The sequence below is a fragment of the Penicillium manginii genome (assembly GCF_028828005.1).
Source record: "Penicillium manginii strain IBT 31320 chromosome Unknown utg000001l:1.0-3466041.0:1.0-3467806.0, whole genome shotgun sequence".
Lineage (NCBI taxonomy): Eukaryota > Fungi > Ascomycota > Eurotiomycetes > Eurotiales > Aspergillaceae > Penicillium > Penicillium manginii.
Window position 1 is genome coordinate 449,861 of NW_026643102.1, and position 1,056,415 is coordinate 1,506,275.

Genomic DNA, 1,056,415 nt, shown 5'->3' on the forward strand with positions numbered 1-1,056,415 from the left:
GCCCGTGGCAGTCTTGACATTCAAGAAGTTTGAACAGGACACAACTCAAGTCACAGCTCTCCTTCAGCACATATTATATCCCAAATGGTATCCTCCGGACCAAGAAGCTACTGCTGCCATGAATGCCGGCGGCGAAAAGTGAAAGTGAGTACATCAGTCACACCGCTCCTTGCTGGTTCTGACTTGTGCATCGCAGTGCGATGGCCTTAAGCCAGCCTGTCAGCGCTGTACCAAGCGTGGTAAAACATGCACTGGGTTTCCCAGTATGTTCAGGTTCTTGGATAACCAAATCCCCAGAGAACAGCAAATTCCTTCGCCTGAACGAACAACCACAAATCCTGTGACGCAGACAAGGACCAAGGTCTGCAGCAAAAAGGAATGTGGCTCGCCGCAGGACCCCAAAATTCCAACAAAACATCAAGAAACAGGGCTTTCGCGTTTCAAACTTCGAAGTTTTCTATCTGCCATGGATGTCTCCCCAACCGACGGCATACAACGCCAACTTGAGAACAACCCGGCTATACAGGAAGTTGCATCCTCAAGTTCAACTGACAACCCCCAACAATGCTTGATTGGGGTACCCCAATTCGTATCCCAGTTCGGATCCGCCAAGAAAACCGATCTATCATGTGTGTCAGCGTTGGAATCCACATACTTTCATCACGAACCCAACACCACCCACGGGGGCACCACATCGTCACCGCACGAATGGTTGACAAGTCCAACTCCCGAGCCCCCAAGTAACGATTCATACATAGCCTCACCTGGCTACACAGACGATAATCTAGCTGGCATGGTCTTGGCGAATGACATGATACCCGCGAACGAACTGCCCCCACAATGCACACCAAATACCATACAGCTGGGCTCCAGTCCTAATTTCCTAGCCAACGAAGAGCTTGAAGCATACAGGGAGACGCTCACTTCGGAATACGTGACTTCGTGCCAAACAAACTTGGATGTCGCAGTTGGGAATTCGGATTCCTTTTCCGAGTATAGGACATGCGCCGCAGATGCAAGTAAGAGGTTAGGTAGTCTTCAAGCAGTGAACCAGAGCCTAGATCCTGATCATGCTCCGGAAGGGTTATCTTGCGAGAGCTTGAATCCAAAATCTTTGTCCCCGAAGGAGCTTTATCTCTGCAGTTTCTTCCTTTGATGAATAGTCATGTAATGGAGTTGTTGAGGTTCAATTGAGAATGTATTCCGGATGCCTGCTTGGTATAGTTGCCCAGGTGGGTATAGCAAATCTCTATTGACGATTTCGAGTATTCCAAGGTTTTTCACTCTTCCAAGAGCTTGTATGTGACTTGTACGTTGAAATCACCGTCCACGGACGGTACATAGGGCTCCCCCTTCTCGTCTGTCCATTCGATGCAAGCATTTATCAAGCTTTCTTCTTTATACCCGAGAAAACGAGAAATGTCCTGTGTCACCGGGCTTGTGTTGGTCGTGAGAACAAAGCCTGCACCCCTCTCTCGCGCGACCTTCAGCACTTCATCCTCAATAAAATACATACACTTGACTCGCTCAGCAGGTTCAGGTAGGTGTTTCCTGTCAATGGCCGTTATAACATTTTCCAGAAACAGACCCGTGTAACCTTTTTGTTGAAGGTGGTTTATCACGGGTTCTTCAACTTCCCCCAGGAACTGCAGAAACTTGTTTACAATGCCGTCACCGAGGAGACCTTCCGGACCACTATCAGACAAAATGTTGATGCAGACACCTATGAGCAAATTTTCGGAGTCAAACACCCCGAATGTGATAAACGGCGTGCGCAGCGTAAAAGGTTCCAAGGCTTTTGTGATCTGTATCATTTCATCGTGACAGTCTTTCCTTCCCTTGGCATCATCCCACATGAAACATACCGGCGGAGTGTTAACCATGTTCGATGCCACCACCTCCCATGCGTCACTTATAATGCTTTGGTCTAGAGGCTTGACCGTCCAATCGGGGGCCGGATAGGATGGTGGAAGACTGGTTTGATGCCCAACAACCGAGTCAAACACCTGCCAAAGCGATTTGGCAGCAAAAAGGTCAGCGGTACTGATATCCATACCACTTCTCCGAAGTTGCACAACACAGGACATCAGATTCAGAGATGTACCCCCGACGGTAAAGAAATTCGCCGCTAGCAGAGTCTGAAGCGACTCTGATCTGATTCCCTCACGCCCAAGAATGGCCACAAAATCTTGCAGTTGTCGTAAAATCGAAGAATCCAAGTGATTCATATCAGCCCAATCATATACAGGCTCCTTGTCCCTGCATATTTCCTCTTCGAATCGAGCAAGCATGGCTTTCTTATCAATTTTTCCAGAGGTTGGAAGGAATGTGAATTCCTTCACGGGCGCGAAGATCGGTATTGCGGGATTAGGCAGCCTCTCCCTCAAAGCCGCGGATAGATCCTCCACGTTGATATTCCTCTCCGGGCGATAGAACAATATAAGTTTCGACAGAGCACTGGAGTGAATGATTACCGGAGGGAGTGTGAAAACGCCAACTTCACGAACAACTCTCCCCACATGTCCGACGTCAACTTTATTGCCAGCAATTTTGACCATGTCATCACGTCGTCCACAAAAGAAGACTTGGCCATTTTGCATTTTGACCAGGTCTCCTGTACGAAACCACATTTGGTCCTCGTGGGATTGTACATGTTGCAAGTTGAATTCTTTGGTCGTTGCGAATGGGCCAATAGCGGTCGATTGTTCGCCTGAGCTCCTCAGGTAACCTACCGAGAGACCCGCACCAGCACAGAACAGCTCGCCAACTCCTTCTTCATCACAGTGGTGGAGTGATAACTCCATATTATCAATTGCGTTACCGATGGAAATGCGGCCTTCAAGGCTAGCTGCCCGGGCATCCTCAACGGTATGTAATCGAAGTGCTGTCACGTCACCCATAACCTCAGTTGAACCATAATAATTATGAAGCTGGCAGTGCGACAGACACGAGAAGAACTCCTCGCAGATATCCAAAAGTAGCTCCTCCCCCGAAGAAACCACGACTTTCAAAGAGAGGTTATACAAGGCTGGTCGTTCCTTCAATGGGGCCAATATCGTCCTCAGAAATGAGGGGACAACAGAAATCCTAGTGACGCGGAATGATTCCAGAGTTTGAAGCATAGCTGTGCTGTCGTATAAGAACGAGCCTGGAATAGTAACCATAGGAATCCCTCGCAATAGTGGGGCCAGAAGTTCGGCTATGGAGTCTACGAATCCAATGCCAGTCTTCAAAGCCACGATGTCGTCTGCGGCGAACGGTTGCGTCCTCCATTGCCAAGAGAGGCGATTGAAGACAGCCGAATAAGGGATTTTAACTCCTTTCGGACGGCTGGTTGAGCCAGATGTGTACAATATACACATGATCGGTTGATTAAACGGTCGAAAATGTGGCTCTTGGGAAGCAGTACTAGCAATATCTTCAATGGCCAAGGTTTCGACGTTGAAAGCCTTCTGTTCTGGCCAATATGAAGTCGAATGTAGAAGCACTGAAGCCTCGGTTTCTGAAAGCATCAGTTCCTGTTGTTGCCGAGGAATCCGGGGGTCGATGGCAAGATACGGTCTGCCGAGTTGAATGGCACTGAGAATCGCTACTATGTAAGATGGCGACGGCTCAAAGTATAGCGCAATAACTCCTGAGGAGGAACATATTCGGTTCGCGACAGCAACGCTTTGCTGGGCCAAGTCGGCGAAGGTCCAAGCCTGATCCGACCTTGCGTCCCAGGCGGCAATATTGAGAGGAGCGCGGGAGAGAGACTTCTCTAACTCTGAGAGTATGTCTGCGTTGAATGTACCAGCTGGCTCGCTCTTAATTGAGGACAAGGGCATGCCATCGGGAGCAGCAGTGTTTTTACTGAGGATGCATTTGGATGGCGGGGCTTGAGACAAAGTCATCTTCGATAACACCTGGTGAGCGGTATCAGTTTTCAAGTGATAGAAATTGCGTTGGGAAGAATAACGATAAATTCCAAGAGGCCACACGTAGCGGAAAAATTGTGGTTCCTCTGGTAAGGGGGCCGAAAAGGCGATCTTGAATACGAAGAGGACTCCACGATGCGGTAAGATTCAGGGGACGAACGGTGGGGCATATGGCGGAGATTTCGATCAAAGAAGATTACAATGACTGGTTGGTTGGTAGTTTTGCAAATACTATCTTTAGTACTTCGATGTTTGTCAACCTTGGAACACACAACTAGAGGATCGGTATAAAAGTCGACAGTGAATTGGAGATACGGTTTACCACACCCAGGTACATAATGGATTTCAGAAGTCTTAAGATACGAGAAACAAAAAATTCCCTCTCCTTTCCCTCTTCTATTTTCCCAAAGGAGTTTATTTTTTGGGATGTTTGTTTTGTTTTTCTCAGGGCTAAACCCTGCGGCCCGGGCCTTCAAGTTGAGGCAACGAGGCACCAACATAGAGTCATTGGCCCACGGCTTCAAGTTCAAGTTCGACTTTAATTCTTCCAAGAGGGGATATAAGAGCAAAGTAGCAGCAGCAACCATTAATTTCTTCTCCCTTGACAATTATACTTTTCAGTTACCCTCAAATCCAAACGGAATCCACGAACTGTTAAAATAACCCTGCCAAACAGTTTCCGTGTAGCTCATATCATCCACACAGTATCCACCACCATTGGGACCAATATGAGCACAATGGACATCAGGCCGATACTGCACCATATGCTCATGAACCTCCCGACAAAGCAGCGTATTCCTCCCAAGCTCATAACTCTTCCCAAACCGAACCCCCCCAGTCAAAAACTCATAACAAGCCTTCGAATCCGAATATTGCTCATTCGCCCCGGTACAATACTCCTCATGCGTAGCGCAGATAGTCTTAGCCAACAGATCCGAAACATACCCAACCGCCTGTTCTGAAGAAGTAGCATTGATCTTAGTCGCGACACTCCCAATCAAATAGTCAACCAGGTACTCGAATCGGCGGAACACAGCGTCATATTGCGTGATCTTGCCCTCTGCGTCCCACATGATCCACGTATCAATCGTGACAGGGACAAGCATGCCGAAAGTTGTAGCGTTGAAGGTGACAATCGTTGTTGCGGACGCGAGGTTGTCGTTCGCGCTGAACTGCGTGATATTATATGCGATCGGAACGCCCACGAGACTGACATGTGCCGGGTCCGAAAAGAGGCCGAAGATATATTCGCGGTTTAACTCGTCGCCGTCAAAGGTGCGGGTGATGTCGACGCGGCCTTGGACCTATTCATGCATTTCGGTGTTAGTATCTGCGGTCAGTGGGCATATTGGCTGAAAGACCCGGGGTCGGCGTACATCTGTGGCGAAGACTGATGAGGCGTTTCCTTCTGTTTGTTTCACGTTGGCTGGGTAGAGGAATGAATCCCAGAAGGACTTTTCGAGTTCCCAGAGTTGATCAAATGTATAATTTGGTTTCGCGAGGGTTTTGAGAGGATCCCTTGCGCATTCGACCGAGGAAATGAGGACAGCAAAGGCGATCAAGAGTAAAGAGCTCCATGAAGCCCTTTGGAAACTCATATCCATTTTTGAAGTGTAGGAGCTTCAGCTATACGCGATAACGAGAGGCAGGAGTGTGTAGGAAGTTCGAGATTTTGCGAGCAGGGATCCACTGGCATGGATACATGTTAAAATTCCTTGTGTTGTGAAGCATACCGGAGGTGTTTTGCTAAGAATTCCACAGCTGAACATCCGCTTCCCGCCATAAACACGAAGGGATGAATGTAATAACTTCAATGATACTACACAAGTAAACTCACAACAAAATCAAAAGATCAAGTTTCTAACAGATTTGGGCATATGATGTAGTAACTACCAGTGGCTTTTGATAGTTCTCAACTTGGAGATAAATCTGTGTTGTGGTAGTAATCTAGAGACTTTCGCTTTCCGGGTAGTAATCTAGGAAGAATACAAGGCGGCGCCTAGGCTTCACCGATAATTGTTTTCGCTGTCGATAGATCTATTTCGCGCTATTTGAACGATTCAGTTCAAGTTGTATCTAATCGTTATATTCTCTGCTCTCGTGGAACCTATTGAGTTGCCTGTCGGGAGTCGATGCTCCGGCTTCTTTCTCCTGTTGGGATTGAACTTTAATTTCACACCCATGGGCATCTCTTTGATCGGAAATTTAGCGGGATTCCTCTAAGATCTTGACTTGGAATTCTAGAGTCTAGTGCCACGTTCGATACGAAGACCTGAGATTCCCAAGAGTTCTCCGAGTCGATTACCGCGGGTACATGCCCAGCCGCCGTGAAAAGGTACGACTCCAGGATATATTGAAAACAAGAAGTCGTGCGCCAGCCTTCATTCAGGACAACCTTGGAGCCAGAGTTTTTCTCGTCGGAATCGAAAGTTATCTAGTCCCAGTTACTTCATGTCTTCGGAGATGTCTTTGGATGGCTTTCTGATGCGGCTTGTTGAGAAGCTGAACCTTCGTCCCCTTCTTCGGGATGGGTGAGTGGGGCACTTTGTAAGAAGAGCTCGGTTGATGAATCAGTCGACGAATCAAGTGTGAGTTTGTTCATACCCATGAATGTCGCTGGCAAAGAGAGTGCATGGATACAGACATACTGAAACTTCCTCCGTATGTGCATCAGCAGGTGTCCACAGATCCGAGAGATTGCAGGAACTTGAAAGGATGAAGACGTTGAGCCATATCAAATTTTCTGATAGTGGTATTCCGATTGCAAAAAGCAAGAGCGTCTCGGAGATCACTTTAGGATTAGTTCCCTGGAGTCAATATCAGAATGGATCTGAATGAGGCACTGGCAGATGTGATAACAAACCTAGAGAGCTTTGGGTTGTCCCCCTTAGACCTCCACTCCACTGTGAGCAAGGGTGGAATTCAAGGGTCAATTTTAGCAGGTTTCCAGACCGGTTTTCAGCACTCGTTGATCCCGTCAGTTGGCGAGGCCATACTCGAAGAGAGGCATTGACTTCACTGCATCATTGCCACTCAATTTTCATTCTAACCGCATATCCAGAATTTCCGCTTTGATGATGCTCCACGTAGGTCAAGTCTCATCGTTTCTTTCCCTTTGAAATTCGTAGGCTTGCCCGAGAGGAAATCATTCCTGTTGCATGATATCCGGCTATCCAATATTCATGTGTAGGGTTGTCGATTCCCGAGGCGCCTTACTCTGGGAGTTGGGCATAAGAAGAGGGCCGGTCTGTTGAAGACGAACAGAGGGCGATGTTGATGATCCCTGCACGACTTCCGAGTAATTGTACTCGCTGGTGGGGAAGGTAGGGAACTTTGGAACGATGGGGAATATTGATTCGTTCAGTCGTGTCAAGTCGAGTAGCAGATTAACCTTCAGAAAGGTGATTAACCTTCAGAAAGGTCATATATAGAACCATATCAACAGAGGTCACCGGATTGTCCTTGCAGCAGAGTGCGCGCTCCAAGGCTGGTGATGGGCAACAAGCCTGAGGGAACAAGAGAATGAACTTGAACCATAATGAGAGAAGAAGAAGAAGAAGAAGACATGGCATGCGGTCACCCGGATGCCCATGTGCCCAGGTGGTATTATGTAATACTGGATCGTTCTGCCTGGTCAAGTGCCTGCCTTGTAACTATACCTACCTAGGTAGGTATCCATACCGTGCCCTTACTACATATATAACTAGTATAGGCGAGTACTACGCCTGGGCATGCAATATTCTACTATTTACTAGACAGCGACTGCTATAACTATATACTAATTATTGATTAGCTAGGTATCTTCTATATAGTCAATACTAATAGAAATAGACCCGGGTGAAGGAGTCTGCCGATTTAGACCCCGGTAAATATTCTTCAGGCTGCAGCCTGCAAGATCTGGACAAGTGCCGAATTAGGCCCACCAATCGAATTCGGTAAATGTATTAGTCAGCCTGTCACTAGCACCACCAGATATACGAGAACGGAGAAGACAATTCTATTATTCTATTAATCTATTATTACACATGTAGCAGAAAGATATAGAGTATCGGCCGTACCAGACGTCTGCTCCTTCCAGGTTGTTACTTGTTATTTTGCTGGTACTACTAGCAGTCTTGGTACTTGGTAACTAACTACTTGGTTCGGCCGTATGCTCGGGCCGAGTGTACCCTGCTACTAGTATAGATGGGCCACTGTACATTCCAGTATACTATATAGTATAGGTACTCTGTAGTACTACTCTGTAGCATAGTATAGTACGGAGTATTATACTATACTATACCATAGTCATATACTACACTGTACACATCGAGTACTTCGTACTCGATGTTGTATGTGTAGACCCTTGCAGGATCGCCCCACTGCAATCTGCCAATCTCACGCAATCCGCCAAGCGCCAAAGTCAATACAGTGCCCACTTCTCAGGGGTTGAGACATTCGAGAAGAGTCTGGTAGTACGATAGGAGTATACCTATATTGCAGAGTACGAGTACGGAGCATAAGTACAAATACTTTGCACTTTGTACTTTACTCCGTATATACTATCCCAGTACTGTTATTTGTTTACTGTGGTATAGTATACTCATGATATTCTCTATAGTAGAACTGTCTGTGCTGCCAAGGCCCACTTCGGGTGATTGTCCCGCTCCACCCTCAATTCTCATTTCGTTCTGATTTGATTGGATTTCAGTGGGATTTTCTCTTTGATTAAGTCCAGGTGTTTTCAGTTCCCATGGTGCTGTGGTGCTAGCCTAGCAGTGGTACTAGTGGCTCACGGGGTCTTCCGCTGGAACTTCCCAACTTCCTCAAGGTTTCTCTTTTTTTCCTTCACCCACCTCCCCCCCCTCCACCACCACACACCAGTCCGTCTGGCCACGGCATGCCATGAGGCTCGCAATTCGTGTCGGTTCTGCCGCCGTGCTCATCTTCTTCGTCCTGGTCCTCCTCAACAAGCGCTATCACCCCTCGACCAGTCCCGCCTCCTTCTGGCATTTTGACACCACTTCATTCCGCTCCGCCTTGCGCCCACACACTCAGACCTCCACCGCCGCTCGTCGCAAATGGGGAATTGGCACTGATCGCACCAATGGCGTGACCTACCAAAGCACTCCTATCGAGGTCCCCAATGAGGGTATCATCGTAATGGGCAAGCTGCGCGACGAGGACACCGCCTGGGTGTCCGCCGAATTGGCCGAGTAAGTGAATCCGTCAACAATCACCCTTCAACTCCTGAATTGTTTCATCCCGACGAATTGAATCAATTCCCAGCCCCTTCTGGGGCTGCTGGGGGCTTCCCCCTTCCCACCTGCACTGCACTGCTAACCAGCCTAATTAGATGGCGCAACTTCATCTATACCGTCGACGACGTCAACGCCCCCATCCACACTCGCTCCAACAAAGGCCGCGAAGCCCAGCCCTACCTCCAATATATCGTCGACCATTACAACGACCTCCCACCCATCATGGTCTTCCTTCACCCGCACCGCGACGGCTGGCCCGCCGCCTGGCACACCGACACCATGGATTACAGCAACGTGGACTCGGTGCGGGCGCTACAACGCGAATGGGTTCTGTCCGAGGGATACGTCAGTCTGCGCTGCCAACTTTCCCCCGGATGCCCAGCTGAAATGCAACCTTTCCGCCAACCGGCGAAGCCCGGTAATACAGGCGAGAAACACTACGCCGCCGCCTGGAAGGAACTGTTCGGCAACAGCAATGTCCCGAAGCAAATCGGCGCGCCCTGCTGTTCGCAGTTTGCAGTTTCCCGCGACCAGGTGCTGCAGCGTTCTCGCAGCGATTACAAGCGCATGCTGGACTGGGTGTTGAATAACGACTTGCCCGATGAGGTGACTTCCAACATTATGGAGTATTCTTGGCACATTATTTTCGGCAAGGAGCCTATTTTGTGAGTTGCCCTTCTCTCGAGGCCTCCCCTCCTGTCTTTTCCCGTGAATCTCTTGCTAATCTGCTCTTCAGCTGCCCCGACACCTTCGAGTGCTACAAAGACGTCTATGGCGAAGAAGTCATCATGGCCCCTTAGCCGTGGTTATAGACTGAGACTCAGCTGAGACCGGGCTGAGACCGATGAGACCGACGAGACCTCGCCCGAGTCTATTCCGCGCCGCAGCGTCACCCACCCCCGCCCTTTTTGTATTCACTACTTTGTATTCAACCATTTTCCTTCTTCTCGCGGGAGGTGGCCGCGACCGTCACGATCACCGCATGACTATTCTCTTCGATTCTTCCCGAGTGGAGTCTGTCAGTTCGATTCGATTCGTCTCGTCTCGTCTCGTCTCGACCGACTCGACGCGATGTGACTATTTTATCCTTTGCTATATTTGTTTGTACATGGAGTTGGTGGGCCATAGCTCGCATATTGAGGGTGTTGCTGTAAATGAATTGATGTTTGGGTTCGTGATGTATCATCGCTAACGTAGTCCAAGTGCAGTGCAATGCAATGCCAATGCCAATGCCAGCTAGCTAACTAGTAGTCAAATAGTAGCGGAGTACTCCGTACTTAGACAATGTCTCAGCCACCTCGTGCAGCTAAACCAGAGACATAAAACGGTCCAACCACTAATTAATCTTAGAATATCCACTCTACACCTCCCCTTCAAGTTTACCCTTCAAGTCTCTCTCCCTCTCACCCTTCACCTCAACCATCTCCCTCCGAATCTCATCCCACCTCCAAACCCCCCGATCCCCAACATTATAATGATAATAATTATCCGTCCCAGCAGGCACAACCGCCCTCCGAAACGTAACATTAATCCTCCCCCCAGGTCCCACTCCACCCCTCCCAGTTCGCTTAGGAACACCATGCAACCAATTCGCCTGCGTAGACCCACGCATAAGAACCATATCCCCCGACCCCAGCGCTAATTTAATCACACCCCCACTTCCACTACCGCCAGGCTTACCCGAGGGCGAGGGCGAGGGCGAGGGTTTATGCTTAAGACAAAATTCCCTCTGCGCCCCAAGCGACAAAGACGCAATAGCCGGCTCAAAGCCAAGAAAACGCTCATCGTCAGAGTGGAAGGCAATACTATCTTCGCCGGAAGCGTAGTAATTGACCAAAACGAAGTTGTAGGACTGATTGGTTGCGGTCTCGACGGCGGTTTTTAGGGTGTGTAGTAGGGTTGGGATTGGGCGGGGTGGGCGGGTGTAGTTGGGGATTGTTGTTGATGGGTTTGTCACTGTGGACTTTTTGCGCAGGGTGAGGGGAGAGGTTTTGTATTCTTGATTCTCTCCCACTTTCATGTTGGAGATGGTGGTGTTTCCTGGTGTCTCTGCGGGTGTATCCAACTTATTGATATCCTCGAAAAAACACCCCTCGTCGACGCCGAAAACAGTCGTAAATCGGGGCGTTTTGATTTCAACGTCTGTACCGCCTCTCTTGGCGAAATATACGACCCGGTAGAAGGGTAATTCGGCTCTCAGGATGCGGAATATTTCATCGGCCGTTCGGCGTGGGAGGAAGGGTTGGAAATATATGCAGTCTAGGTCGGGCTGGTTGTTCATGGGTTTGCCTTTGAGTTGGTCTTTTGTCTCCGGGTTGGGTTTAGATGCGGTGCCGGTTTCTTGGATGGCTTTTTCGAGGTGTGCTGGTAATTTGGAGATTGGGTGAGGGTAGGTTGGGTGTGTGTCTGGTGATTGGGGGGTGGTGTTTTCGAGGTCATCGTTGGTGTCGGGTTTGGTTCGTTTGGGGGGGTGGTTTGAAGAAGGCGTCTAGGGTTCTTTTGGACATGGTGAGTTAAAGTTGGATTGGGTGTTGGCTTTGGAGTAGAGGAGGTTAGAGAGGTTGTCGCGAAAACGCGTCGCGTGGGATATAAAAAACGAGCTTCGCATTGGGTGATGTCATGCCGATCGAGGAGTCCCGATTTGGATCTGCGATCTCATCTGACATCTGAAATGCAGAAGGATCGTCGGATGTCGATTGAGTACCGATGTTCTCAGCGGTCAGAAAAATTGAGTTACGTAGGCTGTCATATTGGTCATTAAAATGAGTAGAGTAGAGCAGAGTAGAGAGTGGTCTATTCATGAAGGTTGTGCATAGGTGTGGTTATACTTCCGAGTTGTTGTGGAGAAAGCTATTGGTTATGATAACCACCCCTTGCGATAGTGGCGAAAGAGAGAGATGCACTGGAAACTTCAAGAGGAAATACTAGTATATGACTTGGGAATCTGGAGGCATGGCTATATTGCTATTCTCATTGATCAATCCAATGGCTATGGAGAACAGGATGGACATGTCAATCCGAACAGTTCCAAGGCATACTCCATTCCTCTTCAAATGATATCCCCCACAATCTGGATTTGATCAATAACCTCCAAGCTGGTATCAACGGTCTTCGCACGGCGCTTTTCCATATGCATCGATATTAACATCCTGCGCCTGCACAGAAGTCGAATGTTCTAAATCCCTTGCACCAGTGTTGGCTTGTTGGAAAATAGTCTCATTGAACTGCTTCGTGATGCTCTCGAAAGACATGATAATTCCCCGAGGGACATGGGCCATCTGACACATATTTTCAAGATGTTGCGAAGCTCTTGCCGATATGACCAAGGCAAGAGACTCAAATGCACCTCGGGACTCGGGAGGGAGAAGGGACGCTGAGTTAAGGACGTTTATGAACCGGGCCTAGAGTGCGATGGTTCATCACATTCATGCCAGTGTAAGGAAGCTAGCTAGTGAAAGTGCAAACTTTGAACTTACCATCTGAGCGGTGATCTCAGCGCATGTGACGAAAGTTTCGCTCATGGCGAGAAGGTACTGTTCAGATATGTGCGCCCATGTGCTATTTGGTGGCGAGGTCGGCGATGGAGTGTGTGAAAGGCAAGTTTGGTTCCAAGGTTTGTTGGACAAAGGCTACTTATATTTCCAAACGGTACTATTTCATTCACATGTCCAGGTGAGCAATCGTGCTTCAATGGGAATTTTTCTTTGTGGGCTAAGATAGTACCCTATAACCTCACACGCTCAACTGTAGCGCGATGGAACTTCCGGAGAGGGTACAATTAGTCAAAAACAAGATGGTAATTTTCGGCTTGAGGGGAAATGCCATACACTTCAATGCAGGCTGTCGAATTCAGCGCATCGCTGAGTCTATGAAGCTTGTCAGTCCTATCGCCGAAACTAGACTCTGCTAAGTTCCTAGTACGTGCCTAAAGCGAAGCACCTTTAAAAAAATGAAGACGCAAATATGAAGTTTGAACTAGCTTTCCTAGATGAAGAAAATCAGAGCTGAATCGTGCTGCCAACTCCAGGATCCTTCTTCATATACTCGTTATCTTGCCGAAAAATCCCTGCTCCGATAACTGATAGTAGATATCCCATTGTCTGACTTGGCTGCACCATGGTTCTTTGCCGGGGATTACTCTCATGCTAGACTTGACCAGCCCGAGATGTGTCCGTGTAATACGAGAATAGGAAAGGAGGGGACAAATAGCACGCCTGGAGTTGCGTTATCGTAAAAGCAAAATAAAAGCGGCGGTCATCGCTCTGTAGGAGATGATGGTACTGGGCGACCCAGTAGACCACGAATCACTTTTTCCGCCTCCAGATATCACCCTTGACAATCAGTGCCACACACTGGAGCGTCCCCTTCTGGAGGTCGAGATCGCTCTGGATTTCTCAACCCAATTGGCTGGACCGTGGGCCTGTTCAATCACGTCAAGGGTTTACTACATCTTGACCTGTTGCGTTGTAGACCTCTTTCAGGATCGTTTCTCAGATTCCATGATCCGTAACTGACGGCTGATCGAATGATAGTTGCTGGAACGGATGGTTGATTGTCACTGAGGTTTTGTTGGCGATTACTGGAGGATTGAGAGGGGTGGACGGGAGTAGAGAAGAAAGGTTCAACGGGAGTGCCACTATATTTGCAAAATAGATCCAAACTGGTACATGAGGATGGAAATGGAGAATCAAAGAAGAGACCACTGATTGCTAACCCCGCTTAAATGCCAGAAAAGCAAAATGAAAAGAAAAGTAAGAGGAGAAGAAAGATCAAAAAGAAAAAGGATAAAGATGAGTACGAAAACGGCAGCAAGAAAAAAACGGGCAAAATCAGAAGTCTATTGGCACTAACCGTGCTAACTTCGAGACCAGTTCATGTATCGCCATCCCGGTTGTGATTCATCTGCAAGGTTTAGAAGACGGGCCTTATTTTTCCCTAATGATATCACCTAGCTGTCGGATGATGGCGAGGAGAAACACGACTTGAGCCTCAAGCCTCGCCAAAAAAGTCCAGCTTGTCATTTGCAACACGCTCGAAGAGTTGCAGGTCCTGAAACCACTCCTGTTGTTCCTGATTGGTGACTGCGACGTCTTCACCCATATCCTGCATGGATTGGATCTAAATAGCTTATTAGGGACTGTCCCAGTGGCCCACAAAATGAGCTAGAGGCATGTATGGTGTGACTTACAAAATCAATTGATCTTTCCATGGCCCCTCTCGCAATGCCCGTGATACAACGATCGTAAAAAGTCATCTGCGAATCGCGCAGACGACCGTGGTCTGACAACGTGCTGGAGGAACTCATCGCGGCTCTGTTGCGAATGGATACGATATGGTGGATATCTTTCGGTAGACGAACAGATGCTGGATGGAAAGTCGTCGGGAGGAAGGGATAACTGGAAGGAAACCTTGCCAGCTTTGGAACTTGTCCTGGGCAGATTCGATGAGAGTTCAAGTTCAAGTTCCACGGTTGTGTTTGTAAAGTAGACCTCTTCTCCTGGAGGAAGGTGCATCTGGGCGGTTGCCTGAAATTTCTGGTGTGAGTTGGATATTGGAAAGAGTAACTTGTAGCCAATCCCTAGGCAAGGGCAACCCGCTCGGCCGTAGCTCCACCATGGCAATCCACCTCTTTGATATTGGAAGCTCTTCAAGACTGTTTCGAAAGTTGGACGATGTGCAAATGGAATGGCATCTGTAAATGGAAACAAAAACCATCCCCGTCAAACCTCACACTATGGGGAAGCCTAAAAATGTAGATCTGTAACCAGGAAAAGGTCCGTCCCCCGCTGTCAAGGGAATTTATGTCCCGTTGCCCAGATGCCTCGTGTACCTATGTGGCATATCTATTAGACTTGAGAAAATTAGCTTTGAAATTGGACGTGCTTCGCTGCCACCAATACGTGACCTCGCTCGTGGGGAAAACAGACCTCCGAAGCTTGACAGGGCGTTGGATATTGCTGTGAAATTCTCCCCGGACAGTCGGATCGCGTTCCGGGGCTTTCATGTCCGTGTCCAGCTCCTCCAGCATTGCAATACCCTCCATCGCGAGTATATTAGCCTTTTTCTAGATTCGGGCGAGAAGAGCATCAACGTGCTCCAGTTCCTTGGTCAGCAGATTATCACCTGTTGACTTGAAATTCTGTTAGCTCTATGTAGGCAGCGGTAGTGAGTCGCATCAAAGTGGATCAGTAACTCACCATTTCTCTGGCTATTTCCGCGTAAGCAGCACGATCCATCCTTCAAACTAGATCTGGATTTGATGATATCGTTTGACGTTGATTGTAATGAAGTAAAGAAGGAACTCCGGGGTCTCTGGTCTAGCAATAGTATGAGTGTAGTCATGAAAATATGAAGGCACATCAATTCCCTACCATAATGCTATTGGTGCGGAGGGTACACGGAAAGAAGCAGCATAGCCGTCTAGGCCAAAGTCAGCATTGGCCGCGAAAGAAACTTAAAGACGATGAAAATGATTATGCACTGCCGCAATTCTCCATCCAGACACATCTGCACAATGACCTCTAGTCTCTCAATCAACATCTACATCTCTTCTTGGGACACGTTTTGGTCTTGGGACATCTCTGACGAGTCTATGGTAGCCGACGCCATGGAGAGCGCTTCAGCCAGCTTTCGGTCCTTGGCGAGGGCATGTCTTGACAAGATGAAGAGGACTTGTCCATCGACGTCTTGAATTTTCCGAGACTAACCCTCCCGACCTTTGTTATTTTCGATCCTGACACGATTTCATGATGGTCTTCAAGGCATTGATCGATTCCTCTGTTTCCTCCTGGCACTCCTCGATAATCGGGGAGGTATCTTCGTCGGCGGCAGCGGCAAGTTTCTCTGCGAGCTGGACAGCCTTCTTCAGTGCTTTCTTCGCCACAATCTCAATATCCTCGAGGTTGGCATTGTCGGATCGGAGTTCGATTGACAGGCATTTGACCATGGCACGCTGCATAAAAACTTAGTCTTCCATGGCGTGAGGAATGGAAACGGGTGCTCTGAGTATGACGGGGAGGGCGATGTTCACTTACCGCCAGAAGGCGAGGGAGAAAGTGAATTAGCTATTTGCATGCCATGGAGGAGAAGAGATACTCGGAGGAGATGCAAGCATAGCAACCTGATCGGCTGTTAGATTGATCTTTTCCGATCTTCAGGGTCCGAGAATGAAGCAGTGAAATGTGTGGTCTTTGAGAAGTAAAGGAGAAGTGGGAGTATGGGCAGAGAAGGATGGGATAGACAGGATGCATATCGTGCCATTCGCATTCACCCATAGAGTGATAAAGCCCGGGTGGCTAAGGCCGAGGGTAGATCAGGCACCGAGGTGGCAACACTTACAAGTTGTGCGGTGGCCTTCTTGTGGCGGTCAAACGACATGATTAGGCGGAAGGCAAACGGAATCCAGATTCTGGGGAATCTGTGAGGTCGAAGGTCTTGACAATTCGGGGGATTCGGGTGGACTTGGGGGAAAAAGAAGGAAAGAAAGTCGAGTCTGGGGAAGTCGCTTGAGTCGTTCATTCACTCAAAACACACCTTCCCAATAGGGCATTGACTACATTTATGTCCGCAGTTGGTATTTATACTTTTATATTACTACTACTAATAACTTTTGACTTTGGAATAGAGAAGTACTACCGATACCAACCCCCTGGAGGTCACATTTAACTCATTTGTTTAGATAAACAAGGATTAGAAACAACCTTGGAAGGGAACATAATCGATTCTAGTTATGTACTAGTATTGGACGTAAATTACATATCTTCTCGGAAATAAAAGTATATAAGGAAATTGATTTTCATACCGCCATAACCTAATCTATCTCGATGGACATCTGGTATCATCGGGGCGTTCCAAAGTTGGTATATATCTACTGCTGCACAAATTGAACATTGTGCTCCTTGTACAGCGTGCTCGAATCCAAAACAGCGCCGGTAGAAGAGCTGATGAAATCAACCTTCAAGTTCTGCTCATCGACAAAGGTGATGGAAGCATAGCTGTAAGCATCCGCATAGGCAAACTCGGTGTAAGACGGCTTAGTTCCAACGCTGCTCAGACCCTCAATATTTCCAGCACCACCAGCGACAATGTACATGGGAGCCTTGGGGTTCTTCATTCCGTTCGGATCCGCGGTTCCGTTGACGACCGGGAGGAAGCGCTGGGAATTGTGAACGTGACCGAAGACACCCAAGTCAACGCCATACTGGTAGAAGATACTCTCGAATGCCTCCTGGCATGAATCGCATGTGTTTCCAGAGCCGGTGGAGTACCACGGGCGGTGTCCTGCGACGACGACCCATGGGGTAACGGTGCGATCGACGCTGGCGAGATCAGCCTTCAGGAATTCAAGCTGCTGTCCGGACTTCCCGAAGGGGCCACTGTCGAGCTTTGCCGAACCATCAGTCCCGTCGGGAGCGTTGGGGAAGTCGGTTTCAGTATCAATCATAACAACGTGCGCAGATCCATAATCGAAGGAGTACCAGAATGGGGGGGTTCGATAGACTCTGCGCCTTGGACGCCAATTGCTGGGCTGTTGTGTTGGATGAGGACGAGGCGAAAGCTACGGGCATCGTATTTTCGAAACGGTGCATGAAGTCTGTGAAGTTCTTCTGGCCCTCGGGGCAAAGCTCCAAAAGGTATGGGATCTCCGAACAGTCGGCTTCGTGGTTTCCGGGACTAGCCATGTACAGCTTGCGACCAGCAATGGGTGCGAGTTGGTCGTAGAACTGCTCCAGGATTGCCTGGTATGCTTCCTTACCTTGCAGGATATTCTTGAACTTCAGATACCAGTCGTCCGAGTAGCCAAAATCACCGGGGTGAATGACAATCTCGTAGTCGTCAACAGTCTGTGCCAGACGGCCGATCGTGGTGTGGTTAAGTTCAGGTAGAACGACGGGGATTGTGTCCTTCTTCTTGCTGACGGTGAATCCATCTTTGCCGTAGACACCCAAGTCAATAACCACGTTCATGGTGAAAGCTGTCTTATCGCCAGGTGTGCGCGGGCTGAGGAAGTGATCGACGGTGGAGTTAGTAGATACAATCTTGTAATAGTACGTCGTTGCCGGCGTTAGGCCACTGAGGATCGCGGCATTGGACCAAGTCCTCGATGTCGTGTAAGTCGTCGACTTCGTCGAGCACGACTTTTGAGACAAATTGTCCGCGGATGTGCCATAGAGCACGCAGCTCTGATTCAGCTGCTCGTATGTATTCCATCCGACAGAGACAGCTAGACGGCCGTTAGACTTCATTCCACTTGTAACTCCCGGGTACTTTGGGGAGCACTCACAATTGGGACCATACACAGCAAGACGTTGCTGAACAGGGGTGGTGAGATCCGCAGGAATGGGGGGGATAGGTAACGCTGGCAAGGGTGCCGGCTGCCACGAGGGGCAATGCCTTGACAATCGTAGCAAACCCAACCATGTTTGCGAGTAATCACGACAACAGGATTGGTCGACAAATTTTGTTCCTGACAGAAGACATGACAGGCATGCCGATCGGAGGATTTATATTCTTGGGCGCGTCTTCTCAGCTTCCCGCGTAGGCGCCGATCACCCAGCCCAATCATGCCGAATAGGAAACCCACGCCGTTCGCGAGAATTTAGCAGCATGCCGATCGACGCGCACTGAGCTCGGGATATGCAACATTATACACTGGCAAAGCGGGTGACCCGATCTTTTTGGGACGAACCCCACTGCGTGATCTGCTAGCCCCCTCGCTAATGCGATAAGATTTCGGACGTCGGACGATTTTCCCACCGTGTCTTCCACGTGCGAGAATCTCCTATCCGAGTGGTTCGTAGCTGTAAATTAAAGTGGCATTTCACTATACACAGATGAATAATGGCATCGTTCCGATTGATCCATAGTTGTATTTCCCGGAGACATTTCCCCAATTCTGCTTCCTGCCGAACATTTTCATTTATTTTGATTTCCTATTTCGTTTTCTTCAAGTTCTTGTTTATTTATTTATATTGATTTTCCTTCAAACTAACCTGCAGAAGCTTAGTTCCAACGGTCAATCCGTTCCTGCAGTCAGACTATTGCCATCTGACGCATTTCCGACGGTGTTCCGCCGAACTCAAATGTCAACACTCCATACAACTCTCTACAGACCCGGCGTGTCGGCGATACGGACTACGTATTTGACTGCAGAAGCTTTTCCCTCCCGCAAGTCTCCCAATGCGCCTTCGAGACCAGTCAAGCCACCGGGTCGGACCTCGTAGGGATGCCCCGTAAACCATCCCTGTCCCAAGCCTCTTCCGAAAAGAGCGAAAAATGCAGCACCGAACTCGATGTCTCCCACTGTCTGCCCTGACGCTGCAGACTGGTGAACCGATCCAACATTTGTGGTTATGACCTCGACTCCCTTTGGAATATCACTATAGTCTTTACCGGGTAAAACGACCGTGATCTTTGCCGGCACTGTGAGTGCGTCGCCCAGGTTCTGATATGACCCCTTCTCGGAGACCGCATCGAAGGCATGATGGATTGGCAGACCACCGGCAGAACTTCGGATTTTCTCCCGAACGGCGCTGTCACCTTCCCGGTAATCGATGATGGTGTCTCCCTTGGACCTGTCGATGAGAGTTTCCACGAATGGTGCGCCTTTGCCGGCCACAGCGATGATCGGATGGATATTTGAGAGACGAGCCAGTTTAATTGCAAAGGCCCCAACTGCCGAGGCACCTCCATACACAACCAGGGGCAGTGGCTCAGTCGCGGGGTGCCACGGAACAGGCAAACTCAATCTTTGAAACAATCCCAGGGCGGATGTCATTGCAGCAAGGGGGATAGACGCAGCCTCTGTTTATGTTAATTATCATCCAGGTACGATCATTCAAGAAGTTCATACCTTCAAAGCTGGTTTTCTCCGGGATATGGAAGGTTGTGTGCTCCCAAGCGATCGCATATTCTGCATAGCTTCCGGCGGGGGTCATCATCTCATGGAAAGCGGCCACTCTGTCTCCTTTTTTGAACTTGGAGACGCCCTCTCCGACAGCCTCAACAAAGCCGGCAATATCATCTCCCTGGTTGGCAGCCGGAGAGTCCGATAGCCAGACTGGTAATTTCCAATCCTTCGGATTGGTTCCCGAAACGATCACCTTGATCAAGACCTGGTCGGGCTTGGGAACAGGGATGTCAACATCGCGAATTGTCACCCCGGTGTTTTTGTCGATCACGGCTTCCTTCATGGTGCTGAATTGAGATGGTCTGTTTGTGGGGATGGTGAAATGAAGCTTCCACCGCTTCTTTATCCCAAAAGCTCCCCACTTTGATTTGTAAGAGCGACGATCTGCTGGAATTATCCATGACGTTATTGAGTTTTATGCAAGGCACAAAAGTTCAGAATCGAAGTCTTCATGAAGAGATACCCTGTCCAATTCCATCGTAGTATGTATTACGCCATCGCTCGTCGGTGGTCCGGTTTATACTGTCCTCGATAGTACTTTGTACTTGACGCCCAACACGATAGCTAGGCCTAATGCCGCACTCCGCCTTATAATCACCCCTACCCGGGGAGTAGCTAGGCTTTTAAGTTCTGTTTGCTACTTGGGTAGATTTAGTAAACGGAATCGGGTGGGTTTTGTTGCCCATGATGAATCGTTCAAAATATTTCGTCAACATGCCATACTCGCACGAAATTCCATCATTTCCACCCCGTCCAAATGACATGGCGCGCACATCGGGCAATAATGATTTCGCTCCTGGGCTCAACGTATTGCTTCTCACAGCCAATGAATAATAATGCCAGGGAGTGTGACAGAAATAAAAATTCGGACTGCATTGGCAGCAGCTTCGTGGGGGTCGGATGCCGGCCAACAAAGCTGCAGATCGTTGCATTGTGGGGGACCGCAGGGGCTGGTTTCTTCAGGTGGGGGCCATACGACACAGCCTCATCAGTCTCGCCAATCCAATCGCAATTCACCCATGAGGCTTAAGCCGCCCCAGGGCTTCTGATCTACGGTAGGCGTACCCCTCAGACACCTGAGCATGCAAATAGAACTGTCTGGGCAGATTCATTTTAGCATCTTCATATTTAAAGATCTCCGGCCCACAAAGATGGCAATCTTCTGCCCATAAAGAAAACAATTTGAGCACCTCTTTCGACGAAACATACTACATTTGGAGGCGGTGCTCCATTCCACGCTGACTGATCAGCCAAGCCTCTTTCCCCCGCGTTGGGCGTTGCTCTTCAACAATGAAAGACCCTCGCGAGTCATGATTCAACCCAATCCGATGTCCCGACAGCGTGCGAGCAGACCAAAAGTGCGTTCTGGCTGCCTTACGTGCAAGTCCGTCATTCCTTCCAACATAACACCCAACTTGCCGCTGAATCTTCCGCAGGGCTCGTCACGTTAAATGTGACGAGGAGAAGCCCGTGTGCGCCCGGTATGGCCCTCTTCTCTCCTGACAGTGAAGGTCGAGTCTAGACTAGACGGCCTGGTATTGCCTGTTCCATTCGCTTCTTCCATGGGCCAAAATTAGAATCTCCCCGGCTGATGGACATAGATGCCTGCTCGGCGGGCGGACCTGCGCGTATGGTACGCCTAAATCATGCTCTGTCGTCATTGTACCGCTACCACGCACCCTTGCCCCATCTCCAGAGGTCGATTCAACCACTGCGAAAGCCTTGGAGCTATTCTTTCTGCGAACGGCTCCACAGCTTGCCGGCAACTTTCAACAAACCTTCTTCCAGGGTAGTGTTCTGCAACTCAGTCTCAGCGAGCCTGCCATTCGTCAAGCAATCGCGGCCCTCGGCTGTCTCCATGAACATTCCACGGCAGATAATCTCCAATCTTCACGTCGAAATGCCTTAATACCGGGGCTGCCAATCAAATTATATAATAAGGCCATCCGGTCGCTGATAGAAAAGCTCGCGACAGATCCTCATAATGCCCAAATAGTTGCGATCGTGAATATACTCTTCATATGCTTCGAATACTTCCAGGGGAACCTCGAAGCCGCTGCAGCGCATATCAGAAGCGGGATCAACCTTTTAAACTGCTGGCGTCAAAATAGTCGCAAACAATTAAGCCGGCCATGGGGCCAGCAATACGATTCAAAAGAGGCCAACTTCATGGAAACGGAGATTGGGCCACTCCTTTCACTCTTCAACATCAATTCTTTACAATGGGACGCAGACACACACACCACCTTATTTCTAAACCCAGTCGACGACGAGGGAAACATTATTCTACCCGAAAAGTTCTACTCGATCGAGGAAGCCAGGGCCACTCTTCTTGACTTAATTGCGTCTGCAACCTTGCATTTCCAACAATACGATTTATTTTCAAAGCAGCACGGCCCCTCCGACACGCAACTATCTATCCTCCACGAGCTTGTGGCATATGATAGGGAGCAGTGGAACTCCAAATTCGACGATTTTGTTCGCTGCAAGGAGCACACATGGAACGAAAGCGAGCAGCGAGCAGCCGACACCGTAAGAATTATGTCCTTCGGCTTTGACTGCCAGATCGGCACCTATCAACAACAACGAGAAACCGTCGCCATGGACTGGGACATCAACCGCTCTGAGTACGAATCAGCTGTGATGACACGACTATCTCATTTATCGTCCGATGCCACCCAATCTACCGATGATTTGTCGAAAGCCTTCAGTTTAGATTTCGGAATGGCCTTCCCCTTGCATTCCATCGCTTGGAGGTCGACCTGGTCACATACTGATCGCCATGGACTCGATCTGCGAACTCGTATTGCTCAACCCGAGTTACTTCAATGTACAAAACCTTACAACTCAATCTCATCTCGGATGAAAGAGCTCGAAGAATTGTATCAGGATTGGTCTCCGGAGACGGCTCTTGCGGAGGGTCACCCACCTCCGAGGCGAGTTTGCATTCACGATTTCAGTGTGGCCGGCGCTTCTCAAGTGCAGCAGGGACAATCTCCTTCATTTTCCGTAACCTTCTGGAGCAAGCCGGATGGACCGCGGGGACCTTGGTACTGCTTGACGGAGGTTATGCAATTAGGACCTGGGATGCTCACAGAAAGTCTTGCAGCGTCCTGAGCTTGTCTCCGGGCGACAATATTCCATACCACAAAAGCGAGCTGCTAGGTGCGACCGTGCTCTAGTGATTGATGTTCTAGCATGACCTCTATAAAACGATCTGTCATTTACGCAGATACTAATTTCTATATTCCCCAATTGAAAATAGACTTCACGATTCTTACGCAAAGATTATTATATTTAGGTGGCTATTTGAACATGGCAATGACCCTTTGAAATCGGGACTACGGCCTACCAGTAGAATATTGACATTGAACAACGTTTCTCAAAAGTTGTCGCACTAGAATAGGTCTATGCAGCCGTTAGAGCATGATGTTAAAAGTTAAAAAGATTAAAACTTTCAAGTTGAAGCCTGAGGCTTCCGTGAAAGTTTTCTGCACTAGCCCTTGGGGACTGCTCAGAATCTGCTATGTTGTATGCGAATGTATATTCCAATATTAATCATCTACCACCTGTAGTGGTTTATTGATTATGTGAATGTATTGCTACGCCCAAAGCGGCAGCGGGGAGTATATGACGTCGACACATGGTCGCGTCCCCACAATGTCTGAGGCAGCAATTATAGACCGCCATGGCAGGCGAAAAGTTAGAAATTCAAGTGCCTGGAATCAAGCGAAACCTTCAAAATCATCACTTGGTATTTCTACCGCACTGGCAAGATACTCACTATCATGCAGATCTCCAGATGAACACCAGCAGCCCCTTATTCGTGGCCCAAGAGGCCGTGTGCTTCTACCCAATCAGCACTATCTATGATTCATGTCCGCGGTATCTATTCTACGCCCTTCTCGCGGTCTCGATCGTCACGCGATGGACTGGATGGCTTAGCGATGTATTTTTGGGAGCCGCGGCGACATACGCAGGAACTGCCTCTATCCAAGCATTCATTCTGGTGTCGACCCCGCAAAGGTTTCAAGAGCTTTCCGACGTGGCAATTCCATATGTCGCACAAAACACGACGCTTGAAAACAGCTTTCCTCAGCTAGTGACTGACACGAACATTTTGTCGATATCCCCGGGCGCAATTGAGCTTGATGGCGATGCGGTTCTTGCTATCGTTGTTACGGGCTACCTCGTCTTCTTGCCTCTGATGTGTTGGTCACGATATTTTTCAGGCCATGAAAGAGCCCGCACTCTCCTGTTTTGCCTATGGAATCTTCTCATGCTGGCGGGTGGCATTTGCGCACTGGTGTATTCGAAACAAAAGTCCAAAACTCCCACCCAATACATGTTTTGCTATCCCGATCTTCCGCCATTCGATGAAACCTCTAGCGATGGTTGGCAGGCATCCTGGCGAACTTCATCTTGGAATGAGAGCGTATGGGAAACCTTCTCGAACATATCTCGATGGAATGAGCTCGGAGACCTCTGCTTCAATCCCTGTTTCAACTCGAGTCAGATTTTGCGGCAACCTACCAGTTTGCAGTCTTGGGTCGCGACTAGAGATTCAGAGCTCGACCATCCGGCCAAATTTATTAACAGGGTCATCTATTCAAAACGATACATCTACAGCTTAGTCGGCCTATCCGTTATCCTCAACTTTGTTCATCTCTTGTTCAAATTCCTACCATATCGCTCGAATATCCCGTCTGCTCAGATTATTGTCATCTGGCGCGAACGCAAGACAATATGGAGCAGTTTCAAGGGCGACATTCGAGATGCACTGTCAAAATCAAGGAGTGAACTGTCCCTTGAGAAAGGAATGGAGGCCTCAGCTGTGAAAGCACCTTCAATCTGGACGAAAGTAAGGCCGACCTTAACTATTCGCGTCATGAAAGCTTCATCCCGCGTCCTCTTTGACGGTCTGATTCTCTTCGGGTTGGTGTTCAGCATGATAATCAGTCCCCTTACGACCGTTGCCTTCATTGTCTGGATAGAGTGGTGGATTAGTAACGATGGACCGCAAGGGTCAAACCAAGAATCGGCGCAGCAGGTTGGGCAGTGGTCGTACCTGGTCGGCATCGCCTTGCTCATGATCTCGGCCGGAATACTGGCCTTGAAATATCGAATTGCATCGGCCAGTGAGCTAGAGGAAGAGATAAGCAATAGCAGAAAACATTTGGCTAAGTTGGAAAGGATGAGAGAGGCACGATCCATGGTGGAGATCGCGCCATTGGCACAGGATGAAGCTCATCACTGAACGGCCAGCACCGGCTACTAGTACCGAGCATGTGCCGGCGATGGAAATAAAAGGTAGCAGAGTATTACATATAGCCCATCAAACTCAGTTCTAAAATAAGAATATGCTCCTTTAAATGACAAATGTCGATTTAGTATAGTATGCAGGTGGTTGATCAGCTGACGTTGGACATTATAGCAATAATATGCAGTGCCGCCTCCCAAACCGCAGATACATCCTATTTCTGACAAACCCCCGCAAACCTGACATTTGCCATATTTTAGGGCGTATCTAACACGTATCAGGGCCTGTGAACTCACTTGGCAGAAGTGCGGGGAAGCCCATCCCAAACCCTGATTGGCGGCGTCGGCAGCAGAGCTCCCCAGAGCGAATAAATCAGCAGCTTATTCTTCATACATGATTCTTCTTGGCAGAGTATATTTTCTCCCGTCCGAGAGCTCGCTTAGAAAGTTACTTGCATCATGTCCAAGCTCATGCAACGCCAACAAAAGAGATGGTGCCGCGGTGCGTTTCTCACCCCTCCTTCAAGCTGTCTGTGCGGGCGGAATTCGATTATAATTCAAGTCCGGATCGCCGCTACATTGTCTTCAACTTATCCCGTATGATCAAATAATCATGCAAGAGCCCACAGATAAGAAACCCGAGGAGTTTATCGAAGATGTATCTTCTTCCGATACCAACACATCTGGTCAGGGATACGTCCCGCTGTGGCACTCCCTGAAGAAATGGCCCAAGGTGGTAGGATACAATCTGGCTCTGAGCTCTGCGATCCTGCTTTACGGATATGACTTGGTTATTGTGGCGAATGTTTCTTCCATGCCAGCCTTTCAGTACGTTCCCTGCCATCCCAAAGTTCCTGTGTATACCTAGGTACTGATGATTCTTACTAGGCATCGTTTCGGTGTCGAGCTGAACGGCAAGTATATTATTCCCTCCGAATGGCTTTCACTCTGGAACGCAGCAAGTCCGATTGGAATGATGGTCGGGGCAATTATCGGAGGGTACTATCAGGATAGAGGTGGGCGCAGACTATCGCTAGCAACAGGATCTTTCCTCTCAGCTGTTGCGGGAATTGTGATTTACCTTTGTGATCTCCACCCGGCCATCAACTCTCGAAGAGGTCTTTTCCTCACCGGAAAGTTACTGCAAGGAGTCACCATCGGGATGCTGCTATGCATGATTCAGACATACATGTCGGAAGTTCTCCCTGTCGTACTCCGGGGACCAATCATCGCCTTTCTACCCATCTTCACCCTTCTGGGCCAGCTGATAGGATCAATCGTGGTGTATACCTCGCTTAAACATTCCGGGGCAGAGTCATACAGAATATGCTTCGCATCACAGTGGCCATTTTCAGCGGTGCCTTTCATTCTCTCTTGGGTACTGCCTGAAAGTCCGACGTGGCTCATAAGACGAGGACAATTCGAGAAAGCATTGAAAATGCAATGCAAGCTTGATACCGGCAATATGGATTCAGCGAAGACATTCGCAGATCTGCAAGCCTCAATCAAAGCAGAAGAGGAGGAACGCGAAACACAAAAATACTCCGACTGCTTCAAGGGAGCAGTCAATCGCCGCCGGACCTTCGTCGTATGTTTCGCAAGCGCTTTACCACAATTTTTCGGATTGCAACTACTTGCGAGTGCCTCATACTTCATGCAAATGGTTGGAATGAGTGCAACAAACAGCTTGATCTTTCTCATCTTGGGAATTGGGTTGGGTTTGATTGCGAACGGTGTCAGTCTTTTCACATTGAACGCACTCGGCAGACGCTTTCTCATTCTATGGACGCTGGGTGCAGCCTTTGTTTTGTGGCTTGCCCTAGGAATTGCTGGATGTTTTACTGGGGTGGTAACTATTTGGTATGTCTCATCGAAATCAATTTTTCTTCCATCTAACCAGATATCAGGTACACCGCTGTGACGATGATGGTCATAACCATGGTCTGCGGTCTAGGCATTTGGCCAGCCTCGCACGTTGTTGCCGCTGAAACCTCAGAGCTCACACTGCGATCCAAGTCCCAAGGAGTGGGTTGGTTTGTCAGTGGTGTGGCTACTGGTGTGTTTTCCATCATTCTCCCCTACATCTACAATCCGGATTCTGGGAACCTGCGAGGAAAGACCGGCTTCGTCATGGCAGCATTTGCAGCCATTGGCTACATCATAACCTGGTTCACCATCCCTGAAATGAAAGACAGGTCGCCTATGGAAATTGACCGGATGTTTGCGCTCAATCTACCTACCCGAGACTTCAAAGCCTGGAAGAGCGATGTCGTGATGGACAGAGGGCCTAATGTTTTGAAGCAGGAAACGGAGGCTTGAAAGAAATCAATTCCGGTCTGCTAGTACGCAGCGACATGTACTAGTAGTTTGAATTGAAGGTTGAACATCGAGGCTTAAGTAACGAGTGTATTGAGGCGTTTAAGTAATAGGAGTAATAATACCGTCTGATGGCGGTCAATTAGAAGGGAAACCAGCCACCCTAACATTCCATCGCATCTAAATCTAACCCAAGAGCCATGTGACCTGAGCTCTACCATATCGTACCATTGAACTGATCATCCATATACCATGATCATCTATTCAGCATTGTCAAGCGTCAAGACAAATCAAGATCTAGACAATCCCAAAAGTCCTTCTTGAATTTAAGCATCGGTGGGCTTGGGAGGGGGAGCAGTGCCGGCGGGGGGAGGAGGCGGAGCAGATCCAGAAGGGGGAGGAGGGACATCAGTACCCTTGGGCTCCTCATCACGCTTCTCGCGTCCATCCTCGGTAGGCTTAGGAGGAGGAGCACTGCCAGAAGGAGGAGGGGGAGGAGCAGATCCGGAAGGAGGAGGAGGGGGAATATCAGTACCCTTTGGTTGCTCGTCACGCTTCTCATTTCCATCCTCGGTAGGCTTAGGAGGGGGAGGAACATCCGAGCTTGGTGGAGGAGGTGGAATCTCCGTGCCGGTGGGACGCTCGTCCCGCTTCTCATTGCCATCAGATGTGGGCTTGGGAGGAGGAGGTCCGTCCGAGTTTAGGGGTGGCAGTCCTGTACCACTGGGTGGTGGCGGAGGAATCTCGGTGCCAGTGGGACGCTCATCACGCTTGTCCTTGCCGTCCTTGGGTGGAGGAGGCAGTTCAGTACCGCTAGGAGGAGGCGGGGGCAGCTCTGTGCCGGTAGGTAGCTGGTCACGCTTCTGACCATCATCTGTGCCCTTGGGAGGCGGGATCTCAGTGCCAGTGGGGGGTGGAGGTGGTGGGAGAGACGAGAGATCGGAGGGGACTGATAAACGTGTTAGAAGTTATAGCTCGGCGGTCGATGATCAAAGGAGTATGAAGTTACCTGGGGCAGGAGGAGCGCCAGCAACCAGGCCGGCGGCCATCAAGGTAGTTAGGACTGCGGAAACCTTCATTGTGATGGTGGAATTGTAATGTTATTGAGATATTGGAATGAATGATTGATTGTGAGTTGGGTATAAGTGAAGCCGACTGTTTTTCCAGCCTTTATATACCCTTGATGTGTTCTCAGGTGGTACCCTTCAAGAAGTCGGACAGAACAAACTTGAAGCAGATCTCTTGTCACGTCATGGCCTCTCGCAATGGTGACCCATGGCAATTCATAGAAGCGGGAGAGGCTGTCGTCAGCCAGCTTCCCTTCAAGGAAAGCATCTACAAACCGAATTAGAATGTAGTTGAAATGATCGACAACAGTTGACCCGAGGGCTCTAGACTGGAGTTCATCTGAAACGAATTGATCTGTGGCGACTTACGAAGCTGGTGGATCTTGAGTTCCCGAATGTACAACTCTGTGATTGTTGTGATTCTATGATTGTGTCGAGATTGATGTTGCCTGGCGCTAAACGAAGATCTTTCAAGATACGAGGCGACCCAATAAGACGAAAGGGTGGTAATGGAGGACGGACCAAAGCACAACCGAACAAGGCATTTTTGAAATGTATGTCTTTGAGCAGGCGCCGGTAGTAATGATTGCGCGTATGTTGGTGAACTGATTGGATGCAGTGAAAGAAGTCTGATGCAATTACGGTGGAGTGTGTGCGATCGACCGTTTCTCGACCTGGGGCCGGAACTGGGCATGCTCGCTCGAGACACGCGGCGCGAAGATCCCATGTGGGTCTCTCCACAAGATGACGAAGAGGCAATTCAGAGTTGAGCGATCGCAAGTGTTTATTTTTCCTTATTCAGTAGGGCTGATCTTGAGGTTAACATGGTCTTGTTACAATTTTATTTGAGACAAAAATCCAATTGTGCAATTTGGAATATCACCATCGTCTAGTAATGAGCAGCGTATACTTCAAACCTAGAGACTATCGCAACGGCTGGGGGCGAGATGGTCTGGGGCCGCACACTAAACCCGAACGGAGCTTAGTTCGGCTTATTTGTGGCTCAGTGAGTTAAAAAGTTCATCTCAGGTCAGGTACGGGAATGGTTGGGACTACTGCATCCCGGGTGATCAGATGCTTCTCTGTGGATGCTAAGGGGGTCTTTCCAAGGGTCTAGTATTCCGACAGCGGTACGCAGTAGATGACCTGATAAAGGATCATGTATGTTGAATATTGCGTGTGCATTATCATGGATGTTGCGCGTTCTTTTGCCGTACTGAAATCAATACATCAGTAGATCCACAGATGATGACATGAAGAGATTAACCCATTCTAAGACATCTCATGCCATTGGTGGATTTGATGACATACTACCAAGTGCAATGGGGATTCTCGCTCTGCAACAAGCAGAGATCCTGTTACGTGGTACCTCAGCAATAAGGTGTCCACTCTGGTGGTGAGATATGTAGCGCGCGCAGTTCTAGTTTTGAGAATTAACCAATATTTTCCTATTCATGAATCAACCCCTGCTTCGTACAATGACCGCTATCTGATCCACTGAGAGATGAAGCTTCATTAGTATAGTACTGGGAACAAGCTTATCTGCCTGGCCAATACAACTCGTTAATCAGTCCAAGCACCCTACGGGTGTAGTGGTTTTGTTTCCTGCGATAGACTCGTCTGCTCACGCAGACAGCCAGCGTGCGATTCCCATCTTTCAATACATAGTAAGATCTCTAATGAGTTATTTCAAAATACGTTTCCTAGCCTGAGAGACGACTATCAATACGCTAAGTCGTGGTTCGTTGGTTCCAGGCCTGAATCTATGCGGAGTACATAAGTAGAGAGTTCCACTTGGGCACGTAAAGGGTCCTCGGGAGTTTAGGCAAAGGAACGAATGGATCAGCTTCCAAGGTTGGTGAGCTTTAGATGAAGATACGTACAGTACGTCCCGAAACTGGTGCCACCACTTCTACTCTTACACTGTTTCTCGGGGTTGAATTCCTAAGCTTAGCTAGTCCCAATTGGGAATTTTTCCGAGTATCGTTGGAACTGAGACCTGTATTGTTTCATACACACAATACCTACCGCCATGGTGGGGTTGTCGCTTTTACTTTATTACAGCTGACACCTTTTCACCACTGACGAGATGATGAGGTCCCTGCAAACACAAGCTACATCGGGAGGCGGTGTACAGATACCTTCGCCTCATTATGGGGCCACCCCTCCTTCCTATTACGTCTTCGGTATCTTCTCTGAGGTCCCTAGATTTATACAACCCCAGTCTTGTCTAGACCTTATAAATCTTTCAAATGGACGGAATTTCCTGTGCATCCAGCGTTATCGCGGTTATTCAACTTACAGGGAGTATTGCGAAGATCTGTGGATGCTATATTCATGAGATCAAAGACGCACGAGATGATATTATTACCTTGCAACGGACGGTCGCAGGCCTTGAAGGCATCCTTGAGGAACTTGCAAGACTTCTCCAAGGACCTGGGGGCATGAAACTATCTACCTCATCCTCACTAGTCAATAATATTAGTGATTGCCTTTCGCACCTCAAGGCCTTGGAACAGAAAATTGATCTAGGGCGAGGGAAGCGCATGATGAAGAGACTTGGTATTCGAGCCTTAAAATGGCCACTCGAACGCACAGAAGTGGGCAGGATTCTCAACGATCTAGAGAGGTACAAGTCATCCTTCACTTTATCCTTGCAGGTGGACCAGACGTAAGACAGTCGATCAAAGTGCTTTAGTTACTGTGCGACTAGCTTATACCTATACAGTGTTCTCTTAACCAGTGTCGCTCAGAATATAGACCAGATCGACCAATATTTGATTCTTGACAAGCTGCCGATCGCGTGTGGAGCCGAGTTTGACTCATATATGGATCAGCACGAGGATGTATGTCTCCCAGGCACCAGAACTGAGCTCCTTCACCGAATCACGGAATGGGCCGGGTCGCCGCAGGACAAATGCATATTTTGGCTAAATGGCAAGGCTGGGACAGGGAAATCGACTATCTGTCGAACAGTGGCGAAATATTTCAGAGAGGCCTCGCTCCTAGGAGCAAGCTACTTCTTCAAGAGGGGAGAAGGTGACAGGGGAAATGCCACGAAGTTCTTCCCGACAATTGCACAGCAGTTGATGATTCGCATACCTGAGTTAAAACCAGGCGGTCTGAAAGCACTCAAGGATGAACCTGATCTCGGAGGCAAATCGCTAAAAGAGCAGTTTGATAGACTACTCCTTCAGCCCCTTCTGAGCTTAGACTCAACCAAGGGACAAGTGATAACTACGGTAATAGTGATTGATGCATTGGACGAATGTGAGAATGACAAAGACGTCCGAGTTATACTTCAGTTACTACCACAGCTACGCGTATCGACTGCTATACGTGTTCTGATCTTCTTGACAAGCAGGGACGAAATGCCGATCACACTAGGATTCTTGGGGGCTGGAGATCATCGTGAGGTTTTTGCTCTCCATGAGATTCCTGAGGCAGTGACAGAACACGACATATCTCTATTTTTGGAGGACCGATTTTCAAAGATCAGAGAAACGAGAAACGTCTCCAAAGACTGGCCTGGCGATGATAAAATCCAGACATTGGTTATGATGTCAGTTCCATTGTTCATTTCTGCCGCCACTGTTTGCCGATTCCTTGAAGATCCGAAGTGGGACCCAGAACAGCGCCTTGCAGAACTACTCAAGGACCAAGCCAAGTATGCGACTAAAATGGAGAAGACTTATCTACCAGTCCTCAGGCGACTCCTTGAGCATCAAGATAATGACGAGTCAGAGCAGCTGTTGCAACAGTTTCAGGACATAGTCGGCATCACAATTCTCCTTGCTGTTCCTCTTTCAGTCAATGCACTCTCCCAGCTTCTCCGTACCAGACGAGGGGTTATCAGCAACCTATTGAGTTCTTTCCAGTCTGTACTCAACATACCTGAGAACCAAAACATGCCCGTCAGGCTCCTGCATTCATCATTTCGAGATTTCCTCGTTAATTCTAGGAGCAAGTTCCGTCTGGATGAGCAACATACGCACAAGATTATCACCCAATATTGCCTTACGACCATGCGAGGTGGACTGAAAAGGAATATTTGTGGCCTATCAAGCTACAGCACTCAGAGGAGGGAGATCGATGCCCAGTCAATCCAGAGTCACTTACCAGAAGAATTGCAATACGCTTGTCGTTATTGGGTACATCATCTAGCACAATGCAAAAACCCCTGTTCTGAAATGGATGATGCTCTTACCTTTCTCCAGAAACATTTCCTGCACTGGATAGAAGCAATATGCGTTCTGGGGCTTGCTTCTGAAGTTGTGGGGATCATTAATCTACTGCAGTCAGCATTGAACGTAAGTGTTTATGAAGTGTTTAAATATAATCTACGCTAATTGATACAGAGGGATGAAAATCACAAACTATCAGAGTTCCTACATGATGCAAAGCGGTTTTTTTCTTAAAAATCGGCGAATCACCGATGACGTTCCTGTTCAGATTTATTACGCAGGACTTGTATTTGCGCCTAAACAGGCAATGGTTCGGAAGCAATTCGAAGCAGAACTTCCAGATTGTATATGTACATTGCCAGAAGTTCAAGAAACATGGAGCGCAGAACTACAGACTCTCGAAGGCCATGCAGGTTATGTTTTTTCTGTGATTTTCTCCCCCTTGGCCGATTCCTAGCATCCGGCTCGAGTGATAAGGCAGTGAGGATCTGGGATGCCACCACGGGCACGCTGCAACAGACTCTCGAGGCCCATTCAGGTACAGTTTACTCTTTAGCATTCTCCCTGACGGACGGATACTGGCTTCTGGCTCGAGTGATAGGACAATAAGGCTTTGGAACACCGACACAGGCACTTTGCAGCAGACACTCGACGGCGATTCGGATTGGGCTTTCTCAGGTCCGATTTCTTCTGTGACTTTCTCTCCAGACGGCAGACTACTAGCTTGCGCCTTGAGTGAGATAGTCATGCTCTGGAACCCTGGCACAGGTGTACTACAACGAAGTCTCAAGGGTCATACACGTTATGTTTCTTCTGTAGCTTTCTCCCCGACGGCCGAATGCTAGCTTCTGCCTCAGAGGATGGGACAGTTGTGATCTGGAATACTACCACAGGCGCGCTACTGAAAAGCCTCAAGGGTCATTCATGTTACGTTTCCTCTGTGGCTTTCTCCCCCAGCGGAGAATTGCTGGCGACCGCATCGGGTGAGACAGTTAGGCTCTGGGATTCCATCACGGGCGCGCTACAACAGACCATTAGAGGCTATTCGGGGTCGGTTTTCTCTGTGGCTTTCTCTCCAAACAGTCGCTTCCTGGCGTCTGGCTCGGGGGTGAAAGTCAGGCTGTGGGACACCGGCACGGGTGCACTGCAGCAGACTTTTGAGGGCCATGCAAGTACAGTGTTGTCTGTGGCCTTCTCCCCTGACGGTCGAATTCTGGCGTCCAGCTCGTATGCCGAGGCTGTCAGGCTCTGGGATACTTGCACTGGTTCGCTGCAACAGACTCCCAAGCGTCATTCAGGCTGGGTTCAATCAGTGGTTTTCTCGCCTGATGGCAAGCTGCTGGCGTCTGGGTCACGTGATAAGACAATTGGGCTTTGGGATACGGGCACGGGCACGCTGCAGCGGATTCTCAAGGGCCATTCAGGCTCCCTTTCTTTTATGAATTTTTCCCCTGACGGTCGATTACTGGCTTCCGGCTCGGATGATGACACAATTAGGCTCTGGGATACCAGCACAGGCGTCCTGCTGCAGACTTCCACGGATAAAACTAAAGGAAAAGTCGTTGACCTGGAATTTTCTGAATTTAGTAGAGTTTCGAGCTCCAACCCGAGATCGGTTGAAATAGAATCCTGGTGTAAGAATCATCCTTCTGGTTCATCTCAGGCGGATTCGGACACGGACATATCTATACTGGAGGGTCAGTGGGTAACCTTTCACGGTGAAAAGGTACTGTGGCTTCCTCCTGAATATCGACCCCTCTGCTCAGCGACTAAAAATAATGTTCTTGCAATGGGGCACTCATCGGGACGGGTTTCTTTTATAGGGTTCTGTGTATAATATGTACATAATATTTTCTACGTCCAATACAGATGTAGTCAATCAAACACAGCCGTTCATGTCCACGGCCAGACTGCCTTGGGCATCTATCCCACTTCAGTAAATAGTTTACGAAGATTACTTATTACCTAGGTATGCTTAGAGTGTAGACATCGCGTAACCCCTGATTGCGTTCTCGGGTATTGAGTCGGACAGTACTTTTGAACCAGCCTTTAGACGCAAGAGCGCGGCTGATACTCGATGTTGTTGCTTGGATAGCGAATTTATCTAGAGAAAGATCGCCATCTCGAAGAAAAAAGGTTAGTCTCTTACTCAGGCGATCGTATAGAGAGCTCCGAGTATAACTGGAGTGACACTTCGTGGTGGCCGCCCTTATTAGGCGGGGCTTTGAGTCTGTGACATTTCCGAAGATTCTTATATTAGAGACAGAAGAGATCTCCGATTGCAATCAGCAGCCTATGCCATCTGTGATACAGATAGCTCTCCACTGTGGATCATGTCAGAGATAAGCTCAAGCTTTCAAGGGGCTGAGTTTGGTGCCATCCGGTGTGTGTGGCCACTCAGAATGATGGTTCATCTCTTCGTGTTACTAGAGATCACGGGACTCCGGCTATGTAGAGTTACTGATTATGGGTCGAATCGGCCCGCACCGCGAACCAGATTTTGTGTTGTCCCACGCTACTGGCCAACTCGTCAACTTCCCAGATTGATGGCAACACAGAGACCATCATGGTACCTCAATTAGCACCACCCCCCCCCAGCTTGAAACGATGCGTGGTATCAGCAGCAGATCGCTAATTACATCCCAAATGACCAGAGCGGCTGGGTGCAACAGGGGTGGTAAAGGCAAGTTTAACTAGCTAGGTTCCAGAACAGTCTCGGGCTCAAGTATTTGATCTGTTTGCGTGGCATAGAAGCTTCCAGTTGCTGACAGACCGCTGATACAGTAACAAAACTAAAGTACCATATTTTAATCTGAATATAATCTGTATGATGTTATTCTTGAAAAATACAGGAAGATCAATAATCCGAAGCGGTTCCTAACGTAGACTAGTGTTTTTAACTAATTGAGTTCAAGAAACAGTTTAAGAGTGAAAGCGGTGGCACCAGTTTCGGGACACACTGTAGCATCTCCTGGCCGATTGCGGCTAATTATTCCCACCGTGAGACCTCACTGGTGCAAGCCAAAAAAGACGCGTACCACTATCGAACTGGCCCTGGAAGCTCGGCATATTTATGTTTCTAGTGAATGCACGGTGTATATCACCAAATTCATCAAACAGGTGATTTTGAATTCCATGTCATATGAGCTGGTAAGCCAGACCTCCGAGAACCAATGACTCTATTTCCCAATTTTTGCATCTTACCGCTGACATGACGAGATACCTCCAGGGCTCTTGTCGAACAACTCCTTTCTTATTGTCTATTTTTCTCTCCATCATGACTCGGTTCTTGCGTGGGTTGTTGAGTTTACTAAATTCTCAAATTTGATCTCTCTCATAATCCACAACAGCACTCACGCCAGAAAGCCTCGTTGATACATCCTCTACAAACTGGAAATCACTTGCACCCGAACTAAAGCTAGTTGAGGAACATAATATGTGTGTTCTACGATACGGACAGTGGATTGGGCCCTGCATGTGAAACCGCCAGAGCCTGGAAACCGATGACCATCTAGGACAACCGGGACTGCGAGTTCTCCAGCACAACAAAATACAACTACAACACCTTGCAAAGGAGAGGGAGGACCGGGATTCGATCATTTGCCATTTGAATTTGATCTATTCATGTTCCATATTGACACATATTGACCAAGCTTCATGACCAGCTCTCTGTGGTGAAGGTGCTCAGAGATACTCTGGGTCAATCTGCATAAGCGCCCCCATTCCATTCTTCTCCAAAGCATCAGTATCGACAACCATACTAGCGAGTACAACTGCGTCTTCAGTCGTGCTTGCATTGTCGCTGATCCTATGGTGGCATCCGGGAGCCTCGTACCAAGCCCCGCCAGTTTCGATAACCTTCATCGGCTCGTCGTTCATTTTGTTCAATATTGTGCCCGACACCACGTATCCCGTGACGGCACAACCGCCATGTCGGTGAGGAGGGGTTGCAGCACCAGGGCCATACGATATGCGCACGGTCACGATTGTCTTTCCAGAGATTCCAGGGGCCTTCAATTCGTATTGAGAGACGAGATCGATGGCCGGCATCGGCTTGCTAGAACATCCGTAAGTTCATGTTGAGATTCATTTGTGCGAATCAAAGTTGGCGCTTACCTGGAATCATAAATTGGTTCTTGCAATGTCATATTGTCGAGATTTCGTTTTAATTCCAAGGTGGATCGGGGACTTCGTGAAGTTTAGAAGATAGAGCCTGAAATTTCAAGGGCTGCAGATAGCTTTGAAGGTTTTGGGTTCAAGTTCGATATTGTTTTCGGGTGTTTGGGAGCTTGACTCTAATCAATAGCTAGCAACTAACACTGATCAAGAGTGCCAGATGGGCGCAGATTTCGAGAGAATATATACCTGGACTGCAAGAACCTTCCAACCTTGGAACCTTGCAACTCCCAGGCTATACGGAGTAATTTTGACGTAGCTGGCTGCTTCAAAATTGTGATCTATCGTCTAACGCTCAGGCTTACCAGGCCACTGGTATAATCGGTTTCCACATACAGACAAGGATACTTTGGCACCCCTGTACATAGAGGTGGGCCTACCGCCCACCCCCTTACAATACAATACAATTTACCAATCCCCGCTCCGCGACTCCCCTTATCGATAGAATATTGCCATCTTGACCATGCTTAATGACTCTCGCGATCGACGCCTCATTATACGCACCTTTCGTAACAACGGTGCTTCATTATCTGCGATTCAGTAAAAGAATGGCTGCTTCCCATCCCAGGTACGCTAAACATATCTCGATAAATGATGGTTAATCCCTCAAAAAAGCAAATCCGGTCGTATCCCTAAAAGCTTTCCCCCAAAATCGTTAATCAGATCCTCAAAGCAATCCAATTTTCAGACCAACGACGTGTGTTGATATACTGATGATCAGTCTTTATGTAGCTGAAATTGCGTGTATATGGAAAACCCTTGCACACATTGTTAAGAAAAGAGAAAGAGTTGTGTATCCAGCAGGCCAAAAATCCCTAAATACTGCTACATATCGTAAACGATAACTTATTTAGACATAGAAAAAGATTGAATAGTATCCCCAGAAGTAGAAATGGGTTATATTTTCCGATAAAGATTAGTTTAAGCTCGGCTAGTATCGTATAACTATCCTATATCTATCGATTTTCGGACGAGATATACCGTAAAATTGTACCTAGGTACTCTGTAGTTATCTCTCAAACCAAACAATCATCCCGTATTATAGTCTAGATCTACCTTGGTGGCCCAAATAAAGGTCTAGTGGCTCTCTGGAATTATGAAAATTAGAGAAATATGTGCGTGTAGTTATATTGTGAGTCTACTGTTTCTTAAAATTGATATTTTTCAATCTTTGTTGTAGCATAAGTCTAGGATTGGTACAATGTTACTACAGAATATAGCCTCTTCCCATAAATTCTGATTTACAACTAGGTAGTTGTATGCATTATATACTGCGTGATATACCTTTGACAGCGTGGAATAGTATACCGGACCCCTTTTTGAATTTATTATGGCGCAGTATCCCAAATATGACGGCAGATATTAATGCAATGGGGGATGCTGCTACACATTACTAGAATTTGAAGATTTTGTTTCCACATGGAGGTTGGGATGTAATATAACTGTATTAAAACCAAAATTATTGGCAAAATCATGTAGCGGTGTGTTGAAACATGCTTGTCCGCCCTGCAAACAGTTAAAATTGGGCGCTAAATGGTGCCACGATGACTGTCGTGCGCTGTCTGGGTGGGGAAGGAATGTTGCACGGCATGTTGCACGGCATGTTGCACAATATGTTGGAGTTAATCGATAAGGTTGGAAAGGCTATCCGAAATCCCGCTGCCACCAGGCAATCCCATAACACCGCTTGTCTATATGATACCCTTGGAATTCGAATTAGATGGACACGTGCCATAATTAGGAATAATGAATCGTGGGGGAAAACCTTATCTACTAGTTTCAGATCCGAGTCGGTATTCCAGCGCTGAAGGAAGCACGGGTATTGATCCTCCGGGGCTCGCACTGCAAATTTTGGATGAGCCGGGGAATATACCCGACACCCGAATTGCCATCTAGTTTAATCGTCATCGGTTTGAAAAAAAAAAAACATAGAAGTTGCCACCGTAGCTACCGAGATATAAAATTTTGTTACAAAATCTGCAGCTGGAAGGATATAGAAACTTGAATGCATAATTGAAATTCCATGCAGGCGCTCGATCAAAAAATCCACTATATTTCACAGCAAACCAGTGGCCATGGCTCAAATCAAGACGCAGTCAGCGCTGATCATAACTGGCCCGGGCGCAGCCGAAGTGATGCATGACCTAACAATTCCATCCCCTGACTATCGCCAAGTTCTTGTGAAAACACACGCCGTGGGACTGAATACGCCAGATGTCCTAGCCCTTGATCATTTGGGGCGGTCCGGCGCGGGCTTCGGGTTTGACTTTGCTGGAGAAGTCGTGGAGTTAGGCGAAGCTCTTTCAGAAAGCTGCAATATTGGCGATCGAGTAGCAGGATTCGTGCATGGCTGTATGTAAGAGAATCTCGCCGGATCAAAGTCTCATGCTGATCATTTACGCTTTAGGCCATGCAGCCAACTACAGTGCTGGTGCATTTCGCGAATTCATCTTGGCTGATGCCGATCTATTGATTCGGATACCCGATAGATTGAAATATGTCAATGCCTCAGCCTTGGGAATGGGCGTGAGCACAGCGGCGCAGGCACTATACCAATCTTTGCATTTGCCTCTCCCAACAAATACGCCAATCGCAGGGCTTAAAAGGCCCCTGGGGACATCCGACGCGTCTCAGATATTGATTTACGGAGCCAGCACAGCAACCGGGGCTATTGCTGTGCAGCTGGCCAGATTGTAAGAGCCCCACAGACTGCGACCGCGAGATTCAGGTTTGAGTTAGGCGCTGAACAATTCCGCAGATCAGGACTGAGAGTAATTGCGACATGCTCTCAAGATAATATCCCATGGATTAAATCCCTCGGGGCTGATGAGGTCGTTGATTACAGAGATCCACAAGGCACACAAAAGATACGTGCATTGGGTCGCCAAGATGGAATATCGAATGTTCTGGATTGTGTCGCGAAACCCCAGACGGCACAATTCTGCTACCAGTGCTTTACCGAGGCGGAAAATCTCACAAGGCAGCCCGTGCAGTACATCTATGCAGCCCTGATGCCGATGGAAGACTCGGACTTACCAGGGCCACCGAAACAAATTTCGCCATCGGCAAGACTCATAAATAGGTGGAACATGGTATACACATGCTTTGGACGCAGATTCACGATAATTAACGAACAAGTCAAAATCAAGCGGACGTGGGAGCCATCGAAGACCGACCGAGAGTTCATGGCTTCTTTTTATAAATTGATTGAAAAACATCTTCAAAGTGGAAAGCTGCAACCCATCCCAGTCGAAGTTAGGGAAGGAGGGTTGGCAAGTATTTTGGATGGTGTCGCGGCACTTCGACAAGGTCGTGTTCATGGGAAGAAGCTGGTTTATACGCTTTGATATCAATGGAAGATGAAGTTTGCCATCCCTCCGATACAAGGAAAACACGGAAATGGTTGGAGTAGATATTGGCATACTATGCTCTACAGAATCTAAATGAATTCAAGCAAGCTAGTAGGAGACCGAACTTGAAGCTATACAAATATTCAACCCCAACCCTGGAAGTGAAACGGTCAAATGATGATTTCCTTAGTTACATGCAAAATCATTGAATGCCACAGGCATCGTGCCTTGACAACTTGGATGTTTGCAGAAGTGGTATTGGCTCTGATTTGAGATTATCCTCCACTTATAATACTATGATGTCTATCATCCAGTATCTGGAATGATTTCATTGTATTTTACTAGCAGAGATAGAGTCTTTGAAGCACCACGGAGCGACTAATGATTGTCAAAGTATATGAGTGCACCGTGACCCAGTTTCAAAACATTGAGAACGTGAAGAAAATGAGGACGTTCCATCGGCTAATTCCACTGCGAGGCCAATCCCACCCACAGAGCAACTTCATCGAGATGCCCGTCCTCGTCTTCTCGATTTTTGCGAAATTCCCTTCCCATGCGCTGGCCATATCGGTTCACTCTATGACCACTCTCTTCCCCGTCATTCTTCTTCGTAGCCAGCCTTTTGGCAACCTCATTAGCCTCGAAAAGAGTCACGAGTCTTCTTTTCTGAACGACCTGCTGTGTTCGCTTCCTGCAAACATCAATCATAACCTCTACTCTGGTCCTCTGGTCATCGTTCTTGATAAAATGCTCCGGTCCACGCGACGTGATGTTTGGCCACTGGTTCTGCCGATTCGACGTGACGGAACTCTGGGGAACTTCGCGAGTCGTCGCATTAACCCAGGCGTCCACGGCCATTTCGAGTGGCGTGCTTCCTGTGGCATTTTCTCGGTAGAGGAGATCAAGTCGCTGGTCCAAAATTGGTTCCAGAACTTGCGGGTATGCTCGCTTCACACAGTCATGGACCGGTGTGTTCCCCGTACCATCCAGCAATTCCAGGAACTTTTGATTGGTAGATTGCCCCAGGTCCAAGAAGAAGTGTGTCATCGAGCGAGAATCGTCCTTCTCACGGGCGTCGGCGAAAAAGTCAGAGCTAGACTTGCTGAGCCAGCGTGCGAAGGGGGTTTGTGAGCTTTCACCTGCACGTTGCGTAAGCATGGCAGAAACGAGCTCTTTGTCCATCAAGTCGACCAATTTACGAATCTCATCCGGTACTCTTGTCACGGCGTCTGACATAGAGCAAACCGCCAAATGGAGGAGATTGCGTCCTTGGTTATCACGAGTGGCTTGGTTAGCGCCAGCTTTGGTCAGAATCCGCGCAAAGTTGACCTTCTGAAGTGATATCGCCAGTGCAAGCGGCGTGTGGCCCTCCGATGATCGTACTTCCAAGCATTCGGGGTGTTGATCAACAAGATACTGAACCAGTCGCTCTGATTCTTCACAGGTTCGGGCCATCACTGCGCAGTGAAGGACAAGGTTATCTATTACTGAAGTTAGTATAATCCATCTTCTGGCATGGGATTGTTAACAAACTCACTTCGACCTTGGAGCCATTTCAGAACAGTTGCGTCAAGCCCCAGTGTAGACTGGGCAACTCTCTTAATATTATCGTTTTCTGAGTGCGCATGAACGTATTCCAGATAGTAACGACTGGGCGCTGTGCCGAGAAACCACTCGGTACTAGGCAAGCTTCCTTGCAATGCCGAGAGAAGGAGAGGCGGGCGACTGGGACTCTCGGTTTTGCTGGAATTATCTGGTCGGCCAGAATCCGCCCAGTCTTTGCGTTTCTGGCCTCGGATTGACAAGCCCTGGTAATACTCGGGCTCCTCGCTGGCAGCAATCCCGGATTCCTCGCTCAGTTTCATGAGCGGCAGGCCAACAGCAGTACTTTTGATGATGGTAGCAAGACATTCCGTGTGGCCGAGCGAAATTGCAAGCTGAAGTTCACTTTGGTCAAGAGTAAATGGGGTCTTGTTGGAAGGATCACTCCTGACGGACTCGTGTCCGGCATTCAAAAGCCACTCCAACAGACGAACGTCGTTCTTGAAAATTGCATATTTAAAAAGGTTGTTCACCAGGAGGTAAGGAGACCCGCTCCAATGATTCATACCGACAAGGCGGAATGTTGCCTGGGGGGGAAGTTCTTCGTCCAGAAATAATTGAACGGGGCAATATCGCTCCAACGCTTGAAGTGGTGAGACTTCGCTTTCGACTTGGCTCGTCACTTCTCCGACTTTTTCATATGTAAATTGTTCATCCACGGCATGACCGACAATGTTGAGGCCCTCGGTATCGGAAGATTCGTTATCTGAGTCAATGTCCATCTCAAAGTGTTGATGAGTGACATCATCCTTCACCTTGTACTGGGTCCGGAGTATCTGCAAAATGGCCTTTGCAATGCGAAGGTGGCCTCGCAAGATACAAATTTGAAGACAGTTGAGTCCTAAAGAATCTGTTTTGGAAATACTGAGAGGTACTTGATCCTTGTCTTCTCCCCACATGCCTAGGGCGAGAGATTTGATGGTTTCCAGATCTCCACCCCATGCAGCCTCGAAGCTATTCTCATATGTTAGTAGTGGGATCAAATATTTCTAAAGAATATGATCTCAGGGACATACAGTTTGACATATCCTTCATTGGCAATATCAGAGAGACCCGAGAGCGAACTGAAGAACTCGATCTTGAATGGCTTTGCGGAAGGTTTCTTCATGTGGTTTGTCCTGTTTCGATAACCTTCGGGCTCCGGCCCCTGTGTTTCTCCCGGGTGGAGCTCATCCCAAGTCTTTGCGTCTCGGGATAACAATTCCGCTTTGAGCAACTCGTATTTCTCAATCATCTCCGTGATTGCCTCTCTCCTTTCGGCTTCGCCCGGCTTGTCTTCAGATGACTTTGCAATTTCTGCTTCTTTCTCTTCGACCTTCTTGTTGTTTTCCTTTGCCTCCTTCAGCTGAGCTCTTGCAGAGAATATTTTGTAAGTACCCTCTTTAAATTCGGTGAAGTATGAAGAATCGTCCTGCTCGAAGATGACGGGATCTGGAAGACCATATGTGGGGTACCATGAAGGAGCTTCTTTTTTCAGACAGTTTCGCAACTCTCGCAAATATCGATTTGTTGAATCTAAAAGTGTTTCATCACGATCGTGTCTTCGTTGGTGCATTGTGTTGGGGTCGGCACCGCGTTGCAGCAGATCAATAGCGGCGATTGGTAGATCATTTTCGATGGCGTAGACAATAGGCTGCTTGTGGTGTGTTTTCGCGAACCTCTCCTCCCTACCATATAGCAATGCATCAGGAAACTGAGATTTCACTGCCTTCAACCAATCCGCCAAATCATGACTAGGCTTAGCACCTAGCTCGAGAAGCTTCTTGGCTCCGACCTGATTTTTGGCACACAACGCATTGACCAAAGCCGAGGCGAAATCGAAACTGGAAGAATACCAAGCGGCTCCCATGGCAGTCAAATGGTTTATTGCTCGTTGCATTCCCGGTCCGTCATGCTCTTGGTAGATGTCGAGAAGCTCGTTATAGTCGGACTGTGCGATGTACTGGAGTGCTGTCTGGTGAGACATGTCCGCCTGGGCTGGGGAAGCACCGAGCCTCAACAGCGTTTTCGACATCTCTCTGGCCTTCTCCAACGGGAGAGAGAGCACCAACACCAAAGTCATGATTGCGCCTTTTGGTCGCTTATCATAATCGTTCGTGATCTTGATTGGCAACAAAACATCGGCTCCAAATGATGTAACGAGCTCTTCGACAGTCTCCACATGTCCATGAAGGATTGCGAGATGGAGCGGCGATGCTAAATTATCCCAAGCTGGTACGTTGATATCGTAGATGTCTGGGTCTAGCTCATTCTCTTCGATTGTATCGTAGGTTGGGCCTACTTCGTCCGTGTCCTCCTTGTCCACCTTGACATACGATGCAGATGTCTGAGAGCAAACATCATTTTCAATGCAATCGTCAGCATCCTGACCGTCGACTTCCATGGGTTCGCCTTTCGTGGTGGCAGCTTTCCGATCTTCTTCTTCCTCGTTTTGGTTGCTCTTAATCAGTAGAATGCGAACGATCTCAGTCGCACCTCTCGCAGCAGCTAGATGCAATGCGGTTTGTCCATCTGCCATCCGAGCGATAAGTCTCGCGCCGTGATCAACAAGACATTGAACAATCTCCGGAGTAGAGATCATGCAGGCCAATTGTAGAGGAGTGCGTCCAGTGTAATCTCGGCGGTCTGGATCTGAATCTTCCTGGTCGAGGAAATTCTTCACTGATTGCAAGTCATGCGAGACAATTGCCTGGCAGAGCAGCTCGGTACGACCAATGTACGCCATTTCTGTGTCTTGCTGTCAGTATTTCGTTATACTCAAAACACGAATATATGGGCCATACCTGTCCAGTCCGTCTCAGTAATTGGATTGAAACTGCCAATTTCTTGACGACCGGGGTTATCTTTGATGAAGGTGATATTGCCGGAGATGTAGATCTTGCTCTCCTCTTCAGCCACCTTGCGTTCTTCATCAGTCACTGGCTTGGGGCAAGATCCACAGCAGTCTCCAATGACATGTTCGGCTTCACCGAAGAAAGCAGGGTGGCGATGAAGATAAACTCCACGATCCTTCTTCTGATTCCACTGCGCATTGAGGAGTAGATCCTTGGTGTAGAGAAGCTTCTCAATCTTCCGTGCATTGAATCTCCGACCGTAAGGGATGGTCTATAGGAGTGTTAGATTACCTTTCAAGGAACAGACAGGGCTCGAGACTTACAAACGTATGGTAGTCCGAGATTTGGTCCTCTTCCTGCCATTCCGGGACTTCATCTTCCCAGTCGTCTTTTATATTGCCTCGCAATTCCTTGCCCTGACGACGCTGTAGATACAAACTGAGAGCAGGTCTTCCTCGCTCTTCGCGTCTCTTTGTCAGATAGTCTTCACGGTCGCCTGGCTTTGGCAGCTGCTCTAGAACCAAGAGACGTGCGAGTCCCTCAGTTCGCCTGAAACTTCTTTCGAATATAGTCTAGTTCCAAAGGTCAGCACCATCAGCCATCAATATCTTTGCTTCGTGTGTCATATTTTCATACCGGGTCGACCTTTGACCGGTCAAGTTGAGTCCAAAACACTTCAAAACCGCGATGCGAGTACTTGGACAAGCGATTTTCATAGGAAGGAGATCGGCGCGTCAGATCTACTTGATTAGTCTGCGTGATGTACGCCGCAATAGCTCGAGGAGATGCGTAAACTTGGTGGCCGTCATAGGCTGTGCATGAACAATCGACATCGAACCCGGTGAGGATTTCAGCGATCGAGCGATAGATGCGAAGGACGATCTGGACATGCCGGGTGGGATATTGGGATGCAATCGTAATGGTATTTTTCGTGCGGATGGTTGTTGTTTCATACAAGATCGTGTTACGGATCTTGTCTTCAATGTGTTTGATCTTATCAATGGCTTGCTCCTCGGTCAAGCCATACAAGAACAAATCGACATCCGATGCGGGTGCAAATTCATCGTGGTAGTATTGGCGGAGGCCCCTTTTGGAATTGCGATATTGCTCTGGCACAGGTAAAAGGGATGTCACAACAGCACTGCCAGCAGCGATCACATTGCTCCAGTCGAGCTCGCTCAATGCACCTTCAGTAAAGAGGGCGAAATTGTTTTGAAACTCATCGAGCGTAGGGACAACAGCAGGCGAGCCATCATCTCTGCGCTTGTCGGTGGAGAGAGGTAAGATGTATTTCTCCTTTTGTTCAGGTGTTTCTGAACTGAGATCTCGCGCGCGAACACGAATATCTGTGGAGCCAGTCGCAGCATCATAAAGAGGCACAATGTTGGCATGATTGTCTTTCAGCAAAGTGTGAGCTGGCTCTTGGGCATAAATCTTCCGTGCCAAAGCATCGTATTCATTGTAGGGCTTCAGAAGTTCCTCAATTGGTGTCTTCTGGTGTGACTGGACATGTTGGATGAAATTCTTGTGCTTTACTGGCACCGAAGGTAACTGGGAAGTCATGGTGGGTGGTATAGATCAGAAAATTGGGGATATCTTTAGTGGCAATGATGAACCGAATGCTGTATATCCCATCGAGAAGAATAACAGAGGGTTTTATAGCATAAAGCTTGGAGAAGTGACCTAGTCTGCTTTAGATCTAGTGCATAAAGGGTCCAGGCAGCTATAGGCGACAGGACACGATCCACTCGCTCGGCAACCAATCAACAATATGCAACTCATCAGGCCAATACTCTCCGTCTCGCTTGCACACTCAACGCAATTTGAGATTAGGCAGTAAAGCTAAGGGTGATGGCCTGGTACTTGGTCGCGTCTTAGACTTATTTGAATAAAAAAGCGAATTCATCACAACTTACTTGAGGTGAAAAAGCCCAGGCGAACGCGTCAATAATGAGCCTAGAAACCGGAAAACACCATCCAGCCCCATGAAGTCGTCTTCATGAATTCTGAGATTTCGTGAAATGGGCTTTTTTCTTGGCCTTGCACAAATGCTCCAGCCGAGCTAATAAGTATATCGAGTCGAGTGTCTCGGACTTCTCGGCCTCGCCTTCCGGTGCAGATCAAAAGACGGGGACATCACCGCGAACAGTCCGACCGGTGGCGGTCGATAGCCACACAATCGAAGATAATTTTAAAACCGGAGCCTCCTCGTGGAATGAGATATCGATGTTTGACACCAAGATCTCCCAATTAATCATGGGGTAAGGTCTGGGCGAATCACCGACTGCACACCTGGGCAGTTAAGGGGCTGCGTCGGCCGAAGGTTTTCCGTTGGGCTTGGACTTCCTTCTGATGCCTGAGGCACCCACGTCCCTAATCCACCAACACGGCCGTCTTCGGGAATCATGAAAGCAATCATTTAATACTTCCATGATGGGCGATCATAGTCTCTTGTAGTCAACTTAAACTTGAGATTCATTTGATACTAGTACTTTTGCCAAGATTTCTTTTCAATTCAAGAGTCTATCTCAGGCTAAGATACCCAGATGAATCATTCCAAGGTTGAATTTGACGTTGACAATTCACCTGCCCAGGTGGGCAGATCAAAATCTTGGAGTATAGTATAAGACCAGGGCTCGGGAGTGACCTATTACCGGTACCATTCAAGCTCAAGTTGTCCGTCTTCCAAGGTTCTAACTTCAAGTTCAAGTTCCAAGGTTTCTATGTCCCAATAACTATACATCGATGGATGCTACTACTAGTAGTACTAGTACTAGTAGATTGGCTCTACTTCCACTGTCAAGATTGGCTATTGCGTGTAGAGGAGGCTCGGATATAGTTAGACCCATATTTCATGTTCTACTTCTGTCTCTTGCGCTTTACCCAGACAGCCACATCCTTCTCTTCCAGGCACACCCTTGGGCGGGGGGGCTTTCTTAGAGATTCCCCAGTTCTCAATTCTCGGCCGCATCGTGCAGTAAATTCAGCGTCCGGGGTATGTTGACTCTTCCTCGCCTCTCCGGATAATATGAAAAGGTTTCGGGTAGTCATGGTTGAATACCTTAACGAAGTATATCCTGTATTTCTATCAAGTTACAAGACGTAGTCAAGTTCAATAAAATATCTCAATTAGGCGGCTGACTTGTCAATGAAACACGTTAAACAATATAATTAGATTGTTCATTGAATTTTTGCTGCCTGAACCGGGTGGGCAAGTCAACCTCCAGGGCTCTCAATCTATAAAGTCGCTGCCCTCTCAGCAACTTCTTCCTCTTCCATCTCAACACTCCCACGCAATCAACTCCGAGTCACGGTCTTTCCCACAACCCACCGCTCTTCATTTCCTTTTCAGCTTCAAGTGCGAGTTGAAATATCCTCTACATCCTTTATCCGTGTCACTCTGCCACCATGTCACCCGACAACGAACCCATGGTACGTACTTCTCCTGCACAGCCCACTCCTTTCTGAAGGCGACCCAGAATTTCAGACCAATCAATGGCTGCAATCGTTTCTGGCTCTTGAAAAGCAAAGAACAAGCTCACAAATACCAACAGTTCCCCGTCATCGAACAATGCTCCCTTGAGGACATGTTCCGCGATGAAGAAGGAAGGGTCTTTCGCGAGGCCCTCAAGTCCCCCCTGGCCAAAAAGATCAAGCAGGAGCTCAATACCGTCAGCCAGCCCTTCTTTATGACCGGGACCGCTGATCAGATGCGACTTGCCCGATTCGATAAAGACGGATTGACATGGGAGCGAGACGCCCGCCTGGACAAGAATGGGAATCTTGTTCTTACTCCAGTCGTTGACTTGGAGGTAAGGCTTCACTTTATCACGGAGGAAGCTTGAACGAGCTATATCATGACTTTAAACCTACAGATACTGATGCGGTCTATCTAGGTCCCTTCTGCCGGCGCGGGCTCTACCAAGAAGACCCAGGAACCCAAGAAGGATCCCAAGGAGAAGGCGACTGACAGCAAGGTATCTAAGGAGGCTGAGCTACATCTTGCCCCAGTCCCTGCACAGGATTCATCATGCCTGTAAGGGATACATGGCTGACACTCGTTCTGATCGACGAGGACAAGTGACGGACGGGGTGTGGACATCGTGATGGCCAAGTCAGTTTAGGAGAGGAACAAGCGGGATCTGCAGGGAGTTTCCAATATTGCCGATACGTGTTTTATTTTACTTCGTGCCCCATTTGTTATCTTTCACGGAGTTCTGTGTTACGTATTGGGAGCAATTTATCTTTGGCCCCGTACAGGCATATGCCGGTGGCAATCTTTATCTCAATTCCATCTTCTAGATTCTTGCAACATGTAGAAGGGCTCTCTTGAATCGAATGCTATCACAAAGTCCTCACTACTATTCTGATGTATTATCTGCTTCCTGCTTCCTCCAGCCCTCCATGTTGATCATCTCAACATTTCCCAAGCATACGGGAGTTCCTGTGATCAAGCTGGCTCCAGCGAATCCTTCATAGAAGTCACCATAGACAGTCGCATCATTGTTTTTTGCCGTCGACTGGGCATAACTGTTTCTCATAATACCTTGGCATTAGCTGAATGATTCACGATCGCACTTTTCGGGAATCGTAGCTACCAATCGCATACAAGTTTGGCTGCCCCCTCCTTCACATCCATTATCATAGCGAATCCTCTTTTTTCCCACATTGATCGAACGTGTAAAAGCCCTGCACAGCATTCATGATATCTGTTGACATCATCCATCTCATTCTGGTGGGGAGCCATCCAATTTGGACGGTGTCTTCGTGTCATTGTGGGCTCCAAAGATCGGCGTTGGCAAAGTATCGGTGACGATCTACAGGGGTACTATTGAGATGATTGAGGGGTCGAGACAAAAGTGAGTTATTGCGAGCACTGCTCAAAGAGCCCTTTATCAATGCAAGACTATAAACTTGTCAGTTTTCGACACTCGACGTGGTGGAGGGAATTGGGGAGGCGTAGCATTGATAAGGTAAGGATATGTTCCACATACCCCAGGTTGGTTCAAAGAATGGTAGTAATTCAGAGTTGATGGAATCTTTGGTAGAGTCTTTATTCTTAGTTGAGTGTACTGGAGGTGTGGAAGACGGAGTAGTGGCAAGGAAGGCAGCGGTGAATACAAAAGCAGCACCCGCCTCAATTCGGAATCCGGTATCATAGACAGTACTACAGTATAAAATATCATTTCTCGAGAGTTTGGTTTGAAGGCGAAGTTTTATAAGGAACCTGGCAAACGGCCCATACTGGTATTTAATGCAAGGTCAATTGATATGCAGAGCAACTATAGAGTGCTAGTAGTATTAATACAATCTCACCGGGCTTGGGCCAACAAGTTGGAACGTACTAAGGATGTATCAAACGCCAGAATCGTACTGGTTCACATCATCCGCATGCACGTATTTGTCCCAAGCTTTACAAGTCGAATTCAACGATGTCATATCATATCCAATTTCCGATTCACGTTCGAGAAGCTGTACTGCGAAGCCTTCGGAGGTATGCCAAGCGATATGGCAATGCATGAGCCAGACCTTCAAACCTCAAAGTCAGCAGGGTAAAGAGGATAACAGTATGTCAAGAGCAAACTTACTCCGGGGTTATTCGTCTTCAAAGCAATAACAATGTACCCACTTGCCGGTAGCATAACAACATCACGACGCGGGGCGTTGACCAAGGTCAAGCTGTCAACCATGCTGCTATCAAAATTACCATACCCGGCCTGTAGAAGCCAGAAGTCGTGTCCATGAAGATGCATGGGATGGTCTTGAGCGAATGGACTATGAATGACGAAGTAAACCCACTTGTTAGCGGCGGGTAGTTCAATGAGGCGCTGACGTGCTAGCCAGGTGTCATTGCCCTGAGCCACCTGAAGGAGAGTCGGATACTCCCACTGCGTATGCAAAGAGGTGCCATTCATGAGCCAAAGCATGGCATTGTCGGTGACTTGCACCTCCACATTCTCGCCCGTCTTGTATGTGTATGTCTCGGAAGCATCGACTTTCAAATAAGGAATGAGGTTGGACGGGTCTTCGTCGGCGCAAGAGTCGGTATAACTATAGGCAGATGTAGTGGGGTCCGCAGTGGATGAGTTGTCATAGCGAATGATACCCTTCACTTTATCAGTGGCGTCAGTCTCGGAGCATGCAGACTGTGGGATAGCGCGCATCCAAAAGTTGCCTGATTGAAGTTGCTTTCCAGTGACAATGACATCGTAGCGCTGGCCCATTCCCATACTCAACTGTGTTGCGTTGAAGGGATGAATTGGCACGAAATCGTTGGCGATCACCTCCATGGTATGGTTGTCGATCATGAACCGGAAGTGCTGGTCTGCGGCGGCATTGACCAGGCGGAGTCGGTACCGTTTACCTTCTTCGAAGACTGTCTCGAATCGCGATCCCTCGTCGTTCCAGGTGTTTGTGCCGTTAATTAGCCCGTTGGGAGCCGTTGGTGGGCCGCCCGTAGCGGCTTGGAGAACCAGTCGATCGGCCGTGGTCTGCCCAGTTGGTGTTGTGATCAGCTTGATGCCCTTCGGAGGTAGATTTCATGTCTCATAGGCACTCACATGATACCAGTCATTTAAGAAGACATGGCCAAGATCGACATCGTAGTTAGCGGTCGCAGGTCCATTGATCTGGATTCTAATCGGGAAAATTGATCAGCACCTCCTTCTGGGTCCTTCTTGCTTTCGCCGATTTCAAGACTCACCCCCCGAAGACACCATTCCAGGCCTGGACGTAGAAGTGGGAGTGGTACCAGCCAGTACCATATTCGGTCGCACGCCATTTATAAGTGAAAGAGTCGCCGGGAGCCACCGGGCATTGGGTAATACTGGCAACACCATCCATGTGGCTTGTCCAGTTCTGGCGAATGCCGTGGAAGTGAAGACTCGTTCCGTTGGCCTGGAGCGAGTTTGTCACATGGACAACTAGTGTGCGGCGTTAGCATAATTCCTGACCGTGATGGAATGTTTTCTGAATGCACGCACCAACTTCGTCACCCCAGTCTGCAATGATGGTTGGGCCGGGCAGGGATCCGTTGATGAGCTGCACGGGAATCTCGACACCATCGGGGGCAGCAGTAGTGTTCTCGATGTTGAACCAATATTCACGCGTGACACCGGTGTCGGGGACGTTCTCATAATAGTTTGTGGTGATATCGAATCCCTCACTCCAGCATTTCCGATTATTGGGACTGTTCACACAGCTGGTGTCGCGTGAATGTTTCGACGGCCCCGAGAGACTGAACGCGGTTGAGAGCGAAACGAGCGACGAGATGAAAAGGAGTGGAAAACGCATCGTGGGCTGATCCGCCAGGTAGTGGCTCCAGGTGCGAGGAAAATCAATGTGCAAATGACGAGATGAAACGAAAGAATGAAGTGAAGCAAAGAGAGAGGTTAGTTCCCAGGAAGCCCCTCCGGCTATATCTTATAGGTCGATTTGAGCAATACAGCACGCAAGTCTAGAACTACCCTAGCTGCTACTTGATTCCACTAGAGGTCTGACAGCTAACTAATGTCAAAGTACCCACCAAGGTTGTGTTCGTCGAAAATTCCCATTTCGTTCAACCACGGTCGAAACAGAGATTTCAATCCACTTATCATTACCAGACCAGAGGATGCATTTCTGGCTTCCTGTTCCACTTCCCAGGATTTGCTTCAAGCTAATAGCATATACAACGCACCAATCGTGCCTTGAGATTTTTTCAACTTCGAATGCTATGAGTTATGAAAGCCGAAAACACCCTTGGACAGCACCATCCTATGCATCTACATAATCACCTTCTGTAATCGGTATATCTGAAAGATTGGTATTCTTGAAAAGGGGAAACGATCTACATATCACATCACCCAGACCTTGTTATTCAGCGGACAAAGTCTTCCGACGGACGAATTTCACCCAACAGGGCACTAAATCGACCATAGATACCTCTTTCCGATAAATATCGGGATCTTCCTACTAGCTCACCAACAAGCTCGGTTTGTATCCGATCCACAAGGCATAATCCCGTTAAAAAGGCTATTGTGCCACGTCGGTGCTTGTTATTTCTGCAAGGCTGACTCTAATTGAGCCTTTTCGACTGGGACCTGATCCAATGAAGCAACAGATAATGCAAACCTAAATTTAAAATATCTGAGATATTGCGCCACGGCTGACGGAAGAATGGTACGAATGCCTGCTCAGAAAGGATGCGATCCACGATATCCCATTAGGGTACGGGACTGGCGGAGCACGGTGGGGCGGCAGATCTCCCGCTAGCCACTCTTCATGCGGCTGTTAAAATATTACCCATTCCCAACCATATCACGAAAAGTCTTTGATCGTTTGATCGGCACGGATCACGTACGCCTGCTAAATAGAGTACAGAGCTTATTATAGCTCCGATAGATAGCGGGTCGTGTGCCAGGTTGGCGGGAACCATCCCGCCTTGATTCCGGTGAGTCTAGCCTTTTCTGGCCCGAATATGTCGGAGAAACTGGAAGACTGCTGCGCGGTGCTTCTTCACACCGAATCAGGAGTCGGTTTCTAGGCTATTATTTACTACTTGTTCTCTGGTCTCGTTTCATTCCGTCGTTTCTCCGAGTTGACTGCACCAATTCCCGAGCTTTCGTTTTCACACGACATATTATATACCTAGGTACCTAGGTATTCAAAATTAGTGCAAACTCGCACGAAGAAAGCTTGGAAGTTGCAACGACGAAGCTATGCGTTTCCTTTCCATTTCTTTGGCTTTTCTCATGCCAGTTGCGCTTGCATCTGGTATTCCTCACCAACACGCCAAGCGAGGCGCCGAAACCAACGCAACGCTCTACGCGTACGGAACAAACGCCTCTTCCTGGCCCGTTGCATATGGTCAGAGCGATGGTATGACAATTCTTTTTCCGAAACAGAGATCCCCTGAATGAATTGTGAGGCCAAGTTGTCTAATCTGCATCGTTTTCAGGTCTCCTCTACATCACACAAGATCCCACCGCAACCGCAGGACTCATCCCTTTAACCTGGGACCTGGCATCGATCACCGGGGAATGCTGGATCGCAAACGCTACATTCGTCAACGGGACGAAAGCCGGGTCTATGTACATCATGGAGCAGAAGGACTATGCTGTCGGTATTCTGCCACAGACCCGGGTAGCTTATTTGAACGGCACTGTGTCCGGGTTCGCATTGTTCGCGACACAGCTCGTGTATAACAATAACACGCTGCTTGAGGCACAGTTCTGGGCTTCGGCGACCAACACGAGCGGTATCTACGGCTTGAAATGGACTCTTGATGACAGTACGCCAAATGGTGAGTTTCCTGTGGTCATCAAGGCCTCGGAAGATTCCTGAGGGGCAATATTATTGCCGCATCTCTCGCTTGATGGATTATTAGCCATGGTAATTCTAGGCATATCCCCAAGAGGCAAATCATTTGAAGTGCAAGTCCACTCCAGTTGCTCCGATCTCCTCGTGGCGATAGTGAGATCAATAAAAATCTTGTGATAGATCATGTAGATAAGGCACAGGATGAGTAATAGTTTAGACGGATGTAATCGTCCCCTGTTTCTCCATTTAGCACAGGTCAATATGAAGATTTTTCAAAACCAGTTTGGCTCCTAGCCCTGGAAGGTGAGATCAAAATTCGAGTCGGCAAGCCTGGGCTCTAGGGCTCAGTCTTGTGCAATAGTGGGCAGTACCTAGATATATACTAGTAGTAGTATTTCCCATACCGCTGTGATAATTGTTCGAGCATCGTGATCAATTCACGGATTGAACCCGAAACTGAGAGGCAGATTGTCCTTTTTTTCTTTCCTTAGATCCATGAAAAAGCCGACTCAATGGCCTCGCAACATTGGCATCCAAGAAGAATGGAGATGGCAAGGACATGAAGAAAAGCCGGAGGAAAAGAACGAACCGCAAAAGGCAAAGGAAACAAGGATGCAAATCAAAACCAGACTACCGACGAAAATGGAGATTCGAGTCGAGTCATCGATGCTAACCAGACGGAAGATCCGATGGGTCATACTGATGACCCAAGCAACTCGAGTTTTTCAAGCATGACCACTTTCTCTCTCGAAAGGCTAGGGTTGAATACCAGAGGATGTGCGAATCGCTCTTCTGCAGTGCCCGGAGCCACGGTTAGCGACATGCGGGTTGATACGGTGGAAAAGGCGCGGGTGTCAAGATTGACCGCCATGATGCTGGCCGAGACGCTTGAAGCTCGGACTTTGGTAAGTGATCACTCCTTATTAGTGCGAGATATCCTCTATGCGGCCCCGGTTACTGACTTTGATATCTCACAATAGAATGGTCGTCCGAGCAAGTAATGAAAGGGAAAAGGAAATGATTCAACATGCACACAGAACCTTAGAATCAACGGGGTGCTCGCCTGAATCAGTGTAGGATCGAAAGATGGGCCAGTCAAGAATGTAAGGTTCAAAAATCAGAGAAATGAAACAAAAAGGAAAGAAAGTGAGGGGGTTGACCAGGGGCAACCATCGATTTGGGGGGGTCTCTTCTTGTACCCTAAAAATCTCCGTCTTTGATGCCTGAGAATTATTCGGATGTAGTTTGATTCAAAGTCGCTGAATCACTACTCCTTTTCACGTCCTTCGCAAATACTTAGACATCGAAAATATGATTTTTATGCCATCGGGCTATTCAAATTGTGGTGCCAAACATAAGTAGCAAATGCTACAGAGAAGTAATACCCAGAGTCCGCTAACGCGTATTTCCATCAAGCGAAAGGAATAGAGATACGAAAAGGTTATCAGACGGAAGAGATAGCGAGCTAAGGTGAAACCATTCAGAGAAGGGTGTCATGGATGCTTGAGGAGGTGGGTGCTAGGCACACATCCTCAACATCCTTCACAAACTCGTTATTTTCCTTGTCCATTAATACAACCCGGCTGATACGCATCTTTTCCTGATTACAGCTAGGATCTGTACACCCAGCTACACCAATTGGAAGGTGAGTTGCGCCGAGAGTTGAAGCGAGAAAAACGCCCATTGACAATCTTGGCTGCATTCTCCGCCTAGTCATCTTTTTTCTTTTTTTCTCTCAAGATATCACAGTCCACCTGCTGTCAAATAAAGTTGAGTGAATGCCAAGGGTGTTGCATTTTTGTGGAAATCATTGATAGCTAGACTGTAAGTCGAATTCTAGAAAGTAAATCCGCCCTGAGGCCAGCCCTAGCGCAACCCTTCGCCCCCGAACGATCCATGTATCAGTCCGCGCTTCAGGAGGGAGGAATAATACTCGTTTGCCTTTCAATGTGATCCATTCGGCCTCAATAGAGAATTCTAAGTTCTGGTTCGGACGAGCGGAACTGGCATGAGACTCAGATTCAATGTCGAGGGAGCCAAAATCCGTCGCGATGGATGTATCATCTGGTGAAAATTCTATGAATCTCACCAACTGGTTGACAGTCCAGCTCTGCCGCAAGGTGTCGGTTCCAAGATCCCAGAGCCGAACTGTGTTATCAGTCAACCATGCCAGCATCCGGCCATTATGTGACATCGCCTTTTCGTCTCCAAATCCACATTTTCCATCAATAGTGTATTTCAAAGCTCCGGATCCAACATCCCATAGCTGAATCTTGTTTCCACTGGAGCTGGAGGCCACAATATCGCTACTGGGCGAGAAGGCTAAAGACCCTCGAAACTTCGAATGATATTTGATGATGGATTTGAGGGCCCCTGTCGTAGTATCCCAAAGTCGCAATGTTTTGTCATCAGAGGTAGAACCTAGAGTCTGGCCATTGGGTGAGAATGCCACTGACAGAACTCTTTGCGAATGGCCCTCCAGAGTGAGATGTAGAGCCCCATTCGCGGTATACGAGAGCACGATCGTGGTTGTGCTTGTACAGTAGGCGAATGTCAGGCTATCAGGCGAAAATGCCATAGCATTATCTGTGTTGAAATGGCGATTAAGAGTAGTTTGCAGGATACCTGTACCTGTTCTGAGATCCCAGAGCTCTATTGTCTCATCACACATGGAAGATGCTAGCATCTGACTGTTAGGTGAGAAAATCAGTTCACCAGCCGAACTTTGGATTCCAATTCTACTGTAAGTCCACCTGAGGTCACCTGTTGTAGGGTCCCAGAGCTGGATTGTTCTTCGACCCGAGGGAGACATCCATCCAGATGCGAATATCTGGCCATCAGGGGAAAATCCAAGAAAGCCGAACATGACAATACTCTCAAAATGATCTGGCTGTAAGCGTTCAGCTCTTGAAGTCTCCCAGATTTGCACATCACTATGTGAGCGAGATGCTAACATCCGACTGTCGGGCGAGAAGACCACTGATTGAACACCGTGTAAATCACCCCTTAGGGTATATTCGAGACTACACTGCACAGTGTCCCAGAGATTCACTTCTGTCCCACTGAAACTAGATGCCAACGTTTGGCCATCGGCCGAAAAGGACAATCCATCTACCTCAAAAGAATGGCAAAGCTTCGATATGAATGTACCGTGAACGGTGTCCCAGAGACGTACTGTCTTATCGGCACCCCCAGAAGCTAAAAGCATGCCATCAGGCGAGAACGCAACTGATTCAACCGCCTCTAAATGGCCCTCGAGAGTATGCTTCAGTGTGACTGTTTTCTTGGTAGTGTCACGGTCCCAGAGCCGCACTGTCTTGTCGGTGGAAGCAGAAGCCAGCATACTATGGCAAGCGTCAGGTGAGAAGGCCACTTGACTGATTATATCGGAATGGGCGTCAATAATGTCCTGTATATTTCCCGTCGCAGTATCCCAGATTATAATTCTTCCATCGCTCATGCCAGCAACCAGTATTCGGTTGTCGGCGAAAGCAAGTGAGTTAACTGAACTCACCCAACCCTCACGACACGGTCCCTGGAGAGTTTGTTGCAAAATACCCGATTTGATCTCCCAGATATGTATTTGCACTGCACGATCGCACCCAGACACTAGTAAAAGCCCATTGGGCGAGAATGCGACCGACTGTAGTGTGCGTTGGCTGTTCAGAATCTGTCTCAAAGTTCCTGTCAAAGTGTCCCACAGCCTGACTGTCCCGTCAAAAGAGGCTGATGCTAGAATCAACCCGTCGGGTGAAAAGGCGACTGCTCGAACACCTCTTGAATGGCCATTGAGAGTCTGCAACACTGCACTCCAGTCATCCTGGACTCTAGGCAGCTGAGTCATCCAAATAGGCAATTCTCTTTCGAAAGATCTTCGGACAACCGATGACTTTGGTGCAAATATTAAGCCCGAGTAATATAGCTGGAGGGGTGCATGGTCGGCCATCTGGCGATTTTGAAGAATAAACCGCTTTGCGTCATACAAAAACTCGGAAATTACAGACTTTCGACTCCCCTGTGCACGTCAGCTACCATGCAAATAAATCTGCGATCAGACAAGCGACTTACATTGAATAGAACCTGTAACTCACCAATAAGTTTGATGCCCTCTGAGATTTCCTCCAACAGAATCAAAGCCTCAAGCCAATGGAGTAGGTGATTCTGAAGAAACCGGAGTACTTGTCCCTCATCGTTTACTGTACTAGGTTGGCTCCTCCTGAGGTGATGTACCCAGTAAAGAACTGCATATCGAGCCTCTTTTGGCAGTTTTTCTTCAATAACCTGTTGGTCAAGAGTGGCACGTGCCTTAGCCGCTTCTCCTAGCCCACAAATGTCCCTTTTTAAGACTCCACCGTCGCCGAGCAGCGTAATACATTTCCGTGCAAGCATCTTATGCGTGGCCGTCACATCAACCTGGAACTTTGCGCCAGCCTCCGAGTCAGGGTGAACTAGGAAGTCACGGAAAGATTCATGAAATATCCTCACAGGACTATCAGCGTCGGGTGGAATGTCGAGAACGGAATGAAGGAAATATAGTCTATCCTCAATACAGTCAGTGCTAAAACTTAGGAGCTTCGCCAGAGGTCCAACTCCCAGAGGATCTGCAAGGGTGATGATCGAGCCAACAATCAGGTTGAATTCCTTCAGTGCCGTTCGAGTCGCAGAGTCCGAAAGTCCAGAAATCATATGATTTAAAATAGGCAGGTATATTTGATCAAGTTGCCCTTGGTATTCATTTTGCAAGATTTTCTGAAGGCGACCCTGCGGTCCACCACCTTGTTGACGTTCCTCAATGAAGCGGCAGGCAGTGGCAGCAAAAATGAATAGCGGAACCGATCTCTTCAGCAGCCTTTGAAACTGTGGCTGGCCTGGCCAAGTGGATGTCATATTGAACTCTTTCCGGATATCACCCAATCGAGATGTCAGAAAGGCTGCGATGTCCCGCTCAACAATCGGCGGTGGAATGTCGTGAACAAGAAATTCGGTGACTCGGCTTTGGATTCCCTGGTGATCTGAGAGAACTGGGAACTTATATCGACTAGTGATAAAGAATTTCAGGGGAGCTACCGTCGGAAGTTCAGTCTGTAGAAGCAACTTTATGATTGTCATTGCGTCATTGGGTCTGTCACATTCGTCGAGCGCATCAATCACGACTGTCATGGTTCTGTAAGTGCGAGCCTGAATAGACTTTATCATCGGCTTCACGATCAGTTCTCTGAATTGTGCTTGAAATGCCATGTTGGCTATCTCAGGATCAGTTTCGATGGCGTGTCGCATGTGCTCGGCAGTGGCGGGCAGTCTTCGTGCCAGCTGGGCAACAATGGTTGAGAAGAGATAGCCAGCATTAGCACGGCCAGATTCATTCCTTTTGAAGAAAAAGCTGGCTCCAAGAATACCACACCCGTCAAGCTTACAAGCCACGGTCCGGGCAATTGTTGACTTTCCAGTTCCAGCCTTTCCTTGGAGCCAGTATATATGCTGGCCTGTTATTGGGCCATCAGTCCACTCATGGATCTCTTGAAGCAGTTCGCGACGCGTTTCACCATGACAGGTCGGGTCGTGCTGATTTGCACTAGAGTTGAATGGAGCTTCTTCGACCTTTCGGAGTTTGTTTATGACGAAGGTCTGATTGCCGTTGAGTGTCGGGGTGGCATTCCTTTCTCGGTTAGGCTTCGAACCTTGCAGCATAGCTGGATCATGATGACATACTTGTTCAGTTTAATCAACCTGTTTTGAAGTTGAACATATAATTCGTCGCTGGTACTTCTGCACTTATTCAGTCCTGAGTGGTCTGTGTCGATAGATACAGGTTCAGCGCCATGACAGCCTCGGGCTGAGGCCACGGACACAAGCTAAAGGATGTCAGCATCTCAACATTCAACAGATGAATACTAGAACTTTCCATTCCGACCGATATCCCAGCAAAATATGTCGATCTCTGTTCGCAGAAGGCTATGATCTCAGTCTTCTGTGTTCGCTGCTCTTTCTCTTTCATACAACGATGAAAGTTTGCATCCAAATCGTCGAGCTCCGGTCGAGAACTCATGAGGGAGACGAGCAGCCCGGTCTGGGAACCCAAGGCCCCGGTCACCCAGGCTAGGATAGCCCCGGGAGTTGACACAAGCGATCCTTGATGAGGGGTCCCAAGAAAGATGATGCCGGAAGTACTGTCGACTATTTCTCTCGCAGTATCACCAGACTGACATAAGGCCTGTCGAAGGGATTAGATCTGTGAAGGCGGGAATGGTGTGCTGGCGTACCTCTTTTATGATGATGCCCCCAAAGCTGTGGCCGATGAATATAATGGGAACACGCTACGGTATATGTCAGATTCGTCGTGTTCATGAGATTGAGCAGTTCTCACTCGATATTTCGACCGATAGTTTGCCAACTCAACGAGCATCCGGTGGCCAATTTGATGCGCTGTTGTGACCGGGGCGTCGATCAACCAGTCAGAATTGTGAGCGAATGCCAATATTCTTGCGCTGGGGAAGTCATGTTTGAGGAGGTCTCTGAGCAAGTGAATACGCCTCCTATCTTTACTATCCGGGTCAGGCGACTCCACAGCGGCAGCCGTCCATGTATGTTCAGAATCCGCGCCCAGGCCATGTACAGCGACAATTCTAAGGGCGTTAGCGCACGCAAGAGCGATAATTTTAACAGGAACTTTGGGCCCTCACTCGAAAGTGACATCGTCAGCATTCACGGGCTCAGAAATAATGACAAGGCCGTGAGGACGTTTCGACTTTCGACGACGGCTTATCCGGGCAATGATAGGACGGATGTGGAGGAGATAGACAGGGAGGACAACCACGGTAGCCGTAGCCGTAGCCGTAACCCAAAACCTTAAACGGCTGTAGCCAGCCATCCCGTCCATGGTACTGGGGACGGTATTCCAAAATTTGATGCTCTGATATTCAAAACCACCAGACTTTGACAAGGGTGGGATTCTGAGGATGGAGGTGTTTTTCTACCGGGGGGTTTCCCTCATGACAGCGTGTTTCAACTAGCCGCCCGCCCCAGCCGCCAGGTTCAGCATTGCCGAAATCTCATCGCCATGCAGGATGCACGTGATGATACTAAAGTACGCGATGCAAACATCCTTTCCCCTGATGAAGGAACAAGGAACAGGAGGCAAGGAAGCTGATTCATGGATTGTGAATATACTCCGTATCCACCCCCGAGATGAACAACTCGATCAATATGTTGGATCCCAATCAAAATCAAGACGGGGTTGACAGGGAGGAACAACAGAAGCAAGTTTGTTTGCCTTTCCCTGCCCATCCATTGTCATGATCATGACACATGGCATAGCACAGGGGCTCGAACATTATGACCTAATGAATTTACGCAGATATGCCCTTTTCTTGTCCACCTCTTGGAGCATGATCACCATAGCAAAACTGATGAACGTTCACTCCACCTGCTCTTTCCTGCGTCATACCGTACCACGGGGAATGATTTGACTGCCTCTATCACAAACACTATGGCCTGTATTCAGAGCGAACTTGACTTGAAAAGACTGCATGAGATCTCTCCATGGCTGTGGATTGCCGGTCGCCCGGTGCCGCCACGCCCGCTGCACCACCAGCTCGTCCTTTCACGGGATATATTTATCACGGAGCGAATGGATATGCATCTCGTCTGGACCATCGGTCGCATATTTATCAAGCCAATACCAAGATTCCTCCTCAGCCCTGATATTTGGGTTGAATACTTATCATGTCCGGCGCGAGGCACTCGCGTGCAACTCGAACCCAACAGCTTGGCTCAATACTATACATCCCAGGACGATATTGCCCCACGCGCCCATCATGAGAGGCTGTGGGGGTCAGCACTTGGGTTTCTCTATTCATATGCTGCCTTGATCTCACACGAGAGTGACTTTTTGATCGCCAAGGATAAGAAGTTGATCCCCCCAGAGGTGACCTGGTCAGATTGGATGACCCTTGTTCAGGAAATTCTCGCTACAAATAATTTACACCAGAAGATCGACGATCGCTTCAATTACGGCGAACTTCGTTTGAGTCGGCTGAACAAGATTTATAATATCCGCCAGGCATCAATTCTACGAGGTTATGTGTCACACTGGCAATGGACTCGATATGGCGATTTCTTCCAAGAAAACCTCGCCTGGCTCACTGCTGTCACGGTGTACATCGCCGTCGTATTGGCAGCTATGCAAGTTGGCCTGGCGACGGACGCCCTGGTTGTAAACCGCACGTTCCAGTTGGCATCGTACGGGTTCACCGTTTTCTCTATTCTTGGACCCCTGATTGGGCTCAGCATTATCGGCGTTGTATTCTGCTATATGTTTCTCAATAATTGGATCAGTGCCGTGGTGTTCAAAAGGAAAAGATTAGATGCTATCCATTCAGGGCAGGGAGCATAGGGTGACTGTCGGAATCTAAAATACCACCATTCAGCTCCATTCTCGTGGAGCTCGGAGACCTTGGAACATTTTGTGGAAAGTTTTTGCGTACTAGTAGTAACGATTTCTTTTCTTCTACTAGTGTATTTAAGTTTCGCCGCGTTTTTATTACGGCAGGGGCTTAACGCCTCGGGAGAGAAAGCGTCCACGTTTCTCATACTACCTAGTAAAGTAGGGCAGTGGGATATTACTCCCGAGGTCATGAGCTGGTTACTTTAGAGTATAGGAGCCATATGCAGAGAGGAGACAGAGATTATGAAGAGGAAGGCGTCTAGGTACTCCAGGGCTCTTAATATTATAGTACTAGTAAACAGGTAGTATATTACATATCCACCTGGGCAGGTCATATAACCCCGCTTGAAACTACTACTAGTAGTAGTACCAAAGTAATATTTCGCTTTATATTTATCTGTAGCCACGCCCCCACTACACTAATACCTAGATAACACAAGCCCTGGAGCCGGAAACCTTGGAAGATGCCACTACCTAGGTACTACTAACTTGAACTTACTACACAGCCTCGTAGTTCAATTTGGCACCTCGAAATACCACTGTATATAACTAAGTATAGCTGAAAGGTTTAGCCTACCAGTAGTAGAGCCTGAATGTGGACGTAGTAGGTAGTAGTACGCACCTGGGCAAAACCCATGTCACTACTAGTGCTACTACTAAAAAGCTATAAGACTACCGTTACTGGAATACCGAAGTATGGAATCAGGGATATCGGATCCAAGAGACTTTATAAATCAGCAAAGAATACATTATGCATAAAACTAGAGATCGTTTCCGATTGAACAAACTCGCTGCTTGTGTCCACATTTCAGAGGCAACCAGTTACATACTGACAGGCAATAGATTAAAGGCAGATCCAGGACTGAGAAATGTGTACGCAAGCACCGAATGATTGATAATATCAGGGCATGGGGTTCAAGAAGACGTGTCCTCGCGGTAAAGGTCGGAGATCATTGCTGAAAGATAAAGGCTCAGCGGGTACCGCTATTGATTTGGTGCAAAATTAAAGCGGCATGTTCGTAGTCAGCGTCCAAAGTTATCGAGTCGCAATGGAGGAGCCACTTCGATCGATTACATCACAATACAACATGAGTTTTGTGCTCTGGATTGCTGATAAAAGCCTTTCGACGAGGCGCTCAAGTCTTCGGATCTTTTCAGTAGTTGGTCGAGAGTCTCACCTCGAGCGAGAACAGACTCGATCTATAAAATGTGAGTATGGGAAGACAATATCTACCGGCTCAGCAGGGAGGGGAACGGTACAGTTTTGTGCAGAACGATCTTGGTACTGTCCAGCTCCTGTTGGATTTTCATGATACTATCGGCATTTTCGGGATTGTCGTATTTCTTAATCCATTCCTCGAGTGGCGAGGGAAATGGGCATGAGTTCTCGGTTGGAGAAGGGTCGGTGGCAGCACGAGGGTACTTTGTTAGAAACTCGTCCATAATCTTGGAGAGAAGCTGGTGAGCAACAAGGGAAGGATATTCATCATCGGTGACAATAACACTGGCTAAGCCCTGCGTCCGGCTGTAAGCGTGGAAAACGAATTTCTGATGCTCTAGGTTCTGGCGTTGGCCGGGCTTGGTCGTCTCGGCGATGCCGTGAACATTGAACATCATGAGCGGCTCAACCCTAGCGACAGTTTGTTAATGGTTGCTTCGTACGAAATTTGGCAGGGCGGTATCTGCATACCTTGATCGCTGGGCCCAGTTGAAGCTGTTTATGGTTAGCGCTTGGCCTATGACATGATACGGTGTGAGGATATATTCACGTCTTTTCGAGATCCTTTGCGCCACAGAGCACCACGGTATCTGATTTTTTATCGCCTTGCTGACGATTCGGGTTAAGACCGTTCCGCAACACCTGGAGAAAGATCAAAAGTCAGCGCATGATGACACCATGGAGAAAAGAGCTGCCACTGTCTTGGAAACGCACTCCGATATAGAGGATCTTCATGACGGCGACAGGCGATAGATGAGGTGATTCGGAAAGGTAAGACGCGATATAGAATCAGAAAAATCGTCGGACGGGGATGGAAATTAGGAGCAGCTGTGCTGTAGTCACTCAAAGTCAGCGAGGGGCAAAATCGAAGGCAGAGGCGAAGTGAGGTGAGTTGGTCTCCTGAGGAGATCACCGCACGGGAGAGACTCCGCAGCTCCGCCTAATTCGTCGGGCATACCACTCACCGCCATCCTATTGAGATCTCACCGCCATGGTGGTTTCACCGCCTTGGGACCGGCCGAGGCTCTGCAGCCAACGATGACTACAACTACAACACATTCATTACATATTGACATATTTCCACTCTCACAATTTCACACTCTTGATCTGTTCTCTGCTTCAACTACTGAATCATGGATACTGCCTTATCTGCCACAGATCAATGGCTATCCCAACTGGCCGCCATGCGCCAGGCCATCGCTGATCTGAAACTCCCAAAAGACCTGCCCCGCGATTCAATCAGCTATGGAAGTGATATTGATCTGGACCTTGACGATGACTATTCCTCCCCGAGAACTGTTGACGATGTTTGGGATGTCATTAGCTCCGATGAAGAAACAACCGACGATCTCGACGACTTGAACGACCTGAACGATATTTCCCTCTCCCACCCTCCCCATTCGTCCTCTTACAATCGGTCATGGCTAGAAAGCAAATGTCAGGAGTTGGCAGCACGTAACTCGACCATGGATTCTGTAGAGCTCTCCCAGCAGATTGTGGCGACTCTGGCGGCAGATAGTGATGATGCGGAACTACAGATGTCTCTCGCTGAGATTGTGGGCTTCGACGACCTGGACCTGGTCATTGAGCTCATCGCCAACCGCGCAGAGATCTTGTCGGACAAACCACACCGCGTGGAATCACAAACAGATGGATTAGCCAAGGGGAGGCTGCTCACGCGGGCTGAGAGGGAGGAAGCTGTTTGGCAGAGGGATTACGATCATAAGAATGCTCCTCTCATGGCCGCCCAAACCCGCTCGGAGCCAACATATCCCCATGTCTTCAAGTCCAGCACCTCAGGAAACACTCTTTCTGCAAATGGACGAAAGTTTGGTCTCCCAGTCGGCAGCAAGCAGCACGAGGAGCCTAAGTACACCGAATTTGAGATTCCCGCCAGCAGGGTTGGATCGTTGGCCAAGAACCAGAAGTTGGTCCAAATATCCGATCTGGATGGCCTTTGTCGCGGGACCTTTAAGGGTTACAAAACACTCAATCGCATGCAAAGTCTTCTCTACGATGTCGCATATAAAACCAGCGAGAATATGCTCATTTGTGCCCCAACCGGTGCTGGTAAAACCGACGCTGCGATGTTGACTGTCCTGAACGCGATCGGAAAGAACACTGCACCTCACCCATTAGAAGAGCCGGATGCGACCGAATACACGGTGCAGGTCGACGACTTCAAGATCGTCTATGTGGCCCCTATGAAAGCCCTCGCGGCAGAAATCACAGAGAAGCTCGGTAAACGCCTCGCTTGGCTGGGAGTTCATGTCCGTGAATTGACTGGTGACATGCAACTAACTAAGCGCGAAATTGTCGATACTCAGATCATCGTCACCACCCCTGAGAAATGGGATGTGGTAACCCGGAAGAGTACTGGTGACACTGAGCTGGTTCAAAAGGTGCGGCTGCTCATTATTGACGAGGTCCACATGCTGCATGATGAACGTGGTGCTGTCATCGAATCCTTGGTTGCGAGAACACAACGTCAGGTTGAAAGCACCCAATCCCTAATTCGCATTGTGGGTCTGTCCGCCACCCTGCCTAATTACATCGACGTCGCCGATTTCTTGAAGGTCAACAAGATGGCTGGCCTCTTTTTTTTCGATGCATCTTTTCGACCTGTCCCTCTCGAGCAGCATTTCATCGGTGTCAAGGGAAAGCCTGGCAGCAAGCAATCTAGAGAGAATATCGATACCGTCTCTTATGAAAAGGTCCGCGACATGCTCGAGCGAGGTCATCAAGTGATGGTATTCGTTCACTCACGTAAAGATACCGTGATGACTGCTCGCATGCTGAAGCAGCTCGCGGCGGAAGAAGGTTGCGAGGACCTGTTCAGCTGCCATGACCACGAGAATTATTCCAACGCATTACGAGATATGAAGCACGCGCGTGCACGCGAGCTGCGTGACCTTTTCGCCGGTGGATTCGGAGCCCATCATGCTGGTATGAGTCGAAGCGATCGCAATTTGATGGAACGCATGTTCTCCGAGGGCTTGATCAAGGTTCTCTGCTGTACTGCGACCCTTGCATGGGGTGTCAACCTTCCGGCGGCCGCGGTCGTCATCAAGGGAACCCAACTGTACAACGCCCAAGAGGGTAAATTTGTCGATCTGAGCATTCTTGATGTCCTGCAGATCTTTGGTCGTGCGGGTCGTCCTCAATTCCAGGACACCGGTATTGGCTTCATCTGCACTACCCAAGATAAACTCACTCATTATCTGTCGGCGGTCACAGCCCAGCAACCCATCGAGTCTCGTTTCTCAAGTCGACTTGTTGATAACTTGAATGCTGAAATCTCACTCGGAACTGTCACCTCCGTCCCCGAAGCCGTGCAATGGCTCGGCTATTCCTACTTGTTTGTTCGCATGAAGCGCGAGCCCCGCAACTATGGCATCGAGTTCGCAGAGCTTCGTGATGATCCCATGCTCGTACAACGACGACGGCAGCTAATTATCCAAGCTGCACAGACGCTGCAGAAGAGTCAAATGATCATCTTCAACGAGAAGACCGAGGACCTGAAAGCGAAGGATGTCGGTCGCATCGCCAGCCAGTACTACGTTCTGCAGAGCAGTGTGGAAATATTCAATACGATGATGCGTGCTCGCGCTGGCGAGGCAGATGTTCTCAAGATGATCAGTATGAGCGGGGAATTCGACAATATTCAGTCCCGTGACTCCGAATCGAAAGAACTGCAACGGCTTCGTGACGATGTTGCCCAGACTGAGGTCGAAGGCGGCAATGACTCTCCCCATGCGAAGACAAATCTGCTCCTCCAAGCTCACATCTCTCGCGCCAAGCTTGAAGACTTTGCACTAGTATCTGACATGGGATATGTCGCTCAAAACTCCGCCCGTATCTGCCGAGCCCTTTTCATGATCGCATTGAACCGTCGATGGGGCTACCAATGCCAAGTCCTTCTCTCCCTGTGCAAGTCGATCGAGAAGCAAATATGGCCCTTCGATCACCCATTCCGCCAATTCGACCTTCCGCAGCCTATCCTCCGAAACTTGGAGGATCGCCTCCCAACATCATCGATAGAGTCGATGAAGGAGATGGATACTGCCGAGATTGGCCAGCTGGTCCACAACCAGAAAATGGGAAAGACCATCAGCAAACTCCTGGACAACTTCCCCACTCTCAGTGTGGAAACTGAGATTGCCCCGCTAAACCGAGATGTGCTTCGCATCCGCCTTTCCATTTATCCCGAATTTTCGTGGAACGATCGTCATCATGGAACTTCCGAGTCATTCTGGGTTTGGGTTGAAAACTCGGAGACCTCCGAGATCTACCATCATGAGTACTTCATCCTGAGCCGCAAGAAGCTATACGATGATCACGAATTAAACTTCACCATTCCACTGTCCGATCCCCTGCCCAGTCAGATCTATGTTCGCCTCATTTCCGATCGCTGGCTTGGCGCGGAAACCGTCAGCCCGGTCTCGTTCCAGCATCTCATCCGTCCCGATACGGAGAGTGTATACACAGACTTGTTGAATCTCCAACCTCTACCGGTATCCGCTCTTCGCAATCCGATCCTTGAGGAGCTGTATGCTCAACGATTTCACTTCTTCAATCCTATGCAGACGCAGATCTTCCACCTGCTTTACCACACCCCTGCCAATGTTCTGCTAGGATCTCCAACTGGTAGTGGAAAGACTGTGGCAGCCGAACTGGCAATGTGGTGGGCATTCCGCGAGAAGCCAGGGTCGAAGGTTGTTTACATCGCACCAATGAAAGCGCTTGTTCGTGAGCGTGTACAAGACTGGCGCAAACGCCTCACTGGTCCGATGGGGCTGAAGCTGGTTGAGTTGACCGGTGATAACACCCCCGACACCCGGACCATTCGCGATGCAGACATCATTATTACCACTCCTGAAAAATGGGACGGTATCTCACGTAGCTGGCAGACTCGTGATTACGTCCGAAAGGTCAGTCTCGTTATCATTGATGAGATCCATCTATTAGGTGGTGATCGTGGCCCAATTCTCGAGATCATTGTGTCCCGTATGAACTATATCGCGTCGCAATCCAAGGGCTCTGTCCGTCTCATGGGCATGTCTACTGCTTGCGCCAATGCCAGTGATCTCGCAAATTGGCTCGGTGTAAAGGAAGGTCTCTACAACTTCCGCCACTCTGTCCGACCTGTTCCCCTTGAGATCTTCATCGACGGATTCCCTGAGCAGCGTGGCTTCTGCCCACTCATGCAGTCCATGAATCGCCCTACCTTCCTTGCGATCAAGAATCACTCCCCCGAGAAGCCGGTCATTGTCTTCGTTGCATCTCGTCGACAGACCCGTCTCACTGCAAAAGACCTGATCAATTACTGTGGTATGGAGGATAATCCTCGTCGCTTTGTGCGGATGTCCGAGGACGACTTGGACCTCAATCTTGCACGTGTCAAGGATGATGCCCTGAGGGAAGCACTCGGTTTTGGTATCGGCCTGCATCATGCTGGTCTAGTCGAGTCTGATCGACAGTTGGCCGAAGAACTCTTCGCCAATAACAAGATACAAGTTCTGGTCGCTACCAGTACTCTTGCCTGGGGTGTCAACTTGCCCGCCCATCTGGTTGTCGTCAAAGGAACTCAATTCTTCGATGCCAAAATCGAAGGATATCGTGACATGGACCTGACCGATGTCCTGCAAATGCTTGGCCGTGCTGGTCGTCCTCAATTCGATAATTCCGGTATTGCACGTATCTTCACCCAGGACTCTAAGAAGGCATTCTACAAACACTTCCTCCATACTGGTTTCCCCGTCGAGTCGACCCTGCACAAGGTCTTGGATAACCACTTGGGCGCTGAGGTATCTGCCGGTACGATCGGAACTAAGCAGGATGCTCTCGATTACCTTACTTGGACATTCTTCTTCCGCCGACTGCACAAGAACCCCTCATATTATGGTCTCGAGATTTCTGCCGAGGAGCAAAACACCATGGCCGCCCAGGCTGTTGCGCAAGACTTCATGATTGAACTCGTCGACAAGTCCCTCGATGATCTTGCCGAATCTTCTTGCGTTCTGGTCGACTCTGCGACCGGCGAAGTCAACTCCACGCCATTCGGCAAGATCATGAGTTACTACTACCTCTCGCATAAGACGGTCCGCTACTTGATGTCCCACGCCAAGCGTGACCCGACCTTCCAAGATGTTCTCAGCTGGATGTGCTCTGCCACTGAATTCGACGAACTCCCCGTCCGACACAATGAGGATCTCATCAACGCTGAGCTGGCCCAGAACCTTCCCCTCTCCATCGAAGCGATGGGCGACGTGCCAATGTGGGACCCTCATGTCAAGGCCTTCCTGTTGCTACAGGCATACATGTCTCGAATCGACCTGCCCATCTCGGATTACGTAGGTGATCAAACATCCGTGCTAGACCAGGGAATCCGTATTATCCAAGCATCCATCGATGTCATGGCTGAGCTAGGATACATTCCAGCCTGCCAGATGCTGGTCACTCTGCTTCAATGCATCAAGTCTGCCCGCTGGCCCGAGGATCACCCTCTGTCCATCCTACCAGGCATCGCTGTCGAGAAACCACCCCAAGGCCTACCAGCTTCCTTGGTCGCACTCTCTTCGCAGCCTTCGTCCTCCGTCTACGGCATGGTTAAGAGACTCAACCTCCCACCGCAATTTTCCAAAGCTACCTCGCATCTGCCCCACGTTTCCATTTCCATTGCTGGCATTTCCCCCAAGGGCATGAGTGTCAATCTGACCCGCCACAACACCCCCACACACTCCGAGTTCCGCATTTACGCACCTCGATTCCCGAAGCCTCAAACCGAGGGTTACTTCCTGGTTGTGTGTAATGCCCGCCCCGACGGAACTGATGGCGAGCTTCTAGGTCTGAAGCGAGTCTCCTGGCCATCAAAGCAATATTCCGGAAAGGGCCGCGCAGGTGCAGGCTCCAGCCGAGGAGCACAGGGGCCGAGCAAGGATAAGAGCAACGGGTCGATCAGTGTGCGCTCGCTAGTCAAATTCCCCAGCGCTGCTCTCGCCGAATCCTCCTCCGTTACGACGGCCGGCACGGCTCGCGTGAATGTGAAGCTGTTCAGTGATTCATACATTGGCATGCAATGGTCCTTATCAAATGTGGAAGTTGATGTGGACAACGGTGCGACGCAGGCAGTGGAAGCACCAAGTGCTCCTAGCAAAGCGTAAAGAAGGCCACGCACACCAAAATACACAATAGATATAAATTCTATTCCATTTCAATACAAAACTTGAACTCATTCATGTGCCCACTAGTTCCCTTCGATCTCAGACATCTTCTCAACAACAGCAGAAGCAATCTCTCTAACATCAGCCGAAACTTCATTACTCAATGCCCCGGCCCTCTTCTTCCAAAACGCCCACCGCTTCATATTAAACCCGCTCTCTCCATCAAACAGCGAACCCCCCTTCGTAATCCTCGGGTTCTCAACAAGAGACTCCTCAACACTAAGGCCGTAGATAACCTCCCCAGCATGGAAAATCCACTGCGCAGCGACAAGGGCGTGGATATCGTTTTCCGCCACGCTACGGAAGGGCTCTTCGAGTGCTTCCCGCAGGGCCCAGATTGGAAAGGTTTCCCAGTTCACGATCTTTGCACCGATTAGTCGGGCTGTGAATGCGTTTATGTTGATCCATTCTTTTGCGCCAGGCATTTCATGGTATGGGTTGTTGAAGGAGGGGGTTGCTGGGATGGTTAGTATTAGTATTCATACTCTTCGGCTTTTGGATTTTTTCCTTTTTCTCTTTCTCGCTTTTTCTTATTTTCATGTCTACTCACCTGCCCAGTTCCATTTCTCTCGCACGCAGGGTCCTAGTAAAGGTAGGTCGGACCAAACTTGTAGTGCAGATTGCTGGATTGGATTAGTTGCTGATCATCTATTTCTAGATTCAATTTTGGGGAACATACCCCCCAAATTGCGTAAGATCCCTGAGTCCTTTTGGTCAAGGATTGCATCGTAATGACGAGTCGGTCTTGGCCGGGGTGGTTGTAAGGTGTATATTCCACAACAGAGGTCAATAGCGACCAGAAAGAACCCAGGAAATCCCCGACAACTTCAGTATCTTCTTCCCTTTCCCCGGATCGATTCGGGTGGCTACGAAGATACTCATTGATCTGTTCTGCAGCTGCGTCTGGCGTTATCGCATCGCCGGGCTGGACAACATCGTGCAGAACCTTGAATAGTTTCTGTTCTTGGCTTGATAAATTGGAGGTATTGTCTCCGTGATTGGTCACGGATGTCAGATCCAATCTCTCATCTGCGTTGATATTCATATTTGTGATTATATTGAATGATTATATGGAAGAGAATAAGTTGGGAACCCCGCGGTGCAGAGCGACTTTATGTCTATCAGCCCCGCCGAATGTTGGTCAAGGGACTATCAAATCCAGCCTATCAGATCATCCATTCTTCTCACGCGGTAAGGTTACATTCGGAGATTTGTATTCTTCAGGCACCTGCAATCTGGTCTAAACTGCCCTGTATAAACAAATTAACTCAAAAATCTTGGAAAATGCATACCATAAGATACCCCTAATCAAGCCGAGAAATACCAAACCATTTCTTCAACCCGCTGACCCGCTCTTCTTCTGTTTTAAACTCATCAATCACCCTCGTCCTGCCGCCAAAATTCACCTTCACCACATCATTAACAAACATGATTTTCCCCACCACGTAGACATCCTCCGGTCTCTCATTCAACGCTTCGCCCTCAAGCACAGGAAGACCGGCAGTCTCCCCATTGCGCAGAAACTTGACAACCCAAAAATTACCCCTTTCCCGCGCCTCCCAGCTAGTATACCGGTTAATCACCTCAAAATCATCCTGGAAGAATTCAAACTCGGCAAAACTGTAAAAAGTATTCCACTCCTTCTCCGCACCATTCCGATACTGATACATCCAAACCTTCTGCTCCGGCCGCTGCTGTTTTGGCATATTACCATAAACAAGCCGCACCTCCTGCGCACCAAGGTTCGGCCACACTTTGCCCGAAATCAACGGCAGAGGTCTGGTCGGTCCGTCTCCACCGAACGCAGCATCGGTGTGATACTCCTTTCCATCGGGAAGTCGAACTATATTCACAATATGTGTCCTGCGACCGGGTTAGCGGGCTGATTCAAATGACTCACAACATTTTCATTCGTACCATCCCTTGAATTCCCCCTGCGGAATCCCATCAATGCGAGCCCGATTCCTCACGCCGGTGAGGTAAACCGAAAATCCCAGTCCAAGTAAAACGTGATGAAAGAAGATACTGCATTCAAGACAATAACCCCCGCGACGCGTGGCTTGGTCACCCTGTGGCCCCAGAAACTTGGCGTAAATGCTCTGCGGCTCGATGTTTGCGAGATTGGTCGCGGAATAGTGCACTGAGAGATTGTCGTATGGAAATCTGGTTATTTGGCAGCGGAATAGGGCTGTCAGGGCTTCGTTGGTTTTTGGGAATGAGGAGGGGTTTGAGATGTATTTTTCGTAAGGGGTTGGTAAGGCGATGTAGATCAGGTACTTGGATAATTGGTCTTGGGAATATGCGGAGATCATTTTGGAACAGCAATTGAGATCGCTGTACTGATTCCTGGATTTCTTGATGGTTCTTAGGTTTGTTATTGTGTTCATTTTCCAAGGTTGTTTTGTCTTTGCTGACGTGCTATGCTACCGGAATGACTCATTGCGTTTTGACTCAATTGATATCGGACTCGGGATTTGATCCGCTAATTACCTGCTACACATATGAGAAAGCCGAGTAGAATATCGACCGCAGATTCCAGAGTCTAATCTCCTCCTGGTAGGACTGTACCTACTAGTAGTAGTAGGTGGTTGTTGGTGGCAGGTGGGACTTTCCAAGGTTGTTTTCTACCGCCTAATCTCAGATTATATAATAGTACTTAGTGCGACCACCTGGGCAGAGGTACCTACTATACTTGATTGCTGGATGTCCCCATTCTCTCAGGCATTTATGGCTGTCACTGGCTATCTTATTGATGAAGATTAGAACTATTGTAAGGTTCTTCTCGGCTTTAAGCACCAGCCTGGATCACATACAGAGGCCTATCTCAGTAAAACTATTCTACACATCTTCAAGAAGCACCAGATTACCAATCGAGTACTCTTAATCATAACCGATAATGCATCCAATAATATAAAGATGATCCAAGCTGTTCAAGAGCTAGCTGGGCCTCTGACGCTTAGTGATACTCCGATATTCCGTATTCCCTGTATCGTGCGTATTATATAGCTAAGCCTACACAATCTTCTTGGGAAAATCAGAGCTAATCCAAAGAATAGTGAAGCAGAATCAGAGTGGCCAGAATTAAGAACAAAATCAATCCAGTCTTTCTCAGAACAATCATCAGGTAATATCACAAATACGTTAAAGAAAGTATATTCATTCCTAGTATATACTACTATATCCTAGTAACTAATCCTTAATCTAGATCTGAGAGCTTACTGTGTTTATTAATGCTAGTCCTCAACAACATAATGCTTTCCAGGCTCTTCAAACAACACCTATCAGGCTTCTGCTAATCCAGGATGTACGTACACGCTAGAATTCAAAATTTCTGATGCTTAATTGTGCTAAGTAACTACAGTAAGTATTTGATCTATACTGTACTATATATCACTATTCCTAGTTCAAGCTCTCTGAGGAAGAATAGCGTCAAATGGACTATCTTCTCCTTATTATAAAGCTGTTCTTTGATATGATATATGTTCTATCAAAGACCTGTGATGTAACAGTTTATTCTGTGTTCAGTATCTGTAATAAACTGTTTAATTATCTTAATATAGCTGAAGAAAAGCTTAAGCGAAAGGGTGTTCTCTGGAAGATTAGGATGCTCCAGGCACTATGTACAGCTAAAGCTAAGCTTAGGAAGTATTATACAGCGACTGATACTGAGCTATATAGAGCAGTCTATACAATTGCTACTATCCTCTGCCTATCTAAGAAGCTCCGCTACTTTGATAATGACGACTGGCGAGGGACTCATGCAAATAGTAAGCAGGCTGACTTTATAAAGATCTATCAGGATAAATTACAAGCCGAATTTAAACACTACAAACAGCGTATTCTCCCCCAGATCAATACAACAGAACCCAAAGCCTCTCAGGACAATCCTAATAATGATCTTGCTTTCATCATGGATTTACAAACAGCTCTGCAACCCGAGGTAGATCAGTCAGTGGATAAGATTACCCAATATCTCTCAAAAGGTTTATATCTCTGTAGTAATCCCTAGATCTTGGCTTACAATACTACAGGCCTTATAAAAGGAAACCTTTGTCTCTTCTGGAAGAAGCATGAGCAGGAATACCCAGTGCTTGCAGTACTAGTCCGGGATATTCTCTCTACTCCTGCAAGCGGTGCTAGTGTTGAACAGCTCTTTAATTATGCCCGCAATATCTGCCACTATCACCGAGACAGGATAATCGATAATGAAAAACTATCGTTATCGGCAGTTGGATACGATCGATCGATAACTATCGTACGACAATGCGGATAGTGACGCATATATGTATGGAGTCAAATATTCTTTTTTATACAAATACACTAGCCAAATTTTATACAATAATTGTATTTTAGTTAATACAGTACCACATGAGACTCGTGGAAATCGCCATATCACATCGGGGTGTATTGTGAAATCGTAATAATACTACGTTACACCTTGTCTCCTACAACCTCCACATGCTTCGCATCCCCCAAGTCCTCCTTCACCATACCCATCTCCGCCATCTCGCGCACGATATTCTCCTCGGCACCCGCTCGTTTCACCAGCTCAAAGTGACTACCGAGTCTCTCCTGCCCGCACGCCGTGATGACCGCCACCAAGCCAAAGACAATGCACAGGGTGATCGTCATGACCTGGCCATAGTTTGGTCTCCCATCCTTGATCCACGCGGTGGCAGCATGGGTCTGGATCTCTGCTGCCGGGGCGGAGATCATGTTTCCGATCTGATAAACGGTTCCCGGAAAAGCGCCGCGGAATTGCGGCGGCGCGTATTCGTTCAGCAGCACCGGCATCACGCCCCATGCGCCATTGACGGCCGATTGCAGGAAGAAGTTACCCGCAGCCAATGGGCCCCAGGCCGTGGGCAGCGACCAGAGAGGGATGATCGCCAGTCCAAAGCAGCAGGCCAGCACCACCGTTAGTCGACGGCCTAAAAACTGCGAGTAGTATCCGCAGATGGTGCCGCCGACTACGGCGCCGACTTGGCCGACGATCGTTGCGCGAGAGGCGTCTATCATGGTCATGGTTAGTACCAAAGGATTAGACAAGAGGTTATAAGAGCAAGAGACATACCTGTGTTGTTAAACCCCTTGCCCAACTTCATATACGTGCTGTACATATCCTGGGCACCATGGGACATCCAATTGAAGGCAGTACACAGCAAGATGCAATACAAGAACATGCGCCAGTACTGCTTACACACCAACCTCAGATCCTTGACGAACATTCTAATCCGCACAGCCTGAGACACCCTTGGCTCATCGCCCCCGTCGACAAAGATATTTGACTCGGGCACAAAGATCTGAATCAACCCCACGAGGGCAGAAAACCCCGCCCCGACGTGGAAAATGGCCTTGTATCCCTCGCTGGTATTCGGAACGGCAGTGATATTCACGACCGCTGCCAAGAGATATCCGATGGAGTATCCCTGCTGGAGGATCCCAGAGAACAAGCCGCGAGCCTCGGTGGGCATGTTCTCCATGGCCATGGCGGCGGCCAGACCCCAAACCCCACCCATGGCGATGCCAAAGAGCGCGCGCACGCCGATGAAGGCAGCGTAGGTGTTTGCGTAGGCGGTGCCGATTTGCAGCACGGCGAGAATCCACATGTTGATGGCCAGCGGCCACTTGCGTCCCCACATGTCCGAGGCCATGCCCAGTAGCATGGCGCCCAGCGGACGGAAGAGCAGCGTTAGCGTGATGGAGAGGGTGATTTGGGGCAGCGATGCGCCGTATTTGGCGGACAGCTGCGTCGTGACGAGATTCACCGAGTTGAAGTCGTATCCATCGGCTGTCCAGGCAGCTCTAGTCGAAGGAGTCAGACGCCTATAACAGGACAAACACGAAGAGAGAGGCAGAGACTTACATTCCCATGAAAAAGTATCCATACGACTTAGCCGAGAGCAAACGAAGAATCCTCCAGGGATTCGGCGGCATGCGTCGAGGCACTTTGGTGGTGACCTTCTCGCCATACTCGTTGATCTGGGTGACATTGTTCTCCCACAGGCGCAAGTTCTGCAGCACACCCATGATGGCGAATTTCTCGAGTTTTCTTCGAGTTGGTAGAGTACGCAATGGACCAGAGATGGCAATACTAGGGATGGACCGGCTTTAAGGTGCATCTTCCGCATGGCCTCCCCACATACTATGATTTCCGGAGAAGGTGGGGAAATTAGGGTTAAGCGGCTAAGCAAGTCAATCCCGGGGCCCCGTGGGGAGTGACAAGGTTTGCGGTGTTAAGACGGGGAATGACACGGCTAAATGGTGAAATTGAATTGAATCCTGCCGGTGTATGCCCTAAGGTATGTTTCTGAATCATGTATACGGAGTAGTAGTGCATACCAGTGAAGACTACAAATTATACCCCTTCAACCACTTAGCTGTCCTCCTTGCCCCCTCAAGCACGTAGTCCTGATCACTCCCACACATAATAAACCTCCCAATACCATCCGCCATACCAATAAACCGATCAATCAGATCCTGACGCGCATACAACCCCCCCGATACCCAGAGCACGTCCATGCTTCCGACAGGCAGCAATGACCCTGGCATAAGCTTCCGTAATTCGGGGATCGTCATGTTCGCCCGGTACACCCAGACAGGCCGACAAGTCATTGGTGCCGATGAGTAACACGTCCACGTAGGGGACGGCGGCGATCTCGTCAACGGCTTCCAACGCCTCAAGGGTCTCGATCATGATGATACACATGACGCGCTGGTTGACCGCCCTGTTGGCCACGATGGTCGGAAACACGCCGTAACTCAACGCCGCCAATCCCCCAATCGCTGATCGATTTCCATCCGGGAAGAATTTGGCTGCGCTGGCGGATTCCTGCGCGTCCTGTGCCGTCTTCACGTGTGGGATGATGATGGCTTGTGCGCCGCCGTCTAGCACTCGGCCTACTACCGAGCCGGCTAGCGATGGTACGCGCACAATGGATGTGATGCCATGGGCTAGCGATGCTAGGGTGAATTGGGCGCATTGGTCGAGATCGATGGAGCTGAGTTTATTATTAGGTCATGTACAAGGGAGGTTCGGCAAGGAAATGAATGTATACCTATGTTCCAAATCGATCAGAACCCCATTCATGCCCGCGGCTTTGGCATATCCCACGATCTCAATGCCTCTTGAATACCGGATGGACATGGCACTGACGACTTCGCCGGCTTGCAGTCGCTCCTGCATGCGGTTGGGATGCGCCAATTCCGCGGCGTCGGCGTGGAGGTCGGTCATGTTTGGAGATTTTGGTCGTGTTTCCGAATTAATCTTGATCAAGTGATCGTGATGGAACCATATGCTATAGGTGAATTGCTTTTCCATCCATTTATCATCTCCATAAATTGGCCCGGTTTGTTTGCGGCGGCGCCGGTCGGCCGGTCTAACTCCGCAGGCGAATCTCCATCCAGTCTTTGTAGAACAAGGCGATACGATATTATTTATTATGGCACAGATTCAAAGAGAATGCAACCCACTTCCACTCTTCTCAACGCCACCGTAACCAATCCTCACTCGCAACCATGTTGTTCACTCCCACCCTCCGCGACCCCTCCCTCTTCATCACCAAGGGCTACATCAACGGCGAATGGCTGAGCATATCTAGCACCCAAGAGACCTTCGACGTAATCAACCCAGCCAATGGCACTGTAATCGCCAAAATCCCCGAGATGGGGGCACGCGACGTCTCCTCCGCGTCACAATCAGCCGAAAGCGCCTTCAACTCCTGGCGCGACATATCGCCCAAGCAGCGCGGAAAGATCGTTCGGAAATGGGCGGATCTGATGCTCGCCAACACCGGTGATCTGGGGATGATCCTGACGCTGGAGAACGGGAAACCCTACGCGGAAGCCAAGGGCGAGATCGCATTCGCCGCTGGCTACCTCGAGTTCTACGCTGGTGAAGCCGAACGCCAGTACGGCGACATCATCCCCGCGGCTAACACGCGAAATCGCCAGTTCGCTATCAAGCAGCCCATCGGCCCTGTGGCCTGCCTTGTGCCCTGGAACTTCCCTGCGGCTATGATCACGCGCAAGGCCGGGGCTGCCATCGCCGCCGGGTGCACGGTGGTATTGAAGCCGGCGGGGGAGACGCCCTTGACGGCGCTGGCGCTGGCGTATCTGGGCGAGCAGGCGGGGATTCCCAAGGGGGTGTTGAACGTGGTGACGAGTCTAAGACGATTGCAGGAGGTTGGGCTGGCGCTGTGCGAGGATCCCATTCTGCGAAAATTGTCCTTCACAGGTTCGACGAGCGTGGGGAAACTTCTGATGCAACAGTGCGCGAACTCGTTGAAGAAGCTGTCGATGGAGCTGGGGGGGGAACTCGCCGTTTATTATTTTCGACGACTGCGACGTGGATGCGGCCGTCGAGGCGTTGATAGGGGCCAAAGTACGCAATTCCGGACAGACATGCGTGTGCGCGAATCGCATCTACGTGCAGCGCGGGATCGGCGAGAAGGTGGCGCAAGCTCTCGTGGCAAAATTCCAGGCGTTGAAAACGGGGGATGGGTTTGGGGAGGGCGTTGTGGTTGGACCTCTGACAATTGCAAGGGGAGTGACGAAGGCGCAGGCACATGTGGAAGATGCTCTCAGTAAAGGAGCGAAACTGTTGCATGGCGGGAAACCCATCGAGGGATCAGGCAACTTCTTCGAACCGACAGTGTTGACGGACATGACCGAGCAGATGTTGTCGCACGACGAGGAGATCTTTGCGCCGGTCGCGGCGCTGTATCCATTCGACACCGAAGCTGAAGTTATTGCGCTGGCGAACAAGTCGGACGTGGGTTTGGGCAGTTATATTTGCACGCGGGACAGCGCTCGCATATGGCGAGTGGCCGAGAAACTGGACACGGGCATGGTGGGCGTCAATACAGGCGTCATTGCTGGAGGCGAATTGCCCTTTGGTGGAGTCAAGCACAGTGGGTTTGGTACTGAGGGGGGAAGATGGGGGGTTGAGGAGTTTACCGTCACTAAGGCTATTATAGTGGCGGTGCCAGATGCTTAGACTAGATGTGTAATGATTGATATCCGGTAGTTCTCTACTTCTCTCGCTGAGAATATATATGAGATTCATTTGACCGAACGTATTTCTTTTATAGTAAATAGGAATAGGAAAGGAAAGAAAGAGAAAGAAGTATAATAAATATATAATGACCGAAGATACTGTACTCTTCTAGCAATAGCAATATAGGAAAGAAAATACAGGAGAGAGAGAGAGAGAGGGGGGGGAGGGAAGGAGAGAAAGAGAGAGAGAGGGAGCAAAGTATGATATATATATAGACCGATCGAATATCTTCTCATTTATCGCAATTCATCTATGGAAATACAATGTCCAACTAGATGCTTCGTCCTCCATCCACACTATGATCCATTCCCGTAATAAACGAACTCTCATCACTAGCAAACCACAGCACCGTGTTTGCCACGTCGTCTGTGGTCGTCAATCTTCCCAATGGAATCTGGAAGAGCTCGGCCGCCTTCTTGCGACCCTCCTCCGTGTTCTCGAAGGTTGGCACGAAGTTGTTGGCCAGCTGCGTGGGGACCAAGACGGGACACACGGCGTTGCAGCGAATACCCTGAGGACCGAACTCGTGGGCCAACGCCTTGGTGGCATTAGAGACGGCCGCCTTAGAGGAGTTGTACCAGACCAGTTTGCCTCGGGGGCGCAAAGCAGCAATGGAAGAAATGTTGATCACCGAACCGCCCTTGCCGTCAATCAAAATGGGGAAGATGGTCTGCACGGAATGGAAGATGGATTTGACGTTGACGTTGTAGACTTTGTCAAAAGCCGATTCGGACACCGTCAGCGACGACTCGGCGGTATATGCGACACCGGCGTTGTTGACGAGGATATCCAGACCGCCAAAATGCGAGGCAACGGCTTCGGCGATGCGTTCCCAGTCCGACCGCTTCGTCACGTCGGCGGTGACGAATTCGGCTTTGGTCCCAGCGGTGCGAAGACTTTCGATAACGCGTGCGCCTTCCTGGGCGTTGAGATCGGCAATGAGGATGGACGCTCCTTCCCCGGCCAGTTTGCGTGAGATGGCCTCGCCAATCCCCATTGAGCCGCCGGTCACGAGGGCACGCTTGCCCTGGAGGCGTCCAGATCCGTTGGCGACAGTCATGGTGATGGGTAAAAGATTCAAGGTTGTTGATGATGATGATATTGATGATATTGATGACCACTCAGATCATACTGATGATATGTGATGCATTTATTATATCCCATTCGAGTATCGGCCGCCGATGCATGGTCCATCCCCCGCACAACGCCGCTCTGCGCCGTCTTAACACCGCAAGATGGCGGACGGTAATGGCATCGTATCCAGCCCCATTGGAGTCCGTGTCCAAAGCACTTCGGATGGGGGGAAACTTCGTCCGCCGCCTTTTCGCCAGAACGTGGAGATGGCGGAGTTAGTCTGGGTTAAATGGCGAGGCAATCAGAACGAGTCACAAAGACACGATCGATAAGCCAACGGAACTACGACCACTTTTTTCATCATGTACTCTCTCTCGCGCCAACTTTGCCGGAGAATTTCCTGCCGCGGCCTTGCTACTGCGTCTTCGACTCTCCCCAAAGCCACGCCTCTGGGTGCTGTCAATGGCACATTTGGCGCAGAAGTCTCCAACGTCGATTTGACCAAACCGTTGTCGCCTCCCGTGATCGCGCAGCTGATCAAGTTGCAAAATCAATATGGCGTGCTTGCTTTCCGGTCCACGGGCCTCGACGACGATATGCATGTGCGATACTCCAAGAGTTTCGGTGCGCTGGAGAGCATCCATGGCGTGAACAAGCCTCGTCGAGCATCGTCGCCGCACTTGTACGATGCGGGAAACCTCGACGCCGAGGGAAACATCATCTCCAAGCACAGCCGGGCGTGGTGGCATAGCAAGGGAAATGGTGAGAAGCGCCCCGTAAGCAAGTGTCCCCCGTCATGATCGAACTGACTCATTTTCATAGGACTCTGGCATACCGACTCTTCCTTTAACCAACACCGATCCTGCTACAGCGCCCTGCGAGCCGTGGAAATCCCTTCCTCGGGCGGCGCGACCCTCTACGCCGACATGCGAGCCGCCTACGACGACCTCCCTGCCGACGTCAAGCAAGACCTCGAGGGCAAGATCGGAGAACACTGGATCTGGCATTCACGCAAGCTGGCCGCTCCCGAAGAATTCGACAAACCAACCGACCAGGAGAAGATCACTATCCCGCCGGCATATCACACCGTCGTCCAGACGGCCCCCGACACATCCCGCAAGACACTTTACATCGCCAGCCATCTGCGCCGCATCATCGGCATGTCTAACAAGGAGTCGACGCAGTTAATTCGATACTTGCTCAACCACGCCCAGCAACCAAAGTACCAGCTGAAGGTGCAGTGGAAGAACATCGGCGACTTGGTCCAGTGGGATAACCGATGCACGATGCATCGCGCCACTGCCTTTGAGGATCAAGCGAATCGCAGAGACATGCGACGGACGACGGTATATGACAACGGTCCCTACGTGTTTGGCGCCAAGTTGCACCTGGATGCTGAGGATGTCGACGTGCTGGCGGGAGGGACGGTGGATATCGCTGCCCAGCCAACGCCAGAAACGCAGACACGGGAGGAAGTGGAGGCGTTGTAGGTGGCGTTGGGAGGGGATGTAGGTTCATTATATACAAGCGTTAAAAATTTGAATGTTGTGTTCCTCATGCTTCATTTCGCCGTGGAAGGATCTGCGCCCAAATAGGTGCTGTACTGAGGACTGTTGGACCCCGTTAACCACGCAGGCCAGTTTTGAATGTCCAGATCGAAAATATTCGCATTGTAATTGTCGTAGAGCAACTCGATGCCGTCATCCAGTCCAACAGCCGCTGGATTTAGCGCTGGCTCGTTCGCGTCATTGGGAGCCGGCGGCACGTTGAAATCGCCTAGCAGAGGGTTCTCGGGCAAGGGGGGCTAATTGATGGGGAGGCGTCATGCTGTGAGAATGGTCATCCGGTTGCGATGAGGATGGTCCGAGGAGGAGATTATACGACGAATCCTTGACGTCCTTGGGAATAGTACGGCGCCAGCTCCGTTGCTCCCCTGCCATTTCCTTTTTCATGACGACGTCCAGTCGGCCGAGCGCTCGCCAACAGGCTGAGATACTCGGGTTCTGGTCTTGCACACGACGAAAGATTCTCAAGCACGAGATCCATGACGCCAGTGCCTTGTCGCGGTAGCCCGAATCGCGACCCTCCATGCGAATGGCGATAAAACAGATGAGAGCGCCATGGAAGGCCCGGAACCAGTGTAAGAATGCCACGCGCGCCATCTTGGGGAAGTTATCCTGCAAGGCCTTCCAACCGTCGGCGATGCTGAACGCAGCCTCGTAACAGGGCCGACGAACCTCCCAGTCCCCTTTAGCGAGGAGAGATTTGCGAAACAAGACCAAAATGTTGTGGTTGACAATGATGTGTAAAAGGACCGCTTGCACGGATCGCTTGCGGTTCTCCAGATTAGAACACTCTTGCAGATCACGACTCGTCGACGGGGTGAACTTGAACTCGACCGGCACCGTCTCATGCCAATGTCGGATGCGCGATTCGGTGAGCTTCAAACGATTGACGTCGGCCGGTCCACGCTGCCGAAACGCATCGTCCATGATCTCCCGCGTCATCTCCCCCAGTTCCCATGTCAGTCGGTTATATGAAATTTCGGTGTAGGTGGGCTCCCGAGGAACTGTGCTGGAAGGGTTGAAGAGTTCGTCATCGCGGACATTCTGTGGCATCTGACAGTCGGCGAACCCGATCCCGTATGGACGACCAAACATCAAGCTCAGCGCCGTCTCCTGCGCCGCGATGACCCAGAAGAGACGTCGGCGGATTTCCCATTCCTCGGGCGGTAGCAAAGGGATCGTGCTGGGATCGCGGTGGAGAGCGAGGGATTGCGCCAGCCGAATGACCAGCCCGAGCAGTGGCCAGTATTCACTCAGCTTGCCTTGATGTTGCATGTATACCGCGATGTAACAGAAGCTGTGCAACGTATCGAGGGTTGGCACGGCGAGCATGTTGGAGATGCGAAGCAGTTGCATCGAAGCGGATAACAGGAAGCTGGACCGTTCGTTATCCGAGACCAAATTACCCAAGGCGAGCACCGCAAAGACGAGGGCAGCCTCCTGGGCTTGTGGCAGGGTTTCCCGATCCCAACAGCGCTCATAACGCTGCATCAACCAGGGCGTAGGCACGTAGTGGTGGAGCGGATCGACCAGTTCGTAGTAACTGTCGAGCAGAGAATCCGCCCGAACTCGGCCGATATCGTCCAGGATTGCAAGCATGTGTTCGACACCGCAGGCGGCCGGAAAGGTCGGGAAAAGATATGGTGCGTCGTTCAGCATCGGCTGGAGATTGTTCGACGACCCCGAGAAGGCGAAGAGCATGTCCGTCTGGTTATCTGGCAACAGCAACATCATTTGCTGCAGCAGATCCGGTGCAGCTGGGCCGCCGAGATAATACGAGCGACCGTAGTAAACTCCTTGTTCGTCTTTGTGTCCCGTCGACGACGATTGTGCCGGAGACGAGGCGGCCTTTCTCTGTTCTTGAGCCAGCAGGTTCTTCGTCTGCCGCAATTGCTCGCGAAAAACATTGGCAGCAGCCTCGAGATCGTGGAGGCGAGAACGCAGAGTGGCATTTTCGGCAGCGAGGTCGATATCACTCGATTCCAGCAGCTCCAAGTCGCTGGCGGCGATGGCTTCATAGACGCAGCTACCGGTTGTATGTCGTCGAAGACATTGCGAGCACGGCTTCTTGCGATTGCACTTTCGTTTCGCTCGATGACAAGGAAGACAGGTCTGAATGATGCGTCGGCGGGCGTGCGGTCGTCTGGATTCTCCACGCTCCGAAGCCATGTCGTTGGGAGTTGGAGGAGTTCGCAGTGGAGAAGAGGAGGGGAAACTCTCGTATGTAAGCGCGGAGAATGACCGAGTCACGAGCGTTGATCTGGGGTTTCCCCTCCTCTTCTATCAGTGGACAAGTAGCCGCGGCAACTTATGAACTAGTGGACCCCATATCTCAAAGTACGATAGTACTCGGCCTTTACACGCCATTCATGAGCTTTATAACAGCTAGGTGCTGCTTGCAAGCATAGTCGTGGAGTGTGTATTAACGGGGAAGTATTTGACAAGCTCAAATTATCTTCGAGATTCTCACTCCTTGATCCTTTCTTTCCTTGTTAGCTACTTTCAATAATTTCTTCATGTTCCACGAAAGGACTATTTCAGCAGTCAGATACAAGTTAGTGGAATTTAGATTGATTCGGCCCTCAAGAAAAGCATTGGATGAAGAGTTCCGTTGTATTGAGTAAAATAAACCACTAGACCGACAAAAGCCTCTAGGGACTTGACTTAATCTTGTAAAATCACCATATATGCGGGGCTGTTCCCGTACAAATGTTTGTTCTACAGAAGAATGTAGTTTTAGATTCCTGGATAGTCATGTCTGAATTAGTCCTGATCTCATTCTCACCCGTGGCCCCTTACCCTCTGGAATTTAAAGGAAAGTTCTATCCTTTATTTGATACCGAAGATAAGATATTAGCAATCTGTTTCTAGGAAGCACAGTAACATTAAAGTTTGCGGTATTTTCAAGCCCATTATAGTTTACTGAAAGTAGTATAAAGATAGTATCCAGCTCCGTATATCAACTATTTCGGAGAGTCTATTCCTATCAGGTACCAAAATTTGTGTACCATTTTAACAGTATTTGAAAGTGAGCGACAGACGCAATACATTTCTCGGTCGAATCCTGCGATCTGCTACAGAGGTTCTTTAGTGATATAGATCATGCCAAAAGCCTCTTCGAGCAATCAAAAGCAGTTATAGTCGCTGAGCCTATTATACAAGAAAGACTCGCTATCTATCTTCCTTCATCTAGATAACATATCATAATTGATTTCCTTTTCTGATATAGATTAGTTATTAATCTCAGAGAAGGAATTGGATCGGCTGGTTGGGTTCCATAGAAGAGATCCTTTCATACTCAAGTATAGTCGTCAGATGCCGAACAGCATTTGGGCAGCTTTTTTTAGTGGCCCGTCAACCTCCAAAATCTTATTGTATCTCCTTGGAGCAACTTAAGAAAAATTGGTTTCTTGCGGTATGTATTACTTTAGATGGAGAAAAACAGTCCCAGGATTGGATTTTTGCAAATAATAATCAGCTAAATTTGGACTCGTTATATCTTTGTGCTGATCTGGTTATAAGCCTTTGCCCCTTGCTGAATAAGCTGCTTATAGGTAGGTATCTAATAAAATAAGATTGTGTAATTACCGTAAATAGTATGTTCTGAGCCTGTAGCCTGGTCATTACTTATGCTTAGTAGTCTTTGAGTATTACTTTGATCATCAGTATTTTAACTAGTAAATATAATTACTGATATATCTTTGTATTGACAGAGATACAGATATTTATGTATATATTGATGTATAATGTACTCTTAACTAAGATAGCTTTAAGTAATATATTGTAGCAGGATCAATTACCTTATATATAAAGTAAAATACTAAACCAGTGCTATACAAGGCAGCCCAACAGTAAATAGGATAAACAGAAGCCCGGACTTACACTTTCCTTAAGAACTAATTAAAGTTGTCCGGCCATATATATTCAACCTCATTAACTCTTGGTAGCCCCATAAATATATAAATTAATTCTTTCCCTCTTATCTTGACAGTCTTAGTTGTTATTGGGCGATTTCACTAAGCAGCTTACAGAAATCCTTTTCTGACTTTTCAGCCGTAGCGCTTACCATTCTCATCAGTACATTTCTTGAAGATAAATTCCGTTTTCTTATGTTTAGGAGCCGTATCTTCTATAGAATCTGCTCCTAATTCTACTTTTTTAGTCTCTATATTATGCTTCTGTAACAGCAATTTAGTCGTAAGTTATAATAGTGCCTTTATCTCCGGTGTTATCTCAGATGATGTACCTCGTATCATAGAATTAAGATAGTTTATTATTATTTCTAAATATTGGCGTATGTTTAGGATTAGCTCTTTGCTGACTGATTATTTCTCTGAAGATAGGATAGGACTTTTTCCTTGTTTCTTGCTTACAGATTGATTATCTTTAAAAGCTCCCTAAAGAGAGTATAAAACTCTTATCCTTTTTCTACTTCTGAATATATAAAGAAGAGAAACTTCTATAACTATTAAATAGTTAAAAGACTTAACTATTCTCCGGTTAAATATCTTAACTGGAAGGCTTATTGAGTATAACTATTATCGTTAAGCTTAACTAAAAGCCTGACTATCTGATACTAAAATATCAAAATATATTTCGGATGCTTGGAGTTCTGCCAAAGGCCCAAATAGGCTTAGCCTATTTTGTCACACCGCTGATGAACAATATTCTGCCTAAGGCCTAATCAGGCCTAGTCTACTATGGCTTACCGCCCAAGAGATTTAACATAAAAAGGGCCTGCACCCCCCCCAGCAAACCTATCTTTATCATCATTCTTATTGATCTCTTTCATCTCATCTTCTGATTACTAAGCTCAAGACCAATATTCTAATACAACTTCCTCTTTTGGCAATCGGTGAAGATATTCAAACATCCCCTGATGCTTGTAGGACTTTCTGTCTCACACTACTCTTCTATAGCAAAGATTTTATATAATTAATCACTCTCTTATACCCTATTTCCCAAGGCTTAATTATATTGTTTTCCGCTAGGATACACTCCGGTATCCCTATTTCTTCCATATAGGCTACTAAGGTGGTAACTAAGGTAGCTATAGAATTAGAATCTAAATGTTCTAAGCCACTACTACTTTTGTTGATTTTTTCTTAAATAGATAGATATATAGTAGTATCAAGATTAAAAATTATATAATACCTAGGACCTACTTTAACAGACAAATTAGCAAGAGTCACATAGATCAATAAAATAAAAGCTATCAATATTCTCACTTTTACTCTCTACTGAAACTATACTAATTGATTTATACTGCTCTAAACACTTTAAAGGATAATATTTATTTAATTTTTAAATACCTTATAGAAGATACATAGTAATTATAAATCAAAAGACCGAATAAAATCAGATATAGTAGTGCAGCACTAGTAGGGAGAGATTTTAATTTAAACTTTAGGGAGGGACAATTGTTACACACTTTGCTAACTGGTTATAGTGAGTGGTTAGATCTGGGTGATAACTTACTAGTTGTTGTCTGTGTTGTTGGTTGTTCGTGATATCTATTACTTGTACTCCTTAAGTTCTACTTGCAATCGTACTGTTGCTGTGCTAAGCCTTATACGGGCTCGGATTCTGTAGAGTAACTTTAAAGGAGGTACTAGGTAGTGTACTAAGTAAGTTAGTCTGAAGAGCTCCTCTACTTGTAGTATGTTTGTTATAAGACTGAAACTAAATAAAGAGTAATCCTAAAAGGTATACTGTAGTAACTTAGATTAATTAATTATAAAGAACTAAATATATATATATAATAAGCGTCCTATATATCCTAGTCCTTCCTATCCTATAGTTAGGATTCCTATCCTAGTAATAGGATAGGATTCTATTATATTGTTGGGAAGTTATATAGGTTTTTTCCTAGTACTTACATTTTAGGCGTAATATAGGTAATAGTAGAATAAATACCTGTTTATATATTATACTAGCTATGTTGTGGTTAAGTGTAGTATAGTTTATATTAGTGAATTAGAGGCTGATTCTGGCTGTTTATTATATGATCTGTAATTATTCTTAATCCTTAGTCCTAGGGATGCCTTAGGTATCTATTATTATATATATGATTTCTAGAGCTAATATATATTCCTTTGGTTTGGTTGGCTCTTGGTAGTCTATTAGTAAGTTGTAGTCCCTTATCGTAAAGTCTGTAATATTATCTTTCTCTCTTCTTAATTCTTATCCTTAAGAATCCTTTATAATTACTTACCCTTCTTAAGTAAGTATTGGTTTCTTTATTTTCTGTCTTATTTTTTTAATATATACTAATTATACTTTCCTTAGGTATCTCTAGGTGTAAACTTTACTAGTTGATTAAGTGTAAGGGCTTTAAGTTCTTTATTCCTTATCTTTGTTGTATTACTTAGAATAAAATATATATCCAGTCTGACTGTTTCTATTATTGTACTAGTTATAACTATACTAGTGGTACTGTAAAGTATAAGATATCTAAAGAGTTATTTACTGATACTGAGTAGTATTAACTGCTAGTTTTCTAAACTTTATTAGAGGATAAGGAGGAAAAGATTTTCTTTATCTAATAAGAAATACTAACTAAACTAGTATATCTATAAAAATAAAAGAGGTTATTGAAAAAATGTACTAGTAATTTTATTGTTTATAAATATTAAGAAATTACTAAGTTAGAAAAGTTTAAGTATTATAAGGTTAAGGAGTTATAATACCTTAAGGATAAGTGTGTTAAGTCTAAGTAAAAAGAGTATAAGGCTAAGTCTTTTTGTACTACTGTTGAGAGAATTAATTATACTTTAGTAGGGAACTATTAGGTCTTTATAGTAATATCTAAAGATTCTACTCTAATATAGATAATTGTATTAGTTAGTCCTTTATCTAATACTAACTTTAATACTTTCTTTATTTCTTTCTCTATAGTATCTATTTTACTTTTTAGTAATACTATTAAACTAGTTAGTAATAGTCTCTTAAGTTCTTAATAGATTTCTATATATTTTCTGAGGTAGAGTATTCTTTCTATTTTATAAAAATCTATTACTAATTTCTATACTATCTATTTTATAGGATCTTCTTGACTTTATATTTTTCTTTATTAGTTTTATTGATTTTAATATTAGTAGTATCTAGTATATTTTCTAGTATAAATTCTAGTAATAAAATATAGAATATTAGATATATTTTCTTTATACTTTCTAGTAGCTTTAAGTAATAATTAACTAGTTCTATTTTTTCTTTAATTCTAAAAAATCCTAGTTTTAGATAGTTAAGCTTTAAGCTTAGTTATTTAGTTTTAATATTCTGATGTAGGAGGTATACTTTTTCTCTCTTTTTTAGGTCTAGTCTTTTTTAGTAGCTTTAATTATAGTAGTATTTTATTTATAGATTAAAGAACTTAATATTCTTTACTAATTAGAGGTATAGCTATTTAAGTTCTAAGACTAGAAGTCTTAATAATTCTATCTCTACTTATTTTCTAATAGTTTCTCTAATAATTAAGAAATTATACCTATAGTTTATAAAGAATAGGGTCTCTTTTGTGGTTATATATATAGTATTATTATATATAAATTATACTAATAGTAATAGTTCTATCTAGTTATCCTATTGGTAGTTTATATAGTATCTTAGGTACTATTCTAAGGTTTAGTTTATTTATTCTATTTAGCTATTTATTTAAGGATAATAGATAGTAGAGAGTCTATACTTAATACTTATAATATCTATAAATAATTTCTATATCTTGTTTATAAAGAGTTTGTCTCTATCTAATATTATTTTCTTAGGTATTCTATAGTTAGTAACTATATATCTAAACAATAGGGATATTATAGTTTTGGTATTGATTATTTCTGTTATTAGGATTATATATAAGTATTTCGTTAATTAGTCTATAACTACTATAATTATATTATATCCTTCTAATTTTAGTAGTTTAGTAATAAAATTCAGTATAATCTATTCCTATAGTTATATTAGTACTTCTAAGTTCTATAATTCTCTATATAGGATATATTATAATAGTTTATTCTATTAATAAGTATTATATTACCTAATATAATTCCTAACCTTTCTATATATACTTAGAATATAGTAGTTTCTTAATAGGATCTCTACTATTTTCTCTACTCCTATATATCTATATATAAGGTTGTTATAGTATTATTATATTATTTCTTGTTAAAGCTTCTATAGTATATAGATTAATCTATAGATATAGATTAATCTATCTTTATTAGTGATCCTTTTAGTAGATCCTATTTTATAGATTAGATTATTAATTAGACTTTCTTTTAGTCTATTAATCTACTTATTATTCCTGATTTTACTAGTAGTAGCTAAATTCTAGTAATTATATACTAGATAGCTATTATTATCTAATCTAAGTATTACTATTATAGCTTCCTTAACCCCTATTATATAGTCAGATCTTCTACTAAGTATATCTATTTAACTATTAGCTATACCTAGATAGTATTTGATCCTATAATTATATCTTACTAGGGTTTCTATCTATCTTACTTATTATTTTATTAATTCTTTTATACTTATAAAGAATATAAAGTTCTTATAGTCTGATTTGATAAGAATTTAATACTCTACTCTCTCTAAGTATACTCTCTAGACTTTAAGTACTAATACTATAGCTAGTAGTTCTTTATTATAGATATTATAGTTAAGTTTAGTAACTATTATTTTCCTAGACTAGAATACTACTAATCTTAGTTTACTATTATTTTTTGGTTAGGTAAGCCTTACTTTAAGTATATAGTCTAATATATTAGTTTCTACTGTATATAGTTTACTTAGGTTGACTAATATAAGTATTATTTATTTAATAAATATTTTTTTAAAGTTATTAAATAATTTTTCTAATTAGCTATCCTAGATCTATTTTTATTTTTTCTTAAATAGTTTATTAAAGTTAACTATAATTTTACTAAATTTATCAATTAATTATTAGTAGTAATTATACAATTCTATAAACTATTAAACTTTCTTTATATTTTTAAGTATTAGTTAGTCTAGAATATTCCTAACTTTATCTTCTTATATACTAAATCTATTCTTACTAATTATATATCCTAGAAAATCTGTTTCCTAAATATAGAATTTATATTTCTTAAGTTTAAGTATAATCTTAGTTTCTCTAAGTTACTATAGTACCTTTTTATTATACTTAATATATTCTTCTATAGTTTTAGAAAATACTAGGATATTATTAAGATATACTATTACGAAGATATTAAGATATTTTTCTAATACCTTAAAGATAAATTATTAGAATATTATAGATATATTTATAAGTCTAAACAGTATAACTATATACTTAAAGTATCTATATCTTATCCTAAATACTATTTTCTATTTATTACTAAGTTTAATTCTAAGATAGTTATATATATTAGTAATATTATACTTAGTAAAATAGATACTTCTTTAGATATAATTCTATATCTCCTAAATTAGAGATAATAGATATTAATCTTTAATAGTAATATTGTTTAATTACTAATAGTCTATATAGAGTTAAAGTTTATTTCTTTTCTTTAGTATAAAGATAATTAGATATCTAGCTAATAACAATAAGTACTAGATATATTCCTTTTTAAGGTTTTTATTAATATATTCCCTTAAGATTTTTATCTTAATTAGTAATAGTTAATAGATTAGTCTAAAGATTAGTTCTGTACCTTTCTTAAGTCTAATCTTATAGTTAAATAGACTATACTTTAGAAATATACTATCCTTTAGTAGCTTAAATATATCCTAGTACTCTTAATACTTTTTAGATATCTATATTTCTTTCTCTATTATATAGAGGGTTTATTGTAATTTATAGTATATTATAATATAGTCCTTAAGTTTATTATTTAATATATCCGGTTACTATTCTATTATTGTAATAATATTAATATCTATAATCCTACTTAATATCCTATCTCTAGGCTACTTACTCTACTTAGGGTTAATCTTATATAGACTATAATAGGTATCTACTATCCTAGAGTTAGACCCTTTAATATTTAGTAGTTTTTCTCTAGTCTATTTAGTTATTATTTATATACAATTATAGTATTTAAAGTAGATCTTATTTCTTTACTAATTAATTCTTAGACTATACTAGTATAGCTAAGAAATACTAAAAATTATTTTATATCCTCCTAGATCTATAATATTAAAGTATATCGACTTTATATAGTTCCTAATAACTATATTAATCTATTTAGTATACTAAGTAATTTCTTTACTTAATTTTTCTCTATTAAGTCTGATAAGTAGAGTAACTTAATCTTTTCTAATAGTTAGTACCCTACTAATTAAGATATATCTTAGATCTATAAAGTTTTCTATAGCTTCTAAGTTAATTATAATTTATATACTAATCTTATTTCTACTATAGAACGTTATTAGTATTTCTACCTTTATATATTTCCCCTATACTATTACTATAAGTTACTATTTCTACTCTAGATATTATATTTATAATAATAGTTTAGATTTAATTCCTCTATAGTCTAGTTTACCTTATATATATATCTTATAGTTATAGTTATAATATCTAATTATAGCTCTTAGATTGTGATTAGGGTATTATATATATCTAATATAAGTACAATCTTCTCTATAGTATAGGTATATTCCTTCTACACTAGTAATATATAGTACTAGTTTATTATTATCTAAATTATTAAAGAGGAACTTATAAGGGTCTTTAGAGACTATACCACCTACTTTATAGAGCTATTATAGTTCTTACTCTTCTTTATAGCTTATCTAGTATCCCTCTAGTAATGTAATGGTTACTAAGTTGTCAGGCTAGAGATCTGTGACTAGGCAAGAATATCAGACAGTAGAGATCAGATTGGATAGTTGATACACAGACTGATTCTTGACAAGATTAAGAATCCTGAATACTTATAGGATCTTAAATATATTAGGGTTCGGGTAGGCCTCGATATACAGGTAGCTCAAAGGGGATTCGAGTACAGATCGACATCGAACGTCTAGGGTACTGTATACTTCGAATCCTGTGATAATTTATCCTCCCTTTTTATAGATAGTCGGCTTGACCATCGACAAAGGTATAAATTAGATCAAACAATTTAAATGTAATAGCGTCACCCTCGGTCAAAGACCTTAAAGCCTATCCTAATTGGGTATATTTGCGTGCAGATACAAACAAAGTAATATACTCTCTTTAATACCTTACGATAAAAGTTTCCCTCTTATAACTCTCTCTTTCCTTACTTCTCTTATCCTTATCTCTCCGATTATCCTTATCTCAATATCTTTTTATTATATCAATTACTGCTCTAGCTTCTACTACTACTCCTTTGGCTCCTACTGCTACTCCTTTGACTCTTGCTACTACTGGTCTCTCTAGTGGTACTAGAGGTACTATAAGTCGGGGAAGTTATCGGAAAGGTAAAAGTCGTGTTAGAGACAGAACTAGGAGTGGTAATAGAGATAGAGATAGAGGATCTAGCCCTAGGAGTATTATAAGTACTAATCTCAGTCCTTATTCTCTTTATAATCGAATCCCCTATCCTTCCTTTATATTCTATGTAAAGTATATTACAGAAGCAGCTCTTTGTACTCCTATGGATACTATTCCTTTAATTAAGTATAATTGGGATTGTGTGAATTCGATTACTTATACTCTCTATAAGGAGGAAAGTAAGACTTATTTCTAAGTATAATACCTTTCTGATTTGTATTCGATTTAATACTAATCTGCTTTAGCTACCCTATAGAATCTATAGTGATTTATATTAACTTTAGTTAATCTTTGTCTAGGCTTATAAAGTTAAAGCTGGTAGTACTACTATTATAGCTCCTAGAGGTACTATACCTATATAGGGTATAGTAAGTAAGGAAGTAACTGTGTTAAAATCTCTCTGTCTTCTAATATCGTTTTGTAAGATAATCTTAGTTTATTTTTCTGTATACAATCTGTACTTTAATACAAGGAATACTAATTAGGCTATAGCTGATTATATGGGGTTTATTGCTAAATATTAGAAGGAATTGAATACTAAGGCTAACTTATCTCTAGCTTATCCCCCTAGGTACCCTAGTAATCTTCTATAATTTTAGATTAGTAATACTAGTTATAACCTTTAGTAGAGTACTATTTAAGTCTTCTTCTTAGAGATTACTATAGGATATTAATATAATATGGCTTCGGATAGGGTTAGTTTAACTTCTGCTATTATAGCTGTAGTTACTAATATTGAAGTACTTACAGATTAATACTTACTTCTATAGTAGTCTCTTTTCTTTGTCTTGCCTATCCTTCCCTTTTGTAGCTAAGTGTTCTTGCTTAGTGGGAGTTAGATAGGGTGGTTTTCTCTTTCTTTTCTTTATTAATTTAGGTATAGTTCGAAGAAGTTCTAGTAACTTTTTATTATTATTAGGAAATAATTTTTCGGGTTTATTTCTTTCTAAATAAAGATATTACGTTCTTTATATTTTCTAGATACTCTGTAGATTCCTATTGATTATATTCTGAGGGCTATCTAGTCTATTTAATATAGTAATATAAAATTCCGTTAAATATTCTTTTATCTTGAATCTCTTCAATCTCCTATTCCTCTTTATCTTTAAGTTTAGATATTGGTATTAGTAAGTTGTCTTTATTTTAGCTATTCTATAGCTTAAGAAGAGAGATAGAGAAGATATTATATAATCTTAAGTACTTTTCTAGTAGTGTAATATAATATACCTATACGTTAATCTTTATAAGGATTTAGAAGGGTCTAATTTGTTAAGGAGATAGTTTCTTTTCTTTAGCTTTAAAGTAGATATTCTTTGTTAAAAGAGATATAAGGGTTCTAATATTAAAGTCTTTTGGTTTATGGTTTTTGTTGTATAACTTCTGTTGTATTTTCTGTACGATTTAAAGCTTTCTTAAAGTCTCTTCTTGGATATTTTGAAGATAAGTTATCTGTTCTTTGGTACTTAGGACTTTCTTCTTAAGTACTTTCTCTGGAGCTTAGATTTAGAAGTTAGGATTATATCTTAGTAGTATATAGAAGAGGGTTTTATTAGTGGATATATTAATAGTATTATTGTATATAAATTAAGCTATTTTAAGAAGTTAAGTCTAATTTGATTACTCTCTGTTAATGAAATATCTAAGGTAATCTTCTAGGACTTAGTTAAGTCTTTCTGTTTGGCTATTAGTTTGAGGGTAGAATACTGTAGAGAATTATAGTTTGATTTTTAAGTAGTAGTAGAGTTATAACTAGAATCTATTTGTAAAGATAGGGCCTTGATTGGATATAATTCCCTCTAGGTTTCTGTATTTAAGTTTAATTTAATTAAAGAAGAGTTTGGTAAGGTCTTCTATAGATATTACTATTGATATAGGGAGGAATCGAGAGAATTTCGTAAGTTAGTAGATAATTACTAGAATTATATTATATTTTTGTCCTTTGAAGATTATAATTAGTAGTCCTATTATAAAGTCTATACTTAGTTTTGTAAATAGTTAATAGGGAATTAGAAGGGGTTGAAGTTTGCTATAAGGTCGATATCTTAGAGCTTTAACTCCTTAGTATATTAGGTATGTTTTGATGTATTCTTGTATGTCCTTAGATAGGTATTCCTAGACTTCGGCACGACCCACGGGTACCCATGGGTACCCATACCCAACCCATCGATGGGTTAGGTTTTGGGTCCAAATCTCCGACCCATGATGGGTTATGGGTCGGAGCTCAAAACCCATAACCCATCATGGGTACCCATATGGGTACCCATATTGCTGTAAACAGGGCAAACTACGAAAAATCTCGTGATTGCATAATTAATGCAAATTTAGCTGTAATTTTAGGTATTCTAGTCACATGTAAAAGAACCTACATGATGATGATAATTGATTCAAATTAATTCTATTATTCAAATTCTAGTACTGCTCAAAATTATTGTCCTCTCTGTGTTTACGCTTCCTTGTAGACATCCGTAGCTGAGTCCCATTCTCTGGTAATAGAGGCTGCTGAGGATCTTGACCCTCAACACCAAGATCTATTAATTCAGTAGTAGAAGCTACAACAATATCCTCCTCCTCCTCCTCCTCCTCCTCCTCCTCCTCCTCATTATCACTAATCGAAACTATCTCAACATCCTGGAGATTCTCATCATTCTGTTCCTTTGACATCTCAATCTCATCCAACGTAAAATACTTCTCAAGCTGCTTCATCTCTGCCTCCTGGAGATCGAATCTTGATGCACACAGGAATAGCATGATTTCTTCAATAGTCTCAGACTTTAAACGGCCGCGTCGGTAATGGCAGACATCACGCGCGGTGTTAAAAAGCCGCTCAACACCAGCACCAGTTGCAGGGATTGAAAGAAAATCTCGAGCAAGCAATGCAGTTGCGGGAAACCGAGACTGGTTCTCACGCCAAAAATGAAGTGGTTCATCTTCGACTGGGTCTAGAAATAAATTAGTATAGAATATTAAAGATAAAGACTCTTTATGAAAGAGTTAAAGAACAAGACTGACCACTATCAAGATACTGAGCAGCCTCATCTCCAACAGGTTTTGCTATAGTCTTGCTCCCACTGAGCATCTTGTTGAGTTTTGATGTAGGTCTTGATGATGCCTGGGGTGTAGGTGAGGCTTGATCTCTGGCAAGACGTTGCTGATATGGAAGCAGTGCTGACTGGAATGATTTGCGATATGCAACACGCCACTGTTGCTCCCAGTCATCAGTTTGAAAGAACTGGAATTTGCTATCTGGTGCAACCATAGTACAAATCGCAAAGATATGTCCTTTCACACCATCTGTTTGCGAATAGTAGCCACCAAGCCTCTGTCGGCCAGCTTCAAGTGATTGGAGCATCTGCTTTTTCCATGGAATCCGCTTCTTCTTTAGCTGACCTATTGACTTCTCAAGATGCTCAAAGAGTGCATTGTAGAGCTTGAAAACCAGATGTGTAGTAACCTCCTTTGTCTTTGACAGCTCAGTAGTGTAGTCAAAGAAAGGCTCTGTAATACAGAGAAGATAATCAATCTGACGCCACTCCTCATTATTAAGCAACATCTCTTTACAATCATACTGCTCACAGAATGATATAAAGTAGCTGCGTAGTCGTTTGGCACGTCGAAGCATCAAAAAGGTTGAGTTCCATCGATTTCGGACATCTTGAATAGGCACTAGCCTAGGTTCTTTAGGCTGAAGCTGGAGAAAGGTCTCTCGCCGTTGAGGACTGGCATGGATGTAAATTGCAAGATAGCGGACCTTGTTCAATGTGCCTGAAATCTCATGTTTCTGTTGTTTTGCATTTGCCTTTGCTGCAGACGATTGCCGATCGGTCCATTTTGTCTCAGCGGCATCATTTTGGGGTACAGCTTTAAGACGATCAAGAAGCTGATTCAGACAGAGCTGGATGACATGGGCAAGACAAGGGATTCGGATAACAGTGGTCTCACTAGAGAGTGCTTGCTGAATTGTATCCACCAAAGTTTTGTTGTTTGTCGCATTGTCTGTTGTAATTCCAAAGACTCGATTTTGGATGTTGTGATGGGTCAAGGTCTCAAGGAGAACTGCGCTTAGATTTGCACCAGTATGTGAGCCATATAATGGCTTAAATCCAAGAAGAACCTCTTGATATACCCAGTTGGCATTAACAAAATAACCAGTGATTGCCATAAAAGCCTGGTTATAGGGAGAAGTCCAACAATCTAGTGCAATCGATATTTTTGACTCAGGAGGAAGGGTTTTGAGAGTAGAGCGTTGTTTATCTTGGATAATATCTCGTAATCGTCGCCGAATCGTTGTTGCAGAAGGTATCATCGGAGGAGAAGGTGCTAAGCGTGCAGATCGGATAAGGGTGTGGAAGGTTGGATGTTCAATAAGATGGAATGGTAGGCGATTTAAGGTGAGAAACTGCAATAGCTGTGTCTCCCATGTAGTTTGTGAGAATGACTGAGTAGCTGTTTGGCCCTAAAATAGTTAATATAAGATAAATAATAGTAAATAGAGAACATACTTCTGATATTAGGAACTGAGAGATATCCTCTTTTCTGTTGGCCTTGACCTTTTGGCAAGCTGCTGTTTTGAGATGCTTTAACAGAGTTGATGTACCATATAGACTTCTGCCATTTGGTAAAATTGATGCAGGATGCTCTAAGATCCGGGCACAGTTTTTACACATAACCTTTGGTGCCCCATCTTTACAAGCGGCAACCTGATCAAAGTGACTCCAGATATCTGAATTGCGATTTGTATCCCATTTGAGATTGCTTTTCTGTCCAAAGTCTGTCTGGAGCCACCAATCAACCCAATCTGTGTGAGTCATGCTGTTGTAAAGTACAAATGCCTTTCTCCGATCGGGGCCAACACGAGTAAATAAGTCAGGGGGAGGAAGATTGCTCGGTCGGAGAAAATCAGGCTCACTACCTTCAATTGGACAAGAACCAAGAATACTGTTTGTCGGCGTAATAAGAGGATTTGAAGGAGTAAAATCAGTTAACTGACCTGTGTCCCCCTCATAAAGAGAGGGCAGAAAGTCAGACTCCTGGCTTTGGCCTTGGGACATATTGACACCAACTGAAAAATAGCTGTAGAGAAAGCGAGACATATTAGGAGAGAACATACCTTTAGCAAAGAGATTGACTGAACAGACAGATTCTTCTAAATCCAGCTGGAAAAGGGGATAAGTAAAAGCAATATAGGGAAATGATATTTTATTGGCTATGGGCACAGATCTGATCCACTGAAACCCATCACCAACCCATCAAGCCCATGTGATATATCGAAAGCCCATCAAAAACCCATCGGAAACCCATAATACCCATCAGAAACCCATTTAATACCCATTCCCAACCCATTTCCCACTTTTTGGGTCAAAAAAGATTTTGACCATGGGCAGTTTTTGGGCGAAAAACCATCCCACCTATAAGATAGACTCTTTGTCTCTAAAAGCTCTCTATTACCTGGGTATCTATAGTAAAAATGAATAAATAAATACTAGTAGACTTTATTCTCTATGAGTATTTATTAGTGCTCTAGATTTTGGTAGTTCTTGAAGTGAAAAGCATTTTTGATCCCTGTTATATTGGAGTATGTATTACCTTCCTAGAGATATATATCTCCATGTTCTTCCAAGGTTAAGCGTCAAAACAGCCAAAACATTACATACTACAAAAATAGAACCACTGCTACCTAAATTTAACAATTTGATCTGAAAAAAATAAATAATTTGATTCAAAGATTCTTCTGCTGATTTTAAAAAATGTATTTTGAGAAGAGACTGTAACTATACAGCCATGAAGTCATGAATATCAAAATTACAATGATCAGTCAGCTGAATTATCCATGCCAAGCCTCAAATTTATGCACAATATGGGTTTTTTGTACCCATATGGGTACCCATGAAAAACCCATGGGTACCCATCGGGATGGGTGCACCATTTTGAAAAAACCCATAACCCATCATGGGTTGGGTATGGGTCCAAAAGTTGGACCCATTTGGACCCATTGCCGAAGTCTAATCATAGCTAAATTATTTATAAAAGTATAGTAGTTCACTATTAGTACAAAACTATCTAGAGAGAAAAGTAAAGAAGAGCAGAGATTAATAAGTATAACCATATTAGCCTATAGAAGTCTATCACAATCCCTCTCTCTAACTATAAATAACTCAGTCAGTAACCCAAAGTTAGAACCAAACTAGGTTTAAAACAACACTACCACCCCTATAGATCAGAAGAATCTAGAGAAGACTATAGATAAGTCTAGCAAAGTTAATTATTCAGATCCGAGAGATAATAAAGAAATTTTCCCAAATCAGAACTATAATATAACCAAGTTTCTCCCAAATTAGGACTATAATATAATATATTACAAAGTTTTAAATCACTCTTAATTTATACCCCCTTAAATAGTATTTACTATAGCTAGACTTCGGCAATGGGTCCAAATGGGTCCAACTTTTGGACCCATACCCAACCCATGATGGGTTATGGGTTTTTTCAAAATGGTGCACCCATCCCGATGGGTACCCATGGGTTTTTCATGGGTACCCATATGGGTACAAAAAACCCATATTGTGCATAAATTTGAGGCTTGGCATGGATAATTCAGCTGACTGATCATTGTAATTTTGATATTCATGACTTCATGGCTGTATAGTTACAGTCTCTTCTCAAAATACATTTTTTAAAATCAGCAGAAGAATCTTTGAATCAAATTATTTATTTTTTTCAGATCAAATTGTTAAATTTAGGTAGCAGTGGTTCTATTTTTGTAGTATGTAATGTTTTGGCTGTTTTGACGCTTAACCTTGGAAGAACATGGAGATATATATCTCTAGGAAGGTAATACATACTCCAATATAACAGGGATCAAAAATGCTTTTCACTTCAAGAACTACCAAAATCTAGAGCACTAATAAATACTCATAGAGAATAAAGTCTACTAGTATTTATTTATTCATTTTTACTATAGATACCCAGGTAATAGAGAGCTTTTAGAGACAAAGAGTCTATCTTATAGGTGGGATGGTTTTTCGCCCAAAAACTGCCCATGGTCAAAATCTTTTTCGACCCAAAAAGTGGGAAATGGGTTGGGAATGGGTATTAAATGGGTTTCTGATGGGTATTATGGGTTTCCGATGGGTTTTTGATGGGCTTTCGATATATCACATGGGCTTGATGGGTTGGTGATGGGTTTCAGTGGATCAGATCTGTGCCCATAGCCAATAAAATATCATTTCCCTATATTGCTTTTACTTATCCCCTTTTCCAGCTGGATTTAGAAGAATCTGTCTGTTCAGTCAATCTCTTTGCTAAAGGTATGTTCTCTCCTAATATGTCTCGCTTTCTCTACAGCTATTTTTCAGTTGGTGTCAATATGTCCCAAGGCCAAAGCCAGGAGTCTGACTTTCTGCCCTCTCTTTATGAGGGGGACACAGGTCAGTTAACTGATTTTACTCCTTCAAATCCTCTTATTACGCCGACAAACAGTATTCTTGGTTCTTGTCCAATTGAAGGTAGTGAGCCTGATTTTCTCCGACCGAGCAATCTTCCTCCCCCTGACTTATTTACTCGTGTTGGCCCCGATCGGAGAAAGGCATTTGTACTTTACAACAGCATGACTCACACAGATTGGGTTGATTGGTGGCTCCAGACAGACTTTGGACAGAAAAGCAATCTCAAATGGGATACAAATCGCAATTCAGATATCTGGAGTCACTTTGATCAGGTTGCCGCTTGTAAAGATGGGGCACCAAAGGTTATGTGTAAAAACTGTGCCCGGATCTTAGAGCATCCTGCATCAATTTTACCAAATGGCAGAAGTCTATATGGTACATCAACTCTGTTAAAGCATCTCAAAACAGCAGCTTGCCAAAAGGTCAAGGCCAACAGAAAAGAGGATATCTCTCAGTTCCTAATATCAGAAGTATGTTCTCTATTTACTATTATTTATCTTATATTAACTATTTTAGGGCCAAACAGCTACTCAGTCATTCTCACAAACTACATGGGAGACACAGCTATTGCAGTTTCTCACCTTAAATCGCCTACCATTCCATCTTATTGAACATCCAACCTTCCACACCCTTATCCGATCTGCACGCTTAGCACCTTCTCCTCCGATGATACCTTCTGCAACAACGATTCGGCGACGATTACGAGATATTATCCAAGATAAACAACGCTCTACTCTCAAAACCCTTCCTCCTGAGTCAAAAATATCGATTGCACTAGATTGTTGGACTTCTCCCTATAACCAGGCTTTTATGGCAATCACTGGTTATTTTGTTAATGCCAACTGGGTATATCAAGAGGTTCTTCTTGGATTTAAGCCATTATATGGCTCACATACTGGTGCAAATCTAAGCGCAGTTCTCCTTGAGACCTTGACCCATCACAACATCCAAAATCGAGTCTTTGGAATTACAACAGACAATGCGACAAACAACAAAACTTTGGTGGATACAATTCAGCAAGCACTCTCTAGTGAGACCACTGTTATCCGAATCCCTTGTCTTGCCCATGTCATCCAGCTCTGTCTGAATCAGCTTCTTGATCGTCTTAAAGCTGTACCCCAAAATGATGCCGCTGAGACAAAATGGACCGATCGGCAATCGTCTGCAGCAAAGGCAAATGCAAAACAACAGAAACATGAGATTTCAGGCACATTGAACAAGGTCCGCTATCTTGCAATTTACATCCATGCCAGTCCTCAACGGCGAGAGACCTTTCTCCAGCTTCAGCCTAAAGAACCTAGGCTAGTGCCTATTCAAGATGTCCGAACTCGATGGAACTCAACCTTTTTGATGCTTCGACGTGCCAAACGACTACGCAGCTACTTTATATCATTCTGTGAGCAGTATGATTGTAAAGAGATGTTGCTTAATAATGAGGAGTGGCGTCAGATTGATTATCTTCTCTGTATTACAGAGCCTTTCTTTGACTACACTACTGAGCTGTCAAAGACAAAGGAGGTTACTACACATCTGGTTTTCAAGCTCTACAATGCACTCTTTGAGCATCTTGAGAAGTCAATAGGTCAGCTAAAGAAGAAGCGGATTCCATGGAAAAAGCAGATGCTCCAATCACTTGAAGCTGGCCGACAGAAGCTTGGTGGCTACTATTCGCAAACAGATGGTGTGAAAGGACATATCTTTGCGATTTGTACTATGGTTGCACCAGATAGCAAATTCCAGTTCTTTCAAACTGATGACTGGGAGCAACAGTGGCGTGTTGCATATCGCAAATCATTCCAGTCAGCACTGCTTCCATATCAGCAACGTCTTGCCAGAGATCAAGCCTCACCTACACCCCAGGCATCATCAAGACCTACATCAAAACTCAACAAGATGCTCAGTGGGAGCAAGACTATAGCAAAACCTGTTGGAGATGAGGCTGCTCAGTATCTTGATAGTGGTCAGTCTTGTTCTTTAACTCTTTCATAAAGAGTCTTTATCTTTAATATTCTATACTAATTTATTTCTAGACCCAGTCGAAGATGAACCACTTCATTTTTGGCGTGAGAACCAGTCTCGGTTTCCCGCAACTGCATTGCTTGCTCGAGATTTTCTTTCAATCCCTGCAACTGGTGCTGGTGTTGAGCGGCTTTTTAACACCGCGCGTGATGTCTGCCATTACCGACGCGGCCGTTTAAAGTCTGAGACTATTGAAGAAATCATGCTATTCCTGTGTGCATCAAGATTCGATCTCCAGGAGGCAGAGATGAAGCAGCTTGAGAAGTATTTTACGTTGGATGAGATTGAGATGTCAAAGGAACAGAATGATGAGAATCTCCAGGATGTTGAGATAGTTTCGATTAGTGATAATGAGGAGGAGGAGGAGGAGGAGGAGGAGGAGGAGGAGGAGGATATTGTTGTAGCTTCTACTACTGAATTAATAGATCTTGGTGTTGAGGGTCAAGATCCTCAGCAGCCTCTATTACCAGAGAATGGGACTCAGCTACGGATGTCTACAAGGAAGCGTAAACACAGAGAGGACAATAATTTTGAGCAGTACTAGAATTTGAATAATAGAATTAATTTGAATCAATTATCATCATCATGTAGGTTCTTTTACATGTGACTAGAATACCTAAAATTACAGCTAAATTTGCATTAATTATGCAATCACGAGATTTTTCGTAGTTTGCCCTGTTTACAGCAATATGGGTACCCATATGGGTACCCATGATGGGTTATGGGTTTTGAGCTCCGACCCATAACCCATCATGGGTCGGAGATTTGGACCCAAAACCTAACCCATCGATGGGTTGGGTATGGGTACCCATGGGTACCCGTGGGTCGTGCCGAAGTCTAGCTATGATTCTCTTACGAATTAGCTCTAATATCTTCTCTGTAGGTAGAGTTTTCTCTTCCTCTAGGGTATAAGATAATCTATCTGTAGGATTTGTCTTGTCTGAGTAGTAATATATTATAAAATTAAAAGGGATAAGGAAGAGATACTAATATACTTATTTTCTATTAATCTTCAGTTGATTTATAAAGAGTTTTAAATTATAGTAATTAGTTAGAACCTTAACCTAATACTAGCTTTCTTTAAGGTATTAACACTAATATTTGAATAAATAAATAATTATAAATAGTTCTTAATCCGGTATTATATAGTTTCGTTCTATAGGTAAGAACTTTTTAGACTAAAATATAATAGAGTACTATATTCTTTAGTTATCTAGTTATAAGAGGATTCTAGCTATTCCGAAACCTAATGTATTAGTTTTAAGTTAAATAAATCTTTCTAGGTTAAAGTAATGGAGGAGGGATACTGTTGAGAAGGTATTAAGAAGGTCTTGAAATATCTTTAATTCTCTGTTGTTTAGCTTAATACTTCTTGGTTTTCTTCCGTCTTTACTTTCTTTAAGGAGCTCTATAAGTAGTAATATGATTAATAAGTATTTTTTGATAAATTTTCGGTAGAAGTTATAGAATCTGAGAAAGATCTAAATATCTCTATAGAATGTTGGCTATTCCTATTCTTAAATAACTTAAATTCGTTCTAGGTCTATTAAGATTCCGTTTCAACCAACGATAAAGTTAAGGAACTTAACTTAGGACTTATAGAAGCTATATTTTGATACTTTAATAAATAGTTATACCTTCTGTAGTCTTTTGAGTATAAGACTTAGGTATTCTGTATATTCTTTATATATCTTTGAGAAGATAAGAATATTATTGAGGTATATAATATAAATAGTGTTGAGGAGGCTATAGAGTGTAGTATAGATATAACTTTGGAACGTTATAGGTATATTAGTGAGTCTAAAAGGTATTACTATATATTCAAAATGGCTATATCTTGTTTGGAATATAGTCTTCTATTTTTCTCCTTTTTGAATATAAATCTGATAGTATATATTTTGTATATCGATCTTACTAAGGACCTTAGTACTAGAAAGGTGGTTAAGGATCTCTGAGATAAGGGATAGAGGGTACTAATTTTTAATAGAGACTTTATTTAACCTTTGATAGTTGATATAGAGGTATAGGCCTCTATCCTTTTTTAGTATAAATAGAATAGAAGTATCTATAGGGCTCTTAGAAGGTCGGATTTAACTATTTGCTAGATTTTTATTAAGATACTTCTATAGTTCTATAAGTTCTACTTATAAGAGAGGGTAGATCGGGCTATATAGGGGTAATATATCTTTTTTAAGTTTAATTAAGTAATTAGTCTTCTTTTATAGTAGTATAATCTTAGAATTTTAAGCTTTAAATATATCCTGAAACACTATTAATTTGGGGGGGGGATTTACTTTTAATCCTTAGCCGATTCCTCTTTGTCTTCTAGAGGAAGCTAAATTTCTTTAGGTACTTTAATAACTATAAAGATATAGGCTTAGTTTCTGTATATTTTTATAAACTGGTGAGGTTTTAACTATTCTATTACCTTCTTTTTATATTTGAACCACTATTGTCTTTACTATAGTACTAATACAATTTATATCTCTTAGATAGTTGTATTTGATAATAGTATTAGGGATTTAGAGAGATAAGGGTCTCTATTAATTGTAATATAGGGACGTAAAAACTCTTATCTTATTTCTCTAGAGTTGTATATAGTAATTAGAATAGTCTATACACTATAGGTAGGGGTATCTTATTGGCCTATTACTTCTAAAAGGAAAACACTATATTTAGCTTGATTGAAGTGATATTTCTAAATAAATTTATAACTGATAAGGTCTATCTCTGTATAGGTATTGATATCCGTATATGTTTCGATATTATTTTGAATGTAGATCGGAATATAGAAGTAGGTAACTGTTCTTACTTAAGGCCAAGAGTTAGAACCTATAGGAGCTAGTTTGACTCCTATCCTTTTTCTAAGTTCTTTAATTAAGTATTATTATAATAATACTAGGGTTTTGAGTGGGCTTCCTAGATCCTAGCTTCTAGGGCTTTTAGTGGTGAATGATATTTGCTTATCTAGTAACCTAGCTTACTATAGTTAAAATAAGGTTTAGAAAGTATTTTATTAAAGGAACTAGATGGACTGGTCCTAGTAATAGGAGTATAATTAGGATTACCTTTATTCTGTAGGGGAAATGGATGAGGTCTGTTTCCGAAATGAGGGAGATTCAGATTTAAATTGAAGTTGTTTTGATTTGGATTTAAATTAAAGTTGTTTTGATTTGGGTTTGAATTAAAGTTGTTTTGATTCGGGTTTGAATTGAAGTTATTTTGATTCGGATTTGATCTAGGACCATAAAAGTTTCTTGAGCGTAAGTACTTAGGACTTCTTTAATCTTATTCTTTGCTATTAGACCGGTTTGGGAACGAGTTATTAGGTTGTAGGTATTTTAAGCTTAAATTTGAATCACTGTTGAATAGATTGTACTTTTATGCTTTCGCTTTATTAAATTCCTATATACTTTATACTTCTTCTACCTATTCTGTTTAAGTAGTAGGTATATCTTTAGTGTATTATTAGATATATAGAGTTAACTACTGTTGTAGCTTTGATATATAACAGTAAGCTTGTTTGTCTTAGGATACCTAGGGTAGATAATACTCTAGATCTACGAGGTAATAGTAAAAAGCCTTTAGTTCCTCGTTGATTTGCTGGTGATAGTACTCTATCTTATTACTGACTTCTCTAGTAAAGGTATTTTTGTTATATATTAGGGTAAGAGTCTACTCTTTAAAGTACTCCTAGCTACTAAGACGTTTATTATTATTGTCCTTAAGATATCTTTCTTCTGTAGTCTAGTTATTTTTACAATTAGACTTAAGATACTTAACTTCCGTAAGGATCTTTATTTTTTTTATCCTTGTAGACCCTAGAGTTACCTTAGAAGATATAACTAAGTTGAGAGAGTTAATTTCCTTACTTCTGAATACTAAATAATCTCTTAAATTTATCGACCTCGAAACTCTCTACTTTCTTATATTTCTTAGCTTTAATTTATCTGTAATTTATAGGTAGGCTATTTAAGAAGTCTCCTATATGAATTTTGGAGACTTAAGCGGTAAGTTTTTTAAGATGTGTATAAACTGCTAGGAACTCCTTAAGATACTTAATTTTACGCTTCTTCTTCTTGAGGCCCTCTCGATTAAGTTCTGTAATACTTCCAGTTATTGGTTTGCTCGTGATTCCCTGGATCTATATCCTATGTAGGGGAGGGGATAGCGATATCTTAACAATACATTCAGCAGCCTTGTAGGTAGGTATCTAGTCCGGTTTAGGTTCGATAGGGATTCCAGGTTGATCCGGGATCGATTTAATCTCGGGCTGTTGGATAGCCAGAGGCGTGGCGGGTTCGGAACGAGTGCTATCATAGGAGGATACAGGGTTCCGATGTATAGAGGGCACCATCTTCAATCCTTAGGTAGTCAATGAAGAAGAATCAGAATTGTAATAGTTACTAAGTTGTTAGGCTAGAGACCTATGACTAGGCAAGGATATCAGACAGTAGAGATCAGATTGGACAGTTGATACACAGACTGATTCTTGACAAGATCAAGAATCCTGAATACTTATGGGATCTTAAATACATTAGGGTTCGGGTGGGCCTCGATATGCAGGTGGCTCGAAGGGGATTCGAGTGCGGATCGACATCGAACGTCTGGGGTGCTGTATACTTCGAATCCCGTGACAGTTGCGGCCCCTCGTCGCAAGGTCCGTAACAACAATATTAAACTACTGATACATTATATTTAAAGGAGAAAACTAAAATATTCAGTATTCATAATTAAGGACACCGAGGTAAATACCTATATTAAATATAGCTTCTGAAGCATAGTTTTTTTGTAGGCCCTCAATATAATTACAAGGCTTATTATGTTCTTTTCGCTCCTAGGATCTGTGATCTGTATCTATAGAGAAATAGAAGAAGAAAGTAAACGTAATAATCAAAATTTAAGCTCCTAGGAGTAGCAAAGTACTATAGCCTTTTTGCCTACTCATTGGCCGCTGTAAGAAATCTTACCCTATCTCGGCTCAGGAGAGTTATAGGATTAATTTTCCTACGAGACTATCTTCATCAATAGTATTCAGCCACAAGGAGACTATTACAGTACTATAAGCTACTTCTCTATTGACTGGTTTGAACATATATAGATCTAATTAGAAGTTGGAAAATTAGCTCTCTAGCTCTCTGGCTATTGACTTCTGCAGGAAGCAGCATACTAAGAAAACTTGACGAATTATTCCCAGGAGCTTGCAGACTGTAGCCAGAATTTCATTCATAGGATAATAAGGTGAACTACTCAGTACGTTTGCTCCTAGGAGCTAATCTTACTACACAAGTTTGCGGCTGTTCATGATGCGTAGACCTGGCTACGACCCTCCGCATGGGTCCCTACCCCAGAACCTCGAACCTCCCCTCTTGAGGGGAGGTTCCAACCTTCCGACCCTCAACCTACCCTGAGGATCGTTGAGGTTCAGTATGCGGACCCTCGGCGACCCTCAACGACCCGCATTTGCATAAATTTTCGACGCCTTACCTCTTTCGGTTGCATAAAATTGATGATTCATCTATGTTTTTTATAGCTGTTCCGTCAATTTGTAGATATTTTACTGAATACTCCATCAATATAGCGAATTATAAATAAATATTCATGTAAAAGTAAACCGTAGACATGGTCACCCACAGATTACAAGTAATATTTGATGATATCGATATAGGGGGTGGTCAGTGGCGGTTGTCGACAAAAATGCATGTAAAGTTGTAAATATATATATTGCAGATAGTGTAACCTATGTGTATCTTCATTTGTAGAACCACTGTTTTTTAAGAAAGCTATAAAAACGTGGTTCAAATAACCTCATTTTTACATCATTTGAGCTGTTATATCTTCTTCTATTACTTTTTCTTCAAGAATTCAGGACAAATAATCTAAATATGTTGTAAATCCGGTTCAAAGATTGCAATTATTGGACTTGGTCGTTCTGATCAAGACTTTTTCTCAACTTGAGGGTCTCTTTTGAGGGTCGATGCGGGTAGTGAGGGTCCCCTTGAGGGTCGCTGCGGGTAAGCGAGGGTCTATTTGAGGGTCGCTGCGGGTAAGCGAGGGTCTATTTGAGGTTCATTGAGGTTCGTTTATTATGCTAGCCAATCAGATCTAGCTATGTGGAAACAAAAGATGATAGATCAATTCTAGCATATAGAACAGGGATGAACGGATGCCCCAAGAATCTTGCGTATCTTTTTCTACAAATTAAACAGTAAGTTCCTCACTCTCTTCTTCCTCAGTCATAGTACTATCTTCTAGTTACTAAATCTGTCATGTCGCAGCTCTCCGATGTCTACGCATCATCTAGCTTCGATGGGGTGCAATTAGACACGCTACAATACCTTGTTCCTAACGATTCCCTATCCCAACGCGAAAGCCAGAGTCAACTACTATCCGAAAGTCAGTTTGGATCAGTTCCAGACCTTCCAGACCTTCCAACCCATCGATCGCGCGTGGCACCTCAGGCCCCAGACACTCTTACACGAATCAAACCAGACCGTATCAACGAGTACGTTGTCTTTACAACTACAATGACCGCAGAATTTATTCAGTGGTGGCTTGAAACCGACTTTGGTAAGAAGAAGCGGATCAACTGGGATGTGAACCGTCGTGCAGAGTGCTGGAAAGGGTTTCAACAAGTTGCAAATACCAAAGATGGGAAGCCAGGCGTTATATGCAAACGGTGCCGTACAATTCTTGAGCACCCAACTACCAACCATACTGGAACCTCATTGATGCAGAAACATCTCGATGGGCTAAGGTGCCGACAGCGAATACCGAAGAAGGGTAATATCCAGCAACTACTTAGTGACGCGGTATATTTGAACCAGCCTATATTTAATATTAATACTAATACTATTTTCACTATTATTTAGGCTGAGAGAAGACCAGCGCCTACCTTTACCCAGCAAATATGGGAGCAGAAGATCCTAAACCTGATCACTGTATCGCATTTACCCTTCCTATTTGTCGAACATCAAGAATTCCACGACCTCCTTTCCTACACACGGCTAGCACCCACACTACCAAGTGTTCCATCAAGAAAGGTGATTCGTGAGCGCCTTCAGGATTTTGTTATAGAACATCAACAGGAGACACTACAACGGCTTCCATCTAGTGTAAGAATGTCGATTGCGCTTGACTGTTAGACTTCTCCATTCCAGCAAGCATTCATGGCTATCACAGGATACTTCCTAGACCAGGAATGGGAGTATCGCGAGGTTCTCCTTGGGTTTGAGCCAATATCTGGATCTCATACTGGAGTGAACCTCGGTAGGGTTGTTCTCCAGATCCTAGAGAAGCACCAGATCGCTGACCGTATACTGGCGGTGACAACTGATAATGCGTCTAATAATAAGACACTTATCGCAGCGGTAAATAATTCGACTAAGACGCTACAGCAAGAGACAGATTCTACAATTGTCCAAGTGCCCTACCTTACACATATTATTCAATTGAGTCTAACTGATTTACTTGGTAAAATTAAGGCCGCCCCGAAGAATAACAACACCGAGACGGAATGGTCTGAAGATCGTGTACATTCACTTCGTGCACGCCAGCAGAAACATAAGATCGCCGATACTCTAAATAAGGTAAGCTTAAAGCTTCTATTTACGAATCATAATCCAATAACGATAATAATCCTTATAGGTTCGCGGCCTTACAGTTTATATCAACGGAAGCCCTCAACGCAAAGAAGCCTTCTTAAATCTTCAATCTAATAATACTAGGATAAGGCTTCTCCCAATCCAGGATGTCCGTACACGATGGAATTCGACATTTCTGATACTTCGGCGGGCGAAAAGACTTCATAACATATTCAACAAGTACTACAAGGACTACACCCAAACCCATTTTACATTGAGTATTAAGGGGTGGCGGCAGATTGACTATCTACTTTATATTCTCCAGCCCTTTTTTACGCTTACTACACTAGTTTGTCGTACTAAAGACTCAAGTATCCACCTTATCTTTAGGATTTATAACAAGCTTTTTGATCATCTTGAAAGATCAATTCGTCAGCTTCGTCGAAAGAAAGTTCACTAGAAACAGCTGATGCTTTCCTCCCTTAAGGCTGCAAAGGAGAAACTAAAGAAATACTACGGCGAGACAGATAATATCGAAGGTAATCTTTATGCAATTGGGACGATCTTAGCGCCATCAAGTAAGATAGAGTTCTTTTCAACAGGTGATTGGGACCTAGATCCTGAGATAGGAAAGGACTATAGAAAAGAATACCGCAAGAGTCTTCAGTCTCTTTTCGAGAGATATAGCCAACGTATACCATCAGATATGATACAGCCTAATAGCCAGTTATTAATAACTGAATCGGAGCTAGAGAGGGCCCTTGACGGTGATTCTTCACCACGATCAATTGCTCCACAGTACGACGAGCTTACCAAATATCTCCAGAGTGGTAAGTAAATAAGCCTATGTAATGAATCATATAACTAACCTCACCTGATTAGATACTATTAAAGGATCTGTTCGGATCTTCTGGAAAGATCATCAGAGAGAGTTCCCTGTTCTTGCAAGCATTGCCCGTGATATCATGTCAATTCCAGCAACTGGTGCCGGAGTTGAGCGTCTGTTTAACTCTGCTCGGGATGTATGCCACTACCGCCGGGGGTCGTTGAATCCAGAGACTATTCGTGATATTATGTTGTACATGTGTACAACAAAATTTGATATTGAGGAGGAGCAGCGGCTAATTCTCCAAGAGTATCTCTTAGACCATGAGATAGCAGCTTCGGCAGAAGCACTTGATGTCCAGACACATACCTTCGAGGCTATCAGTGATGACGAGGAGGAGGATATTGAGTTGCGTCTTGATACACCGGCTGCTGTATCAATTATGCAAACAACCCCAAACGTACCGCCACTCTCAGCGGTTGCCGCTGGAAAGCGGCCTGCGGTCACTTCTGGTGATGAGGAAGATTCTGATGCCGATGGATTTGTGAACCCGGAGGAGAACCTATTATTATCCTTCCCTAATACGCAGCATCGTGTATCAGGTAGGATACAGAAGAAGTCGAGACTACTGGATGGGTATATAGTTTGACTCTTGGCTTGTTAGAACTATGACTAGACACTATGCTATAGATGTAATGTAAACCATTCAAAAATTAAACCCCTATTCGAGGATGAACCTATGGATGCAATAAGGAGTGTATCCTCCTGTAAGGCTATACAATGATGAAGTTTTTAGTTTACAATTACAATGAAATACAGCTTGTTTCTACATAATTTATGCAATTGACGCCCAGTCACGTCTTTTACCTGTTTGTTATGTTTGACGACCCTCAGGGTCCCCGCGGGTAACCCTCATGAGGGTCGGCCTGGGTACGACCCTCCCCGCGGGTCCAGGTCTCGGACCCTGACCCTCCGCATGGGGAGGTGAGGGTCAGGGTCGTGGAGGGTACCCGCGGGTTCTAGCCAGGTCTAATGATGCGTACCTTCTTTTGATAGCCTATTTAAGATATTCTAAAAATAGTGAGAGACTTTTGTAAGGGGTAGCGCGTTGTGTTTTATTGAGGTGCTTTTAGTCAGACCGCTGGCTCTCATATAAGCAATGCTCAGAGAGTAAATCAGAGTGCTCAGATCAGACTCACTGAGCAGATCAGAGGGATCAGAGAGCAGCTCAGAGTAGTCACGTGATGATCACTGATCCGCTCAGCACGCTCTGAGACGTGCTCAGATCTACTCAGTGAGCAAAAGCGGCGCTCACTGAGCACTAAAACGGAAGGGGAAAGCGAAGACTTTGGATGGAAAATCCGGTACGTAGGTACATACCGGTACGAACTAGTGCCTCCGACTCGGAGTCCAGGGCTTCCAAGGTTCAAGCTTGATTTCACGCGACGCGTAGTCATTCAAATAATCCAACTTGAAGGTAGTTTCATTTTCATCACGATGTATCATTTAGCCATCATTTCCGAATAAATGACGTTGCAGCTCTTCGAAATCGGCAATATCCCCTCCCGTTAAAGTAAAATCTTCCGGATGATATAATGAATACATTGCTTGGGGATCATCTGGAAATTCAATAGGCAAGGAGCCTACAGTACAGCCTTCCATGCCTGCATTGCCCATGAAATCGAAGGTTTGGGTAACTTGGCTCTCGTCGGTGCTATTTCCCACCGAGTATATCGGACCTGATAGAGTTTGTGCAGATAGTCTCATTTGGAGAGATCCATCATTAGAGGTAGGCCCCTCCGAGAAGCGTGATTGACTCATGAGCGACGGAATGCGGTCGTATAATTTTTGAATCTGGTCTCGTCGCTGGATAGCAGCTTGATTGTTGAAGCTTCCAAGGTAATCTAGTAATTGGATTGCTTCGGATATTCCTGGACTAGGTCTAAATAGAGGAATTTGTTGGTCTTCGTTATTTGCCGATTCGATAATTGCGGCCAGCAGCATGATAAAGCCAGCGGAGAAGATTGTGTCGAGATCGAAGAAACCGAATTTTGCTTTTTTTCCCAAAGTCAGCTTTGTTCGCATCAGCTGAGTGTGAACGAACCCATCATGTCTTCTTTACGTGAAACTATCATAAGCTCGAGGCTTCTCCGGGCTGCCTCTATGCACGTGCATGATAGTTGTTGGAAGTCCTTTGTTGTTTGCGCGAAGGTCGTTTCACCATTGAGAATCGATTTTGTGAGATGAAGCATGACTGGCCGTAAGGTAAGCATTATGGTCTGGCGATTCAAATTAGCACGTGAGTTATTCTTCTTTCAAATATACATACAGTGTAGAGAACAGTATAAAGCGATATGCTGGTCCGTTGCTCTCTCCTCGATGACTGGTGACCAAGAACGGAAGCTCCGAGTGAAGATGTATGGGAGATTTGATGCGCCAATCGAGTTAGGGCAGAAATGATTTCCTGGACATCTGCAAGAAATATTTCCTTTGCGCGTGACTCGTTGCTGTAGATCACTGAGTAAATCCTGCCCTGTATTTGGGCGATTTGGATGTTTATCTGCATTGAAGAAGGGCTTGGAAACCCCGGTGAGTCGCTTGGAGGCAATGCATCACTGAATGTGTCATCCAAAATTACCGGGGATCCGGTCGCAATCATCAGTCGTTTCTCGAGCATCTGAATCGTCCACCACAGACGATTCGCGTTCGTAGCTTCTGATCGTCGGAGTCTCTGCGTGGTTTGCTTCCGATGAAGGCCATGCATAATAGCTAGTCGAAATGCAAGTCCAACCTGACGATCATTAATAAGAATCAACAAATGTAACGAAACGTCTCACATAGATAGAGGCATCGTCTTTTTGATCGATGTTTTGCAGGTAAATGACCATCAATACCAGGACCTCTATACCCGCCAATCCTTGTCTCCGTAGTTCACTCGGGCTTGGAAGGTTCCGTTCAACGAAATTGAAGAATGACGAGCCCGGTGGTTTTCCCGCAACATCTGACTCCCCTCTTAACAATCTTCCCACCGCGAAGACCAGGCAAGTCTGTAGTGTCCATATATTTGGCGTTTGAAGCTGCTCCTGTTCATTCTCACACAGCCCCGAAATGCGATCGGACACATCCCGTGCATCAAATAAATGCTGGGGCTCATAAAAATAAAGCATGATCGCCTCGAGCAATTCGAATGCTTGCTCTTCCGAAGGAAGCACCGGAGAGTTCTCATCGTTCACAAATACCTTGCGGAGGCTGATCGGCGGCCTTTTTTCTGGGAACAATGCTGCACGTGGAGACTTGGTGGATGGTGGCCGGTTTTCGGTGGACTGTAGAGATCGTCGCTCGAAAAGACTTTGCACACGATCTCCAAAGTCCTGACTTGATCCAATGTCACGTTCAGCAGTAATACCTGAAGTGCGCGTCAGCATGTGTTTGGAATACTGGTATCTTTTGTAAACACCCACGTTGAGCTGATAGCAATGCTTCGGGTTGTGGGACAGAGCTGAGAGGAGTAGATGAAGCAGCAGTGCCCCTGAGACCAGAGGGACTGGATAGAGAGGAGCCATCGAATACACTCGGAGACTCATGTAGGGCCAGTCGAGCTTCTAGCTCCTGGATTCTTCTATGACTAGCATTGGCTGATGCCGCCAAGGACAAAATGGTATTGTAGAAGACTTACGCCGCAGAATATAACCGATGTTGCTCCGATGCTGGAAAGCTGCAAACCAGATCACGCTTCGCACATCTTTCGCATGGGTAGTTTCCGCTACATTTGACCTTTTTCGTCTTGCAGTTCGTGCATCTGTGGACATATTAGCGAGCCCAAGTTATTAAGCTCAACACCACTTCAAGTTGGCGTTGGATCTGCTCACGCGGAAATAACTTTATTCAAGTCCCTCCGACTGGCCGGTGATGATCTCGGCTCTGTCCGAACAGGCGGCATGCTGACTATTATTGCGTGGGAAATAAAGAATCTTGGACGTTTGTTGCCTTCCGTGAAGCCCGGAAGGCTCCGAGGATCGGGCCGACTTTCATCCGACTCTATAGAATTCATCGAGCCCAAGATCAGTTATATAAAGATTATTTTCCAAAATTTGAACACATCAAGTTGACATTCTTAATGATAGAAGAGTAACTTATTCTCACACACTTTTTGCATCTCAACCCTTCTTCGTCTTATAAATGTCCAACAATAACCTCAAAGTATCATTACAATCCTGCATGTCCATCATAACCTCCACCATTCTCAACCCCTTCCCAGAATGAAACTTCGGATCATCCAAAATCCCATCAAGTTCGCCCCAAGTTTTGACCTTTGCCTTGAAAATCGGATACAAACTCGTATCCTCGCCCCCAAAAAACGAAGGAGCTTCAAGATAATTCCACGAAGCAACATCATTGTAGTGCTCCTCGGGCCCATGAATAAGTCGTTCGATAGTGTATCCGTCATTATTAATCAAGAAGATAATGACATCAAGCCGGTTACGAATAATGGTACTCAATTCCTGGGCGGTCATTTGGAAACTTCCATCTCCTTGGAAAAGAATCGTTCGACCATGAGCAACTGGATGCCGTGACTCGGACTCGGACGCAGTGATATGGCGCTGGGCTAAAGAAGCCCCTTGTGTAGCTGGTAACATGAATCCGATGGACAGCCAGACGGCGGAATTAATGATCGTTGTATTTTGGGGAAGAACGAAATCACGCCCGCCCATACTTGGAGTGCCGGTCTCTGTGAGGATGATATCGCCCGATCGCAAGAAGCGCGACATGCGGCGCCAGAAATTGGTCTGCGCGAACGTTTCGCTAGGGTCGTTCTTCGCGGACAAGGTTGCGAGGGTCTGTTGCATATTTGGTAGGGAAGGGTAGGATTCCACCTTGGGGACTCCTTCGCTCTTTAATTTTGAAATGACCTGGTCAAGGGCGGATGCTGGAGAGATCTTCCAAATGCGCTCGCCGATCTGGATTGAGTCCCGTTCGATGGAAATTGTCACCGTCTTGTCGGGTACGGTGGCAAAGTAGTAGGTATTGACATTGCTGTGAACAGGCCCGATGTTGATAATCAGATCACAGCCATTGACATATGAAGCATAATCATGATCGCCGACAGTTGCATAGATTCCATGGAAATTAGGCAGAGTCTCATCCACAATACCCTTCCCAAACGGAGTCGTCATAGTCGGGAAATTGGTCACTTTGACCAAAGCGTCTGTCAATTTCGAAAGTCCATACCGCGATGTACCACCATCAACCAGAATCGAAGGCTGCTTTGCACTCATAATCCGCTGAACAATGATATCGCAAACACCCGACTGCAGCGCAACATCATTCACCACAGGCATCAGATCCAACTCCCGCTCCAGTAAAGAGACCGGAACTCTCGCATCCACCAAATCCATCGGCAACTGAATATAAACAGGCCTAGACTGAAGAACACACTCCCGAATAACCCGATCAATCTGACCCGGCGCATCCTCAACATGAACAAGTTCCGCCTGCGCAACAGTAACCTTGGCATAAATCTCAGCAAAAAGCTCATAATCGCGCTTCAGCCCGGAACAAAACGAATGATGGAGCTTAACACCCTTCTCCTGCAACGCGCGAATCGGCGTACCGACGATATGCACAACAGGTGCCATTTCCGCATACGAGCCCGCAATGGCGTTTATTGCGGATAATTCGCCCACGCCGAAGGTTGTGACGATTGCGCCGATGCCTTTGATTCGGGCGTAGCCGTCGGCGGCGTAGGCTGCGTTGAGTTCATTGCAGTTTCCTATCCACTCTAGTCCTGAGGGGACGACGTGGTCGAGGAGTGTGAGGTTGTAGTCGCCAGGAACGCCGTGGACGGCGCGGAGGCCGGTGGAGCGAAGTCTCCGGAAGAGGTATTCTGTGAGTGAAATTTCACTAGACATTGTGGAGGAAGAAATTGGAAGTGCACACGATGTGTTGAGTAGAAGAAGTGGTTTGGAGGAGATGCGGTTGGTCTTTATTCAAATGATACTCGCCTCGGACTCTTCCGGGGATTTCGGGGCTTCCGAGTGTTTTGAATGTCGTCGGTCTTTGAGGTCTTTGTTGATTGGCGCCCGCTTGTACTTCGGGGGGGTTCCGAGAGATCCACCTCGAACAACTTTGAACGCGGGGCACTCGAAGATATTCTACAATACGCTACATCTAATCTATAGGTGGCTTGGGAGACGACAAATGAATATGATTGAAGAGTATGTGCAAGAATAATTAAGAATAACCTATAAACCGCCCCGAATGCAAGACCACCGCTCCGAGATGAAAAATGAACAAGAAGATAAAAGAATGTAGAATGAACGATGATGACGCAGAGTCTAGCCTCACAACGACTCAATTAGAAGTTGTTGAGATTTCGCAGGCCGGTGTCCAGAGGTAACCTCCGTGATCCTTGGCGTTAAAGTCTTTCTCTCCACGAGCCGCTCATTTGAATCGAAATGATCAGCCCGTGATCCGATGGGTACGAGAACTTGCCTTCTCCCTTTGGAAACGGAAACTGACCGGGCTGTCGAGACCTCGATGGTTGGAGTTTTGCCGCTCACTGATTTTACCATTTTACCCCCGTTCGACAAAGGTATACGTGCAGGTTGGGGAAACTGTCGCGGAGAGACTGCTGACATTGGACCAGATGAGAGTGGAGACGGAGACATTGTGATAGTAGGCTGGTCCGTAATCAATTTGGGGATTGGCTGGCCGGCAAGTGGGATTGATGAAGAACGGACGGGGAGATCTTTCGTCGGGGGTTGTGGGAGTGGTGTTGACACAGTTTTGATCGTCAGGGTTGGTCGGTTAACTCGAGGACTCTCTTGCTGTAATGATCTTTCATTCTTGAGCGGCGAGGACCTTTGTCTTGGGATCTGTTGAGCCCTTGGTACCGGGGCTGGGGCTGGTGCCGGGGATTGAGATTGAGATTGAGGTTTCGACGGCCTGGCAACAGGACTCTGCGTCATGATCTGTCTTACTTTTGCCCCTGTGGTCTCTTCCGATGAAGGTTCAGTCTCGGGCTCGGGCTTGATAGCAGGCAGTGGTTTGTCGTCGAAGCGAGAAGATGCGGTAGATGAGCGCGGGGTGTGTGAACGCTGAAAGACATTGGCGATAGGCAGGGATTCAAACGATGAAACACTGTTATTATTAGGGATTGCTCGTGGGGGTTCCATCGGCGATTCTTGGGATGGGCTCTCCGCAGGGAGTGTGTTGGATCGAAGCAAAGGGCTCGGGCCACGAGAGAAGTTCTGGGATCCCAGGACTTGGGCAGCCTTTGACGGTTGTGAGGTGGGAAACAGTGTAAAGCTCGAACGTGCTGGTGATGTTGCTCGGCGTTGAGGAATCGGTGGTACTTTGGCAGCGAGGAAGTCCTGATGTGACGATTAATAAAGGTTCTGTTAATAGATCACATACCGAAAATGCGACTACTTACCGAGTTCTGAGGAACCTGGAGGTTGTCAAGTGTTTTGCTCCTCCTGGCCAGCAGGGAGGGTCTCTGGTTCTTATTCATCACATGGCTGAACATCACGCTGTATCTTTCCATTTGGACGTCGGGAATATCAATTTCCAATCGGGGCCCGAGATCTCCACTGCTTTCTTTGGGTGACTTCTTATTGGAAAGCGAAAACTTGCGAGTCCGCGACGGTGTAGAAGTATTTCTAGTCGTTAAAGATTTGGGATCTGACTCAATGCGCGGCCATTCCTCAGTCCCGATTTTCTGGACTGTCTGTTTATCCATCGAGTTGCCATGACCTGGCAATGTCATTGGATATGGTCGTGGCCGGGTCGGAGATGCAAGAGCACTCTTAGCCCTGAATAAACCTCCAATCTTCTTCCATTTGCTTGCCTTTCGAAGCGGCTGTGGCAGCTGCGGCTGTTCTTTTTCCTTGTCCGTGAAGATCGCCGTATTGAAACGTGGTGGGGGTAAATTGTCTGTCGAATCGAGCATGCCTGGACTGCCCAGTGCAATTCCAACCCCGATAGGACTGCGGTCCATCATGGCGTGAGAAGGAACCACTTCATCTGGGGGCGAAGTTACTCGAAAATCAAAGCTCGCAACGGTGCCGGGAGGAGGCTTTTTTCTTGATCGTCCATCTCCAGAGGTAGGTCGAGAGAATTCGAACTGGGCGAGACTTTGTTGATTCTGTTCGCGCTTGGTTCTTTCGTCGATATCGCAAAGGTCGGATCGTGGCGCGGCATCGCTGTATGTCAAAACCGGGAATGAAATGGCCTCTTCGGTAGGCACAGTGCGAGATTTGACCATAGTCATAGCTCCAGGCATATTGTCTCGTTGATAATGTGGATCCAGCCAAGATATGCAGATATGCAGAGGTGAAGATGTCGAGAGAAGTCGAGAATGAAAGAAAGGTGAAAAGTTCGAGTCGAAAAAGATCACAGATCGAAAGGAAAGGACGGCCTTCCAGAAGGCCTCGGTGCCAAACAGAACCAAAATCCAGATGGGAGAGGGGCCAGCCTCTTTTTAATACATTTTAATAGATTAATTGAATGAAGTGAACTAGGACCAGAAGGAGTGGCACCAGACAAAGACCTTAGTCTCGAAGGTGGAGTCTCCATTACGCCAAGGTCTGTACATGAGACACCGTGTGGTCCGCAACCAATTATTCCCCTCCAACTGAAGCAAAGCTAACCAACGATAATCAGAGAACGTGTGTCAAATATGCTGCGCAAAGAATTCAGGCCGGGCCGACGGCCAATGCGAAACGGGCCATTCAGCCATTGAAAGAAATAAAAAGGGGGGTGGGCAGCAGAGAAAAATGGCAACACGCCGTGGGACAGGACCAAAGCAGGACCTTAGCGCCGCTACGGTCGGGTTTCGGGGGCCAATTTCATCTAGTTAAACGGATCCAGTTAAGATTGAATTCACCGCTTGACAGGCGTACAGACTAAAGATGGGCAAAAGGGACCAGACTCAGGCATAAGGGGCCGCAACGCCAACGCCACGGGGCCAGACCAATGCACGACCGGGCAAAATATGGCCCAAAAAATCAACACGAGGATCGGGGCGCGCGATGCTTATTTGAATCAGAGCGAATGAACGTGTGAGTTGCGGATTGATTAGCTTCATTCCACGTTCCGAGGACCAGTAGGACGCCGCCCGCCCAGGGGGGCGTGTTTCAGCCCGAAACTGAGACCCCCCAAAGATTTGTCTCGAAAGGGCAGGGGTCGATGCGGCAAGGCGGCTTGGATTCGTATTGGCTAGGCCGATAGCCGGTGTGATTTTGCTAGAGACGCTCAGGGAGTGTGCACAGACAGATCTCGCTGAGGGTTGTTGTGCATAGCTGAGCGTCGGCTGTTTGGGGCTGTTGATTCGCTGCGGATGTTTGGATCGGTCGTGTGATGCTAAGGTCACTCCGTTCCAATCGCGTATTCTCTTTGATACGAGTTGCCATACTGACCTTAAAATGCCGAGGGTGTCTTGGTGGAGGCTTCGTGTGCTGAGCCAGCTGAATTATCTTCAATCAGGATCAATTAACCCACGAATAAGATGGGGTTGTTTGTTTAGCAATCAATGAGTGCCGGTGCAACGCTAGCATGCTGATTTGATTAATGAATCGCCACATTTTGATTAAGACATTTGAATCCACCATGCAATCTATCTAACAAATTAACGCCCGAGCCTATTAAGTCCTTCGCTTCGCCACTCGGCAGATGCCGCCCTCAGATCTTCTCTCACGTCATTTATGAGACTCAAACCCAACGGCGTGCCAAACTAGGAGTCCGATTTTGCAGGCATAAAAGTTAGTCCAGGTGGAGTTTAAGATACGCCAAAGCGCCGGACATAGCAAGAGAGGAAATGCTACTTCTGGAATGGCGATAAATCAATCCTTCTGATCAACAACCGAGGTAATCTCAATGAGAATTGAAGTTCAATTAGTGTTAAGATGCGCTGCTCCAACTTGGAATAACCGAGGCTCCCGTGGCGCAGAAGAAATGTTGAATTTCTTCATATAACTAACTCACGAATAAATTCCCAGCTAGCAAGACAATGCCCATCAACGAAACCCTGGAAGATTCCGCAGCAGAATTGCAGGCAATGACATATCCCAAGTCCCTCGTATGTAGGATTCGCCTAGTAGTAATAGAAGATCGGGCGGCTCTGCCCAACCCGGCTGCCTTGCATCCTTACTACGCAGCGGAGACGAAACATTTCCTATCACAAGCACAATTTAGGCAACATACCTAGGTAGTACTAGTAGTATACGTTTGCATAATTTTCCCGACGTCACCAACCAAGTCTTCTACTAGTAGTACTCCAGGCTAGTATGCCACGATGAGGCTGAATCCTACAGTCGACAGTTGGAATACGAGCCCTTCAACCGCTAGGAGCCCCGCCAAGATATACTAAGCCACATCACGGAAATAAGCACGACTCCGAGTCGGACCATCATCACTGCCATTTCATCCCAGCTTGTTGAACTTGAACCTTGGAACCTTGAATAACACTACCCAGCTTCCACGAGCTTAACAAATGGCCCTCTCGCTGAAATCGCGCGCTCTCGGAGCTATATGGGGAACCTGTGTCGCCGATGCACTGGGCGGACCGGTACAATTCAAAGAGAAGGGTACGTTCAAACCGATCAAGGATCTCGACTATGTGTACCCATTCAATCAGCCAGCGGGGTAAGTCAAGTCAACCAACCTTGAAACAAGGAAACCATTCATCCGTTCTTCACGGGCAATCCATGCAAAAAGATCCGCATGACCCAACACCAAAGCACGCATATCAATGACCAGTAATACTCCCACTAATACTACCACAGCTCCTACTCCGACGACGGAGCAATGACCCTCGCCCTAGCCCAATCAATCATCGACTCAAACGGCAAATACGACCATGATCTAAGCATAAAGTACTACGTCCAATGGATGCGAAAGGGCCGATTCAGCACAACGGATTATCCCTGGGACATGGGAATATCAACCCGACAAGCACTCAGCACATGGAAAGACTCATCAGAAGAAACTGCCAGAACGCAGCGCAGAGTCAACGACTTACTCGACCACGACGAGAAATCGGGTAATGGCAGTTTAATGCGCATCGCTCCGATCGGGGTCGCGCTGTGGAAAGATGCCCACTTCGCGAGAAAGGTTTCCAGGGCCCAGAGTCAGATTACGCATCCTGCTATTGCTTGTTTGGAGGCTTGTGATGCTTTTACCGAGGTGATTTGTCGTGCTATGAGGGGTGAGTTTAACTTGCAAGGTTCCAAGCAAGTAGCTTTGCTCGGGTTGCGGGCGTCACCGCTACTTTTATCCACATTTTGTGACTCACATTGGATCGCTTTGAACTAACCAACCCATATCGACGCAGGACAATCGAAAGAACAGCTCTGCGAAGCATTTGCCAGTTTCAAATTTGCGTCTGCGCTTCGAGCCCGAATGGTGCCGTATAAGAGGCTTTCGGACTGGAAGGCGAAAGAGAGCGCGGACATGAAAAGTAGCGGGTGGGTCGTTGACACGCTGGAGGTCGCGCTCTGGGGATTTTTCAGGTTTAACAGCTGGGAAAAGGGAGCTCTTGCGGTTGTGAATCTTGGTGGGGATTCAGATACCGCGGGAGCGATTTATGGTGCGCTGGCTGGGGTGTTTTATGGTGCTGATGCGATTCCGCGGCGGTGGGTGGATGGGATGCAGAATTCGGGGCAGATTTTTGATATTGGGCGGAAGTTTGCTGATCTTGTTGTGTTGGAGGCTGTGAAGGAGTCACAGTCACACCTGCACTAGTTGAAACCGAAATAAGTGAAGAAGAGTGGTAATAGTAGTAGTAGCCCTGGAGTGTAATAGGCTGAATATACGGTCTGGGTGTATATTGCTGGTTGATTGTTGATCTTCTGCCTAGTTTCCACTTCTAGCAACGCAGGATTAAACTGTTTCGGAATAAATGCCGGCATAGAATTTGTGTCAAAGAAGATAGAGTATGACTAGTAGGTATTCTGGCCAGTGAGAGGGCGGAATAAACAGGAACAGCTCCTGTCAGGGACATGCATGTGCAGAGAGTATAGTGTTACAGGATAGTACTTGTATACCTACACTGGCAGAGTAATTAGGGCAAGGCAGAACAAGGTCAAGACAACATCAAATAATCCGAATAAATTCCATAAAATAGAATAAAATCCTCCCATCCATTTCCGACATTTAAATAACCAATCCAGCAATATCCCACTGAATCTCCCCCCACCTCCTTTTTCACCGTTTCACAGCGGGGCTTGTTTACCGCCAACAGGCTTACCCTAGTGCTAGTAGTAGTTAACTATTCCCCCCACTTTCACTTCACCAACTTGACCTTCTTCAACTCCCCTTCCCTTCACCACATTTTCACCATGGGCGCTCACTCTGCTATCTGGCAAGGTATGTCTACTCTGCTTGACTCTATTCCGATAAACATCCTGATTCTAACGCACTCTTCCAGGCTACGTCGACTCCAGGTACATTACACATACCATTCCTCCATTCCATTCCATCATACCTCAGCCCCTCCTTTCCCCCCACGAATTTATCCGATGCCACACACATGATTGATTTGACTTCACCCCGCTAATTCCATCCAGCCTCATGGGCTCGGGTCAATTCGACAAGGCCGGTATTCTTGCCGCCGACTTCTCCGGCCTGGAGGCTGGTTCCCCCGGGTTCGAGGTACGTGAGATTCCGGAGCTCACTCAGCTGAGCTAAGTGAGCTACAGCTGTAGCTTCAACAGCAACCAAAGACAATCTTTCTAACCCACCACCTCCCACAGCTCTCCCAGGAAGACATCAACACCCTGGCCGCGGCCTTCACCTCCTCCGACAACGCCTTCGCCAACGGCTTCTCCATCGGTGGCGAGAAGTTCGTCACCATCAAGGCCGACGAGCGCAGCCTATACGGCAAGAAGGTACGCCCAGCCGGACCCTACCATCCACACAGATCCCATCCGATGGGATCCCATCTATCCATCCCCGCGACGCAGAAAAACAAAGCGCACCGAACCGAATAAGCTAACACACCCCAGGGCAAGACCGGCGCCATCGTCGTCCGCGCTTCCGCCTGCACCATGATCGCCCACCACGGCGAGGGATCCCAGACAACCAACGCCGCGACCGTCGTCGAGAACCTGGTCGACTACATCAACAACCCGCAATAAATGACTGCATGAATGGAGGGAGAACCGCTGCTTGGCGCGGCTGTAGATATGGGTTTGGTGTTTGCAGGCGATAGGATATATCCGTCTGATATGATTGTGATGGGTTGCTTTGCGCTGAGCTCGATGCGCGGCGTGCTGTCCGAGTCGTCATATCGCATCGCATTGCACTGCGTCGCTGTTTGGTTGTGATGTGATGTGATGGGGTGGGATGGGACCTGTGAGAATAGGAACTTAACTTGAAATAAAGGAGCATGATTTCGTTTTCTTTCGCTTTGCTTTGGGGTATGATGGCCATCTGGGCACTCACTGGTACCGGCACAGGCACTGGTACTGCAGGTATCGCATCGCATTCTGCTTTTATGATGCGCCGCTAGGTTCTGCCACTACTTCGCCGAAGATGCCGGTTCTGGTTGAATACTAGTAACCTAGGAATGTACATGCAGACCGTACAAAACCAATACAGTCAGGCCAACCATACCTGACCAGTTGCACTCCTCTCCACTACTCTGCGTAGAAATTCAATTCATGAGGAGTTCTATTACTCTATAACTATTAGGTATGTATAAGGCAATCCGACGCGAATAAGAATTCCGAATCCGAATCCGATTCGCCGGATCGAGGGTCATTAGTAAATTACATCAAAGCGCCCGTATCATCGTTTCGGAAGGGAAGGAAGCAAGCAGAGCCAGCGCAGAGCCAGCGCAGAGCCAGCGCAGCACAGCAGAGCAGAACAGAACAGAACTTCTCACAGTGCGAACTGTAAAGCAGCTCATCCATCTAGCAAGCTAGCTTCCATCCATCCCTCCCTCCTTCCACCCAATCAAACAGGCAACTCCTGATTACTCCTCCCACCAGCAAGAACCTCCAGTCCGCGCTGGATATAAGGCCCGATAACGGGGATGTTACCCGCGAATTGACCAATAGTAACGAGGAAGTCGCCAAACAGGATGAAGAGGCCGTACAGCTCGATCAGGAAGCCTGTCAACGGCCAGCGGAGTAGGATGAGGACGATGCCGACGGTGAAGGCGGCGGTGCCTTTTAGTTTTGCCGGGCGCGAGAAGAAGGCGATTGTTTTTTGGACGCCGATTATTAGGGTTAGGCCGATTAGGAAGAGGATCTGTGGGGTGTTAGTGGTGGTGGTGGTGGTGGTGGTGGTGGTGGTGGTGATAAGGGTATGGTACGCACGTTGCCCATTGCGAGACTGGAAAGAGGGATAGGTTAGTATTTCATTCTTTTCTTTGCTTTCGCAAGGTATTTGTATTCTTGTCCTGGGAGATTGGACGTACAGTGATCGGTCAAAGAACATGAGGACGCCGCCGAAGAGGAATAGGCCACCTATACTCGATGCGATGGTTAGGTCTCTGGTATGTGTTGTTGCACGGCTTTCACCGTCGTCGCGAGAGTATTTCATTCACGAACCTGCAGAGCAGAAGACCACTCCGATCTCTGTGAAGTGTTAGCGCATTTGTAAAGGCTGTCTGTTTATAGGGCTCGATGCGTGTGATCGGAGATAGTAAACATACTCTGATTCTCGGATAACCACATGCTAGGCATTGTGAAAGAAATCAACAGTGAGGAATGTCAGTGCAAGAAAGAGAAGAGAAGCGCGAAGAACGTGTTTGTGTTGAGAGAGAATTAAATCAAGCAGGGCAAGTCGAAAGTCCGCGTCTTTCTGTTTTTGGCCGATTCTGCCCGGATTGGCGGGCGGTGAGGGATGCCCCGTTTAAGGCACTTCCGCTTCTTTTTTTCTTTTCTCTTCATCTCTTCGGTTACTCTTGAATCTACAAGGATATTTCTGGGACTTCGTGGTCTTGTTCATCAGAACCAGCGCTGGCGCTGGCAATGGAATTATTTTGAATTACCAGCTTAATGTGATGCTGCCTCGATACAATTCATGTCCATATCCATGTTCATGTTCATCCATGCCCGCCGTGCTGTCCACAACTCCGTCCTTCCTGCCAATTCATGAGAGCAAGAGCATACAGCCATTGAACACTAGCTCATGGCTTCACCTCCACCCCTAGATAGTCACGCCGCGACGACAGCCTCCCAGAAAGTTGCTGTAACTGACACCCCCTCCCCTGGGGCGTCGGTACTAGTCGAGTGCATCCTGGCACAAGGCGGAGAAAAGAAACGGTCACGAATAAGCCGGAGCGCTTTCTTGAGCCTGTCCTGAGAGGGGCAGGTGGGATGGAAAGGGCTTGACTGTGTTGGTCGGACATGCAACTGTCATCAGCTACAGACAATACTGTACTGTACTTCAGTTGGTTAGAATATAGTCAATACCATCGACAGGTCCAATTGGATCAACTGAACTCAAGAAAACACACCTTGCAAATTATCATATGTACTTTCGTAGAGAGCGAACAGCAATGGCATTCGTTTCCACTGCTCTGCTCTGCTCCGCTCCACTCCGCTGCTCTCATTTATTTCAACACCGTATGAGCCCCCCCTAGCCTCAAGATAACTCTCGGGAACCCCCTGCGCCAGCGACCGAATAACCCCAAAAAGCTCCTTATCATGATACCGCAACCTGGTCTTCGGATCCGTATACGGACCCGGCAATCCCGTCAAATCACAATAGTGACGCTGGTGCGCCGCACTCAGGGACGGCGCTGACTCGATATTCGTGTATGTGACAGACGGACCCGTCGCAAAGGCGCGGGCATTCTTCTCCAGCACCATTGTGGAGAGATTCTGCGAAGCTTGCGCGAGATTGGGCGCTTTGTTGCCCGATGGTGCTGGCCCTGCGTCGGCGGGAGTCTGGGAGCCGTCGGTGGCGGTTGTGAAGGGGGTTGTTGCGCCGGAGTTGGCTTGGGTCGCGAGGACGGATGCTTCTTTGCGTGAGTTCTCGGAGATGATTTGCTTTATGTTCTTGTTGCGGCGTTGGGAGGGTTTCCAGTGGGCGTTGCGGAAGGGTTTGGGGATGATGCCGATGTCTAGTTCGTTGAGGAGGGCTTGGTGGGCTTCGTCGTCGGCGGGTTTGGTTGGGGGTGGCATTTTGGTGGTGAGGTAGCTCGGAGTGCTGGAGGAATTAATAAGTGGAGGTGTAGAAGTAGATGAAGTTGGAGTTGAAGCTGTCAATTGTAAATTGAAGCAGGAATGAATGGGCTGCCCTTGTATAGCGTCATGTGACCCGGGGAAACGCGAGTCGCCCGGTTCAACAACATTTCCATTTCCATTTACAACTTTCGGCTTTCGTTACCCACCTTTGCACATCTCCAGTAACAGTCACTCCAGAATGGTGAGTATTTTTGCAGCATACCTCATTCCCCCTCGTCCAAGCTGACCTTCTCCAGGAAAGTCCCCACGAGCACCAGCAGTCGGTGCTGTTGTCGCGCATCATTACCAATGTGGTTTGTCTGCCCGATATAGACTGGATGAGCTTGGTTGAATTAAGTAAAGCTAACATCGATACAGGAGAAATTGAACGAAGCTGTCATGGTGATGAACAAGGGTTTGCAGGTTTGTTTCGCTAGACTCGTGTATTGTATATGTCTGTTAACATCCACTAGGAGGTCAATATCCAAAATATGAATGTCGAACTGGTTGCCCAAATGTTCAAAAACTACCAGTCGAACGTGCTGTTCCATCTCGAGGGTATGTTTTTACCTCTACGACTTTGATCTTGCACTTGTATCCTAATCCCACCTCTTTAGCCACGGAAAACCTGAAGAACCCAACCTAGACTGCCGTCCATCCGAACTTGTTATGAGAAATGAAATGATAATGAATAGCCCTACTTCATTCGAGTACACTGCAATAATGATATAGTATTGGTAATAATCCAAGTAGTCAATAGTATAATATATTTAACCACTTCAATCCCCTACTCCCCTATATTCTTCAATATCTCCCTCCTCTTCTCTGCTGTTGCTCTCCTCCGCCTTGGCGCTCTCGCCGCAAACCGCAGCCGCAACCTCCAATTCCAACCTCCGCCCTTTCATCTCTCCGTCCTTCCATTCCACACCTCAACACCCCCCTCCTCCTCTGCCAACCTGGCCATGACCTTTCTCTAACCGTCAATCCGTCAGAACCACCCCAATCTTCAGCCTCTGGTCTTCACCCGCGCAACCCAGCGCATCCTAGCGCGCCACAATGACCATCACCTCGGTGCAGACCGTTCTGCCCTCGCGTTTTGCCGCCAATTCCTCTCAAAAGCGCGAGGAAAAACCTCCACCACAGATACATAGTGTCCCAGACTTCCCCTTCAAGGGTTACCAAGCTCCACAGCCCGAAGGCTTCGCGCAAAGCCAGGCCAACCCCAATAGCGCTATCGTCATTGACAATGGTGAGCGAGCTTCGAATGAACCCTGACTTTAACTGCATCATTATACCTAACAGTGGACTCTCCAGGCTCTCACCTCGTCAAGGCCGGCTGGTCCTTCGATAAGACTCCCCGCTTCGTCCTCCCCCCCGTCATGAGCCGATACCGTGATCGCAAGCTCGCCCGCCAATGTCAATTCATCGGATACGACGCCTACCTGGATGCGACGACTCGCGGCCAGCTGAAAGGCGCCTTTGATCCGGGCTCCAACGTCGTCAGCAATTGGGACGTGATGGAGGGAGTCCTGGACTACATATTCCTCAAGATGGGCGTAGACGGCTCGAACGGCGGCGTCGACCGTCCAATTCTCATGACAGAGCCAATTGCCAACCTCGGATACCCCAGAAAGAGTATGCCATTTCCCCTAGCATCTCAGGGCCCCGTCTGTCCCGTACACTCAAGCTAACAAATAACCCAGTGATGAACGAGATACTCTTCGAATGCTACAACGCCCCCTCCGTCTCCTACGGCATTGACTCACTCTTCGCCTACCGCTACAACAAGGGGACAGACGGTCTAGTCATTTCCTCCTCTCACACCTCAACTCACGTCATCCCCGTGCTGAACTCGAAACCCCTCCTCAACAACTGCACCCGTCTGAACTGGGGCGGTCTCAATAACGCAGAGTACCTCGCCAAGCTACTGAAGCTCAAGTACCCAACCTTCCCCGCCAAAGTATCAGACCACCAGATGGAAGACATGGTCCGCAAGCACTGCTACATCTCCGAAGACTTCGACCGCGAGCTCGGCGGGTATCTCGATTGGACCGGACTAGAAGCCCGCGACCATGTCATCCAGTACCCATTCACAGAACACATCGTGGTCGAGAAGTCGGAAGAAGAACTCGCGAGGATCGCAGAGCGCAAGAAAGAAAGCGGTCGCCGTCTCCAAGAACAAGCAGCGAAAATGCGCCTGGAGAAACTTGTCAAGAAGGAGCAGGAATTGGAGTACTGGAAGAGTATCCAGGAGCGTCTAGCCTCCGAGACAAAGAAGGAGATCCGCCGCATTCTCGAGTCGGAAGACGTCAAGGACGAAGTCCAACTTGAGCGAATGATTCGCGAGCTCGAGAAGTCTATCAAGCGGTCCCGTAATCGCGATCTCGGTATCGAGGAGGAAGAACAACAGCCCGAGGAAATGACCTTCCCTCTTCTGGACACACCCGATGAGGAACTAGATGAGGCGGGTCTAAAGGAAAAACGACACCAGCGCCTGATGAAGTCCAACGTGGACGCCCGCGCCCGCGCAAAGGCAGAGAAGGAGAGAGAAAAGGCGCGCGTCGAAGAAGAAGAGCGTCTAGACCGCGAGAAGCGAGAGAATGACTTTGAAAACTGGATCGCTGAGCGACGAACAAACCGACAGGTAATCAACCCCCTCCCCCATCTCCAAGAAGTGTCATATCATTCCCATCCAAGCAGTATCTCTAACACCCCCAACCGCACAGATAATCCTCCAAAAAATCAAAGACCGCGACCGCATGAAAGCAGACCTCGGCAACCGCAAATCTCTCGCCAGCCAACAACGCATGAAAACCCTCGCAAACCTCGCCTCCGACGGCCCCAAGAAACGCCGCCGCGGCAACGAAGACGACGACTTCGGCGCCAACGACGACGACTGGGGCGTCTACCGCACCGTCGCAAAGGACGAACAATCCGACGACGAAGAAGAAGAAGACCTAGGCGCCGTCCTAAACGGCCTCGAAACAGAACTCCTAACCTACGACCCCGAATTCACCGAAAACCACACCCTAGCTGCCCAAACCGACTGGACGAAATCGCTCGTCCACGCTTTCCTCCGTGGCCCCTGGCCCTTTGACCCGGAGTCTCAGCGTGAAGCGCACCAGATGCATCTGAACGTCGAACGCATCCGGGTCCCCGAAGTCGTCTTCAAGCCGTCAATCGCAGGCGTCGACCAATCCGGTCTCGTCGAGATCGCGGCCGATATCGTTAATCAGCGATTCTCGGACGTGCAGGATCAAACGCGGTTGTTGCGGGATGTATTTCTTACGGGTGGGAATACGCTTTTCCAGGGCTTTGATGAGAGATTGCGGAATGAGTTGCGGGGTGTTGTTCCGCTTGAGGCGGAGTTGAGGGTGCGTAGGGCTAAGGATCCTGTTCTTGATGCTTGGAAGGGGGCGGCGCAGTGGGCTGGGGAGGCGGAGGGTTTTGGAAAATCTTCTGTTTCTAGGCAGGAGTATTTGGAGAAGGGGAGCGAGTATATCAAGGTGAGTTACTCTACTCTGCTTCCAGCAATGCGATGTGATGATGTGATGATGTGGTGGCTAATTATTTTACTACAGGAACACGATCTGGGGAACGTTACGTGGTGAACTTGAGTTGACTTTATTGTCGATTTGAATATGAATGTGTAGATTGGATTGGATTGGACTGGACTGGACTACGATGCTGCATTATAGTGCTTCGTCTTCGCAACAGAGCAGAGGGAGCAGATCAGGCGCTATGGAGTCTGTTGCACGGAATTAAGATTTAACGGGCAGGCATTTATTTTCCATTTACTTGGCTTGTTTTGAAATGAATTAGCCGATTAATAAGGTTAAATACATTAAAATTGTTTCCCCCCTTCTCATGCTAGTAGGCTACTCTGGAACTTGAAGTGGAATTGAAGGGTCGAAATTGTGTGTATCTCGAAACTCCCTTGCATATTGGTCTCAGCCTCATTTACACTGAAGCTGGGGATCTAAGACATCCATCGATCGTTTAAGTTCTTGATTCAGCCCTGGGAGCTTGTTTACTTCTGTCTATGGGGTACCTAGTTTTGGATGACGGTCATTCAGGATGGAAGAGGGAGCAAATGGCTTGCTTTGGCATTCTATTACTCATGCCTACAGCGTAACTAACTACATAGCACAAAACCAACCGAACTAGTACGAGGTAGCCGGTATAAATACCTATGAAACCCAGGAGGCTCTCCTTTTAGCAGTAAAATAAACTCACGAGGAAAGTCCCAAGTTGATGCCCTGGAAAATTATGTTATAGTTATTTAATAGTAAGAGTTTGCCTGACGTCTCGATTCTGCGTGGACTGTCCACGGGTATTACTTACTGCACAATATCATACACTTGGGCGCTGGTATACAAGACCATATGGCTTTTCAAGACTACTCCGCATGCGAGAGGATAAAAATTATGTTCCTTTAACATTGATGTTGTTTGTCTTCAGGCTAGTCCATTTCCCCGGGTCTATTACGTGCAGAAGCGTTAACATACTAGGTACTTGTAAGCCCACCAGGGTAGACCAGCAAGGGATAGAATATACGGATTACTTATAAACAACTTGGGCCAGAGCGCAGTTCGTGATGTACTTTGGTTCGATTGGCCCATTGACGCCACTGTCGATCCCAAAATTTGTTTTGTGTTTCTTTTTCTGCAGGGAGGACCCTGCTATTGAATAACTCTGCAGAACTAATCAACTCACTCATGTTTTTGTCCTCGGTGACCTTTCACCACTAATCTCAAGACACTGGCATGATACATGCATTCCGAGTCCAGCGAGCGTGGTGTGATCTTTGCTGGCTGCAAGAACATGATTGGCCATAAGTACCGTTGGTCTTCCCATCATATCAATCGGCCTCTTCATCCGAGGTTGAGTGGGGTATCCTATACCTACTCACTCCTGATAGTCAGTAGTGAAATGCTTCCATAATCCTTGTGAGGTGTATAAGTTGAACGTGACGCTTTGCCATTCATGTTGAGATTTATGTGAATGACCTCTTTCGCACGAGGACATGACATGCCACTTTCGGGATACACGGGTAATTGCTTTTTCACTCTGCTGTCATTGAGCGATAGATACATCGAATCGCAGAATCACACTTTGCTCGATCGAACCACCAAAGTCGGTTTCTGGTAAGTGATCCCCAAATGCAAAATGCCATTGATGTACTTCGTACTACGTCCTCCCCGCGTCAGTTCCTATCCCCCCTAGTTCCTAGCAATTAGTTGAAGAATGTAGCCATGCAGTACTCCGTACTCCGCATAAAAAGCAAGGAACAAAATCAACAACTGAAAGTCATGCCTCGCTCCGAATGCAGATGCCAAACCCGTCTGCCCCTCTACCCTTGCACCACATGATTTGCCTAAACTGACTTCATGCAGAGGCCATCATTATGCATCTGGGGAAGCAGCCCAATTACTCAACAACGAACTAGCACCAAATCCTCCATCCCTACTTGGCCTGGACTAGCCCTGGCGTGGGGATTCGGCCATTTTGACTCGGCGCTAGTGATGTTTGTGTCTCATGGTGAACTGTCGACGGCTTGCTCTAGTTTATTTTGCTTTTCATCGGCTGAGCCGGGTTATGCTGGTCACTGAAAAGTGATATAAAGTGGCTTCCTGCTGTGCTCGTGCCCGGCTGATTCTTCATCATCCTGTCTTTCGCTTGTATTTCGATCTCCTATCCTAGGCTAATCGTGCCTTCGCTCATTCCTATCACTCTATATCTCGAATCTCGATTAAAACAGCCGCCATGATCTTCTCAACAGCTATTGCCCGCCCCGTCCAGCTGGCAACCCGGACGCTGCAGTGGTCCAGCGCAGTAATCGTTTTGGCCCTGACCTCATTCTTCATCAGCCGCGGCCCACACGGACAACACCTTCTCTACCAAGAAGTCATCGTGAGAAATCCCAGAGGATCTACCCATCCTTGATTAAAATTTTTCTAATTACCTCCAGGCCGTCCTTTCGGTTGTCTTCTTCATCCCAGCATTCATCTCCCCATTCCTCCCGACAGCACTCAGCAAATTCGTCCTCTTAATCGACGTCATCTTCTCCTATCTGTACGCTCTCCATCCTCTTCTACCTATGCACAACCACCGTCATTGAAAACACAACTAACAAACACAAACCAGCTGGCTAACCGCCTTCATCTTCGCCGCCCAAGACTACAGCCAGCACTCGTGCAACTTCAGCTCTCCATTCGGTGTAACCTGCGGCCGGAAGAAGGCCAATGAGTCTTTTATTTTCCTTGTCTTGTACGTACCACACGAGAACCGCCACTCCCTCTCTGCAGATACCCCATCTCATAGATCCATTGCCCCACACAGCCCAAACCCAATATCTTCCCCATTCCGCAGATGCAGAAGCCATCCCAAAAGAGAATCTGCAGCTAACCTACCCCAGCATCTTCACTTTCTTCGGCATGTTCCTCGAAGTCGCCGCCCTCTGGGCCTACCGCAAAGAAAACACCCCCGCCCCAGCCGTCCAGGAGAAGGACAACGGCACCCGCGCTCCGCTGGATGCCCCAGTAGGTCCTGCGCCTGGAGCAGCTGTTTAAATGGGTCACCGAAGCCCCGTGGGATATTTCGCAGACCTGGATCGTAATGTCGTCTGGCTCGAGGTATTTGGGTAATTTTTTGTTGTTGGGGTATTGCCTTTTTACCCATTTAGTGGATTGTTTCTTTAGGAGGATCTTTTGATCTTTTCTTCTGAGTTTTCAAGTTTGATTTGGTGTGGTGGGGTGTAGTATGATGTTGATGTTGATGTCTTCCTTTCTGATGCACATAATGTTTTATGAGATGGCATTAATTAATCGGTCGATTTGTGCCGGTGGTGGGTGGATTGGATTTCCAGGGAGGCCTCATTTCTCTCTCTTTTCTTTTGTCAAATCTTTTGTTTGATACTATTCTTATGAATTCTAATTCAACTGTCTGATTGTGAATTCCGGTACTGGATTTCACGTATTATACTTGATTGAGAGCAACTCCAAGCTTGAATTATTCGCTCATTGGCGGGTTTTCGAGTACACGCGAAACACTAGTGTACTAAATACCCCATGTGGGAGTAGAACAACCACCGTACTATCTAAGATACCAGGTAGAATTTTCCTTTAGTTTTTTATGTCTGCAGTTTATTTTTTTTGGATTTTCTTTTTGGCGTCGATTGCTGTTCAAGTTGTTGTTTCCAAGGTTTAGAGCGCGGGTGCCTGTTTCAAACCTTGAAGTGTTGGGAGTGTCTCCCTGATCTTAGGCGATTCTCGATCGCAAAGAATGCGAATATAGACATGATTAGTTCCACCAAATTCGGCATATTTTACTAGGATGACATGGGAGGATCATCCTCGGAATGAAATGGCCAAAATTGCGCGTAAATCAAGGGGATGGTGCCTATTAGGTACTAGCAGTTGATGGTATATACTACTACCAGTAGTTCTAGATGTCGTTTCAAAGGTTCCAACTTGAAGATTTCCAGCACCTGGGGACCGGCCCCCGGGTTTCATCAGAACTTCGTATCGACAGCCCTGGAGCCCTGGAGATTGGAGACTGGACCTGCCATTTCAGGAAAATGCGAGAAACCAGACAATAGAATGGTAAATCATAGCTCTAATTTCGATTCCGAAGTACATCAGTGTTTCTGTAGCATGTATCGCCCATTCACCTCGGAATATCGCAGTCGAACATCTTCGCTTTCCGCCGTTGTTTCCATGACACTAGAAGTTTGAAACTCATATCCCTCAAACTCCTCTAGTCCATAATAGAAAGGTGCCAATGCTGATGACTTCCATAGAGGCATCTTGGCTTTTCTAATATCACAACACGTCAAAATCCATCTATACAATGCTAAGAACCAGCACATATACGCAAAAAAAGATCATTTTTGGAGGATCCTGCAAGCTCATACCATGATATTCGAAATCAGATTTACCTCGATATTCTCTCTTGTTATCTCACAGCCACCCTTATTTACATATCGGGTTAAGCTCCCTTTAAACAATGTAGCCTTGATGAGTCATGATAAATTACCGTAATTACAAGTCTCGCATGTGCTTCTTTCTCATCGGTCTCAAAGCCGCCAGTTCCTTGGTCTTGTTTTAGCTAGACAGCAATTATCTCTAGTGCCTTTTTGTTCTTTTGTCCTCAAAACCCCAAAAATTTCCTTTCCCTAATTCCTCACTCTTTCCTCGTGAAATGCCTACACCAGCTTGATTTTACCCTTTCCCAGCACGACTAGTAGTCACCCAACACAGTGATGTCTTCCACGAGGGCGCTATTCGTTGTTGATATCCAGAACGAACTTATAGCCGATCCTGACACCCGTATTCCTAATTCTGAGCAGATTATCAAGGCAACGGAAGAAATCCTTAAGGTTTCTAGATCGATCCTTGACTCCTATGAAGGCAGTAACAGCCTATTACCCTGGCTTATTGTTTTCGTCCAGCATGAGGAGTCTCCGTCCGAGGGAACTATGTTGAGGGGCAGTAAGTCTTGGGAGCTGTTTTTCCCTCCTCGATCAAACCGGCAGGACGAGATAGTAGTGGCGAAGAGCACGGGTATGTATATCCTGAAATACATAACGAAAATTATGTTAGCTAAGCAGATATTGTAGGAGATACTTTCAAGTCAAATAGCGATCTCGCGCAGAAGCTCCGTGACAGAAATATCACCGAGATTGTCATGTTCGGTCTCCAGAGTGAGGGCTGCGTGGAGGCGACGTGCACGGGGGGCGCTAGCCGCTGGATTTGGGGTGACCGTGCTCTCCGGCGCGCATTCGACCTATGATAGCGATGGGAAAACGGCTGTGCAAATTGAGCGTGAGGTTGAGCACCGTCTGTCTACACGCGGCGCTCGCGTTGTTCCCTGGGAAAAGGAAATCTCCACATGGGGGAGCGCTGAGCATAGCACGGTTAGCAACCATGGATCGCTACTACGATAATCATACAGGACCTACATTATGTATGCATCGCTGTATAGGCAGTTCTCTCTTTTGAGCAGGCCGGTCCTGGGCGGATGGGGGAAAGCACGTGTGAGACACTCCTGTTAGTTACGGTAATTTATCATGACTCATCAAGGCTACATTGTTTAAAGGGAGCTTAACCCGATATGTAAATAAGGGTGGCTGTGAGATAACAAGAGAGAATACCGAGGTACTGATTTCGAATATCATGGTATGAGCTTGCAGGATCCTCCAAAAATAATCTGTTTTTGCGCATATGTGCTGGTTCTTGGCATTGTATAGATGGATTTTGACTGTTGTGATATTGATTTTTGTAAAGTTTCAGCGCCTACAGTAACAGCTTCCTTGACGTCCATGTATAATGTTCTATCAAAGGCGCTCTGCCAAGTAATTCGCTTATAGCCTGAGGCAGGTGGTGGTCGGCAGAATTTCCGGACTGCATCAAGACACTTGAGGAAGGAGCTTCGTTGGAACTCTGTATCTAGTGTAAAGGCATGGTCCCGATTTTCTATTGAAAGGTCGTCTCACACTCGGTCAGCCCAAGGCAGCATGGTATTCACTCATTGCGGTCACAAGATAGGAAGTAACTCTCGTGCATAGGTAGCAGCAGCAAGTAACACATATTTATGCCAGCCACCATTCTTATGAGAGTCACAATAATGGCTAATTCCCCTGATAAATAAACATAAGGTGTTGTTCATCAGACCTGCGGCTATCATCTCAAACCACAATATATTTAGCCCTGAGTCATTTAATTATTTATCCTGCTCGCAAGCGTCCCCGAGAATAAAGTTTCCTGACGCAACCCAGGTGGTTACGTAGTGGATACAAAGTTCACGATGTTGGGCGATCTACCGGTGACTGAGAATTACATTGGTCGCAGTTATCCCCGCTCATATGTAGGTAATCTACCGCAAAGAGATGGTCAAGCTTCAGTTTTTAATAGGTTTCCATATCATTAAGGACAAAATTAGTGTAATTTGATTTATCTAGCCTATAACCCGTATCTTTTGAAATCAAGCTATATTTTTCTCTTTCCTTGAAGTGAAAAACGAGAAGTATGTCATCTTTCCACTATCGATAATTCCGATCGCCAAGCCTATCCGAGTCTCTTTCTTCACAATCCCCTATCCGAGATATAACTTAAGCATAGTTTGAGTGGGAGTGTGATGTTGTACGGCAAGACTTTGCAGACCTTCTTTTTGATGAGGTATGTCATACTAGTATATGTTATATATGTATTGTATAACCTAATTTTACTATCTCTATAGTCTGAAAGTGAGCCCGAAGATTAATTTGTTGATACTTCTGAATATCTTGACATATCTCATTGACGATCATGATCAATCTGATCGGGGTGGACGATCAGATAGTGGTTCTGATCAAGATACAGATAATGATCCTCAAATTTATCCATGTAGTCTAGGACTTCACGGAGATGATCTAAATAGTCCGTATGGAGCTTTATTTAGTTAAAACGGTCGTTCACACATCTTCGTAACATCTGAGGAGGATCATTTAACAATACAAAAAAAAGAGTGCCGCATAGAGTGACAATTAAAACTAGGGCTACGCTTCAGAACCAATAGAAGCTCGTGAACTAGACCCACCATGGGTAGAGATTGCGGAATAATAATTGGAATTGGCCTCAGGTGGCTCAAAAGTCACGTTACCTTTCTACCCACCTGGGCACGCTTGGCTGAATCCCGCCACCCAAACTCATCAGACTTTAGCTGTGCCACTGCAGTTCGCAAGATCGCCCACAAGCTTCCTCATTCCCGTCAGCCACATTTCCCCCTTCCCCCTCATTTTTGTCCGCCGGCCATAATACAGCTGCGCTTATGCTATGAACAGCCAAACCGGGTAGAAAAAGAAATATATAGTATTAATTTTAATAAATTTCACCTCTACTCCACTTCTCATTCGTTACCAGTTTCAAACCTAATCTAGTTCTCTTAACACGCTAATATCGGGTTATCCATTTCCCTTACCCCTCCCCTCCTTTTCCGAATCCCACTTTCTCGTCTTTACAACTTTTTTCCTAACTCTACCATCTTACAACCATCTCCCACCTTCCTAAAATGTCCTCCAAGCTTTTTGTTGGGTGAGTTCCTTCTTCAGTTCCTTACTTCTTGAGCTCTGTGCGCTGCAATATCCGTTGTTCTTTTGCTAACTCACTACCAGCGGTCTCGCCTGGGCCACCACTGATGACAGCCTCCGCGGTGCCTTTTCCGAATTCGGCAATGTGACTGATGCTGTTCGGCTCCCTCCTCTTCTGTGCCACCTCTCTTCATGAATACTAATTATCGGTAGATTGTCTTGAAGGACCGTGAGACCGGCCGCAGCCGTGGCTTCGGCTTCGTCACCTTGTCGTCTCCCGATGAGGCAAACGCCGCTGTCGATGCTATGAACGAGCAGGAGTAAGTCCCAAAGAATCTCCCTCATCCCTCAGCTCTGAAACTTGAATTTAATCATTCCTTTATTCTTAGACTCGATGGCCGCCGCATCCGTGTCCAGGTCGCTACCGAGCGCCGGGGCTTCTAAGGGCCTTGCCCTCCACCCTCTTCATAATTAGCACTTCCGATGTCTTTCCCGTATATAAGTGACCGACTCGCCAGTCTTTGGTTTCTTGATTTTTGATGGCGATTTCCCCGGCGGACAAAAACACTCGCGGAATTCGACATGTAGGAGGGACTTTTTGCTGAAATAAGCGACCACGGCAGGTCTTTTTCGAATTTTACCATTGTCATGAATGAACGATTTTCGAATGACCACCAAACCTAATCCTTTATAGGAGATTTACTTCTGTCGATCATGTAGATGCTCAGCTCGTTGTATACTGTAGAATTTACGGTCTAGACATGTCCTCTAGGCCGATTTTGGGTTTATGTTTTCCTGGGATCTAGAATTCTGCACGACTCAAAAAGAACAGTATTTAGTATTGTATCGCGCTGGCGTTGTGCAGCTGCCAAGAAGACAGACATTTCAGTTGGTAGATCAACCAATGAGGTACACTCCACTTCAGCTGAGGGGTAATTGATTAAATCACCCCAAATGCCTGAGCATTGTAACCCCTGGAGGTTATTGAACCAAGTAGTGATGAATTTCTTTCCCAAAATGCAACGAGAATGAACTGGTGATATCCCAGTTCGAATGCTATGGTGTTAGGCCGTTTTCGGCTGGGTTCGACCCGCTCGAGTTGACCTCCGCCAGTCACCGCCGTGGCGGACATTTCATTCTATGTATCTGACTCAATCCATTCTCATCTCCTATTCAAAGGTTCGAACTGAGTACACGTTGCTAGTGTGTGACTGGTGGTACCGTATTTCCATTATTGAAGTTTTTAATATCTTGATCTACTCCGCTTCCCTTCGTTAACCCTGCTACTTCACACCTCCTCGTCTAAATCGAAAGAAAAGAAATGCCTGACAAGCAAGGATCCCTAGGCGGGCAGTTGTGTCCCCATCCCACACCCGAGCGATACAAAGTCTTCACACCAGAGTTTGACACAGTATCCCACGATCCTTTGGACATTCCCAAGCGATACCACACAGGGATCTTTGTTGAAACAGACCCGGAGAGCCAACGAGGAGAGCTATTCAACGTTACCGGCGACATCATCGCCAATAGTGGCATGCGATTCGAAGTGAAAGAAAGCTATGTTCCTGGAGCGGACAGGTATTTTCATAGAACCACACAGATTGGATGGATTCATAAGACCGATTATCCGATTGTGAAGGAGATTCTGGAAGCCTTGCCTAGACCGACCAAACAGCAGGGACTTGACTTTTGGAGCAAGGATCCAGCTCAGCGGAATAAGATGACTTGGACAAAACAGAATGGGGATATCTACGCACCGGATGAGCCACGACGGCCAATCGTGAAGTGTAATGAATGGACGCATCAGCTTGCGATTCCGAAGTTACAAGATGAAGGAATTTTACATCAATAGAATCGAGGTATCGCCTTATCAAAGTGGAGACTATGTTTACTAGTATCGTCCGTTATGCGCCTTATTCATTTCCCCTTCTAATTTCTTTTATCATACTATAGAGTCCCTTCCTTAAAAAATCGGTACTTTACTGGCCGTAAATCCACACTAGAGAAGCTCAAACAGAAGCTTTTCATCCAAGCTAATACTGAAAAATTAGCCTTGTTCGGACTAGGTGGTATCGGCAAACCCCAAGTTGCGCTCCAGCTTGCCCGTTGGGTGAAAACGTACATATCAGACTGCTCAACTTTTGGGGCTCCTGCTCTCAGCTTTGAGAGTTTTAAGCAGGTTTATTGGCAAATTACGAACAAGCTCCAAATCCATCAAAACGCAAATCTTGGAAGGATTAAACTGTTATGGAATCGGTCCAGGGATATCTCAACTCGATAAGCTGGATAGGTATAGCCGCGATAGATGGTCTACAATCTAGGTATCTACCTGGGTAGGTAATAATGGCCTTAAACGGACCGCCGTCAAATGCCTGGTCTGATATGTATAGCAGGGCTGCTACTTTTAGGATCAGAGTATTATACAGTCAAGATCTAGGAACCAGCACTCGGGCGCTATATATTGATGCTCGAAGGCCACCATGATCTGGTGATCTCCAAGTCTGTGGCCTGGATGTGTAGTGGCAGGCGATTAGCGTTAGGTTCTGATGACAGAATAGTCAAAATCTGGGATTCAGAAACTGGACGCTGTACATCGACGCTTAAAGGCCCCTATAAACGGACGACGAACGATCACCCTGCCTGCTCGGTACTTGGATCGGTCGCTTCAACTTTAGGCTTACCGACCCTGCCCTTCATAACGAGAAGGACCTGCCAATCACACTTAGAAGCTTGTCCTCAAAGCCTCTCAACGGGTTTGAAGTGAGGTGGACTACTGTGGACGGACCACAAAACCCCGATGTATTTTTTTGCTTAGTTTTGACCAGCGATCTAGTTTAAATTGTCCGTCTATACATCTTTAGCGTTGTGGTTCTCTAGTTACGAAATATGGCTTTCCTTAGTTCTTTTCAATGTACCTGTCATCTGGAATCAATTTATCATAACTTGTTTGTCACTATTCGAATATTCCCTTCGTAGATTTCTTGTTTCAGATTCCTGAATCTCATCCCTCCCATGCTCACAGCGTTCGACGCTATGTCGCTGTGGCGTGTAAGCAATCAGCTCGTTCTGAGAGCTGACTACTATAAGTCTCACCAAATGTTTCATCTTCCCCTACACAAATCCTGTAACTAATTTTGGCATATTCCTCTGCGTGAACCTTCAGGCCAGGCGCAACTTCACCGAACGCGCGACTGAGAATCATCCAGCATCCAACTACACCATCGGTCATCAACCCCCACTTGATGACCTTTATTTGGGTATCTGTCCTACTTCCACCCTCAATCATAAAGCCAAGTGACTCCAGACATCTCAGTCCGAATTTGATAGCCTTTTCAAATTGATAGGATGTGAGAGAAATGGCAGCGAGAGACAGATAACCTGACCAAAGTGCGAGATGAGGGACTTCGGACGGTGGCAGAGAGTATGTTTGTTCGAGACTGGCAAGGGTACTCTCAATTTTGGCATGTTTCAATTTTTTGGAATTGAACAGTTTTTCTAGTTCAGCGGAAAGTCTTTTTCGGGTGGATAGTACGGTCTTACTCAGACCTCGAATGCTGTCGCAAATTGCACAATCGCATTTGAAACCCCAATTCTGGAGGTCTGGCAGTTCTTGATCTTGATTTCCGATGGGGGACTGGTACCAGAAAGTAATCTCCGTGTCTTTGGCGATATCCCTGCTCGCGCGGATAATCATCATATCCCCGATGAATGAGCGGCGACTGTTGCTCAGACATGAGTGATTAATGTATGATGCCATGCACCACATACCAGATGAGTCAAACTTATTGTTTCCAGCTTTCGTTATATCCTCCGAAATCCTTGATTTTATATGGCTTTGACGCGACAGAAGGGGACAGCCAAAACAATTGAGTTTGATTGTCTTTTGAATAAGAAATCTATATAAGTCAGCAAATGTAGCGTAATTTATACAGGCAGAATACACTCATACATGTCGATGACGGCTTGACCATCAACGCGGATATCAGAGGAATCATGGGTGCCATGGTGTAGGTCAATGAACCTGGATAACATGGAAGGATTTCTGTAAAGCTTTTGCGCAATCATCCCAATGAGTTGGACTTGAGTGCCAAGTATCATCTTATTGGTGTCAGGACTCATGAGCAATGTCAGGTCACCCGACCCCTTCTCGTCATGAAAGGCATGAGCGAATGCCTTTTCGCAGAGTAAAAGATCCCCAGCTTTCACTGCTTCTGTTGTAAAAAGTCCCCGTCCATGAGACTCGGTGGGCTTGATTGTAACCGGACCAAAATATGTACCACGCTCGAGATGTGGTGGGCGGCGTTTCTTAGCTTCCAGAATCATTCTCTTGAATTCATATTCCCCAGTATCTTCTTCAGCGAGACGGGCAGATGCACGTTGATATTCGTGCTGAGCTATCAAGTTTTCTGGATAGTTCCTGTCCAGCACCTTGTGTGTTTCACAGGATTCTCGAAACTTCCGAAGGCAGTATAATGCTTGAGCTTTTCGGAAAAGTGCCTTTTCAGATATCTCGGATCTCTGTAGCACCGCATCTGCATCGAGAAGGGCTTCATCAAATTGACGTGCTCTGAGGCCACAGAGGGCACGGTTGAGCTGAGTCGCGATCGCGAGATCAGGCGGGGGAGGGGGGTCGCATTCTAGAGCCTTAGTATAGCTAAACCATAGTGAGTCATGAACTGCTATAGAAATGAAGATTTGAACATTACCACTGAATCGCAAAATGATAACGGCTTTGCTCAAAGAATTCATTCCCTCGTTCCTTCCAGAAAGCAGGCAAGTCTTCTTCGACGGATATAATCCGGGCTCTCCAGGAGAGTGGAATACGCTCATCGAAGCCAGGAATAAGGATAATGTTTGAAATATGATCGACACGAATCCCAAAATCTCCGTCTGCCATAACCTTCACATAAGGTTCTTTTACCACTAGCACAACCCCCTCGGGGAGATCCAGAAACTTCGAAAATTCTTCCCCTTGATTGTAGATCTGTATCATAAAGACTCTTCCATCCTCATCCTCGACAATCGCCATCACAGCAGTCATCACGTCAGTTGGGGTGACTGTTCTAACAAGGATGTATTGTCCTCGATGGTGGGTTTCCAGACAAAGATCTCGAAACATGATCTTACTCAACCGAGTGAGAGGAATAGTCGATGGTGCATAAGCAGATGGTAGGAACGACGATCGAATGTTCGTCTCGTCTCGCCGACTTAGTCCACTATTAATCATTCTTCGAAGCGTAAACTGAGCAATGATTTCGTTCCTTGACTTGCTGGGTGTTGCTTTCTGGCCTTTCAAACCTTGGGCTCTTTGGAGATTGGCCTTTTGCTCTTTCAGTATTGCCATGTACTGTGGGACGTTAGAAACATCGTCGATATCCATTTTGATGGGAATATGATGGGAAGCAGAGGTCAATAGGAATGATAATAATGCTGTTCACTGTGGGAATTTCAACTGCAAGAGTTATTCGGGCTTGAAGACGGAATTTGATAATATCATCAGGAGGAATGAGGGAGGAGGTGATACCTGGAAGACAAGTAGCTGATGAGTTGGCATTCGGGGGGCGGGGTCAATCAAGCGACAGGGGTGGTTGAACAAACCATGCATCAGCCAACATTCGAGTGTGATAAAATGTCAGGGACACATGGTCCAGCAGTATTTAGTGGCCACCTTCACGACAATGACTCCAAGATTAATACATAGCATGGTACCATTCCGCCAACCTGTCGGCTGAGTGTCTTCTTGATTAACCTCTCATCTTTAAAATGGTCTTAATATCCAGACAGCAAAGAAGAAATGGGCTCCATAATCCTAGCAGTCTCTTTCAGTGACTAGGTATCGTAAAAAAATGATTTGACAGTCGTTAGAGTGTAATCCCAAGATTCAACGGTTGAGATATATATGACCAGGTATATTGTCGTGAAGCCGGCAGCTAAACAGGCCGATGACCTCGTTCAAGCAAAGGTGGTGCAAGGGATGGAGTATAAAGATCAAATAAGAAAGCGATTCAGTGAGGCTAGTTAAAGAAATGTGTTTCTATCGTACAGTTATACTATGGCGCTTTATAAAGAGCCATATTAGAGAAATTGAAACTCAATTATTCCAAGGGCGGGTGAGAGCTGAAGTCACGTGGTATCAATGAGCCGTCACTGAGTTACAAGTCGGTGGATGATGTTCGTTGCCACGTGATTAGCCTGTCTCCTCTTGGTAAAATCAAGGAAGGGGCAAATCAGTCCTTATGTGGCTGTGTGCAGATACATATGTACGAAGAGAATCATTATCACAGAAGGATCATAGAAAGCCAAGCAGCAGCTCCGCTGAGAGGGTCAATGCAGTGCGCCGGGCGACAGCGGGTGATTCTCACCTTGTCTATTACAGTGCGTCCCGAAACTGGTGCAACCGCCTACACACTTTGAGTGTTTCTCCAGCCCCACCGCGAAGACAGACCAGTCTAGAGTTATTTAGAGCTTCTCCAGAGTACCAGTGTAAGTTGGACGTGTATTGCTTCATACCGTAGATTACATATTACTGTTAAGGATATATTTGCTTACCAATTCGATACATCCGACACTGAAAAAATAATATGTGGCCCCACCAGGAGGCAATGAGCTTTTAGTCTTATTGGCCCTTCGGAGACTCAATTCCATCGATGAGTTTGAAACATAAAAGTCATTTGAGCCTTAACCAGCCTAGAACCACGGAAAGGCGAAGCGTCTTTCTTGCATCCCAATGTCAATGCCGTGTATGACGCCAAGATGAGCCACAATCTCAACTCACCCCATCGCTTCACAGGTTTGCTGAGATACAATCATGTTGTCGTAAACGCAGAGACATCAGAATGATGTCAAGAAACCAAGACGCCTGGCTGCCCAGTAAAACAAATATATATCCCTCCTTTATGCGATCTGAATGCGAAGGCGTTCGGTCGAAGACCATTTCAATCAAAGCAAAAGTAACTAATTACAATTATCAAATCGATTCGAGCTGAAACTCTCCGTGGACATACGCAATGTCTACCTCGATCACCACAGACGTCAGCAACTACGAGGCTCATGGATATGGTGACCCAAGCCATAGGATGAAAGCCTTGACCTGGCAAGGGAAGAATTCGGTTAAAGTTGGTCAGTCATTCTGCCCACCACGACCTTCGTTTCAATCTCTCGAGATAATTATCTTTTCTTGCTCATACACTTCGTTATAGTGGAAACGGCTTGCCCAACGATCATCGATACAGGCGATGTCATACTTCGAGTGACGGGCAGCACCATTTGTGGGAGTGACTTACACCTATTGCACGGTATGTCGTTTTTTTGTAGCAGTTAATGCGGATTTGTCTCATGCGGTATCTGTTATCGATGTTTAGGGGCTATCCCAGATCTCCAGCCAGGTGATATCCTCGGCCACGAGTTCTGCGGTGTTATCGCAAGCGTGGGACCGGCTGTTAAGAAGGTCAAAGTGGGTGATCGCGTTGTGGCATCCTTTCAAATTGCCTGTGGGGAGTGTTATTATTGCAAGAAGAAGCTATCCTCGATGTGTGAGCGGACGAACTCGAGCGAGGCAGCCTATAAACTATATGGGCGTCGAACAGCTGGTATGTTTCCTCTTTAAATACTTATGCCGATATTAGTTAGGCTATCATACTAATCCCTGTCCTAGGTATGTTTGGATACTCCCACTTCACAGGGGGATTTGCTGGTGGGCAAGCAGAATATGTTCGCGTCCCTTACGGTGATGTGAATCTCCTTCTGCTGCCTGACGACGTCCCCGATGAAAAAGGTCTCTATCTTTCCGATGTTCTGGCAACATCTTGGAACGCTGTTGTTGACACTGGGGTTGAGGAGGGCGACACCGTAGCCATCTGGGGAGCTGGCCCTGTTGGGCAAATGGCCGCCGAGTTTAGCTTTTTTAATGGTGCTAAAAGGGTTATCCTTATTGACGGCGGCCATGGAAAATGGCGACTAGACTTTGTCAAGAAAATTTTACCCAAGCTCGAGACAGTCGAGTATACGAATCTCGCAAAGGGCGAGTCTGTCACCTCGACCCTGAAAAAAATGTGCGACGGCCGTGGGCCTGATGTGGCGATTGAGTGCGCTGCTGGTGAGTATGCAAAAGGATGGGCTCATTACTTTGAGAGGCTGCTAGGGATGGAAACGGACACGCCTGAGCTTGTTAACGAGATGATTACCTCTGTACGAGGGTTCGGACGCTGTGGAATCACAGGCGTATATGCCGGTTATGTATATGGCACCTTTCCTATGGCAATACGACTCTCCTAACGTGGTAATGCAGTGTGATCACTTCAATATCGGTTCTTTGATGGAGACCGGGATCCGTCTTATTGGCAATGGACAAGCCCCTGTGCAAAAGTACTGGAAAGACCTATTGAATTATATTCAGCAGGAGAAGATCCATCCCCTGCATATGGTCACCCACCGGTACAAGCTCGAGGACATGGAGAAGGTCTACGATTTATTCAATAAGCGTGACCCGGGAATGCAGAAGGTTTTTGTCCAGACAAAGTTTTCCGACCCTCCAGCACCAGGGGCGCCTGCCCTAACAGAACTCTGAGCTTAATTACATTGGATAATGTTATATCGACACAAGGTTAAATTGAAAAGTTCGGATGTTTTATGTGGATTTCATATCTTTTCCATTACGGACTGGGCGCTCAAAAAGCAAATTCTCAAAAAAGGATTTTTTGAAATCATGCTGCAGTGAAATATGAGGGCAGTTTTTGGAAATTCTCACCTGGAATGACGAGCATGCTACATATCTTTGCTATTCTGTTTTTATAAAAAAAAAAGCACAGACAAGAAATATCCAAGATTCTTGTTGACAGTACAAGATTTCCTCAGAAAAATTCTTATAGCTCACCCGCTGAGTAGATATAGCTTTTATACTGAGTAGACAAGCTAAAAAAACGTTCCCTTTCTATACTATTCATAGTGCAGCCGAACGCCCCCTTTACGCGATTGTTTTTCAGTCTGACGGTCTAGAAATTTGTATGTATGAGGGTACCAGCCTTGTACTACTTCTACCTACCATCTACACATCTCAGCTCCAAGAACAAATTCGCTGTTTCGTTTATTTTGATCTGTTAATTCGTCTGCCAAGGCTCTATAATTCTCCCTCTTGTTCCGCCTTATCATACCAACATGCGATCAATCCGCTACACTAGGTATTAAGAGAAAGACAATGAATTTCTTGCCATATCAGAAGCAATACGATGATACGAATGCAATCGCATAGACATGACTCGAGGAACTTTTATAAATCTGAAACTGTATAATTGACAAGACTTAACAGACCCAACATGGTTTTTGGATTTCAGCCTCCGCGGTTTGAGTGATACACCCTTGCACATAATTTCTAAGTCTCATGCAGAGACAAAGTCAAGTCCTGATCAACGACCTTTCCGCCTGCCAATTGCACCTTTTCGATAGGTTGAAACACGAAAAAGACACGTAAAACGCCAGAATTGTCTGTTTTTGCAGTCAAATTCCGCCAAGCATGAGCTGTTCCTCGTTGGACAAATACATCACCCTTTTTCAGTATTTTTTTCTCACCAGAATCAAGGACTAATTCTGTAGCGCCGTCGATTATGACACCATAGTCGAGGGTCGCTGTTCGGTGCATCGGAACCGCTGAACCTGGAGGTACCTCAATAATTGTGCAGGAGGTGCCGTTTGGCGGGTTCAAAGGCGATGGATCCGAGAGCTGGGAGTGATAGTGCTTAATGTCAAGATTGGCCTTGGACTCTGGGGTTGCAGAAGTTGGGGGGGGAAAGCCCCTGCACAGGAAATGTATTTGTATTGAAGGCCAGAGCATAGTCTGACGTTGTGGGCTTGCCTGGGGGAACTGGGAACCCAGTAAATGACACCTGTTCCCCAACCGCGTCACTAAAGATAGCTCGGCCGCTTGTAGGATCATGGGTTGTTATGATCCGACGAAGTGGCTCGGGCTGTCTTTGTTCGACTGACATGTTAAGATCAATATCAAGATGGAAGAAGACGAATACTTTAAGTATCATTCAACGCTTGATACCTTAAGTTGAGAGACATTGGAAATTTGATGTCAGCAACACTCCCTACTTATATTATTAGCCGTATGAAATATATGACTCAAATGTAGATCATCGTAAAGTCTAGAATCAAAAATGGACCAATATTGATAAGCGACAGCTCAAAACACACCAAGAAACGAGATCACACGTCAATCCGACGAAGTAGTACGGTAATTAGGATGTGATGAAAGATGATGAGATGATGATTGATTGGAAAAGTCTACCGAACCTTGGGAGGCTACTAGCTGCCGTATATCCATGCCCGTAGGCGGCGTGGGTATTCTAGTGAACCAGTCCCGTAATCTCTCCGGTTCCCCAATTATGCTGATTCCAAGCGTCCCGCTCCGTCAATGTCTCTTCATAGTGTGAAAAGAGATCGTTGTAACTATTTAATTTTTCACTGACCACTTTAACAAGGTCTGGGAACCGACAATATGCTTTTCTGCGCATGATAGGCATATTCATATTCAAAAGATCATCTTAAGATCGTCGCGACATCCTTCGAACCATTAATAGCGAACACATCATCGAATAAGACCCCTCAGATCACTACTTGTGGAGCGGAAGGAAAGTGACAGGTCGTCAGATTACCGAGGGACTCCCAAACTTTAGTGTTTGACTTGTTTGCATTTCTACATAAAATTCTATACCTTGGATCGCCAATACAGTTATGAGACGAGCCACTGTATTTTAATGAAAGCAAATCACGGTATTGAGACTACAACAGGGATATCGATATTCCGGATTTATTTTTATTATGGTCTAGCGTTTCTTGCCAGCGGGGCTAAAGAATCACTCAAAGAGTGTAGGCGGTTGCACCAGTTTCGGGACGCACTGTACGCACTGACTCCTTGTCACCCTGGTCGCGCGACACTAAAGCAGCGCTCACCTATTCTCCCGGCTTAACAAGCTACCCATCCAGTACAAATCTCCCACAGAAAAAGTACTACGGGACAAGCTGTACGAGACACCTTTCACCACGTAGTTCTCTGGAGAAGCTGTCTTTCATACTGAGCCATTCTATTTTTAGTTGTCGAACGATGTTAATACCCCAAGGCTGGCGGCCGAGGAGAACAAGAAGAAGACCACCAAGGACTCATAGTTAGTCTTAAAGAACATAGGATCTCAAGTAAACGAAGATCTTCGATAGATCTGGATTTCTTTTTGGAGAAGGAAAAAGAAAACAAAACAAAAGATACATATCTGATTCCCTAGCAGGGATTTACACGTCGTGTCATGTGGGTTCAAGGAGCAATTTTTACTTTACAAAATCGAACCCTGCAAAGCACATTCGTTTCTTATTGTAATACAAGAGCAAAGTTAAGCCATGGCATTCAGAGCATAGGAAATTTTTGTTTCTTCCCCTTAATTTGAGAGCCCTATAGAAGCAACCTCTTCCAAGCAAATAGCTGTCCCTTTCGGCTCTTGGACATCCTAGTTAACTATCATCCACACTCAACCCCCAAATGGCAACAAGACAGATTCGGCGCTGATAAGGATCATTCTGATGGTCCATAGTATCATATTGATGATCAAATGAAAAGCGATCAACAAGAAAGCTTTTACTTTTTCCATTTAGTTCAAAGCCACGAGATTTCGATCAACATCCGCATTTCAGAGTGCAGTGTCCAGCACCGAGCGCCCCCGCTAAACTATTTGTACGTTGAGGATCAAGACAACAACCACAATCACGACCACAACATCCCCCTCTAGACTTGCAGTATTCAATAAGAATTGGATGCATATACCATAGATGATTAGATCTCCATAACTCAAACGCCCGTTGTAAGGGCCCAGAATTACCAATAATCCAACCACAGGTATACCACCAGTATCGTGTCCTCATCCAATTTTCTCGGTGAAGTCTACTTATTTTTTTCTCGAAGCTTGGGACATCGGAGGCCCAGTATTCTGGATTATCTTTCAGCTTTTGCCGTAAAGAAATCTCTTCTTGACAATTTCTTCGTAACTCCTCCTCATAGTAGAGTAGGTCAGCAAAGGCATCAACATGGTGGACCTTTGACTCCTTTTGAAAGAGATTATATCGAAAGACTTGGAGAGTCCTAACATATCCTTCTCGCTCTAGACGGGTCTCTTCTGGTGTTCTGTCTCCTGGCAAAGATAGCATCTTGGGGTCCGATAGCTTCAAGCCGTCGCTATTTTCGGAGCTGGAGGGATTATACATGCGGTCGCAACACGACACAGTATCGCGAACACGTTGAAGTTCAAGATAAAGATATTTTATTTAGCGATAAATTTGCTCTCCAATCGAGGAGCAAAGATTTTAAGGATTTCATGATAGCTGAAAAGGTGAGGTGGGATGTGTGTTGTGGCAACCAACAACCAACTCAAAGAAGACCTCATGATGACGCCACGCAATCAAAGAAGCCACCCAGGTACGATAATAGCGCATAAGATTTTGGCAATACAAGTTTCACTGGCTGATATGCGTTCTGGAAGTGTAGGACCCAATGATATCCAAGATAGTACTGTAAAAAGAACCTACTAGGTACCAAGGAAGATTTGAAAATTGAATCGATATGCCAATGATATTTATATCACAGAACCTTCCATGGTTTGCTTTGATTCGGTTAGTACTAGTATAAGTACTGCTGAGCTAGTCGTCGCAATAAGCCGCTGTAGACTCGGATGTTAGTATGGCTTTCCATCGTCAAAAAGCCGATGTTATTCAGGCCGACCTGACTCCAAGTCGAACATTCAGGGTGCCATGCTTTTTAGGTATCGGTGGCCCTGGGAGCTTCCATTTGTCTTCTACTTCACCACCATCTATCCGCTGCAGATTTCATACATCTCCCGGAGTCCATCTCCAAGTGGAGCGTCACATTAGACTCTCCAACAGATCTTCCTATTCCGAGTAGAGTAATAGACCACCAACTTGAAAGAGACGAGAAGAAATTGTTCACATGTGACGGCAATCATGCAACGTCAACATTGATTATTACCTAGGTATTTTATGTAAAATATATACATCCCATTTCCAGGTGACGCAGGTGTCTTTTGAAAAAAACAGAAGGGAAGCAAAAACTAAGATTAAGATATACAAATTAAATATATAGAGGCTTTTGGTCAGCATCATCTCAAAACCAAGACACACACAAACAATCAATCCTTCATACCCTAGAAAAGTGAATGTCAGCAACATTCGGTCATCATTTGGAGACCTTCAAGCAAGCATAAAAGGGGCGAAACTAAGAAATCCCCTATCTGGGCAGTACAGAGGGTAGGAACATAAGAACCTCGAAGCATCTATCAACCCTTCTCAAGGATTTCGATCAAACAGTCGAAGAGCAGTCTACGATTACGACTTACATCTAGCCCTTCTTCTCTTTGTCCCTGTCCTTCCCCTTTGGCTGGCTCGTGGCTGCGCCCTTGGCGCCTCTGCCGCGCCGCAAATTGGTTGCTGGTGGCCCGGGGGGCAGCACTGGCGACATCTCCTCTTCAGAGGAGGTGGAGGGTCCAGGAGGACCAATGAGGCGTTGGGAGGGCGCGAATTGAGAGATGGAGGGGACGGGACTGGGAGTCCGAACGGGGCTGTGAGCCCGCGAGACGGGGAGACATGTGGCGCGGGCGGCCTCCAGGTCCAATTGTATGTCTGCCAGGGCCCTATATCACAATTTAGTATTTGTATTAGCCATATAGCAGTTTATGAGGCTCTGTAATGATGTGTTGCATAAATCACAGCCTATATGGGGTCTGGACGTAGCGTGTATATTACCGGGCGCGGGAGATATCAAACTTAAGTTTGATGTAACATTGGACGGCGCGGTGCACGCCAGCGGCAACAATCATGATGATGAGGAAGAGGATCGAGTGCCACCGGCCCCAATACTTGAAGAGGTGGGCCAGACTGTTGACATCCCCGGCGGAGGGTAACTCGTCGTCGCTGGGGTGCTCGGCAGGCGGTGGCTTATACATTATACTAGCCACGTCCAGATAGCAATTGATGCGGTAATTCCCAAGTAACATTACCGGCATCGTGAGAGTAGGAAGCAAGACGAATTAATTGAGTGGGATGGTGTCGAATTTTTGTTAAGCCTGACGTTCGAGGTTTGACTTGACTCCCAAATACTACTACAATAGGCAGGTACGACTGACAGCTCCTACCTCTTACCTCTCTCTCTCTCTCTTACTCTACCTATTGCTTCGAAATAGGTAGGTCACAGTGTTTCCATTATCTTACTATATATATAGCTTTGAATAGCAGCAGCAGCAGCAGTAGTAGTGTAACAGGTCAGGCCCTCTTGTTACTATATGGCCTTGCCCTAACTATGGCCTTCCCCGCATACTCTTGTTGTGCCACCGCTCTGCTAGCCCCTGACAGCGAGATATCCACAATGTTTGACGACCTGGAATCGGTCATTATTGGGAAATGTAGTATTGTATAGAAAATGGTATTAGTCTGCTCAATTTAGAATAAAACCCCGCTCGATTAGTTAATACTGAAACTCACTTGAACTCGATGATAGGAAGGGTATGTTACTATGATAAGCCTTCCCTTTGCAATTTTAATGCAGTAAAGAAGAAATCGCTAAATGGTTGATTATAGCTGTTCGCAGGGAAGCAGCCGCTTGGTGATGATACTTGGAGGAATCTAAACGTGGCAGATGAGAGAGCTGAACGGGCTGGGATCAATGAAATACGAATGGTACGCGAAGTCTCCTTCAATCATTTACTTGTGTGCTAACTTCATTTGTTAAATTCAGGTTATATCTGTGTTCGAGTACTTGAACCAGCAGCTTGTTAACCGTCACCTTGTTGACACATATGGCGCGGCTAATTACGAATTGCGTGTGTTCCAAAAAGCAGTCAACAGTGTGTTCGGGCAAAGAGACTTCAGTGCGCCTAATCTGTTCAGAACTTTCATGACAAATTTCATGTCACGAATGGCTCAGTGGGCCTCCAATTGGCTTAATTCGCGTATTGATGAGCTACTTGTCACATGGCGAGCGGTGCAAAATGCAGCTACCCCGGGATCGCATGCAAATCAGGTCGCAACAAACTACACAGGTGATCTGATGGAGCTCAGAGAGTTGGTTCGACTAAGAGTGATTTTTGACGAATCAATCTTCGTTTATATGCAGGCACCAGGTAGCTAGTTGCTTCAAGTTGGCTTTTAGCTGACAAATAGGAGGGAAGTGGAGTATTTTCCAATGATATGACTAGTCTCCCCAATCCCACCTTGGCTGTTTGTCTTCATATCTGCAGATCCTAGGAATTCAGTGTTTTGCCTCTGTCTTCCGGCTCATTAATACCCCATCGGCTCTTTCAAGGCTGGACTCGGGACCGTTCTCTAAACAGTAGCACCGATGATATAAAGGAGACCATCCCAAAGTATTTTCGACTGCTAATGAAGAAAGAATCATTGATAATTCTAAGCTTCTAAGGTTGAACCTCTGAGATAAACTGCAGATAGTATGTCGTAGTGTGAACTGCGTATATAATACGTCCCGTGCGGGTTGTGTAAAGATTCATGTAAATTACCCTCCTGTGTATTTTTCGGAAACCTTGGCGTTTCCGCAAAAACGCCCGTGGACCCTGTGAGACCTGCGTTTGTCGCGTATTCCAAGGTTGTACTAGGGCCAATAGCTTGAAAACCATGCATGGGTATAAAGACCGGTCGCATCCGCATATATTCCACGCTTTGGTTTCATAGGATCAACCTCGATATCCAGCCGTGGACGTGTACAACAACATTGGAGACGTTGGCAAAGCTATCCCTTTCCGCCCACCATGGCCAAAACACTAGAAGAATTTGCTCAATTAGAGCCTCTCTGGGACAAAGCAATCCAGCATCCAGCGGATATTTCGCCTGATGAAAAACACCAGCTGATGCAATGGCCGCCTTTAGAAGAGATGCAGGCCAACTCAACCAAATACTTGGGTATGTCACTTGAAAACTTGCTTCAAAAGGCAGCTACGGACCGTCAATCCCTCACATACGCGGAATGTCGTCTGATTCGCGATCATTTCCGCATTACGCCAACTCTTGACAAGTGTGATCGATTCGCATGGCCGCAGATGCGTCCTGATCTTTACGATAAGCTGAAACAGGCACAAGAAGCAGCTCTTCCACCAATAGAGCTTCAGGCCGTTCAAGCTGTGAATGAGGTATATTCTCAGAAACAGTACGATGACTTGGAGGCAAGGCATGAAAAGCGAAAACAGGAACCATTCCCAGATCTGCAAGACTGGGTGCGAAGGATTGTCGTTCGAGAAGATGATAAGAGCTGGGGCTATGTCTTTTATCATCAGAAAGAAATGGCCAGACTGGATGAGTTCAAGGCGCTATTTACCGAGGTCCTTGAGATGTCTTTCTTTTTTAAGGGATATGAAGAGATACACGATCACAAATTTGCTCAATTTGTCCCATTCGAGGCCGATGAGAGTGACATCGGCCATTTACAGCAGTGAGTTTTCCTATATAATATCAAAGACATTGCTAAAAATTAGCCAGAGACTTTCGTGATCGCCGCGAGAGGGGTGACTTAAAGCCCGGAGTTCTCAAAAATGTGTTTTTCTTGTTGACAGACGAGGCTCATTCAGCTTGTGGCACATATGGCCCAGATATGTACTATGGATGGATGTGGGCAATTGATCCGGACTGGCCTCTGTCGGGGCCAGATGAGGATTGCTATGATGGCCGCCTCAAAATCAGCATCACCCAGATCTTTTACCGTTTCTACGAATTCATGTCTGATGGTTTCTCACTCAAAGAAATTTGGCAGGATTTCCATTACGTCAATGCTAACAAATTGTACCCAAGCTCTTGGCGGGAGCCAACTTCCTGGGCTATTACCCGACTTGAGAAATCCAAATGGCCATACAATTGATTTGATGCATGTGTGGCCTTGATGATTGTTATGTACATAGTACTAGATAGTGAGTATCATATAAACATTGAAAATGTGTGATGATCCGTACAAAATGTATTCTTCCTTCCGCCCATCTTTTCAGAGAAAAAGACGCGTGGGGTGATATCCCATGTTGAAGGCCTGAGGCACCAAGGCCTCCCATATCGCAACCCTTTCTGACTGGAGTGCGCAACAGTGGCAGATCGAATTGGCAGTTATTCGGCGGTGTCGAAATGTATGGTGGGGAAGTCGGGCAATAAGCCATGGGTGAAGAAAACTTAGTTGTGTACGATGCCCCAGTTCTAGTAATGTTTCTTGGGGCAACAAATTTCTATTGATGGTAAGTACGAGTAGCGGGTCCACTTAGAAGAACAGGCCACCTACATCATTCATTGCAAACTTCTCCATGAGGTGGCTGTGTAGATTAGCGATGGAGTGTCTGCTCTCAGGGCACTCAGTGAAAACACACGACAGCTTGAAAACAATTTGAACAACACCATATATCCAGAGCGCATACCCCAAAACAAGACCAACAGGACCTCGAACAAAACACACTCTCATCATGTTCCAGTGGATCAGGGACTTTTTTGCTGGCAACGCATCTACAAACTGGAGACGCAAACGCGCTAGCAGGGGATACCACAAAAAAGTACGGGCTCGTGAGCGCAAATTGCAACGGACGTACAATAACGAGGATGTCGCGAGCCGATATTTCTACTTCGCTCCAATGGGAAGCGAACAGCAACCGACGAGGGAAGAGATCAGAAAAATTCGCGGAAAGCGCTGAAGAAAAGGGTCGATCGTAACTGTTATAATTGACTCGGCTATTGGCAATAAATGATGTTGTCTGGTGCTCGCTTCTGGTGTCCATGACACGAAACTCTTCGAGTTCTGTCAAGCTCCCGTAGCCAAATGGCTCTGGAAGCACAGGTCTCCATCAGAAGATCAGCTATAACAAACGGACTGGTCAAAATCATGGCTTGATTTTCAAGGCTCATGGGAACATTTTTAGTAAGCGGTGATTTATGCATTCAACCTGGTTGATTCAAAGTATTGACTATCAATAGAATTACCGGAGTTCTCACCAGCTACTCACTGAAAACTGCCGAAAACTTGGAGCCGACTCTTGTTCGCTCTTTAACTCTCAACGCTTGAGACCTCTCATCTTCTGCTGCCAGGATTCTGACGGACCAAATACCCCTGACCTTTTACAACTCAATGTGATTTCTAATTTGTGCATAGCACACGAAAAGAGACCGGCGCAAGTTATGCCTGGAGAAAAAGGCGCGAGAGTATAGCAAAATGTACGGTGCGGATGTCTGCTTGGGCATACACATTCGAGAGTCTCTTGGATACTTCGATCATTGCAGAGATTTATTCTGTTCTAGCTAATTCACCTGGTAGACAGTTCGAAAAATCATTTAGATGCCTCAAAAAGTCTGTTTTCGAAGTTCCTTCGCACTCTGTAACAATATGGCTGTTTATATGGGCTCCTGAAATATCACGTGATATTGCTGTCTACAGGGAGGTGTCTATGGATGATACATACCAACTTTCGCTCAACTTCCGTTTTTAGGTCATCGAACACTTCCCGATACCAGATTTCAGGAGAACGATTCCAAGGGAGAATAGGCAAGGAATCGACGCGTTCAGGTAAGGTTTCGGAAGACTCTTAGACATAGATGCCAGGTCGATTTCCTGGGTTCCAACACTGCGTCGGATTAATGGGCTGTCGAAGTCAGCTGTCATATCCAATGACCGCAGGAAAAAAAATATTGGATTTTCTCCAGTAATTCATCATCCGCTCTGTGGTATGCAGCTGCATCACCGACAAAGCCAATTTCAGCCCTAGCCGGGATCGGTGATCTTGACGAAAGGCTTTATCACGCAGAATGTGGGCCAAAGACAAGGTATCGATGCTTCTGAAGTTCGGTAGCCCTTGCTTGTGATATACCTAAGTATAGCCCTGGTACGATGCTGTCGGCCTCTCTTGCTTTTGATAAATCCTAACCCATTCCGTGATGGTGTTGGAGCCGTAATTGTTGCGCATTTATCGGAGATGTCTTTATAGTCGGATATTGGTGTGGAGGATGGTTCGACAACAAATTTCACTCGGGTATGACGCCCAATGTGCTGACACAGGTCGGTTTCTGCGGTCTCTTAAGGCTCTATTTCAATTTGCCGCCAGTTAAATGATGAGGAAAATGCAGTATCGGAAATGAATATAGCGTGTAGCATGTAATTGCAACTGGGTGATGTAGGAAATCTGTCCTGAAGGGTCTCGTACAGATCAATCGCATGAGAATAGATCCGCGTATAGCGTTTGGTGCTTCTGCACGAGACGCGACGCGTAATGACGGCCTTCCGTATACTTATCTGTAAACACCTGCCGTGTCTAGATAGCTTTGTTCTCTTCTTTCTCTTCATATCAAAACCACTTTTGGCCTCTTTATTCTTTCATAATCTCCTAGCAGTCACGCTTGCGAAGTGAGAGGGAGGTGATTGGTTGGGCAAACTTGTCAAGATTGGGGCAGAGAAAGGGCCCGTCGTTATGGACCAGATTAGTTGAGCCGTCATGAAGTTCGTGATAATTTACAACCTCATTGAAATTGCTGCTAAAAAAAGTCGATAAGCTGGTCCACCTGTTCGCCGGATAGCTTGTCTGGGTGCTTCTCTGCGGCCGATGCACCACCAGCTCGAACAGTGACCCCAATCCTGGAAGCCGGCCTCGGAAGGTCCTCTCAGGCATCCTCTCACCGTTCGCGATCACAGAGGACGATTCATCGGTATGGGCACCTGAAAGAAGCTCAGAATGTAAGGATAATCTCCCGAGGGCGTCTTGATACGATAAGGATACGAGTGAAGACTGTGAGATATCCCTGAAATTGGTATGATGGTGTTCAAACTAATCGCTGGACCTCCTAAGAGGACCCAGCTCTTCCTTTTGAGGGGATGCCTGCGTGCGTATGCAGGCAGGTACGCGAGGTTATGTATCAACTCTGGTGGTGCATAGACACCTTCTCCACATTCCCTATCTCTTTGTATAGTTGGCGTAATACAAAACCGTGAAAGTGGTAGATATGCGAATGGCTACTACGTAGAGAACTAGGTACTAACTAGTATGTCACGAATCAAAAAAAGAAAAAATAGATCCGACCAAAAAAAAAGGCGGAAACATGCAACAGCTAGGATTCGCATGGGGTCACCTACCATACTCTAAATTACAATCACCTTGCTCAGTTCACCCTCTCCGCATTCGGCGATGTAGAAAACTTACAACCTTGAAGGAGCTTTCGAGCGAGGACTAGTATTTGATGGGACTTCGAATTTCTTTCATTGGGAGAAAAGCTCACTACGTGTGCTAGATCTCCAATCGCTTTACTGTATTCATAAACACGTGGGGGGCTATATACGGATGCCAAGAGACCGGCCGTTTCAAGGGGAAGCTTTTGCCCAATGATATTTAAAGCCAACTCAGCTGAAAAGGGTCAGTGCAGTGGTCGCTCTACAGGGTATGATTCTCACCGCACTCACCCTAATCACCCTAGTCGCGCGACACTAAAGCAGCGCTCACCTATTCTCCTAGCTTGATATTAAAACAGAGTATATAAGTCTTCTTTGTTGCGTTTCTCGTACATACGACCATAGGGTGTGGAGAACAGGGCTTCCCGTCCGCTCAGCCGTACTTAAGCCACACGCCGGCAGGTTAGTAGTATGGTGGGTGACCACATGCGAATCCCTGCTGTTGTATGTTTTGTTTTTGCCCTTTCTTCCACATCACACACAGTATCAATCAAATCTCCATCTTCATATACTTTCTGCGTCGTTGAGAGAATAAATCCACACCAATGTGTGCCCAGCGCTATGATACCCCTCTCTAGCATCGTATTTCACCAGCCCGTTAGATCCCGGCTAAGTGATCCACCGGCTATGTTAACATGCACAAGTAGGCATAGCCTTGTGCATTCTCTTGGGGCCTCAGCCGAGACTATACCTGATTTGTGAAGATAAACGGATAAAATCATGGACTCCCGGCAGATAAAGGGGGTTGAAAATCTGAACACACTGTATATTAGTGTCACACGAACGCCCACGACTGGAACATTGTATTTCTTTTTGTTTCTTATGCTATGGCCGCATCTGCCAAAGACTTGAATCAATTCAAGGTCCTTATCGCCGGTGGGAGCCTCGTGGGCCTTGGCCTAGCCCTTGCATTTGAGCGTGCTGGAATCGATTACGAATTGTTCGAGAAAGGGGAATTCGCGCCTCAGCTGGGAGCATCTATTGGAATTCACCCGCACACGATAAGGATCCTAGAACAGTTAGGGGTGTGGTCGGACATCGAGAAGCAGGTTGTACCTTTGCAGAATCGAAATCATTACGATGAAAATGGTCGCTGCTTTGAGGAATCCCATGTGCTGGAGCACATTCAGAAGATGTATGTTTTCCATGAACACTTCTGTCGGATGGGAAAATAACTTGCGAACGTAGTCTCCGCCGACCGATCATTTTCATGGAGCGATGCAAAGCACTGGAAATTCTTCATGAGCATGTTCAAGACAAATCAAAGCTGCATCCTCATAGAGCGGTTGTCGCATACGAGGAAACTGCCGAGGGGGTTATCGTCAAGACAGACGACGGTGTGCAGCACCATGGGCATATACTGATTGGGGCAGATGGAATACATAGCAAAGTCAGGAAACTGATGGCCGACAAAATCAGCCAAACGAACGAATTGCTCGCGGAGGAAATAAATCAAGGTTTTTGGTCTTCAAACACCCGCTGAATCATTTTCTTGCTAATCATATGTCGGAGCAGCCTTTTCAAGCGAGTATAACTGTATCTTCGCTGTCTCTCGGAACGGTCCCGATAAGCAGCTCCTTCCAGATGCGATGGTTCACAATGTTTATTACCATAAGCATTCTGTAGTTTCTGCAGCCGGTGTCCATGGGCTCGTATTTTGGTTCCTTTTCATCAAAGCGGCCGAGCTCACCAGAACTCCCAATTGTCCGAAATTTACAGAAGAAGATGCGGAAGCATGCATCGCAAAATATGGCGATTCACTTGTCGGCCCAGGATACACCGTCAAAGATCTTTGGGATGCACGAGTCAAAGCTACGATGGTGCCCCTGGAAGAAGGCGTCATCAAATACTGGAGCCACAACCGGGTGGTTTTAATGGGGGATGCAGTGCACAAAGTACGTGGTACCCATTCAATAATTGCACCTTTGCTAATTGCTTGCTCCAATAGGCTACAGTGAACCCTGGACTGGGCGGCAATCTGGCATATGAAGGTATCGCTCGCTTGACAAATGGCCTGATAGGATTATTGAAAGAATATCCAACTCCGTCGCTCGAGCAATTGAATCAGGTCTTTGACAGCTATATCGCTGGCCAGAAACCCAGAGCAGAAGCTGTCGTCAATCTTTCGGGCCAGATTACTCGCTACGAAGCGCAGGATACTTGGATTCTGAAATTCGCAGCCAAAAACATTGTGCCCTGGGTCAGCGACAATCTCAAAGCGCAACTATATGCCAGTTTCTCGCGAGGCGGTCCCTGGTTGGAGTATCTCCCACTGCCTGCGGGGGATCGAGATTTGATGAACGCGACTCAGGAGACTTCTCGACTCATTCCTTCGCTGATAACTGCAGGATTGGCTTTAGCGGCAGCTGCGGCTCTGCTTTGCCAGAGGTGGAACTGAGGAGCGACACGACATAGTTATGCAAATACTTGATTGGAGAAAGGGAAGCAATCTAGGTTGCTCGGAATATGAATATGAAAACATCCATGAAATGAGGACAGAAAGCTGCTCCCGCAGTCATCTTTTGGATCAATTCATGGAATCTTACTAATTAGTAATGTCCATTGCTTTGTCTAACATCATGATTTCGGCGGCACTCTCTTTTTTCCATTTCATAACATTTTACTCGTCAATGTTGAGATACCTTCACTCTTAGGATCGGCGTCGGGTTTTGCTGTGCGCAACATCGAATGTCTTCTTAAGCTTCAGGTATCACAGGAAGCAGAAGGTAGTTATCATGCCCATCAAAATGGATGTTGTTAGTTCCGGAGAACTTCGCAGCAGGTCTACAAAACAATACGTATTAGTAAGGTCCATACAAATCTGGCAGAGTATAAACGTACCGGTCAACTGGAGAGTTGTGCTTGAAGAGGCCAACTCCGGGATCGGTATCCTCCGATGCTACTTGGAGAACCAAATAGCCTCCTTTTTCAACAACAACATTTGTTGGCCACATCTCAACATCGACCTCATAAACTGTTCCATTCTGCACAGGCTGAACATCAATAGACCGATACTCCCGTCGAGGAAGATAAGGCCTGTGGTAGGGACTGTCGGAATTGACCTTGCGCAGACTTGTTCGCAGCCAGCCTTTTGTGACTGGTACCGCATCCCCTGAAGATCCCGTGTAAGGAATCTCCGTGCCTGCAGCAGTAAAATGACGAAGGGTCAAAAATAGGTCTAGCTCCAGATTATCCGGAGGCGGGGAAATCTTGCTGTCGACCGACACAGCTAGATGTGCGACGAGATTGCCCGTCACTTCAAGTTCAGAGAGACTGGGTCGCATTTTGAATTCAAGCACCTTCGTCCCCTTGATCGAGGAATCACCCGCATCATAGGATAGCTTGGATACCTTTGTCATTCTAACACTCTGAGGGGTATTTCCCATGACCAGGTCAGGAGTCAGAAAGTATTTCGTATACTCTGTTCTCGCAATAGGCCACTCTAACTCATCCCGTCGAGGAAATGTAAGCTCTCCTTCGGGGTTATTGAAGCCAACATCGCCCTTTCTCAGACAAACACTAACGGGGGGCATCTTGCCACTCTTCCAACCCGCATAATCGTCGTCCTTCAAGAATGCATCCATAAAGCTGCGGTGCACCTCAACCTCCTCATCATAATAGAACGGCAAATCATGACGCCCAACGATGAAGCGCAGGAATTTCTGCTTCGAGCCTGCCCAGGTGTACCCCTCCACATTACCGCGCAGATGCAATGTTATTCCACCCCAATTTGCGACGCTCAGTAGTGGAACTTCAATATCTTCGAGACGAAAGGTCCTCGCGTCGTGATACTCGTCGTCAAGGAAGGGGTTGTCGACATTGTCAACGTTCTGGTCTCGACAGTTCTCTGCTAATTCAGCCTCATCCAGATCTCCCTCGATTGTGTCTTCGCCCCAACGGGACTTGGAGCGACCGGGTCGACCATATTGATTTGTGATGACCTGTCGATTCCACCAGAAGTTGATGAAGTTGTTGGATAAAATGCCGCCGTGGCGACAGCGGTCGCGGTAATAGTCCGACATGCCCTCGTGAGGAACAATGGCAGCAAGGCCCTGAGGCCGCTTTGCTGCAACGCGCCACTGGCTTCCTAGATGATGACGCATATCGGAGTCAGAATTGGACTTTTCTCGAGGAGTGGGAGAAGGGGCTAGGTGCGAATCGACTTACCAGCAAAGTAGCTCACACCGAGCAGACCGACTTTGCCACTGCACCAATCTTGCACGGCAGTCCACTCGATGAGATCAAAGAAGCTGTTTGCAGTGCTGGCAGACATGGTGTCCAAGAGGCCAGGTGATTGGCCCAGACCCTGCTCATCTGCACGAACAATAACATAACCGCGTTTGGTCCAGTAAACAGGGTCCGGGGTCTCCCAGGCGGAGTACTTGGACTTATGGACAGGATTGACCTCGGAGAACGACTTTGTGTGGAAGCTGCAGTGAAGGAAAATAAAATTCAGCCATAGACTATGAGATCGGACAGTACTTCTTGCTCGTGGATAAATACTCACTCTCCATAGTAGATGTCTTTCCCATAAGGGCCATAAGTGACAAGACTAGGGTATTTTCCCTCGGCCTTTGGCCGGTAGACATTGATACGAAGAACACCTCCATTCCATTTGAGAGGAACAGAGACGTTCTTTTCGAAGATTAAATGATGTTCCTCATCCACGAAGGTTTCGCTGATATCCCGGATTTGGTTCGGCATTACGACGGTCGGCGCAGTATTAAGATGTACTGAAATTCTTGATATTGAGATTATTTTACAAGGGACATGCTGCTTAGTTCATATTTGAAACAAACCGAATCGCCTTCGTTCCTGCATCAACCATCCGATGACGAATGTCAATGTTCTGGCTATCCGGAGGGACTCCGGTGGAGGATCCCCCCCACGTTATCCGGCAGCGTCACGACCGGGCGGAGACCTTGTCTTAAATCCGAGTCCAAACTACAACTTCGGAGAAATTTGGGGGGTATAAGGTTTGATTTTTGCTTGCTGGATAGTAATACCACGTCGGCTATAATATTCACTGTTCACATATGGCTCTACCACTCGCCACCAATACGATATCTGGTCAAGCTGGGATAGAATTTCCCCAAAGTACTTTCATAGCTAGTGACGAACAGCTAGATGCAGCATTTTTTGTAAGCAAAGATCAGAAGACGTGATGAATTCAAGATATTTTACTTACAGAGTTGAGTCGTACTCCGTTGAGCATGACGTTGACAAAAATGTATTCGCCGGTGCTTGCTCCGTTCGGTCGCTCGGCTGGGTCCAAATGTTTGTTGACAGGCCTATGCGACGGGACCCTTCTGTAGTTGGTAGGCCAGGTGGGGGGGATTATTGCTTGCGGCTCGATGGCGAGTTATCTGTATAGGTAGGGCGTCACCGCTGCCAGTAAGGTGAATATGGTAGTCATCTAGCGAGGACGCAATCGTGCTGGTAGAGGTTTGGATTGCCATGGTTGATTTGAAGTAAAGTCTGACAAGAGAACGTAACAAGAAGATTAGACTTGCTGATAATTCTAGGATAAAGCTTTCACCCTTTCAACGGAGCTCCCTTATATGGGAGTAGTCTGCAATCTCAAGGGGGCGTGTGAACAGCTTCCGGTGGGGGGCGTCAGGAGACGCGGAGTTTCGGAATTTCGCGAGCATCGGGCAACACCCCGGGTTTTGACTCTGCTACTCGGGACCAGATAAAAAAGCATTTTTCTCCGTGCGAAGACTTGGAATCCTGTAGCTGTAGCTGAGCGGTTTAACAATCAAGATGTGGTCCTCAGGTTCCCACTTGAAGCGCGTGTGTGCTGCAGCAACCGACGGTCGAACCTCGAATGTTCGCTTTATACAAAGTCAGCTTAAGGCGCTTCACCAAAGTATCCTGGAAACTCGTGTCGAGATCGTTGAGACCATTTCTTCCGATCAATTCACCACCGAGGTAGAGGCGAAATTAGAATTTGCGTTGGCGATAGGCGCGGTGAAACAGCACTACGATACGATCGACTTTGACCACGCCATCGCGAAAGAGTACCGTATTGCGAGGGGCGAGAACAACATCGAACGCCGGGTGGGCCACGGTGTGGTTCTGATCAAACCGACTACCCATACACGTTTTTATTCGATTATTTCCGCCGTGGCATGCGCCATCGCGGCAGGAAATACTTTCGTGGTTGAGGTACGAGGTGGAGACGCCCAAAGATTGGTGAAAATAATGAGGTTGACTAAAATAATTACAGTGTGACGATATTCCAATTGATGCCTTGCTGTATATATTGTTTCAATCTATGGACTGGGAGCTATATGGCCTTGTTCAGGGTTCCGTGACCAGTCATGAGATTCTCTCCACAGCCCTGGTCATCGATCAGACCGGCGCAGCGATGAATCTCAATTGTGTCAAGTCCATCCCCACCCTTCCCTCGATTGCTGTGGTTGAACGCACAGCGGACGTGATAAAAGCGGCCAAAGAAATCCTCTCAGCGAATCTTGCATTTTCCGGCCAGTCACCACATGCCCCAAATTTGGTGATCGTGAATGAGTGGATCAAAAAGGAATTCATAGATACAGTTCTCCGCGAGGATCGCAATATTGACCGCGAGTTGAATTTCCCTCATAACAGAGATCCGGAATGGAAGAAGAGTCTCGCAGAGGCCCAAGCTAAGGGGGAGGCAACACTTGTCGAGTCTCATTCTGTCTTCATCGTTGACGTTAAGGAAAGGTTAAATATACACTCAATCCGCAACGACGAGCCTGATTTCTAACGCATCAGTATTTTAGCTCATCGCCTCTAATCGCTCAGCGAGGCAGTGGCAGATGTTTGACTCTGCTTACCGTCGCTAGTTTAGCGGATGCTGTTCTTGCACTTTCCTTCATGTCTGTTCACTCTGATAATGAAAATTGGTCTGCTGGCTAACACTAGATAGACCCAAATATCTCACCGCGTACCATTTCGCAAAACCGGATGCTGGCAAGTTCCTGAGCCAACATATCGACAGCCACTTCTCGTTCATCAATCACATCCCAGTGGAGATCCTCGGTAAGAGATCCAAGAAAAATTGAGGAATATCTCCCGACGGAGTGCCAACTGACGTTTTTCGCTTGTCACCTATAGTCGGTCCAGCTCTGCCTCTCAAGCAATCTTCATTTTCACATAGCCTACGCTACACAACCGAAATGCTTTCCCGACCACGACCTGAGATTATCCAACCAATTGAGAATTCCAACATCAATCTCGAAGATCTGGCTAACCTGGGATCCTCCAAATTACGACTTCTTGAGCAAAAAGCAGCAAATCCACTGAAAGGGACTGGTCAAGGTCCTGGAACAGCCATTGGATTCTTCGAGCAAGGCATTGTGGTGGGTGCCTTGTTCATTGTATTACCAGTTATATCAGCTGTAGGATATTCTACTTGGGTGTTTACACAGAAATTCATCCTGCCGAATGCTCCTGGTATCTCGTGGGCATTCTGACCACGGCTGGATCGTTTTTCAAGGTTGTTTAGGAAGTTTCTAACCTGAGAGGGAAATAGAATGAAAGGAACCCTGGAACTGAGATAATTTATCCTTTGCGTGGCCTGCAAAATGTTTACTTCGCATGGTATGCCAGGACAGGAAATATCGGGAATAGTAATGGTGATATGGGTACTACTGGTTATGCTGACACCGAATATTGGAAGGCAGGACAGCAGGCTATTGGTTCTATAGTTACTGATAACAAGAACTCTCGTGGAGCTGACAATTTGATCGTACCCTTGACGCCGGTAGTTATAGAATTCAAGTTCAAGTAGGAGTGCAAAATACACTTCACGCCAAGGTTTGGCTGTAGAGGCGCTTATTTAAGGGAGTGTTAACTAGATGATATCATTCCTAGTATAGAGAAAGATATTCTGTTCACTGGGCCTTCTTCAAAGACGTTACCAGATTTGGTTGACAAAGTTTTCTATACATTTCCAGCAATTTCTAAGAGCAACAAAGAAGTAGAAGTAAACACGCCAGCCGGGTAAAAGATCACGTCTTTATATTTTGCCTCTTTGTCTTAATTCTCCTCCATTGAGTTCATTCTAACTAAAAGGCCTTTCCTAACCGGTGGTGTTTGTCTTTCTGTTACTAGCTGACGGGTAGGATGGTCGGCTTGCTCCGCACCTCCAGGGCTGGTAGTACTGTGAATACAATGTCTAGTGAATGAGGGAAGACATTGGAGTATCAATTGAATGACAAACCTCATTTTCTTTCAATATAGACCAAATCCTAACTGACATTTCCTTTGATCACCATTCATTCTCTGACCCGCATAGATTATCTCAAGATGATAGATGAGAGAACTACTCGTCAACGGCCCAGCGTTGAGTGAATTTTCTAAAGGCCTTTCCAAAGAAGTAAACCACAAAACCGATGGCCGTGAGAACACCGATTACAATGGCGCAGATATCCAGTGCACCATCATAGCCAGACATCCGCACAAATGCTGTAGTTCCATATGAGATACCGAAGGAAATGAAACCTCGTCCTAAAGGAAATGATCAGCTGTGACCCAGGCCAACACAAGGGAAAGGAAGAGAATACCAGCACATAGAGCAACCATTGCGACATGGCCACGTTGTGGATAACAGTCCATTGTATAGACGAATCCAAGGACCACAACACTGACAAAGCTGTAGAAGAGTGCGTTCATCGTAATGACAACACCTGTCCAAGCCCAGTCCTCGGGAAACTGACAGGAGCGACCGTAAATTATACATGAGACGATTCCAACTGCCGCCGGGATCAGGCCAGGGATAAGTCTGTACTCGGGCTTCAAAATCGTAAGCTGATTTGAATATTAATCGGGAAGAAGGAGACAAAAACCTCGCTGATGCCATTGTTTCTTTTTGTGAGTGCTTTCAGGATGATATCGCTACCATAACCTGCAATGGGCTGCACCACAAATGCAACGACAGCTTGACCACCCATCACAAAACCCAAGTAGTTCGGGTTGAAGCTGTATGGGGGGGCTACCAAAACCTCGGCGAACACAGCCGACATCAGGATGTAGGTTCCCAGTAGCGCGCCGCTGCACAGAACTAGCCAGAATACAGAAGGGAAAAGAATGAGTTGTCCCAGGTGATACCAGAACTTTGGAACTTCTTTCCATCGAGGCTTGACAGCTCCCCATGGCTTAATATCCGTCCAGAATGATCTCCGCTTGAAATTTACAAAGTCCAGATTGCGTCTCTGGGAGGCAATCACCTTCCCATCCGGGGATTCATCATTTCCGCCGACTATAACAATGCGAAACATTCATGATTAGTAGATGATAACGAGCAAAATATTTGGATGATCGTACAAAAGCTGTCCAAGTCTCTGTCGTACTTTGTCTCCGGAACGAATAGAATGGAAACGAAAAAGGTGAAGCCGGTGATAATGGCGAAGATACCATACCACCATCTCCATCCTATCTCATTGCTGATGTATGAAGAGGCGATGATGAAGAGTGCTGTTCCCAGGGTTTGCAGAGAGCAGAACCATGCGATTCGATTTCCGCGTTGGTGCAGGAAGAAGGTTTCCTGTTTCATCAGCGGTGATCAAGTCATTCAGAACGGAGCTGGACTGGGCCTACCTCTGCAATCAGGACACAAAGTGCTTCACTTTGACCGGCTGCCAACGCCATAAAGTCACGACCTCCGATATGCGACCCCAAACTGTCCGAGTAAGAGCACCAAATGGCACCGGCAATCATGATCAGGTTTGAAATCAGGTAGACAGGACGACGGCCGACTGCGTCCGCGATCGGCATGGCAATGAGATTTCCCACTCCCATGTAGAAGGCTGGCCAAGTCACTAGATCAGATACCCGGGGATCGTTGTTGTACACTTTGTTGAGCTGAGGAACCAAGACACCGATTCCGCTAGCGAGCAGATTGCCGGTCATGGCATCTAGAAATGGCGGGTAATTAGATCATCATAAGGGGGAATGAGGTAATGACAAGATATCAACACATACATAGTGCGACGATGACCAGTATAAGCCATTTGTGCCATTCCGGGAGATTTAGAGGGTCTGTATTCATTCCATTAGACCACGTTCCACTTCATCCTCAAATTCCTGAAACGGGCAGCATACCTTGAGGATCAGCCGTCGGTCGGGGGATCAGAATTATTTCTCCATCCTCAATCAGATTGACAGTCCCAGTGATACGAGGCTCAGGCTTGAGATTCGTTTTTGAATCCATGAACTCCGAGAAGCTCTCGCGCGGTTTGTCTGCGGCGATGTTCATAATTGAACCGCAACGGTAAAGTATCAATAAATTCGAGTGTCGTCAGTCAGCTTTCTCCTTGGCATGTCGTACACCCCTTGGTGGAAGGCCGACACTGATATAATCTTCCATACATACGAGGTGGAAGGAGAGGAGGTGTCAGGGTTGGCCAACCGGAAGTTAGCGTCGGGAGGAACTTCTTGAAGAGGATCCTTAGCGGGACATGTGGGGGATAAACCTTTTTTTCTTTCTTTTCCCCAGACTTCCGCGGGGCGACCTCGAGTTAGATAACCTCCCGCCACCGAGTACAGGAACGTTGGGATCGCTAAATTTTTGTCTTCCTTTCATCGTATGCCACGGCAGATGAATAATGACTAGTCCTCATATTCCTACGCGGAGGATACCACGAAGCTGCACGGAATGTGCGCGCAGAAAGATCAAATGCGATCACGGATATCCGTGTGGTGCCTGTACACGACGCGGAAGGGCTGGAGCATGCATACCCCCGGAATCTAGCCCCCAGTCAATATCCCAGTAAGTTGGATCCGACGCCATCTTCCATCCGGGGCCCCAATCTAACCAGAATCCGTAGGCCCGATCACGTTGACTCTGACAAATTGACACTCCAGCATCGGATCGCCATGCTTGAAGCTCGCTTAGGTGAATCTAGCTCGACGATCCAATCAGGCGACGCAAATTCCAATCCGGAGGGTCTGCTGGTCATGCTTGAGTCCCTTTCTCATGGGAAATCCCCTACCCCCACCTACCTCCCCGAGAAGACTTCCATTGCTCCGCTCTATCAACCCGGAAAGCCCGTTTACTTGCTGCTTTTGCCCGATCGGGCGTCCAGCCAGCAGATCATCGAATTCTCTCTAGAGAATTTGACTTGGATTCACTGTGCCGTGAGAACAAAGATTTTTTTACAAGAGCATGCTAGCTTTTGGGAATGCATTGAAAACGGAAACAATACAGCCACTCCACAGGAACACGGATGGATATCCATATATTTTAGTCTGCTGACGGTGAGTATGCACCGCCCAGATGAAATATACTGTAGTATTCTTTCAAGCTCCGTAATGGCTGAAATTTCATAGGTTGGGCTATTATACATGGACCCAGAAGAACGGCCAATCTTGCCGCGACTCAAGAGCTTTGAAGAAAATGCGAGTCGGTCGAACATAGATAGCGAGAGGGGCAGGCATATCGCCCGAATGTGGTATGAAGCTGCGATCAAAGAGCTCGAGGCTTCGAATCCAATGACCAATGCAGACTTGAAGACAGTGCAGACTGTAGCCATCTTGACCTTGGCGCATAGTCATTTCGGTCAGATGGAGCAGGAGTACTTACTTTTAGGCCTGGCAACGAATACCGCACGCGTGCTTGACATGCATCTATTAGCTTCGGAAGACCGGTTTTCGCGACGATTGGCGTCCCAGCCGAACTGGTCCACGCCCGAGAATCGCCAGTTAGGGCGTCGTCTCTGGTGGACTCTTGTCATTTGTGACTGGTAAGCCGAATAATAGCACCTGTGAATGCCTGCGCTCTTCCTTTGATTTCTTAACAAAATACCAGGCTCGGGCTGTTTACCCGCCCTTCTTCCATTTCACCCTCCAGCTTCAACACAACATTGACGCCGCAGCGTTGCGATAACAATGATCTCCTACTGGAAAATGAGACACTTGACCAACAAATACCTGCACTCAGGTACCATCTCACCATGTCGCAACTAGCTAGTGTCATTTATATTAATGTCAAGGCACCACGCGATCCGAACACTGACCGTTTCACCATGGTTCTCAACCAGGTTGAAAGAATTGAAAGATCAGTGGCCCGTCGATCGGTGTCAATATCCGACAGTACACCCGGATGGGCCGTAGCACAAGAATACATGATTGGCCACACAGTTCAACTGCTTTCAGTCACGATAGCCCGAGCGTCCCTAGTTATGTGGCTGACGGGCCGACCGAACACCGAGCTGATAATCGAAAGAGGATTCCAAAGTGCATTGAAGATCGTCCGTATGCGCCAACAGCCGGTGCCACGCCTATACCAGTGTCATTGGTAAGTCGGTGAGGCCACACCTACCGTAATACGTCATTGAAATAAACGTTTTCACAGGATCATCCCGGCGGCCACTTTAGCTGCGGGTGTTTATTTAGCAATTCACCTCATCTGCTTCAAAGACGCAACGGTTTCGACACAGGTCACCGAGCGCCGGCGATTGATTCGTTACTGCATTGGCGCCATTCAACATCCAAATCCAAGCACTCCCTTGGCTATCCAGGGGTCACAAATGCTCGAAATTCTATTGCAAATAGAAATGCACAGCCCCAGTGTTGCTGCAACGGACAAGGCAACGGTGGTCAACTTATTGAAGATGACATTCCAAGATCAGGGACCCTCGTTCGACCCCATCAATGAGTATGGAGCCATAATGCCCACAGACTTGAACCCGTCAGGAGATGAGCTTAGTCTCCTTTGGCCACCAATGATAGGTGATTTTAACTTGGATGTTCTGCTTCCAGATTTGGACTGGGGTCAAATGGATGCCGAGTGGCACATTTGAGGGCCGATGGGTATGTCATCACAGAGCTGGCGATTTCACGGCCTGTATATTACTACTCAAAGTCTCACTGCTAGAAAAACCAAAATGACCTCGGAAATAGAGAAAGTTCGAACCAAATAGACGCAATATACATTTATTCTCTTCTCAGTATACCTAGCAATATCCCTCGGATAGTCTCACAACGGACATAAATCAACGCGTTCATAAAAGAAAGTTGTATAACAATTTTCGGGAACATCCTGTTATTGCAGATTGCTTCCACTAATAAGGCTTGACACCAGCAAGTTGGAGCAGGCGATCAGTCAAGACGGGCTTCTCGAGAGGGTTGTCTCTTTCCAAGGGGTCAACCTTGCCGTCAACCATCGCCTTCCCATGTCCATGAATATTGCAGTGGGGCCAGTGAGTGGTGGTCTCCCAGCGGTGGAATATCTCCGCCTTTTTCTTCAGATCCTCAGGAGTAGCATGAGAAGCGGGCGTGTAACAAGCGTAGATGATGGTGCGAATCTCATCACTCTCCGGGAACTTCGCATAGTGCATAGAGCGAGAATCCCAAAGAATCAAATCTCCTGGCTCGGCACAGACCTTAATAAGATTACATCCTTGCTCTTCATACCACTTGACGTGGTGCTCTTTGAAGGGGTAAAAGTCGTAGTGCTTGGCTCCGATACCCTGGGTGCGGTCGGGAGGGTTGAGACTGAAGAAACGGTCGAAAAGCTTAGACGAGCCCTGCATGAGCATCAGACCGCCATCCTTGGGACCGGCCTCGCTCAAGTTGATGATTCCTTGAACGCAAGAAAGGCCTTTGCGTTCGGGCGCCTGATCAACATGGGGCCACGGTGACCACTCAACGTCAGTGCGGCCTGGCAGAGTCACATTGATAGTGTCGAAAGACACTAGCAACTCCTCAGTTCCCCAAATTTTGGCGAAAGCGGCAATGACCTCTGGTTCCCTTTTGCAAATTTTAGCGTCTGGAAATGGATATTAAATATTTTGAGGATCTTTAAGCTTACATTCGTGCGTCCCAGACGTATTTTTCATGCGCGGCGCAGTAGTTCAAGTACATTCCAGCCTTGAAACTCTGGGGCAAGTTTTCGGAAGTCCAGGTGCTGCGATCATTGATATCGAAAGCAGTGTCAAATGACTGCAGCCAATCAAGAGCTTTGTTGCGATATTTGAGTGCTTTCTCACGGGATATAACGCCCTTCAACACAGCATATCCTTTGCTGTAGAAGTCATCGCGCCAATCGCCGTAGGAGGTATTCGCGTTTTGATCGAGAACACCGGGTGCCATGATTGCGTGAGAATAAATTGGATAAAGAATTTAAATCAGTTGATATTCTGTTTCTCTTGATGAGATGAAGATTGCAGACTTGAGTGGTAGAGGTCGTGAATCGCAATACTCAGTCTTAAATAGGTGTGCTCGATCAAAGTATCAACAGGCTGTGAAGTATCGTCGCCACATCTCGGCCGCAATACCCGAGCATACCCGTTAAACTACAGAAGCCGAACCCCGGACTACCCCAGACGCAGATTTCGGAAATGTCAGTTGGCAGTGCTAAGCGACGCGGATCGATTGACTGAGGCCGATATCCCCGCAAAGCACGTCCCCCAGTCGGAGCTTCCGGTGGGGGAGGCGCGCATGTGGAGTCGGCAACGGAGCAACCCCGAGGAGTCGAACGTACTCGGCGGCCAAGAAAAGAGTATATCAACATCAATTGCAGTCAAATTTGGTGAAGTTAAAATCACATTTCTTTCGTCTTTGTCAGGCGACTGTGTCAACATCACTTCATTCAATATCTCACATCCTCGAAATGCCACCTCCCGCGCAAGTCGCCAATCTTGATATCAAGGCGCCTACAGTCGGTCATAATGGCTACCAGGGCTTCAATCCCCGCACTGAAACTCTTCCGAAGGGCTGGAATGGCTTCAATTCCCGTGCATTAAGTGAGGACTTGATTGTGCAGCATGATGTTGCAATTTGCGTTCGCGACGGTTGCACGCTTTATTGCGACATCTATCGGCCTGTGACCGAAGAGAAAGTTCCAGCAATTGTTGCATGGAGTCCGTTTGGAAAGAAGCACAATGGAATCAACATGATGAAGAAAGTCCGCTGGGGAGTTGGTGTTCCCGATGGCTGTCTGAGTGGCCTGGAACGCTTTGAGGGCCCCGATCCAGCCGAATACTGCCCTCAAGGATTCGCAGTTGTCAATGTTGATGCTCGCGGTGCCGGCGATTCCGAAGGTTCAATCGTGATCATGGGTTCTCAGGAAGGAGAAGATGGTCACGATGTGATTGAAGCCCTTGCCAAAATGTCTTGGTGCAATGGCAACCTGGGGCTGGCTGGTAATTCCCATTTGGGAATTGTGCAGTGGTTTATCGCCGCCACTCAACCTCCATCCTTGAAAGCCATAGCACCCTGGGAAGCATGTGGCGATCTTTACCGTGAGCAATTTGTTCGCGGTGGCGCATGGGATAATGGACTCTTCGATCTGATCACCCGCGAAACCATTCGTGGTAAACACGGCCTGGAGGATTTCAAGGAAATGTTCCGCCGCAGTCAGACTATCAACCCGTACTGGGCGGATAAGCGTGCCAAAATTAGCAAAATTCAGATCCCTACCTATGTCGTCGCCTCCTATTCCAGCTTTGTCCACACTATGGGCTCCGTTCGTGGGTGGCTGGAACTTGACACACCCGACAAATGGTTGCGATGGGATCCTTATCAAGAGTGGTATGATTTATGGGTTGAAAAGGAATCGCGAGACGAACTGGCATCTTTCTTCTCCAAGTACCTCAGAGGGGAAGATAATGGATGGGAGAAGACCCCTCGGGTTCGCATGGCCTCATTGAATTACGGTAATACCGCACCCGAGTATCCCATCGTGGTCGACAATTTCCCTCTGCCTAATACCGAGTACCGTGAACTCTTCTTCACACAGGACCGCAGCCTCGCTTCTCAAGTACCTGTGAAGCAAACCACCTTGTCTTATAACTCCGAAAGCAAGAGTGACCCCGTTGAAAACGTTGGCTTTACCTATACCTTTTCACACAAGGCTCGGCTCATGGGACTTCCTAAAGCGATGCTTCATATGTCTTGTGATGATCTAGACGACATGATTATCTATGTTCTCATCCGGAAACTTGATAAGCAAGGAAAAGAGATGATTAACGTCAACATCCCCCTCTCAGCCGCACCATACTCGAAAGTGGAAGATATTCCTCAAGACGAGTATAGCAACCTCACCATTTACTACGGCCCAACTGGAATTCTTCGTGCTTCGCATCGCCAGGTTGATCAGTCGAAATCTATCCATCCTCAGTATCCCTTCCATACACACTCCGAGGTGCAAAAGGTTCCTCCTGGCACGATCGTGGAGCTCGAGATTGGACTTTGGGCCATGGGTATCGATTTCGAAGCGGGTGAATCCCTTCGTGTGCAAGTCAGTGGAGAATACCCCTTGATTCAGGAAAGCAAGTATGCCAAAGTCGAGCTAGAGGCTCGTAATAAGGGTACTCACAAACTTCATCTTGGTGGCAAGTACCCATCTCGGATCATTTTGCCCTTCGTGTGAGGGATTTTTGTTCGTATATGAATTTCGTTGGTTGTGTATATTTCAATTTTTAGACTAGGAAGATAGACTTTTTGGCTGTCGTATCAATTTCTGAAAAGTAAAACTCACCCGGGGCATTTATTATAAAGTCCTGATTCATCAACTTGAAGTCTTGTTCATTTAGTTGACGTGTTTCATGACCGCCTAGGCGAGCGGGCCACCCCAAAACACATACTAGTAGTAAATAGGATAAATTATAATTCTATATCTCAACAATCTTTTCTATCCCAGAAAAAAATTAAGATAAGATGCTCTAAACAATATTTTTACCTAAGCTGATCTGTAAAATGCAGGTTTTAGATCTGAAACATATTTTTTAACAGAGATATATAATAGTACTGATGGGAATGTCAGGTTAATGTGAATAAACTACAAGGTGATCAATCAAGTTTTTTATATAATTATCTAAAATAATTTTTTTAGATTCCAAGTACACAGATATGTGATTATATTATTCTCTATAGTGATCAAAAATCTAATATCAATTACAATCAAAAGTCAATGGATATCACTTTGTTGTTCAGATATGCAAAGTTATAATTCGTTTTGGTACTGCATTATCTAGGCTTGGGTTTCAGTACAATATATGGCACTAGGGCCTGGTAGTATGCACAGATAAGTAACTAGTCAATAACTAGTCATTAATAGTCTTTTCCAACATAGGAATCATGCTTTCTTGATAGTCTAAAGCGGTATCGACACAATTGATGAACCCCGGAATTCGTAGTGATGTGTCGGCTTCTGCAGCAAGGGACGTCATAGATTGCCAAGTTGAAGAGTCCTGCTGGCGCCAATTCACGATTATAGGTACTGGTAAACCCCAGAGCTACCGGTCGCAAGGACGCTGAGTTCACGATTTATTCCAATGAGATCCCGAGGTCGACTCCCGTTTACGGATACACTTGAAGCCAACCTTGGAACTTTTCGCGCTGGGCTCGGAACTTTGGAACTTGAAGGTATTCTAATATAATAACACACTGGCAGATCTCGCTCCACTAATTAGCAGCTACGGCCCATTTCCCGAACGTAAATTGAGTATTGCACATGTTAGTTAGCTCCCAATCCTCTGCTCCAATTTCGACCGGAGTTCCCTCATCCTCCACGTCTCCAACAAGCCCAGCAACGAACATTGCGCTCATGATATGATCGTCAGTAGCATGGGCTTCCCGATACTTTGGAATTTTCATCAGCATAGTGAGACTCCTCCTCAGAAGCGGCCCAGAAGCTTTAGTCATGGCATCTTCGACTTCCTGCCTGAAATCCAAGGCCCAGTCCCCTGGAGGCGTGGGCATCGCAAAGTTGTCCGCATAGCGGAGCAGCGGCCACCACACATTGCGGTACAGATTGTGTACTGTACCACCGGACCCAATAAACAAGACTTTTTCTCGACGAAGTGGTCTTAAGGCCGCCCCAACTCGCAAATGATAATGTGGGTCGAAACGTGCGTTCATGCTGATTACTGTTGTGGGAGGGCAGCCCTGGGGAAATGTGCGTATCAAGATAAGGTATACGTCGTGAATCCAGTCGAATTTTGGATTTGCCGATGCGTTGAAGCCAGCATTTCGAAGGGCTGAAATAACTCGCTCACACATTGGAAGATCAGGAACCAATTTGTAGTCGACATATTTGCTAGGGTGAACGCCGCCAATTGGTGCTTTTTGGGGGTTCGGGCTGGTGGCGACTTGAATTTCGTCCCCAGTAGCAGCCCAATGCGCGCCCTTGTAATTCGAAATAGTAAGATCACAATTCAGAATCACGATATAGAACTCCCATATTCACGTACCATGATCACGACATGTTCAATACCATTCCGACGCGCCGCATCGCCACATTCCTTCCAATAATCGGCGGAATCGGACTGTTCGCCGAGCATGGCCGTTGTATCCATGGGAAAAGAAATGAACGGGAGCCAGGCCGTTCTCCATGGCAGTCGAGTTCTTCAAATGTATGATGCTGTGAGTAGTAATTGACGATTGCCGTGATTCAAATACTTCACCGGAAGAGGTGGGGGATGGCGCCAAGCTCGGCCCGGGTTTCTGGGGAAGCCCATAGATTTTCTCCAAAAGACCCCCGGTATATTTGCTAAACATACCCTCCACTTGGCTCCGCGGACTTCTCATACGAGCCTGGCTGCCCCCCCTCTACATTCCGCCCGACTTCTCCATGGCTTCGCCGGATGCTGACGCGGGGAACGCGCCGCCCAATCCGAAACGCGTAAAGGCTGGGAAAGATTCTAACGCGGGATATTGGTGTGAGAAGTGCAACAAATCCTTTGAGCGTTCGGATCACTATGCTCGACATGTGCATTCTCGTTAGCGCTTCACTTTCCTGTAATTCTCAAGTGCTCCGTACTAACTCACGCCGCAGACGAAGACTTGCGGCCGTATCGCTGCCCTATTTGTCCAAAGGCTTTCAATAGGGGGTAGGGGCAAGCCATATGCATGACTTCCTGCGCTATTGTTAAAGCAGATGCTGATGGTTAGCCACAGGGATCTTCTCTATCGGCACAAACAGACTCATCCACGCAAAGAGGGAGCCCCTCGGTCAACACGGGCCAGTCGAGCATGCCAAGCATGTGTCCGGAGCAAGTCCAAATGCACTGACCAAAAACCGTGTCAGCGTTGCTTAAGCCGAGGAGAGCCATGCTTGCCATCTAAGAAGGATCGTGATATTCAAAGTGATTCCCATTTGAGTCTTGTCCCTGAGGTTGACCAGCCCAACCTTCTGCCATCCCATTCCAACGAACTTGATGATGGAGGCTTTGGTATCGCGTCTCCAACAGCCACAGTGGACCCGTTGCAGCCACTTGAACTGCAACAACTTGTAGAGCCAATAATGGACGAGACGACAACATATCCAGCTACGGCTCTACATTTCGCAACTCCCATTGATTACTTGTCATCTCCTTATGCACATGGCTTTTCTTTCACCGATGGTTTCTTGCTTTCACCTGCGCCAGGTAATCTTGATGGTGGGTGTTTCGAGCTGGATCTGGAGACCCTCCAAGCTTTGATGCAACCGGTTCCGAATGAGATGCAAGGATCGGTCGAGACAGACACGAGCGGACTAACGCATGCTAGCCCGGCGTCATCGAGATTCGAATTCTTCAAGCGGTCGCCATGGCTGTGGACACCAGTGCATGTTGACAATGCATACGCCGGCCAGGAGAGCCTCCGTGTCAATGAGAAGGCTGTTGACTCCATGTTTCGGAGAACCCAACAGTATTCTATCAGGGGGAAGTTTACTTCGACCGTCGTTGATTCTAGTTGTCGCGACCGAATACTTTTTATGATTCACAATGCCCCCCCATTCTACTGCTCCCATGCAGGCGTTTCCCTCGGAGTCGTATCTAGACCGCATGGTTCAGATTTATTTTGGGTGGCAAAGCTTGGAACCTTCTAGTTGGATTCACGGTCCATCATTCTCAGTAACAGACTGTCATACCGAGCTTCTCGCCACTGTCATTGGCGCCGGTGCTTCATCAATATCAATCGACAGTGTTTGCAGAATGGGATATGCCCTTCTGGAGCGATCACGTCTATCCCTCTCGGCATCAGTATGTGAAAGCATCCCTTTTGAATATGCCTGTGGACCCGTATTAACCGTCATCCAAGATTGAGAAAGACAATAGTCGCGTTCGAGATCTGCAAACTATTCAGACATACCTGCTTTGGACTTCGGTTAGCCTGTGGAGTGGATTCAAACGCAACATGGAAGTTGCTGAAACTTTCTTATCGGCTCCTGTGACGGTATGAGCTAGTGAATCCTGAAAGAGTCGATTTACTAACCGGGTGTTATATAGATGCTTCGTCGATACGGATGCTTCTCACGAACGATATATGTGAAATCAATATATCCTCTTCCAGAAGATGATGCCTTTACTACAGAGGCGAAGTGGAATGCATGGGTGAAGCAGGAGTCACTGAAAAGGTTCGTTTTTAATTCGAATCGTCGAACATTCAAATCAGAACTGCTGCTTATTTTGTCACCAAATTCAGAACAGCCATATTTGCCGTGCTCACCGATCTTCGTTGCTCGATGGCGTACCTCAAGCCGCCTAATTGCTCTGTAACTGAACTTTCATGTCCACTGCCCCTTGCGCGGGAGATATGGCTAGCACCGACGGCAGCTGCTTGGAAAGACGCGTTACTTTCCTGTGCGATATCATTTGATGAAGACCCTTCCTGGTTAGCGATTGCACAAAATCCATCCATGCTTGACAACTTGCCATCTCACTATGATAAACCTCTCATTGCCTTGGTAGCAATGCATGGCTTTTGGTCTCAAGTCTGGGCATACCAAGAAGGACAACGATTCTTTCGGGCCAGCGGGCAACTATCCGTCCAAGCTACAACAATACTTTGGCTGTCCTGCCAGCATGAAGATCTCATGAAACGCATTGGAAATTCCCAACAAGCGCTCTCAAATCAAGGACCCGATGCCTTCCATATTCAAATAGTTGCAGAGTTCTGCTTGATGGCACTCAATGTGTCCCCTCGAGAACTACAACAGTTTGCAGGAAGACTCGGGGAAGAAGAGGCTGCCACTACTCATCACCTTTTACGCGACTGGATGGCAGGACCTGAATTTAAAACAGCCGTGTGGCATGCGGGCCAGATTTTACGCATTGCAAGATCGGCTCCCACAGCTCAATTACGGGAATATTCGGCCGTCGCTGTCTACCAAGCGAGCTTGACTTTATGGGCGTACGGCCTATTTTCCATAAGCATGAGCAGAATGATATCTTCAGATATGTTCCAAACAATGACATATGGAAACGAGGATTGCCTGGTCTTATTAGATGGCCCTAATACCCCCGATACGACTGGCTTTGTAATGTTTGGAAAAGGAAAACCGGGAATATCGGTTGGGTCAGAGAAATTATTCTGTCCGTTGACCGACATCCGAGCCATCATGGCAGCGGCATGCAATGTCTATCGAGACAATTTTAATCCCGAGACGGAGACCTTCCCTCCTTTGCTGGAAAGCATGATGAACTTGATGACTGATTTGGGGAATATTGACACGGCTTCTTTCTGATATATCTTTTTTCTTGAGAAACAGCCCTTCTAAGATTGTTGTAGATCAACAAAATGTATAATTAAGATACGAAAAAGCATTTACTTAGAAACCACATTCTGGTAGTATCGGTCTTTAAAGTAATTTCGCTATTGTCCATCGAGCTATCGGATACTAGTAGAAGAAAAAACAACAACATCAAACCCCTTTTCACTTCGCGAGACGCCAGTGCATTTGATACGCAATCGCGGTAGGTACACCCTTTGTGAATATGGCCCACCACTTCGCGCTGCGGACACCACTCTCTTCTTCCATCGGACATAACTCTCGACGGAATCTTCTCTACGTCCGAAAACGTACTATGGGAGGGGAGAAAAACGTCCCCCCCACACGAATACTCCCCAAGGCTCATGAGCCAATGAAATTTGGATTTCCGCAAATCAATATTGACAGCACCCGGAAATGTCACTATCCCCCACCGGATTATTCCTCGGGTGCCTCACTCCTCGGCAATCTCGGCCGTTACCCCCTTGATTTATGTTATTAGATGGCTGGGTTCATTTATTTCTAATACACCTTCACAACTCGAAGCTCGCTGTTATCCGGTTACCAGACATCAGGATGGTTGGATCCCGTGAAGCAGAACGCCTACACATTCTTATTGCAGGGGCTGGCATCGGCGGTCTCTCGGCAGCAATTGCGCTTCGACAAGCTGGCCATGTAGTGGATGTATGTTTGTAATTTTGACACTATTGATTTGAGTGATGACTGACTTGCCTCACATCTAGGTCTTTGAATCTTCTCGGTTCGCAGTGGAGCTCGGTGCCGCAATTCACCTTCCTCCAAATGTGAACGGGCTGCTGCGCCGAATCGGTGTTCAGCCAGACGACTTCCAGTGCAACGACGCAGAGTTTGTAAGGAAATTCTATCTCTATCGGCCATGCCTGGAGAGTTCCACAAGCTCAATTTCATAGGTTTCGGTTTTCGACTCCCAAGGTAACCTTATTAGCTCCAAGGATGTCCGAAATCTGCGCGAGATCTACCCATTTGTACGTGACGTCCTTGCGCTTGTTTTATGATTCCAAGCTGATCAGTTATTGCTCAACTAGCCCTGGCAACTTGCTCATAGAATTGATCTACATGATGCATTAAAAGACAAGGCGACCTCACTGAAAGGCACTGGAGTTCCCGTCAAAATTCATCTGCGCAGCAAGGTTGTCGACTGCCATCCCGCCAGCCCTTCGCTAACCCTGATTGATGGGACCGAGGTCAAAGGAGATCTTCTCATTGGCGCGGATGGTGTTCATGTAAGTAAATTAGCAGAAGTCCTTCCTCAACAGAAACAATTTTGACGATTGACTTTTCCGCCTAGTCATCCCTTCGAACCAAAATCGCTCGAGAGGATATTGCAGCAGAGCCATCTGGTGGAAGTGCTTTCCGCTTTCTTGTTCCGATGTCCAAGGTCAAAGCCAATCCAGTCACCGCATCCCTTGTTCAGAAGGCAGGAGAACTTCAATTTTGGGATGGCCAGTATCGTCGGCTGGTGATCTATCCTTGTCGGTAAGTCGCGTTGTCAGTTCTATCCCTTGTGGTTCGCACCGCTCACATTTACTTACCTCTCAGAAACAATACCGAGCTAAATTTTGTTTGTTTACACCCAGACACTGAAAGCGATGGGTCAAATGAAGGTAGTTTGATCATCTTTCATCGTCACGATTAATTACTCACAAAACATAAATATTAGGTTGGAACGTTGCCGGTTCGCAAGACAACCTGCTTAGGGTCTTTGACGAATTTTCAACTCCCATGAAATCGCTCCTTGCAATGGCAGACCCCGATTCGATCAAGCTCTGGAGGCTTCTCGATCGCAAGGCTCTTGGCACCTGGATTAATGGCAATAGCTGTCTCATTGGAGACGCAGCCCATCCATTTCTCCCGCGTGAGTGGTCACATAATCCTCGGTTAGCTATTTCTTTCGTCGAACAAGGTACTGACATTTCGCGAAGATCAGGGACAAGGTGGTGCTCAAGCAATTGAAGATGTAAGACCATATGGCCATACCAGGGCATATGACTCCTGTGCTGATTTCGTATAGGGAATCGCGCTTGGCGCTTTGTTTCCCCTGGGCACCCCTCGGGCGGAGATCCCTGAACGTCTGGAGTTATATATGGAATGTCGTTATGACAGAGCAACCATGATCCAGAATTTCTCTCGACAAGCAGCTTTCAAAATTAGCGCGAAGGATGATGTTGGGGGTACATCTACCGATCGTTTGTCTCCCATTCAGCCCCCGGAGTGTCTCTGCGCTTGGATTTTAATGTCATGCTCTAGCTCTGGAATTTATGCGGACCAATTTCGGGCACGATGCATGCGACTTCGCCGCAAATGTGCTGCGTAAACATATGGGTATGGAATAATTGTGGAAAAAATAAACGTGACAAACCAATGCTCACCCTTTCATAGTCAGTCGGATCCCAAAGGATGACACATTGTCTACTGCCTTCGGCCTCGCAGGACCATTCGTCCTAGGATTCCTTGGGCCCGACGGCATTCTCGGATCTCCCTCTCAGCGATCGCTCGAAATCGAATTCCGCGCCCGTCGGAACTACCTCGAAACATTTCTGCCAACTGTGAAATCACGCATCACCTCTCCCGGTGGCTGGGCCAAAGCTTCCTGGATCACCCGGCGGCTCCAGTCAACCGAGTGGAAGGGAGAAAGTGAAGTCACCCTTGTGGGTCTGAACATTCCAAACGCCCTTCTTTCGCACGATGGGGAGGGTTCCGGGAATTTTACTCCCATTGTTTTCTGTGAAAATGCCGAGTTTGTGATTTCTGCGCGCGAGGAGCTCAGCCTGCCCATTTTGCTTGCTGATATCACGGAGAGTATCATGGGCTCTGGTTATCGGATAAGTGTCGGAGCTTCGGGTAAGGTTTTTATGAGTCTTCACGCAACTCTTTATGCCCAATGTTCTGGATGCTGAAAGAGGAAGCATATGGCTTGGAAGTGCCAAGATTTTCATGACGACAATTGAGCCAAACGTGCTTGATGCAGTGTTCCCTGGCTTAGCGAATGTGATCATGCGTCTACAAGGCCTTGATATTAAGAGTCCAGTTATCACCCACTCTGATACGCAGATTAACTGACGCATAAGACTTGACAACACCCGATAAATGGTCAAGTTCGTTATCTATTCAATTCTATTCATCTCTAAGTGGTTCAGGCTGTTTGAGTCCAGTTCAAATTTTTCTTCTAGCATTTTTACGGTTGTATTAGGTCGTATTTTTCTTTCTATTTCTGTCAGATAAGATTATCAATTCGAGCGTGAAGCAACATTGGAAGGTTGCATCTGTCATGACAAATTGGGGGTTCACATCGATTCTTAAATGTGACGAAAGGCGCTTGAAACGGCATTGCCATTGGGCTTGAAGTATTGAACGGAAAATCAATCAATCCAAATACCAAATCAAAGCCCGAAGCCACTTAAGTATCTACTTACGAGGTTAAAAAGGCAACTCGAAAGAAAAAGAATGTGAGGTGATCTAGCATTGCGCTCCAGGCCTCTGGTTACACTGCTCAACCTGCGAAGTCATGCACAGCTAATTCCGCATGGTGCTGTTTGCTGTTTGCGTGTTTTTTATCTCAACCCCACCCACTGGCAGAAAGGCATAGACTTTATTAGTGAGGTGTGCGATCGTCATAGTCGATATAATCGGCCTTCACCACGTTATCAACTTTACATCCATAGGCCTGTCCAATATCCAATGCTATGCCCTGGGCAAAGCGCGCCATTTCTATACTACCCCCATGTCTCACGATTCCCCTCGTGTGCCACATTGCCTGCTGTGGAGATCCGGAGCAGATCAATGCCGCCGTGGTGCACATCTGAGTTTCCACCGCGTTCAATATGGTATCCTCACTCAACCACTGCTCATATATAGCCTCCAGATTCAGCAGATCTTTGCCCTTGGATTAGCAAGCTTGCTATTAGGCTTCCCTGGAAAGAGGAAGACTCACATAGGTCTGGTTGGTATTTGAAATTCTTGTCTCGGTTTGACTGTGCTGCTGCAGGTGTCCAGAGAGTGTCAAAATGGCGCCGACCACGTTCACGTCGCTCCGCGCTTGTCTCCCCATTCTTCAAAGCCTCCGTCCTGAGATGAAACATGGTTAATATTTGGCGTTCCATAAGATCATCAACGAGCACGAACCTGGGACCGTAGTGATCAATCTGCTCCTCTTTCAGAGTCGCGAAAAGAGGCAGGAGAGCCTGCAAAGAACGAGGAACTCCATACAAAATACTTGTTTTCAAAACTGCCTCTTTGAGTCTCCTCTGTACGTGCTTCTCGTCAGGGAGACTCATTCCCTTTGTCACCATTTGGTACAGTTCAGCCACGTCGGGACCAGCGCCTGCAGCCGCCATTGCAACAGCCTATACAGTACATTTCTGTCATTTCATGTCCTTTCAATGGATCTCGGATGATATTGGCTTCTTAGACTTACTGCAATCATGTACCATTGGTCTTTTGCATCAACACTCCCCTCTGAGCGAACCTGGATTTCCTGCAAAAGTTTTAAGGGCGCCATTATCCTCAATCTCGCAGATATCACTGATCCAACAATCCCCGGACTTGCTATTAATTGTGCAACCTTTCGAAATAATAAATGAATTCATCAATTCCGACCCTCGACCCTCCCCCACCGGACCTTCGGCTCAAGTACTCCGGTGTGCACCCCCACTGAATGAATCGAGACTATTTATTGACTTGCTCGAGCGTGATCAATATCCCATAAATCACGCTTGTTACAACAAGTCCGGCTTTCCTACCCCCAGCCTCTTTCATCAAACGCCTTTGAACATCATGAGTGCCCAGCCTCTTCCAACTGTTCGCCGGCTCGTCACCGGTCACAACGGCGAGGGAAAAGCAATTGTCTGGAAGGACGATGAAATCAGTGGATCCCAGGCGGAACACGGACCTTTCCTGACACGCCTGTGGTCGTCATCCGAACTGCCACCTGATGTCAATACCTCTCAGGACCTTGGACTAGTCGATACAGGGCTGGCAAACAATGGCACAATATGCCGAGTCGTCGACTTTCCACCAAAATCTGTTGGCATGGTCCACCGATCAATCACTCTCGACTACATCTACGTTCTTGAAGGAGAAGTCACTTTAACTCTCGACGATGGCTCCCGGACAAAAGTGAAAAAGGGCGAAATAGTGGTACAACAGGGTACAATGCATGGATGGGATAACGAGACTACAGAATGGTCGCGGCTGTTATGTATTCTGATTGCGGCGAAACCTCCAGTCGTGTCAGGTCGGGAACTGCAGGCCGAAGTTCCTTTCCAGGTGTAGAGGTATTCCTCATATTGCACCTCAACTAGAAATTGTTTTTCTTTTTGCCATCTTGTCCACTCGTGTAGCAAGACATCCTTCCTCCATAGATTGAAGCGTTTCTCTCCTTTCAGTAGTAGATGAATAGGAACTTTCAAGTTTGCAAAAGTTAGAGCCAAAATAGTTCATATAGAGAGGATTGTGCAGATTTCTACATTGAGGAAAAAGAGAATTAGCTCCTAAGTTTCCCTTAAAATACAAATGATACCAGGCTTGTTAGATCTCATTCAAGTTGATCGAGGGACCCAACTTGAATCTTTCCTGGTTGCCCAAGTGGGCATTCTGTGCCCACCCAACAGCTCGAATGTTCTGCTCGGGGCAACTGAGATATATCTCTTACCTCCAAGCCCGGAGGTTCCCCAGACTGCCCAGGTGGCGAGTCAATTGATGAGTACAAAAGTAGAAAGCCACTGGCAACACCGTGACTCACCTGGGCATGGATCGTTCTGGTAAATTCGAGATAAATGCAGGAATAGCCACAACGCGTAGACAGTAAACTGGTGAGTTATCGTCTTCCGGCTTCTGCTTCGCGTGCTTCGCGTTTCCGGGTCCCCCACCGGAAGCGATGCGGGGAAATTGTGGGGATACAATCGAAGCCGACGGAGTCCATCCTTTTTGATTCCGATCCAATGTATCGAAATAATGCTATATAGCGGTATTAGAAGAAGCGGAATCTTCACCTCCGTGAAACATACCCTATAGAAAAAGATCGATCGTGAAAGTTCAAAAAACAGAATGTCTCATCAAATTGGCGGTATTGATGTCGTCTTTACGGCGTCGAACCCAAATTACCACAACTACTGGACCGATTTCCGACCTTCCAGTAAGGTCATCCTCCCTAAAGGATGGCAACGGGAACCGGGATTTCGTGCGTTGAGCGAACCGATTATTTGGGAGAAGGATGTTCCCATCGCGATGCGAGACGGAGTCGTTCTCCGGGGAGACATTTTCCGCCCGTTCTCCAAGGACAGCGCTCCATTGCCTGCACTTCTCCCATGGAGCCCATACGGAAAGACCGGAAGTGGTGAGTATTTCTAGTGATTTTGAATTGAATCAAAACTGACATTTTTCCAACTTGAAGGCCATCATCAAACAACCAGCTTTACCTGGCTGGGCGTACCAAAGGCCTCCTTGAGCGGTCTTGAAAAGTTCGAGGCGCCTGATCCAGCCGAGTGGTGCCCACGTGGGTATGCCATCGTAAATGTTGACGCGCGAGGATGCTTTGACTCCGAAGGCGACATTTTCATTTTCGGTACTCAGGAGGGCCGCGATGGACACGATACGATTGAGTGGATCGCAAAACAATCTTGGTGTGATGGAAATGTTGCTCTTGTTGGAAACTCGTGGCTATCAATCACCCAGTGGTCAGTGAATTAAGTCTATGATGGATGCTTGCGCCAACTTATCAATTCATAGGTTGATCGCAGCCGAGAAGCCCCCGCATCTGAAGGCAATCGCCCCATGGGAAGGACTGGGCGATTACTATCGTGAGAGCATCTGCCGCGGTGGAATTCCTAACCCTATGTTCTGGGATCTTCTGATGAGGGAGTTCAACGGAAAGACACAACGCGAAGACGTTGCAGCCATGATTGAGAAGTATCCCCTTATGAATTCATACTGGGAAGATAAACGACCGAGGCTCCAAGATATCAACATTCCCATGTACATCTTGGCGAGCTATTCGACCGGGCTACACACCGAAGGATCTCTACGTGCGTGGAAATATGCTGGGTCGGACCAAAAATGGTGAGATTTCCCCACTGCCGTGAATTCTACGTATTAAAGAATCGACTAACGGTTTCACTATCAGGCTTCGGATCCATCCCACTCAAGAATGGTTTGATATTTATCAACCCCTGGCCAATGATGATCTCCAGCGCTTCCTCGATCATTTCCTACTCGGTCGCAACAACGGATGGGAGCTCACACCCAAGGTTCGCCTCTCCTTATTGAGATACAACAAGGCTCCTATCAGCTTTCGTGCGGAGGACAGCTACCCTCCTTCTCGTGTGGAGTATAAGACCTTCTATCTTGACGCTACTAAAGAGACCAAAAGTGTTGCTGGCTCCTTGCAGATTGAAGCTCCAACCGAAATGGTCAGCGCCTCATACCAGTCTGATTCGTGGGAAGATGACGGTTCTTTTTTTACCCTTACATTCAAGGAGCCTACTGAGTTGATTGGAAGTTCTCTGGTAAGTTCATTGCACTTATGTGGTTCTCGGATAGAACCTTTCACTAATCGTGATATTTTTAAAGCTCAAAGTATTCATTTCATGTGATGACATGGATGATATGGATGTGTATGTCATTCTCCGAAAGCTCAATCGCTCCGGTGAGCCTCTGCTCAATTATAATATCCCGTGGGAGCATCAAAAGCCCGGTACGACTGCGGATATGATTCCAGATGAAAATATCTACAAATATGTCGGGCCAAGTGGACGCCTTCGCGCTTCCAAGCGAGCTTGCACTACCGAAGAACCCGACATGCTCGAGAGTCGGAAGAAGAACCAGGAGCCCACAGAGCTATTCTTCCCACATGAAAAGTCAGAGAAGGTCCCGGCTGGACAAGTAGTTGAGCTCAAGATTCCCATCTGGGCTGGAGGTATTTGCTTCGACGAAGGAGAGTCGCTGAGGTTGGAGATTAAGGGCCATGATCCGATTCTCCCGGAATACCCAGCGTTACGGAAGGGTCCTAAAAATTTGAATAAAGGACGGCATGTGATTTATACGGGAGGGAAGTTTTCATCCTCTTTGACTATTCCATTGACTAGGGTGTAAGGATATGGAACGCGCAAGAAAACAGACAATGTCAAGGGAAGAAGGCTAACAATGTGTCGCGGTGATGACGACCGTAAGACGTGCTATAACTTTTTTCATTTTGTGGTGAACACTGCCCATTGCTTCCAACGTTTAAGTCTATTGTGCAAACATGTAAGCACCAGAAAAAGAATTTAACAGAATAGATACTAGGACATCCATTGGTAAACTTGAGTAATGATTAGATTGTGATAAGGATAAAGCAGAGACAGTCGATATACTGTCTTAAACGATAGAAGATTCGTATGCAGCATCAGGTAAAGAAGAGAAAAAAACGTATTACCCCACCATAACGCGTCCAGCTGCGCAATCTCGGCGAACGCGATGGTCGCCGTGATGACAATTCGCGAGAAATTTCAGGGAATGCTGCTCAAGAGAATTTCGGGCAGAACTAAGAGTTGATTGGTAGTCCCCTCAACGAAAGTCTTTTCCTTTGATAGATGTCAAGAAGAGGAGAACTTGGAGGTCCCAGGTGTGCGGGATGGCCTCGGGTGACCAGGAGGATCGAATGATCGGAAATTTAGCTGCGGCTTCCTTAGCTATTGATTAGTCGACCCCGGGGTCTTGGATGAATCATCCCCTCCCTTCTTAAAGGTCGTGCCTAAAATCAATCCAGCAATCTATGGTGACTCATGCGGGTAGCAAATATGGTCTTGAAGACTACCTTTCCATCAAAACAATCATCACCGGGGACATCGATACATTGACACGGCTGTGATGGATCTAGATTTTATTATATGGCAGAATAGACTGAACCAAAGCCTCAATTGAGGACCGGCAACAAAACAAAGTTCTCTTTACTATCGTCAATTACACTGCTCAGACTATCGACTATAAAATTACTTCCCACCACCACCAAGAACACCCTTCACCCCCTTCACACCACCAGAAAGACCACTCCCAATAGACCCAATCAATCCATCACCTTTCTCAGCACCCATCCCCTCACCCAAAAACTGCCCCCTCTCATCCTTCCCATTCCGCTCAGCCCGATTAATCCCCTCCTTTGAAACAAACTGACCAACCGGACTCAAAAGACCCTTATCCCCAATCTGATTCGCAACCAGATTCGACGTATCATCTTGAGCCTGATCAACCTGATCGATACCCGTGATTTTGGTCTTGGAAAGCGAGTCTATCGATACCGGCCTCGGTTAGCAACTATGGGCCGAAGAGAATTTTCAAGCTTCGCAAAAAAAAACATACCCTTCGTCGCATAGGAAGCCTTATTATCGCCCTTCCCGAACCACCTCAGATATTGGTCTTCTATCCAAGGCATCCAGGACTCGTATTGGGAGTTGTACGCATTTTGAGCCCAGGCTTTGTAGGATTGTTTCTCTTCTTTATCGGCACTCGGCTGATTTATTCCCTTCGAGCTCCCGGTTCCCTGCTCGGATTGGAGATGTTGCTTCACGCTTTCCGGTACGTTCATGGTGATCGGTTCGAATTTGAAGTTGTTCGACCTTCGAGTTCGAGTCAAGTTGATTTTGTGCGGTCACGATCCGATTTCAACAGTATTTTGACACGGCAACTTCAAGTAGGCCCTGAATTTTCCAAAATGTGCCAGTTGTTTGGAAAATACTCGTATTCTTCGAAATAATTGTTCAGCTTCAGCTTTATTTTATTTAGTTATCTACATTTCCCTCCAAGTCTCTTCTTATAAGTTCCATAAACAGGAATTACGCAATGTGGTTCAATTTGAGTTTGTTTATATTAAATCGCATATTATGACGTCAATGGCCATCAAATCGCGAGTCGAGACGGTAGAAATGATCAAGGTGTGAGTGTGGAAACTGTCCAGTGACAAGCGCACGGGCAAGAAGATTCGCGGATTGCATATAATTGGCTAGGACTTGTATCCGTGTGCTGAGTCGGACTTGGCGGTTTATCGATCGCAGCCAACTAGTAGTGATAGTTGGTCCGATGGGGGTTGCGATAACTAGCTAGATGGAGTTTCATCATGTGGCGCAGTACTCCGAATCCACGACTACGACCTAATACTAATTATAACTTAGCTAAGTGAATAAGTCTCATAAGATATCTACAATTCATTCCCTCTATCACTCTATGAAAAAGGAAAAGCAAATCTAAATCCATATCTCACCAAGTCAACCCAAACCCACATTCCATCCTACAACTCTCAAATGCTAGCCCGTCTAGGCGCCATAGTCCTCTGCAACTTCCTCTTCTCCTCCGTCTCCTCATGAATAGGCAACGAACCCTCATTTCTAAGCCGATCCAAAAACTCCTTCCCATACGCATACCCCAACTGATAGATCTCATCGAATTTGCCAAAGTCAAGGGTGCCATAAGGATCGATCGGCGGCCGCATATAAAGACAGCCAGAGGTATTCTTCGCGCGCTCGAGATTCTCGATACTAGAGACATACGCCAGTCGGGCCTGGATCTCGGATAATGTCGGCGGATTCGGACAGCCTGAAAACGGATTCCAGCGATTGAGGATCGACCAGAATCCGCTCAGGGAGTCGCCGTAGCCTTGGGGTGTGTTGTCGTCTATAGACCCGACATCCACGGCGAAAATTACGTCCGCGCCGAGGGATTTCATGTGGGCGACTGTGAGATTGTCGATGTACCCACCGTCTAGCAACATGCTTCCCTCGTCGCAGATTGGAGGGATGAGGCCGGCTAAGGACATGGAGGCCCGGACGTAGCGCCAGACATAGCCTGAGGAATGGTATTCGGGTCTTGAGCGGGAGATATTCGTAGTGTTGCAGTAGAATTCGAGCCAGAAATCTTCTATCTGGCTATCGCCGAATGTCTTGAAGATTCCCCGGTTGAATTCGTGGCCTGTTGTGTATGATACGGTCGGGTATGTGAGATCCAATGCGAATCGCCACATACTGCCCATTCGGCCGGAGAATTTCTTCGCACGGCCGTACATTGGGACGACATCTGCGTCGCGGGCGTAGAGGGCGCCGATAAATGAACCGATTGACGTGCCTCCGATGATGTCGACCGGGATTCCGGCTTCTTCGAGGGCTTTGATGACGCCGACTTGGGATATTCCGCGGGCTCCACCGCCGCCGAGGACTAGGCCGACAGATTTGCCGCAGAGACGACGAGCGAGGCGGTGGAAGTCACCTTTGAATGGGGTTTGGGGCGAGTAATGCGGTGTTTGGTTGATGCGGCGTGACGTGTACTTTTGGATCTCTGCCTGCAGGATCTGAACGCGCTGCTTGAGGACGGTGCCGAATTTCTTGGTTTGGGGGTGAGAGGGCTCGCTGGAGAGTCGGAAGGCCATTTGAATATGATGGTGCCCGCCATTAATCCAGACTCGATTCTTGAGCCAGCGTCGGGTTAGTCCAGGAGGGCAGTAGCGCTCTGCGTGGAGGAGGACCAGCTCCTTCCGGGCAGTGGTCTTCATGCCGAGCAAAAATCGCTCATATTCGCCAATTCTGGGCGAAGACTCGGCGAGACCAACCAAGAGGATGGAATCTGCTTGGGAAATACAAGTCTGTGTCCATGGGGAATTGACATTGGTATCAGCGATGTATAGCACCAGTCCATACTTCTCCTCCAAGTCAGCTAGGTATTGCGATAACTTAAGTTTTCCCATCTTGCTGAAGGCGTGCCGACCGAGATGGTTCAGAATAGCAGCTTGATTCAACGAGGTGACGCCTCGGGTCACACCAATCTGTTGCAGTGCCTGAAGCAGACGTTGTCCAAACTCGACAACTGGAGTACCCACGGTAACTGGGACAATCGCGACCGTGCGGAGGTTCATGGTGGAGGTAGCTGTCTGCACACCGCTGGCTTGGCCTTGTTCAAGACCCTTCTCAGACAAGGGGTGCTCGACCAAGTCACGCATGCGCTGGGCAATGAGTTTTGAAACTTGGATGGTGATTCCGGGATGCTCTTGCGCCAGACTGTTGAACAGAGAACGGGGGAATTTGGCCAGCTCCGTCTCTCGGATTGCATGAAGAGTGGCAGGACGAGTAGATTCAGTCATGACTTCCAGCTCGCCAACACTTTCACCCTGGCCATACTCCCCGATGACAGTCATCTTTCCATTCTGGCCCTCGAGGACGGATCGAAGTCGGCCATTTAGGACAAGGTAAATGGCATCACTCTCGTCACCTTGGTGATAAATGACTTGTCCAGCGCCAACTTGCACCCACTCAAGTGCGAAGTCGATATGAAGAAGCAGACGGGGCAGTAGGCTGGTAATCCGCTTAGCCAGGGTCAACAGAGCAATGGGATAGCGGTCTGCAATCCGCTCAAGAGACGCCCGCGGAAGAAATCCAACATAGACGTCAGTTTTGGCAACGACATCGGTATAGGAGCGGTAGGAGGCGAGAGCACCGACATAGCCATGCATACCGCCTGGCTTGATCAAGTATAGGGATTTGCGGGATTGGCCCTTGCGACGCGATTCACTAGTCCCCGTTGCACCAGAGGTGCGTGAAGAACCAGTAGTAGTACGCCTCAGCTTCGGGAATAGTTCTTCTTGGGCCGACGAGACTGAAGGACGAGAAGAACCGACCAGATCATCGCCTCGTTCATTCACTGGAATGCCCACATCGAGGAAGCCGTCAATCACGTAGTATAATCCCGGGGGCCGCTCACCCTGCTCAACCAAGACAGAACCCTGGGGGAAGTATACCACTTCAATATCATGGCGTAGATCTTCACGCAGGTTAACAACAGGTGATGTCCCGCCTGCACTCGTCACCGACATTGACATCATAGACTCGGTCTCGCCATCTCCGGATCCCTCATAAGGATCAATAAACCCGAAGGCGTTGGAGAAGACGGCCTTCTGTCGGCGAGAGTCATAAGACAGTAGCTTGGGAGAAGCGTCCCCCGAGACATGGCTACCTTTCCGTAAGGAATCACTTGTAGTTTCCGTCAACCCAATACCCTTCATCATGCAGTCGAGAATCGATTCACGGAAAATGGTATCCTCGTCAACAGACTCCTTCCGCTGGAACGGGGAAGGTCTGACATCAATCCCGGCGGGTCGGAATGGCGCACGTTCCCGCTCTGCCACAGGAGATCCGAAGCGCGGGCCCATGAGCTCATGGCGAGGACCAAATCGAGAGAGTTGAATGGTTGATAGTAAGTCGCCAGGACTGACGCCCGTACTATCTCCGTTATACATTGTTGGCAGGCGGCTCGGCATGACAGGTCGTTGATCACTGGTCATACGCGCTTGTAGGACAGCATCCTTCCTAAGCGAGCTGCTTGAGCGCCGTCTACGTCCAGCGAAAGGATTATGGAGAGCAATGCCTTTTACCACTTCCTCTGGGCCAAGGCGGTCCCTTTCGCGCATGAACTTGTCTTTCAGTCGGTCGAGAGCGCCACCTCGTAGATCATTCGGGAGATCCCAGGTCGTGTACTTTGATATTTGGCGTTCGACGCCGAGCACTTCGGTAGTCAGCCCCAGATACGAGTGGGCGGTAGCAAATGTGACTCGCTGGAGGCGCGTAAGAATGACTTGTACAATATGTGCAGTGGCGCGTGGGTAGACGCGAGTCAGACGGCGGAAGGCGCTAGCTGGTATGATAGCGATGGTGGTGTCTACGGTAGCTCTGGCGACGATATCTGGGTGAACTGATTTGCGGCGTCGCTTTGGGGGTGGTTGCGGTGTGCGGTTGGAGGTATCATGTCTATCATCCAAATTCAATGGCGGCACCGGGGAGAAAGGCTCTGGGTGGCCATCCATGATGGTCGTGTCGCTTTGGTCATCTCTTACGGTGGATTGTGGGCTATCCATCATTCCGACGCGCGGACTGACCGGCATGGAATCGGGGGCGCGATTATTTCCATGGCCACTGACGCTTGACACGCTGGAGCTGGAGCTGCGGGACTTATGCAGCTGGATATCCTCCGTGAAGAGTTGCAAGATCGAGAAGAGGGAGGACATGGAGGCGCCATTCTTCACTTCTGTGAGCAGTTGGTAGCCTTGTCGGCCTTCCGTGTTGTTCTCCTCATCGTCGGAGCTGTCGTCGTTCAAATGCAAGGTTTCCTCAGAGCTGTGTTTGCTGTCGCGGGTGGACTTGACGAAGATTTGCACGAGGCCGTCCACCACCAAACAAAAGCCCTTTTCCTCCTCCAACATGAGTGTTTCGCCAGCGATCAACTTCCTTGTCTGCATTGTCCGAGTCAATTCGTGAAAGACGGGTCGTTCGAGGTAACCGAACACCTTGATGGCGCTGAGGAATTCATCGAGGTAGTTGGCGAGACCGGGTTTGGAGTCGCCTTCTTGAATATCGGGGAAAAGGTCGATCTGGGCTTCTTTGCGTTGCGGTTCGGGGGGTAAACGGCTGTACATATTAAGGAAGCGGTATCGGATAAACCAGCTCACGGTGGAGACGATGGCCAGGAAGATCAGCATGAGGGTGGTGAAATTCATGGTGAAGGTCAGGCTCATGGAGAAGAGGGTGAAGAGCCATGTGGGCAGGGTGAGGGTGGTGAAGGTGATCAACCAGTACAGGCCGCGGGGGACGACCTGAAAGGTGAATGTGAAGAACCAACCGAGCCACCCGGCCATTGTGGAAGGCGATGGAGGGGGGGAAAGGGGTGGTGGGGGTTGAAGAGACCGAAGTGGTGGTGGTGGTGGTGGTGCTGGCGGAAGTTAGGCTGAAGGCCAGCGACGGGGCTAGCCCGGTCAAGGACAGCGTCATGGCGGTTCCCTGTTAGTTTCAGTGCCCCAGTTCCAAGTCCTGTTCCAGTTCCAGGGTGGGCCCCGCTCCTAGTCCAGGGCCGAAGTCAAAGTTAACGGTGTCATCGGAAACGTGCGGGCCCTGACAGCGATGGGTGGAGGAACGATGAGGAGAAGAGGAGTTGTCGTCGCAGGTCAGTGCAGATGCAGCGTAGATCGGTCAGCTGACATAGTATACTAGAGTAGTAGTATACGGGTATATTATAGTATTCATGGATTAACCAATCCATGTTTCTAGAGTTGTAATTATTAATGTTAGTAAATATTTAAATAACTGCCAACCTTAGAACTACCGAGGTCCAATCTGCAAGGCTGTTACCATTACTAGTAGTACCTAATTACAATTCCTGCACAACCGTTGGTTACTCTCCGGGGGGGGCCCGACCCGCATGGAGCTAAGACCTACTATGTACTTACTAGGAGGTATATTGATAGCCCTGTACTGCTTTTAGAGCAGGAGAAAATTAGAATAACTCAAGCCTCCTGCTGAACCTTGTAAAGCTTCAAATTCCAGCTGGAAGCCCTGGATCCCGTGGTAGAAGTTTGGAAGAACTTGAAGTTTATAATCAATAATATATACGTCTTAAGGCCGCTGTTTGTGGTCTGCGACTCCACCTTAAACTTCAATTGAAGCCAATTGGGCAGTTACCACTGACCCAATCACTTTATTTTTCGTCTGAACGGAGTGTGGATTCACCCTCTAAAAATAAAAAAACCAATTATCTCCAATTGAAACACCTGAAAGAAGAGGGACTATACTCATTATAGACTGCGACAGAACCGCGGTTAGCGCGGAGATCTGGAACCGCAACCGAACAAGTGGCTGTAGTCTGTATATCATTCTAATAATTTACTCGTGGTGAGTATAAATCTGTATCGTGATTCGATGTAATAAGTGCAGGCTACTCTATGCTTATTAGCTACTTTTTACTCAATTGGTACGGCGTTAAGATAATTTCCCCGAGGCCCGCATCGACAATCGAGACTCACAGGCGAATTATTCCTATCTGACATTAGTTTGAACTTCCACTCAAGATCCAAAAAGGGGTTGGAAGTTCTTATTCGGTAATAAAATAATAATTAAATGACTTGATGATTCTAGGGGGATCTCCGCGTCATCATGGCTAGACTGACAGCGACGCGGGGTAGGGTGGGCCCGGCATTATCCCAACGCCGTTCCCACTGTTGTCGCACCACGGCAGCCAGTAAGAACAAAAGTAAGATCTGAGGATCATCAAGGCCCCCCCAGAACGCTACATTGACAGATATCAGACCAAAGACTCATTTCGCACGTCGGTCATGACTATCTGGAGCCGAAATCCCGTCTGACGGCCAGAAACTGGAACGGAGCATTGGGTAATCATGGATTCAATTCAGAGACATATGACAAAGTGATGAAGTCTAGCCATCAAGTTGAGGAATAAGAGAGCCGAGAATATTTAAAGACGAGCTAAGTCCTGTGTCTGAGTTTGATGCAATATTAAAAACTCACATTCCAAGAGACTTTCTATCCACCGAACAACAACAAATATGCTCATCTTGATTGCTGGAATTACAGGCATGGTAGGCCAGCCTTGTGCTGAGGCTACTATCAGCCAAGGCCACCAGGTCAGAGGTATAGGTCACGATCCCGAAAAGCTGCCAGTGCACATTCGTCAAAACCTGGAAGACTTTGTTCTTTCGAAAGGATTATACGACATCCCTGCTTTAGACAGAGCTGTCGCGGGCGTGGATGCAGTAATCTGCGCGTACGGCTTCCTCCCGGAAGTTTTAGTCGAGGGCCAACTCATGTTGCTCAGAGCTGCCGAGCGAGCTGGAGTGAAGGTATGTACATTCTAACGGAAATGCCCATATTGGCTCTAATGGGGGAATCTAAAAATATTTAGATCTTTCACGCCACTTCCTGGAACTATGACTGGACGTTGGGATATCTTGGCCAGCACGAGGCCTATGATCCATAGCTCGCTTTCCATACCCAAGTCCGCATCAGCTCACGCATTAAGCCTTTGTACATGCTCACTGGCATAATCGCCGAATGGCTTTTCTTGAACCGGCGGGATAAGATTTGGGACCGGGAGACCCAAACGCTCCCCTGTTTCGGTGATGGTAAAAAAGAGTGGATTTGCACTACGGCAAGTGACATCGCGGCATACACGCTCGAGGCGATCTGTGCCCCTGGTGCAGATGAAGGCGGGTTTATTCGGGTCGAGAGTTTCAGATTCACGCCGACTCAGTTTGTGGAGGCTTATGAGCGTGCGCGATCGGGAAAGGTCTCTGCTCATTTGAAAAATCAGGGCTCTGTTGATGATGTCGTTGAAATGTTGAAGAGAGCTCGCGAGACCATTCATCCCGTGATCCTAGAGGAGTATATTGGTTAAGCATATACTGAGCACATGCTGAAAGGAACCTGGGACTACGAGCCTGTGGACTGCAGCCGTTTTCCAAATGTGAAGCAGGGTACTCTTGAAGAGTACTTTAAGCAGCATACCGAACTCTGATGCTCTTATCTTACTACTATTTTGTTTTATGGGATAAAATCACCAATAACAAGGGTGGGTCTTGATTGGTATCTGCTCGAGATTAGCATATGAGCTTGAGCTGGATAAGATTGACGAGGATACTGACTCGGATGTTACCGCTCCTCAGATGGACTTTCCGGCCCATAAGAATTGGACTAGACAAGAAGAGCGGCGTCGATTATGGTGGTCTATTTGGGAACTCGACAGCTTTGCTGCTGCTGTCGCATGTCGTCGACCAACTGTCGATAAACGGAACATGCAGGTCATGATTCCCGTTTCCGATGAAAATTGGTTCTCCGATACTCCGGTAGAGTCCGATATCCTTGACCCGTCTTCATCCAAGTCATGGCGGACTCTGGAAAAACGTGAAAACCAAGATCCTCGCGCATGGTACCTTGTCGCCAATTTTATCCTACTATCCGCACATGATTTGGCACAATCAAAGAATTCCTCTCAGGAGGAAGCTAGGGCACTTGAAACGGCCGTCGCGTGTTTCTTTCTCATCTTTCCGTCTGATTTCAATATTTCCTCTGCATCTCTTTCGTTCACGAAGGAGAGATACCAACGAAGCAACTGGATAATCTCGATCAACATCATGCTCCAAGGGTATGAGAAAAATCGAAATCCCGTTCTACTTCATCGACTAACAGTTTCTAACCATGCATCAGCATATTCGTATTTCTTCGCTTGGTTAATGAAAACTCTGCAGCGAGTTCGTTTCAGAATTCCAAGAATCACTTCCTGGCTCCTCTGGCTTCAGGTACGCATTTCAAAATATGCACAGATAATTATCATGTGCATGCCAAACAGATTTTTACCACTATTCGACTTTGAAATCTTGCATATATTGCACTTCAAACCCCTTTAATTGTCTGTTTGATTATAGGTCCTGCTGCTGTGAATTTACGCACGGCTATTGAATTCAAGAGGAATCCAAAAGGGAATCGCCAGTTGACGGGCTTGGAGCTTGAACTTATCTCTTTGGTCTTGCAGAATGTTGCAAGATATTGGAAAGTTGGCTCGATTCTAACTGGTACGGAGCTATTGTATCAAGAAATATGCCGGCATCTATTACTGACGATTCACTAGATATTGTTCAGAATGTTGGTTCATGAGACACAGGAATCGCTTATTCAGAGTACGACGTCAACTCTCGACTTATTAAAAAGAGGCGGGGCTTGAGAGGTTGTGATACACTGACAACCACAAGCTGGAACTGTTTCTAAGACCCAGCCTCGGGATCATCACCATACACTGACATTCTTGAAAGGAAATCTGGCAAGATGGAGCTGCGTGATCGACACCTCAACCCGGCGTATACAGACTCATCAACGTTTCGGATTGAGAGTAGAAACCTTTAAACCGATAAATCAGACAGCCGAGTCATGTGGAATCTCACGGAAAGCTGTTGCAAATAAGCCAGTGATTAAATGTGTCCCATGTTTTATTCATTTCCCCTTGTTATTTGTTTGCGCCCATTAATTTCACACATGAATTCCATCCCTTCTAAGTAGACAAATCCTTTCAAAAATGAGCCTCGATTAACTTCCTCCGGAGGTTTGGAGGTTTCCCAAATCGTGGAGACTTTCGTGAAGGCGGGAGACGACATCAATACCAAACCCGCCAAAAAAAGCCCAGCCATTCGTAGTAACCATCAACCACCTGCCGAACCTGCCGAACCAGGAAGCGGCAAACCAGCACCATATCCACCATTCGCGGAGCGTCTTTGTTTCTCTCTCAAAGCAAGCGCAGCCATCAGAATCATCAGCACGAAACTCTCTCCAAGATCGACATAAAGAAGCAATGCACCATTTGGCTTCAGTCTAGTACCACCAGGAAAGAAACATGCTATGACGTTGTTCTCTTCATCGACCAGCTTAAGGCTTTGAAAAGGCCCAAAACTATCAATCATCTCGGAGCTTTTCCACGTGAAAGTCCGCTTCTGATGACTGATTTCCGTCTCAAAGACATGACGCGTTGTTATCAATCCCTTTTTGCTCAATCTAGCCGAGGTAGATGTTTTATCGAGACTGTTGCTTTCTAGTGTAATTTGGATATCAGATGAAAAACGGACCGATTTTGCCGAGCCCACGATTGGACCGTTAGCGCCGTTGCCGGCGAAGAAGGTGAGCTGAGGTTTATCTGGCGTGGGACTTTCGTTTTTGACGTGGTATAGCGTGGTACTGTCCAACACTACCTGGTATTCAGCGTTCCAGGAGCCGCCGGTGACAGTATACTCGGTATGCTCTGTTTGACTTTGTATCTTGTTTTCGAACTCCATTGTGATCCTCTCGCCCCGATTGAAAATCGATTTTCTACCACGTAGTGTACGCTTAATAGCGTGGAATCAGTGTATTCAGCGCTATGAAAGAGAGAGAGAGAGGTGTGAAAGAAAGTCAGAAACCAAGCTATGGATGGCCGCCTGACTTCTATACGAGATTACGTCATCGGCACTAAACCAAATCCAATCGGGCAAAGCAAACGCTCAGAATTAAAAGTCACCATGGGCGGCATGCGGAGATGTTTTAGGCGTAGAGCATTCGAATGCCGCCTACGGTGAATTTTATTACGGAGCGGACGAAGGGCTGATTGTTCATTTGGGTAGCGGGGGGAGAAGCGGAGGAATTGATTGATTGCCGGGGGCAGGACCCCAACCAATATATATATCTCAGATGGGCATATACTTTTTGGTCAAAAGCCTTGCTGAGTGAATGAACAGGTTCCGTACCTGTTGGGTGCCATCGAGTGGATTCAGAAGACACGCGAGGACTAACAATCAGTGAAAAGAAGACAATATGGGGCGCACGAGCATATGTCGATAGTAAAAAGGTAAATGAATTCCATTAACCGTTTCACGGAAGATTTCTTACTAGTAAATTTACCGAACCTTTTGATCTTGTCGATTTTGAGGCTGTGTATTTACTACTACCAGCCACGGACCTTGTATATGCTAATCAACTACACACAAGAGATACGTTTGAATGTGGATGTTAAATTCTAGAGGTCCATGTGAACAGACAACCGTTCGGAACGCCACGACCATTTTGCAATTGAAGCTTGACTGCGTATCCCAAATTACCAGCCCGAGGTCATTCAGCTGTGCTGCATCAACTTGATTCTGCTGTGCCAAACGTGCCTAGGAACCCTGAAGAGGACAATAGTTTAGTTAGTCATCAGTAGAGGTAACCCCAAGGAGGGACTCTTCACCATCCGATGAAATGTGCCCATATTTTTGAAGCAATTCTGTGATTTCCACTTTCTCAGAAGTAAAGGCCTTGTCCTCACTACTGAAGTAAGTAGGGGTCGGTCCGAGAACTAAATCCATGGCTGTATGGCCATCGGCATTTTTGATATGCGGATCGGCTCCATGCTCGAGAAGAAGCTTAACATTCTTCACCAATCGACATTTTGCTGCGAGGTGTAGGGGAGTGGCCCCTATCTTGAAATTTTGACTCAGCGATAGGTCGGTTGACTTAGACAAGTCAGATCGATGATCATCACGATTGAAGCCAGAGAGTAAATCATTGTCGGGCATGAGGGCGCTGTCATCATCTTCACTGCCTGCTTCTGAACCTTCATCCTCACTACACCCGCCGGTGCCTCTTCCACCATCGCAATCAGAGCCGTTCCGTGATACCGTGCGCTTTGTGCTTGAACTTCTTCGCCCATCGATGCTCGATTGGTCTATGGTTGGGTCATCATCTTTCACTAGAATATTGCTCGGTGATTTCCGAAGCTGGAAGTTGACATTAGCAGTTTCCGAGCCAAGGAGTACCGCTAAAATCGACGGGTCATCTTCCATGGCTGCACAGTGGAGGACTGTCGTCGCTACTGGGCCATCTTCATCCTTCATCTCGAAACAAACATTTGCCCCGGAGCGAAGCAGCAGGGGGAGAATCCCTGTCTCTTTTAGTCCATGCTCGGCACTGCACATCTTGAATGCCGTGAATAGCGGCGTTAGGGAACTTTCATGGGGGGGGGAAGTTTATCTCAGCTCCACGTTTGATGAGATATTTGACCATTTCGAGATCCTCGCCAAATATAGCCATGACCAGAGGGGAACCTGCAAACAGCCTGCATTCAACTTCGCTCCCTGAGTCGGCGAGCTCGACATACCAGGGCTCCTCCCATCCGTGCGCATTGATGTCTGCGTTGGCATCTAAAAGAAGGTCCACGGCTCTTTTAGATTTCGGCACAGACCGCGCAAGGGGCGTTGCTCCATGGCCATCAGGCTCGTTTGGGTCCTCCCCACTTTCGAGAAGAGAAGCAAGCACATTCGAAAAGTTAAATTCAGCGGCAATATTAAGGCTTGTCATTGTCCAAGGAAGACGTTTTTCGCCCAATCGTAGGTAAATCGTGTACCATGTCCTGAATGCCGGTTGATCCACGCTGCAAAGGGACATCATAGACGGCACCCATCTTGAATCTTTATCAAGTTCGGCTTTCTCGGCGTGTTCCGTCCAATTCATCGCTGCATATTCTAGGAATGGGTTATTCCTGACATATTCAGTAACGACCTTTTGAGGTTCACTATCGTCTTCGTCGATTTTGAGTGGGGTTTCGGAAAAATAAGTGAAAGAAAGCAGAGTAATGCAGATTTTTGCGAGTAATATTTCCGAATCTAGCGGACTGAAACTGTGTTTCCAAGTCTCACTGTTTTGAGTCGCATCGCCGTCGTTAATCAAAAATTCCTTGGCTGTTTGGTGGATGAGAAATACAGAGCCGTCGTCAATGGTCACCATAAGCCCGCAAGCATTTTTGATTCTCATTTCGAAGACATCTGACCGTTCGATCCCAATTTCGTCATATGAGCGATATTCAAAGTCACTTGCAAGAGCGGTGGTTATTTTCATGTCATCGACTGTTAAAGGCTCGTGGGCTGCCAGGATGATATGCAAGAGCTGTCTTGCAAGGTCTGGGTGGCGGCATCTCTTTAGGATTCCGTCGTAAGCATCAATCAGACTTCGCGGCAAGCCCGAGATGATCTTTCGCAGTTCTCGCTTGTTGGCCGGTCGCTGACTGAGGCGAATCTCCTCCATAATCAGGCTCAGCCACAGATACGTTCTGTTGTCGACTGTGTGCAACTCCTCAAGAAGGTACTTTGTCGCCTCTTCGTCAAAACCCCTTTCGCCAGCCAGCTTTGGAATATCGACGTCAATGACCAGATCGATTTCATCTTTGATCTTCTCGGATTCATGATCCCCTGACAAGTGGATTGTAGGAGTCTCTTTCATGAGATCATGGAACTGCGAATGGATATCCGAATAAGGACGGCTAGTTAGGAGAAACTTCAACTTAGGGTGATTGCCATTGCTTGTAGGATTCTTGGCTTTGTGGTAAAGATTGGTGATAGCTTCAATCAGAGAGAATCGATCATCGGGACTGCATTCGTCGAGAGCATCCAGTACGCACACGATTTGTCCGACGGAGGGATCCGTAGCTGCTTGGCAGAGGATACCAAACATGTCGTCAAACAAGTGGAGTAGTTCCTTTCCATTGAGATCATAAGGCATGAGAGCATGTTTCACCAAAGATGGGAACGCGGAGAAAAGTTGGTGCAAGATCGCAGATAAGGCGCTGAGTGCACTTCTTTGGTACGGAGAGATATCTTTGAAGAAGAAATAACAGGCCGCAGACTGGTTCTGGTGACTCAAGGTGCTTAGGCCCTCGTCGATTATCGTCTTTGCTAAAACAGATTTGCCCGAACCGGGCTTAGCAGACAACCAAAGAAGATCGGGTCCTTCATTCACTCGCCAATCGAGAAACTTATCATTCTCCAGGAACCATTTCCCCGTTTCCAGTACTCTTTTGGGCGTTCTGTTCTTCTGATTCTCGTACGGGTTCGATTGTCGGAACAGTTGTATACACTTGCGCTCCTCGTCGGTCTGACGCCAAGCAGATTGCATCCTAGTCTGCTGCTCAATGCCACGCATCATTTTCTTCAACTCTTGCTGGACCTCCTGCAGACCGCGTTGCATGCTGTGCTCACTGACTTGCAGAGCTCTCTCAATCCGCTCCCGACTCAAATCCTGAGCGATCTCGGTGCACCTTACCTCAAGACTCCTGATCCGACTGGTCAGATTCGTCCAGTCATCGGCTTTGAAAACATCTCGTCCGTAGCGTTTTGCCCAATTATCTGAATACTGCCTCAATAGTCGGGTCTGGAATTCGAGGATTGTCTTATACAGCTCGACAGCTGTATCTTCAAAGCTTTTGACCACCTCCAGGCTATCTGATTGATAGCTACTCCTAGTCAACCCAGAGTTTCCTGGTCTGATGAGTCTCTCCATGACCCTCAGCCTGCGCACAGCAAAGGGGACAGCCTCAAGGCCATTATAGGCAGCAGACTTCTGCTCTGAAGGATTCAAAAGAAGCTAAGTATACAGTATTAGATGTTATCACCACTGATTTATCATTCTTTGGAATATACCGGCAAGAAAATGCACACTCCAGCCCAGGCCAATGCGGCATGAGGCTCTGCACTGACAGCGGACGATACAAAGTCCTTGGCTGCAACCACAATCTTGACAGCTTTGTCAAACTGACCGCTGACATCCACAGAGTGGCTACCAATCTTGAGTTGCCATTGCGCTAGATCGATTTCTTCAACCTTGCTCTTCACTATTTGCCGTAGTTGCTCCTCGCGTTGATATGAACCAACGGGCGCTAAATCACCACCGCGTCAGCCATCAGAGTCCACGGTAGGATGATTTTGGACTTACGTAGATGATTCTGGGTTGGTTCGCCATTTCTTTCCTCTTGAGTCAACAAGATCTCTTCGTATCTATCCTTCAATTTCGGGCGTTCCCTGCTGAAAATAGTGTAGGCTTCATCCCACAAGTCCCCAGGCGTGCTGTACTCGGTAGTAAGACTCGCATCAGAGCTCTGGTCACCCGGTTGTAGAGCATGACTGCTGAGCACTGTTGTTATGCTATCATTTTTGTCTGTGCCCGCTGTGGATGGCGACGGCGATGGCGAGGTTGAAATTCCTTTTTTATCTGAGAGAAGCAGGCCCTTGAAGCGTGTTTTTAAGCCCATCGGAGAGCAATGTCGGCCGTAGTTGGGCCTGTTCAAGTTCCCCAATCCTCAACAATGTATTCGTACAAGCTTGAGGGGCATTTGGCGGGGTCCCTGGGCGTCAGCCTGTTCTTCCTTCCGACATCGCTAGTTTAGTGGTCTTGGCGCAATACTTCATTGGCCCTTTGGCCGCCATAGTTATATCAGAGACCTTGCAGGAATGAATAGCAAACATAAACTCACGATCATTCAAAATATCTAAACGCCTGGCGGAATTTTATTTATAAAGCCCTTTACCACACGGAATATTCCACTATGCCACTACACTAGATATTTGATAACATTGTTGTCAGAGGATCGAGGATGGAAACCAGGAATGGTACATGCATGCGGTATCTAGGAGAGAGAGAGAGAGGCTCGCAAGGCAAGATGTCACTGCCTGATGTAATGCCTGAGGCTTACGCCTCCACAATTGTCATGTCCACTATTTGAAATCTGCCAGGCTCCTAGTAGCTAGCATTCGCATCCCCAGGTGGATCCACCACTATCATGGTTTTGAACTTCTCTCACAAAATCAAACACTCTTCTTCAAAAATAGAGTTTGGACATTGCAAAAGCCCTTCAAACCATTAAGACCCCACTCAGTCCCAACACCGCTTTCCTTATGACCACCAAAAGGAGCAGTGGGACTCAGACTGAAATGATCATTAGTCCACACAGTACCAGCTTGGATTTGACGTGCAACTCGCGCAGCACGCTCCAAATCAGCTGTCCAAATTGAAGCGCCGAGTCCCATCGAGGTGTCATTAGCCCGTTCGATTACTTCAGCCTCTTCATCCCACGACATAAGCGGTACAATCGGACCTGTAGTAAGTAAGCACAGGATCGTATTTAAATAACTCGTTGACATTTTTACTCACCAAACGGCTCCTCGACGACGATCCGTGAATTATCAGGCGGCCGGTCGATGATGGTCGGAGTCACCATGTACCCCGTTGAGGGCATAATCCGACCACCTGTGGCAACCTTCCAGCCCTGCTTCTCGATGTCATCGAAGAATGTTTTGACGCGCGAGTATTGCATGTCGTTCTGGAGAGGGCCGTGGCTGACTCCGGCTTTGGACCCGTCGCCAACAGTGTAGCCATTTACCTGGCGAACCAAGGCATCGCGGAACTCATCGAAGATAGAGCTGTGGACGTAGATCCGCTTCAGATTGAGGCATATTTGACCAGAGTTCAGAAATGCGAAGAATGCGACCTGACATATTAGCTTCTCCCGCTAATTTTCTTGATAATGGGAAAATTTCGCATGCCTACCTTTTCAGCCACCTTTTCGATGTCAACGTCTGGGAATACGATGGCAGGGTCGTTACCACCTCTAATCATTCTGTCAGTCAAATCATCTTGCATAATCCCTGAATTAACATACAGCTCAAGGGTCACGCGTTTCAATGTGCGACTAGCACTCTGCAGTACCCTTTTTCCAGTAGCCGTCGAGCCAGTAAAGCTGATCTTATCAATGGCAGGGTGGCTTGTAATCCAGGGTCCCAAATTGTCATCACCGCTCAAAGACTGCACAACACCCGGGGGGGAAGAATTTCTGGGCCAACTCAACCAGTTTCAAGCCGCCGTAAGGGGTAAAGGGCCTGCGGTGTTCCTGTTAGGTGATTCAATCTCAGAGTCAGAATTATAGAGGGAAAAATACGAGGGCTTCACGATAATGACGTTGCCGGTCAACAGAGCGGGTGCAATCTTCCCAGTGGCGAGCATCAAGGGAAAGTTCCAAGGGATAATAGCCCCGACAACACCGAGAGGGACATATCTGGTGACCACAGTCCTGGTCTCATCATCCTCAATCACGTCCTCGAGATTCGGAAGGCTAGCCATGCCTCTCATCCATATGATAGCATTATCAGTCTCGAGGGTTGCCTGGAAGATCTGATTGAAATTGAATTAGCAATGTGGAGAATATTCCGCGTGAGATATGAAAGACATACCGGTTTTCCTTGCTCTGTAATCAGAAGATCGCGGAACTCATCCCGGTATGCTTCGATAGCATCGGCATAGGCTAATACTGCCTTTTTCCGATCCTCAAATGGCGTCGCAGACCAGATCTTAAAAGCAGCTTTTGCGGCATCAGCGGCCTTGTCAAGATCCTCCGGTGTTGCAACTGGAACATTTGGTAGAGCCTCCAACGTAGCCGGGTTCAACCCATGGCGAGTCGCCTCTGTTGGCGAGCTTTGACCATTAATAATTTGAACATAATTTGATCGTATATCAAAGGTGGCTGTCATTTTGAAGCGTTCTAAAGTTGCAGGATGATGAAGACAAACAAACACGATTATTTTCCCAGGTTGAACCCCGCAACCCCTCTTTTGATTCAGTTGAGATCACAAGTACATGCATGGTCAGCATGACTATAATCGGCTATACCGTTTCGCGTCAGTTTGCCACAACTCCTGTTCCCCTCCTAATTCAATCGAACCGCGGCCCCATATTTGAGGGATTCTCTGTACTACACCTAAATGCGTCATTTTGAAGAGAGTGAGTATTTCATGTGATGTAGAATCAAGGGAAATAGTGTAAAATCGTCACGGAGCGGACGACCTCGGAAGGGGCTGTTTGCGAATCTGCGTGGTAGGCTGGAGAAGTGGAGAGGGAGAATAGTTGCCAGTAGATCTCGATGGGGTTATTCTTCAGGTCTAGATCGCTCCAAAAAGAAACGTAGTTTGATCAGAGTAGCCGTTGGCTTAACAATAGGAAGTAACTACAGTTAGATAGTAACTAGCATGCAGAGATTACACAACTGGAGAGTGTTTCTCCATGACTATAGTCCGAATAGATAGCCGCAGAATGTAAGAAACGAATATAGACAAATAATTTCTCTACTGATATCCGGACAAGAGAGAGCTAACACATGTAAGATTTGAACAGCTCTACGATACTACATAGAGAGCAGATAATAATCCAGTATAATCTAAGCGTATTGTGAACCAGCTCGACCAAAACATAATAGCCGACATCTCGCAGCATATGGCTAATATTGTCCGCTCAGCTCCTCGATTCCCTCGTCTATTATCCGCTTCGGCGCCCAAACAATCTATTCAAAATCTTCAGTAGACGCAGCCTCCGGACCATAATCATACACCATGGTGTTCTTGAAAGGAAGCCTGGCAGGATCGAGTGATGTGGTTGGTACTTCGCCCCGAAATATACGAATCATAAACGTTTTGATCGAAGTAAGAACGGAATAGCATCCGGGGAGGTAGTCGTCACATGGGATGCAGATATAGCCACGCGTGGGGGTGCCTCAGGCCCCGTGCGATCTCTTGCCAATCGAACATTTTCCTTCCTCACGAATTCCAAAACTTTACCCAAACTCCTCCACCAAGTCAATATATGACTTCTCTCTTCAAAGAGGATCGGTGCCCGGACCGACTTCTCCACTTGACACTCCAACGTATCGGCGGAAGACGCCTCGTAGAAACTGTCCCCAACGCAGATAAGATGAGAGTCTTGATCGTACCATGTGAGGGAGTCGGGCGTGTGTCCTGGTGTATGAATTATTGTGATCCCAGTAGATATTGCAAAAGATGGACTGGTAGAGTAAACAATGTCCTGGAAATCGGATGCCCACATTCCAATTGAATAATATGGGCACTCTGCGGCGCCAAATCCCTTGGCGAGCGAGTGGCAACAAATACGGTTCCAATCCTGAAGATGATCAATGCTATGTGCAGAGGAAAGAACTGTAGTTTGAGGACCTTTTCTCTGGTCGACATTCAGATGTTCCGGGCCTGAGTCGGTAGGTGGTAGCAAACCAAGACCCAGGATATGGTCGAAATGGCAATGGGTGGTAATAACAAGATAGGGAAGCTGGCCCCTGGGTTGATTGTATGTTTGAGTGTTGTATAGATATTCCAGTACATGAGTGTTTCGGGGTCGCTAGAGACACCATACTCGGGATTCTTGACAGATGTTGCGCAACCAGCATCACCAAGGACTATGACCGAGGTTTCGGATCTGCCATCTTCATTAGCTTCACTTTCTCCATTGTCTTTTCGACTTCGAAAGACATAGCTCACCCATCACTATTCGGAGATGAGCATATTTTTGCAAAAATGTTTGGAATTTGGCCGTAGCTGTCGTCTTCTCGGAAAAAATAGATCGATTCATTCAAACGGCGCACATGGAATGGGCACGATACGGGAACATCAAGATTAAATTCCGGCATGGCGAGAATCAAGAACCTTGAAAGCAAATTGCTATATGTGGGATACAAAGATCTGTTGTGGTGGCGAGACTAAGAGAGGGGTCGAAAATGGAGGCTATCAATTAGATGCCTAACAATTTTAATTATACTAGTAAATCTGGTGATGATCGGATTCGGGACCGGTATGGGAATGCAGATACTGCTCACAGCTGTCTAGTCAGCCTTTCCTGCTGAGTAGTATGAATGCCTAGCGTATAATAGGAACCTAGGAACTATCAACTAAGTACAACAAATGAACACTGCTAGTACAGACACAGCGGCAGATTCAAGTTATGGAGGCTGAGTTGGAATAATATTCACAACATTGATATAGCTATTTTTCGAATGGAGAGTATAACTAGAAAACTGCTCAATATAAATATTACAAAGGGAAATATATCCAAAACACCTTGAATACAAGACTTACGTATACGTACACTGACACACTTGCGTATGTGTTGGGCAGGTGACTTCCTCTCCGCCTCCGCTCCGCTCCACCGCGGCATTTCATTTCAGGTACAACTTACTCAACCCATCACCCTCAACCTTTCAAACCACAACTGCTGTCCAGGTGATCTCCGGTGGCCTTGGAGATCTGTCGCGGCGATGTTTCAGGTCCGTTGGCCCTTCAACCCTCCCATTTAACCCCACCAAACCCACCGGCAGCCGTTGCCACGGCGCAAACAACACCAGCATAAGCTAACGAAACCAGCGCCTCCGCGACGCCATCGACTCTCGGATCGCCGAAGAGCAAGCTCGCCAAAAGACCGCTCAAGATAACCTCGCCCGCTCTGCCTCCACCCGTCGCGCCAATCCAAACAACCTCTCTGCCGGCCAACGATCCCGCCCAAGACGACACTCTGGCACTCCCGTCCGCGGTCCCGACCCCAAAGAATTCGAGGGTGAATTTACCATCGGCGATGATGAATCTTCTACTCGCTCAGCCACCCCACGTCTAGATACTCCTGATGGCACCTCCGAAGTAGCCACGCCCGTCGACAACGACGGCACTGGTAGCCGCGCTGAGGAAGCGGGTTCCGCTGCTGATCCGGAAGCAGAAGCCGGAGCTGAGGCTAAGGATGGCGATGCAAAGGTAGACAACAAAGCGACAACCGAAACATCAGCCAAAGATGCCCTCGCTGAGTCAGAAAAGGAGGCATCGACCGAACTGCCAGCCGAAGTTAAGGGCAAGCTACGGAGACTCGATAAGTTGGAATCTCGATATCATGGTACGTTCGCCACATGTGCAGATTGCATTCATACCCATGCGCAAATACAACGAAAATCAAGCTTGCATGCATAATCTAACCACTTCTCAATCTACTATACAGAACTCCTCAAAGCCTACCGAACCGCCCACTCGCGCGTCCTCTCAATCGAACCCTTCGAAGCCGCCCTCCGCGAAAACACCCCCCTCACCTCGATCGGCGAGCCCAAGGCTCTGACCGAGTATCTAAACACCATGTCACTCAAGAGCGACATGGTCCTGGAAGAACTCAAGCGCGTGACAGAGGACCGGGAAGACTACAAGAAAAAGCTCGAGGAAGCGCAGAAATCGGCCAAGGATGCATGGGATGAGGTTGCGGGGCTGAAGAAGGAGAACGAGACAAAGACCGCCAAAGACGAAAAGAAGAAGGAGAAGCAGGTCACCCCCGACGAAGACAAAGAGACCAGCGAGGAGTTCTTCTCATTCGACAATGAGGTTCCCCGTCTCGAGGGAGAGCTCAAAGAGCGGGAGGAGGAGATTGAGACCCTTAAGACCGAGGTTGAATCGTTGAAAAAGGACCTTTCTGTTACGCGCGAGTCAACTGAAGGCATGGTTCAAAATCTAGAGACTTCTGCGCGGGAATTAGTGGAGCTGCGCGATACAAAGGATAGGTTGGATGCGGAGATTCAGGACTTGAAGACTTCGAAGGTGAAGGACGTCGATGAGTTAAAAGAGAAATTGGCGTCCGCGGAGACAGCGATTGAAAAGGCCACTTCTGAAGCTGAGCAGCTCAAGACCGATCTCAAGGAGAAGAGCGATCAGATCGACAAGCTACAGGCCCAGGTTGCCGAAGCTGGAAACTCGAAGAACTCCGAAGCCGACGCTGAAATCACCTCGCAACTCGAACAGGCGAAGGAGGACAAGGACGCCAGTGAGAAGAAGCTCAATGTTGTCCAGGGACTGGTGGAGAACCTTCGGTCGCAGTTGAAGGACACCGAGTCAAGTGTTGCGAATCTGAAGAAGGAAGTCACCGAGAGATCTGAGACCTCTGCTCAACTCCAAAAGGTTGTCACTTTCGTCGATGACAATCTGAGCGGAAACACTGCCTGGAAGACTGCTAAGGAGAATGTCTCTGCTGGTCGCAAGGCTGACTTTGAGGAGATTCGGAAGAGCCTCGCTCCAGCGGCGAAAGCGCCGGAGCCTAGTGTCAGTACCCCTGCCGAGGAGGAGACTCAGGCTGCTCCGGCAGCCGCAGCAGCTGGAGGCGGCGGAGGAAAGAAGAAGAATAAAAAGAAGAAGAAGGGCGGCAAGGCGAACGAGGAACCGGCGAAGCCTGCTGATGGCACCCCCAAGGAGGAGCCGGCTCAAACAGAGACAGCTCCAGCACAGGCAGTTCCCTCTGCTGAGTTGGACGAGTTGAAGCAGAAAATTGAGTCGTTGACGCATCTTCTTGAGGAGAAGGAGGCGGCCATTGATCGCTTGAGTTCGAAGCTGAAGGGCGAGGAGGATCTTAAGGAAGAGATCGAGAGCCTTCGTGATGACCTGGTCAACCTTGGCCAGGAGCACGTCGAGTCTAAGGACAAGATCAAGGAGCTCACTGCCGAGAAAAACGCATTGGAGGAAACCATTGCCAAATTGGAAAAAGAGTTGGTGGAACTCCGCACCAGTAACGAGTCCAGCACAGCCGACTCTCACAAGATGCACACAAGCCTGAAGGAGGAATTCGAAACTCTCAAGGTTCGCTCCGCATCCCTGGAAACCGATCTTTCGGCCGCCCAGCAATTGGCAGCAACCCGTTTCAAGGATCTTACCGATCTGCGTGAAACCATCCAGAAGATCCAGCCCGAATTGCGTGACTTGCGCGCGGAATCTTTGGAGCTGAAGAACCTGAAAGAAACCCTTTCCAACAAGAATACCGAGTTAATTGCTCTCGAAGCTAAGCACGAGGACCTGCGTGCGGAGCTGCGTAACTCGAAGACCAAGATGACGGAGCGCGACAACGAAGTCAAGACTTTGAACAAGAAGATCCGACAGGAGACAGATAGTCGTCTGAAGGCCGAAGAAAATCTCACCGTTGCTCAGTCAGACCTACGCTCGGCCGAAAGCAAGAAGACCGAGGCCATCAAAGCCAAGGAGAAGACCACCGGAGAACTCACCAAGTCCCAGGATGGCCTCAAGAGCTCTCGCACTAAAATACGCGAGCTAGACGAACAGCTGGGACAAGTGACGAAGGAACTAGAAGGGCTGCGCGAAGAGATTTCTCTCAAGACAGCCCAGCACTCCAGCGCACAATCCTTAATGAACAGCATGCGCGACCAAACAACCGAAATGGCAATGCAAATGAAAGAAGCACGCGAGAAGTGCGACAGTCTCGAAGAAGAGCTAGCAGACGCCCACCGCCTCCTCAACGAGCGAACCCGTGAAGGCGAGACAATGCGGCGCCTCCTCAGCGAAATCGAAGGCCGATCCGAATCCAAGGTTAGAGACTTCAAAGAGCGAATGGAGGCTGCCGTTGAAGAGCGCGATCGTGCCGAAGACGAAGCCAGTACCCAAGGACGTCGCCGGGCGCGCGAGATGGAAGATCTCAAGGCCAAGGTGCGCGATGCCGAGCGCGCTCTTCGCACGGCGGAACAAGATAGAGAGGAACTGGAACAGTCGCAGAAGGACTGGCGACGACGACGCGACGAGCTAGAACTTCTTTCCGAACAATCGACGCAAGAGGTGGAAGAAGTTCGCGCAGCGATGTCCGGGTTACGCGAACAGCTTGACGGGAGTGAGAAGCAAGTGCGCGATCTGGAGAAAGAGAAGACCGAACTCCGTCGCTCGGTCGAAGAGGCAAATAACAGACTGGAGAAATTGCGCCGCTCACACAAGACTCTTGGTGAGGATGTTCGTCTGCGCGGGTCGCCGTCGGGAAGACAGTCTTCGCGATCCTCGATGGATTCCGGTTCCAGGCGTGGACTTGCATCACCGTCAGGCCAGCAGGAGCGAAGTGCTTCGATTCACCGAAGCGAGACACCTACGGGTACCGGAAATTCCAATGCCAATGCGAATGCCGCGATTGACTATATGTATTTGAAGAACGTCCTGCTGCAATTTATGGAGCAGAAAGACAAGAACTACCAAAAGCAGCTTGTTCCTGTTTTGGGCATGCTGCTGCATTTTGACCGGTGAGCATACCCTTTCCTTCCCTTCCGGTCATCCTCATTGGAACGATATACTAACAAGATATACTAGAACGGACGAGCAAAAGTGGATGTCGGCTATCATGTCCAAATGATCGATGTTCCAGATGTATCCAATGAACCACCCAGCACATTGTCCCTGTATAATATCGTGGCTTTATCATCTTTGTGTAGAGTTAATACCATACCCTTTCTGCACTGCTTCCAACGACTCTACGTCTCACTATCTACTTGATTCTGTACTGAGGAACCCGTCGCCGGCTGCCGGCTCCAGGTTTGCCGATGTCCGCGCCCTTTGCTTGACATCGGCCCGAAAAAGCCGACTCGGACCCCCCGAAAAGTGGAGCCTTTCTCGGAGGCCGCCGAGAAGTGCTACAACAAACTATTTTATAGGACGGAAAAAAACATCTTTACTGATTCATCTTGTTTCATTTTGTTAGTAAAGCAAGTCACAAAAACTACCCCCAACATCACCTTCACAGATTGAGTTTCAAAACCCAATCTCCATCCAATCCCACCTTAACCCTTCCCGTGGGTCCATCCGATCCCCACCCCCGCCTTTCGCTGTCAAAAAGAAAGAACCGCCAAATTTCACCCTCCGCAGACCTCCGCAAATTTCTCCTCACGACATACCACACCCCAAACCACCACTACTACTCCTTCACAATGGCCGAAGCAACAATCCGCCTCGCCACGGCCGAGGGTACGAATTCTTCCAGGTCCTCCATACGCATAAAACTAACAACATCCACCCCAGACGTACCCAAAATCCTCCAATTCATCCAAGAACTTGCCATCTACGAAAAAGCCCTCCACGAAGTCGAAGCCACAATCGAAAGCTTAACAAATACCCTCTCCTTCGCCGGCGAAGCCCCCAAACGCGGCTCAGTCTACACAGCCCTAATCACCCCTCCCGCCACACCTTCCAACGCCAACCCGCAACCCGTCGGCATGGCCCTGTACTTCTACAACTACAGCACCTGGCGCAGCGCACCGGGTATTTATCTTGAGGATCTTTACGTGCAGCCTGAGGCTCGGGGCAATGGGTACGGATTCAAGTTGCTCAAGTACCTTGCGCGCCAGGTTGTTGAGATCAAGGGGCGGAGATTGGAGTGGAGTGTTCTTAAGTGGAATGAGCCTAGTATCAAGTTCTATGAGCAGGTTGGTGCTAAGGGGATGGAGGAGTGGATGAAGATGATGGTCGAGGGGGAGGCTTTGGGGAAGCTTGCTGAGGGGGTTTAAGGGATCGAGGAACAAGGTTAAAGAACCGAAGGTCTGACAAAGGAACCAAATGGTTGAAAGGAGAAAAAAATGCATGATGGAAGTTGATAGTTCGGACGAGTAAAATAGCATATTCCATCGCGTCCATGGACTTTTCTTTCTTACATCTTTGTCCGCGTTCAAAATCGCATTTCTCGTAGTTGATAACGAGGTCCAGGTCGCGCCTGTGCCTCTATCTGGCTGGTTGAGGAGTATATCGACTACGAAAAAATATTATTTTGTCAATTTTTTCCCGATGTAATTCTTCTAAGGTATCTGAAACGTGCTTTCATTGACTTGACATTAGCATTGCTCAGGCTGGCTATCACAGCCAAATATAAAGGCCGTAACCACAAAGGAGTGATGGTCACGAGGACGAGGTATTCTTTGATCCAAAATCCGAGAAGATTGTATCTCAAAGACATGTATAAATACAATTCATCCGGCTCTGGGTTCGGGAACCACATATGTGAATAATGGAAGAGGCTCAAAGAGGCCACACTCACATCTCGTTGGCCGAGCCATAATGATCAAAGACGTGAAAAACTAGAAAGGCAGCGCAATCTTCTAATATGTACAGCATCTTCGAGTTCTATTTTTAAATCTCTTTCTTTTCTACCTTATGATATGATATGCAGGCCATGGGAGCTAAATACTCGTCCCTTGTCCCGTCGCTCACTCCTTCAACAAAATCTTCAACTGTTACTTTCAAAGTTCTAAATTTTCATAAATCCTCGTTCTTTTTTTCTTTTGGTATTATACTATATAATATTATACTAAATTTCATTTGTTACCGAACCATCCCGTTTGACACCATATCTCGTGCGTCGAAGCGTAGATCCGACGAGCCGCAGGAGATGAGGGAGAGGCAGTCTCCCGAACTCGAGGGCCCCGAGTGGGAAATCAGAAGAGTCGTATCTGATCCTATGGAACTTCTGCCGGTAAGATCTTATGTACGCTTTCGACCTTAGGACCCTCCTATTACGAATTGCAGAATGGTGCCAGACCGCGGCGGTTGTAAATCCCATGCCAGCTGGACTGGACTAGGCTGTTATCTCTCGAAGAAAGGATCCCCAGGATATCCAGCACTTTCTCGAGACTAATAAGGATGGCGACGAACACCATCAGCTTGTGAATGTCAAAGTTCTTATTGTGGCGTATAGAAATAAAACGCTTCATTGGGATGAACAAGTTACGTATCTCTCTGATGGGAAGCCTCTTTCAAGAGGAATTTCTTCCTGGGACGATTTTCATAGATACCATGAAATGTGTGATGGGGAATCATTTTGGTTCGAAGGGGTCAGTTCAATTTCTTTCGTTTCAATCTGCCCCCTTGGACATTTTCGGGCAGTAGTGGCGGCCAGGGATCAAATCTATCATCTCACATGTCGAGCAGTAGTAGCGACCGGGGATCTGACTCAGAAGCTCCCGGCTCGAGCAGTGATGGTGGTCAGGGATCACATTCAGCAGCTTCTAGCTTGAGCAGTGTTGGTGGCCAGGTATCAGTCCCAGCAGCTCCCAGGCCGGGCAGTGGTAGTGGCCGGGGATCATCTTCGGGCTCACACGGTCCACCAAATCGAGACCCACCATCCCAAGCAATTTCCGTCCAGGAAACACCGATTATAACACCAGTGGGTCTTTCTGCACGCACTGGCAGGGTACTTGATGAAGATGCCAGGCTAGATGATCTTGGTGACGATGAAGATGTGGAAATGACAGATTCTCCACCTAGGCGCCGGCATAGGAAGATCCTATTATTTTAGTTATTTTGGGAGTGGCTCTTCATCTTCAGCTTGTTGAAGTTCGTGTAAGAATTGTTTTGGCTTGCTGAGATTTTTTTTAGCTTGCTGTAGTCAGCACTAGTACCGGGTATTATCCTTCAGTTGTTCCTTCGAATAATTTGCATTGTTCAGGTTTTGAATATGTAGGTGTTCACTCAGGCCCCAGGCCTGCAAACCTGAAAACTTCATTCAGTGCCCGGAGAAATGATGCATGTCTGCGTAGTAACCTTTGCCAAGAAAATCATCCAAAGCTCACAGCATCGGAACTATAAACTCGTCAGATTAGGGCATGTGTCACCATGTGGCAGTGCTGACATCAGCAGCACTAATAATGTTTGGCTTTGAAGGATTGGCTTTGTGGAACGTTGATGGGTTGCACGGGATATCTGAGTAGTTGCTCTTCGCAGCCCTGAGCCCTGGGAGGTACAGAAACATACAACGATGCAGTCATCAGTCAAAGATAGATAGTAACTGAAGCTGATATATGCAAAGTCCCAGGTACCACGGCACCTTGAGGCAGGAGCGAGCGAAATGACATCAATGCAGATAAGACTGATAGCGGAGGAATGATTCTCCGGGCTGAAAGCGGCACGCGTCGCACGGTCAGGTGACTGGAACGAGCGCGTCGAAGTCAAGTTCAAGTTCAAATTGTCCAGTTCCAATTCCACCTCAAAGAAGTTTGAGAATCAAAAGCGTAGAAACATAAACCAGAGTAGTTAACATACCCGAAATATAATAATGAGTGATTATTACCGAAAGACGTAACATATCCAGCATGCGAAATGAATGCCATTCTGGGTACTGCCAGTCCCCACCGCCCTATCTTAGATAACTCGCAACTTCTGCTTACAGCATCACCCACCCAACTGCTTACCTCATTACAGCTTCAACTTCTCAAGATCCCCTCTAGATTGCCTTCCCTCGACCTTAATTAGTGAAATTGGTCATCATATCGCCTGATTTCTTATTCTTCTTCTATCTCGCCTTTTTCCGCCCCTTTTTCATGCAACCTGCGCTGGCTCCAGCGCCGCATCCCAGTATGCAGTCTGCTCAGGTAAGCAACCACTATTCGACGCGTTTGTCATCAGTCGTCTCCCGCGCCAAGTACATCTATGCTCAATGGAAGACGCAAGATGATCGCGATACTCCTGGATGCCCACTTCGTCGTCGCTCCGACGCGTGGTCGGGTTCCGGGCAGAGTCCCGCCCCCTCCGCCGTGTTCATTGCCCCTCTCCCTGATGTGTCCCACTAACAATCGCGATATAGGACCATGATGACCAGGGTATGTGATCCACATCGCTCTCACAGGGCCATTCTCGTGCTCTGCCACCACATCAGACTGTTGATCTGCCTTGCCCTTTCATCCCGGACATTTCCGGTTCGGAGCGGGTTGGCGGCATCTCATGGCAACGCTGGCAATGACGCGACCCCATCAAATAGAAAACTAACTTGATATCGCGCCAGTCCTTCACGACCAGCTCCTTGCTGTCCAGCATAACCTGGGCCAACGTCCCCAGCCCCAACCTGGACAGCAACAGCATCATTTGCAGCCTAATCCGGCTGGGTCGCGGGATCAAACCAACATCGATCCGGCCATCTCGGGGGGGCGCCATGATGGCCGCCCCGCAGACTCCCACTCAGCCGCACCAAGGATCTCCAGATGACACGCCCAAGGGATTCGGCAAGCGTGAGCTATCAACCTCCAAGCGTGCCGCCCAGAATCGCGCCGCCCAGGTAAATCATCCCCATATCAAGTGAAACGCCTTGGCATCTATAAGTGTCCCCACTCACCCCTCATAGCGCGCATTCCGCCAACGGAAGGAGACCTACATCCGCAAGCTTGAGGATGAGGTCAAGAACATTGAAGCGAAGAACGAGCAGCTCAAGCAGCTCGCTAACGAGAACTACGCTCTGCGAGACTACGTCATTACTCTGCAGTCACGCCTGATGGACTTGCAAGCCGATGTCCCCGAGCTTCCACCCAACATCGATCTCAACCAACCGCGCCCAGATCTCTCCCTCGCCAGCAGTCTCGGTGGGCCCTCGGGCTCAATGGTCGCTCCCACCGGCTCTCACCAAGGACAACACCCTGGTAACCCTAACGACGACATGAACTCGCTGAACCGCATCGCATCGGCTGGGCTCATGCGCAAGCCCCACGAGGAGACCAACTTCATGAGCAACAACTTCCAGCCCCAATCCCAGCAGAAGCAACGCATGCGTGGAGATGAGAACCAAGATGATGGCTCCGTGCAGAAGCAGGAAACTCATGGCCTCCCGCTCGGACCATGAATTACCTCTCCGTGACCTAACCCGAATCCTCACTTTCCTCCGTCCATGTGCAATTCTGCTGGTCACACGATATCCTTTTTTCGTTTTAATTCCATATTATCCTTATCTTTGTTTCTCATCTCGTCCTTCGCTCTTCAGTACCGGTGCGCGGCGCGATCGGTGACGTCATGTCTTTGGCTTGACATGGTGGTGTTTTCTTTTCCTCCTTTATATCTCTTTTACTCTCATGTGTCTGGGCTCTAAATTCCTGTGCTGACTATCGGTGCTTATTATACCAAATGAGTCCAAGAAAGTGCACGCATATTATTTATACTCCCCCTTCATATCTCGGCTCACAGCTAGCTACGCATAAGAGTGGCTCGGTCCACACGCTCCCAAACCACATATCAATAAAGGACTTTTCTCTGAAACCTTCCAATATTACTGCTCCAATCCATATTCCCTAATCAAAACATCTGCACACGTCGCACCAGTAACATACGCCGTGGCCTGGGTACGGTTATTGGTTAGAACAGGCACAACACTCATATCAGCCACGCGGAGACCCTCAAGGCCCATGACATGGAACCCACTATCAACCGCAGCGTCATCATCTCCAACTTTACCCATCTTGACCGTACCCATAATGTGCCATGAAGAAGACACACTCTCCTTCCAAAATTGCAAAATATCCTCATCGGACTCGGACTTCGGTCCCAAAACCGTGGCCAACGTATCCTTTGCGAAGGAAGGATGTTTCGAGATCTCCAGCAGATGACCATACATATCAATCAGAGCGCACTGGTCAAATGGGTGCGATAGAATCTTCGGGTCGAAGAGAAGTGGGTCATCCGGGTTCGACGATTGAAGTCGGACTTCGCCGACCGATTGTACATTCATCAGGAAGACAGCTAAACAGGTGTAGCTATAATCTGACAACATGCCCGGGAAAAGGAGATGGATCGGGAATCCCGCGACAATCTCGTAGTGAGGGATGGATTTACGGCTCATGAATTCTTGTCTGGATTTCGGCAGTGCTTTAAATTCAGCGCTTGAAGTTATCGTGTCAGATTTGAACCAACCGATTGTGAGCTCGCATCCATATTTGCTCCAGGGGCCAGTCCCATCATCTTCCCACTGGTTTATGGCCTCGGCCATAGCTGCTTCATTCTTGAAGAAGGTTCTCCGGTCGTTTGTCTCTGGGTTTCGTGAGAGCAAGAGCGGCGCGAGGAAGTGGTCTTTCAGTCCCATCGTGGATGATTGGGATGTTGAATTTGTTTAATTCAGATGCTGGGCCAATGCCTGAATGCATGAGTATTTGGGGGGGGGGGGTCAAGCGATCCGACGCATATAATGACTTCTTTCGAGGCAAAGACTGTCATTGAATGGTATCAGCACGATGTCCCACTGTCAACTCATATCTAATTCTCGTCAACAATGTATACTCACATTTTATTCCTCTCGTCTGAATGCCCACAGCCCTTTTCCCCTCAAACAGAATCCGTTGAACAGGAGTATCTTTAACAACAACCAAATTGTTCGGTGCATCAACCAGTAGATCCTTCGCTGTGCTTCTCACCCCATCCCCAGCAGAATGAACATACAACGCCATACCAAGCGGATCCCCAGAATTATGATCCAAATTCCTCTTCAACCCCGCCTCCTCGAAAGAATCCATCAAAGGCACTAAATCCATCTCCCACTTTTTCGCAAATCCAACCTTCAACGCACCTTCATCACCATGATCGCCAACAACAGGATTCCCATACCTCTTCCCCTCTTCGCTACAACAAGCCCCCAACCCAAACGTCTCAAGATTCTTGAATCGCTTCTTCATCTCCTCCCACCCAAACCCCTCATCCCCCACAATCTCCGGCCAAGACTCATGATCATCCCTCGCCCCGCTAGTATTTATGCCAAAATTAATCGAAGAACCACCGCCTAGTCCCTTGCCGCGCGAATAGTCTAGGATACGTCCATCACACCCATCCTGGGGAGCAGTCCCGTACCCCCAATTCATTGACTCTTCTTGGAACGTCATCCATCGCTTACAGATCACGCGATGCGATTTTTCTTCATTTTTACCGCCTGCTTCGAGGAGGAGGACTCACGATTTGGCATTTGTTCGGGAGAGCGCCGAGGCGAGTGTGCATCCTGCTGGTCCGGCTAATTGTCGGGTGAGATGAAATGAGTATTCAAGTTGGAATGAAAATAACGATTGCAATTGTGAAGTACTAGTAAGTGTGGAATTTTGCGCTCCGGAAAATAACTTACCACCGACGATGATGAAATCAACCATCTCTGCAGCCATGATGAATAAATAGGTACAATTGACCAGATTGGATTTCGTGTAAGGTTGTACAGAATGACCATACACCCCGCTTTGTCAGAGAAAGAGGCCAGAGAAAGAAGAAAGTGGCATAATGATTTAGAACCTAAGCCAGCCTCGTCAAGAGCCGAAAGGGCTAGCTTAGCTTCGCATCGCGCGATATAGAAGGGCCCGACATCAGTTTCCATGCTACGAACATGGAGATGTTCTTTCAAACCCTAATCACACGATACTGATAAATAGCATGTTCTGCATATACCAGTAATAATACCCACTCTTTTTTTCAGGCTGTAACCCCGATACAAAAGCCTAAAATTAGAAGCCTGGAGTTTCTAGAGGATTCTTTACAAATGTAACAAAACATCGCAAATAGAGCAACATCTGAATATGCAAGGTGTCAACTTCTCCCTTCTGCATCTTGTTGTTGCTGCTGCTGCGCTTCATGCTTCCTGGAGGTCCGTCTGGGGTCGACGTGATAGGCAAGACTCAACAGTAAGGTTTAGTTTCAAGATTTCCACCATTGCTTATGATCACGCAGCAATTTCAAATCTTATTTGATACCAGGAATTACAACAGTAGCTATCGCCTTACAGCCCTCGTTATGTCACACCACTCGGCAGATATCCACGATGCCTATCAAACCCAGATTCTCAACCGCTAGGACGGAAATTCAGATTATGCGTCCACGCCTGGTAATTTCGCTCACACGCCCGCCACCGTCTACTCTCCTAGCCCTGCCCCAGATTGTGCCACGGAGCACCTACAGCACAATTATCTTGACTTTCCCCCGCTGGTTGAATGGGAAGAAAGAGGTGAATATGAACAACTGCCACCGAGATATGTCTCGTACACAATTGCACGAAGGCTCATACTCAACCGTAAAACGGTAGGCAAAGTAATTGAGGAAGATCTGGTTATAGCTGCTGGCAATTACAAGGGAAGTCACTTGCAATTGAGGAGGCGTACAAAGCTGATTTTCATAACATTTGCCATGTGATCTTGGAGAATCATCTAGATCTTGAACTGATTCTCGAGGATCCAGACTCTGACTTCTTCGTTTAGCGCGGGATTCGAATTGGGACTGCTCGATTCCTACATGACATAGAACAATCGGCCACTGCGAAGAAATCAAACGAATCACTTGACCAGACTGCTGAATCATCTCTCGTCGCTGCCCAAATGATTCAATGGCTATGATTCCTTTGTCCTACCCTGAGTTTTTGTCATATTTCTGCGAGGCGAGCGGCATTCTTTTGTACATTAACTTTGAGCCTATGTATTACTGTTTTCTCGCATTATTGGGTTTCTAGATTCTTTGCCACGTAGGTCATTCGGTCAGTAGAGTGATGTTTGAGCTCAGTTACAAACTGTAGTCAACGCCCGCCTTGTCTCATTTTTTGACTCACCCCGCTACTTTTTTTTCAAAAAGATCCCTTACTTTGCCTGACATGCACATGAGACCTAGCTCCTACTGCAGTACCCACATAATAGTACTTTTGGTGCTAAAGCCAGTCGAAATTGCTAAGTGGCGAAGCGTAACGGCGGAATGTAACTATATCTATCCGGAGAGATAGACTAGATTTCCCCTGTCGCCCTAGCCCCGCACTTATCAGAGCGGAAGGGTGGCGAATGCTGATGTCACAGGAGCTCCCCAAACGGATATAGAACAACACAAAGAAGCAGAAAGAAGCCATAGCTGGAGTCTACGCGGTCAGAACAAAAAAATTTCCCAATTACCGCTATAGTTGAATAGGTAGCACCTTGTCCATTTTAACTCGTGCCCTTTGCAGTAGGTCTCCTCCAGTCTTTGAAATCACGTTATGCTCAATCGTTTGCCCATCCCTCGCTTGCCGAATCGACACGTATCTCGTAAGCTACGCCGCGTCTCTCGTGCCTGCGATGAGTGTCGGTCACAGAAGAGGAAATGCGATGGCTCTATGCCGACATGCGGCCAGTGTGCTCGTGCGAAGCTGGCAGTATGTGTTTATTCTAAGTCAAAGAGAGATCAAGAGCGAAGTGAATTGGAGTTGGCAAAGGAGAAAACCGATCTTTATGAGAGGCTACTTCGAGAAGCATCTCACGAAGTTGAGCTCCCTCTGGCGAAAGAAATCGAGAAAGCATTGGTTTGTTCAATTGACTTCGTGTACTCCGATTAGGCTGACTGGTCGAATAGCAATCTTCAGTGCAGAGATCAGTATCTCGGGAAGATGGAAGCATGTCCTCAAATGCCTCCTCGCCATCTTCGGTTGGCTCTCTGGATGCCCTCGATGTTCTCGATGAAGACGTCAACAGGAGCAAAGACAGTAGAGCAACAGGTTATCTCGGCAAGAGCTCAGAGGTTTCCTGGATGCGTACTTTAGATGCTGAAGCCAATGATCCGTATCGCAGCGAGAAGGAAATTGAAAATAGCAGCAAATTTCCGCATAAGAGGACTGCACCTACGGTATCGATGAACTACCATATCGAGCCCGCCGAGTATCCGGGTTCAGAGATCGACAACCCATACGCATTACCTGCAAAATCGTCGGCAGAACGACTACTGAGATTATTCATGGATAGTGTCCAGCCGTCTCTTCCCGTCATTCGCCAAGACCTTTTCACAGAACAATTCCACTCGTTTTATTCAGGAATGTCAAAACATCCGGGAAGAAAATGGTTGGCCTTGTTAAACTTGGTCTTCGCCATTAGCAACAAATTATGTCAGCTTTGCGGGCAAGAGTTCCAAGATAAAGAACACAGGTTTTTCTCACGAGCGCAGACCTTGAATATATCCGAAAGCTTAGTGGAAGACCATGAAGATTTGCAGCAAGTGCAGATCGAAACACTCGCAGCATTCTATCTGTTGATTTCATCACATATAAATAGGTGTGTCGCACATATAAACTTTCCAGACCATCAAGAATGGCCAAGTGACTCTCCACAGGGCGTGGAAGATGATTGGCACAGCGACTCGCTCCAGCATCTCCTTGGGTCTGCATCTCCGAGCCACGCACAACAAATTGAATGCTTCAGCTCTCGGAGCTCGACATAAGCTTTGGTGGTCAATTTTCATCTTAGAAAATTTACTCTCTGTTATGACTGGACGAGCCTCTGGCTTAGCGAATAGCTTCCTTTCGGCACCTCCACCTCTCGCCTCGAAGGATCTTGATCCCTTCACTAATGGCGCTCCAAACGACCCTTTAGAGCGGCTATCTGAGAATCCACCTATGGAATGGACAATGAACCAACAATATCAGCACCTTCAAGCCCAGCGGGCTTTAACAAAAGGAATGGGCGCGACCAATGAACTATACTTTTTTTGTCTCACTGACCTGATCGTTATCTCACACACTGCATCCACCCGGGTGTATAGCACCGATTCCGTGAAGCAAGGATGGGATGAGATTCGGAGCCGCATTGAATTTTACAATGGAAAGATGGTTGAATGGCGCTCTAGTTTACCGGATAGCATAAGGTTTGAGGTAACAGATATCGGGCCAAATTTCCCAGCCAAGGACGCCTATAGAGTTTCTCTGGCGATGCATTATCACAGCTCTCGAATCGTCCTCAACAGACCATGTCTCACTCGAAAGAAAAAGGACGGGAAGGGGGAGGTCAAAAACCCCTTCTCTCATGCGAGAAAAAGTATAGAGACAGCCTGCCTTGACTCGGCTCTGGCAATGCTTTCTATCTTCCCAGAAGAACCAGGGGCAGACTGGCTTCGATCTGTACCTTGGTGGAATGCTCTTCATTTTCTGGTTCAAGCTACCACCATATTACTCATAAAGGTTTCTTTGGAAAGCTCATCACAAAAGCAGAAAGGCCCAATGTCCACCGGTCAATCGAGTAACGACCAATCTCTGGACCGCTCTACAGTTCTCGATTCGGCAGCGCTTCGTGCCGCAGCCAATAAAGGGTTACTGTGGCTATGTCACCTCGGTAAAAACGACGATTCTGCGCGTCGGGCTTTTGAACTCTGCAACAGCTGCGTTCATCGTATAGAACCGAGGTGCTTCGTTGCAGAAGACACCGAGGGCGTAAGCAATGCACTCACCGCGTCTCATCTAGAAGTACCTACAGATCAGAAACATCAGCAACATCGAAGCAGGCTCGACGTGTCGTACTCTCAATTTGCTGGTATGAGAGGCTTTGGCTACGACCACAATCTCAGTGGCGCTACTATACCCTTGGGTTTGGAGGATACAGAAGATATTGGGTTTTTTGAACCCTCCGTTGGCACCTTAGGAGTGGATATCGACATGTCCGACTACATTCCTGACCTACAAAACGTGAACTTGGATGAAGTTCTGCAATCTCTCGCATAAGCAGACAGGAATTCTTTCTATCCTTTGAAATAAAACTACACCTTTTCTTTTTGATAGGGTGCGGTATTGCAACGCTTTCGAAAGTGTAGAGGGCTACTGGTTGATCATTTGGGCTTCTATCTGCGCCATCTCCGCCCCAGAAAGTTATATAAGATTTTTCGCTCGCAGTGATTTCTTCAGGCTGTCACGGTTGATTATTCAGTAAATCGCTAATGTTCGTTTGCGTTAGCACGTTGTATTACTGGCATTTATCCTAGCTGGAGTGGCTGTACCTAGCCAGATATAGGCTAAGGAAAGATAGTGGGGGTTGTCCTGACCGAACTTATTTCAGTGCGATATGAGTGACTGTCTACGAAAGAAGATCTGTGTGTATGTCTGGGTTTAATGTGTTTTCAAATCCGCTATATAATAGAAAGGTATAGAAAGAGGGTCAGACATAGGATATTGTTGATTTAAGCACCTCTGGAACAAAGCAAAAGGTGCCAAGTTGAATAACGAGGGGCAATGATATGTGAGCTGATTGGCTTATGCTATTTATTGCATGAGCCTTGCTTCCTAGAACAGCGGTTAACTCATATCTTCTCTATCGTTAAACCTGCATGGCGGAATTTGCCTTCGGCACTCTGCTGTCTTACACCGACATCATGGACGCACTGCTGAAGGAAGGCGTAGAACCCTTAGTCGGGATTCTTTTCAAACTTTAGCCAAGCTGTAAGGGTTACTAAGGTATCAGCTAGCACTGATTGGTCAGGTAAGAACTGAGGGAATAAGCCTAAGATTCGATGGTAAAACAGAGACTGATTCTTGAAGAACCTTCAAAGAATCAAGGGTGTTACAGTTAGTTATAACATATCAAAGGTCCCCGATTTATAAGGGAGTTGTATATAAATCGGATATAAGTCTGATCTAATACTACTCTAGTATATCCCTATCTGTCTTTCATAGTGTTCTATACTGTTAGTTATCTATATTATTACTTTATCCTAATAGAGGGAGGTTTAGTATTAAATTAGTTCCTAGTCTAATATTATATAGTGTAGTGGAGATTCCTGATCTCAACATCAGAATCATGTGATCAAAGCCTTGGCAATAAGGTGTCGCTTATGGGAGATATTTAGTTCGCGCTATAGCATTCTAGGAATACACACACCTGTCAAGTGTCACGATTCGGTCTTTTTCTTTCCTGCGGCGGTAGCGGTATCTGTGTACTGTTCATGAAGGCTCGGATGCCTTAGGAGGTTTTATCTCAGTGGTCATCGCCTTGCCTGCTCGCCTCACACTACGTGTGGTGGTTTTGTCTCTCTGCGATCGACCCGTCTGCTTGACAGACTGCCAGCGAGCATTCCCATCTTTCGATAAGTAGATCAATTAATTATAGGAAATAAAACTACTATACCCATAGGATACTTAAACTAATCAATAAGTAGTATTAGCTAGGTAGATAAGCTTATTCCTAGTACTAGACTAAAAAAGCTTATCTCTGAGTAGATCAGAAATCAGTTATCATACAAAGTAAGGGTCGATTCATAAATAGGACAGATTGGTTAATTCTCAAAACTAGAACTGCACGCGCTACATATCTCACTACAAGAGTGGATACCTTGTTACTGAAACACCACGTCACGGGATCTCTGCCTATTGAAGAGCGAGAATCCCCATTACACTAGTTAGTGGCAATTGCCTACGCGTACCTACTAGTTAGGTAGTTTCTAGTAGCTACCTAGTCATCATCTCTTCGTATATAAGAGTAGTACTTAGTGACCATTAGCCGATCAATATTTTGCATGAAAAAGGTAGGACCAGGATTCTGCCCAGCCAGAATGATTCCATCCCCCCTGACCGCTAACTTATCGGCTGCCATGGCTTGGTTTCTTCAAAATTTCCACGGACCGCTAAACTACAAAACCCAAAATAGACACTCGAATCGCGCTCGTTTTTCTCTACAAAAGAATTACTAGCTCGGCATTTCAAGATTGTCTGACTATGTTGTATTATTCGGGGCTGCCACGGTACAATTAGATCATACCTCCCTAACGCTATCCACATGCTTTGCATCTAGATCTCTAATACGTGTATCCTGACCTTGGTTGTGCTTCTCCTCGCGCACTGTCAGGAGAACAATTCCCGTCGTCCAGATAGCCAAAGCAATACAGCACCCAATCATAGCCCACATCCCCTTGGTGAATCGCGGTGCAAAGTCAGCCGAGTAAAAGAGCAAGATCCACCAGGCATTGACTGCATTGCTACCCATATTCATACTTGCGATGACCACAGATCGGAAGCGATCATTCTGATAGCGCATGGCATCATTGCACCACGCAAAAAATGTAGCCTGGCACGCATAGACAGACCCAGCCCAATAGTATGCGGCAAAGACAACCGCGGTATCATCAAAACGGGTCAAGATCAAAGCAGAGGTGACAATTCCCGTCATGGCAATGAAATATCCGACCAGGTAGCGCTTACCGCCCATGAAGTCGGTCAAGGTCGCCCAGAAGAGTGTCGATATAATACCAACAGCTGGAATGCCGGTTGGGTAGTTGTTCAGTTGCGCCACAGTATAGTGGTTGGTCGGGTGAGCCTTCATGTAAAGCGCGAGAAGGGCGTTGGTAGAAAATGATTCTGTTTCTCCGGCGATAACCCACAACATGACGAATGCGTACCAATACCAAGAGGTGAACAGGCGTTTGGCGAAGGCAAGGTTCAAAGGGACCTTTTCGGCGGCAGATTCTGGAATACGCGCAATTGCCATCGCGCGCTCTTCTGAGCTCAGATAAGGTGCCTTTGTTGTTGTCGGGGTATCTGGGAAGAGCATGAACCCGTAAAGCGCGATCGGTATGGTGATCAAGCCATCGATCTGGTATTTGTTAGTTTTGGAGTAACTTTTCAGCTTCAGAATGAGGATTCATACGATAAATAGCCATCGCCATCCCGATAGGCCGTGTCTGCCATCAAGTGATGATTGGATGCCGGTTTGAATAAAGCCTCCGAACATCGTTCCGGCTAGGCCCGACGCGGTGAAGATACCACTTCGTTTTCCAAGCTCTTTCTCTGTGTACCAGGAGCCTAGAATATAATGTGTTCCGACAAAGGTACTCGACTCAGCCAATCCTAGGAAGAAACGGATGGCCATGATTCCCTGTGGGTTGTGCACTGCAGCGGTGACCATGGTCAAAGCACCCCATATCACCATCATAGCTGGGAAGAAAAGGTGCGGTCGCCAATAGGTCACTGCAAGGTTGGAGGGCAATTGCCCAACAATATACCCAACAGTGAAAACAGTATTGATCTGATTAAGTTCATTTCCTTTGAAGTTCAGCTCTTCCTTCCTGCGAATAATATCGTCAGTCTATTTCCGAACGTAGAGCGATTCCCCGCTGAATCTCATGACTCACATTCCTGAGACATAGGCATTGTTAAGGTTGCTGCGATCCAGGTAATTCGCGAAGTAGCACAGACAGCAGAATGACAAAATAAACGTGTCGATTTTGCGCAGTAGCTTAGTCTCACCAGGCACACTCTCATGGCCCTTCAGATAGGATTTGAATTGGCCGAGTAGGCCCATTGTAGTTGATATTCGTACTCCCCTGATGTGGGGAAAATACAATGGCAAAATTTGACGTCGAGTGGATCGGGGGAAGGGCTACTTATCTATCCGTGGTTATCTGTCTAAGTCCACACCCAAAAAGGCCGCCGCAACACAGTGGCCAACCGTTATCTTTCCAGATCTCGGTTTGATATACCGTATTGCCCAAATTATGAGAAGAATCCTCTGCTATCAAGGAAATCAAACTGCTATCTCGATCAGATCCTTGACTTTTGCCCGAGGCTCACTGCAAAAAGTGCGGGGATGGCTCCACTTTTCAGATTAGCGCTCACTTGCAAGCTTGGCAGAAATACATAGCCTGCCGGACTAGGAAACTAATCTACACATCTTATCTGTCTTCAGATGAGGGGGATCGCAACGGCCAATTGCTACTAGTACCAGTAGATGTGCAGTTGAATCACCTGGATGTCTCCATGAGGCTTGACCTGCCTAAAGAAGGTGAGAGATTCGATTAGAAGAACGCCAGTACGAAAAATACGGCGAAGCCAAAACGTTCCCACTCGCTATTCTGCCCGTAACCGCGTATTTAATGTCCTGCCAGTGACAACAATTTACGCGATACCCTAGAAGGTCAGACAACAACGCGACGATTGTCAACGCTAAGATGGATAGCACGGCACATTTTCCGGAAACCAAAAAAGACCCCGCATGATGAGATACAAATGAAGAGCCCTTCCTAGGCTGTCCTCCTGGACGGCTTACTCCCATATTCTCTGTTTTGTTTCTATTGCTGAGAAACTAGCCTCAACCATGTCTTGGGAAACTATTGCGGCTCAAAAGCGCGACGCTCTTAAAGCGTCCATTCCGACAGAATGGGTGATTCCAGCAGATATTCTACCTCCTGAAACACAGGCAGATGTGACAGGGTTTCCCAGAAAGTCTGGCTGGTTCACTGAGCGCGAGTTAGAGATAACATCAACTCCCGCACCTCAAAGTCTCCTCAATATAGCAACCGGCTCCTGGACATCAGAAGAAGTCACTCGTGTCTTTTGCAAAGCCGCAGCCGCAGCTCATCAATTAGTACATTCTTCCAATTAACTCTTCCTCCGCATAATCATACGCGACAAAGCTAACTTGATTGAACAGACCAACTGTCTGTCCGAAATCCTCTTCGACAAAGCCATCGCTCGTGCACAAGAGCTTGACGAATATCACCGAACAACAGGCAGAACCAAAGGCCCATTCCACGGCCTCCCAATTTCAATTAAAGACAATTTCAATCTCATCGGCTGTGATTCAACTGTGGGATTTGCCTCTCTCGTCAACGATCCGGCGACTTACAACAGCACTCTGACCGACCTCCTCCTTGAGGCTGGCGCCGTCCTCTACGTCAAAACAAATGTTCCAACAGCCATGATGATCGCCGAGTCTGTTAACAATGTCTTCGGCCGTACTGTGAATCCTCGTAATCGAAACCTCACCTCTGGTGGATCCTCTGGTGGAGAGTCAGCTTTAATCGCCTTCGGTGGGAGTCGCCTTGGAGTTGGAACCGACATCGGTAAGTGATCTCAACGCAAATCAATATGGGACCAGTCCTAATTTCTCTTCGCCTACAGGGGGATCACTCCGAATCCCAGCCGCATGCACAGGAATCTTCACTATCCGTCCATCCTCCGGCCGATTCCCCAACTTTCAGACCCGCTCTGGTCTCGCAGGCCAAGAAGCCGTCAACAGCGTCAACGGTCCCATGGCTCGATCTCTGCAAGAAATAATCCTTTGGGCGAAGACCATCGTTGATCAGAAACCTTGGATCAACGATCCAAAGTGCTTGCCAATTCCTTGGCGCGATGTGACTCCCAAGCGAACTCTCAAACTCGCCGTCCTCTGGCAGGACGAGCAAGTCACACCAACACCGCCAGTCAGCCGAGCGCTGAAGGAGACGGTCGCAAAACTGCGACAGGCTGGCCACGAAGTTGTTGACTGGGATCCGAAATGGCACTCGAAGCTAGTCTCTATCCTCGGTCGCATGTTCGTCGCTGATGGTGGGAAATCAGTCCGCAAGTTGCTTGATGCATCAGAGGAGCCTTTCCGGCCGGAGATGGAAGCGTACTCTCAAGCCACAGAGATGGGCGTGTATGACATGTGGCAGCTGCAACTTGAGCGGAACGGGATTTGTAAGGCATACCTGGATCAATGGAATGCGAGCGGCATTGATGCTATTCTTTGTGAGTTTGTCCCCGGAAATTCGACCTGCGGTTTTTAATTGGAATGCTTTTAGGCCCCACAACTCCATACAGCGGCGTTGAGAACGGAAAGTTTGATTATATCGGATATACTGGCGTTTTCAATGTTCTCGACTATCCTGCTGTTTCTTTCCCCTGTGGCGTGTCGGCCGATAAGATCATTGATGCAGTATACCCTAACAGCGATTCGTTGGGTAAGGTCGATACGCAGATTCGGAATGATTGTAAGTGGCTTTTCCTCCGTTCCCCTATGTTCTAGCTAACTGATTCGCTAGATAATGCGGACTCGGTTCATGGAATGCCTGTCAATCTGCAACTTGTTGGACAGCGGCTCGAGGATGAAAGTGCATTAATGATGACAGAAGTGATTCTGCAGGCGCTGAGTTGATATGAAATAGTCAGTGAGATGTTAAAGAAAATGTTAGAGCTTCTGCAGATTCTTGAAATTTATGAATATAGACGATTTAAATTGGCTGCTTGTAACAGTCCCGTCTTACTGCACAATCGGTTTTTTTGAAGGACAAATTCCTCGAATGGAAAATGTTGGACGCGGACCTTAAGAACGTGAGCCTCTACCGATTGACTGCATCTACATGTCCTCGCCACCTCCGTACCAAACGCGGTTTCTCCTCATCGTCAAGCCCCTTTCCTCTCCCACGATAAATTCACCACCCTCGCGGATAGTACCATCAGCTTGAGGCCAATATTCAGACACAAGTATCTCGTTGATTTCATCAATCTTGTCAATCAAACGCTTCACGCGCGCATGGTCAACTTGACCCTTTTCCCCCTTCCTCGACGAGAAACCCATCCTGATTGATAAATCGGGCGATGGTGAGATGTGCCGATGGAACGATGTAACGAGAAGCCACCGGGAGGTTTGCCTGTCGCGTCATTTCGAAAATGTCGCGGCGAAAATGGTGGTAGCTGTAATCATCATTCGAACCCCTTGATTGGCCCCTTGCAGGCTCGCCGGCAGCCGGAACAAAGCTCAGGGCCAGTGCGGCGGAGTCGAAGCTAACGATGGGCTTGATGAGACGTGTCTTATGACTCATTGGATACTCAGATATTTGATTCGGGGTCACTTCTGTCGAGGATTTCAGAGTTTGGACGAGTCCTTCAATCTGGTCCTTGGTCAAGGAATGCGCGACTTCAAGTACCGTAATGTGTAGGTTCTGCGGAGGCATTGTCCAGAGCGCTATTAAGAACAAATTTGGTTAGAATAGGACAGGTTGCGTCACCATCTGAGATTAAACAGGTCGATGGAACTCACAAGGTGCAACGGCTTTCAGCTCATCTTGCACGTACACGATCAGGTCGCGGACTGGAGAAGACGGGCGCCCCCAAAAGACCAGACAGTTGCGGGGATCGATATAGTCATCTTCCTTGCGTGGCCCATCCAGTCGCATGAGAATTTCGTCTAATTTCCAGCCTGGAAATTCATCTGCGAGGATAATTTCTTTCTGCTGAGCGTTGCGATTGATTCGATGGTTTTCGTATGCGGATTGCAATTTTGCCTATTTCGATTAGGCTTGTAACGATAAAACGGAGTCGAGTGAGACTTTTCTCCTTACTGGATCGTCATGTGTTTCTGTGATCAGCTTCTGAAACGGGTTGTCCGTCGAGATGGCGATTGAAGTCATGCTGAGGATCGCGGTTCCAAGGTCCAGGCCTTGACGTGACAATGTTCACCGGATGATGCCGTTTCGTACTTGCAGAAGAGGGCGTTGTGATGTTATGCCCAGGTGCTTCCTTTCCGTGTAGACTGATATGTATATTTCTTGTGAAGCAAATTTCACTGGCATGACTCAGGGACCGGACATATCGGAGTTCCTGAAGATGAAACAGCCGCGTAAGCGAGTTTCGGAAATTAATACCCCGAATTTACCCCACAATGGCTGTCGCGGAGTGGCAATCCAAAAATAAACTCAGGAAAAATGTCACAAAACTTCTTTCATTCGCTTCAATAACCAGGGCTTGTAATGGAGCTCAAAATCAAGATTGGTAATAATTGCAAGGTCGATGGTCAGAAACTGCGAATTTGAAGTTGGAAACTGAAAATGGCTTGCCAGAAATTTGGGAGTCGGCTGCAGGTTCCGATATATATTATTACTACTTAGGTAGGTAGATAGGTACCAAGAGCCCTGGAGCGTTCTAGGCCTGGAGGTCCGTCAACCTTTAACTTGAAGTTCAAGTTCAAACTTGGAGTGGAAACTTGAGTTCTGATGAACAGTAGACCCCAGGATTTGAAAATAGTATTCATGCATTTTATTGAATAAATTATACTAATAGTATTAAAGAGTGAAGTTTCGTGGACTTTGAAAGTTCAACTTCAAGTTATGCCCTCCAAGGTTGCTATATTCGAGCAGTGCTCATGCCCGTCGCAAATCTACCACTGGATTTTCATGGTTTAGGTGATTAAATGGTAGTACTAATTTAGGTCATGATGAGGGAAGAACTCAACTTTAACGATTTGGGCAAAACTTTGAAACAAGAGCGCGCGCTTCCAGTTTTGAGGCAGATGCCCGACAATATTGGAATCAGTTTACTACTATGAGCAAACTTGCCTCTTAGCTTGATTGCCTGACCGGTACTACACTCATGAAGTCGTCTGCTCCACACAGTATTGGGCTGCGAAATCCTAATCTAAGGACTGACAACTTATCTTTATTAAAAGATTATAGAGAAACGAAATTTTATGTCAACATTGCGCAAATAAAGGCTACCTTGTATAGACATGAACATTAATTGCGTAGGCAACTGATAGAATCGAGAGGCATATATCATGGAATTATGATTGCTGTTGGAATTGAGGCCGATTGAGCCTATTAAGAACAGAAGTAAAATAAGGACTATGTCCAACTTTGAAAGGAAACGTGATCGTCGACAAGAAAATTGAAGACAAAAGGCAGAGATGCCAAATGTCACCGACAGAATCTACTCGCATCACCGACTAATCCACCTCAGATCCCCATTTAGATCATGGCAAAGGCGCAGAGAGCACCGAAGACGACGGCAACACCAGAGAAGGTGGTACGTCCAGCCGCGTTGAAGGCGGGGGTGGGGGTGGCCGAGGGAGCACCACCGTTGGTGCCGGGGACACCGCTGGAAGCGGAGGCAATGGGGGGCAGGGGCAGTGGGGATCACACGCATAGAGGTGGTCTTGGACCAGCCACTGGGGCCAGCGGAGATGGGGCAGACAGTCTGGTAACGGGTAGAGGTGACGGTGACCACGGGCTTAGGGCCGGAGGGGGAGCCGGAAGACTGGACAGGGGAGACACCGGAGGGAGATCCGGGGTAGCCAGAGGAGGCAGGGCCAGTGGGAGCAGGGCCAGCAGGGCCGGAAGGACCAGAGCCAGAGGCACCGGGAATAACGGTGGAGCTGACAATGGCGCTGGTCTCAGTGTCACAGGGGGTGGTGGTAGGGGCGGCAGGAGAAGAGCCAGTGCCGGAGGCACCGGGGATGACAGTGGAGTGCACAATCTCGCTGGTCTCAGTGTCACAGGGAGTAGTGGTGGCAGGGACAGAGGCCTCGGTGGTAGAGGCACCGGGGATGACGGTAGAGTGCACGATCTCACTGGTCTCAGTGTCGCAGGGAGTGGTGGTGGCAGCGGGGGTGCTGGATCCATCCTTGCAGTCAACCTCGCCGAGAACAGCAAGGCACAGGTTGATGGGGATGTTGATCAGACCGCCGTTGTCATTGGAGCTCTGCTGGCAGTGAGCCTCGCCGAGAACAGCCAGGCAGACATTGATCGGGACGTTGATCAGAGAGCCGTGGTTGCCAGTGGAGGTCGAGGCCTGGTCACACTTGGCCTTACCAAGAGCAGCAACGCAACCGTTAACGGGGACGTTGATCAGGCCGTTGGAGGTGGAGGTCTGCTTGCACTCGACATCACCGAGGATAGCAGCACAGAGACCAACGGGGACGCTGATGAGCTCCTCAGTGGCCATAACGCCCTATAAACGAATTCATTAGCTACAAGGATCTATATGCATGATATTGCAGATCAACAGGACATATACTCACGGAGCAGGAGGCAGCCAGGGCCACGAGGGAAGGGATAATAGTCTGCTTCATCTTGTCGAAAAGAACGTAGATTTGCGTAAAGAATTGAAAGACGTGATTGGTATCTTGTTGGAAAAGAATGGACGCTGAGAACAGCAAAAAAGAGTGACGATGGGACAAGGCCTAAAGGAACGAAGCAGTTGCAGAGAAGAAGAAAAGGAAATCAGTCAGGTAATGTAGGTTGAGGAAGTATTGCCAAAGCGTCCGGACCTCCACGCTTGCACTGTCGGAAAAGGGGAGACGATGTCGATCCTCATGGAAAGATGACTGCCAAGCAAGCAAGAGAGGGTACCGGTATACGACGAGGCCCGGTCTATTCGCTCGACGAGAGCTTTCTGATTGGTGTGCCCCTGTTACTCATCAGCTTTGTTGACAAGTTCGGCTGTGTCTCGAACTAGCATGGGATAATAAAAACTCTATATGCAATGCAAGACCCACCCCCCGAGCCACTAGCGGATGTAGTGCATTCTGTGATTGATCCCACTCGCAGACCACAGTCCTCGGCCTGCTAGTGTGGTTTACTGGCCCCATCTCTTGTTTTTGCGCTCGTGACAGCTCGCTGCCTTGTTCAGGGGTTATGTTAACCTGTTTGATGGCACAAAGTTACTAGACAATGGTTCGGAGGCATATTGAATGGAGTCGATAAAACGCCTCTCAAATACTCCGTATCCCGCCTGCCCCCCCCCAAACTGGTACTTGTTCGATAAACCACTCTACAAATCAATACTTAGTGGTCCCACGTCCGATATCTCAGCCTGTGACCCCCGCGATTTGTGCCCAGACGCGACAGGGATACCAAGCAGACCGCTTATTACGCCTCCCGAAAAGCCTCCTCCCTTTCACCTCGGTGGTTCCTTGCATTTAGTGGCGGTCGGCCTGAGCATGCGGAAATGTAATCAGGGAAAATCCGGGGGCCACTATCATATGCATCAAATGCAGAGTAGGATTAAATTAGCCATGCGGCACACATGGACCACGGCCAGGCCCCCCCAATTGTCGCCTACCCCTTTCCCCAATGCATGAAAAAAAAGATGCCCAGAGCTGCAGGCCAGCATCCGATCACATCTGCAAGAACTGGCGCATTATTGTAGATACATCAAATTAAAAACAAACTATGCCCTGGGCTGAGCTATGGTGCAAGCCACCAAACCAGACCCTGCGAACGTGTGGACCTCGGCTTTTCAGGGGCGAACACCGTGCTGAAGATATGAACTCCACTGTCATTTCGATCCTGCCGTGGCCCACATTGGCAGTTCCCACTCGGTGATAAGCGGGGATGGATATGGATCCCACTCGGAGAACTTTCTGCAATACGGTCGCAACACAGCCAGCGCGCGGTGTGGCCCGCCTCTCAATTCTCAACTCCATCCCATCCCGTGCCCGTGGGTCAGCTTGACAAATGGCGAAGACCCTGAAAATATCAAGAAAGTGGACTCCATTAAGAATGGAGTTTCTTTGCCGAAAGTCTCAGATTGGCCCACACACGTAATCCATTTCTATCAAACTTTTATTTGTGGATGCCACTCCGAAGGATGGAATATGGAGTACGGAGTAAAGTGTCGCTCGATCCCCGAAATATGATCTATCCCGTCTATGATCTGCTCGGATCGAGGTGCGTATCGTGGAAGTGTGTGCTAGGTGCATCACTATGCCCTACCAAAAAGCTAATTCAGGGACTCGGAATTCGGCTATCGAAGAATTAAGACCAAAGCGCTCTCGTTGAAGTTAGTTCTTTCACTATTTTGGGGAATATTCTCCCAATACATGCTTGGAGTGGACTAGTCCTTTTCCACATTGGAAAGAAAGGTTCGATGGTGTTATCTTGTACCAATGAACTATGCATTCTGATTAAAGAAAGGCCAGAAGCCGTTATGTGGTTCTGGCCCCTTGATCAATTGGTGGCTTAGCTCCAAAAAGGGTGTGTTTGTCAAGATTAGAGTCGCACATCCCCACGCGTGTTGCGCATGGAGGCCGAATGAGAGCCGCCGGCAGAGCAAAATGAGTTGTTTGATTTGATGCACCGGAAACCGGCGGCAAGCCCTATCTCTCTATGTACTTCGTACAGCCAGCTTTTGTGTCTGCCTTGCCTCCTCGCGTCGGAACTTCTCTCCGATACCTTTCGCTTCTTCATACTTTGTCCAGGTCCCCTTTCTCGCGCTGGAGGAGCAAACCCCATCAATGTGACCACTGGTCTGTACTCGCAGTTCATGCAAATTTGGCGATATTAATGGCTTCCTCACAGAGACAAAAGCCTTCAAACTTGGTGCCTTATAGTGATACGTATGATAGCGCCCTTGCTTTCCTCACACTGCACACAGGATTTTTTCTTCGATATTATTGGAGGTGGTGGGCCAGTTGAAGGCATTGGCTTACTGCCGGTGGCGGGTGGTCTAGTCCATTCACGAACTTGAATTACATGAGTTCAGCTCGGTGAAAGCAAACACGGGTATTGAGCTTACCAGGCTATTTCTACGAAGGTGAAGCCCTCCCCGAGTGTGCCATGTATGTCATCAATTCATATCCGTGGCACTCCACAAAGCTCGGTATTTCCCATGCTACTGATAAATTGCAATAACTGGTCTATCTTGGTACATAATCTGATAGCTGTCATAAACTTGCACATACTAAAGCTCATGCACATCATGAGCTGACTCGTCAGCCGGCCGAGTGGGATAAAACCGAGGATGAAAATGGCTGGCAAGCAGACAACATTGGTCTCAAATTGGAACTTGCAAAGTACCATCCGATCATGTTTCCTTCCACCGAACTGATGTACATGTTTGAAGCCGGCGAAAAGTTCCGTTACTGGTATTTCATTCGTCTCACTGTCTTCAAAATCACCTTTCCAACGAACATGGATAACATGGACGACAAATACCAGGATATAAAGGCAAAAGAGGATGCCCTGAAAGTCCCACAAAAGATCATTGAAAGAATTGGAAGCATGTCTGCCTTCGGAGGTCCTGTTTCCGGTTGTTCCTCCCCTAATTATCCTAGTATACAGAATGCTATCAAGAGTGTGACCGACTAAACACTTCGCAAAAGTGCGTAAGATATCAGGGAGCTCCGAGAATTTAGGAGAAGCACATTCAAAATTCTAGCACCGAAACCCACTCATTCAAACCCATCTCCTTCTCCACCCCAAAATGCCACAACAATGGAGGTCACCCAGAAGCCCACCCAATCTTAAACGAGCGCTGTTGGCATCGCCCTGTATTTCCAGTAACTGTATGCTGCTCTCGAGTGTCTCAACGCGATTGAGGAAGCTCTCTATGATATTCAGAAATCGGCCTAAAATGCTCGTAGGGCACCAGAACGCCATTGAACTGGAAGGGAAATGGCTAAAATTGCGGGAAATAGCAAACGCCCGGGCGTCTTATTCAAGTTCCAAGGTTGCAAACGAGAGATATATATTAGTATAGGATGAGTTTCAGGGTCATTAAGGCTACTACTCGTGCTTGGTGGGCCTCAAATTTCAAGGCGTGCTGTGTTCAAGTATATTTCCAAGGTTTCAAGGTTGACCACCAACTTTGAAAGACAATTTGAATGATTGAATGACGTACCTAGGTAGCAAAATGGTGACTGCACACATTTCCATAAAGGATATTCGCATTACTGTGAATAATTCCAGGATTCGGCGTATTGGTGAGAAACCTTCATATGGACAAGAGACATTCACGGTCCCACTCTACGCAATAGCGTGCCGAAGGCAGCATACCTAGGTATATAAAAAAAACCCTGGGCGGTGATTTTGGAACTAGAGAAGCCGATTCGTACCGAGATCGCCAGTTTTCGATTGAATCTCTTGGAGAAATTTGGAGAGTACATTCTCTAACCCGCCTAGATTCCTCATGGGTTTCGAGCCCATGCTTAACAGCGTGGTCATGGTGTTGTTGAATAAAGGGCTGGGATCACGGTTCATTGGATTGACCATACACACATTTAATTGTTAATATGCGGATCATTCGCAGATCATGTCCACCAGCATTCGGGATTTATTTCCTTCGAGTTGGGAATTTTTCGTCGGCATTCGTGCCACATCCCACTTCGCTGAGTTGAGAGAAGTTGGAAATCCTTCCACTTGGCTCCAGGGTTACTTCCAACTTGAACCTTGGAAGGCTGTAATAATAGGAAGGACAGGCAGCATCCAGTTCGAATCTTCCCAAGCAACGTGATTTTCTTCCGCCCTAGCAACTTGAACTTGCGGACGTGATTAATCTGTCAATGCTCCATTGGGCAGTAGAATAAATCACCCTTTGCTCCTGATGGAACCCATCCTCATCATGGATATATCTTCGCGCCGTTAGGTCACTTTCAGATGGTTCACTGAGCGATTTCAAACTTGAAGATTGATGGGCCTGAAAGGCTCAGGCCGCAGACAGACATACAAACTAGATACCTAGGTACGCACGTATGTGAATTGTTATTTTCCACGACAATTAAAGTACACATTCATTATCAAGTCCCCCTTCTTACGGCCGTTTTTCGAGTTGCATTTACCCCTGTTTCACAATGCTATTCTGCAAGTCGTGATTGGTCAAGGTTCCACCGAGAAATGCTCCCGCACAGCCCAGTGCGTCATCCCTCCAATAAGAAAAGCCCACAAGGTTGCAAGCTCCGAGTCGAAAGAAAATCATTGCGATATGCAGGAACTGGACCCCTAATTCGGGACCCTGAGAAAAATAATCTAATTATTACCGTGCTTCATAGAACCTATCAGTGTCCCTTTACGGAAACTGCTGTCCCGCCGACAATCAGCCCCATGAGTAAGCATTGTCTTCAGCTTACCCTTTGTAGAAATTGCTTATGGTAGGAATAGTGCAATGGCTTGTTTGAGCTCTCTCCAGATCCTTCAGGTTTCAATATGGACCTTGAAAATGGCAGGAAGTTGCGAGGTGCCAGTGCCAGTGGCTGCTCAGGTGATTGGTGGCAATCGAAGGTCTTTGATCTTGACTCTGGTATATAACTCAACTCCAGGACTGTTATCAATCCATCCATACTCGAACTCACAAGCTCATTTCAATCGAACCCCTGCTTCTAGTACTTTAATATACACCATGGCGATTTTCAAGACCGCAACTCTCATCGCCTTGTTAGCCGCACTGGCAAATGCCGGTCATTCTGCGGACCCTGGCGTTGGCTCAAACCCAAAGGCCGAGGGTGCAACCGACAAAGTCACTTCCAAAACTGGACCCAACGGGTACGGACTATTCGAATGGTTGTATTATTGCGCAATTCATTCGGCTTGTTGACTTTATTCATAGATCCGAAGATTGGCTCAACACTGGTATCACCGGAGGTGGCTGGAAGCCGCCTTACCTCGCCCTCGAAGACATCTACCACATTTCGCTAGATACCTTCTACGACGGCATCGGATCACCCTGCAAGAAATATGACAATTACTTCCAAAGTGCTGGGTCGAAGTACAGCATCGATCCCGTCATCCTAGCTGTCCTCGCGATGCAGGAATCCTCTTGCAATGCCGATGCCGGCGGCCCAACCCCCGGATTGATGCAGGTTTCTTGCGAGAACTATCCCAACGGGAAGTGCACCGACTCGATTCAGGACAACGTCAATGCGGGAGCCAACTATTTCCACGGGCAGCTCAAGGAGACTGGAGGCAATGCGATCCAAGCCTTTGGCAGGTACAATGGATGGTTCGTGGCTGGTAGCGGGTTGAACCAAAACAAGGGACTTACTGAGGATTATCCCTGCTCCTCAGAGGGACGGTCCAATGGCGAGCCCCAGAACCTGGATTATGTTCATCAAGTGCTTAATGGTTGGTTGCTGGGACTGGATGTATATGGCGACGACAACTGGATTGGTACTTACAAGTGCGACCAGAAATGCGGTGATGGTAGCAAGTGTTAAGTACTAGATCTCAAGGCTGGGGACGTATTGGTTTCCCTATTGAGATTACCTAAGTAGTACATAGATCCACGGTTATTTGGGAATTTATCAGGTCCGCCACAATCATGAAGACAGACTTACCGAAGTGAATATGTCTAAATCCCATGTTGCCTTTCCGTTGTTGCGTCTCTGAGATGGACAAACAAAAACACACGCTTTCACTGTCTCGCTGTCTCATGACCATCTCGCTATCTCCCTCAAACCCCCACCTCAAAGCTACTTAGCCTGGAAGAAGATTGTGCACTAGCTGACCGGTGACAAGCCGTTGGCTCCGCTGGATGCAACGGTTGCTGGTGCGGTTGGACTGTCGGCAGGCGACGAGTCCCTAAAGCTGTAAGTGTAGACAGAACGGCAGCGCTGGATAAACCCCTAGACGGGTCTTAAGATGTACACAGGAGGTCCTTTCGGGTCGTTCAAACAACCAAACGTCCCTGGGTGCCCACCAAGTCTCGAAGTGAACATCCGGGCGTAAGGAGAAGCAAAGCCCGGCACTGTGACCTATCTTCGAACAATGCGTTTTGGAGAGAAGTCACGTCAAATTCTTCCCACCACATGTTGATATCCTTGGCCGAATATTCAAGTCAAGAACGGTATGAATAGTGTCTTCGCTTGTATAGAAGAACAGAAACTCGCTTGGAGTCTCATATACCAGAAACAGTGGCTTTTGGGGTGGGTGATGTTGTTGCACAAATTGGGATATACTGGAAAATGTGCATGTGCATCGAAATAAATGTCGTGACCTTTCCGAATCGGTCTTGTGGCTGCTCAATTGGTATGCCGTCCGTTTTGGCTTTCTTGCTCATTCGGAGGTCGAGTGCTGTTTCTGGGTAAGCCGTCGGCAGCAGCGTTGTAAGACATTGTGGTAGCGTGTGGTTTTTTCAGTCTTTAAAATCTCGTCAGCTTATCAAATTGCATTTTGTGGGCTGGTGGAATGTGTTCGTTATCTCACAACAAGCTTTCTTCTGCCTCAACCCGTGTTTCTCCGCGTGCAGGATGCGTTGATAGTCTGCGATGGGGTGTTGCATGGAAAGAGGGTCTTGCACTAAATATTTGGTCTAAAATCGGCGTGGTCAAAAATTTCTCGCTAAATTCACTCCCACGCCTGACGCCTCACGTCGCTTACGCGAGTGAAATCCAGACCGAAGATAAGCCACTTGGGTGGTAGATCCCAACTAGCTAAACGGCATTGAATATGACTGGCGGGAGTGAATGAAGAAGATGAAAACGTTGATGAAACCAGAAAAGAAGTGAGAAGAGATGCAGAAGTGAGTGAATCTAGTATCTAGAGAGGAAAGGCACGCCTTAGCGACCTGGATGCCTTAGGCCGCAGCTACCTAGGGACAACAGCAGCATTGAACCTTGCAATATGGCAATTCATACTACCTTTAATATAGAAAATAGCTTCTACATTATAATTGTAGTGCTTGAAAACCATCAACCTAGTAGTCTTCATCGTTTTCATTTATTATGATCGTAGTATTGAGTCAGCATTTCACCTGTCTTTGAGGTAGTCTATTTGCAAGGTTTCAAGCTACAATGATATTTCTTCGTGGCATATTCCCTTCGAGTTTGATCTAAAGACATCTTCGTTTTTAGATAAAGGCACACGTTGCTTGCTCTCTAATTAAGCTCTTCCTTTTGCTGACCTTTGAGCATCTTTTGTGGTACATATTGACGTTTTGCCCTGCTGTATTGAATACAAACCACGGATAACTCCGGATCAACAGCTACAAACGGGAACTAGAGGGAAGATGTTGCGAAACAATAGTTTTTGAACTGAGTACAGCTGTGGTTTCCATGCGCCAATTTGCCATCCATAATTATGCTTCATACAATTTGTGGCCACAGGGACCTCTGATATAGGGCTTGTATCAAATATGCTGCCTCGCCTTGACAGGTAGAGCCACGACGTCATTGCCCTTTCTATCCTCATATGACACATCCACCTCCGTGGTCCGATGAATGGCGTTTGACTCGTAGATCTCATCCTTCAAAATGTGTCCTGTATCAAGATCGTCGATCCCTGATGATGGCTCTTTGTACATGACGTTGCTGTTAACCTTCCCGTGCACCGTAGTAGTCGTCTACGATTCCAGCGCAAAGTCACGATGCGTGCCCTTCCCTGCGTTGAGATTTTTGAGCGGAATATGGGCTGACATGGTTGTATTGGGAGGCGTCATTCGAGGAGTTGTTGCCCCGTATGGATCGGTAAAAGGGACGTAAAGTAGGTATGCTGACACAGATCATCGTGAGGGTAATTTCGGAGTTTGTCCAGATACATGATTCTGTCACAGCATCTGTACTTCTGTTAGGACATTGAAAAAGCACAGGGAGGCGGGGAGAGCTGTCAAATTACAGAGGTAGTCATCTAAGACAGCTAATGCATTGAGATCGGTTGTTCGTATAATTCCACAAATACCGGCGCTGCTTCGGAGTTAGTATTGCACGATGAAACAGCCCGAGGATTTAGAGAAAATTGCGAGGGAGAGAGGGATGAGCGTTAGAAGGGTAACGCACATAATTCCGAGACTTAGTGATAAACAGATATTGACTTTTTCTTTGAACTTCATGTTCAATCCTCAAAGGGCAAACTATGATTAAATGGCAAGAAAAAAGTTCCATGACGGCAGACCAACCTGTAAGTGATTAGCGACAAAACACTTGGTCAGAGGGAGGATGTCTATGAGGAGTATTCTGTCTGCTCAGCTTTCTCCTCTCCATCTGCGCATTTTTCAACCTACCACACCTACTACTAGCTGGTTACCCGGCAACTCTAAGTACACACTGCATGATCCAATCACAAATCCTCTCGGGGATCCCATGAGCTAGGAAGCACCCCCGGTGGAATACCTACTGGTCGTTGTTGCGCCATATCCTGCGCTTCTGGTGCATGCTGCCTTTTAACCGCAAATGATGAGAGAACTGAAGAGCAGGATCAACACAGAACAATCTCCAGACATGGTACTTTTGTAATATGATTTGATGATCACAGACCAATGGGGCATGTCAGGTGGAGACAGCCTTCTAGCTGGACTTGCTAACGAATCCCTCGCTCTTCCCCACAGCGGCTGGGCTTGAACGCAGGATTCAGACCCAACCCCGGTGCCAGACAAGGCTGCGCTGCCAGTCATTCCACGTTTTACATACCACGTTTTTCATACATCGTTTTTTTCGATCCACGGTAGATTATAATTTAAAACATCAGGAACGCCAATAATGCCGATCGTGGCTTAAGGGAAAGCCGTTGTCCTGTCGGCCAATGTACCCGACAATTTCCTTCAATTGAAACAACCGAAACGCAAGAATGGATAATCTAGCAGCGCCCATATTCCCGCTCCTGAAGGGTAAAGTCGCAATTATCACTGGGGGTTCCCAGGGCATGGGGAAAGCTACTGCAGCTGTTTTCTTGAAAGCAGGCGCAAAAGTCGTAATTGCAGATATCAAGTCCGAACAAGGCGAAGGGGTGGCGAAGAGCTCTCTGCCATTGGGGATATTCATTTTGTGAAACTGATATCTCAAGGTCTGATGAGGTCCAAAATCTGATTGCGCAAACCATTCACGAGTATGGGCGGTTGGATGTTGCGATCAACAATGCGGCTCATTACCCCGATAACACTCCTCTTTTGGAATTCGATGAAAAAATTTGGAGAAGGCTGATGGATGTTACTTTGACTGGAAATCTGCCAATGGCGGGCTGTCATTTAGTTCGTATTTGAACAATACATGTCGAACTGAAAATACTCAAGGTGCATTATATCCTGTCGCCTCGAATATTCCGCCACTTACCTTCGAAAGAGTGACTAGCAAATACGTCTACTTGACGTGACCACCTAAGCGATTTCTCAACCGAATCATTCCCGTCGGTGTAATCACCAATATGGCCATCCATTATTTTATTCTCAAAGTCCACAGGATATGAGTCAAAATTGGCGAGTAATTGCGCCGGGTCGCAGGGAGATGACGGGCTGCATCGGTAAACTCATCGAGGGTTTAGTATCTGGCAGTGCGACCGGGCTCGTTCCACTGTTGGCATTACCCGTGAGTGTGCATAGGTTAGTGAGCCACATGCTCTGCTTAATTCATTTGAGCCGAACTTGAAATTGTCACTAACCTTTTGAATAAGTCACGAGGACCTAGATGTTCTTCCGGGCGAAAACGTCGAAGATGAAGAAGGCGACATATCTTGTACGAAACGGTCGCGGAAAACCGCACTACCACAAAATCATTCCAGCAAAGCTGCCCGAATCGACCATCACGATATGCACGAAGTTATCCATCTGGGAGATTCCTCTCGTGTCAGATCGTTGTCTAACATGCCATCCGAAATCCATTCTAGGATATTCGCGTGCTTAGACGACGTGATGGATGTCCTGCACTTTAGCCTTAGCAGTCGATATTTCTGGGCCGTCGGGCTCCTGCGTATTGAGGAGCATGTTGTTTGCTCCCTTGCTCCCTGGGCCGGTGAGCCTATCATCTGCATAGACGATCGCTGCGACCCAAGCAATTATCCTTCTGGGTTGCTCACTCCGGAACAAGCGACCGAGGTAAGAGAGTTGAACCAGGTCTTCGACTTGAATTCGTTCTCGATAAAGAATTCATACAAAAGGGTCGGAGGACTATCACTATCGCAGAAATTGCAAGAGGCGTTTCTCGAATACGAGTCGCATTATCCCATGCCCGAGCTTGACCGTGTCGAGATCACGATGGGACTGAAGCGCGAGATTCTCGAATTTTACCCCCGCGACCAGACGTGGATTTTACGCAACCTCACAACAAAGGAATTTGTGAGAGGCGAGGCAATTGCACTCCGAAAGGAATTCATTCATGGGCCTCAAATCGACGTGCTGGGGTTTGCGGAAATTCTGATTTCGAGGATTTCGTGGTCGGATGAGGTTGAGAAGATTGGTCGATTTGATATTACATCTTTATCACAAATTGGTTGCGAGAAAAAGTTTGACTCGTGGAAGGATGTAAGTAATGAAATATTGAGAGAGCTTGATTTGATGATCAGTGAGGAAACTGGGGACGATTGGCGTGACCAGCTTGCAGAGCAACATCAGAAGTCGGCGACTTCAGCCTTTTCTAGGTATCTTTGAATTTAATTTGTTAGGTTGGTATCTTCCTTCTCGGAATTTGAAAGTCGTTTCCAGCTGAATGCATTGTTTTGTCTGACACTAACCCATTTGATGAAGTGGGCGTTGAATCTAGGATATTAAGGCACCAAGGCACTAAGACAGCAAGGCGTCACTAACTATGCGGCTCTGTGGGGGAAGTTAGGCCGCCCCTCTCCTTCTCTCCACTTCACTCCACCATCACTCTTTCCACTGCACTCCTCATTCAGTCTACTCTCGCCAATCGCTTGATTCATTAATTGCATCCAAAATGGGAGAGAAACTCTCAATCTTGTGCTTCGGCAACTCTCTGACCGCTGGCTACTACAATTTTGGTGAACATTACCACCCGTATGCCGGAAAGCTCAAAGAAATCATCCAGCCAGTGATACCTACTACAGAGATCACTACAGATATCGCCGGACTTCCTGGAGATCTAGTCTGCTTTCCGGGCTCATTCATCTCCCGCATAGCAGAGCAGACAGTCAGGAAGAAATACGACTGGGTCATCTTTCTCGGCGGAACAAAGTAAGACTTATCCCTTCATCCAGTCCCAATATGGTTCCACTTGTTGGCAGTGCTGATTGACACCCACTCACAGCGATATTGGCCACGGAAAACCGACCGATGATATAGTTACCGGTCTCCAGAAGGCTTGGTCAATGGCGCTCGACTCGGGGGCCAAGGTCCTCGGTTTGACTATCCCGGAGTGCGCTGCGAAGATTACACGCATAGATGACAAGCGTAATGAGGTCAACCGCCGGATCCTCGCTCACAAGGCAGACGGATTGTGAATTGAATTCAATTAACTAGAACCGCGTCAAGCCCGCTAACAATCATCTAGTTTCGCCTTCGACCTACACGCTGCAATCCCCTACCATTCCGCTTCGAAGGAGTTCCAGAATAAGGTTTTCGATGATGGACTTCACTTAACCCCACATGGATACGACCTGATGGGTCAAGCAATTGGAGAACATTTAGCTGGGCTACTCCGGTCTTCTGGAGCTCAGTAAAGCCTCCCGGTCCGAGATGGCAACCTGTCGAGAAATGTTGCCCTGAGTTTCGGCGTGCGAGATCGATTCAGTTTACCTGCAATTTTCATACCCTCGCTGCATATTTGAATATGGTTCTTTCCAGCGACCTAGATAAGTATCTCCACTCTTGACAAGGCGACCTGTCGTCTTTTGGTTCTAGGTTCGGATGGAGTTACAATAGGACATCTTTCAGACAATCATCATTTCCTCAAATTCGAGTACTCGCATCGACATCTTAAGTACAAAAATTGATCAATAGTTACTGGGGATCGGATGATAGGCTTGAGATATTGAAACCTCAGATCAGGTGGTGTTTGTGGTTGTCATAGAGGAGACCACAATCGGATTGCACCACATTTTCCATCAATGGCATCTCAACTAAACAATCGGGAGTGTCAACAAAATTGATGAGACCGGGGGACCCTAGATAATATCTTCAGCAACCACATCTTAATAGACATGAATAATAAAACCCACCTATTCCCGCGTAACGGTAATATTAGCAGCAAGTGATCTGTGCTCAGTAACCTGAAGCGAATCCCACTGAGCAGGCTGGTACAGATACTGTTGCGACCCATTATAAATGAGAGAGAAGAGTGTACCATCACCGGCACCCTCGAACTTGAATCTCTCCCAACTATTCAGGTCACTCGCATCACACGAGATATCCCCGTTCTTGTTCACGCCCAAGAGCTTGCCGGTACTAGCGTTGCGGAATCCAAAGCCGTCGTTGTTTGCCTCTGCGCGCCAGAGCTGGTTGCGGGCTTTTTCCCAGATGCGCATGTGGACTTCGTGGTCGTTGTATTTGCCGGGGACAACGCTTAGAGCGCCGGAGCCGGAGACTTTGATGGAGTAGGTGGCTCCGTTGACGAAGCTGGTTGAGGAGATTGAGACTTCGGTTTCAGACATTTTGGAGTTGGAAGAGGGTGAAGTTCTTGGAAGAAATGAGGTTGATATTGATGGACTTGATTGAAGTGGAATGAGTTGATTGTTGATGGAAAAAGAAGAAATGGTCGATGGTGGGCATTTATACTATTCTCGAAGATCGATTGAAAAATTGTATCTTCGCCTGCTCGCCTGCTTTTCCGGTTTTCGTCCTCAGCTCGTGCCCGACGAAGTAGGCACCCCGATGGCTGAATTCGCCAAGATTGAGATCACGATGTTGCCCAGCGAAGGCTTCTAGAAAGGCAGGTTACAATGTAGACTCACATCTCGAGATGACTGTGTCTTCTGGGTCGCGTTGCCCTTAATTGGCGAGGTGATCTGGTCGCCGACCTCGGGATTCGACTCGATATGGATCCAGGCTCATTATATTCGATGCCAATATATTTCCCGACGGTGGGCAATGGAGCGCTGGGCAACCGTAAGAATGCTTGAAGGACAAGCCACATGAAGTCTGAACTGGATTTGCTTGGGCGCTCATGAAACTTGGCTTAGAATTGCATGGGATTGAAATCTTGACGGTTATCTTCGTCTCCGCTGATTCGTTCCGAGTTCGTGTTCAGTCAATGTGGGCCAACTGGACAGCTTCATTCTTTCTAGGAAATAATTCACAGCCATGGAACTGGAAAGAAATTTTTGAATATCAATTAGTCTACAAATTAGTCCTCCATGTCGCGTGTCGATTCATTTTTCGATTCAAGAAATAATCAAGGCGCCAAGAAATCGCCGGCTGACAGGCTGCGGCAACAATTTCCAAGGCGGCTGACAGGCGGGCCTAGGTCTTTTCGGGATTTCGGACATACCCGTAGACGGATTGTTCAGCTCCAAGAAATCGGCTTGCGGTGCTTGTGTGATCTTAATGTGTCTTTGTGGCTTGGAAGTGGTCATCATGCGGGGCAACTTGAAGGTCACTTGCGAGCCAAGACCTCCTAGTTTCGTATTGTGCAGTCTACGATATACCGGAGGGGTTATGAAATAAGCAGGTTGTATTCGTTGAGACTTCTTATTAGGAACTCGAATCATTCAGAGGATCTAGGCTGACCGTGAACGTAGTACTACTAGTTAGTAGTTGCAATGTACCTAATTGCACTAAACTTTTAACTTACTCCATCCCTACCTTGGAGATTGCTACTACTAGTACTAGTACGATCTAGTAGGTACAGGAATCAAACTCACTATCATGCTAAAGTAGATATATGCCCGTCCGTGTGAAGCAATAATGATGCGGAAGTTGAAGCTTTCAAACACTGGAAACCGACGCTCTGCCGGTAGGATTGATAATTTCTATCCAAGATGAGCTGTATTTCTGACTCAGAGATATGCCTTCTCTCCTCGTAGACTTATTCTTTCGCACATGATTTGCTGTTGGAGGTTGACTTTAAGTCTTTCGAATCCGGTGTGCTTCTCGAATCTGCGTGATGGCACTACTTTCCCGCAGTTGGCAAAACGCATTCAAATCACAGTAGCCTATTATCCATACCTAATAGTGAAACTGGAGTTCGAGGAATGCATATTGGTGGCCTAAGCAACGGGTAGTCTATAGTAGGGTCTATAAATGCCATAATCTATGCTAGTACTAAGAGTAATTTAGCAGTTTACTTGTAGTGCATAGTATTCTATAGAAGGCAACTGCAAACAGGGCAGGCAGGACCGGACTGTCACCACCACCAAACCACTTCAAGTTGGCAATTCTCCTCTCTCACTGACCATCACCACAACAACGCCGCTCCCTCCTCTTCTGCTTTCCTGCTCTTTGCTCCCTCTCTTTCACGTTACTCTAACTATTACTCCGATCTTGCCCGTTTTCCCTCCGATATTAAGTGGGCCCCGTCTCCTGCACTACGCGACAGGAAGCTACTTCAAGGTATGTTCTCCGAGCCCCCAAGCCGAAAATACTTGCGATATCATTCTGACCTTCTGCAGCCAGCAGCGATCCGAGGAGGGTCGCTTCATAACGCAACCAACCAAATTTGCCTTCTCTTGCTATGGCAGAGAACACATTAAATAACCACTTGCCCGGGTTGTGAGAACGGGTGGCGGGAGCTGCGGGTCTTTCCAGGAGGATATGATCGTCTCGACACCCTGGTAGTAGGGGAAGACTGACATAAGGCAAGCTGCCTCACGGGTCTGGGAAGGTTCCTTCACCCCATTTGAGCGCAACAATGCGACTCAAGTGCTATTGGAGCTCCAGGCTCTGGAGGTTTGGCAACGGCATTTCCACTTGGTCATCTGCAGTCATTGTGAATACTGTGCCGGACTGGGAAGCTTGGCAAGCTGGAATTTCGGGTACTGTGAAGGACTTTTTGCGCCAGATTGTAGTTTTGGAGTGCTCGATACACTCGAGGCGTGTACATCGCAGAACAGCTACTCGGAGTCGGCGGTGTAGGTCTACTACTATGATCTCGCACTAAATCGAGTTAGCTATATCCTAAAAGCTGGCTTGGATAGACTTATTTGGCTCTAGAAAAAAAGTATTTAGGTATTTGCAAATATCATCACAGGACTTGAGAGGTCCTGCTTGCCCTTGGGCTTTTCTTTCTTTGGCCGCCTCTTTCAATATATCTCTGGCAGGTATAATTGCCTCGCCTAGAGAAAGAAAGTCAAGCAGTGCATGGTGTCTCGGAAGAGGAATCTAGCGTCCCAGTGGTGTACTGGAACTTTGATTTGGAGTACGTTTGTAAGGGCCGAGTGTAATGTCGTACCATCGCTTTCCTCGCATTTCGAAGCCATCTTCGGACAGCCAGCCACTGAACAACAAAAGGATATGAGTCTTTGGCATCCAAGTTCGTTAGATTTGCACTTACATATTCATGGCACGCCTGACCACTTCAGCATTGCCTCGACATCTGCGAATGTCTTTTGGAGACAGCCCACCTCCAATGAAGACAGTGAACTTTTGGCGAAGCTGCATCTCTTTCCCTGCTCTTCCCAGTCATCACCGTGACATTTTCGGACCAGATCGCACATCCTGATGCACGCGAAGAAGAGTCCATGCTTGGAGATACGATTCTGACACCACGAATCGCCCACATGCTTCGTTCCAGCAAACTGGATAAAAAGAGCCTCCATAATCGCAGTCTTCTGTCCAATGCGTTCATCAAATCCCTCCCCGGGTTTTCCTTTCACGAAGCCCGGGCTCTCTGGGCAGATTTCGCCGCTTCGGTCTATGTAGAAGGGACTTTGGATCCTTGGACTTCCTCTGTCCCCTTCTCCGATCTCAATGCCTTCCTCCACTCTTTGATTTCAACCTTTAGTATTGCTGTGGCCTTTTAATTTGTTCATAGGTGGCAATCCTTCTCAGGTTGAGCACGTAGCTCCCGGCCAAAGCTATATCTCCGTTCTTGGCCTTCCAGTGGCAATTACCACATGCGGGATGGAGGTCAAACATTGTATTGCATGATCGAAAAAGGAACCCTCCGCCGATGAAGTGGAAACAGTTGGGCTCCCACGTACCGGATCATGATACTGTCTTGGTATTCTTCTGATCGAGGAGTCGGACGCATTGATACCCAGACTGGGCCTCACGAAGAGCAAGCTCTCTGCGTATCGTATGATGGATCTTCTGGGTAAATCCAAGAGGAAGATAAATATGAGCCACTTTTTTCCAGCGGGAAGGAGCAAATCAATTGTTTACTTTGCCAAAAGGGAAGGCGTGGCCAGGTCGTGGTTGCCCTTCCATCCGCCTCTCGCACTTCCTCAACTTCGCAATTGCAGCTCTGTAGAGCTTCTTCTCTCGTATTATCCCATTCATCAATTCCCTAGGATCTCACAGACCCTTAAAAGCTCCCAGGAACAAAGGCTGCGCGGGACCAGGCTGAGATTTGCTCATCACATGAGCTTGTGCCTAGAATAAATGAGGCTCACGTCCATTTATTTCTCATGGGGAGACTAGATTAGGATAGCACTCTACTATAAATACTGTATCTTGGCCATATCTTGAAAGATAGAGGATGTCGCTAGTTGTGATTGGTGGATTGGATGGAAGCCACTTAGTTGGACCGATTCGGGCCGATTCAACTTATCCCTTTCTTCACTTCAATTTTCAAAAAAACAATATTCGAAGAGAATAAGATATTCAAATCATTAATAGTCACTGTGATGTGACAATGAGATAGAGTGGGATGACCAATTTCCGGCAAAGAAAGTCATTCAAAGGGTAGCAAAGCTTTAATGCTGACTGAAGAAAATGACTTGTATGCATCATGGTATGCCTAGGTGGTTGCGAGTAAAAATACGATTTCAAAAGCAGATTATATCACTTTCAGAGTCAGTTACAGCTCCTAATTTCATACTTTGCCGGACTTGGTTCAAGAGGGTTCCTTGCGCATGGCCAAGAAAGCATTAGACAGCTCATTGGTCGTATTGGGTATTGAGACGGGTCAGTGAGCAGAAAGACCTCGATAAATCCCAACTAGCCAAACATTTGCCAACCTTGCTGGAAAAGGGAGGAAGGTTCAACACCATCGAATTGCGCAACACCAGCCTCTGTGAAAGAAAAGCTATACCAATCGTAGTCCTGGGGTATATCTATCGTCACTGGATCGCTTGCTCCCAACTCACTAGGTGGTTCAAGGTCATTGCTATTAGTATCCGCCAGATGGAAGCTGTGTTGGACTTCTGAGCCTTCGCTTCCTGTAGACCTGTTCATCGTGAATGGTTGCAGTTGCTCATTTGATACATCCATTGGCGTTTCGAAGCCGTCGCAGTGACGAGTTTGTGCTGCCAGATCGTCTGAGCGCATATTAAGTTGACCATGGGTAAGACGTGCTGAACCATGTGGTTGTAAATACTTTGGTAAGTGCGTTCGCAACGCGGAATTCAATATCTCCCACTTTAAGGCCGTCAAAATATGATAACTTATACGCGGGGCAAACTGAACTTACCGGACGTTGTAGAGCCCTGGAATATACACGAAGACGATCCAATAGATGCAAAATTGACGTAACAGAGCTTAATCTGGAACGACTCTCGCTCATTTCGGTGGGGAATCCATTCATCGTACCGCTCGCGCAAGATCTGTCTATGACCAGAAGGACGATACCCACAACAAATGCGCCATAACCGACAAGAGATGGCACAAATGAAGCATGACGCTGACCAGAAAAATAAGGCTCTAATAGAAGTCGAAATATACTTGCGTGTTTTGCTACTGCTGCTGCACCTTTTCTCTGCGTAGCAAGGTCGATTTTGGGGTCATCTTTGATACCCGAGAAAACAGGCACGACCATCGAATGTATGCTTATCTTGCATTGATAATAAAGGGCATCATGCACTAGCCACATGACTTGGTTTTCGGATGTCCAATTTTTGTCATTGGCAGAGCTTCTGAGAGACTCAGCCTCGTCAAAAAATGAAGTTGCCAATTGGGATAATTTCTCTCCAGTATCGATATTATGAGAAACCTCAGAAGCAATACTATCTTTGCACAGAAGCTGAACTTTTGCCCTAAATATTTCGTCAAATCTTGTTTTCCGCAGATTCAAATTCGAAGTTAGCGCGTGCACTTACCAGACGCCCACCATTTTCATCAAGAGTGCTGGGGCTCCGGAGGGATCAGCAATTTTCGTTCCATTCGTCAAAACGCTGGAATGCCAGTCCTCGTCCATAATCTCGCCAATAGTTATTTTGTATCCTGATGAAGTGCTGTGAAAGATACCCGGCAGCGGCAACATGGCTACTTCCTGCCAGCACGCTTTGATATATGGTTCTGGCTCCATGACAATACATGTAGATGTCCAGCAAGCCCAGAAGCATCGACGACCAAGCTCCAACTCGAGCGACACGTCCCAGTCATTCATCTCATTGTGTATCTTCTTGTTATATCCAAGCAGATGGCAGGCACGATAGGCCAACGCTAAAGATTTGTTAATATAAAATCTCCTATGATGTGGGTTACAAGAAGCCACGAGCATGGAAACTTACCAAGACATAGGCTGCCTTGGTAGGGCTCGCCAATGCCAAACCAATATAGTTGAAGGGACTCCAGCGCTTGAATTATCATAAGAGATGGTTTTTCCACGGCCAATACCATGGCCTCCTTGAATGCAGCTGTCGCCCACGGGAGACCAGAAGAGTGGTACATGCTCAGGACTTTCAATTCCACATGGCAATAAGTGGCGTCAGCTTCGTCGTTCGACACACTTGGTTGAAGATATCTCAAGGTAGCGTGTTAGCTGAGTTGTCCGTGGAAACAACAGTGATGAGCCTCGACGTACAGGGTTGCCAACGAAAACAAAGCTCTGAGAAGAACGACATGGACTTCACCGTGAAGGTATTGCTGAAAAAGAACAGACTTATAAAAAAGTAAAGGTGCGTTATAAACGCGCGTAAAGTATAGTTCTAACAACGAAAGACCAAGTGCAGTTGGTGGTAATGGTGGCTGGTCCGAGATGCCTGCTGGTTTTGTTAAGATTGGGCTCATCGTTCGTAGCTGGTTCGGGTATGACTATTCAATAATCAGCAAATCAAGACAAATACTCTCTGACATCGATGCGCCTGTGCATTGGGCCTTACATCGGACAGCATAGGACCACCTGCAGCAAGCCCCGCAGGTGCATCATTTACTTCAGGGTCGCAGTGGGCAGATGGAGCCCCAGATAATGGAGTCTCCAGGCGCGAGTCTGCAAGCATAACATTAGAGGCAACATGTTCCGGCATTGAAACTCGCGGGATGCTGTTTGGCCTCTGCGACTCGGTGATTGGCGTCTGCTGCGACGAAGATTCGTCATAGAGTCGTACCATGGCAGTTCGCGAAGAACGAGCGCGTTGTCGACCGTGTCTTACTGCCCTATCAGGAACTCGAGGACCACGTGGAGTCCGCGGTCCGCGACGGTTTGGAGGCAATGGATAAGAGCATGTGGTGTCGAGTCGCTGGCATCGCGAACATACGGGACGTTCACGACCACACTTGAGCTAGAAGCGGGTGGTTCATTTTCAGCACATGTCGCATATCCGGCCTTCGGGTCGATGTAGTCACCTTCTGTTCGCGACACCGTAAACATGCAGTCACAGATGTGCGCGTTTCGGAGCCTTCACCCGCTTGGCCACATCCTGAAGCTTCAGAAGTATTCATAATCCGTCGCTGCAAGAACTGGTCGCACGGAACTAGTTATTCGGCACTATTCAAGTTGCAAGTATTCGGGCCGAATCGTCATTTCCTCACCGCTGTGCATCATAGTTTTGGCCTCAGGCATTATGAAGCGTGCCTGTTTTCGCCCAGGTACTCTAACCCCACTTTAGATGATTCTGAGCTCTTGCCAGTCGCATTCTCGTCGACTATTGTATACGAAATTTTGACCCAGTCCGCCGTCCGATAAGTATATGACAGATCATGCCACCGGTAGGAAGCCGAGGCACGAAATTCGTGATCAGATGAAAGAGGGAGAAAGAGCTAAGGGCGAAGCTATAGAGACAGGGGCGGCCTGGGATCTCTGAGGCGCGATTAGCCCTCAACAGTTTACCATGGACTTCCAAATCAGGATTCCTATTTTAGGTTGCTCGGGTGGGACTTCGCTAGACTACTAGATCGTCCCTCCCAATATTTTTCACCTAGGTACCAGCTACTAGTACCAATGACCTCAGGATTCCGTGGAAGATTCCATAAGTACCGCATCTATATTTTCAGATGGACCGGAAACACCTAGCTAAATTGCGAATGGACGGGCGTGGCGAACATGATGCAAATACTACATTCAGTCCGACTCGACGGTCAACAGAGCTCTACGTGTCCATTGCGCGGGTGACATTATGCCTCGGAAGTAATTCTGCAGCTAGCTGGCTAACATGCGAGGTTACCAAAATCGAATCCTGCCCAGGTGGTCTTCCTATTCATCTTCATCTCCATCTTCATCCGAGCCTTCACCAGCCCCCTCGAGGGCAGCAATGCGACTCAGGTGCCATTGGAGGACGATCGAGAGGAAAGTGAACAGCCACATAGGCTTTAAGATGGACGCCTGCCCCAGCCCACATGCATCGGTGCCCTTGGTTTTCCCACCTACAAGAAGTGCAGCATCTGAGGCCAGCAAGGCGATGATGATGTCTTTCATGTCGTCGAGCTCATCGAATACCGAACGGTCTTTTATAGAATATCTTCTCGAATTTACACTACCTAGTAATAAGATTAAAGTTCCAAGGCTGGAAACCGCACCACTGCTGTCGTTGGCCGTGGGCTTTTATGCTCGAATTATTGCGAGGTTAATTTCATTTCTCGATGAGGTGCTCAGTCGAAATGTATTGCAAGGATGTCGAGGCCAGGGTGTTGCCCAGGTGCTTGGGGTTTATGACCCGTAGACTGGGCAATTCATGCAATGCGGTGATACATTTGTGAATGCTACAGTAAAGGAGGATATAACAAGACAATTAATAGCTTTAACAATTTCTACCAGTCAGATTACTTGAAAGTGTGTTACCTATGGATTTCTTTCGCTCTATAAATTTGAAGCCAGCCAAGTATACATGCATCTCCTGTGTTTATCTACCCGTAGCGCTCAAATTAAGCAATTGAAGACAGCTCCAAGTAAATCAAATCAAGTGATAGGCAATTTTCCTCCACCTTTTGTTTTCTTGACAAAATACAACGGAGCAAGTAATGATTCAAGGATACGAGTCCATCCCCAAGTACCGTCCTGCAACCGTGAAATTTTTGGCAGGTGAAGATACTTCGAACTGGTCATATATGGTTGCCACTCGTCACCATCGATCACCAAGAAAACTGGATAAACAGCACTCGCTTGAGCATCAGTGACAAATCAGGTGCCGAATCCATTTATCTAGATTAAGTTTGCGCTTGAAACGATCTGTACTTTCCAAAATCGGCCGCCGCTGACGTGATACCCCAGATTGGGCAGTTGTACTAAGATGCCAAGCCCGCATCAATCCCCGATCTAAGCCTCAACAACCGATCAAACAACAAATACCCAATCGGCGGCTTCGCCGGTTTCATTTTCGGTAATTTGCCAGAAATCCTGCATGGAGTACTTTCCAAATAGATTTTCACAAGTACTCCTTTGAGTGTAGTGTGCCTGCCAGATGTCCGTGTCAGGAATGACTACATCTCCAATTCCCAGTGGTTTACGAGGCTGTGCTTACATTTGTGAATTCCACATGGCCTTGATGTTCAGTGTCTTGCTTTTCTAACTACAGGATGTCATTGTCTATGCGTGTATAAAGTAGACATTTACCGCCGAAGATGAGTCTTACTTTCCACATTCCACTTTACCTATCTCTTCGCGGTTGAATAGCGTGAGAACCTAAAGTCGTGGCCCGTCATGATGTTTCACCAGACAGCGGTGATTACAACACTGCTCACCCTCGCAACCGGTGTTGTATCATCTCGCAGCCAAGCTTGCACTGCCAGAAGTTTCGCATCCCTCAATCTCAAAGGAATTCACATCAAATCTCTTAATGTTACAGCCGCGCATGAGCTTTCGACTAGCGGCCGCAATGCTACTGGAGGTGTCGGCATTATACCTGACGTTCCTGGTACCCCAGTAGCCACGGTGAATGCCTGCTTGATCCAAGTGACGTACACTCACCCTGGCCAGCATGACGAAGTGAACGCTTATATCGGTCTTCCTTTCAACCGACAGGATTGGAATTCTCGTTTTGTCATGGACGGTGGTGGTGGCTGGTCCGCCGGCGGCGAGAGTACAATTCTTTCGCCACTCTTGGAGGGATACGCAACATCTTCAACAGACGGTGGACACGACAACAATGCATTGACTGCGGAATGGGGTCTCACCAAGCAAGGCAAGACCAACTGGCCGGCGCTGATTGACTTTTCTAGCCTGGCTATTGCTGAAGCAGCCAAGCTCGGAAAATTGGCAACCAAGATCTACTACGGAAGAGACCCACACTACTCATACTGGCATGGATGCTCGACTGGTGGAAGACAGGGACATGCAATGGCACAAGAATACCCCGAGCTCTTTGATGGAATCGTCGGTGGTGCCCCGGCAGTGAGTTGGGACAAATTCGCTCCGGCTGGCTGGTGGGCTCCCTTCATGGCTCAGCTGCTTGGTAAGTTCAAGATGTTGTGTACTCTTCTCATTTAGATCAACGTTGCTAATCAAAATTTCGGCTCGCAGATACCCGTCCACCAACTTGTGTTCTTGATGCCTTTACGGCTGCGGCCACTGCGGCATGCGATGAGCTCGACGGCGTGAAAGACGGCATCATCGCCTTGCCAGGACAGTGCCACTTCAAAGCCTCTTCTCTCGTCGGTCAAAGGATCAACTGCACCGAGCCTGCCGGAGAAATCACTATCACCAAGAAGATGGCCAAGCTAGTTGAGGCTATCTGGGAGGGACCTCGATCCAAAGATGGTCGATTCGAATGGTATGGCTTCCACTACGACTCCAGCCTCACCTCAATGCTCGGGACAACTTGCACATCTGTCGACAACTGCACGGTCATTCCATTCCCAGTTGCCGACGACTGGGTCAAGGTTTTCTTGGCCAGGGATCCTTCCTTCACTCCCGAGGGTCTTAACCGCGATGATTACGACCACCTTTTCCGCCAGTCAATTGAGCAATATTCATCCGTTATTGGAACTTCGAGCCCAGACCTTTCCAAGATGAAGCACGTCGGTACCAAGCTACTCGCATGGCACGGAATGGCCGACCAGCTGGTCCCAACGAACGGAACAGTCGACTACTATACGCGCGCCACTGCATTCGATCCTCATGTTTCGGACTACTACCGTTTCTTCCTGGCACCTGGAGTCACCCATTGTGGATACGGTATTGGATTCGATCCCAGCCAGACTGTCTTCGGCGCTATGCGGGCCTGGGTTGAGAACGGCACTATCCCTGATCGCCTGGAGGCTGTGGCTTCTGCCGTGGGAACTTCGGACGCCACTGCAAAGCGTACAGGCTATCTTTGCCCATACCCCCAAGTTTTCACCTACAAGGGAGGTGACCCCTAACGCCGCTTCATCATTCACTTGTGTTTAGTGAGGCCTGAGTCCGTTCCGAGGTTGTTTCAATCGAAGACCGAAGCTTCAAGGTCGATCGCCGGCGGCTCATAAATCAATGTTCAAGTTCATAATTATGTTGGACATAGATTCTGCTACCCCAGTTTCCATTCACTCAAGTTCAAGTTTAAACCACCCATAGACAATTCGAAAGTTCAAATTCAAGTTTCCACTCGCAAGTTGTTGAAATTTGTATTTTATTTTATATATTCATGTTGTCATCCAATTATCATGCATCAGAGGGCTTCACGTCGTATTCGACATCCGTCCTGATAATATATTTAGCACCTTTCCTCACCCCCGTACCCTCATGTAAAAGGGCACCATTTGCCTCGCCATGAGGGAAGATAGCGACGGATCCCATGACAGGTCGAACTGGGTAGGCATTCAGGGTTCCCTCCCGAGCAGCCGGCAGGAAGAATGTAGTCTCGCCACCCTCAAACTCATCATTGAGATATAGCAAAAATGTGTACATGGAGCTTTGCCTGTTATCCTCGGGCGATGAGTCGTACACGTAAGTGTCATCGGGAAGGATACCAGACGGAGGCCAGGCACCATCGATGTGACAGCGGTATTCGGCGCCGGGGACATAACGGTATACGCGGAATCGTCGATTAATACCGCGAACAAGGCGGCCGTTGATGGAGGGTGGTACGTAGGAGGAGATTCGGGCCCAGAGCATATCGTGGAATGTGGTATCGATGACCCAGTAGAAGTTGTGGGCTAGAATGCTCACGTCTCCATCTTCGCGGAGCGGCGCATCGGGAAGGAAATTGACTGATTCGCCTGCCGCAATGATCGCTTTGCACTCCTCCTCGGATAGCACATTCATGGCGACACCGAGGCCTGGCACCGCAGGATGTGGGTGGTATGTTATAGTCGGGCCGACGGGGGCTAGAGGGACGGCATTAGGGGCGGTGGTATAGAGGATCGCGGGGTGGTGGTTCGGAGGTTTGCGCTGGGGACCGGGGGTTTCTTCGATGATGCGGAGCGCGGTGTGGGATTTGGGAGCGTGGGCGAGAATCGATTTATCGAGCACGGAAGCGTATATTTCGAGGGAAGGGCTAGAGGGTCGAAGGTCCCAGATTGACTGGAAGGCGATGGGAGAGGTGGAAGGGAGAGCCTTGGGGCTGTTATCGGTTGGAGCACTGACGCGGAGGATGGCATCCAACACAGCGAGGAGTTCCAAATCCTTCGGAGTCCGTTCCACAGGGTCCTTGTCGAGTGTATCTGGGTGTGTTGAAAGGCCACTGACGACATCCAAGTCTCGTACCCAGCGACACAAAGATCCAATCTTAGGTTGTTCGCCCTTGATTCTCATCTCAGCAAGGAGGATTCTGGCATCAACATATTTTTGATCGGCTAGGGCACCGGTTATACGCGCTGTGAGATTTGCGCCCTCTGTCATGGTGTTAGCCACAGCTAGATGGTGCAGTCATTGCAATCCGATCATAAGAGATACGTACCAGCAGCATTGGCTCCTGTCGTGCATGCCTGGCGGAAGTCATAGACGGCAACCCGGAGGTCCTTGCATGCCTTTGACTTTGTGAGATTGGGATATTGCGCAAGAGTCGTAAGCGTCTCAATCGTAATGTCAAGTTCTTCGTCTGAAACGACCGTGTTGAGGTGTTTTGGGTCGAGTGATGTGCCATCGGGCGGCGGTGTCAAGGTGACAGGTGCGGCTTTTTGAATCTTCTGGGGAATATCGGCTTGCGCATTGCGCTTCCGCTTAGCTGCTTTGGACTTTGCCATTATATAGTTTGATCTGAAGATTGACAATTCACAGACAATCCGATAAAGAGACGATAGAGGTGGGGATTCTAGGTTTTTTGTGGATGCGTCGTAGGGCGGAAAATTGAATTGCCGATTGGCCCACAGGGTGGCGAGGGTTTTGAAAATGATGCTCTATCACATTCCAAGGAAAACTTCACTATACATAGAATGCGTCCATGGGGAAATGGTAAGAATCGAAGGCGAGACCATAGTCGAGAATTGCCCTTTGATGATGATGAGTGGATGGCGATTGGTCATCGTTTGAACTCGAAATGTGTATTTTTTCGAAGGGGAGATCAATCATCCAAGGCGACTGAGATCCAAGTCCTTTGATCGCGGGTAAGTCAAGATATTTATCGCCTTTTGAGTATTTCAAATTATTGCTCAAGATAAAATTTGTGGTCCAAAGTGATTCTGAATTTTCAATCTATCTTCTAGCCTCCTGGCATCAAGCCCTGGAGTTCAACATACGGTGCCACTTCCGCGTCGGTTCCTCCAAGGTTGTTGACTTCGTTCTCCTATGATTGTCCAAGAACCATTCCATTTATGTCAGGTGGTCAATTCTGATTTAGCCAGCGAGGGAGTCTCACTTCTCGAGGACTATCAAGGATCCTCACCAATTAAAATGAAAATCATCTGTGGACACATGTCTGAGGCTTTTTCTGAAGCATTCGGGCACATTATCAACAGCTTTGTCTCTCCTTCAAGGAGGCTACTTTTTACATAAATCTGGCGTTGGCTCCAGCTGGTAGACTACTGGTACTTGCATAAGTGACTACCCTAGGTCGTTATCCTGCCGTTTGTTCACCCCGTTGCGCACGATCTATCTGGACTGTATTCAAATCGGCCTGGGCTGATCTCAGGGTCGCATTGCATCTCGGTGCGGGAAACTGCGAATGCCAGTGGATATTACAGCTTCAGCGGCCCGTGCCGGTATTTTTGCCCTACAACACGTCGTGGTCACGATTTCAACCGATCGAATGCTGTCAGAATGGTTAGCTTCAAGGCCGGTGTTTCATACTACAGACTAAACAGTGCCCACCCATGCAGGAACTACGCTAGAGCAGCCACAACATGGACCACATATTTTAATATTCATTAATATATTTGATTGCGACGCTGTGACATTTCGCCTATCTGTGGCGGTACTTTTGACTCAGTCAGTACGCGCATCCCGGGCCGCGGCGAAGCCCGTGCCAACATTCTCAGGGGCTGAAAGTTCACCCGAAAGTTCACCAACACGAAACATTGATGTATGCTGTAGGGGGTAGATAGGCTTTATTCAATTATTATGCAGAAGGCAAAATAAGATTTGAACTATCAATTTGGATTAATTATTTACCTAAACTTTTGGTAGAAACTAAGATTATTTAACAAGACGACAGGTCTGCTAGTCGTATAAATACCAGAGCGCAGATGCAGAAACCTTGGAATATATCATATATCGTTGGACATGGATCGTTCATCATGAATCGAAGATAGGCCCATAGGCCGGAATCCCCTGGGATTCAAACTCGTAAATAACCTTTTTGGTCATAGCAGGGTTACTGATCACAAAGACGGCCTCAGCGCCGAATTCAGTCACCTGCTGGCGTACAGTCGGAAGCATGTCAACACGACCATCACGACTGGTATCGAAAATAATGGGATCAGGTCCCATTTGATGCACAAGGTCCATGACACCCTGCCCGTAGGTCTTGACTGGGGTTCGGGTTTGCCAAATGACCTTGATTAGAGGCCGATTCTCATCACCCAGGAAGCCGAGACAGGGTCCAATTCCAGACCCAGTGGTAACAATGATAATGCGGTTAAAGACGCGCATACCATAACCAACACCACGCATCAGCACAGCACGCTTCCAGAGGTAAGCTGGCGGGTTTTGGATAGTGTCTGCGGTCCAGTCACCGGCCTTGGATACCACAATTGACCAACTCCTACGATGACCATGGCCGTGGGGCTTCACAATCTTCTTAGGCTGCTCGGGTTCTTCAAGCTGGGGAAGGTCTTGAGGCTCCTGAGGCTTTTCAGGGTCCTGAGATTTCTCAGATTGTGTCACATTTTCTGAAGATGCTGGATCAGGGAAGCCAGCAAAACTGTGCCAGTCACGAAGAGGATGCTTCGTGACTTGAATGCCCTTGGCAAAAGCAATTGGGGTGTGATCAAAGTGAACACGCGTAGCATGAGTAGAAAGTGGCTCAGTCTGCACCTTGACTTTTCGCAACAGAATCCATGGATGAGCCACAGCAACGATGGCTGCAAGCAATAGCCAGAAGGCGGGAAGGGTGATCAAGAAGTGGCCGAAGGAGTCCAGCTCAGCTCTGCTAACTTCGTGGACAAAGATCATCACAAGAACGACGAAAAGAGCCAGGATAAGCCATGAGGCAAACCGATGAGTGAGCTCAAAATAGTCGTGCATCTTCATACGGAAGGTGGGGTATGCCACAATGACCATGACTGCCAATAAAGCAAGGATGATATATGAGACAGCGATCGGCGCAGCCGAAAATCCGTGATCTGAAGCGGGACTGATGGGTGAAGAGGTCCAGTAGGTTTTTGACACAACCGCAACGAATCCAATGTACCATACTAAAGATGCAGTTCCGCAGCCGCTGTGAACACCTCCGTAGTGGGCAGCATTTGCAGCTCTGCGGCGGATCCAAAGAGGCCAAGATCTAGGAACAGAACACACAATTCTATAGATGGCATTGACGACCATTGGGTGTCGTGCCAGACCGCAGGCCACCAGATTCACAGCCGTCGCATCAACAAGTGCCAGTAGCTGGCGGTTTGAGATCATCACCCAAAGGAACACAGCCAGATTGGTGAAGAAGACAACACCGAACAGACGTCGATAGACCGTCAGGACATTGTATCTCAAATGCGAGAAGGCCTTGCGCTTCGGCTGAGGAGTCTGGGCCTCGAGATCATCTTCCAGAACAGCCGTCTTCTCATTTTGAGCTTGGGGCTTTTTAGAGAAGTAGAGCTCGAAAATGGTATTGTCAGAGTTAAATCGATTGTGGGCCACCCTTGCAGGGCGTTTCGGGAGGCCCAGTTCTTTCCTTTCCGCGTCCGACATGGCCGATAGGAGGTGAATGTAGGGAGAAGAATAGGATCAAGCGGATCACGTCCCAAAGGCAGAAACAAATAGTTTATCTTGCGGGGGACCAGAAGAGGGCAAGCACTCTGCGTGAGGCTGGCTGGTAGAGGGAAAAAGTCTACGGAGTACGGAAAAGGGATTTCATGGAAAGTCACTCACGAATGCCCCATAGTTCCCGGTTTACCCATTGCGAGTGGGGATCTGAAAGATGGTGGCAGCACCATTGTGGTAGTGATATGCATCACCACAGGCAGATGATTTCCAATACAGATTGGAGCAGCGCCAATGAAGCACCTTGCTGATCCAAACCCCGACACCATTGCCCCGGGACATTCGACCAAGGTCCAGCCGGAGATCGTCACTGCGTAGCGGGTCCCTCATGTGGAAATCAGGGCCACTTGGACTGTCCACTTAGGTCACCCAAGCTCTCTTTAGGGTTCTGTGGGAGTGAATCCACGTTCGGAGAGCTTCGGCCGCCCCGCGGTGGGACAAGCTGGGTCAAAAGAAAACATGAATGTCTTGCTGATGGTTAGTGTACTCCGTAGCATAACCCACATACGTACATGAACTCATGGTCTTGCTTATGGCCGATTAGGTTATAGTAGCGGTGAAGACTCGAAGAAAAGAGAAGAAAAGAGTCGATAGTTAGCGGGAATAGTCGGAAAACCCACTAGTTCAAACGGAGAATCAACAAGGCCCGATAGGTCGCTTAAAGCATCCTCACATTCCCGATTCAGATTGGCAAAAAAGCCTTGCTTCAAGCTCTCACGTTTCTGCCATGCATGCATGCGGAGTCCGGCTGCTCTGAAAAGCCGCTGGTGTTACTTCCATATGCTCATGCGATGTTTACAGGGGACCAAAGTACGAAACGTGGGACGCATGTCGTACTCCGTACGGAGTACCGCATCTCATCTCTTTACCGATTTGGAGTCGAGGGATTCTGATGAGACTTGGCCAATGCTAGCTTGCTCCGCAGCGGACTGTCACCTCGGCACAAAAAGTTTTGTCACCATGTTGATCTGATCGCCTAGATCGAAGTCTCGTCGATCTTGGTCCCATCTTCACGGCGCAGAAACCTTTCTCTGCAAGCTGCGGGGACCCGCCTGCAACGCAAACCCCCTTGATGGGGTGGATCCATGGGCAAAAGGAGATCTTTCCGTGACAGCACTTCCTCCCAGCACATGACTGCCGCTTAGTGCCTCGTGCGAAGGATTTCAAGTTACTGCATCACTCCAGCTAGCCATGCAGCTAAGGGAAATGATCCCAAATCCTTCATACACATAAGTGAGGGGACAAGGACCTGGGAGACAGGGGAAGGGACGGGTGGTGTCCGAGACCCACCGGCGCCACCGTGTTGGCTGGCGATAGGCGCTCGATTAAGTGGAGCTTCTTGTATTCGCGACTATACCTTGTTGAAAGTATCGAAACATTTCGAGACACGGTATTGTAAGTAAAATACACTCTAGAGTTCCCCTACTGTAAGGAATTCACCATGCCTCGTGGTGTTACAGAAGATTAGTCGAACGGGATAAATTGTTATGACTGTACACGATACTCTTAAATTAAAAGAGAAAAATATGAAACAACCTTGAATAAACACCGGTATATGTCTATAGAGCGCACGCAACAAAAATATTCAGCCGAGTCAAAGTGACAGAGGGTATGCAGTGGTCTCCACATCCCAACATCGCTTACCCCGAACAAGACCGACAACCTCAAAATAACGCCATGCCCGAATTCTGATTCATGCATACCTAGCTTGAAGCTGGTACGAAAGAGCTAGCAGCAGCGATCTTCTTCGCTAGGGCCTTGGTGGGTTGGGAACCAAGGAACTCGAAAGAAGTCAGCTCGGCGCCCAACTCGCGGGAGACCCAATTTTGAACCGCGGTGGCTTTGAGAGAATCAACTAGAGACAATTGTCAGCATTATAACCCATAGAAACGATCGAACCAAGAGCGAATATCTTACCTCCCAATGCGGATAACGGCAGGTCCATATCGATAGCATCGGCAGTTGTAGCCATTTCGTTTGCCAGGTATTCACTCAAGACGTCTGTGACAATCTGAGTGGCGGTCTCGGGAGTATCAGCCTGTTTTAGCAGGCTAGCAGTAGTAACGGCGGACTCGTCCTCCTCCTCCACGGCAAGAGACAGGCGGTGATCGAATTTACGATCAAAGAGCCAGTCTGCCGGAGGAGTCTTGCGAGACAGATTATCAGTCATACCAGCAACAATCTGAGATGGCAGTGGAATCTTGCTGTTAATCACGACCTTGAGCAAGGTCTGGAGCTCTTGAGTCATGATCTCAGTTCCTTCCAGGTGCTTGTATCGGCGGCGACGTTGTTCCTGATCTTCAGCAACATCACTGAGACCACTGGCATCTGGAACAAGACCGATGTTGATGGATACGCCAGAAAGCCCGTTGGCACGACGCCACTCCATGAGACCGTCAATGAACCCGTTTCCAGCAGAGTAATTAGTCTGACCCATATTACCAATGACACTTGCCACAGAGGACAAACCGACAAAGAAGGACAAATCATCCTCGGAGAAGAGATTATGTAAATTTAGAGTGCCACGGATCTTTGGGTCAGTGGACTTTTTCCAGTCATCAAAAGTCATGTTCTCAAACATCGCATCCTGGGAAGTAGATGTCAGCTAGCTAATCGTAGAAGCTGGATATAATAGATAAATCTTACCTTGAGAACTGTTGTGCATTGTATAACACCTGCCACATTCCACTTCATGCTGCGAATTTTGAAGACGAGATGCTCGATATCTTCGGCTCTAGAAATATCACATTTCACTATGTCGACACGGCAGCCCTGATTACGGAGTAGATCGAGGGATAGTTGTTGGCCGCGTTGCGCGACGCCGGATCGTCCGAGAAATACCAGGTGCCGAGCCCCAGATTCAACTAGAGTCTCAGCAAAAGCTAATCCTAGATTACCCAGACCACCGGCCAGAATATAGGTGTTTTGAGCAGGTAATCTGGTAAGATCGGGCAGTGGGAGGACGATTGGAACCTTTCCAGGTGCCTGCAGATCAAGTATAGCACGAGTGTGGTTAACTTGGCAGTGCTTGAGAGAATTCTGGAGATCGGATACAGGGAACGAATTGTAGGGCTCAACTCTATCCAGCAGTCGATGCTTCTTCATGAAGTCGATGACATGACGAAGGGAGGAATGGAGGTTTCCAGGCTTCTCCGAGAAGATCTTTTGTAGCTGGGGCGAAGAAAAGGTACAGCCACTCTCGATAAAACTTTCTGGCAGCGCGCTGAGCTTCATATCGCTGGACAAGTTGATGTATTGCCCACCAGAAACAAGGCATCTTGCTGCAACTCGGCCAGGATAGCCACCCATGAAGCACACACTGGCATCGACTCCACTTCCGTTGGTTAGTCTGCTAACACTGGTCTCTAGACTGCTGTGAACGCTAAGAACACGGTCTTTGAGAGTCGGGTAGCGCGAAGCCAGAATATCGATTGTGTCCTGGGAGTCGGTAGCAACGATGACTTGCATATCCAAGGCAAGGGAGTAGTCAATCATTGATCGCAGAGTTTGGCTGATGGGGCCGACAAGCAAGATGGAATCGTTCGATCCGAGACGCCCGACCTTGGTGATTATTTGGTGCGCGTTTAGATATGCGATTGGGGTCGAAATGACCTTTTCCGGGCTCATATTGGCGTGGATCCTAACGGTCTCACTTTCAGGCAGGCGCATTGTTGTCGCAAGTGGCGATCCTTGCGAAGCCAAGGTCAACACTTTGTCGCCGACATCAAGATCCCGCACGCTGGAGCCAATGCGAGTGACTTTGCCGATTATCTCGAACATTGGCAGGCCAGTATCTGGGGTCTTCCCAGATTCACCATTCAAGTTGGACAACGAAGCCATCTCAACCTTGATTTCAGCTTGGTCCTGAGAAAGCTCCGCAGAGAAATCTGGCTGCTCCTCCCAATGGAAGGTATCCGCATCTTGGTATTTCAATTGGAGATGTCTGGGATCAAGCGCGAGCTCAGAGGGAACTGGCCTAGGGCCATGCATCAAGGTCTGCATCGCCTCGTCCACAGCGGGTGTTTCGATAACTCGTGGAATAAGTAGCTTGCCGTTAGAAAGTCTGAATTCCAAGTCCGATCGGCGAGTGGACTTTTGAGTGGTCAGTTGCAGAACATGGAGGACTGTGGAGGCTAGGCAGGTGCTCTTCTTCAAATCATGCTCATCGACGAGGAGCTGGGGAATAGTGGTGTTCCAGTGTTCATTGCGCAGTGTTCGCAAAAGACCGCTCATAGCACCGTTTCCAGCATTCTCTATAGGTCCTTGGCCCCAGAAGGGTGAGACCCATAGAAGGTTCTGGGCTTTAATAAGGCCCTGGAGGCTCTGCAGATCACTTTCTTTCCAGTCAGAAACCCAGGAGCTTTCTAGATCAAGCAACGAAATGACGGTTTTGCCTGCTAGAGAGGCAGCTTCATCTAATCCAATTCGTACCAGTCGAGCGCCACGAGTGGTGAAGACCTTAGCGAGAGAATCGAAGATGGGCTGCGATTTTGACATTTCCTTTCCACCCAGAACAAATATCTCAGGGTCAGTGGTCCAGGCCTCCGGTGTCTTGCGAGCTATGATAAAGCCACGGTCTGCAGTCAAGTCGTAAATTTCAAGGCTGACAAAGCGTTGAAGAGTCTCGATGGCAAGATCGAAGTTCTTGTCAGAGACCCTGATTGCTGCAAAGCCACCTTGGTCCAGAATTGTGGGCAAAGAGGACACAACAGCATTCATGGTTTTGCTGCCCCAGATGCTTGGCTCATCAAGAACAATCAAGTCATAAGCCGCCTCGGAGAACGATGTTGGAAGATCGTTAATAGCCGAGAGAGAGATGACTTGAGTTCCAACATTCTCCCCAGAGATTTTGTCCTTCAGCTCATCATCACCGCCGCACAGGGCGATGGTCGCTTTACTCCAGCAAGGTCTAAATCCTCGGCCCGGGGCGAGAGCTTGGAAAGCTTGAATCCAAGGACTAGATGCGGTGGAAGTGGCAATCAGTGCTCTAGCGTCTCCATTGGTATGACACAAGCGCTTCATCCAGTCACTTGGCTGCAGCAGACCATTTTCGACGGATGTTCCCTTCTTATTCTCTGCGTCCGCTGAGGCAGTGGCGTGTGGGGATTCGAGATGCTCTTCCCAAACGATGGACGAGTAGCGGCTCTCTGAGTTGAGATCCTGCTGCTTTTGAGAGTTGGGGTTGAAAGGAAGTCGTCCAAGACGAACACCTTCGAAGGTAACCCAAGGCTGCGACAAAGAAATATCTGACGCAATACACTGCGATCGCGACTTGCCATCCTTATACTGACTTTCCGTGTGGATCACAAATTTCTCACCGGCTTGAGGTTGGAATCCTACAGAGATATAGACATGGTCCACTCCGACGGGGATGTTGGCGTTGTTATTCGAGAGGGATTCGGAGCATGATAGGAGGGCACTCTGGAAGAGAGAATCAAGAGTGGTGGGGTGAATGAAACTTGCAGATTCTTTCTCAGAGGGCATGCCTGACTTTGTATCTGTCACCGAACCGGATACCCAAATACGAGGTGCGGATTCGCAGAATGAAACATCGGTCATAGCTTGGAAAGCAGGTCCAACTGTGAGACCTCCAGTCTGCGAGAGCCATTGATATGCCTGGCTCATGTCGCCCGCTTGAGCGACATTCTGGGTATCTTTGATGCGAGCAACGGCAGCAGCCCAGTTGTCAGCACATTGGATACTGTCACGATTTTCATATCGCGTCGCAAAGGCGCCCTTTGAATGTTGGATCCAACCACCACCCGATGGCAGGGAGAAAATTCCAAATTCATACCAGCCTGGCATTCCTGAGTGGGGCGAGACTTGGAGAACAGTTTCGAGACCTCTATCATCATCTGGAATCACCACACCACGCATAAAGTGAACATCTTGGAACTCAATTCCTTTGATGTTGGCTTGGTTCTCCGCCATTTGTCTTGCGGCCTCTGTGACCATTACAAGCATTCCAGCGGCCGGGAACATGATAGACCCAGCCACAATATGGTCAGACATCCATGGGTTCTCCGAGAGGCGAAGGAAATTTCTCCATCGAGGCTCGAGGGCATTTTGGTAGTCAAGAGGAGCTCCCAGGATATCGTGGCGCGGGTGCTTGCGCTGTCTTAGTTGGGCAGTCTCGAGAGGCTCGTGCCAAAATGACGTCTGGTGATTCCAGGGATAGGAGGGTAGATCAGAGACCATTGCCGGAGGGGTGGAGTCGACACAGCTATTCACTGCGGCGAGGTCTAGTGTATGTCCTGTACTCCATAGAATACCAGCAACTTCAAACGAAGTCTGCAGAGAGTTCTGGTTGCGTGATACCAGTGAATGGTATGGCAGCGATGCCATGCTTGGACTGACAGCTTGCAGAATTTGAGAAACAGGTCCCTTCATGACAGAGTGTGGACCAATTTCCAGCAAAGCTGTCCATTTGATCGGGACCGGGCGTCGACGACCCTTGATAGACTCGCTCAACTTTGAGAGCTCCGTCACGGCAGCAGTGAACTCAACTGAGCTGATCATGTTTCTTACCCAGTATGGCCCACCCAACTCTGCAGGGTAAACACGCTCTTTCGTGACAGACGAGAGCATGGGAATCGATCCATTGAATCGATCTTCTGGCTCGATACAGGCAATTGCATTTCCGACCACCTCAATCAGATCCTCCATGTGAGGTGAGTGATAGGCGGTGTCGATTCGGAGCTTGCGAGCAAAAACACCATCTGCTTGGATCTTGGCCTCAAGCTTGTCAATCTGGTCCACATCACCAGAGAGTGTTACGCTGACGGGACTGTTGACACAAGCAACGACAACTGAGCGAGGAGGCAGCTCGTCGAGATACTTCTTAGCGCCTTCTGCTGAGAGTCCAGCTGCCAGCATACCGCCGCGTCGATCACTCTCGGCAGCCTGCTGCGAGAAGAAGCCACGGAACCAGGCCACCCGCATGGCGTCCTCGTGGGAAAGATAGCCAGCTGCATATGCACCAGCGATCTCGCCGCTGGAGTGACCAACCACAGCCTGAGGTCGAACGGACCAGCTCGTCAAGAGATCGACCAATCCAATCTGCAGCGCACATGTAATGGGTTGACTGCGATCAGGCCGGTTCATCTGACTGTCCTTTCCATCCAAACGAATTTCTTGGACGATGTCGAAAGGACAGCCCATTGATGTGAGAATTTCTTGTGACCGAGCTATGCTCTGCTTAAAAACCGGGACCCTCAACAGTTCTTTACCCATACCAGGCCACTGGCCACCCTGGCCGGTAAAAACCCAGGCAAGTTTAGTTTGGGCTTTACGGCTCGCGCGGGCAAATTTTGGCAATCCTTTCTCAAGGCTGATCTGCAGCTGATCGAGGGAGTTGGCGACGGCAAAGCTGCGGAAGCCCAATTGCGAACGGCGTGTCAACATAGTATGAGCGAGGTCTTTTAACGGCATGTCTTGCTCGGACTTTTGTTGACGTAGAAGATATTTGCTCCAGTTTTCGCCAAGTCGCTCGATACCAGATTGATCAAAGGTCGAGAACACCACGATACGAGGAAGGGGGTCTTTGTCCTCACCGTCTCCCTTGAAGAACTCCTTGGTGCTTTCCAAGATAAGATGGGCGTTTGAGCCACCAAATCCGAATGAGTTAATACTTGCCCGTTGCGGCAGATGATCGGGCCAAGGCATCGTTTTGTCACTAAGGCGTAATCTCCATTCATCTAGGCGGATTTTGGGGTTGATGTTTTTGAAACCGGCATTCGGTACCAGCGTACCCTTCTCCAGGCATAGAATGACCTTAATTAAACTGGCGACACCAGCGGCACCTTCAGTATGGCCAAGATTGGTCTTCACGGAGCCCACGTATATCGGCTCATCGGTCGGAGTTCGAGCCTGGCCAAGGGTCATTCCAACAGCAGATAGTTCAATCGGATCCTGTTGATTTGTGTTAGCAGATCGCATTCTGCATTTGTTTGTGGTTTCAAAAATCTGTTCCCACTCACACCGACAGGAGTACCAGTTCCATGCGCTTCAAAATAAGCTGTATCCCGCATTGAAAGGCCATGCCGTTCATAGGTAGACCGAATCAAGTTCGCTTGAGATGTTGGACTTGGCAATGTAATTCCAGGGGTGCGACCGTCCTGATTAATTCCAGTGCCTCGAATGATGGCTCGAATGTTGTCGCCATCGGCCATTGCTGCCGACAGAGGCTTCAAAAGCACAGCACCAAAACCTTCTCCTCGACCATATCCATTTGCGGACTCGTCAAATGAGTGGCTTAGGCCATCAGGGCTCATCATGTGCATATATGAAAGCCTTTGTGTAAAATTAGGGTGTAAAATGAGACTAGCTCCTGTCACAAGGGCCTGTAATCACGATATTTAGTACACGTTAAACAATGATACAGCTGATATGTTGGGACCTACCATTCCGCACTCGCCAGAGCGCAAGGCCTGTGTTGCAAGGTGAACTGCAGTAAGACTTGATGAACAGGCGGTATCCATCATAATACTCGGGCCTTGCAGATCAAAGAACCATGATAACCGGTTGGCCAACATAGTTCTGCCATTTCCAGTGGCTGAGTTATGGGGCATATCATAAATGTCCCTGGTTGACAATAATTCATAATCATTGGTCATTGAGCCGGAATATACAGCCGTATCACTCCCAGGAAGTGTGTCAATGGGAATTCCGCCTGTGGTTTTTGATTAGCTGAAAATGCAATTTTTCCTCTTGATTGAATCTCATGCCCAGGTGGACTCACCATTTTCAAAGGCTTCATAGGCTACCTCGAGCAAAAGTCGCTGTGCAGGGTCCATTCCCGCCGCCTCCTTAGCGGTGATCGAGAAGAACGGCGCGTCAAAGCGCGCCGGGTCTTCTTGCAAGAAGAAACCACTATCATGATTAATCTGATTGTCGAGCGCGTCAGTCCAATGAAATAAATGCACGTGTCAATTGGGAACTTCGTACCGCTCCTTTTCGTTCATGTGTCGGGTGATGAAAGGCGGAGGCTTCGTAACGACTGGAGGGAATCTTTCCGTGTCCAGTTCGCCCCTCGCATAACATCTGCCAGAATTCCTCCACTGACGTTGCACCTCCTGAAAATCGACACCCGATTCCAATCACCGCGATTGCCTCCATCTCTGGGTCAGTGACCTTCGCGGTCGGTATTCCAGGCATCTTGGAATTATTATTATTAAAGGGGTTGAGAATAAGTTGCTTTGCAAAGGTCAAAAGAAAAGGTCCAAGAGACGGGCTGCTGTGGGGTATTAATTATACTCGGCGAGTGACTTCCGGGATCGGGAAGTCCCCATCGCCCTGGCAGACTAATAACATGGAGATGTGGATCTTGTAAGCTCGGTGTCAAGGTATGAGAAGCCTGGCTATCACACGCGTCGTTCACTGGCCATCCATCGTCTTGGGAAAGCCTGGTGGAGCACCGAAGATGAGTGAAATGGGCTAGATATCCGGTAGGTTCACGCTACATCTCCTGTAGAGGGCCGTCTAGCTCTGGTAGTGTAATATTAAAAAAATAATTGCCCTTGCCGATCGACCATCTACTGACCCCTAATTTGGCAGAAGTTCTAACCTCTTGGAGAAGAACGTGCATGCATCCTTCATTAGACAGATCTGAGGAAGAGTTTACTACGGAGTACAAAGTACACAACCTTGATTCACGGAATGTGTAGCTGAGGCCGCCCCCCATAGCAGATCATGGAAGAAGTTCCTTTGAGCGGAGCCCGAGATCCACGAACCAGATCGTCATTCCCGCCAACATCTTCAAAACGCGAGAAGTGAGGGGCAATTTGATATCACGAGCATACATGAGATGCACTTTCGCGTGCCACCCCAACAGCTGTCTGCATCGTGACCCACACGCATTTTTATCTCCCATGCATTTGTGCTTACCTTTTGGAGGGGGGATCTCGCGAAGACAGGGTGAAACCTCAATACCGGACTTTGTTTTTGTATTACAGCGTCTTCATTACACATGCAGGAAACGATCTTCGGTGCATACTCCACCGGCCCGCAGGAGGGCTTATGCGCAATTGTTAACCTAAAGTCCACTCGACCGTCTTGGCAGTCCACGCGCGCCAAACATCCGCGAGATGTGATCGTGGGTGAGAAGATCCCGAACTTGCGTTCCCGCAGTGGAGAAAAGTACCCTGGCCTCGCTTGCCTCTTCCCTCCGGCCCCCCCCGGTTCAACAATTTCTGGCCTGCACAAGGTGGCGGCAAGACAAGACTCCATCGTAAATGGGTGAAATTAATATCACTCACTGAAACAGCTTGTTCCTTCGGAAATACATCTCGTCCATTTGACACTAGTACGTACTATCAGCTTTTCCCATCGCTAAATTGTGATCCTTCCGCAGATGAGCATTGAAGCCACATTCCCTGTTTATTTGGGGTTTCTGGATCCTGAGACTACGAATGTCTATCCGCAGTGTGCTTTTTATTCCTCACGATGCGAGCTCAGGGGCTGCCCCTCGCCCCCACATCCCCGATGTCCACCCCTTTTTCTCCACTCCCACAGTCTAACTGGAGTCAGAGCTTACGCTAGGTAAATAGTATTTGATAGTTTCTTGTGATTTGACGTATAAGCTCCTTAATGGAACTTTCTGCCTCCACCAGGCATTTAGCAGGATTTCATGACGCTAAAATGTCCAACTCACCTCACAGCCATTCTCGAACCAAATCGCAGCTTTCCCCAGCTGGAATTTGCTATCGACAAAACTTACCTCGGCGGGGAGCTTCCGAGTTACGATTTCCTGTCCTTCCTTGACCGTCTTTCCTTCCCCACATCACGTCGCCATTTCGAAAATGACTACCCAGAGTGCAATCGTTGTCCAAGAGCCAGGTCGGGCTGCTCTTTGTCAGGACGTCGCTATTCCTGAGCTGCCGGAAGACTATATTCTTGTCAAAACTAAAGCAGGTATGTCGAGTTGTCACATTCAACTCTCTTGTCCCTTACGTCATGTGCGGACTAATTGACTAAGATATGGCCTAGTGGCTCTGAACCCCACGGATTGGCGTCACATCGATTATGTTTCCTGCAATGGAGCTACCGTGGGCTGTGACTACGCTGGCGTGGTTGAATCAGTCGGTTCCCAAGTTAAGAAGCCATTCAAAAGAGGCGACCGAGTGGCAGGGTTTGTGCATGGCAGCAATGCAGTTCGTCCCAATGGTGGTGCATTTGCTCAATATTTAATTGCCAAGGGAGACCTTCAAATCCGCATACCCGATAGCATGAGCTTCGAGGCTGCGGCTACATTCGGTGTTGGTCTGACAACTGTCGGTCAAAATCTTTACCAAAGCATGGAGTTGCCCTACCCGGGCGAGGAAAGCGAGGAGGATGAAATGAATATCCTCATCTATGGAGGCGCAACCGCCACCGGCACTCTTGCAATCCAGCTAGCCAGGTTATCCGGGCTTCGAGTGGTCACGACATGCTCCGAAGCAAACCGCAGTTTGATGTTCGAACTCGGCGCACACGCGGTCTTTGATTACCATGATCCACAAGTTGGCGAGCAGATCAAGGAGGATACCGATGACGCTCTTGAATTTGTTCTAGACACAATCTCCACGCCCCAGTCGGCAGCAATTTGCAGTGCTGCTATCTCATCTGCAGGAGGGTCATACAACGCTCTTCTTGATGTCAAATCTTCTCGAGATGATGTTGATTCCCATGTCTCAATGGCATATGATGTCTTGGGTGACCCCTACCGCATGAGTGCGCAGGAAATCACGCCCGATAGCAGTAACCCTGAATTTGGAATTAAGTGGTGGAACATTGTGCAGAGACTCCTTGAGGATCGCAGGATCCAGCCCCACCCATATCAGGTCAAGCCCGGCGGCTTGGAAGGGGCCTTGGCCGGGCTTCAACTGCTGCGAGAAGGCAAGATCCGAGCTAGCAAACTGGTCTACCAAGTTGAGTCTTCTTGATCAGTGGGAAAATAGCATTATTTTCGAGTCGTTCAAGGCCTGTGTCACAATCTTTGATTAGAGTGACGCTCGATCCATAATTAGTATTATCAATATATTATATCATGAACTGACGACGAATAAGAAATGCGGCCGCGATTGTCGCAGCCCCGGCCTGGGATCGTAAATATCCTATTCCATACATGCTTACATACTAGTACCACACAACCTTGAAACCATCAAGTAGGAATTTCATGTACGGTAGCAGTAGTGGATGACTCGGAGTCGGAATCTCCAGGTCTAGACCCAGGGCTCATTATTGCCCAGGTGTCGTAGCGGAAAACCCTCGCAGGCCCGAGTCTACGGTCGTAAGCCGCCGGGGAAGTACCTAGTACTAGTAGGTAATAACTTAACCATGAAAATCCAACTTGGATTCATTGGTACTGCTAGTAGTAGGTACCTAGTAACTGGTTAACTAGTAGCTAGTACTGGAGGCACAGGATAGGGATACTCGCAGAGAGACTGAAGATGTTGGTGACATGAAGATGCTATGGAGAGAAGTTATCTACATGGCAGGCACACGGTGGGCACCAGCTGATTCAGAAACATGAGGCCTGAGCCCTTAGGCCTCAGTAGCTAACTAGTAACGTGTTTCACAACAGAGCGGGCCGCTCAGGCTAGCGTGCCACCCCAAAAACACATAATAAATAGGGTAAATTCCAACTCTTTATCTTAACAACCTTTTCTATCTACCTAGGTATGAGACTAAACTAAGATAAGATACTATGAACAATATTTGTAGCCAATCTGCAGAATTTTTAATCTCAAACCTTGGAACTTGAACTGAAAATATCTTTTAGAAGACTCGGAGACATATCTTGACGTCTAGGATCCATAAATTAAATATGACCTAGTATTGCTCAACTTGAACTTCAAGATTTTTCAAGTCATACTAGTAGTAACTTTATAAAAGTATTATTGGAATTAAAAAATCTCTGATTGTATCATTCTCCAGCATAAGTAAAAGTTATACTATAAATGACAATAAAAGATATCACCTTTTAGTTCAGATATTCAAAATTGTAATTTGTTATATTTACTGCATTTCATGAGGTGGCCCGCTCGGTCATGAAAAACCTGGGTACGTTAACTATCTAGGTATCACCGTAAAAACGTGGAATCTTGGAAGTGTGGGCACCATTATATATTTTTGGAGACTGAGAACCTCGAGCCTTCAAGTTGGAGTTTAATCTCCACTGGCAGAGCTTGGAGCGCTGAAAACCTCCAGGGCTTGGAACGTTGGAATTAAAACCCCGGGCTCTATTCCACCAACCTACTAGGGTAGGCACGTTCCAACTTCAAGTTGAAGGTCGATGCACCCGGCTGTAGGTACTCCAGGGCTAGACTAGTACTACTTAGGGACTACCATCACTAACTTACTTCAAGTTGGACTGCAACTTGAGTATCGACAGAACTAACTGCAGACTCGGCCAGCATACGTTGCTCAGCGCAATGTTTAACCACTCGGTGCATTCCTTCATTCGGTGCCGTGAGCACTATCGATGATAAGAAGCGTTCAACTTGATGAATCATGTGGATATCGCATTCTCCTGATGCCATTCGTGGATTAATTACTAACTGTTTCGAAAGCATCTCGGTCGCCACAACGAGATAGTGAAGAAGAATTCTATGAAAGTTAGTCAGGTCGTTGGCATATTGGCATAGAAACATGGGCTAAGCGAGTTTTGAATTCAACCTACCCGATCATAGATGGATTAGTATGCCCGGGCATATATTTGATGAGTTTGATCGATGCCCTGGCTGCATTCCGACAAAGAATCCCAGAAAAGTGAGCGATATCTTCGGATAAAAGTCCGGAGCTGTATGATTGAGCAAGCTCCATATAAATACTCGAACCGCGAGAATTGATCGCGCGATGAACTGATAACAAACAGTTGAAATAAGAGAAGTGGAGACTGAGAAGGAGGATGGAAGCATTTGATGTGGGAAACGAAACCGTATCGTGAACGTCAGGACGGAATGTTTTAGGTACACTCGCCTTCCAGCCTCGAAGTCTTTCGTCCAACACAGCCACTGAGTCGGCAAGACCACATGTTGGCTGTTCAGAGGTTTTCGATGAGCATAGGAGTTTAAAAACCTGGCCTTTTATCACCGAAAGCTCGCAATAAGATTTGAAAACGTCGAAGTCAATTGGTTCCTGATCGGATGGTATGGTACAAAGATGCGATGATAGGCCTGGTGAGAACTCAATGTCGATATACTCGTCGGTCTGTCCTAGAGAAGTGCCAAAACGCAAGGAAATACTAGAATAGTCAGAAAAAGATATTATCAGCCCTCTATGAGAATGCATACTCTTGATCTAGGCAATACGCGATCCAGAAGACCATTCGGCAGTGTTGGAGATTATCTTCGCAGCCAGAGGGCGTGTCTTTATCGTCATCCAATCTTAAAAGGTCGTGAGTGATCCGAAGTGCTGATGTGACAAAAAGGTCGCATGGCTTGTCATTCAACGTTCCAAGTAGGAAGAGAGCCTGGAACAAACATTAGATTGCTCAATATGAGGGTTGGGAAGCATTTACCATTCCAAGAAGGGCTTGCGCCGCCCAGAGGGTCGGAGGGCCATTACACAAACTGCTCGCCACTTGCAAAGCGTTTTTCATGAACATCCAACTCATTTGATGGTTCGACTGCGCGATATCGGACTCTCTTGAGCGCATAGTATGTGCCAATGCCAGAACAACATTTATGCACGCCCAGAGATCTGCTTGGTCGGGATTTATGCTGTTGTCCTCGTCATAGACAGATAGTAGCAAAACCGGTTGAAACAGTGGACAGAGCGAGTTGAAATTTTCGAGGAACTCGAGGAAGAGTACCATGGTATCAGCAATACCTGGGAGAGGATAGAATGTCTTTGGGGTAGATGTCCCGTCAAATGTTTCATCTTGATCTGGGACTGAAAGGGAAGACATCAAGGTGAAGTTGTGTAGGTCATGATTCCTTAAATTGTCCATGACATGGTGCTGACTCGCTCCATGGCCAGATTCTCTATTGACACTCTTGTCCTTTGTGAGGCTTGGAAGGATACTTGGACATGCCAAGTTTTGTAAAAAGACATTGCAGTCGATTTGCGCCACTGAAGTAGCCCTGCTATTAGGCAAGCTAGTGGGCGCGTGCATGGATGAATCATGTGTAGGAAGGTTTGAATGATCCGATCCTGAATCGCTCATCGTATCCCATATTGCATCCAATCTATCCTGTGCTTGGACTTCGGACATGTCCCAGGAATAAGGAGACTGATCAAATGACGTGGTCGTTCCAGGCGGGTCATTAAGCGGTCGCATCAAACCTAACCTTTCAAAAACATTTTCCATTCGCTCAATATTTGATTCAAGTTCATCAATCTTGCTTCGCCTAATATTTGTTTGTAAGAGATCATCAAGAAATGCAATGGAATGCTAACTTCTCTTTATTGCGACGACGACGGTATTCATTGACCGAGCAGGGAACATCGAGCCTTTCACAGGAAGTACATCTGTTCTTCGTAGTCATGTCACATTTTATCTTTCTGCGATGACACTCAAGGCAGGCCTTTAAAAGGTTAGCTAATAAACGCGATGGGGCTCTGCAAATATACCCACTTTTCTTGTCCAGCCACGTTTACCCACACGATCTGATAATGTAGGCATCGTGGCCGTTGCGCCGCGGGGGGTTCTCAATCCTCATTTTCGAAGCTGTTTCGTCAAAGTTCCAGTCGTGAGGGACCCTTGATCATGACCCGCCATGGGCAATAGCTAATTGAGACGAAGGCCCAAGCCCACAAGGGAAAACTCAGATATCTCAGAACTAGACCGAGTAAATGGCGATTGGAGAGAGAGGCTCGCCGGGATATCTTGAGATGGAAGGGAATATCAGGATACCTTCCAGTAGAGTCAAAAAGAATGGGCGACAAAGAACGGGAAAGTCAGAGAAAATCGAGTCAGGGACTGCTTTCCCCGCAATATGGCATGACAGGCTCGAATTTTGACCTAGGACTAAACGCTTAAAAGATAGAGCAATGGCAAGTGGACAGCAGAACCAAGCCCTGACATTCACTTTACAGGATCTAACTAAGATAGTCATCGGTCCATTCAATCCTCCAGTCATGTTGAGTCTCGGATGCCCGGAGGTTCTTTTAGCCAAGCCGGATGTGTATTGATACGGTAAGACATCCATCCGAGAGCGTTGGTATCGGTAGAGAGCAACGCCGGGTTCCTCACGACCACCTGGGCGTCACAAGATTTGACCGACAAATAGGGGGGAATTCGTAGGTTCATAAAGTATTCTTCCAAGGTTTGGCGAGATGAATCCCAAGCACGAACTTATCGGGATGACTAAGCCTACTTTGATTACTGTTATGTGCATAAATAATGTAATTGAAGTGCACAATATATCCTATTAGTAGTACTAGCTAATAGCGAATCAATAAGCTCCTACGCAATATACCTAACAAGTTCCGATTTTCGCGCGGAATCCGGGGGTTTTCTTAGATATGGCACAGCCCTATCTCATCCGATTACGCCGAAGTTTAATGATCGGTCCGCCGGAGGTTCTTGATGTACCAAAAAATATCCGGTTCTGATATATGCCAACCAACATACACAGTGAGCCACATCCGTCACCCACGATATTTTTATTTATTTATTTCTTGCATTTATTTGCCATCTATTGATGCCTAAAGCTGAAACTTTTGATCCGAGCCGAGTCGGATGGCGGAGCCTTACTTGAATTTATACTTTTTCCGCCCATTGTTCTTTCTATATCTTTCTTTGTCTGTCCACATTTTCTTTTTGTTTCTTACGCAACCCCTATGTCCCGTGAGAGGGTTTGTGTTGCAAGATGTCTCTCTTAGGGACGATTAATCCCAACATGACCCGATCTCAATCCGTTGTGAGCCACAATGTGCCCCATACTCCATCTCCAGGGGAAGAGGAAGGAGATGGGCCGTATATTCACCACGAGTATGAGGAATCTGAAAAGAGCAACAGTGGTGCTACACTTCGGGGGAGAGGAGAAGATTGAAGAGCAAGTAGGCTCGCTTGTTCGGCAACTGACCAGGCACTCGACTCGATACTCTGTGACCGGCAATCTTGAGAACCCTTTCACCAGCGACAATGCCGACTCAGCTGTCAACCCCAACAGTCCCAAATTCAATGTGCGCAATTGGATGAAGAATCTCTTGGCTATTCGCTCCCGCGATCCTGATCTATATCCCAACCGAACCGCGGGTGTATCTTTCAGGAATCTCAGCGTGCACGGATTTGGATCGCCCACTGATTACCAGAAGGATGTTTTGAACAGTCTAATGGAGATCGGAACTATGATTCGACGTCTACTCGGTTCAAAGTTGCAGAAGATTCAAATCCTCCGCGAGTTCGACGGCCTTGTGAAAAGTGGAGAGATGCTCGTCGTGCTGGGAAAGCCTGGCTCTGGATGTTCCACTCTTCTCAAAACAATCGCTGGTGAAATGAGTGGTATCTCGATGTCCGAGGAATCGGTGATGAACTATCAAGGTCCATAATTCAAATCCATACATCTATACTATGTACTGACTTCTCGAATTCTCAAGGAATCTCGGCGAAGCGAATGCAGAATAACTTCAAAGGCGAAGCGATATACTCTGCCGAAGTTGAGAGCCATTTTCCGAATCTTAGCGTTGGGTAAGGAAAACTCTACCATCAATTCATAACACCTCGGATCTAATGGAATGATTCGATTTTGCAGAGACACCCTCATGTTCGCTGCCCTGGCTCGAGCCCCTCGCAACCGCTTCGATGGAATCAGTACCCAACAATACGCTGAACATATGCGAGATGTCGTGATGGCAATGCTCGGCCTGTCTCACACAGTCAACACTCGTGTCGGAAATGACTTTATTCGCGGCGTCAGTGGTGGTGAAAGAAAACGCGTCAGTATTGCGGAGATCACATTGAGTCAAAGTCCATTACAGTGCTGGGACAATAGCACGCGTGGCCTTGATAGCGCGAACGCCCTTGAATTTTGCAAAAATCTGGCTTTGATGAGCAAATACTCGGGTACGGCTGCATGTGTCGCGATTTACCAAGCCTCTCAAAGCGCCTACGACGTGTTTGACAAAGTTACTTTGCTCTATGAGGGTCGCCAAATCTATTTCGGGCTTGCAACAGAAGCAAAACAATATTTCGTGGATATGGGATTTGAATGTCCTAGTCGCCAAACAACCGCCGACTTTCTCACATCAATCACAAGCCCGTCAGAGAGACGGATTCGTCCAGGTTTTGAAGGTCGTGTCCCTCGGACCCCGGACGAACTTGCGGCGGCCTGGAAATCGAGTCCTTCTCGTGCGAAGCTTCTGAAAGAGATCGAAGAATATGAGGGTGAACATCCGATCGGTGGCGACTCTTACGGTAAATTTGTCCACGCCCACCGAACTATCCAGGCAAAACATCAGCGCTCTGGGTCTCCATACACCATCTCGCTTTTCAATCAAATTAAGATTTGTACCATACGTGGTTTTCAACGTCTTCGGGGTGATTTCAGCCTAACCATCACAGCTCTTGTCGGCAATTTTATCATGGCCCTCATCATTGGGTCAGTTTTTTACAGGTTACCTAACAACACGAGCAGCTTTTATAGCCGCGGCGCTTTACTGTTTTTCGCAGTTCTCCTGAATGCATTTTCCAGCGCCTTGGAGATTCTCACGCTCTATGCTCAACGACCGATCGTCGAAAAGCAGTCGAGATTCGCATTTTATCACCCCCTTGCCGAAGCTGTCGCATCGATGATTTGCGACGTGCCCTACAAGCTCATCAACTCCGTCACCTTCAATATACCTCTATACTTCATGACCAACCTTCGGCAAGAGCCGGGTGCGTTCTTCATATTTTGGATCTTTAGTGTCGTGACGACATTTACAATGTCTATGATCTTTCGCACTATCGCATCGGCATCGAGATCATTATCACAGGCCCTTGTCCCCGCTGCAATTCTGATCCTCGGTATGGTTATCTACACTGGATTTACCATTCCGACTCGCAACATGCTTGGCTGGTCGAGATGGATGAATTATATCAATCCGATCGCGTATGCTTTTGAAAGTTTTATGGTCAATGAGTTTCACAATCGGACATTTCCATGCGCAGCAATCGTGCCTTCTGGTGGTGTGTATGACAGTATCTCGATGGAAAATCGTATCTGCTCTACCGTTGGTGCCGAGTCTGGCTCGACACTCGTCTCTGGCACGCTCTACGTTGAGTTGAGTTTTGACTATCTCAAGGGACATATTGGTAGAAACATGGGTATCTTGATTGCATTTCTGGTGTTCTTTTGCGGGGTGCATTTACTGGCAACGGAGTTTATTTCTGAACAGAAATCCAAGGGCGAAGTTCTTCTCTTTCGCCAAGGAAATCAACCAAAGTACGTTGGTGGCGAGTCCGATGCGGAATCAGCTCCCTTGCCCAACACGAATGAAAAGACCGACGAAACAAATCCGGAGTCCACATCCATCCAACGCCAGACAGCCATTTTTCAATGGCAGGATGTTTGTTATGATATTAAAATCAAAGGCGAACCCCGGCGGATCTTGGACAACGTTGACGGATGGGTGAAGCCGGGAACATGCACCGCTTTAATGGGAGTGTCTGGAGCTGGCAAAACCACGCTGCTCGATGTTCTTGCTACCAGAGTCACCATGGGAGTTGTGACAGGCCAAATGCTTGTGGACGGTCAGCCTCGTGATCAATCATTTCAACGAAAAACTGGATATGTACAACAGCAAGATCTCCATCTACCTACATCGACAGTTCGTGAGGCATTGGAATTTAGCGCTATCTTACGCCAACCAGCATCAGTCAGCCGCGAGGACAAAGTCGCTTACGTCAATGAAGTGATCACCTTATTGGGCATGGAAGCATATCAAGATGCAGTGGTCGGAGTCCCTGGAGAAGGACTCAACGTGGAACAGCGCAAACGTCTGACAATTGGCGTTGAGCTTGCAGCAAAGCCTCAATTGTTACTTTTCCTGGATGAACCCACGAGTGGATTGGATTCCCAAACGTCATGGTCGATATTGGATCTCATCGATACGTTGACCAAGCACGGCCAAGCTATTCTCTGCACTATTCATCAACCTTCGGCAATGCTCTTTCAACGCTTCGATCGATTGCTCTTTTTGGCGAGAGGCGGTAAGACGATCTATTTCGGCGAAATTGGTGAGAATTCAAAGACATTGTCCAATTATTTCGAACGGAATGGCGCGCATCATTTATCGCCTGGCGAAAATCCTGCAGAGTGGATGCTAGAAGTTATTGGGGCAGCACCGGGAACCCACAGCGAGATCGAATGGCCAAAAGTCTGGCGAGAGAGCCCTGAGTATGGAAAGGTCAAGGAACATCTGGGTCAGCTAAAAGAGACACTTTCCGCCAAGCCTCAAGAAGCTGGATCCTCGGGCGCATATACGGAGTTTGCAGCCCCATTCTACACGCAACTTTACGAATGTTTGGTTCGCGTCTTTGCTCAATATTACCGGAGTCCGATCTATATCTGGTCAAAAGCGGCACTCTGTATTTTCACCTCGTTGTATATCGGCTTTTCATTTTTCCATGCTCCAAACTCGATTCAGGGACTGCAAAACCAGATGTTTTCTGTGTTCATGCTGATGACAATTTTTGGAAATCTTGTTCAACAGATCATGCCAAATTTTGTCACACAGCGGTCGCTGTATGAGGTCCGTGAGAGGCCCTCAAAAGCCTACTCGTGGCAGGCGTTCATGACGGCGAATATTATCGTTGAGCTCCCTTGGAATACATTAATGGCAGTTTTGATCTTCGTCTGTTGGTATTATCCGATTGGTTTATATAACAATGCCAGTGAGACAGGTTCGGTGAGCGAGAAGGGGGCTCTCATGTTTTTACTCATTTGGACCTTTCTCCTTTTTACATCAACATTTGCACACATGGTAATAGCTGGCATTGAGCTTGCGGAAACAGGCGGAAACATCGCAACGATGCTCTTCTCGCTCTGTCTCATTTTCTGTGGTGTTCTCGCGACAAAGGATGCCCTACCGGGATTCTGGGTTTTCATGTATCGCGTTTCCCCGTTCACCTATCTTGTGTCAGCTATGCTGTCTACAGGGCTGTCAGGAGCCGATGCCCGATGCGACGCATTGGAATACTTGACCCTTTCCCCGCCATCCAATCAGACCTGTGCAGAGTATTTGGATCCCTACATTTCTGCCGTTGGCTCAGGCTATCTCCTCAGTCCCGAAGCAACATCCGACTGTGCACTGTGTACGGTCAGCAAGACTGACACCTTTCTCGCACAAATTGGCAGTTCTTATTCCACGGCTTGGAGGGACTGGGGCCTTATGTGGGTATACATTGCCTTCAACATCTTTGGTGCAGTGTTCATTTACTGGTTGGCGCGAGTACCCAAAGGAAACAAGACCTCCGGCACCACCTAGAGAAAGGTAGCCATCCAAGGACGTATCTCCTTAAATGTGGAGAATCCTACATTTTATTCGACAATCCCTTCTCTTCAATCTGTCTTTCACTTCAAGTTTCTCTCTCATTTTTCTCTTCTGTTCGCTTTTCCCTAACCGTGTTTTGCCCGTCTCATTCGTTTCTCTCTCATATGTATTCACATATCTCCATTTTGACCCCATAATTACCTTTAGTCTGTCTGTAATTAGAAAAAAGAAAATTTGCATATTTCCGCTTCTCAATTCTCGGAATGCCTTCCTCAAAGAACAGTCCCAGGAACCTTGGAGTTGACCGGGCGCTCCCTAGCGACAACCTTTGCTTGAAATTACTAACTATTCCTCAGCCGGTTGCCGCCATGAAGCACCGTAGAGCATCCCGGTCGTGAAAAGCTCTAGTTTTCAAGTCAATGAAAATTTCATTCAAGTTGTCATGTTTGATTTCATTGAGTAAAGAGTGGCAGTGGTGAAGGCCTAGATACGGATATGTACTAAACTAATTCCTCTCGTACGTATTGGCGATCTCATAAATTAAGAACCGAAAAATCCATCTTCAATACCCGCCGACACTATTCACGATGGACCCAGCATTATCGTGCAAATTCATATCCTGTGCCGTTTTGGAATTTCATTAACGTAATCGAGTTTTGCCCATCGAGAAAAGCTTAGCTCCAGGTGTGATCAGCCAAATCGTGACGAGCACGATCACAGTTCACCTTTCCAGTGTGGGTGTAGCAAAGACCAGCAACACCAGCCCCCCACATTGCGCCGCACTCCCACATAATGATAGCGAGGTCCCACAGCTCCATGATTTTCTGCCCATGGGGGTAGGCCAAGTCAGCTGCGAGGACATGTCCGACAAATTCACTCTCAGTGGGTAGACTATCGGCTCCCTTAACGTAGGCTAGGACCGGGTCAACCAGTTGCTCAAGAACGGCGCGAGTCTGTGGCAACATCTCGCTGGAAACAAGGTCCTTGAGACGTGCTTCAGCACTGGAAAGAGGTCCGCTGCCACGCTCGACTCTGGTACCGTTGGCTCGGAAGTGCTCCAGCTCTGGTCGTCCTTCCGGCATGATAGGGGCGATGGCCGCATTGACATCAAGGTCAGTTCGACCGAGAAGAGTGATAGGGCGGTGGCGGCAGTTAGAGAGTTGCCACCAGTGAGTGAATAGAAGGCAGAGAGCCGCTGGGTTGTAGGGGTCGTTGTTTCGGTACCAGATCATTGCGCCGAGTAAGCGTGCATAAACTTCGGACAGAGGCCCTTCCTCCAGGGAGCCACGGGTCAACGAGGGAATGATGTTACTGACTTCACCGCACATCATATCAGGCCCAAGATCAATCCAGTCATGAGCAACGCAGCCGAGACCAGCGATAGCAGCCATCTGCTCACCACCGCCAGAGTCATAGTAGACGTGGCAGAACACAGCATCAGCGACCTTGTAACGGGCGAGACGATCAAGATCATTCCAGACAACCATGCACGGAGCGGAGTCGATGGGGTCATTATCCTCAATGATGGTTTTCTGCCTCAAACAACTATAATTTGTCCCTTTAATGATACGTATATCGTCGATATGGGGGCCGGCAGAAGCAGATGCTTCAGCAGCAGCAGTTACTTCCGCGAAAGCAAATGAAAGTCTGTCCGCAACTGCAGAGTTGTGAACACCAATGGAGTAATCAAGAACAAAGGCAGTGTCCATGATAGCCCACAGGCCAGAGATAGATCCTCCATATACACCCTAGAATGATTACAAGTTAGAAATGATTTGTACACGGATTGGAAAAGGAAAGACTCACCCGATTGAACCCAGAGGATAGCGCAAATATGGAGTTATTTATCAGCGGACCTTCGCAAAGCTCTGCCGAAAAAAGGTCATCGCTAACCTGATCTGGAGAGTCTGCTACGCCACTCAGCTTCGGAGGCAGGGGTTTGCGAGCAGTGGCCCATGTTGGCATCTCAACCTTGCGAACCTCGGCAAAGTCAAGGCGTTCGGTTTTGCCAGTGGTGACAACTTTGTCACGAGCTTGCAAAAGAACACTTGAATCGGCTAGTAGTCCAACTGCGCAATCAACGCTGTCTGCGACGCGCGCGTTTCTCAACCAAGATATGCTTGAGGCGGCACCAATCACTCCTTGAGTGAGCTCGGTATCAGCACGACGGGCCAGGTTGACAGTGGTCGTCAAAAGATCCGTCTCTGAATCATAGTTTTGTGAAAACTTTGGCGCTCCGGGCTCAATGGGGCTGATCCCGTGGGTCTTGAGTGCCCAGCAGGCAGATCCATGGGGGGGATTCTCGAACAAGGCCCTCCCCACGCACATGCACGGTACTCCAGGTGGAAGTAAGAGAAACAGTGGCATTGGGATCCTCGGCAGAGAACTCGTCAGTGCGATCACCCCAGTGAGAGACAACCGGAATGCAATCGAAAGCTGGCGAGCGACTAAGGCCACCGCTGACGACTAAACCGGGGAGCAAGTCGGAGATTGGCTGAGCAGCGCCCCGGATTGAAAATGGACGGTTAAGCTCATTGGTGCGAGCGAGAATCTTATAGAGCCGAGACTTGTTATCGATGGAGTGTCGAGCAGCAGCCTTCTTGTCACGCAGCTCCAGAGGCGAGACTTCCGCGGTGTTGGAGATGAAGTCCGTCACGTCGCGACAGGAGATTCGCTTGTTGAAAGAATGCTGGTGATCAGCACGAGGATCAACGAGCCCACCCCTTTGAGCAATTTCGGGGAGCTCATCTAGCCGAGCAATGTAAGGCATGGCGCAAGCACAGGGAAGTCGAGATTTAGTTTTCGGGTATCAAGGAAATACGATCGGTGGATCACTTTGTTGATGTTCTTCTTTTCAAGTTCCTGCTCGAAAGCAGCCTATTTATATATTTTTTGATCTCTCTAGGATGCACTGATCCGATGATTGCTACTGGGAGTGACAATCGTTTGTCTTCGGGAGCAACTCAGCTATACTCCGGAAGAGAATGCTGATTGGGCGGCATATTTTCATTTTCGCGCTTTGTCGATGAAGTCGATGGTAGCACATTTGACTGTACCATTACACAACATTTGAATCGAGTGCATTGCTGCTGCATCTTATGCAGCAACAGAATGAATACTAAATTCTAGTTCGTGAATCCGGTAGATCTCTCTACTTCGGATGATAGGTTGTGTACCTGAGCACAGAACTTTTAGATAGATCGGAATTGTAGTTTCTGTGGAGTGCTTATTGTGTAACGCGGCATATATTTGTGTAACTTCGATCCTCCAGGGCTTGCACGTGTGAATATTTTGTACGTCCGAGCCCTGGTCGATCTTGTGTAACCTCAATCCGATTCCTCTGAGTAATCTCCGATTTGAGATTACTGAGATTAAGTTCAGGCCCACGATTCTGGCCACACCGCTAAAAACGACTGAAGCTTGATTGAGGTTGGCGTGGAGGCTAAACATTCAACTGCACCAACGAGAAACTATGGTCAGGTTTTTAGCCTCCAATCATTGAACTCATGAGGTTCTCGCAAGTTTTATCGGTCCATAGAGCTCAGTTTTCTGCTAACTCTGCGCGATATCTGGTGTCACCTCAGGATGGTGTTTGGATGCATATGGGTCCGCATGAGCCACTCGCCTCATATCCTGCATGAAACTATTGAAAAAGCCCAGGAAAGCGAGAATCACTTCAACTATGTATTCCAGATGTCCGAGTTGCATTACGTGGCTTACTTGCACCAGCCTTCCCTTATTCATATCAAGTGGACGTGGGAGAAGAAACAGAGCCTACCTACTCCGCACCCTACCATCTACTCTCTGCATTCTAGATATGTCTACCCTCCAGTGATTACATTGGATATCAAATACCTCCTCTCAACCGTTTCTTCGGCTCTAAATTCTCAATTTTGCCACCCACGAGAGAAAAATTATACAATTCTATAGAAATACACTACTCTTGCTAGGTCTGCGAAAGTCCCACTTATTTCACAAACTGATGATCGTTCATGACGTGATTTTATGCACAAGCGCTTCTAATTCCAAACAATTTCTTATTTGCGGCAATCGATCGAGTGTTTCTGCTAAGGTCCAAATATCAAGGGTCTTCCAACTCTCGGTGGAGGCTATTCTTTATATACAACCTTTGATATTTCTCCAAGTTGACTCTACATGTTCGGGGTAATGATTGAATAGTATTGGGAAGATGCCAGATCGTATAATTTTCAAGCTATTGACAACCTAAAAGTGAGGTGTGTCCAAATTTATACAGGGTGTATCAGTGATACTGGGACGCTTCCACGTAGTCATAGACACTGGGTCGGTGTGGTTATGAACCGCGGTACCTCTTCCTAAATGAGCTCAAGACAGAGCGATGTCCAGTATCATTGCGGTTATTTCACGTTGATGTAGCTCCGGAGCCCCAATTTGACTGGCACGTTCTTGGGCCGGGTCATCATAATCAGCGAAGGGCATATTCTCCTGCGGTTGGAGTTTGAACTAGGAATATGCTTTCATTCCCGGCTCAACCTGGGGACCCTATCGGATTTTCCTAGCTCTAGACTAGCACTAAGCCCTTTCATGCTGCTTCTGGCTTTGTGACGACCAAGAAGCTACCTCGCCTATCTCTTAAGTTCTCCATTCCGTGGGCAGGGGTGTACCGGAGTTCAATCCAAATCGGGAGTGATAAGTAACGGTCGTGGCGTGGGAGAACTTGCTGCCATTACCGACGATTGCGTATATAATCCACCGTCGCGGAGCAAGTATCTACCGTTGGTGTTGACTCCCATTTTCGTGGCCCTGATTGGTGTGCGTGGATGATTTGCGCAGATGACGTGGCTATTCAAGTTATGCTCCTGGGCTCCGCTCTCTGGTGGGGTCTCTATTCTTGAAAGGCAGCATGGGCAATTGACCCTGCTCGCCGGGGAATGTTGAGTTTATCAGAGTCAGAATCGATGGTATTGGAGCCGTTTGGTCGTAGCTCATGGCCTCTTGGTTCCATACCAGAGCATCAAAAGGTGAAAATCCCATTTGCCATCTGCCGTTGGCATCCCCCGCTAGCATCTCCCCGTTTCAATGATCGTCACGGAGGGCTCCCGCTTGGTCAGGCACGCCGCCTTGATTCTCGGGAACTTTGACCTGCTGGCTGAGGTAGTCGGCCTTTTCACGAAAGATCTCGACCTCCTGGGCGAGAGGCTGGATCGTCCCCTCGTGATTGAGCGCATCCGCGTCTTTGTTATAAGGCCACTTCATACTTCCAAGTCGAGCAGCTCGCCAAAAATATCACTAGTCTTTCCGAATATATTGGCACAGCATTCCAGCTCTGATCTCTTTGCGAGCTCGCAGAAGCGGCAAGTTGACTTGTTCTTGGAACCATGAAAATCTTCACACGCATCAAGGGCTTTTTCGAACTTGATTTTGACTCGGTTATCGCAGTCATGTGTGCAAAGGACTTCGATCTAGCATTTTATTAATGCTGTTCTAGGGGCTTCATATCATTCGCCGCAGCCAGTTGATCTCTCAGCGCTGCGACCTGTTTGTTCTGCCTCCAGGCATAGTATTCGAGACCAGGTTTGGCAACCAGGAAAACCGACAGATAGAGCAATAATGACATGGGGATGAAAAGGGCCCAAAACAAGCGCCAGAGCATAAAGATCACTCCCCCGATGCTCATGTTGACCGCAGCAGAAGCTGAGACAGGGTGGAGATTTGGGTCACCTATACAGTTAGAACTGGGTTCCAGGAGGGATGACCTTGTGTGTTCTTCTTTCATGATCATCTTCAGGAGCTTCTGCCTCACCGACGTACTACAGCTCCGCTTCCCGGTCGGAAATTCTGCATTCTCTTGGAGGTATTTGAACCTGTGGCGTTCTCTGATTAGCTCGGTGAAATGGCTCGGACCGTTGGATTGGGGCTGTCACTCACCTAAACACCCGCCAGATGAATACCGGTGGTGGTTGGGCACATTCAGAGCACTGTTCGGTCTCACGGGCGCTTTGCCAAAAGTTGGCAACTTGAACACATGTCGGGTCCAAATGAAGATATTGCCGAGGTGAAAGCAGAAAACGATCGAGGTTCAAGAGAGGAGAGGTGATTTATCCCTCCTGGGCTGTTCGCGGTGGGGTCTCCCATGCATCTTTCAACTTGAAGGCCGCACTATTACATCCGAATTCCTCCTCAAACATTCGTGTGCTTGCGTGGCCATGGGTTTCATGAAAATCTCTGGTCCTTTCCGAGAAGAAGGTGGCTGGGGAGGGTGGCTGGGTGTAAAGAAGGAGGATGACGAGGAGGAATTGTAATTGTTTGTGTTTTGCTCTGTTCAGATAGAGAGGGCCTGGTTAACACGACAAGCTCCTAGGAAGGAATCGCAAACTTACTCACAAGCGCCAAGGCGAGGTTTCACCTGGTGAAGCTTTCCAAGGTTCATTCAAATGATCTATATGTTAACAATTGCAATTACGACCAGTTTCAAAGACGAGATGAAAGAATCGGGCAAGGTGCCCAGGTGAAAAACAAAAAGCGAGGAAGAAGTCAAGGATATGCTCCGGCGACTCGGTGATCATTCCATTCATTGAAGGCGCCGTCGATTCGTGAACAAGGTTCGTATATAAATGTATATCAACGATTCCCGATTCAGTTAGGGCATGGCAAAGGCGGGAAGGGAGCTGCGCCTCAAAGTGTCGACTGGTTGGAAAATTGCACAGTGTCTTGAGAAAGCCCATCACTCCAGGCAAGATGTGTCAAGGCTGACGTGGTGCCAATAGCGCGGCGAGGTTCTCCGGAATGGGAGATGAGGCCTATACGTGCCAAACAGAAGGGAGACTGGTCAGCCATCACTCCGGTATAAAGAAGCCAAGAAGTAGCCAGGAAGTTCAATGAGGTCAAACCCGCGATGATCGAAACACATACTGAGCCAGAAACGTCGACAAAGGGCCCCATGACAGTAGAGACCGTGTTGATTGGAGAGGGAAGGGCCTTTGCAGAAGACGCGGGGGATGAGAAGAGGAAGAGGAGGAAGAGGAAGAAGAGGAAGTCTACAAGGCAATTACCTATGGTACTATCTTCGGAAGGTGCGCACACCAGCACCTTCCCCCTTCAACTGCAGCTTCACGTGCCTTCCTCGTTAGCGTAGTTATAGTCATGTGTCATCGTGGTGCGTATTTCCCTCGTGGAATCCTGTCTTCTTCACCAGCGTTTACCATCCATTCTCTCTAGAGGGATGCATCAAAAATTCTTGTGCTGCTTGGTAAGTAAATTGACACTTGGACCTGGAGCACAGGTTCGGATAGGGATAAGGCTGGCTTGACGATTCTCGATTTCAGCTGAGAAATTGCAGCAGGGAAAGAATGGCTGAAGCGGTGAAGAGCACTGCGAGGCGCAGCTTGACTCCTACTGCACGTGTAGCAAAATCTAGCGGAGGAGACGTGGACTTGGCCAAGGCATCTTCCTAGGTTCAGAAGTTTATAGAGGCCCTGGAGTAACCAGAATGTTTACCGAAGGTGCAACTGTGAGAACACTTGGGCAAATGGCAGTCAAAATGGCGCAGATGCTTGGGCGCAGATGCTTGGGAACTGATGAGGTAGAGCACCAGGATTCGATCCACATGAAAGACATGGGCTAATCGGAATTCAGACAGCAATCCACCTGCAGAGATAAATGCTGCCGCGTGTGCGTGTGGGATCGAATTTGCCGGACAAGGTCCCCTAGGCCAAAGAAGGGGAAGAACAGAAACCAAGTCGAGAGAACATTGTATTGATTAACACTACAAATTAGTGGGAATGCTCCTGCATTGTCGTTACGGGAACTTGTGGATCTTGGTTATGGTTCAGAGCAACTATATGGGGTGATTGGCACCGTAACAATAGTCCCATATCAATCTTTAAGGATTTTCTAGAAGGAAAGGCTAGTTTCGCAAGTAGCTAGATAGTAACTCAACTGTCTCAAATACGGATGTTTCCTCCAGTCTCCAGTCGAATGATCTAACATAGACTTGTTTGAACAAGCTAGGTATGTGATTTCGCAGACCCCCAATGTGTGTGCTAAAGAATGGTCGCGACCAAGGTGATGAACCAATCCGCTTCTTTAACCTATGTATAGACCCTGAGGTCGCCTTGAAATACAAAGTTGAGGAGATAAGACTTTATGAAGGATTGAATTCTCACTCGATATCTCCCACTTTCCAATATTCCTTCAGCGAAGGCGTCTACAATAATGAAGTAAGCATCCAAAAAAGAGCAATAGTAAGGCTCCTCCAGCACCAGCAGCGATACCAATTATTATTGATAGATGGTTTCGCGCCCATGATGATGGATTCCCGTTTCCTTGAATTTCTCCGGTGTTCGTGTCCCCATTGCTCGTGCCCCCATCATCTCCAGTATTTGACTGGTTGCACCCATCTGCTTGCTTATACTGGCATGTTACCGAGTCGCAACATTGGGCCTCCAGCTCACCACAAGCATCATTTCCGCAATCGCATGACTCGCCAGATTCAACAATTCCATTCCCACACTGTTCAGTACTATTGCCCGTCGGTGCCTCCACCAAACAGGACCCGTCGACCTGGCCAGATCCCAGTTGGGAGCAAACACTTCCAATCGTGCAGGGTGAGAATCGTGTCATAGACGATTCAGATACAGGGTTCATGATGTACTGTCCCCCGGTATCGCAGGTATTCGATGACAGTGGACAACACTGTGACCGCTGGGATTGACATGTATCTGCAGTGCAATCATGCATCGCTCCAAAAATATGACCGGACTCGTGGCTATACTCTAGTCAGTTGATGCTTCTTCTCGGCCGAACGACAAAAGCTTACGCAAATACCTGCCACTGAGTCTGGGTTCGAGCGACGACATTGGCACTGGATCCCCCGTTGTTATAGCCACCCCCCGAGTTGCACAAGGCACCAACCCATGATACTCCGATTTCGCCCACAGAAACGGAACACCCACTTAACAAAGTCCAGTAAGCATTGCGATCGTCAAGGGAGCTCCTCCATTGAGAGAAAGTCTGAAGACGCGTGTTCAGATTCCCTTGCGAGCATGGAGCGTTCCACGCATTTATCCTTGAGCCACTGGTAGGACATTCAGTGTCACTGATAGTCAAATTTCGTATGCCCAGAGATATATTGAAGCTGCTCTCAAAGACCACCGATGCGGTATTAACCATGTTCAAGATGTATCGGTGAGTGGAATCAGTGGAGTCGAAGCTTGTAGTGAAAGTACAATCAGTGACTATCCCAATGTAAGCTATCCGTCTCGTGCTCGGACAGCCGTTCGTGCTACCAATGTTGGCTATCAAATTACTGTTGTCCCATTGATTTGAAGATTGTCTTTTGTGGGAGAGGTATTCCGGCGAAGTTTTGCATCGATTGTCGAGGCTGTGTGCCGGTCGTTTTGAGGATATCATCATTGTAGAGCCGTTATTGGTTATCTTAGGCTCAACGGTGTACTGATCTTTCATTATGGTAAATGTCCCACGAAAGGAAGGGTTTGCCACATCCCAGATCAATTCTAGTCTTGCCCATCCGACCTCTTCGCTTGTCTGTGGTGTTCTTCCCATGCGAACCGATCCTCTGGCAAATTGAAGAGCACGATGGAATGATTCAAGATCCTCCTTCTCATTTCCATCGCTGCTCAAATGTCGAATAGAGATATCATGTGCGATAAGATCATCGTTTCTTTCTAGGATGAAGTGCAACCTTTGATTATAACTTCTAATATCGGTGGTTATATTGAAGATTCGAGAATCATATAATGAGTAAGAGACGTGTTGATTGATCAGGTCAAATGAATCTAGGTCAACTAGCAAACCGGTCAGAGTCACAGTGTACTTGAAGAACAATATCTTACTTACAGCCGGCGGCGGACAATTGCAGAAACTGTAAAGCTAGTATTTTTGAGACCACCAGAATCCAAGGCAACTTGATTCCACGCATGTCGAATACAGAAATTGACTTGCAAACCTTGGAACACTTCTCTGATTTTATCTTGAAATTTTTGAAATTTATCAAAAAACGGCATATGGCACATTATATCCATTCAAAGATCCGACTTTAGATACTCTAATTTTGTCAGCTTTTCCTCCACATATCATAGGCTGACTTTTCCCTGTGATTGAATCCTAGCCAAGAAATAACAGCAAGTGAATTATGTTGCTGTGGCATATCGATCAAACCAATAACGCTGGGTAAGACTTTCTAAGCCTCCCTCCCCGGCGGCATTGCAAAAAAAAAAAGCCACTGCCAAGTCAAGTAGTGGAGTGCGAAATCATGGCTGAACGCGCGTCTAAGATCAGAGAAATCCAAGATCCGTGAAGCAATGGCAGTTGCCTGGGATTTAGAAAGTAAGGAATTGCAATCTTCTGGGAATTTTCATGTTTGTCAAATGGTTAGGTAAGACATTTAAGGGTCTTCAGTCCATTCTTGCTTGGACGACCCACATTGATGACACGCTAAGGGTGGGTTTAAATCTACCCCGATTGCTGACAGGCTTGGCACGGAATTAAGAACTCCCTATCGAAATTGCTGACAGCTAACTATAATAAGATTCATGAAAACTGTATCCTTGGAATAGCCGTCCCAACCCTCCACGGATACGAAAAGCGGACTTGTAATGCCGAATTTGCGAAATTCAAACGAAGTACTAACTGACGTTTCTTAAATTTTGACTCACGGTGTTAAAAACCATGAGCCGTGACTTTAGCCTCTGCGAAGTTCATAGGTTCTAAGACCCCTTTTCTTCCCGACTTCAGATACAGTTGAACAATTCAAATGATTCGGTTTTCTCAAATGGAAGACACACTCTTTCCCTCCGCTCGTTCTTGTGCGATAGATCAACAAATCAGCATCCTTGATGTTTTTGAACTTAGCTTCGCATTTTCTAGCATCCGAATAGAGATCAAGAGGTCATAATGGTGACTAACGAAGGCAGCAGAGTTTCAGTACATGCAAACTGCTTATCGATGCGAGGACGATTCCCATCACGTCAGCGAGCCACAATACCATGCAGAGGTCAAGAATGCGTGGTTTTATGTGGATACCTTCGCCAAGCCTATTTCTTCTAGAGCGGGCTTCATCGCAAACGCGGAATGTGGCACTTTGTTGCTAGACACGCGTTAGCTTGCTCTTGGCGGTAGTGTTTGTTCCCGGGTGCCTAAATAGGATTGCTCGAACACCTTGCCAAGGTAGGTCAATTGATCGACATAGCAATCGTTAGTTGTGAATTTTGTCCTCGTTACCTCTGGACGGTGACGTTGACAGCCGATTCCAGGGATGGTACCAAGGGAACAGACGGTATCGCACGGCAGTTGTGGGTGGCAATTTAAGATCCAGTTATCTAGTACCTGGGTATACCATCAAATATAAAAGCCACGAGATGCTGTCTCGGTAGAGGGTCATGAAACAAAGGGTGACGGCTTCTTTCAAAGGGGCCACAATTATGTAGAAGACACAATTACAGGCAGCATACCGATATGCTAGTGGGGTGATCTGAGACAAGTATGGGAATTTGAGGAGATAACACATAATATCCACTCCTTGACGACTCTTTTCTTCTAAGAAAATGCCCTTCTGTACTTGTATTGGTTTATCTAGCACGCAGACAGAGGGAACCAACTTCGGGAATTGCACCCTTGAAATCAATTATTGACTTTGACTTGGCACCTTTGCAGTGATTCGTCCACTTCCTGTCGATTCCAGCTTTAAAAATATTTCTTGGACGATCCCTATTCCGGACTGGGTCCATGCAACTCACTTACGCCAATCATTCTAGAATATTAGTATGCACCCAGGTACAATATTCAACCCAGAGAGGATAACGTGGGATAGCCAATGAAAAATGTAACCATGTCTGGATTTTGTTGAGACCCGCCCCGATTGCTGACAAGCTTGATACGGGATTAAGCACCGTCTATCGGAGTTGCTGACAATGTTGTGGCCATTATGTATGGCCTCCCAGTCAACGAACACCTTTTTGCCAATATGATTACACTAATATGTAGGGAAAAGGTTAAACTGTGTCGATTGAACTGTTAGTGGCTGGAATCTGGTAAACAGAGATTTTCTTGGAGGATTAATTTCTCGATAAACAAGCATTGTCCTGTCATGCCGCCATTTGAAAATTCAGTGGATTGAATGTTACGCAATCGTCTAATCTATTTGTGCACTTAGCTTCACACTACTTCTTATTGAGGTGCTCTTAAGCTAGAATACGGACTCCATATAATGAATTCCTGGGAAGGAAGGCCCCATTCTGCACAGATACAAAAACAACCATTTCAAGCATTCGCTCCCCCATCAACGGCCCAAGTCACCCCCGTGACATAACTAGCTTCATCACTCAAAAGAAATGCGACAACATTTGCAACCTCTGGTGCTTCTCCTAGCCGCCCCAGCGGTACAGCAGGATCAGTTCCTTCGGCGCCACTCTCTTCGTTTGCACGAAGCATGGGTGTGTCAATGGGGCCGCTAATAAATGAAATCAGTTTCAGTTGTAGAGGGTAAAATGGCATGTACTTACGGCATCACAACATTGACTCTGATCCCCCTTTTGCCAGCCTCGAGCGCGGCGCTCTTAGCCATACCCACACCCGCATGCTTGCTAGTACTGTAAACCGACCCTTTTGAAAAGCCCCGTTCGGCGAACATGCTCGCCACGTGGACAATGCTTCCCGGCTCTTGCAGAATCCCTGGCTTCAATGCCTCGCTGAGGACGTTGAAGACACCTCTAACGTTGGCAGCCATGATGAAATCATATTCTTCGTCGTCAATCTCCCATATTTCATGGTGTCCAAGTTTATGGCCCGCGGTTCCAGCAAGATTTGCAATCCCATCAATTTTGCCGAATTTTTCCTTCGTCAAGCACAGGAATGATGCAACAGATGAACGACTCGTAATATCGACAGTTAGGGTGATAACCCTGGCTTTCTGCTCTTCACTGAGCTTGGTAGTGAACTTTGAAAGACCGTCTTGGCTCAGATCACATAGTCCCAAGAGTGCGCCGCGGGCTAGCAAAGTTTTTGCTGTGGCTAAGCCCATTCCAGAAGCACTCCCCATGATAACAAAAACCTTGCCAGCGATAGACGCCATGTTGGTGCTGTGAGCCAAATATGAATCACTGAACTGCCAAGAAAATTGTATTATCTCTGGCTCATAAGTGTTCAAGGGAGCGATCCAAAATATAGATATATGATATCCTAGATGGAGGTTGGCTCAAGGCTGATGGGATGACGACCTTTTATCCTGACATCATCTGGCTCGGCATTTGCGATTGGCTACTATATACCACTACTCACAGAGCATTGTGCTGTACTCCGCCCTCCATACCTGGAAGGCGGCCCATGTCAACACTAAGCACTTTTGGCCTTAATACTCGGATAGATCCACCCCATTGATTACTGATGGTTTCTCGGATGGGAAATATTTTGCTAGTAAACATCGAAACCCAATCTCTAGTCGAGTGTGCCGATTTTTGCGCCAAAGCGTCATCTTTGGCCGCTATCTTGCCGTCATTCGCTGAAAATTAATGCATATTGCTTACTCGATCCACATCATAGGGTGGGCAAAAACTTAGTCACCGCCAAAATGGGGTCCGGGATCTCTTTTTCTTGCTCTGTAAATTGGTAGAGGAATGGCCGTTGACTGACGCGAACTAAGCCATTTTAGACTTGGAGAGCGGATGAGCGAGGTACCGCTATACTATTGTGAACGAAAAGCATGTCTGGAATGTATAATCAATGCAACAACTTGAATGGTTTAAATGGTGCTTTAGGTGACAGTACTCCGTGAAACCGTCCTCATTTCGTGCTCGCGCTAGCCCTCAAATGGGTAAGTGGAGTGTTATCTCCGTAGTGCAAGGAATGCCCAAAGTCATGTCATCGGCGAAGATTGATCCCTGGGCCCACATTTCCCTGCACTACTAATGCAAAGTGCTTATGCCAAGACATTTTTTATACCAGTAGTGGCGCTTTTCCGATCAGAGTGTTGGGTAGATGAAGTACCACTAGTAGTAGGAATAACGAAATATTTTTGACTAGCCTATTAGCAGCGAAAGTACTACAGATAATACTCATATGACACCTAACGCACATGACGGTTTCGATAACAATAATTTTATCTCTTCTTATATAATTGAGGTTACCGTAGTTTAGCCGGCCGCCTTTGTTTATATGACCACATTTGATATCATTTCCTCTGAAAACGTATTTCACAGGCTTTCATCCAGGTGAACATCAACCTGAGGTTTTATGCCAATAAAATTCATGCTACGATGTCTTCCCCTTTGGCAGTAACTCTACCAACTGGTGCAACATTATGGGTATGTCGACGCAGTAACCTTCACCTAATAAATTGGATGCTCATTTTATTCCCAGCTCTTGAATTTAGGGACTGTCGACCTAGACGCGGCAAATTTGTTGGCCGGGGAGAACCAATTCCCTGTGGACCTTCCACCACAGCTACATCAGCGACGGGATTTAATTATGGTGGCGGCATTGATCTCTCACCCCGACGTAGGTCTTACTCTTTTTGACACTGGCTCAAGAGCTGGGGCGGTCAAGCGTTAGAATGCGGCCCCAGAGCTTGGGAAAAATCAGTGCACGGCCTACCCGAAGCTATCAAAGCTACTAGAGCTGGGAAAATTGCAGATGTGAAGGCTGTGGTGCTGAGTCATTTACATTGGGACCATACCGGAGGCTTGGAGCACTTCTTTGGTACAGGCTGGTTTTCTAAATCTTTAGAAAGGAGTGAATCTTAGGCCTATTCTGACTTTGTTCCACAAAGCAGACTGGACATTTGGTGTCACGAGGATGAATTTAAGAATGCTTTCTGGACGTGTGCTACGGGGGTAGAACAAGGAACCTATTTGAAAAACTACCTAGTCATCGATCGTTTAAATTGGAGAATCTTCTCTGGACAAACTTTCGACATATACCAAGGAGTGACATTGCATTATTGCCCTGGACACACTCCTGGGTAAATTTCGATGGAGCTCAATCTTGAGAAGACAGGCTTCGTGGTGCTTACAAGAGACGCATTTCATGTCAAGGAGAGTTATGAGCAGGGTATCCACCCAGGCACATTAACGAGCTATTTCAATGACTGGCACTGCAGTCGAACCTATCTGCGCAGCCTGTTGCAAAGAACGCGAGCTAAGGTAGTGCTGGGACACGAGCCCTCCTATTTTAATACTTTGAACGCTAATCCTCGGTATACAGATTAATTGGGATTAGGATCTATCGTGTGTAGGATGGAACGAGATAACTAATTGATGCCGCTAGCTGCGGTAGAAATGATACTTGCCAACAGACGATCACGTGCCGCGCTACCCGTCTCAAGCTAAAATCTCGGTTCGAATGAGTTGTTACAATTCAGATTCCTATTTTTATCAGCATGTTATATCACCGAAAAAAAGTAACCTGCGCTTTCATCGATTCCATTCCTCATCCCCTCCTGTTAGTAAACTTCTCAATGCGTAATGGGATACTAATTCTGTTATTAGATTCTATGTTAGTAACAATATCTCCGTGTTGGTAGTTCTCATCAGCTCTAGATCAAACTGATTGCCGCAGTTCATGCAGAAGACCAAAGGCTTAATTAATCTGTTTGATTTCGTGAGGCTTAATGGCCTGGTCGATGGACAGTTCGACACTCACTCGCAACTGGGTTGTTTTAATAGTTGATAAAGGTTTCTAGAACGCTTTGTCAACATTCAAAGACTCGGTTTTGCCTTTTTGCTTTCCAACATGCTTTTGGCTTCAATGTGAGCGATGGAAGTCCGACAGCTGCATGTACATGATGTACAGTGAGGTTCCGAGTGATGCCAGTGCTTTGGCTATATAATGCACGAACCTTCACATCGTTGTTTAGACTGGCGGGTACGTTGGCTGGGAAGTTCTCATAACTGTCGGGATAAATGCTCGCAATTTCGGGGGGCTTCAAACGGTCATTAGCGTCAGCGCCTGTAATTGCCTCCTAGTCAGGATCGCCTGATACAGTATCTGGTCGCTGACATGATTTATGAGCAGAGCTTCTCTTGTGCCTCTCGTCTGGGCCAGGCCATTTACTAATATATGAACGATGACACCACCGGTGGGAAGGAACCTTGGAAGTTAGGGAAATGTATCTTTACTACTAGTGCTATTGGTAGGAGTACTAATACTAGTAATACCACATTTATCCAATCGCTGTCAGTCATTACCAAGTATACTAGTAGTACTATCAGACACAGGTCTTTCCAATTACTACTACTACCTAGGCATTGGAAGAGCTCTCGGGCAAGCTGCCATGGGAAAATCGTAGATCTGCATCTGGATTCATATCGTGTCCTGTAGCCAGAACTTTCAATTGCTCCTCTGAAAGAATCCCTTCGAGGACGCATCCTTAGAAGAAGTTAGTGGGCACAAATGGGGTTGTTTTAAGAGACTGGTAAAAGGAAGCCCTACACAATCTCTCTTTTCAGTCATTTCTCCAACCCATGAATCGATTCCCCAAAACCTCGAAATTAAGGAGCTCCTCGGGGCTTTCGGCGTAATAGTGTATCTGGGCATCAATTAAAGCTAGATGATGTACCATGTCTGACGTGTGGGTGTACTTTTCGAGCCAGGCCGTCTGTATGACTTGATCAATGCCTTGATTCCCCGATTTCAATTCAGGCAAAGCCGGTATCCCATTTTCAACTGACAGTTGAGGGGTGACTCCGTGCTCCAGGTGAAACATGAGCGAAGCCAGTGCAAATATGCCAGATGCCTCGGACAAGAGTGGCGAAGGGCCATTGACCGGAAGTGGGAGATCTGGAAAGACCGGGTTTGGTTGGCCGCAAGGATTGTCAGCGCTGAAATCACAAAGAATTGCCGAAAATCGATCGTCAACAAGCACATTATCAACTCTCACATCTGCGTGCGATACCAAGGCTATGGAGGTGGCGCAGAGCATTGGCAATATCGCGGTATAACGTGATCCGACGAGCCTGTGCTGATTTCACTTCTAGAGGTAGTTGTCGATATTTGCGGAGATATAGTCCCTCTGGCTGATTGGTATGTTTGGCTTGTATGATGTGGGGGTGCGGTCTATTTTGCAGCTGTTGCAAGACGGTCCGTTCATCCTTCAATAGACTAAAATGAAATAGTGTGTCCGAAGCATAATGCCAAAGGTCGCTTCAATATGCATCGCTTCTAGGTGGTGCAGAAATCTGACAAGTCTTCAGAACAATCTGGTCGCTGACATTGTAGACTTGACCAGCAGCTCCAAAACCCACGACATCCAGGTTATGCTGAGGTTGTAAGCGCACAGTGTAGGTTTCGCATGTTAAAACGCGTTCTGAAGACATGTCGAAGGTGTCCTTGATTGGAGAAAGGGAGGGGCACCAGTGAAAGGGGCGCCAACAACATTCATGTCGCGGTGCTGCACGATAGCCAGGTGGGGTTAAGGAAAATGCAGTACATTAGCGGCCTTGACAAGTCATCCAGCAAAAAGGAGACGAATCGAAAACTACGCAGTAGCGCCTGACTTGCTAAGAAAGTATTCAGGTACTTAAATTGTATTTCTCTCTTCGAGAACCTCGTTCATTCCAGGCACTATATAGCTACTCACACACAGAACACGTAATACCCTCTTGGTCTCAAGACTTATAGTCAATACGAGTAACTAAAAGGTATCTACTTCTTTCCATCTATCTTTCAGCTTACCAAAATCCCTTCCCTTGTTGACTTCTGAGTTTAGAAACTTGGCACAGGACTTGTTTTGTACGAAAGTCAGGACTTCCTGTCGTTGAAAAATAAGATGATACTAAGCGAAATAGATGTGTGACAATGTCCGAGGAATTTTCGGGAGATGCGGTCACGAGGCAGTGGTGTATATCGCAAGATGTCGAGTTGCTATTCAGAATCAGAGTACTTGTCCTCCTGGTCAGCGTGAGGATGTATACGACTGGCAAGAGGACCAGGATGACGAGTATTGCCCCGCTTGCAAGGGGGAAACCACGCCAGAAACACCTTGAAAGGCAAATGAGGGGCTCGGTGCCCGTATTGTTCAACGAAAACCACCTGGGCATCCACCCCCTTTCGCATATTTTCAAAAATCACTTGCTCCTGTCGTCCGCCCCTAATTCATGTTGATGCCCGCTTCTTTGCACTTTCAACCCACTGGTTACGAGGAATGAAATCTCTGTCTTATTAGTGAGGCTCATTGTTCTAGTATGCTGACAGTGATCATCTTGCCAATTGGTCACCTCGTTTAGTAGCAAGGAAAACCTGATGAGGAAGTTTACAAACGCCCTCTTTGTCGAGGGCCTGTGTAACATTCAAATCGAGTATAGACCATCTCCTTACAGGCTCAGGTAAGTCAATATCAGCTGGGATTTGAATATGATAGTAGAGTGCTGGATTCAGAGTAACATGAAATTCACGGTCGGTATATTTGCAGAATTGTTCGCCGATCTGGTTATGCCGTGTTTGGGGGGGGGCATCTATATCGGTCACGGTGACATAGATAACTACTCTAGTAGGATCGGAACCCATAATGAGAGGTGAAAGCAAGTTAAGCTATTTTGCAAGACGTAAAAGTGTAGCGAATGATGATTGATTGGGTTGTCGTGTGGGATCAGTTGGGATTAGTTGGGATCGGTTGGAGGGGGTGTGTCAGCCTTATGCTTAAGGCATCTAATCATGCCTAAGGTGACTATTATCTGGAGTATGCTGGCTGTTGTGTCCCAGTTTTCAGTCTTTTCAAGGAGCGTCTTCTCATAGTCCGGTTCACTGCCTATTCTAAACCAAGAACAGCTGACCCGGTGGAGAATCAAGCTTCGAGATATCAGATGAGAAAGTGAGCGGCTTCGTTCAAGATTTGGATCGACCTTCACCAGTTTTTATTAAAAGTAGAAAATTCGTACTACGGCGCCCCTTCAAGGTTTGTATACAATTTAAAAGGATGCTAATTCTACAATGTGTTGAATCTACTTACCTTCAAGTTGATGCACTGAATCGACATTCCATATATGGTGACGTCATGGGGTCATTCGTAGAGACTTTTCCTCATGAAACAATTCTCTCTAAGAAAGTTCGCGTTCCAGTATATATTATCTACAACAATTCGATTCCTCGTATCCATTTCTTCACATTCATTCCAGGTAATATATCCCGATGATCATCGATCTCGGCGAATCGGTGGAGATTCTCAGGAAAATCCTCGGACAGTTCCCGAGCATTTGATTCGACCACAAACTCCATCTTGGCAGGCACTTTCACATTAAACATCTTAGTGGCAATATCTCCGCATTCGGAGAGGGGCGCTAAGACTTTAGTCTCTATATCTGCCCGAGGAAGCTCCCCGTTCACCCCCGAGTGCTAAGAGCAAAATGTCCGAGGATATCGCGACTAAAAGCCGCAGTGTGCATATCGAATTCTACTATAAGAGAACGACTCCGCATATTTGAATTGATCATCTGAAGTTCGCCAACAGCCAAGATCAAGATGAAGTCGAGTATCATTCTAGGAGCGGCACTTACTGTCGCCCCGGTGTGGGGACAGGGACATACCCTCACATCTGAGACGATTGAGAAAATGGGCAACAACAGTCTCTTCGATCGTTGGAGGCCAACATCTCATTTCCTTGCGCCAGCAGGATGGATGAATGTAGGTTGTTCTTTCCAAATGGATACTGTTGTTGAATGATGCTAATTCAGTAGGATCCGTGTGGCCCGATGTACGATCCTGTTCGGGGACTTTACCACTTACATTATCAATTTCACCCAAACCATATCAGCTGGGGTAGGAAATGGCCATTGCAACTCATTCGATCTATAAGCTAACTCCCATAGGCAACGTCTCCTGGGGACATGCTACATCCCCCGATCTCATCACTTGGACAGATGTCGACCACCAGCCCGACAACGACATTCCAGCGTGGAAAGACACAGAAGCCCAATCCATCGGAACAACCAACTCGACAGGCAGTGGCAAGCATAATCCCGCGCCTATACAACCACCTCGCCATTTTCTCCGGTGGTGCTCAACCCGTCAGTCTATCCGGTGAAGTCGACGGTACAATCCTACTCTTCTACACCGGCGCCTCCAGCCTGCCCACGGCATGGAACACGCCCTACGCTCGTGGAACAGAAAGTCAGGCCCTCGCCTACTCTACAGATGGTGGAATTACGTGGGAACATTATGAGAATAACCCAGTCATCAGCGAGCCCCCAGGGAACTGGAACATCACCGGCTGGCGTGATCCATACTTTGTCTCGTGGCCAGAGCTGGACAAAGTGCTCAATGCGACCGAGCCTCACTTCTACGCCGTATTTGGCTCTGGCATCCGTGAAGTCGGTCCTCGTATGCCTCTTTACAAAGCCCCTGCGTCAAATCTCACCGACTGGACCTTTATGGGTGCGCTGTGGGAACCGAAGAAGAACACTTCTCTGGGTAGTATCGAGGAAACAGGATCCTATGGGTTCAACTTCGAACTGTCCAATTTCTTCTCTATTGGCGATCGCTACTTCGTCAGCATGGGTGCAGAGGGAGGCAACGTGAGCTTCCACCAGAACAAGTGGTCACTCTGGAACGAGGGTACAATTTCCGTCCGCTCGAATGGAAGCATTGCCTTTGAGCCGGTGTCCGGTGGTGCCAGCGATTGGGGCTTGTTATACGCGGTAAGCATTGCCAGGATGGAAGTTGCCATAGAAAATGTTCAATATTCTAACTCTTTCAGATCTCATCATTCAACGACACAAAGAACGACCGTCGTATACAATGGGGTTGGGCTCAGGAAGATCTCAACGACTTTGCCGCCGTGCAACAAGGATATCAAGGCGCATTCGCTTTACCCCGAGAAATCTTCATCCAAGATACTCCAAATGTGATCCGGACCTCCTCTTCCAAAGAAGACACCCTCGGCAACGCACGCTTCTTCAAAAACGCCAATGGAACATGGACAGCCAGCACACTCGGCGTCCGCCCAGCCCCAGATGTCGTAACTGGTCTCCAGCACAGCGCAAATCATACGAGATATCCCTGCAACGCTCGAAGCTGCAAGACAAACAACATCAAACTACCAAGCCACCCCTCCAACTCCTACCAGCTTAGTCTAAGCATCAAGCGCACCACCGGCGTGGCTGGTATCACCATCGCCGCATCGCCGAATCGAGAAGAGTATACGAACATCTACTTCGACCCATCGAATAACACAATTGGCGTCGACCGCGCGCATTCATCTCTTATCAAAGAATTCACAAACTACACCCATGCGGGATATTTCAAGCCGTATCAGATTGCTCAGGGCAAGAACTCTTCTTCTACCGAGACCATCGATCTAACTATTTTCGTGGATGGCTCTCTAATCGAAGTCTACGCCAACGACCGCTTTGCCCTGACGAGTCGGATTTATCCCAGTCGCGAGGATAGTACGGGTATTTCCTTGTTTGCGGGAGAGGGTGTTAATGTTGAGTACTCCAGGATCGAGATTTGGGATGGATTGCTCAATGTTTGGCCTGAGCGGCCGGGGAATAGTAGCTCATTGTTGGTTTTTGATACACCTGTTGAGACGGGGAATTATACTTGGTGGACTGGGAATTAAGAGTGCATGCATTGGCAAGTGACTCCAGGGCTGGAAGTTGGCGATTTATAGTGGGAGTCAGTGGTGCATTCCAATAGTTACTAGTAATATATTGCATCTTTTTCGCATCATAAGTGGATAGCATTTCTTTTATTCCAGCAATTTCTATACAACGAACCTTGGACTTCATTCTTCGATTCTATCTGCCCGGATGCTGGACCAGCTCGGCGCACCACAATAATGATACTCTTCGTTGTACAAAATCAAATAGAAGAAAACCATTTATCATTCCGGGTATATGTATATCGAATGCCAAAATCAAATCAAACAAAGCCTCCCCGATTCGTTCCGAGAGACTGGTAAATCACATCGCCCATCTAAGACAGAGAAATCTTCGGCCTCTTATTATTCAACCCCGGCTTGAACCCCGGCGCAGGTCTCGAGCGCTTCCGCTCATTAGCCTCCATCTCAGCCTTCATAATCCTCTCCTGCTCAGACATCTTCTTCGGCACCGCCAGAACAGACCCCTTCTTCCCAGCCAAGGGATTCTTCTTCGCGCCAGAAGCAAACACATTCTTCGGCTTCTGCGCTCCAAAGGACATCGAGATCTTCGGCGCAGGTGGATCGGCGGGAGAATCTGTCGTCGCAGACGTAGTGGTAGCCGTAGCGCTGGTGGTATCTTCGACCGGAGCATCAACGGAAGCATCGCCAACAACTTGACCCTCAGTCTTCTCCGCCGGCCCAGCCGGCTTTCCTCCAAATCCAAAATCAAGCTTAACTTTCTCCCCATCATGCTGCAACATCTTCTCCGCAGATTGAGCCTCCTTCTCTTCTGCCTCTAACCTCTCCCTCGCCTGTTTCTGCGCCCGCTCAACCTGCTGCCGAATAGCCTTCTGCTCTCGCTCCTCATCACCCTTATCCTGCCTCTCCTTCTTAAGCAACGCCTCGCGCTTCCGCAACGTCTCGGGCGAATTATCAATCCAGGCAATATGCAACCCCTTCTCCGTATCGTCGACTTTGCAAATTCCCTCTTTACCCAGGTACGCGACGTACTGCGTGAGAGACTTCCACTTCGTAGCGTTAAGATGGATATGCGATTTGTCGCGAATAATTTCTACACAGTGTTAGCCTTGTATTGTTCTTGTCTGTCCTCCCGAAACGACTGACCTTGATAAAAATGATTAGCATGAACACTCTTCGTCCCATGCGCAGTCCTCAACGTCTCGATGAAATTCTTCGAGAAATCCCGACTAAAGCCCTCGATGTGTGATTTCGAGTCTTCGCCGATGAGCATCATTTGGCGGACGTGGGATTCGCTTTGGACGTGGCATTTGAAGCCGTTTTCGTCTGGGCATTGCTTTTCGCAGGCTTGGCAGTACCATCTGTGGACCGGGAGTTAGTTACTGCTTGACCTTACTTTTGACGAGGAAAGTTGCGGGGAGGGAGAAGGTGCAAAGGTGCGGAGCGGCGCGCTGGTTGGTGGACGTACCGTAGGCGGCCGAGGCCTTTTCGCCTGCTGGCGTTTGCGATGGCTTTCGTTGAGCCGGCTTCTGCTTTGGGCATTTTTGGTGATTGGGAGGTGAGTGAGGAAGTAAGGTGAAGGTCGAAGGTTGGTTCAAAGTTGAGGCCGCAATGACCGATGCTTATCCGGTGGCGATAAGAGTCGGCACGTGATTGATAGGCAGTGGACAGCCCGTTCCTCTTGTATGGCTACAGGTAAGCATAGGAATAGCCCCAATGATGACTACAGTAATGCTCAGTCTACAGGAAAGCAGTCAGGTAGATAATGATATTGCTAAAATGTAAGCGTATCTACCATCGAGCCAGGCCGTGTTCGTTTCAGCCCAGGTATTACCAAAAGCAGGAGAACGGCGGGCTATTCTCCGTCCGGGAACATCCACTTGCCCAGTGGCCCCATCATATATGATAGTAAAACAGAAATCAGGTCGCGTCACAAAGGGAATCTCCGATCTAAAAGAAAAGGAATCTCTAGTGAAAGGGACCGAAAAAAAAAGTGGAGAAAAATTACAAAACAAAGAAGAAAACCGGACAAAACCAAAGGGTAGGTCTGTCAACGCCATGCGCCAGAAGGGATCTTTTTTCGACAAGAGGTTATGAGAAATGGTAGTAGATGATGGTTGTACTCGAAATCAAATCGAAATCGAATCGAAATCGGCGGAGAGAAGAAAGAGAACATCGAAAAAGGATGGAAAAAGAGATCGCTGAGTCGTCAATCATGCGCCGGAAAACAAACGCCCTGCCCTTTTCATGCACCCTAAGTGCATGCCGCCGCCGCCGCTCAAACGAAGCAGAAGTCGGTCATGCCCTCCGGGCCGAAGTCGTTGTACTCCGATCGGGACATGAAGGACTTGGTCTGGCCTTGGTCGATCCCGAAGAAGACCTTAGCACAGACCTGTGCACCCAGGAAGGCTGCTTCCTCGGAGCCGTGTCCGCCCCGAGAGGTACTGCCGGGGCCGGAGCTGGCACCGGGAGTGTTGCTGTTCGGGCGACCTTTGAAGTCCGAGTTGTACTCGGGAAACTTCGTCGCCTTGATAACGGTGGGCCCCTGGAAGTGACCAGCTCGGTGCTGCGAGCCCTGGTCCATGCCAGGGGTACCGGGAACAGTGGGCATCCCGGGGTTGTTGTGCGTGGCGGCGACCAGAAGGGGATTCACGCCATGGGCAGCAGGATGGTGCTGCGGGCCGGGTTGGCCTTGGCCCATCTGGGCGGGCGTGTTGGTTCCGCCGGTGGGGATAGGTGTGGAGAAGGTGGATGGAATCTCCGAGGTGAAAATGGAGGCAGAGGGAGAGTTCATGAACTTCTGCGTGATCACTCCGAGAAGAGCCTGATTGAAACCTGGGGGGGGGGTGGTTAGCTAGGGTCAATAAAGAAGAATTCGAACTGGGGAAACTTACCACGGACTCGACTGCCGGCTCCCACGATCATGAGGTTGCTCCAAAGCTCGTTACGCTTGTCGTTGGGGCAGGAGTTGATCGCGTACTGAACCTGGGAGGCAATATCATCCAGAATTCCATTGCTCAGGAGAGGGCCGGCATTCTGACGCGGCGTTGCTGCGAGGAAACGCTCCACGCCAACAGTGATCTCCCGGACGTTGCGCTTGTAGCGCTTGGAGCCACCAGCTTGGGCATCGTTCTCCATCTCGACGAACTCTTCGAACTGGAACGAAGCCCGCTCTTTCTGAGCGTTGGGCTGCTTGGGATCGACCTTCTTGCCGGTCGATTTGTCCTTCTCCATGTTCGCGAGGTACTCGGACGTGTCACCGCTGACGATAGCCGCGACATCCAGAACGCCCTCGTCTCCTCCATTGCCCTCGGAGGTACCCTCGGTGGAGGCAAAGTTAGGGCCAGCTGGCTCACCAGGACGGGTGTTGCTCTGGTGAGCGGTGGCCGCAGCGCCGGGAAGGGGAGTTCCAGGTGGGAGGATCTCAGCAATATCACTCCGCTTGAGCTGCTCGCACATCTCGCGGGTGAACCCCTTCGGTCCGAGAAGCTCGAGAAGGCGATCAGTCATGGCATCACCGCCACATCCGGAGAGCGCGATACCTCGACCGATCTTTTGGGGAACGGAGCCGACGATCGCGGTGACATCGGTCTTGGTCTTGCCAACGTCGATGACAAGCCCATTGAGAACCCCGAAGCCCCAAGAGGTAGCAAAGGCGGCATCCACATATGCAAACCCCGGGATGCTGAAGTTCTCGAAGACGAAGCGGGTGATCTCCTCCCGGTCAGTCTGGGTCCAGCCGGGCTCGGCCACCATGAGAATGGGGGTGTGGAGAGGAGGGCTGAGCAGGTTGTAAACGTGCTGGAGGAGGGCGAAGAACGCGTTTCGGTTCACGATGCGGCCGTCTCGAATGGGATAGACGGCGCCCTCGTCGGACATCACGTCTTCCTCGTAAAGGACCTCTTGGGCAGGCTCAGTCTCGGCCTTTTCAGCGCCCTCGGCGGTTCCCTCGCGAGGAGCCGAAGCTCCTGCATCCTTCATTACGACATCCTCCTTGAGGGGCTGTCCAGATGCGCCGGGAATGGTGGTAGGAGTGGTGTTAGAGGTAGAACTCTTGGTGATCTTCCGAATCCGATGAGGTTCGTACTCGCCAGCTTTCTCAGCTGGGAACATGCGCGTCGCGATGCGAACCTTTGCGGGGCTGTATGGCTCCGGCAGGCCGAGTTGCGCGAGGGTCAATTCAGAACCGGGCGCGATGAGCTTGAAACAGTCAGTGAGGAATTCCATAGCAGGTAGTTAAAAAACACTCACCGCGATGTGTTCATCTTTGAACGGCGCCATTGGATGGGCTTCGCGACCAGGAAAAGACGGATCGTCTGGTGTTAGAGGAAGGTTTCTGCGTGGGTGAAGTCGCAGGCCTCTAGGGATTCTACGAGAAAGACGCTGAACGGGGGTTTCAGATTCAACGCGCGACTCGCTGGGTCGAGCTTGGGACCGAGTGTGGTATCGAGCATTGCGAAGCTCGTTTGAGTACGGTTAAGTGGCATTTTGGGTAGGCGGTGGGTCTGGGCGGTGAGATGGGTTGGAGGTGCGTGTAAATTGTGGGGGTGCGTGTCAAGGGTGAGTTGTGGGCGTGACCATGGGCATATGTGGGTCTGCTGCGTTTGCTTCCACGCGCCAATGGGTTCACTTCCTGATTCGTCCAGTACACAGCTCAGTAGTAGTCTATGCCCTAAACCCTGGACTAGGAAATTTGCTGGCAGATTCAAATTCAAATTTTCCTAATTCAAGCTCCTGCAAATGTATTTCTATTCTTGATTCTCGATAAAGTTTTCTGCGGATACGTTCTTTGTCATAGTATCTACAATAGCACTATTCCTCTCCTAGGATGGAGCTCGAATAGTAGTATAATGGCATCATGATATTTCATTGCTACTATTTCTAGATGATCGAGGACCTTCGGAAGCTGTTTGGAATCACGTTAGATCTACTCTTTATCCTATTCATGCAATCCCTATTTATTGAAAGTATCCCAATTCCTCGTGCCCATCAAACTGGATCAATGTTCAGCATGCAATCTAAACAGAGAATAGTGATCGAGGCTGGTGTTACAATCAGATCCAGTTTCGGCTTGCATAAATGCTCTAAATACTCTTAGCAAAGCTGCTAGATCATTTGCGCAAATTAAGAGGTATCCGAAATTGTGCCAGGTAGCGAGAAGTCGATAATACTCGAGTGCTCAGTGTTCAAAAACAATTTAGCAGTAGGAGTATGGCTCAGTATCCTGATGATTAAATACCGGGCTAATCAAGCTTCACATTCCTAATTCATCTCAACTGGCATGCATCTTATATCTGTGTATCCCGTCATTGCAAAATCTCCGGTGTGGTACTCGTCGGTGTAGCAGTTGTGGATATTGATGCTTTCCGGAATGGTAACGACGGCTGCCACGGCTCGTGAACAACCCCTGACACGGCGCCATCGGCAATTAGGACGTCAAGAATTCGTCAGTGTCATCCTTTAGCCACTTCCCGGCCTGAATAACAGATCCATCTGTGTCGAAGCATACCGCATTCCGAGCAAGCTATGCCGGTGTATCGGACGAGATAGATGGCGATGGCCCGACCTTGATAGTCGTTACCACTATGCCGGTGCTGGAGTGTAGAAATTCGGGTGCATGAAGTGGTGGCAAGAAGGGTGGGAAAGAGGAGTGACAAAGCACAGATATCTACCTAGGTAGACAAAGGGCATAGCTTATCCGCCTGAGGCATGCCGCCTTCAACATAGGCCTTCCTTAGACATAATAGTAGCTAGTGAATAGCACTACCTCTGCCTCCGGCTACCTTTTCTTTTCTATTGATCTACGATGACGGCTCAATGCAACCATGGAAGATGAGAATCACCATATGAGGGATATGGGGGTGCCAACTTCAACAACAACGACTTTTTACAATGAACGCCCTGGGGGTAGACTCAATCAATATTTGGCATACAATCCAACCCTTGGAAATAAGGAAAATTGTACTGTTCAACCCCTTAAAATAATTACACTGACCCAGTAGGAGCTCTATCATCTACTCCAATTGTGCTGTAGTCTTTCTTGCACTAGCACGACTCATTTCGGTCTCTGTATCGCCCAATACTAATACCAACTCATGCTGACCTGGTCTGGATAGAGTGATCTCAATAGTCCCATCGGTAATCTTGAAGTAGAGTGCCACGGAAAATGGCATTTAGAAATATCCCCGACCTCGGGAGTCGATATGGTTTGCACCCTCGTCCCATCCGCAGTACAATGAAGTTTCGTAAAAAGAAATCGAGAATCGAGAATCAAGAATCAAAAGTGAAAAGTGAAAAGTGTATAAATCGGCATCCGCATCAAGACGTAGATATAATAAATTGACCGCCCATAAACAAACCCAAGACTCCCATCAACCAACCCAACCGAATATAAACCAACGTAAATCCATCAAACAAAACGCCCATCCGTTTTCTCTATGACCAGCATAAATTCATCCATGGCGTGTGTTCCACCTACTCCGGTCCCTGATTATACTTCTCCGTCGCAGACCGGAACAACTCCTGCTGCTGTCGGAGCAACTCCTCCTCAGAAAGTCCACTCTGCTCCATCTTGCTCTGTTTCTTCTCGCGGGACTGCAGGGCACAAAATAGTCAGCATTTCCATTCAGTGCTCCGATCTGATCTCATCCCCGTTGTCCCGACATACCTTCAACTGCTCCTTATGATCTTCCGCAACGGCGAGAATGTCCGGGACGTAATCGGCAAACCCGAGTTCTTTCAGGGCCTTCTCGACGTGTTCGCAGGCGATGGTCTTCTTCGCCTCCTTCTCGCTTATCTCGTTTGCTTCGGAGGAAATCAGCGTGATGAATTCAACACAGCACTCCATCAGCAGGTCGCGCGCGTCCTTGGAGAAGGTTTGGCCCGATGAGGGGGGCAGGATCTCGGTGATGATTTTCTGGACCGTCGCTGTGATCAGGGGTTAGCTAGGAGTTCCGCTGTTGAATACGCTGACTCGAGTAACTCGGTACGAACCTTTGGGAAGCGACAAGTCATCGTTGGCTGAAGTGAAGAAGTTAGTAAACGCGACAAAAACACCACGACAGAACAATATGCGAGCTGCGGGAGGAAAGCATAGGATTATGGTCCGGACTAACAGTTAAATTCTCGATCCGACATGGCGACGATGCCCAGAACCAAAAAATGCGAGACCTTCAAGAACAGAGCCGAACCTGGTGGGGAGTGGAGAGGGCTGACTATTTCGCTGGGCCATCACTTCCACGGCAGAAAAACTGGTTACTCACCGCTTTGCGGATTACTTCAAGGATTTTTTTTCCTGCTCAACTTCTTCTCTTCTACACAACTCAATCTCATTCAACTCTTCCTCGAGTGAATTGAATCCTCTTAATGTTGAGCGATTGATTCCCTCGAGGATACTTCATTAATGGTAAGCTTCCTTTGCTCTCTCTCCCCTCTCCTTTCTCCCCTGACTGCATTGCATTCCGTGCAATCGCATCTACATGATGAACTTTTGTTGTCGCCCCTATCATACAAAACCGTGGTGATTTACCTGTCCTAGCCAAACGGACTAGCTGAAAAGAAAATTCAAATCTCAATTGATTTTCACTCAAGTGTGGAGTTTCTCTCGCTAACTTGTACAAAAGATTTAGGGCTATCACAGCATCGCATCGCATCGCCAGTACCATCCAGCCACTCAGTTGGACAATCGACATCTTTAATACATCTGATTTTTCTTTTGTTTTGTTTCTGCTTCTATAGGTATGCGAGACCCAATACAATTACACTCTTCTCCTACCCTCTTTGTATGATGAACCTCCTACATTCCATGCTAAGTATGAAGGTGTTTCACCACCTGATGCTTATAAAATGTAAATGCTTTTCATCTTTCGGCTGATTACAACCCACGCCATTACACATTGTTCACACTCATTGCTTTGGCCGCATCATACTAATTGATGTACAGAACCTAGTCTTAGTCCGGACCTTCAGAGTGTATCCATCGGGTCACTCGATATAGCATAATACCTTCATAATCAATGCAAATGCAATTAAATCAAAGTCTACCTTCCCAGAGTCCATCCAATCTGTCTACTTGAAGTTCATATATCATTCCTGAAATGCACCCAACTCCTGATCATTCCACCTGCAAAGAAAAGTCAGCACAAGCTCCACATCCACTTTCAAGCTCTTCAAGCCCAAGCTCAACCCTCGGAAGCTCAAGCTCAGCTCCACCACCCAAAGAAAGAACCACTCACGAAAGAAACTTCCCACTCAAACCAACCGGCGCATCAAGCACAAGTTTCCCCATAACATGCCCAGGCTGTTCAACCCTCAACAACTTGCCATCCTTATGCACCCCCGTAAACTTAGCATGCATCTCCGCGTCCAAACTAGTAGCATGATCCTCCCGGAGCTCGCGCTGCATATTTGTATCGACCATTCCGGGCCGAATGGAGACGGAGACGACGTCGGGTTCTTCGGCCGCGAGGCTGATGGCGAGATGGTTCATTGCGGCCTTTGTCGCGCCGTAGAGGGCCCAGCCTCGGTATCCGGTTACGGAGGCGCCGGAGGAGGTGAAGATTATTTTGCCGTTGGTGGTGCGGAGGTGTGGGAGGGCTGCTTTTGTCTGTCGGGTTGGTAGAGGTTAGCTTTCAAGTTGTTCTTTCCTGGTTTTTATGGGCTGGTGGTCATGGTGAGGGCCCGGTGATAGCCTGAGTTTGACCCCAGTCAAGTTCAGATGAGATATTGTATATATCATGTTGGAATGCGCCTTGACTAGTGGGGGTCGGGCATGGGCGCGGACTCGAATGAAACGTACAAAAGCAACCAAACTGATAAAGTTCACATCAAAGCCAGCCTTCCACTCATCCGTATTAGCGACATCTATTTTACCAACCTGGCCAAGAACACCATGGTTCAGAGACCATTCCGTCCAGACGGCCGAAAAGTAGACACGGCGACGTCGACGGCCTTTTGCGCGAGGCTAAAGTCCGCCAGGTCGCCGTTGACGACTTCAACTTGCTTTGGGTATTTTTCTTTGAGAGCTTGGAGCGGGGCGAGGGTTCGGGCGACGACTACGACGTTGTGTTGTTGCGGGGTTGTGAGGAGGTATTCGGTGATGCAGAGGCCGATGCCTGTGGCATTGCGATTGCGATTGCGATTAGCTGGGAGTGAAACCGGGGATGGTGGGCTGGGAGAGGGGGTGGTATACCTCGGGAGGCACCGGTGACGATAATTGTCTTCGACATTGGGTCTTTTGGCGAGTGAAGGTTGCGGAGGGGAAGTTGTCGAGGCAAGCTCCAAGAGGAGGCCGAGGAAGTGCGGGGCTTAATAATCTCCGCGGCGGTACTTGGTCTGCCTCGAGGTGTGCGGGCTTGACTGCGCGGATTGATAGCAGTACAGAGGATGCACTGGCAGGAATTAGATACATGCGTAATGTTTTAATTAATGTCAATTCAAAAAGGTTTCTTAATGTTTTTCTAGCTGTACCTATTGATTCCGTAGTATTCCGTAATAGTACCACATATATTACTCCCAGCTGCGATTCATATCTCCCTTCCCTAGAGTAAATCGAGCATTTCGTGATATATCAATAATCGTATCGATTGAATTTTATCTCAACCTGATTGTCCTCTTCTTTTCTTCCACTATAAAAGCCACGGCTATGGCGATGGCTATGCAATGTAGCAATATACTAGTACTCTACTTTATACTCCTCGGGGAAGGGAGAACAATTTCTCCCCGGACGCTGAGTCATCCGTGGAGCTGTCCAGAAACTTCAGGCATTCGCGATATCAAAGCACCTCCCATCTCATCGCCATCGCCACCTCCACCTGCGCTCAACCCAACCCCCTCCGAGTCCCTGCGCTATCCTCTGATCTCCAGCTCTCACCTCTCCTCTCCACTTCCACCTCCACCATCAACCGCCGCCATGGCCAACTACCTCGCCTCCATCTTCGGAACCGAGCAAGACAAGGTCAACTGCTCTTTCTACTACAAAATCGGCGCCTGCCGTCACGGCGACCGCTGCTCCCGCAAACATGTCAAGCCCTCATACTCGCAAACCGTCCTCATGCCCAACATGTACCAGAACCCCGCCTACGACCCCAAGAGCAAGATGAACCCATCCCAGCTGCAGAACCACTTCGACGCCTTCTACGAGGATGTCTGGTGCGAGATGTGCAAATACGGCGAACTGGAGGAACTAGTGATCTGTGATAATAACAACGACCGTAAGTCTTTCTTCTGCCCCCGTCCCTCCCCCCAAATCAAACCTACACCTGCCTCGGCCTCGGCCTCCTCCTCTGCAAGATCCCAGCTAATCAATTCCAATTCCAATACCTCAGACCTAATCGGCAACGTCTACGCCCGCTTCAAATACGAAGAAGACGCCCAAGTAGCCTGCGACACGCTGAATTCCCGTTGGTACGCCGCGCGACCGATCTACTGCGAATTATCGCCCGTGACGGACTTCCGCGAAGCCTGTTGTCGACTGAATAGTGGCGAGGGCTGCGTGCGCGGCGGGTTCTGCAATTTCATTCATCGCAAGGATCCCGGCCCTGAACTCGATCGCGAATTACGGAATAGTACGAAGAAGTGGCTCCGCGAGCGTGGTCGTGATGCGAGAAGTGTGTCCAGGAGTCCTAGCCCTGAACCTACCCGGCGGCGATTCTGAGTTGCGAAATGAAGCGGAGCAGTGCAGGGCAGTGCAGTGCAGATAGGCTGGTGCAGAGTAGTGCGGTGATCTGGTAGTGCTGTTTCTGTTGCTGCATGGTTGGAGTTGTGTTTTCGTTTTGAATCTTGGACAAAATTCCGCATGGGTCGTTTTTTTCTTCTTTCTTTTTGGCGTTGTGGTGATCTTGATAATTGGATATCCGAGTTTCCCTTATAACTTTTACTAGTACCTCTCCAAGGTCTAAGGCTGGCTTCGGCATTTTGCTGCTTTGTATTCTATATGATATGATATCAACTGCATTTCAAGTTTCTTCGGGAATATAAGATCTTTCAATCAATTGATAAGTACTAGAGTTCTATTAGTAGTACTAGTTGATACCACCTGGGTAGCAGCTTTGCCGAATTTCTGGTCCAAGTTGTTGAACGTCGAGAACTTGAACTCGCCAAGGTGAACTTACTTCATGTGGACCTCGGGATACAATATTCCCTTCTGTTTCTAATACTAGTAGGTGAGTAAGACAACCTCGAAACTCGGGGAGTTTGAATCTATAGTAGGCCCGAGATGTGACTTGCGCGAGGTTATTCCAGGTTCAAGTTTACCTAGGTTGATTCGGAGAATTGGTGCGCTGTAGGCCTGAAGTATGGAGCACCTAGGCACTATATATCCTACGCAACCCACCAGTTGAAGTATACCGTGACGCGAACTTGAACTTGAACTCCCTCTAGGGCTTGAAAGCGCCCTGTAAGCCAAACACTGGCATTTAAAAACCTTGAAATAAACCAAACTATCTCTAGAGATACTCCTATTTGAAAAATATCCCACCCAATTCTCTCTATTTCTAATAAATAAAGGATTGAGTCTGCAACTCGAAGGCTTGGCACGCGACGCGCCGCGCGTGCCACTTTCAACACCCACTTTAGCTTCAACACCACTTCACTTGACCACTTTCTTTCCCACCAGCTCCGAGTCCACCTTCACGATGGACACTGATGGCTACAATGACGCGAATCGCGCCTTTCTACAGGCCTTCATGGGCCGCTCCTCCATGACCCTCGAAGACGCCCAACCAATCCTCGCAGCCATCCTCTCCACCCATGGTATACACACCCCACCTGCAATAATTGAAGCTTGGAGATGACCTACGGACAGCAATACTAACCACAAAATCCCACCTCTAGAGCGCCGAACCGTCGACCCCGAAGACATAACCCAAGAACACTTCACATCCTACATCTCCGCCGCCAACACCGCCATATCTCCCTTCGACCTCGAAATAAGAAGCACCCTCCGTCAAACCCAACCAGATCCCTCCACCACCAATGGCAATACTACAGAAACTACCCCAGACCGAGTCTACGCCCTAGTAAACACAACCAGCGACCCAATAACCCAACTATCAACAACCTACACAGCCGACGAAATCGCCTTCGTAAAACGCATCCTAGACTTCATGTTCGACACAAACAACACACGCCTTTGCGAAGGAATGGCCATATCCTCGATCCAAGCAATCCAACAAGCGAAAGTCTCCGCCCTGGACAGACGCCACTCGGAGAACCCAGCAACACAAGCAACCCAAGGCGGCGCAGCGCAAAGTCTCAGCATGACGCAAGCAGAAAGCATGATGCGCAATCTCGTGGACGAGGGTTGGCTAGAGAAGAGCCAGGCAGGAATTTTCAGTCTAACGCCGCGCGCGCTGATGGAGCTGAGAAGCTGGTTGATTTCGACGTATAATGATGATGATGGGAACTCGCGGCGCGCGGGGAGGATTAAGTTTTGCGCCGCTTGTAAGGATATTGTTACGGTGGTGAGTTTCAAACTTCGTTTCGCGCGCGGTTGGGGTTGAGTCGAGCTGACGTTTATAGGGTCAACGGTGTGGCGAACGGGATTGTAAGGGCAGACTGCATGATCACTGTGTTCGCAATTTCTTTCGCGTGCAGCAGGCAGAGAAATGCCCTGTTTGCAAGCAGGATTGGCCGGGCGATAAATTTGTTGGGGAGAGGGCTATTGCGGCGTCGAATCGGCGGCAGAGTCGAAATGTGAATTCGCATTCGAATGCGAGTGCGAGTGCGGATGTGTCGCGGGAGAGTGCGTCGCAGTCGAGTCCTGTACTCGGAGGCGTGGATGGGGCTGATGATGACGATAATGATGAGGAAGAAGAGGAGGATGGATCGGACGAGGAGTGATTTTGATCAGTGCCTAGGATTTATTCGTTTTGCCTTGCCCTGCCTCGTGCTTGGGCGGGCTGTGCGGATGGGTACTTCCATTGCGCATGACGCAATTTCGCATTCGAAATTCTGGCCGAGGTGATGGAATTGGACTTTGAAGTTTTCAAGAGGTCCCAATATACTCGACAGTCGCAGTCTTGCCGATGTCATCAACGGACTTGATGGCACCCGGCGCCCCATGCCAGCGGGCTTTCGCCCCTCTTCTGTGCTCAGCATGGAATGTCGAGGAATATCATGCCTATTGGAATAGGACTACGCGAAGCTATTAGCAAGGACGGAGTGGATATCAAGCTCGACACAAGAGACCAGACAATATAGATGCTGGCCATGTCGTGCAAACCACGAACTACTCACACCCCATAACAGAGCCGGACAAAGATCTACAGAGGGAAAGTTGAGATGATAGAGCCATCTTCCAATAAAATGAAGTGATTTCCATAGCCATATTCTCCCGGTAGACCCATTGAGGGAATGACTCCATCTTCATCTCCATCTTGTAGGAAAATAAGCGGCTATGGTCCCCACTCTCATCGGATATCGCCTACTGGGCCCGCTTCCCCAGATTCAACTCCGCGTTCAACATCATCTCGACCGCGAACCCCAACCCCAACCCCAACTCATTTACGACCTTGAAACTGAGCTAGGGGACAATCGCCATGCCAAAATCAAGTAGAGGCCGCCCAGGTATGTCGTGATATGCTCTGTAGAAGAGGTCCATTCTGACCTCACCACACCAGGTTGTTTAATATGCAAAGCTCGGAAGGTATTTGAGTGCAGTTCTCCAGCTAGCTATGACAACAAGGAAACCTTCCTAATTAAATCATTGACAGGTAAAATGCGACAACCCAATCGAAAATTGCACACCATGCAGTAAAATGCGCCTATCTTGTCCAGGATCCAGAGCCAGCACCAGCCCGAACACCAACCCCTCAACCGAGCACGAGCTGTCAGAAATAGTAAACGAAGCTTTCAAAAAGGCCGGCCGGAAACGCCGACACGTCGGGGCTTGTCAAGCGTGTCAGGTTTCTAAGAGCCGTTGTTCGCGGGACAGGCCGTGTCTAAGGTGTGAGGATAAAGGGCTTAGTTGTGTTTATTTGGTAGGGAGACTTGGAGCGGAGAATACAATGAGTAGTAGCATCCAGAGGAGAATAGGTCGGGGTGAACGCAGAAATGAACGTGAGAGTCAAGAGGAAGGGGAATATGAAGAGCAAGACCAGGAAGAGGAACAGGAGCAAGGACGAGGAAAAATCCCCACACAGGGACTTGAAACACTTCCACAACGTATAGAACATGATACCCGCGTGAGAGCCCTCTGCGAGATATTCTTCGTCCATGTCCATCCGCTACGATGTTTGAGTTTTATCCACAAGCCCTCTTTCATGCAGTCTTTGGATCTGGGACGGGTTTTGGTCGATTTCGGAGAGGCGCTTGTTTTCATTGTTTGTGCTTTTGGGGAAAGGTCAGTTGTTGAAGTGCTAGATGAGGATACGGATTATACTGACTCATTTTGTGTTTGTTCAGATTCTCGGCGATATTTTCGACAGGGCCACGACTTCAGCCTTCCACTCCCTGGACGAATTGGGCAGAGAGGGCGCAGGAACTTGCATTGTCGAACCTAGGGAAACCGAGTGTTTCTAATTTGATGGTTGGTATACTTCTTCTTGAGATTCTATGAGAGCAATACTAACACTAAATTGTGCCGTACCGACAGGCCTTGGTTCTCCTATGCGAATGGCACATCCGCTTTGGCCAAGAAAGTGCAGCATTCATGATGTCCGGAATCGCATCACGGCTTGCGCAGTTACTACGTCTTGACGCTGAACCAGCAAAGGAAAGTCTAGACGGTATACCGAGTTCGCTCATCGCGGCTGAGAAAGAATCAAGACGGAGACTGGTCTGGTCGTGCTATGTCTTAGACGTGACGATTAGTTCCGGGGTAGACTTGATTTCGAATTGGCCATCTGTACCGAGGACTCGGCTTCCCTGTTCAGCTAGAGAGTTCATACTGCAGCTTCAATGCGAGACGGGAACGCTTTGCGCGGAGGCTGGGGCTGTGGATGGCGATAAGAAGTATAACATTTGTCTGGAAGCGTACTTTGTGCGAATCATTTACCTACGCAAGCAGGTACTGCGGTAAGTTAACTACCAGTAGCTACTGGATCAGCTGGCTGTACCAGCCCACTCCTCTCCTGGAACGAAAAAGCTTCAGATTTATCAGAAAGGGGAGTAGGATGAGAAGCATTCTGCAAAAGCTGACATTCTCGAAACATTCAGTCTGATTCGACAAGACAATCCAACCACTCTATCCGAATTCAATCAGCTGGTTTTATCCCTTGAAGAATGCGGCTCAGGTTTCCCAAGACACCTCCAACTAAACGAGACGAACGCCTACATACATGAAGAGAATCACCAGCTGGCAGCTTTCTACGCCCTCCACCTCTTATATAACCAGTGCTTTTGCGATCTTTACCGCGTTACACTCCCCGGCTACCGATTTCCGTTATCCGATGCCATTGCACGAGAAGAACCCGAGAGAGTGGGTAGTCTCCGTGATCAGTGCGTTGAGCGAGCGCAAGTGCTTACAGATATAATCCGTGGTGCACTAAGTCGGGGGTCAAAGGGGTTTACGGATTCGATTTGCTCGATCTGTGCATACGAGTCTACTAAGATTCAAATCATCTACGCGCGGACATGTACGGGAGAAGGAAGTGCAGGCCTGAACTTAAAGAGAAATATTCAGACGAATCTGCAAGCGCTGAATATCATGTTTGAGTGGGATAAGAAGAGGGATGCTTTGGTGAGTGCCAAAATTCGAGCTACTACAGCCCCTGAGTCGGTGCAAAGGCAGCTTTGAGTTTTTCATATGCTAATTTAATTAAAGTTATCGTCATTGTCGAAGTTACTTCAAGAATTTGGATTCTCGGATTTGGCGACAAATTGGCTGGATCGAAATGGTACTAGGTGAGAGACTGCCCAACATCAAGTCTGGGTGACATTCAATCTTAACTATTTCCTAGCTTCCCTAGTAATAAAGAAGATGGGACACCTGAATCATATCATCTTCATCCGCTGTCTTTGTATCGAATGGCGTGGAAGGAAATCTCATGGCCTCGAAAACCGGACACGAATGTTAGGGTGCAAGTGCCCCAGTTCAACTCAACAAAGAGTATGAACATCGACTCAGAAGTGCGAAATGATATTGCTGGAGGGGATAATTTTGCGGACATGACCGATCCTGCAGCTGGAAGCTCCTTCAACCTTGACGAGCTACCAACCGCTGAGACAATGATGGATATCGATTCATACCTGCAGATTGCGGATGACTTCTCGAACTATTTGACTTGGGATCCTTGGGACTTTGGATATGCCTAACCTTGGAAATATTGCTGTCATTGTGACAGAGGCCTGCTATTAAGGTAATACGTGCATTCGATGTATTAGTTTACTATATAAAGAGTTATCTTCCACTACAATTAGCCGGTGCTTTATGGCCGGTCTGGGAAGTGGCATCTTCCCGAACAAGCCCTGAATAACCATGGGATCATCCTGCTCCACTTTCGCCTTGGAGTTGGTCCTCCATGACCAACATCACCCCTTTTCTCATTTCTAGTTCCATCTGGCTGGTGACGAAATCAATGGCCAAAGCAGGCGGGAGTCGCCAGACCGCGAGTCCACTGTAAGCTCCCGATCTCAACGACGAGCGCACAGAAGGCGATGGCGACACTCACACCACCGTATAAATATGCATGGCGCCTGCGAAGATTCGAGAGTTCCAATACCCATGTACTGACCGTCGTGAGACACCCGCAGAATCCGTCCATGACACCCTGTAGCACCTGACAGCCAACGATGCTGCCTCCGCCAAGACTAGATGCACCGATCGAAGCATGTTGGATTGAATACGCCATTCCCAGAACCATTGTACCACAGACATTGACGGTAAACGTTCCGAGGGGAAAAGATCGTATACGGCCGTTCAGTTTGAGGGAAATGAAAAATCGGACCAGACAGCCGACCGGAGCGAACACCAAAGAAAAGATAACTGGTCTTCTCCACAATTCCGGGCTCCATAGAGTATCCTCTTGCAGACGTCCCGGCAGTAGAATTACTAGGCAAATAACCGCGACCCATGAGAGGCACGCGAGGACGACCGCCGTGGGGTCTATGATTTTGCGCAGCCAGTGTTGGGGAAGACTCGGCGTCCAAGGAGATACGCAGATTGCGAGGTGGGCACCGAGAAAAAGGCCAGCCAGCGATAGACCGATCTCTGTAAACAGCACAGCAACCAAGGCCATGAAACTGAACCCTCCATTTGGAGCTCTGGCCGTCGCTGGGGCCGGAGCAAATAAGGATATATCCGCGTATGGACCAATCGGTACAGGAAGCTTGTTGGCCAGTGCCAGATACAAATCTCGAAGAAAGGTGGAAAAGGACGTCAGGCTCCCGCAAAGCCCCGTCGTCAGTCCAATGTAGAGTGGGATTGTTTTCTTGTGCGCCTTCAAATGTGCCGTCCTTCGGGCATCGTCTTGTCTCACCTCCGCCGGAATTTTGGCGTCCACGTCTTCGGACCGGAAGAATTCTTGATCCTCGCTTAGAAAGCCCATAATGAAACTGCCTCCAACGTTGGCCCAGAGAACGCTGGTGTTCACCGGTGACCCGGGGTAGAATGTCAAAGATTCAATAGTGATGCGGAGGAGCGTGCCAACAATTGAAAAAAAGATGAGGTAGCCTACGATACACGTAGTCCGTACTATCTTGGATAGCCGATCACCGATCGAATTGTCAGTCCTGGTTCCCAAAATGGCACCGGACGCGTAAAAGTCAGCATTATCGGCCTGGGCAGGCTCGGGTTTCACTGCTGTAGGTGCATTCGGTAGGTGCATTTGGCGCAGGTGCCGAGTAGAGCTGGGATTGTCGACCATGACTGTTCGAAGCTGGGATATGCCCGGGTGGAAAAGAAGAATACATCTCGCTGTAAGTGTATTTCTATATATTAGTACTTTACCGGCTCGGGCGGTCCGGTCGAAGTGACATTGATGGGATAATGAATATCCACTGATGACTGCTCACTGATTGATTGAATGAAGTCGTCGCTTTCATCTCACCCCGGCTCGATTGAAATTCATAGTCCAGTGAAATAATGATGACTCGGAAGGATGAATGATCAGAATGATAGATGGATGACTATCGGAGGAATGACCTGAGGTTATCACAAAACGGTTGGCACGGCAGGCCTTAGCAGCCACTAGAGCCTGATCCTTCAGGCCTGTAATCACGTACTTACTCTGCTTTGTTTAATTCCGATTTCATGAATCCATGAGCTGCTTTCTGCAGCGGCGTATAGATTCTGGAATTTATGTCATATTATCTTTTAACCTACACTCAGCTGTATATCCTGTACACCCTGAACTAACCCTAATAGGCCAATGAATGCTTGTACGGGTTGCAGAAAAGAAAAGAAAGGCCAATTTCAATGTCATGATGACAGAATCCGGCTGATTTACTCCGTACCGCTCTATCCGTTCCGGGTGATCCGTTGGAGAGAGGATGCTCCAGCCTCGGAGTATTAACTGATGATTGACCCACCCGCCCTCCGGAGTTCAAGACGCCCCTCAAGATGAAGCGCCAACGTGTCGGAGTTGCCTGTGACAAATGCCGGGAGTTGAAAGCTAAGGTGTGATTTTTTGCCCCCATTTCCTCCCTATCTTTCGCGCGACAGCCTGACCAGTCTTGTGGAATTGGGCATAGTGTGATGGGCGACAGCCCGTTTGTTCCAGATGCGAGGGCTACAGCTTCAACTGCACCTGGTCCACAAGGAAGCCTCGAGCATTACGGACTAGTGCAGCAAGCACATCCGATGAGCTCACTGATGGCCGGCAGTGCCGGTCCCCGCTCTCCCCTTTGCCTTTGCAAGATAATGTGCCGGCGTACTCAAGAGCGATCATGTCATACGAAACACTGATCGAAGAAATCCGGACCAGGTTGGATAGCTCCCACCAGGCCGCACTGGATTTAAGCCTCCAAGATATCCGGAGGCTTGTGCCCAAGAGCCCGGCAGAGAATAAGCAGGTGCCTGATGGTGCAAATGCTATCACACGCGTGGGACTTGCAACGGCTTCCTCGCCGACATATGTAGGCAAGGCAAGCGACATTCATTTTATTCAAAGCATACGTCAATGTGTTCATGGGCCCGGGGCCGAAGAAGAGGTGTCTGCTCAGAACTATAGCCAGACTTACGTCTCGGAGAGCTTGAGCGTTTTGACACATCCGTTGTTATTCCCGTCGCAGACGGAGGCGGATCAGTACCTTGATGTGTATTTATCGACGATACATATTGCCTATCCGTTTATATCTAAGCCAATTCTGATGGACGCATTTAAGCGGTTTCAGAATGGAGAAGTACATGAGCCAGAATTTCGCCCGTGGCTCGCAATCTTTAGTAAGGCCCCCAGGTCTTCAGTTTCATCCCCCCGCGGAGCCTTCTTCTCATGTGTTTCTTTTCTCTTGGCTTCTTGTCGGAGAGTGACTTGTACTAGTAACTTTCTAATTGACTCCTTTTCTAGATTTCATATTCGCCATCGGATCGTATTATATGTCTTTTCCACATGGGAAGCATGCCTGCGTGCAACATCACCAGCGATACTATGAACAAGGTCTCTACTATTCCCGAGAGCTGAGCGCGGAATGTTCCTTGCTCAGTGTCTGGGTATTGCTAGTGCAGTGCTTTTTTCTGCTGGCTGTTTGCCATACTGACCGGTAAGAACGATCGGCCATCCATTTTCTCTTTTAGTAGATATTTGGGAGTGCTGAGCGCAAATCTAGTTGCTGGAATACGTTGGGTTTTGCGATTCGAATGGGACAAAGCATCGGTCTCCATGTGGAATCCCCTTCTACCGTCAGCTCTCGTCAGTCGTGGATGACGGATCGCGACCACAAGCGCCGAACATGGTATTCCATGTACGTCTTGGATCGACTGCTAGCTCTTCAATTAGGCAGACCGATGGCAATCCATGAAGCCGAATTTCAGGTGGAACTGCCCTCCGTGAACGACCAGTCGCCATTCATCTCCTCTTCGCATGAAGATTCCGGTTCAGGTAGCGCCGCTGAGCATGGATGCACCATGGCATATTTCCTCCAAGTGATTCAGTTCTCGCACATCGTCGGATTAGTCATCCATAATATATATCGACCAACTCAGGTTGACTTGTCTCCAGACCAAATGCTGCAGAGTGCTTCCACTCTTGATCAAAGCTTATTGGATTGGAAGATGAAGCTGCCACGGCATCTTCGATTTGACTTGGGACACACTTTTGAAAAATCACTATCATACAAGCGCCAGGTAAGTGTCTTTCCTTTTGCTCATGATTTGTCCACTTGTTTTTCAATGCCATCAGGAATGCTGAGTGTAGCTAGCGTAACATGCTTGCAGTAAAACACCATCATCTGCGTGCACTCATACACCGGCCTTTCCTCTGCCTCCCATTGCTTCGGATGAACAACCAGCCCTTCATGAATCTGCTTCTGCGTAATAAAGAACGAATTGCCGAGGCAGAGTGGAACTGCGTGCATGAAGCCCAGCAGACTGCGCATCTGCTGCACCACGTCGTGGACGAGGAAAGCTTGGTCCATGATTTCCCTTGGTGGCAGATGATATCTTGCCTGATCTGCGCGAGCTCCATATTATTTGTCGCAGAAAGTTATTGTCACCACAGCAACGGTACGAATGGGAGATCCTCATCGCAAAACCTGAGAGAAGATGCAGAGACCTGTTTGAAGGTATTTGAAGCTCTCAGCGTCAACTCGGCTGCGGCGCAGAAGGCCGCGGACATCTTAGTGGGGCTTTCGCGGATACGTCGATCTACGGAGGAAGGTGGGTTCTATCAACTCTGTTGCGAGGCCGATTTGGAATGAGACTTTCACTGACTATGATCAATATCCAGCGGAATCTGATAATACTGCCTCCGTTTTTCCATCTACCAATTATGCTTCCACCGAATCTGCACAACAGGATTCTCTTCCCCATGATCCAGATCACCCTCCCTATCCCCCTCGCCACAGTCACCTATCGACATATCGGCCTTGTGTGACTGGCCAAGTGAGATATCCAATGCTATGGAATGGTCGGTCAGGTTTTTTGATTATCCTCACTTTCAACCATCCTGAGCCTTCTGTTTCGGGCTCACACTAGTCAGGGTTTTTGGTTGTTTCCAGCCCTGACTTGTACTATCTTTCTCAGTGTAATGCATGCTGGGGCTTTTTAGCGACCGGCAGTCGGAATCTTTGTTTTTTCTCTTCGTGGGTCAATATTCGGGTGCCAAATTTAACACGCGAGTCCGAGAATCTTTGACTCGGAACAGATTGAATGGATTTCCACGTTCATCAAAAAGCTGTATATGGCGTAGTAAATGATTTTTTCCAGTTCGAAGCCGCCATATACAGCATGTTTTCCCCCTTTTAAGACGGCTAGAAAAAAACCAATGACATAGGTCCTGTACCATCAGGCTCTCCACGCCGTAGCGAGGCCCAGGAGTGCCATACACTGGAAGGTGATCGGAATCAAAAAGCAACCCAGAAGGCCGTACTAGAACTTACCTGGGTAAGCAGAAGATGGATTCTGAATCCGGGCTAATTAGGTTACTCCTTTCGCTGGTCATGATAAAGCAAAGCAAAGAATATTGTAATAGGGGTATCATTTTATCAGATGACGTACTATGAGCAGGCCTTTAGGGCTCCACTGCGTAAGCATTGGTAGTGTATAAGCCCCGGCACGCGCGGGCCGACTATGAAGTCAAGAGCGATGACAACCTGCCGTAACTCCCGATGTCACTGATCTTCAGGACGCTTATCTGAACAAGTCAATACTATATGTCAATTGAGGAAGAATCAAGTAACCGGGTATCTGAACTAGCTTCGTCTGTTTCCTCTCAGTCTGAATTCTTACAGCAATCTGTCTGAAGGGTGTCAGGAAAAGGCATGTAAATAAATCTAGTCATAACTATCATACAATCATTCGAGGACCTGTACCGAATCAACAATTCTACGCTTTTTATTGCTGTCTGAGAATCACCGGGGAGGCTTCTGTTTAGCCATTCCTTCTGTTCCTATACCAAGCCTTCAAGATTCTGAACATGCCTCGCATGGCGTCGCTCCCAAGTCGTTCGCCCATTCTCTCGTAATGTGGTCGATCACTCGGGGCAGTGCTGCTTCCCCGCGGCCGACGAAGATGATAAAACTTCTCGTTGCAGAGCGGACATCTTGTGTCACTGCCACAAATCCAATCATCTATACAAGGTTGGTGAAAAAGATGTTCACATGGCAGTTGTCGCAAGAGAAAGCCCGGTTGCATTTCCTCTAAGCATATGATACAAACATCTGGCACTGAGTACCGGCCTTCTTATATGCAAATCAATATCAATGATTCATAGAGAGGCATACCTCTCTCGGCTGCTCACATACCAGGAAGTGATGTTGGGTTATCTTCAACGAGAGGCATCTGCGCCAAGTCCACCTCATATTTGGCGGAGTAGGCAGTTTGCATGGTGGGTTAGGAGTGCTTCAGAATGCTTCAAGAGTTCGATATGCCTGGCAAGTGACAATAATGAATTTTTTGTGGATCAATAGTATGGACTATGGGGCAGTCATACCACTAGATATATTGAATGCCCAGATGGTGTAAAAATTCAAGTTCCACATACTAGTAGGTCATTACTCAGCCACTTGGGCATTTGATTCTCACTTAATGAGGACCTTCTGAGTCCGCAGGGGTAAAAGCCAACTCACAACCTTTGAAAGAGGGCAGGTCTATTAAGCACTGGCAAGCGATACGAGAAGGGCGCAATATAATTTACATGACACATCATCGGAGGAACTGATAATTTGACAGGCTGCCGGTTTTTTTCGTTTCTCTTGTAAATTTGAGTTCATCGAACAGGGGTGTTGTTTATTTTGCAGATAACCGCACCCCCTTTTTTCACTGACGAACCGGGTAGGACGGGAATCGCGGAAGAGATAATTAATTATAAAGAACCTTAACCAAGGGAAGAGCCATGACTTGGCTTTCTTTGGATTACAAAAAAGAATTCATCTATGATGACTGGCTTCTACATAAATATGCCATCCCCCATGGAACGGGGAGGGTTGACGGCAGAGGAGCTCGTGTACGCTCATATGCCATGTTATTTTGGAAATCAAGATTGCACAACTAGTAAGTATTCTAGGATTGTATTAGGAATCCCACTAACACCTCTCGTTTGCTTGTGCGAGGTAGTCCCAAGATTTCTTCCAGATAGCTGTACTTTATGCTGGAACACTCTTGGAATCGAATCCTCTTGCCGCCAGCTTCCATGTGGTCATACTTTCCACCTAGCTTGTATTGACCATTGGATTCGATCCCAAGATGCCAGTTGCCCTTACTGTCATCGCACATTCTACTGCTTCAGGCGGCCACTTTCAGAAACAGATAAATCCCTCAATCATGGGCCCTCCGTGCTGACGGTTTTGAGAAAAATGAGATTATGGATCGCCAAGAAACTAATTGTAGACTAATGAAATTTGGTGGACTATGGCCTATACTAGTACCTTATCAAGTAATCATTGGTTGAGTCAGTTCAAGTAGCTGAGCCCGTTATTGATTAAATGTCACAACAACAGGCACATTATACGTGGGTAGTCATCTGCCCAACTGATCTCACACGGTTGAATAACTCCTGGGGCAATAAAATCGCATTAAGTTTTGGAATATGTAGCCATAAGGACATATGTGCTGTTCCTGGCCACTGAAGCTCCACGACTTTGGCTGTGGCTCATCTCGTCTTTGACATGCATCCGGCACAATTCACTATAAATAAAGCAGTGATATCAACCCACGAGCCTTGAGTCGGCAAAATCTAAATTATCATCTTGTACTAAGAGAAAAGACATTATAAGGCTCTAGTTTTCTATCCCTACTATACCCCAAAAGAATAACAGATAATATTCTTGAAAGTTACTTTGGCAATTAGTTCTACGATATGGCGAGGGAATGAGTGATCAGTTACTGTTTGCTTGATTACATCGACATGTTCTACAATGACGTTCCTTGGATAAATTCTCGGTTGACAAAAGGAGGATACCGGAAATCCCATAATTAAGTAAATTTTTAGACACCGCTCCCACTTTACTCAGGTCCTCAAGTAAATAACCGGATGGGAATTTCATTCCGTTTCATCAGAACCTCCGTGCTATCCGCCTTTTCCGACTTCAACCAATTTGCCCACCCCTCGGATGTATGCTAGGCCTAAAATGATTTACGTAACAAACATGCGTTTGTTTCCCGAGTCGAGTCAGATAAGATGTCACTTTTTCAGGAAATTCAGTCATAACATTAAAATTACAACATGTTTATTGCGGTTGTTGAAACATTTACTCCCTCCAAGTATTCTAATTTAACCTTCCGTCCAATCCGGAATTCGACCAACTGACCTCATGAATTCTTGGGTGTTTTTTAAGTGGTTATATGATTACACATAGCTTCAAGTTGATACGTCATTATATAATGACCATCATAGCCTCCTATTTATTTAAGTTTATCAATCGAACACTAAGGGCACAGTTCTCGAAGCAATTGTTTCAAATTATCTCCTGCTCATTAAACAACACATTACTCCAGAATGATTAGATCTATTCACGCCGCGCAGAGGCTTGATTCGAGAGGATGTCCTACTGTTCAAGTTGAGCTCACAACTGAGAAAGGTGAGAAGCTCCTAAGCTATCTGTCGCAAATGGACTTGCCTCACACAAAAACAGGAACTTTTCGCGCGTTAGTTCCTTCTGGTGCCTCGACGGGTGCAAATGAAGCCGTCGAACTGAGAGATGGAGATGAGTGTGCCTATGGCGGTCGAGGCGTACAGGGAGCTATTTCAAACATCCAAAACGTCATCGGTCCCAACCTGCTTGAGAGCGACTTCAGGGTGGATACCGATCAGAAGAAGATTGATCAGTTCCTTAAGAACTTGGACGGGACGAAAAACAAAGAAAGGCTTGGAGCAAATGCTATCCTGGGCGTGAGTATGGCATGTGCCAGAGCCGGCGCAGCACATTCGGTAAGTGGGCGCTTCGAGTTCACCAGCCCCATGGCTGATCATCACCCCCTCTCACCATTTATAGGGGATCCCTTTATACGAATTTCTCAGACGTGAGGCCGGAGCGAAGAAACCATTTGTCATGCCGGTTCCATTCTTCAATGTTCTCAATGGTGGGGTACATTCAGGAAACGAAATGGCATTTCAGGAAACCATGATTGCCCCGGTCGGTGCCTCTTCAATTACAGAAGCCGTAAGAATGGGCAGTGAAGTCTATCAGCATCTGAAAAAGGTCATTACTGAGAAGTTTGGATCTTCTGGTCAGCCAATCTCAAAGTATCTACGAAGTTCGCAAGCGCAAAAGCTAACATTCAAAAAACAAGCCATTGGCATTGGAGATGAAGGAGGCTTTGCTCCGCCAATTTCGGAGCCTCACGAGGCATTAGACCTCTTAGTACAGGCTGTGTCGAACTCAGGACTCAGCGGCAAGATCAAGTTTGCCATTGACCCCGCGTCCAGTGAGTTCTTCCGAGAGGGCAAATACGACATCGGATTTAAAAGCACTACGAATTTGAAAACAGCGAAGGAAATGATTGGCTTGTATCAATCTTTACTGGAAGAGTACCCCATCGTTCTACTCGAGGACCCTTTCGCCGAGAATGACTGGGATAGTTGGTCGGAGTTCAACAAAGCGTGCCCAGTTGAACTGGTTGGTGATGATCTACTCGTCACTAATCCGGAATATGTGCAAATAGCAAGACAAAAAGACGCCTGCAATGCTATGCTGTTGAAGATAAACCAAATTGGGACTATTTCGGAAGCAATTGAAGCGTGAGTATTTTTTTCCTTTTTTTCTTTTTGAAAGGTTGGCGGTATGGAAACACTGCGATGCTGACTGTTAACAGAGCAAACCTCGCTTACAGCTACAACTGGAGTGTATTTGTTTCTCATCGCTCTGGCGAAACGACTGATGACTTTATTGCAGATCTGGCGGTAGGATTGGGGACAGGTCATCTAAAGTCTGGCGCGCCCTGTCGCGGGGAACGAGTTGTTAAATACAATCGGCTCATGGACATCGAAGCTGAGATTTTGGCAGATGGTGAGAAATGCCTATTTGCTGGCTCCAAATTCAAGAACGCAAGCAGATTTTAGAGTTGTATTTCCAATAAAAGTCGACTGGCCACACTATCGCTCTACACTCTACTCTTCAATACACAGAAAATTGAACAGACCCCGCTCTGAAGTTTGGGAAAATTGTTTTCTTTCCCCACTCGTATATTATCAGTTGCTCTAGAAAGCGTGGCAGGGTAATTATTCCCAATCGGTTTACCTATCAACACGCATGAAAATTCAAGCTCGAAAACATGGAAAAGATTGTTGCAAAAATTCAATCCTTCAAGGATTCCTTTTGCTCGTACCCTGGAATGCTTCTAAAAGTTTTCTGGAATTGATTTTTGCTTGGGTGATATTTCACCAAACCTTAGGCGACTGTGAGTATAAAATTTCATATACACCAAATGTGTCCCCACTTCCTTAACGGGGAACCTTATCTGCAATTTCAGCTGGCACGTCCTTCTTCCCAATGAATCTGATCCAACGGCCAGTATCCTCAAATTCGTCCTTGACACCTTCCAGCAGGTGCCCGTTCTTCCACTGCCCTGCCAATCCAACCACGCCAACTTCACTGGCGTAGACACTCCATAATTTGAGCATCTCGCGGAAGACTTCGGGCATTGCCTCACTCATATCCTTGACTTCTCCGGGGTCCTCAATTACATCGAACAACTCCCACCTCTGCGGACCTCGAGGAAGTGGTACATAGGTGATCTTATAGCGACCTCGCCTCAGTGCACCACTGCCAGCGATCTCCCACCCGAACTCCTTCTCCTCCCCATGAATTGCCATCACCCCAGGAGAATCAGGAGATGTATCCAACTTCTCTGCAGCCATAGCATCCAAAAAGGATTTCCAGCTTGCCCCTCGCACCGGAGCAATCTGCCTCCCCTTGTACTCGGTTCCAGGATGAGTCAACCCAGCATAGTCAAGAATCGTAGGCACAATATCCATAACCGTACAAAACGAATCCACAATCCTGCCCCCCTCCCTCGAATTCTTCACTGGCTTCACAACAAGCGGAACCCGACAGCCGCCCTCCGTCGAAAACATCTTATACAACCTCGACGGCGCCGTAGCCGCCTGCGCCCACCTCGACCCATACCAAACAAACGAATCCGACCTCCCGATATTATCCAAAGAATTATCATAATACTTCCGTATATGCTCAACAACACTCTCCCCAACCAATGGCTGTGCCTCATAACTCGCCCCCTCGGCCCCATTATCCGACATAAAGTAGATAATAGTATCATCATACTCACCACTCCCTTTCAAATACTCCAAAACCCGCCCAATATTCTCATCCATCCGATCCACCATTCCAGCGAAAGCCTCCATAGACCGTGCAGACTTCGCCCGCTCTTCAGCATTCATATCCTCCCACTCGCCCTGTTCCCCGTCAACCGTAACAACCTCATGAGGAACAACATCCGGCTTCACCATACCAAGTTCTCTCAATCTCGCCAGTCGTCGCTGTCTCAATGCCTCGGGTCCATCATCATAGACACCGCGGTACTTATCCATCGAAGACTTAGGCGCCTGAAGCGGCCAATGCGGCGCAGAGAAAGGCAGATACGCAAAGAAAGGTTTTTTGCGATCCTCCTCGCTGCGCTCATCAAAGAAGTCGAGTAATTTCGTCGCATAGTGATCTGACGAGTAAAAGTCACTCGGCAATTCGTTTAGATATTCACCGTCCTGCATGTGCAAGGCCGTAACAGCCGTTTCAAAGAAACGCGGCGGTTCATTCAAAACATCTTCGTATTGGGGTTCATAGCCTGAGGTGAAAATTAGCCAAGTCTTTAAAATGATAGTAATAGAATAAAGCCCAAACAAAGCTCAACTCACCATAATGATTCGCACAACCCGGTAACAAAGCAAAAGACCTCTTAAACCCACGAGCTTGCGGCCCAAATTCCTTCTTCAGCCCAAGATGCCATTTCCCTGCCATAGCGGTGAAGTAGCCGCCCTCATTGAGGAGTTCTGGGATAGCAACGACGTTCTGCGTAAGATAGCCCTCATGACCGGGTGCGCCCTGGTGAGCCGGAGAATTGCGGATTATCTCGGACAGTTGGCCTAGACCTGTTAGGTGGTGGTCTGTGCCTGTCATTAGCATTGCTCGCGTTGGTGAACATGCTGCTGCGACGTGGAATGAGGTATAGCGTAGGCCGCCGGGGGCGTGGGCTAAGGAGTCGATGTTTGGGGTATTTATTTCGGAGCCGAAGGTGCTGCAGTCGCTGAAGCCGAGGTCGTCAGCGACTATGATGAGGATGTTTGGTGGCATTAGGGATGTTCAAGTTGGGGATTTGATGGTAGGTGGAAGATGAGGGGTGTACTGAGCTTACTGTATCTGTAGTTACTCTGTACTACCAATGCTTGTTGCGTCGGGTCTCGGCTGGGTCTCGCTCGGCTTTCGGGCCGGGTATTTGTTGGGTAATGTTTTATCCCATCTCATCCTATACTAGTAGCAAGCTAGTAGCATAATCGCTCTGTGACTAGTATGATACCCGAGTAGGAGACTGAGAATGAAAGAATGTAGCTATTAAGTTGGTACCACTGTAAACTACTAGTAGTGCAGCTATGTCGGATAACGCCCTGGCGGAAGAAGTATTCAAGTTCAAAAGAATCATCATTCATTCATTACATCATAAAATAACAAAACACCAACTTGAAAGACAGCTAAATCTTGCTCTTGTTATCATCCTCAACCTTCAGCAAGTTCCAATCGGGCAGGCCGCTGCACAAGGGATATAGGCCTTTGGGGAGAGAGTCGTTGGCCTGAGGGGGCTCTATCCGGTATTAGCACTAGTAACTGTCGATTAATTATCATGAGCTGAATTTGCTTACCGGTGATTTCGGCCCCCGAGGGAGCCTCCTGCTGCTTCTTCCTCGCCGCCTTGCGGAGGCGGTACTTGCGTTTCTTTTCTCTCCTCTTCTGTCTCCGAGCTTCGATCATCATCTTCGCCACATTCTGCACTGGGGCGGCGCGTGTCTGCTCGGCATTGGAACAAGGTCGCGCGTACGGCCATAGAAGTGATGACAGCCAGAGTATTCAGCTGACGGCATGCAACTGTGGCATGGCTATAATTGTGTCCATGGATAGTACAGAAGTGTGACGTGTTTTAACTTCGACGTACGTGATATGAAAAAATCCATTCGACTAATGAACTTACCTGTCGAGGCATGCTTGCTTGGGAAAGCAGCAACGAAAAGAAATGGAGTATCGGTATTGAAGTTATTCGGAGAAAGAAACGAGTGCTAGCTTCAAGTTGGATGGTGGTGGTGAAAGTAAAGAGGTGAAGATGGGGGACGAGGCAGGAACAAGGGTGGAACGACTAAGCTTTGCTAATCCTATAATTACGGCAGACACTGTAGTCCTAAAGATACGGTATAAATATCTTAAAACTTGGTACCTCATTCAGTTATATAGTCAGTACCATTAATTGTGAGGATCAAGCACTGGCAATCAATTCAGATAGTTCCAAATTTATATGCGGAAATACCAGGGACCCCGGGACATCACTAGAAACAATGGATCCATTACCATGATGTTTTGTGGGAAGGGCAAATCAAATAATAAAGCTTGCAAGAGAGGTGGTCACAGAGGAATACTAGTATGTGTGTGGATGAGAAACTATCTGAATCAAAAGGACCTAGATATAGGAGCGCGGATTGACAGAGCCTATGCAATGGGACAAATGTTCTAATTGTGCACCAGCAGGCTAGGCACTCTGCTGTGAATCAGACCGGGTGCTGTGATGTGCTTATAAAGCTCCGGCAGGACTTAAGAAAGGTGTTGTAGCCTTGCTTCCCTCCCTCCTGTGAAGCCTCTGTGCCTTCACATTAATGATTCTTGGAAACAGATTCGTATATTCCTGAGAGGCAGCGTCCTCGAGGAGAATAAAGTCGTTGGATTGAACTTCGTGGTTTTTGTCTAACCATTTTACTCATTGAAAGATTCCTCCCGGGTGTAAATGATAATAAGTAGGAGTATATGCTGTGTGTTCTCTTATTTATAGTTCAAGGTCTGTTTATGCCTCAGGTACTAAGGCACTAAGGCACTAAGGCACTCAACACTCCACATCCTCCTCTTCTCTTCAACCACTCTACCCTCCCCTTCCCATGATCCTACCTCAAGTTCAATTCAATTCTGGTCAATCCAATCCACTTTATTTCATCTCCACCCATTCTTGCTTTCCAGAGTGGAGCGGTCTCGAGTCTCCTCAGATCCCCGCAGAATGCCCGATAATCGTCCGCTGCGGGCCAGCCTCCCCACACTGTGGCTTGGCCCACGCCAAACCCCAACGCTCGGGGAAATCGATGACGATAGTGCCGGTTCGCCAACTCGGAATGCCGTGATGTGAGCCTGAGGTCTCCCACGGTATCTCGCGGTCTGCTCCTTTCATCAACTCCGGAGTATGGTTCCCTGCTTCCCTGCTTCCCTGCTTCCCCGCTGCCGGCTGTTCCGAAGCCACTACGAAAGCCACCCAGCCGCAGACGCCATTACATCGACTTAGGTTTGCCTTGACTAAAGGCTTCTTGGCTGCACTCCTCCTTCTCCACCATTCAGGCATCAGCTCGTGGACGACCTGCCTCAAGCGGCCATTCTGCAAGACTGCGACGCCATCCTCTCGTAAGCTTTGACTTTTCGATTTCCCCACAAAAACGCCCCAGAAGGAAGGACGGGCGGAACTGGGCCCGAGCGAGCCTTTCTCTCTGCCAGGTGCCTGGCGTGAACTGAATTCGATCGGCACTTCATTTCCTGGCAGGCGATTTATATATCTCGGCTCCGTCATCCACTTCGGTCGTGGCTGCTCTTTGTCCTGTTTTCTCCCACCGGTTCTGATCATCGGCAATAGAGATCCACCAAGCACTTCTTCTGCGCAAGCTATCGCGTTCAGTTGATCTGATCTGATCTGATCTGACCTGAGCTTATATCCTCGAACTGCCCTACAGGGTGCGAGCGCGACACGATGCAGCTCAAAGTCAGTCCTCCCGCCCAACCCGAATGAAATAAACTGACGCCAGTCCAGACCCTTACTCTTGCACGGGCTTTGCCTCTGCTTCTCAATCTCACTAATCTGGTGGATGGAGCGTCTCCCAAGAGCCGCATTGCAAAGAACCTGAAGAGGTACGGCGGCCCGAAACTGGCGACCAACTTCAGCAGCAATGTCTATCCAACCGATTTCGACGGCGTCACCTGGGATCAAGATAACTGGCTCCTCTCCACTACAAACCTGGAGCAAGGCCAGTTCCAGTCTCGTGGATCCGTCGCCAATGGCTACATTGGTATTAGCGTTGCCAGCGTTGGCCCATTCTTTGAAATGGATGGCGAAGACGACGGGGATGAAGGAACCAGCGGATGGCCTTTATTCTCTAAACGTCAAGCCTTCGCGACCGTTAGTGGCTTTTTCGACTCCCAGGCAAATACCAACTCTTCCAATTTCGGTTGGCTGTCGCAGTATGGATACGACAGTGTGATCAGCGGTATTCCGCACTGGAGTGGCCTTATTCTTGACCTCGGCGACGATACATACCTGGACGCAACGGTGGATAACAACACAATCTCCAACTTCAGCTCTACCTACGATTTCAAGGCGGGTCTTCTCACCTGGTCGTATACCTGGACCCCGGATGGCGACAAAGGGTCTTTCAAAGTCAACTATCGTCTTTTCACCAACAAGCTCTACGTCAACCAGGCCGTGGTAGACCTGGAAGTAGTTGCTTCCAAGGACGTGAATGGAACGGTCGTGAATGTCATTGATGGCACTGCTGCTGTTCGCTCAGACTTTGTCGAGTCGGACCAAGACGATGGTGCAATTTTCTCATCCGTGCGACCAAATGGAATCAACAATGTCACTGCCTACGTCTACGCCAATGTGACCGGAAACGCTGGTGTTGACCTGTCAACACTCCAGGTGGTCACTGATGCGTCATATCTCAGTAACAATGACTCATCTATAGCACAGTCCGTTGATGTGAAGTTTACCGCTGGGCAATCCGTGAGAGTGACCAAGTTCGTCGGCGCCGCATCGACCGATGCATTTGCGGACCCGAAGAAGGTGGCCAAGGAAGCTTGTTCTACTGCGATGAAGAATGGATGGGCCAAGTCACTTCGCGCGCATGTCACCGAATGGGCAAGCGTAATGCCAGATGACTCTGTCGATCACTATACTCTCCCTGGAAATGGATCCCTCCCCGCAGACAGCATCATCATCGACACCGCCATTATTGCCGTTGCCAACACATACTATCTGCTACAAAACACTGTCGGCAAAAATGCCATCAAGCAAGCGAACAGCACTGCGCTCAACCGAGATAGCATTTCAGTTGGTGGATTGACCTCCGACTCGTACGCTGGACAGGTTTTCTGGGACGCCGATGTCTGGATGCAGCCGGGTCTCACGACATCGCATCCCGAAGCTGCTCAGCGTATTACCAACTACCGTCTGGATAGGTATGCACAGGCGCAGGAGAACATCAAGACAGCATATGCGGGTTCCCAGAACAAGACCAGCTTTTCCCCCTCTGCTGCCGCGTATCCCTGGACAAGTGGGCGGTTTGGTAACTGCACAGCTACTGGCCCTTGCTGGGACTATCAGTATCACCTGAACGGAGATATTGGCATCTCCATGGTCAATGAGTGGGTAACTAGCGGCGACACCAAATTCTTCAAAGAGAACCATTTCCCTATTTATGACTCTGTGGCTACTCTCTTCACCGATCTCCTGGTACGGAATGGGTCTTATTGGACGCTGACCAACATGACGGATCCGGTATGTTTCGCTTGTACATTCTCATTGCTGAAACTTCGAACCAAACTGACATCTACCAGGACGAGTATGCGAATCATGTCGATGCAGGTGGCTTCACTATGCCACTTATCGCAGAGACTCTTCGCCATGCCAATTCCTTCCGCCAGCAATTTGGACTCGAAGAAAACTCCACCTGGGACGATATAGCTGATAACGTCTTGATTCTCCGCGAAAGTGGAGTGACGCTTGAATTCACGACTATGAATGGTAGTGCCGCGGTGAAGCAGGCTGACGTGGTTCTAAACACCTTCCCTCTGGATTATACTGCGAACTACACTGCCCAAGATTCGCTAAATGACCTCGACTACGTGAGTTCGCCCCCAACGCACATGAAATAGCACTGATGCTGACTATCACAGTATGCCAATAAGCAATCTCCCGATGGGCCGGCTATGACTTGGGCCATTTTCTCTGCTGTTGCGAATGAGATGTCACCCTCGGGCTGCTCGGCTTACACATACGGATTGTATTCGTTCAAACCCTATACTCGAGCACCCTTCTACCAAATGTCCGAACAACTAATCGACGATTCAACTATCAACGGCGGCACCCACCCTGCTTTCCCTTTCCTGACAGGACACGGTGGTGCCAATCAGGTCGCCATCTTCGGATATCTGGGTCTTCGTTTGCTCCCTGAGGACTTCCTGCGAGTTGATCCCAATCTGCCACCGCAGATTCCTTACTTGAAGTATCGCACATTTTACTGGCGTGGATGGCCCATCTCCGCTTGGTCCAACCACACGCACACCACAATCAGCCGATCTAACTCGACGCCTCTGGAAACTGCAGACCTACGCTTCGCCAACAAGACCATTCCCATCCATGCGGGTCCCGACGATGACATCACCGTTCACAACCTGCAGCCCAAGGGCTCAGTCACTCTGCAAAACCGCCAGATTGACCTCAAGAAGACCGTGGATGGAAATCTCGTGCAATGCCAATCTGTTCAGTCCGAGAGCGCCTACGAGCCTGGCCAATTCCCAATCTCGGTCAACGACGGTGCTACTTCGACAAAGTGGCAGCCTTCGTGGGCGGATAATGTGAGCGCGATCACAGTGTCCTTTGGCAAAGAAGCAGGATCTCTGGTCTCAGGCTTCTACTTTGATTGGGCACAAGCACCTCCCGTCAATGCGACTGTCGTCTTCCACAACAAAACCCTCGGCAGTGCAGATATCACAATGGGGAGCCAAGAATCAGACTACCAGGTGATTTCTACACTGAGCAATGTCAATCTCTCGGACCCATACGATGCAAACAAGACCAATCTGGACGCTATCGCCATGCCCGTCGGAAACACTACTAATGTCACCCTGCCTTCCGCAATTCCCGCCGCTAGGTACGCGTCTCTGCTTATCGTGGGCAACCAGGCCCTGGACTCTGCCGATATTGAAGCGAGGAATGGCACCGGTGCCACCGTGGCTGAATGGGCAATCCTTGGTCAAACGCAAGGTACCGGTAATTCCTCCAGCGTGGGGACTGCTAAGCGGATGAAGCTGCGGACGGCAGGACTGTCGGACTCGGGCTCCTTTATGCGTCGTCGTCGCGAGCTTTTCGTTTAAAGGTAGACTAGACGTCCTCGTCTACGCACCCAGGCTACAATCCCATCATGCTGCTTGTATATAAAAACTTTCCATTTCTCGTTCAATACAATTGGTTATTTCAAAAACTGTGCTCAAACCACAGCAACATCAACTATACATAGCATCCCCAAGTCATTTAAATTCACATCACGCATCCAAGGCAAACCGATCCAAAAACTTAAAGATCCTCAAGCCCTCCTCAATATTCTTAACAAACTGATCCCCAACAGCCTTCGCCACATAAACACCCTCCCTGTCTGTCGAAACCTGCGCAGCCCTGAGCGCACCAACACCCTTCCCAATCGCACCAACCGGTTTCCCAAACCGGAAAGCATCAATGAGGATATCTAACGGCCGCCCCGCAGGATAAAGCGAAGAAGCCTTGCTCTGCTTCTCCGTAAACGACCTCGCACTGAACAAACCCTCCGCACCCCCAGCAACAACAACAGCATCGAACTGCACAGCGTCCGAACCAGAATAAGTCTGATCAACACCATCACCAAGCCTCTCCGCAACAACAACAACATCAACACCAACACCCTTAAGACTCTTCGCCAACTCAGTCCCAACGCCCAGACTCGAGCTATTCTGCACAGAAGCCAAAACCCCAACCTTGAGCCCCTCCAGCTTAAGCAATTTCTGCCCAAAGGCACCAATATTCGCCGTCGTGTTGTCGTGGTAGAAGCTTGGGTCCGGAGCAGGTGCTTCAACGCCAATTGCCTCCGCAACGCGCTTGGCGAGATCGTTGCTTATCCGGTTAAGTTGGATAATAACATTCTCCCTAACGACCTGCGAGACAACATTCGAATTTTCAAACCGCATCGCATCAACGACGAACTGTTTCTCCGCCTTGACAAGACTATTCCAGAATAAACGCGGTTGAGACCAGACGTCTTCGAACGTGGAGCTGCGCGTGCGCTGCAATTTACCATTTCCGGTGCGGGAGGGCGTGGTGAAGAAGCCATTTCCAACTGTTTGGTTTGCCTGTTTGGGCGAGCCTTTGTTGAGCGTGTTGGGGGTGTAGGCGTCTTTGTTTAAGGGGATGAACATCTGGCCCGCGCCGTCGCGGTTGTTGTTGTGGATCGGGACTCGGGGTTGGTTTATGGGGAGTTGTTCGAAATTCGGTCCGCTGTGGCGGTTTAGTTGGGTGTCGAGGTAGGAGAATAGGCGGCCTTGGAGGAGGGGGTCGTCACTGAAGTCGATTCCTCGGACAATGTGGCCGGGTTGGAACTGGGGGGATTGTTAGCTGGAATACAAAGGAGGTATGTGGGTTTGTGAGGAGTGCTGGGGATATGACTTACCATGACTTGCTCGGTTTCCGCAAAGTAGTTCTTTGGATTGCGGTTTAGGGTCATTTTGCCTAGTCTTGTGACGGGGACGTATTCCTCTGGGACGATCTTTGTTGGATCGAGGACGTCGAAGCCGAAGCGGAGTTGGTCGTCTTCGTCCATTATTTGCACGCCCAGCTGTTGAGATGAGATGTTAGCTCTGCGAAAATAATGTTCGAAATGATGCAAGCCTAAAGGTTCAAGCTGCTAATATCGATCAAACTCACCTCCCATTCAGGGAAGCGTTCAGCTTCAATCGCATCCCACAAATCCTGACGCAGGAAATCAGGATTCTTGCCGGAAATCTGCTGAGCCTCCTCCCACACCAAACTGGCTTTACCCTGCAGGCCCTTCCAGTGAAACTTGACAAGCTTCGACTTCCCGCTGTCAGTAACGAAACGGAAAGTGTGCACGCCGAAACCGTCGACATTGCGGAAAGATCGGGGCAGTCCGTGGCCAGCCATTGCCCAGACAAGAGTGTGCAAGGAACTAGGCTGTTGGCTGAAAAAAGTCCCACGCCGAGTCGTGGGCTGTTGCAGCTTGGGGGATCTCGTTATCACCGCTCGGCTTGACGGCGTGGATCAAGTCAGGGAATTGGATTGCGTCCTGGATGAAGAAGACTGGAATGTTGTTTCCGACGATGTCTGTGTCATTGCTAATAGTTAGTGGGCATATCATATTGATTGATTTCCGTACTGCGTACCAAAGTTGCCCTCATCGGTGTAGAAGCGTGTCGCGAATCCGTGCACATCGCGCGCTGTATCGGCACTGCCTCGACTACCAGCAACGGTCGAAAAGCGCACAAACATGGGCGTTTCTTTATCTTTTTTCGAGAGGAAAGATGCGGCTGTGATGTTCGACCAATCGGCATACGAGGTGAAAACTCCATGGGCGCCAGCACCGCGGGCGTGAACAGCACGTTCAGGGACCTATCGCGGGAAGATATAATTAGCGCAGGAATTAAAGACTGCAGTTATCTCGACATACACGCTCATGGTCAAAGTGTTGGATCTTCTGGCGGAAAATGAAGTCCTCCAACAGAGTCGGGCCACGCTCTCCTGCACTGAGACTATTCTGATCCTCAATTGGACCGCCAACATCCGAAGTCAGGAAGGAATCCTTATCATCGAGATAATATTGCGACAAGAATTCCTCGGTATCGCCAGCAGCACTGTTGTCTGCCCGACGGCGAAGCTCATGTGGATTATATTCGCCAGCTTCACCCGTCATATAAGGACAAGCCGCATTGGCAATTCCGACAAGGCCGGTGGCCAGAGCAAGCAAATGCATCGCGTCGGCTGGGATACAAGCTTGATATTTAGGGGGTAATCAGGTCAACGGGTGGGGGAAAAAAAAATGCAAAACGGCGACGACGACAATCACGTCGTATTTATATGCAGGGCAGACGAGAGAACTTGTATGCCCAGGTGTCTCTGTAATTCGCGGGGCCGATTGCAGAGCAGACCAATCATGTTTCCAGTCTGAACAAAAACCAGACTGAGCAAGCACATGGTCGAGGTGCAGCTCGCCAACCAAAAGCGAATTGATTATTCTAGCACGGCAGGCTAGAACCAACATCCATGCCGACTGTGGAACACAACTGGTTTAACCCCATGCCCGGTGGAGAAAATGGTTCGGCAGAGGACCCTCTTCATCGTGCAAGGCCAGTGTGGTACCATATGCTCGTTGCCGGTGGACCGTTGGCCCTGTTCCTAGTCCCTAGCGTCGCTGGGTGCATGATAGTCAATTAGCGATTGGCTAGTTGCGACAGGGTAGCTATGTCTGCGGCCGAGTGGACATCCAGAGTGCCCAGGCTGCAGAGCAGACGCATCTGACGACGGTCACAGGTTGAACTTCCGGTCAATTGGGCTGGACTGGGCTGGGACTGGGTGGAGCATGATCGCGGAGTGGTTGTGATGCACCGTGTAGCTTGGCGGATTGGCTCTACTTCGGAGAAAATCCCAGGAAAGGAACCAAGGCTGCCGATTCTGTCGGCAGGAAAGTGAGATACGCGTGGACTGTTTACCTGGTGCCCTTGGCAATTATTCAGCGGGGCTGGTCTTTCAGTTATTCTGATTGCCAAGCTGGAAGGCCGAGCCAAAGGTGCTTGGTAATGAGCTGGTCTGGAGCAATGATGCGCACCCGTGCCTAGCGTGCCCTAGTCCAGCCCCTCCAGGGATAGTATCCACTCAGAATGATGGCTTTGTAACTCCCCCACGACGGTGGGACTTGGCATTGCAAGAGGCTTGTGAGGAAGTACAGCGTGGGAAATTGATGCCACGCCCATGACGTGGAAAAAGTCTTGGTGTTTGCTTTGCAAATCTTGTCCCGGTACTTTGTGCTCTGTAGTTTGTGATTACTGGTGGATCTAGGGGTCGTTGCAGACAGATAGCCACCGCTTGTGCAGACGCAGATCTTTCGGATCCATCGATGTTGAAACAGCAGAATTGTCTCAGGCCGATCTGTTGTTTACTTGTTACAGCGTCGAGGTGAGGAGGAATCGCCTTGCACGCCTTAATATGCCCAGGTGTCTTCAATGCTGAGCCCTAGAACGTGAGGACTGAGCCTGAGATGAAAGTGAAAGATCGTCCTGAACTGCTGCAACATACCCCTGCTAGCCCTGCCCATCTTCACCATTCTTGGTCTGTACTTTCTCTCCGCAGTTTTACCGACTGTGGATCTACCATCACGGTCGCAAGATCCTAGGCGTGCTCTGAGTGGTCCCTCAGATGTGATAGCCAAGATAGACTTATTTCTCCTTTTGCCTCTGGGGAGGGAGCGAGGTAATTTTAGCTGATGGCGGTCTTGTCGTGCATATTTCCCCTCAGTGTATGCCGTTCCTGACTGCTGCTAATTTTGGACAACGCGGAGATGGCATGGTGGGCGCAAAATGCCTAGGAGATGGGCATGGGGCACTGACGAAGTAGAGAAATAATCACTTTATAAGTCCTTGCTAATTTGCACAATGGTCGGGAAGTATGTAGGTAGCTATGCGACCGAGATTCTTTCTTATCTTCCTAAAAACCAGACGTCTTTAAATTGGAGAAGCTAGTCCCGCTAAGAGACAATAGTCCCACCTGTGGAAGAACTAGTAGAGAACGAATACTAGTATTAATAGGACTATGTGGATATAGATACGGAGTACAGAGTATGCATTCTAAAATTTATGTACAACAGCGCTTTTTGCCCAGGTGCATGAGAGCTCACTCGAATAAGCAGACTGAGTAACCTATTGCAGGCTCAGAGTTCAACCCATCTCCTTCATCTCATCTATTTACTACTCAATTGAGATTTATCAGATCATCTTCTCATAGTACAATAATTCTATCAGGGGTCCTTCTTGAAACGACCCATTGCAGCAATATTGCCCTGATCAGGTAAACTGCGATCAACAAAGCCAAATCTTTCATACAACGGCGCACCCGTCTTGCTTGCATCAACGTATGCAGACACCCCATCCTTATCAGCCAAATCGCAGCCCCATTTGACTAGCATCGAGCCAGCCCCACGCTTCTGGAAATCAGGGTGGGTGCAGAGCATATCCAGATCTGGATCGGACCCCAGTTAGCCTCATCTTGCGCCCTGGATATCAGATCTCAAAGAACCCCGATTTACTAAACTCACAATAATGCTTCAAATCTCCCATAACACGACTCCGATTCCCATTCAGAAAGTCAAACACACCCGTAGCTTCGTCCCCGGGGGTTTCCTCCGCCCAAGGTGGAAATCGACGACCGCGCACTTCTATCGAGGCGGTGTCCCACTTCGCATAGGCGAGTATTTGTGCTTGACCTCGCTCGTCCGTGATCTCGGGATCCACTACCTTGACATAGTACTGGTATGGCTTGGTCTCGAGATCAAGGGTAATGTATCCCGCCGTCCATTCTCGCATGCCCGGTGTATCGGGGAATAGTTGCATCATGTCCTTGTCTTTTGAGAAGGCTTTGAACCAGATGTCGACGCATGTTGGGATGTCTTCTTTGGTAACTGGTAGCAGCAGGAGGGGAGATTGAACCGAGCCCATTTTGGCAGTGCAATTGTTCAATGATCAACTTTGGAGTGAGAGGATTGTTTTCGATACTTTTTTTTGATCGAGGGGCAATGCGCCTAATGTAACTTCGCTCGCATATGTGGGGGCTGCTGAAGCGGGGCGATCTCACGCACCAGATCAACCAAATCTACAGTTGGCGGTCCCTTCACCGCAAAGGTTGTTTGAGGTTGCATTGAACAAGCTTATCCGGGGGAAATTAAAAAAAATTGCACGAGTAAGGAGGCACCGGGAGGGTATCGTTCGGGCCGCGGAGAACAAACTAGACATCTATTAGTTCGATATTCGAGGCTCTGCCTCTAAAAAGTGACTGTACTGGCATGTGCACCTCGAATTTGGAATACATATTCCTAGATGGGGAATTGCATAATAAATTAGGTTGTGCGGGGTGGCTGGTAAATTCTGCCTAATACGAATGATGACTGCAGCTTCGCTGCTGATGATTGGTCCAACAGATACGAGGAAGATTCTAGCGACCGCTGAGAATAGCTTCAAGAATTTTGCAAATGCGTAAGCAACACGGTGGAATTCGAAACTGATACGTCACAAGGCGAGGCGCATGTTCCGCTGCCTTCCGTCCGAGTGGTGACGAAAAATCTATTATATCAAATATGAAATCTAGTACTCCGTACATGCAGTCCAATGGGTATAATTAATACTTGGGGAAAGAAGTGAAATTCCACTCCTGTCCACCGCTTATCAACTGCTGATCAAGACTGTTGTTGCCGCTGGCGACGAAAAGTACCTTGGCGAAGGCGGTCTCAGTGTAGTAGGTGAAAGGTACCTGCGCAGGGATGAAAGCCACGTCACCTGTCAGGAGAGTTGCCAATGGAAAATCGCCGATTTGAATAGACAGAGCACCCTCCACAACCTCAAATGCAGCTGCACCATCCAGGGTATACAAAGGAGGGCTATCCTTGGTCTGGCGACTGAGCGAAAGGGTCGAAATGGTGTAGTTGAGATCTTCGGCCTGCTTCGGCTGGACGAGTGGCTGGATGACCTGGTATCCGTGCTCAGAGCTCAGATACTTGGGGCCATATCCACTGGCCAGGAAGTAGGGCTTTCCAGGCTTGCCGAGATCGTTATTGCCGGTGTGCCAGACACTGTTGTGGGAAGGCGCAGATCCATTGACGAGATCACGGCGAGCCTTGAAGCTCAGCTCGGGGTAGACGTCGTATTTCTTCAACGAAGACATGATCGAGCCACTTGGAGTACCGGCGTCACTAGAGGCCTTGGGTACAAATGGAGTATCTGTGCCGGAGGTATAGTTGGTGCCGAGGGCGTAGAAGAGATCCCTGTTGATATGTCAATTGAATGTCCACGGGGCCAATATGAACGCAACTTACTCGAATCCACCAGGAACGATAACACCAACCATCTCAGTATCAGGGTCCAGCATTTGGAATGTGTGAGTGGTGTTGCGAGGAACCGAGCCAAAGTCACCCGATGTAAGAAGACGGCCCTGTTGTTCGCTGTCGCCCTTTTGAGCCCACAGCTGGAACCGGCCCTTGAAGGAGAAGAAGTTCTCATAATGCCGGCGATGAATATGAGGCAGCACACCTAAACTCCCACTGGCTGGGGCATTGGTGCTCATGAGGGTGAATGCATAACCCGACGACGGACCGGTAACGGTGAACCGGTAGAGCTGGGAACCAATCGTCACAGAGTGCGAGTTGGCATAGTGAGGGATGACGTAGGGACGGGGAGAAGAGGGCGCATTTTCGACAAACAAATCATCAAGAGTAGGCTGCTGTGCCTGGACAAGACCGGCGCCGAGGGAGGCAAGTAGAACGAGTGGCGAGGTCAACATCTTTTCTGTGATCTGATAAATTCCTCCAATTTGAAGTCGATCGATGGTGCCGGGCCAAGTTGATTATATTCATCTTCAGGAGCAGCCGGGATTTCCGGTCCAATTTCGATTAAGAAACATCAACTGGGAGGGAATTGGGCGGCGTGGGGCCTCTGAACGGGAAGATTCTCCGCAATGATGAACCTCGCGCGAGAGAGGTTGTTTAAATGGGGTGAAGAAGTGGGCATACATCGGGAAACCCGGATCGGCAGAGTCAGGTACAGTATTCAGGTACAGGTTTTCGACAGCCCGGACGGTCCGGTGTTTAAACCTGCGAAATGGTTGCGAATTTCATGTTCCACTATGGACGATCGTCATCAAAATTTGCCCAATGCAGATCCTAGTCCCCCTTCGGCTGCCAACGGCCCCACTGGCCGGAGTTTCAAAGTCGGCATAGGGGCAGGAAGAAGATTCAAAGCCGATACTCCGAGTTGTGCAGAATAAGGGATATCCGGAATATCTACTCCGTGAGGATCCAACGATCTTGTGCGGTGGTGATGATGATATTTGGGTTGTTGTGGTCGGCAATTCTTTTGATTGAAGATCCGAATGAAAAAAGTTACCTTGGTCATAGGATGTTTTTTGAACACATACGGAATAGTGACGAATGCCTCTCCGCTCTAAATTATTCAATTATTCTTGGAAGTGAAGGTAAAAACGAGGCGGTATTAAATCATTCGAAAGGAGATTGCCATCCTACGTTGCCCGAGGATCACGGTAATAACTTGAACCGGACAGTCGTCCGTTCGAGTTGATTGAGGATATTCTGGGAAGTGGGCTCCACTCTGTGAAATCGAGGAGGAGTGGAGATGAAATGGAGGTGACAGGAGAGAAAGGGCCTTCTTTCAAGCCCTGCAGGAGGAGTGCGCGTAGTATGGCCATTCCCCTGACCTAATATGTCACCATTTTATGGTCTATACAAACCTAGGAACTGTGATTCTAGACGCTCCAAGGCCAGAACGTCCGGGGGAATGGCTGTAGGTATGCTAGTCATTAGTAATCTTAGGTTAGTAACCTTGGAACTTGGTATCTACTACAGTGTTTCCAGCTTTGGTTACATAGTACTAGGTCACTAAGATTGCACTAGCACACACTCAGGTAACTACTAGTACTATCCACGGTGAATGAGTACCTAGCTAGAGATGGACGAATTAATATGGCCCCAGCAACTAAGATTCGATTCAAGCCTGAATAGTACTATTTGGCTAAAAAATACCATATTTAGTGCTCACAAAGGGAAAAATCACCCTCTTCATACTCCTTATTAGCCGTCACTGACCTGATTCCGCGTTCCTCCATAAGTTCTAGCCTGAATTTCTTGGCTTCTTCCATAGTCATGGACGAACCTAGATTCTCACCAACCATGCTTTGCAGCTCTGCAGGCAATTGTGATAAGGCTTGGTTGACGAGGCCCTGTTTGTCTTGAGCCCATTTCTCGTTTTGCGGGGGCACATTGGCCGAGGAAATGACTCGACGATGAGGATCCACCAGAAAGAGTGCCAGAATCTTTCTATGGCCCGGCTTAGACGGATCTGCCAGTGAGAATGACGACACACGATGCTGAAGGGTATTGGGAAAAGTGAGAAGTCGCCCTTCTTTGCAAAGTACGCCTCCGAGGTGCTGAGTGGTGTTGCGTCCTCCAAAGCCATCCACGTCGTCTCCAAATCCAAAAACAGCCTGCAAGAATTCATGACGGCTTTGTCCGTATCTGATTTCCTCATCAATCACCGCACGTTTCCGAAAGTCCAGAGTATTCTCGGTAATGTTTTCATTGTCGTAGTAGTAGAGCGCAGTAGCGCAAATACGTTCGTTCTGGAAAAGCGAAGACTCAGTACTTTGATCAAATCAGAGCCAACTGAAACATCAGTTATTCTTACCAACTGTCCCTCGATGTGCCAAGAGCCCCCATCATAGTTTGGCTTTTCAGGTGTTAATTCAATGTTTGCCAGCTTGACGATAACTTGAAGATTTGTGTCCGGAAAATGCTGTCGTATGTTCAGTTTTCCAGCTTCCTTCGGAATCACGAAATCGCCGGGTTCGGGAAGAATAATAGGCTCAGTTTCTCGCCACTGCTGATGCCGATCCCAGAACTCTTCCTCGTCGAAATCCTCTTCATCTGATAGTGACTCTGGCTCAGGGTCTGGATGCTCAGCATATTCAACCTCGCAATAATCGATTCTGGGATTGGGAAGCTTGGACAAAGTCTTCTCCCAAAGTGGCAATGTCCGAGAGATGACCTTCTCAACAACTTCATACAAGGCTTTGTGCTGCACAGGATGCGCATTGTTGATGTATGACACAATTTGACAATCCCCCCCCTCCAGAAGTTTCACCTCACAAGGGAGCCATTGGAATTTAGGACTATATAGTCTTTCCGAGCGGTAGTCAGTGGGCATGTAAAAGCTGAAGCTAGATGGGTCGGGCATCGGTGGGCCGAGATCTTCCTTCGGGGGAATTGGTACCGGGGATCCCAGCCCCATATGATATAGACAGTTGCCAAGGCCAATACTACTTCTTGCCAGGATGCGAGTCTTGCCATACACGACCGGGAAGAGAGACGGGTGCACAAGATCGACAACTAGGTCATCCGAGCCCGGGTGGTAATCCTTTTGGTCCTTTGGCACGTCTTCGAGTGGCTTCACTGCATCTTTCAGTGCTCGTTGCACTTCTTCGGGGATTGCAGTATCAGACTTGACAACGCCGGCATCCATTACTGTGACAAATCCTGTATCTTTGAGTATTTTTGCCTTCCACTCAACCTCCTTCAGTATCCAGTCGATCATTTTGGGTGAAACGTCCTGGCCACTCTGGGCGATTTCGTTCCGCCATTTCGCTGTGATTTCCCCATCAAAGACCTACCAGGTGTTAGATATTGAGTACTAGCACTCCTATCACTTTTAGATATTAGAAGATACCTTTCGATTCCACTCGGGCTTTTCCATGATCGTGTTCATGAATCTCATCATTACGATTTCTCGTTGTGTGATCGCATTGTAGCTAGATATCATCGTCAAATAAGAATAAAACCAGCACATTGATAAAGACAACATACTTTGATCCTCCTGTAGGCTCCAGGGCCAACGGAAACCCTTGCACAAACTGGTCCAACACATTTTTCTAGCTCGTTAGAACGTGGGCACAATTGGTAAAGCTTCGCGGGTTACCTTTGGCCGCTTATTCAAGGGTATATTGAATCCTGGCATCAGTGAAACTGGCTGCTTTTTAGAAATGAAATCAAACATTGCAAGTTTGCTTCTCGCTGAAGACGGCGATAGGATTACTTTCCAGACAGCATGGAACCGCGACCCTTAAATTACCCTCGCGATCACCCCAGGGGGCCAGGCAGAAGGTACTAGTTTCAGGCAGAACGGCACAAAAAGTGACGCTAAGACCCTTTTGGTTACACTAGCCTACAGTGGCAAGCGATGATAACTCATCCATCTCTACGGAGTACTTTCTCGCCGTCAGGTAGCTACCTGAATATGTATTGGTGCCTTCTCAGTGACCTACAATCGGTCTGTAACATAAAATCTGGAATAGGCATCAAATGGGGCTTATCTTACCGGCAGAACATTATGTAGTTATGGATATGGGCGAGTTATTGTGGCCCCACGCTGTAGAAACTCGGATCGCTGGATTTGTCATTGATTCGCTTTAGGTTGGGGGCCAATTCTTTCAAGGTTTCAGATTTCACCTATTTTATTATGAGAGAATGATCTCGCTATCGATTTATGGAGTTGGGTCCGGCCGCATGGCCGCCCCATGATGCGTATGTGCAGGTAAACCCAACAATCACCAGCAATATTGGGCCCAAGTGTATACAGGGAGAAATAAATAAGAGGTAGAAGAGAATAAAGGAGTGAAAGAGATCCAGGACTATTCCAGCCGTCGCGTCGTTATTTGATTGGCAAAAGGAAAGCGCCAACGCTGCGAGAGAGTTAGTTTGATACTAGCGGGTTGATATTAGGCAGCAACTCACGATATAGCAGTAAAGCACGCGCACAAGATGGCACCCTCCAAATAATTGGTCTTTCCTTTCAGAATAATGAAAGAGACCAGCACGGAAGATCCCACTAGAGTGACCATTCCAAAGCTATCAAAGTGCAAGCTCATTGGCTTATCCATAGCCCATCCAACAAGAACAATCATCGGAGCAACCAGGAGGCCAATTTGAATAGCCGATCCAAGTGCAACGCTAATAGCAAGATCCATCTGGTTCTTAGCTGCCACAACAACAGCGGTGACATTCTCTGCCACGTTACCGGCAATAGGAATGATGATAAGTCCGACGAATGACTCTCCCAGAACGCCGCGGTCATTGAGAACATCGAAACTTGATGCGAAGAATTCGGCGCACATGGCGATCAAGATCGTCGCAAGAGTGAGGACGAATAATGACATGCCGCGGTTTGCCAACACGGTATTGCGGCAATAGTGGGAATCTTCACCTGCTTGAGAAAAGTGGCTTTTTGTGCGTTTGTGGCCATAAGAAGTAGCATCCCTCCTTTCCTCCGTATTGATGTGAGCCAAGGGAAGACCCGCCTCGCTTTCGAGGTCTGTGGGCTCCGAAGCTGGACCAGCCGGAGACGAGACTTCTCGCATTTCAGGGAAGGCTTGACGGTCGCCCTTTGCGCTGTCTTCGGAGTTTCGTCGTGACTCGATATCTGTGAAAACGGGGTCGTAGGATGTGCGATAGATGTTTTGATCAACAGTTTCATCTTCAACCGGAAATGCTAATGAGCGGGATCGAAAGATATGCGGGTGGCTTCTGAATTGGAAAAAGAGGTAAAGAAAGTAGATTATGAGAAGAATGATCGAGACGCCTCTGCTGAATTCCAGGGCCATATGATCGGCAGTTTTCATGCTTTTCACGCTTCCGTAGAAAGCACTCTGTATAGATGTTAGTGTGAATTTTTGAAGTAATCTTGCAATCACTAACTGGAATCATAAGACAAGAGACTGTCAGGTTCAGTAACCCAACGAATGAATGAGTGACATCGTTGTTGTAGGTTTGATCTGGGCTGATCACGCCCCCAGCGATGATCGCAGATCCAAGAACGAGCAGCAGGTTCACAAGGACTGATCCCAGAAGGGACGCTTGAACAACTCGGATGTTGTTCTTCAATAGGGCGGTGCTAGTTCGACAATTAGTACCAAATTCCAGGATTATCGGGAATTAAGATGATCGGTCTCACATACTGTACTTATGTTAGTATAATCTCGAAAACTGCAGACAGTCAGAGGACGAATTCACTCACAAGATGATTAACTCGGCAAGATTGCCTAGTGAAATATTAAGCAGTGCTCCGGCAGTTTCACCCAGATCTTGAGCCAACCTCTCGGTCGCAAAAGTGAGCGTTATCGACAACGGGACGATGGCGATCAAATTCCAGATGAAAACAACCAATGCCGGCATCTCGAGAGCAGAAAAAATAATGGCGACCAGCGCGAAAACGAGCGATGTAGAATTTTTGAACGATAGTAGGACCCTGAGCTGGCTCTTGATGGCTATAATGGGACTTTCGCAAGCAGCACACCCCGGGGTTCTCTACTCCTAAAATCCGCCGAGGCCTGGCTCTTGTGGAATATTCTCTTGATCTGATGGGGGGGCCTCATCTTTACGGTGCGCGGCTGGATCTTGATCTTCATGGATTTCAATAAAAAAGTATTAGCATTACTAGATCGGAAGCATGAGTGGTTTAGAAATGACCCCCGATTCGAAGACCATTTCTTGAATCGATGCTCACTTCCAAAACTGCGCTCAGAGGCACAATCTGCCATTAAACCCGATTCTTCCTCTAGGGAAGATGCTCCAAGGCCAACATTGTGATGATGATTCCCGTCTCGTGCTGCATTGCCATTCGTGACCATAATGGAGAAAGATGTCGTCAATTTCAGAGTTTCGGGGTTTCGAGTGACAGGTTATGGAGGTCTCAATTTCGGATCCAGGAATTATTTCGTATTCGGTTTTATGAGTGACTGGGGTCGGAATCTTAAATAAACGAGTGTCGTGAAGGGATCGCGTGGTTGTCGCGTGGGGGGTTGAGCGATTTGTTTGGCAAGCGACCCAATCGAAAAATCTTGCGGAGAGGGGATCTTTGGCAGTTCAGAGCCACTTGACATTTTAAACCAGCGGGCACTCCTTTCTTCCCCCCTTATGACTGCCAATTTCACGAATCACGTGTAGGGAGTGAGATGATCGATCGTGGCATCGTTAGTGGCTTGGTAAAGGCTAGCCGAAGTTGGTTTGTGGGCAATACAATTCCCTCAGGGGGGTCAAGGCCAAGCCAAATGACCTTTGCCAAGAAGATAAGCGTGTGTCGTATTCGGATGACTGGTTGGGCGTTATGGAGAGCGGAGTTTTAGTGAATTAGTGAACCAATTGTTTGGTTTCAGGGGCCTTGAGGCATTTAATCCGCCTACACCCGCCCCTGAAATGCCAGACCCTTGTCCATCACCGTTGAACCATTGATCATGGGGATAGATAAGATGGCTGAAATACAAGCACAAGACTAGAACATTGAATGTGACAGGATATCCAACTTTTCCAACCCGAGCCTTGTATGAAAAAAAAGCCATGATTGTCTGTCAGAGCTCCCCCGCTTGTGGCCATCCAGCATTTTGCTCCGCTGATCATCTTCCCAGAGCAGAATTTTTGGGGTTCAATTTTTTCGGGACGTCAATCATTTCCCTTGCCTCCGGGGTGATTTTCATTACAGGGTCTGGCAGATGAATCGGCCTTACAATGAAATCAGCCTTACAGGGAGAGAAGCGGGCCTTAAAATTTCAGAAATTTATTTTTCTTAGAAATACGAAATTCCTCACGGGCCATCTAGAGCATGGGAATAGCCACAAGAATTACATTGTCTACCTATTAATCTCGGAAGGACATTGGAGATCAATTGATAGAATTAAAGCGACCGTATTCGCTCCAACCAATCCGTACTGTGTGGGGAAAGTGTCAGTGAGAGATACTCCGTACTAGTGCCCTGTTTCGTACTTCGTACTCGTTTCAGACAGAATAGATTCAATTGCGCGATTCTTTGACGGATTGGCGTTTTCCCGTGCCAGTGGCTCATATATTGGACATTCGGGGTTGTACAAAAAGGTGAAGGGTTTTTGACGGCTCTGCCCAGGTGTCAACGATTGCAAAGTTTCTGCAGGGCCGGGGGTGATCATTTGGGCACCTGAACAGTCAATTGCCCCTGGGTACTCCGTAGTATACTAATATTTCCAAGATTTGATTTCCAGATCACCCGTCGAAGCACTCCAGGGCTGATGATTCGACCCGTGGACGAGAACCCCGGCCCCGGGCCTTGGAACCTGCCAAAATTGGAAGTTTACCTTGATAAACTCTTAACAGTTTTGTCCAGTATCCTAGCGAACGATAACTTAACGGGAGCAAAAAGCAAAAAGCAAAAAGTTTTCATACAGCTATCAAAGGCTGCGATAAAAAAATCATTGAAAAATAAAGTGAGGCGGTGCAAGACTAGCAATTTCCATCGACGCACCCCGCGCAGACACCTCCCTTCTTCTTCTTGAACTTTCTACCCCTGAATATTCAACAATATCCGCCAACAAGCCTACAATGAGAGAAAGGACGATGAAAATTGGAGATCTTTCATTCGATTATTTAATTATAGGCGGTGGGACCGCAGGGCTGGCAGTTGCTGCACGACTTAGCGAAGACCCTGGAGTCCAAGTGGGGGTCATCGAGGCTGGTCCGTCGGCCTTAAACGGCGAAGATGGCGGGGCTATCACTGTGCCCGGTCGCTACGGGGAAACTATCGGTTCGAAATACGATTGGAAATTCGAAACGACACCCCAGCCTGAGCTGGCGGGTCGATCTCTTCCAATGCCTCGTGGACGCGTTCTTGGTGGTACAAGTGCCTTGAACTTTATGGCTTGGAACAGAGCTCACCGTCACGATTATGATGCTTGGGCGAATCTAGGAAACGCCGGCTGGGGATGGGATGATTTGCTGTGTGTGATGAAACTGGATACGTTCTGATAATGAAAAAATAGCATCTGACATGTTGGCAGTCCTTATTTCCTCCGCAGCGAGACATTCCACCAGCCTAGTTCTACCCATCAGAAAGACTACAATTCAAGTTATCAAGCCGAGTTCAACGGTACTAAGGGTCCGATCCAGACAACACATACCAAGGAATATGGCCCAACGCACCAATACTGGCATGGTACAATGAATGCCCTGGGCATTCCTTCTAGTGATGATAGTCTCGCAGGGGCCAACTACGGTGCTTGGAATATGGTTTGCAGCATTGATCCTAGCCAGCAAATACGGAGTTACGCTGCTTCGGCTTACTACGCACCGATCACATCTAGGGAAAATTTGCATGTCTTTACAGACACGACTGGGCTGAAAGTTCTATTGGAGAAATGTGACTCGGGTCTGAAAGCGACCGGCGCAAGTGTACGCCATGACGGGCACATCTACGAGATAAAAGCAAGAAGAGAAATTATCCTGAGCGCAGGTAGCTTACAATCGCCACAGATCTTAGAAATGTCGGGCATTGGCGCACGGGAGGTTCTAGAGGCTGCGAGAATCGAAGTGAAATTTGAAAATAAAAACGTGGGAGAGAATTTGAAAGATCATATGAGTAGGCAGGAACACCACCGGTCCATAGGCTCTCCCAAACTAGGCTAAGCTGACATTCCTGGATATCTCTAGTGTTTGCGAGTATATACGAGGTGCTTCCGACCCTCTCATCGGGGAACGACATCATCAGCAACCCAGCTCTACGGGCCGCTGCCGACCATGCATATCAGACCACGCGAACTGGCCCGTGGACTGTACTTCCGTGTTCGGTTGCTTATTGTTCAGTGTCGGACATCACGTCAGAGAAACAACGTTGCGATTTGATCTCGTACTCGAAAATCCTCGAACATCAATTCGAAGGAGAGGCTATGAAAGAAAAATTACGACAACACGTAAGAGAGACCTTGCTGCCTAAGTCTCAAGGTCAAATTGAATATATCTTTGATCTGGGGAACTGGTGTCCATTTTTCAAGGCAGATCCGAATAAGAAATACGCAACCATGCTTCAGATACTACAGTATCCATTATCGCAGGGCTCTGTACACATCCGAGCTCGATCAAATGATGCCGATGTTGTCAGTACTGAAGAATTGCCCATCCTGGACCCGAAATACTACATGGGCATGGGTCATTTCGATAAGAAGATAATGGGCCTGGCGCGAGAGTTCTCAGATAAGATTTGTCAAACAGAGCCATTAGCAGGAATTATCAAAGGTCGTGCATTTCCTCCATTGTCGAATGGTTTAAACGTGGGAGACAAAGTGTCTGATTTGGAGACGGAGAAAAACGAACGACTGGACGACGCGATGATGGAAAAGTACACCATCACTGACTGGCACCGTACGTCCAAAAACATCCTTGCAGATTTCGTCACAAGCTAACACGATATGTAGCCATCGGTACCTGTGCAATGGGTGGTTCAGGAGGCGCACGCGACGGAGTTGTCGATACTCGTTTACGAGTCTATGGCGTAGATGGATTGAGAGTAATTGATGCCAGTATCATGCCTCTGCAGATCGGGGCTCATCCCCAAGCAACTGTGTACGCGATCGCCGAAAAGGGAGCAGCCATGATCATAGAAGACTGGGAATGCATCTGAAGATTGAATATTTAGCTGATGTCTGCTTTGAAATCTACAAGAATAACATAAAGTTTAGTCAAAACGCCCGGATGCTCGGACCGATCTCCAGGGAATGTTTAGTGGCTGGACAAGCACGGCTAATCTTCGGCTTATGCAGAGTCATTCGTATACCTAGGTAGACATCCCAGTCAAAGCTTTCTTGGTCATCTGCCTCTCGTATCTATTTTGCTCACAACTATGCCTTGTACGTGGCTTTATTTCTATCGCCGAGAAGCTAAAAACGCTGCAAATTGACCTATTTTCGCTCGATTTGACACGGAATCTTGCTTCCGCTTCCAGGATGGGGTGAGACAGCGTGGACTCTAAAGCATACGATCTCCTACAAATTTTGTTGGAAATCTAAAGCAATGACTTAATCCCACTCAAGTGATTCAAAGCTACCACTTCTGAAACCATGACTGACGGTCTTCTCTGGCGACCGGCTGGGTTGGGCCGTTGGGAGCGCGACATCGACGAAGTGGAACAGTTCTACACAACGTTTGCAAGAAGATTTATCGGAACAGGGCGTGCATCTTTCGCCATGACTGCCCACGTGTCATTATACATCGTCCGTGATGGCGATACGCTAGAGTCGCGTGTGATCGACGCGTTGCGGAAAGCTTGGGTATGCCTGCGATATGACCACCCAACTATCGCGTCCTGGGTGGAATACAACCGAGAAGCCAGAAGATGCAAAAAGATATATGAAGAATTTTTGAAAAGAGAAAATATGCCTGATATGACATCCTGGCTCAATGCAACATTCAGGCTAGTGACGCACAGCCAGTCCGGCGAGGAATGGTGCAATTCAGATCCACCTGTTCCCAAACTTCCCACGCTATTCATTGTCAAGCGAAAAGATGCGCCAGACCATTCATTGATTCTGGATCTAGTACTCAGGTCGCAGCATAATATTATTGATGGGCTTGGCGCGCTTCAGTTACTGGGTAATCTCATCCGCTACGCCGCACGAGCGTTTAACGAGCCAAACACCTTTGTGATCCCAGATTTTGGCGATGAATGGAAGCATTTAAGTCCCCCCTTAAAAGTTGCAGCCAGTATTCCCAATATTCTACCACCGGAGAAACAAGCGAGGTTTCGCCAAATCGTGGAATTGAACACGGCTATGCGTAAGGAGGCCGAGGCCTCAACAATCCCGTTTCGGTTTGGCCGCTCTATACCGGGCCATCACCAGCGTGTCGCCTTGAATGTATCTCCACAAGTTTCTTCTCGGATTTTGCTCGCATGCAAGAAGATCAAGGCTAGTCTCACTCACGTCTACCATGCCTCAATCGCCATGACTATGCGGGACCTCCAGGAGCCGCGGTGCAAAAAGCGATTGGTTCGATATATCAGCTATGCCCTGCTAAACGAGCGTGGACACTGTCAAGAGCCATTCAATGCGACTCTTCACGCTGCAGCAGTTTATCACTCAATTTCAGGACAAAGCATGGCGATTGATTTAGAAGTTCCGGACACATCCACCAGTCCGCCCAGCGAAAGCAAAATCCGAGATGAGATGCGAAGGGTCGTTGAGGAGGTCAAAAAATATTATCTGACTATTAAAAATGACCAGGACCACTTATCAATAACCCCCTCGTATTGGCAGCTCGCAACGCCCGGATATCCGATTGGCAAAGAGGATCCACCCGTCCCAGCGCCCAATCCAATGCCCTCGGCCTCTATCTCCAGTCTCGGCGTTATCGACAATCTTATCCCTCCACAGCTGGGCCCATTTGAAGTTGAAAACCCTTGGGTAACAGGAGAGGAATTGGGCACAGGATTGGGGTTATTCGTGGGAACATTCCGCGGTCGCATGTCCCTGAGTGCCGCATATAATGATGCGTGGCACGATAAGGCGGAGGTGATGAATTTTGTGGAAAAATGCCACACGCTAGTCCTAACTTGCCTCGAGGTATATCGCGGCTAGCGAGTTAGTTCCGATAATTTTCATGCATGATATCAGGCTGAGAACTTGAACACGGGGAAGCCAACAACCAGTTCTGCACGTCCTACGTAACCAGACCCAACATTGCCAAATAGGCAAACCAAAACCAAACTAAACGGCGAACGACCATTAGCGTAAGCACAATAATAGAGTTTCTACCCCACACCGGCTTCTTATCAGCGCGCGGCCCCCCTTCCAAGTTAAACCTTTTGTGCCTCGTGGTTTCGATCCGCGTGGCCTCTTCGTCCCTTTTCACCCCCAATCCCTCCAGGATGCCAACAGATCGACAGCCTAGAGCAACGCGTATAGTCCGCGTTCGCACGGGCTGTTGGACATGCAGGCGTCGCAAGAAGAAGTGCGACGAGATTCGTCCGATTTGCGGCGGCTGTTCACGGAATGAACTTGGCTGCTCGTGGCCAACGATAATCCCCGGGAGAAGGAATTCCAGGCCCGAGAATGAGCTGTCAAAAGAAAATGCGGATTTGAGGCGATTCAGTCTCGCTGAAACGATTGACGAACACGAGGCGATGAGATTATCGACAAGTCCAGCGTCAAGGCGGCATTCCTCCTCAATTTCGTCGATCGGGTCGCCATCAGTTACTGCTAGTGACGATGCAGATGAGCCTATGGCACAGAACTCGCCAGCAGATCACCGACGAAACTCATCAACTGGAAGTACCAGTAACAGTGACATCTCTCTGATGCACAGGGCCCACGTTGGAAATGTGGTGCCAAGAACAATGTCCATGCTACCAGGCTACGATCCAGAATCATATCAACTTCTCAGTCATTATTTGAGTACCACCGCAGACTGCATGGCGAACGGATCAACTCCGATCAATCCATTTCTGGTCCAAATTGTACCCCTTGCATTTAGCAGCGATCTTTTACTCCAACTTGTCATCACTCAAAGTGCGGCCCATCGTGCCTTTCGCCGGCGTGATGAGACAGATGCTGTCGCCCACTCCCATTATTCCAAAGCTATCAAATTATTCAGACACGGGGTGACAGAATTTATCGAAGGAAAAGAGCCAAACCCACTCATGTTACTCGTTGGCGCCCTTTTGATGTGTTTCACCGAGGTAAGACGACATTGCACTACCAAACTACTCGGGGTATACTCATACTAACTCGAAGTCAGACGGCAAAAGGCGACATGACAGGCACAATATTCGACCATCTATCGGCGGCAAATACACTGCTCGTGAAACTTCTTGCGCAGAGTGACGCCGCCGTACCCGGGAGTTGAAAGATTTCGTTATTGAATATTATTCCTACACAGCGACCGTGAGCATGATCTCAATAGACGCCCGACTCAGCGGACAGCTTTTTTTAAATTTCGAGCTTGAGCAACGAGCACGAGAACTTCTACAAACGCAATATGTCGGAAACCTCTGCGGCTGCTGGCTTGAATTACTTCTCCTGATCCCTTGCATCTTCGATCTTGGCCGCCAGTGGATGATGGATGATGGTCCCGCGACGATACCCACGGCAGACGATATGGCAATGTTTGCGTCTATTCAAGCGCAGATTCTGCGATGGTCACCTTATCCATTTGTGGTTTCGGAGGTCTATCTTGCTGGGTTGATCTTTCAGCAAGCCATGCTCATTTATCTGTACACATCTCTCGGCGGCTATGAGCACACATCGGATGGGATCTACAATGGCCTCATTCAGACGGCCGTTACAGAAGCAATGACATACCTGGCGGAGTTATCCCCCGAAGCACGCATCAATTCCGGCTTATGCTGGCCCATCGCCGTGGTCGGTTCTTGCCTGAGTAAAACTGAGCAGCAGGACTGTCTCAGAACACGCCTAGTCGCGATGGCGACGCATTTTGGCTTGGGAAATATGCAGAGAACACTCCTACTTCTTGAAGTGATGTGGCAGCTACCTCAATCCGAGGCCGGACCTTGGAACATCTGTCGGACAATGCAGCAGAATCAAATTTGGATTTCATTTGCTTGAGCTCGGATCTCGCAATTGGATTTTCTGGTATCTCCTCGCCATGGCCGACGTAAACTAAAGCAAAAGTCAACCCACTTATGGCCCGGCCAAGTTCTTCGGCGCCTCTGTGGCTGGTCCCTCAGGCGTTACATGCGCCTTCGTCATGCCTCCATCAGCGACAAAGTCAGTTGCATTGACAAAACTACTCTCATCACTGGCCAAAAAGATAACAGCATGCGCTTGCTCAATCGCCTCGCCGAACCGACCGCTGGGAAAATGCACCTCGCGACGGGACCGCTTCGCCTTATCATCACCAAACCAACCCTGAAGAAGGGGTGTATTCAAAAGCGCAGGGCAAAGCGAATTATACCGGAAACCTATCCCAACCAAGCATTATTAGCGAGTGTCGTACCGACACAGAACCGATTTGGAACATTTCAACTCACCCTCTCGCGCATGAACAATGCCCAATTCCCTGGTCATCGCCAGCACAGCGCCCTTGCTAGCAGTATACGCCAACTGGGCCGTCGCAGCCCCAACCAGACCAACCACAATAGCAGTATTAATCACACTACTAACCTTCTTCCCATGTCTCCGGAATCCAAGCACAGAATGTTTAGATCCAAACCAAAGACCCTGACATTAATGTCCATCGTGCGATCCCAGATATCCTCCGGATACTCGATCGAGTCTCCATCGTGTGGATGCATGATTCAGCATTATTAAAAATGACATCAATCCCGTCCCAGAAATCTAGATGTGACACTGCGGCTTCGAATTGGGATTCGTCTGATACGTCGACGGTCTTTGTTTCGACTTTTCCGGCTCGGAGACTCGGGGGTATGGCGATGTTTACTTTTTGAAGGGCTGCTGTGAGGCCTGTGGTGCTCATGTCTGTCATGAGGACGGATGCGCCTTCGCGGAGCATGAGGACTGTGGTCTCGAGGCCGATGCCGCTGTTGGTACATCATCAGTATGGTCGTTGGTTCAAGTCCTTTTTTGTGCCTGCCTGGGAAATCCGCGAGGCCGGGCTTACCCAGCAGCACCGGTGACGGTGGCATTTTTCCTTCGAGTCGTCCGACAATTATGTTGTATTTTAGTGATGAATGATGGGATAAATGTAAATATCTAGCAAGATTTGCAAATTTGGAGTGATGAAAAAGAAAAATCAATTAGAGAATTGTAGATTTGATATCCAGTATTAGTGAATGACTGTAAATGGAGTCCCTTAGGTACTACCTTTAGGTCCAGTATATCAACATTTTCAACAAAAGTCCACATCACCAAACGCCGTTCAGAGGCGCACTGAATGCTCAAGCTCTGCGTAAAAACAGTTCCCTAGAGCGCTGCACGGGGGGTTCGTAATCGCGCTCCTCTTACGGTCTTGTTGGCAGACGCTGTACCATGGTCAACTATCACCTTGGAACGCGGGGTAAAAAGCCACCGAATACGAGTTTCGATAAGCATATTGAATTCGTTCACGTGGAGCTGCGACCTGAAGTCTTTAACCGCGCTTCAAAAGTGAGCGCGGTCCCGGACCGCGGTGTGGGTCTGCGAGCGCCACTCGGTGGAATGTCGACGAATGTCAAGGGAAGAGAGGGGAGTGGAAAGGAAGTTGGAATACGTGGTGGATGATGTAATTAGCCAGATCATGATATGTAGCTTGAGGATTACAGGGTATTGATTGGTTTACTAGGAGAGTAAATTGATTTATGGGCATCGATTCATTTTCTTGCATTCATTATGTACATATCGTATTTGACCGAAATAATTCTAGTTACCTGATTCACGAAACAGGTATGAAAACAGTTTTGCTTAGGCATTCTTAATATGGTAGCTCTTCAGCTTGGTGAAACCATCGTAGGCTCGGGGTCCAAGGGTGCATCCCAGACCAGAAGACTTCCAGCCGGTCCATGCCAGGTCCTAGAGAATGTATTAGCTACTGCTTAAGACACGAGAAGCATGATGGATCGCAGCACTTACCGGAGCGGGATAGTCGCAGCGGTTGAGGAATACTGTGCCAGCCTCAACCTGGTCAATGATTTCCTCACCCTTGGCAAGATCCTTGGTCCAGACACTGGCAGTCAGACCGTAATCGGTGTCGTTCATCAGAGCAATGGCCTCCTCGTCGCTGGAGACCTTCATGATCGGCATGACAGGTCCAAAGGTCTCTTCCTTCATGGTAATCATGTCGTGGTTGACATTGGTCAGGACAATGGGAGCAAGGTAGTTGCCCTTGAGGGCAGTGTTGGCCAGATCAAAGCTAGCATTCTCGGGGGTCGAATTAACAGCTCCCTTGCTGAGAGCGTCATCGATGTGAGATTGGATCTTGACCTTGGCCGGGGCGGAGATAACGGGGCCAGTAGTGGTGGTCTCATCTTGAGGGTCACCGAGTTTGTAGCTAAGAAGAGTGGTTAGTATCGATATCCTCGACTGGGAAAGGCAGGGCTTACTTCTTCAGCTCCTCCTGCACGAGGCGAACGAATTCATCGTAGATCTTCTCGTGCACATACACGCGCTCAACAGAGCAGCAGCTTTGTCCGGAGTTGAACACGGCGCCATCAACCAGGTTCTCGGCAACATTCTTGACATCGACGTCAGGGCGCACGTAAGCAGGATCGTTACCACCGAGCTCAAGGTTGACAGGCTTGACCTGGCGCGCGGTTGCCTCGCGCAATCTAATTCCGCCGGCAGTGGAGCCAGTGAAGGAGATAGATTGAACGGCGGGAAGTTGGGCGACCTGGTCGAGAACATCCAAGCTTCCAATGTGTAGGACCTGCAGCACATTCTTGGGCAAACCGGCCTCGGTGAAGATCTCTAGCAGTCTGTCGCCGAAGAGAGGGGTCTGAGGGGAGGGACGAAGGAGGACACTGTTGCCAGCAATCAGAGCAGGAACCAATGCGTTAACGGTAGTCAGGTAGGGGTACTATGAAACAGGAACGATTGGTTAGTGAGATATTCAACCATGCAGTGTACAGGAAGGGAGCTCTTACATTCCAGGCGCCGACAATCAGCACGGGTCCCAGAGGAACTCGCTTGACAGAGCGGTTGAAGCCTTCTTGGGGTTGACCGGGAAGATCTGATAGGCTCTCCTCCGCGATGTCCATCATATGCTCTGCACGAAGACGCATGGTCTTGATTTCTCCGGCGCAGTACCGAATGGGACGACCCATCTGGGTAGTGAGCTCCTTTGCCAGCTCATCGATGCGGGTGTCGACGATATCGAGAGCGCGCTTCACAATCTCCTTTCTCTGGCTCAATGTAGTGGTGCGATAAGCTTCGAATGCTTGCTTGGAAGAGGCGGCGATCTGAGTAGCGTCCGCGAGAGAAGCGCCAGGCTGGTCAAAGATGACCTCATGGGTGGAGGGGGAGATAGTTCGGATTTGGTTCGACATGGCGATTTGCGGTGTATGTGAAGGGGTATAGTCGGAGTCGTAATTAAGATATGTGTTGAATTGAAAGTCCAATGCACCCGACGGAGCTGGAATTTATAGGAAGCGCGGTGAAATGGCAAATGGCTCCGCTTATCGCGGTCTTGGAGGGGGGCATTGCGAGGGAAGCTTTCAATTGGAGGTTGAAAGTTGGAAATTCCCCACGACCCCCCCTCCATCAGGTGACCGATGTTGCCCTTAGTCAGCGTTGTAGACTTGCATCTTTATACCCGGAGATTATAATCATTTATCTTTGAATAGAAGGATAATTCGAAGCGGATTGATGTTCAAGTCGTCCAATTGCCTCGCTATCTGCTATTTTCGGGTCCATTAAATTGCGGGTTTAAACGATGCCAACCTATGTTTGCTGTACTACACCCGAGTACGTGTTTAAGGTATATAGTCAGTAGTCGAATATTGTTTCACAAAGTTTTATGTGATTACTACTTAAATTATTTCAATCGTCTCATACTGATAGGTGCTAGTTTGGACATCCAGGTCACTTTGCGCAGGACTCCGTAATGAATTTTACAATTTCTCTTCCCAGATTTTCCCCATCAGTCTTCTTTCCTGCTCTGGACTTTCCATCCGTATACTGTTCATCGTTGAAAACCCCAGTCTCATGTCGGACCTTCAACACAGAGGACATGATAAATTCGGTAAATTCAGGATGAGCCTGGATGCTCCATATGCGTGCGGGCATATAAAGACCCTGAACCGCGCAGCGAGGACTGTATCCCAAATTGACGCAGCCCTCTGGCACTTCATGCACTACATCGCGGTGCATTTGTTGCAGATACTACAAGATGGTAGTTAGCCCGAATATTAACTGTATGAAAATATTGACATACCAGTTTATCTTGCCCGAAAATATCTTTACCAGCATCCGTCAGAGTGATCTCTTCCACAGAGATTTCCCAACCATCATCACTCCGTCCAACCCGAGCGCCTAACGCGCGCGCTATGATTTGATGGCCGAAGCATATACCAACGACGGGCTTTTTATGTTTCTGCACAATACCATATACGTATTGAGTCAGGCTCACGATCCATGTCTCATCAGAATGGGCATCATGTTCTGCTAAAGCTTAGTTGTTGCTATCAAAGGATATCCGTATGAGCAAGGTGGTCACTTACTGCTTCCACTGAGCAGAAAAGCATCAATATCGTTCGGATTGGGATAGACTGGATTCTCCACGACATTCCATTTGCTGATTTCAAAATCCACGTCGCAGTTGGCCGCCACTAAACCCTTCTTCAACAGCGCTTCAAAGATGACTCCATAGTTGCCGACCTTCTCGACAACAGGCGCGACTGGCGTATCGCATTCAAGAATCGCAATGCGGAGTGTTCTTGTCATTTCGGAAGATGGATTTCGGATAGTGTCTGCCTTTTGCAAACTTCCGGTTAGGTATCATACCTTTATGAGGGCTTTCATCCAAACTTTTGGTAAGCGCGCTAAGACCCACTGCGCGGTCCGAGGAGCATTCCCCGTCGTGATGCTTCCCGACGGGCGCGAGAAGCTCTGGCCAATCATTATGCCTTCCGCGCTGTCTCATAGATTGTACGTCGATGCGACGGGAGGTATCTAAATTATTTGGGCTCATCTATCGCCACTATTTAAGAGATTCAAACTGCCATATAAAGTATACTGGTTTACGACCGATCCTGGGTAGGCGGGGACAACCAAGCCGACAAGATTTACCTCGATAGAACTATAAGTTTCTGCTGTTCAAATGTCAAACTCGCGATCCTACAGAAAACCTCCAGAAGATAGTAATTGTATCCCATGCATTCCATACAGCTGACCGATCTGAATTTCGCACCCACAATCAGACCCACATGGGAGGGCCAGGGGCTTGGATATATGTACAAACGATCTGCTTTGTACAGCACCAAGCTAATTGAATTCCATGTTCCGACAGAACTAGAAACATCTAGTAAATAAAATAAAATCCACAAGCCGGATCGCTCTCCGATTGAATGGATGTACGCACATTGCCCCGCGGGAGGTTTCCGGCCTGCCGATTCACCGATCGAGTTGCGGGGCTACAACCTTCCAAGGAAAGCTTTTATATACTACTGTCCTTGAAGTTAGCAGAACATCTCAAGGCTTTTGATTAAGGAAACCACCTGGGGACTAATAATCAATTCAGGAAATGAATCTTAGCTTTGAATGAATCCTTCAAGCACATTTTGAACATCCCCGTGAGATAAGGCTGAGCACCCAGAATGGTTAGATCAAGAGGGGCCAAAATGATCTCCACCAACAGATGCTCAGTCTCAGATCGAACTAAATGCTTACATTTATCCTGATTCTTTACCCCTCATTTTCTTCTTCTGCGTCTTACCCACGCACATCGTCAATATGGGAGCTGTGCGGCCTGCTTTGATAGACTTCCAAGTCATCCCAGCAACCGAAGATGATTGCTTAACGCTCGCGCAAGTGGAGGCTATCGCCTTCGATAATTCAAAGAAAGAGCCTCCTGGGTCCAATACTTTCCAGATAATGTTTGGCTCATACAGCGACGTAGGTAATGAATTCCGACGAGGCAACTTTCTCGAGAAAATGCAGACCGACCCGACAGCCCGCTTCTGGAAAGCTGTGATCAAGGACGAGAATGGACAGGAAAAGATCATTGGCTGGGCTCGTTGGCACTATTTCACAGAGCCTAAGATCATAGAGCCCTTGAAAAAGGATATTCCTTGGCCAGCTTCGGCGAATCCCGATGCTTGCAACGAATTTATTGGGGCCGTTGAGCTGGCGAAGAAGAAGCATATGGATGGAAAGAGATTCGGATGTAGGATATTCATGGAAATCCTCTCATTTTTTATCTTGTCAACGCTAATACAACATAGTTCTTCAAGTCCTTGCGACACTGCCAGAGTATTGTGGAAAGGGTGTTGGGTCAGCTTTGATGCGACAAGGCCTCTCAGTTGGCAAGGAGCTGGGCTTGAATGACTATTGGGTTGACGCATCTGCTGATGGTCATGATCTTTATGAGAAATTTGGATTTGTTGATACAGAACCTGTTCGATTGGACGTCGAGAAATATGGCGGGGTCGGCACCATTTGTATCATGGGAATGAGAAAGACAGAGTGAATCAGAGAGTGGAAAGCTTGTCTATAATCTTGCTTTCTGGCCTTTCTTCAAAGTAAACTTTATCCTACGAAAGGACTTAGTCGTCATAATTGCCACTCCTTGCTACTGAAGACAAAACTAAAGATCACAATCTATTCAACTCTCGTGTTTCATTCATAATATGCATAGAAGATCTCTGTTTTTCATTTTTGGGCAGCATAACGGCGATTGACGAGTCATCGATCGTGATAGCAATAAGCCCGAGTGTGCCAGGGAGACAGATTTTTTAGGAGGTGGCTCAGCTAATGGTCGTGATATGGTTCACGCTCCATAAGGGAGCAAAGTAGTACGTCTCCCAGTTGTTTACGAGGCGTTCGAAAACTGAATACTTCCCAGTGACTCGGCCAGAAAAACGGCTCTTCCGTGCTTCTATCACCGGGAAAAAGACTTAATGCGTCCCGTGTTTGTCAATGCGAGCAACCAATCAGCGTATTTCGATCTCACAAGTTTGTGTGTGAGTTTGTTCCTGGGGCTGTGTATAAAGCAAACGAACGCGGAGTCTTTGCGCTTGCTCGCGGGGGGGATTGCAAAAATGAAAGTCGTTATCATGTTTGAGAAGCCAAGGTCTCGCAGTAATAATGATGGGGTGAATATCGTATGGGTCACAGCTCTGTCAGAAACAAACGGGAAAGGCACGAACAAATAGTGATTGCTGGTGATAGAAGACAAGAGAGCGAAGCTATTTCCTGCAAGCGCCGGTGGTGTCCGTATCTCAACATGCTCAGCAGTCTCTCTAACACTAGTCACAATCAAAATATTCTCTCATTTCACCTCCCGAGCAGCCGCTAAAAATCTTTTATAATCCGTGATCCTATCATGAGTTCAAAGTTTCAAAATATTTGATGGAACGTTCAAAACGCTGAATGGGAATTACACTACCCCTTTTGTCATGAATTCATCCAATGTCTCTTTGGTAAGATCAAAATAGGTTGATTCTACTGAGTGACTCGTGTTTCCAGGAGCAAATCATCAAACATCTGGTGTGCATTAGCCGTTCGCGCGGTGTGGGCTCTTCTCCCACCCTACTGCCGAGCCCCGAGGAACCCCTGCATTTTTCAACAACAGGGGCCATTTGGGCACGCATGCATACGGGATTTGACTAGTAGATACGGGATTTGACTAGTAGGCTCCCTATTTCTCGATCCCCTCTGTATAAGGATGCCTTGTTGAGTTGAGGGTCAATCACCTTTCTTTCAACAACGGAATCCGAGCCAACTTTGAGGTATTATGACGTCTCTAGGGCAGATCTGCTCCAACTGGGCACCGGGAAGCACCGATTGCAAAAAGGTCGGCAAGTACGGTTGCAAGAACTGTCAACTAGTGACTGTAAGTATTCTCAACTCGCCACCCTTCAGAAATATCAGCCTCATTGTATCGGAACGGAAACTAATAGTATCCATATCCTAGTACTGTGACAAGTCGTGCCAGAAAGCGGACTGGCCCATTCACAAGGTAGCATGCAAGTCACCCTTGGGTAAAGATACATGGCAGCCGGATTGGATTATCGAAAACCGAACCCCAGAATTTATGGGCGGAGAGCCCATTGCCACGGTTTTCGGCAAGAAGAAATATCTCTGGGGGAATGTCCCTGCTTTCGATCTACTTCGGCTGGATAAAAACGAAGGAAGTGAATACGGTGGCGAAATACGTATTTTATGTGCCGGTATGACTTCCAAGCCTTTGCTTACCTTTGCGTGATTAGAAGGTTTCAGTTATACTAAACATGTTGCCTCTTGCAGCTTCGGGGGATATCCGACATCTCGTCAAGACCATCGCCCAATTACCGAGCACTTATAACGGCAAGATCGAGATGACCTTGAACGATCGAGATCTTGATATTGTGGCACGTAATATCATTCTGCTTCTCATCGCTATGGTGGTAGAAGATATCGATACGGCGTCAGATTGCATGATTTCTCTCTGGTACTCAGCCCTCATCCGCGAGTCGGATCTCAAAATCCTACAGCAGCAAATTAAGCCCCTAATCAGCGATATCTGTGATAAGATTGCAGAAAAGCCGCCCGGTGGTCTCTTTGGTAAGACATGGACGTTTGGGAAACGCTCGGTCAGGGTCGTCCTTGAAAAGTCGGCATGGATCCGTCTTCTGTCGTTCCTTGACGTACCGACAGGCTTAGATGTCCATCAAGCACAGAAGATCCGCACTGACAATACTCTCGCGGAATCAAGAAAGGATTATCGAGATCGATACCTTTGTTTAATTTCTAATCTTCACCGAGTCGCATTCAACCGATTCCGCGAAGACGGTCTTCTTCTCCCATTTGGGTTCCCCAGACATGACTTTCGAGTGCCGAATCCGTGAGTTAAGGGCAGACCAAAAGAAATACATAACAATAACATTACCCAGTACCTTTTTTCAGGATGAAACCACGTGGCCGATGCAAGACAGCGCAGATCCTAGGCACGGGTGGCCTGCAGAGGATGTCGAAAGGACACCCTGTGGCCCAGCCAGCGCGGACATATATGGGAAGTTGTATTTCTATCTTCGAAGAATCCTACCTTCTTTTTTGAGTGGTCTTCGTGGCCTTGAAATGGCCTCCTTCAAGCTTTTTCAAGCCGATGTGACTTCTCTCTCTGACCTTCTCGAACCAGATTCCTTCGCTCGGATCGAGGTTTCCAATATATCGGACTCCGGATGGTTAGGAATTCACCGTACACTGGCCTACATGATGCCTCTGCTCCAGAAAAGGAATGTCAATCCCCACGCGACGTTAATTACTCTCTTCATGAATGCAGTGGAGGAAACCCTGACAGACGAAGACAAGATGCGGGATATGACACCAAGCAGTGCATCATCGCGAAGACTCATGCGGTATATTCCGCACAAGGGAAGCCGGGTTACTAGATATGACCCAGTCCTTGTCAAACTTTACATGGGGCGTGATCTGGTAACGGGATATGACTTTGCTTTCGACAGGTATGCGAAAACATGGTTGCTATTTCCAGTAAATGGTGTTTCTTGGAAGCCATTCTGATTATTAATTTAGGTATTGCCGTCAACTGGAGCCCCAGAAGATAGAACAGCTTCTGAATGCTGTCATGAAGGAAAACCATACGATCATCGACAAATGGCCGTATAGGTTGAAGTTGAGGCCCAGCCAGGCTGGTGCTCAGGAGGAATTTGATCGGTCTCTGAGTAGTGGGTTGACAAGTAAGGAGCGATATGTAGAGTGGAAGAGGACTGGGTAGAATGATTCCGGTGAAGAGAGTAAACCGCCCGAGCACTTTTGACTATTTCTTTCCTGAGTTTCACCTAGTGCATGCTCATCTTTATTGAGCTTTTCGTTGATTAAATCCTCGAAGACTGTGATTTGAATCAAAAATTTCCTAACCCGCTATATATTGCATCCCAAGGCGCGTATATTGCCGCCTGTTGGCTTGCCTGCCTAGGTGCCTCAGCTTTACCGTTTTTCAGCGGAGATAAGCAGGAAATATGGTCGATGTCTTTCATCTGCCCACTCCGGATGCTCCGATACAGCTTCTTTCGAAGGTACCCAGTCTTTCAATCCAGTCAACTTGAAGCCGTTCTCTAAAAGAAGAGTCACGTATGTTTCCACCGTCCGATGGTACTTTTTGACACCCGATACACCCAACCAACTTGTGTAGCGCCAGCCCTCCTCGCTGTAAGAATTCAGTGGCCAGACTTTCTTCTCCTGGCCCCCTTCTTGGACAGAGGTCCAATCTGGACCCGGGATTGTTGGAGCTGAGCAAATGGGGTGTTCCACCGAGAATACCAATTTACCCCCTTGCTTCAACGAAGCGAAAGTCTCGCGATAAAGTCGAGAGAGATCCTCAACGTAGTGGAATGTCAAGGAGCTGTAAACGAGATCGTATCTGCCCTCCTCCGAGCTATCCCTGAAGGTGATTTTATCGAGATCGCCTGTTTCGAAGACAATTTCACATAGCCTATTCTCGGCTGCATCATCGAACTCCTTGGCCCGGTTGATCATTTTCTCAGAGAGATCAACCCCTCTGATGTGCGAGGCGCCGCTTTCGCGTGCCCACCTGGAAAACCAGCCATAACCACAGCCAAGATCAAGGACTTTCTTCCCGTCCAATTCTTTCTCATCGGAGTTCAGTTGCTGAGTACTACCTTGTAGCACCATTCTCCGTAGAACTGGCCATTCCGGAGCGGAGGATAGCCCTCCCTGTGAGCGTGGAAGCGTACTGTAGGCCGAGAAGAACTCAGGAAGGTCGTAGATGTTTTGTGCTTCGGACGACATGGTATGATCATAAAATCAAAAAGCAATAGCTTCCAACTAGATGCGAAGAGAATTGAAATTATTTGGAGGAATTTTAAGAGAAGAATGCGGACGCTCCCGACCTCCGTTTTCCGAATGTGGTCCCCGACTTATGATGTTGTCATTTATAGTGACAAGCACAACTTTTGCCAGAGTTGCTGAATATTTTTGGCTATATCCCATGCCAAAATAGCCCACAATTGAATACTACAGGTCCCTGTCCTGCAAACCCTCTCTCTCTAAACGCCTACTTATTTTTATGGAAGTTGATTCTCGAAATTTCTTGATGTGTACGCAATCACGGGAATAACTTACGCGCCGATAATGGATCTCACACACAAACCTTAGCATGAAGATCGATCTCACGATTACCAACTAGCGATAGCCGTGGATCAATAATAGCAGTACTCGTAGTATGATGTTGTCAAATATGGAAATATGAGACTGAATGCATATGGTAGCTTACGGCATTTTATCACAGACAGTCACCAATCATAAAAAGGCAGTCAACATTAAAATCGTCGGTGCGCGATTGCAGTATAGTCAAAATTCATATTGGCCAATTACAAGCCTGCAAAAAAGTGCTGCAAATTATGACTGTCCATTTCCATTCTCATCCCCTTCATCCCCATCTTCCACAAATGCCTTGTGACTACCGTTTTCCTCCTTCGATTGAGCAGTCGATTCAGTCTCAGTAGCAGCACCATCGTCATCATCATCATCCATGTGATCAGTGATATCTGTCGCAGTACGCTGCGACTCTGGCTCGGGCTCGGGCTCAGGCTTTTCCTCTTGCACAGCCTTACCCTTGTTCCTCACAGGTAAGGAAAATCCCACCTCACTCTTCCCTTCAGCCCCAGATTCATCCGGGGCCTGTGATGACTTGGAGCTTCGAGCCTTGCGGGCGCGCGCGTGTGCCCGACGAATCAATCGATTGTGATAATCCTCTTGCTCCAGTTCGGTATCTTCATGAAGGATGCGGCGGGCTGCATCTCGACCAACAACAGGAAGACGATCGATTCCATGGGGATTATTGGGTGCGAGCTTTGGGTCGAGAAGTCCGACTTGAACGAGCACACTTGCCTGGTCCCAATAGACATGTTCCGAGTAAAGACGTCCTCCCCGCAAGCTAACAATGCTCACTAACATTATTTCAACGTTCTTGTTGGTCGGTGCTACGCCGGGAAGCATCCATGGAATTTCGTTTGTGTGTTCGAAGGAAATGTAGAGTTCGTCGACAATGCGGTCGGCTCCGGTTGTTCGCGATACAAGACTGATATGCATCGAGGGAGGTAGCTTGCCCAGAAAGAACTGTCCGTAGAAACGGCGCAGGGCTTGATTTCCAATTCCGCCGGATAAAGTCGAGGTATATGTCACGGAAGGCACTTTGCTCTGGACGTATCCCTCCAACGTTTTGGACAAATTTGATCTGAAGAATTTCGCTGCGTCCGGTCAGTTTCGGTTCATCATCTGTGTCAATTTTGGAATCTAATGTACCTTCCTGATGGTCGTCCCAGCGCCTTTCGAGATCCACGTCTCGAGAAAACCCCTTTCTCAAAACCTTGACACTCCGAGTCCAGGCAATATTCGCTGCGAGATTGTTATACTCCTCCATGTCATGTTCGGCAAACCCAGGCTCCGCATATTCGTAAGTGAATGCTGGATAGGCAAGTCTCATGCGCTCCCCAGTACCTAGTCCAGGTTGAATTGGTCTCGTCTTGCGGCGCCTCTTCCCTTGTAATCCCAATGCTTGTGGTTGTGCGAGGACATCGATCGTTTTGCCCGCCAGGTGGACCAAAACAGGCAGAGAGAGGGCGAAGCTCGTTCGAGTATCAGGGATAACGGTCGGGTAGTATGCGATTAGACCACAAAGCCGGCTACAGTTGAATGACTTGCTGTAGTATTCCAGACAGTAGCTGGCTGCTTCTCCAAATGCTGTTCCATAATTGTTTAGCTGGGGGACCATAACGAATCAACACTGGAACGTCATACCAATCACTGCGTAATTCTCTCCTACGCCCAGTCCCTCCTTCACAGTCTTCAGTTGGCTTTCGTACTCCTTCCCTCCACCATTCAAAGGTAAATAGACGACGTCGAACCCTTCCTCCTGCCAATCTTGGATAGTTTGGTTGTCGAATTCGTTGGTCTCAGAGGTGATGCAAACGCGCGCATTATTGTTGCCATTATTATAAAGCAGTCCATTGCTTAATCCGGGGGCACTGATAGAAACAGTCGCCATGTTGGAAAATGCGACCGGTGGATGTGTTGGTGAGTTTCTGTGCGGATTCCCCGCGTGGGTGGATTTTGAAGAATATGCCGACCGATGATTATTCCGTGGGATGTATTTTGACCTAGGATGCAAGAATAGTCTAGAATTATTTAGAAATGAAGCTCAACGTAGAAAAGAAGAGGCCTCTGTGCTCGTCGCATGACAGCTAACGGGTCTACGTCATTGGCGCTGTCAGGTTAGCCTCGACGTCATTTGTGTCGCCTTCCATGGAAAATGACCAGGGAAAATAGATTAATTGGCCATTTGGGGTGAGGATTCGATGGAACAGGGGTTATCCGTCACTCAGTTGCCCATTGAATAGATGCCTTTAGTGTCTTCCTCTTAAGAAAAGATAGGAACCAGATTTCTAACTAGAGAGTACGATGTCGATCGGCGGATCGCTCTCGACTGAAATCCACTAGTTCTGGAAGATGTCTATACCGGGAATAGCTACAGCTAAACGCTTCAAAACGAATTGCTGGTCCCACCTGGGTGAATTAATATATCTCTGGGACCGAAAATAGCCCTGTAAATGTATTCATTTTCTTCGACCTTGGAAGTCTCATAGTATCTGAAGGGTCCAATGCGGAGGAGAAACTTGAAACTTCAGTGTTTAACTCTGGATATCCTCGGAACGTTGCCTCAATAAAGATGGAAAGTCAGAACCATGAAAATATTGATGTCTTGAAATGATTACAGACATCTAAGAGGCCTCGAGGTAGCAAGCGAAGCATTTCGTGCATGTTTTTGGGATCTACCGGCTAACTTGAACACCATGGAGGAAACGTGTTAAGGGCGCATTTTGCAAAAGTATAACTGAATGGTCATTCGCAGGCCAGTGCAACTTGATCCCGAAATCAGGAGTCCGGTCTAGTTTCATAGCTGGCCCCAAGAGAGCTGCCTCTGTGGCAAGCATCACCTCGAAAGGGTATCTGAGCTTCTCCTTCAGCACCGAGAAGCTGGTAATGGATATTAAGCCTCAATCTGCGTAAGCCTTTCATAGTTGTGATAGTTTTCACATATTATGAGAACCAGGAAAAATACGGTCCCCTACTTTATCCCATCGCCAGCCATAGTAAGATTTATAGAGGGAGTTTCCTAGGTCGATTGGGGTATCTCAATCCCTAATAACAGCGAACCTCTGCGGAAGCAGCACATATTGGAGGTCAGATAGTATTCAGAAGACTGGCTTTATCCCATCCTCCAACTGAAAGGTATTTCCTGAGTATAAAATAGGAATAGCCTCGGACTAACTGCAATTTACGTTAGAGGTATTAGCTGCCCAGGTGAGGAGGGGAAAATATATCGACTTAATCTACATCTTGCGGCATGTTACGAGCAATGCCAGTCTGTTCTCGACCATCCACGTAGCACGAATTCTTGACCAACAACATTCTCGTATCCCTAGGGTTTCCCCACCAAGTATTTCATAGTAAATCTTGTCTCGAATCTCCCGCGGGGGCATATCGAAGAATAGACATTGTTGTTTTTGAGTGTCGGGGCTATCTCGCTTGCATCGGCGAAGAAATGCTCCATCAGACGGAAAACTGAGAGCTTGCTGGCGAGGGAGAGGAGATTTTGATTTCTCTTCTGGTAAGGAAATATTCAGGTAGCCGCGTTGTTCAAGTTGTGGATTCCTCACGCAAGAGCCCCAATCGGCCGAAGAACGGGAGAAGAAAAAGCTGGCACACGCAAAGTGTACAAACCATACAGTGAAAAATAATAATGAAGACTGGTTTGATCCATGATGTTTTCTTCTTCGAGGTGATAGGACCCATTTCCTATTAATTGAAGAGCAGTATCGGTAAACCCCGGTTGCTTTATTTGGTCAATTACGAGGGGGGTTATGGCATGCTGAGTTTCCAGTTCCAAGGTTTCCTAATTTGCTTTTGTCTTTCAACCTCGGCCCCCAATCGTGATGAAATCAGTAGAGCCACATGTGTGTCAAGACATAACTAATAGGAGATATTGCTACGACTAGCAGTTATAACAACCGGTCTTTCAATTCCTATAAAACAAGCGGTCTGCGACGTTATCTAAATTCACATACATTGTAACTTCAAGATGATTGATCCTTGATCTATATATGACCAATTATCGGTCGCGAAACCACGTAGAACAGAATCTGACACGATGGCCTGAAATAGGTAAACAATTGAGATTATTACATAGTTGAAGGAAAGCGACAGGTGCCCACTAGGCAGGTGGGTTATATAATAGGTCTCCTTTCAAGGCTGGAACCTCAAGTTGAGGGAATACTAGTACTATATCGTACAAAGAAAGACAGGATAAGGTTTAGATCCTTGGGGGAGGTGGGACTTGGTGGAAGAGATGAGCGGGAAACCACCTAATGTGAAAAAAAGTCAATTTATTTGCTTACCTTGCTAACACCTCTACCCAGAGAGCAGTGAAAAGATTCTGACCAACAAGTCTGGGGGATGCTAGATACTAGGAAATGTACCTAACGTGGCCATGCTGGCGTTCCTAGGGGCTTTTCGGCCCCTCTCAAAGCTGCGGCCCTCGAAAGAAGGTGATCAAAAGACTGGTGCATTACGGTCGTTTTTGAAATCACTTTGATCGATACACTCACACACTCTCTCTTCTATCACACCGCCAAGGCCTTGGTGTAGTGAAGCGGCTTAAAATAAACGCCAAGCCATTGAAAATACCTGAGCGCAGGGTTGTGAGAGCCCGGGTGCAGGACTACTGGACCCTGGGCGCAGGACTATTGGATTGGATTGAAAAATTTTCATGGTTCTGAACACATCCATGCAAGTCTGCGCCCAGTACGGAGTAACTAAATGCCGCTAAATATGCACCTACGCCAGCCCCTCGTGTTTGGCAATTACGAGGAGTTGCCGTTCTGCGAGCGGGCGAATAAAGAGTCTGAGGTAGAAGTAGGCTGAGTGGATAAATTCAAATTAACCCCAAGTTTCGATGTATTCGTTATAATTGCCCTGGGCTTCGATTTTGCAAGCAGAATAAGCATTAAGCATTTCCTGGCGCGAAGATCCAAGGAGGTCGTGATAGCCAGACTTGCCGATACCGTTATGCCTCAGTCGATCGATCATCGTGTCAAATACACCTCTATGCGGACTGTTTCATTGACAGACCAGCCCGACCCAGACACTTTGACCGAGAGATCAGTATCACCCAACCGTACAACACTCACTTCTGAGCCGACCCCTAAGGAAGACCATTCCCCTGCGGTATGGGGATTGGGATGGCGGTCTCCAACCCTGATGGTTGTGCTCTATTTATGTGGCCTGGCATTATCGGTAGGCCATCATCTATACTACAACAGCCTCGACAATACACTTGTTAAATCAGCTGAGCAACAAACCTGGGCAATTCGGATCGGAACTGGTTTCGCATTCGTCGTCAAAACACTACTTGTAGCCGCCATCGGAATTGCGGCGGTGCAACAGATTTGGGCTACTCTCCGCAGAAAAAGTGTGAATCTTCGCGGCATCGATGCCATGTTCAGTGTTTTGAGCGATCCGCTGACCTTTTTTGTCCCTGATATGTGGATGTGTGCTAAAACACTGACTCTGCTGGCAATTGTCTCCTGGTAAGTAGTGTGTACTAGAGTCGATTCAAGAGTATGGGATTATTAACCCTGTATCTAGGCTGATTCCCTTAACTGCTCTAATCACACCTGCTACTCTATCGGTAAATTTAAAGACAACGTCGACAATCACTCGAATGAGTGTTCCAACTGTGAACTTTACGGAACATTTCTGGACTGACTGGGCGTTAACTGAAGGGGCGGGTTGGATTTATGGTCCATCCTTTATCATCAGCCGTCTATTCACAACAACCTCCTCATCAGCTGCCATCATTCCCCTTACGCCGCCATTGCCTAACTCATCCTATACCCTTGAATTTTGGGGACCTTCCTACAAATGCCAGAACCTGAGTGAGGTTATCGCTGAGACGAAGGGTATCACCTACCTTGATGGGTTAGATAACTATACCTCCTTTCAGGATGTGTGGCATAAATTTGCAAGTAACTCAAGCGGCGATAACAATGTATACTCGGGCAGTACACCTTCGTTTTGAACAACACGCTTTTGATTGCTGCAAAGGAGTACCGGGACTCTCTGACAGACAAGTCAACCGAAACATCCCTTGTTTGCCGGCTCTGGAACACTTCCTATGTGCTAGATGTATCCTTCAACAACACCATTCAGGCCCTCATCCCTATCTCGACCGAGTTAGTCGCTCCTTGTAACTGGAGTTCATCGACTGGAACATCCGCATTTACAGACTTGTATCCTAACAGACCGGAGAGCCTTGGGGGCTATTATATAACCCACCTGCTCTTCTCATCTCTCATCGAGGGTACTCTCTCCATAGGTTCCACAGGAGCCCTCATAGGCGAAGCAACCCGCCTTATGCAGTCTAGTATCTTTGAATGTCCAGAGCTTTTGAGTAGCTCTAAGTATACCGTGGCCAGCCGGGTGGCCAATCCGATCTGTCGCAATAGGACATTGGCCCGAGCTCTGGAAGACCTCTCGCGGAACTTTACCTACAACCTTCTCAGCTTGAATGCAGCCAGCACCAATGTACCTGTTTCTGTCAACTCACCCCAGAACTTCTACAGTTATAATTGGAAGAACCTATTTGCGGCTTATTTAACCGCTCTAGTGGTCACTCTTGTGTGTATTACTATCGGGTTGTTTGCTCTGTGGGGCAATGGCGTTCCTCAGAATACTTCATTTTCCAACCTGCTGAGAACAACACGAAATCCAGACCTGGATAAATCAACAACTGGATATTGCTTGGGCTCCGACCATTTACCCGATAAGCTTAAGAAGGTTAGGTTGCGCTTCGGGGAGATTGAGACACCTAGGCCGTTCAAGCACGCGTCATTTGGATTTGAAGAGTCAGTCATTGATCTAGTGAAGGGTGAAAAATATTACTAGATGGTATTTGAGCCATACAGATGCAGAAAGCCTGACGAAATAGGAAAAACTGAAATACGAGAGAGTAATATGATACCCGCAAAAACAATTTCTTCTAGTCCCTCAAAAGGAGAGAACGTCACAGTACCCCATTCATGTTCGAAGTTGACAAAATGATACTTGTATTTATTGTGCGGGTGTGTCCGCATAGTATTTTTAGCATCGAACAAAGTTGAAATAAAACATGTTAGCCGACTCTACGATACTCGTTGACTGCATGGGTAGACCAAGTGGAAGAAAAATGGATAATACGAATGGAAAACTTGAAGTCTGCAGCGACTTTACAGGGGGAATCATATCCCACTGTAACCTACGCCACGACTGTTCTCTCTGGGGTTTCATATTACTAGATATAACCCAGGAGTATTCCAACCCAATTCCAACACATAATAAGATCACCAAAATGAAAGTCCATTGTAGTTGTCTACGTCTCTATTTTCCCGTCTTTGTGGTAGTGGAGTTTTTCAATTCGCCTACTTACATGAGTAAATGGGTAGTGATGCCACTAGATGTTAACTTCCAAAAGCAGCACACGTTTTCCAGATGCTCAAACGATAAATCATCAAAACCTGCAGAAAATGGAGGATGAAGCCTGCGTCATTAGCTACTTTTTCATTTTAGACCAAAAAGATTTGATCACGATGACAAAAGGTCCACCATAACTTGAAGATATACCATTTTCAAGCAGCAGATGAAACAACGATCGGCAACAAAGATCGGCAACTCCGGAGAATCATCCCCTCCTTTCTCCTTCCCTGGACATTCCCCACGTGGGGCCAGTTGACCTACAGATTTAGCTCTGTCCAGCCTGACCTTCTTATCTGGATGCCTAGGTTTTAACCGCTGTCAAAGCACACTTAAACCCCTTTATTGGTCTATCTTAATCGGCTGTATGCCTGCAGCAACCTGCATGGCCAGATCGTGAGTGCTGTATACCGAGTGGTGAGGTCATTCTGCATACAACGAAAAGGTATTACAACTCGCACACGAGTCACCCCGCCACGTTCGTACGATCCAAGCACAGGAAAAGGTCGCCTGTGGTAGCGAGCTCTCAGGATGGATAAGGTTGTCTCACAACGCACGGTTGGCCCTGTATAGCAACTGACGGCCGAACACCACGAAATGTGCTTCGTATAAAATTCGTGGCTGAAGTTTAAGATACGCATGACTTCCCGGCTAGACAATAAGGTCGATAGATCATCCGAGGCTCAACCTCCCTTCTACTCAATATAGGAACGAGATGGAAGAAGACGGAGTAAATCGGGAAGCTGGCTAGTTTTGACCTACAATGAAAATTGGGGGCGGGGCCTAGATCGCCATCGTATGGCGAACATCGGTGGCAATGCGAGATAAGGACAGTGCGAGATTTTCTTTTACAATTTAGGAAGTCATCCTTTATCACTTTGTAACTAACCCATGTAAACAAGCATTGAATCTTCTACAGCGTAGAGTTTGCTTTTCCATATATCCGGGCAGAAATACCCTCCCAAATCAACAACTCCAGGTGAAATCCGTAACAAAGAACAAGTAAATTGACAAAGACAAAAAAAAAAGACAAAAAGCAGAGACAGATGTACCAAGAACTCCACCCCACTTCCGACAAAATCAACCAAAAGGAATCCTCCGCATCTAACCACCCGTGTCACATTGCCAAGCAGCACCAAGAGCCGCCAAGCAGCTTTCCCCCGCATTCAAACGCATCAGAAATCCCCAGATCATCATGCACCAGCCGCCACAGTGGCTACCTCCCCCGTGCGACGTGTTTGACTCGCCCCAGCCCACGAAATGTGGGGTTTCCCCCTCCTGCACCAAGTCCCGGTGGCCAGTTTCTGTTTCTCTTTGATCGTTCTCTACAGTGTATTTCCTGCGACAGACCGAGGCATCTTTCACATCTCGTCGGCTAATATTGATTCAGACCGTCGTTCAGGAGTTAACAAAGCTCACTAGCTGACTATTCAAGGCTGGGCACTCTGGGCAACATTATGGTCGTCACCTGGTACTGGTTTAATTATTACTGGTAGCAAAGCCGCCAACCAATAGTTTCTCGGGAAATCCGAGTCATTCCCCAGCTGCTGAGCGTGAAACTCAATCAGGTATCTGGCCCGAAGGGGAGAAACTCTCGATTCCGACCCCATGGGGTAGTGTCGCAAGTTGGTCTCCGCACGTTCCTAGTCCCCTATTGTGGGACGGGAATGATAAAAGCATGCTGAGATCCTTGTGTCGCTCTATTTTCAAAGCTCTATTTTTGTGCATGACTATTGCTGTCACTATTCCTGGCATAATCTTTCCTACACCCATAAGGTCACGAAATAAGATTTACCATCCAATATTCTAGCAAATCCTTTCACCGAATTCACCATGGGCTCCACGCCCGATGAGAAGGTCATGTACGATGATCGTATCGAAGATATCGCACAGAAGACGCCCAGTAGCGGGGAAGAGGAGGAGGAGTTCACAGAGGAAGAACAGCGAAAGATCATTCGACGCATTGATCTTCGGCTTGTGACTATGACCGGACTGGCATACTGCATTTCGTTGATGGATAGGACTAATCTAAGCGCAGCAGCTATTGCGGGGTGAGCATAGCAGTTCAGCCTTTCACATTGTTGTTTGCGGTCACTAACAAGTCGCGAAGATTGAAAACAGAGTTGCAGCTCGGTGTCGGAAATCGCTATGTATGTGCCTCCAGCTTGCCCGTGGTGATGAATATGCCCGATTAACGAACCAATAGTCAATTGTTGTGCTCATGTTCTTTGTGCCTTACGTTCTCTTCCAACCACCCATGACCGTTCTCATTCGCAAGATCGGACCAACTATATTCTTGGGCACAATTGTCATGACATGGGCGGTTATTATGATTGTACGCCAACTTGAAACTCATCTCGGGTCTCCTTGGAGATATCCATGTAGACATGGATGGATGCTAACGCGATAAATTCTACTAGGGGACGGGATTTGTTAAAAATTGGGGACAACTAGTCGGGCTACGCGTTCTACTCGGTGTCTTGGAGGCGGGTTATTTTCCGGGTTGTGTCTACCTGCTTTCCTGCTGGTATACCCGATGTAAGTTGCCATGAATGGTATCGCTCGAGTTGTCAAAACCATTGACTCAAGCGTTGCAGATGACGTTCAAAAGCGATTCTCGGTCTTTTATCTCATCGGCTGCGTTGCCTCCGCATTGTCTGGTATTCTGGCATTTGGCCTGATGCAATTGTCAGGTACTCATGGCCTGAGTGGATGGCGCTGGATTTTTATCCTTGAGGGAGTGGTATGTTTATCAGCCGTCGCCATTTCTTCCCCTTCCGCTGATACTAACGGGTGAAGATCACCGGGTTCATCGGCATGCTCTGCTTCGCCTTCTTAGTCGACTTCCCCGATCGTGCCTCCAACTCCTGGAGATTCCTCAACAAGAAGGAGAGCGACTGGGTCGTCCGCCGGATCAACAATGATCGCAAGGACGGCAATCTCGAGGCATTCTCCTTGAAGAAGTTCCTCAAGCCAGGACTCGATCCTAAGATTTGGGGCTTCGCTCTGATCTTCTTGTACGTGTGGTCTACAGAACTCACTAGGAAAGATACATGCTAATACTAACACTTCACAGCTGCCTGACTACCGTTACCTACGCAATCGCTTATTTCCTGCCGATCATCCTGATGGAAGGTATGAAGTTCGACGTTGGCCGAGCACAATGCCTCGTGGCACCACCATACGTTTTCGCCGGTATGGTCATGTACAGCACAGCCTGGATCGGCGACAAATACAAAGTTCGCGCCCCAATTCTCATCGGAAACTGCCTGCTCTGCATCATCGGACTACCCATGATGGGATTCGCCAAGGGAAACGCGGTGCGTTACGCAGGTGTCTTTTTCACGGTCGCAGGAGCAAATGCGAATATCCCAGCCTGTATGGCATATCAGGCGAACAATGTGCGTGGTCAGTGGACTCGCGCATTCAGCAGTGCGACGCTGGTTGGATTTGGCGGTATTGGTGGAATTGCCAGTAGTTTGGTTTTTCGCGATCAGGATGCGCCGGAGTACCGGCCAGGCATGTACGCTGCAATTGCGTAAGTTTGACCCATCACGAATATTCTCCCTGACTCTTTTCATGTACACTGATATCTCCGGCGAAACAGGTGCAATATTACGATCATTGTGGTGGTGTGCTGTCTGAGTGTGTGGTTCTGGTTCTGCAACAAGCAGGCGGAGAAGGGCGAACGCGAGATCGAGGGGGAGCCCACTTTCCGGTATACCATTTAGGTGTAGGTGTGAGGTTTCAGTGGATAAAGGGTATGAATCACGACGAATTGAACTGAATTATTTTATAACAAAAATTCTGGAATATGGAGAGCAGTGTACGGAGTATGTAGTTGGGGAGAGGAGCTCTGCTTTCCCCGGACTCGCTGTAAATCACATGACTGCGATAACGGAGCATCACATGACCCTATCTCCCCGCAATTTCTCTTTCCCGGCACTGCGGCGCTAATTGTGTAGTGTTGACGGGACGAATGGAAGACGGGATTGAGTGCCATACTTGTAGCAATTGAATGAGTTTATCGGAATATGATTAAGATTAGGACAAAGCAGTGAGAACAGAGCAACAGCAATCGAGTCATCCTGGTGACTGCAATCACCTGATGTGATAAAAATCACATGACTCCATCGCTATCTTTCCGCAACTTCACTTTTCCCTCGGAAAACGCTCAACCGCCGAGTGCCACCGCCAACTTCATTGGATTTCGACCCACATTCTCCTTGCAGAGCACCACCATTGGTGCGATAGGAGTTGCAATGGAACTCGGATCCACTCCCGACCCCGTTATCGCAGTTTTCCGTCGCGTTGCCCGTCGGTCGGCGACTCTAGGGTTCACGCTTCCTACGGCCCTGAACCACCGGGAAAAACGAGGCCGATGCGGATCTTAAATATTATTTCTCTGTGATCCTGTTTAACTTCTTTCTTCATTCTCCTCACTCTACCTCCTCATCCCTGTCTTCTACCTCAATTGTGTCGTGTGTTGAGGTGTCTCTCCCCCCACCCTCCCTACGTCACTCCCCGGTAGCTCTTCATGGCGGCATCGTTGTTTGCCCTGCGTGGCGGCCGCCAGCTCGCTCTGCGTTCGCGTGTGCGAGCTGGTCCCTCTCCGGTGGCCCTTCGCTCCGTGACTCTCTCGCCCTTCAATGGAAGTCGTGGCGTACACACCAAGCAAGAAACTCCCGCTGCTCGCCGCGGAGTATACACTAGCTCCGTCTATGCTCATGGCGACCCTCACCCACCTGATGTCTTCCAACCCCTCGATACTTTCCCCCGCAGACACATTGGCCCTTCACCCGATGCGGCCCAAGAGATGCTGGCGGTCCTGGATCCTCCCGCCGCATCCCTCGATGAATTCGTCAAGCAGGTCCTTCCCGCGGACATTCTCTCCAAGAAGGACCTAAAGGTCTCCGAGCCCCACGCTGACATCAACCTCTACCGCTCAGCTGTGCAGGGTGGACTTGGTGAGACCGATATGCTCAAGCTCTTGGACACCTACCGCAAGAACATTGATGTGTCCGGAAAGACCTACATTGGAACTGGCTACTACCCTACCATTGTCCCCCCCGGTTGTCCTCCGCAATGTTCTTGAGAACCCCGCTTGGTACACCAGCTACACTCCCTACCAGCCCGAGATCAGCCAGGGCCGTCTTGAGTCCCTTCTTAACTTCCAGACCCTGTCCGCCGACCTGACTGGCCTGCCCTTCGCCAATGCCTCCGTTCTCGACGAGGCCACTGCCGCCGCCGAGGCTATGACCATGTCCTTCGCCACTATGCCTACCTCGAAGCAAAAGAAGGCCGAGAAGTCCTTTGTTGTCTCCCACCTCTGCCACCCCCAGACTATCGCCGTTATGCAGTCCCGCGCCGAGGGATTCGGAATCAACCTCGTCATTGGTGATGTGATGGCTGATAACTTCAAGTTGGTCAAGGATCAAGGTGACCACCTGATCGGTGTTCTGGCTCAGTACCCCGATACCGAGGGTGGTGTCTACGACTTCCAGTCTCTCGGTGACTCTATCCACGGTCAAGGCGGTACCTTCAGTGTTGCCACCGATCTCCTGGCCCTGACCGTTCTCAAAGCCCCTGGCGAGTTTGGCGCTGATATCGCTTTCGGTAACGCCCAACGATTGGGTGTCCCCATGGGCTTCGGTGGTCCCCACGCCGCTTTCTTTGCCTGTGCCGACAAGTACAAGCGTAAGGTTCCTGGTCGTGTCGTCGGTGTCTCCAAGGACCGCACTGGCAACCGTGCTCTCCGTCTGGCTCTCCAGACCCGCGAGCAGCACATTCGTCGTGAGAAGGCCACCAGCAACATTTGCACTGCCCAGGCCCTCCTTGCCAACATGACTGCCATGTACGCTGTTTACCACGGCCCTGTCGGTCTCAAGTCCATTGCTCAGCGCATTGTCTCCATGACTGCTCTCCTTCGCCAGAAGCTGGTCGGCCTCGGCTACAATGTTCCTGTCCGCTCTAACACCGAGGGCGAGGCTGTCTTCGACACTCTTGCCATTGAGCTTGAGAACGCCTTCGAGGCCGATGACGTTATTGCTGCCGCTCGTGAGAAGAATGTCTTCCTGCGCCGCTTCGGTGACAGCAAGGTCGGTATCTCTCTTGACGAGACCGTCGGCCGTGACGAGGTCAAGGGTATCCTGGATATCTTTGCCGCTCACAAGAAGGCTTCTCCTGTCGAGGTCGATGGAACTCTGTCTGTCAGCCCCATCCCCGCCAGCCTGGAGCGTACTTCCTCTTTCATGACCCACCCCGTTTTCAACACCCACCACTCTGAGACTGAGATGCTCCGCTACATCAAGCACCTCGAGTCCAAGGATCTATCCCTGGCCCACTCCATGATCCCCCTGGGATCTTGCACCATGAAGCTCAACGCTACCACGGAAATGATCCCCGTATCCTGGCCCGAGTTCTCTCAGATGCACCCCTTCATGCCCGCTGACAAGGCCAAGGGCTACATCCAGATGATCGATGATCTGGAGCAGCAGCTTGCCGACATCACCGGCATGGCTGAGGTCACCGTGCAGCCCAACTCCGGCGCTCAGGGTGAGTTCGCTGGTCTGCGTGTAATCAAGAAGTTCCAGGAGGCTAGCGGCGAGGCCAAGCGCAACATCTGCCTGATCCCCGTCTCTGCCCACGGAACCAACCCTGCCTCTGCCGCCATGGCAGGTATGCGTGTTGTCACCATCAAGTGCGACACCAAGACCGGTAACCTGGATCTGGCTGATCTTAAGTCCAAGTGTGAGAAGCACGCGGACGAGCTCGCCGCTTTCATGATCACCTACCCCAGCACATTCGGTGTTTACGAGCCTGGTGCCAAGGAGGCCATCCGCCTGGTCCACGAGCACGGTGGCCAGGTCTACATGGACGGTGCTAACATGAACGCCCAGATCGGTCTATGCTCTCCTGGCGAGATCGGCGCTGATGTGTGCCACTTGAACCTGCACAAGACCTTCTGCATTCCTCACGGTGGTGGTGGTCCCGGTGTTGGCCCCATTGGTGTCGCCGAGCATCTGCGCCCCTACCTGCCCGGCCACCCGGCCAACGAGTACCTCCAGTCCAAGCGCGGCGATACCGCTTCTCCCCCGATCTCTGCCGCTCCCTGGGGCAGCGCCAGCATTCTCCCCATCACATTCAACTACATCAACATGATGGGAGACCGAGGCCTGACCCACGCCACCAAGATCACCCTGCTGAACGCCAACTACATCCTCGCCCGCCTCAAGCCCCACTACCCTATCCTCTACACCAACGAGAACGGTCGCTGCGCTCACGAGTTCATCCTCGACCTGCGCGGCTTCAAGGAGACCGCCGGCGTTGAGGCCATCGATGTCGCCAAGCGTCTGCAAGATTACGGCTTCCACGCCCCCACCATGTCCTGGCCCGTCTCGAACACTCTGATGATCGAGCCCACCGAGTCCGAGAACAAGGCCGAGCTGGACCGATTCTGTGACGCCCTGATCTCTATCCGTCAGGAGATCGCCGACGTCGAGGCCGGCAAGCAGCCCCGCGAGGGCAACGTTCTCAAGAACTCCCCTCACACCCAGCGCGATCTGCTCTCCAGCGAGTGGGACCGTTCTTACTCCCGTGAGACGGCCGCATACCCCCAGCCCTACCTGCTGGAGAAGAAGTTCTGGCCCAGTGTCACCCGTGTTGATGACGGTAAGCTTTTCTCCCGCCCCTATCATTATGTCACAGCATTTACTAATTTTCTATGCAGCATTCGGTGACCAGAACCTCTTCTGCACCTGTGGCCCGGTCGAGGACACTGAATAGATTATGATACCCATGTGATGGTTTGGTTTAGTTTGGCTTGCTCTGCATTTTGTGATCGTGACCCATTGCTACCTAGCCTAGACTAGAACTTGTTAGATTGAGTTCTAGAGCTAGAGTGCTTGCTTGGTCTGACTTTCAATTTTTTTCCTTCTGATGTATACATTCAACATTTCCCCCTTTTCTTTCTGTTTTCATGATCACGACTCATGTTTCAAAAGTGAAGACTATTTCAACATTAAATAGCTTTCTTCCTGTGGTTTTGACTGTTGGGTACTGTAAATAAATTAATTGATCATTGATACTGTTACTATTGTTTCTTCTTCTCTGTGCCCACAAGGTTGTCGTAAATGCAAACTCGAACATTCGGAAGGTTTCCCGAGCCGCAATTCTTAGAATGCTTGGACTTTTTTCTCCAAGTATATTTCAACATCTTTTGAACATTTTAATAATCCGAAAAGTCATTCACCCATGACTGTCAGTGGTGAGGTGCCAGCTTCGTGTTCTTGCACTGCAAAGTGGGGCAACACCTCGGGGCTCAAGGACTCGGAGCTGATCGTCTCCTGGGCTTGTAGAGCTACCATCTCCCCTTTTGACAGATATAATTTCCGCAGTCAGATGTCTGTTACGATAAAATGCCTAGTGCTATGGTTAAGCATGGTCCATCGTTCCTTGAGGTCAGTTGCACAGCAAAAAGCGGATGACAAACACCACTCACCCGCAATAGAAGTCCGTCTTTGCCCGCAATTTCTTATCAGCGGTGAAATGACAATACAATACACAATTTCCATCCCACTTACACCGATATGCCACCAAAACAACATCGCAATATCCGTATTGAATGTAAGAATACGTAACAATAGTCGGAAACTGCCGATCCCCGCCACGAACTCTGCCCTGTTGATCGCTCACGACTACGACCTTGAAACAATTTTGCTAGAAGGCTTCGATGCAAGGGCACTGCGGAGAAGACTGTCGAATGCAGAAGGAATAACCTTGATAGATTTACCCCAGAGCTGTAACTGATCTCGGCGTTCGGAAGCGTGTTTTATCAGGCGACGTTACCGCCACCTTCTTTAAGCTTTGACCCTTGACAGAGGATATATCAGGCCCGCGTTCGCTCGGTGGAATATTTTTGAATCTGTGGACTTGCTGTTGAGTTTTGAGACGTACATCTACTAGATTTAGATCTTGCATTCTTGAAGGCTTCAAGTCGATCCCCCACTGGCACCTCCATCGCATCGCATCGCATTACCAGTGACCAATTGACACAAACCGATTGTGAACTTGAAGCTGCAATATCCTGTCCCTTTCTTCGAAAAAGAGAAATATCCTTCATTATGAGACGAGAATACGAATTCAGCGTTTACCGGGGGACCTTCATCCAGCTTGGTCGGCTGCCCCAGTCAGACCTGGTTCCATCACCAGCCAAACCAGAGCTGCAGCGCACTCAGGGTATCCTATGGGTGTCCGCCGAGAGCGGTAGAATCAAGGGATATGATTGGAAAATCCACGATGATGAAGCATTTACTGGGTTCATGAGCAAAAATGGCTGGGTTGATGTTGATGGAAAGACGAATGGCAACCTAGGCGGCGCGACCAAGGTGAAGATTGTCGAGGCACGCGAAGATAAGAACGAATTCTTCTTCCCTGGATTTATTGGTGAGAATGAATACTTTCCATTATTTTCTAGGCCTGGTGAACGCCATTTTTGACACTCGCAGATACTCACATCCATGCGCCTCAATACCCAAATGCAGGCCTGTTCGGGTCTTCAACTCTGCTGGACTGGCTAGAGACCTATACATTTCCAGTGGAATCAGGTTTTGGCACACAATCAACCGTCAAAGGCCAAAGCCAGGCACAGAAGCCAGAAGAAGCACCGGAAAAGGCACTACACATCTACGACCAGGTCGTTTCACGCACGCTCGCTCACGGCACAACCTGCGCTTCATATTTCGCGACAATCCACGTTCCAGCAACTAATGCCCTGGCAGCAATTTGCCAAACACGAGGCCAGCGAGCCTTCATCGGCCGAGTGTGCATGGATGAGCCAGCCTTCTGCCCTGAGTACTACAAAGATCTTTCCGCCGAGGATTCTCTATCCGCGACAAAGGATACAATTCACTATATTCACACTCTGGACCCAAAGGGCACTCTAGTAAAACCCATCGTCACGCCTCGTTTCGCACCAACATGCTCTCGGCCTTCTCTCACTGCGCTCGGTCAATTGGCAGCTAGCTACAACCCTCCACTGCACATCCAGACACACATCGCAGAGAACAAGAACGAAGTGGCACTGGTGAAAGACCTCTTCCCCGAAGCGGAGAGCTACGCTGCAGTTTACGATCAGCACAATCTGCTGACACCACGAACCATCCTCGCGCACGCGGTCCACCTTTCAAAGGAAGAGCGAACACTCGTCAAAGCGCGCGATGCGAAGATCTCCCACTGTCCTGCCTCGAACTCAGCCCTCGGCTCTGGAATTGCCCCAGTGCGAGACTATCTGAACGAGGGCATCACCGTTGGTTTGGGAACGGACGTCAGCGGTGGCTACAGTCCTTCCATCCTCGAAGCTGCTAGACAAGCTTGCCTTTCATCGCGACTACTCGGCCACACGAAAGACTTTGTCGATTATCATTCCCATGACGGCTGTGAGAGCAAATCTGTCGGATTGGAAAAGCTCTCCGTTGCCGAGAGTTTGTACTTGGCTACCCGTGGCGGAGCCGCTGTCGTCAATATGGAAGACGATATCGGTGGTTTTGAGATCGGGATGATCATGGATGCGCAGTTGATCCAGTTAGGCTCTGTGAGGATGAATGGCGTATCTCCGCTATCCGCTACTGCAAATATGAATGGGGGACCTTGTACCAGTCTGATTCAGTCGGGACCTGTTGGTAATGTGGATATATTTGGAACGGAGTCTTGGGAGGAGAAGATTCAGAAGTGGGTTTGGAGTGGAGATGATCGGAATGTTAAGGCTGTTTGGGTTGGGGGCAGGATGGTTCATTGGAGAGTTTAGATCTTGCTGCTGTATTGAACTTGCTTCGGGACTATTTAGTATGAGTACAAGGCGTCCAATCTGCACATATTCGATTTGAGAACTCCTATCCGGTTTTTGAAGATCTATCTCGGAATACAATCTCGGTTTCGGTTTTGAGAGGGAATGCGATGCAGTAGCTCGATAGGATACCTACTAGTCCAATTGTACTTGGAAGCGACGGTCGCGATTTTCAATCGCTTGACTAATCACACTCCAGGGCTAGCACTAAGTTTGAAATCTGCTACATGGGGGCCAAATTTATGTCGCCGACTCGGATGCCGTTACGTCGATCGGCCCGATCCACCTAGTGCCCCGGGGGCCAACCCCACTAAAATGTGTCTCAAAACTGTTGCTGCCCATTCAGATTTCTCCTGGCGATAAAATGGCCCCGAGACTTTTCACCATTTGCAAGCTATTATGACAAATCTTGCCCACCGGGGAGAAGCATTGGAGTTTGCGAAGATAGAGGAATACTCCGAGCAATCACGCAACGTGTCCGACTATTTGAAGATGATCGACCTTGTCAATTATTTAAGGCGCGGCCACTCCGTCATCCGAACAGCATCAATATTCCCAATCTATTCCATATTGAATTACACGCACCCCGATTCAAAGCAAACATGTCCCAACCAACTCTCCTGATCATTCCGGGCTCCTTTTCGCCCCCAGCCCTTTACAAAAACCTCGTTGACAATCTCCGATCGCTCGGTTTCGAAACAATCGTCGAACCCCTCCAATCTGCCATTCGAAAGGAGTCTCCGCCATCGTCTTCAATGTACGACGACGCATCCCACTTTCGCAACGTGATCACCAACCTAGCTGATCAGGGAAAAGACATCGTTCTTATCCCCCATTCATACGGCGGAATCGTCGCCAACGAAAGCGCAAAAGGACTTCTTAAGTCCGATCGATCGAAAGCCGGAAAGACAGGAGGAATCGTGGAAATAATCAACATCAGCACTCTCACTCCCGCAGTGGGCCAATCTGGTCTCGACGTTGCGGGAAAACTCGGTCTTGACCAATTCCCCGTCGAGGTAAGAAATCACCAAAGAACTAGCAGGGTTGATCGCAGTCTGACTCAAATAGGGCGAATACATGGTCCTCGAAGACGAGGGATGCGCGAAGGCGAACTACAATGATGTTCCCTGGGAGCAGGCGTTGGAAATGGCGAAAGGACATAGCGATCATTCAGCTAGGAGCTTTAGAGACAAGCTTACTTATGCGGCTTATTTGGATATTCCATCATCGTGGGTGTTTTGCGAACAGGATGTATTACTTCCGCCTGCTTTTCAAAGGGAGACGATTGATTTGATTGAGCAGCGGAGTGGGAAGAAGGTTCGCGTTTTTGGAATTGATGCTGGTCATTGTGTTACTTCGACTCGGCCGAAGGAACTGGCGGCCTTGATTCAGAAGATCTTGAGCAATTGATTTGATCAAGTTTACGAATGCATGTGTTGCTTACGATCTTAGCCTAGCTGGTAGAATTGAGGAATTGTCGTTCTAAATAATTGGCTACGGCTTCCACAGCGAATAGTTATTGATAACTTCTGGACAATTTGGCCTTAAGTGCATATTTATTCTCTGCTAAAGGTGTAGCTAGTCAAATATGCAATTCTCACTGGAACAACTCAACGCAGTCGAAAATCTAATGAAATTGGGGTCAGTTCGTGCAGGCTCAGATAGAGAAAGATCAATGAAAGTTACTCACAAAGTTGGGGCTCAGATAAGTATCACCCGAGCTTCCGGAAACAACATTAATGGTAATCTGCAAGATGTCAATTATCTTCATTAATAAGTCTGTATCCATGATCAACTTACGGTGTTAGTTCCAGCAACAATCGTGCCACTGGGAATAGTAACATCATAAACTTCACCCAGACCACGGTAAGCGCCGCGAGTAACGCCGCGCGAGTCAAGGTTGGTGGGCGCGGACGGAGTACTGCCGGTGTAGCTGTTGATCTGGAAGTTTATGTTAGTAATTTGTATATCAGATGAACTCAGAGCAGAGTCATACCGTAGCTTGGGGCCGACCTCCGGCAAATGAAAGGGTAGTACCGATTCTCAGGGTAGCGGCACCAGTCTGAGAGGACGTCGCAGTGAACTTGATTGTAATTGGCGAATTCACTGATTTGAAGATTGCCATCGGGAACTGGGACGTAGTAGAGCTACCGACAGTGTAGGTACCGGGGCTCCAGGATGACATGCGGCTGTCGGAGGGGTGCATACGAAGTTGATTGGCGGCGTTGAGGAACCCGGTCGGTCTATATTGTCAGCATCGACGTATGACTTCGTTAATGGAATCTACTTACTGTCCATCCCAGTCTCCGATCTTGAAAATCGTTGTACCGGTCGTCACCTTTCCAGAGATGCTCTTGGAGGTGGTTGATCCGGCGGTAACAGTCACCGAGGAGGTTGCGACGGCAAATTCTCCCTGGTAGTAGACCATGGTATAGGTACCAGGCTTCATAGCGGGAGAGGTAAATGACCCGCTAGAAGCAGTGTAGGTCCAATATTGTGCAGCATCGTTGTACCAGTGGATGACCCAGTCGAATGAAGAACTGGCACCGGAGGCTGTTCCGGACACATAGCCTCGTCCAGAGGTTGCGACATAGCCCTTGATACCAAGGTCGGCGAAGAAAGAAGTGTCGATGTTGGTGCTGGGGGTACCGCTGCGACTGAAGTACATCATGTAGGGGCCATGGAGACCTTGACGGTAGCTTTCGGTCTGGACGTGGCCGGAGTTCTATTTTTGTCAGCTTATGAAGTCAAACATTGTCGGTTTAAACCATACCATGTACCAGTAGAGCCCAGTGTAAGAGCCGACATTGTTTGTGTTTATATCGCTAAAGATGTCAGTGAGACTTTTTCCGAGCTTGTGATGATAATATGCTTACCGGTGGAATGGTCCACCAGCCGATGTCTCGTATTGCGGAATAATCATGCAGACACGGTGGGCGCTGCCGGAAACACCTGAAGTTCTGTTAGAGTGTTTCTTTGGGCCCATCGAAAAAAAACACTTACAATGTCTTTGATCATCGATAAAACGCTCGCTAGAGTAGAACTTGCTTCGGGTTTCGCCATCAACGAGATACTGCAATTAGTTAGCCTCGCACGGCTCTAGTTGGACCGGTTTACCCACCACATCCGAGCCTTCGATGGCAGTTCCATCGGCGATGTTCGACACGTCACCGAAGGGTTCTTCGTTGGGGAGTAGGTCCGCATTCAGTCGGGCGATGTATCGCAACTCGCCGACGGATGGTTCTGGAAGAAGTCAGCTTAGCTAAGGGAATTTCTCTAGCCCGGTGTAATTCACCAGCAGTCGTATAAGTGGCCATATAGATGATTGGATCGCCGCTGTGAACAACATAGTAGTGAGTGAGGGTATCCGTTGCGCAAGTGACCGTGATGTAATCGCCTATAATGGTCAGATTCTCTTGTCAACCCATCTGGAGTTATAAGTGAACTTACCACTTTGTGTCGCACTGACAGTGGCAGTTCCTAGACCCGATCCGATGTGCGAACCAGTCGACTGGTACTGCAGCTCAGATCCGTAGAAACTGATCGACGAGATGTCACAACTGGTGCGGGATACGGTAAACTTTAGTGGGTTAGTCGATCCAGCATCCACAACATAGGTGCCAGAGTTAGTTGTGAGTCCAAATGCAGCATTGGCTACTTTGGCCCAGAGGGCCAATGCGACAACACCCAAAGCCCGAGAGAACATTGCGATGTGAGGAGTTGATCAAAGACAAGCACTCGCAGACAATCCGGTGGACTTTAATGTTTTCTCCCATCTGCCGTTTATATACTGGCTCCAAGTGCCATGCCAACCCTTCACTTGAAACCCTCTATCCTGAACGGTGGAGATTTACCGTTAGCTCAGCTCCGTCCCTGCAAAGTATTCGGGGATTATGCTACATTGGATTTTGGTTCCACCAATCTAGGTATTTCATCCAGGCTCACATTAAGGGGTTCGAAGCATTCGGTGCCCCTTTTCGTCACGGCAACTAGTCACAACCCTCCTTGCACGGCATGATTTGTGGAGCAGACTAAAATAATCTAATGCATCCTAGTGCACTGAAAGAACCTCATATCATCATCATACACGTTCAGCGATGAAATCATCCGAGAGGCTTGCCAAGAACCCCTGCAATTCCATGTGGGGTGCATGGGATGTTTCAAGAGAGCGGCGGCTAGTGGTGGGTAAAACATCAAGACAGATGGGAGTTATCCGTACTTGGCGAAGCGTACGAGCACGTTTACAACTATCTATGCCGTACTGAGAATAGGATCTGCATCTTCAATAAATTTTTCACCCCGCCCGGAGTTCAATTTTCAATACTCGGCTCGCTTTACCACGAGAAACCGAGCGGAATCATGCAGTTCGTCTATACGCCTCCTCATGTTGTGCCAAGGCCTCTGCGGGGTACATAAGCCCTAGCTTGTTTGACTGGTGGATGATTCCTAAGAGGTCAGAACTTCGCCATAGTATGTCCGATGAGAGTCCGTGGCTGTCATGGGTTCCAGGAAAGGAATTCTTCATGCAACATTGCTTGCTGATTGGTCTGGCTTTTGAATCCAAAGCATGACACTGGGCCCAGTGAGCTAAATGCCCACTATCTACGGGGACAGACACTCTAGTGACCTGCCTAGCATAATAACTAGCCAAGACAAAAGCATTCTCGCAACATATTGTCGAGTATACCCCCTTTAGAGGAGTTGCCCGTAATCCAGCCCCCCCTTTGGACCCGGAGTTGTCACTTCTCACATTACCTCACAAACTTCATAGTTTGGATCTCCGAGTCCCGACTCGGAGGTCTCAAGACACAAAATGTATGCACAGCCAACCGAGTGCATTTCTAAAGATCTCTGGAACTCAAAACTCTTTTGGTGTGAATTTGCGAAGTGAAGAGGAAAATCAAATTTTCTCCCCAGGGCACGTCGTTTATTTCCAACTTCGCATGAAGAAGTCCTTCCGCGAGACAAGGTGACGTTTTTAGGTTTTAAGAGCACGGTTCGTTCTTCCAGCATTTGGTGAGTGGATGAAAAAGACAAAATATGGTCATTTGAAGTGATAACAAAGAGAAGAATGCGAAGCTATGTAAAATCCGCATGGTAGCATGGCAGCCTTGGTGCCTGAGGCCGCGATACGCCCGCCTCAACCGATTCAAAACAGACTTCTCTTCTTCTGTTTCACCGCCCACTCAGCGATTTTAATTGAATCAACATTGGATCGTTGTAACGTCGCTAGGTTAAAATCAGTTCACCGCGTGGAATAAAATCTTGGTCGTCCCGGCACGATCATCTACGGGGTATACCGAGAAGTCATCGCCATGCCGCTTCGAAGACCTCATCAGAAATCCCGCAACGGCTGTACTGAGTGCAAGAGACGCCGAGTGAAAGTATGCAGCCCGCGCCCTATCATCAAATTTGCTCTTTTCACTACCGAGCTCACCACTTGTCCCTTAGTGCAATGAACAGCAACCTTGTCACAATTGCATTAAGTACCAGAGTCAATGCATCTATCAGACAGATCTGGGACAACACAGACGAAGCCCAGTTAAGTCAGGGGTATCATTTCCTACTGTAGATGAGATTGATTCAAATTCAATCATCCGCGCTATAGAATCATCCGCCGCTACACTTCAACATAATTTGGCTAGAAGCGCAGACTTCGAAGCAGCAGATCTTGAGCTCATGCATCACTTCAGCACGTCAGTTGCTAAAAAGTTATCTAATCGCAACGAAATCCAAGAAGTCTGGGCGGTCGCACTTCCCAAAGAAGCATACTCATGTGACTACCTCATTCACGGGTTACTTGCTCTTTCGGCTATTCATTTGAGCTCTTTCGACCGAGAGCATAGACATGATTATATGGGCCTGTCTATCTATCATCTCAACAAGTCTCTTGCTGACTTTAGGAAGTGCCTTGTCGACATATCAACAGATAACTGCGTACCATTATTTGCCGCTTCATCTGTTATGGTCATCCATGTGTGTGCGCAGTCTGCCCTGGAGAGAAATCCAAAGGCAACCCAAGGTAATCTCCAGTCGCAAATTGAAATGCTCATGAAGCTTTTCAACATGTGCAGAGGGGTTGAGACCATACTTGCTCCGTATAGTGAAGATATCCGTGGGAGCTCTTTGAGATCTTTACTGCATGAGGACTACTCTCTAGTTTCTTCTCTATCAAGGTATCGTCAAGACGAGCTGCAGATAATCTTGTAACGATCCAAAATGAGGACTAACGCGTACCGAAGTGATCGGAATACCTGTCTAGCAAATGAACCTCGACTCTCGGACCTGAAAAACCTCGTCTTAAATCAGATTTCCGAGCCGGAGGAACAAGTCAAGTACCTAGATGCTGTGGACAAACTTGGCACCGCATTTCGTTTCATGAGTGTCGCAAAACAACCACTCGAGCCGGGTGCAGCTTTCGTGTGGCCAATTTTGCTACAGCGAGACACCATCCATCTCTTCATGCAAAGGTCTCCGATTTCACTCTTACTGCTGGCACACTATTGTGTAATCTTGCATCATCTGGATGGCTACTGGTTCTTACACGGGTGGTACAAAGCACTACTGCTTGAAATCACCGAGATCATGCCTTCTGAATTGCAGCCTTGGGTTCTTTGGCCGAAAAATGTCTGCGGCTTGGTTGATCTTTTATAACATCGTGGACCCCAATATATTAGGAATTTCGACCACCCATGGAAATATTTTTCGAATTTTGATACAGTGTGCGACTGTCGATGCCTCATAAATGATCAAATTCCTGGATCGAATCAAATACCTGATGAACGGTCTATCTAAGAATTTAATGTTATACCAGAATCCACATCCAAAATAATGACTGCCCCTACATGAGGAGCTTGAATTTGAAAATTCTCAATGTTAGCTCTCATCACCTATTACATATCTTTCACTGCCCCCCCCCCCCCTCAGCAATTCTGGGAATGTGCCGTCCAAGTCCCCGCTGCCCCCTCACATAGATCTCAAAGCTTCGAGTGAGTGGCGGCCCCCCCCTTGTCACCCTGGGACAATATCACAGAAGGGTGAAATACGTTGATCGCCACCATTGCAAAGAACATCAGCGTCGAGTCAAAGACGTACATGAAAGCCTCATGGCTTATCAGATAGCCGTCGTTCCCCTGCGCATATTCGATGAGCCGAAAGACTGATCGTATCAAAATCAAAATGCTCGAAAGATATAATCCCCAAAGAACAGATTCCCAACTGCGCATGACATGGAGGCCTTGGACTTCTCTCGCGTCTATTGTTTGCCGGGTGGGTTGCAAGCGTATACGTTTGTGAAAGACAACCGAGGTGATCAGGAAGAAAGAGAAGAAAACAAGTTGCACACAAAGGCCTCCGATCGTTATATGCTCCCCAGTCTTCATCGCAGTTATGGTTCCACTTGCCATAATACCACCTCCTATAAGAGAGTTTATGAGTATCCTGAAGCATACAATGGACGAAGGTCGATCTCGTAAAAGCCTTTTTCACATACCTGCTGCCTGCATTACGAACGCAATCACATCACCCGTCACGAAAATCCCTGTCATCCATTTCAACGGCACGATACTGAAGCTTTCGGCGCGAAGGTAGAGGATCAATCTTCCGAGGACCATATAAATCGACGCAGCGTAGAGAGGGGGGTGCAAGTAGAATGAGGATCGTTTGAATGGAGTAAATCGGTACACTTTGGGTGTTCGAATGTGAAATTGCCCGTGCAATGTAGCCGATTATCTGAACTACCAGCTCCCAAAGTTAGCAGGTCGGTTTACAGATGCCGGGCTCAGAGATGATAGAAAACTCACAGATTCCCCCGAGGACAAAGGCACTGAAATACCAGGCGCGGCATTTGATGAGTTGATAGAGATGGAAGGCAGTCGTCAATAGAAACAGAACGATGAATATCACAGCCGCCGCCACCGAGGGGGTGTAGCGGTAAAGTTGAAAGTCAATGTGTCCCTCAGAGTCGCCCATGATGGAAGGGGCAGTTTTGTCACGGAGTGGTGATGATAACCTGATGCTGAAAGTGAATTTGAAAGGAAATGAAGCGAAAGTTGGGCGGAAACTTAGAATTTTGAAGCGAATGAAGGAGATATTTTTATAGGAAACCACAGCCAAGATATGGAGCTCACTGCCTTCTAAATTGTCATCTTCGAGTACAGAATTCTCTTGGGTGGATGTTAGGTGGAACCCGTCGTATACTACGAAGCCAGCCTCGTCCATTTTAGGCTTAGTGTACGAGCATACGAGAACCAATCATCTTCAAATTGGTCTTCTTGGATTCCTTTTCCACAATTTCTGAGTTTCTGTCAAGTTGAAGAACACTTTTTGGCATTGAAAATAGTCCCGATCGTGGTCATTTTCCGATTTACCCGTTCAACAACGTGAGTGATCCCACTATACCCTTGGAGAGTGAGCTTTGAGGGTAAACATGCGGCTATCTAAAGAGTCAAAATCTACAAACGCAGAAAAACCCCGAATGTACTAGTATATTCAAGTTGACTGCCGGGGCTTTGATCAAGTTGACCCAAGGCCTTTGGCCAATTCAAAAATTCATTCATTGCAAAGGCCTGGTGAAGAACGATACTCAAGCCTAGTGCCTGGTATACATTCTAGAGCTATCCACTTAATTAGACGTTCAGCACCAACATGGTTGGTAAAAAAGCAGATCAGAGCTCCTGAAATCATGAATTCAAGTTCAAGCTTTAAACTCCTTTCCCAATGCTACTAGCTAGTACTAGTACAGTGCTTGCAATGTTACAGTCAGGGAATGAACCTGAAGACATGGCCCACACGAGCAAGGCCGCGGCCCAGATACTCTCACCTATCGATACTTTACGCCGGAGATTTATACTAGACATGATACCAATACAGAAGAAGCAAACTTTTTGTTATACTCTAGTACAGAAACACGGCAATGAGATTGATTTGGCGGACTTTATCCCTTCCATCATGTACTGCCCCACAGTCCGGCGGTTCACATGCTGATCCCCCGGGTGCATCCCGGCTGATTCCTTCAACAACCGGGTGCATTCCGGACTTAGAAAGTACCAATTACCACCACGCGGGGATTTTCACAAGGTGATGACCAAATGAATTGCCCCAGATTTTCCCGTTTTTCGGTCAGGGCCAGAACCAGAGCCGCGGTCACAGTCCGCGGGTATGTATTCCGGGGACCCCGGAGAAAGCCAGAAGAATGATGGGATGATCTCACAGTATCCACTTTTATCCCAGAGTTCAACACTGTTGGTGGGATGACGGTAATCAGCGTGCCGATCGGGCACATCCGATGGTGTGCCTTTCACCTAGCGATGACTTGCGAGAGTGGCTCATCCATTCACGCTCTTTGATCGAGCCTTAGACCCAGTCTAGTGGCTGCGATCTGCAATGTCTTGCACACGTGCAGCTGAGCCGAGGATGTTTGTTGCTCTTTGAAGGCATGTCAAATAAGATCAACTTGATTTCTTTTTATCTACCCTCTCCCCATTTCAAAGGCTGCAATTGGAGACTCGATCTCTCGCGGAGAACAGGATAGATCTCGTGTCACCATTGTCATCTACAGTTACACACCACACCACACCACACCACACCACACGTTGTACGGATATCTCCCGGTCGGAGTCAATATGCTCCTCAGCCCCACCGTCCAACTGGCCGGGGTCCTGTCTGTGCTCTTCCTGGTCGTCCGATACATCGCCAACGCACACCACCACTACAGACAAGCGAAGGCACTGCACTGCGAGAAACCTGCAAGTGGAGCTTCTAGATTCTTTGGAATCCCTGCCTTCCTACGTCTCAGCAAAGCCGTGCGTGAGAAGCGATGGATCGACTACCTGACCGATCAATTCGATATCAACGGCACAACATTCAGCCAGCGTTTCCTCTCACGCAGGCTAATCACCACCATCGAACCGGAGAACATCAAAGCGATCCTAGCGACACAATTCAAGGACTTCTGTCTAGGAACAAGGCACGAACAATTCGACCCGCTACTCGGTGATGGTATTTTCACACTCGATGGAGCGGGCTGGTCGCATGCACGCGGCATGTTGCGACCGCAATTCGCCAGGGATCAGGTACTTCATGACCCTGCTATATTCAATCTGACTTCCTTAATAATCGATTCACCCAGGTCGCCGATCTATCCATGCTAGACGACCACATCTCACACTTAATCGACCTCATCCCGAAAGACCGCACCGCATTCGACATCCAGCGCCTCTTCTTCCTTCTAACCCTAGACTCCGCAACACACTTCCTTTTCGGCGAATCAGTCGGCTGCATGCTCCCCCCATCAGAAACAACCGGCGTCCTCGAGAAATCCGCCGTTGGCAACGCGCAAGGCTTCGCCGACGCCTTCACAACAGCGCAAGACTACCTCGCCGCCCGATCGCGCGCACAGGGCCTCTACTGGCTCGTCAATCCCAAAGAATTCCGCGAAGCGAATCGTCGCGTCCACGAAGTCGTCGACCACTACGTAAACGTCGCTCTGGAGAGAAAGCGTAATCCCGATCCCAAGCAGGGTGATGGTCGGTATATCTTTCTCGAAGCACTGGCCGCCGAAACCGATGATCCGAAAATGCTGCGCGATAATATGTTGAATATCCTTCTCGCTGGTCGTGATACAACAGCCAGTCTGCTGAGTTCGACGTTCTTCTATCTCTCGCAGTATCCGAATGTGTGGAGCCGACTGCGCCGGGAAATCGTCAACGAATTCGGCGATGTTAGGAAGCCTAATGGGGAAATTACACAAGCTAGATTGAAAGATCTGAAATATCTGCGCTATGTCCTGAATGAAGTTCTCAGACTGCAGCCTCCTGTTCCGGTCAATTTCCGCGTGGCTACGAAGGACACGTCCCTGCCTGTTGGTGGGGGCCCGGACAAGCGCTCTCCTGTTTATGTGCAAAAGGGACAAATGGTGGCATACAATGTGTTCGCCATGCACCGTCGAACGGACTACTGGGGCAAAGATGCGAGAATTTTCCGACCGGAGCGGTGGGAGGAGAATGCGAAGCATGGTTGGGAGTATCTTCCTTTTAACGGTGGTCCTCGGATTTGCCTTGGTCGTGAGTTTTCCGCAATAGCATAGCACGAGATCCGATGCTAACTTGATTCGTAGAACAATATGCTCTTACTGAAGCCAGTTACACTGTTGTCCGACTCATGCAGAATTTCGATACGGTCGAGAATGCGGATCCGAATCCCCGCCAGGAGCCGATTAAGAATTCTAACTTGACTATGATGCATGATCGTGGTGTTCCGGTTAAGCTGTATGCGTCGGAGAAGATCTGAGTATGACAGTACTACTAGTAGTAGATTTATGTCGTCACGAATCACATTGAGGTTTCTTCATTTTATTCTAGCTGAACACACCAAGCAATATAGCGAAACTGAGGGAGTCTCGAGACCATAAGTGGTTGTTGTAAAGAATAGACAGCACAGCCACGCGAGACATTATCCCCTGGGCACAGTCACAAAGCAATTCTCCTTCGCCAGGCCTAGTATACTAGTACATACATACTATAGACCTACACACAAAATAGAATAGTTTCTGTCCAAGTTCGAATAGGAGAAGCTTGTGCTCTAAAACGCCCCCATCTATCGAACTTGAACTCATGAAGGACGCTGTGAACAAGGTTCCAAGGTTCTCAATAGTGTCACGCCAAATTTCGGTGGAATACTGGTAGTAGAGAGGATAACTGGCAATCTCACGCCCGAAAGAACGACTCGGAGGAGCAGCGGGTAGGTCAGGTGAAGTAGGCGCAGGAGGCGCAGGAGGAGCAAGTGAACTTGGAATGAGCCCTGGAGGCGTAGGTAGTTGTTCTATGCCTATTTACTATTTACCTACCAAGGTAGATCCGAACATGTTTTCGCTGATCGTACCTATCTACTGCTAGTAGTACGTAGATGAATATTGATAATATCAACCAGATGATCTCCGGATGCGGTGGTTGAAGGAAATCACCTGGGCATGCAGGTGCGCTGATTGCTTTTTCTAGAAAATATTGACAGAACGTCGATACATATATAGCCAAAAAAGAATATCCAAGAGAGAGGAAAGGAAGAATAAAGTAGAGAGAAGAGAAATAGAGAGATAAAGAAAACTGATCTAAAGTGATACACCCACTCCGTGTATCCCTCTCAGCAGGAAGAAAGAGAAGGAAGGAAGAGATGAAAGAAAGAGAACAGTGAGATAAAAGAGAAACACCCACATTAACAGTGGGTGAGTGACATTGAATGCTCATTTTGGAATTAATAAAGAATAATAAGAGCAAAGTGGAACAGACTCATAGTCTATGGGAACACATAACATGCATGATCGGGAATAGTAAGGTGGTACGGCATTAACTTAAACGGCACTTCACGGAGCGGAGATTCGGGATGAGCAAGTCCAGCATCAAGAATCAAGAGTATCTTCAACTCATTCGGTTATCAAACGATTGCGAAAATTCGGGGGTTCAGGGACAGCCGGGCGAGGATCAGAAGGGCAGCGCCGAGGAGGAGGGTGGACCCGGAGAACATGGCGATAGAGAGCCAGCCATGCTTCGAGACGAGCTCTCCGCTGATGGGAATGTTGGCCATCGCGCTGTAGAACAGTCAGTAAGGTTTGGTACAGCCACACAAGCGAGGGGATGATACGTACGAAAGGGCAGTTGATCCCACGACGGTGCCAATGGCAAGGCCCATGGTGTGTCGGCTGGCAACCTGTGCGGCGCAGGCCTGCTGGAGCGAAAGAATTCCCTGTGCGGTCATGAGCGAATGCTAAGAAGGAAAAGAGGAGAGTGACTTACACCAGAGGCAAAGCCGTAAGCAGCGCACCAGATGACCAGGCCCGCGACGGATGTCACCTTGGTCCAACACATGGCGATGATCCCGGCCAGGAGGTTGGAGAGGATGATCAAGTTGAATTTACCGTATTTATCGGCCAGCACGCCGGGAATCACTCGGCCAAAGAACGAGGCACCGTTCACAATGGAGATCGTGTAGAAGGCAAGGGTGGAAGAGAATCCCTTCTGGATCGCATACGTAGTGATGTAGAAGAACGGGCCAAACATTCCGAAGTAGGTGAAGAACAGAGCCAGGCAAAGGAGCAACATCGCCGGCTTCTTGAACAGCTTCTTGCGTTCCTCCTTGAGGTCAACGTTTTCTTCTGTGACTGCGGCCTGCTTTTCGGAAGCCTCTTTAGCATGGTCCACGCGGTTCTCTCTTCCAGACACCTCCGTTTCGGAATCACTAGTTGCGATGGGGCGTTTTGGGGCCGGGACTGGGGGAGCAGACGGTGCACTGGCAACTGCGCAGGGCAGAATGAAGAGGGGAATCATAATGAATGCACAAATGCGCATGGTCCAGGGGAAGCCGAGACTGTGGTTCTTCATCATCTGGTCGATGGCAATGGGCCACACAATTCCACCAAGAGAGGAGCCACCGAGGACAATACCCATGGATGCGGCTCGGTTCTTCGCGGTCACATTCTTAGCGACGAGGGCCAGCATTGGCCAGGAGACCAGGGACATGGAAATGCCGAGCAGAACACCTTGGCAGAGGAGGAACTGCCAGAATTGTTTGCAGAGGGAGATCATCATAATACTGAAGACCATGCCAATGGCACCGGTGCAGGTGAGGAGCTGGAAGTAGGAAGGAGCCCGGAAGTCAGCTTCTATGCGATTATATATATAATGAAGTCTTGAAGTGGAATAGCGAGACTCACCTTTGGACCAAAAATGTCCATGAGAACACCAGCAATGGGGGAAATGCCAAAGAAAAACAGAACTGCAATGGCACCCAGCCATGCGATAGTCGATAGATTGCCATTTGCAACATTAAGGCCACCATGAGCCTTGTCGACGCCGTAGATTTCTTCAAAGACACCGAACGAGTTCATGAAGCCAACGGTGCAGAACAGACTGGTCGATGCACCGGTGATGATCAGCCAGGCGCGGGCACTATAGAAAACATGTTAACGAGAACTGGGTCAGAATTGGGGACAAGCATACTTGGACTGGGATGGGGGATCGGTAGTGTTGGCCATGGCGGGTAAATGGGGGGGGTGAGTAGATGAAGTTGAGTGGAATTGGAAGTAGAAGGGGAAGATGGGATTGAAATAGAAGAAGGGAGTTGTAGAGGAAAAGACCGAGAGAGGAAGTAGGTGACCTTGAGGAGCAACCAAGACCAAGACTAAGTACTCATCGTTCCTGCTGAGACTTTTGGTATACATCGGAGCCTCCGCGGAGTGGGTCACATGTTTGGGCCTGATCAGATAAGGGTAGTATGGAGAATACCATTAATACTGTATCACGCGCGCCCACGCGTGATAGCCTGCACTGGTTTTGGCCTAGCTCTGTACTATCTCGTACCACCACAATTCACAACGGATATCAGCACGGAGTCTCCGGTCTTCGGTCTTCGGTCTTTTGTCTTTTCTCTTCTTCTCCGACTCCGATAATTCCCCCGAACGACAACATCACCCTGAGACAAACATTAACTGCAATTGACCCCTTCGCCTTCTTTCTCCACCCCGCTGACGACCCGGTCACTTTTCTATGCTCAGCAATACTCAGCCTTCAGCCCTGCTTCTGGTCCGTCTTTATACCATTCGGCCCCACTGCCAAGATGAAGCGTAAACCCTCCCCCGGAATGCATCCAACCACTGGCACTGGCACTGGCACTGGCGCCACCAGAAAACAGCCCCGACAAGACCCTGTCTCATGCGAATCATGTCGCAAAAAGAAACTCAAATGCGATCGAAACCAGCCATGCAGTAGTTGTTCTGCCCGGAAACTCATCTGTAGCTATGGAAGCTATGGCCATGGAGCCTCCAGCCCCGGAGTGAAACCAGACAGCCAGTCGGAGGAGAGGCCCACCCATTCCAATGCCAATACCGATGCCGATCCCAGAGCTATCTTTCCGCTGGCATCCTCATCCGTACAAGGACAGCCCCAAGAAGGTCGACCACACTCAAGACATGACCGGAATGAGCCCCTCGTCACGGCCGACTGGCTGGAGACTATTGTCATGGCGCATCGAGTCCCTTCCGCCGCCCCAATCCCCATACGAGGTGGATTGACCCATCACCAACGACCTGAATTTCCCCAGCCATGTCCAAGCACCATATCCGGCAACCTTCTCACTCTCGTCCGCGGCGGTCGCATCGCTTCAAATGAAAACCCCGCCAACATCCATCTTCCCGCCTTGTTGCCCTCCGAGACCGAAGCTCTGGGCCTGTTGGCATTTTATTTCAACCACCTCGACTACCAGTATCATTTGATAGTCGCTAGTCGCACGAAGCGAGACATCCATGCCATCTATGAAAGTGCAGCTAGAAATGAACCGGTCAATTTGAACCATCTTGCTTTACTGTTTAGTATCATCGCCTCCGCCCTCTTCTACCAGCTTCTCCCCACCGAATCCGCAGAGTTTGCCGAGATATGTAGTTCAGAGATCGCATTCCTCGCCGGTGCCGCTCTGATCCAGGCTAATTACATCGCATATCCCACCATCGAGGGCCTCCAGGCGACCATGATAATCGCTCATCATCTCTCCAGTAATACCCTCAGCCCGTCTGTGAGCTCCTTCTTCGTCCATGGCGCGCTGGTTAGTCAAGCCAAAGCCCTGGGACTCCACGCGATGGACAACGCATCGCATTTAGAGGAACGAAAGCGAAACGGCTACGATAGAACGGAAGTCGAGTTAAAGCGAAGGCTATGGTGGGACCTGGCCTCGTACGACTGGTAAGTCAGCATCCTTTTCGATCACCGCTCTACGCTGTCGATTTCCATCCCATATGCTAACCCATTGTCACAGGTTAATCGGATTCCTCAGCGGCCCGCAACAATGGACATACACAATCCACCCCAACAACATGCACGTTCGCAGACCACTGAACATCGAAGACGAAGACCTCGACTCCAACGAAACAGGACACCCACTATCAACCCCAACATGCATGTCATACACCCACTCCCGCCTACGCCTAGCGGAAGTATGCCGCGAAATCGTCGAAAAAGCCGGACCCGAACATCTCGACGGAGTAGAAGTCGCCTACGAAAAGATCCTCGAACTAGACAGGAAGCTACACGACGCGCACGCCGAACTCCCCGCCTACTTCCGCTACGATCAGACCGCGCGCCGGGAATACAGCGATCTCTACCGCGATCGACCGGCAATCGCCTGGCAACGCGCCTTCATCCAGCAAGGCTTTCACTCCCGTCTTTGCCGTCTGCACCGTCAGTATTTTGTTCGCGGGGCCAGAGATCCGCGATACTCGTACTCGCACGTCGTTTCCTTACAGTCTGCGCGGAAGGTGTTGGAGGTAAAGCGGATAATGGACGAAGAAGAACCATTCTTCTCGCCGAATAGCTCTTTCTTCTGGGCGGTTATGCATCACGTCTTCATGGCGGCGGTCATACTCCTCATCGACGTCTGTTTCAACTGGGACGATATCCTCGCCGAAAAGAGGAAGGAAGAGGTACTGAGTGCATGCCGGATGCTCAGCCGCGCACAGCAGTCGTCATCCGTCGCGCGAGAAGGCATCAATGCCATGATGGGTATTCTCCGAAAACACTGGAAACAGGAAAAGCGACTCGCTGCACAGACTGAGTTGTCGGGGAGTGGGTCCGATGGAGCATGCTCCTTCAACACGCAGCCCCAGCCCCAGCCCCAGCCCCAGTTCCAGTCCCAAGTCATGATGCCGACGTCGACCATGCATGGAGTTGGAGCCAGGGCCAGCTACCTCTCCCCATCCCAGCCCTTCCCCCTTCCTACGCAGAATTACGAGGCAGTGAACCCAGCTGCCTACATTCCACTGGAGGACTTGTGGACGGAGATGCTGGATGGAAGTGCCCAGGCTGGCCTAGATACACCCGAGTGGATCGAGATGCTAGCAGAGCTGAATAATACAACAGGGCCCTGCGAGTGAAGCGGGCACGGCAGTCTGTAGCTGCCACTTTGCAGTAAGTACCTACTTCCCTACTGGCTATCGCCGTCTATAACATCACTCTTATCTCTACTCTGTAATATAGACAAAGTTGCGCGGCCTACAGGTTAGGCTTCATTAATGCCAATGAAATAGAATAATTAACTTTCTAATGAATATCATTTTTGTGGTGATTGAATGGGACCTTTTGTATGGTAATGGTATGCTGGACGGTGTAAAAGTAACTAAGGAAGGAGCACGCAGTCTTCGTGTACATTTGGACACTCCTGTAAATCGTACTCAGGATGAGTATTTCTGGCAGTGCCCTTATTGAGTAAGACCCCATCCATCCAACCCAGCTAAACCACACGGACTAACACTAACCCTACCGCACCTAGACACGAGTCCTGACGGGTCAGCCATCTCTAATGAAAAAAAATTGATGCCGCATCTTCTACTGAACCGATGGTCGCCCATACGGTTATTTGAGTGGTGTTGCAGGACAAAAGGAATGCAGAAGCGCTGAATGTTGAAACCAACCAATGTAGAAAAAATCATCTCTCATCGATCATCGCGGTCGCTCTATCTGGAACTGGATGGTTGCTTGTATTGTTATGGTGTTTGCGCATCATCTGTGCTTAATTCCGTCTGTCTCTTCTTGCTCTTCTCCTCAATTTCTTTTCTTTTCTTGTCTGCTACCACACATCACCTGCTCTTTGTATCTTGCTCTGCGAGTGGCTTTTGAGTAATGGGATTCACTTGTTTCTCTACTGCGGGCCTGTGGGGCAGGCTTATCCTCATCCCAAAAACGAGGTTTCATTTCCATGTCAGCCTCATCACATGATGTCTTGTTTACTTTCAGAATTGACCCCACCACGCTGACAGCTTCACCTTACCATTTCACTCGTTCAAATGTCCAATCCAATGTCTTCCCCTCAGCCAAACCCAACAATCCAATCCCTCGCCACCCGCATCAAAACCGGCCAAATAACCCGCATAGTCGTCCTAACAGGCGCAGGAATCAGCACATCAGCCGGAATCCCCGACTTCCGATCCCCAACAACAGGCCTATACGACAAACTAGCACCACTCAACCTACCATACCCAGAAGCCCTCTTCCACATAAGCTACTTCTCGCACTCACCAGAACCATTCTACGCCATCGCCCGCGCACGCCACCCGGCAAACCTCAAACCAACTCTCTCCCACGCATTCCTAGCCCTACTGGCCAAAAAGAATATACTCCACTTCCTCTTCACGCAGAATGTCGACAACCTGGAAGAAAAAGCCGGTATTCCGGCTGAGAAAGTTCTCGCTGTCCATGGGAGTTGGAAAAGTCAGCATTGTTGGACGTGCAAGGCTTCATACCCGGATGAACTTATGGAGAAAGCCATCAATGCCGGCGAAGTCCCGTACTGTCTGGAAGCAGGCTGCGGTGGGGCGATAAAGCCAGACGTGGTGTTCTTCGGCGAGAATTTACCGTCTGCATTCGATGAGAAGATTCACCTTATATCCGAGGCGGAGTGCATGCTTGTTTTGGGGACTAGTTTGCGGGTAGCGCCTTGCTCGACGATACCGAGACAGATAGCAGCTGGTGTGCCCAGGGTGTTGATTAATATGGAGAAGGCGGGGGATTTGGGCTCCAGGGAGGATGATGTGCTTCTTTTAGGGTCTTGTGATGAGGGGGGTTTGTCAGTTTGCGGATGCGCTTGGGTGGAGGGATGAACTGGAGGATCTTTGGCGGGAGGTTGGTGGTGCTGAGACTAAGCCGGAGTCAATGGATGGTCCTGATTTGGATGCTTGTATTGCGAAGGCTGCGGAGCAGATGGATGCGAGGTTGGGAATCTCACAGGGTCATAAGAGGATGTTGGAGGGTCATCTTTCTGATAAGTTTGCCAAGATGATGGCTGATCGGGCGGAGTGATGTACGGCATCGGCTGGATGTACAGAATGAGAACATACAGAATAGCCGCCTCCCAATATTTTCTATTTTATAGGAATCGCAACGACCACTCCGGACTCAGAGGTCTTTACGGACTCGGAACTAACACCTTTTTATATTCTCAATGATGCAATCATGATGGGATGACAGCCGCGGGTTGCAATCCATCCGAGTCCATCTACAAGCCTATCCCGCTCGTCCAGTCTGAGGTTGTCCCCAAGCTTCAAGCTTCAGGCTTCGGACCCCTCTCCAGACCTTTCTTACAAGAACAAAAAACTACCAACTCCCACCTCCTCCACCAAAATGGTCTGCCATCCAGAAAATCCCCTCCCACACATCCACCGCTACATAACAACCCACAGCACAGACGGCGAAGCCGTCTTCGTCTCCCACGCCCAAGTACCAGACTACATGCCCAGCACACCAGCAGGCACAGACGGAGAAATCGCCCTGTTATACTCAACAACCTCCACACCAGCAAATACATCCGACGAAAGCGACATTGCAATGTACGACGAATTCCTGCACCAGCCTCCGGGTATAACGGTTGAGAACGGGACTGTGTTTCGGATGATTGATTTACGGCCTGGCAAGGTGACGCCGATGCATCGGACCGTTAGTCTTGATTATGGGATTGTGGTTGAGGGGTGTGTTGATCTTGTGCTGGATTCGGGGGAGACGAGGAGACTGGGCCGGGGAGATGTTTGTGTTCAGCGGGGGACGGCGCATTCGTTTCGGAATGTTGATCGGGAGAGGTGGTCTAGGATGTTGTTTGTTTTTTTGCCGATGCGTAGGGTTGTTGTTAAGGGGAGGGAGTTGGAGGCGGAGGTTTATGATGAGGGGTTTGACAAGGACGATGGAGATGGGGAGGGGAAGGGGGATGAGGGGGGTGGTGGCGATGCTGATAGATATGGAGATGGAGGTTGAGGTTGAGAGGGATTGTGTTATGTTCTGCTGGTGGATTTGGATAGATATGTGCGATTCTGGGATGATATCTACACTTTGCAGGAAGATCATGATACTTCTTGATGCTCCGTATGTAATACTAGTAACCTCGTGTATTTCTCTCCTCCGAGTCTTCAGATCTACCCTACTACACAAGGGCTCGGAGTATGCCACTTCAACTCATTTTACCGTGATTTCAATCTTGGATTTGTCTTTTTCAAAGCTGGTCAGTCCTCAATCACTGGCAGATTTCACTGCTGGGAATACATACAGAAAGCAATGTGATCCTTGATGTTCTTCGCCTTTTCGTACGGCTCTGCATAGTACCACGCTGCATCTTCGACACTTGTATCTATATGTCTCTGTCAATATGTGATCTCCAACCAACTTGATATTGATACCCAATCAAGTTCGGGTATTTCTCACCTGCCGTATTGATGCGGTAGTAGTTTGCAGTTCCTTTCCATGGACAAAAGGTCGTGCTATCTGTCTTGACGAAGACGGCGTTATCCTGGATAGAAGAGCGTGGGAACTGAGTTTGTCAATACTGATAGTCCCATAGTATCTCTAGCTGCCTGAGTTGGAATCTGGGCTGGAATGGATCATATCATACGTAGATGTTCCCTTCGACTTCTTCCCAGCTGGAGGCCGAGGCCAGAACGAGATCGCCTAGCTTAGCTTCGGCGGTGGTCATTTTTGCGCTTTTGACTGTACTTCTTCTAGTTGGTGTTCTTCAAGTTCGTCGTTGGCTATCGGTGTGATGTTTGAGGTGTTGTTGAGAGATAGCGTCACTGCGGGGAAGTGCCGATCCCTGTCTTCCGAGTCGGTCATCATTCGGGTTAATGATACATTCGGTGAGCTTATGACTTGATGATGCTTGCTCATATTGAAAGATTCATAATAAACCTTTTACTTCAATATTGCAATCCGAACGTCCAAGGTTGTGTATCGATTTGATAGAGCGAGTGTTGGTACCTTGATGCCCTGGTGCCTCAGGCCACAATGTAGATTACCTCATGCTACAGATAGAGAATCCGCCAATTAATTTCCGCGTTTCAGAAGGAAATCCTTCATCCTTCGTGGATTCCATTTCCTAAGAACTTCGCACATTCGGCATTTATCCAATTTAACACCGAGCCTTACACCTGGCAGCCCCAGTTTTCCTCAATTTGTCAGCCAGGGGTAGGGGCCGCCAAGCACGCAAGGCTGCAAGGCCACACTAAACAAGCAAAGTCCGACATTCAGCCCCAATATTGATCAGCAAAAAACAGTCCATTTGGGTAAGTATCTGTTATGATCCATTCTATCGCCCCATGATGATAAATGGAAGATTATCAATCAATTTAGAGCTACACGGCTTCGGAGGACTATAAAAGCCACGGACAATGTATTCATTGAAAAAGTACACAGGAAAATCAAAACACTTCAAACAAGTTTCCAATCCTCCAGCCATTTCCGTTTCCAAAATGGACACCCCAATCCGCCGCATAATCGCCGAACACGACAAGAAAGGCAAAGCCTCCTTCGTGACCGATGAATACCTTACCCCCTACGACCCCAAAACCGCACCAGCCTTCACAACCCCAGACTCCAACTCGGGCTTCGGCGTGATCCAAATCCACCGCTCCCGCAGCTTTCCCGCAGATAATATGCTCCAGCTCCCCGATCCACACAAGACTCTCGTCCCACTGGCCGATACAAAGGGGCCCTCTTGTCGAATTATCGATCTCCCACCTGCTGAAGCGGGGTGGATGCATCGGACCCTGAGCCTGGACTATTTTGTCATCTTGACCGGCACGGTGGGGTTGATTACGGATGGGGGTGTGGAGAAGATTCTGCAGCCGCATGATGTTGTTGTTTGTCGGGGACGAATCATGAATGGGTTAATCGGGGAAAGGAAGTTGCTAGGATTTTTGGCGTTGTTGTGCCCAGTCAGGAGGTTGTTACAGAGGATGGGGTGAGGTTGGAGAAGACGCCTGCTGGGCCGATTTATGATCCTGAGGAGGAGTGAGATGGATCTGGTGGATGTGCTTGGAATGTCCATATGGGAATTGTTCAGTTTCATTTGCTCCGGCGTGGCGCTCCATAGAGGCAAGGGGATATACTGGAAATTCGAGGGTAATGGATGATGGGGGTCTTAGAGGTCATTTGTACCTGTAGAATTCCGGTTCATAGTTTTAGCAGACAATAAACTAGTATGATCGATCTTCAGAACATACCCGATAATATAGTTACATCATGCTTCTACCATTCCGCTTCGCTCCCCGAGGTCCGACTTGCAAAAAGTGACCCTACACCCGCCGATTCTGCCCTGTTGGCATTTCCATTGTGTATTCCAGCCCATAATCCACTCCATTATACCAATTACCCTCGCTGCTACCCCGGAAACAAATTTTACAAGTCACCTGCCTCAGGCATCAGCTAACCGCACCTTCCTCGTTTACATTACAACTTCATCCCAAAGTGGAAGATCGTTTCTTTGTACACAATGGGTTCACGTGCTCAAGTAGACACCTTCTTCCACTCGGCACCTTCTTTCCTTCAAAACGGCGAGGCTGACTTCAATGTCGCGTTGGGCATAATCAGTGCGTTTGTTGTCCAGAAACCACCAACATCGCGTGGATATCAACGTTAAAGCTAATTCTCCTTCCAAATTCTAGCAACCTGTGGTAGGCACCTACTGCTACCTCTTTCTTCAGAATTTGTCCTTCGATTCCCCCAGAATGTGTCTGGGGACATTTTGGATAGTTATACGAAAGGTGCGGTTAACAATTCCAATGTGTTTCCCGCCAGTGAGATCGAGAAGTTAGGCAAACCCGCGACAACAGAATGGAGCGTTACAAATTCCACGAGTTGCGTTGTAACGCGTACGACCTCACGCCAGTTCCTAATGTGGGCTGTTCCGGGCTGATCGCCTTGGGCAAATAATGGAAAATCTTGTCAGGCTACGAGACAGGCTCTAAACACTTCATCTAAAGCTTTAGGCTGTGGAAATAATTTCTCCTCCCTAGCAAAGCAGGGTGCAGGCTGGCTGGTGGCGTTACGGTACACTAGTGAGGTGAGCGGCTTCAGCCTCAACCCCGCTCAGGAGTTAGGCTAGGTAAGCAGCGCAGTCCCACCATCCGCAGTTGCCTCATCCTGAATTTTGTCTATTTTGACACCACCTCGTTCTTAATGTTACGGGTTTGTATAATCCTTCGCTCTACGTTGGCTCTCTTCTGTAACTACGCCATTTAACACCGTATGGAATAACTGAACCTGAACACAATATGGAACAACCCGAGGCCTCGAGAGCCGTCTTTCATAAATACCTGCGCGCCTTCTATCCTTTTCATTCCACAGAATATGTCTCTCCACCGACGATCACCCTTCCATTAGATCAGGGCAATATCATCATGGTTCACTCCGTTCACACCAATGACTGGGCCGACGGAACCTCGTTAGATTCTGGGAATCGAGGCTGGTTCCCTACCAATTATTGCGAAGAATATGATCAACTCCCTATGCGCCCCTTGTTGAAGGCACTGAAAGTCTTTTGGGACACTATCCTAGATGGATGTGGCTCATCAACAAAGGATTTCGGTAATCAAGACCTGATGCGAGGCCTCATTTCTGGTGTTCGTTTCCTTCTGGAAAAGTCTGAGTGCTTAACTAGAGAAGCACTCCTCGTCAAGAACCATGATGGGCTTCGCCGAATCCGCAAGGCCTTGCTTTCTGATCTTTCATCGCTCGTCAAGACCGCCAGAAGGTTTCAAGATGTTGCTAATGACGCGCCGGCGGAGGATGAGGTTGAGGGTATTCTGGATGAGATGCTCCTCAAAGCTTTCAAGATTGTCACCCGTGGTGTTCGCTTCCTCGATGTCTGGGACCAGGAGGTTGGTCTAAGTAGGACAGTTGCAGAGATGGAGGCGGCAGGTACCCAATACGATCTGCCCCCAACGCCAGCATCCGCGACATTCTCCTTGGCTGACCCTGCCCCGACTTCCGATACTTGCACCGGACGAAATGAGTCTCGGCAGATGAGCCCCAGTCGTATGGACTTCAGCGGCACGTCGATGCGAACCGAGACACTGGATCAGCAGTCTCGTCTCATGTCTATGTCGACAAAGAATGTCCCGGTATCCCACCAGGTCTCGCTTTCTGGTCCCTCGTCAGCCGTTCGTGCGCAGAATCTTGTGTCGGAGCGTCTGGGGACCTCGTATGATGCTTTTCTAGGTGTGTTGGGAAGTTTCATTGGCCTTCACATGCAGTCACACTCGTCAACTGAGCTGGCAATAACCACCCAGCAGGCCGTGCAGTCTTGCTGGACTTTTCTGAATGCGATCGAGGCCATCTGTGGGCATGATGCCCAGCGAAGTGCGCTCCTGAATGAGGCACGTAAGTCGATGAATGAGAATCTCATAGAGCTGGTCCACGCCGCGGGAGACGTGTTCCGGCCTGCCAAATCTCACGACGATGACCTGGTCTTCATGCCAGATGAGGGGAAGCGAATGGTTGTCGCTGCAACGGATTGCGTCCGCGCCGCTGGTAATTGCCTGGCCAAGGCTCGCCTGGTGCTGGAGCAAATCGGCGACATCGAATTAGACCCTGTCCAGGAGGAAACCACCACCGACCAGGACGTGCTAGGCATTGTCACCTCGCAAGCGTCCCCTGACACGCCGACTGACCAGGAGAAACCGCAAGAGCTCCCACGTAGTCTTTTCCCTCCGCCTCTCACGATTCCAAGCTTGCCCAACTCGCCATCCATACCTGGCCTCACGGAACAAATTAGCGACATCGAATTAGACCCACAAAGCCTAGAAAGTCCCATATCACTGAATCAATCAGATGCCGTGGACTTTTCCTTGACTAAACCACTCAGTGTGGACCAAAATTTCTCTGCCACAATAGGGTCGGTGTCTCAATATGCGTCCGAGCGAGTATTTTCTGCAGGTCAACCTTCCACTCTAGACAGTCAAAATGCCTTAACAGCCCCGACAGCTGCCACGACACCAACATCTTCAGAATTGGAGTTGGAGACAGAAGATCTTCGAACAATATATTCCGATACCTTGACCGTGGATGCCTCGATCAAAGATAGTTATGTTAATGAGCTCGCTCATGAGCTTTTCAGAGTCATATCTACCTTCCGATTAGACTCTGCATCCATCAAGCGCGTCGCTGATGCCATGCCTGGCTGCCTAAAAGCCTTTTCATTGAGACTAGGGTGTACTAGCTCATCGCAACAGGTCCAGCGAGACGTGACTGTGTTCATTCACAAATACAGATAGTAAGTTCTTGGATATCGCTTTCGGGCGGGGTCTTAGTATGATATTTCTGGCTGACAATCTTTGTAAAGTGAAATAGTCAATGCATTGAATAATTCACTGGACAGTCCATCCACAGAAACAGAGTCCATTGTGCATGACAATATGCCACTGGATGAGAAGTTGCAACTCTGGTTGAGACATGAGGCGGACTTTGCAAGTGATGATGAGGCTGATCCTTTCGAACCCCTTGAGCTTCTCCTCCCACTAATCGAAATAGGCGAGGAATCCAATCCCGATGCTGACCCTGTCATGCCAGAGCTACAGAAATATCGCGAGTGTGTTCTCGAGACCCCAGCGTATGAATGGCTCCTTGGCGATATTCAGAGACGTTGTCTTCTCGAACCATCAAATCCAGATATAATGGCAAACATTGCCAGTGCAATCTTGCAAGCTCTACCGTCCCAGCTCTGCCTTAGCAGACGAGAATCTGTGCCGTCTTATAGAATCACATATACTTTGGACTGGGACTTGCTTTCCTTCCTGGAGGATCAGGAATACAGCGAGGGCAATGCTGAAGCGCTCCCTCTAGTCATCACACTCACTGGCTCACGCGAAGCAGCCCAGGCGCTGACTTGCGCACAATATCTTCATCAGACGTGGCCATCTTCTGCAGGAAAAATGCTTCAGTTACTGCAGGCTTTGTTAAGAATCAGACCAGGGGAAACGGCCGCGGGTAAACCATCATATCGAAGGGGGCATTTATCTTCTTGTTTACTAATTGGCATTTAGGCAACCTGCCTGATGGTACAAATCTTGTCGCTTGGTTCCATCCTCCCGAGGCGTCAAAGAGTCCCAAGACCGTGTTTCAAGTCGTGGGCTCCGCCTATTCAATTGCCGAGGTAGGGGAGCAGCTCTCCTGGCTAGGATCAGCTCTTCGTTCTTCATGCCAGCCTGATCAAGTCGTATATTGTCAACCTCAAGTTAGCAATATGACAACAATTCCTAATCAAAGTCAGGGTGGCAAGAAGCAGAACGCTACCGAGTTCAGCGCAGATATATTGTTTGCAATGAAGCATGTGGAACCTTTTTCCAAAGTCAACGGAGAGTGCTGGCACGATCTTTTTCGAAGCGGTGTGGTCGTTGAAGGCTTCCCAATATCCCGACGACCTGAAGTAGGGACAGTGAAAGGTCTTGATATTCTACTTCCTATGATGGCTCGCCTTGCACAAGCAAATTATGTGAACACCTTTCTGGGGAGTGTGGTCATCAAAGGATTTTCTTCCATGCTTATCCCAACTGAGAATCATAAAGAGATGATTGTGTGGCATTTGGTTCACAACAGAAACGGCGATCGAATATCATACCTCGACAGCACAGCGCTTCCTGTTCAAGAATTGTCACCCTCTCTGCTATCACAGGCCCGTCACATTCTAGGCTGGTGTACAAGTGTAAAACATCTTGCAGGTATGATTTGTCGAAATCTCTATGCTTCTTCTACTAACACGCATAACTTTTTAGGCACACGAGATGCAGCGTATGGCATATCAGGCTCCCATCTTCCAAGGCTACGTGATGATGGACTTCTCAGCCAGGCGTTCATTTATAATGGACAGATGATAAAAAGCGGTGCAGCCTTCTTAGTGGGGTACAAAGATACCCCACTTCATGTTTCTAGAGGTGGTTACCTTCGGAAACTGAGATGGTTCGTCCAAAAGTCCGTTGTCCTCTGGGACGAAGAAGCAAAGCGAGGGTGGTTACTGAATGGAGCGAGCGCCCTCCTGCATCTCGTGCGTTCCTCGATCCTGCATGATATCAAGGGACCCTTCAGTTCAGAGTGTCATTTCAAGTGGGAAAATTTTGAAGAGGGAACGGTTGATCCAAAAAACGCGTCCGAGTTTGCTATTGCGGTTCTTTTGAACCACAAGAATCGGGCCCTCACGATCTATGAAGGCAAAGACGATCACGTCAAGTTTGAAGATCGAGTTACACATTTCTTGAATATTTTTGAGCAGATATTCGATTACCAGGTACATGCTGCCGGGCCAGATGGTAGTGGATACCGTACGAAGGCTATTTCCAGAGCCCATTTCGAAGGCTGGGACTTTCACGATCTCGCCACAGAACTAGACCCGCTCCATCCACGACGAGCGACCTTTGAGTCCAAGGGAAAGGCATGGGTTGATTTCACACGGTCAATTCACGCAATCAATCTTCTAGGCCGCAATTTTGGTGAGATTCTGGCACCGTCGGACATATCCTGTTCACACTGGGCTTCACTTCCCAAGGATCAGTACTATCTGGCCGTCGGGATATCAGATCTAAGGATGGTTCTTGAATATACGGGAGACCTCACGACAAATCCCATACGTCTGAGTGAGAATCTCGTATGGCACAACTCAGATACGGTCTTTGAACCATGTGGCTGCGCTGGTACCACCGCAGATCACGCCGATATAGTACAGGTGATATTTCCAGACACGCTATCAGCTAATCTAGAGACCTGTTCTCATACTGCCAACTTATCACACCATGGAGCAGTTGTCTTTGGATGTAATCGTAACTTCCAGTGGCGATGGGGTGATACCGGAAATCCTGAAAGGGACGAAATCACGAACTATCAAAGAACCCCGCTTGCCCGAACCATTGAGATCAAAAGCACGAACGCTAGCTCACTTTCGATGGGCTCTGGCAGTGATGTCCTTGACCTATCCAGCTCCCAAATCGATTCAACGTCCACAGAAATCTCTATCGACAGTGCAGCCGTGGAGAATGAGCCAGTGTGCCCAAAGCCCCTTGTCCGATCTTATACCAGGTGGCGATTGGAGTCACTCAAACCCGAGGACTATGCTGTTGGTATTGTGTGTGCGCTACCCTTAGAGCTCTTGGCGGTTCGCGCTTTATTCGATCAAACCCACCCCGATCTCCCTTTGTCTCCTGCGGATTCAAATCATTACGCTCTAGGCAGCATGGAAGGACACAAGGTTGTTGCTGCCTGTCTTCCAGACGGAGAGTATGGCACGAATTCTGCGGCGGATGTTGCAGCCAATTTGAGAAGAAGCTTTCTCTCGGTAAAGTTCTGCCTATTGGTGGGCATTGGTGGTGGTGTTCCATCGTCAAGGAACGATATCCGCCTCGGCGATGTCGTTGTTAGCAAGCCGAATAGCATGGGCCCCGGTGTGATTCAGTACGACATGGGCAAAGCCCTCGAATACGGCGAGTTTCAGCGAAGTGGATTTCTCCAGCCACCTCCTCGACTGTTAATGACTGCACTCAGCAGTATGAAATCTGATCCCGAGATATCGCAAGTTCCTCTGCAGGGCTACATTCAAGAAATCGCAGCTCGCAGGCGGGAGTACCGCTACCCTGGCCCAGAACACGATCGTCTATTCCCCAGCCATTATGTGCATGATGCCAAGCACGCCACTTGCGATTTTTGCAACGCAACATATGTCATCAAACGTCCCAGTCGATCAGACTATCGCCCGCAAATTCACTATGGCCTCATCGCATCAGGCAATCGAGTCATGAAAGACGCAAAACTTCGCGACAGGTGGAGTATGGAGAGAGATGTGCTTTGCTTCGAGATGGAAGCAGCGGGTATCATGAATACTTTACCTTGTCTTGTTATCAGGGGCATATGTGATTACTCGGATAGTCACAAGAACAAGCGCTTTCAGGGATATGCGGCGGCAACGGCTGCATCGTATGCGAAACTCTTGTTGTCCTATATGAAAGATAGCAGTGACTTATACGGGGCGGTGCTCCGGTCAACGAAGGAGGATAAAAGTCTTTTGGGTGTTTTTCGTAAGATTTTGTCATGAAAAGAGCGAGAATTTCCTAGGTTTGTCCGATTGGTTTTGGTTTAACTTGGTCGATTTAAGATTGCGGTAAAGAAGATAGAATCTCATTCGTATGTGCTACTTTGGCCCATAGCCGCTCCGACATATAAATAAATTAGTGAGACAACTCCCTCTGATCCTATCTCGGACTGTGCAGACTACTGGCTCGTTACTGCGTATCCCCTATCTATCGCTCAAATGACAAATCTAATTATATCAGTTATGACAATTGCACAACAACCGCTCAGACAAACGGAATTTCTGTTTCCGACTTGAAGACTTGGAAACCTTCTCTGAAGTCAACTTGCAGTGGACTTAACTCGGATACTTACATATGCGTTGGAGTACCCAGCAACGATACTTGCTCATCGACAATCGCTGGAACCACCACCGATGGGTCGTGTCAATCCAGCACCTCCCTGCCACAGCAACTGCGACAACCACCTCTACTAGCATAGCCACTCCATCGCCCATTCAGTAAACTTCAATGGGATATTGTAAGCCCGCACAGTACTAACACAAAAAAAGACTGGAATGACAAGTGGCTATATAAGATTCTACAAGGTTGAGACAGACAATGACTGTTATGAAATCGCACAAGATGCGGGTGTAACACTCAAAGACTTGTATAGCTGGAACCCTGCCTTGAATGGAGGTTTTTCGGGTCTTCAAGCAAAGAATACGTTTGTATTGGGGAGACTGGCTATGCAACAACCATCACCACTGGCTCACCGGTCCCTGTCACGCCAACTCCTACCCAGGTAGGATTTAACGCACAAAACTTCATTCAAAGACAAGTTTCACACTAACTTATATCAGACTGGAATGGTGGACGGTTGCCTGGGGTTCTACGATGTCCAGAAGGACGAGGGGTGTGGCGATATAGCCTCCCGAGCAGGTATTGCTACATCGTAAGTTTCTTACTAGGCATATCCTGACTCATTTCCCTAGCTAACCTCATCATCACAGTGAATTTTATAGCTGGAATCCAGCTGTAAACACGGACTGTGCAGGTCTGCAAGCATCTGTCTTCGTTTGCATTGGAACTAGAGGACCTATCACCACAATCACCAGTGGAACTCCAGCGCCGGCGACAACTACCAACTAGATAGTACTTGATTTTTATTTCAATTTTTGTCTCTCCAGCATCAGACTTGTAATATATGTATGAGCTCATGAAATAAAGGGCCCTTACTGCTAGATTCATGTCTCATGCTTAAAGCCTACTGAATATCTCATGTACATTCAGTGAAGGTTAATCTATGATACCATTCCGTGTGCTTAAGCTCCCATATACTCTGAGCCTCGGCTCTCGGCTTTATTGCAAGTTGCCAATCAAAGGGCACGCATAATTGCAAGAACTTCCACTCTCGGCCCGTGGCGAGACGATCCCAAGGTCCCATTATCTCATTCAATTTCTCCTCGGTCATAGCATCCTTCGCTCTTTTCCAATTGAGGAAGTGAATTGTCAGTCGAAGCGACTGCACGGAGGAAAATTCATTCTCAAGAAGCCTGAAGAGAGCAGGGTAAACTGTTTCCCAGGCCTGTGCGTGTTGGCTACTACCAAGCCAAGAGTGAAATCCAATTGTAATATCCAGGGACTTAATAAGTCGCATGCAAATGGGTGACAACATTCTTGACAAGATGAATGGTGAGTCGATCCCTTCTCGTGGGACGAAAACATTTGTTCCATAAAGAACTTGCAGCGCTTCTTCGTACCTGATTTCAATGTAGTCAGTACAATAAACTTGAATTGCCAAGCCCAGCCCGACCAAGACAACATACCCAATTTGACAGCACCTCAGCCACTCAACACCCTCGAATTTTGTCCCGGGCGTTGGTCTCACTGACACCCCCTTCTGCCTCGCATTCCACCTCTCGTCGCCGCGGTCGGGACACGATTCAAGGTAAGTATCTTGAACAAAAGAGTCATTCTCCTGACAAACACTATGCCACCAGTCCCAGCGTTTGCCTCCCCGTTTCGTTGGCGGTTCAAAGGGAGACTGCAGCATCCACGCATATTCGATATGTACGCGTCGATTCCCCATCAATTCAATGTATATTCTCCTTCTCACTTCGGGGGGGTAGTCCAAAGAATCCACTCGCATGTTGGTCAGCGCGTGTCTGTTTACATGATATCAAGGACCTTTCTCCCGGAGCTGGAATTGGTAGTTTCCATCCATTAAATCGGTCTCCCTTGATTTCACACGTTAAGTCTGAAATTCCTATTGCTGTAGGCCAACTTGCCGACGGTCGATCGCGGTCATTTCTCTTTTTCTCTCGTTTGAAGAATCTTTCGAAAATTTTGGGCGCCATACTAAACAATCCTAATGTCGCACCGTTGGGAGATCGAGGGACCTTTATATAAGTGGGGGACGTGGCGTGTGGGGCTCGGTGCGTGGAGGTTTACCCTTCAAAGTTCCCAGCAATTTGCTACACCAAAAAAAAAAAAGAAAAACTTCCATTTTTAAGTGATACAAAATTATAGAAGATGCGCACATACTGACAGGTAAACAATTAATGATGATAAACTTTCTTTACATTTAATGCCCCTATTTATAATTTCATTTAATTAAGAATTGGTAAAAATCTTGAAGTTGGAGCCACCCGTGGATGTCTCCATCACCATGGAGAATGTCCTCAGGAAGAGGATTACTAGTACCTTCGATTATATAATTCAACACCTGACAATCAACACCAAAGCGCTACTAGTACATTCAAAATACTATCTTTCATAATTTTAGAAACGAATTCAAGTTTGGCCAGATTCTTCTAATTCAACATTGGAAGCTCTCAGGCTATTTGTAGACTTATGCTCAATCAGCAATTTATTTACATACTAGTATTTCCGAGTCGTCCACAATATTCATACATTTAATGATCACACAAGCGTAACCAAAGAAACCTAGGTCCAAGGCCAACTTCAGATACTTAAATGCACCTGCCAGCACATACGTCACCTGGCATACCGTGGCGTCTCGACACGTTGATGAGCTAAGGCTCACAGCTTCTTTTTTTTCATCGAATATCTCCCAGAATAATAGGAAATTGCTGGTTAAAGGTTAATATATCATATCATGCAAGAAAATACAAACTTGCGGGATTACATGAACGAAAAACCTATTCAAGAGTTTCGTGGCAGATATCCCTTAGATGCCACTCGTATCCTACTCCCTATCAGTCCCTAGGGTTTATGGTGTACCCAAAACTATTTCCACGGCCTGGAGGCCCGGCCTTGGCCGATATTCCACCTAAAACATGATTATTATTCGAGCCTACAGTCGATTGCCTTCTAAGACGATTCGAAGACCTCCTGGTGGGGGCACAACTTACTATTTGGTTAGTTTTCTGCTGCGCGCCCTGGAGGTAAATTATTAAAGTGCTATTGATAGTCTATTTATTCCAGTTATCCTGATTATCCGTAATTCCAGTTCAATTCAGTCTGGGCTGCTAAAATAAACTACCTAAATTTTCCACCACTGGCTTCTGTTTTGTCCCGTCATCCTGCTCATGATTGTGAAAGGACGAATGTAATGTCTTAATTGGTAGTTCAGTGCCCAACCCTCACTCCCAACGCGACATTGAGCGATAAGGGGACATTTATTCATTATCTACCCGTTGAACGAGAGCTGATAGTCTCAAGGTCCAAGGTTGGCTATTCTAGTTTCTTTGCCAGGTGGCTGAGGCACGGACCCACGGACCCATCCGAGATAGCTCTCTAGACGGCACAGCTGGCGATCTAACCCAATTACCGGCTTCCACAGTAGGTGAGAAAGTCAAGCCGGTGCTTCGGTTAGCGCCATCCAGATGTAGAAGGCCCCGGCTCGAGTCGGCCAAACCTTTCCGACCTCGGGATTCAATGCTAGTACTACTACTAGTAATCTATGTATATATGGTGCTACCAGTAATGGTACAGTGTGAACTAAACCGTGTGCATAAATAGAAGAGTCCAAACCTCTTGTACATACTACTTCGTCGCAACTACCAGCCGAGAGAAACTCGAAGATTACTAGTACTATAGGAACCGTTATCAGATTCACCACAGCAATGGCTTCCAACCCCCCTGGCAAATGCTGCTTCAAAGGAGTGAAACACGAGGGCTCTTCAAGCGGCAAGATCATCAAAATTGGCGAGATAGAGGCTTATGTTCAGTACCCCGACAACTCATCCACAGAACGCGGAATTCTTCTGTAAACTCTCAACCCACCTTTGGCCAATTGAGTATAATGACAATGGACTAACTTTGATGACAATAATCCAGGCTGACCGACGTTTTTGGCCACCGCTTCATCAACTCCCAGTTGATCGTCGACCAGCTAGCAGCCAACGGGTATTTCGTGGTTATGCCCGACCTTTTCGCGGGCGATTCTGTTGCACTTGACGAAGCGGATACCGTTGATTTCTCTAAATGGATGACCGGCGGTTACTCGGACAACAAAAGAGCTCACTTGCCAGCCGCGATAGACCCAATAGTCGAAACTTGCATACATGAAATGCGGACAAATTATCACGTCAAGGTGAAAACATGATCTCCCAGTGAATAGCCGCCCCAAGGCCAAAGCAGAGGAATGTCAGCTGAAACTGTGCTCGCCAGAATCTGGGTGCAATTGGATACTGCTTCGGATCCAAATACGCGATCCGTTTCCTCAAAGCGGCCGAGACTCGAGTTGACGCTGCGTTTATCGCCCACCCTAGTTTCATCGACAGCAACGAGCTCGAGGATATTGCAGGCCCGCTTGCCATTGCGGCCGCGGAAAAAGACGAGATTTTCCCGTACTCGAAGCGGCGCGAGTCCGAAAAGATCCTTGAGCGGGTGGGTATGCCTTATGAGATTACCGTCTATGGCGGGGTTGAACACGGGTGAGTTTGAGTCTCCAAGCTATTCTATCTAGCATCTACCCATAGATGTTGTGTCTGAATTATTTTCTGATTGAAATGAAAATGAAAGGTTCGCTGTTCGGGGAGCGGTCGATGATCGTAAGGTGCTGTTTGCGAAGGAGGGCGCATTTAACCAGGCTGTGCGGTGGTTTGGAGAGTATCTTGGATAAATTCTTGTCTACCATAAGATATCGCTAGGTCTTTGTTTAATTCAACATCCGCTCGGTCATTTAATATTCCGCAGGTGTAGCGTGAGCAGTAAGCCTCATGTAAGCGATGGGCCAGCCACCCCATCAATTCTCGTTCCACGTGGCCTTGCAAGACGACATCCCACAAATCATCTGCCAGACTTTGCATTGGTTGGACACTTGAGCGCGGTTGCAGGATTAAAGAATTCGTGTCGATTGTGATGCTGGAACGGCGGGGCTTTCGCTCACACGGCGAAGATGCATCCATTGACTCTAGGGGGGAGCACCCCGCATCGCCGTCGAGCGCGCACTCAAAAGGCGTGTGATATGTGCCATGAGATGAAAACCAAATGCGATGGTGCGATTCCATGCGACCACTGCAAGCAGTCTTTTCTTGGTTTGAATGCCCGGTCCTTCTGGTGTCCTGCTGACGTGTGTGCTAATGGGTGAAACAAAAAGAATGTGTGTATTCAGAGTCACGGCCGAAGAGGCGTCGAAATTCTCCACAACCTGAAAAGGAGCAACGGCAACGACCGAGGACCTTGGCTGATGAAGAAACCCGTCGCCATCATGTGGCTGCAAGCATTTCAATGGACTATGCGTTTGAACCAGCACAGGCTGTGGATGAGGTTGTGTGGATACCCGGAGATTCCAAAGTCCCTACTACAGATTCGACTCCGGCGTTAAAAGCCATCAGCGGGGAGGCCAGGTTCGTGTTGTCATCTGCAGATAGGGCATTTATTGAACGACTGCGAGCAGAACTAGGTGAATGGCCAGGGTCGGATATTGAAAAGAGATTCACTAAATTGGAACGACCGACCCCGCGCTTCTTTTCGTGCAACCGTGCACCGCGTGCAGCTGTTCCACTGCCCCCACTCCAGAAAGCGAGGCACCTGGTCAATTTAGCCCTGGATGCCCATATATTGTACCAGGTGGTTCAAAGAGACCTCTTCGATCATACTTTCCAACTCTTGTTCTTGCTTGAAGAAGGGAATTACGGTGAAGAGGAAACAAGGCATCTACCACTGGTATATGTGTTGCTGGCGTTGGGGATTATTTTTGAGAAACAGAGTGACTGTTCAAAAAGTACAGCGGACGAGAGACTCGCGGAAGGGTAAGTCGTGATCTACTAGTACGGAGAGGCAATGCAACAGATTTCTGACCGAATCGACAGACTGGCCTATTTCGACACTTGCCGTGATCTTATAGATTTGGAAGACTCCTCCCTTCTGACGACATTGCAAGCACTGTTCTATATGAATATGTTCCTCCTGGCGACCTCGAGTCTAAATTCTTGTTACACATCCCTTGTCCACGTGCAAACGCTGGTGTTGCGTATGAGCCTCCACCAGCTTGACAGCAAGAATCAGGATGCTGTCAATACTGAGTTGAAAGCAAGGCTTTGCTGGTCAATTAGACAGCTTCTGGTTATCGTCAGCACATCAACAGGTCTTCCGAGCCCCATAAGCGGAGATAGTTTCCACATAGATCTGCCAGCGGGGTTTCAGAACAGTAGCGCGTCTAGGCAGGCCGACTCGGGAGCCAATCTGCTACCAAGTAGGCCACTATTGGATAGCCCTGGCTTTCTTCACTTCATCAATCTGCACAACATACTTGATCGTGTGATTCAAAAATTGTATCCACCAATGCCAGTAAAGACTACACGAGGTTCCTTCTCAAGTCATTCCGTGAGCCTTGAAACCGTTACGGACTTTGAGAATCAATTGAAGAACTGGTCAGACAATCTCCCTGAGAGCTGTAAGCACAGTCAAGACGTCGCACATTTTGAAAGGTAATCACCGATCGCTTCCAAACCTCAACACAGCTAACATTTGGTTTAGGGCAAATTATGAGCTTCTCATGGCATATTGCCACGTCCAAATGTATCTCTACCGACCGTTCCTTCACTATCTGACCGGAGCATCAGTCAACAAATCTGATGCTTCATCACGAGAATACTTTCAAAAATACGCGTTCGCGTGTATTGAGGCCAGCCGCAATATCATATACATGGGGGAGGATATGAAGAGGAACGGGCTCCTGTTTGGTTCGGAATGGCGGATTGCTCACATGCTTCTCACTGCGGCCCTGACCCTTCTCTATGTTCCTCTTGGTGATAATAATTCGATTCTTGCGGCTTTTGTCGTGACAGACTTGACGATCGCCAAATCGCTCTTAAATGCACTTTGTCCGTATTGTGTCAGAGCTCAACGAGCCCATCTTGTGCTTACGGTCTGTTTCTACCCACTCGACGTATATTGTGCCGTGGCATATTGCGGTGGCTAATTCACTCCCCCAGGTACTCACAGCAGCATTCACCCCTCCTTGTGAGGAGCCGTTTCCGCAAAGTCAGAAACAACATAGAATGTGGTCCAGGCAGCCATTACCAGACGGACCGGACCCGGGATACACCGCGGCGTTAAGAATGAGGCTCATCCAGACTCCTTTAGTACCAGACCAAGGTCACAATAGCCACTGGGTCACCGCTACATCCCCCCCCTTTGCAATTTTCACCCACCCAACTTGCTCGAGATGTACTCCCTCTGCGCTCATCGTCACAGAATGAAATTCATCCCCTCACGGAGATGAGCCAGTTTAATTCGAGGGAGGAAAGTGCCAATGCACCCACAACGATGACTTCACCGGTGGGGATGCATAGTATACCATCTCCTCTACAAAGCCCAGCACTGGAAGCCATTCTTGACAAATCAGGCTTAAACCCCGCGACCGCATTCGATAACCATACTCCGTATGATTTCGAAGCTGCACCATGGGACATTTTCAAAGATATTGCATTCGATGACGAACCGTTCAATCAACTGTTTAGAGATGGCGCTACAGCAGGTATAGATGGGACTTCCGAGAGTTTTGTTTCCCGTTTTGGAAGCTCTTCCTGACTGGCCACAGCTGGGTTCTTTTGTCCACCAATGATGTCAATATTTCTTCTTTCCATCGTCTAATTTCCACTATTTCCTACGTAATCCAAATGACTCGAGCGACTAGGAGCTAGCATTGTGCCGGATTCTGGGCTTATAGATTAAATCGGCCTGCTGTCGCTTACATTTCCGCACGCTAACCTCCATCTCGGCTCGGCAAATCCGGCTGTGGACGGCCGCTCTATGGAATGTCAGCGTAGAATAATGTTCTGTCGCTCACATCGATGGCATTTATAAACATTGTCAAAACAAGGTTCTCAAAGACCCACCATGTGACCGAAGAGGAATTTAGCAAACCCTTGGAACCGTTCTCGCTCATCTCGCTGTTTCATCGGCCAACCAAGCCAAACTTTCCAATATGCCGAAAACCAAACAAGAACTAGAATCAGTATGTTGATGACTTTATTTCTTCCCAGCCTGATTGTAAGCTTACTGTGTAGAGGGGCAATTTTTCGGACGATGAAGATCACCCATTGATGGATCTGGATAATGGCATTGTAGGCTGGGAAAGCCAGCACGACCCGGAGAACCCCAGGTAAGCAAGCAGCCGAGCCAGAGTGGGAGGTCAATGGTCACGGTGATTGGAAAACTCAAAAAGACATACTTATCCATCATAGGAATTATTCTCTAACTCGAAAGTGGTTTCTCTTGAGCCTCGTCAGCAGCATCACATTGGTCAGGTATGCCTCTGTCTCTGTCCTCTGGCAGATTTAAATGTTTAGTTAGTGCCAGAGACCGAGTTGACTGATTGATAGCCCATTCTCTTCCTCTGTCTTCGCACCGGCCGTTGGCCGCACGCAGCAGGAGCTCGGAGATACTTCTTCAATCCTGGGTTCGCTTGCTGTGACGAGTTATTTATTCGGGTACGGCGTAAGTTACATGCCACTGGCAGATGCACGCACTCGCAGAAAACGGAAACCATCTGATCAACCCATCATCTTAACAGACCGGTCCTTTCCTCTTCTCCCCCCTGAGTGAGATATACGGTCGCAGATTCGTCCTCAGTGCGGCCAATGTGATATTTGTGCTCTTTCAAGTGGCCTGCGCGCTTGCGCCGAATATGCCTGCCCTTATCGCGTTCCGGACTATGGCTGGAATCGGCGGCTCGGCGGGGTTAACTACTGGCGGCGGAGTAGTCGCTGATCTGTTCACGACGGAGCAGCGAGGGCTTGCCATGTCGGTTTTCACGTTTGGTCCATTGTTTGGACCTGTTCTGGGGCCCATTTGCGGCGGGTTTATTGCAGAAAGGGCTGGCTGGCGTTGGGTATGTTTTATTTGCTCGGTCTTAAGAAGACTTCCTGCCCTGTAATTATAAGGGTCCTTGACTAATCACAAGTGCAAAATAGGTATTCTGGATTCTTGCCATCTCTGGCGGGTTACTGACCTTGTTGGTCATGGTGTTTAATAGAGAAACGAACCCGATCGTTCTGATCGAGAGGAAGACAGAGCGCCTACGCGAGGAACTACAGAATGCAGACCTCAAAAGTTGCTACAAGACGGCCAATTCGGAATCAAAAAGAAACTACCATCACAACTTACTTGCTCCATTCCGCCTACTCCTCTCCCCCGTCGTCTTCCTCATATCAGCATACATTGCAACCATTTACGGATGTCTCTACCTTCTCTTCACAACCGTCACCCACGTTTTCCAGGATGTCTACGGATGGAGCACCGAGCTCAGCGGCCTATCTTACATCGGCCTCGGCCTCGGGTTTCTAACAGGCCAAGCAGCCTTCGGCCTCCTCGGCGACCGCATAATCGGGCACCTGAAGCGTCGCAACGAGGACGGGCACTTTGAGCCCGAAATGCGCCTTGCCATCAGCATCCTTTTTGCGCCATTTATCCCAATCTCCTTCTTCTGGTATGGCTGGTCTGTCCAGTCGCACACACACTGGATCATTCCCATCGTCGGACTGTTTCCCTTCGCCATCGGGGCCGTCGGGATCTTCTCCAGTCTGCAGACATACATTGTTGACTCATATACGCGGCACGCAGCCTCGGGTATTGCGGCGATTACCGTTTTTAGGTCGTTTGCTGGGGCATTACTTCCGCTTGCTGGGCCGCCGATGTATGCGGCGCTGGGATATGGGTGGGGGAACTCGCTGCTGGGGTTTCTTACGCTAGTGATGATACCCGTGCCTGTGGGCTTTTACCTGTTTGGATGGAGGCTGAGGAGGAAGTTTTCGATTTAGTTCATGGATAATTTTGGGTGATCCAGAGGGGGATGCTAGTATCTGTGTGAATGTATTCAGCTTGAAATTATAGATGAGAAGATAGACGACGTTTCGTAGTACTCTTTTGAACTTGGGTTGCAAGGTGCCAGTTGTATGGACTAGTAGCTATCTTCAGTCAGAGCATGTAGATTAGCTTCGGTACATACGTTCCAGGGGCTACATACAGCCTGTGGCTGGGAAAAGCCTGAGGAGTTAATCAATTGATCTATCGATCAAACCGGCACAGTACCTGATAAGAACCAATGCCCAGTTTATAGTAAAGGTAAACCCGCTGCGGGTTACCCGTGGATGCGTAAAGATATTGAAATCCAACCCAAACCCACGCTTAGCGAGGGCTGGAAGGTATGCAGCGATGGGCCGCGTTAATCCCCAGTACATAGGTAGGCAACAGGGTCATTGGCCTACCAACTCGGCTGTCTATGTCATGTTCTTCAAAGTATGAGGTTGTTCTCTGTCTCGGGTAGTACTAGTAGTATATCATCCCGAAGTCGCCGTCGGCGTTTCGAAAGAACTTGAGCAGTACTAGTACTACAAGTCCTACTAGTAACTAGTTACTGCTAGTGGTGGTATTAAGTTGAAATATAATGTCACACAACCATGACATATATAGCTGCCGAGCTGCGATATGTCCGTCCAATTTACTACTACTAGGCTTCACGTTTCACACGGCCCGCGGCGGAAACTGCATCAAATGATCTCCCCGGAGTGCTTAAATGTGTTCTATGGCTATCGGGATGATCATTCGCCGCCTCTGATGACAAAAATAATCCAAATTATTCACTGGCAAATACCTTACAAGGAGGCTGGTGGATTATGCTCAGGTGACTAAGCGCCAAGCACAAGCTGACTTGTTTGATTGGCTCGGCATTTTGTAGATTCCTGCCGCTTTCTTGTAAACATACATATGCGGCTATACAGATCAGATAATGTCTGGGGCTTGGCTTTCCTTTCTCAGCTGCCGCCGTTTCTATGAAGGCGCTCAGACTCAGGCCCAGTGATCAAGTTGTGATCGCTCTGTGACCAATCAGGACTGCTCAGTGGTAATTCAAGGCTGCGCAGTCATCATGCGAAGCTTAGTTAGCCGATTGTGAGCCATGTCCAATCAACGTTTGTTTTCTAGGATATTCCCAAATTGGTATGGCCTAACAGGCACAACTGGCGCGCTCATGCTTGTAAGCTGAATGTATCCGTTTAAGAAAAAGAGGCCTGCGCTATTTCTACCCACCGCATCAAAAATGGAAATGAAAGTACCCTTCTTGTTCATTAATAGTGGCGATCTCTCTCGTGTCTAGCGTAAGGTTGTAATTTCTTAAGTATAAAAAGCGGCCCAGAGTCCTTTTGCACATTCCATCAAATGCACATTCCGCCTCAACTTGTCTCTGCCAAAATCTAATTCCCATCAAAAGGTATGACTCCTAGAGCCCGAATCAGAGAATATGAGCCGAAAGACCCTTCCCAGGCGTGGTGATGGAGCATGAAGCCAAAGAAAAGCGCCGTCTCCAACTGCAGAAGAATGGCTATCTTACCGGTCCGCACGAAGAAGACGAAGTTCTAAACAAAGATAAGAAACTTTCGGAGACCAAAGAAAAACACAAAGAAGCTCTTGATCTTTACAGAAAATTATAGACGAAGAAATGCTGACTTCTGCTTAGCTTTACGGCAGACCCGGAAAATGGTATTCAAGATTACGAAACGGTTGAAGGTTGTTCGTCTCCACGCAATGTAATGGTGAAGAGGTTTATCTGCTGGTATGTCGCCTCTACTGTTGGTCGACAAGGTAACAGGATGAATGGAATCCATCTATCTATACTGTAATGTAATGAAGAGGCTACCATCTATAGCTATCTGAAAATAAAGCTTCCACGTTCCGACTGGCTTCCAACCGTCAGGCATCCTTTGTACTGCCCGATATTGAAGGTCAAAATATCTTCAGATAGAGTACGATCTTCAAGTTTTTATAATTATCCAACTGCGGAGGCTAGCCTCCATCTGTTTCTTCCAAATAGGCTCCAACTCCATCCTTTCTATATCAATTCTCGCCTCTTCATCTGGCCTCGAACTCTCAGCCATGCTCATCCTAGGGAACTTGGCTAAGTTTGCTCCTTCGGCCCTCAGGTTTCTTTCCAAAATAGGCAGGTTGCGTGGATCATCTTCAAAAATCTTCACACTTGTCTGGTCGCTCGATGTCGCGGGTCAGAATATACTGAAGTAAAGTAAGACTCCTGACTGATACTAATTCTGTACAGGCAGAGACTTACTTTTTATCCATTTCTTCCGAGTAACCTCCATCTCATTCCTATCTGCTTCCTACTTCGCTTTTTCATCTTGCTCTGAGAGTTGTTTAAGTTTCTCCGAAACCCAGCTGTCCGGCATTGAAGGGACCATTGTTGCCATGTCAGTTTGTATCTCCTTGATTCTGGTCTCTACCCAGGGATCCTCTTTGCCAGGAGGTAGATGACCACGCATTTCCTCCAATGCTTCGATTTGCTTGCGAAGAAGTTCCTACCAGAAAGTAAGGCCTCTGTCTGATTATCACTCAATTGCGTAAACTTACCAGCCACTCTTTCTTGAATTGAGGCTCTAACGCTTTTCTTGCTGCGTCGCGCTTTATTTTTTCAGCTGCTTTCTTCGCCTCGTCTGCTTCTATCCAGGCAAGTCGAACAGCAAGTCCCTTCGGGCTCAACCCCCCGCCTGCATTTATATTAGACTAAGGAATTCAGGTCAAGATCGAATAATCCTTACCAGATGAGAAAACCACGCCATCCTCATTCATGAGGTCATGTAGCGTTACGGTTCGCCAGACTGGGCCGTTAGGGCCCTGGCCGTGCGCGGTCAGGTCCAACTTTCCATTCTTCATGACAACCTTGGGATGAGGGGATACGAGATTAGAAGACAAGGTATCATCTCGGTAGCTAGGAATAACAAGATAGTCCATGCCACCTGGTCAAAATCAGCGTTAAATTCTTTTCAAGAAATGATAGTGGATGCTTACCTTTGGCGGCCTTGATATTTTCATCGAGATAAAACCTGCTTTTATTCCAATTGCCCTTCAAATTTCGAGCATCACATTCAAGGTATGTTTTGCGCTTTGACAAGTCGTTCCAATATTCAGTGACGCAGCGATAGTTTGCGCAGCTGTCGGGCAGAGACTTCCAAGTGGGCCGAAAGGGGGCTGTAGCTTTACGAATTGACGACATGATAGGGATACGTGTAGATATTGTATGAAGGATTTGGATAGGATGGAAAAGGTCTTAGTGTAATGGGGAGGAATATGTAGACACAGGATTTTCACGAAATATTTATACCTAGTCGGCAAGTTCAGGATCGCAGGTTAACCCACCAGAAGTAGAGCTGAGAACAGATAGTTTTGTAGATCAGATGTGGATCTGCGGGGCGGTGCCTATCAATTCAGCAAAAACATGTAACATGACGGCGCTTTTGAAAGATGCTGAACCCATGAAAGCTTATATTCTAGCTCAAGGAAGTCAAATATGTCACTATCTTCTATCTCCAGTCATATTATATACAAGGAGGGGCAAAAGCGAGTGGGTGGCAACGCAAGGATGTCTTAAGTCGTAGTGAAAACCTAAAGGGTGTGGCTGGCTGAACTGTGGGGCGACTTTTCAGTTTCCAAGACAATAATATGCCCGATGACAACAAATGTTCAAGATTTGCAGAGGGTCGAGTAGATCTTGTAGCTACATAGTCAGATCTGTACTCCGTCGATGCAGGAAACTAGTTCAAGAATGCAGAATTACGATCTCGATGTTGGCCTGTGCGTGAATGGAGAGAGGAAATTCCGCAGTCAAAATCCCGAAACGAAAAAGATTTCACGGAGCACTACGCGCGAACAATGGCGTTCTCTAGTTTTCCAGTCCTCAAGTCAATAGTATTGTTTCTCTTTGACCGATTCCTAGCGGGACGAGAATGTATCAGTCAACCCTCCTCATGTTCGCACGAACATGCGAAACCCACAAGTTGACCCATCGTCCCAGAATATCGGGTGGGATAGTGCTGCCAGTGCGTGTTCACAAGTGGGGAATGGAAATAGGAGCCTATAGGGATCTCGGGGACACGGAAAAGGCATAATGGTGGCTGGAGATGCCTGGCCGATCTTTTCTTGGACTGGGGCCTTTGCTACAGGGTAAAAGTCGGTATGCCATATACCTCAGGTCAGGACGTGCTTAATTCTAATCAGAGAGTAAAAGCGGCGAGGGGGTGAGCACTAGAACGGAAAGGGGAAGCCAAGAATTGCCAGACATTATCCGGTAGATATGCAGGCATAACTATTGAATACCCATGGATACAAGTATATGGCTCTATTTCTGTGCTGAATCCGGCATGCATACGTCGTATCGGCGAGAGCTTGAGATCACTTCTTAGGCTTGCCGTCCTGCACCGACGAAAAAATCCGTTTTGCCTGGAATTGAAGGCACCACACCCAATCGGGACATGGTCTCATGCATGATGAGATGTTCAGCCCGCGGGGTCTCATCAACCCAACCCGAGCCGCTGAACACACTGCAAAGTGTTCAAATATCCTCAATGATCAATACGGAGTAAACCCGAGACCTTTGCATTCTGCGCCTAAAATTTTGCAAAGCTCCTGCGAAGCACCCCCGCCATCAAACATGCTGCACAAGCTGCGGGCAAAGCTCCGTCGTGGTCGAGGAGACCATAGCGAGGAGAAGGCCCCCACTGAGCGCCCTGAAGACCATTCAACCCAGAAAATTGAGCCGGCTGGGCAGGAAACTGCGAAAGATGATCAGGTTGCTTTCCCCAGTTCCGCGCTATCTGCCAGTGCCCCGGAAGATCTATGAAAAGTGGCGTTTGACAGTCTCAGACCGCAAGCGATGGTTACCGACGGAGAAAAGTCGCTCGTCTCTCGAGGTCACTAAGGAAGTCATCACAGAGAAGGAAGGAAAATATACCGAGAATCGCAAGAAAGGACTCTCCATTCGAAAGCAAGATGGAAACGAGGTCAAAGTCTGTGACATGGCGCAAAACATCCTCACTGCGGCGTTGAATGTGAAGGAAGTCATCACGACAATTGTTTCTTTCGATCCAACTGGTCATGGTAAGTTTTATTGACTAAATTTATCTCTGACTTCGTGGTTCATGGAAACTCATGGAATGAGAATATAAAGCGTCGTGTGCCTAGGCGGTAGTCTCGTTGGGGTTGACAATACATTTATGCTTCTCCTTCCAGAGATCGAGACCCCTTCAAGCCGATCGGAATTGTTAAATTAGATGACCCAAAATGACATACAGGTCCGAGATGCAATCTCCACGTCTGCCGAGTATTTGGCTGAAAATCTTGCCTATTTCTCTATTATCGAGAAAGATTGTCGATATCAAGGGAATCAAAACAGTCCACACTTGGAAAATGCTTTGGTGGCTGCCTACAAAGCTATACTTGAGTACTCCGCTGAGGTTAGAAAGAGAAACAGTGAGAGTAAGGCAGGTAAGGATTGAATGCTCGTGAAAATAAAAGTGGACAGAACGAATTGACTAACTTTGTTCCAGCTCGGATCGGACACACACTCATTCCACTTACCCAGCAGTCATTTCAACGGCTCAAAGCTGCGGTGGATTGAAAAAGAGTCACTGTTGATACACTTGCCGATATCATTCATCGACTCCGTAACTACATCCAATGGTGGTGGCGGTTGTGTTGCCGTCACTAACGTATAGCAGATACGTAGAATCAAGCCGCCGAGATTATTTCCAACATTGATCAACAAACAGAGAAAATTCAGGAAATTCATTCAAGGATTCTGAGTAAGTTTTGTTTGATTAATTGGTGAATGTAATGATTCAGCTGTAATATCTAACCATCGGACCGATATAGGTGCTGATGAGTATCGGATTCTTGAATGGCTGTATCAGTCCCCTTATTCAACCGCCCAAAACAGCGCTCAGGATCACCGGGGTCAAGGTACAGGTGATAAGATCATAGATCTACAGGAATATAAGGAGTGGAAGGTTTCTCCCGGCGGTATATACTGGCTGTACGGCATTGGTGAGTATATAATATCTGGCTTGAACATAAAGCCATGCTAATGCCTCGTCAAGCGGGTTGCGGAAAATCGGTCATGTGGTAAGAAAGCACAAAGACAAAAACGGACGATACCGATCGCTAACAAGGTTCAGTTCAACTATCAGTGAAGATATCAGCGAGCTTTGTCAAGGAGACCCAGATAAGCGATTTGCTTACTGATACTTCCGATTCAGTACTGTCGAATCACAACGGGTTGATATCATGGTCAGATGTATAATCCGCCAACTCCATCCAACTCCCCTTTCAGACCAGATCAAAGAACTTTGGTCGCATCATGGTACCAAGGGAAGTCAGCCGAGCCTTAAGGTTCTCAAAGAGGTACTTCACCGTGTTATTGATGCCTTTCAAGGCAGCATTTTCCATTGGATGAATGTTCCGAGTCGGCTGGGAGTCGAGAAAGATCCCAGTCACTGTCTCTTCTTGAAGGAGTCAACAGGAGACACGGGAGCAAAACTCATATCCTGGTGACAAGCCGACCGGAAACGGATATCAAAGCAAGACTTGGAGGACACTCGGCGTTGAATCTTGAAGACAGGCTAGAGGAACACGTTGCGACATTCGCCAGGCTTGAATTCCTTGAGTTGGATTCTAGGATCTTTGGCCCTGCTATTAGGAACCGAATCATTGGCGAATTACTTGATTTGAGAAGATGTACGGTTTCCATTCAATTAGGCGGAAAGCGGTTGCTGACGTGAAAAAAAATCGTTACTTGAAGCTCCATCCCCAAAAATCATGCCAACGTATCCTTAATCTGCCCAACAAAATCAACAACAGTCTCCTTAAAGCTGCGATAGTTCACCCCCAACTCATCCGCCACCGTCTGCCCATCAACACCATACGGGAAACTTGGCTTCGTACCCGAAACATAATTCTCCGTAACAACACCCCTCGCCCACTCGAACTCGCCCTTAATGATATCTGCCGCATACTCATAGGAAAACGGGTCGAAAGCAGCAGGCAAGAATCGCTTGCCGCCCGCCTCGGGTCTCAGCAGGGCTTGTACGTGCGCTTCAGCAAGATCGCGCGCATCGATCCACGCAGGGACACGAGCGCCGGGTAGCGGGTCCGCGCCAGCTGCCACGCTCCAAAGACCAGCATTTGACTCATTGAGTGAAGCGATATTAGCCACAGGGTGGACGACGGGTCCAAAGACCATGGGCGGGCAGAGGGTGACCAGGTCGAAGAGTGGCTTTTCGGTCTTGATGAAGTCCCACGCTGCTAGTTCAGCATATTTCTTGGACGCGCGGTAGGCTATGACCGATGTGGCGGTTGGGGCTGCGGCTTCTTCATAGGTGAGTGGGTTCCAGTGCTGGGCAGTGTAGGTAAAGTCGGGAGTTGGGTTACTGTTGACATCGAGGATTGAGGCGAAGGATGATGTTAGGACTATGCGCTTGACATTTGTGCCGGGCTTGGCTGAGGCTGTGAGGATGGATTTCACGCCGTTGATGGCGGGGAGGATTAGTTCTTCTTCGTTGTTTGTTGTGTTGTAGAAGAAGGGCTGTATGGATTAGTTGGTCAGTATGGTATTTTATGGGCTAGAGGGTGTAGAGGGAGGGTAGACCCACGCTGGCGACGTGGATCACGGCATCAATGCCCTCCATTGCGGAGTCGAAAACGCCAATCTTGGTGAAGTCTTCCACGACGACGAAGTCGAGCTTGTCGGCGTATTGGGGCCGTGCGGCCTTCATTTCTTCGCCTTTATTAATTGACCGCGTTGAGCCTCGAACTTTCAAGCCCTTGGCTAGCAGATTGTCGACGACATGGGCGCCAATGAAGCCAGTTGCTCCTGTCACAAGGACGTAGCTGTGTCCAAGTGGATATATGTTAACGCGAGACAAGGGGTGATTGGACGGGGGTCAGGGGGCATACGATGGATTTTGCACGGTCATCTTGTACCTGTTGTAGGAGTGAATTGGATGTAAGCGATGAATGTGAAAATAGTGGGAAACGGTAGGAAGTTGAAGTAGTCCCTGCATATAATGACACACGGGAAATGGTTTACCCCTGGTACCCCCATACCCCGCGTGGGATGTGCGGGTACGAAGCCCCAGCTACCCTAACTGTCTCGAAAGTTGGTGATTTATGACCAAGCCAAGATCAGGCTTCTACTACATCAAATAACCCAAGATAAGAATGATCCACGAGAAGAATATTAATCAATAACTGGCAAATTTCTTGGATAAATCTGACCTCTCATTATGAATGATCAATGATGAAAATAAATGGAATGGAGAGTGCTTGGGGGATGTGGGGCCCCGCCAAAGTCATATGACTTGATGGAGTGGGGGAAGAAGTTATGGATCCTCCGGCATCGGGGATACTTGTTTGCCTTGTCCTCTAAGTCCAATCTACATCTATTACTGCAAGTCCAGGATGTCTGTGAAGCTACCCTTGTTCGACCTATACAACCCATTATCGAAAGCAATAGTCTCTGACCTCAAAGCAGCCCTTTATCAATTTGGAGCTTTCCGCCTGGTAGTCCCTGAAACAACACGTCACCGTCACGACGCTATCATCGAAAATGCAAGCTTAGTTCACTTGCCAGTAATAGTGTTCGTGACTAACTGAATATTCAAGGCTCGGGAATTTTTCAAACAGCCCATGGCAGGTAAAGCAAACATCACAGACTACTCTCCCCTTCGATCGGAGCGTGTTCGCGGCCGGACTGAGATACCCAAAGAAAGTATCTATTTTTTTCACCATAGCGCCGAATTGAAGTACCCCAATGGACCCTGTTCCACCTTATATTCCTCAGTCAAATTATTCAATGGGGTATCTCCAGTTCCCCCTCTCCAATATTGAATCTGTACTAACCCTTACTTCGAAGGAATGGACCCCTGTAAGGCTGCATCTGCTGGAGACGGTGTCACAAGTACTGAATGCGAACATCCCTCTAAGGGGCACTACGCTCCTTGACTCTGTCACGGTCGGAATTCACCATTATGATTCTCGCAACCTTTCTGACCACAGCGCTCATTTCAATCCTCCCCATATGGATAGCGGAACATTCACAATTTTATTCCGTTCTCATCATGAGAACGACGGCCTGGAAATCGCTGATCTCGAAACGACAAAAAGGAAAGACAGCGAGGGGGTGGGGGCAGAGGCATCCTTTATACCTGTTCCTACTGCAGGTGACGGAATACCCGAAGTGGTCGTCTTCGCAGGCACTAGGCTCCAGCGTATACTTGGGCGGGACCAAGTTCGGGCTTGCGTCCACAGAGTGCGTGGTCCAGGTCTAGTGTGCTGTAGACGCCCTGGGGTACAGCGCATCAGTATGGCAATGTTTTGTGCTCCGGCTCCCCGAAGCTCCGAATGATGGGGGAGTGTAAACCTGGACTGTCTATCTGTCGTCACATTTGTCTCTATAGATATTACTAGTTTACATTTCTCCTTGTACCACACACGATACCCCTGTTTTGAGTACTGACATTTCTTCACTCTGGGCTCAAAACTGTCATTTTCACATTTTCGGCAAATAAAGTACATGTCGTCATCGACACAATATTTCAACTAGTACACACGATGCACCAGAATAAGTTTTGCTGTGTCCGACTTTCGGCCACTCCCCTACACGTTATATGCTGAGGCCAATCTCCTATTACCATTTGTTTCCAAGTTTTTGAGGGTTTCCTGATAATTTTGAAGGATATCGCTACCATTGCCTTCTGCAGAAACCGCTGCCATTTCGCGTTCCTTCAAGATGGATATTTCATCGTGTTTGTGGGTGATCTTAGGCTCTTCCTGGCCCGGCCCCAGCTGCTGTTGGGCAGTGGATAAAATATAATCCCAGTGACAAGATGTAGTTTGGAATTCCTGAGTCTCGGCGACCAGAGCAGCAAGCAGGGAGAACCTTCTGAAATGTTAGCAGTTCCATATTGCAAGTAATTCCGGGGGAAATACTAGCATATATCTCGGTACCCCGTCACAACTGAAGTCATGTCATTTTAGGTTCACGCCTAGGTGGTATCCTACTCGAATGTATATTGAAGCTTACCGAGCAACCCATATAAGACCAATCCGAGGGTCCTCACAGACCGCCTGCAAGATAGTTGATCGCAATGTTGGATCCATTTCTTCTTCGCCTGCGCGTCTCAGCTTGTTCTCTTGGAGAGACATCCTGATCCTCTTCCCTTCTCCCACGAAGCTAAAGGGGACAAAGCCCTGAGCCGTAGGAACATTTAGCTCCCAGGAATCTGCAACTTGCACGAAATCAATCAGGAAATTCCTACTGATATCGGCATGCGAGAGACTCTCTTGTTTGTTCAGGGCCAGGTAGGTGATTGTCATGATAGACTGGATGCTGGTAATTTATGTAGTGGAGAGAATATTTTATTTCGTCTCGACAGAAAAAGGAGGAGTCTGTGTGCTTATTATACCAATAATTTCGCAATTAAGTACAACTGCCAAATGTTTAGATGCTGGGAATGGGGCCGCTGCAACGTACAGATAAGCTAGGTTGAATCTGGCCAGCATTGATACATTGCACCAAACAGGCCTTTTTAGGGACTAGTGTGAACCTAAATTAAAATCAAGTCCCGTGACATCGCGTCTGTTTACACCGACTTAAGTTGTCTGCTTCATACATTATCTAAACCTGGGACTGGTTCTAGAGCCTCGACCCAATGTCGTCCAAGGAAAAAAATGGCGAGGGTGTACACTCCCACGCCGACACTGTGCTGGGTACTTCAGTCAGCGCGGAGAGCGTATTTGACTTACTGAAGTTGAACTCTACTTCTATCTCTACGAGACAGTGGAAGCGGATTGTCGCCTACTCTTTGGTTCAACTGTATCCACGGAATACACCTATTTTGCCTTTCATAGCTCAATTGAAAGCTCAGCTAGGAGCCATCGATATTCTACCGGATCAACTTTACTCTGTCCGCAGAATCGGGCATCGATGGCAGGCCATTGTGTCCTGGGCTTCACGTGACTGCGACCAGCCCCTTACAGGGATCCTTGTTGTTCTAGACGGCTCATCCCGGTAAGGGTCGAACTCGCCTTTCACGGCCTTCTGCTAATCTAATTTCCAGCTGGGAACGTCCTACCGATAGTATATGGCAAGCTGCCTTTGATGCACTTCCTAATAAGTTGGAAATAGTGCGCAGGGCGCAAAGTAAGAACAGAGAAATTGATCATACAATCAAGAAGCTGAAAAGTGAAATTTATACCAATACCTTGAAGCGCTAAGCTTTGCTTACGGTTTCACAGACTTATTTACTTTCGTCAACCACCCATCTCATACTGAAGTAAATGAGGTAGTTCCAAGTCAAGGTAACACATCTGGAGCTGTTACCATTGCAGTGAGCCCAGATTTGATGGCCACTGACTCTGTTGATGCCGAGCCTCTTATCATACTTCTATCTTTTTTTGCCAACCAGGAGGTTTCGGTCGATCTTCTATGCCGTGGAACTTCCCCTCGAAAACGATGGACTGATGATGGGGAAATCAGCTATGTAGACCCGGCCACTCTAGGCCTTTCGGATGTTCTGATTCAGACATGCTCCGCCGAGATCTTGACTAAAACTTTATTCAAAATCGACTCTGCTATCACCTGGAAATCGGCTACCACTTTCAGCCTGACCAAAGAACAAAGAGATAGGACGCTCAAGCTGGTTCCTTCTAGCCTCTATCCTTTCTGGAGTCTCCAGGCTCTTATCCTGGCCTGTCGTTCAGTGCCTTGGAAATATCTGGAGTACAATCAACACTTCGATGCCTGTTTTGCCGCTGGTCACTGAAATGCGTACAGGTTCTGTGACGCAAGTCTCTTTTTAACGCACATTCGATATACCCTGGAAGAAGCTCGACGTTATTTTGAATTTGAGGACATGGCACCTGTGGTCAGGGTTGAGATCGCTCTCAATCTTTTGGAATCATCTCGCTTTTCTCTCATCGAGTGGAAGCAGTTCGCGGTCGACCAGGCAAAACAACTCACGAATGGTCTCGACAATAGCTATACAAGCTCCTACCTTGCGCAGAGGCAATGTCTTCTCCACCGGCTCTCCGGTAAGACAGATCTTGCTTTTAGTGCTCTAATGAATAGCTTCCCTCATCAATCCAACCGAAGGTTACACGCTTCATATGGCCACACCATCATTCAACGCGCTTTAAATCACATCCAGCTTGATCAATTAGACAAAGCAATCGCCACACTAGCAACATGGCGTCCAGGTTCTACGCCATTGTCGGCAATGGAGCAAGTTGTTCTCTTTCGACAACAACTAATTATGGGAAAAATTCTACGTTATCAAGGTCACTTCACCGCGTCATTGCAATCTCTACAAATCTCCCAGGGAATTGCTAAAACAAGTCAAGATACTATTTTCCGCGAAGATGCAAGTGATTTGGTATGTAACTTAGCTGATACATTCCTCGAGTTGGATGACCCTCCTGAAGCTGAGAGTCGTCTTCGAGATGCGATCGAACGTCGACTGCCTAGTCAAGGCGCGCTAATAATTGCTCTGGCCGAATGTATTTTCGCGCAGAGAAGGTTTGTGGAGGTAGACAACACGCTCCAACCCGTGTTCGAATCCGATATCAAGCTTACGAAAGTGGACGAGTTACGTCTCACTATCCTCCAGGCTAAGCTTTCGCACGTTCAATCTCAATTTCCAGAGGCTTTCAGGTATTGGACACAAGCCTTGGGTATCTTGCGGCGCTTATACGTATCCAGCGGTCGTACAACACGCATAATTCTTCTCTCGCAATGTCATGTTCTACATCACCAAGGACTGTTTGAGGTTGAAAACCGAACCCGAAGTCATCTTGATGCACTTGATGAATGCGCTGAGAGAAATGGAGCTATCTGCTGGATCTCTGGCTTGCGTCATTGGCAACACTATTTGGAATACAATTAGTTATGATCGAGGGCCATCCTACTTGGTGCAGCAAGTATCGCGAAATAAATAATGTCACAAATCTAAGCAAGCTGTCTTTTCCGAAATTCACGTGAGAAACGCGCAATTTGATTTTTGTTGTTGACAATTTATACAAAGTCTTGGCACTGGTAGTGCAGGCAGCCCCAACGTGGAAGGCACGACTGCTTCCCCCGAATCAGGCAGCTGCTCACCTTCGCCTTTTCATCACACAAACCTTCGCTTGTTCTCTTCTTCTACTCTCCACTCGAGTTGCTCCATATTCAACGCGTGCAATCATCGGTTCACTTCATCGTCAGTTCTGCTATATCGGGTTAGTTTTTGCATCTCAATTTCTCCATTGACTGACAATTGACCACTTGTTTCACAGCCCCACGACAATTGAGCCGTTATTCCTGACCATATGGTATTGCCAGTTGAAGAACATGGCTCTCTTGTACAGCAGTTGAGCCTGGATTGAAGCTGTGAAATCAACTGATCGATGGGAATTCATATCGTGAATGTTTGTGGAATAGCTGCTGCTTCGAAAAACAGCTCTTTTACTCTTTCTAAATATACGATGATTCTAATGATTGCCCTTCTCTCGTTGCTTTCCGCTTGACCTACCTAGGTGGAAAATTGGAGTTCTCATTTTTATCCACTAAGCTTGCTCATACATAAGGTTCCAGTCAGTACGACCCTCCTTAGAAGTAGTCGACTGTTATCCCTCCTCGTAGCTAACTAGTGTAAATCAGGTTTGCAATCACTCGGCTGAGATCTGCCTACTAGCACTACACTCATGCAGGCTGCAATTCTAACGGGTGCAGCGTGGTGGGCTCAAGTTTCCAGAGTTTTGTGGTCCTACACAGGCAGTCACGTTCGACTCACCTCATATCTTCTCTCTTTTAATGGTTTTAGAAAAAGGAGCAATATTTGGAAGTTACTTTTTGGTCACAATGTTCTACACAATTTTAGCTATACAACCTGATCGGAGCCCGTGGACCCCCGCGGTTCCGCGACTGCGACATCGGGAGAAATGCTATATTCTAGCGTGGTGCGAACTAAATTGCGATAAAATACCGGTGGTAATGGCATGACTATATTTGGCAGTTACTAGTTGAGATAGGCAAAGCGGCGAGATGAACGTTCCTAACGCAGCGGTTCCACGCGCGGCTCCGCTTGACAAATAACATCATCCACGCGGCTTTCAAAGGTCTACTTGATTATACTGTCGCCTGGCTGGAGTTAGTGGACCAATTTATTACCCTCAAAATTAGCTCCCACCTAGTTGCGTTATCTTCGAGTCCGGTTTGCGCCATTTGAACAATCTGGACTGTGATTTTACCTAGGTACCAATATCACCAACTGAGGTCGACCATCATGCCTGATCGAACTATGGAAAGAATGGATTCAAGGGCGAAAAAACGAACCAAAAAAACGATGAGCCTTGTCTTGAATCTTGTTCCAATATGATCGTTGTCTCGAATCCCTACATCGAATCTGGGTCCTCGGCCGACAAAATGAGCATATCGAGATTCCCGCAGGAGCTGTCGATCCTACTCAGCGGGGCAGACATTCGCATTAAGCTACCGGGGAAGAGACATCTTGCCAACCCAGAAGAGTTGATAAAAATCAACTTCCATCATCCCCTGCTTTCCTCCAACTACTATGAGCGATACGATATCTCGAAGTCCTTGGAGGCCTCCGATCTGGAAAAGGAGCTCGAAAAAAAGAATATTCCAAACAGAGAAGCAGCACCATATGCCGATGAATCAAAAGTAACTATCGGAACTGATTGTATGGAGTTCCTGAATGGTGTTCGGACCACACCCGATGAGCATGAATTCTTACAATTTATGTTAAAGTCGCCTCCTGTTTCTGAAGAGACGATAGCCCTCTCAGCTAAGCACAGCTCCATTCTGGAGACTCGCTCTGACTAGCTACTGTATTGAGAGTATAATCGATTTATGCTGAATCATTGTACATCGAGATATAAATTTTCCTTTGGCCTTCAGATATGCCGTCGTCCTTTTATTGAGTTCAAGTTTCCAATATCTTCGAGCTTTCGTTCCTCGGGTCTGCATGACCTTTCTTTTACAATTATGCTTTGAATTTTAAAGATGGAAACATCGTTGACGGAACTTGAATCATCCACGCCATTTTAAGTTTAGATTCTTTTAGTGGGTTGAATAAGATTGTCAGAGGCTTGCTGCTGATGAACATAATAGAGGACCAGGAGTTGGAAAAAGGTCATGCAACCCACCAGGGGGTGCCCTACAGACAGGGTTACGCACGACCGTCTAGCGGAAATACACTTTTCCTATGGCCAGCAAGTTTCCTTGAGGTTCTCTTTTGCGCAGGAGTGTCACCTTCACTTCACAGGATACATTTTTTCAATTGAACTTGGTTCCCATGAGGACTCGGACCTAAGGTGCGAGGAATAAGGAATATGAAGGATCATATATGCACAAGGTATGAAGCATGAGCAACAGCCGTGTTTTATGACAAACAGCAGGAGATCCTTCGCATTTTCAATTCATCTAAAATACCTGGTCATGACGCAGCTGTTGATACAAACCCGCAAGGGGTTGGAGCTTCTCTAGAGGAGCTTCTTGAGCCACTCCTTCAGTTTCATCCCTTGTTCTGTCTCCGTCTTAGACCCGACATATAGATTGAACACGGGAGCAACATGGGCCTCTCGCTCCCCAAAGAATAACTCCACTGATGGGAATCCGAGCTTGAATTTTCGCAGTCAGTTCCGTTAGGTTATTGATATGATAGGAGATGAGACAGGTGCGTTACCTTGACTTTTTGCACGAAATGCTCAATCATAGGCCTCATAATCTCATTACCTCCTCCTAGCACAAGTATATTCGTTGTCAGGGCATTTTCAAACCAAGTCGACGGGGCTGTGGAGGCATCAGTGTAGTAGTCTCTGTCGTTGTCGCCGAGATATCCACTTGACCACGGACCAGCAACTTGCGTCGTGATCAAATCCCCGATGTTGTTGGACGACCCGGTAGGAATTAGCTCCAGAGATGTCCAGGGGGAAAGCAGTACTACTCCCGCGAGTGGCTGATCCAATTTCAGATTAGGGATTGCAGGATGGCAATGAGACAGGTGCGACAACACGCCGACTGCCAAATTTCCTCCAGCTGAATCTCCGCCAACCAGCACGTCCCCTGGACCGCGGTGTGTTTCCGTCACTATATACTGCAGCGCCTCGATCGCTTGAACCAGTTGTCGTGGGTATTGTGCGTGGGGGACCAGGGTGTAGGAGAGGACGAAAACCGCGAGATCATGACCAGCGGTGCGAGTGGACACGATTAGCTGTTCGAAGAAGTTGAAATAGGCCATGCTAGCCGGTAGGCAGAAGCCTCCTCCTGGATTCATGGACTTGTCAGTGTTAGGAAAGGGTGAGCTAGATTCAAAAGGCTCGATAGATACCGTGATACCAAATCAACACCTTCTTCGCGTTCCGATCTCCGAGCCAGTGACCCTTGGCACCGCCACCTAAATCCACTGTCTGGGGAGGAAGCCGTGCAGACCGAACATATTGTAAGTACGTGGCCTCCGTCGACGGCGAGACTAATCTGTCTCATTTTAGCACCGAGTGAAACGATTCGGGTAGGAGGGCACTTGCTGTAGCTGAAGTGGGGACAGGCGCGTTGTCGCCCTCCGCAAGACGGCATAGGCGATGTGGAGGTGGAGGCTCGGTGCCCCTTTCTTGCCTCGGAAGATACCCGTAAAAAGGGAGAGAAAGCCCACGGTCAGGATTGAGATTAGCGCTGGGAGCAGATCGAGCCTCTGTAGAAAGGACAGCGTTGTCACGGAGGAAGCAGTATTTGCTAGCTTGGACAACGTTGTCTTTTGCTCTTTCATCAAACGTAATTGTACAGAGTGATGGAATGAAGCCATATGAATATGGCGATAGGGTGTATGGAGAGATGATGCAAGGCGAGGAAGAAGCTGTAACTATGGCAGCCTAATAGTAACCCTTGGAGCTGAAAAAGAAAATCACTTTTCCACCCTAAGAGTGAAGCAAGCGCAGGTTTACGGTAAGCTGACTGATCAGAGCTCTGTGATGGAAAGCCATTTTTGGCATCTGCACACTGCCCTTAAAGATGAGCAATTAACTTCCAAGGTTGCAAATTTACACGTGGGTATATTTCGTGGGACCTTTGTGCGGAATCCAAAGCCGAGCACATCGGTTGTATAAGCTGAACACGGCTCCGCCAGCGGTTCCGCTCCCAATCCCGGACTGGAATTAGTAGCCCATTTTCATCGATTGGAGCCTAATTCCTTTGTATCAGCCCTTTGAGGATCACAAATATCGGCTCCCAGGCAACGAATCGATTCGTAGTGAGTAACTGCGGACATTTCGGCCACTGTTCTCCCCAATCGAATATGAATGGATGTTTTTTAAGCATTGGTGTGATCTAGGCCTTGGCGAAGCCTATTGGAAACCTAGTTAGAGTCGCCGCGGCTCCGGAGGATGGACCCGGGTGACTGGCTCGAGTGCGGGGAAAGTGCGGGGAAAGTGGGGACACGAAATACGCAAGCGTCTCAGAACGAAGCTTAACTCTCTAGCTGCAGAGAGGAGTCTGATGTATTATGATACGTATAGCTGCCTGCTATACATGCCCTGCTCGATCTAAAACAGCGAGATCCCGATTTCCTTCGTTTCTACCCTCATCGACCACGTTTTCGTGTGCACCATGTCATACCACCATGAAAAGATGCAGGACCTGGAAGGCCGGTCAGAGGTAGAATTGCAGTCCCCAGAGGTCGCCTCCACGGAGCTCATGTTTCCAGATGGTAGCTACCAAGCCTGGCTCACTGTGGCTGCTGGGCTGCTGGCACAAATCTCAAGTATCGGATTTTTGAGTGCGTTTTCTGTCTTCCAAAGCTACTATAGCGAGGTGACACTACCTAAATCGAGTGCCAGTGATATATCCTGGATCGGAAGTCTGCAAGCCTTTGGCTGCTTTTTCCTGGGAATATGGGCCGGTATCCTGTCCGACAAACGAGGGCCCAAATGGCCCTTTGCTCTGGGGACATTTTTCATGGTTTTCGGAACAATGATGGCATCAATTTCATCTTCCTACTACCAGTTCGTCCTCTCACAAGGAATTTGTAGTGGCATCGGATTCGGGTTAGTTTTCACCCCAGCCCTTGCCATTCAATCACAATGGTTTTTGAAGAAACGTGGATTCGTCGTTGGCTTGGTTATGTCAGGCCAAAACATCGGCGGTAAGTGAAATTTCCTGGCCCCGGTCATGTTGGGGTCGCCAAATAGAATCCGCTGCTAACTTGTTCCGCCGTTCGGACAGGTGTCATCTGGCCAATCCTCGTGGATCGCCTCATTACCACTTACGGGTTGTCACTCGGGTGGACGCTCCGCACCATTAGCTTCATGCAGTTGTTCCTTATGGTCGCCGCCACATTGATGGTTCATCCACGCTTCTCTGACATTCCTCGGGAGCCGATCCCTGTGAAGCAATTCCTGACCGATAAACGGACCTGCTTATTCACGTTATCTTCATTCTTATTTTTCTTTGCGATCTACATTCCTTATGTCTGTACCCGGATCCGCGATCAAATTCTTCGCAGTACTAACATGTTTCTCTCATCAAGTTCTACATCACCCCCTACGCCATGCAATGGGGCACTTCCCTCAACATGGCGTTCTACATGTCGTCAATTCTGAACACTGGCGCTTTCTTCGGTTGTTACATTTTCGGCGTGGCATCCGATCACGGTCTTGGCCAATTTAATGCACTTACATTGGTGGCCTTCGGCTGCGCTGTGACGGCTTTTGGCTGGATTGGAACTAAGGACAATGCGGGTATTGTCGTATGGAGTATTATTTACGGGTTCCTCTCCGGCGCCCTCCAAGCGCTTGTGTCGCCGTGCATCTCCCACTTGGCACCCAAGCCAGAACTGATCGGTACATGGAACGGTAAATCTACAAAGCTTTCATTGTCGTTTGTAAAGATGTTGAACTAGACCCTAACCTCGTGCTAATAGGGCTCTGTATAAGTGTAATTTCGCTTGCTGTTCTTGGCATGGGACCGATTGCCGGAAAGTTGCTTGATAACACGGGCGGCACTAACTATCTCCCCATGCAATTGTTTACGGCGGTACTTTTGATGGCGGCTAGTTCTTTATATATCATTTCACGCCTTCTCGTTTCTCGGAAGGCGATTGTCTGATTGAGTTAGAAAATTGATCACATCCCGTTCAATCCTACTCCTACGTCAAATATTTCAAAGGCTATGATATGCCAAAGAGTCCTGTTCAGAACGGCTCTGCCTTAGCTATCAGGAGAAATTTGCATGTCGTTCCCTAGGGCTCATACCTCCCACGTCTCACCATAGTGTATGCTAATACTAGTCAAGGTAAAGAAAGAGAAACGAGATAGGTGAAGTGTCAGTTGCGTTCCAGATTACATAGTATTCATGCCACTCCTATCTTGAAAATGTGCGCCAACTCGTACTAGTGTAATATCCAGCACCAAATGCTTGGGACTCCAGCAGCTGTATATAGTACTGTAGATGAATATGTCGTGATCAGGGTTCCATGGCTTATTTTAAAGCCCGGGGCAACCTATGTCAAAACCTCGTCACGGCGTTGACTATCTAGAACTCAAAGCCGGAAGGTATATTTACTAGGGTTACCTATGGGAATCCGACAACACTATTAGAGGTTTTGCTAGTTTTGAAATTTCTAGGGCGATTGGTACTATGGAGCTTAATCAAAGAATGTCATTGTTTAAAGACACGGCTACTCGCAGTCAAAAGAGACTCTGTGCGGGAAATAGTGATTGTAGATAATTGTGTCGCCAAACTGCATCGTCTATCTCCATTCAAATGCGGAACCCAGGTGTAATTTCTTCGAATATCGCAATCTAACTACAGGCGCGAGCTGTGCTCCGTTGGATCCTCAAGCAGATGAGCGAGTTCGCTGTACGGCACACCAATACGGCCGAGAGCCTTATAGAAAGCTTGGGGCTGAACCCAATCTTCGGGAGCGAAAACACCGGCAAGCTTCGAATCGTCCTCCATTGCCAGAACCATGAAGGCGGCACAAGCACCTCCGGTGATGGCAGCCATATTCTTGAAAAGAACAGCGCCTTCACCAGCCAGGCCTGTGCGTTTCATCTGAACGACCGGCATGCCATTGCGAGTACCGGTGACTCGAACAGTCAGGCCACCGCAGTACGGCCCAATCTTGCCACGAGCAGAGTCGAAGAGGAAGCTGAGCACTTCTCCAGTGGTGCATTCACCAGTCTTGATCTGTTCAAGCATCCCATACATAGCGTGCCGCCACGGTCCACCGGCAGCGTTGGAAATAATCTGCCAGAGCTCGTTGAGTGTGACGTCGCCGCCACGTAGGTACGCGCTGGCCCCACCCAGAGCACCCTGCCATCCTTCAGCCGGATTAGGATTGTTGATCAAATTCAGAATAAATTCAACGGCCTCGTCAACGCTGATCTGTTGCCGCCTCACGGCGTTACCGAGTCCACGGGAAATGCCATTAAATGGTGCCGGGTGCAGTGCACCAAGGCAGCGGATCCGAGTGGCACTAGGGAAGAGCCGTGGGAGCGTCACAGGCTCCGGGTGGGCAGTTTCGTGCAGGAGTGTCTCTCCGTGATCACCATACATTGGCGCATAGCCGGTTTCAACCCACGATTCGTTGACAGTGGCCTTTCCATTGGCCCATGTCAAACAGGGACCGGCGGCGATATGCATCAGGTGCTCCAGAACAGCCTTGCCAATTCCAGGTCGTTCATCACCAACTAGCCAACAGACATCGATCGAATCCACCTTCTCAATTCCTTTGGCAGCATCGATAGCCATGACATTCGTGACACCAGGAGACGCGCCGCAGCCGATGAAGAACGGCACACCGGCAGCCTTTGCCTTCTCGTGCAAGGCGAGTGCTGCAGTAGTACTTTCCACATCGTCGTCAAAGTCGAGGTAGGGAACCTTATTCTCAAGGCAGGCTGAAATAACGGGCTCGCTGGTCTTAGAATAAGGTCCGGCGCCGAGGACAACGAGGGACGCGCCCTTCGTGGCGGCAAGCAGGGCGGAACGATCATAGAGATCCAGCTTCAGGGTAGTTGCCCGTCCAGTAGGAAGTTGAGCTGCGAGAACATCAATGGGACCGACATTAATGTCGGTGAGAACGAGCGAAATATCCTTGGCTGCTGCAAAGCGCTCGATGGCAATGCGACACATCGCACCGGCAGCGCCGATGAAGACAACCCTCTTGGGGCTAGAGAAGAGGGTAGCCATAGCAAAATATGATAGTTCCGACGATCGGGTTTTGACCTAGGATATTTGGGGAAGGAAGAGGTGCTTGGGTATGACCGTCAGACAAGAAAACTGTATTGGTGCTTTTATATCCCATCGCGGTCTCGATGAGTTAGTAAACGAGAAAGTTTTCCCCACCGTTACGAACTAAGTTGGCCGATCGCTCCTCCCACTCGCATCCTAGATAGAACCTTGGCGCGATGTGGAAGCTTCCTGGGGCAGGCAAGACGCCGCGGCTTCAGTTCGGTGGCTCCGCTTTTCACAAGGCGACACACAAGAGCCGATTTTGCGGGTCCGAAAATCAATAATGCGAGCGATAAGAAGATCAAAAATACGAGGATGTCTTGAAATGCATAGTGTTTATGGTCATAATTTGATTGGAAGTCACTAACCCTACCAGTCTATTCCCGAGCTTGATATTGAGGTAGATAGCTCCCTAATTCTGATTTGTATACAATTCTCGGAATCTAAAAGACTGTATGAAAATTATCAGAGCTTCAAGGGCATCCGCAGGGGTATATAACAGCCCCACGACTGCATTACCAGAATGGAGAGATAGTAGGAAATTTGAACCATTCAGTGATATTATCTGTAAACCTATTGTATCCATGTTGGTGCGGATTGTATAACAATAGCTGTTCAACTCCGAGTCTACCTAGGTTACCACCTGGGCAAGGTATGAAAGAACTTCGCGAGAAACTTCGACCATTTGCCCGGGGTGAGCCCCCACATCGGTATAACGAAGCTCGGGGCATGGCGGAGTTCCACAGCGGAGTCAAATTGACGGGCAAGTCACTACATCTAGCCTATCAGAAGTTCGCAAGCAAGGCAATTATGCGGCAAAACTGTAGATCGCCCTTCGGAGCCGCCGGAGCCGTAGAGGTCGCGGAACCCCCCAGATCTTCCAACCTGAAGGTCCCAACCCTGCAATTGTCTCGGGAGTTAGACTGTTGCCTAATAACTAGCAACGAGTAGGATCACTACTACCCACTGTCGACCGGGCTCCGCGGAACTGGACTACCTCCAGGGCTACCTAGTATCAGTGCTAGTATTAGCCTTGTATAGCTAGCTATGGAGAACGTCAGAAATAGTATCGAGCGCCAGGGCAAGGGTATATATAGCACCTATATATACTCAATGAGCAGTAGTATTGGAGGATCAACCCTGAAATCAAAATCTTGGTTGCTGAAGTTCAAAGTTTCAAGTTGTTAAGCTCGACGTTAAATCGATATATTATGAGTCCTTATCGCAGCGAGAAATTCCAAAATATCACAGGGCTTTTTATACAGCAGAACCGATAAAACATGACGGATACATTCGATGTGGTAATGGTTGGGGCAGGCATGGCCGGAATCATGGCAGCCCGCGACCTCAGCAAAGAGGGATATTCGGTCATCCTTCTTGAGGCTCGAGACAGAGTCGGCGGGCGAACTTACACCAAAAGGGCCTTTGGTCGGGAGGTGAAGCTCGGAGGGGCATACGTGCATTGGTCACACACAAACGTATGGCATGAAATGCAACGACATGGAATATCGGTGAAGGCTCCCATCGGCTCTGAGAAAGTCTACTGGCTGGCGAACGGCACCATGCATTCAGGAAAGTAGAGTGACCACGACGTCGCTGTGGAGCCTGTCATCACCCGTCTCGTTGACGACGTTTGCCGTCGCTTCCCGACACCTTTTGAGCCTGGTGCGGTGGACAACAGCGAAATAGAAAAAGAGACCCTTGAGGACCGCATCAACTCTTTCAATATCCCCACATACGAGCGCGAAGTCCTCGATGGAATTTTGTCGGGCATGGTTCACGCTTACAACCCGCATGGTGTCTCCTAACTCCTCCTCTGAGTGGCTGCGAATTTCGGTAGCTACAAAGCCTTCTTCGAAACAGGTAGCTACTGGGCTATTGATGGCGGTACAAAACGTCTGATCAATGCCATTATGGCGGAGTCGTCCGTTGAGCTGCGTATCTCGACACCTGTCAGCTCTATCACTGACAACGGATCACAAGTCACTGTTACGACGCGTACCGGCCACAAGATTCATTCGCGCTCGGTCATCGTTGCACTCAATACCATTGGAGACATTAAGATCACACCAGATATTCCTCCGCGCGTGCGGCAGATGATTGACCAAAAGAACCCAGTCATGGGTGGGAAGATATGGGCGCGGGTCAAAGGTGAAATTCAGCCCTTTTCTGGCTTCGCCTCAGTCAGCAAAAGCCCTATCAACGTAGCCAGAGTTGAAAGTCGCTACAATGGAGATACCCTAATTTTATGCATGTGCTCCGATGTGAGAACAATTTGTGCCGATGACCGCGAGGCAGTGCAAGCCGCTTTGCGAGAGTTTGTCCCTGACATCCAAGTGATCGATACGGCTAGCCACAACTGGGTCACCGACGAGTTCTCTAAAGGCGCCTGGATGATGCACCGGCCTGGACATTTGACGCAAGGCGCACTCCAGATGCGCCAGCCTCATGGTCGTGTTCACTTTGCCGGTGGAGACATTGCTCTACCTGTGGTCACTTCAATCGACGGCGCTATGGGGACCGGTGCAGCTGCAGCGCGCGATGTTGCCTCTGGGTTGGCCAGTGGTAAGTATTAATTGGCGTCTCGTAAGATCATATATCAGATATACTAGTAGAATTTGAATTGTGTTTTGTCCGAATGTTTTAGGTCGTTTAGAAAATCAATTTACCCCCGGCGCTCCACTCCGTCTTCAGCACATCGTGAAATCAACCATGATACCTCGATATTGACAACCTTGGAACCTCCAAATTTCAAAAACATACTAGTATCGAGTTGTTACCACCGTGACACGGGCACTCCATTGCCTACTCCTAGTAGGTACTAGTAACTTGAACTTGAACTTCCAACTTGAAGCTTCCTGATGTCACCACATTGCACGGATAGTACTACTAGTAGTATAGTCTACCTAGGCAACCGAATTGACCGAACCAACTCACCGCCAGTGCCCCAGTCCGAGTCTACTAAGTTCCAACTCCATGCGGCATTCGATTTTTCTTCTAATTTGCAAAAATAGATTCGTTGCAATGGTTTGGCTTGTTTTGATGAAGTATAAATTTACGCGCCGTCAAAGTGTGCGTTTTAACTACCCCAGTAATGCTCGGCTAGTTGTCAGGTTATTTTGCTGCTGCCACCTTGTCAATTCCAATAGGTGGTACTAGTAGGTTTTCAAGAGATACCAAATCCGCAGATCTCTGACTGGCTTAATTTATATGATACAGCATAAGGAATCAACTGGGAATTTATTTGCAAGTCAAGGTTTTCTTTAAGTTCAAGCTGGCTTCAGGCAGCATCCAACTCGTTCGGAGCCCGCGGGATCCGGCGGTTCCGCGGCTCCGAAGTGGGCGGAAACTTTGACCTGCATTGTGGCGCGAGCTGCGTCGAGATCACTTGCTGGCGATAATGTCACGGCTGGAAGAACGTAAAAGAGCGGGGTGGAGTTCGGATTGGATCGCCATTCCTCGAAGTTAAGAAACTAACTAGTCTATGATGTGCCCCTCCTAGTGAATGTGAAAATCTGTGAAGACGCACGTACACGAGAGATACATAGGATGAACTGAATTACAACATAATGATATGTAATCAGTGTATCATTACATACCGCTGGTATCGATCTACCGGCAGCTCCCATTCGAGTGAAGCATATTGCCTCCTTCCCCGCATGAACCCCAGATCTCCAGATTTACGCCTTTCGGTCTTCTGGTTGAGCCACTTACTCCCTCCTCGCCCCCCAAACCCTAAACACCCCGCACACACATGACAGCATTCAGTTAAAGAGGATCTGTTGAGCATCCCTTTTTCTAATTTTCACATTGCCATCTTGTGAAAAATTGGTCCATAAGTGCAAATGCCATGTCGCAAGCACATTTGAAAAACAGCCCACGAGGCGAAGCTCAAGTATCCGAGTCCAGTATCCTCCTATCAACGTCAGCAGCCGAACCGCCTATGCAGCTGCTCGATAGTGTGAGCTTCGATGGCATGTTCACAAATGAATCCATGGCGGCAGACACTTTCGCGAACTACATTGCGTTCCTGTCATCAAATCAGACTGGCTTGCAAGATGAGCGAAGCCATGAACTTCAGAATTGGAGCATGATGACTGATCCTGCTCAGCAGCAGTATTGCGCTTCACTCATACCCGGCATCGACGAGCAATCTGAAGTCATCCAATTTCCAAATATCAGAACCAAAAGCGCCGAACCTAGAGACACCATCGGTGGGCCTCTTGATTCAACCAGCCCTGCCACTGCGACCAGTGATATGGGGGATATTACAGGCAACGAACGCCCGACAGCAGAAAGCCCCCAAGTTCGAAAACAGCGGAGACAAAATCATTCGTGTGATCAATGCCGGTCATCAAAGAAGGCCTGCGACTTGCCGTTGACGGTTCGAATCAGCCATAAGAGTCCTTCGACCAGTTGTTCAACATGCGATAACCGTGGAATGAGATGCACAGTGACTTGGCTGGCAGGCAGGAAGTCGAAAAGAGAGGCCAAAAAGCGGGCGAATATGGTTTCTAACGTGGCTGAAGCAGGCGACATAAATGCCGAAGAGCAACCTGCATATCGCTTGCGGCCTCCTATCCCGGAGGGCATATCAGCAGTGGAAACAAATCTCTCCAGGCAGCTCGATTCACGCAAGCTAGGTCTCCAATATTTCAATCTTTATGTCGATGTGTGTGATGTGCCCATCTCTGAATGTCTCCTGCAGGGTAGCATGCCGCCCCAGTACAATATGGGTATTGCGGCTTTGGCACCGTTGAGTGGAAGTCGGAATTTGGCGATTCATTTGAAAATAGCGAAAGAGTGGATAAATAGTTGTTGGGAAACGGTGTCTGACGAAGATCTTTGGTCTTCTAGCGGGGCATCACCCCATGCATTTCGCACAGTCGCTCTATTGGACGCCATATTCCATTGCAAAATCTACAATGAAGTCCCGCACGCGGTCGCGTCACTGCGTGACGCATCGATCAATGATACATACAAATGGGTTGCCATTGCCACTGCATCGCAATTCACCATCGAAGGAAATCATTCGTCAAGTTATAGCCGTGACCTTGCCACCGCTGCTTGGCGCAAAGCCAGAGAGATGATATTTGAAAATATGGCGGCCACCGACTCATTCCGACACTCCTTGTCGATGGCATTGTTTGGGCTAATTATCTGGCCGAAAATAAGCCCCGAGGAAGACTATTTCTCTGAAAGAGATTCTGTATACGTACTATGCGAAGGGATTCGTCGCCTTGACTCGCTCTGTGCCGAGGCAACCAGACATCTTGAAGATGTCGAGGACAACTCCCTATATTCAGCGGGAGAAAGGTCTTGCAAATTGGCGCCGGATGAGAAAGAAAAGATTGTCGAGTTAATCGGTGCAATTCAATGGCTGGCCAATTTCACAAACGATGCGGTGATTGCCACTTCACACGGAGCGATTTGCCCAATGCCTATTAAAGCCATTATTGATATCAATCCTAAAGGCACTCGGAGAACTATGCGGTCTCTTCAAGCGCCGGATCTAGCGACTTCAGTCAATGCACAAAAAGATCAGGACATAGAAAATTCAATTTTTTCCCGGGCTATGACACAGCGGCAGACCCTGATGGCCCTCGAATGCAGCAGCAGAAGTTTTCATACAGTGAAAGATGCCGTGAGAAATTCAGCTCTGTTGCTTATTCTACTCTGGAGGGCCGTGGCATCTTTTATGCTGGTTGCTAAGAGTGTTCGTACTGGAAAGGCCGACTACAAAATCATCGCATCGCGCTACGAGGCAACAATGAACCTCGTGGTACTGTGGAGATCAAGTTTCGGTATATTTGACGGCAAATCGATCGAATCTCTTCAACAGTCTTCATCCGAAATTCGACGTATATTTGCATTTTGCGTGAACGATGGTGATCTAGGTGTTCTTCTATTCCACGAAACTATGCAGAATCTCGAGAAGGACCTTGCAGGGAGGCCCCTGACATCAGAGAAGACTAGTCTCTGCGATATTCTTGATTCCACTCGATCTTGTCTTCAAAGCCAAAGATCCATGAGTGCAGTCCAAATTTCGACACTTGCCGCCATATGCGGGAGAGTATCGAGCGCTGGGATTCAAGGTAATGGTGGGGCAAAGTTCAATGTTCAGGATATTGGAGCACGTCCCGTGAGTTCGAATCCCTTGAATTATATATTCACTTTTCTCGAATGGCTGACATGGTTGACAAGAACCCGGTAATGGTTGTGCAAGCACAAACACTTTCTGCAAGGGCCTTTGCCGATGACGTGTCTGGTCGAGTCCGCGAAATGGATATGAGAGGGGCGTCAAAAACGGCGAGTAGATTGGAGACGTGCCTTGGAACTTTGCAAGACCTTCATAAATCTCTTACCACCTTTCCCAACATTTCAGTTGCGGCATGATTGATGCGCTTAGGCGCTTAGTCTCCAAAGCTTCATTTAAGTAACTGGGGGTGGGAAAGTGGCCAATCGAAGTTTGATGGAAGCCTCGCACCACATTATAGTAAGAAAGTAAAATGGTCAGCCATTATCCTCGGCATGTTCAATAACATCCTAGTATGAGGTTGTTCAACGTGATTAACGTGTTTCACTACCGAGCTGGCCGCCCTACATTATTCTTGAACATGACTTACAAGGTCTCAATCTGCTTATATAGTAGGTCTCCTCTTTAATGGTGATATAGAGAGTAATGTACGATTTTGAAAATTGTTCTAGATCATTATTTGAAAGGTTCACGAAACATGCTTATACTTTTCTGGACAAGGGATCAGTATTTATATCTCTGCTGCAGAATTCGTTTTTCAATTTTATACCGTGAAAATTCGTTAATAATGCCATTTTGATTACTAGATCTTCAAGTAAGCTCTCAAATAGCAGTAGCCACTGCGTTTTGAAGTTCTAATTTATCATATTTACTATTGTGTTTTGAGGCAGCCAGCTCGGTAGAGTTGCGGAAGCCCGGCGTTTTGGGACCGAGGCGTACCGTGACCGTGACGGTAACATTACTAGTATGTTACAAAATATCGTATCTTTGCAACCCTTCGGTTACCACTCTCGTAAATTCACTATCGATGCGGGTCAACGGTTCGGTCTTTTCGTGATATTCTATGGCATAGCCTAGGTCTTGCGGGAATCCAGGGCGATCGGTGCTTGAACCATCTTTATCTCGGCTCTGCAATTCCTGTCCCGCTACCTGTATTTAAAGGGTTGAGATGGAAGGAGGGAAACGTAACCTAGCGCTGGGCATCATCTACCAACACGCAACCCAAATTTCAATTTTCTGGTCTTTATGACTCTTTTCCATTGAGACAAATCACATGGAATCATGGAATTCATGACTTATCAACCGGCCATCTTGGTCGAAGCCGAGAGTTTCGAAAATTCTGGCGGTAGGGTGATGGAATTCCAGTTCGATCTAGAAAAGGGCTCACCCTATCTCCTAGCTCACGGCAACGGGCTGCCCGTCGCAGATGCAACAACCTCCGTTGATACTTCACCTGGTTCATATCATGTGTGGGTGCGCGCCAAGGACTGGGATCCAGGTCATCATCCTGGGAGGTTTACTCTGATGATCAACTGCAAAACACATGAACCTGAGTTCGGTGCAAACGACAAGGACTGGTCATGGGAATACGGCGGTACGATTCCACTCGAAGGCAGAACAAGACTCACATTGCACGCATTAACAGGCTTTTGCGCACGCTATGACGCTATCTTTCTAAGTCAGGAAGCTGAGGCTCCCCCACCCGAGGCTGGACGGGCGTGGAGGCAGGTCCTTCGTGGACTACCGCAAACCCCAGTCAATATTGGGTACTTTGATGTAGTTGTCGTTGGGGGTGGTATCGTTGGATCTGCCGCTGCACTAGCAGCTGCGCGCTTGGGGGACCGGGTGGAGCTTCTCCATAATCGACCAGTACTCGGCGGGAATGGGAGTGTCGAGATCGGCCTTCTACCCCGTGGTAATTCACACGCAACATCTTTTCTAAATACACAGGATAGGGTGTTCAGATAGCCAAATGGGGTGTCCACTGAGTAGTGCCCGTTCATCACGGGACTGTTGCCTACCCTCATCCTAATCGGGTAGCTACTACCATTTCCCCTTCCATTCACTTCTTTTCTTCCTCCTCTTTATCTCTTCCACTTCAACCTCTCTTCACATGCCTTGTTCCACTCTCCCCTTCTTCACTTTTCAACTTTCTGCTTCTCTTACGTCCGGTGAGTTTTCTTCCCATCAACCTCCATTGGAGCGAGCTCAACTAACAACTCACTTGGCTGTTCTGGTGCGAGGGGAGTGACGGTCTGGCCGATCGAACAGAAACAAGCTCTTCTCCAGCTCCTGCTTAAGAAGAAAGCAAAATGCGCCGTCTAACACGCAGCCGAGGTCGAGGCCCGACCAGATGAGACCATCCCATAGCCTATCCAGCTAAGCCCTTCAAGTGCGCACCCTGGACGCTCACGCGAAGGCAAAGAGGCCGATCGAAAGATGCCCTTTGCAAAAACCGACAACCCGAATTCTTCCGAAGCCGCCAATGAGTTACGGATCGTCGCATAGAGATTGCCGGAAGGCGCCCGCCTCACTGATACCGGTGTTTACCTCGCGGCCAAATCGATCAATGGAGCCGAACGTCTTAAACGACATCCGTACGATGTTATCCACGCGAGATCAGTCATATCCGCTTGGCGCGTCCCCTCTGGCAAACCAGTCATCCTTTGGGGTCACGGCCTTCCTTGGATTGCTGTGTCACGGCACGGTTATATTTTGTGGGGCGAAAAGCTCGCATCCCGTATGGGTTGGCTACTTGATATCGGTTCGAAAAAGGCGGGTTTCTCGGAGGATGCAGGCTTCTTGGCTGGCATTGTGCTGGCCCCTTGTGATATGTTGCCACTCGAACCTGGCACGTTCCAAGTGGAGCTCTTGAAGCACGTTAATAACACAGTCGATGTCGACCCTCTCCTGAAACAGAAGTGTCTGTGGAAAGCTCAAACTCACGTCTGCACCCACTGGGAAGATCTCGTCATCGAGCCGACCGAAGGCGGTCCTCGACTTCGGCGCATGCATCGTGGCGCTTTCTTCAAACGCTCATGTGCTACATTTTCAAAAGTTCTATTCCTAATTTGTGCGCAACACAATGTTCTAGTAAGTTTGCAGGAAATGGATCAGCCGCCGAGTCGCCATTTGGAGGTATGAAGGAGTCTGGATATGGAAAGGGGAGTGGCAAGGATGTTGCAGTCAACGAGTATCTGGTGACCAAGACTGGAGCCCTGACGATCGAGGGACAGTACTGAGCAATCATTTTGAATATTCGAGAGTACATATAGTTAAACAAATCAAATTGGAAATTAGAAATGAGTATGACAGTGTCTTCGCGACCAGTATTACTAGATATTGCCAGCTTGCACCCTGGATGGTGACCTACTGTCGCGTGTTATATGCGGTGCAACAGATGCTGTAGTATTCGAAGACTTCTTAGCTCTCTTTCTAATCTACATGGTACTCAAGCACTCGCACCTGAATGGTGAGAATGCGGCATTATCATTCCTTGACGGTATAAACGGCCCGCTCGAACTCAGCCAGAAGGTCGACAGCTCTTTGGTCACCGGTAGGCAAAAGTTGGGACAAGTACACACCAGCAATTCCCTTTTTCATGTCGACCCACTATCTTGATGTCAGCTACAAGTTCATAGATGGGATACATAAAGACAATGACAATGCTTACCCAGTAGCAATTGGGGAGTCCGGACCAAGACAGTGAATACTGACTGCGGCCGCCGGGCACATCGATCGTGTTGAGCAGGCCGCTAAGCCCGTAGTCAGCAGGGATATTGCTAGGAACGGCGTTATAAATTGCGTTGCGATTTGCCAGAGCATGGTCTTCTTGGTTATCCAAGCCCTTGCGGCTCTCAAGGTTTGGCTTGAACATCAGCTCCAGAGTCTCGGGCCGGAGCAGTCTGTTCTGCAATACTCCGAGGTAGATCTTGAGAAGATCAGGCACAGTTGTGTATATTCCACCACCTCCAATGTCGTCTGCGACAGGGTCAGGCATCCAGAAGTCAGTGACCTCTCTGAGTTGGCGATCATCTCGTTCCCACAGCTTCACCTTTCGAGTGCGGAGATCCTCTCTCTCATCCAGGTGAAAGGTAACGTCCCTGGCTCCAACTGGTTCAAACATGTTCTTCTCCATATATTTTCCCAGTTTGAGGCCCGTCACTTGCTCGACCTGGTTGTTGTTCTGTCAGCTAATTGTCTCTGTGGATTCTCCAACGTTCTCTGTACGGCTGGATACTCACCATCAGCCCAGCCCATTCAAGTCCAGGACTATACATCCACTGTTCTCCGGGCTCAAACACCAGAAACTTATGGAAAGACTCTCGCTATTCTGTTTAGTAGAGTGCGCCAAGTCTCGGCAGTGAATGGACATACAATGGTCTGCAGGAACAGAGGTCGGTCGCCTTCCAGCTCTTGGTAGCGCGTCGAAAGCGGATGCATAAAGGTATAGGCCATTCCAGATGAGTGGGTCAAGAGGAGTCTTGAAAAGACTCTGTGAGAAGGATGTATGCAACATTATTGATTTGAAGTGCAACATACCGAAGAGTAAGAGGGCGTTTTGCTGGTCTGAATTGAGGTTCGTTCTTCTCACTGAATCCGGTCAAAATTTTGGGGTCTTTCCACTCAGGTAGGATGGCAGAAATGTCTGCGTCCAAGTTTAAAAGCCCCTTTTCGACGCATTGCATGACCGCGATGCTTGTGATAAATTTGGTTGCGGACGCAATCCAGTGCACATCGTCAGCTCTGCGAATTTCTCCCTGGTCACCACCGAAAGTCTTCGCGTAGTGGAGGGTTCCTGGGAATTGTTATTGATGTGGTAGACAATTGTTCTGTTCAATTATGGAACTAACCATCTCGATTCACGGCACCAAGGGTGATGCGAGGCAGGGGTTCTCCATCCTGATGGAGAAAGGATTGGACAGCTTCGTCAATGAACTCCATTGCTACGATATACCCGTATGGTCTTCAGATTGTTTGCCTTGAGAGAATAGGTTTCTATTTTCAATGGAAAGGGCATTGTATTTAAATCGTCAAATGCCTTGCCTTCACACTTTGTGATTTTAGTGCCCCCCTTTGCTTTTTAGTAATGATATTAAATTCTCTTCTGGTTTTCTATGGTAAATATAATTGGAGCGGCCGTGTAACTGACCGTTTCAGTGATACCGTTAGTTCTGCAATTCGATAAATTAAGCTCAGACGTCGCAAAACGGCTGAAAGAGGCAAAGACGTGGGGAAGTCTGTCACGATGAGCTACCTGCATCAGTAGTACCCAGTATTTTTTCCTTTTCCACCCGGTGAGGATGTTCAAGTTGTGGATAAGCGGTACCGTCGAGTCATCGGTCTCAACATCTGCGAAGTCAAACTCCCCGAATCATGAAGAAGCCAATTGGCGGAGTCGGATGAACCCTCGCTATCTGTCCTAAAACGGAAAATATTTAGTGGGGCGGGCGGTTTAAGGTCCACGGCGGGTTGTGGAGCAGAGTACGGATGCCTTAAGTTCAAGTTCAAGTCCAAGTTTTTAGTCATAAATGACTGATGTCACTGCCATCAAGTTCCAAGTACAAGTCTAGATCATCAATGTCTAACATCATGACTTGATAAAACAGATTTATCTTCGATTTATTCCCCCGCCAACGCAGCCAAACCAATTTTTCACCCGGTCGTGGACCAAAAATCTTCCTGATTAAACATGATCGAGGGTGAGACGTCTGTCCAGGATTGCTTGCGGCATCGCATGCCGAGCCTGTCGATATATACTGGAGGCAGGAATTATCAGGATTGTCTCGATCGATATAACAATGCACTGGGCGAGCAACCGCTAGTTTGCACGCGGCCAAGGACCGAGCAAGAGGTCTCCCAGCTAGTTCAATTCTGTACCGAAGAATCGATTCCCTTTGCTGTTCGCTCGGGTGGTCATGACTTCTTCGGTCGCTCCCTGGTTCACGAGGGAATTCTCATCGACATGCGCGCGATGGACTCAGTCATCGTCGAGCCGGACCGAACCAGCGTGCACGTTGGTGGCGGGGTGATTTCCGGCGCCCTGCAGGAAGCACTTAATTCCGACGGATTATTCACCCCTACTGGACAGGCAAAATCCGTGGGATATGTATCGTGGGCCTGTGGTGGAGGGTATGGCTTCTACGTTGGCACGTACGGGTTTGGGGTTGATCAGATCCTTGCGGCCCGGGTTGTTTTGGCCGGGGGGAAAGTTGTTGATACCGACGAAGATCCCGAATTGCTGTGGGCACTCCGCGGCGCTGGGGCTGGCACATTTGGCATCATCACGGAGCTTCGTGTGAAGGCGTACCCAGTACCTAAACTATATGCCGGCTTTCTAGCCTTCCCCTTGACCGAGGCCGCATCTGTCATGGATAGGATCGAAAAGCTCCTACAGGATGACTTTCCTGATGAATTTAGCGGAGATGCTGTTGCAGTGAATCCAGAAATGTCACCGATGCCGGTGGTCGAGCCCTGTTTCATTTTTCTTTGGTGTTGGACTTCGGTCGACGGAAACCTTGCGCTTGCGAAAAGCTTTCTTGAGCAGATGATGCAGGCTGGCAGGGTACTGGGAAACACGGTCACGGAGAGTAAGCTCCAGGCTTCTATTACGCAGTATATAAATTCCAGCTAACCTGACCTGGTATTCAGCTACACCAGCAGCTTACGGCCTGGGTGATTCGTCATCAGGAACCTTCTTGCGCAGTCGAAGTATTGACGGTATACATCGGAAGGTTGGTGCCATCCTCGAACGATGCCCTCCACCACATCCGCTGTCCGCTGTGATCTTTCATTATAACCATGGTAGGGGCGTTCGACATGGAGTCGCAGATAATGTCGGGGCGGCGTTTCCGAATCGGCACCAGCATGTCATTCTCGGGCTCCATGGTGGAACTAGATCAGGCCAGGCTAATACACAAGAGCTTGCGGATGCAGCCAAATGGGTCACAGGGTTGGAGGAGGCAATTGATCAGAACGGTCTCTCGTTGGAAGGAGGTTTCCCTGCATTTTGGCCCCCTGATCAGGTGGATGTAGAACGATTCTTTGGGGAACAGGGAGCCGCAAGACTGCGGCGATTGAAAGCACAACTGGACCCGAATGATGTATTTCGCCATGCGATGCCCTGTCTCAAAGCAGGCTGAATGTGCTTGAATATAGAAATTCTGTGTAGAAAAACAATTGTGGCCTTAGGCTCCCGTTTGGTGGATGATTAGTTAATTTACACGTGATGTGGCCATCCCGCGTTTTCGACAGCCACAGCCAGTTACCAATCTGATCCAATTTCTAGTGTCCAGGGTCTTTACCAGTATTGAATGCAAGAGGAAGTACAGGTGGCCATCAACCCATCTGACTGGATATGTCTTTTCCCGGCTTTCGTTTCAAGCAAGTGAGAATTTGCTCGTCCTCAAACGCGAGCGCGAGCACGCAGCAGGAGCACGAACCCCTAGCGGGACCACGGCGGAACAAAAGCAAATTGGGCTGTCGAGAATGCAAGGCAAAGCGCGTCAAATGTGACGAGGCCTATCCGATATGCAAGCGGTGCCAGCGCCAAGGACTTGTCTGTTCGTCAGCCCCACGATCATCACAGTGGCAAGTTGAGACGCCGTGGCTCTCACTGCAACCTAGCACACTTGTTAATCGAAGACTACTGCAATATTGGCTGGAGAAAGTCAGCCAGACATTGGTCATAGATCCTGAAAATAACCCATTTCCATTTCTAACTTTGGAATACATCACCCAATCACCCGCACTCCTCCATGCTATCCAATCGGTCAGTGCCAACCACGAGCAGTATTACTCGGCCATCGCCCCCATCATCGCCCTTGAGGAACATGGCAAAGCCATAGCCTGCCTTCGAAGAGAGATAAACCGAAGTCAACACGCGCCTACAGCACACTTCTTGACTATTTTGTTACTGGCTCTGGCGCAAGGTGCTGATTCTGACATGACAGATTATGGCAAGCAGCATTTATTTGGTGCCCGTGCCTTAATAAAGAGTATGCTCCAGGACACATCTATGTCGACGACTAATTACCATGCTTTCAGGCTCTGCTTGGGGATGTATCTCTACTGGGACGCATGCAGTTCGTTCCTGGTAGATCCGTGTGAGCCAGACGGACTCAATTTATTGAATATGTCCGATACAGTGCATAGGATAGGAGACTGGCACCATCCAATGTATGGAACATGTAGCAAACTACTGTTTATGATAGGAAATGTCGGACGGTACTGCCGACATATCCTTGACTCGCCACAAAACCGCGATCTCTTGCAAGAAGCCATCTTGGAGGGCCAACTGACTACCTGGAAGGCAAGCCCCCCAAATCCCGGGCTGGGCCACTTATATGAAGCATTCCGCAAGCACGGGCTCATCTTCCTTTATCGAGCCCGTGCGCATGCAAAAAGTAGTTGTCTCGCGGATCCAGGCCCGTCTGAAACGCAAGAATATTTGATTCAACAATACGCCGAAGAAACAGTCCGCCATCTGATGCAAATTCCTGCAACCTCAAACTACCTTAATTTCCAAGCTCTCCCTCTTGTCACAGCTGGCTCCGAATTGTCGGGATCAAATCACTTTCTGCGCGATCAAGTGCGTCACAGGCTTCGAGCCATCTATTCATTGAATCGCCTTCCTACAAATTTACTGGCCCTTCAAGGTCTTGAAGAAATATGGGATGGCCGAGACAGCGGGAACCAATCGTTCTGGCTACTGCACATGCTTCAGAACGACCGGCGGTTACTTCTAGGATGAAGCTATGTATCGTTAAATATATGCGACTAGTTCCTAGGATAGAAAATGATGTACAGTTTAGATGTCTGCGTTGGTGGGTGGGTCCTGCGAGAGAGAATGCTTGGTGAAGAACATCCTGATCGACTAGCATCTCAGCACGAACTCGCACGTGCCTATCAATCCAACTGGTAGATCAAGCAGCCTGTACAGCTACTTGAGCATATGGTCGCAGTGAAAGAGAGAACGCTTCGTGAAGATCATCCTGATCGACTGGCGTCTAAGCGCGCATTCATTTTGAAACACGAGCCAAATATCGATAAGCGGGACAGGTGCGAACGAACTCCTCTTCACTGGGCTGCTGGGTACGGTTCACTTGCAGCTGTGAAAATTTGTTAGACCAAGTCGAGAGCATCAATGTCTTTGACGTCAAAAATACTACTTCATTGTCGTACCTAGTATTGCAAGTGATCCAAGTCTCGACAGTATGACAGCAACTGAGGCTTTTCTGAGGAAAGGTGGGGGCCAAGATGGAGTGAAGCAGGGGTGTTCCAAGGAGGCTTGGGTTTGGTACTTGACTTATTCTCGACTGCTAGTTATGTTCGCCCGAATGTGTGAGCACATTACAGAAAGACAGCTACATACAGTAACACCTTTCTATCTGGCTAGAGTGCTAATCAAAGTAAACTTGTGTTCAAGTTCCGCAGACGTCTATCTTCAAGCCTGAGTGTCGAAAGTAGCCTCTAGCACTCTCTTTCTTTGCACCGACCGTGTCAATACATCATGCAAGAAAAAAAAATTAAACCTTTGATCGGGATCCACTTTGTAGTGACTCCAGTTAGGTTTGATAAAGCTTTTCAACTCAGCAAAAAACTCCTCGATTGGATTTAAGTCCGGCGAGTAGGGTACCTTGTAAGGGCCCAGATATGATACACGCGTAGGCGATGTAGTAGCGTCAGCGACATTGATTGAATTGAGGAGAGAAAGAAGAAGAGAGAGAAGCGACAGAAGGAAGAAACTACATAGTATGTACATGGCGTGGATGCCTACCTAGGTAAGTAGATGACTAAGGTGTCCACGCAGGAAGTACTACTACTAGTAAAAACCTCAGTTCGTTCCATACCTGCATTGTTCGCTTTTTCCTAACAATCCAGGGTACCAGGTATCTGACCACCTGCGCAGGTAGGGTACCAAGTTGGATTCCCTCAGATACTAGTATTAATGGTAAAATCAAAAAGAAAAACTGAAAGAATGTCCTCCAATCTGTACTCTGGGATTTTATCATATTTTACCAGAAGGAATTCCATGACCCCATCCATTCCAAAACCAAAACAATCCCCTAGGGCTGAGCATCTGGGTATTCAATACTGCTCAGAAAGTTTCAGACATAATTCTCTACCTCCGGTGGCCACCGATGTGCCACGCAGACTGTATTTTTCAAATATAGAAATTCAATGTCATTCATACATTATCATCATCTAGTAGCAAGTCCCATCTCCAATAAATTTACGCTCAAACAGTATCCTCCGAAGAAGCTTCATAATCTTCATCGCTAATAGCAAATTGATCCGAAGTAGCCGACCTATCGGACTCATTCTCATCCGAGTCCTCGCTTTCATCCATGAGGTCCCCATCCCCTGTCTCACACAACGAAGCAAAATCAAGCAGGGTTGTCAGTCCCGTCTGTCGACAAAACAGCATATCCTCAAAAAGACCCGGGCTAGTAACCTCGATATCACACTCGTCAAGCACCAAAATAGCCTCCTGAGCTCCCTGAAGAAGGACCATCTGCTCTTCATAGCTCAACTCCTCAAAGATATCACTGACCACCTCGCCATCCCTCTTCTCCAAGACGATCATATATCCCTCCGGGAAAATACTCGAGCACATAATTTGACCGGTGAAAAAACACCTTGCGAAGCAGTCTGGCACGTCAACCCCATTATTCTTTCGCCGCTCGATAGTCTCGTACATTCTTGATTCGATCGCGTACCTGATTCCGTTAGTTGCGTTGCCAGTGGGGTTTTGTCAGGTTATACGTACTTATCGAATCCGTCCAGTCCCCAGCATCTGGCAATGCATGTTGCCCCATTGTAGATGACTTCGAAGATCGCCTTGGATGCAAGCCTATGTCCGGAAATTTCGCCAATACACTCAACAGCCACCGTTGGGATTTCCCCGTCGCCGGCGATGATCGTGTTTCGTGTGATAGGGCAGCTTACGAAACCATCGTTCGTATCAACATATTCCCGTGGAGAGGGCGTTGTAAGATCCGGAAGGGAGTCCTCGTCTTCATACTTCATTATGCTCGCTCCGTGGGGGGAGAGGCAGCCGGGATATAGAGTCCAGTCTCCGGTGACAGCGTGTAAGGGAGACTCTTGGGCGCTGAAGTGGAACATTTTTGTAGAAAGTGGTGATTTGTATATTTAGAGTGCTTGCGGGTGCTAGTATTCAATGATAAAGGTATTTAGTTGAGATGAGAAAGATTCTAGCACCCCGGGGGTTTTTATAAAGTCGTGCCTGCCAGTATACATCGACCTTCTAGTCCTATTTGGGAAGTATGCGATCTATGGTTCAGGTACCTTCTTTGGGGATATTTACTACTATGAGCTGTGTACTTTTCCTACTAGGACTAGTACGACAGGAGCCACCCTCTTACAAATTCGACAGCGCCGACACCGAACATGGAAGCTGACGAGCTATATGAAAATCGTGGAAAGATCACTATGAGATCATCGAAATTTCATTTGCAAATCATTAGCATAGCTTGCAACACTCAATAGTGAGATGAAATGATCTATATTCTATCCCAAAAATAGTATGCTAGTATTAACTTTGCGAACTGATTGAAGCGCCTGAGGCTATCTCTACCCCATCCGTATCCATGAATACCGTGAATCTTAAGTGTCCGAAATAGATGTAGTACTCAAAGCATCTCCCGGCCCTGCTTGGCAGTCTTGATCAGGTCAACGTGATTGCGTCTACGCGTAACAGAAATCTCCGTTGCAATGCGGATAGTGACGTGAGGAGAGAGAACTCAACGATGAGGAAAGGTCTTTGAAGGGGCTTGAGAAAAGATTGGAGGATCTGAAAACTGCCATATATCAGAATGAAGAACGTCTACACACGGCAGAGTTTCTAGTCCCGGAGGATCCTTTCAGGAAGATTTACCACAATCTCGGAGAGGGTCCTAGGTGATTTCTATGTTTGGAACTAATTAGGGATAGCATAGCAAGGGGCGGATGTTGTGGCAGAGAATGCAGGTGCTGTGAACGTCACTATGTATCTCGTCCGATAACGGGAGCGTGGATGCCCGGTATTGGTCACTGCAGAAGTGAATGCTCTTGCTGCTAAGGAAGTTAGGGTATGATTGGAGTAAGGAGCAGGAGGTGCGGGCTGTAGATGGCGTGATCGATAGCGTTTCTCAGACCGGTCCAGCGTATCTCCAGGGACTACACGATCCGTACTTTATACACGGGAAACTACCCTGGTATGAGGAGGCTATTTTACACCAGATTGAAAAGCAGGGAGATGAACTCATACAAATGGGCACTTAGGGTGCTCTGAAAAGCTCGGGGGCATGGAACTTATGACTAGTTCCGGTCATCAGACCTGGGAACAATTCACATTCCATCTTGGCTAAATCACGCTATCGATCGGTGAGATGTCTGGTATTTAAGCTTTCTCGCGTTGTCTACTTTTATTTTTGCTTGGTTGTGCTGAGGCTAACTAGTATACACTGCCTCAGGCATCTAGGATGCTGCTTGCTCGCTGCCTTTGTCTTCTATTAGTATTAGTTTCGCTCGCTTCTTGCTCTCTACACAATACACAGCTTTCCTCATCTCCTAGCTTTATCAGGTTGACTTAGAATATTTGCTTCACATCAACAGGTCACGTATCTACTAGTCAGACTATTGTCAATTTCAGAATTTATTACGTTCACAATATGCGAAAAAGCAGCCTAACAATGAAATTTTTTCAATATGATAAACACTCCCCACGGTTCTGGTCTGCGGGTCCAGGTGACCTATAAAAGGTATATCTATAGCCCTCGGCTATGCCCCTCAACGCCTGATGCTATGTATCCGTAGTTGGCTTTCAGGCCTGCATGTATATAGGTATGAATCGAGCAATCGCATTAGATGAACTTATCTACCCTCCAGCATGCGACTCGTGAAGAAAAAGCGGACGAGTTTGGAATACTCTTTCTAGTAAAAACCTGTATCTCGTAGATATTTGACCTCTACCCCAGGGATTGTGCCAAAACGGCCCTCTCGGCATGTTCCCTCAATGCAGATATAGACCCCGTCACAGGTTTTAAATCACTCGCTCTCCCAAGAGCACTGTCTCGTCGGAGGAAAAGACGACCTGTGGCCGTTTCGGCCAGTTCCAAAAGGCAGAGATCGCGTCTCGCACTCTCAGCATCGGGTTTCTCAGGCAGATTCAGGTTGCAGAATACCGTTATCACAGCAGACATCAGGTAGAAGGGGAGGCTCCTAAATATAGTTGTCAGACGCAAAGATGCTCTAAAATGCTATCTTTGGGACAGACGTACCAGAAGCTTGCGGCACTCATTCGGGGCTCTGAGTCGTCAAGAAAAAGTAACAGAGAACGACTTGCCTCCACGGATAGTGATAGGCTGGATTGCAGGCCATTTGACATTTCTGTCAACGGCGAGGGGCCTGAGCGCCAAGCACTACATCGGCTACAGGCAAGGTGGATGAGGTTGACGCAGCAATAGTAGTTCATATGTGTTAGGACCAGGTATGTGTTTTTGGGCTTCGTTTGTTTTGGCGCAAAGGAGAGCTGCGGTCGGTGACTCTCCGGTAATGACATTCTCCAACACTCGAGATCTTCATCTAGTTCGCGGATTGAGCGGAGAATGTCGATATCAGACTTTTGAAAAGCCTTGTGGGAGTAGAGGGCTACGTATGTTCGTGACTTGATTTTGCTGAGACGCAGGTTGCATGGGAAAATAGGGCCGCCGGCTTTTGTGTCAGTGCTTGCTGGGGAGTAGTCTAGACACAAGTGGAAGTTCTCTTCATACAATGAAGGGATACTGGTGATGCAATCCTCGTCCCTAAGGCAATGCGGTTGGCCGGTTCGGAGAGCCAGATCTTTGTCGAGGGAATAGCAAAACCAGAACAGAGCGCGAAGATGTTGCCTAACGGTTGGTTGTGAAGTACCGTTCCAATCAATATTATCCGACATTGTGTGCGCTCCGACCGCCATTAAAAGGCGGGAAGCAATGGAAGTATGATTAACTGCAGTTTGTATCTCACCGGCGAGGGTACTGATTATTGCCTGGATAATAAAGGTTAGTTATAAGGGATGGACAAGGAAGCTTCGAGGCAAATATGAAGCAGTGGAAGCTAACCAGTAAGATAGCGGTCTGTAACGCATCCAAGTTGAGAGATTCTTGGACAATAGCTGGAAGAAATGCGGTCGCATGTGCAATATAAGTATCGCGGGGAATAGGAGGAAGTTCAGCGCCATGGTAGCCTGGGTCGAAATGGTAGAGAGAGGAAAACATAGCCATAAAAGCTAGTATGCATGCCTGCGCGCTATACTTTTCAGCAGGTGAGATGCGATCCGAATACGCCGTTTGGATGGTCTGAGAGAAGAGAGCCGGGTCGATCACTGGAAAGATCCGGCGCATAGGAGAGCATATATACACGTTGAGGAATCTGTTCAGCAGCGATTCTTTTGGTAGGTCCAATGGCGTTTTGTTGAAGTCTGGTAGTATCGAGGTCTTTGGCTCTTCACCGGATCCATGCTGCGGGGTTGGGAAAGGAACAAGAAGCCCGGTTCGAGACCAGATCCATTGAAGATTCTTGGGTAACAGATTCGGCACTCCAGACTGAAGATTTCCAAATTCCCAGCCTGCAAAATGGAAGGGCTTTTGTGGCGGAGTAAGCGGAGTGGACTGAGGGCACTCAATGGCATTTCTAACTTTAGAGTTGGTAAGTGAGCGGACAAAAGAAGAACAAACATGGGGCAGCACCGACCATGATGGACAGTGTTTGCCCTGCGCTCATCGAGGCGCCTGATACGCTCTACCAGACCAACCCGCTTAACCGTATTTTTCCTCCGCCTCCGTGGGCTTGTCCTGGTATATGTGCACTCTGACTGTTGGTGGAGGCACTCATTGCATGGACGCTCACTGTCACACTTGATCTGAAGGGAGTTAGATTTTAAATCATTGATAGTTGGAAGACAAAGCGGTACCTTCCGTCGATAGCAGGTATCACAAGCTGTGAACTTTGGCCCAGGATGAGACATACGGAGGGCAGTGACGAATGATGAAACAATATAAAAAAATGAAAATGGAAGGAAAGAAAGGCGGAGGGGCAAAGGATGTCTGCCAGTGTAATTCTGGCTTACATTTTGACCCACTGTGACCCACCCAGTCCCAGGGAAGGGGGGCCTACACATACAGGTACGAAATTCCGTTAACTAACGGACGGTCATTGAAGCTGCTTTTTCTATCTATCTATGATTCACTTGCCACAAGCTGCGCTGCTTCCCTCACAGGATCCGATATCCACGCAAATGCGAACATGTCTTTGGGTAGCTCCGCGCTGGGAACATATCGATGCAGTTCATGCAGCATTTCCGCCCGTCGCTCGTCGTTTGTTCGCGACATCATCATCACTGTTACCGCATGCGAATATCGAATTTTGTTATACATATCGAGCCGGTGGGACAATTGTTCTGGAGTTATGTTTGTCGTCAACACCCCCGCGAGAGCGGCGGCATCTTCAAAAGCTTGCGCGGCGCCTTGACCCTGATGCGGGAGCATCGGATGAGCTGCATCCCCAATTAAAGCGAGCTTACCCTTCACAAACGTCGGCGCCGGGTCGCGAGAAGCCAGACTCCAAAGTTTGACATCCTCGGCCATTCCGCACATCTCGAGCAGATCCTCCCCGAAACCGCGAAAGGTGTTGACCAACTGACTCACGCTTCCTGCGTTATGCCATGAAGCATCCCCTCCAATCTCTTCTGCTGAACTAGGCGGATATATTCCGGCGCAATTGAGTAATCGCTTATCGCGACAAGGGTATACAATCAGCCGGCGGTCCAGGGTGGTGAACACGTGAACGCCGTTGAGTCCGATTCTTTCGAGCAGGCTTTGCGTAAGTGGATTATCTCGCATTTTTTCGACGGGGATCAGGAATCGGAAGCAGCTTTGGCCAGTGTTTATAATGGCTCTGTTTTCTCCCATGATGGCTCGAACGGAGTGGGACTGTCTCTGTTAATTTCGTCTCTGTCAATGGTCATCTGGGCAATACTTACGTGAACACCATCGGCACCGACAACTAGGTCACCAACATACTTGCTTCCATCTCCGAGCATGACCTCTCCCTTTTCTGCATCCTTCGAGCCCACTTGATCAGTCACTGTGCCTGAGAAGATAGAACGAACTCTACTTACAACGGATATTACCGGCGAGGAGAGCCGTACATCGATCTTCCGCCCGTCAATGTCCTTGGCAGCAATAGAGCGCAGCGCGTTGTGCAAGTCCACCCGATGAGTCAGTACCCATTCATCATACACATTCAAATTCTTCCGATGGTCGTCCGTGATCTACCGCTGTCAGTTTGGGCTTTGGAGGTCAATGGGAAGCGGAATTACAATTGTAGTACACGGGATCTTTCCACTAGCATCCCAGATCTGCATCTTTTCGCAGTGGACGGGATCTAGCGAGTCTAGGTTACAACCCCATTGTTTCAAGATGCGAGTCGCATTCGGCGGTACGTGGATGGCAGCTCCGACCTCATTCAGAAAACCGGACTTTTCAAAGACCTGATGGGTTTCATATTAGATAGACGTTTACTCCATCGCACAAAATGACTGACCGTGATATTGTGCCCTTGACGACTAAGTGCTATGGCAGCACCCAGGCCACCCAGGCCTGCGCCGACAACGATAACATTCAATGGCATCCTCAGCCTCCGCGATCTTTCACAGAAAAATGACCTTGAGATGAAGAGCGAATATCGATAGTATGAAAATGTATTACAACACCAAGAACGGGGCACCTGCAGAGCTTTATAATTTCTCAAGTGTGGACATCCATGGATTCACAGTACGATTTGATCTGTTTCACTACTTCCAGATCCCGCTTAGTTACTACACATTGCGTCCCACAGTACTGGCCATTTTGCAGCATAAATACTTGAAACGGCCAAGGTCCGAAATCAAAGCAACAAGAATCAGCCTTTATCCGACGCGGACCCCGCAGATGTGCAGCGCTAAGCTCTTCTACATATTTATCTAGTTTCGAATAACTTCCGCTTACCTCATCGGACCCTGTGCTTGCAGTAATTCAAATTCCGTAGGTCTTGGACCATTAGATGATCAACAATTCAATTCGACAGTCATCATCATGACTTTCAGGTTGCTTCAAGCTTGAATGCGCATAATTATCTTTGAATTTTGAGTATGTAGTCTGAGTACCGACAATATGTCATCTTTTTTGAAATATTTCCCCACCTGGGCGGTCATGGTTATGGTAATTCATAAAAATACGGCCCCACCTCGCCAAGGGTCCAATTAATATTGTAGAAATTTGATGTGGGGCCGGTTAGTCCCGGAGTTGTTCAAATGTGGTTTACCACGGTGCGTAACTCAGAGGCCCAGATGGGTGACACTTCTTCATCTTCCGTGGGCCGCGCTCTTCAACTTGAAGCCACCGGATTAGATCGGCGTAAAAGCTAGATGTCTCCCAAAGAAGCAAACATGGCTCGCGGTTTTCGACTTTTTATACATCTAGTATTGCTGAAGTCCGACAGCGACCATGGAAATAACCTTGCAATGTTCAACCCTCATGAGACTGCGCTGAATCCAGGTACCGGGCCTCCCGGTTCTTGATCTGCGGTTTTTTTTCCAGACGAGAATCATGTCTCTGAAACCATCCTTCTCTGCTATTGTCGGCGCAGCAGTGACGATAAAACTTCTAATCCTCGCCAATATTGAGCTACCTCTACTGCTCTGCTTACTACGAAGGCTCACGGCAAATTTCAAGGAAAGCTTTTGTACGTTGACTATCACCAAGGCTCAGTAGGACAGTCTGTGGGGATCGCATATCACGCACTGAAAGGCCCCTCATTCCCAAATCTCATTCAAGAATTCCAGCAAAATTACCTGACACAACGACACATCGGGAAAGCCGTCTGTCATGATGAATACTGGGGCGCCATCTAATAGGCTCTTTCTTCACCAGAAACCACAGGATAATACTACAACTCCCATACACTAGGGTACATATGGAGCAGCAGCCGCTATCCCCCCCCTACGCAGAGGGTGTCTTTCTGGATTTATCCTGGATCACACAAAATGCAGCGGCCATATGTAAACAGACAAACGGCACAGACTTCCTTCCCTGGCTAGATACTACTGGCGACTCGATCCCGCAAACAATCCTCGACCTGATCGGCGCACTTTCAATGGACTTTCACCCAATGCCCCAAGACGTCCGCTTCTAATATAACAATGTCTCCATGGTCGTCATGTCTATCATCATGCGATTCTTCTTCATACGGCGCTTACCGGAATCACCTTGCAAAACTAGGTAACCTCTTCATTAGGCTCTCACCGAAAGGGATAACCTCCTTCGCGTTTCCATATCGGTGGTTTATACATTTATATCGTCACTGATCATGGCTGGGCACATTTAACCCTTCCGCGTAGACTGGCACGTCACGGGGGGGGGCCAGTTCGCTTTGACATGGATGGCCATCTGGCTGGCTCACCATGCAAATTCATTTTTCGATAATAGACTACGCAGCAGCGATCATACATATACCTTTTATCCTATATTCTATCCTGACCTGGATTATCATGAGTGTGAGATGTACCACCGTTGGAACAGTCCCTATAAGCGGGCGGGCATTTAACTGATATTGAAAAATTTAGCCTAAATTTGTTGAATAATGTTCCAGTGTATTCTACTTACTACCTATTCTATACTGAATACCTACACTTGGTTTGTTACTGTTATATCTAAATTAACAAATAGGTCTCAATCTAGACAATAACGGGGCGCCTTGAGCCGTCATGACGTAGAGATCTTGGCAATTATGCAGAAAAGAGACCGCCTGTATTACCCGCGTTAAAATTTAATAGAGTTCCCTGCGTAACTTCAAAGAGGGCTCCATATTCTACTATATGTCCTGGTACCGCAGTCATCGCCGTCCGGGATTAGTCGAAGCTAGTGCATGGAGAGCTATGTGTTGGTATTCCACTTCGGTGTTATATACTGCTCGGACGGCTCCTTATTAGTACGGCCCGTGTGGCGCAATGGTAGCGCATCAGACTTCTATATGGAGTAATCTGGGGGTTGCGAGTTCGAGACTCGCCATGGGCTGGATTTTTTTTTTGAGGAATTCGAAATATTCTTCTCTGCTGCTCGTGTTAAATAACGCGGAGGAACGAGAAAGAGAAACACAAATCTTGAGAGATGATCAGCCAAATTTGCGGACAAAACTAAGCTCTCACTAGCGCGACCTTATACTAAACCTTCCTTCACAATTTATTATTTTTCCGGTCGAAAAACCGAGACCTGATCAATCGATTTTCTATTTGTATATTAGATTTTATTCCTGTCTTACTTCTAAGAATCATATATTACCAGTAATGTTATCTCCCAGGGACAAAGTGAACTATCTTGCTAATTGGTACCAATGCACTTGGTGTAGTATCTCTCTTTCATGAAAATTATTTACTCCCCTGCGTCAACACACGATTTTGGCTTAGTGGCTGGCGGGCTTTCTTTACCGCAGCCATAGTACCTAAGCTAGAAAGTTAAAGATTTAAACTGTTGCTTTCTCTCACTCATGGATCTTGCTGGCATGCTTCTCGAGATTATTCCGACACTGTTCCTGCTTAAATATTCTTTTTATCATATTCTCTATTTGAATATTCTTCCAGAATGAGAGATAGAATTCAAACAATCAAGAAACCGTGCTAATTATCTCTGACCTATTCATAAATTCGGTTTCTTGGTATCTTTATTGTCTTGTTGGATGAAAGGAATATCACCGCCGATCGGATATTAAATCATGTCACTTAAACGGGACCCGTATCAGTCAAAATGAACATTCGGTATTTAAAAGATTTAGTCGCTCACCCAATTTCCATCAAAGAGCTGATCAAAGCGTTATCTTACCAACTTCAAAGGTCTTCCTTTTATCGTAATCCCCATGAGCTTGTCACAAAACAACATTCTCCTTAAATTACATGCAACCGTACCGGTTAGGTGCTCAGTTGAATCGACCTTCCCGCCAGCGAGCGTGATGCCAAAGAGTGCCCCTTTCTTTACTAATGGGTTTAATTAAGGCCACGAAATTCCTGGAAGGCCTGACAGAACAGATGGTGCTTGTCATTGTCTTTTCACCCGGCTAACCTATTGAAACTTGATGTATTCTGGTTATATTTAGCTGCGGGAGATAAGCAAGGTATCTACATATGCCGCCCTATCTAGCGCTAGTACAGTCCGAGTCCTGCACCCGAAGATCTGAAAACCACTGGCAGATACTCCAGAAGTCACATGCAGAAACCGTGACAGAGAAAAGTGTTCCGTTGCTATTTCTGATCATTCTTGCTTAGAGACACTGCGAATAGTACGCATTTTGCACCTGGCAAGTATACGGGCTGGCACACACTGTAGCCCCCGTCCAGCTAGCGCCGCCACACTGCGCCCAATGGGATGCCGTTGCAGTCGCAGTGGATCCTGTACTAGTGGTTGTTTTGGTCGTGGTTGTGGTTCTGACTGTAGTGGTAGCTGTCGATGTAGAGCTTGTGGTAGTGGAAGTGGTTGTAGAGCCGCCAGAACTGCCTGAGTTAGAGGGAAAGTAGGCAGACAAGAGATTAAGGTAGTAAGTATAGGCGGTTCCGGAGGGCGGCTCAATGGAGAAGATATAGGTACTCCACCATGGCCCCGCGGCCCACCATGATGCTCCGAGCCAGACATCACTGTTGTCTTGCATGTAGCTCAACATTCCGGTCACGGCGCTCTGACAGACTGAGTTAGCACCGCCGGCAAACTCACCCAGGAAGCCAAGTTTTCCATTGCTTTGCAGCCATTCTGTCGCCGACTGTACACGCTCCTGACCAATTGTTGAGCTGACACATGTGTCGGATGTACCAGAGCCGTCCGAGTCGAGATACTGGTGCATCTCGTAGACAATTTTTTTCTGGGGGTCCGTCAAGTTGACCATATTACTATTGACTGTTGTCCACGTCCAGGCACCACTCCACGAGTTTCCTTCCACAAAAATGTACTGTGAGGTGGCCCCAGCAGCCCGAATGGCATTGATGGCCGCTTGATTGAGATCCAGCACTAGTGTTTGATCCTCGGTGTTGAATTCGTTGTCTGGAAATTTCAGTAAGAGGAGGAGAGGAAGTGAGGAAGCAAAATGGCAAATACTTACTCGTATCAAAGATAACCTTGTCATTCGAGACAAACTCCGCTGCCACTGTCGTCCAGAACGCAGCAAAATCACTCGTAGAGGTGATAATGTTGCCATAGCTAGTTCACCAGTGAGGAAAGTTTCTCATTCAAAAGATATGAATGTCAACTTACTATCGCCCAAAGTTGTGTGGGTCAACAATAGCGTAGGCACCGGTAGAAGTGATGTACTCCACGGTCTGGCAATAGATAAGTATGGGTCGAATTCGAGATAAGGACAACGTACACTTTTCAGGCTTTGCAAATAGACCGCATTCGGACTTGAGGTCAATGTAGTGGGAACCAATCTCTCCATCAAGAACGGCACTCGAAAAATATTCATACCCGCATCGCGGAGCGTTTGAATGGCCGATGTGTCCGGCCAGATGTAGTCAGTTCCCAATACACCCGGAATGTTCCCATTGCCGAACTCCGCTCCAGACTCACTCGTGCCAAACCCTATGGAAAATTATCAGTTTCGGCTCGGCCTTAATAACCCCTATACATACAAACAAAGGACGATGCCCGCTTGGAATGACTCTGAGGCACTGCCAGAGCAAGGACGGCGCTGGCTAAGAGCGGCAAAATGTATCTCATGATGTCGGATGTTGATTTTGGATGTTTGATAGTTCGATCGAAGGAGTGTCCCAAGGCAATTTATATGGAGTGGAAGCAGAACCCATATTTCCGGAGCTGTCAAAAATGCCCTGTTCCTCCGCGGTGATGCAGCCGTATCCGTCCGTTACCCCTGAAGAAAGTTCTTCAACATCAGCAGTACTGCAGGGGTCCTGGCCAGAACTAGGTTTTTGGATCTTTCACGCAGGTTGGCTAACTCATTTTGAAAAGGCCATCTGGAGATGGATTCCCGCGCTAAGACGAATTAGGTCCTGCAGATTGGCAATGGCTAGATTGGGCACGGTATTAGGCACGGCATATGGGAATCTGTAACACCTGACATCGGAGATGACGAGGGAATCGTAGGACTTTCCGCGTAAATTGGAAATCGAGTTCAGACGTTGAAAACGGGGAATATGGAGATTTCTCCGGGGCGAAACTGGCAAGGTAGCTTGAGTGGAAACCTTATTACTGAATTCATCGAGAAAACAAGGATTAATTCTGTTGCGGGATTAGCGGGGAAAAGTTGTCACCTCACTACCCCCTATACATGCGGGGAAACCAGGTCGAAGCCAGGAGCGATGGGTATCTTGATCGGGCAAGACTACTGGAGCTGACATGCTGTGAATAATTTGACTATAGGTCAGGATAGATTCTACATCTCAAAATGACTTCGGAGTTGAGTATTATCGCAGTTATGTTCGTCACACTTCTGCAACATGCAGGGCAGCGCCAGGCGAGAAGCCCTGTGCGCCTTTCCAGTTTGTTTGCTCCTTGTGGATTTCAACCACCACAGACTAGTCGTAGCGTGCCGTAACACTCACGGCACAAAGTAATCGACTCCGTGTGGACCGTATTCAAAACCAAATACTAGTCGCAGCTACGGGAAAGTACCTTTTGTATGCAGATGCCACGCATACAGTACATGACTTCCAAATTGATAGGTCAAGGTTTTCGGAGTAATTAGTAGTAACGCATTGGCTTTTTATTCAGAAAGATAGATCAAAACGATATAGGAATATCATGAATTTTGTTGAACGATAAATGCAGTTATTGATCAAAGTATAGCTAGTCTATTCCAGGCCACATGAAATCGGATGCTTGTCTCGATTATGGACTGTTGCACTTCGAACAACGCCCAAAGTCTGATAGAAAATTATCGGGGAATAGGTTGGCAGCAGGCTTTCTTTCAGGAATCACCATTTTCTACTCATATAATTTATCTATTTGGAAGGCTGTGCCTGTACCACCCCAAAGTGAATCCTATCTGCTCAGGCTCGCCTGAGGAAAGCAATTGAAGAAGGCCTTGTTCGTTTAGATCTTCACATATCTCTTTTTCCGATATAAGTTCCCCATCCAAGGTGACGTGCTCCACTTTGCCATGCCTTTCATCGTTTTGTTTAGTGTTAATTAGCTCGGTGAACCCTGGCTGTGCAACGGATGCCGCATCTCCCCTTTCACTCTTTCTCTCGCCGTCGGCATCGGTCACTTTGATTTTTTCACTCAAGAGCAGTTGCGCTTGAATCGCTAACTGTGAGACCGTGGTATATTCATTATGCCAGCACTTGTGGACAATATCGTCGATAAGGGGGTCCCCATTCAACGCCGGGAACTCCATACTCTGTAACTTCTCCACATCCATAGGACCGTGCTCATGAGGATCTTCGGCTAGGCATCGGTCTCCATAGACTTCGAAACTGTAATTGATCAAATAGTACAATGAGCCAAGGGCGAATGTTTCTGTCCGAGGACCAAGAAAACCAGACGTTCCACCTTCTCCGAGTCCTTGATCGGATTCTTGGGCATCGAGTAGTCTTCCATAGGGAGCCATGCAAGCTTCGTAGACTGTCCCAATCTTCGCAGTACAATCAAAGTCGGGGATTTTCAGTCGGTCGCGATCAAGTAATATGTTCTCAGGCCGTAAGTCACCGTGAGCCAGGCCAAGAGACTCTAAGAAGGCAACAGCTAAAGCGAGATCCTTCATCCACGTTGTTCGTAAGTACAGAGGTTTTAACGTTTCTACGGATGTAACGATCATTGTCTCCTGGTTTCGAGTATGATTTCTTTGTATCCTGGATGAAAGAGACATATCTATATTTCTGTTTAGTTGAAATTCATCAACAGTTAATAGACGCCGTACCTCTCATATACTCAAGGAAGATACCTCTATCAGAGATGAGATAACATTGTATGATAGATGAACAAGACGAATTCTGGGAGAAGATGCGATATATCTCAAGCTCTTTGGCGAATTGCTTTCTTTCAAACTCACCAGACTTCGGAACTTTGACGACGATCCGAGGGTGAACTTCGTAAACAAAAGAAATCCCACCACCCCAGATCCAGTGGACATTGGTAAATCGATGTTTGGCATCCATCGAGCAGAGGAAAAGTGATGGCAGATGAGAAAAAGATCAAATCATGTAATCGGGAACTTGAGAGCTAAGGAAAGTCTGGAAGAGACTGCGAGAGAAGGAGAAAGGGGTGAGCTGACATAATATTATGTTATCATTGGTTTGGCCTTGTACTTAGCTGACTCTTTCAGCGACAGACGGCCCTAGTCAAAAAGAAATAGGAAAAATAGGAAGACGGTTATAATCGTGGAGTAAATTATTGTAGAGCCGGGGCAGCCGAGTCAAGAACTGGAAAGGACCACCCGCCGGATTTCAAGTTTATATGCGCATATTCTCCTTCAATAGTATGTGATATTCCACTCTTACCTACATCTCCTTACCATTATAGGCACCGGTATTTGGTCGCTTCGATTGCGATACCTTGTTATTCCAAAAGTCTCGACCACCGTTATCGCTTATTAAAACGCCTAGGCCCAATGCAGGACTCCCATGCCGGAGCCTATACCCATCTGCCGACTCGAGAGTATTCTGACCCATACCGGGACTCAAAAACAAAGGATCACCCGTGCTACCGGCAGTTTCAGCTGGCTTTGGGACTATCTGGAACAAGTTCGCGTTCCATTCAATCCCGTCCCCTTTCGGTAGAGTTGAGTTTGCAGTTCCCACCCAAATATTGTTCGAAATATTTGTACTTGGCGGGACTGCAATTTCGAAATCTTTCTGTGGACAGTAGACAACATTGTTGTAAAAGTCCAGATGCACGTTATCACCATTGCTGTACATTCGACAGTCATTCTGGAACACATTGTATCGAACAATCTGTCGTGCACCACCGGGAGTTCCGCAGCCGTCGCAATTCAGGAATATCCCCCCCCCGCGTTGTCATGGCTGTAGTTATATTCGACCGTACATGTCCCCTCGTTACCCCAGTCACAGTCAAATGCCTCGCTGTCTATATCTGACATGAGAGAATCGTGAACGACATTGTATCGCATGACAGCGTCTTGACAGCCCAGTACCCAGATGCCAGCGAAATTTCCCCCAGTCCATGGGTATTTGCCGTGACCAAGAAACCCAGCCTTGTTTTGTTCGATCATAGGTGACTCGCCATAGGAGACAACAACGCCGTCACCACCGACGTACGATATTTCGTTGCCCCAAATTTGTGTGCCTTTGCCACGGTTGTCCATTTGACCAACGCGAACTTTGATACCTCCACCACCGCAATCGTAAATAGTATTGTTGTAGATTTTCACGTCATCATACCGACTGGCATTCTCGGTTCCATTCACTAGGATTCCACCGGAAGCAATAAACGCGGCGGACTGGGTTGCTTTGTTTGTCTCCCCGGCAACGTTGTAGACAGTAATGTCGTGGATATAGAGGCCGTGGTGGACCGTCCCATCACTTGAAGTCCCTACGATACCACGCCTCCAACCGACGGAGGATGCAGGGTTGATGATGGCAATATTTGAGATATCCCAATAATCCTGATTTGTCAGACTAACTGCTTCAGCAGCCCCGGAGCCGTTGATGATGGGAATTGGCCCGCCTCCGTAGCTTGTCAAGGTAATAGGACGGCTATGGGTGCCACTACCCTTTGGGGACAGTGTTCCAGTACAAACAGTTCCCGACTTGACTTGAAGTGAGTCTCCTGGGCTTAAAACAGCGTTGTTGGCTCTGCTGAGGGTCGAAAAGGGACGCGATCTGCTTCCATCGCCCGATGTAGCCGACCCACAGTCGAGATAAATGTCTTTGGCGAGCAGTGGTTGCGCCAAAGCGGCGAACAGGGCAATGCCGCGAACAAATCGAAGGGTGTTTGATGTCATGCTTGAAGTTGTCTTGATGGTAAGCTAGGCCTTTCGCGCCGTCGATGTTAGCGAAATTCTCGGCAGTAATCAAATATTAAATAAGGATGTTCTTCGTAAGTGAGGGTCATGTCGCTCTGGAGAGTTGCATCTTGTTCATGTCGCATCTCTGCTGGGTGGACCTGCCGAGGCAATCGAACGTTGGAAGAGGGAAGATCATCTCGGCGCGATCCTTCGTCCGGGGAGTGTTGATCGGGCTATTTCTTCACCCGCGACTCCGCACCCAAACACCAACCATTTACATGAAACGTTAACAATTTACATCACCTTCGCGTATGAATCTGCCCAAAGGATATTTATTTATTGCCCAGAAAAATTCCAGGTCATCGCGTAGTCCTTATTCTAGTCACTCACGGCAGCCACTTGAGATAGCCTAGTACATTCTTCAATCTATCATGCTGTTCCAAAATACTTTGCTCTCCAGTATTATCCCCCTTCTGGGGTTCTCACTATCCTGTTATGGCGAAACATCGGCAACAGTCACTGCCTCAGCCCCTTCGAAGTGGGTGCACCCAGGGGCGATGATCAGTCAATCTCAACTGGACTTCATTCGCGAGAAAGTGAAGAATGGTCAACAACCTTGGAAAGATGCCTACGCGGCTCTTCTTACTGATAAAGGGGTCGCAAATCCGACAGATCCATCACCGCATGTTATTGTTGAGTGTGGTTCATACTCAAATCCCGACGTCGGTTGTACCGTGGAACGTAGTGATTCGATCGCCGCGTATGGAAACGCGTTGGCTTGGGCAATCAGTGGCTCCACTGCATACGCTCAGCAGGCTATCAAAATTATGGATGCGTATTCATCGACGATCCAAGGCCACAATAACTCCAATGCCCCGTTGCAGTCTGGATGGGTTGGCTCGGTGTGGGCGAGGACAGCTGAGCTTGTTCGCTACACAGATGCAGGATGGTCATCCGCCAGCATCAGCCAGTTCGAGAAAATGCTTCGTGATGTCTATATGCCGCTCACGGTGAATGGAACGGACCACAATGTCGCCAACTGGGAACTTGGTAAGCCACATCCCTCTTGGGATAGCAAGAAGCAAAGACTAATATTTTATTCTCTAGTCATGACAGAAGCTGCAATACTGATGTCAGTCTTCCTAGAAGACGCTGAATCGTATAACACTGCAATGGGGTGGTTTCTGAAAAGAGTCCCAGCAACAGTCTACATGACAAGCGATGGTGAATATCCCGTCGCAGCTAGAGGACAAAGCTCCTCTCCCGACGCGATTATTGCTTGGTGGTTCAACGAGACCACTTTCCAGCAGAACGGCCAAGCGCAGGAGACATGCCGTGATCTTGAGCACACAGGCTACTCATTTGCATCCATGGCACACGTCGCCGAGACTTCCAAAATTCAAGGAACGGATCTTTACAAGACAGATCTAGGGACGCGACTTCGTTATGGCCTCGAGTTCCAGTCGCAATTCGTTAACGGAGAGTCAGTACCTTCCTGGCTTTGCGGAGGGAAGCTGAGTCTTACCCTGGGCCCTATCACTGAAGTTGGATATAATGCTCTCGCATTCAGAATGGGTATCGATATGCCTCAGACTGGAAACCTCACGTTCAAACAGAGACCGGCTAAGGAGAATGGGCTTTTTACGGCGTATGAGACACTCACACATGGAAATAACAGAGCCTAGACAGTGTGCTGGAAGAGAAGAATATCAAATCATTTCTCGGGTTCAATGCAATATCCAGTATTACTTATTCGACGGGATTCAATTGTTACCCAGGGGCGATGCTCCGCTGATTTCTTAAGACTTAAATTAACTTGTTTCGATTTCGGATTAATCGCATGGTTCAATTCATTGTTCAATGATAATTCCTGCTCAAACGAGACCCATGTCTAGAAATCTATTGCCCAGCTCCAGAAAATAGTAATCCGCGTAGACCAATCCATGATCCCAAGTGCGATCTGCATGATCCTGGTTAAAGTTCGCCGTCGACCTCTCCAAGATCCCATCAAACGACTCTCCGTCGACACTCTCTCTTGCAATTATCTGTATATTCTGTGTTTCCTGGTCAAAGCTTATTCCCATCTCACACTTATTATACGAGAGAGCAGCCGTGTCCTTGGCAATGAGAATGGAATAATCCAAGTACCGCCTCGCCAGCTCATACCTCCCAGCTCCTTGGAGTAGACTGTAGAGAATTACCATTCCATTTGCAGCAATCATTCCAGCAGAAACATCTCTCAATGGAGCCTCGGAGCCTTCGACAATTGTGTGCGTTATTGGGGCATCAAAGTCCCACAAAGGAACATATCGCCCAACACCATTCTCATCGACAACGTTTGGAGATGATTCCAAACGGTAGATAAAATAGTCTGCGAGGCCCAATGCAGCCTCCAGAAACCTTGGATCCCTTGTCCAAGCAAAGGTTTGAGCGTAGCCCAGAATCGCCCATGCTTGTCCGCGTGCCCATGTTGAATTGTCGGCATAGCCTTGCGCTGTGAGCTTCCTCTTAACTTTCCCATTATCCTTCGGAGAGAGATTCGCGGCGTGGTATGTTGAAAACATTGTTTTTCCGGGTACGACGGACTCGGTTCGAAGGTGCGTAGATAGGAGGGTTTCGGCGTGTTTGGATGCGATTTCAATCAGACGAGGGGATCTGTTGTAATTCCCAGCGTAGAATAAAAGGTCGAGATCTAGCCTATCAGCTTTGTGAAACAAGAAGGCAAAAGGTCAAATCTTACTGCAAAGACTATCAATAATGACCAGGAAATCATCTTCCATGCTGGTGATGCTGTGGTGCGCATTCTTGAAGCTGTCCCAGCTGCGAATCGCCCCAACGCGCTCATCGTATCGGCTGGAAAGACTTTCTGCTGCAGTGAGCAGCGAAATCAGGCTTTCCTTGTTGCCAAACAGCTCCCAATCTCGTCGGAGGGCAGGCTGGACGATGAATCCGAGATCATGAGTGTCCGTTCGTTTCGACATAGCGTGTAGAGGAGCAGACCACTTCTGGCATAGATCTGTGACGTGCTCAATCAGGCTGAGTGGGAAATTCCGTGAAACGTCCCCTTTCTGGCATGCTTTTGACACGCTTGATCCAGGATATTTTCGAAGCCTTTCCAAGACGCAGTATAAATTCCCAGGAAAAAAGCCGCATGTCCAGAATTCAGCATCCCGGCACTGGTATTTTCCCTTTTGTGAGCCGGTTTGGGGTACTGTCTCCGGGAAGCACGAGGGGGGATCCTGCGTGATGTGTCAGTGCTAGCGTGAAGAAGCAAATTCATTCGTCTGCACTCACATTCTGAACCAAGTATCTTTCTGCCGTACTCATGATCTTAGCCAAATTGTTTTCTTTGTAAAGGGGAGCCAGAATTGTGGCGAAATCATCGGCGCTGGTAGCTTTGCCAAAGACCGGCTTTCGGGAAGAGAGAATTGAAGTGGCGCCCGTTTGCATGTCTTTACTCCGGGGAGGAGAGTTGATAATTGCCGGTGCCATGCCTAGACAGAGTGAACGAGCAGATGTGTTTGTTTGCTGATAGCGACTTTGCAAACTGTTATTTAAATCCGGGCGGGCTGGAATGTCGCAACCCTTTTAGTTGACCGTTTTGGTTTACAGCATCTCGGGTGGATAACTCCCCCCGAGACCCGAGTGTGTAGCAAGGCTGGGCTGCGGCGCTCCATAGCGGCGCTCGACCCAGTGTTTTTGCCCTTATCAAGGATATTCCAGCCCTCGGTAGAAGCTAACTAGGTACTATATGTATGCAAGTTGGCTCACCCTCGATACCTGCCCAGGTGGTGAGTATATCTCTCAGTAGGATACCGGGAAGATACCGAGTCATAAATATAATGTTCACCGACTCTAATACTACCAGCATCAACCAGGTAATCGACTGTAGGATGCAAGGGCCGGCGGGCACTGGCACTGACTGACTCACCTATGGAAAAAATGGCATAGTTATTCGTCCTTTAGACTTGAGGACACTCTCTTTCCTCTTGTTCTCCTTGTCCCCCACCTTGCTTATTTTTAAGGTATTCCTAGTACTAAATAATAATTCGACGTAGTATTATTTCCATTCAATTCTGTGCAAAAGCGATGATTAATTTACAAATGAGTCATGGAAGCTAATGATACGATCCATGTCAATATATTGAGGATCCGAAAGGAAGGTATAAAGTGGTGCGAACCCATCAACGCCATCTGCCAATTGCGGCATTTGACGGTGCGCAGGAAAGATATCGCCAAGTTCCATATCGGCCCTTGTCTGAGGTGTTCTCGTATATGAAAATGCTGGGTTGGTCTGAATTTGGCTCTGGTCTGTTGGTCTCTCGCTTTGAAATGACCTTGACATTGGCGTTTGTGTGCTATCAAGATGGCGTTAGCAAGGAAGTGCGATGTTTTCATGAAGTGCACGTACCTGGAGCCTAGCGAACTGCTGTCATAGCTAGAGCCTCCAATTGTTCGGTTATTGCTGATGTAGTGTGACCGATTCCCGGTGACTGGAATGATACTGTGACGTTGTTGGGCCCGACGCTCCTCTATCCATTGACTGTTATCGGGGCTGCGTGCGGGAAGCTCAACACCTAGAGCACGATTCACCTCGGTGATATAATCGAATGATAGGGGCCCTGATATTTCCTGAGACACTTGCAGCTGATCGAGTAGGCCTCCGGCAAAGTTTCTAATGTTGTCGTCCATTTTGAGTTCGGGATTCATAGAAGTCCAGCGGTCGGACATTTGTTGTAGGCTTGTCAATAGGACGCCGTATGTATCCGGGAGCTTCGTTTTGTGGATATTCGAATGCACTGCAGTTAAGGTGTTAAAAGGTTCCTGTCCCGTGGATTGAAAAGCCCACCTAGTATGACATGAGCACTGATGAATGTGCAGAACGAGAATTGAGGGCTGACAAGGCCCACAAACGGTGTATATTGCAGATACTTTTGTACAATATTAGCTGTCTCGAGAGCTGCCAGCTGACAAGTCTCAGCACTTGCCGTGCTAGCCAGCTGAAGCTTCTCCAGAATGTGCGCTCGTGGATAGGCAATGCTCTGGTGGAGGAGAATCATGGATGTGTTGTGGGTGATATGTGCGAGAGTCAGGTTTGGATCCATGTGAACAAAGGCCGGTTCTCTTGATATATTAGAGTCCTTCCATCTCCGAGGGAGAAACATTTTCCAGCTGTAGATATGTTAGCTTCGCTGGAACTTTGTTTTGTCTCTGCATGGGAGGGTGTGGTACTGACTGAATCAATTGAAGATCCAATTCTTTGAAGCGTGTCAACCAAGCACTGAATTCATGTCTATCTTGGAGATCAACTGGTCGCTGAAGGAAGAATTTAACCACTCTGTTCAGGGACTCGGTCGCTTCTATGCAATATGCAAAGGATCCGATTGTCGAAACATCGACAGTTCTAGCTTCGGGTGCTTGCACAGCAGGCGACACTCGCTCTGAATTTGGAGCTGTTGGTGGAGTCTCCTTTTCTTTATCGGCTAGAGAGGCAAAGTGACCGGGAAGAAAAGACACGGACTTAACCAGCCTTGCCATAGAAGAGTCCCAGATGTTGAAAAATGGGGTGGTCACAGGCTCTTCCTTTACCCAGTATAGCCCATCGCTCGGCAATCGGACCTGAACATCATCGCTTGATAGGTTCATGTTCCACCTGCAGATAATTGAGGTCAGGCTCAAAGCTAAAAGAATTATTCCGATATGATGCCTTACCCAGTCGTAATGGAGCATAACCTGGCAAGATGTTAGAGGGAGCCAAGATAGCAATGCTGGTAAACCTTACCGATCTAGCAAAAACACGTTCCAGAATACCCTTCGTCGTTCTTCTGCTTCAGTCCAAACCCTTGCAGGTGGTAAGCACTGCAGTGGCTTGAGACACGCTTCTCCGGGTTTTGTTTCATCAGGCTCGCGGTTCAGACCCAAGAGCACAACCGCCCTGCTCAGAGTGCCAATAGCTGGCCAGGCCTTGTTCGCATTTCCATCCCCAACATGTACAAAGGCGATTATTATCAGGGCCTGTATATTTTCCACGGTGATATTATCCATGATTGACAAGAGAACACACTCCCGTGATCTCTGGAGAGCATCAGGATGTTGCGTAATCCATTCCTTTGCCAATCTCTCGTTGGCGATATAGCGAAGAGCACACACCATCATAGCATGCAATACAACGACCAATTTGGGTCGCTCGGCAGGGTCACGCAGGCGTGACCGGAAGAGCATTTCATGAATAATTGGAATGAACGGATGTACAGCTGAGAAATATGCATCAAGCACCGCATTAACCAAGTTGTCAGAGGGCAGATATGCCGATTGTCCACTGGGCTCTCTGTCTTCCGGTGATTCTTGACGCCTTCTCTTGTGAGACGTTGTTTGATCTGGGGCCGTCGTAGGTGTTCTTGATTGAGACGCTTCATCGACTTGGGCAATTTCCATTGGACTGCGCAAACGGGCATCATTCTGGCGAGAATTGTTGCTCCACCACTCTTCCATAAGGGATGATACCACGCCACGGATTGTGTTCACGTCATGTCCAGCGTACTCTGTGCTTCCGGTCACGTTGAAATTTGCTTGTCGAGATCTGACGGCATCCAGCTCTGCTTCCAGCGATTCTAAAACAAAGCTATTCAGTATCTACACACAATAGCCGATGGGTAGATCGTACCAACTCTCTGGGTCAACGTCTGGATAATGCCGATCTTCACACCCGGTTTGTTCCTATGATAGTCGTACACGCATTCCACGCCTTTCAGAGGTTAGTGTCAAGATCAGTCATCGCTGTGGGGCAAAATCTCACCAAGACGGGCACAGCGAGAGCAAGCTGGCAGCTCTCTCGTACAACGTAGCTTCCGGCTTCGACATGTCTGGCAAGCGGGTGTCTCTGCATCGGTTCCCTGCTGCATAGGGGCATCCCGGGCATCGGAGGATTCCATATTGTGGTTGTGTAAGTCGCGGAGGAAGGGAATCTCCCTCGGACTAAAGCTCCCGGGCGCATGGGCCTTTGTCGAATGGAGCTTGTCCGAGCTTGGGAAAAGTGTGGGGTTTAACGCCGGGGAAATGCCGAGGTGGTTGGATGTCACGTTGCCGTCGGAGTAAAGAACGCTCCGCTCGCTTGAACCAACTTCCCCTTCACAGCAACGGACTAACCAGTCTCGAGGGGTTGAGCAGTCCTCCCAGTTCGCAAGGACGTACCAATTTAGGACTACCGTCATCATGCTACTCTTTCACCACCGATTCACAACACCAGTGGCCCTCCAGACTATGAGCGGTCTTTCTGAACATCACCCACGCCTCGACGATTGAATACCAAAGCGACCCAAGAAATGCCGCCCCTCTCAGGATTTTCCGACAATCCGTTTTGCGATCGAAAGGATGTCTTGGTCGCAACTCAAGCTCTCGTTGCCGCGTTGAGGCCATACTTTTCCCCAGGGAAGGCTCGTGTCCAGCTACCTGTTTACTCCGGTGCTCACTTTGACGAAGCCGCGGCACAGCTCGAAGGCTTCGCACGACCAATATGGGCCATAGCTGCAGCCGTTGCAAATCCCGCCAACAAAATTACTGCAGAAATTGCCGACTATTGTGATCGATTGGTGACTGGCCTTGCAAACGGAGTCAACCCCGAACATCCTGAATACTGGGGTGCAGCAGGAGATTGGGACCAGCGCATGGTTGAGGCGGAGCCAATTTCATTTGCGCTTCTGATCGCTCCAAAGACATTCTACGAGCCTTTGTCGCCAACCAGCCGGCGGCATCTATCGGATTGGCTCTCTGGCCTGAACGGCAAGGTCATGCCCGTGAACAACTGGAGGTGGTTTCGGGTATTTTCAAACCTTGCCTTGTGCCGAGTGTGCGGCGTGTCTTTTGAAGATGTCAGAGACTACATAAATACCGATTTTGCAGTACTTGATCGATTTGAGATTGGTGATGGCTGGTCCGCTGATGGCGTATGGAGAGTGGACGATTCTCCGGAACAGGAAGCCTACAGCAGACAAGCGGACTATTATTCAGGAAGTTTTGCAATTCAGTTCAGCCAGCTACTATATTGCATAATAGCCGCAGAAACAGATCATGATCGCGTCCTTCGTTATCGTCAACAAGCAAAAGACTTTGCTCAGCAATTTTGGCGCTTTTTCGATCAAGACGGCGCTGCGATTCCGTTCGGTCGCTCTCTGACTTATCGATTTGCAATGGGTGCCTTTTATTCGACATTTGCCCTGGCAAAATGCTGCGACTCAGACACATACACTTCCTTGGGCTTTGTCAAGGGGATGCTTTTTCGTCATTTAAGATGGTGGGCAAGACACTCGAGTGATATTTTTGCCACGGATGGGACCTTGAATATTGGCTACACTTATCCGAACATGTTCATGTGCGAAGACTACAATTCACCCCAGTCACCTTACTGGGCTATGAAATCATTCGTGATACTGGCACTACAAGACGACGATAAATTTTGGACAGAGCCTGAAACTTCTCATCCAATGACTGCTTCGAATACTGGCTCACCTACTGCTGGTGTTGAATTGGTCTATCCACCACGTCAAATACTTTGCAATCACCCAAACGGTCAACACCATTTTATGCTTTCTGGCGGTCAATCCTGTCACTGGCCTCTGAAAGCGACAAAAGCAAAGTACTCCAAGTTTGCATATTCATCCGCCTTTGGCTTCAGTGTTCCGACTGGAGAACTGTTGACCCAGATCGCTCCGGATAGTACTCTCGCTCTTAGTCGAGATGCAGGAGAATCATGGACTACGCGATGGGCGACAATTGGCAGTCCTTGGGTCATCACTCTATTCTTTGGCGGTGCCGAGATTCAATGTCTTCAAAGTGTATGGAGACCGTGGAAAGGTGGTGATATCGAGATTCAAACGACTCTTATTCCCCCGTCTGATTGCCATCCAGACTGGCACATCAGAATTCATCGTATTAGGAATGTTAACACAGAATCCACGGACCCGGACCCCATCAAGTTGAAGATTGTTGAAGGAGGATTTTCAGTACAGGGAAAGCGACCGAGGCAGATGTCGCAGTTAGCGGAAGACTGGGGGAACGCTTCTCGGCATGGAGGAGTGTCGGAAGGCACTGTCAGCTCCCTCGTCTTCAGTGATGCCGGCATCTGTGGCGTGAAGAATCTTTTCCGGGAAGGCGCTGGCACTTCCGAGGGCAAGATCTTGAAGTTGGATCCGAATACAAATCTGATGGAGCCAAGGACATTGTTACCAACAGTTCAACATGATACCGATATTCCTCCAGGGTTTAAGGTCACCATTGCTTCAGGGGTCTTTGCGATCTCGAAGGGTGCGAAAGGCTTGGCCCGGGAAGAGCTTCGCGAAAGATGGTTACGACACCCTACTATTGAATCGGAGCTAGGGCGATTAATTGAGCAGAATAATTGAAATAATCCATTCTTGTTGAAATCTGCTCAAGGCGCTGTTCGTATAGACCGAAAGCACACAATATCCTCTCGGGCTCTCAAAACTGCTTATTTTAATCGTACCCTTGCCTAGATATTTTGGACTCTTAGGGTTGTACATGGCTAGGTATCTGCCTAGTTACTGAGAGAGTTAGCACTGGTACATAGTTACTCAGTTACCTACCTGGCGGTGAGAAAGTAGAATTATGGCCTCCTACTGTAAACCACTCATAGTAGTACATATACAGCATCTTTTCTAAATAGGCAGGATGGGGGGGTTCAAATCGTGAGGGGGTTGTCCACTTAGTAGTGCTGATAATTCGAACCAGCCACCTGGGCAAGACGCGCCCAACCCTGGAATGTAGGCGGTACACCTCCAAGCCTCGGACGATTCCTTCGCCCGAGCGACGGGCCTTTCCCCGCCCGACGTGGCGCCAGAGCTAACCATTTGGATACAACCCATAGTGACAGTGGGTCCAATCTAACAAGACAGCACTGCCGCTTGGTGGCATGAACTCCCCCCAGATTACCGGCTGATTAGATTAGACGGCATACATATTCCACTCTTGCTGCCATGTCACCAGAGGAATCCGCGCCGAAGATCACTCAATATCCATTTCAATCCGAATTCGCATCACAATGGGCTCCTCACAGGAGGAAGATAGACACAGCGCAAAGGTTCCTTTAGAGAAAACGACAAGCCATGATGAGGGCATGCCAAGTCGCGAAGCTTTGCTTGAAGCTCTTCGATCCGAAAAGCCATCGCCATGGTCACCGAATCTGAGAAAGTTATACACTTTTTGCTTGATTGCTTTCCTCTGTTCGACAATGAATGGTATGTACCAGATCATCTTGACAGCTATCCGGAAATTCGTTGCTCATATCGTGGTATGCAGGATATGATGGATCCATCTTTGGATCACTTCCTGCATTGGACTCCTTCCGGGAACAATTCGGAGTTGAGAAGAACGGTTCGAAAATCGGATACATCTCCGCCATGTACACCGTTGGTGCAATCTGCTCTCTTCCATTCAGCGGTCCAGCCTGTGATTTCCGAGGAAGAAAATGGGGCACATTTATCGGGTGTATCATTGTGGTTGCTAGCACCTTCGTCTCCGCCCTTTCCCGCGGCGTGCCTCAATTTGTCGCAGGTCGATTCTTCCTCGGATTCGGAGTCAACATCATTCGATCAACGAGTTCCATCTGGTGTGCTGAGGTCTGCCCTCCTGCCTATCGTGGTATCATCATGGCCTTTTACAACTGCACATATGCAGTCGGCTCGCTCATTGCCGCTGGCGTTACGCGAGGGTCAGCAGGATATGGCGGCAAACTGTCCTGGCAGATCCCGTTATGGTGTCAAATGATCTGTCCGGGCATCGTGCTCCTTACCGTCCTATTCTTCCCTGAGTCCCCGCGTTGGCTTTTCTCGCACGGCAAAGAAGAACAAGCACTAGAATTCCTGGCCTTCTACCACGGCGAAGGAAACCCCGACCATCCACTCGTGCAACTCCAACTGCAAGAATATCGAGAATTCATCTCGCTTTCCGGATCCGATAAGCGCTGGTGGGACTTCAGCGACTTTTACAAGAACAAAGCAGGAAGATGGCGATTTATCAACGCTCTCATTACTGGCATCTGGGGTCAATGTTCCGGTAACGCTGTCGTCACGTACTATCTTCCGGCAATGCTTCTGACAACCGGTATCACGGATTCGGAACAAGTCTTGAACGTCAATCTGGGATATACCGTCGTTTCGACTGTGGCATCATACCTCGGCGCAAGCCAGATCGAAAGAATGGGCCGTCGACCCACAATTATATGGACGGCCGTCGCATGCTCAGTCTGCTTTGCCTGTATCACGATCGGATCTGGGCTCTTCGCACATACCCACGCTAGCTCCGCCGCGTCGGCCGGGATCGCCTTCATCTTTATCTTTGGTTTCTGCTACAATTTCGGAATGACACCGTTGCAGGCGCTGTACCCAGTTGAAGCCCTTTCCTACGAGACACGAGGGAAGGGCGTCGGATTGACCTTCTCGATTGCCCACGGCTTTACCCTTCTGAATCAGTTTTGTTTCCCGGTGGCTTTGCAGAAGATTGGATGGTATACATACATTGTGTTTATTGTTTGGGATCTTTTCGAAGCGACTGTCAGTTACTTTGTTTCGGTTGAGACGAAGAATCATACTCTGGAGGAATTATCGGAGATTTTTGAAAGTCCGAATCCTGTCAAGGCTTCGTTACAGAAACCTCTGGCTGGAGGTCCTTGAGCTCACCAGTCATTCGGCTGTACCGAAAAGTTCTATTTAGGGTTGATGAATCTTTTTTTACGACAGTGATTTGGGTGCATGATTATTTTGAACATTCGGAAATATTATCGAAATGAATATATTGCCATGGGTTATTGAAAACTCTGAGTTCCCTTCGGTATGGTCTGTGGCTGCAATTCGTATCCCACGTAAACTTCGTCCACGCGCCTGATGTGAAGGTCGTCCTGATCACCGAGGATATTTTCCTCACTAATAGTCTTGAACGGTGAAGCCTGTCGGCTGTTCTTCTCAACGCCGGCTTTGGGGTATAACCTTCCCTGGCTAATCGAGTTAGACCGATATTTTTGGTCACTCAATGTTGTCAATCTTAATTTAACGAGGATGAAGTCGAGGACGGGTTTCAAGGTTGGCATGCACGCTGCGATGACGACGATATTGGCCTCCACACTAATTTCATCGTCAATACTGTCTCAGTATATCTCGGCGAGAGGATCGCTTACCTCGTCCAAATGACTAGGGGAACAGTAGAGTCTACACTTCATTAGTTGATGCAAAAAAGTCAACTCCTGGAGGCAGGTAAACTCACGGGTGAGGTCAGCTTGGTTGCGGAGACCTCCAATCTGGGCACATTTGACCATAGCTATAGCGCTCGCACTAATTTCTGTCTTAATATCCGCGGTTTGGGTGAAAGGGTCATTCAAGAGAGTCTTCAAATGCGTACATTGATCCAAGGCCCATGGCAGCACTCAGTGCGATCTTCTTTCGCAGAGACATTTGGAGGTGAAATAGAATGAAGGCAGGGTATGTGGCGAGATATAAGTCGACGAACGCAGAGAAAGCTGTCAAAAGTGTCATCAGTTGGCTATACAGGCTAGATCAAGTTGGCCAATGTCTACTAACCGCCGTTAAATGTCGCAAAGCCAACCAAGACATCGACAGGTCTACATTTTGCCACCCCTTCTAAAACCAAGGTTGACTTCCAAAGTCCCTGCGGTGGACTGCACGTCGTAACGTATATCAAAATGTTGATTATTGCAATGACAGCGACCATGGAAACGAGAGTCCACAGTATGATGCGATGGACTCGTATTGGATTGAGGATTCGCTGAAGTAAAGCAGCGACGGCGATTTTCGGAAGAGCAAAAGAGATAATGCCGAAAATAAAGGAAATCATGTTCCATAGAAGGGCTTGCTCAGCAGCGGGTGTGGAAAGATTGGCCGTGTGTTTACCAAATCCCTTGGCCACAGATACCGCCGCAGTAGCCGAGAAAAGAATACCGAATAACTACGATACCCAATTTCTCGCCGTCAGTTTCTTTCAAAATAAGGAGCCAGTGGGCAATATTTGAAAAGAAAGAATACGAGGAAGCCCGTGGAGCTCACCATGGAGAACGCAATCAACCAGTCGTCCAGTCCAAAATTGCGGATTATTCGCTGCCGAACACATAGGCGGGCGACAACCAACACCAGAGCCAGTACAGTCAGCGACCACATCACGGCCAATATTGTGGGGCCTTGGTCCTCCATGTTTCTCAAGGAAGATCCAGAAGTGAGAAGGTGGCCTGGAAATCGGCAACAGCACACATTGCAAATGAATATGATATAGTCGAATCGATCAAGTTTGAAAATGCTCGCCTGGGAGCAGGGGAAGGATCTTGGAAATTTTGGCCCCAATCGGACAATCAAATAGTTTGGCCCCAAGGTGGTATGAGGTCTTTAGTTCAAAGTCAGTCTCGGAGGACCGGCCCGCCCGATGCCGTTAGTCTTTTCGGCTTGGCGAATTTCCTGATATTGCTCGTTCAGGCGACAATATAAACAACTAGACTGATTTGTGGAAACTGACAACATTAACCCACAATTCCCCATCCTTCATCTCCACTCGATGCAGCAGCCATCGGCGCCGTCGCACGTCCGGCTCAGGGATCCGCCCGAGCGTACCTTGATTCGACCCACCATTGTGTAGAGATGGTTCCACCTAACAATTGAGTACTACTACGGAGTAAGAGTAAATAACGAAACAATGTACCTAAGTATGTGCTAATTGCCTTGAAGGATCCTAGTGATATCCACCATTTAACCCCTGCAACAAAGGTCCATATGTCCAGGTGTGTGCATTTGGACGGGGTGCCCCTGAGCTTTAATCTGCCCCAATCCACCATGGAGATCCTTTGTATCGTCATTCACTTCTTCCATCGCCGAGCTCTATCAGTACATCGATCTTGCTACAATGACACGAATTGATCTTAAGGAAAATGGGCAGGAGATCGATCCTAAGGTCGCTGTCTCTCCTACAGCTCCGCATCAACTTGCAGATCTGCTGCACGAAATCCAATCACATGCCAATGCATTCACAAACGGAGATTCTCTAGCCCGACTGGAGCTCGTGGATTCAGCTCGAGCTCTTGTGCGAGCTATGGAAACTCCACAAGAGGCAATGCTGCGTGCTTGCTGGGCAGAGGTGCGTATATCCATCAACAAGTCCTGATAATGGGAGGGCGGCTTTTCGAAAAAAGACCTTGAAGCTAATTCAGGATACATCGAGCAAATCCAGCCTTCTTACTTCGCCGTTATCGAAACATGTATCGACTTAGGAATATTTCGCCTGATCGCCCATACCAACGAGCCGAAATCAGTGGCGGACCTGGCGGTGGCAACAGGTGCAAGTGAGGAATTGCTCGGTATATTCTCCTGCACGAGGGTACTGAGGTCTATCGATGGCTGATATCTTCCATTAGAACGTCTTCTGAAGCATCTCGCTACCATGGGTGCATTGGTTGAGACTGGGCTGAACGAATACACCCACAACGGGCTTACCAAGACTTTGTCCCTTGAAAGATACAGCGACGCATGGCCTGCCATGTGAGTCAAATACTTCCCCGGTCAATAATTCTAACATGACCCGAGGCCGAGTCATAAGTGAATCGGCTTCGCTAACTTTGCTTCCTTCGACGCAGCAATGGCTCCACCATGGGTCCAGTTTACGCATTGCCAAAGTGGCTCAAGGAGAACAACTATAAGAGCCCGACTGAGGGCAAAGACTGTCCTTTTACCCTGGGAAACAAAACCGAGTACCCCTTTTTCGAATACCTCAACGGTAAAAGTACCGATTATCCAAAGCTTGGATCTCAATTCAACAATCTCATGTCCGCATATCATCAAGGCCGACCCAGTTGGATGGATGAAGGATTCTACCCGGTGGAAGAGAAGTTAATCAGTGGGGCCAAAACTGGCCCAGAAGAAGTTTTTATTGTCGACGTAGGTGGCAATAAGGGTCACGATCTGGAAGAGTTCAAATCAAAATGGCCCAATTCGCCCGGTCGATTAATCCTGCAGGATCAGCCTCATGTTTTGAAGGAAATCACCACATTGAACCGGGCGGTCGAGCCTATGGTTCATGACTTCTATACCCCGCAGCCAATTAAAGGTATGTTTTATGTATTTTTATTTGAGCAGAGACAAATCTGCCAGATCCGTGCGCTAACATGCAGTCCATATTTCAGGTGCTCGGGCATACTTTCTGCATTCCATCCTCCATGACTGGAACGACGCGATCTGCCAGGACATTCTCTCAAAAATTGTATCAGCGATGGCTCCTGGATACAGCAAGATTCTGATCAACGAGAATGTTGTTCCAGACCGTGGAGCACACTGGCAGGCCACTTCTCTTGATTTCATCATGATGGTCGATTTGGCAGCTAAAGAACGCACGGAGAAGCAATGGCATAGCTTGATTGAAAGCGTTGGCCTAAAAGTAACCAAAATATGGACTCGCATTGATAGCGCGGAGAGTTTGATTGAGTGCGATTTGGCATAAGACTTTCGGCCCGAAATAGCTCAAATTTTTGAAATTTTACCTATGTATGTGACTTCAACTAAATAATGTTCCCCAAGGTTCAAGCCTGGAAGTTCAACGAATTCTACGGAGTGTGCCCTTTGAGTTCGCAAACTATTCACTGAATCTTGGCTCACCACTGCGCCATGCAGAAGCTTCGCGATCGTCTCAGGCGAAAAAAGGCAATTTCTTCTGAGACTGAATACTAACAACCCGTTGCAGAGGCTCGTGTACTACCACCCATTATTACTCACAACGGGGATTTGCGCTAATCTAGATCTATTTAGACCTGTACTACATGCCCAGGGATCTTGAGTAGATCCCAGGACGAATATCGCTTCATTCTGTATCACAGAGTAGCCATTGAGAGCAAGCCGCTGCAGGTTTATCACTCAGGACTAATTTTCAGCCCAAAAGAAAGTATCACAAAAAGCCAGTTCGAATTGCAAGAGCTGAAAATATCCGAGTCCTCAGGAATTGAAGAAAATGGAGCGAATGCCTACAGACCCTGGAAGACCATGACGATATAGTCAATTCGGTGGTCTTCTCCCATGATTTCAGGCAGCTCGCCTCCGCTTCTATGGATTGTACTGTCAGAATCCGGGATTATAACAGTGGGCGATGCCTGCAGACACTGAAAAGCCATACCTCTGGCGTCAATTCAGTTGTATTTTCCAACGATTCCAAGCTGCTTGCTTCAGGTTCGATGGACCAAACAATCAAAATATGGGATAGTGGTAGTGGGTAATGTCTTCAGACTTTGAAGAGTCATGGTCAATCCATACTATCATTCGGACTTTACAACAAATCTCAGGTGTTTATCTCCAGCTCATCTCATGGATGTATTGAAATTTTTGGATGCCACCAAGAAGCAATGTCTGCGTACGTTCCAATGCCACACTGGCTCGATGAATGTTAGCAACTTCTCCCATAAATCTCGGCAAATCATATCTGCTTCAAGTGATTATACTATTACAATCTGGGATTTCTACAGTGGAAATTGTTCGCACGCCCTTTATACGGATTAGGGGCCGCCCAGCTCTGTCAAATTCCCCTACCCAGCCTTCTCTCATGATTCTAGCCAACTAGCCTATGCCTCACGAAATTCCATCAAGATCTGGGATACGAATACCGGACAGTGTGTGGATAAATTGGGAGACGCTTCACATTCTACATCACATTCTGTCTAACTTTTTCTCATGATTCCAATTTACTCGCCCACTGTTCAGGCGATGATGTGAGGATCATGGATATCAATTCCAGGCAACGACTACAGCTATTTGAAGGCCATAGTAACGAAATTCATGCCGTTGCATTGTCTCATGATTCAAAGTTTCTTGCCTCTGCTTCACATGACGACACTATCAGGATCTGGGACATCAGCAGTGGCATCAGTCAATGCCTACAGACACTCAAAAGCTATTTCATTGCCATCAGATTTAACTCGACCGACTCATGTCTTGTGACCAGTAAAGGCGCCATTCAATCATCATTTTCTGAGCCAGAGCCACAGGTACCGCTGTTTCAAGGTAATGGCATAAGTCTTGACGATACTTGCATTACTTGAAATTCCGCAGATATACTGTGGCTACCAACAGGATACCGCCCTCACTCTCTGTTGCGTTGTTCCGCTTTGTCCCGTTCAAGTGCTTGCATTATTGGCGTATCTGGAAAAATCCTTGTACTCACCTGGGCAGATTTAACTCTCGGAACCCGTTGAAACTTGTTGATGGTAGTATGCCTCAGGCTATTGGGGCCGTTGCTCTTGCTTAAATGGCTTTTTCTTTGTCTACTTCCACACACAGACACACCACGTCACAATACCATCATCTTCTATGCATCGTCTCCTTCCTCTCCTCGTTAGACCTTGCGGATTGCTTTTAGCTGGAGCTGGAGATTTTGTTAAGACCAGTATTTCCCAGGCTGCCGTGCATGGCCTCTTGCAAATAGCCTACCTTTCTTCTTCATCTATCACCACTCTTTCTTGCTTCTATTTCTCTTACTGGGTCTCTCAATAGACAACAGAGGCGATTTACATTTAGCATCGCTTCCTCTAAGCGAACTTCATTCTCGTTGAATAATTACCTTGCTTGACTCTTAGTCTCAAAACCAAGTTAACCAGCCGGTAAAGACTAGGCATATGGGCCCACGACTTGTGTAAGTTTCCATGCACAGTGAAGATCATGCAGGGTCAACCCCACGAATCCGCGCTCGCAATAGAAAATGCCAAGGTCTTATCTCCGTGAAGATCCGCGCTCTGACTAAAGGTTATCATATCTCAACGACAAATTCGGTCTGAAACCTGGGGGCCTTACATTGTCACCTGATTTTGTTTCTGCAATGTAACCTTGGCCTGAAAGCGAACCAATTCAAGAATGTCTACGGGTGGATTCAAGTTCTCCGGAGCTTATCATCGACGGTGTAAATAGTACTGATTAGTACCGATGTAGCGCCATCCTAGAATATTTAAAGGCAGACATCCGCCAGCTTCCAAGGTTGTTTAAGACCGTTCTCCAGGAATCAATTTCTATCTTCACAATTCTTTACATTTCCATCACTCTCCTCCAATCAATTCCTCCAACATGAAGGTTTACATGTCCCTTCTTCTCGCACTAGCCGCTTTCTCAATGGCCGAGGCAAGCCCAAATCTGCAAGAAAGAGCCGGATGCTCCCAGAAGGGCCAATACTGCAACGGCGGCACATTCCTCTGCTGTCCAGGCCAGGGAAGCTGCTCTGGCAATGTGGTAAGTTTGACACTGCACTCAATTAAAAGGGTTCATTCCGATGCTTTGCGATCGATGGCTAATAAAGCTCCATGCAGTGCAAATAAAGCGATTGCGGCCTCGCCTCTCAGGACTGAGATCACAAATCACAAATTACAAAATTGGCTATTATTGAAATGAAAATTTGGTCTTTTGGTATTTTGGAATTTTGGCGCTGATGTTTTCGGTATTGAGAGAAATTTAAATTGTGCATGGTCCTACTGGTCTCATGTATCTATACCAACGTGGATGGTGATTAAGGAACTTTAATCCACCGGCTCTTTCTTTCCATGAATCATAGTGATGAACTTCCCAAGCTTGGAGACTCTAATCTTGCAACCCCTGGGAGCCTTCTCCGAAATCAGGATCAAACGAACATGATGATGAAAATGGATGCCATGCGCGCACCCATGTGGCTACCGTAGTCGTTGCCGGAAATCCCCTGGTATATTCAACTGTATACTCAACTGTATCTGTTGCCTCCTGGGTATGACTGGGTAGATGAGACAAATTCAATTCATGAAAGGCTTTCACACTGCGACGAGTAGTAGCAGCCATCTACGGGTCAGTCGAGACACGAGTCCAAATCGCATAGAACGGATGTGAGTCTGTCAGCATTCTCCGCGTGTCGTGGGTGACTTTCCAGGGCTTGAATTTTCTTTCCATGGCTTCTTCGTCTTTGTCTTCTGTATATTGATCGCGACCACTAGCACTCAGTGACAATCTTCCGACAGCAACAGCATACATTCCATGACTCGTGGAGCTCAGGTCGCTTTGCTTTGCCGAGTTGTCTGTCTCATGCGACATTGACATTGCATCTGCCCAGATGTCTATAAATGGCGAAGCTTGGAGACTGTGCTTTGCAGACGGGGGTTCCCAGGTCCAACTTGAACAATAGAAGTGGCAGTAGTTTCTAGCATCTAGTACCTACCTACCTAGGTAGATAGGCCCGATGGGGTATCTTGAAATATATCTGCGACCGCCCGCGACCACAACCACCATGCCCAAGTATATCACACATCTGAGTTACAAGGATCAGCAGATTCAGGTTCCCACAGCATAGCTGGCACTTCCAACCCAGGAACCACCTCACCCATCGCACTGGCAACAGCACGGAACCCCAGTCCCTCATACAGAGCCAGACCCTGCCGACTAGCCTCCAGACCAACCGGGATCCGCTCCTCGTTCGCCCGATCCAGACCCCACCGCACTAAACTCCGACCGAACCCGCGACGCTGATGCCGAGGATCCACCGCCACAGTCGCCAGGAACCAGAGCTCGGGCAGGGCGGCAAAATCATAGCCCGTCGCACAGGCCTGCAGATATCGGTCTAAGCGGACAGGGTCCAAGCTGCGATCAGGGGATACGAGAGCATAATAGCGGTCTTCAATGGCGAGGAGAGTGCGTTCAAGGGCTGGGTGGTCATTGAATTAGTCTGGGGATCTCAATTAGCGCCCGTTCATTGGAAACTAGGTCCTTACCGTTCCACCAGCTACTCCCATTTTCATTCTGCCATTGTGTGGCGGCTGGACTATCCCCGCGTCTGCTCCACACTGCGTAACCACGCACGCGCTCGCCCCTGAGGTCCCCGTTGTGCTCCGACTCCGAGCCCGACTCGACGGCGACTAGCATTACATATCCCGGGGTATGTAGGCGCATTCTCAGGCGACGGAGGAAGGCACTGCGGAAGTCCGCATAGTAGGTGTGGCGGTGGGGACAGAGGTGGATGAAGAGTTCATCGTGAAGCATTGCCTGGGCGGCGATGTCTGCGAGGGAGGGGAGGTCATTGGGGGTGGCTCTGCGTATACACATATCCAGCTTAGTATAGTGCATAGAGTACTCCGTAGAGTACTCGGTAGAGTGAGAAGACGAGAGAAGAGCAAAGAGTCGAGTGGATGTGGCTGAAGTTGAGTGGCAAATGCAAAAATGAAATGCAAATTTGCGCGGCTCGGCAACCGTCGGCTTCTTCTTTCCTTCACACTTCAACTTGACTTCTTCTTACTCACTCACACTTACCCTTGCTTCTTTCTTCTTTCCTCTGTCTACTCAGTATCCTCAGTATACACTGACAATTCCTGTTCTCTAATCATAGAGAATCCTCACGGAGCAGAGACACTCGCGTGATTGCTGATCGCAGTCCCACTCGCCCCTCTTCCCCAGTCTTCTCCAGTTTCACTCCTCCACACTTCATTTTTCACCGGGTTCTCTTTTCATAATTGGACGATATTAACTCCTGTCCCAATTGATCTGCCCCTCTCTCATTTCCTCTCAGTTTCTCTCATTTTCGGCTTGTCTTCCCCCTGCATCCCTCTTTAAACACCCTTTTCTCGAGTCTCCCAATCCCGACATCGGACTCGATTTCTGCTTCTGCTTCTGCTTCTCCTCGCAACTTGCAACTTGCGCCTCAACTCAATTCCTGGATCTCGCTTGACTTACGACTCTCCATGCACCAGTCATAGCCCGATAATGGCTGCGTACAGCGACAACACTCTCAGTTCACCGTTCCCTTCAAGGCCTCGCCCTTGCCCGGCCTTTTTCTACCCACCCATCTCATAACAGAGATTGTCGTGGACACTGCAGATACAACGCAGTTGACACCCTTGTCGCAAATATACCCAGCTCCCTGTACATAATTGCCACAGCTGCCGTATATACACCATGACATCCGCCCTCGACGAGCCACCTGATGGCCTCATCGGTGGCTACAAAGGCGGCAACTTCGTCGTGCGCATCCTAATGATCGTCTTCTCCTCCATCGCCCTCTACAACGCCATCGAACTCTTTATCCTCCTCTTTCTCACCTTCCAACACTACCGCGGCCTCTACTTTTGGACCCTACTCCTCTCCGTCACCCTCGGCGTCATCCCCCACACCGTCGGATATATCCTCGAATTTTTCGCCCTCGCTCCCCTATGGTTCTCTCTCGTTCTTTCCACCATCGGCTTCTACGTCATGGTCCCAGGCCAATCATTTGTCCTGTACTCGCGCCTCCATCTAGTCGTTCAAAACCAAACAGTCCTCCGCTTCGTCCTCTGGCTCATAATAATCGACTCAATCATCCTCCTCGTGCCTACAACAGTCCTAACCTTCGCCACCGCCTACGTCCAAACAACCCCCTTCATCCGCGGGTACAACGTCATGGAAAGAATGCAACTAGCCTGGTTCTGCGCGCAAGAATTCGTAATATCAGGCATCTACATATCCGAAACAGTCAAACTGCTCAGCCTCATGCCAGAAAAAGACCACCGCAGATCAAAAATCATGTACGAGCTCCTAGCCATAAATTTCGTCATCATCCTGCTGGACGTCGGCCTGCTCGTCGTCGAGTACATCGGCTACTACTCGCTCCAAACGACGCTGAAACCAATGGTTTACAGCATCAAGCTGAAGCTGGAATTCGGCGTATTGGGGAAACTTGTTTCGCTCGTGCAAACGAACCGATCGCAGCCTACGTCTCTTGAGCATGAGGAGTATCCGGGATTCGTGGATCCGACACAAATTACCTCTGATGTGACGCATGCGGCGCCGGTCCAGTCGACTCGTCGCGCTTCGAGGGGGTTTCACTGGGGGATGAATATGAATAATCTCTCTTTGGAGAGTTTGCCCATGTCGGAACGAAGGATAAGGCCCTCGACGAGGGATACGGATAGTTCTGGTCCGAGTCCGGGCCCGAGTCCTAGTCCGCGTTTATGATGTTTCACGATTGTATATTGACATGTATTACTGTATAGCTATTGAATAATGAGCATTGTATATTTACTTTATCTACTTTATCACTATAATATTCAGATCTGCACCCGTATCCCGCTGCCTGTCTTCTTCAAACAGACTCCCCCATCTCATCAAAACACCCATGAATAATCGCATTCCACTCCGGCAAAAACGGAATATCTGTCGCGAAGCCGGAAAACGCATTGAAATCCCCATCCCCGATATTGGGCATACTATCAAATTCCCCAAAATCCACCTCCATGGAACCGGCATCCATATTGGCATGAACCTTCGCTTTCACACTGCTATTCCGAGTCCCACCCGCATCATCCAATGCACCCCCCGGCCTCAACAACAAAGCCTGCTGCCTCAATCTCAGCAAACACTTCCAGATACTCCCCTGCTGCTCCACATCCGAGCCCCCACCAACACCCACACCAGAGGACATGGACATGGACATATCAGGAAAGACATCATCAACCAAGACCCACGCCCGATCAATATCAGCGGCGTCAACTCCAGCCGGCACATTGCATAAACACCGCAGCACATAAGCAAGCGCATACCACTGCGTATAAGTCGTAAACAACCAGCGAAACCCACGCGAGAAGTCGGATCGAAGGAGTCTTCGATTGGAACCGATTGCATCGCACGCTAGTGTGAAAGAATGCGGCCTTGACTTGGACTCGGATTCGGACTCAATTTCCGATGCAACATTCGATTGCATTCGTGATATCGATATCGATACCTCCTCCCTAACCCTCAAGATAAACCCCATCTTCAACTCCACCGTCGTAAAATGCTGCCTCGCAAGTCGACAAAGAATACCCTCCTCATCATCATCCCCATCCCGATTCTCACATGCAGAACCTTGAGCTGGATCCCGAATCCCATATTTCCGAAAAACCTCCCCCTTCCTCCTTCCAATAAGCCCCCTCTTCTCCGCAATCCCACAAATACCAGCCCCGGGCCCTGGCCCAAGCACCGGCCTCAAAAGCAAACAAGACTCAACCTGCACCAAAAAGAAAGCCATCTCACTCCACCCCACCCTCTCAGGGGGGAAATCCCTCATCCCGGGCCAAATCTCATCATCATTAACATTAAGCGGCAAGCGTAATGTCTCTCTACAAACATCAACGCTAATTTCAAAGCCCTGGTCTTCCGGGGCCCGCGAGTCGAGAACGCAGAGATGCCACCATAGGCGGAGGCGGAGTTCTGTTTCGAAGGGTGGGAGGTGCAGGGTTGTGCTTCGGTGGAGGCCGAGGGATTGGGAGAGGCGGATGCTTAGGCCTGTTAGGACCCAGACTATTCGGGTTGGGGAGTGAGTGCGCAGGGTTGTCTGTCGTCACGATTAGTTCACGTTGGTGCCTCGGTAGCTAAGTGTGGGGGGAGGGGGCGTACGGCGTATATGGCTAGTGCTTGTAGAGAAGTTAGATCTGGGGTGTTCATTAGATCTGTTGAGAGGAGGATCGAGTCTAGAGCGAATTTGTAGGTTTTTAGGAGAGTTGTTTGGTCTTCTTTTGTTTCGGCTGAGGGGACTCGGATTTCGCTGGGGCTGGAGCTTGAGCTTGGGGTCGTGTGGTATAGTGCTGTGATGGCTGCGTAGTATATTGCGTATGTTAGGGCTAGCATTGAGCGGGTGGCGGATGCTGGGTCGAGGATTGTGGCTAGGACTGCGGATTGGGTCGTTGGGATGTGGAGGATTTTTAGGACTGGGTCGACTGCTTTGGTATATGTTGACCAGAGGTGGAGGGCTAGTTCGGGGGCTGGGTAGGATGTTAGGATTGGGGTTTCTTGGGGTTGGCGTTGGGTTTGGTTTTGAAGCTGGTGTGCTGGTGTTGTTGGCAGTGGGGTTGGAATGTGGTTCAAGTTTCTTTGGAGATTCGGTGAATTGTAATTTGAGGGTGATGGGGTTGCTCTCATTTTGTCTTCCTGCTTTTTGTATTAGGTTTCAAGGTTTGAGACTTTTGGGGGAGCAGTTTCATGTTTCGACTGATACCAGGCTGTTGAAAAGGAGACTCACGTCCTGAAGAAGATCTTTGATATTGGCATTATTCACATATTGAACCACATGTCCATCGTTTAGGAGGACTTCCCAGGACATGTTATTCGACTGGGAAGATTGTACTTGATTCAATTTCATGCCGAGATCTCGTTGGGTATCACGTTCTCTGTTCTTTGCATCTTCAGGTTTCTCATTGCATTCGTCGTCGATTGCCGATGGTAGACTGCTTCCAGAGAACTGTGCTTCGCAGAACCTGGCCAGCATCGACTCCACCCGCTCCAGCCGGTCAGAAACATTTTGAAGAGATGCAGTTCTCCTCTCGGGGGTTTCTTTAGGATAGACGCAGGTGAATTCGCACCGGGTGCAGTTCGTGCAAGGGACTCCTCGGTCGCATCGGACTTTGCGTCGGTGACAGGCGATGCATGAGCGGGCGGCAACTTTATAACCCCGTTGTGACACCCGGGAGGGCTTTTCTTCAGATATTTTTGTTATTCGTTGCATGGTTAGGGATGTGAATTTGGTTGAGTGTGGAAGAGAGCTCTCGATGTGTCGTTGGATGAGGTCGGAGTTTCGGTGCCGACGGGGCCGAAGGATAATCGGCTGTTTCGCCTTTGATTGCTTTGTGGTGGGCCAGTCATGTTTAGCTTGGATGGTAGTAGTCCTATGGAGCCAGTAGTAGATATCTCGGCCAGTAAGCTCCGGATCGCCGAAAATTGGTGGTAGAAAGTGTTATAAAGATGTGCTTCAGTAACGTGGGATCTACAGTACTGCCTCACATACTCGATCTTATCTGATCAGATAATCTGACCGGATACCACCTGTGCCTGCTTCGACTAAAATGGGCAACCCACCGGCAATCACAACACCACATTCAAAGATGTCAGAGTCCCCATTTCAGTCCAAATTCAGAGAAGGTGGCTACGGTTGGGTCTGTGTTGCTTCTACATTCTTCATGAATGCCCACACTTGGGGCATCAACGCCGTGCGTCTAACCATTCACCCTGTGTCCACCCCATTGCATAAGCTAACGAACTCTCATTCCAGGCGTACGGCGTCTTCCTCTCATACTACCTCTCAACCGATATCTTTCCCGGAACATCAAGTCTCGAATATGCCTTCGTCGGTGGCTTAAGCATATCCTGCGCAATGCTCATCGCCCCACTGGCAACTTACCTCGATAAACGCATATCCACCCGCTTTGTCCTGAACCTCGGCACCATTCTCGAATCCGCATCATTTATAGCCTCATCCTTCGTGAGGCAGAGCTGGCAACTCTTCCTCGCACAGGGCGCATGCTTCGGCTTCGGAATGGGCCTGTGCTTTTGCGGTTCTGTAGGAATCACATCGCACTGGTTCGAGAAGAAACGCAGCTTGGTCAATGGGATTGCATCCGCCGGATCGGGCATTGGTGGATTGATCTATTCACTCGCAGTTGGCAAAATGATCCCAGAACTCGGTTTACCCTGGTCAATGCGCACGCTGGGAATCATTTGCTTCGTGGTAAACATAACCTGCGCCAACCTGTTGCGCATTCCATCCGAAACACGAGCGGCTGCAAAATCAACAAAGTCGAAATCTCCCTTATCGCTCTTTAAAAGACTTGATTTCGCTCTCCTGCTTGCTTGGGCTTTTCTCAGCGCTCTTGCCTACGTCACTCTCCTCTTCAGTTTGTCTAGTTTCTCCGTTGCCATTGGATTAACCCAGCAGCAGGGCAGTCTCGCGAGTGCACTGCTCAGTCTGGGTCAAGCATTCGGTCGTCCGGCAGTTGGCTTATTGAGCGATCATTTCGGTCGAATCTTCGTTTCACTGGTTGCTTCGTTTCTGGCCGGCTTGCTCACGCTGGTTGTTTGGGTTTTTGCGAACTCGGCTGGACTGACGTACTTCTTTGCCATCGTTGTCGGCTTGTTCGCTGGTACTTTGTGGGCATCCGCTGCCCCTCTTGCGGCTGAGGTTGTCGGGATTCAGCATCTCGGGGCTGCGCTGGGCGTTATCTGGTTCGTGCTTATGCCTCCGACGGCGGTCGCCGAAGCCATTGCATTGCAGCTGAGGAATGAGGTGGGCTCATCAAAACCGTATCTTCGGGTTCAGCTGTTTGCGGGATTCGTTTATATTGGTTCTGCGGCCTGTTTGGCTTGGTTGTTGATTGAGGTTAGGAGGAAAAGAAGAGTGGCTCGTCTCGAGACGGATAAAATTTGATCTATTGATATGTGGTGGTTAGGAAATGGTATTTCAATTATAGAGGAAAAGAAGTAGAATGGATTCAAAATTGACCGTAGTTTAAACCCCAGTACCGAAAGATAAGTTAAGTCAAAAAGACTAGCACTACCTTCATCCACTGGCATACGTTAACATGACGGCAGCGCCAGATCTTCGGAGCTGACTCGAACCTTTATTCTAAGGGTGCAACGAACCTCCAAAGTTGGCATGTTCCTCGACAAATTGCAAAGAAAATTGGAATCAGCAACCTCGATCCACCACGGTCCCTACGAAACAATTCCACCAACCGCATCCCCAGGTCTACTATTCCTAAAATCCTTCCTCCCAGCAGTCGACACCCTCGACCCAACAATCCACCCACTATCACCATTATTCACCCCAAATGCTCCAATCCTCATCTGCATCAACCTACCCAGCACAGCGAGTGCCACATTCCCCCTGCTCAAAGTACGAAGTCGGCATCTATCCCATTTCCTCTACCACGTGCATATAGTCTGGGACATCAATCTCTCGCAAAAGGACGCCGCCACCACAAACGAGACAGAAAATAATTCCAAACACGGGATGTCTGATAAAACGACGCTCTACGCGCCATTACCGGGCCTGATGCATCTTAAGCGAACCGCCATGTTTGAAGCGATGAGTAGTACGAATTTCAGGAATGATCCGGACGAGTTCGTTGTTAAGGTTCGCGAGTTTAATATTCTCGATTTGGGGGGAAGGGAACTGGATGATTTGTAGGTTGTTGAGATGAGGGTTTTCATGGATGGGAAGCCTGTTCAGGCGCGGGCGCAGCACTTGAATGCTGGATTTGCTTTTGGTGAGGGGACTAGGGAGGCAGAGCCTTCCTGATGGCCTTGGGATTAGATCAAATGGAGCTCGAAGGGAATTGCTGCGGGGTTCAAGCTCCAAGGATTATGACGGAACAGCATGGGATACCTAGGTATTGAATCATCTTTCGATTTGGTATCGAGTTTCACCTTTTAACTTGGAGTCGATATACTTGACTATTTCCTGCAGGCTTCAAGCTGGCAGCAGTGGCTCGCTGGATCTAGTTCATGCAAGATGAGCACCGAACCAGTACTGTTTTGACGCGCCAGTCCTACTATGGATTCCTTCCGTGATATGAGCTATCGTTTGGTATAATGCTATATCCATCCAAAATGAGCCAGATATCAGTTTTATCCTCAACCTGACCTCGGCTATCGTCTCGACACCCGCTGTTTATTCAGGCACCTGGCAATCAACGAAGAAGCACAGCCAATCGACATGGGTACGCACTATATATCAAAAAAGTATTCGAAATATTCGACATCAGTGGACACCAATCTAACAAAGTTGACACAAATCTATCTTCCAACTCTACGCCTGCTGGTGCTATGACCTCCACATCTCCAGACCCTCGCGGCTATTCCCGCCACCACCCGCCAACACACCCCCCAAACAAGCCCGAACAACCGACCCAACCCCTAGAACGAACTCAAATCCTATAAAACACAAAATCTGCCGAACATCTCATCCGACAATGGAGAAACCCCACATCCCCAGACCGGCTGCATGACCGGGAAGAAATCCGGGGTCTGAACGTGGAGACTGTGCATCAGTCCGGGGCAATTAGATCCAGAAACACGCAACATGTGTCTTCCCCGCAAGTACCAAGCCGGGGAAATAGAGAATCCATTACCCAGAGAAATTCAGTTACTGCAACCCCATTGGCGGTGCTGTATTAAGCTTGCTTGCGTTTTTCTATTTCCCCCGATGTGGCGTCTTAGCTTCTGGTGCTCCCCACCGCGGAAAACTACCGGGTCCAACCATATTGGTAGGTTCATGCGATCCCCGTCACAATTTCGGAGCTGGGAGGGAAGTTGACACCGATCTTCGAAGTGATGCTGCAAATGAGCTATGGAATTGCCGCTCTTGTTTCCGCACATTGTGGGATTAAAATAGGGGTTGTGGGTAGGATTTGTCTTGGATTTTCTCGATATCCTTCTTTCTTGAATTTCATTTTTGCTGGTTTCATTGCATTGACTTCGGCAAGATGTCGGATGAACGTGATCTGAAACATGATATTGAGCCCGCTCGTCATGATGTCGATATCGGGCAGATGCTTGCTGTTCAGGCTACACCGGAGGAGGAGAGGACGGTTTTGCGAAAGCTAGATTGCTAGTGAGTGGTTCTCTCAAATGATGCTCATTTACTCTGCTCACAATACTACAGTCTGATGCCTCTGATGGGGTGTGCCTACTTTCTTCAATTTCTGGACAAGCTGGCTCTAAGCCAGGCGACGCTTTTCAATTTACGAGAAGACTTGGTAGGTTCCATACAGCTCGTTTCTCTTCATATCTGATTCCTCTAGAATCTCCAAGGCTCCAACTATTCCTGGACATCGGCTGTGTTCTACTTTGGCTACTTTTTCTGGAGTTGGCCGAGCTCTTATGTGATCGTGCGTCTGCCGATTGGGAAGTACTTGGCATGTTCAGTGTAACTACTCCTGTCCCTTGATATCCCGAAACAATCGCTAAGCTATCCTAGTTTTATCTGGGGTGGTATTTTGATGTGCCATGCCGCAACGAAGAATTTCGCCGGCCTAATGTGCGCCCGTTTCTTCCTCGGCGTCGGAGAGGCGGCCATTGCCCCCGGCTTCACACTGCTAACAGGCATGTTCTATAAGCGAGAGGAGCAGCCAATGCGGTATGTACCAAGCCAAAATCACGATACGGTCGTCCTTTCCGGTTCCCACTCTAACCCCCTCACAGGCAATCCGCATGGTTCTTCGGAAATTGCATCGCCGTCCTCGTCGGCGGCCTCATCGCCTACGGAGTCGGCAACATAAACACAACAGCAATCGAGCACTGGAAATTACTGTTCCTCATCCTCGGTGCCGTAACCTCATGCTACGCAGTCGTTCTATTCTTCTTCCTACCAGACTCCGTCGACAAAGCCGTCTTTCTAACAGAGAACGAACGCGCCATCGCCGTCCAACGCACAATCACAAACAAGACCGGCATCCTGGACAATAACAAATTCAAATGGTCCCAAGCTGTCCAAGCTCTCAAAGATCCACAGGCATGGTGCCTAATTCTAAACTCACTTACTTCAAATTTGTGCAATGGGGGCATCACAACCGTAAGCCAGAACCAACTTGAATCCTCAACCCTCCCATCCCAACCTGCCAGCGGAGTGCTAATTAACCACAATCTCACAGTTCACATCAATAATAACAGCCGGCTTCGGTTTCACAGATCTAAAAGCCCTCCTGATGCAAATGCCTCAAGGTGCCGCGCAAATCGTCTTTTTAGTACTTACCTCCCTGGCGGTAACATACATCCCACACTCGCGCGTGCTAGCCCAAATCTTCAACACAATCGTCTCCGTCATCGGAATGCTACTAATCTGGAAACTCAATCCGGAAGAACAAGTAGGCCGAATGGTCGGGCTAAGTATCGGCATCGTGTACGCGATCAATTTGCCCATCTCGTTGAGTATCGTTACTTCCAATGTGGCTGGATTCTCGAAGAAGAGCGTTGTATCTTCTTTGCTTTTTATTTCGTATTGCGTTGGCAATGTTATTGGGCCTCAATTCTTTTTGGCGAAGGAGGAGCCTTCTTATCCGGTTAGTTTGGAATTCCAAGGATCCCATTGTCATGAAGTTCATGCGCGTTGTGGATGAGGCTAACCCTTTTCAACCTTTTTTTGTTTCAGACTGGTATCAAGGCTGCTATGTCGGGGCTTGTGTTGAGTATTTTCTTCCTGGTTGTTCTTTACTTTTATTATATTTATGAGAATCGGCGGAGGGATCGATTGTATGGTCGGCCTGAGGATATGACTGTTGGGGCAGAGTTACAGGATGAGCTGTCTAACAAGACGGATACGGAGATTGAGAGCTTTCGGTATATTCTTTAGCCTTCCAAGGTTGGGTATTAATGGACAGCCGTGGAAGCCCTGGAGAGGAGTAAAATTCGGAGGTCGGGAAAGATGAGATTGTAGTTGTGCATTTGTGGATATTCCAAGCTACTGCTACTAATACCTACTAGCCCTGAGTCGTAGTGATCCATGGATATCAGCCGTGCATTCACTCGGCCCCATCCCATTTCAGAACCCGTATGATACAATATAAGAGAAATGCAAAAAGAATGCAGAAAAATCCCGGAACCTATAGTCGGATATCATATGTAAAACGCGAAAGGTAATATTCCAAGGAACACGAAGAACAGAGCATCCAATGAAGTATAGCCCACAACTTGATATTCACTCCTCAAACTTTGAGCTCGGAACCATGTCCAACCAGAAAGTGAAAAAAAAAAGATGAAATGAACTTGAACTTGAATGGAATGAAATCAAAAAAAGAAAGGAAAAATAACTGTAAAAATGAGAAACGGGTATCGTATATTTCTTCCAAGCTCCTAAACATCACCACAGAATATAAAGAGAAAGAACGCCGAAATGAAAATGGAACCCAGCGCCGTTATTCGTGTACACGGCATGTATTATGCAGAGCATTGCCAAAATAAAGATGAAGATGGAGATGAATGTAAGTGAGAAAAAAAAATCGTCGAATCCGTCATATGCTGTGATGTGGACTGGGTGCCACGTTTTTTCGCGAATGAAATGCAGTGAATCGGTGAAAATGGTATTTTAGGTTGGTGGTTGAGAATTTTGTCATGGCGTAGGGTGTTGTGCAGCAGTATGGACTCAATCATGGCAATCGATGATTCAGCTACGATCAAACCAGCCTCCATTCTCCCATTCACCCGGGGTATAAGTCGCGCCCTTCCTGGCATCAAGATCGACAAGGCCGCTCAGAAGAACATTCAGTCTGGCGAAATTAATTGGTTTCATGACCCAGCCATCAAACCCGACATCAATGTACTTCTGGCATTCCGACTCGAGCAGCGAGGCAGATACCGCGAAGATGGGGACTCGGGCGTTTAGCTTGGCTTTTTCGGAGAAAGCTTCGGGGGTGACGTTTACTTCGTATTCGCGGATCATTCGAGTGGCTGCGTATCCATCTGCGATGGGCATCTGTTTCCGCGTTAGTATGTGCTCGATAATGAGGAATGAAATTCGTGACGTACCTGTATATCCATCATGATAACATCAAAGCCCTTGCTATTCGAACAGAAGGCATTCGCACAGGCCTCGCCGTTGCCAGTCAATTCGACCGTGTGGCCCAACTTCGTGAGGCGCTTGTGGATGATCCTGGAATTGATGGGGTCGTCCTCCGCGACGAGGACGCGCAATATTCCGGTGTTGGCCGGTACGATCGAGGTCGGAGTGGTGGAAGATGGGATGTTGGATGATATGGTTTGGGCGGTGCCGACTTCCGGAATTGGCATGCGGGGGAAGTAGGATTGTTCCTCTTTCTGCTGCAAGGCTTGTTTCAAGACACGTTCGGAAACGCGAACAGCGCCCATCGGAACTCCTGAATCTTGGATATTCGCTGTGCCTGGAGTGGGAGGGGTCTTCAAGGCTTGCAATGTCATTGGAGGGGTATGTGTGACAATACCCAGGCTCGCGAGCGGATTCTGTGAGTTCGACAACCGCGGCTCACTAAGCGAAGAGGACGACATGGGTGGCGATATATGGCTGCTAATTGCAGGACTGGTTGGCTGAAACCTCACATGCTTACTGTCCATACTCTCGCTTCGAGATTTGGTGAACGGGGTCTCCTTCATAGCGCTGATCAGTCGGTCGGCCTGACTCTTCTGACTCTTCCCACTGCGAGAGCTATTTCCGCTTCGCAGACTCTCGGTGCTTCGTCGGCGAACATCACGGCTCTCAGCAACACCCCCGACAAGAGTGAACTCTCGGTCTGATATTATAGGCGTAGCTGGGACAGTAACGGGTTGTGTTGAGATGTTTGGTGCACTGGGATGTGTCGGCTCGGCTCCCTCTGGCAACTTGAACTGCAACATGATCTTGAAACGGCTTCCCTTACCCTCTTCGGATTTCACGCCCAGTTGACCCTGCATGTTGTGAACAATCCTCGCTACCAGCGCAAGGCCTAGACCAAGAACCTGTCGAGATCCGCTCTGTGGGGTCTCGGGCGTCTCCTCCGTTTCATGTTCCTCATCGCAGTAATCTGCATCAGTCGAGACCTGCTCGAGCTCTTGGAACATAGCTTCCAGCTTCTCCTTAGACATACCTGCCCCGGTATCAATTACCATCATTTCAATGGCGCAATGGTCTTCCAGATTCTGGGTCGCAGAAGGCCACAATTCCACGGTAACCGCTCCAGAGACAGTCTGTTGGATCGCGTTCGATATGAGGTTGGAAAACACCTGGCGCAAGCGTCGCTGGTCGCCGATCAATAGTGGAGGGATGCCCGGCTGGACAGAAACGGAATATGAGATGTTTTTCCTCTTTGCCTCACCAGCAAGCATATCGCTCGACTCTCGAAAAGTCGCCTCAAGGTCGAATTTTTCGGTCTTGATGAGCTCCTGGCCCTTTTCCATATTCGTCAGATCCAGGAGATCATTGATAACGTAAATCAGTGACTTAGACGCCGAGTGCGATTTCGTCAAACTGTCACGGGTCTCGGCATCGAGAGTTCCTTCCAGCGCAATCTCGAGGTAATTGATGATGGCGTTCAGAGGTGTGCGAACCTCGTGGGCAGAATTGGCAAGGAGGAGCTTGGTGAGTTGAGAATTGTGCATGGCAGCCTCTTTCTGTCGCCAGACCTTGATGAACTTCCCGTAAACAAGGCACAAGACTGCAGCTGTCTCGACATCGGATTCAGACCACTCCCGCGATTGACTCAGGACGGTTTCCCGCCACGCTGCGAAACTGTTGCGAGGCTCCAGATACCCTGCCGTGGCTTTCTTTTTGGCAATATCGTAGGGATTTCCTGCCCACTTGATTTCTGTGAGCTGGCCCTTGCGGAAGAAAACTATGAAGTCATTTCCGCCAGTCGAAAGCGGCACATAGAGCATTCCAGAGATTGCCTTAAGGCCCGGTGGGTAATACAAATCAGGGAAGTCTTTGATAATGTCGTGTGACGCCATCACCGAACTGATTTGTCGCATTCGAATAAATTCCAGCAGGGCAAGAACTTCTTGCGAGTGTTCATTATCACCCAGGACTTTGGTTTCGTCCCGGATCGAGAGAGCACCATAGTCTGCGCCGAATAGTTGCAGCAAGTCATCAGACGAGGCAATGATATAACCAGAGGGATTAGCTTCGGTGGGAACCGTGTTAATCAACTTCCGAGCTTGAAGTCGAGATGCGTACGAAAGCCGCTCGATGTTTTGAGAAACAGTATCTCCAAGAAGACGACACATTTTCCGAACCGGAAACGAGACGCGCATACCCTGACTACCATAGGAGTGGCATGATATAAGCCCCCATAGATCGTTGAAGGCACTCACACTGATGGACATTGATGATCGCACTTGCATGTGACGCAGGTATTTGATATGGATAGGAGACATGGCTCGCAGGTACGCATGTGTCATGTCCAGAGGAGTCTCCAGATCCTCCATCGTCCGACAAACCAGGCGCGAAGTCTCGTGGTCGCAGTCGTATAAGAGACGAACCTTATTTATCTTGTATAGCTCGCGGGCTTGGGCGGGGATATCGGATGCAGGGAAGTGAAGTCCTTTGTAAAGATCAATTGAGGCTTTCGGATCGGCCAGCTCAGCCACGACAAGTCCATTCCAGCTGCTATCAAACTGATAGATCAAAACTCGGTGAAATCCAGTTAGCTCTTTGACTAGACCAGTAGCAACGTTGAGCAATTGGTCTAAGTCGGTGGTCCGGCCAAGCTGTTCTTGGATCTGGGTCAACATGCTGAACACATCCATTGCCGCTGCTTCACCCCTTCGCCTTCTGGCGTGGCGGAGAACGCGAAGTGGCTGGCTGATGTTAATGGTGCTAGCAGCAAACTGTTCTGCGGTTGGCATGCCCTTCAATGTGTCGATTGGAACGGCTGGGGTTGAAAGTCCAGCCACGTTCAATGGATTGACCTCATCGTCTTCCATTTCAAATTCACATATAATCATATCCTTCTGAGACTGGCTGACATGGGCGGCACACCAAAATCGACGTTGACCTCCAGAAGGAAGAGGTATTGACAAGATGAAGACCTCGGGGCCATCGATAATTGGGTCGTAGGCGTCGTCTCGAACGAAGTCGATGTGATCTAGCAAGGCGTCTGCCTGGTCGTCGCTCAAGACGTCGCAGAAATTCTGAAGCTCGAAAAGCTGTTTTGGTGTGTAACCCATGATTTGGGTGGAATTTTCACTGACAATGCGAACGACAAGTTGATTTGCCGACTCCTCTCTCATCACAATCATCAGACCAAAACACTGCACAGCGCCCGGGAATCGGATCGGCTCGTCTTCGCAATACTGAAATGCCTCCCCGTCCCTTCCGGTGATAACTGCGTGTCCCCCTTCAGTCTCTATATGCTTGAAGCGTGCAGTGACATGCCCATACTGCTCATCTTGTGAATGAGGTGACGGTGCTTGTGGCTCTGCTTTTGGCTGATTTTGCTGCTGTTCCGAATGTCTTGCAGAACCAACCCCCGAGTGAGTTCCACTTTTCACCCTAGCAAATATTTCCGGATGTTGAGCCACCTCGGATGCCATGGAGTGTGTGCCCAACTCAACATTATCATTTGTGGCATAGGTCTCGTGGCGGGGAACGTCGGCAGGGATTGTAGGCTCTAGATTCGTTTCAACGGAGGGGTATAACGGCGGTGGTGACTGGCATTGTGACTGCGGTTGGGATTGAATTTGCGGGGGAGTGTTAGATTGCAACTCGTTCCAGGCTTGGGCGGAGATGATCGGGTATTGGCGAGCCCCCTCTCGAACAGGCGAGATCGGACCCCGTGGCTGTGTAGCTGTTGGATCAACTGAGACGACCGATCGGATGGGGAAAACTCGATCGATGCTATCGAACCCTGTGTCGGAAGCTTTTGCGTGTTGTCCGTCGTCGTGTGAGACCGATTGCGACCGCTCCCTGATGTCTGGCCGGCTTGAGGAGATGTCGATCGAAAGCGGTCGGTTCGAGGGCGCTTCGCTACCGGAACGTTGTCGCGCGGTCCCCGGTCGACTGCCTCCTGGACTGGCTGGACTAGAGGACATCTTTGCGCTGGAGCCCGAGGCGGGAACAAGACGATGTATGAGACCCGAGGAAGGGACGATCTGAAATGAGGTTCGGATGTAGCGATTGCGGGTTGTATAGGGGTCGATCGGTGCGTGTGCGAGCAAAGCAAACGAAGAGTTACACCATCGGCGAGTTTAGTCTGCCACTGTTTTATAAAGACTTGAGCGGTAGGTCTCGCAACCCACACAGCTCACGCAATTATTATTATCGATGCTCCCGCGGGTGAAACACCACAGGAATCCGAACAAAGGTGGGGTGGATCTCCGCTGTTGAGTTCATCAGGGAGTGTTATCGACCGGGAGGCGTGTCGATCGGACTGCAAGAGATGTGTGTACCTGGGAGAATGGAATCCGAGAGAATGGAAACCGGACGACGATCTGGAGAAGCCAGAAGAAGTGGAGAGGAGGGAAAAAAATCCCTATGGAGGGGCAAGCGGAGAGTGGCCAGCCAGCATGTGGGCAAAAAAGGAAAAAGGGAAGTGATGTGCAATCCGCTGTCAACCGACCAAACTTTGGAGTGTGTCAGGCGCGATTGGATGTTAGGCGCGCAAGATGGAGTAGATGGAGCAGATCGATCCACTGTGTAAGGGCTCCATGGGGAGCATTCATCCGACAGATTGGAACAGTGCGGGATTGGCTTGCATGAAATGGGACTGGATTGGGGGGGTCAGTCAAGAGAAATTACGGGCCGACCATTTTGATGAAGGGATTCCTGGGATTCCCTTGGGCCAACTGTGGCTCAGCGGGGGGCGTATTCGGTACCAGAAAAAACTTAAGGAATACCAGGATTGAGTAGGTACCTGGTACTCTGGACACCTGAGGTGGCTCACTTGTGGTGTTCTGAGTGGGACCCAGCATCATCATGACCATGTCATATCAAGGTGTGCCCATGCGTTAAATCCTCATGACATCATCAGGGGAGGATCGATTCAATGCTGTCGCAGCATGGCTCGACGATGAGGCTTGCAGGCACCATGCAGGATGACGAAATCTCAGACTATCTTTGGATAATCGGCACGGCCTCGCATTCCAACGGTTCCTGGCCCCATTGTGTTTACCCAAAATGGTGTGGTGTGAAGAGGCTTTGCGCGGTCGGCCGAAGGGTCGGCGACAGGGTCATAATGAGCCACCACGGTGAATGGTTTGCCACCGATGCGGCTACTCCGTACCAAGGGCAGTGATGAGTCGAACGCGATGGAAGCAATTGAAGCGGCAAATGCAAATGGAAATGTCAGAGGTCGATGTTTTTGGTGGAGGTGAGTGGCGGAAGTTGAAGTTGACGTTGATGGATATTCATAGGAGGAAGTCACGGGTTGTTTGGACAGAATGGGAGATTAAATTGTATCCCTCGACTTCATCATCTTTGCCAGTGGTAATAAGAACAACAATTGACTATTGGTTTTTAAACGAATTGAAGAAGAAAAGGTGAAAATTCTGACAACAAACAAGCTGGACTGTGCGGTGGCGATATATTTAACACTAGTCAGGAATGGTGGTATACCTAGGTACAACTTGAAGCAGGACTACCAGTGCACAAGAACTTGAACTTGAACGAGGTGAAAGAGTACCGAGTTAGGTACCTAATAGGTATTAATTTTGGAACAATATATAAAATATTCAATCCACCAGAAAAACGATTAACACCGCCCGGAAACAAAAGGCCACACTGGGATGCACGCGGTAAGTTGCAATGAGTATAGAACATTAGCAGAAATGTATGCACTTGCGAAATGACAGACAGCCGACCAAGTATAGGGATATTGAAGTAAAAAATCTAGCCAACTCAAGATGCAGAGAAGAGGAAAGAAAGGAAGAAGGAAAGGAAGGTAGTAGAAGGGAAGAAAAGGCGGGAGACGACGAGAAAACAACCCATTCCAAATCGATTCTGGCAAGGCCCTATTTCGGCGCCACCAGCAATTCTGCCTCAATAGTCGACCTGGTCTCAGAAGACCCAGTCCTGCCACGGGTATTGCCGCCGGTCGAAAACCTGTGCTCGGAACGAGGTGATCCAGGAGAAGTGAACGAGACCACAGTCGGTGCAGGCGAGGCGGGCAGATTCATATTCTCGATCGAGGTTTGACGAATGACCTCATGGAAATCGGGCGTGCTGCCCATCAGGGAATCTCGCTGTCTCTTTCTCCTGGACTCGGAGTTCGCCATGGAACTCTGGAAACAACTCGCGAATGGGTCTGACTCGAAGGTATGGAGCGCATCCAGTGTCGGTGTTGGCATGCTTGGTACAAGCTCGTACGATGGCCAGTTGTGTGAATTTAGCATGGCGTGGACATTCAGTTGACTGGATCGGCGTCGATAATCCGTTGATTGGGCATCCTCGAGGTCTCGTCCGTTTCTGGGCCCATTCCCACCTCTATGGAAAACGCAAGGCGTGCGTGAGGAAAGGAAAGAGCGTAAGTTTTTGAGGATAGCATATTCGAGTTTCAGTTTGAGGCCATATAGAACTGTTCTCGACGGATCTGCAAGAGTGGGCACTGTGACCGTGGTCACGATATCAACGCCGCTCAGAAAAATAAGGATCATGTTGATGATGATGAGATGTGTGATCACATTTCTTCCTTCCTTCCCCCGAATCGCGATGATAGGCCCCAGCGCACGACGCACCTCGCGGATGTAAATTGTGCAGATTATCAACTCTGGCACTTGGAGCATGAAAACTTGGGTTCGCGTGAAGATGGGGATTGCAAAGCGGAAATTGTCATTGCCAAGACCAGAGCCGAAAGTCAGCGTCACCATTGTGACAAAGACCGCGACTCCGTTGATAATTATCACCCAAATGATCCAGCGAAAACGGGTGATATCTGGTAAAATGAGATGCAAACGCGAGTAAAGGACGAAATGTTGAGCGTTGACCATACAGCCCCAGCCGATGGCGGCGGTGATCGTTAAACCGAGCTTGGTTTGAGGTGCAGCAACAACAAACAACACCAAGGACGGGATGGCATCTAGCACGACCCCCCAGGAGGCAATTTGCATGCTCACAAAGTAGAGACCGCGGTGGCGTTTGAATAGATCGAGAGAGGAGATCCCAACCTCAAGCCCACTGTATGCTCCTATGGTATATAAGATAATCACTCCAACGATGATCTTGTTTTCAGTTTCTGAAAGGATCTTCGCAACCTCTGGGGGGAATTGGAACATGCCGACGAAATCAATCGCCATGGTGCATCGGTCTGCATAGAGGCTGCTGCCAATTCCGGAGGTGTTGAAAAAATAGCAAACCAGAGCAAGATCGAGAGGACTCGGTCATGTCCAGGGTTAGAAGAAACACAGACCAGGAGATCGACGGATGCAGCCACGGAGATCTCTCATAATGGGTGGATATATGCATCTAGGACAGGGGGGCTAGGCGGCTATTCCCGCGGAATCGAGGCGTTCGGGCTTTACAGGGCTTGACAACGAGGTCCCCGGGTCAAATCTGATAAGGTTAGAGAGTGGACGGATATGACAGGGGTCGAAAGAATCATGAACCTCTATAATCAGTGTGCTGGGCTAAGCTCGAACTGGTCAATGCACCGGTAGGCTACCTGATTCGGGATTCCCAATTGACTGTGCCTGATAGATGACAGGAAATGGATCCTTCAAGCGGGACGTGGGCCCGATGTGATCGATCGAGCGGATCGAAGCAATGACCATGTGAGCTTGCCAACATGGAGGGATGCCATAGTGAAGCATAAGGATTATGAAGAACAGTTCCTCAACCCTGAGATGGACTGTGGGTATTCATGATATTCCTTGGAAAAGAGCTCGCAAAGACCTCTGTGATCCAAGGATCAGTTTTCGTTTTCAGGGACAAAAGGGCAGTGGTGACGATGAGCTGGCCACGATGAATCGAAGCGAGGATCGTACGAAGCTATTGTCACGCCAGACAGGGATGGAGCGCGGCAAACAAAGAATGTCCAGGGAGAACTCATGCACCTGTCGATCCTTGGCCGTTGGTGGCGCTTATGAGATCGGCCCATGCGGGACAAAATTCAGTGCAAATTTTGATTTGGAATATTTACATCCCCGGTTGATCATTTGACGGATTTCATCCGGCCAATGGTGGTTGGTGGTAGTGGCATTTCTTTGTTCGAAGATGGACAGATCTAGGCTTTGGAGTGGAGCTTGATAGCGAGGAGAATTGACAGAGTATCCGTGATGAGCAATGACCAGAGCTTAGTTAGCTAGGTAGAATGGTAGGGCCAGGGCTCGGCAAATAATCCCAGCAAGTGAAGTATTCCGTAGACGAAGTAGGGTAGAAGTAGAAATGAAGTGAAGTGGAAGCGGAATGAAGTCGATAGTTCCTGCTAGTTATTGGATGGCACGTGCCCTTTGCTACTTCCGCCTCCGCCGCAGTTGACCCGCTTGGAGCTGTCAACGATGGTCTCCCTTTGGCCCTGGAGGGTGAGTCTCCTTTTTGAAGAGCTGGTTATGCATCTGATTCCTCTTGCTGACATTGACAGGGCGAGGATAACTCCCCAGCAAACTTTGAAAAAACCCTGTCCACTCTATCCACCAAGATCGCAGAGGCCACCACTCGTCTTGACCAGCACCGCTCCTCTGCTCGCCGCTTCAAAGCTCTCTGGACTCTCTATTCAACCTTTGCATATCTCTTCTACAGCATCATTCTTGCTCTGGTGCTAGGATGGGAGAGCTGGGGCGTCAAGGAGTACGCCGCCATTGCTGGCGGGCCCGTCCTGTAAGCTTCTCCGCAGCTCCAGCTTGAGCTGCAGTTTCAGTTTCAGCTATCGCAATACTCAGGCACTCACTAACCCATCATGTTCTTGCAGAATTTACGTGGTTCGCACACTTGGGTCCCGCATCTTTGAATACCGCATCACCAGGATCCAGCGCCGCCTGGACGACTACAACAAACAACGCGACGCGACGATCGAGAAGCTCAAGGTCGCCACCAAGTACAACTCTACCCAACAGCTTCTAGAAAAATACGGCGGCGAATCTCCCAAACAATTCCCATCGCCGAACAACAACGCAGGACCCGGATCAACCGAGAAACGCAACCCGTCTACTCCGTCGCAACCTGTAGCCAGAACAGGTCTACCCCCACCACCCACAGCCAATATCCGACGTGCTCCTCCCCCGGGTCAACAGCCACCCCTTACCGGACCCCCCGGTACATCCCCATCCCCACCGCCAGGCTTCGGCCAGGAATCGGGCGAGCAGCAGTTCCCACCGAACACGCCTTCCCCCGCCCCTCCGTCTCCTATCCCCCAGCCCGACGAACCTGGCTTCGCGCCGAACGCCTTCCCCAGCAGTTCCGGTCAATACATTGAACAGCCACACTGGTATGACCGACTCCTCGACGTCCTCCTCGGCGAGGATGAGATGCAGCCGCGAAATCGAATGGCTATGATCTGCGAGTCTTGTCGGTTGGTTAACGGCCAGGCTCCACCGGGGATCAAGACACCGGAAGAGCTGGGTCGATGGAGATGTGGCAGTTGTGGGGCTTGGAATGGAGTTGAGAGCGAGACTACCAAGATGCTCTCCAGCTTGAGGCAGCGGGCGCCTGGTCAGGGATCTTGGGATGCCGGACGGGAGGACGTCCCGGGGCAAATTGAAGAAGAAGACGCAGTCTTTGTGCAGAATAGCGAGGGGGCTGCCGAGTCGGCCAAGGAGGAATCTGAGGAGGAGGAAGTCGACCAGGAAGAAGAAGAGAAGAGCGAGCCCGAGCCAGTGAGACGATCCAAAAGGAAGGGCGGGAAGAAGTAGTGGATAGCTCTGTTTTACTGTTCATCACCGATTGCAATAAATATCTTCTGCTGGGGTACTGCCACTTTTCTGTGTCAACACTCATGCGCATCTACTCGTATTAGTTAGCTGGCAGCTTGCGGGCAGACAGCACAAGATATACTACCCAAGCTACAACAACACATTGTGCATGAGAAGTCTCTTCGGGACATATCTAGATACCTCGCGTAATCGACTCGGAGGCCTATTAAATGGCTTCTCTATATCATGATTCTATATAATAGTAGCTAGGTACCATTGTAGCTTATCGTGGAACATATCGTCAGAATCTAAATCTTCAATCTAGTACCTACTAGGTACCTACTAGTAGTACATTACTATTACCTTCAAGTTCAAGTTGTTATCAACTTTTTGAAACTCCGCAATAGGTTCATCATCGATCGTTCGTACAAGTTTTAAAGGCCATCAACAAAATAGTATACCTCGGATCCAATATGAACCTTCGCGTTTCCAACCACCTACGATCTAGGTATATCATTAACAGTGGAAAACATAGGTATCATTGAAAATAAAACGAGGCTCTTTCTCTTCCTCATGAAAGCTAAACGGTAGACATCGCCAAATCGCTTAATGCAGATTGAAACACAGAGAGAAATATTGCGCATCCAATGGTAGCGACATCCTTCGCCTGAGAGAAAACCGTGCCGAACATTTTGACCCCTTTCAAAGGCGAGTTTGTGAGGCAGCAGTCCATTCTGAACTGCACGAGAAGCTCCTTATATGTAATCCCAGGAATTTCAACCTCTCAAACAACGAAGTTCTCGCCACCGAGGGATGAGTGTTAGGTGGTACCATCGCTTTCCATGCATTTTGAAGCGACCTTCCGACAGACAGGAATCATGCCGAACGTCGCTGCATTTCTGGGGGTCAAACAAGAGGAAGATAGATCTATTCTCGTCTCCATGTGTTCACGCCTCAGTCTCTTCCTTCTTGTAAAGGCAGCCGAAGGCCGTACCGCAGTTAGGCAATAGTTCGTAGTTGCCATTGATATCACACTCCAGATCCATTCCCACCAGCCACTGAACAACAAAAGGATATTAGTCTTTGGTATCCAAGTTCGTTAGAGTCGTACTTACACATTCATGGCATGTCTGACTATTTGAGTTGTCGCTCATACCGAACGTTATATTCTTTTGTATCAGTATGCCATTCCAATAGCACCATCGACAAACGCCAGTGGTAGGCAGAACCTGGGGAATATGTTAATAACCAGCGATTTGATTGTTGGTTGCAGTTCAAGTGGTTAACCCGGCAACCCAGGTGTACTGCGCGAGCTCTCTTGCGATTTAGTACTCCAAGTCCTGCTTCAGACTTTTCTGAGGGCAATGAGTGACATCTGTCAGAGTCGCAGTACTAGCAGGAGCTAGACGAGGAGGAGATGATGGGAGAGAGATGGTGATATGGACGAGAGAGAGAGAGAAGCTATCTAGACATGGCAAAGGCTAGGCACCCGTCCTCAACGACATCGAGGCTGCTTTGCTCATCAGGCGGACCAGACCCAGTATCTGTTGGTATTTGCTTCCACCAATATGAGATGTCTTGCATGGCCAGAAACCGTTAAAATCAGGCCAACGTAGATCTGAGCGTACAAGGGGGTCACAGTGCGAGCTTTGGCATTAATCGTCTGTAACCATCCTTGGAAGCTAGCATGCAGCAACAGCAACAGCAACAACACACCAGGTTGAGTTACTGAGTTTCCATCGGATCACTCTGCCCCAGTTCATCCCCCTTGCCCATCGCCAGCTCCGCCTCCCTCTTCTTCTTTCTCTTAAGCTTCTTCTGCTCTCCGCGATGCAAACCCCTCTCAAGACGGGTCTTCTCATCCTTCTCTGCATTCGCCGCCTCCCTAGCAAATAGTATAGGGATAGCCAGATAAGAAGCCCTAACCTCCGCCTCCTCGCGGAAAGCCACACCCTCAACAACCTGTATTGCCTCGAGCGGGCCCTGCTTAGGCCCGTACCGCGCGGTGCAGGTGTAATTTTTCAGCACGCCGGTGATCTTGAATTCAACCATTCGCTCTTCCTTGAGGATACCCTGTGCTTTATTGCGTGGGTGCTGCACGTCGACGCCATCTTGGATGAATCGGCGGAGAATGGGCAGGATACCGACTCGTTCTGCGAAGGATGTACATGCTTCCAAGTCACCGCGTGAGTCAACGAATATAGCCCCGATAGTAGACTCGACGATGTCGCAGAAGAACTTGTCCGCGTGCATTTGCGCCAGGGGTAGCCAGGGGTACTGGTCACTGGATTGGAGGGCGGTGGTTGTCTCCTCGCGGTACGTGTTGTAGCGAGCTATACTCGCTTTGCGGGCCTTGTCTGTGATATCACCGTTGTAGCGCAGAAAGTCGTACAGGTGGATTCTCTTGGGTGGATGAATCGGGTCGGAGGAAGGGTCTTGATCTTCTATGTAGAGGCCCATACATAGGAACGCGAGTAGATTGGCGTTTGTGAGTGCGTGCTTGAGGAGTGTCATTTGGCCCTGGGGAATCTTCTGGGGAAGGATGGCGAGACTCGAGACGACTATCATGTCCAGGACTGCGTCGCCGAGATATTCGAGGCGGTTGTAGCTTTGGCTGCCGTCGTGGCTACCGGAGGCGTGAGTTAGGGCTTCACTCAGCAGCGACGGATCGTTGAAGGTGTAGCCCAGTAACACCCCCAGGGATGTTGGGTAATCGCATCCAGGACCTCTGTCGGTCCCAACGCCCAGGGAAGATGCTGAGTGATGATATCCAGGTCCCTTCCCTGCCATCGGACGGTTGCAATGAGAGGGAAGGCCGTCCTGCAGAATGTCTACTTCTGGCAAGAAGCGATACAGACATGTCTGCGCTTTTTCCATGCCACCGTCCATGTACGCAGCTCCAATCAATGCCTCCACAACGTCTGCAATGACTTTGTTGGCAAGCTGGCGCTTTGGAATTTCCCTCGAAAGCTTTTCTTCCATCGAAGGCGCTGACCAGCTTGTCGGCGTGAACCGGTCCGCCAGGATGTATGCGTCGAGACCAGCTAGCAAGGCCGAGCGAGTGAGATTCGCATTGCTAATGAACTTATCTCTTTCTACCGAGAGGCGCGCTTCCTGCCATGTTGGATTGGCGTAGTAGAGCTGGCAAGCCACAGTGTACTTCAGCACAGAGTCTCCGAAGAACTCATACAGCTGATAGTCAGTCCGGGCTTGGGCAATGGGCATGGTGATTGCCGTCAAGACATGGCCGATGTCGTTGAAGCCGACCCCCTTCAGGATCGTGCTGGCTAACTCCTGTGCAACTAGTGTTGCCTCGAATCTGTCGAGAATAGCGGAGAAAAAGCGCCCAACGATGCCCGTCTGGGCAGGGACTTTGCTAACTGTGCATCCAGTTGCCGGAAAGACTTGTACCTTTGGCGGGAGAGCTGGAGAACCGCCCATCTTGGACCCTTGATACATCGTGGCTGGGTTCAGGAGGTTTCGACGCTGGGGCAGGGATTGGCATTCCATGCTCACGGTCTGCTTTGTCTGGTCGACGACCCAGTTGATGAAGATACGCGCTTCGGCGTAAATGGATGTGTCTCGGATAAAACCCATTGGAGCCCCGGCAGGGTCACGCTCAAAGGATTCCATTACCAGCTCCGTTCCATCATTGTCTTTCAGCCAATCTTCGAACTGCTCTGGCGGGATATTTGGAACAAAAGGAACAACGTAGTCTTCCTTCTTAGGATTGCCTCGAGAAGAAGGTGCCTTGAGGAGTAGGGCGGTGATCTGCTGCATCGTCGAGATGTGCTCCGGTGCCATACCAGTCAGAAGCTTCGGAGACGAGAACTGTACCAGGAGCTGCCTTTCCAGGGACCAGTAGAGGGTGATTGGCGCGGGCATGGCCACCGGCATGGGCAATACTATCGACGTGGTTAGGTTCTCATCGACGATACCGTCGATCGAGAAGGTTAGTTCCGTCTGATAGTACCGCCCAGGCGATGTCCATGCACACGCCAGACACACGTATGGGTCATACTGCCCTGCAATCCAGACACTGCTAGACTGGGTGGGTGCTGTCATCGCGTTGGACATTTCTAGTTCCGTTTTCTGAGTCGCTGGTAGAAGGTTATCATTCACGAGCCCGTATCGCCAGAGGGCCTCGTAAGCCAGAAAGGAAGCTTCTTTTGTTGCAGCACGTTCTGTACGCCACCAGCTTTGTCCTTGGGCTCGACGGACAGCAGGGTGAACCGAGGATGGAAGTAGAACACTTGCCTGCACCAAACCAGTGCTGTCTTCTTCGAATGTGAAGATGGGACGATTGTCGTTGTCTTTTGACTTTGGTAACACTGAACAAAAATGATGCAGGTGTTGGACAGATTCATCAGCAGACAGACAAGCACTATTAAACAAAGATTAGACTAGATGGCAAGACATCGGGATGTAAACAGTAATACCTGGTGGAAGGAACAAACAAAAGCCCTTCGACTATTTCGGAATATCGTTCCAGGTCCTGCATTTCCTTCTGCCGTCTTCTATCATCCAAATAGGTATCCACCATAACTCTCTCTAGCTGTTGCCATTTTGCCACATCAATCTTGTCATCCTCTATAGATGCCATGATAGTGTATATTGACGCTTGTCGACGTGCTCTGCCTCTTCTCTGGACAAATGACTTCAAGTTTGCTGGTTTGTCAAAGCAAATCACCAAACTGCACGAGCTAATATCAAGACCCTCTTCCAGGACATCAGTTGCCACGAGGAGGTTCTTTCTACCGGCTCTGAATTCCGATAGAGTATCTCCTTGCATGTCCTTGCTCACAAGATCACCCAGACAATCGCCATTTTGATATGATGACCATCCCACATATGGAGCGCTTTGAAACATTCCCTTTGTTCTGGGGTGCAGCGAAATTAACTGTGCTAGCACGCCAACAACCGCCCGTCTTTGGGCGAAGACAATTGCAGAGAAGTCGGCTTGATCCATTTGTTTCAGGTATTCAAACAGTGTCGCTAGCTTGTGTGAAATATGGAAACTCTCTGATTCGTTTTCTGGCACAGACATACCCATAAGAAGTTCCAAGAGATACACCCGTTCCTTGCGTTTGATGCCCGTCATCTCCTTGTCATTCTCGACCGAAAGCCGGAATTGCTCGATTGATGCCTTGATGAAGAAGTCCGTGGCCCAGCCCCCGAGCTCCTTGTACATGTGCACGCTGCGTTCCACGAACTTGACAAGTTGTTCCTTGCAAAAGGTCTTACCCGAAACGAGAAACTCATGCGCCTCTGCCAGGTGATCTGGGTCCTGTCGCATGAGTTCGATGTATGGGTCGTCTTGGACATTATATTTTTGGATACAACGTCCGAGTGGATGCAAAAGTCGACTGTGGGGATTTTTATCCGGTGCAGTTGGTGTGTAGCTGAGGCGTTCGAGATGGGGTCGATGGACACATTCAAGCAGCTCGGTACGGTTTACCCGGGGCGTCTTGCATACAGCATTGAGATTTGCTTCTATTGCTTGCAATTCCTCCTTATTAGATCGAACGATTGGACTGGCCGTTAGTCCCAGGATACTCGGCACCGCATGTGCTCCATGGCTTTTCCGCAGCGGGTGGTAGTGCAATTCCATGATTCTATTCGCTGGGTGTCGGCGCCTACAGTGGTGTGCTGGAGGATTAAAATTAGCCTCGACACATGCAGATCAGTCCGCACACGTATGAGCCAGCCTACCTTCGTCGAATACAATCAGAGCCAAGTGCGACATCCGGACGAAGCCATGATTCAAGGCATCCGCCAGCACAGCGTGGGTGGATACAACTATACGGATATCTTGCAGCGCCTTGTCCCAAACGGACTGTTCTGTCCAGCGATCAACGTTGTCCAGGCCAGTCAACAAGCAAATTTGCACGTTCGGAATTTGTGTTTTCAGAACTTCATGCTGCTGGAAGCAAAGGGCCACAGTTGGTGCCAAGAACCAGATCAATTTGTGCGATGCACAGATTTCGAGCTCGGCCTTGATGCGCAACACGGCTCTATTTTGATCAGTCTACTGCTTAATTCATTTTCAAAATCAACTTACATATGAGTCTTCCCACTACCGGTATCCATCTGCAGCTCGATGATCAGCGTGGCCGTCAAAAGGGTGGTAATTGGTAATTGGACATACCGCTACAATGATGTTCTGCTTCATGCTCGCGTCCAGCATTTCCAGCTGATACCCCCGAGGCCTGAAGGTTACCACCTGCTCTGGGGTCAGAAGTAACGATGATTTGAACGCTTTTTCCATCATATCGACGTTGACTGTGATAATGCCTGCGTATATCGATTCAGGAGCAGGAAAAACCGTGCGGGTTCGAATTTACAGCGAAAACATTCGATAAAAGAGGAAAGAATAGAACAACTGCGGATTTCGCAGATGGTCAGTGGCCCCGACAACATGAAAGAAAGTCGCTGGGCGCGAGTCAGGTCAAAGAAGGAAATAGCGGGCGCTAATCTGTGTTTACGACGTGGGGCAGCAACTGGGCAATTTAGTCGGCCACCCACGGAACCCCACCGCCGCTGGCCGACGCCTGATTGGGCTGGACCAATGAGTAGAGATGGTGAGATACAGGGGTCACCTGGATGTTGAAGTGACGTACGAGTAGTACAAACATAAAAGAACCCACTAGGTACCTAGTAACTACTAACTAAGGTGTTTCACCACCGAGTTGGCAACACCACTGAGTCGGCAGCCCGAAGATACAGTAAATATGATAAATTACAACTTTGTATACCTAGGTATCTCAACAACTAAAGAATACTTTCAATTGCAATTGATAGTATACCTAGGTAGGTTCTTCCTACTAGAGGAAACACATTAGTAGAATTTTTTTGGGATTTTTCTAAACATTCGAATAAGATGACAAAAAATACCTACTTAGGTAGATACCTAGCAAATTATATATTTCAAGGAGATGTATGACTATTTCTTCCAAGGTTTGATTAAATACTTTAAAATATACTAGTTATTAATGTTATTTAGAATACTTTACTTTAAAAGAACCTTCTAAATAGAAATAGCTGTTTAGTTATAAAGTTGTAATTTATCATATTTACTATCTGTTTTGGAGCTGCCCACTCGCTGGGGCTGCCGACTCGGTGGTGAAACACGTTATTACGAGGTAGTTAGTAGGTGCTGGGTGAAAAAAACTATTGTTATTTAGTTACTTAGGTACTAAGTGGGTACCTGCGATGCAATTTCGACCTTGAAAGTGAAGCCCGACCCCGGGGGACATTCAATTTAAATGCGTGCAATACTGGAAAATCACAATCCGCAAGAGAAATATATGTATAGAATCATTCGCAGGGTATCATATAGTAGGTGCTATAGTACTAGTATACATCCATGGATTCAACAGCGTCGGGTTTGCCAATCTATATCCGTTCGGAGGGCAAAACGCATCCGTCATGCTCGGAAGGTGAAGGTTCATGATGGGCTTCGCCATTCTCATAAGTCAAACTAATATCAGTGGTCTTTATAATCGCACCATCTTCCATGGCGAGTATATTTTCCTCACTTTCCTTGGCCCTAGACAGTGCGGGTGACATATGACGCACACGAGGGGCGCTCTTGGACCCTTGCGAGAAGGAGTGCAACTCTTGCGACCTGCCATTTCCGTTCGTTTGGGCTGATCTTGATTTGGTAGAAGTTGTGACTTTGCGGAACAATGAGATGAAAAGGGGCCGGATTGGTGGTATACAAGCGACAATAATAACGGCCCATTTTTCGGTTTCGTTCCAGATGATTAGACGGGCAAGATTGTCTTAAATATGATTAGCGTGTTGAGACGGCGAAAACCGGAATATAAGTGAATTCCAGCTTACAGGTCAAATCCTCTCCATTTCCCAGGGCTGTCAGTCCCAACGTCGTCTTTAGGATTGAGCATACACAGGCACTGGGGTGGTTAGTTCAAAAATAATTCAGATAGGTAGTCAAGGACATACATCACACCCACTCCCATCAAGACACAAAGACCGATTTTGACTCGCATTTCAAGTTTCACAGTCCATAGAAAGACGATGGGGTATAGAGCCAGAAGTAGATCACAGAGGGCAGACCAGCCTGGGTGGATCGGGTTACATCAGCAAATGATTTCTAACAGGTACAATGAGGTTACTCACTTCCTTGAAAATACGCGATGTGTTCATTGCGATCTAGCCCATCACAAGCACCCGGCACAGAAAAGTCCCATAGCTTCTCTAGGGGTGTACACTGTGTTAAAACCATGCCGACCGTGATAGCATTAACGACTAGATTGCTAATAGCGAGGAACCACAGCACAATGACCCGTTCGCGATGTTCCGGGCCATGGATCTGCTGTAGAAAGGCGACGATCGCCATTTTTCCGAAGGAAGTTGCGAAAAGGCCGAGCAATTGGTTTATCCAACCCCATTTGAGAGCTTGAATGATATCGTTCTCGGAGAGAACATTGTCATGGGTGCCGATTCCGTAGATGACGCTCACTGTAACGAGGATGACACCGGCAATGGCGAAGACCTATCGTAGATAATGATTAGTTGACTGTCAAAAGACAGCATCTCTTCAGCACAGCCAACGGGTTCCATACAAAAGTAAGCAAAATCAAATATAAATCTAGCCGGACATGCCGCGTGATCTTCCAAGTGGTGTATATGCGGGCGAATAGCAGAAATAAGGCGATAACACATTCAGTCCAGCTCACGGCCAAGAGTGTGACGCCATAAATTTGAATCGGCATGCTTTTCGACGCCAGAAATGCCGTATGAAAAGTGTTTCTGGATGCGAGGCTGAAAAAGTCGCCATGCGGGGATGGAACGGGGAAATTTGTATTATAAAGTGGCCAAGCAGATGCTTAAGAGGTGGCCAAATTAGTTTGTGTGAGCCAGTGTGGCCTTTTCCACGGATACTCTCCTAACCTTGAGTCGTCTAACTTTTCGATCCTTGTACCTTACAGGGATTCTGTTGGGTGCGAGTCCCGCTCGTAAAAGTAGTCACGGCCGAAGACAACATCCCACCCATGAATTCGTGGGCATCGCCTGGACAGAAACCTAGATTCATGGTCGCCTGCTGCCCTCTGTTAAGCAATGATCACCAATTCGGACTGCGATTTCAGTGGAACCAACCGCCATAGACAAGCACACGAGTTAAAGAGCCGCCCGGGGAGCTCCCAGCGTTGCATCGCCTTTGCCTCCGCACGCATCGAGCCACGCACGGAATGCGATCAGGCGCGTGGGGAAGCGCGAACTTTCGTCTCCACCTGAGTTTCTTCCAATGACCGGAGAATGGAGATCACCGATGGGACTCTGATAGGTCTTCGGGAGCACAAGGACCAACGTTTGCGAGGTCGGTGTACGTGGTTCGACTTCTGATTGGTACAAGAGCGCGAGAATAGCCATAGAGTCGGAGTTGAACCATCGAACATGCACGAGTAAGGGCTTCGGATTAGTTCATATCGATAAGATCAAGTTGGCCCCCCAGTGGCGCCGCCCACATTCCCCCCCCCCACGGTATGAATCCCTTCGGCCGGTCTTATCCTGTTGTTGTTTCTGCATACTCAAATAGCTGGCCTTAACGGTGGGCAGGCCCTTGACCCCTAAACTTGCTCTTCATCTCGGATTCTAGGGATCTACTAGGGCCAAGAGACGGCTCAAAAATTGTGTACCTTGGCCAGCGAGTCCATTGGCTTATACCCTGGTTCGTAAAAGGACGCCGCAAACTTAATCTCGAAGATATTAGAGGTTAACCCTGTCATATCCCGACACGACTAAAATGTTCAGTGGCGATAGGCTCAAGGTTGGTCCCATATTACCCCGAGCGCGGGGAAGTGTGCACCCCCGCATGATCGGCCGAATAGGATGATTTCAATTGATGTTGGATCCACTAGTCGCCAAGCTATCCAAGCAACTTTCTTGATTTTCTCAAATCTACGGATCGGTCGGCACCAGAACCGAGTTCAGAGCCTGCAGATCAGGGCAATACGGTAGTTCTGGATGCTATCATAGTTGGTGCCGGGTTTGCTGGGCTTGATGCGGCTATCGCACTGGCAAAAAACAATCACAAGGTCACGATTTAGGAACAGGCACAACATCTCGCTGAGGTATGTGCATGGTGACAGTTACGAGTCATATCAGGGGGTCTACGGGGCTAATGAAGGAACATGGGCAGGTTGGAGCGGGTATTCAGATTCCCCCAAATTCTACGCGGCTTCTCCTGAAACTGGGGCTCGGTCCTTATTTGGAGAAACATGTCACGGAACCTGATAGCGTATTGATGCGACGATGGGAAGATGGCAATATTATTGGTCGTACACGATTGTTCCCCGAATTTCGAGAACAATTTGATGCTCCATACTGGGTGGTCCACAGAGCACACCTTCATGAAGTCATGCATGAATTAGCAGTAGATATAGGGGTTTCCATCCAACTCGCATCGAGGGTGACCTCTTACGATGTCCACAGCCCAAGTATCACCCTCCCAAATGGCCTGATTATTCCGGCTGACATAGTCATCGCTGCCGATGTGAGTTGCCCGGGGGATCTCCTTTTTGCTTTACTTAATGTGGTTTATGCAGGCGTAAATTCAGCTACTCGAAGTATTGTCCTTTGGGGCAATGGATCTCCTCCATAAAGCGCGGGACTTTCTGCGTATCGTGCAGTGGTATACATTGAACGCATTCAGAACGACCCGGAGGTCTCATGGCTATTGGAGAAGCCTTCGTTCAATATTTGGTTGATCTTTCTTCTTTCGATAATTCTTGGCCATTAATGAAGGAAAATTCACGATTTAGAATGGGAGATAACAGGCATGTGATGACATACTTTATTGGTGCTGGCAAATCCTTCAACGTGGTGCTTAATCATGAGGATCTCTCCGATCCTGCAGAGTGGAGCCAAGAAAAGGAATCACTTTTGATTAATACGAGAAAGGAATTCGAAGGTTGGGACCCAGTGTAGGTTTCTATACAGTGGTTTCGCTATTTCTGCTCATACACTGCTGATATAAGAACAGACTTTTGAAGATCATAGGAATGATCGGAAATACTATGAAGTGGCCTCTTTATAGCAGTTCCATTATGCGCCGCTCGGTTTCGGGCAAGCTCGTTGTCCTCGGTGATGCGGCCCATGCAATGGTCCCATACATGTCGCAAGGTAAATTCTATAGAACGACAAGCTACTTGAATAGTAGGTACCTCGGATATTACTCTGGTGTTTGATTTCTCAATTAAATTTCGTTCAGGGGCCGCGATTGCAGTCGAGGATGGTGTAGCCATTGCTCGTAGTCTCCAGAAAGTCAAGACCAAGGACGAAATACCTCTTGCGCTATCTATTTTTGAAGCAGCGCGAATTCGTCGCGCATCTAAGATGCAAGAAGCAGGTTTGCTAAACAGCAAACTTTGGCACTTCTCTGACGGACGAATACAACGCGCTCGAGACGAGGCGATGCGGCCTGAAGTGTAATGGCGTCCGTTTTCTCACAGCCCCAACCAATGAAGTGACCCAGCGACGCAGTTGTGGTGCTACGGGTAAGATTTCTCTTCGCAAAAGGAGATTAATTATAACACTAGCTGATGATACATTTAGATAGGAAACTGAAGCAGAAATCGACCAAGCCTGGGAGAAGCGATATAATAATGCTAGTTGATCGAGAATCATAAATGAATGGCATCCACCGAGGGCTGGCATATCATTGATAAAGCTGGCAGAAACACTGGGTCAATTACCGCTCCTATTATAGAGCGTCGTAACCAGCGAACTGGTGTTTGAAAGCTTTCTATTATTATATTTCAGGCCTACTGATCTACACAGTCCGCATTCGCATTAAAAAGCGTCAAGGTTTATTTCCAAACTTGATTCAATTGGCAACATTTTTGCAATCCCCCGGGTATGAGTCCATGTTCTCCATAATGATCCAACCGAGACCAATCAATTAACAAATATTATAATCACCGCCTAGAATACGTAGCGGAAGTTGATGTTTTCCTGGTCTGTCTTGTCCTCAAAGGCATGGATCAGATTTGGGTCGGAAGCAGACAGTCCCTGGGCAGCAAGAGCATCATCCTTCTTCTTGTTCTGCCTGATAAGGTAGAAGCGCAGGAAAATGACCGCGGTAGTCATGCAAGCATAGCAGGCCAGGTGAACACTCCAGGCAATGTGGTACCGCGGGGCATCCCAATCAAGGAAGACCTGAGGGCCAATTGCATTTCCAGCGGCCCAAGAGATAAATGTCATAGCAACCACGGTAGCCTTCTTTGTCTGACCGGCAATATTTCGAGAGACCATAGACAAAGTGAGAGTCTGCGCGGACCAGAAGGAAAGCGTGATATAGTAGCTGAAGAGCAAGCCAGCCTTGGTTGCCAGGGTCGTGTTTGGGACTGTCATGAGGACGATGGTTCCTATATAAGACGGAATGACAAAGCCCAGCATCACGAGAAGATTCTGCTTATACTTCTTAACAAGCCAGGCAGAGGTCAACAGGATAACAATGATGTAAAAGCCCAGAACCATGGCGAGCAATTGGCTCTGAAGGGTTGTGAAATTGAAGCTGGTCATGATGATACCGGCAAATGCACCAAGACCGCTGGTTGGAAGGGTGGTGAAAAGCTGCACACTGCAGTAGCACCATGTCTGCGGGTCCTTAAAGGCTTCCCACATCTGGTAGGATCGGAACGTCTTGTTCTGAAGACCGGTCTGATTGGAGCGAATTCGCTCGACCATGAGGTGCTTATCTTCTTCGGTGAAGCACTTTGCTCTCATAGGTGAGTCAGGCATCCACCAAATAACAAAGAGGCCCCAAAGTACGGAAATACATCCATAAGTGAGGAAGATTGCTTGCCATGACTTGATCACTTTGTCGCCTCCGATGAGAGTGAAGCAATAAGCGAGAAGACCGCCAACAATCTGTTGGGCACCGTTCATCATATACCTAGTCGTCGATATATTAGTACGACATCAGCCAAAACACACGGTGCATCCATAAAACATACCAGTAAGTGACGGTGGCCGCTTGCTCTTCACGCTTGTACCACATTGAAGAGAGAAGAACGAAGGTGGGCTGACAGCATGCCTCGAAAATACCCAGCAATGTACGAACAACAACCAGTCCAGCGAAGTTGTGGCAGGCAGCATGCATGGCTAGAATTGCACCCCAGATGCAAATGTTGATTCCAAGGTATTTGGCAATAGGAACACGCTGGATGATCCAATTTGTGGGGTACTCGACAACCAGGACGGCGATGTAGATACAGGTTGTTAGCCAGGAATACTAAGAAGACTGTGTCAGTAATGTTCAATCCGAATGAAGTCTCCAATGCACAAACCTTTTGACCATTTTCAAGACCTGCATCGGTCTTGATTCCCATGATCGAGGCGAAAGACATGGTTCCTTTATCCAGTGCTTGAAGGAAATAAGTCAAGATCATGATCACCAGTACGCGGCGATCAATCAACTTCTTCAGGCGTGCGTTGGTGGCTTCATCGATCTCGACTGCGCCTCGGCCAACATACATCTGAATTTCCTTGTCGACACGATCAAAATCCATATCTTCCTTCCTCAGATCATCATCATCGGTGGGTGATAGAATCCGTTCGACATGCGAAATGTCCTCTTTGGCCTTGACATCTTTCTTGTCCTTCTGCTGAAGTTCAATCGAGGTTTGCTGAACATCCGCCACCTCAATCCCATCATTTCCACCCTGTGATGAAGGCCTGCTTTGACCCATTTTTGCAAGCAGAAGCCAGTTGAAAATGGTAACAAAAGTGCTATGAATGTTCACAAGGAGGGGAGAGGAGTGGAATCCTGGGGGTCACCGATTATCCTTATAAAAAAGGAAACATTGCCAAGCTTCAAGCACACCGAAGACCACATAATTCTCCCCCAATTTAACCGTGATGAGACTCAAAATCAGCCAGCATGTGCCAGTGCGTGCATTCCTTCCAAGCCATCAGACAGCCATCCTCCGCGGTCAACCAATCACCCCAACGCTGGCACTATATCCCATCCCGGAGCTCTTGGCAGCGGAAAGAGTTCCCCAGCTACCCTTCGGTTATGCTGGATGGGGCGACCGTCGGGATTGGATGCCAAAGGTCACCCCACGCTGGGGTAGAGTCCGGGGAAGCAATCAACCGAGCATTTTCACGCAACAGGACTCGCTTAGTACAACTTTCAACTAACTTGCGTTAGTGAGAAGGTCCCAACACCGGTTCACACGAGTAAGATTGGGTCCGGGCGAGCTAGTGAAGTCTTTCGGCGTCCTCTATCCCGAGCCCGCCTTGGCTCGCGCGGGGATTGTGGAGGCGCGTGATGGCAATTCTTCCGCAAATCATGGCGGGGCAAATACTTATTGCAAGGAGTCACACTTGAAATTTGTCGCGTCTTGTCAAATCACTTGTCGAACATTACTTGTTCAATTCAATTTCTTGTGACACAGCCTCGCCCAACATGGCAACATCAAAAGCCCCCGCCACCGAAATTCATCGGGTTGTCAATCTGGTTATCAACAATCTCGTCAACATCAAAGATGAGTCCGGAAAATTCCTCATGCCCCTTGCGGACGGTCGCATTATCGACACAAAGTCCTGGCATGGATGGGAGTGGACTCACGGTATCGGTCTATATGGTGTCTGGAAATACTATGAAATGACTGGCGATGAGAATCTGTTGAAGATCATCGAGGATTGGTTTGCCGGGCGCTTCGCCGAAGGCACAACGAAGAATATCAATACCATGTCCCCATTTCTTACTCTTGCTTATGTCTACGAGAGAAGACTGGAAATGCCACATATCTCCCTTGGCTCGAGTCATGGGCTGAATGGGCCATGTACGATCTACCGCGCACCAAATACGGCGGCATGCAGCATGTCACCTATCTCGCCGATCACAATCAGCAGCTTTGGGATGATACTCTTATGATGACCGTTATGCCTCTTGCGAAGATCGGCAAACTTTTGAACCGACCGCACTATGTTGCTGAAGCGAAGAAGCAATTCCTCACCCATATCAAATATCTTTTCGACACAAAGACGGGACTTTGGTTCCATGGATGGACATTTGAGGATGGTGGACATAATTTTGCGGATGCGCGATGGGCCCGTGGTAATAGCTGGATTACCATCGTTATTCCAGAGATTATCGAGCTCCTCGATCTCGAACCAACCGATCCAATCCGCCTTCACCTGATTGAAACGCTGGATGCTCAAGTTGAGGCTCTCGCGCGCGTTCAGGCCGAGTCAGGCGGCTTCCACACTCTGCTCGACCACCCCGATTCATACCTGGAGGCATCTGCGACCGCAGGGTTTGCCTACGGTATCCTGAAAGCCGTCAGGAAGCGCTATATAAGCTCCAAGTACACACCTGTTGCGGAGAAGGCCATCCAGGCTGTGTTGAAGGATATCGACCCGAGTGGTGAGCTACTAAACACTAGCTTCGGCACGGGCATGGGCCCCAACTTGCAGTTCTACAAGGATATTCCCCTCACATCGATGCCGTACGGTCAAGCAATGGCCATCATGGCTCTGGGTGAATATCTGCGAACATACCTGTAGTCTTATGAGGATTTGTACGCATTGATGGCATTAAATAGACTTGGCATGGGATAGACATGACCGGAGGAAATAGAAAATGACAATTTTTACTGCATAAATGCTCTATAATACCTAGGTTTTTGCAACTTCATATTCGGGCATCGGCGATATAGATTTCAGGTTTCTATTTTACTTATCTTGAAATCCGCACTCGTCCGCATCTCTTATCAAAATTCCCCATCTTGCCTCCTCCATGGTATGTGGGTTTTGGTGGGGGTCGCCGGTTTCCGTCAATAAAACCCCCAGATGTGAAAAGGAGGGGTCAATAATGCGGGATGGAGCTTAACGGCCCTAGCCACGTTTTCCTAAATGCACGGTCGATCAGATAGCAGCGAATTGTGGTATTAAACGTCCTGTCAGAACCCCTGACTTGAGAGCACCATCCGACCTGGATAAATTTCAAGACCCACTTGTTTCGTTCAACTCATTGGCAACCCCAGCTCACCATGCTCTACACGCATGCCACTATCATAACGGTTGATGGCACCCGTCGCATCATTGATGACGGTGCTATCTACGTGAAAAATGATATCATCGCGGATATCGGCAAGACTGCCGTGCTGAAGGAGCGCTACCCGAACGATGAAGAACTCGACCTTTCGGGTCGTATCATTATCCCCGGTTTGATCTCGACACATATGCATACTGCGCAGACTTTGCTCCGCGGCACTGCCGATGATCTCGAGCTTGTTTCATGGCTTTGCGAGCGCATCTGGGTGCTTCAGGGCAATTTCACCGAGGCGGATGGATATGCGGCTGCTAGACTGAGTATTGGCGAGATGCTGAAGTCTGGAACCACTTGTTTCCTAGAGAGCATGGTGAGTATATAGTACCACTAGTATCCGGCTTTCATTGTATTTGCTAGAGCTGATTTCGTCTCTAGTTCGCTGATCGGTATGGCTTTGAAGGCCTTGCGCGTGCGGTTGACGAATCCGGTATTCGTGGCTGCTTGGGCAAGATTGTCATGGATATTGCCAAGTACGCCAAAGATGATGCCTGGGCAATGCACCCTGGTCTAGTGGAAAACCGTGAGACCTCACTCCTGGGTACGCTGAAGATGTGGGAGAAATGGAATGGTGCTGCGAATGACCGTATCCGAGTTTGGTTCGGAGCTAGAACCCCCGGAGGGTACGATTTACTTTTTAAGCGTTACAAACTTGAACGACCCTGCTTACTTATTCACTAGTGTTTCCGATGGCCTGTACAAGGAAATGACGGCTCTTTCTCGAGAGAAAGGAATCCCTGTCACCATGCACTGTGCCGAGGTCAAAGCCGACCGAGAGTTCTTCTCTTCCGTGTCACACACGCCGATGTCCTACTGCGATTCGGTCGGTCTGCTTAGTCCGAGCACTGTTCTTGTGCACATGGTTCATTTGGATGATTCCGATATCAAGCTACTCTCCGGCTCGGGAACTCATGTCGCCCATTGCCCGACTTCCAATGCCAAACTGGCTTCGGGAATTTGCCGCGTCCCCGATCTACAGAAGGCCGGTGTGAATATTGGTCTCGGAACTGATGGTGCGCCGTGCAACAATACTTGTGATCTACTGCAGGAGATGAAGCTGGCTGCCATAATTCACAAGAGCATATCGTATGATCCGACTGCTGTGCCTGCTGAATCAGTTTTGGAGATGGCGACCATCAATGGCGCTAAAGCTCTGGGACTTGATGACAAGATTGGCAGTCTCGAGGTCGGAAAGAAGGCTGATTTTGTCGCAATTGATGTTCGCGGTATTCACAATCAGCCCTGGCACAATGCTGCTAGTGCTGTGGTATACACTGCTACCGGGCGCGATGTTGATGTTGTAGTAGTTGATGGTAAAATACTTGTCCAGAACGGCGATTTGATTACCATGGACGAAGATGAGATTGTGGAAGAGGCAAAGAAACGCAGCCGCGAGGTGGTTGAAAGGGCTGGTTTGTCTCGCAACATGAAAGGCCGCTGGCCGGTCGAATAGTTTTGATGACTTGACGCTTTGATGATGTGATGATATGTACCAAAAAAAAGGGTAGTTAGGACTGCCGTAGTGTATAATAAGACAGTTATGATTCCTGTCTCTAATTATTTCTGTTTCTCAAATCGTAGCATCACCTAGCCACTTATGATGATGTACTAGTAAACTGCCAACAATCACATTTCTAGAGCTGCCGGTAGAAGATCCCGTGTCAGCTTACATGCCGATTTATGGATCCGAATAGAACTGAGTTTCTGGAGTTTGAAGTCTGTTTTTGCGCAAGTCTCCTTCTCCCCGCACTGATCGGCTCTCCACGGTCCACATTATTCAATGCACAATAATTGAGATTTTGCGAAGATCAAATTCTACGAATCCCATCGCGGACCCTTCCGATGCTATTCAAATTAATCTTGGTCCGGGGGGGGGGGCTTTCTATCCAATCAAAGATTCATTATTTCACGATCTGCAATCAAGGGATCTAACATCGGCAGAGAGAGAGCTGACTGTGAGTTAGACTCGGAGCTCCGAGTCTTTCTGGCATGGCATGACTTGGCCAATACAAGACTACCGGGGCATACGACTCTTTGGGTGGTGGCCTAATCCACTTATAAATTGCCCCCTCTCTTCTTCGTCTCTTCTTTTCTTTCTCATCATCCTGTTTCTCTCCCGATCAAATTCTCATACAATTTGTCAAGATGGCCTCCAACGCGAAACCACTGGAATTCACTGTAAGCTTGCTTCCACTCGCGTCAACTGTATGCAAGCTCAGTGTGCTTGGACTAACAACTTAAATTTTAGACATTCCAAAATGTGATTAACAATCAGCTCACCTCCACCGCTACAACTCGGCATAGCATTAACCCCGCAACGTCTCGGCCCAATCCCGAGGTCCCCGTCTCCACACAGGAAGATCTTGACAAAGCTGTCAAAGCAGCCAGAGATGCTTTCAAGACATGGTCCAAAACTTCCTTCGAGGAGCGTCGCAAAGCTCTGCATGCATATGCAGACGCCATTGATGCTAATGCAGATGGCTTTGCCAAGACTCTGACAATGGAGCAAGGCAAGCCCCTGTCTCAGTCTACTGTGGAGGTCGGCATGGCAGGTGTGTGGATTCGTGGACTCACTGCCCTCGAGATCCCCACCAACACCATTGAGGAAACCGAGGATCGCAAGATCATTCAGCGTTATACTCCCCTTGGTGTCTGTGGTGGTATTGTTCCCTGGAACTTCCCCATCCTTCTTGCCATAGGAAAGATCGCCCCGGCTCTGTACACCGGAAACACCATTATAGTGAAGCCCTCGCCCTTCACTCCTTATTGTGACCTCAAGCTCGTTGAACTAGCGACTCAGTTCTTCCCACCTGGTGTGGTGCAGGTTCTCAGTGGTGATGATAGCCTTGGCCCAATGATCACAGAGCATGCCGGCATTGACAAGATCTCGTTCACCGGATCGATTGCCACTGGTAAGCGGGTTATGGCCAGTTGTGCTAAGACTCTCAAGCGAGTCACCCTTGAGCTGGGTGGAAATGATCCTTGCATTATTTGCGAGGATGTTGATATCGACGCCATCATCCCCAAGGTAAGCACTCTGCCTCAACAATGATCGAACATCTTCAAAGGCTAAAACTTGTCAGATCGGAGTCCTATCCTACCTCTGCAGCTCTCAAATTTGCATGATGATCAAGCGCCTTTATGTCCATGAGAAGATTTATGATCAGTTCCTCGAGAAACTTGTCGCCTTTGTCAAGACGCTCAAGGTCGGCGACGGCACCGAGGCGGATACCTTCTTCGGCCCGGTTCAAAATTCAATGCAATTCGAAAAGGCCAAGGATCTCTTCAGCTCTATCTCAGCCGACAATCTGAAGGCTGTGCTGGGCGGTTCCATCGAGGATTCAAAGGGATACTTTATCCACCCAACCATCATCGACAACCCGCCCGAGTCTTCGCGTGTGGTCCAGGAAGAGCCGTTCGCACCTATTCTGCCCGTCATGAAGTGGTCCGATGAGGATGACGTTATTGCGAAGGCTAATGCCCTCGAAACTGGTCTCGGCTCCTCGGTTTGGAGTAAGGACTTTGAACGTGGCACCCGTATTGCGGATCAGTTGGAGTCTGGGGTAGTTTGGGTCAACTCTCACTTCGATGTTCAACCCAATGTGCCTTTCGGTGGACACAAGCAGAGTGGTCTTGGTGTCGAGTGGGGTTTGACTGGGCTGCTTGGGTACTGCAACTCGCAGACCCAGTGGCTGAAGAAGAGTTTCTAAGTATAGCGCATTCACAGTCGCTATTATCAATTATTCCACGAACTTTTAGTTAACTATATTTCACCTATTCTTAACCTACTGTTAACGATATTCTCAACGATACTCTACCGAAACTACTTAGTTTTTCTCAGTCGCATCTTCTACCCGTTTTGTTGATTTGAACGTTTCTTGAACAATGGGATCTAAAGGTCACGGGGCGGGTGCAATCAGTTTTCCTTGACATCATTGCTAGGATGCTCGTCTTTCAAACAAAACTTGTACAACCCCTGTCGAGATGACGAGTGTAGCGTAATTTCAACTCTTTAAGAGACAACAAATACCGGGATAGCTTTGAGCTTGTCGGTCAGAAGATTGCAATGACATCACCTCCACTCGACATGTCCGCCCTATCAAGCGCCTTATCAACAATAATATATCAGTGACTGAGCCACTGCAAGGCATGACGATCTCAGGTGCATGCCAGATACCTATGTAGGTATCAATGCGAATGCTAATAGGGTAGCTTCATATTGCTGTCACTCTGTTGAGGCAACTTAGCGCCGATCCTCCCACGGATGACGTGCCGGTCTTAGCGCCACCAAATTCAGGGCCTGTCATCTTCATTCTAGAAGATGATACGCCACTTGGCATACGTTGTGATGCCATCAGGTTGGCCAAGTTAGGTCGCAATACCTCTGTGAATTTGGGTATAAAGTGAGATTGCATTCCACTCGAAAGTCCCACTATCCAGAATATCAAACTTGAATATCCATACCAAGCCATTGCGATCGCTATCTATACAAAGCAATTCCAGTCTCAAATACCTCTATTATTACCAATCATCCTTCACAATGTTCCACCGTCGTCGCCCAGCTACAACTACCACCCGTAGCTCCAAGCCGAGTCTTATGACTCGCCTCCGCGGCCCTAATGCGAAAAGCAAGACCGTGAAAACAAAGACGACAACAACTCGCCATGGCCCTTCTACTCATCACGGTCCCTCCGCTCATAACACCACCGGTCGTCGCTGGGGTGCTTCCAGGCCTCAGCATCATCATCGCCGGAAGGTGACACTCGGCGACAAGGTTTCCGGTGCGATGTTGAAATTGAAGGGCAGCTTGACCCATCGCCCTGGCGTTAAGGTATGTTTGTGACAAGTCACTTCTAAAACCAGCCCATCCAGCCCATTCGAGTCTCTAATCATCTTCCGTATTTCTAGGCCGCTGGTACCCGACGTATGCATGGTACTGATGGACGTGGAAGTCATCACCATGTCTACTAGATCTCTATTTCTAAGCGACTTGATGAGCTACGAAATTCTGTATTATTATTTGTATTTTATATTATTGTTAGACATGTTTAACTGGGATGTAACGACTTGAATCTACCAACTTCACTTCAAAGCATGTATTAGAACCTTGGAATCATGATAGTAACAAAACCAACTACTGCCACATCAAGAACACGAAATGATGGCGGTGAAGTCTTCATTCCCCCCGAGGACTTTCTTAGCGAGGGGTCCAATGATTGCGTCAACCGACTCCATTGTGGCTTGACAAACGAGGTTAAGATCGCCCGCGTGCGACCGACAACAGTTGTCGACTGCAAGCGCGGCGATCGGCCACTGCAAGGATTGCGTAACGGCATCACTGCTCTGTATAGGCTTGAAGCTCAAGCTGCTCTGTGCAACCTATTTACTCGTTTGGAATGTGATGTGAGCGACCGGTGGTGGATTATGACGACCCGGCCCCTGACCGTGCTGGACATCCTCACGGCAGATTATTGGGATGCCAAAGATGGCGATGACAAAGTCCTCTTTCGCAAAGAGGGTACTGGCGAAGTAAGTTATTACCATGTAACTATCAATAATTTCCTTTCTTCTCATGTCCACAGTTATGGCACTTTGTTGAGGAAACGCCCCTCACAGTCGAATTCAACTGGCGAATGCTAGACCCGGCATGTCTCGACGAGAAGACAACCAAAGGGAGCAAGCTAGTATCAAAGCTCACGATTGCGATCAACATTAAATACCATGATGAACTTCAGATTGGAGAATCCGCATCGTCAGATCACAGTTCCGATCGGATCTTGAACCAGCGTCAGCTTCATGATGTAGCGTTTGCTCCAAAGACCTTCACTGTTCATCTTGAAAAAGCCATCTCAAAGAAGAGATGCAACGGCGGTCACAGTTTATACACCTATCGCGTCCTTTTCGATAGATCGCCCTATCCGCCTGCGAGCGAATGGAAAAAGCCCGGGCTCGGACGGCAATGTTGGACGAAGCGCGAGTTCTTTAGCATCAAGGTCAAGCCTGGGTATTCCGGGACATGGATAGGCATTAAACATCACCTCAGGTAAGTCTTTCCAGAATACAAATCTCTTCAGATCTTCGACGTTGGAGGCCAGGCAGGAGACGAAGATGGCTCGGCTGTTCCTCGGAATCCTTGCTCCTTGCATAAAGAAAGGTTCACCCCTGCCTGTGCTTTCAGGCGACCAACCGGACGCGAATTTAGCGGACAAGGCTGAGCGAAATACTTCCCTCCTGCCCAAATTTAGGTCGCATATTTGCACGTATATCATGTCTGTATTTATGGTGCTGTTGGTCATTGCCGGTGTCGTTGCAGGAGTTCTCACTTCTTCGCACTCGCTTCCCAAGTCGGCTATTATTGACCTGGGGTACGCGCGCTACCAAGGGAGCTCATTGTACAATGACGTGGATCAGTATCTGGGCATGCGATTCGCAAAGCCGCCCCCTAGATGACCTTCGTTTTAGAGCGCCAGAAGACCCGGAAGAGTCTTCCGATGTGGAAGATGTATCCAAAGTAAAATATTCACTTTCTATCCCTTCCTTTTTGTCCCTCGTCCTTGTTGATGCACATGTTTGCTAACTGAGGGATAGTTTGGCCCCATTTGTGTCGGTGTAGGGCAGTCGGTCAGCGATTCAAAAGCCGAAGACTGCTTGTTCATCAACGTCTTCAAACCCAAACATGCGTCGTCAAATTCCAGTCTGCCCGTGTGGTTCTTCATCCAGGGAGGTGGATATGCCGACAATTCCAACGAAAATTACAACGGGAGTAAGGTCGTGGAGAACTCTGGGCAAGACATCGTCTTTGTGAACTTCAATTACCGCGTCGGGGTCCTCGGGTTTCTTGCCAGTGAAGAGGTTCGTCAGAATGGCGATCTCAACGCCGGCCTGCTCGACCAGCGAAAGGCACTTCTCTGGGTTCAGAAGTATATTCATCTTTTCGGTGGAAACCCCGATCATGTGGTTATCCATGGCGCGTCCGCCGGTGCTGGGTCAGTCGCGCTTCATCTAGCTGCGTACGGTGGTGAGAATAAGAATCTGTTCATTGGCGCAGTGGCCGAATCCACCTTCTGGCCAACGCAGCGAACGGTCGCAGATATGGAATTTCAGTATAAGCGCTTTGCGAAACAGCTCGACTGTGACAGTTCGGATGATGTCCTTTCTTGCCTCCGATCGGCCGATATCGACAGCATCCAGAAATACGACGTCGTATCGCCATTTCCTAATGGAGGCGATACCCCGGCACCACTATGGTATTTCCTGCCTGTTTACGATGGCGGCATTGTCAGTGATTACCTCTATAGCTCTTTCAAGCAGGGCAAAATTATCCATGTTCCACTGATCGTTACGGATGAAACCAACGAAGGCACATACTTTGGGTACAATGCGACCAGTGCAGACGAAGTGTCGCAGTTCATGAAGAACAATTATCCGAAGCTCAATGACACTCAACTGAATGCCATCAACAAAGCCTACCCATTGATGGATCCTCTTCCCAAGCATGCGGCATATTTTCCCTCTGCCGCTGCTGCATATGGCGATTCGACATTCACCTGCCCCGGGAACATGATGACAGCTAGCATGTCGAAGCATTTCTCATTTGAGAAGGTCTGGAACTATCGTTTCAATGTGCAAGATCAAACGGAGATCAGTGAAGGCAAAGGTGTTCCTCATGTCTTCGATCTAGCTGCCATCTTTGGCCTGGGACAAACCAATGCGCCTTCATTATCTTTCGCAAACACCAACTCACAAATTGTCCCCATCACCATGGACTACTACCTCAGCTTCATCAAGACGCTGAATCCAAACACTTTGCGAAACCAAGATGCGCCCGAGTGGGATAATTGGGGAAATGGCACCGGACAAAGGTTGAAGCTCCAGACCAACAAAACTGAGATGGAAATGGTTCCCCAGTTACAAATTGAAAGATGTGCGATGTGGAAGAGTTTTTCAGATATCCTGGAGCACTGAAAGTGTGACATGTCAATTTCGGGGTTCACAGCCAGTTTTGTGTCACCTTGGTGGTCTTGAACCCAATGCTCTATAGCAAGCAGGTCTTTTAAGAACAGCTGTAATTATCCATTGCCATTGCCATTACCATTGCCATAATCATTATCATTAAAATTCATTTTCAAGGCACCTCAGCTACCCCAGATATATCCATGCAGAGCAGTAGCATCCTGTTTCCTAAGTTCTGCCCTCATCACCTACATGCTATAGGTCCAACCCCTCTCCACCTGACCCCGACAACCCATCATCGCCCGCTGATTTGATTCCGGACGCCTCCGCAGGGCTTCTCCGCGAAAACAAGTGACAAAGTGAGGGGTAGTGACGGCAAATCTTCTTCGATTCAAATCTGGGGAAGCTCCACAGCTCCACTTTCATCATGACTTGAACTCACGTTTTTTCAACCCATGCTATGAAGCTCTTTTTGTCGCATACATACCTTCAGAATAAGATCTACCTTGACTTTTGGGTAGACCTTTTGTGAATATGAAACCAAATAATCTACCTCTCTTCCCCACCCTAGCTGTTGAACTTGTTGAACTCATCGCCGATCACGCAGAAAGTCAGAGCTTACTCGCCCTCCGCCTTGTCTGTCGCGACCTCCAAAAGAAGACATTCCATCACTTCGCACGCAGGTTCTTCTCGTCAATAAAAACCGACTTATCAGAAGAAAGTCTCGTTCGGATCAACGCGCTTTCACAAAATGCAGCTTTACGACCATACATTCATGGCCTGGCATTCATGCTTCAGAATGGTGTCGGTCGCGGCCTTGTTTGGGATCGCCATCCTTGGGGTCCACTGTCCGCTCCGTTAGAAGTTGATGAAATACGCCATCTGCGAGATAACTTGGTCAAGTACCTCACCAACTGTCGCTCGTTCTACATTTTCTGTCGATATCCCGAGGGTCACCCAGACATGAGCCACGTCACTGTCACAGATGCAGTCGCAGTGTTCTTCGCGCTGGTCGTGGATGCCCGACTGCCTGTCTCATCATTTCACCTCATCTACGCAAATAAGCATTCACGGACATTGATTATGGATATGCGGCGAATACCGAAGATGCTCTACAGACAGCCGCAGTTCAAAATTGTCTGGTCAAATTTGCAAAAACTATCGCTGGAACAATATCTTACCCTGGACAACTTTGGATTTTTACTTGAACTGGTACTCAGCGCTCCAAACCTCACGACTCTCCTATTAAATTTAGGGTCTCAGGATCTGGCGTGTGAGTTCATGCATGAACTTGCCGAAACAGCCGCATTCCCTAAGTTGCAAGAACTGGCTCTATTCAGGACTTCCATCAGAGCACCAGATCTGATGAGAATTCTCGGCGGGTTGCGAGGGAATCTTACGGCGCTTACCTTATACCATGTGTCCCTGCCGGACAATAACTGGACTGCCGTTCTGAAACAACTAAGTCAAGGCTTTACTACGCTGAAGACAATCTCGCTTTACTATCTATGGGCGACCGATCCGACAAAGGAACTTCTTGCATTCCCAGATATCCATAAATCACCTGCTTTGTCCGATATGCCAGGTCGAAGCTTACACACGTTTTACTCGGAGGATCTGAAAAGCCCTTCTGTTCTTGGAATCGAATATTCCGGGACGAAGATGTCCCAAATCTTAAGCTTGCTGCAGAACACAACTCTTCCCACCTGATTTTGTTACGATATTAACGACTGCCATTGTATGACTCGCGTTGTATTGCACTGGATTGAGTTCATAGGGGTTGGTTGGGAATTCAATTCGATACTCTAACCCTATTCCAGCCCCTTTTTTACGCTGTTTATTAATGAACATGACTTTGCAACAGACTAATGAATTAATTAAAATTAATGCATTTTTCCCCGTATTCTATTTTGCTTGCTATTTTGCTCGGCAGTCTACATGATTCGAATTTGACAAAAGTACATCGGGTAAAAGAGACATTTCGGGAAGGAATTTTCGTGTTTTGATCTTGCCATGGTCCGACTCTTCGCGCGAATTCTACCACTCCTCTACGTAGCTCTATTTGAATCCCTGTTAGGGTGCTGTCACTTACCCGAATAATACACTGTCCCGCATCATGGGTGGAGCATAGTAGCATGACTAGAACTTTGATCCGCTGCCTGTGAACTTCCGGCCAATAAGCTGTTGTGAGTCTCCGAGCTAGTCCTCGAGCTAGATCCTTAGGTCTTTGTTCCAACAAATGTCAAACAATTGACCCAGCCTAGTCTGGACATTTTCGGATGCTCCCAGCCGAGCCTAGTTGTAGTTTCAGGGGGGGCCCCGTCCGGCCGCTCTTCCGTCCCACACTTTGCTATTTGTTTCCTCCCACTCCCACTCGGACGCAATTCCATTAACCTTCAAAATGGAAGATGATATTGCTGTTGTATGTGGTCATCTATAATTACCATTTTAGAGCCGAATCTCACACTGCCAGGACCCCGATTACTATATTTTAAATGAAGATCATAGTCCAGAAGATTTCAATTCGTGGGTTTCAACCAGAATTTTGGTTGACACGTCGCACTAACATTCAATCAGTGAGACCACTTCTCTTGCTTCGGAAATTTCCAAAGGCCGGATTGAGAATGGCCGGAGGTTGGTTTTAGCATTCACATCGTCTAGAAGCTTCTATATTGAGACGGTAGCAGATATCAATCCATGAAGGAGAATGACTATTGGTAAGTACTACGTCGATACTCCTCGGGAGATTTGACAAATAATTATTCACCTTATGACAGGAGCCCTGCCGATGAACAACAATTTGAGTCCTTGGAAAATGGGTAAATCAAACACTCATCCGTCCCAGCTCACATTTATTCTTTATTGACAAGTTCAGGCATATACTGTGCCTAGTTCTAGATCACCACCAGAAGAATCCGCTGCACCGAGCACCCATCAGCAGTAGTCCTAAGGTCATCCTAATCATGCATCTCTTATTGCATATAAACTGACTCGGTCAACAGCATATTCTCGATATCGGCACAGGTAGAGGATCATGGGTAATGTAGGTCAAACATCATATATCGCATGACCAATGGGACAAATCTAACCATATCTTCAACAGTGACATGGCAGATAGCTATCCGTCAGGTAATTATTCATTTTTTCCTGGAGAATTGAATGCCCAAATCTAACGGATATAGCAACCGTTCGCGGCGTCGATATCTTTCCTCCGCCTGTCTCCTGGATGCCCCCAAACTGCGTCTTTGAGGTCGACGACATTCTCCGCGAATGGACATGGAGAAAACCATTTGATTACATTCATATTCGTATCCTTTTGGGTGCATTTGACGATGCTGGTTGGTCCCTGGCATATGATCGCTGCTACAAGTAAACCCTATCTCCATTCCGCCCTCATAATAACTAGTACAATATGTACTAACATCATCCCAGGGGCCTTGAGCCTGGCGGTTGGATTGAGCAAGTGGAGTTCGACATCAATTTGCACAGCGAAGACGGATCTCTGAAACCAGAACATCATCTCTCCAGCTGGGGGAAGAACATGATTGCGTGCGGTCAGCGGGCTGGCCGCCCTCTCACAACGCAGAGTACCATGAAAGCTGCCATCGAAAAGGCAGGTTTTGTTGATGTGCACGAGCACGTTTACAAAGTACCCCTGGGCCCGTGGGCTAAAAATGATCTCCTTAAGGAAGCGGGGCGAGTCAATTATTTGGTTTGGACATCTGGTTTGGAAGGTTATGCCATGTGGCTTCTCACTAAATTTGGAGCCCCGGAGCCGTGGACTAAGGAGGAGGTTCATGTGTTTCTTGCTAGTGTCCGGAAGGAATTGTCGGATCCGAGTATCCATGCATATCAATATGTGTATGTTTGGATTTCCCTCTTATACATTCTAGTGCTAACAGGATACAGTCGACGGGTGTGGGCACGCAAACCGACAGAGGAGGATTCGAAAGCGAAGGGAGAAACGAAGACACCGGAAGTGGATATTAAGGTTGAAAAATAGCCAGATTGGCCATTGCTGTGAGCTTAAATGGTACTCGCGAATTCAGGTTTCCAGCCATTTTTATTTAGAACATGTGGAAAGAGAGAGAGAGAGAGAGAGAGGGAGAGAGGGAGAGAGAGAGAGAGAAAGTGTGTGTGTGTGTGTGTGTGTGTGTGTGTGTGTGTGTGAAAGAGAAAGCTCTGAAGTTAGCGAGATCTGATGAATTCATTTTAATATAGCGTTTGTACGGATTACTCATAGTACAGTGTTGCTTGTTGTTGATAGCCTCTAAATTACAAAAGTCACCTCAAATTGACACCCTCGCACTAAAAAAAACATAAGGACAAATGATTACCCATAGAAATGATGGCTACTGCATTTCATTGTCCTTATAGCTTCGGTCGTGGACTTGACGCAGCTGAGGCAATTTGTTCGATAGCAATTGCCAACTGTTTTCTCTCGGATTCGAGTCGAGGAAAATCGTGGCCCGCAGTATGCTCAAATATGACTCTCTCTCGTGGCTCACAGAAAGATCCAGCCAGGAATGCACATCTTTTTAGCACATCTGAATCATCAACTGCGCGAACATGCAGGGTCGGAATACGCAAGCGCGCTTCATACCATTCCGGTCGCAATCCACATGGGATTTCCAGAGGTTCGCGATCTAAAAACCACTTGCGCGAGTGCCTATTTACTTTTTCCATTTCGTCCAGAACACCCACAATCGCCGACATCGTGGTACGAGCTGGGTCTGGAAGAAGGTCGATTTGATCGTCCTTTGAGGAGCGGAGTCTACTCTGGTTCTCCGGAGAAAGGTCACCAAAGACGAATTGACAATATGCGCTAGTTGTTGCAAGAGGTGGGACTGGCGAACAGAATACCGCGAACTGGATTGGTAGAGGTTTACTCGGAGACTTGGCAATCTGTTCCAGGAGGTAGGCTAGCAAAACGGAGGCACCTTGGCTGAAGCCCAGAACTCCATCGAATGGGCCTTGCTCGTTGAAGGTTTTGTGGACTAGATCATGTGCTAGCTTCATGCTAGAAGCTTTGAAATCCCTCGAGTAGCAAAAATATGGACCCGGGTATTTTGATGAGCCTGATTTATGTGTTAGCGGCTTCTACTTTATGCTTAATCTGATAGGCATCGTAAGTTCAATATTTACCTGGTGCCGGAGGACATATCTCGTTTCCCTGCAAATAGTATAATTCCCAGCTGAGATCAGAACGTTGCAGAATTTGCGATATCTTGTGCTTCATTATCTCCGAGTTATTCCCAAGTCCATGAAGGCAGAGAATTCGCATCTTTTCGGGATTTTCGTTTTGTTTATATCGTGCGGTTCGATCAACATAAGAATAAAACCTACTTCGATCAGGGCTCCTCGAATAATTAGAGCAAAACGCACATCTCATAGGGAAAAAATAAATACTCAACCCGTGTATTTTGCTGTCTGAGGCTATGATGCGCCATGTTTGCCATGCGGCCTCTGTGAAACCCACCCGGCATGAACTGTGGGAATTGAAGCCCACGCAAGAAAGGTACGTGTCAGTTTTCGGGCGCCAAGAAACCGCGGTTATTGGGTCAAAGTACATCAACATGCATGTTGCTACATATCGTCACATCAGAACCAAGCATTATTGCCGAAGTCGAGTCATGCATTCATTTGGTCCAAAACTATGCGTTCAAATTATTTGCAAAGCAAAAAAGAAAGCACCTGAGCATCACCTATTTCCGAGGCCTAGTGTTCAGAATAAATGCAAGATAGTATAATATATAAGCGAAATTCTTCCATCGATTACTCGATCATTTGCCCCTGAGGGTTTGTTTCTCGACATTTCGTCCCGAAAGCTCCAATTTCCACAAGTGGAAATCGCCTTGGAATTGAAGAGCAAGGCTGATCGTCTCATGCGGCCACAAGGTGATGTAATTGTCAGACCAGATGATCGGGGCGATCTCTTTGCCATTGGTGTCGACCGCATTCAAGTGCATGAATACCGCGGGGACTTTAGACTTGTTCTCCAGTTCGATCACCCTATGAGTCCATCCGTTCTGACCCTTGACTTTGGAGCTCTTGACGTTCATCTTGACGGTGGCGGGTGCCAATGATTCCAGCTTGGTGAGGTCTGCATATTCAGTCACAGGGGTGTGATACCATGTCGAGTTTGACCAATCCAATACATCAGGCTTATGCGAAAGCCAGTATACGTTGCGACTAAGCTCGTGCTTTCCTTTGGCATCTTTCAGAACAAGCCTCAAGAATGCCACGCCCTTGATCTTGCCAATACCACTCACCGGGTGAAGTTGTTTGGAAGTGGTAGGCAACGTAAGGGGTTTCAACTTGGTGCTGGAAATCTTTTTCCCATCCGCATCAATCAAATCGACGAAAACCTGACGATCGCCTTCGTCCTTGATCGAGTGGTTGATGAGCCAAACGCTTTCGGTCTCATAGTCGTATGCAACATGTTCCATGCGAGATCCGACCTTTGTCCCATAATATGATCCCATTGGATTCAGGTAGTAATCAAAGAGCTGCCAGTGCAAGTTAGGCCATGCACTATTCAACATCCAGTAAATTGCACCGGTCGCAGGGCGTGAAGCATTTTGGTGAGCAGAGTAGGCTTCAAATTGGGCACGAGTGGCTTCGTAGTCTGCCATTTGGCACTTCAAGACGTAGTCCTCTAGGCTTTTTGGCCTGCCATAGCGACTGTAAATTCCTCGGTTGTATATTTTTCGAGTGTAAAAAGACGAAATCTTGCTTGACATATGGTATAATCCCTCATCGGGTTCGGTCCAAAGAGTATTCAGTTCGTCGTTCGTCATGAATCTTTTCAGGGTTCCCATCTCAGGTGTACCGACTCCCGCACCCAGCTCAGAGCCAAAACCAAAGCCAGCCCCTAATTTGTCTGCATACCAGTAATTCGGGGGAACCCAGTCGTAGGGGCCATCCATTTTCATTCCTGATGGGCCGAGATCATCTGGGTATCCACGTTTGCTCGCTGATGCAATAACGGGATTGCGCCAGTCCATCTGCGACAAAGCATCATTGTATACTTTTGTTGCTCGGTCATTGGGCCAAAAATCTGAGCCTACCAAAAATCCAAGCATAGAGGGATGTGGTTGCATCATCTCAGCTTCGTGAAGCATTGCTGCTCCAGCGATTTTATAGTCAGTGTCTTCCCACTTGAATCCAGTGCCATCGTCGTTGTACTAAATTAAGATTAGTAAATGAAATTCTAGTTCGTCAAGATGTAAACTCACCTCCCAGCCTTCCCATTTGGTACAGCATTCCCAGCCCGCCAGGATCATCATTCCCATCCGGTCAGCTAACTCATAAAGCTCCGGATGCTCCTGTTTTCCTTCCAGGCGTACGGTGTTTAGGCCCATGTCAAGCATATACTGAAAAAAGGTCCGGATCCGGTTTTCATCGTACCGCAAGAAAATATCAGGCCCGTAGCCTGCTCCTAGAACCTCGAATGGATGCCCATTCACAGTGAATGCGGTATCATTGTGTGAATTGACAGATGAGTCGGTGCTTCTGATTCCAAATTTGACAGAACGAGAGCGATCTGAAATATTTTGGCTATCGTCATCGATGAACATGGTAGCGTGGGCTGAGTACAGAGGCTGTGAGCCCCAACTTGCAGGCCACCAGATATGAGGGTTTCTAACGCCGACCCTAATAGATGCCTTCAATTTCTTACCAGGCATTAGACGGAAGTTTCGAACAAATTGGATTGGTTCGCCGCTGTTCGGCGGTTCTATGGTGCCCTCGAGAGTAACACGAACGATTCTCGACTCTCGATTAATTAAGTCAGTCGTCAATGTAATGTTCACCTGTTCCTTTTCACTTGTATTCATGGGATCCTTGAAATCCGTATTAACTCGAAATGGAGACATGGAGACTGCGCCAGTTTGAGAGATCTCGACATTACGCCAAACGCCCGTGCCATTATCTGCAGGCCGGGGATTCCAGTCTTCGAAGCTCTGTGCAAAGTCCCGATCATAGTTCGTGGGGTATGCACGGATGAGAAGACAGTTGTTCCCTTCCCGAATATGGGCTGTTATGTTGTAATTATGTCCACCATATGAACCTTGCTGCTCCTCTTTGGATGCGACGGGTGCACCGTTCATGTAGATATCAGCTTTCGAGGTGATTCCGTGAGTGATCAAATCGAAATATTGATTTTCAGATGGGTTTACTGTAAACTCTTCTCGGTACAGCCATGGTTGTCGGAAGATCTCTCTGACTCCGACATTCTCCATATTGTTGGAAAAGAACAAATGCGTGTCGTTATACATGCCATTCTCGACGAGGCCGGCCATGACTGTTCCACGCGATGTGACGCGATACCAATGAGTGGTGTTGAGTCCTGGCTTTGATAGCATGGCCATGTCATCCGGGACACGCATGACTGACTGGAGATGCCATCCTGGAATAATTGCCGTGTCGCCCGCCTTCGAAACCAGAGGATCCGCCACTGCCACTGCATTTAGGCTGCATAGAGTCGCGACAAAGGCTGCAAGCCCCTGTTTGAGTGACAAACGCATCTTTTCTTTCAGATTTGGTCGACTCAGACGCTCACTTTCCACTCTTTCCTAAGCATGCAGTTTGAACTCATAAATATTGTCGCCGTTGAGTCCCTCTGTGGGGTAAAGGAAACTCTCGAAGTTGCACTGCATTGCGATCGGACGGGGGTATTCACAACCGTGGTAGATTAACAGGGTATATCGTGGTTTATGCTCAGGTGGTTGCACAATCTCGCCCATATTAGGTTAGAAATGTCTGTTTTGTTGTCGGCGATTCCGGGAAAGTTGGAGGTTTCCCCGGTTGAGCTTGTGATGAACCACGAATTTCCTATTCGAGACAGTGGGTAAGCTCTTGGCAGGTACTTTCGATAGGGTGCAGTTTGAGTGTCGAGTGGTATTCATGACATACAGTAAAAACCATTATTAGTCGCTCAATCCAACTATAGCCAGTCGAAGAAGATTACCTCGGCAACTTCAAGTTTGTAAGATACTCACGGGTCATTGGCTCTGTATTTTTTTCCCCTTCTTGTTCACGACTGATGAGTGGTGAATTTAATATTTCCTTTTAGATGGTAAAACCATCGCTCGGACTAAATTCAATTAAACTGGTGGGAAACTCGGAATTTAAGGGTACAAACTAGTAGCAGATCAAACACGTCGCTTTAGATCGGTTTGCACACTGAATGGAGTGAATCAATTCTGACGACTCATAATATTGAATATCATATGATGATAAGGATTGGGAGTTACTAGTAGTTGTGTACTGGACAAATGGTCATACCCATCCTTCTATAAAATACTAACTACCGCTCCCCAGTTTTGACTTCTCTCCACCAACATCAACGTCAACATCATCCGTCAAATCTCATCCCCCTTAAGCATATCTCACCCCAACTTCCCAAACAAATCACCTACATCCTTACAATTGTCTTGTTCCTTCTCCCCTTCAAAGACAGCCCCTGGAAGTCTGAAAGGGTTGGAAGAGAGCAAGGGCCCTGGCCTGACCATTCTCTCCCTTCCGGAAAGGGATGGTCGTTACAACATCGGAATGCGTCGACTGTGCATCGTCGGTTTCGGCCAGGAACCACCTGGCCACAGTGGACCTGAGCGATAAATCGCCCCATTAATCACTCTTATCGACTCCATCGAATGCTTGCGCGCGATTCCTGACAGGCCCGCCCGCATTCCCTGTCGACCCTCATCGTGGAGACCGCCCGGCCAGAACCATGGGAGCCACGATACAATGACAGTCCCGATGTTGCAATTCATGAGAGTCCTTCACCTGGTTTCGGTGAGCGCAATACTCTTGCTCTATGTCAGACGCTTCATGCGGCCGAGCGTGGTGCTCCAAGTACCCTACCTCCCTACCAGGGAGCCGTCGTGATTCGAGGGATGCCCGCCTTGTTTCCATACCAGCTCCTAGTGTTGTTGGAATGCGGCCACTCGATCCGCGCGGCCCTATTGCTGTCTAGTCCATTCCCTCCGTGCTTTCTCTCAACTCGCTTTTCCCGCTGGATGTTTCTGCCAGCTGAATAGCATCATCTTCAGTTGTTACGGGATGTGAGATAAAGGAGTGACTACACAGCGACTCATCAATCACAGAATAATCGCTTTTATACTCGATAAATTTCACTTGTTACAATATACGGATGGCGGGCCATACCACTCAGCTCTCATGGTCGGGCCTTCTTGCCTTGGGCTTGGCCGGCTTCTCATCGGTCCAAGCTCTGGACCTGGATGCGAGTAATGATCGTAAGTCAATCAATTAGCTTGCTACTCTATCTTTCTTCGTCATCCGCAACTAACACTTCGAAGAGTCCGTCAAGAAAGCAGCAAAGATTGTCGCGACCGATATGATGAGCTACTACACCGGTTATCGACCCGGCGACAACCCCGGCAACTTGCCCGATCCTTACTACTGGTGGGAAGCTGGTGCGATGTTCAACGCCATCATCGATTACTGGTTTGTGACCGGCGACGACCAATGGAACGAGTGGACCACCCAGGGTCTTTTATGGCAGGCTGGCGACAATGCTGCGTTTATGCCGAACAACCAAACTAAGACTGAAGGAAACGATGATCAGGCTTTCTGGGGATTCACAGCCATGTCTGCCGCGGAACGAAACTTTCCAAATCCTCCGGATGACCAGCCGGGCTGGCTGGAAATGGCTCAAGCAACTTTCAACACGCAGGCTCCACGGTGGGACGACTCTTCTTGCGGCGGAGGATTGCGATGGCAGATATTCACATGGAATAACGGATACAACTACAAGAATACTATTTCGACCGGTGGATTCTTCAACCTTGCTGCCCGTCTTGCGAGATATACCGGCAACCAAACTTACGCCGATTGGGCTGAAAGGGCATGGGATTGGACTTACAATGTCGGCTTCATGACGCACGAGTATCACTTCTGGGACGGCGCAAGTGATTTGAGCAACTGCACCGATATGAACAAGATTGAGTGGACCTATAACGCTGGTGTCTTTCTGCTGGGTGCAGCCAACATGTATAACCTGGTGAGTCTTAATCCCAATCAGTCTAAGACTGGAAGAATAAATCTGACAAGCTCCGCAGACAGAGGACCAGAAATGGAAGGAAAGAACGCAAAAGGTTCTCGATGCGACCGATGTCTTCTTTCAAAAGGACATTATGTATGAACGCGCTTGCGAAACAGTGAATACATGCATGGTGGACCAACGTTCATTCAAAGGCTATCTTGCCCGGTGGATGGCAGCTACTACTCAAATGGCTCCATTTACCTTCGATCAAATCATGCCCAAACTCAAGGCCACTGCAGAAGCAGCAGCTAAGACATGTACTGGCGGACCTAAGGGAAGTTCATGTGGAATGAAGTGGACTGAAAAGAAGTGGGACAACACGAGAGATTTCGGCCAACAGATGGCAGCTCTGGAGGTCATCCAGGCTAATCTCGTTACACGCGTCGCTGCTCCAGTTACAGACCACGATGGCGGTACCAGTAAAGGTGATCCTAGTGCTGGTGGTAAGCCAGAACAACCGAAGCCTGGCTCTTTGATGCGTGATATCACGACGGCAGACCGTGCCGGTGCCGGCATTTTGACAGCCATGATGATGGTCGCCATCGGCGGCTCGGCTGGATGGTTATGCTGGGATTAGGATGTCGTGCCTCTTCTCCTTTCTCTCATGCTCTGGTTTTCTGTTCTATTCTTTCCGGCGTTGACTATTATTTTCCATTGGGTCGGCGTACATGGCGTTTTGTGAATATCTTTTCTTCTCAGCATACGTCTCAGTCAACTAGTTTTGCAATCCATCTTTGATTGATAGAATGACGTCTGTGGTGCAATTCTGCAGTCTTCAAGAGCCGTACCAATCGGCGAAACTCTGGAAACTATTTCAATCCAGCTAGCTCACCCACGCCCTTCTGCCCCTCTTAACCACGATACCCTCGGTTGTGAGCTTTAACCATTGGCTCCCCACATCCTCGATGCGGGGAAAACTGGGGCCTTCGTGAGTATAGTTCTTGGCTAGGAACGGGATATGCTACCAAAGAGTGTAACGGACCGCTGGAGCTGCCGATCCACCCCTAAATCTGATTGCAACTTCCCTGACTATATCATTACGCACTCCACATCGTAATAAAATTGAGTTCGGCACCACGTCGGAAGCTCTTCAACCCGCGACCCTGCCTGCCTCGACAGGCCGACAATTGCCCGACGAAATTCGTGATGTGTGGGGGTAACGCACCCGGAAGTCCCGAAGAAAAGATATTAATATAAGGAGCTCTGTCGATGCGAGTCCTGTAGAAATTGATTGTTCCACTAGCAACCATGTGGGCCACATTCCTGGGAATCGCGGGGCTTGCAGCGGCCGTTGAGGCCCAAGAGGTCTTTCATACAACGAAGGGTCACTCAGCTCGACCTCAATGCGCGCATGCTACTACTTCGCCGAGCTATTACTTCCAGCCATTTTCGTTCACTCTCAATGAGACTGTTCGGTGAGTACTCCAGTCTAGGCCGACGATGACGCGAGCTTACAACTTCAAGATATGCAACATCTATGCCTTCGCCTACCACGACCAAGACATATGCGCCAGCTTACACAGATGCAGTCAAGCATTTTACTTCCCTGTCAACAACCACCTGGGGCAATTGGTTACCTGGGCAGACTGTCATCAGTGCAACTGATACGGATGATCCTTTTGGACAGGCTGCATGGTCATCCATGTGGCAGGAAGCTGATCTGAAAAATTACGTGAGTCCGTGGATTCTGTGCTCTCAGCTTAACCCAACTAACATCGCCGTTTAGACAGCGACTGGCATGTACTCAACGACTGTCAGCCCCACGCCTGTTCCAACCAGCGAGCTTGTCCTCCCCCCAAGTGACTACTTCGGACCTACCGATTGCTATAGCTTTCCCGATGACTTTGTATTTGGCGTTGCTGGCAGCGCTGCCCAGATTGAAGGCGCTATTAGTCTTGAAGGGCGGTCTCCTAGTCTACTGGAGAAGTTAATCTCGGATGACAGACCCAAGGACTACGTCACGAACGAAAACTATTATCTTTACAAGCAGGATATTCAGCGACTGGCAGCCATGGGCGTGGAATACTACAGCTTCACAATTCCCTGGACTCGCATTTTGCCCTTTGTGCATGCTGGTACTCCCGTCAATCAGCAGGCGATTGACCACTATGACGACCTGATCAATACTGTTTTGGATGCTGGTATGCAGCCCGTGATTACCATGCTTCACTTTGACAGTCCTCTCATGTTCGTCGCGAGTGACAACATCAGTAAGTCTATGTAGTCATCTACTTTAACCTTGACTGGTCCTGACTCTTTCTTTTTCTCAGCGAGACGGCCCGAAATTGGGTACAACAATGCCGGATATCAAAACGAGACCTTCGTCGACGCCTTCGTCAATTACGGCAAGGTTCTTCTCACGCATTATGCCGACCGAGTTCCAATCTGGGTGACTTTCAATGAGCCATTACTCTACGCTTTCAACTTCCAAGGAGTTGACAATGTTGTCCACGCACATGCCCAAGTCTACAAATTCTACCATGATCAACTAAAAGCAAAGGGTAGAATTGGAATCAAGTTCAATGATAATTTCGGAGTTCCGAAGAACCCTGGAAATGCCAGCCATGTCAGCGCTGCTAATCGATTCAACGAGATGCAACTTGGCTTCTTTGGTAATCCAATATTTCGCGGAGAGCAATATCCCAAGTCTATCCTGGACACCATGCCAGGTGCCCGGGCCTTGAATCATTCCGAGCTCGCATACATCAACGGCACTTCCGATTTCTTTGGAATTGATCCGTACACGGCGACTGTGGTTTCGCCGGCTGATGAGGGAATTGATGCTTGTGCGAAGAACACCTCGACTTCAAACTCGCTTTTCCCATATTGCGTTAATCAGGAGACGGAGAACATCTACGGATGGAATATTGGTTATCGCTCAGGTTCGTTTTATTACATTTTTGCCAATTACTGTAACTGCATAAAGACTAACATGATTATTAGAATCCTATGTTTACATCACGCCGACCTACTTCCGGGAATACCTACTCTATCTATGGAACACATTCCGACACCCCGTGTTTGTGTCCGAGTTTGGCTTCCCTGTTTATGGCGAGGCTGACAAAGATCTTCCTGATCAACTGTATGTTTCTTCTACTGGCATTTATTTTCTCTCTTCGCCATCAGTATGTCCATGACCGTTATGATCATGATGCTAATCTATGCCTAGCTTCGACTCTCCCCGGAGTGTTTACTATCTCTCCTTTATGTCTGAGATCCTCAAATCAATCTACGAAGACGGTGTACATGTTATGGGAGCTCTCGCTTGGAGCTTCGTCGATAATTGGGAATTCGGCGACTATTCTGCGCAGTTTGGCATCCAAGTGGTCAATCGGACCACTCAACAACGTCACTACAAGAAGAGTTTCTTCGATCTGGTAGACTTTGTGAAGACCCGACAGGGAAAGAAGGAGTAGTATTAGACCTCATATAGAAGATATGAATCAATATCATTAGCTCTTCTATAGATATTCCCCAAATGTTACGATTGTTGTAGCTGTTGATGTTTTTATACTTCGGACTCGCCAGTTGACCCGGTCCGAGCCTGCACGTGATGGTGCCTTCCCTTCGACGGGCCTCGTCGCGACTTCACAACTTCATAACTCTCCCACGCCCACGCCAAATCCAATCCCGGTCGCATTCGAGCGGCAAATGGACTGCGACAACCGCCAGAATGGCTGATTCATTTACTCTCCCTTTGCGACCAAACCTCGAGAAATCCGACCGTCCAGATACCCTTCCCGTCGAGATCGCCCAGATTAACGAGCAGTGGGGTGGTTTCCGTGATGTCAACGAAGAAGTCTTACTAGCGAAGATCGCTGAAGAAGAGGAACGAGGTGGACCTGTGGAATCCGATGAAGATGGCGACAAGAAAGACATGGACACCACCGAGCGCCGGGAGGAGCTATACAAGCGGCGTGCGGAGATCACCCAATTTGCGATGTATGTCAATATACCAATGAGAGCTACGGCGTAGATTGAAACAGAAGCTAACTATACACTGTTAGGGCCTCCCATATGGAAACTATGTTCGCACTCGACTTCGTATCGTTGTTACTATCCAAGCATGCTCCCCGCCAGGCCGAAACCTCCATGTCCGCATTCCTTAAACAAGTCGCTCCCGTTGGTTCGCTCAATTCCGAAGTCGTCCACCCTCCTCCCAAGCCAGATTCCGTGAATAAAGATATCTCGACGGTCTCGAGGGGCTGGAGGATCCAGAACTTCAACTCCGCCGCCAATAAACTACTTGGCGCGGCCTCCCGGCTTGAAAAGGAAGTCGAGGCAGAGACGAAATACTGGAGCTCGGTCCTAGCGATTAAGGATAAGGGATGGAAGGTCTGCAGACTCCCTCGGGAGAGACAATCTCTGGGCGTGCAATATGGATTTATGGAAGGTAAGATAAGACCTACTCGACGTCTTGGCTCGTCCACCGGCTCTCTCTAACTGAGATATATAGCTACACCAGCTTTCCGCGACCGTGGACTTGCTTCTTTGCGACGTGCTAAAGATGGCAGCTTGGTATTGGACCAGGGGCTGGTTCCCTCAGGCTCACGCTTCGTTCGGGTTCGCGTGAAACGAGGGTCTAGAATTACCGGCTGCACGAAGCCACCCGGAGCTAGCTCCAACGATGCGGATTCTATTGAACAACGTATCCTACAAGCGCGTGATTCCGTCTTCGAGGACGAATTGTTCCATGAGCTCGTTCGCGAAGCCAGGGCTATGGCTAGCTGTGGTGTGACGACGCGACAAAATCTCATTCAGATCCCGGTCGCGGATGACCTTGAAATTTTACTTGATCTGGTAGATGTTAATGATGAGAGCCTCCACGCGGAACAAGACTCATCTCAGGACGACGTTGTTCTTGCAGGCGGTGTTGCTCACTCCATTCGCATACTACTTTCCTTTGCTCATCGTCAAAACCTACACCGACGAACGCAAGTCCCACTGCCCTTGACGCCGAAGAGACGCCCCAATCCTGAATATCATCTTTTGCGCCCTGCGCTCGCATATCTTCAGCATACTTCAGAAGCTCGCTATCTAGAATCATTCATTCGCGATATTGTCAGTACTTTGCGATCCTCGGGCTTCCAAGTTCCCGAATTCACAGCCCAGATGTTTTCCAACTGGAAACTACCTCATCCACGCCCATCGCCAAACGCGCTTGAAGGTCTCATTTCAAGCTCTTTAAAACCAATTGAGTCGGTCTTTCAGGGAAAGCTCCTCACGCCGAATAGTTCCTTTACCGTGAGAATGCGCACCAATATGTCATTCCCTCCTTTTGGCACGCACTACGATGTCTCTTTCAATCTACCATCTGTTCCAGACCTCAAGTCCCCAGGCAATCTAAGTCTGAGAGAGGAGGTTGAAGCTGCCGTGGCCCACCTTCTGTTACTCGATGTTGTCATGAATATCTCATCTGCGCAAGTGGAGGAGAAACCGACAGAACCGGATACCCCAGCCAAACGATGGTGGGATCCTATCTATCCTCATATGGGCGAACTGCTTATTGCCTACGACCATCCCGAAAAGCACAAGAAGATGCGAATTGTCTTATCCCGCGACCAGCTTTCCCTGGAAACTTACCTAGTGCGCTGTATTGACGGGATTGGGATTGGCACAGCGGAAGGACGATCACAACATACAGAAACAAAGACCTGGAATCTCCAACAATCTCTCGGCAGCCCAAACCAACAATCCTCCGCGATGGACTTTGTGATAGCCGAGGCATCGACCTAGCCGATTCAAGATCGGGCCGAAAACTCGCCACCCGAACCTGAGTCCGTTTTCCGCCGACCCACCATAACAACTGGGCTTGTGGTTTAGTGGTATAATACTCCCTTAGCATGGGAGTGGTCCGGGGTTCGATTCCCCGCGAGTCCATTTTTTGCTCTTGCAGCTTCTTCTTTGCTGTCGTGAAGCTTTTTTTTTTGCTCCTGGAGCAATGGGAGGCAGTCCCCGACGAAGGGTAGGAGTGGGGCCACAAATTTATCGAAAAAAAAATTTCCAATGCGAAAAAGCCTTGCATTTACAATCCAGACAAAATCTGGAAGCCATCGATCTCAAGTCATCTCTGATCTAGCAACCTGTGTTCAACGACGAGGCTCCGTCGTTGCAATTCACACATTTGCCCTTAGAAGTGGTCAGGATCTTGTGTCGCCATGTACAAATTTATCTTCAATGAATAACCAAGTACAGCATTTGTCAGAAGCCATGAGTTTCATTTAATAATTTCACATCCTACAGCTTAGCCTAACCAGCCATAAATGCTTTCCTAGGGTTGAAGTCGGTCCTTCTATGTTGGGTCCTGGGATATTCTGGTAGACCTACCTTTGAATTTCGCTATAAAGAAAGTGACCGCAATTTAAACTCGGCCGGCGCTTCCTCTACACCTGTTTGTGGGCAAGATCTATAGCTTTGCAGTCAGCGCCTTAACAGATTCCGGCGCAGTCAAAACACTCCCCAGTCTCTTCTCATCCAATCCATATGCACCAGGAAGCCAGTCGACACGTTCTCCCAAAGCCATCAAAGCCAATGCCTCTCCACTCAACAGGCAATTCGCCATCCCATATCCATTAAACGCAGCCGCAATCCATTCCCTTCCACCACTCCGCCCAGAAATGGAAGAAGGCAAACGTCCAACCAGAGGCAATCCATCAGACGAAAAGCCCATAATTCCACTCCAAGAACTAACAAGCTTCCAAGCAGTAGATTTATTCTCCCCAAAAAACCGCGGCAAGACATCCCGCAAGTGCGAAACAGAATTCTCTCCAACAAAGCTATCATCAGCTGAAATAGTATCATCGACTCGAGCATTCTCGCCTCCGAAATAGAAATATCCCGTCTTCGCGCTCTGGCCGAGATAATATAGCCCAAATCCCGATCTTCCGGTCTCGGGGTCGTGAGTCGGTGGATAATGGAATCCCCAGGAAACAGACTTGCCCTGGTTTGGGACCAAGGTACCGGGATCTTGAACTGTCATGGTGCCCTTGAATGGATGAATACTTCCTCGCAGACTGGGCAGGAGATGTCCTGTATATCCATTCGTGGCATAAATGACATTCCCAGCGCGAAGTGGACCACGGGACGTGCGCAGCGTGTAGGGGAATGGCGTCGTGGACTTCGGGTCATGTCCCACATCCAAGACCGGGGTGTTCGTTTCTATCGTGAATCGATCTGAATACTTCTTCAGCAGATCTGCAAAAATCTTTGTCACCAGACTGTATGGCCAGACTGTGCCAGCCGGGATCAGTGCTCCGCCAGCTGCACCATGAATACCAAAGTCCTGCGCAGACAACTAGCGTTAGATAAAATCATCGCGAACTCAGGGCAGCCAAGTGCATAAGCAAATGGAATTATATACCTTCAGCACAGTCTGTTCATCAAGAATAGTATAAAGTCCCCTCAGCGAAGGATGATCCCCCTCCATCCGCTTAATACTCTCCTTAAATTCCGAAAACTTCCCAGCCGTCAAGAAAACCCTCAACTTGTGCAACCGCTGCATCTCACTAACACCAACCGCATCATACTCCTCAATCAAATCCTGCATCCTCTCCAAATTCCTCAGCGTGAACTTTGCAATTCGCCCCGCCATCTCTGGTCCGTGCATCGCGGCCAAATGCATATACTCCTCACCCGCATTAGCGGCCATTTGTCCGCCATTCCGGCCCGTGGCACCAGAGCACAGCGTTCGCGCTTCTAAAATTGTTACCCTTGCAGCGGGGCTTTTTTCTAGAATTGTTTTTGCGATGGAGAGTCCTGTTATTCCTGATCCGATGATCGCGTAGTTCGCCTCTATAGGCAGAGTTGGAGACTGGGTGTTGGCAAGTGGGTGGGGGATGTGTTGCCAATAGGACTCTGTTGGGTTTGATCTGGGTAGACCTGGGTCTGCATTGACGAGTTTGGTAACTGTCATACGTCAATATCACGGTAAAATGTCACTAAAACAACTATGCATTGAAGCACTTGGGCTAGCTCTTACCATGTTCCTCATTCGGTGCCATTACGATAGATGGGATGGGTCACGGCAGAATCGGATAGTATAAAGAATTCAAATTGCACACAGCTCAAGATAGCCAATATTAAGAAGCGAGCTTTGTAGATTCTAAAAAAACTCCATCTGGTGGATGATATAGTGCTCTTGTGCGGGGTTTATCTTATCAGGACTTGGACGGGGCGCATATAACTGCCTGGTTGGGAAAGGCTTGCGATAGATTCATCCTCACGTTGGATTTAGCTCCAGGGCTGCTATTGGCCAAGGTGAGGATTAAGTGCTAATAATCAAACAATATATTCCTCCTCTGTATGGCTATTTGACGGCTGGATAATGCTTCCGAGTTCTCTTATCCTTTTGTCTCATAGTGAGTCTGATTGCATATCCATGCACCACATATAAAGCTCTGCAGAAATAACCAAGAAAGAATAGTTTAAACGCTCTTGCACCTTGAACAACAAAATAATACACAGTAACACCGCATGATGCTCATACCCGGGACTCTTTCACTAATATTCAACACTAAATGCAATACGTCATGCCAGTGGGCACGTGTATATATAAAATAACAGACTTCCAGGTGACATTGTGGGCCCTTCTAGATCCTCAGCATCCTGGAATTGTGTGCCGATTACCGATGATCAAATGATTTTCAAGACCAAAGCTTCAATTTGTTTTGTTGGGGTTGTTCAAAATCCCTCGCAGCCCGGGGTATGCTGCCGCGGCTCTGGGAGGCGAAATATGCAGCATGGCGTAACCGCATACCAGACTACATTCCATGAAAAAAAACATGCAAACCAAGCTTTTCAAGCCGATGGGATTGTGAAAGATTTCTTCTTTTTCTTTTTCGGGGGCTATTGGTATATAAGAGGAAACAATTTCCCCCTGACACCATCGCTCCACCTTCTGACATCTTCAAATTACCTCCAAGATGAAGTTCTCATCGGTCTTGCTCACAGTATTTGCACTTGCCGCCAGTGGCTTGGCGGACAAGACATGCACACCCAGCTTTGACTATTGCTCGGATGTCCTGATCAAGTCTCACGGTAGGTTTTGAATGTCTCGAGCTTCATTGTAATAAATCATGATATCTAATAGTTCGATAGGTTTCACTGAAGCTGATCTTAAGGAGGCCCTCGAAGGCAGCGACTATGAGAAGGAGGATCTCAAGAATATTCTGTTCCACTGCAAGAACCCCGGTATTGTTGGACATCCCAAGCTTTGCTCGAGCGGTTGCAAGGATTCGGAGCAGGAGGGCAGCCACCACTGCGAGGGGTAAGTGATCATTACGTTTTCATTTAACTCACGGAGCCTAATATTTGCACAGTTAAATGTACTTCTCTTGGGGGTTCAAGATCTACGCATTACGTGCTGTATCTTCACGACCAAATAGTTGCAATTCACACTCAAATATTAATCTGTAAATTCATTATTCGCCTTTTGGTATAAAAATATTTGTAGGATCTCAAGCAGGGTTCCTCTGTCTCAAGATCTACCACTCAATTTCTTTCCCTTGGTAGGCATTGTTTCCATTCGCATTCACCCAGCCCGGGACATGGATATTGACGAATTTTCCATTTTGATGAGGTCCAGTCTTCAGCACGATGTCGATCGCTTTCTCGGCACCTGTCTCGACGGATAAATCTGCTCGTGAGCCCCCCTAGATCAGTTTTCAGCCACTGGAAAGGTTAAAATTAGTACGAATTCCTATATCAGCAGGTATTAAGGTATAACTTACTCCGGGACTAATAAGCAAGAAGGTAAAGCCTTCAGAGGCATATTGCTGCGCATATTGGACACTCAGCATATTCAACGCAGCCTTGGTGATTTTGTAAGCAGGCGTCGGCGCTTGTGCGTAAAGATGAGCTTTGGCAATGGATCCCATAGTCGTCGAACTAAGTCCTATCAGTACCACGTCCGAGAATCATTTAGCGTCAATCACTCACATGTTGATAACAGACTTCTTCTCGCCACGACGCAGCAGCGGCAAGAAAGCTCGTGTGACCTCGTGAACACCAGTGACGTTCAGGTTGAACATTTCATTAAGATTTTCCCTGAGTAATACGTATTAGATACGTCCTTGCGACTTATGGAGAGCAGAGCAAACTTACATCCCCTCCACCCCGGCGGGATTCCAGTCTACCGCGCCAGCATTGTTGATCAGATAGTCAAGTCCCTTGCCTTGTAACTTATGTTCAACCAAGCTAGTTGCTTCTTGTATACTTTTCTTGTCGGTCACGTCTAAGCCGACAAATTCAATGCGACCGGAAGATGCATTTATGAGCTCCCTGAGTTGTGTCGAATTGTCTTGACGAGCGGTTGCGAAGATGGTTCCCACTTGGCCGCTAGGTAGAGACGCAAGTCGGGTTGCCAGTGCAAGGCCCAGGCCACGCGACGAGCCTGTAATAAGGAATGATGCCATTGTGTGAGGTGAAAGGGTAAGTTGTTTGTGAAGTTCAACGTGTTGAAGAGGTGCGCTTTAACGTGGGGTCGGTACTCTACCTAATCTCCGTTAAAGCCGACTAGGGCGATTAATCCATGCGTCCCAGCGTCATTACTGAGCGATCTGCAGGGCTTGATTGATAATCAAGAAGCTTACACTATACACAGGTATTAGATATCTGTACCCATTACTAGTTTCTCAGTTTCAGGTTGTTCCTGATTGGAGATTTTTGCAAATTATTGAGTTCGATTATTATTATTGAGTCAGGATAAATGGTAACTCTCAAGGAATGGTCCAGTCCAGCCTTGCGAGATGGAGGTTGCTGTGTCCAGTTTTCAGGGCCTTGCTGTGAAAATTGGACACAGCAACCTCCATCTCGCCTAAGTAAGTACTGTAATAACCTACATAATTCCTAATTGTTGGCGAAGTCATGCTATTTTGAGAGTTGGGCGTAGGGAAGCTTCGCCTAGCTTTCGGGCGGTGGGGAACTGAGTAGGAACTCCTCAAACAGATTTCCAAATGGAAGTGGGAATGGAAATGTCGCACTCAAGCTGTCTTGCAGGACCGAGCTGCTATTTGCCTCAATATTTCCAGCGTCGTCCTCTTCGACAGGTAGACCGGGCATGCCGTCTGGACGATGCCCCATTTTCGACACCCCCGGTGCAGCCTTGTCATACGCAGGAACATCCACGGAATATCGTTTCAGTAGAGCTTCGTAAATGGGGTAGAAAGATGCTACCACCGGAAATCGGTCAAGCAACTTCTCGAGTATTACCATACAGAAGCGCGCTCTGTTTTCGGAGATCATTTTGACTCCGGCATCCCCTCGGTGGATATTGACAATATGGATGGAAAGAATTGACAGAACAGGCGCGACGCTAAACGGGCAAAAGTCAGTATCTTGGACAAACTGACTATATCACCAGTGTAGGACAACTTACATGCTGGCGGCTGCTGGGTATATGAGATCATTGGCGACGATGAGTTCTAGTATGTAAAACATCTGCGTGCATATCTCGAATGTTGGAGTGCCTGGTCCGGTGTTATGCGAGAATCTAGGATTGCTTCGGTGCAACAGAAGTTGGTATTCCCTAATACCCTCTTAGCGGAAATACTTAGAGAATTATTACTTGGGGAGGCACTGACTGGTACAAAAGATTCGTAATCATAGCCCAGGGACTGCTGTTCATCGACAAATTTCGCAGTTCTGCTGGGAGTGACGAGGGCCATCGTGAAATCTGCTCCAGACAAACATCTTGAGATTGTGCATTTGTTTCATCAAACTTGATTGTATAGAATTGATCCACTAGAAGCGCTCTTAGCAAACAGAGAGTCTTGGGGTGGAAACCAAGAGGCTGTTACCTATCTGAGCCAGTTGAACAGCATGTATCGTGAAGTTATTTGCCGCGTTGAAGGTTTCACCCAGATTTTCTTGATCGGCAGATTGTGTTGGTCCTTCAAAATCATCCTCCGATAGAGGTCTCACATTGCAGAGCCTCCCCTGCACACGCGGAGGGCGGTCCAACAGCATGGACAAATTGACGTCCATGGCCTATTCCCGTGTTAGCAGACCAAAAAGGAGAAAAAACGCTATTGCGGTAGACTGACATAAACCATCCACCATATTCTCCGCCATGCTTTCCGGTCTGTCTCGCCCAGGCGCATGTATGACTTCCTATAGGAACTTTAGCAATATTCCGTAACTTGTAACAGGGTCGTCCCACTCTTGGTGCATGCCCATAGCTTGCGCCATTCCCACCGAGATTCCAAGCCAATACCACGTATCTTTAGGCTCTAAGATCCCACTCCACCAATAGCACATGAGGAATGTCGCTTGAATAGTCGCAACCGCATCGTTTTCGTAGCCGGCATCATAAAGGGATTTCGCTCTGCGGTAGAATGTTAGGCTAGCGACATATCGAGACACAAACCCAGCATCAGCTATAGTTTCGTCTGAACAATAGATAGTAGAAGCAAGGTAGATAGCGTTCAAAAGCAAGTTTGAAGCTGTGCCCTGGTAAATAGATTCAAGCAATCGTGGTCTGTCAATGACGGGTAACGACGCAAGCGAGTGAAAGAAGTAGGCGTCGAGAAGCTTCTCGCTGATCTCCGGTGGAGGTAGATCAAAAGCTCCCTCTTCCTGAAGTCTCTCGGTAGTAGATGATTGAACTCTTCTAATCTCTTGTTCTGTCGGCTTTCCCAACCGGGCCAGCATTGCCCCTTGCAAGCTGTCCTCAAGTGGCCGAATATCTGTCGTACCGCGGAAGGGATTCCCAAATTGTTGGACCAGGTAGTTCAAGTTAGAGCTATCTCCAATATATGGCGTTTTTCCATTGGGGCCCAGAGCTGGGAAACACGGTTCCTGCTGTTGTTCTCGGAGCGGGTTGCTGTTAGGTGGGCCCGAGGCATAATTTCCGGGGGGGGAGGTTCATTTCGGGCATTATCCTGGTTCCAGCGGCCGGTTACACTCTTAGTATGTATCAAAGGTAGTTTGCGTGGTCTCAATTCATATTAGTATTTTGTATAATTCTCAAGGGTAAGGTATATGCATACCGTCCACGTCGTGAGATGATCGGCTCACAATGACGTCCGGCAATTCGACACTTGGTGCACGGGATGCCATCACTTCGATCACATTTAACACGCTTATCATGGCAGTATATACATGCCACTTTGATATATGACCGAACTTCGGGCATTTTATCATCTGGCATGGCGATCCCTAGTGTTGTCAAAGGGTAAATTCGGTGTTCATTAAATTCGGGAATATCGGCCATTTTCGGACCCACCAATCCGCCGAATTTTTATTCTTTTGATTGGTCATTCCATGGGTTTACTAACCTTGATTGGCTATTGTTAGTAGTAGGCAGAGCAGGAATGACTGACTATACTTTCTCCAAGAACTTCATCACTCCTACTCCTTCACTGTCTCCATCGCACTCTCCTTTCCTGTCTTTATCTTTCATTTTCACACCCAACTTTCGATTTCATTCATTAAAAAATGGCACTCTTTGCCCCTCTTCAAAGCGTCTTGCGTCGTTCGATCATCACCAAGCCGTTCTCGCCATGCCTACTCTTCCCTAGAGCGTTACCAGTGAGGTTTCACAGCAAGTTGTCCAACCCGAAGTCCCCTTCAAACTATCCTCTGCCATCGAACGATACAATGGACGGTTCTTCTGGTTATGTCCTGTGAGTTTTATATCTAAGTCCTCTCGAATGAGCATCCCATTTCCCATTTCCCATTTCCCAATTCCCTCATTTCTAACTTTCTTTCCAACGATAGTACAAAGGCGGATGATTTGATCGGCTGGATCAGAAGTGGCTCCCTTTGGCCCCTGTCCTTTGGCCTCGCCTGCTGCGGTATCGAGATGATGGGCGCGTCGATGCCACGATACGACCAAGACCGACTGGGCATCATTTTCCGCGCCTCACCCCGACAGGCCGACTGCATGATCATTGCAGGAACCGTAACTAACAAGATGGCCGCACCCTTACGACTTCTCTATGACCAGATGCCGGATCCCAAATGGGTCATTAGCATGGGCAGTTGCGCGAATGGAGGAGGATACTACCACTACAGTTACAACGTCGTGCGTGGAGTGGATCGACTCGTCCCTGTCGATATCTATGTCCCTGGCTGTCCCCCGACCCCGGAAGCGCTTTTGTATGGCATCAATCTTCTCCAAAAGAAGATCAGAAACCAAAAGGTGACGCGGACGTGGTATCGCCGGTGATCGAATCTCTCCTGCTTGTTTCTGCCTCTCCCTTTGCCTTTGCCTCTGTCCTCTTACAGCCTTTCTTTATGGAAGGTGCAATATGCATCATAATTCCAAGTTCGTTGTCCTGTTTGCTTCAGAGAAAATATTCATGGCTATGTCGCTGCAGTAGCTAGGTCAAATACAGCCAAAGCTGTACATTCATGACGGAATTCACAGTTACACTGTTAGAACCAAGTACTAAACAATGAAATACACCTCCACTCCATCTCTCATTGATCTCTTTGATTACATTTGCTTTCATTTCTCTTTTCATAGTTCATGGCAATCAGTCTCAGGGGGTGCATGTAGATACTGATATGCAATAGAGAAGGAGAAAAGGATCTAACAACCCATAGCGGGAAATGGTTCACGCAAATAGACGAGGTACAATAGATGCCGAATATTTCTATTGAGATAGAATTACAGCCCATGAGTATATTAATTTTTGCTTACTGTATTGGAAAAGAAAAATTAGATTGACTTAACTATGCTTGACTGTTTATTTGAGATTCCGAATTTAATACCAATGCAATTATACATATTTATTATGTATGGCGTTAATACCTCTATGCGAAGTGGGCAATATGGAGAAAGGGCGCTGCTTGTGAAGCGATCTATGGGCCCGGTAAAAGGATTCGCCCATCGTTTCTTATACTCTTTCAACCGGACTATGCGCCGGTTGTTCCTGCATGGGAATATGCTCGGCCTCACGCTCCACGTAGCTATTATCGCGAACGTTTGATTCCGCGTATATGCCGTTGTGACCAGCCTGCTCAGCTTTAGGGGCATAAGACCAACTATCCGTGCCCAAAGAGCTAGGGAATCCTATGCCTCGGATGAAAGCTCGACGGCGTGCCCGCGGCCCCCAAGCCCAGCCAGCTCCACGCTGGATAGGGAGGTGGTACATGCGGAACCCAATGTAGGCAAAGAAAATTCCCAGCGCAGAGCCAAATAGCACATCGAAGCCGTGGTGTCGGCAATTAGCCCAGCGCGATGCTGCGATGAATGTAGCGGTTGCGGTGGGTACAAGTGCGAATATCATCATCAGAACTGGCGGTGCGGCACCGCGAGTTCGTACAGATGTGCGGTCATCGGAATGGGTTTCGCCTTCGGTAGGGAAGTATGACAAGTATGGGAAGCCGACGGAGAATTTGGCGCAGAACCATAGCGTTAGGTAGGCCAGTCCAGAGAACGCAACTAAATAATGACCCGTTAGCACGTAACTCTCCGGTGATGGTTCAGTTTGCTCGTTGGGTTATTTTAAGACTCACAGGAGGCATGACCAGACGGGAAAGAGGAAAATCCATCTACCTTGAGGAAATCGGATTGATCTTGACAGATCTTCCAGGAGACGATGATGGGAGCTCCGGCAACACCAAGTCCACCAACAAGATTCTCCTCAATGGCGTTGAGATCCGGGTTGCAGCGTGCAAGCATATCCGGGCGTGGTTTTCCAAGTAGACTCTTCAATCCTTGTGTAGCCATGAATGCGCCTGCCAGCGACACGGCCAAGCCCATCCATCCTGCGTTCCATTCCCAGACCTTGCGCCGTAGGATCTGCGACTTGGAAGGCCGCGCACCACCTTCGGCTGCTGTTCCGGGGACAATGAATAGTGCACCGGCAAATACTATCACAGCGGGGGCCAACAGTCCAGCAAGGATCAGAGCGGCAGTCGATACGGTCTCTTTTTCTTTGTAGGGGAAGGCGATGGTCGGGTCGGTTAGGGAGAAGGGGTGTTGGCTAGGGTCGACTTTGGAGAATCCATATCCAATTAGAGCAATTCCACTGCAGTCGTTTGTCAGGTCATGCTCTTCAGCACCGGGTGGGCGTGTGATTGTAGTGAGCTTACATGATGAAGACCCAGTCAATCACGTAGGATAGCACGACAAGCTTAGAGATGCGCGCCAGCACATCTTTTAGAGGCATTTCGACGTCTCCGGGGTATATAACTCCCAGTCACCCAATTAAGCGCGCTACAGCGAGGACCAAAGGTCGAATCTCGTGTTGATGAAGGGGGAGGACGTTCCAGCGTGTTGGCGCGTGCGTAATGGTGATCGGGCGCTAAACAATGATCCCTTGATGCAGTGGGTCGTGCACAGTGTCCGACTTCAGCACCCAAAGGAAGGGACAGCAGGTGCAGCCACGAAGTTATTGGAGAGCAATCGTTGAAGGATAGAACAAAAATTGAAAGAAATCATTAAGAGAGGGGTGATTTCACCCATGTTCCTAATATTGAAGAATGTATGATTACGGAGAACGAAAGCCGGAGATCGGCGGGGGCAAAGCGCTAAAATCAGTGGCTGAGCATGTTCCTGATGGAGTCTAGACTCCTAATGCAGTAAGAGGACAATATAGTCGCTCTTTTTTAGGGTTTTTGTACCGCTGTTATCTTGGCTGCCTAAAATTATCTTACTGTAAAGATTTTCAATTAGATATCCTCTTCCACGTGCGCAGTTACAGCATGGTGCTCTATCTTATGTGGTAGGGACTGGCTTAAGGCCGTCAGAAAAGGGGACCCCCAAAAGTATGAGTTTTGAGGATATCTGCGGAGTAGTACGGAGTAGATATGGCTGGTATTAGTATGAAGAGCACTGAGTCCCTATGCTGTACTCTGCTGGCCCATTTTCCTCTTTGTTCGTGGACCCCTGTTTTGAATGCTTATCCTCTCCCCCGTCTCATTACTACTGCTTCTACCGCCCAAAGTCCCAAATCCACGAACAGCAATAATAACGTCTTACATAAACTACCGGCAGCTTTCGATTGATGGGTTGGAAAACCTGGGGAAACTCTCTGCAGATTTACTGACAGCTTCGCGTAGGGTCATGGAGATCAGGTATGTAAGGGCAGATCCAAAGGTAATACAAAGGTCTCCAACCAGATAAGATCGACATAATAATCAATCATCTCATTATTTTTTTCTTCGCTCTATTGGTATCCTGCATTTCCACAGCTTACTCCGTACATAGCTTGACTTCTGTACTCCGTAAATGGAAATGCAGGTGGATTCGGGTCCTATATGCATGCATAATTTCAGCTTAGAGTAGCGGTGAATGTAGAAAAAAGAGATTGTGCGTACCGAGAACGAGTACAGAGTATCACAGTGATCTACGTGCATCACGACCTGCTTGCTGCATTTTTTACGCCCCTTACTAGCTCCTGGGCTATATATAACAATAAATCCTTCCTCTGAGTACTGATCTGTCTTCGTACTCATTTCCCAAATTCAATATGAAATTCACGCTCCCTTTCTGTCTTGCTCTGGTTACGTACATCACGCCTGCCTTTGCTGGTGGTGTGGAAGCAAAGGTACATGAATAGATAGTACCATATTGCCGTGCATCATCAGCGCTGATAAAATTTTATAGGTGAATATCGAATATGCGGATGGAAAGAGTGATTCAATTACTACACATCCCCACACTGGCTGTCATGACACTGGAGAACCGTATGCCTTATAGTCCTGGTACATGTAGCTGTTGCTAATAAACACAATAGCAAGACAAAGGTGAATAAGATCGATGTCATCCAATCAGGCGATGCGCGCCCGAAGTGCATCTTTTACAAGTATGTTACTACTTACCAACTAATATAGGGAAAATTGTGGCTAATAGGCTTAGGGATCCGGGCTGCAAAGGAGACAAGTGGACTATCGAAGTCCCCAAGTCCGCCGAGGACGGGAAGAAGACGCAGAAGTTCAGCAGGCCATTCTATGTAGCTAGTTTGGAGTGTGTTAAAGCCGAATAGAGGGGTTCAAGTTACTAGTAATAACATGAGTCTATAGACGATGGAGGATGTTATTTGGTACTAGTAATATACATGCTTATCAATACTTCTCTCTTTGCCCGCTTCCTGCGAGACTTCCACCTCGGTATTTTTCTCAACCTTGAAATGCACGCCGCATCTCTTTGCCTGCAGTTCCGGAGTATTTCCTCAATCATAGGGTTCATGTTCCAAACTTACTGCCAGAATCGAGCAATTTTGACAGTATACTACAGGTAATCTTTCTCACTCCAACCAAGCAGAAAATTCAGGGTTATACTCTCTCATAAAGAGGGGCTGATACACCTGGGCCTTGCGTGTTATTAGCAATATAAAGCAAAGATTGTCGTATAAATATACAGTATTAAAGCTTCTATGTGCAAGAGTTCCAAGGCTGTTGAGGCTTGTATGCCTCAGGCCATTCATGATGTCTTTGCTTTTCCTTTCAAATGGCGTCTTCTTTGTCTTATCCCGCAGACGAATTTCCTCATCTTCTCATCCATCATCTCCTCCTCTATCCTAATGAAAAGTATCAATACCTCATGCTAGGCCCTGATTAAATATTTTCAGTTGCCGCATTATCTTCCATCATGTCCAGCCCCCAGCTCACTCTCATTGAGGCATCAGAGGATGACGCACTCGGATTGCAGATGCCCACATGGCAGCGTTCAGAACGAAACTGATGCTTCTCGACCAGTTTCCGATGCCTGCCATCCGTAAACAGCTAAGAGCTACTCTACGGGAGAAGGCAATTGGCGATGTTCGAGACCCACATTGGGCTGTCCTCGTGGTTTGTGATAATACCGGAGAGATCATCAGCCTTGCCAAATGGAGACGTCCTATTCCTGATTCCGAATGGGATAGATATGTCGAGGTGCCATGGAAGTGGCCAGATTCGATGTTTTGGAGGCATGGACGTTGAAGGTGGAAGAAGCGCGGGAGAGATTGCTAGGAAAGACACCATGTCATTGTAAGCTATTCATCGATATCGACGGGAGAGCGCGTTAACTAATAGTGATCAAGCATTGAGCTATATCGGGACTGATCCAAATTACGAACGGCTTGGAGCAGCTTCTATTCTAGTAAATTGGGGTCTAGAGCATGCCAAACGTGAAAATATACCAGTCCTATAGAGCACCAACAATGAATGGCCATTTTATGAGAAACTAGGCTTGAGGGGTGAGCAATTGATCCCAATGACTATGAAGGGGGTTGGGGATAGCTATGCATCAATTCTATACGAAAGGATGTGCTTTCTGTTCATGCCGCACAGTTAGCTCATTCGAACTAGGTAGCACGGCTCTGCAGGAAGATTCTTGTCCACCGAAATCCATTGGCTCATTCCTCCATTTCTCGCTAGTGGAACCGTCATCAGGTACGCAGCCTCTTTGACGTACGTATCCACGGAAAGGGCATCTTTCCAGGCGTCAGCGGTCATTTCCCATATTGCTATATTTTCGCGATCTGTAGGATGTGCGAGGTAGAGTGATGGGGATCGTGCGTCCGGTAGGGATGAATATTTTATAGATCTCATGTTGTTCCACGTTCAATGTTTATTCCCACCCGTCAAACGTGATGATAACAGAAGACTTGGACGAAGCTGCTAACTTGGAACGAGCATAGGTGCCCAACGACCTTTTCAGCCCCCTGTTCCGAATTGCGCAACTTTAACCTGGGGGGTTTGGCTGAGTTAAGACCAAAAAATGTGCTCCCGAGTAGTAACTAGTGATTCCCACTGATTGATTGAAATGTTCCTTCCTGGATCTAGGTACACGGACCGATGCATTGATCCTGCCCAGGTAGTGGAGCGGATCCAGCGACAGAATCAGCCTCACTACCCAGCTTCAGAGTCAATCAGGTCTCTAGGGTGTACAATTTCAAACCTGAATTGAGCGGTCGACCCGTTAGGAAATTATTACTGGGCAGAAGTTCCAGTGTGGATGGACAGCCCTGGATAGCTCTTCGTTGAGAGACTCGAAGGATTACCCCGCAGTCTATTGTGGAATCGAGGCTACGCCTCGACCGTGAGCCTCACTGTGAAAAATTAACGCCGACATTCCAGGGACTAGTAGGTAGAACTCCAAGCACGCCCAGGTGGGCAGCTATTAGTACGGAAACTCACGATTTTGGATGGGGCAGCGCGTTTTCCGTAAAAACCATGGCTTGGTATATATATTTCGCGAGAGGCTCCGGTAATGCTACCGAATCATCAACTTAAATCTTGAAACCTCCAGGGCTTCAAGCGGAACCTTGGAAGGAAATATATGGTTCCCATGGGCTAAAAGATAGACAAGTAGTAGTCTAAGTAACCAATCAGTATCATTTAGCCCTCCAGGGCTTATATACTGCCTGTCGTATTTTGTAAAATGATAAGACCCCAAATGCAATTGGGTACTAGTGGATCTTCTTTCAAAAGTTTTAATTCATGTAGCCACAAATCGCCCCTCTGTCATACAACTGGGCTTGTGGTTTAGTGGTATAATACTCCCTTAGCATGGGAGTGGTCCGGGGTTCGATTCCCCGCGAGTCCATTTTTTGCTTCATTCAGTGTTAATCATTGGTATCCGCTCTGAATTGAACACCTGGAATGGAGACGAATCTTTTTTACACAATTGGTGACCAATTTCACGCCAAAATCCCTTTGCGTCACTGAGAAATTGAAAATTGTACAACTGCCAGCGGGAAAACGATACAGGCATATCAACTATCAAATTATTCCTCCCAATCAAAATTCACCACAATGCGCCCAGCAACTTGTCCCTTGCGCAGCTTCTCGACACCTTCTGGCAAGCGATTGATAGGATAAACCTCACAAATCTGATGCAACATACCCCGTTTCGCATAGTCCAACGCCGCAGCCGTATCACTCCGGCTACCCACCAAGGTCCCCTTGATACTAAGATTCTTAAAAATAAATTCACAAGGATCCGTACCTAAAATCATCGTTCCCGCCGGCGGCAGCCCGATACACATTATCATGGAACCAACCCGATTCCCAATGAAGGAAACGGCAGTTTTATACGCTGCAGGTGCAGTGACGAAGACACCGTGAGCTCCAACCCCATCAGCAATCTCAATGACTGCTTTTGCAGAGTCGCTAGTCTCAATAAAGTCCACGAAAGCCTCGGCCCCCATTTTAAGTGATAGTTCGCGCTTCGAGGCTCCGGTATCTACAACGATAGGTCGCATTCCCATTGCCTTGGCGAGTTGTACACCCTGGATTCCCACGCCACCACCACCTCCTGGAAACACCACCCAGGATCCGGCGCGAAGGTTGGATTCAACGAGCGAACGATAGATTGTACTTGCGCTACACATGATCGGTGCGGCAATTTCGTCCGGAATCCCATCTGGGATGGGCGATGCATATCGGGCAGGTGAAACTAGGTATTGCTGGTATGTGCCTAGATGAGTGAGTACAAGAATTTATCACTATGAGTGCCTTCGCTAGCCACTGACCAGCTGTCATAAGGCCACTGTGAATGGCGGCCTTGCAATATGTCTCCTTGTCGACCAAGCACATAGAACATGTTCCGCAAGTATCAACGATCGGTTTGACTCCAGCCCGATCACCCAGCTTGAAGTTCTTGACATTCGCGCCAATCTTTACTACGATTCCGGCACCTTCGTGGCCCGGAGATCGCACTCCAAATGTTGACATGGGCGGCATACCAAGATCGCCCTGCATGAGATGGATATCCGATGAACAAAGACCGGTGAAGTTGAGTCGGATAAGTATATCATCGGGCCCTGAATGATTATTTCTCAGCATACATTTCCCCCTCTATAACTGAGAGATAATATTCCCGCTAACACATACCAGGCTCAGGCACCGGCACCATTTGCACCTCGACCCGAAAGTCAGGCCCCTCATTAACTACAACCCCGGCTTTGCAAAGCTCGGGGATTTGGAATGTCGGAATTTCGGTTAGAGAGCCCATGGTGGATGATCGGTGCAAGTGCAAGTAAGGTAGAAGTTGAGTTGACAACTTCAGCTTCAACTGTCTTTTGCAACGTTATAAGCACCAAAATGTATAGCTTTTCCAGTACCGAGGCAACTAACGGTGAATGTTACCGAGACGATGTGACCCCTCTTTTGAAATGTATGGTTCTATGTTGCTGCATTGCTGGCGGTCGGCATTCCCCTCTTCTTGGAGATGTGGGGAAGCACGTACTTCCATATCTATGTCCGATCGAGGCCGATCTAACTATCACCATCGGATCCGCATTGGATATTCACTTTACCCATAGAAAGTATTCGACATGTCGAATGCACCTATACCCTCTAACAAGAAGTGATTATCAGATGGTGCTTACCGGAGATGTATTTGTATGCATCGGTGTAGTTTGTCTAAATCCTGTAAGGACATTGGCATTGAGGCGTGTTACATTTTAATCAAGATATACACTCTTGTATAAGATGAATCAGATCCAAGAGATACTAAAAATGAGTTGCATTACATTTCCATGAGGGCGGAAGTCATCGGATTCAGTGCGTTGCCAAGTTTCACATACGAAAAGTGAGTAGCTTCTTTGAATCGAATGTATGCAAGAGAGCCCGATCTCTTCCAAAATTTTGCATCGTCTCAAACTATTTCAAGCAAGATAGGCCCAAAATGCACAGAAGTATATAGACACGCTTGCTGTATCGAATGATGCTCGCTCTTCTCTCCACTTATCACACGTCAACCATAAAAAAATGCCAAGACTAGTCATCTTAGATGAACGCCAAAAATCAATATAGAATGAGCTTATATTAAACACCCAGCAAGCCTCTAGAAATACAAAGCCTTGAATAAATTTATCTTTGGCAGTGCTAAAATACAAATTATGCAGGGATGTATGTATAACAAGACAGGGGCAACGATGTGGGGCACCAAGCCCACTAAAAAGCGGAGAAATGCCGTTTCAACATGAAGCAGCGACAGGTTTCAAGACGCAATAGCCAATTAAGTCAGAGCAAAAGATCACCTGAACCAGAATGAAACAGATTCATTCTGCAACACGGAGAAGGGATTGAATCAATTCTCCGCTTAAAACTCGGCAGAGTGGATGAAATCAATGTACACCATTACTCTTTTGTCCATCTCCGTCTCGCGGCTCTATCCCCATCCGGACAAAGATTCAGGGACCCGGGCACAGAACTTAGAAATCGGATGAATTGAAGACTGCGAATCCTTGAATCTAGCCTATTCAGCGGACTATAGCCACAAAATGTGCATAGCGTAAACCGTGGTGAATGCAGATCTCCTGCGCCGCCAATAGGAGTCATTTATCCGCCGGTAAAACATCGCTGTTTTGGCTGAAGAGGTGGCGCTTTACTCAGTGGGCTAGTCTGTCAAAATGGCGCTATCCCTAAAGACCCGGCCCCAGATGTGGATCTGGGATATAAAGGTGATACTGTCTCGATTCTGACAGCTAGAACAGCACAATATTTTCAACCAACTTCATACCAAAATGCCGTCTTTGACTTCCCTGCTCTCGTTCTTTACTCTAGCTGCTGGAGCCTTCAGCGCTAGTTCCGAGCTTTCCAAGAGAGAGACCTACACAGCCAGCTCGACTGGAACCAGCAATGGCTACTACTACTCGTTCTGGACGGACGGCTCAGGCGATGTCACCTATTCCAACGGCGCCGCTGGTGAATACAGCGTGACCTGGACTGGAAACAACGGAAACTTCGTCGGTGGAAAGGGATGGAACCCTGGTGGCAGCCGGTAGGATTGATTACCGTACGGTATATTCTTGAATTTAACCAGAGGCTAACCTACCACTTTAGTTCCGTGAGCTTCTCCGGCTCCTACAACCCCAGCGGTACGTCTTTTTCTAGCCAGGAGTCTTGAATCCTGTCCATTAAGCTAACAATTCCAACAGGAAACAGCTACCTTTCGGTCTACGGCTGGACCACAGACCCCCTGATCGAATTCTACATTGTCGAAGACTTTGGAACCTACAATCCATCTTCTGGCGCAACAAAGAAGGGCACGGTTACTAGCGACGGCAGCACTTACGATATCTACACCAGCGAGCGAGTCAACCAGCCTTCCATTGAAGGTACTGCTACGTTCACCCAGTACTGGTCTGTTCGCCAGAGCAAGCGCTCCCAGGGAACCGTCACTACTGGAAACCACTTCACTGCTTGGGAGAACCTGGGTATGGACCTGGGGTCGTTCAACTACATGATTGTTGCTACTGAGGGATACTACAGCAGTGGTTCTTCTGATATTACCGTTAGCTAAATGGTATAAACCAAACTGAGTTCAGGCAATTTGATTGAAACTTTGGGAGCAGGGATTTGAAATTTGGAATCTTGAGAGAAGAGTCTTTCGGATGAGGTGCTTCAGAAGATAACATAGTTCGGAATATGCAAACCAGGGTGGTTGACCTTTTTGCGTTTCCATCTTCCCTCCCTAATAGAGTAATTTCGAGGATTCTCGGTCAATCGATTTGCATTTCATGGAAAAATGAAGCAAAAAACCATAACCCAAAGCGATCAAGGCGAACAATAGTTAGCGTCCAACCGGTCACATCAACATTTTGCTTTAAGTCTATGGCACTCTATGTTCGCAATCTAGCCAGTGTTTCAGCGCTTCAAAATTAGTGATGTTCTAGATGCAATTGGGAGATAGGCCATTGTATGTTGTATATACCTTGAGAATTTCTATGGTTAGTACTAGAAAGAACATAGTTGGCGTTACTAGTACTAATATGCCAGTGTCAGTGTTATAGATAGCAGCGCGAAGACGTAAACATTATACTACTGGTATTGTACCTAGTATGCTAAACCAGTTATACACTCCGTACCAGGATCTTTTCGAATCAGGTTGAACCCAGATTGAATACACTGACGCGGTTGTGAGAAGCAAAAATTGATATGGCTGATTGGACGTTATCGTCACGATGACAGCACTAGCCAAAGAATTTCGGATTTAAATAAACGGTCTACGAAGATCCACGAAGATAAATCCGCGATCGACTAGGAGAGGCCAAATATGAGCCATGGATCTAAATTGTTTCTCTTAAAGCCGAGCTGAACTCTATGACGCCAGCGATTGACGGGGCGACTGCTGCATTCTCCACGGCGCAGCTCAAAAACACCACAAGGAGCAAACCCATTGGTCGCCGTGAGAATCACCCCGCAATTCAGCACCACATTCTGAGATCCAGTCCGAAGATCCGAGATGCAGCTTGACCTACTTTTTCCGGTAGATATCTGATTTTTGGGATATTGTTTTTACAAAGTGTCAAATGAAGCTTTTCGTAGGAACCGGATGATGTAACTGTACTTATACATAGAGGAGGGGGGTTTTCAGCTATTACTTACGCAGGAACCTTAAGTCGCAGGGCAGGGTATAAAGAGCTGAAATCACTTCGTAATGAATGATTCTTTCGATTTGCAGAAATCTCAATTCTCGGACCCCTACTTGTCTTCTCCCCGGAATCATTTTATTTCATATCCCCTCACCATGGCATTGGACGGGAAAGTCGCACTGATCACTGGAGGTGTCAAGAACCTCGGAGCCGAGTCAGCGAGAGAACTAGCTGGTATCGGAGCAAGGCTGGCTCTACACTATAACTCTGAAAGTAGCAAAGCCAGCGCCACATCGCTGGAAGCTGAGTTGCGAGAGAAGTACCCCGACCGCAAGGTCGCTTTTTACCAGGGCGACTTGACTAGCGCGAAAACGTTGACAAGTTATTCCAGTCGGTACTCAACGACTTTGGCAAGATTGATATCGTTGTCAATACGGTGGGCAAAGTGCTAAAGAAGCCGATCACCGACATTTCTGAAGAGGATTATGACTCGATGTTTGCGTGAGTTTCTCTACCTTGAATATCTGATGAGTAGAATAACTGACAAGAATCATCTGACAGAATTAACTCCAAGGCCGCTTTCTTCATCCTGAAGGCTGCGGCTACCCACGTCTCTGACGACGGCAAAATCATCACCATTGTGACCGCTCTTTTAGGCGCCTTCACTGGATTCTACACCTCATATGCAGGATCCAACCTTGGAAAGCACCAGTGGAGCACTTTACGCGTGGTGTGTGCAAGGAGCTGCAGGCACGACGCGTGAGCGTGAACAATGTGGCTCCAGGCCCGAAGGACACTCGTAAGTGGTTCCGCTTCTTGATGATAACCGAGGTGATGGCTAATCATTGATATATATATAGCCTTCTTCTACCCACAAGAATCACCAGAGGCAGTGTAGTTCCACAAAGCCAACGGCATGGGGAATCGGTTGACGATGGTGCAGGACATTGCGCCAATCATTCGCTTCCTCTGCACAGCAGGGACTTGGATCGCCGGCCAGACAATCTTTGCGAACGGAGGATACACAACTCGTTAATCGAGGAGGGTGGAATGGTAGAAACTGGCTCCATACAGATAAACGGTAATGGAACCAGACGATAATGACCAGTGAACGAAGAAGAACCTAGAGAAATGACTGAAGCCCAACAGCCCTGATAAATAGCCCTACTTCCTCTTTCGGACATGGCAGCAGGCATGATGCCTACCACGTGACTTCATCGACGACCAAGTCACATGACCTTCACCTGACAAGCTCCCCGCACTAACCCGAACTGGGACCGATGATGTCAGCAGTTTTGCGACGATCGCCCAGTTTTTGGGTGGTTGCACCTCTAAACAACTTCGACTTCATTCATAACCAGACAAAGAACTGGGTTCAGCTGTTTCAAACTAGTCAATCTGGTTTAGTCTGCTTGCATTCGGTGAAAGATACCAAAAAATTCATTCAAAACACCCTCTGGAGTCCGCCTCTGATCTCATCTCGAGTCAAACGGCCGCAGTGACGCAGTGACGAAATAAACTCCCCACTTCTTATTTGTCTCACCGGAATTGGCTTCGACCCCTCCACTAAGTTCTTTGAGTCTTTGAGATTGACGAACGTTGTGCTCAAATACTCAAGTTCACCCATTTTTCTCTCCTTAATTCACCTCTCCAGTGGTTGCTACTCGACCGGTCGTGGTCGATACCAATTTATCACACCATGGAGCCCGTTAAGATCTCCGACTCGACTAAGAAGCGTCGCATCGGCGTGCTCACCTCCGGAGGTGATGCCCCCGGTATGAACGGCGCAGTGCGGGCCGTCGTCCGAATGGCCATCCACAGCGACTGCGAGGCCTATGCCGTTTTCGAAGGATACGAGGGTCTGGTCAATGGCGGCAATATGATCCGCCAGCTGCACTGGGAGGATGTTCGTGGCTGGTTGTCCCGCGGTGGTACTCTGATCGGTTCAGCCCGTTGTATGGCTTTCCGTGAGCGTGCTGGCCGTCTGCGTGCCGCGAAGAACATGGTGCTGCGCGGTATCGATGCTCTCGTCGTCTGTGGTGGTGATGGCAGTTTGACCGGTGCCGATGTCTTCCGTGCCGAGTGGCCCGGTCTGTTGGAGGAGTTGATCAAGGTCGGCGAATTGACCTCGGAACAGGTCGAGCCTTACAAACAGTTGAACATCGTTGGCCTGGTTGGATCGATCGATAACGATATGTCCGGTACTGACGCGACAATCGGTTGCTACTCCTCGCTGACCCGCATTTGTGACGCCATTGACGATGTTTTCGATACCGCCTTCTCACACCAGCGTGGATTCGTTGTCGAGGTCATGGGTCGTCACTGTGGATGGCTCGCCCTGATGTCCGCCATTAGTACCGGCGCTGACTGGCTTTTCATCCCCGAGATGCCCCCCAAGGACGGATGGGAGGATGAGATGTGCAACGTCATTACCAAGGTGAGTAGAGTCCAATCGGATTTGAAGGGAGGGAGGTTATCTAGTATCTAATTCTTTATTTTTTGAACAATAGAACCGCAAGGAGCGAGGCAAGCGCCGTACGATCGTCATTGTCGCCGAGGGAGCGCAGGACCGCCAACTCAACAAGATCTCGAGCTCGACCATTAAGGACATCCTTACCCAGCGTCTGGGCTTGGATACCCGAACCACCGTTCTGGGTCACACCCAGCGTGGTGGTGCAGCCTGCGCCTATGACCGCTGGCTTTCCACCCTGCAGGGTGTTGAGGCCGTTCGCGCCGTGCTGGAAATGACCGCCGACTCGCCCTCGCCCGTTATCACTATTCGTGAGAACAAGATCATGCGCACTCCCCTCATGGATGCTGTGAAGGAAACTCAAGAGGTCACCCAGAAGATTCATGACAGGGACTTCGCCGGCGCCATGATTCGCCGTGACGCTGAATTCAAGGAGTACTACCACGCATACCTGAACACATCTACCCCAGACCACCCGAAGTTGCATCTTCCTGAGGGCAAGGTAAAAAAGCTCCGGATATCCTTGATGGAGTGACAATTTTGCTAACAAATCACAGAGACTGCGAATTGCCATTATTCACGTCGGTGCCCCCGCTGGTGGTATGAACCCGGCCACTCGAGCCGCTGTGGCATACTGTCTGACCCGTGGACACACCCCAATTGCGATTCACAACGGTTTCCCCGGTCTCTGCCGCCACCACGCCGACAAGCCAGTCAGCTCCGTTCGTGAGGTTAAGTGGCTGGAGTCCGATGCCTGGGTCAACGAAGGTGGTTCGGACATCGGTACTAACCGTAGTCTCCCCTCCGAAGATATGGAAGGCACCGCCAAGTGCTTCGAGATGTACAAGTTCGACGCTCTTTTCGTGGTTGGTGGCTTCGAGGCTTTCACTGCCGTCAGTGAGCTGCGCCAGGCCCGCGAGAAGTACGACGCCTTCAAGATCCCTATGGTCGTTCTCCCAGCCACCATCTCGAACAATGTTCCCGGTACCGAGTACTCCCTCGGAAGCGACACTTGCCTGAACACCTTGATCGACTTCTGTGATGCCATCCGCCAATCCGCCTCTTCCTCCCGTCGTCGTGTCTTCGTCATTGAGACCCAGGGTGGTAAGTCCGGCTACATCGCGACTACTGCTGGTCTGGCCGTTGGAGCTGTGGCTGTGTACATCCCCGAAGAGGGCATTGACATCAAGATGCTGTCGCGCGATATCGACTTCCTGCGCGACAACTTCATTCGCGACAAGGGTGCCAACCGCGCTGGAAAGATCATTCTCCGCAACGAATGCGCCTCTAGCACCTACACCACTCAATTTGTCGCAGATATGATTAAGGAGGAAGCCAAGGGCAAGTTCGAGTCCCGCGCTGCTGTCCCCGGTCACTTCCAACAGGGTGGTAAGCCCTCGCCAATGGACCGTGTGCGCGCACTGCGCATGGCCATCAGGTGCGTGCAGCACATTGAGTCATTCACTGGAAAGGACCGCGATACGATCGCTGCCGACCATCTCTCCACCTCCGTCATCGGTGTCAAGGGATCTCAGGTCCTGTTCTCACCAATGGGTGGAGAAGATGGCCTTGAAGCGACCGAGACTGACTGGAAGCGCCGTCGCCCTAAGTCCGAGTTCTGGCTCGAACTGCAGGACGTCGTGAACGTTCTGTCCGGCCGTTCCGCGTCGCGTACCCAAGAAGGCTGGTTCTGCTACGAGAGTACGTAATTCGTCGAGACAACACGATTCATACCCCCCCCTGGATTTTCCGTTTCCGTTTCTTCCATTCTGTGTCACTGCCGCTGGCTGGCTGGCTACACGACTGCCCGCCATCCACACCCTTTCGACCCCCATTCTTCCGTGGTTTTTTGCTCTTCTATTTCCTAGGTTCCGGATGTTAACATTTCGCTTCTTCTCGCTCTCCAGGACCCTCCACCGTCCAATCTATCCCGTCTATCCCTTCGTCTCCGTGAAGGAATTACTCGGCACCCCATTCCATTCCACCTCACCCCAACATCCAGAACATCCCCCCGTTCTCCAATGGCTTCCAATGAATGATCAGAAGAGATGGCCCATATCATCAAGACGAGGCTGTTATTCTACTCCTGTTGATCTGATCTGATCTGTCCTACACCGCTGAGTTCGAGTTCGAGTGACAGCCGACACCCCTCATGTTTGTATGATGCTACGCAACGCAACGCAGGCCCGACATGCCATAAGGGCAAAACATCAACTTGCGAGTCGGGAAGCTTTCTTATTCCCCTTTTCTTTTTCCTTCAGTTACCTATGATACAATGCTATGTGCTAGATAGTAGATAGATCTGTTAATCGAACTTTAGCCGCCCAATGTTTCTTAAATTGAACGTAGATGCACTATTAACTTAAGTAAAAACGCGAGAATGATAATGCTAACATGTTACCGAGATGTGTAATCACCAGAAACGAGATGAGCTCCTTTCGATGTAATGGGCGATACTGTCCAGCTGTGTTTTCCAACAGGCAATCCCCATGAGCATATCCAATAAATTCCTAAGTGACTGAATTTATCATAAAGAGCGAGAAGCACTTCTAGTTGACCGCAACAGCAGCCTCCAGCTCATCAAGTAGATCGACAGTTTCTGCGGGACTGGCGATCCACGCCGTGGTTGAAGCAAGACGAGCCTAGAAAAGCGAAAAATACGTTAGAATCAACCTTGGAAGTTGGGGGTAAATTTCTCTTTTCCGTGGGGAACGTTGGAATCTGACCTTGAAATCATTTGCACCAGCAGACAAGAATTGATCACCGATATGCAGTGTCTTGCCCGGATCAATGCCGTTAAAGTATTGTTGACAAGCACGCACACCCCAAGATTTATCACCAATGTCCACGAATACATCGTTTCCGCCTATAGAAAGGACACTTAGAGTCGATCGACATGGAACGAGATATTCCTAGAACAAAGAAAGAGAGAGAAAGGGGAAATAACACACCGTTAAAAGCACAGAAAGGCAACCTAGCCCCAACAGCCGACCTCTCAACAGTATTCTGCACAACAAGAACAGTCTCTTCCAAAAGCTCACGATTAATCCTCACCCCATTAACTGGATAAACACCAACAGCCCGATCCTTCCTCAGCACGGCAGCAGGTAAATTCAGCGTATCTTTACAAGTACGCAAAGCGTTCTCGGCCAGATCAAGTAATTCTTTGATATCATCCTCTTTCCACGCATTCATTTCATCCAGTAGCCACTCTTCACGAGGGACGTAGGATAGCTTACAATCCTGAGTCCTATCATACCGGAAGAGGAAATTGCTCTCACCACCCATGACGATAATTCCTTCTTTCTGGGCCTCTGTGAGATCAGCGCTGCTGTGCACCGCATCGAGAAGTCCATATAAGCGTTCATAATACTTTGGTGCCTCCTCATACCCGGCAGCCGTGACGATGCCGACTTTCCGGTCTTGAGCGAGGAGGCGTAGAATGCGTGAGATGACTGGGTTGGACGGTGTTAGATTTTTCCCGTCGTCGTAGAGAGTGACGTCTCCATCGAAGGTGACGAGTTCGACGGTGCTGGATCGGACTAGACCCAGCAATTGGGCTGAATTGAGGGTCAAACGGATGTCGTTGAAGGAGGGGGCGACGAAGCGTCTACGACTTATGAAGCGCCGCTCGTCTTGGTAGTTGAAGGCTTCTTGGAGATGTAGTGCCGTGAAGAATGTTCCTACGGTTGGCACGAGGAGTTTCAATTTCGACTTTCCGGGGAGTGCGGCCGCTTCGTGTTGGACTTGTTTTATTTGCGTTAGTATTGCGGTATTTCATGTCTCTTGAGATTGTATTCGTTGGACGTGGATCCTACTGTGGTCGGAGATCAAATTCTCCACATCCAGCATGATCTCTGCATAGCGCTGGTGTGTGTCGGCTGCGACGGTCTTGAGAATCTCGCTATGATTCTGGTAAATGACGGTGGGCTGGGAGTGCAGGACAAAAGGCACAGCCAGGAGACCCTATTACGGTACGACTCTTAGCATTGCGGAATGGAATTTGTTCGGAGTTTCCCCCAGGCAGGAATATAGAAGCCTACTTTGATCCATTCGATCTATGGCGTGTTAGTGTTGCATTGGACATGGGTTGAGTTCTGGGAACCTGCTTACCAGTTGATCACGGCGATGCGTCTACGTGCGGAGTCAATGTTAATGAGGGGCAAACAAGGGCATCGTATCACATCTACAGATAGGGGGTAAGGTTGGGTACCTTAAGCGCATCTGGATACGATCAGCAAGGCTCTAGGAATCAAGGCAGAAGGATTTCGTTGGCTTGCTTACACTCGACGCGATATCGGGTAGTCATGTTGATGGAGGGCTATAATACGTATGAATTTCCAGGTCGATGAGTGGTGAAGATGACAGCAACTCCGAACTCCGCGTGCACGTCCCTCGTAGTCTTTGTGTTATTTCTTGTGACTCATGCTGTGCAATCAAGGGAGGGGTTACCGATTCGGATTGGAAATCCATCCTGATTGGTCCGGCCCTCGGACTAAATCGTGAAGCATGACTTACTTTCTTTCGTTTATTCATTTGCTTTCTCCTCAATCTGCCTAAGGCTGCACTCCGCCGACCGCCCAGATTTCCTAGTGCTAAGTGCTTATTGGCTATCGTTGATGTTCGGCGTGGCTATGGGCGGTGACGTGGAAATTGGGGCTTGAGGCTTATCCTTAAGAAGTAATTGATTTGTTCGTATTATGGAACCCTTGGGGTCTAGATCGACTGTAAACCAGGCTTGATTGAGCTTAGATGAACGTTTAAGAAGATTCGGTCGCATTTTTACCCTTGTGAGACAGGATGACTCTAAGGCAGCACTGCCACTCGGACCCAACTCGTAAACGCCGTATGATAAGATGAAATTATTGGTAGAGAGATGTGACGTGATGACAGGAGCAGGTGATGCTCAACTCTCAAGTACTTCTGCGGCTCTTCATGCCGGAGTTTATATTCGGGCAAAATCCCATTGAAACTTGGGTATCTGCATCAACAAAGACTTCAAATTTTCTCTCTTTAAAACAGAAAGGACAAAGATTTCATTGCTTAACCCTTTACTATATGATCGCTCAACTACCGACGATTTTCGAAACATCAAAAATGGAACATAGTCGCTGGCCAGAGGCCTTACCGCCATATGAACCCTCTCCGGACTATAGCCCAACAGACGAAAAGAAAGACCAGTTCCTTGTCGAACCCGAGTCTTCCGAGCCCGGCTTCGCCAATTCATCAACTCTCAGTCGTGGCCTACAAGTACCTTCCCGTACCACAGCCACAAGTTCCGGCTTCGCCTACCCAGAAGAGTTATCCAGACACGAGATCTCCCAAGAAAAATGGATAGAATTCACATCAGCGATCTCTGAAGAAGCCAAGCTTTCCCGCCAACAATGGACCACGGTCGTTGGCAAAGGTCTAGGCACACTCGCACTAGGAGGCGTGATGATCGGGATTCTGGGTGCTATACCCGCAGTCCTGGTCGCGAAGAACGCCAGAAGACGACAAGAACAGAGGAATTTAATCGCTTCGATGGCCGGTGCTCGTGGAGAAAAATTGTCAAGGCATCTGGCACATTGGAATGAGACATTTTTCCGACCTAGAGGCGTGATCATTCGCGTGGATCTACCGGATGAGTACCTGGATGATATGGATATCATGGATCTTCACCGCGGTGGATCGAAAAAGAGTGACAATCGTGCCCGGGAGGATGCAGCCCTTAAAGCGCGAGTTGTTATCATTCCCTTGGACAGATCGTCTTCTGGGAGATCAAGTAGTGACGAGTCGCGATGAGCTTCAAATCATGGGAAAAGAGCCAATAACTCATGGTGCGATCTTTTCATGGGCTGATTTGAACAAAAATTGTTGGCAAGGCGTTGAATACTGGTTCATCAAAGGGTAGAATCAATTCAGGATTTTGGAAATTTTTGAAATTTGGCAAATATCTAATATATCTCATATTCATAATTCAAATTGGTTTTTAGTCGTTGATTAAGCTCGTTTTGCGAAGTGGCATGGAGATGTTGACTTTAGTTGGTTTGCCTTAGTTTTGAGAAATTTGGAAATCTTCAAGTTGTTCATTTCGTAACTTTCACAGCCCTGGAGAATATAACTGCGAGATAAACAATTTGAACTTGAAGCAGCATAATACCTAAGCCCCCTTTGACGTTTTATTTGGCCCCAGTTACTATTCTGAAATGGCCCCAGTCACCAACCTGTAGAGGCCCCAATCAATTACCAAACTTGAAAGGGGTTGGAACGTTCTTCGAAGAGCACTTTTGGAGTTCAGTGCTTGAAAATACCTGTTTCTATTCAATATGAGCAACAGTTCTTTTCACAAAGAGAAATTGCCAAGGGGAAAAACCCTGACGATCTGGAAGTGATCGAATCCAAAAAGATGGGATCGACATAGCTGTCAGCTGTGGGGCATCTACTTTTGGCCCCTAAAATTTTCAGCCGTTCGTTAGCCCGGTAAATAGTTACGATCGATCGCACTTAAAGGGGTTGGCTAGAATCATGAATCAGTGAGAAAAAGGAATCCCCTGATCAAACTCGACAAAGGTTTCTACCCCCTGAGACAAAAATGGGGAGCATCCCGAGTTTCTTCCCACAACCCCAGCGCAGGAGGTTACTCTTCCTCCTGCTTGGGGCCGGTATTGCATTCTACCTGCTGCGATTGAGTTACTCAGCTCCCCGGCCATTTGATCGCCATCCAGGGTCTTACTTGGACACACAAACTACTGTTCCCAACATTCCTTCGACCTCTATTGCACCCGCCACTCCAGCTACAGCAATCACGGTCGCGAACGCTCCTGCATCCTCTCGTGCGAAGAGTCCATACTGCGTCGCTATATTTCTTGGTGCATATCGTGATTATCAATATGGCGACGATGATGATGACGACGACTCATATTTTGTCGGGGCACGAACATTAGTCTATCAGCTTCTCCACGCGCCCGCGACCAGATTTACGCATGCCATTGACACAGACCCAATCCCAGTGATATTCCTGGTGACAAAGGATGTCAGCGAAAGCAAGCGCAGGCGACTTGAAGCAGATGGAGCGAGTGTGATCGAGATCGAGCCAATAGAAGCATCTTGGGCAAATGGACGTTACAAACAGGTGCTCACGAAACTGCGCCTATTTGATCCCGAGATTCTGCCGTACGAAAAGGTCTTTGTAATGGACACAGATATGGTGATTACGCGGCCAATCGATGCGATCTTCCAGGATGAGGGCTCTCACTTCAGCTCTCCTGACTATAATCGCACAGGGGCCGACACGGAAATTGCCCCCCTTCCTCCGAAATACATGTTCGCTGCCTCGCCAGAATCTCACGATTTAGATCATCCATACCCGTTCTTGAACCTGGATCCCGAAAACCAAGACTTCAATGTCGGGTGCATGTTATTCTCGCCATCGAAGGAGATTTATAAATATTATCTAGAAATTCTGAAACATCCTAATCTGTTCAGGCATGAATTTCCCGAGCAAGATCTTTTGAACTATGTTCATCGACTGGATGGACCGATGCCATGGAGCAGTTTGCATTACTCGTGGCATATCAGTTGTCCGAACGAGAACGATATCAAAGGGAAGATGGCTATCATTCATGCCAAATTTTGGTTTGCCGGAGAAAAAGCCATGGCTAGACAACTGGCAATCAGCTGCATGTCCGAAATGAAGAAATATTGGATTGGAAAAGAAGGGGCTCCAAATACCCAAAGCAATCAATGAGCTTTACTGAAATTTAGACTCTTTCCAACGAGAAGTATTATACTCAAATGTGATTGAATGCGGATTATTTTCTGATATCTATGAAGCCAGTCGACGGGGAAGGAGGTTGAAATTGATTTCCAAGGGATTCTCTCGATCTTCGTCCTCCTCGATCACATCATATACTTCGACTTCAGCAATGCATGTTTTCGCCGGGATTGTAACCGCAATCGGGAATCCTCCATAGTCCGGCTTATCATTGGGCCTGATCAGGAACTTTCCAATTCTCGTCTCATCGCCATTGAGTATTCTCAAAGTTTGCAATTTCCCATTATCATCAACTTCTTTTTCCATTGCGTGAAGAATTCCACAGAAGGTAGCCTCTTTACGCGTAGGCTTGAACCTGATTTGGAAACCTCGCCCTACAGCAAGGAACTTAATGGCTCGAATATATCGAATGGAACGTGCCCACTTTTGATCACTGAAATTGCGCATCCTCGACACCGCGGCAAAGTCACCACCATATACAACACTCTTTGGTACGTGGGCAGTATTCTTGCAACATGGTTATATTTTGGAACACTATAGCATCAAGTTGGAAGTATCCAGTGGGTATTACCCACTGCTTTTCAATGCCTTATGACAGGTGTTCAGCTTCTTGCCATTTGGTTCGTCCCTGAAAGCCCAAGATGGCTTATCAGCAACGATAGGAGCGAAGAGGCTCGCAAAATTTTGATCAAATTCCACGGGAATAATAATCTGGACGATGAGTTTGTTCGAGGGGAGTTCTCTGAAATTGTAAACCCATTAAAGTTGGAAAATGAGTCTTCTGGGAGTGGTTGGCTAGACATGGTAAGGACGAAGGGAAACCGGAAACGATGTGCCTTGGTTATTGCAACCGCGATTTTTTCTCAATGCAGCGACAACGGCCTTGTATCTTACTACGTAAGACCTGCTTAGCATCATTTAAGGATAAGAGAGAGAAAATGTGAATCCTAACTTCTTCCACAGCTCGCCGCCATCCTTAAGACCGTTGGAATTACCGAGTAAGTCGTATCTCTCGATTCCCTTGAAACGTTTTTACTTGATTTAGTAGCTCAATTACACAATCTTATATTAACGGCGCTCTGACAATATGGTGCTGGGTCGTATCATTGGGAGCCTCTTTTCTCGTTGATCGAGCCGGGCGCCGAGTGCTCTTCCTCTTTGCTGGGGTTGGGATGCTGATAACCTTTACTATTCGGACGGCTTGCAGTGTGGTTTACGCTAAGACGTAGTCGACTGCTTCGGAACTGCCGTTACTGCGATGATATTCCTCTTCTATGGTGTTGTAGGAGCAGCATGGCCTGGACTTACTGTGTCATACACCATTGAGATCGTACCATATCATATTCGCGCCAAAGGCCTCACCCTATGCTTTTTCTTCACTGCTATAAATGGGGTTTTCAATCAGTGGGTAAATCCTCTTGGTCTTGAAAATCTACAGTGGAGATTTTACTCTATTTATATCGTTGTGTGAATCTCGATCCAGTCTTTGCTTTTTCTCACCTTGACACTGACAATCTCCTTCCCTAGTCTCGTCTTGGAGTGTTTAATCATATTCTTCTTCTTTCCTGAAACCAAAGGACCGACTCTAGAAGAAATTGCAGTAATATTTGATGGTGAGCAATCCGCGGCTGGCATCGCGCAGGCCAGGGCATTGGAAAAGAGTTGTCACACATCGGGATGTCAAGCAGGATGCACGATCTACTAGCATCATGATGTCTTTGTAGGCAGAAAATCTCAATCCTAGATTCCTTAAATTTGGTCGAATATTCAAAGTAGTTTCTCCCGTGATAAATTGCTAGCGAAGAGTCTATTTACAAGGGGTATTGCCGACAAGAGTGCGCTCGTCGCACGATCGGAGAAAATGAAAATAGCGGGAGTTGTCGAAATATCAACTCGGCATCACATAAAAGAATGATTGGTCGCTCTCCACCGATCAAGAAATGAAGCTCTGTAGCTTGACCTTGTCTAGGATCTGTCCCTCAATCAAGCGCCCAGTTTCGACGACCTCTCCGTTGACGCGTTGATAGCGGACGAGCGCTGGGACATTGTTGACATTCCACAGCGAACGATAAACATTCTTTGGCTCCTTCCACCTAGAAGAGAACGAACGAGTTAGTCCACGGTTTTCAGATAACCACGAAGATGGTACATTAGTTTCAAGTTTTGAATTTGACTGGGCACTTACTCAGGCTTCTGCCCCACTGAGACCATGGCTACCGTCGGGGCATCGGGCGCTGCAAACGCTGCATCGATGTGAGGGAGTGCGGCGCGTACATCAGGACACCACGGTTGCTTGGTGATAGCGTCATCGCCTGAGATAAAGGCTAGGAAGAGCTTGGAAGTGGATGCCTCGGGCACTTCGAGCAGCTTCGCGGAAGCAGGCAGGCTGAAACTCCTGACGACAGGCATGGTGGTAGTAGTGGTGATGTCGGGTAGTTCAAAGGAGTGGAATGGATGCTTCGCAGGTAATCAAGATGATCGGAACTCTTTGTCGGAGCGTAAAGAAAATCTCCGGTGGGTTTGAGGTGATATTGAGGTGTGGTGGTGGTGAATCGCCGATTGAGAGGTTTTTGCAGAAATTCTGCGTCCCCGCGTTTGCTGAGGCCCACTTCGCCCCACGAAGCCATGAAATACTTCACTTTTCCGTATTTTGATTGTTTCAGAATGGAGTTCTTGCAGGTTAATAACTGAAATAAAAAATTTACATCTAGTTTAGACAACTACCTCTGTGAAAAGTCTATTCGCGAACACATTATTCAATTGTGGTCACTTTAAGCGCCCACTGGACTGCTATATTACACTGACAATAACATTATTTACCTGCAGACAGCCAGTCATAACTCGAAGAAATACCCCATTCTTCACCCAAGTCTCTGACACGGTATTCAGTAGCCAAGCCAAGAGACTCCTCGATTCGACGCAAACGATCCACGACATGCCGTCTTTCCTCCGAGGACACACATCGTCCAGCGATGTAGAGTGGTTGGAGCATATACTTTTGCACCGTCACCCCGGTCATCCCACTCGCTATAGAGAGAATCTGACCTGAATGATGAGTCAAACCGCGTTGGAGTGCATTGTAGGTACTGAGTAGGTCACGCGGCTTATAAGACGCTACCGGATCGCACTTTTGGGGCTCATTGATCAGTTGAAGGATTCGTGCCATGTGATAGAATGCCATAGCGATGGCACAGGTATCCGAGCCAAACCACGTCTCCGGTGGCTCTTGCGACTCTTGTGCTATCGTTGAGAGGGGTTGTGTGATCGGGCAAAGAAATTCCGGTGGTAGGGCCTTATACCACTGGTTTAGATCTGTATCGACGCTGTCCCAACTTGAAGGTGTGCTGTTCCTGTTGACCTTATTCACTATCTTGCATAGGATGTAAACGAGCATGCTGAAATATATTGTTTCTACCGGCGCCTCGTTGATAAGATTCAGTGCTAGCTCTCCATGTTGTCCGAGGGGCAGACCCATTCCTTGCCAAAGAGAGATATTCTCGACGTTAATACGACATTCCTGATGCAGAGTCACTGTTGCAAATGAGTGAGAAGTTTTATCCTCAACAGGTATTCCATGAGGTACTCACAGCTATTCAGCATATCATTTAAAGCAAAATACCAGAACGATGCCTTCAACGCCCGTAGCGATTGAGGTACTCGATAAAAGTTATCTAGATCAACCGCGAGCTCCAAGTGTGGGCGGAATAATTTGCTGATGCCATCCAGATGGCTTGTCCAAGCCCGCATTGTTGCATTAAGCTCCTCGTAGGAGCTCAGAATACACGCTGCGACGATTCGAAATGCAGATGATGTCGTTTCATGATCGTCAAGGTGATTACTATCGCTTCCAGGGGAGCAGTAGATCTCACCGGGTGACAAGTGATTTTCGACGATGGAATGGTCATGTGAAATTTGACGGGCCATCAGTAAAATCGCCTTCTCGTAATACTTCGCTCCATACCACTCAAAATCGATGCTCGACCGGAGCATACTAGATGCGGAAATGCTGGATCGACGGGTCACCTCTGTCGCTTGATTCAAGTCTTTCATCTGACCAAGTTGTTTCGCAGCCATAGCGCAGGCAGAGTAGCGGATGAGAGGGCTCTGGCTTGACAGCTGGATGATGTATTGACTAAAATAGGACCGCTGTCCAGTACAAATGTCCATCCATTGCCCGCCGAGATCTGCAAAGTGACGGAGGAAAAATGCAACCTCGACGCGATCATGATGGGTTTCCTCTGCTATAGGAGCGACAATGGCAGGATTTGGCCGAGGAGTGTTTTCGACTACCGTTGAATAGTCCTGCGTCACGGCTGGACTGGCAGTGATAGGCAAGTTTGGAGAGTGCAAAGATGAAACTGGGGGCGTATCAACGGTGACATGGAGTGTACCTGGCGGTGAAAAATGCTCCAGTAAGCCTCCAATTGGAACCAATCCCTTTTCCCTTGCCAGCGAGGCCGTCGATACGTGATCGTGAGCTGTTGCTGGTGTTGTGGGACGGTCCTGGCTTCGATTGACCTCTGCGCATGGAGTTGCTGAAAAGCCGAAAATTAGCGATTTCGCTACAGAAAAAAAGGAAAAAGGAAAGCTGCAATTCCCGAGACGCACCAAAGGTCGGAGAATAATTATCTTCCTGCGTCGGCCTTGGAGACCTTTGCAGACGGGATGGCGACTTGGTTGTTGTTGGAATCGAAAGGGAATGCGGCCGGAAGAGTCCGTCGATGATGCGACAGCTACGCCCACTTTTGAGGCATTGCTTGCACTTGGGCCGAGTTTCGTCACATTTTATTTTGCGTTCTCGGCATTCCGGACTGCATGGTTTTAGCAATTATAGTGCTGTGCCGATCTCAGGCTCGGTCACTTACCACCCCTTGCGCGACCGCGCTGGACTCTTTCTCGGACGGGACTCGGGCATGACAGTGCGTCCACTTCAAGTTGGGCTTTCACGGAGGCATGTGGCCCCTGTGAATTTTAGCAAGCTCGCAAGGTGTCAATCCGTTAATGTTGACTACTGTAAGTGGGGGACTTAAAGGTGGGGAGAAGAAGGACGCATAATTTAACAAAAGCGGAGAATTAGCCGACCTTCATCTCTCCGCACGACTCTCACCCCAGTCGTTTCTTTCGTTCTCCACTTTTTATGTCTATGCAATCATGGAGGGGCAGCAAAGGAGCCACCGTGACGAGGCTCAAGTGTCTCTGAATATTAATGATCTAACTCTGCCCCTCATCCAGGTTCTCAAAAAAATAGTTTTTTCAACATGCCTCTTTACAAACCAGCCAATGTTAACGCCCCGGTGCTGTCCCAGTTCTCACTGGAAGGCAAAATCGTCGCCGTGACAGGCGGCGCACGTGGAATCGGCCTTGAAGTTGTGCGTGGAATGGCCGAAGCTGGCGCCGATGTCGCCCTTTTATACACAACCAGCACCGTTGCCTCCGAGTCCGCAGCAAAGATCGCCGCCGAAACTGGTCGGCGTATCCAAGCTTTCCAGTCGGACGTGACCAGTCGCAGTGAGATAGACGCCACTCTGAATAAGGTCGCGAATGAGTTTGGAAATGGTCGCCTAGATGTGGTCATCGCAAATGCAGGAACTTGCACTAATCGGCCAAGTCTGGAGTATGATGAGGAAAGTTGGGCTCGTGATAATCGTGTCAACTACGATGGCGTGATGTGGACTGCTCAAGCAGCGGGCAAGATCTTCAAGCGACAGGGCAAAGGTAACCTTATTATCACGGCCTCGGTCAGCGCTATTCTCGTCAACATCCCTCAGACGCAGTGCGCGTACAATGCCTCGAAGGCAGCGGCCGTTCATTTGGCCAAGAGTTTGGCTGTTGAGTGGACGGAATTTGCGAGAGTCAACTGTGTCTCGCCTGGGTTTATCATGACGGAGAGTAGGTTCTCCAGCCAGCTCTATGTGATGCCAATATGCTAAGAGAAACTGCAGTGCTTACCCAGCAGCCCAAGGAGCTCTTTGATAAGTGGCTATCCATGGTGCCTGGAGGTCGTATTTGTGACCCAGCTGAATTGAAATCGGTCGGTCTTCTTCCATCGTGCTGCCTTTTCCCGTATACTGACCAGTCCAGGCCTACGTTTTTCTTGCTAGCGATGCCTGCTGTTACATGACCGGCGCAAACATGGTCATCGATGGTGGCTACACGCTGCCCTGATGAGGACTCTTCAAGAATATAATTTGGTGATATAGAAGAATATGATCTACAATAGCAATTTCGGGTGAAGTACTACCTAGGTATTGGAAACCAAGATATGGCCCCTCGGGTGAAAGACCCACCAGATACGGTGCATAACCCCTCCTGCTTGTGAGCATCGTTATAATTAGGTTTGATATCATCGGCTTCACTCCCGACGCACCGGGTCGATCCCCGTAGCTCACCCGAGGCTGGTCTTATTAAATTTGGATTCAGACCATCCATGCCAGGCACTAGTTCATTTTAGGGTATTCTTACCGCTATCTAATATATCCCTTATCTTGCTAGTGCCTTTAAGCTAAAATCTTTTCCACGATCAGCATTTCCTCATCGGAATAGTTCGCGCAACCCCGCACAAATCAGGCTGCTCCAGTAGTATAAGAGCAAACTAAGCACTCCACATTTGAACTGTCGCGAGGAGGACCCTACAGCACTTTGAATTCAAGAAAGCCAAAATTCAGCTCCCTTGTCAAATCAAAGCATTCTTACGAAGAACAATATCGACCTTTACAATGCAGGAACCAACAGCCTACAACATCATCCCTACAAAACTAATACCCAACTCTCCCAAGCCACTCCTCCATTACAAGAACGCCTTCGTCCAAGATGGAAAGCTTGACATAGGACTCGCATACGATACCTTTGTGAAAAACGGGTGGGAAATACAATGGGTCACACAATACGCCCGGTGTCAACGGTCGCACTACCACCCCGAAACCCACGAAGCGATGGTAGTCGTATCTGGGCCTGGTCAGATCCGCTGGGGCGTCGCAGACCTTGACGAGGATGAAGAAAAACATACCTACGGGGATGCGCGTGAAGAGGGTGGACTCCTGCTGGATGTTAATGTCGGCGATCTATTTGTTATCCCAGCTGGTGTGGCCCATAAGAATTATGACCCCTTTACGACAAGTCCACGTGTTAATTGTCTAACTGGAAACGCGCGTGGAATCCAGTCCGATGATCCTCGGGCCATGGTGCAGGGGTTGGAGATGAAAGGGTTTATGATGATGGGTGCTTATCCGCGTGGGGAAATTTGGAGTTGGGGAGATGGTGGGGATTCCCCGGATTTCCACGCTATTTGGAACGTGGAAAATCCTGAGTTGGATCCTTTTGTTGGGAGTGAGGGAGGAATTGGCAAGTACTGGAAGTGATCTTTAATGATGGGGAATGCATTATTTTCAGTGTAGTTATGATCTCATTTTGAAACCTTGGAATGCAGTCGAATTTACTGTGTATTTCCTTCCCAGGTCTTCTTTCCCCTTTCCTTAAATCATTCCTGCTTTTAAACTACTTTCTACATCCTTCAATCAATGAGCTTAGAAATCAGTCTTGGGGACTTAGAAAATGTCGGTTATAATCGGCTAAATTCGCTGAGATTTATGCAGGATACTCCAGGGCAAAAATGGGTGCTAAATGCAAGCAGCTACAGAGTGTCGACATGAGCCCACACTGGGAATATACAAGAGAACCTGAAACTAATTTGTAACTGACTAGTTATATGTTGATCACAGGCGTGAGAGGCAAAGTCCATTCCAGATACTAGTATTATTCAATTGCCAGCGTGCGGGGGGGTATTACCTGACTCCCGCCTGTATGAAATCGCGAGCCTGAGCCTGCACAGGTGTTTCCAATGCCCCAACTTTTCGAGTGAAACCTTTGATGGTCTCAACCCCGACACAAAAATGCTGTCAAAAACCGATGCAGGGATTCAATAATATGAGTGTTTCTTGTGAGTCCTCCCAGGAGAAAACCATATTTAATCTTTCGGCTAAACTCCTACTATCATTACCCAAACTACTCTTAATAACAGCTTGATCTATTTAGATTTCACTCATCTGTCTACTTTCCAACAATTCTGTTTCCGATCCGCATAAAAAAGCCGATGTGACATAATTGCATTCTTAGTAGTTTTTCGCTCTGCCAGTAGTTGATGCCGATAGAACATTCTGATCCTGGAAGAAATTGCCAGATCACTGAATCACCCTAAAGCCTTGCGCTCAATTTGCTAATCATTACGATTTCGATCCCACCAACGTCAGCCATCTCTCAAAATCACGGTTCCAAAAGCAGGCTTCCAACTCAAGCCAATGGGTTCTCTAGGACCGTAGTCAAAAGGCAAGGCTGGTCAGCTGCTAGGCCTAGCCCTTGAGGCACTCGACATCCCAAGTTCACAATTGGCTGTTAGGAAGTTTCATGCACTCGTAAACCGGATTTCTCCTGCCAGGTGGGGCCAAACCTCCAGGATGGGGCTCAAGCCCAGGCTGGACAATGTCTGATCACCCCCAGGGCTATAGCGCTTGGACGAAAAATGAAAGCAGTCCTTGTGCGAGAACTATTCGTTAGTACTGAGAAGGCTGATATATCCCCACATGCTCCATACATGCGGTAGTGCTGCTTCTAGGCCCCAATTTAGCCACAGGGAGCTGTCCGATGTCTCTGATGTCTGCAGCCCCGCCTAAACCCCACTCGATTCGGCTTTGTTGGGAGATTAACGGGGCGCTGTCCCACCCCCGCTTCCCACCCTCCTAAACTCAATCGTCGAGATGCCTACCGTAGCCCCCTAAATTTCCTTTCGTGGTAGTGGAGAATTCACCCAGGGTATGTGGGTGGCTCGGGATAGTTACTGGAAACTAGACAGGCTTGTCTACTTGAGAAATGCAAGACACTCAGAATAACGACGGTTGAAACCCATTTGAAGCAAAGAATCCTAAGGATAGACCCAGATGTTGAACAGATAATGCCGATTAATTTAATCGCAGCAGTTTTCATCTTTTCTCGGTGCTTACTGTTGTTCAGTCTTGATTGAAAGGCATCGCCAGTCGTCCAAATACCACACTAATCTGAGAGGTCGATATTCGTCACACCGGCGGACAGACTGTTGTGAATAAAAGTATTCATGTAATAAGAATTAGCTTGCAGCAATATGGATCGACCGATATACGTAGGTCATATGTGACCCACGTCTACTGCATAAAATAGCACCCCGGCGCACAGGGACTAACGCACCTGCACCTGCACGCCAGAAGCAACGTCTTAGGTCGGAAGACACTCATCCGACTTTCATGTGCTTCGCCACCGCTGACGCACCGGGTTATTGACCCCGCACTGTGGGTAACAAGGGGAAATCGTGTTCTAGACTGACCCCCTTCGAATCTAGTTCCTGCGTAAAAGGATACTATCTTTATCTTCTTCCTGTCGGGACACTCGGACCGAAGCTGTCTAATCGATAAGCATTCCACCATGACTAAGTAGATCTTTAATAGTTCATCTGCATTCATCTTCATTCTTGCGCCAAAAGATTATGCCATGGGTATTCTCAGATATTAAAACGAGAGAATTATTAGCTTTGGTAATGCTTTCATAATTACCGCTAAAGAGATACATGCCAACCAAATGGCCACGTTCAAAGGGGTATAGCTTACTTTTCGATACCTGCTTCTATTGATCAATATCAAAGCTAGAGGGGCGCGTGGAACCTTTACGACACCACGGTAGGTGATTGACGAAAGCGGGGGTCTACGCGAGGCGCGTGGAAACACGCTAGGACACGGAAACCGGTGGGACCCTCGACATCTCCATGCATAGAAGTGAACCTAAGTATACAGGCCAAGAGAAGTTGGCTGGCTCCATATTCTCTAGAATCAGCTAATCAAAGCGAAGCCTAGGTTATTTATACCATGTCTTACAATACCACTGGCACCTCAGGGCTTTGATCGTGTCTGTCTGACTGGATGTGATGAATTCAAGCAGAGCAACTGGTTATCGAAGAAAATTCTAGGATTTCGGAGAAATTCATAATTGTGGGAGATAGAAGCTATCTAATTGTATAAGGAAAAGTCTCCATACATAGTAATCATTCTACCATGGTATTAACTGGCATATGGGCAGTATTAAACCATCTTGGAATGTCGTGGAACATCTCGGGATCTTAATCCACCGACATCATCGATCGTCGAAACATCATCCCATTGGGACTATTTCTCTCTAAACCCCGCATCTTGTGGTATCACGCCATACTCGATATGAATTTAAGAGGTAATTGCATTATATAAGGGCTGCAATTGTTATAAGAACGCCGAATCCTCGCCCGTGGGATCAAGTCAGAGCCAAACCCAACTCAACTCCGCAGAGCATCGAATCTTTTCTCCTACGCATTCCTCTAATACAAGAAAGTCTTCGAAGATTTCAAAACTCAAGACTTGAACAACAAACAACCTTCTTTCACAATGTCTGCCTCCGTGCCACCCACTCAGCTTTACCTTCACCAGGCTCGCGATAGCCCAAGCTCCAAGGAGTGCATGGATATCTATGACAAATGGGCTGCAACATACAATGCCGAAGTTGGAGACTCTGCTCAGTCATACGTCGCTCCTGTCCTTGCTGCTCAGGCTGCTATCAAATACAAGGCTGCTAAATCACCTGCTGATAGTGTGATCCTTGACGCGGGATGTGGAACCGGCCTTGTTGGTCAAGCTCTTGCCATCTCAGGAGCACGAGCAATCGATGGCATTGATCTATCCCAACCTATGCTAGACATTGCCCGTGATACTGGTGCCTACAGAGATCTTGCCCAGGCTGATATGAACAAACCAATCGCACAGAAAGACGACACTTACGATATTGTATCATGTGTTGGTACTTTCACTCTTGGTCATGTTGGACCCGACCCTGCCCTTAGGGAGCTCGTCCGCGTTACCAAGCCAAAGGGCATTGTTGTGGCCACGATTCTTCAGCAGATTTGGGCTCCCGGTGGGTTCGAGGCAGAAGTTGAGAAGTTGAGGGATGAAGGTGTGGTGGAAGTTCTTTCCACAGACTTGATAGATTATGTAAAGGGACACGGCGACAAAGCAGTGCTGCTTATCATTCAAAAATCCCATCGCGCCTGAACGAAAGAACCGCCAAACACCTCCCTGCCCAGCCAAGAAATAATGATGATCCAAGCAAAGCTCTTTTCAACAAACCCCTGTTTGGATCCGACCCAACGCGACAGGTTTCAACATACCTTCCCTTAACCATCACCGAATGCAACATATTAACGATAAACCACCGGCCGGCTGCGTGAAAGCGACTTTATGACCCTTAGAAATACCCATACTAAATGAAATACCATGGAAACCTACCACGTAAACGAGCGCAAATAGTTAGAATTTCTCACTAACCACAACGAACAATTAGATCGTATTAGTATTCAGAAATGAGTTACATTCACTATAGTTGATGAGCTTCTAACTCTCTCGCTTCTTACGCCCAAGATATTAAATTCGTTCGTCGAAACATTTTTTCCTTTTTTTTTTTTCCGTTATTTCCACCAGGAATTAAGTTTTCAGAACAGGTTCTCGAATGCACTTTCCGAAGAAAAAGTTCAAGACCTCCGACTTTTCTTCCACTCTACCACCTTAGAGCTCTTCGAGATATTCTAGACTTATGATGTTTTTAAAACTAAACACATTCATGTCAGAAACCTTTCTGTGACTTGGTCACCGGGATCATTACCTAGCGTGGCAAACCAAGCATAAAATAGTTAGTTAGTACCTAGGCATGCGGATAATTTTATAATCCCAATGATATTTCATTTTCCAGATTTCAAGGTTCCAGAAAAACGGCCAAGAAAACAATAGTGATTTATTTCGAAGATGTTGTATCCAAAGTCTTGAAGGACTCCCGGGTTTTATTTATTAATAGTTCAGGAAATATGCCAACAATTGGTAGACCCCACCGCTGGTACTTTGTTCAAAATTCAGTGAGAAATGCTTCAAATTTCCAGAAAGCCAATAATAATCGTAATTGCGGAGGAAATTTTGCAGTGCATCAATTGATACCAACTCCAAGGCCAACACCCAAATCCTCCGCATCTTCATTGCGCTTGTCAATGACAACTCCAAGGCCGACACCCAAATCCTCCGCATCTTCATTGCGCTTGTCAATGACAACTCCAAGGCCGACACCCAAATCCTCCGCATCTTCATTGCGCTTGTCAATGACAACTCCAAGGCCGACACCCAAATCCTCCGCATCTTCGTTGCGCTTCATCACCGGAGCAGAAATAGCTGCAACGGCCAAGGAGGTGGTCAATGCTATCAGAGACAGACGCATTGTGCCAGGAGCTTCTGGATAGAAAATTAGAACATGCTTATCCAGGCTGTAGCATAACAATACCTGTTTTTATTCTTAGAAAATAAATAAATCCAAGAGGGATTAGAAAGACTTCTTATACCATTCCAGATTATATTGGCGTGGTTGAAGATGAACAAGATAAGTATAAAGACGACGGAAATGACCTTGACTTTATACTGTAAATTGGTGCGATATTGTCTGAACGTTTATTTTGAACCTGGAATAAAGCATCATTACAATATTTATGTGGGTCTGTTAGACCACGGTCCTCGCATGGGTTTGTGTGGGGAGGCCTCATGATCGGGGTATTTCCACGGTTATGTTTCCCATGGGAAGTCTTGAGCTCATATCTCGCCACTCCGCCAAACAAGTGAAACTACCACCAATACTTTATTAAGTCCTGCTTGATAATATGAGATTATTGGAGTGATGTTAAATTGATGAAAGCGCTTTTGCATGAAGATATCGCCATTTATTCGAGGTCTTGCGAATTTGGCCTGGGTGATGGGGTCCTCGATGAACGGAAATGGAAATTGATTGAGGTCAAAACTTAGTTTTAACGGGATTGTCCCACGCGGCTTAATGCGCCACTTCCACCTCCCGGAAGGTAACTAGCAAAGCTTCTCATGATAATACCCCACAGTTCATGGTTATCCTGCTAGCTCTGGTGAGGAATTTCCGCAAACGTCGAGTCTGTAGCTTAGTACCAGGCAGTTGGTATAAATTTTCTCTGTTTTCAGCAAGTTGAAGTTTGGCGGCCACGCGATTAAGTTTGTATTTGAAGAACCCTGGTTTTTTGCTAGTTTGTTTGCAGATTTTCAAACACTCACTTTGGTTGGACACAATGTCCTACTGATGAACAGAACTGGTAGCCCGAATTCTACAACAGAGTTCATTATGTTTTTTCAAATGAGCGCACCCAGATACTTCAATAAATGACGTTTATATTAGTACAAATGCTCGAATGGATGTCAAGGATCTCGCGATCGCTGTTTCGAAAACTTGTTTTGCGAGGAGTTAGAATTCTGGCTTCAGTTCAATGAATTTTAGCTCGTCTCAACCATCTCTCTCAACGACGAAAATTGTAAATTACCTTTCTTCTTAGTTATAGAATATGCAAAAAATCCCAACTAAATTCTCAAAGAGTTTCTGAAATAGCGGTCTTTTTTACACCCTACACATTCATGGCTGAATAAGCACGACGCACGTATAGTTGTGTTTATCCATAAGTTTGAGACTGCCTCCTATGTTATTCAATTCACTAAGCGAGGATGACCTTGCCATGTTCCATGTTGTCCACCTGGGCACCTGGACATTCACATCTGTGTCTATACTTAATTGGATTGAACTTCAAGGTTAGAAATGACTCGGACCGTTATACTAGTAACTTCCTCAATTGTCCTTCTGAGACTCCTTTTCGCATTAAACTTTCATATAACTCTCAATGTTAAAAAATCTAGGTCCTTTCAACCTCAACTAGTAGACCCTAAGCACGAAGCTCGACCTGCGTCGTGATTGCCTTCTCGCTATCCCCACCCACGTTCCCTACGTTATCCGCAACAAGCTGATTAACCTTCTCTGTTGCAACGGCTCCGCCAAGAATCGCTCGATCTCCATCGAACTTCTTCACAATTTCTTCCAGTGGAATCTCCTTTGTCTCGATGTAGTACTTCCAGACGACAAAGATCTCAAAGACCAGGAAGACACAGTAAACAATATAGTACTTCCACTCAATGCTCTCCAAGGCGATAGGGTTCACGTATTGGTTGAACCAAAGACTCAAATCGACACAGAAGAACATGATTGTCAGGCCCTTGGCACGAAGGCGATAAGGCAGAATCTCAGACGAGTAGGAAACCAGCATACCGCTGAATCCGATGTTGTAGGCAATGTAGTAAAGGAAAATAAAGACGAGCACGGTACGCGCAGAAGCATCGTTACTCTCGATGGAGAACCTTGCAAGCGCGATGGTCATTGCGACGTAGCATAGCAACATGCTGACACTGGATGTGAGGAAAAGTTTGCGTCGTCCGAAGTAATCGACCCAGAAGCAGATACCGGTCGCGGAAACAACATTAACTGCGCTGAGAATGAGGTTGATAGTGAGGACTGTATTGCTGTTGGTGATCCCGATGAGTTTCAAGACCTATCGTTGTTAGAATTCCTTAACTAGTAAATCATGTTCGGCTTGGATGGATGTACCTGAGGTAGGAAGTATGAGACAATTCCATTGCCAGACCACTGGGAGAAAAAGCCGATCGAAATGAGAATAATCGAACGATGGCGATTGCCCGGTGTTGACCAAAACTCGGCCCAACTGTTACCCTCGAACTGTTTCTCCAGTTGAATAGTCTGTTGAATCTCATCAAACTCCACATTGACAAGAGCATCATCCTCGTCACCTTGCGCGTGGACATATGCCAGAACTTTCTTGGCCTGTTCGAGTCTTCCTTTGGAAATCAGCCATCTAGGAGATTCGGGGACAGTCCTAAAGTCCGACCAGCATGTTAGACAATATTTTATGCATCGCCTTCTTTTCCTTTCTTACCAGATGAAAACCAGTTGACAGATAGAAGGGATTCCTTGTAGAAGGCATGGAACACGCCACGACCAGGCACTCCCGTGGATATGATTTGTGCCTTGACAAATGTAAGCTAAATTTTATATGAAACAGAAAATGATAAAAAGACATACCCAATGCAACGCATGCACCAATCAAACTACCCACATACCAAAGCGAGTTGTAAATAGTACTGTAGATAGCTCGGTGCTGGGGATGCACCAGCTCAGTGACCAGGAGAGGTGAGCATTCCTATATTTCAAGTCAGTTCTCTGTGATCGGATATGTAGTGGAACATAGAACCCTCACCTGGGCAATACCAAGACCGAATCCAAGAATTATGCGACCGACCACAAATAAGGCAATTTTGTAGCCAATGGAAACCATCGCAACGCCAAAAAGCATGATGATACAGCCAACCACAACACCGGCTCGACGGCCCATGATATCTGCGACATAGGGCACAACGGGGATTGAAAGCATTGAGCCAATCGACATAGAAGCGGCAAGAAGACCAAGAGTCGATCCAGTTGGGTGATTGTAGGCTGAATTTGTTGTTAGCTATCAAATGTGCATAGTCAGAAGTATCGAGTATCGCCTAACATTCATTCCAGGAATCCATAGCTTCTAGACCATTCATAAGAGAGCCATCGTATCCTAGAAGTACTCTGTCAGTGAGGTTAAAACACGAATATCGAAGGCAGACAGACCATTGGTTGCAGACGTGATCATTGCGGCCCACAAAGTAAGGTAAACAAAGCGCATGCCCTTCATTTTCCACCAGGTCACTTTGGGCCATTGCTGACCGCCCAGCTCGAAGGTATCTTTCCCCATAGTGTTTCCGCCTTGTAGCTGGATCTATCAAAATTGAAATGTGTTCCGGTGTAGGGTTGAAAGATGTACGCGAGATCCACAGCTACCAACCTTGCCGGCAAAGGGAAAGTATTTAAGAATCAAGGGTCTCTCGATCGATGGTCAGCCAATTCTGTCTATCACCCCGCGGCAAAATAGGATAAAGACGGTCCGGTTCATTCTATGCCATCCCGGTCGCGTGGTTTCTTGAAGCGGGGGATCAGCCGAGGTGTATAAGCAAATCAGACCCAGAGTAAGATTGTGCTATTTTCGATCTTGCCATTGCCTCGTCCAACAGCCAGGTCATTGCGCCTAATATCCAGTGGCAAAATAGGATCAACCCCAGTTATTGCCTTCTCAGAATCCCGTTCGCGAGGTTGGGCTTTGGGCAATGGAAGATAAGCCAAAGAAGGCTTCACTAAGCTTTCACTCCCTCGCCAAAAGCAGACCTGTAGAAACGGACACGGGCTCCGAAGATAAAATCGGGAATGCTTTAGGCTAAATGGAACGGCCATATCTTCCACAAGAAGGCATTCCGAGGGTCGCTTTGGTGTTCGTGGGGTCGAGCCTCCTGAAGGCGAAAGGAGGATCTCACAGAATTGACCAAGATTCCAGGATTCAGGTGGGCATTTGAAGCGATTGGCTTTGAGCCGGAGAATAGTCCTTGGCCAGACGGGAAGATGGCCCTAACCCCGGTCGGCGCAAGTTGCCAGCCTCACTATTGGTTTAAAACATCAAGCTTGCAAATGGCACCTCGTACCACTTTGACGCTAGTGACTAGTTGCCCCACAAGAAGTTAGGCTTCCCCAGATTCTCCACGACTCAGGGGAGCCGGTGACAGCTAGGGCTTTTTATCTAAGGATACATTCTTGGCTGCGACAGGGATGGCAAAAATCCTGGCTTGGAGGTACAAAAATCCAATTTTTCAGTTTCCTAACCCTAAGCGTTTTGCCAATGCTTTTTTGAAATCAGCCTATTTTAGCTGCTCCGTGAATTAAATCTAAAATGAAGCGACTTCCTTTGAGCTTTGGTTTCTTCAAAGGGAGAATTCATTGGTAGAGCTAGGATCTCACATAAGTTGGCGCCCCTTTCGCTTTTGGATCCCTTTTCTTCGGGGCTGGGGGACACCTACGATCGGATGATCGGCTACCAACCACCCCGCAGTCCAAACTTGACTGAATCAAGTACTACTATCTTTACCTGTATGGAGTATGGAGGTCCCTCATTCTTCTCCCTTGCCTATGATAAGTGAGACATCCATGGATTTTTCCAGAGACATTTCTTCCGGTCAAGATCATGGGAAAGAAGGACGAATGCTCTAGGTAGAGGCGAGAGAATGCGGTAATTGGTACTGAGAATGAACTTGTCCAACGAAAATGACCTTGAAGCTGCCGGTGGATATTTGATATTCTGAATTTATACCTATATACTGTCCATTCCCCTCATGCCCGCACCCTGGGGCAGCCCTCCGATACTAGCACCTGGGCAGTTGACTTCCACTACGGAGTATGGGCTCGATCGAATTGCTTGCCTAGTAGGAGCTTTGACATCACATGGCCAAAGACAAGACCCCTTACTATTCTACATCAAGGGTTACTCAGAATCGGCAAAATGCAATGGAAAACATGGCAAGACAGATTTATCTCCTGCTGTCATTGTCATGTGGGATCTTTGCAGAGTTTTGGCTGCTGCACGCGCTCGATGCAAGCCTTCCACGATGTAGGCGATTAAAAGTCACTTCGCTTAGCCCATCCCATGCGATGAGACCACTTCTTATTGGGCCCGTTTCAAACATGAGGTAATAAGAACAACACATTGGTTATTTTCCCGCCCGTAGGAATTATGATCAGTGCCCCTTGCAGGTTGTGGATCGACACTAACGTACAGTCGATCCAGTACTACCTCAATCTCACCGCCCTCTTCCTATCGGGGTTTGATGTAGTGGACGATAAAAAGAAAAAGCTGACTTGCAGTGATCCAGTTTGAGGTAATTAAGTACAGTCAAGCGGTCATAGCCTGTGTATTCAGATCTTTCGTCACGGTCAATCCGTGCAGTATCCAAACATTGGCAATCCTATTGCGGCATATACTTTCCCATATTTAAAAACCTTTGAGGGTTGAAACCGAAATATGACGAGGGATTGCACGAGTCATGTTGGCTCTTGTTTTATTCACAAAACATCATACTTAGTAGCAAAATCATTCCCGTCTTGTATCCATGGAGTTCAATGTCAATATCCATAAAGCACTGTATCATGATGCAGGATGATCTAAGAGTCCTGATGGTGATTGTCAGATACTCTTGGGTAGACGAATGATTTCAAGCAAGGAGAAACTAGACCTCAGAAATCCCTTGCCATGGCACGCATCAAGTCTATGTCATCGGCAGCTGGCAGCTGAGCAAGAAAGCTACCTGTTTTTCATCGCGCTCAAGAAATATAAATATGGAGCCCTGGAGGTCCTCTAAATTGAAAGGTATTGCAAAAATTATCCGTTTACTGACCATCAATCTTCAACACATCTCGCCAGTATGCAGTTCTTCATGAAATGTCTTGCTCTTCTCCCTCTCTTGACCGTTGCGGTTTCCGGTGCCTCCAAGTTTGCAGACACTTGTCAAAATATCGAAGGGCGGGGAACCCAAATTCGTGCGGACTGCCGTGAAAATGAGCATGGTCAATACCGGACTAGTACACTCGATCTAAACCGTTGTCTCAAGAACGGTAAAGGAGATCTCAAGTGCGGAAAGAAGTGAGTTCAAAACGAGGGAAATTGGGCATGCAAAAAACTAATATGGGAACAAGTGGTGACTTTACCGCCTCTTGTATCAACTGTAGTCTTCGAGGGCACACTGAGTTGGAATGCATGTGCCGCAATGTTAAGGAGGGTCACCCATACGCTCCGGCCCACATTGATTTGAGTAAGTCTTTTCTTATGCAATATGAGCTATCATGACTCTTTGGCTGACTATCAAAAGACAAATGCATCAGCAACAACCATGGCGAGCTTGGCTGCTAGGAGCCAATATAATCTACGGGATTGGAATACGAAGGAGAACAAAGCTCATCTAGAAGCAGGGAAGAGGTGAGGGAATGACAGCTAGTATTGAACTTTATGTGAACACGCTCTTTTACGAATATATCATTTTATCCACTTATGGAAGAATTTTACAACGTTTTAACGATTAGTATTTAAGAAATTTCGAAAATCTTTCGCATTTCGCCAACAAGCCCTATGCCTGTCTTTTCCTCTAAATGGGAGAATTTATGTAGAAGTTAGCATAGACTTTTCAAAAGCTATGAAATTAGACATTAAATTTGGTTGTATCTTCATCTAGACTAGTGGTTATGGATTCGAACTTGCGAAATATTTCTTTCGACTCAAGCAAAACATCTTGTCTCTCTTGAGACGTCAATAAATGGTCGGCTTTGAGTATGCGGTCGCGGAGCTTGGCTCTCACAGCCATATTATCATCTATATTCCAAAATGATAAAGGGGATGGTGTTCGCTCAGAGGCAAAATCTGCTACTGACAAACCCCAGAATTCCGGCCCGGCTTTCAACAGTTGAGTACAAATTTCGCGTCCACCGAAGAGAATAGCCGAGTACAGCACCCAGATATAAGCAACAAGGATGTGCGGCTTTCCCATAATTCGTTGATATAAATCATTTCTTATTTCGCCCCCAAGGTGTTGTGATTGAATCAACAGTTGATCGCAGAGACCCGCTGATCGTAACAGGCAAAGATCGGCCTCGAGGGGCCTTGTTCGGGGCAATTCCGGAATGTAAAGGAGGCGTAGGAGGTCTCGGACTCGTTCCTTGTCACTGAGAATCGAGGGGTCTTGAGGGACTTCCTCCGACCACTCGCAGATCCAATCCGCAGGATCGCCAATGCACGAGAGCCATGCTTCTTCTAGACCCAGATATAACTCCGCGTAGCGTGAAATTCCAAGGGTATATAGCGAAGGATCGCTCGCTCGGGGAGGCAGGCAGAATGCAATTCGAGATAGGTTTAATCGGTGTATAGCTGCGTGGGGTTCTCTAACATCCAGTCAGAATGCACGATGTGGGCATGGGTGGGTGCATTTACTTGATCACCTGGCGGAGCGTCGCCAGAAGGTCATCTGCAGTCATGTTTTAGCTCTGACTGCTTTTCGTCAACTAGCCTATCTGGCCCGACTGATTCTGTGGCGATTCATGGGTATCCCCATAAAATAAGGGGCAAAAATTGCTCGAAAAAAAAGCAATTTCGAACAAGCAGGTTTTCGGCTCCCGAGGTCCGCGTTTTTGTTAGTCCGAAGCCACAGCCCGAGCACGAAGCCGAGAACGACAAGGAATGCTGTCAGTGAAAATTTTATATTCAAACTGACTAAATCAATCACTCGATATATTCTCTTTGCCTAGCTGGTTTCAATTGTACCAGTTGTTCGTTGCGGGCAAAAATATGTGATCATGCGACCGCTACTACTACCTATTAGATATCGGAATCCACACTCAGACCCTGGTAACTTGAAGTCTCGGACCTCGAGATATATGCCTACTACTATACTCGGTATTTCAACTTGAACTTCTAGCATAATCTGGCATTTATTTACTGAAATCTGAGCAAAAATCGATTTGGTCACCTCGGATATTCACAGCACAATTACTAGCCAAACAATCACCATTCTAGTTACTAGATTAAATCTCGCCATTTGATTTAAAAATATTGTTATGGTATATTCGTAATCATGATTGTATTAATTTGATAGATTGTCAGAATGTAGCAGATGAGTCGTCAATTGGAGGATTGTGGTCTCTACTAGGAGATACCAAGAAACATTGACACGGCGATGAACGTCATAATCATCCGGTCACCCGTTTTGACTGGCATACAAGGTACCAAATATGATCTACCTCGATGACAGTAGATGTGAATGGGAGGCTGGTAATCAGTGATTTGGACATGGCTAAAATTTCATTGAATCGGGGCTATCTACTACGTCCCAATATGCAGTAGATGCAAAAGAAGTAGGGTAGGGAAACTCGGAACTGTAGGTACCTAGGTACATAGTTAAATGTGACCTCTAATTTCAAGCTCCAACCTTTTTTATACGCACGAAAACTTCACGAATGCATCACGAAGCATCCTGAGGTGGTTCAACTACTCAAACATCTTCCAAAACCGAGATCATAGCTCTCGCACACATGCAATTATCTCCAGGTGAATGCAACCTTAATTTATTCACTCAAAATGGAGCCCATCAATTTGCCCATCATAGTATTGGTTGATGCGCCCGTTCGGCGTTTGATTACGTTAGTAGGTGATAAGCCACTTTCCTATCAGCCTGGGGTATCCCCGCATCTCGGAGGACGCCGTTACTGTGGATTTTGACGAAGTCCCCTCACTTATGTTCTAGACCGGATATAGAAAACCCATAACTCACAATCCTTGGTCTTTTTTGGGACGGAAAGCAGAATGAGATCCCCCACTGGCCCGCGAATGCCGAAATCTCCGACCAGGCGACCGCGCCCTTCCTATTCGTGTACAGAATGCACTAGGAGAAAGCTACGATGCTCGAAAAATATCCCTTGCTTTTCTTGTATTGAGAGAGGAATTGAATCAAAATGTCGACTTCGCCAACGTGTTAGTGATAGACGCAGGGGAAATGGTGATTCAATAAACCAACCAGAGAATTTAACCTCAGAGACGCAGCCTGTCTCGAGCGAGGGGCACACGCCTAGTGAAATTGATTATCCACGCTATGGTGATGCTTCCAACATTTCACGGCCAGTCCCACTATCGGTGACACCCGAAGCCTCTACAGAGAGTAAACGCCATCCCACGTGTTCTCAGAAGCGACACAAGATATTGGATACGGTCTCTCAAGATGTTGCTGTTACGCTAGAATTTCTGGCATTTAGCCGTCAGCAAGTTCTGGATACAGCAGATTTTGGTAATTCAAAACCGGAAAGCAAGGGCATATATGCATCCCAAGAGATTGATCTGCTGTTTACAGAAGCACAAGTTCAAAAGTTGATGACTTATCATGAAGAGTATATCGCTTGGATTCACAATGTCGTTCACATGCCTACGTTTCGTGCGCAGTGCAAGGAGATATTTGATGTTTCCAACACGTCGGATAGGGGATCGTGGCTTTCTCTATATTATTCTATGCTCTCCGTGCGTCTTCAATGTTTTTTTGATAGCCAAGCAGCCTTATTAACAAAGTAACAGGTCACTCTGTATCACACTCATCCTTCAAAACTTCAAGACTTCGAAATCTCCTCCGGCGGTAAGTCAATAATCTGGATCAAGTAGCGAGAAAACAGTCCGTTAAAATTCTCTTTAGTTGAGCTATCGCTGCTATGCTACCAAAAGACTATAGATAGTCTCAATTCTGTGGATTTCATGAAAAATCATAGTATATACAGCGTCCAGGCCATCTGCCTCCTCATTTACATTGGGCACAATTCTGGCCAGTCTGATAGAATGTCCGTTTTACTTGCGAGCGCCAGTCGAATTGCACAATGCCTCGGTATTCATCGTCTCGGGTCCGAAACTCCCTCCCATATTTTCAAATGCGATGACTCGGATATCAGAGAGAAGCTTTTAATTGATCGTGAAGTCTCTAAGAGAGCTTGGTGGTTTTTAGTGCGACAAGACTGGCTACAAATTCCATTTAACAACACCTATAACATCCACCCTTCACAATTCGACACCGAGATGCCCAGGAATTTCGATAAGGATGTTTTCAAACTGGGGTTGGCAACAGAAATTGTTGAACAGAGCGAAGAAAACTATACACAAGGGAGCTATACGTCTGTTCTCAACAAAGGTATTGTCAAAAAAGGTATTTCTGAGCACATGGCTAATATCTTTTGCTCTTTAGGGTCGGTGATAATTTGGAAACTACAAGACAGAATTTGCCAGCGAACAAAGTCAGGGAGTGGTCATAATATCGATGTTCTACGAAATCTTTACTCGGAAGTTCTCCAGGCTGACCGAGAGCTTAAACAACTAGTTGGTGGAATGCCGGACTTTTACAGACTCAAAGAAGATCATGATGGTGAAACCACGACAAACATCATGATCGTTCAGCAAAAGTGTGTACTATCTATCTCGATCGCACACAAGGTATATCAATGATATCAAATTCCAATTGATTATAGTCAGATGCTGAATGCGGACTTCTAGTTCTATTGTATTCATCGCCATTTTCAAATATTGAGCTTGAAAGACCCATGGTTTGCATATACTAAAGTATGTCAAGATAAATTCAATATCGCATTCAATCTAACACGAAACTCTCGAATTCAGGTTTCTTGCCTCCCACTCATGCGTCGCTGCCTTATGGACTTTCTGTCGCTGCCCGAAACCCCCGACAAATATACTGTTAGCAATCTGTGGACTGTTAATGCACAGGTCTTGACGGCAGCGGTTTGGCTGTTATTTGAGCTGATATTCTCAAAGGACGAGCATGGGCAAATTTTTGAAACGCATGAAATTCGAGATTTGGCTTTGCGGAGCTTGCAATTTTTGCAAGTCAACCAAAGCAAAAGCACCATTGCGAAAAGAGGCGTCGGGCTCATTGAAAGTTTACTGGATACTGAGCAAGCCATCAAGGCAGGTACTCGGAAACAGTTCTCATTGAAAGATATTATATCTCGAGTAGAAGATCATGATCAGGACTCGGAGCCCAATGTGGCTATAGAATTTTCAGCTGATCCATATCTTTCGCAGATGTCAGACCTTCTCCTGGGAGATAACATGGCATGGGAGGACATCTTCAGTGTATTTGACATGTGAAAAAAAAAGGAATTCTTTCGTCTTCCTATTGAAAATAACTCATTTCGGTTCAGAGTAGAATAGAAATGATCTACAATTGTCTCAGCCGCTCATTTCGTATGATCACCATCCCCACATAGAGGCACTCCATTAAACTCTATTGGCATCTATTCCAGCAACAACATCTTGCCGGAGGTCTCCGAATGCCTCGTCCTTCGAGGATCCGTAGGTATCCGCAAAGCGTCCGCTCATCCAGTCATGCACCATGACCGGGGGGTATTTGCCTCCCATCTGTGGATCGACGCAACTAGGCAAACACTCGACCGTATAGTTCGGGTTCCCGGAGAAGAAGAATGGAACACTAAAGCGTTCATCACCCCCCCTTGTTAATCACCCGGTGCAAGTTTGACAAATAGCGATCATTTGTCCAGCGCATCATCATATTTCCCAAATTCACTACGTAAGCCCCGGGAATCGGAGTCACGTCCACCCACTCCGAGGAAAGGTTATTCCAAACCTGCAGACCACCTGTCTGATCTTGAAGAAGTATTGTTATGGCGCCAAAGTCCGTGTGAGCGCCAATGCCTATAGATTGAATTAGCCAAAATCAAAAATTTGGAAGGTTTCAAGCATGGTGACATGCCCTTCTCTACCTCGGTTGCGGCTGGGTCTTGCGGCGGGTAGTGCAAAAGCCGAAGAGCGGCCACCGGATGCTCGCAGAAATCATCAAAAAAGTTCGTGTTTAGGTTCAACGTGCATGCCAAGACCTGGAGAAGATTTACTGCTAGTGCAGTCATCATTTCGTGATATCTCTCCATCACACGCTGGAACTCCTTCGGGTCGCGGAGTTCCGCGGGATATTTGTTGGGCCCCTGGCCGAATCGTTTTTCAATTACATATTGATCGTCGAGAGGAAGATTCTTCCCCATGTAAAATCCCTCTTTCAGATCTCCCTTTCCTTTTTTCTCAAAATTTTGGGATCGTAGGCATTCATATCCTCTATTGTACCCTCCAACGTCTTTTGGAATTTTGTAAATTAGAACTTAAAAATGGGCTTTGAGAATGGATAATTCAAGACTTTACCTTTCCCGTACTTTTCCTTTATTTCTAGAGGTAGCTCAAAAAGCTCTTTGCTTTGTTTGATCACTTGTTGTTGAAGAGTCGACGGGACCTCATGGTTGATCAGCTGAAAGAACCCGAAGCGTTCGCAAGCTTCTCGAATTTTCTCTACAAGCGCCGCTTTTTTTGAATCATCGGAACCATAGAATGCTGCCCATTCCATTCATTGTTAGTGTGTATTCATATAAATAAGGAAGATAGATTATCCGCCTAGACTTACGGCTGAAGTCAATAATTGGCGGTTCTTCAGATGGCATATTGTAACAAGGCTGTTTACCTTACTTTGCAGATACCAAAGGATTTTTGTTATGTTAATGATTAGAACATCAGTTTAAACTATGCCAATTATATAGTTGAGATACATAACTCTTTCTTGATTTCTCGGCCGCGGATCTATAGCCTCAGATATCTTAAGGGTGGTTTTCTTTCCGGCCCGCGGCCGAGGCTTGACACGCATTTTGAAGTGGATCTTAAAATCCAGCTGTGTCAACGCATTATCTAATTATCATGTCCGTCGATAACCAGACCCACCGTGGCACTTCGCCCCATGAGATAGATAGGAAGCAACGGCAATTACGATATTTGATTGGGAAAATAGTACATAAAAGAATTAAGTATCCAAAATAGATCTCTGTTGGGTATTGTATGCTCCTAGATCTTTCGCAATGCGTCCTATGTACAGTTCATTCACTACTTCTCAGTGTGCAGTCTCGGTCTAGCCCGGCTTGTTCCCGAGTGGCCTGTGCCCTGGGAATGTGCCATTGCCGAATAACCTTTGGTTAAATCCATAACCATCCAATATCCAAAAACAAATGAAAAAGTCACTCATAGTGAGTGTTCGAACCCAGTTCGATCAAAATATCATATCTCGTAGCTTATGCCTTGAGCTCAGGCTTGGCTTCATCTTCATTAGAGCTACCATTTTCGCCGCTCTCAGAACCAATGGCCTCGGTGGTCTGCATTCTAAGCATGCGACGGGCGACACGCGGGGGGTCAAAGATGCTATTTGACTGCGCGAAGATCTCATCGATCTCCTCGAGGGAGCGACCCTTGGTCTCGGGGAAGAAAAAGTAGACAGAGGGCACAATTGCCGCGTTAAAAACGGCGAACACAATGTAGTAACGGCTTCCGATGGTAGCAAAACCGACCGGGGTAACTTCTGCCAGCAGGAAGTTGAAGACCCAGACGGTGGCAGTCGCCACAGCACTGACGGTCGCGCGAATCTGAAGAGGTGCCATCTCGGCGGCGTAGAGGAAGGTCAAACCGGAGTAGCCGACGGTGAAAATAAACTGGAAGCAATATAGAGCAATGACAGCCACAACGAGGGCACCAGTGTTGTTCTTCGCACCATCCGAGGTGCAGCCAGCCAGAAGAGCCATGCAGACGGACATGGCACCAGCACTGTAGAGCATCAGTGGTCGGCGGCCAAGGCGATCGATGGTAAAGTATGCAAGGTAACCACCGAAAGGCTGCATCAAACCCATAGCAGCAGCGAGGATACGAGCACGGACGGGGTCCATGCTGAGATATTGTTGGAAAATGGTGGTAGCGTAGTAGGTGATCAGATTAACACCGCACATCTGCTGGAACATTTGACCGGTCGCGGCAAGATAGGTTCGGTGGAAAAGACGCTGCTTGCCATTTGTAAACATGTCCTTCCAAGAAGAGGAGCCGCAGACAAGGAGAGCTGTCTCGATAGAATTAATGCTCTCTTCGACAGCGGGCGCATCTTCGTCAAGATCCATCAAGGCCGCAAGAACCTGGCGGGCTTCGTCACGGCGGCCAACCTTAAGGAGCCAACGAGGTGATTCGGGGAGGAAGACGATGCTGACCATAGCCATAGTAGATAGAACAATCTGGAAGGCAAATGGGAACCGCCATGAGACAGAGCTGTCTTCAACGAAGAAAAGGCCGAAGTCGATCCACAAGGCAAGCGTCACACCGGCACCAACAAAGATACCATCTGTTACGACATTCGAGCCTCGTTTGTGTGCAGGGGAAATTTCGGATTGCCAGACAGGAACGGTCGCAACATAGCCACCGATACCCAGGCCGAGAATGAGTCGAGCAACGATGAAATGAGCGAATTGGAAGGCCGATGCCATAAGAACCGCGCCGATGATGGTGATAAAATTAGTGAAGAAGATGACCTTTCGTCGTCCAAGAAGATCGCCCAGATAAACGCAAGAAAGTGCGCCGAAGATACCACCGACAGTGTAGAGTGCAATAACCGTGCCTAGTAAACATGATCTGTTAGGGATGATCACCATTTAAATTATATGATGTCATGTATAGAGCTGTTCACGAACCTTGAATAGTCGAATTTTCCTGTTGAGTAGCGCCCGTAGTGTTGATTGTGTCCATCTGTGGGAATTGGCGATTGAACGCGTCCAGTGTCAAGAGACCACCAGCCACACTCATATTATAACCGTAGCAAGTAAATGTCGGGAATACAACAAGCCACACTGCGGCTCTGAGGAGGCCATTGCCCCGGAAGCCCATGAATGGTTTCCCCATGATGGCGATGAAATGCGGCAAGCGGATCGATTGGAGATGTGAAGATGGTGTGAGTGTGGGGGATGGATGATTCGAAATAGATCACAGTTGCCGAACACTTCTGTTATATCATATGGATATGATGATATAGAAGGCTGGATCGTGCTATAGAAAGCGCTAGAGTGCTGCGCGAACTCAACACTAAGTACGAGGGTTGCAGTTTCGGTGCTCGCCGGTCCCCGGTGATCGACGACAGTGCCGACTTGGTGCATTTTTCCCCACAATTCCAATTGTGGAGGCGGCGGGATGCGACCGACCTCGGTAGAATGTTACAAGAATGCCTTTACAATGCCCCCGGGTCGCCCCATCCCGGCCTCAAAAGAGGTTGGTATACGGGGTATAGTCCGGGGTAGTGGCTTCTTGTGCTGCTCGTGTTGCTCTGTAATTTCCGGAATAGGTGTTGGGGTGCATTAGGGGCTTGGTCTATGGTCCCGATGGGTCTACGCCGAGACTTTTGAGTAAGAGATCGGATGGAGAAGGGAGGAGAATGGGAAAAAGTGGAAGACGAATGAAATCCGGGGTCAGAAGATCGATTGTCTTTTTTTGTACGAAGCACATGGGTGGAAACGATGATCACGCATGTAGTATGTATGCTTTAGTAGTTATCAACTCCACGCGGTCCCTATTTGATGTCATGGCCTCCGCTGCACGAGCCTGTAAAAACTCCCGTCTTACCGTTTCAGTTCCGGTCGCAGTCCCGGATCCCCTTTAGCGTGTTCAGCCGCTCTTCTTGCCATAATAAATTGAGAATGCATCTCGATTCTCGTTGGCAATACCACTCTTACCTAACGAGAAGTGTCGTTAAGGCGGCAGTTGTCAAACTAGGTTTTCCTATAGTTCTTGGAAAGGTCATATCCCTGCCGCCATCCACGTGTTTAGTGCAAAGTATCACAAGTGCCGGAGGTTTGCGAGTAGCGGTATCGGCGGTAGGGGGCGTTGGCCGAGCCTCAGGAGCTAGAATCGAGTCACATCTCAACGATTCTCCTCAACTCGTGAGATATTAACTTCCCTAGTCTGCTGCAGAAGAGAAAATTTAGGTATAATTCTCAGAATCTTTGTCTTGGATGACCCCTATGTATTTACGGAGTACGGAGTTCGGAGGGACGAATCATTGAATGCCGAGAAGCTAGCGGTCAATGTGACAGACAGTATTGGGGCCGTGCCATTTTGAGTTGCGATCGCAACTTTGTCTCGATCACAGATATATTTGGACCTCAGATCTCAGATCCCGCCTAGTGAGATTCTATGGGAGTTTTTCCCTTTTTTCCATTCCACAGTCCATCTCATTGTGGCAAAGAGACTCATGTCACAATTCGCCACCGAAAGTCAAGAAGAGAAACAGATTGTGGGGCCCCAGATCCCAATTCGTACAAAGGGAAGGCAACTGTCTCAGTGGGGTCTGAAATAATTCATTCATTTATGATTGATCTCGACAGCATCTTTCAAATAGCCGCTGTTTGTGTCAATTTGCACATGCATGTATCATTCTCGAGTCCGTCCCCCATAACGACCGCGCTTGAGCCTCGCCTCGACTCGCACGGTCGCAGTCGATTAGCGCAATTCGACTCAAACTCAAGGTTCAGCGTGGCGGCTGCAACCTTACAAAGTCCCACTTTCAGAGCCGGTCAAATGTTAAACCTCTTCCATGCCTTTTTGTATGAGCTTGGCTACTCGACATCAATGTCCTTGGCCAATGCTACTTTGTTCCGAGCCTTATACAAATCTGTTTACGTAGGCCTCGCGTGTTAAGACCAGAATTCCATCTCCGAATTCCCCCGCTTTCTGGTGACCCACGGGAAGACGGTGGAGCACCTCTTCCAAGCGAACTGCAACGAAGCGTAGCACCAGCCCGTGCTCCGGCCTCGGGCGTTGTACCCCGTAACGCCGACCGGGCTGGCTTTAGTTCCGGGATCGCCGAATTCGTATGATTAGGAGGAACTCTGAAGCGCTGCGTCTATTCAAATAAGCTCAGTCGTTGAACTTAAGGACTAGCATTCTACTTTTAAGGTGAATTCTAGGTTCAGTATCCACTGCTTCCTTTGCAGACATGCGCCTCGCAACTGGATATTTTCGCCCATACGAGATCTAAGCTCTTACAAGACCTAGAATTAGCTAGAATTAGGGTTCCGATCATCGCAATTGTGATATTGTAATTATTATGGAGCATCATCACCCTTCTGTCATTCTAGTCTAACACGGAAACGCCTCAAGATGAGAAAGCCGAGGTAATCTTTCTTGTAGCTCTTGTCGCTGATATTCCTATTCGTGACCCAAGAGAAATAAGAGAAGACGGTATTCCACAGCCTTGTATCTTCTTTCCAAGTCACACCCCATCGGACTTTGCTCTAGCCCCTCCCAATGTCAACTACTCCTTCCCCATGAGTCCATTCTCCCCATTCGCAAGCATCTCTTCAGAAATCGGTGAACCATAGATTGCTCAGTTGTGTTCCGTCATCGTACCAGTATCCACTTCGAACATATCCGCTGTAGAAGCAACGCGGAATCTGGCCGTTGTTCGTCGTGACGGTCACATCAACCTCATCGTTACCATTGAGATAACAATCGATTAGAGAGGTATAGTAAGCCTTGAGTTATATTAGCGAATTTCTTGGAAACGGAATAGCTGCCTATATACCTTCATATCGAAGCCATATGTGTCTGTCAGTTTGGTATAGACACTGCTATCCATCTGATTGTTGGCTCCACCGTATGGGGTTTGCCAGGCGTCGGAGACACACTTAATATCGATGGATGTTCAGTTAGCTCTCCGTTTTTGAGACGAAATAGGGAAGAAGATGTCAGGTGCGAAACATACCGTGGAGGGGTTTCCATCGTTGCAATTATGATCATTCGCTGGTCTGGACAGATAAAAGCAACGGTATTCACCATCTTTTGCTTCAAGCCAGTATGCTCCGGTCATAGTGCAGCCACTTTCGTTTGTGTTCTCTTCTCCTACCAAAACATACCAAGCCGTCTTCATCGCGACATCGACGAGCTTTTTCTCCTTTTGTCCAAAAGTCAGCTTTTATCTAGGGTGCAAGGTGGTCAAAACGTACGATATTGTCCGCAAAGTTATCGTAGGCTGCGACGAAGGATGAATTGTCCTTGTTCTCATCGACTAAAATCGTACTGTCTGCAAAGAAGCGGGCAGTGCCGTGCTCATACGTAGTCGTCGTATAGATGGGAAGCGCCGTAGAGTCGCCATTTCCAGTCGCGTTCTGCAGGATACTGGAGACATAGTTACCCGCAGCACCAACGATGTTCTTCAGCGTATTCTCCACTGAAGTCGCATCAACACTGTCACCTCCGGTGTTTGTCATACTCACGTCAGTCAATCCAGCAGCAGCGAATCCAACCATTCCACGAAGAGGCTTGCTCAGGTCAATACCGGTCGCAATTCCACCTGCCATACTAAAAGCTGCGGAAATCCACTTCGCCCACGTCTGATCGGGAGACACAGATGAAAAGTCCTTGGAAATCTGATCAATCGACAACCCAGCTAGCCAGCCAGTCCAAAGAAGCTTGTCGTGGACAACATTGACTTTGCTATGCAGCATGCCAACCGATCGAAAGACCCAGTATGCCATTTCAGAGGAATATGCTGAGCACATGGAGGATGGATCACAATCACTACCAATGTCTCCGCACCCAGTCAAGGGAGAGGTGCCCTCGCCAGGAAAAACAACTTCCCAGAGAGAGTCAACCCAGTCGCTTTCACCATTTGACAGGCTACCGAGCATGATATCTAGCCAGTCAATAGCACCGCTAGAATCAAGAATTGCCTGCACTCCATCGGTGGTAGAGCTGTCGCCAGCAGAGCAAGTAGTAGTGCTTCGTGCATTCACATGGGCTGCAGGAGCATTCTGGGGATGTGCTGCACTTGTTGCTGCAAGAGCGCCCAAGATGAGTATACCGAGCTTCAACATCGTATCGAGTTATTGATCAGGATATTGTGAGAGTGAACTGAGAGTAAATGGAAGAAGTGAAACTGAGCTGTGTTGTGTTTGACTCTGTCCAAAGTTGATGGTCGTGAGAGTATTTATACATGAATGAGTTCAAGTTTTTGTTGCCTGGGTCTATATCATACTCGGCAATTGCATCGCCATCGGCAAGACTCTTACGCAAAGCTAGTTGCAAAGAATATTTCAAATCCTGGATCATGTCAGCTTATAGACGTAATGAGTATTGTTAGTACACAACTCTCGCGGTTTTTTTCTGTTATTTTGGGGGCTTCTTGTGACATTAGGGCCAAGTCAATGAATTCTCTCTGTAAATTACATATTGGGGGCGATATAATGACAAAAAGGACGCACGCCAGGATTTTGGATAAGCGCTTATATTTCCCTTTTAGTCCACATGAGAAAGACTGTCTATTTCTCACAAGATTTTACAATTGGACAGTTCGTGTCTATTAGTTCAAAACGGCGATCGGCAGCACATATTTTATCATGTCAGCACTAATATGGCAGCAGGGCAATGGTCCACTTGGCTAATTAGGCTTATCGCCCCCAATGAGTTCAATCACCTATCATATCTCGTATTTCAGCCACATGGTCCCTTTTCGACCAGGTATGCTTGTTAGAAAATGAGAAGCGAAGCCTCGCCAAATTAAAGATCATCAAGTGGAGTATGATTTGAAATAAGCACTAATGCAAGGGGCTGAAGAACTTTGAAGATCTTCCAAATAACAGCATTGTCATTGCTCTCTGGCCAATTGATAATATTCATTTTTCCCTTGGGGCAATTTTAGAAAGTCCTGACCAGCTGGGAATTCAAACGTTGCCCGGTTGCCACACGCATGATCGGTAACTTGAAAAAAAAAAAAATTCAAATTTTGAGTCTTTCGAGGTTCTTGGGTGACCGCATTGGCATATCCGGCTCCTCTGTGTCCAAATACTTGTAGCAATCCACGATAGTACTGCTAGTAGGCTTTGCTGTAGCCAGTACTAGGCAGTACAACTTAGGGCTGCCAAAACTTGGAATACCACCCGAGCACGGTCGCTTATGCAAATTCCGAGCCGGTATTTGGCGATATCATTAGATCTTACGGGTCAAAAGTTTCTCCTTTTTACCAATGATGTCGAGCATTCAAATTTATATGAAATTTTCATATATTTTTCGAACATAGGCCCCGAATTTGTGGGATACCAGTCGCAAATAACCATTAGGTAGTCACTTGATGTGAATGAAAGTTTATGTAACCAGCATTTAAATTCGAAACAAAATCGAAGCCACTTGCAATATATTACGTGACAGGTTGCTCTGTTCAGAAGGATTGGAAGCTGTCAAAAAACACAAACGATCAAACAAATTTGTAGAACGATTCATCAACAATTGATATGTAAGAGTTCCCGAATGAGTATGTAGTCCACCAATATCACCCTAAAATTGGCCCTTCGAGGCGTAAGGCACGGTTCCAAAATCCTTCTCCTCGTCGGCAGACTCCACCGAGAGGCATTCCTTGCTTTCGAAAATTCGGGCGACCTCTTCCAGTGTTCTGTCTTGGGTTTCTGGGAATAAGAAGTATACAGTTGCCATGAAGAAAGCGAGGCAACCTAGGTACAGAGAAAAGTACCTCCAGTGAAGAACGGAGAATGCCACAGGGTTGACGTATTGATTGAAGAAGCAGGCCAGCGAGTCGGTTGTGAGAGTGATGGCGAGTCCTTTTGCTCTGAGCTGAAACGGGAGGATTTCCGCGGGGTATGCGATGAAAAGGGGCATGTAGGCAAAGTCGTATGATGCACAGAAAAGGAAAAGCATCGGAACTACCGCGATTCCAGCTTCGATAATATGGAGCTCCGCGAAAAGACCTGTCATCAGGGTTATTGTTGCCAGGAAAATCATCATTAATGTTGTCGAGCTCAGCCACAGCACTCGTCGGCCATAGCGATCAGAGGTGCTTGCACCACCAACTGCAAAAATCAAGTTCCAGACTTGCAAGCTCAGATTGACGGCCGACTGGTGGACGGAGTCTTTGATTCCGACGGAGGATAAGATTGGTGCAAGGTAATAGGAGATGATGCCTAGATGAGCTGGTCAGAAAGTGAATTACTGATGCATGAATAGGAACTCATTCTTACCGTTTCCAGTCCATTCTTGCATGAATCCCAAAAGAATACAAATTGCCAGTCGGTGTGCGTCACCCTTTGTTCTCAGAAATGCGCTCCATTGGGAAGCTGACTTCAAATCCTCCTCTGCACTGATGCTGCTGCAGATCTGATCATACTGCTCCTGTACCACCACATCTTCCCGATTCCCATTCCCATGGTATCTTGTGAGCATTGCCAGTGCTTGTCCTTTCCGACCTTTTGAAACCAACCATCTTGGACTTTCTGGGATGACACAAACAGCCACCAGTTGTAAAGCTGGATAGAGAATCTGCATTAGGCATGGAATGCGCCATGACCAGCTATTTTGAATAGATAAGGTGGAGAAAGCAATTCCAGCAGCTGTAATTGAACCACAGAACCAAACGGCGTTGTATAAGCCCGTGAGCTTTCTTCGCTGCCGTGGATGGGCTGACTCGGCAATCAAAAGTGGCGCAGCAGTCTGCGAAATACCAACTCCCATGCCGGTAACTACTCGAGCACCGAAGAAGGCCCATGGGTGGGTCACAGCGGTTTGAACTATTGCTGCGATCATGACTAGCAGAGCCCCAATACTGACACATGCTCGGCGTCCCATGCGATCGGCAATATATGAGGCGGGGATGAAGGTAAGGAAAGATCCCAGCGAAACGGAGGCGATGATGAGACCTTTGGCACTAGCGTTGAGACCACTCAAAAAGAACGCGACTTCTCATGGTTAGTATGTGAATAGGAGACTGCTTTCAAGGGGAACTCTCACATTCAGGCAGGACAAGCAAGCTGTTGATTTGGCTCGCATTATAACCGGCGGTAGCTGATGCCGACAACATCAGAGTGATGCCGACATTCAGCTGTCGCAATCCCTTGTTGGTCGAAGTGAACGCCATCTTTTCGATGATGATGGCCGCCTGAGTGTTGAGCTCTAGCAACTAGCTTTATGGTCTACCTTTTTGTTTTATAAGCTGGCGGACATTTTATCGGACAATTTTAGACATCTACATTCCTCGCCATTGCTCTCGCCGATCCTGCCGGTTAAGGTCACGGTGATGCAGTGCAGGATCTGGAATGTAGGGAGAAATCCCTCCCAACGAATCACGAGAATCATTTCGAAGAGCTTGTACCAAAATGTCAGAAACTTAGGAGCTTCGGGATGACGATATGCAAGGACTTTGTTAGCTAAATACAGGGAATTCGTGAAAGCTATAGCAGAGGAATTACCACGCGGCCCTTTGGATTTCGATTGTACTTTTCTACCAATGGGCTAGGACATTATGTAGCTATTGATCATCCGGCTCAGTGATATCCTTTCCCTCGGGTTCCGGAAGATGTAATTATGTTCCGCGGTGGCCGCCACGAGCTCCAACATAAAATATCGTCTCTTCACGTGTCCTGTTGTCGGAGTCACAACCAAATATTTTACGGACAAAAGTCCAACTCACAAAAAAAGGAGGGGATAAAAGCACCGAAAATATAGTTTCAACCAAAAGAAGCAAAAAATAAAATTAAAACATACAACAGCAGGGATTCGCATGTGGTCACCCACCATACTACTAACCTGCCGGCGTGTGGCTTAAGTACGGCTGAGCGGACGGGAAGCCCTGTTCTCCACACCCTATGGTCGTATGTACCAGATCTAGAACAATCAGGAATATAGTGGATTTGGCGGTATCAGACCCAGAAATAATGTTAAATTTAACGATCAATCCATGAGCCTACCGAGAGAAAAATAAAACAGGGGGTGCTTATTGTATCATTATGATGATTTATTTGGCACGGTCCTCGCCCCTTGCCAATTAGAGCGGAGTTGCTACCCTAGGGATAAGCATTATGTAAGCCTAATCATGATATCTACCTACCAAGCTAGCATCATATGTAAAGGGTGCCTGGCACCGTACTTATGATCCATGTAGCATTGGACAATGTCAGGAAAATTCCACGGTTGACTCATGACTTAGGCGGGGCTCCAGGGCTTTCTCTGCCAACTTCCAAGGTTCCAAAGCTAGGTCCCCAGGGGTCTTCAAGATCGGATCCATCCATCTCCAGAGCTGCCCAGTTGGTGCTAAAACTTTGGATTGGGTCACAGTGTCGGTTGCCCTCCAAGCACCAGTATATATTAGTATAGTACTAACATAGTACTACTAGTATCTATTAGCTTGGAGACTGATGAAATAGACGACTACGGGTGCTAGGAAGCAGCCTTGCATTCTCACTTATGTTCCCGAGGCCTGGATGATCATGATCAATTTCAGGTTGCGTGATGTTCAAGTTGATACATAGTATTCATTTCGTGTTTGCGTACTAATATATAGTCACCTACCCACCTGGGCAGGTATGCAGCGATAGCCGGACGGCGGGCGTCAATCCCATCGACTCCAGCGCTCGAGATTTCAAAACACTAACTTCGAGGTTGACAAGCTTAGAAGCTTGACATTGGGCCATTCATTTGAAAAATACGAACAAATTAATATCAAGAAATCAACAATTTTAAATTGCAGAAAACGCGAAACGGTTGATACTAGTACATAGTAAAATTCACGCAACTTCAAGTTCATGGATCGGTCGGAATACCACAGCATCACAGAAACTTGAAGAAAGAGCCAGCTCTCAAGTAACAAAAATTCAAAATAAAAATCATTCCCCACGTTCATCATTCGAGAGATTCCCCGGTTTATCGTGTCACATAAGATCCGAATGCTGGATCTCTTATTGCAGGCCCTTTGCGCAATGCATGCTAGATTTTGCGAGGCTACCCAGTATTCTATCGATTGTCTCGGGTGGAGCCTCTGGCATGGCTTTGTGAGCCATCGTTGCTGCACCTGGTCGCTTTCCCTGTTCTGATTCTGCAGGTTCATCGAAGGATAATTGCATGATTTTCTTATCCATGACCCGTTTCAACTTGCCCATGTCGTCAGGACTCAATTGATATTCGTTGTTCATATTGTCCAACTCCTTGTTCATGCAATTCATAAGCATGTCGTGTTTCGAGACAGGCGCTGCGGTTATTTCGACAACACACAGGAAGCCTAGGAGGGAGAGTTTGCAAAATTGCATGTTGGAAACTGATAGAAGGATATTGAGCTTGAGTTCTAAACTTTGAAGGTTCCAAGGATTTTTTGATATCTTGGATTTTTGTTCTTATAAAATTATCGCGGACTCGGACACGAACATTGTTATATACAAGTACTCTCAAAATGTATACTTGCTACAATGTCCTAAGTCCCCGCCCTACATAAATGTGTTTCATCATATTCCATACGATCTGCAGGATTATGAGGTCAATTGTATCATCATTAGCGTCAAAATGGATTCCAGGTGAAATTGAAAACCTGGGGAATTTTTCTTAGCCATGCGATTTGCTTAGTGCTCTGCCTTTTAAAATCGTACCCGCGCGAGGAATTAAAGTTCAATTGGCATGAAGACAATGGCCATTTCTCTTTACATGGATGTAACCATAAACCCTTGGTCAATCTTTTAGATCTGCTGCGGATTCATCTCCGGCTAGCCGACGATGCGGAGTTTGTATTACACATTTCTATCTACCTAAGATTTTACCGCCGATTGTAACTCACCGCAGGGGTAGAACTACAAAGATCTCCACTCAACCTAACTCCCTGCAGTTAAAGCTAGCTCTGTGTATGAATGCCGTATGCCAAGACCCAAAGAATGTCTTCCACATTCCGCCCAGCCTTGTGGATGATACCTCGATCAAGCTTACTGCCTTGACAAAATGAAGACAATTATTTGGGCTCATGGGAACCCCCATTCGGAATAGATTTCCGGGTAGATTCCTCCAATAGACTCTAGTCGAATAATTCGCCCCTGTGGGGGCGACTACAAGAATGAGCATCCTCAATCAAACCCACGCTCCTCACCTAATTTCCCCTCAATTAAATCAAAGAACCTAAATTCTTAGTAGCCGAAGCGATGCACTTCATAAGACATTATTCCAGATGGCCTAAATTAATTGTCATTATGATTTTATAACACGACGATCAGTGACTTGGGATATTTTCATCCATCGATAGCCGATATAATTTGTCCATCCCCAGTATATCTCCAACGGTTGACATATAGGTTTCCACCATCGGGACATTTTGATGCAGATCCTGCACCATTGCAAGTAGCATAAGTACCGATTAAACTTCCAACAAATGTACCACTACCGCCACTAACGAGCTGGGCAGAAGCAATTCCAATCTTCATGGCAGCACCGGGGATAGATAAGGGCATGGCGGAAAACTCGTAATGAGTCTCGTTCAGCGTCTTGACCTGGAGCCTGATCTTGCCTCCAATCCAGGAATGTGGGACAGGAACAGTCTTAGGCGGTGGAGGGTTCCCCGGAATGACCGGAATATTATCCATAGTACTAGCTTCAGTTCTGAAACGAAAATAGAGCCGAGGTGACTGGTGATTCTTAGACGATGAATCTGAATTGAGAAGCACAATGCCGAGATCAATGTGGTTCATCTGGGTCAGAAAAACAGTTACTCCGGCTTCTTGGTCCACCGAAATTGGATTGAAATCGAGATCGACGGAATATGTGAAAAGTGTGTCAGTCTGACGACGTCCAATGAAACCAAGCCCATTCTGTCCACTCAGGAGAGAATTCCCAGGGATGCCTGTCAGATTGCTCCTGCTTGGAACAATACGGAGCCCTTTTGGCGTCACCGAAAAACTGTCTTTTGCAGGAACTCTGAAGTGGACAAGATTCCTTGGAATTTGAGAACCAAGTCGGAAGTCATAGACATCAGGGTCGGAATTGAAAGGCCCCTGACCTGGAATATTTCGAGTACGTGACGGCAAGGGCCATCCTGACATTTGACCTCTGACCCGTTCAAGAATCGGCCACTGACCCCTTTCCCAAGTAACAGGGAAAAGAACTGTCTCTCGACCCATTGGATAGAATTTCCAAGAGGGGCCTCCTCGGGTTGCCAAGGATATTCCCCACCACCTTCCATCACCATCCTGAAAAAGATCGGCATGCCCAACGGTTTGAAAATATTCGTCGGTACCCCGGTTTGTCAGAATAGGGTTATTTTCATATGATTCATAGGGCCCCTGAATCTTGGTTGATCTGGCGATGCTGACTGAATGATTCAACTCTGTTCCCCCTTCGGCAATGAGAAGATAGTAGAATCCGTCTTTTTTGTAGAGATGAGGACCTTCAGGATAAACAGCACCGGTGCCATTCCAAATGTTGACGGGCTCACTCAGATCTCCAGTCTTGAGATTGATTTCTTGAAGAGTTATGCCTGACAGGACACTATAAACCTTACCATCATCATCCCAAAATAGATCGGGGTCGATTGAAGATGCATTGAAAGTAACGGCATCGCTCCAGGCAGACTCATCATAAGGATTCTTCGAGGTGTAAAGAACGCCAGTCTCGGCCGGCGCACCGAGATAAACGCATATAACGTAGAAAACACCATCGTGATGACGGATGGTCGCTGCATAGTGCCCCAACTGCTGGCCGGTAGTTCCCGCACTGTATCCGGGCAGCTGGCTCTCGCGATTCCATGTATGACTTACAAGCTTCCAATCGAGAAGATCCTTAGAAGCATATATTGGAAGACCTGGAAAGACATCGAAGGTCGAGGTCACACAAAAAAAGGTATCACCGACCCTAGTGCATGACGGGTCTGAGTGCCAACCTGGTAAGACCGGGTTCTGGTAGCTGGAATTTTGCATGGCTATGCAAGGGGTAATCAGGTAAATCAAAAATGACACCCATAAACCCATTGACCGGTGCATGACTGTGGGGTTTGTCCCAAAATGTGGTGAATCTTTTTTTGTGGATTCATTGAAACCTTGTGGGATTTTGATTTTGGGAGAACTGGCGTTTTAATAGCATTTGCCGCTGTCTTATGAATTCTTTCTCCTCTAAAGGTGCTGATGTCATGTTGAAGTCCTGAACTCCAGACCCCGCTTCCCGGATAAACTGGCACATTCCTCTTGACGATATTACCAAATTGCTCTTGACCTCAGATGTATTCCGGTGGGCTATGTAAGAGAACATAGGAATCAAATGAATGTGAGCCGATCCTTCCGGACGGGGGAGGGGCGACTCAAGACTCAAACATGCTGTGCTTCTTTTTTTGGGCTATCCAATTGGTCGAATCGATGTCTCATTCTTCTTGGGGAATCTTCAAGGTAGATCAATTAAAATAGCGCGAGGGGTTACCTGTCAAGCTACCCCGCTTTAACTCAGCCTAAAGTGCTGCATGCATCTTCTCGGTATCTTGTGCAGAGAATGAACAATTTTTCCTTCCAATGTTTTCCAGGCTAAATTTCATGGGTCTGCCCAAGTACATCAAGGGTAAATGTGATACCGACCGCCCTGCACTCACATACTATGTAATTTAAGCATCCTCAGGACGCATCTATTAATTCTAGAGGTAGCCCATCGCTTGCTTTTACATTCTATTTATATTTTCTGGCCATTTTGACAGCGCGGCTAGCGCTTTTACCATTTTAATGATAACCTAAAAGGCCCGGACATACTTTCAGCATGTAGTCAAATTGCGGTTATGTAGATAGTCCTTGCTGTGGAGGTGTTTATGCCTCAGGCATCGAGATCGCCACCATCTTTCAAACTAAAATTGAATACGGGTTGTCTAGTGCTCAGTGCGTATGTAATGAGTTATGGGTGGGTGGATATTTCCTTATTCAGGTCCAATTTTTTATATGAGTAAATATCCATTTTTCAATCTCATTCTAGCTCCGATATTTGTGTCCGAACAACCACAGAAGTCAAAATGTGATGACATAATCTAGCCAATAACTAATAATGTGCTACAAGGGGCTCACTAGCGCCAAGGTGACTGCTTTCAATTTCCAGAGAACTCTTGCCCGAAGGAGTTTCTCCATTTTCGGGTAGTTGTACTGATTCCTTCTAATCTTTGAATGAATGACTTCAATAGTTACACAATTCCGGTACTTTTTTGTATGATTAACCGCCTGGAAATCCAATGTCATTCCGATGCGTAACTGAAGAAGACCGCCCGGGCACGCTACGAAGAGTTGCTGTCAGATCACATGCCCACTGGCAGGTGAATGACTATGTTCATGGGTTCCATTCACTCCCACATGAGAGCCAGAACTTGTAGGAATCTAGATACACGAGTCCAGTCAAATTCTCCGGTTCTCATAATTCTAGACCACGCGATCGACCTCAATGTTGTAGCGGCTTTGATTTCTACCCAACAACAGATTTTCCGGGGACTCCCTTCGTGGGAAAGTGGGCCACACAAGGGGATCCATATTGTAAACTAGTCTCACTAGATAGGATAACATAGCCGTCGCCAGAACCCAGAAATTCTCAGCGGAATGGACTCGGTGAGATCAAAAATGGTATAGAACAGCGGGTCTTGGATAGGAAATATGGATCTCTCAAGGACTTTTCAAAGGGATTCATGTGGACTACCCGATCGGGTATCCACAGCGTTGCGAGTTCACAAGCAGCCGAGCATTGAAGATTCTGGTGAGGGCGGGGCAGTTGTGAGTCGCCAAGAAAATGCGGGATTTCGGATCACAATTCATTTGAATAGGGCTGCAGTTTTAAAGATGAGAGCAAACTCAGATGTCCAGTGCATCACGTTGCGATGGCAAAGCCATCAATGTCATCGCAATTTCCCTCTTCAATTTTCCCTCTTGGTATACAGCATTGTTTACCATAGATCCTATTTCACATGTAATTTGCCTTTGTCCCTGCGGATGGTGTCCAGGAAAGACAAGCGAGCCCAGGCACAAGACATCCTCCCACGGATCGATTGTAGGAATTTGAAAATGAGAATTGAAAATGCAAGGAGCTGATTGGTGCATATCACATCCTGCCCTGCCAAGATCCCGAACTGTTGTCTGATTCGTCAAAAGCACTGATATTACACCACCGCAATTCAAATATACCCCACAGTGTCTCCATATTTACTAAGCAGACATCCAATCGCGCTGCTTTTATCTTGCCCTGGACCACAGGTCAATACACCGTGGCGCATGCAAACTCAATACAAATTTAGCCAGAAAACACACAATCCTTCCTGGGCGAGAGGAGACCCCAAGAGGAGTCTAGAGTACATTCGACAACATTGGCATTGCACATGAAGTCACACCCATGACAATCTTGTCTCATCTGGAGAGGGAAAAGCACCTAGATAGGGATGAAGGAACAGTCCGAGCCCTCTGAGAATTGGGCCTCAGGTCTAGCCCATGTCACAAGCCGCTAGTGTTCGGGCAGACGACCGGATCGTCACCGAACTCCTCTGCCGGCCAAGAGGCCCACCACACTCGACTTGAAGCTGATCGCCCGTTTAGCCAGTAGAGACTCGTCCACGCCGTGAAAACTTTGATAGAATCCACTCTGCAGCATGCGTCTTATTGCTGACGAGACCTAGCGAAAATTCCACCTAGGTACTTCGTACGTGGCTTGGTTCTCTTTTGAATTAGGACGATAGAATTTCGCCTTATGCCGCTTTCTAAGCACGTCAAATCGCCTTTGGGAGTCGGTCTTGGTCGTTCCAAAGAAGACACGACAAGGGTTCAACCACATGCAATAAAGATGTCCCAAGACCAGACGCTTTGTCCAGACTCAACCCAAGGGCCACGCCGGGTACCCCTTACTATCCACTTTTGCAACGCCCTTGGTCAATCCACTTGTTCCAACAAACGCAATTCACTAGAAAACTGGGGGCTCTACGAATGATGAACTCCATAAGGCTTTCAACGCCTCCATCTACCTCCGGGACCACACGTACACCAATGACGGTTGTCACCGTTGGAATTCGCTCGTCAACCAGTGGATATAAGGTTCACCTCCGATGCTAGCGCCAATCGCCAGACTCATTGAAAGCCACGCTCCACTCAGAATGACCCAGAATGGCCTGGCCACACGTCAATCCCACGGCGTCGGCCCTTCTGGAACCAACGCCTTTCAATTCTATTCGCACACTGACGTACGTACAACCCTGGCGTCACTCCCCATGGTTGATTGTTCAGGTACCAGGCACCGTGGATTGTGACTGGATTATGGGTCTTTTTTGTGACGGCGGAGGCGAGCGTGGCGGCGCACCACAAAGCCCTTTTGCGTCTCAGAAATAATATTTATACCTGCGTTTCGTCCCTCGATGAATGATTCTGTTTCACACCACACTCTCTTTTTGCAAAACGAACTACACTCTTTTAGTTCCATCAACCAGGAAGTTTCACACTTCTGTCATTCTTTTATACAGTTGTCCTTGAAACTCTTCCCAGACACACTCTTTATATTTCACAACTTTCTCAGTTGTTTTACAATCTCTACCATCAAAATGCAGTTCACCAAGTCTATTCTGCTGCTGGCAGCTCTCACCACCGGCTCTCTCGCTCGCCCTCTCGAGGGCCACGCCCGCCGCCAGACTGCCACTGCCACCTCATCCAGTGCCTCTTCCGACTGGACCAACACCCCGTCAAGCGGTTCCTACTCGACTTCGGGCTTTGGTGCAGTCACCACTGCCTCCGGTAACGGCATTACTTACTCCGGTAACGTCGGCAGCCCATACGGCAGCAACATCATCGAGGTCGACTCCTCGGACGCCAGCCAGTACCAATACGTCGTTCAATTCACCGGCTCCAACACCGATGACTGGACCGTCGCCATCTGGAACAAGTATGGCTCCGACGGCTCCATGGACGGCTGGTACGGTAACGCGGTGAAGACCTTCACCCTCGCCGCCGGCGCCACAAAGTACATCGCCTTCGACCAGGACTCTCAGGGTGGCTGGGCCGCCGCTGAGGGATCGACCATCCCCACTGACTCCAACGGTGGCTACGCCTCCACCTGGGGTGAGTTCGACTTCGGTTCTTCCGGCAACTCGGCCTGGTCCGGCTTTGACGTGTCCGCCATCGCCGCCCAGAACGCCAACCTGTCTGTCCAGGGTATGCAGATCTGCGACGCTCTTGGCTCGACTTGCTCGTCCATCACTGCCGACGCTGCCACCGTCAGCAACGCCTACACTACCGCCGAGACCGATATTGGCGGCATCGGTGGCAACCTGTCTGGTGGCGCTGTCCGTCTGGCTGCTACCATCGACTACAGCAGCTAAACGGGCTGTGAATGGTGTGAGATGCAGATTTTGTGATTTTGTTTGCTTTGCAGTTTTAAATAGACTTTAGAACGCCTTTTGTTTCAGCGCGCGCTGGGGTCGCGGCCGTGGACGAGATGATGACCTTGATCTATACCCAGTTGGTATTTTCTTTTCCTTTCTTTGTGGATATAGAGACTAAGGCAGGCCCTTTTTTGTTACGTCTTTGTTTCTTATCATGACCAACCAACATACCAGACTGGCTCTTTGAAAAGTTTCCAAACATCCTTGTAGATTAAATTAGAATAGCTCTTTCTTTCATTATTGACTCTCGAAGCTGTATAGATTAGAATAGGGCTATAATGCCGTTGTGTTGTGGCGTATGACCACATCATTGCATACGCGGCCGAGCAGGGGTCCACTTACCCGTTTAGGCGATAGTGCGGCGAACTCGTCACTTTTGGATCAGCGGCAAGACCGGGCTTAGAATGTGTTAAATCTCGTCTATGATTTTATTACATTGGTTATTATTCCCCGTGTCTCATGTAGGTTTCGAATCGGTGGGTGGCCGCTTATCTCGAATTGATGTTTGCCTAGAGCAGCATCCGAAAAATTGCCGATCCTGGATGAGGAAGAAGAAGCGAATAGAAATGCGGACTTTGACAGACACCAGATGTATTATTTTTGTGATAGAACCATAGGCTGCACAATCAACGATTAGGAACTAGAATTACTGGATATCGAAGTGCTAGTATACTATTCTTGTTCTATCTCCTAGATCATAGATCAGGGGGTAAGAGTCAAGTAGATCGCTCAGAGCTCTACGTAAATTGGAGGACCTTTCAAGCTAATTCTTGTATGATTCGCAATATGGGTATGTTTTAATGTACAACTAATTCACAAAAAGAATCCCCTCAAACCGGCGTGGTCCACCACTGCCGGCTAAAAACAGGCATACACTTCACCTGGGGCGGAGGGGCCTTCTGCCATTTCACCATCTCCTCATCTTTACTATATTGAGTATGACCGACAATCTTATCAACATAGCCGCGCTTATCCTTCGCATCACGGGCGCGGTCATACTCATACGCGACATTCACAGAAGGCACAGTGAGAACCTTGCCCAAACCGAGACCCCACAGGTCCTTGGCGAGAGTCATCGGCTCACCCATGTAGCACTCGTCCTTCTCCGAGCTGCGGAATTTTACCTTGCCCTGGATAAATGGCTGCGCGTCTAGAGTGACCATTCCACCCCAGCAGGAATACACCTGTATGGGAAGAGAATGGCCCCAGCGAGTTGCGCTGTCGGGGTGGTCGAAGAACATATCATCGGCCAGCCAGTGCTGGCTATCGTGAGTGACCTCAAAGAAAAGGTTTCCCGACATGGAGCGCGAGACCCAAGAATCGTAAAATGAGCCCCCGTTCGCATTCCAGTCAAAAGCGCATGTCATTATCGCAGACTGGCGAACGCGCTGATGCAATAACTCGAGAATATCTTCCGGGCAAAGCACGACATCATTGATAAAGAGGATCGTCGGATTCGGAGCGAGAATTCCTTGCTTGTTGTTCCCCTCCTCGATTAGCGGTTGAAGCGCTTGGTTGCGGAGGTGCGATAATGCGGTGATTCGATTTTCGCCCGAGGCTTTGGGGTCTAGGGAATTTCGAGTAAGGAAGTAGGGCACGCCCATGGCGTTAAGTTCGGCCTTTAAACCGGCGAGAATCGCATAAGTTCCGTCCGTCGAACGACCCTCCACAATAGATAGAGCGCAATACTCTGGTCCCAGAAAACGCATTGTTTCGATGATAGTCCCCATAAGTGGGAGGATAATGTGCATTGCTTGGTATAGGTCCAGCGCGAAGTAGTATTGGATCTGGGGGGAGGCGGAGGGAGATGGTCGGAGATGGTTGTAGCGAGAGTCAATGGATGCAGCGCAGTCCAGTTTCGCTGTGAGGTTCATATCGTGATGCATGATGCTGCAGACGAACTCGGAAATGTCGGCGTTGTTGTAGGTATTCTTTTCGAGCTTTATGGCTGAATTCAACTTTTCAGCAATGGGCGCTGGGTCGAAGTCGATGCATTGCGATTGATTACGTGTTTGGGTCGCTAGGTCCATTATTGACGGAGAGGAGAGGGAGGAGGAGGACGACGACGACGAAGATGATGATGCTGGCAGGATGTTGAGATAGAGCCATACTGTTATAAGAAGACCACCCGTGGCAATGACAAGCTGCAGGAGTTGTCGTTGAGAAGGCCTCCAGCTTATTTTGGATCCAACTAGGCGTACGGCGGATTCCATCGCTTGGTATTTAGACCCTTGAGCCCCGGGGCCCAGCATGTTAGGAGATCCTTTGTAGTGGCGTGCTGATCAATGTATAGGTGGGGAGGGTACGAATCCGGGGTTCGAAGATCAAAGAAACCATAGGGCTGAGAACGAGCGACAGAGAAACCAGAGATCCTGAAGGAACACGAGGGTATCGAAGATCTGGGAGGAGTGGAAATTTAAATCGGGAGGACCGGAATTGAATGATCGACCCATGTTAAGAGTCCCCATTATTGCTTCGCCTTAACGCAGCACATTAGGCTCCGCCATTAGTCGATGAACATTCATTCGGGATCGCATAAAGCGAGCCTCTAATTGGACCCAAATCCAAATTTAGACCCGCATCCAGGCTTATCCCACCTTATCTCTTTCACCTTTGAGCTTTCGGAGCCTCGCCAAAATACGCCAAATCACGCCCTAAACCCAGTTGGAACTCGAATGGGCGCCTTATTGCACCCACACTGCTTACCAAAAAGGTTAATTCATTTACAGAACGCGTGCTCTGAGCCACGACATGGCACACGTGGCCCTGGAGTCTCACAGTCTGTAAGACATCCCATTCCATCCCATCTCGGTACTCCGCCGGGGTCCCTTCATGACACAAACGGATGATGGAACGGCCCGTGGAATTTCCCCACGGCACACATTGCGAGATAGAGGACTTGTTAGTGTTGATTTCTTTTACATCTCAGGCGGCACCTCAGTCAATAGTCGCACTTTTAAGCTGCACTGGTTGCGGGGCCACATCTCGAGCCGAAAAAAATCCCGATCGCGATCGCCACCTCTATCGCCTCTTTGGTACTAGATAGCATGTCGTTCTTTTTAACTAGCGCGTGCAATTCCTCCTCGTGGGTCTGCACTGTCGGCAATGTTTGCAGACTGGGAAGTAGCGAAGATTTTTTTAATCTCCGAAGGTAGAGAACGTGGTTAAGGCTATGCGAAATGGAAAATGTGAGTGGCGGGAGAGAGAGAGAGAGAGAGAGCGAGTGCAAGATTACCAGAAACCCAAGACGGGAAGAATGGACGAGTAACTGCCTGAGGCAACAATCCACTCAACGAACTCCAACCAGCTTCTGGAAGAAGGAAATGCCAGTGACAATAAGCATTCCGATCGGGATTTTCCTTATTCATAGCCCTAATCGGTCACAAGATTATTCTTCGAAGGTGATTTCACCTGTAGCGTAATGAACAGCGACAATGAAGCAAGCTCTAAAATCATCCATTTTAAGATGCTTGCTTGGCTGTGCCTACCTCTATAGTCTCAATTCAATAAAGCCATCGTCTGCCTATTCGTTGATCTTATTACGGAAAATTGTCTGGGGGTATTATTGCAAACGCGATCACCAAATGAAAACCTCTATACGGCCCTTTTCTGGCTATTTTTGTGCCATTGAGCGGGAGGAAACGAGAGAGCATCTTCCAAGGTTGTTGAATATATTCCTTTACTCTGCTAGATCTGATACATACGACCATAGGGTGTGGAGAACAGGGCTTCCCGTCCGCTCAGCCGTACTTAAGCCACACGCCGGCAGGTTAGTAGTATGGTGGGTGACCACATGCGAATCCCTGCTGTTGTATGTTTTTCTTTTTGCTTCTTTTGATCTTTGATATGCTGGGTTTTATTGCCCTTGCCGCTTTACCTTTCAGCCCTTGGCTGAACGCCCTGAACAGTGGCCCATCGGCTAAACTTCCCCTCCCACCCTTCTTTCCGCTTGTGTCCAGTCCCAGTTTTTGGTGGCCTGAACTAAACCTGATCGGAGCTAACCACCACATAAGATAAATTCACCGTGGCTTATACAACTGTCTATCCAGTCTTAGTTATGTTATCCCCAAGGGACGCTGTGAGTAATCTAACCATAGAAGATCTGCAAGATTCAAGTGCTCATTCCTATGTTATCTACTAAAATTAAAGATGCTCTTGTGGCCTAATACATAGGTTTCTTCACTAGTTAGAACTGAATTGAACTGGTATTTTTTTTTTTAAAAAAATAACCCGTGTGTTAAGGGCCTGGGGGTTCTTTAATAGGACAAAGGTCAACTTTCTTAGGTCTATTAAGTCTTAGGTTCTTATGTTGTTTCCTACACGGCTCAAATTGGTTGATGCTTGTCCAGCTATATATGGCTATATCCAATCTAAAAGAATGCTTATGATTGCTTTATTTCTATAGAAGAACAAGATATGATTAGATCAGTTTTTTTTACAATTAGTAGACTTGTTTATAGGTAGAGGAGTGGTCTTTATAATAGTATTTAATTATTACGTAAAGAGAGAGAGTGTGTGTAATTAAGTCTTAGCTTAGCTATAGATTTTAGCTAAGATGATTTTCTGTCTATATAGGATTCTGATGTAAATTGCCCCAATAGAGCTTGATATATTTAATATTTTTATTATCCACTGGATATCTATTAGGATCTATAATCCGTAAGTTGCGGAGTGGATTGATTATAGTATGTCCAAGGATCCTGCCCTAGCCTAATTCGTAAAGTGGGTGTTCGTATTTAGCCCTGGTTAGCAGATTGCTAACTAAGACCTAAATATATAATTAGGTGGTAGCAAAATGCCAAATAAAACCATGAATTTTGATCTTGGTTAAGTAGGTTAACTATGGTCTTATTTGATCGGTACTGTAGTCTATCTAGGTCTTAGGTTTGGCTTCCTCGATGATAACCCGCCTATGGATTTGCTAACTAAGACCCAATCTAACCTACGGAATAAGTTTTCGTAGGCGGGTTTTGGTGAGATCTAATTCGAGCCAATAAAATTGTGACTCCTCAAGAATTTATAATATTATATATCTATAATGTAACCCTTTCGAAGAAATGTGAGGGAAGGTATGGAAGCTTACTTGATAAAAAAGCTCAGTATTTGCCACTACGGTATGTTTGCTTTGATAACCCATCTTTAAGGCTCTTTCTAGTATCTTGTACAGTTTTTAGGGCAAAAAAAATAGGTCTCAGTCTGAAGGCGATAAGACTAGCTTCTAAATAGGTGGACTGAATGACTAGCGCGCAACGTGCTGTATCAGCCACCTAGCTATAGGCTATACACTTGGAACAGAATATATCCTCTTCGAATCAACATAAGAATCTGATGATATGAGTGGCTAAGGCACAGACTGGCATGTATCCATGTATACGCAGTCAGCAGTGTATAAGGTAAGGCGTGCCTAGGGCTTCCTCTTGTTCTCCCTTATCACCTACCACGTTTCACTCACTATAATAGCCAGTTAATTATTATAGATATATTTTCTATGCTTCATTTCCCTTTGGTCCTACCTTTACTCCGATCAAGATTACTTATGCTCTATCTATTTCCAACATGCCCACAAAGATCCCTATCACTGTAAAGGTTAGGGCTGACATCAAAGTATTTATTGATGGTCTTAGAGACAGCAAATTGACTGCCTTACCTGAGTACGGGGGCTATCTTAATATAGGATATTCAACAAACTATCGATTAGATCGCTAGTGGGTAAGGGGTCAAAGCTTATTCTATATATATATACAGGAAGCTAATATTAAATTCTCTTTATAGCTTACCGATAAAGAAACCTCAGTAACACAACTTACAGATTCACGTCAATAATTAAGCAAAAAAACCTATACCAGCTAAGGGGCTCTAGGGTAGGACTGTATCAATAGTACTCGTGCCTATAGATGGTTCGTGGACAGCACAGAAGATTCGAGATGTGCTTAAAGCAGATATTGTTGAAAGTGCTTGAGGATGTATTATAAGTAAACTTCGATGTGCTGTCGTTCGTGAACACACGTATACACTATAACATCGAAATCTTAGGACAGGATAGGACGGGTACTAGTCAGACAAACATTTGAACGACCCAGATTTGGAGTATTAGTTATTAATCCTTATTTGAGTTTATGCTTTGAATTAAGTTGGTTTCATGGATGAATTAGGGATACAAAAACTCCTCAAATAAGATAGAGACCTTTGTATGTAGGGTCATATACCCCTCTGATGATGAATCATAAATTTCTTTTGTATTCTATTTTGTATTTAGCGAGATATTTCTATGATTGTATTAAGATTTTCTGTGTTAATACGTTCTGCTCACAAGGCCTGTTATATTGATAGCTCAGCAACCTAATTCCGCACGTAAACTATTGGGATTTTTGTTACCAGAAGCTACCTTTTCAATCTACTCCTAAATTCTAGGACACCAAAGTATATTATCCACATACTATATAGCAGCTCCGTAGTCCCTTTTAAGACCACTTACATCAAATAGATCTGCCTACCCTAAGTCCAGACTACATATCTCCGCCATAAAGATATCTCACAGAATTATTGTTTCATACTTATCCAAGTGCTCCCAGTAAGCAGTTCCAGGGGCAGGATTACCTATATCGTAGTCTTCGATATTAGGTTTTATATAACGTGGTGTTCCGTATAAAAATCTAGGATGATAGTAAGTCTTCTATAATGGCATCACTGAAATATACTCCCAATCCAATATACCTATTAGGTCTCCTTTGTCATCAAGTAAAATATTGTACTGAAAGAGGTCATTAAAGAAGATCGTATTGGGCTCAGCAACTTTGCTATCAGTAGGGAAAATAAGATAGAAAATACTCTCTAGGTCCTTAATTATCTTAAGAATATCCTCTGCTATTTCTATTTCTTCTTTTATATCACTATCGAGATCTTTACATCTGGTATATTTATCTAGAACTTGTTAGTAGTCATCTCTAGAAATGGCAAGATAAGTATCTATCCAGTCTTTAGTATATAAAAATAGCTCTTGGAGGATATTCTAGTGACTATGGGAGCCCCAGAGAAAATCAAGGGACACAATTTGACCTATCTAAGTTCCTTTAATTTCAAGTCCTTTCCTAGTCTTACTAGGTACAGACTACTCAGTCAAGGCCGATTTCTTATCTGTCATTGCTGATAAGTAGATATTGCCGATACCCTTGAGTTAGTTCCTCTGAAGGAAAACAGAAAAATCTACGAATTTTCTAGTCAGCTTCAACTTAGTAGTAATATCTAGTTACCTCTAATGATCGGCTAGGGGATTCCCATGAATTTCCGTTATGAGTATCCACTCAAATCTAATTCCAGTCTCCCGAGTGGTATCATAAGCGATAATCCTGGATGTGGGGATCTCTATTACCCTTTAGACCTATTTCATAGTAGCCACTTCACTTTGTGTTTTTTGAATGGGGTCGACGGGGAGAGAAACGGGCATAATTAGGAATTTATTGTTAAGCTTGATATGATAGATCTTGTTGAAGGTACCCTCGGTGAGGTAGCTAACTTGAATTGTATTTGACGGATAGAGCGACTGGATTGTTTGCTCTATGGTGCTGATTTTGGGCTCATACGACTATCGAGGTTTTGGGCTAAAGAGCTTATCAGCCTATATCAAGCTGTGGTAGGGATCTGAAGTCATTACTAGGAGACCTGAAATATTGGATAGGTTGAAAAGATGGCAGATGTGATAGTACAGGGCTTTTGGTGCTGGTGTCACGTGTGTAAGTGTAACTCTGTCGGAAACGGTGAGACTGTATATTAGTCATCCCAAAAGTGGTTGAAATCTGATATATTACTATAGCCTATCCCTGACAATTTGTTTGTAAGCTTACATAACTGTACCTAAATCTTCCTGGGTGGTTATTCCGGAAGGAATGCTGTATCCTCCTTATGTAAGGCTCAATTTGTTCTGATAGTTACTTAGTAAGCCTGACTCTGACTGCCCTCGTTAAAGCGGCGTATCTAGGAAAGGAAAGCCCCACCGGGCAGAGGAAATATGATTCTATAGTGACAAGTAGACTGCGGCAGACCCGCAGGTAGTGCGGGGAGGTACTCCAACCCGCAAATAGAGGGTTGAGGGTAGCACTTTGATACCCCTACCCATTTTGGTAACTCGCGGGTCTAGGAGGGTACCCATATACCCTCTTGATTATATTATTATATGATTAGACTAAAATTACCTATTCAAGATACTTCATACTATCTATTATATGCTATTTCTATAACTATCCCTATTATATTGAGAGAACGGTCCTGTGGTGCCGCTCGGCATTGAGCGATGACGTAAGCTTGCACCGCAGCCACATAGGCTGGCTAGCATACTATCTTAATGAAGACACCTTCTTCACTCTCGAATCTCACTTTTATACAGGAATATAAAACAGAGTACGAGATAGATATTCAACTGGAGGATACCACAAAGCATACACTACAGGAGATTATAGAGATTAGCATACCGGACAGGGTAATAGGTAAGTATACAAAGTTCTAATACCACCTAGACCTACGATCATAAACAAGCTAATACTGACACACGACTTCGAGCCTAACTAATCTGGTAAAAATTCTAGGCATCTGAGTAAATAACACAGTGATAGGGAAATAAGCTTAAAATCTTTACTTTTACCTTGCTAATAAGACAAATTAACGTAAGACTTAGTGAAAGATTGGTATTAATCCTTAGATATAGAAAGATAGTGTCTTAAATTGATAATAGTTTATACTACCTATCTAGGTAGTTATAATACTATAGAGCTTTTATAATCTTTACTATAGAAAATAAAGTCCTAGTCAGGAGATTATACCTATATAGAAATATCTATCGCTGGACAGATAGCTTGAGCTTTGTAGGATCAGTAGAGTTCTTCTGTAGTCTGATATTTGTAAGCTACTGTGATTATGATAGAGAGTAGGGTTTCTAAAAAGACGATAAACAACAAAATGAGACGATATATTATCAGGAACAACGACGACATGACTTTTGCAAGTATTGACGGGGTGTTATATAGATCCACAGATGTATTGTAGGACTGTTTATCAACGGTTGGGATTACATAAGCCGAGAGTCATTCTGTTTGGTATATTTGCTTTATCATGTTTCTATCATAACCCCAACTAAATAGTGGACTCTTGTTAGAAACGCGGTCACTAGCCGGCGGCATAATCAGGTCCGAAGTGCTTTTTCGGCAATACCATGCATACTGACAAGACAAGTAATTATAGATTAGATCGTACCTGTGATACTGGAAGCCCAGCTGCGGCGCTATATGACTTCCCGCCACACTTTCTTGGTACTAGGCGATACCTTGAGAGCTGGCGAGAAATCCAAGACATAATCTGAACCAAATAGATCAGTGGCGGTGGAGTAAGCTCAAATATCCAGTTTCGACGGTCAGTGGTTATTATCTAATGGTCGAATCTCCAGCATACTGGGATTAGTATCAGTACGACAGGCCTAGTGTGGGTCTATACTGTCTCCTACATAGGTAGGCGGAGAGTACAAAATACTGCGTGAAAACCCTAGTCGATTAGTAATTTGCTAGTACCCTTATAATATATGTTCTGGTCAAAACACTAACTCAGACTTGTTTTTTATCTCCTTTGGTTGATACTATCACAGTCCACAAAGCTCTCTAATAATTAGTAATTACTATTTTCGGAAGCAAGACATGTGATTCAATTCAATTCAATTCAAGATTCTATTAACCTAATGCAGCCTGGCTAGTGAGCGCCGTGGCTATGTAGGTGTTCCCCCCATCGGGAACCAGAACCATCCTAACGCCACGCCCGCAGTAACAACAGACAAAGGAGATACGGCGTATTGCCATAGAAAAACAAATAATAACCCCCACAATGACGGTAACGAAACGCTCATAATGACCGTAATCGGCTACTGCCAGCTCACACAGCGCCTATGGCCACTCCCAGTGACCTCCCCTGTATTCTCCCCATCCCCGCCACTACCGCCATAACCTCAGTTACGCCCTGGTTCCTCCTGCAGTTGTTCCTTATGGGGTAGTAGCTCCTCCGCCTGTACGACCTCTCGTAGTCGCCAGTTGATAGTATACTTCCTTATACGTATCGTCTTCACCCCCTAGTGCCCGCTCCCTTCGAGCGTTTCAACGTTGACGTCGACATCCTCGTATTCCACGTCGCGGAATTGACCAAGGAGTCCAGTTCGGTGCATGAATTCGGCCACGTAGCGGATGGCCTGCGAGTCCGATACAATCGTGTTGTAATCGGTTGTGCGCCCTAGGTCGGTCTTGTACCAGATCTTGTTCAACATGGTTTGCCGTAGAAGCAAGACATGTGACAGGACTCGATCTCGTCTTTAGTAAACGCCCTAGTCTTGCTTTATTCCTATTTACCAAGTCCTCTGTAGGGACAAAGTTGGGAAGATTTTAAATCGAACAACCAAGTTAGAAAACTTTTGATCGTAGTCCAAGCCGCCCACTATACGCGACAATGCGATCCAAATTTCAGCAGATATAGTTATACGCTTTGAAGGAATGACGTGTCAACCCACTAGGTAAAAATCGAGCCCCCAACTGGAATATGATCGAACCGCTCCTCGAAAGTGTCAAGAACTACTTCTAAAAGACCAATGACCTCCCAACATTTTAGAAGGAAGAGAATTAAGAGAAGAGATTCAATCTACTATATATCCTCTTGTGTGATGTGTCATGCAAGTCCGTCCTTATAGGTTCGAATAGATCTATTTTTGGGATGATTGGGGGCACGGGCTATAATAGAGAGAGGGAGGAGGTCACCTGTCTATTTAAGTCTATGGAATAGGGTCAGGCTAGCTACTAACATAGATCCAATTCTGCTGTGTGTGAGGCATTATACATCCTAGGTAGACTAATTTTCTACAAATAAGAGTTTCCTCGGCTCATCCTCCATCAAAACCTTCGTCTTCTTTGCGATCCGCCCTAGCTCATCTACATTCCGTATTGGGTGCATATCATGTTCTGGGCGTGGCTGAACATGACTGATAAGCAACGGCAGCACCGAGGACTTCCACAATACCACACCCGGCCCCCGACTCACTATCACCGTGGCAGCGAGCAAGACGATCGACAAAGTCACAATAGTTGCTGTAAAGATAATCCACATCCATCGAACGTGGATAAAAGTCTCCGTGCGTAGCGCCTGCCCCTCCACCATGACAGCCTTCTTGCCCCTGCGCATCACATCCGTCATACTGTCCGCCATGGCTGTGATAGATTCGGAGATATTATCCTGGGTATAGAGGATGGTGGAGATGTCCAGATCGCTAGGATGTTCATCCGCGGCGATTGTCGTATTCAAAAGATTCTCTAGCGCTTTTACCAAGGCCGCAAACGTCAACTCGTTAAATACGTAGGCTGCATCCGAGGATAACGGTTTGGTTTCCTTCGGCGGTGTGAGGTCCCGCAGGAGCTGCTGCGTTCGACTCGGTTGAATCGAATGTCCCGGGATAAAGGTATTCGGCGTATACTCTTTCTCGCAGAAATAGACCGTACACTCCGTCATGGCCGGTTTGGTCTCAGGACGGGTATAGTTATCGAGGGTCCAGAGGGATGCGCCGGGGTACTTTGCGCCAAAGAAAGAGAGAATGGGGTTCTGGATCCCCCAGATGCGCGCGCCGTCGGCCCTAGTTCGCGATGTCCAGGGGTTTTGGACCGCCGTGTAGCCATCATCATCGATACCGAAATGTTTGGGGGTTGCGGCAAAGGTGAAGTTATTGGGTGAGGTGTAGTTGCACATGTCGGGGACTAGGGACCATTCGTGTCCGAACCAGGAGCCTGAGCCGGATGCTGAACATTTTTGGGTCGTTTGCTGGGTTACGTCGAAGCAGTCGCTGCAGATGCCTAGGGAAACGAAGTCGGGGTACCTGCATCTTCCTGTGGTACAGACCGGGTCGAGGGGTTTGTTTTGTAGGGAGAGGCCGCTGAGGATGGCGACTAGTAAGGGTGCGTCGAGGTTGTAGCTTAGGGTTTGGGTTACAAGAATATTGTTAATATTGACAGTATCGGAGCCGTTCAACGCCCAGGGGGGTGAGTATTCATGCGTTTTTTGAATCAATGCAGTTTCGTTCTTCCCGGCTGCCACGTTGCGCGAGGGAAAGGCCAGGATCTGCTGCGAGAAGGGGTCGATGGCGACGGAGAGGATCATGAGGATCGCGCCGGCTGTTGCAAGGCCCGGAGTCACTGTCCAGAGCACCTCGCATGCACCCCAGGGCCCGCGGCTGGCTTGGTCCAGCACTTGCATATGGTACAGCGGGGTGTGGGTGTGGGAACGGTATTGATTCCACTTGATTTGGCCGAGACAAGACGAGACGGGGATGATCATTGCGGCCTTGGCTGCTGTTGCGATGACGGATACCACCGCGTTAGGGGAGATGTGGTACTGCCAGTCCTCGTAGGAAGCGCCGTTGATATAGGCGAGGAAGCCCATCAGTAATGCGATGCAGATCACGCTGGACGTGGCACTTGCTATCTCCCAGACCCAGGAGCCGGTCCAGTCGAAGCGTTCCTTTTTTTTCGGTTTTTTCGATGGCAGGCCCTCATTCTCCCGTCCGGTGGTATCAGATAATGGTTGGCTCTCGGGGAAGAAGTATGGGGGCTGCTTTGGTCGGATTGGGGATTGAGGCTTTCAGTTCCGGCCTGCTCGATTGGACTAGATATCCGTGGAGGACTGAGTGAGGTGTATGCAGTATGCGTCGCCATGCTGTTATCGGAGATACGATCCCAGTCACAATGTCTTCAGGAGGTCGGGAGTAAGATAGACTATAGACTGTTGGAAAGGGATAGAGGCGGTGGAGTACTCACCATTGATGGTGTCAGGCAGCCTTACTATCAGCCTTGTCTGAAGTAAGGCTGAGTTTTGAATTGGCCTGTGCTGAGTGATATATCCCTTACTTACAACCAGGGACACATTTTAACGACACAATCGCATTCTATAGAAAACCTACTTACTGGGTGGATCAGGGCATTAAACCCCAGTATACCCCTAAATATGATAATTAGAATACTATAGTAGTTTGTGTTTACGCATGGGCTAATTGTAAGAAGTCCTGTATTAGGGCCCCAGGCACCACGGGTGTTGATTAGTCAACCACAGCGATGACACGTGACTACTTGCCACATCGATTTGTGGGGTCATTAGGCTGCTTTCTCCCCACCCTGGGCCGTTGATTAACCCCACGGAGTAACAGTCTCTATCTGCTTCAACGATTGTGCTTGGTGATTCCTCGGAGCCAACTGTACCTTGGCCGCTAAATGACCGCGAAACAGAACAGACTCAATGTGGGATGACGGATGCGTAATCGATAGATCACGTGATAGAAACATTGGCCAAGTTTGGAGCACCAAAAAATCGGAATGTCGCCAGTGAAGAGCCTCCCTTAAAGAGAGCGAGTACTTATAGCATGACGGGCCTCCTCTCACTCCAGTAAGTTCTAAGCCAGTGAAATCCTTTCTCGGGAATTTAATCATCTTCTCGAATCCAGAGTGTTCCAAATCGCGACCCTCATTAATTGAGGTGGGACAGGAACGTACCCGATTATGGGTGCATTTGGCTATTCTAGAGCGCTTTCCAACTCTGTGAATGTTGGAGTTCGACGCTTCGCCAAACCTTCAAGATGAACGATGTCTGCTTCTAGAACACCTCGACCCAGATATCTTTGGTTGGTGTTGCGAGTATGTCTACACAGGGAATTACACATTCATTTTTCCACCAGGCCAGGAGTCGACACAAAAACAATCAATTCGTCTGCAAGACTTCGGATTTGATGGTCCATTTGCTGTCGTGGTCCCTCATATCAGATCGAAAGGCTTCATCGCTCTGACTTGGCCAACCTTATTGACCATTCTCGAATCCATTCCTTTGCAAGCAAGTACCAGTGGGAGCAGTTGCGTCTGCTTTCTGTCAAGAAACTCCGGGATTCTATTTCAAACCTACGTCTCCCCAATCGTCCTACCGATGAACCACTCCGGTATTTTATGGAAAAGGCTAGATCACACGTTCCTCTGGGAGAGACACCCTCTTGATATTAAGATAATGGAATGTGCTGCAATCCGCACACGTGGGGTGTTGTAGAGATTTTGACGAGAGCAATGCCGGGGGTGGTGATGGGGGTGGGGTGACCTAGTAGATGACTCCGGCGAATCTGCGTGCATACGATGCATTTTGCTATAACGGTCCGACGATCTTCCCGACCTCTCTTCAGTATGATGCCAGTTCCGAAAGGGCGCAAGCCACTTGAGTCGTTTGATGGCTTCCTATACGGGGGGGAAGGGGGAGGGGGAGGAAATAAAGAATACCTTCGCTGCTTGTCTGCATTCTATGGATCCTGCGAGGTCTGTTTTACTTGGCTTATTAGCTTACTATACTTGTCTTTACAATACTCAAAGGTACCGGGGTAGAGAGGAAGAATTACGGGTAATTATCGAAGTTCGATTAAGTCTTTCATAACCGTTGTAGATAATCTTGGCTGAGATGAGCCGAAGCAAACAAAAAGCCGATGAGATAACCTGTGCGTACAACCCGACAAGTGCCGCCATGCATTCTAGCAAGTGGCAGTGTGGACACGTAATAGCAATAGTCTACTATTATAGACCATTTCATCATCTGTGTGGCGTAGAGCTAAATATAGACACAGATTAGGGGCCCTACGAAAGCTACTACAGTATACAAAGGACACCTGGATGTTGTCACGCGGCTACTCGTAGGAATTAATTTTTGCTATCTTTTTTTTTCAATTTAGAGCTCATATTTCTTGAGACTCTACTGCGATATAACAAAGATAATGAAGCTTTTCATAGACGTGCAGGTGTTATGTCTGGCTAGTGGGAAAGCTGGGACGGTTTGTAGATATCTCGAATAGATGATCGAGCAAAGCCTGAGCGTTCTGTTGACAGAAACCTTGGAATGAATATTGGCGTTACCACAAATAAGTACCAATCATCAAATTCTCGAAAACATTGTTCAAAGGCATGGCACGGGTAGTATAATCACACTTGCGTCATGCCAGAAGCGCTCAATTATATTGATGCCTATCGTGCTCTCGCTACCTATCATACTAAGCAGTTTTTGGAATCAAATAGACTACTTAGACCATATGCAAAATAATGAAGCTGAAACAAGAAAGCGGGAAGGAGCCATGGATTGGAATAGGGGCATCGAACCAGGAAAGAACAGAGGTATTGGGCCAAGTAGGGTACAGAAGGAAGGAGCAATCCCATGGAGTGCTTCTCTTGGCAAACTTGGTGCCAAATCGCCATTTTCATCCTTCATCTCCTTCCCATTGACCAACTGATTGACATTATTTCGATTATATGGCACTTCAACTTCTGATCTCTCTTTACCGATATCTGCTCGATGGTCAAATTGGCAGACAACTGGCCTGCCTCAGACACTTTCATGAAATAAACAGGGGCAACGAGATGAGAACTTCCATCCTAGCCTGATTGATCGTGACAAAACCGTTGTAGAGTTAAAGTCCACATAACAGAGAACATAAAGTGGAATAAGAGGTCACTTTTTCCTGCTGATCATCCGATGACTTCCAAGTCAACTATCTCAAACTTCCGATCAGGCAGAAAGACAAGCTGGAATGACAGATTGAATAGAAGCTAACTATATGGCAATAGAGGAGTGAAGATATCCCGAGCTGAGCAAGCCCAGGAAGCTCGCCGCCCAACTAGGATGTTCAAACGGACCGTTACAATCAACAAATTCAGCCCTGCCGTTACACCTTTTATCAAACAGATAATAAAAGCATGCCCATCCTTCCCGATGGGCAACAAGAATGAAAAATATCCTCAAGCGGAGAATGGACTGGGCGATGGCAAAGAATACAAAGGGCGAAGCATGGCGCTTCGCTTCTTTCGGGGATAGAAAAACGTCGTTGTCAATTTCACAACCCCGAGTTGCGCATTTTTATCGTGACGCCTCGATCAAAGCTCTACCATACTACATCCAGGACCATTAGCTACCTGTTACTTGGACCAATATCTGCCCCAAATCCCAGAGGCGCTATACCATTCGGATCGGACTGTGCCCAGCTCGGGATCTACGGACCTTGTGAGCAAGGAACTACGAACGTCGATCATTGGGACGGACAGGGCTCACGGACACGCGAAAACTCAAAGGTGTATTCCAAGCTGGCGAATTTTCGCGTCCACTACCAGAATGCCCACTCGAATTGTTACAAATTCCGCGCCAGGAAGCTACCTACGACCCTTCAAGCAGAACGTGACAGCGGGTTGGCATGGCTCGTGCTCAAAACTTGAAGTAAAAGTTGCTCCGTCTCTCGGAGAAATCCCCAAAATCTTGCTGCGTTGGTCCGGAGTAGCTCGGATTTGGTAACTCCGAGACAGTGCTTCTATCATCTAGTATTAGTGTCCGGTAAAACACTAGATTTGATTTCGGAGAATTTACAGCCCGGGGGTCATTCAAAGTTTAAATACCCAGAAGTGAGCTCGAAAGTTTGTTCATGTTTTTTCGAAGCTATTCAAAGTTATCATGTACAATACTAGTATGGCGGATGATAATCCAACGGAACATATGGTTCAAATTGTCACCTTGGTGTTCAGGCATCCGCCCAGGGACCCGTTCTGTATCTAGTTGTTGCTCCAACCTCTCCCTTCCTGAATGCTTGGTATTTTTGTCGAATGCTACCTAGATGTTGCCTGGTCCATTTCGCCCGCGCTCTAAGGCAAACCTGTCATTAGGAACCTTAAAAGCTACCAATAAACGTACTCAGCTAGGTACCAGGGGATATATGAAAAGCGAATTGATATTCCTATGAAATCTGTATTGCGATAATACCTTAGGCCATAAAACATGTGCCTAAGTTCGGTAAATACTACCGAGCTGGTTGCCGCTATGGGGGGGGGGGGGGCGTCGTTATGGTAGACTAAGGCACTATTTAGACGCAACGGGCCCAGTGGAAAAAACCGCCCGTAACCCCTATGTCCCAAAATCAGAAGAATTTCCCATACAAATTTAGGCCAGCCGGATATTCTGAGCTTCTTGACATTGCAATTTCGCCGCCCTGCAGCCCCCTTCAATGTTGCTATTCCGCCTCGATAAATTGCTCAATCTCATGAACTCAGGGCGTTGAAAATGCAAATGGATGGCACGTGATGCTTATTTACATTTCTTTCTAACCAGCTCCCACACGTCTATCTCCAGTACTGGTCATCTACACTGCCTCTGAAACCGATACTGATACCCTGCCCTGCTCTGAAGCTACAGGGCTCTTCACACGATCAAATGGGACCCCCGATCCCGCTAGACCCACATCGCCAAGAGATGACTGACCTCATTCGGCATGGATCTACCACCAACGAGGTTCGACGTGTTTTGCTCGATAGACACAACGTGTCTGTAAGTGCCGCCACAATCAAGCGATACATCACTACTTGTGGCGATATTCGGCTTGAAAATCCATGCGCAGAGGACCTTGATCAGCTCGTTTCCGAGCTCTCCTGTCAACTGAACTCAAAAGAAATCCTGAGGGTTCTCGAGAGAGGGTATGGAATCAAAATTTCGACTCGAATTCTTTGCTCAATTCGCAAACGCCTTAGTATTCGACTCCGTATGAATGACCCAGTTGAACGTTTGCAACGGAGCATCGAGCTCAATTCCATATTGGCGGTTGAAAACGAGATAGGGCATATTGCGGGCTTTGGGGACCGCTTGGTTTATACCCATCTCAAAAATAAAGGGCACCATTATACACGTGCTCAGGTTGCTAAGGCTATTTGTGAAATCAATCCTGAAGGTGTTGAATGTTGGAGGAATATTTTCAAGGAAAGCAACAAAGAGACTAGTAATACAAATAATATACTGGATTTAATGATACTTGCCTCGGCCAATATAAATTGTAGGTATTAAGGGACCTGACCTGAATCCCTTCGCTCAACCACATAAAAAATTGGAACTTGAAGTCCTCAAAAGTCGTCATACCCGTGATAGCCATGTTGAGGCGGGGGTAGTGGTCAATTCTCGGAAGCTGCAGTTTCAACGGTCAAAATCATACCGGGCGATCCGGTGAATTGTGGAGATGTCAATGGTGGTTTCGCTTCATCCCGGCTGAACTTGGCGTCCTATGGGCACTTAGTCTACCTAGTAGATTTGCCAAAGCCAAGCCAAAGCGAACAGTGATTTCTTTTGTCTGTCTTGTAGTATTGAAGATATGGCGGCGGGTCTGAAAATATTCACTGGAATTGACAATACCTCTTTGTATCTCTTTCTATTTGTACTGTTTTCTTCTCGAAATTTGGCACCCTAAATTTGATTGCGATGACTACACTCCTCCCTTTTGTATTTTCTTAAAATTGAGCACTTATATTTTGCTTAACCTATTTCACCAACGTCTTAGGCAGGCTAAAAGATCAAAATGCTGATTAAAATTTGAGCCGGGTATTAGAAAACGGACAAAGTAACTATAACGATTTGAGACTTCTGATGAACTAGCAAATATGAAAGAGTAAATGGGACATGAATAATTCATTCTTGATCCGCTGACTAGCAGGCACTGCTCACTCATTGCCACTATTTGAGCATGAGGTCCCCTATACTGGTACACATTCCAAAATAGAGTTATACCGAGCGGAGTATGTGTGTATACCCACAATCTTGAGACCTGCCTTTTCCATGAGGGTGTGCCATTGTTCAGTAGTACGTTCTAATGATGCAAGAGAAGACATCATAGTCATATCGACCTGGGTTGCATGCCAATGGACCCCAGAATTCGGCAAAACCATGTCGTCGATAAGAATTGACGAGTCCGGTCCCAGTGCGGAAATGGTATTCTTCAGTATTATCAGTGCTTTCTCATCGTCCCAATCGTGCATAATACTACGGAAGTAGTAGAATCGAGCTCCTATTCATTTTTGATTAGTATCCAAGTTCGGGATCTCACAGAAAGCCTCATGGCAGGAAATTTGAGTCCGCTTACCTTTCACCACTTGAGGTTGGAAAAAGTCAAAAGCGATAGTCTTCACACCTTCGCATGGTATGGCACTTGCGAGAACAATCTCCAAATCCTCAACAATTATGTCGTTCTGGATTTCGGGCAGTCGCGCTTTCAGTGCCACACTTTGGTGACCGATGTTTCCACCAACATCCACAAATAAGGCTTGATCTGGGTTCAAATTCTTGGACTTTTCTTCGATCGGGAATACATCGAACCATCGACGCATTCCACGCTGTTCCGCTTCCATGAACTTGTTGAAGTGGAGAATCAGCTCCGGCTGTGTCTGCGCCCAAACGAATGCTGGTTGGTCGGTGTTAAAGGCCTTTTGCAAAGGCGTGTTGACGGAACTCGTAATGTCTTGATATTTGTTTTCCGCCAAAAAGTTTGGAAGCGCAAAGATTGGAGGAGCAATAATGTTTACACTAATAAAATCAATAACTAGGCCACAGAAAAACCTGAAATTCGAGTCCAAGGAGCTTTGTGAAATGAGAACTTACTTGTGGTATATGGCACTAGCGATACCTTCATCACTCAGAGACCTAGTGATATTGTTATCAGTGAATTCGTTGTCTCCAGTCTCCTTTATTGTGCCGACCGATGCGAGATAGCGGAGAACACGGGCTATAATCTCAAGATTAGCAATATGCTTCAAATTCTGCGCCACTGTTCATTAAGATCGCTTGGTTGGTGAATAAAAGTCTCACATAAAAGATTTGGTGCTGCATTTGTCTGGACGGCCAGGTCATCTGAAGTGAGCGGATGATCACTTTCGGCGAGGATTTTGAAGATGTTTAAGTCTAGTCCGACTCGAACGAGGGCAGGTTGAAGATGCTGTGTTCACAGGTCAGGAATGTATCTTAAGAGCCACCTTTCTACATACCAGATATGAAATCCTTTGCATCGTATCCTGGGGCGTTTCGAGAGACAAGGCTAGATCGCGAAGCCCATCAAGAATCTTCCTTCGACTAGCTTCGTCTGCATCTTGAGCTAGCGATTTGATCTGAGTGATTATACTATCCATGTTTGATGTATCCGATGAACTAGTATCGTGAAATGAGAAGTTTGATTTTAAAAAGGTTACGAAGGAACTTGAACTTGAACTTGCAAGAAATACCGAAATTCTGAGTGGGGTGGATACTGTGTATTTATACTTGATGAGACAGGAGTGATTATACGAGCATGACCAGCCTTGGAACTTGTCGGAGAATCTAAGATTACTAGATAGGTACTAGCTTCATCTCGGTAAAAGATCTGACGCCCAGTAAATCGTAATTATTAAGGAACAAGTCATCCGCGTTGAAGCTCATTGGATACCTAAGTAGGTAGTAATCAGCTTGGTAAATCTGACCATTCTCCTATTTTGAGGTTCTCTGACAGTCTATTTGCCTTCGAGCCTTTCCCGGAGAGAATAGTAAGCACTAAACTTGGAATGAATTGACACCAATTTTTGATAGTGCAGGTCTTGCTGACATTCACCTCAGCCGTAGCATTAGACTTCTAAATGGATTCAAGCCAAGTGCCCGAACCTAAATTTCGCAAAGCGGGGAATTGAGTGCGTATGTGGAGCTTTGGCATAGCTATGCACTGGGGGATTATTGCCGCATGGTCCCAGAGTTGCGTTTGTGCTAACGGTGAGATTTGTGGCGCATCGGATGAGCGAGAAGGCGTCGCCACAACATCACGGAGGTGATTGGTGGGCGATGGCTCTGCGGTAACTTTTACCGAGGAGCTGGCCGAGGAAATGAACGTATAGAATTTGCGAAGGCGGAAATTTATTTCTTTCTTTTCGACTAAATGTAGTTATATCTACGCGATTTTGTACCAAAATCTTCAAGTTCGAGGTAGTAAATTTTGGCAGATTCCAACGAGCCACCAATCTTTAGTGTCGTGCGAGAGACGTACACTGAGCAGCACCTTACACGAGCGGGGTCTGCCTTGGAAAGGGACCAACCGCGAAAGCAGGATAATCATTTGTCCATTCTCCCCCAAAGGAAGGAGTTATGCATCCTGACACCTATGCCGGCTTTCGACTAGAACCCAAAGGGCCCCACCGGCGAGTGGGCTATGGCGACAAAGGAACGAGCGGACATCCGCGCAGTTACGGCAGCTCTACAATTCCGACGCTGGCCATGGGTGGAAGACTGCATCAGCCTAGTTATCGCAACGAATTCACAGTACGTGATTGATGGAATCACAACCCGGGTGGTCGGCTGTTTGAAGAACGAATGGACGAACGACATGGGTGACACAGTTGAGAACCAGGACCTATGGAAGCATCTACTCAAATAACTGGAGGGTGCCTGGATTGCCAACGGGATGCGTTTTAAGCTCTGGTGCACATCACCAGAGCGAAATTATAATATAGCGAATAGTGCTACGAAAGATGCACTGAGTGCTGACTCTGCCCGCCGCTCCTACTGTGTGTAGATAGTCTCGCTTCCTCCCATAGTTATCCATCCATGTCGATCCGATCCACCATGCTTGAGTAGAGAACTAGAAGGGAGTGGTGATTTGGTCATGATCATACTGTCTGCTCATCTTTATTAGAGGCTTCAATAATTCTGGAATGTGCAAAATATCCAATGTCTTCATAATGGCGTATCTTTCGTACTCCGATGGATGAAGTGCGGTTTCTCCAATCTATTTACACCTCTAACCCATATTGCAGGACCTACGGGTCGATGTAATTCCAAGTCTGACGGCGGATAGCCGGAGCCAGATGCCTGCCTACTCGACACTCATCACAATCTCAAGATACCGTGCTCAATGATGATGTGGAACAGCAAAAGCCACAAGGCTACGAGGATATGCGCGCCGTGGTTATGGTCGATAATTGGGTTTTTTACCTCTACAGTACTGTTCTGAAATTTGTCATAGCAACTCGCTTTGAAAACATCACAACAGCAGTCGAAGAGATCAAACCCCTATAGGTGGCTGCAAGCAGCTTGTCGGAATCTCTGTAGCGATGTTTCCAAAACATATAATGATACAATGATCATACGACATGCTTCACGCATACGCGATTCGATGCGGCAAGATCGAGTCCTGCAGGCATGAAGCATTTCCTCAACCTGGACACCGGCCTTTGCAAAGGGCACGCATGGTTCCCTCGTTATTGACGTTAATCAGACTAACACAGCGACCGATAGATTTGGCTTTGTCCAGTATTACAGTTTCGAATGGCTGTTTCAGAGTTCATTCTCGATTCCCCAGTCGATTTTCATCCACCCAATCTTGATGCGTTTCATGACCGCGCATAATGAATGATCTTTTCAGAATAAGATACCTCTGCTCTGGGCTTCCTTCGCTTCATGGAAGTATTCGGATCCATGGCATAATAATATCTGCCACACAGTCAGAATGGGATTCTGTTCTATCGGCAACCAGAACGGTTTGAAGTTGCAATGTACACCATGCCGGTATCGAAAATCGCCAGTTTACATTAGCACAATATCATCAAATTACCATCTTTATTTTAGTACTAGCAAAATAAAATGTTTCATTAAATTAATTGTACCACCACAGTAAATTTGTCAGAAGAGGGCAAAGCATGTATTTACGCATAAATGCATGCTAGGTACGTGTCTCAACCAAGAATCCTAAATCTTAGGTATATCACTCTTTATGGAACGTTCTAGAAAGGGCCTACGAGAAAGAAACTAAAGACAAGTTATTAGGAAAAAAAACTCCCCATAAATTATACAGTATCGAATATTTCGTAGATCTTGAGCAGCACCCACGGCTTGCTGAACTTGTAAACTATCGAGCAAGAATATCAACAGCAGAATTTAGACAGCTTGACTCTGACTTCGGATCTCTTTCACTTTCTCGTCCTCTTCAGCTCCATCTAAGGCAGCCAATTGGTAGTCTTTAAATTTCCTTACGGGGACTCCCTCATGGAAAAGTCGATCCACCTCCTCAAGGGATTTTCCTTGGCAGTCCGGCACACATAGGTACGTAAAGACACACGCGCATACTGCAATACTTCCAAAGATAAATCCAACCTTGGAATGCAGACCTGCATAACTGTCGTCTAGTAGATAGGGTATCGAGAATGTCACCGCGAAATTGATCCCGATGTTTGTCAAAGAAGACACACGCTGAGAGTGATCACGAAGCGACAAAGCTGGTAGCTCCGTGATTACCACATATGTGAGAGGTCCCCAGCCCAGACCGAACCCAGCTCCAAAGATGGCCATCATAGCTGCTATCGCGGTGCTTTCAGACAAGGTGACCGGACTTGCTACTCCCAGGCCGCCCATTGTAAATAGCGCCACGGCTTGGATGCCTGCACCTGCGATGAAAAGCTTTCGCCGACCGATTTTGTCACTCAAGAGGTTCGAAATGAGACATGCTGCCGTGGTAATACAGCTTGTGATGATTGCGAAGTTGTAAGGGTTGACTGTGCCGAGCGATTTGACGAATATCGCACCGTACTGACTTGAAAAGGCCTGGCCGGTGGCTTGCTGGAAGAAGCTAATAGCGATAACAATCAGGGTACGCTTTAAGTTTGTCTTGTCGAACAACTCCTTAAAATGACCCTGTTCCGGCTCGATGGCAAGTCCAATCTTCAACGAGGCCAATTCATCTGCGATTGCTTCGTTTGTCATCGTTCCCTGGCGGAGGCGTTTCAGGGACTTCTCAGCTTCATCAGGGCGATTTTGGAGGAGGAGCCAGCGAGGGGACTTGGAAATAGCTATTAGTATTGCATCTCCATTTTAGTTCGGGGGGAAGTTACCTCTGGGATTAACCAAACCAAAGACAGAATCACGCAAGGGATGACGTAGAAGAGACCGAATGGTATTCTCCAGGATTTGTTACCCTCCAAGGTACTAGTTCCTCTGCAAATGCTGTTGATAACAATTCCTCCCAGCTATTGATCAATTAATTTCGGCTTCCCGGTTCACATTATGTTTGATACTCACGCCGATGGCCAGTTGATAGGTTCCAACTACAAATCCGCGGACTGGAGCTGGTACAACTTCCGACTGGTAGACAGGTACAACTGATAGCTCCATTCCGACATAAACGTCTAGATTTTAATTAGAAATATACCGAAGGATCATATTAGGCCGAAGGCATACATACAGTTCAAGATTCGTGCCGCGAGAATCTGACCCTTGGTCTGAGAGGTCACTGTAATTGTGGCCGTAACAAGAGCATAGCAGCTCATAGAAAATATGCAAAGGCGACGCCCATATCGCCGACTGAGAAAGCTTCCGACTAACAAGCCTGTGAATATCCGTCAGCTTCTTTCCAATTACCTCGAAGTTCATATCATTCACCCACCAAACGCAAAGCCGATATAGTTCAGACTATTCAGCAGCGACAGATAATAAGCCGGGATGGCATATTTTCCTGTTTTGGAGTTGTAGTCACCGAATTGTTTCGTGAAAGCAGTCATGGACTGCGTCGTTGCGAAAGCCTGATTATCGAATCCATAGTTCAGCTGGGAGATGGCAACCAACGTGCACGACAACGCCAACGTTCGATTAAAATGCTTCGTAATCGCCAATACCGACATGATGATTTCAAAAGGCCGCATGCTTTGTTGACTCATTGTAGATCGGGGCGACCCCTGGCTTTTGAGAGCAACATTTCATCGTCGTTTCGTGAAGCTGGTCCTGGTGACTCCATCTCCTCAAGCGGAGTCTATATGGCGAATGACCGACTACCGTAGCCACAGTACGGCTATCGGTGACCGAGAGCCGTCTATCCTCCTAGTAGGATTTTTTAGTGTCAAGTCGACGCGAAAACGCGGGGAACCGTGTCGACAAGAACCTCATGTGTTGTGGAGACATCGTTTGTGTGGGGCCAATAAGCGGTACTTGGGATTCCGTCATAAATCAGGACCATGTTCTCATCAGTCTGGCCATAATCCTTCAGCAGAGGGGTTTGGGCATATTCTTGGATTGTTGGAATGATGGTGATAACTCGCGACAAAATGGTAGAGGATGCGGTGAAGAAGCAAACTTGTTTGCAGTGTAGAAAGCGGAAGGTAATGTCCAATGGTGCACTCCAATATTAACAATTGCCAACGTCTGTTTCAGGTCCGCTGTGACGGAAACGCATCAGGTTGTTCTAATTGTAACAGACTCAACTTTGCTTGTACATTTGTGGCTTCGCAGGATATACCAAGCAATACTTCCAATCACACCGCGCAAGGCGCAAATGAACACCCCCCTGTAGGAACGGCAACGGCAACGACAACGGCACCAAGCTCGCGAAATAAATACACGATTGGTGGAATGGAAAGGCGTCGTGGACTCAAAGCTTGTCGATCATGTCGCACCTCAAAATCGCGTTGTAGTGGCGGCTGGCCGAAATGTCGCCATTGTGAGCAACGAGGCTTAGAGTGTCAGTATCTACCAAGCAAACGAAGAAGATGCGTGATAGACTCGGGACAAGTGCAGCCATTCTACCCAGCCAAAGTTCCTCCGCGACATATGCCCTCAGATAGCTGCTTACCAACAGTTGGATATGTCCCTGACATACCTCAGCTCGTTGAAGATCAAAATGGACAGCCACGACCAATCAGGCATTTGGCAAAAGCAAATCCGAACTTGAATTTGAGCTTGGATATGAGTCTGGACCTACCAGGAAACAAAATCTTCCTCGAATCCCACGTCAACGCCTACCTCGAATATATCAACCCCAACCCGGCGTACAGCTTCGTTCACAAACCTTCCTTCCTCCGAAACTTCCATCGCAATAAGCTCGATTCACTGTTACTTCGTTGTGTCTGCGGAATTGCCTCGCGGTTCCTCCAAAGAAGCAACCCGCGCCATGAGTATGTGTCTGAATGGTTGAAGGAGGTCGAGGGGCAGATGTGGCCGAGGATGGCGGAAATGAAAATAGAGAATCTTCAAATTCTCTTGCTTCTCATTTGCTGGTACTCACTGGACCGGAAGATTTCAAGTATGTGGACATCTTCATCCATGGCTGCACGGATCGCCTACGGAATGCGTTTAAACCGCGAGACTACCGACCCAATGCCTTTCATCTCAAAAGAGGTTCGACGTCGCATTATGTGGTCTATTTTCATGCTGGACAAATTCTACGCCGGGGGTTTTGCAGAATTCACCCTTTGCCACGCGAGCACAATGCATCTCAATTTACCATGCGAGGAAAGAAATTTCGAACTAGACATTCCCACCGCGACTTCAATCTTGACGCCAGCTTCTCCCTCGGAGACTTATGAGTCAGGGATAGGATTGATGGGTCATATGTCTAGACTTGTCAAGATAAGACACGAAGTTCTGGAGTGAGTTAACACAACCAGATCGGCATGTTTGCGAGCTAATGATCGAGTACTTCTATAGGGTCACAAAGCAAATTATCGCTGCCAAAGCAAGTCCATACGCAGCGAAAAGCGGTATCCAAGCCCTCGACACGAACCTACTTGATTTCATCAACTCCCTACCCACCCATCTCGAAAATAACAAACGCAACCTACTATCCCGAGCCTACACGAGTGAGCTAACGGGCTACATAACCTTACATTCCCTCTGGATCCAATGTCACTGCGACTTATACAGGATGATGATTCCGGGGATTCGTGAGTCGGTGCCAGAGCTCATTCAGCATGATGTTCCCTTCGACTATGCAGACGAGTGCAGGGAACGGTGCCTACGATATGCAATCGATATGTGCAGATTTTGGTCCGAGACATTGCACGAGTGCGATATTTCCAGGATCACAGACCAGTCACTCGGTATCTATGCCTACCAATGTGCAAATATACTCGTCAGATTGTGGGATTTGGATACAGATAGTTCCTACGGGACCATCTGATGATTCTTTCAAAATTCTTGGAGAGGCTGACCGAGATTTATCAAGTTGTTGCGGAAATTGTATGCCCCCCCTCTCTTCAAAATCTTGCACGCCATATCTTGCTGCATTACTAAATGCAATCCTAGCAACTCGAGATAAATGGCTTTATAGAGAGCCTTGATGTTGTGATGAATTTCCACGCGACACGAAGCAACGAAATTTTCTCTCAGTCGCTTACTGAAACTTGGAGGTCATCTCTCAAGCAGCAAAGTAACCAGGAAGGACAGACGACGTCCAAGTTTTCACTATTGGAGTTCTTGCAGAACCAGAACAGGTCTGGCGGGCTGGAGGAACACCCCGATACAGTCGGGCCTTCGGACGGAGATACGGCCAATCCAGATATTCGAGTGGATGAGGGCCTCCGCTTGGATGCCGACATACCTCCGGTTGAACAAAGCGAACAGCTGAGCAACGATTTCTGGTCGACATCTCTCAACATGGATTTCGATAGCTATGATACACGTGTGGATCCTTTCTGTCGGATCTTCGATGACTGGGCCTTAGTTGGGCCATAGATAGGCACGGCAAACGATAGAGACACTAAGTCGACGCCTTATGTTCAAATGTTCACCTCTGGGTGGTTTTTATTCAGGACTCTGGACACAATAGTCTTATACAAACTTGTAATATCCATTTTTCCATTATCACTAGTATGAGCGCGAGCCTGAACTCAAAATTGCAGCGTAGGAATTTTAAAACCCAGTAAAACACTGGCAGCCGCATCCCCTGCTGAGGCTTGGAAATGCATATCAGAGCGTTTGTCCCATTTCACAGGCTTTTTTAGCCTACGCTCCTATATCTAGGTACTTTTAGCTGAGATAATTTCTCATCCAGATCCACGCACAACTGGGCACATTTCTTCTGTGGTCACCTCTCTTGTTGCCTTCAAATTGATTCAGGGAAATGCGATTCCAAAGGATTCCAAATCAGTTTCGCTAACTCCTTCAATCCCGGTGGAACTGTCATTGTACATCATATTTCGTATTTTATATATGGCAGTGTCAGTTAGTCGTCGTCGTAGAACTTGTGATTGTTGTTGCCTCAAGCACGAAATTGTCCACCGTTTGTAGATAGATTGACCATCTACCCTCAACCAATATCACAACTTTCCCCCAGTCATCATATTCTCACAGAACTGAGATCAATCGAATAACTCCTCCAACTTCATCTTCTCAAGCCGACCGACTCATTGATTGCAAGCCAAGTTTACGTCTACAAAAGCAAGATGGGCCTCTTCCACTCTATTCTTGATTGGGGCTTTGGCAGATTGGAGAAGAAGCCAACTCCTTCTACTTCCTCCCGGTCCGCTGAATCTATTGTTACCGGAATCCTGAACGCCAGGAATCGTACTCTGCTTAACGAGAAGCAGATCAAGGAAATCGCCACCAATTGCTGGTCCGAAGCCATCGCCAAGGGGCTATTCTTCGCGGTCTAGAGAACGCAATCAGAACCGGTGCGGAGATGGCGCAAGTTGCGGCTGATACCGCCGCCCAAATCAGAGATGCTGCTGCTGACTTTGCAACTGAGCATCTTGTTGATGCTACACTCACTGCATTGGGTATTCTGGCACTGTTGACTCCATGTGCGCTTGAAATAATCGGACTCGGGGATTTGGGTCCAATTGAGGGCTCATTTGCGGCGGCTTGGCAGAGACAATATGCCGGTTACGTTCCGAAGAAGGCTTTGTTCGGTTATTTTCAAAGGCTGGGAATGAAATGGCACTGGAGTATTTGAATGAGAATCAGTGGCACGGTGCTAATATTGCTATTCATCTAGGTAGAGAGGTGCTTTCTGAAATAACTTGGAACTTGAACTTGAACGTAAAGACTTGCTACTAAGGAATAAGGGTTACCTCAGCCGTTTTCAACTTTGGAAGGTGGTGCTTGAGTGGCAGCCTTTGCCTCGTAAACCTCGTTCTCCGTCAATCTAATGGCGACTACTCTGTCTACTCACTGTTTCCAAGTCACAATGCTCTCCAATCAGGGAGCAATCGCTGTGCGTTCGCACCAGTCGCAAGTACTGCTGTGATCTCTTCTGTTGAATATGTCTCAGGCGATACCCGTTGACGTTACAGATACGGTGAACTAATACTTGTGACCGAAGGGGGTCCCCTCATAGGTGAAATTAATCAAGGACGTGATTGTGCCACAAACGAATTGTAACCTAGTTCAATAAATCTGTTTAACCCGAATCTCATTGCCATACACCTTCTCGTTCACCTTTGACAAAAAGCAAAACATTATAAAGACCATATCAATGCATGATAACCATATCTTTATTTTCAAGGCATCCCTTGGCACACCTGCTCCAATTCCTGAATGAATTTTTCCGGAATGCAATGGAGAAATAAGTATTCTTCTCCCGTAGAGGCATAGTTGGCATACGGTGGAATCGCTTCGTTAGCCAGATTCAACCATACCATCACGCTCTTGCGAAATGCCGTGGTAGCTTTGCGTCTGCGTCGTCGTCCGTCATGATATTGGTATGGAATCGAAATTTGGTACACACGAACATTGGTATGTCCCGCCGCTACTCGCCGCCGGGCTTCATTGTAAACCCACTCTTTGTTCCTCGAAGTTGAAATGAATGGCGACGGAAAGCAGCACTTCCAGTCCAGATGCCTTAACAACGACTCCCTGATGATCATCTCGTCTCTCTCGGTTCGAGGATTCATAGGGACCCATGTCTGCGACTCTGCTACTATCCCTTGCGTATTCTCAAAGCGTGCTCGTGATTCATCATCTTCACAGCGATAGTAGCGATGAAATCGTTCAGCTCGCCGAGGCATCCTTGAATATCGATAGAAAGAGTGAGAAAATGTTCTATTAACTCAAACAAAGATGGATGTATGCCGCACAGAAAGTCCTGCGGAGATAACTGAGAAAGAGAACTTGCTGACCCGCACAAAGGATACAAGGCATATATATGTAAAATATGGGCAAAATGACAAACTGGAAAGGAACACTGCCACGTCTAAGCCAACAGGACGCGGCGTGCACTATATTTGCTATACACGAAAAAGGCGCGTGGTCACGGGGCAACAGCGCGCAGGAAACGCCCAGCTGTGTATGGGTAACAGAGCTTTGAGTGGACCACGTATCCCCGCTGCAGGTAGTGCATACAACCAGCCAATTTTGCAGCCAATAGGTGCTGCGACAGTTGTGAACCCGCCCATCATGTGCCCATTATTTCCTTATAAGGTAATATTTCTCTTCATGCATTGTGCCTATCTGGGTATGGTAAGAGCAGAGATACTTACAGTGTTCAGCCACCCAACGATCATGGACGTGATCTCCCCGGGCTGTTAGGAATAGCGACTTGTGTGGGAACCCGCCCGTGACTCGACCGAACACAATAGATAAGTACCTATTAAGAGACCACACGCAGTAAGTTGTTTCTTTGTATAAAAGGGAATCCCCATAGACACAGAAATATCCAGGGGGTATTTCAACCTAACTGGCCGCTTACAAAATATTTTACAGTTCGCGAGCGTCTATCACCCAGTTGATACGGTCCGCCCAAACGATATCTGATCACCCAACTACCTACTTTCAATCCAATTTAGACCGCCAAAGGGTACGACTTCGAAGTTGATTAATAAATTTAAATATGGTCATTTGATTGGATGATACAGAAAGTCATACTAATTCTTGATGAAATAGCTCTTCTTCCTACAAACCCTCTTCAACTCCGGCAAGACCTCCCGCTTGAAATATGGCCACAAGCACAAGAGAGCCTTCAAATCATCACGTCCTCAAAAATTCGCTTCATGCGTTCAACAGGGCTAGAGTGGACTATCCAGGTCAATTTGGAGACCATTTGTGAGCGATTATCGCGAGCGTATCAAATCTTCAGTAGGCAAATTGAGTTCCCGATATTCTGTTCGAGCTGATCGACGAGATGGGGCGAATTCGGTCGCAGCATTTGCTATTTTTTAAGCAGACGAAAAGAGGGTAATTGCTGCATACGAATTGATATTATAATTTCGCCGCTGTTCTAACCGCTTCATACTATCAGCAGTTTTTAGTGTACCAAGATCTGATGATTCTTGGCCACTGGTTGATGACGACGGCCTTGCTCCAGTCTTGACCCAGCCCTTTAGGGTAAGGGCCTTCCACATGATTATCCAAGGATATTATAGATCACTTACATAGATCTAGCTATCGGATAAAATGATCCAAAAGATCCGATCAAGAAATATCAAGATTTTGGGTACTAAGGGGGGGGAAGTAACGTATCAACTCGTCCCCCACCCCCCGTGCCAAGTCTTTTTTATCATGGTGCCCGGGGAATAGCCATAATTACCCTGTCTTCAAATGACGCTCGCTATTTTGATTCGTCACCCAACGACCAATCATACGTCGTCCAGCCCTTAAAGTATGATTCATTACTATTGGTATAATCAATTCGAATTCCAAATAAGCAGATTACAATTATTGTAGAAAAAGCTCCAGGTGTGTGTCCTCTCCAACCTAATTACATTTCCAACCACCATGGAGCAAGTCACTGCTGGAGCGTCTGAACTTGAAATAGCCTGCCCTGCTCTTCATGCCTATGCCGAGGCTTTCGACGACATTGTCTCCTATATCCATCAAATTCGCATAGAACCGCTTTCCGGTACCGAAATCGATGTTACGAAATCCTTCGCTGGTCCTTTTACCAGTGGCGGCTTGCTGGTAATTCTACTGGAGCCGCTCCACGGACATCGCTGGCATGACGGGTCCCACGTTGTCATATCAAATTGTCCATCACTAAGCGCGTTGGATGAGGGACTTCGAGTCATTTCAAATGGCACATTGAGCATATTGCACTGTGTTTCGCTCCTTGATCTGAGACCGTTCATATGCCTGTCGCAAAACAGTCGCCTTACAGACCGCGAGCGTGAGAAGTTATACTATTTGGTCATAAACGCGATTGAGGCGAAGAAGCCAGACGTTATCTTATGCATGGGTAAGGTGAGCATTGCAGCATAGTTAGTGCGGATGGTAACATCAGCTTATAATACCGAAGGAACCCAAAAGTACACTATTGGAACGTGGGGCCCAGTTCTCGGATGAATTTAAGAAACACGCCGAGTGGGTCTATGCGATGCATCCAAGCCACTCAGTTAATTACAACTCGGGTGATATCATCTTGCGCACGCAGCTCCTCAATTCTATCGCTGAATCCTGTTACAAGTTACACGCGAAGAACCCCAAACTGGTCCCCGCCCCTACAGGCTGTAGTGATCCTTATGGGCACTTGAGACTGATGCCATTCAGCGAGAGCCCGCGGAATACGCGATGGGTCGAAATCCTTCTCCAAAGCCTTATCGTTCTCTGTCTCCGTCCACGTCACCAACTTCCGGCCGCGACTCTCGATAAGAATGCCTACTACAAACTCTTAAGCTGGCACGAAGACTATTTTGTACACATACTTGAAAATCGAGACGTCAAAGACGACCAAGCAACGAAGATTGCAGCCCATCTAATTCCTTTATTCAGGCGCTTGAACACGAGCGTGAGAACGACATCCTGGTATCTACAGACCTATGATGCAAATTGGGGGAATATCGCAGACGTCCTTAGCGACGGCCTTGCAATCCTTGAAGATGTCTGTGGTTTGCTTGATAATAACCACTTTCATGGAACCTATGGGAATGATGAAAACGCGGAGTCACTCGCTACGGACCGCAGCAGCGATATACTTTCACGCGGTAAGTGCATTACTATTCGCATCGCAGCCTTGGTTGATGGTTCCCCGCGACTTGAGAGAAACATGCGATGGATAAAAATTGCCAGTCGGGGGGTGGAAGCATGAACAATGGGGTCGGAAGGATCCATAAACCTTGAGGGGTTTAACCGCTTGTGGTGGAAATATTAGCTGCGCCTTACATCGGAACTGGATGCACTCGTGAGGGTCCATGAATCGGAACTGGCTGTGGCAACGAAATAAGGCTGGAATTTACGGCTGTATCCGTCTTCTGGTCATCTGGTCAGGGCATACTGGGGTTTAATAGACTGAGACTCGTCCTAATCTTTCCCACCGCGAGAACACATATCCGAAAGTGCACTCAAAGCCACCGATCGAAATTCCAATCTTCTCAAACAACAAGTTAATCTTTTGAAATCTGGTCTTGTCGATCCTGCGTGGTTACACGTATCGGACACTCAGGTGTCTTCATTCCCGACAGCCGATCCATCTTCGCTCCAATGTGAACATTGCACAGAATTTTCGAGTGCTAGGCTGCTCAAGTATATTTCACTCTCTTAAAATTAAATCTGTTCCTTCTTGAAACCCTCTTGACCACGGAAAAAACAAGCACATCGAAACAAATACACGTCCCATAAGGTGTCCCATGAATGGGTGGGATGATACACAAACACCTGAAGCGAAAAAGGATTCATCGTCTAGTGGATTTATGAGTACTGTCCTTGTGAATTGTGTGAACATTCTGCAACAAGGGCATGATTGCCTTTGCAACAGGATATATACAGCGTCATATCAGAATCAAGCACCGACTAGAAGAGTCTGGACTTCAATCCCCGGGAGCATTCAAATTTTGATTGGACGTGTCTGTATATGTGAAGCTTTAGATCGGATATTTGATATAGGATTATTCCACTACTCAGTACGGAGTAAAACTACTCTGTAGTTTTTTGACCGCTTTGGTGCTTTAAAATTACAACTTTTGAACGTGGCACTGGCCAGGTGGAACGAGTGAGACAGTGATCGATTGGTAAAAAAAAACCTACCTGTTGTGATCCGACAATCAGGCACCTGGCACCCATACGCACACAAATAGTCACTGTGTGACTACGTAGAAACTATCAGAACAAAGTTAAGTGGGTCGGTCTCGAGACATTCGTATAACAATTTACTATAGACATATTTCATTACCGACATTCATGAATCGCTAACTAACCCTGGGAACCCGAAGAGACCTACAGGTCTGCAATCTCGCAAAATCCTCAAAGCAAAGATCATTTGGTATAAACATCCATCATCCATCATCAGCCGGGGCCTCCGCCTTACTTCTTGCGGGGGCTCATAAGCAGGTTAAACTCCAAGGGCTTGACACTGAAAGCACCATTCGAAGTCAACTTGTAGTTCTTATCCGCAAACTCAAACGAGCACTCCTTGATAATGCTAGCCAGAGTGAAGAAAGACCACTGCCAGGCCCAGGTCTTGCCGTAGCATTCACGCTTTCCGTTACCGAATCCCTTCTTCGCAGCCGCGGGGAGGTTATCCCACTTCTCGCCGAGAACGCGCTCGGGCTTGAACTCCTCTGCATCCTCGCCAAAGACAGCCGGGTCGCGGTTGACAGCGTTCAGGATCGCAATCATAGGCTGGTTGTGCGGGATTTGGTACTCGCCGCCGGCGAGCATGATGGGAGCCTTGCTTTCTGAAGGGATGGGCTCGATGTTGAAACCGGGTGCGGTAGCGGATAGACGGATTGATTCGCGCAGACAGGCCTCGACGTAGTGGAGCTGCTTTAGTTGGTCGAGTTGGATTTCGCTGCTGTCACCGACAATGCTGTCGATCTCCTCGCAGGCCTTCTTGTTGGCCTCGGGGTTCTTGATCAAGTAGTACAGTGCGTAGGAGAGGAGGTTGGCGGCGGTTGCGGCACCGATGTACATGGAGATGATCTCGTCGATCACCTGGGAGTCCTTGAGCTTCTCGCCGGATTCGGGATCAGTGTTGTTGAGCATGGCATCCAGCAAATCCTTGCGGACCTGGTCGGGGTTATCGTGGCGGCTCTTCATGATCTCCGCGCAGTATGAGCGCATGTGCTTGATCTGGCCGGAGTACTTGCTCTGGTAGAGGAGGTTGAGGAGCTTGGGGCGAGTGGGACGCTTCATCGCCTCCATAGTAGCGCCCTCGAAGGCATCAACCATACCGAGGGTCTTCTTTGCGTCCTTATCCATGGCATAGTAGCGCTGGTTGAAGAAGCATTTGTTGCAAGATGCCACCAGGATCGCATCCAGATCCCGAGATGCGAGGACCTTCTGCTTCTGGCTGGAAGACCACTTCTTGGTCAGGTCTGGAACAACCTCCATCATATCCTTGTAAACCTGGTCTGTGGCTTGTTGGGTGACGTAGGGCGCCATGATGCGATGGGCGATTCCCCAGCTCGACTCTTCATCGTAGGCAGTAAACAGACTGTCATGCACCGCATCCCGAATAGCGACGACAGGACCGGTCACGCACTTGCGGAAGCGCTTCTGGTCGCAAATTTCCTCGAGAAGAGCGACGCTACCGACGAAAACGATTTGGTGGCCGAGGGCATTGATCTTGAAGATGGGGCCTATGGATGGGATAGATTGGTTAGCTTTGGACCACCCTAGGTAAGCTCGATTGCTAAGGGTAGAGCTCCGCGCTCTCTCAGTCACTCACCATATTGCTTGGACAGCTTGATCAGCGAGTTCCAGGTCTCGTTAGGGTTGACATCAAAGATATTACCCAGCAGCGGCACACCGGGGGGGTCCAGGAATCTCGGTCGACATGACGGGTAGTTGGATATCACAATAGTATACAGTTAAAACACAACAGGAAAGCGAAGAAAATGCAAGAAAATCGAGAGCTCTGCACGGGAGGGGCGGGGGAACCTGTTCTAAAGCCAAACAGAGTCCTCAGCTTTCACACCAATCTCCAGCTGGGACTCCGATCGACAGATCTCACGGGTGGCCGTCATTGGACGCCCGCGGGGATGGCGCCTGTCGAGACTCCATCGTTCACGACAATTTTGGACTAGCTGACAAGATCGGCACGATCGCGATGTAATAGCGCAGATTGGCGGTCGCTGATCGCACTGGGATTGGCAATTCATCAGGCTTTCTGGAGCAAATCTGGCGGAGACCCAGCGCACTACAGCCCGTAGTGCAACCACCGGGAAGCAATGGGGTTTATCCCAATTGTCAGCGTGTGATGCAGACAAACTCTGCATCGGCTCCACGTAGCTTGACCGCTCGTCTTGCTCCCTGCGTCATGCTGGTTAGCGTTTTTTTGTTGTTACGCAGAGTGGCAGACCGGGAAGCAAATCGGAATGAGCAACTCCTCAACGAATAAGTACCTGGAAGCTCTGACGTGAGTAATCCAGCATCTTCAGCCGTCTTGATTGGCACGGACTCATCAACTTGGTGGCTGTCATAGCGGGTCTGTGGTTGATGGGGCTTGACATCATCTTGATGGCCCACAAGAGGGCCTTCAGGGGGGGTCCCAGCCCCAGCCTCCTTCAGGGCCATACCGTGCGCAATCCAATCCTGCAGGGATCGCAAAGAATCTCAAGATCATCTCGATCATGACCAATGCGTACCCTTATCCGCCGATCCCCGCCGACTGTGTGGATAGCTTCAAACCGGGTCTTCCCTGCCTCGATTGTTCAACCTGGTAGCCAGTCACCCTCCCCTACCGTACCCTGCTCTGCCCAGTGATAGCTACAGGGGAGTAAGGGGAGATTTGGAGGCAAGGTAATCGTAGCGTATTGACGTTTCGTCCCAAAATTCTCTAGGAACATATTCAGACAAGTTGGGTCCACGAGATGTCGCCGCTGCCAGAGGTCTTCGCGAGACTCACGTCGATCCCGATAATGAACGCCTGTTGCGCACGCATCATCGCTCGCTCGCAGCATGTGCGTTTGTATACCAGGCCACCAAGGGTAAGAGCAACCAAATATATGTGGTGAGCGTTGGACCCAATGTCCCCCATATATGACACTCACGCGGCCGGTCGCGCGATCCACATCCACCCCGAGTTTCTGCTTCCCGAACTGTCGCACGCATCGAGTGGGACTCGTAAAGATCCCCTGCACCGATGTGTCAATCCGCGGCGGTTTTTACCAGCGTCGGAGCTGGAGTTGCTGCGCCGGTTCTTTCCTGCTGCGATTGAAGCACGCGTGCTCATTTCGGGCTTTCTCATCGTGTTATTTCGTAATCGGAAGGATATCGATGCATCTTGGCTAGAAGGGTCTGTTCGTTCGTTCGGTCTGCTGCGCTTGGGACATGATGTCGCGATTCATTATCCCACCGAGACGGTCCCCGAGAGTCGAAATGCCGTCGCAGATGCGCAGAATGGCTCGGCCACGCCTTTGGGCCTCAAGCTGAAGTTTCTCGATGACTCGGAGGGTATCACTGTGCCAACTCATGCTTTTGTTGACATTGAGACACTACAGGAGAATATTGCACGTAAAGAAGCCAGCTGCTGAGCCAAAACTAGGGTGGTTTTGTCGAAATCCACTGTGATGAAATTCAAAGGATATTACAAGAGGGGGCCGAGAGTGACATCTCCACTGGGGAAAAGTGTCTGGTTAGTGGAAGAACCAAAGGAGGTAAACTCACCTGTCTGCCCAGGTGGTGATGCAATTGGTCGTTGGGTGGTTGAGCAAACAAAGTTGACTCGGCAAGTAGAAAGTTGGAAATATCTCAACCACCTTCGACCACCATGTAGTTCCCTCCTCAACTTTCCCCTCAAACCATCAACCATGACACTTCCATCGTGACTGGAGATCAACTACCTCGAGTCTTGAATCCCCCACGGGCCCCCAGAATAGTCGGCTGGGCGAATATCGCGATGCGCTAGATGGCCACTCTGCTTTCGCCATGGTACTCAATACTCTCCCCAGTAAGTCAGATGGCAGGGATAAGGAAGAACAAGAACAAGAGGCCGAGATTCGACGAGACCTCTTCGGCACAATGCAGAAAGTCGTCGTCGAAGGCGTCGAGTATCTATGGAATCGCAAGTCTCGCACACAGCCCGCTGTCCTACTTTGACGCGCGATGCACGATGGAACCGAGATGGAAGGCTTGTCAGGATCAGTCTTGTGTCTGGAATAGCCGAAAGATCCAGTCTGCCGTGCCGTACTAGTCAAGCATTTTGAAATACACATATGTCCTCAACATTTCGAGCCTCGGACCAGGTGTCAGCAGTGGCGATATTGCTTGGGGGAGTATCAAGGGTGGATTTCTACTGCCACCGGAGCTCCGAGCTGCTGAGATCATTTGCGAAGGGAATGAATCGACTGCGATTCCTGAGGACGCGCAGACTTGGGACGTTGAGTTTGTATGAGGAAGCTTTTCGCCATAACATGAGTATAAAGAAGAGATCTTGTATCAATTAATAGAGACTACAGCCTTTTGGGGAAGCTGTTTGCCCACTGGCAGTGGATATCCATTACTTGGACTTTCCGACCTTCAAATACCAAGCCCTGGTAATCTAGAAAAATCGTAAGATATTATCCATCTCACCAGATGGCTGTCTATCCTACTCACTACTCCCTACCCCTTTCTCACCTCATCCATTAGTATGTTTGTTGGCCCGTTTAGATCGAGCCGTATTAGTAATATTGAGAGCCCTGGAGCTTAACCAGGATGCAGCTTTTTAATAAATGCAGGATTTCTAAACTCGTATGCAATTCATTTGCTCCTGCTCTAAAGTGACGGAGTTCCGGGGATACCCTCGATTTGGCAAATCTCCCTTTTCTATGTCATTTCTTTGAACCTTTGCTGATCTAGTTGACACAAAACTCTACTTTTCCCCCAGGCGGACACACAGTAAATAATACACAATGAGCGTGCATAGTGCAGACAATATCTCTTAGGTCCACAACTGAGGTGCCCAGTGGAGACATGCACTCACTGTTGTAGAAATAATTATATTTTTTACCTCGGCCCAGCTATTCAGCTCCACTAAGACAATCGTTTGCATAAAGCTATCATTCAAGTGGGGCTCTCAGCCAACAGACTTTCTAAGGCCCGGCATTCATTCCACTTTATTCCCTATTGCTTTCTCCTGAGGCTGTTGTCAAATTTTGTTGAGATCGGGCCGAATCGGGGTTTCAGGGGGGATCCCGAAATTGATGGTAAGCAAAGACTCTGATTTGTCTACCGAGCTAGAGAGCTCCACTAAAATAAATCAAAACAAGGAACACCATTCAATGCATTTCTAGAACAAACCCACTTGCCCAAGCAGAAAAAAAAAACCTCGGCTCTTCCCTAATCCAGCCTCAATCTAGAAACAAAAAACTTCATCGCTCATCTTCGTCACCGAACCAGGCTTCTGGAAACCCAGCGCAGCCAAATTCTTCTTGGTCGCACTCACCATCCCCGGGGGTCCACATAGCATGATTTTCGTATCAGGCGAAGCCGCGGGCAATCGCTCTGCCAGAACAGCCTGATCCACATATCCACTCCCGTACGCCCATTGCTCGGGTGGCGCATCAAGCATGTACCACAGCTTGAAGTTCTTAGGATAGCGACGCGCGAAAGTCTCCAATTCCTCGCGAAGAAGGATATCGGCCTCGGAGCGGTTCGCGTAAACCAAACTGACCTCCGTCGTGTCGGTGTCGTTCTCGCAAATCGCCCGGATCAGCTGGAACATGGGTGTAATTCCAGTGCCACCAGCCACCATGCCGATATTGTTGCAAAGGTCTTTGGTATACTTCATTGCGCCCTTGGGGCCGCGGAACTCGACTTCATCGCCGATCGAGAGGCCGGCGAGGTATTTGCCGCTGAGAAGACCGTCGGGGTAGCATTTGACGACGAGCTCGAGACGGCCACGGTCAAGGTTGTTGGAGGTAGGAGTGTACGAGCGAGTCACTGTCTTGCCATCCACTTCGGCTCTGATCGCGACGTGCTGGCCAATAGGCAAGCCCAAAACGCCCTTCTCGTTGGGCAGAGCAAAGACAAAGCGGTAGACGTTGGATGATAGCTGGTCCTTCTGCACAAGGGGCAGACGCTGGTATTGTTGCGGCTCGAGGAACCCGCGTGTCAAGTGAGGATCAACGCGAATCACCTTCTTTGCCTTGATGCGCGGTGGGTATCGCATGAAGCCAGACTCGATCTTGGTGAATCGGCTAGCTTGTTTAGCCACCATGACACCGATGGAGCCACAGATCACACTTGCAGCCAGGAATCCATTCACGAAGCCGCCTCTCGGCAGACGAAGGCCCTTTACTTGGCTGGGAAGTAGGTGCGAAACATGAGGGAGGTGCACAGCTCCCGGCTTGCAGAAAAAGAGCGCTGGAATGATTGCCAAAGCTCCACTTGCAACTGCGATGGTCCGTAATGAAATAGACGACGACTTCTTCTCCTCTGGGGCTTTTTGAGAGACAACGCGAACAGCCTTAGGCCGCACGAATTGTTGAGCATCCTTCAGGGTACCGACCAGGTAGGGTTGCATGATTTCGCGCGCATCTTCAGAGTGACCAACATCTTCATACTCTGCAGTAGCATCTTTGCCGCCGACTTCAAAAAGTACCTCTGCACCACCGGGATGATCTTGACAGTACTCTGTGATATCGAAAACTGGAAATAGTCAGTAGAGCTCCGATCAAAATGGATAAGTTCAATCAAACCTTGTCCGTGGATAACGATCCATGTATCTTTCTTAGTATTATGCGCCGCAACATCCTTTAATGTGTACTCTGGCAACTCGACTTCCGCCTGCCATTGAGCCTTGGGCTCCTTAATATCTGAAGCAGCCATCTCGTTTGTGAGAAGGAGAATTTAAGACAGTAATCGAAAGAAAGCACAGTATGAGTCGAGGTATTAAAGTGGAACAGCAACTCGACAGACCTATGTACTACAATCAAATACTCGGCCAACCGAAACTCTCCAATTAAAATTATCTTTGCATAAATCTTTGGAGCCGTTTTTTCCGTTTATCGTTTGTACCTCGGGACAAAAAAGCCTCAAAATTCTAGACTACACGGCTCGGACAGCGCCCGCAAACGGCACGGCGTACCGATGCCGATTTCACCGCGAACCCGAAGAACAGACCCATCGGTTCCCGTTGGGGGAAAGCGGGAAGGTATTTGATTCAGTCCAGTGGGTTGATGCCGAGATAACCTTGGATAGAGTGGGGCGAGGCGTGGATGGCTTTTTCCCTTTTTAAGAGCTTGAAAGCTTCTACTAGTATAAAGAGCATAGTTGATCAGATAGTACCTCTAAAGATACTGGTATGTTTTGGTGAATAATCAAATACAAGTTTTACATCTAATATTGATCGCCAATAGGTTTTCCAAACGTCTTTGGCGTCAAAAAAAACCCTGCGTTGGTAGGCCGAACTTCCTAATCTCGTTAATGACAGCGCCGATCGTCACTCCATTCGATAGTGGAGTCAGTCGAAAATACTGAAACTGCCGAGGCAGGCAACGAGGCTAGCAGGATTTCCAATCCAAACTCTAAGGCTCGAGCTACCTTTATGAAAATGTCGCAAATTATGCGTTAGAAATCTCTTCGCGATAAGACGTAGGCCGGTGGAGTCATCGGAGTCAACATGTTTGGCCCGAGTCTGGTGGGTGATGCAATTTCGATATAAATCGGGTGTCTCCGTACGTAGATTTAATTGATCTTCTGGTTCAAACTATTAGTCTCTACTTCAATTTATTGGAAAGATCAACTTGAACATGCCTGGAAAATCTTTCCATCTTCTAGGCGAGCCTAGCTCCTCGTCTCAGTATGTCGAGCTGGAATCGACATTAGATTTTCAAGGACTGCAACACTTGATTGCAGGTCAATTTGCCATTGTTGAGCCTAATGGTACGTTTTTTCCGTTTACTCCCAGGAATACCCGAAATGCCCACTAACATCCTTCTACAGGCATCGGATTCCAAGCCCAAGACTCAACACTCACCACTGTGACCGAGGTCCTCGCGAACGAGGAGCCCATCGCCATCAGCATCGACGGCGAGCCAGTCCGCGAGATCCCAGGACCAAAGGGTCTCCCCTTCGTGGGCAATTTCTTTGAAATCTACCCTGACCATTTGGGAAACCATCAACGCCTCTTCGACCAGTATGGCCCAATCTTCCAAACAACCAACATGGGCCGCACGATATACCACACCAACGACCCCCAATTATCTGCCATCGCCTTTTCTGAATCCGACTTCTTTACCAAGAAAATCAACGAATCTCACCCTCTCTATCCAATCAAGAACCAAGAGGCTGGTGTATTCCTCGGTGACACTGATACGCCAGAATGGCGCGCTGCGCACAAGTTCCTTCCCCCGGCGCTGGGCCCCAAGGCTGTCCGTCACTACGCACCGACCATGCAGGAGACCGTCGAGGACGCGTTTAGCGTTTTTGACGAGCTGGATGAGCAAGGCGAGGCTTGGAATGTTTATCAGTATATGCTGAAGCTGGGATCTCAGGCTGTTGGAAAGCTTGTCCTGGGCATCGATTTCAAGCATTTCACTTCTCCTAACGCCCCACCCCATGAGCTGGTCTACCGCATTGCAGAATCATTAACTTTAAACAAGAAGGTTGCTGCGTGGGGTAACTGGTATGCGAAGATGCCCTTTGGAGACCCCAAGAAGCTACGTGATGCCAGATGGCGTATTATCGAGATGGTTGATGAGTCGATTCAAAATGCCTCCCGCGGTGGTGTTGAGGATCTCCCTCTTCAAGATGCTGCTTTGAAAGCAACCAACATGGTTGGTAAGTATATTCACTCAATCCTCCAAGTTTAATTCTCATTGAATTTCGAAACTAATCATTTCTCTTCAGACTACGCCATCCGTGCCACAGACAACAAGGGTGAAAAGCTCCCAAAAACAAGTCTCATGTCCGCCCTCGTTGTAGCAACAGGCGCCGGCTTCACAACAACCTCCTCCCTCCTCTCATGGCTCATCTACTCCGTAGTAAACTACGAAGGAATGCAAGAGCGTCTCTTACAAGAACTGATCGACAACGACATCGACGCCGATACCCAAATAACAGCAGACCTCACCGACAAACTCACCTTCATGGACCACTTCATCAAAGAGACCCAACGCCGTCACAACCCCTCCTACCAACCAGGCCGCACCGCAAAGGTCGACATGATCCTGCCCGGTGGCTACAAGCTTCCCGCAGAGTCAATCGTGATTCCAGCCCTACACCACGTCCACAATAACCCCGCTGTCTGGGACAATCCCGCGCGCTTTGATCCTGATCGCTGGGATACGGAGGCCGTGAAGAATCGCCACAAGGCGGCTTATATCCCCTTTGCTGCGGGACCGCGGATGTGCATTGGTTTTAACTTTGCTCTGCAGGAGGTCAAGGTCTTTTTGCCGAAGCTGTTGTATCGGTATAAGTTTACCCAGGAACAGTTCGGAACTATCGAGTATGATCCTATGTTCCAGCTGATTCGGCCTAATAATTTGTACGTGCGTGCTGAGCGTCGGGTCAAGTGGCCGCCTAAGTCGGAGTAGATGGTTCTTCGTCGAGGTGGTGGTGATGAAAAGAATATGTACAATCTTCTAAATATCCAATGCATGTTATCTCTATTTTAATTCCATCTTTTTCCCATATTCATTTGGTCTCCCTCGCAAAGTTCCGGTAATGGAAGGAATCCCCGTCGGCTCGAGGCAAGGAGAGACGAAAATAATCATATAAGGCACCTACCCTCCAACCTGCACCTGACGGAATTCCTCCGCCCATGGAAAATTCTCATATCTCGATCCATCTTCTGCGAGCCGCACAGTCGAGGGCGCATACACTCCATTTAACATCCAAGGCGTATCATCCTGTCTAAGCGGAGCCTTGCGCATCCGCATGGGACAAAACGAATAAGTAGCCACAGTAAGCCGACCAGTCGAGCGATACAGTTTCATAGCATCGGAAATAAAGCCTCGAAACTGCATATACCACCACTCGTTGGATAGATACTCCTGCCACTGTTCAAGGGGCCATGGGTTCTGCATGGCGGCGCTGATAATCTCGTAATTCTTCGTCGAGGGCGTGAATCCGTACTTGGCGCAGAATTTTGAAGAGACTGTGTCGTTCATGTGTTTCTTCCAGTGCCAGACCATTGTGAATTCTGTTGCGAGGAATGTTTGTTCGGGGCGGAGGCGGGCTAGACAATATTCTAGCATGCTTTGGTGGCCGGCGAATGTCATCATGTGTGGGTGTATATCAACGCCATCGAGCTCTGGGGTGACAGCAATAAAGTGCAGGAATCGTTCGATTGCCGGAGTGCGTTTGAATGGGAGGTCTAGTCTGTTGAGTGCTCCCATATACAAGCGTGTCATTATTGCATAGTCATGTTTTTGGCGGAATTCAATGACATTCCGCGCCATTGTTTCGTAAAAGTTGTTAAGTCGCTCATCTTCCTGGCCCAACTTTGCCTCAATGAATGGTTCGTTTCCGATGACTAGAATATTGACTTTGCCCAGGACGAGAGGGAGCAGCTGAGCCAAAACTTTCAATTCAGCAGCTAATTCTGCGCTGCCTGGAGCGGGGAAATCAAGATTCGTGTAGTTCCATTTCAGGCTCAGAATAGTATTGAAGCCCGCATCTATTGCCCGAAATAGAGCTTTGATGTTGGGGTCTTGGTCTGGGTGGTGGCTATCAATCAGATGCATGTCGATGAAGCCGCGGATCCACTTGGCGTTGACGCGTCTCAGCTCGGCATGCTTGATCCAAACGAGTTTCTCGTTGTAATTGGCCCCGAGGGTCCCGTAGGAACGTGCTGTTGCCATGCTCGCATTGATTCTCAGGACAGGCTGTTGAAGTGAAAATGCAACACCCCCGCAAAGATCGGCTTGTTGGTTTCCTTCTGGTGGGTTCGTGGATTGAATGGCCCAATCATATAAAGGGTGGGTACGCGGCGCATGAACGTGGGGCTTTTGTTAACATACATAGAAGGATCGAAGGATTCTGAGGCAGCATAGAAACTTACATCGGGCTGGATTCCTTCTAAGGTTAGCATTGCGGATATGGTTGCTTTTGATCTAAAATGCAATTTTGCCGACTCTGGTTGTACCTGAGAAAAATATTACTCGACATTCTAGTCAAGTGCATGTCATGGTTTTATTCAATCTAAAATAACATACAACTTCAAGGTTGAGCACACTCAAAGTGCGGCTCCCTATACTCTAGTTTGAGGCCTCCTGAAAAAGAAATCGAAAAATAGATTCATGTCGTACACTGGCAAATGTTCACACGGCATAGCAACGAAGAATTGCGTCACTTTCTGTCTAGAAGCATGTTCGAGAGAATGAATTTGATACGGAGCCCAAATGCACTATTTTAAGCACAACTTGAAGGATTTGATGCGGGGGAATTCTGAGGTTGCATGAGGCAACAGAATTTCGCCTTCTGTTTCTTTTTCTCCCGTTTTGCCAGCTATTTTTGACGGCGAGAAGCTAATGAAACAGAATTTGAAGCTTCAAGGCACCCCGGCCTCGAATATGTAGTTCCTCTTTCTACTCCTTTTCCGCTTCTCAAAAGGGGATTTGTTAGCCGTAAGCTCACCCAATCTTATTTTCGAATCTTATGCTTATTCCTAAAGTGGTAAGTCTATCTCACCTTCAGCTTCAGCCTTGCGCTAGTAAGTGGACCCTGTGGCGGTAAATCAAACCCCCCTCCAAAGCAGTACAATTTTGGCGAGCATTGCCAAAATGATAAATGGTCAAAGACCCCAGGCTAAAACCTTTCTCGCTTTTCTGGATTCGTGTTCTAGTTCCGAGTCTGTGGTTGTAGTTCCGAGCCCAACTTGGCCCCCTGGCGGATTCAACTAGGCACCCGCATTAACAACCACTCACAACCCACGATACCAACCCTCCCTTCAGGCAAACAAATAATACAAAGGCTACCCTGTTCGATCGGCAAAGGCTATGACAATCAAGCTTCATGTTCTTTCTTGGCGTTTCACGACACTATACCCCAGTCTCTGACAGTGTAACCTTGCGGGGCTATTCTCACCGTCATCACCACCACATGGACATAAGCAATATCGGCAACGCCGCCCACATCAGCTTCACCACATGAATTTTCCCTTAGTGAGGGCTCATATCCGAAAATGCCGATACATTCGATTCCGGAAGATGAAGCCCTTTTATCGATGGATCAGATGGATCTAGAGGATCCGGTCCGTACCCAGAAACCTCGATCATGCAGGTCTTGGTCTTCTCGGTCGAAGACGAGATCGAAGATGACCAGCTGTGACATGCAGGCGTTTCTACAGATGAAGACTCTCTGGAGATTGTCTATGCGGCTATTCTGGGCGATCGTGATGGTTCTGTACGTCTCTTCTCCATGAGCCAAAGCTCTGCAACTACCTAAAACCCCATACCGACTCATCAGCGCCAACATAATCGCAATACCGACTCGGAAATTCCTCGCAAGGAAATACAACGAAATACGATGTGTACTAATACCTTGACAGTGGCCTCACCACCCTATTCACCCTCGCATACGACAACATCGCTTTCTTCGTCTCATCCCACGAAGACACCCTCAACAATCCCAAACACAGACCATCTCTTTTCACAAATTACTTCACCCACGGCGTCACGCCAGTACCATGCCACTCACACAATGACTACTGGCGACGAGTACCTCTCTTCTCTGCCCTCAGAGCTGGCTGCACCAGCGTTGAAGCCGATATCTGGCTAGAAAACGATATCCTCCGCGTCGGCCATACTCCACACACAATCCTCCGCGGACAAACACTAAACAGCCTCTATCTAAATCCGCTACTGGAAACGCTACAACAGCATAACCCACACTTAAACGGATCAGTCCCGGTATCCACATCGGCACCGGCTTCGGCATCAGAATCGAGCCCAGCAGTGTCTCCAGCATCAGATCAACCCTCAGATCTAACCACAACCTACACCAACGCTCACACTCATACCCACTCCCCAAAAGAAATAATCGGCATATTCCCCACAAACCCAACCCAGACCCTCGTCCTCCTAATCGACTTCAAAAGCGGCGAACACCAATGGGAATACCTCATGGAAGCCCTCCGCCCATTGCGCGAAAGCGGCTACCTCAGCTACACCAGCACCAGCACCAGCACCAGCAAAAACGCCAATTCCAGCTCTAGCACTACAGAAGAAACCGAGATAATAACCCGCCCTATCACAATCGTAGCAACAGGCTCGGCACCCTACCACCGCATCCTCTCCAATCCCCACAGAGATACATTCTACGACGCACCGCTAGACGACCTAGACAGTACACCCCAGTCCTCAATCCACGAAGCCTACTCTTGGAAAAACAGCTACTATGCCTCTGTCAACTTCCACCGCTCAATCGGGTCATTGCCGTTAGCGAGACTTTCGCAGGGCCAGCTGGCGAAAGCCCGGAGTCAGATACAGGCTGCGCATGAACGGGGGTTGAAGGTTAGATATTGGGGGACGCCTGGGTGGCCGGTGGGGTTGAGGAATTATGTTTGGCGGGTTCTTGTTCGGGAGGGGGTCGATGTGCTCAATGTTGATGATTTGAGGGCTGCGACGAGGGTTGATTGGGGGAGGGATAGTTGGTGGTGATTAGCGAGGAAGATTATTAATGAACTAGCGAATGAGCGAATTATTTCTGGTAGAATTGAATGACATTTCTTCCCAGCAACCTCGAAAAACGAGGTCTCTGCTGATTCTTTGATTGGATGGGTGTGCAGTATATCCCGAGCTAATCAGCAAAAGAGTCTTCTACTCGAGTAATATCAAACAAAAGCAATGGCTGAATATCAAAAATGCTCTACAAGTAGTACTTGAATGTTTTTCTTTTCTCGGGCTTGAGGTTTGATTTCAGATGAAGCAAATGTTTGATGGATATCCTCGTACAAAACAATTAAAACAATAGCATACATAAATCGTGCAAGAGGGACTTCCTCCGGGCGCAATTAAAATAGGATACTTCGCAGTTCGCGCCTCGTATGGAGAACCCTGGGTGGAAGGAATTTCAGATAGAATATTATTATTACATATAACAAAACAAAACTTAAGATTTATCGCCATATTTGTGTACTTCTTGCATCCTTACCGCATCCGTGTACCTCTTGCTAACCACCGCCAAAGCTTCCCGAATTAACCCCCGAAAATTCAAGAGTTCGGTCCAGGGGTATAATTATCTGCAAAGTCCGAACTCTCATCATACTCCGATCGAGGTAGTTCCCTAACCGACAGTAATGATTACAAATGTTTGTGTCTTACTACAGGGCTTGTCGGTGGCTCTACCCAAGGACAGTTCTGTGCATGATGCGGAATAATCAAGGCTGACATGGTGCGGCATTGGGTTAGGGTTATTTATCCTGGCTGTGTTCATTGAGTTGATTCATTTGATTTTATATTATCTTAAAACATTGCTGGTAGTATTATTGCTTTTTTTGGAAATTTCAAAACTTGCAAGCTAAGCAGAAGTCAGACAGGCTTTGGTTTAAATCACTCACTCGGCTTACAGTCATTAAGTAAATCGTTCTTACTGAGCTTATGGGCCTTACAAAATTGAGATCAGTTACTGCCAATAGCGATAGATACAATAGGAGTCAAAAGTTTACGCTACCGTCCTACACCTACTTACGAGGTTTGGCTGATGGCTTCCTCATCCTCCCGATTGTTGTTTCAATGTTTTTCCCAGCAAATACGCTAGCTTCATGTAAAACTCCAGTAGACACTGCAATTTTGCACCGATTCGAGTCGAGTTTAGTACGCAACACACTGCTAAATTCTCCGGATCGTCATAATATTTCATGAATTCAAGTTATTATAAGACATATTTCCCACTCCGCCGGTGCCTCCATCCTTAATCACCTGGGCACCTGGGGAATTGAAGAGCTCGTTTGAAAAGTGCGTATCCTCATGTACTTGACTCATTTATAGAACGAGCTTAAACTCCGGGTTCCGATCATCCGCATATCCAGCGTACTGATCATACTTTCCGTTCCGCTTATCACGATTCACCTTGGCGCAATAGAGAACATTGAAAAGAATCCTAAAAAGGGGACAGGGTCAGCATTTGATGAGTCCATAACGGGTGATCGACGCTTGTCCAAACTGGTATCGGGAATGAAGGAACTTACATAAACCACGCAAAGACCAGCAGGCCAAGAATAATAGTGTGACCACGGTGATACAGAGGCTTGTCTTTGGCGGGATAATTGAATGCTAGGTGAAACTGTTAGAAAATAGAGCCGCATAAAAAACCTCCGAAGTTGTGGTACTCACTAGCAACGAATCCACCACAATTGGCAATGGCCAACTGCAGCGCAGACGTCGTGGCCCGCTTATAGTGACCGGCCGAGTTATTCGACATCCAGACCAAAATGCACGGCACGCTAGCGTACATGCCAGTCGCCATCATGAAAGTCATACCATACTGGACTTTGGGGTTGCTGGTATTAGCGATGACGGCGTATCCGATTATAGCGATGGGGAGGGAGAAAAGCATGATGACACCACGGAGTTTGAGGCGGTCGGAGATGAATGCGACAAAGACTGGAAAGAATCAAATGGATGAGTACATAGACATAGATAATGTATAATTGAGAAGAAGAATACCTACCTGTCAAAACCGCAGCCACTGCGTAGGGAATAACCGACCACAGCTGCACTTCGTTGGGGGTTTTGGCAAAGTTCATACTTTGGATAATGGTGGGTAACTAGGGGCATTGGAAGTTAGTATCCGCGGGTACTTACTCCAACTCCAATGGGAAGAGGGAAGGGGTGTCATACAAACAAGCCAAAGGAGTAAAGTCCAGACAAAATCGCGAAATATGCCGATGCCGAGAGCCACAGCTGCGGCTCCAGGATACCGCGGCGCACCTCGGACCATCTAAAGCTGTCATTCTCGGCGGAGATTGTTCTGCGGGCTTCGTATTAGCAGTATCCCAGTCTACCCTGGCCTTGTAAAAGGACCAGGGATTGGACAAGTCGAGCCAAAACTTACCCATCTGCCTTTGGGGGGGCATCCAAGAGCAAGCGCTCTCGTCCGAACTCCCTCTCCTCCTCGGTCAAGAAAGAAGCTGTCTCGATACTATTGGGGAGAACCACGTAGCTCAGCAAGCCACCGCAGAAGGTCTTGCAGGAGAGTTAGCCGCTCTATTTCATCGGAGAATGTGACGCTGTCGGGAACTTACCAGAAGTCCCTCAATGATCATAATCCATCGCCAACCCTCCAGTCCGCCTCGAGGACCAATTTCCGATAGACCCCGAGCAAGAAGACCTAAGAAAATAACAAGTTTAGTATACCAGTCCCAAAGGCCATCGTACAGTGGACGAAGCGTACCTCCAAAGGCCCCTGACAAAGAAGCCGCGGTATAGAAAAGGCCAATGCGCAAAGCCAAATCCCCGCGCCTGTAAAAGCTTGACAGGTAAAGAACCTGTACGATGTCAGACTCTGTCTTGAACGGAATAAATCCCCGGGGTTAAATTAAAGTCATACCATTCCTGGAAGCAAACCGCCCTCCGCGATTCCAAGCAAGGCCCGAACCGCCGTAAATTGGGCGAAATTCTGTACAAAACCCAGACACATGGTGATAATGCCCCATAATGCGGTCAAGAATGGCAACCAGATTTTCGGCGAGGCTTTCTTGAGTACAAGATTACTCGGCAATTCACTAGGGCCCCCCCCAAGGTGTCCAAGTCAGTAAGGCGCTCAGCGAGACCCAGCTTGGGGTCAAGAATATACGAGAGAATCTTAGGCACTTACCTGCACACATAAGTGAGATAAAACACGGTCAACCCAATATCGTACTGTTTATCAGTAATATTGATATCCTTCTCCAGACCATAAATCTTCGCATTTCCCACATTGGTTCGATCTAGAAATGAGCATAGAAAGAGCAGGGCCAGCATTGGGAGGATCCTAGTTGGTTCCATAGGTCCTGGTCAGCACGGTCGCAAATAAAAGGGGCGGGGATTAGAGATGGGACTAGCTGACATACCGCGTATCCAACTTCACCAGAATCGCGCGGGTCAATTTGGACTGGTGGGCATCGTCTCCAAAACGATTGAGCGGGCTCTGGCTGCCCTTGGCCTCTTCCAGCATTGAGCTCACTGGTTTGACCTCCATCGTCTTGTGTGGTGTGTGGTTCGATCCTCTGATCTAGGTCGGGGAGTAGGAGTTGCAGAATGCAGAATCAGTAGTATGACAGGGGGGGTGTGGTAGAAGCAGAGGGGAAGAAGCGCAGGTGAGACGGAGGAAAGATAAAGACCCTGAAGAGAAGATACAGCTCGGGATTCAATTCTAGAGCCGAATTAAATGACAGAGTTCAGCCCCAACTTTTCCATTTGTTGAGCCAAGCCTGATTCCCCGCACTTTTTTCCCCAGATTTTATTTTCTTGGTATGAGCTTGACTCCGGTGAACTGCATTACTAATGTTACCCGTTGCGGATAGGTGTAATTTTGGTATCTCTGGTATTTTTGGTCACACTGTTACCCGTGATCGGAGTGCACTTCTACAGCCGAGGCTCCTCTCTTCCGCTTCTTCTCTTCTCTTCTTCAACCACCTCATTTCTCAAGGCTTTGTCCTCTACCACCACCACCATATCTTCACCATGTCGAAACTCTCAGTCGGTCTCAAGGCCCTCATAAATAGCCCAGCAGCCCGCCCTCACACCGTCCCCGCGCCTAAGAATATCACCGCCATCTACCAGGACATTCAGCAATCCGCCAAGGCAAACAATGTGTCGCAGCCGTCGTGGTTGGCTCTGTCGGTGCGCATACCCCTGCCCCTAACCAATTGCAATCGCATTCCCTATCCAATGCCAAGTCCAATGCTAATATTCACCAGACAGCAGCAACAATGACCATGAACTCCCCCCCGAATCCCTCGCCGCCCTCTTCACCCTCGCAACAACCTCGGCCCCAACTTCCACCACCACACCCACAGACCTCGAGATCGCCGAACTAATGCGCGAAGTCGGGCTCAAATGCATAAGTTTCAATGGTATCCCACGAACAATAAACAGCCTAAACGCCTTCAAAACAGCCCTCCCCGACACAATCGCCGACAACCTCTCCAAAACCCCCACCCGCACACCCACACCTGAAAACATCTCCTCCATCAAAGATCGCGGCCACGCCCTCTGGGACTCAATCTATCGCCCCTTTGAGAAAAAGCTCTACAACCGCCTCGCAGACTCGCACCCCGATTTGCCCGTCATTATTCTGAATAGCCACTACGGCGCATTACTCTCGGACCCCGCGGGGCGGGAGCGCAGTGCCAACGCTGCAGCGGGTCGTGTTCTCACTTCTATCGTGGCAATTGCGTGCTTGCGCGCGCAGTCTGGCGTAGCGCCGCAGGTTTTATCGCATGTTTTCGGTCTGCGGAAGGCGCTTGAGGATGGGTCTTGGGCGAGTGATGTTGAGAGTGAGAGTGGGGCGCGGTGGTTGGCGAGTGATGAGGGGAATGAGTGGATATTGAATAGCGTGGATAAGATTGTGAAGGCTATTGGGCAGGGGCAGGGGTCTAACTTTGCTCCTATGGCGAAGTTGTAGGTTATTATGGTGCTGTGTTTTGTTGTAAGGGCTGTAGATATTTATAGATGTCCCGCTGTAGTGAGTCTTGTATATAGCAACTACTACTTCCGTCTTCTATTTTCAGCTCCACGTTGGTTCCAAGGTTGCTAAGGAAGTTTACTAAGGTTACTTGTTTCCTGTCTTAGTCAACTTGATTGAATGACTCGGAATTGATGAGATGGATTCTGCCGTATAACCTATGCGGGGTTAGTACGCGGTGGATTCAAGATAACCGATCACAAACACCAGTGTAACTAATGACGTTGTTACATCGCACAATTATAAGAAGAAGATACTCTCACGACTATCTCTCCTGAGGTCGGGGCTTTATTCAATCCAATCCGCAGTCCACCAAAATTGTCCATGAAACAATACGCCTACCCAGGCTTCGGCGAAGCTCACCAAAAAAGTCACCGGTTTTCCTCCGCCGTCCGAACCGGCGATTTTATCCACTGTGCAGGTCAAGGTGGGTCAACATTGCATCCCATTTAGTGAAGACATGGCAATTGGCCTTGTCTTACAACAAGCCGATAGGCGGCTTCCATGACTCCGAAGGCAACCAACCTTCCGACCTCACCAATGTAGGCCAAGTAGACCAAGTGTTCAAAAATGTCGATACGGCCTTAAGACACGCCGGCGGTGCAGGATGGACCCAGGTCTATCGAGTGAATTCGTTCCATATATCGCTCGACGATGATGCACTTGAGGCAATGGTTCGGAATTTCAAAGAGTGGATGCCTGATAACTATCCCGCTTGGACTTGTGTGCAGGTTTGTCGGCTGGGTGATCCGGGGATGAGGGTTGAGATCGAGGTTTCGGCGTTTGATCCTGTGGGGGCGAGGGTCGAGGGGACCAGCAGTAGCAGCAATAATCTATTGTCAAATGATGGGTAGTAGTTGGATGGGTTGTGCCTCAAGGATTGCTAATTAATGCCACTGGAATACCTTTGGTTTTCCATAACAGAAGACAATAACTCTATTCTGTCTGCAAATATCTGAAAGACCAAGAAGTCATCACTCGCTGCTCAATCGGATACTTGAAAAAGCGAGATGGCGCTACTAGTGAGATTTCGCTGTCAGACCAAGACTTTTTATTGGTATCTATCCATATGGTAGCCATCTGGTGGAGAAATAAGACACACTAAATCATATCATATCAGCTCTTTCAAAAATAAACTCGGAGCCTCCCGGCTTTTGAAAAACACGAATGCTTACAAGGTTATGTAATTCACAATGTGCTTCCGACTGTTTAGGGAATGCGTGCAAAGTATTATTAGAATCCTTGATGAAAATTGGAACACCTCAACATATCATTGATAAATATTCTCTTGGTTGGAACGCATGACTTCATACTCAAGTATTAAATAGCAATGTATAAAGTAACCACGGAATATGGAGCTCTTTAAGCTATCTACCTTTGACTACATGCGGAAAAGTTAAAGTTTGTCCACCACGAACCTTGGACGCATCGCGTTGGGAAAAGGTTTATCTCAAAATATAATCCAATCAATTAAATCAGAAAATAATTGTTCTCGGCGGATCTTCCTTCCAATAATTTATTTTAGAAACAATAGAGAATGAACCCTGGGCCTTAGCGTCGCCCAAGAACTGGGTGGCAAATTCCCGCCAACCTTTCGCCAAGCGTATGAAGCCAAGAGATCTAAAACGATACACAGACTTGATTTCTTGCGCCTTGGTTTACTTTCAAGATTATCTACGGGGCTTAAAACTCTACCCTTTTTTAATCTAGGTACTTTTTTTCCTGCAAACTTGAATGATCCGACACTCACAAGTTATAAAATCACTATTATTATAATTTTCAGGTAAGATCAATAAAATCAAGTAAATTAAAGAGATTAGTAGTTAGTTTTCAAGATCAGCAGAGATCATTTTCTCTCCCACTGCATTAATTGAAATAGACCCAGACAATTTCAGCTCGCGTAACAATAGCCCTCAAAAAAAATAAGGAATGTCGGAATAGATCAGGACTATGTCAATAGGCTCTTCCAGCTAAGAAGAAAGCCCTATTCTCCGATATTTCGGAGACCTGTTCAAGGGCATTCTCCTACGTGGACCTCTGTGATAACAAAGAGAAAAGATTAGAACTCATCCCAGTACTTAAAAGACTTAAAAAAGAGGATTGCTTACCGCAGCGATACGGCTTGTTGTCCTCCTTGACCCACCAACCCTTCGAATTCTTGTACCAATTCCTAAAAAGGAAGATTTAGTAAACCATAGCGTATACATTCAAGAACATAAGAAGCACATACTGGTACTTGCAGACGGGTGCAAAGGTGTCGCCGACATTGGACTTGCCAACTGTGCCACTTTCATCACAAGGATACTTGTGATACCAATAGGTCTTCTTCACCTTGCACCAATCCTGGGGGCGCTGATGATCACCTCCCCAGTTCTTGCCTCCGCCGTTCCAGTTGCCTCCTCCTCCGCCTCGTTCTTCCAGAGAAGAGTCAGCGTCGGCAATTGGATTGGCCAAGGCTACCTGCGTAGCCAAGGGAAGAAGAGCAGTGAGGATGAAGACGGGGGACTTCATAATGAGACAATTGAAGGCAGTGTTTGAATTATTGAGTATCTGATGTTTTGAATTGATCTGATCGATGAAGAATGAAAAGAAAACTGTACATGTTGAATTCGAGAGGCTTTAAGTATTAGTGTGTGGATACCTTTTCTTCTCATCTTCCGATTTAAGAAACAATACTTCAATGGATGTAAGTGTCATCAATCAAAATATTATGTTTCTGCAATATCGACAAGAAAACATGAATGATTCAATTATCCCATGGTCGTTGATGGCAACATGGTATAATTTCCGCGGTGGGTGATCTAGCCGCTTGAAGACTCGTTCCCGATCTGGGAGCTCAGAGCTGCCACAACATAAGGTTTCATCCAATAGTATGAGTGTAGCTCTAGGCCAAGGAAATTATACACTATGGGCTCTTTGTGGCGGAGCCCCGGGACTCCATATATCATAGCAGGTGATAGTTTGGATTCGTTGGATTTCGCCCGGGGGAGGAAAAGCAGGAGAGAGCGAGAGCGAGAGCGAATTTGAGGAACCACAAGATTGGATTGGATATTGCAACTGGAGCTGTGTAGTCGACAAAACATGGACGCTATTTGCGTTCGTATCTAACGAGTGTGTTCCGCTGGCCATGGCAGGCTTGGCATACATCCGGGCTTGGCAGACGTAAGAGACCGCCAGAGTCAACTGATCAGCTTGCCATACGGGTTTATCAACCTAAGATTGATTTCCGGTTCCATTGTTGCATTTTATTAATCCGTGGTATGGATATGGGTGAAATCCTGTAAGCTTGTTTGAGTTTGAGACATGATCGGCTCTAGACCCTTGTTTACAAAAATGCCGATTCGGGAATACTCAGCCTCCTCATTAGATGACAAGGTTGAGAAATAACGAGCCTCTGTAGGGTATGTGGTGACGCCAATTCCTGGAATCTTGTAACTCGTAATAATCGCAGGTAAGGGATGAAGAAAGTCAAAAGAAATCATTTGCTCAAGGGCCGCATGAGCCCGAAACAGACCCTGGAATGTCTTTTCATCCGTAGCTAGTACTGTGATGGGACGGGTTTCCACTGTCCTGTCGCTTAATTGAGCCTGAGCTAGTAGTCTAAATGCCCAACATCATGCCTGCCATCCTATCATTTGGAAAGGCACTCTTCTACCTGACTATACAGGAAATATTTAGTCTTGCTTCAACCTCTCTTCGATATCCAACTCCACCCATTACAAGTACATACTAGACACTAGCAACAATCACACAAGAACAAAACATAATCGTATTCTACACCTAGGTAGTACTAGTAGTACATAATCATTTCTCACTGAGAACTTGAAAAATCAAGATATTATGCCAGAAATACCAATAAAAAGAGCCTAAGCACAGCCCAAATCAAACCCCAGTCAACTTCCTCGCAATCCTCCCCCCAAATGCCCTTCTTCTTACCATCCCCATCCCCATCCCTCTCCAGCCGCGAATGAATCGGCCCATCACTATAATCACCCTCCGCACTCTCATTCTGAAACTGTAGTCCTTGGGCTTGCTCTTGGTCTTGCTTCCGCCCCTCCGCATCCAGATGCATCTGCCCTTTCTGCGTCCGTGGCACACCATCCCCAACTCCACTTTCGAAATCCGTTCTATTTTCATTTCCAACCCCCATTTTCTCCTCTTGCTCACGGCGCTCGCGCGCTTGTCGCTCCAAACCCCTCCGCCCGGCGGCATCGATACTCCGCTCGCCGAGCATACTTGTTCCCGCGGGTCCGGGGGCTAGCATTGTTTTATCGATCATGGTGGTGGAAGTGTGGCGGGGATGTTTGGAAAATCCAGGTTTAATTATGCGGATAGATGGATGGATGCTTGGTTCTCGTAGACCTTTGAAGGAAGGGGTTATTTCCCTTCTCTCGGAGCCTTGGAAGATCTGTTTGATAGATACGAGTATGTTCAGATTGATTTAAGGAATATATACAGTTCAAGATAAATTGAAGTTCAGTTGACTTCAATGGGAAACGCAGCCGGGATCGTCGGCCTGAATTGGGGGCGATGACGTCTCTAGACAAGACAAGGCTGAGTCGAGTCTTGTGAACGCAAAAAGAGCGGTTCATCTCCACCGCCGCAACAACCAATCACGCATCGCATCGCATTGCATCGCATACAGTATACTCTGCATAGCAGCGAGCATGCCAATCCCAATTCCATGCCATGCAATGCAGCAAACTAAAACGAGAATTCCGCATTCGCAAAATCCGGCCAATCCCAACTAAGCATATCATCAAAGGGGACGTCAGGAATCGAAGCGCCAAACGCACTCCCGCCCGCCCGGTTAACCGCGTCAATAATCTGGTCATCCGACATGGCCGAGAACTGAAGCGGTTCTGTCCAGAGATCTGCCGGGGGTAATGAAGGTGTTGGCTGTGCCGGGATAGCGGGGAGAGACGATGGTGGGCCATGGCTTTGACTCTGGTTCCGGCCCTGAGCATCAGCATCAGCATCAACATTCGCAGAGCCATGGCCATGGCCATGGCCATCAAGACCTCTATTCAACGGTAATACCGCGTGCATATCCACGCGGTGCTCGATACCCGCTTGCGCCTGCGCCTGCGAAAGCGAAGGTGCGCGTCTAATAAGTTCTCTCAGAAAACGCCCGTATAAAACCGAGGCCCCGTTTCTGTGATTCGGCGTTGCGCCAATGCGTTCGAGGACACCAGCCGTTTCTTCAATCAGTGTTCGAACACTAGGCGCGAGGCTGGATCGACTATCGCCCGGCGTGACGCTCAGACTGAGCGCCGAACAAGCCGCGAAGGAAATCATGATGACGGTGTTATTTGGCATGGATTTGAGTCGGGATTCGCCCTGTATTGCGGCTCGGAGGACGTTTAGTGCGGAGGATAGGCCTGCTGCGCGGAAAAATCGCTTTACTGCTGTTGGGGCTGTTGGGTGGTTGATTACGCCGCCGTAGGTTGAGAGTTGGGTGTGTGTGACTAGAATTTCGACGTAGGGGGGGCAGAGAGCGGGCTGTTTTATTCTTAGTTAGTTCTGCCTGCAGTGTTGGGGAAGAGTTTCATACCTCCGTCTTCACTGATCGCTACAGCCCAAGTCGTGAACCATTGGTCGTAGAAGTTTTCAATGGTCGTTTTTATTCTACGGGATTAGCAGTGTCACAATATTGCGGATTGCACATGGTACATACGCGTGAGCAGCTTCGGAACCGGTATCCCCGACGCGATAACTATCGCAACTTGATTTGACCTTCCGTAATAACTCATCCTGTGAAATTAGCCAGCTGAGCGCGTCGCATTGCAGTGAAGTAAAGCAAAACTCACCAAATCCCGACGCAATATAGCCATAGAATTCATCGGGCCATCGCGTCGATCCGCAATATCAGACCGATGCCACATATCGCAGTTCTCAATCAATGCCGTCGGCGGAACAGTATAGCTTCTCCCTCTAGCAAGACAAACACTGCACGCAGTATCGCATTAGTACCGGTACTAACAAACGCAGTATTCTTTTTTTTTCACTGCGAAAATGACACTCCATCGCATACATACCCCCTCTCAACAACAAAAAGCGCAATCCAAGTCCTCTCCCTCCTCCTTAAAAGTCGTCTCCCCCACTCCGACCCCGGCTCAACATCATCAAACCCATCCATAAGCAGCGCACGCTTGGCATCAATGCAATCCGCCCTCGCGAGCCGAAAGGTAAGATCAGCCCCGAAACTACTCGACGGCGTGACGATCTTATTAAGCGACAGATCCAGCGCAACAGTCAGTGCCATCGCGATATACGCGCACGTGTCGTCGTCGCCGAGGCGGTCTCCGGGTGCCATCCAGGGTACGTTTACCATGAAAGCCAGGACGATTTCGACGGAGCGGTACCGGTGGATCATCACGCGGTTGGCGAGCCATTTGACGTGGCGGGAGAGTCTTTTTGATAGAGCGCTTGCTGATGGTAGGAATAGGGCTGCGTTGGCCATTATTGATGTAAACAGGAAGGACGATTGGGTGCGGACGAAATGTGCCGTGTGGACTAGGGGGGTCTAAGCCCCATCTTGTGTGTGCGAGATGTTGGTAGAAACTGGGGGGGGGAGTTAGGTGGGTTGGGTTGGACTGGGAGCAGAAAGAAAGAAATACATACAAGGAAAACAACGACTCCGACTCGTCAAACGTAACAAGACCCAACTCCACCGGATCCAAATCAGCCCCAACATCCAGATTCGCTCGCGCAGGGATAAAAAACGATTTAGCACTCTGCTCTCGCCGATCCAGCTCCGCATCAAAATCCCGGCCCCTATCGTGGCCCCTATCACCCGGGTCCGCGACAAGGCCTTCCTGCGGCAGAGATGAAGATGGGGGAGCTGATATCAAAGGCATAGGCGACGATTTAGGCAAATGTCTTACCCCGAGAGGCGATAGTTGTAAATCTGAAGCTCGCGCCAGCAGCTGTAGCGGATTCTCTGCATCATCAAGGGCAAGATTTTCCTCTGGAGCATCACGGGGTGAAGGAGAGACCATGTGTTGATGGTGAGGATCTCGTTCCAGATCTGATGAGAATGCTTCGGATTCTCCCCTAGCTTGGGCCCCGAGTCCTCCGTCTGGTGAACGACTCAACTGGCCCTGGAAGCGTGAGAGAAGCTCCTGAAGTCCGGAGATAGCTCGTTGGGCTTCATCTGTTGAGCCAGCGGAAGGATCAAGTTTTGGGCGTTTTATCGCCTGCTCGATTTGATGGATTGCTTTTTCCAGGCCTTTTCGTTTGCTGTAGCGTTTATTAGCGAATGTTCTTGTTCCCTGTCATTTATGACTATGCTCATATCCATGTCCATGTCCATGCTTGAATATTCATATTCTCTATTCCGTTTTACTGGAACGAAAAAAACAAAGAATACCTAATCAACACCAATCCACTCACTTCTTAACACCCTTCTGGCGACCTAAATGATGATTCGGCACAACACACTCAACATCAGCCTGGCGACATTTCTCGCAGCGGGCATGGTTGGCGGGCCGATTGCAGCGGATTTTGCTGCGGCGACAGTTGAGACAGGCCGGCTGTTTGGCGTGGGAGGCCGACTCATCCATATTGCCGTGCCCGGGGTTGGTTGCCGAGGGCGGCTCGGTAGATGAGGATGAAATGAGGATGAGATGAGATGTGGGGATAGTTCGAGTGCATACCAGGTAGTACCACACAAGGATTTCTTTCATGTAACCATAGTTGGCACCGTCCTTCAACAGCCCTGCCGGGCTAGCTCAATCGGTAGAGCGTGAGACTCTTAATCTCAAGGTTGGGGGTTCGACCCCCCCCGTTTGGCTATTCCTACAAAAATCACCTGAGATATCTTTTTGCTTCTCTCTAGAAATGCACGGCACCATAAAAGGCGGTCGGGAGGCACCGCTTACACACTCTTTTTTGGGCTTTTTTGTAGAATTATTACTAGGTAGTTCATTGGTGGGTGGTTCAGAACTAATCTATCTACCTAGGTATGCTTCTGTATTCCTCGAGATAATATACCGTCTGGTATCTACTTCAACTTAAAGTTAGTAAACCAAACACCTGGGCAGTCTGAACTTGAAGGTATCTTGTGTCAAAAATATAGCAGATAGTTACATATTTGAGTTACGAACTACCTAAAATGTAGCATTAAATATTACTACCTTCAACCTTGGAAGTTCTGGCAAATTTGGAGAAGCTCATTAGTAACTTGAATAGACAATCTAGATAATTCACCTCCAAGGGGGCCTACGGAGTAAAATACCTACGTAGGTAAATAGGTAGGTAGATAGTTTCTACGACCACACGTGATTAAAGAGTCGTGCGAATACGAGGTAACTAACTACCTGCCAGAGTAAATCTCTCGTCATGTTCAGGTTGACAGCTTCACATATAAATGGAACATATACCTACTTGACGTCTCTGTTTCTATCTAGTCACTTCTTCCGAGTCTTTACAGTGCTCGGTGGTGAATTTATCATTGCGCGACCTTTCGACCTTCAAGTTGAGCCCCTGATCGGCCGCAGTTCTCGGAGTCAAAAATGAACACTTTTGTGCCAAGTTTGACGACTCTACCCTGGACATCATCATAGAACTATGTCGACATCTCAAGAGCCCCCAGGACCGATTGAATCTTGCCTGCTGTTCGCGACAATTCCATAAAATCCTCCTGCCACTGCTCTATCAAAAACTATGGACCGGGGGCGACCTCCTCCGCCCAATTGTCCAGCTCAGCGAGACTCTCGCCAAGAACCCATCTCTCGCAGCGCATGTGAAGGCCGTACATCTATCCGCCTGGGAAACAGAACAAGGGACCCACGAAGCAGACTTCGAGCAAGCGCTGAGACAACACAAAGAATATGTCCAACTTTCCAGCGAAGACGATCCGTACGACTGGTCGCTAGATTGGAGCATCCGCCTAGACCGCATTGACTATAGCCCTTTCTACGAACAGGCACAACGCCTGACTCGCTCTGCCGACGAAGCAGACTTCTGGCTGGATGCCTTGCAGATCGGAAGTGGGGACGCATGGATCGCACTACTGCTTACCTTCTTGCCTAACCTGCGACGACTCGAGGCTGAGTTCCCCTTCGGTTCGCTGTGGCTTCATTTTGCGATGAGATGGGCTGCAACACGGGACGTGAGCTCCGAGTCTCTTCCGGCGGCGTCTTTCCCGCCAATCTCTGAGGTTTATGTGGACTGGAGCTCTCACGATACTTGTATATGTGCGGAACACGTTATGCCTTTCTTCTTGTTGCCGTCAATGCGCCGGTTTTATGCGAGCGATTTGGATGGTAGTGTCGCGGGGGGTGATGATGAGTTATCGAGCTCGACACCGATGGATGGGATCTCGTCTGTTACTCATATTGAGATCAATGGGTGTAATGGAAAATGGGACCTGCTCAAGGTGATAGGATCCTGCAAAAGTCTCCAGAGTTTCAAATATAATCACCGGGGCTGTGTTGGCTATAACCCGGCGGAGTTATATGGTGCTCTTTTTCCAATGAGGGAGACACTTGACACAATATGGCTGGATATTAAGGCGGGGGACGATCAGAATGATGGTGATGAGTATGAAGACGAAGATATTGGAGACGATGAGCATGACGACGACGAGAATGAAGACGACGAGAATGAAGACGACGAGAACGAAGACGACGAGAGCGAAGACGACGAGAACGAAGACGACGAGAACGAAGACGGTGGGAACGAAGATGGTGGGAACGAAGACAGTGAGCACGAGGCCGATGAGCATAATGACGATCACCACTGCGACGATGCACTTCCTTCATTCCGAGACTTTAGTGTTCTAAAAACCCTCCATCTCAGACTAGGAAATTTACCAATTTCGAAGGACAGAGGATCCAACATGTCCCTTGCTCATGCCCTTCCACCTTCAATCGAGACTTTGCAAATTGCGGATACAGGAAACGTCGAAGATCTCCAAGTCTTTGCCCAAAAATTGCAAGATCATATTGACAATGGCTTGGAGTCCACTCCCGCATTGACACAGATTGATTTTAGCCCTAAGTCCGATTCTGCAGAGGTATCAGCATTGGTGGAGAGGATGACTACAATCTGCGCCAAAGTGGACATGAACTTCCGATTATGCGGTATTCTCGGTAGTCGGACTGATTGGGGTTCTGCTGGGTTTGCACCACGTCCGAGTCCACCACGACCTGTCTCCAAGTCCATGGAAGGAGAACCTGAGGGCTCCGTATATAGTGACTGACTACGATGTATCTACTAGCCTTGCAGACTAAGTTTTAACGCCAAACAAGAAAGACCTCCAAGCTGAAATCTATCATGTATTCAAGGTAGATCTTATCCAAACCTTGGAACCTCCATTCATTACAAGTAATATTAGACAGCTCTTGTCGAGCTATAAATCATATAAACATCAGACTTCCGCCCTCCAACATCCACACCTATTAACGAGAACTAGCCCGTCCAATCTCCCCTTCACCCCCACCCTCGTGCAGCGCACCAGACGCCTCAGGCACAACAGCCCTAGGCAAAGGCTGCACAGCCGGAGCCTGAGCCTGAGCCTGCTGGCCCTGAACCGGACCCTGTGCCTGTCCCTGTGCCTGTGCCTGAGCCCGAGCCTGAGCCTGAACCTGCCCCATCTCCGGCCCCCTCACAGGACCCCCAACACTCTGTAAACTCCCCCCTCACACTATCCTCGGCCCCCAACAACGGCGCCGGATGCACCCCATCAGCATTCCCATACCCATATCCACCCCACGCATAACCCGGACGTTTCGAAACCCTAACCTTCGGCGGCGGCGGCCCCAAAACAGTCGGATACTTGTACCGAAAGCCCCAAACCCAAAACAGACAAAACTTCCTCCAAAAGCCCATCTTCTCCCACCTCTCTTTCAAGATAGCCGCATCGTCGACACTACGCGCGCGGTAGCCCTTTCGAAATCCCCAGAGACAGCACAGCGAGAGCGGGAGAATTGTAAACGCCCAGCATACCGGTAGTCCACGGCGCGTCTGCCATCCCAGCATTAGTCTGCGGAATCGGATCCATGCTTCCAAAATGCCGGCGAGGAACCATAGGCCTATCCAGCCGAGGACGCTGATTAGGATGACTGCGAGGAGACTGATGCCACCATAGTATTTGCCGTTCCATTCGTCGTAGTTGTCCCAGTAGTAGTAGTTATTGTAGTAGCCACTGTTGGGGTCAGCGTTGGAATTGGAATTGGAATTGGAGGTGGGCCCGGAGCTTAGGCCCGTGTTGGGGTCGTACTTGGATGAACTGTCCGTGCCGTCGGAGTAGGTGTAGTGGTAGTAGCAGTTTGAGCCCGCGCCGTAAAGGGTGGATGGCGGGGAGTTTACGTTTCGCAGGGAGGCGAGAGTGGCCCTTGGGACTTGGGTGGGGTCTACCCAGATCTGATCGTATGTGTATGTCGTTGGTTGAAAGGCGATGCTCGTGTCAACAGATAAGGAGACAGATGTCCTGGTTCGTGGGAGGAGGGCGGAGAGAGTTGTAGGCAAGGCGCGGAGCGTTGCGGCTGTAGTTGTTGTCCATGTTGAGGAGCAGCCTGTTGGTGCGGTATAGGTTAGGTCGACGACGAAGACGGTTGTGTGGTAGGCGTTGGAACTGTAGTAGTCTTCGTAGTAACCGGCGTTGAGGTCGATGGCTGTGCCGACGCCGGAGGGGTATAGTTTTTCGACGGCGGTGATGGTGTAGCCGTATCCGGTGTTTGTTTGGGTGATTGTTGACAGGGCTTCCGGGAGGGATGTTACTGTTGGAATGATTGCTTCGACGGAGGTGGTTGTTTTTGTGACGAGGTTATCGTCCAGGTCATAGCTGACTATTGTTGTGGGGACAGCTTGGTTTGCTTCAGTGATTATCCAGGGTGCGGCGTGAACGAGTGGAGAGCAGCCGAGGAGAGCAAGGCTGGTTAAAACGAGTGACTTGAACGAGTGTGTGGATATCATCTTTGCGGTTTACTCGATTGCTCAGCTTGAGCCTCGAGATGAGTGATTCTTCCCCTGCAGAGAGGAAGTGTGGCTGCCGCCATGGTTTTATGTGGTCGGTGGCGTGCAGGGTAATTTTTTCATAGTCCTATTCCTATTTTAGTATGCATGTTCATGCTAGTCCGGCGCTTGTCGACCCTTTCGACCCTTTTTCCCCGTCTAGAGCAGGGTCCAGGAGGCTCTAGTCATGGGGCTAATCGAATTGGGAGAAATCTAAGACAAAACTAGCATGGATGGGGAATTGTGGAGATTGCGATTGGGGGCGAAGAGTTGCTGATTGGGGGGGATTCTAAGGTTCGCTGGAGATAAGTTTCGGCGAAGTGCAATAGATTAGAGGAGAGTACTCTCGTCCTCCGTAGAGAGTAAGTAGAGAAGTCAGAAGAGAGAAGACAAAAGAGTCAGCGTGTTGATGGATATTAGGGTAGAGCACAGCACATGATCTCACATGATGGTATCCTTGGTATAACTACATTGTATACTCTCATAGAGTGTAGAAACCAACACTCTCGTTTTAAGGACTCAATAATGGGCAAAACAGCCGAGCAAAGTCAATGCCAAGCAAAAATAAAGACGGAATAAGCCCGGGCAAACCCCATCGGTTTTCCCATGTGGTGGCCATCCGATTTATCTCTCTTTAAAGCAACAATGCGCGAGTGTGGCCCCTTTGCCTCCGAGTTTGCCCCCGAGTCGGCAACAGCCTGAGTAGTATTATCTTGTGTATCAATGTGGCTATGAACAGATTCCCATGCATACAGACAAAGGGCCCTTACTCCGCACAACTACACTTCGGTAGATGACCGAGTATGCTCTACTACCAGTATATGATACTCTGATACTCCAACACCCAACCGCCTAGAGAACCTCGGAAGAATAGAAAACTAGTCCATACCCTATAAACCTACAAGACAGCACAACACAACAACATGAAAATTAAACCCGCAAGAAATCCCATACAGGGCATAAGCGTAACTTCGTAAAGACAACCCACCATCTTCAAGTTCAAGTTATAATCACAACAACACCACCACTAATTCGCAGCCCTCAAAGCCCTCAACCTCGCCCCAAGCCCATCCTCAACCTCCGCATCCCCCTTAACCGGCTGAACCGCCTCCTTCTTCTTAACCTCCTGCGGCACATTCGTATCCTGCTCCAAGGCAATACGCATATCAACACCCGCCTCATCAGCAAGCTGCTCCATCATCCGATCAACCTCATGCTGCCCCTCAGCCCCATACTCCTGCAAACTCACCCCCTGCGCAACATCCTCAATCGCACTACTCGCAATCTTAAAGTCCTCACTCCGCGCCAAAAAGTTATTCGCATGCGAAACCAGATGTTCCAGATTCACGCTCTTGCTCGCGGCGTCCAGGCCCCGCGAGGCCAGGGCAGTGTGCGCGACGTGTCGCGGGTTGACTGGGCGGCTTTGAGTTCGTTGATTATTACGTCTGCGCGTGCGGCTTCGGATTTCAGCGTTACTTGGCGGCGCTTTTCGCGGACGGCGGAGGAGGCGTGGATGCGGGCGATTTGGAATTCGCGGTTTTTCATGGCGCGGTCTGCTTTGGCTTTTTCGGATTTGTAGGTTGCTTCGGCGCGGGCGGATTCTTTTTTTAGGCGGTTGGAGTGGAGCTGGGGGGGGTTTTTGTTAGTATTGAATAGTATAGGGGTGGCTTTGGTGAGGGCAGAGTATGGGGGGGAGAGATGTGATGCCTGATCTGCGGTGCGGCGGGGGCGGGGAGGGGAAGAAGAGGGGAGAGGAGGGGGGTACCTTGACATTGGTGCGGGCTTCGAAGATGGGATCTTTGCGGACCATGATGGCGGAGAGGAGGGAGTGAGGGTGATAGGGTGTAGATTAGGGAGTAGGGAGAAGAGTAGAGAGGAGTGTAGAGTGTTGATGTCTTATGTTGGTAGTGCGGAGGCTGAGTTCGGGAGTGGCAACGTCACTGACCGCATTCGTTAGCGTAGGCTGATATTCTACTTTCTACTTTTATTCTACTTTTTTTCTACTTTTCTGCTATTGTTATGGTTATAATTATAATTATAGTATAATAGTACTGTGCCTGCCTACCCTTTTAGTTGTTTTGTTTCCCTTCCCCCTCGGTCGTTGGGCATACCCAGAGCCTTTGACTAAGTACTCTACAGATCTACTCCATACTGGAGATGCCTCCTTCCCGGACCAGTGCACCTGGAAAACTGGCGTTGGATATTCATGAGTAGAGGTGGCTGAGGAATATTATGAAACCGGGCAAAGGGGACATTACATTTACAACTCTACTAGAGACAGAATTCGTTGATGAAAATTGCTGATTGCAAAGCCATAGCCAGCTAATAGTATACATTTAACCCAATTGCTTGCCCACTCTCGATAAAGGCTCAAGAGAACGCCAAGAACTCCGTGTCCGTACCTTTCCATGTCCATTGCGTCGTCGCCGTCCGGAACTCTTACTCTCACGTCGCTGACCACTCAGTCTATCAATAGCCCAGATCATAGTCAACAACGACTCCCACCGCGGTCGGCCCTCCGGGGCGTTAACATCATCAGCCAACCGGGCTGTCTTCGAAGAAATCTGCTCGCTAACCGCTAGCTGCAATGCTCTGCCCGTCGCATCTCGAAGTGGACGCGCCAAGGCTGGGCTGCACGCTAGCAGGCGGGCAAGCAGATTCATCCGAAAGACCGGCCGGGTGGTCGACGAGGCTGACGTCAAGGGAGCCGACAGGCTCGGAGTCGAAATCAACCAGTGAATCAAAGGGGAAAGAACTGAGATCTGTTGCGTCGAGAGCGCCAAAGGCGAACCCGTCTTCAGGGAATGAAGGATTAGACTCAGCGGCGCCGTCACCGTGGAATAGGCGGCGGAAGTCATCGTCAGAAAGAGGAGCTGCAACATCGTGAGGCTCGTGAGTGAGGTCGAAGAGAGGGAGCGCGGCTCCACTGCCTTCGAGGCTACCGACGGACACGGCAGGTCGCACAACATCGCGGCAGGATGTTGTGTCGCGTCGGAAGCCTCAGCCAGCGTGGAGGGTTGGAGGGTGGGGGAGTATTCGAGAGTGGAGGTGGCGGGGGTTGGGAAGGGGATGCGTTCCATTTGGATATCCTCGCCTTCTTGTTTGAAGAGGGTTGGTGTGAGTGTTGGGGATTCGGTGATGGCGGGGGGAGGGGAGGTGGCTTTGTTGGAGATGGGTGTTGAGCTGCGAGATCCTCGGACTTCGGCGGACAGCTGGGCTACTTGTTGGGCCAGTCGGCTGTTCTCAACCTCCATCTGAGTTAACCTTTGAAGAAGGAACTGGTTCTGTTCTTCCATTCGGATCTTCTCGGTCTCTAGCTTCTCCATTTCGAGACGCTTGCGCTCGCGGGATGTTTGGGCCGCGGCGCGATTCCTGAGTACGCGCTCGATGCGGCGTTGCTCTTTTTCGTCATCTGTCTTGGCTCGTTTCCTGGGGATGTCAGTGAGTGGTGGTGGGGGTGATGATGGGATGACAGCAGGGTTAAGCATACCTTGGGGGGGAGGTTGGTCTTGGGAGTCGGGAGTTCCTGACCCCATGACTTCCTCTTCTTTGTGGGCTTCTTATCATCTTCCTCCTTAATTTCGATATCATCATCACCCTCGCACTCGGGCTCGGGCGAGTCGTCGAAGGTGTCTGCGGGGGAGACAGTCAAGGGGAAGTCCGCTGGAGAACCAGGGAGGTCCATCGGGTTTATCGTGTCCGTCATAATGTGTGTATTTGTGTGTATAGAGTAGGTGGATGTATAGAGTGGATGGCGTATAGGGTGGGTGATGTGGTGGTGATGTGGGTGGTGATGGTGGCCGGTGCCGTGTGTGGAGGACAAGATCAGAACCGACAGGACGAGGGCGATCAAATCAAGTCAAATCAGATCAGATAGAGTCAGGCCACGTCTACACGGTCGGCCCCATATGAGTCAGCGAGAGAAAAGGACAGATTGTTCATGTGGTTGTGTGTTGACGAAGGCGGATGCGGCAGTGTTTAAGTAGAGGCCACTTGTCATCCTCCGGGTCCCGTGACTTCCTGATGTCCTCTCGCCTTCCACTCTCACTTCCCCCTGTCGTGTCTCCCCCTTTGACCCCCTGGAACATCCCCCATTCGCCAAGTGGACCCCAGTTTCAGCCAATTCGGCCCTCAGCCTCGCTATGAATAGCACTTGGCCCCGGCCCCAGGCCCCCAAGCAGATCACCATCAGCACTAATGGCAGTTTGCCAGCACTTTACTGCAAGGCCTCCTAGCTATGGAGTATGGAGTACTCGTACACATGCTCACAACCTACTCTGCCATCACTGCCATCACTTGACTCTCCTTTCTACTTCGTACTCCGTACGGAGCACAGAATGTGGTTCACACGCAATGGCGCACTCGTACCCCCCCCGCCCAGACCAAGTGGGCCGGGCCTGCGTTGCGCATCTCTCGGAAGAATGTCTCCCGTCGCCACACGCCCCTCCTGCACATTAAGGAGTCGAGTCTGGAATCTGGAATGCCTGGCTTACATCCCATTGGCCCTGTATACACTGCATTTGCCTCGCCCGGCTGCCAGCGGAGAACTCACTCGCACTCAACTGCGTTGTTCAGTCCAGGCCCCCAATCCATCCCCAATTCCCCCCGTCGATCTAACGTCACTTCAGCTGACTCCTTCACTCACCCCACTGGATGCTGCAGGCATCAGTAGAATATGCACATGCACCATCGCACTTCATCGGCAGACTCGTAGACTCGATCAATCCCATCATCCCCTGGCCCCTCTCCCAAACTCCCTCCAAGGCAGACCACCATTCTGTCACTATTGGCCGCTACCCCGACTCCACAGGGGCCGCGTCGGAGTCCGTGTCCGTGTTACGACCCTTGACTGGTCGCACAGATAGATTCTCGACTTCCGTGGATCATCCTAGAAAGGCTTAGAATACTCCGTTCTCCGTACGGAGCACCCCTCCACCCCTCCACCCCCCGTCCCCCTGGTCCTCACTCCTGCAGGCACGGAGTCGACGGAGTATCTAATTAGAGTAAGTCGTTTATTAGTGGCATTATTAGCGGCTTCTAGAAACGAAACAGGGGGCCGGGTCTACATATTACGGAGATAATTAACTCCCGAGTTCACAGTGAACTTGAACTCCCACGAACCGATACGTTTCACCATGTCGCCATGTTTGATCGTCATGTAGTATTCTATTCCTCCCCTGAAGATCGGTACTTTTGTTTTGTCGTCCGCACTACACTATTGCATTGTTGGCATGCGAAAGTGGGGCCCGGAGAAATTTGAATGACTTTTGTGATTCGTGATTGTTTGATGGATTGACGAGGTCGAGTTGCGTACTCCATAGTCGAGTCAATATTATGTATGGTGTGCTTGGTTCCTGCAGTAGCTAGTCTACACCTGGGCATGTATTGATGTAGACTAGACTAGTCTCATGAAGTGCCGCCACCGCGGGCGCGGAAATTATGGGGTCGAAGAGATTACTTAGACAAGTAATATATTTCGTACTTCATATCCGTGCCCCCACAAAAATTAGCCTGGAGACAATGTGATTCTAATTAAACGACATCGTACGAAGTAAACCTTGGAAGGGGGCGGTAGGTACAAAGTACTAGTTATGGCACCATATTGAATTCCCTTCTCCTATATGGCACGCAGCGCAGTACCCCCATAACCCATGAAATAAGGATTTCAAGTTTGTACGGCAATTACACTAAGCATGTAGCCAGCCCTGGAGTTGCGAACCCTGTAATTTTATTGAATATATCCAAGCTGTACTGGTAAAATCAATTTGTCCATGACACAATGGCGTGTTCTAGAATACTAGACTTCGAATATAAATGCCCCTACCCTACCTAGGTACTATCACCGATAGATAACGACGGCGTTAGGCTTCCCGTGGGAATCTTGGACTCAAAGACTCATTGAAAAGGCCAGGAAAGTGTTCGCATTTACCTCCAAGTTCCTGCTGTGGGTATCCATAGGTGTGGATCGCTTCGAGTTTCATAATGGTGAGCAACTTGAAGTCACGGTGGTGTACATCCGAGTTGTATACTAGTACCCGCAATTTGGATCGTTCACTACTACTAAATGCTCTGCATAACCGCCACTGTAGTATTTATTACTTAGGTTTTGGCATATGATATGCTGATCAATGATGAGCCACTGTCTATACTAATAGATAATCAATCTCACGTTGTCTTTATCTAATAAATTGGAAATAAATAGAATAACATTACGAAGAGGGCCCGGGATGTGAAACGCAACTGGATGTAAGCAGTGGTCCAGCATCAAGAACACACAAATCTCTCATGTTATCGAGCTACTAGATCTCCCAGATCTGTACAGGTTTTCTCGGGCGTCGGGGTGGAAGTGGAAGTGGAAGTGGAGTTAAAAGTGGTGAGATAGATAAAGGTTCTTCGCATGACGAAAATTCTTCATGAGAGATCCTATGCCGCCGAAGTTGACATTCTCTTCCCACGGGCATGGTTCTTCCCGAAAAAAAATTTGTTCGAGATCGACGACAACCACTTTCCCCTCACTGAGCATGAAATTGTCTAGCTTCTGACCCCAGTACTCGTCACCGTGGTCCTACAATGTTTTCAGTGCGGTCGCAAGTAATGCCCTCAACTCTTCAGCTGAAGGTATGGAGTCGTCACTTTGAGCAATTTGGTGCAGAGTGGATCCACCGACATCCGAAAGAATGAGTGCTGGATGCCCGTTAAATTGGCACTCTCCGAGAAATCGCGGGATGATGTCCCCTGAAGACTATCTAATCTCCGATATGCCTCCTTTTCTGCTTCAAACCCAATGGCCCATCCATCATTTTGTTGCTTAATTATTTAAGTCGTGAATTTGGAATATATTTTAAGTGTGACTCGGTGCACTGTGGGCCGTTCGTGATGTAGTTGCTCGACGTTTCTTATATTCATTTCCTGGCCCTCTACGCATACGTGGGTAGTCTTATATCAAGTCAGTATTCAGATCATATCGGCTGGATAGCGCACCGACGCTCATCTCTGAAAGTTCCATTTTCTGTGTCAACACGATATGTATGACAGAGGATAGAAACTAGGAAAATGGTGCATGCATGCGCTATCTACTCCGTACTAGTAGGAGAGCGATAGATAGAGTGATGCTCGGAATGTGATATGTCGCTGCCTGGTGTGGTGCCTGAGGCCTACACCCCAACAGTGTAGAGTGAAAACTTGGAAAGGTGCGAATGAAAGGATGTAAACACTCCGTACAGATCAGCAGATTAATCATGAATTTTTAAGAGTGTGCTGGGATCGCAATCTGGGTTATGAGTTCCGGTGTGTTACTTACCCCTTGCGTGATCCTCTCGATGAAAAGCAATATGACTGCATCGTAAGCAACTTGAAGTTCAATACGGAGTAATCCGTACAGAATTGATCACACATATGAGCGCTTGGGTCTGAAATCATTTCTTGGGTGGCGGGGGGAGGCGCAGCTGCAAAAACTCGATTCAGTTTGCTCTGTGGTACATATATGTCTCGTTTGTTAGGTTTGAACAAAACATGTAGTTGAAAAGGGTACTTTTGTGCACATACCCATTGAAAGAAACACTGTTCAATATAGGAAACAGCCAAATATGGTCAATATATCAAGGAAAGCGAAAGGTCGAGCAAATGGCATAGAGCAAAGCGCCATGAGAACCTTGGAAACAAAATACAATTCAACTTGCAAAAGAACCAGGTTTTGATGCTAGTAGTCACCTTAGACGGCGCTTACGGTGTTCTGTCATTGGCGACTAGGTTAGTACCCCGCCTTTCTATCTCTGCCTGATCTGCGAGCCTCAGCTGAGGGCGATTGGGCATGAAAACTTTGCGATACTTGGATCGAGCGACAGTCACTGTCGCAACCTCATCTTGCCGCCGCAGAATTCATTCGAAATCTATCTCGGGTGCTTATATAGCTGCAAGTGAAGAAAGCAAAAGCAGACCGCCGAAATAGACGGCCGAGATCAACTGGCTTCCAACAATGCAGCATCATAGCGAAGCCAGTACAGATGAGAACCAGACAGCCACCCAGGAACAAACCACAACTTTTGGTACCGGCAACCTAGGGCTTCAGGTTACACAAAACAACGGCAATATCACTGCGAACTTCAACCACCAGCCTGGTAAGCTCGGTGAAGTTGTAGCCTTGATTACGTGCTAAAAGTACTCTCAGATCAGATCGAGGTATCACAGAATCGGGAATGCCTGCAGACCTTATGCGAGACAAATCCTCAGCGAGACAAAGATCGAATCGAGAGACACAAAGGTGGCTTGCTTGAGGACGCGTACAACTGGGTCTTTGAAAATGCAGAGTTCAAAAGATGGCGATTCGAGGAGAAAGAACAACTGCTTTGGATCAAGGGTGACCCCGGAAAAGGCAAAACCATGCTTTTGTGTGGGATCATAAACGAATTGATCAACTCTACCGTCGCTTCTGAGAACACGATCATCTATTTCTTTTGCCAGGCAACCGACGAAAAATTGAATAATGCCGCTGGCGTTCTTCGTGGATTGATATACATGCTAGTCGATCAGCACCCATATCTTATCTCCCATCTGCGATGGGAATATGACAAGGATAAAAGAATCTTTGAAGATCGTCGAAATTCCTGGGAGACGCTCTCAAGGATCTTTATCAAAATCCTTGAAGATCCAACTTTGCAGAAGATTCAAATACATGTCATGGTTGACGCCCTAGATGAATGCACGACTGACCTGAGCCTTCTTCTCGAATTTATCGTCCATATTCAATCTTCAAATACGAACGGCAAATGGATTGTCACAAGTCGCAACGAGACATCGATTGAAGAGATTCTCGATACCCATGAGATCACATCCAAAAAAGGAAATTTGTCGCTTGAGCTCAACGAACATTCTGTGTCCAGGGCCGTTGAATATTTCATCAATTTCAGGGTTCAGACATTATCGAAAAGAAAGAGATACTCTCCAGGTACTCGGGATGCCGTTGTCCAACATTTGCTATCGAATGCGCATGGAACGTTTCTGTGGGTGGCCTTAGTCTGTGACGAACTTCTCAATCCTAGGCTTTCGAACCTGCAAGTTCCGAAAAGGTTGAAACAATTCCCTGCTGGTCTAGACAGACTCTACGGACGGATGCTAGAACAGATAGAAGACGATTCTGGCTCTGAAATCTGCAAGTATATACTTAGTATCACTGCCACAGTGTATCGGCCTATTACGTTGGAAGAGCTAAGCTGCTACATCGAATTTTCCGAGGAAGATGATATCTCATATCTATCGCAACTGATCGGTCTCTGTGGCTCTTTTCTTACCCTTCGAGGATCTACAATTTCCTTGTTACATCAGTCTGCGAAAGACTTCATACATCAGAAGGCCGTCGACAAAATCTTCCCCTATGGACCAGCCAAAGTTCATCATGACATTTTCTCCAAGTCATTGAAAGCTATCAACACAACGCTGCGACGTGACATTTATGGTCTCATACGCCCTGGGTATATGATAGAGAAAGTTGAACAGCCAAACTCGGACCCACTAGCGGCAGTAGGATACTCGTGCATCCACTGGGTCGATCATCTTAAGGCCTGCTCTCAGTTTCGTGCGGAATTTCCAGATGATTTTGCTGAAGGCGGAACAGTCGATGAGTTCTTCCGCAAGAACTACCTTAATTGGCTGGAAGCTATTTCCCTACTGAGAAGTGTATCGAAGGGGATAACATCAATCCTCAAGCTCGAGGACATGATCGAGGTATGTATATAGGCTCTCGATCACATATTAGGACTCGCTAACATACAATTCTTCCAATATTCAGCCAGAGACACACAATGCGGATCTGATTGATAGAGTGAAAGATGCCTCTCGATTTGTGCTATATCATCAAGTGCCAATTAGACGTTGGCCACTTCAAGTGTATGCATCTGCACTGATATTCAGTCCGGTGAATAGCAGGACGAGGATCCAATATGAAGACCAACAGCCCTCGTGGATTCTTCAAAAGCCGGATATGGAGTATCAATGGAGTCCATGCCTGCAAACATTGGAAGAACACCGAGAATCGGTATATTCGGTATCTTTCTCTCATGATTCCAAGCTCCTTGCTTCAGCATCCCACGATAGTACCGTCAAAATATGGGACACCGAAAGTGGAGCATGTCTGACTACTTTTGAACACAGTGACATCGTACATGGTATGGTTATATCTCGCGATTTCAAGCTCCTCATCACTGTATCGACGTCTATTCATGGAAAATTGCGATCTACTTTCAATTTGTGGGATATGGAGAAAAACAATTGCATCATCAGTATCGAGGAGAGTGATGGCAAATTGAGTTCTGTCGCCTTCCACGAACCAGATTGCATTGTTTGTGGGTTAGACAATGGCAATATAAAGTTTTGGGATATCCGAACCAGAAAGTGCTCCAGGGTTATAAAAGGAAATGGAGCTATAGTTTCAGCTGTTACAATATCCCAGACCTTGGGGCTTCTTGCATCAACTTCACATGGCGAAGCTATCAAAATCTGGGATCTTCTCAGTGGAAAATGCGTTCAAACTCTGGAAGATAAACCGACCGAGGCGGTTGCCTTCTCGCCCGATTCTCTGCTTCTAGCATCGGGGTTGGCGAATAATAGCATCAAGCTGTGGGACACTGGCAATTGGGATTGCATCCACACTCTTGCCCAAGATGCCACTCCCGAAATAGATTATTGGACTACTACGCGCATGGGTTATTGGAGTACTGGGATACGATCATTGGTGTTCTCTCATGATTCTAGGCTACTTGCCACAAACTCAAGCTCAAGAAGTGAAGCTATCAATATATGGGACATTCGCACCGAGCTGCTTCTTCAGACCTTCAAAGGTCACCGACTCTCTGTTCATTCGGTTGCCTTCTCTCATAACTCACAACTTCTCGCCTCGGCCTCAGAGGATAGAAGCATTCGGGTATGGGACGCCACCAGCAGACAGCGTCCAAATGATTTTGATACCCATAACTCATGGTCTGAGCCTTGCTTTTCCCATGATTGCAGACTTCTTGCCACTATCGAGAGCTATGAACCCTATGATATCAAGATATGGGATGTTCATAACGGAAATTGTCTTCGAATTATCAATGGCTGGAGTGGCGGCAGGGTTTATGAATTGATGTTCTCGCGTGACCTGAGACATCTAGCATCATCATCAGAAGATAAAAAGGCGCGAGTCTGGGATGTCAGTAATGGGAAATGTCTGCACATCATCGAGCTTTACCACCTTGAAAGTTTGAAAAGCTTCTTTTTGGATAATACAGATCTTGAAACTACTATTCATCTGTCTTCACATTTTGCTGAAGGTCCAAGTTTCATTGAACATGGAGCAACTTCTAATTCTGAAGGTCTGGGAATGAGTGAAGATGGAAAATGCGTCACGTGGGACAATGAGTGCTTGCTCTGGCTGCCACTGGAGTACCGACCAAACACCCTGTCGAATGTTTGGGAAGACGGAGCCGTCGTAGGGTCGAGATTATGTATTGCATGTGCTTCAGGGCGAATGATTTTCTTCAATTTTGATTCCTATGCGGTGTCAAAACTCCTTGAGACTTCCAGGGCCAAAGAACTGGCGTATCCTGATGCTTTACCGAGAACACACAGCCTGGAATTGCGACCGCCAGCCTGGTTTTCAAGATGAGAATTGAACCCGTGCAGCCCAGTAAGGGTTGTTTTCGGGTAGATAGGTTGATACGGGTTGATGTCGCAGTGAAACTTCTGCAAGTGCCTGCAAGAGGGCCCGAACGGGTACCTTCAAGTTTTTATTCGCATGGAAACAAGGAGCAATCTTACCGGATAAATATTTCTTTCGATCTGCCAGTGGCCTCCAACCGGACTCGTAATTCGAGGCGCTCTTGGCGTAGAGACAAGGTATAGCATGTCTGGGATAACCAAATAACCAAACGGCTCATAACATGATCGAGAATATCATCTCTAATTCTTAATTCTGTACCATAGGGCAAAAATGGGGCTGTGAGTCACCTCGGCTTTTCAATGACGCCCTCATCAGTATGAAAATTTGAGGATTGCATTCGCTGAACCGCTAACGATCCTCTGTGAGAACTGATAAGCGGGAATTTGATGGCTTACCCACGCATCGAAGACTGCAATTACTCTTCCCCAAGTTGACGTGGAAGGCGAGGGTGGCCATGGAATTTCGAGATCTCAACCCAGTAGAGCTTGCTGTACCCGGGTATTCCGAGAGTGTTGTCCAAAACCACGCCCTTCCCAATTTTTTCCGTGCAAAGAGCGGGCCCACCAAGAAACAAGAACGAGAATTAAACTGTTCATTCATAGCACACGACTTTGAGTATTGCTATGGAATATTTGCGGATTAAAAAGAGCCTCTTGGGAGCTCGTTGTATAAACTGCATGGCGCGACAGCACGTGCTCACCCCGTGACACTGCCAACCCTAAAACTTGTTTTGACGACCAGATCCCGGATCACAGCGATGAGAGTCAAATCCATGGATTTGGGATAGAAACATGCTCGGTCACTGGATATTCAAGTCCTAGTGCACGTGTAAATACGGTAGGAACGATTATCGTGGTAAGTGGAGCTTCTCATGCAGGGATCTTGGTGTAGTTTGCCGCAGACAAAATCGTGGGTCTAGTGTTGAATGGGTATTCAGAGGCGTGAATTTTCTTGGCAAAGACAAGACTGCAGAGTGGTATTGTTCCTGGAAGTTATCTTTTGTGAAAACGTCCATCTTGGAGAGACAATGTGAAGAGAATTGGGGGGGACCTACGCTTAGCAAAGCGCTTGACCGCGGTCAGTGCATACACTGGACTCCCTCAACTCTACCTTGGGGGTTTCAAGGCATCAAGTACTGAAAATGTGAAACTACAAAGATTTTGGCGCTTAAAAGACTCACAGTTAATTCTGTTGTATGTAGCAGTAGAGTATTTCAAGTATTAATCATCTTCAAATCCCCAATTTAACTCTTTTCATGGTCAATTTGGTAACCTAAATCAACTGTATAAGTATCTTTATGGAATGCCTATTCTCTCAAATACAGCCATGATACAATATCGATGTCAGTCCCCATTCACTTCCAGGTTGACAAGACAAAGGGGGTTATTAGGCGGACGCTCTTGCCCTACTTAGGCAGGGTATTCTCAACCTTCCCTCGCACTCATTCGCTCCTGCCGGAAAGGTTTCAGCTACTTTCAACACGTCGCGCTATTTCTTTTGTTGTGATTTTATCTTCTCTTCTTTCTCTTCTTTCTCTTCCTTTCTGCAACCACTTCTCTACCCTGACCTCTTCTACTCTCACCTGCACGATGGCTGACAACGGTGACACCCCGAAGAAGACCCCTCGGAAGCGCGCCAAGAAGGATTCTACCCTCACCCCTGCCAAAATGGCGGACTCTTCAATGGAGAGTCCTACAAAGCGATCCAAGATCGCTCCAACTCCCCTACTTCCCCAGGGACTCGACTTGAGCGACGCCGATATGAAGGTGCTCATTCTCGCGCTGTCATGCAGTGAAGCATTGAAGGTATGTCCTCATCTCCATTTATCCCTCCCCATCCCCACCCCCAGCATCCAAAGCGTAAATATTGTGGAGCACAGTACTTGAGAATCATCTCGATCTATCTTACACCTCTCCCCCATCCCAAAAACCACTCGTTTTGTCCTTGAAACCTCCATCCCATTCCATGCCAATGCCCCAAACCAAGCATCCCGAACACGCAAACCATGCAGCACAACTCTCAAACATCAGTTCAAGCTTTCCTCTCTTTCTCTCCCAATCCAAAAATTCTTCACTTTCACCCCAGAACAACGGAAAGGCACACTTCACTGATACCCGCCACAGCCCGATTACGACCTTCTCGCCCAGCGCGGTGGATACACCAAAGCTTCCGCCAAAGTCATTTTCGGCAAGGCGAAGCGAAAGCTGGCTGCTCACTTCGCAAAGGAGGAAAACGGCCAGAATCTCGAAAGCGCAGGTCTCGCGCACCCTGAAGTCGCGGAGAATACGGGTACTGTCCACCCTAAAGAGGCTCAGTACCCGCTCGACCAAGAAGTCTAAGGGGATACTCAATTCTCTCCTCCGGATTGAAAACTCGCAATCCAGATGGGAAAGGGCCTGGCATGAGAGGTGCTTCAGGCCGAGGAATAGTTTATGGAGATTGAACTGTTTTTTCATCTTTCTTTTTCACAATCAGGGCTAAAATCCCACATATCTGGTCTGCCTTTGACCGTTGCGATTTTTCAAGGTCATTTCCTTTTTCTACCGATATCTCTCTGGAAATCTTTTCACTTTATTGCTTTTTCTTTTATTTGTTCATTCTTTAGCCGTCGAGGCTTAACCAACATTCAATCCAGAACGGAGATAAGAAAGTTGAACCTCTAGAAGTACATTATCCTGCATAGCGTAGCTCACTTGAGTTCTTCGTAGGTGAAGAAATAACGGCTCCATCATTCGTTAACTCTGTGAACATCCCCGTAAGATAGTTTCCGGATATTGTGTAGTTGGGCCGGGGCCTGGACCTTCAATTGAAACGAGTTAAATACCTGGCTGGCTATTTGGGAATGGGTTCTCCAGGTCAACCTTGGAAGACTGAATCGAACCGGTGAGTCAAAAGCAGTAAATGATGGTGGAAGTATTGGCAATGAGCTTCAAGCCTTGAAACGCCAAGTCAAGCGCAACTCCGATGATCGAGAACTTGAATGTACAATGAGCGTCTATATTAGTCTATCATTTACTACGTCGAATAGAAACCAGAAAGTAAGGCGAAAACAACAATCTTCGGATACCAGAGATAGTTGAGTAAATTTGGAACCCAGAAACAAATCTAAACAAAATTACAGATGGCTGCCATATCTCACAGATAGTCCTCTCGAATGTATCCTTAGCCTCCTTTGTTCAGAGCGGAAATCTAGAAAGACAATTACAGAAACATAGATAAATGTCCAATGCTTTTAGTCCACAGAGGCTGTGGGATCTATCGACTCCACTAGTTCCGACACCAGGGGAATTATATGCACAAAGAGAAAGAGAAAGAAGAAAAAGTAAAGCAAGAACGCCATTCCATCAATACGTGCTCATGACCAGGTCGTAGGTGGTATATGCAGAGAGGGGTAAGGGGGAGATAAAGTTTTGGGGAAAGAAACCGCATCGTCAGCGTCTTTACATAGTCACATCCATCGTATCATCACCAGCGTCGATAGCATTCTGCGCCTCAGGATCAGGCATGACAACACCACGACCACGACCCGCGAGCAATTCACGACGGACCTCGGGGCCAATATCCTTGTGTCCGCGGACCAGAAGCAGATCCAGCAAAGCCTCACGCTGATCCTCGGTGATATCGTTGCGGTAACGCTGGGCAAAGACCAGCAGAGACTGGTGCCACAGGACGGGGAGCTTGTAGGCCTTGGCGCTGCCGGGACCATCGCCCATGCTGGTGTCGTTGTCGGTGCGGAAACGCATGAAGTGGAAGACCAGGGCGTCGATGACCTTGTATGGGAGAGCGTACTTCTTCTCCAGGAAGACTCGGATGAAGGTGTTCACGGCACCGGTGGCTTCCAGGGAGCGCATGGATTGTTCGGCGGCCAGGTCGCACATGCGGAGAAGGGCCGCGGCGGAGTGCAGGACGGGAATGGAGACACGTGCAATGACGGAGGAGACGATGTGGGCTTCGCGGAGGGAGCAGGTGCCGCTCTGGACGAGGGGGAAGAGCAGACCCTTGAAGAAACAGGCGGGCTTGTAGAGGGCCTTGCGCAGGGCGTTGTAGGTGTGGACGTTCAGTTTCTTGGTCTCGTGGATCTCTTCGCGGACTCGCTCCAGGAGGACGGTGGAAATGAACTCTTGCGCCACGTGGGGCTTGGAAGAGATGAAGATGCGGGTTCCGGCGTAGATGGCGTTGCCGGTCCAGTTCTCGGGGTGGGTGATATCGAGAAGAGTCGGCCAGTTTGGCACGGAGGGGAGAATCTTGAATGGCTTGGGGAGGGGTCCGGACTTGTAGCGAGAGAGAATCATGCCGACCCTAGTGGGGTGTTAGCTAGAATGTTCACAAAGAAGGATATATGCTCTCGTTCCGTGACATACTTCTCGTAAACTTCCACGGCCTTGGCCGGGATCTGAACAGCATCCTCAGCCAGACCACCACCTTGGATCTTGGGGCCGCCAGTCTCGATTCCGGCCTGTCTAGCTTCGTGCTCGGCAATCTTCTCCAGAATCAAATCGGCAAGGTTGGTAGTCTCGCCAGCAGCACTGGGGTCTCGGGGGTGAAAGATGGGGTCGTCTTCATGGTCGCCTGGCATGAACTTGTTGAACAAGTCGAGATCATTGGGGTCAACCTCCTACAATAAACATTAGCGTCTGCCGCATATCCAAATCGTTTGCATGAGTGATCTTCCTTACAGCGTTCTGCACATCCTCATCAAGCCACTCATCATTCTCATAATTGACATTCTCATCATCGGAAAGAGCCTCGTCCTGCTCGTCAAGTCGGGCATCGAAATCAAAGGCAGGGTTAGGCATAGTCTCGCCCGCACCCATGGCACGCTTCGTCTCGGCCTCATCCTCGTCCGCCAATTCCTGACCAATCTGCAAGATCTTGCGGGACATCTTAGCATCGATAAAGCGTTGTCCATTCTCGCCCTCCTCCTCATCATTCTGCGATCGACTCTTGCCCTTCTTGTTAGACTGGGTCCGGACTTGCCCCGCGGACGTAATATCTTCCGCCAAAGGGTTGTGGCGGCGGGCCGCGGCGGCGCGCGAGCTGGTGGCCTTGGGCATATTGCAGAATTCCGTCGACTGGAGGAATCTGGGGGAAATAAATGAAAGCGTCGAGCTTGTATGGCGGTTTGCAATGCGTTGCTTGATTGCTTGTGGGTAAATTTCTCGGTCACGTGGGTCTAATCAGTAATTTTTTTCTTTGCTATCACGACCGCTTTCCTAGATTAGACTCACCGCCTGTCGGTCACTTTTCTGCCTTTCCACGGGCGGTGAGGGGCCTGTTTTTCGGGCAGAAGAAGCTCTTTTGCTTTGCTCTCCTCGCGTTGAACGGAAAGAGAGACGACATCTAATCCAATCCGGTCAGTCTTGCTGGTCTCGTCGACTTTGGTCTTCGACCATCATCACCAAAATCTGACACTTATAGGTTAAGGATAGCTCAGGCAAGGAAGCTCCCCCTTCAACTATACCAGCGGTAGTCTCCGCCATGGCCTCCGCTCAAGCTCCGGGTTCATCTGCGCCTTCATCCAATATAAACTCCCCCATTATACCGCCCAGCAATGGCCCCCTTCTCAACGGCGCACTATCCGATCTGAACTCGCGCTCCTCTCCCGCTCCAGGAAGCAATGCCTCGGTACAAGGCGATGCGCGAGCAAAGCGGAATAAGCGCGACAGTCGCAAGAAACGAGAAGCAAAAGGCCTAGATACTGAAAGCGCACCACCACCCAAGAAACGCGCCGCTGCAGCCAGCCTCGCCATCTCCAGCTCCAATCTATCTATCCTCCGTCCCCTCTTACTCGCCGAGCCGCGCTCTTCAGACAGATACCCGCCACAACCACGCCAACTCAGCTACGTCACCAAAAAGTCCTCCGCTGTGCTTGGTCAAAGCTGGGACTTTTACGAAGTCGTCGATAAGCTCACGAATAAGAACGGCTTCCGTTATTCCTACGCCATCGCCGACCCAGGCTTCCCCCATATCAAATATCGCCAAACAGACGTCCGCCCCTACCACGCTCGATTTAGTTTCGAGGACTCCCCAGCCGCCATATCCTTCTCCCAAGACGCGACGGCGGTAACAACTAGTGACGCGTGGCATACGGCGCGCGCAAATGTTTGCGCGCGAGAGGGAACATACTACTACGAGGCGCGGGTGATAAGCGGCGTTGTCAACGATCCACAAAACGCCGCCCGACCCGGCGGTCCAGCATCTTCGTCTCGCGGCCACGTCCGGCTAGGATTCGCGCGACGCGAAGCAGATCTCGACGTCAATGTCGGAGTCGACTGCTACGGGTACGGAATCCGCGACGTCAACGGCGAAGTAGTGAATCGAATGCGCTGCGAATTTTTCTTCCCAAAAGGCGAGGCCATCAATGAAGGCGACGTAATCGGCATGCTCATCACACTGCCCCCACTAGCGCTACACAAAAAGATCGTCGAGGGAACATATGATCCCGCCGTGGATGGAGTCGGAGACGGCACCGATCCAGATCCCGATCCCGCTCTACCTTCGCCGCAGACCGGATCTGCGGCCAATATAATCCGAGACCGCATTCCTTTCCACTGGAAGTCTGACTTCTGCTGGCAGCAGTCAAACGTCTTTTCAACCAAACATCTCCGCGACTACGCATTCAACTTGAAAGAAACGCCCACCTTTGGCCATCCCTCTCCGCTGAACAGCGAAGATGCCTCGCTGCGTACACTCCCGGGGTCCAGCATCACGATCTTCAAAAATGGCGTTAAGATGGGATCGCCGTTTAAGGATCTTTATGCTTTTCTTCCGCCGGCTAGTCGTCTCGCGAACGGTACGAATAACCTTGGCATCGGCGAGCGCGAAAATGCAGACGACGGTATGATCGGCTATTACCCTGCTGTCAGCTGCTATGGCGGCGGTGCAGTTGAGTGTCGATTCGAAGGGCCGTGGTGGGTGGGACCGCCTGAGAAGACCGAGACAGGCGAACCCATTCTTCCCATCGGCGACCGATTCAATGATCAAATTGCTGAAGATGTCGTTGCTGATATTGTGGACGAGCTCGAGGCTATGTTTACATGGGGCGGCGTGGATGGGGATGTCATTGGCAATAACAATACGCCGGATGGAACTGCCTCTGGCGCTGTTGGTGGCTCGGAGGTTCTGCAAGGTGGTGTTGGGGCAGCGCTTGATTCTGCGATTCTTGCGCCGGAGTCGGGCTCGGTGCCTGGTGCTGCAGCTGCTTCTGATTCCGCGGCGAATAGTAATCAGGCTACACCGACTGCGATTGCTGATGTCTCTGCGACTCCTGTTGGAAATGGAAATGGAAATGGAAATGGAAATGGAAATGGAAATGGGGTGAGCAATGAGGCTGTTAGAACGCCGACTTCTGCCGTGGAGATTCCCGTTGCTAAACAGGATTCCGATGTCGAGATGACATGAGATGAGGAGAAATATTTTTTTAAACTACGAGTCTAATTGACTAGGCGAGGCGTTTGGGGTTTATAGTCGTATATTCCAAGATATGATACCATCGAATTGAGATATTGGAATAATTACTACATGGCCATGAGCTTGAAGCATTCAAATCTGGACACCAGTGAATCTTAGCCTTCTTTAGATCAAAATATCCAATTTGGATAAAAATTGTACAATATGGTATCATTATAGTAATACAAGTATATCAAGCACCGCCAGTCCACTGTGGCCTTCTGTCATCCGCAGTATTCCACAATTATTGCTCACTAAGTCGACTGCCAGCAAGCAACTCCCCAACACTCATCACCAGCTCATCATCACCATACTGGCCCACAACCTGAATACCAGCCAGTCCATCAGTACCCGCATCAACACCAGAGTCCCGTCCAGGCTCTGCCACCGTCACAGGCACAGAAATAGCGGGGAGACCTGCCAAGCTAGCCGGCACGGTAAACACATCATTAACATAAGCATCCAAAGGCGACTTAGACCCGCTAGATAAATCCGACGCCCGCGGCGGAGACGAAGGCGCAGTAGGACAGACAATGACATCAACCTCAGCTTCAGCGGCAGCCTCGTCGGAGCGACCCCGCGCATCGAACAGAGGATGTTGAGCCGAGAACACAGCATTGAAATCCCGCTGAACAAGCCTCCGCACCCGCTGCGCCTGAATAAAGTAATTATCCATCGAGTCTGCGCTTAAACTGAACGTGCCGAGAAGAATGCGGCGCTGAACCTCCGCCCCGAATCCAGTTCCGCGCGTATTGGAGTAGAGAACGCCCTCTGGCTGGCCGTTACCGTCGGGTCCGTCGCCGCGCGTGCCGTAGCGAACGCCGTCGTATTTTGCGAGGTTTGAAGAGGCTTCTGCTGGTGCGAGGACGTAGTATGCGGATAGGGCGTGCTTAGTTGTTGGTAATGAGACCGGGTGGATGGTGTGTCCTTGTTTTTGCAGATGGGCGAGAGATAAGAGCCAGGAGGTTCGGACTGAGGGGGGTTAGTTCGGAGATGTTATATTCGAGTGGGACGCCGATTCGGAGGGGCTTGGATATCAGGCGTGTAGAGAGGGGGGAGGTTTGGAGTTGGGAGAGAATGCGTGAGCGTGAGGATTTGGAGAGACTTGTTGGGTCGCGGGGGTCGTGGTGGTTGAGGATTGCTGTTGGATACGTTTGTTAGCTGGTCTGGTTTTGACATGTCGTGGAAAGGATGCAATCATACCGAAGATGTCTCGAACGCTGGAAGTGTTTGTTCCCAAGATCCCAACCGTGTCTAGTGAATTTGCGTATGCCACGACGCCCCATCGCGAGATCAGTCCGTATGATGGCTTGAAGCCCACTGTCCCTGTGTATGCAGCGGGCAATCTGACCGAGCCGCCGGTGTCTGTTCCAAGTGCACTGCGCGAGACGAACCGTATCAGCAGCCATTCTGACAATTCCAAGGTATAAAACAACTCACGCATAGCATTGCTCTGCAGCAACGGCCACTGCACTCCCGCCAGAGCTCCCACCAGCCGAGATCTCATGTCCCGCGGAGTCTCGCCGGATATTTTTCACAGGTCCAAATCGCGAATGGACTGAGTGTGACCCCATTCCGAATTCATCCAGATTGGTCTTTCCAGCAATCACAGCTCCAGCCCCTTCCAATTGCTCCACCACCGTCGCATTGAACGGGCTGGTGAATTTATCGAGAATGCCCGAGCCGCATGTCGTCGGTAGTTGGCGCGTACAGATATTGTCCTTGATCGAGATCAAGCGGCCGTCGACTGCAGATTTGGGAGTTCCTGTCACGGTTGAACCCTTAGTTAGCTTATGGCAACACTTGGGGAAGAGTTGATTTGGATCATGCGGTCCGGCGCGGTACCTTTCTCGCTGCGCTGGTCTGCTTCCTTCACGCGGTCCAGCCACTGTCCAGAGCGTGACAGTGGGGTGATGAATGCATTCAGATTATGCGCATGTTGGTTAGCGAGGCATCTTTCTGCTTCGCGTAGTAGGGACATTTAGGCTGGAAGTGTGAAGAGGAGAGAAGAGGAAATGCGGCGTTGCGGCGGAATTGAAGATCGCCGGTGGTCCGTGCGAGCTGGTTGTATACATCAGTAATTGGTTACTAGTAGATAGTAGATATCAGTGTAAACATGGGAATTGAGGGGATATAGACTTGTTTATGAGAATGAAAGATATTATTGGAGTTTAGAAAGGTCACTTAAATCTGATCATTGATATTCCTGCCCACAAAAGTTGCTCAATTCCAATTATATGACCCCCGCAAACTCCTGGTACTAGTATATCTACAACATAGTTATTCCAAACTACTATTATACTGGTATCATGCAAGTTATTGAACGTCGGTTTTTTCAATTCTGATTTATACCTTATGATGAGATGTTTCGACAGAAAAAACTAGGTTTCGTCCACATTCCGTAGATATGAATCACAGCATCAGACTCGACCAACTTTAACAGCGAGGAGCAAATGAAAGACAGAGAACCAAGACAGAAACAAGGGTAATCCCTGAGCTCTCTTCCATAAATAAACTCGTACCCCCCGAGTATTTGCTCAACCATTCAGCAGCTGACTTTGAATGCTCCCATGTCGCGACTCAGCTCATGCTTCTTCCAATCTCTATCAGCAATGCCGATCTGGTTGCTGCATTTGCTGTCGCTGTAGATGCGGATGGTACAGCCACGAGAAGTCCAGTCAAAGTTCGTGCCCTTCTTGGCGGCGGCTTTGGTACAGCCCTTGCTCTTGGTGCCATCCCACTGGCCGTTATTGGTGGTAAAGATCCAGGCGTTGGTCATGGGGAGAATAGTGACGAGGGCAAGGATGGCGCTGGCGGAGATCTTCATTTTGAAGGATATAGCAAGAAGAGGCTTGGAAGATAGTTTGGTAAAGGTCTTTTTGCTTTGGAGGACTTTCGAGCCAAGATGAACTTATGGATGAACCTTAGAATGATTCAAAAGTTTGTTCTCGGGGAGAAATTCGAAGGTATTTATAATTTTGCCCATACCTGATTTAACAAGACGAGCTGAGAAGAAAGTTGCTAAAACTGACTCCGAATCCAAATTAAATCCCAATCTGGAAAAGTACTTCTTGGAATACCACGTCCTCGTATTTTCAGCTCTCTTTGCTCGTAGTTTGAAACCCGAAAGGGTTATCCTAGAGTACAGTCTCCAGGAGCAAACACAACGCTGCATCGCCGAGAACACAGAGTGGAACACAGAGTGGAGTATCAAGACACACTGATTGGGCGAGTGGACTCAGCTTAGAAAATTGTCGGATGAAACATGAACTGCCAATATGTTTGCCCATCTCCTTTGCGATCTAAGTACAGGGTGTGGAATGAGACTAATGCGTTTGTCTGTCTTAGAGCAAGGAATATCGACAGACTAGGAGTCATTGCCCGAGATTCTCCGCGAAAATATCAGGGTCCAGGTACTTGGCAGCCTCAATAATGAGACCGACTCTAAATCAACCTTGCAGATGCAGGTTGATCTGCGGCTTGTTTGGAAGTGACTGGACCAAATTCGAAAGTGGAGTGTCGCGGAATCCTATCCCCACAATCCTATGCACGTAAGATGCATATCCTTCTGGTTGAATAACCTCCACGGCTGACTTGGATCCTGCAGCTCGTATTGCGGGGAGAGCCACAATGTTGCTGCAGGGTTTCACTGCAGTAGTCCGTGACCCACTTGGAGGATTTTTGGTATCATCAAGTGTCTTACATAATTTACCTCCTTCTGAGGGTTGTCCTACAGGCTACGCGGGTGAGTACTTTGGGTGGTTTAGTACAGAGTATATACTAGACCACTCAAAATCTACTAGTAAATAGTGCCCTCAGGCTCTTTTTTAATGATTGGAAGGTACTAATTGGTGAAAAAGCTCAATGTATTTCAGTAATAATCAAGAGTTTAGCAAATGCGTTTCAGATAAGGAACCTTGGAGTGATAGTCTAATATGAAAAGCGCAACACACAATACAAATCTCAAAATAAATAAACTTACAGCGTCATCTTGTCAGTACTGGAATCACGATCCGCCCAATTGTGCTCTGGCACTGAAGGCACGAACAGCCATCAACATATTCAATATGAATATTGCCCCAAAATACCCAGAGTCTGGCGAAATCACCATCGGGGTCATTCTCTTTCGACAGATGCACGACAGGCATCGGACCTTGGTTTCTACCTAAAATAAAACCACCCCACTGTGATTCCACCAGTCTCTTTTCCGTGGCGATGGAATAAGTATCGCTCTCATCATAACCTCGCAGAGTAAGTCGTCCAATCTGCCACTTGACAATATTGAATACCTGGGAAATGAAGAAAAAGGAACCAACCTCGAGATCTTTGGTGCTACCCTCGAGATAGTTATCAACCTGATGCAATACAAACTGCAATGAACTCCTAATCTTTTGGACCTTTTGATGAAAGCAATCGCCGATTTCATGGCCATGCAAGTCATTCCACTCATTCAAGATCGACATTAGCTGCCTGATATCATGGATGATTGAGTCTGTCTCCTTTTGGCTCAACCGATCGACCCAGCTTGTAATCTGAAGGGCAATTCGCTTACGTTCAGTCATGAATTCTTCGCAAGCAGCCTGGTTGGGCTGGATGGAAGCTGGAGGAGGCATGATGGATATATTAGAATGGGTGATCTAAATCTGTAATAAAGCCGATGCTAAAGTATCTTGGCCCGATGGAGTTCAGGAGATGATGGTGAGATGAGATGATGAGATGTGACGATAAGATGATATTCAGAACAGGTCAAACTTAGGGCTTTTATAGCCGGAGATTCCGCAGCAAAAGATTAAACTATGTCTTTGTTTTCGCCGGACAATAAACCCGAGGGCTGCCGAAATGCATTGCAATTAGGTGAAGGCCAACATTGTCACTGTATCTAATACTGCTTCTGTCATGGAACGATCGACAAAGGACAACAAAGCTGGCTTTCTCTCTTATAAATGTCTTATATTTCCCTATTTTGAATTAAAACCGAAGATGCAGCCATTCTACTCTCCAGGGGCGGAAGTGGCGTAGATTCGAACTTACTTCGAGGATAGCTGCTTACGAGTCGAACTACTTTCCAATTAACATCTATGCGTTTAATGTGTGGTTAGGTATAATGGAGCTTTCGATATCAATTTTTTCACTTTTTATTCAGCCCTTCAGAAATATCAAAAATTGCGAAGATTCTCGCCGAGACTGGGCCGCAAACTGATGAAACCAGCATAGTGGTCAAGACTGCGGGGCAGACATCATAGGATTGAACAAATTTGCGCCATATTTATGTACATTGAAAATAGTACTAACTTATCTTGCTATTCTGCCGATACCTCTTCTTATTTTCTTATTCCAATTCGCATGATATAGTAAATGTCCGACCCCGGGACGTTGTTGTTCGATTGTACCATGATTGATTAACGGCCCGAAAAAAACAATCTGCAATATTCCTTCATCATTAATCATGAAGCTCGCTTATTATAACCCGCCTTTCTATGATCATCATGCCAAGTAAACATCTGAGTCATTTCTCTTTCGTATCGCGGCTAAGCACGGATATACAAGCTTAGAGCTATCCGATATCGGCTTACCGGTCCTCCGTCGGCTCTTTGTACATCTTAAATTGATTCTCTTAGAAACGCCATTCCGCCCTGTTTTTAGATATTACACATGCACGAATCCACAATGTTGCCAGCCGTGGAAATCTCCGATCTAAATGATAACCCCTCCTCCAACCGCATATTTATCATCGGAGGCGGTATAGTCGGCGCTTCCCTTGCTTACTTTCTCTCCAGAGAAGACAATGACCGCCAAGTGATTCTTGTCGATAAATATCTTGATAAACTATCGGGATCAACAGGTTATGCACCAGGCTTTGTAGGCCAGTACAACGAGTCGCCTGTTCTCACCAGCCTTGCGAAAGATACGGTATCCGAGTACATCAAAGTCCCTGATGGATTTCAGGTTGTCGGCGGGCTCGAGCTCTCGTCAACTTCCGAGGGTGTCGAGAATCTGCATCGTCGAAAAGAAGCCGCTCAGTCTTCAGGTCTCCCCGCTGAAATAATCTCACCGGAAGTCGCTGCGTCATTGGCTCCGGATTTCATCGATGCTGACAGTGTGAAAGCCGGGCTGCGTTTTTCGTCGGATGGGACGGCAAATGCTCGCCAGATTGCCTCTTATTATATTCGCGAGGCCCAGGCCAAAGGTGTTCAGCTTGTCGAAGCTGAAGTCACCGGTTTCGCAACTGAAGGTCATCAAATGACCACCATCAATTCCCGCAGTGGGGATATCACATTGAATGGCAGTATTGTCATCCTCGCCACGGGTATATGGACTTCCCCTTTAACCAATGATATCATTCAATTTCCAGTGCCTATCATTCCAGTTGCACACCCTTATACATTTACCCCTTCCCGACCTGCTCGATCTGGAACACCGTATCCATTTATCCGCTGGCTAGACCACCACGTCTACGCCAGAGATCACGGCGATCGTGATGGCTTAGGAAGCTATGATCACCCACCAATGCAGGCAGATCCAACACAGTCAGCAATGGGACTATGGCCTCCCAGTTTTGAGCACGTTCTTTCAGAGGCTACTTCGCATTTGAAAAACCGCGACCAATTTTTGGTCAAAGGGCCTAGCGACGATCCGGACGAGAAGCGCCCCTTCAATGGAATTTTTGCAGTTACTCCAGATAATCTCCCTCTCGCAGGAAGAGTCCCCGGTGTATCCAACATGTGGCTTTGTGCTGCAATTTGGGTTACCACTGCTGCTGGGACGGCAAAGCTGATCTCGAGACAGATCCTCGGGGGAGATGAACAAAGGAGTTCTGGGGATGAGGCTTTGCTGAAGGCCTTGGACCCTGCTCGCTTTCAGGATATTGAAGAGGATGTTCTTGTGAAGCAAGCGCTGGCCAAGTACAATGATATTTATAATAGAGATCCAAACTGAGTCCTAGGTCAAGTCGACAAACAGAGGATATACACTATTCAAAATCAATATGTTTCCGTGCGTACTAGCATCATGGATCTTGAATTTTAGGTCGAATTTCTATTGTCCGGGATAATCTGCATTTTGGAGTTCTTCTACATCTACTAGTATGGCACCCGCAGCTGAGAGGCCCCCCTGTCAAAAGGTTGATACCTGGATATTCTCGCAGGGAAAAGGTGTAGAATATTTCGAAGTAGACTTTGAGTATGTTCAAGTTAATAGACGTTATACATACGCTGATATCTTCCACCAGCAATTGTTACCCATTGAAATCGACAGTCTTGCCAACAAAGAGGCATAGTACAAAGAAACATAAATAGAACTTTCACCACTGATAATATTCTGGTTACGAATGACTGAGAAATTTGGCTCGGGCTTTTAAGCGATCCAGTTCACATCCGAGTCTCTTTGTCTCAGACTGTCTTTCACTGACTACTAGTCATATCAGGGTGCAGGCAAGAATGCTGCACTTAAAGAATATCTTACTCCTATTTTCCCTTATTATCACTGAATTCGACGTTAAATCTAGCAATATGCAATCTATACTCAATCTCCCAGTCGAAATCCTTCTCTTTGTGTTTGAGTCACTTGATGATATTGACGATTCCTTGCATCTTGCGAGATGCTGCAAGTATATTTACTGGGTTTTCAACGACGAGCACAACAGATTGACAATATTCAGATCCATTGTTGTATGTATACACTTTGATTGAATTTGCTCTGACGGTACACACCATGCTAACAATATGGACAGGCACAGGCTCCACATCACGAAAACGACATTGAACTGAGTCGACGCGGCAATCTGTATGGAAAATTTTCCAACGATTTCTATGAGACAATGTCGCTGCCTATTTCGCAAAATTTAGCCCATCGCGAGTCACTAGTGTCTGAGTTTTGGGCCCCTTGAAATGCAGCGATGTAATTCCTGCTGGTATTGTCTGGGATGTGGTCTGTAGGTGGCAAGGGATGCGTGTTCTATACGACCTATATTGCAACTCTGCAATCAACGAAGCCTATTCCACTGTCACTTCCCCCTTTTTCTTAGGCGAGGAAGCTACTAGGAGTTTTCCGAGTGATGAGGTGATGACTAGAGATCCTGCCCTCCAGCCCCCATCTGGTCCCACCCACGCCATTGCCGAAGAAATGAGCCCAAAGCAAAGAAACCAATCCTATCAAAGATTTTACAAGGCTTTGACGATACATTGGATCTCTGCGGAAATCTTTTGGCTCCTCAGAGCTCGGCCTGTGCAAAGTCCTCCAGAATTTCTTAATGTGCATTCTCGCCTGCAGAAAGACTGGTCTGATAATGAGACGAGATCCCTGCCAGACAAACTCGACATTGTCGAAGTCACAGAGTTCGTGTGGGGGTTTCTCGGACGGAAACCATTTCACGTATCCAGCGTTCCAGTCTGGCCAGAGGGCCTAGACGAAGACGTATTAGAGGAATTTATTCCAGCCGAAGACGAAATGATAGTGAAAACGAGTTCCCGATGCCCGAAGCGTCGGAAGCTGAGAACTGGTATCATTTCGTCAGGACCGTTCTTCCATTCTTGCGACCACCACAAATTGTAGAGCTACTTCTGTGGATGTGGGACCCTTCGAGAAGAAATCTGAATCGGCCGATGTTTTTGCAACGGTTAGGCATGTTTGATTATATCGTCGCGTCAGTCCAATTTGGCCCTCACTTTGCTACCTTCCACAGAGACTACATAGACATGCCAGAGTGTTTCTCTCTATATCTCAAGGAGAATTATGTCGAAAGTTCGATTGCAAAGGTGCAGGAGCAAGATGGAGTGGATTTGACCGCTCAATGGAAAGGATACAGACGTAATCGATGGTCACTGGAAGCGAGAGGTCGACTCTTCTTTCAAGACCCAACCGCGAAAGAACTCTTTTTGCAAATGCTTTTGAGCCAGATGAAGATTTAGCTTTGTGTTATTTGAGACTTTTTAGAGTATGCGCACAATGCGATTCCATGTCTTGTTGCACCTTCAACTGATATTCTGAGAGGCGATATTTGTATCAACTTAAATCGAAACACACCCTCTAGACATAAATCCCGTCCATATTTGGAAACAAAGAGATGTTATCACGAACCCTAATCATATGACATACTAACCCATATTGATCTAGTACCGAATGCTCATTCGGTATATATATATCACATCAATACCTACTAATACTTATCTGTATGGCATAAAAATGCGTCGAAAGGCTTGGAGAGCTTCAAGTTCTGATTCGTTTGGTCTATTTACTAAATTATTATGCAATAGCTAACAGAAAGAATCATCAGAATGACGATAGGAGACAAGGTCTTCCACCAAATACAAAGTATTACCGAAGAAAAGTCACATTTTCTCTTGGAAAACAATTGAATGTCGGAAATGGCCTTTCTCGTAATAACTTCATATACGCACCGCTGAAAAAGGCATACGCCCTTGGCCAGGACTCTCTTCTTATGCTGTTTATCAATATCTACCAGTAGTCCTTTTATCACACCCCGATTCATCCAAGGGACGGATTATTACGCCAACGAGAAGCCTTATAATGCTGCTTTTGCTTAAATTCAAAATGATACCTTTGAGCTTAGATCCTACAGAATGAAGACATAGGAAGTTATACCTAGAGGCTCTCAAAGTCTCTCCGGTAGAATGTCGAGTAGCCGATATGACCAGTTCTCACAACCGAGTACACCTGCTGAAAATTCATAAATGATTATGTTAAACAATTGGATCTTTTTGAGCAGACGCAGCCTAGCTACTGGAGACCTCACCCAAGTAATCGGCATTCTCAAGTTACTGTGTAGCACAATGAAGTGGGTGTGGTTGAGGCGGTTACGTGCCTTTTACTTCTCCGTCGGCCCGAGCGAATTCCCCGACGTCATCTCCTTCCGCCTCTCCGCTTCTTTTCTTTTTCTCTCCTCCTCCTCCTCCAACATCCCTTCTTCACCTACACACAAAATGCTATCGCGCAGCTCCCTCCGAGCTGCCACCCAAGGCACTCGAAATGCTGCCCTCACTCGATCTGCCGCCTTCCCCGCCATCAAAGCTCAATGCGCCAACCCCAGTATCTCCGCATTGCCCTCGGGCCGCAGACACGTCTCGATGTACGGCTACACGCAAGCCAAGGCACTGATGTACTCGAAATACGGCGAGCCAAAGGATGTCCTTAGGTATTTCCTACCCTAAATTATCACACCACCTCCAACACCCAGTCAAACTAAACAACCCCCCAGCCTGCACAAACACTCCATCTCCGCCCCCCACGGCTCCCAAGTAAACCTCCGCCTCCTCGCCGCGCCCATGAACCCAGCAGACATAAACCAAATCCAAGGCGTCTACCCCAGCAAGCCAGCCTTCCAAACCAACCTCGGCACGCCCATCCCCTCCGCCGTCGGCGGCAACGAAGGCGCCTTCGAAGTTCTCTCAACCGGCGCAAACGTGAAATCCCTCACAAAAGGCGACTGGGTGATAATGAAAAAAACCAACCAAGGAACCTGGCGCACACACGCCCAACTCGACGAGTCCCAACTCATCCGCATCGAAGACAAGACCAACCTAACCCCGATCCAAATTGGCACCGTCTCCGTAAACCCCGTCACAGCCTACCGCATGATCCGCGACTACTGCGCCTGGGACTGGATGCGCGCCGGCGAAGAGTGGCTCATTCAGAACGGTGCGAATTCCGGCGTCGGGCGCGCGGCTATTCAGCTTAGTCGTGAATGGGGTATTAAGACGCTGAACGTTATTCGGCAACGGCCCACGGCGGAAGAAACGGATGCGCTGAAGGCGGAACTCAAGGCTCTAGGCGCGACGGTCGTGATTACCGAGGAGGAAATGCTAGGCGGGAATTTCAGGGATATGGTGCATCAGTTTACCAGGCAGGGGAAGGAGCCTATTCGGCTTGCGCTGAATTGCGTGGGTGGGAAGAATGCTACTGCGCTGGCGAAGACGTTGGCGCCGGACTCGAGGATGGTTACGTATGGGGCTATGTCGAAGCAGCCTGTTGCGTTGCCGAGTGGGTTGTTGATTTTCAAGAATCTTTCTTTTGATGGTTTTTGGGTTAGTCGGTGGGGAGATAAGAATCCTCAGTTGAAAGAGAATACTATTAAGGATGTTCTTGAGCTGACGCGCTCGGGGAAGTTCCGCGATATTCCTGTTGAGAATGTTGCTTGGGGGTGGGAGAGTGAGGGTCCTGCGTTGGCGGAGAGTGTTCAGGGGACTTTGGGCGGATATCGTTCCGGTAAGGGGGTGTTTACTTTTACTGGGGGCGATTAAGGGTGGCTTTGCAGAGATGGGATGAGGCAGTGTAACATAATATCCAATTTGATGTAGATGAGCCTGAACGAACTTGAGGGAAGAATGGATGCTTCAGTGTATCAAATAGTAATGCCTCCAGGGCTGGTATGGATGCTGAAATATCACGCCCAGACTAGTCTTCATTCATGCTCAAATCTATTCTTCGTAACTTATCAAGACAAGCGTAATCACTCAATTTAGTTGTCAGTGCATGGCCAGTTCTTCCCCACCCATTCCAAGACCAAATCAGTCAGCGTCGAGCCTGGCATATAGCTCTTGCTCTCCTTAGCAAAGTCAACATCCAGCTGGGCAAACTTGGCAGCCAGCGTGAGATATGACTGGAGGAATTCAATGTACACCAAGTCTACCGTCTCAGGCTTAGTCGTTGTATTCGCGGACAGTGTCGCCTGGAAGACATTCGGTACACGGTAAAAAGGAATAGGGGAGTGGATGGTGTCATCTCCGTCATCGCCGTCATCATCTTCGGTGGTGTACCCAGGAACAACTGCACCAGATGGGCCCTCAGCTGATAGAGGAATTTGCCCCGTGCCGGCCATATCTTGACCAGACCATTCGATCGCCGGCTCTGAGCTCGCCATCGCACCGTCGAAATGTTTGACTTGAGCCGGGGGGGCCAAGGGAATCAAGGCCATCGAACGTCTCCTCCAATGACATTGACATAACCTGTGGTTGCTTGTTGAGAACTTCCATGATCAGTTGCACTTTATCGTACGGAACATCTTTCACGTATCGAAATTCGTTGGTAAATGGTGAGATGATCCACATGGTGTCCTGAGTAAATGGTCCCTTGAAAATATCGAAGCGGATAGCGCCTGTATTTAAAATTGCCACTGCAGGACGGTCTTCACCTCCACGAGGGTCATTCTTCAATGTCTCGGGCAAAACCTTTTTCTCCAGCCAAGTATAGATGCTTTCCTCATGTGGGTACGGAGCTCGTGACATCCAAAGGTCACGCGGGTTACACCCATGGGTCTTGTCCAGCTGGAGGGCACTCCGCGACTCCGTAATGAGTTGGGATACATTAAGGCCCTTGTCCGTATGGAAAGAGCTTTCGTCAAGACCTGTATGATGGTAGTAGGAGTAGAGGTTGTTATCAATGTATCGCCGCTTAAAGATGGGACTAGTGGAGGAAAGACCATCGATTGACATGAACCCGATGGTCTCCATGAATCGACCGCTGGCGAGAGCAACGGCCTTGTCATCGTACTTGGCATAGTCCCGGATATGCTGATGTCCGCCAAAGAACTGGATCGGTGTGTCCTCGTGGCCCGGAGTGGCCCGAATCGCGGTGAAGATGGCGCGATACTCTGGCGAATGAGCGGGGACGTGTCCGGCGACAAGGAAGAGATCGACTTCTTCGTCGCTAACAGCCTCTTGAAACCAGTCTTCTTTAATGGTGTCTTCCACGCGCTGCATGACGGTATTATTATAGTTGCCGGTGAAGTCAAACAGGAAGCCGAAAGCTACGATACGAATCCCCTGTTGTTTGGTAGTAAATTTCTTAAACCGGGAGGCCAGCGGGACCAGCTCTTGGGTCTCCGGGTGAATAATATCGATGTTTGAAGCGAGATAGCTACCTCGGAAATTGGGGACGGTGACTTGGAGCTCGGCTTCGGAGGTATTGTGTTTGTATAGTTCGTGGTTCCCAGAGGTCATCACATCGATATGTTGGTGACGGAGGATCTCCGAGAGGTAGACCCCTTGTGGTTGGGAGGAATCATAAAGGCCATTGCCCTCAACTCGATCCCCGGTATCGATGACTAGTAGATCCCGACCTTGAGCCTCAATCTTTTCCCGCATACGCTCGGCGAAGGAGATATAGTCGCCCCAGTCGGCCGAAAAAGAGGGCCTGTTCGAAGGGTATTAGTTTGGGTTACAAAGGAGAACCTCCGACGGGCCTACTCCTGTAGATGACCGGCCAGCCAGCCATGAGTATCGGTGGTATGGAGGAAGTTGAGTTGTCCGAGATGGAGATCGCGCAACGGAGCACGGATGGGGGCGGGCGCGGCAGGTTGAGCGGCGAGCGCCGACGGGAAAAGCAAGGGCAACGCCGGCCAGATTGCGGACCACATCGCGGGGGTGGTGTAGTGTAGATGTAGGGAGGTGTAGAGGGAGGTGAAGAGGTGAGTGAAGAGTAGAGGAAAGAGCGGGAGTACCGTGACTCTCTCGTGACTCTACTCGTGACTCTACTCGTGACCGTGACTCTTAAGGTACTCAAGGAAGGAGCTATCCTCTATACTCCGCTATAGGTAGTAGCTGTCCCTCACGGAAAGAGCGCCCGGTGTGTTGGTGTCCCTGCTGAGTCAGCGCCCAACATCTTCGGATTTGCTGCCATCGACAAAGTTTCTCCGGCGCGGCTTCTCATCCTTCCCCAACCAACTTACCTTTTTTGGTCTCACCTCCCTCCACGATTTGGTGCTTTCGACTTTAGCGGACTTTTCAATTGTCCCTTGTGCACCTTCAACTCCTTCGATTTCTACCCTTCCTCCACCTCCACCTTCGTCATGGTCGCTCCCCGAGTTTTCCGCCCTGCGGCCCGTCTGCTTTCTTCGCGCCTCTCCACCCCTCTGCGCCCGGCTTTCACCCAGACCGCTTGCGCTCCCTCAATTCTGCGCTCTCGTGGATATGCCTCCGAGTCCGCCGGAGGTGTCAAGGAGGTCACTGTCCGTGATGCCCTGAACGAGGCTCTCGCCGAGGAGCTCGAGGCCAACCAGAAGACTTTCATCCTGGGTGAGGAGGTCGCACAGTACAACGGAGCGTAAGGGCCCTTTTTGTGGGATGCGGAGACAAGAACATTGAAGATTGCTCCGTTTGGATTTGAATTGTCCGCTGACATTGATCTTTCCCGCAGCTACAAGGTGACGCGAGGTCTTCTGGACCGCTTCGGCCCCAAGCGGGTCATTGATACCCCCATCACTGAGGCTGGTTTCTGTGGTATCGCCGTTGGTGCTGCCCTGGCTGGTCTGCACCCCATTGTGAGTTGAACAACAATCCCGGAGAAATGCAATTGCGATCCACCCCCGATGAGTGGATCGCCGAAGATAACGGGGCAACACGGGCAACACGGGCAAGGCTAACATATCGACTCCTCTAGTGCGAGTTCATGACCTTCAATTTCGCCATGCAGGCCATCGATCAGATTATCAACTCCGCCGCCAAGACCCACTACATGTCCGGTGGTATCCAGCCTTGCAACATCACTTTCCGTGGTCCCAACGGTTTCGCCGCCGGTGTCGCCGCTCAGCACTCCCAGGATTACTCTGCCTGGTACGGCAGCATCCCCGGTCTGAAGGTTGTCTCCCCCTGGAGCTCCGAGGATGCCAAGGGTCTCCTGAAGGCCGCTATCCGCGACCCCAACCCTGTTGTTGTCCTTGAGAACGAGTAAGTTGAGTCCAATCCCGAAAAAGAAAAACATTTCCCGAAGATCGGCGGCCAGCGCACGGCGCACGGATAGCATCGGGAACACCCCGAACAACATGAGAACCAATAATTAACCTCTTCCTACTAGGCTTATGTACGGTCAGGCTTTCCCCATGAGTGAGGCCGCCCAGAAGAGCGACTTCGTCCTGCCCATCGGTAAGGCCAAGATCGAGCGCCCCGGAAAGGACCTCACCATCGTCTCCGTCTCCCGCTGCGTCGGCCAGTCCCTCACTGCCGCCACCGAGCTGAAGCAGAAGTACGGCGTCGACGCCGAGGTCATCAACCTGCGCTCCATCAAGCCCCTGGACGTCGAGACCATCATCGCCTCCCTGAAGAAGACCGGCCGCCTCATGATCGTCGAGTCCGGCTACCCCATGTACGGTGTCGCCTCTGAGATCATGGCTCTGTCCATGGAGTACGGCTTCGACTACCTGACCGCGCCCGCTGCCCGTGTCACCGGTGCTGAGGTCCCCACCCCTTACGCCCAGGGTCTGGAGGAGATGGCTTTCCCCCAGATTGACACTATCGTCAACCAGGCTGCCAAGATCCTGCGTTTGTAAGTGGAGCGTGCTGGAGAGCGAGCAATAATAAAACCATGTGCCTAGTACCCATTTTTCATCTGTCCCATTTTCCCTATATCGTTGTTTCCATCATGTCGTTATTTTTATTCTCGCCTTAGGCAGATTCTTGGAAAGCTATGTATCATTACAACCTTTCGAGGTCTGCGTCTTTTCTTTTTACCAGCGTAAATTGCGGGGTCGGATGATCTGGCCTAGTGATTGTTAGATTGATAGACATTGGAATTCAGTCGTGATATCATTGAGGTAGCTCCTTGGGTGCGTGGTAAATCAGTGGAACCCAGCCTGTATAGATCCTAACGCCGGAACAATGCGGATAAATGTATAAACACAATGAGAATAATTTGATCCCGATCATTATCGTGATTGCAGCTAGCTCCCACAGATCACTGGAAATAATGTCACCGATTTTGGCATCAGGCCAAGTATCTCCGAGATCTTCCTAACTTGCAAGCCTTCATCCTGTCCCGCCCAGTACGGTAGGTCACCGAATAATCGTCTCATCGTGATGTGAAAGATGCCAGGATCTTGGATCTGTTTCGATGCCCTCAGAAGCGATGTGGGCTAAGTCGAGCTTTCTCAACATCTTGTCGGACAGGGTGCTGGAGAGCTGGAGATAGACAAAACACTCGATCCGATGCCTGCTTTGTGCGCAGAGGATATGGCAGTGATGTGTGGCAGAGCATTCGCCAGAACTCGCCAGTAGGCGGATGGCATGGCCGCCATAGTTGTCGAATGTGACTTTCAGTCGTCTATCCACCGAATCTGACTAGTCAACCGATAACAAGATCCGAGCCAGCTTCGGCCACGTCCATTTGCGCAGAACCAGCGCCTCTGCTTTGCCTCGCCTGTAACCATAACCAGACACACGATAGGAACAGCGTGAATCAACAAGTCCACTATTCATCCAACAAACTCTCAAGAAAGACCCTTAACCTCCTTCAACCCGGCACATCCATCAAAGCACCCACTCGGCCTCCTAGGATCATAATACCCACCATCCCCCTCCAAATCCCGCGCATACTCCTCATCCGTATCAGACTCGCCATCAACAAGTCGAGACCCCGCAGCCGTAGCCGCAGTCACAGCCCCAGCCTCAGCCTCCACCAGCTCCTCCCTCCCCTCCCCAATCCCATCCTCCTCTTCCTCCCCAAGAACATTCCTCTTAACCGGCCCAACAACCCCCTTGACCGACGCAAACGAACTCTTAAACCCACCTTTCTTAAACCCGCCCGCCTTCGGCGCAAAAGAAACAGCCTCCGCGACAGCAGGCGTCCCACTGTCGATAACCCTCAGCCCAGCGTCAGCATCAGCTTTGCGCTCTGCGCGCCGCGCTTTTTCGGCGGCGTTGGGGTCGCGGGAGAGTTGTTTTAGGTCTTGGAGGCGTTTGCGGTGTTGGTGGTCGTAGGAGCCGATGTGGGCTTCATATTCTGGGTGCCGGGAGTAGGACTTTGCGCAGAGGGTGCAAGTGAAGGAGCTTAGTGCTGAGCGGGCGGATTCGGTCTTGTGAAAGGGTTAGTGGTGGTGGTGCGGTGGTGGTGGAGGGTGTATACCTTGGGTGCGGGATTGGTGAAAGCTCGCTGGGATACTGTTAGAGGGGGTTGAATTATTATCAGGGAGCTTGAAGTACCGGTGGCATTTTGGAAATTTGGTCTTTTTTTTTGTCTTTTTGCTTTTGCTGGGGTATAGTGAGAAGTTGGGTTGAGTTGGAGAGGAAATGAAGTGAAGTCAGCTCGGCCTATCAGAGAAAGCGGGTTGCCCGTGACTTCCCCAGCTTTTTGCTTTTTCGTTTGTTTCTTCACTTCCATTCTGCTTCATTTCGACCTCTACTTCTACTTCTACTCAACAATGCCCTTATAACGATTCTCCTTGTTTCTTTTATTCTTTCGTCAACATAGAAAACAGACCTTTAATCTATCCCCATCATGACTTCCCTCACCTCCAAACCAATGGATAGCGACGCCAAATCCATCATCTCCATGCAAGAGCTAGACCCTTCACCCGTGGACGACTCAACCTCCGACCTAGACACTCTCGAAAGCGGCGAATACACTCCCAAACCCATTGAAGAACCAAAACACCGCACCTGCGGTCTTTCTTCGACATTGGGCCTACGACCCCATCGCTGGGATGCCTTGTGTACGTCCAGCCCAAACGAAGAAGCCCAGAACTACAAAACTACAAATAAAGATGCAATATTCTAACACACACCAGTATCCGGTATCCAACGATACTCCACATACCCGCCAACAGCCTTCTTCATCCTCCATTTCGCAAACACATCCCTAATCCCCCTCCTCACCCAATCCATCCCCGCCAGCGAACCCTACCTCCTCCTCACGCGACCAGTCTACCAAGCCCCGGGTCTGGAACACCTCGTCCTCACCCTCCCCGTCCTCGCGCACATCGCCTCAGGAATCGCCCTACGCAACATCCGCGCAACCCGCCGAGCCCGTCTCTATGGCGCAGAAACCCGTTCCCAGCGTGATCTTCTCCGCTGGTGGCCGCGGACCTCCCTCCAAGCCAAGACAGGCTTCCTCCTCACGCCACTAATCGGTCTTCATGCGCTCGTCAACCGCGCCACGCCCGTCATGGTCGAGGGCGGGAGTTCCGGCGTCGGACTGGGATACGTCGCGCATGGTATTGCGCGCAGTCCGATCTTCTGGAATATCTTCTACCTGGTCTTTGTCGCGGCGAGTGTGTGGCATTTTGTTGGTGGGTGGGCGACTTGGCTTGGGTGGAGGGTGACTACTGTGCGTAAGGAGCGCGGGTCTAAGGGCTCACTTGAGGGGTATTTGGGGTATCCGGAGAATGCGGATCGGGTGAGGAGGCAGCGGAAGATTTGGTGGGTTGTTAATGGGGTGGCGGCTGTTGGTGCTGCTCTTTGGTTGGCGGGTGCGTTGGGGATTGTTGGGCGTGCGGGTGAGGGTGCTGGGTGGGAGGCGCAGGGGTGGAATGAGCTTTATACTCGGGTTCCGGTGATTGGGCAGTGGTTGTAGTATATACTAGTAGGTTGCAGGGCTGTATCATATCTATTTATCTAGACTAATTCTATAATACTTGACTATATTCATTTAAATATAAATACAAATGTAAATACTACTAGTATGTTAGTGCTATACAACTATCTCGTCCTCACGTGGTCCGTGCGGAATCTTTTTTCGCCGACGCCGCCAACTTCTTTTTGTATTCATTCATGACGCGCTTATACCAGTCGCTCTTCGCTGCAGTCCCAAGATGCCAATTTACTACTAGAATTCGCTTTAAACACCTCTACTCATATTCACACGCCATCTTTCACCGTGCTGCACTCAGCCACTCCGCCAAAGCCATGGAGCCCTCAACCGCACCCACCACCACCACCCCGCAAAGCAAGCTCGTCGAATTCCGCGGCGCTGAGTACAATGTCATCAAGGAGGGTCTGGCCCATATTCTAAATCCTCCTTCCCAAGAGGCCGCGTCCAAGGCTACCAGAAGGGACCTCAAGACCGAAGACGAGTCGCAATCCGTCTTTTACAACCCCATCCAGCAATTCAATCGTGACCTCAGTGTTCTGGCCATTCGCGCTTTCAGCGAGCATATCATTGATCTGAAGAAGCAGAAACATGACCTGAGATCAAAGAAGCGCACTCCTGGTGGCGGTGCAAAGGGCCAGAAGCGAAAACGTGAGGATGAGGGGGAGCAGACCTCGAATAAAAAGGGAGAAGTTGCTGAAAAGTCGGAGACAGAGAATGCGAATGAGCAGATAGAAGTCGAGGTCGAGGTCTCTTCAGCTCCTGATGCGCCTGCCGCCGCCGCCGCCAATGGAAAGCAAGAAGACTCATCCACGCCATCCCACCAATTCACCATCCTAGACGCTCTCTCTGCAACAGGTCTTCGCGCCCTACGCTATGCCGCCGAAATCCCCCATGCAACCAAGATTGTCGGCAACGACCTCCTCCCCGCGGCAATCCAGTCCATGAAGACAAACATCGACTACAACGGGCTCGGAGACCGCATTCGACCAAATCTAGGCGACGCCCGCGCCTACATGTACACCCTCGGCCCAACAGAAAGATTCGACGTGATCGACCTAGACCCCTATGGCACTGCATCTCCATTCATGGACGCCGCGGTCCAGGGCGTCAAAGACGGCGGTCTGCTGTGTGTCACCTGTACCGACGCGGGAGTCTGGGCATCGACGGGATACGCGGAGAAAGCCTTCTCGCTATACGGCGGTGTGCCTATCAAGGGCTCGCACAGTCACGAAGGTGGTCTCCGTTTAATTCTCAACGGTCTCGCCATGTCTGCTGCCAAGTATGGGCTAGCTATTGAGCCCCTGCTTTCACTGAGCATCGACTTCTACGCCCGGACTTTCGTCCGTGTCTCCCGCTCCCCGGCACAAGTCAAGTTCGTCGCTGGCAACACGCTACTGCATTATAACTGTGACTCCGGCTGCGGAGCCTGGAGCAACCAATACCTCGCCTCAACAAAGCACAAGCTCGACAAAAAGGGTAACCCCATGAGCTACCATTCCCTAGCCCAAGGGCCAACCGCAGGCCCGCACTGCGAACACTGCGGCTTCAAAACACACCTCGCAGGCCCAATGTGGGGAGGCCGTCTTCACAACCCGCAATTCATCCAGCGCATCCTCTCCATCCTGCCAACCCTCGACAAAAACGTCTACCAAACCGTCCCCCGAATCGAAGGCATGCTCACCACAGCCCTGGAAGAAGATCTAGACCTCACCCCATCATCCATCAAACCCGCCGTCGCCGCCGCCGCAAACACAGCCGAAACCCAACCCCAATCAACCGAATACCCCGCCATAATCCCAAAAATGGACCCCTCCCTCCGCGACCCCTACCCCTTCTACTTCATCTTAGGCGCCCTCTCCAAAGCCCTTCACTGCCAAACACCCCCCATCGACGAATTCCGCGGCGCAATCCACTCAATCGGCTACCGCTCCACCCGTTCCCACTGCAAACCAAACTCAATCCGCACAGACGCCCCTTGGCCGGTCGTCTGGGAAATCATGCGCGAGTGGGCACGCCAGCACGCGCCTATCAAAGAAGGTTCCATCAAACCCGGCACCCCGGGCGCCGGCCTCATGAAAATGGACCGCACAAAACTGGCCGCTGGCACTGGCACTGGCGAAGCCGAAGTCGAAGCCGGCGATGCCTGGCTCGCCCGTCTAAAAACAGACCTCCTTTCCGACATCGAGGCTGGCCGCGACGTCTCTGATCTCGTTACTAGAGTCGAAGCTTCGCTCTATCGATCCGGTCCTGAGACACGCGCAGCGGAGCGAGAAGCCGAGTCAGGATCAGAGCCAAAAGCAGCCGAATGCGCCAAAGCCCAGTGCGAATGCGAGTGCGCCACATCCCAGCACGCTGGATATCCGCTTCGACGCACAGTTAGGTCGTGACTCGTCGGTTTCACATACGAATAAGCGACTGGTGCGGTATCAGATTAATCCGCGCGCGAATTGGGGCCCGTTGAATCGGGCTTCTTGATTAGATCAGGGGGTATATGTGTTGTGATGGGGTGTTTGTTTTTTCTCTAAATGTGGTGTGATTTATTTCATTGTATTTGTCTGGCCTTGTATGTATGAAAAGAACTTGAATTGAACTCTTTGATAAGGAATGTATATTGTTTACCTTGACTGTCGGTGTTGGTTATTAAGTCACGTGCTTGTACTTGACCTAACTTGAGCCTGAGATAGCTAGAGAGGCCTTGGAAAAAATTGGCTCGACCTTCCACCGGTTCATTTTGGTAAGTTCAAGTTGGCACCTAGTAATTTACAAAGCTTTTGAATTGATGGGTACTTCAATCGCGGGACGTTTTCATTTTTGACACGGAGGATGTGTTCGCTTTGAGATCCACGTCGAACGCAAAGTTCGTCCTATGTCGGGAAGTTTCGGCTCGAATCTGGAGGGAGTGAGTAAAGTAGTAAGTACTAGTAGTAGCAGCCAGCCCACGACTCGGGGATTTACGAGCTGGACCGACGTGGGATTCTGGCTCTGGCTGCACTAGGTAAGACTAAATTCAAAAAGAAGTTTACAATAAAGCCCCAGCTCCACACGGGCAATACTACAATACTACAATACAGATACGAGAGGACCAAAAAATATTGAAGAATTAATATCATTCATTACTCCCAATATAAACACCAACAAACCGACCCAGGAGACGAAACTGGCCCGGAAAAGTCGAATCTAGAAACACAAAAAGGGAAAACATGAAACGGAAAAGACAAACATAAGTCACAAGTCATCACGTCTCGAAAAGTAAGATATGGGGAAAAATTGATGCAGGCAGGCATAGGCACAGACACCGGGACAGACACAGGCACGCCTTCCTTGACAAGCATCATCTATATGCGGGGGGGGGGAGGTATAAGACCAAACTAAAACTTCGAAACAGCAACAGCAACAGCCTGGGTCTCACTGTGACTGATGCTAACATTGACAGACTTGACACCGGCAGCCTTGGCAGCAGCAGCAGCCGCACCGAGCAGATTGACAACGGGGGCACCGGTGGCATCGACGCCGATCTCAATGTCCTTCAGCGCGGCACCGGCGCCTTGGCTGGAGACGCCGAGGGACTTGAAAACAGCCTCCTTCGCGGACCAGCGTCCTGCGAACGAGGACTGCGGCGACGCAGCCTTGCGACAATAGTCTTGCTCGGCGGTGGTGAAGTTCCGCTCGACGAAAGTCTCGTTCTCGATATTCACTGCGTCGATGTTCTCGACGTCGACGCCGACCTTGGAGTTCTCGGTTGCGTGGGCCTTGGCGAGGGACTCGACCATCTGGGCTGTTGAGGGGGAGTCTTCGGTCTTGGGGGCGGCGGAGTACTTCAGTTCAGAAGTCTTTTTGTCGGCGCTGACGCGGTAGTCTGGGTTCAGGAAGATCTTGCTCTGCTGGTCGTCTTCGTAGGGGGCCTTGGACTTGGCGACGAAGATGGAGTTGTTGATCAGGCCGTTATGGAAGTAGCGGTAGGCCTTCTTTTGGCGCGCTTCGACCTTGGTCTTGTAGGCGGCGTATTGGGATGCGTCGAGGGTTGCGTACAGGTACTTGGGGTGGATACCGATGACCTGGGCGCCCTTTTGGCCGAAACCGAAGGATGTGACGCTGAACGCCTTGACGCCGTCTGTCTGGATGCTGCGGCTGGGGTAGACGATGTAGTCGAATTTCTCCATCACTTTGTCCACGTTGTCGGCATTGCGGTTACCGGGGACGAGACCCGATTCCAGGACTTGGAGACAGCCGTTGAACATCCAGGCGCCGGCCGCACCCTTGGGGTGACCGGTGAGGTACTTCTGGAAGATACCCATGACGGCGTTACCCTTGCTGCGGCCGAGGTGCTTGAGTTGTTGGCAGATGACGTCGGACTCGTTCTTGTCGTTGGCGACGGTGGAAGTACCATGGAAAGAGGCAACATCGATGTCGTCGACGGTCAGGCCCCAGGTAGCGAGGGCACCGCGGAGAGGAGCGATGCGCGAATCCTGCTTCCAGAAGTTGTTGCCCAGGCTGAACTGAGCGTCCTTCTCTTGGCGGATGGCCTCGCGCTCGATATGCTGGGCGCGCTCCTGCAGGTATGCGGATTCGTTGAAGGTGTCGTCGGACTGGGCCTTCATGGCCTCGGCCTCCTCGCGGAGGTAGAGCAGCTCAGACTCCTGCCACTCCTTGATCTGCTTCTTGCGCAGATCCATCTGGCGGCGGCGGTACTTGATGTCCAGTAGAGGCGAGGGGAACTTGCCGGGGTTCTCACGGGCAGTGGTGAGAACACCCTGGCCGGGAGCGGGGACGGACCGACCGATCTTGTCAGTGGCGGTGGTGGTCAGGGCAATGATACCGTGGATGGGGACACCCATATCCAGAGCGAGCTGGGCGCTCATGATCAGTTGCATACCGCAACCCTGGGACTCCATGAAGCCGGCACGGGTGGTGGTAGTAGGACGCGACATCTCCTGGGGAGTACGGCCGTGAGCGAACTCATCCTCGGCGTTGCTGGTAGCCTTCATGTTGGCGAACTCGTAAGAGCCCTCCTCCTGGAAGTCATCGAAACCACCAACGAAGCAGACACGGGCCTTGCCCTCGACAATGGTCTCGTAACCAATGTCAACGGACTCGACAGCAGTGGCGCAGGCACCGACGGGGGTCTTGATGGGACCAGTGGAGGACAGCAGCAACATGTTCACCCAGGCGCTCATGGTGTTGATGAAAGACTCCTGCAGGATATCCTTCTGCAGAGGCTTGTCCAGGTAACGATCCTTGTACATACCGCGCAGAGCGTGGGTACCACCGATACCGGAACCAATGCAGTTACCAACCTCCGACAGGTGGACGTACTTGTAGAACTCGTACGGGTCGGTGATACCAGCGGACAGCATGGACTCGGCGGTACACACCAGGACGAACAGGGTGACGGGGTCGACCTGCTCGATGATGTCGTCGGGAATACCGTAACGGCTGGCATCCCAGCCAGTGGGGACCTGACCAGCGACCAGGCGGTCAAACTGCAGAGCCTTGGGGATGAGCAGGTTGGCACCCTTGCGGAGACGGACGGTGTATTCGCCAGAGTCGGGGATCTCGAAGATCTCGACCTTATCGCCGTGCTCGCGCTTGAACTCCTCAGCAGTCTCCTTGGAGGCCTCGAAGGGCTCAAGGTCCTCCTGGATGACGATCTCCTGGAGCAGCTGCTTCTTCTTGGGGTCGTAGCCCTTGAATAGCTCCGGCTCGATCAGACGGATACCGGTGTGCTCGAGAATGTACTTCTCGTACTTGGGCTTGATTTCCTTGTCGTCGACGGGGTCGCCGGTCTTGGCGTCAACCCAGCCGGAGTAGGCCTTGCCCTTGAGAGGACCGTTGTGGTGCTTAATCAGACCCATGATCCAGGCCATCTCAACGCAGCCCTCCAGAGAGAACTTGCCGTTGGACTCCATCTCCCAACGGGTACGGGAGTTACCCCAGGGACCGACCTCGGCGAAACCAGTGACGACAACAACCTTGTCCAAGTTGACCATGCCCTTGAGAGACTCGTTGATGGGCTTGACCTCCTCCCACTCGGGAAGCTTGGGGAACTCGAACTTGATGTTGGCACGGGGCTCAGCAACGACCTTCTTGTACAGGGCGCCGCTGTCCTCGCCGTTGACAACCTTGTGCTCAATGGCGGTCTCCTTGATGACAGCCTGGCGGACATCGCTGGTCTCCATGATGTCGGTACGCAGCTTGGTCATCAATCCCTTAAGATCGGGGATGAACTGCAGACCACCGTTCAGATCGGCCCATACGGGGTCGAGCTGGCAGAGGTTGACGACGGCAGGAGACATCAGACCCAGAAGGTTGAAAGCCATCTCCTGCTGAGAGAAGGTGCGGACACCAAGCTTCTCAACACCCTCGGCGACCATGTTGTTACCGCTCATCAGACCGGTACCACGGGTCCAGCCAATGACCGCACCGCAAATGGTGAGGTAGCTGCCCCAGTTCTCCGAGTACCAACGGTTAAAGAGGGTCTCCAGAGCCAGCTTGGACTCGGAGTACAGACCGTCGTTACCAAAGGTACCGTGGTTGGGGGACAGAGGCAGGACGACCTGAGCAGGACGAGTCTCGAAGCCGTGAGCCTGCTTCTGGGTCTTGACGGAACCCAGCATGCGGAGCAGGTTGGTCAACATGATACGGTGAGCCAACTCAGACTTGGAATCGATGTTATCGATCTCGCGACCGTTCTCGGGGATGGCAGCGAAGGGAACAACGAAGTCAAGATCCCAGCCAAGACCCTTCTTGGTGTCGTAAATGTAGTCGACGAGGGCCTCGACATCCTGCTTGCTACCCTGGTTGAAGGGCACAACGACAAGCTGGGAGCCGCGGGCACCGTAGCGGGCGTACATGGCCTGGTAGTACTCGGTGACCTCACGAGAGAATCGGCTAGTGGTAACGACAACCTTGGCGCCACCACTGATGAGACCCTGCAGGACCTCCGCACCAATGGAACCGGCACCGGCACCAGTCATGAGGACATTCTTGCCCTGGAAGGTGAGACCTCCAGAGGCAGCGGTCTCAAGAACGTTTAAGTAGATACCGGTGAGCTTCTTGTTGTAGTCCCAGTTGTCTCCGCTCTTCTTCTTAAGGTGCAGGAAAGGGATGGTCTCGACCTTGCCGGGGCGGGGAGCACGCTTGATGCCCGACTTCTTGCCACCCTCCTGGGGCATGATCTGGTTCTCGTTCATGTCCAAGGCGTGCAGGACGTCCTTGTACAGCGCATCGAACTGGAGCTGAGAAGACTTAGAGAGACGATGTTGCTTGCGGATAAGCTTGTAGACGTTCTTCAGGTCGTTCTGCACCTTGTTGCGGTTGCTGTACTCGGAAATGGGACCACCTTCGGCCATTTGCTTGACGTAGTGCTCCAGCTTGCGGGCACTAGACCGAGGCACCTCCTTGTAGCCGATGGTACCCTTGGAGTCGATAGTGGTCTCGGGGCCGGTGGGGACATTGACGTCCTTGTAGACGGGGGCCACATCCATGACCTCCTTGCAGTTCTCAATGAGTTGCTGGCCAAGCTCCTTGGCCAATTGGTAGGTTTCGCCGCGCTCGGTAGGGCAGTTGTCAATGTGGTACTGCATGAAGTCGAGGAGAAGAGGGTTGGAGCGGTTCATGATGCGAATGCAACGGCTGACAATTTCGCGATCCACCACTTGGAGGCGGCCGAAAATGATATCGTAGTACATGCTGAGGGCATCCTGGCGAGCCCAGTTCCAAGAGGAGTCGTAGACACGAGCCTTGAGGGGGTCGAAGGAGGGCTCAATACCGGAGGCGTAGAAGTCACCGTGCTCGGCCTGCCACAGATCGATTTGTGATTGCAGGGCCTTTTGGGTTTCTTGGGAGGTAATGAAAGCCTTGTCACCGGCACGAAGATCCATCTTGAGGTAACGGGCGATCACCTCGAGCTGCTGCTTGAATAGAGCCCGCTGATCCTTGGTCAGAGCATCAATGGCAGCAGGGTCCATCATCATACCACCGCCGCCACCACCGGCGTCACCACCGGCAGTAGGAGCGGACAGGTTGATACCAGCACTGGCAGCGTATTTGTTGGTGACATCGTCGAGGAAGGCCTTGGCATCAGCCTCCGAGCCAAGACGGGAGGCCGGCTCCATTGTAATGGCAAGCAGGAGCACACCGTCCTGACGACCGGAGCCCAGACCCCAGCGAGTTTCCAAGTATTTGCGCACAGCTGTGATGTTGAAGCCACCGGGCATCTTTGAGGAGACGGTTCGGGCAATGAGGGAGGAGGATTGCTTGCCCAATTGGCCGTTGAAAGTGGCCTGCATGGCAGCACCAAGCTCGTCGAGGGGAGTATCTTCGGGCTTTTCGGGAGTTGAGCCGAATTCCTTGCCCAGGTCACCCAGGATTTCATTTTGTAATGTAGATTTACCTAGAGCGGGAGATCGACGTTAGCTTGGGTCCATGTGGTGTCCATTGGCGTTTATGGCTTAAACCAATGCATGTAATGTACTCACCTCCAACGAGATCTTTAATAGCTTTTGTCAATGGCACATCGGCCAGACCCTTCTTCAGCTTCTGAGCCACGAGGGATCGCAGAATGTCGACAGCAGTGACGGGAGCATCTTCGACAGCGGCGGCGGGACCGGCACTGGGGGCGGAGGCAGCAGCAGCCACTGGAGCAGCGGCGGGAGCTGGACCAGCGGAGGTCGGGGCCTCAGCAGCGGGAGTTGGCTCGGGCTCGTCCTCTACGGGATCGACATCGTAGTAGATCTCCTTGGCGTCTTTGTTGTAGCAGAGGATTTGACGTTGCACGGAGGTAGCGGCATCGTAAGCCTCGTACTTGGAGGCGAGTGTGCGGCGGGCCATTCCACCGAGGGTATCTGCGGGACCAATCTCAACAATGCGCTCAGTGCGCTGCTCGGCGAGGATGACATCTTGGGTTTCAATCCATCGGACGGGGGAGGCGAATTGGTAGGCGAGCAGCTCCACCAACAAGGTGTGTGCCAGCTCCTGCTCGATCTCGGGACGCATGATGGGTGGGATAGATAGGGTATCGTTGAGAGAGAGGGAGGGTGAGTGAGAGAGGAAATATATTAAGTTGTAAGAGTAGGACCAGCGTCCTGGGATGGCGCGACGGAGGAGGTGGTGTCGCAGTCGAGGACAATTGGGGGTGTTTAATAGAAGAAACCCCAAAAAGAGAAGAGAATAGGGAAAATTAAAAAGGTGACAAGTAACGACAATGAGGAGAAGAGGAGAGGGGAGGAGAGGTGGAGGAGGAGGAGGAGTGGTCAAGGACTGGAGGTGACCCGATGGGGAGGGAAGCAAAAAAAAAAGGTGGGAGTTGATATCGGTAATACCAATACAGTTACGATGGGTCGTGGTGGGTGACGGTTGCCTCAAGGTGGTGGGTGGTGGGCGGTAAGTACTGGAGATACTGGGCGGTGATGGAGTTGAGTAATCAAATCAACAGTTACTGGTGGTAACAGCGGTAACGGATGGTAATTTGGTACTACTCCATGGTAAGTTCATGGTATCTATGAGAACTCCGGCATTCGGCCGGATGTTGAGTAGATCAGACCGAGTGTACTGTGCCTGATTCTACAGTATTAGTAGGGTAATAATAGGGTGTGATTGTAGCACGAGTACACTCCACTCTCTTGCATGGCCATAATACATACTGAAATACTAAAAGTATATGTAATAATTTCCCAACGCCCCAGCGTCCCACTAAAAAACGAAGATTACCGACAACTCGTTGAATTCGGCGGGGCCACGCTAGTCCCATTTGGGTCGTTCAACTAATCTTTTTTTTGTTGCTTCGAACGTCCGCTGCTTCTTGCCCTGCCGACTTTGACTACTTCCTGTCCTTCTCCTCCACTTCACCTCCTCCATCTCCTCCCCTTGTCCTCTTCCTCTTCCCTTCAGTTCTTGCTTTTTACTTTACTTAATCTTATTTCGTGTCAATTGAGTTATCTAGAGGTATCTACTCATTCCTTTCCTCTACTACCTCCACCGCCACCTCCACCACCATCACACGACAGCTGCTAACCTCCACAGTCAATTGACCACGACTCCCGATAGAGATAGAGGGGACTTACGACTGAACATATACATACACCTACACCTCCTTCAACTCCCTTTCTCCTCCTCACTCCCACCACCACCATGTACGGCACATCCACCGGCCCCCAGACCGGTATCAATACCCCCCCGCTCCTCCCAGTCACTGCGCCCCCTCATCCTGTCGCATGGCTCTCTCGAATTCTCTTTCCTCGTTCCTACTTCCCTTCACTTCCATGCCTCCCAGTTGAAGGATGGCTTCGCCACATCATTACCCGAGCCCACAGATGAATTGGCCCAGGACGATGAGCCTTCTTCCGTCGCCGAGCTGGTCGCCCGCTACATTGGTCATGTCGCCCGCGAAGTCGAAGCCGGAGAGGATGATACTCAGGGCAGCTATGATGAGGTCCTCAAGCTGGTCCTGAATGAGTTCGAGCGTGCTTTTATGCGCGGCAACGACGTTCACGCCGTGGCCGCTGCTCTGCCCGGTATCGTGGAGAAGAAAAACCAGGTCGTCGAGGCCTATTACGCCGGACGTGCCGCCGCCGGCCGGCCCACAAAGCCCTACGATTCAGCTCTCTTCCGTGCTGCCTCCGACGAGGCCGCCGGTATCTACACCGTCTTCGGTGGTCAGGGTAACATTGAGGAGTACTTTGACGAGCTGCGCGCGGTTTATACTACTTATCCTTCTTTCGTCGAGGAGCTCATTGTCTCCTCTGCAGAGCTCCTGCAAACGCTCTCTCGGGATCCCGAAGCTAGCAAGCAGTACCCTAAGGGTCTGGATATTATCCGCTGGCTCCAGGACCGCGATGCTCAACCCGATACCGACTACCTGGTTTCCGCCCCCGTCAGTCTTCCTCTGATCGGTTTGGTCCAGCTGGCTCACTACACTGTCACTTGCAAGGTTCTGGGCCGCCAGCCCGGCGATCTGCTGGAGCGCATCCGGGGAACCACTGGTCACTCGCAAGGTGTTGTGACTGCGGCCGCTATTGCTACGGCCACCAGCTGGGAGTCCTTCGCCCAGGCTTCCCGCAATGCCCTGACTATGCTCTTCTGGATTGGTCTGCGCAGTCAACAGGCCTACCCCCGTACATCTATTGCCCCCTCTGTCCTGCAGGACTCGATTGAGAATGGCGAGGGCACCCCCACCCCCATGCTTTCCATCCGTGACCTGTCCCGCGCCCAGGTCCAGGAGCACATTGATGCCACCAACCAGCATTTGCCCGAGGACCGCCACATCGCCATCTCCCTGGTCAACAGTGCTCGCAACTTCGTTGTCACCGGTCCTCCCATCTCTCTCTACGGTCTGAACCTCCGTCTGCGCAAGGTCAAGGCCCCCACTGGCCTCGACCAGAACCGTGTTCCCTTCACTGAGCGCAAGGTTCGCTTCGTCAACCGTTTCCTCCCCATCACCGCTCCCTTCCACAGCCAGTACCTCACCTCCGCCTATGAGCGTATCCTGGAGGATCTCGAGGATGTCGATATTCCCGCCAAGTCCCTTGTCATCCCTGTTTTCCACACCAAGACTGGCGATGACCTGCGCAAGCTGGGCGATGAGAGCGCCGTCCCCGCTCTGGTTCGCATGATCACTCACGATCCTGTCAACTGGGAGCAGGCCACCGTCTTCCCCAGTGCCACTCACATCGTTGACTTCGGCCCTGGTGGCATCTCCGGTCTCGGTGTTCTGACCAACCGCAACAAGGATGGTACCGGTGTCCGTGTCATTCTCGCTGGTGAGATGGATGGTACCAACGCCGAGGTTGGCTACAAGCCTGAGCTGTTCGATCGTGATGAGCACTCCGTCAAGTATGCCACTGACTGGGTGAAGGAGCATGGTCCTCGCCTCGTGCAGACTTCCACCGGCCAGACCTACGTCGACACCAAGATGAGTCGCCTGCTCGGTATCCCCCCTGTCATGGTTGCTGGTATGACCCCCACCACTGTCGCCTGGGACTTCGTGGCTGCTACTATGAACGCTGGTTACCACATTGAGCTGGGTGGTGGTGGTTACTACAACGCCAAGACGATGACTGCTGCTGTCAACAAGATCGAGAAGGTCATCCCCCCTGGCCGTGGTATCACCATCAACTTGATCTATGTCAACCCCCGTGCCATGGCTTGGCAGATCCCTCTTATCGGTCGCCTGCGTGCTGACGGTGTCCCCATTGAGGGTCTAACCATCGGTGCCGGTGTGCCCTCCATTGAGGTTGCCAACGAGTACATCGAGACTCTGGGTATCAAGCACATCGCTTTCAAGCCTGGTTCCGTCGATGCTATCCAGCAGGTCATCAACATCGCCAAGGCCAACCCTAAGTTCCCCATTCTCCTCCAGTGGACTGGTGGTCGTGGCGGTGGTCACCACTCCTTCGAGGATTTCCACCAGCCCATCCTCCAGATGTACGGCCGTATCCGCAAGCAAGACAACATTGTTCTGGTTGCTGGCAGTGGCTTCGGTGGCTCTGAGGACACCTACCCTTACCTCTCCGGTACCTGGTCCGGCAAGTTCGGCTACCCTGCCATGCCCTTCGACGGTTGTCTCTTCGGTTCCCGTGTGATGGTCGCCAAGGAGGCCCACACTTCCAAGAACGCTAAGAAGGCCATCGTCGATGCCCCCGGTGTTGACGATGAGGAGTGGGAGAAGACCTACAAGGGCGCTACCGGTGGTGTCATCACCGTTCTGTCCGAGATGGGCGAGCCTATTCACAAGCTCGCCACTCGTGGTGTTCTGTTCTGGCAGGAGATGGACCAGAAGATCTTCAAGCTGGACAAGGCCAAGCGTGTTCCCGAGCTGAAGAAGCAGCGCAACTACATCATCAAGAAGCTCAACGATGACTTCCACAAGGTGTGGTTCGGCCGCAACGCTGCCAATGAGACCGTCGATCTGGAGGATATGACCTACGCTGAGGTTGTCCACCGTATGGTCGAGCTCATGTACGTTAAGCATGAGTCTCGCTGGATCGACGACTCGCTGAAGCGTCTCACTGGTGACTTCCTCCGCCGTGTCGAGGAGCGTTTCACCACCGCCAACGGCCAAGCTTCGCTTCTGCAGAACTACTCCGAGCTGGACACCCCCTACCCCGCTGTTGACAACATTCTGGCCGCCTACCCCGAGGCTGCTTCTCAGCTGATCAACGCTCAGGATGTCCAGCACTTCCTTCTCCTGTGCCAGCGCCGTGGTCAGAAGCCCGTTCCCTTCGTCCCTGTTCTGGATGAGAGCTTTGAGTACTTCTTCAAGAAGGACTCTCTGTGGCAGAGCGAGGATCTCGAGGCTGTTGTTGACCAGGATGTCGGTCGTACCTGTATTCTGCAGGGTCCTATGGCCGTTCGCTTCTCCAAGATCATGGATGAGCCTGTCAAGGACATCCTCGATGGCGTTCACAACGGTCACATCGCTGGCCTGCTCCGTGATGTCTACGGTGGCGACAAGTCTAAGATCCCCATGATCGAGTACTTTGGTGGCAGACTGTCCAACGCTGAGGATGAGCCCGAGCTGGATGGCCTCACTGTCTCCGAGGAGCCCAACAAGATCAGCTTCCGCCTGTCCGCTTCCCCCTCTGCCGTCCTCCCCGATGATGACCAGTGGCTGCGTCTCCTCGCCGGCGATTCCTACTCCTGGCGTCACGCCCTCTTCCAGGCCGATGTCTACGTTCAGGGTCACCGTTTCCAGACCAACCCCATGAAGCGCATCGTTGCCCCCAGTGGCGGCCTCTACGTTGAGATCACCAACCCCAACACCCCTGCCAAGACTGTCATCACCGTCCGTGAGCCTTACCAGTCTGGCAAGCTCGTCAAGACCGTCGAGGCCAAGGTGAACGAGCACGGCCAGGTCAGCCTGACCCTGTTCGAGGGCCGCACCGCCGAGAATGGCGTTGTTCCCCTGAACTTCCTCTTCACTTACCACCCGGAGACCGGTTACGCCCCCATCCGTGAGGTTATGGGTGACCGCAACGACCGCATCAAGGAGTTCTACTACCGTATCTGGTTCGGCAACAAGGATGTCCCCTTCGACACCCCCACCACTGCCACTTTCAACGGTGGAACCGAGACCATCACCTCGCAGGCTGTTGCTGACTTCGTCCACGCCGTTGGCAACACCGGCGAGGCCTTCGTCGACCGCCCCGGCAAGGAAGTCTACGCTCCTATGGACTTTGCCATTGTTGCTGGCTGGAAGGCCATCACCAAGCCCATCTTCCCCCGTACCATCGACGGTGATCTGCTCAAGCTGGTCCACCTGTCTAACGGTTTCAAGATGGTTCCTGGTGCCGAGCCCCTGAAGGTCGGCGATGTTCTCGACACCACCGCCCAGATCAACGCTGTCATCAACAACGAGTCTGGCAAGATGGTCGAGGTCTGCGGTACCATCAAGCGCGAGGGCCAGGCTATCATGCACGTCACTAGCCAGTTCTTGTACCGCGGTGCCTACACCGACTTTGAGAACACCTTCCAGCGCAAGGAGGAGGTTCCCATGCAGGTCCACCTGGCTACCAGCCGCGACGTCGCCATCCTCCGCTCTAAGGAGTGGTTCCGCGTGGATGAGAGCGACATCGAGCTGCTCGGCCAGACCCTCACTTTCCGTCTGCAGTCTCTGATCCGCTTCAAGAACACCACTGTCTTCAGCAATGTTCAGACCATCGGTCAGGTCCTCGTGGAGCTCCCGACCAAGGAGGTTGTTCAGGTCGCTTCCGTGGAGTACGAGGCCGGTGCCTCCCACGGTAACCCTGTCATCGACTACCTCCAGCGTAACGGTAACTCCATCGAGCAGCCTATGCACTTCGAGAACCCCATCCCTCTCAGTGGCAAGACCGCTCTGGAGCTGCGTGCCCCGGCCTCCAACGAGACCTACGCTCGTGTCTCTGGCGATTACAACCCCATTCACGTGTCGCGTGTCTTCTCCAGCTATGCCAACCTGCCCGGTACTATCACCCACGGCATGTACAGCAGTGCCGCCGTGCGCAGCTTGGTTGAGACCTGGGCTGCCGAGAACAACATCGGCCGGGTCCGTGGCTTCCACGTCTCCCTGGTCGGCATGGTTCTGCCCAATGACATGATCACCGTCAAGCTTCAGCACGTCGGTATGATCGCTGGTCGCAAGCTCATCAAGGTCGAGGCCTTCAACAAGGAGACCGAGGAGAAGGTTCTGGACGGCGAGGCCGAGGTCGAGCAGCCCATCACCTCCTACGTCTTCACTGGTCAAGGTTCCCAGGAGCAGGGCATGGGTATGGAGCTCTATGCCAGCAGCCCCGTTGCCAAGGAGGTCTGGGACCGTGCTGATCGTCACTTCATCGAGAACTACGGTCTCTCCATCATCGACATCGTCAAGAACAACCCCAAGGAGCTCACTGTCTACTTCGGTGGTCCCCGTGGTAAGGCCATCCGCCAGAACTACATCTCGATGACCTTCGAGTCCGTCAACGCCGACGGCTCCATCAAGTCGGAGAAGATCTTCAAGGAGGTCGACGAGACCACCGCCTCTTACACCTACCGCTCTCCCACCGGTCTGCTTTCCGCTACCCAGTTCACCCAGCCCGCTCTCACCCTCATGGAGAAGGCCTCCTTCGAGGACATGCGCTCCAAGGGTCTGGTCCAGCGCGACAGCAGCTTCGCCGGTCACTCTCTCGGTGAATACTCTGCTCTTGCCGCCCTGGCCGATGTCATGCCCATCGAGTCCCTCGTCTCCGTCGTCTTCTACCGTGGTCTGACCATGCAAGTCGCCGTCGAGCGTGACGCCCAAGGCCGCTCCAACTACTCCATGTGCGCCGTCAACCCCAGCCGTATCTCCAAGACCTTCAACGAGCAAGCCCTGCAATACGTCGTGGAGAACATCTCCGAGACAACCGGCTGGCTGCTGGAGATCGTCAACTACAACGTCGCCAACATGCAATACGTCGCAGCCGGTGACCTCCGCGCCCTTGACTGCCTTACCAACCTGCTCAACTTCCTCAAGGCGCAGAACATCGACATCCCCGCCCTGATGGAGAGCATGTCCATCGAAGACGTCAAGGACCACCTCGTCAGCATCATCCGAGAATGCGTCAAGCAAACCGAGGCCAAGCCCCGCCCCATCAACCTGGAGCGTGGCTTCGCTACCATCCCGCTCAAGGGCATCGACGTCCCCTTCCACAGTACCTTCCTGCGCTCCGGCGTCAAGCCTTTCCGCTCCTTCTTGCTGAAGAAGATCAACAAGACCACTATTGATCCTAGCAAGTTGGTCGGCAAGTACATCCCCAACGTCACGGCCCGACCATTCGAGATCACTAAGGAGTACTTCGAGGATGTCTATCGCCTGACTAACTCTCCCCGCATCGCCGCTATTCTCGCGAACTGGGAGAAGTATGAGGAGGGTGATGCTGCTGCTCGTGCTTAGATGGGGTTGAGGATGAATTACTTAATGTGTGTGTGTGAAGTTTTCTTTTTTTTTGTTCCCATAGAAAGACCGTCGGGTCGTGATGTGACATGATGTCTTTTGTCTTTGTGATATTGGCGTTTTTGCATGTATATTTCAATGTTAGGTTTTATTCAAGTTATTTTCTACTTCAATTCAGTTATATGTATTAGTAGCCTTAGGTAGGTCATGATGTATAGTCTACTCCGTATAGCCCAAGGGATCATGATACCTACTACTACCACCTCAGCTATTCAATTTCAATCTTAACTTGAAGGTCTCCGACCCCAATGCCAAGATAAAAACACCCACTCACATCAACCTAAATTGGACCACGCCATCCAAGTTATTACCAGCCCCATTACTTCCACTTCCCCAATTCCTCCTTTACAGGTCCATCAACTCGAAACCAAGTAATGGGCTCATGGTCCTACTACTGCGCAATATGCGGCTCCACCTTCCACGGTCCCGACCTCATATCCCGCAAACAACGCACCCCCCGCTTCCTCTTTCGCCAACAACGCGACGCCGCCTTTAACAAACTAACATCCACCTCCCCAACCAACAAAATCGATTTCAGAACCTTCAACGCCGAAACAGCCGCAGGAGAAAACAATCTCGACGCAGAGTCCCTCCCCAGCGAAGACGAAGACAATACCTATGACCCCTGCATTATATCCAAAGAAGACGCAGCCTGGTCCGAAGATCTCCAATGTCTCGGTGTGAATTTTGAGCATCGCCCTCGGAGGGCTTTTCTTTCTGATATTGGGTGTGAGGGGGGGTTATGGGGCTGTTTATGCGGGGCCGGGAAGTGCTGAGAGTGCACCGGAGAGTTTGGATGAGTATGCGGCGTATGATCAGTGTGAGGAGAATCCGCTTTTTCCTTTTCATCCTAGGTGCTTTGAGTTGCTGAGAAAAGCTGTTGCGTTTCGGGCTGGAAATTCCAATACCAGTGGTGATTTGGATCTGGATTTGGATGTTTTGTGGGGTGTTTTCCGCCATTTGCAGGATTACGCACAGCTTGATATTGACTATGGACGACCTGGTCCACCGCAAGATCAACACTGGCTTGTAAATTCCGGCGAAGAACTCTTTATCGCGGATCCTGGGAAGCGAGTCCATATCCACGACAATGTGAATCATATGTGGGATGAGATGGTATCGTCTGTAGAGGTCTCGAACTCGAACTCGAACTCGCATACTATGGAGAACTCGTCGGATCCATTTGTTCTCCTGCTTGAAGTACTACCGCTTCTCACATCTCAACTTTATCCTGAGTCATTATTAAATCTTATTTCGGCCTCGCCGTCTTTACGCCGTGGTCTGGGTGGAAATTTCGCATACTGGCGCCGCCGATTCGAGACAGATATGCCGTGGTTCTTTGAAGTTCACTCTTTCTTAGACTCGCTCGGTACTGTGGCTGTTGGAGTTCCGAAAATCTCGTTTTCGCATCTCTTTGCTTGGGCGTATCATACTACTACGCCGAGGGTAGGGATAAAGGGTCCTTTTATGGGTGTTGCTAATCGGAGGCGGATTTGGGGGGTATGTGATCAACTTGTTGGTCCGTATCTGGATCTGGTTGGTACTCAGTATAGACTCGAGTCTGAGTCTGAGTCTGAGTCGGAAGTGGAAGTGGAAGAAGCTCAGTCGCAGTGATATTGGAGTAGATATTTCGGTACTAGTACTTGCCAATAGTACTAGTACCTAGTTATACATAGTACTAATCGGGATTGGCAAGGACTATAGTCTAAATATCGAGGTCATTACCTACCTAAGTAGGTATACGTAACATATTTCCTACTAGCCAATGTAGGGCTTTCCTAAACTAGGTGCTGCTACTTTAATGAGGGTGCTTAGAATCAGACTAAGTGATAGTCTATGATTGTACAGGTCTTTAGAAGCCCAAGTTCTGGAACTTGAAAGAATAAGAAAAGTGTATGACCAACAGCTTTCAAGTTATGGTTGAATGCAGATTGGCTTTATAACCCCGAAGGCTTCAAGTGGGGCCAACAGTTGTATCCTAGGATGCATCCGTGGTGGGGGCTAGGCGCTTAATTATCATGATTGCTTGAGGGCTGGAGAAATCAATACGGAAAGTCAACAGATAATCCTCATCTAGGGACTTTGTTATAATTTGAGAGAAGTCTCTAAAATGCAGGTCTGGATAGAGAAACCAGTGAGGTTGGCGCAGCTGGATGTCGTTTCGGTACGTTCTGATGTCGGCCTTGGTATGTTCATTATTTCTACTACTAAATGGGGTATATTTAGAGACAACATGGGAATTTGAATCTTTCAAATCAGATCTAGTCTCTTAAGGCAATCTCGGTGATGATCTCAGGTTGATCCAATAATTTATTGGCTTTGCTCTGTCTGAGCTGGCGCTGACCCTGTATGAACAATCATATCTGTGTGTTTAGCGTGGGCGCTAAATGAAACCCAGTTGGCGAACAATAGCATTTCAGCCTCCATTTCCCCTTTTCATTTATAAAACTTTCACTCGCAGTATATTCTATCTAGATGTTCATCTCTGCATCTCTGCGCGGAAGTGATAATGTACCTTCGGCATGTCTGCCGCATTCACTCCTACAATAACTTCAGCTCTGGCGACTCCGACTCATCCTCCTTGTCCAAGCAAATATTCCATCGTTACCAGCAGAACGTATCTCATAGAAGATGTTTCCTCCCAGATAGTGGGATTGTGCTGCCCGACGTATGCTATACTGATTTTATGATGTACAACCCCAGTGCTAATCAAAGTGGCTTTCTAGAGGCTACAATGCTGAACCTTCTGTATACTTACACGGTTCCTCAACGATAACCACAACATTATGCGGATCAAAATTGCCGATGACCACTATATATACACCTGGGACCAGTTCAAGTCATACGGGGATTACAGAAAACCTAAAAGCGAATGCCAGTTACGTGTATAGCGATTATGTGTCGGTGACATGGAGCTTGAGTGATCGGTCTACCACTTCATCAGCCTCTAGCACAAATCATTCAGTTCTGTCAACAAGTACACAAGCTGGTATTGTAGTAGGAGCTACCATGGGGGGGTTTACTGTTGTTCGTAATTGCTTTTGGGTTATTTTTTTCTTCGACCACGACAAAGAAAACACCCCAAGACAGACCTTTCTCAGAGGGAGAAGCGTCTCAGCAATGAGGAGTATGGGCCCACAACGATATCTAACCCTATTCAAGCCTCAAGCTGGACGTCCTGGAGATCAATGACTCTCGACACATGGTTCTACGAGACGATTGCGATCTGCTTCAGTCTCATATGCTTTATCGCGATCTTTCTCATCCTACAGGTATGTGACTTCAGAGGCTAGCTAGTACGAAAGCCTTTATACAATACTAAAGCTTCACAGATCTATAATCAACAGCCGAAACCAACACTTTCGTATGGACTTACCTTGAATGCAATAATCGCAGCAGTCTCAATAGCATCAAAATCATCATTGCTATATGTTGTGGGCGAGTGCATATCCCAGTTGAGATGGATCTCTTTTCAAAATATCCCAAGGCCATTATCTCACGTCCAAATATACGACAGCGCTAGCCGAGGACCATGGGGCGCTATTCAAATAATGTTTCATGACAAATTCCGCTCACTAGTGACCATCGGTGCTTCAATAACTCTTTTAGCACTCGCATTTGAGCCTTTCGTTCAACAAATTATCGCATATCATATCAAGGAGGTTGAACATCCCTCAAATGCGACCAAGATCAAGCAATCGCGCTTCTTTATACCCAACTATGAGAGTCTTGACTACGTATCGGCTTTTCAAAATGCATTTTGGACCAGTGATTTCGGTTATGATCTACCTTGCCCGTCAGGTAACTGCAGATGGCCAACATTCCAATCGGTTGAGCTATGTAACAAATGCGAAGATGTTACCAATAGCGCGCAGCTCCACGGATGCGATACCTCTTCAATTAATCTTCAAGTTGACGTTGAATACACTCAATTTAAGGCAAGTTATTCCCCGTGTAATGTTTCATTACCGGATGGACCATGGTCGCAGACACCAGTGGAGGTCGACATCGTAGGTAGGTCCAATGGCCTGAAGCAGGTCTATTTCGGCTATCCCCAGGATGTCTGGCTTCTTGACCATCAGGATCTCTTGTCTGGCCCAGGTGGAAAGTATCGTTTGTCCAACAAAACATATTTAGGCGTGCAAAACCCTATAGTTGTATATGGACATTCCCAAATCACCCTCGAGAGCAATTGGGCCAATGCAACCTTCCAACACCCCGTACTGACTCCTCGTATCGAGAAAGCCACTGAGTGTCTCTTGTCCCTCTGCCTAAAAACCTATAATGTGTCAGTCAACGACGGAATTTCATCAGTTACGCAATCAGAGCCCAACTTTGGCTCATTCTGGGTCCAAAGAGAGAAGGATTTGCCAACCACCTTTGGTCTAGATCCCACCACCATATGTTGGAAACCAAATTCAGAGCCCTTGACAGACCTGACCACGATTGTTTACAGAAATGATACTGTGGAGGTCATGAACTCTGCTCAACATGAATTTTGCGACTACGATGTCTCTGGTCAATGGTGGTCAATGTACCTCCATCAAAACCTGGATATGTCAGGCTATACCCAGGCGAGGTGGACCTTTGAAAACAACTCGCAGCCATTGAGCAGAGCAAATTCGGGGGTTTCCAATGCTCCACTGCCATCAAAAGAACTTCGCAAGATCGTTGAGTCAGGCCTAGAGCAAGTGATGAAAAATCTAGCGGCATCGCTTTCAAAATATGCCCGCAACCTCAGCAACGCAACAATCAGTGGAACTTCGTCAAGCCCGGAGTATTATGTTGTTGTCAACTGGGCTTGGCTAACGCTTCCGGGTGTACTTATCTTACTTGGGATCATTCTTCTTGTCTCAACTGCACTCACAAACACACATCAGAAGATGGGTCTCTGGAAGTCATCTGTCCTTCCGTTTTTGTACCATGGACTTGAAGACTCTTTAATCGAGAGGGATCAAATTGAGTCTCTGAGCAGAATGGGACAAGCTGCCGATGAAGTCAAAGTTAGGTTGGCTTATTCAGATATGGAGGGAAGATCAATTCTTCGGTGGGATCCCAAGATATCTAATCCTATTTAATGGCATATCATAGTCAATCGTTGTGTTTTCCTTGATAGAACAAAAAGTAAATTCTTTTCCAAGGTTTCATCTCGAATATTATAATATAGTATAGTAGTATATGTATCGATGTCAGTTTACGAAACTGTGGGAGTTACAGGGTAGGGTGGCGTAGTATTAGAGCATCACCCAGGCACCCCTCGTGATACTACGAAGGGATTAATTGATTATACTCAAAAAAAAAGTCAGGATTTGGTCTAGCAGGCAATATATGAGACTCCAGGTTTGTTAGGATTCAACTTAAAGCTTAAAGAATGACCTACGGAGAAGCAATTTGTAGCCACCTGACAGTTAGCCTACGAGGATTCGATCTTCGAGCATGCCGTACTAATAGTGATAGCAGACGAGTTAATATACTGTCTGTCTAAGGGAAATTACAAGGTTGAATCGGTTACTCATTATTTACGGTAGCTACATCAGTCCCTAGTAGTAGTGATATGCCATGGTATGAAGACTCTACGATATGAGATAATAATCCGGGAAGTTGGATATGATGTATCTTACTACCTCTGGTGTAAAATGGGGCTAGCTATAGCCCGTGGGTACCTTGGACAGATTACACAGGGGGGGTACATCTCGCTCAGGGCTGGGGTTAGGGTTGCTTCGGGGACTAAGGCTAGGCTCTGGATTCGGAGTCTAAATTTAATCAAATCAAACACCTGGAAAGTCTGTCCAAATCAAATTCATTTGCGTTTATATTGAGCCCTGTGGCTCAGCTCAACTTTGGCTCAGTTTAGTTAAGATGGCCCCTAGAAGCATTTTTATTATCATACAAGCTTATATTCCTTGAATGAACACAAACATGAACAGAACTCCATTCTATCTTAGTCCAGTCCAGTCCAGTCCAGTCCAGCTCGAATCACCCTTCACCTAGATACGCCCATCTCCTCTCTGTTCCGTTCTGCTTGCTGTACTTTCTGTGAATCCCTTCTCCTCTCCTCTCCTCACTCCTTCCAAGGACCAGGCTGCAACAACCTCGTCTCCTTAATGTAGACACTAACATCCTTGACAATAGCAATGAATCTCCTATGATTCTCCTTACTATCGCCAATGCGAGGCCGGAACTTCCGCAACAGATCACTACTCTGAATACCCGTTGCCGGGATGGCGGCGTGGATTTCCGCAGGCGTGGGGAAGGGTTGATTTCCTGCCGGAACAGGTGTTGATCGACCTGTATTTCCCAGTTAGCAACGCATACAATACTTGCTGTTTCTGCTTCTGCTTACCTCTCGCACCCTCGGGACTACTAGCCCGACTTCCCGAGAAACTCCTTCCACCAGCAATAGGACTACCAGCCCTCGACCCAACCGGCGTTCCAGTCCTGGACCCGAGACTCAACTTGAGTTTCTTCGGCTTACCCTCGCTCATTTCCGCGCCCGAACCAGCCATATCGACATCACTGCCAGAGCCCGAGCCAAGCGGGAAATTGCGAACGCGCTTCTTGCCCTGCGCAGATGGCGAAAGTGGTCGCGATGTGGGCTGCGGTGTGGGGGCGTGCTTGTTCTTGGCCTTCTTACGCGAAGTGTCTGTTCCGCTTGCGTCGGAGCCGTTGGGGGATCCGAGGCGTTTGCGCGATGGGCCGGATTTCTTGAGCGGGTCGGTGTGCTTTGGGCGGCCGGAGGGGGTGTTGTTGCCTTTTGACGAGGCGGAGTCTTTTTGAGCGTTCTTTTCTTCTTCGGCTTTTTTCTTTTCTTCTTCTTTTTGGCGTTCGGTTTCGCTGTCGTCGGAGCTCTGTGAGGTGTTAGATACGGGTGACTTCACTCTGGAATATGGAAACCAAGCCCCGTGTGTAGAGGCAAGGTATGGCAGGGCAGGATATTCTCACCTCCTCATCCGTGTAAGGATTAAAATCCGAGCCAGAACTATAGTCATAATTCTTCTCACGCTTCTTCAACGCCTTCCGCACCTTCTTACCCTGAACGTGTCTCGCCTCCTTCTCCCACTTTTCACGCTTCTCCTCCTCCTCATAATCTTTCTCATTCTTCAGATCAAACACATTAGCCTTGAGCTGATCCTCCTTAATCCTCTTCTCCGCAGCCTTAGCATCCTCATCCTGCTCATTAAACAAATCATCCCCATGCTCCTCATCATCCGCAAACCGATCCTCCTCAAAATCCATCTCCCCAGCCTCAAGCCCCTCCCGCCCATTCTGCGTCCCCTGCTTCCCAAAAAACACCTTCCGCGACTTAGCATACTGATCAAGCTGACTCTTCTCCAAAATCTCAGCCTGCTTCTCCATAAACCACCTCGGATCCTTGATCCGCTTCGCCATATGCTTCTCCGCCTCTTCAATAGTAAGCGCCTTAAACTGACTCTTCGCACTAAACTTGTACCACTTCTCCGCAGGGATCATGCGCACTTTCCCACCCTCAAACATGAAAACGGCATGCGTTTCCGAAAGCGCAGCCTCGTAATTCCCCACCCAGATATTGCGATTATCAAAGTCCTCCAAATGCCACGGGAGAGCTTCTTCGTACCGCACCCGCGCGCGAGCCAGTTCTTCCGCCGTCATGTCGCTCTTGAAGACCTGCTGCGTCTTTTGCTTCGGCGCATTGGGTCGCTTGCTTGAGCCTGCTGCCGGGGCGATCTGGGCTTGGTTCTCGGCGCGCTCTTTGTCGCGGAGGGCGCGCTTTGCGTCCATGGCTTCTTTGTCGGCTTCGCTCATTTGTTCGCCGCCTGGTCCGAGGCGCTCGTGTTCTTGGGTTCTGGTTCGTGGGTCACGGCGGTGCAGGCGGACTGGACGCGTGAATTGAGATTCGTCGCGTGGGTCGACGGGTCGTTTTGCGGCGAAGCGCGCTATGTGGTGTTTCATTCCTTCTAGGAGGGCGCGCTTGGTTGTTACGACCGGGTAGTCGGTGTAGGATGTTGAGAGGAGGGGTCCGCTGAAGCCGTTTACGGAGTGGTCGGCGGGTGCGTTGGCGTTGGGTGGGATTTGGGCTGGGGTGAGGGTTTCTGGGGTGGAGGTTTGGTTTGGTTGGGGGCGTGTTGGGAGGGTTTTGATTGATGTTGCGGGGATTTGACGGAGGGTTCCTGGTCGAGAGGGCGGGGCGAGACCGCCTGGTGCACTTGTTGCGGCCCTTTGTGCTCCTTTTCGCTTTGGACGGACGAGGGGGTCTGCTTGTCTGGGGCGACGCATTCGCATTGGCGGAGCTCCGTTTGGCCCGGTTGGCGTTCGGCCGTTTGAGGGGTTTGTTGGCGTCGACATGGTGTGTGATAGAGAATGGTTTGGTCAAGTTTGTCGGGTCTCTCGATCAAACAGGGGAGCGCATCGGAGAGATGGCGCTGTTGATGGGGAGGAGGTGAGTGAGAGGTGAGGTGAAGTGAGGTCAGTGACGGTGACTTAGTCAGCGGGCTTGGCATTGGGGCTGAACAAAGAGATTATCAGATGAACAAGGAAGAACAGCATGAGACATTTTCTTTCCCTTTAGTTGGATCAAATTAATACAAAGAAAGACTTAGAGATACTAAAGTTTATTCTACAATATTGTCTCCATCATGCTCCATCAACTAACAGTTCGTAGCATCATTCATTCAGTATACAGTACACTATTATATACCCGGCTCGTATACAAACGACTTCTCCGAGTCATCCAGGTCATCCAGGTCATCAACCATGCTCATGATCATGATACTTCCCTCTCCAAGGCCAAGCCAAGCCAAGGCAATGCCATTAAAGTCCAAACTTCTCCCCAGGCTCCAACCGCTTATAAGGACAAGCAACCCAATCACACCCCTGTTTATAAATCTCCGTCCCCCACCACTTAAACCCATCAACCCAACCGGGATAAATAAATGCAAAAAAGACCACAATAACCGCAAAAGCCAGACCCGAATCCAACGCCGCCGAAAGCGTCATAGCATACTTCTCCCACCAAGCCGTCCTCCGCCTCCGAATCACATAATTAAACACAAAACAGACAAGCGCCCAGATCGAAAAATTCAAACCTGTCGCCGGCGGAATCCAACTCAGACTCCCGAAGAGTATGGGGAAATTGACCTTGCGCCAGAAGCTCTTGCGGCTGCGTCGGCCAAGCAGCCACGCTGCCAACGGTGCGAGCGCGCCGATTAGGAATGCCCACACGAGCGGGCGGTAGAGGCCGTCGGGCCCGAAGAAGCGCTGCGGTCCGACGACGCCCCAGAGTATACTGCCGTTGAAGTGGACGCGGGCGATTGGGCAGTTGAAGCCGTTCATTGCTTCGGGCGTGCAGAGAAGGGGGATGTGGGTGAACATCCAGTTTAGGACGCCGATTTGAGTCAGGCTTGAGACTAGAGTTGCCATCATTTGGACGCCGAAGAGGATGCGTGGTGGGATTTTCATGTAGTGGCCTAATTTGAGGTCGGAGGAGAATTTTATCCCTTGCGCGGAGCTGATGTAGGAGTATGTCACGAAGATCATGTTTGCGACGGGGCGACCGGGGAAAACGATGCCGCAGATTAGTTGGCAGATTAGGTAGAGGCTGCTGTGTTGGTTTGTGACGGCCATGATGATGCCGACGGGGATGAAGAAGATGCAGGTTATGCCTAGGGCGAGGAATAGTCCGTACCAGGGTAGGTGTACGGGGTAGCTGAAGAAGAAGTTAGAATTTCTCAGCTGAAAGCCCGAGGGAAAGGCAATGTAACATACTGCTCCACGGTAAAAGTTGCTGTGGCTAACATTGTGACAAGCACAATGAGATACCATGTGATAGGGGCATCCTTGTAGCGCCTCATAAGACGGCAATGGACATCTTCCATGCCCAAAGGCATCTCCCGGTTAGCATCTTGAGAGGCATCTCCCGAGGAATCAAAGTTCCGACGCCCCGGAGGAGGAACTTGCTCCGTTCGCAGAGGTTCGTAGGTCTCCATTCCGGGTAATTCTCGGCGCTCCTCGAATGCTTTGCGTGTTTGTTGCCATATATCCTTTCCATACCAGCAGATAGTGTGGGTGACCAGGGAGGTTAGGGCGGCGAATTGAACACCGTAAGACAAGACGTATGTGATAGGTAGATACACAGGTGAGTAGTCCTCGTAGGCCTTTTGGTCGAAGAGAAAGTCCGGAGTCAAAATCCGGCTCACATTATATGGGTGCCCGGTGTTGTCGAATACCGCCGCGGAGAGAATGGGCATATAGGACGAAAAGAGCACGTTTTTGTAGTCTGGTAGACCAGTCAGCAAACAAATGAAAGGAGAAACACCCCCACCCCTGAGCACACGGCATCCATCACTTACACAAAATCGGGGCAATGGCCCAAATAACAATGACCAACCCGGTCACAATGTTCGCAGCAGCCCACCAAGGCGTCAGCAGCGGAGATCCAATATAGGCAATTTGAGCCCAGTCAAACGTCAACGGAAACATTCCCAAGCCAGATGCAACTCCAAACAGATTAGATACCACCACATTTTTCGGAGCAAACCAAGTGATCACGTTAAAGTAGCTCAGCGCAGGCATGAGTAAACCCGGGACGAAATACCAGAGAAAGGCACCCGTCCAAACGACGACGAAGAACTTATACCGAGAGATACTCCACCCATTAGCCTTCTTATTGGCATTCTTATGCATGGTCGAAAACATCGCAGTCGACATGAGAGTACCCGGCCAAATCATGGCAGAAGGTCGGACGAGGAATCGCCTTGTGAGGCCGGCGAATGCATATCCAAGAACTTGCGTGGAGATGATGAGCAGCAATTGGTATAGGATTGGAACTTCCTGCTGGTAGAATTTGTGTTGTTCCACGATGACCTGTTCAGTATTAGAATGAGACAAGAATTGGTTCCACGTGTATGGAAATATGGACCGAGGGGATCAAAATGCGCGAGCTGGCTGAGGGAGTCTCACATCTGTCGCAAAAGCAAATCCAAACGAAACATTACTGCTGATATAGACGCAAGCATGTTCCTTCTCATTCCATCGACCCTGCGCCAACCAAATCCGCATCCTGGACAACCAACTGATCTCCGGCGCATCAACCTCGCCAGAGAGTAATTCACGATGATGCAAAGTCCCATTCTCAAAGACCTCAAGCGGATCACCCGTCTTCTTAAGAGCCGCGTCCCAGAATTTCCCCAGCGGATGAACGAGCACAAGCGCAATAATCGGCGTAATAGCAACGCTAGGATACCGCAGCGAGAAAAAGAGGTTGGCCGCCGAACCCGTCAGCGAGAAAAGCAGGGAAAGAATCCACATGCGCGGAGTATTGATTGACAGAGTAATATCATCCGTAGCCGGGACCGTAGCTCGAACTTGGGCGTATGGCGAGTTATCCGGAGGATCTTCGTCGGTTGATTTGGTATCGTCGCCATCTAAATCCAAGGAGTCTTCCTCGTCACTTGTAATGTATGGTGATGAAGCTGGCGTTTCCTGCACGGCGTGATTACCAGGAACGGCTAGGCCTGTCGCGAAGGAGAATTTGGAATCGGCGCCCAATCCTATGTCCGAGGTTGCGGAGGAAGGTCGTCGATTCCTCCTGTACCAGCCACTGCTTTTTCGTCGACCGGATGAATGTGATCGGCGGGCTTTTGACCGGTGTGTCTCATTTGAGGGCCCGCCGGTGCAGCTATCGGAGCTGGTCCGCGAATCGTGAGTCCAATTACCTCTCTGTCTCTCTGACTGGGGCGAAGTTTCGGGGTCATCGGAGTCCTCTTGCGGCATGCGCACGGCTCCGTACGACGACGAGCCCAGCGCGGGCGAGGTGCGGATAAGAGGGGCGCGCGACATGAAGCTCCCACTATGGGTGAAGGAGCCGGGGGAGCCGGGGGAGGAGGGAGGGGAGTTTATGGAGTGATGTGAGTCGTCACATCCATCGTCGAGGGAACCAGGGAGATCAGGTAGAGTGTCGTTGGTGTTTTGGTTTGGGTTTGGGTTTTGATTTTGATTTTGGGTATTGCTGTAGTTGTGGTTGTGGTTGACTCGATCCGATTCGGCGGGAAGCGTCTCGCCCCTCGGCGGCGGGGGACAAGACTGCTTCCGCGTCTGCAGCGGAATGGCAGCCGTAATGGGTGGCTGCGGGGGGGAGATCGCTGGAATTGATTCCCCAGAGCTGTGTGAAGGAAAGAGGGTTTGTTATTCCAGCTGAAAATGGAGAGAAATCCGGAGGTGTGGGAGTGGAAGTGGGAGTGGGAGAGAAGAGAAGATATCGAGAGGTGAGGCTGGCCCCACACCGCCGAGTAACTATACGACGTACCTGGTACCTAGGCTTTTATATTCATATTTACATTCATGATTACTGGCGATATTACCGAGTCAATTGAATGTATCTTTCATTCTATGGATATCTATTCGTCTTCTCTTTATACACTTCTAATTCCTTTGTTCCGAGGAAACTAGAATAGCTCCGTCACCTCATTATCGTCATCGACGCGCGGCGCTTCAATCTGCGCTTGTCCAGTCTGCTCCAACTCATCCTTACCCTCACCCTCCTCATCACGCATAAGAACTTGAACCAATCGATCACAGGCCTCCTGTACATTCTCATCATCCACATTCATATGACATTCCCGAATCACCGGGTACACCTTCACCTGGCGCATCAGGTCCCGACCTTCCCGAGTAGTAGTCAGAAGCATGAGGGTCTCCACATGGGTAGCGATGATAGTAGGGTCACTATCACGCTTCTTATCCGGAGGCAAAAGCTGCAGATCAGGTAACATGGCCAACATATCCTCATCAGAGTACTCCTCCGGCCCGGTAATCGGCAGCAGTAGATATGGAAGAAGATTGGCCGCATCCTCGTCGAAAAGCATGGGGTGCGAGTCGATATCGAAGGCGACATTCTTGATGGTGGAGGCGACTCCCTTGCGGCGGATATCGCTCTTGTGTTCCGTGAAGACGGTCAGCTTGGTGATGGGTACCACGCCGTCGTACTCTTGGCGGGTGGTAAAGTATTTCCGTCCTTCCTCGGTTTGGGAGAGATCGGCGAAGAAGTAGGAGAGGTAGTCGAAGTTGGCATTTTTGTTGAGACCGCCCTCGGCGCCTTTGACGAAACAGTCCATCAATTGGTCGATGGCGTTTGCTGAGGTTGAGACGTTCTCGGGGACGCGGCGCTTCACGGCGAATAGTTTTTGTAGGGCTGAGGATTTGGCCATGTTGGCGAGCAGAGTTGCAAATTCGTCTGCGTTGGGCTCTTTGATGCTCTGTGTTCCCAAATTAGTGATCCGTTTGGTTGGTGCGCTGGTGCGTTATGCTGGTATGAGGTATGAGGTATGGACGGACCGTCAATTTGAAGAGCAAGCTCTCGATGAATTCATCATCTTCGGCGAGAACCTTCAGGACTTCCTCGTCACTGGACAGGTTGATCAGGATTGTCAAGGCATTTTTCGCAATGGGCTAGTAGAAGGCGCATTAGTGGCTGGACGGGGGAAGATGGGGGGAGGCACGCACGGAATAGTCCTTGGCCAGGAGCTTCAAGTCCCGGACGGGAAGTAATTGGTGACGCTTGAAGAGACTCGGCTGAGCAGTAGAGAATCCGACCAGGTTCTCAGTGGCTAGACGGTGTCAGTGTGGTTCCTATGGGCCATCCAGGGTCAGGCTTACCAATCTGGCGAATCTGGGTGTTACCGTGGTGGAGGAATTCCACCAGCTAGCAGAGTCAGTTCTGATTCAATCAAGGTAAGGCTTCAATACGCACATCTTCAAGTTCTGTAGGCATGTTGGGGGATGTGAGTGTGTAGAAGTGAAGAGAAGCGCAAAGTTCCCAAGACAATCTTTTTTTTCTGCCAAAGTGGGGGGGGACTCCGACGTCACCGCGGGGTGAGTTGATTTGGTTGTATTTACTATTGACTATATTGACATTGACAATATTCAATCATTCTAATTGATAGACAGTATTGCATTAACCCAATTAGCTTAATATTCTCACCCAAATACTCATAGTTACACTATTAACGGCCAATTCTAGTCATCTCTTTCTCCGAGTCACCTCCGGGCGGTAAACACTACTAGACTAGACTAGACTAGATAGACTAACTACTTTACTCCCCAACTTCACCTCCCCGGATTTCTATCTCCTTTACCAGACCACCTCCTCAACATGGCTACCCCCAATCTAAATGAAATCCACGACACCCTAATTGATCTAGCCTTCAAGGCCGGAGAAATCATAAACAATGCCCTCCCAGACACCGGTCCAGACTCCAAGAAGAACAGTACCACACCCACGCCCACCACAACATCAACATCAACACCAACAAGACCAAACTAACACCCCCAGGCGCTGACCTAGTAACCCAATACGACCGCGCAGTCGAAACAATGATCTCCACAGCCCTAAAAGAGAAATACCCAGACTACGCGTACCCACCCCTCCCCCCCTACTCACCCCAATCCAATCAATCTAACATATCATCCAGCTTCCACGGCGAAGAAACCTACACCCCAACAACTCCCCCTAACAACAGCCCCAACATTCATAATCGACCCCATAGACGGAACAATAAATTTCATCCACAACTTCCCACACGCCTGCGTCTCCCTCGGCTTCGCAATCAACAAGATCCCCACCGTCGGCGTTGTCTACAACCCCTCAACACAAACCCTCTACAGCGCGATAAAAGGCCAAGGCGCGTTCAAAAACCGCACCACACGTCTTCCCCTATCCGGTCCTACCCCGGCCCCGCTGACAGGTCTATCAAATGCGCTTGTTGCGATTGAGTGGGGCTCTGATCGGGGCGGGGCGAATTGGGGCGTCAAGACGCGGACGTTTGAGAGGCTCGGCGCTGATAAGAGTCAAGGTGGTGCGATGGTGCGGTCTTTTCGGAGTTTGGGGAGTGCGGCGTTGAATATTTGTGCTGTTGCTGAGGGGGTGGTGGATGTTTATTGGGAGGGCGGGTGTTGGGAGTGGGATGTTTGTGCTGGTTGGGTTATTCTGGGTGAGGCGGGGGGTGTGATTGTTGATGGGAATCCCGGTGGGTGGGAGGTCGCTGTTGATGGAAGGAGATATCTGGCTGTTAGGGGGGCGGAGAAGGGGCAGAGGGAGATTGTTGAGGAATTTTGGAGTTATATTCAGGGGAGGTTGACTTATGGTAACTAATCATCCTAGGGTCAGGAAGTCTAGATATTTGTAGTAGATTAGAGATCTATGGTAGTATTTATTCCACTATTTACTATCTACTATACTGTACTGTACTGTGCTGTAGTTAGTGTAGCATGGCAGTCTCTCGGGTATCATTATATACAATCTCTATTACCAAAATCCCCTACCCAGGACTACTCCTCAAAGCCGGAGACCAGCGATAACCCGCATCATCATCATCATCCAAACCAGACTCACAACCATTATCCTCATCGACCTGCCGATCCGTCCACCGCGCCGAGTCCTGCCGCGAAACATCCGTATGCGAACGTGCATGCGTGCTGGCTGTTTTATGAGACTCGCCATCGAAGGTCTCAGGGAAGGCCTCGCATCGTTCGCACGTTGGGGTGAGATCGTCCTTGTTCTTGCAGCCTTGGGTTGTCTCTGTCTCGGCGCGAGGCGTATCTGCACCCGTACCCGCACCTGCACCTGCATCTGCACCTGCAGTTGTACCTGCATGACACCTTTCAGACCCATCGCACTGCCCTTCAACCTCATCCCCCGAACTCGTTGGCCCCACATTCGGCGACTTAGCCCGATCAGAGTCCCGATTGAGCGTATCGTCTTCGGAAATAGAATCCGGACCAAAGTGCGTGTCAACGAGGTGTTTCACAACAGGCCACCCATAAGCATTAGTGAACATGCGCCGCACAATGATATTATTATGCGCGTCCGGTTCCAGTCGAACGAGGACCTTGCGCCAGGTGAGATCGCGGTGATAAGCGCGCGCGATCTTCTCTTCAACTTTGAGACCGCTTTCGCCTAGGTTCTGATTCTGGCTCTGTCCCGCGCCTAGACTCGTTGACGAGGGCACTGTTTTCGAACTAGATCCCGTTTTGCTGTGTTGCAAGGATCCGAAGGCTGTCGTTCGTCGCTTCGGGATCGGAGGCGGGATATCGTCCGGGTGGTAGATTCTATCGTGGAAAATAGTTCTGGACCGCGCGGCCGGATCAAGGATGAATTCGCTCGGTGGCAGTGGCGGCATGAGCAAATCGCCCGCTGATTCGAAGAATGTTGTTTTGGGCGGCGTGTAGACTCCGGCGTCTTCTTCGTAGAGGGAGTTACCTCTCACGGCTGAGGGGGATTCTTCCGTGTCGAAGGATCCGAGGGTCTGGCTTCGTTTGTAGATCTTTGCATGCTTGCCGCGAGGGGTGCTGTGTTTGGGATTCGGGGTTGGTTTACTCTCTTTTCGAAATAGAGATAGAAAACTGCTCAAGGGCCCGGTATTCTCGTGCGTAGATTCGTGCATGCTGCTGTGGCGTGAAGGGGGTCTGTGTTGAACGAGGAATTGCTCCGCGTTTGGCGTTGAATTCGAGCTATTCACTCCGATGGCGACTTCGCCTTGCAGTGCAGACGCAGATGCAGCAGAAGCCCGATCCCCATCACCTAGCTCGGGTATATCAGATCGAGCCAATTTAGGCGAAGATTTGGAATTCGCGCCCGTCAATTCAGCCCAGCCCCATTCAGCCATCGTGCCGACAATCCCATTCCCCCTCCTCGCCTTCTCGACACGATCAAGACCGCGCCAATCGAGGAAAAGAAGACAGGACGTCCGCAGCGGAACAATCCCATCATTAACAACATTCGAATAGAGCGTCCGATGATGGAATTTCTTCAAAACCTCATGCGCAGGCCCACAAGGCAAGATCCGCAATAGCGGTTTTGCCCCCGGGTCAGAGGGCTGACTTGCATCTTTCCCCGAGTCCGAGCCTCGACCGCCGATGATTGCGCCCCATCCACTTCGGACTTTGGGCGCTGTCCAGCTGAGGCCGAGGTCTTGTCCTGTTCGGCCTACGAGGCCTAGATCCAATGCGAAGCGAACGTACATCGGGTTCTCATTACTCAGGCCTAGAAACGGCGTTGCGAGCGCGATGAAGTTGATCGGTTGGATTCGCGTGAAGAATTCCGGACTGTGTTTTTGGATGTAGGCGATTGCGTATGTTTGGATTAGGCCGCCGAGCGAGTGTCCCACGAAACTTATACTGGTGATTTGGTAGGGGTGGTCTTCTTCTGAAGATCCTTCTCGGGTTTCGGGGACGGAGTGTGGTTCTAGGGAGGGCTTTGCTTGTGCTTGTGTCTGTGTCTGTTCCTTGCGAGTGTGGAAAAACGGCTTCGTCTTTGTTCCCTTTAGTGGGAAGTAGGGTTGGTCCGGGTATGTCATTAGCAAGATGTATTTTGCTAGGCGTTTTCCGAGATATTGGATTCCGCGCTCGGTGCGGACGGCGTTGCCGGAGAATCCACGGACAATGACTTGTTCGGCGTCTTCGTCGACGCCTGTTTCTTTTTGCTTCTGCTTTTGCGTCTTGTTCATGGCGGCGTCGATGCTTTCCTTTAGATAGAGCATGTCCGCGCCGAGATTGCTGTGCAAGCCATGTGTCAGTACGACCAGGTGGATCTTCTTTTTCGGCGGCTTGGAGGAGGGCTTTGAAGCCGGTGTTTCTGTTTCTGTTTCTGTTTCCGTTTCGGGGGCAGTCATCTCGAGCTGCTGCAAGTTAGACGTGATATCACCGACTTCATCCGTCTCTGTCTTGGTAGGCTGTGACGGTACCGAGGGCAGCGGCGGACTATTCCACAAACTAGCCGTATCATCAACACGAAGCGTAACAGCCTGTGAAAAGATCCCATTTGAAGGAGATACTTGCTGACCCCGCGATCCCGGTCCCCAAAGCTCATTGAATTTCCCCGGAGGACCGAGACTCGCCGTCGACGACCCGCCGCTAGAAAAGAATTCCATGGACTTTGCATCTCGGCCGACCAATAGCTCAAAGTGGACTACGGCGCTGTTGGAGAAAATGACCTGCGACACGATCTCGATGATCCAAGTTACACTGTCATCCTGTCCAGGCGCAGTCCGGCCTGCGGAGAGAGCATGTGAATCTCCGAAATAGGTCGGGATCTTAATCGTTGCGTCCCAGTTTCCCCCGGCTTTCAGGTATGGCTCGAATTGCGGGGCCCCCTCGGAGTCTTGCTCGGTGTACTTGGCATTGGGGTCGAATTTGGATGGGTAGCAGGCGGCGTAGAGGGTGTATGGGCCATGGAGATATGCGGCTCGTAGGGGGATTGCGGAGGTGTTTTTGACCCGGACGTAGAGTTCGGAGGGAAGGGGGAGGATTGGGTCTGATCCTGGTGTATATGTGAAGGTGTATCTGGGAATGAATGAATGCGATGGTCAGCTTTCGCTCCTGGAGTCAGGTCTGTTTAGAGTGGCTTGGCTGGCTTAGCGCGAGGGGGAGGAGATGTCGCGGGGACGTCGCGGGACGTCGCGGGACGAGAGCATCGGGGTCCAACATACCTGGCGATTTCTCCGACACGCACACTACCAGTCTGATGGGCTAACAGCATCTCGGAACCCGAGATAGACTCCGTGGGAATCTGGCGCCAACCCGCGAGTGTATGGTAGCGGGAAGCGCTTTCAGCGCGGCTGGTCGCTCCTTGGGGGATTTGCGAAGCTGAGTAAGTTCGAGGGGTGATCAGCATTGAAGGGTGCTTCCATGGTCTGATATGAAGAAGAAGGACCGGATTGGTCTGGAGGGAGGGAGGGATGTGAGGTTCGGAAGTGCCGGGGATAACGGAGTAGAGTAGTAGAGGGAGTAGGCGTGCCCTCGTGATGCGGCCATCCCGCAGTGGATCGACGATATACACTGCCCCTTTCCTAAAGGTTACTTACTTTAGCTTTCACCCGCCGATTTTGCTAAGTAAAATTGAGCACAGCCTCCAGGGCTTCCAAGGTTGGCTATGTGAAATACTGTTCCAAGGTAAATCTTGTTAATTTTGTGGTGATATTGCCGGCATACTGACACAGATCACCACTGTGTAGCTTTCGATGAATGACCAGTATGCAACTAGCACTAGTACATAATAATATGTCGTCATATATCAGCAAACATGATCATCTTGATCTCCCGCCTTAAATTGAGAGAATATCTCATACAGGTTGCGTTGGTTGTATAGGAAAATGTCACCACTGACTTGAGGCGAATGATGCTTACAATGGTGATGCTGAAATCGACCAAAATCTGTCAGTCTAATGGAGGTAATCGTGCCAAAATAGTAGAGCATCTCGATAATCCAGTTGGACTAGAGATAGTTGTGAGTTCTCGTAACAGGTGTTAGATTCTACATAACTACTAGTAGACAGACCTTCAGGATAAGGGTGATTTTTGAAAAAAGATATTGTCCAGATATCTCGTACGTAACCGGCATCAACCACTTGATTAGAAAAGTTAGTACCTTGGAGGAAGTAATATACATCGACAACTGCGAAATAACTACTCACTAAAAATTCCAGTATACGCATCCCCACACTGGAAAGGTACAAAAGTCAACAGAAGCCATCATGATTTGCGGATGAGTTCTTACTAGTCCAAATATCACAAAGATTTCTTCTAGACCAAAATTCTTCCCGGAACTCCAGACTTCGAATCAAGGTTGCAACAAATTCCTAACCACCCAAATACCGAATTTGTGATGGTGATAACATTGGCCTTGTTGCGGATTGGACTATGGCTCAAGTACTCGTAGCATTTGCTGTCGCTTAGTTGATAGCTCGGCAAAGTTGATCACGCTTTCCTTTCCCGATCTTCAAATGAGCTGTGGCCTACTTAGAATATCCTTAATGATGCAGGTCATTTGCACACAAGCTGTCAACTTGGCTTGCAGCGAGGTGTCTGTGCGGATACAAGTGGTATTGGTCAAAGTGCAAGGAGAAGCTTCGTTTCCAATAGCCATGCACTCTATCCAAAGTAGAATACTAGCACGATTCAAAGCCAGGGACCAAAATTTGTCTCACTGCGCAGGATGGCATATTTGATGCATTATCTATTGCTGCCAAAAGCAGCGCGATGGGCATGACGGTCCCCTTTCGTGGCATCGCATGTTCATTGTCGCTAGATGAAGTAGTCATCTTCACAAGGAAGAGAAGAGGAATCTGTCCACTATCCGCAATGACAACATCCAAAAGACCCAAGAGTGACGCCAGAATCATGTAGTAAATAATCTAAACTGGCGGTTCAGGTCTTTGGGTTTTCTGGTCTTTTGGCCCCATTTTAGCCTGACCGGGGTATGGTTGGCCCTTGTGAGAATTCATCGAAATAAACGGCAAAAATGGCGCCTTTCATACACCCAAAATTTGACAAGGAACATTCGTTTGAATCCAAATCGTATCATCTATATTTACGAGTGTGTCGGCCCAGTACATAGGTTGATGATTCATACGAATCTCACAGAATGACTGGCACAACAGTATCAGAAGGCTCGCCACTCAAGACACTAGCCCCCCCACTAAGTAGGAGCCGACTTAACTTAGCGCCTCTAGCCTCTCAATACAAGCGAACCGGTTAAATTAATGCAAAAAAACGCGTTACCCCAGCATAAACGGTGTGTTTCAGGGGTCAGACTTTTAATCTCCCTGCGCTTGACTCGAGTCAAACTTGAACCTGACATGGATTGAAAACTCTCTCTCTCTCCTACAGTCTACAGTCTATTATCTAACAATTTCTTTTAATTAACAATGGGAAATTTCGAACTATTCGACCGGAAACTAACACTCTACGATTTGTTGTATAGTCTCGGCATTTTGCTTGCTACCTATTGGACCGGCTGGATTGTTTACACGCGGGTATTCCACCCACTCGCACGATTTCCAGGTCCATTCTGGGCCTCTGTATCACGAGCCTGGATCGTGCGGTCTGTAATTCGTGGCAATCCGCACGAAACCCAGAGATTGCTGCATGCACGGTATGGTACGATAAATATTCTCCACCCAGTGCCAGCATGTGCTCTTTCAAGCGTTGACCTGGGCAGGCCACATTGTGAGAATTGCCCCGAATGAGCTTTCAATAAGTGACCCCGAGGCCATCAAAATCATTTATGGAGTAAATTCGGGCTTTATCAAGGTCAGCGAATAACTTAATGAAGACGAAAGAGGGGAGGAAAATACCGTTGTCTTCGATGAAGGAAACTGACTCGGCCTTTTCAGAGCGATTTCTATCTGGCTTTTCGCGCACCGTATAGTGAGATACTATTTCTTCGGGTGGATGAGCATTGTTGACCAGAACTAAAATGATTTGTCTCGACAGCCCGATATCCAGATCATTTTACATCAACAGATGAAAAGGTCCATGCTCAGCGGCGCCGCATCGTGAACGGCGTGTATACTATGCAGAGTATTCTTCAGTCAGAGCCCTACGTCAATAAATGCACAGAAGTTCTACTACAGCAACTTGAAGATGTTGCAGACGCAAAAGCTTCCATTGATCTACTCGAGTGGACACGAATGTGAGCAAAAGTACCTAGGTATTCATTTCAACTCATTCTTATCGATATCTAACAGTAGAATAGGTACGCTTACGATGTTATTGGCGAGCTTTACTTTAGCAAAATGTTCGGTTTGATGAAAGCAAGAGGCGACCATCTTGGGATAATGAAGTCCACTGATACGCTGATCCCGGCCATGGCCATTTCTGCTGTCATGCCATCATACCTTCGATCTTTCTTCATGTTTATTGGGGTGTTGTTTGCCGAGACCCGCAAGGCCTTGTCTGCCTTGGATGACCTAGCGACTGCAGCGGACTCTGCTGTTCAGAGTCATGTTCAAGCGTCGAGCTCTGATGACAGTGTGATTCGCCGTACTGATATTATATCCAAAGTATTCAACATTCATCGAGATCAAGGCGAGAAGCTTGATTTCCAGATCGATGATGTGAAACTCGAGGCCTTCGGGGGATAGTAAGTTCGATTGATACCCGGTAAGAATCGAGAGAACTTGAACTGAGAACCTTTTAGTTTTGCTGGAAGTGATACAACAGCAATTCACCTGTCCACGACTTTATACTACATCTTGAAGAACCCGGGAGTTTACGCAGCACTCAACAACGAGATTGTTCAGGCCACACGGCGTGGGGAGTTGAGCTTTCCTATATCGTACCACGAAGCGAGCAAGCTGCCGTATCTGAGCGCGTGTATTAAGGAAGGCGCTCGCTTGCATCCTAGTGTGGCACTTACAATGCCTCGAAAAGTACCATCAGATGGTCGCAGCATTTCGGGGCAGTGGATTCCCGGCGGAGTTCGTGTGGGAATTAACCCGACTGTCGTGCAGCTCGATAAAACTGTCTTTGGAGACGATGCGAAGGAATATAATCCGGATCGATGGCTGAAGCCAGATGCTGATAAGATGAATAAATATATTCTCCAGGCAAGTTAATCTAACTGAAGCTTAGAATGTGTGTTAACTGTCTTACAGTTTGGAGCTGGGTCAAGAATGTGTATGGGAAAGAATGTAAGTGCAATCACTCTGGCATAAATTCTAGGTTCTAAAGTAGGCTGACCGTTGATCAGATATCGCTGTGCGAACTATATAAGGTCATCCCAGAGCTGCTGCGCTCGTACCGCCTTGAATTGTCAAGCCCAGAGAAAGATCTAGAGACCAGCGGGTTTTGGTTCTACAAGCCAGCACCCATGCACATCCGCGTCTATCGAAAGTAGTAGACAATCCGGGGGACTTGGTCTGCATTTTATATTTGAGACATCACAATACAAGGATCAGCGTACTTTATCACAGAATACTGTAGACAGGGCCATACCGATTTTGGAGTAACTAGAGCCATACTAGGGAACAAGCTGATTGTATGTAGAGCATCAAGGAGTGACTAGATATTGAATGATCACCAAGCCTAGGCCTGAGCGCTTTCACTGCCCCTCAAGCTCAACCTTGGAAGTTTACATCATGCACATTAGGAACTAAACAAATCACGGTTTGATAACATTCAACAACCTCCTCCCCTCCAAACAAATCTCCATCCACCCATCTTTCCCAACAGCAACAATCTTCCCATCAACACAAACCCTCCTCCACCTCTCCACATCCTCATAAAACTCAATCCTCACCCTCTCAACCTCCTCATACAAGACCCCCTCCTCCCCCACATGCCCCCCACCCTGATAAGCCAACCCCATAAGCCGCATAACCTCATCCGCCCCTTTTCCCCCAACCCGCAAAAAATGCATCTTCCCCCCAAGAGCCTCCGAACCAGGCGATATAACAAAATCCCTCTCCAACCTCGGCACAAGCGTCGCGAGCACATACGTATGCTCGTCCTCCGGAACCTGCCACGATCTAGCAGCAGTCGTGAGCGTAATCCGCCCCCGAAACAAATGACTCCCAGACCCATCCGCCGGCCACAAAAGTTCCTGCGCTGCCATTTTGAACCGCTCGGATCCGAATTTTCGATACGCGGTTGTGTCGCTGTCTGCTACGAGTGCGGCGTGAAGACCCCAACTCGCGACGACGGCGCCATACATGGCAGCGCCAGCATCGCCAGCAGCGCCGGAGTTGATATTAACCCTCCCACCCCCCTCATCCGTAACAAGCATACTCCCAGCGGAAAAGCTAGTCCTAAAAACCGGCAACGGCACCGGGTTTCCAAAAAGTAGGGTCTTTAGATTAATCGCCGAGGCAGAGCCATCGCGTAGTCCGATTGAATTGGCCAGTGCATTTCCTGTTCCGCAGGGTATGAGGGCGATGTTTGGCGGAGGGGGGACATTCTTTCCTGCTGCGGCTGCTTTGTAAAAGACATCTAGGATATCGATTAGACCGCCATCGCCGGAGAGGAGGATGATTGTTTGAGATTGTTCGGCTTCAGCGGATAGGAATGTCTCTGATAGCGAGATGATAGATGTTGCGGAAGTTGTTTTGTGGGTGGTGTAGGTTAGACCTAGGCCGTTTAGAAAGGGGCGGAGTATGTGATCGAAGATGGACTGGGCGATGCCGGTGCCGGAGCGGGTTGATATTATTATTTGTAGGGTGGTTTTTAGGTGCGGTGGGATAGTCGCTAGGAACGGGGTTAGAGGTTGGGGGGGGGGAGTGTTGATGTTTAGGTCGAGGTGGGATAGGTGCATGTCGTCATGTTGATTTTCATCTTTGCGGAGGAATAGGATTCGATGGCCTTGGTTGGGGGTGGATTTGGAGACGATGCAGATGATTTGGTCCAGTTCTATCTGGCCTTGACTTTCGCTGGATGTCCATTTTAGGATGTTGTCTTCCACGGAGATGGTTGTAGCGGTGGAGTCCATGGTATGGTCGGGTCCCTTTGAGGGGCTTTCTTTGCTCAGGATTGATGGGATTGTACCTAGGTAATTTAGGGGATTGTAGGATTGGGTAAAGGTTGAAGTCGGTGATTTAAATGGGATTCCGTGATCTCCGCGGTTGATAAGCGGGGCAAGTTAGGCTTCCCATGTGGATCTAGTGGGGGGAGTATTTCTAATAACTACCTCAAGGTAGTTTAATTTTCCTCTTTACTTATTTCTATTTTCATTTCTATAATTATTTGGCTTGGAAGTTAAGAGAAACTGAAATCATTACAGACACCTACACCTCTAGCAAAGCCCCCCCCCATTCCGAAACTCGAACTTGAAAGTAGAAATACACAAATCCAACCACCCGAGTAAAGAACCAGAAACTTGAACTGAACGGTAAATATACAAGTGGTGATACAGAGGTCTGGCCTAGTCCTGTAACATCTGGAAACCTATGTCCAATGTAGAGAAAGAAGAAACGTACAATTCATTCCTCCGATTCGTCGAGTGCGATCATGCGCTATTCTCCTCTTCATCAGCCTGTGGAGCAATATGCTTGTCACTGAGATTGACCGCAATGAACGACTTGGGAAGTTTGACTCTGTTGAGGATGTTAGCATTGGAAGAGGAATCTTTCTTATTCTGTGGGTGGAAACTTACGTGTCGAACTTCGCCTTCAGCGTCTCAATCACCTCCGTCCAGTCTTGATGAGTTGTCAGACTGCGTCTTGGAGCACAACCAATAGCATGCCGAGAGTCCAATTGCACATCAAGCGGGTCAAAAGCGTGGCAACCAGGACTAATAGAGATTCGAATGGAGTAAGAATTGAGATCCGACTCGCTGTCGCGTGCTTCATAGAGCTCAAAGCAAATTTGGGAAAGGTAGTCGAGTTCGGGAATGGCGCTGCGGGCAATCTTCGTCTGAATACCGCCTTCCAGGATGCAGTTCATAAGCGTGTAGATGTGGGACTCCTTGGTGAAGTAGAAGAAAGACTTGGCGTCTGGAGAGGCTTGGACTTCTTCCAGATCGCGAACAATCTCTTGTAAGAGTGGGAGGGACGTGAGGAGGCCAATCTCTAGCTTTTCGCTGTCTGTGATCCCGTATTCTTGCGGTGTCACGTAGTCGAATAACACCTTGGCTAGCTTGTATAACTCCCGCAGCTTGGACAGACGTTCGTCCATTTTGCATTTGTTTGAGCTTGAGCCCGGAAAAAGCTTGAAGTAATGATCGTAGGAATCGTCAAGTGCGCGAAGATGCGGCAGTGACTCCGGGACATGAAGTCGCTTCTTCAATCCGAGTCGGTGGGCAAATGTGTGGCTCTCAGAGCGCGAATCCTCACTTGTCTCCCTTTCCTTTTCGTTGGAGTCGGATCCGGCCTTTCCATTTCCATCAGAAGTCGAGTCGGATTTGGAAGAGCTTTTGCCTTTGACGCTGCACCGGTCATCATCGTCACGGTCATTGTCAGGCGGCATGAATACCCATTCCAGGAACTGTCGATTGTGGAGAGCATCAAATTTCATGCTATCGTAAAGTTCAGATAGCTTGCTCGGGTCAACCTTCTCCGTGTCGCAGAATTCAGCAAAGAGTTTCTCCCATCGCTCTTTGAAAAGTCGGGGGTCCTCTCCTGCACACCAACGGCCTTGGATATTAGAAATCTCGGGGCTTTCAGCGCTCAGATCCTTTTGGCTCGGTTTGTCAGCGCTGGGGGAAGCAGAGGTAGAAGATTTAGCTGCGTCAGACTCAAGCTTGCTGAAATTGTGACGCATGACGCTTCGGTGGAATTTCATCAATTCCACAACCGTAGCCAGCACAACAGATGGCTCAGGGACATTGCTATCCTTGGGCCATGCAAATTGTGAAGGCGCAGATCCTTCTCTCAAGAGAAGCTTGAGCTTCTTCTTAACCTTGTCCATGACATCCTTCGCAGCATTCGAATCATCAAGCAGATCCTTTCGAACCTGCAAGAAGTCCTCTGGTAGCTCTTTCTGATCGAGGAATGAACAGGCCCAGATTTGTGCTATCGACAATTATCAGCATTGGCTTTCTACCCGGCCAGAATTAAAACATACCGCTCGTGCTCACTCTCCTTTCCGAGCTTGTGAAAAGGCGGACATTGTTAAGGGCTTCCTTGTTCATCAGCTTGAGATCATCTCGCATATTCAGCCCAAGGTCCTGCGACTGATAGCGAGCAGCATGCGTTGGCTCTCCTCCCCACTTGATGACAAGCTGGAGCTTATCCAGAATGAGATCGTTTTCTACTGCAGAAAATCGGGAAAAGGTAGGGCCTGAAATAGAATCACTGCGTGTCTGCGACATCCGCAGTGCCTCAGCTTCCGGTGTCTCTCCGGGAATAGGCGACATGGGCTCCTCGGGTTCCGCTTCGAGCGGTGGCGGTGCTGTTGCTGTGGGTGTCGGCGTTGCTGAGTCTTGCTCACGCATTTCTTCTGGTCGGCGCTTGCGGAACATGGGCTTGATCTGGACTTTGGTCCCAGGCCAGCCACCCTTCTTTTCCAAGGAGGTACGAAGAAGTTTCAACTTCTCAATGTCCTCTAGTCCTTGTTCCATGGCGGTCTTCACGGCATCCGAGACACTAGACAACGCGGCAGCACCCTTAATGACCACCTCTTCCTGGTGTCCCTTGAGTAGATCCACAAATGGCTGACTGTGGAAAGTGAACTTGAACTTCTGCTTCGGGGTACGGTCGGCATGTCGAACAACGGCGACCATTCCCTTGAGTTTCCATGAGTGCTTAGAGGCAGGTGGTGGGGGAGGAGCTTCTTCATTGGTTTGGTGAACCGATATGGCAGGAGATTTCGTGTTGGAAGGGCTGTAACCGCGAGAGTCAGGGTGACTGTCACGAGGGGGCAGAGCGCCGAGGTTGGGAACGGGATCGACAGCCTCTAGGCCAGACGACGATGCGAGCGAAGGTGTGGCCGTCGATGTATCCGAGGGGGTTGCTTCCTGCGATCTGGAAAGTCTGGATGTACTCGGGGACTTGAGAAGAGTCTTCAATGCTTGTCGGTGAGATCCCGCGGTGCTTTTCCTGGAGGGGCCCATATCCGGCGATGGCGGCTCCAATGACTCCATTGATCCAAACCGCTTCATTCGATCCACCATGAAAGTATCGCGGAGAATTTTGGCACACTTGTCATAATAGTCATTGTTATCCTTGACAAAACTCCAGCCATTCACGTCAATGACATAGCTACTGTCTCCCACGCGCAGCATATCAAAACCGCAGATTCGTTGGCCGAACCCGTTCGAGATTTTGGATGCAATCGCTGCTTCGTCCTTGGTCAATTGGGTGATATACCGGATTTCCTTGCCGTGGGTATTGCGTCGGACCAATCCATCCACCACTGGCGACTTGCGTGTTTCGGCGTGGCAAAAGTCAGGGCCAACGGTGTAGGCTTTGACGTCCTCGGCATTGTCGACTCGCAGGAATTGCTCGTACAGGTAACTCGTCTCCGTCTCGGTGACTGATCTCGGCACGGAAAGCTCTGGGTCATACTCGGAGCTCTTATTTCCAACCTTGCGGAAGAGCCTACGTCCACCTCCGCCATATTGTTGGTCATTGGGGAAGTAGATGTGAATGTTGTGGTCTTCACCATTCACCGGCTTTTCCACAAAAGGTTTGCGGAAGACTTTGCCATCAACTACCAGTGCCTCGCCGTCCTCGGACATGGACACTTTCTGTGTTCTGGGCGCACCACCTCCTGTTCCATCCTCAGGACCATCCAGCTTCACTCCGGTCAATTTGTAGATATGTTGGGCGAGTTCGGCCGATTCGAGAACGGGACCACCATCACGGTTAACCTCGAGCCTCTTTGGAGTAGGGACTCCCATCTGGTCCAGGATCATGAGGCATAGTCGGCGATCCCACAGAACCTGCTGCATGGGTAGATCATTGACGCAGAATGGCTTGCGGAGCTTGGCGTATGCGATCGCCTTATCTAGGGGGGAAGCCGTCGGAGAAGAAGGCGATCAAAAAATCACAGACTGGCCAGTTTTCGACAGCTTCGTCGAGGATGACTTTGTCGCCGAATACAATGACCTCGAATTCCCCTTTGCTTTGGAGGCGAGTCAAAATATTTTGACTCGGCTTGCTCCGAGCTTTCACATCCAAGGCACAGACACCAATCCTCCACTTAGGGGGGACCAGCATCGACCTCACTGATAGAGCTGGCGGCGGTGCTTGCAGCAGTACTTCCACTGAATCTTCGAGGGGCGCGACTGGATGACCGGGTCGAGTTGCCGATTAGAGTTGCCGAGCGGGATTCGGAGGAGGCAGCATCGGGCTTGTTGGGCTTTGTCTGGGCGGAAGGATTTTGCTGTTTCGGTGATGTGTCTATGGCAGATGAATCTTTGGGATCTAGATCGATGGGAGGGAGCGATCGGAGGTTGTCCAATGGCGCCTTGGCCGTCGCATCGGTGGAGGTGCCATTGTTGAGGTCATCGGTATCCATGTCGGTGAGGATCGATTGCGGCGCGGAGGGGCAAGGTGGGGGGAATGTCAAAGGCGAAGGATAGGACGAAAGGCGGAAATGGAGAGGAAAAAGAATGACTCTAGACTGGACCAATTACCCTTGGGGTGGAGGGATACTGGAGAAGTAGAGACATGTGGAGAAAGGGAAGAGTGGAAGAGAGGAAGAGGAAGATGGAGAGAGGCGAATGTCATCACCCGCATTCGATTCTGCGGGATCGCCCTTTCCGGAAGGTGCAATCATCACACTTGCCTAGCACTTGCCACTTTGATATTGAGTTATTAGCATTGCTTATATTGAATTAAAGTGTTTAGTATACTACTAATATAATAAGTAGACTCAGTATACTAATATAGTCAGTCCTTGTTTAGTTTCATCCAATTATACCCATGCGGGAATGATCTGGTAATAAACATGATGGTCCCTGGTAGACAATTAAGTGATAGATGACTTTTAGATACAGGGGTTATATTTTGAGTATCTTGAGTCTATGCCTAGGTATATATCTAGATATACTCTCTAACAAATATAGAATATCTGCTAGAAACAGGATGCTAGCTTAACACTAACCCTCAGGAAGGTTCACTATCCGCCCCGATATGGACAAAGGCGGTCTGGAGCTCTCCGCCGCGGAGGTAGACGATAATAGAGTAGAGTACCTAATTAGAGTACCTATGTAAGGAACTTTGGCTTATATATATCTATATCTATATCTATATATACCTAGGTGTATATAACTAAATTAGCATCCTGACTACTAGCTGTCACTCTAATTCATACTTATTTATGTATAACACTCTATCTCATTGCATTGACCAATTGAATGCTTTCCCCGTCCTTCCTCTGCGGCAGTACGGAGACCCACTTATTTTTCTTCTAATTTTCCCCGTTGATATCTGCGGTGATCTCCAACTCCCAACTTCTCCCTCATATCGCATCTTCGTCCGCAACAATGCCGGCCGTAGCGAATGAGCAACATGAACAGCCCATCGCAAAGAGGCAAAAGAGAGCCCCAGATGCCCAACTCCGCTCCAAAGCGCGCGGGGGCTCCAAAATCTTCGCCCCGTTCCGGGTATGTCGAAGGAATCCCCTTCCCTTTCAGCCTATATTTTACTCCTCACTAACCTTTGGAGAAGACTCTAGGACTCGTCTCGCCGACCCCGGTCCCCTTCACCAGCGTGCGCTTGGGAAAATCCACCTACCAGATCACCACCTCGGTGGGCCACTCGCTGCAAACTTACGACTTGCGCAAAGGCTTGAACCTCGTCTTCCTCACTCGTCCGGAAACACCAGAGATCATCACGGCCACATTTGCCTGGCAGGATAAAACTTTCGCCGCATGGGGTCATCTGCGACCCCGGTCTTCGGGCGGTATTTGGGTCTTCAAGCGTGGTAAGCGCGTTGCTGCTCTTGACAGTCCTGCTCTTGACGCGCCCATCGAACGATTGATGGTGTTTGGTTCGTGGGTCGTTGGTTGCTGGACTGGTGGGTTGGAGGTCTGGAAGACTGGCACGTACGAACATTATGCTAGCTTGCGGCCGAGATCTGCGCCGGATGCTTCGTCCGCTGAATCGGTTTATACGGGTGCCATGTGCAATATGCCTACCTACCTGAACAAGATCTTTGTCGGCCGCACTGATGGTGGGATTGATATCTGGAATCTTCGCAGCGGGAAGTTGGTTTACACTCTGCCCGCGCCGTCTGCAGATGCTGGTCCCGTGACTGCCATGCAGTCGACCCCGGCTCTGTCACTTCTCGCCGTGGCTCACAAGAGCGGTGCTTTGTCGATTTTGAGTGTTGACTCTGGTCAACTGGTTCTCAGCCTGAGGACGGCCTCTTCCCGTACCCCCGCGGTAACGTCGATTAGTTTCCGCAGTGACGGCCTCGGAGCCGGCCATGATGGTCGCAAGGCAGGTTCGATGGCGACGGCAGCTAGTGGGAGCGGCGATATCACAATGTGGGACTTGAACGAGGGTGGTCGTGTGGCTGGTATCTTGCGTGGCGCGCATCGAGTCTCGAGGAGCGAGTCCAGCATGGGTGTCAACCGTGTCGAGTTCCTCGACAACCAGCCCGTTCTAGTCTCGACTGGAGATGACAATGCGCTGAAGACTTGGATTTTCGACGAAACTCCTTTCTCGCCTACTCCCCGACCTCTTCATTCTCGCGGTGGCCACTCTGGCGCCGTCAGTGCTCTCGACTTCCTGCCTGCAGCCTCAGATGGCTCCGACTCCGGTGGCAAGTGGTTGCTCAGCGCTAGCAAGGACTGCAGTCTCTGGGGTCTCAGTTTGCGGAAGGATAGCCAACATACAGAGATTTCCCAGGGTAACTTGGAAAGCAAGGCGAAGAAGCTTGGTCCGTCGGGGTCGAGCGCTGTTATGGTGGATGAATTAAAGGCGCCAGAGGTTACCTGCGTGGCCTGCTCGCTGAATCGTGATGGGGGCATGGGAACCAAGTCCTCCGGTCCTATCTGGTCCAACCCGAAAGGGTGGAAATGCCGATGCAACTAGCTTGACCGGTTGGGAAAGTGTTGTCACTGGTCACCGAGGGGACAAGTTCGCCCGGACCTGGTTCTGGGGTAAGAAGAAGGCTGGACGCTGGGCTTTTGCTACAAGCGATGGAACTGAAGTCAAGGTATGTGTACTTCAAATTCTGCTCGAATAGAGCCTCGGTATCGCTAACTTGAGAAAACAGAGCGTCGCAATGTCACAGTGCGGTACTTTCGCCGTTGTTGGTTCCGCAGGAGGTGCTGTTGATATGTTCAACATGCAGTCCGGTATGCATCGCCAGAGCTTCCCATCTCGCTTGCCAAAGTCGGGCTTGGCGAAGCGAAACACAGTCACTCTGTCGTCTTTGAGTGCACAAGATGCCAAGCACACCAAGGCTGTCACAGGTTTGATGATTGATAACCTCAATCGAACCGTGGTCAGCTGTGGTCTGGATGGTAAAGTCAAGGTACGAGTTTATCATCCCTGTATATGATCCCACCGTACTAACTCATGTCCTCATCATTACAGTTCTGGGATCTACTATCAGGTTCATTAATCGATCAACTGGATTGGCACCCAATGGCTGCCGTCACGGGACTCCGCTACAGCAAAACAAGCGAATTGGTCGCCTTCAGCTGTGACGATCTGTCAATCCGCGTCGTCGATCTCGAGACCCGGAAGCTTGTCCGTGAATTCTGGGGATGCGTCGGCCAAGTGAATGACTTCATCTTCTCCAATGATGGCCGCTGGGTCATCGCTGCCTCCATGGACTCCGTGGTTCGAGTATGGGACCTGCCAACCGGGCATCTCATTGACATCTTCCGCGTGTCCAGTACCTGCACTTCTCTCGCCATGCCCTCCACCGGAGAATTCCTCGCAACCGCGCATGCAGGAAGCATCGGCGTCAGTCTCTGGAGTAACCGCAGTCAATTCATGTCCATACCTACCAAGAATCTCGACGAAGACGTCATCGAGGACGTTGGCGTGCCGACTACCTCTGGTGAAAGTGGCGCGGGACTTGTTGAGGCTGCTTTCGTGGACGAGACCGAACAGGACGATACCGAAGGACCTGTGCTTGTAACCGACCAACTGCGCAAGGACATGATGACACTCAGTCTGGTTCCTCGAAGCAGATGGCAGGGCCTCCTGCACCTTGATTCTATCAAGGTATGTGATAATACACCCCATCGCTGTCCCCGTCTAATATGGAATCATTGCTAACCAACCGATCTAGGAACGCAATCGTCCCAAGGAAGCTCCCAAGGCCCCCGAAAAGGCCCCTTTCTTCCTGCCCTCCCTTCACGGCAAGGACGCCACCACCTCGCCCAACCCAGCCGCAACCGCCGACACCGCCGAACTAGACTCACTAATGCAAACCGCCGGTGCCGAGCGCTCCAGAGTCTCAAAGATGCAATCCGGCTTCCTCACATCATCTGACTCCCCAATCACAAAGTTCCTCGAGTCAGGAAATGATTCCGGCAACTACGACCCCATGATCGAGCATCTGAAATCTCTCTCTCCAGCCCGCGCCGACCTAGAAATCCGCTCCCTCAACCCGCGCGTGCAGAACGGGTTCTCGGAGCTAGCCAGCTTCATCGATGCGCTGACCCTGCGCTTGAAGTCGAGAAGGGACTTTGAGCTGGTTAATGCCTGGATGGCGGTGTTCTTGAAGATTCATTCCGATACGGTTGGGCTTTGCGCTGGCCAGGATGAACTTGAGTACCGTCTGCTGCGGAAGGCATTGGCTGCGTGGTCGAAGGAGCAGGAGCAGGAAGGGAAGCGGTTGGCTGGTCTGGTTGGGTATTGTCGTGGTGTGGTGGGCTTCCTTCGGTCTGCGCGCTGAGTGGGGATGAGTGATGTCAAAAGCGAGTTTATAGGGTTTGTCTTCGTGGCGTAAATAGAGAGATCTTCTGTTGTATTATTGGAATGGAATGGATTTATATTACATATCAGCGTTCTCGAATAAATTCACTGTCGCGGACGGTGCCTCAGGCATGCAAGGCTCCTGCCGTCTTCTGATAGCTTAGTGCCTAGCTTCTTCATCCCATCACCATCTCTCTCTCTCTCTCAGTGTCTGGCTTTCCTAGTAGCACATCTCCGACAATAACTACTATCTACATCTCATACGCTGTCCATCTCTATCTCTTGCAAGAAAACGGCGAAGAAGAAACAGATCATTCCGATTGGGATGATCGATATGGATAACCCATTCACGGACTAAGGACCTTAGGATATTCAACCTATTCATGTGGATAGGGAAATATGAAAAGAGGTAGAAGACTAGACATCCGCTTATCTCTCCCAACCCTACCTTACAGCTCAACTAGCCCGCTCTAACACACTCCACAGCCTGGACCTCTCTATCGCATCTCCTTCCGTTCTCTCTGTTCCGGTTACTAGATTACTACTGATCATGAGGACGAGAGCTCCTATGTTTCTCTGCTCTCTCAGCCTTATCTCGATGCTGAAACTCCAGCTTCCTAGGATCCCATTGATGTACTCCGTTGACGACTTCTTGCGGATTATGACAAGGTCACAGACGGTGAACTCGAGCCTAAGTCTAAGCCTCAGGCTCACCGAGCGATGTTCGACTAAGTGTCTGTTTCTTTTTCGTTCGGTCACTAAACCCTAGGTTCGACCACAACCTCCTCGATGACTGAGCATTCGCGCTTAATCGAATCATGAAGGTGTTCTGGCGTTTCTTGCGACTCTGCGGAGTCCTGCTCACTAGAAATAGTTCCTTCAATCAATGAATATGTTTAGTGTCTTTGTTTCCCTTTCGTAGGAATAACGTCAGCGAGAGGTGCTTCAAATGTCCGTTCAGCTGCGTCGGCGTCCCGACTGCTTCGAACATCTTCCACTCAATCATCGGATTACCAGCGAGAATCTGAATAGGAAAGTCTCTAATACCATCATCCCAATGGGGGTCATCTTCTCAACCCTCACCCGATGGGCCTTTATCCTTAACTGGATGATCTGTTTAGTGACGACCCCAACCTTTACCGGTGTCAAGCCTCGACCTTTTTTCTCATCTTCACCACCTCTCATCTCCACGATTTCATCATTCATCACTATCTCTCGCATCTCACATCTCAAATCTCATATCTCACATCCAAATCTACCATTTCCCGTGATACCTTCACGCTGTTGGCCCACAATATAAACTCCCCTCAGGCCGATCTATGTAACTCGCTCCTGATTGGTCACTTCCTCCTATACCAGCCTGACTAATCCATCAATTTTCGTTTCAGCGCCAAACACCCCTCTACATCTCACTTCCCTCGCGTCAATTCCCTGAATATGGGAATTTCATATCTCACCAGGCATCTACTGCCATACGCCGAGACCGTATCATTCGGATCAAACAATAATACCTCGCTCCCAGGCCCCTACCAGCAAAACGTCGTAATTGATGGTCCAAGCCTCGTGTACGATGTCTACCATCGCCTCCTCGCAAATATGCACCCGGGCTGCGACATCCTGGACGTCCAGCCAACATGTAATGAGGTAAGCCGCGGCTTCGTGGCTTTCCTGTGTAAATTGGATAAATTGGGCGTTGAAGTGTATGCCCTCCCCCACAAACTGAAAAGTTGGCTACGGGTCCGGTCAATCCAAGTCTAACTATAACAGAAAAGGAATCTGCTTCGACGGCGCTCTGCCCGTTTCAAAGCGGTCTACAAGACTCTCTCGCGTCGAAAAGTCCAGGAAAAAACTGGAGTTGTGTCGGAGGCAGGTTTTGAGCACAAAGACCCGGACTGAATGTCGAAGGGAAATGTCCTCGGATGTTATCTTTGCACAGATATGGAATTCTGCTCGTAGTCTCCCTGCGCGGTGGAAAAATCTGCCGGAGAATCCGTTTATGGTCTCGGCTGTTTTTGAAGATCTTTTGAATCGGTGGAGTAGGGAGGAGGTCTTAAGGGAATTTGGAGTCCGGCTTGACGCTCGTCTTCCGGATGAATATCCCTGGGCGAATGTCACGGTCATGGTTGCTGGGGAGGCGGATATTGAGTGTGCGCGCGTGGCGAGGAGTACCAACTCGGCTATTTTAACGAGTGATTCAGACCTTTTGGTTCATGATCTTGGAGTGGCGGGTTCGGTTGTGTTTCTCAATTCGTTGCAGTTGACCGAAAGTACGGAGGGATCAAACCAAGCATCAAATTTGAGTCTTTGTGGGCAGGGTATTACTCCTCACGATTTATGCCGCCATCTCGGAATGCCTAATATTCAACGCTTTGCCTATGAGCTTCTGACAGACCCGCACGCCCCGTTTTCGAAACTTCTGCGTCTGGCGAAAGAATATAAATACGGGGACGATGAGAAACGATCCGTCGAATATTGCGATTTTCTTCGTGAGTATGAGTGTGGCTCTGGCCCTACGTTTAATGCAGCGAGCAAAGGAGAGGATGAAAAGCTTTTCACTCAGGGGATGGATCCCAGGGTCTCGGAATTGTTCTGGCAATTCGTTTCGCCAGAGACATATACCCAAGCTTCTCAATTCCATGTCTATCTTGGGGTTCTCCACGAGGACTCCTCTCGGCGCTGCGCTTGGGAACAATCTCGATTCTATCGCTCACTTGGCTATGCTATTCTCAATCTCAGTCGCCGTGCAATAGCAGCGCACGAGTCCGAACCCCAGGCTCAGACCGTGTACGAATTTGTCCGGCGGGGAACGAGAATTGTCGCGGAGCAGATCACTCTCGCGGGCGAGAAGACTGTTTTTTCCGACCTAGATTGTCTCCAAAGACGTCTGGATCTAGCTCGGAGTACGTTTACTTTTGACGATGCTTCAAATTCAAATTCTTCGTCAACTTTTTGGTTCTTGTTTGCGCTCGCGGAGGTTTATCATGAATTATCGAATACAGCGACCCCGCCGACTGCCAAGCACTTGCAAGGGTTTCTGAGCAAGGGCTTTATGGGAAAGGCCACGGATTGGGGGGGATATTCACCTTCTAGCTCAGATTCAGGCTGTTCTTTATTCTCTTCGAATGTTGCAGCAACTTCTTCAAATCGCTGCGAAGACTTATGATTTGGGGGTATACCGGGATATCTTGAAAGACCTGCCTCCCTTATATCTTCTTATGAAGTCACGGCATGATATGGTCCAGGGATTTTCTCAAGAAAACTGCCGGAAAGTGGTTCATCAGATGATTAAGACCTATGGGTGACCTTGCATATTAAAGTTTGCCATATATACCATACCGTACAATTCGAATCTACCGGATGGGTTTATAGATGACGACGTTTTGGTTTTATTCTCTGTAATCTTTTCAAGACGCGACTCGTATCCATTGGGCACATGAATTATGACCCCATTGTGACTCGCTTGATAGGAAACTATTGAGCTATGTACAAGAATCGGTGCACGGGAAATAACCCCAGGTTGGCGCGCCGCCTGCCCAGGTGCCACCGAAAGATATGAATTCCAGCAATGAGCCGGTTGGTGCTTTTATCGCAGCAGCCATATCGCCAGGACCGCGCGGTATGAATCGTAACGCAAATTGTGACCAGCACAGATATTATGTACGCAGTAGCCCACACCACTTGTTGCACGGACCCGGGGGCCAGTGGTATGCCCGAATCGAATTGAATCGGCTCAGCCGGAGCAAATCCAAGGTTGGAGATTATCTTGAGTCCAGTTTTGCAGGGCGGAGCGGGAGCAACGCAGGTCGGGCGGAGATTTGGGAAGAGACTTTTTATCACTTTTCGGGGGCATCGGGGAGACGCTCGATAACGTATTTTCCTCTTGCGACGCTCATGATGGGTGCACCGGGGATTTTTCTAAGGGGATTAGATTAGATTTGTATAGCACGAGCAAGGGGCTGGCTTGAACTTACCGGATTCGTCGCTTGAGATCACGATCGTTTGTCGCCACGATGTAGACTCGGTGCTTGATGATTCGATCAACGAGGCAGTCATCGGCATAGGTACCTTTGTGATCGCACTTGATTCTCTCGAAGCGAGGGTCCTTAGCGACGCGCAGTGCCAGTCGGTACTTCTGGCCCAGCTTCTCCAACTCGGCGATCACGCAGTCCGTGATGACGGGCGTGCATTTGGCGTAGAGACAATCCATCATAGTGGGGATGATTTCCAACTTGTGCTGGATGGTATGGGAGATAAAGTTGGTATCGACGAGGACGGAGTATGGGGGTGTCAGGGCGGTGTTATATTGGAAGAAAAGAGACGAAGGAGCCTGGGGTCTGCATAGAGAAAGAGACTGATGTCAGTAAATCGCCCACCGAGCAGTGCGGGGAAAATATAGAGGTCCAAACGCACGCTTCGCGGACCAAATCATCGGATTTGGGCTTCTTCTCCTCCTTGTTCGTGGGCTCCTTTCTGTATAGCTTTGTGTCAGTCTTCATGGGTGGGCGAGGGAGGCGCGGAACACAAAGAAATCCGAGGAATCAACGAACAGGCGGTTATCGCGGAGAGAGATGGCTCTCTTCGCTTGTGCGAACTTGCGCGACTTCTTGTGAACACCCATCGTAGCGGAGGTCGATAGTTGAAAGTGAGTACAGCTATTTCGCGGACTGTCCAAAGCGGTGCAAGTCCAAAAGATTCAAAGATTTTTGTTATCGCCCTATCAGTGCTGACTCAGCGGTATTGGCGGGCCAATCACCGCCCAAGGTTGATGGTTCCCATACCATCCCGTTGGGACTCCATAGCCATGGAAAGGACTTATCAAGATTGGAATAATAAATAGGTCGCTCAGTGGCAAAGTACCTTTGTGCTTGGAGCTCCCACAGGGAATGTAATCTTCATGGAATTTGCCGAGGCATAATTCTCTTACCTTCCAGGCTTTGCGTGCTCCTTTCCGCCTTACACGTAGTCACAATTCCTAACAATAATGCACATTGTAAATGGGGTTTCAGTGGATTGTATTGGAAAAGAACAACAACATTATTCTCAGCACAATCCTGTCGAGACTCGATTGTGAAGACATCAAAGCTGATGCTATATGAATGTAACCTTCATGTTCTTATCTAATAATTGTCTCTGTGTGTTTTACTCTTTTTTGTGGCTCCCCTCACTCATCCGGGAATACGAAGCGCGAAAGGGAGAGAAGGAGTGGGGAAATGGAACGGCAACTACTTCGCTCTTTTCATATATATTTCTCGCAATCTTCGGCATATGACATGAAAGAAACCCCCCCCCTCCCTTCTTTCTGTACCTCTACCTCCGTCTTCTTACTATTTACTCAACAATTATTTCACACCTCGTTTCCCGATCTTGTCTCGCTTATTTCCTTTTCTCGTCTTGCCAACAAGTGGAAGTGGCTTGGCTTGGCTAGGCTAGGCCTCTTACACACGGGGCCGGGACATGTCGTCGGGCTGCCTCGAGCTCTCCCCGTCTCTCTTTTCCTTAAACTGGATTGATATTACAACTCCATGGTCAAAATTCTTACAAATTCCCGTGGTCTATGACTAATCCACCCCTTTTGTCTTGCCCTATTACCATTGAGATAAATTTCATATGCTTAAAATATCACGGATGAGCTGCACGTTGTTCAATCTTGAAACAGGCCTGAGTCCGGTCGTCGAGTTGAACTTTGGTCTTTTCTTCAATTTAAAAATGAAATATTCCTCTTGCTACTTGCGCCTAGAAATTCTTAACTTTCTGTATAATTGGACATAGATGACTTTTATAAATAGATAAAAATATCGTAAACCTGGCCCATATGTAATAACTATGCCAAGGCCCGATATACATCCCATGTATTAGTTATGTGCCTATTTCACAGTCGAGAAGTGTAACGTTGAAGCTCTCTCTAGCGATCACCCTAGCTGTAAGCTAGAATCTACTCTTGGTGAGCATCTCACTTATAGCCACCACTTCACTCCCTATCCCCAATTACCATTTTCGCCCCTTCGGCCACAACAAAGCCATGCATGGTAAGAAACTATCAATACTGGGCCTTTCAGAACAAGACTAGAAAAAATGTCCAAAAATTAGAAAATGATGGCGATATTTACTACTAGAGATGTGTGGGAGAATGAAGTGTGTTTTATGAAGAACTAAGCGAGAGCCACTACTACTAATACTGAGGTGACAAAAGGCGAGCATGCAGCAACCTAGGATGCCTGAGGCGGCTGCTTACCAGCCTCAACAGAGAATATTTGGAGGGTATAAAACATATCTTCGAATTATCAAATACGCTTCATCGCAGAAAACGATGATACGATTTGACATAAGTAATTGGACATGGTTGCTCCCGAGCTTTTCCTCGGATTGTGCATAAAGTTCAAGCATGTACTGGCCCAAAAAAGTACTATTGGGGCCTAAGTTTTACCGGTTATGGCTATTTCGGATCGCTTAATCAGTTTTTGCATGAAGCATCTTCTTGAATGTCTTCTAGACAGAATTGAAAAGTTGCGTACTACTTGATGATATAAAAATTATCTAAAAATGCTACATAGTGGACCATCGCCTTCAACGACTTTTTTAATATTTGATTTTTCTGTCCTAACTTGATCCAAGCTCAGTCTGAAGTTATACGCATCCCCCGCCATTGGATGCTCCTCGAGCACTTCATGCGATGTTTCTCAGTTCAGGCAAATCATAAACCACGTCTGGTAGTTCAAGAGCTTTCGGGGCAGTCAGTATCCCAAATTCGTAAGTGTAACCGGAACGTGGTTCGCTGTGTCCGTAGAAGCCAACGATGACCTCGTTATCTTCTGGCATTAGAGTAACAACCCCAGTGTTATCTCCATTCAATCCCTCCTCCTCCGTATCCTCCTCTTCCTCTTCATCTTCATTATCCTCAGTCTCGCTATCACTGTCACCACTGTCTTCGTTATTGTTCAGATAACCCCAGCGATCTCCGTTGCTCAAAAACATGCGGATGCCAGCCAAGCTTCCCCAGCCTCTGCTATGCCTGCAAACTAGAACTTTTGTGATAGTCTCGCCGGCAGGCAAATCGTGGGACTCGGATGCGTGCCCACCAAAGTGGTGATCTCCGTCACTACCATTCTCGCGTGTAGGACCACAATTTTCTTCTTGCCCATCAGCATAATTCACCACAGCTCCATCCATTGTGCACCCGACCCGGAGATCAATCGAAGTCGCTCGATGGAGCTTGCCATCTTTGCCGCGATGATTAAGAAGCATGGCCCAGCTGGTATAGTCCACGCCTTCACAGAATTCGTCCGATTTGACAGATTTCTTGCGAAGCACCACGCTGCTTCCGGGAATTAAGACGTATGGTCTCTGCTGCAGCAAGATCCATGCGTCCTTTACCACACGCTGCTTGCCATTCATTCCCAGTGCAATCATTTCCAATGGTTTGGTACGGTCAACCTTGTGTTGTGTCAAATTGATAGACACAGCCGGGCAATCTCCTCTCCAAGTGTCATCCATGAACATTGTTTGAGGTTCCTCCGACCCACTCTTAATTTTGATTTGAGCGATGCCGGCTGCACAAGATATCTTGAGAATATCTTCATGAAGTGCCGAATCTTTCAATGTTCCCTCACTCTCAACAAAATTTTCAAGATCCACCTCAATGTTCACCGAAGCATTCTTGAAATTCTTATCCACGGGGCGATCACCTGGCAATGCAAAGTGTGGGAGCATCTTGAACTGGAGTACATCGCGCAGGTCCCATTTGGAATCATTGAAGACCTTGTCATTGGTTCTATGGTCAACGAAATTCATTGCCCAAGACTTGCTATATCCTCTTGCCATGATACCAGTTGTATGGTCGGCACCGAATGCATGACCAACCTCATGCAAGAATGCCCCTTGTCCCACGAAGCATGCCCCGCGCATAGTATCGCATTCACCGTTGTCATTCCCGACAGTATCCCCAGTGAGGGTCATATCAGTGAGGCAAGCAGGGACCTCCTCAAGGAAGCGGGGCCAAGAGTAGGTCAAATGGCTGCCGAATATTCCCAGAGAAATACCGTCAGGCTTGTGACAGCCCAGCGCTGCATGTCCCAAAATCATGGACTTTTCAGCAGAGTAATGCGCATCCAAGATCAATCCCGCCACAACAGGGCGACATTTTGACTCAAACGGACCACCTGTTTTTCGTAGAGCGGCTTCAAAGTACTGATGCAGAGCATCACGGTTCCGACCATTGGAGTTCTGCTGCGCAACATCTGCATTCCTTATCTCTGCGACTGATTTCTCCGACCGAATGATATGGATCTTTGCCGCAGCGCGCATAAGGGTAGAGTCGCCAGGGGTTTGTTGGTGGGCCATTCGCATCGTGGTGTTGGTCATCCACTCCTCATCCAGGCGAAATGATCGTCTTCCCAGTCCTTTCTGGCGAAAGTCTTCAGCGGTCGCAGCCTGCCACATGTATGCTGACATGCGCAGCTTCGAGATTGCGGCATCAATACTACTATGGGCAGTTGAAATGCCGCCGTACTTTGCTGGCGGGCAATCAATTAAAAGGGGCGAGTCCTTGGCCACCAGGATGGCCAAATGGAGAGGTGGTAGTTGCAAAAGAGGAACATAATTCACAGTCATTTGAGTCGAATCAGAGACACCCCCACAATGGTGGAGGGTGAAAACAATGGTATTGAAGCCCGGAGAAAGCATCACAAGACTCTTCCAGTGTCCTTCATTCAATGGCCAATGGTGAACCGGCTGTGATTGACCAAGGATGTCGGTTGTCGCAACAGAGACATAACTTGTGTCGCCGGGATAATCGAAATCTTGACATTCACCGTGAACCTGAATACATGTTTGGTGAATTATTTCACCTTCGACCAAGTTCGTGACTGTAAATGGCTTCTTTTCGATAGGAATGGTGTGGACATATTGTTTTGTCGTGTCGGAGGCAGTGCCAAAAGAAAGTCTTGCCATTGTGGAAGTCGGAGGTAAAAATTGATATCTCAATTTTTTCCAAAAGGAAATTATTTTGATTTGAACCCTCAAATAGCAAGAGGCGTCTGGATGGGTTTTATGCTCACAAGTCAAGCACGAGGCTGCTCAGGCAGCCGCAGGCTGGTGCCTACCTCGAGGGCTAGAGCAGAGTCCAAGAGGCTCTAGTTATGGGGCTAATTGAATTGGGAGAAATCTAAGACAAGACTAGGATAAAATGGGGAATTGTGGAGATTGCGAATGGGGGCGAAGAGTTGCTGATTGGAGGATATAGGGATTCGCTTCAAGTTACGCTCCGTAGTTTAAGCGCTAATACTGGGTAGAGTAATACCGTAGCCGATAATTAGCGATTACTGGGCGTGATCTGCTCAACGCAACTCAACGTACAGGAGGGGCGTTGCAAAAGTTTGAAACCCCCATTTTACTGTCTTTTCTATCGCCAACCGAATCAAGCCTACCGCTCACCAAGTTAAGTACAAGCCCCTGATTCAACTATATGCTATTCGCTGGAATAGAGGTTTTAGGGGATCAAATCCCCCTTTTTCTGCCAGGGGTTTCAAACTTTTGCGACACCACTGTAGTCTAGTGTTTCTGAACGATACAGAATTGAATGCAACTGCGGGAGAGATTACTTAAATCCTATTGGCTTAGCTTTGTTTGAATCCGGGTACTATCACTTTTATAACTACTCTAACTACCATGTGTAGCAATTATAGATGTACATCACGAACTGCAAAGATTGCGTAAACACGACATTGCCTGATAGAGACCCGGCTATAAAATAGCAACACACTCGATTTCCACATCAGTATTCAACGGCAGCGTTTTCACAGCCACACATCTTTTCGAAATGGTCAGTGCGATTTGAATTAGGAGATTGCTTGGATTTGCAGCTTACGTCCTGGCAGGCTTCACATCGCCCCAATAAAGTGTGTAGACCGAATTCATGTCCGCAAAATCGTCCATGTTAGATATGAAAACATTGACCTTGACAACCTTCAAGATGTCCGACCCAGCAGCTTCCAGAATATGCGATATATTTTTGATGCATTGATGCTGTTTATGAGATAGCGTCAGTGTTGTTCTGTGACTGAGGGTAAAAAAGACCTACAGTGTGCGCTTTGATATCTCCGTCAATCAGTTTACCTGTTGATGCGTCCATGGGTACGCAACCAGAGCAGTAAACGAATCCATTGGCGACTACTGCTTGTGAGTAGATCCCCAGAAGGGGAGCTGGTGCATTTTTGGTGAGGATAGCTTGTTTTCCTGACATATTAGAGGAGTGTTTTGAAAGACTAGGCTTGTCGTATGGCATAGTAATTGAGACATTCAACGTTTATATATTGTAATCATAGGATCTAGTCTAAGCTAAGTGACTCAAAATAAGGTAGCCTCTTTTGATCCGATGCTACCTATCCCGAGGGTTGCTTGTACCCACCCACCATTCATCCCACTTAAGTCGTGGGGTGCAGGGGTGGGATGATTGTAGCTGGAAGAAACATTATTGGTCCATGCACCACCAGAAAAGATTATAATTGCACGACTTAATCATGTTCATCCAGAGCTTTTGAAATCAGAATTCTCCCACACGCCGTGCTGATACAAACAATAACTGAGCCGTCATGTCTGTTGAAGTTTCGATCCAGCCACCCTACCCCATCCACGAGTCCGTTAAGGATAAATTGAGCCCCGAATATGTGGCTTTCTACAACCAATACATCATAAATAACCAGCAAGTCCACTACCAGCCTGTGGAAGCTTCACGAACAAGTGGAACGCTGATCCCGGGAGGCGGCCCACTGCTCACTGTTGGCAAAACCGAGGACATCCCTATTCCAAGACGGACAAGTTATGGGGAAGACGTCCAGATTCGCTGCTTTACCCCAGCTGGAGGAAAACCGCACGACGGTTGGCCGGTTCTGTTGTATTTCCACGGAGGTGGATGGGTTCTCGGGACAGTTGATACCGAAAACACCGTCTGTACAAATATTTGTGTGCGCGCAAACTGCGTCGTCATTACTGTTGATTATCGGTTCGTCTAAGCCTTCAGGTCTGCATAGTCTTTAGAGAAAATACTAAATGATGAATCCTATCTACACAGTCTCGCACCAGAGCATCCCTGGCCAGCCGCAGTCCACGATAGCTGGGAGGCATTTCAATGGCTCGTTTCCGATGGAATTTCCAGGCTCGGCATCAACACATCCAAGATGGCTATAGGCGGGTCGTCGGCCGGTGGTAATCTCGCAGCTGTCGTGTCTCAGAAAGCCCTCGCCTTATCGCCACCCGTTCATTTCATGTCCCAAGTGCTCTCGGTTCCTGTGACCGACAACACAGCCCTGGTCACCAACAACAAATCCTACGCTCTGTACGAACAGACGGCCGCGCTTCCGGCAGAAAAGATGCTCTGGTATCGAAAACACTACCTTCCGGATGAATCGAACTGGGCGCATCCGGAGGCGAGCCCTCTGTTCTACCAAGGTGACTGGTCGCAACTCCCGGCAGCGTTGATTCTAGTCGCGGAGTTGGATGTTCTTCGTGCGGAGGGGGAAGAGTATGGGGACAAGTTACGCGCTGCTGGTGTGCCGGTGAATCTACATGTTATGGCGGGAATGCCTCATCCTTTCCTCGCAATGGATGGCGTTCTGGGGGAGGGCAAGAGGGCTATTAGTTTGATGTGTGACACACTGCGTGAAGTATTTTGGAAAGATTCATCTGGAACCAAGGGCTTTGTGTATTAGATTGCATGGATGATAGCCTTCAGAAGTTTATTTGACAAAACTTGCTTTCTATCGTACACTCTATACCACCTGGATCGTAGAAGATATTTTGGAAGATTTCATTTGTGTTGTAGCAAAAGATATCTCGGCTTGGACCCTGGGAGTCCCCCATGAATACACATTAAGCCCAAAAGAAGGAGGTGAAGCATGGTCTCTTCCAGATATCATGTTCTCTTCTCCGAAGTGATAGACGAAACTCATTTTGAAATAGCATTCATTACGGTGGACAATAGTAGAAGTGAATATTGCGGAAATTGATATTCAAAATCTCATGTCTACGTAGCTATCCTGCGAACTCAAACTTCGCATACCCTTTGGCGTGCTGAGGATGATATTTGAACATATGGCCGCCCTCATCGTTGGGATCTGGATTGGGAGTACGATCCTTTCCACTTGCCATGAAGATAATATCATGGTTCACTCCGCCCCATGTGGTGCAGGCCGGGTTCTTGGCCGTCACCACAACATCTTTCAAATGTTTTCCTTCGGGACTAAAGACCATAATTCGATGAGATGCAAACACAGCTATCCAGAGATTCCCCTCAGTGCTATCAAGTATTAGCAAATGTATTTTTTCGCACATGACTTGAAGTGAAATGGGAAACTAAATCACTTACTCGACCACCATACCATCCGGCTCTCCATAAGACGATCGCCTGTCAATAAGAAGTCGCTTGTTTGAGATGTTGCCTGTCTCCAAGTCAAAGTCAAATGCAAACACCATCATTGCGACCGAGTCATTGAAGTACACTGCTGTTGTTAGCGAGTTCTGCTAGAACCGAAGCAGCAGGCACCTACTAATCGTGTTGTCTGGGCTCCATGCAAGCCCATTCCCGCAAACCACCCCCTCGGGAATCATCAGATGTAAGCTGCCATCCGGATCATATCTCCATAGTCGGCCTTTGGGTGTTCCATAGGAGTCTGGAAGTTGGTTGGGCCCGAATGCCATTGCCCGCTTATCGATCTCAGCCAGCCAGAACCGGCCATGTGCGTCAATGCCACCATCATTGAAGCGGAGCTCATCTCGCTGGTCTGTGGGGATTATTTCCTTCACGACCTCGAACTTGCCCGTGGCCTCATCTAGGAAACATACACCTTGATAGTACGCGGCGATGTAACTGCCAGGTCGGTCTTTGCAGAAGAATGCCACCGTCACGCTATCGTCAAGAGGAAGCACACGAGCATCTCCAATGGCATCGCCAGTGTGGGGGTCTACCTTGAGGATGTATAGTCTTGAGGGCTCCGAGAGACAGTCCACCCAGTGTAGAGTTGAGTCACTGGCTCGATATATTGGGGCTTCGCCAAGGACCATAGGGTCAGGGCAGTAATACCAGGGTTTTCCGCCATCGATTGATTCGAGGGGTTCAGTCATTTTGTCTGTTTTTGGGGGGTTTTTAGAGGGAAATATGATAGAAGAGTGACATATCTAGAATAATTTTTGTATCTATTTTATGCTAGTGGTCAAAACAGTCTTCCCTGTAGCTACATGAATGAAGTGTGGGGAATGTTTGGGTTGTTGCCCGCATATCCCACCTATCCCACTTATCCCACACTTTTCACGGAAGAGCGATTATTGTCAGGATAGTTCTTGTAAGATAATCAACCCCGCTCACTTATCTCGGCAAATAGATGAACTAGTTCCTTTTCAGTGAGGGGTAGATCACCCCCGCGGGCATCAGCATTCACTAGGCACTAAGCAATCTATTGTCGAAGTCGAACGCCATCACCCCGCTGCAGATACCACAAAAAATCCCAGTCGCGATAAGATGATATTATCTTTCTCAAATTTCATCTCAGTCAAATTATCATACCAAACAAATTAAAACAGCCTCATGTCAAAAGTCTTCTTCATCACAGGCGCGGGGAGCGGCATCGGCCGAGTCATAGCACGCGAGCTTCTACTCAAGGGCCATCGGGTCTTCCTCACCGATTACAATGACGCCTTTCTAGAAGACACTTGCTCGTCACACCTCCCTTCTGTTATTCCCAGCGACAAGCATGAGAATTTCAAGTGGGCGCAAATGAACGTTTGCGATGAACAGCAAGTCACCAAGGCAATTGCGCTGTGTGTTGAAGCATTCGAGGCCATCGATGTCCTAGTAAATAGTATGGCTCTTTTTTGTCTTATTCTCTCTTGACGGGAACCCCAAGGAGATCATTGATGAAAACATCAATTAACCTCTTTTGCGGTGAATATAGATGCAGGAATCAACGTATGTCTTTGAGAATCTCACTCGCCTTCATCCCGAAAGAGTCGCTAAGTGAGGTCTAGAGCCAATATATGCGAGCAGGCATCAGAATGGATAAAGTCCCCACTTCTGATTTCGAAAAAATTATCTCCGTGAATCTAGTCGGCACATACCGTGTCTCCCAGATGGCCATTCCCCATCTCGAAAAGTCTCTGGGCGGAGGCGTCATCATCAACATGTCCAGCTGCCGAGCGAGCCAGCAGAGCAAGAACGGCGAAGCCTATGCGGCCTCCAAGACCGGAATCGAAGGCCTCAGTATGGCTATGGCCGTGAGTTTAGGACCGAAAATTCGAGTACATGTGGTGAGCCCGGGGATGGTCGATGTTCGGTGCGAGCGGAATGAGAACTTGTTGCCAGATATTGAGACCCTTCGGGGTGACCTGGACCGGGATTTCCAAAGTGAGTATGCCCCAGCTTGGGGGGGCAGGTAAAAGTGATTCTCTGAGCGAGGCGCATCCTGTAGGCAGGATTGGGAGAGGAGAAGACATTGCGCGGTATGTGTAATTCCCACCTTGCACACCTTGCATGGGTCGACATGAAAAATGATCAGCTAATTTTGGTGAACTTTTTGTGATAATATAGGTGGGTAGAATTCTTAGGTGTTTTGGAGAGTGGTTTTACAACCGGCGGGGTACGAAAAATCTTATTCATTCACATACCATCATTGTACTGACTGGAAATAGACATACTTAGTAGACGGAGGTTATTCAAAAGTGCTCTCTTACCCCAGCTAGTTAGTGGTCTATAGTGTCGCTTTATGAAAACAGCAGGCTAGGAACTATTATTTGATGAATCTCAGAGATCTTGGCCAGTTATAAGAACATACCTAGGTATTTCATGCAAATTCTGTGAATATTATGGGGTTGCGTGGGAGGGCCCGTGGGATGCATTCGAATCATGCTAGCCTGTAAAATATATGGACTGCCGATACTCCAAAACTTTCTCACTTTCTTCTCAACCCACCTGGGCATCAACTACAATATACCGATAAAATTTACGATATACTGAATAAAATGTCAAATATCAAAGTTATTATGTTAGGTACAAGTCACCCTCATATCTTTCATCGATACAGATATTTGCAACGATCTCCCAACATCACACCCCTCGGCTACTACGATAGCGATGCCGAAGTCGCTCAACGCATGCAAGGCCACGCTGGATGCACACGCTACGAAAACCTCGATAGTCTTCTCGCCCTTCCATACGATGTAGCCCTCATTCATGGCCGCGATCATGAAAATGCAGATTATATCCGGTTGGCCCTAGACACTGGGGCGAAGGGCATTTTCGTCGAAAAGCCTGGCGTTGCACAGCCACCAGAATTCTACCCGTTGGCAGAAGAGATTCGCCTAAGAAAAAGTACTCTTGTGTTCGAAGTCGGTTGGGAACTGCATTATCTCGAAAGCGTGGCCTTCGCACGGCGAATTCTCCACGAGTCGCTGCTGGGGAACATCACAATGGCTCGGTTCCATGGCGGGTGTCCAGGCGGTGCGGGGGCGGAACCCTGGCAATCGGATCCACTCAATATCGGTGGTTTCTTTTATAGTCTTGGAGGTCATGTTGTAGAGATCGTAATTGATCTCTTTGGCTTGCCAGTTCAAGTTGTGAGTTCTATCCGCAAGCTACCAGCCCAGCAGCCTCATCAGGGTTTCTCGTGGGTGCCGAACCTTTTCGATGGGCGGGAAGTGAATCCGTGGCACGCTATCGGAACGCTCGTGCACGAGGATATTGCATCGGCGATCCTGGAGTATGAAAATTTCAATGTACATTTGGACTTTACGGCGTGGGAGGGGAGTCGCTACCTGAGGGACTGGAGCATGGAAATCTACGGGACTGGGGGGTCCATGCGGTTAAATGTCGACGGTCCAGGGAGCTGTATCCTGTTGAAAGAGAAGAAGGACAAGTGGAAATGCGGGCGAAATGAGCTATTTGAAACGGAGGTGAGCTTGGATGCTGCTTTCGAGAAGCAAATGGAAAATTTCTTTCGGAGAGTAGACGGTGTGGGAATTGGCCAGGAATGTTGTGATGAAAACATAGTCGAAAATTTGCTGAAGCTTTACAGTGCTTTGTATGAGTCTGCTCGGACTCGAAAATGGGTATTTTTGCAGATATAACGCGGAGAAGGACCCTGGTATTGTAATAGTTGCAGCGAAACTAGTAACTACTGCCTAGAAGTATACTTCCGAATTTTCAAGCCAATAAGGATCCTCCACATTTTCTCCTTTCCAGCAATCCACCGTGCACAATGAATACCAAGACTTGAGCGAGGTATTGAAGCTCTCAAGGGTAGTATCACTCTCTGCAAGGGCTAGCAGAATAGTAGCTTCTGTGGTCAGCTCTGATAGACGAACAGCAACATTGTATATACCGCTATTGGTCATTTCAGAACACCCACTATATGCATCACAGGGATTCGTGTTGACAAGCTCGAGATATGCATTTGATGGCTGTAGTATCGTGAGCTGCATCGTAACATCGCCCTGTATTAATGTTGCAGTTCGATTGTTCGTGCCTAGAGTTATATCCGCAGTCGTATGCCAACTAGCAGCAATGTCCACTGCATTGGGTGCAATGATCTCATCTCGAACTAGAAGTTGCGAGTTATTGAGAACTGCCACTCCGCGAAGAACACTGGTTGTTACATTGGAATATGCCTCTGTGAGGTTTGCGATGCCAAAACGGCTAGATGAATCAAAACTACCTGCCCAAAGCAGAGAGTTATTCGCGGAAGGAATTTGATTTGCAAAATGTAGTGCAGTCTGAGCCGTGTCCGATATGCTCAGAGTATTCGCACCCTCAGAGCGACAACGGTAGTATGTCCAGCGTTTTGGCGCCGCAAAGTAGCTGTTAAGACTGTAACTGTCGGACCCCAAAAGCTCGGCCCACCGGTAGCCCTTGTAGTCTACGACAAAGGAGCCTGCATCCAAATGACCGTGGGAGCGTCCGTTAAATCCGCCCATGAAACCGTAGAACCAACCATTTGAGTTGGCCCACGAGGTGCGGTAAGTCACCCCCGCGACGCCCTCAAATTGATTATAGCGAGGCATGTCTGACAATAAATTGGTAGAGTTCAATGTTGAGTTGTAGAAAAGGTACGCTTGGAAGGTTGCTGCTTGAGAAGCTGTGAATCTCGACAGCATTCCCTGCAACCATTCAGCCTGGTTAAATCGTGTCGCCCAGTACCCGACGCTCCAGAGACTGTTCGCATTCGAAAATGACCATGCCCCATCGGCCCAACTGAATCCCCCTGTTTGTCCAAATCCATGTGTCAGCCATGCACCCAGGTTACTCATTCCTGGAAGGCTCGAGATGCCAAGATCATTTCCGAGCGCGCTGTCGAGCGATCCCATCATCAGACCCAGGAATATGCCTGCATATGTTCCATATGAGTAGCCTTCAATCCAGCCCCCATCTGGGGCGTACTGTTGCAAGGAAGTGTTTAATTTCGGAAGGGAGAAATCTATGATTTGGTTTGCAAGTGTTGTGTTGACATCTCCTATAGCTAGAGTGCCAATGATCAAGCAACCATGCGTCACCTGTGCCCAGTTATTGGTATGCTCACTCCACGAGTTAGTCGAAGAGTTGAGAGCCGGTAAAAACGCCTTTTCAGCAATCGCTGTCTCAATAGCCTCACGCTGGGACTCAGTCAATTGATCATATACCCAGTCGTAGCCAAGAGAGACCGTCATGGTAATATCTGCCGTATTTAAGAAATTTGATGGATCCCAGTCAGAGAGATTGGTTATCGTCAAAATAGTCTCAGTAACCCAATCGGAATAGGCACTGTTTTTTGTCAACCGGTACATGCCTGCCACGGCACCGACATTCATTCGAATGGTACTAGACCAAGAGGTTGATACTGATAGCGACAGGGAAGTTGCGATAGCAGTATTTGCAGTCTGCTGCAGATATCCCAGCACATCTCTATAGTAAGAGTCTGTATCGTTTATTGAAAGCACTGCTTGAACCCGATCATCTGTGAACATCAATCGCGGGTGAGATGGGAGACTCGAGAAGTCGATTGAGGCAACCGTGATTGAGGCAAGTGCCAGTATCATGCAATAAAGAAACAGCATCCTGTCAAGCCTCGGCTATGTAAAATAGTATTTCAGTGATTTAACACAGTGCTGAAAGACCACTTTGCTGAAGCATGGAGACTTGCATTCGCCTATCTATGTACCAGCTTAATCTGCATCGAAGTTATCCACCATCCCGCATAACCCAAACCCCTCATTAAAATCATTGGTCTGTGAACCCCCAGATACCGTGCAGGGGAAATTTTTAGTTTCCTTATCAGATAGCCTTTTTCTACCCCGTAAGTTACGCGGGATATTGCTGTCCAAGCGTCCCTACCGGGGCCGAGGCACATTAGTATATAGAGACTGAGGGTGGGGCATGGGGTCCCTGCATTCCAACGACAACAATCACTAAATCCCAATAGGATTCAATTTAATATGGATCATCAAACATCAAAAGCAACCAACCCCCACACCAGCGTCGAGGAGGAGCAGGAAGTAGCTGGTAGCAATAATGGTTCGAACAATATCTGCTACACTCGGTACAATTCGCCTTTCTGGCAAATTATCATCGTCAGTTTCGTCGCATTTGGGTAAGACTTTTGGGACTTTCAATCCACGTATTACACTAAATAAAAATTTAAACAGATGCCCTGGAATGTATAATGCTCTCTCTGGAATTGGAGGTGGTGGTCAACTTGATACCACCACGTCAGCGAAGGGTCACATCGCCCTCGCCGCTGTGAGTGCGGTGGGAAACATATTCGTTGCCCCCATTGTCACAAATATCTTGGGCCCAAAATGGACTATCTTCATTGGCGGGGTACCATACGTCCTATATGCCGGTTCTCTGTTGGCCTATAACCATACCGCAAGCCAGGGCTTCGTCATCGGTGCCAGTGCTATATTGGGTATTGGGGCTTCATTGCTGTGGATCGCACAAGGCTCTATCATGACCGGATATCCCTTGCCACAGCAGCATGGGAGAATGATTGGGGTTTTTTGGATTATATTTAAGTGAGTCTCAAATACAATATAACGAGTGGCTCAAGATGTTAATCTAGGCTATGCAGTTCGGGCGGGTTTCTCGGCTCAATGATATCTTTTGGGTTGAACTTCAGCTCCAAAAGCGGCACGGTTTCCGATGCAACATACATTGCTTTTATGTGCATCATGGCTGCTGGCTGTATTTGTGCACTTGCCTTACTGAACCCTTACAATGTTATTCGAGAGGATAATTCGCGTGCCGCCGTTTCGAAAAAGCCGGGCGTTTGGGAGGAGTTTGTGGGATTGCTGAAAGTCCTACGAGACTGGAGAGTGATGTCCCTTATCCCTTTCTGGATGGCTGCCAACTGTAGGTCCTCCCTTCTCTTTGCTTCATTTCCCCTTCCTTTTTATTCAATTCTCATCCATCGCATAGATGCCTACAACTACCAGCAAAACACTTATAACGCGAAGCTTTTCACCCTTCGCACACGCAGCTTTAACGGCGCGATGTACTGGCTGGCTCAAATGGTATCCAGCTACATATTCGGCCTCTTTCTCGATAACCAGTACATGAACCGCCGCCAGCGTGGATTATGGGGCTTTACCATCAATGCTCTCATCTCTATGGTCGTGTGGGGCGGCGGACTGGCCGCCCAGCTCAAGCGCGGCCCCAGCAGCGATTACTACGCCCTCAACGAGATGGACCTGATCACATCCGGAGGTAAGTATGCGGGTCCGTTTATGTTGTACTTCTTCTATGGTAGCTTCGACGCTATCTGGCAGACATTGGTCTACTGGACAATCGGCTATCTGTCACACGAGTCCCCGGAGCAGGCGGCGCGGTATGTGGGGGCGTTCAAGTGCGCCGAGGCAGTGGGCAGCGCGATTGCCTCCAAGGTCAATTCTACAAAGACAAACTACAATGTGGAGTTCGCGGTAGATTGGGCATTTATTGTATTTGCTTTGGTCTGGGTGATCCCATTTGTGTGGTCGATTGAGGATGCGCCTGCGCACGCGGGACAGGAGACCGTTTACGTCGAGGGTGATGAAGGAAAGATTGGAACACACAGCGACTTAAATGCCTAAAAAGGTAGAATTATGGTGGATCGGTGAGATTGGTTTGATAAGGGAGATTGTTATTCCCAAGTGCAAGGTCCCATAGCTTCAAATCCTTCTAGTGTTGCCCGTTCATTGGTGGGAATACCCCTCGCCGATAACACTATTGAAAGGTCTTTTATGGTCCTCAAATCGAAAGCATAAACATCGCTTAGAATCGCTCTAGACTTCCTATTCGATGCCAGCCACATTAGCCGAGATCGTTAAGTACTGTAGCGCGGTGAGTAAAAGAGGGGAACCGCCCCCCGCAATCTCGAGCTACTCACTTTTGGCCCGTTACAGCAAATTACATTATTCTCCATGGAATACTCATAGTGGGGTTCAAATTTCAGCATGGAGAGTCCAAGGATGCGAACCCGGCGCTCCTTCAACTGTAAGGAGCCAGGATGTGGGCGGTCGTTTATCCGCCAGGAGCATCTTCAACGGCACCGTCTCAATCGTAAGAGATCTCAAAGGCGAAACTGCATTCGAGATACAACACTAATGATGCATGTAGACCAGCCAGCGGAAATATTTTCATGTGATATCTGTCCTAAATCATTTGTTCGGCAAGACCTCTATCGCCGACATAAGTCACGCCATGCAAAGGGCATGTTTTTCAGAAATACTGGGGGAATTGTTCATCCGCCATCCTCCTCCACCTTATCTTCATCAAATGAGAAAACAGGCATATCTGAACCGCTTCAGGATCACCACATCTCTGGAATTCAGATACAGAATGCAGGGAGTATGCCCGAAGAAGAGACACTTACTTCAGAAAAGAACGTGCTATTCGCGACTAAAGATAGCAGCCTGGATTCTTTCTGGGCAGAATGCGCTCAAGTTCCCACCGTTCAAGATGGCTTAGATTGGTTTTTTGAACCTCTGCAGGATATTAGCGACTTGATTGACCCTCCTTTGGTCGAATTCGAAACCGACTTATCTACGGCACGCGATGCAGATAATCAAGTAGCGAGAAATGATACAGATGGAGAGACCTTGAATCTTCCTATGAATATTAACAACGAGCAAGATAATGACTGGAATTTTGCACGATCCAACATCCTTAACTCTCTCAATCAGCTCGATATTCGAGTCTTGACCTCGTCATTTTTTGAGGTTGACAACCTCAAGACATTTTTTCGATCTCTATTTCAAAAACTACCACCCGCATTTTCCCATAATTCACCAAGCAACATTCTCGGTAATTACTTGCCATCCGCTCCTTCTGATTTCAATCCTAAATCTAGGTTCTGCGATGGCGATGGATGAGACGCTTTTTTATCTCGGGCAGCAGGTTCACCATTCTTTGCGGCTGATCATTCTCAACGTACGCTACCGATCCAACTCCCCTTGCACATCCTGTTCTTGAATTAAGACTTGCTTGCAGAGCGGATTATTTGAGCCCCCCCATCCCTCTCTGGTGCCTCCAAGCTCTCCTCCTAGTACAAGCTTATGGAAAAATGATCTCTTCACGGAAAAACTATGAGATGGCACATATATTTCACGGAACAATCCTCACTGTGGGTCCCTCATCTGATCTACACGCCCTCTCTCCACATACCATTCAGGCTAACGAAGCTTGACTTTTGCGGGGCAGATGATGAAAAGAGGGAGTATATATCTCAAAGCCTCAACTTCACAGCCAGCAGAGCCAAATGAGCTCCTCCAGACAAGCTGGCGCCGCTGGATAAACGAAGAATCTTGGCGCCGGACCGCGTTTTTCGCGTTTGTCATGGATGCCCAGCATGCCTGTGTATTCGGACACTCCCCCGTACTCTCGGTGATTGATATGCGAATCGCGCTTCCTTGCCTTGAGTCGACGTGGGAGTCTCTCTCGGCAGAGACATGGCAAGCGCTGAATCGACCAGAAATGACCGCATCACTCTTTTTGCCGACTCTCAAGTCCCTGCTCCGGGAGAATGAGGTCCCGCCACACTGCAGTGAATATGCGAGGTTCGTGCTTTTGCATGGGCTTATGAGTCTGCAGACCCATCTTCAGGCTGGTTCACGTTTAACGCTTGGGATCGAGATGGGAAAGCTGCACGCCCATGTGACGACCCAGAATTCCCACCACCCCAACTGTCTAGGTAGTATCAGTAACAGCAGTAACAGCACCCCCGTCTGGGCAAATACTGTTGACACGGCTCTGAACACCTGGTCCACATCTCTCTTCTCCCTGCAGCCATCGCTGTGCCTCGAAGCGGCCCGCCCCTTGCACCGTGTTGCACAAATCACACTACATGTCAGTGTCCTTGACATTCACACTGTCGCCATGGACCCGTATTTGCTGGCTGGCCCTTCGCATCTGAATACTGATTCTGGGGCCTCCCTCATTAACACAAACACAACCAAGGCCCTGGCACGTCTGCAGCTCTGGGCCCATACTGGATCCTCACGCAGCGCTTGTCGGTATGCACTTCTCCTAGTGCAGGAAACTATGTTCAGCGGGAAGCGCTACTTAGCCCGTGAAGATAACGTTGCGCCGCGGCCTTGGTGCTTATACATTGCAGTTTTAGCACTTTGGGTCTACGGCCTGGTCACGGAGGGTCCTTCCTCGGACGGTGGATCTACTGTTGGAGCCGAGGAATACATGATTCGAATGACACGCGCGATGAAGCAGGATAATTCGGCGAGCCCAGTCATTCGCGGGACAAACCATATCGCCGGTTTGATGAGGGCTGTAAGGGATGCGTTAATTGGGTGTCGGTGGGAGTTGTTGCAAGAAGCTCATCTAGTGCTTCGGCGATTGGGGGGAGAAACTATGCTTGACCCTGGCGGTGATGGGAAGACTTTAATTTAATCTAAACCCACCAATCAAAGTTGTGATGTTCTATCTTCGAATTGGGTATATAGCTCTATTTACCAAACATCAGATTGGTGCATTACACACTACACAAAAACAACAATCAATGAATTAAATTTCGATTGCTTTAAACCTCTGATAAACCAGGCCTCCCAATACCTTCGCCCGTAAATTGAGCATGTCCTAAACATACCCGCGGGCTTTCCGCAGTCTATTACCACCTCTTGAAAAGAGAAACAAACTTATCCTAAGATAAATTGATCAATTGATTGATTATGATTTGTTACAGAATTTTAGAGTCTTGTTTCAATTCAGAAAAGCAGAGCAAAAAAACAAAAACATACAACAGCAGGGATTCGCATGTGGTCACCCACCATACTACTAACCTGCCGGCGTGTGGCTTAAGTACGGCTGAGCGGACGGGAAGCCCTGTTCTCCACACCCTATGGTCGTATGTACCAGACGTTGCTTAGAATAGATTCATATAGCAGATAGAAGGGGTGAGAGCCACTTTACTGAAGCCCTACTCGATTGATTGGAGTGAGTGCGCAGTATACAGGGTGAGCCAGGTTCCAGTTGATCGCGGGCGTGGCCGAAAAAGTAATGTGACCAACCCGTATGGATGGATCAACTAGATATAATTCAAAACAGTGAGGCTGTCAAGTTATTTTTCAGCCACGATCAACCGCCAGTGTATGTATCCCCCTATCGACGTTGCCTGGGGCAGCGCCTTCATGCAGTGAACTGCTGATGGTATTCCCTGTGAATCTATCAAGCGAGGTTAATTTTAGGACGCTACTATATAGCGAGATAAAATTCCAAAAGGATATCTTCCAATCCAACACCTTTGTTCTGCGTTCTTCTCGTCATTTCTACAGATACCAACAGCAAGACGTGCTACTACGGAACTCACCATAGTGAGCCCAGCTTCAATGCAGCAGGTTAGCCCTCTCTTCTTGACGACCTGTAACGCACTTGGTGGAAGCTTATATCTATCCCCATGTGTTAATAGACACCTGAGTGCCATTTTCTATCTTGGGGAATGACTTAAACTCCTTTCAACGATGATGGCAGGGTTTAGAATTTCGGTCATGCGATAGCTGAGAGCCGGAATTTTGTGAAGTGATTCATGAAACTCCACTTGAAGACGATGTTTCTGATAAGAGAATCACCCGCAGCTCTATTATCCAGCACAGACACCAACAAATACAAAATATTTTCAGTAGATACTTTCCAAAGGCAAGCATATGGATGCCTTGACTAGTGCCTTGACTAGTGTATCCAGTGGGGCGCGGCCCAAAATAAAATGGAACCCGCGACCCCGATCGGCAAAATATTATTATACATCTCCAATATGGATTTTCTGTCCCTTCCACTCGAGATACAAGCTATGGTTATTCCCCGCGTATCATTAATTGGTGATCTGGCCGCTCTATCGCAGTCATGTCGGTCAATACATCGGCTGTGCGATATGAAAACACGCGAGCGGTACTACCAGATCCGTGTTCACCCGAAAGATCACAGCATCAACAAGACTTTTGACCTCATGATGGAGATTCTCAAGAACCCTAAGCTGGGAAACTATGTACGGGAGATCGTTCAGACTAGACAGCCCAGTATGGATCACAGCTACGTCCAGACTGCAGAGCAACGCACCCTCAGTGCGTGTGACAGAAATCTCCTCCACGCGGCTGTGCGGAAGGCGGGATTTGCTGGCCCCCAAGAAACAGCGGTGCTCAACATGCTTATGCAAAACACCACGAGGCCTCCAGGTGAAAACAATGAGTCTCTCATGTTCTCAAATTCCGCTTATGGATACAAGTAAGAAAGCCTCCTCCTGGTTGATTGCTTGGCTGAGCACTTACAAGACGAACAGCGAAGGTCAGATTCATGGCACCTTCATTGCGCAGGCATTGGCCGCGATTCTCATCTCGGTGTCACCCAATCTGGAGTCTCTAGTGATGACACAGCCATTCAGTGTATTCTCTGGATTCTGCAGGGGTGGCGAGAGGCTCCTGGACGAGGATGACCATTTCCCCCTCCATCGATTTCTCCGTCAGGCCAATGCGAAACCGACTAGTGCTCCGTATCTTCAAAATCTACGCAAGGTGTACATGATAGTCGACGATAAGGACTCGGATGACCGATACTACATGGCCATCGACTTCTTGGAATGCGCAACGCTTTTCGACAACCTCCCGTCTATTGAATCCATTAGCACCGATGCCCTCTGTGACGACGAAAATTGCGAGGCACGCGTAGTGCTAGAGCCCAGATCGTCCAATATTAGCAGGATCCGTATTGCCCACTCTTCCTTGCCTTCAAAATTCCTTGTCTCTCTTATTCAGTCCTGCAAAGTACTGCGAGAATTTCAGTACACCATCGGTGGTCGGTGCGTGTTAGGAGGTTGGTATTCACCGTTCGATGCCAAGACTTTCATCAAATCAATTTACCCGCACAAAGACACACTGGAAATCCTGGATATCGACGCCGAGCGCAATATGCACTATTTCCACCCCGATTATTTCGAGCAGGATCAAGTTGACCAGAGAATTGACGAAAGATCGCTCGAAACCGATGATGACGATGATGATGAACGCCAAATGCTCCGGTCCTCCTCAAGTACCAGCAAGTCACTGAAGGAGTTCCGGACCTTAAAGCGATTGAGTGTTGGCATCGGCTTTTTAGTATATTTTGCCATGGGTATCAGAGAAAATAACGGGCCAAGAAAACCATTTTTGTTGCCAGAGGTCCTCCCCGAGAGTCTGGAGTACCTTTGCATTCGGGGGTATGAGAAAGGGAAGTGCAAGAAGTGGGATGTGCATATTGATGCCTTGGTCGTGTCATTTGTCTCGGGCTTGTCGGGACTCAAGGAAATCACAGGCATTGAGGAAATAATTCCTAATTCCGAGGATGTGGATGATCCAGATGATAACGAAGATCTTTTGTGGAGTCCTATATATAATGTTGACGAGTAGGACTAGATCAATGTCTATTCTGACTCGGAGAGTTCTCCAAACATGTTTTGATTACAATATTTGTCTAAAGACTACCCCTGACCACATATTCTTGCTCCCCATCTTTTTTAAGGATTGAGGCTCTTTGAGTCTATTGTTAGCAGCGATAGGCAGAGTGCCCAGGTGTACCTAGGTATGGAAGAAAATGAAAACTACTAGTCCGGGAATAATACATTTCATGGCCAAGTGTGTCTAATAATTCAAGTAGGATTATGAGATTTTAAAAATAGAAAAATAATAAGACACTTTTTATCTTAACTTATGTATAACTATAGACTAAAAAGTAAGATAGACTTATTTGAGATAGATAAGTTTACTAAGTCATTTAACCTATGTGATGGATATCTAGTTAACTAAGATTAAATATATTTTTGAGACATAATTCTAGTACTTTTAAGAATAATACTATAAAGATTCTAAAAGAAATTAAATATCTAGACTTAGAATATTGATATGAATAGAGTTAAAAAGAAAAAGAACAAAAATAACTTAATAATACTAGAAGATTATAGATTATTTTATAGATTAGACTATTTATCTTCTATCTAATGAAAAAGGATTTTTCTAGCTAAATGTCTTAAAATATTTATTAGCAAAAAGATAAAGAATTAAATCTATTATATTAATAATTTATTATAATTAAATAATTATTTTTCTAGTATCTAAAATAGAATAAGTATACTATTTCTATAGTAAACTTAGGTAATATTTACTAGTAAATATATATTATTTTATAAAGGGTATATTTAAAATCTAAAAAGAATAGGTAAGTATAGTATAAGATTAGTATAATTTTAAGAAAACTTTCTAAATAAGTTAAAAATAAAAATATAAAAAAGATATAAAAATCTTACTAGAATCCTAAAAGAAAAAATTAATTTTTTATCTATAGAAAAACAATAATAAATATGATAAGAATAGAGATTCTAGAAGATTATATAGAAAAAAAATTATTTTATAAGATAATTAGGACTCTTATAGAAACTAAGACTAATTAAACTCTAATTTAATATAAAAACTAAGAAAAATCTTCTTATAAAATATTTTTTTAAATATTACTTGACTAATTACTAGAAAACTAACTATTTTTAATTTAGAAAAATAAAATAAAATTTTAAGAAATAAAATAAAATTTTAAGAGATAAAATTAAAGAGATTAGTTTCTAAGATTAGACTTAAAAAATATTAGATTAGATTCTATAAATTTAGATTTCTAGTTATAGATCAAAACTATAATCTAGTGCATTAGCTTGGAAATGTCGATGGCCGCGTCTTCGTCGCTGGGTTCTGGACTTATTTAGGAAAATATGCGGTCGCGAGTGGCTTCTTGATGCAGAGAAGTATCTTGAAATCTTCTCCCGCATTATGGACATAGAGGAGGCAGGTAATAAATAATTCATCGATGAAGGCCTCCCTCAGGAGAGTATACTTCCCCCTGAGCACCTTCGAATTCACCACTTTTCTGTCGCAATCCAAACGTCACCGTCACGAGCCGAACAGCCTACGAAATATGCAGTGACTTTCTGGAGCAAGCCTTATGGTGTAGATGGACCTTGGCACAGGCTTACAGAGCCACTACAGCCAGGCGCTTCTGAAGTCGAAGAATCCACAATACCGTCAAATCTGATCAACGAATACTTCGCAAAACCTCTACGAATCAAGGAATTAGACAATTTCAGTCAGGGAATCCATTTGGGTTTTCGGGAAGGATCATGACATCGCAGAAATAGCGTAATATATAATGTAGAAGTCTGGCAGTTAACAACGCCACTATCCACTGTTTCGAGTCGCATTTTTGAACGACCGATAATAGGTTTCCCCAATAGAATCGTGCATATATTTGACCGAAACCACAACTCAGATTTAGTAGGTGAAGCAACATGTATTTTAACCAGGGGAATATACTATATATTGCCATTCTAGCTTTCCCCTATCCAACATGAAGCGACATCTGGACAGGAAGAAGTTACTTGCTATCTCTTCAGAGCTCATGTTCTGTTAGGTTTAGGGTAGGTCCCCAGTGATCTACCGTTTAGTGGTCACAACAGCAGGCCTCCGATCCCTTGGTATCGACCAGGAAAGAAGCCTTGGCATGTGACAGCTCGCATGCATTGCCAGACTAAGCTCCAACCTTTGCTGAACATGATAATTTTAATATTGGCAATCAATTTATCTATAATTCCTTGTTGCCAATCGTGCTGACGCCTCTATCGGAGGCCAAATTATGATGACATTCGTTTGGCAGCGAAGATTTAGACGCTTGTTATCTTTCATTTTAGGCAGCAAAGTCAACTCAGGCAATTCAGCCAGCTGCTCAATGCCCACTGAGTCCCCCGAACTGGCATATCCTGGTTTAATTTCATAATATTTTGGATCACAATTAAAGCAGAATGATAGATATTACGCTTAAGTGCCGGTATCACTGAGTACCTCCCTCACCATGTCTATCATCACGATGTTGGTGATGATGGCCAAAGCTCCAGTCACTAGAATACAGCCGATGTTTTTCGTTTACCCCAACCCACATCAACGCTAAAATGTCCTGTATGCCCATGGAACACTTGATTGCTGTCTTTTTCGCCACACTGGGCGCTGCTGACTACCTCCCAATCAGCATCGCAGTTATCATGTGCATCTGCTTGCTCGAGGGCATTGGGATTGGAGTGACTGTCATTTCCGACAAAATCATTTGACCCACGTGGTGTAGCGTTTTCTTTGCCACCTATTACGTATTAGCTTGTTATTTGGACGGGGGTTCGGATGGATAGGGCATGTACCGTTTGAGGCTTCCTGTTTTGCCAGTCCTGTCTGAGCACTTTCTATCTTGACTGCTTGAGACTTGGTGTTCTGGTTTTGAAGAGTAGACATGTTTGGCAGTAAGTAGAGCCCAAACGGAAGAAAACGTCCTTTGAGATGCTACTTCAGAGACTGAGAGTGGGTGGCGATAAGGAGAGAGCAGAAACTAATTCAAATAGACGTAGGGAGGAGATGAGGAGGAGGGGGGAGGAAGGGAGGAAGAGATGAGGAGGAGGGGGGGAGGAGGGAAATTGGGTGCGGCCCGTCAGAAATAGGAAAATGCATTCACACTTACGAGATTTGTCAGTCAGATCATGTGGCTTCTAAAAGTATGCATTAGTCATACGTAAAATATCTGAATCGAACAATAACATGCTTAAATGTCCTTATTAATGCCTTATCTGCCTACTATAAGTGAACATAATCTACAATACCTGCGATTAGGCAATAACGGCCTCATTTACGTGGACTTGCTATAATAGCCCTTATATCTTATCATCCTTGTCTTCTGTTTGACCATAGCTCATGTTACAGCACGCGCTTTATCCACACAATAATACGAACAGGAAAATTTCGGCTCAGTTCATAGCAGGCTCACCTGGAATAGCAGGTCATTTACCTGTTCCCATTCATTCAACACTCGGCGGCTTGTCATTACAAGTAAAAGTAACAAATTTAATATCCGGCACCTGATAACCGTCCGTGACAGCACCTTGCTGAACATGGAGTCTGTTCGCAGGTTTCTCATCGCAAGAGTTGGTTTTAAACTGAAAGTCGCAGTCGAAAATTCCAGTTCGAAGCTTCAAATCGACACATCCAGTTGTTTGAAATTGTGGCAGGCTCCGTTTCCGGGTCCGCTGACTTTCGAGGATGTCCCACCACATTACCCGCTTGGTTCGACGTCCCGATAGATGACAAGTTCCTAATCCTTGTCGGCACGGCGAAGGAAGTTAGGCTCTGGAGATGCAGGGATGACGGAGGCAAAGGCGATGCCTGTGAGCAGAAAAGCAAGGAGGGTGGTGAAAAGAGTGCTGGGCTATTCGTGATACTGTTTGTTAATCTCCGAAAGGGCTAATATTGAGGACACGGGGGCTTGAAAGGTTTGTGCTTGCCTTCATGGTGATCTTGCTAATCAGAGAGATAAAAGCAATGGTATGAAATAGAGCGTTGTTGGTATATATTGTTATTCAGGTCGTCTAGTTTGGTATGAAGAAACCAAACGAAGCCAGGTAGAAGGTGGATCTTTCCCTAGATTTATAGCCAGCTATGGACAAGCTCAGTCACAAACACCAGGTAGCTTGTATTAGTGAAAGACCACCTCGGGACTCAGTGTCATTCAACCCTTTTTGCCATTTTGATAATAATTTCGAAAGTCCCTTAATAGCATATCACCGCATTGCAAATAAATTCCAATCGATGGTCATATCCAGTAACTTGAAAAGTACGCTCTTTTTCCTTGTCAGTCACCCGAGATTAGACGCCGTGGTCAGTACCCTTACTTCTAAACAAGGAACATTGATTGCTAAAGTACAAATCATATCTTAGGCGAGAAATTATGATGTAACAACTTTAATCCCGGCTGCATTAGTGTCGGCTAATGGCGGATTTCTGCGCCAAGATAAGCAGCATTGCATCACTAAGGGAGCGTGAGAGTGGTGTGTAGAGAAATTGACCCCGCTTATTGTAACTATATCACATCATCAAATTAAGCTGGCGCGTAGCTTACTGCGTTCTTACCGTGGCCCGAAAATCAGATCATTTGTAAGGAGGACATGAAAACAAGGTCGTGCGCGAGCGCAGGAATTAATGAAAGGATGCGAAAAAGGAAGTGATAGTACATTATCCTACACTTATTGCGGCTTCCCAATCAGAAATCCATCAAAGTGAATGCCTAAATTGGAAACGAGATATTTTTCTCATATTCTTCATCTTCAGTACCTTGACCTAATATCCATTCCTAGTACAACAACATTCACCAAATCAATCCCACGAATAAGTGACACCAAACTGCCAGAAGTTAAAGTATTATCGAGGCTTTCAGGGGTGGTCGGTTATTCAATTACGCCGCAGCCGCTTCAATTTCTCCCTAAGCAGGTAAAACTAGCACTCACCCTCAATTCAGACGTGCCAAAGCGCCAAGGCCCGAATTCTGACCTTGGACCCTCTTAGGTAATATCTTAACGCAAAAATAGACCTAATTAGGTAATTTTATTCTTTTAAGTAGTGATTTGTACTATGTTATGCAAAAAGGGACCCTTCGAGCCACGGTTAACGGTCCACTGAGAGAGCACATGCTGCCGCAAGACCGTACGGTGCTGAGAGGGTCCTCTGTGCTCTCGTGCTGGTTTTGCCTAGTGTAGATCGCTAAAGAAAGCCCAATTGGCCGAGGCACCTCGGTGGCTAGATGTACATGCTGGCAGTAATATACAGGGGTCTGAAGTGTTACACGTAGCTGACTGGTCACGGTGAGTGGTTAGATCAGGGGTAAATAACTTACTAGTTGTTCTCTATGTCGTTGGTTGTCTGTGATATCTATTACTTGTACTCCTTAAGTCTGAACTTGTAATCGTACTGTTACTGTGCTAAGTCTTATACGGACTTGGATTCTGTAGAGTAACTTCGAAGAAGGTACTAGGTAGTGTATTAAGTAGGTTAGTCTAAAGAGTTTCCCTACTTATAGTATATTTATTATAAGAGATAAAACTGAATAAAGAGTAATCTAAAGGTAAACTGTAGTAATTTAGATTAATTAATTATAAAGAACTAAATATAAGTATATAAAGAGTATTCTATATATATCTAGTATTTTCTATTCTATAGATAGGATTTTTATTCTATTAATAGGATAGGATTCTATTATATTATTAGGATATTATATAATTCTTTACTATATTTTATATTTTTAGGTATAATATAGATAATAGTAGAAAGAATATCTATTTATATATCTTATCTTAATTATTCTTAATCAATAGTTTTAGGGATTATTTAAGTATCTATTAGTAAGTTATAGTCTCTTATTATAAGGTCTATAATACTATCTCTTTTTTTTTCTTAGTTCTTATTTTTAAGAATTCTGTAAAATTACTTACTTTTCTTAGGTAGATATTAGTCTTTTTATTTTCTACTCTATTTTTCTAATATATACTAATTATACTTTTTTTAGATATCTCTATATATAAACTTTACTAACTAATTAAGTATAAGAGTTTTAAGTCTCTTATCTCTTATTATTATTATATTATCTAGAATAAAATATATATTTAATCTAACTATTCTTATTATTATATTAGTAGTACTATAGAATATAAAATATTTTAAAATTATTTATTAATACTAAGTAGTATTAACTACTAACTTTCTAGATCTTATTAGAAAATAGAAAGAAAAAATTCTTCTTACTTAATAAAAGATACTAACTAAACTAGTATATCTATAGAATTAGAAAAGATTATTAAAAAAATATACTAGTAACTTTATTATTTATAAATATTAAAAAATTACTAAGTTAGAGAAACTTAAATATTATGAGTTTAAGAAATTATAGTATTTTAAGAATGAGTATATTAAGTCTAAGTAAAAAAAGTATAAGATTAAATCTTTCTATACTATTTCTAAGAAAATTAATTATATCTTTAATATAGACTATTAGATTTTTATAGTAATATCTAAAAATCTTACTATCTATATAATTTATATATAATAATACTATATATATAACTATAAAAGAAACTCTATTCTTTATAAATTATTTATAGTTCTTTAATTATTAGAGAAACTATTAGAAGATAAGTAGAGATAGAGTTATTAAAACTTTTAGTCTTAGAACTTAAATAGTTATATCTCTAACTAGTAAAAAATATTAAATTCTTTAACTGATAAATAAAGTACTACTATAGTTAAGACTACTAGAAGAAACTAGACTTTAAAAAAGAGAGAAAATATACTTTATATATTAGAATATTAAAACTAATTAATTAAGTTTAAAATTTAACTACTTAAAGTTATAACTATTTAAAATTAAAGAAAAAATATAACTAATTAATTATTACTTAAAGCTATCTAATAATATATAATATATTTATATAAATTTTTATATTTTATTACTTAAAAATATACTAGAAAATACTAAATTTACTATAAATATAGAAATAGGGAAAGAAACTAAGAATAAATATAAAGTAGAAAATATCCTAAGTATAGAATATATTAGTAGAAAATCTTACTAATTAGTAAAATAGAAAAAATATAATATTTTAGAGAATATATAGAAACTTATTAAAAATCTAATAGATTACTACTAATTAATTTAGTAATATTACTAATAGATAAAGAAGACTTTATAATTTAGTAAAAAAAAGAGTAAAAGATCTACTAATATAATTATCTATATTAGAGTAATAATTCTATTTAATTATTATACTAGTAATTTATATAATATCTTAGATATTACTCTAATATTTTGTTTATTTATTCTATTTAGTTATTTATTTATAGATAGTAGATAGTAGAGAGTCTATACTTAATATCTATAATATCTATAAATAATTACTATATTTTATTTATAAAAAACTTATCTTTATTTAATATTATCTTTTTATATATTCTATAGTTAATAAATATATATCTAAATAATAGAAATATTATATTCTTCTAGTTTTAGTAATTTAGTAATAAAATCTAATATAATCTATTCCTATAGTTATATTAGTACCTCTAAGTTCTATAACCTACTATATAGAATATATTATAATGACTTATTTTATTAATAAATATTATACTATTTAATATAATTTCTAATCTTCTTATATTTAATTAAGATATAGTAGTTCCTTAATAGAGTTTCTATTATTTTTTCTAATTCTATATACTTATATATAAAGTTATTATAGTATTATTATATAGTCTTATACTATAGTTTCTATAGAATATAGATTAGTCTATTTTCTTTAGTAATTCTTTTAGTAGATCCTATTTTATAGATTAGATTACTAATTAGACTTTTATTTAGTCTATTAATCTATTTATTATCTTAAATCTAACTAATAGTAACTAAGATCTAGTAATTATATAGTAAGTAATTAGTATTATCTATCTTAAATATAGTTAGAATAACTTTCTTAATCCCTATTATATAGTTAGGTCTTTAACTAAGTATATTTATCTAATTATTAACTATATCTAGGTAATATTTAATTCTATAATTATATCATACTAGAATTTCTATCTATCTTATTTATTATCTTATTAATTCTTTTATACTTATAAAGAATATAAGATTTTTATAATCTAATTTAATAAGAATTTAATACTCTACTTCTTCTAGATATATTCTCTAGACTTTAAGTATTAATATTATAGCTAGTAATTCTTTATTATAGATATTATAGTTAAGTTCTAAAAGTAATATATTTTAGACTAAAATACTACTAGTTTTAATTTTCTATTATTTTCTAGTTAAGTAAACTATATTCTAAGTATATAGTCTAATATATTAGTTTCTACTATATATAGTTTATTTAGATTAGTTAGTATAAGTATTATTTACTTAATAGATATTTTCTTAAGATTATTAAATAATTTTTCTAATTAACTATCTTAGATCTATTTCTAGTATTTTTTAAATAATTTATTAAAATTAACTATAATTTTACTAAATCTATTAATTAATTATTAGTATTAATTATATAACTTAATAAACTATTAGACTTTCCTTATATTTTTAAGTATTAGTTAATCTAGAATACTTTTAATCTTATTTTCTTATATACTAAATTTATTTTCTTAAGTTTGAGTATAATTTTAGTTTCTCTAAGTTTCTATAGTATTTTTTATTATACTAGATATTATCTTCTATAGTTTTAGAGAATACTAGAATATTATTAAGATATTCTTCTAATATACTAAAGATAAATTATTAAAATACTATAAATATATTTATAAGTCTAAATATTACAACTATATATTTAAAATATCTATATTTTATTCTAAATACTATTTTCTACTTATTACTAGACTTAATTCTAAGATAGTTATATATATTAGTAATATTATACTTAGTAAAGTAAATACTTCTTTAGATATAGTTCTATTTCTTCTAAATAAAAGATAATAGATATTAATAATCTATATAAAGTTAAAACTTATTTTTCTTCTTTAGTATAAAAATAATTAGATATCTAACTAATAATAATAATTTCTAAATATATTTCTTCTTAAGATTTTCTTTAATATATTATTAGTTAATTCTCCTACTCTTTAATTACTATCTAAATTCTTATCTAGTTACAGATCTTTAGTCTATCCTTTAGTATTTACTATTATAATTATAATTTTTCTCTTTTAAGTATATAAGACTAAGGATAGTTCTCTCTACCTATTAAAATCCTATCTCTAAATCTAGTAAATTCTACTCTAAGTATATAGACTTAATTTAAGATAGATTTAAGTTAAAGAAGTAGTTAAAGAAGAATCAAGTCTAAACTTTACTAGAACTAATTTAAATCTAAACTAAGAAAGTTTTACTTTTAAATTCTTATCTTCTAAGAAAAAAATAATCTTCAATACTCTATTAAAGAGTAAATTTAAGACTAACTTATATAATAGTAAAAACTAGATAAATTTCTTAAGTTTAAGAAATATATTTAAAAACTTTAAAAATAACTCTATAGAGAAGCTTCTCTAGAAAAAAAAATATATTCTTATATTTTAAATTAGCTAAGATTAAGATAATTAAAATTTCTAATCTTATTACTAAATTTACTTACTAAAAATAATATTTTAAATTAATATTCTTTTAGTAGTCTTTTAGAGAGAGTTTTTTATATTTATTATTTTAAAAATATTAAATTTACTAAAAATATTTATTACTTAGAATCTTTATTCTAAAATTAATAAATTATTTTTAGTACTAAAGATTCTATAAATTCTATAATAATTATCTAAAAAGAATTCTTAATATAGACTATTAGTATTATCTTTTAATTAGATAATTTTAAAATAGATATCATATTTAAATATAATAAACTTTAATAAAATAATAATAGGAGTCTAACTTAGTTTTATTTTTACTTTTTAAAGTATAAAAAATATATAGAATAATTTTTCTTTTTTTTTAAAAAAAAAGAAAAACTAATTTTAGTCTAAATTAAATAGATTACTAGTAAAAAATTCTATTAATTTATAGACTAAATAAGACTCTATTAATCTAAAATAGCTAGATTAATAAGATAAAATATTAATAGAGAATTATAAAAAGAAAATAAATTATAGTTAAAATAATAACTTTTCCTAAAATAACTAAAATAAAACTAGAAATAAGTAACTAAAATAAAACTAAGAGATAGTTAAAGAATATTAGTAATTTTTTTTAACTCTCTAATATTAGTAAAAAATACTCTTATAAAATTTACTATAAATATAGTTCTAAGAATTATATTAAGTTAAACTATCTAAAGTTTAAAGATACTAAAGTAAAATTCTAAGAAACTAAGAAAACTAAATATAACTCCCTAAAAATAGAAAGAAAAAGTAATAAATTAAACTAGATTCTATAGATTCAGACTTATAGTCTTAAGTAGAAACTATTATATAATTATATATCTCTATTATAGTAGAGAAATATATCTAAATATATACTAAAGTTAATTTAGTTAATTCTAAATTTATTATTAAGTATAGTTTATAATATACTAAGTTTAACTCTTCTATCTTAGAAATAGTTAGAAAAAAGAATATATATATCTATAGTATTTAAACTATTAAGATTTTAGAAGTAAAAGAGTATATTATATTACTATTAGAGGGTTATAGATTTATATATACTAAGGTTACTAGAGTATAGTAACTAAAACAGGCCTATAAGGTACTTCTGGGATTATATTCTCCCCTATCTAAGTAAAACTATATTCTTATATTTTAAAGTAATTATCCTATATTATAAGTTTTTAGATAATAAGATATAGTTTGTATATATCTTTTTTAGTCTAATCTTTTAAATTAATAAATAAAAAATATAATTAATATTATATTATTATTATATTACTCTTATTAATTTATTATTATAGTAGTAACTTCTATAAAATAGTTAAGTATATTTTTAGTAGATTTATAACTTTTCTTTCTTTTTATTCTTCTTTCTTTACAATTTCTCTATCTAATCTTTTACTCTTAGGGTCTTTTTTTACTTAGTTTTTACATCTATTTATTTTCTTCTTTAAGATAGGTAAGTTATTCTTATAGATTTCTTAGTATAATTATATTAATATTTTAGTATAACTTCCTTAAATTATAAATATTAAATTACTATACTAGTATTATTACTAATAATTTATATATTAAAGTAACTATTACTATATATCTCTTTACTATTTCTAAGTCTCTATATCTATTATAAATTATATCTATTTCTATTATTTCTTAGATTTTTATTAATAATTTAATAGAACTAGTTAATCTAGATATAAATAAAAACTTACTAATATAATTTTTTAATTAAGTAATTTTTTAGAATACTAATTAGTAGATAGAGGTAAAGAACTACTAAAGTTCTTAATAACTTTATATAGTATAAGTATAGTAAATTAGTAATATTACTCTTATAGAAAAAACTTATAATTTTTATAGAAATAGTTTTAAACTATTTATTTCTTATATAACTATAATTATTAATCTTAAACTAGTTTTTAGAGATTTATATAGAAACTATACTTTTAGAAACTTTACTTTATAGTATTTTTTTAAATAAACTTTTAAAGTTTATTTCTTAAAGAAATTAGAGATAGTTAATCTAGATTATCTATTTCTTTATAAGTAGAGTATAATTTATTTTCTAAAAATAGTAAGTATATTTTTATTTTAGTATTTTTAAATAACTACTAACTCTTTCTTATAGTTAAAGAAATTTAAATTATAATATTCTATTAAGGAAAATTTTCTAAACTATAAGTCTATAAATATATATTTAGCTAAATCTAAGAATACTACTACTTAAAAGTTCCTAGTTTTTATATCTAACTTTTTAAAGTTAATTCTTAAAGATCTTTATATACTAAATACTTTACTATATCTTAGAAATGATTATATATCCTTACTAAAAAGAGTATATTCTTTATTAGTTTTTATAAGAAAATAGTAAGAAATTTATTAATTATTCTAATTTAGATATTAAGATAGATAATAATTCCTTTATTAAGTAAGTAAGTTCTTTTTTCTTTTTTCTCTCTTTTAAATATAATCTTACTTAATTTTTTTTAACTATATTCTATTTCTCTATTATAAAAGTATAAAAATATCTATATTATTTTTGATATATTTTTTTCTTATATTTTCTTTTTATTTAATCTCTAACTAGAAGTAGATAAAAGTATTAAGTTAGAGTTAGATTTAGTATAAAATATAGAGATAGTCTATTATATAATAGTAAGTCTAAATTTTACTATATTTAAAATTATATTATTATACTTTAGTAATCTTATTATCTATAATTAGAAAGATATTTAGAATTAATTATTAAAGAAAATATAATTATATTATATTACTAACTTAAAAGTAAGTTTTCTATCTCTTAAGTTTTCTTTTTTTTTTCCTAAATCCTAATTACTAGTTTTTCTTTATTATTTCTATTTTAATTATTTCTATTTTTAAGTTTTCTAATATAGGTAAGTGGGAGACAGAAAGTCCTACAAGCATCAGAGGATATTTGAATAGCTTCACTGATTACTAAAAGAGGAAGTTGTATTAGAATATTGGTCTTAAGCTTAGTAATCACAAGATAAGATGAAAGAGATCAATAAGAATAATGATAAAGATAGGTTTGCTGGGGGGGTACAGGCCCTTTTTATATTTAAATTTCCTGGGCGGTAAGCCACAGTAGACTAGGCCTGATTAGGCTATAGGCAGAATATTATTTATTAGCGGTGTGATCAAATAGGCTAAGCCTATTTGGGCTTTTGACAGAACTCCAAGCATCTGAAATATATTTTGATATTTTGATATCATTTTTTGTTAAGCTTAACAATAATAGTTAAGTCTTTTAACTAATCTTAATATATTTACAGTAAGTCTTATTAATCTCTTAGAACTTATTTTAGATAGGATTAGATATATTATTATATCTTTTTATAGATTTATTAATATTTTACTCTAGCTAAATAAGTTTTAGTTATACTAAAGATAATATATAAATTAATATATAGTTATAGATATTAGATTGAACATAAATATAAGACTTTATTATATCTTTCTTATTATTATTTTATTATTATTCTAATATATCTAACTAGGTTTAAAAGTCTTTTCTCCCTATATTCCTAAGTAAATATCTCTTATCTTAAATCTTTTTAAGGATTCTAATTATAATAAGAGTATAGATAATATTACTATAAGTAGTATAGTTAAAGAGTCTTTTCTAGATCCTATAGTTCTAAAATTATCTTATTCTTATTCTATTATAATATTATTTTATTTTCTAACTATATATAGTTATAATTATAAGTTTATTTATACTTTTTTATTTTAATCTATAAACTAATATATCTTTTTCTAACTATTACTAGTCTAGATATATCTAGAAACTCTTTAACTATTAATTTTTTAACTATTTTTAAACCTATTATACTTAAGAGTAAGTCTCTTTATAATATTAATTAGTATAGTAGTATTTTTAAGTCTTACTATATAAGTACCTAGTTCTATATTATATATATATAGTAAACTAGAACTATTACTACTAATAAAAATAAGTATATAAAGTATAGGAAAGATAATAGTTCTTTTATCTTCTATATCTTTATAATTAGTCTGAATATATAAAGAAGAGAAAGTTCTATAACTATTATTGTTAAGCTTAACTAAAAGCCTCACTATCTGATATCAAAATATCAAAATATATTTCAGATGCTTAGAGTTCTGCTAAAGGCCTAAATAGGCTTAGCCTATTTGATCACACCGCTAATGAATAATATTCTGCCTATAGCCTAATAAGGTCTAGTCTACTATAGCTTACTGTCTAAGAGATTTAACATAAAAAGGGCCTATACCCCCCCAGCAAACCTATCCTGATCATTATTCTTATTGATCTCTTTCATCTCATCTTGTGATTACTAAGCTCAAGACCAATATTCTAATACAACTTCCTCTTTTGGCAATCGGTGAAGCTATTCAAACATCCCCTAATGCTTGTAGGACTTTTTGTCTCACATAAATAAGTATCTAAGTATTCTTCTAAAAACTTATTTTTATAACTAGACTATTATATATATAATTTATTTAAATAGTCCTTATAAAAAGTAATTTATTTATTTTTATTCTTATATTAAATAAATATTTTAATTTCTTTATCTAATTTATAGAGAAATAAAATAGTACTAAATTATTATTAGATAATTATAGATATATTTTATATATAAAATAATAAGAACTAAAATCTATATTTATATACTTATATAAAAAATAATCTATAGTTTTCTTATCTACTTTTAGAATAGTTTTAGTAACTAACTAATTAGTAGTATAGTTAATAGTTATAATAATCTACCTATTACTATTTAGAATTATAGATAATTAGTTAATAAAGTTAATACTCTATCTCTAAAATAATTAAATATTTACTATAACTATATATTATATAGATTTAAACTTTAGAGATACTTAAGATTCTTATAAAATCTAATATTTAAAGTAAGACTTTACTATTTATTTAATATTATTTTTTATTTATAACTACTAGGTATAAGATTTAACTACTCTATTTAGACTAAAAAAATATAAATAACTAAATTTCTTATATAATCTATATAATAGATCTTTATAAAAAATTTACTTTAAAAATAGAATATAGAGATTATTATTATAGACAAAGAATAGTTAATAATCTTCTACATTAATACTATTAAGTATTTAAAAACTTAAGTTTAGAGTAAACTTTAATATAGTTTTTATAATAAGTTTATTAGTTAATATTTCTTATAATTCTAGAAAATATATAGTTATATTATACTATTTTTCTTTAGAGATTTTTATAATAGTTTAGAAGAGTTTAAAATATACTAGAGTTATAGTAAAAATAATATTTTAGATTAGTTAAGAATTTAATATATTAAAGAGTTTTCTCTAATAAAATTAGATTTTCTACTTAGTATATTAGGGATTATAGTATTTTTTTCTTTCTAATATCTAATTTTTAAGTTATACTTTTAAAATTTACTAATCTACTAAGTTATTTATTTACTATTATTTACTATAGTATTTAGATACTATATATTCTTATAATTAATAATAATTTTTATAGTTATTCTATTTTCTAGAAATTAGTTCTACTTTTAGAAGATTTCTTTAATAGTTAGAAATTCTTTTTTATAGATAGAATAATTTAGTTCTATATTTATAAACTTTTATCTATTAAAGAATACTAAATATAATTTTTTATTTAGTTTAATCTATAATAGAATTATTCTAATTATTTATTCTAAAATATTATTTTTAATATTTAAAAAGTACTTTTATATATAATTATCTATATAACTAGATAAAATTTCTATTATTAAAGATTAATATTAGTTTATATAAAGATTTATATATTTAAAAGAAACTATAGATAAATTATTAATAATATATAGTAAGATCTATAAACTAATAAACTTTATATATATTTTTTAGTTATAGTTATATTTAAATAATATTAATCTTTATTAATATAGAGTAAATTAGACTATTTCTAATAATATATCTATAGAATTCTAATTCTATAGTAGTAATTAAATATTTATAGAGTTAAGTAATTATTTATTTAGTTTTAAAAGTATTTAGAATCTTATCTAAATAGTTATAATACTTTTCTATTATCTTTAAATAGATTAAAATATTATTAAAGTAGATAATAGTAAATTAGCTAAGAAAAGACTAAAGAATTTTATTTATTATTATTTAAAAAATTATAAGAATATTATGAAGACTAAATAGTATAGTAAGTTACTTATATTTTCTCTATATTATATTAAGCTATTTTCTTAATTAAATCTTTTTTTATATAAATCTACTAATAGTTAACTATAAGATTAATTTTTATTAAATACTTTATAGTACTAATATAATCTAAAAGATTCTAGATCTATAGTAATAAATAGTTATTTTTCTCTAAAAACTTATTTAAAATCTAATAATTAATATATATCTACTAAGTATTATTTAATTTCTATATAAAAATAACTAGAAAACCTTAGATATTTAAAGATAGATAAATTAAATATTTTTTAAGAAAATCTTGAATTTACTATATCTATTCTTAGAGTTTTTTATTAGAGAGAGAGTAATAATTAATATTTATAGAAATAATATTTTTAGTATAAATCTTATATAATATAGTATATTTAAAGAATAATATATTAGAGAATTTATTCTTAAATATATTTCTATATTTCTATAAGATCTTTATAATCTCTAAATTCTTATAATTAGAAAATAAGTCTTTTATAGTATAATTATAAAAAGTATTACTTTAGTATCTTATTTTTATATTATTTAGAAGATCTATTTTAGTAAAAAAAATTAAATTTAGATATTTTAATACTTAAAAGATATTTAGAAAGTAATTACTTTAACTATATATATATAGTAATAGTTATATAGTTTTATCTATAAACTAGCTTAATTAATTTAGAGATTTTTAGATTATAAAAAGTCTCTACTAAGAATAAAATTCTAGTTAGAGAGATATAGAATCTATATAATAATATATCTCTACTAAAATCTAATAACTATTAAGAGTTAGATAGATAAATCTATTTCTATAGAGTCTCTATTAAATATTTAAATCTATAGTTTTTAACTAAATATTTATAATATCTCTATTTCTAGGTACTTTTATAGAGTTTTCTAGAATATAAAGATATATAATATACTATAATCTAGTAAAACTTTTATATAGATAGAAGTTTTAGATTTTTTTAGACTTATATTATAAAAAAATAGTAAATTATCTATAGTTAGAAGATATAATTAGATAATTAATTTCTCTTACTTAGAAAGAAATAAATATAGATTAAGTAAATCTATAGATAAGAGAGTTATAGAAATTTTTTATATCTAATTAATAAGTATTTTAATATTATTAATTCTCTCTATTTTTTAATTATTTAGAAGTATTACCTTTTAGTTTTAAGTAATACTTATATTTAATATATCTTTTCTTACTATATCTAAAGTAGATAATTATTTTCTTAAGTCTCTAATTAGATAATTGTTTTAGTATAGTTATAATAGTACTTAGATCTATAGAGTTTTCTTAGTTTTATAGTATAGATTATCTAATTTAGTTTAAATAGATTTAGTCTTATTTATATACTAAAAAGTACTTAATAATTTTATTAAATATTATTAGTTAATTATACTTTTTTTTTCTAGTATTACTAAAGATATATATTTATCTTTATAATAAAATATTAGATTAGAATATTTTTATAGATTCTAATATTTTTATAATTAGTTATAGTACTATATTTATTTATAGTATATTTACTAAAATACTACTAATTATCTTACTTTATTTAAGAGAAATATTCCTATTTTTTAGTCTTACTAAAATATTTACTAAAACTCTATATAATCTACTATTTAAAGACTATCTATATATTAATTAGATACTTAAAGTCTAGTTTATATTAATATTAGTATATAATCTATATATTCTCTACTTTTTTAATTAAAATACTATAAGTATATATAATCTTATTAGATTTATTAAGAGAAGTATTAGTAAAATATATTATTTTATTAAAGAATAATTAATAATTATAGAGAAACTTTTAAGTATTATTCTATAGGATATAACTATTATAGTCTTAAATAAATTTAATTTTATTTAATAGAGTTTTCTTTAGTTTTATATAGACTTAGAAAAAATTATTAAATTCTAATAAGATAGATATTATAGTAGTAGCTAATAAAGTTATTACTATAGTTATAGTAATATTTACTTAGTAAAGTAGAATAGTTATCTATTTTATTATATAAATATACTATTTACTTCTAGTTATAATAAAAAGATTCTAATAGTTTTTTACTATATCTATTAGGAGATAGATAAGAATTTATTCTATCTTAGAAAAGAAAGAATAAAGAATATTTAATATACTAAATTATAATATAATAATAATAGTCTTAGAAGATTAAGAGAAGTATAATTATAATAAATAAAATAGTTTATTTTTATATTAAAATAGAAGTAAAAGTAATTATATATATTCTTTTTTATCTTTTTCTTCTAACTATAGTAGAAACTCTTATTAGTCTATACTATAAGGATCTTTTTTTAGAAAAATACTTTTTAGAGTAATTTAGATCTTAGTATTAAATTCTTACCTACTTACTAACTATTAATTATATATTTCTCTACTTAATAGATTATATTTAAAATAAATAATATAGTATAGTAATATAGTATCTCTTTAGTTAGAAATATAATATATTTCTTTAGGGTCTTTTAGATAACCTATATTTTTAGAGATTTTTACCTTTACTTTCTTAGAATTTTATAATAATTTATAAGAGTATATATAAGAGAAAGTTTATTAGTAATTATTATATCTATTTTTATATATTAAACTCTATTTAAATCTTATTTATCTAAATAGATCTAGAAAAAAAGAGTTTACTAGGATTAAATAAGTAATACTCTTCCTAGAATAGTTATAGAAGACTTATTCTAGTTTAAAATATACTATTATATAAGACTTTAGAAGTAAAAGAGTATATTATATTATTATTAGAGGATTATAGATTTATATATACTAAGGTTACTAGAGTATAGTAACTAAAATAGGCCTATAAGATACTTCTAGGATCACACTATCTCTATTACTATAAATAACTTTTAAAATACTAAAAAAGTATTAAATTAACTCAATATTATAGTTAATAAAAATCTAAGAATTAAAAAATCTCTAGTTTTTCTTTTAGGTATAATACTAATTAATTATAAAATTATATTAGTTCTATAAAAGAACTATTAGTAATTTAAGACTAAAAAATTAAATATTAAAATAAAATTTAAGATATTAGAAGATAATTTAGTCTTTTTAGATAAAAATAAATCTAAAAATAGTTTGAACTCTAATTAAATCTCTTCTAAACTATAGAATTATATATTTAAAGTTTAATAATATAAGATTATATCTCTAAAAAAGAAGATTAATTATAAAATTAGTTTTAAAGAGAGTAGTACACTCTTTTTTAGATTTATTTACTCTTTTTCTTAAGTTAAACTAAGAGTTTTTTAAGAATACTTTAATATAATCTAGAAAATAGAAGAATTTATCTATTAAAAAATTCTATAGAAATATCTATTCTCTTTATACTAAAGAAGAATAGAGATCTATAATTATATATAAATTATTAAAGATTAAATAAAGTTTTAATTAAGAATTAATATCTATTATCTTTTACTTTAGAGATTCTTAACTATCTTTTAGATATTCAAGATATATACTATTATATCTAAATTAAGAAAAGTAATAAATAGAAAACTATATTTTATATTTAGTATAGATATTTTAAGTATTTAGACTTACTAATACTCTAACTATATTTTAGAACTATATCTATATAATACTCTATAGATTAGTTAGTATTATCTATATTACTTATTTAGATAATATTTTAATTTTCTCTAAAATTTATAATTAGTATATAAAATATATCTAATAAGTCTTTAAGTAACTTTAAAATACTTAGTTATTTACTAAAGTATCTAAATATAATTTTTATTAGATAAAAGTTAAATTCTTTAGTTTTATTATTAGTTATAATTATATTTTAATAGATAAAAAAGAATTATAACTATTTAAGAATAGTAATAATTTTAGATATTTAGAGATATCTAAATATTTCTTGATTCTATAATTTTTATTATTAATTTATATATTAATACTTCTTAATTATATTATTTCTTACTAAATTTCTTAAAGAAAGTAAAAATAGAAGAAAATCTAGAATAGTAAAATTAAATAAAAGAGAATTAAATATATTTTATACTTTTCTTAATATTTTTAAGAAAATATCTTTACTATATTTCTTTAATTCTAACTAACTTATTTATATTAAAATAAATATATCTAGATTTAAAATAGCTAAAATTTTATTATAATCTAATAATAAAAGAGTATAGTACTTAGTTATATTTTAATTAAAGAAATTTATCTCTATAGAGTATTATTATTTAACTCTAGATTATAAACTATATATAATAGTATAGTTATTTAAGTATTAGTATTAATATCTAAAGAGAAGTCTATACTAAGTTAAAGTTTTTTTAGATTATAATAATCTAAAATTATTTATATAGTAGTAGAAAATTAATAGAAAGTAAGTCTAATATTATTTATATTTAACTCTATTTAATTTTATTATTAAATACTAATTAGAAAAGACTAATTTAGTAAATAGTCTTTCTTATATACTAGATATTAAAGAATCTCTCTCTATAGTTAAGGTTCTACATCTAATTTATATCTAATTTAAGAGTAAAAAGACTTTATTTATTTAAGAATTTATTATAATTAATAAATATTTTAAGAAAAAAAATAGTAAGACTAGTCTATATCTAGTATTAACTAAAATATTAGTCTATAGAAAATTATTAAGAATTAGTACTTAATTTATTAGTAATTATAAACTTAAAAACTAGAAACTAGAACTATTTATCTGAATTAGTATGTTACGGACCTTGCGACGAGGGGCCGCAACTTACTGATGGGCCACCGAGAGCCAACCAAACCGAAGGGGCATGCATTAGCTCCGAAAGTCACGTGTACTGAGATGGGTACCCAAGGCACCCCCAGAACTACGGGCTGAGGACAATCAGGCCAAGACACATGAACAGGCGTTCTTTCTACTATTACCTATACTACGTCGAAAGCACAAGTATATAGTAAACAACCACGTGATATCCCAACAACACAATAGGATCCTATCCCATCAATAGGATAGGAATCCTACCTACAGGATAGGAAGCACTAGATATATATAGGATACTCTTTACGCATATATATTTAGTTCTTTGTAATTAATTAATCTAAGTTACTACAGTATACCTTTGGATTACTCTTTATTTAGTTTTGACTCTTGTGACAAATATACTATAAGTAGGGGAGCTCTTCAGACTGACCTACTTAGTGCACTATCTGGTATCTTCTTTGAAGTTACTCTACAGAATCTAAGTCTGTGTAAGGCTTCGTACAGTAATAGTATAATTATAAGTTTAGACTTGAGGAGTATAAGTGATAGATATCACAGACGACCAATAATATAGAGAACAACTGGTAAGTTGTTACCCAGATCTAACCACTCACTATGACCAGTTAGCAAAGCGTGTAACATAGTAGTATTTTAATTATATTTTAATATAATTTTAATATTACTAGAGAGAAATCTATTTAAAATTTACCTATTTACTTTTTTAAACTAGATAATTTTAGTTTCTATAAAGAATTAAGTTATATTTAATATATATTCTCTAGAGTTATTTATACTATAATAGTAATAAAAGATACTTTTATAAAAAGTATTTCTAATAATCTAGAGAGTTTTATTACTTATTTATAGAATAAAGATATTATAATTTATAAATATAAAGAAACTATTTTAATTAGTTTACTAATTAGTAAATACTAGAAAGTAAACTTAAAAAGTTTACTTTATTATAGTAACTACTTATATATTCTAGTTTTAGATAAACTATATATTAAGTTTATTAAACTATACTATAATAATCTTTTAGTAAATTATTTTAGTTAAAATAAGACTAAAAAATTACTAAAGAGAAAATTTAATTAGAAAAATCTTTTTAATTAAGTCTAATTCTATATAAGAATATATTTAATTTATTAATAAATTAAAGCTCTAAGATACTTTTTCTATAGATAGTTATATTCTCTCTCTATTTCTATTTAATTTTTTACTAAATTAACTATAGATTTTATTATAGATTTATCTTCTATATAAATTAAGAGAAAATTTATAGATATAATTTTAGTAATTATTAATTATCTTATAAAATATAGTTAATTCTTTACTATTTTTACTATAATTACTACTAGAGAACTAACTAAATTTTTTTTATTTTAAAATAGAGCTTAAATATAGTAATTCTAAGAGGATTATCTCTAATAGAGAATTAGTATTTATTAGTAAGTTCTAGATAAAACTTTATTTTTTAATTATCTTTTATTCTTAGATAGATAGTTAGACAGAATAAATAAATTAAGTCTTAGAAGACTATCTCTACTATTTTATTAATAAATAGAGAATAAATTAGTCTATAAAAAAATCTCGCTTTAAACTATTACTTAGGTATTCTCTAAATTTCTAATTATATAATAATAATAAAGAAATTAAAAAAAAAAGTTTCTACTATTATAGAGAGACTTAATTAACTTTAAAATATCTAGAAAAAGATTAAGAAAGTAATTTAAATTATCTTAGAATTTTATTAGAAAAACTATAATAAATAATATAAAAAGAAATTCTCTTAAAAAGAAGATCTAATAATATTATTAACTAAGAATCTTTATCTTAAAAGTTAACTAAAAAAACTATTCCCTTAATAGATTAGACTATATTAGTTTATTAGTATATTAACTTATTTTTCTAGATAAGTATAAGTAATTATATAATATTTTCCCTATTATTACTTGAATTCTAGAATTTTTATATTAGATATAAATTTTTAGTAATACTAGATCTAGATAAAAATAAAGAATAGAAAGTTAAAGAAATATATAATAAATATATATTTAATAGAGAAAAGTATTTCTATATAAAGTAGAAAAATTAGTTTCCTAAATTAATAGTTAGAAACTATTTATATATATAAATAATATCTAGAAAATTATTATTTTATTTTAAAAATAAAGAGATAAGAAAATATCTCAAAAATCCTCTATATAATACTATTTTATTTTATACTTTAATAAAATCTAGTATATTATATATAGACTAAGATATATATAATCCTAAGTTATTATTAATTAGTAATTATAAAAATTATAAAAACTCTATATAAACTAATCTTTAGTTATTATCTAAGTATTATATTTTTATTACTAATATAGTAGTAAAGAAATTAGTAATACTAGAAAATATAGATCTAAGATTTATAAAGATTCTTTTTAGTAATATTATAGTAATCTTTAGAGATATTTTACTTTTACTTAGAGTAAAGATATAAAAACTTAACTATATCTAATATCTTATTAGTAAATTAATAAATAAATATTAATTATTAAAAGTATATTATAAAAAAGATAATTTAGTATTAAAGTAAAAGTATAAGAATATTTAGTAAAAAAATAATCTTATTCTTATTAGTAGTAAATAGAGATTTAATCTAGATAAAAAAAAATCTAAATTATAAAGATTTCTCTAAATAAAAGTTAGTAGTTATAAAAAATTAGTAAATAGAATTAGAATTAGAGTAGTTTTATAAATAAACTAAATTATAATTACTATAATTTTTTTAATAAGTCTTATACTTATAAAACTCTAAATCTTAAATATATAAAATATATAAAAAAGAATTATTAAAGTTCTTAAATTTAAGAATCTTAATCTAAAATAGAATATATTCTTTATAAACTTTTTTAATTTCTCTTAGAAATTAATTAGTTTAAATATTAAATTTAATATTATTTTTAATACTTACTACTATATTAATCTTAAGCTAAGATTAAACTATTTCTAAGTAAGGTAAAGAAATAGTTAATATAATTTAAGATTAGGAAAAAACTAGAGATATAGAAAACTAATAATTTAGAAGTATAATTAACTATTAAAATCTTAGAATTTTAGAACTAAGACTTTTTTAAATATTACTAGAATTATAGTCTAAAAGATAAAGTATATTAATAACTTTAGAATAAAGATCTTAAAATTAGAACTAACTAAATTAAAAAATACTAAAAATTAGAGAGTAATTAGAATAATATTTAAATATATTATTAAATAATCTACTATTAGTAGTAAAAATAGATTCTATTTTATTTAAATTATCTAAAATAGTCTTACTTATAAGTTATTCTTAAATAGAACTAATTATTTATATAGATAAGTAACTTTATTTATAGTAAGTATATTAAGTTTAATAAGTAGAGATTAGTATTATAAAAGATTAATAAAGATAAAGCTAAAAAATAGAAATATTAAGAAAGAAATTAATATATTAATAAAATAGTAAATATTAGATATTTTTTAAAAACTATATTTATAAAGAAAGTATAACTAAATTATTACTATTTACTCTTATCTATATTATTTATATTTAATTTAATATATTTAGTTAAATAGAATACTTAATATTAAAAAAGAAAATAACTTTAGAATAAATAAATTATACTTTTAAAACCTATAGAAATTAAAATAATACTAAAAATATCCTAAATTAATACTAAATTCTATTAATTCTAAGTATATATATCTATAATCTTATAGATATTAGTACTAATTATAGCTAAGAGTCTATTATTTTCTTAATTAATATACTAAATTACTACTAAAGTAATACCTTTATAGAAAGATCTAATTATATTTATCTCAAAGACTATAACTATTATTAACTATTTTAAGATAGTAAAGAAAATTAGTATTTCCTTCTAAACTAAGAATAATATTAATTCTTTTCTAGTTAAAAGTTAATTCTAAATAAGTAATTCCAGTTTTAGTATTAGTTATCTTCTTACTAGTAAAATTATACTAACTATTATACTATCTAAGAATATAAGAAAATAATTTTTCTAAAAAATAAGAACCTTAAATTATAGTTAATTAGGTAGTAAAACCCTAAGTAATCTAAGTATTATAAATATTTTAAGAATTATTAATAATAGGAGATATTACTATACTACTACTTATACTAATAATAGATATAGATCTCTCTATTATAATAACTTTTTTAGTTTAATAGAGTATTATAATAAGAGTTTATATATCTCTATATATTAATCTAGAAACCTAAATTAATTAGTATGATCCCAGAAGTACTATACTACCCTATTTTAGTTACTATACTCTAGTAACCTTAGTGTATATAAATCTATAACTCTCTAATAGTAATAGAATATACTCTTTTACTTCTAAAATCTTATTTAGTAGTATATCTTAAACTAGAATAAGTTTTCTATAAATATTCTAGGAAGAGTATTACCTATTTAATCCTAGTAAACTCTCCTTTTCTAGATCTATCTAGATAAATAAGATTTAAATAGAGTTTAATATATAAGAATAGATATTTTAGGCCTAATTTAGTTATTGTACCCTGACAACCTTAGTATATATAATCTTATAACCCTCTGATAGTAATAGAATATGCCCTTTTGCTCCTAAAATCTCAATAGTATAATTATAAGTTGTTGTTGTTGTATTTATTCTTGTATCTGTTAGGGCTAATCCCTGAGTTAATAGCAGAATCTATAGGGTGGTAGGGGGAAAACTACCTTATATAATACTAAGAATCTTTTTATAAATTAGTATCTCTCCCTTACTAATATATTATCTCTGTCTCTATTATTATCTCTTAATACTGAACTTGATTTACCTGTACTTACTGTTATCCTACTGATACTAATAGAATACTAGTTTGATTAGAGTACTCTGCTCTAGATATATAATCCTATTTCTAACTCTCTGTCTTTATTAAGACTATAGCCCTATGTAGCTAAAACTAACTAATATAACTATATATGATAAAGCTATATAATTACTACTAGACTGTTCTAGCTAGTTATACTAGTATATATATATAGAGGGGTTATTTACTATAGTAACTGATAGCCCTTATTAATAGAAGATCAGTTAGTATGGTAGTAATATTTACTATATAGGATAATAGTAGGGTTCTAAATTAACTAAGAAGCTAGATACTTAATACAAATTATATTATTTTGGATATAAATTCTAGCGTAGTAAGCTAGTTAGTCTAATTCTAGACTTAATTAGGTCTAAGGACTTTAGCCTAAAATTCTGTAAATTAGGGGTAATATAGTAGAATATAGTATAATTTTTATATATCTTTCTTATAGTTGTATATTACTAGGTTCTAGTTTAGATCTTTATCTAAGGTTAATTTATACTACTAAGTTAGGGTAGATAGGTAAACTATTAGTATAATCCTATCTATTTATATTTATATTAATATAGTATTTCTAGGGTATCTTAGACCTATATATAGGCTAAATATCTTTTTAGTAGGTTCTGTAAATAGGGTATATATAAAGTATGTATAGAGACTAAGTTACTACTACTACTTCTATTTCTTATAGGTAATCTCTCAGTTATGTATAGTATAGGATTACTAGGATATAGGTATATTATTTATTACTAGGGTTGGAAGTAGTAACTTTAGTTTTTATATTAGTATATTTATTACTAAGTATACTTAAATAATAGGGATTTAGTAGATTTAGATACTAATATTATACTTCTATAATTATTTAACCATCTAGTTAATCTGGATAATAAAGTATTGTCTAGAGTATCTATAGGGATAGCTAATAGTTTAGATATTTATATAGTTATTGTTAAAGATTATATAGTTTGTAGTAATACTGAACTATTATATCTATTTAGTATAGTAGCTATTTAGTTTATATAATAATATAAGCTAAATACTATATAGTTTAGTAGTATATATAGTATAATTATAGAGAGTATTAAGATATTTACCTTGGTTTCTAACTAAGGTTATTATAGTAGCTCTTATACTATTCTCTAAACTATTTCTATTAGTATATATAATTATAGTATTATAGTTTTTAGTCTATTTAGCCTTAAAGGATTTGATTATATTATTTTTTAATAGTAGTAATTTTGTTAGGGATAATCTAGGTAATTAGTAGTTTCTCTTATAGAGATATAATAAAAGGGAGGATTTACTGCAGGTAATATATTCGAATACTAATCTTAATATAGATATAGTGTTCTAGATATTGTAGGGGGGATATAATAAGTAGTAGTAGGAGGTAGATATACCTTAGTATTAGTGATAGTAGTAGTAATAGTAGGGATAAGGATAGTAAGAAAATAATACTATTATATATAGTGATAATCAGTAGGTCTAGAATATAGATAAAGATATCAAGATAAATCTCTTTAGTAAGTTATTGTATAGAAATCTTTATAAGAGATATATATAATGAGATCTTAAGAGTATCTAGAGATATAGTCCTGAATATATCTATAATCTAGTATAGTACCTAGTACTAAATAGAGTATAGTATCTAGTTCTAGTTCTTCTTAATAGTTAGGGACTTATAAGTACCCTTAATATCCTATACTAAGTATTTAGATATAATTTATAGTAGTAAGATTATAGTCTATATCTTGTAGAGATATAGGGTAGTAATATTCTAGATTATACTAGTAATTGAATAAAGTATAGTAGTTAATTAAGTAGCTTTTTTATAATAATAGATTATATATTTTTACTACTATATTCCTAGAGTATCTATTACTACTTAGAAACCATAGTAAACTTTCAAGTCTAAAGGCAAGGTTTCTCTAGTTCTTCTAATAGATATAAAGAAGTCTATACTTATTAGAAGTGAACTAGAAGACATACCGAAGAGTCTATTAATTATAGATCTTGTATAGCTATTTAAGATAGTAGTAGTTCTCTATAGCTATTATACCCTAGGTTATAATAATAATATTATTAATATAACTAACTATTATTATAGTATAGTCTCTAGATCTAGTACTTACTAGGCTAATAATTATACTAGTTTCTATTATATTAGTTTTGAGTTTCTTACTAAGATTAGAGTTAAAGAATAGGTATAGGATTAGAGAGAGGGATAAATCTTAGGGGATAACTTTAGTAACTAGTTCTATTTTACTAAAGTTTTTTTATAATACTATTATTGTTTTTTACTCTATTAAGAAACTAGCTATTAACTTAATTATTATTTTAGAGATACTATACTTACGTAAGTAGTATAATAGTTATAGATAAAGAATATTATTAAAGATTCTAGTAGTATTTAGTACTAGTATTATAACTACTAAATATCTCTTATACCATACTTTATAGACTCTCTTATATATTAGATATAAGATATAGGTATAGAAGTAACTAACTTTATCTCTAATATATATTTATAGTAATAAGTTATAGATTTTAACTAGATAGCTTAACTATATAGTAAGTACTAATTTATAAGACTTACTAAAAGTAGAGAATAATTAGATAGAATAATAAATCGTAAATCTTATATAATTAGATTTTCTAGATTTCCTAATTACTATTATAGTAGATTCTTAAAAATATTTTAGGAAATAACTATACTAAAGATAGATATTAAAAAAATCTATTATAAAATATAGAATCTCTGAGACCTAGATAGTATATTTAAGTATAATATCTAGGAATCTATTAGATTGACAGACCTCACAAGGTATAGTATATTTAATAATATATATAATTTCTTTAGTAGTAATTAGAGTGGTATTAAAAGAGTCTAAGTAATAGTAACTTTTAGTATTAGATAGATTAACTTTAGGAATTAGAGAAAAAAAGTATTATATAAAAAAGTTACTTTTCTAGCTATAGTAGTATACTCTTAGTCTAATATATTATTGAGTATTAGTATAATAGTAATAGATTAGTCTTACTTTTAAATAGTCTTAACTAGGTATTAGAAATTATTAATATTATTCGTTACTTTTCTATTTATTTTTACAAGCTTTTATAGATAACTTTCTTACTTATATAACCTAGTTTATTCTTTAACTAGGAATATTTTACCCTAGTCTCTATTTAGATTTTTTCTTTAGTCTTCTAGATCTATTATTAGAGAGGTACTAACAGTAAAATATAGATTAGCTAGAGGTAAGGGATAATAGTAGTCTCAGGTATTTAGACTTTAGTAATATAAGTGATAGATTTAATAATAGTATTTATAGTAGTATTGATTGTAGTAGTATTAGACTTCTATATAGTATATATAGTACCTAAGTATTTTAACTAGCTCTTATAATATATTAATAGAGTCTTAGTCTAGATCTTCTAATTAGTTTTTTTTTACTTATACTTTATCTAGGGGAGTATCTTTTTAAGGGACAGAGTAGAGTTAAACTCTATTGGTATTAGTATGTAGTTAGTAGTATATAGTGATTACTATTATATAGTATATTATATATTGAATATAACTAGTAGAGAGAATATCTAGATTAAGTCTAACATTAAATAGATATTATTATTAAAGATAAAGTCTTTAAATATAACTACACCTTTTCTTTATTAGGAGATTAAGTCTATAATCCTTTATTATTATTATAATAGTATTAGTACTAAAGAGGTATATAAACTATATTTTAGACTATAATAAGTAGTATAAGTTAAGATTATCTATTCTATTTACTAGTACTATAGGGTATATATATAGTATATATAGTTAAGACCTTCTAAAGTAGTTAAATAGTATTCTATATCTTAGTTTCTTTAGTAACTTACTTACTATATTTAGGGTCTATTAGTATTATAGATTAAATATATATATTATAAATATATATAATACACCTATTAGTATTCAGTATTAGTATACTAAAGTTATAGTTATAGTACTTAACTAACTAAACTTTTAGATTAATCCTCTTATTTATATAGAAGTATATTCTAGAGTATATATCTGTACGACTGGAATCTCTATTTTTTATACTCTTTTCGTACTGAAGAGATATGTTATTACTATATCTCTTAATTTACTATAATTAGTCTTTAATATCTAGAGATAATCTAATATTAGATATTATAATTTAGCTCTAAATTAATATATTATAGATAGTAGTACTATTAGATAACGTATTACTTAGTAGTAAAATATTATATCTTCTAACTAAGAATATTATCTAACTTATTATTACTATTATAATAGGTACTATGGTTCTAGTAGGCTTCTCTAGTATCTTATAGACTAGTTGAGATTACTAAAGAATAGAGAAAGACTATATAGAAAGAGAAAAACCAGTAGTTAGAATTAGAGATTAGAACTAATAATAAGATAACTATAGATAGCTATCTCTATATTATAGATTCTAACTTTAGGTTTAGCTATAAGAGTAGCTTTAGCTTTAGTTAATTTAGATTTAGTTTCCTAAGATTCTATAATAGTAATAATAATAGTAGTGGTTTTAGCTTATATAATTTAAAATTACTTAATCTACTATATATCATTAATATAGGTATTTTTACTAGTAGTATAAATATAGAGATGTTTTTTAATAGTATTTTTAGTATCTACTTTAATATAAATCTATTTCCTAAAGATATAGTTACTTAATACTCTATTATTATCGTCCTAAGGGATATATAGTAAAGAGTAGAATTAGGTCTAGTTTACTATAGAAATTTAGCTTATTAAGATAGTCTAGTAAAGTTTTCTGGGAATAGTAACTATAGTAGTAAGATTAGGATAATCTCTTGAGGTATAGATACTAAGATCTAGATTATTAGATACAAGGGAAGAGTGATTATTACTATTATTATAACTACTATTAGTAGAGATACTATAGGTCTTTTATATAAGTATATAGTTTTACTATAGATTCTTAAAGTAAAGTTACTAGATATAGATTAATTAGTTTATATATATAGAGTAGATTTAGTAGAACATAAAATAGTAGATATTCTTCCTATTAATATTAGTCTTTATATAGATAGTAAATTTAGTAATCTTGGAATTATAAGTGTAGTAATAATTATTAGTAGTATAGTTTTATATATAATAAATATATACTTTAGATCTTCTATAAGTATAGATAATACATTTATAGATTTAGTACTAGTAGTATTATTATAAGTAATAATTACTATTATAATAGTAGTGAGTATAGCTATAACTATTAAGAGCTAGACTTTTAGTAATTACTTAGTTAGTACTAACTATATTATTAAACTTAACCACTAGATTAGTAGTCCTAAGTCTTATCTTCTCTATCTTCTAGTATATTATAAGTTATATTATATAGTTAATATAGATTAAACAGAGAAGATACTTTATATTCTCTATATAGAATATCTATAAGTTCTTTTCTAGGAAAAAAAATAGTTTATAGAGGTTCTTAGAATCTAGTATTCTACCTAAAGACCTAGTGTTATTTAGAGATTTTAGTAAGATATATAATATTTTAAAGCTAATAAGTCTATAATAAGATATTACTACTAAGTAAGATCTACCTTGTAGATATATAGATAAGTATATTCAAACTAAACTTACTTTTAATTATATACTATATATAGTATACTATCTATTACTTACTATCTAGATAGTATAAAGGGTCTATAATCTAATAGTATATCTCATAGACAATTAATTATAAGTTCTCTTAAAGAATGGGTATAATACTGCTACTATTAGATATAATACTATTAGATAGTAGTATACTTCTATTTATCTTTATACCTTCTATTTATACTAAGACTAGTGAGTACTAACTACTTATATAACTAACTTTATATATAAAGATATTATAGTATATATATCAAAAGCTAGGGATAGTAATAGTAATAGTAGAGGGAGAGAGAGTAAATTACTACTATATAGTAATCTATATCTTAGAGAGAGTTTTAGTATATTAGTTATCCTGTTAAACTAATAAGGTACAGATACCCTATAATTTAGTAAGGATATTACTTTCCTTTATAGTAGCTGTTAGAGTAATAATAGTATTAAAGAGACCTAGGAATTAGATATTAGAGGGGAGGTTTCGGTCATTACTTATATACTACTTCTAGGTATAAATTATTCTATTAATAACTTTGGTATTAGCCTATATTATAAGATAGTTATTATAACTATTACTAGATAAAATTTCTAGTATTAGCTATATCTTAGATAATCTCTTTTTACTCTTCTTCACTATAGTGGTTACTATAGTGTTAAAGAAAGATAAAAGATGTATCAGAATAATCACTATATTATAATAAACAAAATAAGGCACTCTACGACATGTGTAGGGCAAGATACAATAAGATCACGTTATGCCAGAGAGTTTTTGTAGAATTATAAGTCAGTGGTTAAGGAGTATAAATAATTGATATTATAGATAAATAATAATATAGAGGATGACTAGTAAGTTATTTACTCACTATCTAACTACTTTCTATATCTAATTAGCTATATTTAATATATTAGTTACTATATTAATACAAAATAATAAAGTTTAATTATTATATTAATTACTAGCAGTAATAATAAGAGTAAGGTACTAGTATATATACCCCCATAGACTTAGTTTTACTCTAATAAAGAATATAAGAATAAGAGAAAAGTAAAAATTTAATAACTTAAATAAGTTACTTAGAATCTTATAGAGTGATTCAAAATTATAGGGGGAAGCTTTATAATATATATAGAAGGTATAAAAGATTATATTAAATAAATCTATACTTAGTTTAGTACTGTAGTAATATTTATATAATACCAAAAAGATAGCTAAATAGAAGCTAAAATAACTTTGATAAATCAATTTAGTCTTAGTCTATACTACTAAATTTGTATAGTAAATAGTTATTTTAGAATAAGATAATTATGTATTAATTCCTTACCATAATCAAGGACTTGTATTATATATTAAGAATAAGCTAGTACAAATAGATAGATCTAAGATAATAAATATACTGATTAACGTTAAAGTCTCAATTGATATTTAGTTTTATAACTAATAGATATAGATATAAGAGATAGAAGGGTAAAGATAAGATAATAAATATCTGTCTTATTAATAGTTCTAATCTTAATAATAATAGTAATAACCTAACTAGAATAATAATCCATATAGTCTATATTCTGTAAAGCTTAATATAGTAAAATTACTAATAGAAGAATAGAAGTATTAAAAGGACAACCAACTCTAATTTAGATATAGTAAACTAGATTATATAGTAAAAGAGATCATAAGAAACTATAATAGTTATATATAACTTAAGAACTAGTATAATAACTATATACTACCTAAGAGAGTAGATAATCTAAGACAAATTTCTTAGAAGGAACTAGATTATAAGATAAGTAGATAATAGGATAGTTACTACTATATACTAATAAAACATAAATCAAGAATTAGTAGAATTATCAATATCTTAACTAAACTTTAAAAAAATTACTGATAATAAAAGGATAAGCCTAGGATATAGAAGCTTAAGACTATAAGAGAAACAAGTCTAGCTTTAGTTAACTCCTAGTTTATAGAGTATAAAAGATAAAACTAGTATCTATAGATTAACCTAAATATAGTAGAAAGTTGAGAGTAGACCTAGTATACCTAGGAATCTATTCACTCCTAGGAACTAGTAGATAAATCCTAGAAATAGGGTATATAGGTCCTAGAAACTATAAGGAGACTTCTAAGAATACCCTATAAATTTCTAGGAATATCTTAAGAGTTTCTAATATATAATAAACTTTCTAGAATAGTGAGAGGACTTCTCTAATAATAGACAATCCTTACTAAGAAAGAAATAGAAGAAATCCTAGATACCCATTCTATAGTTATAATAGTAGCATTAACCATATAGACTAATGATAATATTCTAAATTACCTAAGAAATTAGATTATCGATGTAAAGTATACTACTGTAAACATGAATCCTAGTTTATGAAGTGAGTTAGTCTAGTGAGTATTAGCTGAATAAGGTCCAAGCATTTAGTATAAAACTTTGTAAACTGAAAATACTATGGTGAAATATAATATATATTTGATATATCTTCATTAGCAAAATTATATTGTTTAGCAGTATAGATAATACAGTTTAGAAGAATACTCAGATACTTGAAATTCTCACTAATATTACTATGGTAACTTCTATATTAGTCTCTAAATTATTATGATTAGTATATATAATTTTAGTATTCACGCTTGTCTAACTCTAAAGGATTGGACTGTACATCATAATAATAGTAGTTTCTACTATAGAGTAATGATAGAAGAAAGATTTATTTAAGATACTAAATTTAATTATTGATCTTATAATAGATATAGTAGTAACAAGGCATGAAAGTACCCTAGTAATGACAGTAGTAATACTAAAGATAGTAAATATAATAATCTTGGTAATGCCAGTAGGAAAGGTAACTATAAGAATAGTAATGGTACTACTAATACTACTACTGCTGCTACTACTACTACTACTACTATCCTCACTTTGTTCACTAATATCATTTTTTCTAGATCTAACTTTATATTATAGATTATCATCCTATAACTTATACTAGTAGTAGTAGTAGTAGTAGTAGTAGTAGTAGTAGTAGTAGTAGTAGTAGTAGTAGTAGTAGTAGTAGTAGTAGTAGTAGTAGTAGTAGTAGTAGTAGTAGTAGTCATAGTAGGGATAATAGTATTAGAGAAATATAATAATTTTATATAATAATAATTAGTAGACTTACAAATGAGTATAGATACAGAAGTAAATTTTATTATATAAATTCTTTATAGAAGAAATATAGTCTTAAATATAGTGTAATATTACTCTAGGTTGTACCAATAATTAGACAGAGTATAGTAGCTAATTAAGTAGTTTTCTATTAAAAAAATCAGTAATATATATAGACCTTACTAGTCAGTTATTCATGAAGTAAGATAGTTTTACATTTATAGTTTCCAAGTATTCATAGATAATATCACCTAGTAGTTATATTAAACTTTTAAAAATTGAAAGTACGTAGATTCTACTAGTTTTCCTAGTAAATATAGACGAATCTATGTTTATTAGAAATAAATTACAATATATATCAATAAGCCTAATAATTTTAGAGATAGATCGTATAACTATTTTAAAATACTTGTAGTTTTCCCATATAGTTTAGTCCTAGATAATAATGATATTATTATTAGTGTAATTTATAACTTGATCATTCAGTTACTAAAACTGATACTAGTAAGACTAACTATAGTCCTAGGACTAGTTGAACTAGTTTTTTTTAATTTTTTAATAAAGTTAGAACTCAAGAACAGATATGGAACTGGAAAAGAATGTAAACTCCAAGGAATATCTATAATCACTAAATCTATTTTACTAGAACGTTCTACAAACTAGTAATTAGTTTAACTATTATTTTGGAAATGTCTCTTATAGAAGTAGTATAGTAATTTGAAATAAGATATATTATTAAAACATCTAGTAATATCTTATATTAAGACTATATATAGCGGGAAGGAATTTCTTTCATTATCTTCAAAGACTTCCTTACATAGTAGGTATAATACATAATTATATAAGTAGTCTATATAGCGTTTAATATATATTTATAATAACAAATTATAGATTTTAACGGGATAACTTAACTATATATTGAGTAGAGATTTATAAGTGTTACTAATTGTAAAAATAACTAGATAGGATAAGAGATCTTAGATACTATATGATTAGACTTTCTAGAATTTTTTATAACTATTATAGTAGACTTACAAAAGTATTTTAGAAAGTAATTATACTAGAGATAAATATTGGAAAGAATCTATAATAAAGGAAAGTATTTTGGAAATTCAAGTATTATACCGTAATACATGTATTATGAAGGATCCTATGAGATCTAAGTACTTTATAAAAATTAGATTATTCAATAGTATATATAATTTCTTGAGTAACAGTTAGAGAGATTTCGAAAATTTTAGAGTTACAATAACGATTAATACTAGATAGACTAGTTTTAGAATAGTAGAAAAAGAAAAAGTATAGGAAAAAATTACTTTTCAACTATAGTAGTATAATTTTAGTCTAAGGTATTCCTTAATATAGAAAAAAATTTCAATAGTTAATCCTACTCATAGATCCTAGTCATAGATGGTTTTAGTAAAGTATTAGAAATTATTAATATTATTAGTTATTACTTCTATATAGTTATACCAACTTTCTTAGACTATTTTCTTACTTAAATAATCTAGTTTCTTCTTTAACCTAGTTAATTATCTAATTAATCTAGATAAGAAAATACTATCTAAAGGATCTAGAAGGATACCTGTGTCTCTAGATATCTATCTAGCTATTAGTAAAGATTATATAGTTTATAGTAATACTAACCTTATTATATCTGCTTAGTATAGTAACTATATAGTTTAGTAGTATATATAGTATAGTTTACAAGAATATTAAGATACTCACTCTAGATTCTCACTAATATTACTATAGTAATTTCAACCCTATTCTTTGAACTACTCTTATTATTATATATAATTATAGCATTTACATTTATCTAATCCTAAAAGATTTGACTATAGTTCTTAATAGCTAGTAGTTTTTACTATAGAGGAATTCTAAAAGAAAGGATTTACTCAAGGTACTAGATTGAAATACTAATCTTATAATAGATATACTATTCTAGATATTGTAGAGAAGATGTAATTAGTGATAGTAAGAGGTAAGTATATCTGGGTAGTAGTAAAAGTATTAGTAATAATATTAATAGTAATAGTAATATAGGTAGTTGGGATAGTTATAGAATAATAACCTACAGTCTAGGACAAGAGAACTGACATTTCTAGGAAAAGAAATATTAGTAACTAAGATAGTAAGAATTATAGTAGTAATAATAGTAGATCTAAAGTATAGATGTAAATACAAAAATAAACCTTCTTCATAAACTACCATATTAAGATCTCTATAAGCAAATATATACATAATAGAATCTTAAGAGAATCTAGAGATATAATTTTAAATATACTGATAATTTGGTCTAGTATCTAATAGTAAATAGAGTATGGTACCTTAGTTTAATTATTTTTAATTATTAAATACTAGTATACTCTAGGTATTCTATACTAAGTACTTAGATAGAATATAGAGTAGTAATACTATTATTTATATTCTACAAATATACAGAAAAGTAATAATTTACATTATACTAGTAATTGTATAAAGTATAATAATTAATCAAATAATTTTCTTATGATAAAAGGTAATATAAGTCTCTCTAGTTAGTTATTTATTAACAAAGATACTTAAGGATTGAAATAATTTACTAGATTCTATCCTTATATTCTTAGAATATTTATATCTATTTAGTAGTAATATTGAAATTTTAAGAATAAAAATATAGAGATTTCTCTTATCTTTCTAGTAGATATAGAAAATTCTATACTTATTTAGTATAAACTAGAATATATACTAATAGATCTAGTGGTTATAGAGCTAGTATAACCATTCAAGATATTTATAATTCTTCTATATATTTTAGTCCTAGACTATACTAATATTATTATTAATATAGCTTATAACTATTCTTATACAATCTCTAAATATAGTTCTAGGACTAGTTAAACTAGTTTCTAATCTCTTAATAAGATTAGAGTTAAGAAATAGATATAGAATTGAAAAGAGAGATAAGTCCTAGGAAATATCTATAATAACTAGTTCTATCTTACTAAAGTCTTTCTATTATATTATTACTATCTTTTATCTAGTTAAGAAACTATTAATTAGCTAAACTACTACTTTAGGGATATATCTTTTATAGAGATAGTATATCCACTCTGAATAGAATATATTACTAAAGATCCTAATAGTATTTAGTTCTAAGATTATAATCACTTAAAATTCTTTCTACTATATCTAATAGATTTTCTCATACATTAGATATAGTATATAGTTATATTATAAGTAATTTATATTATTTCTAATATATATCTATAATAATAAGTTATAGATTTTAATTGGATAACTAAGTTATATAGTATATATAGATTTATAAGTTTACTAAGAGTAAGAAGTAATCAGTTTATTATCTAATAAGACTTTTAGACTTCTAGATAACTATATTAGTAGACTCCCAGAAATATTCTAGAAAGTACTTATACTATAGATAGATATTAAAAAGATCTATTATTATAAATTAAAAGACTTTAGGGATTTAGATAACTTACTTTAATATTTTATTTAGGATTCTATTAAGTTTAGATACCTTATACAGAGTAATTTACTAAACAATAGTTAGTAAGGTCTTAATAGATTTAGAGTAGTAATAACTATTAAATTTAGATAGATTAGCTTTAGGAATATTAAAAAGAAAATGATAAAAAAAGATTACTTTCTTAAATATAGTAGTAAATTCTTAGTCTAAGGTATTATTGAGTATAAATGTAAATATTGTTGGTTAGTCCTACTTATAGATAGTTTTAGTAATATACTAAAAATTATCAATATTATTAGTTACTACTTCTGTATAGTTATACTAGTTTTTCGGACTATTTCCTTACTTAAGTAATCTATTTTATTTATTAACTAAGAATATTCTACTTAGATCTCTATTCAGATTACTTTTTTTAACATTTAATATTTATGTTTAGGTTTATTAGAGCTATTACTAAAGAGATACTAGAAATAGAGTAGAAATTAGTTAGAAATACTGGATAAAAGTTTCTACTAGAATACTACAGTTGAACTTTATTTATACTAATATATAATTAGTAACATAATACTACTAGATTAAATTATTTATAATAATTTACTTACTGGCATTAGAGATATATATAGTAAGTATAGTATATATAACTATTAAGGTCTCCTAGAGCAACTTAACTACGATCTTAGTCTTAGCCTCTCCATAGACTTAAGTACTCTAGTGAGAATCTATTAATATTACTAACTAGATATATATTATAGATATATATATTATAACTATCAGTAATTAGTATTAGTATACTAACACTGTAATGATAGTACTTAATAGACTATAATCTTAGATTAAAAATTTTATTTATATAAAAGTAGGTATAAGAGTATATATTAAATATATCTAGAAGTTACTTATCCCTAGTATTAGCTATAATATAATATAGAACTATCTCCCTAGTGTAAGCAAATATATCTTTATCTCTAGCTTTTATATTACTAGAATCTGTATTTCTTATACTCTCTTCCTATTACTAAATAGATATTATATTACTATATCTCTTAATTCATTATTATCAATATATAGAATTAATAATTTGAGTAGTGATATTCTAGATAGGATACTTAGAGATATAGAATTATATCTCCTAGCTAAGAATATTATCCAATCTATTATCATTATTGCTATAGTAATAAATACTGTAGTTCTAATAGATTTCCCTAGTATTCCAAAGACTAGTTAAAATTATTAATTAATAGAGATAGATTTAATGGGAGAAGACAAAATAACAAGGGATTATAGACTTAATCTTCTAATAAAGAAAAGATTTCCTATCTTTAAGAATCTTCTCTTTAATAAGGAGATCTACTTGATATTAGATCTAACCTAAGTTTTCATTCTACTAACTATATATACTATATGATATATTATATGGTACTAGTAATATTATACTACTAAGCATTTATTGGTACTAATGAATTTTAACTCTAGTATTCTAATAACATCTTTATCCTAGATAAAGCTTAAATAGAAGAAAGCTAATCAAAAGATGTCGATCAAAATTCTATTGATTTATTATAAGAGTTTGTTAATATACTTAACTACTATATAGATTATATATACTATATAGAGACCTAGCTCCACTATTATTAATTAATATACTACTTAGTATTATTGAATCTCTACACTAAATACTACTATTATTCCGTACTTCTAACTAACCTATACTCTACTTTGACTACTCTTCTATTAATAGGTCTAATAGGTCTTAACATATACAGAAAGTATTAAAAAAGATAGTCTAAAAAAGCTAGTATAACTATACAGAAGTAGTAGCTAATAATATTAATAATTTCTAGTATATTACTAAGACTATCTATAAGTAGGACTAACTAATAATATTATATTTATACTCAATAATCCTTTAGACCAAGAGTATACTGTGATAGTTAAGAAAGTAATTTATTTCTATACTATTCTCTTTCTTATTATTCCTAAAGCTAATCTATCTAATATTACTATTTATTTCTATCCTAAATCTAAAAGAATCTTTCTAATTGATACTAAAGAAATTTTTATATATTATTAAGTAAACTACTTTATATAAAGTATCTAGATCTAATAGAATCCTAACACTACATAATGAAGTAAGCTATTTATGTCCCTATAATTTATGATAGATCTTTTTAATACTTATCTCTAGTATAAGTCCTTCCTAAAATAGTTTTAGGAGTCTATTATAGTATTTATCTAAACCCTTAGAAAATCCAATCATATAGTATCTAAGACCTATCATTTAATCTAATTACATTTTACTCTTAGTAAAATTTATAAATCCATAGCTACTAAATACTATTAGGATCTTTATCACTATATTCTATTTAGAGTCAGTGTACTATCTCTATAAAAGGTATATCCCTAAAGTAGTGGTTTAGCTAATTACTAGTTTCTTAACTAGATACATAATAGTAATAATATTATAGAAGAATCTTGGTAAGATATAACTAATTACTATAGGTATTCCCTAGGATTTATCTCTCTCTCTAAATCTATATTTATCCTTTAGCTCCAATTTTATTAAGAAACTAGAAACTAGCTTAGTCAACTCTTGAACCATATTTAATTCTACTAATATTAGTTCTAGATATCATATAATTATATTTATAGACTATGTTAATAATAATATTATTATAGTATCGGACTAAAGTATACAAAAGAGTTTTAGATATTTTCAACAGTTATACTATCTCTATAATTACTAGGCCTATTATTATATGCTCTAGTATATATCTGATAAGTATAAGATTCTCTATATCCGATAGAAGAGTTGGAGAAATCTCTATACTCTTACCTTTAAGAGTTTAATATTAGTATGAAGTAGACATAGATACCCTAGAAATATAAGATAAAATTAAGTTAATTAATTGAATACCTAGGTATCTTAATTAATTAATAGCTAATTAGGGAGACCTCTATCGTCTCTTATTATAAGGAAGTTATCTAATTAACTACTAGACTATATTCAATTACTAGTATAATCTAGGGTAGTAATACCCTAGATTATATCTAGATACTCTTACCCTCTACTATTACTGATCATATCCTTTCTTTAGTATCTTAACTAGATTCTTTTTTATTATCTCCCTATAGTAGAAACTACTACTTATATTACTTTTCAAAAAGCTACTATAGTAATATTAATTAGAACCTAGAATAAGTATCTTAATACTTTTCTGAACAATACTATATATATTACTCAATTATAAAACGTGTTTCACCACCGAACTGCTATTACCACCGAGCCGCCACCCCACCTACATTACAGCGATATATATTGAATATTATATAACCACTATATTATACATTGCAAAAATCAAGCACTATTTATAACTGGCACTTATACTACTTGTGCCCTAGCTGTCTGGAATTAGTACAGTGCTGTACAGGCCCCTCAGTTGTGGTCTCTGTAGCTGTCGGAGCACACTATAGTAGTGGGGGTACTACTATTTGGTGCTTATACTACTTAATCCGTAGATGTAATTATATCTCTTTGGTATTTATTTCAGCTTTGTATACTAATGACTTATTACATAAGACCTTTTTTACTACTTTCATCTATTCTCCATTATTATACTTATATATAGTTGTTAGTATGATAAGTTATTTAGTAAGTAATTATATATCTTTGGTAGTCTGCTCTAATTACTGATATATATCATTATTAGGTGTAATATCTTAACATCCTAGCAATAAATTAATTAATATTGTCTAGTATTGAAAATTAATAGTTTCTCATTATATATAAGGTATAAATATATAACTACTAGTATTATTATATAATAGTAATAGCACTAGGTAATAGGAGATATATATTAAGTTTTAATAGTACTACCTCAGATATATATAGAATAATACCTAATACTATAAAACTACTAGTAACTATAGAGATTGTGTATATTACTATATATACTATAGGATATAGACAAGAAATTAAGCCTTTTAATATATATAGAGCCTATATAGATAAGATCTAATACTACCTGACTATAGAAGTGCTTTAATACACTAAAATAACCTATATTAAGAAGTTATAATAGGTATAATAAATAAGATAGTATATAGATTAGTATAATATTATTTTTTTATATATAGAGTATTAAATTAAGGGGTAAAATAACTTTTATGGTTATCTATAACTAGGAGAGACTAAACACTATATTAATACTTCTTAATATATAGGACAAAGGAAATTTTAAGCTATAAAATACTAAATTTACTACTAGTCTATCCTTTATTACTACTCTTAAAGTACTAGCTATCTAGGATAATACTATACTAAGTATATATAAAAACCTTAGCTTTGAAATGTTTGTTAGAGGTAGAATATTATCCAAATAGATATACTCAATTGTAGTAACCTACTCCCAATTACTATGTTATAAGATTTTTTTTTCTCTCCGCTACTTCTGACTAGTGATCACTTTTGAAGTACTAGTAATTCCTATTATAAAGCCAGTCTTATTAAAGTTATGGATATTATCGTTAAGGATACTATATCTAGTAATAATATTAATCGAACCACTTACGAATAAGCTTTAAATCTTTATATAAGTACACTAAGTGGCGTAATAACGTGAAAACCGGGTTTTTAACTTCTTACGGTATATAACAAACTAAGATATCCAATTTTTACTGATTAGTAAGGGGCTATATTAACAGAGTGCTAAGTAAGTAGAATACTAGCTATCTTTTTTATTATAGCCAAGGTAGGGACCTTGCTATGTATATCCAGATCTAATATTTAGTACTTAAATGAATCCTCTTTGATTTTTTTCTCTAATTTTGAGTAATTTACGTAAGTAGTGTTACGATAACTAATCCCCTTGATATAGTTATATAATACTGTATGAGGTGGTGGTGGCGAGGTGGTGAAACATGTTAATATTTAGCTTAGTCTATAAAAACTAAATGACTACTATACTAAGTATATATAATGAAATAGTATTACTATAGATTATATATCCTGTACTAATAACTAAATAGGTATCTTCATATTGGTATCTAAATATACTAGATCTCTAAGTACCTTAGTATTTAAAGGAACAAGTATACTAATATAGAGATTTAAAGTAACTACCACTAGCCCTAGCTCTAGTCTAAGTCAGTATATCTATATTCTTATAGCCCTATATTATATATAATCATAAGAGATTTATCTACTAGGAGTAGAATTAGTAGTAGTAGATCAGTCCCTATAGATACTTTGTATATAAATACTATTTATTCTGAAAGAGATATCTAATCTGTATATAGGTCTTAGGTACCCTAACAGTATCATATTTATTTATATATGGATAGGTAACATTATATTAGTGGTTTACCTATCTACTATTACTAAATAATAAAAAAGAAAGTCTAGAATAAGGATTTAAATTATAACCTAATAGTACATAATTATAATAAAGATATATGAAGTGTATATTATTTTCTGCTATTTTACCCCTAATTGACTAAACTTTATACTAAAATTATTAGGTCTAATTAAGCTAGTATTATCTAGACTAACTAGTTTACTAAACTAGGGTTTATACTTAAAGTAGTATAATTTATATTAAATATCGAGCTTCTTAGTTAATTTACAGTCTTACTATTATTTTATATACTTGATATCATTATAATAACTATAGTATAGCTACTTTTTTTACTAATATGGGCAATGAGTTACTATAGTAAATAACTCCCTTGTATATATATAGTAATATTTTTAGTTAGTATAGCTTAGTAGTATATTACTGTTAAATATAGTTATATTGGTCAGCTTTAGTTATATAAGACTAGAGTTAGTCTTAAAAAAAGATAGGAAGTGAGAAAAAAGATTATATATTCAGAGAGAAGTGCCCAATTCTATTAATATTCTACCATTATTATTAGTGGGATATAGTTGAAATAGGTAGGTTTAAAATATTGTCAGGAGTTACAGATAGGAGAAAGAGGTATACTATATACTAGCAGGAACAGAGTATTAAGTTATATGAACTTTCTGAGTATTAATATAAGGTAGTTTCCCCCTACTACCTTGCAGGTTCTACTATTAAATCAGGAATTAGCCCTAACAGATAAGTGAATGAATAGAACAACAACAACAACAACAACTATTAATATTTATAATATCCTTAAGCTTATTCACTTATAGTAAAATATTACTACTAGGTACTACTTACCTAATAATTGTATAAATTATTACATTCTAGCTAAATTTACTCTTAATAGTTATATTTATATAGTATATTGTCTTTTATTTACTATCTAGATAACACAGGAAATTAATAACTTGATAATCTATCTTACAAATTATGAATTATAGGTTCTATTAGAGAATATATACTACTACTAATAAAGATAATTGTCTTTAATAATGGTCTATTCGTATTTATCTTTATGATATCTATCTATAAAGAGACATCTATATAGAGATTATTAAGTATTAGCTACTTATATAACTAGTCCTATAAGAAATTTACGATATAAATATTAAAAAAATAGTTTAGGTAGAAGTTGAGAGGACTCATTATTATGTAGTAGTTTCTTAGCGAGCTTTAGTGTAATGATTATTCTACTAATCAATTAGGGTATGGATATATCTTAATTTAGTAAATATATTATTATTTTTTATAGTAGTAGTAGTTAGAGAGATAACTATATTAAGGAAAGTAAGAAATTTATTGAGAGAATGGAGATTTTATATCTTATTTATATACTCTTTCTAGATATAAATTATTAAGTTAATAACTTTAATATTACTTTGTCTAACTAGATAGTTATTATTATTACCCGGTTTAAAATCTCTGGTATTAGCTATAAAGTCCTAGATAACTTTTTACCCTTCTTTCTTATAGTAGTCACTTTAATATTACAAGGAGCATAAAAATAGATCGAAATAATTAATTACTGTAAGATAATAAATAAAACAACACACTCTAAAATATGTGTAGGGTAAGATACAGTGATATTGCGTTTTGCCAGAATTCCTTTTGACGCAGTATACTAAATTTAAGTTACTAGAGATAGTAGAATTTAATTATTTTTTTAAAACTAAAATAGAATCTGATATAAAGGAAAAGATTAATATAAAATTTCTTTAGTTACCATACTAGTCTCTTATTCAAACCAATACTTCTTACCTATAGAGTAGTATCTCCTTTTATAATTAGTATATATTAATTTAAAGTTTTTAGAGTCTTTTTTATAAGAGGTATAGTCCTAAGTGAAATATAGTATAGTAAGAAAGTATGAATTTTTTTTGGTATTTATAGTGGTAATTAGTGCTATTATTATAGACATAATTCTTAAGTATACTTTTAGTAATTTTATGAGTTATAAATAGATCAGTAAATTTAATAATAATTAATCCTTTGTATTTAGTCCGAACTAGATATATACTCCTGGTAATATCTATCTTAGATTTTAATATACTAGTTCTTTCTCTAATATAGATAGTATATAAGTAATAATATGCTATAATAGAACCTAGATCTTAATATCCTACCTAAGAGTTTACATCTATGTTTAGTAATAAAATAATATTTTGGTACCTACTATACTATCTACTATTAATATAATATTTCCTAAAGTTAAACAATATTTAGTTTTGATGGGCACTACTAAGCGGATACCCTATCCTGTATACATAGAAAAGGTGCTGTATGTGTATTACTATCAGGTTAGTTCTGATTAAAATAAAGTAGTAGTTTATATATACTTCTAAGGTTTTTAGTAATAAGGTATGGTATTGTAGATATAGCTATTACAGGGTATAGTTTACTTCTGCTAGTAGGATCTATCTAATTAAATACCTAGGTATACTACTAATTACTGAGATATTTGATACTAGTATATACCTAGGTACCTACCTAAAGGTAAGAAAGTAGAATCCTAGTCTCCTACTGTAGTTTATAGTAATATATATATACAGTATCCTTTCTAACTAGGTAGGACGGGGTGTTCAGATAGCTAGATAGGGTGTCTACTTAGTAGTGTCTGTTTTAATATAGATATTACCACTCTAAGTTAATAAGATCTAGGTTCGCACTCAATAGATATACTTATGCTCTATATTCCCTATAAGATTACTTACCTTTTTGAGATATAACCAAATCTAGCCCTAGGTAGATAGATAGTCTATAAAATAGGTTACTAAATTATTAATTTCCTGTTTTATTTAGATAATAAGTAGAAAGTAATACAATATATTATATCCAAAAAAATATAAAGGACCAATTTAAATATAATATAACTATTTTTCTGTTTACTAGATAGACTTTACCTAGTAGTAACTATCTAGATTAATACTAAAGTTCTCAATTAACCAAGGAACTAAATGTTTAATAGCAATTATACTGCTTTACGTACAAACTCTAGTTTAGTAAGTTGGTAAGTTAGTTAGTTTAATTAGGTCTAAGCACTTTAGTCTAAAGTTTTATAAATTAGGAGTACTATAGTATATATAATATATACTCTATATATCTTTATTATAAGTATGTACTACTAGTTTATAGTCTAGGTCCTTATCTGGAGTCTTCTCTTACTATTTATTAATAGTGGATACATAAAATACTAATATAATCTTACATATCTATATCTATATAAATTTAGTACTACTAGAGTATCCAAGACCTATATATAAGCTAAATGTCTCTTTATAGACTCTATAAAAGAAGAACCTTTAGGTACTTTATACTATAGACATGAAGTATCTTTTCTATTTGTTCTATGTCATCTAAGTGATAAAACTTATAATTTACTAGAAAATGGAAGAAATAGGATTAGAGATTACTAATCTAATTATTAAGTTTAGTCATATTAGAGATATTAATTAGGTAACTACTAAAATTTAGATCTTTATAACTATAATCATACTTATTACTAGTATAATGATAATTATTATTTATGGTAATACTATTGATACTAAGTTTATATATATATTACCTATACTTATAGAAAATCTGGGTAATTACTTATTATACATATAACAAGTCACAACCCTAGGCCTTCAGCCCGGCAGCATAAGACTGCCCGCCAGATAACATATTAAGTGTGTATCTGTGGTTACGAGAGTTAATTATTATGTACAAAAAAAGCGGCAGGCTCCACTATACCTGAAATTAATCAAATAAATCCAAAATAACTGGCCAGTTGTTAGTAAACTACTTGAAAATAAAACAGAGTAGAATATTATACCCCAAGATAACTTACTAGCTACGACATATCTTCTAAAAACTCTCTGGCAAAACATAATCTCACTGTATCTTACCCTACACATGTCATAGAATACCTTATTTCGTTTATTACAACATAGCAATTATTTGATCCACCTTTTGTCTACCTTTAAACACTACGACTAATCCCTAGGCCTCCTTCATACTATTAGTACTCTAATAGCTACTGTCAAGGATAGTAATATTCTTACTAAACTATAGAATATCTATACCCTATTAGTGGAATAGGATAACTAATATACTAAAGTCTTCTATAAGATAAAGATTACTATATATTAGTAACCTACTCTCTCTCTCTCTCTCTACTACTACTACTACTACTACTACTACTACTACTACTACTACTACTACTACTACTACTATCCCTAGCTCTTAATATCTATACTATAATATCTTTATATATAGAGTTAGTTATATAAGTAGTTAATACTTACTAATCTTAGTATAGATAGAAAGTACAGAGATAAATAGAAGTATACTACTATCTAATAATATTATATCTAGTAGTAATAGTATTATACCTATTTTTTAAAAAGACCTATAATTAATTATCTATAAGATAGACTATTAGATTATAAACTCTCTATACTATCTAGATAGTAAGTAAGAGATAGTATACTATATATAGTAGATAATTAAGAGTAAGTTTAGCTAGAATATACTTATCTATATATCTATAGAGTAGGTCTTACCTAGTAGTAATATCTTACTGTAGACTAATTAGCTTTAAGATATTACTTATCTTATTAAAATTTCTGAATAGTATTAGATCTTTAAATATGATACTAGACTAAGAATCTATATATACTACTATCATATAAGAGGTCTATACTATTTTTTCCCTAGAAAAGAATCTATAGGTATTCTATTAGAGAATATAAAGTATCTACTTCTCTATCTAGTCTATATTATCTAAACAGTATAATTTATAATATACTAGAAGATAGAGAAGATAAGATCAGAGACTACTAATCTAATAGTTAAGTTTAATAATATAGTTAGTACTAACTAAGTAGTTACTAAGAGCCTAACTTTTAATAACCATAATTATACTTACTACTATTATAATAATAGTTAATATTTATAGTAATATTACTAATACTAAATCTATAGATATATTATCTATATATATAGAAGACCTAAAGTATATATCTATTATATATAAGACTATACTATTAACGATTACTATTATACCTATAACTCTAAGATTACTAAATTTACTACTTATATAAAAGTAGTATTAATAAGAAGAATATCTACTATTTTATATTCTACTAAATCTACTCTATCTATATGGACTAATTAGCCTATGTCTAGTAGTTTTACTTTAGGAACCTATAAGAGTACTATATATTTATATAAAAGATTTATAGTATCCCTACTAATAATAGTTATAATAATAGTAATATTCTCTCTCTCTAGTACCTAATAGTCTAGATCTTAGTATCAATACCTCAAGAGATTATCCTAATCTTACTACTATAGTTACTATTTCTAGAAAACTTTACTAGACTATCTTAGTAAGCTAAATTCCTATAGTAAGCTAGACTTAATTCTACTCTCTACTATATATCCCTTAGGACTATAATAATAGAGTATTAAGTAACTATATCTTTAGGAAATAGATTTATATCAAATTAGATACTAAAAATACTATTAAAAAGAATCTCTATATTCATACTACTAGTAAAAATACCTATATTAATAATATATAATATATTAAGTAAATATAGATTATATAAGTTAAAACTATTACTACTATCATTACTACTATAAAGTCTTAGAAAGCTAGGACCTATTAGAATTAGACCAAGAGTATATTACTATAGTTAAAAAAATAACTCTTTTCTACAATACTCTCTTTCCTATAGTTCCTAAAGTTAATCTATCTATTATTAAAGATTATTACTATATAGACCCTATTAATATTTCTCTAATTACTACTAAAGAAATTCATTATATTATTAAATATACTATTAAATATACTATAATTTATAAGGTCCCTAGGTCTAATAGAATCCTAAATACTATACTTCAATATACTATCTAGATTCTAGAGATTATAGACTTTATAATAGATCTTTTGAATATCTATCTTTAGTATAGTTGCTCCTAAAATACTTTTAAGAATCTATTATAATAGTAATTAGAAAGTCCTAAAAGACCAATTATATAGTACCTGACTTATTATTCTATCTAATTACTCTCTACTCTTAGTAAGACCTATAAATTAGTAACTACTATATAGTTATATTAACTAGTTAAAACCTATAACTTATTACTATAAATATATTCTAAGAATAGAATTAGCTATTCCTATAACTATATCTTATATCTAATATATAAGAGAGTCTATAAAATATAGTATAAGAGATATCTAGTAGTTATAGTACTAGTACTAGATACTAGTAAAGTCTTTAATAATATATTCTATCTATATAAGTATAATATTTATAAAGTAATAGTCAAGTGAATAACTAGTTTCTTAATAGAGTAGAAAACAAAAATAATATTATAGAAAGACCCTAGTAAAATAGGGTTAGTTACTATAAGTATTCTCTAGGGCTTATCTCTCTTCCTAATATTATACCTACTCTTTAACTCTAATCTTATTAAGAAACTAGAAACTAGTAGAACTAAAACTAGTATATCTATTACCTTAATAGATATTAGATCTAAAGATTATACTATAATAGTAATTAATTATATTAATAAAATTATTATTATAATATAGGGAAGGTATAATAACTATAGAGAACTATTATTATCTTAAATAACTATACTAGATCTATAATTAATAGACTTTTTAATATATCTTCTAGTTTACTCCTAATAAGTATAGATTTCTTTATATCTATTAGAAAGATTAGAGAAACTATACTTTTAGACTTAAAAACTTACTGTAGTTTCTAAGTAGTAATAAGTATCCTAAGAATATAGTAGTAGAACTATCTAATTTAATCAAGTATCTTAGTATTCTAATTAATTAGTGACTCACTAATAAAATCTATATAACTGACTATTATAAAAAAGCTACCTAATTAACTATTATACTCTGTCTAATTACTAGTATAGTCTAGGGTATTACTATCCTATATCTCTATGGGATATAGATTATAGCCTTACTACTATAGATTATATCTGGAAATTTAGTATAATATACTAAAGATATCTATAAGTCCCTTACTATTGAGAAGAATTAGAACTAAGTAGTATACTTTATTTAGTACTAGGTACTATACTAGATTATAGGTATATTTAGAACTATATTTCTGGATACCCTTAATATTTAATTATATATACTCTCTATAGAGATCTCTATATCTATACCTATATTCTAGACCTACTATCTATAGAGATCTCTATATCTATACCTATATTCTAGACCTACTATCTATCACTATATATAATAGTACTATTCTTTTACTATCCTTATCCCTACTATTACTACTACTACTATTATAGCTATAACTACTATAGTTATCCCTATAATAGCTGTCTTAGGTGCTAATATCACTATCCCCAGAGCTAGAGTTTTGGCTTCCCAGTCCTAGGTTATAAGTTATTATCCTATTACTACTACTATTACTACTATTACTAAGGTATACCTACCCCTTACTACTACCTATCATATCCCCCCTATAGTATTTAGAACACTATATCTATATCAAGATTAGTATTTAAGTATATTATCTACAGTAGATCCTCTTTTTTATTATATCTCTATAGTAGAAACTACTATTTACCTAGGTTACCCCTAATAAGATTACTACTATTAAAGAATATAGTTAAATTCTTTAGGGCTAGATTGGCCTAAATATTATAGTTATATATACTAACAGTTATAATTTAGAGAATAGTATAAGAGCTACTATAATAACCTTAGTTAGAAACCAAGGTAAATATCTTAGTACTCTTTATAATTATACAGTATATACTACTAAACTATATAGTATTTAGCTTTCATCATATAAACTAAATAGCTACTATACTAAATAGATATAATAGTTTAGTATTACTATAATATCACAGGGCTTATGTCAAAGAGGGTGAGCTCTGGTAAGAAGCAACTAACGTAATCCACGGCCGAGCTGGCCACCCCATCCAAAATCGCGTCTTCCTACCACCCTACCTAATTCAACCGCCTACCATGCCACCAATTCGCACTGCATCTTCGCAGAAATCGGCCAATCAGGAGGGCAAGATCCTATTAGCCCTTGATGATATAAAAAATGGCTGTATCAAATCTATTCGCGTAGCAGCGAAGCTCTATACTATATCGCGTTCTACCTTACAGATACGTGCCCATAGCACAGTCTTACGTACTGATACACACCCAAATGGCTATAAGTTAACTCCATACGAAAAGGATTCGCTTACTAAGTGGATTATCTCTATAGATTTACGTGGAGTAGCGCCAAGACCTTCTACTATACGAAAGATGGCTAATATTCTTCTTAAAGCGTATGGAACAACCCCCCTATTAACTATTAGTATTAATTAGGTATCAACCTTTGTGAAACGGCGTGATAAGTTTCGATTACACTTTTTAAAGCGATATAACTACTAGCGTGCTCTTAATAAGGATCTAAAGTCTATAAAAGAGTGGTTTTTGACAGTACAATATATAATTAATGAGAACAGTATCCAACCGGAGGATATCTATAACTTTGATAAGACTGGATTTGCGATAGATCTTATATTATTGTAAAAGGTGGTTATATAAGTAGAATACTATAGTCGGTGATCAATTCTATAGCTAGGAAATTGTAAATAGGTTACTACAATCGAAATAATATATACTGATGGCTATTCGCTACTGCTCTGTATTATATTTAAAGGCTAAGTTTATATTACTAGTTAGTTTAAATTATTAAATCTTTCTAGGGATTAGTAAATTAAAGTATCGGATAATAGCTAGACTACTAATAAAATTAGCCTTTACTAGCTCCAAAAGATTTTTATTCTGTATACTAATTTATATATACAAGAGCGATTTTGGCTATTGATCCTTAACGGATACAGTAGCTATTTTATACCTTAATTCGATTAAATCTGTACTAAAAATAATATTATACTAGTCTATATACTTTTATATTTATTATACTTACTTTAACTACTTAATATTGGGTACTTTATAGTACTAAAGTATATCTATAGTAGCTTTATAAGTAATTTAGTCTATACTAGCTATAATTATATTAATAAACTTGATTTTCTTATAGACTATCTATACGTAAGAGTAGAAACTTTTTAGTTAAATATTATTCAAAACAGCTTCATAGCTACTAGTATTATACTAGTTAATACTGATAGAGTACTTTTGAAACTTAATATTTCTCTCCAAATACCTTCACCACTATTAAGCCGACTAAGTAGTAGATCTAGCTAATTTATACTAAAAATACCTAGAACAGTAATTCAACTAGAAAAGTAAGTTTCTATACTTAAAGAGCTTCTAAGACAGTGATTATATAGCCTGCCTATACTATTAAAATTTATACTTAATCAGATTATCAAGGGCACCTATCTATCGTTACATAGCGCTGTATTACTAATGTAGGATAATACAAACCTTTGCGCAGTAAATAAAAAGAAACGTTAAAAGCACACTCGTTCGACTAGGCAGATTACTCACAAAGAGGGCCTATCGATTAAAGAGGGCCTATAGCTAGTTTAAAAACTAAATAAGTCTATAGAAGCTAATGAGGTAGTATTGTATAAACAGATCGACCTACCTAATTAGCCAATTCAACTGGCTAGGAGGGCTCCTCCTACCTATAGTGGATATAGAGTGACAGAACATAGGATTACTTTATATAAAAATTGTATTATCTAGTTAAATTAATATATATTAGCTAAGATGATTAATTTTGAAATTTTGCAATGGGGGTGGGTGGCCAGCTCGGCCATGTAGCCAGCTCGGCCATGGATTACGTTAACTCTCTTTGTATTTCCTTTAGTAATCCAATCTTGTCTTAGTTATGCTAGGGGTTTATACCCGATTTGGTATCGATTTGTGTCTGATTTATATAATAGTTAGGATGAATAACTTAATATAGTATTTTCTTTATTCTTAAAGTTTCTTTAAGAATTAGTCTCTGTTACTATTTATATATATTATTAGTTAATTCTTCTACTCTTTAATCACTATCTACAGTCTTACTTATTTATAGATCTTTAGTCTGTCCCTTAGTATTTACTATTATAATTCTAATTCTTCTCTTTTAACTATCTAAGACTAAGGATAGCCCTCTCTATCTACTAAAACTTTACTTCTAAATCTAGTAAATCTTATTCTAGGTATATAGACCTAATTTACTCTATTTTTAATATTAATTTAGGATAGATTTAAGTTAAAGAAGTAGTTAAGAAAGAATCTACTCTAGATTCTATTAGAGCTAATTTAAATCTAAACTAAGAAAGTTTTACTACTAAAAAACCTTTATTTTCTAACTAGAAAAGAAATAATTTTAAATACTTTATTAAAAAGTAAATTTAAGAATAGTTTATATAGTAGTAAAAACTAAATAAATTTCTAGAGTTTAAGAAATATACTTAAGAACTTTAAGAATAGCTCTATAGAGAAATTATTTCTAAGTAAAATATATTCTTATATTTAAAACTAGCTAAGATTAAAGAAATTAAAGTTTTTAATTTTACTACTAAGTTTATCTACTAAAAATAGTACTTTTAGATTAATATTCTTTTAGTAATTTTTTAAGAAATTTCTTATATCTATTACTTTAAGAATACTAAGATTACTAAGAGTATTTACTACTTAGAATCTTTACTCTAAAATTAATAGATTACTCTTAATACTAAAGATCTTATAAATTCTATAATAACTACTTAGAAAGGATTTTTAATATAGACTATTAGTATTATCTTTTAATTAGATAATTTTAAAATAGATACTATTCTTAAATATAATAAACTTTAATAAGAAAATAATAAAAATCTAATTTAATTTTAATATTATTTCTTAGAATATAAAAAATATATAGAATAAATATCTAAGAAAAAGAAAAAAAAATTTTAGTCTAAATTAGATAAATTATTAGTAAAGAAAATTCTATTAATTTATAGACTAAGTAAAAAATTTTTAACTTAAGATAATTAAATTAATAAGGTAGAATATTAATAGAGAATTATAAGAGAGAAAAAGATAAGTTAGAACTATCTATCTAGAAATAGTTCTTAGTTAACTCTAAATTAGAGTTAAAATAATAATTTTTCTCTATATAACTAAAATAAAATTAGAAATAAGTAACTAAGATAAGATAATTTAAGATTAAATTAGAAGTAAAATAAAACTAAAAAATAGTTAAAAGATATTAGTAAGTCTTTTTAACTCTTTAGTATTAGTAAGAAATACTTTTATAAAATTTATTAAAAATATAGTTTTAAGAATTATATAAAGTTAAACTATTTAAAACTTAAAAATAGTAAAATAAGAATTTAAGAAATTAAAAAAATAGAATATAATTCCTTAAAAATAGAGAGAAAAAATAATAAATTAAACTAAATTCTATAGATTTAGACTTAAAGTCTTAAGTAAGAACTATTATATAATTATATATATTTATTATAGTAGAGAAAGATATCTAAATATATACTAATTTAGATATATATACTAAAGTCAATTTAATTAGTTATAAGTTTATTATTAAGTATAATTTATAATATACTAAGTTTAACTCTTCTATCTTAGAAGTAGTTAGAAAAAAGAAATATATCTATAGTATTTAGACTATCTTTATTACTATAAGTAACTTATATAATACTAAAAAGATACTAAATTAATCCTATATTATAGTTAATAGAGATCTAAGAATTAAAAAATCTCTAGTTTTTTTTTTAAATATAATACTAATTAATTATAAAATTATATTAGTTCTATAAAAGAACTATTAGTAGTTTAAGACTAAAAATTTAAAGATTAAGATATTAACTATATTATATTTTATAAAAATATATAGAAATAAAACTTATATCTTTATAGTATTAAAGATACTAGAAGATAATTTAATTTTTCTAGATAAAGATAAATCTAAAAATATTTTAAATTTTAATTAAATCTCTTTTAAACTATAGAATTATATATCTATATTTAAAGTTTAGAAATCTAAAATTATATTTCTAAAAAAAAGATTGACTATAAGATTAGTTTTAAAGAGAGTAATATACTCTTTTTTAGATCTATTTATTTCTTCTCTTAAGTAGAATTAAGAGTTCTTTAAGAATATCTTAATAAAAATCTAGAAAATAGAAGAATTTATCTATTAAAAATTTTTATAGAAATATCTATTTTTTGATACTAAAGAAAAATAGAGATTTATAGTTATTGTAATAGTTACTAAGTTGTCAGGCTAGAGACCTGTGACTAGGCAAGGATATCAGACAGTAGAGATTAGATTAGATAGTTGATACATAGACTGATTCTTAACAAGATTAAGAATCCTGAATACTTATAGGATCTTAAATATATTAGGGTTTGGGTAGGCCTTGATATATAGGTAGCTTGAAGGGGATTTGAGTGCGGATCAATATCGAACGTCTGGGGTACTGTATACTTTGAATCCTGTAATAATTTATCCTCCCCTTTTATAGATAGTTGGCTCGACTATTGATAAAGGTAAGAATTAGATTAAACGATTTAAATATAATAGTATCACCCTTAGTTAAAGACCTTAAAGCCTTTCCTAATTGGGTATGTTTATACGTAGATATAAATAAAGTAATATACTCTCTTTAATATCTTACAATAAAAGCTATCCTCTTATAACTCTCTCTGTCCTTATTTCTCTTATCTTTATCTCTCCAATTATCCTTATTTTAATATCTTTTTGTTATATTAACTGTTACTCCGGCTCCTACTACTATTGCTTTAACTCCTACTACTATTGCTTTGGTTTCTGCTACTACTACTAGTCTCTTTAGTGGTACTAGAGATGCTGTGAGTTAGGGAAGTTATTGGAAAGATAAAGGTTGTATTAGAGGTAGAACTAGGGGTGGTAATAGAGATAGAGATAGAGATAGAGATAGAGGATCTAGCCCTAGAAGTATTATAAGTACTAATCTTAGTCTTTATCCTCTTTATAATCAAATCCCCTATCCTTCCTTTATGTTCTGTATGAAGTATATTACAGAAATAGCTCTTTATACTTCTATAGATACTGTTCCTTTAATTAAGTATGATTGGGATTGTGTGAATTTGATTACTTATACTCTCTATAAGGAGGAAAGTAAGACTTATTTCTAGGTATAATACTCTTCTGATTTGTATTTGATTTAATACTAATCTGTTTTAGCTACTCTATAGACTCTATAGTGATTTATATTAACTTTAGTTAATCTTTATCTAGGCTTATAAAGTTAAGGTTGGTAATACTACTACTATAGCTCCTAGAGGTACTATATCTATATAGGGTATAGTAAGTAAGGAAGTAGCTATATTAGGATCTCTCTGTCTTCTAATATTATTTTATAAGATAATCTTAGTCTATCTTTCTATATATAATCTATACTTTAATATAAGAAATACTGATTAGACTATAGCTGATTATATAGGGTTTATTACTAAATATCAGAAGGAATTGAATACTAAGGCTAACTTATCTCTAGCTTATCCCCCCTAGGTACCCTAGTAACTTTCTATAATTCTAGATTAGTGATACTAGTTATAATCTTTAGTAGAGTGCTATTTAAGTCTTTTTCTTAGAGGTTACTATAGGATATTAATATAATATAGCTCTAGATGGGGTTAGTTTAACTTCTGCTATTATAGCTATAGTTACTAATATTGAAGTACTTATAGATTAATACTTACTTCTATAGTAGTCTCTTTTTCTTTATCTTATCTATCCTTCTCTTTTATAACTATATGTTTTTATTTAGTAGGAGTTAGATAGAGTAGTTTTCTTTTTTTTTTTTTGTTAATTTAGGTATAGTTTAAAGGGATTCTAGTAGTTTTTTATTATTATTAGGAGATAGTTTTTTAGGTTTACTTCTTTCTAAATAAAGATATTATATCTTTTATATTTTCTAGGTACTCTATAGATTCCTATTAATTATATTCTAAGGGTTATTTAGTCTATTTAATATAGTAATATAAAATTCTGTTAAATATTCTTTTATTTTAAATCTCTTTAATCTTCTATTCTTTTTTGTCTTTAAGTTTAGGTATTAGTATTAGTAAATTATCTTTATTTTAGCTATTCTATAGCTTAAGAAGAGAGATAGAGAAGATATTATATAATCTTAAGTACTTTTTTAGTAGTATAATATAGTATACTTATATGCTAATCTTTGTAAGGATATAGAAGGGTCTGATTTATTAAGGAGATAGTTTCTTTTCTTTAGCTTTAAAGTAGATATTCTTTGTTAAAAGAGATATAAAGATTTTAATATTAAAGTCTTTTAGTTTATAGTTTTTATTGTACAACTTCTGTTATATTTCTTATGTGATTTGAAGTTTTTTTAAAGTCTCTTCTTAGATATTTTAAAGGTAAGTTATCTGTTCTTTAGTATTTAGGGTTTCTTTCTTAAGTGTTTTCTTTAGAGCTTAGACTTAAAAGTTAGGATTATATTCTAGTAGTATATAGAAGAGGGTTTTGTTAGTAGATATATTAATAGTATTATTATATATAAATTAAGCTATTTTAAGAAGTTAAGTCTAATTTAATTATTCTCTATTAATAAAATACCTAAAGTAATCTTCTAGAACTTAGTTAAGTCTTTCTATCTAGTTATTAGTTTAAGAGTAGAATACTATAGAGAATTATAGTTTAATTTTTAAGTAGTAGTAGAGTTATAACTAGAATCTACTTATAAAGATAGGATCTTAATCGGATATAATTCTTTTTAGATTTCTATATTTAAGTTTAATTTAATTAAAGAAAAGTTTGGTAAGATTTCCTATAGATATTATTATCGATATAGGGAGGAATTAAGAGTATTTTGTAAGTTAGTAGATAATTACTAGGATTATATTATATTCTTATTCTTTAAAGATTATAATTAGAAGTTCTATTATAAAGTCTATACTTAGCTCTATAAATAGTTAATAGAGAATTAGAAGGGATTAAAATTTACTATAAGGTCGATATCTTAGAGCTTTAACTCTCTAGTATATTAAGTATATTTTGATATATTTTTGTACGTCTCTAGATAGATATTCCTAGTAGAACTTTCTTTTAACTAATTTTTCTATATAATTTCTTCTAAAATAATCTATAAGTTATTTATTATAATAGAGTTTAATTAACTTTTACTTTAGATTCTCTATAATAGAAATATATAAATATCCTTTATAGTATAAAAGTTTCTTAGAGTTAATACTCTAATACTTTCCTTATAGAATATCTTTTAGAGTTATATTAATCTTTTTCTAGACTATTTTATCTTTATCTTAGAGTTCTTTAATTAATCTTTTTAGTTTTTTTAGGGATTTATCTATAAGTAGATCTTTATTTATAGTTATAGTAAATACTATTTAAAGAAATATAAATTAAGAGTAATTTAAAACTTTATAATATATTATATTATAGCTTTGATTTAGGAGAAACTTAGTTATATTATAGCTCTAACTTACGAAAACTTCTTTATTATTTTTTAGATCTAAATAATTAACTTTACTAGACTTATCTATAGTTTTCTCTAGATTTTTCTAATCTATAGGGATAGTAGTATTATTTTGAACTTAGTTTGGCTCTAACTCTAGATTATTAACTAAACTACTTATAGTTAAAGAGAGGGATTATAATAGATTTCTATAAGTTAATATAGTTATACTTATTAATCCCTACTTCTCTCTACTTTTCTCTCTAGATAGTCTTATACTAATAGTGAATTATTATACTTTTATAAATAATTTAGCTATAATCCTCTTATAAATTAGCTCTAATATCTTCTCTATAGATAGAGCTTTCTCTTCCCCTAGGGTATAAGATAATCTATCTATAGGATTTATCTTATCTAAATAGTAATATATTATAAAATTAAAAGGGGTAAGGAAGAGATACTAATATATTTATTTTCTATTAATTTTTAGTTAATTTATAAAGAGTTTTAAATTATAGTAATTAGTTAGAATCTTAATCTGATACTAGCTCTTTTTAAGGTATTAATACTAATATTTAAATAAATAAATAATTATAAATAGTTCTTAATCTAGTATTATATAGTTTTATTCTGTAGGTAAGAATTTCTTAGACTAAAATATAATAGAGTACTATATTCTCTAGTTATCTAGTTATAAGAGGATTCTAGTTATTCTGAAATCTAATATATTAGTTTTAAGTTGGATAGGCCCTTCTGGATTAAAGTAATAGAGAAGAGATACTATTAAGAAAGTATTGAGAAAGTTTTAAAATACCTTTAATTTTCTATTATTTAGCTTAATACTTTTTAGTTTTTTTCTATCTTTACTTTCTTTAAGAAGCTCTATAAGTAGTAATATAATTAATAAGTATTTTTTAATAAATCTTTAGTAGAAGTTATAGAATCTAAGAAAGACCTAAATATCTCTATAGGATATTAGCTATTCCTATTCTTAAATAGCTTAAACTTGTTCTAGATCTATTAAGATTCTATTTTAATTAATAATAAAGCTAAGAAACTTAACTTAGGACTTATAGAAACTATATTTTAATATTTTAATAAATAGTTATACCTTCTATAGTCTTTTAAGTATAAGACTTAGGTATTTTATATATTCTTTATATATCTTTGAGAAGATAAGAATATTATTAAGGTATATAATATAAATAGTATTGAGGAGACTATAGAGTATAGTATAGATATAACTTTAGAATATTATAGGTATATTAGTAAGACTAAAGAGTATAACTATATATTTAAAATGGCTATATCTTATATAGAATACTATTTTCTATTCTTTTCCTTTTTAAATATAAATCTGATAATATATATCTTATATATTAATCTTACTAAGGATTTTGGTACTAGAAAGGTAGTTAAGGATCTCTAAGATAAGGGATAGAGAGTACTGATTTTTAATAGAGACTTTATTTAACTCTTAATAGTTAATATAGAGATATAGGTCTCTATCCTTTTTTGGTATAAATAGAATAGAAGTATCTGTAGGACTCTTAGAAGGTTAGATTTAACTATTTACTAGATTTTTTGTTAAGATACTTCTATAGCTCTATAAGTTCTGCTTATAAGAGAGGGTAGATTAGACTGTATAGAGGTAATATATCTTTTTTAAGTTTAATTAAGTAATTAGTCTTTTTTTGTAGTAGTATAATCTTAGAATTTTAAGTTTTAAATATATCTTAAAATACTATTAATTTGGGGGGGGATTTACTTTTAATCCTTAGCTAATTCCTTTTTATCTTTTAGGGAAAGCTAAATTTCTTTAGGTACTTTAATGACTATAAAGATATAGGTTTAGTTTCTATATACTTTTGTAAACTGGTAAGATTTTAACTATTCTATTACTTTCTTTTTATGTTTGAACTACTATTATCTCTACTATAGTACTAATACAATTTATATCTTTTAGATAGTTATGTTTAATAATAGTATTAAGGATCTAGAGAGATAAGGATCTTTATTAATTATAATATAGAGATATAAAAACTTTTATCTTATTTCTCTAGAGTTATATATAGTAATTGGAATAGTCTATATACTATAGGTAGGGGTATCTTATTAGTCTATTACTTCTAAAAGAGGAGTACTATATTTAGCTTAATTAAAGTAATATTTCTGAATAAATTTATAACTAATAAGGTCTATCTCTATATAAGTATTGATATCTATATATATTTTAATATTATTTTAAATATAGATTAGAATATAGAAGTAGGTAACTATTCCTACTTAAGGCCAAGAGTTAGAATCTATAGAAGCTAGTTTAACTCCTATCCTTTTCCTAAGTCCTTTAATTAAGTATTATTATAATAATACTAGAGTCTTAAGTAGACTTTCTAGATCCTAACTCCTAGGGCTTTTAGTAGTAAATAATATTCACTTACCTAGTGACCTAACTTACTATAGTTAAAATAAGGTTTAGAAGATATTTTATTGAAGAAACTAGATAGATTAGTCCTAGTAATAGAAGTATAATTAGAATTGTCTTTATTCCATAGGGAAAACAGATAAAATCTGTTTCTGAAATAAGGGAGGTTCAGATTTGAATTAAAGTTATTTTAATTTAGATTTAATCTAGGACTATAAAAGCTTCTTAAGCATAAGTACTTAGAACTTCTTTAATCTTATTTTTTACTATTAGACTAGTTTAGGAATAAGTTATTAGGTTATAGGTATTTTAAACTTAAATTTAAATTATTGTTAAATAGATTATACTTTTGTGCTTTTACTTTATTAAATTCCTATATATTTTATACTTCTTCTATCTATTCTATTTAAGTAGTAGGTATATCCTTAGTATATTATTAGATATATAGAGTTAACCACTACTGTAGCTTTAATATATAATAGTGAGCTTATTTATCTTAGGATATCTAGGGTAGATAATACTCTAGATCTGTAAGGTAATAGTAAAAAGTCTTTAGTTTCTTATTAATTTACTGGTAATAGTACTCTATCTTATTACTAACTTCTCCGGTAAAGGTATTTTTATTATATATTAGAGTAAGAGTCTACTTTTTAAAGTACTTCTAGCTACTAAGATATTTATTATTGTTGTCCTTAAGATATCTTTCTTCTATAGTCTAATTATTTTTATAATTAGACTTAAAATACTTAACTCCTATAAGGATCTTTATCTCTTTATCTTTATAGATTCTAGGGTTACCTTAGAAGATATAACTGAGTTAAGAGAGCTAATTTTCTTACTTCTGAATACTGAATGATTTCTTAAATTTATTGATTTTGAAACTCTCTATTTTCTTGTACTTCTTAGTTTTAATTTATCTATAATTTATAGGTAGGTTATTTAAGAAGTCTTCTGTATAAATTTCGGAGACTTAAGTAGTAAGTTCCTTAAGATATATATAAACTACTAGAAATTTTTTAAAATATTTAATTTTATGCTTCTTCTTTTTAAGACCTTCTTGATTAAGTTCTGTAATACTTCTAGTTATTAGTTTACTTACGATTCCTCAGATCTATATCCTATATAGGGGAGAGAATAGTGATATATTAATAATATATTTAGTAGTCTTATAGGTAGGTATCTGGTCCGGTATAGGTTTGATAGAGGTTCTAGGTTGATCTGGGATTGATTTAACCTTAGGCTATTAGATAGCCGGAGGTGTAGCGGGTTCGGAATAAGTGCTATCATGGGAGGATATAGGGTTTTGATATGTAGAGGGCACTATCTTTAATCCTTAGATAGTTAATAAAGAAGAATCAGAATTGTAATAGTTACTAAGTTATTAGGCTAGAGACCTATGACTAGGTAAGGATATCGGACAGTAGAGATCAGATTGGATAGTTGATATATAGACTAATTCTTGACAAGATCAAGAATCCTGAATACTTGTGGGATCTTAAATATATTAGGGTTCGGGTGGGCCTCAATATATAGGTGGCTCGAAGGGGATTCGAGTACGGATCGATATCAAACGTCTAGGGTACTGTATACTTTGAATCCCGTGACAGTTATATATTAATTATTAAGGATTAAATAAAGTTCTAATTAAGAATTAGTATCTATTATATTTTATTTTAGAGATTTTTAACTATCTTATAGATATTTAGTACTTTAGTAAAATAGATATCTAAAATAGATACTATTATATCTAAATTAAAAAGAGTAATAAATAGAAAACTATATTTTATATCTAGTATAGATATTTTAAGTATATAGTAATATCTATTAGATTTACTAATACTCTAACTATATTTTAGAGCTATATCTATATAGTATTCTATAAATTATTCAATATTATCCATATTATCTATTTAGATAATATTTTAATTTTCTCTAAAACTTATAATTAGTATATAAAATATATTTAATAAGTCCTTAAGTAATTTTAAAATAATTAATTATTTACTAAAGTATCTAAGTATATTTTCTATTAAGTAGAAGTTAAATTTCTTAGTTTTATTATTAGTTATGATAGTATTTTAATAGATAAAAAAAGAATTATAGTTATTTAAGAATAGTAATAATTTTAGATATTTAGAGATATCTAAATTTTTCTTAGATTCTATAATTTTTATTATTAATTTATATACTAGTATTTCTTAATTATATTACTTCTTACTAAATTTCTTGGAAGAAATAAAAATAGAAAAAAGCCTAAAGTAGTAGAGTTAAATAATAAAGAATTAACTATATTTTATATTCTTTTTAATACTTTTAAGAAAGTACTTTTACTATATTTCTTTAATTCTAATTAGTTTATTTATATTAAAATAGATATATTTAGATTTAGAATAGTTAGAATTTTTTTATAATCTAATAATAAGAAAGTATAGTATCTAGTTATATTTTAGTTAAAAAAGTTTACTTTTATAGAGTATTATTATTTAATTTTAGATTATAAACTATATATAATAATATAGTTATTTAAGTATTAGTATTAATATCTAAAGAAAAGTCTATACTAAATTAAAGTTTTTTTAAATTATAATAATCTAAAATTATTTATATAGTAATAAAAAATTAATAGAAAATAAGTATAATAGTATTTATACTTAACTTTATTTAATTTTATTATTAAATACTAACTAGAGAAGACTAATATAGTAAATAGTTTTTTTATATATTAGATATTAAAGAATCTCTCTCTATAGTTAGGATTTTAGATCTAATTTATACTTAATTTAAGAATAAAGAGATTTTATTTACTTAAAAACTTATTATAATTAATAGATACTTTAAGAAAGAAAATAGTAATATTAGTCTATATTTAGTATTAACTAAAATATTAATTTATAAAAAGTTATTAGGAATTAGTACCTAATTTATTAATAATTATAATCTTAAAAACTAAGAACTAGAACTCTTTATCTAAATTAGTAGTTTTTAATTATATTTTAATATAATTTTAATAGTACTAAAAAGAAATCTATTTAGAACTTATCTATTTATTTTTTTAAACTAAATAATTTTAGTTTCTATAGAGAATTAAGTTATACTTTATAAGACTTGGTAGGTCTTAATAGGCTTAGGGAAAGTTGGGAATAGCTTCAACTGCTACTAATTGGGTAGTAGTTATATGAGATTGGTGATTATCAATAAGAATGATATTAAGAATGATTGAAGATGATGATAATGATTTGTGTATAGGGGGGAGAAGGTTATATATATATTAGCTGGCTTAGGCAATATTACTAAGTCTTGGTATTATTAAGTATTAGGCCTTAGTACTTAGAGCACTAGTATAGTAGCACTGGCATGGTAGCAGTAGCACCGGCATAGTTACATCCGGGGTACTGACATAGTTACACCCGGGGCACTGGCACAGTAACCCCCGAGGCACCAGCATAGTTACACCCGCTCTCTAAGGCTTGTATAGCCTAGGCAGTAGTAATATTTGTAATATTTATATACTTAATATATATTCTCTAGAGCTATTTATACTATAATAATAGTAGAAGATATTTTTATAGAAAGTATTTCTAATAATTTAGAGAACCTTATAATTTATTTATAAAATAAAGATATTATAACTTATAAATATAAAGAAACTATTTTAATTAGTAAACTAGTTAGTAAATACTAGAAAGTAAACTTGAGAGATTTACTTTATTATAGTAATTATTTATATATTCTAGTTTTAGATTAGTTATATATTAAGTTTATTAAACTATACTATAATTCTAAGACTTTGTATGTCTCAATAGGCTTAGTGAAGGTTGGATAAAGAAGAAGATTGGTGTTTGCAATGTTTGCTGATGTTGTATTGATTGTCTTACTTGTCTTGATTGTGGGGGGAGAAGGTTATATATATATCTAGCTGGCTTAGACAATATTGCTAAGTATGGTAGCAGTAGCACCGGCATAGTCACAACCGGGCACTGACATAGTTACACCTGGGGCACTGGCATAGTTACACCCGGGGCACTGGCACAGTAACCCCCGGAGCACTGGCACAGTAACCCCCGGGGCACCAGCATAGTTGCACCCGGGGCACTGGCATGGTTACACCCGCTCTCTAAGGCTTGTATAGCCTAGGCAGCGGTAATATTTGTAATATTCATAGGTGCCGCTCGGCCATCGGTATAGGTACTGCTCGGCCATCGGCATGGGTGCTGCTTAGCTGTCGGCACGGGTGCCACTTAGGTGTCATCTATCGGTTGTTATAGCTGGAGCTTTGGCGTATTTTGTTATAGGGTTTTATAGTATAATATTCATAATAATAATTCTTTAGTAAGTTATTTTAGTTAAAATAGAACTAAAGAGTTACTAAAAAGAAAGTATTACTAAAAAAATCTTTATAATTAAGTCTAATTCTATATAAAAATATATTTAGTTTATTAATAAATTAAAGCTCTAAAATACTATTTCTATAAATAGTTATATTTTTATTTTTATTTTTACTTAATCTTTTACTAAATTAACTATAGATTTTATTATAGATCTATTTTCTATATAGATTAAGAGAAAACTTATAGATATAATTTTAGTAATTATTAATTATCTTATAAAATATAGTTAATTTTTTACTATTTTTACTATAATTACTACTAGAGAATTAACTAAACTCTTCTATTCTAAGATAAAATATAAATATAGTAATTCTAAGAGAATTATCTTTAATAAAGAATTAGTATTTATTAGTAAGTTCTAATTAAAATTTTATTATTATTCTTAGATAAAGTTTTATTTTTTAACTACTTTCTATTCTTAGATAGATAGTTAGATAGAATAAATAAATTAAATCTTAGAGAACTATTTCTACTATTTTATTAATAAATAAAAATAATTAGTTTTAATTACTAAAAATAACCTAGTTTATAAGTAATAATATTATTAATTAGCCTATGAAGAAATCTTTTTTTAAACTATTACTTAGATATTTCTTAGAATTTTAATTATATAATAATAATAAAAAGATTAAGAAAAAGATTCTTATTACTATAGAGAAATTTAATTAATTTTAAGATATCTAGAAAAAGACTAAGAAAGTAATTTAAATTATCTAAGAATTTTATTAGAAATACTATAATAAATAATATAAAGATATGAATTTTTTAAAAAAAAGATCTAGTAATACTATTAACTAAAAATCTCTATTTTCTTAATAGATTAGACTATTTTAAGCCTAAAACTACATTAATTTATTAGTATATTAGTTTATTCTTCTAGATAAGTATAAATAATTATATAATATCTTTTCTATATTATTACTTAAATCTTAGAATTTATATACTAAAAATAGATCTATAATAATACTAGATCTAGATAAAGATAAGGAATAGAAAATTAAAGAAATATATAAAAAGTATATATTTAATAGAGAGAAATATTTCTATATAAAGTAGAAAAATTAGTTTTCTAAATATAATAGTTAGAAACTATCTATATATATAGATAATATCTAAAAGACTATTATTTTATTTTAAAAATAAAAAGATAAGAAAATATCTTAAAAATCCTCTATATAATACTATTTTATTTTAATTCTTAATAAAATCTAGTATACTATATATAGATTAAGATATATATAATCCTAAGTTATTACTAAATAATAATTACTAAAATTCTAAATACTTTATATAAACTAATCTTTAACTACTATCTAAGTATTATATCTTTTATTACTAATATAGTAGTAAAAAAAACTAGTAATACTAAAAGATATAGATCTAAGATCTATAGAGATTCTCTTTAATAATATTATAGTAGTCTTTAGATATATTTTACTTTTACTTAGAGTAAAGATATAAAAACTTAACTATATCTAATATTTTATTAGTAGATTAGTAAATTAAAATTAATTATTAAAAGTACTTTATAAAAAGAATAACTTAGTATTAAACTAAAAATATAAAAATATTTAGTAAAAGAATAATCTTATTCTTATTAGTAATAAGTAAAGATTTAATCTAAGTAAGAAAAAAATCTAAATTATAAAGATTTCCCTAAATAAAAATTAGTAATTATAAAAGATTAGTAAATAGAAATAAAATTAGAGTAGTTTTATAGATAAACTAAATTATATCTACTATAATTTCTTTAATAAATCTTTAAATTCTAAATATATAAAATATATGAAAAAGAGTTATTAGAATTTTTAGATTTAAGACTCATAATCTAAAGTAGAATATATTCTTTATAAATTTTTCTAATTTCTTTTAGAGACTAATTAGTATAAATATTAAATTTAATATTATTCTTAATATTTACTACTATATTAATCTTAAGTTAGAATTAAATTACTTTTAATTAAAGTAAAGAGATAGATAATATAATTTAAGACTAAGAAAAAACTAAAGATATAAAAGATTAATAATTTAGGAATATAATTAAGTACTAAGATCTCAGAATTTTAGAACTAAGACTTTCTTAAATAGGACTAACTACTAATATAGATAAGTAACTTTACTTATAATAAGTATATTAAATTTAATAAGTAAAGATTAGTATTATAAAAAATTAGTAAAGATAAAAAGATAAAGTTAGAAAGATAGAGAGATAAAGAAGAAAGAAACTAATATATTAATTAAATTGTAAATAATAAATAATCTTTAAATTATATTTATAAAGAAAGTATAACTAATTTATTACTATTTATATTATAGGGCTCATATTAAAGAGGGTAAGCTTTAGTAAGAAGTGACTAACTTCTCTTTATATTCCTTTTAGTAAACTAATCTCATCTTAGCTATACTAGAGGTTTATATCTGATTTATATAATAGTTAGGATAAATAACTTAATATAGTATTTTCTTTATTCTTAAAGTTTCTTTAAGAATTAGTCTCTATTACTATTTATATATATTATTAGTTAATTCTCCTACTCTTTGATTAATATCCGAATTCTTGCCTAGTTATAGGTCTCTAGTCTGTCCTTTAGTATTTACTATTACAATTTTACTATATATAGGTATTAAGGTAGTAGAGACTTCTAGTTAATCTAAAACAGATATATATATATATAGATAAAGAGAGAACAGAATTTTAGGTAGAGAAATAGAGTAGTATCTGAAACTAAGAAAAGACTGTTAGGTCTGAATTAGAAGCTCTAGGTAAAACTTTAAACGTAACAATAATATTCTATATATATAATAAGAATAGTGAATAGAACTATATAGTTTATTAAATAGTAGTTAACCAATCTAATTTATCTTCTGTGGAAAAAATAGTAGTAAAAAATATGTATAAGTACTATATTACTTTTTATAATAAAAACCTATACTAGGTAGTCCCTATACTATACTTTAATATAGTGGTTAAGGATAGTATAAATACTGTCTTTATAATATTGGGTAATAATCTAGTTTATTGTGAAGAAATTATAGATTTGATTATATAGGTACTATAAGATGATAGTAACCGGGATAGAGTAGTAAAATATTAGTAGTAGTAATTATAGGGATAGAAATTAAATAATTTACAATAGGTACTAAAGTAAAACTAGAGACCTTAGATAGTTATAGCTATAAGACTACTATAGATATTAGTTAGTAGACTAAAAGCTAAGTCTGGCTGAGAGCTATAGATATAAGTCTAATATAGATCTACGTCTATAGTTAAAAGGATCTGGTCCCAGATTATCTGCCCTAAAGTCTAGTGTCTTAATATTATAGCTATCCTATTACAGTTTCCCAATCTTGGACACCTACTGGTTAAGCTAGGGCTACTATAGACATTAATTGCTGGATTACTATTATAACTAGCTTTATAATAAGTAGTATAGATCTAATATTGATATATGGCTATCTAGGCTTAAAAACTTTATCTTTTAGACTGTATAGACCTTCTATTACCTTAGTATATATATCGGTCTTAGAGTAAAGCCTTATCTGTATCTAAGTCTTTCTTTAGAGATACAAAGATAGATAATAGGTATTAGAAGTAGATCTGAGTAGTTATTCTATCTAAAGACTTAGTCACTTAAATATTAGGAGAATCTAAGGAGAGCTAATATCTTCGAAAGTAGTTAAACAAGAAATTATAGATCCTTACAAAATAGTCAGATATGTATAGATATTTTATCAGTATTAGAGACCTAGGTAATAGAACTAAATTTCTAAATATATGATTATACTGATTAATCCTTAGATTCAAACAATAAGATATGACCTAGACTACTAGTAAGTTCTATTATATTAGATTCTAACTTTTATTACTTAACTGAACCCTTTAACAAAGCTAATATAATTGACTCTGAAATAAATAATAGAGTTTCTAGATTATCTAGCCTAGTTTTACTAGAGTAAACTACTATAAATTATTATATACTAGAGTATATTATAGGGATAGAGAAGCTACTACTAGTTCCTTCTGTTATAAAAGTTGTTAAGAAGAAGAAAAAGGGGAAATTTTATAAAGTATAAGTCTCTATTAAGTCTGCTAGTAATAATTCCATTAAGTAAGTAAATTTTAAGGAAAATATATAGTGAGGGTGGTTTAGGGTGGTTAGGGTATTTTCTTGTTTTGTACTAGAATAGCTTTTCTGTTCTTTTATCTTAAAGATCTTATTATAATATAGGATCTATATATAATATAATTTATGCTTTGTTTCTTGGCTTTTATCATTTTCTATTTACTACTATCTTTTTTTATTGTCTTATTAGGTAATTTATACTATTATCTATATAGTTAACTTTATACTATCTTTAACCTAAATATAAGTACTATTATACTTAACTCTTAGAATAGGATATGATTATAAGTAATAGACTACAATTTGTCTTTACTGCTAAGAGATTCTCTTTAATTCTTGTAACTAGTATTGGTATAGGATAGATTAAAATTGGTTTTACTATTTCCTTATAAGAGCTCTTTCTTAAACCCTCTTCCAAAATAAACTAGACCTATTATAGTTAATCTACCTCTGAGCCCCTTTCTTAGTAGTATTTTAGTATATATATAAACAATATTACAAAATTAACTTCTATATTTTATCTATATGGTGTCTAGAGCTTCTAGAATGTTAATAATATAAAAAAGCTAAACTGATTACTCTAGAGATATATCCTAAATATAAATTTTATATCTGTTAAATATTCACACTCTTAAGTAATAACTAAGGATAAGTAAGTCTGTATAGAGAGAAATAGCCAAGATAGTAAAATATAGTGAACTAAGACTATTAAAAATATCTATAGTAATTTACATATATTTAAAGAATTCTATATACCCATTACTTGTATCAGTCAGAGAAGTATTAAACTATATATCTCAGAATTACTCAAAAATAAATCTATACAAGAATATCTTCGTAAGATATATAGAAAAAGATATTAGTAACAAATAATTAGACCGAACAAAAATATATTATATATTGGAAAGACTACAGGGTAAACTTATAGATTAAATTATAATAATTTTTGAAAGTGTATATAATAGTGCTCTTAATCCAGGGTGATCAATAAAAGTCTAGGAAGTTATATTAAATATTAACTACTCAACTGTGTTTATAGAATACTTAGGAATAGAGGTAGGGCAGTAAGATAATAAGATATTTCTTTCCAAGATTAATAAGATTACTAAGATAGCTCAGTCGGAGTATAGTGATCTATAAATAACTCTAAATATTAACTACTTAACTATATTTACAGAATACTTAGGAATAGAGGTAGGGCAGTAAGACAATAAGATATTTCTTTCTAAGATTGACAAGATTACTAAGGTAGTTCAGTCAGAGTATAGTAATCTATAGGTAACTTAGACCTTAAGTAATTATCTCTACACAGTTTACAGTACAATTTATTACTCTCTACTAACTTATATAACTACTTAGCTAGCGTAAGTTCTAATATAGGGTTTATAGTAGTAAACAGTAAATTACCTATAAGCTAGACTAATTCTGTATCTAAGAAGCTATTTTTCCCAGTTTTAGACTATTTAGACTAGTGACGGAGAAAGAGCTAAAGAAAGCCTGTAATAATTGTAATACTATAAATACCACCAACTACCCTACTAGTAATTCCTCTAATTTTAATTATCTTCTATATAGTTAGTATTATTAGTATTAGTAATAGACTTTTTATTACTAAGGGAGCAGTACTTAATATGTAAAATAAAATAGCTAATATATAGATTTAGTTATTAAAAATTTCTAAGAAAATAGGGGTACTAGAAAATATAAGATATTAAATAGATCTTGGTATACGATATATACTTATAGCCTTTTTAATGATACTTAAGAAACTTATAGAATTACTATTAAATATATTATTTGTTATATAGCTATAGGAGCTCTTAGTAGAATTATTAGTACTTATAAAGCCTATTTAGCCTATTTTACAGTAGAAGAATCTATTCACCTAATATAGATCCTATATTAAATTTAACTACTAATTTAGTATAGGCTCTTTTAGTTTTACTATACTATATTGTATAGATTCTAAGACAACACTACAGTCTATATCTTTAGGATAGTATATTTCCTAATAGACCTATAATTTACTATATAACGTCTCCTAGGTAGGACAGAAACTATTTTTATAAAGTATAAATCCCTATTATAATATTAAGAGCTAAAAAAACAAATAAGAGAATTTGGTATTAAAATAGACCAATAATAATCTAACTTTTAGTAGGATATCAATAGAGATATAGAAGAGAGGAGAGTTAGGAGGGTTTTATCTAAGTTCTACTTTAATTAGTATTTATAATTTAGGGTCTAACCTCAAAATTAATAGTGATAGGATACCCCTAGGATCTACTTTATAAACTATTGAATATAACTAATACTATCTACCTAAAATATATAGTATTAAACTTTAACTAAAATAGTATATAAGTCTTTAGAGAAACAAAAAAGAGATAAGGTATTTAGAGAGCTTTTAGAGACTATTTTATATTGTACTGAAGCTATAGTTAAGAGTTTAGGTAGGATATACCTTATATTTTTTTATAGTATAAGGGTAAAAGGTAGTAGAGTATTTTATAATAGGGGGGTAGGATTTAAAGGCTATTAGGATAATTACTTAGAGTTATATCCTGTTACTGTAGTATAGCCTAGATTAGCCTCTATAAGACTTTGGACTTTTACTAATAATTTTTTTCTTAGTTGTACACTTGGGTAGCCTATATTAGACAGAAGTAGCCTAAGTATCTTAACGGTAAGTATTACTACTAAAAGGCTAAGAGTAAAACAGAGTCTTCTAGGGCCTATAAAATGCTAGTATTCTCTGTAAAAATATTATAAGTAATTTATAGAGTTCTTTATTATATAATAATAGCTTTTGTTATATTTAGTATTTAAAACTAAGCTAAGTCTAAGTCGGATTAGTATATTTCGGAATAGGGTCTGAGAAAGAAGTCTTATAAGTAAATAGTAAACTGATTTTAATCTATCCTATATAGTGGAGATTTCTGAAACTAGTTTTTGTGGCTAAGAACTAAATGATAATTAAGCATAATTATGACCAGCACTCTTAGTTAGCTCTCTAGCCACATTATATTGACTACTATAAGGACCTGGCTGGGTCTACTATTCTATTTATTTTGGTATAATATATAAATGTGGTATCTTTTTAGGTAATACTAAAGTAATAAAAAATATTACTATTATATAGTAATAACTATTATAAATATCGTACCTTATACCTTAACTATACTTCTTGAATTTATATTATACTAATTTATACGATGAAAATAAAACTTATAATACCTCTTCAAAAATCTTATATAGAGTCAAGGTAAATATACTACTATAGAAATTACTCTAAATAATTTAATTATATAGAGAAGTGATATTATTTATCCCTATAATTAATTAAATAAAGATACCTTTACTATATATAATTATATAGCCGATATATTTAGCTAGGTACTATAGTTTCTTTATAGTAGAGATTATTTAGTTCCTACTTTAGCTTCTAATAGTTTAAATTACATTATATATAAAGATATATTTGATACTAGAATATAAAAACTTCTTTTTCTTCAGAATAAATATTTCTTAGATAATAAAGATCTTTAAATATAGTTAGATTACTTAATATCTATACTCTATTATAGAGAAGGTAATTATTTATATAAATATCTAGAGATATTACTTATATATATTTATTTGTATACTTTTAGTACTAACTATAGTCTAAATTAGCTTTAGAATATAAGTATCTATAAACTTTACTAGATACTTTTAGAACTACTATTAGATAATAAATATATAAAGGGAGTTGTTAAGTTTCTAGAGCTTTCTAAGGAAGTAGGTACTATTAGTGTCTTGTCTGAATTGATATTTTATTATATTTTGTTGTACCTAAATTTTCTCTTATATTTTTCTAACTTTATCTACTTTTTGTAAAAATAGCCTAATTTAGGTAGTTATCTAAGTATTAAAATATATAATTCCCTATAATATATAGGGGTTTTATAGGGATATTCTATTCTTCTATTCTATACATATTTCTATATCTAGAATTAGTACTATATTATTTTAATACTACAGAAGTTCTACTATTGTCTTTTAACTTACTTCTTTAGAGTATCCCTAAAATTATGCTTTATATACTTGTTTTAACAATAAGTTAAATACCTACTACTAATAACTTCTAATATAAATTGCCTAGAATTAGGTAGTATTTTCTATTCTAATAGTAAGAAGATTATTTATCTCCTAATTCAGCTTTGTAGAGTTTATAGTATTAAGTATTAACCTTTACAACTATATTGGAGGTACTACACTAGTTTATTTAGTTAGCTTCCTAGAAACTAAACTATTAGCCTACTATAGATCCTAAGGTAATAAATATAATATAACGGGATATTATGGTGGTAGCTCACTATCCTGTTATAATACTAGTACACTACCTACCTTCCTTTATATATTAGTATCTAGGAATATTAAAGTAAGAGCTTTGATATTATAGTCTTTTTAGGCTATTAGAATAGTATATAAGCCTAGGTATTTGGTGTTATATATGATCTACCCCCGACTACAATAACTTATAAATCTACTAGGATATCTAGAAAGTATTTATAGTTTATAGTGTGAGACAGAAAGTCCTACAAGCATCAGGGGATGTTTGAATATCTTCACCGATTGCCAAAAGAGGAAGTTATATTAGAATATTGGTCTTGAGCTTAGTAATCAGAAGATGAGATGAAAGAGATCAATAAGAATAATGATAAAGATAGGTTTGCTGGGGGGGTGCAGGCCCTTTTTATGTTAAATCTCTTGGGCGGTAAGCCATAGTAGACTAGGCCTGATTAGGCCTTAGGCAGAATATTGTTCATCAGCGGTGTAACAAAATAGGCTAAGCCTATTTGAGCTATTAGCAGAACTCCAAATATCTGAAATATATTTTGATATTTTGGTATCAGATAGTCAGGCTTTTAGTCAAGCTTAACAATAATAGTTATATTTAATAAGCCTTCCGGTTAAGATATTTAACCGGAGAATAGTTAAGTCTTTTAACTATTCAATAGTTAAAGAACTTTCTCTTCTTTATATATTCAGATATAGTAATCTAAATACTAAAATAAGAACTATATATTATCTATATTAGTTAAGGTAGCTAGAAGAGATCTTATTTTTATAATTTCTACTATAATTTGAAAAGAAATTTACTAATACTAGTACCTTATAATAACTACATAAAATAAATTAATAAATCTTATTAGAAGTAATAAATAAGAATATAAGTAATTTACTAATAATTTATAATATTTCTACTATTTTTCTGGATCTAATTAGCTATCTATATAAGATTAGTACTAATATTAATACTCTAGATATTAGTAAGTTATAATTTTATTAAATAACTAGAGTAAGTAACTCTAATAAGATAGACTAGACTCTAACTATCTTTATTAATTAGACTAAGATATATATTATCTAATAATAAAATAATACTAAAAAGTAGCTAAAAAAGTTTAATAGATTAATAAAGACAAAATATAGAATTATTATTAGAGTATAAAATACTTTTAATATAGAAGAAGAGATTATTATATTATTAAATATTCCTATCTTCTAGCTTTCTAGCTAGAAAATAATTATATTATAGTACGATCAACTAAGAAAAAAAAATTATATTACTATTAAATCTAAAAAGAAAATAGAATAAAATACCTAAGTTAAGAAAATAAAGTTAATTATTAAAAATAATACTAGTAGTACTAAATATATATCTACTAGTAATAGTAAGTTAGAAAAAGAGTAGTTCCTACTCTTAACTATAAATAAAAGTAAAAGAAAATTAAGAAATTAGAGATAAATAAAGAACTACTATTTATAGTTAATATTATAGTTAATAAAACTTAGTTTATAGAGATACTAGTTAATTATAGTTATCTTAGCTATATGATAATAAATAGTATACTCACTAAATTTCTTAACTTCTTATATATTAAGATATATATATAATAACTAGATAGTATAGTAGTAAACTAAGAATAAATTACTTATATTACTTATTTTAATATAGATATCTATAGATATTAGTAAGAAACTATCTTTATATATATTATTAAGAATTAGATAGATAATATGATCTTTAGTCTATTATAGATTAAGGATATAGATAGAATATACTTATCTAGAGAAAAGTATATAGATATCTATAAAAAGTTTTCTAAAAAAATTATTTAATTAGTTCTATAGTGTGATAGTAAATACTAAGGAATAGACTAGAGATCTATAACTAGGTAAGACTTTAGATAGTAACTAAAGAGTAGGAGAATTAACTTATAATATATATAAATAGTAATAGAGACTAATTCTTAAAGAAACTTTAAGAATAAAAAAAATACTATATTAAATTATTTATTCTAACTATTATATAAATTAGATATAAATTAATATTAAATTAGATATAAATCCCTAGTATAGTTAAGATAAGATTAGTTTACTAAAGAGAATATAAAGAGAGTTAGTTACTTCTTACTAAAATTTACTCTCTTTAATATAAATTCTATAATAATTATATTCTCTTCTAATAAAGTCTAACTTTAGATATTTATAGTTAAAGAGATATAATTCTTAGAGTAATAACTTAACTAGATAATATTTATTAAAATCTATCTAATAGTATTTTAAATTAGAGAATTTAATATAAGATAAGATAGAAAAGAATTAGAAGATTTATTATAAGAAAAATCCTAGAAATTATTAAGAAAAAAACTCTTAAAATATTAAAGAGAAAGAAAATTAAAAATAGACTTCTTAAAGGAAAAAAAAGTATTTAAAGATAGAGAAAATCTAAAAACTAGAAAATTATTAAAGAAAACTTTACTTCTTAGATTTAAAAATAATTCTCTTTAAACTAAGTAGAGATAAAAACTAACTAAAAATCTTTTAAGAAAGAGAGAAAAAATCTAGAAATCTCTTTTATTACTTAATTTTATAAAATACCTTCTTTTTCTATATCTAGTATATCTTATATTAGATAATATAGAGATAGTTATCTAAGATTAATTTAGAGTAGTATTAAAGAAGAGCTAGTCTTGAAATAGATAGTTCTAAAAAGAAGAAGAAAGAAGATAAAGATAATAAAGATAAAGATATAGATAAGAATAATAGATATAAGAATAAGGATAATAATAAAACTTACTCTCTTTCTCTTAAAGTTTATATTCTTTAGGTATAAAAAACTATTATACTAGTAAGAACTATTTAAAATTATAATAAGGGAAAAAGAAATTTAGAAGATTATAAGAACTTAAATTATAACTAAAAAAAAGAAGGTTACTACTTAGATAAAAACTCTAGTAAAACTAAAATTTATCTAAAAAATAGTATTATAATATCTTATCTCTAAAAATCTATATATAACTTTTATTAGAAGTATCTTAATTATATTATTAGTCTTTAAGAGATCAGTAAGATATTTAATATTAGTTATATTTTTAATTAAGATATTTTAGTATACTATATTTATTATAATTATCTAAAGAAAAATTATATATATTAGATAATAAGTAATTCCCTTTAGTAGTAATTTAACTACTAATTAACTTAGGTTTCTAGTTTAATATATAGAGATATATAAATTTTTATTAAGATACTCTATTAGACTAAAGGAGTTATTATAATAGGGGAATCTATATCTATTAGGGTTATAGATAGTAGTATAGTAATTATAACTACTTCTCCTATTACTAATATCTCTTAAGATACTTATAATATCTAGATTACTTAGGGTTTTACTACCTAGTTTTTAAGGTTTTTATTTCTTAGGAAAATTATTCTTTTATATTCTTAGTTAGTATAATAACTAGTATAGTCTTACTAATAAGAAGAGAGCTAATACTAAGACTAAGATTATTTATTTAAAAGTAAATTTTAAATAAAAAGAGATTAATATTATTTTTAGTTAATAAGAGAATACTAATTTCCTTTACTATCTTGAAGTAGTTAATAATAGTTATAGTCTTTAGATAGATATAATCAGATTCTTTTATAAAGATATTACTTTAGTAATAACTTAGTATATTAGTTAAAGAAATAATAAACTTTTAGCTATAATTAGTACTAGTATTTATAATATTATAAATATATATACTTAGGATTAGTAGAATTTAGTATTAATTTAGGATATTTTTAGTATTATTTTATATTCTATAAGTTTTAATAGTATAATTTATTATTCTAAAATTATCTTCTTTTTTAATTTTAAATATCTTACTTAACTATATATATTAAGTTAAATATAAATAGTATAGATAGAAGTAAATAATTAATAACTTAGTTATATTTTTTATATAAATATAGTTTTAAAGGTTATCTAATATTTACTATTTTATTAATATTTTAGTTTTTTCTTTCTTTATCTCTTTATCTTTTTAAGTTTAATTTTTTATCTTTACTAATCTTTTATAATACTAATCTCTACTTATTAAACTTAGTATACTTACTATAAGTGAAGTTACTAATCTATACTAATAACTAGTTCTATTTAAGAATAGTTTATTAGTAAGACTATTCTAGATAGTTTAAGTAGAATAGAATCTATCTTTACTATTAATAGTAGATTTCTTAATAATATATTTAAATATTATTCTAATTACTCTCTAACTCTTAGTATCTTCTAATTTAGTTAGTTTTAGTTTTAAGATCTTTATTCTTAGACTATTAATATACTTTATCTTTTAGACTATAGTCTTAGTAATATTTAAAAAAGTCTTAGTTCTAAAATTCTAAGATTTTAGTAATTAGTTATACTCCTAAATTATTAGTCTTTTATATCTCTAGTTTTTTTCTAATTTTAGATTAAGATTAGTATAGTAATAAGTATTAAAAATAATATTAAACTTAATATTTATACTAATTAGTCTATAAGAAAAATTAAAAAAGTTTTATAAAGAATATATTTTACTTTAGATTAAGAACTTTAAATCTAAGAATTCTAATAATTCTTTTCTATATATTTTATATATTTAGAACTTAGAATTTTATAAGTATAAGATTTATTAATAAAATTATAGTAGATATAATTTAGTTTATTTATAAAATTATTTTAATTTTTATTTTATTTACTAATTTTTTATAATTACTAAGTCTTATTTAGGAAAATCTTTATAATTTAGATTTTTTTCTTATTTAAATTTAATTTTTATTTACTACTAATAAAAATAAGATTATTTTTTTACTAAATATTCTTATATTTTTATTTTAATACTAAATTATTCTTTTTATAAAGTATTTTTAGTAATTAATTTTTATCTACTAATCTATTAGTAAAATATTAGATATAGTTAAGTTTATATATCTTTACTCTAAGTAAGAGTAAGATATACCTAAAGATTACTATAATATCACTAGAGAGAATCTCTATAGATCTTAGACCTATATCTTCTAATATTATTAGTTTTTTTACTATTATATTAGTTATAAAGAGTATAATACTTAGATAATAACTAAAACTTAGTTTATATAGAGTATTTAGAACTTTAGTAATTATTATTTAGTAATAACTTAGAATTATATATATCTTAGTCTATATATAATATACTAGATTTTATTAAGATATAAAATAGAGTAGTATTATATAGAGGATTTTTAAGATATTTTTTTATCTCTTTATTTCTAAAATAAAATAATAGTTTTTTTAGATATTATTTATATATATAGATAGTTTCTAACTATTATATTTAGAAAGTTAGTTCTTTTACTTTATATAGAAATATTTCTCTCTATAAAATATATATTTAATATATATCTCTTTAACTTTCTATTCTTTATCTTTATCTAGATCTAATATTATTAAAGACTTATTTCTAGTATATAAATTTTAGAATTTAAGTAATAATATAGAAAAAATATTATATAATTACTTATATTTATCTAGAAAAATAAATTAATATACTAATAAACTAATATAGTTTTAGACTTAAAATACTCTAATTAGTCTAATTTATTAAAAGAATAGTTTTTTTAGTTAACTCTTAAAATAGAGATTTTTAATTAATAGTATTACTAGATCTTTTTTTTTTAAAAAATCTTATCTTTATATTATTTATTATAGTTTTTCTAATAAAATTCTTAGATAATTCAAATTACTTTCTTAGTCTTTTTCTAGATATTTTAAAATTAATTAAATTTCTCTATAGTAATAAGAATCTTTTTCTTAATCTTTTTATTATTATTATATAATTAAAATTTTAAGAAATATCTAAGTAATAGTTTAAAAAAAGATTTCTTTATAGACTAATTAATAATATTATTACTTATAAACTAAGTTATTTTTAGTAATTAAAACTAATATATTCTTTATTTATTAATAAAATAGTAGAAATAGTTCTCTAATATTTAATTTATTTATTCTATCTAACTATCTATCTTAAAATAGAAAATAGAACTTTAACTAAAACTTACTAATAAATACTAGTTCTTTATTAGAGATAATTCTTTTAGAATTACTATATTTAAACTCTATTTTAGAATAGAAAAATTTAACTAATTTTTTAATAGTAATTATAGTAAAAATAGTAAAAAATTAAGTAAAAATAGAGAGAGAGTATAATTATCTATAAAAATAGTATCTTAGAATTTTAATTTATTAATAAATTAGATAAATTTTTATATAGAATTAGATTTAATAAGAAAAATCTTTTTAGTAATATTTTTTTTAGTAATTCTTTAGTTCTATTTTAACTAAAATAATCTACTAAAAAATTATTATAGTATAGTTTAATAAACTTAATATATAGTTTATCTAAAATTAGAATATATAAATAGTTATTATAATAAAGTAAATCTCTTAAATTTATTTTCTAATATCTACTAACTAATTTACTACTTAAAATAGTTTCTTTATACTTATAAATTATAATATCTTTATTCTATAGATAAATAATAAGATTCTCTAGACTATTAGAAATACTTTCTATAAAAATATTTTTTACTATTATTATAGTATAAATAGCTTTAGAGAATATATATTAAGTATAATTTAATTCTTTATAGAAACTAAAATTATCTAGTTTAAGAGAGTAAATAGATAAATTCTAAATAGACTTCTTTTTAGTACTATTAAAATTATATTAAAATATAATTAAAATACTACTAATTTAGATAAAAAATTCTAATTCTTAGTTTTTAAGATTATAATTATTAATAAATTAGATATTAGTTTTTAATAATTTTCTATAGATTAATACTTTAGTTAATATTAAATATAGACTAATTTTACTACTTTTTTTAAAAAAAATATTTATTAATTATAATAAGTTTTTAAATAAATAAAGTCTCTTTATTCTTAAATTAAGTATAAATTAAATCTAAAATCTTAACTATAGAGAAAGATTCTTTAATATCTAGTATATAAAAAAAACTATCTACTAAATTAGTCTTTCCTAACTAGTATTTAATAATAAAATTAAATAAGATTAAGTATAAATACTATTATACTTATTTCTTATTAATTTTCTACTACTATATAAATAATTTTAGATTATTATAATTTAAAAAAACTTTAATTTAGTATAGACTTCTCTCTAGATATTAATACTAGTATTTAAATAACTATACTATTATATATAGTTTATAATCTAAAATTAAATAATAATACTTTATAGAAGTAAATTTCTTTAACTAAAATATAACTAGGTATTATACTTCTTTATTATTAGTATAAGACTTAATAGATCTTAATAGGCTTAGGGAAAGTTAGGAATAGCTTTAATAACTACTAATTAGGTAGTAGTTATATAAGATTAGTGATTATTAATAAGAATGATATTAAGAATAATTAAAGATAATAATTGTTGTGATTTGTGTATAGGGGGGAGAAGATTATATATTATTATATATTGCTAACTGGTCATAGTGAGTAGTTAGATCTAGATAAATAACTTACTAGTTATTCTCTATATTATTGGTTATCTATAATATCTATTACTTATACTTCTTAAGTCTAAACTTATAATTATACTATTACTATACTAAATCTTATATAGACTTAGATTCTATAGAGTAACTTTAAAGAAGGTACTAATAGTATACTAAGTAAGTTAGTCTAAAGAACTTTTCTACTTATAGTATATTTATTATAAGAAATAGAACTATATAAAGAGTAATCTAAATAGTATACTATAGTAACTTAGATTAATTAATTATAAAGAACTAAATATATTTTATAAATAAGTATTCTTATATATCTAGTACTTTCTATTCTTTATAAAATTAGTTTCTATCTATTATATATTCTAATTCTATTCTCTGGAGGATATCCTATTCTATATAGGATATATTAGTATCCTTATATTATTCTTCTAATTATATAATCTTAGATTTCTAGTAATTATAATTCTTATATTCTTTTATTTATATAATATAGAGTTATTATATAATCTTAATATAGTTTTCTTAGACTAAGTTAGTTAGTTTTAGTTTTTCTATAATATTTATATTAGTTTCTATAATTTATAGGGTATTACTATATTCTATAATATTATTTTTTCTCTTTGGTTTTTTAGTCTCTAAAGATTCTTAAATTTATAAGTTCTTCTTGTATTTTTTTTTTTTTTTTACTAACTATATTTTCCAAAACTTTTATTAAGAAGAATGAATTTACTAATTAGATTAGTAATAAAGACTACTATTCTATAATCCTTTATTAGTATTATATCTATCTATATAAAGTCTGTATTTATATTAATTTTTCTAATTACTATAGTCTTTATATTAGTACTAGTAGTAAGACTAAGTATATAATATCTTCTTTTTTATATATAGATATAGAATAGTATTATGTAGTTAAGTTATAATAAAAGATTATTGTAGAGTATTATACTACTTTAGCTAAAGTAATATACCTTAAATAATAGGAATCTTTACTTTATAAATAAATTAGTAATTTTATTATATATAAATATAAAGATATTACTAAGTTAGAGAAACTTAAATATTATAAGGCTAAAGAGTTATAATATTTTACTAATAAATATATTAAGTCTAAGTTAAAAGAGTATAAGACTAAGTCTTTTTATATTACTTCTAAAAGAATTAATTATACTTTAGTAGAGAACTATTAAGTTTTTATAGTAATATCTAAGAATTCTTCTTTAATATAACTATTTATATTATCTAATCTATTACTAGATATTAATTTTAATACTTTCTTTACTTTCTTTTTTATAGTATCTACTTTATCTTTTAGTAATACTATTAAACTAATTAATAGTAGTCTCTTAGATTTCTGATAGATTCCTATATATTTTCTAAGGTAGAGTATTCTTTCTATTTTATAAATAGTTATTACTAATTATTATACTATCTATTTTATAGAATAGTTTTAACTTTATATTTTTCTTTACTAGTTTCTTTAGGTTTAATATTAGTAGTATCTAGTATATTTTCTAATATAGGTTTTAGTAATAATATATAGAATATAGAGTATATTTATTTTATAATTTTTAGAAGTCTTAAGTAATAGTTTACTAGTCTAATTTTTTCTTTAATTATAAATAGTCCTACTTTTAAGTAATTAAATTTTATACTTAGTTATTTAGTTTTAATATTCTAATATAAAAAGTATACTTTTCTTTCTCTTTTTTAGATTTAGTCTTTTCTAATAGTTTTAGTTATAGTAGTATTTTATCTATAAATTAAGAAATTTAATATCTTTTACTAGTTAAAGATATAGTTACTTTATTTCTAAGACTAGAAGTTATAATATTTTTACTTCTATTTTCTTTCTAATAATTTCTCTAATTATTAAAGAATTATATCTATAGTTTATAAAAAATAGGATTTCTTTTATTATTATATATATAGTATTATTATATATAAATTATACTAATAGTAATAATTCTATTTAATTATTCTATTAATAATTTATATAGTATTTTAAATACTACTCTAAAGTTTATTTTATTTATTCTATTTAGTTATTTATTTAGGGATAGTAGATAGTAGAGAGTCTATACTTAATATCTATAATATCTATAAATAATTACTATATATTACTTATAAAAAATTTATCTCTATTTAATATTATCTTTTCTAGTATTCTATAGTTTATAAAGATATATCTAAATAATAGAAATACTATAGCTCTAATATTAATTATTTCTATTATTAGTATTATATATAAATATTTTATTAATTAATCTATAACTACTATAATTATATTATATTTTTCTAACTTAGATAGTTTAGTAATAAAGTTAATTATAATCTATTTCTATAGTTAGATTAATACTTCTATATTCTAGAGTTCTCTATATAGTATATATTATAATAGTTTATCTTACTAGTAAGTATTATATTTTCTAATATATCTTCTAACTTTTTTATATATATTTAGGATATAGTAGTTTCTTAAAAGATATTCTACTATTTTTTTTTTACTTCTATATATCTATATACTAGATTACTATAGTACTATTATATTACTTTATTCTAAAGTTATTATAGAATATAGATTAACTTATAAATATAGAGTAGTCTATTTTAGTACTTAAGATTCTTATATATCTAATTTTTAGTAAATTATATAACTTTATTAGTTTTTATAATTTCTTTAATTTAGTTAATTTGGTTATTATTCTTAACTTTACTAATAGTAGCTAAAATTTAGTAATTATATATAAAGTAACTATTTTTATTTATCTTAAATATAGTTAGAATAGTTTCTCTTATCCCTACTATATAGTTAGATTTTCTACTAAGTATATCTATTTAACTATTAACTATACTTAGGTAATATTTAATTCTATAATTATATTTTACTAGGATTTCTATCTATCTAATTTATTATCTAGTTAATTCTTTTATACTAGTAAAGAATATAAAATTCTTATAGTCTAACTTAATAAAAATTTAGTAGTTTATTTCTTCTAGATATACTCTCTAGATCTTAAGTACTAATACTATAACTAGTAATTTCTTATTATAGATATTATAATTAATTTCTATAGATATTATTTTTCTAGACTAGAATATAATTAGTCTTAGTTTTCTATTATTTTCTAGTTAGATAAGATATACTCTAAGTATATAATCTAATATATTAGTTTTTACTATATATAGTTTTATTAGATCTACTAGTATAAGTATTATTTATTTAATAAATAGTTTCTTAAGATTATTAAATAAGATTTCTAATTAGTTATTTTAGATCTACTTTTAGTTTTTTTTTATTAGTTTATTAAGATCTACTATAACTTTTCTAAATCTATTAACTAATTATTAATAGTAGTTATATAGTTCTAGAAACTATTAAATTTTCTTTATATTTTTAGATACTAACTAATTTAGAATACTTCTAACTTTTTCTTTTTATATATTAAATCTATTTTTACTAATTATATATTCTAGAAAATCTATTTTCTTAATATAGAATTTATATTTCTTAAGTTTAAGTATAATTTTAGTTTCTCTAAGTTTTTATAATATTTTTTTATTATACTAAATATATTTCTTTAAGATCTTAGAAAATACTAGAATATTATTAAGATATACTATTATAAAGATATTAAAGTATTCTTCTAGTATATTAAAGATAAATTATTAGAATCTAATAGATATATTTATAAGTCTAAATAGTATAACTAGATATTTAAAGTATCTATATTTTATCTAAAATACTATTTTCTATTTATTATTTTTCTTAATTCTAAGGTAGTTATATATATTAGTAATATTATATTTAGTAAAGTAAATATTTCTTTAAATATAATACTATATTTCCTAAATAAAAAGTAGTAGGTACTAATCTTTAATAGTAATTTTATTTAGATATTAGTAATCTATATAAAGTTAGAGCTTATCTCTCTTTTTTTAGTAAAAAGATAATTAGATATCTAACTAATAATATTAATTTATAGATATATCTCTTTCTAAGATTTTTATTTCTAATAGTAAGAACTAGTAAATAGGTTAAAAGGTTAGTTCTTTATTTTTTTTAATTCTAATTTTATAGTTAAATAGACTATACTCTAGGAGTATATTATTCTTTAGTAGTTTAAATATATTCTAGTACTCCTAATACTCTTTAGATATCTATATTCCTTTCTCTATTATATAGAGAGTTTATTATAATTTATAGTATATTATAATATATTTCTTAAGTTTATTATCTAATATATTAAATTATTATTCTATTATTACTAGAATATTAATATCTATAATTCTTTCTAATACTCTATCTCTAGACTATTAGTTTTATTTAGGGTTAATTTTATATAGACTATGATAGATACTTATTATTCTAGGACTAAATTCTTTAATATTTAGTAATTCTTCTCTAGTCTATCTAGATTTTATTTATATATATTAATAATAGTTAAAGTAGATTATATTTATTTACTAATTAATTTTTAGACTATACTAATATAGTTAAGAAATACTAAAAATTATTTTATATTCTTCTAGGTCTATAATATTAAAATATATTAACTCTATATAGTTTCTAATAACTATATTAATCTATTTAGTATAGTAAGTAATTCCCTTACTTAGTCTTTCTCTATTAAATCTAATAAAAAAAATTTAGTTTTTTTTAATAGTTAGTACTTTTCTAGTTAAGATATGTCTTAGATCTATAAAATTCCCTATAGTTTCTAAGTTAATTATAATTTATATACTAAATTTATTTTCTCTATAGAAAATTATTAGAGTTTCTACTTTTATATATTTTCTCTATACTATTACTATAAATTATTATTTCTACTTTAGATATTATATCTATAGTAATAACTTAGATTCAATCTCTCTATAGTCTAGTTTACCTTATATATATATATATTATAATTATAGTTATAATATCTAATATAAGTATAGTCTTCTCTATAGTATAGGTATATTTCTTCTATATTAGTAATATATAATTCTTTATTATTATCTAAGTTATTAAAAAGAAATTTATAAAAGTCTCTAGAGACTATACTACCTATTTTATAGAGTTATTATAGTTTTTACTCTTCTTTTAAATTTATCTAGTATTTTTTTAGTAAAGTTTCTAGGATTTTATTATATTTTAGAGACTTTTAAGATATTTTTAAAATCTTACTAGATATTTTCTCTAATAGTTTCTAAAAGTTAGTAAATTTCTAGTTATACTAAGTCTACTTTTAACTCTTTACTATATTTAGGTTAATCTATAGATACTATTTCTATTTATTATACTCTATAAACTAGGAGTTAACTAAAATCTAAAAGTTTATATTTTCTAGTAATACCTCTATTTTTTATATATATTTATAAAATATTTAAGTTAAATTAGATACTTTAGATTCTTTATTTTCTTAGATAGTATAGAGTTACTATATTTTAAGTTTATTCTTTTTTTATTAGTATTTCTTATATAATTTTTCTAAAATATTAATAATCCTATTAACTTTCTACTTATAACTTTTCTAGATCTATCTAATCTCTTTAAGTATTTAGTTAATTTTATTAATATTTTACTTAGATAAGTCTTCCTTATTAGTATATAGTAGTAACTATTCTACTATCTACTTATCTTTTATTTAGTTTTTCTCTAGGAGATTCTCTTTAGACTATTTACTTTTCTAGATAGTATAAAGTTATTATATCTTTTCTATTCTACTAATATTATATATTTCTCTTTCTTAGATTATATATAGTTATTATATTTTCTTATTATTCTATTTACTATAGTAATTTTTTACTATATAGTCTAGTTTACTATAATTAAAGTAAAATCTATTATTTTCCTAATATTTCTATTTCTCTATTAGAAGTTTTACTATATTAAACTCTATAGATTATAGACTATATAGATTATTATTCTAATTAGACTATTATTATTATTAAGACTAGGACTATTAGTTATATAGATATCTATAATCCTATCTCTATTCTTTAACTTTATATTTCTATACTTACTAGTTATAGAATTAGTTATTAATCTAGACTATAAAATTAATTAATTTATCTATTATATTAAAGTTACTAATTCTAGTGATTTTATTTTTAATATATAACTTAAGTCTCTTATAATAGTAAGAAATTAGTATATAGTTATTCTATCTAAAGATAGTTACTTATTATATAAATTTAACTATATATACTAATACTAAGTCTATCTATTAAAGTTATTTAAATTTCTATTTAGCTATTTTCTTAGTATTAATATTACTAAATATCTTTTCTGGATATTCTTTAAACTTATTATAGTTAGAGAAGATATTAACTATAATAGTTAACTATTCTAAAATATTCTTTTTATAATATTTCTAGATATATAGTTTAAGCTAGTTCTAAGTCTATTTTCTTAGGTAAATTAATATAAAAATAATATTATTAGATTTCTTTACTAACTTAGATTTATTTATATTAAGATATATATCTATTTAAGTAAGGAATTCTTATAATTTAGAGTAGATTTTATTAAAGTTCTCTATCTTAGATAATTTAGATATATAAGTAATTACTAAATTAGGTAGAATAACTTTAATCTATTCTATAATCTATTTAATATAATTATTAGTTCTTTTAGTATAGACTATAAAACTTTCTTCTATATATTTAAATTACTTAGTAAGATTTTTAATAATAATTTTAAGTTATTAAATTTTCTCTTATTATACTAATTTCTTCTTTTTATCTAAGTCTAGTTTCTTTAGATAAGACTAGGTCTATAGTAGTATAGATACTAATATCTTACTTTTACTATAGTTATCTACTAATACTATAATAATTAAATTTTATAGTTTTATATTAATAGAGTAATTAATATATTATATATTACTAACTAGTTATAGTAAGTAGTTAGATCTAGATAAATAACTTACTAGTTATTCTCTATATTATTAGTTACTTATAGATATACTATTACTATACTAAGTCTTATATAGACTTAGATTCTATAGAGTAACTTTAAAGAAGGTACTAGATAGTATACTAAGTAGATTAGTTTAATGAGTTTCTCTACTTATAGTATATTTATTATAAGAGATAGAACTATATAAAGAGTAATCTAAAAGGTATACTATAGTAACTTAGATTAATTAATTATAAAGAACTAAATATATTTTGTAAATAAGTATCCTTATATATCTAGTACTTTCTATTTTTTATAGAATTAGTTCCTATCTATTATATATTCTAATCCTATTCTATATAGAATATATTAGTATTCTTATATTATTCTTCTGATTATATAATATTAGGTTTCTAGTGATTATAATCCTTATATTCTTTACTTATATAATATAGAGTTATTATATAATCTTAATATAGTTTTCTTAGACTAAGTTAGTTAGTCCTAGTCCTTCTATAATATTTATACTAGTTTCTATAATCTGTGGGGTATCACTATATTCCATAATATATATATATTAGCTAGCTTAGGCAATATTACTAAGTCTTAGTATTATTAAGTATCAGACCTTAGTACTACAGGCACTAGTGTAGTAGCACTGGCATAGTAGCAGTAGCACCAGCATAGTTATAACCAGGGCACTGGCATAGTAACCCCCAGGGCACTGACATAGTTACACCCAGAGCACTGGCACAGTAACCCCCGGGGTACTGGTATAGTTACACCCGGAGCACTGGCACAGTAATCCCTGGGGCACTGGCATAACTTAGATAAGCTCCCGCACTCTAAGGCTTATATAGCCTAGGCAGCAGTAACATTTGTAATATTCATAATTAGATTATAATAAAATTCTAGCTATACTAAATCTAGATATATCTATTTTAATATAAATAAGCTAGTTAGAATTAAAGAAATATAGTAAAAATACCTTCTTAAAGATATTAAAAAGAGTATAAAATATAACTAATTCTCTTTTATTTAACTTTACTATTCTAGATTTTTTTCTATTTTTACTTTTCTTAAAGAGTTTAGTAAGAGATAATATAATTAAGGAGTATTAGTATATAAATTAATAATAAAAATTATAGAATCTAAAAAAAAAACTTAGATATCTCTAAATATCTAAGATTATTACTATTCTTAAATAACTATAACTCTTTTCTTATCTATTAAAATACTATTATAACTAATAATAAAACTAAGGAATTTAACTTCTACCTAAAAGAAAGTATACTTAGATACTTTAATAAATAGTTAAGTATTTTAAAATTACTTAAGAACTTATTAAATATATTTTATATACTAATTATAGATTTTAGAAAAAATTAAAATATTATCTAAATAGATAATATAGATAATATTAAGTAATCTATAGAGTATTATATAGATATAGCTTAGATATAAAATAGTTAAGAATCTCTAAAATAAAAGATAATAGATATTAATTTTTAATTAAAACTTTATTTAATTCTTAATAATTAATATATAGTTATAGATCTATATTTTTTTAGTATAAAAAGAATAGATATTTCTATAGAATTTTTTAATAGATAAATTCTTCTATTTTCTAGATTCTTATTAAAATATTCTTAAAAAACTCTTAATTCTACTTAAAAAAGAGAGTAAATAGACTTAAAAGAGGGTATACTACTCTCTTTAAGACTAATTTTATAGTTAGTTTTTTTTTAAAAAAAAAATATAATCTTAGATTTCTAAACTTTAAATATAAATATATAATCTTATAGTTTAGAAGAGATTTAATTAGGATCTAAGCTATTTTTAGATTTATCTTTATTTAAAAGAACTAAATTATCTTCTAGTATCTTTAGTACTATAAAGATATAAATTTTATTTCTATATACTTTTATAGAATATAATATAGTTAATATCTTAATCTTTAACTTTTTAGTCTTAAACTATTAATAGTTCTTCTATAAAATTAATATAATTTTATAATTAATTAGTATTATATTTAAAAGAAAAACTAGAGATTTTTTAATTCTTAGATCTCTATTAACTATAATATAGGATTAATTTAGTATATTTTTAGTATTAAATAAATTACTTATAGTAATAAGAATAGTCTAAATACTATAAGTATATATATTCTTTTTTCTAACTATTTTTAAAATAAAAAAGTTAAACTTAGTATATTATAAACTATATTTAATAATAAATTTATAACTAACTAAATTAACTTTAGTATATATATCTAAATTAGTATATATTTAGATATCTTTTTCTACTATAATAGAGATATATAATTATATAATAGTTCTTATTTAAGACTATAAATCTAAATCTATAAAAAGTTTAATTTATTATTTTTTCTCTCTATTTTTAGAAAAGTATATTCTATTTTCTTAGTTTCTTAGATTCTTATTTTACTATTTTTAAAATTTAGATAGTTTAATTTTATATAATTTTTAGAACTATATTTCTAGTTAATTTAATAAAAATATTCTTTATTAATACTAAAGAATTAAAAATATTTATTAATACTCTTTAATTATCTCTTAATTTTATTTTATTTCTAATTTAATTTTAAATTATCTTATTTTAATTACTTATTTCTAGTTTTATTTTAGTTATCTTAAAAAAAGTTATTATTTTAACTCTAATTTAGAGTTAACTAAAAACTATTTCTAAATAGATAATTTTAATTTATTTTTTTCTCTCTTATAATTCTCTATTAATATTCTACTTTATTAATTTAGTTATTTTAGATTAAGAAAATTTTATTTAGTCTATAAGTTAATAGAATTTTTCTTACTAGTAATTTATCTAATTTAGACTAAAATTAATCTTTTTTTTTAGATATTTATTCTATATATTTTTTATATTTCAAAAGATAAAAATAAAACTAAATTAGACTCTTATTATTTCTTTATTAAAGTTTATTATATTTAAGAATAATATCTATTTTAAAATTATCTAATTAAAAGATAATACTAATAGTCTATATTAAAAACCTTTGTTAAGTAGTTATTATAGAATTTATAGAATCTTTAATACTAAAAGTAATCTATTAATTTTAAGATAAAAATTTTAAATAGTAAACATTCTTAGTAATTTTTATATTCTTAGAGTAATAAATATAAGAAATTTCTTAAAAGATTATTAAAAGAGTATTAATCTAAAAGTATTATTCTTAGTAAGTAAAATTAGTAGTAAAATTAAGAATTTTAATTTTTTTAATCTTAGTTAACTTTAAATATAAGAATATATTCTACTTAGAAGTAATTTTCTTATAGAACTATTCTTAAAGCTCTTAAATAGAGTATTTAAAGTAATTTTCTCTCTAGTTAGAAGATAAAGATTTAGTAGTAAAACTTTCCTAATTTAGATTCTAATTAGTTCTAGTAAAATCTAGACTAAGTTCTTTTTTAATTACTTCTCTAACTTAAATCTATTCTAAAGTAATATTAAAAATAGAGTAAATTAGATCTATATATTTAGAGTATAATTTACTAGATTTAGAAATAGAGTTTTAGTAGATAGAGAGAACTATTCTTAGTCTTAGATAGTTAAAAGAGAAAAATTAGAATTATAATAGTAAATACTAAGAGATAGACTAGAGATCTATAACTAGATAATATTTTAGATAGTAATTAAAAAGTAGGAGAATTAACTAATAATATATATAAATAGTAATAGAGACTAATTCTTAAAGAAACTTTAAGAATAAAAAAAATACTATATTAAATTATTTATCCTAACTATTATATAAATTAGATATAAATTAATATTAAATTAGATATAAATCCCTAGTATAGCTAAGATAAGATTAGGTTACTAAAGGGAATATAAAGAGAGTTAGTTACTTCTTACTAAAGCTTACCCTCTTTAATCTAAGCTCTATAATATATAGGTAAAAAGATATTAGAATTAAAATAACTATCAGTAAAAAATATTTAGTATCTATTTAATAGAATAATAATACTAGATAGATTATAAATTAGAAAGATTATACTAGATAATATTAAGAAAACTATCTTTTAGCTAAAAGATAAGATCTCTACTAAGGAGAAATTTCCTTACTAGTATTAAAAGTAACTTAATATCTTTAGCTGATAACTAGTAAATATACTATTTTCTTATTAGATAGAAATTAATTATAAAATATTATTAAAATAAGACTAGAATAATATTAAAGAGCTATCTCTTTATAGTTCTCTCTAGAGTATAAATAGAGAAGAACTTTATTTAGGTAATTAAGTTATTTACTATAATACTAGTATTACTAATATAGAAACTAGGTAGAGAAGTATAATTTTATATTAACTATTAAGAATTAAATAAATTAAGTATTAAGAATTAATACCTACTACTATTAATTTAAGAGATATTATAGAATATATTAAAAACAAGATAGTTTATAAAATTTAATATTATTATATATCTTTTTAAGTATAAATAGTATTAGGTAAAAAATAGAAAATAGCCTTCTATATAAGATTTAGTCTTTTTAAAAAGAATATAAGACTCTTTAGTCTTACTAGTATACTAGCTATATTTTAAAGATTTATTAATTAGACTCTATAAAAGTACCTAGATAACTTTATATCTATCTATATTAATAATATTATTATCTATTTAGGTAGTTTAATTAAGGATTACTAGTAGAAAGTCTATAAAGTACTCTAGAAATTTAAGAATATAGAACTATAATATAATATTAGTAAGTTAGAGTTTAAATAAGATTTAGTCAAATATCTTAGTTTTATTATATATATAGATAAAGAAATATATATTAACTCTAAAAAAATAGAAGTAATATATAGAAAGTACTAAGAATAGTCTATAATATTTATAATTTTTTAGAATTTACTAACTTCTATTAATTATTTATACTCTAATTCACTATTCTATTATTACTATTAATAAGATAAAGAAATAAAGATATACTATTCTAATAGGATTAAGACTATTAGTATATATTTAATAGATTAAAGAATCTATTTATTAATATTCTAATACTAGTATATTTTAAAAAAGAAAAAAGACTATAGTTAAGATAGATATATCTAGATAGATTATATATATATTTATTACAGAATTCTAAGTATATAATACCTTAGATACTTAATATTAATCTAAAACTAAATCCTCTTTAAGTTACCTATATATTTAGATCTACCTAAACCCTAATATATTTAAGATTCTATAAATATTTAGAATTTTTAATCTCTTTAAGGATTAATCTATATATTAACTATCTAATCTAATCTCTACTATCTAATATCCTTATCTAGTTATAGATCTCTAGTCTAATAACTTAGTAACTATTATAATTCTAATTCTTCTTTATTAACTACTTAAGAATTAAAGATAGTATTCTCTATATTTTAAAATCCTATATTTTCCTATAATAGTACTTATTCTAAATCTATTATATTTTCTCTAGTTATTTAATAATCTAAGATTAAATTAATTCTAGATTAATCTAGAATCTTTATTAAATCTAAACTAGACTAGATATCTATCTATAAGACTACTAGATATATTATTAATATATTATTATTTTTTCCCTTATATAAGCTATAGATCTAAGAAATTATAAGTAAACTAATAACTAGAAATATTATAGAACTTAATTAAGAGAGTTTTAAGAAAAAGTATAAAATTAAATACTTTAAGGAATTCTTAGTAATTTATATATATCTTAAAAAACTTACTACTTAAGTCTCTAAAATTTATATAGAAATTTTTTTAAATAGTCTACCTATAAATTATAGATAAATTAAAACTAAAAAATATAGAAAAATAAAGAGTTTTAAAATTAATAAATTTAAGAGATTATTTAGTATTTAAGAATCAAGAAATTAGTTCTCTTAATTTAGTTATATTTTCTAAGATAACTCTAGAGTTTATAAGAATAAAAAAATATCTTAAAAATAATAATAATAAATTAATAAGAAATTAAAGACTTTTTACTATTATCTTATAGGTCTAGAGTATTATCTATTTTAGGTATTTTAAAATAAATAAGTTTATTATTATATATTAAAGTCATAATAATATTTAACTTTATATATCTAATAATATAAAAAATATACTTATTATTTAAGTAAAATAAGTAAAAGAAATATAAAATATATAAAATTTTAATAAAATAAAAATATAAAAGTATAATCTATTTAATAATAATTTAAATTTAAACTTAAAATATCTATAACTTAATAATTTATTTTTGAACTAGTCTAATAGTAAAAAAAAAATTAAAGAAATTCTAAGTATTTATATTTAAGAAACTTTTATAGTTCTAGATTAAATTTAAATTAAAATAACTTCAATTTAAATCTAAATTTCTCTTATTTTAGAAATAGATTTTATCTATTTCTTTTTTAAAATAAAAATAATCCTAATTATATCCCTATTACTAAAACTAATTTATCTAGTTTCTTTAATAAAATACTTTCTAATCCTTATTTTAACTATAGTAAGTTAGATTACTAAGTAAATAAATATTATTTACTACTAAAAACTTTAGAAACTAGAATCTAAAAAATTTACTTAAGATTCTAGTATTATAATAATAATATTTAGTTAAGAAACTTAGGAAAAATACTAGAATTAAACTAATTTTTATAGGTTTTAATTTCTAACTCTAAATAAAAATAATTACTTATCTCTATATTCTAATTTATATCTAAAATAATATAAAGATATATATAAATATAAATATTTATATAGAGATAGATCTTATTAGTTATAAATTTATCTAGAAATATTACTTTAAGTAAGTAAAGTATAATACTTTCTTTTTAGAAATAGTAGACTAATAAGATATCTCTATCTATAATATATAGACTATTCTAATTACTATATATAATCTTTAAAAAACTAAATAAAAGTTTTTATATTCTTATATTATAGTTAATAAAGATTCCTATTTATCTAGATCTTTAATATTATTATTAAATATAATTAACTAAGAAATATAAATTATATTAATTCTATAGTAAAATAATAATAGTTTAAATATATATATATAAAAAAATCTTACTAGTTTATAAGAATATATAGAAACTAAATTCATATTTTTATAGTTCTTAAAATACCTAAAGAAATCTAATTTTCTCTTAAAGAAAAAAATTAAATATAAATTAGGATTAAATTCTCTCTAAGTTAATTAGTATTTTAAGATATATTTAAGATATAAAACTCTAAGATTTTACTACTATATATATAAAAAACTAATTATTTTATCAAACTTAAAGAAGATATATTATCTTTGTATAATCTAATCTACTTTTTTTATAAGTAAAACTTATAAAGTTATAAAAAATATCTTAATAAAAATCTAGTAAATAGTTAAATCTAATTTTCTAAAAAATCTTATAGATATTTCTATCCTATTTATACTAAAGAAGAATAAAGATCTATATCTCTATATCAATTATTAAAGATTAAATAAAATCTCTATTAAAAACTAGTATTTTCTACCTTTTATCTTAGAGATTCTTAACTATTTTTCTAATACTAAATTTTTTAGTAAAATTAATATATAAAATATATACTATTAGATTTATATTTAAAAGAAGAAAAATAGAAAATAGTTTTTTATATAAGATATAACTATTTTAAATATATAGTTATACTTTTTAGTCTTACTAATATATCTATACTATACTTTATAATTTTCTTAATACTATTTATATTATATATTCTAATAATATCCTTATCTTCTCAAAGATATATAAAGAATATATAAAATACTTAAATTTTATACTTAAAATATTATACAATATATAAATATTTATTAAAGTATTAAAATATAGTTTCTATAAATCCTAAGTTAAATTTCTTAACTTTATTATTAATTAAAATAGAATCTTAATAGATCTAGAATAAATTTAAATTATTTAAAAATAGAAATAACTAATATTCTATAAAGATATCTTAATTTTTTTAGATTTTCTTAATAGTATCTTTTCTTTATTACTTTAATCTAAAAAAAAATATTTAGTTTAAAACTAATATATTAGATTCTAGAATAACTAGAATTCTCTTATAACTAGATAACTAGAGAATATAGTACTCTATTATATTCTAATATAAAAAAATTTTATTTATAGAATAAAACTATATAATATTAGATTAAAAAATATTTATAATTATTTACTTATTTAAATATTAGTATTAATATCTTAAAGATAATTAGTATTAAATTAAGATTCTAACTAATTATTATAATTTAAAATTATTTATAAATTAACTAAAGATTAATAGAAAATAAATATAATAGTATCTTTTTCTAATACTATTTAATTTTATAATCTATTATTATCTAGATAAGATAAATTTAATAGATAGATTATCTTATATCTCTAATAAGAAAAAATCTCTATTAACTAAGAAGATTTTAGGTCTAATTTATAAGTAAATTATAATAATTTTATTTATAAAAATATAGTAGAGTTTTATAGATATAATATTATTTAGAAAGAAAAATAAAAAGAAATAGGGATTAATAATTATAAATATATAAAGATTAGTTAAAAGACTTAAATATTCTCTGGTTAAATATTTTAACTAGAAGTCTTATTAAATATAACTATTATTATTAAGCTTAACTAAAAAGTATTATAGAATATAGTGATACCCTACAGATTATAGAAACTAGTATAAATATTATAGAAGAACTAGAACTAACTAACTTAGTCTGAGAAAACTATATTAAGATTATATAATAACTCTATATTATATAAGTAAAAAAATATAAGGATTATAATTATTAGGAATCTAATATTATATAATTAGAAGAATAATATAAGGATACTAATATATCCTATAGAGAATAGGATTAGAATATATAATAGATAGAAACTAATTCTATAAAGAATAGAAAGTACTAGATATATAAGGATACTTATTTATAAGATATATTTAGTTCTTTATAATTAATTAATCTAAGTTACTATAATATATCTTTTAGATTACTCTTTATATAGTTCTATCTCTTATAATAAAGACACTATAAGTAGAGAAACTTTTTAGACTAATCTACTTAGTATACTATCTAGTACTTTCTTTAAAGTTACTCTATAGAATCTAAATCTATATAAGACTTAGTATAGTAATAGTATAATTATAAGTTTAGACTTAAGAAGTATAAATAATAGATATTATAGATAACTAATAATATAGAGAATAAATAGTAAGTTATTTATCTAGATCTAACTACTTACTATAACTAGTTAGTAATATATAATAAAAAGCCTAACTATATAATATCAAAATATTAAAATATATTTTAGATACTTAGAGTTCTGCTAAAAGCCTAAATAGGCTTAGCCTATTTGATCACACTGCTAATGAATAATATTCTGCCTAAGACCTAATCAGGCCTAGTCTACTATGGCTTACTACCCAGGAAATTTAATATAAAAAGGGCCTGCACCCCCAGCAAACCTATCTTTATCATCATTCTTATTGATCTCTTTCATCTTATCTTGTGATTACTAAGCTCAAGACCAATATTCTAATACAACTTCCTCTTTTGGTAATCAGTGAAGCTATTTAAATATCCCCTGATGCTTATAGGACTTTATGTCTCTCAATAATTTTAATTATATTAACTTATAAAAGTCTATTAATATCTCTCTCTCTAACTATAAATAGTTTAGTTAGTAATCTAGAGTTAGAACTAAGTTAAATTTAGAATAATTTTACTATTCTTATAGATTAGAAAGATCTAGAAAAGATTGTAGATAAATCTAGTGAAACTAATTATATAGATCTAGAGAATAATTATTAAGTTTTCTTAAGTTAGAGCTATAATATAATATATTATAAGATTTTAAGTTATTTTTAATTTATAATTTTCTAGATAGTATATATTATATTAGTAAAAAAAATTATTTTAAAGATTATTTTTAGAGAAACTAAAAAAATTAATTAAAAACCTCTAAAACAAGAATAAAATAATCTAGAAAAAGATTAGTATAATTTTAGAAGATATTTCATAAAGAAAATACTAAAATATTAACTCTAAGAAACTTTTATACTATAAAGAATATTTATATATTTTTATTATAGAAAATCTAAGATAGAAATTAATTATGCTTTATTATAATAAGTTATAGATTATTTTATAAAAATCTATATAGAAAACTTAGTTTAGAGAAAATTCTACTAAAAATATTAATATAAAGATATATAAGAATATATTAAAGTATATTAAAATATATTTAATATATTAAAGAGTTAAAACTCTAAAATATTAATTTTTTCTAATTTTTTATTACTTATTTATAAAGTTGAATATAAAGTTTATAATAGGATTTCTAATTATAATCTTTAAAAAATAAAAAATATAATATAATTCTAGTAGTTATTTACTAACTTATAAAATTCTCTTAATTTTTTTCTATATTAAAAATAATATTTATAGAAAAATTTAGAAAGAATTATATCTAATTAAAACCCTATTTTTATAAGTAGATTCTAATTATAATAATTTACTTTTAAATTAATAACTAGATAAAAAAATTTAACTAAGTTTTAGAAAATTATTTTAAATATTTTATTAATAAAAAGTAATTAAATTAGATTTAACTTTTTAAAATAGTTTAATTTATATATAATAATATTATTAATATATTTACTACTAAAATTTTTCTTTATATATTACTAGAATATAATTCTAATTTTTAAATTTAAACTCTAGAAAAAATACTTAAGAAAAAAGTTCTAAATATTAAAGAATAGATAATTTATCTCTAAATTATCTAAGTAAAACTTTTTAAAAAATTTAAATTATATAATAAAAACTATAAACTAAAAAACTTTAAAGTTAGAACTTTTATATCTCTTTTAATAAAAAATATTTATTTTAAAATTAAAGAAAAGAAATTATCTTCTTAATATATTAGATTTTTCTATATTTTTATAAAAATCAGTATATAAATATACTATATTATACTACTAAAAAATATTTAAAATTATATAATATTTTCTCTATTTTCTTTTTTAAACTATAAAATAATTAAAATAGAGATAATTTATTAATACTAATATCTAAACTTAAAGATAGAGAAAAATAGAAGATTAAAGAGATTTAAGATAAAAGAACCGTTAATAAAATCTTATACTACTATATTAAATAAATTAGTTAATTATTAGAATATAACTAATAGAAATCTATAGAGTATTTAAGAAATATATAAAATATAATAAATTTATTTAAAAGAAAAAAAATAAAGAAAATTATATTATAAAGATAATAAAATCTCTATAATACTACTAGAAAATACTATTAATTTAAAAATAAATTATTTTATATACTATACTAGTTATAAAAAGAAAAATAATAAAGAAAAAATCTATAAGTCTAAGATTAATACTAAATAAAGTTATTTAGATTTTAGAAAAAGAAAATAAATCTAGAAACTTACTAGAGTAAACTATAGATATTTACTAAATTATAAATATCTTAAGTAATTACTAATATTAAAATAAAGAAGATATTAAAGATATACTAAAGATTTACTAGTATTAGTAAAATATTTCTTCTAGTAAATAGTTATAAAAATATTATAATTTTTAAATATATTAGAGTAATTCTAACTACTAAATTTTAGATTATAAAAAAATAAATAGAAATTAATAGTCTAATAAAAACTCTTTAAAAAACAAAGAAAGAAAATAATTATTAAAACCCTATTTTCTTTATTCTAAATAAATACTAATATTCTAATACTAAAATTAGTAAAATTTTTAATCTAAATACTCTTTATCTAATTTAGTATTAAGTAAAACTAATATATATTATTTTATATTCTCTAATATAATTACTATAAATTAGTAGGAAATTAAATCTAATCTAAAAAGATTTTATATCTTAAAGTAAATCTTACTTTTAGTATTATAATAATAATACTTAATTAAAGTAACTATATCCTATTAGTAATATACTATAGTAACTATACTTATAGATATATATAATATAGTATAAACTATATATCTAATATAAATGGTAAAAAATAGCTCTAGAATAATATTTTAAAAAGAATACTTTTTCTTATAAAAAAAAACTTTTTTCTTCTTCCTCTTTTCTTCTTTTTTATTCTCCTATTTTAAAAAAAAATTATAAATTTAGTCTATTACTAATACTACTTATATCTAAACTTAATATACTACTATTACTATTATTAGTTATAGAAGAAATATTAAAAGTCTTAATATTAAAGAATAAAATAGATAGAATAAAAAGAGAGAGTTAGAGAGTTAAAAAAAGATAAATAGATAAAGAGTAAGAGTAGAAAGAAAAAATTTATTATAATAATAAAGAAAATATACTACTTTATTTATATACTATATAAATGAATCTAAAATAGTATTATATTAGAAACCTTTATTTAGAAAAATATCTTGAAGTAAATTACCTATTTTTACTAATATTATACTAATATCCGGACTAGCTATCACTTAGAGAAAAGAATAATTTATTACAGGATTCTGAGTATATAATATCTCAGATACTCAACATCGATCCAAAGTCGAATCCCCTTTAAGTCACCTATATATCGAGGCCCACCCGAACCCTAATATATTTAAGATCCTACAAGTATTCAGGATTCTTGATCTTATTAAGAATCAGTCTATATATCAACTATCTAGTCTAAAATCTACTATCTGATATCCTTACCTAGCCATAGGTCTCTAGCCTGATAACTTAGTAACTATTACAGATGACCACTGAGATAGAACCTTCTAAGGTATCTGATCCTTTATGGGTAATACACTGATAACGCTACCACTACAGGAAAGAAAAAGACCGTATTATAACACTTCATAGGTATGTATCTTCCTAGAATACTATCGCGCGAACTAAGTATCTCCCTGTAGGCAGGCACCTTGTTGCTAAGGCTCTGATCACATAAATCCCATGTTGAGAGCAGAGTCCCTATTACACTATATAATAATAATAATTAATTTCTATGATTAAAGTTATATAATTTTCGATAGATTAAAGATCTTTTATATCTTCTACTAGAACAGATATAAAAATCCAATTATTATAATAGTAAAATCTTTTAGGAAGGTCAATAATATAATAGAAACTATATATATGCTTCTGTTTTAATCTTACTATTTTTTTAGTATAGATCTAACTATAGGATTTTTCTTACTTAGAAGTATATCCTCCTTAAATAACTACAGAGGGTCTATTTAGGTTTAGATATACTATTATATAGGATCTTGGAAGGAAGTTATTGTATATTAAGTATGTGTCACTAAAATAAGTGGTATCGAAGGTTAATATACCTATATAGGAAATAAAGTAGTTATATATTGTGTAGGCACCCCAGGGATCATATGTATATATAAAGTAATAGCATATCCCTTGATCATCACATAATTTATAATAGTTCAGTTATGTAGCTAACAATATAGTATCTCCCAAACACAATCAATAAGTTGAAACAAGCGAAAACGTAAAACTCATCAGCAAAGGTCACAAACAAAGATCTATCTCCTAGGGTATATTGAAGTCCAGGGTAAATAAACTAGTACACAAAGTCTTCTGCATACTCCTCGTATTCCTTCATGAAATCCCCCATGTTGAACTTTTGGTCCAGTTTCCTCGCGGACAAAATGGCATTTCCAGCGTCGACGTACGCCTTCTTGAAGACCGTGAATAATGACGGGCTAGTCAACGCATGTGGAATAAAAAGCTGATTATCGCCTAAAACCATCGCTCCCTTGAACGCTTGGTAAACAGTGGCACAATCCTGAGTCAAATCAACAGCCTCGCATTGACCGAAGTCCAGAAGATACAGTCCAATAGCGCGATGTTGGAAGTCTGCAGACTCAAAAAGCGTCCCCGGTTCCCTTGATGCGGATGTACCGAGTACAAATTCCACATCGTCTCCATTGATTGCTGCACCCCAGTGCATTGTTGCGTAGGCTTTACCCATTTCTTGAGCAAGCATGGCGGTGTCGATTTGCAATTCCTCCATCCAGTCGAGGTATAGCGGGAAGTTTCTGAGCGGGGCCGGATTCTGTCGCTTGATCGAAGCATTTCCTTTACCCAGGTAAACTCGCGCAAGACAGTGTTTGTTTTGCGGATTGTTCAGAACGTACTCGACCTCAACATCATTGAGATCCCATTCACGACGACAGAAAAAAGTGATGAGTGCTCTACGCGTTATCTTTGGTAGGGGAAGGATACGTTCCATGGCCACAATATTTCCACGTGTACGATATCCCCGTGGTATCTTTAGGAGAATTTCATCCCAGGCTTCTTGCGTTTTCAGAGTAAAATTATAAGGCGTCGGAACATGGACGATGCTCTGGGTGGACATTTGGTAGAGATTAAACGCAGCGGAAACGTCGCAATGTAATTTGTATTCGGATAGGAGATTCGAGCGACGTAATTCGTTGCCTGGACTTTCCTTCTTGAGGGCATATGTCTTCCCAACTATTTCAAAGATAGCGCCTTGGAGGCCGCTACCGATCTGATTAACCTGCTGGAGGTGGGGTTCAAAACGAGCATTCTGGAAGCGCCGAGCAAAAGAGGAGGCAGTTAAGATGACTATGTTCAGACGTAGGGATCTTTGTAGAATGACTGAGTCCGCGGCTGATTCGAGTTCTTCGGCGTTGAGGGCGATTCGGGCATGCCGCGCGGTAGACGATGCGTCGGGGCGAGCTGACTCTTCAATTTTGTCTATTTCACGTCTAGAATACATAGCAAAATTAGAGAAAGTAGGAGCCTGCGTAGAAAAAAAAACTTGAATGGTAGATGTTTAGGAAATTGAAAATCGACGATGGATGATGAATGGAGGGTGCCTGCCGTCTAGATTATCCCACTTAGTCATATCCGTCTAGCGGCCTTCTACATTTGGGTTCAGCACTTCCTTAAGCTTAATTATTATGTCACATAACCTTGGATCCCATGTGAGCCTTAATATGTGCTCGGCCATGGGTAGACCCTCATAATCCCACAGCATACGGTTCTGGAAATAGTAATTATCTAGTCAGGACCGAGACGCAGGATGTCTGGAGAGGTAATACCATATATCCGCCAAGATTAACTATGTTTATGCCCACACCTAGTTTTTACAGTAACCCAGATATTAGATAATTAAGGTTGGTTGATTCATTAGTTGATTTAAAATATAGGATTACAGTACTAATCATCAGGGTACTCATCCTTGACATTACTAACAAAGGCTTGCACGGTTCTGTCCCACCTTTTAAAATGCTTGCCAGCAATACTCATTAGGCTTGAAGGTAGCTCCTCAACATCAGGCAGAACAAGGCTGATATTCTCCTCGGCAACATACCGAACACTTCGATCTTCGACCAGAACATGATAAAAGCTCTGGTGGCGACCAGCTTGTAAACGGTCGATGCCCATGCGCCTCATCCACTGTTCCCCAGCGCCACATTCCGAGTCCCAGCCGGTGATAATGGCCCGGTAATGATATCGGCGATGCTGGAAGACCTGTCCAACCTTATACCGGACAGCTCTGTTCTCACCGGTTCGGCGATGGACCTGCTTCGGAATCTCGTCCACGGCTCGCATGACGTGAAGGCTTTCGAGTATATGTTCATGTTCAAGAAGGCCATTGAACAAAGGCACAATGTACTGCTCCACCAAAAAGATATCAGAGGGAAAGTCAGTTGCAAAGAGCTCCATCAATAACGCCAGTTGGTGTCGTAAATCCATTGGCCGCGAATCGGCTGAAAGAAGCATTGATGACCACGAAGCCGCATATTTCGCACTCACGATGTCCACCGGTGAAGCATGTAAATCGAATTGCCTGGATGCAGAATGGATTGAGTTGACAATGTTCTTGCTGCACCGCAAGACAACCTCCGAGGGAAACGATTCGCCGAGAAATTCATTCTGCTCTGTCTCAGATGCGCCGAGGAATACCAGCTGTTGTCGCAGGTCGGAGACCGGCGTCTCCTCGCTCCTCGAAATGGATCGAGATACATGGGCTCGCCGGGTTCGGCGCCAGTGACCCTTTTCCCGTCCATATCAAACCCGGTTTGCGGAGTAACAATGACATGGACATGGAATGGAAATCCACAAGGATGAGCATCAATTCCAAGCGCCTGGGCAACGTGACAGTATATGACCGCAGATATCAATGGCAAAGAGTTGTGTCCCGGGCTATTGAGAGCCATGCCCAGGAAGTTGTGTTCCAGAGAATGGTACTCTCGCCCAGCTTCGATGCCTATCAGGTCATTTGCTCGCAGCCAAGACGCAAGCTCGAGAGTTTTCCCCCCTGGGGCTTAGAGCATCAAGATCAGGATGGGAGGTCGTGAATTGGTGTACCACTTGTGCCATGGCATGCTCAAGCTAGAACACAATTAGCCAGGGTCCTAATTAGATATGGCTAGAATTAGAAGAACAAACCTCGTCAAAATCGCCATACCCGCTTTCCGGGATGAAAAGGTCGAATGCGCCCAGGGCGCGGTCGAGTGTGACTGCCTCGCCACGTCGTAATTTATCCCACTCCGGAACCGCAATACTTCGGTGTAGACAAGTCAAAAGGGCACGGGCATAGTATCTTATGCTCGCGGAACACATGTAAGCTCCAAAGAACCGAGGATATGGGAGAGATTGATATTGTCATATACGCACCTCCTTGCGAGATAATCATCACACTCCTGAACTTGGCAATTCCTTAACAGCGTATCTTTTGCATCATAGCCGAACTCGATCACGGCTCGGAACTTCTCAATCCGCCCTGTCTGGCTGCCAAGAATACTGTCCAGAAGTTGGGCGACAGAGCCATCGATACCATATCTTTGAATAAACAAAGCTTTCCAATCCACAGACGTTGTTGGGAGGATAAATTGCCGGTAAATGTCATGTCTCCGATCCCAGAATTTGTAGTAGGTTCGGCAGTAATGTCGCCATAGTAAGGGTCGTTTCGTCACATCTGCGAACCAGCGGCTGGTTTGTTGGAGAGCTGCAGCAGACCGTGGATGTGAGTAACATAGGATCGAATGAAGGATCTCTTCCGGCAGATGATTGAGAGACAGAATCATCCCTGTGGAGGTCGCGTCAGGCGTTTGGCACGCGCAGGGCGGAGAAGAACTGCCTGGATATTTGACAACCTCAGATTCAAGAGCCCTCGGAGGATAATCACTAAGGAGATGGATGGTGAATTGTGCTTCGCATCAGGTATCGCGTCTTAGAGCAAATTCAACGCCAGCGTTGGGCCCTTGGATAGGGGAGATGTTCATGGTATTCAGCTGTTAGCGAAGAAAGGGAAAGGGCGGGGAAACCTGTGACCTACGCCAAGACCCGAGACTTTCCCCTCCACCGAGACGCGTTTTCACTGCATATTTTGCTCCGGATACAGACTAAGGCCGAGCGGTCTTTCGCGCTCTTGAGACAGGGCCTTATCGGAGAATGACGAGGGAAAAACTCACGAAACTTCCTGCAACTTGAATTTTACGACACTGGTCTCCTCGCCATGGGCCAATCTCAGTCAACAGGGTCAGCCCCAGAGCCGCAACCCGAGCAAAAAACCGATTATTACGACCTACTCGGCGTTTCTCGAACGGCAACTGACGACGAGTAAGCTAATCGCCCTGGAACCACTTCCCGATCACCATCACAGCCCTCCGTCTCACATTCCATAGAATCAAAAAGGCATACCGAAAGAAAGCCCTCGAATTACACCCCGATCGAAACTACGGCAACGTCGAAGAAGCCACCCGCCTTTTCGCCGAAATCCAGTCTGCCTATGAAGTTCTCGCCGATCCCCAGGAACGAGCATGGTACGATTCCCACAAGGATGCATTTCTAGGAACAACCCAAGGTCCGGACGGCTCGTCGGAGGCAGGTCAAAATGTCTACAACATACGAATCACGACCGCGGAAGAAGTCCTCAAGGTATTCTCGAAGTTCAGTCCACGAATGGAATTCTCCGACTCCCCATCCGGATTCTTCGGCGGCCTCAAGGAACAATTCGCGCAATTGGCACTCGAGGAGCGAGCGGCTTGCCAGTGGGAAAATCAAGATGTGGTCGAATACCCATCCTTCGGTTCTGCAAATGATGATTTCGAGACCTTTGTCCGTCCATTTTACTCTGTGTGGACTGGATTCTCGACCAAGAAGTCATTTGCTTGGAAAGACGCCCACCGCTTATCCGAAGCACCTGATCGCCGAGTCCGACGACTGATGGAAAAAGAAAACCGGCGCCTGAGGGACGAAGGGATTCGGACCTTTAACGATGCGGTGCGATCATTGGTGGCGTTTATCAAGAAACGTGATCCACGCTGGAAGCTCAATGCTCAGAATGAAGCCCAACGCCAAGAAGCGCTGCGTCAGTCAGTCGCGGCGCAGGCAGCTAGGTCTCGAGCTATGAACAATGCCAAGATGCGTGACCATGTTCTGCCTGAGTGGGCGCGCTCCGAGGATCATGTGGCCAGTGATGACGACGAAGAAAGCTCAGAGAGTGAGGTTGAGAGTTTCGAATGTATTGCGTGCAACAAAAGTTTCAAGAGCGAGAAACAATTCGAGGCTCATGAAAAGAGTAAGAAGCACGTCAAGGCTGTAAAGCAGTTGACCCGTGAGATGCGCTTGCAAGATGTACAACTCGATCTTGAGCCGGAACCTATTGTTAAACGCGATGCTTTCGATCTCGATCCACTTGATGATGACGATATGCCCACCGAGGACATTGAGAGCTTACGCACATCGTCCCCCGTTGCCGATGGCGAAGCAGAGATTAGTACAGACGAGGCTGAGCCTCCGTTTGCCCAGTCTCAAGAAACGACACCTTCCGAATGGGATGAAGATGCCAAAAAAGCCAGCTTAGCTACTCCGGATCAAGAGCTAGAATCTTCTGATTCCGGTGGTGACGACGATTACGCATCCCGGGAAGCCGTAGAAACGAGACTTCACCCAGATATCGACTCTACGCAGGACCAGGATCTGGCGACACCACTAAGCGAACAGCTATCTTCTGTGGCGCTTGAGGGCCCTCTAGACGAAGAGCAACAGCCCCGGACTCCTCCCCTGGGAAAGGCCAAGCAGAAGAAAGCCAAGAAAGCGGCACGAGAGGCCGGGGATCAAAGTCAAACCGGCATGGTCTGTTCTGGGTGCAATGCCAACTTCCCTTCAAAAACGAAGCTGTTCGCCCACTTGCAGAAAAATCCATCCCATGCACAGTTAAAGACTACCACGAAAGGCCGGAGACGGTAGGAGTTTGTTTATTCTTATAGCAGGCATCTGCATCTTCATATATTTACGCCACTTCAACCTTACGCATTTACGAATAGACCCTAGACTAGAACACTTAGATATCTAGTGATGAAGAAAAATGATACTGAGTAATGTTTTCACTCTATTCTATCTTAGTCTATTTGAATATGCTTCATACGGTTAAAAACAGCAGGGCCCCCAGAGGGGGGTTAGGAAAAATATGCAAAGAAAGGCCCCTATATAAAGACAGGATATCTTCTTATCCAAGACCCGTTCGTGAATTCTTGACCACATGCGTAACAGGCTGGAGAATACCCTTATTGTTAGTAGCACCAAGGGCAGTACCACTACTCCAACCCATCTTCTCCAGCATAGCACGGCCACGATTTCCAGCTCCAATCTCCGGCGCCGATCCACCAACCACGTCTCCATCCATGTAGGTGACGCCAGAAGTGACACCGCCACCACCTCTGGGCTTGAGTTTTGTTTGTTTCCCATGACCATCTGGACCCCAGGAAGCGAACAAGCGACGGTTCAACTTGCGTCCAGATAATAAAGAATCGACCTTCGAAATGGTCTTGCGCGTGTAACCCGGTGTGCGAGAAGTCTTGATGAGGATGGGGAATCTTGTAATGCCATTTCCCTTGGATTGGGACTTGAGGTTCACGACATTCGCCAATTCGTGGATAGTTTTACGGCGGTTCTTAGTCATGGGTGGTAAGGACAAGCTAGAGAAAAAGTTAGCCGAGCTGGCCTGGACATGATACCATAGCCGGAAAGGGGGGGGGTAGGTATAGACGTACGTTGTTTTCGATGACATGAGGAACGCCCGAATCTCGGTCATCAGTTCATCCATATTCATTCCCTTGGAGTATCTCTGTCTCAGATCCGCATCTTCAGAGTCTTTCCCAAGAACACCCTGCTGACGAAGCTCTTCTCTCTCCTTCTTCTTCGCCGCCTTCTTCTTGCGATCGGCCTGCCATACGTCTTGCATGTGCATTTCCATTTCACTATCGGAAAACATCAAGTCGAAGTCGGGCGGCATCTTCTTACTCTTGCCCGATTTCGACAAACTGGGTCGATTAAAGTCCATAATGTCGAACCCATAGTAAGGATCTGCATCGATTGCATCCGCGAAAGCAGATGCGGACGGGAAACCAAATTTGCTCCCGCCTTTGCCTTTCTTTTTGTGGGTTTGAGAGTACTCCAGGGCCAATTGTTCAAGAATGTCGGCGTCCAGGTCTTCATCATCCGAGTCGAGCTCTTCCAGATCCGATGTATTGGGCGTGTCCAATTCGACGTCTGAGGTGATGTTGATAGTCAGGTCGTCAGGCTTGGCGTCAATATGCATTTTCGATAACACTGGTAGGTCTGTGTCAGTTTGTATCTTGGTATCAGGTGGACTAACCAAGGAAACTTACCATCGATTGAACTTTCGACACCAGTCTCGTCATTATTTCCTTGTCCGACGTCGATACCACCCTCAAGTCCGACTTGAACCCGACTGCTCTCTTCCTCCTCCTCACTCTCACTCTCACTCTCACTGTCCTGATCCATATTGGCGATATAATCCGCCAATATATCATCATTATCAGGCGACCACTTGAATCTCTCTCTCGCAGGCGGTTTGCGGCGGCTGCGCGCTGGCGTCGGATGTGACTCTTGAGTCCGCAATGTGAGCTCCTCCTTCTGGAGCACCTTTGGCTGTGGTTCTTGGAAGTTCGGAAGGCTTCGCAGATCACGCTCGTCCGTTTCTATGAGAATCGGTTTATTATTCCGACCAGTAAACACGACCTCATCCTCGCTGCTGTCATCCAAAAGATCCGGATCCGCGAGCGGGGCCGGGTCAGACAAGCCCGTTTGAACCGTTTCGCCAACAGAGTCAATAACGAACAACGGCTCATCTTCCTCTTTGGCAGGAACCTCCTCGCCGATCTGTTCTTGTTCGGCTGTGCGCTCGGGTTGTGGTTGTGGTTGTAATTCTGTATCCGCCGCATTTTCGGTTTCGACTTGGGTGTGGCCGGGGCTGGGACCGTTGTCGTCGTCTTGCTCCACATCCATTTCGTCGAATTCGCTTCGTTGTAATTCTCCGGCGCTCACGAACGCAACGGCCTTACTGCGAAGATTGCCGAGATCTCTTAACCGATGGTGTCCCTCTGTATTGCGGGCCTCTTGCTGCATTGTGAATCGATGTGGCGTGAATTGGAGTGGCGACGCCATTTCTGCGACTGGTCAGATCCTGACGTTCGACGGGTTAAGTGGGGTGATAGGGAGTCAGATATTACTTGGAGTAGCCATTGCTGGCGGCCTTTTGGCGCGGGCCTTGGTCTTGCCATGGCGAGCCATGAGGGTTGGTGGTGTTTGGTAGTTGGGGAGTGAGGAGGGTAAATCCTATCGGATTTCCATTGGGGGGGAAGTGCCTCAAGGTGGGCCCAGGCGGTGGAGAACTCATTGTACTCTGGTGAAATGCAAGGTTTGGGGTGAACTGGCTCGATTTGGGGGACCAAAAAAAAGTGTTGAATATTTTTTACGGATGTTGTAGATCGGACTATTCTTTTATTGGCAGTAGTTCAACAGGCTTCAGAAAATTCAGAGGGGATGGGGGATCACAGGTTTCGAGTTTGGCCATGGAGATAAACTGATGATCGGAGTGACGTCGTCCCGAATGATCTCCCCCTCTCTTCAATCCTCGTTCCCTCCGAATATCAACAGCTTACAGTTCTGGGCTTCCGGTTATTATTATTTCTGTTCTATGTGCTATCTCGACAGATTTATCCTGGATTCAAAACACTCCATGCGCTAAACCGTTAACCTTCGGAACTAGTTTGACTTGTTGACCAGATCGTGAGTTTCCATATCCTCGTGATTATATATATCTACCTACAACCCTCACACTAGTACCACCTAACTTCCCCACAGCTGAACACTCAACAACAAGCACCCGGAACCACCACTCATAGAACCGACATGGCGGGGGTCGACCTGGAAAAATGCAAGCGTATTGTACAATACTTCTGGGACCCAGAACCTAAGAATGACACAGTCCCCAAAGCTTCGATCTGGTGCCTGGGCCAAGAATACACCCCCACCTCAGGAGATACCTCAAAGAGCACAGGTGAGCCCTGATCCTGATCCTGATTCCGATCCCGTGAGGCGTAGCTACGAAGGCCTGCTAAAAGAATCTCCGCCTTGCGCCAAACAGCAGAAGATACCCCCAGTCGCGACGAGCCCGCAACGAATTCCGCTCCGAACGAGACGGTCGGCAGCCCGAGCTCATGGCCAAATGTATTCCTGGATGACTTCGAGTCAAGGATATGGATGACATATCGATCGAACTTCCCCCCCAATCCCCCGTAACAATACACCAGAAGCAACATCGTCCATGACACTCGGCGTCCGTCTACGTAGCCAGCTCATGGACTCCCAGGGCTTCACATCAGATACCGGGTGGGGATGCATGATTCGATCCGGACAAAGCCTACTGGCAAATACACTGTCCGTTATACAGCTAGGGCGAGGTGATGATATACCGCAGATAAATCCCCCATATAAACACCGTGCTGACCAAAGCAGACTGGCGAAGAGGCCACTCACCAGAGGAAGAGTCCAAGTTACTGTCCATGTTCGCGGATGACCCCCAAAGCCCATTCTCAATACACCGATTCGTTCAACGCGGAGCAGAATCCTGCGGGAAATACCCCGGAGAGTGGTTTGGGCCATCGGCCACGGCTCGCTGTATACAGTATGGCATCAATGAACCTTCTATCCCAGATCTATGTGCTAAGCTAAGCCATTACCAGAATGCTATCCAGCGAAAGCGAATCACCAAAGTTGAGAGTCTACGTAACAAACAATACCTCCGACGTCTACGAAGACCAAGTTGCCCGACTTGGCCGCGATGAAAATGGAAAAACGATACCAGTCCTCATATTACTCGGGTTAAGGCTCGGTATCGAGCAAGTCACATCTGTATATTGGGATGGTCTTCGAGCTGCACTGCAGTACCCACAATCAGTCGGCATCGCTGGGTAAGTGATCGATCCATAGACCCGCACGATGGAGTCCCATACACCCAAGATATCCAACTGATCCTGATCATGCAATACAAACAGAGGCCGCCCATCAGCATCGCACTATTTCGTAGGTGTGCAAGATTCGCATCTATTCTTCCTGGACCCCCATTCCACGCGCCCGGCACTCCCGATGCCTCGGCCGGGCAAGATTTACTCCACCGAGGAATTCGATAGTTGCCACACGCGCCGATTGCGACGCATACATATCAAAGATATGGATCCGAGCATGTTGATCGGATTCGTGATTCGAGACGAAGCGGACTGGAAAGATTGGAAACAGCGCGTGCAATCAACTCCCGGCAAGCCCATCATCCACATACTGCCCGGAGCACCGATCGAAGAAGGACCAGGTCGAATGGAAGCGCTAGACGAAGTCGAAGCGCTGGACGAGGATGATTCTGATATCGCGGGGTAAAGGGATTGGATTGGATGAGATGGAAAGGCGGCGTCGATCAATCGCGATCGCAATCGAAGCGGAGCAAAGTGGCGGTGTAGCTATGATGTACAGAATCTAGATAAGAGAGAAAGATCCAATAGTGATTGAATGCTTGATTGCATTTGAAATTTCGTGTTCTAGTAGGGGAGGTTCAACCGTGCAACCAGCCCCAAGACCCGAGTTATGTTACACCGCGCGCATCGAGCAGTAACCATCAGAAAAAGTCGCCCATCGGGGTAAAAAGAAATTGAGACCATCCCATGACACATTAGAAAACCCGCAAAACACCCATAACCGACCGCCTCGAAGCCCAGAAAAGATCAGGAGGCAGAGAAAAAAGTAGCAAAAAGCGCAAGAAACGAAAAGGCCAGAACAACTCGGACCGCTTATTTGGCGGAGGAGGAGTACTTGGTGACGGCCTTGGTACCCTCAGAGACGGCGTGCTTGGCCAGCTCACCGGGGAGGATCAGGCGGACGGAGGTCTGGATCTCTCGGGAAGAGATGGTGGACTTCTTGTTGTAAGCAGCCAGCTTGGAGGCCTCAGTGGCAACGCGCTCGAAGATGTCTGAGAATTGCAATGTCAGTGGAAAAGTTCCGAAAATGCGCTGAGACGAGAGGCGAGGGAAAAAACATACCGTTGACGAAGGAGTTCAGGATGGACATGGCACGAGTGGAGATACCAGTGTCGGGGTGGACCTGCTTGAGGACTGGAGGGGAAAAACATTAGTATTTTGAAATTGAAAACGCGTTGTTTGAGAAAACACGATCGAAATCGCGTTCCAAACAGCAAACTCACCCTTGTAGATGTAGGAGGAGTAGGTCTCCTTGCGCGTCTTGCCGCGCTTCTTCTTCTCTCGCCGGTGGAAGTGGCGGTCTTCTTGCCAGCCTCCTTCTTCTCAGCAGGGGCCTTGCCGGCAACCGGGGCCTTGCCGCCGGTGGAGGGAGTCTTGGTAGCGGCCTTGGGGGGGCATTTTGAATGATTTGGATAAAAAGTGGTGAAGGTTGAAAAGTTGGAGATGGAGTGAGACGTGAAGGTGGAAAGATGGATGGAAGGGAAAGGTCAAGAGGAAACGCGGTGACGAGGGGAACGCGGTCTTTATACTGGACCACGAAAGGCTGGTTGATCCCGGAGGAACGCAAAGGAGCCAGAATTTCAATACCGTCAGGATTGCGTATGATCTGTATGATTAAGTGCGAGTTTACGCGTTTGGTGGTGGGGGAAGCGGGGTTGGATCACGCGGATCCAGTGTATTGCTCGGTAAGGCTGTAATTTACAGCCACCTTGCCTGATCTGGCATGCCCGCACCTTGCTGATCTCCACTCTCATTGGTCGATTTCACTAAGCGAGGCCGTGATCTGGCGGGTTTGCTTTGATGTGAGCCAAACGTCACCCTCACCGCGTTCTTATAAACCCCCCCGGACTGCCTCGTCGTCGCCCATCCACCTGCTCTTTCCATCTCTCGACCACTCGACTCATTTCCATCGCCTTTTCAACCCTTTCAAACCCCTTTCAACCACCCCCCCAAAACAACCATCAAAATGACTGGCGGAAAGTCCGGCGGCAAGGCTAGCGGTTCCAAGAACGCTCAGTCGTAAGTTACCCAATTCCTCATCACATTTCACTCAATCTTCGAGTTTGGGGACGCGCTTTTGGCGCGTCATGTACACACTTTGATTCAAAGACTCATTCTGACCTCAATTCACAGCCGTTCCTCCAAGGCTGGTCTGGCCTTCCCTGTTGGCCGTGTCCACCGTCTTCTCCGCAAGGGCAACTACGCTCAGCGTGTTGGTGCCGGTGCTCCCGTCTACCTCGCCGCTGTCCTCGAGTACCTCGCCGCTGAGATTCTCGAGTTGGCTGGTAACGCCGCCCGTGACAACAAGAAGACCCGTATCATCCCCCGTCACCTTCAACTCGCCATCCGCAACGATGAGGAGCTGAACAAGCTTCTGGGTCACGTCACCATCGCCCAGGGTGGTGTTCTCCCCAACATTCACCAGAGTACGTTCCACTTCCAAAAAAACACCACCATTTCTGAAATCGAATCTCCAACTAACATGTTCTCTCCAGACCTCCTCCCCAAGAAGACCCCCAAGGCCGGCAAGGGTAGCCAGGAGCTTTAAATCTAAGCTAAATGGTTTTCTTTCTTTCGCGGGTTTGATTTGTTTTTTTCCGGCGTGGGTTGGTTTTCATTGACACGATAATGGGGTTATGGGACGGGCACGTTATGGCTCTACTGCGTTTTCTTTTTTCTTCTATCAGCTTCCAGGTTGTACATTATGTCTGCGGACATGGAATGATACCGACGAACTACCAGCCTGTTCGAGGGATTTCAGCTTTTTTTCGGATAACTAGCCCCGGGCTTTGAACAAGCCCGAATCAATGAAAAGATTCTAGGTCCACCAGATATACCAATTTTCCTCTTGTAGTTGAAAGTTCGAGTATTATTCTGTCTATCGATGGGTTTGTTTAGTTTTTTATTGCATATTTGAATCGCATTGAATAAGTGCGATTTAATATATTTGATATCGGAATGAAGTACAAGATATCTGCTTCGTATTAAGCTGTCGGATTATTTCTTATATCTCCCGATATCTCTCTTATTCTAGAACCAAGAGCGGGACCATCTATTTATTTTGTGCCTTGAAGGGTTGTCCAAGTATAGGAATCTTTCGTCTTGTATTAACGCGTCGGATACCATTCGTTCCCGCACTTGGCAGTATCTCATCAATCTGATACGATTCACTATACTCCATATTACACCCAAAGTACAAAGGACAACTCGATGTGAAAATCAGAGCGCATTCAATTTCATTCTTAATATCTACACAAGGCCCTGTAATCAAAATGCGTGGTCCACTTGCTCCATCCCAGATATTACTCGATCCATGAATCCCAGTTCCGCCAAGTTGTTTAGTGGGCAGCTGGGGGTGCGGCGTCTATTCGTTGTTAGTGTTCCCTCGGCCAAGTACAGGGGCTTTTCTTGGGCTCAAGTAAGCCCAGTAGAAGTAGACGTACATGGCAGAATGCGAGCAGGCAAGTTTCTCTCCCATTTGTTTCCTGTAACGAGCGTAAGTTTGAGTCCGACTCCGAGTCCGGTGCATGCCATCCGGCAGATATCAAGGGCGTAATTGTAAACGTACCACCGGGGGCAGTGGGGTGCCGGTAAGGATCGGGGTGCTTCCACTCCTCGAGAAGCTTCTCTGTTTCGCGCAGCAATACCTGGTGTTCGCATGTGTGAGTAGGGCGTTCAATCGTCGAATATATGGCGGGCAAAACGATCGGATCGTGTGGACCGTACCTGTTGCTGGCGAGGATCGCGGACGTCCTTGTTGGCTTCGAACAGCGAGCGAATATAAACAGCTTGTCCCCGCCACACTGATCGGTGGACAGCCCAGTCAAGGGACAGCTTCAGCGAGCGCCGATAGAGGGAGCTGGGGTTGATGGTTAGTGGACGGATCGGGAGATAGCGGCGGTGCAATTGCAGACTCACAGAGCGGGGGTGAGGGACATGATTGCGTTCTCGAATCCAATTGGAGTCGGTATTAAATGAAAGAAGAGGGAGAGAGGCAACAGATCAGTCGCGAAGTGGACTATGCGCGTCAGATCCGAGAACCGAGAAATTGAGGAGTGATGCGGGTTGACTATTCTCAGCTTCCTCATTCGTTGCGAACTGCGTAGTTGGACCCTGCAGTTCTCTGTACCGCGCAAAACGGATCTCCTCCACTCAGACAGTCTTGAGCGGTCAGCGGATCCACTTGTTCACCTCCCTCAGGCCAATGCCAGGCTACGTTCAGGCCAAATTCAGGCCACAACAGGCCTTCCAATACACACAAGGCGTAAGAACATTACTCCGCTTACCGGCTGGCTTCCGCATCTCGGCTTCGGGAGCTTTTGGCTTCGGCTACGTAACAGCAACAGGGCGAGAAACAGTGAGGCTTTTTTTTCTTCCTTTCCCCTTTCCTCCATATTAACAATATCTCTCCCCTAGGGAAAAACCTGCGACTTTCTTTCTATTCTAATACCATTTACGTTCTATTCCACACAACATGGCTGCTCGACTTCCTCTCGCGCGCCTTTCGGCTCAGCGCCTGACGACTTTGTCCCGGAGCACTCGGGCTGCCAACCGCTTCCGCGGTGTCCAGAGCCTCTCGACTTCCACTCGCTCAAATGTCTCCTCTAGAGCCTCCGGTCTCCTGCAGGCTTCTTCAGGGTAACGAGATCCCCTCAATTACCGACTTGCGCAAATGGCTGACGAGGAATATCAGGATCAATGTCTCGCGTAACCTCGCTCCTTTCGTTGGTTCCCAAATCCGAACCTATGGTAACTACAATCTCAGTTCAATGCTTCAGTCTCATACAACAAATCATGCTGACTTTGTTTGCGACCAGCCGATTCTATCGTCAAGGTTCCCCAGATGGCCGAGTCGATCACAGAGGGTACCCTGAAGCAGTTCTCCAAACGTATGCACTACCCCCGAACAGCATGGATCCTCAATGGACATGGACATAGATACTAAGCAAATACACAGAGGTCGGCGACTTTGTTGAGCGCGATGAGGAGATTGCCACTATCGAGACCGACAAGGTGAGCTTTTTTCCTTTGTCGCATTGGAAAACAGTGTTCTCTGCAAATTCGAATTCTAACAGCCTTTCCTTGCGCATTAGATCGACGTGTCCGTGAACGCCCCCGAGTCCGGTACTATCAAGGAGCTTCTTGTCAACGAGGAGGACACCGTCACCGTCGGACAAGATCTTATCAAGCTCGAGCCCGGAGAGGCTCCTGAGGGTGGCAAGCAGGAGTCTGCCCCCGAGCAGCCCAAGGAGTCCGCCCCCGCCGCTGAGAAGCCCAAGGAGTCCGCTCCCGCCGCTGAGAAGCCCAAGGAGACCCCACAGGCCTCCAAGCCCGCCCCTCCCAAGGAGGCCCCCAAGGCCGAGCCCAAGGCCACCGAGGCCAAGCCCACCGTCGGAGGCCGTGAGGAGCGTCGCGTACGTACCCTTTAAAGAGCCAGCCAGGGCGCTTGTGATTGTTTTGCTAACACGGTTTGCGCCACTATAGGTCAAGATGAACCGCATGCGTCTCCGCATCGCCGAGCGCCTGAAGCAGTCCCAGAACACTGCCGCTTCCCTCACCACCTTCAACGAGGTCGACATGTCCTCGCTGATGGAGTTCCGCAAGCTCTACAAGGATGATATCCTGAAGAAGACCGGTGTGAAGCTGGGCTTCATGAGCGCTTTCTCCCGCGCCTGCGTTCTCGCCATGAAGGATGTCCCCGCTGTCAACGCTTCGATCGAGGGCCCCAACGGTGGTGACACCATTGTTTACCGTGACTACGTCGATATCAGTGTCGCCGTTGCCACCGAGAAGGGTCTCGTCACCCCCGTTGTCCGTAACACTGAGACTATGGATCTGGTTGGCATTGAGCAGTCTATTGCCGATCTTGGAAAGAAGGTATGTCTGAACCCCAGTCGTGTGCGCGATACATGGAACATGTCATTAATATACGACTACAGGCCCGCGACAACAAGCTCACCATCGAGGATATGGCCGGTGGTACTTTCACCATCAGCAACGTAAGTTTCATTATTTCCCCACTATTGACTGGCCTATATTGACTTGAATAGGGTGGTGTCTTCGGTTCTCTGATGGGTACCCCCATCATCAACCTGCCCCAGACCGGTAAGTCGCATGCACTCTGTCAATTCCATGTCACCTCGTGAAGACCAAAATCTAACCTTCATCCCACAGCCGTCCTGGGTCTCCACGCCATCAAGGACAAGCCCGTCGCCATCAACGGCAAGGTCGAGATCCGCCCCATGATGTACCTCGCCCTCACATACGACCACCGTCTCCTGGACGGCCGTGAGGCCGTCACTTTCCTCGTCAAGGTTAAGGAGTATATCGAGGACCCCCGCCGCATGCTTCTCGGGTAAATGGTTTCGCTCCGGTTATAAGCTGTAACCACCCTGCTGCTGTGTACCCACCCCCGTTGGTTCGATCTGTGTTTTATCGTGCTTAGATCCCCGTCATTGGCACGACCCTGTAGATTATCCAGTTTCTTAGTATCTTGATTAAAACCGCCATTTCAAGAACCTAATTTCTTGCCTCTTCCTTCTTGCTTTTTCTTTTCGTAGCGTAACTTGGGTCGCGTCAGTCATGCATCGTTCGTCGGTGGGAGTCTGACTAGGCGCTGGCGCCTTGAGTCGCGGGGTAATAGACAGGAATAAATGGTGGTTATTCTCATCTCCCGGTCTGGCTTTCATGCTTCTGTTTCTGTTTTCGTCTGCGGATCGATCTTTGTATAGCTCAACATTCATCGGTGGTGGTGGCGATAACCAGTCCGAGCCAGGGGCGGGATTGGATTGGATTGGGTTCGCTCACCCGGTACTGGTATAGGAGGGGATCCCTATAACATCACACACAGCACGGCAGCGCAGCCCATGCCTCAGGGCCCTTGACATGGTACAAAAAAAAAGCGCTAACTCGTGGGTTCAGGATCACGGTCTTTGGCGTTGGAGTGCAACAGGCAAGGCATTTCGTATCTCCTCTAAACGAATTCACAAATTCGATCAAAGGAACTAACCATTCCCATCATCGACAAGAACCAACACCTTACCGCTGAGCGCGCTCCAAAAGCGCCCTCGTCTCATCCCTCGACAGATTCCCCAATTTCCCGCGCTCAAGCTCAATCAAAATAGGCGGCTCAAGAACAGTCATAAGATCCAGCAAGAATCTCATAACCGTATCCTTGAACCGGGTGAGCGGGAATCGTCGCGATGATTCCGCAACGCCTTCATTGCAGCCATACGCCTGCCACGTTTCGAACCACCGCTTATTACGGCGCGGATTGATGCAGACCCATTCCTGTAGGCGTTTTATTGCGCCGGGGTCTTGTGCGTGGTGGTCGTGAACGGCGGCCTGGTGCAGGAATTGTGCACCGACGTCCAGCCAGCGGGATTCGGAGACCTTGGGTACGGCGGCAAGACAGAGATTCATGAATTGCAGGCCGATCGTGGCGAGTTGGGGTGAGTCTGGTTCTCGGCCTTGTCTGGGCTCTTGTTTGTAGCACCGGACTGCGTCTGCTACCCAAAGGATCTCACGCTTGATGTTCAGATCCACGGCTAGCGAGGAGGGTGAGTTGGATGTTGATGATGGAGTTTCGGGCAGAGATCCGAAGGCTGTGTCTGCGTTAAATTTTATTCAGGCAACAGGGGAGGAGGGGGTGGGGGGTTTGATATCGCTTGACATCGACTCACCTTTCAATGATTGCACGAGCCAGTCGGCTTCCTCGGCTTTGACGGGGTCGCGTATATCATCCGCGGCGGAGAGGGTTTGTTCGATCGCGAGACAAACCAAATAGTCCAAAATCAAGCAGTTCACATCTTCGTGGAGATCGGGGTCGGCCATTGTGGGCCGTGATGAATTTTTTGGGATCATGGTGAAAGGAGAGTGAGGTGAATGGTTCAAGTTGCTCATGAATTTATGAGCTGTCGGTGCGACGCGCAGGTGAGAGTGGAGATATTGAGCGGGCCGCCGATTTTTGGTGGGGAGAGATGCAGCTTGGATGTTTGCTTTGTCGGGGTTTTTGTTCTGATCTGAGGTTGATTTCAGGGGTTGAGAGGTTCCTTGTTCAATTGTAGTTCATTCCAGGGGTTGTCACTATATTGAAGCGAGATTTGTAAGAATCTCGCTTCACTATGACCTCTGCTTCAAGTTTCGATTTTTGCTAGTCGTGTTTGATATGGAGATATATATACCTAGGTATACACCTGCTATGCTCCACACACTACCACCACAACTCTAGTCATAATTTCACCCCTTAACCCGAAACCTGCCTGAAAACCCCAAATTTATAGCACAAATCAACTTCTATATCCCAAAGCCCAAAGAGTCAAGTGTCACGTGGAGGCGAGAAAAGCATGGCGTCACGATAGCCAAATCGAGGTTGACTTCATTGGAGTGAATGTGAATACCCCACACGCCTCCCTGCATGCTATGTATCACCATCACCATCAACATCACACCACCACTCTCTCCTTTTATTATACTCCTTTACTCGCGGATACTACATGCTGAACTGGCTGCAAAAAATATACCGAAAATTACCTTACAACTCAACTCGACCCTACACAATGGCATGGTACTGCTCCGGATCCACCAACACCGAGCTAGTCGAGAATCTGTTCAAAGGCGGCCTAATTAAAGACAAACGCGTGAAGGAAGCCATGCTAGGAGTGAGAAAACTCCCCAACCTGCCATATATAACCTCATTTCCACCCCCACCTCACCCACCCATCAATCTACCCTACACCTGCCCAGGTATCTACGAGCCCCGCATCTGATATGATCAAATCAGGTCGATAGAGCCCACTATGCACCCTCACGACCATACTCAGACTCACCACAACCAATTGGCCACGGCGCTACAATCTCAGCACCACACATGCACGGCCACGCATGCGAATACCTAATCGAGCACCTTTACCCCGGAGCCCGGGTCCTAGACATCGGATCTGGATCCGGATACCTCACACACGTTCTAGCAAACCTAGTCACATCCCCAGACTCCGCGGACAAAGGACAGGTAGTAGGCATCGACCACATCCACGAGCTAGTCGAGCTAGCAAAAGACAACATGTCCAAATCCGCCGAGGGCCGCTCGCTCCAGGAATCCGGGAAAGTGAAGTTCATCAAGGGGGACGGTCGTTTGGGGTGGAAAGATGAAGCGCCGTATGATGCCATTCACGTCGGTGCTGCTGCCGAGGCTCTTCATCCGGTTTTGATCGAGCAGCTTGCTGCTCCGGGGAGGCTGTTCATTCCTGTGGAGTCGGACCCGGATGACCCGGATGATCGGGGGAGTCTATTGGGAGGTATTGGAGGCCAGTATATCTGGGTTGTGGATAAGAGGGCCGATGGGTCGATTTTTAAAGAGAAGGTATTTCAGGTGAGATATGTGCCTTTGACGGATGCGCCTGGATCATGAGAATGAGAGGGAAGCCGATATTGCAAGATGAAATGAAGGCAAGGCGAAATGGCAAAATAATCTACAGTATTTCCTTGGGGGGTGGGGGAGGGGTCGGCTAGGATGAAGCAGAATGCTTACAATAGTGACAATGACAGTGTTATTAAAATCACTCGAAAAAACGGTAGGAAAGAAAGCTCGCTTCGGATGTTTCACCAATGGCAAAATGATCCGGCGTAATGTAATGACTCCTAGAAACACCACGGTATGTTTGATGTATAATGAGAAAGTGACACAGCAGAAACAAAACAACAAATGGCTAGACACAAATGGCCACCACTCAGCGGAATGGAAAACCGCCTCCACCTCCACCAAAATTGGGGAAACCCCCAGCCTGACCAGAGAATTTAAACTGTGGCCCACCCTGCTGGAAAAAGAACTGCTGGCCGCCACCACCCTGGCCGAAAGGTGAGCCCTGGAATCCATGGCCGCGCTGTTGCGACTCGGGATCATTAGGATCGTCACCATTATCATATCGAGCTCGAAGCTCAGAATCAGAAATGACCTCGTAAGCCTCGTTAATAGCCGCCATTTTCTTCTCAGCATCCTCCTTGGACACACCCTGGGAGTTCGCCTTGTCGGGATGGTGTTGCTTGATCAATTGGCGATATGCCCGCTTGATAGTCCGGTCATCTGCGTCCCGGCTAATACCAAGAACCTTATAGTAGTCCTTCTGCTTTGATCGCTTCAGAAGGGCATGTGCTTTTTGCAGAAGAGTTTGGACCTCCTGCGAGTGAGGGTGGTGTTCCTTCGCGCTGCTCAGCGTGCGGACAGCCTCTTCAAACTTATCTTCATCCAGCTCATTTTGGGCCTGGTATAGAAGACCATGAAGAGAGAATGGAACCAGTTGAAGAGATTCGGCACAATATGGTGCAGCTTTCTTTACCATGCGCATCTAGTAATCCATGTTAGCCCGTAGATCGAAGAGAAGATAGACAGGGGAAAGATACCTCTCGATATGCCTCACAAGTCTTCTCAATAAGGAAGACATAGAGATTGTTTGATGCCGCAGGATGGATATGACCTGCTGCACGTGCCTCCGCAACATCACCCTTCACATCATCAACCAACCCACTATCCTCACCATCACCAACCATAATCTTCACAGCATTGCTAAATTTCCGCGCATCAAGCGCAGCATGCAATTTACCCAATGCCTTCGACAATTGACGTTCACGCTTATATAGCCGATTGCAAGGACTCGAATCCGGATCCGTAAGTAAACATTTCCGAATCTGCGCCAGTCCACGATCATGATCGCCAAGCGCATAGAAAAGCATGGACGACATTTGCAAATGAGGCTCGACAAGCTTCGGCGAGATCTGCAAGACATGCGCAAGGTCACTGACACCCTCTTCAATCTCGCCACGCTCAAACCGACAATGTGCCCGGGTCTTTCTAAGCGGGAGGTCGGTATTCGCTTTCAAAATAGCAATGCTGGCCTGCGTGATGCAAGATTCCCAGTCACTCTTCTTCTCGGCGGCAAACGTCAGACCTGCCGCTGCCCGCGCTTCCTCGAGCTCTTTGTACTCCGGGCCATCTTTCTTGCCTGCGCGTTCGAGATCGACTAGGGCTTCATCCCAATGCGCAGACCGGGCCTTGAGTCGAGATCTTTGTAAAAGCGCACCCTCGAAGCCGGGCTTCAGCTCCAGGACCCGGTCGAAGTCCTCTGTTGCTAGGTGGTTCTTGCCAATGGATAGGTGGGCTGCGCCTCGTTGGTAGATAGTGATGTAGTTTGTTGGGTCGCGGGATATAGCGGCGTCGAAGTATATTAATGCATCGCGAGGGGAGCCCTTGGCTAATTGGGCTTTGGCGGAGGAGATCAGTTCGGAGAGCGGAGTATCGGGGGGGGATTTGGACGGCGTTGCTGGTGGAGAGGCAGGCCAGAACGACCGTTAGAGTTTCAAATGAAAGACGCATTTTTTCAAAATGAGAGACAGGACATGACCATGAGGGCCTAAGGTTGAATGCCAGGTGGAAAGAAGGAAGATAAGAAGAGAGAGAGAGATGGCTGAAGTAGAAGTAGCTGGGGGCGAGTTGGGGAATGCGCCGTCGCAGAGTGGCCTTTACGCGTAATTTACATAAATTACATACATCCACTCCGCAGACAACTCGGAGATTCAATTCATAGAAATCCACCGAATCTTCCCACTTCTCCCCTTCCACAAACATGCTACAATGTGGTCGGTTTATGAGGCAACCTCTTAGGTTTAGCCTCCAACCATTTCTACGACGAAGTCTGCATACTGGTATGCTATTATACGCATTGCGCATTGCCAATTGATCTCATCGCTGACGCCATGAGCACCGCCTAGATCTCGGCGTGTCGCCTGTCCTCTTGACCCGCGCACGATTACTCGCCGCGGAGCATGCAAAGTTATCGACTCGTCTGGCTGATTCCTTTGATGCCAAAATCGCAAAAAGAGCCGGGGAGTTGGCTCCGTCTGCAGCTATTCTGAAAGAATGGGACACTGCCAATGAGGTATATCCTTCCAACCCAATCTTCTTTGGAAGAATAGAAATATACTTCTTCTCCTCTTTCCAAAGAGCTCACGTCCTTCGAGTGCAAAGCTGACGAAAGAAACCAAAGTCCATATCCGAATTAAAAGCCCTCCTCGAAGACCCCGAAACAGACGCAGAACTCCACTCCCTCGCAACAGAGGACCTCGAAACAAGCCGCCAAGCACTCCCCTCTCTATCAGACCGATTAAAAAAGTCCCTAATCCCCCGACACCCCTTCGCAGACCTACCATGCCTTGTCGAAATTCGCCCAGGAGCAGGAGGCGACGAAGCCGGCCTCTTCGCATACGAGATGATGCGCATGTACATGACACTCTGCAGCCGCAAAGGCCTCCGACCCACAATCCTAAAACAAGACGTCGAAGACGGCCCCTCCGAAGACCGCCTCCTTGAAGCCGTGATCGAAGTCGAAGCGGACGGCGCATACGACATTCTCCGAACAGAGTCCGGAGTGCACCGCGTGCAACGCGTCCCGGCAACCGAAACAAAAGGACGCACGCACACCAGCGCAGTCAGCGTGATGGTGTTGCCAAGTTTCCCCGAAAGTGGAAGTGCATCGGATCATGCGCTGAACTTCGATGATCCGACTAGCGATTACTATATTGATCCCCAAGAGGTGCGGGTTGAGAAAATGAGGGCTGGCGGTGCGGGCGGTCAACACGTTAATAAAACTGAGTCTGCTATTCGATTGACTCATATTCCGACGAATACGGTGGTTTCGATGCAGGATGAGCGGTCTCAGCACGCGAATCGTCGGACTGCTTGGCAAATGCTAAGGGCAAAGATTGCGGAGGCACGGCAGGAAGCGCGTGAGCAGGAACTTGTTCAGCTTCGTCGTGGTGCTATGGGCGGCGTTGCGAAAATGGGCCGCGGTGATAAGATTCGGACATATAACTATGGTCAGAGTCGTTGTACTGATCATCGAAGTGGCATTACCCTCCATAATCTGGACGATGTACTCGCTGGAGGTGATGGTTTGGAATCAGTTATGGACAGCGTCAGGACTTGGATCTCGGATCGTGAAGTGGAGGCTATGGTCGCAGAGGAAATGGCCAAGGCTGAAGAACAGGAGAAGAAAGAGGCAAAGCAAAGGAAGAAGTAAGATATAGGCCATCGCCATCACCATCGCCACCACGGTTTGGAAATATTGTACACTAGAAATGATACCATGTATTTTTTATCTTTATCACCCTCACGAGGACTCGACTCTATTGCAAAGTAAAACTGACGCCTGTGCCTATCTATCATCTCAAAGATATTTTCGCTCCGGATCCGCGATATCCAGCAACTCCATAGACTTCTCATACCTTCAAGTAGTTAGCACCTTCAAGATCGCCATCTAGATCTGGGTAAAAGCAAAGGGAGGCACATACATAGTAAACACAATACCACCACTCAGAATCAAACGGGCCAGCCGCGGCACAGCTCCAGACCAGAAAGTCAAGACGCCTTCATCCTTGAAGATTCTCGCAGCGCACACGAAGCTGTTCTTGTAGTTCTTGCTGGCCTCGAGAGATTGCATCCTTGTCTTCACCGTATCCAACGGCTGGGTAATGTAGACAGTGATAATACCAGCAACACCACCAATAGCAAAAGTACTCAACGTACCCAGCTTCTCACCAGGAGCAACATAGCCCTCCGCGAACTGCTTCAAAGTGGTATAGGCGGTAAACCGAGTCGCCGAATTGGCAGCCTGTCTTGCCGTGGTCGGCACAAAGCCCTGGAAGAAACCCTTAATACCTCGTTCCTGCCAGATGATCTTACTACCGTGCAAGAAACCGCGCATGCGAGGCTTCTCGGCCTTGCGATCGTCAATCAGCTGTGTCTTGATACTCTCGAAGGGAGTAACGGCCAACAGCGACTCAGTGAAACCAGCACCGAAGCCAGCAACAACGGTCCGGGGACCGGAGATCTTGCCATTCTCATCCTGGAGGGTTGCCTTGATAGCATCGAAGGCGACGAATCCTATACCAGACAGACATCACAGTCAGTAACATTGAAGAGCATTTCTGACAATCCAACCCAATCCACACCACCATGCATCGGGGGTATACGCACGAATTCCGGCCTTGAGCGAGTTTCCAATGATCAGCGTCGTACATCCCGCATACCACTGCTTGCCGAATGGCGGCCAGGGGAGCTTCTGGCCCTCGGCGAGGCGGCGATTGAGTTGTGTGCGGGTCTTTGCGACTGGGATGGGAGGCGCCAATTAGTCCGGGAATCGGGGGAGAAGAGTAAACTACCCCACCCTAGGGTAGAGTAAGAATTGGGAATCGGGGCCATACACTCGGCAGGATAGGTAATAGCTAGAAAGAGAGAAGAGTCATTGTTAGCTCATTCATGCCCCAGGTTTATGACACATGCGGGTGCGGTGGGCTACTAACCGATCTCCACGGCTCCGGCAGAGGAACCCGCGAGGATGGAGCGCAAGGCGCTGGGCTGTGGGGTTAAGTGATTAGCGTCAATTCTTCAAAGTCAGGTCGCATTCATAGGCGAAGACAGACCTTCGCCTTCTGGTCCTTGTTTGCCGTGGCCATATTTGGTGTGGGAGATGAGGAGTGTATGTTGAACCTCGGGTTTCGTAGATCGCGCATTTACGGTCTTCCGGAGACCCACCCAGCGCAGTTCTCTCCATATTAAACAAACTGAACTACAATACTAGTACTAGGGGTTTACTCCGAGGTCGGACTACACCAGTGCAAAGATTGGAGGGAAATTGTCAATTCACAAGATGCTACTTCTAAGTACCTGAGTATCTCGCGCTCCTCCAAAATTCTTTTTTCTTTTTTTTCTTTCGTTTTTTTCTTGGGGAGGGGAAGGGAGTAGACACTTGCGTCAAAACTCATGGGGCGAGATCGATCAGTGATGCGTCAAAAGGTGGTGAAGTTGATGTACCTGGAAAAAGGTAGATGGCATAGGCCGGGCCAGAGTCGTAGGTGAATATTGGAGTGTAGTAGAATGGCCCGGGGATTTCGAATGTCGTGAATAAAAAGAAATCGAATCGTGGTCCCTGTTCTACTGGGAACAGGGAAACAGGATTATAAAAATCAATCCGAAAGCCACATCAAGGTGGCTCTGTCGACTCCACAGGAACGCCTCAAGTCAACCGAAAAGATCAGATCACAGAAAACGCCAGTAGCTCCGCGATCCTTCAAAGAGGAACAAGCGACCGAGCATATGTACACCTCTCGTAGAATAGAGGACAAGTGCAGGTCTCGTACGACACCAGAAAATGCACCATTTCAGATCAGAAGAAAACCTCCCCAACGCGACAACATGGGCCATTGAGTCGAAGAAACGGAACCATGGAAGGGAGAACAGGGGAAATTATGATACAAATGTCATACCAGAATCCGTATCATCGTGACGAGAGTAAATGGGAAGAAGGTATTGGGGGTAGAGGGTTGAAGGTAGAGGCTTTTGGATGGGAAAGCCGTGGCGAGGTAAAGGGCATAACGTGACAAAAAAAACAGGAAAGAGAACATGTTAAGCAGCGGATGGGAACAGAGATCGATCAACAGGGAATTTTGGCGGCAGATGTGAAATTTTCGAGATTTAAACCCTGATGATTCTCGTCCAAAATACCGATAGTCGTCTAGGAAATGGGCGCTGGTGGCTTGGATCCGATTTGGCTAGGGGGGGAAAGCCAGTCTTGTTCGGATCAATGGGGCCACCGCGACGAGGGCCTTGCTGCCCATGGCCGCTGCCACGGCTGCCACGATAAGACCCACGGCCTCGGGTATTGTTGTTGTTGACATATTGCCCACCGTTGGCGTTGTGGTGATTTTGACGACGTGGCTGACGGTCGCCATTGTTAGGGTGGTGAGGTCCCGGAGCAATCATAGGCTGGGCTGGGTTGGAGATAGGTCGGGGGATGTTCTCGGGAGAGTCGTAAACATAAAGCTTCTTGTCGATATTTTGGGGGATGGGCTGAATTTCAGTTCCCAGCTCCTGCTCGATCTTGTACAGGTTGAAACGGTCTTCCCAATTGATCAGGTTAATAGCCAGACCAAGGTGACCGAAACGACCAGAACGACCAATACGGTGCAGATAGGTCTCTGCGTTCTTGGGGAAATCAAAGTTGATGACGACGTTGACCGCTTGAATATCGATACCGCGGGTCAGCAGATCCGAGCATACAAGGTTGCGGCACACGCCATTGCGGAAATCATGGAACACTCGGTTACGGTGTTGCTGAAGCATGCGAGCGTGCGAATAGAAACAGGAGTAGCCCAACTCAGTGATCTTCTTTGCCAGTAACTCCACACGGTTTGTGGAATTGCAGAAAATGATTGACTGGTTAATCTGGAGCTTGGAGAAGAGAGTGTTAAGGCAGTGAACCTTCTGCTTTTCCTCGACGAAAGCATAGAACTGCGTGATACCACGCAGAGTGAGTTCGTCCATCAGGTTGATCTCATAAGGGTTGCGCATGTGCTTGTCCTTGAAGTGCTTGACGATCATGGGGAAGGTAGCACTGAAGAGCATGACTTGACGGTCCTTGGGATGGAAAGACATCAGTTGTTCGATGACAGGAGTAAACTCGGGGGATAGGAGCTTGTCAGCTTCATCCATGACGAAGGTGGGGCATTCAGATAAATCAGCGACACCCTTGCTGGCCAGGTCCAGGACACGACCAGGAGTGCCGACAAGGATGTGAACGGCATCATTCAAACGGATGATATCGTCCATGAGCCCGGTTCCACCAGTGGTAACCATGACATTGATACCTAAGTGCTTTCCGAGAGTCTTACAGACTTGCGAAGTTTGGAGGGCCAACTCTCTGGTAGGTACCAGGATCAAGGCTTGTGTCTTGGTGTTTTTGGGGTTGATGCGTTCTAGGGTGGGGATGACGAAGGCAGCTGTCTTGCCGGTACCGTTCTTGGCTCGGGCCAGGATATCTCTGCCTGTGAGGGCAACGGGGATTGTTTCTTCTTGAATGGGGGATGGCTTCTCAAATCCGGCCTCGAAGATTCCCATCATAAGCTCTCGCTTTATGTAAAAATCCTCAAATTCGAGACCCTTCGTCGCAGTTACATCCTGGAAATTCAATTAGTGCTATTCTTGAACCCGAAGGGACAAGTTCGCGGAGATGGACTAACTTCAGTCTGAGGACGGGCATCTTTAGGTGGTAGCTTCAACGTATCCTGCAGTCTTTGTTCTGTATTTCCCTCCCTGATAACCAAGTTAGGTCACTTGCCTAAGAATAATATTCAATGAAAATCATCATCTTACCCGAGCTTGGTGTTGCCGAGTTGTGAGGCGAGGGCGTCGGCCATAGTGATGGTAGGGTATTAAAGAGAAGGGGGAAAGAATCGAAAGGGTAGATATCGTCGAAGAGTGTGAGAGACCACAAGTGAGAGAGGAGTGCGTGAAAAGACAAATTTCAAGAGGTCGCGCGGGGGGGGCTTTGGATTTGCCCAGTGCGTTGGTGTGAAGCTAAAACTCGTCGGCTCACACAATTGATAAAATATCGTGCCGGTGAATTTGGAGGAAGATAGACCAGTGAGATCAGTCAAGGGGTTGTCAACGGTTTTGGGACTACTCCGAGAGGTGAGAGGTTGATGAATTAACAGGTCCCCGCGGTGCTTCAAATTTGAGATAATTCGGGTTAAGCCGTCAAGTCGTAGGCTCAAATGGGTTATTGTGAAGTATCAGATTGGAGGTGAGCTTTTCCGGCAAGGTAGGAAAGCAGGTATGATGGTGGAAAAATGTTGAGGGTGAAGGTAGAAAGGGAGTGGTGAGAGTAGAAGCCAGAGAGAGAGGGTGCGGCGGACGGCATGATGGTGCCGCCCTGTTGAAATGGCTCGAAGGCGGCTATCGTCCGCCGTAGCCTTGGTCACGTGTTCAGCGGCGTTTTGGCGGGTAATTAATACCACGGAACCGGAGATAACTAGCTCCGGAGATATGTTAGTTATATAGTTCATGAGCAAGAGGGAGAGAAACAAATAGATAGATGAGTCCCAAGAGCAAATAAACCAGAATTTTAAAGAGAGTTGCTCTGACAGAGCTGCGGATTGAGTGGTTGTGTTATAACCAGAATCTGAAGACCTGTGAAAAGGACGCCGAAAATGACAGCCTTTGGTGCCAGAAACGTCTCGGCCCTTTCCAAAAGTAAGACTGTCATTGAATTAGCTATCAATTATACTTGTGATAAAAAGCCACCTTGGGTGTGTATTGCAGTATACAGACTTTAGGGATGACAATGTGAACTGTGTATAAGCTAAGTAATTGGCATGGGATTTGTTTGAGCACCAAGAATATGAATATGTCATTTGGCGTAACAAAGCAGCTATTGTAAACGTGTTACATTCACTACAAATATTGAATGTTCAACCAGTGAGGTTTCAAGCTTAATTGGCGGAGCTATAAGATTCCTCCTAGAACAACCGTAGTACCTCTCTTGACTAATGTATCGGCAAGTGCACCAACCTAATTCGTCAACATGTCGATGGGATCTACTATGCAGTACACTACCACCGAGCCGGAAATCAAGCACGTCTGGCGAATGATCACCAAAGAATTGAGATTGATGACAGAGCCAAGCTCCGCTGTCTCAGTTACAACAGTTGTGTTCAATTAAGGACTTCGAAAAAATCTGGCTGCACAAAAACAAGATTGGAACATTGGGATCATTCTTCCGTGACTACTAGAAAATGAATCGACTGCTTTTTCCCCTTTTCCTTTATTTTCCTAAAGTTCCATTTCTCTTCCGAATCCTGCAGAGCGAGGACAGAACAATATATGCAACAGGCTGCAGTGAATCGTGAAGCTGCAGTGTATTCGATGTTGGCATCAGCAATCATTTCATTACAGACAGCGCAGTGCCCATACTGGGGTCTACTTGTGCTGAGATATAACTATTTTCCAATCCCTATGGTAGCGTCAATGCGGATACTAATATTTCAATCACTCAGACACCGATCCAATCATGCTATAGTGGGTGAGCTTAGTGAGGCTACCAAGTGCATGGGCAATTTCGATCGGTTGACGATGCACTCGACTAGTTTTGCCTTCTAATTTGCTTCGTTCACTTCTCCACCGTCTCATAGATAAGCGCATTAAGTAACCAGTTCATGGCGGATTAGTTTTGCCAAGTTCAAGACTCCGGACTCCTTAATCGTCTAGCGGAATCACTAATCCTATAACAGCATTTTACTCCGTCCTTATTCCGGACCTTTGTTAGTAGAAAGGTCCATTCTGCGAAATATAAAGATACGGCAAACGCCATATTGAGAGGTTATTAGAGTCAGTTTGCACATTTCCCAGACTAAAAATCTGCGCAAGATTCCTTTTCTGAAATTCATTCGTCACATCCGACCCAACTTGATTCCTCATTAACTCATCTCCTCCTTGGCCCCGAATACGTTCCAAGTAGCGTATATCTTCCCTCAGAACGGCGACAAAAGACACAAGTGCAGCATTTAAGGTCCATGGCTGAGGTTCTCGAGATTGAGAGTTGTCTGCAGGCGGACATTCGAGTCGCGCGGCAATTGTCTCATGTAAATGAAAAGACGCCGAGCTCGGATGGAGCGAACGAACCAAGCAATCAAGTTGAAGATCTACCTCGTGTTGCAGATAGAATTCCCGTCTCAGCATGGCTTGTCATACTGATTAGTACATTCGAGCGCTTCGCTTTCTTTGGAATTCGTGAACCATTTCGTGAGTGCAGGAGATATGTGATCTTCAAATTCAAGGCCATTGACCTCGGGGCAGAAAATTATCTTCAGAATCAGCGAGACGATCCTTTACGACCAGGCGCGCTTGGCTTAGGCCAGAGCAAGGCTAGCAATCTATCGTACATGTTTTCGTTCTTGCTATACACCATGCCGTTATTCGCTAGCGTCATTATTGATTGCTTCCTTGGGCGGTATCGAGGGATTCTGGTTTTTTTATGGTCAGGACATGTCATGACCGAATAACATTGAGTTTTGCTAATATGAAGGGCATAGCATCTACGTAAGTGGAGCGTTCATCTTGACCATGACGTCCCTGCCATTATCATTGGACGCAGGCGCAGGTCTGCCAGGGTTCTTGGTCGGCATCATTCTTATGAGTATTGGCCTAGGAGGTGTTAAGTCGGGCGTCTCACCTTTGATGGGTCTGTTATCTCAGATTTTATCACGAGGAAATCACTAACAAGTAGCCGTATAGCTGATCAGTACACCAATTGGGAGGAAAAGATCGTCATCAAGCAGAATGGCAAGCGTGTCATGATTGATCGTGACCTCACTATGGATAAAATGTATCATGCATACTACTGGTAAGTCTCGACGAAGGCTCAATTCGAAGCATACCACATCAAACTGACATGGTCTCAAAAGGGCAGTAAATATCGGAGCATTATCTGCACTTGCCACAACTTACATTGAGAAAGATGTTGGTTTTTGGGCGGCATACCTGCTTCCCTTTTGTGCTCTTTGCATATCGTTGCTGACGCTGGTTTTGTGTCGAAATAAGATTGGTAGGCTCTGATGCAAAACAGCCACATGAGATAATACTGAAAACCATGTCAGTCAAGCGACAACCCGGTGGGAATATCTTACCCACAGCTTTTCGAATCATGTTGTGTGCGGCGAAGAACGGTTTCAACATGGACGCTGCACGGCGGCAAAGTCAAGCGCATGCAGCCGACTGGGATGAAAAGTTTGTGACAGACTTGCAGCGCGGCCTCATAGCATGTCGTATCTTTGCATTTTACCCTATCCTGTGGGTCTGTCATCTACAGATAAACAATAACCTCGTCTCTCAAGCAGCCCAGATGGAAACCCACGGTCTCCCAAACGACTTTTTCCCAACATTAAATCCAATTGCAGTGCTCATACTGCTACCGCTGGTCACCAACGTGCTCTATCCGACTTTTCGCAAGCTGCACATCAAGTTTCCGCCGGTCAACCGTATGGCAGTTGGCTTTCTTATAGAAGCCATCGCGATCGCCTATTGCACGGGTATCCAGCAGCTCATTTATACGAGAGGACCCTGCTTTGCACATGCTTTAGAGTGTCCTGCGTCAGATGGGGGCAGAATTCCGAACCAAGTCAGCGTTTGGCTTCAAGTACCGGTCTACGTCTTGGACGGTTTAGCAGAAGTATTCTTCGATGTTGTGAGCCAAGAATATGCGTACAACAAAGCCCCGGATAACGTCAGAAGCTCCATTTATTTTTAACCCAAAACGCGTGCTGACACTTGTCGCTCTCTTTCAGATGAAATCAATTGTTCAGGCCGTATTATCCTCCATGTCAGGTGTTGGTGCCATCCTGGGCTTTGCCCTGTACCCAGTTGCACGTAATCCTAATCTTGTCTGGATGTACGCCGCTCTCTCAACCGCCATCGGCCTTGCAACGGTCGTGTTTTGGCTACTCTTTAAAAAATACAATGCAGAAGACGCGGAGCTTAACAAGCGGGATTTCAGCAATCACGGAGGCGGCTCGGTAATAACGGACGAAAGCACGAATTTGAGGGTTTGATGGAATGATGATCAGGATCGAGGAAGAGTACTTCTTTTTGCTGATACCTCTGCCTGTATAAAATAAATACAGCAAACCTCAATGAAAGAAAACTGTAGCCTCCAAGCAAGATTTCTCCATTCTCTGAAACCGGAATGTGCCTTGTTATATACTGCCCAGGTGCCCAGGTGGTCGCTCAAAAATTATAACACTTGTCAAAATACAGTTGTGCAAGGATATTATCCATGTACTCCAGCTTCCGACTGATGAACTTTGCATAACAGCGTGGAATTAATATTCAAGCACAGATTTGAATGAGTGACTCGGGATTATACAGCCTCTTTTAAAAAGTTCGGATCGCATATAGCCATCTACTGTATTCTCACAACAACTTGCTACTCAACAACCCCTGGATTGAGCTTCGAACCGTCGCATCAACCAAGTCGGGCCGACATCCGACCTCAGTCAGTATATCGCGCAACAAGTGATATAATTGTGGCAACTGTCGGGTTTTTTGGTCAGCCGTTCATATGAAGTGCCTGGTCGACGACCTCACTCACTTGGTCTTCTGCTTTATCTGGATCGTACGATGCATGGTCAATGTTTCGCAGCTCTACAATGCAAAGGTCGCGAGCAAATCTTGGGTAAACCTGATGTAAATTATTCGCGTCCATAGTGTCCAGTCGTGGTAACTCATTCTGCAACAACATGAGCAGACGATCAAGTGTACTCAGACCCTCGCGCTGTTCTACACCTGATCCTTTTGGTAAGGGCCCCAGACGTGCTGTATAGTATTCGAGAGCAAAGGCATCGACCGAAGGGAAACCCAACGACTGCAAAGCATGCTGGCACTGCTGCAGACGGCCACTCATACTCTGGTTATTGGATGGGCTTCGAGGGGAAACTGTGTCCAATGAGCTTTCCATGTACTGAATTGGGAAAAACTCGATAGCCAAATCAGCGTGGTTCGAGAGCGGTCCCAAAAAGTTTTGGGTTTGATAAGGATCTTGAGAAAGCTTGCTCCTGTTGGTGGCATCGAGAATGCCACGAGGCAATGGTAACGAATCCGTGCCGAGGACTGGAAGGCAGCGGTCTTCGACTGTTGACGCCGGTTCTGCGTCGGTTCCGTCTACCATCGAGCCGAGACATTCCCAATTGATCTGACCCGTCCAGCGAGGTAGTTCATCGTGTCTGGCAGGCCGTGGCATGCTGGACCAGATATGGCCGGACAACTTTCAACAACTGGGAAGACCCTACTTTAGGGCTATCAGACAAATCATGGAAAGAGAGATTGATTCTCCTACAGCTAAAAGCCAATATGATGGTGGAGTTGGCAAATCTTGCTGATCTATTAGCTAGGCCCCTATATTCTCCGATGACGAATGTGATGTGATAACAGGGACTGTTGACAGAGTTGACAGGGAAACTTGGCCATATTTTACCCCTGTCATGGTTTGTCTATAAATAGTGGAAGCCGCGGTTTGGTGCGTCATGACCCGCCATCAAAGGGTCTTTCTTTGTGTCAATGTAACCCATAACAGATCAATTATTAACAATTTCCCTCTGCCATAGACAGCCCTATCCTAAGCTTATGTCTCGACAGGTCAATCTAAGCACTGAGAACGTAGCAATATTCTGGTAGTTGATTAGGAGAAGTTTTAAGCGTGTATCTCAAGTTCAGCTCTCCTCTTAATATGCATGTTTCCAAGGTTGTCTCTGGTTACATCTGCGCTGTCAGGTCGAGAAGAGTACCAATCATTTCCCGGAAGGAGCCATGTGCGTAAAGCTGCATACGACCATACTCTTACAGGCCTATGGGCCATGTTTCTAGCTTCCTTGATTTTTCCCGCTTCCGTGAAGCACGCAATTTATTGTTCTCGCCCCCATGGGCCACAGCGAGGCCGGTGCGGGGTAATATTGCCACTTTTCATTGTATACATCCATGGTTTGTATCATTGGATGTTGGCGATGAGACCCGGCGCACAATCTGCAGCTTTTCCATTGTCGTTGTGTCTTCAAGTTTAATATACCGGGGATGTACCAGCCCAACGCATAAGACATAGACATGACGAGCACAAACCGGAGGAATGGCAGACTCGCCTCGTGCGAGAATTGTCGGCGGAGGAAGAATCGCTGTGACCACACTCGGCCTGTTTGCAACCGATGTCAAATCCGAGGTTTGGCATCGACCTGCTTCTATCATCCAGCTCCATTGACAAGGCCACACGCTTTGGGCGCCGCGGGAGAAGCGCAGATTGCCCTTGTGAATCTCGGTCAAAATGCCACCGAGACCACGATAGACTGCTCTCCTTCTTTCAACAATCGATACGACCAACCCCGATCCTCACTTCCATGGCCGTCGGTTGCCTCTGATGCCCATGATCCGGGATATCGGCTACCAGGGCTAGGAGCAAGCCCTGCAGCTATTCATGCCGAGCAAGTTGCTGTTACAGTAGAGATGCTGATTCAACTTCAGCATATTGACATAGTAGAGAAGCTGCTCAACGAGTACTATGTCCATAGCCATGCGGTCCTGGTACCTGGAGCACTCGTGCTGCCAGCTTTTTCGGCACTTCGTACGCACGGAGTCGGTATGCCGTCGCCGTCACCACCTGCCTTGGTCGAATCTGAAGACAGGATTCTACAGATTGCGGAAGGCATCGTCCGATCGACATCGGCCACTATCAACGTTGATTCAGACTGCACGTCGCCAAAGTTTTGCGCATCTTATACTGGTCAGAATCTCCGCCTCGAGGCTGTCGGCTTAATATTTGCGCTCGCAGGCCGGTCGTGTCTGCTTGGTTATGGTAAACGTGATCCACGTGATGCATTTGTACATACCATGTTTCGCTGCAGCACATGCTGCCTGCAGATTGCTCGCGAAATTGCCCCAGGAGTCAACGACCCGATGGTGTGGTTGTCGTACGAAAATCTCTTGCTGACAATGACCATACAGGGAGATGCAAGTGAGTCTCAAAATGATATTGTGCGCACTAAAAGCTATATCCGCGATTAATGACTAAAACGATTACTTTGTACGATAGGTCCCAATGTATGGCGTCGGCTAGGTGACCTGGCAAGCGATGTGTATGCTCTTGGCATCCATCGGGAGTTTAACCACGCTGGCAAGATACCATTCTTTCTCTCCGAGTGTCGTCGTAGAACATTTGCCGCGGCATATCATGTTGATAAGCTGATATGCACATTCTTTGAAAGACCTCCGAGAATACTGAGGCGCTTCTCCGATTGCAAAATGCCACTAGATCTTCTCGATGACGAAGTTCTCACAGATGCAAACAAAGAAGAGCAGACGGGACTTCAGCTGGACTCAGAGGGTTGGAGTCTTACAGCTCGCTTCTCTAGTTCAACTTGGGCGAGAATACGTTATGTTCTCGGCGTTTTCCGGGAAGAAATTCTGGAGTTTCCATTTCGTCAATTCACCGCCGAGAACAAGGCCAAGCTGATGCAAGTATCTAGGCAGAATCTAGACCCTGAATGAATCGATAAGCTGACCAAGGTAACAGGGATCTCTCAGAGAGATGTCAGCAATCATGGAGGTCATTACCGGAGCACCTCAAGTACACACATCAGTGCTGGACATCAGATCTCGAGGCTACTGTTTGCCTGATGCTCACTGTTGTGTATCTGTCACATCTACAGAACGAGTTTCAGATACATCGTCTCCTTGAGAGAAGCGCAAGGAGTCCTGCCCCAGAATTACTTACTGTTTCAGCAGAGATCGTTGCAGTCGTTGTACAGCTGGGTAAATCGCGCGATAAAGCAGTACTTCTGAGGCACGACTTCCCAAATATCGTGAGTGATTTTCATGTGATTTTGTTCTCAAATTATTTTGACAGCCCTTAGGTAGTCAACTACGGTCTTCCCAGCGCCGCCGCATTGGTGGCCGCGGTGCAAAATGGGGCTAGAACACGAACTCAGCCATTGCCACACAGTCTGAGTCGTTCTGCGGTTATCCGAAGCCTTATGGTATTCGCTTCGTATCCTGAGAGTATTAGTGACGTGGGCGAGACGATAGAAAAAACATGTATGCAAGCCGCACAATCAATATCTCGCACCGTGGATTGTATGCTCGATGAGCCGCCCTCCTCGTTTGGCACGACGCCAGATATGACTCTCCCCGCGTCGATGTCTTGCGATGATCCTGACACTCCCTTTTCACCTTCACAATTCATGCAAATAGGACCTGACATTACCGGATTCCCAAACTGTGACTTGCTTAATCGCAATGCAGCAGATGGCTTTGATCTTTCTGGATGGTTGAATACTACTGCATGGACAGGCAAGGATGTTGGCTACTAGGGCCTAAGGGGTCACATGCTTGTACTTGCAAATTGTGCCTCCAAGTGCGGATATTACTGAAAAGTTTCTGACAGAATTTCGATTGTGATGTTGGCTATCTGGAAGATAACAGCCCAAACGTAGGACCACAGCCGGCTCTGAGGAGGCATATCATTAGATAAGACATGTATTTTCAGATTAGTGATAGTTACCCATTCAGTTCAGCCGCCGGGCGTTAATGAGTTGTGTGTGCGTGTACAAGGGACATCCTTTACAAATTACACAGCCATGTATATCACTGTTCAGAAAGAAGCATCAAAGGGCATGTTTTCATGTGGGGTAATAGTAAAAATGGGTATTGTTATTAAAGAGTCTTAACTAATCTATCAAGTGTAAATGATCACAGGAGAAGAGACATCAAGATCAAGCATGAAACGCCAAGGTAGTCTGGCCACGTTCAGGCTCAGCCAACTCCTTCACCCTCACATCAGGCGCGATCCTGATATCGGTTTTCGTTCCTGGCGTGATTAAGATAAACTGCCGTCCAAGGGAGCGTCGAGCAGCAGACATCTTAGAAAAAGAGGTCAGTATGCGGGACTAGCAAGAATAGTTTTGTTTCAGAAGCACTTACTAGCATGTCGATGGCCATTTTTCGATTGATGTGGTCCATGTATACATCGCTGCGGTGAGAAAGTTAGTATAGTTAAAATGATAGAGCAACAGAATTACCCTGGAGGGTATACGTACAACTCGTCAAGGCAACGAATGGGCGATCCCATGGCTTCCCACAGGGCGAGGAGCAGACAGATTTGCGAGAAGGACTTCTCGCCACCAGATAAAGTTTTGGCACCGCGACCGGTCTTGTCGTCCTTGGTAATATCGGGTTCCACCTAATTAGGGAGGGAGGGAGGAAATTAGAGTCTGTATGTATATCACGGGAGGTGAGAAAGAGTGTAGGTAACTCACTTGCAAGTCCAAAACCTTGTTGGTATGGTCAGTAAGGAGCTGACCACGAAAACTTCTCTCAGCCAAAAGGTATGTAAACTGTGCCTTGGCGCGCGAGGAAATGTGCGCTCTGAAAATCTCCCATCGTTTCCTACGATTGTGAAGGGTAGCCTTGAAGACCTGCTTGTTGTTAGCGGATGTGCATTGCAACAGGGTGATTTAGGAATGGAAAAAAAGGGATATTACCTGAGCGATTGTACTTAGTTCTTCGACCTGATCATTCGCTCGTACAAAGGCTGTCTCTGCCCGACCAGCTTCTGCGGCAATCTCGTCTCGTGAGGCACCGAGCCTGGAGAAAGTTAGTAAGAAGTTAAAGTCACACAGCAAGGGCAGAATAGGACACATACTGTTGGTTGTAGCGATCCAAGTCTCTGTTCAATTTGGAAAGCTTGTGGTCGAGACTGGTGGTAGTCTCGCCTTCATCGATCGCGACGCGGGCAGAGACCATGCCGGCCTTCTCGCAAAACTCAATCACACGAGCCTTTGCATGTTCAAGTCTTTCCTGCATTCTGTCTCTGTCGCTCCTCTGTTTTTCAAGATCCGCGACAGCGACGTTCTTCTCATTGAAAAGTTCACGACGTTTGTTCGCCACCAGTGACTGTTCACTCGAGGCCACACGAGATCTCTCCACCAGCTCGTTGATGCTTTGGTCCTTCGCCGATAGTTCACGTCTTATTTCCTTCAGGGATTGAACCATGTCATTCATGGCCTGGACACTGTCATTGTATGATCCTTCTTGAATTTCTTTATCCTCTTCGGCCTCTTTTAATGCCGCCTTTAAGGTATCAAGTCGCCCGTCCTCTGCCGCACTTTCTCGCTCGAGTGCCTCTCTCAGGGTCTCGACATGATCCTCCATTGTCTGCATTGAAATCTTCAGCCCTTGCGACTCTCGGCGGTGGCGAGCAAGCGTTTGCTGGCAAGTTTTTGTGTGGGAGCGAGTGGACTGCCAGACATTCTCCATTTCATGTGCTTGGCGTTTGAGGTCCTGTACGAGTTCACGCTGGACGCTAAAGATAGGGACAATGTGTTAGAGCTTCATAAATGCAAGAAAAGGTAAGGATAAAATCATCTTACCTGACTTGTGCCGCGAGGTCGGATTTCATTCGAGGATGACCTTTATAGGGATAGACCGGGCTTTGATTGGGATCGCCAAATTGGTTGTATGAGAGCATTGTACCCCGACGTCTATCTTCTGCGTTGATACTGTAGCACCGCCTCACGTTTCTTGGGCGCTCGCCGCTGAAGAATAAAGTTGATGATGCTTCCCTCAAATCTTCGATTAACACACATTGTTCGATACCATGGTTGATGATCAATTGGCGCCGGACCATTGGGTTGTCGATCTGGAGTGGTCAGTTAAATTTACATGGCGGAGTGATTGATCTTACCTCAAGTACTCGCAAGAACGTATCAAATTGCTCGTCAGGTTCCTTGCCAGACGTATCGAGATGACCGCCACTGCCGATGAAGATTGGACAAACGCTGTATTGACCGTTAGAGATGATCTAATTCGATCGATGACAAGGAGCCTGCTACTCACCAATTGACTTGGCGCATTAGGCCCGAGAGAATGTTCATATCGCTTTTCGAGGAGACAACAAATGCACTGAGGGTACCACCGAGTGTAACCTCGAGAATGGATGCCCATTTTGGTTTGAGCAGAGTGACGTGGTGGCCCATCGGGCCTACTGGACGTGAAGAGAACCGATTCTCTTTTTCGATGGCACGTAAAAGTGATGGCATTTTTTCATGAAACCCATTCAGTCTCCCTCCGTCTTCCTGCCTTAGTGATTGTAGGCGCTGCTCAGCTTGTTCAACATCATTCTTTTTGTTGTCGTAATTAGCCTTCGCAGTTTTTTCTTGTTGTTCCGCATCTCTAATATCGGCCTGCAAGGCACTTTCGCCGTCATTGTGCTGTTGGAGTTTTTCCTTGGCTTCAGTGGCCTCCCTGCCAGCTTGCTCACACTCCTCTTGTTTCCGAGCATAACTCCCGTCACTCATCTCAGCAAGACGGCGGTTTTCATCGTCAATTTTCCCTTGTGTCTCGTTGATAGTCGCATTAGTGGCTTTGACATATTCTCGAATCTGACGTTGTTGGGCCTGTTCTGAGTTAGAGGGAATTTTCTCCCTGAGATAATAAAACACAAGAGTAGGATACATACCTGAAGATCAGCGCGCTCTTTCATTTTGGCGTTCAGCGATTCCTGAATCGTTTCTCGCTCACCGCGAGCATCTTCAAGCGCCTTATCAGCTCGGTACGCATATTCCGCAGCTGTTTCTGATTCTGCCTCAATCGCCTGGAACTTCCCATCAAATTCACCGATTTCTTCCTCCGCGTTCCTTATCTCTTCCTCGGCTTTCGTAACATCTTCCTCAACAGTGTCTCGGATCTAATGATAACAATTAGTCATATTCAATAAATGCACGCGGTTCCCACCGACCTTTTCTTGGTCTTCCACCTGCGCCCACGCCATCTGTTCGCGAATGTTTTTCCTGCGATCTCTCAAGGAAGCCTGCTGATCCGAAATTTCCAATTTCCTCTTGGCAGCATTCCGCCGATTTTCCAGAACACGGATATCCTCTGCCTTGGACCGCAACTTTTCCTCAATCTGATCGACCGACTCTTCAATCAGCCGGTAATCTCGATCCAATTGCTCCAGCTGCACACCTTTGACAAAGAACTTGTACTTCTCCGCCGGACTCGAGGAACTAAGAAACTGTCGAGCCGAATCTTGCGAAAGCACATTCATCGGGTTGTCGATTTGCAAAGAAAAGTAGTCGGTGATGGCATCTAGTTCGGCCTTCTTGTTGGAAACGATGCGACCATTCTTCGCCTTGATCTTGAAACTGCTCGATATCTTGGTGAAATGGCGCTCGATGATGATGCTTTCCCCGTAGTCGGCCACCATATAGGCGCCGTCTCCTGTGTTTTTGAGTTGCACAATAATTGTAGCATTTTCCTTTCCCTGTTTAATGAAACTCTTCAGATTTCCTCCACGTTGAGTTGCAGAGGCTTTACCGCCTAGACAAAGTGTAATCGCCGTGAGAATCGCGCTCTTGCCACTGCCATTCTTTCCGACAATGAAGTTGATCAAAGGCCCCAACTCCACGCTGAAATGATCGTGGCACATGAAGTTGTAGCACTCGACCTTTTCCAGAATTCCTTGTTCGGCGGGCTTGTTGGGGTCCTCCATCGCGTGGGCGTATTTCTCTTGGATGATTTGCGTCTGGCGCAATTCGAAGTCGTCCTCGTTTTCAAGCTCATTGTCGAGATCGGTGCTATTTTCCGGATCGCTAGATTCGTCAGAGGCTGGCATTACCGAATTACGAGGTCGTTTTCTCTGCTCAAATGTCAGAATATGCTCGATCTTGTCGTTGGCTTTGTCAGTGACGTACCGAAGGGGGAGGGGACGATCTTGATGCACCACTTTCTGAATCATCGTCGCTCTGGTCCTCAGGGTCCTGAGAGACCTGCGCGCGTTTGAAGGATGGCATTTCTCGTTATGTGCCAGGAGGATCAGATACGTGTGAGGACAGGTGTGCCCATGATTCACAAATATTTGATTGATGATAGGTAGCACATAGCAATCGCGTCGGCGCGCATTTTCGCGTCAGCGGGTGCTTAATAAGCGGGGTAGAGTGATAAGGCGGGGTCCCCAAGCCGCAGCCATAGGAATCCATGTTTACTTTACAATAGTAAACCGAATACCTACAATTACGTCAAGCTTCACATTGAGGACAGTATTTGATTCAGCATTTGATTAATATAATATGCTAGATTTCCTGACCAATATTTCGATTGGGTCATTCCAATTGTCCATTTCGCTCCAACGGAAAACTACTAGGGTGCGTCAATACATTCTTATAGGGTGGGCTCCTCGGCGACGTAGTGCAGGTAAGCGCCGAGCAACTTGGTTCCCTCAATGTAGTTCCTGCGGTCAAGCTTCTCGTTCACGGAGTGAGCGGCGTCAGTGGAGCTGCCCATGGGAAGAAGGAGAACGTTCTTTCCGGTGGCTTGCTCGAAGGTCAGAGTTACGGGAATGCTATTGAAGGTCAGCGGTGTTCCAAGTTGCAGGGAAAATAAGTATAACGAGATTCAAAACGGGCTGATGCTTACCTTCCACCCTCACGGGTCATATCGGGTTCGACGCCAAAGACTTCCTTCACAGCCTTGCTGGCAGCGCTGAAGTTGCCATGCTTAGGGCTGGCAACCCACCACTTGCCATCGTGCTGCAGCCAAACGTCGAGAGTGTTCTTGCTGTTCAGCTTGGCAAATTCAGCCTTGATGTAGTCAAAGACCAGCTTGTTCACATCGGCGCTCTCCATGTTAGGCACAGTTCGGATGGAGAACTTGCCGATAACCTTGGCTGGGATGACGGTCTTGGCACCGGGGGCAGAGTAAGCACCCTCGACACCGTGGATTGACAGGGAGGGGAATCTCCAACGGGCCATGAGGGTTCGCTCCTTTGTGGGGTGAATACCGGTCTCGGAGCCCAGGGACTCGTGAAGGTTCTCCATGGAGTAGCTGATGTTGGGGTAGAGAGCCTTCTCCTCCTCAGTAACGGGAGCGACGAGCTCCGCAATACCGGGGATGAGAATGTTACCCTGAGCATCAACCAGCTTCGACAGAACATTCACAAGGTCAGTCATGGGCTCGTGAGCAGAGCCGCCAAAGACACCACTGTGGAGATCTTGAGCAGGGCCGGAGATGCTGATGGAGTAGTAGTTGCAGCCGCGGAGACCGTAGGTCAGGCAAGGCTTCTCAGTGCCGAGCCAGTAGTTATCAGAGATGCAGACTGCGTCAGCATCCTTGAAGTACTTCTTGCTCTCAGCCTGGATGAAATCATCCAGACCCTCGGAGCCGTACTCCTCCATTCCCTCGAAGCAGCACAGCAGGTTGACGGGGAACTCGACGCCAGCCTTCTTGTGAGCTTCGATAACGTTGAGCCAGCCGAGAACGGGACCCTTGTCATCAGTGGAGCCACGTCCATACATGCGACCCTTGTCATCGATGGTAAGCTCGAAGGGCTCGGTGGCCCAGCCATCCTCCTTCAGGGCGGGCTGCACATCGTAGTGACCGTAGACCAGGATGGTGCGCTTGTTGGGGTCGTTTCCGTAACGTGCAACGACAACAGGAGGCAGCTCGAGGTGCTCCTTGCCAGGCTGCTTGCCCAGAGGTCTTTGCTCAACCTCGGCTCCGAGAGCAGTGAGTTCATCGGCCAGGAACTGGCCCATCTTTGAAGGGAAAATCCTAGGTTAGCCTTGTATTGCCTGGAGCTTAACGAGAGCTTAATTCACTCACTCGGACGACATCAGGGCGGTTCTCATCTTGGGCCGAGATGGAGGGAATCGCAACCGCCTTGCGCAGACCTGAGGTATTTGATTAGCTACAAAATCGATGTGACAAGCTTCACAACTCGGTGGCTCCGCGGCAAACCCCGCAAGAAGCTTGGTTAACTAAGCACGTACGATCGATGAAGTCCTCCGACGAGTTGTCGACCCTGGAGGTAAACGCCTGTTAGTCTTTTTCTTTGAGCGCGACGAGCAGAGGCTTTAACGTACTGCTTGAAGAAGGGTTCCAGTGAAGGCGCCATTTTGGTATCGGTGATGTGTCCGTAGAAAAAGCGGCGAGGAACTGGAGCGTATGGACGGGGTAAAAACCGGGAGAGAAGCGATTGCCCAGGTTTTGCGAGCGAGGGGAGACGACGGAGGGGAAGGAGGGGCATTGCAGATGGGCTGTGGCACTGCAGAAGAGTCTTATCACGTAATTAGCCCTGCAGCGGTGTTGTACCCAGTTGGAACCCCCGGCTGTAGCCGCCTATCACAGCAATGATGATACCAAGGTTCGCAGCAGGCAGAAAAAGAGCAGAGTTGTGCCAATGCCAGTGCACGGGTCCATGCGCTATTTATATAAATTGCATCCCTACTTACAAAGTTCTATATTAAATCTAAAATCGTGAGAATAAAAATGTAAAATAGATCTTGTCTCCCAAATTCACACTATCTTTGTTTTCACTGCTATCCGGTGTGCCGTCCAGAGTGGCCTCGGAGTCCACGAATTAATTGACAGGCGACCCACTCCGCTTGTGGTTGGTGGTGGTTGTGTGGTATTTGTTTTTTTCCTTTTCCCTTTTTCTCTTCGCTTCTACTACCTCTTTCTTTTCTTTTGGAAATTCAGCTTATTTAATACAATTGATATGAATAAATATGGGAATAGAACAGATGCTAGCTTAGAATACATGTCGTTTTATACAGGGGTTACGCAGGATATCCCCAGGTCCCCATGCCACTTCCCCCTCAAGGATGGGACCCGATTCCGACTCTTAATGCAAATGAAATCAACGATAAGCGCAAGATCATTGGCTAATCGTTTATTCATCGCGTCCCCAAGCCTCCCGGCGCAACTTCCGGTCTTCCCTAGCCATCCGTCGCTTGGGACCCCATCGTGATTGTACAGCTTCCAGCACCTGCTTCTGGATCGCCTTCTTCTCGGGACTAGCTCCGCAGACCTTCGCAATGAAGAGTGGCGAGCACTCAAACTTCTTAGCCAGACTGTATCGGCTCCAGGTCATAGGGTCGTTCAATCGGAGCTTGCGGATCTCCTCGACATCCTCGGGTGTCAGGTGGTATTTCCTCTCCGGTTGGGTCTTGTACACGCTGGGCAGTTCGCTGACATTGGTGGTAGCTGCAGCAGCAGTCGCTGGCCGCATGGCACGTCGAACATCATTGGCAGGAAGGAACTTGCTGGGTGTATGGTAGACCGACGGGGCGCTGGAGGGTGGGTTGTAAATAATTTGGTCACGACCCTGTTGAGATGGGCCGAAAGAGGCATCCGGCTTGACGCGAAGTCTTTGCTTGGTGCGGCGATATGAGGATTGATGGCGCACAGCACCAAGGGAGAGGGATTCTGTCAATGAGGGAAGCAGAAAGGGTAGCGTCAAGAAAGGCCGCTTGGGCATTGTGATCGAGGTCGCCATGGTTGTGGTAGCGCAGAAATTGAATACCCGGTAGAAAGAGCGGAGGGTGCAATAATTGATTCAATTATGCAGATTGAGGATCGAGGATTGAGGACGCGGAGAGATTGGGACGACCGGTGGACCGATGTACCTTTCCACAGGAGGACGTGTCGAGGCCGAACTTTTTCCCATTGGGCACGTGACTAAGGGGGCTTGACTAGATCGGGCATGGCGTCACGGGGGGGACCCAGCATAAAGTATCTAATACTTATTAATACTATTAATATTTGTCTAAAATTGAAGTATCCAGTACTTCCACGACATCCCCGTTGATCACCTGGCCATCGAAAGATGTCATCATCTTACTTTCTGAAGATCATGAAACCCCTTATTCCTCGATATCGCCTTACCACCCTCACGTCGCTTTGTTTAATACAGGCAAGGCCGCGTTTGATTTGAAATATTCAAAGGCAGTCTATGGACATGGCCGACGTCTTTTAGGAAAGCCCTTTGATCACCTCGGTTTCTACAGTTCTCAACAATCCGACGATCACTCCAAGTTGACATTCTTCCCTATACACCATCCGTCGCCGCCATGTCAGACCCTACGAGTGCACCACTCGATTCTACAGACATTCAGATCTCGATACCCGGTTCTTTTCCATCGCAAACACCAGATGACATCACAAGACTCGCAGATCAGGATGTCCCCTTGGTCGGAAAGCCAGCAACAAGCGTAAGAGCTCCCAGGCCAGCAGGTTTGACCTGGGCGCAGCTCCAAAATGTGGAAAAAGACGCTTCTGGAGAGCACCATGCGATCGCACCCAGATCTGCTGCCTCTCATAGTGGCCCTGTTTCACCAATTTCGCCAATAAGCTCCTCCGAAGCACTGCGAACCCCGAATCTCGACCGACAAAAGAACAACCCATATAGGACTTGTTCGTCCCCGGGATCCTCCTCAACCGTACCGCCACGGCTTCATTCCCCGGCCTCTCAAATATTTGAGCGCAGCGTCCAAGAGGACATCCTGCCTATTCAAGCCGCATCTCCATCGATACCCGCGCATATTCGTACAGAGAACTATATCCCGCCCGTCTTGGAAGCATCCTCTGCTGCAATCACCGATCAAGAATTAGATCCCGACTCTGTCGAGATCGTCACGCATAGCCTACACCAGCCCGCCACGGGCATCGCCACTTCGACAGCGGAGCAGTCCCTATCCTCATCCGGTATTGTCGACCACGCCGGTCTACACTCAGATGCAGATGAAATGTCTTCGTCGCACGGAGCGTCGGATACAGATGTCCGACGTCTAAGTTTCATATCGTTTGCAGACGTGGTCAATGCGGAGCACGCGGCCGAGCACGCGGAGGTCGAATCCGTGTATAGCCGAGATCCTTCCCAACCCGCGGCCTCTGGGAATCCTATAACGATAGGGTCTCTGAATCGTTCTCCGTCACCGCTGCGTTCACCTACTTCTTCCCATGGACTGGGGACATCACCTCCAACCAGCATCGCGACCTCATATAAGGGCCCTAGACATGTCCCCGGGCCATCACGGGGTGCGTCGGCCCGGAAGCCCACTGCCTCTGGCCCAGAGCCCCGTATCTTCCGGTTTCAGCGGAGAACTGAATGTTGAAACGATGCGGCAAGCGTTGAGAAGAACAGGGAGTGGAGATTTAGGAGGCGTCATGAGCCAGACTACTAGTGCTATTGGAGTTGACGAGACTGTGGACCGTCTGTCCTGAACTGAAGTCTGATTTGGATCACTTCTTAGCGGGGTATTGATTGCTTCTTGTGATAGGCGCCATGTTTGAAAGCAGACGGGTTGCTCATACTTTCGTTGAATACGGGAATGCCTTGTGGCATTGATGTCGGTGGGCAATTTAGGCGGGCAGCGTAGGCAGGCTTGCGTGTTTCCCTTTCGTACGTTTCGGCAGGATTGCTGGTGCTGGGTGCTATTTTGCTTTGATGACCTTACATAACTCAATACATGGAGCTGGCTATCCTTGAGTATGTGTGTTTCTAAGAGCTTCTCTTCTGAGTACTTGGTCGCCATGATATTTAACCATGTTTGTACATACTATACCCTTGATTGTAACTGGAATTACATGATTATACAAGAAACAAACGCATACTAGTAAATAAGTTTATAAAACTTCCAATACTAGACCAGTGTTGAGCTCCATCGGCTTCAACCTTGGAACTCTATCGATTCCGAGTCTGTCAATTAGTGATATTCGATAGTATACCTACTGGTTCAAGTTCTATCACAAGTAACCCAGAAATTGCATGAACTGCCAGATTAATATTGTTGAATGCATATATAATTTTGGGGCTGGCTACTCTATTTCTGTGCCTTTTCAACTGCGTCCAGGGCAGTCTGGAACCTGGAACGCAAGTCCGATACCTCCTCGAGACCGACGCTGATTCTAACCAGGTCAGGGTCGACATTGAAAGATTTCGCCTGGAAGAAGCATTGCTTGTTAGCTTGGATAATTTTACAAAAAAGCAAACAGGGCCCATTTGCGAAAGAGTACATACCCATTCCAATTCACCGTAGTGAGCCAAGAGGACGTAGGGGGAACTAAAGTCGGGGTTCAGTCAGTATGCTCGGAATCTCATCCAGCAGGATGGCTTTTGACGGCTGATGTGAGTTATACTTACGCGAGAGTGAAGTTTGTGCCGAGACTCGGGCCCTTGAGGACCTCGAGGGTATCGTAAAATGCAATTGCCTCGGCATTTGAGTGGAAAGTGACAGAGAAGAGCCCGCCAAAACCTCCGTGGGGGTTGCGCAGACTATCGTATATCGGCCGTGTCGGGCTATATTTGGGGTAATGAACATCCTTAACTGTTGGTGTGGTTAGTATGGCAACACGACGCGAATTATAGCAAAAGAAGAGGGTTGCGAGATGAAATACTTACTCAGTGGTGAATCCTTCAGCATGGCTGTAATGTTCTCGGAGGTGGAGTTGATCTTGTGGATTCTGGCCACAAAGTCTCGGCTGTTTCGCTCCAAGAAAACAGCATCCTCCGCCCAGTAAATATCTTCATAGTCCCGGCCATAAGTTTCTTTAAGCAGTTTGTAGTACTGCCCTTGAGGATTCAGTACAGCACCTCCACCCATGACGTTGCTGTCACCGCTGAAAACCTTGGTCAGACTGCTGGCAACAATATCTGCGTACCGGAGGACATTGATGTTGATGAAATTGCTGATGGTTTCGTCGACCACCACGGCAAAGTCATACTTGTCAGCTAAGGTACGAATGCGAACAAGGTCGGGGGTTCTCAAAAGGGGGTTTCCAGGAGCCTCGAGGAAAAGCCCAAGGAAACGTTCGCCATTCTTTAGTCGTGCCTCCAGGTCATCTAGATCCTCCGATGAGCCATGTCCATAGAACAAACACCCGGGCCCCCATTTCTGTAGGATTTTCAAGGTATCGGTATAAGGGAAACCAAAGCAGATACTTTTCAATTGACCTCTAGAGGCCAAAAGTGTTTGATGAGCATTGAAAATGGAGCTCATTCCAGAAGGATATAGGTAAACATCGTCCTCGGAGATACCAGCAACACGACCTTCAGCCGAGTCCGCTTCAAGCGCCTCTGGCAGCTCAACATCAGCAGTTAGGACACCAGAGATACGCTTTCGCACGGCAAGCTTAGCCTGGTTTGCAAGCATGGTGCTGAGGTTTCGGCCAAAGCGTTCCTCAATGAACTGAGCATAGTCCCGACCATCTTCCACGCCACTAGCCAAGGGGGAAGTCTCTGCGGGAGGACTACGGGTAATTCCAGTGATGGAGCCTCTTCCCTGGTATCTCCTAGGTCCTTTGCAGGGCCGTTGCGACAATGACTCGGCCGATGTGGAGGAGGCCTTCTCTTCAACCAGGAATCCGTCCTCCAGGGCCCGCAGACAAAACTCGCCTCGTCGACTCGAAATTCCATTGCCAGAATGCTGCCACACTTGCTTGGAAATGGGAGCATGTTCCTTCGGGTATATAACGGCCGACAAGGGGGAGGTGACTGTTGTTGGTCCGGCTTCGGCATGCGGGGAGGGGATAAAGTTCACAATGCGGACTTTGGCGGCCTCCTCGGCGGGCAGTTTGGAGAGGATGAATGTTTGGCAAATGAGGGCGGTTTTGACGGAGGCAAAAAGAGTCGCTGTCTCTGTTTCCGGGTTTCCGTGACGACGAACGATTTCTTGCGCGAGCTTCTGGATGCTGGGGTGCACGAAGAATCGGGGGTAGCCGCATACCATTTTACTGATAACCCAGTCTTCGCCTTCTTCGTAGCCGACATTGGCCCTCCAGGTGGGCAGAGATACACTGACAGCCTAAGAATTGGTTAATAATTCATCCGATACTCCCCGCCGAAGACGATTGGCTTTGCGACAACGAGAAAGGAGAGGTTTCTCTCCCAATAGTATAATGGAGGGGTCCATCGCGGGGTTTCAGGAAACATACATGGTCAGTGTTCGGGGGGGACCGTCCCTCCAAGTGCTTGGAGCATTGTAAAAGGAAATCGATCAAAAAAGCTTCAAGAATTTTAATGACAGAAGTAAAGAGAGGAAATGATGTAGAAAGAGAAAGAGAAAGAGCAAAAAGTCGAGTCACATAACTAGATGCGACTTCGGCGCACCAGGCACGAGCACGAACACTGCATGACTCAGCGAGTGGGTCCATGCCCCAGTCCGTGTTATCGCCCAAAATTTTTTTTTGGAGATATCAAGCTCTCCCTCACCCACTCGCTGTTAGGTCAATCAGCTTCGCAAAGTTGCCACAATGTCTTCACACACGGTGAAGCGACGGAAGATCAGCCCAGAACCGTCTGGTGCAACTCAATCCGACAATCCTCAAACCACCGCAACAGCAACAACCACAGACTCGAAGGCAAAGAAGAGTGACCAGACCTCTTCTACCCGCCGAAATGACTCTTTGACGAAGGGCCTGTCGGGAAATAAAGGAAAGGATGAGCGATCCGCTGAGCTCGCAATGGCTAGTGGCTTTTATAAGTCCAGCTTCTTCAAGCTGCAGATGGATGAGCTATTGACCGGCCTGAGACCGAACTACGACAAACAGATCTCGAAGTTACAGGACACCCTGCACAAATTGAAGACCGCCATTGAAAACCTCCCCGAAAAGTCTCCCAAATCCACCTCGGAAGCGGAGAAGGAGCTTCGCACTGTGTCCGGCGGAGTCACAGTCCCCTGGCCCGAGCCTCGACCTGCAAAGGATGCGAAATACACCATGTCCTACGCGAAGCCATCGAACATAAATGTGATCGGAAGTTTTGCATTAAGAAATGGCGCAAAGACCTCCGACTCTCGGCCGGTGGATCTGGCAGTGACTATGCCCAACTCTATCTTCCAAGATAAGGACTACGTCAATTATCGCTATTTCCACAAGAGGGCGTACTATGTTGCATGCATCGCAGCCGGAATCCAGGAGACCGCAAATGCCCTTGACTTCGAGGTCAAGTTCGGACACCAAGACGGAGACAGTCTTCGCCCTTTAATTCTACTGGAGCCCCGTCCTTCCGCCAAAGGCGACAAATCGACATCATCGCGCCCCCAGATCCGAATTCTGACTGCAATTGATCCTACCCTGTTTCCAATTGCCCGGACACAACCCGCGAAGTGCAACATCCGACAAGGCTCTTCAGCCGACAATGCAGAAAGTGGCGAACCGACTCCATTCTACAACGCGAGTCTTCGATCCGAGGCCACAGTCTCTCTCTACCATAAACAGCTCCACCTGGCCTCTCAAAAGTGCGAGTCATTCCGCGACGCTTGTATCTTGGGACGCACATGGCTGCAGCAACGAGGCTTCTTCTCTCCATTTCAGAATGGAGGTTTTGGTGGTTTCGAGTGGGCCACACTCGTGTCTCTTTTGTTTGAAGGCGGTGGCCCTACTGGACAGCCAATTCTCATGCGTTCATACAGCAGTTATCAAATCTTCAAGGCCGTTGTGCAATTTCTGGCTGGCCGAGACCTGACGACACCTCTGCTTATGAACGCCACCGACATTCCTGTCTCTGGTAATGGCCCGGTACTATACGATGGTCGCAGGGGATTGAACATCCTATACAAAATGACTTCCTGGTCATATGCGTCCCTCCGCCACGAAGCCAGTGTCACCCTCAAGATGCTCAATGAATCTCGGACGGACAATTTCGACCGAGTCTTCATTGTCAAGGTCGATGAGCCGGCTTTGAGATTTGACCGTCTTATCTCCTTCCCCAAGTCATTCCATGGAGACACTCTTCAAGCTCTTCGCGATCAGAATGCGCTGTATAACGTTCTTTCGAGGGCTCTTGGGGACCGTGTCAAGCTCGTCTCCTTGACGAGCCGTTCTGCCGGCTCTTGGTCGGTCCGCTCAAAGGCACCAAACAAGAAAGCAAGCCATGAGCTCTCAGTGGGTCTTCTGCTCGATGCCGATAATGTATCCCGCGTTGTCGACCATGGCCCTGCCGCCGAAGAAAAGGAGGAGGCAGCATCATTCCGAGCTTTCTGGGGTAACAAAGCAGAGCTTCGACGATTCAAGGATGGCAGTATCCTAGAGAGTCTTGTGTGGTCTGACCAGCCCTCGGAGGATTCAATTGTTCATCAAATCTTGGTCTGCATCCTGGATCGCCATTTCCAGATCCCAGAAGATGATTTCTTGCTTACCGGTGATGAGTATGACGACCTACTCTACGATGAGGGTGACGAGATCGTGTCGTACCAAAATCCCACTTTCCAGTCGATCAAGGAGGCATTTAGCGAATTGGAGCAGTCAGTCCGAAGTATGGAGGAAGTTCCATTGGAAATTCGACACCTTGCCCCAGCCAGTCCACTTCTCCGGTATACCGCGCTTCGAGTACAAGGGTCAGCAGCCAACGAGCCAGCAGACGTTGTTCTTCAATTCGAAAGTTCATCACGCTGGCCCGATGACTTTGCTGCAATCCAAATGACAAAGGCAGCCTTCCTCATTAAAATTGGCGACTCCTTGAAGTCATCAGGCGCCGCATCCTCATGCCGTGTCGGCTTGGAGAACGAAACCAGCAAGATCCTGAACAGCGGATACCTTGACATCGCCCACTCCTCAGGCTTCCACTTCCGCCTGAGAATCCACCACGAACGCGAACAAACCCTCCTCGAGCGCCAATTAAAAGACAAGACCATCAGCCCCCGGGAACGCGAAGAAGTCGCCCACGCTCTCTTCGCCTACAAGAAGAATTTCATCCAAGCGCCCCGTCTAACCCAAGCGATCCGCAGTCTCTGCACTCGCTTCCCACTCCTCTCCCCGACAATCCGCCTGGTCAAATTCTGGTTCCACTCCCACCTGTTCTCAGCCCACATCTGCGACGAAATGATCGAACTCATCACAACTCGAGCTTTCACCCAGCACTACCCCTGGAACAGCCCATCCAGCATCATGACCGGATTCCTACGAACCCTACACTTCCTCTCCCGCTGGGACTGGCAACACGAGGCTCTAACCATCGACCTCGCCGGCGATCTAACCCCCGAAATGAGCGATAAAATCCGCACTCGCTTCAACGCATGGCGCAACATCGATCCGGCAATGAACACGCTCGCCCTATTCGTCGCATCCGACATCGACACCGAGGGTGTAACATGGACACAATACGAAATGCCGCCCAAGGTCGTAGCAGGCCGACTATCCGCTCTTTCCAAAGCAGCAATGGACTTACTCCGAAGCCAAGGCCACGACCTCGATATCCCGGATCTCTTCCAGACCTCGCTCGCACCTTATGACTTCGTCATCAACCTGCGACCAAAGATGCTCGGCGACCGCGCCGTGTCCAAATTCAAGAATATCGCCGAGGCAGAGGTCTCCGGCCGCGCGGGCAAAATGGCCATCGTCAAGGCTTTTGTTCGGGACGTCCAGGCTTGCTACGGTTCGAGTTTGCTCCTGTTTCACGGGGATACGAGTGCGGACGTCGTTGCTGGAATTTGGAACCCGCAGACGCTGAATGCGAAAAGTTGGAATTTGAAGACTGCTTATTCGACTGCGCCTGCGCCGGGTAATGACTCTACACAGCTGGATCGCGTCGTGATTAACCAGTCCGCGATCCTGAACGAAATTGCCAGACTTGGAGAGGGCCTCATTGATACGATAGAGAGCGGCAAAGTTGTAGCTTAGGGGGGAAGACGGAACATTTCACGACGTGTGGGATTCGAATTAAAAATCTTTTTATCTTATTGGCGAAAAATGTACATTACCTGCTAGCGCCACTGCAATGCAACCTTATCTTTATCAAATAGACAGAAAACAGACGGACACAGACACAAAAAAGCCCTAAGCCCCTCCGGTGAAGAACCACCGTAACAAAAAAAAAAGGAATCGCGTGAAAGGGAAAGGAAAAAATAACACAGAGGGATCATATTACATTCTTCATGAGTATCCTCATCCCCGGTCCGATTTACCCGTCGGGACTTGAGAGGAGAAGGAACAGAACTTATCCTTAATGGCGACGACTTCATAAGTTCCCTCGTCAGAGGTTTTGACAGTCTTGATATGCTCGTAAGAAATGTCGTGCTTGATATCAAGGATCTCGGACTTCTTTCCCTTGCGAGCATTGGAGCTTCGAATATAACTAAATTTCATAAGATTAGTACCATAAGTTAGAGCTAGAGAAAGGAAAAATACTCACGTGAATTCAAACGGCGGTGTTCCCCAGAACTCAAAGTGAAGATCAGCTTCCCCGCCTTCGTGGATATCCACAACGGAAAGCTGGCCCTTGCTGATGCGCACACTTGGCATCTCATGGATGATCTTGGTGATGTCCTTGTGTGCCTTGCACTTCCCACTGGCCCCGTCACCGACAGCAGTGATGGTAAAGTCACCCGCGCGTTCAGCTATACGGCGGAAGTCCGTGGTGTGTGAAGTAGCCTTCCGCTGCGCACCGTTGAAAGTGTAGAATACTTCAAAGGGTGCGTGGCCGGAGAGAGCGAATGAAAGGCGCTCACCGACACAGTAGTCGACCTTGGACTCGAGCGGGATGATGGTCGGCACATCTGAGACGGCTACGCGGACATTTGACGTATCGAATTCAGTGGTGCGTTGGCACCCGCGGGCATCACGGACTTTGTGGATGCTGACGACGTGCTGGCCGAGGTCCAGGTGACGGCGAGGGATGGGCAGGTTGTGGCGGTGCGAGGGGATCTTCGGAATGGTGACGATCTCTGGCTTGGCGTTGGAGTGGTGTTTGATTGTGATCTCTAGGGAAAATGGAGGCAGTCCTTCCAGGGTAATTGGGATTGTCTCTTCGCCGGTTGCGTCTTCTTTGCAGAATCCGTAAATGTGGCCAGGAGAATCGAACTTGGCGGATGGGAGTGTGTTCACTCGCTGGGTAACCTCGAGGATTTCTTGCTTTGGATCATGGTCGTAAAGGTTGTCACCGACCTTGGCGAATTTGTAGCTGTATGATCCGGGCTCAGAGGTATCCATCTCCATCGCGACGGCATTCAGGGCTGTATTCAGATTGCGGGAGCGAACAGATGATGACCCACGATCTGTTTTGCGTCGCTGCTCATACTGGATAGCAAATGGAGGGTTACCGGAGAGGCGTAACTCGAGGCTGTCATCGTCACCTTGGCAGACCTCAGGCTTCACATACTGGCTGACAACGGGCGAACTATCCACAGCGGTAATCCGGGGTCGCGGGATCCAGGACACATCGAACTTATTAGCGGACTGATCCACAGAGCCGGGGCAAGACTTATCGAAAACCTCAACAAGCTCATACACGCCGTCATTTTTGACGGAGAGAAGAGCGTTGCTGTCCCAAAAGACTTGGTCCAGAAGTGAAGAACCAGAATTGGTATTCCGATATTTCACTGTCCACGGTTTTTCACCGCTAAGTCTCAAGGGAATGTTGATCTTAGAGCCTTGCAGAGCAGTGATGCTCCTCTGCTTCTCAATTTGACCAAACGCGGCATGTGGAGGCTTCGACCGGGCATCGATTCTGATGTTTTCCTTGAGTGTTCGTTTACACTTGGACTTGTCCTTGACATTAGTTAATGCTAGGACATATTCACCACCATTTACCAGCTTGTCGGTTGTGATGGTGGCCACCTCGGTATCAGACTCGAGGGTGTGTTTCGTTCTCTTGCCATTATTGAGGAGCTCGTATTGGAGCGTCCACGGAGCTTCGCCCAGGAATCCTACATCCACGGAGACGGATTCACCGAAGCAGGCCTTCTTCACGCTTCCTTGTCCACGGAAATGCGCTGATGCTGGTGGCTTGACATCTTGTTCCAGAACAGGCACTTTGTCCCTGAGCGAGCGTGGGGAGTAGATAGAATCCTCGATATCGATAAAACGGTATCTATAAAAGCCTGCCTCTGACGGGGTAAGGTCCAATTGAGTTCGGAGACCATCGATCCTTTGGGTTTTGGTCACAGTACCACCCCGATGAACAGAGCTTTCGATGCTATAGCGGAGACGGAAAGGTGGTGATCCCGTCAAATCCAGATCCACGAGGAGACCAATAGCGTTGTTGGCGCATCGGTCAAACACCTTCTCTGCCTTGACAGACAATTCGGGCTCAGGAGGATTAATCAGGTAGCAAGACGCGGGCTCAAGTACCTCTCCTGGACAATATTGACTGGCGACCGATTGCAATGAATACCAACCAGACTCTTTAATTGGAGACTTCTGATCCAGGCTCTTCAATGCGAGAATTTTGGCACTATCGGGATCCCTTTCGCTTTGAGAAGGATCGGAATTGTGGAAGGAGTATGCCACGGTAAAGGGGCCATCATTAGCATACCCAATTCCAACATTTTGGAAGTTGAGAGGCAGATTAACGCTGTCTCCGTGGGCGACTTCCAATGGGCGCTGATCATCGCAGCCCGAAAGAGAAACACGCGGACGTTCGTGGATTGAGAACTGATGCCATTGCGAAGATGATTTAGACGATGGCTGGTCACTTTCGTCAAAGAGGGTGGAGTAATTTGCAACATTGCCTGCAGCATCGTGAACCTCCTCGATGGCGTAGAACCATTCTCCGCCGACGTTCAAAGACTCGTTCAGGGGAACGTCAATCTTTTGGCTTTGAGCCCATGAAATATCTGGCTGCTTAATGCTGAAGAGAGCGCCAGTCGATCTTTGGCTCAGTAGTGGAGATCGCAGATTGTCAGGCTGGATATTTTGGAACGAATATCCACGGTCGAGCTGATTGACCTGTCGACTATACTTGATCTTCAGCGGAGGCGTACCTTCAACTTCGAGCACTAAATTCGACAACTCTCCCTTGCATTTGTTCGTATGAGAGTTTTTGATAAGTGCCCGAGGACAAGACACCACCAATGCATCTGAGATCCGCGTGCGAACATCAAGCTCTGATTTATCCACGACCCTCTGGAGACGATAGATACCGGTTTTGCGCACAGGGATGAGGAGATCTCGGTGGGGGACCGTGTCCACGATGGAATGTCTCTTCTCTGCCTGGCGTTTGAGTTGTTTCAACTGTTTAGCTGGGACAGTCAGGGTCTCGTTCTCGCCTGTGTGGAGATCAAGGCGCAAGATTTCAATGAGAATCGGGTCGGTTTGGTTGATGCGAATGGGGAGATCAATGGTGGTCTTCTGGGAGTCGAGACAAAGTGGGTCACGCTCGGGGTTGAGAACAGCAGATCTAAAGAGGTCAGCAAGAGTCAAATATTTTCTCTTCATATAAGAGCAAAACCTACCCTTCGGGCAAAATGTGCACGATTTGTTTTCCCAGAATCAACGAAGCATTGTGAATGATGTCACCCGGCTTGACCTTTCGCTCGGAAATTGAAAGCTCGCGGTCGTAAGCGACTTTGACCAGGCCTGCAATCCATGCGCCAATGGGCAGCTGATACGATACGGTTAGTCTTTCTTCTCTCCATCCCTTCCCAGCCAGAAATCAGAAAGAAACTCACCGGAATGCGGAACATCAGAAAGACATTACCAACGACATGCAGCAAAAGCAGCGCCAGTGTAGTCGGGAAAGCCCATTCCAGCCAGGGAATGCGCAAGGCCTGAAGACCAAAGAGGAAAACTCCATCAAAGGTAACCCATTTCAAGAATAGCCAAGTCGAGTCCAGCTCGTCGGATGCGGTCCAAGACTCATATACACGCCACAGGTTGAGAGCAAGATAGAACGCCACCACATAGAGCCGTTGTGAAGGACCATCGATCAGATCGACAGGAACGAGCGGGTTGCTGGTGTTCTGGGGCGGCTTCGGCGGCGTTGCCTTTGCAGGTGATTTGGCTGACGATCTCACCGCGGGCGTATCGCGGCCATCTCTAAAAGGCTGAGACCGAGAAGGTGTCTCAAACAGCTTCTTTCTGTTCCTTGGGAGGGTTTGAGGCGTCTGCGGAAACGCAGACTGAAGGCGGGGAGTACCGTTCATGGCATGCTGCGATCACCAGGGTCCAGCTTGGTTGAGAAGTCCCACGCAGGGAAGGAAAGGGCGCGCGACGGTCACAGATCCTGCGAACACGAGAGGGCGCAAGTCGGGTTGGGCGACAATTGAATGTGGATCACCAAACAGTTGGGGGAGATGGGGGGGGTTGGAAAAACAGAAACAAAAAGTTGGTTGTGACCGAGAGACGCGGGAAGCGCGTCGGAGGAAGCTCGGTCCACCGCCGACATGCCACTATAAACCAGGGGTCTTTGGGCAAAGAAAAGGTCAGTTTTGATATTGAGAAAGACTGCGGAGTTGTTTTGAATTGCAAATAGTCTGACACTAGTATTTACTGCCATATAATATGGTAGCTACTGTATTCGAGCCAATGGAGAATTCTGATAGCTCTGGAGGAGCTTAAAGCGGTGTAAGCTCATATCTCCACTAGCACCACGGAGTATATACAACCGGCAATAAACTTCCCAAGGTTGCCAATATCAATAGGATGTTAGGGAGCATCGAGGACCGGTACATGGAATGACTATATTCACTGGCGATACTAGTGAGCCTGCAATATCTTCTCGTTTCATAACACCTCGGTACATACCTGAAAAAGCCCGCACCCAACTTATAAAAATACAGCTTTTACTTCTGCTTGAGGTCCATATTAGGCAGAATGAAAGGCGGTCAACCGTTAAGGCGTAGCCTTCGCAACGATTGTATCTAGTCCTACATGAACATACATACCCAATTTTAACTCTTTCTATCGCATCCCATTCTCTCTGCTTCTTTTTATCCCAAGCTTACAACCTGTCTGCTTGAAGCTTCACTTTCACTTCTATCACGGCAATTTCCTTTCATGAAAATAACCTGAATCGTTCTTACCATGGGTCCACCTTCTAAACGACAGCGTCGGTCGAACTCGACCGACTGCTCAAGTGATAATATCTGCCAGCCTGCGACAAATCTCGAGAAACACAGTTGGAACGGCTTTTGCGAGATTGAGTCGGAACCGGTGAGACTGTTTTGGTCTCAAGTACTGCCTAGCTCCAATCAACTAATCTCCTTTCCAGGCACTTTTCAATGTGATGCTTCGAGAGTTCGGCGTCAAAGGCGTCAAAGTTCAAGAAGTGGTATCTCTTGACGAGGAGTTGATGGCTTTTTTAAAGTGAGAACTGAAACTCCCTATACCCATTCCGCTCCAATAATACGTCAAAGCATGGCAGAACTGACTAGAAGCCCCGGGGGACTCAGCCAACCTATCTACGGCTTAATCTTTCTCTTCCGCTGGCGGGAGGATGATGCCGAGAAGCAAGAGGCGTCATGTCCGGATGGACTTTGGTTCGCCAATCAGGTTAGTGAAGAAAGAAAGAACATGACTCTTTTCCTTTGGGGATATTGACTGACCATTTCCAATCTAATGCCAGACGGCGAGCAACGCATGTGCCAGTGTAGCCCTCCTGAATATCGTCAACAACATATCCGACGTTGACCTTGGAGAGAACCTGCAACAGTTCAAGGATTTCACCATGCCATTTACCCCGGCACTCCGGGGCGATGCAATTAACAACTTCGAGTTTGTCAAGAGAGTACATAATTCATTCGCGCGGTACGCTAATAATCATTTTCACACCACCCAACACATAGAAGTTTTCATGGCTAATCCCAATTGACCGTACGCATCCTAGGAAGATGGACATTCTGAACTCTGATCTATCATTGAAAGAAGAAGCGACCTCAAAGCGTTCCCAAAAGCAAATGTCCGGCGATGAGGACGCCACGTTCCATTTTATCGCATTCATGCCGGCCATGGGCCAGGTCTGGAAGTTAGATGGATTGGAACGACAGCCCCAGGCCATCGGTTAGTTTTTCTTTTCTTTCTCCGTCATTTTGAGATAGGAGAAATGGCCCCTTGCTAATGCATATACACAGGCGAGTGTTCCGAGCAGGAGGATTGGCTTGAGCTCGCAAGACCCAACATCCTCGATCGAATGGCTGCGTACGAGGAGGAACAGATTGAATTTTCGATCTTGGGATTAGTTCGAGATCCCCTACCAGACCTTACCCAAGAGTTAGCAGTCAATATTCGAAGTCTCGAAGTCATCAATAAGCGCCTTATGGCCTATGGCGCAACCGATGCCGATTCGAGCCCAGTGTCGTCCCAGCCGCTTGAAGCACTGCAGGAAACACTGCTCGGCCCGGACCCATTCTATGGACTCACACGATTTATGATCGACGAAGCTGTCATTCCAGAGGGATTATCGGAAGAACAATCCCTGTCTTGTCTTCTAGAAAAGCAGGACAAACTTCGCAAGGCGCAACCCGGGTTACGCGGTCGGGTTCGCGAAGAGCAGCAGGCGCAAGATGCAGATGACGACCATGCGACCGGACGACGATATGACTATGGACCAGCAATACGTACGTGGTTACGCTGCTTGGCACGGAAGCAGGAACTAGCAGAGTTATTATCATGACCATGCCAGTTGGTGAAGTTCGTGGGCGCAGAGGCGGTCGCGATTGGCCAAGCATTGAAGTATAACGAGTGACCTTGATGCCGCGTGCTTCGAACTCTCCTCGTGCTTGGAGAGTGGAATGTTAGTGTATCTAGTCATGCGCCAGTGACCTACAGTATAACGACAAGGCATTACTCTACATACTTGATTACCACTAAGTAATACTAATACATACTAATATTAATACTAATACCAATACTGGTTTATCTCCACTTCATGTCCACCCACTTCTCCCCGTCGCCACGGCGTCATCCCAGTCCACCAGATCCAAAGAGTCGGGCCTAAGACCTTTCCGTACTGGACCCCGCCTAAATTCAACTGAATTTCACCAAATTCCATTTTCCCCTTTCCTACCTTGTTTCATATTACTTAGTTAAACTAGTAAAATCCCCCCCCCGGGCAAAAAAACAGCACGTCACCGCCTCCGCTCGGATTTCCCCAACTCTCTCTCCTCTTTGTTGCTGCTTTACTTTGCTGCTATAATTCACTGGGTGATTCGAGCGCGCTTTTTCTATTTGCAAGGGCCATCTGCCCGCGAGTCCTCTCTTTCCTTTACTTTCTGCCCGGTGCACAAAGCTATTCCGTCTCGGAAATACCGAATCCACCTACAATATCCCCCCCCCCCAATTTCCAAGCTAAATCTCCCGCCACCTGGACACCGAGATCATGTCGTCCGCCCCCGTGGTCGAAAAGACCCCTGACGATTCTTCCAAGCTGAAGACATTCTTGTCTATCCTGCGCAAGTATGACCAGCCTCATTCTGTCGTCCTACTCCGGGGGAAAAAGCAGCAGTTGCCCCCCGTCCTCTCGCTGATGCAGTGGCTGATGATACAACGGTAAAATAGATTCGTGGGTGTGACAGATATCGCCTCAGTTCGTTTCTCGTTGCCGGCACAACTCCTCGAGCCCCGACCTAATCTAGGTAGGTCTGACACAATCCAAGTGTGACGACTGGGAGTTACTGTGGGCGGAAAAGGCTGACAAGCTTCGCAGAATACTGGAATTACTTGGATCGACCGGAGACCTTTGCGAGGTCAGGACCACGAGGCCCATTCATGCGCTGTCGACTCATATGTGCTGACCCGAGAGCTACAGCATTGGCAAATCCGACGATGAGCTAGGACGAATGCTCGAAGTGTTGCGCTTTTGGTTTACAAAGGATCTGGTACATTACATCACACACTGCCTTACTGGTTTACCCCGCGGAACACATCGCTGAATGTTTGAAACAGAAATACATTAAGGGAAAACCATGCAAGCCATATAACTCGACACTCGGCGAATTTTTCCGCGTAAGTCAAAATCCCGAGGAGCGCAGCGAAGACCGAAAAAGCGGGCGCTAATCAAACCTATCTCGAATTAACAGTGCAGCTGGGAGGTCCCGGACTTCGTCCCGGAGGAGGCAAATCTCCCTGGCGTCGAAGCTAGCAGCGCCAACAGCAACAGCTCCGCCAAAGACGACAAGGAAAAAGTCAAGATCTCCTACCTGACCGAACAGACATCCCACCACCCTCCGGTCTCAGCCTTCTACATCGACTGCGCCGAACGTGGCGTCACAGCCCGCGGCTTCGACCAACTCTCCGCAAAGTTCACCGGCACAAGCATCCGCGTCAGCCCCGGCCAGCACAACCTGGGCATATTCGTCAACATCGAAAAGCGAGATAACGAAGAATACCAATTGACCCACCCACACGCACATCTGGGCGGGCTCCTCCGCGGCGCACTCGCCGTCACAGTAACCGACACATGCTACATGACGTGCCCTAAAACCCGCATGAAGGCGATCCTGCAGTACATGGAAGAAGGCTGGATAGGGCGGACGCAAAACCGACTCGAGGGCGTGATCTTCCGCTATGACCCTGACAACGATAACATCACCAAGACGAAAGACGTGAAGGAAAGCGACGTTCTTGCCCGAATCAGCGGGTCCTGGCACGGCAAGATCTACTACACCCCGACCGGATCCAAAGAGCCCATCCTCTTAATCGACATCTCGCCGCTCTTCCCCGCCGAGAAAGTAATTCCCCCCTCGGACCAACAGTTGTCCAACGAGTCGCTGAAGTTCTGGTCCGAGGTCACGGACGCCATTGTCGGCAAGCAGTTCACCGAGGCGACCCGGCTGAAGCAGGATATTGAGGAGCGTCAGCGCACGCGCGCTGCCGAGCGCAAGGAACAAGATGTCGAATGGAAGCCGCGCTTTTTCACCGGCGCAGTGACTCCGCTCGGTAAACCTGAATTGACGCAGGACGGACAGAAAGTCTTAGAGGGAATCCGGGCCGGCAACTATGCGCTAGACGAAAGTGCCGTGCAGGGCGCATAGCCAGCCCTATGCACATAGGCAATAAGGTCAAAGATCAAGTTCAAAGGTCAAGGCCAAGGTCTTACCCTAATTGTTGTCTTGAATTCCTCTTTTGGGTTGAATCCGTGGCCGTATCTGGAATGCGACCAAAGTTTTTCAACGGCGTCTTATCTTTGGGGGGGGTTTTCCGTGGAATATCTCCCCCCGGTGGCCTGGCCTCCAGGAAGCTTTCTTCCTTCGATTTAACATATTTAGATTTCACCCTGGGGCCTCTTATCTTAGCCCCCAGGTTCATTTTTGTGGATAGTTGCTGGCGAGATAAGGAGATCTTTGAGAAAAAGCAGCATGCAACTACGCTGCTTTTGCACAATCAGAATGGATAGAGAGTTGTCTTGACCACTCTTTTTTTCAAGCTCGAAAATCAAAACCAAAACTGTACATGATGGGTAAAATAATGAAGTAGTAGTATAATGTAAAGAAAATGCAACACGATAATGAATCCATCCACGACTGAAAAAACCCAAACCACCCACCCCAACGACCTGAACACCTTCACCAACCCAAAGCCCAACCCAAAGCCCAACCCAACAAAAGTAACCACAGTCATCAGGAACATAAAAACATCAATACAGGGCTACCAGTTCAAAAACTAGGCAGCCGCGCTAACAACCTTCGTAAAACCTGCCGTAACAGTCTTCGCAATTTCCTCATTCTTATGCGGAAGCAAGGACAAGGCATACGCAACATCGTTCCACTGGCGCTCGGTCTCGCAACGAGGAAGTCTCGCAGCCAACTTATCAGCCAATTGGCGAGCGTGTTTTTCCTATAAGATAGCGTGAGCCTAAGTACGTTATATATCAGGGGAAAAAAGAAAAACAGCATAACGAACCTTTTCAACGAAACCAATCAGGAACTTGACGATGCGGCGCAGAGAGGCCTCCTCCAGGTTTTTCTCAGCACTTAGTAGACTGAACATGTCGACGAAGTGGTTGTACACGGCGTTATCCTTGGTAGCCAGCTCGGTGAAGAACATGCGCGCAAGATCAGCGATCTTCTTATCGCCGTCCTCGAGACACTTCGCCATTTCACCAAGTTGACCCTTGACCTTGACCTGACCGGCCAAGATGAGAAATGTCAGCGTCATCAGACAGGTGCGCTTCACAGAAGCATCGTCATCATTGAGTCGGCGATACAAGAAGTCTGTGTTTTCGTCGATGAGGTGGTTGAAAGAGACAGCCATATCGCCCAGGGCGATGACGGCGTTGCTGCGGACAATCGGATCCTCGGACCGTTCCATGATTGTGATCAGAAGTGGGAGGTTCTTTTCACAGTACTCGGCAGAGACACACATGAGCTTGGCCAGACACAGCGTCGCAGAGGCTTGGAGGTCGCGGTCTGGATAGGCGTTGTTATTGGCACAGATTTCTGCGACGAGGGGTCCGAATTTGGAGAGTAGTGAGTTCTCTCCGTATAGAAGTTCACGCTCACGAATATGAGCCATGGCGTCGGTAAAGTCATCCTCGGTGGTGCCTCCAATGAGGTCAAGTTCATCGGCATCGGTGTCGTCGTCCTTTTTACCGGCAGACTCGACGGCTTTGGTCTTCTCTTGCTCGGCTTTACGGCGTTTGAAGTCGAGTTCACAGAGCTCAAGGTGCACGATCTGCTTAATAGCAATGTGACCGACGACATAAAGGAGCTGTGAGAGGGCGGCGGATGACGGCTTTGACTTCGAAGGCTGCTGCTGTTGTTGTTGCTCCTCGGTGGTTGCAGAGTCAGGGAGCTGTTCTTCAACACTGGCAGAAGTGTGTGAAGACGAAGGCCGCTGGAGATGAGGCTGGAACACAAACCGAGTCTTTCTCCGAAGGATATCCGAGCACAAGGTATCGGGATGCTTAGAAAGAGTGTAAATGGCACTGATCGCTTGCTCGGCAACGCCATACCACTCCTTGCTCTCGGAAACAATCTCCAGCATAGCACCCAGTTTGATCAAGACAGAATGATCGTTGGTAAGTTTGGGAATGGCGACGGCCTCCTTGGATTTGGCCTGTCGTCCCGGAACCATTCGCCGGAGGGCAATGCAAGTATATTTGGCAAGAACAAGATCGGATTTTCCCAATCCACCAAGTCCAATGCGCAACATCGCTTCGATCTCTTTGATGACCACCTCGGGATCAGCGAGAGCCAACATACCCAGAACGATGATAGAACCGCGACGCTGGGTCTTTGAGATTTCCTTCTTTTGGATTCCATAAACCTGCCATAACTTAGCAATAACAGCTTCTGATACATGCCCGGCCTTCATCATAGTGCTCAGCAGCTGCTCAAGACACGTAAGCTCGGCAGGGGTTGAGCCAAAGGTCAAACTAATCATATTGCGTGCAATATAGTTCGCAGCATCGTTTTGGCTGAACGAGTCTGGGGCATCGAAAAAGAGACCCTTGTAGCAATCAATCAGATGGGACTGAACACCCTTTCCTTCATCACTGTTGCCTTTGGTCCAGATCAGGCGCAACATGCGACGAATACCAGTGCGAGCTGTTTCAACCTTGTATGCATCAAGGACTACAAAGAAGTCCATGGCTTCAATCACCTCGCTCTTGTTGCGAGAAGAGAGTAGCTGAGAAACAATCGTGGATCCAGTGTGGAGCACCTCAATGAAGCGAATAGCCTCATTATAGTATTTTCGGGTCAGCTGCAGACGCGTCAAAAGCTCAGATGTTGCAGCTTGCTCTGCCGCCTTTTGCATAGCTGTGGCCTTCTCTTCTTCGGTCATTCGGGGTGCTTTAGAGGGGGGTTTTGGAAGGGGAATCATCTGGCAACTGGGTCGCTTCATCGAGTAGTTCGTCATCGACCTGGGTCATTTCCGCGTCGAATCCGGGAGTCTCAGCAGGTCGCAGAGCATTGAGTTCGCTGTCAACCCCATCCAGTCGGTCATTCCATTCCTTGTATGCGAGTTGGCCGCCGTGCATGACACTGAACGGATGCGTGGCAACCAGCTTAGACAAAAGCTTGATTGCGTTACGACGAACATTACTGCTCTTGTCTTCTAGACTTCTCGCAGCAAGTTCAGCGGCAGCTTGTCGTCGCTTGGGGAACTTCTGTTCCAAATCACAAATTCGCATAAAGACCTGGATGGCACGGCAACGGCAGTAAGGGTTGATGTCCAGGAATCGCTCCTCCAGTACGTCGAAAAAGGCGTTGATCTGAGTCTTATAATTCTCACTTCGCTCTTCCTGACGGCTCAAGTCGGAAATTAGGTTTCCACAGACCTCAATTACAGCACAGCGCAGTGTATAAGCCTATCCAACTGTCAGCAGGCGTCGAGTATCTCAACACACCGGGATTCCTACCTCGCTGTCAAGCTGTTTAGCCAAGAGTGTCATTTGTTTGATGATTAGTCTTGGGGTAAGTTCGGAGAGCTTAATGATGAAAGCAGAAACCGATTTCGGTCCACGGGTATCATTTGAATTGAACTCTTTGTTTCCAAGTTCCCTAGATGGGGTCAGTCAAATTGTCTGGGTTTCCGGGAATGGAAGCCACCTACTTCAGGATTTCATCCGAAAGTTGAGGGTAGTCATATTGTTCGGCCAAGATGTGAAGGAATTCGGCCATGGGCTCTGACAAGTGCTCAAAGTATGTTAAGCTCTGCACAATCGATGTTTGCGCACCTAGAAAAGTCATGTTAGTGCCGGTTAATCCACATGGATCAGAACACATACCAAAAGCATGTCCATGGTGCTTGACCGCAATGCATAGAACCTTGAAGGCATGCATGCGAATAGCCATACTCTTCACCCGCTGCTCGCTCTCCAAAACCAAATAGATTGTTCGCGTAAAAAGATTAATAAATGTGTCCCGGTCCGAAGTAGTCAAGAAAATGCGGCCCAGCTTGAGTTTCATCACCTTGCACATGGTTTCCATCGATATTTGGATTTGCGGTGTCCAGTCCCAAGCTCCATCTTTGGCCGATTTCTTCGATTTCGGGCCACCACGTCGCGCAGGTGCGGCCTCGGCGGGTTTCTCTGCGGCTTTCACCTCCACAGCGGATAGAGCCCACTGGAGAAGGAATCCGTACATTTCCAGGAGTTGCTTGTGTGACTGGATCGCATCTTGTTCGTCGGATTCGAGATCGCCAACGATGATGTCGGCTTCGACCGATAGGCCGGAAACGATCAGGTCAAGGACCTTACTTAGGGACTTTGTCGGGAGGAAGCTTGTGTATCTGCGATGTTTCGAATAATCAGAGTCGGTTCCAGGTGAGGGCAAAGCTCCCCGGGGTAGATGGGAGGGTCTTGGGGCGCACTTTAATAAGAACTGCAAGGAGTCAAAGAATGATGACCTGGTAAGGCTCTCAGGGTTCTCTGCAACAGCGTCTACGATCGGGTTCAGGACATTATCGATCAGCGCTGTCGAAAGCTGATCGGGATCTGATTCGCAGTCGAGTAACTCGGGGTCGGCATCGAGGGTGGGGACGGAAGTCGGATCGCTCAAGTAATACTTGAGCGAATCATTAATATCAAATTGTATTCTGTCCTCCATGGCGACGGTGTCGAGTGTGTGGCGATTGGAGGGGAGGATTGAGGGGAAGAAGTCAACAAGTCAACAAAGCGGCGGTGTTGCTCGGCGGGATGTTTGGCTTTTGCCCGAACAGGCAGGCCACCGCCCGACAAAAACATTGGCAGAATCGACGCGCGGAGAAAAACAATCAACTTGAATGTCCTTGCGGCGATTTGATGTTATGCACTGGTGACCTGCATACACTAACCTCGACAAAACATCTTCACTGCACTTACTCAACACCGTCACTTTCTCTCACCGCGAACCTACTTCCACCAATACGATGTCGGCCTTTCGTGTTGCTCCCGCGGGGGTTTTCGAGCTTCAGCGCAGCAGTTCGTTCAGAGCCCCCGCACCCTCGAAATACCAGAATGAAGACGCCAAGCGCGAAGCTCCACGGGAAGGAACCGACTACGAGGAAGAGGAGGATGAGGATGAGGAGGAGGAGGAGGAGGAAGAAGAAGAAGTGGACGAGTCAGTACGAGAAGATATGACGAAGCTTGAGGATACCTTTCCCGGCATCTCGGAAAGGTTTCGATTAATTAATCGAATTGGAGAAGGTATGCTTGAAAGGAAAACAAATAAATATCTGGAATTGCACACAAACATACTAATGCTTGATTTGTTTTTGCTCAGGAACCTTCTCCACCGTATACAAAGCCGAAGACGTGCTCTACGACCACTACCAAAACGAATGGGATGTTTTTGCGCAAGCACAACAACAGGAGGCATGGCCCAACCCTCCTGCCAAAAGACGTCGGATGGATGGGCCCTCAGCAGGAGGGCCCAAGATTCCTCGTTATGTCGCGTTGAAGAAAATCTACGTCACAAGCAGTCCAATTCGGATCCAGAACGAACTTGAACTTCTCCACGATCTGCGAGGCTGTAAATCAGTCTGCCCTCTCATTACTGCGTTCCGGTACCAAGACCAGGTCGTTGCAGTCCTTCCTTACTTCCCTCACTCCGACTTCCGCATCCAATACCGAACATTCATGGTGGCAGACATGCGCCATTACCTCCGATCACTTATGACAGCTTTACAATCCGTTCACGAACACGATATTCTACATAGAGATATCAAACCTACGTATGTGCTAGGAAATATGCAAGGCATTGCGTTGACAAGTCCTAATACTGACCCTGGTTTTTTTCAGAAATTTCCTCTACAATCCTGAGCTGAAAGAAGGCGTACTCGTTGACTTTGGTCTTGCAGAGGTAAGCTCACTGCCTTCCACGCAGAGACAATACAAAAAGAGGTGTTACTAATCTATTATTCTAAACTGAATTAGAGACATGGATCTGATTACACATATACGTGCCTGTGTGCCCATCAAACCTACGTTCGCCGCAGCAGAATTCTCTCCAGCTATTATTCGAAAAATCCACCATCCTCAGGTCTTTCCAACGGATATCCAAAGAACGACTCGCGTTCGTCGAGACGAGCAAATAGAGCAGGCACCCGAGGATTCCGTGCTCCCGAGGTTCTATTCAAATGTACATCCCAGACTACGAAAATCGACATGTGGTCGGTGGGCGTGATTCTTCTCACCCTACTGGGTCGCCGATTCCCGTTCTTCAATTCGGCTGATGACATCGACGCTATGATCGAGATGTCAAGTATCTTTGGAACGCGGCGCATGAAGACTGCCGCAGCGATGCACGGCCAGATATTCGAGACCAACATTCCAACCATCGGAGAAAAGGGCTACAGCTGGGAAAAGCTGGTGAAATGGTCCAGCTGCGTTGAAGACTTGACTGAAAGTGAGCAGCAAGCCACGCGTCTTCTGTCCGGATTGATGGAACTAGATCCCAGCAAACGTCTGAGTGCCGAGGAGGCATTACAGCATGAGTTCTTCGTCAACCCAATTCATCACGATGTGGAATGGGGCGGTAACCCCGAGAGTGGAGATTCTGGCGAGGAAGAAGATGCTGGAGAAGACGAGGCGGATGAGGTCGCCATGCTATGAGATACCACATTTTGTACGATATGTTATGCAGTTCTGACGTTACACGACATCTTTGTTCAGCCAATACTTCTGTTCAATCATAATCAATACCACTGGTGAATGATCTGTTTCTGTATTCCAACGTTTCTATCAACAAAACAAGGGCCAATGTAGGTAGTTCGCCCACCTCATGTACTCCAAATAAATGCATGCTTCATAATCCAATGAGGTTATACCTAGGTATATAATGAATACTAACTGGATTCTCCAAAATCATAATGACCAGTTGCGGTGGCATGCTGTACCGCCCCCTTCTCTCCTGTGAATGTTTCCCCACAAGTATTGCAGCGAACCAAAAACCCCGAGGTATCTGTGTAGTAATGCTTGCTCTGTAAAATCCGACACACCTCCTGTGCCTTCTCCAAGACGACCGGGTCAACAGCCTCAAAGATCTTAGTATCAATTTGTGTAAACGGGTCGGCATGTGTGTACGGCGGATCTGACGGTGAGAGAGCAAGAACATCATAATGAACTCCCGAGTAAACAACAACACACCGAGTCGGAGCCCCCTCATTAAACTGAAACATATGCAGCGTTTGCACATCAATCGAGCAAATCTCAATATTAAAGTACTCGCTGAGAATCTTGAGTTCGATCGCACCGCCCCACGAATCCTCATTCTGAATCCATTTGCAATACTCGTCGGGACTTTTGCCCAACACAACGGCCGTGTATTCAGACGGATTGGACTGGATGGCACCCGCGACAATCGAGCGCAACTCGACCATCGTATCCATGTCGCCCATGACCGCCGCACCTACAGCGCGGAAGAGACAGGAATTGTCATCGGGCATAACGCGGAGCACGAATGTGCCCGCATGATCGGGCGAGGCCACTTCGGGAGGATCGTCTGCGGAGTTTTCTGCCTTTTGCGATGGTGCTGCTGGTGGCGCGCGTATCTGTTGGGAAGAAGAAGAGCTGGGCTCATTCTGGGTCTGCGGGGTGGCACTCGCACTCTCTCGCTGCGCAACAATAAGCTGCTCCCCGTTCAAGTTGATTCCGAGCTCGGATACTTTTTGTTCAGGTTGGAAGCTGTCGATGTTCAAAGGCTTCAGGTCTGGATATCCGTATTTGACATCAAAGGAGGTGAGGCCGGTCTTCTCCGCAATTTGTTCTCGCAGGTCGTTGATAGTGGCCGTGTCGTCCAACGTGACGGTAGATTGGCCCGAAGGGCCCCGAACCCGGAAGCGCATGCTTATAAGGGATATGATGAAAGTGAAGTATGTGAAGAAGAAAATATTGTATCGGTCCCGAGATAGTTGAATACCGGTAGCAGTTGGTATGCTATGTTTCTTTGTGAAAGAAGCTGGGTGGCTCCAGTCGGAGCAGGTCCCACCACGATAAGTCGAGGGAGCTAAGGTGTGGCGACTAAATAGGGTAGGGCCCGGTGTGGGGTAGATGTGAGGTCAACACAATCCCACTTATCTTGTAAAAGATCTCATGCTCGTTGATTGAACAGTCGTTTGCAGCTTTGACTGGAGAATTTGAAGTTTGGATCAGGTGGCTTGCAAGGAATGCGACACGTTCTGAAGCTGCGATCGGCAAGGATGTGCTATCCTTCTCCCCTTGCCCCCCCCACACGGGTCTGTTTGGAAATTACCCTTATACTTCATGCAAATGCTAGATAGATAAGAAGAAGAGCACGAATGAGAGAAAAAAGGCCCAAAACTGTTCGCAATGGATTGCGGGAGTATCCCTGGAGCTTCTGTCGACGTTAGTAAATTCACTGTAGTCTTTTTCGCCGACAAATTAAGACGGTTTATTTACAATACAGCTGTATTGGATCTGTATCAATACAGGTGACTCAGCAAGCGCGCAAAACAACCCAGAGAGGATCTCCTGCACACGCAACAATTACAACTCGCAAAGCGAACCTCCCCCTCTCATCGCATATTATCCTATTCTGTTGAGCGCGCATGGTCGCGGGGAATATAAAATGGAGTCGGATAAAGAGCGATCGCCGCCCCAGCCGGAGGAGCCTGTCAACTCAATTGAGGATGACAGCTCCGTTACGGAGGAGCAATGGAAGGCCATGATGGATGTCACCATGGCTATTTACGATTTCAGAGAGTCAGAGTGAGTAGAAGCATGCCTTGATACAGATTGAGGGCTCAGGAGCTAATTTTGCTATGATATAGTGACCACGACCCGTCGCGATTGTTCCATCGCAGCGTCAACAAGCGCATCGTCCCGGATTATTATGATATTATCAAGGAGCCCATGGCGCTCAGTATTCTAAAGCAAAGGATTAACAAGCGCGAGTACAAGACCTTTTCGGCTTTTGTTCGCGACTGTGCCTTGGTACGCATTTGACTAGTGGAGCGGCGCTTGGAAACCAGAGCTAACGAGACTTCGAACTTTCCAGATCCCCCACAACGCGCAGACCTACAATCGACCCAAGTCTCAAGCTTATGAAGATGCGCTCGTCATCAAGGTATGTAGAAGAATGGAGCACCACACCTGCCGATGGATAAAAACCCACTCCACACCTACTCCTGGATGTGACTGACACCATCTACGCTCGACAGGATGTCTTTTCTACAGAACTCAAGAAGATCGCTGCAACAGGCGTGATCACTGACGAGGAAGCCTTACTTCCGGACCTAGGAGAAATCCCCGAAGCGGATCCCTTGCCAGACGATGATGATGACGACGAAGAGGAAGAGGAAGGAGGAGAGGGTGAAGAAGATGACGATGACGATTCCGACGATGAAGGTCGACGAAGAAAGAAGCCTGGCCCGAAACCAGGTGCTAAGCGTGGGATGAAGGATTCCCAGAAGAACGAGACCGATCCTCGAAAGAAGCGTGGTCGACCTCCGCGCGTCGACACCCCCATGGAAACCCGCATCAAAACCATCCTCAAAGGGATTCGAAAGTTCAAAAGTGCAGGAGGCCATCTGAAAATCATTCACTTTGAAAGATTGCCCGACAAGGCTGCTTATCCGGACTACTACGTGGAAACCAAGGAGCCGATCGCGATTGATATAATAAAGCGCAAATCGAAACGCAAGAAGTATAACTCGGTCGACCACTTCATGCGGGACTTGGATCTCATGTTCAACAATGCGAAGGAGTATAATCAATCCGATAGTCAGATCTACCAAGATGCCGTGGATCTGCAGAACGAATCGCGGAAATTGGCTGAACAGGAAAAGAAGAAGCCTGATAGCGAATATCTCATGGAAGACGGGCGATTCCCATTACCCGATGGGATCTTGCATCGGGGCGAGTTGTGGAAAGTTGGTGATTGGGTGCATATCCAAAACACAAATGATGTGTCTAAACCCATTGTTGCGCAGATCTATCGGACTTGGCAAGACGGAGAGGGTGAGAAGTGGATCAACGCTTGCTGGTATTACCGCCCCGAGCAGACAGTGCATCACTTTGAGAAGCACTTCTATCCGAACGAGGTGGTGAAGACGGGTCAGTACCGTGATCACAGAATTGATGAGATCGTCGACCGTTGCTTTGTGATGTTCTTCACGCGGTACAGCCGTGGGCGTCCTCGAGACCTCGCCCCCGACAAGGAGATCTATGTCTGCGAGGCGCGCTATAATGAAGAAAAGCATAAGCTGAACAAGATCAAAACCTGGGCCAGTTGTTTACCCGACGAAGTCCGCGAGAAGGACTACGAGATGGACCTTTTCGATGTGCCACGGAAAATCAGAAAGGTGCCAACGCCAATCAAGCATCTTCTAAAGGAAGATGCGAAGGAAACAGATGATCTCCCACGTCCAACATGGGGAGCCGACAATGCACCGCCCGTTGTGGGCGCTGTTCACCGTCGGCCTCGAGACGAGAATGTAAGTGTCCCCATTTCACTCATAGAATTCACTCGTCCCTAACCCCGCCAACTTAGGAATCACCTCCCCCAGAGCCCACGCCTTCACCACCGCCTTCTCTTCCCCCAGTTCCCATGGTTTCAGCCACACCTCGACAATCCATGGGCCAACCTCTTCCAGGAACTGGCATGGGTAATATCGCGACCCCTCAACTCCAGGCAGCTTCTCCTTCAGCCCCAGTCATGGCCCCAACATCCGCAATCCCTGTGCCCCCGGTTGCGTATCAGAGCCCAATGAACCCACAAATGTACCAAGGGCCCAATCCACGCCGGCCCAGCAACTTCGTCCCACAAACCCCGACTGCAGGATACGCTCATACTCATGCTCATGCTCACGTCCACGCTCAACCCTCACCAGCAATGCACCCATACCCAGTCGCGCAACCCACTCCCTACGCATACCCGCCGCGCCACGGCTCCATCGGCGCACCAGCATACAACCCCAACGCCCCGCGTCCAATCGAAGTATACCACCTCAACGACGCCGCCAACGCCGCCATCCCCCCCTCAATCCGCTCCCAATTCCACTGCAACGACCACGGCCAAGTCCTCTTCTTTTCAACCCCACCGCTAGACATGATAAAGCCCACACGTCCCAACCTAACCCACTCTCTCAAATACCTCGCCTCAAAAGAAGACCGCCAGAAGAAAGTCGCCGAGCACAAGCGCAAACGCGACGCAGCCGCGCAGCAGCTCTCATCAGCCGCAAAACGGCAACGCGCAGACGAAGAAACAGCCCTCGCATCTCGCATCGAGGCCCTGGCCCCGAAAGCAATTACCGCCATGGTGAGAGAGATTGCGTCTGGAACGGATCAGCTTTATAATCTTCTCTACGAAGAGAAGGCTGATTCGGCTAGGGCGGCGGATATCGAAACGCGCGATAGTCGGATGAATGTTGATCGGGAGAATCATTACCATACGGCCGAGATTCAGGCCCGCTCTGCTAATACCGGATTTGTGAATCTCAAGGGTGATGCCATGTACCTGGGCCAAGACCAAGACCAAAACCAAAACCAAGGCCAAGGCCGCGGGGAATAGGTTTGATGCTTGATTGATATTTGAATACAAATGTCTCTTTTCCTTTCTTTCTTTTCCTTTTTCATCTGCTTTTGTATTGATTTGCCAACGACGCACACAACATTTTCTTGTCCGCTCGAGGCGTCCTTTGTTTGATCTAGTTGATTTTTTGATACCTAGCCAAGGGTTGGGGGCGTAAGGTTGGGGATCCCGGGAGAAAGAACATGTATGATTAGGGCTATCTAATAGACTCCCTTCAAGTTATTTTTTTTATCAAGTTTTCATTCATCTCTTTTCCACCTGGGTACTCGGATTCCATGACTAGTACCTAGGTAGTAGGGTGACTATTATGCAGGGACTCTTAAGGAACTTGAAAACTAGCTGTAGAATTCATCGAAGCATATTTGCATTATCTCCCATTTATACACGCGATCAAGATCCGTGAAAGAAACTTCAGGCAAATAGATTTGAACAGCAGAGCGTGACAGAGCAGAGCGGAGCAGAGCAGATTGAACGCCGGAAATTGAAAATTGAAACAGTGTTATTGCACTCGTCGACCACGACCAAAAAGCACTTGAAAATGGAATGGAAATGAGATGGGAAAGATACGTCGATACACAGGAATTGGAAAGGGAAGGGTGGAAAAAAAAAGCGTTCCTCCGATCACAAAGATCACATAAGTAGAGCAGAGTAGATAAAGCGGGAAGAAAAAGAAATTAATACACAAGGCCACCGATCTCAGCGGATGGATTGAAAAAAGGGAGATGAAGAGGGATTCAAAAAGAAAACGAGCAGAATCTAGAATGAACCGCAGCGAGAAAGGTCGTGAAGTGAGGTAAAAGAAAATTAGACGGAAAAGAGAAAAAAGGTACACAGATTCCGATGGAAAGCGCACTGTAGTCAGTCTATGATGTTGGTGAGATTTGCTGTGAGTTCTGTTCTCTTCTTTATATGTCGATCGAACTGCGAGTCCCGTCCTCAGGAAACCGTAACTGTGACCGCCAAAAAAAACTTGAACGCCAAAGGTGCGCGTAAGAGGACGGGATTCAGCCAGGAATGATGCCGGGTTGAGCCATTGCGTAAGATTCCAAGCGAAAATCTTGTTTTTTTTTTGTTCCGATGCTCCGAGTGCTGTGCCTAAAACTCCAATGACCTCTTTTTTTGATATGAACATGTCCCAGAATGTTGGACGCCGCTTGGTCCGTGTCGTCATGATGTGATAGAAAAGGGTAAGGAAAAAGAGAAGAAGCAGAAGGTGAGAGAAGGCGGACTAAGCGTCAGAGGAGCTGTTGCGCTTGTTGCCTTCCTCCTCTTCCATGGAGAAGAGGAAGTCGCTCTGTTCTTCCTCTTCACTGATCTTGCTGGTTGTCATTGTTTGGGAGGAAATGGTCCGGTCAAGACGAGGGGGAGCTACTGAAGAGTGCCGGGCGGAGCCTGGGTGGAGAGACATTCCGCTCAGCTGCTCCGAAATCATAGACATGGATGATTGTCGACCGGGGCTGGAAACAAATGGCGACCCATCATGCGATGCACGGCTGCCAATGGGACCCAGACTAGGGCTGGTCGGGTTCAACGAAGATTCACGGAGCGGGGAGCCAATGTGAGGGAAGGAAGACCCAACGGAACCATCCTCCTTGCTCTGTCGCTGCTTGGCAAACAGCGCGCCGAATCGAGATGGACTGGATGCCAGAGGTGAGCCGGTTTTGGAGAAGCTAGAGCTTGTCATGCCGAAACCACCGATATCGCGGTGGGAACCAATGTCATTGTCGGTCCGGGAAAGCCGGCGCAACTTTTCTTGCGGCGTCAGGACATCGTCACGCAAGGTAGGAGGCAAATAATCTTCCTCCATGGGGAAGTTCTCATCCCAATCGTCCAGGGCCGCAGGTCGAGGAACGCTGGACGAAACCATGCGCGGTCGAACGGGGCGCGCCGAGTGTAAGGCCCGGTGACCAAGTGAGTCTTCCTGTGCTGGAGGGGAGGAGCCAATATTATAAGAGGGTCGTCTTAAGCTGGAGCCATATCCAACATCACGGATGTTTCGGAATGGGTCCGAAGGGCCCGTTCTCTGTGCCGGCGGAGATTCAAGGCCAAACTTCGAAGGCATGGAAGCAGCCACTGGACCGTATCGAGCAGCATGGGAGATACCTTGGCTGTCGAACGAGGCTGGGAGAGGGGCATCGAGGGCCGTGAGATGGCGAGCGCTGGGCGACATGGGAAATCGCGACTCGTCGATTGGAGATCCGTAGTTAGAGCCGGCATCGGAGGCCAGCCCCGCGTCAATGGTGGGGATAGAGTCGAAGTTGGGCGCTGGCTGGCCGGTGAGCTCTTCCTGCGTGGGAAGTTGTGCGGTGTATCGGGGCTCTTGGCCGTTCATGCGCTGCTGCGACAGGACCGAGTTCGTCAGGGCCGAGTCTTGGTTGACATAGGCCTGCGGGTTGACTCGGCCACCCAGATTCAGATGACTACCACCACCGATTCCCATACCGCCGCCGCCGCCACCACCACCACCAGCATTGGGTCGGTTTACCCGTCGTCCATCGGGGAGGATGTGAGCGAGAGCGCATTTTGCGCCGAACTTGCAGTTGCCCTAGTGCGGGGAGAAACGAACCCGGTCAGTACTCGGGCAGATTGAAATGATTGAAACATATCGAGTCCTCCAAGAAGGTCCCAGAGGTCCCCCAAGGTTCGAATACTCACCTTGGAAAAGTATTTGCAGGGAGCATAATCAATGGCAGTATCGGTCGAGTGCAGAAACGGACAAGCGGGGCCGGCCTGACAGGCACCCTGGCGGAAGAATTTGCAGGGAACGTGCTTGGTGTCTGCGGAGAAGAAGGAAGCATAAGAGTTAGCCGGGTGGAAAAGGTACGAAATAGGAAGTAGAATCGAGGTCGTGTGTCGTGAGGGGAACCTACTCTTGTTACTCGGGTTGGGCGGACTGCGAGCCATGTCAAGACTCGACGGGGTTCGTGAGTGGCCATTCTGGAGGCCAGAGGGCACCGCAAGGGGTGCGCGGCCTCTCATTTCGGAAGGATTGGAACGAGAAGAAGGAGGGCGAGAGGCCGTAAGCATCGCCGAGTCGATGGGGAAGGTGGAGGTTGGAGGGGTTGGAGGGGATTTGAGGGGAAGAATCCAGCGGGGGCGGTGTCTGGTGAGATCAGCGGTGGAGTGGGAGACCTACGGAGTAGACGAGGAGTGTATGGGAAGAGTAGTAGTAGTAGGAAGAGATCAGATCCAGACAGATGACCGATCTTGTCCAGGGTTCTAGTCTTAGTCCTAGTCCTAGTTTTAGTTCTGGTTCAAGTTCTGGTCTTCCGAGCAAGCCATCTGCACTGTTCATCTGATGATGTGCGGTCTCGGTTCGCCCCGGTTGCCTCCATACCAGCGGGCCAAGGCACATAACTACATTGCCTACTCCGTAGTAGGAAGTCTAATGTGGCGACACTGGCGAGCTATTACGATACCTGTCTATAGTTTCAATTGGTAAACACCCAAAGAGCATTCGATCTCGCGATCTCGCAACCAGTTAATCGTGCCATTCCCGCACTATATAATAAGGCTAACGCTAGGCGATCATTCGAGTTGAACCTCATAACCACTACCTCTTTACTGGTGATTGAATACTAGTAATTTGAAAATACTAGCAAATACGTGCACCAACTTGAACCGATTCAAAATGCGCAGAAAAGGAAACGTACAGATATATCTTGGATAAGTCCCACTGTATCCATGTCTCCAGCAAAGTGTACCAAATACTTATTTTCAACATACCAACCCATCCAAAACTGGGCCAACATAATATATTAGTAGTAGTAGTAGAAAAGAGTCTTGATATTAATATTCAAATCATCACCTCATAATCCATATTTTACGTAACCTTCCTCGCAGCCCCCGATCTTCGGCTCCCAGTCCCAGTCCCATCAAATCCCGATAACCTAGGGTAAAGTCCATTTCCCGCACAGTCGCTCACGCAATAGGACCGTGCTAAAAAGAACAGTTAACTAGCAAAGGCCCCAGCGGAGACAAAAAGGCCATGCCTAGCCCTCCCGAGCCGCAGGGCAAATCACGCCGTTCGAAATGAGTGGAGCCAAAACTAGCCCGCAACTGTATGTAGCTTCCATACCCGACAATCTCTCATTGGAGCGCGCCTTCAAGCCCCAAAGACTCCTGCACACGTTCAAGTCAGTGGCAATGTCAATAAAAATACGCTGGGGTGGGGATGGTTATGTTATCCCTGCTGGTAAGGTACAAACATACCCAGAGTTCCGCCAAACTCGTATTCTCAGGCAAAACCTCACTGCACCGATCCCACATATCCCCACAAATCCGTTGCCGGAGAGTAGCCTGTCGATGCCAGGTCTTCCACTCGTGCTCAAGATGCGCCCTTTCCTCCGGTGATAATGATATATCGACAGCCCCAGCCCCAGATGTGGCAGTGGCAGTGGCAGTGTCCTCGCCATTCAATTTGTCAAGACAAGCTTGTAATTCCACCCGTTCACCCTCGAGACGCAGTATATCATCGCGTAATTCCGAAATCCTCGGTTTAGACAGCAGTGCCGAGAGACAAGCCCGCACTTTCTTTTCCTCCGCTTTCAGTGCGGAGAGCTGGGATGAGAGGTCTTCGGTCTCGGATTTTATCAGAGTGATGGTTTCGGGGCTGGTGGAGTCTGATTTCTGCGGCGTGTGGTAGACGATTTGTTTTCCTGCTCGAGTGAGTTAGGATTTGCTGTGGCGAGGGAGTCCTATGCAATGACATGATATGATATGCTATGACATGACAGACCGGCTGTTCGGGCTGTGAGATCGCCCTTGTCTGCTAGTTTTGCCAGGATTTTGATGGCTTGGGCTGTGTTGGGTTAGGTAAGTTGATTTTGCTTTTGTTTGCGGGTCCAAGGTACGGTACCTTTTGATACTTTGGCGTGTAGATTCGTTGAGATATCGGTTGCCTGGATTGGATTACATGGTGAGGACTTTGTTTACCGCGTCCGAGGATCTGCTCTGCTCTGCCTCATTTCTTCTGATGGACATACCGAGTAAGGACGGCTAATCCCACACCAAGTCAGCATGGTCACTTGTATTGTAGAATTCAAAGAACGTACTTTTGTTCGACTACAGTCAGTCAGTCAGGTTTGGCTTCAGTGTATGCATAACAGCAGTCAGTAAACTCGACTCGTCCGACTCACGTAGATAGGCGAGGACCATTGCGGTATCTTCCCAATGTTAGCACCTGCAGAGAAGGAAGCCGGAGTCAATATCAGGACAAACCGTCTCCGCCTCCCGGTGCGCTCGCATCAGCTTTGGCTTTACGAGGAGCCATGTTGTCATGAAGTATATGGACAAGGCTGGATGGAGTGGAGGTCCAAACACGATAAGGTAAGGACCAAGTGAGGCAGCCTGACCCAACCCTACACCTTACAGGGAACCCGGCTCACGTAAGGTCAGCCAAAGCAAAGCAAAGCAAAGCAAAGCAAAGCTACACACAGCCAACTACGGGACAAACACGATGGAATTTATAGAGCATGGTAATTCATAACGATTTACGCCTCGCGTCTAGAAAATCAAATCAATACAGCCTATCAACCAACCATATGTCCAAAGGCTCGCAGGCCTCGAAAATTCTGAGCGTAAATGCAAGGTATGTGAGGAAACGGCGAAGACGCGATACACAGACGCCTCCCGGACGGCGATTGACCTGACCTGAACCGATCTTTTTTTTTTGGGAAAAATACCCCGGGATTAAGTCATATAAAAAAATGAGAATGCAAGATGTAAAACGCCCACCAATCCTATCCAATCCAGAACTAGATCTCGCCCGGGGTATCACATCATAATCTAGAGGAAGTAGGTCAGAAATTGCTTTGCAAAAGGACTGGGGGGAAGGGAAGATAAAGGCTCGAGGGACGTACGCAATCACTGTCTTTGTTGGCGCTGGGGACGCCCATTTCCTCAAAGGTCTTGGGGCCCTTACTGGGCGCGGGGGCAGATGGCTTTGGCGGCTGAGCGGCGGGGGGCCGTTGGGTCGGCGGTGCTGACTGCGGCTGCGGCTGGGGTGTAGAAGATGCCGATCCTCTAGATGGCAGGCGGGACTCCTGGCGTGGGGGGGGAATGTGCCCGAGGAAGGCGAGCCAGTCGAGCGAGGGGACGCTGGGCCGGGGCCTCGTGGAGATGGAAGAGGGCCGCCGTGAGCGGAGACGGGAGTTCGCACTGGTTTGCGATCTGGCGGAACTCCTTCGAGTCGGGTAGGACGACGTCGGTCACCACCCGGTGGCGGAACAGGCGCAGAGTACCCAATGTCTACCCGGGGTGTTCCAGTAGGGCTGATCATGCTGCCTGGGGGACTCATCGGCCCTGCAGGCGCGCTGAGTGGCGTACCAGGGCCGGGGCGGCGATAATCCATCGGTGGACCTTGTCCATAAGATGGAGTCCGGGAGCCAGGGCCAGGCGGGCCACCGTAACCTGGACCTGGAGGACCATTGCGCAAGTTTGGGTTGACGCCAAATGCCGAACTGGGTCGTGGGTCGGGCATTTGGTAATTGGGCTGGCCCGGGGGACGAGGGCGTGACATTGGGCGATCCGGGTATGGCGCAGCAGAGGAGGGAGGATCGGACAGGGTCATGCGGGAGGGATCTGGCATCTCGATGTTTTCGGGGGTAGCTTCCAAAGATCCTCCGCGTTGGTGAGCAACATAACGTGTTGATTTGATTCGAGAAATCGCAACCTTCTCATGGTCTTTCCGCGAGAGAGTCTTGGAGCGCGAAATGCTGTCGATTCGACCAGAGGCATCCTTGTTTCCGCTGGCGGCAGCCTTGGCATACCAGCTTCGGGCCTCTTTAATATCACTCGGCACGAAGATACCGACCTCGTAAAAGTATCCCAGGGCGAATTCGGCCGTAGGAAGACCACTCTGGGCCGCACGCTGGGCATATGTAAAGGCCAACTCATCGTTCTTTTCAAAGACACCTTCATGTCCGCACAGGAACCACTTGCTGATGGCCATCTCTGCCTCAGGCTCCCCTTGGCGTGCTGCAAGGGCATTGTAATGCAACGATAGTGCGGGGTTGAAATCGCAACCAAGCTGGCATAGCTCATATGCGGCACCCATCTTCACTTGCGCCTTGGCGAATCCATTGAAGGCGGCCTTTTCGATATTGACGCGCGCAGTGTTGAGGTCGGCAGGCAAGAAGGCCTCCGGAACACTGACTTGAGGAAGCTCACGAGCACAAAGCATACCATATACGTAGGCACCCTGCGGCGCATTCTGGTCACAGGATTGAGCAGCTAAACGAATGCACTCAAGTCCTCGCTGGAAATCCTGGCGCTGGCCATGCTGGCCAAGAAGAATCATCATTCCGAGGCGCTAGATATCTGATTAGTATTTCCATATTTATCGCAACGAGGACACAATGGAGACATACATAGTATGAAGCAGAATCGGACATTGCAACACCCCGCTCGTAGTGTCGAATCGCCTTCTCCGGCTCTCCGGAACTTTCAAACTGCATTCCAATGCGATACTCTGCACGAGCATAGCCCTTCTCTGCAGCTCTGGAATAGCATCGGAAGGCCTCCTTCCGATCAACCCGGAAGCCGAACTTGCCAAATTCCAACCACATTCCTTTGATAAACTCGGCGTGGGGGTGATGTTGCTCGGCCAGGAAGCTGACGATGTTCATCGCATCAGTCTTGAGCTGTCGTTCCACCTGAGGTGTATGGGGACGCGGCGGCTGCGTGAGGGACAGGCGGTCCTCATTTTGCGCGGCGACTTCAACAAAGGCCAAGGTATCCTGGGCCCAAGTGAGCTGGACTTCGGGATCGGTGGTGGAGAGAATGGCGGCACGATGGCGCTCTAGGTTTGCTTCCCGCTGCTCGTCGGTCGGAGGGACATTGGGAGGGGGATTTCGCAAAACAGGAAAGGGAGAAAAGTTGGGGTGGTCCATGGTATCATAAGTGGCCGATTGCGCGTAGGCGCCATGGTCATAGGCCTGCGCCTGTTGCGGTTGTGCGCGGACGGAGGCAGCGGAGGAAGTTCGCTCGGGGAATTGGGAGCGATACTGCGAGGGGACGGGCGCAGGAGGTTGTTGGGCGCGGCGGGGGTCGCGAGCATGATGTTCGAGTTGCGCGATATTATCCTGCATGTTCTCGGGCACTTCAGGCATCACCCTGCTCGGACGGATCAGTACTCTCACCCGCGGCATTCTGAAGGAGTTTGGTGAAGGTGGAGAAATGAATCATGTCTCTTACCGTTGAGGCGAGGGGGGAGATGACCTCTGGCATGTAAAAGTCATCCTGGCCCCCTGGATACCAAGTCGCACCGGCGCCCGCTCGAGGCGGGGGACCACGACCCTGCGGTGGTCTGTTCATGGTATGGAATGGTATTGAATAAAATCAAATAAGATCACCGGGGCCTGGGAAAGGCTCTTGGTGGAAGAGCGTCCACTCAAAAGAAGAGGGGTAGAAATTAAGGTAAATAAGTGAAGTATGGGGGAGGGGGAGATTTGAAAGGAGGGGAGAGAAACAAAAGGAATTAACAGTTCGTCTGCCAAGAGCCTAGTAGTCCCCACGTTGGAAATTGTTTACCTATGTATGCCAGTGGAGTACCTAGGTAAGTAGTGTAGTCATGTAGTACCAATTAATAGTAATACTCTAGTCGAAATTATGATCACCTTGATTATTGACGACCTGTGTCAGCCCTGGAGACTTCCAGCTGAAACGGGAATACGGAGTATTTATATACAAATTCCGACGCGAGGCAATCCCGGATGCCGCACTTCTTACCTTATACTCCAGCCTCAGCACGGATTATTCCATGTGGTCCACGGGTTACCTGGAATACTCCATACTTACTAGTAGTACACTGTGTACAAAGAACTCGAAAACTCCCGCTCAGCCCCAATCTCCATTTCCCCTGAGGGTTACCGCACTGGAGCACCGCATGTCTCTCCTGGAGCCTTACCGGCTCCACCCAACGTTTTATTTTTATCTCCCTCGATTTTCCAACACTGCGCGCTGATCTCCACAGCCCTGCGCCATGAACACGAACATGACGGACATGAGCATGGACACGCAGGATTTCCATCATCCATTTACTCCGTACGAGATTCAGCTGCAATTTATGCAGGCCTTGTACGGATGTCTGGAAGATGGTAAAGTCGCCGTATTCGAATCTCCGACTGGTAAGTGCCTTTTGCCTTTCCCCCCCCCTGGTTGATTGCTCCGGGTCTGACAGCGGGTGCAGGTACCGTAAGTGGCCCCCACTAGCCACTAAGTGAATGGCTATCGTCATACCGATTCCAATTAGTGCCTGCTGCTGCTGCCGTTGAATATCTTGGAATGCTCAGACTAAGCCCCCATACTCCAGGGTAAATCGTTGAGTCTCATCTGTGGCTCTTTGACATGGCTTCGAGATCACAAGCGCCAGGCCTTTCAAGAAACATTGGACCAGGCCGCATGTATGTACTCAGACTCCATCCGATCCGAGATTAACTCCTACCCCCTATTGCGTCATGTCTCATATTGGTATGGGGTGTAGGTGACGATGATGAGCCGGAGTGGATGATCGAATTTGCCAAGCGTGACTCCCGACGAACCATTGCAGAGAAACGACAACAATTTGAATCAAGACTGGCAAAGATCAAACAAGACGAAGAGCGCCTAAAGCAGAAGCAGAAGCAGGCCCAAGACACCCAAGAACGCCCGCGTAAGAAACAGGTACGAGCCACATCGCTTTGTTATTAATTACCCCGGAATGCATATACCTGGAAGACAAGCCCGGACCAACCATTCAACAGCGACTAGAAGAGCCAGCAGCGAAGTCAGCTCCCGACGATGATGAACAATTCGTTCTGGACGACTACGACAGTGAGACCGACGAAAGGCAAAAGACAAGCCAATCTGCCGGAGTGGACGGCCTTTCCGCTAGTACTCTCGCTTTACTAGAGAAGTATAAGGGACAATTTACATCGCAAAAACCGGAACAAGATGATGAAGATGACTCGGTCAAGATCTTTTACTGCTCAAGGACCCATTCTCAGCTCAGTCAATTCGCAGGAGAGCTCCGCCGTGTCGCTTTCCCATCCAGTATCCCCAGCGACCCCGAAGCCGAAGGCAAAGACGATCTCTCGCTAGAAGAACGCGTCAAACATCTCTCCCTAGGATCCCGAAAGAACCTCTGCATTAACCCCAAGGTTCAAGCATTGGGGAACAGCACCGCAATCAACGAGCGATGCCTAGACCTCCAACAACCAGGCGTCGCCGCCGAAAAGAAATGTTCTTTCCTCCCATCAAAAGACGACGAAGCCCTAATGCTGGAGTTTCGCGATCACACCCTGGCAACAGTCAAAGACATCGAAGACATCGGCAAAGTCGGACAACAAGTCGGTATCTGTCCATACTACGCATCCCGCTCCGTCATCAAGCACAGCGAAGTCAGCACCTATACCTTCCCATGAATCCGACCCCAGTCTCTCACACAATACTACAGATCGTGACACTACCATACCCCCTTCTCCTCCAGCGCTCAGCCCGCGAAGCCCTCAACCTCTCAGTAAAAGGCCACGTGGTAATCATCGACGAAGCGCATAATTTAATGGACGCAATCGCCGGCATCCACTCCGTCTCCGTCTCACTCTCGCAACTCGAAACAGCCACAACCCAATTAACAACCTACGCGCGCAAATTCAAAACGCGCCTCAAGGGCAAAAATCGCAGCTATCTGGCCCAGGTTATTCGGCTTGTCGGCTCGATTGCGGGCTATCTGCGTGGTATTGCGCAGACTGCCTTAAAGGGGGGGTTCGTCGGAAGGCTCGGTGCGGTTTTCCGATCTTATGGCTGGGAAGGGCGTTGATCAGATTAATCCGTATAAGCTTTCGAGGTATCTTCAGGAAAGTAAGTTGGCGAGGAAGGTGGATGGGTATGTTGAATCTGAGTCTACTCAAGAAGGCCAAGGTCAGGGTCAGGGCCAAGGTAGTCGGACGAGAGATCGGACGACGGTGCCGGTTCTGTTTCATATTCAGAGTTTTCTTTTGCCTTTGATGAATCCGTCAGAGGAAGGGAGACTCTTTTATCAGAAGGGTCAGGATGGAGTATTGTTGAAATACATGCTTCTTGACCCGACCAATCACTTCCGGGAAATTGTTGAGGATGCTCGGGCGGTCATTTTGGCCGGTGGAACTATGTCTCCTGTTAGTTTGAAAGCGCGACTTGGTGGAGAATTTCGTGAGATACTAACCCGTTTTCCCAGATGACGGACTACATGAATCATTTGTTCTCATATGTACCACCCGAGCGATTGGATACCTTCAGTTACGGCCACGTTATTCCATCGAAAAATTTGGTTGCACAATCTCTAACAAAAGGGCTGCTGGGCTCGGAATTCGATTTTACCTACGAGGCTCGAGGGTCAGAGAAAATGGTAGGCGAACCTGAAATCATAAAGCCAGTTCCCGGTCACTCTACAAGTTCCATTATTGACAATAGTGACATAGATTACCGATCTAGGACGAACGATCGCCACTTTGTGTCAAGTCATTCCAGATGGCGTCGTCGCTTTCTTCCCCAGCTTCGATTACCTGAGCCAAGTGGTGAATGTCTGGAAGAAACCCATTCCAAACGGAAATGGCCAAACAACCTTCAGTCTGATCGAAAAGAAAAAGAAGGTCATGTACGAGTCCCGCGAAGCAGTCACTACCACCGACACACTGCTCCAAGAGTACACCGAAGCCATCGAATCCGGCTCAGGAGCACTACTCTTATCCGTGGTCGGAGGAAAACTCTCAGAAGGAATCAACTTCTCCGATAAACTGGGCCGAGGCGTCTTCATAATTGGACTACCGTTCCCCAACATCCGCAGCGCTGTCTGGCAGGCTAAAATCAAGTACATTGAAGAGAAAACCTACAAACAGCACTCGGGATCAGAGTCGGAGAAAAAAAGCTCGTGCCACTGCGGCTGGGAAGGACTTTTATGAAAATGCTTGCATGCGCGCTGTGAATCAGTGTATTGGGCGAGCTATTCGGCATGTTAATGATTATGCTGCGATCGTGATGATTGATCGCCGCTATGAAACCCCGCGCATTCAGGGTAAGTTGCCTGGGTGGATTCAAGGTAGTCTTGTTTCGGCGGCGACGGCTCGGCCAGCTCAGATGACTGTCCAGCGACTTTCTAAGTTCTTTGCGGAGAAGAATAACTCGCTTTAGAAAGCGAAGGGTGGGATTATACTTAAATACAATTCAAAATCAGGATCAAATTTCGGATACCAAAACAAGGTTACTTTTCGCTATAGTTCTCGCGCGCATGATTTAGTCAACACTGACCTCGGGAACTGAACTGCATATATACCTAGATACTGGATAATATCTGGCCCACGTACTTGAGGGCCGTCTGTTGGCACTAGAGCTCTTTATCCGGGCGCCGGATTGATACTAGTATTCTTCATTTTGCCTGGCTGGTAACGATACTAGTATATCAATACTATATAAAGAGACATAGCTTCCCCTCAATTCATCCCAAAAGGACATTGCCTCCCTCCTTTCTCAAGAATCAATCTCTCAAGCCCTAAACCAGCTGGTTGGCGATGGCAACAATAAGCCCATCAAAACGTTCATTAAGGTCCTCGCGCAAAACCCCAATAAACTCATCAGGCAAAGGCGAACCCTCCGCGATCCACCGGAAATGGGTCTTATTAGGCCCAAGCTCATCTAAGACTGTTGTTCCAAAGGCGATCATGTCGGGGTAATCGGGTCTTCGAACTTGGAAAGTCATCGAGTGCTTAGAGGCGTCACACTCCGTAAGCTCCTCAGAGAATGTATATTCCTGGCCCTGATTTTTGCCGGCAGGGTAGACGTAGTTAAAGGTGCGGACGCTGCCTATTCCAAATCCTTCGAGAGATACCGACTTGGCGCCTGGGTACCATGCCTTTTCGGCGCCGAAGCCCGCCACGAGGCCCCAGACTTCGCCAATGGGTGCGTCGATGTCGCGGGTGACGGTGGTGTAGTGGACCAGAGATGAGTTGGACATGTTGTTGAAGGTGGAGTGAGATAGTTCGACTGATGAAGACCTCAGAGTGATATCGGGATGATTGGGGAAGTAGTAGAGATGAGGTGCCAACCGTCGTGCTATCTACCCTTTTAAAGCTCGTGTTGGTTCTGAGTCTTCGATTACTGAAATCTTCAACTGTTTAACATTATTAAGCTTCTCTCTCGGCATTGATACCAAAAGTCCGTGATGAGGTTAATTCCACGGGTCGATCTCGTCATGGACTCTCCGGACATAAGCCATAGGAACGCTCTGCATTCCGTCCGTCCGTCCGTCCGTCAACAAGGACCCACTTCGTCGGAACCTTAGGAAGGTAAACACCAATGACATTACTCTTCATGGCCATTGGGCCATTCAGCCTATAGATCGTTAAAGATGTATTCATTGGTAGCGATGGTATAGTGCCAAAGGTAACCACCGCTTCTAATCTACCTAGGCTCGAACTAAGTAAGCGTCTACTCGGGTTAGCTACTTTCTCTATATTACCATGTGCTTGTATCCATATTAAGAATAACCATCTTCCTATTGTTGTGGGGGTCTTCACCTGAGCAAGCTTCAAATACGATTGCTAAAATCTACAACTTCAAGGTCATGTCTTATTAGAGCCATTACTCAATATGAAGCAAGAATATACTATATTCAATAACCAGACTTTAAGTTATTCTTGTGAGATTTTTGATCATTCCCTAAAACAGTTGGAGGACGAGACCGAATCAATACGATCTGTCGAGACTCAAGAAGGACGAGTCATCTTAACATGTGTTAACTACACGTCCGGATTGCCGCGGAAAAATTCCTCCAAGCTTGTCTGTTTGACATTTGGAAAGCGCGCAACATCCACCGGCTCATAATCCCAAGAACGAGCTGGGATATGATACTGATACACATATCGAATGAAGTTGTACCAACCGCTCTTCCCATATTTAGCTCTTCCCTCATTTAGCTTGTCCTCTGCGTCCTCCACTGAGCCTAAGCAATTAAGCTTAGCAGTGACACGGCCTTCTCTCACAGCATTGTATGTATTGGCAATGTCTTCGGGGGAGGCTTCGAAGCTCTGGACTCGAACAAAGCCTCCATCGGCAGCATTGGGGGCGGTGATAGCCTCGAGAACATAGTTTCCAATATCATCTGCGGTGGTGTACCGAGTGGGGAATGTCGAAGGCCCGTGGAAGTTGAATGTCTTGGTTTCCGAGTCCCAATCATACGGGCTACGCTTGAAGTAGTACTCTGCGATCGCACCGGTGAACATATAGATCGGCTTGATGGTCGAACTAACTGCCACATGGTGAGAAAAGCCCCGCATATCATCGTATAACTCGTGCGAACCCGGAGCAAGCGTCCAGTCATAGTTCCATGAGGTGGCATGGAAGATCTTTTAAAACAAATCATTTAGCCGTGTGCCTAGATAGAGGTTTGCTATTTTTACCTACCTTCACGCCCGCTCTCTCTGCTGCTCTGATTAGAAGCAGTTGCGATTCCATATACATTTCCGGAACTGCAGCAAAGGCACAGATAATGGCATCGACGCCTTTGGTAGCTCGGTCCATTGCAGCGACGTCATAGGGGCTCGACAACGTCTCGAAGCCTTCAAGTCGGCTTCGAACGTCTTCCGGGAGGTTATCGATGTTGCGGGCTAGGCCGCGGACTTTGAAGCCGCGGGCAAATGCGGACCTGGAACACGGCAGACCGACGAAGCCGGTGATACCAGCGATCAAGACAAGCATGTTGTATCAATTTTGAGAACTGTAGGGTGATTGACCGAGTGGTTTCTATTTGCTATGAGATAGAGCTTACCTCCTATCACTTATATATCGCTTTGATTAATAATGACGGCTCTGTCTCGGTTCGTGCTCGCACTCTGTCAAGACCGAGCGATTGTCCAACTCCAGGTGGGGGACTGGATTGCGGAAGGGGCCCCGAACTTTACTCCTGCTGAGTCCGGAACTATGACATTTCCGTCCGTCCGATTCTGTTGCCTTGGCTGACCATGCAGATAAACTTTTTCAGGTTATTATATATGAAAAATTATTATAAGATCCATTCTAATTAGTGATCGGATTCTCTGTCAAGCCATCCGATCTTATCCAGCCCAGCCATGGTTGAGAATCTATCAAGTCCCACAAGAGTTCTTCGTCCGGAGCAACCAGTCCGTCTTGAGTGACAATGCCTTGGTCTGGTAGACCAATACCACTTTCTTGGGGAATGTTTGAGCCGATGGGGCCAGGGTTATATTGAGTTGCCATGCTGGTTGGAATTGCAGGTTCGTTTCCTGATGTTGCAGCATGGGGAATGGGTAGAGAATGCGGAATATGAGGCTGATTATGGACCAGAGGCCCGACCATCTCCAGGAAAGCCGAGAAGAGCTTATGTATTTCAGCAATAGCGGGATAGATCTCGGTAAACCGCATCTCTTTGGTGACTGCTGCCATTAATGCATAGTCGTCCAGGTTCGCGGAGTATACAACATTGCAGAAAAGGACAAAGAATGCATTAAGTGGGTAGAACAGTAGTGTCCTGAAGAAAGTTAGAAATCAATCGTTCCATCATATTACAAGCCAAGACTGACCACGTGAGAAAATATGGGTACTCGTCGAGGAAGTTTGCATCTATGTAAAGCTTGTCCTGCATTTTTTCCAGGTGTATGAGTGCTTGTCGGGAAGCCCGTAGGCAATCTTCCCGCATTGATCGGTCTTGGACAACGCGTTGTTTTAAATGCAACACACTAGCTAGTAGTGCATAATAACCAAACTCTAGGGCAGCCCATTCATAAGTTGTTTCTCGGAAGAGTGGCAGATTTTGATGCTGGCAGAACGCGATATCAATATCTGTTGTTTTTCCCTGATTGAATGTATAGAGAGATCGCTCACCTTTTTGATCATTGAATTGATTTCATGCATGTCCTGGAGCAGCTGATTAATAAGTGTGACTTGATCGTTCTTACTGGTGTGGTTGAGTATATCGAGGACACCTTCCTGGATCTGCGCAAACTCAACCATGGTCTTAACACTGGCGCTGAGTGGAAGCTGACTATCCAAATAAACCAGGTCTGTCGGCTTGATCTTCAGTTTTGGAAGTGACGGTGGTCTGAGGAGGAGCACACTGAGCATTTTGTCGAGGTAGTAACACGTATACAACGACCCATACACGTCACGATTTTTCTCATCATTGAGCGTGATAGATTCAATCGAGTGATAACTGAGAGATACCAATGTTCGGGATGCGAAAGCTGCCAATGTCCAGCTTCGGGACATATCACCCTGATTCTGCATGAACAGTGCCTGGTAGGGAGGGAATCAGTATGAAAGTCGCTTTAGTCAGACTGGTGAACAACAGGCCCAACATACACCCGACAGAAATGCCTGTAAGAGAACCAAACTGGGCGGTGCAAGATAGTCTATCTCGGAAAGAGCTTTGTGTACTTCATTCTCATATTGCTTTTTGCTTTGTTCAAGATGCATTTGAAGTGGTGCACTCCGATCTTTCTTAGGTAGTCGGCAAAGCAGCGCGGAGGCTTTCATGTAGACGCAGACACGGTAGCAAGTAAGTTTGTGTTTGTCCTCTTTTCCTTCGATCAGGGACAAACACATTCTTTCCAAAGTTTGAAAAGAAACATGATCAGGCCAAAATGACTGCCTCATAGTATTCGGCGCTCCGTCTGAAGACATCAGTCAACAACATCAACCACTTTCACGTACCCACAGACTCACTCATGGTCATCATATATAACAACTCTGGCGGGAACCCCTTTGGCTCCAGATCCACACTGATTTCAGATGAGGCAAAAGCATCGGTCGCAAAGTATGTGTTTGACGTACTAGAGAGCCGATTAACAAAGTCAATCGCATCTTTCATCACGATAGATTTGCTGGTTCCGAGAAAGGGATTTGACTCCAGCTCGCATTGCAGGAATCGAGTACCCTCTGAGGCTTGCTGAGTTAAGCCATCTGTGGCATTGGGCTCCAACAGAATTGGCGATCGTCTTTCAAGGCATTCATTATTCTGCTGACCGGAATGAGAAACGCTACCGGTGTCGTTCGTGAGATTCTCCTGCTCTGGTAAATCATGTGGTACCGCATATCGAGTCGGTCCGTCCTGAGGCGGAAGACCGGCGACTGTCGACTCGAGCGCAGCAAGCCTTTCAGACAAGGAGACCACACTTCACAATGTGAGCTTAGTTCGACTATAATGGGTATTTGTACATCGTACCGGGCTCCTTTCGAGCGCCTACTTTTCCTAGGTCGATCTCTGCGACAATCTACCAGGGCCTCGACGCAATTGGCACAGGGGAACTGGCGATCACATTTGATCTGGGAAACTTCTGTGTCAACACATACAGGAGCGGACAGCCAAAAAAAAGCTCTTGCAAGACCTCCGGATTTTAGGCCGTTGCATAATTGTCATTGACGAACCTTTCTCGAATGACAAAAGTCGCACTAAATGCGTACATTAGTTCCCGTCCCCACATTGGCATAAGCGCGGAGCCTGCATAATGGGCACACGTACCGCTGAGCGCTCAGCTAGTATAGCATTAGGCGCCATAGTATTAAACGCTATGAGCCCGATTCTGAAGGTACCGCTGCTTCTTGTCGGATCGGAACACTGGACGGAGAGTGAAAAGGGCTGAGCGTGATGGTGACGCACTGCGGGAAGTCGGTGATTTCCGTCCGTCCGTCCGTCCGTCCAGTCCGAAAGACCAATCATACTTTCGGACTCGGGAGTCTTAAGATGCGCGTTACTAATTATCTAAATCTAAGAGTATGGTGCTACCAATCCAAATTCTCACGGCTTTACAATTGAACTATTGATAATTTGTCATGACGTGAAGGACCTAATATCTGGTTTGTAATATACATTTAGACTTACTCTCGTCACTCTGTACACAACTGTTATATAATTTGGATCATGTGCCCAGGTGGGAAATTCATCAATCTCCTCAGACTTCATCATTTCAAAGAACTTGAAACAATATCCCTCCAAACTTTACTTCCACGCACTCGCCATGACTTCGCTTGCTACGCTCAGCGCCTCTAATACTCAACTGACCGGCACGACTCTTCCCCGAGTTGCTGTCTTTGTTGGTGCGACTGCAGGTATTGGTCAAGCAACCTTGACGCAGTATGTCAAAAAGGGTTACCCTCTAAGGGCCTATGTTGTCGGCCGAAATGAAGAAAGCTTTAAGCCGGTGCTGAACGAGCTACGTGCATCCAATAAGGCCGCCGAGTTGATCTTCCTGGAAGGTCAGATCTCTCTCTTGGCCGAGACGAAGCGGCTCACGGATGAGATCCTTCGTCGTGAGAAACATATCGATATGCTGTTCCTTTCTGCTGGCTTTTTGCCTTTCACTGGGCGCCAAGGTATGTCGGATATCATAGTCGGATGCATACATCAGTAAAGTTTTAACCACCCCCGCTCTCTCTCAGAAACGTCGGAAGGGTTGGGAATTGCAATGGCCGTGGGATATTATAGTCGTCAGATCTTCGTTCGACGCCTACTCCCACTTCTGCGAGCAGCTTTCAAGCCTGGCGTCAATCAGTACTCCCCCAGGATCGTGAACGTTCTTGGCACGGGCGTTGAAACAGCCAACTTATACCTTGACGATCTGGAACTAAAGCAACCCGACCATTTCAGCGTCCAGAGTTATGCCAACCACAGCGCCACGATGACCTCTGTGAGCCTCAAACGACTGGCAGAGCAGCCGGAGAACAGTAAAATTATCTTCATTCACCATCATCCAGGTTTGGTCTCGACTGAGATTTTTAAAAAAAGCTGGGGTGATCAATGGACTGAAGATAAAGCGACAGGAGGTCCCAAGGTCACCTCGGATATCACTCAATCCACTCCCGAGGAGGCTGGAGTACGGTCTTTGTATGTGATGACGAGCTCTCAGTATGGTGGGAAAGGTGTACCCTTAGCAGAAGGGCAAGAGCAAGGGCTCACCGTCAACGGAGCGACGAACGGATCCCTCTTCTGTGTTGGAAACAAGATGGAAACTTTGCAGCTCGGTGAACTTCTGGGAGATCTGGAGCGGAATGGTGCTTCTGATACTATTTGGAACAAGACCGACGAGCTGATTGGGGATTATCTGTGAGGACCTTAGCATATTAGGTATAGATAGATTCATGTGTCATGCGGCGTAGGACAAAATTTAGTCCAACTAGCAAGAGACAAGGCAACAATGGAAGGATATGTACATACATACTCTCGTCATAGCTAAGTTAACGAATGATTGGCTTTAGGAGGCTGACTAAAGTACATTGATTCGGTAACTAATTGGCCTTCAGGTTAGTGACTAAGCGTTGTATCCAATCGTAATTCAGATGATGCCGTGGGGTAGGGCAAAGACCAGCTCAGTCAGGCTATCATTAGTTATTCCGCAGGAGTTAGGATTGGGAGTGGTGTTGACAGTATTATAGTAGGCAATATTACCAAGGAACGGAGAGATATTGGAGCAAGCGCCACTGTAACCAGAGCTTGTGGTCGAGCTGGAGCAAGTGCATAAGGTTGGAGTAGGAGCAGATAAGATTGAACTAAGCCCTGCTTGCAGCCCTGACAAGACGTGACGTAATGTACCGTGAGGCTGGCCGGCAGAATTATTGTACCATTCACCGCTCTCCGGGCGGTAACCTCAACACATCACGTGGTAAATGCAGCCCCAGTAAGGGTTTGACCCTATCACGGGACAAGCGATAGCGCACACGATTTTCCCTCGGATGTGCGAGTATCCACGACCCCTTCAACGCCCATCTTCAATCCGGTCTTGTCGAACACACCACCAACGACAAGATGCCTACCCGTTTTTCGAACACGCGGAAGCAGTGAGTCGCCTCCCTCCTCCTCCTCGCCATTCCGCGAAATCAGCAAAGTCTGCAAGCCCGGCGCACCAATTCGATGAATTTCGAGACATCGCCGCCGGCACCGTTCTTGCAAACCGCTACGCAGCCCAGGATACTAACAGCTTTTCTCGCACAGCCGCGGCCACGTGTCCGCCGGTTACGGTCGTGTCGGCAAGCACCGCAAGAGCCCTGGTGGTCGTGGTATGGCCGGTGGTCAACACCACCACCGTACCAACATCGACAAGTTCCACCCCGGTTACTTCGGTAAGGTCGGTATGCGCTACTTCCACAAGACCAAGCAGCAGTTCTGGAAGCCCACCATCAACCTGGACAAGGTACGTTACCTCTTTCGAATTCAAGTCGATCTCCGCCCAAAATGAGAAGCAAGCGAAAAAGCTGGATGTGTGATTGTGTCTGTGTGGGGATCGAAAAGGAAAAGGAAAAGAAAAGAATGGCCACGGCTACGGAACACAGCCACGAAAACACAACCACGCTCCCGCAAGCCAATTGAAGGGCAAAATCGAGATATCCAAAAAAAACCATGATTAGCTGACTGGATTTTCCCCCATAGCTCTGGTCTCTCGTCCCCGCTGAGAAGCGTGACGCCTACATGAACGGCTCCAAGACCGACACCGCCCCCGTCATCGACCTCCTGCCCCTCGGTTACTCCAAGGTCCTCGGCAAGGGCCGTCTCCCCCAGATCCCCATCGTCGTCCGCGCCCGCTACTTCAGCCGTGACGCCGAGCAGAAGATCAAGGAGGCTGGTGGTGTTGTTGAGCTGGTCGCATAAGCGTTGATTCGAAAGTTTTCTTTGTTGGAGAGAAGGCGTGAATCGGGGCAACGGTCTTGTGGATGGATCCCAATTTGATCAGTCTCTCCTATCCTATCCATATTAGGGCGGAGGAGTGGAATCTCGGAAAAAAGGAGACCGCCAGGAGTCAGGAGGAATGGTGGGCTCTGGCTCGAAAAAGAAAAAGGGTTTTTGTGTATGCAATATGAAGCATAGCATGGCCTCCGAATGCCCTTACGATTTCACAATTGTGTTAAACAAATACCATAAGGAGGAATTTTTCAAATGTCTTGTACCGTTTGATTTAAGCTTCGCCCAGTCACTAATAGGCTCATACTGAGATTGAGGTTTTGAATCCACTCTCTGTGTGGGTTGAGTCAAGCCCGGTTAATCTGATGTGGAATTACAGGACGACTAGTCGCAATGCTAGCCTCCCTGCAGTCCTTGTTCCGATTCACATTCAACTATGTGGTGTCTACGTAGGCAGTTGTAGTTTGAAAGAATAACTGGGACTCGGATCTATTGGAAGCTAGTACCTATTCACGGCTACCAGTGTAGATGCAATTGATCAGCCTAAGACCCAAATTTCTAACAAAATATATGCACATATATAGTCTAATCATCCGACATCTAGATCTTCGACTCCCGCACAGAACCCCTCCGCCCTGTCCCCTCATCGCTAGAAGCGAGCGTCTCACTAATGAATCGAATAGCCTCGTCAGCCATATTGGCAGTCACCTCATGACCCGCCGACTGGTCAATAATATCCTCGAAAGTCACGCCGCCGTCGCCAAACCACCCATTACTCGCAATGGCCTTTTTAAACCATGCCAGAAACACTTCTCCACGGTGATAGGGCACAAGCTTATCGACCCCGCCAGATATATTCAGAATACGCTTGCCCGTCAGGCACCGGGTCAACAATGGTCTCAGTGCCTGCTGTTCTTTATCCGTTGGCTCGGGCAACGGTCCTTCGCGCGGAAGGCCAGAAGAAACAGGGTCCATGGGTCCGAGCATCAAGCTGGCCGGATCGTATCGCTTGACGAGATCGACGAAGGAAGTTGGGAATGCTTCTGAGCCGAGGATCTCTGATCCTGGCGGGCTGGACTTTGTCCAGGAAGGTAACTTGGATAGTCGGGCTCGGTCTATCATCAGATTTAGATAGTCGGGACATCCGATTATGATCACTCCGGATGTCATGCGGGGATCGTGTAAGAGACAGCTCCATGCAGCGTGACCTCCTAGCGAGACGCCCAAAACTAGGTTTTCCGAAATGTGATGTTCATCCTGTGGAAAAACGTATGATTCAAGATAGTCCATCAGTAAAGATGTATCCCGAGCCGTTCCCTCTGCAAACCTCGTAAGTTAGTCTAACCAATCTATCACTAATAGTAGTACTTCTTGAAGTACTCGATCAAAGGTAGGTACTAGGGTACTCACGGAAAACGGAGAACATATCCTGCGCATGGCGTGGATTCCCTTGCCTCCACGCCTCATTAGCCAACGGATCAACAAGTCTCGACCCATGATTTCTCTGGTCAAACGAAACAGCAATCAATCCCTTAGTCGACGATTGAGCCTTGCTATTCCAGTCGCCAATAGCGGACGCCGCGATACCGGACATGCGCTCTTGCGTCGCTAATCGAGGATGGAGTAACCAGAGGCAGGCGACATTCTTGGTCTCAGACTGAAGCTCTTCGAGTCCGAATACGGTTACTGAGATTCCGGCAATTGCGTAGATTTTACGTGAGACTGGTGCAGGTGCAGGACGACCTGAGTCGTCGAGGGTCTTCATGGGGTCGGTCATTGTGCTTTGTTGCTTGTTGCGTGTATGATCAATTGATTCAGCAATTAGTCGATCAATGCGAGAATTTGAATTCGACGGAATTGGGACCAGGGGAATTGAGAATGGAAGTCTATGAAGTAAAGTAAAGAAATATGGCGGGGAGCAAAGTGTATTAGCGAGGCGACTCGGGTATATCGCGCCAGAGCCGAGGGTTCCTGGGAAGTACCTTTGTACAGTAGTGAACCATTGGTAGATTGAACGACTCCACCTTTGTTAACGCCGCAAGACTAATTCCGATTGAAGAAAATCTTCTCGATCTACTCCTATACTTCTATACTCCTATTACAACTATTTCTTCTCATTGCCAATATTACTCCGTACTCCGTACTCCATCTGCTCTATAATCTATTGAATACTTGGTTGCCACGTGACCCTACCCCAGGCTGAAACGAAATGCCTCAAACGGCAAAACAAAAACCGATGAACATTTTGATCATACCAGATTATTCATCCAGAAGATCACACTTCTCGTACTGTACTGGAGGTGCTTTTTTTAAAAAAAATATATATATATACTTAGCACCAGTACTTGCACTTCCCCCTTTTCCACTGTTGACCGCCCACTTGACTGTCTTGGCGGGCCTTTCTCCAGTCGGAGACATTCTAACGGGGCGGAACTCCACCGGAGGTGCCAACTAATTCGACCACCAACGCTCCTTTAATGTCAACAGTCGCGTGTGCTGTCCCCCTCCCCCATTGAACACATTGCATCTGTGGACGTCGACCTTAGAATGCCCACAAGATCCGATCACCCCCGTTAGGATCTCTATTGATCCGGAATGTATGCGAATCCCACTTTGGAACGTGGCCGTCAGGAGCTACAACTAATGATCGTCTTGCAATAGAACCATGACCGACACCATGTTAGCCTCTGCCCCTCGGCAGAAGGCTGATCAGAACCCCGAGACAAATAAATCTAAGAACCCCGAGTCCATCTCCGCCTCAAATGCCGGGAAGCTGGCCTCCCCGTTCCCTTCTCCAACCGAAGCCAATCGACCTGCATCGCTCAAGACGGCTCAACCGTCCGGTGCCGCAGAGGAATCCAAGAGCAAGGAGAGTCGGCCGATACCAACGGGGGCCGACGGACCTCTAGAGAGCAAGGAGAACCTGCGTGCATCTTCGACGCAGCAAGACTCCCCTCGGGAAAGACCATCCCTGAGCTCGCGATTGCCCAACAGATCCACCACCGATGAAAAGCCGCCATCCTTGAGTCGTCACAAACAGCAAACTTCGATTTCCGGTCAATCCCCTCCCTCTCGCGCCCCGAGCGTCGTCCAGTTCCAGACCGCAGAAAACGATGGCTCAGAACTGCCCCCGTCGCAGCCTCAATCCCGCCCAGCCTCTCTATACGGCGATGATTCGGAACAGACTAGAGAGGAGGCAATCGTTTATGAATAAAATCAAGTCGTTAGCTGCATCTCCTCCGTTTGCATCACACGCACGATCCGCCAGCGGACCTAATATAGGGGAGATCCGGGTCCCGGCTGATTTGCAGACCCCAGGCTCTGAGCGTGGCGATTTCCGTTTCCCGGAGCCTCTACCGGAGGAGGGAAGTGATATTGACGCCGATGCCGAAGAGAGCGGTGGAGAGCAACGGGAAGCCCCGAAGAAAAAGAGGAATTTCCGCCGGAGACAGACTCAGGAGGAAGAAGGTGGAAATCGTACCGCTCCTACGACACCCAAAACAACCCGTCGGCCTTCTTTCCACTTCTCGTCGTCCTTTGCACCATTCGAAAACTACCGGACCAATCTTTTCCCCCGCAGAGCCAGCACCACGGACTTCACGCCCCAACAACGGGAGGGTGTATCCGAGGATGAGGGCCGTGACAGGCTCACTAATAGACGGAAAAGGCCTGGCTGGGCAGGGACTCGAGGGATGACATATGTGGGTCGACAAAATGATGCGCAAGGAAGCCAGGATGAGCGCCCCAGTCACTTACGGCGACTTACCGGATTTGCTGGACCATCAGAGAATGCGGAAAGCCTCACGGCCACTTGGAAGCGCCATCGGAATGAGCGAGGAACGAGCGCCAGTGCCCAGCGATGGAGACAGATCAAGGCCGGCTTCAAACTAATCGGTCAACGCCGCAAGGTTGATAATACAGTGGACAATAAGAAGTCTGCAGAGTTGCTTGCCGAGCTGGCCTCGGCTGTACCGGCGGCTCTCATCCTGGCGAGTGCCTTCCAAAGAGACGAGCATGGAAGCAAACGAATTCCAATTCTCTTGGAACAGTTGAAGGTTCGTGTTACAGATAGCCGCATCGATTCCCACTCTGGCGATCGCCATCTCGTGTTCCGGATTGAGCTCGAATACGGAAGTGGTATGACACGCATGAAGTGGATTATCTTCCGAACATTGAGAGACTTTGCAAACTTGCATCTCAAGTACAAGCTTCACCTTGGCACCCAGAAGTATATCCAGCTACGGACTAGCGAGAACAGTCCCAGCATTCCTCGTTTCCCTCGAAGTGCTTTCCCTTATATGCGAGGTGTTCGAGGCTTGGAGAGCGAATTTGAAGATGAAGAAGAAGAAGATGGTGGCTATGAGACTGGCAACGAAACGGCCCAGAGTGGTACGGAACGAGCTGGACGGAAGAAGAAACAGACTCAGCAGCACCAGCGTCGACCTTCTGCCGGTATTGCTCGGAGAAAGTCCAGCATCACGAATCAAAATGGCGAGTCGGAAGCAGGCGAAGGAGCTGCCGGGAAAAGGGAAACCTACCCCGAGAGACAGCGCAAGAAGCTTGAAATGTATCTGCAGAAGATGATTCGTTTCCTGATCTTCCGAGCTGACAGCAATCGTCTTTGCAAGTTCCTTGAATTATCTGCTCTTGGCGTTCGACTTGCTGCCGAAGGGAGCTACCACGGAAAGGAGGGCTTCCTGATTATTCAGTCATCCAAGGGCCTTGATTTCCGGAAGGCTTTAACTCCATCTCTCATCAAAAAGAGGCATTGGCCCAAGTGGTTCCTGGTTCGCCACAGCTACATTGTCTGTGTGGACTCACCAGAGGAGATGAATATCTACGATGTTTTCCTCATTGATCCTTACTTCAAAGTCCAGACGCAAAAGATCAGCCTTCGCAACCAGAAAGCAAAGGATCTGGCGAAATCGGCCAAGCAATCTGCTAGACATCCTCAACATCACACACTTCGATTGGAGAACTCTGAGCGTAAACTCAAGCTGCTGGCAAGAAACGAGCGTCAGCTCCAACAGTTTGAAGATTCGATCCGCTTCATGGCTGCCAACTCCCCGTGGATGAAACACAACCGATTTGATAGTTTTGCACCAGTGCGACAGAAGTGTTTCGCGCAGTGGCTTGTCGATGCTCGTGACCACATGTGGGTGGTTTCGAGAGCCATCAACCAGGCAAAGGATGTGATTTATATTCATGACTGGTGGCTGAGCCCGGAACTCTACCTGAGGAGACCTGCCGCTATCAGCCAAAAGTGGCGCTTGGATCGTCTACTTCAACAAAAGGCTCGTGAGGGCGTGAAGATTTTCATCATCATGTACCGAAACATCAACTCGGCCATTCCCATCGATTCGGAGTATTCTAAATTCTCCCTCCTCGAGCTCCACCCCAACATCTTCGTGCAAAGATCTCCAAACCAGTTCCGTCAGAATACCTTCTTCTGGGCTCACCACGAGAAGCTTTGTCTTATCGATCACACGTTAGCTTTCGTTGGAGGGATTGATCTGTGTTTCGGACGTTGGGATACACCCCAGCATCACCTCACGGATGACAAACCAACTGGTTTTGAGACAACGGATATGCCCAAAGACTCAGACCACTGTCAACTCTGGCCCGGTAAGGATTACTCAAATCCTCGAATCCAGGACTTTTATGACCTGGACAAGCCGTACGAGGAGATGTATGACCGAAATGTTGTTCCTCGAATGCCGTGGCACGATATTTCGATGCATGTGGTCGGTCAGCCTGCCCGAGATCTCACTCGCCATTTCGTCCAGCGCTGGAATTATATCCTTCGTCAGCGGAAGCCCACGCGCCCAACTCCTTTCCTTCTGCCGCCCCCGGACTTTAATGACGGAGACATGGAGGCCTTGGGTCTAGAGGGAACTTGCGAAGTCCAGATTTTGCGCTCTAGTAGCATGTGGTCCACTGGAACTCCAGATGTTACAGAACATAGTATCATGAACGCCTACGTCAAGCTGATCGAAGAGTCCGATCATTTCGTCTATATCGAGAACCAGTTCTTCATCAGTACCTGTGAAATTGATGGAAGAAAGATCGAGAACCTTATTGGCGATGCTTTAGTGGAGCGAATCGTCAGAGCCCACAAAAATGAAGAGGCATGGCGTGCTGTGATTGTCATCCCATTGATGCCAGGCTTCCAGAACACCGTGGACAGCGAAGGCGGAACAAGTGTGCGTCTAATCATGCAGTGTCAATACCGCAGTATCTGCCGCGGCGAGACTTCTATCTTTGGACGTCTTCGTGCCTTGGGTATTGAACCAGAGGACTACATCCAGTTCTTCAGTCTGCGAGCCTGGGGCAAGATTGGACCTCAGCAACAACTCGTCACAGAACAGCTGTACATCCACGCCAAGTGTATGGTTGTGGATGATCGAGCTGCCATCATTGGATCGGCCAACATCAACGAGCGATCCATGCTGGGCTCGCGTGATTCCGAAGTTGCCTCAATCGTGCGCGATACAGATATGATCCAATCTACCATGAACGGCAAGCCCTACCTGGTGGGACGATACCCGCACACGCTTCGGATGCGTCTAATGCGCGAGCATCTCGGAATTGACGTTGACGAACTTCTGGAGCATGACTTTGCCACCGAAGAAGAGCTCCGGAAAATCCAGGTCGTTGAAGAAGAGGGTGCTCAAACAGGCAAGGGCAAAGAGGGACCGGACTCGGTCTCTTCCATGATTGAGCGACAGGATGAGCGAGATATGATCGATCGTCGCCATCGCATTCAAGATGAATTCTTGTCTCGCTCGGAAGGCATGCACAGCTTCAACCACGATGTAGACTGGGAACAGGGCAGCAACCCCAACCTCAAAAGCAACAGGAAGCTTACGGCAGACCCGCGCGTCACTTCGAACCCTGAGCACACTAAAGATGTGGATGGCGAGGGAGTCGACAACTTGAAAGCCATTGAGAAGGCTGGACTGGGCGTCGGCCGTGACTCGCAAATGACCCCAGCTGGAAGAGAAGCTTTGCTTTCACCCATTGCCTCTGAGGGCAAGGGAACTATTGGAGAACCAAAGCAGACTGCTCAACAGAAGCCATCCCGAACTGCATCGGCCCGCAAGGACGGAAAGCTAGGATCGTCTGCCGACTCTGAGACCAACACCAACTCCGAAAATCCCTCGAATGGCAATGGCCACGGTGCCTCCGGATCCTCAAGCCGCGAGTCAGAGTGCGGCGGCAGTGCCGGCCTAATCGTGTCCAAGGAAAACTACGACAATTCCAAATACGGCCAACCATACGTCCCCGATCTCAAGCGTATCTTCGTCGACAAGGATTGCATGAAGGACCCTCTGAACGACGCATTCTACCTCGACACCTGGCAAGCCGTCGCAGAGAAGAACACCAAGGTCTTCCGCTCCGTATTCCGCTGCATGCCAGACAGCGAAGTCAAGAACTGGAAAGAATACAAAGAGTACGCCGCATACGGAGAACGCTTCGCCGAGATCCAAAGCAACAGGCCCAACGCGCAGCAAAAGCCAGCCGCCTCCACCGGCCCGACTTCTCCAGGCGGCGCCTCTAGCGTAGGCTCGCCAACATCCCCCCCTCAGCCCCAAGACAGACAACCCGCAGACCATCAACGAGAAGCTGGAGTCTACGCACGGTGACCCCGAGCGTCCGCAGTCCGAACTTCTAAACCAAGAGACCCTCTCGCCGATTGACGAGAAGGCCGCTCTCAAGGTAGCATCCGACCCCCAGCTCGCAACAAGCATGGAGGACGGAGCCGCCGAGGAAGCAGAAAAGCTCCGCTCAGCCTCCGTACACGTCGACTACTCCGAAGCCGTCAATCTCAACGCCTCTCAATCCCGCAGACGTCGCCGCAGGGCAACAACCAGCGGTTCTAAGCGCGAATTCCACGCATCGGATGAAGTCATGGATTCTGCTCGAGCGGAGGATCTCTTGAATAAAGTCCAGGGCCATCTTATTCTCTGGCCATATGATTGGTACGTTTACACTTATTTCTTCCTTTCGTGACCCTTTTCCCTATGCTCGCGACTCGGTCAACTAACTAATCTCTCCATTTCCAGGCTCGAAAAAGAGGAACAAGGTGGAAACTGGCTCTACGCTCTTGATCAGATTTCCCCTCTGGAAATTTATAACTAATCCGATACAATCCGAGGCGTCGCTTTTTTGAATTATTATTATTATTTTTTTCTCCCAAGTCCCTCCCCCCTTCCCTCTTTCCTGGGGGGGATTCGCATTCCGTCCGATATTTTGAAACGCGTGTGCCGAGCGAATCCGAGCATTTTCACTGGTTACTTCTGCTTTTCTTTCTTCTTTTGGCTAAAATGGGCGGATAATTTTGATTTGAGTTTGCTTCTTTTATTTAAACATGCTACCTGCTCCCTACTGCTACTACTGCTACTGCTTAGCTAGGGACCGCCTGCACTAGAAGCCCCGGAGGCCTTTCTAGACCCGGCCTTAAGTTTCGATTGTTTCTCAGCGCTAGACCTAAGTTAATTCGACATGCATGTGGTAATCCTCCCAATACTTTTCCGCGAGAAATATACCAACGTGCAACTGGCATTTTTCAATGTACTAGGCTAGGTAGTAATGGTGTACAAGGTCCATAGCCAGACAAACTTGAAAGAGACTCGAACTCTACTCTACTCTACTCTACTCTACTCTACTCTACTCTACTCTACTCTACTCAGATCACGGATACCTTAGTATCAACTTGAAAACAACTTGAAGACAAGACATGCATTCAGTTCCAAAAAAATCATGGTATCCATAACATCATCGTAATCCAATTAAAGGAAATAACCCTCCAATCCAATTCAATCCAGCGCGTCCAAATAAGATATCAGAAAAAGGTTCCAAAGAGGAGAAAGGCAAAAGGGAAAAGTAAACGTGGGCGAGATAGCACACGGTATAAGATGTACATGCAAATTATATGCATGGAAGAAAACAGGGGGGGGAATCGTGGGTCGCTTTTGGATGGTGGGTAGGTGGGTGGGTGAGGGATCCCGACTCTGTTCCCTGGTGGAAGGGGTATATACAAGGGTTTGACCGCGGTCGTGAAAAGAGGGAAGGAGAAAGAAGAAGAGAAGAAAGGAAAAAGAAAAGAAAAGAAGAGAAGAAAAGAAGAAAGAAAAGAGAAGAGGAGAATGAAAAGGTCATAATGCAGGAGGGCATGGATGGGAGAAGAGTAACCAGAGCAGAAATCACCGCTCAAGCTCAATCTCAAGCTCAATCTCAAGCTCAATCTCAAGCTCAATCTCAAGCTCAATCAAGCAGAAACAGGAGTTTTCAGCTTCTCCTGCTCCTGCTCCCCTTTCTCCTCCCCCTTCTCACCATCCACAACCACATCAACCTCCCCATCAGTCTTAAAATCCCCCGACGCCAAAATCTTCCCCTTGGAATGAATCGCATTCCGCAGCGAATCAATATAAGTCCGGAACTTAACAATCTCCCTCAGGAGATACGAAGACTTCCGTTCCCAGTTCGCCATCGCCTTGGACGAATTCGGATGACGCGGCGAGAAAGCCAGATTCATCGCCGGCCGCAACTCATTATGCCGCTGCAGATCATCCTCGACGTTCTTCACATAAGACTGCAGAGCCTTCAACTGGTCCTCCTCAACCAAGTTCGACGCAACCATGCTCTGCTGCGGCGGACTCCAGTCACTGATATTGACCCGGTCAGCGGGTAATTTCGGCCGAATAGCACCCTGATGATCGATAGAACTGCGAATCGAGCTTTGAATACTAGCCCGCGGAGCCGGGCCCGCAGTGCCTGACGAAGGCGGCGGCGACCGATTCTGATCAGGGTTAATCAATGCGCTATTGATAACCGCATCACTCCACCCGTACTCGATATTACTGATCCCCCCAACGAGGGGCTGCTTGGATAACCGCGCGCTCCAGTAATTAGCCGTTGAGACGAATTCGCGCACGATTTCCGGAGTGCCCGCTTGGAAGAGATGCACCGCGCCGGTGGGCAAACTCAAAGCCCAAACATGCGGGCGGGATTTGGAATAGCCTGGTGGAGGCAGGGCGCTGGCGATAGTCTGGCGGAGCATGAATTTCCAAATCTCCTCTGCGTTTTCGGTCCAGTTGCCGCCTCCGACGACGACGCCGCCGCGTTGCTTCGCCTTGATGCGCATTGACTTTGATGCGTTGGTGAAGGAGAACAGGCGCATCCAGCCTTGCTGGATGACGGCGAAACACTCGTTCCAATTGCGGTCCTTGGCGCGCTTGTCGACTGCGTCTAGGTGGTGCTTGTGCTTTACGCTGCCTTCTTTGGCCCAGGGGGCGCCGGCCAGGGCTAGCGTATCGTCTTCCAGGAGTGGCGTTGTTCTCTCCGGCTCGTCGAAGCTGTAGATGGAGGTGGCGGAGTCTTCGCGGATGATTGCTTGGCTGAGAGCATTGGCGAAACCGATTGATTGCTGGTAATCGCCGCGGGGGGAACTCTGATCCAAACGAGTCCACGGAAGCAGAGGTAAACTTGCCAAGTGAGTACTTGCTCCACGTACTTGATGCGCCTGGGCTCCAGACCGAGGACTGGTCGTCCAAGCTTGTCCGGCTGGATCCCATCATAGACGGGGGATATAATCTGGCGCCCCGCGAGCGCGGTTTTGATGACCAGCGTGCGGCACCATGGCGGGAATCAGCCGAGCGGCCACGAGGGAAAATGTCCGAGCCACTTTTACTAATTGTGCTGGGACTTCTGCGAAGCATGCTGGTAGTTGGACCGAGGAAGTTGTTGGATGACATGCGTGAAATCTCTTTCTCGGGCTGCGCGCCGTGAAGAGGGAGTCTCTGCTTTTGGATCGAGGTGTAGAATTCCTTAAGCACCGCTTCGACCTGTTGTTCCCATGCCCTGACAGTTCCAGTGAAAGGAGTGCTGACCAATGGGCCAGCATCGGTATCAGCTGTCTTTTCCATGTCTAATGAACTGCGGCCAATATCAGAGGGGAAAGTAGGAGAGCGGGCGGAGGTAGGAGTCGGGGTTGAGTCGGGGTTTGAAGAGGCGGTTTTAGAGCGGTTGACAGGGCGCAATGTCTCGAAGCCTTCTGGTGCTGCATCCATAGCAACACGATGGATAGTCGGCATGGTGTTTCTGACGAATTGCGACTTGGTCATTTTTGATTCAATGTCGGCTAAATGCAAGTCGGTGTTCAGTAGAAGGATGGAGTAGCAAATGGTGTGGACGACATCTATAAATTTGTGAGAAGGATATCCAAGGTAGTAATTTCGGGAGCATATGCTTACCAGTAGCCTTGAAGCCATGGCTCGGGTTGCAATCACACCATCTGGTTGAGAAGGCATCCAAGACCCGGTCAACCTGCTGAGTCTCTCCCTTCAAAACCAAGCGCTGGCAAAGACTTCGGAGAGCAGCAAGAATATTCATATTGGACCAGTTGAAGAGTCGCATATAGGCCTCGCGGATTGTGGCGCGATCAGGGTCACCAAGCCAAGCGGCAGCTGGATCATTTCCTACGACCTCGTCTTGGCTATCAAAAAGCTTTTGCGCTTGCTCTCGATCAGCCGCGGAATGTCCATCTTCAACAGCCTCACCAGGGCCATCCATCGTATCTTCCTCGTCTGCAATCGCTTTGGGTTCGTCCGACTCAATTACAGGGGTGTTTGATGCAGTCTGATAGTGAGAGACTTCGGAAGCGGCAGGTGATTCAGGAACATTATTGTCGGCGGGGAGGAGTGTCAACTTTTTAGGTCCCGCCAGAGTATCTTGGGAGACATCAGTCTTAGTGGAAAGCTTGAGGTTGCGAGGGAAAGCCTCAGAAACAGGTGACAGCATGGCCGGTGACGCTGGATTTGTACTCTTCTCCTGCAAGGGGGAATCGGCAGATGCATTTGACTCCACATCACTAGCCTTTGGAGTATTATCAGTGGTGCCACGACCGCCTGCTAGCGGTGAGCGATCCTGGCCGCGAGAGGAAGCTGGCGGCTGGAGACTTTGCTTCGCTTTGGAGGGACCTCCAGGAGCCGAGACACTTTCTCTTGGCTTTTGCGTTTGCAACGACAATGCTTCCCGAGCCAGCTTGCTGCCCTCGCGAGCCTCCGGGTTGCCTGGGGTGCCATCTGCTATATAAGGATTCATCACCTGTCGCAAGCTGCTCACCGGGCTGGGCTCTGGCTTCATGTAATCCAAAGCGTTCGATGCAAGGTCCTGAGGTAGGGTGATCGGTGGCGGGACATCAACTACAGACTTCTTGCGACGTCGGAAAAACGAAGATTTCTGCTTGACCAAGTGTGGAGGTCCCTCACGTGTAGACGGAGGTGGTGCTCCGGCCGAACTCTTCGGGGGTGGTTGCTGTCTGCGGGTTTTGAGCGTGGCAGTCGCTCCAGGGGAATCTTTCTGCTCAACCTCTTGCACGTATGATACATCGTGCGTGTTGGATGTTGGGGATTCTGCTGGAACTGGTATCGAATTCTTTGCTGCGCCAAAGACACGTCGAAAGAAGCCCGGGCGTGCTTCCTTGGGAGCATTTGCAGGGTTGTTGCTGTTGTTGCTATTAGTTGCAGTGATGACAGTGGTTGTCGCCATCGCAGTGGGTTCCGGCTGAGGGAAAGCTGGTTGTTGGGTGAAAGTCGGTTTATTGTAAGAGATAGTCGGGCTCGGCGCAGGCGGATCTAATGTTGCTGGCATGGCCGGAGGCATATCGAGATCCGCATCACCGGATAGCTGGAATTCACTATCCCGACCTTTCAAAGTGCTCGTTCCAATATTCTCAGGGCGAGCTTTGCGGACCTGGGGTTGTGCTGACTTCACGCTGTTTCGCCGCGAGGCGGCAGGCGTCCGTGATGCAGGGGCGTTTGGGGTTCTATATTCATGGACCTTGCGAGGTCCTGCTGGAACACTTGGTGTCGGTGCCGCATCGTCATCGTATAAGTAGGTCTGGCTTGCATCGACGTCCGCATGTGGGATGAACTTCTGTGGGCCGCAGTCAAAACTTTCCGAGCGCCGATCTCGATCCATGCCTCCTGAATCAGCGCGCCCTCTAGGGATTGTGTATGTATAGTCCACCGTCGAGGTGCTTCCCTTGCTACCTTTACGTATATCATTGGATCTCGGCATGGTGCCGGCGCCTGATCGAGTGCTCATGGCATCCCCACGGGCACTCCCCATCCTCCTCGGGGCTGTCTGATAATTGGAACTGCTGTTGCTCCGGCGGCCTTTGGCGGTTATAGTAGCGTAGCGGCTGCTGCTATCATCATATCCGAAGTCGGCTTCAGAAGACATGGAGGAGGAGAAGGTGTGGCCGCGGTATCGGCCAGTGGTTGAGTCTGTCTCAAAGGCCGAATTGAAAAGTCTATAGTCGTCTAGTACTGATGAAGCTGGGGCGAATTGATCCAGCGAGAGCAGCATATTATCAACAATGGATGTGCGCGCCGCGTGGTTTGGGGACAGGGATAGATCATGGGGGTCCCGTTCGTCCCCGGACTCGCTCGCTCTGGGCGCATTGTCGAGGCCGGCCGCAGTCTCCGGGAAGGCGTCGCGAATGGACGGTCGGGTGTATCCTCGCTTGGGCCTGAATGTCGCGGTCTGGGAGGGAGGGGTTCGGGGAGGGGAACCGGCAGTGTATGTGTCGCGCTGCTGAGACATTGTCACACTTGAGAGCGCGGGTTAGTCGAGTCTGAAGTCGAACGATGGTCGAGGGTCAAATCCAGATGAAAATCCCCTGGATTGAAGGACTCAGGGGGGGAGATCTTGATGGGACGTACCGGCAATGCCCAAGGCTCAAGGCTCAAGACGTCGTTGCCCGAAAATGGAGTGGGCTGGACCTGGAAGTGGACGTGGACCAGTTGCGGAGCGGAGAGCACGGGGAGGGGATGAATCTTAGAGGGTCATCGCATGTCCCGGACAACGCAAGGGGGGAGACCCTGAAGAGTTGAGGTGAGTTGAGGTGAAGTGAATTGATAATGGGACCAGGTGAAAGAGAAAACAAGCCGGGGGCAGGACGAACTCCTGAAGTTCCAAGGTTGAAACTAGTCAAAGAAGGTGGAACTTGGAACTTTACGGAGTAGTGGACTTGTAATAGACTTGTAAGGATTCGGGTATTTGTTTAGGGCATTAAGACACTGCAATCAGATAAAGAAGGTATTAAATGGAAAGACTGGAGTGATTGACACAAACGGTCAGAGAAAAAGGAAGGAGAAGGGAAGGGAAGGGAAAGGGAAATTGAAGTCTTCCGAGTCCTTCTGCATCGATTCAGGGGGTCGATGCGTTGGCGCTCCCTAAGGTTATTGGGGTTATCCGTTTATACCCAGCAGAGTTGGAGAGAACTAAATCTGGCTTACGGAGTAGAGTAACAGGTTATATGTGTCTACATATACAGGCCAGTACCCTAGGTAAATAGTATACCTAGGTGTATACCACGGTGGGTTTCTGACTCCTCTTCTTTTGCGCAAGTTGGTCGATCTTGATGGTGGAGCCAAGTGGAGACCGAGTCCATGCTCTTGCAGACTGCACAATGTGATGCATCCCCGAGGCAACTTTGACTTTAGACCATGGCATCTGCCAGTGAGCATTATGAACTCTGTTTGATCCAAGTTGAATTGATGGGTCATTTACGAAGCCCTCCAGCCCTGGAGGGGCTGGAGGGCTACATTCTAGATTCCGTTTGTCGAGTACATTAGTACTCCGTACTATGTACCTATGTATATATAACTACTACCTGGGTGGGTACCTAGGTAGGTAAGACCTAGGTGTATATAATAGTACTATACCAGGTATCAACTTCAAGTCAATTACTAATTAGGTACTGCCCAGGCGTAGGCACTGTGACTACGATTTCCCTTCCAGAAGTGCCGGTCCAGTTCAACATCACCATATCATGGATATCATAATTAGGGCTTAGTCACGAGACTGATACCGTCAACGAAAGGAATACTCGTACCTAGGTATACCTAGGTAATTGTGGAATAGGACATACTATAGTATTCCATATGTTCCATATGTCGAAATATGAAATATAACAACTAAACAGTTAAAAGCACTGCATACTGATTCTGTGTACTGATTCTATGCTGGATACTATTATCTGCCTCAGGCACAAGTCATGTGACGATGACATAGCCCGAGTTCACTCGTTCAAGTGATCAACGTGTCGTGTCAATGACCGTTCCTGTTCCTGACCAGAACGGGCCTCGACAATGAACCCGCACATTTCTGTTCCTCGCCAACATGCTGGTCCGACCAATTTCGGTTCCACCCCTCGTCGCGGGTCCAGTGTGCGCATGCCGCGTTTCTTTAAGAGGTACGCTCCTCGGGGAACGGGATGCTAGAGGGGGGAATGAATCACCCCAAAGACAATCGCGACTGACCATATTATACCAATAGGCTCTTCAAATTCCCCCAGATGGACTTTGAAATGGCCATCTGGGAAATGACTTCCTTGTTAATCGCCCCGAAGAAGGTCTTCAAGTCCATATATTACCATGTAAGTGTACTCGGCCGGGGAGTCGGATCTCGGGCAGCCAGTTCAACTCCAACTCCAATTGATCGATCCATGCTAACCATTCTATGTCCTTATAGAAACGTAAGTCACTCCATCTGCTGTGCCTATCCCTTAGACTATTCCCTAATTCGAACCTTGACAGAAACCAAAAACACATGGCATCGCCCTGACCCATCATTCACCTACCTCCTCTCGTTCTTCCTACTCCTCACAGCCCTCGCCTGGGGTCTCGCCTACACCCCCTCCTTCGGCGCGATCATTCGGCTATCACTGCTCTTCGTATTCTTGCATTTCATTGGATCATCACTCTTCGTCTCTGCCATCGGCTACTTTGTCATCGGCCGCCTCTTTGGTCCCAATGGCGCCGCCGCCTCGATGACCGGCTTCCGAGGCTCGAGAGGTCGCCGACGCGGTGCTGCCCAGGGTCTCTTCATGCAACCCGGGGAAAAGGACCAGCTAGAATTCGGATACTGCTTTGATGTATGCCCCCTCCGAGTCATAAAAATGACATCCCCCTGCCTGTTCGCCATTCTCTAACGCAGTCTTCCCAGGTCTCCAACCGCGCCTTTTTCCCTCTCTACTTGCACCTCTACGTGATCCAGTTCCTCCTCCTCCCACTCCTCACCCGCAGCCCGAGCAATTTCCTCGCCACCTTCCTCGGAAACACGCTCTACCTCTCCGCCCTGATCTACTACACCTACATTACGTTCCTGGGCTACAACGCCCTCCCATTCCTGCATAACACGGAGCTGCTTCTCATTCCCATCCTGGTCTTCGCCCTTCTCTGGCTCATTAGCTTGATTGCCGGGTGGGGGATTGTCATGGATGGATGGGGCGTCGAGGGTTTGTTTTGGGGTGTATAAAAAGGGCGCATAAAAGGGCGCATAAAAAGCTACATGCATCCTTTGCCTAAGAAAGAATCACTTGGCTTAGCTTAACCCGACCCTCTGAGCCCTCTGGGCCTCTGGGGCTATTCGACTCTAAACTAATTCCTGGGGGCTTTGATTTTATGTCCCATGTACGAACGAACCCGTCATTTCCTCTCTCATTTCCTTTCCTTTCCTTTCCTTTCCTTTCCCTTCTCTTTCTTCCATTCGAGCTGTTCTGGCTATGCATTGAAAAGAGTAATTTCGTCTCTTCTGTGATTAGGTGGGCGTCGGTGTACATGATTTGTTTTTCATCTATAGGACCAGGACCAGGATCAGGCATTATTTCCCTTCCTTTCCCTTCCCTTCCATTCCCACCCCCAAACCTCGCATCAGCTCCGTACCCACGTATAGATCATAAACAAATAAATATTTCAGCAAACCTCACAACTATAAACATCCAATCTCATCTATTTCTTCTTATTGCCCCCCCTTCTTACTCCCCGGCGCCGCCTTCCCCATAGCCGCAGCCCGAAGCTTATCCTCACGGGCCTTGATAGCCGCCTCCCGCTCCTTAGCAGCCTCATCCTTTTCCTCCTTCTCCGCCTCCTTCCTCGCCTTCTCCGCCTCCCGCTGCTCGCGAATAATCTTCAACCGCGCCAAATCAGCCCGCGCCTCATCAGTCTTCCCCTCAGCATGAAGCTTCATGTACCGCTCCCTCGCCTGCTGCGCCTGAATCGCCTCGCGCTCCCGGCGCGACAACTGCGATAGATCCTTAACGACCTTCTTCGGCTTTTCGTCACCCGAGTCCGGCTTGGTGAGTTGCGAGCGCGATTGCGCTGTGTGGTTCGGGTTTGCGGGGAGGGCTGAGGAGGGCGCGGAGGACTCGTCGTCGGACTCGGACTCGGAGTCTGTGGGGAGATCGCCGACCTGGGCGGGGCCCTTCTTGCGCTTTGCTAGGGCGGCGGCTTTTTTGGCTTTTGCGGCGGCGCGGCGGGCTTCGCGGGTTTCTTCTGATGGGGCGGTTTGCTGTTGGGTTGCGCTGCTGGCTGGGGCGGCGTCGTCGCTTTCGTCAGAGCTTTCTTCTTCTGAGGATGAGTCGCTGGATGAGGGGACTTCGTCGGCGGGGTCCTAGGTGGGATGTCAGTTTTATTTTATTTTTTGGCCTAAAGGATGGGAGGGGAAGGGAGGGGGGAATTGAATTTGTTCACTGCCTCCCGGGGTTCAACGTACGCGCCAGAGACCGAGCGTGTTGCCCTCTTTATCGATGGGCTGTAGGTCACGGCTGAACTTCTTGCCTCCTGTTCAAGGATGGTCAGTTTGGGTTCGGGGTGGGGGGGGATACTGGGCACACGATACCTCCTCGCGAGGGCTTTGAGAACTTTCCTCCACGACCGCGGGGCGCCATGATGGGTGATTTGATGTGGATTGGAAATGTGTTGGATTGGGTTCAAAGAGTCTGTAGCTCGGTTGGATGTTTGCTTGTTTTTAACCCTTGATTATGTTAGTGGGTTGTTGAGGAGTCACTTCGAGTCACGGATAAGGCAAACACAGAGCAGACCGCAAATGGAGGGGCAAGGGCTTGGGAAAGTGGGGTGTTGGAACAGGTGCGCGGGAAATGAAAGCGCCAAAGACAGGGAGCTGGACAGAAACAGACGTATAGAATTGAACAGGCTACTTACCGTGATTTGAGTGTCTGAGAGGGCTTGAAGTGGAACAATGACAGAGAGATGCGGACGAGTCACCGGGCTGGAATTAATCAGTTTCGGTGGGGAGGCGAAGCTTCCGCCCGAATATCAGTGATCATTAGGGCTGGGGTACCGCCACCCTACATGTACAGTGCTACATATAGATGCTTGGCTATTCTTTGCAAATTGCATTTTACAAGAAAGAAACTGGTTGAATGAATAAAGTATTATGTGTATTCTTAGAAGAAAAAATGAGACTGGAGAGCAGAAAGTATAACAACTGACGGCCCAATTAGAGCAGCCATAATAATCATACAAAGTCTTCCCCCCCCCCCAAGGCCAGGTTCTTCCCAAGGAGTCATTGATTGATGCTAAGTCCTCTTCTGCTAGGCTAATTCACGTTCGAGGAAATATCTTGAATAAAGCTTGAGCCTACGTAGGAATATCACGAGGGTAGCAAATTCAATTTGTCCTGATATCTAGGATCGGACAATAAGCGGCCTGTAAGAGGATCTTCTACTAGTACGTCTGTGCAATGCCTATAACTGAATAAATAAGCACCTATGGAGAATAGTAGACTTGAGAAGACATCAAATGCAGGCAAGGTGTCTTGTAACTCAGCATTTTTTAGCCTTGGTGCAGAAGCCGCATCCTCGATTGAAAGGTCCATAAAAATCAAGCAACCTCAAAAGAAGAAGACATCCATCATGTATCATGCGAATAAACAACTAGATATCAATAATCTCGACAAAATACAAGAGACTCGGGCTGTAGTCTCAAGCTGTCACACATCTCTATATAAAGTTGAATCTTTCTGCCAACACGTTCTCTATGAATGGAACATCGTCTTCCATCATCATTATCGCGATAATTAGTGCCAGGTGATGATGAGCCGTGGAAGAATCTCAAATAATGATAGACCGAATGACCGGGCCCTCAGATCTCCCATGTACTCCCGTTTCATCATCAACCAAGACGTGCTCTTCATCCAGTCGATTAATTGAGTATGTGCTTCGCTGCTGTGAGTTAAGCTTGAAAACGAGGCCAACACCTATTGTTTGGAAGTTGGCCATTGGCAAAGAAAACCCGTAAACTTTACCCGGTGAAGGGCTGAGTTCCTGGTTCGTGAGATGCAACATTTGAGATCTGATAACGGCTTGAAGCATCAGGTTGGGTGATAGTCTTGGTGGTGAACTCAGAATTTTATCTTAGCACCTATAGGATATTAGTACCACTAGTGGTATCTCTACAGGCTTCGTAGGAAGACAAAGGATCACCTCCTGTGAATACTAGTAGCAAAATTCATTATTAACCTTGGAACATTGAGCCACAGGCTCACTATGTACAGTCTATTTACTCATCCACTCAATCTATATGCAGGGTATCTTTAACTTGAATGACCGACGCTCTTCATTTTACACACGAGCAAGGCCGGTACCAACCTTGACAATCCTCGCCGCGATCAAAGTCAATGTCCCTGCAATGATTGCGCTGCCCATGAACATCTGCGCGTACAGATATCCCCCATCATCGAGCTGCACCAACGCACCCGCAATAGGCGAACCGATCAAAGCAGCCACCGCAACAACACTAAGAACCATCCCCATCCGCACGCCCGTTTTCTTCAAATCCGTTGTAAGCGTACTCAACGTAGCAGGGAAAAGCGACTGGATACCAGCGGCAGACAGACCATAAAACACCGCGAACGCCCACAACCCAGACATATCCTTCACAGCAGCCCAGCAATAAGCCACCAAAGCCGTCGCACCACTAAACGGAATCAACAGATTCAACGGACCTGTAAACTGATCCGCCAAAAAGTTAGGCACAAGTCGGCCCACGATTCCAACCCCATTCATAACCATCAAAAGATCAATCGAAGTAGTCTGATCAACGCCAATAATCTCCCGACTAAAACTGCCAATGTAAAAAAAAGCAACATACAAACCCCAGAAATTCAAAAACATCCCCACAGCAAAGAGCAAATAACTCGGCTCCTTAAAAGCAGCCCACTCAACAACAGGCCCGCTCTTCCGCGGCGGCAACCGCTGCTTAAAAAACAGCAAACAAGGAACCAACGTAACAACCGAAATCAACCCCAACACCCGCATAGTCCACCCATACCCAATCTGCGGCAACAACTTCATAACAACAGCCGGGAAAACCAATCCTCCCGTCGCCGACCCAGAAGCAACAAGCCCCAACGCAATCCCTCTCCTCCGCACAAAATACGTCGAAATAAGCGCAAGCGTAGGACAAAACATAAGCCCACACCCAATCCCCTGCCCCAATCCCTGCGCCAAAAAAAGCTGCCAATACTCCGTACAAAGCGATGTCATGAAGATACAAAAGCATTCCAGCGTCGCGCCAACCGTCAGCGTGAAGCGGAAGTATCCCGCATCCGTCGCGCGGCCGGAGAATGTCCCGATGAAAAAGAGCAGGAAGATCTGGATACTGCCTACCCACGAGATGTCGGAGGGTGAGCGGGATAGCGTCGAGGTGTAGTATGTTTGGAAGACGCCGAAGCTGTTGATATACCCCCACGTGTTGAAGATGATCATGTGGCCCAGTGCGACTTGTAGCCATGCCTGCAGGCCTCCGTCTGGTGGGGGGGCCGATTTCTTTTCCTGACTCGCGGGTTCGGACGGCGGAGAGGGTGCGCGCGACGGCGCTGGTGTTTGTTGGTGTTTGGGTGAGGTCTGAGCCGGTTTGGGCTTCATGTTCGTTTATGGTTGAGTCGTCGTCGTCGTCGGATGAATGTGAGTGTGAATTGGCTTCGAGAGCACCGGGGTCATATTTCTCTGTGTGCAAGTTTGTTTCTTCGACTACACTCGACCTCTTCTCTTGCGAGTCTTTGTGGGGTGTTGATTCGGCCATTGCCAGTATCGGGATTTGCAATTTGCAATTCAGAGAAAGAATTGAGTGGGGGAGGTTCTTTAGAAGGCCGACTCAATTCAAGATATCATGTCTCTCGGTATAGAACCAGTGCCAGCACAAGTAAAAAGAAGATGAAGCGGAGAGCCAGCCAAAACCCCGACTGAAATAGAAATGCCCGACTCCAACTGACTCATGAGCATCGACCCAATTTAATTTCTTCTTAGCCAGAAAAAAAGACGACCATCCAAAGTTGGACGGCCTTTGCGCCGATCGTTTTGCGGCAACCGGTAATTCGCACAGATTGCCGAGTCCAACACGCCCTTCCGAAGCCACATCCGAAAACGGGGTCCACCGGTTTTGCAAAATTGTGAGTCTGTAATGGTGGTGGATGGTGGACAATCGCATTATCATTATCATTGTCGTTTTCATTCTCGGTAGATGTGAATTGTCTCTCCACTTTATACTTGCATCTATCACGCCATCCCCACGGGGGATGGCTACTTACGCCCCCCGTCCCCGCAAAAGAGGAGACCCTCCCTCACATGTCTCGGAGTCTGCGGGATAAATCCATATCCATTGCTATCTAATATCTTTAAAGTTCAAGGCTTATGCATCTATGCCAGGGATTATATCAAAATGAGAGCAAGAAGCCAGAGCAGAGAACAAGACAAACCACGGGACAAATGTCCAAGATACGCCAGCTAACACCCCCGGAAAAAGTAAAGTAGGACATAGCAACCGAAGTTTTAAAGAGCAAGAGAGATAGAAAGAGAGGAGGAAAAATAAAACGTCCACCGGGGCCCATGGGTTCGTATCGTATACTACGTGCGTGGAATCATGTTGGGGGTCTGGCATTGGCGTGGTCCAGATCGAAAGGTCGTCCAAGCCTAGTCCCGCCCAGCAGCCCAGCAGCCCGGCATCCCGGGAGTGAGGGAACACCCATGTCAATACTAGGTGCAATTAAGATCGGCCCGAATGACTGATAACATGTCTCAGTGATCTTGGTTCGAACTGCTATTAAGCAGCTGGATCGTACTAATGACGTCTGCCGGCTCAAGAAGATGCCAGCTAGCGTCCGTTTGTTTCGAGCTGGCGCCCACAGTGACCGAGTAAACATGGTCTTGGGGCAAACCGGATTTCTTGAGCGCGCGGAACATGTCTGTGTACGAGCCATTGTTAGCAAAGCCTACTTTTTGAATGTTCAACGAGAATACTCGGTCCATTCACATACCTTCGTCCGTAAAGTCATCGCCCAGACACAAGACAAATTCGGGTGCCTTTCCGGGTTCCGGCCCATATTCATTCACCAACCGCGTAGCGATAAATCCTTTGTTGACGAATGTTGGTCGGACCTCCAAGTTGGCCTTGCCTGCCATAACTTCCACATCCCATCTTTTGGCGACGGTATCCTCAAGGGCCTTGCGGCACTCGCGGGCCTGGAAGGCTCCATACTCTGGGTCAGCGCGACGATAGTGCCATGTCAATGCCACTCGCTTGCGCTCAATGAAGGCTCCTTGCGTTCGCTCGGTATAGTGCTGGAAAACATCTACCACTTCCTTCTGCCAGCCCATGTTGGTCTGATCTGCCAGGTTCTCCCAGTCGTCTGAGCGAGGTTGGCGGATGAAGCAGCCGTGCTCTGCACTGAGGCCAAGCTCTGGAATGTGTCCCATCCACTCATCCAAGAAGGCTTGGTCTCTGCCGCTGATGATCCAGACTGCATTTCGGGGGTCGGCTGAGAGACTCTTGAGGGTGCGTAATACTCGATCGGACGGAATGGCCGCCTGTGGGTCCTTGACGATCGGAGTCAGGGTACCGTCATAGTCGAACATGAAAAGACGTCTGCGGGCTTTGCGGTACTGCTTGACGACCTTGGCTCGATCAAGCGCGGGCGTGGCGACGGATTGATCGAAGGATAATAGATTGGTTAGTAAGCGATTCAGGAACTGTCGTGACCAGGTGGCAACTGTGTTGGTGATAACATGTTTATAGAGTTTCATATGTTGTTCTTTGCGTTGCTCAGCAGGCATGTGGAGGGCTTTGTCGATGGCTCCGGCGACACCCACCAAGTCCCACGGGTTGATGTTTATGGCACTAGGCAGGGTACCCGCGGTACCAGAGAATTCCGAGAGGATGAGTGGACTGTGGTTTGTCTGCTGGCAAACGATATACTCCAGACTTGTTGTGTTCATGCCATCTCGTACTGTGGTAATGAGACCGACGTCGGCGACACGTAGGAGAGCAAAATATTCAGACTGCGACAGGTATTGCGGGTAGTATTGAACAGGCGAGAAGCTCAATGAACCGAACCGGCCGTTGATCGTAGAAACCAGATTCGAAATCTGACCGGCAATAGTGTTCTCGGGATCCTCCTTTTCTTCCTCCACGCTGGTTGGACTTGTCACCTGGATGAGGACAACTTTGTCACGCCAGTCGGGATACCGCTCTAGGAACACCTCGAATGCTTGTAGTTTCTGTGCCACGCCTCGAACGCTATCCAGTCGGTCACGTCCAACGATGATTTTCTTCCCCGCATATAGCTTGCGAATGCCTGCTACTGCGGTTTCGATATCCGAACCCCCGAACGCAGCCTTCTGGATAGCTCGTGCATCGATTCCGATAGGGAAGACATCCACGGCAACGTGGGCGCCGTATGCATCCACCCCGGCCGAATTAGATTCGAAGCCTAACACCCGCGTGCAACATGAAGAGAAGTGCCGAGAGTACGAGAAGGTCTGGAATCCAATCATGTTGGCGCCAAGGACTCCAGTCAAGACTTCCTTGCGCTTGGCGAGACAGCGTACGAATTCACTGCTGGGGAAGGGCGAGTGCAAGAAAAATCCGATGTAGACGTTGGGAATGCGTTGGCGCAGTAAACTTGGAAGAAGGAACAGGTGGTAGTCATGGATCCATACGACGTCGCCTTCTTGGTATTCTGCCGCGATACGATCTGCGAATAGCTGGTTCAAGCGGGTGTAATCAGCCCACCAGCGCCGCTCCGAGCGCCCGTCTGTCGGCCCATGTTGCTTGTAATGCAGAAGAGGGTATAATTCCCTCTCGGCATATCGGCGCCATCGACCTTGGTCTTTGAGCAAGACGGTGTCTTGCGGCTCCTCTTGGGCGTCTGACAGCCAGACAGGTAAGACTTTGCCGTATCGGCCCGTTTTCAATTGACGATCAAGTGCTTCTCTTTCTTCCCGACCAACGCTGATTCCATCAACGAGGGGGTTTGAGGGTAGTTGCTGACTTGCATTGACGGGAACAGGCGCGGCCGCTTTGTTGATGGGAATATTCGCGTTGTTGGAGCTAGGGGGGCAATTTGCTTGCCGCGTTGGAGGTGATTGGTTGGAGAGGGACCTTGCTTTCCAGGATTGGTTCAACTTCTCCAGTCCATCCCACAAGGGTATGTGACCAATGGGTCTCATCGGATGCCAGATGAGCAAAGGAGTCGAATAAAGCCGAGGTGCCAGACCGGGGTTTCACGATCTGTGAACACAAGATGATTAGTCAGTAGTTGACTCCGATATATACAGAGAAGGAATATTGAAGTAGATACCCAGTCTGAGCCTGCTTTGAAGTAGAGTTTGTAGGGAATACAGAAGGCGGCACTAATCACTCGGCCACTCAGGCGTAGTCCAGGATGTTCCTCACGCGGGTCGATACCTGGCGACATCGGCGAAGCTGGTCCTGTTAAGCTTAAACGACGAAGTAGGTCCTCCCCTGCGGATGTTTTTCTTCGGGATTCAGCCCCCGATGTGGCCAAATCTGATGAGTCCATTGACTCAGTCCTGGTCCCTGGGATGCCGGCGAAGTATGAAGGCGCATCACTATCGACCGGATGTGTTTTATCTGTATCCAAGCTCGGTGTCGCATTGGTAGCTTTGGAATATGCTTCATCACGCAAAGCCTTCATCCCTGGCCCGACAAGTACTGGGTTTGGTTGTCCATCAGGCACATGCGCGGGGCTCGATGATTCAGACATGGTGTGTAGGGTTCGATGAGTGGTAACGGGCAGTGTTTCCCGCGATTGAACTGTACTGTGTGTCAGCAGAGGTGCAATTGTCACATGCAGGGCCTCATTCAACACAAGAAAACGTGAAGTTGGCAGATAAGAGCGCTGTAAAGGGAGTCACGTACCTCGGGGCAGAGCGGCGAGGTCGAGGGGTAGATCGACACGGGTTATCGGAAACTATGGGCGCGCGAGAGCCATGGATGATCGGGAAGACAGCACCAATAGGTTTCAAGAAGGGGTAAAAAAAGAAAATCAACGCAGGTTATTCCTTTGAAGGAGACTGTTGAGGAAGAGGAGGCGTTCGCCGTCGGTGGAGGGGCAAGCGGTGTGTGTGAGATGCAATGGGGGACCGCCGTCCAAAACAGGAACTGACGCTATAGGAATGACGTTGATAGTACGAGGATGTTGCGATATCAACCACCTTCAAAATAAACTGAAAAGGTTAATGTCAAGGGGTTCTCGAGAGTTGATCAAGACCAAAAAAAGATCTCTGGGTCAAAGTCAAAGTCAAAGTTCAGCACCGATATCGCATTCGTGCTAGTTGCCTGTACCCTACTAAGGTAATCATCCCGCATTGGGATCGTCCAGGATTGTTTGCCTCAGGCCAGCTATGGCCTCCGCCCGTGTTCTGCAATTGGTAGAAGTTGAACCTCTTATCTTCACACGACATGCTTCTGAGCTAACCACGCTGCTATGCGGCTGTCCGCCCTTCGATCATCGCGCATTGCTCTCCATAATCCTCGGCTTCGAGCCAGTGTCTCGGCCCACCAAGATTCCGATGTCTTCGCCAATAACCTTCGGAAAACATTAGACGCCCATCGGACCTCAAATCGAAATCGTCTCATCCGCAAAGTATACCCTCGTCCACTTCCTGCGGCTCTTTGGCGACCAGAAATACCTCTCGAGTCCCGGCCAGAATGTCCACCAGCCACACCGCCGGCATCCACACTGAAGGAGACCAAGCCGAAAGAGACCACGAGTAGGCAACGTCGTCGCCTACGCCATGAAGACGCTGCCACTCGATCAACGCAAAGTCGGCCCGCGGACACATTGATTCGGAGCTCTGGCACTTTCCACGATGAGAACGCTGGGAGCTATCCCTGGACAAGCTTCCTGGAACTCTCTGATGGGATTGACGATGCCACTGCCTTCCTCAATGCAGAGATTCTCGCATTGGAGCGCTATCTAACTCCAAGCTCCCCAGAGCAGATCTGGACCGACCAATTGAGTGCACATGTCATCGACTCATTAAATCCGATTGTCCCTCACACACCTCAACTCATTGGCTTTCGTCACATTGGCCTAGCGCTGCCTCACTCAGACCTTAATTTCCTCCTACCATTTGAAGATCCCCTCCGATCCCCAGACCGAGCGCGGAAGCCAAGTGCCACAAGGCCCCAGATCCACGATGCGCATCTGCGTCTCCTCCGCCAAGTCGAATCTACCCTCGAGAACAGTCCGCCGTTTGATCGGATTCAGCTTTCTGGGAAGCGACGCCCTGTTCTCGAGGCTCGTCACCAACCGACGGGATTACTATTACGATTTCACTGTGGCGAAAAAGCCCCGGCTATCATGGATTACCTGGAAAGTTGCCTGGACCAGTATCCTACTCTCCGCCCGTTGTACATGGCAACTCGGGCCTTACTTGAAGCCCGTGGTCTATCTCAATCTTTGCAGTCAGGGATCAGACCAGATGCACTAGCCATGCTCTTGGTCACCTTTTTGAAGTTGAATCATGATCGGTTCTCAGTGCCTTTCAATACCGGAGAGCAGTTTATGAAGTTCTTGAAATTCTATGGCACTGACGTTGACCTTCAATCTATCGGCGTTGCGGTCGATCCTCCAGGATTTTTTGGATCTGAGAAGATACAAGAATTCCGAGAGGGAAACACCAACACTGCATGTCTGCGTGGCCAACGATCTCTCATCAACGCAAAAAGAACCGCAGTCTCTCGAGGCAACATGCCGGCTGGCCAGAGGCTATGCATTCAAGACCCAACACATTATATGAATGATTTGGGTCGCTCCTTTACACGAACTGCTGAGTTGCAGAACGTGTTTTCTACTGCCTATGAACAGCTTTGTGATTATTCCCAGAATTGGAAGAATACGAGCAGGGTTAATTCGATTCTTGCTTCTGCGCTACGGGCAAATTTCGACCAGTTGGAGACGCTGCGAGAGAAGCTTGTGCCTAGTGATTGAGGGTCTGTTACTCGAAGAGATCCAAATGTACATTATTAAGATACCCTACATACATAATATATACCCAACTCTTGTCTTTCCCATCCAGTACCTCGACCCCGTTATTGTTAGATCGAACAGGTGGGTGGCATTAACCTTCTCTCGGTTTTGCCGTGGAAATAGTGCAGGCTATTACTAGGGACGGGCCGTGTCGATAAGGTGGCCACCCTTGACACTTTCCCAGGGACACTCGATGAACGATCGAAAGGTACCAAGGGACGGCAGCTCCTGCTGTGGTTCTCCTTGTTTTCTTTCCGATACATCTATTTTAACCCACTACTTCAACCTCAAATGAGAGCTATCAAGATTTCACATACACCTCTCAGCGCCGTTAATTTGCCAATCATATTGTGGGCAAACGCACAGCTGGGTGGAGACCCAAAACACGCTCGGGCGCTGTCACCATGTCGACCAGGACCCCCGTCACAACACCTCCGATCGTCACAGGCCCCTCGGTGCGCATCCCCTCCTCTCATGAGTCTGGCGCATTCCTTACCCCAGACGAACTCTCGCCCCTGGATGCCGATTTTGGCGCTTCCGACTACTTCATGGCCGAGGACGAGCGGGGGGTTCACCCCCCGAGTACCATCGACGACTCGATAACATCCACCAGCGAAGCGCACAATGCGCGCGATGCCCAAGACGACGCCACGACAACAATGTCTGCGCACACCGCTGAACCAAATCTCGATGACTTAGACTTCACCGCGACGACCTTTCCAGACCCCGATGACACCAGTGTGCTACCCCCCCTTGACCGACCGCGACGACAGCAGTCTATTACACTTGTCCAGCGAAAATGGCGATCACGAACGGGTCAACAACCAAACATTGATGGAGGAGAATGAGATGCGTCGGAAGCTGATGGACATGGAGTCAAGCTTTCTTCCCGAGCCCTCGACAATCGAGGTTGCAACTACTGGGCCAACAGCTGGCGCAGACGATACCTATCTGGTTGGGGTTGGTGGTAGCCGCGATCTCAACACAGACGGGCAAAACGAGTCATCACAATTCTCCTTCATTCCACCATCAGAAAGCTACCAGGATGCAGAGGATCAAACCGGCCCTGTTGAAACTGAAACGACTGAGCGCCAGGATGTAGATAGTGCCTCGGCCTACAATACACAACAAACAGAAAATGAGTCGACGTTTGATTCGCTAGCTTCGTCACCCTCAGCAGCTGCGACCTACCGGAGTACTTTCCACGACCAGAATTTCTCATCCGAACCCGCCCCCCCACGACATTCAGTTTACCCATGACGAACCATCTTTCAGGTCTCAAATTTCCCAAGCGGAGAACGAATCGCAACTCACACCCTCAAAACTCGGGCAAAGCTCTCGCAGTATCTCTCCCGGTCCATCCAGACTATTCAGCGATCAGAGCGGTAGTATCGCTAGTAGGAGGTCAAGTCGACCTAAATACTTGACTAGCCGCCAGTCCGCCAATCGATTATCGCACTCATCGATCGCAAGCAACAACACCGAAACTACACACAGCGATGCGACACTGGGCGCCGATTTTGCCCTCCAATCCGGCGGCGCCACTCCTGAGAACTGGGGCAGTCTCAATGCGGGAAGTCGTGCTCATGTCACACGAACAACTAGTCTCGGCAGTATGGCATCTGGTGTATCAGGCTACAGTGAAGAGAACCCTTTCGACAGACGCAATGTGGCTGGGCCTGCAGATGGTGGTCTGCAGACTTTGGAGGAGGAAGGCTCACCGCGATCCTCAAGACAGACTGGCTTCGACGAAGGAGGTCCTGTAACTCCCAAGGCTAAAACCCAGAGCAGTTTCCCCAGCGATACCGTGATTGCGGAGCGTATCAAAGGCATCCAGGTGCCTAGTACTTTTGTCCAAAAGTTTCGCGAAGACTATGGCAACACGGGTCCCTCGCCTGAAAAACGAGCGGGGGCTGCAACTCCTGCATTCGGAAGAAGCGGCCGTAACATGACCCTGAAGGAGCAAAGCAGCACCATTGACCGTCTTTCGAAGGAGAACTTTGATCTGAAAATGCGAATCCATTTCCTCAATGAAGCGCTCAACAAGCGGTCCGAGGAGGGTATCAAGGAAATGATCTCTGAAAATGTTGAACTCAAGTCCGACAAGCTGAAACTTCAGAAAGATAACCAAGGTCTGCGGCGTAAAATCCGTGACTTAGAAAAACAGATGAAGGATCAACAATCTGATAAGGACTCCATGGTCAACCATGACCCTGAGGCTTCAGAGGATGACCGCGACTCGGCTCAAGATGGAGAGATTGTCTTCTTACGCGAGCGAGTTGAAACCTACGAAATTGAGATCGAACGCTTGAGAACAGAGAGCTTAGCCAGAGAATCTGAAAAGCGACGCCTTGCAGAAATGGTCAAGTCCCTGAATGAGAACCGAACAGGAGGCTCTGATGATGCAGATGCAAGGGAAGAAAGGGTAAGCTTTCACGGCCTATGTATCTGGTGGCAAGCTAACATACCATACAATAGGACATGTGGAAAGACATGTTGGATGCAGAGACTGCGGCTCGTGAGCAAGCTGAAGAGGAGAATCGTAATCTCCGAGACGAATCCATTCGTCTTCGCAGTGAGATCTATTCAGCTACAGGCGTTCCAAAGTCAGGACAATACGAACGAGGCGAATCATCCGTTTCACGACAATCTAGCAGAGAAGGCAACCGCGGTGCATTGATAAGTACCTCTAGCAGTGCCTTGATGGTCGAGCTTGAACTTCTCAAGCAGGAAAATGCCGAGCTCAGGAAAGAGGTGAGCGCCCAAACCTCGATGCTCACATCTCGGAACCGCGAGAAGGAACGCCTCTACCAGGAAATCGAGGAGTTGAAACTTGGTCAGCGACGAGACGGTGGTCGGTCTGTGGCCGGTGACAGCATATTTGACCGTTCCGCCTCTCGTGCCTATGGACGACCAATGTCGGAGCCCAGTGATGCGACTGGTGTGTCCCGCGAAGACATGGATCGCGAGGAGCTTGAGGCTCGAAATGGACAGCTACGTGACCAATTGTCGACTCTCAAGCTTGATAACCAGGCTATTCGAGCTCAATTAGATGAGGTCGTTGGGGAACTCGAGGCTCTTGACAAGGCATATCAGGCCGATGTCGATCAGGCCGAGGAGGAAATCCAAAATATCCAACAGGAGCGTGATCAAGCAATTCAGATGGCAGATGAACGCGATGCTGCCTTCCAAGATCTTCGTGCCGAAGCCCAAGAGGAACTGGATACTCTTGGAGAGGAGCTGGATCAAAAGATTGTCGAGTGTCAACGTCTGAACGAAGACCTTCGAAACCAAGATGAGAACCTTAAGGTCTTACAGGCAGAGATGCGCTCGGCCAGTGAGGGTATCATTCGACTTGAGGAAGATGCCCAGAACAACCTACAACGGTACAAGGCTGTTCAGCAGGAGTTGGAGGAAACCAACAGCGAGTTCGAGTCTCTCGAGAAGGGCTTGTTCGAGGCTAATACCAAGGTGCAACGCTTGACTGTGCAAATTGAATCCAGCCAGAACGAGATTGCGTTCCTCCGGGGAGGAGCAAGAGAGCGATAAGATTCGCATTGGAGATTTGGAATCTGAGTTGAAGACCTACCACATAAGCTTGCATAGCGAGAAGGAGAAAACCAGGGAGCTCGAGCAACGTCTGGCAGATGAAAGACACCAACGCGAGGTCGTTGGCAGCAAGGAGAAACAAGAGGTTCAGCGCATCATGAATGAATTGAATCGGGAAGCGTCATCAGCCAAAGAAGAGGCACGACGTTTGAAGAAGAGTCTTTCAACACAAGAAATTGAAGCTAACACTTGGCGAGAACGATTGACGGACCTTGAGAATAACCTTCGTGAAACCCTGGGAGATCTCAGTGGCAGTCGAACAAGCCTGATTTCAAACATCATGAAGCTTCAAAAGGAACTTGAATCCACCGCTCTCGAGTTGGAGAGCGTACGACAACAATTGGACGAGAAAGAGACGGTTCTTCGTAACCGAGATGCTCTTTTAGAAAGCCATGGACTTGAGTCCCGCAAACTCTCTGAACTACTGGAACGTGAACGACAAGCTCGCAGGGCTGACAAGCAATCCTTTGAACAATCCCTCAAGTCTCATCAGCAAGCATCACGGACTATCACCCAGAGCAACTCTCGCATCACGGACCTGGAAATCGCTAGGAATCAAGATCGCAAGCGTTTCACCTCTCTCGAACAGCAATTCCGGGACCAGCTCAGTGAGCGCAACACATTGTTCCTTACTGTCTGGAAGAGACTTTCCGCGCTCTGTGGTCCCGATTGGGCTCATTCAAATAGTCTGATCAATGGCAACTTGCCAAGTCAAGAAGTCATCGGCAATATCCTCTTTTGGCCTGGTTTCAATCGGAATCTGATGCTTGCTATCAAGACTGTCGAAGGGGTGATTTCAGGTTTCAAGAGTCGCGCCAGAAGTATCGAGCACGACTTGACCAAGCAGTACCACAACCTTGAAAGCGCTTTTGCCCAGCGAGTCCGCAGACTGGAACGGGTCGAGGAAGCTGTCAAGAATCTGCGCAATGGACGTGGTCATTCAAGTTCGTCCCCGGAGATAAGCAAATTGCGTGGGGAAAACCGGCTTTTGAAAGCAGAGATCAATCTGCTTCAATCTAATTCTCGCGTCCATGGATCTTCAACTACTGCTGTACTCGCCTCCGGGTCTCGATCTCCATCGATTGGTTCTCCCGCAGACCTTGAGCGTTCGTTGACGCGCCAGAACTCCACCTCAGGAGCCAGCGAGAAGCCGCGCCCTGATAGAAGCATCGCGCGCCACTCCACAGGCCTGCCGCAGCCCTCCCACTCCTCGTCAACTAGCACATTGACCAACAATGCTGGCGCGATGACCCACCGTACACGCGGTAGCGGTGGGACGGGAAATTGGGAAGGGGATAACGAGAAATGGATTCACCGTCTGCATGAACTCGAGAAGCGACTGAAAGCTGAGCGTGAAGGCCGTCTTCTCGACCGCAGTGGAGCACGTAAGCGATTGGAAGAACGCGATGCTGACATCAAGAATCTCCAAGATCAATTGCGACGAGAGCGCACCAGACTTCTTGGCTCCCAAAAGACCATCACAGAGAATGGACGCAATCGCCCACAGACCTCCGATGAAGCCCCGAGCTCGAGTGAAGGGGAGGGGTTTACGGTAGATATCGAAGTCTGAACTATGTTTTGAACTGATGGGTGATGCGATGTAGTAATGTCTTTGTGTACTATATACCCTTGTTCGACCTTGTTTTATCGTTTTTGTGTTGCATCTTGCCTGCACCTGTCTTGCGATGTTCGGGATTACGATGATCATGAGAGGCGTTGGACTGGACTGGACTGGACTGGATCCGATCAACTTTTTTCTTACCTTCTTCTCTTGTATCTCTATTCAAATACATTTTATTGCATGGATACACGTTCACTATTCGTCTAAATGTACAAACCCCAAAACACTACCGCAGCGAGACCTTGAGCGAGAAATCCACAATCCCAGTCCCCTGGTGAATCGAGCTGGTGGACAAGATATCCACATCCGGGGACGTATGAGCCGCAGCATTCTCCTCCGTCAACCCACCACTAACCTCAATCAAAAAGGCCCGGCCCTTCCCAGCCCACTCATTCTTCAGCACCCTCGCCGCCTCCCTCACCCCCTCAGGCGTAAAATTATCCAACATAATAACATCAGCCCCAGCCCCAATAGCCGCATTCGCCTCCTCAACACTCCGACACTCAACCTCAACCTTAGTCGCGAACCCCCCCCGCACTCTTCGCAGCAAGCACGGCCCTCGGAATCGCCGCAGCAATGGACTCAATCGAGTTCGGATCCAACGTCTCACCCTCACGCCCCCCATCCGCCGCAGCGCGGTTATTCGCACAAGCCCACACATGGTTGTCCTTCAGCATGGTCATGTGGCTCAGATCATGACGGTGCGGATCCGCTCCACCGACAAGAATACCGTACTTTTCCACGACGCGGAAACCCGGTGTTGTCTTGCGCGTACCGGCTAGTGTACCTTTCCAGCCTTCGGCGCGGAGCGCGGAAAGCATGGACGCGCTCTTGGATGCGATGCCCGAGCAGCGGGCGAGGATGTTTAGGGCTACGCGTTCGCCGAGGAGGATTTTGCGGACGGGGCCGCGGACTGTTGCGCAGTGGTGGTGTGGTGTTAGATTTAGGGCTTCGCCTTCTTTGATATGCCATTCGATTCTGCGTTGGTTAGTTGGGTGCGTGGATTTGCGAGGGTGAGTATAGCGGAAATGTAATGTGACGTACTCGCAACCCAGCTGGGAGAAAACTTCGTCGACGAAGGGGATGCCGGCGATTATGCCCTGCTCGTGTCAGATGAGATTGACCGGGGCAATTGATTGATTTTCACTGCGGTTGCGGTGCTTACCTTGCTCTTTCCTAGTAATCGGGCCTCGCCCTCCGACTCGCCGACGACGAAACCGCCATAGTCTAGGCTCGGGCAGTCCTCCTCTAGCCAGTCGGTGATTTGGCGCTTGTAGTTGCCCGGCAGTAGGTGCCTGATATCTCCGTATGTAGCTGCCATTGTGGTGAGTGTGAGTGTTGCGTGAAGTTGACTTGAAGGTGGGGGAGATCGGCGATGACTGCACTTTTGAATCTCCCCGCGCGGGGTCGGGGAGAATCGGAGATGGGTCACGTGGGTAGTATATGGAATTAGGGGTTGAGGTGGGTGATGTGAGTGTATTGCTTGGTATAGTTCTTCTTGAACTATTTTTATTCTTGTTCATATTTGATTTAGTAGGGGTTTATGTGAAAATGGTTGTGCTCGGGCATTTGCAGGTACATTTTGCGATATCTAGTGCAACTCGGCAGATAGGATGGAAGCGCAAGATATGGGATAGTTCTATGCGCTCAAGTAAAGCTATAGGATTCGTAGTTCCGGCCTAGAACCCTTGATATAATTGTGACTACCTAATAGGAAAACTCTTTGTCTACATTTCCAGGGCCATGTCCTGACCGTTGACCCTGACATTGACGAAAGTACAGAAAGAACAGCCAATGAGGACTCCCAGGGCGGAGCCATTCAATATTCGGGACAGATACGCATTCACAGTAGCCTGGTATGGAGATAGCTCTATCCTATACCAATTCTGCGGTCGTGAGACTTGGGAATCTCTGGCCGCAGAAGTGGGAACATCCGAGAAGATGTATGTAAGTGCGGGCGAAGCTTCTTGTAAGTTTACTTAGATCTCACTGGGTACAATGGGTCTAGCGGACCCTATGCAGATCGGGGTTTAAGCTTGACCTGTCATACCAAGAGTACGTAGGTAGTAGGTGACCTTTCATTTTATCATTTTTGCGAGACCTACCTAGGTATTTCTCTTCAAGTTCTTCAGCATGACCAGATCTTTACCCAGTGGATATGTATTAGGTAGACTTTAAGATATGGTACTGGTATTGTAGTAACCGTCTTCAATATCAAAGCTCATCCTTAGACTTCCTGTCACGCCCATTAGATGATCCTAACTGATAACCCGAGGTATCCCGTTTCCCATCCGCGTGTTGGTAAAAATCCCCGCCAATCCATGCCCCATTCATTGTATCTCCAGCATCAGAGCTTTCCTCCTGCACATCCTTCCTAACCTGTTTCCTTGCAACAGCCTTAAAAAACAAATTGCTTCCAATCTCCGTACTTCCCAAGAGCTGAGCAGTGAAGATAACATCCTCACCCTTATTTCTCAAATACACCTCAGGGTCTGTAGGGAATTGACCTAATTGAACAGCAATTAGCACCAGAAAATTCCCATCCAAAGAAAAGAAACCAATTAAATCACAAACCTTTACACTCCCCCCCCCCTCCCCAGCAAACAACCCCGCCATCTCCAAAATAACCCCCGGCGCAAAGAACACCACCCCATCAACCACGCAAAATGATTTCTGGCCCGGATGCCCCTCAATCCACCCCCGAACCGTGACGGGCAACTGATTCAAATCCGCCCGCACAATTCGAAATCCATCCGGGTGCTTAGGAACATTATAATCACCCGGATATGGCTGGCCCGAAAACAGAACCTCAATCTCGGCCGCTGCCCATGCAATCTGCGGGTGGAGATTACTCGGGTCTAGAGGGTATATCTCAGCGCTGATATCTGCGGACGTTTCGCAGACGACGTCGTAGGGTGATTTTTTCACGGGTTGATCGCGCAGGTCGCGCAGCTTTTTGGCGAGATCTGTTGCGGTGGGGTCGTTGGCTTTTTTGGCGGAGGCGATTGATCGGATTAGATCGAGGGTTTGATGGCCGCTGCCGTAGTTTATGGTGAATTGTTGGTCTGCGTTTGCTAAGGTGGATGAGGGGAGCAAGGCTACGGCGAGGAGGTGGTGGATTCTCATTTTGATGCCTATTTTCTTTTTGCTGTTCTTTTTTTCGGGCTGGTTTTTAGGCTGGGTCTTGGGAGGGGGCGAGTTGATCAAATATGCGTTCTGGTTGAATCTCGCTAGTCTTGTTCGAGATTAGGTTACCATGAGGCTGATACTTGGCAGCCTTGCGGCTCTCCACATATCATATGTGGATCATTTGGCCCCGGGAATGATTACGTGTGTAAGAAAGCCATCATTATAGTATCAAGTAGTAGAGATGCAAGGAAACATACTTGGATGAGAAGCTATCGATGTAGGTAGTATAAGATCAAGTGGCAGGGCCAAAAAACATGATGGGGAGAACAAAGCGAACTAGCTCGCGCCACCCTGATTCCATGCGATAGCTGGCAAATCCGTGGGCGATTCCAAGGCCCTAGTATACCCTATTCTTCACAAAGAGATGATCGTTGATAGTATCCGCTATTCCCCCGTCAAGCATATTCCATATCCTCGATCCGACTAAACGGTCGTTTCATATGATTCCTTCTCGGCCTTGTGTTTCATCCACCGACGATAGACTAATAGCGAGATAACACCGCACACGACAATGAATACGATGACAAATACCAGCACAACACCGCGATTTTTATCTGCCCAGTTCCCTCGTTTCACAAGAGGCTGAAGCTGAAGACTGAAGGAGCCTTCGTGCTCGATTGTGTTGACAGCTGGCATTTTGGCGATGTGGTAGCTTTGATGGGAGTTGTTGTTTGGCTGCGATATTATGTGTTAGAGAATTGTTTTGCTGGAAGGTTTATGTTTACTGACGTATTCCAGCAAGACCCTTCAACGCAGGAGAAGTAACAATGAGCTGAAAGGGCGGTTACGCGACACAATGTGGTGGGTTCCCAGATCTATGTAGGTTGGCAGTTTCAAGATATCAAGAATAGGAAAAAGTCGTAGGTTGAACAAAAGCACACAAGGAGCTCCAGGGCTGTTGTTGACTTTGATGTTGATGTTGTTCAAGATGGGGAGTTGCCGAGAATGGTGAGGTAGATATGATGGTAGGGAAGAACGGTACGATGGTGAGGGGGTAATCGGTGACGCTTCTGGTACCTTGCGAAGGAATGGGTACCGCAAGTATTGGTGGTGAATTTGATGGCACCAAGTGACCTAATAGAGGTGTCACTGGTGCTAGAGTCACTTTAGTCGGTGCTGCTAGAAAATATGGTGATCACAACAGTATTCTTCTTACCACGGCATTCCATAACAAATATGCATTTATCGTGCGTTTTTGTACATATGATATTTAATTCAAGTCCAATACCTACTAATGAGATCTATATGGTACTAGTTCCTGGCTCTAGTATTTATAGGTAGTGTTTATTATGAATACTGCATTCATGTCAGTAGAGTCAACCAAGATATTGCAATGCAAAGCAAAGCAATCCAGGGCAGAGAAAAAGTCCACAGAGCTTCAAACCAAAGAGAGAATATCCATAGAGCAGAAATACGTGTCACAAAGCAAAATCGAGATGTTTGCAAAGGAAAGAAACACTGGTATGCTGCAAAGCGGCAGAGCCAAGATCTCCCCACAACTTGACTCTTGGATATGTATATCCAAAGCGAAAATGTAAGATAGCTACAGTATTAAATACTACTCAGTAAACGCTCATGCACCTTAGAATACTATACTAATCAATACTATTATTATTAAGTAGTATTAGTACTGCTATTAAACACAAGTGAGTTGAGGCTTGTTATGCCTAGCAGATACGTTGGCCGAACTCAGATCTCGAGCTGTATATCTGCCAATGCAATGATCTGGCTAACCTGCGAGTCCTTTAACGTGCATCCTGAATTGCCTTTACAACTAGTCAAAATCAATATACGATTTTTGCTTATGCAATTTTCTTTGTCCTACTCCATCCCCGCCTTAGGTCAACTCAAAAGATCAACAGAACCATAACCGTATCCTAGGATTTCAAAGTTATGGGTCCCGCATTCTAGAGCCCATAGCTTAAATCCATATTTCCACCGGAACATCACATTTCTCCAGGACGGCTTTATACGTACAGAACTCCGTATACCCGAGTTCCGTCAGCGCCTCTACTCGGAATGTCAAAACCCCGTAGCCGCCAGCGGCCCAGACTCCACAGTATCCAAACATCTAACCAAAAGCAGGCTCCAACGCTATTCAATAGACCCTGTCCAAGGATACAGCTAGCAGTTTCAAACAGTAAAAGCCTCAACGGATGCGTGGCATTCTCCGCATTCAGCCTATGGACATGAAACAATAGCAAGGCTATAGCGCGAGTCCGAGCGCCGACACTATTCACCTAAAGTAAAATAGTAGTAAACCAAGTCCGGGCCGATCGGTCGATCCCAGCATAAAATAATACACTATTCACGCCAAGCATCCCAAACAGACCTGCCAAACTAAATAGCGCACACGAAAAGAAGGTTCAGGACTATGGAAGTAGTAGACATTTTCAGCCCCAGCCACACAAGCACGCACACGATCACCACTCGGACGCGGGTGAATGCCTCCGATCCCGTCGGGCCCGTTTTATCCATCCCTTCCCCCCCCCCGCGCCGTTCTATGTATCGTTCTATCCCACGTTCTAGAAAACCATCCGAAACCCACAATCTACCACGTCAGGAAAGGGGCAATCCAGACCCGCGTGGGCGGGACAACCCAACCTCCGGAAAACGGCAGATGGTAGGAGACGGCAAACGGCAAACGGCACAGACCCGATCTGATACCCCGTCCGTACGGTACCAGTGGTAACTATGTACAGTTTGTAATAATGCATGGAGCATTGTGGATTGGATTGTTTCGGCCTAGCCTATTTCCCTTTGAGCTGAGGATTCTATATTCCGCCCTATAGTACCACTGGCACTCCACCAGGACGTAGGAGGGAGCAGAGCAAGTTTGCATAAAAGTGGAGCCCATTTCCAACACTGAACAAACTTCCCTTAAACAGAAGCCACCCACGCAGTAAATCAGGTTCTGCTCTACATCCGTTCATCCCCTTTCTTAACTTAAAGTAGCCTGTGGGCCAGGGCCCTTACCAGAAACGTCCATCAAGCACACTAGAGTTTAAGCAACGAGAATAGATCGGGTCCCGTTCCATCCAGGTAGGGTAGTCGTTCCGCCCAAATGATGTCGAAGGCGTATCGTTAGCGTGGAATGTACCCTAAGACAAACTATGTACGGAGTATTGCATCCGCGTTCGCAAAGTACAAGACTATGAAGTACAAGACTATGCTACATCCGTCCACACAATGCAGCCATCGTATGATCCCATGCCCACGTCCGAACGAGCGTGAAGCGAAGCGAAGTAGCACGAGAATGGATGGGCCCAGGAATGGCGCAAAAGCGATCCCGATCCCGGAAAAAACAAGAAACAGTTCTGAACCCTCAGGCTTTGTCAGCGGTCGAAACTGCAGTATGCGTGGTGTACCAGATCGGCCGCAAGTGGAGCGGACCCTCCGAATCGCCAAGTCGGTCTGGGAATGGCTCGCTGAAATGCTGCCGAGATGCCGCGGATCGGGTACTTAGCTGTCACGGAGATAACAGAATGGGGACTTTTCGGCTCCCGATACTCGGCCAGCGTTTTTTATCCATGGAACCGTGCCTCGGCTTCTTTAAGCTCACATACTACTAGTAATCAGTTGAAACTCGCCGGTGGCAACACTGTACATTGTATACTATGCATACACCATCCCTACACACTAAGACGGAACCCCAAAGATAATTCATAAAACAAAGTTCAAGTTCAAGTTCAAGTTGAAGTTTTCTACTGAGAAAGCCTAGATCCCACAAAAGCAAGACCTACCCTCAAACAACTCGTCACAATCGTCACAAATTCTAGATCCGATCCAAACTCGGTCAATTCTCGGCCTAACCATCGGTACATTCAAGTTGTTATGTAGTATATCCACTCCACTCAATGCAAGACCCTACCCAGCTTCAAGCTCAACCAAGCGTAGCTTACCATATCCCTAATCCTTCCACGCCTTATAAACATTCGTACAACCAAACACCTCCCCCCTCTTAAGCAGCACCATCCCCCTCCACTCCGGCTCATTAACAGCATTAACAAACCGACTCGGCTCAACGCAAAACCCCGCCCCCTCCGTATGCGCCGCCCGCCCATCAATAGAAGGAACATCAATATACTTCCCCGTATAAAACTGGAACGCCGGCTCCGTACTGTGAACTTCCAGATGCAGCCCCGTGTCAGCATTACTAAACTGCGCCAGGCGCCGCAGCGGCAAACCGCGCGTGTCGAGTGGGATTTTAGCCGGGTCGGTCTCCATAACGAATACGTCGTCGATATGAGCGCCCTTCGAAGCAAGCGTAAACGGCTTCGTCACGTCGCGTGGGAAGGTGGCGATGTTGCCTTCTGGAATTCCTGTTGCGTCTAGGGGAAGGTAATCGCCCGTAGCGAGTTGGGCGATTGTGCCGTCGATGGTAGGGCCTGCGCCGATGTTGAAGTAACTGCTCCCCCGTCAGTATGTGTATGTGTTATCCCTTGGCCTGGCCTGGCTGGGGCTGGGGCTGGGCCGGGCCGGGGGTGGCCGCGACATACCTGTGGTTCGTGATATTAACAACCGTCTCCTCACACTCATCACCAACAAACTCAACCTCATACTCCGCCGTCAAAACGGTCTTCGCCTCGCCCTCCTTACTAGCCGTATACCAAACGCGCACCTCAACGGTACCAGGATACCCCTCCTCGCCATCAACACAGCGGTACTTGAACAAGAGGGCATCGCGGCCATGACGCTGGACAGTATGCGGGCCGTCAAAGACACGCTTCCCCCAGCCCGTGGGCCCGCCGTGCAGGGCATTGGGCCCATTGTTCTGATTGAGCTGGTACTCGCGGCCATTTAGGACGTCGATGTGGCCGTTTTTAATGCGGTTGGCGACGCGCCCGATTGTGGCGCCGTAGTGCGGGGTGTTGTGCTTGACGTAGTGGTCTTGTGTTGGGAAGCCGAGGACGATGTTCTGCCCGCCGACGCGGAATTCTTGGATTATTGCGCCTAGGGGCAGGAAGGTGAATTCGGCTTGTTCGGGGGCGGACATTGTGCTGGAGTTCCTGGGTGTGGTTGTAATTGTGGTTGTTGTGAAAGAAGTGGTTGTTGGTGTTGGTGGGATGGGGAGTTTACCTTAAGGGCCGCGGGGGCTGTCATGACGTTGGGACCCCGCAATGGGACGGAATCGCCCACCGTGGATAAATTGAGGCTGGGAGGGGATGGGGGCTTGTTTAGGCTAAACTTGAACAAGGTGCCTGCTGGTGCTGGGTGCCACAGGGATTTTCCTCTAATTGGATTGGATTGGATTTGGTTCTTAGGGTTTGATCTCCCCGTGATGCTGAGCTGGACCTGGCCCTGATCCACGCGCCTGAGGCCATCCAGCCCAGCCTCAAACAAAGCTAACCATCTCAGATTCCCCAGGCATCAACGCACAGCTGCATAAGTGGAGCGGAGCCAGGGACAGCCGATGCAACTTCCATGGGGGCATGGACATGGCGTAGCATACAATCGGTCGGCGATCAGCTGGGAGCCATTGATGTGCATGGCCGCACCTTTACCCCCAGCGAGGCTAGGGCAGTCCTTCAGTATAAGTTTAATTACAGTCGGAGCGGAGTATTAACGACCAAAACACCGCATGTGCATACTCCGCACTCTTCAATACCCATACAAAAAAAAAGACATGTGTCCCCCCGGGGTTAGAGCAGGGCGACATCCGTCTCGGAGAGAACGGGCTTCCGGTGACCGAAGGAATCTCCTACCCCGGACTTGGCCCCTCCATCGTTGCCGTGCATTGTACATACATAGTGCCAGTGCTAGTACTAACGGTGAATGAATCAGCGGCGGGGCTGTGCCTGTGCCTGTGCCCCTGGGGCGCCTAGAGCAATGCCTCATTGCCAATACTTCTAGAAGAAGGCATCAAGATTAACACCTTGGAAAGTAAGAACCCACCATTCTGGTTCCTAGTATTTTTACTCATATGTATTGCGACGTAACAAGTACCCCAAAGGGAAAGAGAAAGACCGGAGGAACGTGTTCATGTCAGAGTCAGAGCAGAGTCAGATTCAGAAAAGGCTCACCGTAGAGCTCTACTCTAGCTCTAGTCTAGTCTATCTTGCTACATAAGCCCAGCTAAACTATGTATCATTCAATGCAAGTTTAGTAATGTATGCGGAAAATCGAATCCCGGCTTGAATTAAAGACCTGCTCTGCTCCGCGGAGCATTGGGCCCGATTCGGTATGTCGGCTGTTCGGCGACTTTTGATTATTTTTTTTCACTTTTTTACTTTTTTTTTTTCCTTGTTCCGTTTTTTTAGTCCGCGTCCGCGGCCTCGCTCACGTAAGTCTAGCGCAGGAAAAGGAGGGTGTGGAGCTTCGTGCTGGTGGTGGGTTCCTAATGGCTCCACTGGTAGATTCCGCTGACTTAAGGTGGACTCGATTGAATGGGCGAAGGAACAGGTCTGTTCTGTACTCCGTACGAGAGGGAGAGAAAAGGGTAAGATGCGAAAAGGGTAAATTGGTGCGGGCGGACTATCGTCCCGATGCACGCCATAAGAGTGGGATAGGATAGATCTGGGACTGGATAGGATAGGATAGGATAGGATACTGTGTATGTACGAGTAAGCCAAAGCAAAGTCAAATGCACCCAAGAAAATCAGTTCGTATAATCAATCGGTGGAAGTTTAATCATAAAGATACAGTCCTAACGATGCAGCTCGGCTTGAACGATCGCTATCTCCGCGCTGACAGAACATGAATCATTCTGGAAGCTGCATTTGTCAGTTCCAAAGTGGAGCCCCTTTCTAAATTGCGGCACCGAACTCCGGTCAGGACTCTGTACAACGTTGCCAGCCCTGCAGAGATGGAGTTGGATTCAAATCATGATCAAGGTGTAACAGGGGGCAGGGCAAGAGGATTTCAATATTCCAAGTGAGAAGCAATAAAAGTTGTATTGGAAGTCAAAATTAGAGGAAGAAGGGGAAACGCCACACACGAAACCGTTTTGAAACTCCAGTAAAAAAAAAGGAAAAACCCCCCCACCCTACCCCCAAAATGTAGAAAACAAGCCCCCCAGAGAAACTGTACAGGGATGATGAGGAATTCCAATCGCTCTCGAATCGGATTTCGAGAATAAAGGGGACCCGGGGGATAATAGCCCCATATCGCAAAAAGAGAAGAGAAGAGAAGATTGAAACAGGTAGAAAAGAAAGGGTAAAATGAAAACACAAAACACCACACCAGAAGAAAAAGAACATGTATAGTGTACATGCATCACGTCATACGGCGTTAAGATTGATTTTCCAAAGAAAGGAAGAGCAGCAGCAGCAGCTAGGCAAGCTCAGATCGAAGTGATCTCCGTCGGATTGGGATTAAGAAACTGATTGAAATCATCATAATCCCCGCCAACGCAGTTCATCGGCATTTGATTAAACATCGGCGACTGCATGCTCTGCTCCTCAAACTTCATATTTGAATAATCGGCCGTACTCATGAGATCCATCTCATCAAAGGGATTGAATCCACTATTATTGTTCCATTGCGGGGGGCCTTGCAAGGCCAGCGGATTGACAACGCCCTGCATTGACAGCGCATATTGTTGATTCTGCGCCTGCACGGGTGTCTGGGCCTGGGCGTTGATGGGGAGAGGTTCGGGCTTGACGTGCGCACGGGTCGAGGGGCTATAAGCCGGCGGCGTTGGTGGCATAGTCTGTTGCGATTGCGATTGCGAAAAGGCATCGGATGAGAAGCGGGAGCGAGCGATGGGCGAATGAGCCTCTGATGAGCCGTCGGACGATTCCTGGCGCTGCATCCCGTTGCGCCAGAGATCTTGCTGCATGGCGTCGGGGTTTTCTTCGAAATGTTCGCCCTTTGTGTGGTCCAGGGCGCCAAGGCGTGTCAGCAGGTCGTGGGTAAGCGGGTGGCCGTTTGGTTCGGTCTTGAGGGCATCGCCGGGCCAGCCTTCGCCGTCGAGGGTGCGGCGGTAGAGTTCTTGGAGGCCGTTGACTAGCCATGCTTGTTGTTGTTCGAGCATCTCGACGTATCTGGGAGAAGTGAGAGGTTAGCTTTATATAAATCGCGGAAATGACGTTCAGATGGGGATTTGCGCTGCTTACCCCTTGGGATACACTTTATCGTGGGCTTTCTTTCGCTCGCCGAATACGCAAACTGCATTGTCTGCTCGACAGCGTGAACATGGGCTTGATCCATCACACTTTTTTTTTTTTGCTGGTCAGTCTTTGATTTTATGATGACTGGCCTGGATCATGTCCATGTCCATGTTCATTTAGAACATACCTTGGATTTCTTCAGACGACACCGATCGCATGCTTTACAGACACGTTTGCGCACGTTGTCGGAATGCGAGTCTGGCGTTGATTGGCGAGCTGCCATAATGTGTATATGTGTATATCGAGGTGATGGGGGAGAAGAATCGGCGAGAATAGAAAGGCAAAAGGAGTAAAAGAAGGATTTGTGTGTCCCTCTTCTTTTTTTCCTTCTCTTTTTTTGGTTTGGTTTTTCTTTGTGACTCCCGAGCTATACTTCCTGATCCGGGCAGTAGCAAATGATCGACGTCAACCAGTCGATGATCTAATGACGATGTCGTATTGTAACCATCAAATCAGATGGATGGGAATTGACTTTGAAGAAAGATGTGGTAGGGAGTTTCAGGATTTCCGAGCTTTAAGATTTGAAGGTTGCAGGTTGGTCATATACTAGTCATGTTTCCAGGAGGGGAGAAGTTTGGAAGAAGGGGGGGAGAGGGTCCCTTTTTAGCTGGGCCTTGTATTCGAGGGATTTAAGAGCAATATCGTACATACAAGTTACAGAAACCTAGCACCCTCTCGATTGGGGATCAAATCATAGTCCAAGTCTATGCAGGATCCACCTGCTTGGTGATCACAGGGCCGGGAGGGGGGTGATTATTTTTTTCTTTTTTCTTTTTTTTTCTTTTACTTTACTTTGCATTGAATTTTTTACTTGTGTTTTATTGGTAACGGTATTTTATTCTTTCTGATTACTCTATCGAGGTGGGGATCAAATCAGGCTGGAAGACTCGGCATTAGAGCGCAAAGTTCACGGAGGACGGAGCTTCCACTCGGCGCTCGGAGACTTTGTCTGACGTATATCCGAATGGACTGCACTTCCGGCCACTCACATTGGTACGAGTACTTACAGTAGTAATGGACGGAGTACCTACCTCTCTTTTCACCCCTTTCCAATAGTGTACCGGTAGATCATGATTTTATTATATCATTATGATTTGAATAGTTCAATGTTCACTGAAATGAGCCTGGAACTGCTGTTTCAGGCCTTGGCGTGCATAAAGAAAAGTAATGCGTATAAGCGGGAGTGTACAACTTCTCGGCAACGTCCTGCCGATGCGACAACACACACTTGATTTATTTTATGAAGACCTCCTCTCAATTAGCATAACTATTAACTATAGCAGTTCTTTTTTTTCCCTTTGACTCCTGTAATCCTGTATCTAAAAGATCGACAGCACCGACACAGCGTGTCAACTGCACAGTGTCAACTGCGTGTACAATCGTGATTCATCACCGCCCGCCCTCCAATAAAATGACGGGCCACAAGGCGGGCGCAACCCCAAGTCCATGACGTGACCATTTTCTTGTTTTTCCACGTCGAGGCTGGTCTATGTAAGTATATCACGGCAGCCAGCTCGGGGCTATTACATGAGCATATGAATTCATGAACAGCA

At 45.8% G+C, this 1,056,415-nt stretch overlaps 383 protein-coding genes across 383 annotated transcripts; 186 read left to right on the top strand and 197 right to left on the bottom strand.

Annotated features, from left to right (window-relative positions):
- Positions 1–265: 265 nt before the first annotated feature.
- N7533_000158 (uncharacterized protein) lies at positions 266–1,156 on the top strand (the record flags this gene model as incomplete). Its single annotated transcript, XM_057096808.1, has 1 exon — positions 266–1,156. One exon carries the CDS (start codon positions 266–268, stop codon positions 1,154–1,156), a length of 891 nt encoding a protein of 296 aa, XP_056965301.1.
- A 124-nt stretch (positions 1,157–1,280) lies between these two features.
- On the bottom strand, positions 1,281–3,893 carry N7533_000159 (uncharacterized protein; the record flags this gene model as incomplete). The annotated part of the gene is made up of 1 exon (XM_057096809.1): positions 1,281–3,893. One exon carries the CDS (start codon positions 3,891–3,893, stop codon positions 1,281–1,283), a length of 2,613 nt encoding a protein of 870 aa, XP_056965302.1.
- A 641-nt stretch (positions 3,894–4,534) lies between these two features.
- Positions 4,535–5,521, bottom strand: N7533_000160 (uncharacterized protein; the record flags this gene model as incomplete). Its single annotated transcript, XM_057096810.1, has 2 exons — positions 4,535–5,221; positions 5,294–5,521. 2 exons carry the CDS (start codon positions 5,519–5,521, stop codon positions 4,535–4,537), a joined length of 915 nt encoding a protein of 304 aa, XP_056965303.1.
- Positions 5,522–8,801: 3,280 nt separating this feature from the next.
- N7533_000161 (DUF3431 domain-containing protein) lies at positions 8,802–9,957 on the top strand (the record flags this gene model as incomplete). Its single annotated transcript, XM_057096811.1, has 3 exons — positions 8,802–9,112; positions 9,253–9,822; positions 9,894–9,957. The coding sequence occupies 3 exons, from the start codon at positions 8,802–8,804 to the stop codon at positions 9,955–9,957; spliced, it is 945 nt and encodes a 314-aa protein (XP_056965304.1).
- Positions 9,958–10,085: 128 nt separating this feature from the next.
- N7533_000162 (uncharacterized protein) lies at positions 10,086–10,292 on the bottom strand (the record flags this gene model as incomplete). Its single annotated transcript, XM_057096812.1, has 1 exon — positions 10,086–10,292. The coding sequence occupies one exon, from the start codon at positions 10,290–10,292 to the stop codon at positions 10,086–10,088; it is 207 nt and encodes a 68-aa protein (XP_056965305.1).
- A 225-nt stretch (positions 10,293–10,517) lies between these two features.
- Positions 10,518–11,958, bottom strand: N7533_000163 (alpha-ketoglutarate-dependent dioxygenase AlkB family protein; the record flags this gene model as incomplete). The annotated part of the gene is made up of 2 exons (XM_057096813.1): positions 10,518–11,645; positions 11,755–11,958. The coding sequence occupies 2 exons, from the start codon at positions 11,956–11,958 to the stop codon at positions 10,518–10,520; spliced, it is 1,332 nt and encodes a 443-aa protein (XP_056965306.1).
- Positions 11,959–12,258: 300 nt separating this feature from the next.
- N7533_000164 (uncharacterized protein) lies at positions 12,259–12,678 on the bottom strand (the record flags this gene model as incomplete). Its single annotated transcript, XM_057096814.1, has 2 exons — positions 12,259–12,558; positions 12,634–12,678. The coding sequence occupies 2 exons, from the start codon at positions 12,676–12,678 to the stop codon at positions 12,259–12,261; spliced, it is 345 nt and encodes a 114-aa protein (XP_056965307.1).
- Positions 12,679–14,146: 1,468 nt separating this feature from the next.
- N7533_000165 (uncharacterized protein) lies at positions 14,147–14,462 on the bottom strand (the record flags this gene model as incomplete). The annotated part of the gene is made up of 2 exons (XM_057096815.1): positions 14,147–14,275; positions 14,346–14,462. The coding sequence occupies 2 exons, from the start codon at positions 14,460–14,462 to the stop codon at positions 14,147–14,149; spliced, it is 246 nt and encodes an 81-aa protein (XP_056965308.1).
- Positions 14,463–15,878: 1,416 nt separating this feature from the next.
- On the bottom strand, positions 15,879–16,103 carry N7533_000166 (uncharacterized protein; the record flags this gene model as incomplete). Its single annotated transcript, XM_057096816.1, has 1 exon — positions 15,879–16,103. One exon carries the CDS (start codon positions 16,101–16,103, stop codon positions 15,879–15,881), a length of 225 nt encoding a protein of 74 aa, XP_056965309.1.
- Positions 16,104–17,024: 921 nt separating this feature from the next.
- N7533_000167 (purple acid phosphatase family protein) lies at positions 17,025–18,402 on the bottom strand (the record flags this gene model as incomplete). Its single annotated transcript, XM_057096817.1, has 2 exons — positions 17,025–17,658; positions 17,705–18,402. 2 exons carry the CDS (start codon positions 18,400–18,402, stop codon positions 17,025–17,027), a joined length of 1,332 nt encoding a protein of 443 aa, XP_056965310.1.
- An 860-nt stretch (positions 18,403–19,262) lies between these two features.
- Positions 19,263–20,349, bottom strand: N7533_000168 (zinc-binding alcohol dehydrogenase family protein; the record flags this gene model as incomplete). Its single annotated transcript, XM_057096818.1, has 2 exons — positions 19,263–19,960; positions 20,010–20,349. 2 exons carry the CDS (start codon positions 20,347–20,349, stop codon positions 19,263–19,265), a joined length of 1,038 nt encoding a protein of 345 aa, XP_056965311.1.
- A 1,045-nt stretch (positions 20,350–21,394) lies between these two features.
- N7533_000169 (Zn(II)2Cys6 transcription factor domain-containing protein) lies at positions 21,395–23,183 on the top strand (the record flags this gene model as incomplete). Its single annotated transcript, XM_057096819.1, has 3 exons — positions 21,395–21,450; positions 21,503–21,547; positions 21,668–23,183. 3 exons carry the CDS (start codon positions 21,395–21,397, stop codon positions 23,181–23,183), a joined length of 1,617 nt encoding a protein of 538 aa, XP_056965312.1.
- A 685-nt stretch (positions 23,184–23,868) lies between these two features.
- N7533_000170 (uncharacterized protein) lies at positions 23,869–25,323 on the top strand (the record flags this gene model as incomplete). Its single annotated transcript, XM_057096820.1, has 1 exon — positions 23,869–25,323. The coding sequence occupies one exon, from the start codon at positions 23,869–23,871 to the stop codon at positions 25,321–25,323; it is 1,455 nt and encodes a 484-aa protein (XP_056965313.1).
- A 615-nt stretch (positions 25,324–25,938) lies between these two features.
- N7533_000171 (uncharacterized protein) lies at positions 25,939–27,644 on the top strand (the record flags this gene model as incomplete). Its single annotated transcript, XM_057096821.1, has 3 exons — positions 25,939–26,153; positions 26,214–27,185; positions 27,233–27,644. 3 exons carry the CDS (start codon positions 25,939–25,941, stop codon positions 27,642–27,644), a joined length of 1,599 nt encoding a protein of 532 aa, XP_056965314.1.
- Positions 27,645–27,967: 323 nt separating this feature from the next.
- On the bottom strand, positions 27,968–28,720 carry N7533_000172 (uncharacterized protein; the record flags this gene model as incomplete). Its single annotated transcript, XM_057096822.1, has 2 exons — positions 27,968–28,590; positions 28,651–28,720. The coding sequence occupies 2 exons, from the start codon at positions 28,718–28,720 to the stop codon at positions 27,968–27,970; spliced, it is 693 nt and encodes a 230-aa protein (XP_056965315.1).
- A 2,240-nt stretch (positions 28,721–30,960) lies between these two features.
- N7533_000173 (uncharacterized protein) lies at positions 30,961–33,126 on the top strand (the record flags this gene model as incomplete). The annotated part of the gene is made up of 3 exons (XM_057096823.1): positions 30,961–31,379; positions 31,437–33,018; positions 33,067–33,126. 3 exons carry the CDS (start codon positions 30,961–30,963, stop codon positions 33,124–33,126), a joined length of 2,061 nt encoding a protein of 686 aa, XP_056965316.1.
- Positions 33,127–33,730: 604 nt separating this feature from the next.
- Positions 33,731–34,729, top strand: N7533_000174 (WD40 repeat domain-containing protein; the record flags this gene model as incomplete). The annotated part of the gene is made up of 1 exon (XM_057096824.1): positions 33,731–34,729. One exon carries the CDS (start codon positions 33,731–33,733, stop codon positions 34,727–34,729), a length of 999 nt encoding a protein of 332 aa, XP_056965317.1.
- Positions 34,730–36,576: 1,847 nt separating this feature from the next.
- N7533_000175 (cupin domain-containing protein) lies at positions 36,577–37,040 on the bottom strand (the record flags this gene model as incomplete). Its single annotated transcript, XM_057096825.1, has 2 exons — positions 36,577–36,949; positions 37,009–37,040. The coding sequence occupies 2 exons, from the start codon at positions 37,038–37,040 to the stop codon at positions 36,577–36,579; spliced, it is 405 nt and encodes a 134-aa protein (XP_056965318.1).
- Positions 37,041–39,143: 2,103 nt separating this feature from the next.
- Positions 39,144–40,415, top strand: N7533_000176 (zinc-binding alcohol dehydrogenase family protein; the record flags this gene model as incomplete). Its single annotated transcript, XM_057096826.1, has 3 exons — positions 39,144–39,420; positions 39,476–39,761; positions 39,827–40,415. 3 exons carry the CDS (start codon positions 39,144–39,146, stop codon positions 40,413–40,415), a joined length of 1,152 nt encoding a protein of 383 aa, XP_056965319.1.
- Positions 40,416–40,880: 465 nt separating this feature from the next.
- N7533_000177 (uncharacterized protein) lies at positions 40,881–46,417 on the bottom strand (the record flags this gene model as incomplete). The annotated part of the gene is made up of 6 exons (XM_057096827.1): positions 40,881–41,899; positions 41,956–42,974; positions 43,037–44,747; positions 44,804–45,125; positions 45,178–45,426; positions 45,491–46,417. 6 exons carry the CDS (start codon positions 46,415–46,417, stop codon positions 40,881–40,883), a joined length of 5,247 nt encoding a protein of 1,748 aa, XP_056965320.1.
- A 1,845-nt stretch (positions 46,418–48,262) lies between these two features.
- Positions 48,263–48,894, top strand: N7533_000178 (uncharacterized protein; the record flags this gene model as incomplete). Its single annotated transcript, XM_057096828.1, has 3 exons — positions 48,263–48,286; positions 48,409–48,666; positions 48,751–48,894. 3 exons carry the CDS (start codon positions 48,263–48,265, stop codon positions 48,892–48,894), a joined length of 426 nt encoding a protein of 141 aa, XP_056965321.1.
- A 321-nt stretch (positions 48,895–49,215) lies between these two features.
- N7533_000179 (uncharacterized protein) lies at positions 49,216–49,493 on the bottom strand (the record flags this gene model as incomplete). Its single annotated transcript, XM_057096829.1, has 2 exons — positions 49,216–49,374; positions 49,464–49,493. 2 exons carry the CDS (start codon positions 49,491–49,493, stop codon positions 49,216–49,218), a joined length of 189 nt encoding a protein of 62 aa, XP_056965322.1.
- Positions 49,494–50,209: 716 nt separating this feature from the next.
- N7533_000180 (multicopper oxidase) lies at positions 50,210–52,147 on the bottom strand (the record flags this gene model as incomplete). Its single annotated transcript, XM_057096830.1, has 5 exons — positions 50,210–50,383; positions 50,443–51,345; positions 51,415–51,490; positions 51,558–51,777; positions 51,838–52,147. The coding sequence occupies 5 exons, from the start codon at positions 52,145–52,147 to the stop codon at positions 50,210–50,212; spliced, it is 1,683 nt and encodes a 560-aa protein (XP_056965323.1).
- Positions 52,148–53,586: 1,439 nt separating this feature from the next.
- Positions 53,587–54,178, top strand: N7533_000181 (uncharacterized protein; the record flags this gene model as incomplete). The annotated part of the gene is made up of 2 exons (XM_057096831.1): positions 53,587–53,713; positions 53,793–54,178. The coding sequence occupies 2 exons, from the start codon at positions 53,587–53,589 to the stop codon at positions 54,176–54,178; spliced, it is 513 nt and encodes a 170-aa protein (XP_056965324.1).
- A 1,783-nt stretch (positions 54,179–55,961) lies between these two features.
- N7533_000182 (WD40 repeat domain-containing protein) lies at positions 55,962–58,100 on the bottom strand (the record flags this gene model as incomplete). Its single annotated transcript, XM_057096832.1, has 1 exon — positions 55,962–58,100. One exon carries the CDS (start codon positions 58,098–58,100, stop codon positions 55,962–55,964), a length of 2,139 nt encoding a protein of 712 aa, XP_056965325.1.
- Positions 58,101–58,150: 50 nt separating this feature from the next.
- On the bottom strand, positions 58,151–59,842 carry N7533_000183 (vegetative incompatibility protein HET-E-1; the record flags this gene model as incomplete). Its single annotated transcript, XM_057096833.1, has 1 exon — positions 58,151–59,842. One exon carries the CDS (start codon positions 59,840–59,842, stop codon positions 58,151–58,153), a length of 1,692 nt encoding a protein of 563 aa, XP_056965326.1.
- A 988-nt stretch (positions 59,843–60,830) lies between these two features.
- Positions 60,831–61,031, bottom strand: N7533_000184 (uncharacterized protein; the record flags this gene model as incomplete). Its single annotated transcript, XM_057096834.1, has 1 exon — positions 60,831–61,031. One exon carries the CDS (start codon positions 61,029–61,031, stop codon positions 60,831–60,833), a length of 201 nt encoding a protein of 66 aa, XP_056965327.1.
- A 609-nt stretch (positions 61,032–61,640) lies between these two features.
- On the top strand, positions 61,641–62,546 carry N7533_000185 (uncharacterized protein; the record flags this gene model as incomplete). Its single annotated transcript, XM_057096835.1, has 1 exon — positions 61,641–62,546. The coding sequence occupies one exon, from the start codon at positions 61,641–61,643 to the stop codon at positions 62,544–62,546; it is 906 nt and encodes a 301-aa protein (XP_056965328.1).
- Positions 62,547–63,668: 1,122 nt separating this feature from the next.
- On the bottom strand, positions 63,669–64,551 carry N7533_000186 (palmitoyltransferase YKT6; the record flags this gene model as incomplete). The annotated part of the gene is made up of 5 exons (XM_057096836.1): positions 63,669–63,797; positions 63,858–64,227; positions 64,288–64,311; positions 64,367–64,458; positions 64,531–64,551. 5 exons carry the CDS (start codon positions 64,549–64,551, stop codon positions 63,669–63,671), a joined length of 636 nt encoding a protein of 211 aa, XP_056965329.1.
- Positions 64,552–64,949: 398 nt separating this feature from the next.
- N7533_000187 (RNA helicase SLH1) lies at positions 64,950–70,979 on the top strand (the record flags this gene model as incomplete). Its single annotated transcript, XM_057096837.1, has 1 exon — positions 64,950–70,979. One exon carries the CDS (start codon positions 64,950–64,952, stop codon positions 70,977–70,979), a length of 6,030 nt encoding a protein of 2,009 aa, XP_056965330.1.
- Positions 70,980–71,062: 83 nt separating this feature from the next.
- On the bottom strand, positions 71,063–72,084 carry N7533_000188 (DUF3632 domain-containing protein; the record flags this gene model as incomplete). The annotated part of the gene is made up of 2 exons (XM_057096838.1): positions 71,063–71,496; positions 71,643–72,084. The coding sequence occupies 2 exons, from the start codon at positions 72,082–72,084 to the stop codon at positions 71,063–71,065; spliced, it is 876 nt and encodes a 291-aa protein (XP_056965331.1).
- A 259-nt stretch (positions 72,085–72,343) lies between these two features.
- On the bottom strand, positions 72,344–73,351 carry N7533_000189 (uncharacterized protein; the record flags this gene model as incomplete). The annotated part of the gene is made up of 2 exons (XM_057096839.1): positions 72,344–72,902; positions 72,957–73,351. The coding sequence occupies 2 exons, from the start codon at positions 73,349–73,351 to the stop codon at positions 72,344–72,346; spliced, it is 954 nt and encodes a 317-aa protein (XP_056965332.1).
- Positions 73,352–75,470: 2,119 nt separating this feature from the next.
- N7533_000190 (uncharacterized protein) lies at positions 75,471–77,069 on the bottom strand (the record flags this gene model as incomplete). Its single annotated transcript, XM_057096840.1, has 3 exons — positions 75,471–76,051; positions 76,114–76,865; positions 76,906–77,069. The coding sequence occupies 3 exons, from the start codon at positions 77,067–77,069 to the stop codon at positions 75,471–75,473; spliced, it is 1,497 nt and encodes a 498-aa protein (XP_056965333.1).
- Positions 77,070–77,508: 439 nt separating this feature from the next.
- On the bottom strand, positions 77,509–78,273 carry N7533_000191 (HpcH/HpaI aldolase family protein; the record flags this gene model as incomplete). Its single annotated transcript, XM_057096841.1, has 2 exons — positions 77,509–78,040; positions 78,098–78,273. 2 exons carry the CDS (start codon positions 78,271–78,273, stop codon positions 77,509–77,511), a joined length of 708 nt encoding a protein of 235 aa, XP_056965334.1.
- Positions 78,274–78,557: 284 nt separating this feature from the next.
- Positions 78,558–80,037, top strand: N7533_000192 (NAD-dependent succinate-semialdehyde dehydrogenase; the record flags this gene model as incomplete). The annotated part of the gene is made up of 2 exons (XM_057096842.1): positions 78,558–79,264; positions 79,329–80,037. 2 exons carry the CDS (start codon positions 78,558–78,560, stop codon positions 80,035–80,037), a joined length of 1,416 nt encoding a protein of 471 aa, XP_056965335.1.
- A 331-nt stretch (positions 80,038–80,368) lies between these two features.
- On the bottom strand, positions 80,369–81,157 carry N7533_000193 (SDR family oxidoreductase; the record flags this gene model as incomplete). The annotated part of the gene is made up of 1 exon (XM_057096843.1): positions 80,369–81,157. One exon carries the CDS (start codon positions 81,155–81,157, stop codon positions 80,369–80,371), a length of 789 nt encoding a protein of 262 aa, XP_056965336.1.
- A 376-nt stretch (positions 81,158–81,533) lies between these two features.
- N7533_000194 (TauD/TfdA dioxygenase family protein) lies at positions 81,534–82,661 on the top strand (the record flags this gene model as incomplete). Its single annotated transcript, XM_057096844.1, has 2 exons — positions 81,534–81,933; positions 81,994–82,661. 2 exons carry the CDS (start codon positions 81,534–81,536, stop codon positions 82,659–82,661), a joined length of 1,068 nt encoding a protein of 355 aa, XP_056965337.1.
- A 255-nt stretch (positions 82,662–82,916) lies between these two features.
- On the bottom strand, positions 82,917–84,905 carry N7533_000195 (Zn(II)2Cys6 transcription factor; the record flags this gene model as incomplete). Its single annotated transcript, XM_057096845.1, has 1 exon — positions 82,917–84,905. One exon carries the CDS (start codon positions 84,903–84,905, stop codon positions 82,917–82,919), a length of 1,989 nt encoding a protein of 662 aa, XP_056965338.1.
- Positions 84,906–94,791: 9,886 nt separating this feature from the next.
- On the bottom strand, positions 94,792–99,263 carry N7533_000196 (uncharacterized protein; the record flags this gene model as incomplete). Its single annotated transcript, XM_057096846.1, has 4 exons — positions 94,792–94,802; positions 96,663–97,154; positions 97,225–98,668; positions 98,715–99,263. The coding sequence occupies 4 exons, from the start codon at positions 99,261–99,263 to the stop codon at positions 94,792–94,794; spliced, it is 2,496 nt and encodes an 831-aa protein (XP_056965339.1).
- Positions 99,264–101,578: 2,315 nt separating this feature from the next.
- On the top strand, positions 101,579–104,220 carry N7533_000197 (uncharacterized protein; the record flags this gene model as incomplete). The annotated part of the gene is made up of 3 exons (XM_057096847.1): positions 101,579–102,127; positions 102,174–103,617; positions 103,688–104,220. 3 exons carry the CDS (start codon positions 101,579–101,581, stop codon positions 104,218–104,220), a joined length of 2,526 nt encoding a protein of 841 aa, XP_056965340.1.
- Positions 104,221–109,945: 5,725 nt separating this feature from the next.
- Positions 109,946–110,730, top strand: N7533_000198 (uncharacterized protein; the record flags this gene model as incomplete). The annotated part of the gene is made up of 2 exons (XM_057096848.1): positions 109,946–110,488; positions 110,557–110,730. 2 exons carry the CDS (start codon positions 109,946–109,948, stop codon positions 110,728–110,730), a joined length of 717 nt encoding a protein of 238 aa, XP_056965341.1.
- A 1,235-nt stretch (positions 110,731–111,965) lies between these two features.
- N7533_000199 (uncharacterized protein) lies at positions 111,966–112,734 on the top strand (the record flags this gene model as incomplete). Its single annotated transcript, XM_057096849.1, has 2 exons — positions 111,966–112,089; positions 112,562–112,734. 2 exons carry the CDS (start codon positions 111,966–111,968, stop codon positions 112,732–112,734), a joined length of 297 nt encoding a protein of 98 aa, XP_056965342.1.
- An 857-nt stretch (positions 112,735–113,591) lies between these two features.
- On the bottom strand, positions 113,592–115,510 carry N7533_000200 (fungal specific transcription factor domain-containing protein; the record flags this gene model as incomplete). Its single annotated transcript, XM_057096850.1, has 4 exons — positions 113,592–114,139; positions 114,190–114,364; positions 114,415–114,876; positions 114,923–115,510. The coding sequence occupies 4 exons, from the start codon at positions 115,508–115,510 to the stop codon at positions 113,592–113,594; spliced, it is 1,773 nt and encodes a 590-aa protein (XP_056965343.1).
- A 732-nt stretch (positions 115,511–116,242) lies between these two features.
- On the bottom strand, positions 116,243–117,994 carry N7533_000201 (alpha-keto acid decarboxylase family protein; the record flags this gene model as incomplete). Its single annotated transcript, XM_057096851.1, has 1 exon — positions 116,243–117,994. One exon carries the CDS (start codon positions 117,992–117,994, stop codon positions 116,243–116,245), a length of 1,752 nt encoding a protein of 583 aa, XP_056965344.1.
- A 432-nt stretch (positions 117,995–118,426) lies between these two features.
- On the bottom strand, positions 118,427–120,369 carry N7533_000202 (uncharacterized protein; the record flags this gene model as incomplete). The annotated part of the gene is made up of 2 exons (XM_057096852.1): positions 118,427–119,458; positions 119,521–120,369. The coding sequence occupies 2 exons, from the start codon at positions 120,367–120,369 to the stop codon at positions 118,427–118,429; spliced, it is 1,881 nt and encodes a 626-aa protein (XP_056965345.1).
- Positions 120,370–122,577: 2,208 nt separating this feature from the next.
- N7533_000203 (ADP-ribosylglycohydrolase family protein) lies at positions 122,578–123,827 on the top strand (the record flags this gene model as incomplete). The annotated part of the gene is made up of 3 exons (XM_057096853.1): positions 122,578–122,729; positions 122,870–123,291; positions 123,418–123,827. The coding sequence occupies 3 exons, from the start codon at positions 122,578–122,580 to the stop codon at positions 123,825–123,827; spliced, it is 984 nt and encodes a 327-aa protein (XP_056965346.1).
- A 596-nt stretch (positions 123,828–124,423) lies between these two features.
- On the top strand, positions 124,424–125,221 carry pfy1 (profilin; the record flags this gene model as incomplete). The annotated part of the gene is made up of 5 exons (XM_057096854.1): positions 124,424–124,451; positions 124,513–124,528; positions 124,652–124,736; positions 124,790–124,972; positions 125,090–125,221. 5 exons carry the CDS (start codon positions 124,424–124,426, stop codon positions 125,219–125,221), a joined length of 444 nt encoding a protein of 147 aa, XP_056965347.1.
- Positions 125,222–126,041: 820 nt separating this feature from the next.
- N7533_000205 (uncharacterized protein) lies at positions 126,042–126,775 on the bottom strand (the record flags this gene model as incomplete). Its single annotated transcript, XM_057096855.1, has 5 exons — positions 126,042–126,338; positions 126,407–126,422; positions 126,508–126,556; positions 126,641–126,667; positions 126,745–126,775. 5 exons carry the CDS (start codon positions 126,773–126,775, stop codon positions 126,042–126,044), a joined length of 420 nt encoding a protein of 139 aa, XP_056965348.1.
- Positions 126,776–127,537: 762 nt separating this feature from the next.
- N7533_000206 (uncharacterized protein) lies at positions 127,538–128,221 on the bottom strand (the record flags this gene model as incomplete). The annotated part of the gene is made up of 1 exon (XM_057096856.1): positions 127,538–128,221. One exon carries the CDS (start codon positions 128,219–128,221, stop codon positions 127,538–127,540), a length of 684 nt encoding a protein of 227 aa, XP_056965349.1.
- A 241-nt stretch (positions 128,222–128,462) lies between these two features.
- Positions 128,463–128,909, top strand: N7533_000207 (DASH complex subunit DAD4; the record flags this gene model as incomplete). Its single annotated transcript, XM_057096857.1, has 5 exons — positions 128,463–128,465; positions 128,521–128,577; positions 128,642–128,686; positions 128,737–128,821; positions 128,881–128,909. 5 exons carry the CDS (start codon positions 128,463–128,465, stop codon positions 128,907–128,909), a joined length of 219 nt encoding a protein of 72 aa, XP_056965350.1.
- A 410-nt stretch (positions 128,910–129,319) lies between these two features.
- N7533_000208 (actin-related protein ARP5) lies at positions 129,320–131,874 on the top strand (the record flags this gene model as incomplete). The annotated part of the gene is made up of 5 exons (XM_057096858.1): positions 129,320–129,512; positions 129,578–129,898; positions 129,967–130,907; positions 130,990–131,769; positions 131,845–131,874. The coding sequence occupies 5 exons, from the start codon at positions 129,320–129,322 to the stop codon at positions 131,872–131,874; spliced, it is 2,265 nt and encodes a 754-aa protein (XP_056965351.1).
- Positions 131,875–134,029: 2,155 nt separating this feature from the next.
- On the top strand, positions 134,030–134,835 carry N7533_000209 (MARVEL domain-containing protein; the record flags this gene model as incomplete). Its single annotated transcript, XM_057096859.1, has 4 exons — positions 134,030–134,176; positions 134,235–134,338; positions 134,411–134,533; positions 134,682–134,835. 4 exons carry the CDS (start codon positions 134,030–134,032, stop codon positions 134,833–134,835), a joined length of 528 nt encoding a protein of 175 aa, XP_056965352.1.
- A 1,691-nt stretch (positions 134,836–136,526) lies between these two features.
- On the top strand, positions 136,527–137,056 carry N7533_000210 (uncharacterized protein; the record flags this gene model as incomplete). Its single annotated transcript, XM_057096860.1, has 2 exons — positions 136,527–136,827; positions 136,884–137,056. The coding sequence occupies 2 exons, from the start codon at positions 136,527–136,529 to the stop codon at positions 137,054–137,056; spliced, it is 474 nt and encodes a 157-aa protein (XP_056965353.1).
- A 2,256-nt stretch (positions 137,057–139,312) lies between these two features.
- On the top strand, positions 139,313–139,775 carry N7533_000211 (RNA recognition motif domain-containing protein; the record flags this gene model as incomplete). The annotated part of the gene is made up of 4 exons (XM_057096861.1): positions 139,313–139,335; positions 139,416–139,488; positions 139,545–139,651; positions 139,721–139,775. 4 exons carry the CDS (start codon positions 139,313–139,315, stop codon positions 139,773–139,775), a joined length of 258 nt encoding a protein of 85 aa, XP_056965354.1.
- Positions 139,776–140,652: 877 nt separating this feature from the next.
- Positions 140,653–141,183, top strand: N7533_000212 (uncharacterized protein; the record flags this gene model as incomplete). Its single annotated transcript, XM_057096862.1, has 1 exon — positions 140,653–141,183. One exon carries the CDS (start codon positions 140,653–140,655, stop codon positions 141,181–141,183), a length of 531 nt encoding a protein of 176 aa, XP_056965355.1.
- A 1,179-nt stretch (positions 141,184–142,362) lies between these two features.
- On the bottom strand, positions 142,363–144,711 carry N7533_000213 (TPR domain protein; the record flags this gene model as incomplete). The annotated part of the gene is made up of 3 exons (XM_057096863.1): positions 142,363–143,227; positions 143,281–143,985; positions 144,038–144,711. The coding sequence occupies 3 exons, from the start codon at positions 144,709–144,711 to the stop codon at positions 142,363–142,365; spliced, it is 2,244 nt and encodes a 747-aa protein (XP_056965356.1).
- Positions 144,712–146,338: 1,627 nt separating this feature from the next.
- N7533_000214 (zinc-dependent alcohol dehydrogenase) lies at positions 146,339–147,897 on the top strand (the record flags this gene model as incomplete). Its single annotated transcript, XM_057096864.1, has 5 exons — positions 146,339–146,450; positions 146,531–146,626; positions 146,693–146,920; positions 146,986–147,518; positions 147,619–147,897. The coding sequence occupies 5 exons, from the start codon at positions 146,339–146,341 to the stop codon at positions 147,895–147,897; spliced, it is 1,248 nt and encodes a 415-aa protein (XP_056965357.1).
- Positions 147,898–148,698: 801 nt separating this feature from the next.
- On the bottom strand, positions 148,699–149,311 carry N7533_000215 (cupin domain-containing protein; the record flags this gene model as incomplete). Its single annotated transcript, XM_057096865.1, has 2 exons — positions 148,699–149,119; positions 149,166–149,311. The coding sequence occupies 2 exons, from the start codon at positions 149,309–149,311 to the stop codon at positions 148,699–148,701; spliced, it is 567 nt and encodes a 188-aa protein (XP_056965358.1).
- Positions 149,312–152,724: 3,413 nt separating this feature from the next.
- N7533_000216 (uncharacterized protein) lies at positions 152,725–153,388 on the bottom strand (the record flags this gene model as incomplete). Its single annotated transcript, XM_057096866.1, has 2 exons — positions 152,725–153,016; positions 153,129–153,388. 2 exons carry the CDS (start codon positions 153,386–153,388, stop codon positions 152,725–152,727), a joined length of 552 nt encoding a protein of 183 aa, XP_056965359.1.
- A 484-nt stretch (positions 153,389–153,872) lies between these two features.
- N7533_000217 (uncharacterized protein) lies at positions 153,873–154,509 on the top strand (the record flags this gene model as incomplete). Its single annotated transcript, XM_057096867.1, has 3 exons — positions 153,873–153,884; positions 153,960–154,058; positions 154,117–154,509. 3 exons carry the CDS (start codon positions 153,873–153,875, stop codon positions 154,507–154,509), a joined length of 504 nt encoding a protein of 167 aa, XP_056965360.1.
- A 634-nt stretch (positions 154,510–155,143) lies between these two features.
- On the top strand, positions 155,144–156,243 carry N7533_000218 (uncharacterized protein; the record flags this gene model as incomplete). The annotated part of the gene is made up of 2 exons (XM_057096868.1): positions 155,144–155,820; positions 155,868–156,243. 2 exons carry the CDS (start codon positions 155,144–155,146, stop codon positions 156,241–156,243), a joined length of 1,053 nt encoding a protein of 350 aa, XP_056965361.1.
- Positions 156,244–156,826: 583 nt separating this feature from the next.
- Positions 156,827–157,051, top strand: N7533_000219 (uncharacterized protein; the record flags this gene model as incomplete). Its single annotated transcript, XM_057096869.1, has 1 exon — positions 156,827–157,051. One exon carries the CDS (start codon positions 156,827–156,829, stop codon positions 157,049–157,051), a length of 225 nt encoding a protein of 74 aa, XP_056965362.1.
- A 3,343-nt stretch (positions 157,052–160,394) lies between these two features.
- N7533_000220 (FAD-dependent oxidoreductase) lies at positions 160,395–161,965 on the top strand (the record flags this gene model as incomplete). The annotated part of the gene is made up of 4 exons (XM_057096870.1): positions 160,395–160,702; positions 160,756–161,024; positions 161,083–161,462; positions 161,516–161,965. The coding sequence occupies 4 exons, from the start codon at positions 160,395–160,397 to the stop codon at positions 161,963–161,965; spliced, it is 1,407 nt and encodes a 468-aa protein (XP_056965363.1).
- Positions 161,966–162,263: 298 nt separating this feature from the next.
- On the bottom strand, positions 162,264–164,271 carry N7533_000221 (X-Pro dipeptidyl-peptidase protein-like protein; the record flags this gene model as incomplete). Its single annotated transcript, XM_057096871.1, has 4 exons — positions 162,264–162,351; positions 162,409–163,654; positions 163,735–163,997; positions 164,075–164,271. The coding sequence occupies 4 exons, from the start codon at positions 164,269–164,271 to the stop codon at positions 162,264–162,266; spliced, it is 1,794 nt and encodes a 597-aa protein (XP_056965364.1).
- Positions 164,272–165,330: 1,059 nt separating this feature from the next.
- N7533_000222 (uncharacterized protein) lies at positions 165,331–167,027 on the top strand (the record flags this gene model as incomplete). Its single annotated transcript, XM_057096872.1, has 5 exons — positions 165,331–165,735; positions 165,797–166,275; positions 166,335–166,430; positions 166,481–166,593; positions 166,669–167,027. The coding sequence occupies 5 exons, from the start codon at positions 165,331–165,333 to the stop codon at positions 167,025–167,027; spliced, it is 1,452 nt and encodes a 483-aa protein (XP_056965365.1).
- An 851-nt stretch (positions 167,028–167,878) lies between these two features.
- Positions 167,879–169,810, bottom strand: N7533_000223 (MFS general substrate transporter; the record flags this gene model as incomplete). Its single annotated transcript, XM_057096873.1, has 7 exons — positions 167,879–168,063; positions 168,120–168,348; positions 168,402–168,814; positions 168,880–169,099; positions 169,153–169,469; positions 169,537–169,593; positions 169,657–169,810. The coding sequence occupies 7 exons, from the start codon at positions 169,808–169,810 to the stop codon at positions 167,879–167,881; spliced, it is 1,575 nt and encodes a 524-aa protein (XP_056965366.1).
- Positions 169,811–170,430: 620 nt separating this feature from the next.
- On the top strand, positions 170,431–172,355 carry N7533_000224 (fungal specific transcription factor domain-containing protein; the record flags this gene model as incomplete). The annotated part of the gene is made up of 4 exons (XM_057096874.1): positions 170,431–170,811; positions 170,884–171,296; positions 171,362–171,850; positions 171,908–172,355. 4 exons carry the CDS (start codon positions 170,431–170,433, stop codon positions 172,353–172,355), a joined length of 1,731 nt encoding a protein of 576 aa, XP_056965367.1.
- Positions 172,356–172,616: 261 nt separating this feature from the next.
- N7533_000225 (uncharacterized protein) lies at positions 172,617–173,646 on the bottom strand (the record flags this gene model as incomplete). The annotated part of the gene is made up of 2 exons (XM_057096875.1): positions 172,617–173,304; positions 173,366–173,646. 2 exons carry the CDS (start codon positions 173,644–173,646, stop codon positions 172,617–172,619), a joined length of 969 nt encoding a protein of 322 aa, XP_056965368.1.
- A 520-nt stretch (positions 173,647–174,166) lies between these two features.
- On the top strand, positions 174,167–175,927 carry N7533_000226 (CocE/NonD family hydrolase; the record flags this gene model as incomplete). The annotated part of the gene is made up of 1 exon (XM_057096876.1): positions 174,167–175,927. The coding sequence occupies one exon, from the start codon at positions 174,167–174,169 to the stop codon at positions 175,925–175,927; it is 1,761 nt and encodes a 586-aa protein (XP_056965369.1).
- Positions 175,928–176,961: 1,034 nt separating this feature from the next.
- On the bottom strand, positions 176,962–177,854 carry N7533_000227 (DODA-type extradiol aromatic ring-opening family dioxygenase; the record flags this gene model as incomplete). Its single annotated transcript, XM_057096877.1, has 2 exons — positions 176,962–177,684; positions 177,750–177,854. 2 exons carry the CDS (start codon positions 177,852–177,854, stop codon positions 176,962–176,964), a joined length of 828 nt encoding a protein of 275 aa, XP_056965370.1.
- A 947-nt stretch (positions 177,855–178,801) lies between these two features.
- Positions 178,802–181,006, top strand: N7533_000228 (uncharacterized protein; the record flags this gene model as incomplete). Its single annotated transcript, XM_057096878.1, has 5 exons — positions 178,802–179,218; positions 179,295–179,522; positions 179,581–179,715; positions 179,769–179,896; positions 179,965–181,006. The coding sequence occupies 5 exons, from the start codon at positions 178,802–178,804 to the stop codon at positions 181,004–181,006; spliced, it is 1,950 nt and encodes a 649-aa protein (XP_056965371.1).
- A 600-nt stretch (positions 181,007–181,606) lies between these two features.
- Positions 181,607–184,129, top strand: N7533_000229 (FAD-dependent oxidoreductase; the record flags this gene model as incomplete). The annotated part of the gene is made up of 11 exons (XM_057096879.1): positions 181,607–181,714; positions 181,774–181,899; positions 181,960–182,034; positions 182,095–182,292; positions 182,358–182,545; positions 182,767–182,924; positions 182,992–183,026; positions 183,081–183,240; positions 183,317–183,391; positions 183,449–183,910; positions 184,038–184,129. 11 exons carry the CDS (start codon positions 181,607–181,609, stop codon positions 184,127–184,129), a joined length of 1,677 nt encoding a protein of 558 aa, XP_056965372.1.
- A 532-nt stretch (positions 184,130–184,661) lies between these two features.
- Positions 184,662–185,567, bottom strand: N7533_000230 (uncharacterized protein; the record flags this gene model as incomplete). Its single annotated transcript, XM_057096880.1, has 4 exons — positions 184,662–184,942; positions 185,001–185,134; positions 185,192–185,412; positions 185,484–185,567. The coding sequence occupies 4 exons, from the start codon at positions 185,565–185,567 to the stop codon at positions 184,662–184,664; spliced, it is 720 nt and encodes a 239-aa protein (XP_056965373.1).
- A 275-nt stretch (positions 185,568–185,842) lies between these two features.
- Positions 185,843–186,340, top strand: N7533_000231 (cupin domain-containing protein; the record flags this gene model as incomplete). Its single annotated transcript, XM_057096881.1, has 1 exon — positions 185,843–186,340. One exon carries the CDS (start codon positions 185,843–185,845, stop codon positions 186,338–186,340), a length of 498 nt encoding a protein of 165 aa, XP_056965374.1.
- A 774-nt stretch (positions 186,341–187,114) lies between these two features.
- N7533_000232 (CocE/NonD family hydrolase) lies at positions 187,115–189,157 on the top strand (the record flags this gene model as incomplete). Its single annotated transcript, XM_057096882.1, has 5 exons — positions 187,115–187,403; positions 187,461–187,743; positions 187,796–188,125; positions 188,190–188,571; positions 188,636–189,157. 5 exons carry the CDS (start codon positions 187,115–187,117, stop codon positions 189,155–189,157), a joined length of 1,806 nt encoding a protein of 601 aa, XP_056965375.1.
- An 878-nt stretch (positions 189,158–190,035) lies between these two features.
- N7533_000233 (uncharacterized protein) lies at positions 190,036–190,628 on the bottom strand (the record flags this gene model as incomplete). The annotated part of the gene is made up of 2 exons (XM_057096883.1): positions 190,036–190,331; positions 190,403–190,628. 2 exons carry the CDS (start codon positions 190,626–190,628, stop codon positions 190,036–190,038), a joined length of 522 nt encoding a protein of 173 aa, XP_056965376.1.
- A 708-nt stretch (positions 190,629–191,336) lies between these two features.
- Positions 191,337–195,710, bottom strand: nte1 (lysophospholipase; the record flags this gene model as incomplete). The annotated part of the gene is made up of 1 exon (XM_057096884.1): positions 191,337–195,710. One exon carries the CDS (start codon positions 195,708–195,710, stop codon positions 191,337–191,339), a length of 4,374 nt encoding a protein of 1,457 aa, XP_056965377.1.
- Positions 195,711–197,411: 1,701 nt separating this feature from the next.
- On the top strand, positions 197,412–199,515 carry N7533_000235 (uncharacterized protein; the record flags this gene model as incomplete). The annotated part of the gene is made up of 6 exons (XM_057096885.1): positions 197,412–197,705; positions 197,843–198,254; positions 198,466–199,006; positions 199,069–199,160; positions 199,287–199,433; positions 199,490–199,515. The coding sequence occupies 6 exons, from the start codon at positions 197,412–197,414 to the stop codon at positions 199,513–199,515; spliced, it is 1,512 nt and encodes a 503-aa protein (XP_056965378.1).
- Positions 199,516–200,054: 539 nt separating this feature from the next.
- On the bottom strand, positions 200,055–200,681 carry N7533_000236 (uncharacterized protein; the record flags this gene model as incomplete). Its single annotated transcript, XM_057096886.1, has 1 exon — positions 200,055–200,681. One exon carries the CDS (start codon positions 200,679–200,681, stop codon positions 200,055–200,057), a length of 627 nt encoding a protein of 208 aa, XP_056965379.1.
- Positions 200,682–201,566: 885 nt separating this feature from the next.
- Positions 201,567–202,334, bottom strand: N7533_000237 (uncharacterized protein; the record flags this gene model as incomplete). Its single annotated transcript, XM_057096887.1, has 1 exon — positions 201,567–202,334. One exon carries the CDS (start codon positions 202,332–202,334, stop codon positions 201,567–201,569), a length of 768 nt encoding a protein of 255 aa, XP_056965380.1.
- A 34-nt stretch (positions 202,335–202,368) lies between these two features.
- N7533_000238 (uncharacterized protein) lies at positions 202,369–205,438 on the bottom strand (the record flags this gene model as incomplete). Its single annotated transcript, XM_057096888.1, has 3 exons — positions 202,369–204,774; positions 204,831–205,066; positions 205,123–205,438. 3 exons carry the CDS (start codon positions 205,436–205,438, stop codon positions 202,369–202,371), a joined length of 2,958 nt encoding a protein of 985 aa, XP_056965381.1.
- Positions 205,439–205,991: 553 nt separating this feature from the next.
- On the bottom strand, positions 205,992–207,710 carry N7533_000239 (aldehyde dehydrogenase family protein; the record flags this gene model as incomplete). The annotated part of the gene is made up of 7 exons (XM_057096889.1): positions 205,992–206,281; positions 206,338–206,674; positions 206,734–206,794; positions 206,846–206,947; positions 207,000–207,062; positions 207,122–207,354; positions 207,414–207,710. 7 exons carry the CDS (start codon positions 207,708–207,710, stop codon positions 205,992–205,994), a joined length of 1,383 nt encoding a protein of 460 aa, XP_056965382.1.
- A 2,564-nt stretch (positions 207,711–210,274) lies between these two features.
- On the top strand, positions 210,275–214,049 carry N7533_000240 (putative vesicle-mediated transport protein (Imh1); the record flags this gene model as incomplete). The annotated part of the gene is made up of 3 exons (XM_057096890.1): positions 210,275–210,283; positions 210,381–210,897; positions 211,000–214,049. The coding sequence occupies 3 exons, from the start codon at positions 210,275–210,277 to the stop codon at positions 214,047–214,049; spliced, it is 3,576 nt and encodes a 1,191-aa protein (XP_056965383.1).
- A 677-nt stretch (positions 214,050–214,726) lies between these two features.
- N7533_000241 (GNAT family N-acetyltransferase) lies at positions 214,727–215,302 on the top strand (the record flags this gene model as incomplete). Its single annotated transcript, XM_057096891.1, has 2 exons — positions 214,727–214,763; positions 214,818–215,302. 2 exons carry the CDS (start codon positions 214,727–214,729, stop codon positions 215,300–215,302), a joined length of 522 nt encoding a protein of 173 aa, XP_056965384.1.
- A 2,802-nt stretch (positions 215,303–218,104) lies between these two features.
- Positions 218,105–219,393, top strand: N7533_000242 (bZIP transcription factor bZIP-1; the record flags this gene model as incomplete). The annotated part of the gene is made up of 5 exons (XM_057096892.1): positions 218,105–218,138; positions 218,190–218,319; positions 218,368–218,383; positions 218,566–218,835; positions 218,902–219,393. 5 exons carry the CDS (start codon positions 218,105–218,107, stop codon positions 219,391–219,393), a joined length of 942 nt encoding a protein of 313 aa, XP_056965385.1.
- A 420-nt stretch (positions 219,394–219,813) lies between these two features.
- N7533_000243 (GMC family oxidoreductase) lies at positions 219,814–220,623 on the bottom strand (the record flags this gene model as incomplete). The annotated part of the gene is made up of 1 exon (XM_057096893.1): positions 219,814–220,623. One exon carries the CDS (start codon positions 220,621–220,623, stop codon positions 219,814–219,816), a length of 810 nt encoding a protein of 269 aa, XP_056965386.1.
- A 127-nt stretch (positions 220,624–220,750) lies between these two features.
- Positions 220,751–221,683, bottom strand: N7533_000244 (uncharacterized protein; the record flags this gene model as incomplete). The annotated part of the gene is made up of 2 exons (XM_057096894.1): positions 220,751–221,460; positions 221,647–221,683. The coding sequence occupies 2 exons, from the start codon at positions 221,681–221,683 to the stop codon at positions 220,751–220,753; spliced, it is 747 nt and encodes a 248-aa protein (XP_056965387.1).
- Positions 221,684–223,521: 1,838 nt separating this feature from the next.
- Positions 223,522–226,005, top strand: N7533_000245 (uncharacterized protein; the record flags this gene model as incomplete). The annotated part of the gene is made up of 3 exons (XM_057096895.1): positions 223,522–223,824; positions 223,890–224,566; positions 224,625–226,005. 3 exons carry the CDS (start codon positions 223,522–223,524, stop codon positions 226,003–226,005), a joined length of 2,361 nt encoding a protein of 786 aa, XP_056965388.1.
- Positions 226,006–228,025: 2,020 nt separating this feature from the next.
- Positions 228,026–229,570, bottom strand: N7533_000246 (putative MFS pantothenate transporter; the record flags this gene model as incomplete). The annotated part of the gene is made up of 3 exons (XM_057096896.1): positions 228,026–228,862; positions 228,917–229,334; positions 229,401–229,570. 3 exons carry the CDS (start codon positions 229,568–229,570, stop codon positions 228,026–228,028), a joined length of 1,425 nt encoding a protein of 474 aa, XP_056965389.1.
- Positions 229,571–230,362: 792 nt separating this feature from the next.
- On the top strand, positions 230,363–232,183 carry N7533_000247 (uncharacterized protein; the record flags this gene model as incomplete). Its single annotated transcript, XM_057096897.1, has 5 exons — positions 230,363–230,632; positions 230,699–231,110; positions 231,169–231,777; positions 231,831–232,019; positions 232,071–232,183. The coding sequence occupies 5 exons, from the start codon at positions 230,363–230,365 to the stop codon at positions 232,181–232,183; spliced, it is 1,593 nt and encodes a 530-aa protein (XP_056965390.1).
- Positions 232,184–232,565: 382 nt separating this feature from the next.
- On the bottom strand, positions 232,566–233,438 carry N7533_000248 (uncharacterized protein; the record flags this gene model as incomplete). The annotated part of the gene is made up of 3 exons (XM_057096898.1): positions 232,566–232,993; positions 233,069–233,312; positions 233,370–233,438. 3 exons carry the CDS (start codon positions 233,436–233,438, stop codon positions 232,566–232,568), a joined length of 741 nt encoding a protein of 246 aa, XP_056965391.1.
- Positions 233,439–234,741: 1,303 nt separating this feature from the next.
- Positions 234,742–235,873, bottom strand: N7533_000249 (uncharacterized protein; the record flags this gene model as incomplete). Its single annotated transcript, XM_057096899.1, has 2 exons — positions 234,742–235,752; positions 235,823–235,873. 2 exons carry the CDS (start codon positions 235,871–235,873, stop codon positions 234,742–234,744), a joined length of 1,062 nt encoding a protein of 353 aa, XP_056965392.1.
- A 2,488-nt stretch (positions 235,874–238,361) lies between these two features.
- N7533_000250 (uncharacterized protein) lies at positions 238,362–238,892 on the top strand (the record flags this gene model as incomplete). The annotated part of the gene is made up of 2 exons (XM_057096900.1): positions 238,362–238,404; positions 238,492–238,892. The coding sequence occupies 2 exons, from the start codon at positions 238,362–238,364 to the stop codon at positions 238,890–238,892; spliced, it is 444 nt and encodes a 147-aa protein (XP_056965393.1).
- A 2,026-nt stretch (positions 238,893–240,918) lies between these two features.
- Positions 240,919–241,732, top strand: N7533_000251 (putative extracellular soluble lytic transglycosylase; the record flags this gene model as incomplete). The annotated part of the gene is made up of 2 exons (XM_057096901.1): positions 240,919–241,061; positions 241,126–241,732. 2 exons carry the CDS (start codon positions 240,919–240,921, stop codon positions 241,730–241,732), a joined length of 750 nt encoding a protein of 249 aa, XP_056965394.1.
- Positions 241,733–245,686: 3,954 nt separating this feature from the next.
- On the top strand, positions 245,687–246,867 carry N7533_000252 (uncharacterized protein; the record flags this gene model as incomplete). Its single annotated transcript, XM_057096902.1, has 2 exons — positions 245,687–245,823; positions 245,895–246,867. 2 exons carry the CDS (start codon positions 245,687–245,689, stop codon positions 246,865–246,867), a joined length of 1,110 nt encoding a protein of 369 aa, XP_056965395.1.
- Positions 246,868–247,153: 286 nt separating this feature from the next.
- Positions 247,154–247,895, top strand: N7533_000253 (SGNH/GDSL hydrolase family protein; the record flags this gene model as incomplete). The annotated part of the gene is made up of 3 exons (XM_057096903.1): positions 247,154–247,410; positions 247,484–247,672; positions 247,727–247,895. 3 exons carry the CDS (start codon positions 247,154–247,156, stop codon positions 247,893–247,895), a joined length of 615 nt encoding a protein of 204 aa, XP_056965396.1.
- A 498-nt stretch (positions 247,896–248,393) lies between these two features.
- Positions 248,394–248,825, bottom strand: N7533_000254 (uncharacterized protein; the record flags this gene model as incomplete). Its single annotated transcript, XM_057096904.1, has 1 exon — positions 248,394–248,825. The coding sequence occupies one exon, from the start codon at positions 248,823–248,825 to the stop codon at positions 248,394–248,396; it is 432 nt and encodes a 143-aa protein (XP_056965397.1).
- Positions 248,826–253,269: 4,444 nt separating this feature from the next.
- N7533_000255 (uncharacterized protein) lies at positions 253,270–253,599 on the bottom strand (the record flags this gene model as incomplete). The annotated part of the gene is made up of 1 exon (XM_057096905.1): positions 253,270–253,599. One exon carries the CDS (start codon positions 253,597–253,599, stop codon positions 253,270–253,272), a length of 330 nt encoding a protein of 109 aa, XP_056965398.1.
- A 763-nt stretch (positions 253,600–254,362) lies between these two features.
- N7533_000256 (fungal specific transcription factor domain-containing protein) lies at positions 254,363–255,599 on the bottom strand (the record flags this gene model as incomplete). The annotated part of the gene is made up of 4 exons (XM_057096906.1): positions 254,363–254,712; positions 254,781–255,013; positions 255,074–255,303; positions 255,372–255,599. The coding sequence occupies 4 exons, from the start codon at positions 255,597–255,599 to the stop codon at positions 254,363–254,365; spliced, it is 1,041 nt and encodes a 346-aa protein (XP_056965399.1).
- A 1,082-nt stretch (positions 255,600–256,681) lies between these two features.
- On the bottom strand, positions 256,682–256,903 carry N7533_000257 (uncharacterized protein; the record flags this gene model as incomplete). Its single annotated transcript, XM_057096907.1, has 1 exon — positions 256,682–256,903. The coding sequence occupies one exon, from the start codon at positions 256,901–256,903 to the stop codon at positions 256,682–256,684; it is 222 nt and encodes a 73-aa protein (XP_056965400.1).
- Positions 256,904–258,127: 1,224 nt separating this feature from the next.
- On the top strand, positions 258,128–259,782 carry N7533_000258 (uncharacterized protein; the record flags this gene model as incomplete). Its single annotated transcript, XM_057096908.1, has 2 exons — positions 258,128–258,875; positions 258,944–259,782. 2 exons carry the CDS (start codon positions 258,128–258,130, stop codon positions 259,780–259,782), a joined length of 1,587 nt encoding a protein of 528 aa, XP_056965401.1.
- Positions 259,783–260,059: 277 nt separating this feature from the next.
- N7533_000259 (prolyl hydroxylase family protein) lies at positions 260,060–261,582 on the bottom strand (the record flags this gene model as incomplete). Its single annotated transcript, XM_057096909.1, has 2 exons — positions 260,060–261,231; positions 261,297–261,582. 2 exons carry the CDS (start codon positions 261,580–261,582, stop codon positions 260,060–260,062), a joined length of 1,458 nt encoding a protein of 485 aa, XP_056965402.1.
- A 1,486-nt stretch (positions 261,583–263,068) lies between these two features.
- On the bottom strand, positions 263,069–264,679 carry N7533_000260 (uncharacterized protein; the record flags this gene model as incomplete). The annotated part of the gene is made up of 1 exon (XM_057096910.1): positions 263,069–264,679. One exon carries the CDS (start codon positions 264,677–264,679, stop codon positions 263,069–263,071), a length of 1,611 nt encoding a protein of 536 aa, XP_056965403.1.
- A 1,775-nt stretch (positions 264,680–266,454) lies between these two features.
- On the bottom strand, positions 266,455–273,907 carry N7533_000261 (uncharacterized protein; the record flags this gene model as incomplete). The annotated part of the gene is made up of 7 exons (XM_057096911.1): positions 266,455–266,606; positions 266,669–267,338; positions 267,398–272,662; positions 272,731–273,093; positions 273,154–273,422; positions 273,492–273,636; positions 273,698–273,907. 7 exons carry the CDS (start codon positions 273,905–273,907, stop codon positions 266,455–266,457), a joined length of 7,074 nt encoding a protein of 2,357 aa, XP_056965404.1.
- Positions 273,908–275,550: 1,643 nt separating this feature from the next.
- N7533_000262 (zinc-binding alcohol dehydrogenase family protein) lies at positions 275,551–276,672 on the top strand (the record flags this gene model as incomplete). Its single annotated transcript, XM_057096912.1, has 2 exons — positions 275,551–275,662; positions 275,738–276,672. The coding sequence occupies 2 exons, from the start codon at positions 275,551–275,553 to the stop codon at positions 276,670–276,672; spliced, it is 1,047 nt and encodes a 348-aa protein (XP_056965405.1).
- Positions 276,673–278,091: 1,419 nt separating this feature from the next.
- On the bottom strand, positions 278,092–280,395 carry N7533_000263 (fungal specific transcription factor domain-containing protein; the record flags this gene model as incomplete). The annotated part of the gene is made up of 5 exons (XM_057096913.1): positions 278,092–278,338; positions 278,412–278,975; positions 279,025–279,203; positions 279,252–280,083; positions 280,334–280,395. Coding segments are annotated over 5 exons (1,884 nt in total), but the record flags the coding sequence as incomplete, so codon positions are not given.
- A 1,213-nt stretch (positions 280,396–281,608) lies between these two features.
- N7533_000264 (pleiotropic drug resistance family ABC transporter) lies at positions 281,609–286,147 on the top strand (the record flags this gene model as incomplete). The annotated part of the gene is made up of 3 exons (XM_057096914.1): positions 281,609–282,221; positions 282,278–282,368; positions 282,433–286,147. 3 exons carry the CDS (start codon positions 281,609–281,611, stop codon positions 286,145–286,147), a joined length of 4,419 nt encoding a protein of 1,472 aa, XP_056965407.1.
- A 680-nt stretch (positions 286,148–286,827) lies between these two features.
- On the bottom strand, positions 286,828–288,923 carry N7533_000265 (uncharacterized protein; the record flags this gene model as incomplete). The annotated part of the gene is made up of 3 exons (XM_057096915.1): positions 286,828–287,901; positions 287,960–288,418; positions 288,480–288,923. 3 exons carry the CDS (start codon positions 288,921–288,923, stop codon positions 286,828–286,830), a joined length of 1,977 nt encoding a protein of 658 aa, XP_056965408.1.
- Positions 288,924–291,208: 2,285 nt separating this feature from the next.
- On the bottom strand, positions 291,209–291,388 carry N7533_000266 (uncharacterized protein; the record flags this gene model as incomplete). Its single annotated transcript, XM_057096916.1, has 1 exon — positions 291,209–291,388. The coding sequence occupies one exon, from the start codon at positions 291,386–291,388 to the stop codon at positions 291,209–291,211; it is 180 nt and encodes a 59-aa protein (XP_056965409.1).
- A 217-nt stretch (positions 291,389–291,605) lies between these two features.
- Positions 291,606–291,809, bottom strand: N7533_000267 (uncharacterized protein; the record flags this gene model as incomplete). Its single annotated transcript, XM_057096917.1, has 1 exon — positions 291,606–291,809. The coding sequence occupies one exon, from the start codon at positions 291,807–291,809 to the stop codon at positions 291,606–291,608; it is 204 nt and encodes a 67-aa protein (XP_056965410.1).
- A 3,137-nt stretch (positions 291,810–294,946) lies between these two features.
- On the bottom strand, positions 294,947–296,072 carry N7533_000268 (uncharacterized protein; the record flags this gene model as incomplete). Its single annotated transcript, XM_057096918.1, has 2 exons — positions 294,947–295,938; positions 295,991–296,072. 2 exons carry the CDS (start codon positions 296,070–296,072, stop codon positions 294,947–294,949), a joined length of 1,074 nt encoding a protein of 357 aa, XP_056965411.1.
- A 2,339-nt stretch (positions 296,073–298,411) lies between these two features.
- Positions 298,412–299,222, bottom strand: N7533_000269 (SDR family NAD(P)-dependent oxidoreductase; the record flags this gene model as incomplete). The annotated part of the gene is made up of 2 exons (XM_057096919.1): positions 298,412–298,601; positions 298,654–299,222. 2 exons carry the CDS (start codon positions 299,220–299,222, stop codon positions 298,412–298,414), a joined length of 759 nt encoding a protein of 252 aa, XP_056965412.1.
- A 1,180-nt stretch (positions 299,223–300,402) lies between these two features.
- On the top strand, positions 300,403–300,697 carry N7533_000270 (metallo-beta-lactamase superfamily protein; the record flags this gene model as incomplete). The annotated part of the gene is made up of 2 exons (XM_057096920.1): positions 300,403–300,450; positions 300,506–300,697. The coding sequence occupies 2 exons, from the start codon at positions 300,403–300,405 to the stop codon at positions 300,695–300,697; spliced, it is 240 nt and encodes a 79-aa protein (XP_056965413.1).
- Positions 300,698–303,012: 2,315 nt separating this feature from the next.
- Positions 303,013–303,459, bottom strand: N7533_000271 (uncharacterized protein; the record flags this gene model as incomplete). The annotated part of the gene is given in 3 exon segments (XM_057096921.1): positions 303,013–303,234; positions 303,246–303,301; positions 303,327–303,459. The coding sequence occupies 3 exon segments, from the start codon at positions 303,457–303,459 to the stop codon at positions 303,013–303,015; spliced, it is 411 nt and encodes a 136-aa protein (XP_056965414.1).
- A 2,140-nt stretch (positions 303,460–305,599) lies between these two features.
- N7533_000272 (uncharacterized protein) lies at positions 305,600–307,697 on the top strand (the record flags this gene model as incomplete). The annotated part of the gene is made up of 3 exons (XM_057096922.1): positions 305,600–305,791; positions 305,947–306,774; positions 306,834–307,697. The coding sequence occupies 3 exons, from the start codon at positions 305,600–305,602 to the stop codon at positions 307,695–307,697; spliced, it is 1,884 nt and encodes a 627-aa protein (XP_056965415.1).
- A 356-nt stretch (positions 307,698–308,053) lies between these two features.
- On the bottom strand, positions 308,054–309,239 carry N7533_000273 (putative C2H2 finger domain protein (Kin17); the record flags this gene model as incomplete). Its single annotated transcript, XM_057096923.1, has 3 exons — positions 308,054–308,790; positions 308,844–309,058; positions 309,166–309,239. 3 exons carry the CDS (start codon positions 309,237–309,239, stop codon positions 308,054–308,056), a joined length of 1,026 nt encoding a protein of 341 aa, XP_056965416.1.
- Positions 309,240–309,975: 736 nt separating this feature from the next.
- Positions 309,976–311,978, bottom strand: N7533_000274 (uncharacterized protein; the record flags this gene model as incomplete). Its single annotated transcript, XM_057096924.1, has 3 exons — positions 309,976–310,532; positions 310,592–311,897; positions 311,949–311,978. 3 exons carry the CDS (start codon positions 311,976–311,978, stop codon positions 309,976–309,978), a joined length of 1,893 nt encoding a protein of 630 aa, XP_056965417.1.
- A 2,193-nt stretch (positions 311,979–314,171) lies between these two features.
- nctB (negative cofactor 2 transcription regulator complex subunit NCB2) lies at positions 314,172–314,834 on the bottom strand (the record flags this gene model as incomplete). Its single annotated transcript, XM_057096925.1, has 4 exons — positions 314,172–314,291; positions 314,365–314,624; positions 314,691–314,774; positions 314,813–314,834. The coding sequence occupies 4 exons, from the start codon at positions 314,832–314,834 to the stop codon at positions 314,172–314,174; spliced, it is 486 nt and encodes a 161-aa protein (XP_056965418.1).
- Positions 314,835–315,782: 948 nt separating this feature from the next.
- N7533_000276 (uncharacterized protein) lies at positions 315,783–316,924 on the bottom strand (the record flags this gene model as incomplete). Its single annotated transcript, XM_057096926.1, has 5 exons — positions 315,783–315,819; positions 315,932–316,302; positions 316,495–316,572; positions 316,632–316,810; positions 316,888–316,924. 5 exons carry the CDS (start codon positions 316,922–316,924, stop codon positions 315,783–315,785), a joined length of 702 nt encoding a protein of 233 aa, XP_056965419.1.
- A 683-nt stretch (positions 316,925–317,607) lies between these two features.
- On the top strand, positions 317,608–318,351 carry N7533_000277 (zinc finger CCCH domain-containing protein; the record flags this gene model as incomplete). The annotated part of the gene is made up of 1 exon (XM_057096927.1): positions 317,608–318,351. One exon carries the CDS (start codon positions 317,608–317,610, stop codon positions 318,349–318,351), a length of 744 nt encoding a protein of 247 aa, XP_056965420.1.
- A 979-nt stretch (positions 318,352–319,330) lies between these two features.
- On the top strand, positions 319,331–320,537 carry N7533_000278 (non-structural maintenance of chromosomes element 1 family protein; the record flags this gene model as incomplete). The annotated part of the gene is made up of 3 exons (XM_057096928.1): positions 319,331–319,448; positions 319,530–320,158; positions 320,217–320,537. 3 exons carry the CDS (start codon positions 319,331–319,333, stop codon positions 320,535–320,537), a joined length of 1,068 nt encoding a protein of 355 aa, XP_056965421.1.
- Positions 320,538–320,682: 145 nt separating this feature from the next.
- N7533_000279 (uncharacterized protein) lies at positions 320,683–321,072 on the bottom strand (the record flags this gene model as incomplete). The annotated part of the gene is made up of 2 exons (XM_057096929.1): positions 320,683–320,782; positions 320,936–321,072. 2 exons carry the CDS (start codon positions 321,070–321,072, stop codon positions 320,683–320,685), a joined length of 237 nt encoding a protein of 78 aa, XP_056965422.1.
- A 697-nt stretch (positions 321,073–321,769) lies between these two features.
- N7533_000280 (fungal specific transcription factor domain-containing protein) lies at positions 321,770–323,951 on the top strand (the record flags this gene model as incomplete). Its single annotated transcript, XM_057096930.1, has 5 exons — positions 321,770–322,090; positions 322,291–322,712; positions 322,854–323,376; positions 323,461–323,540; positions 323,597–323,951. Coding segments are annotated over 5 exons (1,701 nt in total), but the record flags the coding sequence as incomplete, so codon positions are not given.
- Positions 323,952–324,211: 260 nt separating this feature from the next.
- N7533_000281 (FluC/FEX family fluoride channel) lies at positions 324,212–325,462 on the bottom strand (the record flags this gene model as incomplete). Its single annotated transcript, XM_057096931.1, has 1 exon — positions 324,212–325,462. One exon carries the CDS (start codon positions 325,460–325,462, stop codon positions 324,212–324,214), a length of 1,251 nt encoding a protein of 416 aa, XP_056965424.1.
- Positions 325,463–326,522: 1,060 nt separating this feature from the next.
- N7533_000282 (fungal specific transcription factor domain-containing protein) lies at positions 326,523–328,490 on the top strand (the record flags this gene model as incomplete). The annotated part of the gene is made up of 4 exons (XM_057096932.1): positions 326,523–327,018; positions 327,143–327,285; positions 327,373–327,918; positions 328,083–328,490. 4 exons carry the CDS (start codon positions 326,523–326,525, stop codon positions 328,488–328,490), a joined length of 1,593 nt encoding a protein of 530 aa, XP_056965425.1.
- Positions 328,491–332,227: 3,737 nt separating this feature from the next.
- Positions 332,228–333,790, top strand: N7533_000283 (enolase; the record flags this gene model as incomplete). Its single annotated transcript, XM_057096933.1, has 3 exons — positions 332,228–332,659; positions 332,724–333,469; positions 333,544–333,790. 3 exons carry the CDS (start codon positions 332,228–332,230, stop codon positions 333,788–333,790), a joined length of 1,425 nt encoding a protein of 474 aa, XP_056965426.1.
- A 381-nt stretch (positions 333,791–334,171) lies between these two features.
- On the bottom strand, positions 334,172–336,035 carry N7533_000284 (arylsulfatase; the record flags this gene model as incomplete). Its single annotated transcript, XM_057096934.1, has 2 exons — positions 334,172–335,529; positions 335,600–336,035. The coding sequence occupies 2 exons, from the start codon at positions 336,033–336,035 to the stop codon at positions 334,172–334,174; spliced, it is 1,794 nt and encodes a 597-aa protein (XP_056965427.1).
- Positions 336,036–336,430: 395 nt separating this feature from the next.
- On the bottom strand, positions 336,431–336,936 carry N7533_000285 (uncharacterized protein; the record flags this gene model as incomplete). Its single annotated transcript, XM_057096935.1, has 3 exons — positions 336,431–336,540; positions 336,599–336,743; positions 336,925–336,936. 3 exons carry the CDS (start codon positions 336,934–336,936, stop codon positions 336,431–336,433), a joined length of 267 nt encoding a protein of 88 aa, XP_056965428.1.
- A 1,788-nt stretch (positions 336,937–338,724) lies between these two features.
- On the top strand, positions 338,725–342,125 carry treA (alpha,alpha-trehalase treA; the record flags this gene model as incomplete). Its single annotated transcript, XM_057096936.1, has 4 exons — positions 338,725–338,736; positions 338,785–340,527; positions 340,587–340,874; positions 340,926–342,125. 4 exons carry the CDS (start codon positions 338,725–338,727, stop codon positions 342,123–342,125), a joined length of 3,243 nt encoding a protein of 1,080 aa, XP_056965429.1.
- Positions 342,126–342,293: 168 nt separating this feature from the next.
- cat1 (catalase catB) lies at positions 342,294–344,764 on the bottom strand (the record flags this gene model as incomplete). Its single annotated transcript, XM_057096937.1, has 6 exons — positions 342,294–343,376; positions 343,448–343,612; positions 343,702–343,858; positions 343,992–344,118; positions 344,178–344,403; positions 344,462–344,764. The coding sequence occupies 6 exons, from the start codon at positions 344,762–344,764 to the stop codon at positions 342,294–342,296; spliced, it is 2,061 nt and encodes a 686-aa protein (XP_056965430.1).
- A 2,037-nt stretch (positions 344,765–346,801) lies between these two features.
- Positions 346,802–347,498, bottom strand: N7533_000288 (GNAT family N-acetyltransferase; the record flags this gene model as incomplete). The annotated part of the gene is made up of 2 exons (XM_057096938.1): positions 346,802–347,022; positions 347,099–347,498. 2 exons carry the CDS (start codon positions 347,496–347,498, stop codon positions 346,802–346,804), a joined length of 621 nt encoding a protein of 206 aa, XP_056965431.1.
- A 676-nt stretch (positions 347,499–348,174) lies between these two features.
- On the bottom strand, positions 348,175–349,332 carry N7533_000289 (cupin domain-containing protein; the record flags this gene model as incomplete). Its single annotated transcript, XM_057096939.1, has 2 exons — positions 348,175–348,817; positions 348,869–349,332. The coding sequence occupies 2 exons, from the start codon at positions 349,330–349,332 to the stop codon at positions 348,175–348,177; spliced, it is 1,107 nt and encodes a 368-aa protein (XP_056965432.1).
- Positions 349,333–350,592: 1,260 nt separating this feature from the next.
- N7533_000290 (DUF4246 domain-containing protein) lies at positions 350,593–352,574 on the bottom strand (the record flags this gene model as incomplete). Its single annotated transcript, XM_057096940.1, has 5 exons — positions 350,593–351,183; positions 351,249–352,226; positions 352,287–352,368; positions 352,424–352,488; positions 352,536–352,574. The coding sequence occupies 5 exons, from the start codon at positions 352,572–352,574 to the stop codon at positions 350,593–350,595; spliced, it is 1,755 nt and encodes a 584-aa protein (XP_056965433.1).
- A 693-nt stretch (positions 352,575–353,267) lies between these two features.
- Positions 353,268–354,787, bottom strand: N7533_000291 (Sodium/calcium exchanger membrane region; the record flags this gene model as incomplete). Its single annotated transcript, XM_057096941.1, has 5 exons — positions 353,268–353,298; positions 353,351–354,261; positions 354,311–354,506; positions 354,567–354,569; positions 354,630–354,787. The coding sequence occupies 5 exons, from the start codon at positions 354,785–354,787 to the stop codon at positions 353,268–353,270; spliced, it is 1,299 nt and encodes a 432-aa protein (XP_056965434.1).
- Positions 354,788–354,925: 138 nt separating this feature from the next.
- Positions 354,926–355,242, bottom strand: N7533_000292 (uncharacterized protein; the record flags this gene model as incomplete). Its single annotated transcript, XM_057096942.1, has 2 exons — positions 354,926–355,014; positions 355,119–355,242. 2 exons carry the CDS (start codon positions 355,240–355,242, stop codon positions 354,926–354,928), a joined length of 213 nt encoding a protein of 70 aa, XP_056965435.1.
- Positions 355,243–356,959: 1,717 nt separating this feature from the next.
- On the top strand, positions 356,960–359,030 carry N7533_000293 (GMC family oxidoreductase; the record flags this gene model as incomplete). Its single annotated transcript, XM_057096943.1, has 4 exons — positions 356,960–357,354; positions 357,415–357,992; positions 358,064–358,771; positions 358,825–359,030. The coding sequence occupies 4 exons, from the start codon at positions 356,960–356,962 to the stop codon at positions 359,028–359,030; spliced, it is 1,887 nt and encodes a 628-aa protein (XP_056965436.1).
- A 436-nt stretch (positions 359,031–359,466) lies between these two features.
- Positions 359,467–360,981, top strand: N7533_000294 (uncharacterized protein; the record flags this gene model as incomplete). Its single annotated transcript, XM_057096944.1, has 1 exon — positions 359,467–360,981. One exon carries the CDS (start codon positions 359,467–359,469, stop codon positions 360,979–360,981), a length of 1,515 nt encoding a protein of 504 aa, XP_056965437.1.
- A 290-nt stretch (positions 360,982–361,271) lies between these two features.
- Positions 361,272–362,967, top strand: N7533_000295 (Zn(II)2Cys6 transcription factor; the record flags this gene model as incomplete). The annotated part of the gene is made up of 3 exons (XM_057096945.1): positions 361,272–362,081; positions 362,141–362,222; positions 362,282–362,967. 3 exons carry the CDS (start codon positions 361,272–361,274, stop codon positions 362,965–362,967), a joined length of 1,578 nt encoding a protein of 525 aa, XP_056965438.1.
- Positions 362,968–363,042: 75 nt separating this feature from the next.
- Positions 363,043–364,413, bottom strand: N7533_000296 (oxidoreductase, short-chain dehydrogenase/reductase family; the record flags this gene model as incomplete). Its single annotated transcript, XM_057096946.1, has 5 exons — positions 363,043–363,323; positions 363,393–363,582; positions 363,680–363,902; positions 363,983–364,074; positions 364,327–364,413. 5 exons carry the CDS (start codon positions 364,411–364,413, stop codon positions 363,043–363,045), a joined length of 873 nt encoding a protein of 290 aa, XP_056965439.1.
- Positions 364,414–364,761: 348 nt separating this feature from the next.
- On the bottom strand, positions 364,762–366,341 carry N7533_000297 (aldehyde dehydrogenase family protein; the record flags this gene model as incomplete). Its single annotated transcript, XM_057096947.1, has 4 exons — positions 364,762–364,869; positions 364,930–365,347; positions 365,400–365,872; positions 365,940–366,341. The coding sequence occupies 4 exons, from the start codon at positions 366,339–366,341 to the stop codon at positions 364,762–364,764; spliced, it is 1,401 nt and encodes a 466-aa protein (XP_056965440.1).
- Positions 366,342–366,876: 535 nt separating this feature from the next.
- Positions 366,877–367,737, bottom strand: N7533_000298 (type 1 glutamine amidotransferase; the record flags this gene model as incomplete). The annotated part of the gene is made up of 3 exons (XM_057096948.1): positions 366,877–367,176; positions 367,229–367,455; positions 367,515–367,737. The coding sequence occupies 3 exons, from the start codon at positions 367,735–367,737 to the stop codon at positions 366,877–366,879; spliced, it is 750 nt and encodes a 249-aa protein (XP_056965441.1).
- A 1,008-nt stretch (positions 367,738–368,745) lies between these two features.
- N7533_000299 (uncharacterized protein) lies at positions 368,746–369,481 on the top strand (the record flags this gene model as incomplete). The annotated part of the gene is made up of 2 exons (XM_057096949.1): positions 368,746–369,178; positions 369,237–369,481. The coding sequence occupies 2 exons, from the start codon at positions 368,746–368,748 to the stop codon at positions 369,479–369,481; spliced, it is 678 nt and encodes a 225-aa protein (XP_056965442.1).
- Positions 369,482–371,047: 1,566 nt separating this feature from the next.
- Positions 371,048–372,727, top strand: N7533_000300 (DUF4470 domain-containing protein; the record flags this gene model as incomplete). Its single annotated transcript, XM_057096950.1, has 4 exons — positions 371,048–371,183; positions 371,260–371,836; positions 371,886–372,455; positions 372,526–372,727. 4 exons carry the CDS (start codon positions 371,048–371,050, stop codon positions 372,725–372,727), a joined length of 1,485 nt encoding a protein of 494 aa, XP_056965443.1.
- A 212-nt stretch (positions 372,728–372,939) lies between these two features.
- N7533_000301 (class I SAM-dependent methyltransferase) lies at positions 372,940–373,761 on the bottom strand (the record flags this gene model as incomplete). Its single annotated transcript, XM_057096951.1, has 1 exon — positions 372,940–373,761. One exon carries the CDS (start codon positions 373,759–373,761, stop codon positions 372,940–372,942), a length of 822 nt encoding a protein of 273 aa, XP_056965444.1.
- A 609-nt stretch (positions 373,762–374,370) lies between these two features.
- N7533_000302 (dienelactone hydrolase) lies at positions 374,371–376,018 on the bottom strand (the record flags this gene model as incomplete). The annotated part of the gene is made up of 3 exons (XM_057096952.1): positions 374,371–375,221; positions 375,277–375,714; positions 375,772–376,018. 3 exons carry the CDS (start codon positions 376,016–376,018, stop codon positions 374,371–374,373), a joined length of 1,536 nt encoding a protein of 511 aa, XP_056965445.1.
- Positions 376,019–379,098: 3,080 nt separating this feature from the next.
- Positions 379,099–380,976, top strand: N7533_000303 (uncharacterized protein; the record flags this gene model as incomplete). The annotated part of the gene is given in 3 exon segments (XM_057096953.1): positions 379,099–379,619; positions 379,678–380,080; positions 380,095–380,976. 3 exon segments carry the CDS (start codon positions 379,099–379,101, stop codon positions 380,974–380,976), a joined length of 1,806 nt encoding a protein of 601 aa, XP_056965446.1.
- A 2,397-nt stretch (positions 380,977–383,373) lies between these two features.
- N7533_000304 (putative phthalate transporter) lies at positions 383,374–385,271 on the top strand (the record flags this gene model as incomplete). The annotated part of the gene is made up of 8 exons (XM_057096954.1): positions 383,374–383,591; positions 383,651–383,690; positions 383,747–383,875; positions 383,961–384,078; positions 384,138–384,283; positions 384,340–384,557; positions 384,617–385,078; positions 385,148–385,271. 8 exons carry the CDS (start codon positions 383,374–383,376, stop codon positions 385,269–385,271), a joined length of 1,455 nt encoding a protein of 484 aa, XP_056965447.1.
- Positions 385,272–386,077: 806 nt separating this feature from the next.
- N7533_000305 (glycine decarboxylase subunit P) lies at positions 386,078–389,325 on the top strand (the record flags this gene model as incomplete). Its single annotated transcript, XM_057096955.1, has 3 exons — positions 386,078–386,602; positions 386,673–389,211; positions 389,270–389,325. 3 exons carry the CDS (start codon positions 386,078–386,080, stop codon positions 389,323–389,325), a joined length of 3,120 nt encoding a protein of 1,039 aa, XP_056965448.1.
- Positions 389,326–390,662: 1,337 nt separating this feature from the next.
- Positions 390,663–392,344, top strand: N7533_000306 (uncharacterized protein; the record flags this gene model as incomplete). The annotated part of the gene is made up of 2 exons (XM_057096956.1): positions 390,663–390,984; positions 391,047–392,344. 2 exons carry the CDS (start codon positions 390,663–390,665, stop codon positions 392,342–392,344), a joined length of 1,620 nt encoding a protein of 539 aa, XP_056965449.1.
- Positions 392,345–392,985: 641 nt separating this feature from the next.
- N7533_000307 (alpha/beta hydrolase) lies at positions 392,986–393,793 on the top strand (the record flags this gene model as incomplete). Its single annotated transcript, XM_057096957.1, has 2 exons — positions 392,986–393,399; positions 393,452–393,793. The coding sequence occupies 2 exons, from the start codon at positions 392,986–392,988 to the stop codon at positions 393,791–393,793; spliced, it is 756 nt and encodes a 251-aa protein (XP_056965450.1).
- Positions 393,794–393,980: 187 nt separating this feature from the next.
- Positions 393,981–396,089, bottom strand: rglA (putative rhamnogalacturonase B; the record flags this gene model as incomplete). Its single annotated transcript, XM_057096958.1, has 11 exons — positions 393,981–394,010; positions 394,074–394,130; positions 394,184–394,324; positions 394,380–394,626; positions 394,675–395,108; positions 395,157–395,208; positions 395,260–395,335; positions 395,387–395,456; positions 395,505–395,626; positions 395,679–395,780; positions 395,834–396,089. The coding sequence occupies 11 exons, from the start codon at positions 396,087–396,089 to the stop codon at positions 393,981–393,983; spliced, it is 1,587 nt and encodes a 528-aa protein (XP_056965451.1).
- A 1,609-nt stretch (positions 396,090–397,698) lies between these two features.
- N7533_000309 (Zn(II)2Cys6 transcription factor domain-containing protein) lies at positions 397,699–398,593 on the top strand (the record flags this gene model as incomplete). Its single annotated transcript, XM_057096959.1, has 2 exons — positions 397,699–397,767; positions 397,835–398,593. 2 exons carry the CDS (start codon positions 397,699–397,701, stop codon positions 398,591–398,593), a joined length of 828 nt encoding a protein of 275 aa, XP_056965452.1.
- Positions 398,594–398,602: 9 nt separating this feature from the next.
- N7533_000310 (uncharacterized protein) lies at positions 398,603–399,037 on the top strand (the record flags this gene model as incomplete). The annotated part of the gene is made up of 1 exon (XM_057096960.1): positions 398,603–399,037. The coding sequence occupies one exon, from the start codon at positions 398,603–398,605 to the stop codon at positions 399,035–399,037; it is 435 nt and encodes a 144-aa protein (XP_056965453.1).
- Positions 399,038–399,360: 323 nt separating this feature from the next.
- Positions 399,361–400,354, bottom strand: N7533_000311 (RTA1 domain-containing protein; the record flags this gene model as incomplete). Its single annotated transcript, XM_057096961.1, has 3 exons — positions 399,361–399,800; positions 399,876–400,067; positions 400,186–400,354. The coding sequence occupies 3 exons, from the start codon at positions 400,352–400,354 to the stop codon at positions 399,361–399,363; spliced, it is 801 nt and encodes a 266-aa protein (XP_056965454.1).
- Positions 400,355–402,006: 1,652 nt separating this feature from the next.
- N7533_000312 (cytochrome P450) lies at positions 402,007–403,672 on the top strand (the record flags this gene model as incomplete). Its single annotated transcript, XM_057096962.1, has 3 exons — positions 402,007–402,456; positions 402,513–403,446; positions 403,500–403,672. The coding sequence occupies 3 exons, from the start codon at positions 402,007–402,009 to the stop codon at positions 403,670–403,672; spliced, it is 1,557 nt and encodes a 518-aa protein (XP_056965455.1).
- Positions 403,673–404,812: 1,140 nt separating this feature from the next.
- N7533_000313 (putative MFS monocarboxylate transporter) lies at positions 404,813–406,409 on the bottom strand (the record flags this gene model as incomplete). The annotated part of the gene is made up of 5 exons (XM_057096963.1): positions 404,813–404,966; positions 405,024–405,121; positions 405,172–406,005; positions 406,089–406,323; positions 406,375–406,409. The coding sequence occupies 5 exons, from the start codon at positions 406,407–406,409 to the stop codon at positions 404,813–404,815; spliced, it is 1,356 nt and encodes a 451-aa protein (XP_056965456.1).
- A 581-nt stretch (positions 406,410–406,990) lies between these two features.
- N7533_000314 (uncharacterized protein) lies at positions 406,991–409,295 on the top strand (the record flags this gene model as incomplete). The annotated part of the gene is made up of 2 exons (XM_057096964.1): positions 406,991–408,108; positions 408,182–409,295. The coding sequence occupies 2 exons, from the start codon at positions 406,991–406,993 to the stop codon at positions 409,293–409,295; spliced, it is 2,232 nt and encodes a 743-aa protein (XP_056965457.1).
- Positions 409,296–410,216: 921 nt separating this feature from the next.
- Positions 410,217–411,017, top strand: N7533_000315 (Sirtuin family; the record flags this gene model as incomplete). The annotated part of the gene is made up of 1 exon (XM_057096965.1): positions 410,217–411,017. One exon carries the CDS (start codon positions 410,217–410,219, stop codon positions 411,015–411,017), a length of 801 nt encoding a protein of 266 aa, XP_056965458.1.
- A 520-nt stretch (positions 411,018–411,537) lies between these two features.
- N7533_000316 (cupin domain-containing protein) lies at positions 411,538–412,161 on the top strand (the record flags this gene model as incomplete). Its single annotated transcript, XM_057096966.1, has 1 exon — positions 411,538–412,161. The coding sequence occupies one exon, from the start codon at positions 411,538–411,540 to the stop codon at positions 412,159–412,161; it is 624 nt and encodes a 207-aa protein (XP_056965459.1).
- Positions 412,162–412,359: 198 nt separating this feature from the next.
- N7533_000317 (DUF427 domain-containing protein) lies at positions 412,360–412,873 on the bottom strand (the record flags this gene model as incomplete). The annotated part of the gene is made up of 4 exons (XM_057096967.1): positions 412,360–412,391; positions 412,451–412,531; positions 412,606–412,711; positions 412,793–412,873. 4 exons carry the CDS (start codon positions 412,871–412,873, stop codon positions 412,360–412,362), a joined length of 300 nt encoding a protein of 99 aa, XP_056965460.1.
- Positions 412,874–413,645: 772 nt separating this feature from the next.
- On the top strand, positions 413,646–414,190 carry N7533_000318 (cupin domain-containing protein; the record flags this gene model as incomplete). The annotated part of the gene is made up of 2 exons (XM_057096968.1): positions 413,646–414,061; positions 414,088–414,190. 2 exons carry the CDS (start codon positions 413,646–413,648, stop codon positions 414,188–414,190), a joined length of 519 nt encoding a protein of 172 aa, XP_056965461.1.
- A 1,258-nt stretch (positions 414,191–415,448) lies between these two features.
- On the top strand, positions 415,449–417,449 carry N7533_000319 (Guanine-nucleotide dissociation stimulator CDC25; the record flags this gene model as incomplete). The annotated part of the gene is made up of 1 exon (XM_057096969.1): positions 415,449–417,449. One exon carries the CDS (start codon positions 415,449–415,451, stop codon positions 417,447–417,449), a length of 2,001 nt encoding a protein of 666 aa, XP_056965462.1.
- A 141-nt stretch (positions 417,450–417,590) lies between these two features.
- Positions 417,591–418,217, top strand: N7533_000320 (uncharacterized protein; the record flags this gene model as incomplete). The annotated part of the gene is made up of 1 exon (XM_057096970.1): positions 417,591–418,217. The coding sequence occupies one exon, from the start codon at positions 417,591–417,593 to the stop codon at positions 418,215–418,217; it is 627 nt and encodes a 208-aa protein (XP_056965463.1).
- A 200-nt stretch (positions 418,218–418,417) lies between these two features.
- N7533_000321 (5'-methylthioadenosine/S-adenosylhomocysteine nucleosidase family protein) lies at positions 418,418–421,249 on the top strand (the record flags this gene model as incomplete). Its single annotated transcript, XM_057096971.1, has 1 exon — positions 418,418–421,249. One exon carries the CDS (start codon positions 418,418–418,420, stop codon positions 421,247–421,249), a length of 2,832 nt encoding a protein of 943 aa, XP_056965464.1.
- Positions 421,250–421,801: 552 nt separating this feature from the next.
- On the top strand, positions 421,802–422,375 carry N7533_000322 (uncharacterized protein; the record flags this gene model as incomplete). The annotated part of the gene is made up of 4 exons (XM_057096972.1): positions 421,802–421,922; positions 421,946–422,028; positions 422,087–422,178; positions 422,237–422,375. 4 exons carry the CDS (start codon positions 421,802–421,804, stop codon positions 422,373–422,375), a joined length of 435 nt encoding a protein of 144 aa, XP_056965465.1.
- A 127-nt stretch (positions 422,376–422,502) lies between these two features.
- N7533_000323 (uncharacterized protein) lies at positions 422,503–423,583 on the bottom strand (the record flags this gene model as incomplete). The annotated part of the gene is made up of 2 exons (XM_057096973.1): positions 422,503–423,391; positions 423,414–423,583. 2 exons carry the CDS (start codon positions 423,581–423,583, stop codon positions 422,503–422,505), a joined length of 1,059 nt encoding a protein of 352 aa, XP_056965466.1.
- Positions 423,584–425,314: 1,731 nt separating this feature from the next.
- On the top strand, positions 425,315–426,315 carry N7533_000324 (uncharacterized protein; the record flags this gene model as incomplete). The annotated part of the gene is made up of 4 exons (XM_057096974.1): positions 425,315–425,457; positions 425,529–425,784; positions 425,862–426,127; positions 426,216–426,315. The coding sequence occupies 4 exons, from the start codon at positions 425,315–425,317 to the stop codon at positions 426,313–426,315; spliced, it is 765 nt and encodes a 254-aa protein (XP_056965467.1).
- A 3,312-nt stretch (positions 426,316–429,627) lies between these two features.
- N7533_000325 (MFS transporter) lies at positions 429,628–431,461 on the top strand (the record flags this gene model as incomplete). Its single annotated transcript, XM_057096975.1, has 5 exons — positions 429,628–429,657; positions 429,710–429,804; positions 430,025–430,139; positions 430,216–430,533; positions 430,616–431,461. 5 exons carry the CDS (start codon positions 429,628–429,630, stop codon positions 431,459–431,461), a joined length of 1,404 nt encoding a protein of 467 aa, XP_056965468.1.
- A 1,989-nt stretch (positions 431,462–433,450) lies between these two features.
- Positions 433,451–433,772, bottom strand: N7533_000326 (uncharacterized protein; the record flags this gene model as incomplete). Its single annotated transcript, XM_057096976.1, has 2 exons — positions 433,451–433,670; positions 433,762–433,772. 2 exons carry the CDS (start codon positions 433,770–433,772, stop codon positions 433,451–433,453), a joined length of 231 nt encoding a protein of 76 aa, XP_056965469.1.
- Positions 433,773–433,810: 38 nt separating this feature from the next.
- N7533_000327 (uncharacterized protein) lies at positions 433,811–434,700 on the bottom strand (the record flags this gene model as incomplete). Its single annotated transcript, XM_057096977.1, has 4 exons — positions 433,811–434,005; positions 434,058–434,194; positions 434,246–434,443; positions 434,496–434,700. The coding sequence occupies 4 exons, from the start codon at positions 434,698–434,700 to the stop codon at positions 433,811–433,813; spliced, it is 735 nt and encodes a 244-aa protein (XP_056965470.1).
- Positions 434,701–436,134: 1,434 nt separating this feature from the next.
- Positions 436,135–437,100, top strand: N7533_000328 (uncharacterized protein; the record flags this gene model as incomplete). The annotated part of the gene is made up of 3 exons (XM_057096978.1): positions 436,135–436,303; positions 436,347–436,580; positions 437,030–437,100. The coding sequence occupies 3 exons, from the start codon at positions 436,135–436,137 to the stop codon at positions 437,098–437,100; spliced, it is 474 nt and encodes a 157-aa protein (XP_056965471.1).
- Positions 437,101–438,294: 1,194 nt separating this feature from the next.
- Positions 438,295–439,453, bottom strand: N7533_000329 (SDR family oxidoreductase; the record flags this gene model as incomplete). The annotated part of the gene is made up of 3 exons (XM_057096979.1): positions 438,295–439,062; positions 439,130–439,367; positions 439,434–439,453. The coding sequence occupies 3 exons, from the start codon at positions 439,451–439,453 to the stop codon at positions 438,295–438,297; spliced, it is 1,026 nt and encodes a 341-aa protein (XP_056965472.1).
- Positions 439,454–439,937: 484 nt separating this feature from the next.
- Positions 439,938–440,883, top strand: N7533_000330 (2OG-Fe(II) oxygenase family protein; the record flags this gene model as incomplete). Its single annotated transcript, XM_057096980.1, is given in 3 exon segments — positions 439,938–440,120; positions 440,142–440,336; positions 440,347–440,883. The coding sequence occupies 3 exon segments, from the start codon at positions 439,938–439,940 to the stop codon at positions 440,881–440,883; spliced, it is 915 nt and encodes a 304-aa protein (XP_056965473.1).
- A 251-nt stretch (positions 440,884–441,134) lies between these two features.
- On the bottom strand, positions 441,135–441,854 carry N7533_000331 (uncharacterized protein; the record flags this gene model as incomplete). The annotated part of the gene is made up of 2 exons (XM_057096981.1): positions 441,135–441,417; positions 441,562–441,854. The coding sequence occupies 2 exons, from the start codon at positions 441,852–441,854 to the stop codon at positions 441,135–441,137; spliced, it is 576 nt and encodes a 191-aa protein (XP_056965474.1).
- Positions 441,855–442,189: 335 nt separating this feature from the next.
- N7533_000332 (uncharacterized protein) lies at positions 442,190–443,675 on the top strand (the record flags this gene model as incomplete). The annotated part of the gene is made up of 5 exons (XM_057096982.1): positions 442,190–442,548; positions 442,598–442,680; positions 442,776–443,259; positions 443,314–443,570; positions 443,608–443,675. The coding sequence occupies 5 exons, from the start codon at positions 442,190–442,192 to the stop codon at positions 443,673–443,675; spliced, it is 1,251 nt and encodes a 416-aa protein (XP_056965475.1).
- Positions 443,676–445,887: 2,212 nt separating this feature from the next.
- Positions 445,888–446,358, top strand: N7533_000333 (uncharacterized protein; the record flags this gene model as incomplete). Its single annotated transcript, XM_057096983.1, has 1 exon — positions 445,888–446,358. One exon carries the CDS (start codon positions 445,888–445,890, stop codon positions 446,356–446,358), a length of 471 nt encoding a protein of 156 aa, XP_056965476.1.
- A 659-nt stretch (positions 446,359–447,017) lies between these two features.
- On the bottom strand, positions 447,018–448,385 carry N7533_000334 (alpha/beta hydrolase; the record flags this gene model as incomplete). Its single annotated transcript, XM_057096984.1, has 4 exons — positions 447,018–447,155; positions 447,221–447,801; positions 447,866–448,006; positions 448,058–448,385. Coding segments are annotated over 4 exons (1,188 nt in total), but the record flags the coding sequence as incomplete, so codon positions are not given.
- Positions 448,386–449,136: 751 nt separating this feature from the next.
- N7533_000335 (uncharacterized protein) lies at positions 449,137–450,633 on the top strand (the record flags this gene model as incomplete). Its single annotated transcript, XM_057096985.1, has 4 exons — positions 449,137–449,671; positions 449,752–449,996; positions 450,056–450,380; positions 450,449–450,633. 4 exons carry the CDS (start codon positions 449,137–449,139, stop codon positions 450,631–450,633), a joined length of 1,290 nt encoding a protein of 429 aa, XP_056965478.1.
- A 699-nt stretch (positions 450,634–451,332) lies between these two features.
- N7533_000336 (saccharopine dehydrogenase family protein) lies at positions 451,333–452,718 on the bottom strand (the record flags this gene model as incomplete). Its single annotated transcript, XM_057096986.1, has 1 exon — positions 451,333–452,718. The coding sequence occupies one exon, from the start codon at positions 452,716–452,718 to the stop codon at positions 451,333–451,335; it is 1,386 nt and encodes a 461-aa protein (XP_056965479.1).
- Positions 452,719–454,040: 1,322 nt separating this feature from the next.
- Positions 454,041–455,336, top strand: N7533_000337 (flavin monoamine oxidase family protein; the record flags this gene model as incomplete). The annotated part of the gene is made up of 3 exons (XM_057096987.1): positions 454,041–454,238; positions 454,341–454,525; positions 454,601–455,336. The coding sequence occupies 3 exons, from the start codon at positions 454,041–454,043 to the stop codon at positions 455,334–455,336; spliced, it is 1,119 nt and encodes a 372-aa protein (XP_056965480.1).
- Positions 455,337–456,610: 1,274 nt separating this feature from the next.
- On the top strand, positions 456,611–459,156 carry N7533_000338 (Zn(II)2Cys6 transcription factor domain-containing protein; the record flags this gene model as incomplete). Its single annotated transcript, XM_057096988.1, has 2 exons — positions 456,611–458,902; positions 458,965–459,156. 2 exons carry the CDS (start codon positions 456,611–456,613, stop codon positions 459,154–459,156), a joined length of 2,484 nt encoding a protein of 827 aa, XP_056965481.1.
- Positions 459,157–460,078: 922 nt separating this feature from the next.
- N7533_000339 (uncharacterized protein) lies at positions 460,079–461,941 on the top strand (the record flags this gene model as incomplete). Its single annotated transcript, XM_057096989.1, has 2 exons — positions 460,079–460,350; positions 461,308–461,941. 2 exons carry the CDS (start codon positions 460,079–460,081, stop codon positions 461,939–461,941), a joined length of 906 nt encoding a protein of 301 aa, XP_056965482.1.
- Positions 461,942–462,286: 345 nt separating this feature from the next.
- N7533_000340 (serine hydrolase domain-containing protein) lies at positions 462,287–463,741 on the bottom strand (the record flags this gene model as incomplete). The annotated part of the gene is made up of 6 exons (XM_057096990.1): positions 462,287–462,409; positions 462,471–462,971; positions 463,042–463,125; positions 463,175–463,292; positions 463,340–463,595; positions 463,651–463,741. The coding sequence occupies 6 exons, from the start codon at positions 463,739–463,741 to the stop codon at positions 462,287–462,289; spliced, it is 1,173 nt and encodes a 390-aa protein (XP_056965483.1).
- A 748-nt stretch (positions 463,742–464,489) lies between these two features.
- Positions 464,490–465,939, top strand: N7533_000341 (FAD-binding oxidoreductase; the record flags this gene model as incomplete). The annotated part of the gene is made up of 2 exons (XM_057096991.1): positions 464,490–465,387; positions 465,449–465,939. The coding sequence occupies 2 exons, from the start codon at positions 464,490–464,492 to the stop codon at positions 465,937–465,939; spliced, it is 1,389 nt and encodes a 462-aa protein (XP_056965484.1).
- A 215-nt stretch (positions 465,940–466,154) lies between these two features.
- N7533_000342 (uncharacterized protein) lies at positions 466,155–467,549 on the top strand (the record flags this gene model as incomplete). The annotated part of the gene is made up of 1 exon (XM_057096992.1): positions 466,155–467,549. One exon carries the CDS (start codon positions 466,155–466,157, stop codon positions 467,547–467,549), a length of 1,395 nt encoding a protein of 464 aa, XP_056965485.1.
- A 1,488-nt stretch (positions 467,550–469,037) lies between these two features.
- On the bottom strand, positions 469,038–469,924 carry N7533_000343 (uncharacterized protein; the record flags this gene model as incomplete). The annotated part of the gene is made up of 2 exons (XM_057096993.1): positions 469,038–469,518; positions 469,569–469,924. The coding sequence occupies 2 exons, from the start codon at positions 469,922–469,924 to the stop codon at positions 469,038–469,040; spliced, it is 837 nt and encodes a 278-aa protein (XP_056965486.1).
- A 1,844-nt stretch (positions 469,925–471,768) lies between these two features.
- On the bottom strand, positions 471,769–473,184 carry N7533_000344 (fungal specific transcription factor domain-containing protein; the record flags this gene model as incomplete). Its single annotated transcript, XM_057096994.1, has 3 exons — positions 471,769–472,018; positions 472,081–472,829; positions 472,903–473,184. 3 exons carry the CDS (start codon positions 473,182–473,184, stop codon positions 471,769–471,771), a joined length of 1,281 nt encoding a protein of 426 aa, XP_056965487.1.
- Positions 473,185–474,018: 834 nt separating this feature from the next.
- Positions 474,019–475,471, bottom strand: N7533_000345 (uncharacterized protein; the record flags this gene model as incomplete). Its single annotated transcript, XM_057096995.1, has 3 exons — positions 474,019–474,777; positions 474,822–475,112; positions 475,385–475,471. 3 exons carry the CDS (start codon positions 475,469–475,471, stop codon positions 474,019–474,021), a joined length of 1,137 nt encoding a protein of 378 aa, XP_056965488.1.
- Positions 475,472–479,131: 3,660 nt separating this feature from the next.
- On the bottom strand, positions 479,132–480,573 carry egl2 (putative endoglucanase; the record flags this gene model as incomplete). Its single annotated transcript, XM_057096996.1, has 5 exons — positions 479,132–479,901; positions 479,960–480,057; positions 480,112–480,176; positions 480,224–480,435; positions 480,486–480,573. 5 exons carry the CDS (start codon positions 480,571–480,573, stop codon positions 479,132–479,134), a joined length of 1,233 nt encoding a protein of 410 aa, XP_056965489.1.
- Positions 480,574–481,810: 1,237 nt separating this feature from the next.
- Positions 481,811–482,969, bottom strand: N7533_000347 (uncharacterized protein; the record flags this gene model as incomplete). Its single annotated transcript, XM_057096997.1, has 2 exons — positions 481,811–482,682; positions 482,732–482,969. 2 exons carry the CDS (start codon positions 482,967–482,969, stop codon positions 481,811–481,813), a joined length of 1,110 nt encoding a protein of 369 aa, XP_056965490.1.
- A 342-nt stretch (positions 482,970–483,311) lies between these two features.
- On the bottom strand, positions 483,312–483,728 carry N7533_000348 (uncharacterized protein; the record flags this gene model as incomplete). Its single annotated transcript, XM_057096998.1, has 1 exon — positions 483,312–483,728. One exon carries the CDS (start codon positions 483,726–483,728, stop codon positions 483,312–483,314), a length of 417 nt encoding a protein of 138 aa, XP_056965491.1.
- Positions 483,729–483,802: 74 nt separating this feature from the next.
- On the bottom strand, positions 483,803–484,774 carry N7533_000349 (uncharacterized protein; the record flags this gene model as incomplete). Its single annotated transcript, XM_057096999.1, has 1 exon — positions 483,803–484,774. One exon carries the CDS (start codon positions 484,772–484,774, stop codon positions 483,803–483,805), a length of 972 nt encoding a protein of 323 aa, XP_056965492.1.
- Positions 484,775–485,208: 434 nt separating this feature from the next.
- Positions 485,209–486,462, top strand: N7533_000350 (uncharacterized protein; the record flags this gene model as incomplete). The annotated part of the gene is made up of 2 exons (XM_057097000.1): positions 485,209–485,827; positions 485,885–486,462. 2 exons carry the CDS (start codon positions 485,209–485,211, stop codon positions 486,460–486,462), a joined length of 1,197 nt encoding a protein of 398 aa, XP_056965493.1.
- Positions 486,463–486,651: 189 nt separating this feature from the next.
- Positions 486,652–488,269, bottom strand: N7533_000351 (glucuronyl hydrolase; the record flags this gene model as incomplete). The annotated part of the gene is made up of 3 exons (XM_057097001.1): positions 486,652–487,469; positions 487,518–488,016; positions 488,072–488,269. The coding sequence occupies 3 exons, from the start codon at positions 488,267–488,269 to the stop codon at positions 486,652–486,654; spliced, it is 1,515 nt and encodes a 504-aa protein (XP_056965494.1).
- A 601-nt stretch (positions 488,270–488,870) lies between these two features.
- N7533_000352 (fungal specific transcription factor domain-containing protein) lies at positions 488,871–491,709 on the bottom strand (the record flags this gene model as incomplete). Its single annotated transcript, XM_057097002.1, has 8 exons — positions 488,871–489,135; positions 489,189–489,576; positions 489,627–489,949; positions 490,014–490,430; positions 490,490–490,510; positions 490,560–491,388; positions 491,442–491,522; positions 491,616–491,709. 8 exons carry the CDS (start codon positions 491,707–491,709, stop codon positions 488,871–488,873), a joined length of 2,418 nt encoding a protein of 805 aa, XP_056965495.1.
- Positions 491,710–492,099: 390 nt separating this feature from the next.
- On the top strand, positions 492,100–494,175 carry N7533_000353 (DUF2264 domain-containing protein; the record flags this gene model as incomplete). Its single annotated transcript, XM_057097003.1, has 1 exon — positions 492,100–494,175. One exon carries the CDS (start codon positions 492,100–492,102, stop codon positions 494,173–494,175), a length of 2,076 nt encoding a protein of 691 aa, XP_056965496.1.
- Positions 494,176–494,831: 656 nt separating this feature from the next.
- Positions 494,832–496,461, top strand: N7533_000354 (general substrate transporter; the record flags this gene model as incomplete). The annotated part of the gene is made up of 2 exons (XM_057097004.1): positions 494,832–495,027; positions 495,089–496,461. The coding sequence occupies 2 exons, from the start codon at positions 494,832–494,834 to the stop codon at positions 496,459–496,461; spliced, it is 1,569 nt and encodes a 522-aa protein (XP_056965497.1).
- Positions 496,462–496,592: 131 nt separating this feature from the next.
- N7533_000355 (uncharacterized protein) lies at positions 496,593–497,988 on the bottom strand (the record flags this gene model as incomplete). Its single annotated transcript, XM_057097005.1, has 6 exons — positions 496,593–496,908; positions 496,962–496,992; positions 497,048–497,115; positions 497,183–497,300; positions 497,362–497,746; positions 497,845–497,988. 6 exons carry the CDS (start codon positions 497,986–497,988, stop codon positions 496,593–496,595), a joined length of 1,062 nt encoding a protein of 353 aa, XP_056965498.1.
- A 700-nt stretch (positions 497,989–498,688) lies between these two features.
- On the top strand, positions 498,689–500,275 carry N7533_000356 (O-methyltransferase family 2; the record flags this gene model as incomplete). Its single annotated transcript, XM_057097006.1, has 5 exons — positions 498,689–498,923; positions 498,993–499,139; positions 499,197–499,320; positions 499,416–499,885; positions 499,962–500,275. The coding sequence occupies 5 exons, from the start codon at positions 498,689–498,691 to the stop codon at positions 500,273–500,275; spliced, it is 1,290 nt and encodes a 429-aa protein (XP_056965499.1).
- Positions 500,276–500,340: 65 nt separating this feature from the next.
- N7533_000357 (WD40 repeat-like protein) lies at positions 500,341–500,823 on the top strand (the record flags this gene model as incomplete). Its single annotated transcript, XM_057097007.1, has 2 exons — positions 500,341–500,385; positions 500,581–500,823. The coding sequence occupies 2 exons, from the start codon at positions 500,341–500,343 to the stop codon at positions 500,821–500,823; spliced, it is 288 nt and encodes a 95-aa protein (XP_056965500.1).
- Positions 500,824–501,040: 217 nt separating this feature from the next.
- On the top strand, positions 501,041–501,321 carry N7533_000358 (uncharacterized protein; the record flags this gene model as incomplete). Its single annotated transcript, XM_057097008.1, is given in 2 exon segments — positions 501,041–501,107; positions 501,122–501,321. The coding sequence occupies 2 exon segments, from the start codon at positions 501,041–501,043 to the stop codon at positions 501,319–501,321; spliced, it is 267 nt and encodes an 88-aa protein (XP_056965501.1).
- A 64-nt stretch (positions 501,322–501,385) lies between these two features.
- N7533_000359 (WD40 repeat domain-containing protein) lies at positions 501,386–501,996 on the top strand (the record flags this gene model as incomplete). Its single annotated transcript, XM_057097009.1, has 3 exons — positions 501,386–501,431; positions 501,523–501,806; positions 501,871–501,996. The coding sequence occupies 3 exons, from the start codon at positions 501,386–501,388 to the stop codon at positions 501,994–501,996; spliced, it is 456 nt and encodes a 151-aa protein (XP_056965502.1).
- Positions 501,997–502,875: 879 nt separating this feature from the next.
- Positions 502,876–503,123, top strand: rodD (the record flags this gene model as incomplete). Its single annotated transcript, XM_057097010.1, has 2 exons — positions 502,876–503,037; positions 503,115–503,123. The coding sequence occupies 2 exons, from the start codon at positions 502,876–502,878 to the stop codon at positions 503,121–503,123; spliced, it is 171 nt and encodes a 56-aa protein (XP_056965503.1).
- A 945-nt stretch (positions 503,124–504,068) lies between these two features.
- N7533_000361 (GNAT family acetyltransferase) lies at positions 504,069–504,867 on the bottom strand (the record flags this gene model as incomplete). Its single annotated transcript, XM_057097011.1, has 2 exons — positions 504,069–504,469; positions 504,537–504,867. The coding sequence occupies 2 exons, from the start codon at positions 504,865–504,867 to the stop codon at positions 504,069–504,071; spliced, it is 732 nt and encodes a 243-aa protein (XP_056965504.1).
- Positions 504,868–505,713: 846 nt separating this feature from the next.
- Positions 505,714–506,748, top strand: N7533_000362 (uncharacterized protein; the record flags this gene model as incomplete). Its single annotated transcript, XM_057097012.1, has 1 exon — positions 505,714–506,748. One exon carries the CDS (start codon positions 505,714–505,716, stop codon positions 506,746–506,748), a length of 1,035 nt encoding a protein of 344 aa, XP_056965505.1.
- Positions 506,749–506,875: 127 nt separating this feature from the next.
- N7533_000363 (uncharacterized protein) lies at positions 506,876–509,272 on the bottom strand (the record flags this gene model as incomplete). The annotated part of the gene is made up of 3 exons (XM_057097013.1): positions 506,876–508,105; positions 508,168–508,698; positions 508,790–509,272. The coding sequence occupies 3 exons, from the start codon at positions 509,270–509,272 to the stop codon at positions 506,876–506,878; spliced, it is 2,244 nt and encodes a 747-aa protein (XP_056965506.1).
- A 337-nt stretch (positions 509,273–509,609) lies between these two features.
- N7533_000364 (uncharacterized protein) lies at positions 509,610–510,967 on the top strand (the record flags this gene model as incomplete). The annotated part of the gene is made up of 2 exons (XM_057097014.1): positions 509,610–509,753; positions 509,816–510,967. The coding sequence occupies 2 exons, from the start codon at positions 509,610–509,612 to the stop codon at positions 510,965–510,967; spliced, it is 1,296 nt and encodes a 431-aa protein (XP_056965507.1).
- Positions 510,968–511,195: 228 nt separating this feature from the next.
- N7533_000365 (uncharacterized protein) lies at positions 511,196–511,729 on the top strand (the record flags this gene model as incomplete). The annotated part of the gene is made up of 1 exon (XM_057097015.1): positions 511,196–511,729. The coding sequence occupies one exon, from the start codon at positions 511,196–511,198 to the stop codon at positions 511,727–511,729; it is 534 nt and encodes a 177-aa protein (XP_056965508.1).
- A 1,297-nt stretch (positions 511,730–513,026) lies between these two features.
- On the top strand, positions 513,027–514,891 carry N7533_000366 (uncharacterized protein; the record flags this gene model as incomplete). Its single annotated transcript, XM_057097016.1, has 7 exons — positions 513,027–513,154; positions 513,206–513,299; positions 513,345–513,469; positions 513,521–513,679; positions 513,745–514,114; positions 514,194–514,601; positions 514,691–514,891. 7 exons carry the CDS (start codon positions 513,027–513,029, stop codon positions 514,889–514,891), a joined length of 1,485 nt encoding a protein of 494 aa, XP_056965509.1.
- Positions 514,892–515,701: 810 nt separating this feature from the next.
- fphA (putative sensor histidine kinase/response regulator) lies at positions 515,702–520,074 on the bottom strand (the record flags this gene model as incomplete). Its single annotated transcript, XM_057097017.1, has 2 exons — positions 515,702–516,010; positions 516,064–520,074. 2 exons carry the CDS (start codon positions 520,072–520,074, stop codon positions 515,702–515,704), a joined length of 4,320 nt encoding a protein of 1,439 aa, XP_056965510.1.
- Positions 520,075–521,991: 1,917 nt separating this feature from the next.
- Positions 521,992–523,272, bottom strand: N7533_000368 (uncharacterized protein; the record flags this gene model as incomplete). Its single annotated transcript, XM_057097018.1, has 1 exon — positions 521,992–523,272. One exon carries the CDS (start codon positions 523,270–523,272, stop codon positions 521,992–521,994), a length of 1,281 nt encoding a protein of 426 aa, XP_056965511.1.
- Positions 523,273–524,472: 1,200 nt separating this feature from the next.
- Positions 524,473–525,822, top strand: N7533_000369 (uncharacterized protein; the record flags this gene model as incomplete). The annotated part of the gene is made up of 3 exons (XM_057097019.1): positions 524,473–524,496; positions 524,556–524,791; positions 524,883–525,822. The coding sequence occupies 3 exons, from the start codon at positions 524,473–524,475 to the stop codon at positions 525,820–525,822; spliced, it is 1,200 nt and encodes a 399-aa protein (XP_056965512.1).
- Positions 525,823–527,547: 1,725 nt separating this feature from the next.
- On the bottom strand, positions 527,548–532,093 carry N7533_000370 (putative RNA helicase/RNAse III; the record flags this gene model as incomplete). The annotated part of the gene is made up of 5 exons (XM_057097020.1): positions 527,548–530,206; positions 530,262–531,471; positions 531,535–531,836; positions 531,884–531,912; positions 531,971–532,093. 5 exons carry the CDS (start codon positions 532,091–532,093, stop codon positions 527,548–527,550), a joined length of 4,323 nt encoding a protein of 1,440 aa, XP_056965513.1.
- Positions 532,094–533,217: 1,124 nt separating this feature from the next.
- N7533_000371 (uncharacterized protein) lies at positions 533,218–534,560 on the bottom strand (the record flags this gene model as incomplete). The annotated part of the gene is made up of 5 exons (XM_057097021.1): positions 533,218–533,606; positions 533,668–533,738; positions 533,788–533,905; positions 533,965–534,340; positions 534,525–534,560. The coding sequence occupies 5 exons, from the start codon at positions 534,558–534,560 to the stop codon at positions 533,218–533,220; spliced, it is 990 nt and encodes a 329-aa protein (XP_056965514.1).
- Positions 534,561–534,966: 406 nt separating this feature from the next.
- On the bottom strand, positions 534,967–535,218 carry N7533_000372 (uncharacterized protein; the record flags this gene model as incomplete). Its single annotated transcript, XM_057097022.1, has 1 exon — positions 534,967–535,218. The coding sequence occupies one exon, from the start codon at positions 535,216–535,218 to the stop codon at positions 534,967–534,969; it is 252 nt and encodes an 83-aa protein (XP_056965515.1).
- Positions 535,219–535,591: 373 nt separating this feature from the next.
- On the top strand, positions 535,592–536,449 carry N7533_000373 (uncharacterized protein; the record flags this gene model as incomplete). Its single annotated transcript, XM_057097023.1, is given in 4 exon segments — positions 535,592–535,615; positions 535,707–535,883; positions 535,896–535,919; positions 535,988–536,449. The coding sequence occupies 4 exon segments, from the start codon at positions 535,592–535,594 to the stop codon at positions 536,447–536,449; spliced, it is 687 nt and encodes a 228-aa protein (XP_056965516.1).
- A 182-nt stretch (positions 536,450–536,631) lies between these two features.
- On the top strand, positions 536,632–537,279 carry N7533_000374 (FAD-dependent oxidoreductase; the record flags this gene model as incomplete). Its single annotated transcript, XM_057097024.1, has 3 exons — positions 536,632–536,771; positions 536,831–536,970; positions 537,059–537,279. The coding sequence occupies 3 exons, from the start codon at positions 536,632–536,634 to the stop codon at positions 537,277–537,279; spliced, it is 501 nt and encodes a 166-aa protein (XP_056965517.1).
- Positions 537,280–537,771: 492 nt separating this feature from the next.
- N7533_000375 (uncharacterized protein) lies at positions 537,772–539,540 on the bottom strand (the record flags this gene model as incomplete). Its single annotated transcript, XM_057097025.1, has 3 exons — positions 537,772–538,744; positions 538,806–539,083; positions 539,139–539,540. The coding sequence occupies 3 exons, from the start codon at positions 539,538–539,540 to the stop codon at positions 537,772–537,774; spliced, it is 1,653 nt and encodes a 550-aa protein (XP_056965518.1).
- A 719-nt stretch (positions 539,541–540,259) lies between these two features.
- On the top strand, positions 540,260–541,362 carry N7533_000376 (glycoside hydrolase family 88/105 protein; the record flags this gene model as incomplete). Its single annotated transcript, XM_057097026.1, is given in 2 exon segments — positions 540,260–540,571; positions 540,583–541,362. The coding sequence occupies 2 exon segments, from the start codon at positions 540,260–540,262 to the stop codon at positions 541,360–541,362; spliced, it is 1,092 nt and encodes a 363-aa protein (XP_056965519.1).
- A 485-nt stretch (positions 541,363–541,847) lies between these two features.
- On the top strand, positions 541,848–543,359 carry N7533_000377 (amidohydrolase; the record flags this gene model as incomplete). Its single annotated transcript, XM_057097027.1, has 3 exons — positions 541,848–542,219; positions 542,285–542,529; positions 542,588–543,359. 3 exons carry the CDS (start codon positions 541,848–541,850, stop codon positions 543,357–543,359), a joined length of 1,389 nt encoding a protein of 462 aa, XP_056965520.1.
- Positions 543,360–544,051: 692 nt separating this feature from the next.
- N7533_000378 (aldehyde dehydrogenase family protein) lies at positions 544,052–545,616 on the top strand (the record flags this gene model as incomplete). The annotated part of the gene is made up of 3 exons (XM_057097028.1): positions 544,052–544,084; positions 544,155–544,934; positions 544,990–545,616. 3 exons carry the CDS (start codon positions 544,052–544,054, stop codon positions 545,614–545,616), a joined length of 1,440 nt encoding a protein of 479 aa, XP_056965521.1.
- Positions 545,617–546,446: 830 nt separating this feature from the next.
- On the top strand, positions 546,447–546,877 carry N7533_000379 (uncharacterized protein; the record flags this gene model as incomplete). The annotated part of the gene is made up of 2 exons (XM_057097029.1): positions 546,447–546,737; positions 546,815–546,877. 2 exons carry the CDS (start codon positions 546,447–546,449, stop codon positions 546,875–546,877), a joined length of 354 nt encoding a protein of 117 aa, XP_056965522.1.
- Positions 546,878–548,173: 1,296 nt separating this feature from the next.
- On the top strand, positions 548,174–549,871 carry N7533_000380 (uncharacterized protein; the record flags this gene model as incomplete). The annotated part of the gene is made up of 2 exons (XM_057097030.1): positions 548,174–548,271; positions 548,602–549,871. 2 exons carry the CDS (start codon positions 548,174–548,176, stop codon positions 549,869–549,871), a joined length of 1,368 nt encoding a protein of 455 aa, XP_056965523.1.
- Positions 549,872–550,393: 522 nt separating this feature from the next.
- N7533_000381 (uncharacterized protein) lies at positions 550,394–551,569 on the top strand (the record flags this gene model as incomplete). Its single annotated transcript, XM_057097031.1, has 1 exon — positions 550,394–551,569. One exon carries the CDS (start codon positions 550,394–550,396, stop codon positions 551,567–551,569), a length of 1,176 nt encoding a protein of 391 aa, XP_056965524.1.
- Positions 551,570–552,260: 691 nt separating this feature from the next.
- N7533_000382 (class I SAM-dependent methyltransferase) lies at positions 552,261–553,862 on the top strand (the record flags this gene model as incomplete). The annotated part of the gene is made up of 11 exons (XM_057097032.1): positions 552,261–552,281; positions 552,333–552,385; positions 552,437–552,493; positions 552,547–552,576; positions 552,637–552,678; positions 552,735–552,810; positions 552,862–552,902; positions 552,963–552,988; positions 553,042–553,228; positions 553,292–553,720; positions 553,769–553,862. The coding sequence occupies 11 exons, from the start codon at positions 552,261–552,263 to the stop codon at positions 553,860–553,862; spliced, it is 1,056 nt and encodes a 351-aa protein (XP_056965525.1).
- Positions 553,863–554,230: 368 nt separating this feature from the next.
- On the bottom strand, positions 554,231–555,143 carry N7533_000383 (uncharacterized protein; the record flags this gene model as incomplete). The annotated part of the gene is made up of 2 exons (XM_057097033.1): positions 554,231–554,937; positions 555,005–555,143. The coding sequence occupies 2 exons, from the start codon at positions 555,141–555,143 to the stop codon at positions 554,231–554,233; spliced, it is 846 nt and encodes a 281-aa protein (XP_056965526.1).
- A 499-nt stretch (positions 555,144–555,642) lies between these two features.
- On the bottom strand, positions 555,643–558,387 carry N7533_000384 (putative glycosyl hydrolase; the record flags this gene model as incomplete). The annotated part of the gene is made up of 2 exons (XM_057097034.1): positions 555,643–557,046; positions 557,098–558,387. The coding sequence occupies 2 exons, from the start codon at positions 558,385–558,387 to the stop codon at positions 555,643–555,645; spliced, it is 2,694 nt and encodes an 897-aa protein (XP_056965527.1).
- A 1,628-nt stretch (positions 558,388–560,015) lies between these two features.
- On the top strand, positions 560,016–561,504 carry N7533_000385 (glycoside hydrolase family 76 protein; the record flags this gene model as incomplete). The annotated part of the gene is made up of 3 exons (XM_057097035.1): positions 560,016–560,118; positions 560,182–560,885; positions 560,944–561,504. The coding sequence occupies 3 exons, from the start codon at positions 560,016–560,018 to the stop codon at positions 561,502–561,504; spliced, it is 1,368 nt and encodes a 455-aa protein (XP_056965528.1).
- A 900-nt stretch (positions 561,505–562,404) lies between these two features.
- N7533_000386 (glycoside hydrolase family 1 protein) lies at positions 562,405–564,343 on the top strand (the record flags this gene model as incomplete). The annotated part of the gene is made up of 5 exons (XM_057097036.1): positions 562,405–562,599; positions 562,654–563,137; positions 563,198–563,809; positions 563,871–564,009; positions 564,097–564,343. The coding sequence occupies 5 exons, from the start codon at positions 562,405–562,407 to the stop codon at positions 564,341–564,343; spliced, it is 1,677 nt and encodes a 558-aa protein (XP_056965529.1).
- Positions 564,344–564,600: 257 nt separating this feature from the next.
- Positions 564,601–566,663, top strand: N7533_000387 (mediator of RNA polymerase II transcription subunit 17; the record flags this gene model as incomplete). Its single annotated transcript, XM_057097037.1, has 3 exons — positions 564,601–564,869; positions 564,935–565,320; positions 565,384–566,663. The coding sequence occupies 3 exons, from the start codon at positions 564,601–564,603 to the stop codon at positions 566,661–566,663; spliced, it is 1,935 nt and encodes a 644-aa protein (XP_056965530.1).
- A 670-nt stretch (positions 566,664–567,333) lies between these two features.
- On the bottom strand, positions 567,334–568,927 carry N7533_000388 (NAD(P)/FAD-dependent oxidoreductase; the record flags this gene model as incomplete). The annotated part of the gene is made up of 3 exons (XM_057097038.1): positions 567,334–568,221; positions 568,288–568,832; positions 568,906–568,927. 3 exons carry the CDS (start codon positions 568,925–568,927, stop codon positions 567,334–567,336), a joined length of 1,455 nt encoding a protein of 484 aa, XP_056965531.1.
- Positions 568,928–569,848: 921 nt separating this feature from the next.
- On the top strand, positions 569,849–570,196 carry N7533_000389 (uncharacterized protein; the record flags this gene model as incomplete). The annotated part of the gene is made up of 2 exons (XM_057097039.1): positions 569,849–569,963; positions 570,024–570,196. The coding sequence occupies 2 exons, from the start codon at positions 569,849–569,851 to the stop codon at positions 570,194–570,196; spliced, it is 288 nt and encodes a 95-aa protein (XP_056965532.1).
- Positions 570,197–570,409: 213 nt separating this feature from the next.
- On the bottom strand, positions 570,410–571,339 carry N7533_000390 (uncharacterized protein; the record flags this gene model as incomplete). Its single annotated transcript, XM_057097040.1, has 4 exons — positions 570,410–570,577; positions 570,656–570,812; positions 570,864–570,971; positions 571,029–571,339. The coding sequence occupies 4 exons, from the start codon at positions 571,337–571,339 to the stop codon at positions 570,410–570,412; spliced, it is 744 nt and encodes a 247-aa protein (XP_056965533.1).
- Positions 571,340–571,826: 487 nt separating this feature from the next.
- N7533_000391 (fungal specific transcription factor domain-containing protein) lies at positions 571,827–574,013 on the bottom strand (the record flags this gene model as incomplete). Its single annotated transcript, XM_057097041.1, has 7 exons — positions 571,827–572,238; positions 572,302–572,451; positions 572,507–572,666; positions 572,723–572,912; positions 572,969–573,035; positions 573,085–573,733; positions 573,914–574,013. 7 exons carry the CDS (start codon positions 574,011–574,013, stop codon positions 571,827–571,829), a joined length of 1,728 nt encoding a protein of 575 aa, XP_056965534.1.
- Positions 574,014–574,361: 348 nt separating this feature from the next.
- N7533_000392 (NuoB/complex I 20 kDa subunit family protein) lies at positions 574,362–575,094 on the top strand (the record flags this gene model as incomplete). The annotated part of the gene is made up of 2 exons (XM_057097042.1): positions 574,362–574,549; positions 574,644–575,094. 2 exons carry the CDS (start codon positions 574,362–574,364, stop codon positions 575,092–575,094), a joined length of 639 nt encoding a protein of 212 aa, XP_056965535.1.
- A 673-nt stretch (positions 575,095–575,767) lies between these two features.
- On the bottom strand, positions 575,768–577,045 carry N7533_000393 (phosphatase PAP2 family protein; the record flags this gene model as incomplete). The annotated part of the gene is made up of 3 exons (XM_057097043.1): positions 575,768–576,315; positions 576,390–576,904; positions 576,969–577,045. The coding sequence occupies 3 exons, from the start codon at positions 577,043–577,045 to the stop codon at positions 575,768–575,770; spliced, it is 1,140 nt and encodes a 379-aa protein (XP_056965536.1).
- A 1,302-nt stretch (positions 577,046–578,347) lies between these two features.
- N7533_000394 (uncharacterized protein) lies at positions 578,348–578,863 on the top strand (the record flags this gene model as incomplete). Its single annotated transcript, XM_057097044.1, has 4 exons — positions 578,348–578,425; positions 578,485–578,564; positions 578,615–578,683; positions 578,737–578,863. 4 exons carry the CDS (start codon positions 578,348–578,350, stop codon positions 578,861–578,863), a joined length of 354 nt encoding a protein of 117 aa, XP_056965537.1.
- A 2,727-nt stretch (positions 578,864–581,590) lies between these two features.
- N7533_000395 (zinc-dependent alcohol dehydrogenase) lies at positions 581,591–582,819 on the bottom strand (the record flags this gene model as incomplete). Its single annotated transcript, XM_057097045.1, has 3 exons — positions 581,591–582,282; positions 582,338–582,628; positions 582,699–582,819. 3 exons carry the CDS (start codon positions 582,817–582,819, stop codon positions 581,591–581,593), a joined length of 1,104 nt encoding a protein of 367 aa, XP_056965538.1.
- A 1,516-nt stretch (positions 582,820–584,335) lies between these two features.
- Positions 584,336–585,114, top strand: N7533_000396 (glycoside hydrolase family 11 protein; the record flags this gene model as incomplete). The annotated part of the gene is made up of 3 exons (XM_057097046.1): positions 584,336–584,592; positions 584,655–584,689; positions 584,750–585,114. 3 exons carry the CDS (start codon positions 584,336–584,338, stop codon positions 585,112–585,114), a joined length of 657 nt encoding a protein of 218 aa, XP_056965539.1.
- A 1,227-nt stretch (positions 585,115–586,341) lies between these two features.
- On the top strand, positions 586,342–587,222 carry N7533_000397 (uncharacterized protein; the record flags this gene model as incomplete). The annotated part of the gene is made up of 5 exons (XM_057097047.1): positions 586,342–586,521; positions 586,578–586,687; positions 586,748–586,916; positions 586,971–586,985; positions 587,130–587,222. 5 exons carry the CDS (start codon positions 586,342–586,344, stop codon positions 587,220–587,222), a joined length of 567 nt encoding a protein of 188 aa, XP_056965540.1.
- A 663-nt stretch (positions 587,223–587,885) lies between these two features.
- On the top strand, positions 587,886–590,610 carry N7533_000398 (ATP-dependent 6-phosphofructokinase; the record flags this gene model as incomplete). The annotated part of the gene is made up of 4 exons (XM_057097048.1): positions 587,886–588,623; positions 588,697–589,158; positions 589,214–590,357; positions 590,564–590,610. 4 exons carry the CDS (start codon positions 587,886–587,888, stop codon positions 590,608–590,610), a joined length of 2,391 nt encoding a protein of 796 aa, XP_056965541.1.
- A 595-nt stretch (positions 590,611–591,205) lies between these two features.
- isn1 (IMP 5'-nucleotidase ISN1) lies at positions 591,206–592,965 on the bottom strand (the record flags this gene model as incomplete). Its single annotated transcript, XM_057097049.1, has 8 exons — positions 591,206–591,298; positions 591,383–591,522; positions 591,608–592,402; positions 592,475–592,622; positions 592,700–592,714; positions 592,770–592,790; positions 592,870–592,880; positions 592,941–592,965. The coding sequence occupies 8 exons, from the start codon at positions 592,963–592,965 to the stop codon at positions 591,206–591,208; spliced, it is 1,248 nt and encodes a 415-aa protein (XP_056965542.1).
- Positions 592,966–593,753: 788 nt separating this feature from the next.
- On the top strand, positions 593,754–594,440 carry N7533_000400 (uncharacterized protein; the record flags this gene model as incomplete). The annotated part of the gene is made up of 1 exon (XM_057097050.1): positions 593,754–594,440. The coding sequence occupies one exon, from the start codon at positions 593,754–593,756 to the stop codon at positions 594,438–594,440; it is 687 nt and encodes a 228-aa protein (XP_056965543.1).
- A 790-nt stretch (positions 594,441–595,230) lies between these two features.
- On the top strand, positions 595,231–596,385 carry N7533_000401 (uncharacterized protein; the record flags this gene model as incomplete). The annotated part of the gene is made up of 1 exon (XM_057097051.1): positions 595,231–596,385. One exon carries the CDS (start codon positions 595,231–595,233, stop codon positions 596,383–596,385), a length of 1,155 nt encoding a protein of 384 aa, XP_056965544.1.
- A 78-nt stretch (positions 596,386–596,463) lies between these two features.
- On the bottom strand, positions 596,464–596,718 carry N7533_000402 (glycoside hydrolase; the record flags this gene model as incomplete). The annotated part of the gene is made up of 1 exon (XM_057097052.1): positions 596,464–596,718. The coding sequence occupies one exon, from the start codon at positions 596,716–596,718 to the stop codon at positions 596,464–596,466; it is 255 nt and encodes an 84-aa protein (XP_056965545.1).
- A 285-nt stretch (positions 596,719–597,003) lies between these two features.
- Positions 597,004–597,641, top strand: N7533_000403 (general substrate transporter; the record flags this gene model as incomplete). The annotated part of the gene is made up of 3 exons (XM_057097053.1): positions 597,004–597,244; positions 597,285–597,309; positions 597,461–597,641. The coding sequence occupies 3 exons, from the start codon at positions 597,004–597,006 to the stop codon at positions 597,639–597,641; spliced, it is 447 nt and encodes a 148-aa protein (XP_056965546.1).
- A 29-nt stretch (positions 597,642–597,670) lies between these two features.
- N7533_000404 (uncharacterized protein) lies at positions 597,671–598,117 on the top strand (the record flags this gene model as incomplete). The annotated part of the gene is given in 2 exon segments (XM_057097054.1): positions 597,671–597,877; positions 597,896–598,117. The coding sequence occupies 2 exon segments, from the start codon at positions 597,671–597,673 to the stop codon at positions 598,115–598,117; spliced, it is 429 nt and encodes a 142-aa protein (XP_056965547.1).
- A 228-nt stretch (positions 598,118–598,345) lies between these two features.
- On the bottom strand, positions 598,346–598,821 carry N7533_000405 (uncharacterized protein; the record flags this gene model as incomplete). Its single annotated transcript, XM_057097055.1, has 2 exons — positions 598,346–598,505; positions 598,598–598,821. 2 exons carry the CDS (start codon positions 598,819–598,821, stop codon positions 598,346–598,348), a joined length of 384 nt encoding a protein of 127 aa, XP_056965548.1.
- Positions 598,822–599,224: 403 nt separating this feature from the next.
- N7533_000406 (Zn(II)2Cys6 transcription factor) lies at positions 599,225–601,327 on the bottom strand (the record flags this gene model as incomplete). The annotated part of the gene is made up of 4 exons (XM_057097056.1): positions 599,225–599,943; positions 600,000–600,947; positions 601,021–601,223; positions 601,278–601,327. 4 exons carry the CDS (start codon positions 601,325–601,327, stop codon positions 599,225–599,227), a joined length of 1,920 nt encoding a protein of 639 aa, XP_056965549.1.
- A 343-nt stretch (positions 601,328–601,670) lies between these two features.
- N7533_000407 (putative short chain dehydrogenase) lies at positions 601,671–602,577 on the top strand (the record flags this gene model as incomplete). Its single annotated transcript, XM_057097057.1, has 3 exons — positions 601,671–602,301; positions 602,355–602,443; positions 602,494–602,577. 3 exons carry the CDS (start codon positions 601,671–601,673, stop codon positions 602,575–602,577), a joined length of 804 nt encoding a protein of 267 aa, XP_056965550.1.
- A 551-nt stretch (positions 602,578–603,128) lies between these two features.
- Positions 603,129–603,770, top strand: N7533_000408 (cupin domain-containing protein; the record flags this gene model as incomplete). The annotated part of the gene is made up of 1 exon (XM_057097058.1): positions 603,129–603,770. The coding sequence occupies one exon, from the start codon at positions 603,129–603,131 to the stop codon at positions 603,768–603,770; it is 642 nt and encodes a 213-aa protein (XP_056965551.1).
- A 3,075-nt stretch (positions 603,771–606,845) lies between these two features.
- On the top strand, positions 606,846–607,505 carry N7533_000409 (class I SAM-dependent DNA methyltransferase; the record flags this gene model as incomplete). Its single annotated transcript, XM_057097059.1, has 1 exon — positions 606,846–607,505. The coding sequence occupies one exon, from the start codon at positions 606,846–606,848 to the stop codon at positions 607,503–607,505; it is 660 nt and encodes a 219-aa protein (XP_056965552.1).
- A 922-nt stretch (positions 607,506–608,427) lies between these two features.
- On the bottom strand, positions 608,428–608,712 carry N7533_000410 (uncharacterized protein; the record flags this gene model as incomplete). Its single annotated transcript, XM_057097060.1, has 1 exon — positions 608,428–608,712. One exon carries the CDS (start codon positions 608,710–608,712, stop codon positions 608,428–608,430), a length of 285 nt encoding a protein of 94 aa, XP_056965553.1.
- A 1,507-nt stretch (positions 608,713–610,219) lies between these two features.
- N7533_000411 (sugar porter family MFS transporter) lies at positions 610,220–612,127 on the bottom strand (the record flags this gene model as incomplete). Its single annotated transcript, XM_057097061.1, has 7 exons — positions 610,220–610,879; positions 610,936–611,221; positions 611,282–611,372; positions 611,428–611,545; positions 611,603–611,838; positions 611,897–611,950; positions 612,004–612,127. The coding sequence occupies 7 exons, from the start codon at positions 612,125–612,127 to the stop codon at positions 610,220–610,222; spliced, it is 1,569 nt and encodes a 522-aa protein (XP_056965554.1).
- Positions 612,128–614,675: 2,548 nt separating this feature from the next.
- N7533_000412 (CVNH domain-containing protein) lies at positions 614,676–615,230 on the top strand (the record flags this gene model as incomplete). The annotated part of the gene is made up of 3 exons (XM_057097062.1): positions 614,676–614,893; positions 614,947–615,029; positions 615,064–615,230. The coding sequence occupies 3 exons, from the start codon at positions 614,676–614,678 to the stop codon at positions 615,228–615,230; spliced, it is 468 nt and encodes a 155-aa protein (XP_056965555.1).
- Positions 615,231–618,613: 3,383 nt separating this feature from the next.
- N7533_000413 (fungal specific transcription factor domain-containing protein) lies at positions 618,614–619,930 on the top strand (the record flags this gene model as incomplete). The annotated part of the gene is made up of 3 exons (XM_057097063.1): positions 618,614–618,974; positions 619,014–619,258; positions 619,442–619,930. The coding sequence occupies 3 exons, from the start codon at positions 618,614–618,616 to the stop codon at positions 619,928–619,930; spliced, it is 1,095 nt and encodes a 364-aa protein (XP_056965556.1).
- Positions 619,931–620,059: 129 nt separating this feature from the next.
- Positions 620,060–621,285, bottom strand: N7533_000414 (isopenicillin N synthase family dioxygenase; the record flags this gene model as incomplete). Its single annotated transcript, XM_057097064.1, has 5 exons — positions 620,060–620,270; positions 620,320–620,494; positions 620,553–620,927; positions 620,993–621,178; positions 621,249–621,285. 5 exons carry the CDS (start codon positions 621,283–621,285, stop codon positions 620,060–620,062), a joined length of 984 nt encoding a protein of 327 aa, XP_056965557.1.
- A 618-nt stretch (positions 621,286–621,903) lies between these two features.
- Positions 621,904–623,545, bottom strand: N7533_000415 (sugar porter family MFS transporter; the record flags this gene model as incomplete). Its single annotated transcript, XM_057097065.1, has 2 exons — positions 621,904–623,264; positions 623,338–623,545. The coding sequence occupies 2 exons, from the start codon at positions 623,543–623,545 to the stop codon at positions 621,904–621,906; spliced, it is 1,569 nt and encodes a 522-aa protein (XP_056965558.1).
- Positions 623,546–625,995: 2,450 nt separating this feature from the next.
- On the bottom strand, positions 625,996–627,510 carry N7533_000416 (uncharacterized protein; the record flags this gene model as incomplete). The annotated part of the gene is made up of 4 exons (XM_057097066.1): positions 625,996–626,169; positions 626,220–626,321; positions 626,400–626,606; positions 626,641–627,510. 4 exons carry the CDS (start codon positions 627,508–627,510, stop codon positions 625,996–625,998), a joined length of 1,353 nt encoding a protein of 450 aa, XP_056965559.1.
- Positions 627,511–628,966: 1,456 nt separating this feature from the next.
- On the bottom strand, positions 628,967–630,557 carry N7533_000417 (uncharacterized protein; the record flags this gene model as incomplete). Its single annotated transcript, XM_057097067.1, has 3 exons — positions 628,967–629,607; positions 629,665–630,378; positions 630,431–630,557. The coding sequence occupies 3 exons, from the start codon at positions 630,555–630,557 to the stop codon at positions 628,967–628,969; spliced, it is 1,482 nt and encodes a 493-aa protein (XP_056965560.1).
- Positions 630,558–632,373: 1,816 nt separating this feature from the next.
- Positions 632,374–632,721, bottom strand: N7533_000418 (uncharacterized protein; the record flags this gene model as incomplete). The annotated part of the gene is made up of 1 exon (XM_057097068.1): positions 632,374–632,721. The coding sequence occupies one exon, from the start codon at positions 632,719–632,721 to the stop codon at positions 632,374–632,376; it is 348 nt and encodes a 115-aa protein (XP_056965561.1).
- A 960-nt stretch (positions 632,722–633,681) lies between these two features.
- On the bottom strand, positions 633,682–635,361 carry N7533_000419 (uncharacterized protein; the record flags this gene model as incomplete). The annotated part of the gene is made up of 1 exon (XM_057097069.1): positions 633,682–635,361. The coding sequence occupies one exon, from the start codon at positions 635,359–635,361 to the stop codon at positions 633,682–633,684; it is 1,680 nt and encodes a 559-aa protein (XP_056965562.1).
- Positions 635,362–638,534: 3,173 nt separating this feature from the next.
- N7533_000420 (uncharacterized protein) lies at positions 638,535–638,766 on the top strand (the record flags this gene model as incomplete). Its single annotated transcript, XM_057097070.1, has 2 exons — positions 638,535–638,621; positions 638,665–638,766. The coding sequence occupies 2 exons, from the start codon at positions 638,535–638,537 to the stop codon at positions 638,764–638,766; spliced, it is 189 nt and encodes a 62-aa protein (XP_056965563.1).
- A 209-nt stretch (positions 638,767–638,975) lies between these two features.
- On the top strand, positions 638,976–639,749 carry N7533_000421 (putative allergen; the record flags this gene model as incomplete). Its single annotated transcript, XM_057097071.1, has 1 exon — positions 638,976–639,749. The coding sequence occupies one exon, from the start codon at positions 638,976–638,978 to the stop codon at positions 639,747–639,749; it is 774 nt and encodes a 257-aa protein (XP_056965564.1).
- An 893-nt stretch (positions 639,750–640,642) lies between these two features.
- Positions 640,643–642,064, bottom strand: N7533_000422 (glycosyltransferase family 69 protein; the record flags this gene model as incomplete). Its single annotated transcript, XM_057097072.1, has 1 exon — positions 640,643–642,064. One exon carries the CDS (start codon positions 642,062–642,064, stop codon positions 640,643–640,645), a length of 1,422 nt encoding a protein of 473 aa, XP_056965565.1.
- Positions 642,065–649,914: 7,850 nt separating this feature from the next.
- On the bottom strand, positions 649,915–650,106 carry N7533_000423 (uncharacterized protein; the record flags this gene model as incomplete). Its single annotated transcript, XM_057097073.1, has 1 exon — positions 649,915–650,106. One exon carries the CDS (start codon positions 650,104–650,106, stop codon positions 649,915–649,917), a length of 192 nt encoding a protein of 63 aa, XP_056965566.1.
- A 575-nt stretch (positions 650,107–650,681) lies between these two features.
- Positions 650,682–652,741, bottom strand: N7533_000424 (DUF3176 domain-containing protein; the record flags this gene model as incomplete). Its single annotated transcript, XM_057097074.1, has 3 exons — positions 650,682–652,427; positions 652,549–652,591; positions 652,728–652,741. 3 exons carry the CDS (start codon positions 652,739–652,741, stop codon positions 650,682–650,684), a joined length of 1,803 nt encoding a protein of 600 aa, XP_056965567.1.
- Positions 652,742–658,387: 5,646 nt separating this feature from the next.
- N7533_000425 (uncharacterized protein) lies at positions 658,388–659,812 on the bottom strand (the record flags this gene model as incomplete). The annotated part of the gene is made up of 5 exons (XM_057097075.1): positions 658,388–658,698; positions 658,774–659,213; positions 659,289–659,412; positions 659,496–659,622; positions 659,672–659,812. 5 exons carry the CDS (start codon positions 659,810–659,812, stop codon positions 658,388–658,390), a joined length of 1,143 nt encoding a protein of 380 aa, XP_056965568.1.
- Positions 659,813–660,855: 1,043 nt separating this feature from the next.
- Positions 660,856–661,080, top strand: N7533_000426 (uncharacterized protein; the record flags this gene model as incomplete). The annotated part of the gene is made up of 1 exon (XM_057097076.1): positions 660,856–661,080. One exon carries the CDS (start codon positions 660,856–660,858, stop codon positions 661,078–661,080), a length of 225 nt encoding a protein of 74 aa, XP_056965569.1.
- A 1,499-nt stretch (positions 661,081–662,579) lies between these two features.
- Positions 662,580–664,315, bottom strand: N7533_000427 (uncharacterized protein; the record flags this gene model as incomplete). Its single annotated transcript, XM_057097077.1, has 5 exons — positions 662,580–663,476; positions 663,530–663,664; positions 663,717–663,823; positions 663,880–664,023; positions 664,081–664,315. The coding sequence occupies 5 exons, from the start codon at positions 664,313–664,315 to the stop codon at positions 662,580–662,582; spliced, it is 1,518 nt and encodes a 505-aa protein (XP_056965570.1).
- A 743-nt stretch (positions 664,316–665,058) lies between these two features.
- N7533_000428 (uncharacterized protein) lies at positions 665,059–665,333 on the bottom strand (the record flags this gene model as incomplete). Its single annotated transcript, XM_057097078.1, has 2 exons — positions 665,059–665,251; positions 665,287–665,333. 2 exons carry the CDS (start codon positions 665,331–665,333, stop codon positions 665,059–665,061), a joined length of 240 nt encoding a protein of 79 aa, XP_056965571.1.
- Positions 665,334–665,372: 39 nt separating this feature from the next.
- N7533_000429 (fungal specific transcription factor domain-containing protein) lies at positions 665,373–666,059 on the top strand (the record flags this gene model as incomplete). Its single annotated transcript, XM_057097079.1, has 1 exon — positions 665,373–666,059. The coding sequence occupies one exon, from the start codon at positions 665,373–665,375 to the stop codon at positions 666,057–666,059; it is 687 nt and encodes a 228-aa protein (XP_056965572.1).
- Positions 666,060–666,752: 693 nt separating this feature from the next.
- Positions 666,753–667,139, top strand: N7533_000430 (uncharacterized protein; the record flags this gene model as incomplete). The annotated part of the gene is made up of 1 exon (XM_057097080.1): positions 666,753–667,139. The coding sequence occupies one exon, from the start codon at positions 666,753–666,755 to the stop codon at positions 667,137–667,139; it is 387 nt and encodes a 128-aa protein (XP_056965573.1).
- A 710-nt stretch (positions 667,140–667,849) lies between these two features.
- On the top strand, positions 667,850–668,059 carry N7533_000431 (uncharacterized protein; the record flags this gene model as incomplete). Its single annotated transcript, XM_057097081.1, has 1 exon — positions 667,850–668,059. The coding sequence occupies one exon, from the start codon at positions 667,850–667,852 to the stop codon at positions 668,057–668,059; it is 210 nt and encodes a 69-aa protein (XP_056965574.1).
- A 26-nt stretch (positions 668,060–668,085) lies between these two features.
- Positions 668,086–668,358, top strand: N7533_000432 (uncharacterized protein; the record flags this gene model as incomplete). The annotated part of the gene is made up of 1 exon (XM_057097082.1): positions 668,086–668,358. The coding sequence occupies one exon, from the start codon at positions 668,086–668,088 to the stop codon at positions 668,356–668,358; it is 273 nt and encodes a 90-aa protein (XP_056965575.1).
- Positions 668,359–671,117: 2,759 nt separating this feature from the next.
- On the top strand, positions 671,118–672,423 carry N7533_000433 (uncharacterized protein; the record flags this gene model as incomplete). The annotated part of the gene is made up of 2 exons (XM_057097083.1): positions 671,118–671,579; positions 671,635–672,423. 2 exons carry the CDS (start codon positions 671,118–671,120, stop codon positions 672,421–672,423), a joined length of 1,251 nt encoding a protein of 416 aa, XP_056965576.1.
- Positions 672,424–673,634: 1,211 nt separating this feature from the next.
- N7533_000434 (Cytochrome P450) lies at positions 673,635–675,848 on the bottom strand (the record flags this gene model as incomplete). The annotated part of the gene is made up of 3 exons (XM_057097084.1): positions 673,635–674,911; positions 675,001–675,098; positions 675,691–675,848. 3 exons carry the CDS (start codon positions 675,846–675,848, stop codon positions 673,635–673,637), a joined length of 1,533 nt encoding a protein of 510 aa, XP_056965577.1.
- A 452-nt stretch (positions 675,849–676,300) lies between these two features.
- Positions 676,301–676,807, top strand: N7533_000435 (uncharacterized protein; the record flags this gene model as incomplete). Its single annotated transcript, XM_057097085.1, has 1 exon — positions 676,301–676,807. The coding sequence occupies one exon, from the start codon at positions 676,301–676,303 to the stop codon at positions 676,805–676,807; it is 507 nt and encodes a 168-aa protein (XP_056965578.1).
- A 1,802-nt stretch (positions 676,808–678,609) lies between these two features.
- N7533_000436 (putative cytochrome b5 reductase) lies at positions 678,610–680,084 on the bottom strand (the record flags this gene model as incomplete). Its single annotated transcript, XM_057097086.1, has 2 exons — positions 678,610–679,904; positions 679,955–680,084. 2 exons carry the CDS (start codon positions 680,082–680,084, stop codon positions 678,610–678,612), a joined length of 1,425 nt encoding a protein of 474 aa, XP_056965579.1.
- Positions 680,085–681,007: 923 nt separating this feature from the next.
- Positions 681,008–682,792, top strand: N7533_000437 (cytochrome P450; the record flags this gene model as incomplete). Its single annotated transcript, XM_057097087.1, has 3 exons — positions 681,008–681,140; positions 681,201–682,037; positions 682,107–682,792. The coding sequence occupies 3 exons, from the start codon at positions 681,008–681,010 to the stop codon at positions 682,790–682,792; spliced, it is 1,656 nt and encodes a 551-aa protein (XP_056965580.1).
- A 189-nt stretch (positions 682,793–682,981) lies between these two features.
- Positions 682,982–684,061, bottom strand: N7533_000438 (uncharacterized protein; the record flags this gene model as incomplete). The annotated part of the gene is made up of 1 exon (XM_057097088.1): positions 682,982–684,061. One exon carries the CDS (start codon positions 684,059–684,061, stop codon positions 682,982–682,984), a length of 1,080 nt encoding a protein of 359 aa, XP_056965581.1.
- A 1,454-nt stretch (positions 684,062–685,515) lies between these two features.
- N7533_000439 (uncharacterized protein) lies at positions 685,516–686,860 on the top strand (the record flags this gene model as incomplete). Its single annotated transcript, XM_057097089.1, has 2 exons — positions 685,516–685,604; positions 685,750–686,860. 2 exons carry the CDS (start codon positions 685,516–685,518, stop codon positions 686,858–686,860), a joined length of 1,200 nt encoding a protein of 399 aa, XP_056965582.1.
- A 1,323-nt stretch (positions 686,861–688,183) lies between these two features.
- Positions 688,184–690,380, bottom strand: N7533_000440 (uncharacterized protein; the record flags this gene model as incomplete). Its single annotated transcript, XM_057097090.1, has 11 exons — positions 688,184–688,301; positions 688,390–688,474; positions 688,535–688,804; positions 688,872–688,968; positions 689,042–689,171; positions 689,256–689,386; positions 689,446–689,531; positions 689,595–689,688; positions 689,751–689,925; positions 690,018–690,173; positions 690,253–690,380. The coding sequence occupies 11 exons, from the start codon at positions 690,378–690,380 to the stop codon at positions 688,184–688,186; spliced, it is 1,470 nt and encodes a 489-aa protein (XP_056965583.1).
- Positions 690,381–690,865: 485 nt separating this feature from the next.
- On the top strand, positions 690,866–691,808 carry N7533_000441 (uncharacterized protein; the record flags this gene model as incomplete). Its single annotated transcript, XM_057097091.1, has 2 exons — positions 690,866–691,020; positions 691,106–691,808. The coding sequence occupies 2 exons, from the start codon at positions 690,866–690,868 to the stop codon at positions 691,806–691,808; spliced, it is 858 nt and encodes a 285-aa protein (XP_056965584.1).
- Positions 691,809–693,691: 1,883 nt separating this feature from the next.
- N7533_000442 (uncharacterized protein) lies at positions 693,692–694,379 on the bottom strand (the record flags this gene model as incomplete). The annotated part of the gene is made up of 3 exons (XM_057097092.1): positions 693,692–693,729; positions 693,977–694,038; positions 694,099–694,379. The coding sequence occupies 3 exons, from the start codon at positions 694,377–694,379 to the stop codon at positions 693,692–693,694; spliced, it is 381 nt and encodes a 126-aa protein (XP_056965585.1).
- Positions 694,380–695,706: 1,327 nt separating this feature from the next.
- On the bottom strand, positions 695,707–696,147 carry N7533_000443 (uncharacterized protein; the record flags this gene model as incomplete). Its single annotated transcript, XM_057097093.1, has 1 exon — positions 695,707–696,147. One exon carries the CDS (start codon positions 696,145–696,147, stop codon positions 695,707–695,709), a length of 441 nt encoding a protein of 146 aa, XP_056965586.1.
- A 425-nt stretch (positions 696,148–696,572) lies between these two features.
- On the bottom strand, positions 696,573–699,433 carry N7533_000444 (Zn(II)2Cys6 transcription factor; the record flags this gene model as incomplete). Its single annotated transcript, XM_057097094.1, has 8 exons — positions 696,573–697,370; positions 697,445–697,496; positions 697,546–697,622; positions 697,679–697,817; positions 697,907–698,318; positions 698,368–698,432; positions 698,493–699,110; positions 699,264–699,433. 8 exons carry the CDS (start codon positions 699,431–699,433, stop codon positions 696,573–696,575), a joined length of 2,331 nt encoding a protein of 776 aa, XP_056965587.1.
- Positions 699,434–700,384: 951 nt separating this feature from the next.
- Positions 700,385–702,075, top strand: N7533_000445 (uncharacterized protein; the record flags this gene model as incomplete). The annotated part of the gene is made up of 2 exons (XM_057097095.1): positions 700,385–700,403; positions 700,436–702,075. 2 exons carry the CDS (start codon positions 700,385–700,387, stop codon positions 702,073–702,075), a joined length of 1,659 nt encoding a protein of 552 aa, XP_056965588.1.
- A 199-nt stretch (positions 702,076–702,274) lies between these two features.
- Positions 702,275–703,790, bottom strand: N7533_000446 (uncharacterized protein; the record flags this gene model as incomplete). Its single annotated transcript, XM_057097096.1, has 2 exons — positions 702,275–702,364; positions 702,519–703,790. The coding sequence occupies 2 exons, from the start codon at positions 703,788–703,790 to the stop codon at positions 702,275–702,277; spliced, it is 1,362 nt and encodes a 453-aa protein (XP_056965589.1).
- A 1,066-nt stretch (positions 703,791–704,856) lies between these two features.
- N7533_000447 (putative SNF7 family protein Fti1/Did2) lies at positions 704,857–705,639 on the bottom strand (the record flags this gene model as incomplete). The annotated part of the gene is made up of 3 exons (XM_057097097.1): positions 704,857–705,127; positions 705,178–705,455; positions 705,595–705,639. The coding sequence occupies 3 exons, from the start codon at positions 705,637–705,639 to the stop codon at positions 704,857–704,859; spliced, it is 594 nt and encodes a 197-aa protein (XP_056965590.1).
- A 526-nt stretch (positions 705,640–706,165) lies between these two features.
- Positions 706,166–707,535, bottom strand: hacA (transcription factor HAC1; the record flags this gene model as incomplete). Its single annotated transcript, XM_057097098.1, has 2 exons — positions 706,166–707,245; positions 707,320–707,535. 2 exons carry the CDS (start codon positions 707,533–707,535, stop codon positions 706,166–706,168), a joined length of 1,296 nt encoding a protein of 431 aa, XP_056965591.1.
- A 4,673-nt stretch (positions 707,536–712,208) lies between these two features.
- N7533_000449 (uncharacterized protein) lies at positions 712,209–713,561 on the top strand (the record flags this gene model as incomplete). Its single annotated transcript, XM_057097099.1, has 1 exon — positions 712,209–713,561. One exon carries the CDS (start codon positions 712,209–712,211, stop codon positions 713,559–713,561), a length of 1,353 nt encoding a protein of 450 aa, XP_056965592.1.
- Positions 713,562–713,805: 244 nt separating this feature from the next.
- N7533_000450 (WD40 repeat domain-containing protein) lies at positions 713,806–715,467 on the top strand (the record flags this gene model as incomplete). Its single annotated transcript, XM_057097100.1, has 1 exon — positions 713,806–715,467. One exon carries the CDS (start codon positions 713,806–713,808, stop codon positions 715,465–715,467), a length of 1,662 nt encoding a protein of 553 aa, XP_056965593.1.
- A 1,643-nt stretch (positions 715,468–717,110) lies between these two features.
- On the top strand, positions 717,111–717,860 carry N7533_000451 (putative histone h1.3.; the record flags this gene model as incomplete). The annotated part of the gene is made up of 2 exons (XM_057097101.1): positions 717,111–717,326; positions 717,645–717,860. The coding sequence occupies 2 exons, from the start codon at positions 717,111–717,113 to the stop codon at positions 717,858–717,860; spliced, it is 432 nt and encodes a 143-aa protein (XP_056965594.1).
- A 1,101-nt stretch (positions 717,861–718,961) lies between these two features.
- Positions 718,962–720,575, bottom strand: N7533_000452 (snoRNA-binding rRNA-processing protein ENP1; the record flags this gene model as incomplete). The annotated part of the gene is made up of 3 exons (XM_057097102.1): positions 718,962–719,820; positions 719,883–720,136; positions 720,198–720,575. 3 exons carry the CDS (start codon positions 720,573–720,575, stop codon positions 718,962–718,964), a joined length of 1,491 nt encoding a protein of 496 aa, XP_056965595.1.
- Positions 720,576–720,999: 424 nt separating this feature from the next.
- Positions 721,000–722,922, top strand: N7533_000453 (SPRY domain-containing protein; the record flags this gene model as incomplete). Its single annotated transcript, XM_057097103.1, has 1 exon — positions 721,000–722,922. The coding sequence occupies one exon, from the start codon at positions 721,000–721,002 to the stop codon at positions 722,920–722,922; it is 1,923 nt and encodes a 640-aa protein (XP_056965596.1).
- A 292-nt stretch (positions 722,923–723,214) lies between these two features.
- On the bottom strand, positions 723,215–724,951 carry N7533_000454 (glutamyl-tRNA(Gln) amidotransferase subunit HER2; the record flags this gene model as incomplete). Its single annotated transcript, XM_057097104.1, has 4 exons — positions 723,215–723,942; positions 724,174–724,349; positions 724,411–724,735; positions 724,774–724,951. 4 exons carry the CDS (start codon positions 724,949–724,951, stop codon positions 723,215–723,217), a joined length of 1,407 nt encoding a protein of 468 aa, XP_056965597.1.
- A 564-nt stretch (positions 724,952–725,515) lies between these two features.
- On the bottom strand, positions 725,516–725,797 carry N7533_000455 (uncharacterized protein; the record flags this gene model as incomplete). The annotated part of the gene is made up of 1 exon (XM_057097105.1): positions 725,516–725,797. One exon carries the CDS (start codon positions 725,795–725,797, stop codon positions 725,516–725,518), a length of 282 nt encoding a protein of 93 aa, XP_056965598.1.
- A 1,159-nt stretch (positions 725,798–726,956) lies between these two features.
- On the bottom strand, positions 726,957–727,583 carry N7533_000456 (uncharacterized protein; the record flags this gene model as incomplete). Its single annotated transcript, XM_057097106.1, has 1 exon — positions 726,957–727,583. The coding sequence occupies one exon, from the start codon at positions 727,581–727,583 to the stop codon at positions 726,957–726,959; it is 627 nt and encodes a 208-aa protein (XP_056965599.1).
- A 1,054-nt stretch (positions 727,584–728,637) lies between these two features.
- Positions 728,638–729,906, top strand: N7533_000457 (NAD(P)/FAD-dependent oxidoreductase; the record flags this gene model as incomplete). The annotated part of the gene is made up of 1 exon (XM_057097107.1): positions 728,638–729,906. The coding sequence occupies one exon, from the start codon at positions 728,638–728,640 to the stop codon at positions 729,904–729,906; it is 1,269 nt and encodes a 422-aa protein (XP_056965600.1).
- Positions 729,907–732,908: 3,002 nt separating this feature from the next.
- N7533_000458 (enoyl-[acyl-carrier-protein] reductase) lies at positions 732,909–734,225 on the top strand (the record flags this gene model as incomplete). The annotated part of the gene is made up of 2 exons (XM_057097108.1): positions 732,909–733,120; positions 733,184–734,225. The coding sequence occupies 2 exons, from the start codon at positions 732,909–732,911 to the stop codon at positions 734,223–734,225; spliced, it is 1,254 nt and encodes a 417-aa protein (XP_056965601.1).
- A 218-nt stretch (positions 734,226–734,443) lies between these two features.
- Positions 734,444–736,339, bottom strand: N7533_000459 (metallophosphoesterase family protein; the record flags this gene model as incomplete). Its single annotated transcript, XM_057097109.1, has 3 exons — positions 734,444–734,909; positions 734,980–736,116; positions 736,170–736,339. 3 exons carry the CDS (start codon positions 736,337–736,339, stop codon positions 734,444–734,446), a joined length of 1,773 nt encoding a protein of 590 aa, XP_056965602.1.
- A 432-nt stretch (positions 736,340–736,771) lies between these two features.
- Positions 736,772–738,247, top strand: N7533_000460 (pyruvate dehydrogenase (acetyl-transferring) subunit E1 beta; the record flags this gene model as incomplete). The annotated part of the gene is made up of 4 exons (XM_057097110.1): positions 736,772–737,025; positions 737,119–737,242; positions 737,362–737,648; positions 737,776–738,247. The coding sequence occupies 4 exons, from the start codon at positions 736,772–736,774 to the stop codon at positions 738,245–738,247; spliced, it is 1,137 nt and encodes a 378-aa protein (XP_056965603.1).
- A 936-nt stretch (positions 738,248–739,183) lies between these two features.
- On the bottom strand, positions 739,184–739,904 carry N7533_000461 (putative C2H2 finger domain protein; the record flags this gene model as incomplete). Its single annotated transcript, XM_057097111.1, has 3 exons — positions 739,184–739,768; positions 739,819–739,845; positions 739,896–739,904. The coding sequence occupies 3 exons, from the start codon at positions 739,902–739,904 to the stop codon at positions 739,184–739,186; spliced, it is 621 nt and encodes a 206-aa protein (XP_056965604.1).
- A 286-nt stretch (positions 739,905–740,190) lies between these two features.
- Positions 740,191–741,264, top strand: N7533_000462 (MCP1 family protein; the record flags this gene model as incomplete). The annotated part of the gene is made up of 2 exons (XM_057097112.1): positions 740,191–740,404; positions 740,480–741,264. The coding sequence occupies 2 exons, from the start codon at positions 740,191–740,193 to the stop codon at positions 741,262–741,264; spliced, it is 999 nt and encodes a 332-aa protein (XP_056965605.1).
- Positions 741,265–741,596: 332 nt separating this feature from the next.
- N7533_000463 (tRNA (guanine26-N2)-dimethyltransferase) lies at positions 741,597–743,757 on the top strand (the record flags this gene model as incomplete). The annotated part of the gene is made up of 2 exons (XM_057097113.1): positions 741,597–743,560; positions 743,604–743,757. The coding sequence occupies 2 exons, from the start codon at positions 741,597–741,599 to the stop codon at positions 743,755–743,757; spliced, it is 2,118 nt and encodes a 705-aa protein (XP_056965606.1).
- Positions 743,758–744,650: 893 nt separating this feature from the next.
- Positions 744,651–750,276, bottom strand: N7533_000464 (trifunctional fatty acid synthase subunit FAS2; the record flags this gene model as incomplete). The annotated part of the gene is made up of 2 exons (XM_057097114.1): positions 744,651–749,674; positions 749,760–750,276. 2 exons carry the CDS (start codon positions 750,274–750,276, stop codon positions 744,651–744,653), a joined length of 5,541 nt encoding a protein of 1,846 aa, XP_056965607.1.
- A 1,134-nt stretch (positions 750,277–751,410) lies between these two features.
- N7533_000465 (tetrafunctional fatty acid synthase subunit FAS1) lies at positions 751,411–757,669 on the top strand (the record flags this gene model as incomplete). The annotated part of the gene is made up of 2 exons (XM_057097115.1): positions 751,411–751,488; positions 751,553–757,669. The coding sequence occupies 2 exons, from the start codon at positions 751,411–751,413 to the stop codon at positions 757,667–757,669; spliced, it is 6,195 nt and encodes a 2,064-aa protein (XP_056965608.1).
- A 434-nt stretch (positions 757,670–758,103) lies between these two features.
- Positions 758,104–759,343, top strand: N7533_000466 (Aryl-alcohol dehydrogenase; the record flags this gene model as incomplete). The annotated part of the gene is made up of 3 exons (XM_057097116.1): positions 758,104–758,456; positions 758,641–759,229; positions 759,278–759,343. The coding sequence occupies 3 exons, from the start codon at positions 758,104–758,106 to the stop codon at positions 759,341–759,343; spliced, it is 1,008 nt and encodes a 335-aa protein (XP_056965609.1).
- Positions 759,344–761,280: 1,937 nt separating this feature from the next.
- N7533_000467 (uncharacterized protein) lies at positions 761,281–762,807 on the top strand (the record flags this gene model as incomplete). Its single annotated transcript, XM_057097117.1, has 1 exon — positions 761,281–762,807. The coding sequence occupies one exon, from the start codon at positions 761,281–761,283 to the stop codon at positions 762,805–762,807; it is 1,527 nt and encodes a 508-aa protein (XP_056965610.1).
- Positions 762,808–763,790: 983 nt separating this feature from the next.
- N7533_000468 (transcription factor IIF subunit TFG1) lies at positions 763,791–766,051 on the bottom strand (the record flags this gene model as incomplete). Its single annotated transcript, XM_057097118.1, has 3 exons — positions 763,791–764,017; positions 764,073–764,577; positions 764,672–766,051. The coding sequence occupies 3 exons, from the start codon at positions 766,049–766,051 to the stop codon at positions 763,791–763,793; spliced, it is 2,112 nt and encodes a 703-aa protein (XP_056965611.1).
- A 465-nt stretch (positions 766,052–766,516) lies between these two features.
- N7533_000469 (Oligopeptide transporter OPT superfamily) lies at positions 766,517–771,473 on the bottom strand (the record flags this gene model as incomplete). The annotated part of the gene is made up of 9 exons (XM_057097119.1): positions 766,517–767,411; positions 767,471–767,981; positions 768,055–768,568; positions 768,665–769,865; positions 770,150–770,958; positions 771,038–771,151; positions 771,206–771,309; positions 771,359–771,404; positions 771,453–771,473. The coding sequence occupies 9 exons, from the start codon at positions 771,471–771,473 to the stop codon at positions 766,517–766,519; spliced, it is 4,215 nt and encodes a 1,404-aa protein (XP_056965612.1).
- Positions 771,474–771,854: 381 nt separating this feature from the next.
- Positions 771,855–772,853, top strand: N7533_000470 (inositol monophosphatase family protein; the record flags this gene model as incomplete). The annotated part of the gene is made up of 2 exons (XM_057097120.1): positions 771,855–771,969; positions 772,174–772,853. The coding sequence occupies 2 exons, from the start codon at positions 771,855–771,857 to the stop codon at positions 772,851–772,853; spliced, it is 795 nt and encodes a 264-aa protein (XP_056965613.1).
- A 166-nt stretch (positions 772,854–773,019) lies between these two features.
- On the bottom strand, positions 773,020–776,372 carry N7533_000471 (lipase ROG1 family protein; the record flags this gene model as incomplete). The annotated part of the gene is made up of 2 exons (XM_057097121.1): positions 773,020–776,041; positions 776,188–776,372. The coding sequence occupies 2 exons, from the start codon at positions 776,370–776,372 to the stop codon at positions 773,020–773,022; spliced, it is 3,207 nt and encodes a 1,068-aa protein (XP_056965614.1).
- Positions 776,373–778,404: 2,032 nt separating this feature from the next.
- Positions 778,405–780,377, top strand: N7533_000472 (cytochrome P450; the record flags this gene model as incomplete). Its single annotated transcript, XM_057097122.1, has 8 exons — positions 778,405–778,636; positions 778,698–778,789; positions 778,873–778,906; positions 778,973–779,171; positions 779,235–779,621; positions 779,679–780,091; positions 780,136–780,175; positions 780,215–780,377. The coding sequence occupies 8 exons, from the start codon at positions 778,405–778,407 to the stop codon at positions 780,375–780,377; spliced, it is 1,560 nt and encodes a 519-aa protein (XP_056965615.1).
- Positions 780,378–780,641: 264 nt separating this feature from the next.
- Positions 780,642–781,964, bottom strand: N7533_000473 (ATP-NAD kinase PpnK-type; the record flags this gene model as incomplete). Its single annotated transcript, XM_057097123.1, has 1 exon — positions 780,642–781,964. The coding sequence occupies one exon, from the start codon at positions 781,962–781,964 to the stop codon at positions 780,642–780,644; it is 1,323 nt and encodes a 440-aa protein (XP_056965616.1).
- A 516-nt stretch (positions 781,965–782,480) lies between these two features.
- N7533_000474 (inositol polyphosphate kinase VIP1) lies at positions 782,481–786,433 on the bottom strand (the record flags this gene model as incomplete). The annotated part of the gene is made up of 5 exons (XM_057097124.1): positions 782,481–782,568; positions 782,628–783,984; positions 784,037–785,915; positions 785,968–786,140; positions 786,175–786,433. 5 exons carry the CDS (start codon positions 786,431–786,433, stop codon positions 782,481–782,483), a joined length of 3,756 nt encoding a protein of 1,251 aa, XP_056965617.1.
- Positions 786,434–787,403: 970 nt separating this feature from the next.
- Positions 787,404–790,780, top strand: N7533_000475 (rRNA-processing protein UTP21; the record flags this gene model as incomplete). The annotated part of the gene is made up of 6 exons (XM_057097125.1): positions 787,404–787,523; positions 787,585–788,936; positions 788,977–789,082; positions 789,143–789,403; positions 789,466–790,104; positions 790,172–790,780. The coding sequence occupies 6 exons, from the start codon at positions 787,404–787,406 to the stop codon at positions 790,778–790,780; spliced, it is 3,087 nt and encodes a 1,028-aa protein (XP_056965618.1).
- Positions 790,781–792,237: 1,457 nt separating this feature from the next.
- N7533_000476 (uncharacterized protein) lies at positions 792,238–793,963 on the top strand (the record flags this gene model as incomplete). Its single annotated transcript, XM_057097126.1, has 2 exons — positions 792,238–792,500; positions 792,568–793,963. 2 exons carry the CDS (start codon positions 792,238–792,240, stop codon positions 793,961–793,963), a joined length of 1,659 nt encoding a protein of 552 aa, XP_056965619.1.
- A 670-nt stretch (positions 793,964–794,633) lies between these two features.
- On the bottom strand, positions 794,634–795,418 carry N7533_000477 (rRNA-processing FCF1 family protein; the record flags this gene model as incomplete). The annotated part of the gene is made up of 4 exons (XM_057097127.1): positions 794,634–794,715; positions 794,772–795,134; positions 795,211–795,270; positions 795,348–795,418. 4 exons carry the CDS (start codon positions 795,416–795,418, stop codon positions 794,634–794,636), a joined length of 576 nt encoding a protein of 191 aa, XP_056965620.1.
- A 2,045-nt stretch (positions 795,419–797,463) lies between these two features.
- N7533_000478 (uncharacterized protein) lies at positions 797,464–799,746 on the bottom strand (the record flags this gene model as incomplete). The annotated part of the gene is made up of 1 exon (XM_057097128.1): positions 797,464–799,746. The coding sequence occupies one exon, from the start codon at positions 799,744–799,746 to the stop codon at positions 797,464–797,466; it is 2,283 nt and encodes a 760-aa protein (XP_056965621.1).
- A 792-nt stretch (positions 799,747–800,538) lies between these two features.
- N7533_000479 (putative L-PSP endoribonuclease family protein Brt1) lies at positions 800,539–801,037 on the bottom strand (the record flags this gene model as incomplete). Its single annotated transcript, XM_057097129.1, has 3 exons — positions 800,539–800,605; positions 800,663–800,820; positions 800,876–801,037. 3 exons carry the CDS (start codon positions 801,035–801,037, stop codon positions 800,539–800,541), a joined length of 387 nt encoding a protein of 128 aa, XP_056965622.1.
- Positions 801,038–801,386: 349 nt separating this feature from the next.
- Positions 801,387–802,502, top strand: N7533_000480 (alpha/beta hydrolase; the record flags this gene model as incomplete). The annotated part of the gene is made up of 2 exons (XM_057097130.1): positions 801,387–801,796; positions 801,866–802,502. The coding sequence occupies 2 exons, from the start codon at positions 801,387–801,389 to the stop codon at positions 802,500–802,502; spliced, it is 1,047 nt and encodes a 348-aa protein (XP_056965623.1).
- A 322-nt stretch (positions 802,503–802,824) lies between these two features.
- On the bottom strand, positions 802,825–803,913 carry N7533_000481 (SMP-30/gluconolactonase/LRE family protein; the record flags this gene model as incomplete). The annotated part of the gene is made up of 3 exons (XM_057097131.1): positions 802,825–803,089; positions 803,159–803,291; positions 803,340–803,913. The coding sequence occupies 3 exons, from the start codon at positions 803,911–803,913 to the stop codon at positions 802,825–802,827; spliced, it is 972 nt and encodes a 323-aa protein (XP_056965624.1).
- Positions 803,914–804,373: 460 nt separating this feature from the next.
- On the top strand, positions 804,374–806,907 carry N7533_000482 (uncharacterized protein; the record flags this gene model as incomplete). Its single annotated transcript, XM_057097132.1, has 4 exons — positions 804,374–804,640; positions 804,814–805,189; positions 805,254–805,284; positions 805,866–806,907. The coding sequence occupies 4 exons, from the start codon at positions 804,374–804,376 to the stop codon at positions 806,905–806,907; spliced, it is 1,716 nt and encodes a 571-aa protein (XP_056965625.1).
- A 54-nt stretch (positions 806,908–806,961) lies between these two features.
- Positions 806,962–808,869, bottom strand: N7533_000483 (uncharacterized protein; the record flags this gene model as incomplete). The annotated part of the gene is made up of 1 exon (XM_057097133.1): positions 806,962–808,869. The coding sequence occupies one exon, from the start codon at positions 808,867–808,869 to the stop codon at positions 806,962–806,964; it is 1,908 nt and encodes a 635-aa protein (XP_056965626.1).
- Positions 808,870–809,247: 378 nt separating this feature from the next.
- Positions 809,248–810,882, top strand: N7533_000484 (uncharacterized protein; the record flags this gene model as incomplete). The annotated part of the gene is made up of 4 exons (XM_057097134.1): positions 809,248–809,402; positions 809,458–809,826; positions 809,883–810,163; positions 810,230–810,882. The coding sequence occupies 4 exons, from the start codon at positions 809,248–809,250 to the stop codon at positions 810,880–810,882; spliced, it is 1,458 nt and encodes a 485-aa protein (XP_056965627.1).
- Positions 810,883–811,245: 363 nt separating this feature from the next.
- On the top strand, positions 811,246–813,694 carry N7533_000485 (C2H2 finger domain transcription factor; the record flags this gene model as incomplete). The annotated part of the gene is made up of 3 exons (XM_057097135.1): positions 811,246–811,997; positions 812,282–812,414; positions 812,537–813,694. 3 exons carry the CDS (start codon positions 811,246–811,248, stop codon positions 813,692–813,694), a joined length of 2,043 nt encoding a protein of 680 aa, XP_056965628.1.
- A 1,357-nt stretch (positions 813,695–815,051) lies between these two features.
- N7533_000486 (uncharacterized protein) lies at positions 815,052–816,675 on the top strand (the record flags this gene model as incomplete). The annotated part of the gene is made up of 2 exons (XM_057097136.1): positions 815,052–815,518; positions 815,574–816,675. The coding sequence occupies 2 exons, from the start codon at positions 815,052–815,054 to the stop codon at positions 816,673–816,675; spliced, it is 1,569 nt and encodes a 522-aa protein (XP_056965629.1).
- Positions 816,676–819,200: 2,525 nt separating this feature from the next.
- On the bottom strand, positions 819,201–819,582 carry N7533_000487 (uncharacterized protein; the record flags this gene model as incomplete). Its single annotated transcript, XM_057097137.1, has 2 exons — positions 819,201–819,436; positions 819,492–819,582. 2 exons carry the CDS (start codon positions 819,580–819,582, stop codon positions 819,201–819,203), a joined length of 327 nt encoding a protein of 108 aa, XP_056965630.1.
- Positions 819,583–918,477: 98,895 nt separating this feature from the next.
- Positions 918,478–919,659, bottom strand: N7533_000488 (uncharacterized protein; the record flags this gene model as incomplete). Its single annotated transcript, XM_057097138.1, has 1 exon — positions 918,478–919,659. One exon carries the CDS (start codon positions 919,657–919,659, stop codon positions 918,478–918,480), a length of 1,182 nt encoding a protein of 393 aa, XP_056965631.1.
- A 443-nt stretch (positions 919,660–920,102) lies between these two features.
- On the bottom strand, positions 920,103–921,976 carry N7533_000489 (uncharacterized protein; the record flags this gene model as incomplete). The annotated part of the gene is made up of 4 exons (XM_057097139.1): positions 920,103–920,942; positions 921,258–921,281; positions 921,339–921,498; positions 921,567–921,976. The coding sequence occupies 4 exons, from the start codon at positions 921,974–921,976 to the stop codon at positions 920,103–920,105; spliced, it is 1,434 nt and encodes a 477-aa protein (XP_056965632.1).
- A 431-nt stretch (positions 921,977–922,407) lies between these two features.
- On the top strand, positions 922,408–924,143 carry N7533_000490 (putative C2H2 finger domain protein; the record flags this gene model as incomplete). Its single annotated transcript, XM_057097140.1, has 2 exons — positions 922,408–922,511; positions 922,577–924,143. The coding sequence occupies 2 exons, from the start codon at positions 922,408–922,410 to the stop codon at positions 924,141–924,143; spliced, it is 1,671 nt and encodes a 556-aa protein (XP_056965633.1).
- Positions 924,144–924,402: 259 nt separating this feature from the next.
- N7533_000491 (uncharacterized protein) lies at positions 924,403–926,363 on the bottom strand (the record flags this gene model as incomplete). Its single annotated transcript, XM_057097141.1, has 3 exons — positions 924,403–924,871; positions 924,947–925,514; positions 925,622–926,363. 3 exons carry the CDS (start codon positions 926,361–926,363, stop codon positions 924,403–924,405), a joined length of 1,779 nt encoding a protein of 592 aa, XP_056965634.1.
- Positions 926,364–927,110: 747 nt separating this feature from the next.
- On the top strand, positions 927,111–928,631 carry N7533_000492 (cysteine protease ATG4; the record flags this gene model as incomplete). The annotated part of the gene is made up of 4 exons (XM_057097142.1): positions 927,111–927,258; positions 927,717–927,885; positions 927,944–928,171; positions 928,256–928,631. 4 exons carry the CDS (start codon positions 927,111–927,113, stop codon positions 928,629–928,631), a joined length of 921 nt encoding a protein of 306 aa, XP_056965635.1.
- Positions 928,632–929,038: 407 nt separating this feature from the next.
- Positions 929,039–929,623, bottom strand: N7533_000493 (histone H2B family protein; the record flags this gene model as incomplete). The annotated part of the gene is made up of 4 exons (XM_057097143.1): positions 929,039–929,217; positions 929,288–929,359; positions 929,449–929,505; positions 929,572–929,623. 4 exons carry the CDS (start codon positions 929,621–929,623, stop codon positions 929,039–929,041), a joined length of 360 nt encoding a protein of 119 aa, XP_056965636.1.
- Positions 929,624–930,166: 543 nt separating this feature from the next.
- On the top strand, positions 930,167–930,773 carry N7533_000494 (histone H2A; the record flags this gene model as incomplete). The annotated part of the gene is made up of 3 exons (XM_057097144.1): positions 930,167–930,244; positions 930,359–930,651; positions 930,721–930,773. Exons 1-3 carry the CDS (start codon positions 930,192–930,194, stop codon positions 930,771–930,773), a joined length of 399 nt encoding a protein of 132 aa, XP_056965637.1. The 5' UTR covers positions 930,167–930,191.
- Positions 930,774–931,639: 866 nt separating this feature from the next.
- N7533_000495 (NADH dehydrogenase [ubiquinone] 1 beta subcomplex subunit 9) lies at positions 931,640–932,170 on the bottom strand (the record flags this gene model as incomplete). The annotated part of the gene is made up of 3 exons (XM_057097145.1): positions 931,640–931,710; positions 931,794–931,872; positions 931,952–932,170. Coding segments are annotated over 3 exons (369 nt in total), but the record flags the coding sequence as incomplete, so codon positions are not given.
- A 529-nt stretch (positions 932,171–932,699) lies between these two features.
- On the top strand, positions 932,700–934,584 carry N7533_000496 (uncharacterized protein; the record flags this gene model as incomplete). Its single annotated transcript, XM_057097146.1, has 9 exons — positions 932,700–932,863; positions 932,919–932,974; positions 933,043–933,114; positions 933,183–933,238; positions 933,319–933,639; positions 933,710–934,102; positions 934,165–934,224; positions 934,276–934,330; positions 934,400–934,584. The coding sequence occupies 9 exons, from the start codon at positions 932,700–932,702 to the stop codon at positions 934,582–934,584; spliced, it is 1,362 nt and encodes a 453-aa protein (XP_056965639.1).
- Positions 934,585–935,263: 679 nt separating this feature from the next.
- Positions 935,264–936,058, bottom strand: N7533_000497 (uncharacterized protein; the record flags this gene model as incomplete). The annotated part of the gene is made up of 2 exons (XM_057097147.1): positions 935,264–935,829; positions 935,908–936,058. 2 exons carry the CDS (start codon positions 936,056–936,058, stop codon positions 935,264–935,266), a joined length of 717 nt encoding a protein of 238 aa, XP_056965640.1.
- Positions 936,059–936,720: 662 nt separating this feature from the next.
- Positions 936,721–937,634, top strand: N7533_000498 (protein-L-isoaspartate O-methyltransferase; the record flags this gene model as incomplete). Its single annotated transcript, XM_057097148.1, has 2 exons — positions 936,721–936,885; positions 937,008–937,634. The coding sequence occupies 2 exons, from the start codon at positions 936,721–936,723 to the stop codon at positions 937,632–937,634; spliced, it is 792 nt and encodes a 263-aa protein (XP_056965641.1).
- A 319-nt stretch (positions 937,635–937,953) lies between these two features.
- Positions 937,954–939,845, bottom strand: N7533_000499 (DnaJ and TPR domain protein; the record flags this gene model as incomplete). Its single annotated transcript, XM_057097149.1, has 3 exons — positions 937,954–938,568; positions 938,624–939,540; positions 939,764–939,845. The coding sequence occupies 3 exons, from the start codon at positions 939,843–939,845 to the stop codon at positions 937,954–937,956; spliced, it is 1,614 nt and encodes a 537-aa protein (XP_056965642.1).
- N7533_000500 (putative mitochondrial translation release factor (RF-1)) lies at positions 939,844–941,295 on the top strand (the record flags this gene model as incomplete). Its single annotated transcript, XM_057097150.1, has 3 exons — positions 939,844–939,922; positions 939,989–940,155; positions 940,264–941,295. 3 exons carry the CDS (start codon positions 939,844–939,846, stop codon positions 941,293–941,295), a joined length of 1,278 nt encoding a protein of 425 aa, XP_056965643.1.
- Positions 941,296–941,442: 147 nt separating this feature from the next.
- N7533_000501 (putative mitochondrial tricarboxylate transporter (Ctp)) lies at positions 941,443–942,730 on the bottom strand (the record flags this gene model as incomplete). The annotated part of the gene is made up of 6 exons (XM_057097151.1): positions 941,443–941,500; positions 941,567–942,158; positions 942,252–942,383; positions 942,437–942,499; positions 942,578–942,632; positions 942,698–942,730. The coding sequence occupies 6 exons, from the start codon at positions 942,728–942,730 to the stop codon at positions 941,443–941,445; spliced, it is 933 nt and encodes a 310-aa protein (XP_056965644.1).
- A 1,048-nt stretch (positions 942,731–943,778) lies between these two features.
- Positions 943,779–945,469, bottom strand: dhh1 (DExD/H-box ATP-dependent RNA helicase DHH1; the record flags this gene model as incomplete). Its single annotated transcript, XM_057097152.1, has 3 exons — positions 943,779–945,230; positions 945,293–945,365; positions 945,426–945,469. Coding segments are annotated over 3 exons (1,569 nt in total), but the record flags the coding sequence as incomplete, so codon positions are not given.
- Positions 945,470–947,623: 2,154 nt separating this feature from the next.
- Positions 947,624–949,657, top strand: N7533_000503 (uncharacterized protein; the record flags this gene model as incomplete). Its single annotated transcript, XM_057097153.1, has 6 exons — positions 947,624–948,060; positions 948,143–948,291; positions 948,345–948,453; positions 948,515–948,654; positions 948,707–949,332; positions 949,394–949,657. The coding sequence occupies 6 exons, from the start codon at positions 947,624–947,626 to the stop codon at positions 949,655–949,657; spliced, it is 1,725 nt and encodes a 574-aa protein (XP_056965646.1).
- A 497-nt stretch (positions 949,658–950,154) lies between these two features.
- Positions 950,155–950,844, bottom strand: N7533_000504 (uncharacterized protein; the record flags this gene model as incomplete). The annotated part of the gene is made up of 1 exon (XM_057097154.1): positions 950,155–950,844. One exon carries the CDS (start codon positions 950,842–950,844, stop codon positions 950,155–950,157), a length of 690 nt encoding a protein of 229 aa, XP_056965647.1.
- An 857-nt stretch (positions 950,845–951,701) lies between these two features.
- N7533_000505 (uncharacterized protein) lies at positions 951,702–953,956 on the top strand (the record flags this gene model as incomplete). The annotated part of the gene is made up of 4 exons (XM_057097155.1): positions 951,702–952,602; positions 952,681–953,105; positions 953,174–953,449; positions 953,501–953,956. The coding sequence occupies 4 exons, from the start codon at positions 951,702–951,704 to the stop codon at positions 953,954–953,956; spliced, it is 2,058 nt and encodes a 685-aa protein (XP_056965648.1).
- Positions 953,957–954,358: 402 nt separating this feature from the next.
- Positions 954,359–958,435, bottom strand: N7533_000506 (DNA repair protein SMC6; the record flags this gene model as incomplete). Its single annotated transcript, XM_057097156.1, has 12 exons — positions 954,359–954,505; positions 954,567–954,615; positions 954,683–954,825; positions 954,902–955,060; positions 955,127–955,229; positions 955,288–955,947; positions 956,015–956,283; positions 956,329–956,422; positions 956,481–957,040; positions 957,103–957,330; positions 957,382–958,281; positions 958,337–958,435. The coding sequence occupies 12 exons, from the start codon at positions 958,433–958,435 to the stop codon at positions 954,359–954,361; spliced, it is 3,411 nt and encodes a 1,136-aa protein (XP_056965649.1).
- Positions 958,436–958,802: 367 nt separating this feature from the next.
- N7533_000507 (M20 family dipeptidase) lies at positions 958,803–960,666 on the bottom strand (the record flags this gene model as incomplete). Its single annotated transcript, XM_057097157.1, has 5 exons — positions 958,803–958,983; positions 959,058–960,175; positions 960,243–960,310; positions 960,410–960,441; positions 960,503–960,666. 5 exons carry the CDS (start codon positions 960,664–960,666, stop codon positions 958,803–958,805), a joined length of 1,563 nt encoding a protein of 520 aa, XP_056965650.1.
- Positions 960,667–961,311: 645 nt separating this feature from the next.
- On the bottom strand, positions 961,312–961,917 carry N7533_000508 (mitochondrial 54S ribosomal protein mL58; the record flags this gene model as incomplete). The annotated part of the gene is made up of 1 exon (XM_057097158.1): positions 961,312–961,917. The coding sequence occupies one exon, from the start codon at positions 961,915–961,917 to the stop codon at positions 961,312–961,314; it is 606 nt and encodes a 201-aa protein (XP_056965651.1).
- Positions 961,918–962,491: 574 nt separating this feature from the next.
- Positions 962,492–963,535, top strand: N7533_000509 (uncharacterized protein; the record flags this gene model as incomplete). Its single annotated transcript, XM_057097159.1, has 1 exon — positions 962,492–963,535. One exon carries the CDS (start codon positions 962,492–962,494, stop codon positions 963,533–963,535), a length of 1,044 nt encoding a protein of 347 aa, XP_056965652.1.
- Positions 963,536–964,243: 708 nt separating this feature from the next.
- On the bottom strand, positions 964,244–966,351 carry N7533_000510 (cystathionine gamma-synthase; the record flags this gene model as incomplete). The annotated part of the gene is made up of 5 exons (XM_057097160.1): positions 964,244–964,363; positions 964,441–964,483; positions 964,564–964,747; positions 964,822–966,223; positions 966,283–966,351. The coding sequence occupies 5 exons, from the start codon at positions 966,349–966,351 to the stop codon at positions 964,244–964,246; spliced, it is 1,818 nt and encodes a 605-aa protein (XP_056965653.1).
- Positions 966,352–966,671: 320 nt separating this feature from the next.
- Positions 966,672–970,037, top strand: N7533_000511 (rRNA-processing protein UTP22; the record flags this gene model as incomplete). Its single annotated transcript, XM_057097161.1, has 1 exon — positions 966,672–970,037. One exon carries the CDS (start codon positions 966,672–966,674, stop codon positions 970,035–970,037), a length of 3,366 nt encoding a protein of 1,121 aa, XP_056965654.1.
- A 264-nt stretch (positions 970,038–970,301) lies between these two features.
- N7533_000512 (uncharacterized protein) lies at positions 970,302–974,278 on the bottom strand (the record flags this gene model as incomplete). The annotated part of the gene is made up of 4 exons (XM_057097162.1): positions 970,302–970,491; positions 970,549–973,533; positions 973,589–973,737; positions 973,805–974,278. The coding sequence occupies 4 exons, from the start codon at positions 974,276–974,278 to the stop codon at positions 970,302–970,304; spliced, it is 3,798 nt and encodes a 1,265-aa protein (XP_056965655.1).
- Positions 974,279–975,491: 1,213 nt separating this feature from the next.
- N7533_000513 (ubiquitin C-terminal hydrolase 37) lies at positions 975,492–976,818 on the top strand (the record flags this gene model as incomplete). The annotated part of the gene is made up of 5 exons (XM_057097163.1): positions 975,492–975,626; positions 975,700–975,881; positions 975,961–976,133; positions 976,205–976,690; positions 976,778–976,818. The coding sequence occupies 5 exons, from the start codon at positions 975,492–975,494 to the stop codon at positions 976,816–976,818; spliced, it is 1,017 nt and encodes a 338-aa protein (XP_056965656.1).
- A 633-nt stretch (positions 976,819–977,451) lies between these two features.
- On the top strand, positions 977,452–979,105 carry N7533_000514 (putative oxysterol binding protein (Orp8); the record flags this gene model as incomplete). Its single annotated transcript, XM_057097164.1, has 6 exons — positions 977,452–977,528; positions 977,631–977,707; positions 977,779–977,818; positions 977,881–977,950; positions 978,018–978,077; positions 978,152–979,105. 6 exons carry the CDS (start codon positions 977,452–977,454, stop codon positions 979,103–979,105), a joined length of 1,278 nt encoding a protein of 425 aa, XP_056965657.1.
- A 628-nt stretch (positions 979,106–979,733) lies between these two features.
- Positions 979,734–983,623, bottom strand: N7533_000515 (condensin subunit YCS4; the record flags this gene model as incomplete). Its single annotated transcript, XM_057097165.1, has 6 exons — positions 979,734–979,907; positions 979,974–981,896; positions 981,937–982,383; positions 982,435–982,576; positions 982,629–982,752; positions 982,804–983,623. 6 exons carry the CDS (start codon positions 983,621–983,623, stop codon positions 979,734–979,736), a joined length of 3,630 nt encoding a protein of 1,209 aa, XP_056965658.1.
- A 301-nt stretch (positions 983,624–983,924) lies between these two features.
- Positions 983,925–985,608, top strand: N7533_000516 (serine/threonine protein kinase CDC7; the record flags this gene model as incomplete). Its single annotated transcript, XM_057097166.1, has 4 exons — positions 983,925–984,201; positions 984,278–984,728; positions 984,796–984,856; positions 984,931–985,608. 4 exons carry the CDS (start codon positions 983,925–983,927, stop codon positions 985,606–985,608), a joined length of 1,467 nt encoding a protein of 488 aa, XP_056965659.1.
- A 233-nt stretch (positions 985,609–985,841) lies between these two features.
- On the bottom strand, positions 985,842–986,840 carry N7533_000517 (ubiquitin-specific protease OTU1; the record flags this gene model as incomplete). The annotated part of the gene is made up of 1 exon (XM_057097167.1): positions 985,842–986,840. One exon carries the CDS (start codon positions 986,838–986,840, stop codon positions 985,842–985,844), a length of 999 nt encoding a protein of 332 aa, XP_056965660.1.
- A 743-nt stretch (positions 986,841–987,583) lies between these two features.
- On the top strand, positions 987,584–990,526 carry N7533_000518 (putative RSC complex subunit (RSC1); the record flags this gene model as incomplete). Its single annotated transcript, XM_057097168.1, has 5 exons — positions 987,584–987,723; positions 987,786–987,948; positions 988,013–988,081; positions 988,176–989,450; positions 989,507–990,526. The coding sequence occupies 5 exons, from the start codon at positions 987,584–987,586 to the stop codon at positions 990,524–990,526; spliced, it is 2,667 nt and encodes an 888-aa protein (XP_056965661.1).
- Positions 990,527–991,775: 1,249 nt separating this feature from the next.
- N7533_000519 (putative spindle poison sensitivity protein Scp3) lies at positions 991,776–993,574 on the bottom strand (the record flags this gene model as incomplete). The annotated part of the gene is made up of 2 exons (XM_057097169.1): positions 991,776–993,092; positions 993,203–993,574. 2 exons carry the CDS (start codon positions 993,572–993,574, stop codon positions 991,776–991,778), a joined length of 1,689 nt encoding a protein of 562 aa, XP_056965662.1.
- Positions 993,575–994,636: 1,062 nt separating this feature from the next.
- On the bottom strand, positions 994,637–998,863 carry N7533_000520 (uncharacterized protein; the record flags this gene model as incomplete). Its single annotated transcript, XM_057097170.1, has 11 exons — positions 994,637–994,669; positions 994,760–995,205; positions 995,286–995,348; positions 995,406–995,448; positions 995,533–995,545; positions 995,602–995,611; positions 995,686–995,712; positions 995,768–995,844; positions 996,409–997,859; positions 997,918–998,648; positions 998,689–998,863. The coding sequence occupies 11 exons, from the start codon at positions 998,861–998,863 to the stop codon at positions 994,637–994,639; spliced, it is 3,069 nt and encodes a 1,022-aa protein (XP_056965663.1).
- Positions 998,864–999,530: 667 nt separating this feature from the next.
- On the top strand, positions 999,531–1,002,694 carry chl1 (DNA helicase; the record flags this gene model as incomplete). The annotated part of the gene is made up of 10 exons (XM_057097171.1): positions 999,531–999,675; positions 999,729–999,742; positions 999,861–999,951; positions 1,000,032–1,000,210; positions 1,000,291–1,000,926; positions 1,000,983–1,001,290; positions 1,001,373–1,001,682; positions 1,001,742–1,001,912; positions 1,001,986–1,002,374; positions 1,002,403–1,002,694. The coding sequence occupies 10 exons, from the start codon at positions 999,531–999,533 to the stop codon at positions 1,002,692–1,002,694; spliced, it is 2,535 nt and encodes an 844-aa protein (XP_056965664.1).
- Positions 1,002,695–1,003,052: 358 nt separating this feature from the next.
- On the bottom strand, positions 1,003,053–1,003,514 carry N7533_000522 (SRPBCC family protein; the record flags this gene model as incomplete). Its single annotated transcript, XM_057097172.1, has 1 exon — positions 1,003,053–1,003,514. One exon carries the CDS (start codon positions 1,003,512–1,003,514, stop codon positions 1,003,053–1,003,055), a length of 462 nt encoding a protein of 153 aa, XP_056965665.1.
- A 784-nt stretch (positions 1,003,515–1,004,298) lies between these two features.
- N7533_000523 (uncharacterized protein) lies at positions 1,004,299–1,005,256 on the bottom strand (the record flags this gene model as incomplete). The annotated part of the gene is made up of 2 exons (XM_057097173.1): positions 1,004,299–1,004,904; positions 1,004,963–1,005,256. The coding sequence occupies 2 exons, from the start codon at positions 1,005,254–1,005,256 to the stop codon at positions 1,004,299–1,004,301; spliced, it is 900 nt and encodes a 299-aa protein (XP_056965666.1).
- Positions 1,005,257–1,005,574: 318 nt separating this feature from the next.
- On the bottom strand, positions 1,005,575–1,008,233 carry N7533_000524 (fungal specific transcription factor domain-containing protein; the record flags this gene model as incomplete). The annotated part of the gene is made up of 8 exons (XM_057097174.1): positions 1,005,575–1,006,046; positions 1,006,099–1,006,154; positions 1,006,400–1,006,810; positions 1,006,877–1,007,187; positions 1,007,240–1,007,688; positions 1,007,942–1,007,965; positions 1,008,036–1,008,049; positions 1,008,174–1,008,233. The coding sequence occupies 8 exons, from the start codon at positions 1,008,231–1,008,233 to the stop codon at positions 1,005,575–1,005,577; spliced, it is 1,797 nt and encodes a 598-aa protein (XP_056965667.1).
- A 298-nt stretch (positions 1,008,234–1,008,531) lies between these two features.
- Positions 1,008,532–1,009,620, top strand: N7533_000525 (uncharacterized protein; the record flags this gene model as incomplete). Its single annotated transcript, XM_057097175.1, has 2 exons — positions 1,008,532–1,008,886; positions 1,008,953–1,009,620. 2 exons carry the CDS (start codon positions 1,008,532–1,008,534, stop codon positions 1,009,618–1,009,620), a joined length of 1,023 nt encoding a protein of 340 aa, XP_056965668.1.
- Positions 1,009,621–1,010,315: 695 nt separating this feature from the next.
- On the top strand, positions 1,010,316–1,011,155 carry N7533_000526 (60S ribosomal protein uL15; the record flags this gene model as incomplete). The annotated part of the gene is made up of 3 exons (XM_057097176.1): positions 1,010,316–1,010,347; positions 1,010,502–1,010,700; positions 1,010,937–1,011,155. The coding sequence occupies 3 exons, from the start codon at positions 1,010,316–1,010,318 to the stop codon at positions 1,011,153–1,011,155; spliced, it is 450 nt and encodes a 149-aa protein (XP_056965669.1).
- A 630-nt stretch (positions 1,011,156–1,011,785) lies between these two features.
- N7533_000527 (uncharacterized protein) lies at positions 1,011,786–1,012,962 on the bottom strand (the record flags this gene model as incomplete). Its single annotated transcript, XM_057097177.1, has 2 exons — positions 1,011,786–1,012,504; positions 1,012,596–1,012,962. The coding sequence occupies 2 exons, from the start codon at positions 1,012,960–1,012,962 to the stop codon at positions 1,011,786–1,011,788; spliced, it is 1,086 nt and encodes a 361-aa protein (XP_056965670.1).
- Positions 1,012,963–1,013,850: 888 nt separating this feature from the next.
- pld3 (phospholipase D) lies at positions 1,013,851–1,019,327 on the top strand (the record flags this gene model as incomplete). Its single annotated transcript, XM_057097178.1, is given in 4 exon segments — positions 1,013,851–1,014,387; positions 1,014,407–1,018,747; positions 1,018,782–1,019,167; positions 1,019,252–1,019,327. The coding sequence occupies 4 exon segments, from the start codon at positions 1,013,851–1,013,853 to the stop codon at positions 1,019,325–1,019,327; spliced, it is 5,340 nt and encodes a 1,779-aa protein (XP_056965671.1).
- Positions 1,019,328–1,020,456: 1,129 nt separating this feature from the next.
- Positions 1,020,457–1,024,796, bottom strand: N7533_000529 (Sec7 domain protein; the record flags this gene model as incomplete). The annotated part of the gene is given in 3 exon segments (XM_057097179.1): positions 1,020,457–1,021,691; positions 1,021,702–1,022,385; positions 1,022,441–1,024,796. The coding sequence occupies 3 exon segments, from the start codon at positions 1,024,794–1,024,796 to the stop codon at positions 1,020,457–1,020,459; spliced, it is 4,275 nt and encodes a 1,424-aa protein (XP_056965672.1).
- A 1,550-nt stretch (positions 1,024,797–1,026,346) lies between these two features.
- Positions 1,026,347–1,027,514, top strand: N7533_000530 (unc-50 family protein; the record flags this gene model as incomplete). Its single annotated transcript, XM_057097180.1, has 5 exons — positions 1,026,347–1,026,450; positions 1,026,534–1,026,633; positions 1,026,729–1,026,732; positions 1,026,794–1,027,131; positions 1,027,203–1,027,514. The coding sequence occupies 5 exons, from the start codon at positions 1,026,347–1,026,349 to the stop codon at positions 1,027,512–1,027,514; spliced, it is 858 nt and encodes a 285-aa protein (XP_056965673.1).
- Positions 1,027,515–1,027,997: 483 nt separating this feature from the next.
- N7533_000531 (PDGFA associated 1 family protein) lies at positions 1,027,998–1,028,925 on the bottom strand (the record flags this gene model as incomplete). The annotated part of the gene is made up of 3 exons (XM_057097181.1): positions 1,027,998–1,028,648; positions 1,028,751–1,028,818; positions 1,028,877–1,028,925. 3 exons carry the CDS (start codon positions 1,028,923–1,028,925, stop codon positions 1,027,998–1,028,000), a joined length of 768 nt encoding a protein of 255 aa, XP_056965674.1.
- A 1,695-nt stretch (positions 1,028,926–1,030,620) lies between these two features.
- N7533_000532 (putative MFS monocarboxylate transporter) lies at positions 1,030,621–1,032,082 on the bottom strand (the record flags this gene model as incomplete). The annotated part of the gene is made up of 2 exons (XM_057097182.1): positions 1,030,621–1,031,793; positions 1,031,852–1,032,082. The coding sequence occupies 2 exons, from the start codon at positions 1,032,080–1,032,082 to the stop codon at positions 1,030,621–1,030,623; spliced, it is 1,404 nt and encodes a 467-aa protein (XP_056965675.1).
- Positions 1,032,083–1,033,074: 992 nt separating this feature from the next.
- orlA (putative alpha,alpha-trehalose-phosphate synthase subunit Tps2) lies at positions 1,033,075–1,036,061 on the bottom strand (the record flags this gene model as incomplete). Its single annotated transcript, XM_057097183.1, is given in 4 exon segments — positions 1,033,075–1,033,241; positions 1,033,314–1,035,462; positions 1,035,479–1,035,565; positions 1,035,636–1,036,061. 4 exon segments carry the CDS (start codon positions 1,036,059–1,036,061, stop codon positions 1,033,075–1,033,077), a joined length of 2,829 nt encoding a protein of 942 aa, XP_056965676.1.
- Positions 1,036,062–1,036,784: 723 nt separating this feature from the next.
- On the top strand, positions 1,036,785–1,038,293 carry N7533_000534 (uncharacterized protein; the record flags this gene model as incomplete). Its single annotated transcript, XM_057097184.1, has 1 exon — positions 1,036,785–1,038,293. One exon carries the CDS (start codon positions 1,036,785–1,036,787, stop codon positions 1,038,291–1,038,293), a length of 1,509 nt encoding a protein of 502 aa, XP_056965677.1.
- A 443-nt stretch (positions 1,038,294–1,038,736) lies between these two features.
- On the top strand, positions 1,038,737–1,043,511 carry N7533_000535 (putative anucleate primary sterigmata (ApsB); the record flags this gene model as incomplete). Its single annotated transcript, XM_057097185.1, has 5 exons — positions 1,038,737–1,038,914; positions 1,039,072–1,039,480; positions 1,039,608–1,040,757; positions 1,040,811–1,041,784; positions 1,041,840–1,043,511. The coding sequence occupies 5 exons, from the start codon at positions 1,038,737–1,038,739 to the stop codon at positions 1,043,509–1,043,511; spliced, it is 4,383 nt and encodes a 1,460-aa protein (XP_056965678.1).
- Positions 1,043,512–1,043,788: 277 nt separating this feature from the next.
- Positions 1,043,789–1,044,883, bottom strand: N7533_000536 (nicotinate-nucleotide diphosphorylase (carboxylating); the record flags this gene model as incomplete). The annotated part of the gene is made up of 4 exons (XM_057097186.1): positions 1,043,789–1,044,049; positions 1,044,090–1,044,540; positions 1,044,607–1,044,662; positions 1,044,728–1,044,883. The coding sequence occupies 4 exons, from the start codon at positions 1,044,881–1,044,883 to the stop codon at positions 1,043,789–1,043,791; spliced, it is 924 nt and encodes a 307-aa protein (XP_056965679.1).
- Positions 1,044,884–1,045,776: 893 nt separating this feature from the next.
- N7533_000537 (uncharacterized protein) lies at positions 1,045,777–1,046,688 on the bottom strand (the record flags this gene model as incomplete). Its single annotated transcript, XM_057097187.1, has 1 exon — positions 1,045,777–1,046,688. The coding sequence occupies one exon, from the start codon at positions 1,046,686–1,046,688 to the stop codon at positions 1,045,777–1,045,779; it is 912 nt and encodes a 303-aa protein (XP_056965680.1).
- Positions 1,046,689–1,047,174: 486 nt separating this feature from the next.
- N7533_000538 (uncharacterized protein) lies at positions 1,047,175–1,047,387 on the bottom strand (the record flags this gene model as incomplete). The annotated part of the gene is made up of 1 exon (XM_057097188.1): positions 1,047,175–1,047,387. One exon carries the CDS (start codon positions 1,047,385–1,047,387, stop codon positions 1,047,175–1,047,177), a length of 213 nt encoding a protein of 70 aa, XP_056965681.1.
- A 3,273-nt stretch (positions 1,047,388–1,050,660) lies between these two features.
- On the bottom strand, positions 1,050,661–1,051,747 carry N7533_000539 (uncharacterized protein; the record flags this gene model as incomplete). Its single annotated transcript, XM_057097189.1, has 2 exons — positions 1,050,661–1,051,159; positions 1,051,251–1,051,747. The coding sequence occupies 2 exons, from the start codon at positions 1,051,745–1,051,747 to the stop codon at positions 1,050,661–1,050,663; spliced, it is 996 nt and encodes a 331-aa protein (XP_056965682.1).
- Positions 1,051,748–1,054,033: 2,286 nt separating this feature from the next.
- On the bottom strand, positions 1,054,034–1,055,085 carry N7533_000540 (Zn(II)2Cys6 transcription factor domain-containing protein; the record flags this gene model as incomplete). Its single annotated transcript, XM_057097190.1, has 3 exons — positions 1,054,034–1,054,736; positions 1,054,809–1,054,906; positions 1,054,990–1,055,085. 3 exons carry the CDS (start codon positions 1,055,083–1,055,085, stop codon positions 1,054,034–1,054,036), a joined length of 897 nt encoding a protein of 298 aa, XP_056965683.1.
- Positions 1,055,086–1,056,415: the final 1,330 nt, after the last annotated feature.